Here is a 917,265-nt window from a genome sequence, read left to right as displayed (position 1 = left end):
AAGGTATAAGAGGAGAGCCATACCAACTGTTCCACAAACCCTGTTTCCATTTTTAGCAAAAAGCAGAGTGAGAGTTGGACTCTGGTGGGTATCACCACCACCGGCGACTGTCGATGCGACAGTGCCGTATGGTGGTCTGTCTCACTTCTCACTCTCTGCAAATTGTTTACCGGGATTATGAACCAACTCGTGTTGAGATGCTTTTTATCTCTCACACGAGTTGGTTCATCTTTGGAATTCTCCAGTTTTTTAAAATAAAACTAAAAAAGTGGGAGTTATTTTTATAAAATATTAAAAAAGTGAATCATGGAGGCTCACTCCTCCCTCCCAAGAGAGCAGCCACCTTCACCACCACCCCCAATATCACCCCTGCCACCACCGCCACCCCCAATTTCGACATCACTTCCACCACCACCACCGGATACTACCACACCCACCGAAATAAGCCAAGGTAGGTACCTTTTAAGGTTGAATCTCTGAGAGCAACGGTCAAACGTGTCGAATTTTTTGTCTTGACCGTTTTAGATTGGTCGTGGATTTCAAAAATCGACTTTGTTTTGACTTGTCACGACCGTGTGACCGTGTCGCTTTACCTTTTTGCTACATTTCGATCGTTGTTTGCAACGGATTATTGAAAATGGTATGCTTTAAAAATCAGAGATGGGATAAATATTAAAATTGTTATATTATGTTATATTTTTAAAATTGTCAAAAACTCAGAGATGGGATAGTTTAAGTTGGGGTATATTTTAAAAATTTTCTAAAAAGCCGAGATAGCTTAATTATTTAAATTTTGCAATATTTTTAAAATTTTTAAACAAATAGAGATAGGATAATTATTTAAATTGGACAAGATTCCTGAAATTAAAAAAATCAGAGATGGGATAATTATTTAAATTGGGGAAGATTTTTAAAATTTTCAAAAGATCAGGGATGGGATAATTACTTAAATTTTGCAATATTTTTAAAATTTTCAAAAAATCAGCGATGGGATAATTATTTAACTTGGGCAGGATTTTTTAAATTTTCATAAAATCAGACATAGGGTAATTATTTAAATTTTGCAAGATAATTATTTAAATTAGGGAAGATTTTTAAAATTTTCAAAAAACAGATTGGGTTATTATTAACAGTTGGAAATTTTTACAAAAGTTTTGAATATTCAGAGACAGGTTAATTTTTAAAATTAGAACATGCTAATAAAATTCTATTGGAAGATTCCAATTAGTAAAAACGTTTCAAAGTATGTCAAAAATTCAAGTAGTGGTAATTGTTTTCTTTATAGTACGTCGCTGCGACATTGGACTCTTGATTGCCCACCACCGATGGACTTGTTCTGAAGACGAATCTCGACCTCTAGACAAGATTGTGCAAAGCAGAACTATGCAGTCTGTCAGGCAGTCATTTCCAGGTTTCAATTTCAAACTTATTTTCAGTGATAATTTTTTCTGTGCAAAATGCATTGAGTTTTTTGGACGGCGCCGTGTTCGCACATGTTGTCATCCAAAGCATAACAATAAATACAAAGGCAAAAATGTGAAATACATCACTGCGGAAGATTACTTTACCCAATACAAAGCCCTGGGATTATTACCAAATCAAGCGATATGCAAGGACGCAAAATTCTGCTATGATGATACCCAAGAAATTCAAGATCAAGATTCGGAAGATCCTACCTTTGAAGAACCAGCCTCAAAGAAGAGATTGGTCGAGACGTTAACAAGTATCAAGCAAACAATTTCCCCTTCGGCCCCTGCAATAGCATTGAACAGAAGAAATCTCAAGCAACAAAGTAATCTAGTCACAAGAGAACTTGAGCAAGTAACGAAGACAATCACCACAGGATTCCAAGATGTCGGACTACCAATTCCAGACAAAGAACAACACAATCAAGAACAACTTCTCCAGGATTCTACAGATCTCAACTGGATCATGAAGCACTTGAAGCTAAGATTGCAAGGATGTTCTCAAGCCGAAAAAAAACAACTGCTTACCTTAGTTCCACCGTCTTGGAGTATTAAGAAGACTCAAGATTTCTTCAATATTGGGAAACGCTTGGTCCAGGGAAGCCGCAAACGTCGTAAAGAAACCGACACAATCCTTCCTCCAATAAAACCAAAATCTGGATACAAAATTACCCAAGAAACCAAATCCAATATTCAAGATTTCTATTATCAAGATGATGTGTCAAGAGCCTGCCCAGGACAAAAGGATTTTCTGTCCATCAAGAACAAGGAAACAGGAAGACGAGAACACAAGCAGAAACGATATCTTCTAAGCAATCTCAGGGAGCTCTACCAAAATTTCAAGATTCAGTACCCGGATTCGAAAGTTGGGAAATCGTCATTCATGATGCTGCGGCCACGAGAATGCATCTCGCTAACCAGCAAGGGATACCACAACGTTTGCGTGTGCATTTACCATGAAAATGTGAAGCTGCTGTTCCATGCCATCAAGATTTCATCCATCAAGCCTTCAATTTCACAATTAGTCTGTGAAAGTGGAGGCAAGGATTGCTACTACAGACGATGTACAAAGTGTAAAGGATCTACAACAAACTTCAAAATAGCTTTAAGAGAAAACGAAGTCATCAGGAACAACACGTCAATTTCATACCGAAGATGGCTGACGACAGACGGAACTCAATACGTGACTGAGGAAAAAGAAACCGAAGACTTCTTGGACTTTGCAACTTCGGAACTGGAGAAGCTGTTGAAACATCACTACATCAGCAAAGCTCAGCATGAATTTCTTGTGGATCTTCGAAAGAATCTCAAGCCTGGTGAGCTCTTCATTTGGGGAGACTTTTCCGAAAACTACTCACCTGTAATCCAGAATGCTGTCCAGTCCGAATACTTCTCCCACAAACAGATCACTATTCACCCCTTCACAATCTACTGGGCCGTGAACGAAGTTGTATACAACATGAGCATATCTATTATCAGTGATTGCACCACTCATGACACAAATTCCTTCTACGCATCCCAGACTAAGCTCATACCAAGACTTGTTCGAGAGTTTGCTGCTGCCCAAATCAGAATTACCAAAATTCACTACGTTTCAGATGGATCTGCAGCTCAATACAAGAATCGCAAGAATTTCTGCAACTTATACCACCATCAGAACGACTTTGGAATTATAGCCGTATGGCACTATGGAGCAACTGCTCATATGAAGGGACCTCAAGATGCTCAAGGAGGAATTGCCAAACGTCGAGCAAGAATTGCATCTCTTCAAGGTATCAAAATTACAACCGCAGAAGAATTCTTCCTCTGGTGCAGTTCAAATATTGAGGGAATTGAATATATATTCGTCTCGGATTCCGAAGTTCAGAAGATTATTGAAGAAAAAGATTTGACAACCCGGTACGAGACCATCACAACCATTCCTGGAACTCAACAAGCTCACCGTGTTGAAATTGGATCGGGAAAAATTCACCTTTATGAAGTTTCTCGGGACACCACGGTGATGGCAACTAAAATAATGGAATCCGAAGTTGCTCAACCTCTGGTCATCATCGATGAATGTGCCGTCAGCGATTGGATTGCATGTGTCTACGAAAACCAGTGGTACGTGGCCATCATCGATGAAGTGGACCTTGCTGACCAAGAAGTAAAGGTGACTTTCTGGAAACAAAACACCTCAAAATTAAAACTTGGAACCTCTTATATTTCTGAAAACGCGTCCTGTTACATCAAAATTGGACAAATTCTCAAGAAGATCTTCCCATCAAGAGCATCAAGACGTGGAAGGACAATCAACATCTCACTGGAGCAGCAGGAAGAAGTAGACAGACTCTTTAGACAATTTCAGCGATGAATAAGGAAGTGGTGGCGAAGATGGACTTCGAATGGTGGTGTTGGTGACTGTTTCCCAAAGATATTTTTTAATAAAGTTATTTATTAAATCATATCATTAAATAGTTTTATAAACCTGTTGTAAAATAGGTTTATAAACCTATTTAATTCATTCAATTTTACGAAAATAAAATCTCTTGGTAATTTAGTCATGATCGCATATCGCAAATTAATTCATCAACTTGGCTTTCAATGACTTGTTTTTAATTGGTAAGAATGTTAGTTTAATTATCGCGCGATAATTAAATTAACATCACCTAAGGCGCAAAGGACCAGGGTCCGAGATTGCTGCTATCTCGCTGATGACTGGATTTTCCAGCAGGAATTATTTATAATCAAATAATTCTTGGACTAAGCATAGTCGAAACCCAAAATTACTGCATATTGTCTACTAAACATTATAATACGAATTTTTTGTAATCGCCGAAATTCATGATTTTTGGCATTTAGAAATTCAGATAAGTTTTTAATTTGGAGCGATTTGGATAAACAAAACTTGCTAATCTGAAAAATTGATAAGTGCCGTCATAAGCTCTATAGCGTCAATTTTCGAGTGGATATCACCATTATAAAATCAAAAAAGCTTAAGTTTTAAATTTGGGGCGATTTGGATAAACCAAACTTGCTTATCTGAAAAATTGATAAGTGCCGTGATAAGCCCTGTAGCGTCAATTTTCGAGTGGATATCACCATTATAAAATCGAAAAAGCTTAAGTTTTAAATTTGGGTCGATTTGGATAAACCAAACTTGCTTATCTGACAAATTGATAAGTGCCGTGATAAGCCCTGTAGCGTCAATTTTCGAGTGGATATCACCATTATAAAATCAAAAAAGCTTAAGTTTTAAATTTGGGGCGATTTGGATAAACCAAACTTGCTTATCTGACAAATTGATAAGTGCCGTGATAAGCTCTGTAGCGTCAATTTTCGAGTGGATATCACCATTATAAAATCAAAAAAGCTTAAGTTTTAAATTTGGGGCGATTTGGATAAACCAAACTTGCTTATCTGAAAAATTGATAAGTCCAGTGATAAGCCCTGTAGCGTCAATTTCCGAGTGGATATCACCATTATAAATTCGAAAAAGCTCAAGTTTTAAATTTGGGGTGATTAGGTAATTAAAATATCACAAACTTAATTAAGTTGGGTGGTTGAAATCCATATCTCATTAGTGGCCAGAGTTTGTTACGGCTCTTGCAAAATAAGTCCCTCCCTCAGAAACTTTGACCCCAAATTTCTCGTGGTACCATCGATTCCCTTCGGGCAACAAAAGCTGAAAATGTAGCTCTTCCCAAGGAGAAAAATCTGGCATCGGGTTGTCCGAAGTAAATGGGTGGTACCATGCGTTTTTTAAGGATTTCTGTGTACGTAAAAAAACCGCCAATTTTCGAATTTTGAAACTCTTGATGCATTAAAATGTTCGTATTTCAAGGGGAAGTCAAATTGCAAATGCAAGTATAGGTCTAACTCTTATTCTACACGATGTACATTGACTTTCTCATTTTTCCGAACTTTGTTCCTTTATTTTTATAGGGGGTGTGGTTGCACAGAATTCAAAAAATGTTGTGGTACATTTGTCCTTGTACCCACAATTGCATTTACAATTAATTTTATTTGATTCAATGAAATCGATGCGAAAAGCTATGGAACGTATCCGTCATTTTATCTCATAAGTATTACAGAAAATTCAAAATTATATGTCGCCATTAACTTTATTCAACAATACCGTTCTTTAACATGGATAACGAGTTATCGAGCTAAAGGATGATAGAATGTTTTAACTAAATAAACTTAACAATGACATAGTTTTGAATTTGCTGCCAATCTCATGTTGCCCTTTTCTCGCATGTCTCAAAATGCATGGGAATTACAGAAAATTCAAAACTATATGTCGCCACTAACTTTATTCAACAAAACCGTTCTATTATGCTGTACCTCGATAACTCGTTATCCAGTTTAAAGAACGGTTTTGTTGAATAAAGTTAGTGGCGACATATAGTTTTGAATTTAATGTCAGTCTCATGCATTTTTACGCCTGCGAGAAAAGGCTCGGCTGAGATTATCAGTAAATTCAAAGCTACATTTCATTATTAAGTTTATTCAACAAATACAATCTATCATCCTGTTGCTCGATAACTCGTTATCCAGTTTAAAGAACGGTTTTGTTGAATAAAGTTAGTGGCGACACATAGTTTTGAATTTAATGTCAGTCTCATGCATTTTTACGCCTGCGAGAAAAGGCTCGGCTGAGATTATCAGTAAATTCAAAGCTATATGTCATTATTAAGTTTATTCAACAAATACATTCTATCATCCTGTAGCTCGATAACTCGTTATCCAGTTTAAAGAATGTTTTTGTTGAATACAGTTAGTGACGACATGTAGCTTTGAATTTTCTGTAATACCCAAGCATTTTTAAAAAGCTGGCACGAGAATAACTTTCGTATTTCGTATTCAAATATTCATTTCTCTCACAAGTACTAAATTAAATAGTGACAAGGTTTTATCTTCATATTCAACCCAATGCATATATCAATCAAATTTCAGCTTTTCTCGATCAATTTAAAAAATCAGTATGGACGACCCAATACGGTAACCCCTTAGTGAAAACTTTTAAAATTAGTTTTCAGATTCCTTCAGTAAAACTGATCAGCGACCTGCGTTACAAATTACAGATTTGTTCCACCAATTTTAGAAACCAGCCTCCAGTCTGAAAACCACTATCCTAACGTGAAATTCAGTTCTAATGCAGTCTCAACCATAGATTATCATCATAAATCATAATCTCAAGAGGGATTTAAGATTCCAATGAACTCTAAACCAGAAACTTCAATCAAAAATAATAATCTGAAGATGCTTGAAAGGTTCTAATGCAGTCTCAACCATAGATTATCATCATAGATCATAATCTCAAGAGGGATTTAACATTCCAGTGAACTCTAAAGCATAGATTATCATCATAAATCATAATCTCAAGAGGGATTTAAGGTTCTAATGCAGTGTCAACCATAGATTATCATCATAAATCATAATCTCAAGAGGGATCAAAGGTTCCAATGAACTGTAAACCAGAAATTGGGTAGCATGTTTTTGCTGATTTTTATAAAAATTAATTTTTAATTTACCCCGGGTATCCCCACCCATTATAAAATTGCTGTTGTCAACCCCGAGTTTATAACATCTGCCCTGACAATATATTCTAAAATTCTAAACCTCCTCAACATTACACGTTTGAGTTTCAAATTTCACAGGAAATTTCATCTTCAAATTTATATTTTTTCAACTATAAATCACTCAAAGCATAGATTATGATCCAACAAAGAATTCTAGCCCTTAAAATACAACCTCAATTTAATCCTTCGAAAAAAATATGGCCTTCGGCGTGGTCTCGTACTGCATTGACCGATTCAATTCGCATGAAATCTCGTCGAAAAATCAATGTTTTTTCAACTCCAAAACACTCAAAGCATAGATTTGGATCCAACAAAGAATTATAGCCCTTAAAATACCACCTCAATTTAATCCTTAAAAAAAACATGGCCTTCGGCGTGGTCTCGTGGTGCTTGGCCGATTTAATTCGCATGAAATCTCGTTGAAAAATCAACGACGACGATCAATACGACAGCCATTGAGATTTCAATAAAGATGCCCTTTGCTCACCCAACCACCATAATCGTCGATGATGAGGAATCTGGTCCATCATCTAAACTAGCGCAAGTGCGAAGAAGCCCCATTCTTACCGTCGAAATGATTTCAAACATGACCACCACTCCATAGAAATCCAAGAGCAAACGAAAAAGAATCGAGACCCCACAAAGTGCAAGCAGTACAGAGAGGACAAAAAAGCTGGAAAGTTGTCATCCTTAAAGAAACGGCTGTCCTTTACGCCCGGTTCACGTTTGTCCTTAATTTAAAACCAAAGCGTCGCGTCATCAGTAGGTCTACATTCTCGACACGGAATATCCCCAATTGTTTCTAGATCAAGATATCTGGAAAAGTTTGAGAACCTGCCGCTCAAAAAACTCAAAAAACGGAGGGAACGTTTTTGGCCAGAGTTTGTAAAGTCTGTTTATAATGTGACCGCTGTTGCAATCGACAAGAACACTTTGCAAGTGTTCTTGTCATTCAATTGTTTTATGAATTATAGAACAAAATTCCTACTCATTGCAAGTATAGCGGAAATACAAACCTACAAAGGCTCATTTACATACCTCGGACCCGACATGTGGGCGTACCCGACCAAAATCGACCGCCTATCGCTACTATTATTTGAGAAATACAGAGTTGACAATGTCGCCTTTGCCAGGGAGACTTTGTTTTCTAAAGTTGCAAGCTGTAGATATGCGATAGGACTAGAAAATGATGATGAATTAGACTGGAAAGAATGTGTCAAACTAGCCAACGACCTCTATTCGGAGATTAAAAAATTGCATTCTAAAAGAAGACAAATATGTGAGCTTATTCTACAGCAAGTTTTTCCGACAGTTCACAAATCCAACGGAATCTTGATTTTTGGTACGGGGAAGTTAACACACATCATGATGTGCATAGCGAAATTCTACATTAAGAACAACGCCAAAAAAATATGAAAAAATATGACCCCAAAAACATGGCAGAATTACGCTTGGTGGATTCTGGCGTAAAGGCACAAGAGGCCGTAGGCATTACCAAAGACATTATAAAAATCCTCTACTCAAGATCGCCCAATGAAGACAAGCCGTGGTCAGATAACTACCCTCCGACCCTTGATTTTGAGAAAAAAATCCACTATGTAATGGCATCAACTTTAACGGCTGGTGGCACGCTCAGACCAAATGGTTACATTAGGCAAACTGGGGTGTCTGACTGTACAATAATTTTTTGGATGAGGTTCGCTGCAATTCTGCATCATCTTTACTCGCTAAAAGGAACACATGAAGAGGTGTCAAGCCATCCACGTTGCGAACGTGACCTTGCAGGAGTCAAAATGGATAATCTGCGGACACTGCTTAGGACCGGAAATCTGAATGATCTCGAATTCATGCAGAAAACGGGACGAATCGTTCTGTTTCACTTTGCAGATACTTTTGATATTAATCCACCACAATTCCTCGATTTCCAAAATTTGGAAAACAATCAAAAAACCACAAAGTATTGGAACATGGTCGAGTTGGACGTCCAAGAAAACATTGAGACAATTATCTCCGAACCTGAACCTCCGAGAAAACCTGGGTACAACTATTAACTTTGCCCAATTTATGTTTTGATTTATTTTTTTAATTTTTTAAACTTCTCTGTACAGTCCCATGCCAGTTCCAATCTTTAAACAACTAGTGGCAGCATGTTTTTCAATCGTCATCAGAACGGAGCAGAATTTGGAATCATTTCAACAACTTGTCCATGGCGATGGTATTAGATGTTATAACCTAAAACTTGCCTTTTCTTCTTTTTGTGGTGGGAGAATGGATGACCAAGTCTTGCTAGACTTTACAACACTAGTAACTGCTACTTACGGTCATACTCTGCAATTCCACTTAAATAAACATCACCACTGTATGAAAACAGTGTACGTTTATCAAACAAGGCAGTGGTCAAGTCTTCAAGAATTTACACATCATACAAACAACATCAAATCTCTCGAGCAAAACCCGGAAACAAAATATAGTGTGATAATCAAGACCAACATGATTGCCAACACCGAGATAATCATCTCAATGTTGTATTACACATGGGATTATGCGTTGGCTGAAGAAGAACACAAAGCAAAATCTAAAGCAAAGGCAAAATCCAAACCACCTGTAAAGAACTTTCTAACAATAACAAGTTCAAATATTACAATCCATCAACACTTCATTTTAAAACTCTTTGGAGACGAACCTGGTCCTAACATCCGATATCTTGAGAAAAAAGTGCAAGCTGACAAGTCACAAAGTAATATTTGGAACATCCTCTACGCATTCTCCTGTCTTCCATGGGGTACAACGAAAAACCTCGAAGCCACACACTCCCAGATTGACATAATCTGCGATCGAATCAATACGCTTTGCCCAACCAACTCACGTCAACCAGGATACTCGGAAGCTGGCCTCGTTGCACTTTTATTGGTCAAAGTGGGGCAATATTCCCAAAATGGGGGCCCTGAGTTGGACTGCTTCGATTGGGCCGATTCAGAAGACGCTGCATCTTCTGATGATGATGATGATGAACAACAACAACAACATAAAAAGGGATCTCTATTTGTTCAACAACAAAAAAGTAAAATGGCCAATCAAAATCCAACTCCCCAGAAATGTACCCCAAAACATGGAAAATCATCTTCATCGGACAGGACATCCGAAAAGAAAAAGTCAAACCAGAACGCAACTCCAAAGAAATCTAAAAAGAAACCAAATCCACAAAAGTTGTTCAAGTAATTTGGAACCAGATCTGATTATTGGGTAACGGTCAAAAACTCTAGTCATCAACTTTCTTCTCAGAAATTCTTCCTTTCTTCTCATTTTAACACATTTCTAAATCATCTCGATACAATTAAATTCAAAATCAGTCTATATATAACCAAACCCAACTCAATGCTAGATGGGGTCACCTATGACCGATCCAGGTTTTCCCAATGTATGGCTGGGTTTTCCCTTGATCCGTTAAGTTGGGTCAAACTTTCCTTTCATCCAAAGATTTATCGAATAAACAAACTTTTCTTGGAAGCTGTATCCAAATAATAAAATCCTATATATTTTCTACTCGTATTCTTTGTCTTATTTGTTCATTTATTTGTTCATTTTTTAATGGTTGATTAACTATAAATTTATTGATAATCACGGAATAACATTTTGCAGAAACTCTGTGAGGATTTTCAATTTCTGCATTTCATGTATGTACTTTAGAAATAATATTGTTGAATGTTTTAATCAAGTGATAAAAAAGTATAATTTGAGTCTGCTTTGTTTTCTACATTATTCCTATTATCTATTTAAAATGTTGAAAAGTTAAGTAAAATCTTTATCAGTACTTAAAGCTAACTTTGTAAATTGGTCTTTATGGCTCCCAAGTTTCTGCACAATATTTCCGTGCAAAAAATGTGTGGGGGGATGTGGAAATGAAAAGTAAAATGAAATTGTGATGGTTGGTTTTCTTAGAAAATTAAATTTCCAGACAGTTTTGTGTGTGTAGTTTTCTGGTTGCATAGGTTTGGTAGCATGTAAACTTTTCATATTTCCAACGTACGAAATTTGCGAATTTGGATGCTTCTCAAAATTCGCAAAAGTTGTATTGTGAATTGCGATGCGAACATGCAAACTCGTAATGAATATCCTCTATATATCATATCACATAAGAAGTTATCATTTATTTTAGGAATGATGGCATGAATTTTTTTAAATCACAGATATGTACATGCACTGCACTGGTAACATTTCATTTATGTATAGTCGATTCGATTTGTGTAAAAAAATTAAATTAAAAACGAGCTTTCACTGCTCAACTTTCACTTGCATACATACGTATTTATGTACGTGATAAGCATCGAATAAATATTTAAGTAAAGATCGAAAAGATTTTTAGAGTTATAAAACTTGATTGAAATGTTCAAAAACCACGTCTCTCTTTCACTCTACAAATCATTATCACGTATGAACCGATTTCCTTCTGAATTTTTTCCCAAATATTTAAATTTTCTTTTCCCCTGTCGACTTCTCGCGTGTCCTTGACCTTGTGGTGGTTGTGGACCACCTGCTTTATTTTTTGACGTTTTATTAAGGAGGTCCGATCCGGAATCAGGAAGTGGTGTACTTTTAGGGTGATAGAGCTGTAAATTACCATAAAGTGGTTTGAGGGCTTCCATCATTTCCACAAAGGAGACGGGGCGATGGTCTAAAAATTTCAGTGTTCTTAGGTGATAGAGGACATGATAGCGATAAATTTGGTAGTCCGAGTCATCCACAAAATCGTCCGTTAGTTGATCGGGACAGGTGGGGTTTCCTAATAAGCTCAAATACCGAAGCGATGGAGTGCTCGTTTTTAAGTAGTGGAGTAATTTCTTCAAGTTGGAAATCTAGAATTTGATATTTTCCCTTTAATATGTTAATTTTGTAATTTGTAAAGTTTTTGTGCGTCTTAATTTTAATTTACCTTATTTTTGTTGAGGCTTAGTGTATGCAATTTCGGAAAAACGCAAATGAGTTCCAAACCGTCAAGCTGATTGTTGTCTAGAATAAGTTCCTCCAAATTATCGGCACAGCACTCAAATCCTCCAAGTCTTGTAATTGTGTTAAATGACACATCAACTCGTCTCACATCCGGTCCAAATCGTCGAACATTGAATTCGGTCAAGTCTCCACCGACGAAGCATATCTATTTATAAATTAGTGGTGTGGCGTCATATGAAATTATTACCGTCTACTAATTATTCCGTCATCAGTTAATACCTCTGAAAAATCTGGGTCGTCGGAAGCTTCTTGCATTATATGGCAGAAATCTTGTATATCTAAGTAATTGCTGTCAGTAATTTAATTTTTTCACAATTTATGTTTAAGAAATGAAGGTTTAATAAATAGTTGGTTGTGGAAATTGGACCATCTGCTTTCTAGTTTAGTTATCCATCCGTGCTGCTAAGAACGAATACACCTATAGTTTGTGTGGAGGAGATAATCATTATTTCGGTAATGCACAGGTGAGACTGTGATGATGATGAGTGATGTACACATGTACATATGACATTTTTGAGATCTATGCCAATAGCATATCTTACATGATAAAAAGAATTATCTTACATTCCAGCGATTGTAAATTTTTCGTATAATTCCCAGTCTATTATTTTCATAAAATCTCAAAAGTACATGTGTATCGTAAGATTCGTAATAATCTCAAAACGAGCGAAACTCATTCAAGATTCGAGTATATTATTCAGAGTCCAACACCTATAAAACTAATAGTAAAACCATAATTCATGGAATTTAAACAAATAATACTTCCGGTTTAAAAAATGCTAAAATCGTTACGATATGTGGCTCGTTTACATGCTTATATTAAAAATAACAGATCATTGTTTGGTAAAACGAGATATGAATACTGAACAATTTTGAAACAGTTGCATTATATATGTATTGCATTGAGACGTTGCTTAAATTGTTAGTAGTCCTCAGAAGATTCAGAGCTGTCGTCAAACTCCTCTACTTTGTTGCTAAAGTGTTTATTCGCTAGTTTGTACATAAATACGGATTCTGGTTGAGATCCTGCTGCTGGTACTTTCTTGGGGCTTGGACTAAAAGGTTTTTTGAAAACACCGTCCCATTCAATGCTTGCGTCTGGGGGTTTATAATTCTTGGTGGGTTTGGATGATTCACTTTTCCCATTTCTGAATTTAAATTCCTGTTGTGCTTTTGGTAACTTATTGCCGGTGAGATCTTGAGTCGGTGGAGATATAAAAGTGGTATGATTATTGCCTACATATGACCGCAGTATATCCTCCTCAATCTGCGCTTTTATTGAATCCGATTGATCATTATTTCGGCTTTTCGATTCCAATTCATTCATCTCTTCCGTGAACCCATTCTCTGCAGACGAAGGTTGATGATTGGTTGTGAATCTGATCATCCAGAGCTTTACTCTCTCCACGAATTCGTCAGCAGCCTTAACTTTGTCCTTGACATGTATGGTATTACGATAGTACATGACCTATATATACGAGGGATCAATTTATCATATTTGTTAGAATAGTTCAATAAAATTTGCTATTATTTCGTTGTACAGTGTGTCCCAGTTGTTCAGCCATTTCCACCAATTCCTGAAAATGTGGTTCGTCATGAACAAACGAGTCCGCGTCAATAATAATGATTCTAGACTTCACAGAAGCAAGGGACACGGCCATTCCAATTCTTAGTAGTTGAAGGATGACGCTTTTTGCAAATTCAACTGGATGAGCACCATACACTAGACGTTGTTCGGTTGTTAATCGTTTCCGGACTTGTTGTACTAATCTGACAAGAACGTCTTCATCCATGTCATGGCAGGGGAGGACTGTAGATGAAATCATCAAACTGCATAATCATTATTAATTAAATATCGAATGAAACGCACCAATTTCAGGTTCAATATCCAATCGCAACAGTTCTGTAATTAGTATCTGGCAAAATGGCAAATTTCGATCATCATTATCTTCACTCTCCTGCGGCTCGTCATCCACCCAAACAATCAACTTATCTCCACTAACGGAAGCCTCTTTGTACTCGATGTATTGCAATTGATTCAGTATTTCTGGAAGAGGAATTCTGCATACAATGTAATGCATATGTTATGTATTAGCGTAACTAACATCAATCAATGTCAATCTCAAATTATGACTAACTTCAGCGGTTCAGCAGCGAGCACAATTTCCGATACTAGTCCTAAGAACTCTAACCTATAAAACACAGACAGATGTAGCTCGCTTCAACTAATTAAACAACCACAATTAATTGTTATCATTATCTATTATTAGGTAGTCTCTTACCCATACGAGCTCATAATTTGTTGCGTAATGTCGCTCAGTCCAGTCCTACTTGTACCCAATTTTTTCTTCAGGGGCTCCCCATTCAGACGATACAGCTCACTTTTGGTCCTAGTATTTTCAATAGCCGTGTCCATATCTTCAATAATTTCATCCCATTCCAGCAAACTGTAAATTTTCGGCTGTCCTACTGGAGAACCGTTAGTATGGCTTATCGTTTCTTGTTGTTGCTGTTCACCTACAGCTGATGATCTTGACGACGAAGGCGAAAGCGAGGATGATGATTTTGGCGAAATTGTAGGCGTGGTTCCCGTCGTCGTTTTGGAAGACGAATGAACATTGTCATCTTTCACATTCTTCTTACCTGTTCCTTCCGCTTTGGTCGCCACATTTTCAGGATGTACTTTTGTTAAACTTTTCCCACGTGAACGGAGGAACATTATTGTTCCAAATTGGAAGACGATAAGTTTTGGAAGATGTTAAAGGAAGTGTGTCAAAAAGTTAAAAATCTATCAGTACAGAGTAGGGAATTTAGCCTTGTTCTCATATTTTCACCGAATACAAGAAAATCTAGTCGGATCAATAATCTTTTTTTTCGTGTTTGCTAGATTTCCTTTCTCAGGAATCGAAAGTAAACAAACACGTACACAAAAACTCTTCAAAAGATTCCCTTCTCCACCACCGTCAACGTCACAAAGTAAGAAATAAAGAAGCATGTTTGAAAAGGTTTGAGAATGTGAAATGAATGGATTTTGCTTGCAAGACGATGATTTTTACACAAAAATCCTAAAGAATGTGTGTGCTTTACGATGGGGTGTAATGATAATGGTGAGACGATCAAGAAAGTCCAGATAAGATTACAGCCTCGACTCCTCCGATAATGTGCAATATTCTTTAGGTTTATTCAAATGCAGAGTTAGTTAGAAAACTTTTTGCGCAACGAGCGATGATGATGATGCCGATTGTTTGTATCGTATTTACCAGGCTTATTTAGATATTTACATAATATACACAAAGAATTTGAAAAAGAGTAGTGACGAATAAAATCAAGCCATGTTTACGAAAATTGCCCATAATTTTATGACGGTTTTTTAAGGTTCTTGGTGGTGGTGAGGTTTTTTGAAATAGAGAAACCCTCCATCTAATCATTTCTTCTTATGGGTCAAGAATCCCATGAGCTTGTCCTTCTTGGAAGCAGATTTCACCCCTGGAGCCAGTTTGTCCCCCACTTCATCAGAAGACGCGGATGGCGACGCCACTGGGGGCGAACCGCTCGTTGGGGAGGCGGCGTTGGGTGGAGGAGGAGCAGGAGTGGCATCGTACCCGTTCATGGCGAGGATGTCGTTGGACTGGTTGGCGGCCTGGTAGTCGTAGTCGTTACGGGTCGTTGGTGGGGGCACGTTGTCCGGGACGACGAAGACCTCTTGACGATTTACCTTTCCATCCGCCCCGTCACTGCCGACCATGTCGTCCTGTTGTTGTTTCTGCTTCTTGTGCTTCTTTTTCTTCTTCTTTTTGATTTCGGATCCTGGGAGATGTTTAAATTGGCGAATTAGTTGTAAAAAATTATATTTGATATGCGTACCAGTGACACCGGGGGAAGAGCTGTCAATGTCGATATCCGAGCCGGATGATGCAGCAGAGGCGAGATCCTTGCCACTTTCGCCAGGGAATTGCCTGTCGCCGTAGAAAGGACCTTGGGAGGCGCTGTCGGGTAAGGTTCCTTGACTTGCGGTGTAACCCGAGGCCAAACTGCCAGATGCGGTGCCTATCAAAATTGCATATTTTGCAAAGATATTCCTTATTATTAAGCATCATGATACGATTTCATACCATTCACGTCATACAATTCCCCAGCATCCGCACTGTAGGGCGTTCCACCTTCCACATCATTCTTCTCAGCTTGTTTCTTGAATCCAAAAAATCCCAAGAATCTGTTTCCAGGTCCTCCACTAGCGACAATTGGAGGAATACCATCCCCTCCGGCAGAATCATCGACATCATCGGCATAATTTGAATACTTTGCTCCTGGTCGCACACAGAATTGGATGATGTAGGCGATCTGAGTCAGGCCAAAGAGAATGGCAAGAATAATCATGTAGATGAAACAGTCGTGGATGTTCTTTCGCATGTGAGCATTGATATCCTCGATGCAGCCCGTGTCAGTCTTGATGAACATGGAGGGAACGCCGGGGAATGGAATGGTGATCAGATTGGTCAAACATTTTTCCGCATTGTTGGGCTCTTTGCAACAGGATTTTGGAATTTCGAATTGGTGAGTGGGCCAAAATTCTTCCCAGTCTCGAAATGTCTGGATCCCACAGCATTCTTTGCTCTAAATAATTAATCAATGTTTGTTATTATTTATAAATCACACACACGTATTGAATACTGTCAGTTATAATTTACCTTATTCTGAATACTGTCCAACCAAGTGGGGATATACTTTCCAGTGTTTCCTTGACCCAAATGGTCCTGAATTTCCTTCTTGACCTCACGGAACAATTCATCCGCTTTTAATTTTGGCCGATCGTATTGCAATTGGAACGCGACCGTGCCGTAGACACAAAGTCCGAAGCAGACAAAATTGAAGCACATAGCCTGCTAAAAAATCAATTTTATTTACTACACATACATACTAAAAGTTGGGAAAATTTTTTAAAAAATTACTCCATAAAGGAACCATCTTTTCGTCTTGGAGATGATGACCCAGGCAGCACCGATACATGTCAAGGCAAAGAGGACCGTCGCACCAAGGAAAGCTTCGACATGGTGCATCCAAATGTCAGTCGTGTCGGAGGGAATGTTCTTTTTCGAGTCGAAAACATAGAATGAGCTGAGGGCGAGAAAGCCTAACGATGCGACCTGAAATAATATTTTTATTCGTCGTCACTAATATATGTCTGCCTGTCTGCCTCGTTAGCTCGTGATAAGCTAGGCTGTGATGATAAGCTGAGACCCATACGATACTTACCAAAGTACTTCCGCAACACGCCAGAGAGGTGGTGACGTACCACTGCATGTTAGATTTCGTAGGTTTGGTCACCTTTTAAGAACCCAAACCAGCCGGGATTGAAACGGGGGAGAAAAATTTGCAAACTGGAGTATACAGATTTTTTTGAAATAGACATAAATCTTGCAATCATCGGGAGAGTCAAGCGTTGACAAGGTAACTATAGATTTTTTTTAGACTGTCTCAATCTTCACGTTCAGATTTTGATGATTCATGGTGTGGATAGATTCGAATATGATTTACATATATAATTGTCTCAAATTAATTTTTTATTACAAAAATTATTTATACTTAACAAGATGGACCACGATGATATTGATGATATAATGTCACAATGTTTTGTCTAATATTAGTATTTGAACAAGAAAATCAGAAAAGTCAGTCTTTCCATTAAAATTTGTAACCTTTTTACATACGAGGAAGGCCGAGTGTACTGTACAACCCCTTTTCGCCTCGATGTCACCGAATTTCGCATAAAAAATTGGAACCTTATATTTTGGTGAAAGGATCAATATAACGTAGCTATTATTAATTTATATGCAACCACACCCCCTTCAAAAATTGCGGAAGAAAATTGGGAAAAGTGAGAAAATAAATGTACACTCGGTACAAAAAGATTTAGACCCCAAGTTGCATTTGACATTTGACTTCCCCCTTGAATACGAACATTTTGATGCATCAAGAGTTTCAAAATTCGAAAATTGGCGGTTTTTTCACATACACATAAATCGTTAAAAAAATCATGGTAGCGGCCATTTTTAGTCTGACAACCTGATGCCAGATTTTTCTTCATGAGAAGAGCTACATTTTCAGCCTTGGTTGTCCGACTAAAAATGGCCGCTACCATGAGTTTTTTGGGGTCAAAGTTTCTGGGGGAGGCGCTTCATAAGGCAAGAGCCGTAGCAAGGCAGCTTATGCAATAATGACATGTATATAATAAATAGCCAAAAAATTTAAAACTTAAGCTTTTCTGAATATATAATGATAATGTGCACTCAAATTTTTACGCTACAGTGCTTATCAGTGCACTTATCAATTTCTAAGATAAGCAAATTTAGTCTGTCCAAACCGCCCCAAATTTAAAACTTAAGCGTTTCTGAATTTATAATGATACTATGCACTCGAGAATTAACGCTACAGTGCTTATCAGTGTACTTATCAATTTTTAAGATAAGCAAATTTAGTCTGTCCAAACCGCCCCAAATTTAAAACTTACGCGTTTCGGAATTTATAATGATACTATGCGCTCGAAAATTAACGCTACAGTGCTTATCAGTGTACTTATCAATTTTTCAGATAAGCACATTAAGCACATTAAGCACATGAATGCATTACATATTACATTAAATGAGATGCTCGTTGGTAAGAAAATGTTCACCATAAAATGTTTGTCAGAGAGAGACAAAGACTGGTGAGTTTCATACGCCCCTTCTGCGAGCGGGTAGTGACACCTGCGAGAATCAGCCTGAATCTCTGTCTCTCTCTGAAAAATGGAATCAGGGAAAGTTGTACACATCCAGTGGAATGCCTCATACAGTCATTTTGTTAAAGACATTTAATTTGATTGTGCTAAGTTTGACGAGGTTTGATAATTGGCTTAACTTTCTCCTGTAAATTGTATGGTGGTTTCATATTCGTATTTGTGCTTGAAAATCTAGTCGACGATGGGATAGATCTTCTCCACAGTCGGTGTAGTAAAATTTGGTCATAAATGAGTTGGTAGATGAGCATCTTGTTGTCGCTGGACGTTGACCTTCCATCCCCCACGAGGAGCTGGATTAGAATGTAGCTAAGGACGTAAACCCCATTCACCATGTAAAACATAATTATGCCGACGCATCCCACGGCGAGGAACGCTAGGAAAATTGACCCTCCTTCTAACACCGCATCTTGAATTGGGGACAGCATCTAGATTTGAGAAAATATTATAGAAATTTCGAAACTTTGAAATTATTTTTAATCTCAAAATTTCTAATTACATCCACACTGGAGAAACTTCCTGTCGAATCGTCGTCCAAAAAGGGCTCACTGATAATATCGGTTAAAGGTTTTTCTGGCTGAATATGGCTGCAATATTGCAACTGTTGACTTCCTCCAATAAATCTTTGCACAATTACGTTCGCCATTATTACAAAAATCTTTTCTTCCGAATTGATTGCACCTTTTTGTACTAAAAGTGCAATTTCATCGATTTATTACACCATAAAAGAATTCCACTCCCAATCTAATCCTCAACTCGACTAACAGGCAGACAGGATGTAATTGTATGTATGTTGAACTTATCGGCGAATCACATACAAAGATAACCTGCACTTTTCACGAGATAGAAGATACACTCCGACTACACCAGTGCACTTTGTTCTGCGAAACTTTTTGGCAAGTTAATTCGCAATGTGACATCCCAAATTGCAACCTCGCCGAGACCATGCATGCCAAAAGACCAAGTCAGAGCAAGTGATTGATGAACCTCAAGACTTGGACTGAACTGCATAAATGACAGTTATTTCGTGATAAGAATATTATATGGATTCCATTCCATTCCAGCGAGATCAGCGTTTCAAGAAGAAGATGAGAGGACAAGTGAGACAATTTTTCAATATGCTGGCCTCACTCATGTAAACGGCATGGCAGTAGTGCTGCAGTGCTAATAATTTTCTGCGGCGTGCAGTTCCCTCCTTTAACCAATTCGCACAATTTAATGTAAGCGAAATCTTTTATGCATGGAAATTTATACATACGATTCTCCACGACGGGTTAATGTGCTTTGTATTGAAGAGTTAAACTGGTTGGCCAACTTTGGCCATCAGAACTAAAAAAAGATTGTGATTACAGATATGCATTCACATATTTATCCTTTCTGTATTGTCCAGTAGGACATGAGGGACGATACTTTGCTAGGATTTTCTTGTTATGAGAATAAATTAAATTGATGGTTAGAGAGTTAGCGAGGTACGAATTAAAGATATTTGGTGGTGATTGGTGATGCGTCGTTCCGAAATATTAAGGTTATTAAATATTAAAGTCAGGGTAAAGGTCATTTTGATGACTAAGAAGCGATAATACTTATTATTACGACTTTATTACTGAGTTTTCTTTAGTACTGGATGCTACTGGATAATTAGGGTATGGCTTTTGCCTTGTGGTCACTGTTTGGTCTTGACTTATTAAATTATTAAGTAAGCAATATATAGCATAATGATTTATCGAAAATCGAATAGGGTCATGTCACGTGGAATGTTTGCAACATTGTACTACTACACACGCAATAACACAAATCTTGGATAAACATGACATCACTATTTGTTGTTTGATTGTCGATTCAATTCATTCACAATCTGCATTCTACGATTTATGATGTATCATTTCCACTGTTTTAGTGCAGTTAAATTTTGGCATACTTCAATGTAACACTTTTGTAATTGTAGCATTCAAATTTGGTTCAATGCATCTTGAAATGGCATAATATGTTTTTATGACACTCTATTCTTTCAAATGCTATATGAGTGTTTACAGCGATGTACATTTATTTATAGACCAATGCCCGGGTTTTCTAATGGAATTACGGAATTAAGATAGTTTTTTTGCATTCATTTTACTGCATGCATACGAATCAACATACCTACAAACAAACATTCATACGTAATATATACCTGTACACACAACTTTTTCGTAATGCCAGCATAAAAAACTATATGTACTGCACGCACGGTACAAGAGTCAAGAACGCCATTCAAGGTTATGCTTCCGAATTCACTATCTGATGAGTAGAAAACAACCCTGGATATGATATAAATGTTGATCTGTGAATACGTACATGATACAGGAAGAAACAGCTTGAGCTTAGTAATAACAACAATCCAGCAACATTTCATCATCCTTTTTAGAAGAATTAAAATTATTATTAATTCGGGTAAGGAAATTTGATTAAAATAGTGGGAATTTACGCACTATTCTCGCAGTTCTTCTTATACTTTGACTATACACGTTTTAATCCTAACTTCATTTGCGTATTGTACTACATTTATTGCAGGTAATCTTCCAAAATGAAGATGGTACTAGATGAGAAAGCAATTTTAACTCTGTCCACGGGCATTTTTGCCGGTGTTGGGACAACCATTTCCCTCGCGGCAGTCCCCGCAATTCTGGCGTCATCCGACCCTTTGCCCGTCTGGAGGAATATGTACGATAACGGCAAGGCCATGGCAATGATCAGCATTTTTGTGACCAACGTTGCTGGAGTTCGGTATGTAACTATATTGTATGTTTTTTTGAAAACTTTCGTATTTTATGAATTTACTTTTTGAATTTTAGGCTATATATTATCGAGAAAGATACAAACTATCTCATCGTTTCTGGCATTTCATTGTCAATCTTTTTCTGGACACTGGCGACTATGCACTACCCCATAAACAGTGTCCTTTGTGCTATCGAGGACAAGAACAAGGTAGCTGAAGATGCCAAAATTAGAAAGCTGATCAGTAAATGGGCGCAGAAACAATGGGTCCGAACCACGCTTGGAGTTGCTGCGTTTGTCGTGGCTGTGATGGCTTGCAAGAAATAAGCTGTATCATTGTGGGGCATGACATATGAGAGGAGATCAGTATTTTAAAACGAAAATTTCAAGTAAAAATCTACTTTTCGTTGACATAATTTCCCAGTGTTGAATAAATAGATTTATAGGACAATCTTTAAATCTGGCCGGAATTAAAAACACCTTCTTTTTCAATTGTTTTATCAATTTTGTCTAATTTAGCATTTAAGTCCTGTTTAAGCATACAAAGATAAAAACACACATCTGCATGATAATGGTATAGCTTTTGTCAAGCAAGCTTTCCTATAACCCATTCAAATCCGGCAGACGCAATGTCCGTAGTTTTTCTGACAGTGGTCATCGTGAACGCGACCGGTTTTGCAAGCATCGCTCCAGTCGCTGCCCCTATTTTCTGCAAGGTCCCAGCATTCGGATCTTCGACAACATTCTCCAAGTCGTAAACAATGTGCTCATAGATACGTTCCAGGGTCCCCACACTATTCCCCACGAGGCCATTTCCAACCTATTCATAGCAAAATTCTGCAAATTGAGTGCATGGATTCAAAGTTATTGAATAATTAGCCAAAGCGATCGTTTCACTTTTAGAACGCTGATTGGCAGCGGTCACGATTAAGGAAAATTCCCGAATTCTGCATGGACTTTGACCAGCAATGATTGTAAGAAGTTGGGCATATTTCCTGCCTTTTTTGCCCCCAGCAGGAGCTTCGACATGGACACAAATCCCGTTCCCGATGTACAATGCGTAATGGGAGTAGTACACCCGATTGAATTCGACAATGTCACACTCGGTCAATTCAGAGAGGAGTTTCTCGGCGGAAGTGAACTTGGAAATATCTCCCATTTTTCTAAAAAGTCTTTGTACATTGAAAACAAAGTGCGTAGTAGAAAAGCTGACGATTGTGTATTAACTTTGTGACATTTTCCTCGGGACTTTTCGCTGACTGAATCATGAGATTGAGATTTTGCAGATGTTTAGGGTAAGCGAAGAGAAGGTGGTGTTAGTTGATACACAATAATATTGCATGCATAGTGATCTCATGAGTGTTTCATGAATATTCTCAGATTCGCACGTGGAAGTGCATCTTCAATCCTTTCCTTACTCAAGTTGTGCAATATTATACGTACATACGTATTACACCCGCTGTTTAGTTATACGAGAAGGAGTGAAGGAGAAGCTTACACTAGTTTCTTAACATTTGATGTCACATGGAATCGTAGAACTTTATTGAGTTGAATTAAATGTCACTTTAAGGACCTTGTAGTCTACAACTTTACATTTAAATTGCTCCAACTAGTTGGTTTTTATAACATCTCAAAATTCCGTCAAAACAAAGTGAAATTCGTGACAAATTCCGGTGAAAAGAGAGTCTTTGCTAAAGGTATTCAAAAATTGTACAAAATTCAACAGCAAAGAACTGTTTAAATTCCCTGATATCCAGTATGTGGGTGTTACCAACATACACATGCAAATTACAAATATTTTGTGTCTAATTATTTACAGTTCGGAAAATGGATAGAATTTTACAACTGGATCCAAGTAAGGTAGAAAGATTTTTGAAACTGATGGAGAACAAAGCCCTCCAGTACACCGGAAATGGGGATGGAAGACAACTTCAAGCTGCCGTAAAGTCTCTAGGAGAAAAGATGGAATTTGAACTAGAAAATAGTCGTCTGCCTCTAAATTTTGTGATTTTTAACCTGCAAGAACCATACAGAAAGAATCTTGTCGGATGGTCTGCATACAGAGAGTATGTAAAAACATACACAGCACTTTAGTAGATGATGCTAATTTTTAAGTGACACTTGTTGATACTTTTTTGTCCTTACATACAGGGAGACAATCTATCAAAGGTTATTCGGGATTTGGATTTTTGAGTCAGGGACGTTTGAAAATGAAGGTCTCGGATCGTATGAAAATTGGCGTTTTGGAGGCTACAAAGGAGGGAATTGGACGAGGGGTGGGGAACCAGTTAAATTATTTCGAAAGTGGTGGTTCCCATTCGCAAGAAATTATGGGCAGGGACGATTGGTGACTTTTAAGAAGATTACATTGTAAAACGAATGCTAACACGTATTGGGAGTTATAATTTCTGAAACTATTTTCCACTTTGATATACCCTGTGGTTACTTAATTACTCAATGAAAACTAAGATTATTGTTGCAGATTTAACCTAGTATATATGTATGTCAAAGCTGTTAAGTTAAACTAAATCCAATTCGAGTTCCAAGAAGGCCTGCATGTCATTTACTATTCTTGTTCATTCTTTGAGCCCCAGTAAATTGTAGTTAATAAGCCCCGCTCTTAATACCAATAAGCAGATTTTATATAATAAAACTTAAGTAAATCATTTTCAAGAGCACTTTAGCCGAAGTATTTTACGGGCAAGGTTCTTATTGGAAAGTTATCATGAGAATGTTTAGGCAATAAAGTTAGAAGACCAGCCCGTAACAATTATCGTAATTTATTCGAGATTGATATTCAATTGTAAGAAATGACGCTATTATAATTTAATAAAAGTAATGAGGAAATATATTGTTCTTTGTGTCACAATTAGTACAATGGTTCAGGACAACCTTGCTCATCCTCCCCTTCGGGAAGGCAGTCTTCGTCCCCATCACATTTAAATGAAAGAGGAACGCAGTCCCCACTCCTGCATGAAAACTCTGAGCTTGTACAATTCTTATTACTCTCATATCGACATGTCTCATCCTCGTCAGATTGGTCGACGCAATCAATATCACGGTCACATCGAAACCTGTGGTAAATACAGTCGCCATTTGCACATTTCCACTGGTGCCAGGAACAAGGGGACTTTGTAGAGCATTCAGACTCGTCGGATCCGTCGTCACAATCACGATCCAAATCACAAATTAAGTCCTAAACACAAACAAACAAACAAAGTCCTAAAATTTGACAAAATTAATGAAATATTTACGAAAAGCTTGAGATTTTATATTACCTTTAAAACACAGTCTCCCGACTTGCACTTAAAATAGTCGCTGCTCGGACACTTCGGTTTAAATGGAGGAAATACGGTAATTTTTGTGGCATTGATTTGTGAACCACTTCCAAGAATGACGACGCTAGTGAGAGGTCTCCGAGTAGGTGGCTTGTTCACTGTGCAATTGGCTTCATCTACTCCTACAAGTGGAAAGTAGATGGTTCTTAAAATGCTAAAAAAAAGTAGATAAAAACTATTCGGATTATTTACCTGGTGGACAATCTTCGTCGCCATCGCATAAAAAGGATCGCGGAATGCAGAGTTTCAAACTGGGGCAGTAAAATTGGGTTGAAGTGCATTCGCCCGTATCTGCAGGTCTGGAGGATGTCGATAAGGAGGATATCGTTGAAGTTTGGGTCGTCCTTGTCGAAATATCGGTATCCAAACTGGTAGTGGTGGGACTAGAGTTAGAAGAACAATTGTCTTCATCCTCTCCCATCTTGCAATCCTTTTCTCCATCACACAGCCACCTTTCGGGAATGCAAATTCCTCTAATCCGATTTCCTGGGCATCGGAAAAATCCTTTATCACAAGAATCATCTTTATTCCCGTCAGTCGAGACTTGTCCTCCATCCAGTGAAGGAGAAGTTGGAATGAGTTCATTGTCATTACAGGACGCTTCGTCACTTGCATCTTCACAGTCAATCTACTTAAAAAGAGAAAGTTGTGGTGAAAGATAGATATTACGATGACTCGACAAATTCAGTTTTACTTACAAAATCGTCACAGAGCCACGATTTTTCGATACAACGACCATCTCCTGGACATTGGAACTGGGTAGAGGAGCAAGTACCTTTGGCACCTATGTACATAGTGTCGAGCACAATTTACAGCAATAAAAAACAATGTCAGTAAATAACTTAAGTAATAAAATTGCCCATATTACACTTTTCCTCGTCAGAATTGTCCCCACAATCATCCGTTGAATCACAAACCCAGCTCGATTTAATCGAAATGCCATTATTACAACGGAAATGAGTTGGAGGTGATCTAGTGAATGATTCACAATTCCGCTCATCGAACCCTTTCGAGCAATCTTTAATCTGATTACAAAGGTTTGAACGTGGAATGCATTTCTTATCTTCGGGACAATAGAACCGGTTCATTTTACACTTGGTTTTCAATCTAGATGGTTTGTTATTGGTCATAAAAACGGGAATTGATCTTAGTGAAATGGCACACATTTAATTTAATGACGAACCTCAATTGATCCATTGTGTTTGCCACCCAGTCCACATATTTCGAGACGTCCGTGTAAATTCCAGCGAAGCCTTTTCTTCCACAACCAATTCCGTGACTGACGATTCCACATTGCACAGTTTTCCCAGCCAGTTGACATGCTAGAGGTGAACCAGAGTCGCCTGAAATGATTTGAAACATAATCCACGTGTATATGTTCATAGCAGAATAAAATGACTAAAATAAATCAAAGATTCGAATTCGACCTCGACATGAATCTTGGTCCGTGTTTCCTGCACACAGCATCCCATCAGTCACGTTCATCTTGACCCTTCCGTAACTTTTTTGACACTCTGATTTACTAATGATGGGCACTTTAACTTTTTGCAGAATGTCCGAAGTGGAAGATAAGTATTCTTTCACCTTTCCCCAGCCTGCTACCGTTGCCATTCCTAAATAAATGATTAAAATGTGACACAATTGTTTCTCAAAATTATGTATTTAAATTCCATCCAGTCGAGCTTTTTAGAACCTGAAAATTCAGTATTTTTCTCCGGCAACGAAATATTCCCCACATATCTGTTGAGCTCCAAAGGTCGAGAAAGTGCGAGGATGGCGATGTCATTCTCGTCCGATTCCCAGTTGTAGTCCTCATGCATGAAAATTTGCGAGACGTTTCGAAGCTGCTCATTCCCCTCGCGAACGATGTGGTCATGGTCTCCAGCGACGATGGAGAGTTTTGAAGCCAACTTGTATTTGACACAATGTGCCGCGGTCAGAATGAAAATTGTTGATAAGATGGAACCACCACAAAGTAATTCATCGTGGTATCGGAGGTTTACTTGGTATGGAAATTCGTGTGGGGTGGAAGCAATGCCCCCGACTATTTTGGCCTGACGAACTTTGACAAGTTTGGAAAAATTAGTTCTTTAATATTTGTCTTAAACGGGAGTATTTATATTGACCTATTATTTACCTGTACGTGTAATGTGCATTATATTTTACTAAATAGTATGTCAAAATGGTAATGTATAATGCAGCCTTCTTCACAAATCATGACAAAATAACTTGACTGACTGACTGACTTATAACTGACAAAATTATATACATGATATTCGTAAGATGCGGCTTATCACGAATCTCGATCTCTTCTCGGAAGTGTAAACAGACGTAATCCAGGCTGCAAAATATGAGGTTTAAAGGGCAATGATGTCATTTTACTTGTAACTGATACATGCACTGTTACTGATTGCATGGGCCCCTGTGCTAAAATTTTCATGATAAGGTTACAACACAAACCATAACATAGTGGTAAAAAAGGTCATGCCGTTCTCAAATGATTTTTATCGCTGGAATACATTGGAGAAAGTTGGCGAAAGTATTTTCAAGAAAACTTTATCAACGTTCGCTATAAATATCTGTTGCATTCTTGATGTTTATGCAACAGGCAGGATGCAATTTTTTGTGGATATTCATATTACTAGTACACATATTTATGTGAGTGATTGATTAGTAGAGATATTTGATTATTATGGGAATATGCAATAGGAATACGTACGTATGTATATGCATATGTACATACATATATGCAATTAATTTATTTTTATATCCAACTCTATGCATGTGTCTACATATGTACATATTTATTATTAGTGTGTCCAGCTATGGTCCAGCTTAAATACTTGTTTCATGTTTGGAGTACTTATGTACGTACGAGTTCCTTTCACAGAGTTTGCATGCAGAGAATGCAGCTATTCATTATTAGCAATGTCATATTGGTCAATGTAGAATGACGAAACATTACAATTTCCAAATTTCCCCTATTGTATGTTTTTTCTCTCCAAACAATTTAATCCCAATATTTAATCCTACTCCATTTATATTTGTACAAACCCAGCCCATAAAATAATTTTATTTAACAAAACACAAATATAAACTAATACACACAAATATTCCATGGTCATTATCTACATATACATACATAAATGATAAAGGGACTAAAATGGACAACAAATCATGTGCATGAAAAAAAACTGCCTCATGCCATACTCACATGATGAGTTGGAATGTCGCATTTTATTTTTTATTTTTTTTACAGATGGGACAAGTGAGACGACTCATTTTTATCACCATGCATAAATATGTACGATAACCAACCTCTAACCTCACCATTAAGAAAAGCCTTCGTCAATGGAATTTATTATCAGAGACCAGCTAAAGTGAGAAACTACACGTATTGAGAATCTCAATTCATGCTTTACATACGTACGAGACTGCAGCTGATCGCACAACAACCTCTTCTTTTGTTGTATTTGTACATTCACTTGCTCGCTGTATATATAAAGCCACAACTTTCTGCGTATTTAACCATTTCAACCTTTATCACTGTTTTACAAGTGTGGTTGGTGGGGTGATTGATTGAGGAGGGTGGTTACTGGTTACAAGACTTAAAATACTTGCCTTGATAAGATTCAGGTTTCATTAAAGTATCCGGGTTTACAGAACGGACATTGAGATAAGTGTGCAAGTTAAAAGTGGTCGAGTTGGTGTGAAGGATTTCAGTTTTAATTTGGATGGTGTAGTTAATTAAATTTGATTTCCTGTGAAGAAATCAGTTCTGTAAGACTTTCTGAGTATCTGATAATTAAAATTTTTATCTAACAAATTATAATATTTGAGGTCGACGTCGAGATGTTTCATTTTGCAAATAATTTGATTGTGTTTTTTTCTTGTAGGATATTTTTAAATCATGACCCTGTCAAAGTTTGACACAAAAGTGGAATCCGAACTTATCGACCTGACCGCTTGGAAGCTTCCAATTCCTTGGGAAATTGACATTATCGAGCCAGAATTGCATTTTTACGCCTCAGGCAAAGCTGACCCTGTTAAAGCGCCGTATACTAAAGATCCCGACCAACTTCTGGAAGATCTGACCTCGGCCGGATATCTGGGGAAGAAAACGTCGAAAATAATCTTTATCACGCACGGGTTCGAAAATGACATCACGACGGAATGGCTGCCTCAGATGAAGGATGAGATTTTCAAGGTGGACCCTGAAGCCCTCGTCGTTTTATTGGGATGGGGTGGTGGGGCGAATATTAATGTACTCAAGTATGCACAGGTATTAAAGGATGCATCGTTTTGGTTATATTTTGAACCAGTGGATAAGCAATGTGAGTGTATACCGAAATTTTACTTTGTACAGGCTGCAGCGAATACTCAAACTGTGGCGAAATGGTTCCGAGAATATTTGAGTTCAATTCGGACAAGTTTTTCGGATGGTACATACATATTCTTATGTGTAGTTAAATATTTATTATTAGATTTAATTTTAATCTACATAAATTACTCCAAATCCGAAATTTGCAGATATTTTCCTTTGGGGAATCGGCCACAGCTTGGGGGCTCATCTACTTGGTTTGGCAGGTCGTCAATCGCAGGCTTTTAATCGCATAACAGGCCTTGACCCCGCTGGACCTTCCTTCGAAAAAGGTAAGCCAAATATGCGTGCATACATAGGTACATATACCTACATATATATGTTTTACATATTTGATATTTTATTTATGTATTTTTGTATTAAAGTAAACCAGGAGAATAGACTTTGCAACACGGATGCCAAAGTGGTAGATGTCATTCACACGGTACGGTACTTACATAATACATATTGCGTTTCCTTTTCAACTCTATTAATTATCCTTGATTTATTTCCTAGGACGGATATGACACCGTATTTGACCCTGGCGATTGGTTCGCCCCTGTGAACCATTACGGAACCCTCATTCCTCTAGGTATTTTATTTTATGTAATTACTTTCTATTGTTTAATCATTTTGTTATCGTAAAAACCTACAAACTTCCAAATACGCATTCACACTGGGCAAATGTCAAATGCTTATTTTTATTTAAGGAACAATTGACTTTTATCCTAATTTTGGATATCGACAACCGGGGATTTCTCATTTCAAGATTGCTGAAAGTCACCACAGATCGATCGACTTATTCATTTGGAGTATTGGAAATCCTGGAAGATTTATGACAAATGCAGTCCTGGATGGCATACCTGCATATGAGAGCCCCGTTGAAAAGGTCAAGTATGATACGGAAACGGTTGACATGGGATTCCATTTTGATACGAACCACAATGGATTATTTTACATGGAGACTAATGGCGCCGTTCCATGGACGAATGAATTGAAAGATGATGAATGTGTGGGCTGGGGATGGCCGTTTAAGAGTGGGTGCGTCATTTCGTGACATGGTCGTACTTATATGAAAGTGCTTTTTTGCTGGCATAATTGCATATATACTATTATGAAACTACATAAGAGTGCCTGCCCTGTAATGGCCGCAACCATATTATGAACTTTCACTTCGTAATTTTAAAACATAAAGCTTTGTACTTTTTATATAAACCAAAGTGGAACTGAATTTTAAATCGTTATAAAGTTATAGTCTGCCAAATCTAAATTACTATCATACTCGAAATTATAATGATGCCTACATCTAATGTGACAATGTCAGTACCGTGACAGCATGAAAACTCGGAATATTTTATTTATTTATGTGTATGTACATAGCTATAAAGATGAAATCATGTCTCCTCAAATAATTACTGTTTATCTCGTGCCAGTCTCACTGATTATAATGACATGCATAATATGCAAAACAAAATGTACATATATTATAAACAATTCATCGCGTTCAATGGATTCAAATAAATAAAACTCTTTAAATCTCAAAATATTCCTCGACTTTATTTACAAAACATACCATCATTTCTGAGAAACTGGAAATTTTTGAGATAAAAATATACGTATTATGTACACAAACATGAGAAAAATAAGTATCACATGATTCACATCATAATTTTTTTCTCATCCTTACTTTACTACAACTACACCTTTTTTCTTCTTGACGCGTTCTTAATACGCGTTCAGAACCTCCAATGCCCAGTGGTTATTTGTCATTTGGAGGACTTGTTTCAAAGTTTCCAAACATTGTGGTCCCTTTGACGCCACGAAAGCATAGAAAGCTTCCAACTGCTCTTCTTCAGATCGACATTGCTTTCCCTGCAAGGAATAAATATGGTTCAGTCAGCCAGAGCAAACATTATTTTGTCATCAACCCCTTGATCTTGGTTTGATTAAATGTTGATAAGATAACATGCAAACACACGTGACTACTGCCCACTCACTAGTTAAGATGATACTCAAATTGCAGATAAGACTGCATACAAAGCAAATAAACAAATACTGGGTGCAAATAAGACTGCATAGTGCATTTAAGTCGGAAATGTGTCTCACATTTTCCACGAATTAATTAGTGTTTGTTGACGTACATAGATTGACCATACGTGAAAATTTGCATGATAATTTGTTTTATGAACATTTTATGAATATTTTCCTCTCTAATAAACCAGCTTTTACAGATTTACTTAACGAGATAATAAAATAAAATAAAATAAAATCTTCCATTTCCTCACCAGCATTTCCCTCTCGTCTCCATTAATTAGTTCCAATCCTGAAAAAAAACAAGTTATTTTGATTACGAGGAAAGCCTGCAAAAATCGCTCTGATTCCAAAGTACCTGTAGCGAAGGAAAGTACCAGACTCGGATTTATCGTATGACTGACGATCTTGTCCAAGTTATCGAGTATTTGCTGACACTGGAAATCCACCACCGCTGGGGATTCTTCTTCATCTTCTGAGGAATTTTTTAAGGAAATATCTTCATTCTCTGTCAGCAAATGAGCTGCAGACTCATTTCCCGTGAGTTCCAGCAATTCTGGGAGTTTCGCCAAGTAGTCGACCCCCTTGCTGGCAGCCAGCAGGTAAAATGTTGTCAACTTGTCGTAGACGGATTTATATTTCGTGAGCTATTTCGTGGAAGAGCAATTATTAGTACCATGATGATTACTTTCTTCCTCTCATCACCACCACCAACCGAGAGAAAGTCGTGAGGTAATAAGATTAATGTGCAAAAAAGGACAGGAATTCCGACCAATCACTTACAATGACTTCCTTCTCGACCCTGTTGATAATGCACATTGCTTCCGCTTCATGGATCAAGGAGGGAAAGTTGCTACTCAGACTGGTCAATTTGTCAATTTTACTCACAATCTTTTCCTGCGTCAAGAGAGCCATTTTCTGATTTGATCACTTTTTTTCGCTTCAAGCCAACTATGTATCAAGAGGAGAGACAAAGCCAAACTAAAATATCGGCCTTGCAAGTCGACTCAATTTATTTATGGCGTGGAAAAATGTGGGGATGGATATGTTAACTTTGGCACGAGTTGCTAACACCTGACGGGAGGATATGCACAGGAGAATGAAAAGATGAACTTAAACTTTAGACGAGATTTATTACACAGCTTAGAAGAGTTTTTGCAGGGAAAAGTTTATATTTTATGGATGCTGGGTCCACAAAGTTCACGCTTTGATAAGCACAAAGGTTCACGCCGGGTATGTCATGTAGTAGTTTATACACAGGTCTCCTCCTCAATATGCAGTCTCTGGGCAAAATGTGTCCGTCCGACTGGATTATCTTTGAGCAAAAGTTGGCTTTATTGCGCAAAATAAACTACATGCATACTATGATTCAAGTGAATTTAGCATTATTATCATGAGAATCATACGAGCATAAACCTTTTCAGATGCAATTTAGTATCTACAGAGTATCGTATTTATCATATCAGAATGTGGTTATACCCACTTTTGGGTACCTTTTGATGCATCATAAACAATGCAAAACTCATCGTCACTCTAAATACGTATTTGTATTATTTAGACCCACCAAGGACTTGATGTAAAAAACTGTTAAATGGTCTGCACTGCATTATACATACAAAGATATTATGTGTCCAGTAGTTTCGACGCAGAACTGCTCAGTCTATTTCTGCACTTCACGTGGAGATGAGCTACTTAAGTGGTTTTTGCATGTTATACATATGTATGTATGGCCATATGCATATTATGATACATGTGTATTAAAATATGTATATTGACATTGAAAATCCTGTCCAGAAATATATGTATGAATACCTACATACGACAAGCACAGAGTGTGAACGATAAGTGAGGTGACGCTTGTCCAAAGTTCAACTACTTACGGTTATATTGGATGCCAAAAATCTTTAGAGTTTGCATTGCACGGTTATAAATATGATGATTGCCCTTATCGATCTATACTGCAGATATTCGTCCGAATATATGATCCCTGCCTGCATGCAATTCTCAACGGGATTTACTAAGTATCAGTTGATGCATGTATATGGCCTCGTACCATATTAAACATTTAGTTAAGAGCAGATTGGCCAAAAGTTATGTAGTTACCTAGATGATATAAGACATAAGCCTGGATACGTACTGTACGTACGTATTAATGCGGCGTGCAATTATGAAATGGATATTTTCTCCAGAGACTTGTGTGGAAGACATTGGGAGAGAAAGGGTTAATAAATCCTGGATCTTCTTCTTGGAGTTTTTTTTCCTTGATGGGGGAGTAAATTGCTAAAAGTGGAATGAATCAAGTGTGCATGAGATGCTGGCATGCTGAGCGGCTGGATTTTACTGGTCTTGCAAGTTGATAATTGCGGATTATAGAAGACTATTCAACAAGTTTGCATGTGCATATTTATTTTCGTATGTGTAAACTTTTTGCAAACTCCACAAATTCGCATCCTTCTGAACCGAACTCGTAAAATTAGTTTACTGATTTTCACATGACAGATTCCGCATCACGATCATGACATGAACCGTGTGTGACAGGTGCATGATTATGGCATCCTTCATTCCAAAATGTCATACGACTTGATACGTACTTGTAATGACTTAATTATTGGCCCATATTCACACAAGTTGTATTTATGCATATATAACCTTCCTAGTCCAATTTTCGTTTAATAGTTGTCACCTTTTTATTAATAAATGCTTTATAATTATTCCGGCCTGTTACGTGAAAATTATATAAATCGTTATGTAATGTGTCTATTAAGAAATGTCAAGAATTTTGTGGACATGTTGCAAAGTCAAGAAACAATGCAATAAATGAAGCCAGTCGCAAATAAATAAGTATTGTTGTTCTCTCAAGATGCACATAAAAGTGATGTAAACGTGGTGTCATTGTCGTTTCGAATGTCGTCGTCAGTTCTAAATTGAGTTCTTTTTGTTATAAAATGAGAACAAAAGAGCTGTCTTTCCAATTGGGAGGAGATTTTCGGCTTCTCCTGCACCAAAGAATGATTAGGATTTCCACCAAGAAAAGCTGTGGAAAAATCAAGGCCGTAAAAGTCTCATTTGGGAAAAATGAGACTTTATGTAAGATTTATGTGCGTACAAGCTGGAAATATGTATAATGATGGTAAAAAAATGCATAGGATGAAACACGACTGCTTTTTTTACTCCAACTTTTACAATCTACTGATCCGAAGAAAACGTAACGTAGCACGGATCGGAAACTGACACGTTTTACTATTTTTTAATTAATCACGTCTCCATTCTCCGATGAGTTTCGTGAAGGTTAAAACTTTACCAACGCCTCTGCTCTGCTCTTCACGATAAGGATTTTCCCCACCGAGTTTATAACCAAGTTTTAAAGTCGTATAAATATCCGTGAAAGAGTTTCTCAACGGGTTCGGGTCGTTATCGGGTTTCAGGTTTTTATCGGGTTCGGGTTCGGATTCGGATAGGGTTTTCTGTATCCGAACCTTATCGGGTTCGGATACGGATCACGCTTTCAGTATCCGATTGTTATCGGGTTCGGATTCGGATTTACCTTCGGATTATCCGAAAACCCGATTCAAAATTGAGCGATAAGATTTAAGTCCCAATAAGATTTTTAAACATTGCGAGTTGTTTAAAATAGGTTGTCATTCAATTAATGGAACGTTCATAAAATATGTAACCAAACTTTCACCATTTCTGCGTCCTCCCTCTCCATTCCATGTACACATGACGGGATAGAAATTTTAACCTGGGAAAGATTGGTAACCTTATCTAATTCTATCTGCCTTTCTATCTTGGGTTACATATTTTATGACAGTTCAACAAATATTATGACAATAGTATATAATACTACCCATGAGTGATGGATAATAGTAGGGAAGGAAACAAAAGTTTATGCAGTAGAAGGCTGGTTTCTTTTTTGACAAAAAATAGAAGTTCTAAAATTGAAGCTCAAAGTTGTGATTTGTTATTACTAGTTCGAGCCATAGTTGGAAAACAAATTCATTAATACACAAATGAGCTTATGAAATTATTTTATGCTTATGGGGTACTTATCGGGTTTCGGGTTAGGGTTCGGATAGAGCTTATCTGGTTCGGGTTCGGATTCGGATCGTTCCCCAAACAAATCGGATTATCGGGTTCGGGTACATATCGGATTCGGGTTGAAGGTATCGGGTTCGGGTTCGGGTTCGGATGAAGGATTTCGTACCCGTTGAGAAACACTACCGTGAAACTAACTACTTTCTCTCTCCTACTCGTATTTAATACCGAGAATTCTAGGGGAATTGAGTTACTTCAATTTAACCAAGAACACTCTCCTATACCAATTTAGTTTTAGCACGTGAAAATTCTAAAATACTGCTGGATTAGGAAAGACCCACGAAATAATTTGACCTTCCAAGAAAGTGAAGAAAACTTGAGATTTAGAATAGAATTGGACACATTTGATGTCTTTAAATCTATTTAAGTACGACTGCAACGTGGATGGATGGATTAGCTTGTTCTGCTCAAAATGAGGCTCTTGAAAATAAATAGGATTACAACAATTTTGACATGTACAAGAAAATACTTCAAGTACTGAATCTCTAATATTATACCAAACTGAAGAGTTTGTTTTGCCTCATACGTATGTGACGCGGCGTGGCGTGGCGTGGCGAGTTGGTTCCTTGAAAGGATTAAATCTAATCGTGGAGGAGGATTGACTGTAAAAAGTTTACTTTAAGGTTTTGAAATTCTATGTACGTATGTTTGTAGTTTTCTTGCAATCTTAAAATCCAACTAGTCTGCCCTTTGTCTCGGACAGTCAAGCAAGAACAATATCTTCTAAAGGTTGCCTGCCTCTTTCTTTCTCTGGGTCACCAGTGAAAGTACGTATATGTATTTAAGACAAGTTGCTTAAGTAAGTAAGTTGACATGACTGTTCCTGTTACTGCGATGTTTCTGGGACTGTGTGGACTGATGATGATGAAATCACCGGGCAGAGACAAAGTTTACTTGAGAAAGACAAAGAAAAGCAAAAGTAATGTTGCAGAGGGGAGAAAGTCAGGGAAAACACACACAAAGATGTCAATGATGTGCCAAGAGATACTTTGTTTCATGGTTGTTTAGTGAAAATGGAATTAGATCCTTGGGTCGGATGAGGTGGGTCATGGTTTGACTGCAGCTTAGAATTATGATGAAAATTTATTTTGTAATCTCCCTAATTGAGTTTATAAACAATTACTAAATTTTGCCGAGTTTTCGAGTCGCAGATTCCCAAAAGGCAGTAAGTTTTGTCTTAGAAATATGTATTCCCTGTAGCTTCGAATCTTTTGATGACAAAGTTTTTAAATAGTGTGTAGCTGCATCCGTGCATGGTCAAAGTTTCTGTGTGGAGAGGAATTGTTTCATCTAACAACAATCCAATTTTATTTTGTCTTTGGAATTTGTAATCCAATTAGTGCAATTAGCAATCTCATTGATGAAATTAATTTCAAACAAGGGACGAATGATGTCATGTTAGAGTGCACTTGTGTGTATGAACTTTACTAATTTGGGACATGTATTAGCAAAAGTTGGTCGTATATAAATAACATGGAATCGCCCTCGTAATGCCGTGTCAGACATCTGTCTGGATTTTCAGATTTCTGGAAATATAAAGTTCTAAAAATAGCTAGCCACCTTCGCAGACACTTTTTTCCCGTAATATATTGTGAAAGACAAAACGGCAAAGTTACAGAATCATGCTCATCTTACCAATTTGTATCAAATTTCTAATAATAGTAACACATTTTTGAGACAGCCAGGTAGCTATTTGCTGTTCCCTGAATAAATTTCTATCACTCGGAAACTTTAGACCCAATTGGGAGTAAATTTCTTCCGAGATGTCGTGTAGTTTCTTAGTCTTCCTTCTTGAAAGGAAAGTAAGTTACTTGTCCTCCCAGTTTCTCAGAATAGTTCAACAAGTTATCGATTTAGCATGTATGCATATCGGGTGGGATGAGTCACGGAGGCGAAATCTGAAAATAAGTCTATGGACAGGAAGAACCAGGGGGGAAGGAAAAGCACCATTTGTTTCTGGCTAGGACAGAATAAGTACATTTTCAGCTCCAGTTCTTCGCAAAATTGAAATTTCTCTGATTTGACGTTGCACGACAGACAAGAAATATCAGTCTGAAGTGGCGAGAGGAGGGAGAGGAGAGAATCCATGTCATCCGGTTTATTCATGCATGGCAAATAAATTCTGAGCGTTTATTAATACTCGGAAACCATGTAACACCAAATATTTCATCACATTTATTACAAAATATCGACAAACATGATCAATTTACAAGAACAGGTACGATAAAATATGTATAAATAATACGACCTTTCTCTCTCCTCTACATACTTACAATCATCACACATTTTTACTTATTTTGGCATATTATTCAGGTATTATCAGGTCATTAAATAAAGCTCAATTTAATTGATTGAAGCAAGTTTACAGGGATTATGTAGTAGTAGTTAAATACATATGTTAAAACCTTATCTTATCACAAGCTCTCTCTCCGATTGTGCTTTGATATTAATACGAACAAGACGGGGAAATTGAGACGGGTGGTTTGGTTACATAACAAATTACAACATTAAGCACATGAATTCACCGCAATTATATCCGGGGTAGAATTGTTCTGAATTTGGAACTGAGAAAGGGAATGACTCCGACGAAGCCCTCCGACAACCATTGTTCCATCGCTGTTACGATGCGGCTGCTTTCCTCCCCGAGTATGAAACAGGACGTCTGGTTTATGATGGGACGAGGATGATGATGACGATGTCGTTGTGTAACGGACCATAAGATGCTGTGGTTGCTGGAGGTCCTGGCTAAGTCTGCCTCGGCATTGTCCGCAAGATTTGATTGTGGGAGATTGACGGTCATTGTCACGACCGTAGTCCAATCTTTCCCCACCACCACGACCACGACCTTGGTGATCATCGTGAAGATGATTTCTCGGAGGTAGTTGTATCATTACTTGTTTCTTTCGACTCGGCCTTTTGTTCTTTCCTCCACCTCCTCCACCACGGTTGTGATTGTGAGCTTTGTTCTGACCACTACCACCACCACCACCTTGTTGCTTATTAACGGGAATAACGGGATAAGAGTCTGTCGAGTTGTCAGTGTTGTCTAACAATCGACAAAATAAAATGGACAATAGTTGATGAATCCAGCGTCAAATGACAGACGTAATTGCGAGGAGGGAGCTGGATCTTGGCTTCTTGGTCCGTTCCTCGCCATCCTCCACGGATAACCTTCTCCGATTTCGGGATGAGTGCTTTTTGCAACAGCACCAACAACAGCAACAGCAAAACTTGAAACTCCAAGCCCAATTACAGTTGAAAATTGACCCGGCCGTCTTTTTCGTGTAGTTTCCGTACACGATGGGATTCAGACAAGAGTTTGCGACCGCCATCATGAACAGGGCTGTTCAAAAAAATGATATATTTTAATTAAATTCTGGCAGAAATCCAAGCATTTATATTTTTACCATCTTGTACGACAGGGTCGACTCGTTTGGCTCCCTCCTTGTCGAATGAGTACCTAAAACAGAATAATAATAATATTTACATCTTTATTCTCTTTAACGAACGAAGCTCGCGACTTTTTTTCGCCCAATTGTTTTAGTTTGGCAAGTCTAAACATCAAAAGATATTGGATAAAGAAAAGTGCATCTGTCCACCGTCTCAAAGTTGACAGAAAATAATCTCGCTTCGCAGCTTGGAATAATGGTACTCGTCGTTGGAACAAAGGACCCCAGGCATATCAATCATTACATTTTCATACAATATATATGTATGTATACATAGGCATAGAAAATCACGTGAAATGGTCATGTCATATGTAAGTAAGGCTATTGAACTGCCTAACCTGTTGACCACGCCATTCGTTATACATACCAAAAAGGAGAATTATTTTATTTCCGATAGAACTGCATTAATAAATTTCACGTACGCTGAGTATATATTAATTCACTCAGAAATCGGATCACATGACGCAACCATTGGAGAAAGGAGACATAATTAAATACCTGCAAAAGTTATACCAACCTATCGACCAAAAGAAGGAAGGAAATCTAATCAATCTTTTCTATAACCTCAACCATCACTCCGGAATCATCATTCCCGTCAGTTTTATCCCGTCTCAATTATTGATCTCGGTTTTTTTTAGGGGCTCAACTGATCTGGGGGAAGAGAAGAAAACGTGATCAACCAAGAGAAATAATTCGGCCTGATTTTATCGAACTTTGATACCCTTTGACTTCACCTCCTCCCCACAAAAAAAGAACCTGGGTCTGATTGATTGACAGGATTTACAGACAAGGTATTTATGTAAGTAGACGTACATATCGTGGTAATGGTCGTGGTTTGCTTTTACGTCTCTCACTTTCACCTCTCTCCTCGCACGTCTCTCATTAGTGTATAGATGTTGATGAAAGGATGCCCATGCCTCCATCCTGGTCCAGTTAATTACTCCTACACCGCACGGATGGATGAAAGGAAAAGAAAACACAAGAAAGAATGTGATGTGAAGAGATGCTGCTGTAATTAATTAAGGTGAAATAGCTTGTCAGGATTCCCATGGGTTGGGCAGCGCTGATGATGATGAACGTCAAACACAACGATAACGGTTGGTTTCAAAAACATGGTCACCTCACCAGACTTTCTGGAACTACACTCCTTTTTAATAGAAAGTTTCTATAACTTCCACCTCCACCCCCACCATCTAGCCCACTACGTTCATAGATAGCACGCCATGCAGAAAATTATTTCTCAAAATCAGACCCATTAGGAGAGCAGCATATCGGCGAATCTGTCTGGGTTTCGGTTACAGCATTCTCCCATTCATGACTTTATGGCTTCTTGAATTCTATCTACGTACGTGGGCAGAACAGAACTTTGATTTTGTTGTGGTTTTGATCATATTATAGTTTGTAGTGGGCTTGTCTGATTTGATATTGAAACCGTTTTTAATGGTGAGAGGCTATTATTTGCAACACCATCGACTGCCCCGTGGTTCGAGTGAAGTTAGGAAATCGTCTAAAGTACAATATGAGGGAGAATATAATATTGCTATTTAAACCGAAATTTGAAACGGGTGCTTAATCTTTCCCATTCCCTATTGTTCTTCATGGGTGGATTAACTCGAATAAAACGAGTAATCGAGTCCATAATTTCCCAAGTCTACCATGATGGTGGTGAAATTCGACTCGGGCCCTCACAATTTAAACCTCAATTCCAGCATCTCCTCTCTATTGTAGTCAATTAAATGGAGAGAGAAAGTAAAGTAGGTGGTAGGAGGAAGACGTTGTTGAACACTCACTCACTCAAAAACAGCCACGATTCGGGGAAAAACAGAAAAAAACCTTGTGATGTTGTCATCAAATTTCAATATTTACAATTCTCCACATGAATGAACCGTCTATTTTCAACCTACATCTGTGCATTCATACTTTTGATGACGTACGCGTCCCTTTGACTAAATGGTATTTGGTCAATCAAAATAACTCTCCTTTCACCAACCAGAAATGGGAGAGAGAAGTCGCAAAACAAGGAATATTTTCGTAAATATTGTGTGTCCTATACTCTGCGGGTCCTGGTTTATTCGGCCAAAATTAATTTGTTTACAAAGTCTTCGAATGTACGAATGTACTTTTGCTGCACTCTTGTTATTTGCTTAGCAAGAATCTAGTGAAAAGCGGTGCCAAACTTCTTGTGGGCAGGTTAAATTAAATAGAGACATGATTGTTCCTACTGTAAAGAACTTTCAGCTAATAAAAAACGGTGTAGTCATTCCCAACAGGAAACAAATTTGTGGGAGCATTGTACAGAAAGTGCGACGGAGAGAAAACTTGGTCCTTTTTGCATTCTGCTCCCGTTTGTTAATATTACTTTCTTCTGTAAAAAGGAGAATTTATCTTGAAGATCTTTTTGTTTTTATTAAGATTCCCGAGAGGAATGGAGAGAAATTTCCTCATTTATTTACACTACGTACATATAGACCGTTGGTGGTGTACAATATCACAAAAAAGCACTCTGCGTGCTTCCATTTGCGGTTTCCATTTGTCAAGAGAGCTTATCGCTGTCAAACACATTTTAATCCTTAATAACTCTTGCCAAACTCAAATCTCTCTTCAACATGAGGCAGCCGAGTTGGGCAATGTTTTACAAAGATTTTGAAATTCTCATTTTTTAATAGTATTAAAAAACTCTAAAAGCATTAAGCACCATAAATGGCATCAGCTACATATATTCGTAATATGTATGTACATATATTTGCTCACCACAAAGTGATGACACAGTACGGCGACCAGCAGAAGATAAATACAATGACGATTACAAACCTGGAAGTAAAACGTATTCATAGATTAGTCCAAAAATTTCGAAATTCTCAGCATTTTTAATCAGATTAAATTCTGATTGCGCCACTCACGTCATCCGCAGCGTCCTTTTCTTCGCCCGTGCCAGTAAATTGGCCGAGTCTGAGGAATTATTACAAGAATTGCTCAACAGTTGCTGACTGCTCGGAGGGGGATGATTCGTCGTTGTTGTAGCATTATTATACGTGGAATACGTCATCCCACCGCGTGTACTGTAGTTGATGCTTTCATTATTGTGAGCATTTCTCTGCTGCTGGTCTTGCCCACCCCCTTTAAGAAGCAAAAACACATTAATTATTAATACATTTTAAAACTGGTCGGTATTATCGGTTTTCGTGTTTTTACAAGGTTTTCTCCGATTTTATATCAACCTTGTCTTGTCAACTTAGAAATTACCGAGGCAATGCATAATGAATGAATGGATGTCTACGTGAGTTTCGTCGTGTACATACCTACATATGTATTCATCGTCCGACAAGTAATAATTAATGACTGATCGTTTGACTTTGGATGTGAGGAGTCGTCGTGTCATGATGTCCGGGCATGTGACCGCATGTCACAAAATCACCATTTATAGTCAAGATTGGTTTGCTTACGTTTGCGAAGTTTGCTTACGTCTTTGAATGGAATGTGAAAATCAAGGGGCAACTTTTGTACCCGAAAAAATTAAGGCTTTACTTTCTGTAATATTGTGCTAAGTGGTTATATTGCGGCAAAATTCTTAGATTAGATATACATATAAGTACACTTATCTATGTAACATTTATTGGTGCGGTTTAGTTTAGCAATCAAAAAGGGCAATAACATTCTTGCTGATTCCATATAAAAACTTGATCCTCCACGTGCCTCACCTTTTTAATCAGGAAAATAGTTTAGTATGATAATGTACAAATTTAGATCAAGTTCTTTTTCTCATCAATCAGATTGAAACAAACTTGGTTCAATTTCTTCCTTGTAAAAAGATCAGTTGATTTGATGCTATTATTAAATGCACAAGTGGGACGACCTACGCATTCTCAGTCAGAGAGACAAGACAGGTGCTGCACATAATGCGAGCACTACAAAAAGTAATTATAAGTTCAAACAGGAAAAAGTTTTGCATTTGTGTTTGAACATTTAATAATTAACTTTGCGTGCTTGCTTTTGTCTGCCAATATGTCTGCCATAATTCAAGTGTGGCTCAACAGCATTTATATAAATACTTGATAAATACCTGAAACTACCATCATCCCACTTGTTTCCTGTTACTTTACTAAAGGCCCACTTGTCCGACTCTGAACAATCTATAAGTTCAATGCGACACAAATTTGGAACCTTGAAATAAGACTCTGTCTCTGCGGTAGTAATACCGGCAGAAATTACGCTTCTTCTCTCCCTCGAGTACGTACTTTGCCAAATAAAATAAAAGATGGTGAAAATAGACACTTCTTCCATCCACCAGGAGAACGTCCACCACTTTCTACGTCGTCGTTCCAATCCACCAAGGACGAAACACTAAACGGGCAAATAAATTAAAATAAATTCCAACGAGAACCGTTTGATCTCTTGAGTACTCGCTCAACGTGACCATGACCCTGCTCAACCGATCCGAAGCTACCTGATAATCGTGCTGTTGAAGGAAATTGAAGCGAAAGTAATGCCATCATTCCAGCCCAGCCAAGCAATTGCGATTAGCAGTGGTAACAAGTTAGTTCTTCGAAGCCAGCGATTTGCGAGAGTTTTAAGGTGGGTGTTAGTTTAAGTAAAGAGCAGGAAAAAAAATCAGTGATGAGGAAAAGCTGGGAAGATAACAAAGTATATAAAAGGTAGGATTCTTCCAGAATGGGAGGAAAATGAGGAGGAGGAGGGAAGAGGGAAGGAAGGAAGGAAAAAGTCGACAGGATGACGTGGAGGATCTGATAAAATAATTTGAGAAATTCAGCAGACATGTTAAAACTTTATACACTTTGACTGATCAAACTGTTTGATCAAGTTGAGATATTAGAAAACTGGCATTTCCGGTGAGATGAGTCCCTCGGGAATGTTTTGCACATACATTCAACACCATTTTTTCTGCCGTGGGGTGGGATACGACTTTTTATCAAATTTCTCAAGATTACCAACAGCCACGAGGGGATCGGATACATTATGTTCTAGTTCATTCTTATCCAGCATATTTTGCCTAAAATTTGGAATGTTTGAATTAAATTCTGAAGGACAAAACTCGTCTTAAAATCGATTATACATATATATTGATCGTCGAGGACTATAAATGAAGGGAAAAATTGAAATTGAGTGGATCGAGTATGCCGTAAATTGCGATATTATCATTCTTCCAGAGTTTAATGTTCTGATCAATATTATGATATTATGTCACTCACGCATCTCTTACATGACTTTATTATTACTTCTTCAAGTCGCGACGAATTATATAGTGCTCGCTGTTTTCATTAATTATAATTACATAACAATCTGATTCATAAAATGTGCTTGAATTGGCGATCGTCTCTCAAGTGGGTTGGATTTCATGTGTCAAATTACAGTGGGCATGGGTGCATAACCGTCTTATGTACAAAGCCGACATACATAGCTCAACTTTCAAAATCTTATTATTCGAAGTGAAAACTTCCAGCCAAGCCAAACATGGCCAAACCGCCGTCATAATGAAATTGGAGCAATCATCGTGCACTTCCTGTGTAGAGAAAGTCTGGCGTGTAGACGATCCTACTTATTTACCACGATCGTTTGCCTATCCTCGCGTTCTTTGCATCAACTTTCTCTTTCCGTCAAGAGGGAATTGGAGATCCCATGCAATTCCATCTCTCTTCGCTGGTTTATTGAATTTAAAGTTTGATTTTGAACTGGAATTGGGAAATGAAACCAGAAACTTGACCAGAATTGGGACTGATTTCCTTTCAAAGTAGATATGAAGGAAGGGCTGGTCTGGTCTGGTGCCGCGGCTCGATTTACATTACATTTCACGCTTTGATTTCCATGCACTATCCCAACAGCACGAGAGACTTTCAATACTTTCTGTGCCAGTCGTAATACTTGATAAGTGAATGTAAAGTGATGGGCATGCCATATATTTCTGAGAATCCCACACCCAACCTGTCGAGAGAAGATTGATGCGCAGATGGTGATCTGCCTAATCCCATCACATATTTAGTACGTTCCACTAAAATTCTAGGGCTGTCTGTCTTCCACATAAATAATGAAATCAATCATGTCAACCAAGAGAAAAATCAGGGAATCCTTCGTATCTAATAAAAATCGTCCACACAACACCCATAATTACACTTAGGATGTAAGCCGTAATCCTTCCCTGTCTCTGGCAGAATGACAGACAGACAAAGTGAAAGTAAAATTGACACGATACAGTCTGCATGCAAAACTGGATTGATTTTGCATTTAGGATCTCCTCCCTCAAGAGAGTGAAGAAAACTAGAATACAATCAATTTCATTTTCAAGTGTCTTCCGGAGAGGACGGGTAGTTTCTTGCTCAGAATAAAATTGAAAGTCAAATTGCGTTAAAGTAAAAGTTGTCCGAGCCAGGAAATCTCGACCAAGGCGAATGTGTCTGCATTTGTCCTGCATGGGTTCCTCGGGAGAAAGAGGAAACGAAATAAAAGTAAAACCCCTTCCCCCCATACAGTTAGTTGTCATCTTAGCGGCAGTCTTGTCAAGTTAGTTGGACGGAATGAAGGGAAAACGTGCTCTGGATATGTAAGCACACTTTTTTCAGTCAAACCCTGCACAGCGTGCAATCCTTCTGCAGACTGAACTGAATGAAACATCATTTGATGGACAATGGAAAAATCTTTTTATTCCAATCGCACCAGGATGACACGAAAAACTTGAGTACTTTTAAGAAGTCTCTTGATCTATTTTGTCACGGGTTTAACAAACAAATGTCTCAAGATCAAAGATGAAATAAATAATGCTTACGAGGCTTTTTCTCTCCTGGGGAAATAAAAAATTCTGTGTCTGACAACTGTCTAATCCAGGCCTGCAGTGTTACCTACCTATTCGCATATAAGGATGGATGTAACGAGGTGAATTTGAGTGTCACTTACGTGTCTGCTTGATGAGGATGTGCGACTTTGACGAAATCTTCCATAAGATACTCGAGTAGGTGAAGACCGTCACAATCAGGGGGAGAAAGTACATGGCGGACACGGAGAAAACATTGTATGCCATTTCCTGTGATGGGCTTAAAAAGCCAAAGCTCACGCATTGTCGGAACGAAGGATATTTCGGATGGACTTGTAAGCTGAAAACGACGCACTGAAATAAACAAAGAGGAAATTAAATAGGAGTGGGATGGAAATGTTGATTTTGTGAATTACTTACTCAAAATACACGATAGATATATATACCCAAGTTCGTTAACAATACTTCTAATTATATAATTCCGTAAGATAATGGCTTCTCTTATCAAGAATTTATACGCCATTGCCATTCTCGTCGTGGTCCGTATCTAACCCAACCCACCCACTCTCACGATCGGGCAATACATCTGCGTAGGTATCAAGTACAACCGCACGACCAGATTCTCCATTCATTCGTCCATCTATATTTTACCCATTCTGCCAGGTTTACATTCAGCAAAATCACCAAATGCCATTATGTCAGGGATGGGATAGCATCCAACCAGAAGAAGAAATAGGCGAGGACGTGCCTCTCGCCAAACGTTGCATTGCACCAACATCATCAACAACAACTGACGACGAGGAAATTCAATAATAGGACGAATAATAAATGTAAAAATGACATTCAAATATAAAGTATATTGTACGATTTCTGCACAATTTGGGGAACGAATATGGCTAATCCGAACCCATACATATACTAAATATTTTCTCGTATGCCATATACATCCTGCTTGACGACGATGCTGCTGACTCGATAAGAATTTAGATTGGTTTCGTTTGGAATTGAAAATTCTTTTAGCCGCAGACATCTCTTCCTCGAACAGAAATTCGTGCAATCCAATATGACAGAAAACAAACAAGTGGTGAGAGTGATGTAGATTTGGTGTCATAGGTATCTATGCGGTAACAGGGGTAACAAACAGGGGCAGTGATTCTCATTCCCATATTATGTAAATTGCACATCACGTTGGATTATGCTGCTGTTATGGGAGGTTGGCATGTTGCATGTACATACGTATTCCCAAGAGGGGAAATGACGACGAGGACGCTAAAAGCTAAAGCTTTTATTTGTTACGTATCGTTCACATTCAGAAGAAGTGGCTTGGGTTCATCATTCTGATCTCATTTTAAAACTATTGCGTAATATATAAATATTTCTAATCAATAGTCGTCTCGTAACTTGTTAAAATGAATTGACAGAGCAAAAAGGTCCATGAATTTTTAAAGGTCACATACATATATCTCTTTTCTACCATGTGTCTACATCATGCTTTTTTGGTCTTATGCAAAGTGCTGAAACAAAATGGGATACATACAATGAGAAATAACTACCCATCAAAGTGGTAAATAACAATTGGTGAAATTCTTCACAGCAAACACGCAAGTCAGTGTGATTTGACCAGACAGCAGATGCAAGTAAATATGGTCTCGATGTAATCTAAAAGTCAACTTGTAAAACACGCACCTCGTCCATGAAACTCTTCATTTTAAGGATGGGAATAGAGTGAAACTTAGCAATTTGATGTAATGGCTGTTGTCATTATTTACAGGGCTGCTGTTATGTAAGGAAGTATTTAGAATTACCATCTCTGCCTGCCTACAATGGACCGAAATCCCTGTGGGACTTTAGTCAAATCTTGAATTCTTAAAGCAATTTCAACCAGTTAGATACACATGTATGTAGGAATGAAAGTTTAAGGTTGGATTGTTTCCCCGAATTGTATAAATGCTTTACTTTACTTCAATTCAAAAGCTTGCATGCATGCATACGAAATAATATCATTGAATAAACCCCAACTAAATATTTGATTAAAAAGCCAATGAAACTGGAACTAATTATATTGATGTATTGATCCATGACGAGAACGAAGCTTATTCTCCGACGACCACGACGACAAACTGACCTCAGACAAATATTGTGCCCGCTATACCACCACCACCATCAGCCTTTTGAGTATCAATCAAGTGCAAATATATAAATGCCGACGTTCTTGAAGGTTAAAAACCGCAGGCGTCCGGGAAATAAGACATTAAATTCCAATATTTTAGTAGATATAGCTTTCCCCAACCGACACAACCTAGGGCAATCCTGCTTGCTACCCTTCCTTCGTTCCGTTCTTCCTATGTAGTTATTTACCTTCTCGGACCTAATAATTTCTGACAAGATTGTGAAACTTCAAAATAAATAACCCTGCATTTACGGATGATTGGTTGCCCACTCCCATCCGATTATTTCTGCAGCAAGAATAATGAATTTATTGCCATCCTACAAACAAATACATGCAATTCCATATCTTCGCCTCATCCACCAATGTTCCATGCAATGTAGGAAATTTAATAATAGGATGGGAAGAAAGGAAGAGAAAGTACAAGTGTACTTGCGGTGGTTCAATTGCCGAATGTGCCGAATTGTCCAAACAAAACAATAAATAAATATGTATCCCTTCTTCTTTGTTGTATTATTCGTTCCGAAATATTATTAAGCCTAAACTTGTGGGCGTATGTATGTACTGCAAACATACATATGCATACGGAACAAATATTTTTAAGGACGGAGGAAACATGCAAGCAGCCTTCCCCGTGGGACCACTTACCGATAGAAACAAAGTGTTCTACATCTCTCCCCCGAGATATTTGTTCCACTTGCTTTCTTTCCCTTTAAGATGGAGTAGATAGGCGATTAGGCCACAGCAGCAGCAGTGTCGTTTGTGCAGTGTCGTTTGTTATCATGTAGAAAAACCGGCTATTTATTTCGTCACGACTTTTACGTGACATTTGCCTTCTTTCTCTTGTAATTTTCTGCTAGGTTTCCCTCTACCGTGGTTTATTTTATTTTATCGTTGGAGATAAACCGTCCAATACATCCTGCGACCTACGTACTATTGTTTTATGTATATGAAACTACTTTACCTGCGGTGCAGATGATACTGCAGCTGCCAACCAGGCAAGGGCAATCATTGTTTTGACTCGTCTAGTAGCTCCCACCATCCTCAAAGGAAACAGTATGGCTGTAATGTAAAATAGTGGAATTCAAAATTTCACATAAATTTTTCAAAATAACATACATTTATGCATCAGGTTGAGAAGAATATATTACATTACCTATGAAACGATCCAGACTGATGCATATCAAAATATTTGATGAAAGATAGAGTCCAAAAGCTCTAAGGAATTGACACACTTTGCACAAAAGCTCTCCCCCCATCCACTGAATCGTCAGCCTCCAACAGATCTCGAGTGGCATGAGAAAGAAGGTCACGATCAGATCAGCAATGGAAAGGTGCAGCATGAGAACGGTGATTCGCCACTTGAGCTTCGCCAGTTGGTGGCACACGGAAAAAAACACGGTCAGATTTCCGGTAGCCGCGACAACAAAGAGGATTGAGTACGCGACGACCTCGTTTCTAGAGCGGGCCGTCATCTCGGTGAATTCAAGGGGCAGAGGGGGTGACGAGGACATGTTGTTTACGGTATTGTGGTACGCCATGGACGCGCTGATATTCATGGCAGGGTCAAACATGGCGGAAAAGTTGAGCTCGGTCTCAGACTCTGGAAAGATGAAGGGTTGTGCGGTGAGGAGTGGATTATCAGTGGTGGTCGTGGTAAAAGTTGGAGGCATGGTTGAGGGTGCGGTTATCGTCGCGGGGAGGATGCTGTCATCTTCTTTGTGCGGGGTGGTATCTCATGTTGACGACATATACATAGATGATGACTCGGCAGAGTGTAAATTCGCGTGTTTTTGAGGTCGGTATGTGTGTGGTGTTTGAGGTGAAGAGTGCACTTCACTTTCACTCACATAGTTTTATAGGGTGATGGATGGGTGGTCAATGTCTGTGTGGCTGGTGAGAGACTATTCATGTATGACAAGGTGGTGTCATCGTATGTATCACTTCCAGCACTTCTATTCCCATTTGCCAGGAAAGGATGTGGATTGAATTATTGACTTGACTCTTACTTTACTCTGCCATGATAATGATATCCAGTAATACTACTATTCTCTTGCTTTCACCCTTTTTTCCGGCTAAAACAGTAGTCTGAGAGAAATAAACGTCGTCTGCATGGATCCGATACCAGCGTCAATGTCAAATCAGTCAGAGGACGGGGTAGTAAAAAGAAGCCAAGGTTTTTTTCCGTCCGTCAAGCTGACCAATTTAAAGGTAGTAATTTTGTTAGAATATTTTTAGAAAATATTTTTCAGTAGGAAAGAGAACAATACCTCGAAAATAAATTGATATATTTTTTTATGTAGTGTTTAAGTGTTGGAAAAAATTTACGGTCTGCGTGATAAACGATTTTTCTTGTAACTACTACTTGAACAACTGCTATGTGGATGTGGTTCTAGAGTGGCTGCTGGAGGCAAACTGATACCCGAGTGGTCGAGACGAATGCTCTAAATCCGCACTGGATTTTCACCAGGGTTTCATGTATGCTCTGAAACTTTGCTTTCTCCACCACCAACCAGCAGTCTCAAATGCATACCTTTTCGCTGGTAAGTACTACTTTCCCCTGCACAACTTTCCACCTCCACCTCCACCTCCACTTCGCCGAATAAGTATGAGCTCTCATTCAGATATACATAATAATCTACCGCTTTGGACGAGTCTTTCGAGCACAATAATGCCTTAAAGGATCACACAAAAGGAAACTGATGTGGATTAGTTGGTGAGTCTACAAGGTTCCCCATTAGGCATCGGTTTTTCGTGTGGTTTCTCCATTTGCATGAGTGGGTTTCAAATCTGGGTGGGGGCAGATTCTTATAAAATCGACGTGATAATGGATTAAAATAAGTACGAGATAAACTTGAATTCGTGGAAAATCTTGAATCCAACAAACCAAAGTCCTCGGGGTATCTGTGAATATGTAAGTCGTGAATTTAACATTTTGCCATTTTCATTCATTCAGACCGGGTGCAGGGGTTTGGTTTTATTAGTCGTCTCAGGTTAGCAATTTATCGAGCCACCATGTGCTCGATATCCGTTTCAACAAGCTCAGAAAAGAAGAGACTTGATTGATTCTCATTTAATATTTATGGAAGAAAAGACCAAGACGGGATATTTGAAAGAAATTGTAATAATAATGCAATTAAAGGTTGGGGCCATGTAAAACTGAAATTGCCCTTTTATAATTCTTCTCTTGGTCATCAATACATAGTTTTGGCTTTTAGTATTGTTTTCCCAATCCAAACTTTTAACGTCTCGACGATATGCCTCTTTTTGCTGACGTGAATCGAGTTTGCTTAACTGGAATTTGATACCTTTATAATCAATTGGACAATGCTGACTTAAATTACTGAATGACGTATGTACAAATGTACGTACAAACAACCAACAATCGTGCTAAATTAGGGAAATGTGAAATATCAATACAGGACAAGAACTACTTAGCTTGCTGAAAAACATTCTTGAACTTATTTATTCGTTCTTTGTTCTCTTTTTTTCTTGTGAAATCGTGTCTAAACTAAAAAATAAACATACGTATGTTCCATTCCATTCATTCAATACATGCCAAAAATATCTATTCCAGCAGCAAAATAAGGAGGATAAAAACTTGCCCGATAGCAATGTTCCTTGTCAACCAATAACAATTCCACGAAAGAAACTTTATGATACAAGAAACCCTCCAGGTTAAGGAAAAATACATATCTCAAAAACCTTGTCCATCAATAGGTACACAAACTTGTAAAAATACTGTATCGAATCCTCACCTATAACTATCTATTCTCATGCATGGCCTGTCAACAACTAATTTTCCCCTCTCCAAATGTGCTACATGTACAAAACTTCAACATTCCCAGGTGAAACTCTGGTGGATAACAATCTTTGGGGAAAATTCCGCTTTGTTTCAACCGAAAAGTATGCAATGAGACTATTCCTATTCGCAAAGTTATGACAAGAATGTTGAGAATGTGTATGATTTGAATCTATACGAGTAACATCCCGTACTTCAAACACTGCACGCAACACACGTCCTGTACGCCCAGATATGTCACATGAATAATCAACACGTCCAAAAAAGAAGTTGACATCTGCCCCCTTTTACCACATTTGTCCACAAAATGCACACTGACTGCAATGAAATCTCTCCATTTGCTACCCACACAACGGAAGTTGAACAAGTCCAACCAAAATGATGAGTGTTTCCCTCGTGGCATTTTTCACATTACGACTAGTCCTCCTTCTGCTGCACTTTCGCGAAATAAGTTGCGACGACGATGAAGAAACTCCAAGTAATAACGACTCGTACAAGTATAATCCAAAATTGCCAACGGCATCGGCTGAGCGGTTCGACCCAACCTTGGCTCAACCGAGGGTGACCTTATCGCAGGGGACGTATCTCGGCCGGACTTACTCGTCCCGGTCGGGCAGACGGTATCACGCTTTTGTCGGGATAAGATACACAAAACGGGTCGAGAGATTTCAGCAGGTCTATTAAGATATGTAAAAAAAACGATTAACTTTACGTGCAAATTATCTCATTTGCATGCATAACGATGTCCTCCTCCCAAGATGGCTGAACTACCCGACGCTTCCAACGCGACGATCAACGCCACATCGTACGGACCCTTCTGCCTACAACAGGAATGGTTCAAAAGTAAAGTTATCGGGGAGGAAGATTGTCTCTTCATTAATGTGTACATTCCGGAAATGAAGGTATGTATGTACCTACTAATTAAACCATGTTTTATCAAACTTTTCCTACCCAACTCGGCCTGATAAATAGGGGGCAATTAAGATAGTAAATAAATATATACACTCCTTCTTTCCGGGGCAAGCATGTCTACCCCTCCATTTTTCCGTACATCCTCTCCATCCAATTCAGATTGAGGCCTGGATAGAGAGAAAGTGCAAATATTTGCATTTCAAAATTACTCAAATACCAGGAAAGCGTGTGTACTGTTGACGAGGGAATGTGTATGTGAGGCAGCTTTACATAATGAGATTATGCAGTGAGTGATGGTCGTGGTGGTTGCTTTTGCAACTTTCTCCTCGCACAGAGAGAACGAAACGACGGACGAAATCATGTTTCATTCCTATCACAAATTCTCCAAGGGCGATATTTCGTCGACCTTGTTGCACTAATGCGAATTGAAGTAGCAGAGCAACTGATTTATTAAATAAGCTGCAAGGATGCTTCTGGCATTTCCTGCTTGAATTGTGGTCCTGGATTTTGAATTGATTGGACGTCATTGTGTCGTCGATGTTGCTTTGCTTGAACAGAAAATGGGACCGACAGCAGCAGAAGATGAAGCAGGAGGAGGACCACAACGGGATAAGAAGAACCACAATAACACTTCTGGAGGAGAAAGCACGCCTCCAATTTCAACAATGTTTTACATTCACGGAGGAGCCTTCTTGTTCGGGTCGGGAAACGTCTACTTGCCCGATTACCTGCTGGATGAGGAGGATGTTATTCTTATCACGATGAATTACAGGTCAGGCTTTTCTCATTGTTTATCTATTATCCTTCTTGTCATGTTACATGTTACTCATCCGTGACCTTAATACGCGTCGGCATGCATAAATATTAAGGCGCAATATAAGTTGTTGCCAAAAAAATTGCCATTTTTTACTACCCGGTGGACACAAATCGGATAAATTATAAATAAATACATAACGTTATTCACAGTCAGAGAAAATACTTTTTATATGAGGAAAGAGGGATTTCACATAAATAAAATCCCTGCATTATTGGAATAGGCTTAAATCTCCTACACGGGGCCCAACCTTTGCCGGTTTTACGAGCTGTAAGTATTTAGCTAGGTATGAAATCCTTCACATCAAAGGATTTCTCTAAAGCCCTTCAAATGCACCTCTTCCGTAATCCAGACTGTGGATCTCAATTTATAAATTGACCCAGAAATGTTGCCCGGAATCTTTTGGTCGTCTTATTCCCAGAAATAGCCGTGTAGGAGGTGTAAAGGAAAATCTCTGAGTCAGGAACTCTGCTTCATTCCCACGCCAGGAGGTGGTTGGCATTATTTATTTCTATTCGTATAAAAATATGTACATACATATACACGTGAGTTTTTAAAGACAAGTCGTAACACAAGTGGACCAGACAGACGTCTAAAAGATGCTTAGACGCCTACAGTAAATTCGTGACGATTCCGGGTTAAGACGGAACTAATGGAGGTATTAAAAATTTCCCGTTTCATAACTTTATATCAAAGAAAAACGTATTAAAAATCGGGAATGAAAGAGCAAAACCAATCCGTTACGTATATGGCTCATAAAATAATATAAAAACTCTTATTTTTTCCCTTCTCGAAGTATATGAATCCTTAGAGTTTAATATTTCTCGACAGACTTTTTCTTGAAATGAAATGAAATTCGAAAATTATATAAGTTTAAAAACAATATGTTCAGTTCAGGTAAATAGTAAAGTATAAAACTAAGAATAGTCGTGCATAATCCAGTCGCAAAATAATAATACAATCCATCAAAAGTTTCCTATTCTAATAAATACGTTACATAGACTTTGGTGTTCATTGAACTGAGCCTAACACCCACAAGAGAACAGAACAGGACAGAATGGAGGACAGAATTCTTTGATACAAAAGTACAAAGGAATAAATAATATATATTTCATACAATGTATGTAAACTGTCATACAGAATTTCGTTATGTCAAACCTTTTTAGTTTTATTCACCATCACGAAGCAGACGAATATCCATTGTATAACTAACTCCTTTGTACATACAGAATTTGTTGAACCAATATTCACCCCACGTTTCGAACAAGCCTAACCTAATTTCGAGGGGTAACATGAACATGGAAAAACATGATCTCCTCACTCGAAACTATTTTTACAATGGTGGCTTCTTCGACATGAATTGCGACCGTATCGCCCGGATTTACTAACTCAATTTCACTTTCACCCACGGTAAAACAGCCATGAATGGATGTCAAGTAAGAAAAACCAGGCCCGACAAGATCAACGTGATGGACATGTTCATGGCTTAACAATCCCTGGTCACCAGTTGGTTTGACCTTGAAGGAACGCACGCTCATCGTTGCAGTGACAAGGTCACGACGAAATATAATCCCAAAATCTACCACGTCAGTGTCACCAATTATGTCACAATTGATGGGTTCCTCCCCAGAGAAGGTGTAGGGTTTTAGTCGTTCCAATTTTACGGTATTGTTCAGCAGTAGTCCGGCACCCGTCCAAACGACCAGGATCCGGTCGCAGTTGGGGAAAAGGGAGAACGCACTGGACCGAGAAACGGTGGCGGAGCTTAATCGCCAAGAAAACGCGTCTCCGATGGGAAATGAGGATCCGGGTGGCTGAATGTCAATTTGATGCGTGAAACCCAGTCCATTCTTCCAAGGCATGTTTTTATAGTTGGATTGTTTGATGACGGAAATGCTGTGGGGGGATGATGTCAAATTAAAACTAAACGTCGAGATTGTGCCGACAGCTTGTAAATAAGTAGAATTGTCACCTGATATTCTTCATGTTGAAGGAATAATTGTGAGTTGGTTTTTAAAAGCTAAATATTTTCAACAAAATTATACAAGCGACCAAAAAATCAATCCAAACTTGTGAAAATCAAGTCTCAAAAGGGTAGAGATTAAAATATTTTGTAACATTCACATGTGTTCAGGATTATGTTTGGATTAAAACTACATATGACATAAGTTATGGCAAACCACAGTCCATGCAATGCCGATAAACTTGAGTAGATTATTGACGAATACATAAATCTCACAGTGTGTGTATTATTACACTATCTGAGAAACAGATAAGTACATGAAATTTTTATGGTCAATGAAACAGAAGATATGAAAGGGGAAGGGTTTATTTTTTCTTGCGACATCGTAAACCAAACCACGCTTTGATATTCCGCACTCCCAGCTTTTACGACTAATATTGAGAAAACGGTATTTAATGGTCATGGTCATATCGGAAATTAAAGCTACCATCAAGATTGTAAATATGAATCGAAAACTAGGTTATGAATCAAAGTTATTACTTGTTACGTATTATCAAACAAATCTAACCGTGAACCAGTAAGAATTGAATGAAACCCCATTGTCAATACCATTTAATTACCTAATTATACCAATAATCATACCTCATTGTTTAATCAAAGTTAAATTTAAAGCTCGATGTCATGCAGAGGTGGTTGATGAAAATCGTGATAATGTCAAATATTATCAGTGTCCATACAGTTCAAACAACCTGCGCCTGATTTTGATGGGAATGCCAAATGGCATCGCACTCAAAATTCAAAACCATGTAAATCCTGAATATATTTATTGTCCCCAAAAATATAAGTGGTCTGGCATTTAATGCATCGGACTGGTTTAAATTGTCAATTTGAATTTGATACTCATGGAAATCGCTTATGTACTTACATACCTATTTATGGATGTTGGATGACTTTTTCGCACACCATGTCATGTCACAAAGTGCCAAATAAATACATACATAATTAAATTTAAAGCACAAAGTCCACAATCTGCCCCCAACATACACACACATGTCAAAGACACATGTCAAATTTGAGATGACAGAGATTTCAGCCATCACACATATAAAACAAAACTTGGGACATACTTTGCTTACAAGTATTTGCTTACTTATCTTTACTTACCGGGTCGTCCTTTGATTCGGATGTGACGTATGTACTCCAATCCTCTTTCCAGACTCGGAGTCTTGGGTATGTATGAACTAAAATTTAATGAATTTCCCCTTCAAACACGACAGCTAATTAAGTAAGTGGACTTGACAAAAACTTTTCAAACACCAAACCACGCAGGATTCTTATCAACGCAAGATGACGTAATTTCGGGCAACATGGGCCTTAAGGACCAAGTCGTAGCGTTGCAATGGGTAAAAAAGAATATCCATTCTTTTGGTGGAGACCCCTCACGCGTCACGATATTCGGAGGTGAATCAACTTTTTGATTAATTAATTCTATGATGAATAGTTTACCTTTAATAATTCAGAGAAATTCAATATTGTTGAATAATTCTTGAATTGAAAATATTGCACTATTGTTGTGTCCCATTTGTTGTTGCAGAGAGTGCTGGAGGGGCTTCGGTATCATATCACCTCCTATCGCCATTGTCTAAAAGTTGGTATTATATTTCATTACATTTTGCAATTTATTATTAAATTATTACTACTCGTTAAAATTATTCCCCCACATTCATTCATTCATTCATTCATACTTCATACGTACGTATCACACTCGAATTCGGAGATTCAATCATTAAAAATAAAAGTGCAGTCGTAAATATAAAGAAGAATAAATTGGGGCATTATTTATTATTATTATTTGTTCCTTATTCAAAGAGTGAGTTACGTAGGAAGGAATCGTCATTACGAAATGAACGATTCATTATAAATGTGCATCGCAATTTCTGAGAAGAAAATTATTGTATGGAGTAATAAAATACGGCATTTTTATTATTTTGTTCACTATTTTTATGTCTCAATGCCACCTCGTTTACTTGCTTACTTTGTTGCAATGTACGTACTGCGTGGGGGTAGGTGGACGCAGAAGTCCTGTTCTTGTTCTTCTTTGAAATGAACTAATTAGAAATGTGACACGGACGATCAAAAAAAAGTTTTTCTGTGTAGGTAACGACGTAAAAGGAAGTACATACATGCAAAAAAAAGAAAGCTTAATGGTTTCATCTTTCAATGCAGCCAACCGGACAAATTATGATGAAACGTCTATCGTAGACATCATTACGACATAGACGGAAGAAAGAAAGCAACCTTGTTACCGTCAACCGTTAGTTCATTCATGTGTTTCGAGAATAAAATGGGCTTGATGGCATGGCGTAACTCGAACACGGAAATTTTCTCTAAACTTTGTCCCAAATTTCAAAATTGAATAGCAGTCATCATCTTATACAATAGAGCTCTGTTCCATAACTGGCTCATGGCATGACATGACGTGAACATGACGTGAAGAGCATACATAAAGAGCATACATAAAGAGTAGTATTCTGTAAGTACCCAGTTGCACTTTCTCCCGTCCTGATTTACAATGCTTTAACTTTCACCACTCAAATTGCATTGTCTTTATACAACTTTGAGATACAAAATGCCTAGTAAAATGTAAGTGAATTTCTGTCTCCACCTTTCAAAAAAGGCTTGTTCATCGGAGCGATATCTCACAGTGGGACGGCCCTCTGCCCCTGGGCTTTTGTTCGAAATGCGAAAAGTGTAGCTTTAAAATTAGGACGTTTACTCAATTGTGGAACCAACAGCTCCCAAGAACTGGCAACTTGTCTCAAGAAAATTGATGCCAGGCAGCTGGTCACGTCTCAAGAGCAGTTGACCGTAAGTAAAATAAATGCATTTTGCTTTCTGTGTCCGTATTTATACTCATGGTGCGACCAACCAATTACGATTAGATGATACTCCGTAGTGCTGTTCAAGTTCAGTTCATGCTTTTCTATGGCTTGCTATCTCTTATTCTCTGGTCGGAGTGACTTTCACCTCGAACGAAGCCCACTTTCACCAACCAGCCAGCCAATACCACTTTGTTCACCACGTATAGAATTTTTTTCATCTCTTTTTTATCTCGTGAAGTGCAATGCATTCTAAAAGTACCGACCGAACACAAAAGTTTGGTTGTGGTCGTCCTTCTGGCTTTCTTCTTCTTCTCATTCTTCTCTTTTCAATTGTACACAGGTTTGGAACCGTGATCCATTTGCCATGTTTGCTCCATCGATGGAAGAAATAGGTGATGGTGGCGGCGACAACGGTGGTGAGATTTTTCTGGGGGAGACGCCATTCGATATATTGTGCCGAGGGGGACAGAACCCTGTGCCCTGGATTTTAGGCGTCTGCCGAGATGAAGGTCTCACTTTCCACGCGGCACGTAAGTTCCTCCTGAGGATAAAATTATTTCGACTTCCTTCCTCATTTCCTCATTCTCAAGCATGTCGGGTTTTCTCCAGGCTTTTCTAATTTATTATGGGAAATAAGGAAGATGATTAGAACTGCGCGTCTCTACGGCTTTGTTATTATATCCGAGTCTGTAATACAGTCTCTCTGCTATGGTTCATATGCATACTAAGGACAGAAAAGGTGTGCAATTAAGGACTCAATTTCATTCCATAATAGTGCTGACGTGACGTAAAATTTGCTTCGAGTAGAGATCAAAGTGAGAGAGGTATGAATGAGAATTGGACCATTTTACCATTCAACTTTTAATGTAACAACTGACTTAATGTCAAGGTTGATACGGAGCCAGAGTGCAAAAATAATTTATAACGTTCAACTTTTTAGTTTTGAACAGGGACGGTTAGGCATCAGTCTGAAAGTGATATTATATAATTGATGAGCAGCCTGGATTTCCAGAGTTTGGGAGAAAGTTACATATACGAATGTACATAGATACATACCTACAGAGGCAGGGAATAAATGCATATCTGTGATATATTTATGCCCCCTTTTACAGGGCGAAGTAGGTAAAATGGCGACAAACGAGGCGAATCATTGTCGGAAGAGAGAGAAAGCTTTCATTTTCATATTTTATATTCACTACCACTTCCAACAGTTGCGTACCTATGCATAATTCGGCATTTTCTGCTAAAAGTTCTACAATTGGAGGAGAGAGAGATCCAATTGTGCAATAAAATAATAAAGAGTTGATCCGTCGAAAAAATGTGGAAAAGTAGAATTACCCATCTTATTAGGGTGACTCGCAGTCTTCGTCTACCTACATATTTACCTAGTGCAATTGTAAATAAAACTTTTACCAGTAAATTGAAAAACTATCTCCTTACTTGTTTACTATGCATCAGGCATGTCACGTCATTCCGCTGAAGGCACATGGAGAGAAAATTGAGTCGTCGTCGTCGTCGTTCAGGCTAAAATGCAATAATGCTCTTCTTCTACAACCGTAGGCAGTTGCTGTCGGTAAGCGGTTTATGCTGACTTTCACTTTACAACTTTCTCCCTCCTCCTGAACGGAATATCTAATGCAGCCATTATTCTCATGACACAACAGCATCACACCCTTAAACTAGACCTTGGCTGAGGGAATAAAACTGTTTTTGGAGAAAATTATTGTCACTTTAAAATCCTTCAAAATAAAGCGTCGACACGTGGAGGGGACTGGAAAGCTGGTGGTGCAATTCGGTCCAATTTTCCAAATTAGTGAACCAACTCTCTCTCTCTCTCTGCATGGATTTCTCTTAATAAGAAGACAAAAGGGGAGGCATGGTCGTGGCTGGTGAATATAAAGTAAAGCGTAATTTTATTAGTGTGGAGAGAGAGAAAACATACAAATCAAACAAGGCGTGAACGGAACTTATTGGACTTTGCTATCCTTGAGAGAAAGTAGAAAATGGGACGAGATTCGGAGTTCTGTAGCTAATTTCATTTTAAGTAAGATGACAATCCCATATCGCACCCACCTCTGCGAACCTGAACGAACTTTAGTTTTGCACTAGAATAAGCCTCCAACTTTACTGCATTTAATTTACGGATGTGAATGTGAGGTGTGAAGCACTTGGTCGTGATAATAGCGAGTCACAAATGATGATCAAATCTGAGAGCAGATTGTGCATCGCAAAGTTTTGCACAATGTTACTTCCATTCACATGCAGAATTATTCAATTAGTTAATTAAACTCGTTTGGTTTGCGTCTAAATAGATGCAAATTCCACGAAATTATGCGAAAACAGAGTGCAGATAACTAGATTGAGTGCATTATGTAAATTCTCCCATTTCGTAAACAAGCAACATGCCGATAAGCATCACAACATAAAATGTTGTCCCTTTCTCTCTCTCTCTCTCGAGATAATCCTTGATTTGTTTGCCTTTACGAAAAAGAAGAAAGAAAGCTTACAACAACAGGTGTGCGTCAGTGAAAGCACGTCACAAAAATAACAAAACTCTTCAGAAACATGACCCGTTCAATTGATCCCGACATATTTACCCAGTGACATGACACGTGTACTTCTGTTTTTCTAAACCTTTGTCACAATAACATTCTGCTTGCTTACTTTATCTTACAAAGCGATCCTCTTTAACCGGAAGTTGGCCTATGAGTTGGACTCACATTGGTCCCGGATCGCACCTATTACCCTCCTTTACGAAGACACGGCCCGAAACCTGGCCTATGTCTCTAACAAAGTGAGAAAGTTTTACTTTGGATCATCCTCTCCGGAAATCCTATCCTCCTCTTCAAACTATAATGATAACACCACTACCGACCACCACGACGACGGCAGTACGGAATCAAACAATGGTAATACCAACAGCAAAGTCGAGTGGAGCCCAAGCCTGAGAAAGCTTACGGATTTGTATTCCGATCGATATTTTTTCCACTGTACGAGAAATGCAGGATTCCTTCACTCCAGAAAAGCGCCGACATTTCTTTATCGGTTTTCTTACCAGGGGAAAAACTCGATCATTGAAGCATTTGGAATTCCAAAGTTTGGCGTGGCACATGGGGACGATCTCCAATACATTTTTCCTCTATCACCACGATTTCCATTTCTACCTCGGGACACGGAACAGGGACAGTTTTCCCAGAGAGTCGTAAAGTTATGGGTCTCCTTTGTCAAGACGGGGTGAGTAATGATCATAAATGAAATGAGGTTGGATGAGGATGCTGGACTTGCAGTTCCATTTATTGTTATGATGTCATATTGATTTGTAGCCGACCTTCCACAAAGTTTTGGTCCACATCAGCACCAAGTAAGGGCGAAAAATGGAACCCGATTCAGAGCACAGGTTGTGGAACGACGAGTCGAGATCATCTAGGAGATAGTGAAAACTATGGAAAATGCTTCATGAATACGACCATGCCATGGTTAGACATTGACGAGAACGTGACCGTGGTGAATAATTTATACCATGAAAGGCTACAATTTTGGGATGCGCTACCACTACATGAATATGATGCAGAGCGAAGAAATAATAAATGATATGACATACAACGGATTTATGTAGATTGGTTTAAATAACAAATAACGTGATACCATTTTATTAATGGATTCATTTGTGTGTGTATGTATACAAGTATTATTATTATATAATAAGTAAATGAAAATTGTGAAAACCTTAGATTTTTTTTACGACAAAGTATAAGATAGATAGAGTTCATTTCTCGTTATTACAGAAGCCTAGCATTCTGTGGTCAAGACTGACTGACACATTGTAAACAGTATAATAATAATGTTAATAACGGTAACAATAGCTTTTGAAATAGCGTATTGATACTAAAAACAATTCGACTCTTTTTTACGCAAATTTTTCCAATTTACTAACAAATAAGAAGAGTAGATCATTTAATTTAGACATTTATCCCGATTTTGCCGTAATGTATGCATCCAGCTCAGCATCGAGTTCAGCTGCTGTTGGGGCTTTGGTTTTTCCACCACGTCCACCCCCTCTCGTCCCACCGCCGGCGCCTCGACCTCCTCGCCGACCTGCAATAGCTCCTCCACGTTTGACAGGGCTGTTCATTCGTCGAGGTTGACCGACTCTTCCTCCTTGAACTTGTCTCAAGTTTCGGGGACTTGTGGCGACCACTGTGACTTGGGCTGCATTCGCGTATGTGATGCTCATGGCGCGACCTGCGAGCCATTAGTAGTAGGTTATTTCAAATGTACTTAATTGACAACTTAATGAACTAAACGTGATGAAAGAAATCATACTGAATATGACGAAAGTAAAGTTAAGCTACGCACCATCCAAGGGAACCCCATTATATTGATTAATGGCATTTTGGGCATCGTTTCTGCGTTCGAATACAACGTCTGCTTTGCCCATGGACCTCCCACTTCTGTCGTAGTGTACTGATGCATATCGGATAGGTCCAATTTCTCCAAACAGTTCCTACACACAACATATAAGGAATTATTTTACGGACAAGTCACAGCACAAACTACAATTAGTTTTAGGTTAAATTTCGAACTTACAATGATATCTGCATCTGAAACTCCATAATGAAGATTACTGACAGTGATTTTTGATCCTCCCCCAGATATTCCTCCCGCTGTCGTTAATGCCACACGTGCACCTCCTGCTCCCTGAAATTTGTCGTGTACCCACATCCCCTCAGCGGCACCCTGAAACATAATTAATATTAATTAGATACAACTCTTAATTTTGTCATTATCTACACAAGTATCGCGAGTGCAATTAATTGAATTATTATTTTACTTCACATCAAATGTGAATACTGAATTATTCTTCGCGTTCAAACACTTCAAGACTTAACGTACAAAAGAACAAATTACACAATTTCTTGAATTGAGATCACAAATTCTAAATGACTATACACTCAAACGGTTAAACCCCTAATAACTGACAATTTAATTACAAAGAAAACCTATTTCCTGTTGCATTATTCATCATTTACAAAAACGTTTCTTTCCAACTTCTATTCACTTATCATTTACTCTATTTTTCACTCACCCTTCCAACTCTTCCACCACCGCCTCGACCTCCACCACGCCCACCTCCGAGCGACCTTCTAAGTCCTCCTCTGACCCCTCCAGCCCCGCCGGTAACTCTACCCCCACGACCTCCACTCATTCGGCCTCTTCCTGCCCCGCGAGCTCCGCCACGTTTCCTCATGGCAGGGGTGGTTTTGATAATGTCGTCCAAACTGAGTTCCATCTTGGTGGCCATATTATTAACAATTAAATCTGTAATTAGCCCTTCACCTTTGACCGAAAAGGATAAAAACAGAGGAGCGAGCGAGGCGATACAAGTTCACTGAGCGAGTGAGTAAGAGCGAAGGTAGAGGAGGGCAAATACGACGCTCACTCAAACACAACCGCCACCGGCTCGGCTCAGCACCGCCAGCACCACCTGCACGCTTTCTACGCACAACACCAACGTTAAATTGAGACGGGGGCAAGTTGAGATTTTGAGACGAAAATCTGTATCAATTTACCTCACAAGTTATTAATTTAGCTGTAAAATCTGGAGGAAAATTTCTTCAGGAAATTAGTTTATAATTATGTTTACGAACTCTGTTGGGTGTGCGTGGATGCTGAAAACTACTACTCGTGTGATTGTTCTAGCTAATTATTTTCTGCAGTTAGAAGGGTTTGTTTCACTGTGTTAGTTTAGTTAGGTTGAATTAAATAAGGAGAGAAAGTTAGCAGTTATTGAGTTTGGTGGAGTCAAGTGAAAGTAGGTTAAGAATTAAGAACAAGGGACACGGAAGTGAAACGGAGTAATGTAAGTAACGTGAGGTGTTTGTGTGTTGAGTGCTGCGTAATGGTGATTTCTCAGATTGCCTCGTTATGTTCGTTCGGTTCAGTTTATCGTTACCAGTCTTGAGATGCCCACATAGCTCTGTTTTGTAAGGTATAAGCTTGTGTTTCGTAACTTGTTTTGGGGAAATTGATGCGTTTTGACTTACATCAACATGTGGTTTTGACTAAAAATATTACTATATAATGAAATTTTGTTATTGCGACGTCAATTTGGTGGCTCTAATCTCTTTGGTACATACCTAAACTACGTCGTACATATTTAGTACATATCAAGTAATCTTATAATCATTTATATAGATGAATATAATCAAATGAGAAATTTTGATGCTTCGAAATCATCCGCAATTATTAAATGATATTATAATTTCACTTGGCTAATCCTACGTACAATAAGGCGGCTTCGATCATGGGAGTTGTTCCAAATACACGAGGATTAGAATAATTTTATGCCAATTTACAAAAATATTGTAAGGGATGGAATGAAGATCTCGGTAGAAGTTTTCCCGACCCACCAACATCGGCCTTTTCCTAGGCCAACTAACATTGCGAGGGGGTGAAGTACAGATTTGGTTGAAATTTTAAAATTATGTGGTCCAAGTCGATACAACCAACTTTTCTTGAGACAGTTTGTGCGAGAGTTAGGATTAGTCAAAATATTTGAGGTCAATGTCGAAAAATGGGCGATTTATCCCTGTGAAGGGAATGGGAGTGGGGTTTGCTTCCTCCGCTTGATAAGAATCGCCACATCTCAACTTTGACCTAAAATATTTTGACTAATTCCAATCATCGCTGCCTCAAGGAACATGTTGGTTGCATTGACTTGGACATCATAATTCCAAAATTTCAACCAAATCAGTGGGTTGCACTTCACACCATCGCATTGTAAATGTAGGTAATTAATATTTTACGAATGTATTAAAAATACATTATAGTATTTGTGTTTAATAAACCCACAATTATTTATTCGAAGAAAACTGAATCTCAATATCGCAAATTGGGATATTGAGAAAATTGAGATTCCCAATCGTTGCGTTGCAGGTTGCAATATGTCGTCGCTCTTCGCCCCAAACTTTGTATCTTTGTGTGGGAGAGGGGTTGTCAACAGTCAACTTCAGCAGTTCCTTTTCCACTCGTTTTTTTCATTTTAATTTTAAGAAATTAAATAAAACAATTTTACAAAGATGGAATAATAGTTCTTGTCTGACACCCACCGTTTTTTTAATTTAATTAAGGTTTCAGTTAAGTTTGTACTTTAATCTGAATAATAAAATGGAGTTTGTCGTGCAAGAGGCAGCCCAGAAAGTTTTGGATTGCGAATTGCAAAAAGCACGTCAACTTCGACAAAAGCAGGTAAATAAAAATATATAATACAACTCTTGGATTTAAAAATGTATACGAAAGAATTTGTTTTATAATTTGTAATTGTGTAGGTTCGTCAACAAGCCAGCCAATGGTCGGAGGACAGGAGGAGACTATTCCAAGAGGAAAAAATTAGGCAAAAGCAGGACATGGCGAAACAAATAACTGAACAGGTACAGGAATATGCCAAAAGTCGGATTGAGCACCTGCTAACGGCGCACGACCTAGCCGTGGCCGAAGTGGGAGCGGCACATCGAGCGGCTGCTCATCTGCGCCAGGTTGAGGCGGATCGGAGAGAACGATGTCAAGAGCTTGAGGCTGCTGCCGACGAAAGAGGAAATGCTGCCATAAGGGAAGCGCTTAAAGCTCAAAAGAAAAAAGTATGTTTGGACTCAAACTTTGAAATTATATATACTGATCATTGGTTATTACTTCAACTTGATATTCTGCTTTAATATTAATACTTAATACGCTTTTTATGATAGGAGGAAATGCGGAGCGAATCGTTACATAGAAGGGAACAAGTAAGGAAAGAGGAAGACAGGAAGGCCAAAGAAATGTTGGAGAAATCAAGGTCTAAATTGAATACTCGTGGTGCTACCACCGTATCAGGGGATCGACTACCATTGTCCAATGTGGCCAATACTGTGTAAAGTTTATTTTCAATTACTCATACTCATTGTATATTGTATCAAAATTTACACATATTTGCACAGGAATTAGTGACTAATTATTTAGTCATTATTTAATAGTCATTATTTAATAGTCATTATTTATTTAATTATTTAATAATTTGAACTACATTTATTTTCCCAAATCCGTAGAACGACTCGTTCATCATCAATGAAGGATCAAAGTGCCGCGAATCGCCTTAAGTATCCTGGAAAAGTTCAGCAGACTCCGTCCAAGCCAAAATTCCTTACGAAACCAAAAAAACATGGCTATGGTCCAACGACGCCATCAAGAACCAAAAGTGTTCCCTCGAAGCATGCAAATATTACCCCGGCTGGGAGTGCGTTTGATCGAACTGCAAAAAATAGGGTTTGTAGATTTTTCATAATTTATTTGTTTTGGTTTTCATTTTGAACTCCTTATTCATGGATATAATTTTACAGAGCAAAGCATCAAATCGTACAAAGGGGATGCTACGTTATACCAGCACCGGTACGGTTGTCCCCACTTCGTCCACTTCTCTAACTAAGCAATCAACGACTCCATCATCAACAAAGCCATCAACCTCCGGTCCTGGGAAACAGAAGGTTCCTGCCTCCCCGAGTGTGGCAACTCGTAATGGAACAAGTACGGTCCGGTACTTTGATACAAGGATGCCAAGACCTGAGACGAATTACACAGCTCCAACAGGACTTGCAGTTAGAGAACATGATCACCACGGAAGACATTCCCCAGATGCTTGGAATAAGGCAGAAGCCATAACTAAGCTTTCCATGAAGGAAGTTGAGGAGAGGGCAAAACATCAAGAGGATTTATTGCGCAGAACTGAGGAAAGGGGCAAAGTTGCTCGAAAAAAGGCACATTTGGAGAAAAAATTAATCAATTTGAAGAGCGAGCTATTGAGTGGAGAAGGAGCAGATGCAGAAACTGCTTTAGGGACGGGACGACAAATTTCATTATTAGACTTGGAAGATGGTGAGGGGAGAACAACATTATGCAACAAGCATTATTTTATTTTAGAATATATATTGTTTATTTATTATATTTCAGACGCACCTCATCCACGCTTCGGCGACCACGAAATGATGAGTGGAAGTGATGCTGGATCTAAACACGAATCTTTAGATAGATCTCATGGTACTCTCAAAAAGTTCAAGGTGAACGACAAGGCCTCGGGATTTGGTGTTGATCTAACAAGATCTAAAGCTCGTAGTAAAGGAACTACTAAGACCAAGCCCAAACCAAAAGAAGAACTCGAAAATGACGAGTTGCGATCCGAGAAGATTGCATCAGAGATTGTAGACAGACTAGAATCTGATATTGAAAAGCTGAAAAAGCAAATGAAAATATTGGTTCATGATCACGGCGGTGTCATTTCAGAATCAAGTCGTAAGTATCATGGTATTTTTATTTTATTATTATCTGTATATTTTTGCATAAAGCTTATGTACGAGCTTCTTCCTCTCAGGAATTGACGCTATTGATTCATCGAGCCACAAGCAAGCCAGTAAACCCAAGTCTCCTCGTCATGCATCCCCTCATGGTCGGTCTCCTAGCCCAAAGATGCCAGGCACTGGCAGTGGTAAGAAGAGTGATCAGTCCAAACCTAATCAGGTTTTCAAAATGGATACCGGCTCTGACACATCATCATTAACACCCGAGCCAAAGTTCAACACGGCTCAGCAAGCACGTAAGAAAGAGGACGATATCATTGGTCTCAAAACGCCAGTAGCTTCTGGTCAAAGAAGGATAATTGTGCCAAAAAAATCACGAAGCAAGGATAAGACATTCAAGAAGAGAGAAGAACGACTTGTTTTCAGTCCATCGCACGAGTCTATTATTGTAGCAAGTGACGAAGAGAAGGGGGTTTCAGGTATGTATGTTGCTCCTACTGCTTTAATTGTTCCTACTAATAAATAGCATACAATATTTTGACACAGATTAATTGGTAGTTATTATTAATTTTTCATGTGTTGTAAAAATAGAGTCAACTCCAATTTCATCTGCAGACAAGTTGATCACTATTCGAAGCGCAAAGCATATGAGTAACAAATCTGACGTTTTGGAAATGAGTAGTATCAACACGACAACATCGGCTTCCATTACTCCTGATGGTTCTCCTGAGCTTCCAATAAATAAAAAGCATGTGAAAATTGCGCCTTCAGGTAAATCAACAAAAAAAATTAGTAAAACTTAGTAAATTTTTTGTTTTCCAACATGCCAGTTATATCGAATTTTACGTAATAGGTGACAAGTCTGTTGGTCATGGGCCAGATGGACCTTACACGTCTACGCCGGAGGGAAATCTAGTCCTAAAAAAACCAAGCTCTCGAAGTGTCGCTGTGGCCGTCAGTAAAAAGGATTTGATGCTACATCACATTGTTTCCGGATTTTTGACCAGACGAATGGAATCAATTGAACTTATGCCTGTGTCCTCATCCTCGTCTTCCGATCTCCATGTCGATTCAAGTCTGATTACTCGTTCTCCTTCCTCTACGGGAGCTTCAACTTCGTTCCACTCCCCATTTGGTACTAGTGCAAGTGAGTTTTGGCTTACCTAGCATCTATATAAATGTTATTTTATCGTACCATAATGGTGTTTATTTTTCTTAATGTGCAGGCTCGGCTCACACCTCGACTGAAAATAAATCTACGACCTCGCATTCATCTGTCTATAGAACTCGCACATATGAAAATCTTCTCAGGTCTCGGACACTTGTCACAGCAACATCAACGACAACAGACACAGATGCGGAACATGATGTTAGCTTAACAAAGGCAGTCAAAAGAATTCCTGTTCATAAGAATGATAAAGCAGTGGCAACTTCCACAACAGAAAATAGGGGGAAGGGTTCTATAACGTCTGGGTCCACCTTAGCGGAAGCCACAGTGCGAACAATTATTGAATCCACTTCCGGATCATCCTATTCTACCAATCAAGGTACAACTACTGACACCACCACCAATACCAGCAATGGAGCAGTAGAAAATACTCCGAAAAGTCATCATGACCTCGCTTTAACAACCACGTCGAGTAATTCTGAAAACTCGACCCTTCATAATATCAATCTCGTACATGAATCCACCGGACCTACAAATACCGACAACACTACTGGTGGTTCTACGTCAGAACCTACACTCTCGTCTCAAAAAACCACTTCTTTAGAAAGTAGGGAAATAAAACGAGCAGCTTTTCGCAACTTGGTAGGGGATATGATCGACTACGAGGACTTTCTCTCCCCAATATGTCCCCACAAAACACAAGAACAACCAGATATCCTTGCTACTATTTTTGAGAAATTACAGGAAGATTTTATTGGATTAATGCCAATTGAGCGACCACCGTGGTGAGTTTAATACTTGTTTAATATTTGTTTAATTCAAATTAAGTATTTTTTTTACAATACTATATCCTCCGACAATTAGTTTACAAAATAACTTACAAGTCGAGGAATATGATAATTAGTAGTCTTTGTCGTTTGATCACAGGTTTGTCTAAATAGAATCAGGTCAATTAAGGCAAGGGAAAAATTATCATTAACAAGGTCGTATCACGTATTAATTAATCCATATTTTTCTTTATTATTTTCTGCGGAGGTGAAAATGTGAAATCTTTTATATTTTTTATATTATGTCAACCTATATAATATATGATATTCAATGAGTGGTAAAAAGGTCGCGAGCGCATGATTCTAAAAAAATCCGATGAAATGTTAATTTATCAAAAAATGATTTATACAGTGCAATAATATCTAATAATGTTTACAAAATTTTATGTGAGACTGCAGTAACTGTATATATGCAAAAAACGCTATGCTATGCATATGCTAAAATAATGATAATAAAAGAGATTTATTGAAATTGAAAATAAATGCATGTTACATTTCGGTTTGGACGAAAGAAAAAGTTCATATAAGAGTAAGTTAGAAGTTCAGTCACGTATCCATTTCTCCTGTTCTTAATGGATTGTAAATCCACACATTACCTTTTTATGCTCAAATAAAAAATATAAGTAAAAGGCATCACATCAAGTTGTTGGTTTGGAAGGAAAACGTAAATGGGCTGAGAAAACCTCTGTTCCGACACTATCATTCAGTCTTACATGATTTTTGAACATAATTTGACATCATTTAAAACATAAAATAATAGTACATTTATTCCATGAGACTTGTTTATTGTGTTCAAATTTCAAATACAAATACTCTATCCATCCATTTCTCCTTTACTTCATGCTACTAAAGTGGATCATTTCTGAGTATATAAACGTATGCATATGCATTACTACTCATTCACTGGTCGAGAGAGGAGACAAGAGATGATTTGTGTCCGTCATGTTTCACGAGGAGGATTTTACTTTACGCCTGTCATGAATTTATGAACAGAATATCTGTTTCTGGCAGAAAATTCAGAAATCATCACTGAAATGTAAAATGTAAACAATTTACCCACGCTTTATAAACAATCAAACCACATCCTTCACACCATGGACCACCCAACCAAATCTCACCCCAGAAAGTTATCTCGTCATCATCTTCTTCCTGGAAAATCTCAAACTGTCCAATTAAACCAATTAGAATTCGCCCGATTTCGGTTTTTCTCTGGATGAGCGGACATGAATGGGCGAGAGGGTCGAAGAGTTCTTCTTCTGGTCGGTCGGAGATGATTTTCTCCAACTAAGCTAAAACTCACTTTCTCACCCAAGACTCTGGCCAACCAAGCAACCACGATTTGTATTATACACGGTGGCTGAGCTACCAGAAGGGAAAGTCGGTTCACTTTCTCTTTCGCAAAATCCAAGCAAAACCCGAGAAAGCAAACGCAAAGACCGATCCGATTTCACCCGAGTAATACCATGCACAGTTTTTAGTGGTTTGTACATACATGCAGTATAGTCAGTGACAGGTATTTTGACACCAAAAGCAGGTCACGTCTATTACTTACATATACGTAGTAGTAAACATAGCAGCTAATAATTATTCCAAATCAAGTTCGTACTGTAATTTCATATTCCGTATTTAGACCATGGCACTCCTTCCGACGAAAAATAAGTGGTGGTGCGTCAGCAGGCTTTCACCCCGTAACAGTCGTACTATATAATTTTATTTCGTACTAATTTAAAAATACACAGCATCGTAGTAGTCACCTCACCACAAATGAACTGACTGCCATACTGCCGATCATTTAACCTCGGCATTATTAATTAAAATTCACCTTGATTAATTATAATTTTGATTTATTTTTTATTTACGTAATTTTCTGCCAGAAACAGATATTCTCAGAAATAAAAGTCTGAAGTGAAAGTAAGAGAAATGTTGAGAATGGAGCTGTTGAACAATATCGCGTCCTCTCCGGATCCCCTGCATCAAGTGGATATCGTTTATAAGCGTCCATTGGCCTATTCCAAGGTGAGACGGGGTCTAATATTTCTGAAAATATTTTCTGGAAATATTGTATGAATATGATGTGCTCTTTTAGATGGAGTCGCTTATCAAAGAGATGCAAGACGAGGAGACGGGCGTACCTGTGAGGAGTCAGAAAGTGTTCCTGTCCTCCATTCCGGCCGCGTTTGCGGGTTATGACATTATCGAATGGCTCATGGAAAGATTAAGCATTGAAGACTCTGGTAATTGGGATTTTTTTAAGCCAAATAAAAAAATTGGGATGGATATTTTGGGTTAAAATTCGAATGCATGCTAAAATATTTGTATCTCTACCAGTGGAAGCAATCCATTTAGCCAACCTGATGTGTCAGCACGGCTATGTAAGTAAATTCCAATGTTTTACTGACATAATATTTTCATATTTTCACTTGAATTATTCCTGTTTTCATTCTCAGTTCTTCCCCGTGGGGACAAACAACAATCCAAACATGAACTTTTCAGTGAAGGTATGTTGATAATTTGGTGCAAAATATGTAATCCTTACCAAGTAACTTAACAACGGTAGTTATCTAATTAGATATTTTATGTTGAGCATTTATTACGATGTTTGACATACACAACAGTTCATTTAGTATCACAACAGTAACACCGGGTACAACATATGTGTACAGTAAAAAAGATAAAACAATTGAAATTCATAAAACAAAAAAGGTAACTCAACAATCAACAAATTTAACAATTGCGACTTCTCCTTTTTCGACTTGGCGTGCTACGTCGATGGGATACGCAAATTCCCCTTCCTGATACAAAGGTGCATCAGGATGATCTGCAAACGAATAGAGACTAGTGCCAATTTCTCCACATTCTTGAGCCAATTTTCTAACGGGATCGGATAATCTTAACCAAGCGGTCCACTCCATCTTAATATTGATAGGGACGATGCGAATCCCGTGGGATTTCTTCCTGCTTGATACTCCTGTGGTGTACTAAAAAATAAACAAACTGGAATGTAATTGGCACGACTTAACAATCACATTCTCGTCAATAATGTGCAACTTACTTGTAAAAATGCCTCTTTTTCTTCCGCATCTCGCTGGGAAAAGCATCTCATTCTTGTGATCTTAATTGCGATTTTGTCCCCCTTTCCCAACTCGTTTATGATGGTGCTTTCACCATACTGATGGTGGGCGTGTATGTTACCATCCGCTGCTTCCAACCCTTTTCCGTTGTAGCAACACATGACGAGTCCTTTTCGCGTCGTTAATGCGACCAAAATATCACGAGGATCTGACATGCCTGGGAAATCTGCCTTATTCACAATTAGCACCGAGTACACATTGAACTTGGTCTCTAAATTTAGCCTGATTTCTTCCTTAAGGGTTAGGAACAGTCGGTCCACTTCTCGTTTGATGTTTTCCTCAGTTGTTGGACGTGTTTTCTGTGGTGGTAGTCGAGGAGGAGACTCCTTTTTCACACGGTTCTTGTCAATGCGGAAATCAACTTTCTTCATCTTGTCCAGCTCAAAGTGAAAGTAGGCTGGGCATTCACATTCTGTTATATGACATAAACTGGGCTCCCCTCTTACTGCCATGTTCAACATTTTCATAATGGCTGCATCCGAATTGTACGACAAGGAGGTCAGCTCTCGTTCTGCATTGATGTGGTACATTTTCTCCCCTTTATACTTATTGGCGTAGAATCCATAGTTCTATAGTTCATAACATGCATATTTTGTATTAGCGCTAACAACAAGTAAATTGTGTTAAACAAAAACACTCACAATCTCGAGAGCTTCTTGTTTCCTCGCTTCTGTCGCGCTGTCTGGTCCTTTGAAACAGGTCTGTCCAAAGAATACAACCTGCTGACCCCGTAAAGCACCTTGACCTAGTTTCGAATTTTCTGAAAACTGTTTGTGCCACTCATTTATGTCGAGTCCTTTGAATTTTCCTTTCACTCCTGAGTACGCTCCAACTTCTTCAGGATGGTCAAGCACGAAATCATAATACGTTGTTGATGATGAGGAGAATGAGTGCGACAAACATGCTGCTCTGTAGACAAAGTTGGTGTCCGCTTTGTTATGAGCAAATGTGTCTGCCCATTCTAGTTTCTTTTTAACAATGAAATCAAAATTTTCCTTGTCGAGTGGGTCGAGTGGGTCTTCCTCTCCGATTACGCTTTTATTGTGCGTTAAAGGATGAACGACTTTCATTTCTTGCAGTGTGCTAAAATTAACGAAATACAACTGTAAATATGTGCCCCATAAAACAAAATATTACAAAGTTACATTTGTCTTGAAATACTCACATCGTTCTAACATCAATGTGTGTGTGATACCCAAGTTTGTGCCGTTCTTGATGATATACACGACAAAAGAACAAATGACCACACTGTTCGCACCAATGATTCGGATCATCTTTATACCTACAAGTGTAATGATAAATTTTGAATCAGTTATGAAAAAAATTACTCAGATTTTAATTCGTACTCACTTTATCATTAACTCCTCCTTTGTTTTTTTGCATGCGTCTTTATGTCTACTCATATTGCTTACATCAACAGAAAAGTAGTCGCATTTGGAGCACCAATGAGTCGGATCATCTTTATACCTACAAGTTTAATGATAAATTTTGAATCAGTTATGAAAAAATTACTCTCATATTCTTATTCGCACTCACTCTATCATTAACTCCTCCTTTGTTTTGTTACATATGGCTTCATGTTTCATCACATCGCTAATATTAACGGAAAAGTAGTCGCATTTCGAACACCAGTGTCGTCTATTGCCCTTGAATCTACGAGAATACATTTCATACATATTTTAACTTAATGGCTTAACCATATGCGTACAAACCCCTCCGTCAATTCCTCCTTTGTCACGCCACAACTTCTTTCATGCTGCTTTCTGTTTGACGTACGAATAAAGAACTGGGCGCAATTAGAACAGAAATGCCCAGGGTCATCTTTATACCTATTAGCAAAGGAAAGACATGTACATAATCCTTACACATTCATAATTTTTCACTTTCTCTCTTTTTCCAAACTTACTTTTCCTTCACATCATCCTCCGTGAGAGCACACCTGTCTTCATGTGCCGTTTTTTCATTTGTTTGCTCAAACACCTCTCCACAATTGCAACATACATGTGTGGGATCATTTCCAAATCTGTCATTATTAGAGTATAAATGAGTGCATAACTTAATCGATGTAACATAAAACACTAACTAACCTGAGTTTAATAGCCTTCTTTTTTTCTTCTTCGGTCAATCCACAAAGTTTTCCGTGTCGTGTCGCGCCTGCTTTTGTCGAAAATGTCTTTCCGCACTGTTTTGGACAATTGACTCTAGTCCTGTAGTACAAATGTATGTATCGTAAGTATTCATTAATACATCAACAAATTGGTAATGTGCATACTTAGACGAATTTGATGTGGGAGTAGAAAACACAACTCGAGAACCATCCGACTTCCTTTTTCGCCCAGTTGTTCTAAAAGAAAGTACACTTTATCACTACAATGCATGCAGGATCACTCATATGAATAAAAAATCCTCATCATTTACATACATATTTTCTGAAGATGACCCTGTACTGTCAGGTGTGGGTGGAGGAGTCAATGCGGCAAATGTACAGCTGGTGGGTGTGGTGAGACATTCCGACGCAGGAATCGTCACTGATGGGGACAAATGGGTCGGGTGTAGGAGAGTATTATGTGGACACAATTTCTCATGCTTTTCCAACAAAAACTTCAAAGTAAACTTTCTCTTGCAAGGGGTCCATTTGCAGTTCAAAATGGGTGGCTCACTATTTAAAAAATAAAACTAAAAAATAAATATTTCCACCTGTATTACTAGTTGAATAATATTTAGTAGCATACACAGGTTCCTTTCCTCCTTTTGACAAACACCCCGACATTATTAATTCTGATTAATGATAACAAACTTTAAAAATAGTTCAAATTAGGACAAAGAACTAAAAACAACTTGTCAAAACAGCGGGTGGAGGTACTAGATGAGCGGTACAGTAGCGAACAGGTAGGAGTATACACAAGTGACAAGTGCGGGGATGAATGTATGTAAAATCCGGAGTGACAAATGCATAATTATTGTGTAGTTCAGAGTAATGAACTTTGAAGTTCTACAGCGGTTGTAGATAGTAATAATTTTTTTAATGTTAATAATTTATTTAATTAGGATGACTCCAGTTTGTACAGATTTCAGGTAGGATTTATTACAAATGTTCGGAACATTTTAGTCAACATATGGTAATTTTTTATCAGACTCCATACTATTGGCCAAATCGGACTTCTTTATCCAATGCCACAGACACTTCCGTAGACTATGCAATTTATTTATCTAAACGAACCCTTCGAAACAAGCAGAAACATGCCCTTGATGATTATGAACTAGACGCGTACAATGATTTGAGAAGATGCTTGGGTCACAAGTGGGACTTTGTTTCGATGCAGGCGGATGAACAGGTGCATAAATTTTTGTTACAAATTTTAATAATTATGGAAATTACATAACTTTTAAACTTTCTCGGTAAAGGTTCGACTCAGTAAAGATCGCAAGAAGCAGGACAAAGTAGTCCTCGACAGTCAAGAGCGAGCCTACTGGCGCGTCGTGCGACCACCGCCCGGCGTCCACTGTAGTATCGAAACTCCGCCTACTTTCAATACACAAAACACGGCCAAAACCATCCGAAAAACAAACAACATTCTGTTAGAAGACTTGCGAAATGAGGTTGATTTACTGCGAAATTCCTGCATTAGGACAAGAATCAAGGTCTCCTGTGCGCTTGAGTCGCTATCCTCTCACTGCGAGTCTTACCATGAACACGACCCCATCCTAGTGCAAAGACAACCCTCAAATCCTTGGCATTCGGACGATCCTACATTTTGGATTTTGAATGCAGACGTGTAAGATTTCATGGAATTTTTATCGCCATTTTTTTCAGAGTGAAAGTGTGCCAAATAAATACGAGTGTAAATTTTCTGCAGAATTGACGTCCCCACCGAACGAAGACTCAAGAAGTGGGCGATTTCAATGGAAGATTTAATCTTCGACCCGTCCGGGGTCCGAGAATTCACGACATACCTGAAGAAAGAGTATTGTCATGAAAATATTCGATTTTGGCTTGCCGTTCGTGACATGAAATTCGGCCCCGTGTCCCTCTTTCGAGTCAAAGCCCAACAAATTTTCAAGTAAAAAGATTATTTAGTTAATCGATAATTAAGAATCTCATAATAATTTTAGTCATATCATTAACCATTTAACTTGACACATGTAGCGAGTTCCTATCGCCGGGTTCCCCTTGTGAGATAAATATCGACATGAGGACTCGGTAATTCAGCAATATGCCTCTAAAAGAGTTTTATCACACATGATTTAAACAAATCTTGGCCATTATTTACTGCAGTGTAACAATGGAAGCAGTCCAGAAGGAATTGAACTATCTTGTCCCTTCACGATTCACCTTTGATCCGGCTGCTGAGCACGTTTATATGCTTCTCCTAAAAAAAGACTGCTATCCGAGATACATAAGGTCAAATAAAATTAAATGACGTAAATTTGATGAGGAAAATGAGAATTTATGATTATTGTCGTCTTCAATAGGTCGGAGCAGTATAAGAATCTGTTGCACCAGTCGCAGCAAGTTAGTCTCAAGAACAATTCGAAGCGATTAGACAAGTGAGTGAACAAACAATAAACAATAATGCCATTGTATAAACATTATGCGCATTTACCCAGAAAAGAGAAAATCTAAATTAGACACTTCCTTCTTTGCTGCTGCATTACATATTTGCATATGCGTCTTAATTTGACCATTTTGTAATGTATTTTTCCAGATTTTTTAGTTTTGTGGTAGAAAGGAAGAAAAAGACAAGTACGACTGATGACCAAAAGGTTAAAGTTGCAGATTTGAGTAGTCTGCACCAACAAGAAAACTTGTCCAGCTTAGCAGATAACATTCCCTATAGGGGAGACCTCGACAATAATCAGCAGAACTTGTAAGGTTTTTTGGAACTAAAATTATTTATGCCAAATTGTTCTAAATAATTCCTGAAATTATTCATCGTAATTGACATAGGTCCGGACAAAACAGTCTGGATGACGTCTGTTGCCCGTGGGAGACGTCAAGTAGCGTAAAGTCTGACAGAACGACTTCAACGGATAGAATTCATAGGGTAGAACCTGTGAAGCAGATTTCTTTAAAGTCAGATAAATCTGACGTAGTAGTCGTACCAAAGCAGAAATCACTAGATGACCATTCATCCACAAAAGTTGAGGTGGTAACTGTAGAAGAAAGGCCGAAGAAGAAAATTGCTGAGGATGCCGAAATGCCGTCGTCATCATCTTCATCCGTTATACTAGCTACTACTCCTGCCACTCCAGTACCCGTGGCGGTGGTGCCATTACAAGCCGAGTTGAAGAAACAATTGTCCAAACAGAGTTCCAATGCTTCCAGAAAATCACAAGAACTAACCACGACCACCCTGACGCCAATTTCCACATCTCCGCCTTCTGCTGCTATACTTCCATCATCCCCTCCTCCTCCTCTCCCTTCAACTTCACTTCACTCTGTGACTGAAGCAATCCCTTCAACTTCAACAAGCTTGCCCCCACTGTATCGACAAGCATCAGTCGAGCGTCCTGTTGTGCCGGAGGCAGTAGAAGTGGCGGAAAAGACAGAAACAATAAGTCATAGTACTGCCCAACAACAAGTCCCGACAGTAGAACCATCAACATCATTATCCACATCGCAAGAAAAAACGGAACTGAAGAAGCAACTCAGCCGCAAGAAATCGACAGCATCATCCACATCTTCGGCCGAGATTTGTCCTTGGGAGGTCGAGTAAGTGATTCTTGAATCTTTTTCTTCTTCTATGCCATTCTGATTTTGAGCAGGTTTGGTAATCTTGAAAAACTAATTTATTTAACCATTTATTGTGGTATGTGGTAGAGGAGAATTTAACAAGTTTTAAAAAGTTATTTATACCGTAAATTCACTATACTCATTATTATTAGACAATTACTTATTTATGTATACATTAACTAATTTCAAACACAAATATTTGTAATTGTTACAGGAACGGAAGCGCCCCCGAACCTACATTCACAAAAACATATTCAACGCTTGGGTTTATCTGAGCTCTCCTCAGAGTAAAATTTAGTAGTATATCAAGATTGGGATATTCATCACTTGGCTACTTATAAAAACTTGATAATGTGATAATAAATTATATTAATTATACTATCTGCGTTGATGTTGATTTGATCCTCCTCCGGAAGTCATTTCCAATTCCACTAGCAGTGGAAAATGATCTAATAATTTAAAAAAATAACAAATTAGTAACTTGATGGCTTTACATAATGTGATGTACACACATATATTGGCATTTTTAAAAAGATATAAATTTAATTTCTTTCTCTCACCACTTGGAATAACTGCATGAGGAGCGCCTACAATCTTATTTTGATTCAACCAATTATTGTCTAACGGCCCCAAAAGCCCCAACGGAGTCATATTAGGTTTGGAGAAAAAAATGTAGTCGATAATTCCTTTGAAATCAAATGTGTAATTAGTGTAGGGCATGACTTCCGAGTTGTATGCAGAGTTCAACTTGAAAGCATGTGTGTACGCTTCGCTGCTTCTTTCGGGAGTTGAATTATTATAACTAATTCTGTTCAGGCATTGCTTATATCCTAAATCTTTAAAGTCAGGGTGTTTTACAGCTATTCGAGAGGTGGCCAAAAATTCAATTACACCTGAAACGAAAGTAAATAAAAGTGAAAACTTATTTGCACTTATTTGCTTGATATTCTGTTAGTTAACTTACCACTCTCTGGCAAAGAGTTAAAATCGCCACACATAAGTAAATGTACTTTATCATTAGGTTGAATATTTTTAGAAGAGATGCCCGGAGGATTAAATTCGTCCGCAATTAGTCTCAACTCATGCATCAACATCATGGTCTGAACCAGCTTTACATCGCAAAATTCAGGGTCCCAATGGATATGAGCAGTACAAACGAGAAGCGGTGGTGTGTATTCTTGCGGGACTCCATTATCCCAAGCTTCTAACCTAGTTTCTAAGAGGGCAGCCAGACCAATATTATCTGAAAAATTTATTCAAAACATTGATTAAAATCTGGATGGCCTTGTCAAGTAGAAAACCTAAAATGCTACGGCTTTTGTATGCAGTTAGTGGTTACCTTTAGTCATGACTCTGTTCAACATGTCGTCTGACCCCTCTGCATTAGCCATAGCCAATTGGTTGAATTCTGGAATAAATTTAAACACAAATATAAGAAAACGAAGTAAAGCAAAATAAAAAATAAAATATGCATCACTTACCCACTAAATGTTCCTACAAATAAAAATATAATTGTTATTGAAATCGAAATCACAATTAACTCATCAAACACAAGAACATCATATCAACCTAGGCTTACCTTAATCAATTTAAATTTGTTTGTCCTATAGAAAATTGCACAGCCATCGACAAATTTCCGATCACTTTCATTCATAGTTTTAGCCCTAGATTTCGCCGCAAATATCCCCGCATATCCGTCGAGCTGAAGCTCGGGGAGGAAATAATTATAAAACTGATCTGTTTCAACTTCTTGGAGAGAAATAATGTCGGCCGAGTAGTGCTTTAGTTCTTGTAAAATTAACTTCCTCCGGTACGCCCAATCTAGAGCTGAAACATAATTTACACAAATTATGAATAAGTTTTTACCATTTCATGCATCATAAATTTTATAACATACCCCACGTGGGACAATAGCCGTACATTTGTCGAGTTGCGTATTTATCGCACAAGACATTGTAACAAAGTACTGTAAATATTAAGGAGGGGCGCGACCTCGTCGGAGTGGAGAGAGGAAGCCAAGACCTCGGCGGTGGGGCTAAATTACTGGGAGACCCCATGTTGGGCGGGGGTCCGGGATGTGGTAACCCGTGATGGAGGAGTGTCGTCAAGTCCCTCGTCTGGCCATGTGGATGCTGCTGAGCGTGGGCTTGTTGCTGTTGTAAATGCTGGATTATGACCTGTTGCTGTTGTTGTTGGTGGTGGTTTAATTGCTGTTGAGAAATCAGCGATTCTGCAGACGTCGCGGTCGAGGTGGAATTAAGGGAGGTTAGCTGATTATTTTGCGTGGGTGCGGTCGCCGTTGATGGAACTAAAATCCACAAGAGACAAAAAAGAATGAATTAAAATTGGTGATATGCACAGCAAGAAAATGCAAAACCTTACAAGAAAAAGAGGTACTTGCGTTAAATTGAAAGAAAGTTGGAATTTGATGTTCAAGATAGAAACCCATGTTCAAGAAGACCAACTATAAACTACTACTTTTTTACTGCTAGGAGTAAAAATGAACCATTTCGGTGAATTTTCACTGACCGAGTATGTGTGGGAAGAAGTCAAGTCCACTGGAATCAGATTTTCGGTATTTGTATCAAAACAAAACAAACCCAACCAGACTTGATTTTTTTTCATGCAATATTTTGAAAAAAAGCCGCAATATGAGAATGATCTATGAATCGATGAGGACGTGGCGACATGATGACTCGACATGTCTTAGCAACATAAGGAACACTTTATCAATTAGCAACTGACAGTTCTGATACTATCAATTTTTAGCCCGAGCCAGGGCTTATGAAACCGTCGTGTCGGCCCGTCCGACGAAATATGCGAAATTTTTACCATATGCATATTGGACAAACTTAGGAAACAAGTTCGAAGATAGGCGTGGGGTATTATGCACCAAAAACTTAAAACTTAAAATTTACACACCGATTGTAATAGCTTGTAATGCAAGTTTCTGAGGTAAAATTGGAAAAATTTGCATTAGAGGGACCCTAAGGGGTTACCCATACCGATTTTCAGAAATTATCCTAAAAAGATGAAATTCGGCACGGTGATACATGACTTCTCATTAAAGAATGTAGCTAAAAGTGAGCGAAGTTTAACCAAAGTGACCTTAAAAGCTGACCCATACCGTTGTTTAAAGTTCCAATTTTCATCGGAAATTTGGCATGGGGAATGCACTATCTTAGCATTTGTTCCAAAAGGGCACAAGCTGGAGGAGATATGTTAGAATTGTTAACAAATTCATTCAAGTTAATAAATATACAATGTTTTAAGTAGAATAATGTCTAAAGTTCCAGGAATGACCCCATCCAAATTCATTGTGCGCATCGTTGCGATAATAAATTCACTTCAAAAATCCTTGAACCCTACACGCGCCTCTGATAACGTCAATCACTGACGACAATTCATATTAATCAATTCAAATTTATTCCAACCAAAAAACATATCTAAACTTTGCACCCAAAGAAGCGTCATATTTTTTTCCCACATTACAAAATCAAATTGGCAAAAAATACATACACATACAGCAAAGCACATTTATTACTTGATAACAAGTTTCATTCTTAATCCATGACTTTAAACCATAAAAATCAGGCCTACAAAATAATGAATGTGCGGAAGTGGAGCAATCCGGAAGTGCATGCGGATAAACTTATAAGATTCAGCTTCACACAAATTGCAACGCGTTGCACTGCACTTAATTGCATCGATCTACTTACATTCTCCCCGTTCGCGTGAGCAAGTAATCACGTGCCTAGCTCAGGAAAACATATCAAAAATTGGGGAAAATATTACGGGGGGCATCTTTGGGAGTGCCACGTCTTTCGCAGATATCCCCATTTCTTTGCTAAAATAAAGTAGATAAAACCAGATAAAAACTGGTTGTTGTCGAAGATAACCGCTGATATATCATCGTATAGAAATATGTACATATTTACAAGTAGAAAACCAGCGTCTAAAATTGAACCATATTTTAATCCAATACGTACAACCAACAACCACAGCGACGACAAACTCTGCACCTTGAAGATTTTTACAATTCTTTCAAAAGCAGCAGCAACATGTTGATTTCCTATTCAAAACATTGCATTGTGCCTATAACATCATATAAACATAATCATCTTCTTTAGAGCGAGCAAAGAAAAAAGTGACACACTTTTAACAACTCGAGATAGTTAAAGACTTGTAAAGTATGTAAGTAAGTAAGTAAAGTAAGTTAGTAGTAAAAATCTTACCCACACAACAAACCAACTTATACTCTCTTCATCATCGCCCAATCCACCAAACCAAACCAACGCCACTACCACTACCACTGCAAACAATAATATAAGTAAAAAAGAAGAAAGAAACTTCTAAAAGCTATCATCGCCAAGTTGTGTACATAGATATGCAACGTTACCACGTTTATACGAGATACAGCTTATGCTTGTCTGGCATCTCGTCTACCAAACCAAATAGTAAACCAAAAACCACCTTTACTACAGAGATTCGGGATCATGCAAAATGTATGTTCAAGATTTTCCTCGTCTTTTTAGCATGAATAAATCCGATCTTAAAAAAATGTGAGATCCTATCACTTTCCTTTCCAGGTGTCAATCATCATCATCATCTTCTTCTTCTTCTCCTTACATACATACCAAATACCTAAATATGCTACCGAGCATCGACACTCTTCTTACCCAACAACCCACTAACAAAGCTAAAAAAACACATGAACAGAATAGTACAAAAGCTCTCTACACGGGTTTTATCCACCTATCTGGATCTCAAATCCAGTTGCTTCTCTTTCCAGCATGTTCAACAACATTTCGACACTACTTACACGAATGATTAAAATTCAGACAAGCGAGCAGTTATAAAAGCCATCCTCCATTTTCTTTCACAAAGTGCATGAAGGGTTTCAATAATGGGACAGGTAAGAAGACAAGTAGTAACAATATCATCCACGACGGAACCAAGAAACAACCACTTTTAACTTTGATGGTAAGAATCTCTTGTTATATCCTTCACACTATGTACATACTGCATGCCTATCCATCTCTGTCTTATCTTCTCGCATCCCTTATAGGCTTACTAACTTACTTCTCTTATTCTGTTCTAAATAGAGCAAAAAAACTGCAGTGTAAAGTAAGTAAGCATACAAAGCCAAGCAACAGGTCAGTTTAACTACCGCATTGCTATTGCATTTTACTCTTCCACTTACTGTCAAACCTTCTTCTTCATCCACCGGGTGTGCGTTTGCTTAAAAATACTTTATTTTTAAGCTAGCCTAGATCCATCCTCTCTTCCTTCCCTTTGGACTACTACTGAAAACTAACTATGACTGATCTTCTCTAATATTCTCATCATAATCCTTGCAATTATCGGAGGTAAGTGAATTCTAACGTTCGTAATAAAAAAATCTCATATTCTTTTTTTTTTTACTCTGGTGTAAAAATGTACTCTTAACAAAATTTCGAACTCGTTATTTACAGCAGCACCACCCACCCACCGCATACTGTCGTAATTTATTATAAAGTAAAGCCATCACCACGGAGTTCACTCGGGCAGTCCACCTTATTTGTACATATCGCCAATATAATAATCATACACCACGACGCCACAAAACACGGAACCGATTAAAGATATTCTCCAATGGACGCATACTACTATAAGCAGACGCTCCGATCCTACTACACTGGGTAATAATTCAATTTGCATATATATTTCTAGAAATATGTACAGAATCTCTAAATTCAGCACATGACACCAAATTCACGTTGCATGAATTTCAATCAATCTCAATAATTCTAGGCCGGGATTGATTCGCACAAATTCTAACAATGGATACAGTTCTTCCATGCTGTACGCTGGACAACCTCTAATCAAACAGTCGTCCTCGTCACCAACAAAGCCCACGAGCAAATCATCCTACTCCCCGTGGAACAGTTCGTCCTCGTCCTATTCGAATAATGGGAACAACAATTCGTCCTCGACTTGGGGAAATGCGTCAAATCAAAGCTACTCGTTCGGATCAAAGAAGGAGGAAGTGAAGCAGGAAAACAAAAAGAACAATGAATCTGGAGGGGGCTCAAAATCCATCAACTTTGAGTCAAACATTGGAGTTTTTAATAGGCAACGCGATCTCGAAATCAGAATTTCCTTCGGTTAATAATACCAACAATTCATCATACATATAACCAAAATGCTTAACAAACTTGGAAGATACAAACAAAATGAAATATCTGTCACATTTCATCGTGTAATAACATGACTTTCATTCATTCATGTGTATTTACATACATGGTAGGAAGATGAAAGAAAGGTTTTCGTACCTATATATTTTTTTGTTACTTTCATCTTTTAGTAACTTCTTACTTTTGATTTGAATGTCTTAATTATCGCATAAATAATGTAATGTTTTATCGCATATGTAAGAAACTTAAAACTTAATTCTTAGGTTGCTTTACAATGTTGTTTTATAAAAAGAGAGGGACAACGATTTGTTGCCATCTTTTTTCGGTAGGGTGAAATGTTTTCTGTTTTTATTATTATATTATTATTTGGTGGAGTTTGGTCAATGGGTGACATTTAAATATTGCTGTCGGTTCGGTGGTGAAACTAATTAAAATAAAATATCGTCGTCCATATTTTATTGCAGGTTAATAAAAAATAAATAGGAGCAGTAAAAAAATGAAATGGAGCAATTTATTATCAGCTCTTTTGTAAAAAAAAAGGTGACGCTATGTAAATTAAAAGTATATCAGAAAGTGAATTAAATTAATCTAAACAATAAACAATCTTTTATTTTTTGCAAAAAATAAATAAAAATTGGTAAGATTTTTAAGTTGCAAAAAATTTGCAATATTAAAACATTTTTGTGAATTCATTACAGTGGAATACAATTCATGCATTCATAAGCTCCATGATACTTAAAACCATACTTTACATGGTTAATTGTGATGTATAATTGGCAAAAAGTGAAATATGCGAAATTTGCACGTAAATGGAAGAGGCAAAATTTAATTTGGCAGCGGAGGGATTCGAACCCTCGCCTCCGAAGAGATTAGAGCCTAAATCTAACGCCTTAGACCACTCGGCCACGCTACCATGTGTAAAGTTGAGCCGCTTTGTTAAATGCAGTTGTCTCTACACCGTACTTACGAAGGTTTCAACCCGTGTTTGACTCTCGTCTCATCTCAACTCAACGTGTGTGTCTCTCCTTTTGAACAAAATTGAGATTTACAAAATTGAGAAACTTGAGAAAATTGAGAAACCCAAATCTGTTAAATTTCAACGCCAACACATTTGTTTCAAAATAAAAGATATATTTTTTATGTGATGGAAATAAAATCAATAGCAACGCGCCAAAAAATGCATTCATAAAAAAAATATTTCCAAAACACGATTGGACATTTTTTATAGCCTTCATATTTAAATAATTAAAATTAACTGAGGTTATCGGATAACGGTTATCCAACAACGTTGAATTCTCCTGGTAGGGTCTGGCTTAGGACCAGTAATTATAAAACAAATTCATTGTTTACATACATTGTTTTGCAATGTTGCCTAACTAACGGTTAATTTAATTAATTTGCCGGGATATTGAACCTATTACATAATTTAATCCGAGTTAGAATGTGGTTACACCCATTCCTATATACTATTCCTCTTGAATATCAGTGAAAAATAGTGTTCCAAAATAATCAGGCGTTTTTGACATTATTTGAGAAACCGGCAATGAAATAATTATTCCAATGTGATAAAATTATTTAAAACTAACTTTCCAAGTGTTTCGTGTTCATGCTTATCGAGTCCTTTAGTCAATTTTCTGCACATACTCAGTTCCTTCCACCTCATCGAAATTAAGAAAGTTCAAAAGTTTCACTTACATGGTAAAGCGTCCAAAAGTAAAGTTAACAGTTTCTGGGTGCCGTTAACCTCCGACTGCAGCTGGAGTAACTCTTGTGGTAAGGGATTCCCTTTTAAGTTTAAAATCTGCACGTTAAACAGCCTCCCCATCTCGAGAGGTAAATGTCTAATGTAATTATTGGCCAGATAAAGTTCCTTTAACCGCACCAAGTCGCCCAGTTCAGGTGGCAAACATCGCAACTTATTATTCGACGCGTCCAGCAGCACTAAATTATATAGACGACCAATCTCCATTGGCAGCTTGGTCACTGTATTATCGTTGATGTAGAGATGAGTCAGGTGCGTCATGTCGAACAGGGCGAGAGAAATGTTCCTTACGTTGCCTGTGAAACAAATGACACTCATTAGCTCTATTTTTTTCATATTGTATGCAAATGAGCATAAAAAATGCATGATTTTTGAAACTTTACCTGCAATTTCTAACTCACTCCAGTGACTCTTTTTCCCACTAGCTGCTTCTTCCGGACTCATAATGACATGGGATCGGCCGCTTTTGTTATTAATGATCATAGGACCTTGCTGACTCATATGACCTCCTCCAGAATTTTCGCGATTATTCTGATTAGAAAGTGTCTGCTGTAAGGTGGTTATCGGGCTGGGTGTGGCAGACGAACTTTTGCTCCCACCCCCACTACTCGTCGCCGTGCTACTTCCTTCCTTCATTTTTAATCCGTTTTTTTGTCACAAAATTTTTCCCTTGATTTTCTTTAGTCACCCACAATCGACAAAATTAATACAAAAAATTTGTCTCTTATGTAATCTTATATCTATTGCTAAAAACAATAATATTTATATAACGGGTCTTTATATTGAGTACAAAAGAGTCAAAAGACAACTTAATATATTTTTGTGACGTTTGAGCCCTAAAATGTAGAATTTAAACTCTTCTAATCTATGGAAATTGTGGCAAGATATTAAAATTTTGACATTTTATTATTCTTAACCATTATATAATACTACAGTACTCTTAATAACAGCTACTTAATAAGAACTTTAATAGTACAAGTATTAAAGGACATGATAATATTAAGAAAAAAGTATTTATTTACTATCTTATCGCATAACCTAAAACTCCTCTACGACATATCACAATAATATTTACAAGAAACTTAACTTAATAATTTACGTTACAATTAAGAAGTTTTATTTTTTTTTTGATTTTATTTCTATTTTTTCTCTTCATAAACAAAGAGCCGAATGCAGCTACATATTTTAAACTCGGGACTAAAAGCTTACTTTACCCATCACGTGATTCTTTGTCAGGGGTCTCTATAAATTATGTAACGCATAATGCCAAGAGTACAGTTTACAGATATATCCTATCGTGATAAGTCTCATGATTAAGGGGGCAAAGGGGTCTAGAAAGTTGGGAATTTGCATTACATAAGTTATGAACGGTCCTTCATCATTAAGAAAAAGAAGGCATATTACTTGTGAATTAACGTTTAACAATGCATCAACAATGAATGAGTCATGTCCAGGGGAAAGTTGTTGAAAAAATCTGTTAAAAATTGTCCAAAATTCATCATATTTATTAAGAGAAAGTTGGGTCGTCATTTCACATTTCGGTTTATGGCGTTGCATCATCGCAGATTGAGCAGAGCACTTTCACTTCACACACACACAAGGAAAGTCAAACCGTCTCAATTTCCCCACTCCATTACGTAAAGGATCACCCACATAAAACAAGCAATCTCACTTTTCTCTGTTTGCTTTTTATCGATTACAATTACACAAAAACCAAACCACGAGGCTTTAATGCAAATAAAGTTATCCCTAAAATTGTACAGACTTTGAACAAGCATGCCCTGATTGATAATGCCATTATTTTTCTGCGAATTGTTCCTCCTCGCTCCCTTGTGCATCACGGGATTTCAATTGTGTATTATGCATTCCATTCCAGTTCAGGGTGATGATATATAAGCACGTTGAGGTTATTAGTCGTCAAGTCAATGTCGTCATCATGGATGGAATGGGAATGATGGGCTGATGTCAGATGGTACAATGGAATATTCATGTAAATTTAGCAGGTATATGGTATGGATTTTTAGCACATGACGACTGAATGCGACTCACTCACGCAACTACTTATATAGCTTTAAGGTTGTAATAAATGGTAAAAAGTGTAAACATGGATATATCATCAGCTAGCAGAGCAGCATATGGATGTATATTTATATGGAGAACTCTGCTGAACAACGGCTCTCATTTCTTTAAGTACGCTTACATACGCTGACGAGTCTCGTGACTGATTCATTGATAAATACACTCGTGATTTGGTAGCTTCATGTGACTGTTCTGTTCCTGACTCTCTTTCGCCTTCTGGTCTCGACTTGGCATCATCCTAATATTCCTGTTGAACAAAGTACTGTACCGATTTTTAACAATTATCATTATTATTATGACTTATCATCCTCACTGTGAGAATAGACAGGGTGACGTGGTGGTGAAAGTGGAATTTTGTACAGGGAGAACTATTATTTCTTAATTTAATGGACGACGAGACAAAATGAAGGAACAGTAGTGCGAGGAAAATGTTATGAGACGGGACAAGTACAAAAAAGTTTCTGTTTTTACTTGAATTCTGTGTGACGTTATTTTTTAAGTTGAGAAATTTGTAAGGGGAAAGCGTAGCATTATTGTATATTATGGAGCCGTCTACTCCCAAAAATTTGAGCAAGTTCCTAGGACAGATCGTTAAAGCGCTATCTTTCAGTAATGAAACGGATAAGACTGATTCTGAAACTATGTAAGTAAATTAACTGGAAAAAATCAGGAAATATTCCAAACACCTGTAACATTTGGAATTTTGTTCTTGCAGTCAACCTGATATTGTACAACAAGCAGAAGAAGCTTTAGAGCACCAATTTCCAGGTACAGCCTCGGCGCAAACAGGGTCGACGACTCCCACGCGTCTACTCGTCTTTCGCAGTGAGGATGCGGAAGTACGGAAAATCCTCTTTGATTCCATGTATGTAACGGATGAAGGGCAGTATATGACGAGTCGGCAAAAAGATGCAAAATTCCTGAAAGACATTGTCGTAAAATTTGCGTTTGGCGAGGTTCCATTAAAAAACCCGGAAACGATTCGTTTCGCAAGACTGGATGAGAATCAATACGTTTTTGCTATAGTCTTCAATTTGGGTGAGTCTCAAAATTTCCCAACAAAATTTGTACAAATTTTGCTAATGACTTTTACATAATAAAAATGTCTTTCTTAAAACTAGCTACGGCCTCAGCTTCCACAAATCCCTCCCCTCGGAAACCACCCCCCTTCCAGCACGATTCCTCTACCGAGTCATCCTCCTCATCCTCGGGGTACAGTTCCCTCCCCATTTTGGACGACCAATCGTCAGGTGATTATAGTGGACCTTCTTCGTCTTTAAATCCGTCCCACTCCCTCCCAGCAACGCCATGCCATTTCCAAGCTCATCGTCAAACAACTCACAAGGCAGGGAGTGGATACCGGTGTCGAAATTCTGGCAAAATGACACGGTACGTAAGTAAATCTAAATCTAGTGTATGGTCAAAACTCAGAGTTAAACTTATTTTATTAAAGTTATTTTAACACAAAGTAAATTTATAGTGGATGGTTAAAAATCAAATTTTGATGAAGCTGCTGCTGAGGGGGGTCCCAAATACAAATTTTTTAAGGGTTCCCAATTAATGGATGAAACATCAACACCTTCCGGGATAGTAAACTCTAATTTTTGACTGGTCCAAAATCCCACCAGCTTCTTCAGTCTATCCACATGACGATCCTCCCATTCGGAGAAATTCTCGTATTTCTCAAAATCAATTTTGATGGGGGATCCGTCGATAGCCCCTCCCAACATCTCAGAAAAGATCACTCCCAACTGTCCAACACTTTCCATCTTCTTTGTCTCATTCTCTATGAAGTCAGCGTCACCTTCTATATTATTTACAGTTAATATAAATTCAAGTTAATAACAATTATTATAATAAGTAATCTTCACCTTCACACTGGAAGAGAGGGATTCCCTTATCCGTAGAAGGATGACTTGGGTGAATGAATGATTGAGGCATGGGTCCACCCCCTCTAATACCCATATTGCGTTGGGTAACCGTTCCAACGTAGATTCTCCCTATAGTGCCAAATTTCATGTAGATCCATCTGTCGCTATCCCTGCACTTAAGGTCATCTTTTTTCAATAATGGGGATTCATTGATCTCTCCATACTCTGAGGTCTCTCCTAGTTCCAGTTTGAAGCCACAGTCCTCCAAAATAGTCTTCACGACTGACCAATCGACTTGGTCAATGTAAATTTGGTCCTTGACCAAATTCATAGGATTAGCTGCATTCTTTTCATGTGAATTGAGGGTGGATATAATGGCGAGAGTAGCGTTGATGGTTCGATGGAATATTTTGGACAAGTCCAAATCTTTCGCAATCCAAGGACGTGGCGTCACCAGCTTCCATTTAGGAGGAAGTTTTGCTTCCTTCTGCTTTTCCTCATAGTTGCGAAAAGCGACAAAACTCTTGGTAGAATTCCTCGATGTCTGTACAACTCCATCTAATGTGTGGACGAATTTTGTAGTGTGGGGTTTGGTTGTCAGAAGGGTGTAAGTGGGCAAAGGGTTGCTTTCATCCTTCAGAAGGAAATGTGTCACATAACAGTCGGCGTGTTCATGACAGGCTCCATCGTTTGTTTGTGTTTTCCAGCAATCCCCGTCTTTACATATTCCACTTCTCCCTCCAGTTCTCCACGTTATTCTTCCTCCAGCAAACGTCACATCCACACTAGTGGTCACTTCCGCCTTGGATGTGGTTTTATTAGGTGCTAAATTTCTCCTGTGTGTAGTTTGGGCTGTCACATTCCTTCCCTCTTTTGTAATGGTCAACGTTTTCCCCGATTTCAGCAGTGCTTTCATGCCATCTGAGGTTTTCATGAACCTGTCTTCTCCATCATATTTCAGGTAGTTCTTCACATGTCGGAATATGAAGTCAGCCATTGTGAGCGGAGTGGGTGGAGTCCATGGTTGAGCTTCTGGAGGGGAGGGGGAAGTAGCGGTTTTCCACGGAAAGCGTGTAGCCTGAGTCTCTTGGGAGTTGAAGGGCGAACACTCTAGAAACATTTTCATTAAAATTGACAACTAAACTATATGAGAGTTAAGGAAGTAATTTAAACCTTACCATCAATCTTTTGGAGCTCCCCATCTTCATTTTCCACGCAGATTTGAATAGAAGAGCCAGGAGGGGGTTGATACACTGTGAAGTTTAATCGAACTTTCTTTTTCTGTATGGGATTACCTTCCACTTCCGAACACGCATGTTTTGACAACATTTTCGATTATTAATTAAAAAAGAACAACAATGCGAGAGAAAGGGAGCGACCGTGGAGTTGTGTGTAGAAGGAATGAGATAGAGTTCGTTGACCTGCAGCCAAACTAACGAGAATTTTTATTTGTCATTTTGCCAGAATTTCGACACTGGGTGCCGTACTAATGTTTTCGACACAAATTTCACCTTCACTCCTGGAACCCCTACTACTCCCAATGCAAGCCTACATCATACAAATGTACCATCTAAGGACAAAGTTTCCAACAATGCTCAAATCGTATTACAATTGTTTAAGTGTAGATATACAGAACCATTCTAGCCTAGTGAAACAAGAGCTACCAAATGTTCTTGATATTCTTCCATTATTTAATTTAAAGATTTTTGCAGAATTTATTTCTCTTTTGGTCACAAATCCGTGGTCAAAGATTAATGTTATTTGTCCTACAAAAGTTGTGAATTCTGCCCTAGCCATTTTTAAGATTTGTTATATGATTAAGAATTTTAAACGGAGATTTCCACCTCCTCCTACTTCTTCACCACAACGAAGAACATCGTCGCAGCAATATAATAGTACTTCTGCGTCCTCCTGTAATAACCCCGAAAACAGCAGTTCGGACTCGGGCTATTTTAGTTGTAGTACTTTACATTCTACGACTGTAAAGTCGACAAGTGTCTGTGATGAAGAAGAAGAAGACGAAGAGTTGATCTGTGATAGTAGAAGTAATAAAAGTAGTACTAATAGTTTTGTCGAACAAGAAGAACCAAACCGCAACAAATTTTATCTCGGAGACGAAGAAGACGATGAACAAACAGAATCTAAATTTGCTCTTTCAGGTAATTCAACAAAAATATGATTACAATTCACTCAAGCTAAACCAGTCTCATTAAAGCTATCTCCATGTTTATTTTTAGAACCTATGAAGGAGAAACTATTTCCTAATGCGCCCCTTCCAAAACCTGTAATCAAAGTACAACAAGTTCCTCTCCAACTATCATCTCCTACAGAAGTTATGGGGAGGACGGACCAATATTCAAAGGACATTTACTATCTCAATAACTCTACAAGATTTAGCCCTTTCCAAACATACCAACTATTTCATGCCGCACCAAACTATGACTACATTCACACTGTCACGAACGAAATACTGGAAATCAACTTGAACAAGTTGATGCTTCGTTCGATAAATCTCAAAGCTACGCCACCAGAACCATCAAAGAAGGCGATTCGTGAATTAGTATCTAAAACCCGTTCATTGTGCAAACTGATAACGGATAGCGAAAAATCTTTGTTCTTTTTTCTTGTAAATCTCGTTGAAATTATCAAATAAATTCAAAAAACTTTTTATTATTGAATGTACTGATGATTAAGTATATATTATTAGTTATAAATCTTGATAGCCTTTTCCAGAGTAGAGTACCTTGACCGTTTTGGTGCTTTATTTACATGTTCGATTCCAATCCAAGGCCTACCGTTGTATGCGTGCGTTGCGCCATAACCTGAAGAAAACAAGGATAAATTGATTAAATCGTGAATTTTATTATTAAATGCTTGTTAGTTAACTGAACCAATTCTCAGATATTTACTTACCTACTCCCGAAGCAAAGTTTTCAGGTTTCACTACTGATTCTGCATCCTCTTCCTTGTCCAAGAATGTCGGGGATCCTTGTTGCACCAAGGCTACTCTCATTTTACTCCAATCCTTGTCATTTATGCACATTTTGGACTGCAGGCGAGATTTCACATTATTCCACAAGTCACCATAGCGTATCTGTATGGAAATAATTCATACACACCAAAGTGTTCTTAGGGTTAGTTTTCGTAGCATAATTAAACAATACATATCACGTAAATTCTTTGTACCTTCATGAGAAATGGGACACCAAAAGTGGATCTGGCTTCCTTGTGAAAGTGAGCAACAGGGACGATCAATTCGCCTTGAACAAGGTCCACCTCCTCTTCAGGAATTTCCTCTGCTCGATAATAGCCTATCGAATAGCAAATACAAATGTATGTTTAATGTTCAGCTCACTAAATATTATAAATAAATATGTACATGCGTAGGACTTACGATTAACGGTATTATTATTAACTATAATGTCTGATGACGTCTCATCGTCGACGATTTGTTGAATTCGGTGCGAAGCCACTTCTACTAGCCGGAGATTCCTGCCATTCAATATTCCTGGCGGCTTCTTTTCAGCATTTAGAACTTTTGCAATTTCGCTCAGAATGTCGCGAATGGTTATGCGAGGGGCTTTATTTACATAAAATACTAATTCTCGCTCTGTGAAAAATAATAAATTATATTTTTAAACCAAATAATACAACAGTAATGCCACTGCCACACATATATAAAGAAGATTCAAGAGGCATCATCTTACCCTGTTGATCATTGGATTGAATTTCCGTCCCACTATTGTTATAATACAATAGCTTAAACTGTTTCTTATGCTCCAGTTCTGTGATAGGGATTCCTAGGACTTGGTAGAATAATTTATACGGACTTCTAATCGGTTTTTGTGTCGCCGATAATATCGACAATAGATCAGTATCTGGTTCAAATTTGACAGCATAAGCGGGAGAGTCCCTGAAAAGGGAACAATAATAAGTGCCGGAACAAGGAACACTAGAAAAAATATCCACTCAAATTATGATATGAAATAACAACTCACTTGTACGGCTGGCATTTGTAAAATTGCATAAACAAGGGTAAAACTCCGAGCCGTTGCCCCACTTTGGTTGCCAATTCAAAATAGCTGGATTTTAAACTGATTTCAAGACTGAAGGATTCATTTTGGTTACTCTTATCCAAAAACGTTATTTCGTACCTACAAAACAATAAATTTTTGAAAATTTTGCAAATTTGATAAAAATATGTAAAAGACAACAACACTCACTTGTATTGCATATACACGTAAAATTCGTGAAGACTTTTTAATTTACGACCACCAGTAACGTTGTTGGGGTCAAAATTTCTCTGAAAATTACATAGAGGCATGAGTATTAGGCTCATATGAATAAATAAATACATACTACACTCGCAAAAATAATAAAAGAAAAGTTACCTGAAAAACAATAATGTCACCATCCATCAATTCATCTAGTCCCTGGTCAAGAGTAGAACCGAAATCGACAACTTTCTCCACCGTTCCTGGCTGAACTTCTTCGTACATCGTTATTAGTGTATCTTCAGGCCAACGAGCACGCTTCTTGCACTCGGATGCGATTTTGTCTAATCAAAATAAGTCAAACGATTAAATTATTAGCTTAAGTGAAAGCTGATTATTGAAACAAAAAATATGAAGGACTTACGAAAGTTGGACGTGATTGGAATTGTAATGTGACCCTGATAATGAATCGATTCATTTAAAGGATCATACATTTTCAGAAACAAAAGCACGTCGTTTTCTTTGTCAAAATTAGGCAGACTGACATTTGGGTCGTCTACAGGTAAAATCTCGAGAAACATTGGCCTATTATAAATCAGTAAAATATTGCGTTATTGAAGTATAATAAATAATCTGATGAATTACATCTTAAAAAAATATTGTTAAATTCATGACTTACATGTTACTGTGGCCAAATAGGGTCTCTTCTAAACTTTTGCTTTCATAGCCCATGTCCAGCCATCCAGGTCGCACAACTTTATTTGTTCGAACTGCGAATGGCCAGAGACGCATACGTGCAGGAGGAATATTCTGTAAGCAACGACAGATTGATGATTTAATGAAACAGTTTATATAAACTATATAAAATCAATTCCAAGTAGTTAAAATAAATACTCACAAAAGATTCAGAGAGGATTGTGAGAAACCCCTGAGGCTTTGTCTTCTTTGTCACCCTGAAAGATCTTGTGTTGGCGACAGCAGCAGGACTTAATTTGTCTGGGTCGTACAGATCACAACCTTGATGTCCAACGAAAGCATCTTCTAACATGACGTTAACTTGCATGTACAGATGAGCTTCGGACCGTTCCTTTCTCTTCAAAATTTCCAAGTTCTTTTCCTCCTTCAGGCGTTCCAACAATTCGCGAGGAATGTCATCCTCGGTGACTTCTTGTAATACACTGGAGGCCAAATCTGGGGAGTCACGGATATACACCAACATGTACGCGTTAGTTGATTGCTTCACTCCTATATCAGACGAGAGATTTGTTTAGTTTTCATTTAATTTCTCAAAACTATTCGCATTCATAAAAAAATGCATTATAATTACTATAATTGTCTTACCAGGGTGCAAATCATCCACCTAAACACACAAAATAAATAATTTGGATTAATAATTTGAAGTAATTAATTTTATTAATTGAAATAATTTCATTTTTTACCTCTTGACCACCAAAGTTGTGATTAATTGCTTCAGTCTTTGTGCACTTTGAAACCACATCGTCGTCAAACTTGCACCATTTCCCGTCCCCTTTGGGATTAATAAAGACAACGTAGTGCCCTATAATAAAAAATAGAGTCGGGGTCAAATTCAAACTCCCGTCCCGTCATTCTCCTATTTTCCACCAACCAACACAACTCACGCAACTACTCAGTTTACCACTAATTATTATTCGAATATAAATTACCTCCGTGGTTATCTCCGGAATGAACAAGGACCTGTGCATGAAATTATATAACACTGTGATTATAGAGATTTCTATTGGATTAATAAAATCAGTTACTAATTAGTTTCTTACAGCATGTAGAGTATATTTGCAAGTGACTTGTTCTCCGTCAGCGTCCTTTCCTTTCTTCAAAAACTCATTCAAGTCGACTTTGTCATAAAACTCAAAACGATCATTGGATTTCACCGAACAATCTGTGATGGGGTCATATGAATGAATAATTATTAGTATTTTTTCATTGATGTTTCTTTGGGGGGCTAAGGTTGACGTTTAAGTAGCTGTCGTTGAAAATGTTAAATAAATAAATGCGAATTCTAGAATCACTTACCGACTATGGGGTCATATTGAAAGCGCATCAAGTGCAAATGTAACACGGGGGGAAATGATGTGAAAATCACTCCTTTCTCGGCTTCCTGATAGTTTGTAATACGAAAAATTAATTAACTAATATTCTCTAATAATGGAATATTATTTATTAACAATTAATGTGAACATTACCTGAAGTCCATGATTTCCTGCATCGTACTTGTTATCTCCGTCCAAAACTTCTGTATCGACATAGTCTCTGAAGCTCTCGTAAATATCCTTTTTTCCTTTGATATTTAGCTGAATGTCGTAAAAAGTTTCGGACCTGCTCGACTCGTACTGAACGTGTTTACACTTTGGTATAGAAAAAAAAATATTTGCATTTAAATGTGTTACACTCCAACCTAAATGTTTGTGTACTATTACAATCTTGAACTACCTTGATAAATGAGATCATTTTCCCTTCGAAAAGACGTGGCACCGTTCCTTCAACACATGTCCCTTTCATCTAATCATTCAGTCAATCAACATTAACATTTAGTCTAAGTAATGCATTAAAGTTATATTATTTTGTTTTTGTAAATTTATACCTTGCTTTCTAATTTATCGAGTAGAACTCTTAAAAACTCCTGAACATCGTGCTGCATGAACGAGTCCAAAGTCTCCCAACCGAAACTACGTGTCAGCTTCTTAGTCCCAACGGGTTTGTCTGAAGTTTGTAACTCGTAGAAAACTCGTTGCAAAGCGAGTGCAACGGATCTGTTGGGAAAATGAATAATTATTATTGCATAACTTAGTTGATCGCACTTGTACTAATCCAAGGATTATGCTATATACTTGGTTGAATCATCCGACTCGGTGGGCATCTTGTAAACTGCTTTCCTCAATTGGTTAGTGAAGAAGAGAGTTTGAAGTAAACTATTCATGTAGCAAGTCGCACCCTACAGATCATAGGTGCCAGTTAATCAGTAATTGTTTTACAGTTTAGCTGAAAGTGTCACCCACGAGTAGTGTTTTGAAGTTAGCTAACTAATTACCTGGTTCTTTAAGCCGACATATCCAGTATGCTTCTTAGAGTCCCAAGCTACACCATGAGGGGCATCTGCCTTGACTTCGACCTCCAACGTGATGGCATCGTTCTTTAAAAAACCTTTGCTAGGATCCACTAATGCGGGCCAGTCAACGAAATTAGAGTATCCCCAATCATTTTCTTTGCTGTGAAAAATGTGGCTGATTTCTAGAAGAAAAGAGGAATCGGAGTATTAAATACAAATAAAAAAATCCATAATAATATAACACTTACTTCGGCTGAATGATTCACAACCGGATTTGTGTGAAATTATCTTTAGATTAGCAACTGCACTGCAGTTCCAGCTTGCAGAATCACTGTCACCGTTACCTAAAATATTAGTTTAATTAGTAATTACATCAATTCTGTCAATCGCAGCTGGCCCAATACATCATCTTTACCACATAGTAATATTACTACAACTCACATTGCAGGAAAAAACCCAAACTCATATTCCTAGTTTGGTTGGGGTCGGCCCTGGGCATGACCATAATTCGCCATGGAAGGTTCCGGACATAAGTTGGAGGAGATAAAACCTGTTCCCGTAAATGAGTAATGCCCTCCACTGTGAAGCAGAAAGTTGCCTCAGACCTGAAAAACCATATTCGACATTTTAAAAACCGGCACTATCTATATGCAATACAATACTATTGTATTCAAAAGCTATGATTTGCCTCTCCTTGATCTCTACGGATAATTACAATTTTAAACCACTACAGCTCTAACCTGGCATTGCTTTCCTCTTCGGATTCTTCCTCCTCTACCTCGGGTTTGGATTCAACGTCTTCCTCCATTTTATCTGATACTATAAACATTACTTTGTTAATATTAATCCGAATTCATGATTCCATCCATCAACGCCACAAAATCTGTAAATATATACTCCGATTTACCTTTATTATTAGATTCTTCGTCGTCAACAACTACTTCCATATGCTCTACTGCACTCTATAAAAGAATCAAATTGTATAAAAATTAGCAATGACTCACAACAATCGCCCACACACACAACTGACCCTACCAGCATGTAATTACTTAATTATGAATATCGCACTTACTTCATTATTCTTCTTTTGCTGATGATGATCATTGTTAACAGAATCCTGGCTCAATGGCATAATTAGTTTTAATCAACACACTTAACGAACAATAAATTATTCTATGAAAAGTAAATAAATAATAGCCGACGACAATTTATTTTATAATGTTGCGAGCACGAGCAAAAAACGCTTCTTCACATTTAAATATTTACAACAACTAGATTGTTCACTTTAAAAAAAACTTTCTCTCTCTTTACAAAAATCACTGGACAATTTAATACAGTACTTTTCAGTTAAGTTTGGTCTTATGTAAAGCCGTAAATTCAGTTTCTCAATTTGACAGTTGATTTTAATCGTTTTACTTCCGTCCGATCCAAATATCATCCAAATATAAATTCAGTAGGTTCTCTTCTCTTCTCTTCTTGTCTCGTTTGTTGCGTGTGACGCGTTTATTTTGATGGATGGCTTAAAAAAATCAATCAATCAATCTCTCGTTCGGTACGATGCTAGTGGAGAATCTTAGATGTAAATAATAACCATCTATAACAACTTAACTCTAATAGTCCACCAGTTTTAATTAGAGAATCAAGTTAAATTATTATTATTATAGTGGTGGTGGTGGGCATCATATTATTTTCACTACTCACTCGCTGAGCAAGGAGCCAATAATGCAATTTTAACATTTTCAATTCAAGTGCCTGGCTCTCTCTCGCTGATTCGCCACTCCGTTCGAAAGGTGTCCTTCTCTGCCCGAAATCCAGCCGTGCGGTCAAATTTTCCAGCCGAGGGGCGTCCATTACATGTGGATTTTAGAGAAATGCAATGACATAATTTGATAATGATTTTAATTAGAAAAAAATTTTAGAAAATTTAGAGGAAATTATAGCATGCAAAATTATTTTAAAAGGAGGGGTTTCATAAGTTTGGCATAAATTTGTTTTGTGATTAATTAGATTGGATTAATTGGATATTAGTAAAATTTATTTGGATGGATGCAAGTTGAAACTTTTGAATTACTATTTCAGTCGTATAACTATTTAATTGGGCAATGTTGACGAACTTTATACGAGGATGAGACAGATCAGATGATGCAGTAACTTCTGTACGGAGATGATAATAACATGATGCAAACTTGAACAAAAAGCCGGTTAAATTTCTTCTTCTGCTGGGAAAGAAGTTTTCTAAAGTTTTATCGGAACAGAAGCCATCGTATTAAAGTAAGTTTTATCATTTTATTTCTTCATAGAATTTTGAGCATTTTGTTAATTTAGAGAATACATCTTTATCTAAATTCAGGCCACGAATTTATTCACCGTTATGAATAAAGCCGACCATGCATTTGTACTAAATCCTACTAAATCCCTTTCAGTGGAAAGTTACCGGAATTTTCTCAAGAAATTCCTCTCCTATTCTTCTAACTAACTATTAGTACCTTTTAGGCAAAGGTAATCCTCCTCCTCCTAAATAAAACTCACCTTTTTCTTTCCTTGAACTCAACCGGCATTATTTCACAGGCATGCATTCATTCCTTCTTCCACTAATTCTATAATTCTCTACCCCAAAAGCATTAAGCAATACATTTCCCAGTATATCCTCTTATTGTCTGTCTGTAATTGATAATAACGTCTCTATTAAAACATTTCGCACAAAAGTATTATAAGCGAATGCAATATAGTTTCCGTCGCTTCTTCTTTCTTCATCATCCTCCGAGTTGAGCCGATCACTGCACGCAACTGCAGGACTCCGCCCTCCCAAGAAGACAAAGCGTGTACTGTATTTTTATCCAGGAAAATTTTCCACAACTTTCTTTCCTAAAGTAGTCTCCATGAAATTCCAGTCAAGACAAAGAATGACACCAATTCCCTCCCCACTAGGGGAGAAAGCCCATAAAAAATCTAGGGAAATCGTAGAACTAACAAATTAATGGGAGTAGATCTTATAAAATTTTGAAAAACTGGTGAAATTTTATGAACCATGAGGTACGACGTGAAATGTGAAGCATGTCTGATTTCTGTGTCTCATGGAGGTAGATATGAGCGTAGCTGCGCTTCGTCGTGCTGTTTGGAGCGGAGTTAACGTCAGTCGGGGTGGCTACGGGCCTTCCTTTGTCCTTCAACCGCACGCCGCCACCACCACCACCGGCAAGCACACTTGGGCCGCCCAACAAGCCACCACTTCAATCTCGTCAAGTCAGTCATCTCTTCAACTCTTTCGGAACAACTGCTGCAATTACTCGACAAAAAAAAGTGATAAGAAACCTGCCGCCATGCCAGTCCGAGTATTTTTCGACATGACCGCCGATGGGGCGCCGGTGGGAAGGATTACGATGGAGGTAAGAAAAAACGGTTAAAAAAACTTGGTCAATTTGAAGGAGAGAGGACAACTGTCAATTTGCCGGTAGTACTGCTTCTTTGTGGATGGAAATTTCTAGTTAGGTAGCCATCAATCACGAGATGGTTGGGTGAGGAGGCATGTTATGTTAATGGGGTAGCATGATGGGATAAATATATGCGAATTATTTGGCAAATTGATGGATTAGAATAGATTCAAAGTTGGCTAATGTCAAATAGGATTAGCGTCACGACGTGACTTTTCCATTTGAATGTTCGCTCGGTTGGTTGTTTATGAATAAGATCGTTTCCGGTATCTGGGAAAATGTGGCATGTTTATAGTTGGCTTGGTTTATCCTACTTCTAGTTTTTTTCTTGACAGCTCCGTGATGACATCACCCCCAAGACGGCGGAGAACTTCCGAGCTCTTTGCACCGGAGAGAAGGGATTTGGCTACAAGGGGTCTACGTTCCACCGAGTCATCCCCAACTTTATGTGTCAAGGTGGTGACTTTACCCACGGAAATGGGACTGGAGGAAAATCCATCTACGGGGAGAAGTTTGCTGATGAAAACTTCCAACTTGTCCACACTGGACCAGGTATAACGATTAGACTAGAACAATTAAATCCTATTGCATTATATGCATACTAATTATAATTGTTGTTTTTACTAGGAATCATGTCAATGGGTAAGGAAAGGAACTGGAATTACAATATGCAACTGGTTTATGGTTTCTCCATACAGAGATAAGGGTAATTATAAACTTGTTCCTTTTTAGCTAATGCTGGACCGAACACCAACGGCTCTCAATTCTTCATCACCACGGCCAAGACTTCATGGTTGGACGGGAAACACGTTGTCTTTGGCTCCGTCGTGGATGGTATGGATGTCGTGAAAAAGCTCGAAGGTTACGGCTCCCAGAGCGGAAAGACCAATAAGAAGATCGTCATCGCCGACTCTGGACAACTTTAAGAAGTCTGCACTGTAGTAAATTCATCATTTATTACACACCTACCATATAATTCCTTCATCATTCATCTTTTGTGTGTTATTCATTTTGTTGAGATCAAATAAACAGTTCTCGAATTGAGTTAAACCCAGCCACCGTTATTGCTAAAATGTATGAATTGATTCCCATTGTATTCCAATTTCACGCGCTAATATGCCACAAAAGTCGTGAAACTCCCACCAATTTAACCTCAAAGTAAGTAATAAACAATAATGGTTATTTATGTTTATCTATCTCGTGATTCATTCATATGCACTTTACACGAGTTTATGCGTGCCTAATTACTCTTCCCATTCTGACTAATGTAACAGGTTAATGCTTTTCATATTGACCACCACCATCCATCCATATCAACGCCACACGATTACATTAATAAAACAAAGGCTTACTTTTTTAATGGGAGGAAAAAGCAACCCGAGCAGTTCTTTTTCCATAAGTCCTTCTACACGAATAATATAGAGAAAGATCCAGAGGGACCCACCATCTCGTCGTCACGTAATATGTACTACTATTATGCAACTTATACAACTTTTCTCTGTGCTCCTCTTGTTCTATTCTATTCAATAGGACCACATTTTTTGCTCCTCAATTCTCTATCTCTGCCTTATACGAACATAAATAAACATTAAAGAATTTTCTCATCTCATCCAATCCAGTCCACTTCTACTGCACCACACACCACGACTACGCTATCGTTTATTATACGAGGTGTAATATATGGGCTGGTTTGGTTTTTAGTTTGTTGGGCATAAAGGATTCATTCTTTCTGTAGCAGTGTACGGCTGACGATTGATAAGAACGAGCACCACAATCTTGAAGAGCATTTAACTTAGTTACTTACTGTACAGCAGAAGAATATATACAAGGAGAAAAATTTACTCAGAAAATGTAAATAGTTTAGCTAGGTATTAACAGATTTTGTATTTATACTTCTTCACAAGAGAAGAAGAACAAACACTAACCATTGCATTTCGATTGATTGAGAAGCGAAGCGACGAAAAAAAGTTGCAGCCATAATAAACCTTAAAAGAAACAAAAAAATAACCATATTACAATGATATTATTATTATGTATCGCACCGCTGCTGGGGTCATAATAACAGCGATACGTAATATCGACAAGTTAATTTAAAGAAAATCAGACAACAAAGAGAAAAGGAAATAATAAATTACCATGAGTAAATAAAACTTTTGGGTGACTGACATGAATACCAAGACATTATGCATTGCTACCGCAGAAATGTATAACAACTGTATGAAAATTTGTGTCAATTCTCATAATTGGGATTGCACAGTGACAGAAATGTTGCTACCGCAGAAATGTATAACAACTGTATGAAAATTTGTGTCAATTCTCATAATTGGGATTGCACAGTGACAGAAATGTCAAGACTTGTTAATCCGAAGAAAAGTTCAAATACTGGAAGGATTATTGTTGTGATGATGTGATATACTTAAGGAAGAATCGAGGCTTATATTCTTAGTGATATTAAGGTAATTACATAAAAATATGCAAACTGCCATCAGTTATTTGCATTTGCATATAAAACTTAAATTTGTATGATTTTACATGTAGGACAAAGTACCTAGAAGAAATACTTTCAGCTATTTACTACTGCATATACGACTCTCTGTATCGGACTCTCTAATACAGAAAACAAAGATTTATACTTATTTAGCAAGTATTTAGGATACATTTTTTATCAAGAATAACCTGACACCCAAAGACAGCCAACCAAATTTAAACCAAACGCACGATATAATGATTGAAATCTGAAGAGAGGCTATAAAATAACACAAACTGACTGAAAGGATGAATCGCCACGGTCACCTCAACTCGATATCTTCCTCATCATCGTCCCAACAAACGGCCGACGATTCTGGATATGTGGGGTCACCGACACCCCCAAATCACACCCACCAACAACAGCAACCACAGAATACTGACTATGGGAATAATACAGAAAACATGATTATCATGCAAAAGTCGCATCAATTTAATGAAAATGACGATGATGACGAGTTTGCCTACTTTTTGACACCAATTATTTGCCAATTTTGTAAGAACCAGTTGCATACCTTTGCATATGTATAAATCTTTGAAGCATGGATATTAAAATTGATTCACTGTATTGTTTCAATCATAGGCTGGGACTTTATAACTGTGACATCAACCGTGAAATCTAACAAGAAAATTGGTGTAAAGTGCGAAGGTACTTTATTAGCTTTATTACACAATGCATTCCGCAATTTGACTACATTTTCATGTAAATAATCCCTCTTTTGTACTCCCAGATTGCCAAAAATGTTTCCATACATCCTGTCTCCGAGCCTATCGAAACATACCTGCATATACGAAATCTTCCACAAAATCCAAATTTATGAAGACGCATCGCCTCTCTGGGGGAAACAACGAGCAAGAGCTAATCGTGCGCACACCGGACATAAATTCTATTGAAAATTGCTCATTCTATTCAACCGAGAATAATTACGTCTGTCTCAATAAGTTTTCTGTGAGCATAATAATATAAATTCTATCTAATCACCAATCAACTTTTATGAGAAGGGGAAACTATTTCTTCATGTATTATGAAATAAATCCATTCATTACTAAATTATCATTTATTCACAGCCCCCGGAAGAGTGGTCCCCACGCGTCGTGTCGGAATGGCTTGTTGCCAACAACTTTTATGATATTGTCCACTACTTGGAGAATGTGGATGGTGCACAGCTACTTAACCTTGATGAACCGACGATTAAGGTATTATTTTACACTATTTGACTAATACTTTAAACTTATAAATTAGTTACATTGCATTCCCATCCCCATCATAAGAAGAAGTTACCAATAATCATGCAAATCACTGTATTCACCTCTCATCTCAATAAATCTCATCTAATCTTTGATAATATTACAAATGGAATGAGCTCCATCGAATTGAATAGAACAAATTTCTTTAAGAATACCCAAATCAACTACGCATAACACCATCCAAATTTCATACTTTAGTGTTTAGGAGGAACGTTTTTAAACTTGTGCCTTTCATAAAATAGAAGGAGGTCACTTACCTCAGAGACTCAGACTGGACAGAAGGGAGCCAGTCAGCCAGGGATTAAAAGTTACAAAATAATAATGAATCGCATTATTGAATATTGATGAAATTAATAATGGAGATAAAAGTTGGTTGGAGAGCCAGGAAAGCTGGAACCAATGATAAAAAAATATTATGAGCTTTCCTCAATAGAATAAGAAATTCTCCAAATCTCGAAACGTTCGTCGTCCACATGGGTTCTCATCTCAGGTATTTCATTCTATGGCACATTCAACTTGCATCACTTTACTCGTGGTCTGTCTGCACGCTGCCACATATTCATTCGTCTTCGTCTCTTCGGTGAGGTGACAGTGACGAGATTTTTGGTCGCGGATTTTTTCCTTCCTAAATAAAATCCTCTAAACTGTTTTAAAAAATTTCAAACTTTTAAAAAGAAATATATTAGATGGAAATAAGTCTCTCTCTCAACGAGGGACGAAAGTAACGTTTTTATTCCAAAAACGGAGTTAATATTTTGTTTAGAGACAAATTTCATTTCAAGCACTGAAAGTTTGGAGTTAGTTAAAGTTTAGAGGATTTTTTAAATGCAGCTTAAAATTGTAGTGAGGTTGACCTGCCTCTGATTTTTCGTGAAAAAGTCTTGCTAAATCTTGGTGGAGAAAAGAACTTGAGACAGTTTATTAAACTTGAAGATTGACTACGTGAGCTAATGCCCAGCTTAGAGAAAAGTTAGAAATAATAATGATTGAAGAAAAACGACTCTTGGTTATCAACAACAAACAACCTCCCTGACAGGACGCCAAGTATTAGCTAGTTAACAATTTTTTTCAAAGCATATCTTGACCCGTCCAAAATTTAACCTTTAGTTTATGTAGTAAAAATATCGGCAATCGTGAAGTAGTTTTCCGTAGAATAGTTATTTTTAAGAAAAAAACATGCTAAGGTTAGGTCAATGAGGATATAATTATTTAGCAGAGAGGGTGGGCCAAGGCGTACTTAAAGGGTTAAAGTAGGGCTAGTTCACCGTGAAGTAAGGGCACCGTTAGTTAGAAGAGATACTGAAATCATGGGGAACGTGGCGACGAAGTACATACCGAAGAAGTGTCCAAGGGCGATACCGAATGACTACGCGAAATTACCAGTGGCGAAATCAAGGGTGAGTCAAATCTCAGAGCAACAGAATCACGCTCACACAAATCAAAAGGTTTGAGATAGTTCATAATTAAATGATTATTCTGTTAATAATCGTTCAAATCGTAAAATTTCATATGCCATATGCACTCACTTATTGCCATTTTTAGTATCAATTTAGCAAGTCGGATTGGATAACACATAAATTGCCTAATAAAGCATTTATTTGCCATTAGCCATTACTTATCAACTTTGTTTTTTATATGTCTAGGCGTTTGGACTTGTCGACGCCTTTGCTGTAGCATCACTTCAAGCTGCTGTGGCTGAACTGAAACGTCCCTCTGCATCTGACGACTACTATGACCACCTTTCCTACGGTTCCACTACCCATGACCACTCCTTCATTCAGATGACCTTTTCCACAATTACCAATTGTGACCAGTGTAAGAAAGTGTTGAACGGATTGTACCACCAAGGATTGATCTGCAGAGGTATTAAAAAATATATACCCCATGACTTAACATCTTTGAATAAGTATTAAATGATGCTAATCTCGAGTATATTTTAAAATTTAGGTTGCGGAATGATTTCTCATAAACACTGTGTTGTGCTGGGGTTGCCTCAATGCACACATACTGCGCAAACTGGAAGTCGACTTCATTACATGCATTCCAAAGGTAAAGCGACCGATCAATTAAAATTTATAATAACAAATAATTAAAACTAAATGACAACATAATTTAATCTTTTTCTTGCTGCTCCTCTCATCTTGATGGGTTGACTAATAATTGGTTGATTTAATGCTATTTTGAGTAGTCGACATGAAAGTGGTTGATCGTTTAATCAATGAATCTATGATTTCTCCTTCCCCAGCTACTGGAACGTTGCTGACCTTGTCGTATGAACCAACTTCGACGGATCACGCTCCTCCCATCTTTACTGCGTTGATTTTTAACTTGGAGGCTCGGATTGCTGGTGAGATGGGAAACTTTGCGCAGTTGTTCAACCCCATGTATCAGTCCCAGACGAATTTGCTACCCGTACTGACTGAAATGTACAACATGAACCCTGGGCAGTCACTTACCAATCAACTCCAAACTCAACCCCTGGCTCTTATTACACAGTCGATCCGCACTTATCTCCGTGAACTGCCAGAGCCTCTTATTCCGACAGACTTGTATCAAGACTTTATTCAAGTGGGGAAGGGTCAAATCGACTCCGACGCGCGACTCATGATGAGCAAGCTGATCAATAATCATCTTAACATACATCACTCGAGAACGGTGCAGTTTTTTGGGATGCATTTGGCTCGCATTGTACGGATCGTTCAAGAATTTTCTCACAATAATCCTGGTATTCAAATTGACCCAGAAGCCATCCTGTCAACATTTTATGCCGGAGTTTTCCTCCGTCCAAGCTATAACAATATATTGTAAGTATAATATTGTATCAAAATATGTATGCATATAGAAGTATAATTATTGGGACAAGTAAATGTTCATTCATAATTTTGATTGCCGTTTTTTAGACAAATTTTGGACAATGGAAAAATTCATGTACGCCTAGTCTCACTGTTGATTGAGCTGTATTACAAATATCCGCAAACCCGCACCCCACATCAGCAAAAGCAGCCACACAATAAGACTGATATTAACAAGGATCTTGTAGAATATGAATGGTACTGGGAAGGTTGTAACAGGTAACTACTAGTGCATTTACATAGTTATGAATATTTCATTTAAATCAAGTATACAAATTACTTGGATAATAATGATGACAAAACTTTTCACTTTTCCAGGGAAGAGGTGCTGGAGAAATTGTTTGACTCACAGGATGGTTCCTTCCTTGTTCGGGACGCTTCCACTAAAGCTTTTGGAGAATATACACTGACCGTTCGCCACGCTCAAACTACGCGATTGCTTCGCATTTCATACAAAAATGGAAAATACGGACTCTATGAACCATTTACGTTCAACTCTGTAACTGAGCTTATTTCCTACTACTCCCAACACTCTCTTGCAGAATATAACAATTCCGTGGATGTCAAGCTACTCTATCCTGTATCAAAATATGACAAGAGTGAAGAGGATGAAGATAAGGACAAGTTGCTATTGTTGCTGGGCGAAGTTTCACGAGATTTTCTTTTAAAGTCACGCTACCTTGAACTTCAGTCCCAAATGTACTCTCAGACTTCGGATGAAATTAAATTCAAGGTATGCAGTAATGCAATATTTGTTTGTGATTATCTAATTTTTGGTTAATTGACTTTTTTGTGAACTTAAAAATAGAAACAAGCCTCGGATGCTTTTGACAGGTAAGCAAAGATTAAATTGGCCGAAATTATTTAATTAAATCAATTTACTTGACCTCAGTACATTTTATTTGTTTCAGCGCGATTCAATTTTTCCAAGAACAAATTCAAGTTCACAAATCAGTCCAATCTCAAACCACTGATCAAATCGAGTTAAAGGAGTTAGAAGATAATTTTGGCTATTTGAAACGGAAAATGACCACGATGGAAGAGTCACGAGAACAATTACAGCAGTCGCTTCAATTGCAATCCGCATATGCACGACTAGTAGAACAAGAGATCATAACTCTGAAGCCACAGCTTGCACATCTTAGGAAGCAACGTTCTCGAATTGTCAAGTAAGATTTACAAGATAACGCAATTCACCTTCGAGGAGTAAAATTTGATTGAGTATCACTAATTCTAATTGCTACTTTAGACGGCTGGAGCATTTGCGTGCTGATAACATCGAGTCTGCATTGTCCCCCTCAGCCATGGTTGACATCTGGGATGAGAAGCTGTGGTATAGTCAAGATGCGTCACGACAGGAAGCTCAATCTCTTCTCAAGGGCAAGCCAGAGGGGACTTTCCTCGTGAGGTTAGTTTTACAAAATAATATATATATGCAACTCTTGAGACTTGTAAAATACAATTCTAAACTACATTCGATGATTAATGTTTTGTATTTTTTTATGTCCTACAGGAAATCATCCAAAGGAGAGTTGGCCCTGTCACTGATTGTTAATGGAGGTGTGGTTGGTCATTGCATAATTTATGAATCCACAGTTGGATTTGGGTTCACCAGTCAAACTACTTACTTCCCATCGCCAAAGTCTCTTATACTGTACTACTCGGCCCACTCCCTAGCTGAGTTTAATCCTCATTTGGTGACCTGTCTCAAGTATCCTGCTTTCATGTAATTTATATAAAGCCATTGCCAATGTAGTTTAATGAACAACTATATTATTCTTATTAATATTATTAATTTAAAGAATTTGATAATTTAAAGAATTTGCTATAGTCAAATTTTTCGCAACGTTTATTTCAGTATCTTGGATAATTAATTACAAAAAAATGTTTTCCTTACTTTAATCGATACATCGACTAAATAAAACTTAATATTCATTGCATCACCACCACACAATTATGCTTTTTCTCTTCTCTCTGCATTACTACATGAGTAACATGATCTCTCCTGTATTCGTTCCGTACACAAGTCCCATGCCAGGAGTGCGCAAAAAATGCATACAATTTATAGCCATCACACTCCCCGTATTTTCTGCATAAAGGTCTCGAACTGGGGTCAGGGTACCGTTCTTTCCTCGCATGCTCAGTATCTTTACAGAAATTAAACAAAATTGTCATAATTTAGGAAACTAGAATCATAATGAATAAATTTTTGAGTAAAGCTGACAAGCTAATTTTAGTTCATTACCTGTCCAATGTTTCGTCCAGTACTATTTTTAAAGGAAGAAAATAATTAAAAAAATTCTCAATATTCCCCAGCCAAATGAAAAAGTGAATAAATGAATTAAGTAATATTCCACACCTGTTTCCTTGCTGAACAAACCGATACATTGGCCCACGACCCGCATAACCAACACAGATGTACTCGGAACTTGGACTGATACTCACACTGGAAGAAAAATTCAGACGATGCAATTACTGACTCGAAATTGAATTACTATCGTTAAAGTTGTGTAATAGCTCACCTGACTGTGTTCTGATCAAAATGATACACGAATAACAAATCGCCAAGATTTTCAGAGCGTAAGCTGTAAACTCCTGTAATATTTTAATAATTAATTAATAATTAAATATCATTAAATTAGCAGGGTTGGTTGCTTTGAGCAAATACCGAGGGATGAGTATGCGCCAGAATCTGATGGTTGGAGGACAGCGAGGAAATCGGAATTCTTACTGACATCCAAACATGCGTCAGAGTGTAGTGAACATTCGCGAACGACAATATTGGAGTGGCCTGTGGGAACAATTTTATTCATTTGATTATGACCACACAATATTACTGCACAACAAAAAGAAATTGTGCAATACGTATATTTGGTAACAATTAGTTGCTTACGCTTGCTGATGTCAGGAACCAAAAATTGGCTAAAGTCCCAACGTTGAACTCGACTGGATAAAAAGGATGTCGTAGTAGCGTCCAAATGGTAATACGAAGCGGAATGAGGTGGAAGTGGGGGAGGCACGTTTGATCCAGAAACTGAGGATGATGACCCAGATCCATTTAAAGTTGCCCTCGCTATAATCAATGTGTAAAAATAATTAAGCTATTTACTTTGCTGTCATGCAATAAAATTGAATCATAACTACATATCTAGGATTAAAATTCCTTACGTGTTATGAGGATTTCTGGATTGTAAGGTTGAAAAAATCTGGAAGCATCTTCATCGTCTCTTTCGCCTATCCTTGGTCCAATTTGATTGCTGGTTATATCCCGAGTTCTAGCACTAGTCCCAGAATCGACATTTCGTTGAATGGGCTGATTTGTGAAACGTCTTTGGCGTCTAATAACCCAGTGATGATGTGGCATGGCTCCACCATGGCTCCGATTTATAATCAATCTAGAACGTTATGAACAACCTTGTCAATTCAAATTCAAATTAAGCAAAAATTAAAAAAATTAAAAGATATGTTAGCTTACCCTTCATCAGGTCCCGGTCGACCATTATTACCACTAGGTCCTCCACTTGGTGTTTGAGTCGAACTGGAACTTGCACGTCCAGCAGTCCGTGACCAATTTGAATTGGCCATGAAGCTAATTCTTCGCTGGATGTCTTCCATTCTTTCTTGGCTGGTGGGTGTGTTGCTCCCACTGCTCGATGAACTGCTTCCGGATGACCCAGAACTAGTAGATGGATGATGATGATGGTAATGCAGGGATGAAGAAGGTCCCGGTATTGAACTACTGGCAGCCAAGTTATTTAAAGCAGTGCTGCTATTGAGGACTCGCTCAATCCTAGACTCCACAGGGCGTCGATTTATCAACAATTCGCTCGCCGTTGATGCCACAGTTTCAACTGCCAAACTTAATACTCTTCGATTATCATCGTCTGGTCCGTCGTGAAATTGGGAAACTCTTGGGACACCCATTCCTCTGAGATAATCATAACCACCTCCTGCTCCACTTGGACCTTGATCTCTTGCAAATGTGATGATTCTGCGGGGTTGTCGACTACGTCTACCACGCGGAGTCCCAAGTAATTGTTGACTAAAATATCGTTCCATTCCCTCCAAAAGCGGCGCAAGATACTCGACATAAATTACACCTCGGGTTCCACCCCCTCTCAGGTTTGTCACAGCCTCGAGAACCTGAATTCCTGGCTGCACGGTTCCTAATCGTACTCCAGAAACTTCAATATCTAACGAATTTGCGTCATAGCTTACGCGGACGCGTCGTCCACCTGGTTAAAAACATGAATTATTAAAGCACTATTAAATACAAATATAATATATTACAATTCGTTGGTCTTACGTGCGTTCTGGTTCGGAAATACAGTGATGGGTTGTTCATATCTCCGGACGTCACTGAGTGCCTCTTCCTCTCCTTGACTCATGCATGGCCAATAAATTCCAACCTAGTAAAAAATTATATTAACAATTCATCGATGGGGATATGTATGTAACTGGATGAAGCATGATTATCATGAATGTGTGTTACCTGAAAAATCTGCTGATTCGAGTCAAAATCATTGAAAAAGACGCTGATGGGGAATACAAACACATTAGACCCCAAACTGTCTCGTATTTCTTGACCGCTGGAAGTTTCATGACTGCTATAAACTGGCACCAATTCTGTATCCACGCGGATATAGAAACTTCTCACGAACGAGTTGTTGAGTCGATTCGGGACTTGATTCCGTTGATAATTTCTTCGAATACGAATATTTCTTCCACGACGCCCCTCTCGAACGGCACTGGGAACGAGGGCAAGACCAGAAAGGAAATTTCTTTGCCAATTTTCAGACATTTCGACATCTTCCGTCCCCCGAACTGAGAGAAAGACTCGCAGATTCAAGTCAGAATTGTTAGTGTTGCTCGAAATACTGGTTTCTGCCTGACGCTCGATTTCAACTCCTGGAAAACTTCGGGTACTCGTCGCCATCCCAGTGTCAAATGTTGGCCATTGTTCTAGCTCAATTTGACCCTCATCCTCAATCAGACATCGAGTTCTATTCCCAATCGGAAGGGGTTGCTGGTTGAGATTGAAGGGGCAATTGCGTGAGTGATGGTCAATAACAAATTCCCGAGTGACGACACGTCTGTTATCATTGTATCGCACAACGGGGGGAACTCGCATCCGGTCGGGATTTGAGTTAATGGAAATTCGAAAGAAGGAAGTGCTGTTTGAGGTGGAAGGTGAAATGCTTCGACGGGGTCGTAATTGTTCTTCTCTTTCTGGCGGGGCGGGAAGGTTATTTATATTACTAATAACGGTATTACTACTATTGTTTGTAGTATTAGTTTGTAGAGAGAGCAAGTTTGAAAGTGGGAGAGGAGGCGAATTTATTATTGGAGACGAGATTGGGGAAGAATTATTATTCGATGGAGTTGGATTTGTTGAGCTATTATAATTTAGAGGGTTACTGGCACTTGTGCTGGCGGTATTTGTAGTATTAGTGGTATTGGCATTATTGGTGCTGCTACTTGTTGTTTCTTGTGATCGCATCGCCGCCAAACTTCCTGTAGCCAAAGAAGTTAAAGTTGCACGAATTGAGTGTTGCAGTCTTCTAGTTTGATCTTGAAGCTGTGAAAATTATTTATGAACAAAGTAAGTCACTCATTTCTATAAGTTACTGCAATAAGTTGAAAATTGATGCCCTTTGATATGAATTAAAACTTACAACTTCTAGATGTTGTCGAATTTGTTGCAATTCCATGACATGTTGGGTCTCCATTGTAGGTGGGCTGTAATAAGTGTTCATATTAATAGAAAAACGTCTTTACCAATAGGTTTAGTTAGTAATTACGGATTTGATAGAATACCAACCTCGTTGATGGACCAAGACGAACTCGTTGTCTTGCTTGACTGCACAAGTTTTGCATTTCCAAAATGTTTTGTGCTAAGGCGTCAATACTTCCAAATTCCCTAGCAGTAGTAGAACTTGAAGCTAATCCTTGCGTTGTTGAACCGACAGAAGTGGAAGCAGAAGTCGTAGAAGAGGAAGATGACGATGATGAAGACGAAGAGGATGAAGCCAATGATTGATTTGGAGGTGCTGATTGACTAGGCGCTGTGGTCGATACACCAGGAGGACCAAAGCCTGGTTGGGAAGTTGTCGATGCTTGTGGCTGCAGTTGGGGTCGCATTAAGGATGGGGGCATAGGATAACATGTCCATAGTCTAGAGCTTGTGCTTGGACCTGGTCGTGGGGGGTCATCTCTATTACTGATGGGATGTCCAACACCTTCCCCATGTGCTGCATTATTTGTAAAGGCACCACCCCCTACAACAGATCCACCCTCTAGTTGCTGACCTCCGCTATTATTTGAGCCCAAAATTCGTGGAATTCGACTTCTTAGGAACGTGTGATAATGTTGAACCAAGTCTTCATAGTGAGTAACTAACTGACGATAGCTATAAAAATGAGTGAATAATTTTAGATTCATTTTGCATTTATGTAAGACAACCCAACGGCGAGTAGTAGAGTCATAAGTCAAATTTCTTTACCTTTCTTGGAAACGATCTTGCCTCTCTTCTAGTTCTTCTTGAATGTCGGGATCCAAATCTAGATCGCCAAGACCTCGAAGAATATTTATCGTTGGTCGATTAATAGTTGGATTTAGCACTCCACCTGGGACATGAATAGAATTTGCGGAAGGGGCAGTGGGAAAATTGGTAATTCCAGTGATTAAGGACTGGCCAGTTGAATCAAACCGCACCAATCTGCACAAATAAAATAGATGCATGTAGTAATTAACCTAACACTTGTGCATTATTATTAAAAGTTAATGAATAAATATGTAGTTGTGCATACCTGACTTTCTCTTTATTATTTTCAGTACAACATCTTGCCAAAGGCACATCTCCGCGTGACCAGTCCCAAAAGAGAACTTCGTTGAATGTCCCGATAGCTAGAAGGCGAACGGTTGGATGAAATGCCTAGAAAATTTTTAACAAAATTGATTATTTTTCAATATTAAACCATATTTTAAATTTCATTAAATTATAAGCAGCTAAAGTGACTATGTAAACTCACCAAACTTGCAATTACAGTACCACTATCAGTTATCAACAATTCACTTCCTCCTTTTAAATCCCAAACTCTAACATGGCCAGCCAAACAACCAGAAGCCAAAATATCACTTTGTGTAGGGTGGAAAACTACACACCAAGGTGTCCTTGGATGACCTAAACGGATAGTTAAGTCTTATGTAATAATATGTATTTTTATACAACTTAAACGTCACTCACCACTTAAAGTCTTGACGACCTTTCCACTCTTGATTTCACACACGTAGACATTATGATCCCCGTGGCAAGAAGCGACCTTGGTTTAAACGATTAAATAAATTATAATTAAATTACAAACATTCTATCAGTTCTTAAAAAACGACACAAAATCCGAAATTAACATTACCAACTTTCCGTCGACACTAAATGCCATGTGGAACGTTGTCCTTGCTGCAAAAAGATTTAATTTGAAATTTTGCTCTACCAATTACACTTTCCAATAATTTTTTATATAGATGTCATTATATACGTACCACCGGGAGGCAACTTGAATTTCTAGATAGGAACAAAAATGCAAATGAACGTCACTGGTTAAACAATTGAGGATAAGTAATATTGAATATCTACTTACACTTTTTGTTTGCAACTTTTTATTGCACGTGACTAAATTGTAGTCTGCCGTCGACGCAAAATTGTCAGAAACTAGCTTTTTGCCTACCACACATAGCTTCCTTCTTTTGTGGAAGGCATTGAATCCCATACTTCGATAACCCAACTCTATTGGAATCGGACAACCTCCACCGACATGTTCCAAAACCTTCTTAAGTTCCGGATCCTCCTCCTCCTTAAGTTCATTTTCTGTATCCATGTCCATCTTTGTTCAAAGCAGCAAGTCTTGTACTTGTAATAGCTAAATTTTCAAACTGCTGAGAATGAATAGTTGTAGTAGAAGTAGGACACGACACGATACAATCTATTGATTGAAAGAGTTAATAATAACAAACTTTAAAGGGACAATCAAATTTAAAATGCTCAAGGACAAACTTTGATGAACTTACCCGCTTTTAATAGATTAAAACCGTCAAATCTTCAACTCGTCAGTCATTATTAATCAGTACATTAATCAGTCAAGCCAAACTAAATAAAAAATTGCTCATGATGATATCCTACAAATTGTCAAGTAATCAATTTAGATATAAAATTTCTCAAAATCTTACCTATTTTACAAAACAACTCAAACCCCTCCTTTCATCACAGGATAACCCACGTAACTCGTATTATATCAACAATAAAGTATAAAATTAGTCTAATCCTACTCGTCAACCTTACTAATCACTATCCCTTTCAACCATCAATAAATAAAATAACTAATAGAGTTAACCTAAACTTCCTAAAACTTTAACCAACTTAAAAACTACGCCGAAGATATAAATATTTACTAATTTCACACCTACTATTCCCCCCTTTCATACCATATTCTACCAGTAAACTATACCTAACTAACTACCAATTAAACTCTTTCCTCTCAAGTTAACAAGACGTACGTGGGTAAGCCTACTAAATAAATACGTGATGATGATGTTCTGTTATTTTTAAATGGAGATCATCTGACTTAATATTTCATTCTCCATCACACTTTTTGCCTGGCCTTTCTCCAACACTGCGATATAATATACACACTGCTGCACTTGTTTGCGGACCGATTCGGCTGCTCGGTCCACAGAGAAGAAGATGAAGAAGTAGAGATGCGATGTTTTAAATAAATATTATTAGCGATGCATCTTCTCCAATTTTAAATTATTTTTTCAAAATAGTTTAAATTTTCAAAATTTTAATACAAGTAGGTAAATAAAAAAAGATTGTTATTTTACGGATTTCTAGGCTTTTACAGGTATGCTGTTGATCATTTCGGGGCAACTGTCTCCAGCCAGGTAGACAAAAATCTCATCATCATCTCAAGAGGCAATTTAACACTGCGGTGGTGGTGGTTTGTTGGCTAAAAAAGATGAGACGATGAGTTTCCTTATTTTTTGTGTGTGTAGTGAAGGGAGATGGATGGGTCCTTAGGTAAATTGTTATCATTGGGAAGTAAGTACATAAGTACCTCTATTTTTTGGGGCGCCGGTTTATTCTTGTTTCTTCTCCTTATCAAAATTTAATGGGTTTGAGACTTTGTTTAAATGTTTTTAGTAGCTTGTTGTAGGTAGAAAGAAATAAAGGGTGTGAGTTGACAGTGTATGTATACATACCTAATAAAATTTGTTTGTTTTTAGATTCTTGGAAATGTTTTCTTCAAAGTAGTTCATGTTTTTGTTCGGAGTTTAGTTTGTTGCGAAAAAAATCTTAAAAAATAAATTTTATTTATTTATATATACTTATGCTAAATTATTATTTTTTGCCAACGGCTTCATTGCATTACAATTTCATTTCATGAGGTATATTGGGATTGAAAATGAAAATGAGATTTCTTAAGTGTCCGTGTGACAATTACTTTTATTGTTTTACAAAATATACATAGTCGTAAACAAAGTAAAATAAGTAATATCGGCATATGTATGAAAGAAGAATTTGGATGACGCATATATTTAATTATATATTATTATTGGGTTGTTGACTGTTGAGAGTCTCAACTTGAGAATTTATATCTGGAAATCATTTCACCTTTTTTTGCAGTTGCACTTGGAATTATCTAGTAATAATTTATACAAGACGAAGTTTGATTGTATATTTAATTGAGTGATTTCAATTTATAATCTCAATTGATTGAAATTTAACAAAAACCGCAATTATTTATTTTTATCGCAAATTACATGCATAATATTAACCTTTTTCACCCACCGAAAAAATATTACTCTCGATTTTCGTATGTATACAAATTTATGTCAAAATTAATGGTTCATTTCATTACATGTGACAACGTTCACTTTTATAAAAATACTTAATCAAAACAGTCAACTGAATAAGAATTAAGTACTCAAACAATCTCATACAACAACAAAGTATCTATAAAAATTCTCACGATATGACATACATGACAAGCTCAAGTATAAGTGTCCTCATAAATATTAATCGTCTAGCTTGCGTCTGGCACAATGCAAATAGAGCAATATCTAATCGAACTCATTCTAGATAATCACCAACTAAGCAAATATTTACATGAATGCATTTTTACCCTTTGTTTTTCATTCGAATTATTAATTTAACATTGTTGTATGCCAGCAAATATGTACCTTTGTATTTACTACGTTCAACCCATTAATACCTATCTGAAGCCGAAGCCCTACCTCAAATAATTTAAGGTGACATATTTGCACAGTAAATCGAAATCATTAGTTTTTAGACAAATTAGTTCAATCAACACACATGTAATGTAACATTGAATTGATTGAGTTAGTTACGTAAGTAATAAAAAAGTGAGTATATCATCTATTATAATTATTGATTAAGAATCTCTCCCTTAGGATAATGTCAAAAAAAAACTTTGGCAATCTGATCAAAAAAGTGCCCTTTAATATCATTCTAATCACACGTTTCCATCCCCCCATTCGATTTGGGTTGTTATTCATAGATAACCTCAACACAAGTAAAGTAAGTAAGCACACACATCTTAAAAGCAAATGAATTGACCACGCCTCGATTACCATAATAATTTTTAACCGTATACCTGCTCGATGCATTGCATGCAAGTGCATGTGACCGAACAGTCAACCAACTTCCTAACAATTATTTAACGTTGCTTAACTCATTCATTAGGCATTTGCATTCTGATCCTGCGTACCGTGCCAGTAAAGTAAGTGGATCACTTTTCTTGAGACTATGCACTGCTAAAAGTGTGTGTGATAACTTGCAGGGATTGATTGATTTGATGGCGACTCCAGATTACCTCACCTTCCTCCCCAGCGATAAAAAGTTACAGAATGTTATACGCAGTGGACTTACATAAAAAATTGGGTGCAAGAATGGGATGAATTGATCCACTTAGTTAATTTATTTTGTCAGGAATGAATTGGTAAAAATTATTTGGATTTTTGCATACATAAATCTTACCAAGTACCAAGTAGCCAAAAAGGGTGACAAATATGGTGGGGACGTACATAACTATGTACATACCACAGAATTATACTAGTCAATCATACATACGTACGACTACCTTCATTCAGGTGATTTGAAACATGTAATTAGTCACGTATTCATAATATTTTTTAAATAAAGATGTCGCATTGCTTATCATTTTGCAACAATGTATCGTTACGTTCAATGTGTCTCGATGTTGTCAATTTTTAAGTTGAGGGTGATTTTTTAGTCTAGTTATGATTTAGTGGATTAGAAGAAAAGGGATTTATGTGTCATGTTAGACGTACTTATTGATACATCTTGTTTGCTTTCACTTCATCCCATGTAAGGTTTTTGTGTAATTATTAAACTTCTAGTTTTTTAAGGGAATTGTGTAAACTGTACGAATTACATGTAATAATCAACCAAGAAATAAATAATTATTAGTAGACATCTCTGCGGTTTTCGAGGATAATACTTGATTTATTGAAAAATTGCTAGCTTTCAGTGACCCACAGTCATCTTCATCAGAAATAAATAAGTTTTCTTATCTAATCTCCACACCCCCAGTAGAAGTCTTATGATGACGTTAGTATCGTGTACTTATGTATGTAAACTAAAATACACGCCCTAACTAACTAACTAACTATCTCTTGCTAGTCAAGTTTTATAACCCTGAACAACTGTAAAATTTTCCAGCAATTACTGCATAAAATTCATTTCGCAATAAGTGCTATATTGTGCCGACTTACATATTTGCGTGTTTGAACATACTTCTCCTCCAAAGCGTCATCATAACCACATTATCTTTTCTTGTGTCTTATTTCTTACTCCGGCCGGGACCTCGACCTTAAAATGTGCATGCAATCCATTATTCAAGTCTCAATTATTGAGTGAGAAAAACCAGCTGAAACTATTCAATTCAATAAATTCATGAACAAGGCAGCATGCGAAAGTACAAGTGAGGAAAGACATGCACACACACATCTAGAAAATCAACTATTATATTATGCTACATATTTCATACGAACATGATACTTGAAATGGGATTAATTAGTATCATTACACTGAGAATTGTTCACACACATACGCCAATAAATATTTTTCTTCGTCATTAAACTTGGAATGCGATTTAGCTAAAAGTTCACTCGTCCACTACCAGCATGTAAATTGGCAGTGGTCATTACGTTCATGTTCTTTCACAAATTTTGGGGATTTTTACATTTAACACGAAACATTACACAATACAAATCTGGTATAGAAATGTAGAAGTAAGTAATAATAAAAATAAAAACTAATAGTTTGTATGTACGACATAACACGGTTGAAGAAGCTTGCAAACTTTTTTTTCAACACGTTCATTTATAAATTAGCAGAAATATCTTATTTTTATATTAGAAGAAATAAGATTGCGTTGAAGAATATTTAGATGATAATTGCATACATATCAACGAACTATGTAGGATTGGAATTATGCCTCATTTCTAAGATAACGTAAAAATATCTGCTAAAAGTCAACAATCAAATCATGAGCCTCACATTTTCATTCACTCACTTTGATCAACAATGAAACAGCATGAGACGATACAGTTGAGTTTGTCAGTAGTCTTCTGAAAGTGAAAGGAGTTCTACATCGTAGGAATCAAGTCGTTTCATGCATTTGACAAAATCAATCGGCAAATGCATCATCGCATATTTGTTAAGTATTTCTGCATGTGTGTTGTGTGACATAACGAGGAACAAATATGCGAGTGGTTAATATTTAGTGCAGAATCATTTAGGTAATTAATTAATTGGGTGGCTTAATTAAAGTGATTGAAGTTTGAAAATCATGGTCTCAAAATTTGATAAGTGAGTGGTGGTGATATTGATATGTGATGTTTTGTGATTTAATAAATAATTCTAGTTCGAAATTGAAGATTTGTTTTACATATGTGATCTGAATTTTATTAGTCTAATACTTCCGGATAAATTGAAAGTTAAACATGTATAATGATTTTGCATGCATGATTAATATTTCTTATTAAGCAGTGATTAATATATTAAGATGACAGTTTGGTTTCGCCAGTTCGTGACGTGATAATCGTCCGTGGTCTGGTCAGCTAAATATATTTTGACGGGAACGTGATTCTACATGAAAGAGTCAAAATGTGACTACTAAAAGTTTTTGTGTTACATACGTGATAAAAAAACAATGAGAAAATCTAAATATAAGATTCGCCGACTTTTGTGTCGGTATATTTCCCGATAAATCAATAAGAAGGAAAAAAAAGTTGCATAACATTAAATTATGGTGTTTCTTATCAAGAAGGCAGCTATTATAGCTGTCCTTCTAACAATTCTCGGATTTTACTTTATGGGTAAGTTTGACGCCGGGGAATAATTATTTAAAAGGTTAACAATTTCATAAAAAGTTTACTAGATTGAGGTCCTGTCATATTTGAAATCAGTAAAACAATTAATTTTTTTCACATTTTTTTTGCCTAGTCATGATGAACTCTGATCAAAATCCAATTTTAAAACTCATCCCATAATAACGATCTGTAATTATTTTTCATTTATTGATCATACTCATTTTCATATCAGATCAAACAATGACATAATGCACACACTGTTACGTTGAAAAAGGCATCAAAAACTTGTTCGGCTTGCTCCACTTTTGGAAATGAATTTTTACCAAGGGTTGGTCTGCGTATGTTTAAGTGCATTAAGTAGTGCTGTTTTGTGCAGGCTTGTTTTGATCCCTTCTTATTAACACATTGTCCTATCTTTTCCTAAGTGAGACAACAAGTTATAAAGGGCGACCTTGCCTTCTCGTAAGAAAAATGAGGAATGAAATGAAAGAGAACAGAGAATGATGCCATATGCAATGTCATGCAACGCGTCAATTCCACTAGTTTTGCTGCTTCATATCATCGCACTCACAGGTGCACACAGTGTTATCATGAAAAGTTTATGCCTCCCTCATGGTAAAAAAACTAGTTTGTTTAACCAACTCTTCCATTATTTATGTACTTAAATCTAATAATAAGAACAGAGTTGGGATGTAAAATGTGCGACCTTCCTTCCGTGTTTTGGGGGTCTTGGTACTATTATCTTTATGACATTTGTCCACCCTTAAAACAAAGGGAAATGATGTTTTGATAAAATAAGTATCGTAGTAAAAAAGTAGGGACGATCTTCAATTCAAGGAGTGTCGAAATAATTAGATCAAAAGAAACTCCAGAAGGGAGGAATGTGTCATGTTGGTTTTTCTGATTGCGGTTAGATGAGCAATTTTGGGGAAAAAAACTAATACAATTTATAAAATGAGATTGTGCATCCCTGAATTGTATATTAGCCTTAATTTGATTTTTATAAGTGGGTTTACCCAATTTATTTGTATATTTAATGGTAAAAAAAATTAAATTATTTTCTAGATGAGATGAAGGCGCGAAAACCCATGTTTACAAATCCTCGCACCCCTTCATCCCATTCCACGATAACTTGTGACTGTCAACTTATCACGAATTGCATATCCTCCCTGAAACCGGGTGAAACTCCGAGATTCTGCGGATATGAGGGAATCCAAAGGAAAATCTGTTGTGATCATGCTTCTGAAAGTGATGGCGACAGTAGTTCCGGTGCATCTGGAGGAGTCAATTCGTTCCTGACGACGGCCCAGGAACAAGCTCAAGCTGCAAAATTTTATAGAAATCAGTTCCTTTATGACAATGAGAGAATTAGGATGAATGGTGCGAATGGAAATAATGAGGGCAGGGTTTCGAGCACGACGACAACAACGACAATTAGGCCTTCAACGAGGAGGCCCACTCCAAAGATGACCACGCCCAGATTATCGGCGAAAACGACGACGACAACGACGACCTTATCGACACCCACTTCAACCATTCCCACCACCCCACCCACAACAACTACTAGTTCCGTCACTACATCCGATACGGAAAAACCTAAAGAAAGCCGCCTGCTTTCTCCAGATCGGGAGGAATCGCTCAAAAACCTTCAACAACAAGCAGGGTCCTTCTTGGCCGAGTACTTTCCAGAGTATTACAACGACCTCGTCAAAAATCTGACTCAATTTGATAACGTTACATTCATCGAGAATATTCCCGTTCCTAATAAAGAAAAGACTTACAATAGTTCCAGCAGTACGAATAGTTTTAATATTAGCAATTTTAGCGAAGAAAGATTAAATGAGACTGAAAACGCGTTAAAAAGACTTTTTGATTTTGACGTGAATCTTGAAGACCTATTCACGACGACCCCATCACCCGATGTGGGAGGAGGAGGAGGTGGAGGATACAACCCCGGTGATGGCGATGTATTTGGGGAAATTGACTTTGATAATGTTGATTTAGACGAGCTTTTAAAAATTACGGGTCTAACTACGTCAACGTCCGCGTCGAATGTTAATGACGATAATGTAGGTACGAGTGGATATGAACCTGAAAATATTAACATTGGGAGTGATGTCGTCCTGCCGGAAACGACGACAAAGTCGCAGAATGGACCAGGTTATACTTATTCTGTGGTCAGCTCTAGTAGTAGTAGCAGTAGTAGTAGTAGTAAAAGTAGTGCTTTTAGTGGTGTATTAAACAGTATGGTGTCAAGTAGTAGTAGTTCTAGTTCAATTAGTAGCAGTAGTTCCCGCAGTAGTAGTAGTTCTAGTTCTAGTAGCAGTAGTTCATCCAGCAAAAAGAAAGTTGCAGCTAAAATGAAACCGAACAATTTTGTGTCTTCTTCTCCAGTGCCATTGCCAAACGAAGCAGATGGTAGTACGACTAGTGAGAACGTATTCTTAACTAATTCATCAACAACAACGATAGCAAGTGATTCTGTCAGCAATTTAGAGTCCACTACGATAGCCGGTGAAAATATTAGTCATGATGCTGTCACATCTACGAGCACAGCAACACCCATTAGTACTACGACATCAAAGAGTGGGGATGACGGAAAATCGTCCATTTTTGACGATACCCCTACCACCACCACGTCAAAAATCAGTGAGGAACAAGATCTTTCATCATTAAACCAAGGAGAAATTGCACCTCTAACTTCTACTATATTTCCCAACATTCAAAAAAATAATGAAATGGCGTCAAGCACAATCAGTTCCTCAACTAGTGACATTTTGTCAGAAACAACTACACTTGGAGCACCGGAAAATATTAGTCTTAACAATACTGATTCCTTCATCAATTTTGGAAATGTTTCCGATGTACAAAATTCTTTTGAAGAAATCACGACTACTAACACTCCTCTCTCAAATCATTCCACCGATTTAGACGATTCTCAAAAGTTTACTCACCAAGAAACAATTCCTGAGCTTGAAAGTACCACAATTCCAGTGACATCGTTGCTTTCATCAATTGATAATGTAACATCAACCAAGGAACCAATAGAAGAATTTAGCGTAACTAGTACAGAAAAGTATGTCGACTCTGAAATAACAACTCGAAGAAACTTTGATGATGCGAGCTTATTGGAAAATCCTGTCACTACTACTTCCATTTATATGAGTAGCAATATTGGGTCAAAGGAAAACCCAGTGACTACAGAAATGAGTGCGTCACCAAAAGATCTTGTCGAAGTGACCACAGTGCCTTCAACCAAAGCGAGTGAAAATTTACCTTCATTTGAGGATGTGACAAATCCAACTCAAGTCTCGTCCTCCGTTCCAACAGGACACTCATTACTTCATGAAGACATACAAAACGATGATATTCATGAACTTGGAAATGACCTTGGGGTGAAAGTTGGTAATGAAGATCACGATACAAAACCCACAGAAAAATCGTCCACCACAGAATTTTCGACGACGATACCATCAACTACTTTTAAGAGCGCAAGTAAAACAACTGAGACAACGACCACGTCTGAGCAAATTATTTCGAAAACTGAGGCAAACTTAGACGAAACTAGCACATCCAAAATGATAATTAGCAACACTCCATTCAATGATTACAACGAGTCTGACTTGTCTTTCAGCACAATTCCAACCGTACTTAAGGAAACCCGTCCTACCCTCCTTATCAGCAAGGATGATCTAATGACGGAGCAAAATCAGGCAACAACGACACCTGCACAAGGTCACGATTCTGAGGATATGATTTCAACAACACAACTTTCACCGCAAGTTGGCAAGACTGAGGATCAGCTAAAAAATGAGTATGACTCCTCCCTAAATGAAACTGATGCTCTTAATGACGAAGTTGTAAAGAAACTAGAAGATGGAGAAATCACTACTACCATGGGACACGAAAGTAGTAGCTCTACTACTATGCCGTCAAGTCAGGAGAAGACTACCACCGTGACACATTCAATACTTTCCACTAGTGCAAATCCTGCTGAAGAAATTACGACAGAAATTCCTTCCACCAAAATTAATCCAACAATGACCACTCCAAAGACACAAATCGTAGATAAATCAGTGTCGCCAATAATGGATTCCACCACCACACAAGCTTCCCAGTTTCCGTCAAGTGCCCCTGAACTTATTCAAGAGTCTGGTGACCTTGATCAGATAAGCACCACGATAAGGTCATCCAACAACGAAGAGCTGACCACTACCACTCCGCCCACGGTAATTACTGTGTCTCAACCAACTAGTGCCGCAACAACTATGAAGTTGAACGATATACCACAGACGACAGTTCCAAGTTTTGATGATGCAGCTATGACAGATGATAATACAAGTCCCAGCCCTATAAATTTGTCCAGCTCGATTAATGAAATTGGCTCATCGACATCAAGCCCTACCACTACAACGGAAAGGGATGAAATCCCAACTCGTAAAACTGAAATGGAAACCACCACAGTTTCAGAAAACTATTCACTAAACACAGTCCCTAGTTCTACAGGTTCTAGTAGCACAGAGGGTAAAATCATTGATGGAATTGAACCAATCCAAGATGAGGTGACCACAGAGGGTTTTGTAAAATCTAATACTACGACCAGTACAACAACACCTACCAGCACATCAATTACTAATGATATTGATGCAATAGTTACAACTGAAAGCGGAGAAACGACCATGAGAAGTTTAAAATCTGAAACTAGTTGTCTTACAACAAGTTCGACACCTAATCAAATCCACGACACAAGCCAAACTACTACTAAAACCAGCGTTGATTCTCAATCTGAAATAAATGAGATGATACCTACAACAACCGGAAGTAGTGTGTCAGAGGAACCGAACAGCAGTGCTGGTATCACTGAAGGTAAAATCACGCTTCTTGATGGAATTGAACCAATCCAAGATGAGGTGACGACAGAAGCGTTTGTAAAATCTGACACGACGACCAGTGGTAGCACACGTACTAGCACATCAATTTATGATGAGATTGATGCAGCCATAAACGAAGCAACCACACAAAGTTTAAAACCTGAAAATAATAATGGCGTCACCACTAGTTCGACACCTATGCAAGTCCACGACAGAACACAAGCTACTACTGCAAAACCTCACGATTCTGAATTTGATAAAGATGATGATGAGATGAAATATACAACAACCCGAAGTAGCGTTTCAGACGAATCAAGCAGTAGTTCCACAGTTGCTGGTATCACTGAGGGCAAAACCCCGCTTGTTGATGGACCTGAACCAATTCAAGATGAGATGACAACAGAGACGTCTGTAAAACCCGACACGACGACCAGTGGTAGAACAATCAGTACCACACCCACCAGCACGTCAACCAGTGATGATATCGATGTAACTCCTCCTGACGACGTTAAGGAAACCACCGCTAGCATGCCCCACGACAAGCCATCGGAAGCCACAAGTACAACAACTCCTGTAACAATCCAAGATGAGATAACGACAGAGACATTAGTAAAATCTGACACAATCAGTTCAACAACCACACCCACTAGCACATCGATTCGTGGCATTGACTCAACGTTTTCTGACGAAGCGAATGAAGCAACCACTTTCGGGAGCATGTCCCACCACAGACCATCGGAAGCCAATCCTACCACAATTTCCACAATATCTGATACCGCGACGCAAGGAGTTAGTCAAAATGATCATGCTGACCTTGAACCTGTTGTTGGAACCTCGCCACAATCTATAAATTTACCCAGCAGCACTGCAAACTCGTTGGATTTTGAAAATCCAGAATTAACAACTACAATGCGTATCTTGATGAAGGAAAGTGCCGATGATTCCAGTCCTCAAATTAATGACGATGAAAGCACGACGAAAAAACCTCATCTCGTTGTCACCACACAATTTACTCCATCTGAAATTAACGATGAGATAAGTAGCACCACAACAATGAAAAATTATTCAGGAAAAAGTACACCTATTAAAGATGAAAGTGGTGAAATTAAAGACTTGATGACGACAACTTTCAAGCCGTCAATTTCTACATCTGAGCTTTCTCCAACTTCCGAAACTAATGATTTTACAACCACTCAAAAATCCAAACATATAAATATTGACGATCTTTTGGGAGAAAGTTTGGAGAAAGCTAATGAAATTTGGGATAATGATGATGATACTAAATTAAAGTCGGAGCAAGTTGGAGACGATGATAATAATTCCAGCTCTGTGAAACCCGATACAAGCAAGATATCTGGTGACACTGAATTAACCAAACTGGATGACAAAAACGATGTGGAAAATGTCACTACTGAAATGGAACAGGCCACAACAGAGTCAAGTTCTCAACACGATGTCACAGAACATGTCACCACGACAAAAAATATCACATCTTCCAATCAAGTCACGAAAGCTCCTGAATCAATTTTAAGTGATAATGTTGAAAGCACTACACCGGAGAAAGTCGCGGAAAACGAAGAACAATTCTCAAAAGAAAATGACACCGTTACAACTCCAAGATTACCTGGATTGTCTTCCGATGGAGATGAAACGACCACAATACACAGTGATAGCAGAGATATGAAATCAGATCTTGGTATTTCTACCACTATCGCTTTCACTAAAGAAGCTGATAATATGAAGGATCAGGCAATTCTGTCCACTGAATCTTCTGATGGAGATGACTTTACTACAAGTAACAGTGCCATTAAATCGGATGCTGACATTTCCACCACCACTGCTTTCACTATGCTCAAAATTCCTCTAGAAATTATTACGACTACTAATCCAACTGTTTTACAGGATGATGCTGCATTACCCACCACCACCGCCAGTCAAACATTGTCCGATAAAAATATTGACTTCTTATCAACAACGCCTAAAATGCATCAAGTCTTGCGTAATGATAATGTTGAAGCCACGACTGAGGCTAGTACACTAACTAAAGAAGCTGATAATATGAAGGATCAGTCTATTTTGCCTACTGAATCTTCAGATGGAGATGACGTAACCACAATTAACAGTGCAATTAAATCGGATCCTGACATTTCCACCGACACCCCAGCTGCTACCACATCAAAAAGACCTAAAGCAACGACCATAAGTCCAGAAGAAATCAATCAAACTGATTTTGAACCAACTACAATGAGCCAGATCTCACCTGATAAAAGTACAGATTTCTCAACAACAATTTCACCAATTTCTCAAGACATGCACGATGATAATGGAGAAGTTAGTACTGAAAATGGCACGAAAGACGTTCCCACAATGGTGCCCAGCACAGAATCTTCTGTAATAAATGACGCAACAACAATTGGTAGTGCCAGAGAAATGAAATCAGATTCTGTAATTTCTACTACACCCACCACTTTCACCACGTCTAAGAAACCTTCTGCAGAGATGACTACAACAAACAGTCCGCACGAAGGGGAAGATCACGTTGATTTCACAACTATAACCCCCAGCGAAAAACAGATCACCCCGGAGAATTTACAGGATTCTGTACAATTATCTACCACCATTGCAAGTGTACCGTCCAGTGAAAGTTCAGATTTCTCCACAAGTTCTAAAATAGCTCAAATTTCACAGGATGATGAAGTCACGACTGAAAATGGTCTACTTACACAACAACCAATCAAGTTCATCACTATAACTACTGAACTTCCTGATGAAAATGGTGACACAACCACAATGGTAAATGTGAAGAAAGAATCGTCCTCCACTACAGCCACCAATTTTGTACAGCCATCTCTGGAAGTTGATGAAATTATGACCACCACTGAATCGTCATCCGGTAAGAAATTTTCAAACGAATCAAGTATCGCCTCTTCAACTGAAACACCAGAAACAACGACAAAAGACGAGATGGAACATACAACTGCGTTGAATCCTAAACTGCAAAGCCATTCTGAACAAATTGAAACAGTTCCAACTGAAAGCGGAGAAACGACCATGAGAAGTTTAACATCTGAAAATAGTGGTGTTGCGACACCTAGTCAAATTCACGACACAAGCCAAACCACTGTTAAATCCAGCGTTGATTCTCAATCTGAAAAAGATGACGATATGATGACCACAACAACCGGAAGTAGTGTGTCAGAGGAACCAAGCAGTACAAGTGCTGGTGTCACTGAGGGTAAAATAATGCTTGCTGATGGAATTGAACCAATTCAAGATGAGATGACAACAGAGACGTTTGTAAAACCCGACACAATGATAAGTGGTACCACACCCACCGGCACGTCAACTAGTGAGGGAATTGATACAACTCCTGCTGATGACGCTAAGGAGACCACCTCAATCAGTAGCGGGCCCCACGACAAGCTATTGGAAGCGACACCCACCACAAGTACAAAATTTCCTGCGACAATCCAAGATGAGATGACAACAGAGACATTTATAAAATCTGACACAATCAGTTCAACAACCACACCCACCAGCACATCACTTCGTGGTATTGACTCAATGTTTTCTGACGACGCGAATGAAGCAACCACTTTCACTATCATGTCCCATTACAAGCCATCGGAAGCCACACCCACCACAAGAACAACTCCTGCGACAATCCTTTCTGATGAAATAGAAATTACGACAGAAAATAAGGCTCTTCTACCGGAAACGATTCAGAGAGAAAACGAGACAATGACGACAGAAACAACAATAATTTCTACCTCCAGGAATGAGCCCACTACGATAATTAGTCACCATTCTACCACAAATTATTCCAATACTTCAACAATGACACATACAAATGGTTCTGACACAGAAATAAATAGAGACGAGAACTTTGATTTCACCACAACGGAATCTCAATCGAATGGTCAAAATGTGCCCATTCAATCCTCTTTTGCGGGCAAGGATGAAGAGTCTACCACATTAGAAATACCAGCAGAAAGAGAAAACAGCAAAACAGTGAAAGTAGAAGGAGAAAACCAAACCGCTACTTCTGAGAAAAATGATTTACTAACCACAACAACTTCGGGATCTGCTGAAATTTATATTAATACAAATCCCGCAGAAAATGATTTTGGACCACAAACTACTACAATAAAATCAGATTCTGACTCAAATGGACAGGAAATTGATTCCACAACTACCAAATCACAGTTGAATCAAAATATAAACATTTCAGATGCTACAAGTCAATCCTCTATCGAAATCAAGAGTGACAATAGTTCGACATCTCAGCCCGAAGAATCATCTACGGGCGAAAGCTTGAAAAGCCAGATGGATATCTCCACAGAGAAAATTACAACCACAAAAAAATCTATTGAAGGTGAAAGTACTACAGAATTTGATCTGGGTTCGGAAACTACAAGGTCTACCCCTACAAAAGTACCGAAATTAAACACAAATGAAATTGAACTCACAACTATGGAACCAAGTCAAAACGTAAACTTGACAGAGTTTACAACAATTAATCCACCCATAAATGAAGGGCTTGATGAAGTTGATGTAAATAGTAAATTTGGCCATCCTTCAGATCAAAGTATTACAACAACCCTCGTTCCCCTGTACCCACCCGAAATAATTTCCACCTCTTCAGAGAGACATGTAACCGATGAATCATTCATGACTACAGAACATCCTTCTGTCACTTCTACGGCGCCACAGTATTCCAGCACTCCGGATTATAAATCTGATACTATTAGTAATGCGACAACCACCGAAGGATCAATTCATGACGAAAGTACAACCGTCGAGGAAGATGACCTCACATTTACGGAGAAAAGCACAGTTAGCAAAACGGATAGGATTTCAATCTCTCAAATTCGTCCGTCCCAGCAAAACAAGACTGCGTCGACTAATGATGATCAGATGAGACATGAAACCGATGAATCATTCATGACGACAGAACATCCTTCTGTCACTTCTACTATGTCACAGGATTCCAGCAGTCCAGATTATAAATCCGATGGTAGTATTACCAACATGACAACCACAGAAGGATCAGTTCATGGGGAAAGTACAACCACAACTGTTGGGGAAGATGACCTCACATTTACGGAGAAAAGCACAGTTAGCAAAACGGGTAGGATTTCAATCTCGCAAATTCGTCCCTCCCAGGAAAACAATACTAATGATGATCAGATTAATAAGAAACTGAGTGATGAAATTATGGATAAACTTGACCATATTGATGTAGGATTGAACATGAGTACAACCACGGAGTCGAGTTATACGGACAAATACTTGGATAACCCAACGTCAACTACTTCGTCCTCTATTTTAGAAAGTACTACAGGCATCCTTGCTAATGTAGAGCCTGATAAATCAACTTTTACGACTTATCCATACGATAAAATGACCACAGAACAGACTGATAATATGGAAATGAGCACTGCTACTTCCACCATGTCCAATATATCTAACGAGATGATGGAGAATATCACTAACCAGCCAAGTGTAAAACCAACACTGCCCCCACCTTTCAATTTTATACTTAATATTACTGAAATATTGCCAGAACCGGGACCAGTTTCAGAACCGACATCTTCTGTTAACACGAGTGAAATATCCACATCGACGATATCGTCAATTTCTTTGATTGGTCCTTCCACGGAGAGAATTGACGATTTAACGAGTACGGTATCATCACTGATTACGATGGACGATTCTGACCTACGAGCTGATAAAATGTCTGAATATTCCGAAAATAAAACAGACACTGAATCCCCACCTACCACAATTCTGCCCGGATTGAACGACCTGGAATTTGTTCCTGATTACCCAGAACAATTTGTAGAACATGATTGGGACCCTGAAGCTGAGAATTTGACTGATCAAGTCACCACGGCAAGACCATTTGTAAACACGACGGATAAAAGCAAGTCGAATGTAACTGAAAAGGCAAGGAAATTAGCTGTGGATGCAATTATCATGGATAGTACTCCAGCAGGAACGGGTCAAGATTCTGGAGAAAGTGCTGTTACACAACATTCAAAGGTGTCGTCAACTGAAAGTTCACACTCAACTACGACAGAAATTTCACAAACGACACCTCAAACTGAAATTTATCAATCGACCCCACCAGAAAGTCCACAAACAACACTGGCTGAAATTTCAACACCAACAGAAAGTATGACGACGACGAATTCACCGACCACAACCAATCCTGCATTCGTCGCAAACTCAACCGATGATCCCCAGACAATAGTTTCTTTCATAATTTCTGTCAGTGCAAGTCGAACAAAATCTTCTAAGTCAAGCTCATTTAGAGAAACGACCACTCAAAATATTACTTATGCACTTTCTCTCAATCATACCGAGCATGAACCTATTTCCATCCACTCGTCATCGTCCCTCAACAGTACAACCACCACATCCAAAACACTGGATACCTCCACTGATAATAATTATGAAGTAATTTTCGATGAAAATACCTCAACTAGCAATCCTCCAATGCTTCTTGAAGTTACGACAACGGTGGACAAGGAACCCGCCATGACAGAAACAACTATGCCAGAAATTAACTTGCAAACAACAAATGCACCGACTCCTTCAACAACAACAGAGCACATAGAAACTACGTTATCTCCGTTGCAAGATTATACGGACGCAAGCACAACTAATAAAACAGAAGAGAAAGCAGATGAACCGGAAGAATTGAAATTTGATGACAAAATCGCGCCCATCACAGAACCAACGCTAGATTTTGACAAAAATTACACCGAAAATGCCACCACACATAAATTAGAAACTTCAACAATAACGACAACGGATGAGCCCTTATCAACTATTTCTTCCACGAAGACGGAGAAAGTCCTGCCCAGCACAGAACCAACGCTAGAGGTTAACCTAGATAATACTGAAAATACAACTGACATCGATCACACCACATACAAATCAGAAACTTTAATAACAAGAGTAACCGATGAGCCCTCATCAACTATTTCTTCCTCGACGACAGCTAATGAGCCTTCAACAACGACGGAGAAAATCGCCTCGAAAAACTTGACAACTTCAGACGACGCGACCGATTTTGCCGATTTGTTCACCTCTCATTCAAAATCGAACCCCAATTCTAGTCTAATTCTGGACATTATTATGCAACCCTCATTACCAACTATCCTTATAAACTCCACTACTTCCGGTTCAACCAGTACTCCACAAAATAATAAAACTGAGGAAGAAATTTCTCTTCTCATCTCAACCGGTCGAGGAAACAGGTCCTTGACAAATTCAGAAGCGATCGACTTGGCAAAAGAATTGGGATCACAAATTTCCAACGTTGTGGACCAATTATTGCTCACAACACATAAAAACTTTCATCTCCTCCCACTCTTTACCGAGTGTGCGAATGCGAAGAGGCCCAGGAAAAAGTCTCGCGTCCTTAATTTGGAATACGAACATTTGTCTCACGTAGTCCGACTGGGGGCGATGGGTAATTACATACATAATTTGCATTATCTTGACCTGATTTGAAAAGACATCTACACAAATTAAATTATTCTCTTTTTGTAATGCACAGAACCCGGTGGGCTAGTATATTCTTGTGCTGGGACACTAATTTCGAAGCGATACGTTCTCACCTCGGCGCAATGTTTGCAGAACAAATTCCCAATGTAAGCAAAATGAGGATGTCTCACTATGAAGCATTTAAAAAACTAATGTTTTTATGAATTTACAGCACCACAACCCTCATTGAAGACGAACTAAACAATAAACACTACGTTGATGTCGAGTCCATCATTTTACATCCTAAATTCTCTAATCAAACAAACCATAATGACATCGCCTTGGTCCGCTTAAAGGAGGAGCAGGTCGAAATAAAGCCAATTTGCTTACCCTTCGAAGGTACACCGAAACTCTAATATTATTAATTAAGAAATATGTATATATTATCATTTGCTGTTTTCTTACTTTTCAAGACGCTTACGGAATATGGGAGTCCATCCATCAAACTCCTGGTGATACTGCGACGCTCTCAGGCTGGACCAAGAAGCACAATAAGAAGGTCGACATGGACGGTATGACATGGATATAAATTATTTATTACTATGCTGAAGTTCATGTAAAAAATCTAAAAATTTTTTTTTCAGAAACCACTGTCGACATTATCCCAGAGAAAAATTGTACAGCTTTGCTACACAGAATCTCCAAAAGTTCTTCCAATAGTCAGGTAATTTATTAGCTCAAGTTTGGTCATAAAAGTGAAAGTGACTATTTATACAGATATCCACATTTTCTCTTAATTATTCCCCAGATCTGTACTTCATCCCCCATCTCCTTCCCCAACTACTTTACTCGAGGCTCCCCCCTCACCACGGTCATGACTCGGCACAAGCTCTACTTCCAAATCGGAGTTTTGTCCAATTATAATGACCACGTGCAAGTCCACGAACGTACATCGACCCATCTCCCGTGGATCTTGGACAGTATAGAAGAATAATAAATAGCGGAATTTTTGTAGTCTCCATTTTCTAGTTATTCATCGTTCATCAGATGTATATGAAATATTGTTGTTAGTGTATACGAGCTTAATTATTTAAAATATATTGACAGTTGTATATGTCCTTTTATTACGATACTTGTACTTTTTAAAAACGTGTATAAAAATGAGTTTAAAACTGATTGTATATTTGCATATATAGATTCTTGGTTTCATTCATGATTCATTCATGGTACTGGTTGAGATATTTTTTAAATAGGTATAAATTTATATAGTAGATAAATATCGGTTTGATTCATTATATAGTTTCAATTTGGCTATTTGTCCAGCACAGATGGTCCGGATGAGGAATTTGTTGTGTTAAAACGTACCAGCCCCTTTCCGTAGCACGTATCACAAACTCGGACAGCTTTCGAACTCTGCAAAGCCAACCTTATTAAATTTCTGATTCTTTTAAAATATGAGTTACTGTAAAAATGATTACGTACTGAGGCCAGCTCCATCACGTTGTCGGAACACTGTCCACAAAATATTTCACCACAGCTTCTGCAATGATGCTTTCTCCGCGTTAAACTAAATTCTTTTGCACAACTTTTACAATGGCTGAATTCTTTGTCACTTTTCCATTTGAGCAATCCCCCAGCTTCACGCATTTCATCGGCGAGTAGTTTCGATTCGGCGACTTTGATTCCCATCTCCTCCAAAGTTTGCTCTTGATCTCGAACCTGTCTTCTTAGCGAGTCCATCTCTTTTCCTGCCATTTCCAGACTTGCAGCTGAATCCTAGGATCGATATTAATCACAGAATTTGATTATCATGTATTTATGCAAATTTTAATTTGGAATTGTACCCTATTTCTAGACTTTTCCTCCAACAACTTTTGCATCAGATCCGAAATCTTTGACTTGTCCTTGAGCGTTGTTTCTTGGAGGGTTATCCGCCACTCCCTCTCTACTCTGAGGTCCCCCTCCGTCGTTGACAACTGCAACTCCTTCTCCGCCAATTTCATGCACACGCTACGACTGTCCTTTTGGGCCAGGCGAAGCTCCGTGTTGGCGTTGCTCATTCTACATTGCGAAAAATAAAAATAAACTGGTAAATAATAATCAAAAATAAAAACTTGAATCATAAAGTAAAAGGTACTGGCAAAAAATAATGTGCAAGAATTTTAACATATTTATAAAAGAAATTAATTAATTGATTTATGCAAGTTCGTAATTTTATTTGAAATTTTATTTATTTTTCAGTAATCATTTTGCCAGCAACTCATATTTTATAACAATGGGATATTCAATAATATTGGTCAACATACTTTTCCTCAATAAGTCTCACAGTTTGATCGCTACGATTAACTTTTTCTTCTAATTTGTCACACAATTCGGTCTTAAACTTGACCGTTGCCTCACATTCCTTTAAAGCAGAAAAAATAATACTTTTTTATAATCATGGCTTTTTGCATTCTTTTTTTTCTTATCCACTACTACTCTTCCTCTCTTCGTTTCTTTGCATTTTTATCTTTCTGTAATTCATCAAAACTTGGAATGCGATTTTTATGCTCGCTGCTGGGCGTGGTAGCGGATGAACTTTCTCCAAATGGTTTTGTCCCATCGAGGTTTTGTCGCGTTTGGCCGGTTGCCTGTTGACCAGTCAAAACGGTCAACAATGACGCAATGTGTTGTGATTTAACTTGAAGTCTTTCGACAACGCGGCCCTTGTCGTGGAGTTCTTCTTCGCATTCCTTCCATTAATTAAGCAATTGGGAGAACGATTAGAGAATTGGACACATTTTGGTATGTAGTAATAAGCAACGATTAATATCAAAATCATACAGTTAGTTATACACAAATTATGGTAAGATGTATAAGAAATTAAAAATATATGTAAATATTTATGGATTGGTGAACCCACCTGTAATTTTTTATACATTTCCAAGTTAATAGATTTGATATCATCCAACTGTTTGCGGAGGGATATGACCGTGTCCTGCTTTTCGTGAACGTCCTTCTCCATTAATTTCATGGCTTCTTCCATCTCTTTGTTTTTACATTTCTTTGTTAAATAATCAAATTGCAATTAGTTTATGGTGTTGTGATGAATATTTATTTACATTGTAGATTTTTCCTACCAAACTTTCATTCTCCTTCTCCAAAGCTGTAATTACTGATGGATCTTTGTCAGCAGAAAAGTTTTTCTCGCTGGATGCGGTAGAATTGCTACCACCAAGATTCTCCTGACTTTCACTTTTGATCTTTTTATTTTCTGCCTGCAGAGATGCAATGACATTCTTGGCTCGAGTTAAATCCTCTGAGAGCAAAGCGTTTGTAGTTGTTAAAGTTTCAGTCCTGGACTGAAGATTGGCCACGGTTGCACTGGAAAATATGTGAAAATATGCGTACATTGACTGATCTGACTTTAATATTATGTAATTAATGTAATCATCTCACTTTAAATGCCGATTAAGTTCTTCAATATAATTTTTCTGGTCGAGCATATTGTCAATATCTTTGTCGGGTTCGCCCACCTCACCACCTGATTCCGAGGATCTGGACGACCGTAAGTAGAGAGAAAAGTCTATGACGCCCTGTGCGGAATCGAGGTCTTCCTCCTGGATATATACATTTTTTTGATAACATGTTAACCAAGATTTCGTCACTTTCATTTACGAACCTTGAGACAAAAGTTGCAATCGATAACGTTTAACCCGACGAGCAGCCCGGATAGGATGACGGCTTCTTCCGACATCATTAGTGCAAAGGGTTCGTAGAATTCGAGTAAAACTTCTTCCCTCACGTCGACTAATACTTTGAAATAATCTGCTAGCTTCTTTTGCATCAGAGCCAACCTCATGAATGCTCTACCACGGCCGAGATGCGTGCTGAATTCATAATTAGATTTTATTTTTCTGCAAAAAACTTTCCAATATTTTACTAGGCAAACCTGACAGTGGGCAAATCTCGGATACTATTTGTGATATCTTCCGCTCCATTTGTGTACTTTTCGACGAGCTGGAGTACATCCCATAATTCTTTTTTGGGGCCCAATAAACCCTGATGAATTCATGAGTTAACGATTTAATAATTTCTTCGATATTTTTAACTAATTTCTGCGAAAAACTACCTTCTTTGGTTTTAACCCGTGACGCATGGCGTGTTCCAGGACGATAAAGAAGTGTAAAAGTGGGGGATGTTCCGGCTCCAAATTTCGCCCGTGTCGTAAACTCCATTCAATCAACTATATGGTATATATGCACATATAATATATGAATGTGAGGTATGCGCATATTTTTAAGTTATTTTATACCTCTTTAATGACAAGTTTTGTGATATTGAGTAAATTTTGGCGTTCAACGTGCGTCGGGTCGCGAAGACATGATTCTAAATATTTATTAAATATATGTCTTATTAAGATATCTTATCACAAATCAAAAATAAGTTTACCACAGAATACTACTAATTGCATATCTGTACCGTAAAGTGCAGTATTGATATATTCCGGACTATGCAGACTATGCCTATTGTTTAAAGGAACCTCGACATCGTCCAACTGTCTTAAACAGAGCCAATCGCCGTCAACAGAAACACGAAAATTACACAGGTAAATTGTGTCTTGATTTGACTGTTTGCCCTCAACGTTACTATCTTCCTTCATTTTGAGAGATATATTTGTTGCAAAAAACTATACCTTCTTTCTTACCCGATCTGTTATTAATATTACTTACTTTTTTACAAATATTTCTTGTACTACTTCTCAACCCTGCTGGGAGAATAGAAATGTCAGAATAAATCCGGAAAATCGATCCAAAATTGCATATACACTGAGGAGTGAGCACCACCCGAGAAAAATAGGAGTAAATTTGGAGAAAGCTGCCCGGAGAAAGTTATCGATTCCTTATTATGTGTCACATTCTGCCCCATATGTAACTTTTCATGACGCTGATGACTATATCCTAAACTAAATTGGTTCCGTTAATACCGGTTGATAACAATAAAAAAGTATGCAATTACATGAATATATCTTGTTTACACAGTTTGACGTGACATGTCACTAATATAATCTCACTAAAATTGTGCAAAAAAATGACCCACAATGAAGAACACTGGCTTACCTTTATTTCTGGAAATTCCCTTATCAAAGCTGCCACCCCCACTGCCACTACTGCTCCCAATTCGTGACATGATCCAGGACGACGAATCGCTCCAAAACCGCTTGGCCCCACCACCACCACCGGTTCCACTTCCGATGGAAAATGAGGGACTTAGAAGGTCACTAATATTGTCGCCATCGTCGGATTCGCCACTCCCACCACCAAAAACCATGTTCATCGTCCTTGAGCTCATATTTGTCGTTGGGGGTGCCTTGTGGGGGTTGCCAGCAGATCCACACTTTTCTCGAGGGGAGGAGGTTGACGATGAACCGTTTTCTTTGTCGTTGTCCATCGTACTTAATTAATTAGTTATTTTGTGCAGCACAGTTAATAAGTTGATCAAACCATAACTATAAAATTATTTTGCATAATAAAACTTTCACCGGATCTAAGATCATTTTTGGTATACATTTTTTGGTACTTGTACTTTTTTGTTGAACACATTTTATTTTTATGTAATTCTGATTTTGAACACGTTATAATTTTACTATTTTTGTAATATAATTTCAGTTTTTGTGAGTAACATGTTCTATTTCTTATTGTGTGACACGATTATCATATAAAATTCTTAAAATTAAATACATAAAATGTAAAATCTTAACGCCCACAAAGAGAATTGAGCTACAGAAAAATTAAATATGACCCTTGTTCGCTCCTTTATTATACCAAGTTTGTGTGGATGAGAAGATTTCGCAGTTAATAATTTAAAGGCTATTCACACTATTTTACGATGGACTGTTGTAACCTGTACTGTAATGTAACATGTAACTCGTGTAATATGGTTGCTCTTACTTATGTAATGACAAAAACAACAGAAGAACTGTTCTTCGGGTGAGTTCAATTCCTCCGCTTGTAAAATCACTCGTCCAATAGAGAAGTGGTTTTGATTAATAAGTTGACTTTGTAAAAAATTAACTGATTTGCATGATCAACGGTCGGGTTTAAAAAAAAATGTAAAAGCACACAAGTTTCTTAAAATTTTCTGCTGTAAAAATATTTGTGTAACAAGAAGATCACAAACTATCACTGTATTCGTCCTCCCCACTTTCCATGATGGAATCGACTTGAACAATTTTATAATTTTCTAAATCCTTCAAAACATTTTCGGATTCAAATCCCCTGTCGAACGGGAATCCAAAAGATTTTGTGGATGTGGAAAGGTCTTGTGGAAAGATCTTGCTAAGATTGGCACCTTTGCAGAGGGTGAAAATATTTTCATGGCCGGATGATGGTGTGATTATTGCAAAGAGTAAAAATTTGAGAGGTTGTTGCTCCCCACCACCCTTCGGAATCATGAGATTTGATGGAAATCCGCAATTTATAAGCTTTTTGTTGGCGACGGATAAGTGGGTGTAACCTGTCTCTGCGTCTATAACGTCTTGAAGCTGTTTCATGAAGGAATGGTCTCCTCGGGTGAAGAGGGGGGAGCTTGTGGAGGAACGGACGATTTGGTTCTGTGGGGGATTAATTAATTAAATGTTTTATGATACGAAATTATTAAATGGTTTGATAGAAAAATTATGATGATAACCTCTCCGTTTTTTATTTCTATTTCAAAGTGGTCCATTTGAAACATGTACTTGTAGTAGTCACTGGGATGGATTGCCTTTCCATCAAAATCAAACTTTGGAGATAGGAATATGTCAACCGTTGCATTAGTTTTGGGGTCTAGGAGTGATTCAATTTTTAGTTGGTAGTCGAAATTTGCGTGATTAAGCATTCGTTTTCCGACCTGGAGAAAGTAAGTAGCGTTATGTACATGAAAGTTATTACTTTTTCATATCAATTGTACCGTCGCTGTTTGGTTGCATTTCTTAATGTAGAACCTTTTATGATTCCAATTTGTGTAAAACGTGTCTTCCTTTCGCCCAGTTATGTCTTGATCTGGATAATCGACTTTCAGAGATTCGAGAACAATACCGTCAAACTTTAGATCGCCCTGAACATTAAATAAATATGAGGCATTTTAAATATATAATAATTTTGTATGGAAGTATACTAAATTTTATATTTAATACCAACCGAAGTGTATGCTTTCATAAGCCTTTCTTTCGCCGAAAGGGCAAAGGAATTCAAGTGTTTCAAAATGTAATAAAAGCTTTCGAGGTCGTTCCAAGATTTCTGAAGATATTGCATAAATTGAAAATATTATGGTGGAATTACAATTTGATATGTTTCGTTTAAAGGTACCGATTCATGAGTCGCAACCATGAGTAGTTCAAGAAAATAATTTTTCCCATTTCCAAACTTTTTAAGAATTATATTGCCAATTTGGTCAAGTACATTTGTCCTGTTGGGTCCGATAGGCCCCTAAAATTTTTGTCATTTTGATTATAAATTATTTCATTAATTGGTCAAATTACTTACATCGTGGTACTGATGAACCTTTTCCGTTAGTACTTCATCAATTTCTCGAATTAAAACATTTTGAGCTCCAATTTCCCAATCTTCCAATTCCTTCAAGTTGCCTTCCGCAATTCGAGCTCCATTGTACCGAGCGTATAGTTGGCTGATCACATACCTTCGGGTGAAAGTTGGGGTGAAAGTAGCAACAGAAAATTATATAATTTTAGATTTGCTTATTTACTCATACATGAAAAGTTCCCCATTTCTATTTTTCGAAATTTTATCCTCCTTATCCTTCCACCAAATTGGATTGTAGAGAAACCAGCTAACATAGAAGGATAAAAGTCCTGGATCTTCCAAATAATATTCAATGCCTTTGTTCTGGGGATAAAATTTCAATAAAATTCTCCCAAAATTTTTTAAAATTATTTATTAAAGTCTACCTTATTTAAAGTTTTTGCTATGTCATCAATACTCATTTCATCGTCCAACTGACCAAGGAGCAAATCTGAAAAGATGTCATGTGGTGGTGGAATCTTGTGATAATCTGGCTTGTTCACCACAACGGAAGCAAACGCGTGAAAAAATTCGACCGGGTTGGCATTTTTCTGCAAGAGATACACTCCAGTTTTGTAAATCAGCTCTGACTTGTTCCAATTGTCCCAGAATATTTCAAAAAGATGTTCCACGTCGTTGAAGCCGTGCGTCACATAGTTCTTAACCGTTGTCTCATTCGCATATTCCTTGATGTGGTCAATCATGTCAAATTTTAACTCGGTCATTTCTTTACTGAGCTGTTTGCAGTTGTGGAGGCTATTTAACAGGGTTAGAATTTCTTTTTGGCGTGACAGCCATGCTTTGTCGACATGGATCAAAGAGGGTCCTGAAAAGTTAATAATGGAATTTTATATCACAATAACTTTTGACTTTTCCCCGTTAAAAAAAACTACATCTTCTTGTTCTAACCTTTATCAACTTTTTGTACCGGAAGTGGATTTTTACTTATCTTCGGGGGTGGAACTGTAGTGGAGTTTTTAATTTTGTTATTTATTACGGTAGCCTCATTTTTACCTTGATGAGCTTTTTCCTCCCCATTACAAAATCGTGCCCATAAAAGTAGCGAAAGCACCCACAATATTAGAGACCACCCCATTTACAAGAATTAAGAAAATTTAATAACATGGGTGGTATTAAGAATGACACATCCTTATTAGAAATTAGAAACTTATTAATTAGCATGCCCGCTATAAATGTGCATTCTCGTAAACTATAAACATTACCAAGAATTGTATGTATATGTAGCATATTTATAATTCGTTATGATTATTATGGCTGTGAATGGACTTTATTATTTAATTGCTGCATGCACTATTTACGCACCGTCCAACCATTCATAATTAGTTTGTATAGAAAGTTTCATGTTTATAACGCCATCACATTTACAGTGAGAAACAAAGGTGACGAGGTTTGCAAAATGCACGTGTATTTTTGTGCACATAGTGAAAGGTCGATGCGGGAACTTGCTACTTCTGTCTGGCATGGAATGAATGAAATATTTTGTGCTATTTCGTAATTTTAAACAAACTTTACAAATCGCTAATAATATTCAAATTATTTTAAATTTTAATAATGAGTGGTGACGGAGGAGGCCGACTTCCTTCATTCAAGGTAAATAATTTCTCAAGAAAATTCTAATATTTTTGAGAAACTTAAAAATCTTAAGTTATTACTAATTTCTAATTATTTAAGGGACCACGTGACTTGAGCCTGTTAACCTCAGCGGCGTTAACTTTATCTCTGACGACTCCTGGACAGCCTTCTTCGTCAACTTCTTCAAGGATGCAGCCCTCCTCCTCAAATCAACCCCCCATCGTCGTCCGACCTAAACGCATCTTTAAGCCAAATATTCCACCTAAACGAGATACTTCAATAGCTTCTGCATCCTCATCCTCTACAGATCCACCCACTTCCTCATCGCCAGCAGATAAGTCCTCCAAACCTGGTCGTGGGCATGATCGTGGCGGAAGAGGGGGGCGTGGTGGGCGCGGCCGTGGATCAAATTATATTCAATCCAGCTCTGTTTTTGAGCAGGGTGTCGGTGATCCTACCAGTTCGGGTCGATCGACGAGATCACGTCGTAGTGGGGGCGGAGGGGGTGACGGTGGATCACGTGGTGGGGGTAGATCTCGAGGCAGAGGTCGCGGACCGAGCAGAGTGGCATCGGCAATGACGCGAGAAAAGTTGGAGGACATAATCAAGACGGAAAATACCAAGGTGGAGCCCCTCGATAATATGGAAGATTTTATGTCGGGAGGTGCCATTGAGGAGGACGACGATTTGGAGACTTTTGAAGATGAAGATGAAGCTGTCGTTTTGCCATTAACTAGTTGTAAGACCGATATATGTTCAATTAACAATACATTCGTTTTGTGGGATGGATCGTTTTTGATATAATTCTATTTATGATTTATAGATCTCCCAAAATTACTTATTAGTAAGAAGACACCGAAATTTCAGCCAGGCGGTCAAAAGGGAAAGCAACATATTTTTTATAAAAGTGACAACCGTGGCCTAGACTTTTTAAGTGTGACTGGAAAGAGTAGGAAGAAACCTGTCCTCTGCTTATTCCAACTTCCGTCCCACTTACCTGTACTGTTGGAACAAGAACAACGACAATTGGCCACTTCACTCGAAACACTTCCGGAAGGTTCGTATTTGTGAAGCTTCGATTTATCGATTTATTTCAAAGGTTGGGTACGCTACATATTTAGTTTAAAATTAAATTAAAAACGAAACAAATCATACTGTGTTTGAGACAACACCTCTTCTGGTGCAATCTCAACCAACTCCTCTATAATTCTCCAATTAATTTCTTCGACATTAAGGATTTCAGGGAAAGTAACGTTCAACTTCCTAGATGAGAAGAACTCAACCAACGTTTTCATATTATTCAAGTGTCTCTTCTCCCAGTTAGAATTATTTTCGAGTTTATCGAAGTCAATTTTGATAGGGATATCATCAATGATCCCTCCCAACATTTCACAAAGAATCACGGCCATCTGCCCCACTCCCTCCATCATGTTGTTCTCTTTATTATTGAATTCTTCATTCTCTGACTGACATTGAAAAATGGGGATGCCTTTGTCATCTGAATGGTGTCGCGTGGTGTTGATGAAGGAAGTTGGCATAGGTTTTTGGGTCATTTGGGTCACTATTCCCACGTAGATTTTTCCAATAGTCCCGTACTTGAAGTAGTTCCAAGAGTCCCCATCCCTCCACTTTAAGTCTGCAATCTTGAGTAATGGAGACTCCTTCATCTTACCATAATCCGACGACTCTCCAAATTCCATTGTTACTCCCATGCTTGTCAACATCTTCTTCACGACACTCCAGTCAACCTAGTTAATCGTACAAATTTATTGATTGTTACCAAATTAGGTTAATTGTACATACTTTGTGAATGAAAAGTTGCTCTTTGATGAGAACGAGCTTCTTTGTTGGGTCGGATTCCTCTGCATTCCTCATAGCCAGGATGGCAAGGACAACTCGGATCGTTTGTTCAAAAGTGGTAGATTTGTTATATTCCACGACCCATGGTTTTTTTGTGACGAGTTTCCACTTTGGGGTCCAATTTTCTTTACTACTTTTCCTACTTTCCCCATACTTGAACTCGGCTCTGCAGTGTGATGGCGAGCTAGTCATAAAATTAAGAATTGTGGCCTCGGTGTGGATCTTTTTTGGAGAATGGGGCCTTGACGAAACCAAAATGTATGTTGGGGTCGAATTAGCAGTATCCCTCATTAAAAAATGCGTGAGCTAGATAATAAATAATTATAAGTTAAGAGAATGGAATATGCACATATAATCTATTTTAATAATTTTAATAAATCCCCCCAATATATATATTTACCAGACTATCAGCATGACTAGAACATTTTCCATTATTTGCTGACATTTTCCAGCAATTCCCCTCTTTGCAAATGTGGTGACCACTAGTCCCTATTGTCCAGCCAATCCGCCCATTTGCAAATTTCACATCCAAATTTTTTGTATTTTCGGTGTTCTTCGTTGTTATTTGCTTCTTTTTCCTCTGCTTTTTCCCAACGTAAGACATTTTTCTCCCCTCTTTCATGACCTGTAGTATGGTGCCAGAGTCGAGCAGTTCCATCATTGCAGGTGATGACTTCATAAGATGGTCAGGTCCATCATATTGGAGGTGTTCTTTCACCGCTTTAAAGATAAAGTAAGGCATGGTCGAGATCTTAGGTGGGGTCCACTTATCCTCTACATTAACAGGAGGTGGTGGTGGGGATGCCTTTTTCCATGGAAATCGCGTCATTGGATGATCTTCTTGCGAGCAGATTGGGGAGCATTCTTCGCTTTCTAATTATTTGATACATTGTTATTTAAATCATAATTAAACTAATAAATTTACCTTCTAATTGGTCTATCCAATTTTCTGGCTGGATGATGGTCTTTGTGACCTTGTTGTTGGCTGAATTGACGTAGGTCACTGAAATCTTATTTCGTTTAGGTGGAGGGATGGTGGTAGGGTCATTGGGTGTAACCACTAATTCACTGCAGAAATGCATTTTAAATGAGTTTATTGTAATAAACTGGCTCTAATTTTAAATAATAATTAATAATTGATGAAAAATGATTGAGAATAAGAGTAGAGTTGAGTGAGTTGGTGAGAAAAGGAGAAGAAATGAAAATCTCAATTTGACCTCAACTAAAAACAACTCATCTAGTTTTCTCTGTTGCCATCATCTTTTCCAAATAATAATAGTAACAGTTTTCTAAATAAATATTATATTATATTTCTTGGATGAGTGAGTTAATTACTAAATATTTTTTTAAATTAAATATTTTAGGTCTCATAGGAAAAATGCAATTTCTTGCCGATGGGAGGTGTAGATTTGTCTTAGAAAATAGTCAGGGTGGTGAAAAGAACGTATTTGATGTCGAAGCCGGAAAAGCGACAGGATTTAGACAAGATCTAACATCGATTAATATAGAAAATGGTAAATTAGTCGAGCTGGGACCTGTTGAACATAAATTTGTGATTACTCCAGATATTGAAACTTTACTGTTAAACATGAGATGACTGAAGAAGAAGAGGAGGAGTTATTTATTAAGTTATAATTTTGACTGTTTTCTATTCTTAAACTTTCATGACAAAAATAATAAAAAAAGATCCGTTATTTCTATTCTGGGTACTTGAAACGGTACTAATTGCAGGTGTTGTACCTGTATGTTGTACGTTACTTGATGTCTGTGTGTGTAGAGCAAAAATCATGTATTTTGCCCAATTATTTATTTTGTTGTATCTAATTTTTCAAATTACTTGTTCATCCGAACCAAACGGTAACTATTTAAAAGTAATTTCCTACCACATTTCATTTTTCATATATTTCACAGCATTATTTCTACAGTTCTTGAAATCATTCACGTAACAAGTTCCGGGATTAAAGTGGGATGTATCACGTTAAATGGAGCCGTAAAAGACTTGTTTATTGAGGTGCATAACGAACGGATTATCTTAGACCGTGCAAATTTGGGAATGAGAATCCAAGCATTCCTTCCCCAGGAATGTCTTCAAACAAATAATAACAATGAGCCAAATAATACAAAGAGACAATTTCCATCATTGTCCACGTTCGGTCTTCGACGGTGTCCAATAGGTTCGTCATAACAATTTTTGGGTAATGCCTAGAGTTAGTACAATAATAATAATTTTTGGCTCATAGGTCCTTCCGGAGAAGTCGGCGAAAGAGGCGAACAGGGAATTAGAGGATCTCCTGGAAAACCGGGGATTGATGGTAGGAAAACTTAATATTACGAGGAACTACACTTTCTCACGCTATAGAATAATCAAAGGTCAATTATTTATTTATTCCTGCAGGACCAAACGGCCTGAACGGACGCGATGGTCGTGACGGAGAACAAGGTAAGGCTGAGACTAAAGACGACTAACATAATATACTAACTTATTGCTGTGAATTTATGTAGGAATAAATGTGACGTTCACATTACATAATTTGAAATAATAATTTCTAACTTAAAGGTCCACGAGGACCTACCGGTGCAAAGGGCTGCCCTGGCGCAAAGGGTTTGAAAGGCGTGCAAGGGCCAAGTGGGTTGCCGGGAAGTGAGTTTATAGGGACTTTTTTTCTTGAAATCGTAATAAATACAAAATGATTATTGGGTTTCGTAGTGCCTGGTAGACCAGGACGCGATGGGCGTGATGAAATACCACGAATTTATGACATGTAAGTTTTAAAATTACTGCACATCTAAAATTATAAAGCATTATTTATTCCCTTATTTTTTTTAGGAATACTGCACAAAGGCCAGTCTCTGATTTCAGTACGTCAGAAGAGTCGACCGGAACCAAGCCAAACTCAATCCCGTTTTTGGGACAATGTGACCGCTTTGATCTTCAGCCTGTCAAGAAAACTCCGACCACTCTCATCACCAGCTCTGTCAACATCTTTATCTGCAACTCGGCCAATGTAGATGTCAATGTAGCAATGAATAGTAGCAGTAGTAGCAATATTCAAGATGATAATAATTACAAACTTGTTCCACACAAGCAAAAGTATTAAAATCACGTACATTATATTATATTGCATACTTAAGATTACTGGTGTGGGCTCGATACTCGGGTATATTCCGATCCCCTCTGTATTTCTAAGATACATATGCATGCCGAGTGGGGGAGTATGTTTATCACTCGTAATAAAATTTGACCCAAAATTGATCTATTTTTAGTTATTGCCATTCATTTTCGCGATTCTACAGAAAGCAACATCCGCTCTGAGAAAGAGTCTGTTTGCAATATTAGTGCCTCGAAGCAGAACGGATTTCTGTTCATTAGTTCTTTACTTGTGACATTACTGAGCTGTTCAGTTAATTGGAACATTTTCTGAAAAATCATTTCATATTTTTCTTATCATGGGCACATTGGAAGAACAAACGAGGGCGTATGAGGCTGCGTTGGTGTTCTTTGAGAACTTGAGGGCCGAAAAAGACGGTACGTTTCACGTTCAACAGATTGCTTTCCCCTGAAAATTTCTGGACGAATAAATACAGATATATTCCATATTTGTGGATATATGTAGGTCCCTACAAATTGGGGGCGGGTGACCTTCGCAATATTCAAGCCCTCATCAATCACGCCACCCACGGTGCATTTCGACAAGCTCCTCCAGATTCTACAAAATCACTTGGACAGAGAGAAAAGCAGGCGTGGGAAGCTTTAGGAAATATTCCCAAAACCGAAGCAATGCGAAGACTCGTTGATAAAATAGATCACCTTAAACGTGACGTAGATCTTGCAATTAATGCAGCGAAACATGCAAATCAGTAAAAATAAAGCAGGAATTATATACTTATGTGTACGAATCTGTTAACGAATTTATTTATTATCATCACTATTTCTTTGATTGAGCAACATTGTATATCAATCGTAACTTTAGTGTATTTAGCATTTGTTTAAAATTGTTTGCTTTAAACAAGAAACTAAAGGACGGTTTCGATTTCAGCGATTTCAGTTAAGGAAGGACGATACAATTGATCTCTATACTTTCCCATTACGTTCCAGTCGTGCTTGCTGCGCATAAAAATAAAATGAACAAATCGTTTTCAGAATTAGGATCCGGATCGTGCCCATGAATAATTTTACGACATCATGACGACCTTCTTACCTGCTCTGCTGGATAACCCCACCTTCCACCGCTGCACCACCCACGCCCCCCGCAGGCCAACAACTATTAGTCTTTCTCCCCAAACTCCCCACCGCACTGCCACTCGCACTCCCTGCACTGCTCCCACTATACGCACCCGTAAACAATTGTAGTCTATTTTCCAAGTAGTAAATCCTGTTCATACTAATTTTCAACTGATGCTGCAGTCGGAGCAGGTTCGTTGTACAGATTGGGTCACGACAGTCAGAGTTGTAGATCGTGACAGTTTTGAAATTTTGAGTCTGATTTTGTGAAGACGTTATAGAAGCTCGCCAAGGGTGAGTAAAAGGACGTCCCATGTTTTGAGAGACGAGGGCAACACATCCTGGTGGTCTGTAACGATTTAAATTAGTGTAAATTTCAGAATTTTATGAAAATTTTGGAATAATAACTCACTGGTCCTGGAAATGTTCATGGATGCATTTCGCGTAATATTTTTCAATCATGAGAAACATGCAAGAGATAAAAATTCCAATAGCGAGTAGTCCAAATGCCGAAAGAAACTGCTCCAACGCCAGTGGACCGGTTCCAGTCAGCATCCCGTATTCAGTCGACCTTTGACCTCCCTGCATGTAGGAAAACAAACAAAGCTTATGTACATTGATTCAAAAATGTCATTATTAACGACTACCCGTCGAATAATTATTCAACTTCACCATTACCTCGACAAGACATGGTCCAGTAAAGTAGAATCTTTTAAGTCTTTCCAAGTCTCCTATGAAAGAAATAAAAAGTGTCGCAAACAAATAGTTTTAGATAATTTATGGTTCTCCACAAAAAAATAATATGCATGTAACCCACCATTTTCTTTATACTCCATTAAAAACTTGTTGAAGCTAGCCAAGAACTTTGAATTCCGGCCGAATGCAAGGCCATATCCTGTAATTTAGCATAATTTATACAATTAGTTATGTAATTATTTACGTAAGTACACGAATTCTTTGCTTATTATGTAAAACATTATGAAATAAATACCTGTGTGAGCATACCACGTTCCCTCAACCAGCAGGGCGCTGCGAAATGAAATACATACAAATTTAATAAAAATTTCCAACATTCCTCCAAATTTTATCTGCATTATTATACACACCAAGTGTCGCTCGTATCTTGATACACTTCGTACTGCAATACCGGACCGTCATACAGGAACGCGTCGAGTGTCCTGAAAAACATGCCAGAGAAAGAAAGAAAGTGAGACAAGGAGAAAGTCAGTCGTGTCGTGGTGACACGACAAGGATTTCGCGTGTCATGTACAAAATAGTGACAAATCTAAGACGGAAGGAGAAAGTTGCGACAAATTCCTGCTTACTCTTGTCTCACAGCTCTGACCCCTTGACTGACATTCATCACGTTATAGTTCATCATGTGAAGATACATTTCTGGGTGGTGTTTCCTCAACAGCGAGTCCGTATGAGTATGTTGGACGGTTCCAAACTTCATGGGGGGCTTCTGGCTACCAGGGTTGCTCAACTGGAAGGAAAACCCATTGCATTTCAACTTTACTTTCAACACCCACCCACCAACTACATTTCAAACTTGACTACAATTCCACACGGTTCATTTCTTCAACTTGAAGAAGAAAATTTCTACATCGTGGAATTGGAATTTTGGGTTCACCTCGTATCGTTCGTAGTTGAGAAGGGTTGACAGGCGGAAAATTAAGGGAATCTCATTACAAAATTTGGAGAGTGAAGAATGAATGTTTTCCCTTTTCGGGTGAAACTAATAGTAATAATATTACTCAACAGGTCTACAAATATATACGTTTTCGTGTAATGTGTAGGAGGAGGAGGAGGGTGATCAATCTTGAAATTATAGTCGATTTAATATGTACATACCCTTGGATCATGAAGGCCTGTAAACTTGTGAGATTCCTCCCTCGTGATCATGAAGACGGCCAAGTTGGCAGTGTACGTGGCCAAGAAAACGACAGCAAACATGGACCACACGTGAACCACGAATCTACATAATGATAATTCGATATTATAATAAATGAGAGAAAATCCTTTCACCAATTTGTTAAAAAAGTTATGTATTCCAAGAAAAAAAAATAGTTTACTTTGCCGTGAAGCCTCGGGGAGAGTCGATATGCACCGATGCTGGGGAAGAATTTAAACATAATTTTATTCCTTGTAAAGATAAGGATTTCTTCGAAAAGGAAAAAAATTCACCTTGAAAAAGTCGTGCCCAAACCAACCAACAAGATCGAAATAATGAAAATCTTGCCCCAGGTTTAGCCTTTGTCTGTTAAAAAAGAGGCAGTAAAATGTAATGCAATGCAAGTTAAACCACCCATGTGTATTAGTATTAAAGCTGGTTGTCGCTTGACGAGGAAGGAGAAAGCAAATCCTCATTACCAACAACAACCCGAGACAAAATCCAGTTTCCCATATTTAAGCCACAAAAAACCTAGGAACAAATTGCACGGCTTATTACAAAACAAGGAGGAGGAGCACTAAAGTAAAATAGGAGAGAGAAAACAGGTTGAAAATGGGATTAAGCTAAATCCAGTGAAAGTACATGGACAAAAGGAGAAAGTAAAACTGCGCTCACTTATTTCTACACGTTCTACAAGTTCCCAATTCTCAAAAAACGAGTAAAGAGAGCGTATAAGTAGTTAGTCTGTGGTGGTGAAAATGGTAGGCAAGAAAACACGAGGATAAGCAAGACTGAAGTGAAGAAGAAGACGACGACAACATAAAAGCAGGAAGACAACCAGGTCACAAACAAAGTAAGGAAAAATAAAACGAGAAAGTGTTCAAAAAGTCATGCGACACCAGCTTCAAAGTCGAAATCGTTGCACGAGCACAAAGAAGAAAAGCTGCAGTAAAGAGAAAGTCCTCAGCTAAACGAGTGTGTGCCAAAGACGGGACAAATTTGGGAGAAAAATCAAATGCATGAATTTTTTATACCTTCATATCAAATCCGAGTGGGCTTAACCACTCTGTAAAAAATTGGATTAAAAAAAGTATTACATAAGGTCGTATGGGTAACATATGTCTGCGTAGGTGAAAGCATTACCGAAGAAAAATATGGCGAGAGAGTATACTTGAATTCTGAAATTAAAATGTGAAATATTTATTATTATTTCGAGCATATAGCCTGATTTAATTAAAGTGACGACGACTGCGTATGGGTTTATGTATTGCATAAGAAGTTTTACGTAATTAAATCTTACCCAACAAGGCCCACCAGCATCCAAAGAGCGGCATCAAATGGTTCTGTAAGAGAATGAGGAGAAAGTTGGATATATTTCTTTATTAAAATCAAGGGTTACGAATTATGTGGTCAGGTCGTGTAGTACGAAATTGAGTAGAATGCGCAAAAAAGCCTTACCTAAGAATGCAGTTGGTCGAATAATTCCAGTACTGGAGACAACATATCGGTAAATTAAATTAAGTTTAACCGTAAGAAATTAATCTTCTTGAACATTCATATTTTATGTACTTACCGTTTTGCGGTAAGTATGGCCACCTAAATGTACAAACACATCTCTGTATTAAGTATGGCAGCGTACATATGTAGGTCTTATGTACATATGTCTTATTTATTAAACAAATTACCCCCGAGTCCATAAAAGGTACTGCAAAAAATTATGAAAAAAATTAGAGAATTTTGTTTTTTAATGATGAGACGTTAAAAATTATTTAATTACAATGATAATGTATGCTTACCTGAAAAGTCCACCACAGATTCTCTCTCGCTATTAATCTTCAAAAGAGAAATATCATGAGTTGAGTTAACAATGAAAGAAAATTTACCAAATGCTTACCATGAGGGATGAAAAGACGACGTCAACCTTACGATTTAATAATTCTGCTATAAGGCCATTCCACTTCCCATGCTGTCAAATTACAAAGTATTCAATCACTTTAAATCATCATTGCTTATCTAAATAGTTCCATGCTTTATAAAATAAAGTAAAACCTCTAAACTGCCCCAGTGACCATCTGGCACCTGTAAAAGTTTGCAACAAACAATGCCTCATTAGCCCCAACCATCCATTCATTATAAATTTCCACAAAATTTCCTAATTGCCACATTACACGGCTTAGTTCGTAGGTGAATCCGATTTGAACCTCAAACTTGAGCAGGAGGTCGATACAGAATCCACTACAGCACTGGAAATAAAATACAATCCTGATATAATGTATGTACATAGTTTATTTATACCACTAATTATTATTCATACTACTCTGGTTCCGATCCGTACCTGGTAGTAGGACGAATTTCGGACAACTTCGGTATGGTTCAGGCTGCGTATTCAAACATATGCAAGTAATTAACGAGTAAATTATCTTGGGACAAAAATCTTGATAGTTTTAATACGTTTTCGCCGAAAAAATGCCGAGATAGATTGGTGAAAGCTAATTTCACTCTTTTTCCAGCGAAACTTTGTCAATGGGGAGATTCTTATTTTTTATCTATTAAATTAGATGCTGGAACATTCATTCGCCGTCACTTAGTCTTCTGGCAAAACACATATTTCCTTCTTTCATGACATACTTTCACTCTTCTGCGGCTGTTAAATGGCAGACTCGTTTTATGGCGGATTTTATGCACTCTGAGAATCCATCCAGCGTAGAAATTAAGGGCGAATTAAACCCACAAAGAACATTGTCAAGAGATTTATGAATGTCCCTTTCCTTCTTTCTTTGTGGGGAGATAAGGCTAAAAAATAAATCAAGTCTGTGGGTGGTGGTTGTGGTGGCAGTAAAATTTCTAATCTGCGGCACTTTATCTCCCCCTTGTTATAAGAGAAGAACGTCCTGCTGACTTGGCGTCGTTTTTGCATGATGGTCTATTGTTTGAAGGTGATGGTATCGCCCATCATTTGGACGACGAAAGCGTGGTTCTTGGAGCGTGACTTGGCGTCACGCTTTAAGAACAATGTCATACTTCCGATTTTACATTTTTCACCAACCAGCCAGCATCACACCAAACTTTTATCAATCATTCATCCACGAATTGAATCTTGATGAAAAGGAGGTTCCTTTTCTTTCTGGCACTTTTTAGCCAATCTACATTCCAAGTTTTCCACAGATTCAAACGAGGGATGTGCCACACATTCAATAAACTTGGTCTTGCGGACAAGGACAAAAAATCTCATGAAAAACTCAAAAGGTTCTCGACAACACGGATTTCGAAAGTTTTGTGCGACCGAGATCACAGTTTGACGATGAACTCGCATTTAGTATTCGTTACTTCGTGCAGAGAGATTTCTATTATTTCTTTTTTGCAAGAAGAACTGATCTATCGCTTCCCTCCCGCTTTCTCCCATCTTGTTCCGTACTCGTAAAAAACTTGGGAGATCAAAGAAGAAAGTAGAAATGTGGCAAAAACTGTACGAGTGGTTCAGATATAAAGATCTGTTTGCCGTCCTGGTGGTTGATGATACGCACTTCTGGCACGACGGACGTAATCAACGGGACGAGCAGAACAAAAAATATTGGGGATGCGGGCAGGTCAATTTAGGTAGGAAAGTGTCGACTGTGATTTCCCATATATTCCTCCGACATCCGCATTTTATTCAAGTAGATGCAAAAAATAGACAAAGAAACCCTTAATAATGGAGGATTGTCAATACCATCTGAGGTATGTACATCCTAAAATATTTGACATATGTCCACCAAAAACAGACAGGAAAAGTAAGTACGTGGAGCCAGCCGTCGTCGTCATCGTCATCACTTTCTCTTCAACCCAAATCACCAAAAGTAAGAGGCAACTTTCTCCAACCTGTCCAGTGCATGGTAAAGTTTCCGAAATGAACCAAACCAACCACGCAAAACTTCTCAAAAGGGGAAAGTGAGTGAGTGAGTGATTGACAATGCTAAAGAATTATTGTATTGTGTTCTTTCTTTGACGAGAAAAAATAGGCGCATGGATGATGGTACGTATGGTTGGTTGGATGAGTGAGTGACGAGAGTTAGCTGCCAAAAACATGCCAAGGAGACCAAGGAGAGCGGGGAATTAACTAATTTCGCTTCCAATTCATCTCATCTTATCTGTTTAGCGAGTGGAGAAAGTAAGTAAAGTTGGCAAACCCGATAATATCATGCTCGTTGGCGATCCGACACAGAACGCCTCGATCCGGAGAGCACTTCCCTGTAATCGGGTCAGGGTCGGCCATTTTGATGTATGGGGCTAAAAGTAAAACAGTTTTATATGCATAAATTCATACTCATAAAGGTTCCTAATATCATTAGGAAACTATTGAGGAAAAATTGAGTTTCCAGTAAAAACGACAATTTTGAAAAGAGGAAAATATTTTTCGAAAATTTGAGCTATTTTTAAAAATTTCCCGTTACCCATTGTCCCATTTTCGTTTTAATTCAACCCGGACATTGATTTCTTACCTTCTTCCAGAAAACCAATCTTGAGATGGAATTTTTCCGGCACGCCTAAATGAAAGTGAAAGGATAAGTGTCAACATGTCAGGACCGATTTGGGGGCGAATTCTGTATAATTTTTCAATATCTCGCATCACGTCGGTGACTTGACTACTATGTCAATATTTCACTAAATCCATATCCCCCAGCGGACTAAACAAGCCCGACAAGCCGCCGACGTGAACAACAAGTAACAGTACCCTCTCTCAATAAGTAATTAGATTGACATCAAAGAGGTTGACGAGAAAAGCGCCGTGTGGTGATTTTACACGTTAATAGAATCAAATTAAAATTCATTATTGCCCGTCAGCGGGGGCGGCGTGACGCGTAAATTATGTCACGAGGAAGCCATTTACACTTTCGAAATGTATCTCATCACTGACTGATGGGAATCAGAATGGAGAAAGTTTTTGACCTATGGATGGATCAAACCGGGAACAAGTGTCACAAATCGAGAATCGGATAAATAAATGGGACTCGTCCACCACGAGTGAACTTTCACCAGGGTGAGTTTCACCATTTGTGTAGTAATGGCATCGAGGATAAAAAAGGGCAATGGACACAATATACGGAAGTGCCGTATACCATCAAATTCAGTAACTTTCACTTTATGGCATCCATATTTTTGCCCTGAACAAAAAGAGTTTCTTCCGGAAATCTTCACATTTCTGAATTGAATCACCCACTTTCGTTGAAGAAATGCAATTTACGAGGATATAAATACTACACGGAAATGCGGCCATCTTGCCTAAAATATTTCAGGTGATACATAAAAAATTTTTGGCTTCAACTTTCACTCATTTTCACACGTATACACATTTTTTTGAGAGTAAATATCACTCATAATAATAATTAGTAGTCTATGGATTAAGGTCAAGTAAGGATTAATATAGCATATTTATTTACCATCCGGAGGTTTGTGACTGTATCCGGGCCACACGATATCCTTGATGTCCAACTGATAAGTAAAATTCTTCCAGGACTGCCATACTCCGATCTATTCAATAAGAAATGAAGAAGCCGGGATGAAAAGAGAGGATTAGTTGGGAGATCACGATCACTCCTCGTGTGTGATATTTTATCTCCTCAGAAGTACGTAACTCACTCCTGCTTCTTTGTCTCACTCTGATGTGCACCAGTTACAATGAGCGAGTGATTACATCAAAATCACAACATTGCCAAAAAATGTGGTTGAACCAAGTACCCTAAAAATCTCAAAATTGCAAAATTATACTGAAAGAAAGCCAAGAAATGAGCGTATCTCGAGCCAGAAAAAAACTTTACAACTTTCTCTCTCCCCCAAAACTACGTATGGACAACATGATTTATGGATGAGCCCCTTCATATCTCGGCTGCTCAATTGGAATCAATTCAATTTAATTATCTACTACCAGAATTTCTAGAGAAAGTCGTGTCATGCTCATCCTTTCATCTCCACCATATTTTTGACTTATCTGTAGAATCCTCTTTTTCACTGTGACTTTCACCCATCCGATAAACCAAATCCTTATATAACAGATAAGTAGTTTACACACACCTGTTCCCACTGCAGCAACTTTTCAGCAACCCCCGGTCTCAAATTCATTATCTGCAATTCCGCATTCTTCAAAATCCCATCAGGACTGAATTGAATGGGCGGTCGGGGATGTTCCAGTTCGATGGAAACGTTCCTCAAACTTTTGTAAAACATGTCGCCAACGCTCCATTTTGCTGTTTCGCTCTCATTCTGATGACCCTCCTCGCAGGACAGGTTGGGGGTCAAGTTAACGTCGGGATGTTCCAAGGTGAAGGCCTCCACACCCGATACGAAGACACGGATACCGGCACTTATTTCGGATTTTAAAGAGTCATGCGACGTGTTAAAGTGCACCCCTGCAAGATAATAAAAGTGTAATAATTACGAGCTTACAAAGTTTTTAAAAAAAGTGAAAGTTTTTATGGCAAGATTTTCACCACGTGTTAGAAGAACCCACTAAACCACCTTTCCCCACACGAAAAATATAATGTCATATGTCGTCATCTCTAACCACGTCCTCACGGGAGAAAGTCTGTCAACAGAAGAACCATGTCGTCTCGCCCTCCATCAATTTATTTATCGCACTCGAGGCCAAGAGAGATGGTGAAGAAGTTAAATAAGTGAAAGCAGCAGAGACTACTTGACTCTTCAGAGAGGCGTTTTCTCCCCTTCAACTTTTTGCCGACTACTTTGGTTGGACATTTACCTTATCAAATAAGTCCAGATGTCTGCTTAAATCCTCTTAACACTTATCTCCAAACAAATTTAGCTCCAAACACAATCACATAATTCCATCACTTTCACTCTTTTGGGTACAGGACGACGGCGGAGAATGAGGAGAGACAACCACTTGTCGTGAAATAGAAATAATTTCCCAAGAGACCCTGTCACGCCCTTTTATTTCCTTGTTGGACACATCCTCCAGCCTTCTACCACGTATGTAGTGAAACCTTATAAATGAAAGCAGCAGTCGCTTCTTTGTAAGGGATTCTGAGGTGTGAAAATGCTCGGGTATATTAAAGGAGGGAGAGAAATATTTCTTCGCCAACAAAAACAATTCAAGTGAAAGCTAGCAAATTGGGAGTAAATCACGTTCTTCTCAAACTGACACGTTATGTGACGCGTGGTCCAACTTGTCAAACTGTCGGACTGGTCGGGGTCGTGTTGTTCTTTCTAATCCAGTCCAGGCTTCCACTCAATTCATATTTCGTGATTTCACTTTAGGTGGTGAGAAATAATAAAAGGGTCGCCCACTCAAAATGCCTATTTTACTAGTGGTGGTGGTGGTGAAAGTGAAAAAAATTATTGCGTCACCATTATTACCACGACTTACCTAACATTCCCACCGGAAATTCGATAGGTCCATCTAACGAGTCGCCGATTACACTTTGGGTCACGACCCACACGAAATTGGCACCTGGAAATATAAAGAAATTGGTAGTTATCTGTTAGAGGAGAAAGTCTAATCATAAATTTAGAACATACGTACCCGTGAGTCCCAACTTATTCGCAATTTGCAGAATCGTCTTGGCCTCTTCTCTCGAACAGTAGAGGAGCACGATGCGAATCTCACTTCCGACCAGGCTCGCTAAGTCGTTCTCATTTAGCACCATGACCGTGGCTAAAATTATAAATTTGAAATTCGTCTCCTTCTCCAAAACGCGATCCCGAACGGCTTGAACAAAGTCGTCGTGCCCAGCAATCTAAATGACGATTGTGCAAAAAATGGGGGACAGATTAGACCACATTTAGTACACCAATTAATTCCTGTTGAACCAACCTGACTCGTGACAATGGCAAATTGATGCCAATTGTACCGCATCAATATCGACAGCATAGCCATCGCCTGATGTTTTACGGAAGGCGCTAGTTGAACAATCATTTCCGCTTGGGATGCTCGCTACAAGTAAATGAGATCATGTTAAAAAAACTTTCTTTTTTGTTTTCCAAATAAATTGCAACAATTGATCAACACGACGTTTCGGATAGTGTAAAAGATTGCCGAGAAGGCTTTCTTCCTCCACATGCAAAATAAATGCTTCTTGTGAAATGGGTTTACTTTCTTTGTGTCAGAAAAGCAAACGTTGCCTGCTGCTCAGCATACAGTTAAAATCCAAAGAAAACAAGAAATTCCATCCAGTTTCTGAACAAACACTTGTAATGGTTGTTTGGTTGGTGGAATGCCGGAGGATATAAAAGAGCAAAGAGCACACCCAACCAAATGCCATCCATCCGTATAGCAGCAGAATCATCATCATCATACAAAATTGGGTTCGGTGAAAGCATGCGGACTTTCTTCCGCCCGCCACCATTTACAACAAGCTCCCACGCCCACTAGCAAAAGAGAAGTCAAAGTCTCTGTAATTTTTCTAGCATCACTTCTTTTTTCCAAGACATGGACCCAAATCAGGGTTGGCATTGAGCGATAGGATTAATGAATGTACCCCGAGGTCCAACCATTGCGAATGAATAGACAAATCCTCCTCCTTCTCGGTGGATTTTAAATTGGCGAAAACATCCCATTCTTTCCTTGTTGGTTGTCGTAAAAGAAGACAAAACTTTTTTCCCACATACATACACGCTCATCTCCATTGTAGGCGTAGGAATGAATGGATGGAGAAAGTAGGGATGGAATAAGTGGCCAAATGTAAGGGGGCAATTTGCTTAGAAAAAGGGACACAAAAGTCACGCTAACTTCTGATAAGGAGGATTCCCCAGTAAAAGTAGCAGTACTACTACGACCATAACTACATATGTACGTAGATATTGCCTCATTGAAAAAAGGGGCAAAATTATAGTCGAGCCTGCACTCATGAGAGGGAAACGAGAGAGAGAACAAAAGGAGGAGAAAGTGGAGAAAGTTTGCCTTTGGACAAAATCATGTTATTTTGTCAACCTGTCCTACCTAAGTGACGTGCTTAACAATCTCGTAATTTTTGCACGATTCTTGTTCTATTTTCTCTCTCGTTCAAGACAGACTTCTTATTAGGTTGGGATTGACGGGGGTGGAAATCTGACTAAATTTGAGGAACCGGCGAAAGAAGGATGAAGCAAATAGTCCGTCCTAACGCCGCATTACAAGAAATATGTACATACCATTGTAGCAAAATTCACGACATTTTCCACCATTCCTCTAATTCCCCCATTCCAAAAGAGAGACTACTATACAACGAAGAAAGTTTCGCTTTCTCCCGTAATGGCACAACCTTTTAACTCTTCAGCTGGGTCTGAAATCCCTCCAGGGACGTCGTCGTCGTCCACTATGCTCTCTTTCTGCCTCCATTAGACGACCACCACCACCGTTCCCTTTTTCGACTCTTAACCAAAAGTACAAATTATGCCACTCTTCTTCTTCTTCTTCTTTACCTCCACCCTGGCAACTATGTCATGTCCTCCTTTCTCTCTCCTGTCCAATACAAATAAAATCACAAGCCAGCCAGACAAACTTCTCAACTGCCGACACTCACTCTTGTTTAAAAAGTCTTTGGAGGAAAATCAAACCTTCACCAAAGACCAATTCCACCCAGGCCGAAAGACCAGACCAAGAGACCATCGTATGAGCTCTGTTTACTTTGCTGACACAAGTTGGTTGTTCCTCTCCACCCAAAAATCATGCTGCTGCATTTCCTTCCATCTACTTCTCCTCAAACTTGGGACAGGACAGGACAGGGCAAGTAAAAGTAAGTAAGTAAGTGGAAATACTGTCATAGACTAGAATACTAGGCTAGAATCACTCTACTTCTTCTTCTCTTTGGAGGAGAGCGAGACAGAGAAAGTTTGACACTGAAAAAGGGATTTATTATAGACAGATAGAAAGGTCTCGCTCGCCAAGAAATTCTCCCTGACCGAATTGAAACTTATATGTGTGCGGTATTACGTACGTACGTGTAGTTGGCATGGCATGGTACATATGTGAAAGTGGCTGCTTGTGAAAAGTCAGAAAGACACGGGAAGAAAGTGAAGATGAAAGAATAAAGGGTTGTGTACGTAGTACATAGAAGTAGACGACACACTAAGGCCATTGCGCTTCACTTCATAAGACAGAGACGAGAAGAGAAAATCCATCGCCTGGTTACAGAAGGCATCCATTCGACAATACGTATGTATACTTACAACTAACCAATTCAACCATGATGGGAAGGAAACAAGGCCTGAGAGAGGAGCAACATTGGTCATAAACGTGGCCTTAAGAAGACAGACAGAGCCGTCATTTCACAAAGAAACTCCCATTCATCAATCGCATGGGAAAGATTGGACATCAAACTCCCAACAGTTGCCAATATTTCGCCGGTGTATTACGTACGTATGTAGCTCGCGAGGGGGTATGTACTCGCTGTTTTGTGATGGAGATAAATTGAGCGACTAAATTAATGTCCTTCAGCTCGGTGAAAAGTTGTTACTTTTAAAACTTGAGTAAATTCTGGAAGACGTACGTGCCAGATTAAATCCCATCTCGATTTTATTATTTCGAAATGCAGCCTCTCGGAAATTTCTAACGGGAAAATATCAACATTTCATCAACGTCGGAACGAATTCTTGGAACGACTTGCGTAAAATATCGAAAGAGAATTACATACCCCTAAAAAATAAGAAAAATCCAACTTGTCCCATTTCTTTTCGTGACACAGTCCCAGTTTCCTTTACCAACCCACCAACATGTCACTCTTCTAAAAGCAAGAAATGTATGTATGCATGTAACTCCGCCAAGGAAGGACTTTTCGCATAAAAAAATGTAACATTTCTTCCCCAGAACTATTTTAGATTCAAGGATATTCCTTCCTACATGCAGTGAAAGTTGTAATGCTTCTTACACAAAAATAAATCCGGTCGGCTTTTATGCCGCTAGACCAATTTATATGACACTCAATTCGGGACTAGTTTTTCCATAAATTATGATTGAGCTTGTGATTATTTAGAGAAGTGACTATACACGCTGCCAAATCTCTCGTTGGTTGCGAGTAAGTGAAAGTGAAATAAACTGGAAGAAAAGTTGAATGAAGAAATTATTTCAGATTTTTTCTCTCTGCTCAAATCAAAATAAATTTTCAGGCGGTGCCCGTGGACGAAAAAAAAATTTAAAACTTTCACCACCACCGACTTTTTTGAATGACGTTCCTCCCTCGAGTCGGGATTTGGGGAAAACTAAACTGTTATTTTCCTCCGTCGTCCTTATTCACATCTCGTCCAACTTTTGTGGTGTTGGAGCTTTTAGTACAAAGGTCACTTTCTCCCATAGTAAATAAGCGGTGGAGTGAGTGCGAGGAGTTAATTCATAAATCTTGCGGACGGATGGCGGCTGAAGGGTATGGAAGAGCAGAGGAGATTAAAGATACTTTATGAAAGAGATCCATAAGAGAAAAGGGAAGTTCTTGGGAAGTGTTCAGCATCCGCCGCCTCCTTGTTTGGAGAATCTTCCTTGTCAGAATGAAGACCAGCCAGATCAGCAATGATGAGGGAACATTGTGCAGTTTTTAGTTAGTAGTGCATTAAAGGGAGGATGAGTTACTCAAAAAGTGGAGACTGCTTTCTCCGCTAGAAAATATGTAAGGTTGGCCACGACATGACAATAAAGTTAGAAAGTTATCTATAGCATAAATAGACCAAAATAGATAACTCTTTGACGTTTTTTGAGTCACTTAAATTCGCATTAGTTGTGCTCTAAAAATAAAATTCAAAATAAAATGAAGTACAAATAAACCTTTCTTAAAATGTTTTTCAAAAGGATGAAACAATTCCAAGGTTCAAGATCTATTCGGTTAAAAGAACAATTTCTTTTCCTCAAATAAACTTCTGGATTGCTTTCTCTTTACCAAACCCAACTCTCCGTTGGAGTTTTTCAGTCATCTCAGAAGACAAAAAATATGGTTTCCTCTCCCAGAAAAAGAAATACATTTCAAATGTAAACCAATTTCTGTCTCTCACACCAAATATCTCTCACTCTCCCAGTTTGAGACAGTTGTCAGAAAATACTCGCTCTCTTTCCAGGAAAAAAAATGATGATGGTGATTCAACAGCAAAACCAAATGTTGTTTTTTCTCTGTCACACCACCAAATATATAACTTTTGAATTTTGTGTGCTTCGACATTCACTCCACACACAAGTCTTGAATGACGATGCGACACATCGATTTGTCTCTTCAAATCTCATAACAATGCAAATTTCTCCGTTACACAAGGCAACTTAACAAGGCTTCCAGGGTGGGATCATAAGTTTGAAAAGTAATCATGATGCCCATCTCCTCTCTCACCCCATAACTTAGCACAACACACGAGCCTATTTACATTTCCGGACCATGAATGCATGCATGGCTGAGAAAATAATATAATAGGATAAAAACTGCAGCTGAACAACTTTCCCTACTTTCTTTTCTTCCCAGCCAGATAACAAACAAGCACAAGAGGGTGAAGAATATTGAAGAACAGACTCAACGAACCGTTCATGCGGACCAGTGTATAAACATTTATTGCTTCACATCAATCATCCACTCACTTTCTTCCGAGATGGGGACGGCCCCCAAAAAAATCAAACAATAACACATAAAAAATGGCTTGCAGAGTAAAATTCTCGTAAAAAGTATTAATAATAAAATAACCAGACCAGGGGATGATAAAATAAGGTCAGTTTTTGCAAAAAAGAGGCAAGGAATATGGCATGAGAAGCACGTATTGGCGGCAGAGGAGGAAGAGATTTGATCCATAAATTAGGATACAGAAAGAAAGACGGAAAAATTTATCAACAAGTTTTTCAAATAAAAAAGTTTGTACGTTTACAAATATATTTCGAGGCAACGGATGGGACGTATGTGCGCATTGATTGAAAAAGTTTGGTGGCGGCTAAGAAAATTGTCGTGATAAATTAAGCAGGATGTTGTTTACTGATCGTCAATTTTACTTTTTTAATGGTCGCGCCGATAAATGAACAACAAAATAAAATCTGGATTTTTCCTTGGTTGGTGGCAACTTTCGAGTTGAATTTATGTATCTACGAGTTCGTCATTTCCTGAGGATGTTAGCGTCTTACCCGTAAAAGTCCAGAATTGTCAGCGTTCCACGCGATAACCGGGATTCCGAGGTAGCCAGCTAACTGCAGGAAATATTGGCTCGCCGCCGTACTTCTCCCGTACAGTTCGGAATTCGTCAAGTAGAGGATGGCGGACACATTCTTATGCAAAAATTCGTCGCACAACGTTCCCAAAATATCTGCAATATTGAGAAAAAAGTAATTTTTAATTTTTTGCGTAAAAACATAATTCGCGAATAATCATCGAATTTTTACTGGCAATAAATGTGCACGTTTCCAGATCAGAATTGATAAGTGCTGCATACATCGTTATTACAAGGCACAACTTTTCCCAATACAATTTGCGAATAAAATCAGCGATTTTTAACGGCCAAAAATTTACACTTTCCAAGACCAGAATTGATAAGCGATAAGTTCTGCATCGTTTTTAAGTACGAGGCACAACTTTTCCCCACCATTTTACACCATCCAAGTGTTTGCGACAATGTTAAACACTCCTTGAGTAAGGACACGTTGGAATGTACGCATGTCGAAAAAGAGGAAAAGAAATGACTCTGAATTTAGAATTACAAATTTTTCTCCTTCTCAAACTCAAAGGAATAATAAAATGTGGGGAAAGTTCTTTTACATGGGATTCGAGAGGGTCGTTTTATAACAATTGTTATGTTTTACTACTGGCTCGTGCTCGTGAATCGTGGATTGGATGGACCACCGGTTTGGACATTCTCGACGGAGAAAGTTGGCTTTCCTTCCTTCCGTCCTTCCTTCCTTCTCTCAGTTTAAATATCCATCCACAATTCCATTCTCGAACATTAACATAATTACCAATTTGCAAGGGAAATGAACATTTACGCTAATACGGCCCGCTTGGTAGATGCATGGAATGTATGAACGAGTGGCTCTGTATTATTTCGAGAAAAGTTGTCAGATTCATAAAACCAATACAAAACTTTTTCCAAGTTTTTCTTTCCAGTTATTACGGGGAGAGAAATCAGAGTGGGTGGAGATGAGTAATTATGATGATTGCTAAATATTATGCCGGAAAGATGAAGGATGAACTATATCTCGTTGTAGGGTAAAGATTTTATTTTCAATAATTTGCACCCATTAATCAGCCGAGATTGAATTGTCGGGTTGGAATCGTCCATTTCTTAAAATCCATTTCCCTAAAATTCGTACCAAAAGCGGGAAAAGAATAGGCAATTCTTTAAAAGAAAGTGAAATCATTACAGATTTTAGCTCCTTGGCACGTTCACATTACGATGAGATACGAGGCATGACTGTGAATAGGGGCACTATTAGTGTATCTGCAGTATTTCAAGTAAGGGGTCCATTTTCCACCGTCATTAAGCAAAAGTGACACCCTTTCCCCACTAATTTATTTTCCCTGTACAAGAAATTTCCTCGAAAATTAATGCAAATGGGAGCCGTTTGTGGAGTTTTTCTTTTTTTAGACGAGATCTTTCTCCAGTATGGCATAGTTCGTAGACCGATTAGCTTTAGCAGGAGGATTCAATCCCAGATTTGGCATCGAGATAAGAGATTTCTTCATCATTCTTCGTTTCTACTTTGCTTTCTCCTCTTTTTTCCCAGGATGAAAGGCGAGTAAGATAAATAATCGACAAAAAATCTGCGAGGACGCCTCCTTTTTATGTTCCAGACCGGACTTAATTACCAAGTCGGAGACCATCATGGATGAATTCGAGAAAGATTCCATCTTCTGAAATCTGACGATTTTTGCACGCTCCATCCACCACCACGACTTTATCATGCCGTCCGTCCAAGCTTATTATTATTATTATTGTCATTACTTTCCACTACGGAATCTCGGCATGGGCCACCCCATCTTATATTTAACCGCTTGCTTACTTGCATACATTTCACTCTGTAGACAAAAATAAATATGAAAAAATCCCCGAAATGATTTAGCTCATCAATCACACTTTCTCCCCGCATTTCCCTCACGCTTTTTATTAAGAGGAAAAGTGAAAGAGACAGCAGTTCCCGGCCAGCCAGCTATTTGGGTCAACGACGACGAGAGGAATGAGCAGGCAGACTCTGAAAAACAGGCTCTCTTAATGAATCTCTCTTATTATTATTAAAATTCTTTTTCTCTACGATCAGACATCACATCCTTGACACCACCACCACGAATATATGAAACACTAGAGCTTTTGCTTTCACTGCTATATTTCTCAAATGGATTAAATGGATTTGCTCTTTAGAATTCTGGATTTTTTGAGCCATGTTTTTAGGAGAAAGCAGCTTCGTAATTAGATTTGCGTGGGATGAATAGAAAGTAAAAATGTGAAAGCTTGTTGCTCTCCACGTCTTGTAATTTATTTTCTTTCCCTCTGTTTTGTATGCATAAACTTTCCGACACTATATAAATTTAGTGTGCAAACACAATCTGTCAATTTCTGTAGAGTTTTTAAAAGCAGGATCTTTATTCTCACTGGTACGTAAATTGAGTAAGTTTTGCTATACGGAGAGAAAATCACAGCAAAGTTGATCGGCAAAGTAAAAGTACGTCATCATTTTTTATACCCCTTTTTCATTGTTTACTGTTCAATTTGTTGAAAGTGAGCAGTTTTATGAACTATATTCTCCATTCCTAAACTTATTGACTCATTCAGAGCAAGCGAGGATGGATGGATATGGATTGATGAGGCGTGGATATAATTGGACAAGGACGGAAAACGTCTCCATCCTGAAAGAAATATGAGTTGCATCAATATTTAAATGATACTAATAAGGCAAAGTGACACGTATATTGCATGACTACAGCACACAGATTAAATTACTGGTCCACATTGCCATTCGAATCTCATCCTGAGTCGAGTCATCAATCACAATCGCTTGATTTTCAAAGTGGTGACTTAACCACCACCACCACCCAATCCGTCACTAGTCTCCCTCCATACGTTTAACTCTGAAGGGAAAGTCTCAATCTCATCCTCTCTGCTAAATAAAATCTCAACACTGCACTCACTCCCAGCTCGAGGACTCGCTGAATCTGACCGACTTTCGGGTCATACATGTAATGAAAAGCGGGCAGAGAGAGCGAATTTGTAAGGATGTAGTGCTTTCACTTTCATTTCACCATATGCGAGAGTAGGAAACGTGCTGCTGTCATCGTGTATCGAGGGTGGTGGGGCTGGAAGAGTGATTTATTTCCATTTCCTCGTCAAAAGCAAATAACTAACCCGTGGCCGTGGCCGAATGCGAAGGCCCGACCGACCAACCAACGTGTTAGTTGCTGATTTTACTTTCACTTTAACCAAAAGAACATCAAACCGGAGTGAGCATGCATACGAATAAATTCCCGTATGAAAAGGATCATCCACCACAAAACAAAATAATACATAATCCTGACACGATTAGGGGAGGCTTATCTTTGCAGATTAGACTTATCATTACTCTCCCCGTCCAGGAAATGCATGGTTAAGCTTGAACATAATTTCTATTATAAGATTATTGTAGCTTGCCTACATAACTAGAGAAATTCTTTATCGATCCTGTCAAAATTTGAAATATATGATTAATTAAGTTCAAACTTTTGTATGTGTGGTTCACGGTTCATCCATCATTTTGTAAAATCACAAGAAAATCCGACGTACATACTTCATCAATACTGGAGAGAGAAGAATCCGCAAACTATTTTGTGTGGCGTTGTGGACAATGGGGTTCGTTTTAGTTGTAAGATTCCAAAATTCGACAGACACGATATACAACTTTCCTTGCGGGAGAAAGTCTCCTATTCACAATTATTTATTATATATGAGGAAAGGGAAGTTGAGAAATTTGATTCTGATTCGTGATCCCGGAACTGTACATAATTCTTATATGGTGAAAATAAGTAATAGAATTTCACCATGTGACCCTGTAACATGTCACCGCATATAAAAAATACTGAACCCATGAAGCCCTTGAATGACAAAATCCGCCACATACAACATCCTCCAGAGCTATTCAAACATTCAACAAAACTTTGAAAACCTCGACAACTGACAATAACTCGACCAGACGACCGACCGGGAAAAAGGAAAGCCGACGTCGGACAAGGTTGGAGTCAGATTTCCAGTTAGTTTTTGTGTATGTATGTACATACTATTTTGGTTTGCCATGAGGAGGACCAGGACATGGGAATAAAATGCTGAAATCGATTTTCCAACTTTGTCGTCCTCGACGTCGTCCATCCAAACCAACTTTCTCTCAAACTCTTCTTCTGATGACACTAAAATACCACGACAGCAGATGAGCACCACGCCAAGAAGACTAAACCAACAGGCTCACAAATAGAACAGAACTTGTCGGGATAATTCTATAAACGTATCCAATTAGTTTCATCCTGTTTTGGGTCATTTCATATCCCCGGCGAGTGCTCGAGTGATGGACCCCCAGTTTATGCAGTTTAGTTTGTCCAAGTTCTCTCTCTCACTGGTCCCTCGTTTCGTGAAAATGTGTCAGGATGATGGGGACGATGATGATGATGATGACACAGGGTGGTCGCCATTCCATCATAATGTACCCTAGATAAGGAGAGAGAGAGAGATAACGCGTAGGATTATCTGTATTCTGTGAGGAAGACACACTTTCACTATGGTTCACTATATGGACCTATCTACTTTACGTGCACTTTATGAGGACCGATTTACTTACTTGGACAATCCGGAGCCACATCATTTTCACTTTCGTACTTTAATTTTATTACACACGCAGACCTTCGGATTACGCGGTATGAAATAAGTTTGTGAAAAATTCGATAATTAATAAACTGTAGAAATGCCCGAAATTTTGAATTGTACGTATGTAATACAGTTACATAATTCAGCCATTGCATAAATTCTACTCTCCCCAAAAACTAGCATACCGCCGAGGGAAGTGAGTGAGTGAAGTGAACATCTCATACTGCATAAGAGGCTAAAGCTATCGATAACAGATTATTCCACTTTTACAACTCTCTCCCATCGCCTCAAGTATCAAACTTGGAAATAAAAAAAACTTAGGCAAACCAAAACACTCGAGAGCGGCAGATATTTCGCTGAAAGGATGCCGAACGAGGAAAGAAGGACACACAGCAAACATCTCTCTCCCTTTTCGTAAATGGAATCCTACTAAAAAACGATGAAACGCACTATTACCAGTAACAGAAACAACAAGCCGGCCGTATAATAATAGAGAAAAACGTGCCCAGGTTTTTATCTCGGGGCTGATAAAAAATGATGGGCCACCTCGTAAAGGGAAGGTCACATAACATATTCTCTAAATTTCCCATAAAAAGGAGGATATTATCCCCGATTTCGACAAGATCACCATCCCCCGACTCGCAATTGAGTATCGACGATCAGTCACGGCCATCAACGCAGAAATGGATTTCACTTGTCCACTAACCCACTAAAAACCTGGTTGCATCCATCCCCCCGATTTTACAGGCTTTCAAATAACGTCAGAGAGAAAAGCGTTACTTTTTTTATAAAGGATGAACCGTGTTGATTTTTCACTCGTATTACAACACTCTCTTCGATCGAACGCGAATATACACAGCCCAAAAACAAAACTTTCAGAATTAATCAATCCTCTCAAATCAAAGGGAAAGCGAGGTAAATGAATAACTTTTAATATTTTGCAACTTCACGCAAGAAGACAGGTGGTCCAATTCCGTGTCGATTTCATCCTCCCAGTCCCAACCAGCAGTTATGGAATAACTGACGAAAATGAGAAGCCACCGAGTAATGAAATGAAATGACCTAAAGTCCCCCGCTTCCCATATCCTTGCCCAATCTTCCATCCTACCAAATATCATCCTAGAGAGAAAGCAGCAGCAGCAGCAGATGATCGCCACATAGCCCTCTTTTTCCGTATAAGTAGAAATGAGGATACATGTGCAGAATGAATAACACAACTTTCTCTCCTTTCTCCTGCTGGTCCACTTCCCCACATTCTCATTTCCTTTACACGTATGGTATCACACACACTCACACACTTCAATCTTCTCCAAACAGTGAGGGTTGCTTTCACCACCACAATCTATCCATCCGACCGTATGCAGTTCGCGATGCAATTTTCTTTCCCTTTCTATACTTAAATAAATTCAGGCCGTGGTTGGTGCGGAAACATAGTTTTTTTAGGGGAGAGGTTTAATCCCGACTTTAAAAGACAATTACTTCGTTTTTGATCTCAACTTGTCATGAAAATTGTGCATGTGCATATAACTTTCTCTGGTAGGAAACCCCAAACAACGCCGACCGACATCATTTTCTACAAATTGACGTAGATTTTGGTTGAACTTTGACTCAAATTTCAATACTGACTTGCACCAGAGTCATATTTCTTTGCTTTCACTTTTAGATATATGTGTTTTTTTACGATTGGATCTCTGCCCAAGAATTTTTATAGAGAGGATTCGATTACGATTCGAAATTCGAAACCAACTTTCTACTATTTTGAACTTCATCAGATCAGAAGTGTGCATCCAGATGGAAATTTCATCAATGTTTATAGTCTGGAAGGAAAGTTAAAAAAACATCTATTTTTGGTCGGTTTTGAGTACTTTGGTCGATTCGACATCCAGAGAGACTCGTCACTCAAATAAGTTCAGGAGAATAATGCAAGCAATATATTTATATTTCCATATATTTTTTTTACTTTGTGGGCAAAATCCTCGAATAAATCGTAATGCAAACTTGCCACCTTTCTTTTCATTCAATGTGAAATGATGATTTATGAATCAGCCACTGACTTAAATAGATATTCAATCATACTCCTCAACTCGCTATAAATAAATAAATTTTAAAGTCCTTTCAAAGAAAAAACATCTCGTGGAGACGGAATGTTGAGCAACACTTGGCAAAAAAGTTGATGGGATGTAAGTAAAAACCGCATACATATTTCTCCTACTTTCTCCGACAGACGCCCCGTTATGAGATATGAATGGGGTGAATATGGAAATTGAACATTTCGGGTTCTCGCTTTTTCATCGAAAGGAATTTAACGGACCCCTTTTAAAGGACTTTTGTCGAATTCTTTACCAAAATCTGAAATGGCCGTCAATCAAAATCTTTTTTTGAGGTTGGCAAACTTTGGCTAAGATTCTAAATCCGAATCGGCCTTTTTTTACGTAGAAGGGATCGAGCCGCACGGGTGATATATGGCGGGATGATCTCTCTCCTTAATCCGATTTTTTCTGCTTTTATCTCCTCCTCGCGAGTAAGTGGAGCGGGCAGTTTTTGTGAATTTCTTGCATAACTTGTTGAAAAGGGAACAAATTGGATCATCTTGAGCAGAGTGGAATTCGGCGGATGCAGCGGAGCCGGGATCTGGTGATCGATGATCACTTCATTTCGGGAGGGTAAATTTGCATAGGATGCTGTATCTTATATATATTTTATTTATGGGTGCGCCCCTATTACGTGGTGAATCTGCCCTTTTGATTGCCAAATGCATCCTCCATTTGACTAACTGATTTCTGTCAAGAGAAAAAGAACGAAAAAACAGCGAACCAATAAAAATGATGAAAAGCTAACCACGACACGACCCACTTTGTACATAAATACGACGCATGGCTGCACACGTGAGAAAAATAATTAGGCAAAAACAAGCGGAAAAATCCCACTGTTTTTCTAGTATGTTCTCGTTACTGGATAATAACTCGGCATTAAAATTTTCGAGAATGTCGAGTCTAGCGGAAGTAAACATGAATGAATACACAGAGTCGGTATTTTACATGCACTTTCCCCAGGATTCAGACAAGATTAGCAAGAATAACAACACATTTCGTCTGCTCTACTTCCTTAATACACAAACCTAACCAAACCAAACCACGGAGAATACATGACTTGAAACATTCCACGTAATGGGTTCTACATTTCACTTTAAACTAATGCCCATTAGCCAAGTCTTGCAAAATACTTTTTAAGAATGCATGTCCGTACATGGAGAAAGTTGGGTAACCAAACCTACTTTCTTCCCAGAGAGGGGAATGATTTTGCAAAATTTTCGAGTGAGAATTAATCGAGACGTAGAAATTAGAAAATTAACCTGTCTCCAAAGTGAGAGACTGATGGAGGCAAAGTATTTTAGCTGCAGCTGAGTCGATCTGGTAATTAAGGATTATTATATCACATCAAGTATTTATGAAATGCTGGAGTGAAAATGTGTGTCAAAAAGAGAGGCCAGCTTTACTAAAAGCTACCTCCACCGCACACTAAATATCTGTAGATATTTACCACAGTCTGAATTTTGCACCAAGAAAACTGGAGAAAGCAAATTTATTTATGCCCCTTTTCCAGCCAAACTAACTAGACTACTGTTACTGCTCGACCAAAACTCATCTTCTCCTTTATGCCGTCTAGTTCGCTAAACTGGGCCTTTTCCACTCCACTTCATTCCGTGTTATATTCTGTTACCATCATGGTAGCGGAATGGATCGAGAAATCTTCTTCTTTTGCTGCGTGGTGTTTGTCCAGCCAGGCCAAAACTAAATCCAGCTAATAAAGTGAAAAGGCGAGTGTTTAAGGAATTGGAGCAACAGGATGATGAAACTCACAAAATGAGTTTTCTTAGTCGAATTCAATTTATGGAAGATTTTCATATTCTCCAAACTACCTAATTTAGAATATTTCCGTGAAAATAAACATTCACTTTCCATCCTGGAAAAGCCTAATTTTCCGTGAAATAATGTTTCCACATTAACAAGCCCGGTCCCATCTTCTTTTCTTTCACTCAATCACTCACTCAGAATGTGAGCGATTAAATTGCAAGTGAACCAAAGTACAGTCTACGTGCATACACCTACTCATCCTGAGCAAGAAAGTTGTGAAATGTGAGATGATACTGGATTAAATCCGACAAAGGGAGAGAGTAGAAAACAGAGAAAACAGGACTGCCAATCCCACCCAACTTTCCAACTCTGACCTAATTGCTTTCTCCACTCCCCATTCTTGGACGAACTCTTCAGAAACTTTGCCCGAGAAGAAATTGACAAATTATTCAGAATCTTAACATAACAATTTTCTCTCTTTTGAAAGGTCGGGGGAAAATCTGAGAGTTTAGTTTTTGGTGCATTATTCATTCATACATACAGATTCAATCCAATGTATGTATTCTATTATGAAATAGTACGCTTGTCTCCCATTTGTGTAGAAATCTCGCTCATATTGTGCGATGAGGATGAATCTACTGGTCGTTGTAGAATTAAATTTATTTGTCAGTTCGTCGGAGAAATACAAAAAGAGTACAGATTATTTGAATACGATGTATCTGGGATGGAAAGTGGGTGGGAAATTGAATGCCGTAAAGTTGGTCGTACAATTCTCACCAGATACTAAAGACTGAAGAGGAGGAGGAGGTGGTGGTGAAAGCACAAATCCGAAAGAGGAGAGAGATAACTGCCAACTCGTGGTTTTCATAGGGACGTTGTTGTTTTTGGGTGGTTTTTGGTCAGATCGTGGTGTTATTTTACTTTGAGAGGTAGAGTGAATTATTTTACTCGCGTTACAAAATCAGAAACGGATTTTCAAGTAAATAATACAACGAGAAGCTGTTTTTCACGAAACAATTTTCTAAACACAAACAAATTCATAAAATATTTATATTAAAAATTGTAGTATTTTCCACACTAGTAAAATTTCCCAAACTGTCTGTCACGTCACTTGAAAACAACTCAACCAACTGTTCCCCAAACTAAACAGCGTACCACCAATTTTATCCACATTTACACGTACTCTGGCAATTTGAAGTTCGCTTTTCCATCAAATTTTACGAATTTACTGTGTACACTTTACTTACGAGAGAGAAAGTTTTTATGAGCCGAAAACAAACACAACGTGACTCTGACTGACACTCTAAAATGGAATTAGTGGAATAAATATTTGCCCAGGATCATATCTCTGGCTCCCTCTTTTCACTTGTGACGTGCGTACGTCCCTATTCCAGATAAGTCTTGTTGTTTGACACAAATCCCGGCTTGAGGAGGGGAAGGTGTTTCATCAATTAAACACAGGGATGAAGAAGGCAAAGGAGAAAGCAGCAGCATCACCCGATTAATAAACAATTCTGAATTCTGCTGAGCATACATAAGAGCAAATTCCGAGTGTCATATTCAACAGAGCGTGAGCCAGAAATAGACAGAAATTCTTGGTTCATGACGCCCTACGACATTTACCTACTCGCTGTGCACTGCAGTTTTACTTGCTTACTTTCACTCACAGAAAGTCGAGCAATGTCTGCTGCTGCATTTTCATATCATATATCGCATCTTCTCGTCATATATGTACGCGTAACGTTGTACGTTACGTTCATGTGGTGCGGCTCCCTTGGTGGTTTAGTTTGCCTAGCCAGCCTCCCTCCACTCACGAACACAATTTACAATCTGCATATTACTCGTGAAAGTTAACACAATTTACTACAATTTATTACTTGGTAGCACATTATTTATGGCTAAAGTGCCTCGGAATTTTCACTCCCGACCAACCAGCCCAGAGAGAAAGCGATGCGACAGACACGACAAGACGCGCCGGGTGAAAGAAAAAAGGAAGACCTGTTTCATGATACGATATCAGTGACGATACGCTTATTGCTTCTTTGCATAATAATAAGAAAACACAATTTTTCGTAACTTTGTGGCATGTCACGTCCTGATTAGGTGGGTGGTAGTGGTGGAGGTACATTAAATTCATAATTTAGCAGAGAAAGTTAGTCGGTGACTGACTTTCTCCGACCGGAAGGGATTTATATTTAGCCCGATTATCCCAAAGTTTCCTCCCAACGCACCCAAGCAAGAGGAGAGATTTGAGGCTGAAACCAGTAATAAATTGTGGTCTGCCTCACTGCCTCCCTTCCAGGCTGGCTAACTTATGTAGGTAAAGCATGACTAACATACATCCATAAATAGCTACTAATGCGAATTAATGCGACCGATTAAAATTACAAAATTTACAATATTTCCGTTTCAAGCCGGTACATACAATTTACAAATGGGTGATAGCACTTATGTAATTCTGCTCATCCGATTGGCCAGAGGACATGAGATTTCTGACTGACCGCATCTTCTCTTCTCCCATCCACAATGCTACTGTCAAGCATGCTGCATGATTTATGATGTAAAATGGAAGCTAGCTAAACTTTGTTTGGATGACGACGACGATGAAGCAGAGATACTGTTCAGTTCTGTTGGTGACAGTGACACTCTGGCGGCAGTGATTACTTTCTTTCACGTCTTCTTGGTGTAAAAGCTACTAAGCTAAGCTGCCGAGGAGAGATATTAGTGCTATTGTCGTGGATGATGCAAGAGGGAAAGTTTGTGTTTAACTTAGTAATGTGGATAATTAACAACAAACAACATCCCATCATACATGGCTTGGGTGGAGTGGCGATTCTTCGAATATAATGAGATAACATTGTTGTAGTGGGGAGAGTATGGTTTATTTATGGCGTGTGGTTTTCATGTTGCTGTTGTAAGTACGTGACTAAAGTGAGAATAGTACTCGTTTGGTGTGAGTGAGTAGATACTGATGGAATGTATTAATTAAAAGATATGTGACCGAATCAGGGAGAACGAATCAATGGGAGATAATTATGAAAGTTAGGCTACATTGTAGCAATTAATTATTGTCTGAGGGGAGAAAGGTGGGTTTATTTTGTAGGTGGGATGTAATATCGATAAAATACGATTTTTTAAGGGGAATCAAAATTTATTCAGGATCAGAGAAAGTATATTAAACATAATTATAAGGCAATTAGCAAAACTACTCTCTTAAAATTTCCGTAAATTTCCGTAACTTTTGATTTGATTTCCGGAGACATGAAAAATTTTCGGAGGGAAGAGATAAATTTACAAAACATAGTTTTGCTAACTACTATAATTAATTTAGTCTAAAATTAATACCAAATAATTAATACAAATAAGTAATTACTGCACTTCTCACCTCTCGGGCTTGGACTCACACTGATCATGAACATTTTAATCTCATCCGACGTGAACTTGTACCGCTGGTAGAACTCTCTCCCAGAATCCTTCCTTTGCAGCATTGATATCGCGTTTGACACCGCTCTGAGATAATCCCTCTGATGAAACATGGAATATGGTACTAACAACCCCACGTTTAATTTGACCTTCTCCCTCATCCGACCACCCTTCCCATAAACGACCCCACTTCCCCCACTTCCCACACTCACAACCGGCACTTCCGGCTCCTTCTTCTTCAGAATGAGCAGATCGTCCTCGTCCGGAATTAGAGGAGGAATCTCCGTCATTGGCAACGTCTTTTTATCAAAACCCAAAGCAATCGTGGAATTTCGCTTGTTTCCAGCGCCAAGTTGAAGGCCACCCTTCCTCACCGTGGAGGAGGACGAGTTGGCCTTTTTTCTCTGACATGATCCCTCCTCAATGAGTGCCAAGAAAACGACGAGGATTATCACCACTGCCATTTGAAGGGACATGTTTCGCCTCAATTTTACTTTCGGAGCGAGTGTGAGACGCATTTTAGGAAGAATTTTCCCCCTAGAGTTTGTCTTGAATATTTCCGTCTTCCTTATTTCCATACAAAATGTGGACAGTTTTTTACGAGGGGACACTTATCGTACCTTCGGTTGCGTAGAATTTCGAGCATTTTGTTTACTTTTGTTGAAATAATATTTAATAAGACGATTATTATTTGATTATTATGATTATCGCTTCTCGATTCTTTCTTCCTTATCGCTGGAAAACTTTGCCCAGAGTTTGGAGAGGAGAGGATGTGGAGAGAAATATCCAGTCAATAGTGTTTGTTCTTCTCTCTCCCCTTGTTCACGGCTGTTCGGGATAATGGGAGGAAAGCGATGAAACTTTCTCTCAACAAAACTTTTCCAATAAGCAATAAATTTAAACAACTCGGTTGCCTCCTCGCATGCCGTGAGATCGGCTTATCAAGTGGGCACAAAAGGGTTGAGGTTAACTGGTTGGCCCGAAAAGTGCAAATAAGTCAATATCCACCACCACTACTACTTTTTAGCTATAGTGTAACATAACTCACTGATTTTCTTCCTCCTTTCCAAGGCCTCATCTCATTTCCAGGTTTTAATTAACTTGCCAGGATTTAGTTTCGATTTGGGAGACTGGATAAAATAAATGAGGTGGTGGTTCTGCCAGTGGTAAGAATCAGTTATTTACTAATCTCCGCACCTTTTGCTGTTGTTGACCAGAAGGACCAAATGTGATTCGTAATTCCGCGTCCTTCTCTCCTAATCGGCTTTCCATTCAGCCATCCAGCACATCCCAGAGCCAGCCAGCGATGAGGGATTTTTAATTGATTTTTCCCTTTCTCCAGGTCGAGAGCGAGAGATTAAGTAAAATTAAATAAACTGCACGACAACGGAGGGACACATACTGGGCGGCCGAGTCACGCAGTGAAAGTAAAACTTTTTCGAGTGGGACACACCAGACCGTCTTTTTTGTCCGTGATGGAAGAAACTTTGTTTAACAAATAAAGGGAGGAGAGGAGAGGAAAGTTAAAGTGATGGTGGTGAGGAATCTCAACTTGAACTATGCGGTCGAGGTCAAAATTATTACGTGGGTTAAAATCTGGGGAAAATATTATGAGATAAATAACCAACTAGAGTGGAGGAGAGGAGGAGGAGAAGATCAACTAATGTGGTGGGTGGGGAGGAACTAATTTTAATGGTTTTGGTGGTAATAATGAGGGTAAATGTCAGTCTGAGTGCATTTGTGGAGTGATCTCATCCAGGGGAAAGTTGTTGAGGGTGCCGGGCTGTGGAGTGTTCGGAGGTCGACTGGGAACTGAGCCAGTGGTGACGGATTCGCGGATATTCCTTCCTCTCCAATTCAGCACAAAACCCACCCTGCTTGCTTGCTGAATGGAACACACAACTTTCTCCGAAAAGAGAAGAAGACTGGAATTTAAGTCAGGAGAGGATCGACGAATGCATAAAAGAGAAAGAGCGAGCGAGAAATCGGGATGCATTGTGTCTTGTGACGGGGTGTACAAAAAGTTTGCGGTGTTGCTGCATGTGGATTTTAAAGGATGTATGCATGGGTGAAAGTTGTGGGGGAAAGTTATAATTGATTGGACACGTAGAATTTGCAAATTTAGAGGGTCAGGAATGTCAAGATTAATCAATTTCTGATGGTTAGAATTTACTAGGGAGGATAACATTAAATCCAAATGTTGCCCTTTATTTTGCACTGGCTTATATGATGTTAAGTTTTACTTTCTCGTGTTGTGTTGTACCCCTGCTTTTTCGCTTGTATTGCAAATCATTCACCCCGACTGGAATACTGATACTCTTTTCTGCACAACTGTACGGCTGGTGGATTGGATGTACTGTTTGCTGCCATCCTCTCATCTTCTATCCATAAGGGACTTGCTCCAAACTAGGTCAACTAACTCTGCTCAAGCGGATGTCAGATGACTACTGGCAAAAATAATACGATTTTCTACATTTCAGGTGCACCACCACCATCAGGCTTGTTGAGATTCGATATGATACTGAATTTCTACCCCTGTTTTTACACAATGCCTTCCACGCGTGGAGGTCGACGGGATTGGGGGGAATGATATGCGAATGATGTCATACATACGCCGAGAATGTGTGACACCTCACCAAATTATCAGATTGAGGATGGAAGCTTACTCTCGTTATTGACTTAATTAGCCGTTTGGCGCATATGTTGGGTTCGAAATGGGACGATAACGGAGAGTGTTATTATTATTAGCGGGGTAAATATTGCGGTTGGCTAATTAGTGAACTTGTATAATTTGTAAGGGGTGTATGTGGTATCAAATTTAATCGTGCATCTCAACCGCAATTCCTCCGGCGATGTGTGGCGTAATTTAATTCACCTTGATTGTGTTTATTTAACAAACTCAAAATCTGAGCGTAAATGATCCCGCATAAAATTGCAAGATTTCTATCTTTGTTTTTAGTACGTGAGTAATTACGCAATCAAGGACTTTGAGGATGACGCAAGCGCAGAAAAAAAATCCTGGTCAATTCTAATTTTAATTTGCGCCGTGAAACAAGAAGAACACGTCAGAATACTTAATAAATTCTGTCTTTTTCACTAGTTTATTTAATGGTGGAAAATAAGGAAGATAGATAAATTAAAAGTAAAAAGATGAAACAAACATTTGCTCAGAAGAATCTTGTACCTTGCAAAGTAATTTATTTATTTATTACGATACAAACACATTTGTCGTAAACTATCTCATCCTGTAGACTAAACAGGATGGAAATAAACCTGACAAAACACACATATCAGTTGCCAGTTGTCTTCATTACAAAAAGAGAAAGTTTCTACTTGCACAGTAGACCAAGTTGAATAGTCAATTCAAACCTTGATCGTCTTCTTGCCAAGAGAGGGAAAAGGAATAAAATACAAATCCAATATAATGTGACAAATTAGTTTTCTTTCTTTGATACGATTCCCTCGTCCTGTTTGAGGATGGATGTCTTGAGAAAATGCGAAAGTAAGTAAGACCAGCGTACCATCTGCTCAAAATCTTGTAACGTGCAGCTTATGTACTTTCTCCTCCTTTCTCGGACTGAGGTGACTTACGTAAACTCATTTGTAATTGTTAAGTAAAGTTGGGCCAGAAGAACGGTATCTGCTCGGCACATGGACACAAAAGTCCCCAAAGAAAAGAAGGGACCCACTGCCAACATACGTACTTAAATTAAATGTGGAACAACCTAAATCATTTTTCACGAGAATGGGGAATCCGCTTATCTCACCAGCAACGAATTAAGCGGCGTTCCTGTTGTTGTTCCTGTATCAAAAAGGAGGATAATGGAAGAACAACTTCTCGTGATGTTGAGAGAACATGCGAATTCGGGAGCTGAAGTCAAATTAATGAAAGTGGTTTTTAAGGAGGTACATACATATGTAAAAAATCATTTATTTTGAAAATGTGAAAACTACTTAAGCTTGACAACGTTCTACTGCCTCGTTTTTTGCATCCATCCTTCCACCCACATCCAGCCGAGCAGTACATAAAACAAACAAATGTTTGTAAGGAGCACATTATAAGTAGCGCTATCAAAATAATTTATTGTGACCTCAGATTTATTTTGCACGTTACTCTTCCGATAATGACTACACAACTAGCGACGTAATGGATTTGGTAGGGTGTTATTCTCAGAGGGGAAAATTCCACGACTTTCTCTCTCGATTTTCTCCTCCGCAATAATAATAAAGTTTCACGGACTGGGAAACAATTAAGTAGATCGACTCATATTACTCCACCCGAATGGGACAGTCGGCAGTACATAAATAAAAATAATAATGACGGTAAGAGCTGATTTTCCTCCAGACTAAAACTAGATAAACCAGGTCCTCGTAACTAAAGTCTGAAATCATTATGATTTTTTTTTCTACTTTTATTTCCACCGAGTTGGATAATGTCATCACTTTCACTTTGAGCTCCGTCAGTATCGTGTTTCAAATCAAAAATGTAATTTTAAACTGGTAAAGAGGGCTCTTGATTTTTGGAGTGAAACCGATCTGGGTGCCATCAAAGGGTAGGAAACGAATTGATCTTTGGCCTAATTGCCAAATTTCGACGGATTTGTTGAGTCTGTCGTGCGAGACGAGACATATAAATTTAGGACATGTGGGTTCAAGTCTGGAAAAATTCTAGCCCTTTTTCTCACGAATGAGGATTCGTGCCGAATTGAATAATTTGCGGATAAATGTGCTGCGAAAAAATGCATGATATGAAAACTATGTATTCAACTTTAAAAACATCTACAGAATTTCCTCTTCTTTCCGGTATTGGTTAACACCCATATGCAAATTTAAAGCTCTTCTTATCGAATATCTATGTCAAGCCGTCCGCCGGGGGAAATGCAGGCAAAAAAGCACATTTAATATCAACCAGTTCAATCCGAGAGACAATATACATACAAATGTGACGCCGTCGGGGTGCAAGTAAAGGGAAACATCTTGGCTGCCTCTCTCCATTGTCGAGTATCAATTCCACCCAGTATCTAAAACGGTGCGCATTTATCTATTTCATTGGACCCAGATTGGCTCAAGAAGTAAAGTCTAAAAGTGAAATCTTGTCGAACTCCATTATTCTCTCCTTAAACCCAACAACATCAACCACCCAGGGCCAAATACACACGAAGTATTTTGGGTCAGTTTACTCAACCAGAATCTTGGGAAGGAACTCATGGTCGTACATAAGAGAAGCAGTGGTGGTGGAATAGTCCTGAAATGTGCACCACTTTCTCCTCCATCCAATTCTATCAAACTGCCAGAAATTCAATACGATACGATCGTCGCGAGTATTTTTGTTGTTGTTCCGATCGTGGTGGTGGTGGTGGGACTTTCTCTTTCTCGCATCTGAACCCTTTCTCTTTCCTCGTAGTACAATAACGGCTCGGCAGACAATGCCAGAGGCGACCATTTATACCCATCGTCATCTCAAAGAGTAGAGGACCCAGTTGTACGTACCAATTGCCCTATTGTGTCCATGGTCCATTGAAGATATTGAAGCAAGTGGTGACTGACTGAGGAGGATCAAATGAAGGCTGACCAATTTGCGACCGAATTTGATAGGTCACCAAACACCAAGTAATTTTTGGGAAGGATCAATATCCTGAAATGTCATTGAAATCATGACAAAGAAACCTTTTTTATTTATTTATCGAACCGTTGGTGCATCAAAAACAAACAAACTGAATGAAACAAGATACCATTTTGACCTCTTTCAAAGTCTTGTTTACGTACCGTTCGTAAATCGCAGCTCTTTCGAGTGAGCTGAGGTAGGTGCTCAGAGGAAAAAATCAAAGGATACAATCTCAGACGGGGAGATAAAATCGAGGGCAATTTCATTTCCAGTCCCATTCTGGTCGTGATCAGTCCGAACTTCGATGTGGACATGTGTGTCTAATCCTGACATTTAATAGTATCTAAGCAGGGTTCATCCAATCCAAACAAAATCTGATCATGAGTACGTACACTCTCGCCTCAATTACTTGTTAATGGGCACTAATGGTCAAGGAACGGGGTCGTAATTGCGGTCAAGACACAGAACAAAACAAAATCCTGGTTCTAAACAGTTTTTAACGAAACAAAGGAAATCTCATGAAATGAAACAACTATCAAATACGCCCACAAAAAAAAAACACACACTGTTTCCTTCCAGGTAATTGTAATCCATTTTGAAAACGGAATAGCCTCTGCCTTTACAACGTCCTTATTGTAAGTCGAGTGGAAGATAATGACCTGCAAGATGAGAGGGGAATGGCACCTGAAACCCACATTTTACCAGCCAGAGAACCTTGTATGTATGTAACACCACGTAAAACGTGACGTCGTAACGTATCTATCTACCACCGTATCACCTTTGTACAGATACGTCCCTCAGTTTAGTCTAAAACAACTTCAAAGTAGGAGATGAGATAATTTCCCAAGAGAAAATCCAAAAACATTCAACATTCAACAAGGGGAAAGTGTAGGATAATCCTTCATCAACCATATATAATTTGCAACGCACTTACTCGCCCGCAGAGTAGATAAGTGCAGACACATGAACACAGTAATTGGAACAAGAAGAAACAAGGAATTTCCTGAAAGCTCGTCAAATTACGGGGAAATATTTTAAGGAGAATTCCTTCCCTGAAAAACTTGTTGGTCGGTAAACACTCACTCCATTTCCCATAAAAAAAGTGTCTTTAAGAATAAATGCGCATGAGAAAAGTACATCTACTTGGTTACAAACAACTGGTGGTGAAAACACATCACACACTTTCACCACGAAGCATCTCTCTGGACACAGTACGACTCAATGTTAGTGTGCAATTGTTATAACAATTTAAACGAGTGCGATTCACAGTCCGGGCGCAGACTACCTTTCACATCCTGTCTCTCACGAAACAAAGTAACAGCTTTCTCTTCTCTCTCTGCCTCCTTCCTTCCTTCTTTGCCCACCCGAAACCAAAACTAAATTGTTATGGCAAGAACAAAAGGGTTCTTAACAGCTTTCCCTCTTCAAATAGAAAATTTAATTATTCCACAAAAAAAGCAACAACTACACGGTTGAAACTGGGGAGAAATGGGTAACTCCAAACCAAACCCAACCACGAGAACCTGGTTGAAAGGAAGGCTCAGGAAAATAATAAGTATGGTATATAACAGGCAACCTTAAACGTGGTGGAACAATAGAAGTGAAATAAGTATTTAGTTTGAAAAAGAAAGTTTGCACATATTTTTTACAATTTTGAATTAAAAATATTCTGAAAATATGCAATCTTTCCACTGTCATCAACACGAACAGTACAAATAATTCTGTTTGCATTACTCCCACATTTTGTATGTTTTGTAACAAATAATAGCCTAAGTGTAGGTGTAGAACGAGCTTCACCCTGTCATTTAGTCTCAATTACCGGCTTTCTCCACTCCACTTATGTATTTGTCCTCCAGTTATGTACCAACCAACGCAGTTTGGCTCGCACGAGACGTGAGGAGGAACTCATTCCCATTTCTACCAGGCAAAAACAAGACATGCGACAACATAAAATGGAATGACAGAGAGACTTTGACACTTCTAACAAGAGCAGATTGCTAATTAACCATGGAGCAATTTCTTCATTGGATGAAACCAAGTGAGCAGACGACGAGGGCCAACTCGAATAATATCGTAGAAATTGCGTGCAGTTTAGGTTAAGCTACACAATTTCACATTCATATCACTCCATGCACCATTATGACTCAAAGTGCTCTGGAAAGTACATATATCACAAGTTTAGTTACTTTAGTTATTAGAGAGAAAGTCCTCCCGTGTTGTGTGATGAAGATGATCATGGTGGGTAAGTAACAGGAGTCTCGTTGTTCCTCTTCTCTCTCTTCGTCGTAATTAATACGTCAAAACTGAAACCGACCCGGACTTCAAAAGCTGTACGTAGGACTAAATAAACATGAACACGAACTTTGGGGTGTAAGTGGGATGATGGATACTCATTCAAAGGTTCATTAAATAATAGGGCACGGCAAAATGTATTAATTCGAACTCAATTTATTTATCCTTTCCTCACCGGATTCGGGTAAGGATTCCTTCTATGTATTCAAGGAAAATGGGGGAACTAATTAAACCGGGGCGGCCCATTTTACGTCCAAAATTAAAGAGTACATACCTAGATACATAAGTAAATTACTAAAAAGATTGCAGGTTACGACATCTTTTCTTTTCTTGTTCTTCAGGAGACCTTTCAATTATCTATTTCACTCTTAATTGATGAAGAGAGGAGAGAATTTCTTTCAGAGAAAGTTGATCAAGAGAGAGAAAGCTATTAAGAAATTATTACTGGGCTTGGTCACTGCGGGCAGCGGGAGGATATTTGCTAAGGTGTTTCATGGTATTAGGGCCAGAGCTGAGCTGCAGAATCCGTACACATTTGACACCACCAGCAGCTAGGCTTTTCTTCAGAGGATAAAGAAAAGACGAGGAATAAATGATGAAGTAAAGCACGTTGGACAAAAAGACAAAAGTGAAAGTTGGGTCAATTGTGAATATTGTGTGACTTGAGTTCCGATTCACGAAATATTGTATTGCATAAATAATTTTTATTAATAACCAAGATAAGCATGCTGAGTAATAGAAATATTTCAGTATCGTTAATTTTCTCAAAATTTTGGTCTCAAAATCTTGAATCCTACACATTGTTTACGGAGCAACTTTCCGTTTCAGATTTCCTTTGTTTATACACACACACCAACTTTCTCCCCTTTTGAAGTGTGGATTGGTGATGTGATGTGACGCAACTGGAGAGAGCAAATAATCATCGAAATTAAATTCCTCTTATTTCTTAACTCTTATGTTCTTCCTGCTGCTTTCTCCTTATTAAGAATGAGTGAAACAACGTCATTCTACACCACGAACATGGACCACCACCGTTGAAACCAGACCGACCAACCAGCCAAATAGCTGTGCATTTCATGCTGCCTGTCTGTCTGTCATAGCCATGTCATGTCGGCCTGCATTCGCAAAGAACGTGTCTCACCTTCTCGCTCAGCTCAGGTTTCGAAGTGATCATGTTTCGCAATTTCTTCACTTTATGTATATCATTTGGACGGTAATACAAAAGGCGTTAGGTGATGGTTTTGACGAATTCTCGGGTGAATATCTTTGGCGGGGAGTTGAATTTTGAACTGATTTTTGGTAGGTTGCAAGATAATACTCTCAAAAAGATATCTTTAAAATTTTAGGGTGATAGCTTCACAAATGCACCCTACAGTGCCCCCGGAGTTGGTAGAAGCCAAAAAACACTTTCCAAACTTAATTGCTTATATAGCATGATAACCAAAGAGGTCAGAGGTGAATGATTGTTAATATAATAACCCTAGATAATCATTGCATGTAATAATAAAAGAATCCGTAATGAATCACACAACGTGGGCCTTCCATCATCGCGGATAGTTTGCCCAAAAAATGATAAATCAGACCGTGCGCGGAAAAATTAACCTGCTGACCTTGAAAGTTGACCCACCGGGTCAAATGCAGCTTGAGGGTAAAGCTGGAAGTGTCCTAAGTAATATTAAAACAAACAGTCAAGATTTTGTGTAAACAGTTTTATAGAAGGACCCGAGCTAATCAGCTGTCGCAGAATCCTAAAAAACTCGTGAACTTATTTGGAAAATTAATGGTCAAATTTTTTCGAAAATAAATTTTAATAATCTTTTGGTGTCCCCTGCTGCAGAACTATTTTATCTACAAGGTACAAGTGACAAAATAATAAAATTATTGCGTTTTGGTTAGTTAAATTATTTCTGAAGTTCGACATCGAAAACGACGGGAACTTTTCCAAAAAGTTTATAAGGTCTGATGAAAACTCAGTCCGTGGGGTGTAACCACTTATCAAAATTTTGTCAAAAGTACTTACAGTGCAATATACTATATGTACCTTGAATAAAAACCACGTAAGGGATTTTTAGCATCAAAGTCGTAAAATGTGGGGGCCTTAAAAGTGGAAGAGTTGCGTTAAAGAGCGCATTTCATTAGGACAAGTATGAAATTAGACTGTAAAACGGACTTAAAAGATAAGCATGAGGCAAAAGTGGTTTTATATAGTGAAAAGCATGCTAAGTCCCTTAAAAATAGTCGCAAAAACTATTTTTGCATCAGGACCTCAGAAAAAAATATTTTGTTCAACGCCATTTTATAACAACACTGGTTTGGAAAACTAAAAAAGGACACCTCTCCAAATTTGACCTTGCCTCATTTCGCAGAGTACACAAAATCGGAAGCCAGATATGCTTACCTATAGTTTGAGACATGGGCTTTCAGATAAAAAAAGTTAGAAATCTCTATGACTAAAATCCATCCCGCAATTAAGGCATGAATTCGTCAAAACCATGTCCTAACGCCTTTTGTATTAATAAACTGGGAGGCAGTTATTACACGAAATTTACAATATGTAATTGCGAATTAAGTGCAAACAAATTTAAAAATTTAAGTTTGCTTAAGAAATTAGATAAAGTTATTTCGCCCACTTTATAATTGCATGACTTTATTGCATCATTTCTTCTCCAAAGTTCCTCGTGAACCTTTTCAAAACTCGTAATAAAATTGCTATCAAAGAAAAGAACTTCGGGTGGGCATGACATTTTTACTTTCCAGTTATGGCTAACGACATCAGATTGAAGTATCTACGAGACCTGTTGAATTTAACTCCCCAATTTTAAAAGAACTGTCACAAGTGTGATAAAAAAGTTTTATTGGTTTCGAGAGGTGGATACGACTACAATAAATTGCAGCTTAATCGTATATCTCGTCATATTTGGAAGTGTCTCTTTGGGAATCACGATATCTCTACACGTGTGCTCAACATACGTAATAACTTGTGATTATTTGCTACTTGTAGAGAATCTACTTATAAGAAAAATGACTGAGAAAGATGAAAGAATTAAGGAGAAAGTTCAAATTTCAAGTGAAAGTCATAGAGAACTTTTATCCAATATTTATTATTTTCTCATTTAGCTTTAATTTCATTTATTTCATAAAGTATTTTATACATTGATCTTAAAATATATCGTAAAATTCGCCTAAAAAAGATATAAACAAGCTTCATCCTTCCTCATCAACTTTCCAGAGCTCCATTCCATGCCTCCTTTGTCTTATTTATGTATTTGTCATCATTGCCCATGGCATACCCAGCCATTATATAAAGAGGTAAATCACAGGGTCGCAGCCTGAATTTCAATTTGATCTTGGTCATCCATCCCATCATCATCGTCTTATCCTTGTCCTCTCTTTTTCTCTGTATACACAAATCCAACCCTTGTTTTGTCTTCTTCCTTCCCAGATTTCCAACAAGCGTCCGATCAGATCAGATCGGAAATTTGCCTCCTTCCCCAAATTCTGTGGGAGGACATACAAATTGCAAATTCCAAGGAACCCAGGCACATACATAAGTAATAAATAAGGGCAATAATGATTTCGAATTCAGCAGGGAGGTTCATTTTAGTGGGAATAATTCTCCATCTCTTCGGTATAATAATCTTCCAGTAGGTACTTTATTCTGCTGTCCCTCAACTCAACAGACGGCGGCCAAATGGAGAACAACTTTGCACCCGACCACGTAGCGAAACGTAACTACTGACAGAACAGAACCGAGTCTGTTCAGACGAGGTTATCCTTCGTCCTGAATAAGAAAATAGAATAGAACTAGAACGACGACAGCACAAGTCTAGACCAAAAAGGCAAGAAGATAAAGACAAAAGGCTGAGGGACGTGGTGGCGGAATGGGGTCGATCAAATACTTTTTGGTCGAATTGTGACCCGAGGCAGGAATTTTTTCAACTAGAATCTCATCTGTATTACAGTTACTATTATTCTTTTGTGCTTAAGAAGGCATATACGTTGAAAAAATCTCATAACTAAAAGACAGAGACGACGGTTGCGTCTCCTTGTGTGCCGAGAGATTTTTTGCTAATGAGGGGGGGGGGCGGGGCGAAGAGAGCAGCTGATTTTCATGTAAACAATGCAGGCAGTTGCATGTAAAAAGTTGCTTTGGGTTTTGAGAGTGACCGTTCCCACTCTCCAAACGGGGCATCGCGAACCAGAAAAGGAGAAAAATTTCGACTAAAACTTCTAATTTGCAGCTAATACAAAATGGATTGATTTCGTTTTGGTGGCAATAAATTCCCAAGTTTGTGCTTTACAATTGCCATGTTGCATAAATTCCATAATAAATCTCAGAGAAAAGTATTGAACTGAAACATGGACTCATATCATGTTTCAGTCCAATACTTTTCACCGAGATTTATTATGGAATTTATGCAACATGGCAATTGTAAAGCACAAACTTGGGAATTTATTGCCACCAAAACGAAATCAATCCATTTTGTATTAGCTGCAAATTAGAAGTCTTAGTGACAAAAATCATTTACATTACTGGTAAGTGGCGAGGAGAAAAAGTCAACTCGCTCACTAGGATGCCCAGACTGTTCCCTAACTCAAACTTTAATTATAGTGGTCGCCTTTCCCTCATTATCTTCTTCAAGTATAATGGAGACGCTGGAGTAATGCACCAGTGGGAGAGTTAAATGTCAACAGTAGCAAGGAGTAGACGGCCCCCATAAAAAGTGTAATTGCTGAATTTCTTGCGGCATAAAACTATTATTACTATGTCGTACTACGTCCTGCTTAATGCGACAACAACGCTACTCTTGGACCCTCCAAGTTAAAGTTGGATGCATACATATGTACGTATGTACATAGATATACATGCATAAGGATATGTATGTATGTACGTGTACTCTGTGTTTTATACTGGAAGAACATTGTGGAGGAAAGCAGCAAACGAGTTCAGGATCAAAAGAGCAAGAGGGGAAGATCGTGATCTGAATCTGTGAAGACAGATCAAAATATCCGTCCCATAAAAGGACTCTTTATGAATATTATTACATATATTCCTATTACTTCTACTTTCTCCACCATCTACGCTACCACCACCGCATGGGTACTGAAACCTAATGGCTGCGGTCTCTGAATGCATGTATGTATGTGTGCGGCTGGGGAAAATAATTCTGCACTTGTGTAAGGACAACTTTCTCTGTCTCGGGTTATTTGCATGGTGAAACGTACATTTCTTATTTTTCACGCAGACTTTTGAAGCGGGATCAATGGAAGAAAAATGCCAGTATGTATTTCCGTCACAATTTAAATCAGCAAAAAATGGGGGAAAGGACACGTCGTATGTGTTATCATCTTTTTAAAAGTTTGCTAAACCATGATCCTCCGGTGGTGGTGGTGGAATTTGCTTTGTCGCCCTTCTTCGAATCCAGTGGAACTCCTTTAATTCCCCCCAGATCAGAAAAGATGGAGGAGGAGTTGACCCCGGCCACAAATCGGTCTCGGGCATCCTTCGTTTTGAATTTTATTTTTAGGTTTACACTCTTACAGCCACCAGTTAAATGGGCAGCAGCGAGTTTCTCCTTCTTCTTGAGCTTCTTCTTACTCTGTGGGGACTTGCTGGCAATGTTGATTCGTTTCAAACTGGCTAAAGACTCCGGGAGGGAGAAGAAGTTAAACTCTGCTGCGATTTTGGAGACAATTTCAGCATCCGGGAGACTCGATGCTTCTGCTGGGACGTTGAGAAGTAGGGCGGATGCGATAGAGTTTTTTCTCTTGGAGGATGATGATGATGACGCCATACTTTCTCGGTCTCCTTGTAGGTTCAGACTGTCAAAGGATTTGGTCAGAGTGGTGTGACATTGGTTTAAACTGCGAGAAGAGGCGGATAAATCCATGGGAAAGCTTTCTGAAATGAGTGGTTAAATGTGGATGGGTTTATCATCTGAGGCTAGATATCATTAAATTGATACATACGTCGGTACGTCGTGAATACGGTCTCCCCACTCAGTCGGGATGATTCACTGTTTCGACTCCGGGATCTTTTTAAGAGTCCACTAATTCTTCGTCGAGTCGGTGGTTCTGAGTATTTAAATTAGTATTATTTTTTGTAATTGTACATAATTTTGCAATTTTCTGATATGCACCTTCTGCTTTAGTGGTGGTAAATGGTTCGGGATCAAGTTTTTCTGCCAGCCAGGTGTAGTCATTGGCCCGAAGTGCGCTTACAAACGCTGTAAAACCATTCCGCCTGGAATATTTACGTAATTGAAGAGAATTTTGTTAAAATAGCGCAAATATTATGGAATGTAGAGAATTTGCGAAATACCGGAGTCTCAAAACTTGCACGAGTTCCTGAATTCCACTCGAATTTCCGGCCGAACTGACCACCCCCAAGAAAGTGCGGTGGTCAGTTGAACTAATGATTCCGGAAGTCAACAAAGTTCCACTCACTTCCAAATAGTCGACCATCTCTCGAATCTGGGGCAAGTGCTGTAACAACCTTTCGCTTCGTTCAAGCTCCATCTCCCCCAATTATCGAGTGATATGACTGGAATCCTGAAATGTTCCAAATTACTTTGTTTCCCTGTAGCCCTTTGTTATCGTGCTCTCCTTCTGAAGAAAATCCTTAACGTCAGAAGAGGCGATGAGTTCAGAAATAATGGTGCAGATTCGTCATCATATCAGATCTAAAATATGTACGTAGTACTCTTCTGAGGACTCGACGATGCGAAACCTCTCTGTCTTCTTGAACCAGTGAGCGTAAAATCCTTCCTTTATTTGCAGCCAATATTGATTACTTGTTGTGTTTGTAGTTCAACCGATATCATTTCCTCCTTCAACACTTGACTTGTGGGTGATGTTTCATTTCGTTGTTACAGTTTATTTGAAGCAAGTCAAATACACAGCAACGAACGACGGATTGGATGCGACACTTCAGAACCGTGTTAGATATGTATGTAATTGGCAATTGGCAAAGGATTTGCATGGAAAGTGTCCTTGTTTGTGTGTGCATGTTGTATACGACGACGACTTTATATGGCATATATCATATGCAATCCAGTCAATGAGACGAGGGGAAGATAAACACACGTATCCATCTACAATCTGTGTATTTGTAGTGTGTACATGCCTATAAAATTTGCAAATATTGACAGGTGAGATTTGACACTTGATATTCTGATATGCGAAACATGGGTAGTTTTACGATGGAGCTCCAGTTTATATATATCATGCTTTATGTAAGAAGAACAAGCAGGTTATGTACATACGATATGTTGCTTCGTGAACCGGTAGTCACAATCGATAAGCATCGTCAATCGCTTCAGTGAAGTCGTCTCCTATGTCAGTCTAGACTTATGGATAAGCATACACATCTTTCTGACTTTCGATTTCTTCCACTGACATAACTTTATCCTCTCGCATGAAAAATTCATTTCACACATTTGCATAAATTAGTGAATTTGTAAAGAAACATCATGCGTGTTGCCCTTCAATTAGTCAAAAGCTTCCGCTATCTTCAAATTATTTGAATAGATTTGTCCCAATATGAATGAGGGTTCATTAAAACTAGAGATAAGCATCGAGTAGCTGTGATAAGAACGTATCACTCATTCGCTCATTATGTTCACGTCTTCATAATTTATTTGATTACATAACGATTTTTACTTGCCCAGCCAGTCGGAACTCAATTTAAATTAAAGGAATTCTTGCATTCTTACGTATTCCTTGACTCATATAAAATGCATTGTTCATGGTGCATCGCTGAATCTGCGAGTGTTACCTCCAATTAACTCGAGATCTGCACACAGAAAAACTGCATACGTAGATGCGCGTAAAGGTCATGAGTGTGTGAAGCATGATTCACAGAAATTATTTAATTCTCAATTTTGCGGAAGTCGTAATTGCATTGTTTGATTTAATAAAGCAAAAGCGTGCATGTTGTTTCGATCCTCCTAATCACACAAAATTGATGATCACTTATTTATGGAGATGGATAAGTAGTAACCTTTATAGAATTGATTTATGTAATCTTGACCAAAATAATAATTGTAGTAAAAAGTAATAATACACAGGATGTATTTCTGATTATAAGGAAATTTAAGTGTACAGGTAACACATTACAAACTTAGGTGATAAATAGCACTTACATAATTACCAGCTCTTCCAGTAGCTATAATTTACTTCACAGAGCCACATGATTTTTTTAAGTGTGACTACATATTTGTATTTTTTTAAAACGGATTGGTTTTTAACACCTCAAAAAAATGAACCTGTTCTCCATCATCTTCCTTTGTTCTGTTAGCATTGTTGGTTTTGGAGAAGTGGTGAGTGAAGTTTTTTAAATTAATTTTTAATTTGGAAAAATTATATTTAATTTGAATTTACAGTTTGCTCAACAACAACCCGATCCCATTTCCCCGCTGATAACATTTCTCCAACAATTGCAAGGACTTCGACAACTTTACAGCGGCGATGGGGCCAGAAATTCCGGAGGACTGTTTGGATTCGCTCAACAGTTGGAGTCTGGAAATCCAGTCTTGACATCGAATTCGATCGACGGATCGTCCGATGTTCCTCCCACGAACGTGAACACCAACAGGGTTCGACCACGATTAATTGATTTCCTTCAATCGTCACGAGCCGCTAATTTTTTGGAGCGTCTGTTCCGCAACAATAATCGAAACGATCGACTGACAAACACATTTGCGGAAAATTTGCTGGGACTCATTTTTAACAGGAGGACGAATAATGTCAATGCTAACACTGCTAGTGCTGCAAACTGAGTCTTTTGGGAGGTTTTTGAAACGTATTTTAATAATTTTTACAAATCTCGTTATAATGCAGAAGTACTATTATATTTTTATGAAACGGTTGTTTGAGCTATGCAATTAATTTTATAATAATAAAAGAATACAAACTTATTGTTTATTTTTATTTCAAAAAGTTACAAAAAACAAGTATAATAAAATTTATTATGAAATTTATTCTTGTAGATTTCGGTTCAATTGTTTCTCAATGAGATCATTAAAAATTTTATGTTGGGGAATTCAGAAATGAAAAAAAATCCTACAAGTATAATCCCTCAGGTGCTCCTTCTTTCTTTCTGTAAAGAACGTTCTCCTTTGACTGTATAAAGTCTTCATTTGTCACTTTCATGCGACGCTCTCGTAAAGCCATCAAGCCAGCTTCGGTGCAAATGGCCTGAAACCACGGAAAAAACAGGTTTAAGCAATTTTAAATTCAATTCTGCAAAGTAGGGTTTGTAAAATATAACACACCTTGATGTCTGCACCGGACAAGTCATCCTTCACCATAGCCAAATCGTCCAGCTGCACATCAGGGGCAAGCGTCATGCGAGAAGTGTGAATGGCGAAAATTCGGCGTTTAGTCTTCTCATCTGGAAGTGGGAACTCAATTTTTCGATCAATCCGACCCGGGCGGATAAGTGCAGGATCCAGAGTCTCAATACGGTTGGTGGCCATGATGACCTTCACGTCCCCACGAGAATCGAACCCGTCAAGTTGGTTGAGAAGTTCCAACAAGGTTCGCTGGATTTCTCGCTCTCCGCCCGAATTGGAATCATAACTTTGTCATATCAGACACAATAATAAATTGAGTTAAGCAATGCCACCAAATTTATTCTCACGTATGAAACAAGAGTCACGACAACTAACCGTTTAGTCCCCACTGCGTCAATCTCATCAATGAAGACGATTGAGGGAGCGTGCTCCTCAGCCACGCGGAAAAGTTCACGGACAAGTTTTGGACCATCCCCCTATTTCGAGACATATGTACAAACTTTAATCAATACAGAGTTACAATAAATAAATTAGTTTGTTTAATGCATGATAAATCATACCAGATACTTTTGGATCAATTCAGACCCAACGACACGAAGGAAGGTGGCAGAAGTCTGGTTTGCTACAGCTTTCGCCAACAAAGTTTTCCCAGTTCCTGGTGGACCATAAAGAATGACTCCTTTTGGTGGTCGAATTCCCATTTCCTCGTAGTACTCGGGATGCGTGAGAGGAAGTTCTACAGATTCTTTGATCTCCTGAATTTGAGTGTCCAGTCCTGCACACAACAAGCAAGCAAACGAAATTGAAGCTTCGACACATCGCAAATCTCTTCAGTAAACACCACACGCAATTTATTATCGAATTGTGTAGTAATTTGTAATTTCACCCGACCCACCTCCAACATCAGCATATGTTTCTTGCGGCGCTTTTTCCAATTTCATCACGGCCACCATTGGATCCGTGTCATCATCCAAAATTCCAACGACGGCATGAACTCGATGATGAAGAAGCAAAGAGCAGCCCAATTCTAATTGGTCCTTATCCACAAAACTCATAATTCCAACGTAGAATTCTGACCCTAATCCGGTCGACACGATGGCATGATTGTCATCAATAATTTCATCCAAACTTCCCACTGCCATTGGACTTCCTCGCAAATTGTCCAATTTGGTTTGTTCCTCTTCATCCTTTTCTTCCTGTGGTCGTAATCGTTCCGAATTTGAGATAAATTCCTCTTCCATCAAAAGCCAGTCTTTAACTCGAAGCGTTTTCAGTTGTTTGAGTCGACACAAGGCGTGTGGAGTGACTGAAATTTAAAAAAATATGATAGATAAATTATAAACATTTAGTTAATTGCGCGGTTAAAATTAAGGATGGTTATTACTTTGTGGAAGTTTCTGTGCCACATCGGGTCCCTTATTACTGAACTTTTTCTTCTTCTTTCCAAACCTTGATGGCACGGGTGGCTCGTACTTTTTCTTTTCGGGCTTCTTCTCACCCGCATTGTTTTGACCGGGTGGACCAAACGATTGATTTTGACCCTGTCGATAAGATAATTAAGTTGAATTATATCAGTTATCGCTAGTAATTCAATTAACTTACCATTTCTCGCAAGATTTATCCTTAAACTAATTGGACCTTATCGAAACCACGGGTTTAAAAATTATGGCAAAGAATGGCAACAAAAAGCTGAAAATAAATGACGTGCGTGAAGTGAGATTGAGATGAGAGTGTGGATGAGAGATTTCAGATGAGATGAGAGAAGGCCAGTCAGTTAGTCAAAAAATGCATGACCTTTTGAAAGTTGTAAATTTTGGAAACTAATGACGATGACAAAATTAATTCGGGGTATACGACGAATTCTACTGTCAAAATGAGGTGAAAACTCTAAATTCTTGAAAAAACAACGGTGGTCTCAAGTTGCCTCTTTTTGGCGTTTAAATCATGCATATGAGCATAAATACATATAATCATTGCCGTCTCAATTTTCCCAATGTGAGCAAATTGATGACAAAATTGGAGAATATTGCTTTACTAATGATGTTCTGACGTGATAAAATGACTAAGCTCTGAGTCAAAGTTTAGTACGTTATGTCACAGATAAGCCTCACATTAACCTTAATTTTCGTTTTTACAGAATGAGACCTGATTTGGACCAAGATCACGTCACATTTACCAGGAATAAACTTGGTTGATTTTGTTCAAACGAAATTATCAATACCAATTTAAAGTCCTTATCTAGATTGATAAGTACATCGTGCATATATATACATGTTCCCTTTGTGCAGTTACACACATATAATTGAGGAAGCAAGATATACCTGTTTCATAATTATTTTTAATAAAAAAAAAATAAAATTTCCAAAAATGTCCCAATTTCCCTTCCTATTAACACTTACTTTTCTCCTTATCAACGGAGCTTTAGGACAACTCGGTCACGGCGAGGATTGTCAATTGACCCCAGATTGCGACACGACAATCGGCCTGGAATGTCGCGACCTGAAATGCACCTGCATTCCGGACTCAATTTATGACGAGGTCAACTCCACCTGCCTCATTTTGACGGGTGCGGCTTGCGAGGACTTTGGGGATGACAGACTCGCCTGCGTTTCTCATGCCCGGTGCGAATACAACGGAACTGCAGATGGGTACACTTGTCAGTGCAGTGGGTCGTCATACGTCCAAGGTGAGTGACATATGGATATATATATTTATGTTTAAGACATGCCATTTTTTCGAAAAAAAAATTATTTTTTTGAAAATTTGTTCAAATCAGGTCCCGACCGCCTCTGCCACCCCACCGAAGGAGGAGACTGTGACCTCACCACCGACTGTTCCCCCAGCGATCAACTGCTCTGCACATTTGGCAAGTGTCAGTGTCAGAACCCGTTAAACCAGCGGTTTGACCATGACCTTATGGCGTGTCGAATCATGGTCGGATTTCCCTGCAATCCGGTCGATCCTATCTTCCGATGTGACCAAAACATGACGTGCAACATGGACACGGGGTCACCTACTGGGTTCAGTTGTGAGTGTGGGACTGGATATTTGCCATCTTTGGATAACGAAAGATGTTATACAGGTGTATAAAAATAAGGAGTAATAGATAAGTGGTAGTCATGTCTTATCATTCTCTTTACCTCAGATCACCTCCAACCCTGTCAACCCGGTGGGTGGATGGAAGACGACTGCGACTACTTTCACCGAGGTCTTTACTGTCGTCAAGGACGGTGTCAATGTGCCCAATCACCTGCCCAAGTTTGGGATGAGGAACAGAAAACCTGTGCAAGTGTGGAGGGAAGTAAATGCTCCGTAATGAAGGCGAGAGATCAGACCCCGCTACCTTGTCGGACTGGGTTGACATGCATTGTTCGTGGTAATCAATTCTTTGGGATTTGTCGTTAAATGACCAACAGGAAGTAGCAGACATTACATTGGCATATAAATTGATGTACTAAAATTATCATAAATACCTAACAGTTAAAAAACCTGTCATAAAATGTTTGTATGCAAAACTTTAATTTACCTGCAAATGCTTCATCAACGCTATTAAAATTGGGGCCGAGCTGTCCAGCCTAAAAATTTTGTATACATGATTTTGCAATAATTCTCAAACCATAGTCATGTATGGACCAATACATGTACCTACTATAGCACATGCATAATTGTTGGTTGCAATATAATATAATACTTTGAGGCGTATCTCATCTCTACTTCTATATATTTACTTATGCAAAGTAAAACATCATTGCATTTTTCTAAAGCATCATCCGCAGTGAGTTATACAACATGTTCATAGCTCATATAATACAATGTACAACTAACTAAGCTAAGGTTTAGTGGATGTACATAGTAAACACATATCCAATTTGTATTCTCTGTGCCTTTTAAGAAAATCCTGTTCAGCGACCAGACCATGGTCATGTTTCGTTAGGTTTAGTCCATTGTTGGATCTTTGTTGGTAACTGGGCTGCCAGGTGGTTTCTGGCTTATTAAAATTTTGACAAGTTGTGTAAGTAATATTTTTAGTGGAAGTAGCATTTTAGTGGTGAGACATGGGGGCTGAACAGAGCCAACTTTCCCTGTAAGTAGTAAAATATATATACATTTTGTATCTATTGCATGACAAGATGGCATGAAAATACGAAGGATTTTACAATTATACTCGAATTTTAGTTTTTGCTCAAAATTCAGAGTCATGTAAAAGTTTATTGTTTTTGTTCCAAGCGTTGTTGAAAATCCTTGACATGCACGTGAGACAAATTGCCATGAGCTCAGTCCAGCAATTTTTTGTTTGAATTTAAACATTAGATCGGGCCACATATTGATTAATTAGGTGCTCAGATCACTATCAAGACCAAGAGAAATTGCATTGCAGTACAGAGGGTTGGGCAACAAGAAGGAACCACTTTGCCTAAATTTATTGCGGCCTTATTATTCGTTTGTGAAGTTTGGTAATTGGTTCAATGTGAAGCCCTTTAGTTTATCTAACGAGCCTCAGTCGCTTTTTCCAACCAGTCATGACCTTTGACACCATTTTCAGAGTGATTCTGCACCACTCGTCCTGAACACTTTTCCAAAGTGCATCAAAACGTGCGCGTTTTCCTTTCACGAAGGCTCTGTTTTAAGTACCCGAATCCAAAAAAAACATCGGATTGATATCAGAGGAACTAACGAGAGTTTCTGTAGTAGGAATAATTGTTATACCCAAACTTTTGTTAAAATCCTTTGCGTAGGGTGCTATTTTGTGAGAAATAAGTTGGGTTGAGAGCATGATCTCGGGATTTCCTACGAGTCACTCGCTGTAGGTCATTGTGAATGACCCTAGAACTCTTCTCCTACTAACGTTTAACATTTTCGCCATGCAACTTTTAGTTGGTGGATTTACCGTTTTGGCGAAAAAATTTATTTTCCGGATCAACTGTTTGGTTCAGGCGGATCTTGGGTATCCTTTCCGTGGGGGTGGAGCTGTAACCGCTTTTTCCCTCCGCTTGATTCCAACGTTTTTAAGTACATTATGAACGTACTTTCGACCGACAATAGATCCATTTGCAGCAAGTTTGCTAACTATCGCTCTCTGGCTCAATATGTCTTTGGAAAACACTTTTATGCGTGCCTCGCACTCTGGGGGGTGCTGCAGGGGCATTTTTAACCGTAGGGAAAATCTGAATAGTGCTAAATTTTCGTTAACTCTCTGGGTATGACATATGCAAATTTTGAAAATGCCGCGACTGTGCATCACACGCCACCCCTAAAATTCAAGTGGCTCCTTCTTGTTGCCCAACCCTCTGTAGTACAAATCTTAATTTTTTGCTGTTATTTATTATATACTCACTCGACCTTTCTTGACGGTTACTAAAACCTAATTCTGCAAACATTTTAGTAATATATACTTGAGACTAGAACATTTGACCAAGTAAAAAAGTGTGCTAGAGAATGTTATGTAAATACTCCCTGCAAAAATATTGGCGAATTGAATGTACTTGTGTGTCCTTTAATTGCTATGCAGGAGCAGAGAGCTGGTGTCTTTGAGATACATACGTATGCATATTTACATATGTATGTATCTACTGCAACATTAACGCATTTTCAATTTCATTGAATTCAATTTTTTTGTACGGATGGCTTATTCAACAGGGATGATTTGCAGTTTTTTTACATGTATCTGACTATTTCAAGGTCATGCGTTTAATAGCTTCAGTGCATATATATATTTGCAAAAATTATTTACATGGGATTTTATTCCGTAGATTGAGTGACAATCAATTATTCATATGAATTAACCTGACCAAACATAATGCGAATATGTGTCTGATATAAGCCTGGATTTATACTTTGGCTTAAGATATGATGAATTTTGGGATGGGACATTTTTAGGGATTTTAAAACAGAAATGTAAATGTTCATGTTTTTCTATTTCAGTAATGACAACGTGAAACAGAACAGCGTTGCATTCTTTATCAATGGCAAAGAATACAATGGTAAATAAAGCATCAAATGTGTAAATATGCAAGAGGAACTGATTTCAAAAAGAGATGCTTTATCTCCTCAGTTAAAACGGATGTTGACAAAATTGGCCCAAATTCCCTGCTCGTGGACTTCATCCGAGACAAGGCTGGACTCACTGGGACGAAATACATGTGCAGAGAAGGTCACTATTTCAAAATACATGAACAATTGAAATTCTTTTTAGAAAACTCGATTCATTTATTTACAAAACTTTGCAAACACTTTTTTTCATATGTTTATGTTTAGGCGGATGTGGGGCTTGCGTGGTGTCTGTAAAATCTCGAGATCACACCGAGATTCGTGCCGTGAATTCTGTAAATATTTTTTGCATTTTCTTTTCTATCTCTCTCTCCTTTTATTAAGGACAATTGTGTGTGTAACTCATCCGTCTAAATATATTTAGTGCATGACTCCTGTCCTGTCCTGTGACGGCTGGGAAATTACAACTGTTGAGGGGCTCGGCAACAAGAAAGATGGGTATTACTCTCCAGAGATAAAGTGACAATGTACTTTTTGGTTTATTTAACAAGTGTACAATTAATTATCAAAGATATCACCCAATTCAGCAACAAATCGTCAAGTTTTCTGCTTCCCAATGCGGGTTCTGTACTCCCGGCATGGTCATGAATATGTACAGGTTCGTAGGAAATACATACATATGTGTAAAAAATTACCTTAATTCCATGTATGTATCTACTACAAAATATCAACTGATTACATATCCCTCCAGTTTGCAGCAGTCAAAGCCAACCTTTAAAACGCAAGATGTTGAAGATTCCTTTGACGGGAATTTATGTCGTTGTACTGGATATCGTCCTATCATGGACGCCTTTAAAGCTCTTGCTAGTGACGCATCGGAAGAATTGAAAAGAAAAGCGGCCGATGGGAATTCGGTGGGTACTTGAACAACTTTTCATCTATTCTTATCCGACTATAAGGCCGAAATATTACATATTTTTCCCAGGCATGCAACGGCTGCCCCATGAAAATAAACTGTTGTCAGAACAAAGACAAGGACATTGAGGACATCGAATGTTGCAGTGGCCTTTCACAGATTTACGTCAAACTCAAATCTGGCGAAGAATGGATTACTGCCACCTCGTTGGCTGACGTTTACACGGCTTTGCAACGATTTACCGAGGGAGGCATAAAGTATCGGATCGTGGCTGGAAACACGGGGACAGGTGGGAAGAAAGAAAGAAAATATTAATAAAAAAGTTGACGAGATTACTTTTATTTTTCAAAAAGTGATAAATGACGTGGCATTATTTTTTTTCAGGCGTTTTTAAGGATGACGGCCCATTCGCTGCCTTCATCGATATTAATTCAGTCCCAGAGTTAAAGCGGAGCATGATAGAAACTTCCGGCGTGAAGATTGGAGCAAATGTCACTCTTTGTAACGCCATAGACCAGCTACAAAAGGCGTCTGAAATCGACGGGTATGAATATTGCGCACAGATGAGTAAGCACTTGAAGCGAGTTGCTAATGTGCCAATTAGAAATGTAAGTGAGCAGTATTAATATTATGCATACTATTTGATTTAGGGTAGTTAAATACTTAACGAAATAGCGTCAAAGTCATGTCGGTTTCCTTTGTTCGATTTATCTATGCATGTTTTGCTATTCCATTATCCGTTCAAAATGAGAGGTTGGGAACATATTTTAGATTTCTGCATTTTTATCTATTTATTAATTCGTTTATTCGAACTAAATTCTTTAAAAAACACATCTTTTTTTAAGAAATTTTGCTATTTTTTCCTGGCCGGCGACGTTCTGCTTTCCCCCACTTTTTGAATTCTAGGCAGGCACGTTAAGCGGAAATTTGATGATGAAACACGCTCATCGAGAGTTTCCCTCCGACGTATTTATGCTCCTGGAGTCCGTGGGGGCTAAACTTCTCATAGGTAAATACATATATTTCCACGATGTCGTTATTATTTGCACTGTGTCCCACATTCTGTTTGGCAAACCCTTCAAAGTTCTCGGCAATTTATTCTTGTTTATGAGTGTCCATGAACAGGATTTCTTAGGAGAAGAAGAATAATCCATGAATTTCATTTGTTGCAATTTCCTCTCCACCAAACTGCATAAACTAATAGAATATTTTGCCTTTCTCTAAAACAGGAGCGTCTCCCACGGTGTCGAAGGAGTACAGCATGATAGAATTTAGAGAGTTGGATATGCGGGGAAAGTTGATACTTTCCATAATTCTTCCGGCTTACAAGGGAGGAAATTACTATTTCAAGAGCTACAAGGTTTACCCTTTGATATTATAATTTCTCTATTTTGGTTACATTATAATGAAAATATTTTCCCAGATTACGAGACGGTTTCAAAATGCACATGCCTACGTGAATGGTGGAATTCTAATTAAAGTCGACACCAAGAAGAATTTCAATGTTTCGGAAAAACCTCGCATTGTATTTGGTGGAATTTCGCCGGATTTTGTAACTAATAAAATTTAAGCATCTACATAATTTACAGGAACAATTGATGATTCCCAAATTGTAGGTACATTCCACACAAACAGAAAACTTTCTCTTTGGCAAGGACTTAAATAAGGGAACCCTTACAAGCACGATGGATACTTTGGAAGCTGAACTAAAACCAAACGAGACTCCGACGGAAGGATCCCAAACTTATAGAAAAACTCTGGCACAATCCCTACTTTACAAGGTGCGCCAGGACACGTGACATCGTTAAATTCCTATTAGGAAAATCATATCCAAAACATTTTTTTCAGACAATCCTCTCCATTCTTGGAGAGTCGGCGAAAGCATCCATAAAATCTGGAGGACAGGACTTGGAACATGGTCCAATGAGTGGGAAGCAGACTTTTGAGTCTGACCAAAAGGAATGGCCACTTTACCAACCAATTCCCAAACTAGAAGCCGCTGTCCAAGCTTCCGGTGGGTTTCACGTCCATACAAAACTTTCTCTCAGTAGCCTTAACTTTTGTATTGTACATTTTTTTGAACCACCAGGCGAGGCCGAATATGTAAATGACATTCATCCCGAGTTTGGAGAACTCTATGGAGCTTTTGTCCTCACAACGGTCGCCAATGCCACCATTTCCAATATTGACGCGTCAGAAGCACTGGTGATACTAATATTTGTATATTTTACTCTGTGATGTATGTAGTTTGATATCAATACATTTTTTTCTTAGATGACTCCGGGTGTGGTAAACTTTATCCAAGCTAAAGATATTCCAGGACCGAACAACTATGCCATATTTTACCCAGTTGTTGAAGAGGTATATAAATACATATATATATTTCCCATGTATTCTGGTGCCCTTGAAATTCTAGAAATTTTCACCATTTCCAAATTTGTTTTATATTTTGTTTAGATCTTTGTGAAAGACAAGGTTCGCCACGCAGGGCAATCCGTAGGCTTAATTTTAGCCGAGAGTCGTACCACTGCACTAGAAGCCGCCAAGAAGGTCAAGATTGTGTACAGCGACGTGAAGAAACCGCTCCTCGATATCAAGGATTCACTCAAACTGGCTGAGAAGAGGGGTGAAAATTGTATCTTCGAAATCCAGAAAACGCCATCGGATGAAGATGCATCTGCTAACGCGACTCAAACAATCAAAGGCGAATTCCGGGTTGGATCGCAGTATCACATGTCGATGGAGACGCAGTCGTAATTTCCCATTTGCCACCAATTTTTAAAACATTTTGCATTATACGATAATTATTTGATAGATGTATTTGCATCCCGAAAGAGGATGGGATGGACGTATTCTGCGCTACCCAGTATTCCGACATGGTTCAAGCCATTGTATCTTCCACCATTCAAATGCCGAATCATAAGTTGGTCCTGAATTCTTTCATACGCAATTTGAGGAATAATTTTATTCTAATGGTCCAACACTATTTGCAGCATTAACGTAACTGTAAGACGACTTGGAGGATCGTACGGTGCAAAAATATCGAAATCATCCCACATTGCGGGAGCATGTGCTGTTGCGGCGCACGTGACAAATCGACCAGTTCGCATAGTGCTGGATTTGGAGACAAATATGAAAATGATTGGGAAGCGACTTCCGTACTTGACCACGTATGAAGTGAGTAGTGACGATATGCGAATCTATTTATGCACTTTTTACATATGCATATTTTGAAACAGGCAACCGTAGATGATTCTGGAAACATAGTTGGTTTGAAAGGCTCCATATTCTGTGATCCGGGGTATGCTCCGAATGAGACGACTTCACTCTTGGCAATGATCTGCATGCAAAAGTAAGTACAATTTTTCACTTTGTTTTAAATTTCTCTGAGATACGCATTCGAAACATGACACGATTTACATACGTACTTTAGCTGTTATCGTGCCAATGGGTGGCAAATAACTCCTGGACGGGCCTTGACAGACACACCATCAAACACATACTGTAGAGCCCCAGGTGCCTAAATTGGCAAATATCAATGCAAAAAATGCATACAAAAGTATCGTATTAAAAATAAAATTCTCCATATGTAGGAACCACACAAGGAATTGCATCAATAGAGGCGATTATGGAACACATATCTCATGTCTTAAAGAAGGTAAATAATAAACACTATACACGTCTGACCTTGAATATGATTTTCACATAAAAGTGACCTCGTTGACTTTAGGACCCAGGAGAAGTGCGAGCCACAAATTTTATCAAAGCCGGCGACCCACTCTTAGGCGTTCCTGGAAAAACTTTCGAAGGAGAAAATCCCATCAGTAAAATGATAGTTGATCTTAAAACCTCTTCAGATTATGATGCGAGGAAAAAGTTTGTCGACAATTTTAACAAGGTTCCTCTTTAAGCCTTATTAAAATTAACATAATTAGGATTATGCATAATTCTTAATTGTGACTGTGTTGTAGACAAACAGGTTCCGGAAACGTGGGTTGAATTTAATGCCAATGAGATATCCGCAACACTATCCAGACTTTAATGTCCGGTTTCCCGTCTTCATTTCCGTCTATCATGTAAAATTAGAATTTTATAAATCAGGCAGAACTAATCTTGTGATAAGTACGCTTTCTTAATTTTACTCAGGTGGATGGTTCGGTGGCTGTGAGTCATGGAGGTGAGTTAGAGAAATCTATACCAATTGAGAACTAAGGAACACGCTTAACGCGTTTTTCACGTGTAAAATAATTCTTTTCATCGCAGGGATTGAAATGGGACAAGGGATCAATACAAAGGTGCCAACTGCTGCAGATGACAGAAATTCTATTAAATTGAGACATTCATAATCTAATTCACTATACAAACGTACATATTTCTCTAGTGTGCTCAAACCGTTGCAAAATTTCTGAACATTCCACTGGAGAAAGTTCGCATAAAGCCGACAAACAGTTTGGTATCGCCCAATGCTGGAGTGACTGGAGGAGCCATGGGTAGCGAGCTGGTGTGTCATGTGAGTTTAATAAATAGTAATATGTATGGCTTAAAAAGTGGAGCAGTTTCATAGAAATGATTGAAATTGTGTGTTGCTATTCATCAGTCTGCGATGAAAGCGTGTGAAATCCTGCTGAAAAAAATGGAGCCAGTCCGACAGGAAGTAAAAGATCCGACTTGGGAGAAAGTAGTGACTGCGTGTTACAATAAACATATCATGCTGACGGCTCAATATGAGTAAGTTATTGCATGCATTTTTTGCATGCATTTTGCAAATTTTAGAAATTGCAATGATTTGTATGCATCTCACTCAGAGACAAACCTGGTGACGACCTGAAAGGTTACGATATCTGGGCCGTTTGTCTAACCGAAGTTGAAGTTGACGTGCTCACCGGCGAATATAAGGTACGTTCAGGAATAGAATTCGCCCCAAAATAGGTCAAGTTTCATGCCCCTATCAATAATAAATAAATACGTAAACCAGAGCAGGAAAAACAATGCACTGCTTATTTACCGAGTAAATATTTGTTTAAAAAATGGGACACAGATCGTTCGAGTGGATCTGGCAGAAGACGCCGGTCTGAGTCTTTCTCCTGAAGTGGACATTGGCCAAATAGAGGGTGCCTTCGTCATGGGTATGCATTATATCAGTCTCATTTTGAAATTACACTCACACTTTTCTCTTCTCGTTCATAATTTATTTTTAGGTTTGGAACTTTGGACGACGGAGAAACTCGTCTATGACAAGGACACTGGAGAAATTCTCACCAAGAATACTTGGGTATAATATTGATGTCATTTTGTCGTCCTCCTCCTCCTCCTCGTCACAAACAAACTACTTGTCCCATTTTCCTACCACGATCGTACTGTTTCATCTCTCACTTGAGTTCTTCCTGCTGCAGGAGAAAGTTGTAGCGTGGTTCTGTATTGGAAGTGCATTGCATTTGCAGCCAGACAACCAAATTCGCCCACCAACTTTTACTTGCTTTCTCTAGAAGTAGTATTTGTGTAGAGGGCTGATGCCATGCCGTCTGCATGACATGACATCCCAAGAAAGGACGGAGGAATGGAAATATTTTAATTGAAAACCATCTCGTGTCTTGATTCTCTCTTCTCTTTCTCTTTCTCAGAGTCAACTTTGTATGAATGTTGATTTTCTTTCTTCTCTCTTTCTCGTAGGAATACAAACCACCATTCGTCAAAGATATACCGGAGGATTTCAGGATTACGATGATCAAAAACAGGCCCAACCCTCTCGGAGTCTTAAGATCCAAGGGTAAATGTTTTCCTTACTCCTACTGCCACACCGTTTTAAATACGTACAAACGTTACGCTTTGCTTCTTTGTCTCTGTCCTTAGAAGTGGAGTGGGTATAGCAATAGAAATAGGAATAATATTGTTTGAAACTATTATATATTTTGAATCGACTGGTTATTTTACAGCTACTGGAGAGCCGCCTTTGTGCCTAAGTGTTAGCGTTATCTGGGCCCTCAAGGTATATAAACATGGTATATATTCAAGATATAAATATACATATATCTCATCTTCTTGGTTCTAAATGTAGAATGCGATCGATTCTGCAAGAAAAGATGCTGGAAACACGGATTGGTATCAGATCAGTGAGTAGTCATTCCATTCTTTTTCCGAGAAAATAAGCTACTTTTTTCTGCAGACGGGAATTATGCAATGTTAATTATTGATTTCCGATTTTTGTCCTTGTCGCAGATGGGCCACTCACGCCGGAAGATATTCAACGACTCTCTCTCACGGACAAGAAGCAATTTGACATTTAATCTGCATGACTTGCATTAAATTGAACATTTCCTTTTCATTCATTATGCATTTTGGGTTCTGTGGGTTTTTAAATAAAGTACGTACTTCAGGTCTTTTGACTAACGATAAAAATTATTTTTTAATGTTGACTTGTCTCAAATAACTTATTTTCATTTCAATGAAAAACAAGATTTGCATAATCAATCATAATTAAGAATTTAAGTCAAATATGGAATTTTATTAGTATCATAAATTCTTATCCTTTGGAAACATCGGCTTCAGAAATGTGATGACATTCCGTGTGAAATATGCAAGGTGGATACCGTTCGCAGTGAAGTATTTCGAAGCAGAGGAAATCTTCTGGGCATTTTTTCATTTCGCAACTATGCGGAGAATCTGCGAACAATCTTCTAATTCTAAATCTTGTAAAGAATTTCAATAATCCAATAATTAGCTAGTTATACCTTCTTCTGTCACACATTTATATTTCCAGACGATATCACAAGGTGGGTTATCACTCAAACATAACCTGGGTTCTGTGATAATCAAGGAATGTGTTTCTCCAGGTCCGCACAATTTCATCGAGTTTGGATTAGCTTTGGTGGAGTAGCGTCCCTACATATGAAAAAAAGAGAAATGTGAGATGTACAAATTTTTGCAAATTTTTTGCACCACTTCTTTCTTACATCATCCAACATACACTCGTTCGCTATGTTGGCTCCACGCGTGTCATTTTGGTTTTGCCAGGATACGCATTTCTCGTTATTTTTGCATGTCGACGAACCACAATTATTTTGATCAGTATTCGCAATCATGGATTTTCCAGTTCTTTCCGTGTTATTCTGCAAATATTCGACACTGACTTCTGGAGCGATAGAAAACGGGATGGATGCCTCGACCGACTTTCCATCACTGCTATTAAATCCTGCGCAATTAAATAAAATTATTTCGATAAGTATCGCACAAAATATGAATTACAAAGAATTCACTAACCTTCCGGCAACGCAATTTGCAAGCCTAACATTCCTGATAGTAGGAACGTTGCATTCACAGCTAACGTATTAGGTCCCATCGTCAAGCTTCTTGTAAATTACGGCTTATCTTTTAAATTTATAATCTGAGCAGCGATCGCATAAACTGTCGAATCGCGACTGTTGATAAAATAGCAATTGTTCGCCAAATCTCACTCCTTGGGTGTGATTATTATGTAATCATTTCCATCAAGAACTTGCTCATAATTTAACTATGTCATCTTGACAGATAAATAAAATAAAATAAATTGTGCTCTTCAATCAAGAAATGCAAATGTATGAATGATGTGATGATTTAAAGTGCTTGCCTCTTAATTGATTGTATTTATTTTGTCGCACACTCATCAATTGCAAAAAAATCTAGAGTCATCTCTCTTGATCTGACGAGTTCTCACGTATAATTTGTCTCTTCTTCACGCAGGATTGACTCGAAGGCCACGATGGTGTTGGTGTTGCGTTCGTGCAAATTAATACAATGAGCAAGGTGGATAATTATTCTTAATTTATAACGTTATCAGGAAAATCTTGAATGCTTTTTTCATTATTATTGTTGACTACTTATCAATTGAGTGATTTGTTGGGCACTGCAAATTTATTTTGTGGACCTACGTGTGCGCATCACATTAAAATCTAATCTCCTTCTTCCTACATTAAAACATTTAAGCTTCCGCATGTGAGACGGCTTGTTTAATTTGGTTAACAAGTGAATGATACTTTTACGAATGTGCAGTAGTTTTCGTAAGAAGGACAAAAATACTTACAAAATGCTATGACTTATTGTTTATTAATTTGGAGAGTTTAATTGTTAATTTTTCCCTTTTTCAATTCTATGTTCGTGTTTATTCCGTTGCAAAACACTTTGTTTGACAAACTACCCAGAATATGTAAATCAATCGATCCATAAACACTCAATTTTATTGACAAATTGCACCATGTCATTCCTAATTTGTTGCCACTTTGTTAACGACAAATTTGTTGAGGGCCAAACCTGCAACCAGTAAATTGCAAGTGTGCACACTTGCAATTTGGGTATTAAAACCACACGTGTGGTTTTAATACCTAACCGTAATTTGCAAACTTAGGATTTTGTTATGACATAACAATATTTTTAGCTTGACTTGAGTGCAAGCTAAGACATTTGATCGTCCCTTAATTGAATCCAATCGTAACACGACGAACGAAGAAGCTAATCGATCGTGATGACGTTTTACTTACATGTCAAATTGGTTATCAGTAATTGCTTAATTTACCCCGATTTGTCTTAATCGCATTTAGACATGAAACTTATGTATATGTAATATTGGTCACAAGTCATTTCTTGTAAGGAGTGTCATCATTATTTGCCTCATCTCATGTTAATCGACCTAAACGTTTGTACAACGCTTGACGTCAGTCTTAACCCGATATTGCAGAAAATTTATATTTTATTGACATTACATTAAGTGGTATTAATTACGCAGAATTCTTAATTTTCTTAATTACTATGTATAGTATATTGTATTTGTGGTGACGTAAAGTTGAATAAGAAAAATACATAAGATGGCAGGAACAAAGGCGTTATTGCGTCTGTGTTGCAACTTGATTCACGATGACAGTGTATGTTAAGATCAGACCTCCAATCTGAAAAATATGCAAATATATACATGCTTGGAATCGCTCATATAATATTAACTAACTATGATTATAAACTATCCTGCATACCGCAATGTTTAGGGCTGGTGTACACGTGAAAAAATTAGATCCTTTAAATCCAATCGATTCTCTGCTGTAAATCAACGACATGAACATGGTCAACTTGGTTTTGTCCACTTTTTTCGGAACTTTATCCATATCCGTGAAATGGTTTTCCATCCAGGTCGTGATCTGATATGCCTGGCTATTCACGTCCGCCACGAGGTAAAAGACCACCAGCATTCGTAAACACGTCATGATTGCGACAATGTATTTTAAGTGGAATTTGACCTGAATTAAGCAGTAATTTGTCCAGAAGCAGGCATACAGAATGTTGAATACTGACGAGGTGAAGGTGATCGGACCCATCAATTGATTGAACAGATTCAACAGTTTTGTCCCGTTGAAATGCAGCTCGATTATCTTTAAAAATGAGAATCATTTAGAACAGAAGTTGAAGTAAATTTTAAATTTTTTCTTATAAAATGAAGCAATAATTTCACCTCTGGCAAATTTTCAACACGCAATTTCCCAGTGTTCAGAGCTCGGTTAAGAGTTTGAAACACAATCCACACAACTAATGCAGTCAAAACTCGGAATGTGTCCACAAAATACCACAAATTCCAGCAAAATATTTCCAAACCAAGTCCAATCGTTCCCATTATTAAGTTTAGTTCATACGGAATTTCTAATTTGACATATAATTATGCAATTATTACAAAATGATGCATGTATCAAATTGGATAGATAAACGACCTAAAAGTTACCGTGTAACAAGTCCAGACTCCAGAATCCAAGGGTAAATGTATTCATAATTTTCGCCGTGTACCGATCATACCATGAATAATTTTTAAAATCTACAGCAAATGAGAAAACCATTACGTGAACCAACGTAAGTACAATGGATAAGGAGCAGATTCCAATTCCTATAACTCGAGCCTGTACATAATTGCATAATTAGAAAAGGAATTAATCAAATTGTTGAATAAACACGACGCACCGTCCTCCTCGAAGGTAAATATATTCCAAAATTTGCAAATTGTCTCTCAATCAAATCCGCCTGTTTGAAAATTTTCACCCACAACCCCATCTTCCTCCCACGCCGTTGCATACAGTAATAAGTTGCGATCAGTTTGACCACGAAAATCCCATAGGTCACTCGTTTGATCATGTTCACCAAGGCGGAGAATGAGACGTGAAAGTCCCATTTTACTACGCCGACGGCAATGTGGAGACACATTATGACGTACAATATTCCACTCAAAATCTATAAATCAAATTATTCATTGTGCAAAATCAATATAAAACTTTTTTTATTTTTTGAAAACGTACCCCCAAAATCCTTAACTGTTTTGTAGAATATTCTAAAACTTTGCCAGTGAAGGAGGAACGAAGACCATATGAAAATGCGCATGAAAATTTCCCATATTTCAGCAGCGGTGTGAGAAAATAAAATGCCGAACCACAGTTTGGACTACTCTCTAATATATTGACTTGTTTTAAATTTTCGAAATTTCGAAACGATTCGATAGATTCTTCCGTCAGAATTTTTTTATTGCCCGTCATGATTTTTGTGTTACACTTGATGCAAATATGGGTCAACTTTCTCCTCGTGAAGCTTAGAAACCGTCTGATGCAAGGAAGAAAGGAGGAAACATATTTATCGAGATGCTACTAATTGGAATTACTTAATTTGGCAAATTGATCCACGATAATGACAGCATTGGTCTTAGGGCAAACGTATTCGCAAAGATTTGCCGAGAAGTCATTAGTTTTATGGAATAGCTTGTCTCAGAGGACATCTAATTAGCTTCTAGTACTTCCTAGCAAATTGATACCTTGAACCCATGCGTGCGTCGAACATGAAGAAATTAATGTATTGATACAATTAAGGATAATAAGACGCATTGTTTTGTTTTTATTTATTTCTGATATTGGATTGTTACATTTGGATTAAAGACAAAATCACCTGTTCATTAACATAAATTATATTCATTTCTAGTAAATATCCCATATCGACCTCAAGATTTTATATATTTTTCTTATATTTTTTAGTGTGTATTTGTAGCTACTTGGTTGACGATCACGGTGTAGGTGAGAATTAAACCTCCGATCTGTTGTAAATAAGTAATGTTATTTATAATTACAGATTTTTCAAAAAGGGAGGTTTTTTTAGTACCGCAATATTCAGGGCTTGTGTGCACGTGAAGAAATGCATCCCTTTAAATCCAATTGCTTCTCTGCTATAAATAAGCGATGAAAACAGAGTCAATTTAGTTTTGTCAACTTTGTTTGGAATTTGATCAATTTCTGTGAAATGGTTTTCCACCCAGGTCGAAATTTGGTATGCCTGTATCAAATCAATTTAGATCGACTTATTCAAAAAAGTATGATCAAGTACCTGTGAATTGACATCCGCCACGATATAAAAGACGATGAACATGCGACAAACAGTGATAAATCCGACAATATAGCTCAACCGGAACTCGACATTAATCAGGCAGTAATTTGTCCAGAAGCAGGCATACAGAATGTTAAATACCGACGAGGTGAAGGTGATCGGACCCATCAATTGATTAAACAGATTCAGCAGTTTTGTCCCATTGAAATGTAGCTCGATTATCTTTAAAAATGAGAATTAGAAGTGAATTGTAGAAATTACGAAATTAGTTTCGTTAAAAGCTAACATTTTCACCTCTGGCAAATTTTCGACACGCAATTTCCCAGTATTCAGAGCTCGATTAAGTGTCCGAAAAATAGTCCACATCAATAATGCAGTCAGAACTCGGAATGCATCCAAAAGATACCACAAATTCCAGCAGAATGTTTCCAAAATCAATCCCAAATTTCCACAAACTTTTAAGAATGGAATAGGTAGTTCTGCGTTGGGATGAGTATGTTATGAAATTTTTAGAAAAACTTATGATCATGGAACTCAGATAATTGAGCAGATTATGAAAATTATGACAGACTTTCCAACATATCAGGATTCCACAATCCCAGTGTGAATGTGTTAAACAGTTTGGTCGCGTAACCATCATACCATCGAGGACTTTCCATGCAATGTGCCAAAGAAAATACGATCATTTGGACCAGAATCAGGAAAACGGACAACGCACAAATACAAGTCGATACAAATCGGGCCTGTAAATGAAAAAATAATTTTTGATAAATACCCAAGACCTATCATTGCGCTTTTCTGCATGCCTTGTTCCGTGAAGGGAAATAAATCCCAAAATTTGAAAATTGTTCCTGAATCAAATCCGCCTGTTTGAAAATCTTGGCCCATAATCCCATCGTTCGTCCGCGGTGTTGGAAGCAGTAATATGTGGTGAGAAGTTTAATGACGAAAATTACAAAAGTGACTCGTTTGATCATGTTCACCAGTTTTGAGTAAGAAACGTTGAAATTGAATTTCACCACGAAAAGAGACAAGTGGAGACACATTATGCCGAAAAATATGCCAGAGAAGATCTGAAAGTGCAATTTAGTCAGGTTAAATATGATTAGTGGGAGTTACAGAAAAATGAAATTTGCAAGTTAAACATGTATATACCCCCCAAACTCTGGGACGTCTTGTGCAATATTCTATCCTCTTCCCATTAAATGAGGAATAGAGACCGTATAGAAATGCACAAGAAAATTGGCCATATTTTATCCACGGCTGCAAAAATGCTAACGCCACGCCACAGTTTTCTGGAATCAGTTCCGTGCTGGATGGTTCCAAATCTTCTAAAGATACAGATTCTACGGATTCGTCAGTTTTTAAAAATTTCTTGTTTTCCGGTATAACTTCCATGATTGAAACGTTTCCCTTCGGAACGAATTTTCTCCGGTTAGCACAAATGACGCACTGACGACTGATATGAACAAACCAACGTTTTGCATAGCTATCTTTAGCTTCCAGTTGATTGGTATACGCCTAAAATTTGCAATTCATTTGTCTAATTTGCCTAAATGATTGCATGATATTGTGACATGTAATATTTATGCGTTAGATGATCAAGTAAAGAATTAGTCCAAGTCATGTGTATTGATTGATCCATGCACTTGTTTCAGCAAATTACATGTCTCCAATTAAGCAAAATTGCGAGTCAACAAATTCAACCGGCGGAACATCAATTATCTAAGTGATTGTTTGCAATTATTGTCGCCCCAATTTATTAGAGAGTAAGGGAATCATCAAACACATATAAAAAACCTTAATTACTTAATTCCTAGATCAGGGAATGCGTCACACCAAATTTTTAATTATCTTCAGCTTCAGTATCACTACTGGTAATCGCCTCCTCGGTGCAAAGTCCTTCTAAAAACCTTCTGTTTCCAGGAAGACATCTTTGCAATGCTGGAACGCTCTGGGCCGTACACAGCGATTGGGTCCGGCACCTTGTGGACAAATTTTCAAATTTGATATATTAGTAAAACATTATCAAATCCATACATATGGACCTGCATGTCGTGCTATGGCATTTTTTTGCCATTATCGGGGACAGGAATACAACAGGCGACAAATCAGATAGCATATTCAACGACGAGATTTTAAATTTTACCTTGGGATGGGGTCGTCAGGGACGGAAAAGAGTCGCTCGTTCTTCTTTTTACAGGGACCTTTGCTCGCAGCCTGAAAATAATTAAAATTAGTTCATAGATATTTTCAAACCAATGTGTTTTCTCCAACCCACCTTGTAACATTGTCCATCTTCGGGACTCTTAAAGTAATAGGATGGTGTGTTCAAAGCTATCGTTTCAGGACAAGGATTTGGTTCACAGATCGGAATGTAATTCTCGTCGAAAACGTACCACTCTTTTTGTTCACAGGGGCCCTGTTGTTAGAATGTAATTTTCATAGGAATTTCTTCCAAAAAATTAGAAAGTAAATAGTAATTAATGGACAAACAAATATTGCAACAAACCTGAGACCACGCCCAAAAACACTGCTTATACTTCTCCGAATAAATGAGTGGCCTGGAACATTGATGATAGTCACAGTCACACTGACCTAACGTTTCATTATCCGGATTGGCGAAAAATCTCATGTTTTCCGAACAAGTTCCAAGATCACCAATATCCATCAATTTTCCTGACTCGATATCCATCCTCACGATGGAATAGTCGGCAGGAGCTGCATCTGCACTGCACCCAGCACTTGCGGAACCTCGTACAGTATTTTGTTCTCTAAGCTCAATGTTCTTCTCCCTTTGAGAAAGTTTATCCTCTCGGACTTTGAATTGTTCCTCGCGTAGAGATAACTTCTCCTCCCGCATGCGAAATACGGCTTCCCGATTTCGGAAACTTTCCTCTCTATCTAACAAACTTGCTTCCCTCTCGGCAAGAGTTTGCTCCAAATCCACGACGGCACTGACAGATCATTAATATTATTTGCATTTGTTGTAATACCAAAAAAATTAATAGTCAATTAATCAATTACGGGACTTCTGTGGTACTGGATGTCGTTGTGGTCCGACTTCTCCGGCGTCCTTGCGCCACCGTTGTGGTCGATAGAGTAATTATGAGGACGGTAACGACAAATTTATAAAAATTCATCGTATGTATTTTATTTTTAAAACTGCAACTTTTAGAAGTTAGCTACAGTTGTGATCTGTCCGAGATGAAATTCAATATGTGAAGCTGTTACGAAATGAAAGTTTTACTTTACTGAAGGTCTCTCTCCGTTCTGGGTAGGATATGATGGTGATTGACATTAGAAATGAGGAGAATAGAGAGCATAGGAGATAAGATATTTGAATACCTGATACATATTTATTCACCTTTTTGAAAGCCCATTACACAACACGAGAAGCCGTCTAAAACTCGATAGGCGTGTCCATCCAAATTTTAAGAAAGTGGTTATAATGCGCAGTCCCTGCCATAACGGTTCGTATACCAATATGACTACCGGCTTTGTCACGAATGAGTCAACGGCATCTCTCTGTTTGATTATAGTTTGATATTGTTCACTCCATTATTATGTAAACGTGACATATTATTACTATCAAAGAAGGAAATAATAAGAGAAAGATGATGGATGATAATGTTAAGGAAATCAAAATGCTCAGAAATTTTATTGGGTGTGTATCAACATATTTCAGTAACTTGAACTAAAAGGTACTAAAGTTTAACAATCAGGATAAATAATTACATGAGATGTTAACATAACATTTATAATAGTACATGTATTTATGTAGGTATGAATATGAAAAATACTAAACTTATCAAATCTCCTGTAGTCCTTTGCCATAATTTGAATTTGAAAATGACAATTCAAATTTAAATTTGAATAAATAAAATATCATTGCATATAAATTGGCCATACATTTTATTCGATAAAATATATATATAGCCAAAATATGACCAATAAATTACGGATAAGCCTTTACTTTGTATGGAGTAAATGGATGGATGCCGATCCAAGTTACATTTTACATGGACGATTTGAGAAGGACGAATTTTACAATAATTTCCAAAATTTTTTAATTAATCTTCGTCGCCATCCCAACGGCTTTTTCGGGACGCTGAAATTTTTTATGATGAAAGGTGGACCAAGAGAAAAAAAAATCATTCCAAGTTTCTCTTTGGACCTGACAAGACGTGCAACGCGTTGCTGCTCTCGAACATCACGTACAAAAATAATTCTTCGCACTCTAACAAAAATCAAATTAACCTTTATCTTTAGTGAAACAACGAAGTGAATTTACAAAATGGTGGAGAACGACAACTCTGAAAATCAAGGAGGAGATGAACCAGCAGCCCCCCGACGCAGTAAGTACCTTGTTTCTCATTTTGATACTTTTTTCGAGTAAATTGAATCAAGGGAAAGGAGGGGCTTGAGTTTCATACCAAATTTGTTTCGATTCTGACCTTTCCTCATGTAAAATTTCTCTTCAGATCCGCATCGAGCTGTGCGAGACAAGCCACAAGTGACTGGTGAAGGGGGTGAAGGGGGCGAGGGGGGCCCTGCTGCTGCCGGAACGTCTAAAAAGCGCCGAAGCAGCAAGAAACGTGCAGATGCTGGCAAGAAGAAAAGGGCTCCCAAGAAGGCAGCCGCTGGAAAAAAGAGGAAGCACCAACCATCAAAGGTCAGTGACCTTTGACCTTTAGTCCAATGAATATTTTTCACACTGTAAAGTTTCATTATAGATTGCTGATGAACCCGCTGGAGATGCTGGCGATGCAGTGCCAGGTGATGAAGGGACTGCCAAACGAGGCAAGAAAAAGGTAATTTGTCAAAATTTTTGGTCATGAATTTTGACTATCAAACTTATGATACGATACCTTTCATTCTATGTTGTAGTCAAGCTCCCAAACCAGCAAAAAGAAGCATAAGTCCCCAGCTCAGAAAAAGAAGAAGCATTCACAAAGTCAGGCCGGAAAGAAGAAGCGAAGTCATTCTCAAGCCGGTGCAGGAAAACGTCGCCGAAGCAAAAGCAGTGGGGCTGAGAAAAAGAAACGAAGCCACACTGCAGCTCGGGCACAAAAGAAGAAGCGAAGTCAAGCCGGCGCAGGGAAAAAGAAGCGAAGTCACACTGCAGCTCGGGTACAAAAGAAAAAGCGGAGCCATTCTCAGGCCGGCGCAGGAAAGAAGAAGCGAAGTCAAGCCGCCGCGGGGAAACATCGCCGAAGCAAAAGTGGAGCTGAAAAGAAGAAGCGAAGTCACACTGGAGCTCGGGCGCAAAAGAAGAAGTCTCAAGCCGCCGTAGGGAAACGTCGCCGAAGCAAAAGCAGTGGGGCTGAGAAAAAGAAACGGACCCACACCCAAGCTCGCGTACAAAAGAAGCGAAGTCGTACTGCAGCTCGGTCCACTGCTCAAGCTGGAAAGAAACGCAAGCATTCAGCTCCCAAATCCACCGCTGCGAAGAAACGTAAGCGTTGGCCATCAAAATCTGCCGCTGCGAAGAAACGTAAGCGTTCGCCATCGAAATCCGCCGCTGGAAAAAAGCGACGCCCCTCGCCCAAAGCAGTGGCTGAAAAGAAACGCAAACGCGCCCCGAAAGCGCAGGCCGACAAGAAGAAGCACGCTGCCGCTGGCAAGAAGCGTTGACACGTTCCTTCTTAGGTAACTATTTGTATTCCAAGAAAAATTGCAAACAACAACAATAACAATTTGACTAATCAATTTATTTATTTTTCAATATTTCCAGAATGGGAAAGCTGCTTCAATCTACAAACAACTTGATATCAACACTAGTCAATATATATCATCCAATAACTAATATAAATCTTCCCTTTCTGCGAAATTGAGCAATAATCTGATTCTTGTATTATCATGGTAAGAATGAATCTGTAAAATTCTATATTCTGCTCAAATATAATTCGAATAATAATGTCATGAACTGAATAAAAATATTATCATTTGCAAGACATCAATGTACTGTATTTTGCTAGATTTTTAACCAGCGTTTGTAACTGTAACATAGTAAAAAAAAATTAATTAGTTATCTATAACACCTTATTAGTAGCAGACTAGAATTTACAAAAAACCAAAAATATCACGGTGAGTGTTTTAAATTTCTACGAAGCATAATTTCCGAAATTACATGATCATCCCTCCCAGTAAGCATTGTTCTCAAGAAAGAAATGCTATTGCATTCTGAATCTGTTTCTGCATCTATCTTTCTAAGTTTCTCCCATCTCTTTCCCATAATCACCTCTTAATTTAACTCAATTAAGCCCTAAATCGCGCATAAATCTTTTTACAGTTTAATTTTTCCAAATATACTGCAAAATCATGCAATGATAAACTAAAAATTCGACATATCTCGTCATCTCACATTTATAGAATTCACACACATCCGAAATACAGTCATACAAATTATGTACATGCTACACAAAACACTGCTCAAGGTTTAATAAGATGACCATGAAAAATTCTGGAGCTTGTAGCCGCATGACTTTATGTACGTATGCACTTCACTTATACGAAGTTCGTATTACGAACCGTACCTCATGACAATTATTATTTTTTGTTCTCCAGCAGTGGAATTGGATGAGTGTTTAGCTCATCCAATTCCACTCCAATTACGCTCGGGGCACATGATTTTGTATTCATACAAATCACACACACTGATATTTGCATTATGTAAGTAGTAATAAGTGATTAAATTTTATCTTACCGAGATAATTTCACTCTTTAAATACTGGTGCAAGTTTAATTCTTAAGTGTTCATCGATTCAAAAATAATTCTATTTTAATAAAAACTCTTCATAATGAAGACATCAATTTTATTCTTAATTACTGCACTTTTGTGCACTTTCACCAATTCGGAAAAGATTCTTGTCTTATCCTTCTTCGCGTCAAAATCTCACAAGATCACTTACATGCCTCTCCTTGAAGCCTTGGCCGCTAAGGGTCACCAAGTCACGATGATCACCTGCGTCAAACCGGACAAGGAGATCAAGAACCTTAAAGAAGTCTACACCTTCGATGTACAAACTGAACTATTTGACAAATTCGACGCCCTGAAGTTGAAGCAGGAAAACAAGAGTTTCAATCCTCTCGAGATGATTGGACATTTCCAAGAAGGGTGCTTCACAACGTACCAACTTCCCCAGGTGAAGGAAGTTATTTCTCAAGAATACGACCTCGTCTTTATGCAACCTGCCATGAACGAGTGTGCTCTCGGCATTGTTCACAAGATGAAGGCCCCCCTCGTCATTTTCATGCCGGCGAGCGTCCCTAGTTTCATCGCGGCTAGGATAGGAAACCCACTTCCGCCTTCGTTCGTGCCCCACATTATGCTCGGCTACTCCCCCACGATGACGTTTTACGAAAGGTTCATCAATTTTGGGATGAACGTTGTATACGATGTGGGAATCTGGCTAATTTACGACCCTGCCATGGAGTCCGTGTACCGGAAAGAGTTTGGGGATGAGACGATCCCATCGCTGGCGACGATTCTGGGAAACGCATCCCTAATTCTGAGCAATGGACATTTTAGTATCACTGGGCCGAAACCGTACCTTCCGGATATCATTGACGTGGGGGGAATACATTCCAAACCGGCCAAGAAACTTCCAGAGGTTGGTGGACAGTTTTAATCATAATTAATTAGAATTGCGATCTTTAAATTAAACTACCTGTTTTTTTAGGAGCTTGAGAAATTCGTGACTAAAAAAGGATCAAAGGGGTTCATCTACTTTAGTCTTGGTTCCGTCATCAAAACCGACTCAATGTTAGAAGACAGAAGAAAAATGTTGCTTAAAGTTTTCGCAAAATTTAAAGATTATCAAATCGTGTGGAAATGGAACGACGAGAAAATGGCGGATAAGCCGGAAAATGTGTATTTAAGCCGGTGGCTTCCCCAACAGGACCTGCTTGGACATAAGGACGCACGCTTGTTTATTACACATTGTGGGGGAGGTGGGACTGAAGAGGCTATTTACCAGTAATACAAAACTAGAGTAACTTTTAATCCAAAATTTTCAATACGTTTGTATAACTGACAAATTAATTAGTGGCGTCCCCCTGCTTGGAATGCCTATTATGGGAGATCAGCCAATGAATGCGAAACTGGCAAAGCGTCTGGGAATCATTCACGAAATTGATTGGAATGAATTGACAGAGGAGAATCTAACGAATGGAATTAAAGAAGTTTTAACCAACCCAGTGTAAAAATTCATATCTACATACTCACTTTTCTTGTTGCGCAATTAATTATACGTTAATTAATCTATGTTTTAAAAATTCCAGATATCGTGACAACGTCAAGAGATTATCCACCGTTTTCAGAGATCAGATTGATGATCCTTTAACCCGTGCTGTTTACTGGATTGAATATGTCGTACGCCATAAAGGTACATAAGTAATTTTAAGTATTAGAAATGATTATTTACAACATTTAATTAAACGTCTCATATTTTAAAACTTTACAGGTGCACCTCAACTCCGTTCTGCTGCAAGAAAATTAAATTACTTTCAATACCATTCATACGATGTCATCGGGACATATCTAATTTTAATTTTTGTAGTAATTTATATTTTGTACTCTGTCGTAAAATTAATTTTAAGAAAGATATGTTCCTTAATATGTGGCAATAAGGGATCTAAAATCGAAAACAGCAAAAAGAAAAATTAATACTCATAATTGTGATGAAAAATAGATACAAAATTCAAATCGTGTGAAATACAATTGTTCCATGACATGAAACGCTGTTACCTCTTTTCTGTAATGTTCTACATTTTTTCATGAAATATATCCATCCTAAATTGGACAAAGCATCCTTATAATTTTCATACAATTTTTCTGCGATTATTTATAAAAATTAAACATGATGCTAAAACCCTTAAACTTCGTAATAAATATTTCACACAATTTTTAAATGTCTGTTTTCAACGTAAAATTTCATAAAGTATGCAAAAAAATGGTGAAATTTGTGATACTTCAGCGTCGTTTTATGAATTTAGTGGGGTGATGAAATTAGGGGCACTTTGCGATCAGATTGACAAACCGCATCATCAGAAAACGAGTGACTTGCATTTAGAGGACGAAATCCTTATTCAGTCAGACCCATTCTCCTTTTCACGTCAATTTCAGCAGGTTTTTGTGAATTTAAAAAATATTAAAAATTTTACAGTTGATGCGAAGTTTATAGGTGTGAAATTTGTTTGATTTACTAGTTGGGCTGAGTTGAGTATGGTAAGTGTAATTGCGAAGGAATTAAAGTTTTACGATGGAATTTAATAAATATCCCGTTTCCAGAAATTGTTGATTAATAATTTGAAGAATTTCATTGCTTGGAACGTTAATCTTATTTATAAGTCGAGGTGTAGCCATTCATAAGCATGATTTAAAGCTAATCTATTGTTGATTACTATTCTAGGGTCAAAACCAATCCAACGCCCCGGGAGGGTCTGGCGACCGGAAGGGAGATAAGGAAAAGAAACGCTACGAACCCCCAGTTCCCACACGGGTTGGAAAGAGGAGGAAGAAGGCCAAGGGACCAGATGCCGCACAAAAGTTGCCACAAGGTATATAATTAGATGTCATTACATAATAGATTGCATATTGATTATGATGACATGAAACTATAATGTTATTTTTTTAGTCACGCCGCATCAACGTTGTCGCCTGAAGTTGTTAAAGCAAGAGCGGATCAAGGATTACTTATTAATGGAGGAAGAATTCATCAAGAACCAGGAGCGACTCAAGCCACAGGATGAGAAGAATGAAGAGGAAAGATCCAAGGTGGACGATTTGCGAGGAACTCCCATGTCTGTGGGAAGTTTAGAGGAAATTATTGATGATAACCATGCCATCGTATCGACCTCTGTGGGATCTGAGCATTATGTGTCGATTCTGTCCTTTGTGGATAAGGATCAGTTGGAACCTGGATGTGCCGTTCTGCTTAACCATAAGGTCCATGCCGTTGTGGGAGTCTTATCGGATGACACGGATCCAATGGTTACCGTAATGAAGTTAGAGAAAGCACCTCAAGAGACTTATGCAGACATTGGAGGTTTGGCGTCTACAGTTTGCTACTTGTAGTGAATTTCGATTAGACAGATTTCTAATTTTTTTGTATTTCATGCACAGGACTGGACACTCAAATTCAGGAGATCAAAGAATCTGTAGAACTTCCTCTCACGCATCCCGAGTACTACGAGGAAATGGGAATTCGACCACCAAAAGGAGTCATTCTTTATGGTCCACCAGGAACTGGGAAAACTTTGTTGGCGAAAGCTGTAGCAAATCAGACTTCTGCTACCTTCCTTCGTGTCGTTGGGTCTGAATTGATCCAAAAGTATTTGGTATGATTTCTCATGCATTAAATAAACTGATTTATATATTGTAACTCTGTATTGATTAAAGTTTGTGTATCTTGTCGAAATAGGGGGATGGTCCAAAACTTGTCCGTGAACTGTTCCGTGTGGCTGAGGAGCACGCTCCCTCAATCGTCTTCATTGACGAGATTGACGCAGTGGGAACTAAACGGTAAAGAAAAGACTTTTCAAAAAATTGCTGGGAATATTTTTGAATAATTTATAATAATTATCTACTACCATCTGTATCACAGTTATGACTCCAATTCTGGTGGAGAGCGAGAAATCCAACGAACCATGTTAGAACTGCTCAACCAACTTGACGGGTTTGATTCTCGTGGGGACGTTAAGGTCATCATGGCCACCAACCGTATTGAAACTCTAGACCCAGCCCTCATCCGCCCCGGTCGGATTGATCGAAAAATCGAGTTCCCTCTTCCAGATGAGAAGACTAAACGCCGGATTTTCTCCATCCACACTGCTCGTATGACCCTTGCCCCTGATGTACATCTGGATGATTTAGTTATGTCGAAGGATGACTTGTCCGGCGCAGACATTAAGGTGCATTTATATCTTACTTTAAAACTCTAATTTCATTAAACTCAACAGAAACGTTACATTTCATCTTTTACATTCCAGGCCATTTGCACTGAAGCTGGTTTAATGGCTTTACGAGAGCGTCGCATGAGGGTGACAAATGAAGACTTCAAGAAATCAAAGGAAAATGTGCTTTACAGAAAGAAAGAAGGAACTCCTGAAGGATTATATTTGTAACCGGTTTTTTATCATTATTAATTTCTCAATTATTCCTCCAGTTAATAGAATTACCAAAATTTCAAACATTTGTAATAATCACATGCAGTAGTGAATATAAATAAATCCCAATTTTTTGACATTCAATACCAACTCTTACGCTACGCACTATGCATAAAAGAAGGCATGTATTACTAGATTTATACATACACTGTGCAAATATTAACATTGATTGCCGTCCAGATAAAAATAAATGTAGTTCTATATGCATGACTTTTGATTTGAACATTCAACCTCTTCATGTTTAAACTTGTTTAAACACGTCGTGAATTGTTACAACACTTGACGACTAATTCAGTCAATATTACCAGAATCTAACAATAAGCCTTTTTAATACTTACGCAGGTCACTTGGTAGATATGGAAAAAAGGTTTATCTCTCTGGTTATCACCCTTCTATGCAGAGTAAAGTGTATCGCGCCATTAGAATAACAAGCCACTCATTATTTTCATTGTTTAAATATTACTTGCTGCTGTAAACTGCGATATCATTTTCCATGCAGCACATGACACACTTCACTCGAACAAGAAACTTCCAGACCGAATATTTAATAATGCCACATTATTATGTACCTGACTTATTCGTTCGAAATAATCATCAGCATTATAATCCTCAATATTGTTCGTGGTTTGTTGTCCATACATATATTCTTTATGTACATATATATTTAGTCCGGTATGAAACATCAATTGACATTTGCATCACTTCGTCATGCATCTTTTTTGTGTAGGTATAAAAACGAATGAAACCCAAGGCCGGTGGTGATGCTGATGCTATAGTATTGCTTTTACAATTGGTTATAATAAGTTGTTTTTAATACAGTTCCACAGCTCGTACTTTCCATCGTCCAGTCGGCTGTTTGTGTCAGTGCTGGACACAACATTATTTAAATTTGGTCATTATTACAATACACTTTTCAGAAATCTCTGAAAATTTTCACCATGAAAAGCATGAAGTCAATCCCCGTAATCTTGCTCCTGCTCTCGCTAGCAGTCCAATTCGCCCAATCCGACAAAATCCTTGTCGTCTCCTTCTTTTCTTCTAAATCAGTAAGTTACATACATACATACATTCTCATCCCAGTAGAAGTATAGCTAAAAATATAGACAAACATAGTTAATGACAAACATGTTAAAATTTCGCACATTTTATAAAATTAGCACAAAATTACCTACATGCGTCTCATCGAAGCCTTGGCCGAGAAGGGTCACCAAATCACTGTCGTCACCCCAGTCAAGTCAAATAAAGAAGTTAAAAATATACGCGAGATTTTTACTCTAGATCTCGAAACGATGATGGAGGACAAGTTCAATCCATTCGAGATGAAAAAAACGGGTCAGAAGATGAATCCTTTTCTGATGTTGGACGAATTTGGTGACATTTGTCGAAAAACTTACGACCTTCCTCAGATCAAAGGGTTACTCAAGGAGGACTTCGATCTAATATTTATGCAGCCCCTGTTCAACGATTGCGTTCTTGGATTGGTTCACCGATTAAAAGCCCCTCTCGTGCTCTTCATGCCGATTGGAGCCCCCAATTTCTTAGTATCCAAGATAGGAGGACATCTGCCCCCTTCATTTGTTTCTAACGTTTTTCTTGGGTACTCCGATGAGATGACTTTCTATCAAAGAATGATGAATTTTGGGACCAACATTTTCATGGTAAAACTAATTTACAACAAAAATTTAACTTTAACCAACTTCTACATGACCCGATGTATAAATTTGTAGGACAGTATTATGAAGTTCTATTATGAGCCTTATATGAGCTCGTTATATCGCGAAAAATTGGGTCAAGATATTCCAACGGCATCAGAAGTACTGGGGAATGCGTCACTTATTTTGAGCAATGGTCACTTCAGTCTTGCTAGACCTCGTCCGTATCTTCCTGACGTTATTGACGTGGGGGGAATCCATTCCCATCCAGCAAAGCCATTACCCAAAGTATGTTAAGAACCAGTTTTTAAACAATCTTCAATTACACAATTCTAAATAAATTGCTTCATGTGTAGGATCTTGAAGACTTTGTCTCACAAGGAAAAGACGGTTTCATCTATTTCAGCATGGGGTCTGCAATTAAAGGAATGCAAATGCCGGAGGAGCGACGCCAATTATTTATCAGAGTGTTTTCCAAACTGAAGCAGCAAGTTTTATGGAAATATGAGACCGAAACTATGCCTGACCTTCCAAAGAATATAAAGCTCAGCAAATGGTTTCCCCAGCAGGACGTGCTCGGCCACAAGAACGCCAGGATATTTATTACTCATTGTGGTGGGGGCGGTACGGAAGAGGCCATTTACCAGTAAGAATTTAGGTCACTTTAATCTCTAACAAGTCAATCATATAAACAATTGATTTTCTGATTTTTAGCGGAGTTCCACTCATTGGGTAGGTTTTAAATTTTTAAATTAATCATAATTAAACAACGAATTAGTTTTTTTTATATATATTTTGCAATGATTGAACTACAGATTTCCAATGTTTGGTGATCAAGACATGAATGCTAGACTGGCCAAAAATCAAGGATTTTTATATCAACTTGACTGGAACACGGTGACCGAGGAGCAACTGACGACAGCAATTCATGAAGTCCTCAACAACAAACAGTAAAATAAATCCAATCCTTGATATACCAATTATTATAATACAAAAACCATAAATTTGTATTCTCATTAAATTTAGATATCGAGAATCTGTACAAAAAATTTCCAAAGTATTTAAAGACCAGCCAAACGATCCCTTAACTCGTGGCGTTTATTGGGTTGAATATGTCCTGAGACACAAAGGTCAGCACACATGCACACTTATTTGTGTACCAAGCTAACCACCACTTTTTATGCAAATCTGACATACTTTATTGTTTGAATCTTAACTAGGGGCCCCCCAACTTCGAAGTGCTTCTAGGAAGCTAAATTTCATCCAGTACCACTCATTGGACGTAATTGCGGCATACTTGTCCATAATTTTTGGTGCTCTGTACATAATCTTCGCCACCTTAAGATGGATCGTGAGGAAAGTTTGTGGGGGGAGTTCGAAAGACAAAAAATCACTTAATTTAAATAAGAAAAAGAATCAATAAGTGAATTTTTAATTTCTAAAATTTTAAAGGTCAACAAACTTATTGTTTTAAAAACTTGAAACTTTTATCAATATTACCTGTTGTAACAAATTGTATTTTATTTTACATCATGAATAAATCTGATCGTATGAAAAATTGTTTGGTATCATCATTTTAGCAAATGTGTAAAAAAAACTTTGCTGAAGTAATTAGAGAGCCCAAGGCCGGTGGGCATCAATTAGTTGACATAATGTGAGTTAAGTTAATGGGAAGTTGACCTTTGTACTTTATTTGAGTTCTTCGTATATTACTCTTTCACATGCGAAACGATGTTTATCACACGGAATGCATTTTCATCTCTAAACAGAACTCTTACAACATCACTCCGGGAAATTTTTTACGTCAATCTTGCAAAAGTTACATGCAAGTATCTTAAATTTGTTTAATTCAATAGAATTAATCAAAAATGTCCATCTACAAAATAGTACAACCCGTAATTCATAAACTGCAGTCATTTAGTCAAATAAAACCATATCGACTTTATAATCCAGCAATTTTACAACAAATCCCACTAAACCGTGAACTTCATAACAATAACCAAAAAACTCCGGATTACAAGCTTACCTATTTTGATCTTCGTGCTATCGCCGAGCCGATAAGACTCATATTCGCCTACGCCAAAGTTCCATATATCGACGAGAGGATACCTTTTAAGAAATGGTCGGACATGAAACCATGTAAGTTTATGTAATAATTATAACTTGTATTATGAAATCAGAAAACCTATGTGTTTTGTAACCACTGTATTACCGCATGCAACTAATTTATATATGTATACACATAATTAATTAAATATACTTGCGTCAGCCACGCCACTGGGGAAAATGCCGATTTTGTACGTGGATGGGAAACAATTGACACAATCTTCAACAATTGCACGCTATTTGGGTATGTATGTACATATACCGGAATTCAGTCAGACTATGTAATTAATAAGGATGTAACAGTAATTTAAGGCGACTTGCGATTAATTATGATCAAATTTAGGAAAAAAATACGGCCTTGTACCTAACGACGAATTTGATGCGGCCCGATGTGACGAAGTGGTCGACATACTGAATGATATTGTTACTGGTAAAAGACAAATGCGCTTGACATAAATATTTGTTTAATCATCCTCACCATTAAAAAGTAACGCCTTATATGTTTTTTCAGTCTGGAGAAATTTCCAAATTAATCGTGACCCCGAGAAAAAAGCCAAATTAAAGGAAGAAATGATGGCAAATCTTGTCCCGCTATCGTTAAAACGATTCGAAACTTTCGTAATTGCCAACGATAATAAGCATGTCGCCGGGAATGAGACATCCTGGGCAGATTTGTCGTTGGCCAGTTATCTAGAACTCTTTGAGCTCTCCCTGGACAAAAACTTATTGGCCGATCATCCTGGCTTAAAGAAATTTAAAGAGTACATTCTTAATTTACCAGAAATTCAGGAGTGGATTCAAAATAGACCTCCATTTAAGGCTGCATAGGTTTTATTTGGCAATGTGGGACCACCACATTTGACATATGCAATTCTAATTTAAGACTCTCTTATATATTTAAGAGAACTAAAAACGATTTGTGGGACAAGCCAAACTTCAAGCCAAGTACAATTATATAACAAATAGTTATTTTTACATAATATAATTTCATGCAATAAATTAACCGTTTCTCATTTAACATTGCTGACAAATAATTATTGATTTATCATTGCTCATGATTCTTCTCGTTTCATGGAGTGACCGTGCGTTCATCTTACTTTTGTACTTACTTATTTTGGTACCCTACGTTGTACGTGACGCTCTCGTCTTCAAATTGCTTGCGTGCAACACGAATAATCTACCACATTCAAAATTAATCTTAAAAGAGTATGTAACATCCAGATTCAAAAATGTATGGAATATTGGTAAAACACTAAACCAATAATAACCACCAGCGGTCGTGGATGTACGTACATACATTGTATGTACTTACATGTACAAAGTTGTTGTGTAAAATGCATAAGATTCAGTTACGAGTACACACGTGGAATGTGGTATTGTCAAATTATTTAAAAACTGTTCCAAACTAACAGAAATAAAAATTTGCCATGTGTCACAACCACACGAAACGTCAAGGATTATCCTAATGCAGGACATTTAATTATTGTTTGAATATTTTTTATACAAAATCATCAACTTCATGTACACATATTTCACTATTAAAATGCACAATTTTAACTGCATTCATGCCATTTTCCTTGCAATTATTCTGACGAGAATTGGTGTGGACACGGATGATGTAACAAAACTTTTAAACATTCCGAAAGGCTATAACTTTTTCGAAATCCCATTTAGCCCCGGTATATATATCTTTCAGAAATTCATTAGTTTCGATTGTTAAAATGTATTTAAATGTAATTTAATTGTCATTCAGCAGTGAATAATTATACGCCACCAATAAACGTCTCATTTTCAACCACCATTGAGACAATACGGAAGATCGACGAGGTCAACAAGGTATTTGACTTAACTTAAGTTTCCGAATCAAACTAAGGATAAGCTGAAAGGTTTCATTGTATAGGAACTCACATTGGGCATGGAAATCATTTTGGGGTGGACTGATTGGAAAATGTTAGCATTTCGAAAGAATCTTACCCCATCGCAGGTTCTCGACTTAATTCGGGAAGGCAAACACAACAATCGGATCCCAAACATGATTACGCTTAACAATCCAGAGTATCTTAAAGCAATTTGGAAACCAAATTTGTATATTTGTACGTAAAATGGGGGGAAAAATTAGTTAAAAGTTGAACTTTTTTAAACTTCATTATTTTACCCGTTTAGACGATCTCGAAGAAACTAGCCAACCCAAACTTATGTCAAACCTCGTAACATTAAAATACGATGCTGAAGGAGGTTACATAAACTACATTACAAAGGTCATCTTAAGATTCTCTGTTCCAATGGAGTTTGAATATTATCCATTGGACACGCATGCTTTCACTTTTAGAATTCGTGGTTGTAAGTACTTATTCAACTGATAACAATGGGGTCGTTAATTATTCTATGAAATTATGATAAAATTGTATATTTATTTGTTACAAAGTCTCTTACAATGAAAACCTGTTGAATCTCATGTGGGAGAAACCACCCGTCTTTGCTGATCATGACCACCCAAACTTTGACGTTCAACTTGAGAGCTTTGCACAATCCAAAGCAATAATTCATGGTAATCATCATTCTTTAGCTAAATGGATATGTAGAAATCAATGGATTTGTACATATATAAAACTTGGTCTAAATTTCTGCTCTCTTTTAATTAGATGAGAAATTTAACCTACTATCTTTCAAGATAATATTTCGACGCAAAATAAGCTACCACGTGGTGCAAACTTTCATTCCGAGCTTTCTCCTAATCTTGATAACGTGGTTGTGCTTCTTCATGCCGCAACGGCTCGTCGAGGTTCGGGTCGGAATTTGTATGACGACCGTACTTACTTTAACCGCAATGCAAGACAGGTAAATTGATTACAGAATGCAAATTATACTTATTCTCATCTTTTCAATATGAAAATAGGCAAGGTTCTCCAAAGAGTGCATATGTCAAGGTATTTGTCCATTAAAAGTACACATGTATGTAAATGAGGTAGATACATATTTATGTACCTAAAAATTTTAGGCTCTAGACATTTGGATGGTCAACAGCATATTTTTCGTTTTTCTGATTCTGGTACAATTCGCCCTGCTAATCTGGTAATTTCTACAATTTTAACTCTGTTTAATCGATGCAGCGAATAAACTTACTTAAATAAGTTACAAATTTATGTACTTTGTTCAGGTTAAACAACAGAAAAATCGAATGCGAAAAGGAAGAAACGCAAGACATGTCACCTCCTGTATCAGTAAATGTACGAAGTGCTACTAAAAATTTTCCAAATCGATGGAACAATGGGATTTACGATGTTGAAAATGGTCACGGATTTTACGTCAAAGCGAGGAAAGTTAGAATCACTGCGAAAAGAAAGTTGGCAATAATTCTAAGATGTATCTGGATTCTTGAGAGTGTCGCTTTTCCAATGTTCCTCACCCTGTTTTTCATATTCAGTGGGGTTTATTGGGGGTGTCTTATTGTAAAATCGAATTTCATGAACTGGCCAGTTCCAAATAAGACGTTAAATCCAAATTTGTGAGCGAGAGCAAGTCAGTTATTTATTGATCTTGTATTAAACTCATAGAATGTAGACGTATTTGTGTACATAATCTGTAAGATGCATACATATGTATGTATGTAACATTGTGCAGTACCGGTGTCAAGTGCATGGCCATACAAAGTTGTGGTTGACCTTCAACGTATTACGTTGAACGTAATGACTTACATTTTCATCGGAGATAGAAATTGTTATCGTAAACGACTTCACATATATTTGTCTTTCAGATGTAACAAAAAATATCATGCCTAGCTAGAAAACTAGTATAAACAATCTGGTTTAAGATATTTAATAAGCAGTCTCAATTTTGTCTTCTGTGTGCAGTTGTACTTTGTACTGTAGTAAATACAATCTATTTTATCAAATATATCACTAAATAATCCAGATCTGAGTTTCACGTTCTATTCACATACGTAAAGTGTGCATAATTATTAATTATACAGTAGATTTATATTACAGAAAAATTAATTTAGCACAAATTAATCTTCACAAGCAAGCAAGAAATTTTTTTCCCTGGATAATCGTGATAGATATCTTGTAGTTTCAAGCCATTCAATTCAATCCCATTCTGCTCATCACTAACGAACGTGGTAATCCTCATACATAAATACAGATATTTTATATTATGTGATACAGCTCCAGAACGAAATATGGTGGCATTATTGTGTATATTGTAACAAGAACCACAACCATTAAGCGTTGCATTAAGGATAAACATACCTGTAGAGACATTCATGCATTTGCCGTCATTTAAAGTTAGATTTGAGCGAACATGTAAGCATCTCCTACATAATGTGTTATCATAATTATTGCAAACTCAGCTCGGTGGCTTCTCTCACCGAGATAAATCTGTGTTTGCAGTAAGAAGACTTCTCTCATTGGATTTGCCATACATACATATGTACATTACATACTTTAATTACTGTGTGACGGGAATATGTGTTGTGTAGATATGCATGAGAACCATACTGGAATAGTGCAATATTGTTGCTAGTACATATTCATACCTTTTTGTTGGTATAAATATCGAACCAGTAATGAACACCATGTTTGTGAGGTTCGTTAGAAGAAAAACTATAATATTTAATGGCCAGTTGATGGTCTAAAAAACAGCATTTATTTTCCTGGCTCCAAGTGATATTGATATACATGTAAAGCGTTACACTTTAGAAGGGTGACTCATTTAAGAATACGTATGGATTTTGAATGAGCGATAGTAGTTGCGTGTTTGTTTGTGTCAAGCTTTTCGTCGGATCGGACCGGGTGTTTAATTTCTATTTTAAGAAATACCCAACATAACAACGTACAAATAATACAATCCAAGCGATGTATAGTGCATATCATTCAAATTGTGCATTACCTCATATGAACCTTCCGTTAAAGTTAAAGTTTTACTAGACGCTCTAGCCTCAAGGTTAAATATATGTTTTGAATTAAGCTGCTATTCTATGCTGTGACTTACAACTTACTACACAATTTACGTGCATAAACGTGTATTTATGTCATTGTAAAGTAAATTATACAATGATTACACAGCTAAAACCAGTTAAACGTTATTAACACAGTTCCAGATCAAAAGTTTGCAAAATAAACTGGGTCAAATTGATGAAAAATTATGCATAATAAATAAGCCACAACCACAACCACATGGATAAAAGCATTGTGTTGAAGTATTTATATCATTTAGACAATTTGGTCCCACGCATTTTGGAAAAAGGCGTTTGAAGAAATCCCAAAATCCAAACCTGAATCAGTCACTACTATAAATCTCAGTCTCACATTGACTACTTTCTCATCTTTACGTTGGACAAGTTCGATAAAAAATCTAATAACAAGTGCGAAATAAAAATAAGCAAGATAATATAAATACTATAAACAATATATTGGCAGTGGTAGTGGACAGTGAATAGAAATCAAGTTTTTTTGCAAGTCGTCATATGAGACGATTAATTGTACACAAAAACTCGTCTGCTCACTTCTCGACTTTTAGCAAACACACAAACTTGAAATACAAACAATCAATAATCTCAGTCTCATTTCAGCACTCACTCAAACACATGGCTGCAATTAAATATTTTTAGTTCGGCCACAATTAATTAACTATTTTCTTCCGAAATGGTGTCCACGAATAAAGTTCCAATGGAGGTGGAGGAGGAAGAGGTCCATCTTGGGTCGCCGGTGACCTGTTCCAAATGTGGTGTTCAGTCTTTCCATCCGTTTTACGCTTGCAAGAAGGACTGTCCCCTCACCGTGAGCAGCGGCGAAAAGGACGAGATTCACAAAAATCTTGCACAGTAAGTTTCTCCATAATTAATTTTTGAATACATTTTGTATATTGTATTTTGTATATCGTAGTATTGCACATATTTAAATTGACAATTCACAGGTCATGGGAGGTACGCTGTCGAGAATCCAAGAAATGTGCGAATCGTAAGATTACAAAGGCCAACATGATCCAGCATTTGGAATCTCATGGTATCAGAAAGATCACCGTTTACCCTGAAATTGACGGGGGAACTAATAGTCTCGGCCTTGTAAGTATTGCACTTCCGTCTGATATGCTGCAAAGTCAAACAGGTGAGAAAGGATACATTTTATTATTTTATTATTATGGTGGAGAACTCAAATTTGCTTGAATCTTTTTTGTGCAAAGACAATATTGACCCCTGAGTTCAAACACGAAATCTTGCGAAAACATAATAAAAATTTAAATCATTCCAGAATTCCGGTGGCCAGCGACGAAATTTACCTGTGACGGTGAAACCTTCGTCTTCAGCGCGGTGATTGACCCGACATCAAATCGAAACGAAAGCACTGCCCATTTCTGGGTGATTCTCGTCGGAGGGGAGAAGATGGCCAAAAAGTTTGAATATTCACTAAATACTCCCAAACGGAAAGGGAAGAAAGTGAGTATGCAAATGTAAATGTAGCTGGATGCAAATGGTGCTATTTAGAATTTCATGTTTGTCTACTTTATTTATTTAGCTGCTCTGCTGGACACGAGACGTACATTCCTGGAATTATTATGATTTCCGCAAGATTCGAAGTCGTCGAGAGACTGTACCAATTCCTGTGAAAACTTTGGTTCCACTTTGCAAGGAAATGGAGGGGAAAAACCACGCCAAGTATTTTTACCTGGAGATTAAAATGTTTAAGAACATTGCGTCTCCATAAGGTCAAGCTCAAGCCAAGTCTACATAAATCTATAATCAAATTTATCTCTACGAATTTTGTGAACAAATATTGTTCAATCGTTATGTTATCTATTTCATGTTCCGTTTTCCGTGCTTACATGTTACGCGCATTTTTAAGGAATCTCATTACGCATTTAGTATTTAGTTTCAGTTAAGTATTCCAATGCTGATTTTATTTTACATACGCATATCTTAGTGTTTTGTTATGTAATGGAAATGAAATGAATTAACAGTTACCGATAGCAATTATTGTGCATTATCGGAATTTGCGCTTGTAATGCGAAACTACACGGAACTGAATAAATATAACTACTACTGCTACAAGTAGTAATAAATCTTGCTTGTTTTTACTGCTCCCTAATAAATGTGAATTACATAAACTCGATCAAAGATTCTGGGTTCATCTTCGAAGCAACAATGGCCATGGAACATCCCGGAGAACCCCCAAACTCGACTACCCCTCTCTTTTCCAGCAATGAAATCGACATGACAGAATTCGGCTATGAGCGGAAAGATCTCGAAAAATTTTGTTCTGAACAGATCCGAATTCCACCAAAATTACCCAACATTCTGAAAACATTCACTAAAGCAGCGATGCGAACACAGCCGCGTGACCTAGTCCACTGGACGGGAGCCTATTTCCGGGCTCTGGCTGAGGGTCAAGTTCCCCCCGTGAAGGAGACGCTTGAGTACCCACAGGTCGAGTCGAAGGATGGTCTTACCGTGGGATACTTGCGAGTTTTGAACAATCAGGTCAGCCAATTAAGACGGACATGCGATGATAATTTACATAATTTACTGATTGTTTTATTAGGTGGGAGGACGCGATATCAAAACATTTTCAAAACTGAAGGTAAAAGTTGAGGACATTCGGGCCAAATGGATCGCCCTCTGCCTTCCCCTAGAAGCTTTTGACACAATGTTACGCACGGGAAAAATGTTTGAGAAAATGGAAGTGGACTGGAAAAAGTTGCTTGGAGTTTTATGCGGGTCTATTGGAAAGGTACATGCAAAATCTCAGCTATGTAGATATTTGCATATGTTCTGTCGTCAAATTTCAAATAAATTATTATTGTCATAATAATCTTGCAGAATTTGACCGACACAATGAAAATCGTGTGTGAAGTTTTGACAGAACAACCGGAAGGGGTTGATGCCATGATTCCTTACATGCATTTCTGGGAAATTTACGCCTTCTTGGTGAAAGTGGATGGAAGTGTGACTCATCAGCAAATGGCAGCAGTCAACGAGTTTCTCATGATCAGAGCTCAACCAAACTTTTGTCTCATTGGTCCGAAGGACTTTCTCGACCCTGGCTGTCCCCCACTTTACTAACTGAAGAAAATCAGGACAAATATGATTTATTATGGCGTTAAGAATAAGAATCGCGAATGTCAATGACAATTACAGTTTTTAAATAAATTTAATTTGAGATTATATTATGTAGATTTACTGTTGATACGAATTGAATATTTTTTAAACGTTTATTCAAATTATGCGTGTTGACATTTTGTCACAGTAATATTACTATATTAGATGAACACTAAACATACCTATTAACTAAAGTGAAATGTATCTATCACTTCTTGCCACGTTTCTTACCACCCGCCGTCGTCCCACCCACTTTAACGTCTAAATCGTATCCATATTTGTTTTCCGGATAAGCTAGCGGATTCTCCGACTTGCGTTCTTCAATTTCAGACTTAATCTCGTCTATTGACGCTTCACTCATTGCTTTCCCCTGCCCGTAGTAGATATCTTCGCGATAGATGCGGTCATTTTTACGGTAGGTGCCATGCAAATGGTCCCAGTACTAGAATGATAATTTAAAATACGTACAAATTAATAATGTGCGTGCAGCTATAATTTATTTGTGCATATTGCGTACCTCGATGTTGAAGCCAAAATTGACGTGAAAGTATTGATGGTGATTGTCGTGAAAGATGCAGTCCGGCTATTTACAAAATTTTTTGAATGTACAAATACATAAATATATTTTGGACATTTGGTTGATTATTTAATTCACGAATCAGTGATGGAATCAAATTACCTGCCAAGGCTGGAAGGAAACAAAAATAATTATCAAACTGTAAAAACAATTTGGCACAACATAATTATTTCGTATGTACTGACCTGCCACCACTTTCGCTTAAAGTTGATCCCGGAATGGTCAATAATTCCATGATAATAGACATAACCCATCATCACGGCGTAATTCACTGTGCAATCATCCAACGTGAAATTATGCTCATTGACAATTTCTATATGATGACAATTTACTTACACCAAAACACCGGTACCACAAACAGCGCTGAGAGAAGGACGCATTGCATATGGACAAATTCTACGGGGTGGATTGCCTGCAAATAAATTTATGATTAGCAACTATTAGTAAGTACGTTAATTATTATTCTGGTAAATAATACGTCTATTTGATTACATATTACCGTCACGGAGAAAGCAGTGGGTTGTTTGTAAGTGTGGTGCAGCTTGTGAAAGTTTTTGTAGAGGAAGGGCGTATGGTAAATTCTGTGATGCCTGTACATATATACATTAACCATGTTTAGCATATCATGTTGACGCCATACATATTATTTATCATGTCCTTACCAGTAGGTCATGTAGTCCTGTTAGGACACAAATTTCATTATTTCACGTAACGCCACTTGACAAGATAAGCATGAATGAATGAATGATGTACCTGATAAATAAACACCAACGGGACTTGCAAGACCAACCAAATGTAACCGTATTCACTGGGATTTAAATATAGCCAAATGGCTTTCCCTCCGTTTACGACGTATGTCGAAATTGCGGCAGAGATTGCGCTATAAAAATTATACAATTTTGATTCACTCGCAGGAAATTCGGAATGATAATTTTCGTGTACCTTCCAAAAACGAGACTGAGCGAACCAATCTAACATTATAATTTTATTAATAATTGGTTGTACGGCATAAAAATTATTATTAATTAATTATTCACCATAATTTCGTGTCGTTCCAACTCGGGGCTCAACCATTTTTGTGGTTGACATTTCCAATCTTCGGGTCGATCCCTTTGTCTCACGTAATAGTACCACTAACGGCAAAATATTATTAATTCGAATGTAACTGCAGAGTTAATTGTAGGTACAACTACTTAAATGATAAATTAATTACATGTAAAAATCCTCCCAGCCCAAAGTATACAAGATATGAAATTGAAGTTGACCAAACCCAAGTTGTCCAGTATCCTTCGAAGCGCACATTAAGCCAGTCGGTCGTGGACTCGAATAATTGTTCCGACTCTTCCTTGTACGTCGGACTTCCTGAGGTCTGGATGTACTTGTAGAGATACACGGCAAAAATCATCCATTCGCCTAAAGATAAAGTTCGTTAGTAGATAATTCATCGCATTTAATCGATGTGCATGTGTAAGTATGTACCTCTCGCAGTAATTCCAAAAATAAAGACTGCAATAGAAGCCACAACGCTTCCCACGACGGTGGGCAACTTATTCCACACTTTTTGCAGATTGTCATCATATTTCTCACTCCAGAAGAACAGATACGAGACCAAATTGAGAATTTGTGACTCTTGTTTTACATTTTCGTCGGAATGTTGTAAAGTTTTTCTGGAACTTTTTTCTGAAATATTGACGCTGCCACCACCAGGTTTTTGATATTTCGATCCCGTAGGACCCTTTTTATTATTTGGGGGCATTACACATACAAATTGTGACAAATGTGACAAGTCGATTAGAGCAAATATACGTTCTCCATGTGTATGAATAGAGTTCGCATTCAACACTTTTATAAAAACATTTCACACAGTTGGTTATCATTTTGGTTATCTTTTGGTTCTTTTTACAAGAGAACTTTGCACAATATGAATGACGAGATAAGGTTGGGTCAGGATTCGTTAAAGGTTTAAATTAACTTGTGCTGTCAATTGGAGGAACTACATATGTACAAATGTATGTATGTAGTAGCGTAGTTGGCAAATTATTTGCAGGTTCAGCGTCACCCTGAACTGAAGTGGACACCTGTTGTCAAGCCCTCTCTGCCTTTGTTTAGACCACGAGACAGTTATCTTTGGACATCTAATGCGCTTATCGCAAATAACACATAACGTGGTGCATCTGTACTTTTATGCAAAACCTTTGTTTACAATGCTCAATACTCCATGCAAAAATTTATTTGACCACGGCAAATATTAGCATCATACGCAAATGGGTAGCATTGCGTACGTGTCTGGTCATTTAGTGCACTTATCCAAATAGTTGTTATCATGATGAACTTGCTTATGCACTTTAGCAGTGTAAAATTATAGACCGAGTGGAATAAATACAACAATTTTGATTTCATGCACTCATACCATGAACTGTACTCTGTAACCCGTTATGATCATGATAATGAGTTTACTTGACGACTTTCTGATCATTTCTGTAACCCGACGACAAAAATTATTGGAAAACATATTAAGAACATTTATAAATTCAGACAAAATAGTTTCATGTTTTTTTTGTCTCAGATTTTTTGTTACACAATTCATTTCAAATTGCAAAATTACTGATTACTAAATAAGAATGACGAACGTGGCGGATAAACCGGAGTACAGAATTCCAAAGGGATTGAGAGAACTTCTTGAAGAGTTTTCTGGAGAGGTGGGACTTCACTTGGCCTCTTCACATGCAATTATTATAATGAGCAAAAATATATGAGCTTCTTTTACTTACTTTAGATCTTAAGGCATCAACCGGACAATATTCCACTATATTTAGCAGACTACATCGATAGAAAATTGCGAGAACAGGAGCAAGGTCCGCAAGGAGGGCGACGAGATGATCAAAAGGAAGTAAACACGCTGTTTGGGCCACCAGGTTCAAAGCAACCGTATGACCAAGGAAAAGACCCGTACAATGATCAACAAGGAGGAAAAGGAATGCCAGGCCAAGGACAAATGCCAAGCCAGGGTCAAATGCCCGGCCAAGGACAAATGCCAAGCCAGGGTCAAATGCCCGGCCAAGGTGGAATGCCCGGACAAGGTCAAATTCCCGGTATGGGTGGAATTCCTGGTCAGGGGCAAATACCAGGACAAGGACAAGGGCAAATGCCAGGTCAAGGTCAAATACCAGGACAAGGGCAAATGCCAGGACAAGGGCAAATGCCAGGACAAGGACAAATGGCTGGACAGGGTCAAATGCCAGGTCAAGGTGGAATGCCCGGACAAGGTGGAATGCCCGGACAAGGTCAAATGCCCGGTGTGGGTGGAATTCCTGGTCAGGGGCAAATACCAGGACAAGGACAAGGGCAAATGCCAGGTCAAGGTCAAATACCAGGACAAGGGCAAATGCCAGGTCAGGGTCAAATACCAGCACAAGGTCAAATGCCAGGGCAAGGTGGAATGCCCGGACAAGGACAAATGGCTGGACGGGGTCAAATGCCAGGACAAGCAGGAATGACCGGTCAGAGTGGAATGTCCAGTCAAGGTCAAATGCCAGGACAAGGACAACTGGCTGGACAAGGTCAAATGACCGACCAAGGAGGAATGCCTGGACAAATGGCTGGACAGGGTCAAATACCAGGACAAGGACAAATACCTAGACAGGGTCAAATACCAGGACAGGGTCAAATGGCTGGACAGGGTCAAATACCAGGACAAGGACAAATGGCTGGACAGGGTGGACAAGGACAAATGGGTGGACAGGGTCAAATGTCAAGCCAGGGTCAAATGGCGGGGCAGGGTCAAATGCCAGGACAGAGTCAAATGGCGGGGCAGGGTCAAATGGCGGGGCAGGGTCAAATGAACGACCAAGGAGGAATGCTGGGACAAGGACAAATGGCTGGACAGGGTCAAATGGCTGGACAGGGTCAAACGGCTGGACAGGGTCAAACGGCTGGACAAGGTCAAATGCCAGGACAAGGTCAAATGTCAAGCCAGGGTCAAATGGCAGGACAGAGTCAAATGGCAGGACAGAGTCAAATGAACGACCAAGGAGGAATGCTGGGACAAGGACAAATGGCTGGACAGGGTCAAATGGCTGGACAGGGTCAAACGGCTGGACAGGGTCAAACGGCTGGACAAGGTCAAATGCCAGGACAAGGTCAAATGTCAAGCCAGGGTCAAATGGCAGGACAGAGTCAAATGGCGGGGCAGGGTCAAATGAACGACCAAGGAGGAATGCTGGGACAAGGACAAATGGCTGGACAGGGTCAAATGGCTGGACAGGGTCAAACGGCTGGACAGGGTCAAACGGCTGGACAAGGTCAAATGCCAGGACAAGGTCAAATGTCAAGCCAGGGTCAAATGGCAGGACAGAGTCAAATGGCAGGACAGAGTCAAATGAACGACCAAGGAGGAATGCTGGGACAAGGACAAATGGCTGGACAGGGTCAAATGGCTGGACAGGGTCAAACGGCTGGACAGGGTCAAACGGCTGGACAAGGTCAAATGCCAGGACAAGGTCAAATGTCAAGCCAGGGTCAAATGGCAGGACAGAGTCAAATGGCGGGGCAGGGTCAAATGAACGACCAAGGAGGAATGCTGGGACAAGGACAAATGGCTGGACAGGGTCAAATGTCAAGCCAGGGTCAAATGGCGGGGCAGGGTCAAATGCCAGGACAGAGTCAAATGGCGGGGCAGGGTCAAATGGCGGGGCAGGGTCAAATGAACGACCAAGGAGGAATGCTGGGACAAGGACAAATGGCTGGACAGGGTCAAATGGCTGGACAGGGTCAAACGGCTGGACAGGGTCAAACGGCTGGACAAGGTCAAATGCCAGGACAAGGTCAAATGTCAAGCCAGGGTCAAATGGCAGGACAGAGTCAAATGGCAGGACAGAGTCAAATGAACGACCAAGGAGGAATGCTGGGACAAGGACAAATGGCTGGACAGGGTCAAATGGCTGGACAGGGTCAAACGGCTGGACAGGGTCAAACGGCTGGACAAGGTCAAATGCCAGGACAAGGTCAAATGTCAAGCCAGGGTCAAATGGCAGGACAGAGTCAAATGGCGGGGCAGGGTCAAATGAACGACCAAGGAGGAATGCTGGGACATGGTCAAATTTCTGGACAGGGTCAAATGGCCGGCCAAGGTGGACTGTTCAGCCAAATGCCTAATCAGAGTGGACTGCCGAGTCAAGGCGAAATGCAAGGTCAAATGACCAGCCCGACTGGGATGCAAGGTCAAATTACCAGCCCGACTGGGATGCAAGGTCAAATTACCAGCCCGAGTGGGATGCAAGGTCAAATGACCAGCCCGAGTGGGATGCAAGGTCAAGGAGGTTATCAATCCACCGGTCAAATGAATGAGGCTGGATTAAGTGGACAAAATAATATTGCCACTGGGGAAGATATCTCCAATCAGTCCGGTAGATCTTTCCCTACAAGTAGCGTCTCAAACCTATCTCAGCCCCCAAGAAGTGACTTGTCAATTGCGAGCTCAACAAATAGTGGAGTTGCTCAAAGTTCTTATACAGGACAAATGCCAGGTCAGGACGGGAATATATCGCAAAGTTCAAGTCAGACAGGATTACCCGGACAAATGCAAGGTCAGATCCCCGGCCAGGGCGAAATGCAAGGTCAAATGCCCGGACAGGGCCAAATGCAAAATCAAGGCGAAATGCAAGGTCAAAATGGTTATACTTCACAAGTTTCGGGGAGTCAGGCAGCATTTCCGGGGCAAATTTCCGGACAAGGAGGGGCACAAGGTCCTGTTCAGAGTCAAGGTGGAATGTTAGCAATGAACCAAGGTGCTTACCCAGGACAAATTCCAGGTCAAGCCGGGTATGCATCACAAAGCCCAAGCCAAACAGGGTTAGCAGAACAAATGCAAGGTCAGCTCCTCGGACAGGGTCAAATGCAAGGTCAAATACCAGGGCAGGGCGAAATGCAAAATCAATTTCCGAGCCAAAGACAAATGCAAAATCAATTTCCGAGCCAAAGACAAATGCAAAATCAATTTCCGAGCCAAAGACAAATGCAAAATCAATTTCCGAGCCAAAGACAAATGCAAAATCAATTTCCGAGCCAAAGACAAATGCAAAATCAATTTCCCAGCCAAGGACAAATGCAAAATCAATTTCCTAACCAAGGACAAATGCAAGGTCAGCTGGCCGGTCAAGGCGAAATGCAAAGCCTGTCTCCCAGCCAAGGCCAAATTCAGGGTCAGTTTCCCGGTGAAGGCGAATTGGCTGGTCAAATGCCCAGCCAGGGTGGGATGCAAGGTCAGTTTCCTAGCCAAGGTCAAATGCAAGGTCAGCTGTCCGGCCAGGGCGAACTGCAAGGTCAGGTTCCTAGTCAAGGACAAATGCAAGGTCAGCTGCCCGCCCAGGGAGAAATGCAAGGTCTGTCTCCCAGCCAAGCCCAAATGCAAAATCAACTTCCTAGCCAAGTACAAATGCAAGGTCAGCTGCCCAGTAACGGCGAAATTCAAAATCAATTTCCCAGCCAAGGCCAAATGCAAGGTCAGTTACCCGGTCAAGGAGAAATGGCTGGTCAAATGCCCAGCCAGGGTGGGATGCAAGGTCAGTTTCCTAGCCAAGGTCAAATGCAAGGTCAGTCGCCCGGTCAGGGTGAAATGCAAGGTATGTCTCCCAGCCAAGGCCAAATGCAAGGTCAGTTGCCCGGTCAGGGCGAAATACAAGATCAAATGTCCAGCCCGAGTGGAATGCAAGGTCAAGGAGGTTATCAAGCCTCTGGTGAAACGAGTGAGGCACAATTAGGTGGACATGGTAATATTGTACCTGGCCCCAGAAGTGACTTGTCCATTACGAGCTCAACAAATAGTGGGGTTCCAGGATCTACCACCAACCTTCCTCCTGGACAGCAGCAACCATCGGGACAATCTACTTATCAAGGTCAAGGTCCTTCTTCGTCGTCTACAGGTGGACCAAGTGACACCAGCAACAATGCACAAGGTGGCCTCTTCTCATCCTGGTTTGGAGGTGGTGGTGGTGGTCCAACAAGTGGCGACGCTGGGACCATTGCTGCGGCGAAAGACTTGGCCCGACGAAGTCAAGAAGTTCTCAATGTTCTCTCACAATCACGAAACCGTGACCAAGAGGCTGGAGATAATGCGGACTGGGCTCGTGCCGTTCGTGACTTTATTGACGGACATGTCACAATTATTCGGCGGGTATTACAGATTATTTACTAATTCGGTTATTTAATAATTCGGCAACTAATTCGTGTCATGAATAATTATGTAGCTGCTTAATGGCGAAATCACAATCTCTGAAGCGAACGGGACCGTTTGCGCCCTTACAGTGTCTCTCGTCGTTGGTTTAGTCATCGGGTATGCGATCGCGCGTTCGATTGGGCTTTGTGGTGGGGGCAACTCCATTTCTGGGGGTGGAACAGGTGCCCATATTGACAGAATAACTGCGCTCGAAGGCAAACTTCCCTTCTCTCTGACCGATGGACCTGATCCTGGTGCGTTAAATATGATATTTGCATAATAAATTAATTATTAGAAGCTATGCAAATTAAAGTTTTTGCTTTACTGAAAATCGTTAATTTTATGTAGGTTTTGGCAAATGTACGACTCGATGAAAGGTTTTTGAAGATAATGAAAAACCACAAGGGTCATAAATTGTATAAAGGAATGAACTCAAGCAAATCGATTTTTACATACTATTAAACACCTTGAATAAAATATATTTCTGATTAAAATAACTTCAAATAAATTCACAATTCAACAATAGAAATAAGTACAATTCATTTCGTCAATTTTTACTTGAAATTCTAAATAACCAAAAAAAATTGTAAAATACATATCATAAAAACTTTTTTTCCTATCAGCTATCCACTCCAAACTGTTTTCCATCTTGCGCTAAATTTTCATCATTTTCATCAAAGAGTAGCCAACTGATGAAATTTTTACGAGATTTATTTCCAGCGTCGTCCTGTTCGGAAGCCGTGGTCGTGTTGGGTGTTGTGCGATCGAGGAAGTCGTCATCCTCAAAGTGGGTGTGCCTCGACCAGCCGGACTGTTTTCTAGGTCGGTAAAGTTGCTGTTGGTTAGGTGTCATCATTTTCTTTAGAGGAGATGAAGTAAGATCATTTGCATACGGACGAAAAGCACCGCTGTTTGAAAAGTTATTTCTCTTTTCGTTAAAATACGCAGAGTTTAAATCTCCCATGCTGTTCAAATCCTGATTAGAATCCATCGATAATTTAGGACCCCGATTGTCCATAATCCCATTTCCTTTAATTTCTTCCCTATTTGCCAGCGTCCGATTCAGATATTGGGAGCTGATTGGTCTCTGAACTTTAAATCCGACACTTCTTCTCTGAGACATAAAGTGGTCCGGACTTTCTCTCCCTCGTTCGTCGTCATCATCGTCGTTAAATACTTCAATATCAAACTTAGTAGTTGGTAAGGAAGGGGAGAATGGTTGCTCTTCTTGGTGGGCATCACGGTCTTGATTATTAATCTGGGGAAAATCGGTGGTCAAATTTTCCAACCATGATTGCACAAATGAAGGTCCCCCTTCTCCCGAAAATGTGGTTGGAAGACGGAGGTCTAGCCCCAAATTTTCTCTGTGGAGGTTCGACGTGAATGCTGAAGTTTGTCTTTGGAGGGAATATGAGATTGATTGCGAATCATCTTGAGGAGATCGTTTGTTTGATTGTTCGAATTCAGTCGGAAGGGGGGTCGACGTAGCGATTGGGAAGGTGGCAGTGAAATTTCTGACTATAGGATGATTGTGATTGTGATGTTGAGAGGGGGATAAGTTCGAGTTCGAGGGATACTTATCATCATCTTTGTTGTGAAGACTGTAACAAGAGAAAATAGAAATGTGAGAATGTAATTGAAAATTGTGATTGACATTAATTTGTGGAATTGACATAGACCTCATAGACATTTTGGCAGCATTCTGCTTAAAATTAAAATTTCTTGTTGAAGACTTGGTATTAAACGCGTTCCTCCATAATAGCACTTCCTGATAAACGACATCCGACATCTCTTCCGGTTTCACCCCTTCATTGTCGAAGTGAAAAACTTGCTCGACTTGGGCCCATTGTCGTGCCAAGATATCCGTAGATTCACTCTCGATTGCCTTGAATATAAAATTTAGAAATATAATTTTTAAATATTTATGAATATAATGAATGGTAAATAGTCCATTGCTCATTTACATCATCTGCCCATCCGATACTCGTCGCATCCGAACTACCAGCAGTGAATATACTTCGTGGGGGAAAGTCTTCCGTGGTAAAAGAGGAAGACCCATCATCATCATGATCACCGTCGGATGGAATAATTACAGATTTATAATTTCTCTCTTCCTTCTCCTCCTCAAACTCGTTGGGCTTTATTATTCTAGTCATTTCACCTTTGGATCGCTCTTCCAAAACGGTCATCCAATCCTTCTGGCTTGGTTCTTGTTCTCTTGATTTTTTCAATTTAGCAGTTTTTGGCTTCGTTTTATTCCCACTCCGCGTGTTGGCACTTTTACTTCGAAATTTTCTCTGAGCACTGTCATTTTTTTTGGTCGTGACGGCAAAGTTTTCACCACCACTTTCATCACGAGAGGGTTCAGGTACAACGACAATTGGAGAAAGTGCTTGTGGCCAAAAGTTGGGGTAAGATTTACTTGGGGCAGTTTGCACGTTATCTCGATTATTTAGGGATTCCATCCCATCCTGATTTTTAGAATCTCGATTATTTCGAGGATATCCGGACTGTGTTTTGAACGACGTTTCCAACGATGATGACACCGAGGTGATCAAAGTCTGCAGGATTTTGTCGAACGGTTCAATGATTTCGTTTTTATCAGTCTTCGCCGTATTCGTGGCCATAAGAAGAGAATGTGCCATTCTTATTTTTGTGTTGCTATATTTTTTGCAAGGAAACAAAATAGGTTTTGGCTGCGTAGATTAATAAATTAATCCATGTTTTGTTATGCAGACTACTGCAGTCCGTCGTACCTCATGGATCAATAATTTTTATAGGACTGCATACAAAACTCTTTTAAAAAATTGATTAAAAAATAATACCCGACCTTGTCCTTGCCCCATCGTACAATAGGAACAAGGAGCTTTTTTAATTCATGGTGAAAGTGTAGAAAGTTCCCGATTTGTTGTGTTTGTCGGCTGCAGAGATGTCATGGTGATGTCGAGGGTCGTGGGGAAACGGTTAGTTGTACCCGGGTGGTAGATTCGGTGGTATATCTGTAGATTGGTGTATGTACAGTACACGCCATAATCTTCGTAATAACGGTGAAAGCACGATACCGTGTATTTTTGGTCGGAATAATAACAGAATAAACAGTTTTCGTGTAAATGGAAAAATTGTGCGTCAGTAAAGCTAATCATAGAAGATATTTAATGGTATTGGTATTGATGGGAATTAAATGTTTGCATAATCGATGGTTTTGATACGAAATACAAATTATGTATGAATATTTTGCAAATTCATTATGTAAATGGTTGGCTTTAAGTAATTAGCTAAAACATTTTATTTTTAAAAATATTTATCTAACTTTTACCCTACAAGCTTTCACTTGCAGGTTACATATGTATGTACTCAAATTATTTTAAAATAGGAGATAAAAATTAAACTACTGTAATTAATGGTATTTCGCCCACGTCGTATATCGATTCTTTACATTTTTGGAATAAATTTTTTGGTATAAAGTTATTGATTGTCATTGCGTTTTGCTATCTCTTCTATTTTTCTAAAGTACATATGTGCCAATTTCAAGGCTTGACAAATTCTGGCTTTTTGATTTTTAGCCTTATAAAATTTAAGGATTATTAACACACAAAACCGTTTGCACCGTCAACCGTGTCACCATGAACTCTCCTAAATATTGCACGGAAAGCCATCACATGATTTATGACACATTTACATATTCATAGCATATTAAATCCTTTATTGCAGCATAAATATTTTTTATTATTTAGAAAGCGCCATCAGTTGCTCATTGTTTAATAAAGTTATAGCCCCTCTGAACCTACATATGTACATACATACATAGGCATTATTGATGGTCTGTCTAGACATGAAAATTTTTAGTACGAACTAAATCGACCTTTTTACATACACATATTCTTTAGATTTAATAGCATTTGACCGTTGACCGGCTTTTCTTCATTACTTTTTCACCACACTTCATCACTTTTGCCCGGAAACCCAACAAACCAACCAAACCATATCAGTGCACTGATACGGTTTTATTAAGACTTGCTGCCTATCTTTATCTCCTCCTTTTTCATGGCCCGTGAAATGATAAATAATTCAGGAATGAAATTTTCAACTTAATTGTCTCCTTCACTTTGGAACACCTAGTATTTACATATATAGAATGTCCTTTCTCCTATGGGGACATTCAGTCCAAGGTGGTTGACAACACTATTACACTGATAAAAATGGAAACAAAACGCCTCAGAAAGCTGGTGAAAGCAGGCGAAACTTTAGGTGCGCTTCCATTCATTTTCAAAAACTCTGAACTACAAATATCTACAAAAAAGTGTCAACTAATTCAAAGGAAGATTTTCATATTTTCTCAGATATTTTACACATGTTTTCTAGCCGTGAATACAATTTTGCTTGCAAAGGGTAAAAGTAGGGGTGGTTCGAAAGCCTTAGATTTCGACGTTTGTCTTTCAATGACGGTTGCAATGGGCATCATGACGGTTCTACAGGTTTTAACCATTGTGAAAAAGAAGCAAGGCTGCATCTTGGTGAATGGATATATTCGTTTTACGAAGAAATTTCATGGTATGTGGAAATACATAAATATGCAAATTTGCTTATCTGGAGAATGTGAAATCCTTCTCAAATTTTAGCCGAATTCGTCACTGGAGCATTTTCCTCGCCAGAATTTTCAAACTCAATCCTCCCAGCGGCTACACAGCTAAAATCTCCCATTGTTGAACATATGTTGCGGATCTTGGACATTGTTACCACCTTGGAGCCCATTGCAATGTTTTTTATCCAATTTTTTGACCCGCATGTAGCTTTTGCAGTGACATCCCTTTTTCGGTTTAAAACTTCACCATGCTCGACTTCAGTTTGTCAGTTTATTCGAAAAATGTGTATCGTTTTAAACTCAATCTGGATATACTGGTTGTCTACTGGTTGCTGCCTTGTGTCCATTTTCTACGTTATTATAGTCATCAATTTTCCATTAATCAGTTCAAAAATACATCAGCAATTAAAGTAAGTTGATTAATGAAAATAATGAGTTTGTATGCATAAATTCCATGAAAATGAGACACGCATGTCAAACATAACTCATGTAAAGCCAAACCAAATTTTTATTGTTACCGATTCATGCTTTTTATAGCAACCATTAAAAATGTAATTGGGAGACATACATACAGTCTGGTTCAAGTGCCGGGGGATTGGAACTTAGTACCTGGGAAACGTCACCCAAAAGTTCCGATCCCCTGGACATTTTAGTTATGCAAGTTACAGGGAAACGGAACCCACTTGTCGCAGGATTTAGCGGGCTTCGATTCCCCGGTACCCTATTCGACAAAAGTTACGATTCCCCGGAACCCAAGATTTTTCTCCCATTTTTCATAAATTGGATATATTTCCAAGAAAAAATTTTATTGTCTCAAATTAACCTCCCACCAATGAAGAACATTGGATAAAAAAATTAGAATTTTTTATAGTGGCGAAGTTTCCTAAAATCGCAAATATCTGACAAATTTGAGGAGCGGCAAGTCCAAAAAGGTACGGGGAATCGTCACCCAACAATTATTTTCAGGGAAAAATACAATTATTTTACAGTTATTATAACAATTATTACGTTATAATTGTGTTACAATTATTTTTCTCTCAAAATAATTGCATTTTTCCCTGAAAATAATTGTTGGGTGACGATTCCCCGTACCTTTTTGGACTTGCCGCTCCTCAAATTTGTCAGATATTTGCGATTTTAGGAAACTTCGCCACTATAAAAAATTCTAATTTTTTTATCCAATGTTCTTCATTGGTGGGAGGTTAATTTGAGACAATAAAATTTTTTCTTGGATATATATCCAATTTATGAAAAATGGGAGAAAAATCTTGGGTTCCGGGGAATCGTAACTTTTGTCGAATAGGGTACCGGGGAATCGAAGCCCGCTAAATCCTGCGACAAGTGGGTTCCGTTTCCCTGTAACTTGCATAACTAAAATGTCCAGGGAATCGGAACTTTTGGGTGACGTTTCCCAGGTACTAAGTTCCAATCCCCCGGCACTTGAACCAGACTGACATAATGAATAATAATAAGTAAATCATAATCCAACGCAGTTTAAACGGCGGACCATCAACGTACTGGACAATCTCAAAAACTCGTCAACTCACCCATCTCGTCAACAACTTTAGAAGTTTAAGAATTCTAAACAACATGTTCGAAGATTCGTGTCGAGAATACTTGATGCCCACTCAATTTCTCGTTTCTAGGATGATCATAATTTCAAACGTTATCATTTTGCAGGCAGATTCGCAAGTTTCCCTCGTAAATCTGCTTCTAATTGGGGGAGTGTCTCAGTGCATGAATTCAGTACTTATGACCCTCCTGCTCGTTTTTTCTCGAAGTCAAAAAATTTCTAGCAAGTGTTTAAAATCATGGAGATATCCGAGAATAACAAAACTTGGTATTAATGGGAAGAAAATTAGTAAACAAAATTTTGATTTTACGTATTTTGAAAGATTTAGAAAATCTTGTAAGCCAATTGCTCTTCATTTTGGAAGTTTTTACGCCGTCACTCCGAAAGCTGTGTTGCGTTATTGCGTTATCGTGTTACGAGGCACGATGAGACTAATGTTGGCTATTTAAAGCAGATTTATTTAACGTGATTAAACTGTGATACAAATTTATGCATAAGAACATTAATATTTTTTGCCAACAAATGTTTTGCAAATAAAATATTTTGTATAAAATGACAGCTTTCTTGTTACTGATCAATAGGACGAAGTTATTTATTGCAGCATGAATAATTCTTAAAGGGTAAAGGGAAAACACTGTCTGATTCAGTTATGAACTTATCGAATGTACGGACATTCGATAAGAACAATTTGTAAAGTCCTATCCAAAATATGCATCTGCAAATTTCTTCGCCACTAATCGACCAGGAAGGTAAGAAGTTAGTGAATGAAATTCAATTTAAAATGAACAACATTTGAATGAAAAATGGCATTGATTTGTAATTCGTTTGTCAACATATGTCAAGGTCCAACTTTTTTAACCAGCTTGAACTGGAAAATATATAATTTGCAATTTGAAGGCCTTGCAATTTCCTCGATGCAATTTGGTAATAGATTATTTACAACATTTGATGAATTTCAAATCATAAAGTATAAACTCTAGATTAATAAAAAGGTAACCAAAAAAACTTTTGCATATTGGCCTGAATGTGACTTGACCACTCATCCTCAGCATGATTTGTTTTGATTAGTTCGACCTTTGTAAAGTGGATATTGTACGGAAAATATCAATTTTTGATTGTATCTGTTAAACCACTGTTTGTTCTTTAGTTTCTTACAACCACAACCTTCAATCAAGTCTTGTGATGACAATATGACAATAATTTTGCGCTGGTAGAAAATAGAGTAACAAAAGTAGGCACCGAATAACTACATTTCAAATTGAGCGTCCCATAGCAAGTCATTCCACCTCATTTCAGGTAGTCGTATTTTTGTTCCTTGTTCTTCTACTTCCCAACATCAAAAAATTACAAAAACAATGGATACGATTCGATTTTATAGATTAATTAAGTCAGCTCAAGCTTGTGGAGGGCTGCCTTTTATCCTTAAAAATTCTCACATCCAAGTTGCTCCACGACGGTGTCGACAGTTCGTAATTTGGCAAACGCTTTGCGCCACTCTCATATTTTATGCCATTTTCCTCGTCGCCAGAACACTCATATTTGCAAATCGGTTAAAATACGAAAGTTCAATTTCCACATCGGAGTCATTTTTTAATTTAAACATTTGTCTCGCATTTGCCGTGTGTGCCTCGGTTTGTCTCGTGATGCATTTACTCACGGCGATGAAGCTGTATCAATTTCCAATGATGGTCAACGCCTTCATTTCACATGCAAATTGGTTTCTTAGTAAGCGAATTAATTTGGTAAACTTTGCAAACAATTTGGCAAATATTAAATTCGGATGTGTTATCTTTAGCTCATTTTCTGAAACCTGACCATACCGGTCCAAGACTCCAAGCGGTTCCAATCATTGACCACATTTTACATCTTTTAGAATTATTTTCTAAAGCACAGCCGATTACTTGTGTCCTGTTCATGATCACAAATCCAAAACTGCCGATTGGAATGCCATCGCTCATAATGGACTCATCCCTGCCACTTTTATGGAGTGTTATCATGCTCAATGCAGTCTGGGTGTATTGGTTGGCGACACTTTGCTAGGTTTCGGTAACAGTTATCCTCCAATTTCCAGTCATTCACTGGAGAATGCATCATCAACTAAAGTAATAACAAAGATAAGCATAGATGACATGAGAATATTAGTAACATAACGAATAACATTTCAATCTCTACAGTCTCAACTTGCCTCGCACTTGGACGAAAAATTTCACCAGAAATGAGAACTTTCTTACTCTAAATTTTCGCAGTTTGCAAATTCTTCAACCGATTTGAAGATTCGTACAAGGATTATTTGATGCCGGTGGAATTTCTCGCGTCGAGGATGGCTATTGGTGCGAATGTGCTATTTTTACGGTATTACGATGTCATGCCACTCCTGGGCGTGTTTATAATTGGGGGATTATCTCAAGCTATGAACATTTGTGTGATCGCGCTTCTCATGGTGTTCGCAAATACGCAACAAGTTTCAAAAAAATGTCTCAAATCGTGGCGAGTTCCACATTTATTTAAATCGATCAGTAACAAACGTTGCACATCGTCCCAGAAGGAGAAATACGCGTATCTTAAACGATTTAGGAAATCTTGCAAGCCAATTTCACTACATTTTGGAAATTTTCATCACATCACGCCCAGCGCAGTTTTGATGTACATTGTGACAATTGCGAAGGGAACGACAAGGCTATTACTTTTTATATGAGTTAACGAATATCTATCCAGTTTTGACTAATTTGGTTATTTTTTAATGTGTAATGAGTGGAATCACCGGAATGAATAAATTAAGGAATGTTTCATGTGACGTTTCTCCAAAATGATAAATTTGAGACAACCTGTAAATTTTTAAACACCCCAACAAATGCCCTTCATTTGTTGTTTTGGTCTACATAGGTCAAGTCCAGCTTGATCTGGATTCACAGCTCCGAAGGTCAAGGAAGGGTAAAGGTACTAAACTATGGAATCTGAACTGAACTATTTATGAAGTGCCCACTTCCGTATTACGTGTAGCCGTTGCATGCATCTTATTTCTCCTTCACAACAAAATAAACCTTGTAAACAAAGTAAGGTCAAGTTGAAGTTCTAAGGTCCCGTTGATCCGTGAAAAATCAAGGCAAATCTCTGACTGTATATTCCGTGATGTGCGTCATTCAACCTTTTTGAGCCCTTTGAGGCCAAGGCTACCTATGAAAACGTATTCTCCGATCTACAGAAGGGTCTCACGGGTAACGTGCGTCATTGACAAAATGCGTATGAATGCATTTGCCTCTTTGTTGAAATTCGTATAAAAAGGAGACTGCAAAATGTAAAGTTCAGTACTTCAAGACGAAGAGATCTTGGAAACGGGTTGCATTTTTGGAAGGATTCCAATTTCTTGGAAACTATGAAGGTTAGTAATTTTCAGATTTAGTGATTTTTAAATTTATAAATTTTTTGGGTGGTAATTGGTAAATCACAATTTTGTTACATGATGAAATAATCTCATTTCCGTTGCATTATAGGTTTTCGTACTTTTGTCCGTGGCACTGGTCGCAGCCTGTGGGGCTCTTCCTCTCGAACCGGAGCACAAAACTGGGCGCGCCATGGTGGGAATGATGCCAATGATGAAGGGGAACATGATGGGAATGAAGGGAATGCCGTCCATGGGGGGCATGCGAAATCGGAGAGAAACGCCTGCAGATCTCTTGAAGCTGATCCCATCCGATATTGCTGATTCACTGCCTCCCGATTTCCTCATTAAACCGAGCCCTGAGACAAAGCCTGTTCCATTACCAGAAACGACGATCAAGCCATCCGAGAAGCCGACAGAGGTAACCACACCAGTGACTACGAAACCAGTTGACCCTCCCGTAGCGGAAACCAAGCCTGAAACACAATCTAAAATCCCAACATCTGAAGTGAAACATGAATCTGAAGCAACACCCGAGATAAAATTAGAAGACAAGGAGAAGAAGGATAAAGTAGAGGAGGAAAAGTCCAAAGGCAAGTCGTGCTTAAATATAATTCCATGCCCAGAGTCTACTTAATTACCTGATTAATTTTAAAATTTGTCAAAATTATCTCATTTCAGATGCTCCCACAGTTCCAGAGGCGAAACCCCCAACATATCACACCACCCGAACCACCAGCCATATGAGCAACCATAAAATGGATATGATGAAAACCAGAGAAGTGGACCCCAGCATGCTACCCGAACCCATCCCCGTCAGTGAGGTAATCAAGCAGAAGGTTCCCGTTCACCACAAGAAAAAGGACCATGACGATGATGACGACGATGACGACTGTGAACATCACAAGCACAGAAAGTTACCCAAAACCCACAACAAGAGGACAACAACCGACCACAAAAAATCTGACCACAAAAAAACCGAAGAAGCCGACAAAACCCATCACGACGCTGAACACAAGTCCGGTCTGGAGAAAACTCCTCCCGTCGACAGCAACCCAGTGACCGACAAGCAAGCCAAGGTAGCCGATAAAGTAATTGGAGATATCACATCTCGAGTGAGGAGGAATACTCATAAAGGAAGACATCACAGCAGCCACCATCAAAAACATCATGCCTCCCACCACCACAATTCTCACCACCAAGAAGAACACTTCCGTCAAGACCACCACATGGAGCACCACAGCAAAGGTCACGATAACATGGGTCACGATAACAAGGGACATATGATGCACCGCCGATCTGCCGATGGTTATGGAGGTGGTGCGACCCGATCTGCCACGAGGTCATCAGGATATTCCTCGGCAGTACGAAGTTCATCCGGGTATTCTGGATCAACTCGAACGGCTGTAAGGTCATCATCATACTCTGCCCCCACTACTGCTGTCCGATCTTCATCCTATTCTTCAGAGACGAGAGCTTCTTCTGGTTACGGGAGGGCTGTCCGGGAAGAGATGGGATATGGGAGCCAACTTGATGAGCAAGTAGCCTCTGACTATGCAGCCCCCGCGGTAAGAGAGGTTGTTCGGGAGGAATATTCTGCCCCTGCTGTTCCAGTTGTGAAGGACGTGTCTGAATACGCGGCTCCTGTCGTTCGCGAAGTGTCGTCGTCATACTCTGCACCCGCTGTCCGAGAAGTCTCCAGCTACTCAGCCCCTGCGGTCCGTAGTGAAGTTTCTGAATATTCAGCCCCTGCGGTCCGTAGTGAAGTTTCTGAATATTCGGCCCCTGCGGTTCGTGAAGTCTCCAGCTACTCAGCCCCTGCAGTCCGTAGTGAAGTTTCTGAATATTCGGCCCCGGTCAGGTCAGCTGCCAAGGTCAAATTTGCTGTCCGACACAAACCAGCAGCTACAAGGGCATCCGATTACGAAGCCCCCGTCGTAGTAAAGTCAGCACCCGTTGTGCGGTCTTCCTACGAGGCGGCAGAAGCCCCAGTGGTCGTTAGCTCCAGCAGCTATGAGGAAGAGGCCCCCATTCGAATCTCGAGTGAGCGGTATCGTCGTGACGTTGGAACCGTTACTAGCAAAGTGTCCCACGCTCCGATGATGAAGCCAGTCGGAGACGTTTTGAAAGCGCACAAAAAAGATGGCGAATCTGGGATGGGAAAGAAGGAGTAAAATTAAGTCGCACGATTTCCACTGGATGGGATTCTAATTTAATTCAAATCGAGTTTGATGACGGGCTCATCATTTTTATGAATTTCATTTTTGACATGTTATTTAAGCATTTTAAAATACAAAAATAAATATTATAAAATCTGACCAATGGCATTTTTCACAATACGCATTTTCTAAGAAAAATTTCGCACAAAATTTTGCAACATTAATTATCTTTATTATCCACTAACTATTGTTAGCCATAAATTCATACTTTTTAAGTAGTTCTTGATTAGTTGAATACTGGAATGGACACACACCATAAGTGTCACATTAAATATACGAAATATCACAATACAAAATAAATGTACATATAAATGAATGGATAAACTTAAACTGCATTGGCTTTAACCCAGTCAAAAAATTTGGTCAATCGAGTATAAACTATGATTTTATCCAGCTGCAGGAAAACTTCGTAATTTGAATATTCCGTCGATTAGCAATATTATTTGATAAATACGTTTATATTTTATTTATTAATAAAGTATATTAAGTTTAATACACATTCCCACTGCAAATTTTAAATGTGGCGACGAAGTGTGCTATCAGACTTTATGCGGTATTATGCAAATGAGGGGTCAGGCTATTTTGATCCGAGAATATGTAGTTTTGTGTATGACGGGTCCGAGCCAGGGTTCGGAAAAACCCAGGGTTTTACCTCGAAAACCACTACCCCGGGGTTTTACTGGGGTTTGGGGTTTTATTGGGTTTTACTGGGTTTTACTCCATGTTTGGGGTTAATTAATAAAATTTACAATGTTACACTAATTTGTTAAATTAATGTATTTTATCAAGATTTACCATAAAATTCATTACAGAATGCCATTAATATATGACTGGCATGAGCATTGTGCCACCACTACGCCATCTGTAGTATGCAATATGAGAATGGGGAAAACGTTGTGCGAGCATTCAGTAGTTGTTTGGGGACCAGTAAGCAAATAGAAATTGTGCTCCTCCTAATTTTTAATACACTTGAATTTGTAAAATAAACCGTATAGTCAAAGAAGAAGCTTTCTTGTCAAACAAGGGTACTTGGTAGTGGATAAGCCAGGTGAGTGGAACGTTGCGATTTCGCAGCGCTCTCATTTAAATAATCATTGGCGTGTACCGATTTTCAATAACTGAGTGAAAGAAATATATAATAAGAATTTTACAAATCCTAAAGAAAATAAAATTCAACTAATACGATTAGTTGGCAAATACAAATAGAATAATTTACGTCTTTATATTATAACTTAGTTTTTTTATTTATTTTATATATTTATTTTGCTAAGTTATATCAATAGTGACAAGTCAGTGGCAATTTAATAGCAATTTTAGCAACTTTAACAACGACTAAAATTGTTAAGAAAACTAAAGACTAACTAGATCTAAATTTGAACATCTTTGATAAAATCCACATTTAATTTTTTTTAATGCATCATGTAAACAAAATAAATAATTAGCTGGCTGACGAAATTTGCATAGTTACTGAAAAATCAAATTTTTATCCAAACAGATAAAATCAGTCCGACGAAAAGTATTCTTAACCAACCGTCCCCTCTATTTCACCCACCTGGAATAAATCTCATCAAAGCGTTGCTTGTTGGAATCTTGGTAATTGTCAGAAGGTCACTCGATAATCCCAGAAATCAGGTATTCTTTCCATCAAAATTTTCATAGTAACCATATAAATAGTTTCTCAAATAATTGATTACAGGGCTTTTTGGAAGTAAACCAGCAACTACAAGCCATTTAAGATGCCACGGTTGTCACGGCGGCCGCTGCAATCTTTGCATCCTCAGGCTAAACCGCAGGTTATTATTATATATTTATTTTTATTACATTAAGTTTAGGCTTGTTCACATTAAAAAAATATTTGTTTCCAAGATTCCCCAGAGGGTTCACAATTTTAGCTCACACGATCAGGAGAACCCTGTCCGCTCCCATGACTCTGCAATGGAAATTTCTGGCGAATCGGAGGATTCAGCTATTCTACGAATGTTCCCTGATTATAAAAAAACGACTAATTACCCGACCCAGATAACGTTTTGGAGAAATAAGGCTGTAAAGCTTTACAACGAGTAAGATTTGTGAAACAATATTTGAACTTTTTTATTAAAAACGAACATTTGCAAGATTTTAAAATACTATAACATGTATAACATGTACAAAATCTAGAAACACAGAATTAACACATCAGCGGAATTTACTACGTCAAAATTACTACGTTAATTGACATCCAGGCCAACAGAAGCAACATAGATAACCATGTTGACGTTCAACCTCAATCAGGAACAGTTCTGTCTATTGAAACTCAAACAAGGAAAGATGTAGCCGAAACTAATAAGTTCAACTCATCCTGCCTCCCAATAGCAGCAGCAGTACAAAGGAAAAGACGAATTGAAACCCCCCAGTCACCAAAGGGAAAAAAGAAAAAAGATCGCCGAGATGAGTACCATGTTTCAACTTTTACACATGACGCGTAAGCTTTTTTCTCAATGAACTTTCGTCGGTTGTATACTAGGTTTAGGAACTCGAAAATTGTTTATGAAATTAGCAGGTATTACAGCATTGCTAAATGTAAACAAAGAAACTAGCTTGAGCTATACTAGTTGGTCAGAACGCCAGAATGCAAAAATTTATAATCTGTAGGATAAAAGCATGAGATTATGATCAACTATTTAGAAACGTGTACTATGAGTAAAGTAGGAACTGATAAAAGTAATTAATTAAACATTTTAGATAAGAGATCTGCAATTATTCATGAAGAACACGTGTTAGTTTAACGAACACCAAAATATTTAAGATTTAATACGTAGAACCCAATTATTATAAATTAAATTAATGTCGTTGTATATATAAATATTAACCAATTGATTGTACCTTTTTCAGATATGACATGAATTACCCAGGGCCAAGCTCAGCAGTCGATAATCTCGCCACAAGTCATACTTCTACGGAAACTGAGACGACTGGCTCCGGAACGCCAACTACGGCACGGCGTCTAGACGTATTTCTAAATCGGATTGACAAAAGGCACACATTAAGTGTAAAAGGAGGCCCATCAAGGTTCATCATAAACTTAATTTATGCATGAGCATGTAAAAGTAAAAAATTAATGCTAAAATAACAAATTTTTGACTAAAAACTCACAGATTCTGCAGGCTAAGCAACGACGAAAAAAGTAAGAGAATTGATTTCAGAAAAATCACAACCGCAGAAAGCCCATGGTCAAAGATAGATAAAAATGGAGATCAATGGAAATGCCAGCGGTGCAGAGCAAAATTTGCAAACCTTCGAGGTTGCCTCTACCACGAATACTTAATATGCAAAGTGAAGTACACAAAGCAACAACTCTCCAAAAAGTCGGTCACCATAAAAGAATGCAAAATATGTAAAAAAGAATTTAACAACACAAGGTCCTTAAAAAAGTATGCCGGAATTTGATAAATGTATTTACTGTACAATAATATAAGAACCTACTAACTTATATGATGTTATTCCAGTCATGCTTCTAAACACACGAGTGAGATCTTCACTTGCCCAAACGGATGCAATACAAATTTGAAGTCACTCGCTAGCTTACAAACTCATTTGAGCAGGAATTTTTGCATGTCTGGAAATAATAGCAAATGTCCAGTTTGTGAAATGGAATGTGCTGATAAGACAATTATATGCCATTTACAAAGGGGACACATTCCACACCATTTAAAAGTATTTTCTATGAACGCAAGTAAGAAACCAGTTTTGAGAGATCAAACATGGGATGACCGTTTACGTAAGACAGGACAATAATAAATAACTGAAAAATATTGAAAAGCTTGAAGCGCATAACAAATCGACTATTTTACAGACATCAACAAGGGAGGTTTGCGTGTGCTATATGTTTATCATATTTACAATCCTATATCCAATGAAATTCGACTATGTGTCGGTGCAACCAAATATTGGGATGTCAGTAAGGTGGCTTGGGAAGTAGTTAACGTGTGCATCAAAAACTTGAAAGAAAATGAGAGAAACCCCACACTTGAGCTTAAAAAAACTGCGTGTTCAGTAAGGTTGGTTTTTTTGAAATTCAATTGTTTAGCTATGAATTATTTTGTAAATATACATTTTTTTACAAATAGAATTTTACTACGTGAAGGGTGGATTGCATTACCAGATCTTGCATTTAGGCTTCCTATTTACGTTACCGGAACTGTTGTTGCAGCGAAACTAAGAGCGTTTGAAAGAAATCAAATTTCTGACACCAATGTTATCAACCCGGACGATCTGGATAAACATATAAGAGACCACCTAGGAGAAAATTTAACGAAGAAAATCAACGAAGTACGAGAACTTTTCATACCAACCATTGAGGAGATAAGTGAGGGTTTTTTTCATATCTACATGTATCTAAAACAAATTAAATATACAAACGATTAATGTATTTTTGTATCCCAGGGACGACACGTCAGGCATCCTTTGATTTTGTTCAAAATCAATTCAACAGAAAGGGTGAAATTGTGAAACATCAACACCGCAACCCTTTTGATTTGAACGAGCCTTTCATTATTGTTCATGAAGATGGTAGAAATGAAGACATTATTTTAAGTGATATCAAAGCAAAGTTTCGAAAACAATAACTAGTCAGTAGTTTTGTCGACAAAAACAATTCATGCACGAGTATAAATTAGGCGATTCATCCCTATATTATATATGCTTTATTATCTGGTCTTACAAAAACTGAAATGGTTGTTTAGAATCATAAAATTCTTGTCGGCATGAAAAAATAGTTAGACCAAAAAATTCCAAAACCAGTGGTATGTATGTACAGTTTTGCGTATGACGGGTCCGAACACGTCATTAGTTAAATTTAATTTAGAATATATTATACGAGTCGATAAATAAGTTTCAAATTATGTTTTCTTAAATGGGAAATGTTCTTGATTGCATAAGAAGTGAGGATTTTAGGGCGTAAAAAGTTGGGAAAATGACGGATAGTAAAACGCCGTTTACTACAGGTAGATTCTCAAGAAGTTATTTTCCGATAATTTTCTTATGTCGCACATAATTAGTTAAATCGATTATGTATAAAATAAGGTAAAAACATGTAGTCACAGATAAATAGTTTTAGAGATTTATTAATTATCAAATTTGTAGTGTTTTTTCCCATAAGTATATGATTGGGGACGGATTTTGGTAGAATAGTTGGTGGAGGCAAGAACTCGATTTGTGATTTAGGTAATTATTTATATTTACTTGAGTAGTATACGATAAGAAATAGGTGGGCATTACCGGAGTAAGATAATATCGTAGCTACAGGTCAAAGTTTACAAATTTTCTGGCATGAGTTGTATTTTGGCCACGCCATCTGTATGCAATATAAGATTGGGAAGAACGTTGTGCGAGCATTCGGTCGTTGTTTGAGATCCAGTAGGCAGTGAGAAATGTGCTCCTCGTAATTTATATTTATATTATATTTATATTTAAATTGGTAGAGTCAAGTGTGCTAATTGTTTGTATCAATATTAAGTTTGAATGTTAGTAAATATCTGTTGTTAAAGAGAAAACTTGGTGGTTTTTTACTGTGTTGAAGCATTTTTTGCAAAGTCATCAGTGCAAGTAATTATCATCTCCTCATCAATATCGAACTTATCCACGGCAGTCAAAATAAGGAACTTTCTTGCTAAAAGGTATTCGGTATTAGACCAGGTGAGTGATATAAATATGCAGCCAAGATCATATTATATGCGACTACGTAATAGAAATGTATAAATTCCTGTAATTATATGGACCACGCGACTTTGAGCCAACAACAAAGAACCTGGTACATGCATAATTTCAAGTAAATTAATGACATAATGAAATCAAGTTTTTCACAATCCTATTCTAATTTAATATTATATAAGTGGTTGTTGTTGTGATGTAGTCTAACATAAATTTAGAATTACTTTCGATCCATCAAACTACTTAACAAAATTAATAAGACGATATGTAATTATGACCTAGCAATAATTCCGCGAATCCAATCAGCATACTTATCTACTGCCGTATAAACTCCAGGATAGCCTAAAATAATTACATAAATCAATAAGCATTTAGCTAATTAATTCTAAATTTACTCCCACAATCGACTTACCTGGCTCAGCGCATCTATTTCCAAAGCTGACAATTCCAATCTGTGTCCAACGCCCATCCATCTCCAGCAAAAGGGGGCCTTTACATAAAATTTAATTAATTGCAACATCAAATGCATAATTAATTATTAAATACTTTATACACTTACCACCGGAATCACCCTGACAAGCGTCCCTACCTCCAGCAGGGTAACCCGCACACAGAAAAATGTCAGTAATTGGTTGGAAGTAGGACCGGTCACAGTCAGCGTTTGACCATACGGGCAACTTGACCTCCTGAAGGGCTGTATGTTCTCGTCCTCCATATTTATTCGTCCCCCATCCAATAACTGTGGGATACGTGCCGACAAAAGAGTTCAGTCTGGTCCGCCCTTGGGGGAGACAGACTGGCGAAATGTATCGATTGTAGTCAACCTCGCGATCCAACTCCAGTAATGCGACGTCATTGTAGAATCCAACTCCGTTGAAATTCTCGTGAGCTTTGATCTTAATATTGAGTACACAAGTTCAAATATGAGAAATCTGAAGGCTGGAGGAGTATATATAACGTAATGGAAATATATATACCTTTGCGACGCGAAAAGATTCTGGGGCTGAGGGGTCGTCGGTTTTCATCAGATCGTAATCGCCCAAACGGACGGTGAACTGCCTTGGACTGAACCTGAGCATAAAAATTACGATGAACAGCTCAAATGTCTTAATTTGAATGCTAGCTAGCTTACGATTTCTGTTTCTGATCTTTAGTGCAATGAGCGGCTGTTAACACATATTTTTTGGAAATTAAGGTCCCACCGCACCAGAACTCGGTCCCCTTTGGCCCGTGTAAGAATATTGCTGTGGACGAAAGGTGTTTTTATGCGAAATATTTAAGCAACTTCAAAACTTCAAAAACTTTAAAGCTTTTACCTGCCATCCATGGCCAATTCCCTGGCGTACTCTTCTCGCCTCCCACAATCCTAAAGCTTGGAACTTCCGGTCTTCCACACATGTCTGACCTGCTATTTGAGTCTGAATCTGGGTTCGGAATCGTGCTTCCCGTCCCAATCGGTGGACGACTACTAGGTTTGGAATTGGTGGAAAAGGATGGTCGAGGCGTCGTAGTGGTGGGAGGATTAGTTGGCGTAATGACGACGGAAGTTTCTGCGTCGGGATCATCAGGACAACCTGTAAAAAATGGAGACAAATTGCTTATTTCGACGTATTTGATTACCTACTAAAGTTTTTGAAGTTAAGTCAAAGAATTTATTACTCACAAACTCCTGGAATGAATAATGCCTTAAAGCACAGAGATTTCCTCAACTTTTGCAGATCGAGTAAAAGCGACGGACAGCCAGAAATGTCCAAACATTTTCCCGTGCGTCCACTCGTCGTAGTGCAGACGGCATCTTTTATGCTTCCTCCATCCTTTGTCGCATTTCCGGAACCGAGAATAATTCGCCCATCTCGATAGATCAGTGGGGGCAGAAAGCGACCTACTTGATTCACAGTCTTTACTATTGGCACGAGGCTGTTGGTCACATTCTACTCAAAATTACGCATGAAATTAATCGTATGTAAATACACACCAGGTAAGCATAATTTACCATGCTGAATTTACCTGCCCGAGGACATTGCGACTCAATGTGTACAACGCTTGGTTTAATTCGGGATCATCTTCCGGCCTAACTTTGAACACGGGTGTAGTTACATTGACACGATTGCTACTAGCTGTGGATAAATGGCTATCTGATCCTCCCATTAAAATGGTTGGATGAGTCGGAGACTGAGAAATATCTTCCGATTTGGACTCTGCCTCAATTCCTGGACCCCTCAAAAATCGTCTCGCTAACGTCCCCAGTGCTCCCAAGGTTTCAGTCACGCGGCTCATGGAGGGCAGAGATAACTTCTTCCCTCCCATGTGTGACATTAGTGTGGTGTAGATTGGGGGGCCATGGGTTGGAGGGGGTGCAGGGTACATGAATCCCGCATGGTAGAGTCCCCGGGGTGGGAGTGACATGGGAATGGCTGGAAGGTGGACAATATTTTAAGTAACACCTCATAAATTATTAAGTTGCGTTCCTTACTAAATTGCGGATACGAGAACTGAAATCCTTGCCCATAACTTGGATTGATTGAGATTATCAGGAAAATTGAGACAATTCCGATCGACACTTTACTCAACAGGTTAATTTTAGTCGGATTAGTCCTTCCATCACATGAACAAGAACTGTTTAAGCGTTTAACCCCACTGATTTCGACCACTTCTTTAATCGCAGTACAATTATTATCATTACAACATCGACGCCTCGTCCCCCAACTGTCCCGGTCTCGATGCTTCATAATTCTTCTCAACTCAACATTTTCTTTAAATTTCAAAAATTTCACTACACTGCTAATAGTCTCACTAAAAGTAATTATTTTCATAACCGAATCTCAACCTTAATGATGGAAACATTACATCACGCCAAGTAATGAATCATTATTCGTCGTTACCTAACGAGTGAACAACCCAATAAAACTTTCACATTCTCAACCCAACATGGATTTTTGGGTTCGACGACGAGATGAAAACCATTGTCACCACCAAACACAGAATAAGTATTTAAATATAGAAACTGATTTTATTTAATATGCACAATGAAACTTTTTTTTTCTGCTACGTAATAACTAACTACGAGATCACAATCAATGCAACAAGAAATGCATGCACACACTCGAGTGACACTACGAGAGACTAAATGGGCTGGGAATTTGAGACGACGATATGCGATGACGAAGACACCTCACACTCTCTACACGTTCACTTTCCACTGTCAATTTGAGAACTGAGAATTCCCCATTAAAAGCAGTGATAGTGTTAAGTACTCAACCAACCAGGTAACATGCAGGTAAGTGAAGATAAGATTCTTATTATTGCAATGTTGTCATCATCCCCTCCCTCGAATCCATTCTTGTTTTCCGTCACTTCAAACTAAACGGTACGTACATAAGAGCTAGGAGGGGATGTCTACTTCAATGTATATTTACATGCATACTTGCTACATGGTTGAATAACCATTATCTGCAATCTGTTAGCTAATCAGCCTTTACATAGTGGTTGAGGTGTGTGTGTTATGCTAATGACGTTATCCGCTTTAAAAATTGTTACGTGGGTGGATATATGTCAAACTAATTTAAAATCTTTGTGACCACTGATATATACCAATAGTGACCCTCTTATTATTACTATTTCTTACTAAAGTGAGGTGTTATTGTGTCAACAAAGGTAAAATCCCAAGATTTTGGACTTGGCGAGGACGCATTTTGGGATTTCCCATGGCCCTTCTTCGTTGGATAAATAACAAGGCTGCAGAGATACTTTAAAAGTATTTTTGTAATATAACCCACACCACCACAGCTCTTAATTGTTGTCGACTAGTCATCTGAAAATCCTGCCAATTCTCTTCCCTCAAATTAATTGGGTTACTTTTCATTTCAAATTAAAACTTGTGCGTGGCGAAAAAGGGTACATGAGGTGACAAAGCGACAATTTACAGCATACATCTCTACTTGGTCTAGATTTCACATTATCATAATAAACCACGTGTATACAAAATATAAAGCAAAGTTCAACAGAGCACATAGAAGGTATGACTCTACAAAATCTAAATATGTGCTTTACTTGAAGTTTTGGTCATGTTTGGGCTTTGTTTTGATAGGGCAAGTTGTTGTCTACTTACATCCGATGACAGTCGACTTCTTCATTATTATTGTCGTCTCATGCACCAATACATTAAAGTAGTGTCGGTCGTGGTGCTATAGATTTTCGCATTTCTGAATACATAGTGGGATGAGTGTGAAAAGGGTGTGTTATAATTTGTGGCAGCATTACCTTCGTCGCAATGTCGAGGACTCGCAGATTTCTCTCCAACGAGAACGACAAGAGTTCAACAATTGACAATGGAATTGAAAGTAAGTAAAGTGAGATTCATTCATTATTTTATGGATATGCGTACATAATTGCTGCAACCGTTCTTCTGCCAAGTTTGCAGCAGTAGAATGACGGGCAGCTAATTTTATGCAGGTTTATTATGTATCGAGTAGGTGAAAATAAAGGAAGCTCCATCCATGCGGATCTGGTAAAAAGTATTTTATAAGATATTCATGGCTTCCTATTTTATGTCAAAATTTGAGTCCCCGAGTTAATAAAAGAGTTTGGAAAGTAAGTACGTACTTAATAAAAACAAGTTCTTAAAGTTTATTTCTTTGAGAATTTTATCTGTACCAGGTTATGCAATCACGAATCTCAAATTGTAATAAAATGCACATGCATCTGTAAATCCATGTTATTCTTAGAATAAAAAATTCTTTCCAAGTTTTGATCTGCAGAACGCAGGAACCAGTAATAAAGAAAATTTGGGGAATTTCCTCACCGGTTGACAATATTACGTATTCACCAAACAAAGCCGACAATAATACAGTGACATGTTCATTTCATACTTGATTGAAATACCAACTTTATCAATACACACCAAATATTTATACTTTTCCATTTCACAACTCCAAGTTTGAAGTCGTACTATTATGGATATTATTACACGCACGAATGGTTCATATATGCATTTCAATCAACGACGCATTCAAGCAGAGTTAACAGCGTCAAAGTATCTATACGATGGCCAATAGCTAATAAAGGTATCCGGGAGAAAGTTGTCAGGTTGGCGATATTATGTTGGGAATTATTCAATAGGCTCCCCTCCTCATGCATTAATAGTTACTTTTATTAGGCAGACAGGTAAAAATGTCAATAGTAGTCAGACTCTGGTGGTGCACGCATACCTATTTCTACACCTTAATTATTAAAACAATGCTGCTCGATCCTACGTATCCTATGCAGAATTTATTATTAATATTCAAGTTCACCTGGTTATCAATCTAGAAAACTTCCGCTACATAACAGCGAACGTAGTGTGATCAATGGGGAGAGTCAATTATTGAATTATTACTATCAGCACCATTATTAAAAAATGAATTAATGTCAGACAGGATAATTCATTTCCGTGACCTTCATTATATAGCTCTTCTGGGAAACGACATGTGTTCAGCTGCATTTTGTAGAGCAGTTTCCTTAATTTTGAGAAAAAGAAACCACTTTGTTTCATAGTTTTACCTACAGGAAAGAAAATGCATGGCTTGTGGTTTTGTCCATTATTATCGATATCGTACAAACCATAAAATATGTCCGGATACTAGATTTTTGTTATTGTCATGTTCATTCATTTCATACCACTATTAACCCAGTAGTTTTCGTGTTTATCGCGACTACTGCAGTGGAAACGGTATCATGCCCCAAATTTTCCATGCTTTTCCAAAAATCCAATCCAGTCCAGTCTACTACCCATTAATTTTGGTGACACACTGTCCCTTCTTCCTGCTGTGTTTTTATCGTTAAACATTTCTGTCACGAGATGAGAACATGACCTATACTATACTTCCAAACCTTGCCATGCAAATCTTTGAATTCTATTCTACCGTAATCGTAAAACTTTGCAAATCTGCACTATTACCATTTTCTTAAACATGCAATCTATTTTACATATTATTTGCAACACATACTAAAAATGTTTTTCTCCCTCAATCCACACACCATTTTAATTTAATACACATCCCTACAGGCGAAAATAACCTGTTTCATTTTATCATTATTTTGTTTACACCGAAAAATACGATCACCCCAAATAATCATCATCATCATCAACACAAAAACCAACCGACCTTCCTCATTAAAAAATCCGATCTTCTCACACATATTTTGCAAAAATTCTCATTCATCTCTCAGACGTTTTGAGACATCGGGAACAAAGTAAGTAAGCAAAAGAAATCGTAATAGTAGTAATATTTATTTTGAGACGGAGGAGCTGAGCAGACACAGTCTGACTGAACTACACTGACTGAATTGCAGCAGCAGCACGTAGCAATGATGAAACGACGGATAACACAGGCCACACGTCAACCAAAACGTTGCACGTAGCGTCGATAAGTGGGAAAGAAACGATAAGTCGACGTTCAGGTTGACGTGATGCATGCGTTGCTCCACAGAAGGCAGAACTCTCCTCCTCAGTCGAGTCGAATTAAAATCCCGTGGTTTATAAAACTTATCTCTCATCACAAAAATTGTGAGGGGACATTACATTACTACACACATTTAACTAACACGACAATTTGAACAAGATTTCTGCCAGAAATTGTAACGAAATTAGACAGAGAAAATACCACCCACTTTTAACTTTTCGGAAATTACTTGAACGAAAGAGCAAGGTAAGAATATTTTCTGTTGGTTTGTTGTCACCCATTCGAAGAACGAGAGAGACGGGTGTGTGGTAAGAAAGGGTGTAAAAGTAATAATAAAATGAGGAAATGGGATGACGAATCATTCAAAAGTCGCCATTAAGAGAGGACCATTTTGGACATTGGGGACCTTATTGGGGGATAAATTTGAGTGGAAAATTGTGGAAAGTATTCGGGTTTGTTTTTGGGGTGGGACGAATAATTACTAGGTAATTTGGAGGAGGAGGTTTGGTTTCGTGGTTAATTTAATTATTCACAGACAGACAAGAGTGCAAGCATGCACTGCAGTGCACTGCACAAAGTTAGATAAGATGAACAAGGAATTAGATTTAGATAAGAAGTGGGCAAACAGGGAAACAAAATAAGTGTTAAATTTGAGTGGAAAGTTTTAAAAGAATTGTGCAGACAGAGGAAATTTTTAAACGTAAATCGTTTTAAGATTATTAAGATGGTTTTTCAGCAGATGGTTTCGTTTTAAATGGATTAAATGTGAAATGAGGCTTGTCTAGGGCCATATTTTTTTGTGCGCCTTGTTTAAGCAGGTTTACTGATTGTGTTTTATTGATTTTTGTTACAGACTAAAGACAATTTTTGCTGGGCTGATAATACAATAAAAAGTCATAAGATAGACGTCGCCGCCTCCGACAATTATTAGTAATTATTGTCATTAAACTATCCTACACATACAGAAACGGCCATTTTTAATTATAATCTCATTATAAGTGATTTGTGTTGGTTAGTTGGTTCTTGAGCTTTTGTAAACGTTAAAATAAGATTTATATTTTCTTTTGGGAGACGACATAATTATTAAGGTAAGGATATTTCTTTAAATATCGAACAATAATTAGTATCACGTAAAGAATTTATAATTTGATTTCGATACTTTTTTTCTGTAGCACTCCGTGGGAAAATAAAATTGGGAAGCAATTATGGTTGGAGGATCAATAGTGCACAATTTTAAGTTGAATTTATTAAGTATATCATGGATTTTAACGATATACTTTAGTAATTGAACAGTGCAATATTAGCAGTGAAGAAGATTTGTAATACTCAAGAAACTTACGAAACAAGACAAGGCACGACTGATTCGCAAATTTCAAGAAATTTATTGAGACTTGCCAGCAATACTTTTAAGGATTAATTTTTAACGTCTCTTCTCTATATTAGGGTCGACAATATATCATAAATCATGTCGTAGACCAGAAGGACCTGCGTCTGAAGGACTACGCCAGCTTCATATTAATCAATCAAAATTTTAGATCATCGTCGCTTAATTTTCCTACTTGTTCAAAAAGTTTGGTTCTTCGACTGATTTGATTTTCGTTGGTTAGATATGTCGGAACCTAGTTCTAACACCCTTCCTCCTCAACAAGAAGAAGTAAATATGAAGATCCCCACGCCTAATGTTGTATTTCGGACTAGTGGTAACACCAGTAATTCTAGTGGAGGAAATAGTAATGGTGGTGGAAATAATAATAATAGTGGGGGCGACCCTTCTTCAACGGCGGAAGTCACTACGAATGGGCCTGCAGACAACAGTAGTGGGGGTGGTCCATCATCATCCATCAATCCTGCAAGCATGAAAAAGACTTCGTTTCAGATTACGTCAGTGACGGTTGATTCGTCAGTGAGCAATGATGGTGGGGACGATTCTGGTGACGACATGGATGAGTCTCATACGGAGGATAGCTCCACAGGTTAGAAAATAACTATTGTAGTTATTGATATTTAATTAACCATTATTCTTATTTTGTTGCAGACGCGTCAAGACATCCAAGCGAGACAAGAGGGGGAGGTTTGCCCCCCGTTGACGAAAAATTCACAGCAAATGACATATTTTATAATCCTGCTCCTCCAAGCTCCATAAATACAGCTCCAGTCATCCCAACTAGTTCACAATATGGTTTAGCCATCGTTCCCGAAGGCGTGAATCCTTCTGGGGGTGATGGAACGCCCACAACTGTGAATACAGTCACAATTAACCCGCTCGAAGGGGCACTCGCCGTCGATAAGAATGACCCAGACCGTGAAATTGTTCACAACAGGTACATCACATTGCAAGTTATGATATTTACTATCAAGTTATGATATTTACATATCTATTTAATATATAATCTGATTGTACAATTCCTTATATTGACTAAAATTTTATTTTCAGGTTCAAGGTTGTGAAAATAGTTAGTAATGAGCCATTCAAGAAAGGCAGGTGGGTTTGCATGGACTACTTTGATCACACGTTGACTACTTCCGGAAAAGATTCTCAACAAGGTCAAGCTGCTGCTCCTCCTGCGGGGGGCGCTGGTGGTCAGGCGAATCCTCAACAGGGTGACGTGATGAATGTCACGACGGCGAGCAATCATTTATCTCCTCAAGCGACCCAGTCAATGGTCAATCTGCACATGAATGAAAGTCAGCAAAATCCACCTCCGCCTCAACAGCAGCAGCAACAACAGCAACAGCAACCAGTAATGCCTTCCCCCCAGCCGCAATCCATGATTCATTTGAATTCGCAACAGCAAATGCCTGCTATTCCGCAGCAACAGACTGACATAAATCTAGCCCAACCTATCACTCAGGAGACTGTCGTTCCCAACGGACTTACCAATGGGGACTCTACTACCACTTACTCCCATATGAACCATTATAATGATGGTCACGCTAACCACATTGAGACTCCAGCAACATATACTTCTACGACCACTAATCTGGTCAACTCTACCGACGTTTATGCCCCCACAAACAATCCAATTCCTAATAATCCAAATAAAAATCTCTCCACCAACAATCCACAGCATGTTTATCAACAGCAGCAACAGCAGTATTATCCCCCGCCTTCTTCAGTAATCTCTGGTAAGATTACACAATTACAAATTTGTTTTTGCAAAAATTGTAAATAATGATCCATATCCAAATTATTCTAACTTTTCTGTTTTTAATATTGTTAAATAGGAATTAGCCAGAATCAGCAACAAGCCACACAGCAAACGATTCCAAATCAAAGTCAACAACAAGCACCAATGACGATTCCTCAGCAACAACAAGCTTCCCAACCACCTAATCAGCCACTTGTCAACCAAATTCCTCCTCAACAAATGCAGCAGCAACCAGAAATGCAGCAACAATACGTGCCCCCACAACAACAGATACAGCAACACATACCGGCACAAAGTTTACCGCACGGTGCCCATGCTGCCGCTATTGCTGCTACAGTTAACATGGGAAATCCTGTCTTACCAAACAATAATGGTGGTCAACCCCAACAGCAGCAACAACAGCAACAACAACAACAGCAGCAGCATCACACTGCACAAAGCTTAGGTCACAATATGTTGCAGCAAAATAAGCCTGCATTTATGACATCAACCCAAAATCCGGGAGGGTTTCACGAATTCCATGAGTATCATCAACAACCACAGCAACAACAACAGCAAATGACGATGGGAGGACAACAACAGCAAGGGTATCCTCAACAACAACAACAAGGAAACCCTCAGCAAATGATGGCTCAGCAAACGAGTCAACCCCAACAGATGCAACAAATGCCTCCCCAGCAAGGATCTGTTCAACAAGAGCAGCAAAATTATCAACAACAATACACAAACATCCCGATGCAACATATGCAGCAGATACCGCAAAATCAAGGACAGCAAGGTAGATTTTGTTATTATCTTAGAGAGCAAATCATAATTAATGAGAACAGCTTCAGCAGGCTAATTGGTGATTGTATCTAATTAAATTTGGTATTCGTAAATACAGGTCAAATATACACGACGTCCGGTGGTCAAATGATGGTGGGACATCAGCAGGTTCCAATGACTCCATCGATGGGAATGCAACAGCAACCCCAACAAATGATGAACCAACAACAACAATCGGTACCCCAACAGCAGCAACAACAACAACAATTGCAGCAGCAAATGATGCAACAGCAAATGGTCAGTCAGAACCAGCAGCAACAGCCGATGATGAACGTTGTTTCTCAACAACAGCCGGGCACTCAGCAAGTGCAACCTGCGCCGCCACAGACGATAATGTCCTCACAGCCGCAAATGGTTCCTCAGATGATTCCGGTACGCGGAAGTATGATTATCACCTAATTTGTTCCTCCATTAATTTGGTTTTGTATTATTTTACAGAGTTCGCAGATAATGAATCAACAACCCCAAATGGTAACTTCCCAACCGGTTCAATCTAATGTCGGACAACCGGGGTTGATTCAAACAATACCGTCGCAACAGCAGCCTAATTATCAACAACAGCAGACTGTTCCTCAATCCATAAATACACAGACAATGGTAAAATAGTTAAACTCTATTACCAATATGAAACACAATTTTAACCTAATTTATTATCCATATCCATACCGCTTCATTAATTATGACAAATTACTTACAGGCCCAACCAATGCTGCAGCAATTTACCCCTCAGCCACAACAGCCGACGATAATGAGCCATCCCCAGCCTACGCAACCCCAGCATGTTGCTCCGCAAATTGTTAGTTTTCTACAGTTTTACAAATTATGAGTAGTGTAAAAATATACTAACTTGACATTATTTATAGACTCAGGCCGTTCCACTGGGCCAACAACAACAATCGGCTACCGTGGTATCGATGCCCTCTCAAAATCATCCCCAAGTCTCTCAACAGTCCCAACAAGGAATGTCTATGCAAAATCAACAGCAACCAATATATCAGCAACAACAACAGCAGCAGCAGCTTCATCAACAACAACAACAGATGCCGACTAATTATAATAATGGCATGTCGGGAATGATGTCGACAGCTCCTGCTGTAAGCCAGGTATCACTTTTACTTGTATATTAATATTTAAAGATTAAGGCTTTAGGAAATAGTATATATTTATCTGTGACTCTTATAGATGAATATACCAACTCAGCCACAACAGACTGTTGTGAGTCATCAAGTTGAAATTATTGGGAATCCTCCACCTGTCCAGGACTTGACTCAGCAGCAGCAACAACAGCAGCAGCAACCATCTCAGCAAATTTCTAATCAACCTCCAGCCTCACTTCAACAGCAAGTGCCGATCAATACCCAAGATAATAGTCATCAGCCTCAAATTAATGCTGTACCAACATCACAGCAAAATCCAGCAAATGTGAGTCCACAACAGCAGCCTTTTACAAGTTTGTCAGCCGCCGCAACAATGATAGTCGAAGGGATCAGTTCCGTAGTCAACGATGCGGTAGCAGCTAATGTAAATGAAGACGGAGAAAGGTCAGATCATCAAATGCATACTTTTTCTTATTGCCGCTTTAAGTACATCACAAAAGTTGATCCTACAAATGCGCTGAGTTGCATAAATATTATACTAACTAAACTATTAAAATTGTTATTTCATACACTCAAACTCAATATTTCATGATTATAAAATTATATTTCAATTATTCATTAGCTTTACCGGCGCCTAGCAGTCTCTCGCAGAACTGCTTACTCATTTACTCAAACGAGAATCAGAAGATGCTATTTGTGGTTGTCCCAATCATGGTCATGAGCAGGGTGGATGCTGGGGCGTAATGGGTCCACAGTTTTAAAAATAGATCCAGTTTCGTTCCTTTGGGACGTGTAAGTTCAATGATCCACATTTAGTGTGGAACGGTGAATGGTACAGATCTCAATCTTTCGAATTCGTGAAATATTATGACTCAACTTCTTATCAATCTTGGCATAAAACTTATCAAGATTAATAGGATATCCACTCAACGTGATTTTGTTGTTGAATATTTTTCAACTTTTCAGCACCCATTTTTAACTTGAAAAACTAATCAATAATTTCTTCATGTCTAGTTTCACAATATTTGCCTCCAGACAAACCAATTTCATCCTCCATTCATAGTATTTCAAAGGAAAAGTTTACACTTTCACCTTGTTATCCAAAGTGTGCAGTTACGCAAGACGAAGTACTGCGGAGAAAGCAAATCTTCTTAAATTCTGTACATACAAATTTATTAATGTCTCGTCTACCATATGTACATGCATCTAGAACTAACTTAATTTCCGACCGTTGAACCCGCATTACCAGATTATTTGCGATCTCCACCCCGAAAAGTGCTAATTGGCTTTATGCTTGGAAAATTTTGAAGAAAGACATACTTTGTATAATGCTTTGCATCATAGATGCGAATCGTCCTGTCATAAAACAACACTTTAGTCGAAAAATCCATTACATCAGGAGAACGACCTATTTTTTCGACGCCAACAACGCAAAATGTGTTTTTCCCAACCCTACTTTTCCCAATTAAAAAATTCGTTTCATTCAATAATGCATAATGAGAGCAGACATACAGGGACCTCGTTTGGTGTTGTTATGCCAGTTTTGAATTCCAGACATGTGGTTTAGATGGATGGGTAAGATTGAAGATCCGATTTCGGACTTGTGTGTGAGAGAGACACTTCTTTTCTAAACTGACAGCTGTTAAACGCTTAAGAATGATGGATGACATTTTGTTCACTGTTAAAGAAGAGCGAGTCCATTTCTCCTTGATTTGTTTGCTTTCATGGATGTCGTCTGATGTGGGAAACTGGGTTAAAAGAAAAAAGTTTGTGAAGAAAAAAAAAGTTGTGTAAAACAAAGTTATGTAGTCTTCGTCATTCCATTTACCTAATATGAAGTTGCAGTTTTGCTCGTCAGCTCTTGGCTGACTGTTCTTGTTTGTGATGTATCTATGCTGCGCTGGTGAAACTAACCTTCTTATTTTCTCTCCTTGGTGGGAACCGGAAATGGTGGATTTCTGCCCAGTAGAGTAAAGAGTAAGTTGTTACGTGGTGTACTTTGTGTAGGCGAAAAAAACATTGAAAAAGTGGGATGGTCTAGAGAAACGGATTTAATCTCCCACATACATCATTCATTACGCTCGCTCGTGAGTTGGAGTTGTGATTCTCTGAATCAAAAGTTGTCACATAATGACAAAGTAGTAGCTGGAATTCAGCAGAATACGATGTTTGCATTTGCCAAAAAGTTTTCACATTTAGGGCAATTAAGAAATGCATGCATTTACTGTTCCAGAGATTAATTTTCCGGGTGGTGTTGTTTGCAGAGGGTTTCTTCATGTGTGTTTTTGCCGTTCCGAGTAATTTAAGAGAAATTAGGGTCGAGAACTGTTACTTAACAAGAAAAGTACCGACTTGGCTACTACATGTATTCTTCCAAGAATGAATAAATATATTTTTTTGTCGCAATTAATGCAACCCAGTTAATCTTTGTTTCATGGTCGAAATGACGTTTAAATATATTTTAAATTTTGTGTTTTTTTAGTTAAACCGAGTGATTACAAATATTAGTAGTGTGCGCCATCGTTAATGATTACTTAAGTATTTGTTCCAATTTGTCATATCTTAATTTGAGCATGTCTTAAACTCGTCAGCGCCTGAGCGAGTTTAATCTTCATCTTCTCATCACTTACTTACTCGTCCACTCTCCTCCACTCCTCCACATACTTGAATCGAACCAGTTCAAACTAGTTGATGGAGATCAACGATGGAATCACCAGCTTTAATTTAAATAGTGCTGTTACTAGGGCTGACTGTGAAATTCAAGAGTTTATATTCTCTGCCTACTTCTTTTGTTTGAATAGAATATGCACCACGATTCGTGCCAAAAATTCACTTCTTCAATCATGATATTGGGAGATGTATTTTATTTTACAATTCAGCAATCTTCCTGCATACATTGCATATACAAGTTGTGGTGATCCCCAGAGGGGGGAGCTTATTCTTACATGGCATGGTTGTCGGTTGTGTAATAGAATTCAGTTCCGACATTCAAACCACCTTCAATAAATGGCCCTTTCTTTATGTGTTCTTTACACTTGAGCCGATTTATCCGTGTTACCCTTTATATATCGAGCTTTATATCCGTTTAGCATGCTTTTTTCAGTGATAGGAGGAAGAAGACTAGAAATTGAATGACATTAAACTTCGACAGTAACATAATGTCGTAACCTTTCCTCATGACGTCGTCGTAGGATTGGATAGGATTTGCGACAAATTGGATCAAGTGTAGGGAATTGGATGGTTGGTTACCTTATATAACTTGGTGGGGTCAGAAAGAGTAAGGACTTTTCTGGCAAATATCATATCAATAGTAGTACACACTATTATTTAGTAGTGGTGGCAGTGGGAATGACAAGCTTAGGTGGCTGGTAACAGCCTATGAATCTTTTCAAGGTTATTACGCTGCTTTCTCCACGGGAGAAAGTAAGCAGCAAATAATTCTTATTCGGAAATTACACCGTTGAATAACTTTCTTTCCTTTGTTGTGTGTTATTGTCGGTGTGTGTCTCTCTCTGTTCTTCCCTCTCTGGAGGAAACTAATCTGAATTGAAGCATTGCAAATTACATCACGTCCCAATCTTAATGGGGAAAGTTGCATTTATTATATTGCTTACCACTACTACGCACAAGTTTGGCGATAAACACAGCATGATGGACATCCGATTTACTTTTACTCTTCCCTTCAGGAGCTGGAAAGCTTCCGACAACTTTTTGTACATAAAGACTAATGAAATTCTCAAAATAAGAAGAATTGACTTACTGGGGAGGCAATTCTATTATTTGTATGTCCGTACTTGAACTTTACCAACATTTTCCTCCAAGCCTTTCTGCTAGAAGTTTTATTATCTTTTTCTCTTATTCCCTGTCAAGGATGTCTGATTTTTTTAGGAATAGTTGTCATAATCAGGTTTTGTAACAGGAAAAAGGTATTAAAAATATTCACTAACAATGTTTTGTCAAGGATAATGGTCCAGCTTTACGAACACTTGGTTCTCTTTTTTTATGAGTTGTATGCATCCCTGCCTGTGATTTACGAGTAGTAAAAAATACGTAGAATCAGCTAAAAAATAATGGGAGAAGGCAAAGTAGCTAAAATTTGTTGCTGGGTGCATATGGTATCTGTACATAAGGATTTATATAATCTCTGCAAATCTCTGTGGAAAATGTGTTTTCCTTGTTTTTGCTACAGATGCAGGCGTATTAAAACACTGCACTCTGGGTGTCCAGGAGGCTTTCGTTTGTATTTCCAAGCAGTTAGACTAATCACGAAAGAACAATTTATTAATGCTGTGAGGGATTTCCAGAAAGTGGTTCACTTTTTGGCAAATGCCATCATCATAATCTTCTTTACCCAGCAGGACTACGTATTCTTATTGCACGGAAGGGCACGGCTGGTGCTGAACAGCCAGTGGTCATACTGGTCATTATCATGGACTCGCTCTTAATGACACAGCTATTAAATGGATTGTACCCTCAATTCAAGCTGGTGGTAGGTCTGCCCTTGAACTTGACTTACTGTGACTATGATTATTATTACGGCAGTACTCGGATTCCATGATAACATCTGGATCCAGTTTCAAAAGTGTTTAGACTAACATGGCATCCAGGATGCAAAGGTCGAAAGGACGTTAGTAATAAAAGACTTTCCCCATGTTATTATTTACTCATTCTGCGAAAATGATGGCGTGATACAGTTGTTTGCACTAATCTTTTTGGCGTAGATTGATAATATTTTGCTTGTATCTCCGTCTGATTTCGGAGAATTTGGTTTACGTGCTGTGATGTGATGTTTGCATGTGATTTGAGAAGGGTGACGAGGCGGAGTGGCAGAAATGCCGTCCTGCTTACCGTCCACCTGAGTGGGCTGAATGGAGGTGCTGGGTTCAAGTCCTAGTGCCTGCAGTGGGTTTTTCTCGTTTTTCCCCACTGCCAAGCTCAGGTACTCTTCTCCCTCCCTGGGTAATGGCCCATTCGTGGGGTCCAGTGGTTGTAATAAAGGTTTTTTTTGCGTAAAAGGAAATGCAAAATAAATGAGACTGTGATCATGTCGTTGTTCCTTGATCAGCTCAACTCTTAAAATAGTGTAGCTCTACGTGTTCTATTGTTTGTGGGTTGATTTTATGCTTTGGATTAAGATTCCCCGATTAATACATTTACCAACCACACCGTGATATCATGAATTTTACAACATGATTTCATTTAATGAATGTGGAAGGAAGGAAGTACGGAATTAGATTTGAAGTGGGTAAGGTCACGGCTTCTTTTTTCATTCTTAATTCCTGGCTAATTTTGCACTTGTCATCCTGTTGGCGACAACATGTCTTACCTCAACAACTTCGGAGAACAACGAGATTCTTCTTTCGAGTTATGTCAATGAAATAAAAAAACGAAAATAATTACGTGCTGATTTACTAATGGAGTCAGAATGTCTATCTCGTACGATTTAGTTTGGAACATTTTTGTAAATTCTTCAATGTCACATTACCCAGTTTAGAAATTGGAAACTGATTTTTTTTAAGTTTCCGATAAACATTCAACCAATCTCTAGTCGGGATAAAAATATACTCTTTTTTGCACTTTGAACCTACATACTTGAAGCTATTCGGATCTGTGTATTTATTTACCATCATATTTCTCGGCTACGTTTTGTATCTCATGTCAAGCTGTGAGCTTTCAAAATCTTCATTTATGAATAATATAACGATAGAGTTTATTACGCGATGCATCATGAAACTGCGTCGTACATGTACCTCGCTGATTTATGAAAGTCATTTTTTTTGCAGGGAATTGCATAAGGTTGCACACTCTGGACTCTAATGATGCTATTTTTTCTAGATACACACACATTGGTACAAATACATGTAGGAGGTGTGATTGTGATCTTAAATTATGGGCCAGGTTTTTCATATAACTATGTATGCAAATGACAATGAAACAGGTTTCTGCAATGTTTGCTCCTGATTTATTATTCTATTCAAATCGGTGAGAAGATTATAAATGGACCTTGGTTTGTTTGGTCTGTCTGCCCTTCTGCATATTTTGTACTGCAATGTTAGCACAAGTGTCGGGGCAAGGACCACATTTTTTTCGCAGAAATAAGGTTTTAGTGCTCGTATCTAGAATGATATTAATTTTTTGTAGTTTTTGTAACCCTAAATAAACATGTTAACCCTTGAAGAAAATTTTGTTAAAAGGTTGCCAAAATCGTGAGGTTTTTGATCCGAATTTTTAACAGTGTAGATGTGTTTATGATGTTTATGCATTTTCTGTAACAAACTTTGAGCACTTTATTAAGCTTCCTAGATAATAAACCCGACTAATTTATGACTTTCTCCTTCCAGCAAGATTTTACATTTCAAACCTTTCAACAGAGTGTGGGTAGATTGTCACACGGAGATCTCGTGATCTAAAAAAAATGTGACTTTCAAACATCAAGTTCGTACAAAGCCCCCTTTGCTGAATTCATTCATGCCATAAATTTCATGGACAGTTGAAAATGTGGGGATGATTTTACTCAAGCCAACCGAATTAAATAAGTAGTTGAGAATTTGTGTAAGTTTCATTGAGAAAGAAAAAAATGCGATGCCTGAATGATTATAAAATTCTTTTCTCCTCCTTCCTGGCTAGGAATTGCTGATTGCCCATTGCGAAAAGCGATTTTTGCATGTTTTCTGGCCGCGTTTCAAACAATTATCATCACGTTTGCTTACACAGGCTTTCAAACTTCGAGAAATATTTGTATAGAAAGAAGAGGTCCAAAGTTCAGTAGTGGTTATAATATGTATGTGCAAGTAGTTTTGCAATACTTCGCACGGGCGTCAACAAGTCTGTCTTTGAGTTTATTATGAGTTGTTAAACCAGAACATGATGATGCAGACAGATCAATACTTTGCAATTATACCATATTTCAACTGTGTGAAAAGAGGTTGTGTGTGTTAACCTCCAGACTCCATTGTTTTGATGATGATCTTGTCAGATCCATACGCTATCACGACATTTAATTTGATGAATATGAATGTGAAGTGCATATAAAACCAAGAGCAATTACATAAATTCATTTCATTTTGGATTTATGTATACACGATTTGCTTTAGTATTACATTTATCACTTGCTTTACTGCGTCTCGCGTTTTCATCCCCCATGGACTAATCCAGTTGGACCGATTTTATTGTGTGGCTTAAAATGTTATCAAACTGGGCGAGTACCAAATCAACAGTATTTAGGTATAACCTCAATTAAATAAACTGTGAAAAAAAGATAATTATTGGTTCACGTAGAACTGGCAGAAGTATTCCATCGCTTCAAAAAGGATGCATTTACTTCGTCGATCTAATTCCAACTCGATTAATCAGTGCCCATTCGCCAGACTGCTTGACTCTTGATCTTTTTATGAGGCTTCTCTTCTGATTAAAAGAACCCATGACCATGTTGACTATGTAGTAGCTCAAAGAATCAATTAATAACTCTCGCTTATTTCTTCCCATACATGCGGAAGGTATTAATTCGTCGCCTAACGAAGTAGTTTTTCCAGTTAATTTAACTACCTAAAATCAGGTCCATGCAAGTAGACATGTAGGTTTAGGCCTTTAAATCCGGTCTGAATTTTTGTTCTGTTACGGATGTTGGCTTGGTTAGATTATGCATACATGTGAATCAAGATAATATGATACCTTTGCAAGATCAAGTATAGGAGTTACGTGATCTAATTTGATTCCCAGGTTTTTTGTCATTTTTTTCTCTCCGTTTACTATTATTCGAATAAAAAAACAAACAATGTAGTTGGCATCGTATAAATGGATTTTCGATAAGAAGAATAGAATTCGAGACGACGTGGGTTATGTGACTTTTTGTTAGAAACACGCCACCATGAGGAGAGGCTGAAAGTCTAGGATGATGTTTACGACGCAGAATTGTTATTCGACTATTTTGTTTACGGATATCGCATCGCCCATCTCGCAAGCCTCCTGAGAGTGCTTGAAAAGGATAGATACCCGGGAGAGACCTACATGTATAGATCGGATGGATGGATGGATGGATAATTCACTTCAAAGTCTTGCTGATAAACAATTTCTCTGTCAACACGTTACGTACAAAGTGAAAGTTTAATTAGGTAGATGAATAAATAATACGTGCCGAACTCCTCGTTCTGCCCGTCTCGCCATCAAATTAATTAGCTCGTCGAGAACTGATTGATTCCAGACCCGAGTCACTTTTGATGCTTCTGGAAAGCTAATTATGAATACGTCAAGTTATATAAACGTCTTATTAGTAATGGAGTCTTATTACATAGGCCAACAAATTGAAGGATGTTTTGGTCTGAAGGACTTTCCCATTGTTGCCCCAACTGGAAGTCTCCACGACGCTAATAAATCATTGAAAACAATACGAATCATACAAAAATAAATTATATAATCTCACACGTCGTCTACGTCTGTATGCATATCTTGTAAGGCCACCAATTACGTGGTGAGCTCATTGATTTTCACAAACATACGCACGTCTTGTTATGATACAAAAGAAGAATAACTTGGGCAATCGCAACATCATGTTATTTGCAGCATTGCAGATTTTTACATCTTGATGATGACTCATTTGTGAAATTGTTTGAAAAGTAATTATTATTTTATCGATTGAATGAAGGAAGAACCTGCATGATTTGTATCAAAGGTAGCAATTATTTTGTGCACCTGTTGTCGAGTTCTGCAGCAGTTGTGGCTTTTGTGAAACTAGATCTTCATAGGCTTCTTTGTAACCTCGTGCAATACATTGGATTTCTTATTAAGTAGGCAGAAGACGAGGAGAAAAATACATAATTTATACATATCGTTATTGATTAATTGCTTATTAAATTACAATTTTATCGTCATATCTATTTCCATCCTGTGCGGTTTCTCTTGTCCACCAGCACTGGTTACTCGTCACTTGTTACTGGGTTTGTGATAAAAATATGGATGAAGTAATTGATCAAGTTAATCTAGTTATGACTTGACTTGATTGATTTGTTGAGGTCAGTCATTGGTAATTTCCATTCTGCCCCAACCAACAAATTTATACATATTTTTAATTGGCAAATCAAGTTTTATAGAATAATTTACGTGGTTCCCCGTGTTAAAACTGTTGCATTTATTGTGAATACATATTTATTAAATCAATTGGTTAAGAAAATTAACTCGGCTAAATATTTGAATCACGATTTAACTATGGTTGGAGCAGGCTTGCTTAAACTTGCTTCCTTTAAAAAGTTGATAAACGGGGGTCGTCAAGTAATAGTGCAAACTTTTTGCAAATGCAAAGTCAAGAATAGATAATTCGGCCGATGATGATTTTTTCCTCTGTATAATTTAACGAATGAAGCTCCGAGTGAACTTTGTACTTGTTTTCTTGCCTGGTGCAAACAGATAGGGGGCTTATCTTAGTTTGTTTTTGTGAAAGGAATTTGCAAGATAAGTATTGACTATGATACAAGTGAGTCTGTTATGTAGTCGATTTTTTGGGTACAGCAAACCTCACGCCACCGCCGCCATATATGTTTCATTCATAATTTCAATCGTATTAATTCTTTACTGAATACTTTTTTCTACATCCAAGGGCACCATTTGAAAATTTACTTTATGTAATTGCAAATTTAATTAGCTTCCCTGCACATACAATTTAGATCAGAACAATCGATTTGCAATCTTGCGAATTTTGAAAGTTAAAAGGTTATTCGCAACCAAACATGCTAAATTCATGGGGTGCTAGTGGTGAGGTGAAGTCATCGATATTTTTAACTTTGTTGCCCGAGTCAAAGTCTTATCTTGCCTGTTGGCAAGGCGTGAAGGAAGGAAGACACATAATAATAAGTTACCAATCACTTTGTTTCAAGAGTTTTTAATACACACTTTTGACGTGATGATAGTAATATCAAGAGAACATGCTTTTCCCCCGTGTTGTTGTGTAACACAACCTTTTTTAAGTTTTAAATAGTAAATATTACGTAAGTAGGAATGCTTTTACTTTTAGGTGAATTAGTTGTAGTCGTTTATTTATTTCCATTTATTTATTTCACCCAGCAAATCTATATAATGGTAAACTGTAGCTTTTTGTTGGTCCGCATTTTCTTGGTCCTGTTTTACATGAAAGCCGGTTATATCCAGTTATCTTGTAAAAAGTATATCATCCCCGTCATCACGACAACTATTGAGTTGAGTTGAATAGAGAATGGATGGAAATTGAGGTTAGATTTACTTGGGCGACGCCATGCAGTCTGGCACGACTACCAGCACCGTACCGTGCAAGTAAGTATTCATTCGCACACCGCGTGCAATGTATGTAGTATGTACAATTCTGTTCTGTTATTTGATTGTATGGACGTACTGGCTTTATTCATGTATGCAGTTAACATGCAATCTTCCATTTAACCAGGTGCCGATTAAAACTTTTTTTTACATCAAAGCAGGTTTTTGTTATGATTTGCATTATTTTGAAAACAAATCCCCTCCACTTTCCTCACGCATTGGTTACACTATTAATATTGATGATCTAAATGAATTGATCGAATTATTACAATTAAATTGTCATAATATTTTTAACTCTCCCAGTCCAGTCATTCTCTTTGTGATAGGAGTTTTTTGCAACAACTCTCAGCTTCATGTTTCTAACAGGTGTTCATTATTCATGAAACGAAGCAAATTAACTGTATCATCACATTAATGCAATGTTGTGGTGAGCAAAACTCCCTTGATAATATTTTTCACTTGCTAATTATACATATGTACATACGGTCATCGTTATCGTCATATCGTTATTTGCACGCAATTGGAAAATTTCTCTTGGTAACATTCAGTTAGTACAAATGGCAAGAAAGAGGCAGGGTTGCATAGAAAGAGAGAGAGACACGCTACATCACAATCTAACTATTGCAATTCCATTACAAAGTGTGTATAAAGTGCTGTGCTCTACACCCGAATTGGTTGGGAAAGGTCGATAGCCCTGAGAGTAGCAGCAGTCTTCTCGATGATGGATTGATGTGGTAATGTATGTAGTGCTGCTGCTAAATATGCAAAAGTCGCGAAACCATTCATTGCGATACTTTTTAGAGTTGATGTGACGCAGGAATATCGGAAATCGAAATCCTTGACTAACAATACCTATGTGGGTACCTAACCTACCAATAAGAATTCATATAATGTGCACACTTAAAACTGCTCACTTAGATCTGTGTGATGCTGCATTTTATGTAAAATTTCTATTCTCACTATTTATTGTTTGATTTATTATTATATCCTGTTATCCCTGCATCCTTCCTTAACAAATTAGGCATTAAGCTTTAGGCTTAATATACATCTGTGTGAACTGTTTCGTTATCATCCTGACGGCAAAAATTACTAGAATGGTTTTGATATTGTTCTTGGTGAGGGACGTTTGTGCAGAGAGGGCAATCAAAATAATTATAGGTTACGAATACTGACCTCGTTTCAGGCCATCGTATGATTCTCTTCGCGAAAGGTAGATTGGTTGAGGTTAGGTTGTATCTGCCCAATTCAAAGCTTATGCATGTGTAATGCAACAAGAGTTTGGTTGTGGTTAGTTCATAGCATAAAGTTAACAATCGTCAATAGTTTCTCGACTTGTACTTTTCATATTTGTACATATATAGCGGTGATTATTGGTTAATCCATTATTGTCAATGTGTTGTGGCATAATAATATGGCTTCTGTACTGCTAAATAACTGCTACTATATTCCATTATTTTCACGCACATCACTTATTCATTTCCTACCTAGTTTTCGAAAGGTTTTTGGCCTTTTGTTTCTTGCGTTATTTTCAGTAGGTATCGATCTGTTACCGGCATTTCGGCGATACTTTTTAGGTTGAGCTTATCGGTGAAGGAAATATGTCTGTGTGTAATTACTGAAATTGGCTGGCGAAATCCAGACTTGTAGCAACCCAATATTTTGACCCATTCAGACTTGTACTCACAGTTGTTGTTGTTATTGCGAAGTGAAGTAGATGACATGATACCTCGGAATTAAATGACGGACGGAATCAGGACAAGACGGCGGCGGCAGCAGCGGCACATCACCGTCGTCAAGCTGTCTGCCAAATCTGAGCATATAGCCATAGCGTCGTATAATGTTGACCTCTTTTCCGTCCAGTTTTTATTCCATGCGTGCGACCAATATTATATTCATGCTGGTTCTGATTGTGCCATTGTTTGTTGTTTATTCTTTGATCCGGCACACATGTCACCGTTTTTGCTATTTGGTTGGGCACATGAGCACGATCAGTAGGTAAATGCGTCATGGAACTTTTAAAAATAAATGTTTACTGAATATCATGACTGTTAGTGTTTGCATTGCTAATAGTAAGATGCAGCCGATTCCTATCGGGTGTGATCATCGCATGTAAATTTTGTTGGTTTTATTTATGAGCACTTTTGTTTTCCAGAATAATTGCTGGAAAAACGAGATATTTCAGGTAAAATCCAGTCATTTCCAGCATATTGCAAACAACAGGAAGGGCTGGGCTCATCTCTGTACATCTTTCTTGTTTGATTTGCAAATCCTTAAGCAAATTGACGCATATCCTCTATAACTCTATAACCGTCAAAAGCCTGTGTATGAGTATGACTTCAAGTATGTATAAATAAGTAATGTATTGAAGGAAAAGTCAAAATGTCAGAATTATTATAAATCTTTGCAAAACATGCATATATTGTGGTCATAAATCATGCACATAAATACTCACATCCTTAAACTTGAGGATGAATCTGTTGAATTTCAATGCGATAATTTGGAATCTGTGTATGTGTAGTCAGTCAGTTCGATGTACATATATATATAACCACTCTAAAGCAGTGATTGTTTGACTTTGCTCATGCACGCAGCAAAGTGCTGATCCAAAAATATTGGAGGGTGACTTTGACCAGTTATTATTTATGAACTATGAATAGCAAAATGTAAATTTAAGGCGAAGATGAAATCTTATAAATATTTACATAAAAGTTTTAAATTTTCCACGAGCCAAGTATGAGCCAGAAGAGAGAGAGAGCGAGACAGGAATCTAGAAATATTCCAGATCCGAGTTTAATTTAAACCGAAAGCAAAATGGCATGAATGATCGCTTTTGTTCCTAGTTTTTGTGGAATTGCATCCACACCATGCCTGAGGTCGGTGTCGGTATCAGGGATTTCGTTTCGTGGTTATACTTATTACACACAAATTCTTCTGGAGACTGTGTCAGGGTCAGAAAGCAGCTTTTTTGGCTGGCGACTTGTCTGAGAGAGCCTACAAACAAACATATCATCTACGTGGGTTTACTTTGTTTGCATCGATTCACTTATGTTCCGTTTCGCACATGCACATGCTTTACCCATGCATATAATCTCTCGAGAGTTTCACATTGCCTTCATAAAAGAGAAAACTGGAGCACCTAATTTGTACTTGATGGCATTTACCGAAAATTTGGAACGCGGGCATGGGCGATTATGTAATCACAATGACAAGAAACCCCAAGTTTGAATAGCTTGTTTTTCATTCATGTTCTTTATACTATCTTGATGACAGCTTTACACCTTATTTATTACATTTTTCCTGGCAAAATTGCATAATCATTTACTTGGCACGCTACTTGTTTGTGATCCAAATGCAAACTATGTATGTATGTTGACTTGTTTATTGAGGGATGTTAATGTAGGGTTAAAAATATTGCATTGTAGATGGGTGGGAGGCTGCTGTACACAAATTCATGTCAAGGTACCAGGTCATGTAACAGAGATGCATTACAGTGAAAGTTGCAAATTCCTAACGAATTTTACTAGAAAAATATGACCTTACCCACAATACAGTTGGCAGATTTATGATAAAATTGCACGGGTGAGTGTGTATCTATTTGCATATTTTTTTGTATGAATGTGGATTTTGCACGTGGAACAAATTGGAGTTATCGAACATTACCTTTCGACTTTGAGCCCAAGTTAAGCCCACTGTTTAGATTGAATTCGGTCTGAATAATGGTACAACTTGCGGTGTATGTAATAATACAGTATGTATAATAAGTGACATCATATTATTGACTGGCTGAATGCTCCTGCTGGAGCTGCAAGCCATACATATGTTGTATAATCAGCATTTTCATGTTCGGGTCGATTGATGTGCAGAGCAGATAGTGAAAATGTCCATACTTATTATGTGTTATACAACTGCACTACAAGACTCAATTAGGTCCAAATTACTTTATAAAGTAGTCATTTTAGATTGATTGACTTTATACAAGTGGCACTGATAGTTGACCTTTTTGTATTTATTTGATGTCGACTTTGATTGCACCGATACAAAAATTGATGATTTTGAAGTTTTTTGAGAGGAGGAATAAACTCGAACTCGAGTGATATGTAAATATGTATGTATGCAATTAATTAAACCTATGCATGACGAATCTTAAGTGGTTGTGGTGGCGTGTGAAGGTTATTGGCATTCTTAGGTCACACTTTTCGCAAACTATAAACATAATATTCTTTAATTAATAATTAAGGAATATCCGGTACTGTTTGATGACTATTTAAATACATTAATGACTAATAATGATTAGTCACATTTTAGTTAGGTATGGTTCATCGCACATTTCTCAGATTTGTTGATTTGCTTGGCTTGGCGTCTGGAATTTTCATTAAGGACAAATCCACCTTAGCTAAAATTACCAAGAAATTTCTGTGTACCTCGTACTTTCCCGATCCACACTTGACATGCTTCAATCAATTGAATTAGGAAGTGACGGAAGAAATGGCTAGAATTTTCGATTAAGGCAAGCCAGGTGAATTTAATCAGAACCCATGTCATGGACTAGTTCTATTTGTTCTCTTTTTAATTTGCGCATTGACGTAGACATTTCATCTGTGTTCACTCACTCCTAGGTTGAAAATAAACCAAGATTTCAAGGTGTGAGATAGCCGGTAACCGGGTGTTTGTATCCTGCTCAGTATTACCACTAAAATTTTAATTAATACAGTACAGCCATTCAATGAATAGGTTCAGGTACAACTAATTTGGTTAGCTCAAACTTTGCGTCATCAGCGTCACCTCAAAACGTTATTTTAAGATTCATGTAAATTTCAATTGTTAATAAGTGCATGCATACATAAACTTTGTTAGCACAAGGTACAGCTTATCAATAACAAACACTTTAGCTGTGCAAGCTTTGCAATTTTCCAGCAAAGTATTTGCTGGAAAGTCAGACACAAAAGAGATTATGATGATGAGATGATGTGCGGTGTTAGCGTTTATGTTGTAAGAAAGAAGCATCGATTGACATGGAAGGACAGACCCGTGTGGGTATGATTTATTATGTATAAATGTTTAGGTAGTGCAAGCAACAACAACAAAGCTGAAGAGTAAGTAGGCATCTATTTATTCACTTTCGCACTCTCCACTGGTGTAAATGGCTTCATTTCATTATTTACCCTCCCCGAGAGAGTCACCGGAGGACCGCAACAGCGTGGCAACAACTTTCGTTGACATTGAGATCCGAGAGGACACTCACACCACTATGCTACCACCAGCTTGCTGCAAGTGTTCTCTTTGCTTGCTCGTGTTGTATTATGGTCCAACATTTGCAGAGTTTTTGCACATAGTGCCATACGCTGTTTGAGAATTTGGCACTGCGAAAATCTCCCCTCATCTTTACAGAGTAGATGAATTCGTACGGGTTGGTGTTCACCATTTTGAGTTGAGCTTGAGACTCGAGGAGGCGAAAGTGGTCTAAAGTAAATAGTGATGGGCTTTGCTAAAACTGGAGATTTAGCCTAACCATCTCCCCTCATGTAAAAAAATGTAATGGGTTTTTCAAGTAGAAAAGACCAAGTCAATCGTACATATATATCCTTGCAACCCGCAGAACTGGATTGAATCAATTTCAAAACGAGGGAGAGAAAGAGAAAGAGAGAGGATTTGCAGATTTACTTGGCCGTGACTTCGTTACGCAAAGGTTAGACGGGGCAAGAAAATCGTACATGCTTTTTTATTTGTGGGTTGGGATTGCAGAAGAAATTGTTTTTTTTTGTACTGATCGTAATGAAAAAGCTCCAGAACATTTAAGCACTATATGTACACATGCCATGTAGAATTCAATAAAATGGAACTGGATTTCCCATTTTTCATCAAATATAATACGTCTAAAATGCAATTATGTATATAACATTGCCAGTAAGACTGACAGCCAGCTTGGCAACTCTCATCGGATGATGAGACTCGCTATCTATCTATATCTCCTCCTCCCTCGAGGGGTAAAAGTCTAGTCTTAATTTCAGCTTAAAAATATCAACGTGCATGCAATCCATGTGGGAAAATAGGATGAAGACGCGAATCTGAGCCAAGTCGGACAAGATTCATTCGTAGTATTACGACGAATAGTGGATGATATCACGTTCCCCTGATGATATTTTGTGAATCTGCATCTATCCCATGTCCATCCGCACTTGCAATAATGATATTCGCTATATCCCATGTTCTTTGCCATGCTAAAATGTTGATGTCGACGAGACTTGATGATACGGTACGATGATAATGTTGTTGATTGAGAAAACGAGTTGGTTTAGTTTTGTGGGTTCACTTCACGTAAACCGTAATGATGATAGGACACCAAATGTAACAGCAACATACATACAGCCCCGTCGAAGAGAATCATACTTTTATGCAGCGTATGCAATACAATTACTACGAGAGGAGAAGGGTAGAAGTTTTAGCTTGTGTGGCTTTTATTTAGTTGGTTTCCCCTTCTGTTCCCACTACTGTGGCGTATGCAAAGATGGTTGGTTCTTGTATGTGCAAAATGTATGTGTATGGATTTGCGAATATTGTTGCCTATATCCTATTAAAGCTTCCAGTCCATCTACCATTCTCTCTCAAGCAACTTCACTCAACAAGCATAGCAAACGTAAAAATATTTACCTGGCAAAGCTTCACCTGCATATTTCCTGCGTTGGAACACCTGCCAAAGTTTCTGAAGCCATCTTTCTTTACACGAGTTGGGCATTTGCACAATTTTGAGCTTGAGCACCAGATAAGCTTCGTTGCCACGAGGAGTACAATATTACAAGACGATAATACTACTTAAACGTATATTCATTTTTTCGAGCTGTCAATACCTCACCACCACCGGTGTACAAAGTTTAGTCGGATAAGTGCGTAAATAACATAAAACCGGTAAACAAGAACATCTCAGGAACATCATCGTACAATTTTATTCAGTCAAAATGTTGCTAATTCAGTTCAATTCATAACTCTTTTCACAATGTTGGTAGAATTATTCATCGCTTTTCCCTGGTTCATCCTCCTCCTGTATTTATTCTTTGTTTTGGTGAATGTGTAAAAGAAAGTATATTGATTACTTTGACTTTTGGGTTTGATTGACATTTCGGGTAACTAAGACTTTTGTGTCGACATTATCTACCATATTGAGAATGCATATTTGTTCAAACGAATGGACGGATTCTTCTACCTCTAAATTATTGCTGCTCTCACTGCGGTAAGAAATAAAATAAATTACGGAAATTAAATTAAAATTGTAACTTGGACGCTGGTGCCGTTAACATATTTATTTAAAGCCCTTTCTCTTTCGTATAAATGTGTAAATTGAAACACTATCCCTAAACCTTTTTTTCTCTGTAAGTACCTCTTTTTATATAACGGTGTCTGAGTCACGTCAAAGGTTTAGTGTATAAAGGAGCAATTTATGAGCTAGTCACGTTAACAGTTGTGGTACCAGGGGCTAAACAAATCCAAATAAGTAAAGACTACAACTATTATTCGAATGTGGCAACTGCTACATAAACTTCCTTCAAACGCATGTATTGAGTAACTTCTTGTAAAGAGGGATTGATTGTCATTAGTCAAATAGTGAGCAAAAACAATCGGCTTGGGTATGCTTTCCCTTGTCAAAAAAACGATGGGACAATTTCTTGATCAAGACAAAGGACATTGCGTACAATAAAAAAAGCTCATGTAGCAAGCAATATAGCAACAGCCATCTCTTGAATCATTACTTCATCCTGCAAGATGTTAGTTGGAATTGGTTTGTATGTATGTATGTATGCTGAATTTTATTAAATGGTCTTCATATGTATGTACGTACACATGATGAATGAGGGAAGTTTTGCAATTGTATTGCTGTATTCGCAATGAATTATAATTGAATTGAACCTTGTACTGTTTTTTTTGCATGGGGACAACTAAATTGCAAGCACCTAAATAAATGCATCCGTTCATATTGTTACGGAACGATTTAATTCGCGACAGGTAGAAATAATGGAATTTTTGAGGATCCTAAATTAAAACAAAGTATCAAAACCAGCCGTGTTAATTATGAGATATGATAATGCGTCCACTTCTTTTGTGGCAAGTTTTTAAGCTACATACGTGCATATCGTGATGAAGGACATATGGAGGTTGTATTCGTTAGTTAGTGTGGTCAATTAAATGAAAGGAGGATTTTATTAAAAAATGTCGTGGAATAGTGTGTTGCAAAAATTCCTCGTCAAGTAAGCATCACGACCACTCGTAAGTAAATACACACAACAAAGACCCACATATGTTCTATCTTTGTTCAGCTTTGTTGTGCTAGCCGACTTGGTGTCCTCAATTCACCTTTTGCTTTTATCTTTAGAGATGAGCATGAACTTGTTGTTCAGTTGCTTCATCTCGATTTGGTCGCATATTTGTTGTTTTTTCTTCTTCTTCTTCTGGTTCGAGTCCCAGACAGTTACTCAATCGCAGTTGGTGGTTTGTTACTCGTAAACTACACCGTTTAAAAAAGCGAGCTTCCAAAAATATACAAAAACATATTTTTCCGCCTCGTGTCGATCGTTTGACAAATTTTGATTTTCTGCCAATTTAAGTGAGCACACATACATGAGTATAATTCATGCAAGCCGTTTAACTGCATTGATTTGGAAAGAACGCACCATGAGGGAGACAGTGGGCATCTGTTCATTTTAATGTTTGTGCTAGAAGCAGTCATTATATGGCGGAACGTTTTATGCACATATGTAATTCGGCGTCATTTAAAACCAGGCAGGATAACAGATCTCGTTAGTACTTACTTACTACCCGCGTGGATATCTACGTATGTATATTTCCTGTTCATTTGTGGGTTTTAAATAGATTAGAGTTTACGGAAGTATGATATGACTGGTCGCACAATTAGCAGCTTTAACTCCTCTGGTTACGCAGACAGGAAAAGGACCTTGTTCTTGAAATGTGGGAGCCAATATTTACCAGTTAAAATTAAATTACTAATCCTCTTATTATTACGTACATACATGTGCAGGATAATAAGCCCTTCGGTGGTAGTTTTTCAGTGTCAATTTATTGGCAAGTCTTTTGGAATCTCTGCCCATTTACAATCCCTCATCAACAACTACGTGCATATCTAGTTGGTTTATTTTATACAGCAGTACGAGATCATCTAAATCTACGTCATTTCGTCCTTCATCCAGTTCAAAAAAATGCCCCCATGTTATTTAACGTCTAATAAAGTTGAGTCTAACTCAACCCACCAAGGTTAACAAATGCATTATGTATACTTCAAACGAGCGAGACAGTTTATTGCTTAAAGTATGATCGGTTGGATAAAGGTCGAGGAGATCTAACGAAAAGTAAGAAGATTCTACTGCATGGTTGCAGTTTGAAATTTAATATTTCGGAAACTCGTAAACGTGTAGATAACAACAAAGGTGGTCTTAATCTAAGCCCTCGTTTGATCTCTCGATACTCATGGAAATCAGATACAGTATATGGATAAGGAGATCATAGCTAGAATTTAATAGCTAGAATTTTCCGATGGTTTGAGCTCTATAAAATTTGTGAAATGTAAAAGTTGGATGTGACACTCGGGGAAAGGAATTTCGATTAAATTGTCACCATGAAAGGTCACCTTAAGCAGTTTTTAAAAGCTCTGCAATAAAAAATGGAATGGAACATGATACATCCTTTAACCTTTTCTAATGCAAAATTAATTTGAAATCTTGCCACGTGAAATGACTCGAACGAATGTAAAATTAATTGGTTGCATGCGCTCCTATCCTGCAACCGGACACAAAAAGTCACATCGCATTACGCGAAAGTGTATTCCAATTTTGCATACGTGTCAGCACATTATAACGTACTGATTAGTAATGCATGTTAAATAATTTGATGACCCGAAAGCTACTTGGCACATTTTGACAGCATTTATCGCAGGATGTTGATATAATAGGTCATCATTTATAAACATTGCTGCGTATTCCGTGGGGAACAATTCGAAATATGGATAAGAGAAATATATGTACGAATTTTCCTAAAAGTAAAACCAACTGCGGAGTGAATGACTACGATAACTGTGCCAAACCAGGTATCATTTCTAGAACATAAAATTGAGCACATTGTCCTGTCATGACCCATCTAGTAATGTTTCAAAATAATCGCCAAACAACCTGGATCCAAGATAACTTGGAAAAAGTTAATACGTTTCCGCTATTCACAAATAAGTAGGAAATTAGAACTAGCTGATGAATTTTTAACAAATGTTTAGTTTTCACTTTCAGTTTAACTCATTCTCGGTATTATTTACTCACGGCGTTGTTTTGTTGTTGTGAAGAAGTTGAATGGCTGCTCTACTTTTACTTATTTTTCTCCCCGTTCGGTCGTATTTGTCCTTTTACCAACAAATCCATCCATGTAATTTGGCACGGTTTCTTACTTTCTTCAATAATTAAACAGAAAGTAGGTCCTTGTCCCTCACTAGGCGTCACTAATTAAGTTTATGCGCCGAAATGAGATAAAGTCGCGAATAGAATTTTAATTTGATTTGCAGTTTCAGGAACATTTAGATACAAGAAATTTTCTCCTTGCTTTCTCCATACTAACGCAATCCGGACTACATAACATGATTCCCTTCAGTTTATTTTGTCCACGGTCTGGATTTGACAAGGGCAATTTTGCTAAGATATTTATACCCACCAAAATTACGAGATGATTGGAGCCTTGAAATAATCTAATTTTATAGTATCGCCCGTGCTGCATACAATGCTGGGGGAATTCCTTGTTGACAAAAAACTGGTCAAGTTTGTCCTTAGAGGAGTTTTTTAAAAAAATGTGTCAAGGAAAGTAAAGTACTCTTCCATGTACGTATTATATTAGATGCTTGCATGTGCAAAGCCTGGAGGAGGGTTAGCTTAGCTCACCTTGTTTTTCGTCTCGGTCGGCAAGGTTTTATTTTGCTATACATTTGTTGTTTACCCTCGACGAATTTCGTGCTTTCATCTGCTTTCTCTCCATCCAACCCACGCTCAATTCCGCCAAAAAGGCAAGTAGATCGTGGAAGTGGATGATATTTTATTGCATCGCAATTGTACCGAGTACTTGTTTACAGTTTACAACAACTCCAGTATTTATTTTCCATGAGAGATAGCATATAATATAAAATGCTTCCCGTTGTGTAATTTGTTATTTATGTGGATTACATACACATGCATGTGGATATCTTACATTGCATGTATTAATTATCCAGGCAGCCAGACAGTGGGTGTGTCCTTTCACCTGGTTTACTTAACATTCGCTTGTTGTTGGCAAACTATTGAGAACCGTTTACGAAACGGGGATAGAAATAATTATCATTTAATTGAAATGCGCCCACTTTCATTCAGCACACAATACAATTCTACTTGGCGTGTTTATTCATCTATTGTGAAAAATATATGAGACCAATTTATTATCGTTCGTTACATAACCAGTCAATACATACTACTTGCATATACCGCGAGGAGAAAGTGCGTTGCGATCACGCCACCAAACGTGACTCCCATATTTTGCGTGTAAAAGTTGTTTTGAGTATTCTCTTCTTCATCCTTTCCCCAATTATGTATGTGCTCGTTGTAGATTTGACTTTTGACGCAGTACATACAAGAGGAGTATTTGGAATTCACTTGGTAACAACTCCTATTATCGATCAACTGTGGCCTTGAAAGTCCATTGGACCCAAGCCATCCCTTCCGCGAATCAGATCTTTTGGAGGATGGATGGATGCGAGGAGATTAAAATTGTAATTCAGTTGGGTACTTACTCACTGAGCGATGAACTGAGCGAGCGATGCGATCAAGATGATAGAGCAGATCGACTTTTGTATGTATGTATCTTGGCTTTGAGATACACACAATGGACAGATCTCTTGCTTTCCATATTATATTCTCTTTTCGTTCTTGTGCAAATTTTGGACCGGGTTGGAATATTTATGTGCCCTTTTTACAAAGCAAAGTAGGCCAAACATGCAGCATTGCAGATTCATAATAAGCAGCGACCGGACTTCTATGAACGCTTTGAACTGTATACACGTTCCATATAGTTGTGAATTTGGCAAGGGGAAAGGATTCGAACTTTCTCTCAGCCTACTTTTGGTTGTTCCAGCCAGAGTTTATGCGGGATTGAGATTGAGAGGAAATGTCAGAGGATGGTGGAATTAGATCAGACCAACCAGATCGTCTGTGCATTCTAAATTACTGAACCTGAAATGATTTGTTGTGGTGTTAAAGCTATGTATGTCCCAGACAGACAGCAGTGAGTCCTCCAACCCCAAAAACTTTTGGTCCAGGTAGTACTTTCACCATAAGAAGGACAAAGTTGTGCCTGGGTATTTGCCACTTTCTCTCTGCTCGGGAGAGATTTCTCCATCTACAGTTGCAGAAAAGTGGGTCATACTCATCGATCATTTCCTTGTGGATTTCATTCCACTTCTAGCTTGCTTGCTTAGTTGGTGCTAGTGAAAGTGAAAGCATTTTTGTTTAGTTTTTTTGTAAAAAAATCACTGCAATTTTTTCATGTGTCAGAGCGAAAATGTCATTACAGAGATAAAAATGTGGGTGTTTTTATATTCTCATTAATAATATTCCATCTCGCATGTCAGACCAAGTAGAAATTTTCGTCGAAATATGAGGACAAAGGAAGGGAGAAAGTTGGCAAGACTGAGGACGAGCCCGGCTGGTGAAAGCTGGCCCACTGCCGTCTATTCCTTGGCCGGAATGATGATGATGATGGTAATTTCTAAGAATCCCAAGTAAATGGCACACAGTTTGCCATCAAGTGAACAAAAGCAGCAGAGAAATATATGTATGACTGGTTTAGTTGGTAGGTAGCTAGGTAAGTATTTAGGCTGCTGCGGCGGAATATTAGTCAATGCATACAATCCTGGTTAGTGTCTTTGCAAAGTTTTTCCTTCTCGTTACGGGTTCGGAAGTTAAGTGGTGTTGTTTTATGTGGAATTGTTGATACATTTTTATGCCTACGAGAATTTCGTGGATCCTTAAGAACCAGTTCACGCACGGCGGGTATGACTATTCCATGTTTCCTTTGCATGGTCTCGTCTTCTCTTTTCGCAATCTATAGAACTAGCCAAGTGGTGAAGGGAGTAGGTAAAATACATAGCTCTAGCTGCACGTAATATGGTGTGACATGGCTGCAGTAGTGGTTGCGAATTTTGTGCAGAAAGAAGGGGTGTTGGTGGGTTAGGCTCTCTTGCAATGGTAAATGTTGGGAGATCCCTGAGAGAACCAAACCGAGTTTGCCATTGCTTGCTTCGGCTTCTCGTTTAGGTTTTTGACTTGAGTTCACTCGACTCGTCGCAATCCGCATTCACTTGCTTGGCAACACTCGCTGTAAGGTGTCAATCCTCAAAGTTGTTCTTTGCGACTCTTATTACTACTACTACTGCTTACTAGAGCTAGTTAGTAGCTGTGCAAAATCCGAGTACAAATTCTTGTGGGATTGTTATCCTCTTCTTCTTCAGGTTGACTCTTTATTAAAGTTCAAAGATTTCAAACCACAAACTGAAAACGTAAACTCTTCCTGATAACCACTCTGTTGTCGATACATAGAAAAGAAGAAGGTGCTGAGAAAGAGAGAAATAATTTATAGCGACTTTTGCGTGCTGTCTCTTCCGCAGCTATTTAATCAATTATAAACTGGTATAAGGTGACTAGCTACATAAATTTGCTCCAATTCTACAAAGTTACAATTTTATAAAACTTGAATCGTCATCCACCATCACTGCTATCAAAAAGAGTGTCAAGTCTAAAAATCCATTGTATTACTGTACCTGTATAGATTATCCAAGTTTCTGGGTGCTGTTTAACGTCGAATTTGATACATAATTCTCTCCAATTCTGTACCTGTTATCATCTCAACTGAGTGACTCTTTGGTGCGTCTATTAGAGTCGAATCGTTAAAAATACGAGTTTGAACTATTTGCAATTTTAAAATTAATTGCATCTCCGTCTCTTCATCCCAACTTCTCAACGGCTTATTAATGATTGTTACGAGCTACACCCCAAACATAAAGATAGATAGATATCCAGAAATGTCGACATTGACAGCAGATCGCCAGATTCAAATCCCTCCAGAGGCTGGGGGTGGGGGTCGCATCAGTCCAGATCCGACCGACCTCCTCGTTAATGTTCATAAGGACCACCTGCTTGACCAGAACACTCTAATTTCATACATTTACTGCTTTATCAAAAATTTCATTGGGTAAGTTCTCCTCTCTTTCACTCACTAAATCTAAATCTCCCCTCTTAACGCTTTTGTATGTAAATAACACACCCAACTTGCACATACTAAAAATTCCTCACCTCGCTTTCTGATTGGTCGCTTTGGTGGGTGGGTTATGTGATGATCACAAAGAGATAAAGTAATTAAGTGGTTTGTTTTTCTCTAACATAATCAGTAAAGGATTATATGTGATCAACAATCAACACAAAACTTTACTATTATGATTATGGGACTAGTTATCTGGGTACTTGGGTACAAGCAATGATCGATATGGCGCTATCATCGCCGTGCAATTTTTCAAGCCGAACCGACCAATTATTTGAGAATAATACTTTTTATGACCTTGTTTTTACCAATAATTTATACTCCATTTGTACAATGGCTCGTATAATTTTTGTGTGCTCGATTTCTCAGCCATTATGTTCATGGTATCGGTATATTGCTTGCTCCTTTTTCAAACGGGTGAAGTCATGCTCCAAGTTGAAATTCACCGATTCTCCTAATCCTTGGTTAAAGAATAAGCAATTGCATCATTGAATGCAAATATTCATCTTGATGATGAATTGTTGACTTTGCAGTGACGCGAGTTGGCTTAGGTTTTTAGATTAGATTAGACTACACACGACAATTGAACCATGAGCAAACAGAACGTTTGAGTGCATAAATAAGTTGCGTATGAAATCATAAACCTCTATGCAAATGTTGTGTGTATCACAGGGAATAAAATGATGATCATCCAGTGTGTGAGTGTGTGTGTATATAAAATTCAGGCAATCGGGGAAAGTATTCTATACAGTGGAATTATCTGGATTATGCTGGAAAGATTTAGCTTTTTAAGACAAGTTGAAAGGTTCCGACAGGATGAATTTAGTATGGAATAATAATTGATTGATGAAGGACTCGTTTCAAACAGATTAGCATTTGATCATCAATATTTTCTTGTATATATTACACACTGAATTGAGTTTAGTCTACATCTCTTGCAATTTTTCTGCTTGCAAGCCGAGCTGGTGAAACCGCTTAATTTAATCACTCGTTGTATTGTGAGGTAAAAACAATTGACTCACGAAAGCCCGGATTCCCATTATAACGTGGGTTTTATTATTTGAGTAAAACCATAATTAAATTCCGCAACACGAATCAAACTTTTTCATATTGAGACTGATTGTTACCTTCTTGTTATTTGATGATTTATTGCGTGCTGACGTAGTTTTTGAACCAGATCTGTTATAGTCTTCAGGGCAAGTGGCAAGAAGTAAATAAATATAAGTCAGCGTTTTGCATATTTATTAATTCGTCTGACGTCCAGTCTAATAAAGCTTAAAAAATTGGTTTTCACGCAAACCAGGAAAATTCCTGCTGGATTTAACTAATGACTAATAATTGTATCTTTCGTTATGATGACTGTTATATAAATGTTGAGACTATTAATTCTGTTACATAAGGAATGAATCACGATGGTCTGTTGTGGCTAAGAATGTTACATATGTACACTACGTAATAACTAACCAAAATCTGCAGATTAATTGTAACTTTGATACATTTGAATTTTCATATGTACATTTGTGTGCTTGCGCACTCAGCGGAATGTGGGATCAACTTTAGTGCTCAAATAGCTTTATATTCACTCGTGCTTCAACATACCTTATTATTGGCACTGTTTCTCATAATATTTACTAAATGTATACTTTGTTTTTAAATTTACAGTGCTTCCGGTACCAACACAGTGGCAATTGATAACAAGATCGAACAAGCTATGGTAAGTTTACAAACTGTTATTTGACATCCTACGTAATGAATGGCATTGGATATCTGTATGTATTTACATATGTGCATATTTGAACCACTTGTGAAATGCAATGCATCATAACTCGCTCCCACTGCAAAAAATGGTGTCTTCTTGGGTTATCAGGTTTAGTTTTTGTCACTTAGGAAGATCTGAGTCCTCCATGACACTCATAAACCAAATCTGTGCATAAATAGCGAGTATCCATGGCCTGAGAGATTATGAATGGACTATTGATTCATCTCTTCTTGAGCACAGTTTATGAATAAGTATGTATGTAGCGATGAATTAAAATAGTTATTGAGGTCAGGTCAACATCACACTGCATATAAAATTTTAATTACGTTGTTGTTTTTTTGAACGACTTCCGAGCCCTTATTTAGTCACCGCACGCATTAAGAAATTGGACTCATATACATACAAATGCCTACACCTCGACATTTTAGCGAACTTGTTAATGAAATGAAACTACTTCCAGTTAAATGTTGAAACATCTGAGGTCATTGTTGTCGGGGAGGTACGAAAAGCATTTTGTTGGCAGTTGTCTTGTTTTTTTACAAGAAGTATGTAGGGAGTTGTCACTACTGCGCATTCTGGTTTTTGTCGCATACATATGGCGCAAATATTTTGAGCAGACCGTACAATGAGTCGTGATTTGTAATTGTGGTAAATAGGAAGAGGATACGAGAAGAGGGACAAATGATGCTAAAATATAGTGTAATGTCATACTATTGATTTTTATAATGGTTGTTTACTCTCCTATTAATTGATCAGGTTAATATTTTGGTGTCAACTTCCTCCTGAATCTTCATGCTTCTACTAAAAACTTGATGATACGAGTCGCAAATATGGAAATAGTCATTCTTTTGATTTTGTATATGCTTACAAGAAATCATTTGACTTTGGGTTGTTCCATGGACTTTTGCTCGTTTGGTCAGATTTAAGGTGACTTGATGTCTCGATTTATCAAGATTTATGAGGTGATGTGGTATTACGTATGAGGTCAATCTTGCGTCCAAAAAAAGTTATCAATAGCTGTCAATTTTTTGATGGGTAAAAATAGTAGTTGTGTTATTCTGATGTGCGTCTCGTGTAAATTGTTACGTCTCTGTGATTGAGGAAACTATATATGTAGATCCGCTGGACTTTGCGTAATACGATGCGAGTGCCTTGTTGGGTTAATTTTAAGTCTTGAACTGCAATGGTAACTTTGCGTCTTTTAGTGAGACGAGACAACCTTCAATTTGACTCTTGCAAGAGAAACAATAATTTTAAGCACAGACAAGAAGACCAATTAACATGCAAACAAGTTAGTTTATAAGATGAATATTTATAGCACACAAATTAGCTTAACCATAAATAATCATGGTACCTAATTACAGGTAGTCTTGCCTTATTGATTAATAGATTTTGAAAATCCGATAGTTCGCAAAATTAGAGGAGTTTTTGTTTGCATGTTGCAAATAAATTGGCAGGGAAGTTACCTGCGACGTGAACTTCGGTTAGATTTGGTAGGTATTTTTTGCCTTCCGTGGTCTAAAATAGATTTACGACAGCTTGTCACAGGCTTGTTCGTTCGAAAACCGCTCGAAAATGATATGCAGCTCGTCTTCATGTTACCATACACATGCTTGTTCAGTCTCACGTTGTCATTTCTGTGGCGTATGTATGTAGCTGGTTGGTATTAAAAGGCATTTCCAGTTGGAGTTAAATGTCAGGTTTTTAGACTAGTTTGACAATGACTTGGTTGGTTTGTTGGTGGACCTTGATTGGTAACCCAGCCAGTTCAATGATTCATTCTGCCTCATATCCTCATCTTGAAGGTTGAGTCCAGAGTTTATATAACGAATTTTACGAGTATCTTCTCCTCAAGAAATGTTAATTCGTGCCAAAAATGCATTGGGTATTGAGAATTAGACTCTAATACAAGAAAAAGTAAAGAAAGATCAGGTTGGAGATTCAATCAGATAGATTTGTTTTCATTAGGTTTGACTTTTTTTTTTACAAGAAAACGCCATTTGGTCTTTCAATGCATGCCTGGTGACTTTTTTTATTGGAGCAAAGACTAAAAGACGTCAACGTCACCCTGCATCTCTCGATACTCTCTCTCAATGAGTTCATGGTTCAGTTAGGACAGGATTTTGAATTCGAATAAGCCAGCCTGTTTCGCACCACCTCTCTTCACTCTCTGCTGTCTTATTAGTTTTGGGTGTTCTGGTATGCTGTTCAAGGATTGATTTAGATTTCAGTTTTATAATCGCAAAGATTTGGGGAGATTTGCCAAAAAGTGTTATTTATAGATGTTATTTTCTTTTGCTGTTCCCCTTGAGTCGTACATAATCAGGATTTGATGAGAGAGCAACAGAATATTTTGTAAAGGTGTTGAAGTTTGTCGTTTCTCAATTTACGTAGGTACAGAAATGCGACAATTTGTTTTCTTGAGGAACGGAACACGCGTATTTTGGTGGTAAATAAAAAATAAACAATCATTTTGATGATGATGCAGGTGTCTGAGTGAATAATTGGTCAAGAAAAGTTTGATGGTAATTGTAAGCGATCAGACCTGCAATATAAATGAAGGTCTTCCACTCGTAATTGTCCAACCTCTCTGTACCACTGTTTATTACCCTCAAGTGCAATGTTGTGAATGTATGTATAGCAGCTTTCCGTTGCAGATGCAGTTTACTGTTTCATCTTTTAATCGTGTGTGAATATAAACGAGTAGTAATTTGTCTACGACTGCATGTACAACGGAAATTGCCAATATAGATAATTACACTTGGCCAAGCTATCATCATCTCCATTAAATAGTTCCTTCCTGCTTCACTACTATGGTTATAAATTACAATAGTGGGGGTGGGGCATCCTTATTGACATAGGCGCATTGTTACTCGTAGTATTTCTGTAATTGAAATAGATTGGTAGGGATAGTTTTTCATGCTAATTTATGAAATACTAAATGGCCGATGAATGTCATAAGTTGTGTATACAATGCAAGGTTAATTAGTAGTAGAGTACGAATTTATTATCGTTAACTAATCCTAAGTAGACATTCCATAGTTTCATAAGCATTTAGCGGATCAAGTGGTTTCACTTATCTTGCTTTTGTTCTGAAGTGAGTGAAACAGTTGATGGCAGATATTTCTAGTTTGACTTTTCGACAGATTTGATTGCCTAAAATATTCCACCTTCAGCAGCAGTTGTGAATGTCAAGTTTATTAACTGTGAAATGTCAACGAGCTAAGCATTCCGCTTATGCATAAGAATGTCATCATCATCATGAGATCGATGAAGCGGTTTACAATTTCTTTAGTTTTGCCATGCATTTCACGATGATTCATCCTCCCCCTCCGTCAGATGATACAGAATGCCAAACAACGATGAGCTTTTCAGTTGGTAAAAACGTTTGTGGTTAACGAGTTTATCTAATGTGGAGTTTATGCAATGTGGACAGCCACCGAATCGTGGTTTGGTTTCCTGCGAAAGTATCGCGTTACATGTTTATTTATATTTTTACACTCCAAGAGGAATGAGAATGATGTCATGCATTGTGAAATTTCGTTTTAGTTTTATTCTCACCTAATCAATGCATTTAATAATAAATATTTGCAACTGGAACTGGGGTGACTAGTACGTTAGGATTGTGACTTTTCTTTTACTTCGTAGTATTTAAGATCGGATGTCAGGAATGTGCATGGGAAAATTTTACAACGACGTAGAGGAACACTTGATAAAGTTTCAAATTACTGATGCAAAATAGTGGGTGGTGAATGAATGTGGTAGTTGAGGAAGGTTTTATTATTTGTACCTAATAAAACCGTTAAATTTAATGGTCAAAACATAAATGAATAGGTCAGGAGTTTAAATGAGTTTGGTGGTGCATTTCTTTGGAATTATTAGTCATTTCTCATGAAGTTTGTGACGTCATCAGCTTTCTCACGGTGCGGAAAAGAAATAAACATCATATTACTTTCTAATTAAATGGGTAATATATTTTTTTAGTCTGGACGAGTCGTCTGCATTTTTTAGTTACATAATTTAGTAAATCAATGGAATCTATGGATGGATTGTGAAAGCAGGAACCAATAATTCGGTGTGTTCTTGAATAAAAAATTCTTGGCTTGGTTCATCCAATTGAGGTTGAGATTGGATGGAGTGTTCTTGACCTTTTCATCTTGCGGACTTATGTAGTAGCGCACAAATGATATTCAAATGTCTAGATGTTTACCGATTCTCTCTCTATCTGTTAATGTCTTGTATATACTTATATATCGATCTTGTTCACGATCCAAGTTCGTGTAGTAAAATGTCATACGGTGTACGGTTAGATTACCCAATCCTATATTGCTTTTCAGGGAGAACCTGCAATATATGTTGCAGAGTTGTTAGCAAATTGTGTGGAAATCTTCAGTAGTGAAAGCAATTGAATGCCCAAATTTTATTGCAGTGAGCCAAACAACTCGTTTGTTATGTTTACCATGATTATTTATCAAGAGTTAAGCTGGGATATTTTATGGTCGTTTTTCGTGATAGGGAATCGATGGTGTCGTACATAGTTTACTCAACCATTTGCAAATATCTCGACTTCTAGTTAGTTACATTACAACTGAAACGCAATGCACGAGCCAGCCAGCCAGCTGCATATTGCAATATTCATTTCTGCTAATGGACTACCAAATGTCATCTATTTTGTCCCTGAGTTTTGCACCGCTTGACTTGATATCATCAACCGATCCATAAAACCCAGTAATGTAAGTACGGCAAGGAGTAGGTCGAATTAATTGCTTAGGTGAGTCTCTGTCGCCGAGAGGGGATAAAAGAGAAACTACTGCAGTAGTTTCACTCGAGGGGAAATAATATGCAAGCAAACACCCATCACTCATGATCCGGATGATGATTTGATGCGAACGTTAAAGCCGTTACACACATTAGCGAAATTCTATTATTATCTGGCTTATGGATTGCAAACAAATGAAAGTTAATTTCGATATACTGCATTACACTGGTATCATCATCACGGTAAACCAGAGATCAGTCAAGTCTCTTGACTTTAATGGTACAGCGGTAGCATTAGCATGGTGTCTATGTCCTTGTGCAATTCTGACGGTCAGGGTCAAACCTCTATGTGCTCTCTGTGTGTGTTCTCCTCATAAAGTGGTGAGATGGGTATGCTGCAGATGAATTGATTGCTTAATTTTGCAATTTGTTTTCGTCTCTTGTGAGTTGCCACTTGTGTGCCATTATGATTTGAAGCAGCGTGCACTTAAAAATCATGAATTACTTACCTGTTGACGTGCTCTTTGCACTATAAATAGTTTGGTTAATTTCATTCCTTCTTTTGTGGAAGTCATTAGCTTTTATCGATAAATTCAGGGGAATTGTAGTGGAATTCGGGGAAGTGATAATGATTTTTTTTACCATCTGCATCTGCCATGGATTAATGATTTTTGTGGCATTGCATAAATGAATTTTGATTAGGCTGACAGATTTAACAGGGTGGATTTTACGTTGCAGGTATTTTTAGCTCTTGTGATCTGTTGACATTTTCATAAAATTTTATACTCTATTTCATTTAGTAATTGGATAATTGAACAGTTTTGTTATTTAATTAGCAGGTTATATAAAACCAGATTTTAACGACGTGTGTCGCATGATAGATATGCGATTGTCGTCATTCGTTTCACGATGACATGATCAAGTGGAGTGTCAAGTTGATTGAAATGACAATTGTGTGCCTAAATTTAGCTTATCTTAATTATATTTGAACTGGTTATACTTTAAAATTGACAAAGGACAATAGGATTAGGCACCTATTGGGATTTTGGTTGGCTTAACAGATTCGTATCAATTGTGCACTGGTCTGGTTTGGAAGGTAATGTAATTCATGACATCTATTCAAATGCAAATATAATAGCTCTCTCTGGATAGAGAGTGAATGTTTGATATCACACAATTATTGTGCAGAGTGATGTTTTTGCATTTGTCTCTCGCAAATTCCTTACAACATGCCTTCACTTGGTGTTGACTGTTTTTGTCACGTACTTATTGTTCGAGATTTTTATAACATCACTTTATTCAACAAGAAGTGAATGGATGGATAAGAAGTTGGAGAAGGAAGTTTCAGCAGCCACATTGCGAATCCTATAGCTTGTTATTATTACACATGTGTAGGCTTTAATAATTATTGTTTCATCATTGTTTAGTTTTACAACTTCGCATGCAAATCTGTTGGCACTTTGTGTGCACGATGTCATATAGTGAATTTATTGTTCAACTCGCATCCAGCCTAACTACTGGGTGGTTGAGCTGCTGGATAGCTAATTATTTGCCTATTTTGCTTAAAGAAGTTGTTGAATAATATGATTGCAATTAAACTCGTCAAGAGTTGGTGAATAAAATGGCCAGATAAGCAGTACTTACAAGTTATACTTAAGTGGATGGTGTAAGTTTCTTACATGTTCACATACATAATCAAAACATGGACCCTGTATTCTAAATGACTCCCCTTTATCTAACTCTCACATGGTACGATGGACGCAGCAAACATCCATTTTTTTATTTTTGGTTTTTGGCCGATACGCAAATCCTCACGAGAACTAATCATGCATTCACCACCAGTCTTATTATTGGTATCCAGATCAAAGCCACATTTGTGATGGTGGTAAAGCAAATCTGTACAGTGATCATTTTACCCTTTTGTATACTCTAATAACTACTGCATGAATGGATTTTAGCACAATCCTGAACCTTGATATTCATATATTGAGCAGCTATCTCTGTATTATGCATGTGCCTCTCTGTCTGGAATTAGGTTTAGGTGCTAAGTTTCAAGCCTTCAATTCTCACCCATCAGACGCAAATAACTGACAAATATATAATAAAATATATCATGTTATGTATTGAAAAGATATGAAAGTGCAGCTCGGTCGTCGTTATTATTGGCAAGATAAGTAGAGCATAATTACTAACCCTGCTGGTGGTGACTGGTGGTTATAACTGTTATGCATGTATGATGGGGTATCTTATCACTGCACAGGGGGCAGAAAAGAGATAGAAATAGCAGGTAACTCTCTTTCTCGAGCTCAGTTCTCTTTCCGCAGCTCAGTGGACCACTTGCACAAATTATTCGCACCACCACATCATTTTCGGGTGGCAGTACATACACTTTTACGCAACCAGCCAGTAAATATCTTGTATATCCAACACCCACTTGTATTTCGACTTATCCGAAGAACCAAGTAGTGTAGAGCGTCAAGATTTTTGAGAGGCGAGACGCGACACGAAGATAACCTTCGCATTTTCTAAAACTACCTACCCTGTTCCTGTCTACTGTTCCAATTTATCATCATTTTTGCTTTTTCCGAGCCAAGCGTGGTTCATTTTATTCAGTACAAAAAATTACATACATCTCCAGTTTTTCTACATGATACACTTGAGCAACATGAGCTGTGCAGCAGTACAATTCAGCCACAGTGCAAATATTATTAGTAATTGTGGGGAGATGAATATAATAGCATCGCCTGTTCTTGACGGTGGGGATAAAATCCCTGATTCCGTTCCTCCGGTACAAAATAATAGAAGAAGACGAATTTCATCCTCAGCTTTGTACGAAGTACACAGAAAAGATTTGAATGATGTGTGCTACCTCTTTGTTCCAGATGAATATGTAAGTTTCGTTTACACAGTTGTTGAAGAGGCGGTTTGCTACGCATAGTAATGAGTATTGTAGCTCTTTGATCACGGAAATCAGTATTTTCTTTTGTCTTGTTTGAAGTATGCTGGAAAAGACAGTCTTCCTCATTCATTAATGTTGGTCTGAGATGTTCTAGAAGCATTTAATTACTTTGAACACTGACAATCGGGCCATTTAAAGTTTAGAATCATTTCGTGAGATGAAAATACGTGTCTGGAATGAATTTCACATATGCCGTTGTACATGTCCTCGATTCTTAGAATATTGCATATAATTCCTGAATATTACACTGAATTTGAGTACCATTTATAGTTAAGTTGGGAGTCTGTAAAAATCTGTAAAAGTGGCAGGAAATGGATGTTTTGCCCGCATAAATATTTTAATTGTCCCATTGTTAAAAATATTTTAATGTTGTTGCTGAATTCATTGTTAAATTGATTATTATTTTTCTATGAATTTCAGGACTTGGTGAAAAGCCACTTGATGTTTGCAGTCCGCGAGGAGGTGGAAGTGCTCAAAGAGAAAATTGCCGAACTCATGGTACGATTAAGCAGCAACAATATAATTTTATTTATAAAAAGACACGTACAGAGAACAAAATTACTTAAAAATTTCTGGTATGATTTTTACAGGAGCGCATCAGCCAGCTCGAGTACGAAAATACAATCCTCAGAGCAAACGCCACCGAGCAGACGCTTTCCCAACTCAAAGGAGGACCCAACAACCCCCCTCCAAACAACCCATCATAATTCGACCTTAAATCTTTTATAACTACAAACCCATCATCATTCAATGCAGCATTAATTAATTGTTGGAAGACCATCATCTCATCATCATCTCTTTGGTCTTCCGAATCGAAGAAAAAAAGAATGCAATGACTCCTAATGTCAAAATTGTTTGAAAACTGTGTCATCCTCCTCCATGATTGCTACTGCTTTCGATCAAAATAATCGACATTGATGCTGACAATATATATAATTAATATTATTAACTACTTTTAAACTGCCGGAAGGATTTTTAAGTTGGGAATCGAGTAATTAATTACATAATTTTTTGGTTACTTAACACAGGATTTTATTCAAGACGTGTGATTTTAAACTATTCTACTTGACGATTTGACAATTATTTGTATTGTTGATAGATTTTCGCTGCACTCTGGGATACTGAATGAATAATTTTTTGCCGTTGTTTGTTACTATTTAATTTATACTTGTATATAAATATTAGAAACCATGCAAAGCGTTATGCATGCAAACATTCAACAGTCTTTTTTTCTACGAATATTCTAGTCATTTTAAATTCGTTTGTAATAATAATAATAATAACTCTTAATGATGATTCCACTGTTTTAACTCGGTTTTTACTGTTACAATCATCATTATTGTGAAAATGTTATTGTTGTCAATAAGTCAAAAAAACGTATCGGTAGTAGTTAATAATTTTCTATTATTATGTATTATCGCATGCAAAAATATCCTGAGTGTGTAATGTGTTGTTGCACTACATTCACCTTTGAGTTTGAGTTTCATTCATAGACTGCTATTATTATTATTATGTCGTAAAAAGTCAAATCACTTATATATTATTACGAAACAATCTTTTAGCTTGTCGCAGAAAAAAGGATATCGTAAAATAAGCCAATATTTCGTGTCATAAATTTTTATTTGATACCACATCTCCTAATTTTTAATTAGTTATTATTATTATTGAGTCATCTGACATAAACTTATTTGCTTAAAAATGCATGCGATCAAAATGACAATTGTTTAATTTAATAGCAACAATAATATACTATGTAATGACGCCTTGTGTGATGGACAAGCGCTTGACTCCTAATGAACAAAGATAACTAACTGTTGGTTTTTGCTATAACTAAACATAGGACATTAAGGTAAAAGTACATAAGGTTATGATCACTGTAAAACTTGCATGTAAAAGGTTTAGACAATTTAACTATAAAAAATAATCAGCCTGAGCTTGAATCATTATCAATTTCTAACTAATAATTTTAATTTCGACGACTGTTGACTGTGAACCCTCTTATATTTACAATTCAATGTGAGAATTACCTGTATTTACATAGACCATGGAATTTTTTTGATTAACATTCTAAAAATATTATTATGACTGAAGGATTATAAATTGAATGTAAAATTCCACTCCTCACTGTTTTTTGCAATGTCCTCGTATTCTTGAATAACAACCATCAGTCGAGTATTTGATAAAATGATTATGTAGCAAGTAAGTAACATTAACTAACTATATCTACTTAGCCGTAAGTTTCCAACTGACTGATTGATCTATGCTGCTACATAAGAAGAAGGAAAATGAGTGTGTTGTGAATTTGCTTCATTTTTATCCTCGCTGTATACAATACTTTTAATAATAATATGTAAGTGTTAGAAAAAAAAGATGAAAAAGAACTGACGACAAGAATGGTAAAGATAATGAATTTAATCCATTATGAAAGAATGAGTTAATATTTCTTATTGGGATTATCGTGTAACTTTTTGATAAGTAATGATGGTTTTTAAATTTAATGCTCGAGAGATGAAGTGCGTACTATATTTGCTTATATATGAGTACGACGAAAACTGACAGATCTGTGATTCCACGTGTAGATTCTAATTACATGCTACTCGTGTACGTTTTTAAACTCAATAAATCGCTTATTTATAAACAACATGGGTTGGTTGGGAAATGCTTTTGCACTAATTTATGAGTGTACATCCTCTCATCATTGTTACACTTGCACTGTCATGCATCCGAAATCTCCATGAAACATTAAAAGGAAGAAAATTTAAGAGATCGACACGACGGAATTCGGAACTGCGCTTAAAATAAATATTCCATGACGTAACTTTCCCCGTAAATGTGAATCATATTGTGTCGCCTACGTACTTATGCAGCCTTTGAAAAAATTCCATTATCTACACAATGGGTATTGATTTGAGAGCCGGTTAATCATTACCCTTTCGTTATATGATGCATATGTCAATGTGAAGGAGAACTGCACTTGTATGTACCAATACTAACCACACTTTGATTTATATCAAAAAACCTATTTCTAGACTATCTGTATTGCATAATCATCACGGTGTTCTGAAAAAGTTCCAGTCAGACGACGACGATGATGATGCGGGTGATCACAAAAACCCGATACTGATTATGTTGACACCTACACAGGCCGGCATTACGGAGAAAAGTATATATACTCTTCCAAGGTGAAAGGTGAAAATTATTATCGTAGCGATAAGTCCCGTATCATATAAGTAATTCCAGAATCGATAGCAAGCATATCATGTACGTAAGTCTTCCTAATGTTACCGGGTTAGAAATATTGGAAGATTATGTATACATGCATTGATAACCACAGACAAGAATCAAGCATTATAAAAAATATTTGGGAAAATATTGCTACATTTTTCTTTTCTGTATTTCTCGCTTTATGCCAATAAAATTTCTTGTCCGTATCTCAATAAAATTTGAATTTAAAAAAATCCAATTTACATGGCATAATTTCTCATCGTCAAACACAAATAAATGTACAAATTACGACCCGAGACACCTTCCACCAACTGGGAGAAAGTAGCCTAGAGAGAAAGCAACCCAATCCGCATGAAAGGTGGTGCTGAGAGCAAAATCTTGCAAAATCCACGACTGGTCTTTTGGCCTTGTCGATGACGTTGTTGTACATTTCTTCGCCTCTGTTCTTCTACGACGTCATCAATCCGCTCTTTTTTTCCTGCAACACGACCAACCCGCTAATAACAAGCACCCCTTCCTTCACTTTAGCGTCCTTTTCGTTTAGCAGCCGCATCAACTTTCTCTCGCTCTCTGCTTTCTCTCTGCATATTGCTGCTCCTACTACTGCACCACTAAATTTAGCAATGGGGCAAAATCCGGGGGCGTCAAGTTAGTTTTATTCCGTCGTCTCTTTTCTCACCGTCGTCTTTCTCCAGCCTCTTCTCTTCTCTATTTTTCCACTTGTAGCGTTTCTTGTCCTCTTCACCCTTCTTGCCACAATTTTATAATACATGATCCAACGACAGACTTGTTTTCAATCGATGATCAAACTTTCACCCAGCGTCACAACCACACCAAAACGAAGTATAATATTCCATCAAAATGTTATGAATCTCATGAATCTGCTTTAAAATTTAAAACATCTCACTCAAATCAAAAATCAGAAAACATCAAAGACAAAATATTACAAAATATGAACTTCCCCTACGTGTCATAGATTCCAAACGTTACGAAAACTTTTGCATAATACTTTCATACATTTCTTAACAATCTCACATTTCTCAGAACTTTCTCCCCAGCAGACAAGCCACCTTATTATTAAAAGCAACATCTAAATAATGCAATTAACCGCTGCGTCGCACCACCTTCATTATCATCATCAAACAAAAACTAAATATTTCACCTGGCCCGGTATACATATTAGTTTTGCCGGTAAGATGAAAGCAGATAAGTCCCGACCCTGTCCTGTACCCCGATGAGACTGACTAATAACTTCACCAACCATATCGTAGTAGTAGTGGGTGGGTGGGTGGATGGATAGCTTGGATTTAGACGAGAACTGTTGAGCCGAGGAGGAGAAAGTACAAGTTTTGGTCTCTGAATGAGTGGGTGGTGGTTGGTTGGTGGGACTTGCTTATGTTGAAGGATGAGCAGCTGGAATGATGGTGGGTATTCAGTTTATTCAGCCTGTTAAACCAAGTAGGTAGTAGGTAGGCAGATCCTTAGGTGTGTGTGTGTATGTGGATGTGGAGAAAAGTGTCAGTTGGCGAGAAATGCTGGTTACCCAAACTGCACTCTCTATCTCTATCTCTCGTTAGTTGGTTAGTTGGTGCACACTAACTTTCTCCAGCAGCAGCATCATGTAATGTACGTCAGCTCTAGGACTCCGTGTTAACGCTAACTTTCTCTCTCTCTTTGGCTCAGTTCAACTTGAGCGTGGAGAAAGTAATGTGCTCGTCGCCGTCGTCCTCGTCGTGTGTCCTGCTGGAGAAAGAAGAAAGAGAAGAACGGGAAACGGAGTAATTCTGACCTCTTTCTATTTATCAACAGCTGCGCTAATCCAGATCTCTGCTGCATACAGCCACCAGAAAAAAAGTGCAGCTTTCACTACTGAAATACTGAACAAAAGGAGACAGGCAGGAGGAGGAGGAGATAAAATTAAGGTATGGAATTTTCTTGTTACTACGTCTGGAAAATGTTTTTTTTTTGCTCCATGCATTTTTTTTGTGAGGGGGAGTTTGTTTATATGCATTGGGAAAATTTGTGGGGAATGGTTTGGTAATGATTTTATAAGTGTTTTTGGATTTAATTTTATAACTTGTTTGGGAGAAATTGAGAGAATTTTGAGGGTATGGTTTTGTCTGAAATTGTCCATAAAAAATAAATCCGTGGGCGGGCGCGAGTCGAGCAAGCAGAGATTTTTTAAATTATTGAAAAAAATATTTATTTAGTAATGCAACTTTTTTACCTTTTGGATTTTTGTAAGTAATTAGTTGGAATTAGGAGAGGGACAAATTAAGGAATACTGTTCAGTGAGGTAAGGGAGGTTTTGCATTTCGGGAGATATTTTGTTTGAAGTCTGGTGTGAATTCTGGGGTTACAATCTGGAACTTTTTATGCATGATTAATTTGTTGCTGAATTTGTATTTTTTAGGATACAGGACATTTATCTAAACTGGTCATTAGTTAACTTTTAACTACTCAAGTCATCAAGAAATCGGTGCAGCTAGCAGCAGCAAGCTCGAAACTCTGAAAATCAAAGTTGTTCTTCTTTTTCGAACATAGTAAAGTTGAGCTCCTCTTCTGCTGATGGCTCAATCGTTGCTTGTGAGTGATGGATAAGTCAAAAATAATAGGATATCATTGTTATCTTCAATTTACCATTAGATTGAATTCAGAGGAGTGATACGTTATCATGTAAATCATCCTCATTCATCAAATTTGCGAACCTGCACTCTGACACGTTCTAGTTTTTGATGCCTGATTCTGATAAGTGGTGTTAACATCGTAAATGTAAATATTTATCGTGATATCGTTAGGTTCAAGTGAGTGCAGCGTCGGATATCGGACAGCGACAAAGTCAAAATCAAAGCATCACCAGCTTCGGTACGACGGATCACGAAGAAATGGTGCGGATATTGCATGCGGAAGTTTGTCTCGGTGATGTGACCGCGATCGAGTTAAGACCCCCATTGCCAAGACTTAGCGATCAGAATAGTCAACAGATTAATCATAATAATAATAATATGGACTCGAGTCGTGATAAAGACAATGGCGTTGTAGATCATCTCGGTGCTGTAGTTGTCTCAAAAGGAAAGGTGAACTGCTGTTCGAACGACAATGGTATTAGTTTCAATAGTCCATCATCTAGTCCAGAACCCAATTCGGGAAATGTTTCTCCCATCCTGGAACCAGAAATCACAGAAAACGGATCCCATCATCAAATTACTCCTACTCCTACCCCTACTACCTCAGAAGATGACGAGAATTCTTCAGAAACAATTTTGGAAAACTTACCCTCCTCCGTGGGGCTGAGTTGTTCGGACTTAAATCATCAACAATCAGAAGTGAAAGTTGTGATACCGACCATCGTGATAGAAGAGTTGCCTGCACTATCTGACGAAGAAGAAATAGTAGAAACGACTGAACCCAAGGAGGAGGAGGTAGAAGAGTCGAGTGAATCTATAATTAATTCGTCAAGTCAATCAACTGCCAACACCAATATCGATGTAGTTGATGATGACAAGGAGAAAGATGACGTGCATGCTGATGAGAAAGAAGAAGTAAACTTGTGTGAATTATGTGATAATAGTCTGGATGGGCTGGAAGTAGCACAAGATAACACAAATGCAGTGATTTCTCCCGTCATAGTCATAATAGAAAATGTGGACGATAAAGACACATCATCCACGTCCAGTGATTGTACCGAAAGTAGTGAGACTCTTAAGGAAGATGATTCAGAATCTGCATTGGAAGAGTGTATTTTCGAAGAAGAGAAGCTCCAAGACGAAAGTGTTGCCTGTGACGAGGATGGGAAAATTAGGGATGCTGATCATGACCAGGAATTTCAACAAGGAGATATCAACATCGACAATGTAGAAGTTGAAGTTACCGTCTCATTTGAAATAGGCGATGGCGATGCATCTTCTGGAGACAGCGTCATAACGCCACCTGCACCACCGCCACTGCCGGCAACAGGAGAGGAAAATGGTAAACCTGATGGTATTATTGCTGCTTTAATGCTTTGTAAATATTGACATATTTCTATTCAAGTAACCCACACCAATTAATTCTGTTCTATTTTAGCAGGGGGAAAATCCAGTAGTGCGACCGAAACAACACCCGTCATCGTCGTCGTGGTTGAAGATGACAAAACAGAAAATGAAGTTGTTGCATCTGAAACCCCTCCTCCCGCTACTACGAATGCACAATCATCAACTTCTACCACAGTTACAGTACCTGCAACATCTACCTCTACATCCACCCCTACCAGTCTACTCACTGGAAGAACCTTAGTTATGTCCTCCTCAAGGCCTACACCCCCTTCAACATTGTCAATGTCACACTCTAATTATCGGGACAGGAATCATGGGAGGAATAATAATAACAACAACAACAATCATCAACACCACTGTCCGGCACATCATCACCATCTCCATCATAACCCCCAACTTCAAACCACTTTCCAATTTGCACTATCTCATGTTCAAGCTGCCGCTGCTGCAAGCAATCTTTCCAACCTTTTAAGTCAAACTCAACCACATTTACAATTCCAAGCTGGAAATTTTTCTAATTTCCGACTACCTCTAAATCTCCAGCAACAACTTAATCAGAATCTTAACAGCCATCTGTTAAATCCGACACCGTTAGGACCCCCCTTTTCAAATTCGGTCAGTACTAGTGGACTTCAAATGCCTCCCACAAATCATAGCCATTTACATAACCAAAGTCTTCTTCAAAATCCTCTAATAAAACTTGGAGGAAAGCAACAACAGCAACAACAACACAAATTTCCTCCTCCTCCGCAGTATCAACACCACCATCATCACCAGCAACAGCACCAACAACATAATCAAAACCAAAGTCAGACTTCAAATTTGAACCTGCTCCAACAAGGACCGGCAGCTGTGCCAATGCAATTCGGCTACTTTGCAGAACAAGAGACTACCCCGTGGGGCAATGCTTTATGCAATGGTTCTCCTGGATTGGCTGGTGCACTTCCTCCCTTGGATATCTTAGGTTAGCTAAACCCTAAATCAATATATACCTATATTTTATCACTTGGAAAACGCTTCGTTACGATGTATTTAATGTAATTATGTTGTTTGTTACAGGCTCTGTTTGTGGTGGACTTGGCTCACCATCTTCTGCACCACTACCCACCGCGATAATTCCTCTCCCTCTCGACCCAAACTTCCCCCCTGTAGTTCTACCATCATATCCTACCAACACTAACACGCCAAATACACAAAGTACGAGCGGATACTCAACTGCAGGTCATTCAAGGTCATCGTCCCCTATGTCTCTGATGGGGCCGACAAACCATGGACCAGGATTGCTACAACTTTTCGACAATGGACTCCTCCCTCTTCCAACGCAACCCCCATGCTCCTCTTCAAGTGGTGGGGTGGTAAACCCGAATTTCGTCCTGGCCGCGGCATCCACCGATCTGGGCTCTTATCCACAATTTTTTCCCAACGCCATTGGTCAGTTTGTCGTCTACTTTCATATCAATCCCAGTGTGAGCGTCAGCTTCACCGTCGGTGACCAGTCGCAAGTCGTGAAAGGTCAGTATTCCCATTTCGTTTTTTTCTCGCTTAAATTGTACTTACAGCTTTATCGATTGGCATTGCTTTACCACCACACGCTGTTAATAGGTTTCTGTCAAAAACTTTTACTACCCCATTAGCATCAGTCCTCTTGCTCTCGCTCGCTCTTTTCTGTCACTTGCAATTTGCAAAGTTTTTGAGCGTTGCATGATTTTTATACATAGAACGATACAACGACATAATAAAAGGACCAAAAGCATTCAAATTTCCAATTACCATCTTCCTCTTTTCTTCTTAAACTTGTACATACGTACAAAGTTGCTGTGTTATTCCTTCTTCTTGTTTGGATTGCAATAATAATAATTGAGGATATGCACCCAAGGCAAACAGATAAATAGCACAGCTGACAATTGCACTATATGTCTGACTAATGAATCTTCCTCTATGACGGCTTCATCATGGCAAATTGCAACATTTCATGTTATCTAATGATTACACACATTTTTTGAAATACAACAATTTGACGGGTGGCGTTGGTTTGGTGCGTATAAAAGAAGTGAAAGTTGTGTTGGATAAGTGATAGAAACAGAGAATTAACACAGAGTAACAAGGCAAAAAACGAAGGAAGTATGTCTTTTAAAGAAAAGGTGCGGCTTTTAAAAACACTTTACTTGAATTTTTGAGTCGTTGGTAATAATCACCGTAGACAATGGGTTAAATTGAATTAAACTCGATTTTAAAATGTATCTGTGTGCTGTTCTTCTAATGCGGATTTAAACGTGTCGTGTTAAATTAGGCTTGAGATGAATTACAGGAAATAAAAGCTGAATGAAGACAGACAACAATGTTTCGCAAGAATTTTGGGTCATAAAAGTCTCATCTTCATTTTCTTCTGGGTTTAAGTACACATAATAATTCTTTGTTATTAGAAAATAACTTTCAAATAATTTAGATAATTGCGTAATGCATAATTTACGTAACTAGAAAATCTAAACAAAATATTAAAATTTGTGTTACTTTACACAAATGCAAATTGAGCTTATTTTTGATCTTTTTCGACTCGAGTGAATATTCTCCTAGAGGCAAATTACTGAGTTATGTAAAGTGCGAAAATATGTATGTACATATGCACTCTTCATCTTCTCGGAAAAAGATCGATTGTTCCAACCCTTCCATTCCGTAATCTCATTGTTCATGACATAAAAAAGGTTATATAACAACTAACACACTCGAATCATCATCATCATCTACTTTCTTTCCTTCCTTCATATTCTGGGCATCGGACAATTAATTAAAAAATAAATTGGTTGGTTGCACCATTCTGCATATTAAGTAATTCAAATGTCCCAAGAGGTATCCTGCCAGACACCGTTCTCGTCTCTCTTCTTTCTATACAGATAAATCATTTCATTGTCCTCCGACGGTATTAATATTGGCATTTGATTTCGGTTGTGGTGGTAGTAGTAGTATTGTGGTGTTGTTGATTTATTGGACAATTATCAATTCAAATATTTGTTCTAAAATTCCATTAAGTTGTTTGTATCGTTCTGAATAAGTTTAGCTGTAGTACAACAAACAACCACCACTTACTTACTGCGGAGTAGAAATCGTGTTCTTCTAATGTCTTATTGCGTCCTTTAAATGGATAGTTTGTTGTTCCACTGTTTACATATGCAAAGCTACCAAAAGAAGGGGTACTCCATTCCATCCAAGAATTCAAGCCTTGTATTTCGACCATGTTTTCTCTCGCTTGACAAGATCTGCTGCTATGAATTGGGCACGAAGATGAAATGAAATGAGTCATTAAATACATTCTTTTTTGAAACATGCATTCTTTGCTTGCACTTTTTTATAATGATGCAGTGTCTGCCACCACGATTGACGATGATGTTATCACATCGCCACCGCAAATAATATGTTAAACGGTGTGCAATGCAATGAACTGATTTCAACAAAGAACAATATGTGATTAACCTACTGCTGAGATTTGATGATCGTTCACATTGTGATTTTTGACTCGTATAAAGTGCTTAGTTGGCTGCAAGCGAAATAAATCGGGATGTATGCATGCACATTTCAGCAACGTGTACAAAAATCATGTTGTAAGGTTCTTTCGTCATTCGTCATGTTTAAAATATTTTTATTACTTGGAAATGAAGGGACATAATTTCACCGGTCATGGTTCCATTTAGGGAATCATTCCGTGCAAGTTATTGATTTTTTTCCTCTCAGAACTACTAACAAGATGAAGAGTATGCAAAATAGGAGCTGACAGTAATAAACGGTTTCTTGGTTTATAATTGAAGTTTATTTTGAGTTTCCAGTTTCTCAACTTTCTCATCCATTCCATCTGCTGAGTTGCTGATTTGTTCGTTAGTATAAGTACTTATGATATTTGTAGCTTAAAAGTTTGGATTGCGTAGTTAATTGATTGGTACTGCAAGCCATGTTTTCCAACAAACATGATGCCTAAACATGCAATCTTGTTTTTACTTTCATCAATGGGCACTTTATTTTCGAATAAAGATTGCAAGGTTTTTTCCTCTTTTGATCTTTCTGTTTCGAACCAATCCATGACTCTCGGATAAGATAACTTTTGCGGCTGAAATGGTTTCTGTTTCGACTACTGTTTTTTGAAAACCGAATTACATTAGCTATGCGATTTTGGTAAGAAAAACCTCTATTTGGTCGTAGGAGATTCGTAATAATAATATCGCCATGTATTCTACATTTGCTTACCTGTTTCGTTGCCGAGTTCAAAAGAAATGCTTAATAAGACGAACAAAATAGCAAGCAAACATTTGCACTCTCTTCCATGTATTACATACTCATCATAAAATATAGACGAGGGATTTGCGACCATAAAAGTTAATTCGTGTTTGAGAAGTGAAGACTTTGCAAAATCTATTTTCAGCAAGTCGTTGTGCAAATAATTATTATAAAGCCGCTGTCACCACCTACTTGTTCCTCCGTTCTCATCAACCAGGACGGATTATGCATATATACATAGACGTGCTTACTATTATATATTTGCTCATACAAAGCTTTACAGAATGAATATTTATACATCTGTGATCTATTACTCGGTTTTATATATTTGCTCAATATTTTATTGTTTTAAAATGAACAAGTCGTATAAATACTAAAAGTGGCTTCATTGTCTGTAATCTTATATACACATACATATAATACGCGACTTCTGCTTGTGACAGTCGAGATATATATAGTTTCTGTTGACTGTAATGAATTTTGCATGGCATTCCATTATTAGCGGCGGCACATTTGCCTAAGGATATTTCCAGACACTGTTTCTGAACGAAAGTTGGAAACTTTAAACTTTCCTTTTCCCCAAAGTACGTTTCGCCCCCGTAGAAAAAGTAATAATAATGCTCGGAAGTTCTGTCAAGCTTTTTTGAATAAATAGCAGCCCACACTGACATTTAATGGTTCATTGGACTTGATACCTGAGTGAGACCTAGATATTTCAATTATTTACAGATTGGAGAAAGTCGTTCCTACTTATTTACAACGTAACTTTTTTAACCTGAAAAAAAGTGGCCGTTCATTGAAGGTTTCATTTCCGTTGGCATCAATTTAATTATTATTAGAACTTGGTACAAACTGAATAGAATTCTTTATTTATGTTCCACTTGCAATTAGTTAACTCGAAAAGTGATTGTTTAATAAGTTCGTTGTTGATATTCTTGGAAGAAAAACTATGGGTTGGCCGATAGTTTAGTTTCGTCTTTTGTTGCGTTATTATATGCGGACTCGATTTATTTGGCACACATTTCCACTCACATTCGTATTGAAGACTGATGAAGAGAATAAATGCAACCATTTCTCTTTTCAATGATGCATTTCCCTTAAAAGAGTATTGGACTCAGATTTAAACTTGACAAGAATACTTCTTCTCCTCCTCCACATCCAACATCATTATTCAACCGTAGGATAGACATTAATGATGGATAGATAATTAATGGTTTTGCCGTCATCTTTGTCATTTGGTTTGTCGAGAGGAGGTCGAACCGGCAGCCACGTCTCACTTATCCCACTTTTCATCAGGGTCTGTACACTGTTTTTTTTGCACTGTAACAACAACAACGCGTGTGCAATTCGCATAAATTTTTAACCCGAGTACATAAGATGATTTGGTAACATATGTATGTAACTTGGATTGGGAGGTGAATTTGGTTACCCTTGTTTATGATGATTTCGCAATATACGTAGTTCATCGTAATTATCTCTTGGAAGCGAAACCGCCACCAGCAGCCAGCCAGGTCAGATCGATAAGATGGAAATAGTTTACAATTTCTACAGGGTCAATTTCGCCAGTACAACAATAGAGAGAAGCATGCAAATAAATATGCATTCGAGTTTACCACATGGGTACGCGACTTTTCTGGGGAAATGATCATGAGGTTGCTCTCTCTTCTTTTTGTTTTTTGACAAATATTTGCCGAGCTGCATAGGCATTCTGATTGCATCGTTCTCCGAATGATTGTATTCATAGCTCACCACTCTACCTAGCAGCTTACTTATGTAAAGATGTTTCTTTGTCAAGAATACCTTCGGACTACTGCACTTACGTCATTTATGTCAAAATAATAAATGACGATGCGTCTTCATATTTGATTAAACCAAGTAAAAATAAATGTACCAAAGACAATCATTCCAGAAAAACAACTTATAACCATGATTTAGTAATCGTTTAAATGGTAAATATCACAGATGGATTGAGCACACATTATATACATTGTGTTAAAAAGAAACTGGAATTTTCCCACTGACGATGAGACAAGTCTTTTTTGTTACAGACGACACAGAGCGAAGGGACATTTTTTAACCATCGTTTTTGCAAAGATTATGTATTTACAGCAAGCGAGCAATTTCACAACCTCGTGCACATTTTTATTTGTTATGTAATCGAACTCTTATATCGCCAGTTGCCACTGTTTTTTTTGCATTAGTGTGAAAACTTTGCAAGGCTAATAATTGTTACAATTACAATAATGAAACATACTCGATATATATATAGCTTCATGAAACCTTTTACAATATAGTGAGATCTAACAAGTATCAAAATGATGACAAATAATCAACGCCAATCTTCATTCCCTAAACTGTAATTAGTTGTATTTCTCGTTTCGAAATTTGTGAGGCGATTAACGCTCCAGAGACCCATTTCGACAACTGGGATTTCGGGCATAGTGTTCTTCAAGCTTCGATGAATATTTAAATTCTTTCTTACATGTGGGACATGTAAGATTTTTAGGACCATTGCAGGTATGCCTCAAATGGTTCCTTAGAGATGTCTTGTTCTCAAAATCCTTAGCACAGTTTGGACAGACAGTTCCTTCAATCCCATTACAGAATTTCTCATGCCACTCAAGCTCTGACTGTAACCGAAAAATTTTCTCACATCCAATTGTGCATTTCAGTTCTCCCCCTGTACACGCTGTTTTATGTCGTACTAATTGACCCCTATTTCCACAATCGAGGTTGCAAAGTTCACAAACGGTGGTATATGTTGTCCCTGTACATGTTTTCAAATGTCTACCATAGTTGCTTCTATCTATAGAAATGTATCCGCAGATACATGAAAACTCACGACGGTGATTTCGAGGGATTACGGGTGGGTCACACACCATCTTCCCGACGACTGGAACAGCAGGGAATTGTGCAGTAGCAACCTTGTTGCTACATTGAATATTAACGTGGTCGCTTAGATCTAGAGGACCATTATAGAGAGGAATACAAGTTTGGTGATACACTTGCATACCTCTGGAGATCAGCACATGATCCAGCATCGAAACTATATGATTAACTTTATTCGAGAAATGTGGAGCATGTCGAGTGAAGACATTTTCTTCCCACAAATGGTCTGTCACATCAAGAAACCCATATTTCTCAAGAATTACTTCAAGAGAATCAAAAACATATGATTTTCTGTTGGGCTTATCATTCCATGATTTTAATCGTTCACAATTAAAGTCACCGATCCATACTACAAGTTCATTTTTATACTCGTCGCAGAAATGATCGATTATCTTCAACCATCGTTCTTGCTCTCGCACCCTGATTGCGTCATTTCTGCAAGCAGGAAAATACATGTTGAAAAAGAATATTGGATTTGTACTCAAATCACTCATTGCTTCAATTAGCATGAGTCGTTGTGGATCTGGTTGGAGACCATCGAATTTGCATCGAGGGAGCACAATTTGCCTGATTTTTATGTTTTTGTAGAAAACACAAACACCATCTCTCCATCCTCCATTAATACCATCATATGGAACTGCGGAATTAAACTTTACTTTCCACCCAAAGTTTTTAGCATAATCAGCCAGGGCTGATTCTTCTGAAGGTGGCAAATGTGTTTCTTGCACAAAAACAAGATTGCTTCCATCCCAGTAATCATTCATTTCTTCCAAATTTTCTTGATTTAAGTGCCCTCCGGCATTCCAAGTATGATAACGAAGAGTTTCATCTTGTCTTTTACCAAGAGACATTTTGTAGACACAAAGTCTTTGAATCGCACAAAGCAGTTAATTTTATGAAAAACCGCACACAGCAGTTGTTTGTATAGAAAACCGCACAAAGCAGTTTTATTTTTTATTAAATTACTGAATAATATTTACTTAAATAATATTAATAACTAACTAATAATAACTAATAACTAACTAACTAAATAAATAACATAAAATACTAACCTAAAATAAAACGTAAATTAAAAATAATCTAACTAAAGAATTCGACGCCGGATAACACCTGTAGGTAAGTTCTCCTGTGAATAAACACCAAATTTTTTTTTAAATTTTGATTTGCTAACCTAGCTTTATTATATAATTAAATAAATAGATAATTACTCACGTTAATCGGAAATGGCGACGAACAAGCCAATAAGAATCCCAAGTACGCCGCTCTGCGACGAGATGAATTGCTGAAATGCGAATAATAAAATTTATTTTATTAATCTATCCCATATAATTAATTATAAATTATTTTTAATTACCAAACTTCCGTAAAATGGCGAAGAGTCAACGTGGATGAGACTGATTGGCCAAAGAAGAAACGGCAAACGGAAATAAAAGTTGAAGTCTTCAACCTAGAAAATAAAAATAAAGGAAATATTACTTAATTTATCTCATTTAATATTTATTTTAATGTCAATTAATAAAATCTTACGGATTTATTTATTATTGTAGATATCTGTGAGAGTTTGCTTGCAGCTGAGTCGAGCGAGAGCGAGCGAATGACGTATTGAGTCGAGCGAGGGAAGGGAAATACGTACTCTCCTGTTTGTCAATACGTCATTCGCTCGCTCTCGCTCGACTCAGCTGCAAGCAAACTCTCACAGATATCTACAATAATAAATAAATCCGTAAGATTTTATTAATTGACATTAAAATAAATATTAAATGAGATAAATTAAGTAATATTTCCTTTATTTTTATTTTCTAGGTTGACGACTTCAACTTTTATTTCCGTTTGCCGTTTCTTCTTTGGCCAATCAGTCTCATCCACGTTGACTCTTCGCCATTTTACGGAAGTTTGGTAATTAAAAATAATTTATAATTAATTATATGGGATAGATTAATAAAATAAATTTTATTATTCGCATTTCAGCAATTCATCTCGTCGCAGAGCGGCGTACTTGGGATTCTTATTTTTCGTTGTCTTTTTGTTCGTCGCCGTTTCTGGTTAAGGTAAGTAATTATCCATCTACTTAATTAAACTTTAAAGCTAGGTTAGCAAAGTTTAAGTATAAAAATAAATTTCAGAATGAGTGGATTTCAACTTCCCATTCCTCTTCTCCCTGGCCAAGGATACACTTTGACCGTCAATTCGGTTGGATGGGATAATGGAAGAGGAAGTGGGGGTGGTAGAAGAGGACGGGGTGGACGAGGAAGTGGAGGTGGACGAGGTGGGCGTGGACGAGGAAGTGGAGGTGGACGAGGTGGGCGTGGACGAGGAAGTGGAGGTGGACGAGGTGGGCGTGGACGAGGAAGTGGAGGTGGACGACTTCGGGGCGGTATTGGTAAGTCGGATTTATTAAAAATTATTTCTTTTCTTATAACCCCAAACTGGTTCTTTAATTACAGAAAAGCGAAATTGCTACAACTGCAAGACGAAGGGACATGTTGCCCAGTAATTAATAATTAAATTGTCATTATAGAGATTTGATTGTTCCCTTAATTATTATTTTTATTTAATCAGGGATTGTCCATTTCCTAAGAAATCTGCCGTTTCGACTGATGCTGCACCTGCGTCGTCGTCAAATGGTGCCGGTAGTTCTGTCTCCTCTTCGACAGTAGCTTCCGTTGCAGGTAAGCATTCAAAATTCTTCAGTCTTAAAACATGGCTAACAAAAATAATTATTTTTAATGTAGAACAATTTAAGGCCATGGTCATGGCATCATCTGCCCCCTCTCCTGAAGCTATATCAGCCATCAGATCCGCGTATGAAGATGAACTTCTTCAAGATGAAGATGAAGATGAAGAAATGGATTTTGTTTTCTGTGCCTAACGACTTCCTGTCGACTCTTACAACAGTCGAGCATGGTCCTTTAGATAATAATTGTTGTAAGAAAAGAAAGAATACAGATTTAGACATTCATTCTGGTACAACAGCGCTTTTCAGTCATTCATTTATAGCACACATTTTCGTCATTCTTTGAAGATGTCGTTGAAAAAATATATAAAAATCGGTTAACATAATCCCATTTAATGAAATGTTCACTTTACTGCCTGTCCTGTATCCATCCACTCTCTTCTCATCATGATAGCCAAATATATTCGAGTTGGGCAAGGCATAAGCAGCAAGATTTTTGATTTAGAGGCGTCAGATTTGGAAGTGTGCTACTACCAAGTACTTAATCCTCATATCTTTTACGTATACAAGTTGCAATCATAATTCAAATATGAAAAGCAGAATTTATAGATGGCTGCATTATTTATTTCTCAGGCTATTTATTTATTAGTAGGTCTCTCACTCAACATTCTTGTATTCTTTTTTGTCCTACTTTTTGACATAGATTGGAGGTCCAACGAACTGTGTAAAAATGTGCATAGATTCTAAATCGGTTGATCGAGAGAGAGAGATTTGGTTTTGTGGGAGAATCGATGTGCACAATTTGATTATGATTTCAATTTTTGTTAAAGTTTCTTGGAATATAGAGTTTGTCAGATTTCTTTCTTTTTAAAATTAATTAATAATCGGAGATATGTAAATGAATGGGTTTCTTGAGCTTCGTTAGTTAGTGGCACTGAAGAATGAGGTACGTATAAGAAGTGCTTTATTTTTAGTTTAAAGTTATTCATGTAAAAATTAGGTCAGCCGTCCGTTGTCATTCATTTCTAGTACGTCTTATTTGTGGTATTGGCAGGATTGTTAGTGGAGTGGAACTTGCTATCATTTTTATTTGCGGTTGAATGTCAGCACGTCGTTGGAATTTTTATGATATTGAAAAAAACGTGCCACGAAAAATTACTTGAACACAAACAAGCACTTCTTAGAAAAGACATCACCTTGAATTGGATGTGAAATAATTTTTACGAGTATTTGCAAATGACTCGAAAAGTCAAGTGTTATGTAATATCAATCAAAGTCGAGACTTTTGTGACAGGGGAAAAACCCCATCAGAATAATTAAATGGCTTCCCATTTCTGAATGACAAAATTGGAAATGCAATGCAATGCAACAGCGATTGCCAGCCATTATTCATTTCAACCTTTTATTATACCGTCATGCAGGTACTATGAATAATTCTCTGAATCAGAATAAATGCATTCCGTTTCCTTTGAGAGGAGGAGAGGATAGAAAGTTGCAGTGATTGCATTTGTAAATTATGCTAAAGTGAAGGGAAGCTCTTGATGGAGATTTCTGATAGAAAATGCAACACAATTCAATGCACTAGGGTTTGTGCCAGCAATTATGTGCATTTACTGCAGATATATATCATCGCCACAACCAAAGTAAAGAAGAGTACGCCCTGGATTTTTGCAAACCAGTGCAAATTTGTTTCACTCAGATGGCAAATGTTGTTGAACTTGATAAATTAAGAGAAGAGAGAGATTAAATGGAAAGATTCGCCCGTGCAATTCTGGCCCTGGTGCATTTGGCTCCTGCATACTTTTCTATATCCAATTGTGTCTGCATTGGAATCGAGGATTTGATGGAGTACTATGTAACCTTCCATGGGATGAGGTAGGATGCGAACAAGAGAGATATTGCACTGGTGAGGATGGGCAGGGACAGGGTTGATTTTGATCTTTATTGTTGACCATTGTATGATAATACTGCGCTGGCGGTGGTGGTGGTTTTAGTTGAAGAATAAAATCTCCGTCATGGTCATGCTCCCCTGAACAGTGTCATGGAACTTACTTTTTAACACGTTTTGCTGGGTGGATGACTTTGTAATGTTTATTTACAACCGGCCAACGCAACTTGATTTGACGAAGAAGGTATATCATATGCATACTCTAGCTTGTTGCAGTTGATAGTGATTGATGCATCACGACGACGAGTTTGTTATAAAAACGGGACAATTATAGATTCAATATTTAAAACCAGCATCACCAGTATTGAAATTTAAAATGTCCTGATTTTTTTATCTGTGTGGATGGAGTGGTGTAGAGTGAGGCTAATAACTCTTCATTTACTTATCTCTACGTTTACTTAAGATAGCACAACTACAAATTACTAAACTGTCCAAGTTGATTATGGTTGAAATTTTCCGCTTGCAAACTAGATTTCCAATAAATATTTCCAATCCCAATACCATTGCATAGTTTTCATTTATGTAAACATCCTTTTGTAATAACTCGTTACGAAAAATACAATTCAGTCAGATAGGCCAATTAGATATGTCGGTATCTTTGCGAACAACAACAAAGCAATAACCTGCAACATGGTATGAACCACTTCATACAAAACTAGTTGTAGTAGGTTAGAGGTCAGAATAATTTGTAATATGTAAGAATAATAATCATTTCGCATTGCGGCGAAGAATCAAATATATGAGAAAAGGTGTAGTTTAAAAGAGTGTGACAATTTCGTCTAGCCATGCGTTCTCAGACTTTTTTATGGTTCTCCTCGTCTTATCAAAATCGTGCGGATTAGGATTATCTGTTTATTTTGCAATTAAACTTGTTTCAAATTGCTGGCAAATTACGTGTTCAAAAGAGAGTAGCATAATGCACCTGATTACATGCGAACTTTGCGCTATAAGTTTAATTTTTCACAGATTTTTAAATTGCTCTCCTAATTTATTATTGGGAATGGTGATGATGATGATGATGATTGTGAGAAGAATGTCTATGGTAATTACATGAAACCACTTCACTTCACTTGCTTAAATTATCTATGCTGCAGTCAAAAAGTGCAACATTGTGTCACATTTTTTGCTCATGAGAAAGTTCTTGTTGCAAGTACTAACATTGGACCCAACTTTTTTTTAGAAACTAAATCTCCACCTCTATTCGAAAAAAGGCTCAATATTATGTTTCTCATCAAGAGTAGTCAGTGGTAGTGGTGGTGACTGACGTTTCTGTCATATATAATTTAGGGTAGAGTTGAATGAAGAAGAATAGTTTTAAGATTTATTGTAAATGTAGCAAAGCAAATCTTATTGTCGCTTTCTTATCATTTTGAAACGGAAGTAGTAGTAGAGTAGTAGAAGTCTTCAGCCAAGATGGATGTGCATACATAGCCGTGAGCATTTCTGTCCAAAAGATATGTAGTCCATTAACTCGTGAACAATTCTTTTGCCTACATTTAATTTAATGCATGTTTCCCTCCCTTATGGGGTTGTTGAATCTAAAGATTATCTCAGATTAAAGTTGAATTCTCTGTCGAGATTGAGATTGCGTGTTTAACTTATTCTACTGACTTGTGTTTAGGGGGGAATAAAAATAATGAAAAAGAAAGTTGCTCGCTTGATCCTGTAAAAGTCAGAGTTATTACACGACATACAATTGTAGATTACAAATTATTTTCAGAATTTTCCTCTTTTCTGGCTTGAAACAAGTGACACGACATGAAAATGCGACACATGACATTGCACGCCATCACCATATTTCAGAATCAAAACGGTTCATGAATTGGGCAGGGTTGTGAAAGAGTGTTGTTTGGTGAGTGAGGTAAATATATGCAGATTTTTTTAAATAGGGCGATTATTGTGATATATTTTTCGCTTGTCAACGCTAAATTTCAAGAACACGCATGGGGCACAACTACTTCCTTTTAATATTTGAGTTTCCTAACCCTTGGCAGTTTAGATATATCGACAGGAGGAAAATGGATGACTTCTCAGAATTGAGGATGGGTTGGTTTGAAATTTACAAATCGTGTTGCCAATTCAATTCAATGGCAACAACGATCAATTGACTGCAAGCGACAGGAGGTGTAGTCGTTTTTTTCGGACATGGCTAATTGTGAATTACGCTCTGATCAGTCCAGAGACCAGACCACCTACTAAATATATAGCGCATGAATAAAAAGAATCGAAAACAACGGTAAATACTTCAACGCATTTAATGGTAAATGTGTAACCATTTATTTGCAACGACAAGTCAACTACAGAAAATTTTCATTGGGGTGTTACATATTTCTAAATCAATTTCTTCAATTCAGCAACCTTATCTTGGATAGTCTTCGTAGTTCTACTGACCAGAGGAGAGACATTCTATTTTCAAACTCAACATTTTGACCGCCATTGGATTCCGTGAAAATGCAGCAATACTAGGATGTGTACAAGGCACCATTTTCATGCACACTTGCACAGTATTATGAATAAGTATTTCAAAATTGTTCTTATAAAACCGTACAAATACAAATGTCAATACAAATGATGATCAAGTCACCCACACATTGAGAAGTTATGCAAATGATGATGCCGTTGTATGCATAGTCTATGAGACATTAAATTTAGCTTAAACCCTCCTGCTAAGAATTTTCTTTAGTCACTGGTTTTCTTCTTTCTGGGAACCAACTAAATTGGCAAATGGTCAAGCTGCATTATGCGAGTGCTCACAGGCAGTATATCAAAAGGATTGAATGTTGTTGTAAAGTTCACGAGAGTTTATTTCTATCAAGCCAAGTTATCTACTAGGATGGTTAGACGGCCGTAATCTTTCTGATGATTTTCATCATTTTTATGTTAATTGTTGTCAAAAACATTATGCCAGTGCAAATTGTGTACTGTTGTTTGGCATACTGTGAAATTATGGTGGTCAAGAGTCCACCAACCACACCACGGGTCTTCTTATGCCTTAAAGCATGTGAATTGTGTAGCGAACCAGTGTATTTATTTTTCCCATCCGTCATTCGTACATACGTACACATTTTAAATCCCATGCCTTTAACATTTCATATTAATTCGTGTAACAGGAGGTAGAATCATCAAAGTGAGTGTCAGAATCGGATAGTGCGAATTGTAAATCATTTTTCGATTGGATGTTTTAGAAATTCCTAGTAAATATTTTATGTTTATCATCATTTTAATGTTGTTTTGGTGCAATTTATGTATATCTTCCATGATCTACAACTTTAGTTTTTCTGAATGAGATAGTCAATTTTGCCATATATTATTATTATTACGTGCAGAAGAAATGGAACAGAAAGACTGGCGAGACGATGGACCAGAAATTTACAGTGCAAAAGTATGTATCATGGAATAAAGTGAACTTAGAACGGCCTTCATTAAGACGGTGCATAAAACGATCATTGACTTCTTTACGACCATCACCGCACACACCAACCACCTTCATTATCAGCATCGCCACAATATAACCGCAACGCCACACAGTATACATTACCATTCGTACATCCATCCAGACCAGAAGACCACACTGTTCATTCTTTGGTTATTTCGTGTATCAAGTCTGGTTGAGATTTTACTAGAATTTGGAATTGTCTATTTTACTTTTGTACTTACCAACACGGGAACTATTGTTGTTGTTTATGAATAAGTAATAAATCCATAATGAATAATAAGGTTTATTAGCTTTATTAATTTTATCTCTTCTGCGGACCGCAGTCAATTTCATTACTGCTATTTATATGGATGGTGTAATTCGCGTGACATGGGGCAGGTTGATGATTAAGGCTTCTGCATAAGGTGCTTATACCAGTATGAGTATGCACCTTATAACCCACCGTATAAGGTGGGATTAGATGCAACAGGTGGATGTAAGTATATATATGCATGTATGTTTGTATATATTTAATGGGCAATACTGAATTCGGATTTTATTATTAACTACCCAACGGCAACAATACCCAATTCATCCATGTCGCGTTTATGTATTTATCTCATGATACATAATACCTACATAATATTCACAATACAGAACCTTGCATGATGTGTTTTCTTCTCAATTTATCATTTATCCTAAAATTTGGCTAAATGACAATATAAGGGCAGCAAAGAAATCTGATTGAATCAAATTAAATCAGCAATCTCTAAATGTTTAATGGGCAAACAATTTTACAGATAAATGCTATATATGAATGCAGTTTGCGATTTATAGAATATTGCAATAGTCGTGATGTTATCGTTGGAATAAACTGCAAAGAGAGGTTTATGGGGCCGTCCATAAATTACGTAACGCAAGAGGGGGGGAGGGGGGGTCTAAGGCTCCAATGATATCGTGCCTATGTTACACATGTTAAAGGGGGGGAGGGGGGGTCTAGAAAATCGCGATTTTTGCGTTACGTAATTTATGGACGGTCCCTATACACAACATCCTCCTGCTGGTCAGAATCTATTTATGTAGTTACACAAAATCTCGTCTTGTGTGGCGAATTATTTCTCATTGCTATCTCGAAACAGATGAATCCTCATTGTCACTGTTGGAGTGTGCTTTATCCTCAATTGCTTTTGTGCATTGTGTTAAAAATGTAGTTTCTCACCTTTCTGATTGTGGAAAGATAAACTGGTATAAAGCTTAAAATTGAATGCTCTCTCGGAGAGAGAGTGCGAGAGATATAGGACATTTTTGCATTCAGATATCAAAACTTTACTTTAGCTACCTACCAAAAACTGATGAAATCTCCTGCACGTGAGATATGTTTATATTTGAAAGTGCTGATTCTATCACCAGAAGTTGTGCCAGATAAGAAGTTGACTGCATGCTGGGGTCGTTCTAAAATGACAATTGTTTTAGAGGTGAACCTTTACTTGTAGCGTCATATTTAGATTTGTAAAGATTATTGCTGAGCAAAAGCGTTGTCGAAAAATTTACAAGGCGTCATGTGCACCGCCGAAAAAGTGTCGACGATTTTTGTCTCGTATATCTACGAGTATGTATTATCATCAAGCATATATACAAGTAATATTATGTGTGTACATACGCACTCATGTTTTCGCAACAAGAGGGAGGAGGAGAGCTTATAAATATTTTTCATTACTATTTGTTTTTGTTGTTACAATGCAGTCTGGTAAGTAAATCCTCCTGCTGGACACTACATGATGCATAGCTTGATTCGTTGCAGTTAAAGTTAATCAAATCAAAACATGTTTTTCGTTGGTTCTAGTGGGCACTTAATGTTCTTCATTAACTTGCCCTTGTAGTTTGGTTTGAATGTTTATTAACAACAAATACATACATGCACACACTCATTTCATTATTAGATTTATGCTGTTGTTGGTATCTCAGGAATGTAAGAAATTTTTAGTACATCTTGAATAAATTCATATCGATATAACTTCTTCTTGGAATCATTTTTACAAAAGTTTAAGTAGTCGAGGGCATGAAATCATATCCATTTTATACATATTCACTTGTTGATAAGTGCAGCAACATCGTTCCTAATGTGTCAGAAAAAGTGTTGAGTGGCATCTTCGACTTTTGCTAACTCACCATCCGAGCGACCGACGAATATGACGGGTATGCAGTTGCTAGGTCGAATCGCGTTCGGATAAGAGAAGAGTTGCCATCCAGCAAGATTTTTTAGACTTTTCTGCCATACAGATTTTTTTAACGGCATGATCAATGTATGTATGTATACTATTATTGCTGACCAATACGAAAATTATGTGGACAGGAAGGATGTATGTATAAGAGATCAGAATTATTTACAGGGAGATATCCCACACATCACTGGCACAGCTAGTGTGAGCATGTTTTTGGCATTTCGTTTCATGTAGTTGACAGCAGAGGAGGATACATACGTAACCTCGAAAGCTAAGAATGACAAGTTGTGTACAAAATCGGAATGGCAAATTGACTTCCGAATTAGCTCTCCGAATCTGCATGATTTTCCGTTTGAATCCTAAAAATGAATGGAAAGCGGATAAATAATCGATGTAATTGAAATTGGTTTAAATTATCAATTTGGGCTCTTTCTCTGTATACCTTTGAAGTTGGTAGTTAGTTGGTTAATTTGATACTATGAAACTCTGATAGTTTGGTGATGGTGGTGGGTGTCATTGATGTTTGAGGTCTATTTATAAGTCATAAAGTTAATGATGGCACTTGTCTCTAATTTTCCTTGCCTGTGCTGCTTATGGGTCAATCAGAGAAATTGAAAGAGAGAAGAGGAGAGAGAGAGGGCAAAGGTGAAAAAAACAAGATCTGAGAAAATTGAGTTTAATATAGTCTAAATTATTGACAATCTAATGATGATAGCATTCATTCCAATTTGTTGGGCTCTCCCATCTTGTCGTTATGCTCTTATACGTAAGATAATTCACAAAAGTGTCGTCTCCCTCCTTCGCTCTCATTCGTCCAGCACGTGTAATAATAATAAATTGGGATTTCCATCCAGCCAAGTAACCCGTAATAATTTAATACCTCGTTTTTGTACACGTACTTAAACTTATGAGAGAAGGTTTCCCACTTACTTTATGGTTAATCAAATGTCTTAAAATAACTTTATGTGAAAAGTGTCGTTGGCTGAATTTCTTGGAAACTTTATCACTTTGTTATCAGAGATCATTTCTTTAATCTATGAAATTTATGGTCTTTACAAAATCAACGTTATGATTTTCGTACCAATTTGTCGAAAGCTAAAGTAATTTGTAATGAGAGGATAATGTTCCTCTATTTTCTCCAACTTTTCAACAAACTGAAATTACTTGGATTTTTTGCCAAATGTGTGATTAATGGAGTTTTTTGATGGATTTTGATTGATGACCAGTAACTCAGCTCATCCAGTCTTCAGGTCATTTAACTTAAGACATACATGAATGTTTGTATGTATCGTGGCGTGGGTTGTCTGATTCTTTATTATTATTATTATTATTGGAATTTGTATGAATCAAAATATTTCGAGGAAATGAATGAAGCAAAACATTATGAATCTTCAGGATGTCGATACCAATCGTTATTTGTATCAATTAACTTCTTACGTCAGAGGACAGTCAAATTGAATAACCAAAGGTCGGCTCATTCGAGATGAATGGAAAATCTGTACATACATAAATATTTATACATGTAAAATTCATGCTGTTCTCAAAACTGGGTTGTTTTATCAATGAACTGGGATGGATATGAATATTAAGGTATTTGGCAAGAAGAATATTAACAGGTTTTATTTTGACATTATAATTTTGGATTGAAAACTTGTACCATTTAATTAGAAATACATACAGACAGATATTGATATTGATATTACTAAATCGTTCTACAAGTTTAACTAACTTGAGGGTGTGGACCTATGTAGATTAGTTTATCGTCCAAATGTTGATACAATTTTGCCTCAAGTTTATTAGTTTTGTTTAACTTCAAATTGTGGGTCTATAAAAATAACAAGTTTTATTGCCAATATTCGATTGGTTAGTCAATTAGAGACGTTGAGCGAGAGTACATGATGGTAAAAAATTCACTGTAGTTTAGAATCACAATCAAAATCCTGGATTGTACCTTTCGGAGGTTGAGCGAGAATATTTTATGGGAGGATTGTAGTTCTGATTAATTTCTGCCGGCAGATTTGAAATTATAAACAATTGTTTACAAGTCCAAAAGTGACAGACAGTAAAATGTCCACCTTAAGTTCAAGTTTAATTAAATTGGGTGTGCTCACTGGTGATTGTGATGCCTTTTTGTTGGCTGCTGCAGCAAAGCGGATTAACAAATTTAACAAATCTACACTTTTCTGTTTTGATGAAATCGAGGTTTCTCGTTTCAAGTTGGATTTTAGATTTGAAAAAGCGGACATTTTGCGATTGAAATCAGAGTTACGGGTTCCAGATGTGTTAAAAATGCCTAATAGGACAGAATTCAGCGGACTAATTTGTGAGCTTTCCTGACATAATAATTACACTTGTAATTGATAATAATTTTATGGGTCCTTTCCATATATTTCAGGCTTGTGTGTTATGCTACGACGCCTTGCTTATCCTAATCGACTCTCAGATCTACAAAAGTACTAAGGATTTTCGCCTCAAGATTTGTCCTACATTTTTAACTCAATGATTAATCATGTTTATGGCAATTTTTATCATCTTCTGACATCTCTCCAGTTATGGTGGTTATCTCTTGAACATCTTAAAGAGTTTTCGGGAGCTTTGGTCAGGAAAGGGTGTCCAATTCCATCTTGTATTGGGTTTATAGATGGTAAATTATGGCAAATAACAGAATTATGAAATTTTACATTTAACATGTTTACAAGATCTGCATTTAATTTGCCAGGAACCTTGCACAAAACTTGTCGGCCCACTCGATCCCAACAAGAAGTTTATAGCGGTCATAAACGGTCGCACGGACTGAAATATCAATCGGTAGTGACTCCAAATGGAATGGTTGCAAATTTATACGGACCTATCCCGGGGCGAAGGCATGACTCATACATGCTACATGAAAGTGGGTTACTTGACAAATTAGCAGTTCATTTGGGTGGTCAAGAAATGTACTTGTATGGCGACAGTGGATATCCACTCCACAGAAGCTTAATCACTCCACATATTGGAAACCAACTTTCAGACCAGCAAAAGTTATTTAACTTAACGATGAGCAAATTGCGGGTTTGTGTAGAATGGGAGTTTGGTGAGACAGATAAACAGTTTGCATTTATTGATTTTAAAAAGAACTTAAAAATATTTCTTCAACCAGTGTCAAAATATTATTTTGTAGCTACCATTTTAAAGAATTGCCAAAATTGTTTATATGAATGTCAAACATCGAAGTATTTTGGGGTTAAGCCTCCGACACTCGAGGAATATTGGAGAAATCAAAATCTAAACTAATCACAAACATGTTTTAGAAATGAATGGAAATAAATCAGTTTATTGCATGTAAGCTATTTAAAATGCTATATTTCACATTTTTTTTCATCAGCAATTTAATAGGGCTGTCTGAGTTGCCATCTGACTCTTGCGTTCTTCCTCTCGAAGGATTAATTCTTTTTCTCGCAATTTAAACTCTTCTTTATCTTTGTCCCGTTGATGATTAAAACGGTCCCTCTCCAACTCGAATTGCTGCTGTTGAAGGTCTAATTTTTTCTTCTCTAGATCTCTGTCGGCCACTTTTTCAGCGCGCTCGGCGTCATAACGTTGCTGTTCGACATCAAGTCTTTTCATTTCTTGCTGGCGTTCTGATTCCTGTTTCTCTTTCCACAAATCGATTAGAGTAGAGTCAGTTGGACGCTTCTTTGGAATAGGGCCAGGATTTTCGGGGCTCGAACCTAGCAATCAAGGTTAAAAATGTCACCTACTATCCAGCATAATTCATTTGAACAATACAGAACACCAATACAAATTAAATTAGCATTACCACTTCTCTTAATCGTTGTACAAGCAGCAACACGTATCTCTTCAGCCTTTAATTTACTATCGTCAAGTTTTTTCTGTTTTGCTTCTGTGTGACCTTTTTCCAATAGCTTCTGATCATCAATTAAGGACATTAGGTCGTTTAAGAGCCGCACTATTTCGCAAACCTCTTCTTCAATTCCGGACCCGGTTAAAACTCTTCGCTCTTCTTCCTGCTAACGATTTAATAATTGAATATTTAAATAGGGTTGAATTAAATAAATAACCATTTGCAAGTACCTCTGCAAGTAATTGTTCCATATTCTGCACTTCCAATGAATCGTTACAACTCAAATATAAAGAGAGCAATGAGAAATATTTTGACCAATTTTTTTCACTTATTATTTTTTTCGGAAAACAGTGATTTTTGGATGACTGTTTAGAAACGCATACAATACAATGCTGGTTGGAGACGGAGATTTGTATTTTTGTGTTTGACTAAAATTCTGACTAATATTTGATTTTCCCGCTGGGTTTACAATCGCAAAGTACAATCATGTACTCTCGCTCAACGTCTCTAATAACACGGTGAATAACAATTCCTGTAAATACATTTATCACAAAATCACACAAGCAAGTCAAATTAGGCAAGGTTTCAATAAGGGGTGGTCCATAAATTATGTCACGCTGAAGATGGGGGGGAGGGGTTCCAAGCTTCCGTGACAAAATGTGACATATGGGGAGGGGGGTTCGGCCGGTCCGTGACATCACGTTTCCCAGGTCTGACTTAATGCAAACTTTAACTCATTTTAATTCTTCGACTAGGACCAAACTAGTTTCGCAATTATTTAGAAATATATGTCCATCCCAATATATGAAACCTTTGATCCAAAAAATCCAAAATTTCAACCAAGTTTTGGATTTTGAGATTTTCAACCGAGTTTTTAAATTTTGTCAAATCTTCAAATAATTTTCAAAATTGTTTGTAAGTTAAAAAAAATTAAAAATTCATGATGCCATAAAGTTTGCATAAGTTCAAAAAATCGTCATAATTTTGCAAAAGTGCATGCAACAATTAAAAAAAACATTACTAAATCTCCAAAAATTTGCACAATTTAAAAATTCGTCCGAAAGAACCTTATTTTTCGTAGTTTCAAAACTGTGTAGGGATTGGAGACAACTGCATGATTCAAAAATGTTAATAATTAAAAAATGTGTAGCAATAACACAAGAAAACTGAAAAATTTAGTGGTTTTTTTATTTTTACAAATTATTTGAAATTCTTGCTATCGGAAAAATTCAGATTTTCAGGCGTGACGTGACAAGATGGGGGGAGGGGTCACAACGAGCGTGACAAAGACGTGACAACAGGGGAGGGGGGGTCTTAATAATTAGCTTTTTTGCGTGACATAATTTATGGATCACCCCTAACCGATGGGGCATAAGTGCTCCAATTCTTTTGATAAATTACATACACTCGTATCTTTTAAACTTTTCCGAGGTAAATATTTTTTCCCAACCCTGCAAAATGTTTAATTGGATTAAACCGAATCATTGTGCATACAGTTTTTCGGTAACGCTTAATAAAAACGATTAACATTCTTCTTGATTCCTGTTTTTGTTTAGCGTCACTAAAACGCTCAAGTTGTGTTTTGTTGGAACAAAAATTGAGTTATGTTCATTTCATGATCTTTCACGTGATGTCCATACATCTGGCAATCTGTCACAGTTACATTTATTTTGGACAGGGCTGATTTATGAATATGTCTCTGCTTGCTGTGTGCTGTACTCTATAAGTGCACCGACTGCAAGTGAAGTATGCAATTTAAATTCAAAACCAGAAGTTGAAGTCATCATAAGAACCACGAGAAAGGTTGCCTTGTCTCTGAGTTTCTTTTGCGCGTATGAATTTCATACAACAAACACCAGAAACAAAACCACATTGCTTTTGAATGATCGGGATTCTGTTTTTTTCTAAACACATTTACATACAAACACATTACACTTATTTAAAACCGGGTGAGATAGGTATATAATGTCACGAATTAAAATGTTTGAAATTTTACGGTTGACTAGTCGTGTCTGGTATTTCAATTAATATTTTATAGCTATAAGAAAGACGAAGGAGTCAGTTAACTTCATTAATTAAACAGGACTGTACGCCGCTCTCCTTCATGCATACACGTTACATTACATAAAAAATAAAATATGCAGTTGTGTGGACTTTTAAAATAAAAAGTACGTTTAAAATTGGGTTGGAGTGAATTTGGTTTTCTAATGCGTACATAGATATGTATTATAGTGTGACACGACAAAGGAATTTCTCTATGTGGGCCACAAAATTTAAGTTACAATTGTTGTGGTATCCAGATATGATGTGCCAAAAGTGTAGTAGATTTGGGCAAACCATTTGAAATCCGCCTCTGGCACTGGCACCACTAATAAACAGTAAAACAGCGTTCAATAGTAATTCATCACGTGGTAAATAAGGAAGGCATTAGAGAGATGCATAGATAGGCAGGTGATACTTTGGGGATGGATAATATAATACTTCTTCATGTGCGACATGAACGTAAACGGTAGGTAGTTGATGTGCAGTTATTTGAATTCGTCTCGTGAATAGTAAGCAGCGGAATATAGTGAACTCTCAGTTGGTAAATGTTAAGGGGACCTGGTTAATAGCTTTTGGTGCGGTGGTTAAGAGAGGAGGAGGAGAAGGATGATGATGCTGGTGGTTAAATAAGTCGGTGTGATGGTTAGAGTTGTAGCGTTCCCTGTTCCAATTTTTGGCATTTTTGAATTTTAGCAAATTTAAGGCAATTCCCTTAGACTTCCCAAAATTCCGGGAATTTAACTGTTAAGGAATATGTATAAGGTACGAAATGAAATTATTGCGGATATTGGGAGGGAGGAAAAGTACGGGAGTTTATTCGCAACAAATGGGAATCGTACAACCCTAGCTATCGTGGTGGTGATTGGAATCAGTAAAATAAAAACTAACGGTGCAGCCCAATTCACAATTGTATCCCATTCATTTCATACTTTAACATATAATACTTTTGGCATCCACTTGTATTTCAGAATCAAGCAACTGCGTAGCTGTGCTGCAAATATCTTGCTGCGATGCGATGTGAGAAATGCACTCATCAGCACGGTTGTAAAACTGAGATTTAAGTGGCTTTCCTTCTCTGGTGCCACGTTATTAAGTGCAACTTGATTCATATTTTCACCACCTGAATGGAGTAAAGTAAAGTGTGCTATGTACAGTACAGCCTTCCTCTTCCTCCATTAAGAAAAGACGATGCTCCTCCAAGTAAGTGAACCAGGAAAGAGATGTACACATTTCTTTTTAAAATTATGTAAATTAAAAATAGCACAGAATCTAAAGAATGACATTAAAATAAATTTCATTTCAAATTTACGCCATGTTGTTGAGTGATGCGCATCAATGTTTTTCTCTGTTTATGAGGAGAGGTGACACACTATTTCTTCCATTGTAGTCCACAAATAATAGTGCACTCTTTTCAATGCAGATTTCATACATACATATATTTAGAATCCATCCTTCCTCCACTGCTGCTGCTTTGCTGCTGGTGGGATGTAATATTTGGTAATTTGTTTACTTCATATTCCGCCCGGTTTGGCAAATCATGTCATGAAGTCAGCTATTTGTGTCGAAATTTAGGGTAGCGTCGCATCGCATCACAGCATCAACCACCAACCAGCATGGTATTTATGTATGAATGCTGAATGTAGAGCAGAGCTTGAGGCAAGTGTTAAACTGCAGGCAGAGACCCTTCTAATTTGGTTTTAGGCAATCAATCAATCAATAATAGGTTTTAATTTGGGTCACGAAATAAATTCGAATTCTATTTCAGCCACTGCACAGATCGTATTTAGGAGACGGACTAATTTTAATTCATTCAGCATTTTATCGCATGTAGCGAATATTTCAAGCGGAATGACATTTCTCTCAAATGTTTGAATATTATTCCAATTATCTTCCTCCTAATGGGTTTATTGATTTATTTTAATCTAAAGGACAAGGTCAAAATATGTCACCTAATAAACTAGGCAATTTCCTAGTGGAAAGGGAAAGCAAATCAGTTAAAGTTCACGGTGAACGTTGAATTAAAGTGCGAACCGAGTTTACCCACATGCACAAAGAAATTGTATTTGCCTGCCTCTGCTCTCAGAAAAGTAAGATGATGACAATGAAGGGCCATATAATAATAATAACATACGTCTCCCCTCAATCCTTAATATGAGAATCAGAGTAAATTATAGCACACTTTTTCCCCCAGCCAAGTCAGTCAGTAATTTTTGTGTAAACTATTATTATTTATTATATTCTTTGGACAGGTAACTTGAAGTTTCTTACAAAATTTTCAAATATTTTGTTAAAGTCACACAATGGGTTTAACCAGACGAGCACAGGTGCACACAACACATGCACATCTTCAACTTTTTATGGCATACGTAATGGTATGAGAAGAATAAATGCGAGGTCGTGTTAGTGTGTTAACCCTTTTGCGAACGGAAAAATACTCGCAATTCTAAAGCTATTATAACTAGATAGCTAGTTGATAAATAGTAAGATTGTCTTGTACATACGTGTGTAAAGTAGTGGTGCATGTTGGCTAGAATCAGACAAATTATGAGGTCTGGCTTTTCTGGAGAGAGAATGGAGAGATTTTGTAAAGATTCGGGCAACCTACCTGAGTGATGGGCCTGATTTGATTAGAAGAAGAGGTATTAGTGAGGTACCGGTTATTGACTGAGCTGTTTACTTCATTTCATTGCAGGTGAGGAGGTTGTACTTTTTTATTTAGTAGTGGGTATAATATAACGACCAATTATTAGGACGTGCAGATGTCGGAAAAATGTTTATATGCAAATTGTGTGGCATTGTGTTGTTGAACTTATATTACTTACATACATACAGACAGACGTAGTTGCATTCACTTTTGTCATAGATTTATCCACCAGTTTACGTAAGAAGAAAGATTGATACGATCTACCATTACATTATTAGAGTCCAGTCCAGTGGGAATGACCTGCAGGTCACCACATTAATTACAATGTGTTGTATAGCGCATAAAAGTCTGGTCTTCTGTAACGAACAATGTTTTCATTTGCATGCGACTCCCGAGAACCTGGAGAAGAACGAGAAGTACAAGAATGTAAAAAGTTCTGGAAACTGGATAAACCACTACATGTAATAATGTTCTTTCTCTCTCTCCATGGTTTGCACAGCGACAAAGATAAATTACTTTAGTATGGGGCCGTCTTGTGAGAATTAGTAGTGCAACCTGGCCAGCCTTACTTAAACATAAAATTCTGCCAAACGTCTTCAAGTGTTGCTTAACCTTTGGTTCATCTTTGGAACTTTTGCGTAATAAAACATGTCTTCCCTTTTCCGAATACTTACACATGTACCTAAAAGTGAATACAGAAAATTTAATACTAAAAACTGGGCAAACTTCTATGTGTGCAAAACTTGAGAGATTTTTTATGCCTAGTTGCCTACTTATATACAATGCTGGTGAGAAATATAAGATGGAGGGTCATCTACTAGCTGGCTTGACTTTTATGCCTCGTGAATAATATACCAGTCGGCCTTTCATTTCATTTTTCAGGTCTTTCACGATTAAGAATATATACAGGAATTGAGGATGTCTGGCTCGAGCTGCATGATAGCACTTATTCGTTAACTACATGTACATACGTACATTTGTAACATGGATGGATGGATGAAGAAGAGATGAGTCGAATGGAAACTAGGAGTGTCCACCCACCATTTAAAAACTAGCATCCAGTTAATTCATTTGAGTGTTGTTGGCGGTAGGGATGAGATGATGATGGGAATATATGTACATCAGCATCATCAGGATTGCATAGCTTGTGGGATAATATGTCATCCTCTCTCTCAAATTGCAAGAACCGTTCAGAAGGAGAGAGCTTTAATCTCTCATTCCACTGGGCATCCATCCGTCCGTCCGATGGTGGTCATGTTGCGAGAAGAAAAATCTTTGTGTTTTATCATCATCGTCTGTCCCCGTAGATTTAAGCATGGCAGAAGAACACCAATGAGAAGAAGAATGAGGGATGGATGGTAAAGTTACGTAGAAGTCTTCTTCTGCTGGTTCTTCTTCAATGACCATAAGACCAGCTTTTAAGCAGCAGACGTTAGAAAAGTCAATGGTCAATCTCACTCCTTTTCTCCCCGTCAATGTGTTGAGGATTCAATTTTTTCATGAGGCTTACATATTAGGTACACATGGAGAACTGGCAGCCGAGATGCGATAAAAGTTTTAAAGGGTATATGTTGTTATTGGGATAAGTGTGCAGGCTATGGTTTTGTGGTCAGATCGAGCAATGTATGAAGTTATATGCATGCATTCAAGAAACATAAACAACCCCATGAGAGATGTCAAGAGAAGGGTTCCACTTGTTGCTGCATTGCTACTCGTATCGTGGTGCTTATTGTTATGTGGGGATACATACAATACTCAAAGTTTACGTAAGAAACAATGCAGAAAAGCACGAAACTTCTTCCGCACGATTTGCTTCAGGTATGTACATATCAGAAATTTTGATAAATCCCTGTAAAAAGTTGAATCCTGTTTTCATTCTGTATCCAAGAAGCGAATGAGATTTTGATACTACTAAAAGTCTCACCAGAAGAGGATATATCTCTTCTCGTGTGAGTTTCATTTGTCGTATGCATTGCATATTGCTCTTCTGGGATGGTTTACAGTTGTTGAGTTTGTGTCTTTACACGTAACTGTCTTCCTTCATGCAATGCAGTCTGTATGTATAGCAAGACGAATAAGTAAGCAAGTTAAAAAGTGAACTTTGTTATGTTATCCTCTCCTCTTTGCCTTGTGGATGCATGGGTAAGAAGAATCTCATCGTCAGTTAAATAGGGTTGAGTTTGAAGTATGTTAAAAGTTAGCGGAGTTATGTTACGGAGAGCAACTCTGGCTTACGTAGATGTACGTAACGTATGCAAGGCATCATCCTTTTAGCAATAGTGGTTTGTTGCTTAAAGTCTCTTCACTGCTGAGACTGCTGGTGTATTTAGCTGGTTGGTGGTGTTATGAGGGGTGGAAGAATCTGGTTGGGTCTCTCTCTCTCCATAGCAGAATAACATAATGGATAGAGATTTGATTTAAATATTGGATTAAGGGAAGGGTTAACGTGCTCTTCGACTGGTTTGGCTGGTTTCTCAGTTCACCAACTTCAGTTGAAATCTGTACTCTCTCTCAGAGTCCTACTACACACACACATTCTCCTCATTCTCATCATCGTCGTCCTTTAATCCTTGTTTCTATCGTCTCGTTTAACTCCTTCAGCTCAGTTAATAGTTAGCAGCCCCTTACTCTAGAGTATAATTGTATTGTTCGTAATAGTATCACAACCAAACCATCATCATCATTCTTGAGCTCGCCCGTATCAATTTATTGATCTGTTTTTTATTCAATTTAACTCCCATTATTATTACATTCGCTACTATTGCGTATTGTATTTTACATATGTCCATGCATGCATATCATGTAGTGCAAGTTATCGGATATTTTGGGCAAGACGTTGTTCTCTTCCCAGTATTGGATTGTTTGTGTGTTCCATCGTGAAGTGGTGGGTGGGTCGATAAATAAATACATAAATAATTAATAAATATAGTTTCCCTCGAGTCGAATAAATTGTTGACAAGTGTTTCATAATTTGCGCAAAGCAAAGTTTGCTTTAACTTTTTTAAAGACGATTTGACATATATAACAAACTGTCACCAGTGAAATCTGCATATGCTGAAGTAGGCTTCATATTGCGAATAAAAAGTGACAAGTTTTCGCAATTTGCGAATAGTTTGCAAATTCTTTCGGTCAAATTTCATAACTATACATTGTTCGTTCCTCACTCTGCATATGAAAGTCGTAAAGGATTTAATTTTGAATTAAATAAAAACAATCAAACTAAATTAAGAATCGACCCATGCAAATAAAAATCAATAAGACACGTATGTAAAACCAAACTCTGGTTAAAACAACGTGTTTCTATTCGAGGGTATTCAGAGTGGTGCATTTCGTTCGGCCTTTTGGTAGTCAATACTACTACCACATTTCAATCGGATTGACATACACACACACGCATACGAACGAAGGAAGGAATAAAGTAGAAGAATACGAAAAAAATCAGAAATTTCTTGAATTATTGAATAAAGAGAAGAAGAAGCCAAGTTTGTTTTATCCGTTGTTTCTCCCATTGTGTGGGATTGTGTGCAAATTGTGAATTGGAAATTAGAAAGCAAAGTAAAACCCAAAGTACGCACATTCTTTCAACACTTGTAATTCTCAACAATTTTACTTTGGATTTTTGTGCTGTCGTTGTCGTCGTGTCCTCCTTTCACAGTCGAGTGCCTTCATTTCCAACATTACGTCGTCATCTACTACATACCTGCTCACTTGTTTTTTATTAATCAATTTGGAATTTCTCTTCTCTTGGTCTTCCAAACTTCGATGTGAGGCTGAATATTAATACTAATTACGACACTACGCAAGTACAGTAAGAAGGAAGAAGAAGAAACAAGTGCATGCTGGGCTGCAGTGTTATAAAAAAGGAAGAGATCGAAGACGTTATTTAAGGATTAAGCAAAACAAAGCCAAATTGCGACCAAGGATTATTATTACTTGGACGGATATCCCGTGGAGTATAGTCATTATACTTGTTTGAGTGAGTCTTATCATTATTATCGCCATCATTCCTTCACCAATTTTGTTCCTTCTCCAACATTTCATCTCAATTACACTTCTTTAACAAGTATTGCACCGTGGTAGAAGCATAATGTGTGTCGAAATGAATCGTGTTGTTGTTGTGGGGGTACTTATTTACGAAAAGAATTTTATTTTGTACACTTTTAACCACAGAGAACGCACAATACGTACACTGAAAATGATTAAGTATCAGTCAAGCATAATGAAAACAGTTCGGGTTACAGAAATATAAAACAACGATACGACGTGTTTCGAAATATTAGTTTCTTTTGCGTGTGAATGTAAATCCTAGCCTTGATTTTAAGTAAATGCAAAGCTCTTAAAAGTACTCGAATGGAAAGTTATAGAATATTATAGGCTTGTTTTTTTTGGTGACAGTTAGTTTTTGCAGCCTAATTAATTACCTGCTCAGAAACAAATGGCACGCCATTATAACTGTTAAGATGTAGAGCCTGTAAATAATTACTGCATGCCCATTATCTTTTCTTGGCGATGACAATGGTGCACAATTCAAATAGCGTGAAATTTTTGTCATATTTGCCAATAATTGACCAGTAAGTAAGATTGTGAAAGTTGGTTAGTTTTTGTACTTTGTACTTTGTCGTAGAAAAAATATGAGGCAGATGAGGAATCACCAACAAGAACGGCCAAGGTTAAATTTGTTTTGTTTTTAGGAAGGATGCATTTTTTCTCTAATCCTTCGTCGTCCTAACCTCTCATTACTTGCGCCATTTCTTATTCTTATAGAGATAAATACGTGGTTGCATACACGCTATACGCATGTGCATACCTCTTAAAGCGATTGTTCTTAAATAAATAATTATGAACAGCAACTACTGGACATTTTGGTTATAATTATTATAACACTTACCCGATCATCTCAATCTCAACAGAATTTGCATTAGCTGGTTTTGCACATGTATGTATTTATGTGGTAGAGGTAGTGTTGTTCATCATGCAGATATTGCATGATGATATACGTACATGTGTACATAGATATTTAGGTAGGTATGCTGTATCGATGTTCTTTATGCACGTGGCTCTAAATTATTTCTCAATCTTTAGACCTTTTACCCTCTCCTTTAGGCAGAGGACACTTGTTCCATTAGATTTTCCTTTTTCTCCAGCACCATTGTCATGCATGATTCGTGTTGCCAAGCACAGTTGTACAATGTAAAAGTGACTCGGTCGGTTTGGTTAATCGGATTGGATTATAGTTTAGTTTATTGGGCATACTTGTTTTATACGGGGCGAATAGTAGTAAGTAAATAAGGACAGAATCACTGATGATTTACCAAGACTCGCTTTATTTCGCGTTAAGACAACTTTATCCGTATCGTCATTGCCTTTAAAAGCATACCGTCCTCTCCTCTGGGATAGATGATTGAATGGCATGGGGAAAAATATGTAGTTTCTTTTTTTTGGGTGACAAGCAATGACAGGGACAAAAATTGTGTCTCTTTATCATCCATTATCTTCACCTTGCTTAATGCATTCTTGGAGAATTGGGCACATATCTTCCACAGATATTTTATTTCTGGGATAACTTTGGAGGGCTTTACTTTACTGTTCTCTAATCTTAACTTGAGCTAAATATTGGGTTTTCGTTTTCAACCGTCATAAAAAAACTACTTTTATCAACGGCTCAAGGTTCCTTATTTACCGTACATATATACGTATGACATAGTTGTTTTTAAGGTTCAAGACGAAAGTAATCACCATCTTTCTCCCATTCACTTTACTGATTGCTCATCAGACACGATTGTAACTTATATCATCTCTTTAATTGGTAAAAGTACTTTGGATAACAACACGTTATAACTGGAAGTATTAAATAAATTGAATTTTATAGTTTTAAAAACACATATGACAATTCTGAGAAATACATTTTGCGTAATGAAAGCCAGCATTATAAACAGCAGCAGTTGTGTATATTTGTTAGTCACTGTCAACAATATGGATGGTAACGCCGTAGCAGCTATGAATATGTATTTACTAATGGTTAGTTAGTTGGGAAGCTCTGAATAAAAAATGCCTGTAAGCGAACAAGTTTCGCACACATATTCAAGTACATATGTACGTAAGCAAGCAGGAGCAAAGTAGTCGTGTAGGACAGAATTGAGTGTGTTATTATTCTCTGGTAGGTAAAAATTCCTGGTAAAAGATGAGCCATCCCTTCTAGGATTTGTCTATTGCGCTCCTCTACTGAAAACCTCTTTTTTTTAATTTCTTTACTCAAGGATTTGCGTGAAAAGTAAAAATGCTGTAGTGAGCGATCTTATATAATTGCACATGTATGGCTGGCTGGCTGCATTAATACTCAATCACTCATCAAATGGGGGTAAAAATTTGAGAAGCTGCTTGCTGTATGCACTTCTGTTACTTGCATGTTTTTTGTACATTTTTGCTCGTCGAATGATGGATTTCTTACATGTCAAATGAACCCAAAAAGCAAAACAAGAGTTTAAAAAATAAGGCAATGCCGATTTAAATGTGAGCATAACTGTCAAATTTTGGAATAGGGCTATACATGTTTATTTTACATTGCATTTTCCTCAACTAGGAACAACTATCTTGGTAAAAAAAGAAGGTTAAAGTTAAAGTTAAATACGATACTGAAATGATAATCCAATCCGACGAGTCTTTCCTTCATTCCAACTCTTCTTCTTCTTTTGAAGAAATATGGGCGCAGCTTATTTTTGTTTGCATCTTGTCAAATGCATCTGTAAGCACGATTCTGTGAATCACCCCAAAAAGTGGACATTGATTTTACATAGACAAAAACCAAGTCGAAAAGGATACATGGGTTGAATGAGGCGATTTGACGTAATCCTCCATGTTTATAAATATGCTAAAGTAATTCACAGAATATTATCTTCTTTTTCTTGGGTATGAAGAACATGACCAGACCGCTTGATTAATAATAATACGAGGGATCTGCTGCTGCTGGTTAAAAATTGTGGTGTTATTTATTTCCTTTTCTACTTCTTCTTCTGTTGTGGTGAACATTATGGTATTTGAGAAGTGAGCAATAATACCACGTTAGTTGGGATTTCCTCCTCCTCTCTCATTTTATTTAGTTTTGAAGTTTGAGAGCTGAAAGCTGTCATGTTACTTCTGCTGTTATTATGCAAGACAAGACTTTTAAGTTTGAAAATAAAATCGTCTGTTTTTTTTTGTAAAGTTCTCTCTTGACTATGAGGCATCTCATCTTCGCGTTCTATGTATCCCATCCAATCACCCAAGTCAAGCAACTCTTCTGCACAATTGGCTAGCCGAGTCTCAACTGATTTTACGTATATTAAAATATTATATGGTGACTTGACTTACGAACGGGATTAACTTTTATTATTGGAGGTTAAAGTTAGTGCCATTTACAATCTGTTTTGCGCTATATTGATGATGATGACTACGCGCAAAAGTGAGTCATTCATGCAAATTCAACACTATATTTTTCCAGTTAAATAAAGTTAAAGTTAACCAGTCAATTAGGGATGTGGAACAGTATGATGATTCATACGGACAGCTGGTAGAAACCACTCCGATTTGCACGTACAAATTAAGTCTGTTATAATTCTGGTTGGAACATGACTTAAAGATGTTCCATATCCCAGGGGAAGTGTATTTTTACAGATACGCACATTACAACCGGAGGGAAAACAATATCGGATTTCTTCACGTCCAATTCTTCTGTATATATATAAGTAAATGCAGCAGTAAAAGATGCTCGGCGCGTGCACACTTTCATTCACCCAAACCATTACATATTTACACTTGCATAATGTGATGTGATTAGGAGAAAGGTTTATATTTTTGTCTTAGCTGCTGGTTGAAGAAATCGAACCTTTTTTTAAGAGAGAGGGAGAGTCTCCCCTTCTTCCTTTAGTACTTTTAAGCTTAACACGAGGGCATAATATGTATGGGAAGAGCGGTGAAAAACGTCATACTTAACCGACTCGACACTAACTATCTGCTTGTTTATTTATCTCAAAGGGTTAAGGTCTTATTTTATCCTGGTAAAATATGAGTGTTTTCTATTTATTTTAACCTGCACCAAATCTAATTTATTTACAGGCACGGCACGAGTGAATAATTTACAAAGGTTAAAAATAGCCAGTTGGGAAATAATTTTGATAAAACACAAATAGTGAAATCCTATAGCTTTTCATGTATATTCATTCATATTGATCTGCAATGTGAGCTCAGTCATGTCTCAATTTACGTAAAACTTCGTCATAGCTGCACCTAAATGGCTGTGTTGCATGTGTCAACGTGGTTCAAGGCAAATCTGACCGTTTATCAGTTTACATTCCAGCAGGAGTCAAGTGATGTGTGGTTCACGAGACTATGTATATCGGGTATCGAGTCCTTAAAATTCCTCGCAGCTCAAGTTGTAAATTTTTGCGGTTAAATGGTCTCGTTTTCTCTGATCCATCTCATGAATGCACTTTGGTATGACCATAGGCTAAGATTATTACTTCCCGTTAGGCATGTTGACCTCAGCATAGGATTCGTCTCCAGTTGAATCTATTTCAATTTGTCTCCATCCATAATGCATTTTGTCGAGACGAACTATTGTTTATTATTAGTTCCTTTTCCTCTTAGATTACAGTTGTGCAAGGCAAAGTCTAACAACGACAAAATGTCGCACGAGGTTAGCACGTGAACATTCCGTCAGGATATCCTTATTGGTATTCATCGGTAATATCTAGTCGGTCTAAATTCGAATAAGGTGTCAAATTCTGAAATGCAAATGGACTAGTCCAAAAAAAGATTTGATAAGTGTCCTCAACGAACATTAGTTTGTGAAAGGATTTTATCCCTACTTGTCCCTGGATTTTCGTTAAATTCGTAAAATTATTCATCATAAAATCACAAGGAGAGGAGGAGGAATGATTTACTGCTACTTTTTAGGAGGGACTATATTTAATCTTAAAGAGAACAGGGGTACGAAAGAAGGTAAATTTTGTGATCAAAATGGAGTCCTCTGCTCCTAAATCCTTAAAATTAGTGATAGAGCATGCATCTCATTAACACAGTGATCCCTTTAAGTACCATTCTCTACCCCTTTCAAATGTGAATGTGCCTGATTTATGTAAGGATTCACGGTACTTACAATAATATCATCTCCATAATTTATTGTCCCCATAAACTTTCTTCTACATAAAATTTCACAAAAAAATATCAAATGAGCGTTAGCCTGATTCATCCATCACTTCAACTTCAACTCGTCCTCAGTTATTAGCAGAGTTAAAGTTGCGAGAAATTATAATCATCATTCATTGTAGCATCGTACAGTTTGTATTACAAATACATATACAAACTTTGTACATGTATCGTACAGTGGTTAATCCTATATATGATTCATTAATTTTCCAAGGCCAGTTATTTTGAGCCATTCATCATCACAAATAAATATCATAGGACGAAAGAACAAGAATAACAATACAATTTTTAATTTTTAATGCAATCCTGTTTATTTACGACGAGTTTTATTAATATAAAAATAGGCGGATGGTCTCCTTCGATATTAATAATTGCATACGGCCGTAGTTGTTTACTTGAATTAGAATTTATAAATGAGCGGATGTCGTTTGGCATTGCATTACTAGAGCTGCATATCAACAGTAGTAGAAAATATGTAATTATATGCGACTGCACTTTGCATTTTTTATGGCAGCCAGCAGCAGTTCCTCCAAGTTTTATTTATTATTGTGGTTAAATTATTTTAAAGGGTGGTGGAAAGGTCAGCAACTCCATACATTCACACATTTCATGATGCTCATTAGTCAGTTGTTGTGTTTCAATTTTTTTGGCTGCGTTGATAAAATCTGAAAAAATTCACCATAACATAGGCAGGTACATATACATATGTACATATGGATGTTCGTATGTGTGCATAAAAGTTCTGGTGATGATGATGACTATAACTCATTCATTGTGCAAATACAACGGTAGATTTTTTGCGAAAATCAGTGCAAAAAAGGTGGGTGGGTGGTCTAAATTCAGTGTTGGATCAATGATATGATCTCAAATTTGGATTCAGCAAGACCGAGATAAAATGTAATATTCCTCTCTCCCACCTTATGTCCTTCGCCTACAGTAATTTGCATAAATGTTGCAGCAGAAAATTAAAACATGATTGTCTTCTTACGTAAGGGCACATATTTACTAGTACATATTTCTCCATGATAACAGCATGTGTTTGAGGTGGAAGCAGGTCTCTGTGTTTCGGCAAACAAGCCATTTGCGTCACAATTTTCCTCGAAACGGTTATTTATAGGCAATACCGATCCAAAATCTTGTTAGTTGTTGTTGGTTTCCATTATCAGAGCCGTCTTTCTATAAATCTTTATCATCACTCCGAATGCATAACGTACTAATACAACTGGACCTCTGCGCAAAGCTCTAGCGCTCTGAAGTTTCCACAAAGTCTGCTTAATGCACAATGTTGTTTTTCGCCCCCGATGTCATTGTTATCATCAATCACGACCACATCCATTCCGTTTCTAGTCAAATTCTAGAGTGGTGGTGGTGGTGGAAGGAAATGGAAAATATTCGACAGGACAATAGGACACGACACCCATTTATACTCCTATATTATATTGTTTGCTCCCCGAACTTCCACAAGCATAGAGTTGTTTTTGAGGAGCTGATTTGGACTTGTCGACGTCGACATCGCCGCTTAAATAATGCGGCCGGGGTCGATAGATCCGTTAATTAGACATGAGCTGAAAACACAGGACAGAGTACAATAATGTGCACTCATCTGCTCTCTCTCCCTATTACCAAATTGATGCTTTTTGTTTACATAATTAACCGAGGTCATCCTCATTAACATTGAAATTTGGTTATGCTGCTCTGCTCACTTTGTACTCGTTGGTTTAACTCGACATTTCGAAATGGGTCATTTTTTAGGCTAAAAGCTACCACTGCAATCAAATAAAATAGAGCGTTTTATGCGTTCTAACATGCCCTCTGTAATTAAAAGTTTGTTGCAATATTGGGAATATTTCGAATTTTTTAAAACTCCTGCATCCATATCAGTCACTATAATCTGCTTTGTGTCAGCATTAAGAGCATGTTTAACATTTGCACAATGATTACAAATTTCTTTGAGCAACAGCGGCATATAGATTGTGCCATTTTTTTTAAAAAACATATTCATACATTTCTTCCTACGTGAGGATCAATCGATGAGAATAATTGCACAAAATCTAAGATTGTAGATTAAAATTGGAAAGTGAAATTGCCTAGATCCGGTTCATGTCTTGTCTTCTTCTTGGTCTTGTGTTCTTGGTCGTTCGTATCTACTTATTTGCTAGTTGTTGTAGACACTACTTGTTATTATAAGCCAATTCTACCGCTGGTAAGTATTTCTAGTTCCGTGGGTGGATTGAAGAATGGGATGGGTTCAACTTTTACATCACATTACAATGAAAGGAAGGCTTGTACATGTGTAAACTCTGGTTGTTTTTCTAACTTACTTCCACCACTACATGCATCCGTATCTATCTCGTGTCAAGTCATTGTCTCAAATTTTACGCTACCAAGTTTTCTTGGCCAACCCCTTACGGATGTGACTCACACAAATACAAAATGTTACCCACAGCAGAATTGTGAATGAGGGGTTGGTGAATACATGTAAAATTTTAAATTAGTTGGTGTGCATATGCAGTAGTATTTGGTAGTAGAATTGTTAAAGCCAAGCTAATGACAATTTCATCCCCTAATAATAAAAGAGTGAGCAAAAGTACGCAGTTGTAAATGTATCAACAAGTATCCACTCTTGAATTACTCGCTTATTACGTGCATACTAACTTCATGGGGGAAAGTAAAGCTAAGCGTGTACGAGATGTACGAGCTACAATAGGCAAGTGCATTGACTTTGTGTTTTATTACAGTACTTGTTAGGTATTTACTCTGGTAGCTGTTACATATTAAGTATGCGCAAGTTAGGTCAGGCCTGTGAGTTTTGTTGTTCTTTTAGTAAAACTGAATAATCAATGTGTAGAGTATTTGACAAATTCGTACATAAATACAAAAGAAAATTATGCGTCCTATCTTTTCCACACATCACGTTCCCATCAGACAATTGTGACATTTGATCTGTGATAGGAGGATGTTGGTAGGGACGATGGAGGAGGTTGGTTTGGTGGATAACTTTAAATTGCAAGTTGTTGTAGTTGCTCAAGGTTTTAAAATGTTACGGTATCTTTACCCCAACGAATTTGATGCGTGAGAAGTCAAGCATTGCATTTTTGATGGTCCTGCAACAACAATAAAATTACTTTAAGCAAGCAAAGACTAAAGTTGTGGTGAATCCTACCAGACTTTACAGGAAATTGGGAAATGAGACGAATTCAGCGTAATTTCATTTATGATGGAGGTGAAATAGATGAAAGTGCAAAAATTTAAGGTGCATATCCTGATAAGATGTTATGACTTATTATTGTTCGATATAATAATTTTAGCACTCATTCAATTTAATGGACATGAGTAAGTCATTTTCTTGCGGAAATGCGGCTCATGTAGTAATAATAATAATAATAAATAAAAATGCCTGCATAAATTTTGGTTAATTTTAAAGTATGATTATCGGCCCTCCTTTTTGTTTTATGAATTTTATTGCTCAGAGCAAACTGTGAACGTGAACTCAAACTCGTAACTCTAAGCTTCCCCTCGTCACAAGTTATTATCGAGCAAGCATAAAAATTGTTAGTGAGTGAAAAAACCTGACGTTTTGTTTTGCGGATTGATTGTTGTTATTAATTCAATCGATAATTTATTGTTCATTCATCATTGTGTCGGCCTGTATTGTTGGGAGATGAGGAATTTGAAATTAGACGGACACTTGGTTTGGCAATTTTGTTTGTTCCATTGTTCACAGCAAAAGTAGACCACTGAAGTAGAATTTGCTCAATATATATCCTGAACGAACTGCAAAGTAATAGTTTCTCAGCAGCTAATGCTAACTAACTAACTGCGAGATCTTTCTAATTCTTTAGCAGATATTGCACATGCAGTGCACACACCGGCATTTTGTGCAAAGGGAGATTAAAATGTTTAATCAATTGTTTAGCATCTAGTACTTGTCACTTTGGTGAAAATATGATGTTTACAACAGAAAATGCAAGCCAATAAGAGTTTCAATTATTTTTTAACCATCTTGATAAACGCTTCATGAATGCATTATTTGAAAAAGGCTGCAAAAAAGCAGAGTGGTTTATGATTTTTATTTTTAACAGTAATTGAAGAGGAATGTGCAATTGTGCAATTTAATTTCATATTCTCGTTTCTTATATTAATTTACATCGAAAACACATAAAAGTACAAAAGGCCATAAAAAGTTGTGCCGACCGGCGTTCTTAGTATCTCGGCAAGCCGGGTGTTCTCTCTCTGTGCCAAAATTGTGTTGTTGGGCAGGATTCAAAAAGTCTCAACGAGAATTTCATAAATAAATGAAAAGTATCCCAGTGACTAATTCCCCAGGCGAGTCTGCCAAAATCCTTTTAACCGTGCTTATTGTACCTACTGCACTGCGATACGAATGCGAAAGATCCGAGATAGATTTCATGAAATGAGATGAGATTCTCTCCTCTCTGGTATTTATTGTTGTTCAAGTTTATATTCTTGCTGAAAATGATTGTCTTACATTTTATTTTGCACGAGCAAGAAGTATTTGTAATTGTAGCCCGAAAAAGCATAGGCAAACAGGGGAATTGAGAAAACCTGTTGCATTGCCTTTTCTCATCCGGACCCCACAATGAGTACACAAGACATTTGAGTAGAGTGTCGGTTTTTTAAGATCTTAGCAGCAGCGTTTGATCAAGTGTCTCCTGTTTTTAATTTGACACAAATTGAGAACAAATGAAAGAGATGAGAGGTTTTTATTGAATCATTCCAAACACCGACACTTTTGTTTCGAGTTACTTACTTTTACACTACAAGTTGAATAATGTTTGTGGTTGTTTCGTGTCTGTCGGTTTTTTGTCTGTTCTCTCAAGAATTTCAGAATGTACTGCTGTTCTGTTAGGAAAGTACTGGGAAAGACCAGAGGCAGATTTATTACACATAGTATTAAAGGACACACAAAAAAACTATCAGTGTAATAATGGAATGGAATGTAGGTTCCTCTTCTTGTTTGTCAGTCTCTGTTGCAACTCGGGATTAAAAGGAGGAGGTAGAATATTACATGGTACAAAGGCGTCTTATTTTACAAATGAATGTTATCTTTTCTCGGCGAACATGGTTTATTTTTATAAATTTTGTCGACTTTTTTTGCCTATGACTAACTAACGCTCTTTATGCTCGAATGTCCCTAAAGCTGGCAAATAAATAAATGTTACTCTGTGTGGATAATGGCAAATTACGGTACATTGTATCGAAGAAGGTGTGTTTCACATGTACGTGCGTCTGGTTGACTGATGAACGTATCCTGTTACTCAAAAAGTGTACGTATGACATTGATTCAGAATTTGTCGTCGAAAAAATGTATGTCCATAGATCAAACTTCTTCAAGTCGTGTGAGTAAATAACTCTTTTGCTTCAAGAAAAAAACTGCATCATGATTTGTTGTTGACTTGAGGAAGAAGAAGAGAGAATAATGGTGCAATTTTTTGCTACATAGTTCGCCTCTCATCAAATGTGCACAAAAAATAGTGCAGAATGGAATTAGGTTACACTATACTTTAGAAGAATAATAACACGTACGTAAACACTGCGTATGAATTGTTGTTGTTGAATAGAAGAATGCATGCATTATAGTAAAATCTAGTAAATAAAACTTGAGAAATCATCACTATCGTGTGAAATTTAGTTATGATTATCATTTTGATATTGGGGTGGTCGTGGTGTGGGTTTCATAAAAATGCAAGACTTGTCTAATCAAGTGACTACAATTGTCGTTACAAGTTTTTAAGTTGGCGTGCTGATAATTTATTGTATATTATTATCTGTACATATGTATGTTATCTATGCTGACATACAGTTTACTGTATCGGCCATTTTACTGGAAAACTTGTACAGCTTAGAATTATAGAGCAATTTGTTAAGGTCACAATTATCGTCAGCAGGGGTTTCAATTTTCCAATGGGACAAAGCCACAAAATATATTTTTTTGTACCTTTTCTCTCTCTCTACTCATGATCCATCACATTCAGTTAAAAGTTTGTCAGTGTGACACAAAACCAAATTTGGTTACACGTTCATGTACGTCATGAAATAAGTAACTGCCGGAAGAATTTGTACTCGTTCATTTACTGTGTAACATAACATAACATAACTGATCTTAATTGACTGATTTTTTACGCTGTTGAGCCAATTAAACATACTTGTGTGTAAAATGACCTTTGTGACATTCAGTATTTTTCTGTGTATTTTTTGATCGATCATACGACCGCCCCTCCTTTTGTCGTTCCTTAATCGTTTGTTATGATTTGTACTTTTTCAATGGATGGATATATATTTTATTATTATTATATTTTGTAATTTGTCGTCCCATGTACATTCACCGGATTAAGTAAGCAACCACAATTTAGGAGCGTAGTGAATAGAGTCGCAAACGTGACCTTTGTTGTTTCCTCCATGACATGCGATTTCCAACGAAGCCCATTGTTTAACAATAATAAAAAAGAGAATGGATTATACAAGACATGCTTGGATTTGCACTGTTTCGCTTTGTCCTTTTTTAAAAAAAGAAGGTTTTTTGACAGAGGTTTGCCTAAGGTTTTTATGTGGCTGATTGGAGCAGAGTGGAAAGTCGAGGCTAATAAATAAGTAAAATTTTCTGTCGATTCACTCACTCACTACTTGCATCAGAAAGATCGTGCATGCTATTCTCGTAGATTTTTTTATTATTTCCAACACCACGAGTCCTGGTAATTCGCAATCATTCATTTACCTACGTGTTGCAGCTGAGCAAGAAAGGAAGCATGGTCTAATCCAACAGCAGTGATTATTACCGTCCATCACATGCAAATTCAATAAATGCAATGTCCTTTTACCTTTATTTTAGACGGAAATTGTGTAAATTGAACCATCATCGAGACATTTTTATGTACCGTCGGATCTATAAAAGTCATGATCGAACAATGGTTTTTGCAATGTGAAATCATAATAATTATGGGAGGATGCATGTGTGGAATCTTTTCAGATGTTCCAAATTTTCCAAATCTACCAACAATGTTTAAATATAAGTAGATAACAGCGCAGTATCTCTTCCTACGTAAAAGCAACTCTGCTCAAAATTAAAGGGTTTGCAAGTTTGGATTATGTTTGCTAATGGAGAATAATGAATACGCAGGGCAGAGGACATAAAGTTGTGGTTCTCTTGGGATCGTGCTTATGAATTTTGTCTAATTTTGCACATTTCAAACGCAGGCAATGTCAATAATGATAATAATTATTGTGATCCGTGGTGATGGTGGCGGTGGTGGTCCTATTGAGTGAGAGATGAGATTGGTTAGATGGATGTCGAATTTTGCCTTATTGTTCCATTTGATTGCATGCCGTTTGATGTAGCGAATGCATACGTATTATTTTGTTTATTGAGACTGTGTCATGAGTCGAAATAATTCTGCACGATCTTGTTTCGTGTGAAACCTTTCACGAAATAAATTGTTTGATTGCAGTCAGTCACTCGACTATGGTATCCAGTAAGCAATATAATAAAATAATTTTTATGCACAAGTTTCATTCAGAAAGTTTTAAAGCTTCGTGGAAATCGTGTGATTGTAGGCTTTTTAAGATTGACTAATAGAATCACATCGATGTCTGTCTGTTCGTAAGCTCTTGTTACAAATCAACCTATCGATTTGAAACTTTGCATACGTTATATTGGGGTCAAAATTATGGATCAGTTCGAAAATGGTCATGCTTTGTCAGGTGGTTGGCGTTGGCCGGTGGGGCCCACGAAATTGTGCCGGTTGCCAATATGTACATTTGCGACAATGCTATAGTTTAACTATGGCGCAAGTTAGCAAGGAGCGAAGCATAAAGCCAGCATTACTTGCAACCGAGCAGAAATGTTCGAAGCACGAACTAATCCCATTTTAAAAGGCTTTACGAAGTTGCTTGCAGCAGGTTTTTATTTTTATTTTATTCATGATTTTTCTTTGAATTGTGCAAGTGTCAGGGATTTCATGCTCTGAATTGAATAACAGTTCTGCCTCATCAGAATATAAAAATGAGCACGTTGGAATTGAGTTTTATTTTATGCGTACATTGTTGCTTCAGTTGTGCAAAATTGGATTGATTGGTGGGGGTTTCCCTTTGCCAAGCGTTATTCTTTTTGCAAAGATTAATTTACAGATAACAAGTTGATATTTCAAGCAACTTTTACAACATGAAAAATAAGAATTGTATTATTTAGCTCGTTATTAATTGCATGAACAAAGTAAACCAGAGTGCAATATATGTATATTGCTCGAATGTGTTTGTATTCAGCATTTAATTGTATTGAGTTAGTTTTCCCTTCCGTGTTTTTCATTGGTCATTAAGAAGGGAAGAAAGCCACGAAAGTAGACATCGTTCTTCTCATGTTCGTCTCTTCCCATTAAAAAGTTCGACCGTGTTGGTACTCGATTTGGTGTGGTTGTTCTTCTGCCAGATCTTCTAAAGTACAACTCGAACAAGAAATTTACAAAACACCGGGAGATGAGCAGACAGTTTGGAATCTTTAAGCATTAGGTGTGTAGGTTTTCTATAAACTGTTTGTAGACAGAGACGACAAGACAAGGTAAAGAACGCCGAGTCAAATTTTATATTGGCGGCTGGTGGTACTTACTTGTATCTTTAAAAACCCGGTTCTTTTGTTCCGGTTGATTTCGGCAATTTTGGCACAAAACCAGGGTTTCCAATTAACCATGCCTCAACCCTTCTGTATTTGGCTGAAGGTTTCATTAATGTTGCCTCTTGGCCTCTCTTTGGCCATGAGGAAACCAGTACTTTCCGATTATAAAGATTCTCTAAAGATGGCCAGAAGCAGGCCACACATTAAATCAACGCGATTACGTAGATGGATTTGCACATGGGTATTAAAAACGACACATGATTTCATGACACACATTATGTTACCACGTTGTTGTTGGAGAAGAAGGAACAAATATTTATGTATTTATTTATTTATTATTTGTGCATGTTCTATACAGCCATATTATTTTTTTCTCCATAAAGGTCTCTGATTGTCATCACCGCATTCCAACCCGTTCACGGTAGATACCTTTGCTGGAGAAAATTGCCTGGATGTAGTGCCAAAAGTTTGAATCAAGGAAATTCCTATAGTGGATAGTTCATCTTTTTTTGCACACACTCTTGTTGTATACGAAGATCAATCGTAATAGTTAAATAGTTGGTGGTGGATAAGTGTCGTACGGTGGTTATCATATAGCTGCTAAGTTATTACGACACGTAAGGTTTATGTGATGGTGAGTACAACGATGGTTTCCTCGGTGAATGGGGAGGTAAACGCTGGCGGCGGTGGGGGTGGCTTACAACAGCACCAGCAACACCACGACGTTCCTTACAGCCCCCCCAATATCATGGCGCCCGAGTTTCACCCGGCGCACATGCCTCCAGACTGCTCCTACTACCTTCCACCCCCAGAGTCCTTCCAGTACTGTACCCCGGATGGATATCCACATCCCATGTGTCAACTCAACACCGAATATGGTAAGACAACTGCTTGGGTACATATGCATATTTGGTGGCGTAACATTATGGGAATAAATAAGCTTCCTTTCTCGGATGGGTGGGCCATTATTGTGCGATGGTGACGATATGTGTCATAACGAGAAGCTTGCGTTTCTCTGGGGGCTGCACTAGTCACGGTCGATCAGAGAGGTACAGATGGTTCCTCTTGCTAGCATACATAAGTATGTTACGTAAGGGAGAAGATGGCGATTGATAAGCCCGTGAAAATCATAGTTTGGGACAGATAGACAGTTATGCGTGTTATACGACACACAAGACGCAACAGCCTTGCTTGCTGATGGACTGACAAGACACAACTCAAGTCAACAAGACACAAGGAAACGCGGACCGAGTATAAAATAGTATGGATTTTGGATAAAGATCTAAACTATAAGGTCTATTTTTACTCGGGGTTCATTTACTAGGCCATCTCAAGCTCTATTTTCACATTTGAAGCTCTCTCTCTCTACTGTTTACTACTGTATCGTTGACGTAGGCGCGACCTGTTTGGTGGTGAGGTTGCTCCAATTATAGTGGAGTAACTTTCGAATCGGGAATTTTGCATGATTTCCATTTCATTACTGTAATGGAATCTCCTATGCTTTCTCTCTTTCTCTATTCAACAAGTAATTAACGTTACAATTGTTTGCCATCAAAACGGAGTCGTCCTCTATTTATCCCTTGCATTTATCCCGTCCATATGTTTATTGTAAGTTTTATATGTAATAGATTTCCAAAGTTTTGGTGTTCATTACAACACAAAGCGAAGTGTATGTATGATCATAAACTTTGAGAATTCCTCATACTGCTGAAACTCGTGTAGGTTGTAGGTAGGCTTGACGAGGAGGAAAGCGAGGAATTTAGTGTTTCGGTACGTGATGGAAATGGAATCTTTACGACATTCTTGACGACAGTGAATTTTACGGGCATTGAAATTTGCAATATTTTCATCACCCTCCTCGCTTCCACTTGCAAATGGCGTAAAAGCATAAATGCATATGCAGAAGGACTGGCTAAATCCGTGAAATGTGTAGTTTATGTACCGTGGAGTTGTTGGGTCATTGGATGCACAAATGAACAAACGCTGTCCTCTTCAGAATTTTACCGATATATTTTAAAAGCAGTCTTTGTAAGCATGTTTAGAGCACGTTCCTTGTCGTGCTTATATTATTTTTCTTTAAAACAAGTGACACAAAGTAACAAAGCGACTCTGTTCTTGTTTATACTCTTGCTAAATAAATGTTTCAATTTGTAGAGAAAAGTGGCTCAAAAGAATTTGTCAGCATGCAGAAAATAATTACAAACAGTTGTCCTACACCAGATTTCCTTTTTTTTGAAGGGCAACACGAATGAGTGAAGAAAATGATGCTCATCCTATTTAAATAAAGTGAATCTTTCCTGTCTTAGGGAAGCGTTTCATTTGCCGTGGTTGACATATAAGACATGTGCACATGCATAATGCAATGTGTGCGTACAGCTTGACTCGTTTGTACATAATTGAACAGAGTGATGACATTTGGTCGGGTTTCTTTTTATTCCCTTTAAATAAGTGAGTCACTATCACTTAATGTGATGATGTGTGCGAGAATTCTAAATTGATCATTTCGTGCATAATGTGGGAATTTTATGACCGAAATGCGATACCACTTTCAAGAAGAGGATCCGATATCACATTTTTATACCAAGATTATAACACCACGGAGCACAATAATCACATTCATGAGATCTATTAATAGTGAGATTTGATGGCATAACTTGTGAGAAAACGTCTTTATAAGCTGGCTTTGTGCATTAATTTAATTCATCTTTATGCTTAGATTGGTATTTTTACTCGTAATAATCATACTTTTATTTATGCAAAGTATTTTTATTAGTGATAAAGCTATATGAAGTTGTGAAATGGTGGGAGTTTTTCTCCTCTATTTATGACGACATTGTTGTTATCGTCCTATTGACGACAGGCTAGATTGGCAATAAGCATGCGAATAAATGTAACTATTCACCTTCCAATTTTCTGGAAGGGTATCTTTTATTTAGCTTTACCTTCAATTACAAGTTGTTGTGGGTGTTTAATCTCAGTGAAAGCACTGATGACGGGTGATTGGCTACTTTTGTACTCTCTTTGTCCGTATAAACTCTCTGTAAATCCGACTATTTTGTTTAATGAGTTCATCATCTTCTTCTTCTTCTTGTAAAGAAATCTCATCCAAATTGGAACATGGTAGGATTGGATTGTATCCATCCACTATTTTTATGAGGTTGTTGTCGACTCTCTCGAAGATGAAAGACTGTCAAAACTTCATAGTCAAGTCATTATTCTCTCTTAATAAAACGAGTGGGTGGCTTTTATGTCGCATAATACTGAATGCAAATACAAAATCGCCAACACATTTCGTGCAGTATAAGTATGTATGTTATTGGTAGTGCAAAATTGCAGTTTCGCTCTGTCCTAATAATCCATTCATCCGTGTAGGAAGGAAAAGATTTCTATTATTAATCCATCCATCGTCAATGACTGATACGTCAAATCGCAAAATAATAATAACGTCCAACCGACGCCGTAATGTTATTCGAATTTTGTCTCTCTCCCTCCCAAAGTTAAATCATCATTATATGAACATTCGAGAATGAATTGCACGAATATGTATACAGAGGCGAAGAATTGCTGAAATTGAACTCGTTAAAATTTTGCAGTCTGTCTCGAATTCTTGAACTAGTTTTAACAATATTGACTTTGATTTATTATGGATTTATTCCTCGAGGAATTGTATGCAAGTAAGCATTTCCATGTTTGAAAGACTCACTGAGAAAATAAGGCTTGTATAACTTTTTTTCTGCAAATGACAACGACGACAAGTTTGCATTAGCAATTAAACTAACAGTGAAACGAATGACGGTATTGTATGGGAAGTCAGTCATGGTATTATTACTGTCAAACACAACAGGTTTGATGAACTACAATACATGATTATCCGCCTGTTCGTGGTCAATATAATGTGTTAATGTTAATGTTGGTCGCTTTGACTATTTGGTTTCCTAAAGTAATTACTTGTTAATAGTTGGGTCGGTTGGAGGAATGTGTATATATTGTGTTGATTTAGTTAACTTTAAATCTCGGTATTTTCAAGCTTTAAATTGAAGTTCATTGCACCACCACCACCAGCCAGCCAGACATACATAATAATATAATAATATTATAAAGTAGTACATACAACATATGTAGATATTTTCTACAGACTATATTTTGTAGGAAAATGAGTACTATTATGACGACTGCATGCATATTTCGACGGAGCGATGATGATGACATTTTTGAGACCTGCATGCAGTTATTATTGCTACGCAAGTGTGACTTTCAAAATATTTCAGTACACATAATAAATACGAGAGACTTGACGCAGGATGATTTTTTTCCGAGGGGGTTTTATCATGGTATGGCTGCATGACTGAAAATAGTATACGGCTGAATATGGTTTGTAAATTTGCAACACCACCGTTCTTCTCTCTGTTTGTTGGGAAGCTTGACAAAATTGTGTGAGTACAGAGGAAGTGCCGTAAATAAAATAAGTAGAAAAAAGATACGTATTATGTGCATATTGTATGATGACGACTTTAATGGTACGCTCTGCTGAATGGACGAATGTTGGATAATTTCACGGAAGGAAACTATTTATTTCCACCTGCTTTTCGTGTCTGTCCAATTATTACAATTCCTAAATATCTGTATAACGACCACTCTGTCATATCATGTACACACCGGTTAAGTGGTTGTCATTTGAGGGAGAGAGACGCATCTAAAAATGAGGGGATGGTGATCATCTGCTGTGAAAATTAGTTGGACATGAAAGAACAAGTACTGACTGACCATGATCATGCAAGCTTGACAAGAAAACTTTTTATTGCTTCTTGAATTCAATCAATGTCACATATTGCCCCATCCCATATTTGCCATAATATTTCATGTAATAATGCATGATATATTTATATTTACCAATTGAAGTGAAAGCACAGGAAGTTGGGACATGAGTTTGCATGTCAGAGAGGAGGCAAACAAAAGGGGGGTTTGCAACTTCAAAATGTGCAAGGAAGTTTTGACAAGTCTCTTAAAAAAACGAACATAAAACTATACACGCGAGGTTCAAGTGCAATTGTTCACATTTATTTGCTGTTCTTCAGCCGGAAACTTTTTTCGTAATTTCCTCAATGTACGCATTGCTTGGTGTATACTTTGGCTTTATCTTGTGTGAGGATCTACGCTAATTGCTTACAATATGATTGAGCTTGTGCAATAAAAAAGTGTATGCATTTATATTTATTTATTATGAAGGGCTCATCATCATAAAACTAATGAGAATATTTTTTTCCTCTGTCTTTAGGTCCTATGACTGTACCCCTCGTGTCGACCAGCTCGTCGGCGCCGATACCTCTTCCAATGCAAGTACCACAGGGCCATGTGGTGCAACAAATCGTGGACGAGAACGGAACCCTCAGACACGTGATCGTGTCCCAGCAACCCCCACTCATTCCTATGCCTAATTACGTAAGTCCTCTAATACTCTTCTCAATTATTCAAATCGGTCAAAAGGCCAAAATTAATCGAGGTCAGACCGGAATCGAATAATCGGGTTCATTTCACAGTACTACTTGGTTCATTCGTCCATCAAAAACAAGGAAGTAGTACATACACTTGCACGACGTATGTATTATTGATTATCATTAAAGAGTTTATCAGGCTACTTCTTGTATACCTTTCGTGGAATTGTTTGTCTTTAATTTAGCAATTTGTGAGAAATTAAACAATACATTTAAAATAGATTTGAGGGCAATTAGTGAAGTAAATAGTTATTTAGATACGCATATTATACCCAAGGGAGGTCAACACTTTGTCTTTAATCGATTTTGACAAATTTCGGCCTTGAACCGGTCAACTGATTCTTCCTCAATCCTCTCTAGACTCCTTTTCAATTTGGACATGTACACCTTACAAAAACAAACTTTTTGAGTAATTGGCAGCCGAAACTTGTGTCCCCTGCCTGTTGAACTAAAGTAGTATTTAGTAGCAGTGTCGCAGGCAGTGACCATGTTGAAGAAGACCATTTTTGCTCGACTGGTTTTAGTAGGTGGTTGGTATTAGTAATACCAACAAATAACATGAGATTCATGTCATGATTATTTATCATTCTACCAGCGTAATCATTCCATCTCGTTGACTTGGTTGGGTCGATTATGACGACAAAAACTGTACTGTCATTCCCATTGTTATTTTTTGGCAAATTTGCATTCAGGACGTTCATTTCATCTCTCTCTCTCTCTTCTTTCGGGCATTTGTTCAACTCGTCGTTAGAATATACGTATATTTTACATACCTTGAACAATCTGCATACGGAAAATTTGTGTGCAATGCAACATGCAAGTATTTAAAATTATGTACATACATACATGCATAGACTTGTTTAAAATCCGTTTCATTGTTGTCGCCTTCATAATAAAATGCTGGCTCGTCAGTCAGTCACCAATTATTAAGACACTTTATTTCGACTGTACTTCTTCAGTAGTGTAAAATCAGGTTCAAGTTCTTTGCACCATGGTACAGTAGTTGGATTATTAAATGAAAAAATAGGTGTGAACTAGAAATACGTATGTATCTATGCGGATGTCATGTGTATTCTAATGTCTGCTCGTATACTACATCCAATTAAGTACAATCGTGTCAATGAGAATAAATATCCGGCAAGGAAGAAAAACAATGAATGATCGAAATATTAGACGACTGGGAGAGAGAGAGTAAAAAACGGGAAGGAAGCTACTTTACTTTATTAAACGCGTGTTATTACTGCAACCAACACCTTTCCCTCTTCTTCTTGATAATGAATCCTTTTAAGATGTTTTTCTGCATTTATTAAGTTCCCTATACTACCTGTTAGCCAAAGCGTTTTATTAGCAGTAAATATACACGAAAGGCAAGGTGAACCAAGCAGGTTTATTGACCTGCACCTGTGCAAATGCATTCCATCTCTCAAACTCAACTCTTGAGCCAGTGCAAACTATTACCTGCCGCATTATTATGTGATCTCGTCCCTCGACGAGTTTACTACAAGTTTGCAGCTCCTGTTTAATGTTTACCTTAGTGCATGATATGCTAGCTAGGGCTAAACTAAGTAAGCTAAAGCTTGGGGAAATTCCTGATTCCCAAGAGTTGACGCAAAGCATTCAGTGTGAATAACAATTTAATAGCAAGGAGACGACTATGACGACGACGCTTTGATCTTCCTTTCTGTGTGTTAAGAATGGGGTGATGGAATGCAGAGTCAAAAGTCGGTCTCGCATAATGTGTCATGCATTGCATACATGAATTATTTTTTTTACATAGTTTTCTTGCCATTGTTCTTCACTCTGCAGAGTTATTAGGATATCCTACGTAAATTCATTGGTGTGATAAAATTCCATTCCATTCATGAACGAGTTTCATTTTTAGCAGCAGGGGGAAGATGGAAATGAGATGTTTGCATTTAGCAGTGGCGACGACAGTATTGATTTCTTGGCACACCAACCAATCGATAAAATGTGTCCTTAAATAAATTTCATTGTGCTGACGATATCCACACTAATTTTCAGAGAAAGGAAGAGGATGAAGCTTTAGTGGATAAGATTCATAAATAATTTAGCCATGACATAACAACCATTGAATGAATGTGTGTATACGTACATACACAGGCGGTGAGTGGTTATCGGTATGTTGGTTTGGTACACATTATTTCTGGCAAAGAAATAAGAAAGGAACTGTTTACATCCTCTCTGCTGCGATATTATTAAGTGTATATTTTGGTCGTACATATGGCTTGTTTGCGTACATACTCTTGAGTTCAGTCTAATTGGACCGGACATTAATGCAATATGACATTGATAAGATGATGATATTCTTTCAAGGATTTCCCAGTACGTTGCTTTATTACTTGAGCATCACGTAAGATAAGAACGTACACAAGATTCTACGTCCTTATGCTTTACGAAAAGACACCTGCACCATTAATACATTCTTAGTTGAAAAAATGGTATGTATGTGACATTTTCTTAATCAATGAAACCGTTCTTTTCCTATTTATTTACTGGAAGCAGGAGAGTTAAATAAAGGAATGTATGACACATCAAGTGGATTCTGCCATATGTAGGAATTTCCTATTTACATGTACCACTATTTGATAGCGTCAATAAATAACTGAGGTAAGGCGGTTCGTTGTGTCAAGTAGGAGTAAAAGCTGGCAATTTTTTGATTGGCATAGCACAAATTTCTATAACAGTATGATGTGTAGTAGTGTCATGTAATGTTGGCCAAGACCGATAATAACTCCCATCCATACATATGCCACCAACGAACGATATCAACAAAGTTTGTTTGCGTATGCACTATTCTGGTTTCATAAGTTTAGGTTTGTCGATTGAATAAAATGTGTCAATGTTGGCCATCCCATCATATCGTACCACCATCATCATCGGACTACGGCATAATATGCATGCACTGCACTACTCCTAGATATTTCTAGGATAATCAAATGAGAAAAATTACTTGTGATAAAAACCACCGAGTTTAGAGAGGGGGGTTTACTGCCCGTGGTAAATAAGCAGAGCAGTAGTGGCACTACCACCGTGGTAGTGCTCTATTGGTGACTGTTTGTCGTCGTGGTTTATACAGATAGGTTTGTTGTATGCATGGAATATAAATAATATTATTTAGCATTATCGGCATTCTCTGGCCTGGTATCGGGTCGAGTTTGCTCAGTATTATACCAAGAAGTGCACAACGAACCAACGAACGAGCAAAGTTACCTACATTTTACACATTATTGGCTGCATTACCCAGTACTTTTACATACATACTTTACTTTTACATGATAAATTCAATGTTATTTGCTTTACTTACTTCTATCCATCATCTCCATCCACCTCTCTCTCTCTGGAAATAGAATCATTCATCTAATCACTACCCACCTACCTACCAACCTACTTACACACACCACTCTGAAAGTTGCAGTTCTCTGCCCTCCTGTTACAATTTATTGTGGAGAACAATTGTTGTGAATTTTGCCATATGTTTGTCGAGTAGAGGAGTTGCGTAGGTTGGCTAAGAAGTTGGTTCTCTTTACATCATTCTCGTTTCGCATCGTGTGGGGGAGGACAAGAAGATATAACTTTGTATTATTATTAGACCTGCACGTATTCAATCATAATGGAAAATAGTGAGATTCCTGTTCAATTACCAGACACGGAGGCTTCTCCTGTAGACTCGGCTGCTGTGGTTGTGGTAGAAGAGAATTCAGGCCTAGTGGGAGAAATAGACGAGCAGCAGCAGCCCGTTGTTCCGGTTGAGCATGAGGAGAAAGTATGCGTTGATCAAGAAGACAAAGAGTGTGTGGTGGCTGCTAAAGGAGAGAATGAGCGTGGGGGAGAAAGTGGTCGTGATGATGATGATGATGAAAGTGGAAAAGTTGTGGATGATGTTGTGGATACTAAAATAATACCCGATTCGATCCCGACAAGTACGGAAGTAGTGGAAGAAGGGGGAACCGAAGAAGAAGCGGTTATTGAGATTGAGAGGGGTTCATCATCACCACTCGTCCAGCAGTCTTCTGCTTCTTCTTCCCTTCAGGAGGAAGTGAATGAAAACAAAAATAATTTCGAGCCTACCATCACCACCACGAGCTACAGTGGTGAAGAACAAGTTGTTGAGGAACCGGAAGTAGTTATTGTTGACGATACGCTTATTCAGCCTGAGATTCCATACGAGTACATTAATATTCCGGGACCTCGATTTATTTATGCCCCCTTTCCAATTTTGGTTCCTGGACATTTAGTGAGAAAAGAAAACATAGGAAACGCTATTGATTTGTATTAACAAATTGTTCTTATGAATTTATGTGCAGGCTCCAAATAGTCAAGGCCAACAGTTCTATCCGGCAGGACCTTCAGGGTATCCGAATTTTACACCAATGCAACAAGTTCCCTGCCCCGTCCCTTCGCCCCATCAAGGTAATTACGACACATTTATGGACTTGTGCGCTTTCTCTTAAATATTACCGTGAAATAATAAAACTTGTTATCATTATAGGTCCGCCCGGATCTAATAATGGGGGAGGTTTAGCCACCGGCTACTCAATTCCAGCCCATGCTCAGAAGGACGAGCGAACACAACGCCAATTTATGAGGATAAGAAGGAAATTAGAGCAAAAGCAGCAAGCCCCTGTTCCTTCCTACAACAATGGAGCCAGTTACAACAACCACCCTGCTTCTATACGCAAAGGTTCGTGTTCATTACGCATACATATGTACACATATTTAGTGTAAGACTAACTTTTATTTTAACACGTGAATTGAATTTCTGTCCTGTAGAACCTGCGTATACGACGAGCAATGGGACGCGAAAGGTGACCAACGGAGTGTCGAAATCTCCAGCCAACAGTGGGATGGAGGAGGACGGAAGCGTTGGTAGCACTGGAAGCGTTACAGACTCCACCGGTACGCAAGATGAAGAGGAGGAGAACCGCACTCTCGCTATGACTGAAATGTAAGTATGAAAAGAAGATATCAGCTATTTATGGTCATGTACATATATTCAAAAATAAAATAAATGTAACAAAATCTTTATATTATTATTTTATTTCAGGCTTTCTTCCATCATTCCACCAACTGTAAGAGAAATAATAATAATACGATTTCTGTTTTACGTACGTGTGGTATGCTAGATTGTACGTGAAATTTCTTTTCTTTCCTTGTCAAATAGGTGACTGAAGTGACTGCACGTAGTGCTTATGTGCAGTGGTCACATCCAGACAGAATATCCGAATCTGGAGACAACAAGTTTCCAGACTTTGATGTCTCGGACAACGATTTCCGGTAAATAATTTAATGAATGTGTTATGTATGTTCATGTTGTGTCAAAGCAGGATTTGAACTAATTTACTAATTTAATCTATCTTTACTAGCTATGAAGTTTTCATCAACGAAAAAAGTCGAGATTCAAGATTTCGATCTATTTTTGTTGGCTCATCGCTTTCCTGCAGGTAATTTACTTTGACCGACAATTTAATAGTACTGGTGTGCATGCAAGATTTCATCGATTTGTCCCAAATATATACATCCACATAAAATATACTTTATACAATTATTTTTCCTTTCAGAGTTAAAGACTTGAAACCTGGTAAGTATAAAGTTTATACAGTAACGTGATACACGTATATGGTAGATATAAGGATTATGTGCTAATTATTCTTGACATTTGTCCCAGGATCCGTCTATGCAATTACATACTGCTCTATGCTCGGAGACGTAAAGGGCAATACGTGCAACGCAACAAACTTTTCCACCCTCGCTGCCGAACCTGATCCTCCAGGTAAGTTTATTTATAAGAAATGTACAATTTTATAAGAAATTAGTTTTTGTACAAGATGAATTTTGTGTAGGTTGCCCTCGGCCAGTATCAAGAAGTCGATCTAGCATGATGGTAAGAGAAGAAATATGGACATTCAATTATACGTTGTTAAATGAAACTCGAGAAATTTGTGACGTAGTTTTTACTTTCATTGGTACACACATGGTAACCTAATTGGTGTCTCATCTTGCTTTACAGCTAAAGTGGAATCCTCCAATCAGCGACAACGGTTCAAAACTCAGCCATTACATTCTCGAGTATGACGAAGGAAAAGGTGGCAGCCACTTTGTAGAAGCTTATCGAGGAAAGAATAAACAGTGCACAGTCGCTAAACTTCAACCATGTATGTAAAAAAGATGGTTGTTACTTTTATAGTATTTGCTTGGGGTGCTTGTCCATGTGTCCGGGTAAGTGAGACACTGCAATGTGTTTTCATTGTGTTACCGCCCTCATAATTTCAAATTTCAATCACAACTACAGAGTAGTTTGCTCGTGCACGTGTGGCAGGTAGGAAGTGCACAGCAGGTGATAGTAAACAATGGATCAAGTCCCTAGAAATCCTTTGTCTACTATTACGAACACAGTTAGTACACCCAAGTCAACACCTTTAGTTGGTAAAAAGAGACTTGGACCCAAATCCAAGACAGAAGCAGTGGTTGAAAAACTTATAAAACTTGAAAGCAGTGAGAAAAGAAACCTAAGAATAGCTAAAGAAGTACTAGAACCTGATTTATATAAGTTCAACGTTCGTGGAAGCTATAAGGGACAGGTATGGTTAGTGAAAACGGATCCAGACGATCTCCAATTAAAAGTGACAACTTTGAATGGGTACGATTCAATATGTAAAACGTATAAAAAAATTAACGACGGATCGGAAGACTTCTCATATAATAAACCTAACTGTCCTGAAAGATTTTCATTATTATTTGAAATCGAATTTATTGAGTTAGTTGGGTGTGGTGGCGTGCATGCAGCAAGTAATGCGGCTGAGGCTTGGTCCTTTTTAGTGTCCAGATTAATTAAATATCAATATAGAGTGAACAAAGATGAACCTAAAAAATATCTCCCATTTTTCAAAAAAAGTAAAAATGATCAAACTTTTTACCATGCACAACATTTTGGATGTGAGGAGAAAGTGATTGAATTGTTAGTGAAACTACGTGAGACGGACATATTTACAATCGAATTTAAAAAACTTCATGAAGTATTTGCCAATCTTAATATTAAGTTCCATTTTTATCAAACAGTTAAGTGCACACGAGAATCTCTGCAAAATTTGATAACCCGACCTACCCCCACGTCTACAAATCCTAAAATAAAGGAAAGACCAAACGCCAGACCGGAAAAATATAAATGCCACTTGTGTGCAACAAAGTTTGAACTAAGTCAAAATCTAAATGCCCATTTACGCAATATACATGAATCGGAACCAGTCAAGTGTTCCCATTGTACATATAAATGTTATTCTACCTTAATTTTAAAACGACACATGGATAAGCACTCAAAGCAAATCATATGTGTAATATGCCAAAGACCCTTCAGTGCCAAACATAACCTAACCAAGCATACCAAAAAATGCCATTCTAAATCACAATAACCCCATTTTCTAGCTTATTCCTACCAATTCCGACTCGCAGCAGGTATAAAATCAGTTTGTCTAGCACTTTACCGCATTAAAAAAATATTATAATTAATTATGTATCCTTGTTTAATTTTATAGTGAACGACATTGGCAAAAGGTACGAGAGAACAAGTCATAAAATTTGTGTCACGTTATGCAATTTATTCGCTCATTCATATAATTATAATTCTATTGTTATTGTAGCCGATACACAAGTGTTGTAAGTGCAATGACTGCTGGAAGTCCTCCCACACAACCCGCTCCTCCCACCATCAGTGAAGCTGGAGTTAAGTATTTGCGATTGGAATGGAAGGGCCGAGATACAGATGATGAGTATACCCTTCAAATGGAAGACCCATCATCAGGTCACGGTTTCATGCCTGTGTACAACGGCAGTGCTCCCAACTACTTGTGCATTGGACTCAAAAGGAATTTCCAGTACAAGTTTAGAGTGAGTATAATACATACATATAGTTTATTATTATTTTATTCCAAATTATTATTTGACAAGGTTGAACTCGTCATTAAATTTCAATTAAAACAATTCCTAATTATTTATTTTTAGTTGAGGGCGCAAAATGAAGAAGGACATTCCAAGTGGTCAGGTTAGTATTATGATTATATGCATAAACTTATTCCCCATGAAGTGACGTGAAGTTGTAACACGAAAATATTTACAATGATGGGTAATTGTGATTTCAGACGAAGTCGTACTCTGCACTCTTCCCGACCGCCCATGCCCACCTCACAAACCGCAACTTAAAGGCCGTGTGAATGCATACGGGTTTAAAGTACGATGGGATCCCCCAAGTGACACCGGCGGCATGCCAATTTCAGCATTTGCGCTCCAAATTGACCAAGGGAATGGTTACGAAGAGATTTATCGTGGTACGGAAGGCGAATGCACGGTGGACAGATTGTCTCCTGGTCAGTCGTATGCCCTCAGAGTTATTACCATCGGTCCTGGAGGGGAGAGTGATCCAAGCGAGTCCTGTGTCATCACGACAGGTAAACAAATTTTTAATGAAAATTACCGCTTTATTATATATAAAAAATTAATTAATTAAAAATTAATTAATTACGACAGAGCCCGTCTGTCCTGGAAAAAGTCACATTCCACGCGTTATTGGGAAACCAAAGTCCAATTCCGTCCACCTCAAGTGGAGTGAGTAAAAATTTTAATAAGAATATTCCAAACTAGAGTTAATATTGTTGCTGATTGTTAATGCATGACACATTTAAATTGATTTAGGTCCTCCAGACTGGACGGGAGGCAGTCCTATCAACGGATTTGAAGGTAACTCAAAAAATAAATATTATATTTACATTTGACGTGTATAAATATTTACTTTATTTTAAAAAAAAAACAGTTGGATGCACTACACCTGACAATCAAACCCAGGAAGCCTACCGTGGCAAGGATTGTGAGTGTATTGTGAACCGTCTCCTACCCGGAAGGGCTTATCTATTCCAAATCAGAGCTTTCAATCGCATTGGTGCTGGTGACTGGTCGGACCCACTCGAAATTATCAGCGGAGCGGGGTCGCCAGACGCTCCTTCTGCCCCAAAAGTGGTCACCAAAACTTCTCATATTGTCCTAATCTCTTGGACTGAGCCATTGAACAATGGGTCTGCCGTAATGGAGTATCGGGTTCAAATGGCTTCCCCCACTCCAACACTACCGCCAACAACTCCTCCAACTCCAGAGCATTGCAGTAGTAGTACCGAAGAGGGAAAGAAGACGCCAGTAGAAGAAGTCAAGTCTGAAACCAAGGATGCGCCTCTTCAACAACTTTCAAGCTTTACTCAAGTCTATGTCGGCCCGTCACTTTACTGTGAGTAACGTTCAGTAATTTGACAAGATTCGATTTGTTAAATACTAAACAAAACAAAAATTACTCTGTATAAACTTCTCTACACAAGTATATGATTTATATCCCTCCATATCTCCTCTAATACTGAGTGGCGTATATTACAGGTGAACTCAAAGGACTTCAACCAGCATCGATCTATCTATTTAGAATTCAGGTATGTTGCAATTAATGTGCTACTGTATTGTTACTCACAATCATTATTGCATGAATTTATTAAGCAAAAACTAAGTACCAATTTACTTTTGTCTTATCAGGCGATCAATGGTGCTGGAAGTAGTGATTGGTCTCCTGTTGTGACGCATGAGATGCCTGCCTCATCCCCCAATGGTGTACTGGGTGTAGAAGCTGTTGCAACTTGTAGTTCAATTTCCTTGACTTGGAAAATTCCTTTGGACAACGGGTCCGAAATAACCAAGTATAACGTGATGATGGGAGAAACTCTTCTAGTCTCCAATTCTAATTCTTGGGTTATAGACAACCTAATGCCAGATACTCAACACAAGTATGTAGTATTGTCGTAGTATCTGTTTAATTTGACGCTAGCACAATAAATTTAATTTATGACTTTTCCATTCTTTTCTAAAGGATCCGTATACAAGCCGTAAACAGTGTGGGTAAGATGACTACTATATACTTCATAAAAATCAACAATCATGTGGAAGTAAAATTCAATTTGGATGCTAAATTGTATCATTATCATTACTAGGTCCTGGTCCCTTTTCCTCCACGCTCAAAGTGTGGACAAAGCCACTGGCACCCCCACCTCCAAAACTTGAGTGCGTTTGCGTGGCTCCAAATTGGATGAAACTCAAGTGGACAGAGATTTCTAGCAAGAATATCGAGTACCTGGTTCAAATGATTAATCCCTACAAGGTAAGTCCAGAACATGTTGTAATACTATTACCCTATCATTACCACTACAAATCTGTAATACTATTACCCTCAATTTATTAAGGATGAGTTTGAAGTCGTGTATCGTGGAACTGCTTCGAATGCCAAAGTTACCCGATTGAATGAAGACACGGAGTACCTTCTTAGGATTTGCGCACTGAATGGAGCCGGCCAAGGTCCATTTTCTGATCTGTACAAGTTCTCTACATCAAAAGCACCTCCATCCCAAGTGAAAGGTACAAATGATTTGTTTGCAACCAAATTATTTTGATGGTGAGATGTGAAGAAAATGTAATAAATCTGTTTGATTTTCTATTTATTAGGCTGTAAAATCGAACTTCTTAACGACTCGAGTACCTACAGATTTGAGTGGTTCGAAGTTACCTGTCTTGACACGATTGAGTACCAATTCCAAGTGGCGAGTAAAAAGAGAGACATGGATTTTAAGACGGTGAGTCGTCCTGTCGAAACTACTCTCGTATCCACTGAAATTAGATTGCAAGAGATTTATTCTCATTTTCTGATTTATTTTGTAGATGTACAAGGGTACAGAACGGAGAGTGGAACTAAATCACAACCAACTGGAGAAAGGGGTTGAGTACGCTTGCAGGTACAGTATAACCATTGCATAAATAAATTCAGTAGTAGGAACATGCATTATTTATTAGTATTCAATTTATTTTTATTTTGCGGTGGTGTTGCAGGGTTTGTGCAATTCGAGTTTCTGGTGATGGAGCTGCACTTGTGGGTCCTTACTCGAACAATGTGAATTTCCACATCCCTAGTTCCTCTGACGAAGAAGACCTTGTCATCTCATCCAAATCCCATTCCGCATCTTCCAAGTCTCAAGCTAGAGCGACAAACACCTTTTGGATGGTCAGCTTAACAGTAGAATTTTAATATTGCAGATATTTTTATATAGTTGCAATGGGCAAGTTTTGTAATATGTGTTTTTATTTTATTACAGACCATGGAGGAAAAAATGTCTAAAATCAGCTACGAGAGCCGAGTAGGAATTGTGGCAGGTAACAAAATGGATTTGTTTTTTTTTATTTTCGTAGATTTTTATTTGATGTAAATAATTTTAATAATAATAATTTCCTTTTTGCAGTATTCGCCCTCATAATTTTAGCATTCGTCATTTCCTTAATTACGCACCACGTCGTATCGTAGGACATGTATTTCCTTGGATGAGAGATTTCTTACAAGAAAACAAAATGTCAATCCAACTTTCGGAAAAGTTGGCCGTGATTTTCCAATACTTGAACGTTAAAATTATTATAATGACCTCGGTTTCCTCCACTGTTTGTTCCTCCTTTGTATGAAATACACAACTCGTATATATATATAAACTCAACTTTATCTCCAATCTCCATCTTGTTCATTATCGTTCCAGAACCTACGTAAAGTATATTACTATTATATCTTATTGTATATTTAGCGTAAGCAGTGCTGTTGCAAAATCTAGTACTAATCTAATCAGCTATTTATAACCAATGGAAATATTACGATACGTGTATCAGGTCGCGTTGTATCCTCGTCTTATCGACTGTTATAAATTTGTTACAATTAACAAAATCTATATATTTTTAAAGGTAGCTGACTCAATTTTAACCAACTCCTCTCAACCAACCACATCATCACTACCGATATACGTCATGTCTGCCTCCACAACCAACGATAAAATTGTGTAATCTATATATTTATTATAGATATATAAATAACCGCCTCCTAAATATGCTAGTTCTAGCTATGACACCATAATCTGACTATAGAATTTGGATAATTTTAAAAATTACAAAAAAGATGCCAAAGCATGCGTGTCTTTTAATCCACGGTGTACTACTACAACTAAAAAACTCGATTGTGATATAAAAATGAATTTCATATATAAATTATAACTTTAAATTGTTCTAAGTAGTGGCTGCTGCTGATAAAGTTGGTAAACTTTGTGTACTGTGAACTGTGATGCAATCTTTTGCACTGACCGATACTACTCGACATTTCAATTCAATCGTTTTCTGCTGTTTTTTTAAGTGAAAGGATTTTATTAATAGCTCAACCAGGTTCAGTTTCGTTATATTGTTAAAATAACGCATAAAAGTTAATTTAAATCTCTGACAATCAATTATGCAATTAACAACTGTGTACGCTACTAAAAAAAGTCATACTTTTAGCCAATCAGATATTTCAATCTACATATGCATGCATACACACTTTTTTGCTACATTCATGCAACTTGGTGCTATTATGTTAGATACACAATTTACTGCTTAATTGTAATTTTTTATGTATCACAATATTAGAGTGTCACTTGCTTGTGATAAAAAATTATCATCATCACATATGTGCGAACTAACTCTAAATAAATAGGTTGGAATAAATTGTTTTCAAAATTCACAATGCAAGTAATGCTGTACTAGAGTTAAAATCATGATTATGCAAACCTGGAATGTACTTATTATTATTATTATTAACTTGAATCAGTTAACTTTTAGAGAACATATTATCCTTATGAAAACACTACTTGTGATTCCGTTCATTCTTGCCTTATCAATTTACTTGGATGATCACGCCCAGAGTAGTGTTAACATTGCTATTAGCTTATCCATAAGACCTACATATGTATCAATCTTTGCTTAAACTTGTAACCTATTTATAATATAACATTCTTGGATAAAAAATATATCTTATTGTCTGGTTCTTCCTTAAATGAATGAGTCTGTAAAACTATTCTATCTCATGTAAACTGACTTGAACTATTGCTAATGAATCACCTTAGTACTAACTATGCATACGTAACAATATAGAACAGCCTATATAATTTATCAGCAAATTAATCTTATATGAAAAATCGATGTACAACAAATTATCGTATATTTTGAAATGATATAATGACAAATGAATCTTTAACAAAAATTCCTGATTTAAAAGAAACTGTTTTAGCTTAGCTATGAAAATTTGAATGTGTCAAAGGGCCAAACATATTTACATGTTTTGGAGTTAGTCATATTAACGTTATGTTTTTTTAATTAATTAATATCATTAATTAACATAGCTAGTTGGTTAAATAGTGATACATATATATATATATAATTTTGATGAATTATGTATTGAAGGAAAGTGCAATCTGTAAACTTATTAACCAATCAAGGCCTCTTCTCACTCATCGATTACTCAAACATATTTCTGTCGGAATCTTCGAAATTGTCGCATTTTATTTTAACACCACGGTCAACTGTAACGTATTTAGAGCAGTAACACACATATACACACAAAATATGTAAAAATGGATCGCTCGCTATCCATGAATTATCGTAGTTATCGTATTCAGTGGCAGGCAGGAGAGGAGATTTATTAACGTGTCTATTTTTAAAACCGATTGGAAGATTGAAAGTGAATGATTTTTGCCAATTTAAAACTAATCTGATAATGACTAAGAAGGTACTAACTTATCTAATCTTACAATCTAATCTGAAATTAAGTGGATCCACATATATCTAATTATTATTAATGCTAGGAAATATGGGTTAACTAACATTTATTATTTACATTTAATTTACGCAATTCTTATTAATCACGAATTCTTAACATTCTTAAAAAACATTTTTAAAAACTCCTCACAGGAACAAAAAAAATAAGATGAGAGAAGGACTGGTCCAAAAGTCTTTTAACATTATATGTAGCTTTCATTTCAATTTTGAGAATCAAAATATTATTGTATACTTTCTCTACAAAATGAAAAGAACTGGTAAAACTTTGTGCAGTTAATACGATTATTATTAATACTAAATATACATACCTAGTTAGACTTAATTATATAGCCAAGCTCATACACATACACACAATTTGATGAGACTTTCTTGCGTCTGAATATTTGATGATGATGTTGATCTGTTATTAAAGGGAACGCTCATGAAAAAAAATATATTGAAATACCGGCCGTAAATTAAAAAAGGGTGTCATGAATATTATTTCATATTTTATTTAATTACGTTATTACCTCTTTTTTCATACATACAACAATTACTTAGCTATTATGTTTATATGTTATGAGAACGTGTAAGTAGGTAGGTGGAAAACACCAGCTCTTTGCGTGAAGCTGCGTGCTGTGCTATTATGTAACAATTATATTTTAAGGAAACTAAAGAAGACTATCATTTCATCCATTTATACATACATTACATGAAACGGCTATTATACTGTACTCCACATCCATTACAACATGAATTTATTATTATTATTATTACTGATCATCACTTGTTTTGATATGAAAAAAGCATGTTTATATATTATTACTCTTAAATATTATTATATTATATTCGTAAATATTTAGTATTGGAGGGAGGGAGGACGGAGATGAGATAGATGATCGCACACTTACATACATTTGTAATAGTAGGAGAAAGTTTGTGTCGGTATGGTTGAATTAAAAATCGATGCAATTTAAGACATGTAAATAGTGAGTCCAAGTTAAGAGTATGTAGAGCATGATGCCACTCTATTATTTTATGCATGGTATACAACAGAGAGTACAGAAGAAAAAAATGAGAAACTTATAAAAAAAGAAGCGTTAATAATACGTACGTTGTACTAAAAAAGAGGAAGAAAGAAAGCAGCCGTGATTGTACATAGCTATTAATCTTTAAATTAAAGTAATTTAACGCTGTACTTGTACTGATGGAAGAAAAGCTGCCAGGTTTACGAAGAGAAAGTGGAAAATATTACGCCACCACCAGGAAACGCCCGAGTTTTGGTGGTATTCACATTTTCCGTTGATGAAATGGGGGAGAAAGTAAAGAAGAAGATGATGATGCGTATGTGTGTGTAACTTACGACTTGATAATGATGATATGATTTATTACATACCTATTATTATTATTATCATTATTATGATTATAGATAAACAGATATGCTATTGAAAACTTAAAAAAATATTAAAACCAAATAAAGCTATGAAATGAAAAGTTGACAGTTTTTGCGCAAATATTATTTCATTTTATTTCATCAATCACTTGTATATTATTACATTTTCTTTTGCAATGTTGGAAATCATGCAATTCAGATTTATTTAGTTTTAAGAACAAACAGGATATAAAGAGGGATATTTTTACGGATGAAACAATCGTGGCGAGCTATAAATCTGAATTTAGTTGGTATAAATAAAGGTGCATTTAATGCTTACAATTCTGAAACTGGTGGTGGTATATAATAATTTTTAACAATTTTCGTATTTTGTTTTGACAGTCATGCATTTATACATGCATATGCTGAACTTCGTAAGCTTGGAAGCTATATCAGAAATTGATAGCTTGTTTTATTAAAATTGTTGTTTTGCTGAAAAACTAAGGTTAAATCTTCGAAACGATGGATGAATGTAAAGAAGAGAGTTGAGAGGTCCACTTGTTTAGAGCAGAATATCTGGAAAAGTCGGACCCAGACTCGTGTTTCAGTTCAAGGACAAGATTCACTTGATCAATTTTTCCTCGTACCGTACTGAAAATTCAAAAATCAAATTGCAAATTAGTTGATGTTAATTATTGATTACTTGACTTGCTATTAATGCTTACTTGTCTAATATGCAGGAAACCAACAACGCTTCGACTTCACTAGCATCAATGTTTAACTCTTTTGAAATGAACGGGATGTGAATCCGTGTGTAAGGTTTAATCAACTTTATGAGCACTTGGGTACGAATATTCCTCAATAGATCTGAAATTAATACAGTCGAAATTAGCAAGCACGAGATACAATAGAGACATATTAATATGCAGCATAGAATAATTAAGTTACCTTCAATGTGTTCTCTGATGAAGGGATCGTCCATAATATTAGACCGATTTTGTTTTAATATTTTTTCAAACTCGGTAATATCATTGTTTTGATAGGCAGAAACCAAGTTAGTCATAGCCAAAATATCCGGGTCGTTTTTGTAAGGCTTGGCTTCTTGGGAGTCGAACGGATTTATTCCAGATTTCATTAACCTAGAAAGTCAAACGTTGTTGAGGCTTTAAAATTCAACAAATGAACACCACTTAAATATTTGTTCAAGAACTATTCTTACATATTTGCTAAGACAAGATACTTAAGACACGTGGTTCTGCGGGGATTTCCAGATTCATCATAATTTTTAAACGCTTCAAAGAAATCAGTGTGAGCCTTCTCGAACTCGCCTTCACGCAAGTGCATTTTTCCTCCGCATTCTAATAGTGAGTAACGAGTGATATGGTAATTTAATTATTGTAATTAATGAATTCGAGCACTAACTCGTTTAATTAATTACTTACCTCGGATAACCCCCATAATAAGAGGATGTGGAATGGCAGACTTGATATGAAGCGATTGTTCATACAATGCTTTTAACTTTTTATTGTTTTTCTGAGCTGTGTACATTTGAATTTCCAAAGCATAAATTTCCAAAAGTTGAGTGCCTTTCTTCAAATCATCTTCACCCTCATCAGTCTGAAACGTTAGAGGAAAAATTTTAGTAAACATAAGTATTAAAATAGACAAAATTACAAGCGTCTAAAAAATTAAATTGTGCAAATCTAACCAAACCGACCTGACAAGATTGGTGTAATTGTTTCAGAATTCGTGCCAATTTCTGATAATCTCCTCGATCATAGTACAATTTTCCTAGTTTTGTATTCGTCTTAAACCATAGCCTGTCATTCTTTGCGTCCTTCAACGCATCCAAAGTCGTCTCATAAAAGTTTTGAAGCAGTTCCATCTACACAATTCGTAAAGTTAAGTCCAGACATGATCAAAGTATAAATATTACATAATTAAAATTTCTGTTACGTTTCTAGAATTTGAGATGTAATCAAGAATTGAATTGATGGATTTCTCGCTATGATTCCGAGTAACCGCCGTTTTGATGTAGGTCAACAGTTGCTTGTATCGGTTCATCATCTCGGCATAATTTGTCTATAAAGGCGAAAATAATACAACATAACTTAAGATTAAAGCAGTATCAAACGAAATTTAGAATTCTAAAGAAGTTATTGTCTACTTACAACTCTAAAATTGATTTTTATCATCTGTTTCAAAGCTTTAAATCCCCATTCCCCCTTTTCACTATGTTCTAGGTCCAAAACTCGTTGAAACGAGTTCAGAGCAGCCTTGGGATCCTCTTCCTTTAACGCTTTCGAATTATAATATTGATTCTCAAGGTCTACATCTGGCTCGGAGTTGCTGTCCTCGGAGTATTCCTTCAAGATTAAATTGTTGCTAATTAGAAAGCCACAATTTAAATTTGTTATTAGCAATTATTAAGCACTCACCAATCCATAATCTTCCTCATCGTCCATGAAATCATCCACGTCCGACATCTTCGACTATAAACTATCACTTAATTACTTACGTTAACCAAATTAATTAACACCAAAACAATAACAAAATCCGTATGATCGACTATAAAAGCCCTGGCTCAAAACAATGACAGACCGGGCTGGGTTTGACGGACGGCAATTTTAATCACACCCACATATCAAACGCCACTGGTGGGAGATGGATTCGTAAAAGATAGAAAATTACTTGTTAGCTAATTATCACTAAAGTTGATAAGCCTTCAGATAAGTAAGTAATCAGATATTTAAGTTTTGAGTTGGACTTGCTGTGTTGGTGAGTGAGTTGAATGCCTTTGCTGGTTGGCGCAGATTTCAGCCCGGGATTTCTCACGTCCGGCGGTTCTTCTGCTGCTACTGCTCTTGCTGCATTGTTTTGGAAAATTGACCTCGTCGTTTTTCGTCACGTGTCAGGTGAGGACATTGTCCTGTCGCAGGTCAACATATTTCGGACGGGCAAGGTGTGATGACGAGGGCAAGCTTTGACGGAATGATAACAGCAGCCAGACAGTAGATAAGGTTAGTAGTTTTGTTAAGGTGCAGTTAAATTTGTCATATTTTGATGTTTCCTGAACTGACAATGTCAGTCTGACATTAATTTTTTCAGTTTTCCATTTCATCCCCCTCCCCCCTCAAATTACTAACTGTATCAACATGTCAACTCCGACAACCCCCAAGACCACCAATTCATCTATTTCTAACGGAACAAAGAGATGTCATTCCCCCTTCTTTCCTAATGAGGATATTTCCAACTTGGAGAATGATAGACTGGAGAAAGAAGAAGGAGTGGTGTCACCGTCGCCGTCGTCATCTTCAGTAAGCAGCAGCAGCTGTACAAACAGCCCAAAAATGTTCCCCATCTTTCAAAAGAACTATCGGCCAAAGGAGACCAATTTGTTGAGATCTGTGAAACTCGAGGTGGAGAAAGTTACGCCAAAGAAAAGAAAGAAGACTTTACTCACGAAAGAGACGAATGGTGAGTTATTAAATGTTTGCTCAAAATTCTGCTTAAACCGTAATGAAATTATGCTTGATTATTCAAAGGTATGACACAAATGGTGTTGGACGCCGGGCAGAAACAGATTGGTGAGTATTAGCAAATTAAGCTAGAAATTTTTAATAATGTATCACGTCATATGACCCAGTTTCAATAACAATGTAAATTTTCTAATTATAGGGCCAAAGTATTGCGACGAGTGTGGGCTTTTGTACTCTCCTGGAGACTTCATTGACGAAGAAGAACATCGAAAGGCACATGTTCGGATTCAAAACACTTTTCAACTCACGGTAGTAATTTCATTTAAAGGCAGTTTACAATTATATATGAAATACTTATGTATGATAATTTTTCTTTTGGTTTAGTTGTGGAAAGATGCAAAGATTTTGTTTAACTATCATGACGGGTGTCAAATCATCATGGTGCTTGCCACAGACGTTGCAAGGGTGAAGAACCGGCTGAGAGACTTTTTAGCTTGGTTAGACTCTGAACTTGGTGCTGGTTATGACCCATCCGGAACAAGGAAGTCGGAAAGAATCTTTCTCTACACCTCGCGTACCACTCGGAAGAATGTTGTACGAATTCTTGGTATAACAGCATATATAATTTTAATTTGTCGGGCAATTTTACTAAATTTGTTGCATTATTAAATTTTTTCTCAATTTCTAAGGTTGTGGAATCATGGAACTTCCAGACATTTCAAGAATGATTACTTCACCTCTGCTAGTCGACGAAAAGGGGTTTACATCACAAAATTCGATGGAGTTCGACTCAATTTCCACCACTTCATCGCCAACGTCACAATCGCAATCTCAAAACGATGATGATGATAATACAACAACTACAGTTCAAAAAAATCATTCCAATCACGAGGTTCTCATCGGTGTCACACGATTGTGGACCGACTCTGGGTTTCGGAGACGAAACATTGCTTCAAAAATGTGCGAAATAATGCGCTTTAACAGTGGGATTTTAGGATATGTCGTCCCCAAAGAGAATTTTGGCATATTAGAACCTTCCGATGATGGGAGGGCTTTTATGGCCAAATTTTCTGGTGGTGGGGGTGCCATATATACTTATATGTAAATGATTTAAATTAACCATTTTTGTACTGAATTATAATAATTTTTCAGACTTAGCATTATCATTCAGAGAATTCCTTATAGAGAAAAAAATACGCCTTCCAGTTACTCAATACGCTTAAAAAACATAAATGTACAAGAACAATAATTGTGTACAAAACTTAAACTACATGGTGATTGTATGATAAATTAATAAATTGTATGATAAATTAATAAATAAATGAACTTTTGTACCGAGAAAACTATACGTATGCAGTATGAAAAGGTGCATTCTATTGCAGTGCATGCTATGCAAGTTGCAAGTAAGTGCAGTTGATTTTATTTTTTGTTTAGGCTGGTTATAGATTTACACAGAACAGACCAAGGTTTAAGAAAATGCATTTAGAATGGTCGATACCAATAAAGTGAAGGATGAGGTAGGATAATTTTAGCTCAACAACACCGAAGATGCATTTCACCCCCTACAACATTCATAAGCGTAAATTCCCATGATGATTCCATTCCACAACAAAAAATACAACTGTATATACTAGAAAAACATTCCTACATTTACATGCCAAATCTGCCCTTGTGTAATGAGTTTGGTTTATTGGAGGGTTCAACTACTCTTTGTGTCAAATCGTCGTCTTTTTATACCGCTTCTTGTCTGGCCATTTCTTTCTCTATTCTATCAATCTTCAGAGTAATAGTAGTATGTTTGTATCAATGAATATGGATAAGTAATACTTATCAATTGCATCTCATTTACAAAATTATTTAGCCAGCAATTACTTGAAACCAATCACAAATTGCAATCTGTCCTCAAAAAATTCTAAACGGTCACAAAAATGCAATTATTTATTTTAATCATTCCTAGATGACGCTATTGAACTAAAAATTTAAATCCATTTAGGCTATTCTACCCATAGAAGTGTTCAAAACCAAAATTGCATCGCCAAATATTTTGCATTTACACAAATTTTGCCAACCGTCATCACTTGAGACGTAGCCCTTGTCCACTTCCTCCTACCCAATCTCACTTCAACCAACCAACGAACCAAGCGGCGAGTCAACGGCCACCACCACCACCACTCCTTTTGGCTGCTAAAAAGCAATCAACTCGGCTCACTCGGCTCACTCTACTGCTAAATTTTGGTTAGGAAAGTCAGCGTTACTTGACTCTACCTTATCCAACAAAACCTTATCTTCAACCCTAATTTCTTCACCACTTCAATAATCAAGCATCAAAATGGTAAGTTTCCATCTGGTTGGGGCTGGCTGTACAATTTTTTGGGGGGTTTCCACGTAATTTGGGGTGAAAATGGGGAGATTTTATAACGGGTGGCCGTTAGTGAGTCATTGTAACGGACTGACAGCCGCCATCTTTCCCTTCCCTACCTTGCTAATACACAAAGTTGGGCGTTGGGCCCGGCCGGCTTATCGAGACGGTGTACTTATGCTTGTAACTTATCTAATTACAAATTATGTTTTATTTTAGCGTGAGTGTATCTCAATCCATGTTGGCCAAGCTGGTGTTCAGATTGGTAACGCCTGCTGGGAATTGTACTGTCTCGAGCATGGGATTCAACCTGACGGTCAGATGCCTTCAGATAAGACGGTCGGCGTTGGTGATGACTCTTTCAACACGTTCTTCAGCGAAACCGGGGCTGGAAAGCACGTCCCACGAGCGGTCTTTGTCGACTTGGAACCTACCGTTGTTGGTGAGTAGAGAGAGATTTGGGCATTATTTAATTTTAGTTATTTTTGTCGAAAATTGTAAATAAGTTGGAACATTGGGGTCTAAATTTAACGAGGCTTATGTAAGTTTTACGGCATCCAGTTATCTCATCGTCTCATTTCATTTCACAGAGGTTTTAGATCATGATTAGATTATATTTCATCAGAATTAATTAAAATGTCAGCATTCCATAATTTAAATGTTGATTTATCATGCTCTCGCCTTGGAATTATATAGCGTACCGGCTGAAATTTAGACATGATCTCATCATTATTTTGCTCAATGCGTGAGGTCACCATGTTTCCTGTATGCTTTTTATTTAATTACATATTATGGGGATGGATGGTGGGCGGTGGAAGATCATTATTAATGCTGAACAACAAAAAACATTTCAGTTAGGCTTGGTTTGTGTGGATGTAGAGCACCAGACTTTCGGTTTGCCCAAATAAGGCAAAGTTTTAAGAGCATAGCTAAAGCTTTGTTAGAAATGAGTAGGAGAGATGGCCATGATGGATGCGCCCATACTGCCATTGCAAATGGTATATTACAATGAATTCTTATATTCCTATGCATCAAAGATCACCTTAAATGTAGTGGTGGTATTAGACCATAGCCAGCACCTGCCTGTAGAGAATTCTTATTCTGAGTAGTAGATAATGTTACCAACTTTATTCTGAGGTGGAATTGTGGTCAGGAAAAATCATCGTTGATATGCAGCAGATGGTGCATCTTGGGATGAGCTCGTGATGCTAGTTCATGCTAATGATACGTAGCATTTGTATCTACTAGTAGTTTCAATGCAATGTAAATTAGAATCCTGCCGTATTTAGCTAATATCACTCCATTTGGTAATTGCTAACCAGATTTGAATTCGTTTGATACGTCTCCTACGTTTAAACACACTCTAATTAGAGGTGTACATGAATTTATCAATGATACAATAGTACAAATGAAGATCACAGGTCAATTGTGATTGTGTGTGAGTGAGTAGGCTTGGACTTGTTTATGGATTTGGTGAAAGTCTCCATATTGAGACACCTTTCCTTAGAAGGACTAGACTTTGGAGTTTTTATCACGAAGATGAAATGGTGTGTAATAGGGTGATGTCATTAGACAACGACAACAACAACCACTAACTACTTATGCTTACTTCTATATTTGGTCAAGGCAATAAAATTTAAGTCTGACCATCTGTCGTTTATAAAGATTCATACAATCCAATGCACGTGTGTATTAAGATTAGTGAATTCAATAAATGTTTTATGCCTTCATTTGTTAACAAATTTTTATTGACAATTTCCAGACGAGGTCCGAACTGGAACTTACCGACAGCTTTTCCACCCCGAGCAACTGATCACTGGAAAGGAAGATGCCGCCAACAACTACGCCCGAGGTCACTACACCATCGGAAAGGAAATTGTTGATTTGGTTCTCGACCGAATTCGCAAGTTGGCCGACCAATGTACCGGTCTTCAAGGTTTCTTGATCTTCCACTCCTTCGGAGGTGGCACCGGCTCTGGATTTACTTCCCTCTTGATGGAACGTCTCTCCGTCGACTATGGAAAGAAGTCCAAATTGGAGTTTGCCATCTACCCAGCTCCCCAAGTCTCCACGGCCGTCGTCGAACCCTACAACTCTATCCTGACTACTCACACCACTCTGGAGCACTCTGACTGCGCCTTCATGGTTGATAACGAAGCCATTTACGACATCTGCAGAAGGAACTTGGACATTGAACGTCCCACCTACACCAATCTCAACAGGTAATTAATTAAGTTCATTGATCAAGTTATGTATGCCAAGATGGATGAATGTGATACTAATTTCGTCTTGTTACGTTAATGTACAGACTCATCGGACAAATTGTGTCCTCTATCACTGCCTCATTGAGATTCGACGGTGCCCTGAACGTGGATCTTACCGAGTTCCAAACTAACTTGGTTAGTTTAGCATGTTAAATTTCTCCAAGAAAGATTGGAGTATTTTTCAATATATTCAGCCTGCTAACATATTTAACTCTTCTTTCACAGGTGCCCTACCCCAGGATTCACTTCCCCTTGGTGACCTATGCACCAGTTATCTCCGCTGAGAAAGCATACCATGAGCAGCTCTCTGTCGCTGAAATCACCAATGCCTGTTTCGAGCCAGCCAACCAGATGGTCAAATGTGATCCCCGTCACGGAAAGTACATGGCTTGCTGCATGTTGTACCGAGGAGACGTCGTCCCCAAGGACGTCAATGCTGCTATTGCCACCATCAAGACCAAGAGGACTATCCAGTTCGTTGATTGGTGTCCTACTGGTTTCAAGGTTGGAATCAACTACCAACCCCCCACCGTCGTTCCTGGAGGTGACTTGGCCAAGGTTCAACGTGCCGTGTGCATGTTGTCCAACACCACGGCCATCGCTGAAGCATGGGCCCGACTTGACCACAAGTTTGACTTGATGTACGCCAAGCGTGCTTTTGTCCACTGGTACGTCGGAGAGGGTATGGAGGAAGGCGAGTTCAGCGAGGCTCGTGAAGATTTGGCCGCTCTGGAGAAGGATTACGAAGAGGTCGGCATGGACTCTGTCGAGGGTGAAGGCGAGGGTGGTGAAGAATATTAAATGCCTCATCATCGTTAATCGACATTGCTATGCGTCTAAAATGACTTTTCCCTTCTTATTTGTTACATTTAATATTCTAATATCTGCAAATTTTTCATTTTTCTAGCATTGCTACATATGTCTCAAATATCATTAATGAATGAATAAACACGACAAAAGTTTGCTTTGTTGCATACTAAAAATGAATTGTGCAGAACCATAATTACTTAATTCATACTTTGTGACGTGCATCCGCCCACTTTTTCATTAAGGAAGGTCGTAAGACCACCAGCCAGACTGATACTCTCATCATCATGAACGACATTGATTGCAAAAATGCGAATCCGACTGAATTTACAACAACTGAGCACTTTCTCACGGTGGGTGGTGGACAAAGTGCAGATTAGCTTTCACCGTCGTCATCTTCCGTTCATGAACTTGAGAAGGAGTGGAATGGAATTTCTAATCAGGGACAACAAAAGAAAGTCATGCCTTCACTCCACCAACCGCTGCGTCGCATTCTGAAAAATGATTGATTACTGATGTCGAACTTGACCGAGATTTGCATAGAAATAATGAAAATGAGCGACAGCAGAAGCCACTCCACTTCACCATAATATACAACTCATTTACATATTAACTGTACATTTCTTTAAAAATTTTCCAGTCAGTTTCACTCTGTCGGACTTTCTCCAACTCTTTAATCAAATTTTTCTTTAAAAAACATGAAAAATTTCCGTACGAAAATTTCCCACTATCCGGAAGAAATTCCTATCCACCTTCTCCACTATTCCGAAACCATCGGGGCTCTCAAACCGTTTTTGAACGTATCCCGATTTTTCGGCGTCCCCAACTTCTCCGTGATCGAGTCTGCTGTGTCTCGTGGGGGTTTGTGGTCCTTTCTCACTCTCCTCTCAATCTTCCTCCTTATCAATCAGGTAATTAGATGAATATGTAATTATGTAACCGCACACAATTTTTCTTGTTCTACATTCGTTTAAAATTAACAAACTTCAAAATTAAATTAAGAATTTGAAAAAATATGTATAATTTCATAATCCTTCAGGTCTTCCTCCTCGTTCTCAGGATTGCTGAAGGGGAGGACTTTGTCAGACGATCAGGGCCTGAAGTCATCATTCGCGTGCACGTGATTCTAGTGATTATTTGGTCTCTGGCTTTCTCTCGGAAGTTGTCAGAGACGCTGAGGGTTTCCCCTGTAATAGAGAACAGGATCAATAAGGTATTACTCATGTGTAAAATATGCAGACATGATAAACCACATTTTTGGCTCATGTAAGCCATCAAAATTTATGTAAACTCTTGATCAGGTTTATAGCGGAGCGGATGGCGAATTCCTTGGACCCTGGGCCCTCCGCCGGAAATGCTTTTTCTGGACGATTTTGTACATCCTGTTCAGTGTGGGTCTCATGGCGATGTCCTTCTTCCTTGAAGTCGTCACTGGGGACAAGGTAATAAAAGTCAGTAAACGTTGTGAAATATTATGTATGTGCTTATTTAATTAATAATTTTTTAATTGGAAAGTCCCTGGAGGAGGGCTGGACTTCTTATGGAATGGAGAGTTGTGGACTCTCTTCAAGCATCATACCCTACGCCAGCGTCGCCTCCGTCTACTGTCTCTTGATGGAGCTGATAACCAATTTTCTGTGGCTCTTTGGCGACTGGCTCCTCCTACTTGTTTCACTCATCATGGCGCACATGTTCAGAAGAATAAATGTCAATGGAATTCAAAGGATTGAGCCGGGGAGACTTTCCTCGATTGAGATCGACTTGGTGAGGGAACATCATGGACTCATGTCAAAATTGGTCAAGGTAAGCATACCGGAAGTACGTATAGATAGGCAAAAATATTCATATGTGGAATGAGTGCTTATGTACATGCATGGCGTCTGAAGGATTTCGACGACGCCATTGCCTCGCTTAATGTCATCAGTGTCGTCCTGAACACGGCCTACATCATCCTGTCCATCTACTCCATAGTCACGTTGAGAAGGGGTGAAAGGGTCAATATGGGAGCGAGAGTTATGAAACTTTACGGAAAAATTGGCGTGGCTATTTTCAAGATGTTAGCTGGTCTAATTTCAGCTTCTGTCCTTCATCACAGGGTAAATTATTAAGTAAATTTTATGCATCGGTATCTTTTTTACCCTTAGTTTTACCAACAATAAATAGGCGCATGAAATGATCTCTGAAATACGATCGTGGCCAATGGCTCGTGAATTTAATGACTTTTCCCTCAACAACGGACGTGCTGCAGTCGTAATACTTTTTCATGAACATAATAATTTATAGTGCTAAATAACTGTAACGATAACTTGTTGAACATCTAAATCTTTCCCTAGATGCAAGCCTTCGTAAGTCAATTAAGTCAGGGGGATACAGGACTCAGCGTAGGGAAAGTGGTGACCATTACGGGGAAACTAATGACAGTTTTGGCTCTTGGCGTCGGTGTGTTTGTCGCGTTTGCAAGAATTACAATATCTTCTTGTTCGAGAGGGGGAACAAGGACATCTTCACTGAGCAGTTTTTAAGTGAATACAACCAGAAAAATTGTATATCGTTGCATAACTATTTATTTATTGCCTTGCGTTTATACATATGTATAGCTTACTTACATATGTGTAAAGTGTTTGCACTGATTTATTGCATAGAATTATGGTGAGATAGGCATGCACATATTTATTATTACCTATTATGTATCAATATTATTGCACTGTTCACTTTTAGTACTTTGGACTTTTTGTTGATAAATATATATTGTCTTTCACTATATTTAAATATATCATGTATATAAGTATAAGATTCTAATTCTATAGTACAGGCTCAGTCTCTCGTAACCAGTCAGGAATTTCATTTTTGAACATTCTCTTGAATAAAATTTCTTTCGTTCTTCGTCTAAACCCAACATAATGGACACACCCTTTCACAGCCAGGTCTTCCCCGTAGTCTTGTAAAATGTGTGCCCTCTTGGTCGGCTCGTCAGCATATTGTCGGTAGCAAAAGTCAATTTCCTCTCCAGTCAGAGGAACTTCCGTTCTGAGCATTTTCTCCTCAGTCTTCTTATCCATGGCACGTTTGTACTGGATGCGGAAGAGAAACGTGTCCAGGATAAATGCGACAATGATCGTTATCAGGACCATCGTGACCAAGTAGAAGGACATGAAGTAGAGACGACTCCAACCAGAAGTCACCATGGCGTGTCCTTCCATAATTACGTACCAATTGTTGACAACCGTTAATTCAAAAAGTGTGACCCAACTTGCAGCCAAATTGGAAAAAGTATTTAAATAATAATGTAACTGGAAAGTCGTGTTTAGTCCATCGTCCGCGTAGTACGGTTCCAATAAAGTTCCGTTGCAGCAATTTCTCAGAGGAATGTTGGCAAATAGCTCCATTCCCACGATGGAGTAGGCGTAGTAAAGTAAGAGTATTACTGAGGCCGCTGATGACATGGGTGGAATTAGGATGAACAGCTTTTCAAAATTAATAACAACAAATTAATAACACGAGCGACATATTACATAAGAGCATTAATTATACTTACTGTTCCAAAAACGTCACGGTATCTGGGAAAAGTAGACACGGAGGATTAATTGAGTAACTGATATTTTTGTAAATAATTAAATACAACAACTACTTTTACCTTTTTTTGAGCTTAAATAATCGAAGCAGTCTCAGTGGTCGGACAAACGTTAAAAGTTCGCTCCAACTTTTGAGAAATTCGACGAATATTATGGCAAAGATAAACAGGACAGACGCTATTAAGTCGAAAGTGTGCCATCCTGAGGAGAAGACCCGTTCAGAACCCCAGGCAGCAATTTTCAATCCCATTTCGATCATAAACCCTGTACATTGAAACAAATAATACAAATATGTGCATACGGTCAAATATCGGTCCGTATTGAATTTGGCATTATTTGTATAATCTAACATGTGGCAAAAACATACGAATCCCAAGAATATCCTCCCTGCACCCATCTTGCTACCATTGCTACAGTGTTCAAAATTATGACGCCGTCTGAAATCATACAATAATATGATGGATGACAATTGAATGAGGCTATATTTTTATGTATTAACTCACTGAATAGATGGTCAGCATATGGAGAATTTAAGAATCTTTGAGCTTTCACGCCTAAATCCGCACAGAAAATCCATTGACGCTGGAAGCCTGAATTGTTTTTGAGTTGGGGTTCCCACTTTAAATCCGCAAATTCATAAAACCGACAAAATTCTTCGCGACTTAAAATACCATCTCCGGATTTGTCCAAGGCCTTGAAAGTTAGATAAATATCGCGAAGAGCTGTATATAACAAAGATTAGTTGTTTTCGATCAAAATTGTTTCATGAACTCAAGAAACGAATTAATTTACGTACATTTCTTTGGCGCAAACTGCGTCATCATCCCTAAAAGAAACAAAATAAAATATATCATACATGTATGCACAATATTTTCTGATTTACAAGGATTAATAAATACCATAAAAATGACGAAAAATAATGCCATTCGGATTGGATTTCGAGACAAGTAAATTAAAAGAGTAATGACACGCTTGACGCTTGTGAACAACTAATTTTCTGAATTTTTCTTTTTCCAATGTTGTGAATGTATCGTAAACCACGGCCAAAAGCTGAAAGTATAAATAACATTACTTAAAATGTTTCAAATATCTAATATCCATTTCAAATAGTTATTGATCTGCTAACTTACCAAATTCATAAACAAGTACAACACTGTAACAAGGTACGCCACAAAAAAGAGGACAGACCAACGACTTCTATTGTAGGATGGCATCATTACATCAGGGTAGCTTTAGTTTAAGACGTAACATAATTATTAGACTGTCAAATAGTTAAAAAATATGCTCATGATTAGATTAGCCTACTTGGCTGTCGTCAGTAGAACAAAGAGATTAACGAATGAGATGTCCAACGACTTGAAAAATGGATCCGTCGTTCCGTCCGCGTGTCCAAACAAAAAGTGACCCAGCAAGGTGAAAGTCAAAATGAAGAAAAAGAGTAGTAACAACATGTCGATGATTGGAGGAAGCGTTTGCAAGACCTAAACATCTACTAATTAGTAATGACAATTTAAATAAAAATATTAATACTGACCTCTCGAGTGAACCTCCTCACACCGCGACAATAACGATTATCGACGAGAAAAATGGGGCGCAAGGCACGAGTTATTCTCACATGGGAGGACTGACGTAATAAAACGGCTACAGCTTCTATGATCATCACCACCATGGTTAATGTCTACAATATGACAGGATCCATTAATTTCACATAATAGTTAATGTGGAGAAAGTGGAGAAAGTACCTTAATTAAAGTCCGCTTATGTGAAAATAACGTCGAAATTCCTAGCCATCGTAGTTTTAGAATTAAGCCTAACGCTATAACGGCTAGTGCACCCAGTTCTAATGATGCGTGTACTCCCAGTGGTAGCTGCAGTATAAAAATAAGTGCATACATTAAAATAAAGCATTTTCACTAAGAATAAATAGTAAGTACCTCCAACATATCTACGGCCGGAGGTTCCGTCAAAGCTAACGAAAGTAAAACTAAAGACGCCAACAGGTCCAGTACATAAAACCTGGAAACGTACGAGGGTTTTATTCGGGAGTGTGAGGTTCAAATCCACAATAGAATGTAAACTAACCAAGAAGTATGCGCCATTATATACGCCGGTAAGGATTCTTTGCGTTTCGGATGAGTGGAAAACTGATCATTATTTGCACCCTCTTCTAAATATATGGCACCTTCCTGCACACAAATTATTTAATTACAATTCGGTCATAAAGTTTATAAATGAAATTTCGCCTACTTGATAGTTCATCGCCCATTGCGTGTCTGCCTACAAAAGAAAAGAATAAATTCAATCACTTTGCACTTAATAACATTTACAACGTAACATTAGAATTGTACCATCCGCATCCCAATCAGATAATAACTTGGCTCGATAGGATTTGACATGCGATGACCCCTGGACGCACTATCCTGCTGTGGTTGTTGTTGCTGCTGCTGCTGGCCATCCTCACTCGACAATGGGACTTCGACCGGAAATTGACCCATATTTACGGGAGGTCCAGTGTCAGCTTTAAAGAAACCAAATCCCAAAACCTTAGCAAACTTGGACTCCTTGAAGGAAGTTGAGGGTCGAGGGGTGCGTGAGTATGACTCTGTCAAAGGGGAAGAAGTTCCCTCCTCGTGTTGAAGAGGGATGGGGATTGAGGATTGCTGGGAGAAAGCAGCAACAGCGTCGTTACCACCACGAATACCACGACCCACCGTCCAGGAGGGGAATTCGGTTTCAGCCCTACCCAAACCAAACTGTTCTTCAAGGGATTCGTCGCCCTCAACGCCGTCTGAAAGTGAAACGAAGCCACCTTAATTGTTTTCACTTTTTCACAAGTTATTATGTCACGTTGTGTTATAAAATATGTTACACATATAATGTCCACACCAGTTTGGTGTGGAAAATCCCAAACTATTTGCAAGTTCGTAAGCTGCGTCGCAAATAAGTAAATACCTCCGTTCGTGTGATCTGCAGATCTTGTCGAAGTTGTCTTGAAAGGATTAGTTGGCGTTATTTGGAGAGATCTCGCCCTAAGTTTGCCAAGTCTTATTAAGACTTCCATCATATGTAAGTCAAGGAATTACAGTTGGGGAAATTATAACTATATTATTTATCAATCCCTCATCATGCGTGTGATTGATAAAATGTCAGATATTTAAGATGGTTTTACATATTCGAGTTGGGAAGGAGGATATGGTTTATTGATAAAGATGATGAACTTAAATGGTGGAGGTAGTACGTATATTGTACATATGCTATTCTGATATGATTCTGTACAAATTGTATATGCAAATGTAAATGATAAAATTGAATAGCGTTTTCTGGTCGCATGTGTGATTTGAATACATTAAAATAATAATCCACATCATTCAAATTGAGATGGATTAAAGTATTGAACTAACTAATACCACCAGTAGCTGTGCAGACTCTGTAGGGTACAATTAAAAGTAAAGTGACTCTAAAAAATCATACCAAACAGTTACATAAAAATTCTGACTTGGTGAATATGTGTATATATTTATATGCATATTGGAAATATTAGTGTTGCAAAAATGCAATTAAACCTTCCTTAAATTACCAGACTGGAAAAAAATTATTTAATTATTTTAAAGTATAGATCATCCGATGGTGAACGTGAAAGCAAAAGTGAAAGCATTATTTATTAAGCGTCATTTAATGTGGTTTAAGAATTTTTTTGACAATCTGAATTATACGAGTGCTAAATTCACAGCAAACATAAACTAACTACGCTTAACAAACTTACCATAGTTTATGCTATAAGTGAGTTTCCTCTCTTCAATGTCGTCGGAATCGCTAGCCATTAGATATGTATGCTTTCACCGGACTAGAATCGTACCAAAAATGCACACACAAAGTTTAAACTTGCATTTTTTTACGAATTATATAATTTCAATCAAAATTTTAGTTTGATTTACCTTTCTCACCTACAATCTCTCTCTCTCTCTCCCTTTATCTCTCTCGTTTAATTGATACTTAAAAATTTAGTAATCGCAATGTACATAAAACTGAGCACAGACTTTAGCAGTCTTTTATCTCACTTCTCGCGTAATCAAGTTGTGATGTGGTTGTGATATTATTTAGTTTTAAAAATTTAAGCACAAAAATGAAAATGAAATATAAAATAAAATTCACAACTAATTAATACGTAATTTAATTTACACTTTGTCCTCCACGACACTAGTCCACCCTCCTCCATTTCAGTTTTAACTGGACATCTTTACTTGTATTTATCACTTCTCTGTGCATTCAATTTCTGAGTTGTATTACATAAAAGCCTGTTTGTTACGCTGTAAATAGGATGTAGGATGAGATCGAGTTTAGTTTGTACGTATAGCTCATTAATTTTTGTTGGTCAAAATGCAATCATCGCATTTACAGTGTAATTTTTGCTTAGTATTGGTTTCTCTGATATGAATGGAATCTCTTGTACACTTGTTGCTTTTATCAACAACCTAAATGATTATGATTCGAACTAATTGATGATATGCATCTGTGATTGATTTGTCATCTTGTGTCTTGTTAAGTGGAAGATAATCTGTGTCAACAAAGACAAGCCAGTTAATACTTGAAGATTTCAGATTATTGCCGAAATTGAGATAAGGGGAGATCCATAAATTATGTCACGCAAAAAAGCCCTTTTTTAGGACCCCCCCACCCCTGTTGTCACGCCTTTGTCACGCTCGTCATGACCCATCCCCCCCCCCTTGTCACGCCTGAAAATCTGAATTTTGCCAATTGCAAGAATATTTAAGATGTATATGTTCTATAATATAAAGAGGAGCGAGTAGTATATGTAAATACATATGTAGGGCGTAATATCAAAACTCACAAAGGAATCTTATTTACTTTGTCTCCAGGATTTTGCACAAATTAACTTTATTTGGCCGATAATTCATGAAGCCACTCCTTTGTCATAGATGTGGTGCAAATTTCAGTTGAAACGAAATATTTCGCGATAACTGAGTGAAACCCGTGTAATTTTACAGGATAGGAACAATTCTTGGCTCTATTTATACCCATATCACACCCTTGATGGAGTGAAAAATCAGTGCGTGATAGATTTGTGGATAACAACCTTTTCCAAACTTCCTGTTCATTTTTTATTATATTTAGTTTTGAAAAGTTTCAATTAAGTTGAAAAAAATCCGCCAAATTTTTCAGTTTTCTTTGATGTTATTGCGATACATTTTTTTAATTGTTAACATTTTTAAATCATGCAGTTGTCTTCAATTAGTACACATTTTTGAAACCATAAAAAATAGGGCTCTTCCGGCCGAATTTGTTAAATCGTGCAAATTTTTGGGGATTTAGTAATGTTTTTTAATTGTTGAATGAATTTTTGCAAAATTATGGCGATATTTTGAAATTGTACATACTTTCAAATTTATGGCATCATGAATTCTTTTAAATTTAAATTTTTGTAATTTACAAATAATTGAATATTGTGCAAATTATTTAAAGGTTTGAACAAAATTTAGAAACTTGGTCGAAAATCTCAAAATCTAAAACTTGGTTGAAATTTTGGATGCTTTGGATCAAAGATTTAATATTCGGGTGGACATATATTTCTAAAAATAATTGCGAAACTGTAGTTTGGTCATAGTCGGGGAATTAAAATGTGAGTTAAAGTTTGCATTATGTTAGGCCTGCAAAACGTGATGTCACGGATCAGCTAACCCCCCCTCCCCGTATGTCACACTTTGTCACGGATGCTTGGAACCCCTCCCCCCCATCTTCAGCGTGACATAATTTATGGATCACCCCTAAATAAGGCAAACGTGTGTAAATTTCCGTACAGAGTTTCAAAATAATACTGTGCAAAACATTGGAGTAAAAAAAGTGAAACGAAACGTAAACCGACTGATTCCCACTTTTCCCCGTTCAAAAATAACATGGATTTTCTAGTTTCTTTTCCTGGAGAAAGTTGAGCCTCCATCCAGCAACTTCCAGCTTTCACTCCACTTTTAATGTCTGGTCAGCTAATTCATAAAAATCCAGCGATTCAAGCACCAAATTGCAATTTGACTTTAAGAGACTTAACAGGTTTGTCATCATTTGTTGTGTTTGTTTGGCTGTAAATTGCTGGCTTGGCTATCCTTCTTATCAAAGTAATAAAAATGGGTTTGTTTACTATTGTTTTATTGATTTGATTAATTTGTAATTGCAGTATTACTGTTGGCCAATAATTGCAGAAACTAAAGTGTAAGCAAAGAATGGACCCCATGGTTGGTAGCGGGCGTGGAGGGAAGCGAAGTCACACCCACAGCAGGTACAATGTTCGACCCTTATATAATTTTAAATTTTCATGTTTATGCAGAAATGATTGGTTATCCTTTTGACGATGATTATTTTCTTATTGATGATATAGCGTGATGGGTGGCGTTTCCCCCGAAGAGGAAAACAGCAATAGCAATGTGGTCTCTTTATTGGAAGTTTGCTTTCTCTGCAATCGTCGCTTTCTCTACGATTTGACTCTGGAACCGACAACAGCACAAGATGGACTTAAAGAGGAAGACGTCATACTTCACATGTTCTTTGATGATACAAGTAATAAATGTTCACATTCAATATTACATTTGATGTCTTATAAACTAAATATTTTTAAACAGGTGCCTTAGAGAAATCGCTGCTGCAGTGTTGTTCGTTTTGCAAGACTCTCTGTAACTCGTTACTTAATGCGAAATCCACATTATCAGATCTTATCGATGAGATTAGCAGCCTTTTACGTAAAAGCAAACGGTTATCTACCTCAGCTTCCTACTTGCTATCGAAGCCTCGCGTGGTAACTCGTCTCTTTCAAGATCAACAACACCCTCCTCAAATTACCTACCTTAGTGGCAGCTTAGGAAATTTATCGTCAACCATTCAAATTCAACTTGACTCTGATTATAATAATTGTAGTTCTAATTCTGGATTTCCAAGTCAATTCATCCAGCTTGGAAACAGCAACAACAGTTTAGAAACATTGGGTGAAAGTAGCAACGTGTCGAAGTTGGATGAAAATGCAATTACCAGCCCTATCCTGAAAGAATCAAGTAATCAATCAAGTCCGAATAGTGCAAACACCACAAGTTTCAGCTTTTTATCCCCTTCGCGATCGTCAAAAAAGTTAAAGCTCGATAGTTTTATCCCACAAAATGCCTCAAAACCAAAATCTTTACCAAAAGTAAAAACGCATAATAAAAGAAATAAACAGCAAAACCCAACAAATAATAATATTAGCCCTGATATTAGTGGCGATATTAATCAGATGACCCCTATCCTTATCACTCCAAATAAAAAGACGGTAATGGTATCAAACTCTTCCGGACGATTCGTCGTCGTTCAGGAACAGGAAGAAAATGCTCGTGATGTGGAAGAAGATAATGTAATTACCTCAGATATTCATCAAGGAGCGGATTACAATCAAACTTATATCATATTCGAGTCCTGTCTTGATAAAAGTGATGGTGTTCAGCAACATAAAGAACTTGTTCTTGTAAATAATGAAGAAAAAGATCTTGGGGTTACACTAAATGGAGATAATCAAGAACAATTGGTCAATGCCAACCGATCAAAACCCAAAGGAGGAGGAGGCACAGGCGGAAAGTTCGTCTGCACCATTTGTCCCAAAAGTTTCAAATGCAATCGTGATTTACAAAGCCACATTGGCTCACACTCTCAATCTAAACCGTTTTCTTGCGAAATCTGTGGGACCAGGTATAATAACTTAAAAATTATTGTGGAAGCCATACATTAACGTTTGACTTTTATATTAATAATAGTTATAGACAAAAGAAAGCGTTGGACATACATTTGGGAATACACCGAGGAGAATCCAAATTTGAATGTGACCATTGCAGGAAAGTTTTCACTCAAAAGGTCGCCCTACTAAGACATCTTCCTCTCCACACGGGCGAAACGATTTATAAATGTGATCTCTGCAACAAAGGATTCCTCCATCACTCCTCATTTGCTCATCACAAATTGACGCATTCGGGACAGAGGAATTTTCAATGTCGAACATGCGATCAGTACTTTTTTACTTCGTCTCATTTGAAGCGACATTATCGTACACACACGGGTATGTAAAACTGCATACAATTAATTAATTACAATTTTTAAATTTATATATTATTTATAGGGGAACGGCCGTATCGGTGCAATATATGCGATAAAACGTTCAACGAAAAGTCCAATTTAAAAGTTCACCAAAGAGTTCATACCAAAATACCGGCTTTCCCATGCTCTGAATGTGATAAAGGATTTGACAGAAAAAATAAGCTCAAGACACATCTTCTAACCGAACACCCTCAGTCAATGCATGAGAATCAGGGAGAAGTGCAAATTGATTTTCAGGTTACCTAATAAATTCAAAATTAAGATGTTACTAGTAAGAAAATTATAATGCATTGCCATTATCCTAATACAATTTAAAGTCAATTGTTACACATTAATTTAATTCGTCTTTATTTCTACTCCATATCTTGAGTAGTGTGATGGATGATTCTTTTCTTGAAAAACGATTGATAGTAGTACACCGAGGATTGCATACAAACTATTACAAACTCACAATTGTGCCAAAACATAATTCCTGAATTGTGCCAAAACATAATTCCTGACATCTTCATCAGCAGCTGGCAATGCTTGGCGTTGGTAGTTTAAGTCCAGTTCCATCAATGTCTCCTCTTTACGGGCATAGTCGTCACGCAACTCCTTCTCATATTTTACAGACGCCAATATCGCGGCGTCAATCTTTTCATGGTCTTTATCTAAATGTCCACACTCATGAAATATTGTTAGCATTTTTACGTGTTGAAATGTTATTCTACCTGAGCTCGTCCTGTCGCGTTCCAAATTTAGGTTAGTTCTATCACCCATTTCAAGTTGTATTAAGTTTTGAATACTAGTCAGTCGACGCTTGTACGTGGCTGCCAAATAATTTACATATAAATAAATAACAATTATTGCATTATAAAATATAACCCACCCATGCAAATCATTTCAATCCTATTCATCCTTCTCGGTGGGGGAGGGCAGGTTGGAAGCACACCCTAGAAATATAATAAATTGTTGTATATGATAAGATTAAATTACTACCTTCAGATTATAATGAAAAGCTAAGATAATGTGACCATCAAGATCTGAGAATGACATGTAGAGGGTCTCTCTCCTCCTGAGTGAAATTCACATTCACATGTTACATTCTGCATATCTCAAATTTCGTACAATTTGTTTAATCTGAGCGTCTAATTTGGGTGTGCATGAAGTTGTAAACTTACCTGGAATAAAGGCTGATTAATGAGTTCACCACCCATGTCTTTTTATCCCTTGATCTTGATTAAATATGTTCCTCGTTGACGAGTATGGCCGGTACTGTTGACTCTAAAAGCAAGCCATTTTATGCTTCGTTTCTAAATTTAAAAGGGTCCATTTCATTTTTGGTTCTATGCATTTTTATTAATAGGTATAGAAAAGGCTGTAGAATGAAAAGCATGAAGACAAATATCTTATTTTCTTGGAAAATTTTAAGAGTTCGTTGCTTGTGTGTATGAGGTTATATGTGCTGCTTAAAATCCCTCCAATGAAATAAAATTTGGAAATGAGTTTCCACTGCAAATTGTAATTAATTATAATTACAATTTTACTTAGCAAAAGTCATCATATTACAATGCATGATGTTAAGTGAACAAATTTTAGGGTCAATGCGGATTTATTCAACGGTACTATGATAACGTTAATTGGTTGGAATTTTTATCATAATCTTGTCATAAATGAGTTATCATCTAACAGTTTGTTTAAAGTCCGCTTGTATCCGTCCAATTTCTTTTTGGCCTCGAGGAGATTTTTCCTTTGACGTCGTTCTCCGTTCCTATACAATGACATTCCCGTAATATTTTTATTCTCGTTAATAAGTGTTTCAAAATGACAAAAACTTTAATGTTGAGCAAATTACCCAGAATCGTCATCCATGTCGTCATTGTCATCATCTGAACTGGCCATGTCCATGTCTTTTTTGGCCTTATCCATCCAATTCATATCTGCTAACTTTTTTCTTACTTGATGTTCGAACGTTTCCACTTTATCTGCTTCGTCCACTCTTGCCTTCAGTTGCCGAAATACTGTGGCATCAATGTTGAAGAGGGGCAACATTTTGTTTGGATCTACAAAATTAAAGAACATTAAGAAAGAAGTAATATTTTCATAAATCTTGGGAATATTATAAGTGAAAATGTGAAAATTTACCCCTCTCCAACGACTGAAATATATTTTTTAGTTTCCCAATTTCACTTGGTTCTACTAACACGATTGCAATTCCACCCTTAAATGCACGAGCAGTGCGACCACTTCTATGAATGTAGCTCTAAAATAAAATGCCCCATTTAGTGTTAAAAATTGCATGCTACCAAAGTATTATCATAATTGGCACCTCTGCAGTTTTCGGTATTTCGTAATGAACAACGTGCTGAATATCAGAAATGTCAAGTCCCCTTGCGGCTACGTCAGTGGCAATGAGAACGCTCTTCTCATCTTCTGCAAATCTCTCTAAATTTTTTAGCCGCATTTTTTGGTGCATTTCTGAATGGAGTGGGAGCACTTGACCGCATTTGAGGAGGAAAAATAAATTTGTTAATCGTCTAACAGTGTTGATGCTATTGCAGAAAACAATGGTCCGTCCTGGGTGTTTGACCAGGAAGTAGTACATGTAATAATCTTTCTTATTTGCAGGACAATTGATCTGCATTTCTTGTAGAGTCTCGCAAGTTCCTTTCGTACTCGTGATATCCACTATTTTGGGGTTTTCTCGAATTCCAATCATTTCCATAATTTGTTTAAGCTTTTCTTTTCCCGTTATTTTTTTAGGTTCTTGTTTGTTCTTGTGGTTCTTGTGTTGGAGCCGTTTCGGAGGATCATGGGTAAACGCAAGTGTTGCCGAAAATACAAAGTTTTGACGATTCAGTTTTTCTGTCTCATCCAAATTTAGAAGGCCAAGAATTGATTGAAGTTCTTGGAAATGACCCCTTTCAACCATTCTATCTGTTTCGTCGACAGCCAAATACCTGCAATATTATATCAGCGATTTAATTGGTAGTTCAGAGATACATTTCTTAATGTTCCGGTATTGTATTTGTAGGCTATAAATTGTAGGTAAACAGTGGATGCTGACCTTATTTTATTAAGATTTGCCAAGTGAGGCTCGCCTTCTTTCGCCAACTCCCACAAACGGCCTGGAGTTGCAATTACAACTTGTGGCTTGGCTCTCAATAATCGTTCCTGCTTCACAGTTGCGAGACCACCCACAATCACAACGGTCTAAAATAAACATTTTTATTATAATCTATTCTTTATGCACAAGCTTAAATTAAGTGCACCTTAATTCTTGCATATTTCGCAGCCACATCGAAATGCTTTTTGATTTGCACAGCCAGTTCTCGCGTTGGTGTGAGGATCAAAGCTTGGAGAGAATCGTCGTCACTATTACTTTCTCTGAATTGCAGAATCCCATGAATTATTGGAATTGCAAAGGCAACTGTGAAAAAAATAATGATTAAATGCGTGTCTGTGTATTATCAATAATTACTGAATAAAAAGCTCAGCAATGAAAACATTCAAAGATGAATTTCAAGCGCAATAAACGGCTTATGAACAATATTAATATCGACTTACGCGTTTTCCCACTTCCAGTTTCAGCCGCCCCAACGATGTCCTTCTTGCCTAGGACTGACGCTGGCAAGGTTGATGCCTAACAAAACCAACATAATATGCATACATAATAAATAATAATTCTATCTCTATCTCCATAATATAAACAGATCTGAGCATGCCTGAATTAATGTAGGCTTATAAAACCCAGCTTCTTTTAGTGATTGTAGAATAGGATCTTGAACTCCAGCTTTCACCCATTCGTTCATTGAAACATCCACATCGGACGAAACGGACACTTCCTTTTTCTGTACGTTACTATCCTTTTTGTTGGACTTTACAGACTTTTTTAGTTGTTTCTGCTTTAAAAGTGATGTATTCTCCTGTTTCTTCTTTTCAAGTTGTTCTAACAAAACAGAATAATAATCAGTTACTTTATGTTTTGAATTAGAATGGCAGATTGATGGTGAAATGAAATTACTTTTCGGTTTTACATGAGACTCGCCTACATCATCATCATCCCTGTTGTGAATCCATTTAGTTGACTCCCCCAAGGTTTCCGTCGCCCAGCCCCCCAGATTTTCACTCACCTCCCAGCTACTCGTCGACGCGTCACTTTCTGAAGAACGCTTCAACTTTTTATTACTCGTTTTAACTGGTTCATTCACTTTCTTCTTGTCTGCCTTTTGTTTCTTTCCGTTCTTTGACTTTTTTCTCGGGGTTTCCTCCTCCTTTTCCATGTCTTCGTCGTCGTTACTATCCTGCTCAGGTTCACTGTCATCTTCGTCTTCAACGAATTTCCGCTTATTAAACTTATCCTTATTAGTAACAATCTCTACAAAAAGTAAGCAATTAAATATTTAGCATCAGCTTGTATAATAATTTATAATCAACCAATCATCAAATAATACGTACCAGTTAACCCGTCCGGTTTCTTAACAATTTCATAGTCTGTGAGCACTTCCAACGAAATTAATGATTCCATTTCCTTCTGGGCAAGAAACTCTTCTCCGATTGGAACCTGGTCCCAATTTCCCTTCTTCTGTTTCCCTTTCTTTTGTTTCATCCCCATTTTATTTAAACAAACAACACAAATTTACTACTTGTTATCCAAATCCAGGTAGAGGAGAGATCAGATTGAAGAAATAAACATGTGCAGGTTTCAACTTTCGCGCAACAATTTCATCTCATTTCACCCCAACTCATAATATTCTTAAATGCATCTCTCTCTGAGATTTACTTCATGCAAAACAATTTGTAAACGGCGTCAACGTTGTAAAAATGCAAAATCTGCAACCGCTTCTTACAAAATGTGACATTAAATATTATCCAACAACTAATGAAGATAGATTAGGAAATGCAAATGGAAGCCTAAAGTGGCATTTAAATACTGCATTTTATGCTGAAGTGCGATTATCGCTAATCTCACCCCAACCTAGTGCATGGTGCAAAGTAAGGTATTACATATTACTCAATATGCGGAGAATCCCAACCCAAGCTAATCAAACAACCAGAATTCGCATGCCAAACTAGAGGGAAGAGCCGAGTAGTCAGAATATGGTAGATAAGATGACAGATAACACAAACAGAAATTAAGCAGATCAGGCAGCCAATGCAAATTTGGAGGTCGTTGTTTTGCCAAAATGCCAATATGTTATGACATATGTAGAGTTGGTTGGCTTGGTGGATATGAAGGTATGAAATAATTTGTGGTGGTGTGTAAATTCGTGGGCACTTTTCATAAGCATCATCATCATATCATCCATTTCTGAAGGTCTTTGAGAGAGTCATTCATTGTCATCATGCTGGATTTGACTAAAGGTTGCATATATATATATTGCAATTATCCTGTTGGTCATTTTCCTGGAAGGCAAAAAAATACACAATAAATGGGATAAAGGGAGTTCCATAATATGTACTGCACAAAGTAAAAACACTTTGACACATCACGTAAAAATACAATGATCATGTCGTTACATTGCACCTTAATTTTAAACTTTAAAGATTTCTTTAACAATCAGAAATTGGTGCGAGTCAATGGCACGCAGATCTATGGTCGGCACGAGACATCGACGGACATTGATACAAGGTGTTGAGTCTTCTTCTACTAATCAGAACACTTGAATTGGTTAAAGACTTTTGGTGGTTGACGTAATGAAATGAAGGAAATGGAGATAATAGTAGTGCAGATCGAGGCTGAAGTGAAAACTGAGCAACAAGAAACGAAAAGTGGTATTGAATTCGTTTAGAGTAGTAAGTCGCAGTCGCTGAAAGTTAACTGGCCAATAGTAATAATAATAATAGAACAGCGAGCAGCAGAACAGAGAATGTTGTATTTTGTATGTAGTAAAAAACAACTCTTGATTCTTTATCAGCCGCACTACTACTACTGCATAGTATTATTCCTGTCCTCCTCTCTACTATGGGTGCTATAATACTTTGTATTCACATTCTTCGCTCTATCTGCCACAAACTTATTAGATAGTCGTCAGTCAGTAGTAGTAAGTAATATGTAATAACGTCCTATCATCATCATCAGAATATAATAGATAGTGAGTACGTGCTAAGCACCTTTTATAAACCACATGTATTAACTAACTAACTACATCCACCGATACAAATCCTCTGCTAGCCTACGACTACATACAAAATGCATGTGTAAAACGAAAGTCCGCAGCAACAGCAGCATTTTTTGTTGTCGTCGCCGTATCGCGTAAAGTAGGCAGGTTTTCGTATAATTGGCGATATATGTACGCCAGACCAAATACATACACGGCTTGTGAGATTCAACAACTATTATTATAAGATGATGATGCCAAGCAATGTGTCATGTCATGCCGTCGCATAACAGAACACACATGAATTTCTGTTTCTTTAAGCCGGATTGCATTTGCAGCGAGCTACAGCAGAGCTAACCTACCCGTTTAAAAGGAACTCTTTAACAACAAGTGAGTGAGTGAGATACTGATACGAGCAAGTTTTAAGTATCGATCTTCCACACATCGAATTCAACCGAATGGCCAAGCCGAACCTTGTGTTACAACAATATAGAAAAGGATTTTGTTGTATGTATGTGTAGACTAAAACTCTTTTAAGAGACCAGACTGCTTTGCTGGTTCGCTGCTGTTCTTTCTAACCTAACCATAATAATATCGCATAATAGCAGAGAAACAGCAGCCTGGTGGCGTAAATGAAGAGATATATAGAGAGACACTACTACTCTGTTATACTATTTGGGTATCCAAGAGCCTGTAGTCATAAAACCTGCTTTATCCACCGTTCAATCAGAAGCGTACCAAGCCACGCTCGTGGTACTGACGCCACATTGAACCCAAATCATGGAAACCATGAGATACCTTTAATCCTACTAGCACAAACTATATCTACCTAATTTCCAACTATTTCCCTCTTTTACTAATTACTAGTAATAATTCGTTTAATGATGTGTTGATCTTCATACTGAAATCAAACCAGTGACGCCCTACGCTGTTGTATCTGAAACGCCAAAAATAAAGATGCAATTAGCACAACATCCATTAAAAGACGTATTATTCATTGATGATATTTTTACTGATGACAAACTCTTTGGGATTCCTCTTTCCTTTGTTGGGGTTGCGATTTGATGGGTTACGGTCCTCGAGAGTTGGGTCAGCTTCCAATGAGGGTCAGAGGGTGGTAGTGATGGGGGGCGAGAGTGAGTCGTCGTTGGGTTGGTTGGCGGGGTAGGGCCCATTGCGCATTCGCCTCGCCAGAGCGGAATCTCACTCACTCGCTCACTTCTCCAATCCACCAACTTCTAAAACTTCTCTCTCTCTACCTTCATCGCACTCCAAACAAGACAACATTTACATTATTATTCTCTCTCTCCTCCAATCCAAAGTCATACTGGTTCTACTTATGCCATGGCCAACATCACTCTCCATCAGCTCCTCGTTCGCCACACTTTCCGAACGGTCCTTGGTCACGCACACCCCCCAAACAGGGCAGATCCTCGTCTAAGGTCTTGACTCTGGGAGGTGTCCAAAAATCAGAGAAATCCATCCATTGGGACGGACCCCACAGTTTGACAAAGTTTCGCCAATCTTCAGTTAGTTAACCCCTCGCCGAGGGGGAGTGGGGGGTCAGATTCTGAAAATGAAGACATATTCAGTTAAACCAAACCCAGTTGTATCACTTGTTGAAATTTCAATAAAAAATATCGAGTAGCAATGGCGCTACAGCTTTGCGAAGGTTGACTAAATAAGAGACATAAGGGATATAATAAGAATGTTATTACGGAATAAGAGAAGGCAGAAGAAGGGCTACCGTTGTGTTGGAGGGTAAAATCAATCTTGTTTTGAGACTACGTTTCCATTCTGTTGGAATCCGGCACGGTGCTTCGAGGCAGTGTTGTTATTGAATATTAGTTACTAATATTCTGAAAATATTTTGAAAAGAAAAGACAACATTTTATGACTTGAGAAATTTTTCCCATTTTTGAATGGATGGATGAGAATTTTTTATTACTAATTTTAAATAAAATGACCCGGAAATCAGAAATATTAAGTACCCTTTCCGTCATATTTTGATTCTCAGAGGAGAGTGTCGAGTGGTGTGGTGGGTGGTGCAAAAAGTTACTTGATGTAGGCCGATGTCGACTTCATCGACAGGATCAGGAATAATAGAAGCAGCTGCTAAGACTTCTGGGCGCACGACGACGATAAATTCACCATCTCCTTTATCTGCTACTACTCCTAGTGGTACCGCTGGCAATATTAAACACCACCTAGAAAAAGACAAGAAGAGGAAAAAATCCAATTTAATAAGATTGTCCACCTCTCCTACTAAACGTACCACTACTCCAAATAAATCAAGCCAATCTATGGACTTGGCACCGCGCGGCCCCTCTGTCGTCCAACTACGACCTGTGCGACCCGTCTTTAGCACGCTGTCTGCATCATCATTATCTTCATCTACCAATAAACCAAATAACAATAATACCTCTTCGTCTGTAACGTCATCACCCGGGGGATTAATTAGTACGACCGGTGGTGGTGGCGGTGGTAGCCCAATAATTAGCGTTAATCGAACCACACCAGCCGGCACGAATGTAACCATCCTCCCGGCAAGGGGGGTGACAACAACGGTAGGAAATACTCAGCAAGGGGGAATTATGCCAACTTATCAGATTACGAGGGTCGGAGTGGGCAATGTCGTACGTCCCGGTGGTGGTGGTGCTGTCGTCGGACCGGGACAACAACCAGCCTCCATCACGGTCACGCCATTACCCACGTCAAAGTAAGGAAAAAGGATTAATAATACTTGATAATTATCAATTTGGTTGATTGGAAAATTAAAAAAATATGATCAATTAATTAATTAATTAACTCTGCTCGTTTGTTTATCTAGCCTGACAAATCTCCGCCTCGCGGCGGGCACACCGGTGAACAATGGGACGTGGTTGCAAGCGAGCGGTGTTCAAGGATTTGCGAGAGCAATAGCTGTCGGAGGCAGGCCGGTTCGTCCAGCTGATGGCAAAATGATACACATACCGCAGCACGTCACCCAGGTATAAATATAATCCCACACTGGCAAAACGAACCATTAGTTAATTGAGTTAATTATAAATTAATCATAATGTGGCTATTCACTAACCAGCTACAAGTGGTGGATGGGAAGGGGTCCATTCTAAAGCCGCAAATTGGCACACCCATCGTCAACATAAGGGGACCCCTTCCAGGTGGAGCCACTTCCGGCCAGTCACTTACCCTTCCACTTCCACCCTTTACGATTAGGACGACAAATATTACCAACATTTCGGCGGCCATCCAGCCACGACCTCCTCCCAATAGCACGCCGTCGTCGTCGTCGTCAGGCACTCTTACGTCTACTCCGTAAGGCTACTTTCGCTCTAGTTATAAATAACTTGATTGTTTACATTATTCATAAATGCAATTAATTATGGATATGATGGTACAGGGTTCACAAAGTGATAACTCAGCATGATCATAATGCACCGATTCAGTTTGTGAATGCTACAAATAAGAATGCTATTGGAGCATCAATTCCGAAGCTTAGCACGGTTTGCCTCACCTTGTCTACCAATGGTAAGTATATATAAGTGACATTAAGGGTAACTCTTTTTTTACGTAATTCAGGGATTCATTTACAAGGAGCATATTTATTTTCTCTAGCAACTCTAGCCCCCAACAATAGTTCCCCCGTCGTCGCTGTGTCTTCGAGACAAGCAGCAGCAGGGCTTACTCCAAGTCTGATAGTGACTCCTTCCTCCCTGACTGCCAACAATACGACGACGACAACGGCGACAACTCTTCCAATCACCAAAGTATACCCTGTTGGGAGGGATGGAAGTAGCATGGTAATGGACAACATGTTCTCCTCAGGCAGTGCCGTGTCAGTGAGTACTGTGAATGTGAATTTGTCCACGATATCCACAAATTCAAGCAATGCTCCCAATCCACCCTGTGTCGTCGTGGCGGCGTCTTCGTCGGTAGGGGCTCACCATCACCCCCAACACGTCTTGCTCCATACGACCACCCCCACCATCAATGTCCATACAGGACAAAATCCTTCTAGTGGCGGCGGACTTCCTCCTTCCAACCTTGTTACAGGAGGAATCGCACCAAGCTATTTTGTCGATAAGAACTTCCAAATGAACATCCTTCCCCATCAATCAAGGCCTATTACCCTGGAGAAAAAGATTGACCCGAAATCCCTCCCTCCTGGAAGTATGATCATCACGGCAGCAGCAACAACCACCACCGGCAACACTGTCACAATACCGTTAACCCAGCATTTAACAAACCTTGCCCATTTGGGACATCACCATGCAGCAGGAAATACTCATAATAATATCGTCAATCCTAACAATAATAGTTCTACAACAATTATAGCTACTAGTACTACAAGTGCCACGTCTTCATCTTCTTCCACGCCGCCATCATCTCATAATCATCTTCCCCATCAAATACTGGCACAATTTAATCCCCACTCGGTGACGGTGACACCATCCTCCACCAGTATCCCTATTCCAATCCCTGCTCACGTGATATCCCAGTCAATCCTCGGAGTGACGACGAGTAGCAGTAGTCTCGGCTCTGTCTTGACCGTCACCACTACCACGATTTCCTCAACCTCGGGTACCTCATCATCATCAACCGGATCTAGTTCAACATCCAGTATCATTTCCTCCTCCTCCTCAACTCCAAATATCATCACCTCGGCGACTTCTATACTACCCTCGACAATGACGTCTTCTTCTACAAGTAGTACCTTTACATCCTCATCGACGGCAACCACAACTACTACCGCCCCACCGGCTCAGTCTCCAAATCATAATAATCCCCCAACTTCTTCTACTTCGAGTAACAATAATAATAGTACCAAAGCTACGCACAGTCCGAGACCAAGCATATTAAGAAAACGTGAACTTGGTGGCGATCACCACGGTCATACCAGTGCGTCTCGTGCCCAAAGAAATTTGTCCCTCCAACTCAACTTCTCCACGTCAAACTCTACCAATTTTACGTCAAGTAGTAACAAAGAGAACTCCTCCCTATTAGATAAGTTTTCAAGCGGGTTAAGTGGTAGTACAAGTACAAGTATAACTAGCTCAGGGGGTGGTGGTGGTGCTACGACAGGGACAGGAGTGAGCATTTTAAAGAAAGAGTTCCAACCTCCAACAGAAGAATCTTCGTGGCAATCGGTCAGTTCGAACTCAAGTTCGGGATCCTCAACAATTTCCACAACGTCAGAAACGGCAGAACTCCAACTTCAACAACAATTAACGGGTGGCATTGGTGGTGGTGGTGGTGCAGACCTCAATCTAAGTACCATGAGTTTACCTCACTCTTCGGAAATTTCAGCATCAGCCTTTCTAGGACTTGGGTCCTCCCTCTTAACTAATTCTATATTAAGTGGTGGTGGTGGAAAAAATAGTAGTAGTACAACAACGACTTCCACGACATCGACTATTGGTGGTTTGACTGCTGGTGGACTAAGTATAAGCTTAGCCAATATTGGTAGTGGTGTGGGTGGCGGTAATAGTAGTACAACCATACCGACATCTTCGTCGTCGTCATCATCACAGAATCAAAATCAGAATGGGGTCTTACGAACCACTAATCAGCCCAGGTCTCGAAGTTCGTCCACGTCTGTGGGAGCCAAAGGAGCCAACAAGGATGTGGAACGCCTTAAGAATAAAGACAAAGACTTGGATGCAGTCAGTCCGAGGAAAAAACCTAGAAAGCAACAACTGTAAGTTAAATTAACTAAAATTTTTCTAGTTAGGAGTTAAATGTAAATTTCTAAAACCTGTATTTTATAAATATGTGTTTCCTTCCAGAACATCAAGTGACTTGTTGGAAGCTGCGTCTCCTGAAATTTACTATCAAGGAAAGGGAAAACGATTCCGGAAGGGAGACCTGAGTAAGTTCACCTATACATCACAAATATATATATATTTAGCATGAATGGTGCAGTTACTAATTGTCGATTTGATCTAATTAGTGGATTTTACTGAGGGGATAACGGAAAAAGAAAAAGTACCGGTGGACCCCATCCCCGAAGAACCTCCTCCACCACGAATTGTCTATTATGTGAAAAGACCTCACATGTCCCTTGTGCAGAGCAACTGTTTTCCTCCTAAACCTCTCACAACGCATTTTCAAAGATACTGTGATGTCAAGGCGAGGGATGAAAAGCGGCCTACAATTTCCGAGCTAGCCAATCAAAAGAATATTTTAGAGAAAGTGGGTGGCTGGAGAGTGAAACTTATGACTAATCAAATGCAGGAGCTTGTAAGTATCTATTGAAATGAAATTGCTTGAAATATTTACCTGCTTGTAATGTAAATTTTCTATACAAATTTTTACTCAATTCCTTTAATTACAGGTTGATAATGAAAATGGTGTCGTAGACGATTGTTCCAACCTTCTCAATAGATTAGAAAATAAAGTAGGAGTAGGACCTAGCCGTGGTGACCGAGATCTCAATATTGTTATGGAACTGCTCAAGGTAAGCCAAGCTAGCTAATAATATTTTTTGTTTCTATTTCCTCAAAAAACTCAAATTAATTATCAATATTGATTGGTTGATGATTATTCTGTTGCAGGGGAATATTCAAAGGTGTAAAGTGATTCGTGATCAAATGTCCGACTCGAAAGCATTAGCAGTTAAGATCTTAGACCATAAGGTTACCGTGACGGAAGTAATAACAAAACACTCTTGTAAACGACCTATGGCAAAGAAGAGAGTGTTGTAGCCTTATCTAATAATCAAGGATGACAAGCCCTCGTCTCCTCAGAATTGGGGATGACATCCCGTGACAATTTATATGATTGACAATGTTTGAGACGAGACAACAAGTATTTATCTCCCAAAGCAACAACACCACGATTGCTTGAAATTTAGTATCTGGGTAACGCCTGGGAACACTACTAACGTTAGGTAGATACTGAATGTCCAGCAATCGTGTATAGATACTATATATTTCATTGATCTTATCGATTCACCGTGATTTGAATGTGTTTTTTATAATTATTACTAGTTATTATCTTAGTATTTGTTACTACTAAAATTATCATCTTGACTTCTCACATGAAATTCAATACTTGCATTCATTGAGACGTAGAAAAGACAGCAGACATAACGTGCACTCAAAGCTATTGAGATGAATATAAATAATAGCGTTTCAAAAATCTAGTTTTACAATGACACGCCACAACAAAAGTACTACTACCATTAAATAAGACGGTGTTTTTCCATCATAATATTTTTAATTGACTTAATTATATCTATATTATATGTAATATGTAAAACTAGCTTGTAACAATTATCTAGTGTCTGAATAAACTGACAGTGTGCAAACCAAATATATGCAAAAACAGGGATTCTCTACTACTACTAAATACCTACCAGGACTTGTCCTTCCTATTAAATGTTATTATAAATATGCAATACATTTGCATAAATGAAAAATGACTACTACCAACCACACCTTATCAACAACAACGTTATATTCTATCGTTTGACTGGACTTTTGGATTTCAAATGTACAATATATGCATTAAATGCTATACTATACGTCAACAAGCTACAAATTAATTTTTTTATAACAACAACAACAATTTCGTGTAAGTTTAAGTCTAAGAAATTTTAACTTTAACTTTCTGAAATTTAAAAAAACGTCAAAACTTTATAGGTTAATTTAGTTAGTCAGTTTTAGACAGATGAAAAGCATCGTCATTAAGGACTTGTTCACTAATAAAGGACAAGTATTAGATATAGGAAGGAGTGGATAATAATAGTTAAGGTTTTTAAATCATGAACAATTAATTATTATTATGACCTCTTTGCAAGAGTTAATAAATGAAGAATTATTTTGTACTTAAATAACTCAATAGCAGGAAGGAAGGATTCATTTCAGGCTCTAATTTACAGTGAGTCGCATGCATGCAGAATATTTGCATGCAAAAAATGCTTGCGCGTTTCCCCATTCCTATTTTTCCCAGGACTTGTTTGGCATGACAACTTTCACCAGGATAAACCCAAACGAAACTTGTGTTCGAGCATGAAATATAAACTCTGAGAAATTCATCACTTTCACCTCAGTCTGGAAGAGTAGAGAGAGAAAAGAGCTCGACTGCAACATCGTGTAGCTCACTCTCACCCAAAATTCTAAATTCTTGTACATACACACATATACTTTTCACAATTCGGACTTAATTGGCACTAAGACAAGATTATCCTGATCAGACAGAGGGGTTTCAAAATTTCTGCAAATTTCAACACTGGAAAAAATAACGGTTCGTGGAATAGTTAATTGTATGAAAATGTTTTAAGTAGTAAAACTAACGTGAAATATATACACAGAGCTTAGTTAGACCCCAATACAAATCATCATCCTCATCATGGACCTTAAGAAGGAAGGACAACCTCAGTCTCGACCAAAGTCGCCAAAATCTCAGAAGGGCTCCTCCCTCTCCTCCATGGCCAGTCATGTCTCTGGCAACAACAACGTTCCCCATCCTCCATCCACCCCAAATAATAACAACATCACTGCAACGGTCCCCACTTCCGGGAGTCGTAGCAAGTCTCCCACTGCAAATCGCTCCTTGACACCGCAAGAACGGTCGAAACTTGCCCGGGACAAATTTCAGAGCCTGCTTCTCTCCGCCAACAAAGTCCAAGCCCATCAAACTCTTCCCCCCGGAAGTTATGGGATTGGAATGAAACCTTCGTCCACGCTTGGAACGACTGCACAAATGCATGCGGCCGCCGTATTGGCACAGATGAGTGCAAATGTTGCAGCCGCGACGGGTGCGATTTCTCTAGTTTCGGCGAACAATGCGTCATCTTCGTCATCGCCACCGCCGCCAGTTCCGATATCACAGCAGCAGGTGACAAGTACAACTCACGGAGGTCACATTCAGACCAGTGTCGTCGCCCCGGTTGCAAACACAGTCCGCGCAACGACACTTGCGACATCGGCAAAAACGAGAAATAATCCCAACCAGTTTCCCAACATTGATCCGAGAACGTTTCCCAAGCCGTTGAATCCTACAAATCCAAATCCAGTTATCGTGAAGCAGCCCAACATGGCGAAATCTGTGATGGGGTTGGACAGGAGTAAGAATATGAGAGCGTTCGTGGAGAAAGCTATTGCTGTGAGTTATGAATGACACGATAATTGCTGTGCCCTTTACACACATACTTATTTAGGATGATTATAATTAATTGTTCTGTTAATTATTGTTAGGAGCACAAGGTCTTTTCCTGCGTTGGAGTGTACCCCGCGATCAAGAATGCGTTAAAGAAGCGAGGCTGGGTGGAGAAAACGGGTCCCATCAATGTCATCCGGTCAGCGAGTGTGCCCTTTCGACCTGGTACGCTCCAATTCTCTCGTTAATTAGTGCTAATCATGGTTGGAATTGGCACATCTTATTTAATTCATGTGCAAAAACATACGGAGTTATTTGCACATTTTTCTGAATAATTTATTTCGTACGTACATCTGTATATTTTATGGCCTAAAATATTACCCGTGATTCCGCAAAGAATGGGAAAAAGTGGAATGTTCTCACGACATGTGGTCACACCAATAAGAATGAAATCCCGTGGTCATTTCTGTTTCTTTCCGAGTTGAGGTTTGGTACGTTGGTCGATTCACTTTCTCTTGCTTGATGACTTGGTTGCTTACACAATTTGCTGCTTTCTCTATGCTCCAATTCATGAAAAAAAACACGAAAGAAAAAATGAGATAATAATAAAGCAGGAAGTTTGTGAAAAAAAGTGGATGAATGCGAGGGTGGTTATAAACAGTCGGTTTTTTTGGCATGTGCACGTAGGACTTTGTTGGATTGGACGCTTACTCCAACTTTCACCAGCCTGAACGAACATTCATCCTTTCTTCGCACAATAGGGTTCAGGTGGTGACCATGAAATCGGGTTTTCTTCTTTCCTACTACTATTGGTATGTATTTGGTTTTTGTGAGTTAATGTTAATAGTCATTGGTTGGTTGGTTGGTTGTGAGGCGAGAAATCAGGTCACACGCAATTCGGGTATTTCTGTGACTGGTACTTTCCTGTTCTTCTTTCGTTCCGTCACAAAACTCTGTCCATGTAGGATTTTTTCGCTGTCCATTATTCATCCCGTATCCATTATTCTTTCAAATGTGCGTATCATATTTCAAATCAGAGAACGGAACGAAGAGTAAAAACATTTTTATTCTGTTTTCTTCTTATTAATCAAGCCAGGACGAATTGCATGGAACGGGGCGATTTTATTTGAGGGAAGAATGTGGACATTTCTAAAGAGGAATTCTTCATTCGTTCGTCTCATGTGTTGTGTAAGTAAAATTGGAATATGCGACCCAGTTCATGATCTATTGTCTCTTTCTCTTGATTTGGTTGTGGTTAGCATAGACAGACATTTGTATGTTTATTCCACCGACTACCTGTCACCTGTGCTGTGGTGGTAGTTCGATTAATGCTTAGTTTCCGTCGTTGTATCGTAATTTACACGTGGGGACGTACATTATTAAAAGGTTGGTTAACGGGAAAAGTGAGACTGGCTTTCCTAAACTTTCACCAAACTATGTATACATATGCAAAAGTTGAAGAAAAAATAGACTCATCTTATGAATCTAGGCTACATCGTTGCCCTCAATTTTCTTATTGCTCTTGATAGATCGATCAGTAGATAGGAATGAGATTCAGGAATTAGCCGGAAGTGAAAATATGGGGCACGGGTAAATGTCTCGAATGATATTCTATTGAAGGTATTAAGGATATGTTCCCATATTTCCGGAACGTGGGTCGTTTCAGACATTATCATACATACTGCTACTGTTGCTTTGACGAGTTTTCTTACCTGTTGAACTTGTGTAGCCGTACTTATATACACACAAAAGCATAATTTCTGTTGTTCATATTTTGCTGCGACACGCATTCATAAAGACAAACGCACCCAATTTCTAATGACGGGATGAATACATCATTAGCTGGAAATTGCCCCATGGCACGCACGCATTTCGCATATGCTTTTAGACAATTTGCGCTTTTGTTTGTAAATAAATATTCACGACATTCCTGGGAAATTTGTGTACTTATTAACAAGTCAGACATGAATTTTGTGACATATACATAAGTAGCTTGCTAAAACTTGTCAATGTTAAGGATCGCCTGTGTATTTGCAGGTGAAAAAAAGACAACGCGTCCAAATATTTACACAACTTTCACATTACATTCTTCTGATTATTATGAACGATTTTCTTTCATGTTTTAGAACCAAGTGGAACTGATGATGAATCCGATGCGGCCTGGATTGCGAGAAATTTGCGAGATTATCCCCCAGATTTTATTTGGGTCATACGCCGTGATAACATCGATTGGAAAAGTATGGGAAAGGATCAAATGGTGCGTTTCGATCTTCTTTCGTCCTCTTTGAAGATACATAAATATTTTCAGAAATTTTTGGAATTTTTTTATTTTATGATACTATTTTCCTCTAATTTAGATCAACCGATACCCTAAAGCCTGGTTTACCACAAAGGTCAATTGAATATCTTGATAAAATATGGTCAAATTTTCCAATAAATTCGCAACTTTTTGTTCCCTTTTTCTAGGTCGGGTTGTCCGCTTGTCTCCAACAAATCCACTGGTTCAGCGAGGCCGGATTTTCTGAAACCTTCTTCCCCAGATGCTACCGTTTGTGCATGGACGACGAAAGGGCTGCCTTTCAAGACGACTATCGCCTCACTGCCTGCATGAGTTATTGTCGATACTTTGTTGAAAACTACGAGTCCAAAGGAGCAGCCTGGTTGATTGATCCTCAAAGTAGAATCACCCCACTCTCCATCGACTTTGCGTCTCGTCAGTTGGGCAACTACATCAGAATGAGGCGTCATGAAGACATTGATTGGCTTCTCCCCCCAAATTTCAGTAAATTCTCAGTTTTTTGTATTTCTTTGGTCGGGTTCACTTTAGATACTCTTTTTTGGTGCAGTGTCACAACATTGGGAAGCCTTTATTCATCAGTACGTCATGGTTGTACATGAAAAGAAGAAGATCCGGTTCGAGAGTTTGGAGGGTGTCAAGGTAAATTTGTAGTATTATTTTTAGATGATAATGACATCATAAAACGTACTTTTGACCAGATGAAGTACGACATTGCGAAAAAGACGCTCCAGCGGATCGCACAATACTGGCCGCAAGCCGATCTGGACGGTGTGTATAACATGTGGATTTGCAAACCGGGTGCGAGGTCTCGAGGAAAGGGAATCGTAATTATGAATTCGCTCGAAAAAGTCTTGGACCTTTTGAACCACGGGAACTCACGAGAGTAAGTAATAATTCATAATTTTGGAATAATAATAATGTTATATATGTATAAAATTTCAGAGCAAACTGGGTTGTCCAAAAATACATGGAGCGACCCATGCTCGTCTACAAGACAAAGTTCGACATCCGGCAGTGGTTTGTTATCACGGACTGGACCCCGTTAACCGTGTGGTTTTACAAGTGAGTTTTTAATCATTTTCGAAAAAAAATGTGTTAAAAACTAAATTATCACTAATTATTCAAAATCTTCAGGGAAAGCTACATCCGGTTTTGTACGAAACCATTCGTGCTCGAGGATTTTCATGAGAGTATCCATCTCTGCAATAACGCGATCCAGTGTCGCTATCAGAATGCGGAATCGAGGTGGAATATTTATAGATTTCCAATACTATGCAATTGTATTTCGTGCTTAAAATTCTACATTCGTGTCACAGAGACGCTGCACTTCCGGACGAGAACATGTGGGATAACTACACTTTCCAAGCTTACCTGAAAACGATTGGGAAAATGGATCAGTGGACCAAGATTTACGCTGGAATGAAACAAGCAATCATCGGCGTTCTGCTGGCATCGCAGGAAACCATTGAATCTCGAAAAGGTTGTTTCGAACTATACGGAGCGGATTTCATGCTCTCTGAAGATTTCACTCCTTGGCTCATCGAGATCAACTCGTGCCCTTGTATGGCCTCCACGACGAGCATCACGGCCAGAATGTGTGCCCAGTGTTTAGAAGATACGATCAAAGGTGAGTTAAAATACTTGTTATACGCCATGTAAGTTGGAGTATGCGCATATTTAGTATTCAATTTGCTTGTTAAATTGCAGTTGTTGTTGATCGTCGTCTAAATCGGAACGCCGACACTGGAATGTTTGAAATGGTGTATCGTCAACGTAAGTTGTAATATTAATACAATTGAGGTTAATTATTTAATGTACTTTAAATAAATTATTCCACAGCTCTCAGTGCTGTCACAGTCCAACAGTTTACGGGACATGATCTTGTCATTCATGGGAAAAAGTTGACCCGAGATATCGACTGGCCAGGGTTAGCTTCACTTAAATCATGAAGGTCATGACATCACCCTAGTCGCTATTAATGAATTAATTAATTTGATAGGACACTCAGCACCAAGAGTTCCCAAATTCGGAGAACATCTTTCATCACGAACAGCGTCTTGGGGAAAAGTCCACCCAATGTGATCAGCCCCCAGGAGAACCTCACTTTCTCCGATCTCCTCCAAAAACTGAGGATGAAGAACACCCAGCTCTTTCAAGGCTACGTGACCAACACGCAGGCCCAGACTTTGGCTGCTGTCGCGGGGGAAACGGCTGACCGGAGTCTGACCGGGACACTGCTCTCCAAGATGAGGGCGTTGAGTAAGGTGAAACAGGACATGGGGGGAGCGACTGAGATGAATGAAATCATTCCTGGGATGAAGAAAGTTTATCCGAAACCGAGTAAGTAGTATTCTTATCTTATAAATATTACAGATTGAATTAATTTGTATGAAAATTATGCGCTAATTTCAGCTGTCAGTAAAGCTATAAAAGAAGGCCCAGAAGGAACGTTGTCGCACTTGTCGAAGTATTTCGAAGAGAACAGCAGCACCTTTGCAAACTTGGTGCATAATTTTAAAATTTGCTTAAATTTTGATACTTCAAAATATACATTTGTAGGATAATCGGAATAATTACGATATTTTTCACAGGTCCGAATCGGGAAGGAAATCTCCGACGAAGAGAAGCACGGGATCGAGACGTCAGACGCTGCTGGTACCTCGAGTCCGAATAAACTTCGTCCAGGAACGTTTGGTCCAAATTTGAGACGACCCAGCATAATCGCTGCAGGAAATCCATACCTTCCTAGACCAGAAACGGCGAAAACTTTGGAGGAAGTTCGACTAGCGGTTAATGCAGCTAGTAATAAGTATGGTAAGAGTGTAACACCGATAGACAATGGTCAAAATAGTGATAATTATTATGATGATGTTACCACGACGAATAATGACCCAGTTCTGTTAGATAGTACTAGTAGTAGTTCAGACCTAATTATTCCCTCCTCCTCCCCCTCCGACAGCTGGATCGATAGCTCAGAAGCGGATGTCATCGTCTCCGGGCAAGAGGAGGTCAAAGAAAAGTTTGAGACAATCTCCGAATGCCATCAGGGCCCGATATCCATGACCTCTGACCCATCCCCCTTGAATCCTGACACAGCCACCAGTCTAGACTTATCCACCAACAATGCCGACCTATCCACTCCTTTAAACAAGCCTGATCATCTCCTCATAGACCTAAAACTCGAGGGTAACTTTCACTTTCAAGACATTTTGAATAATAATTTGGGATTTCCTTCGTCCACCTCGCAGTCTGATTCTTCGGACGATTCGGATGAATCTAATTTTACTCCTACCTCCATCCTTAACCCTGCATCGCTTTTACTCTCCCCTTCCAGGTCTTGTAGTAGTGGTGACAACGGCACCTTAAAATCTAGGTCTACCCCGTTTCGTCGACCCTCCCTAGCTAATTGTAAGTTAAGACCTGCGACTTCCAACAAGGGGGTACGTGGCCGTGGGGGGAATAAATTTCCCTGCCATCGGATAGCCTTGAGACCTTCGAGTTCAGCAACGAGGAAATCATCACTGCCTACTTTCCCCGTGAGTAAAATTAATCTTAAACTTGTGTAATCTACATTTACATATTTTTCAAAATGCATGTGAATTCATGCAATCATACAATGTCAAATGTAGCATAGTGTATGTACTTATTATTATTTCTTCATTATTATCGCTACCACATAATTAATCTGGTCACCGAAAGCAGTACCGTACCAACCGTGGTATATGGTGGTAGCAAATACCAGGCCCGGGCCCCGGGCCACGTCGCTTGCTTTACACTAGATATAATCGACCTCTTGTATTTTGACGATTTTAGAAAAGAATGCGCTGAAAAATCTTCGAAAAATTAAATATTGAGCTAATATTTTTGTATGTGAGCAATTGTTCTAATTCTTGAGTATTTTTTGCAATGGTTAAATGACTCAATACTCACTCTCCTTGGCTATATTAAGATCTTAATTTCATCAGCATGTGATTAGAATTTGATTATGAGTGTGTAGTCAGAGATAATCAGAGCAATTGGATCAATTATGTTAGATTTGTTAAGCTTTGACGTGACTTCAAAAAACTCAAAATTTGTATTGTTAGAATTAACTGTATCTGTAATTTTCAAAGTTGCATATTTTGAAATTCCAAATTGGAGACTTGAAATTTTTAGACATTCTACAACGAACAAAACTCGCTGTCAAACATCAATGGTTTAATAAGCATGGGAACGCTTACTGTCTCACCTCGATTTCGGTCCAAATTTTCTTTCAGTCTTAATTGATAGATAATTTTGTGCAACTTAAAGCAACTTTGTGATACAAGATAAGGTGAGAAACCAAACTTCGCACAATATTAGGAGAGAGCTGTATCAATCGTGATTATTCAATTGCTTTAAAAATAACCTAACGCTTTCGGAATGTGGAAATAAACATGAAATACCCAAACATCTATAATTATACTCAACTCACCAAGACATGAAATATGTGATGCAAATATTTTCCTATTTTTTGCGAATTTGAAATTTCATTTTTAGTTTTATTTAAATCCAATAAAATTTAAAACTTAGTTTATGCACAATAAAAAAGTTTTCAAAGAGAACCCTTTTTCCCAATAAAATTTGGCTAAATATGTATTCCAAAATTGAATTTCATGTTTTTTCATGAAAAGTAACAAAATGTCAGTTTTGAAGCAAGCTCAATGTCATCTAGGTGAGCACTATGAGTCTAAAGAAGGTATGAGAAAGTTATTGGATATGTCTCACGATTCAAATTTCGAAGTTTGTTTGATTACAAAGTTTTTTGTAATCTCTACCAATAAATGTAGCAATCCATTTTGGAACATTCGTAAAATTCCAGCAGAGTAATTCATGAAAAATCCTTTCGGTGTTTTTAAATTTAGTCATATGTTGCTATAAGAAGAAAAAATTTGATTTTATGAACTTTTTTGCTTGGTCTATAAAAGGAGCCTGACTTTTTAAACTTTTTTTGAAAAACAATAAAAATCAAATTTTAGGAAATTTTACATATTTTCTTAATTCGCAAAAAATGACAAGTATTTGACTCACTTTTTTGCGGAATGGTGATCAGCATGAAATTTTCAGTGGCTTTTGAACATAATTTAGAAAGTGTTCAATTCGTAATTCCGATAGAAGTTGGTTATATCAAATGCAGAGGAAAAATTACACGTTAATTTGCAGCTAAACATGTAGAAGATAATCGAGATCGGACTGTACTGAAGGTTCCCTTGTATTGAGATAAAATTTACAGTACTTAAAGATTTGCGTGCAACTTGAGTACTTTTGAATTTTCTACTTGCCGTTAGAATTTTCAAAAATATGGTTATGTTACAAATGCAAGTAATTAGTAGCTACATATTAGTTGGAACTGCAGTACCCGCCTAACATATTTTGGGGCGAAAATGTTGTACATAATAAATAATATTTAAATTGTGAAAAGGCCCGGTCCCTAAACATACCAGGCCCGATAATTTGGCGGTACGGCTCTGACCGAAAGTGTTCTCTCGTAAAATATCAACTGCCGAAAAAAAGACGATCATCTTTTATCCAACCATGTGGGATTATGTGTGAACAATAACTTTTAGAACATATTTATATTGTAATCGTAGCATGTGCATGTTTTATTTCATAGCTTTAATTCTGTACGTGAAAACAGTAAAGTGTGAACCGGGAGGCTTACGTATTAATTATACATGCAGATTAGATGGTAAACAATATTTTGAACGTATCATTATAGCCATATAATTATAATGTAGTAGTAAATGCATATCTCGTGAATATTCAGTTCATGAATATTGTTATCAGTACTTGTGGTAAATTCATCTCCCGAACAGAAAAAAAGAAAATTATCTTAAGCGCAAACTAATAATTATGTTTAAAAAAATGCTAACTCGTCTATACATGTATCTTCTGAACTAGTAACACAATAAAAACCTGATTTATTTTAATTCTAACAACTATGACGAGGGAGGTTTGAGAGCAAATGAGAGTCGAGGACGTGAATTTTTCTTGCCAAGGATTTTGATTTGTTCGGATTTCACTGACTTTTCCATGTCCCTCTCCATTCTCTGCCTCTCCTCGTCAAATCGTCGCTGTTCTTCCACCATGGCTAAGCGTTCTTCAGCCTGTGCAATTAAAATAGCATATAGATATTAGTGTACCATGGCATATTAAAAATTACACAAGAATTAATGTATGTACGAATTTAAGTACTCACCAATTTTCTGTGCGCTTCTTCGATTTTCTTATTGTTTTCCTCCATTATCCTGAAAACAAAATAAAAAATCATACAAATTATGAATGTACACATGCACAATTGCTTGACTTTATTTATCATAGTAACGCTCTATAACGGTTGCGCATTATGGAGAATTATTTCCCAAACATGTTTTCTTGCTCTTCTGCATGCATTCCATTCCACATGCAATTCCAACAAACAAATGCAATAAAAATCCAGAGATCATGATTAAACTTGTCTTTTTCTGTCGTCTGTCGTCTTCCAACAATTTCTCAAATTTTTAGTTTTCTCACAATAATTTCAGTTTCTAATAAAAATACCTAGATTATTGCTGTCACCTATCATCATTAATTCCCAGTTTCTGCCGAAAATACAGGTAATGCACCTAATTGGTTCTTTCCAATCATCCCTTTCAATTTATCTATTCCAATGATTTTGTTCTCGTCTTCGTGCCTTATTATATTGACGTTAATTAATTTTATCCATTTCATTTCATTTCAGGATCATGCCACCCACAAAGAAGACAGAGGGCAAGAAAAAGTTACCACCACTTCAGCAACTCCGGAAGCAGGGGTATAAGTCGAAAACGGTCAAGACGGTCAAGTGTCCAGTCCCGGACTGTCCTGCCTGGTGCAAAACGAAGGATGCGCTTCGGAAGCATACAAAAATGTATCACATGGGGACAGTAGAACAGTAAGTTTCCACTTTGTTTATGATTGACTTAATACTTCTAATTCTAAGAATTCACACCGTACTAATGAATTGTATATTCTACTCTATATTTTCATAGGCGAACTGAGATAACGCAACGGAAGAGGGAGGCCACACGGAGGACTTTCGCGAGCCGAGAATTCAAGCAGTACATTCAGTACATGGACAAAGTCCCTATCAATCAAGGACCAGTGGACCACGATGGATTCATCAACGGAATTGAGAAGAATATGAGGGAAGTCATCACTCAGGAAAGGGAGGCAGTCACCACCAACTACTGGGGTAACGTGATCATCCTCCTTCCAGCCGAAGCCGAAAAAATCGGAATACAAGAATTTTTAAAACAACACCACAACGACCCGTCGTGCATTGGATTCGTCTACATTGGGAGTTGTGCTGACAGTGGAGGGTGTGAAATGCATCAAAAGCTAGTTCTAGACGGCAAATGTCTATCATCTCCAGCAGCGATGTTGCTCGAAAAGGACGAAGGCGGAAACCTAAAATATTGCGGCTTTTTCCATGTAAGTAAACTATTTTGCAATTATATTAATTGGTGATGTGCGGGTAAGGTGTGGGTGAGTTACGAGTGAGAGGTGGGTGACTTATGTTACTTATTTTTCACAAACAGGAATTTGAAGGAGTAGATGATGTTGACGAGACTGGAGAAAATAAAATACTCAGATGGGAAGCATTTTATACGGTAAGTGTACAAATCTCAACATGTATTTGTTAAACGCGACTGGGAATATATACAATGCATCTTGTTGTTTTTGTTATTTTGCAGTACTTGGCACAATGCAACAATACTACGCAGATGTCTGCCACTCAAATGAATTGGACTTATTTAAACCAACGGGTTGAAATCAAACAGGGAATCAAATCTGGCCTCACTCTTTCTCACATTTTTATGGCTGCGCATCTAGGATGGATGAGAGGCAGTGTTGTTGGACCGCAAATGGGACATTGGGAGGGCGAAAGATTCCAAATTTGTTTCAAATACGAATGTTTCCGTCCCTTCAACACTGCAATGCCGGCAGAAGATGCTGCAAAACATGAAAATCCTGATTTTCAATCAAGACAGTTTGGGCTTCACTCCACAGCGGAAAGGAATTGGGTCTGCGAAGAATGTGGACAGCATTGCACAACGGATGGCGCCTTGTACCAACATCTTCGACTTTACCACAACTTTACAGAGGAGGAGTAAGTTGACATTTTTTTCAAATACCTTTTTACTGTTGGGTTAAGACGTCCTATCTATTTTTGCAGACGGGAAGAGCATCGTCAGCATCGTCGAGAAACCAATGCAAAGGAAAAAATCAAGCACCGGTTCCATTCCTACATTCACCACGCCGGATCAACACCAATCTTCAGCGGACCTCTTGAGCAAGACGGATTTGTCAATGAGATAGAAGAAGAAATGAGACGTGTCATCCAAGTGGAACGAGCAGCGGCACAGAAGAACTACTGGGGATACTGGTTGACGATTCTCCCGTACGCTGCCAAATCCATTGGATTGCAAAAATACTTGGAGGACAACTCACACGATCCAACTTGTTTCGTGTTCAATTATGCCGGGAGCTGCGGTGTTCAAGGAGGGTGCAACATCCACGAAAGAAAAGCTCGTCTGTCATCCCCAGCAGCCATGCTACTCCAGAAGGATGATGAAGGAAACCCAAAGTATTGTGCTTATTTACATGTAAGTTAACCATTTTACAATTATATGAATTAATGAGCAATGGGTGATGTGTGGGGAGGTATTGGTGAGCTATGGGTGGGCGTGGTGTGGCACACATGCACATTGGGGCCGGCCAATGGTAGGAAATTCCATAAATTGTTAGAATACTTTTTTTGAAATATTTGTGCATTTTTGATGGTGTGGGGTCGGAAAGTACGCATAGTATAATTTTGGTGTGACCACACCCCCCTGGGGGAGGAGTTGTCGCCGCACTAGGGGGTGTGGTTTTGAAAACTATTTCATTCGATAGATCTTTGAAAGCTACCCCAAAATGGTAACAGCTACAGCCCCGTACTACACTTCAAAGCAAAGTTATCGACGTTCAAAAATCGAAATTTTGCGTTTTGCGCCAACTTTGCGACCTCGTGGCGCAGTGCGCGACCGCATTCACGAGGTCGTAGATATCGCAAACGACGCTACCCACCCTGGACTTCCACCCTAAGAAAAAGATTGATGTGGGCACGCCTTGTTTGGCGACAGGAATTTTTTCAAAATCCTCAAAAATATAGCCGAAATAGCTGGATTATGCACACTAAAAAAAGGGTAGCTTCACCTATTTTATGCAAAGACTTCCGTCTGTCAGCAACGGATAGAGATAATCGAAATCGGTTTGCGGCATCATACATATTACCCCAGGAGGAGGATTCTATCAACCTTTGAGGTCAACCGGACCACACCCTTTTCCACCAGGGGGTGTGGTCGGGGCATGATCTCATTTTGCCATGTACAATGCCATGAGCATGCCATGTACATGGCATGCTCACCCACACCGTGTGGGTGAGCTATGGGTGACTTTATGTTGTGTATTTTCACAGGAATTTGAAGCAGTCGATGATGATAATGAGACTGGAGAGACCAAAATTCTACGCTGGGAATCGTTTTTTACAGTAAGCTAACCTAATCTGAGTGTAAATTCGTATTTTCATTTCATGCATTTTATTTTAATGCATCTTTTGTTGATTTTCAGTATCTCGCCCAATGCAATAATCGCACAAAGCACTCCACCGACCGCATGAATTGGGTCTTTTTGAATATGCGTACGGAAGTGAAGCAAGGACTCAAGGCTGGCTTGACTCTTCCCCACATTTGGGGTGCCACCCGCCTGGGATGGCAACGCAATCCATTTGTGGGACCTGCAGCAATTTACTGTGGCGAGTTCCCAATCTCATTTAATTACGACGGCTTCCGCCTGTATGAAATACCACTCAAACCAGAGGATGTCAAACCTAATGCAGTGGCTCAGAAGATGAAGCTGATCGAGGAAATATTAACTGAATAGTGTACTCACCTCTCAAGTTCCTCGCGTTTCTTTCGCTCTTCCTCCTACACAAAGGGAAGAGAAAGTATTAGACATGTTTCAAACCTCGGATGAAAGCAGGAGTACATAGCAAATATGTCACGGCATATAGTGTAGAAGAACAACATAATTAATATAACTTTAAATTTAATGGACCTGTCACTCTTTTTATGAAATCTTAACCCACTGAGGCCAGTACTAGCAAAGTAGTTTTACTTATCACTGCGGGGGTCCTACATGAATACATTAGATTAAACAAGTAGGCAGCAAAGTGTGGAGTAGGTACTGAGTGGGGACAGTTTTGTTTAGGTTTTAAGCTAAAATCTACAATTATTATTGGAATCATATAGTTAATCTAATAGTTTGTTGAGTTATTCTTAGGAAATTTTGTGAGGGAAATAATAATAGTAATAATAATTATAATTGAGATTCCGTCGGCCGCAGGATGTCAATGAGGGAGTCGGAGTCCTCTTGCTAAAAAGAAATTAAAAATGATTTGGATAATAGGTACATAAAAACTACCTGTCACGCCGTGCGTGGTCCATTCCGTAAAGTAGTTTGTTCTTTTTTTCGATCGTACGAGATCAATAAGCGTCACGCACAACTACTCGTCAAACTTACCAATTTCTTAGCTGACTGGACTTCCAGAGAGAGAAATGACTACATTATGAAAGATTTTGACTGCTCCGTCATCACCAAATCACCAGTCACGAAAGCTTCATGACATCATGACAAAGTTTTCTCTCTCAAAAGGACTGGAACAAAGTGGTTTAAGGTATGCAACGACAACGTGCGTCTATATATATGGAATTGCTCTCCGTCTCGCTCTTGTCTTACACACGTAAGTTAAGATAAGGCTACGTCAGTCGTGATGATAGGTCGATGGCATGATGCGATCACAACTACAAAAGCAGTTAGCTACAGTTTTACAATAGCTTTGCACATCTAGTCCGAGCATTAATATGACAGATGATACAGCACGGCTACTAGAAATAAAGTGTAAGTCTCTGGTCTTTTAGCAAATAAACGGTAGATTTCTGATGGATGGGCCTAACCCTAACCCATGGATGGAAAAAACAAGTAGGTATAATAATTTGCCCATAAACCAGCCACTAATTTCCATGTTAGCTCTGCTCCATTCCATGAATGCCATTAGCCCATTTTATTTAAGACCATTTGAATTAAACGTCTACTGCTGAGGGAAAGAGGGTGACCCACCCATATGCAATCTACAGTCTAATTGTTCCAGACCATTCATATTGATTTGATTTCACTTGATTGTATTAAAATTGGGAAACATATATTTCATTTTTATCTCTGAGAAAGTTGAAATAAAAAATATATATTCAATATCACAGTCAGACCCATAGGTACTAGGTTCTACTAGGTTTGTACAATTAATTAATTAATGGTGATCGTCAACTATAGTCATTTGATTCGTATTCTTAACCTCATTCTGACTGAATTTCTGATTCTACTAATACTGCAATTGCAATTTTTTATGGAGCAGAGCGAGAGCGAGGAAAAAAATTAGTGTGGAAATTCTTGGATGATACTGCAAAGCAAAATCTTCCTCGACAACCCCCCTTTTAACAAACACGTCATCGTCACTACAGTTTACGGTGGGCGCTGATGGAGCTGACGACGAGATCTGAGGAAGGTTGACATAGGAGTGGGTGTGGTGGTGGTAGTAATAGCAAAAAATGAGCTTGACGACCCCACAACAACCGAGCTGTTGACTTGGAGGACTTGGATCCTCGTCGTCATCTTCCATTAACAACAATTTGGGAGTATTTTTAAGAAGCAGGAAATGACTGAGAGAATGGTGAGCTACCTCTCGTTTCCGTTCTTCCTCCATCGCTTGAGCTTTCTGGAGTTGTAACTCTTTCATCATCTCTTGTTCGAGGGCTTCCTTGGCGGCCGTCACTCGTCGCAAGACTTCTTCCTCAATTTCCTCGCGACGACGCTCCAGTTCTTCTTCAACCCTTTTCGCCACCATTTCTTCGATCCGTTTGGCCGTCTCTTCTTCCACGAGTCGCGCTTCCAACTCTTTTTGTCGCCTGCGAATGACAAATATTCATTATAATTTTTCAGCCATAGCTTGCCTAGCTTGTACTAGTGCTAAGGTATGAAATTAATGATAATACTGTCGCATGGAAGGTAAAAGAAATAAATCTATAGTTAAGAACTTAATTCTACTCTCTCCACATTCATTTCTTTGCCCGTTATCTGGAGACCGGCCTTATCATTAACGGAATAAGCAGGTTGTGAGTAACGGGCCAGTAATAAAAATAAATCATAATTAAATTACTTCTACAGCAGTCAATACAATACCTTTGTCTCTCTAGCTCGGCCAGTCTTTCAATCTCTTTCGTCGGGTGATTGCTACGACTTCGACTTCTCGACGGGGCTGAACTATCACTGCTGCTGCTTGACCTATTTTTAAGGGAGAAAAAGAAAATCAATAAATTAGCTATACCCATCTTTTATGCCTTTGTACTACTAATTTAATTCAGACTTACGACGATCTCGGCGACCTTCTTGACTGTTCCTTCCTATTTTTCCTCTCTCGTTCCCTCAAACGTTCTCGCTCCCTTTCTGACCTGTCCCTCGACCTGGACCGTTCCCTTTTACTGCTTCGACTCTTTTTCGACTTGTGGCGACTCGCGTTGGTGTGTCTTGTCGCTGGTGAACGCGACCTACTCTTGCTCCTACTTCGCTTCCTCCCCATTGTATTTTACTATTTTATAAAAGTCCCCTTCTTATATCGTCGCGTACACACCTTACTAACAAAAATGACCCAATTTCCTCTTATCTGAAGTCGCACACAAAAAATAATCAAAATGGAGGACTCGCAGAGTTCGTTTACTTTTTATAATCAATCAACAAAACTTGAGCTCAAATTGCCCCGCTCCAGCAGTTCAATGCTCGTTCCTTTCCCTTTTTACTTGGATTTTTTTTTATTTTCTGGAGAAAGTTCTACTTTTGACAACTTCTTATCCGTTAACTTTTTCCTGTAACAACTTTCGACTCACTATTCGTCTTTCTTTTGTACCGAAAAAGAACAACCCGACGCGACCGAAGAAATAATCGACTACCACATTTCCTCTCTTTTTCAGCAGTATGTGAACAAATCTAATAAGAACAAAACCACGACGCAAATAGCAAACCGTGTGGAAGTAAAACTGCAGCAGAAATTGGGAGTGTTTTTGAAGAAAGACGAACGAGTTTGATCGAGCAGAGGCCGAATAGTGAGTGAGAGGTGAGTGAATCTCAACTTTCCTCTACAGATAGAGCTGCTTGCTTCTTTCAGCATTAGTCACATTTTCATATGAATGGCGTACAAAATCTCGGCATTTATGTTAACTGTATGTTAATAACACTGGTACCCTTATCGAAATGGATGACATTTATCGTTAATTACGACGGGTTTGATAAGGTGAAAGGATAAAAGTTAACGGAAATTGGTCGTTAGTCGGAGTGGTGAAAGTTGTAGTTGGAGGAGGCGGGGAAAGTGCGACGATGCCCAACCAGGAAATCGCCATCATTTTCAAACCCTGGCAAAAATTAGTATCGCAGATTCCATCCATCCAATTTTTATTACGACAAGCTTTTGGACTGGAAAAAAAAAGTTTTTCGAAATTTTTGTAAAATAGTTTCAAAATTTTGAGGGTAAAAATAATAGTATTTTTTGAGGTTGTGGTGGTTTGTTTTGGTTTGGTTTGGTGGGTGCATGTTATTTGAGAGAGGAGTGAATGAAACTGAAAAGAAAAGCACTTGACAATACTAAATATAAATAAATCAACAATCATTATTACAGTTATATCAGATTGTACAAGGTTTGATATGATTTACGAGTAATTATTTACATAATAAGAATAACAATGGCCTTATGCTGACCTGACCTGAGAAGGAGAAGATATGAGATAAGATTCAATACATTTAATAACGTCAAGGGAGAAACTCGAGTCATCAAGCTAACAATAGTTCAAAATTGTAAAGTCACATAACATAACCTTATCACATCAATAAGAAGAAAGAAAGCACTGAAGAATCAATACTTGATTATTACCTTATGTTATTAGTGTGAAGGACAGGTCAGAGGTAAGTACAATAGGAGATTTGAGCTATTTTTGAGATTATTATTTTAAATGTACAAGACTTTAAAATTTGTGTGAAATCTTTCTCCAGTGCTCAAGAAGAGGGACATAACATAACACAATTGTTACATAACAAACCATCCAAAGCGAGAATAAAGAGTGATAAAACGAGAAGTATTCAGTTGAATCGTAGTAAATGTAAGTGTACAAATAGTATATGAATTTCGTCACAAGATTTGTTGGTTGGCACTACTAATAACAATACTTTCTTGATTTAATAGTTCAAGTGTTCTATATTGGTGAATAAATCACTGTTGAGAGAGCTGATATCATCCATTGTATTCAGCAGCATTTAAATATTTGTAAACTGTAAATATATACTAGGTAAGTAATGGTATTGTTGAATTTTAATTTAATTTTGACCTTTATAAACATGCTACAGTAATGTGTATAACTCTTTTGCAGATTCAAAAATGTTTTGGAGCAGCGCAACAACCTCTTCGAACATTGATCAAGTTCTTGACGATGCGGGTGTCACATTACAGAAAGTTCTCGAGCAGGATGAAGTTCTTCAAGAGTTACGAGCAATGAACAAAAAGTTGGTTGAATTTCTCTCCCGACCTGAAAGTCTGAACGGAATGATTGATCTAATCACCACCGAACCTTCACCCGACACGCCTCTTGCGTCCCAGTACAAACTTCCAAATGTGGTGAGCAGGAAAAACCAGTTAACCTTGCACGTCCAGTGTAGAAATGACATGAACTTTTACAGTATTTCTTGCACATTTTCCCTAGGCTTGCGAAATCCTCACTAGCGACAACTCCTTTATCGAAAAAGTCACCGGAGACAAACTCCACTTAGAAAAGCTCTTCTTCTTCTTTCGCGACAAACCCATTCCCATAAACCCCCTCCTCGCGTCGTATGTATGTCGCGTGCTGAGCGAAATTATAACCAGGAAACTAGAACAGAACTGGTACTCTTATCAGTTAAATCTCATCCAAATTATGGGATATCTCCAGGTAATTATATAATCTTGTGTACTACCAGATTTGTAAAATGTTATATACATATTTTTTTCTTCTTACTTTTAGTCTGAAGCCGGCGTGTTATCCTGGCTCTTAAATCATTTGGATTGCTCAGCCGTTTGCGAATTCTTTTTTAAACTTATGCTAAACGTGGAGGGACAGGATATGCGGAATTCGCTTTACGATTGGTTGGTAGAAAAAGAGAGGCTCATATTGAGGATTATGGAAAAGATGACGAGACACGAGTTAGAAGAGGTTCATGCCAATGTGTCACGACTAGTGGGGGATTTGCTTTACGCCTTCCAGGATGAGATAATCAACTCATCGCAAGACAGAAGTACAGAGTGTGACCCATTCTTGCTCGCCTTAAGGTATTCAAAGATATTATGCATTTGTGCTTAAATACTTCGCATCGCAAAATATATACACAATACACCAATCGAAATCTAATAATTTGAATTGTTTTCCAGGAGTCACGAGACTATTACAACCTTGCTAAACACGTTATTTACACCAGATGCCATATGTGAAATGTCGATAATGCACGGACTCGGTAAATTTAATTGCATAAAAATAGGCCAAAACATTTATTACCTTTAACTAAAAAAGGATAACAAGTTATTCTTTCTTGTTTCATTTATAGACCTCGTCCTCTCCCTCCTCGGAGTGACTCGAAGATCTCCTCGTCAATCCGGCCGAAACGACTCCTTGGACGAAAACAACGAAGGAATTATTTTATCCGAAGCCGTGAAAGGTGAACTCCTGGCAAGAATGCCCACCTTGTTGAACCTGCTCCAGTCTCCCGTAGATCCTAACCCACTCCCCATGTCTTACGGCCTCCTAGAGAAACCTGTGGGGTTGGGGAGACTCGCAATAGCGAAATTCATTGCTCACTTGTTTACTCTAAATGACGACGAGCTCAACATGGGGATGATTCAGTCTGGCGTGCTGTCCCAACTGCTCGAACTTTTTTGGACAAACCCCTGGAACAACTTTTTGCATCGGTATGTCTGCAAAATCATGATCTGCATCGCATTGTCCGCCCAACTATCGCCGGGTTCTGCAGCCTATCTTGTGGAAATGGGCGTATTTAAGAAAATTCTGGAAGTGTTTGAAAACAAGGAGCTCAAATGTGGCTTTAGAGGTAAGCCCAAACAACTATGAAATTTTGGTTAAATAGTTCTTAATTTGTTAAATATAGTTAAGTTAATTTGAAAATAATTTTATAATAATATGTACATGTGTGATTTACAGGTCATCTCGCTAAAGTGGCATCTGCCTGGGGCGAATCATCTACTGTAGAGACCGACGGCCCCAACATAATCAAAGACTTGATGCAAAAATTAGAGGAAACGGATCCGGACTTTCATGCGAAATGGGATGTATTTTATTCTGACACACTTGAAAATTACTTTTCTTCCGAGAAAGTCCTCCTCGCTGGTGTTCACCCGCCTGCGTCCGGCATCTTATCTTCGGGTGCAGGGGTTGCGCTGCCTTATGGAAATAATGACACGGACACTTCCTTCTCCACCGGGTCTGGTGCAATGCAATGGATGGGATTCACGACGGCATCAGACTGCAGAGATAGTATCATGAATGTCGATTTTGACACGGCAGATTCCCTCCTTAACCTGTCCATTGGAGGAGGCTGTGGGGATGACTCACCCTCCTCTAAAGCCAAATCCATGTTTGAAATGTTTTGCAATGACAAGACAAATTCTTTTGACGATGATGACGATGACGATGAGGATGACGACAGTAGAAAAAAGAATTCCTTCGACCTTAGCTCACCCGATAGCGACTCTCTCGAGGAGGAACATAATAAATGGACTGATCACGTGCATTCATCATCAACAAGGGGTGTTAACTTGAGTAACACTACAACTGCAGTTGGCGGTGGCGGCGGCTACGATGACGACATTTTCTCTATACCACCATCAGATCAAGGCACAGCGAAAAGTCCACCAATCTCTATTCCGGAAGGATTAGGAGTTGATCCTTGGTCAAATTTGGAACCATCAACATCGAATCCTGCTGGAGGAGCAGTAGGAGAAGGCGAGGAGGAGGACCCTTGGGGAAATCCTGACTTGCTTTTTAATTCTGCAGCTGCAAGTGGTGCTCTTGGCGAGGAACAAGATATACCTAACCCTCTTGCGCCATTTGAAAATACCCCTCCCGTCGTCATAGACTGGGCAAAGTTCGACCAGATTGTCCCTAAAGAAATCGGCCCAGAATGTATACCTTTGGATGATGGTAGTAGTAACATTAAAAATGGAGAACAGCCGGACGATGGCGATGAGTGGGCAAACTTCGAATCAGCACCTTTCACTCCAAAAAAGGAGGAAGAAAAAGTCGAGAAAACCGATGAAGAAAACAACCCTTCTTCCGCAGTAGTGTCAAATATTATAGTTGAAGTAGACGATGGGGATCAGATTGAAGTTGGTAGTATCGTGGACGTGGACGTCGTGGTAGACGTCGTCAAAGTAGAAGACGTTGTCCCTGAGGAGGATGTCCAGCAATTCCAGTCACCTACAGCCAAAGATGAAACTAAAACCGTCTCTTCTTCGCAACAACAGCAACAAGAAGTGTCTGCTACCAACTAACAAATAGCTGTGCTTAATGACAAGAAATTATTTATTGCTTTGTTTCGATAACGTCAGGTCAAGTATAGTAGGTCGAGGTAGTAGACAGGCATGATCCACCTAATTACTTACACCACCATCCGGATCGAACTGGACATCATAATTCGAAGCGTATCTTATCTTCTATATAATATATTTATAAAAATATATAAATCAACATCACCAGGGTCTCATAATTTTGATGAATGAAATTGAAACGGTGTGAAATAATGCTGAATGAATAATGGTTTCGTTTCGTTTTATTGTCTCAGTTTATATTATTATTATATTATATTATTATTATCGATTACTATCACGTACGTACAACAACCAATTACGACAACACACTTTTGTTTGTTTTTTCCTAATTCTAGTGAGTGATTACGTGATTATTAGAATCAATCAGTGATAAAATATTATATTCATTGATCCCCTGGTACTATTGAGTGCAGTAATTATTAAACCTGTAAGCAGCAGCAGCAGTTTAGTAGAGTTGAGTGATATGTACACGACATGCATTTGATTGCCTTAAAATTATTATTAAAAATAATTAAATGTTCGTATTTAATTGATGATGATTATTAATGTATTTGTGGGTGTGACTTTCACCCTTTTTGCCTTTCCATCGTGTGGGATTTTTTGTCTTGTCGACTTTAATGTTATTATTATGATTGCATTTTCCTCTGATCTTTATTGCGAGCATGTTATGTTACAAAGTGCGTGTTTTGTGTCTTTTATTAGTATGTCATGTAATTAAACAGATTGCAGAGATTGTTACAAAAAAAATTGAGTTTAGTTAACCATGTGCCCGAGAACTGAGCCTCTTCTTACTATTAAAAACTCTCGTCTTGTGAGTATCGCAAAATTATCATCATCCAAAAGAAAAAAAGTGTAGAATAGATTATACTGCTACTACTTATACTTAACTATATATATATCTATAGTATATATATGGTTTAGACATCGAGGAGAGTGGTAAGAATGAACAATAAACTGTGATTTGATTTTCCTTTATTGCTTCAAATATAAATATTCTGACATTGGAATAAATGTACAAAAATGAAAAATAAGGTGTGTCGTCCAAAGTTTATTTTCATGATTCGTGCATTTCATAATTTTATACAATGTGCTTTCACTGCTAGCTTGCGCTGCAATTATGTGGGGAACATGTGCGTGAGAATTCTCTAACTTTTATACAGATTTTTTAGGTGAAACATTATGAAACGGAATGTGAAAGTTGCATTCGTGGGATCAATCCCATCCTGCTTCGCAAGTGTGACATGGCCCATAACTTTCACCCAGGGGAATTCTTCGTCCACTCCAAATGTATACAGATTGTTTACTTTCTTTCACCAATTTTTCACTAGTTGATCTTTAAATGGAGAAATATGCCTGCAATTTAGGTCATCAAAGTTGAAACTGGTTCGGGTGGAACTCACTACCTTTCTCTGGTTGGGGGCAGTGGTGGTGGGCATTCCAGTCGAGATGGGGATAATGACCTGCTAAAAATTCACGCCAAACTGGGAGCTTCCCTCGGCCTTGGAGAAGGAGACGTCGTCACTGTCCAACCCCACTCGGGACCTTTCACTGAAATAAAAAATGCTCACGTCGTCTGCGCTTCGGCGGATGATTGGGAAATTTTGGTAATTTCAATGAGTATTTTACTTAATAAGGTTGAAATCCTAACCGACATGTGGTGGACAGGAATCCAATACAGACGCGGTAATTAATGGTTTACTAAACCAACTCCGAGTCGTCTATCTGGGCCAAAAGTTTCCCTTTTGGGTTACAAAATCTCTCCAAATTAACCTCAAGATTGAACTCCTGGACCCTCCTGTGACTCAATTTGGGATTTTAATGGACAATAGTGAAATCATTGTGCAGTCAATTTCATCTGTCGTCTCTCATCCGCTGTCTATGATGACCAAGAAACTTTTCAAATTGAGAATTCATCCAATTTCCATACCAGATTCGGTCCTCTCCACTTTCCCAACGTCTTCACTAGTGCTTAAAAATACAAGAAACTGCTTCGTTTTTCGAGAAAGTTTGACCAAACTGAACAAGACCTGTGATGACGATAGCCACGAATCTAATCAATGTTGCGATCCATATTTTCTGGCCGATTTATTACTTCCAAGCAATGTTAATGTAAAGGTGAAAGTTTTCCTGTTGGAATATTCTGAAATTAGTGCAAAACTATTGAAATATTTTTACGTCACGAATCCTCCCTGTGTTTACGTCCATCCTGAGCTAATCAGGGAGTTTGACATGGAGGTAAAGTCTTATATTTGGATAAAGGACTTGAAAGATGAAACTGGAGGAGACGATGTACCGTCGGGTAAATTATGCCAGCTTGGAAACACGGTGGATAGCTTTCTCCAAGATAAGAATCGCATCGTTGATAAGTGAGACAAACCCTGAAATCACATTTCTCATTTTTCCTAGTAAGCAAACTAATTTGCAATTTTATGTACATAATTAGAATATTTTCCTCCCTGCTTGACGAAAGTCAACTATTTGTTGAAGCATCGCTTTCACTCGGGAGTGAAAGTAGTCATCCATTCATCGGACCTAATAACGGGTCACTGCTTATTGAAGGTCTTATCAATTTTATGATAATCTCAAATTCCCCTTGTATAATTAATAATTTATTTCTCAGGTAAAATGGGAAGTGGAAAGAGTTGGATTACCACCACACTGTCCAAAAGAGTTGAAAGGTCCCCCTACTACGTTCACTGTGAATTCATATCCTGTTCTAAATGGAGGGGAAAAAAGCCAGAAACGATGGAGAAAGAACTCAGAGTCATATTGGAAGCTTGCGTCAGGTTGCAACCTGCACTTCTAGTGCTGGACGATCTCGATGTCATAGCTCCCGTGGGGTTATCGCAGCAGGAGAATCTGCAGGAACAGTTTCTTCATTTCAAGTAACCCCATTATGCTAATTGTCGAGTGTGATTCTTTATATAATTTTTTGCAATCAGAATTTGCGAGACGATACGAGAATCTCTGTTGGCATATAGTGGACAACATTTAACCGTTGTGGCCACCACGAAAAGTAAGGAAGCCCTTAACCCTTACTGGAAGTCTAGGCCGGGGTTCCATTTCTTTCACAAAACTATCGTCATTCCTCCACCAAATTCAGTAAAAAGCATAAAATACTTACAAGTTAATTCTTGATATACTTACTTGTTAAGTTTGCTTCTGTACGAATGACTACGTAGGTCGAGCGACTCTGCATTTTCGAAGAATGTCTTACTCGATATAAAGTCTCTGCACATCAAATATCCTCACTAATTAGTGATCCTCGTGTTCAGAATCTACTAAAGAATACTCACGACCTATATGCATCCCCTCGTTTTATTTCTACCATTGCTAAAAGATTTGCATCATCGCTCATTACACGAGACGGTCTAAATGAAACTGACGACTTCACAACTTTGGATAATTTCATATCTGACGAGATCAAATTTTACGACATGGAAGGGAACGTTGGCGAAAAGAGTGTAGTTCACGTCAAGTGGGAGAATGTTGGTGGACTACACAAAATTAAGCAAGATTTAGTGAAAATTCTTCAATGGCCAATTAAGGTACATAAATACATAATATGAGAATTAAGTCACTAATTTTTCTCGATGAGGATTTTATTAACGATGTTAATTATTCATCCTATCAGTACAAGAAATTTTTTGAAAATGCTCCGATAAAATTGCCCTCTGGAATTCTTCTGTACGGATACCCAGGCACTGGGAAAACGCTTCTTGGCCTGGCAATTCCTTCCTTAGTGCATACAAAATTCATCCACATTAAAGTACTTAAATCCCCATTACGTTTTCATTTACTCGTTATTATCACGCTATTTAATTTAACAATAGGGTCCAGAGCTATTGTCGAAATACATTGGAGCAAGTGAACAAGCGGTGCAGGACGTCTTCAAACGGTATTTTTACTTTGTAATAAATAATCTCTCTGAAATTGAACTTATTTTAGTTTTTAACATTCTAGAGCAAGAAATTCCAGCCCTTGTGTAATTTTCTTTGATGAATTCGACAGTCTTGTTCCACGGCAAGTATTTAAAATTGACATTTCATATTTATTTTTTACTCCTTTTACATTTTTCATATGGACAAGAATGGAATCTAGCTTTCTTTCATAATATCCCCGACACCTCAAATATAGAACAAGCGGCATGATCCACATACAAAAAAAAATCCTGCAACATTCTTCACGAACTGACATAGTTGACATGATTAATGAAGAAATTAACAATCAAAATGTGACCCAACTTAAAAACGTTCTTTTTTATGCATTGTCAAATCTCTCATACTGGACAATTGGTCCATCCAGAAAAGGACTTTAAGAATCCTCTGCACACAAAATACTGTATCCCCTCTTCTTCTCTTATCGATTGTCCCACATGATAATAAATAATGATTATGAAATTGAAGACAACAATATTCCACATTTTCACGATACCACAACCAACAAAGAAAAGGCAATGAAGCATTTCAGCTTTTAACATAGGACAGAGAAAGAAGATGATTGTTGTCGGAGCCATATTATTACGTGTGTGTGTGCATGCATGCATACTTCTTCCTAAGTAAAAAGGGTTGCATTCTCCAACCAACTATACCATTGTTGCCTTTTTGGTGGGTGATTGTTGGGGCTGGGAGTGTGAAGGTGAGAAGAAAGCAGTAGTGAATGGACACCTAATGAAGGAGGAGGGGCCTTCTCACCTCCATTATTCTCATTATCATTTATTATTTCACGTTTATTTTGGAATAAAAGTTCAAAACGAAATCAAGTATGAATTCGTGACGTCGTACGAAATGCGTTCTTGGATGCTTCACGAATCGAGTGTGGTCCAATTTTATGCAAAAGAAAGCAAAATTATTATGAGAAACGTGGGCCAAAATCTTGCAAATTACAAAAAATTCATGCATTTGCCGGTATTTTTTTCACCAAATTATTTATTATTAAACTGCTGCACAGTCGCATTAAATAAATCGGTTAGATGAGGAAGAGACCAACACACATTATTTACAAGGGAAAAAATCCACAAAAAAATCCCACGCCTTTGTTGATTGTTTGTCATTGTTGGTCCCACAAGAGAGCTGATTGTTGTGCGAGCTTCCATGTAAAATTTATAAATTCGGCCGGAGCATCGCATTGTTAAAGGCGTGATTGTTCCCATTGTACGCGGAGTAGATTGTCGCCTTGAAGTTAGTGTAGCCTTCTCTGTCTATTAATGAGAATTAAAAGGGTTTTGAGTTATGAGATGTGAAAAAGTCAAGAGGAAAATATTGAAAGGCAATCGTGGACCGTTTATAAATTGATAAAAGGAGAATATAATGAATGAATGGTGGTCAAATGAATGGGATTTATTAATAAAGAATTTCCTTTGTTGCTGGTGGAGCAGATATATTTTATGAATTTATGATCTGTGTAGGCAGATAAGTGGAGGAGAGAGAGAGAGAGATAACAACAACGAGGATGAGGATTGACACTCACTCCAAAATTATTCAAAACGATAATAATAATGGGATAACTGAACTGATAACGAAATAAATGAAATGTATAAGGAATATTATGGAAGTGGAGAAGGTTGTGTGCGTGTCGTTGTTTACGAGTATGTGGTATGAAATCTTAAGAGATGAATCTCAATCTCGCCATATTTTTTGACGGAAGGGATATTTATCATTGTTATCGGACTATTGTTCATGACCACTCTCTGATTGTGGCTGAGATTTTACGACTATATGTAAACCTATGTATGTTGTATGCACCTATAGTGGTTTAATTTCAAGAAAATTTGCTTGAGATGAAATTAATACAGGTTTTAATAATTTTTAGTCGTGGCCATGATTCTACCGGAGTGACGGATCGTGTCGTGAACCAATTTTTAGCTGAGATGGATGGAAGTAGGAATTTGCTCTAATTTCATGATTTTTTTAAAAGTATGTAAGCATATGTGCCAATTGTTCTACAAATGGTTTTGCTATTTATTCTAGTTGAGGGTGGATTAGGAAAGGGGGTATATTTAGTGGGGGCAACATCCCGTCCAGACCTTATAGATCCAGCCGTCCTCCGACCCGGCCGATTAGATAAGCATCTCTTCTTCGATCTACCCAATAAAGTTTGTACCCCACTAAAATGTGCATCATTGTGTTACTTGTAGTAATTGTGTACGCATTAATTTCATAGGAGGAACGGATTGAAATCCTGTCTCATCTCGGGGCTCAAGTGAATCTCCAACTTTCTCCAGAAACAAACTCGCTGGATTTGCTGGGAGAGGGGATGACCGGTTTGACTGGGGCGGATATCCACGCCCTTGTCTGCAATGCTCAACTCGCCGCAGTACAAAGATACCTAGGTATGGAATAACTATGTAACATGGAAAGTTTCTCTGTTTTTCTACTGCTGCTGGTTTGGCTTAGGATTAATAAGACCGACAAATAATGAATCAATATTTATTTTGCAACAACCCTTAATGAGAACAATAATCCTTTAATTAAGTACTTGTAATAATTATTATTTCTTTCTCAAGAGATTACAAATGGTTCATTATGAACTGAATGTAATGTGACGTGTGTGAATTATTGCCAGTCATTCATGTCGTCTCTTTAGTTTTGCCTCATTCTCCACTTCAAAAAATGAGTTGTATTTTAACTTTAACATGCATGGTGATGCTAGAATAATACACACTTCTCATCCTCAGTTCGTGCAATTAATTACGGAAAGTGACATGGCGATAATGATTTCCAAAATGTGTATGCAAATGAATGCCACCACGTTTATTATGTGGCTTAATTGCGGTTTGGTTGTTAGCAATTTTGTATTTACGTGTTTCCTGCTAACGGTGGTTTTGTTCGGTGAAATCTAATTTCTCCGTCCTTTTTTCCACTTGATTAGGGAAACTGGGAAGTTACTGGAATAATGAAGCCACTTCAGAAGAACAATGCCCCTCATCGGCTGAGCAGCTAGTGAATAAGGTGGATTAAATATTCTTTTTTTGCTATTCTGGGATTGACCGATACAGTTAGAATGGGTGATGAACTGTATGAATATTGATTGGATTACGTACCCTGATCGGACGGATGATGGATTGATGGAAATTATGGTCGGGCTGGAATTTCCAGAAATGTCAAAAGAGGGATTATGTAATGCTATTGTCTCACGTTTCTCCACTTTTGTACATAATCATCCATAATCTCAACAATTGTGTTTAGACCCCTTTATAATTAAGCTATGTACGATTTCTATACATATTTTGTTACACTTCTTGCATTATTAAATAATTTCCAGGATCTGACCCCAGCCGACATTCCGGTGAAAGTCGAAGACTTGGCCGACGCTCTGTCCGCCTTTCGGCCTTCACTTCATGGCGAAGAATTCACTCGGTTTCGAATCATGTAAGCAAATAACAACAGACAAAAGGATGTCTTATTTCCTGCATTGAATTGTAAAATTTTATACATTTTCTCTTTTAAAGCTACGAAACATTTGCCATGGGCGGTAGTGGAAGTGGAGACACACGCCAAATCACTGCTGGAAAAAGGGCAACGTCAGCTTAAAAATCAGTGAATAAAAAAGTTGGTCAATAATTTATGTCCTTTTTCTATCCTGCTTGGGAGGGAGTGAGGGAAAAAAGACTGCTGATTGTTGATTATGCTCAAGGGACTAAATTTTCAATTCAGTCTCGAAGAATCTTTTATTATCATGATAATTTATGAGAGTGACTGCTTTATAATAAGAAGCAGGCACAATTTACTCTATAAAACTCTACCTACAGAATATTGTGTACATATTTAGTATATACGACTTATTTGTTCAAATAGTTTTTATTTTCGCTGTGTACAATCTTCAACTTGAATGGTTGATTGTTGTGCATGTTGTCAAATAAAGTCGACTCTGCTCAAGTCTCAATGTTATATAAGCAATACTATTTATTAGTTTGCGGTTGGTTGGTTAATTTAGATTTGCATTTTTATTCGAAAACTTATCGAATCTCTTCTTCTTTCTCTCTAATATAATCCTGCGTTGGAATTTGATGCGAAAGTTTTTCACTTCTTCTTTCAATTCTGGCATCTCTTTTCTTATTTTTTTGTATTTTTGTCTGCATATATAATCCAAGTAGAAAGGAGAATTGAGAAAGTCTTTGCATGGACTTTGTCGGATTTATATTCATAAACTTTCAGCAATTCGAATAAAATAGATTTGTCAGCAAAAATGCTAATTTCGATTTGATAATAAGTTACGTACTGCGTAATTTCGAAACGATTCTAAAAATCGGCGAAAGTACATACTTTTTAAGGCTCTGTACCAGTAATTCACCAAGGTATTTAATTACCCTTACTACCCAAATTTCTTGGGACTGAAGCACGATAGCATGTTTTGGAAAAAAGTCGTTGGTGGTAAATTTATCAACATATTTTTTAATGAAAATATGATGTCACCCAGTACCACCAACTTCGCGAAAAAAATAAAACTGCCATTAATGTTTTAAAAATTTCAAAAGACGTTCACAATTTTTGGAGCATTTCGACGTTCATAATTCTTGTGCATAGCGGTAGAGAATAGCGTGGCGCAGATGGTATAATAGGTCATTTACCCTGATAAGCAATGGTGGACAGTTTTTCTCTCAGAAAAGTTTGCACTGACCCAATTACGCTCTCTTCTTTAAAAAATAGTAAAATTCTGGAAGTGTTCTGGAGTCTCTCACTGATTAATCCACCTCGGCTATAGTGTTGACCACAACCTCTAATTCAAAATTTCGTGCAAAATACGCTAATACCGACAGGAACGTCTTTTGAAAAGTTGCATCCGGCTAGTTGTCAGGTAGTATATAAGATTTATGTATTGAAAAAAAACTCGAATTTTCGAATTTTGAAACTTTGAATTCATCAAAATATTCGTATTCATAAGGGAATCTAAAGGTAATCAGCAAGTTAGGGCCTAGTTCGTATTTATTTTTCATTCACTTTTGACTTATTAATTTTTCCAAATGTGCTTCCCCCATATTTCCAGGGAGAGGGGGGGGAGGTTTCATATAATTTTAAAATTAATTGGGTAACTAAGGTCAAAAACATATTTGGGTGGTTAAAGTTGGTACAGAGCCAAGATTATTTGACACCTTATCACTGTATAAGGTTACGACAAATGCCCGAGTTACAAAATGAATTTTCGTTTTAAAATTGTCGTGGGTTACAATTTATTTTTTAAATATTTTGGCTGGAGAATTGGTTTTTCGCCCATGGGAGAAAAACCAATTTTGAAATAATTTTAAAAATGAATATTTTTTTGCAACTTGACCATTTGTCGCAACCGTTAAGGGAGAAGCGTTACCTAGATACTTAATGTCAAGCAATCGTGGTACAGAGCCTTAAAAAATAGGATTTTTTTCAGTATTATTTCCAATAGAAATTCCTAATAACGACATTGATTCTTAAAATATTTGCTGGCACCATTTATTGGAAAACTATTAATCACAATTATGAAGAATTTGTGACACTGTCACCCCATTCAGCCTTCATCATTCACCATTATTGTTATAAATGTCACTCTCCCCTCATTGTATACATATGTACAGCTATAGATCTATGTCATTGCATCATCATCACCTTGGCTTGGCCCCACATGCGGTGATATTATAGCTAAGAGGATGTCACTTTTCTCACCTGCTCTGTTAACAATTATTCTACTAAAAAATCCAGACACCACGTACATATGTACAGTAATCAAGCATGATTCTCACTGGTTAAAGAGGGAGGAGGATGAGATGAACAATGCTTAAAAAAAGTAGACACACATGGAATTGCACGTCGCTTAAATTCATTGTGTCCTCTCATTAAGGACACAAAGCCAGAATTGTATTGTGTGGTATTCCGACCTCAAGGATTCGACAGGGTTATTATTAATGATTCTATGGATTGTCAAGTCAAGCGAGGGGTCACCTCACTGAACTGCATTGTTGATGACACCTTTATCAGTCCTCTCCTACTTTCAGTCTTTCTTCACGTTCATATGTGTCAAAAATGATTACAAGTTTGGATGTCATGTTAAAATGGTGCAGGTGGATGTGTCCCTTCTTCCCAGAAGATGTCAAGATTCTGTCCCTCATAAGATGATGACTGGCAAAAAAAGCAAACTTTGCATCAAAAATGTGAGACTTGTGTCAAAAGTTTGGTTCAAATTGTGACGTTTTTTCGATTTCTCGTCTTTGCCAATCGTCAACTTGTTTGATATTCGTGACGTGTCTGACGTGAAGAAAAAGCCCATTCTGCGTCTACGATGTAACACGTCCTTTCTTCTTTTCTCCGTCTATTTTCCCATGCATTCTTCCCACACAATGATGTGTGCCTTCGAGTCTCTCTGTTTGAAATGGTGCTTCCACCCAAATGTTGTCTCCTTTGATGTTCCGATGCGAATACGGAATCTGTCCACAATTTGTAAATGTTCCTCTGAAAATTTGGGTGAAATTCGGGTAAATTCATGGATCTTGTTGTGAATATCAAATAGTTGAAATCCAGTCAAACTAAACTGAACCACTCGACTGAGTCGGCTTTTATTATTCCTTTCGTAACAATTGTTGAAGGATCGACGTGTTTCTTTTTACTGGGATTGACTCTAAAAAAACTGGGGGATTCCATTCTCATGGGAGAATTGTGACAGGGTTTTTTGAGTTGAAGATGTTTTCAAGAAATGGTTTTCTATATTTACATAACGGTGACTTTAATCGGATAGATTTACACTTTCTTCCTGTTTTTAAGAATATTTAAAAATGTTCTTACATAAGTATACAATTTGGTTTTAAAAATCTGCCCAAAAGTGTAAAACCCGTTATTCTAATCGAAACCCTGTCCCAACTTGATACTACACAATTTCATTCTTGGTTGGCCATACATGCCGAGATTCATCTCAAAATCCCAACTTTCCTCTGCCTTTACTTTCCTTTCCTGCCTGGTATTCATGAGTGGAGTGAGATTAGTGTTATTTTCACAGCTCTTGATCATCACCTTTGTAAAAGGATCACAATATTCACACCAACACAATGAAGGACACAATTGGCCATTCTTATCGAAACTATTTGGTATTCCGTCAACCAACTCGAGTCCCTTTTTTGGGTCCATTTTATTCATTCCTCTCTCTCTCCTTTCATCCATTCCTTCGCGTCCACTCATTTATTTATTTCTATCCCACTAACTTATCCATTACGACAGAAATAAAATAAAATCGGCCAAAAAAAGAAGAAGAAGAAAGCGCCCAAACGGTTTCAAATTCTGAAAGAAAAGTTATTTATATTATTTATTTTGGTTTTTATGCTCCTTTAAAGGAAGGCCACGAATAAAATTGAATGAATGAATAAATAACTTTGTAATAAAGTGCTGTTTTTGGCTTGGATGGCTTCATCATTGACATCATTGAGGAAAAGGGTAGTGTGTGTGGACAGACAGAAATAAAATAGGGATAAAATAAAAGTGAGCTCTGGAAGGGTGGTTGTGCCCCTTGAATGAAGGGTGAGAGGTTGGCATTGGAGTTAAAAGAGCATGAAATGCGGTTTATTTTACATCAAGCAGGGAAATGAGGGAGATCCAGATAAAAGTCCCCTCGGGGGAGTGATTATGTTTCATTCAGCTCGTACATAGTTTGATTTATACAGAGAGAGAAATACAAATACGACTAGAGAGAGAATTAAGAAATTGTTATATTTAAGGTAAAAATTTGGGAAAATTCAACAAAATTATGATAATTTTAAATGGTCAACATTTGCCCTTTAAAATCACTACGTTAAATATTTACTGTTATAAAATGTATGTACTGGCTTCAAAGTAAATAAGTTCGTGATCTGAGATGAGGGTAATCTTTCCCTTCCCACTTTCCATACCAAATCCATTTGTATGTATTGTATCGCATTTGTGAGATTATTTGTTGGTTTGGTTCATATTGATTGTACAAATTGAATAGACGCGTATACACACATAGCAATAATGGTCGGAAGGATGGTGGCATGATAACCTAAGAGTTTATTATATAAGCCGAAAGGAAGGGAGGAGGGGATCTCGTTCGCACCCAACTTTCAAACTTAATTGAGCATGAAATCTCTCAAAATTGAAATAAAATGAACTTTCTCTTTTCTCCACCACCACTTTCTCCCCGTCACCTGGCCACCTTAATACGAAATAAATGAAATTATATCCCCATTCCCGGCCTTAAATCGAATCTTGTCCTGTGTAACCTTCCAACCAAATAATGTCCAGAAGCTGAAGAGAACTTTACACATTTTCTTATCAGGCGCAGTCTCTTATTTTATTAAATGCTTCAACCAAACACAAAATGAAATAAAGTCGCCTCCAGCCACAGAAAAGGAGAAAGTGTTTGTGTAATTAGATTGGATTTTGGTGTGACCACTTACTGCCAACAAATTCTGTGTATTTCCACTTCCCATAATAATGGCGAAACAGTTTCCTGTACAACGAGATCATTTACGCTGGCTGCGCTTTCTAAACGAAATTCTAAATTACTTTGTCACTTTGAATACGAAGGGTTTTTCGATGAAATTTTCATTCTTGTGATGGTGTGGTGGGGGTTTTGGTGACGTCAAGAAGCATGATTTTTCTGTGATCCCTCCCTAGACGAGATTTCTATCTTTCTATAAATAGCTTAAATTAGGGTGGCAAATTGTGACCACGCCCAAAAAACAAGTGACAAAAATTCGTGTTTCGTGTAGCAAATTTTAAAGTTATTTTGTAACTAATTGATAAAAATTGAGTCAGTCAATCTGTCCAACTTTCATTAGTTTTTTAACCGACATGTCCAACTCTGCTGACCACAACTTACTCTGTCTCAACCCACCCCACATCTCAGCCTCAGGGATGTAAACCTAATCAATGAGAAATAAGTCGAATCAATTTCGTTTCGTCTGTTTATTGTCATTGTCACGAAGGCCGGTCTTCCCAACTTTTTTTCATCTTCAATCAAATCAAAAGCCATTTCATCTCCCCGTCCGTCCGTCATCGTTGTGTCCACTTTCTGACGACGACGACGACTTTCTCTCCTCCTCAGAAAGTCGTCGTTTCGTGGGATCACAAACAATAAGATGCTTTTTCTTCTCCTCTCTCCAGTTGAATTGTCATCGTCATTGTCAAGAGTCGCGAATGTGGATGAGTGACTGAATTCGGATACGTTTTTGAGATGATACGTTTCTCTCTCTCTCTGTACAAATAACAAGCACTTCTCGCCTTTATATTTCTTTCTCTGTCCAGCATTATACGTCAACAGAGGAGCTGGACAATAGGGTTTCGTATAGGAAATGGACCATTGTTGTTTTTACAAAGGACTCTCTGTTTGAACACTTCTTCACTCTGCGGCTGGTGCTTGAGAGGGCTTGACGCATGCTATATATTTCCTGAGGAGGGAGTGACCGATCATATTATGTATATTTGACGACGTCTGTGACAACTAAATATCTATCTAGTTTTCGCAGTGTCAGATAAACACTTTCAGGAAAAGTCAAGTCCGTCTGAATGTCATAATTTCGGTTGGATGTTTGTATTGTATGAAAATATCAGTCCAGTTGTTGGTTGGATGAACAGGATGATGAATTTTGAAAATTGAGATGTATGTATTTCAACTCCTGTTTTTAAAAGTGTCAAGCAAAAAAATAAAATGTAAATCTGAACGGAAACTAAAGGATAAATATATAATTCTGATGGACAGCCCGAAATAAGAGTATCATCAAAAGTGGCTTGAAAAGTTATTCATCGGGACATGACCATACATACACCGAAAATTGAGAAGAGAGGACTTATAATATGATTTGCAACGTGTGAAGAGAAGCTGATTAGCGTTCCTTTGTACGAAGCAATTGGTCCTTTATGTTTTTCCCCTTTATTCAGCCCAATTCTCACAAACCAACTAACTGGATTAGATTATGGGCACGCTTACACAATGCGCAACAATGCAGACCCACCATCCATCTCCACAAAGGCGAGGACTTGCTCTTCACTCACACTGTACCCTTTGCAAAACAATTCACAACCGATACGAACAAAAGGTTCATTTCCGGAGCTTAATCAGAGGAACGATCTGACCGTTCGTGCCGTATGGATGGATGGATGGATGGCATCAGATTCATTCAAAAGGTACTGCAACGTCCTGTATAAAAGCCAAGTTAATTATAGCAACCCGACCTGCACGCACGCACGTGATGAACAATTCGGTTTTAAAAAGTGAGGATGCGTTTGTAATAAAGCAAGAATTCAATTTTTGTTCCGAGTGTGAAATAAAAAAGAAAATCGTTTTACAAACAGAAAACGAAGAAAACACAGAAAGTTGGAAAGAAGGAGTCTTTTTTTACTTTCGAATCCAAATAGATAAGCAGATTGTGTTTCATACGAGAGAAAGTATAAAGTCAAGCTGGGTGCCTTCTTCTTCGTCTTGTTGTGTAGGAGGAAGTGTCAGAAAGAGAGCTCGAGACCTCGAGAACTATGCTATCGGAAAATGGCATCCTGGAGAGAATAGAAAATAGCGAATCTCACTTTTATTACTCCATTATTTTGGCATGCTTTACGACGGACTAAAACACATCTTCCCTCACATCTGAAATAATAGGCTTTTACTAACAGCCCAAGGATCACTAAAGCATTTTGTGGCCATAAAAGAAGTAATAGCTTTACACCTTTGAAATTGAATTCGCAATTCTAAGATTTACGAATCTTTGAATTTTTTTCAAATTTTGATTTTGTATATATGCATATTTACTTTCACTTCTCAAAATCTGTACAGGACTCTGTTTGAATTTCTTGCATTCCATTCACTCCCTTTGAGCGGAGATAGTTGGGGGCAGTTAGTGGTAATGAATGGCGGATATAGAGGTAATATTTTGTGCCATAATGTGCCCACGTTGAAACCAAGATAAGGCTCAAGTGCGCAACTTTCCTCCTTTATAGGCTCCCTGCCAAGAAGGGAGAACACTGGAGTGGGTGTCATAATGGAGATGCTGATGGTGGTAATAACACGGAGAGAAATAATAGAGTCGAAATTCATACAGAGATTTATAATGCCTTTTATTTTCCTGGGATGAAAACCAGTCCCTTCTCCCATTTCCGGCCATGTCAACTTTAGATAAGGCCGCCGCATACTCTGCTCAATTCCCTCCACAAGACACTCCCAGCACCAGCGACGACGACGGCGACGACGACGACGATGCAAACAAATATCACGACTTGGACAACGACATTATATTCTTGCCAACTTTACGACCACGAATTTTATGAACTATCCGACACAAGTTGCACATTGCATACCACATTTCACTCTCTCTCGCATTGTTGTTCTTGTTCCTTGGAGGAGAAATTCAGCCGGAGACTAGTGGCTATTAACGTTGTCTATAAAAGCTGAATAGTATGTAATGTGCAAGTAGTTGAATTGAAGAAAGGGCAGCAAAAATGGTGATGAAGAATACACACAACTTTATGCCATGCTACATACATTGTGCTATCCGTTTGTCCTGGTGTTACTTATTTTCGTAATAGAATGTGTGGTTGAGATGATGGTTCTTTGGGCCATAACTTGTTTACTGTTTACTTACACATAAACCACGAAAATTCAATTCGAGACGTTTTTTCTTCTTGTGTGCAATTTTCTTCCCATCGCATTATTTCTGAGAGAAGAAAGCGGTGGAGAAAGTTTTCTGAATTTTTGCTCAAAACCTATACCCAATTTACAAGAATAAAAAGAGCTTCTTTGACAAGGAGACAAAAAATGTCTATTTTTTTTACCTTAGTCGACCCTGCCTTAATTTAATGTCATGTTCTCACTGGCTTTCTTTACTTTTCTTTTTTGAAAGAAACGGAAATTATGAAGAATGCCTGTGTTTCTAAAAGTCTCAAGTTTCATAAATCATTCCCATACAGACGTGAAGTGAAACACTCTTCTTCTTCACAAAACAATCTCTTTCCTTTGTCATTTTTTATTTGGAGAAAAAAATGGGAAACATAATTGAAAATTTGGAAACAAAATGTAATATCCCTCATATATAATCTCATCATAATTTATAGTTTTATAGTCTGGACATAAAAAGAGGATAAATAAATAAATAAAGTCAAGTGGTGGAGTAAGTAAGTAAAGTATAAGCTTTTGCATCACATCACAGGGTTCTTTTGCTTATATGGTTTTTGGTGGTTTGGTGGAGTGTGGAGATTCGATTGTGGTTTTGTAGTGGGGGCATACACAAAAGTGACAATGGGGATATCAAGATCTTATCTTCCTCTCTCTCTCCACCAACGCCGCTGTTTGTGGAGAGTGTAGATTTGGTGGAAACGGCATTAAAATTTGTTGCATAATACACAATAGTCGACGACTGGGCGTAGAAATATCAGTCTGATGATCAGTCCCTTTTATTTCACCGAAAGTGGAGAGGAAATTAACAAAAATGATTTGTACAGACGAACCAAAAAACACCCGGCTCTTGATAAAGCTGAGAGAAGACAATAGGAATAAATTGGGATAAAAGTTGTCCGTTTTGTTTCACATTGTGCATGTATACATAGTTGTTTATTGAGTATTATTACACATGGAATCAAAAGTTGCAGGAAGATAATAAATTATTGGGATCTGATTGAATGACAGGAGAATAATGTAGCAATGGCATCTTTGCTATCATATTGTGAAGCGTATTGGTCGTTGGTTGTTGGTTAATAGTGAGGTATGCATTTCCATCCGAGCCCTGATAAAACAATGGTCTTTGATTGGGATGAATAATGCTGTGGGGTTGGACACAAAGGGGAAAGAATGGAGGCGACAATGGATAAAAAGATAGCTGGCCCACCTCCGGGCAGGGAAGTCCACATTGTTAACATATGTATGTACGTAGATAGGTAGATGTACATGTGTACATGCAGATAATAAAAATATATTGAGGTACTTATTACTTGCTTGGTATGCATGCATTAAATCAACAATTAGTGTTTTATTACGATTAAAAGACACTGATACCTCGTGATGGCAGCGGCAGCAGGTGTACAAACAATAGTCGTTGTAGTACTGGTAAACTAAATTAGTAAGAAGTTTTTTTTCTAAAATGTATGCATCCATAATTTGATGAGCTAACATTTTCTAGTCTCATAAATTAATTTCGTCAATAATTAGATGATCCAATGCCAAATTCTTCCCGGTAATTCATACTGAAAGGTTGTGATGCTTATTTGTACAATAAAGTACACCTATCTCATTGTTATTGGACTTTGTTTAATTCCATGAATAAAAAGTAATTACGCAGGTAATGGTATTAGTACTTATTTATTTGGCGTCTACCATATACACTGACGCACAAAACTTTGTTTTATTATCGGTCAAATTAATAATTCCCATCACAAAGGAAATGCTCATTTGCATCTGGTCTCTATCCTATCGTATCCAATTTCAGCATTACTAATTTTAAACAAAGTCAACGTTTCGTTAACCAAAAAGGTCACGATGTAGACAACTAAAGTGCTTTTGTCTAGACTTATTTGCAAATTTTGTCGGGTAAAACAATTGAATGCGAATAATAATAATTATTAAATATGCACTTGTGTATAATCGTTCATGTCATATTCATATCATCGTCATGTGGGAATTATAAGTTTTGTTCTGTCAATCCACTCACGCCCTTTGATCACATATGTACTTATATTCCTGCAAAATGCACCCATACCGGAGAAACAAAAGCGTATGATAAGTGATAAGTGGCGATAATGTGGGGAGGCTTAAAACTAATTGTTTTTATCAACCCGAAACAGAACAAAAGTTTCATGTTCGCCAATCAGCTCGTTCTCCTCTGTTCATAAATGATTAATGTTTTAATATGCAAGAAATTAAAGGCGGAATAAACAACGTCCATTGTTTTCCACTGGTTGTGCAAATTATGCTGATTACAGGTATGTATACAGTGGAGGACATCGTCCACACGTCCACAAAAACGCATATGTAATGTAACTCCTCCACTCATGGTGGACCAATGAATTTGACAGGTTTAAACCTTGCCCAGAGATGTATAATTATGCTTGGAACAATGGAAATTAAAACAGCATGGCAATTTCAGCATGTAAATGAATGAGATCTGTATTTTATTTTATTTTCATGTACATCAAGAAGAAGCAGAAGGAAAAATGTATGTATTAAGTTACAAAAAATTATTGAAATGAATGTTGAAATCATATTTATCTCAGAAAATAAAAAGTTCTACACATTTCTAACCTACCAATGCTACATTCCTTGATTGTTAGTAATTCACCACTATCATGCATGCCCAAATTGCCAGCCAAATCACTAAAAATAGCTACACAACTGACACGACGGGAGAAGGTGACCGTCTCACTCCGCCCCCAGTGTCCTTCATCACGACAAAAACGGGAGATTTTTTCGGTAAGTCGGATGCCGATGAGGACAGAAAAAGTCCTGAGAAGTCGGCATGATGATGTACTGGATGATGATGCCCCACATCTGCAATGCCCCCCATGACATGACCCCCACCACCTCCTCCACCACTGTGCTGCTGTTGTGCTGGTGGTTGGAGGAATGGGTACGCTGCGAGATAAGGGTTCGGATAAAGTCCAGGGTAAAAAGGATATCCCCCATTTTGCAGTCCGTACGGTGGCGTGAATCCCAAGTGTGTCGGGGGTGTCGGAGTGATGGGGGAATTGTCAGGGGATGAGGGTGACGGACTTCGAGATGATTTACGTTTTGGAGAGATGGACAACTTTCTCCCGTGATGGTGAGGATGATGATGGTGACTGTTGCTGAATTGAATGGGAGACTGGCTCTGATTGAAGAAAAGGGGTGACAATCCCTTATTATTGTTATTGCTGTTGGTATGATTGTTGTTGTTCACGGGGGAAATTGAAGAGGGTCGTTTGCCATCCACTTCATCAGGGCTCAAGGTCGACGAGGAGTATCCCATGAGGCCGGCACGACTGGCTCTGAAAAGGACATCGAGGGCCGACGTGGCTACGGATGAGGGGGGCATAATTGATGGGAGGAAGCGAGAAAGGTCGTTGTGAGAGAAAGTTGACATTTCACCTCCTCCGAGCGAGTGGTGAGAAGAAGGTGACCCTTGACCTCCAGAATTGTGATTTGGACCACCAGCACCTCCACCACTGTTGGGATGATGTGAGAATGGGAAAGGTGCGTTTACAGCCATGTTTGCCACTGTGGCAGCACGGAAAGAGTCAATCGCTCGCATGACGGAGTTTGGAGAAAGTCCAAAGGCGAATTTGCCAGGGTGATGGTGGTGGTGATGACCGTGACCACCCCCACCAGTCATGTGATTAGGGTCGGATTTGCTAGGGGATTTGTTGGATGTGTGAGCCATGGCGGGTTTGGGCTTTCTCCGGGGACGATATTTGTAATCGGGGTGCTCTTTCATGTGCAATGCTCTACATTAATGATGGTAAAAGCACAAAATATGTAATTAATTATGTATATTTAATTAGGTAGATGAGGAATCAAACTATTTTTCTTGATTTTAATGTAACATTTCTCATTAATTCTTACCTTAGTCTCTTGGCTTCGTCAATGAAGGGTCTCTTCTCCCCTTCCAACAATAATTTCCACTCTGCCCCCAATCTCTTGCTAATTTCAGAATTGTGCATTTTGGGATTATCTTGTGCCATTTTTCTTCTTTGACCTACAATTACATACAAACATGAAATATGGTTTTATGTGCTTTGTAATTTTTTCATGAATTATGCACTAATTACTAATTAATTATTAATTCAGTAAATAAAAACTCACCCCTCGACCACACCATGAAAGCGTTCATAGGACGCTTTATATGGTCCGTTCCTGAAGATGAGGATGACGACGACGGCATCTTGGACAAGAGAACTGACATCGACATGGACACACCGTTTCGACAACGTCTTATCACTCACTGACTGTTTCACAATAACTAAGCCCCATAATTTAGCTCAACCTTATCCACTTCACAATATCCGGTGTAGAATTATGTACGTACATATATTAAACTGCTGTAACAAGTACCAAAAGGTGGTGGAGTTGAGGAATGAAGAGTCAAAAAGTAATCAGAAATCAAATATTTGAACACTGCCTGATTTGATAATATGTTAGTGATTGTTATAAACGGTTTTATTTGTCCTTCTTGACCCGACCTTGCTCCGTTGTTTGATTTATCCAATGCAATCCACGTATTTTTTTAGTGGAGTCAGTAGTATTTTGTGCAGGACTTTAGTTGGTGGGAATTTGAGACGTCGCACAATAAACTTTTGTCCAAGAACTTTACGTTATCATTTGAAGACAATGCAATAAAAGAACAACAAGATAACTTGTTATCGTCGGTTAGTTTAATATAACAAGCAGAGGTTCTATATACCTTAAGAGTCTTATTATCTTGAAATAGTGACAACAAGAAGATTTCAGCTTTTCTTCAGACTGTCAGTTATTGCTCGGTCTCACAAAATGACATTGTCCGACTCACTCACTCTGTTTGTACTTCTTATTTGATCTTATTTTACTCCACACTTTATTAATTTAACAATTCAGACTGGAGACATAAATGAATAGCGTTGTACTTATTGTATTGTGGTATTTGTCTTCTCAGATAAAGAAAAACTTATAGTTTAGCCTTGATCTAGCCCGACTCAGGGTAAGAGTCCGCTTCTAAATTTTTGTCAGATGACCCAAAGTATTCGCAATCGTCAAAAATAATGCAAAATTTCAGCTTTTTTCGACTAATTTCAAAAACCAGTATGGGTCACCCTTCTCTCTTAAGTATAGCCTAATATTTTTAACTCAGATGTGCCCTTGCACTTTGATACCAAATTTTAGCTTTCTTCAACGAATTTCAAAAAGCAGGGTGGGCCACTTTCTCCTACTTTTATATTTTATGAAGGTGTCTAATATGTTTAATAAAACGAAGTTGACAATGAAAATAAATTCAAGTCGATAGAATAAGTTTAACAAGAGTTATCGTAATACAGACAGACAAAAAGGATGGTTCCATGAGCCCTGACTCGGGCTAAAAAGGAGCAACAAAGGGTAGATTGCCTACCGACGAGACGACACCGTCAACTTGAGACAGATGTGTTTTTATTTTCTTAAATTTATGTATTTGTGTTTTTCAATTCTTCTGTATACACATTTGGGTTCTGGAATGATCCAGATTTTGAAAACAGGAAAATGTTGAGAATTTAGTTAAACTGTTTCAACTTTTATATTCAGTTGGATAAAACGTTGAGGGGCCTTGTTCCTGGTAAGACTGAACCTGCGGAAGGAATGAAGGAACCTTTATGAGACAAACTCTCGCTCCCTGTTGGGTACCGTTTTATTGTGAGATTGGGAATGTACTGTATCGCACATGTTACTGACGGACTGGTGAGGAGAATGCTGCGAAAAGGCTGAAGAACATCTACTCTTATATAAAGAGTAGTCCTACCAAAGGGGAAAATAAGAATATCAACCCTCTCTGCTATTTATATATGAGGGGTGACTAATAATACTCGGGTTGACCATGAAATTGGTGGTGTGACCACTCCCTTTTTCTTGTGGGAGGTCTACTCATATAGTAGTGAGCAGTAAAGAGGAAAAAATTTGTTCACGGTAGAAGCATGGAGATCGAAAAAAAAACATTTTCGGAAAAAGATATCTACAATTAAAAATTTGAAAACAGAAACTTTGACGTTAACAAGATTCAAAACTTGATATAGACGATTTGAAATCGAGGTGGACCCAGTGTGTTGACCTCAGAGAGGTCCATATTGAAAAATCGCACAAAAACTACCCCAGAATTTTAACGATATCAAGGTTAACCCGGTTAGTTCTGGTCCTTCCCTCGTATATCTGTACATATTTGTGCAACATGCAGTAAATATCATGGTTGTTGTGTCATGAATACACTCCACAAGTCATTCACAATTCTTACGCTTTGCTTGATATCACTGTACGCACCAGAACCTAATCGCATTTCGATATTGTTATAGCGTGACCTTTATACTGATGTTATGCAATGATTATGATATGAGCTGAACAAAATTAAAGAATTAAAGCATGCGTAATATGCACAGACGCTTGAATTTCAGAATTTTAAAGGAAAAGCAATGAGTGCACACGAAATGTACATATTGTGATTTACGTCCATGCATTATTTACAATTTGTATAGTTTAGAGATTGAAGTGGAAGAAAGTGGAGGAGAAAGTATAAATTTGGGCGACTTGAATCAGGGATTGGCTTCTTTGTGGCCATACCCTCTTGGAAGAATAGCGAGACAATGGAAACACCCTTTCTCACGGCCACATCCAACCAAAAACTGCTCAATTCTCTCACTCTCCACAAACACAATAGGATGCTGCAGTTGTGTGTGGATATAATGTGGCAGAGAGAGACAAAGGATGAAAGGAGAACAACAAGGGAGTCAAATCTATCTAAATAGTATCCAGCAGAAGATGAACATTATGTAATATGGGGCGATGCATGGTTGTGTTTGTGCTATAACCAAAATTTCAACATTATATAATTAGATTTTAATTTTATTAAAGTAATCCTGATATTATAATATAAACATCATAAGATATTTCCATACTTTAATTAAAAAGAGTATAATATCTCCACTACCTATTCATTAGCTCAATTGGGGTGTCATCGACAAAATCGCTAAACATGTCCATTAACTCGTTAGTCTCCCCTGTGCCATTTTGGTCTTCAATGACAACAAACATGGGAGCAGTAGATTGTTCGTCCTGAGATGATGTTGGGGTAGAAGGTTCGGCTGACTTGATTTTTTTCCAACTTTTAAGGCTCTCATTCTCGCCTCCACCATTGGTGATGATGGAACCGTCATCTTTTTCATCCAAAACCCTTCGCTTACTGCTACTCTGATGTCCGAAATCGTTGCTTTGTTGAGTTGCGTGTATTGAGGAGGAGGATGATATGGTGTATTGTTGCATGTGAGCAATTGGAACAATGGAATTGAAACTAGGTTCATTATTAGTACTATTGATTTTGTCAACTTTTTCTCGGAGACGTTTCAACTCTGTCATAATTTCGGTCAGGACAGGATAAGTCGAATCAACTTTGGTGGTAGTTGAAGACGTCAATTCCTCGTCCTCCTCCTCTTCGCTTTCAATAGAAGTTTCTCCCGTTTGGCATCCAGTATCGACAGTATCGATATTTTCATCTTGTCCGTGTCGTTCAACAAGTATGTCAGTTTCTTCAATTTGATTATTCTTCAACAAACTATTCAACACGATACTGGAGCGATCTACGTTGGAGCCGTAAATACTTGGATCGACAAGATGCATTGGAAATTCTAGGGATTGCGAAGATGGATGGACAAGTCGTTCTAGCATGGAGATTGAAGATATACATAATTCTGATACTTTTGAGACTGAATCCAATGAACCTCTCCTCAATAGATTTACAATAAGTCCGAGCGAAATGCTAGACCGTGCATTTGGATTCAATGCAAGTTCCACTAACGACTCGTTTAACTTGATTCGACAATTTTTGTCTTCATATTGACCTGGGAAAGTGCCTTGTTGGTAGATTTGGACGTGTGTTCTTACAAGAGTGCAGTACAAATTCTGGAAACAATTAAAATTAATTTGTTAAATAAAATATGAAGCTTAATTTTTGTACCATAAAATGAGTAAGAGTGATTGACCAACCTTGTGCATTTCTGGATCTGAAGCAGGAAACAATTTCATTAAAATAATCAGGGAAATGTGACAGACTTTTGCATTTTTCGGCAAAAATGCGTTATTTGCATTTAGTCCATCACAGCTCGCCACAATTCCAGTTGGCGTAGGTGGGGCTTTTGTGTGTAGTTTATTTTTCGATTTTCCACTCCACATTCGCAGCTCGATCTTTTCTTTCTCCAGCTCCACTTCTCGAGTAAAGTAGTCCATCCAGATTTTTAAGGTTTTTGCATTTGTTACCTGTCCTTTAGTCAAATTCAGCCAATGGCTGAGAGAGGAGTACATGGATAGCTTCAAATCTCTAAAGAATATAACACATACATATAAATATATAGATCAACTTAAGGCTATTTAACTCTGATCTTAACCGGTGTTAACTTACACGAATGAATTCCTACTATTCTCCATCCAACGCCATTGTTGTGAGAATATCTGTTCTACTGCAACCGCTTGTGGGAGGACGTTCGTGCCAAGGCTGCAATCATATAATTTTTATAAATGTTGTCAAAATAAATGCATGCAATACATATTTAGTGCGACTTCTCACCATATCACGATATCATTCAATAATTTGAACGCTGAAGAGTGGACATTCGGAAGTAATGCTGCCAAAAAAAGCAACTCTTTTCTAGAAGTCTGTTTCTGGCTGGCCAACAATTCTGTGGGGTTGACCGATATCAAATGACTGATCAACTTTAGCAAGTTTCGGGCAGGCACAGGCTTGTAGGAAGGAAACGATTTTCTGAAACAAAAACCATTATAAAATTTACTTATTCATACATTTATATACCTGGTAATACGATAGTCGATAGACAGTGTATATGGTCACCTCAAATATGCACCAATCGCTTGAAGTAAATTTAGTAAACGTTTCTTAATCTTTGAAACTTTATCGAAAATCTTTGAACTTGTAATGGGAGGAAGTAGAGGTTCCAAAGAACCACTTTCTTCGAATGGATTCTCATCCTGCAAAGATTAATTATTATTATCCGATAATCTATTTCCATTCTTCAAAACTAAATTTCATGTATAAAATTTTATATTTACTCACATCAATTGCCGAACAATCCGAGTACAAGAAATATAGACAGTCATATGCCTCCTTGCTCAACTTCTTTACCATTCCCAACCAATCCTGGCTATGATTATCTCCAGAAGAACCACCCCCTCCAATTTGAGAAATAAGTGGCATGATGTCACAAATCAGGTGGACAAACTCGGCATTGTCATGGTCCAAATAAATCACCAGCGCTTTCTCCAATTTGTCACGATAATAGCCACACGTTCCCCGGAAATTGACCAAACAGACCTTCAACAGTGTCACTACTTCCCGACTTGGCTGTCTCATCTCTTTTCCTTCCACGGTTTGCAGTTCTTCGAGGCAACTCGCCACGATTTTCGTTACGAATCCTCCCTTTGGTGTGACCTCTTTCAAAATGTCGGGCAAATTCTTACATTTTGGGAGAAAGTTGGCTGCAACAAATGGAATCAATCAATCAGTTTGTCTACCAAACTTTTTAGAGTCTAATTTAACTCACACAACGCTTCCTGAATGATTTGTGAATGTAAGAACTTATCACTGCAGATAAGCCTTAGGGCTGTTAACAGTGTGTCCTGCAAGCCGCCGAGTCTCTTTACGTCGACGCATTCGACCAACTCTTTGAAAATCCAGGCCCCTTTTTCACGACTTTTCGGCTCATTTAACAACCCTTTTACCTTGGATAGGACTGATTTTAAATCTTCATCGCTCTACAAACATACACAAAACCAATTAACCATAAAATATATATTCTTTTCAATTTTACTAGTAATTTTCTTACAATTTTGTCAAAAACACGGTGACTATTTCCAGCCGAGAAGATTTCCAGCAGTACAGGATCCGATAACGAGTCTGACTCTTGAGCAATTTCCGACCAAAGTTCCCACAATGATGTCGATGTCGCCATCGTAATTATCTAACGTGTCGGATAAGGGCTTATCGAAACAAAACTATAAAACCCTATTTTACACGATCCTGTTGATGCACGTTATTAAATGAAAGCATGTGCCAGAGACGATCGCGGTGGATCTGTTCCTCTATGTTTGTCTGAGAATCTGGATCATTTCGTCAACAAAATAAACATCACGAGCTTCTGATGTGACTAAATTAATTGTTGCATTTATTTAAAGGAGTTCCCCACTTATAGTTTTAGATATTAAGCATTTTATTTCAATTGAGTGGTAATTCCGCCGACATAATGGCGACTATGAAGAAAAAGGTGATCGCTAAAGTACTAACAATTTCTGCTAACAAAAACAACCAAAATTACCAAACTTTATTCTTATATTTACTAACTGATAAAATAATAAATGTTGACAAGTAGTAACTTTAATTTTAATTTTAATTGTTTGCAGGTCCTCCTCATGGGCAAGAGTGGGTCTGGTAAGACTAGTATGAGGTCGATTATATTTGCCAATTACATTGCACGGGACACACGAAGATTGGGGGCGACAAGTAAGTAAATATTATAAAATTGTAATTATTATTAATTAATTAACTAATTAAAACTGCAATTATCACTTTGCAGTTGACGTGGAACACTCGCATGTCCGGTTTCTGGGAAACTTGGTCCTCAACTTGTGGGATTGTGGGGGTCAGGAAGCGTTCATGGAGAATTATTTTGCCTCCCAAAGAGATAACGTAGGTTGCAAACAAATTTCTATATATGTATTTAATATCAATAATCAGAATTATTTAATTTATTTGGCAGATTTTTTCTAATGTTGAAGTTCTCATCTATGTGTTTGACGTTGAATCGCATGAACTTGAAAAAGACATGCATTACTATCAATCTTGTCTGGAAGCGATCCTTCAGAATTCGCCAAACGCTAAAATATTTTGTTTGATTCACAAAATGGATTTGGTTCAAGAGGAGCAAAGGGATTTGGTAATTATGACTAATATTATGGTTTTGTTGTATATTAAGTTATAAATTATCAAATGCTGAATAGATCTACCAAACTAGAAGAGATGACTTAAAACGCCTATCAAAACCGTTAGATTGTACTTGTTTCAGAACTTCAATTTGGGACGAAACTTTATATAAGGTTTGGATTAATTGATGGGATGTTTAAAGTTGGTTGAAAAATGCTTAATGATAATTTTTCTGTAAAGGCCTGGAGCTCGATAGTTTACTCTTTAATTCCAAACGTTCGACAGCTTGAGAATAACTTGGCAGAATTTGCCCACATAATTGATGCGGATGAAGTCTTATTATTCGAGCGTGCTACATTCTTAGTCGTCTCTCACGCACAGAGAAAGACACACAAGGATCCACACCGTTTTGAGAAAGTTTCAAATATAATAAAACAGTTTAAACTGTCATGTAGCAAACTAGCAGCTCAATTCCAAGTATGTGTTATTAACTAAACATTTATACTGCATTATAGCCCGAACTTATTTAAAATCTTCTTCTAGAGCATGGAAGTTCGGAACTCGCAATTTGCTGCTTTCATTGATGTGTTCACCCCCAATACCTATGTCATGGTCGTAATCTCTGATCATAGTCTTCGTAAGTATATTTATACACTGAAAATTGTTTCATCCAAACTCAAAGCTGACCAAAATTTTAATTTTTTTTCAATTTAGCATCGGCAGCAATGCTTCTTAACATCAGAAATGCACGCAAGCACTTTGAAAGTATCGAGAAAGTTCAGTCTGCGGCAAGAATTCTGCGTTGAAGCGAAGAAAACGATTGAATTATCGGATATTAAAGCGTAATATGTCCTATTACTGCTTAACTGGCTTCACCATGATTTTTAGTTGCTATTTTGACTTACTGGTTCTACCAAATCCACTACGGATCAGGAGGAGTCAATTTAAATTATGTTAGATGTAATCAATAATTAAATTTGTATTTTCATATCCTACTCCCATCTTAATCCATGTAATGACTGAATGTATGCACAGAATGAGGCAATACTATAGTGATGTTCACAAATGTTTTACCACGACCTCAACACAGTTTTGCATAACCCGAGGTGAGCCCGAGCCAAGGTTCCAAAGAGTTATCATGATGAAAGACATGCAGATATTCATGAGGGTACGGTACTCGAGTTAAAAAAGAGAAGGAAGGTTGATTATATTTCGTATGTTTGAAAATTTTAAATGTTAAAATTCCTAATTTACAAGAAAATAATAGTCATCTCTCAATCATTTGAATTTTACAAGACTGCAAAAGTTTAATACGTATAATACAACGATCAGAATTTAATATGAGATAAAGTATTTTATTATTATTTAAATGTGAATAAATCAAAGAAATAATTACAAAACGTCACAGCTAAAAAAATAACTTAATTATTACAATCATTTTGACGTGGGTTTCCTATTATGTTTTAAAATATCTCCTGGCGAAGGATATGGTCGTTGTTGAAATAGAGGGCCACTTGCCGTTGTATCCACGCCTGTTCCCTCCTCATTACGTAGTCCGGCAGCCCAATTTCCACTAAAAATTTAAAGAAATACAAGGGTTAATTAAGGGGTTCCATTTAAATTTACGATTGATATATTCCAAATGTTAGAAAAAACATACCGAGGAACATCGGAATAAGCTGTAGGAAATACACAATACAAATTTATTACCTATAAATAAATAATAAATTATAAGATAATAATATAAAACCGACCTGCAGGGTCCATGGGATCTAATTCCTCCCGTTCCTTTGCAGCTTTCCGTTTGTCAGAATGCCTCAACTTTCTCAAAGATTTCTTCATCAGCTCAGAATTAGATGGTACTGGTTTATTCGCTTCAGCCAATTCTTCATCGTGCAATTTTTCCCTCATTTCTGGTGCGGCTTTTCCTATTTTTGCCTTTGGATAAGTTGGACTTGTCCAGCACACGTTATCTGTATCAGTGTGCCAGTAGTAATATCTTCCCCTGTAAAAAATGAGAACACAATTTCAAACTCTTCACAATGGTCTTTATTACATTATTTTTCTTACGTTCCAGGATCATAAATCTCAAGCCAATTTGTGGGAAGTGGATACTTTTTAAGCATCATGAGTCGTCTTCTGTTATAACTTGGAGTAGGTTTGACCTTTCCTCGTCCCCATCTCGTCACGCAAAATGCTGGCCAACAAATGCTTAATTAGCATCGCGATAGTTTTCTATATAAGTAATTGATCACATTATTTACTTACGTGTGCAGATGTGATGCATATTAACTTTGTTGGGGCACCCATAATGTCCCATTCGGTGGAATTTTGTAATGGTAGAAGAATTTGCAGGTTTACGAATGGGTAACATTGAGCTTCCTAACGTTGATGACGATAAGGACGAACTCCCCCCTAGAGCCTTACCACCTGCGGAACCCGGTTCATCATAACTCTCTGCTATGACCTCTTCAACGAACCCTAAAAAATTTGACGATTATAATTGACAAACAATGTATGCTTTTAATTACATTTAATTTATTATTTAATAAATACTTGGCCGGTCGTCAGAAGAATTTTCCTTGTTTCGAACTGACGCAGACGTTGAGGTCTGAATTAGGCCTCGTTTCGCCAAACGAGCAGCTAATGCAGGGGGAAGGGGCATAGTTGATAGTTATCGAGGGGAGGTAATTAATTTAAACTATTGACCAATTAATTAGCTCATACAAACAAACAAACTGCACATTTTTCGATGTTTAATTTTGTTTCATAAAAGTACTTCCCAGCAAACTTTTGCTCAATGGGCTACACCTTGCTCAATGGGCTACACCTCGCTCAACTTGCAACACGATGCACGATTAGTTGAAATGAAATCACAACAAATTATGAATTACAACATAGATATGTAACGTATTACAATTTATTGATAAGTTGTCCAAAAATTATAGACCAAACTCAGTCTTTCTGTCCAGAATTCAAAATAATACTTAACATAAGAGCATGATCTTTGTAGCGTCACGATCCTTTATGAAATCTGTTTCTTCTTTGATTAGTTTTAAAGCAAGTTTTGTGGCTGCTTCTTTCGCCCTCGGGTATGTCGTCCCCATTCCAAAGTACTTTCCAAACCGTCCCACATCTATCCGACAACATTCCCTTCCACGAGCACGTGTGGAGGCCCCAGAGTACCCACTAGGTCGAAATAATTTTATCAGTTAAAATACTGAATTTAAATTCTGATTCTGTCATACCTGAACTTAATTTCAATTTCGTCTTCTGCCATCAATGATTTTAGTGAATGGATGGGGGATGGGGGTTTTGTCTCCCAGAAAACGTCTATACAGTATAAAATAATAGGATGAATACAGGGTGGTTTAAATGTCAGGTTACAATGGAAAATTTTTTAATGGGAAAAATTTTTAAATTTCCATTAGTTACGGATTTGGGATTGAGATTTTTATTAATTTTTATTAAAACTTATGACAAAATTCTTAAAATATTGAATTTCAGAGGCAAAATTTAGGTAACTAATGGATATTTGCGAATTTTTCCCATTGCAAAATTTTACATTGTAACCTGACATTTAAACCACCCTGTATTTTGACAATTTTTAAATATTTCGGGCTCACCAAGTTCATTCAGCATGAGGCGATAAAATACACGCCATACGACATCCAAAGACTTACTGTCAATGTAAATTGCACCAGCCAGGGCTTCCCAGATATCGCCAAGAACCTTTAGTAACAAAATAAAATCGTTAGTATTGATATGTATATCAAAATGTCAATATTTGTATGTATTTTTCATTGAGTAATTGGTCATCGACCTTGGGTACTTCAATATGCTTTGGCCCACGGCACTCTTCATCTGTTACAAGGGAAAACTATTCGGAAAATTAAGAAAATATTTGATTTTGGTACAATGTAATTAGAAAAAAAATCTGACTTTCGTGCGTACTTACGTGGCCAACGACATGATGTTCCATACTCTCTTGAAAAACAACAAAGTTGTCAATCATGTCCGTCAAGGGCTTTGACATGGACAAGAGGTGTTTTTGAAATCCATGACGGACAGCGAGTGAAGCATAGGTCACATTGTTAACAAATGCGGAACGGATACTTTGCAAATCTTCTGCACTTCGACCACATGGTTCTTGGGAGTATACGTAGTTCGTCAAGAGGAGGTCTGCATATTAATTTTTAATTAATTTTTGGTATAACAACTAATTTAATCATTATGAGCATGGAGTTTTGAACATATTGTACCCAGAACAGCATCCCCTACAAATTCTAGTCTTTGGTAACAGTCTTGTAAATTGTGACCGGGGTAAGTCGGATGAGTAAATGCTTGAAGCAGCAACGCCTTATTATTAAACCTGCAGACACAGAAAATATATTTATAACTACAATAGGTTAATATTTAAAACAATACTTAACTAAATATATTCTGTGGTACTCACTGATATTTAATCAATTCCTCCAAAGCCTCAAACTGAGGGAATAGTTCACGGCCAGGATTCGCCGTCAAACTCCTTTCAAAAACTGCAACATCATCTGGAAACCCCCTTGTAAAATCATTCAAGTCTCTGCCAGTACCCTCCCAATCTGGCGCTTGAATGTTCAGCCACTGCAAAGCTTTGTAAGCCCCATGGGATCCATTGCTGACGAAGAAAGTTCCTACGAGCCCATGCAATTTGTTGACCACCTCGTAATTTGGTAACTCGGTGTGAGTGAATGTGGCGTGTTTAAAGGAGTATAACGCAGGCTTTTTTCGATTTGGTTGAGATCTACGATCAGATGAGTGTGGTGCTGGTGCAGTTGTCGAAGACTCTTCCGTAGCGCCAGGAGTTAAAGAAGCCTTTTTGTTTATAAATTCTTCAATTTGCTGGCGACTCATGTCCTATCATACGCCAAAAAAAGCGTCTACGCTTCAAATTTATATTCCTATACAGTATTAAATATTTATAATTTTTACGTCTTACGTCCAATTTATTTCTATTAATCCTCGGATTCTGGTTAACAATCAGTTCATCAAATATATTTAAATGCAACTTGCTCTCTGCAACAAGTTCACCAAGATACTCGAGGACAAGCTGAAAATTTTTTAACCAACACAAATTTTAACCTTGTTGAGTGACGTTACTTTATATATTTCATGCGATTTACCCGTTTCCCAGGTGGAATCCAACTAGCACCAGGATGAAAATCGCTCCCGCTTATCATTTTAGGAAGGCCTTTCCTCTTGCAGAACATATGCAGAACTCGTAAAGTCAGAAGATTGTTGCGTAACTGAATCAATAAAGGTTCTCCATACAAAGGAAAGTTACAAAATGCGAACAAGGACGTGGCAAAGGACAAAAATGACGATCCAATAGCTTGGTATCTCTCGGCGACCAACCCCTCGTTGGACAACTTGTAGCTCAATGCCTACATAGATATTTTACGATAATAGAATCCAAAAATTAAATTTGATAAGAAATCTATTTACGTATGACTCACCTCCATAATGGTAAGTAAGGAAGGTCCCATGTTATCACGATCCAGAGGTTTGTCCAACGGATTCAACTTAATATCCTCAATGTTTAGGAGTTCTGTACACACATATTCCATTATGAGTATCGCTTCACTTTTTGTATCAATTTATGTATGCAAAATGTTTTTTCCTTACCAAATTTTGATTTCAGCGACAATTCTGCACTCACTAACTCAATTTCGGCCGACTGCAGTGTCATTTTTTTTGCCGCAGACTGTACAGAGACGGCTTCATGGAACAAGTTGATATCTTTCAAAGTAATGTCGTTTGGATGAATGAATTCATAATGAAGGTCTCGCTCCTCAATGTGTGGTTTAGTTGGTTTCTGTTTCTTTGACTGGATTTTTTCATTGCGAAGTTCGACCCTTCGTTTTCTACGATTTTCATTCTCCTTTTTCTGCATTTCATGGGCTGAAGATACTAATTCCAGCTCAGCCACGCCATGAATGACTTCCGTTTGAATCTTAGGCCATCCCGTACAGGCAGAGACCTCAGCCAGAAGCTCATGGGCCAACAAAAGCCTCGAAAGGCGGTGAAGTACGCTAGGAAGTAGTTTAAGTTGTACGAATAAAGTTGCAGGGATGTTAATCGAATACACAAGTTCTGGAACCTTAATAAAAATAAAACTTAAACGTCTACGTCTCATTTAATTAACAAAAATTAGCATATATCATAGTAGTAAATGCTCTACCATGTAAATTGGATATTCGTCCTCTTTATTAAATTTTTCCAAGAGATAGTTCATCTGCAGCGGGTCCCTTTCTTTCCGACCCAGAGCAATTCCAGCAAGTTTGCATTTTAATAATTTTTGGTTCGAATCTTGAATCCTCACTTTATACTCTGTCTCTAGAAAGTTTTTGTAAGTTCCACCCTGAAACTCCATCATTGGTGACAAATCTTCCATGACACAGTCTACGAGATAAGCCTGAAAAAATACATCGAACAAATATAAATCCAAATTAAATTTTAATCCCCTTGTGCTCTTTTTTTTAATGAAAATAGATTCGGTCGTACAGGTTTCGGTCTTTTGTACCACGGGAAGACTACTGAATTTCCAAAGGATTTTTGCAAACTCGATGTTGATCGTGATGGTACTCGGCTCCTCGACTGATCTCTACTTATCCGTGGTGGTCTCATTTTTTGGATGGCATCAATTTCTTTAAGCTCCTTTTCAATATTCTCGTTCAATATCCAAGTATTTTTAACTATTGGAGATGACAGATGCTTAAAATTATACACTTATCGACAGTAAAGATAAAGTTAACGCAATACCCTTGGTTATGGGGGTGATCAACCAGGAACTTTCTGAATCTCCTCGAAGGAGAGGATGTTTCAATCCTAAAACATCAGAGAACAAGCTGTGCTGAACATACTTTAACCTTTCCAGCAACCGATCATTCAATTTTAAGTCTGCATTATTTTTCATTCCCAATTTTAGAGGAGTAACGGTGCAGTGGATGGTTCCAAACGTCCCAAAAAGTGGAAACACACCAACCTAATTAACAAATTTATGAAATTATTTATTTAGATACATATTTATCATAAGCATTTTGTATAGTTTAACTCACATTTGGAATTGATTGGGTAGTAATTATAGCAAATCCCACCTCCGAATTATGGAACTTATACAAATTAGTCCATGGGGATTGTTCTCGTTCTTTAGCCAAGTCAAAATTCACTTTATAAACGTAAACTTCTTGACGACTCGAAAGTGGAGGACCTACAAGCACCTTTGGGATCTGTAGGAGTAACAATTATATAATTTATCAATAATTAGTAATTAGTCACTAATAATTTCATTCACTAAGTGATTTTTTTCGAACCCTTTTAGGATACCATTCGTTTCGATAAATTACTTCATCCTTTTCCGTTTTCTCATTAAGCTCCCCTGGCTCTGGGGTTTCGTCTTCCTCATCAGGTCCTTCGCCAAATGGGACGAGATACTTGAAGTATTTCTGTATTTTGATAGGAATGGTGGGATGACATGGAACAAGCCTGTCATCCAAGCACCCAGCGTCCAGCAGAAGTTGTGATGCGGCCATGTACACGGCTTGTCTTGCTGATTCTTTATTTCTCATGGCTTTTCCCTGTACAATTAAAATTATTGCAAGACAAATTGGTTATTATTATTTTGTGCCCATTTTAAAATAATGTCATACTTCAACTGTCTGTTTCAATGCTCCGTTTAGTGGCAGCTTCAGATAAGCTTTGTACTGACCAAGAATATGCTGATCATCGCTCCACCAGGACATAGTCTGCAGAGTCGCAATTCCATCTGAGGGCAGGAGATTACAATATCTCTCCACCACGTCATACGCGGAGTCCATTGTTATTTTAGGACTATCTGGTAACCCCCCAGGACAAATTGGAGGGATTACATCAGCTTGCCACGAATTTTTTATCGTGTGCAGGTCGGCGTCGATTTTTTCTACATTTCTCTTTAAATGTAATATAATACTTTGGTTAATTTCTTGAAACAAGGTCAGTTTTTCAGATAGTTTGAAATAATCATTTTCTGGGAGCAAAGCATAAAACGTAGCTCCTTTCTTCCTAGCTCTTCCCATGCTCTGGATGTATGACGTATAAGTGTTGACTGGGTCGAATCGGACCTACATAATTTTAGACAACATATGTATTGCTTATTACTTGTTCAGCGTTTCCATTTGCTTCCTGGCATAGACACGTGATTCAACGCTCTCAAATGCAGACCGTGAAGTACCCACGACAAAGTTGGCTCGAATAAATCCATGATCAGTTTTACTATGCTTGGCTAAATCTTTCAAGTACCACGCAAGCACTTGAGCAGTCCCCCTTCGATCTGTGAAAACAAGTCCACACAGTCGGTTGTCATCTCCAAATTGGCATGCTGGGGCGGATTCAAATGGCCTAGAGAAAAACATAGACCTTAATAGTAGAATTAGCCTTGGGTCAAGTTCATGTCTGTGAAATCTGTACCTGTACTTTTCCAAAATCCTGACCAAAGATTTAAGTTTGGGCGAAATAAATCTATGCACATATTTCTTCTCGTCCACTTCATTATCCGCCATGAACGAGTTTATTTCATACCTGGATCAATGGGAACGGAATAGTAATTATGTTATGCTTTTAATAAATACAGGAATAACATAGACTGAACCATATAGTTACCTAAGTTTATGAAAGTAGTCACGAACTTTGATGTACCAACCTTTCACGCTTCCATCATTTATGTCTAATAGACTAAATTCGATAAATGCCAAACGTAAATTAACTGCAATTAGGGCGCAATACAAACCTGTTCCAAAATACATAAAAACAGGATTTATTATTTGTGTCAATTAACTAATTTTATGTGAATATGTTCACCAAGATCTTTGTATGCATGAAGCACATCATCAAGAGCTCCCTTTAAATCTCCAGGAGTAGCCTTTCTCTGTTGTAATTGGTAAAGATTCTCCAAGTTGTTCATCAACCTTGAGTCAATGCTAGCAGGTGCTAGCTTGGCAGACATCATCCTCTCCTTTTGTCTCTTTTTTCGCAAAACTTGCAAGTCTTTGCTGTATTCCTCCATTTGAGAGACATGCAGTGCGTCAACGAACCTGTCATTTTCGGACACACTGATACGTTCAATGGTAGAGCTCGTGGAATGGCTTTAATCATGAATGAACATTAACCACATAAAAAGGGGGATCGTTAAATTAATAATTGCATTGTAAGACACCTCAACACTTCCTCGTAGTCTTTGTAAGTCAGAGCGGCACTGTGCAGTGTACTTTCCAACCCTTGAATCTTGGACGCAACCTCGTGGGGTTTGCAAGGTCCCATGATGATTGTTGCGGAAAGTCCTAGAATTCTGGGAAGCTGGTAACTGGGGTCTGACTCCTTTGTTCGTGAGTACTCCTTCATTATCTGCAATATTATTACAAAATTAATCGCCCTATTCAATGTTTAATAATTAACTATGTAAAATGTTTCAATATTACGAGGGCCATCGGGTGATCTCCAAACGCATGGTGACACTCGTCAAAAATGATGAGGGCGATTTTAGAGAATGCAATATAGCCGTGCTTTATCATATTCAAAAATATCATGGACGTCATAGCCATAACCTAGTAAATATACAGCTATCAAGTAATATTTAATCGATAATAATAATCTTTGATAGATAATAAATTCCTTACATTAAATTCATTAACAATGGCCTCCCATTTGTCTAACGACCAGTAGTCCACATCCATATCACCAGTTAAGTGCCTAACTTTGAAACTTGAATTCCGATGAATAAACGCTGCTTGCTGATTAACCAGGGGTATAGTATTGGCCAAAAAGAAGACTTTCTTACCCTCCCTAGAGATTAAAGAATTAGAATATTCAGTTTAACTCTAGATATGCTTTGAGTTCTAATGTAACCAGTAACCATTACGTTGAAATCACTGGTCCGAAATGTTCAATCAGCTTCAGAGCAATAAAGGTCTTCCCTGAGCTGTATGAAATGCAATTTTATACATTGTATAATCTTATGTTTAAATTAGCAAGTAACTTTTTTTACCCTGTTGGTAGGCAAGCCATAATATTATGGGTCTTGGCATATTCTAGCAAGGCAGTCTGAAAAGTATCCAAAATAAGACAATTTCCAGTGATTTTATATCTTTTTCATTGACACATTACCTGGTATTTCCGATCTTCGAAGCACAAGCTCTTTAGTTGCGCTTCAGAATGGTAATCTAGAAAATATTGTTTTTTAGCCATTTTGCATTCCTTATCATCCATAATCCATATCTTCTCGACTTACAAATGAATAGATATAAAAGTCACAAGTCATCAACTTACCCAGATCCCCTGCATCCGTCGTGACCTTCAAGTACAAGTTGCACCTGGAGCAAAGACACCGGACGACCCTCATTTCGTGTAAACGCCTAGCGGTGGACAGGAACGGTAGCTGGAAGCGTTCTATGTCCCCGTGAACACAGATCCGATCAGATTTCGATTCGTCTAGTAATCACAGACAGGTCGACCACGCTGCACCAGCCATTAAACCAAAATGGTTGCAAATCTTATATAATTTTTAGTGGCTAAATAAAATAAATAAATCCATAGACAAGTTTTTCAGACTTTTGACTTCACACATGTACAACTGACTCCCACCTCAGTTTTGCAAATTGATCGATTTCGCTCGTTTTGCCCCATTTTTGCAAATTCAAGTTTTTGGATTTCTTTATTCAACTCTAAACTAATTAAAAAATTGTTTTTAAATTAGCATACTTTGATTATATGTTTAACCCGAGCTTATATATGAAATCGTCAGATCCATTAGTATTGTGATACCTCGCGTAAAAATTATCCACTTATACCAAGTCTGCACTGCTTGTTTTTTATGACGACGTAGAATAAGTAGTTAATACAAAAACGTTTTCATGCAAATTTAACCGTATCTTATCACTGATAAATGTACTATGTAAATATGTATATGTATGAATGTCAGATTACAGAAAGTATTCAGTTGCTGAATTCGGTTTTGTTTGGTGATAACAATTTGAAATCGGTGGTCTCATATTTTACTAAATAAGACCATGCAAAGTTAGTTTTAAGCTGATATTATTACTACTTTATTATTACGCTAAATAGTCTAGTTCACAAAATTCATTCTTAATCTACACATTTAAACCTTTAACTTTAAATGATTTTACAAATATTAATGTTAATGCAACTCTCACCAAAATACAAATATTAGAGCTCTGCTTTGTTAATTCGCTCAATAATCTTGGAGACGGTCAACACTGCCAAAATCTCTTACTGGTCAGTCCTCTAGAAAAGTTCAAGTTTAAATTATTATCAAATTATAAATTCTATAGACCATACATTAATGAAAAATATTGCCATAATATATTTCTTGTTAAATGCTCGTCTCATGTTGCCTCACATTTGAGACTATACATATTTATGTAAATATTGTAATATGCTTTCTCATTCAACCGAATAATATGGAATGTCATTCATTCACGATATCTGATTACTAATCTGCATGTGGATCCGGTCTGGAATCAAGTATATTACTAAATAGAATATTATTCAAATTAATTTCAGCTATTATTTGGTAGGAGACACATGCAAAATATGTAGGAATGTAACTGTATTGAATTGAATTGAATATGAGCCGTAGGAAGTGCATGATGCTAAAAATGGGAGTAAACTGTTCAAAACTCAACTCATCCATTAAATCAGATGCATGCATATACCTACGCAGATTTATCAAAGCACGAAATATGTATACTAATATTTAGTAGTATTTGTTTCGAGAAACTGCAATTACCTAGCCAAGAAAAGTGTCAGCAAAGTAATTCCTGTTGAACAAACAAATTTAAGTCGAACAAGGTAATTTTGCATAATTTCGTGACAAGAGAGCCACAATATATTACTATTCTATTGTTTCAAGAGGTATATAAGTATAAGCAAAATGTGTGTGAATTTACAGAATATCAAGGCAATCTAGTTAGCAGCAAAGCATGGACAAGGAATTATGCACAAGTTCTTTAATCGTGTGTAAAATATATCAGCAGATGTAAATCATTAGTTGAGAAGCTACCAATATATACATTAAACTGCAAATTTCTTAAATAAAATGTAAGCTACCGATAACCCAGTGATTCATAAGTACATAATTTCTCAATTTTAATTTATAATAAAGATCAATTTTCATATTTTTAGGGAATATTCAGACGCCGAGCATGAGGACGTGTTTCATGAATCTTCAAGTTCTGCCTTGGAGGAAGAAAAAAGTGAAAGGAGTGAAATCTCGTCCAGGAGAAAGTATTTGGCTAAACAAGTTCGTCAGTTGTCGTCTCGAATTGGTAAAATTGAAATCGTGCTTTACTTCAACGCTGCCAGTTATTGAGCAAATGCATATTTTCTAGATTCGTTGAGTGAAAAAATGGACGCTATGCTAAAAAAATACAAATCAGTGCAAACATCAAGCTGAAATGTATTGTAAGAAAAATGACGAGGAATCGAGGAGTTAATACTGACATTGTTCTATTCTAATTAATGGATGCATGTTTACATTTCTGTATGTGTAATTGCAAATCTAATAGTCAATAATAATGTTATTTCCTTGTTTTAAAATTGATATATTCGACTGACCCAGATCTACTTATTTTTTATGAGTGCATCATAATTTTCAGCTTAAAATAACACCACGGGTAGTGTTAGAGTTTTGTGATTCATGAGACTAAAGAAGGCTTCGCAAAATTCGCAAAGGTAAAGATTTGCAAAAGTGAAAACTTCCAAAATTAATGACCGTCTAAACTAACGTTAACATCCTTTTGGTTATCGAAGAATAAACGATGGAATTTTGAACTTTTCTCTGAAATTAAGCTTTATTTTCTGGAAACATTTTATAAAGCCATACACACGTGTCTTTAATTTCACTACCAATAGATATACATATAATAATTTCAAGTGTTTTGGTTAAATATTACATCGCTAAATTGAGAGATTGTTGGCCTATGCATATTAAGATAGAGTTTGATATAATTGGAAGAATCACACGGGTTCTAGTTATTTTTTAGTGTTTTGGTATTAGATCGGGATATTTTACGCTAGCTTAAAATAAATATACAAGAGACGAAAGCATAATATAAACCTGAACAAGTAGAATTGTTAGCATATAGAATTTGCAAACATTCAGTAGAATAAGTTACTTTTAGTAAACAAAATATGCAAGATATCACTCCAATTTGGTACAAGAACGCAAGATTATTTTAATAATATGTAACTACATATGTAAGATTACAGTGATTGTCATTCATGGTCTTTAAACAGATAATTGGGTAGCACTTTGAATCAAAACTTTGATAGCTGGAAGGAAAGTAGAAATTTCTGCAAAGTTTCCAGCACTTACTAGCTGCGTGTGAATTTGCAGCGCTTGTTGATAATCTTTGGTACGAATGGCATCTACCAAAGAATGTAAAGTAGTTAGCGTAGATTCGGTCAAGGAACCATTTCTGAGCTTTTCTGAAAATGCGTCCAACTTTCGGGCAACATCTTCCAATTTCCGTTTCATTTGAATCAAATGTGCAACATCGTAACATTCTGAACGTAGTTTTTCTAAAGTATCCACAAGCGTTGCGTGCTCAGGGGGAATTGGGCCAAGTGGTTTGGGGGGTTCAGCTACTTTTGCTGGTGGGGGTGGTGTTGGAGCTGGTGGATTAATTGGTTGAAAAGTAGAAGCTGGATTTGGCACGAACGGGGGTGTAGTCGACGCTACATTACTTGAGTTAGAGGGAAGTGGATTGAATTGCTGATTCTGTGTAGGGTTGAATGTATTGAAAGATGGTGGCGCAAATGGAGACGAGTTGGAGACAGCATTATTATTACTAAACTGTGGTGGTGGCGGTTCCACTGGAGCAGCCCCAAAATAATTCATTGATGGCGGCGGACCTGTTTGTGATGGAGGCCTTAAAATTGGTGCGTCCATTGGTGCGGGGGCAGAAAATCCCCCAGGGCCTGGTGGTGGTGGCATCATCGGCTTAGTTAATGGGGGTCCACCCAAAGTCTGTGCGGTAGGAGGAGAAGCAAACGCACTCTGCACTGGGGTCGACGGTCTATACCCTACTTGGCCTGTATGAAGAGGAGGAGGAGGAAAAGCGACTTGTGGAGCAGATGGTTTTCCAAATGGACTTTGCGATGTCGGTGGTGGCTGACCAAACGGTTGCTGTTGCGATGTTGGTGGTGGTCCAAATGATTGCTGTGATGTTGGTGGTGCTTGACCAAACGGTTGCTGTTGCGATGTTGGTGGTGGTCCAAATGATTGCTGTGATGTTGGTGGTGGTTGACCAAATGGTTGCTGTTGCGATGTTGGTGGTGGTCCAAAGGATTGCTGTGATGTTGGTGGTGGTCCAAATGATTGCTGTGATGTTGGTGGTGCTTGACCAAACGGTTGCTGTTGTGATGTTGGTGGGGGTTGACCAAATGAACTTTGACCGGAAGAGTAATAGGGACTTTGTGACATGGTTGGTGGTGGACCCATTTGAGAGGGTGGCGGACCGAAATTACTAGACTGTTGTGGCGGATATCCACTATTTGATGATTGTCCATACGAGGTTGATGATGGACTGTATATTGTCTGTTGCTGTGGCGGAGGTGGCATCATTGGAGAATTTCCATATGGATTCGATGGCTCTGGTGGAGCAGCACTGCCAAATATCGGATGAGTTATTGGTTGAATAGTAGATGCTAGAGTAGTTGGCGTCGGCTAGAAATGATAGATTAATGTATTTGGCATTGAAATATTTATAATTATTTTGCTAATTTCAATAATCCAGCATGTATGTACCTTTGGTTTATTCGATGTTTTCATTGGAGGAGGATCATTCCAGCCATGAGCCGCACTAGACACGGGGGGATGTGGGAGGGAACTACCTAAAGGCGTTCTTGCCGGTGGTGGTTCCTTTGCAGGGGGCATCATAGAACTCCTGGGAACTTCAGCTGGAGTGTAAATTGATCCAGTCATCGTAGATGATGGTACCCTTGGAGGCAATCCAACTGATGCACTTCCATATTGTGAGGAGGCCGAGGGAGGCGAATATTGTCCAACGGTTGGAGGAACGTTAGGATTAACGTACACATTTCCATAAGCAGACTGTTGTGGATTGTTTGACAAATATGATGGCTGTGGGGGATGAACTGGTCCTGTCAAATTGTCAAACTCAGAACTACTGAAAACTGGGCGTGAAGATCCCAAATTCGTGTTGGGGTATGCTGGTCGTTTCGTAAATGAGCTTCGCATTGAAGATTCCGAAGTTTGTCGGCTCCTAGTTTGACGTTGAGTCTTTATGGGACGAGGGGATCGAAGGGAGAGATAAAGTCTCTCCTTGAATAATTCAACTTCTGGATCATTGCATTCTCCCAAGAAACTCAAAGCCAGCTCCAGACATCCTTGAGATGCCAGTAATCCAGAATATTGAATAAGTTTCGATGCTACTGATCCTCCATCAACGTTATTTTCACGTCCCCACATTTCTCCGGCCTTCTTCAAAATCATGATTTGCTCAACTAGATCCTGCAATGCCACACATACCATACATTAGCAAATTAGCAACACAAAAGTAAAAATATAAACTACGTTCTAAAATTTTTTTTACTTACCTGTAATTCATCAGGCGTATTGCCACGATGCTTATCCGAATCACTTATCCAGACATCCACCAAATGGTTCAGATTTCCAGAACATATGCAGCAAAGCAAGGCACCCAGCTTCTGGCTTTCTACTTGGCTACTTTGAAGGCGTTGTCCCAACATGTCTAAATGATAAATACGTAGTCAGATCAGATCAACTACCATTCCGTAATTTCCTGTAAATGTTTCAATCTTACCAGCTAAAATAGGAAACTCTTTGTTATCTGCATAAGTTGTAACAACTGCGAGAACTTGTTTCCAACTGTCAAGCGAGCACCGATCAACAAGTTTGGCTAAATCATGAGTAACTACAGCTCGTATCATTTGAGTGGCTTCACTTTGACATTTCTATATTATATCAAATAATAAATAATAATATAGTATTAATATTTTTCATGGTTTGATAACAACTCGAGTTGACAAGTTTTTGATTGAGGCATACTTCGAAATACTTATTCTGAACTTTCATCAACGTTTCGGGGGTTGCTTTGGACGCAAGTAGTAGTGCATCAGCCCAACGTTCATCCTCGACGCACAGATTTACAGCTACATCAATATTTCCACATAGTAAAGCTTGATTTATCTTTCCATCGACAGCTATAAGAAAACAGAATTAGTAATCCACACTTTTACAAAAAAAAAGTGAGCCATCTTACAGTTATCATCGGTAGGAACTTCTAACTCTTTTTCTGGCTTTGCAATGGAACCTCCTCCAGATCCAAATTCGTAGCCATTTGCATAACCATCAGGAGCCTAAAAGTAAATTGTTTATTTTTTACACGAAAAAGTATCACATATTAAATATCATGCAAATTCAACATTCTTAATTTACTCCTCTTCCAAGAGCTTCGAACTCGTCAACCACGCCATTCATTGTTGAATCAGACACCTTACTGCCCAGCTAAAAAATATAAAAATTTGAATAGTAAGCATCTTGTTATTTAGGTTTCGCAAATTATGACAAATTACCTTGGCCATAATTTCGGAAGCATTAAATCCAAGTTTTGATAAATATTCTTGACGAGGATGTTGTGAAAAGTTTGCTTGCAAAAAGTCCCATATTTGGGCTTCGCTCGAATCACTGGATTCAGCAGCCTAATAAAAATACACAAATTACATTAACTAACATCACTACTTAAAACTGAAAAAGGTTTTGATATTTATTACACACCTTTTGAGCACAATAAGATTCCAGCGATCCAGATTGCAAGGTATCCTCCAATTTCTTTGAGCGTTCAATCAAATTCGGAAGGGTTACAAGTTGAAGGACGGATACCACGCTGGTCACCGTTGGTGCTTGACCTGGCTGAGTCGGAGCCACTTTGGTATTTGTGAATGAAACTAGCTTCCCACCAAACTATACAAATAAAACCAACATTATAGGAGGATTATTATTGCAATTATTTTGCATCGATGATGTTGACTTACTCCAAATGAAGCCCCACATGGTCTTTTCAGCCATTTAGGAGCATCTCGTAACTGAAGGAATGCTGGTTGCTGAGAAGGCAAAGGTGCTGACAGTGTCATATCCATACCCGGAAAACTATCCGCAAGTTTGGAAGAAGTTACTGGATGTTGAACCCCTCCAGAAAGTCCAAATATACTAACTCGACCGTCGTAACTGGATGAAGCAATTACAACTGGGTTCTTCGGACAGAAGCTCACATCAAAACTGTACTGAGAAGATGTTGGAATATCGCACACCATCTCGTATCCCTTAAAAAACAAGTGCAAGGCTATTAGAATCCATTATTCAAGTATATCTAGCACAAATTCGTATATAATTAAATTGCTAACAAACTTACTGGGTGAGGAAAGTTTGGGTTCCAACACAATATCCGTGCCTCTTTCCCACACGTTAACAACAAGTCAGAATCTTGTGAACACCATGCCATTCCCAAAATTCCTCTTTGGTGTCCCTGTATAACTTTCAAGGGGGCAGTTGCGTAACGAAGATCCCACAGTTGAATAACAGGATTGTTATCATCCTCTGAGGCAAGGCACATTTGTGTGGCTACTTCTGGATGCCACTCTACAACTTTGTACCGAATCTAGTACCAATTCAAAATCGTTATGTATCTACAGGCCGTAAAGCATATGCGTTTTTCAGCAAAAGCATATTATTATACCCTTGAAGTTGTATCAGAGACTTTAATCACTGGCTCATTTTTCCTTAAATCCCACACGACACACCTGGTCGAAAATGTCGATGCCAAAATGTGCTCCACTAAAAATAATCAATCAGTTGCAATTAAAAATCTTACAACACATTTCGACGATATGTAATACCTTGCTTATTCCAAGCTAAATGGGACACATCATCTGCTACAGTTCAGAAAGAAAATAATATTTAATATATAAGTTATCATGTATTAAGAAAAGAATTATACTTCGCAATAGCCCATTCAATTCAATGTGATTTTTCTAGGATTAGACGGAAAAGAAGAAACAATGTTCTTGTACTAACCAGGTTGCACTTTAGTCCCAGGCGTCATTGGAGTTTTTGGATTCGTGAGATCCCAAATAAAAATTTCCGATTCTGACGCTCCAGAAGCAACCAAGTTAGACTGTAAAAAGGAAAAATAAATACATAAAGATCTCATAAAACAATCATTTCTATAATTACGCAAATCATTACCCGGAAAGGATTAAAATCCAACGCTCTCACAGCTCCGGTATGTTTCGTCTTTGTCAAGACTAACGGATTATCATTCTTCAATACTTTTGCCGCATCATAAACTTGCATAACTCCACCGTCACAACCTCCCACAATAATTCCCATAGGATGCTCTCCCTTATCGCCGGATATTCCATGTGATCCCCAAATCAGTTTATGAAATCTGAAATCAAAACCAAAAGTTAATCCAATTAATTCATCGCCCAAATACCGGATAACAAAAACCACAAAAAACAAGGAATATTCACCGGTTTTCACATGGCAAAGTAGCTTTCACCGGAAGGTCTAGACCGCTTTGGTTGGTGTCAAATTGATACAACTCCAACGTAGCGTTGGTGCTAAAGGAGCTATCCAGTTGTTGAGCAGCTGTCCCCACGGCAAGGTAGACCGGGTCCACTTCCACTGGGGACCAGGCCACGTTGGCTGTCCGATCGATCTCCTTAATCTTCATTCTTGAGCCTAGTTCGACGACAGAACAAACTTTATCACACGTAAATGTGACCACTTAGAAATCGAAACCGACAGCAAAAAATATTCACAAACCAAATTTCAAATCTATGCTATTCAAAATAGCGATTTAAAAATAGTTTTTGGTGAAATAAAGCTTTGCTTCCTTCAAAAAAAAACGTTGTCCAACAAAACGTTGTCAACTAAACATTTTAAATCGTTCACGCCCTGCTGTAAAATAATTTATCGGTCTGTTGTCGACGTGGCGATGGCAATTTTGATGTATATTTGGATCGGGTTTCTTCTCTACCGCTCTCACGCCGGTTGCAATGAGAAATGAATGAATGAATGAATGCTGCCTAAAATACATGCAAAATTTTTTAAAATATTTTTCTAATTCAATTCCGAACAAACTCACTAAAATGTAACGATACAAAAATTTTGAAATAATTGTTAGTTTATTAGATTCAGTTGTACATATGAAGCACTAAAATTTGCGTTAAAAAAATGAAAAAATCTCAAATTCCCATCAGTTTGGCATATTTACTGAAAATTCATTATTGACTTTAAACCTTTACATCGATTTTATAATCAACGCACCTTTCACTAAAGTTTTATTGTCGATTTCATGCATTTTCAGCTAAAATTTGTTTTTAACATTGCGTAAGCCGATCTGATTGTAAATATCTATTTGATTTTGATTTGAAAGTTCATGTTATGAACCCCTGAGTACATTTTATCTCTATAAACTATTAAATGACGATGGAGAAAGTTGTGAAAAATTAAGGCTTCATCCTTCTCATCAAAAATACATCGCAACATCAGCCTTATCTTACATATTCTTTAATTTGCGTCGACAAAATAAACACATCTCAATTTCCCATAATTTTGATATGTTTTCAGAAATTTCATGATTGACTTTAAACCTTTACATCGATTAACGCAACTTTCACCAAAGTTTTATTGTTCGGTTTCATGCATTTTCAGCTAAAATTCGTATACTTTTAACATTGTGTAACCGATCTTATCGTCAATATTTATTTTAATTTGAAATTTAATGTTATGAACCCCCATGTACTTTTTATCTATCTCTATAAACTGTTAAATGACGAGAAAAAATTAATAATGTGCCTGAAAAAGGGCTATGGAGAAAGTTGTGAAAATTAAAGTTACATCGTTCTCATTAAAAATTCATCACACCATTATCCTTATCTTTCGTATTTACTAAATTTCATAATAATCATAACAACACAGTTGCACTTTGCTCATTTCTCTCCCAATGTTTTTGCATGCAACTTTAAAAGCAATCTCTTTACACGAATAGTGGACTTTGTACTGGATTTTCATTGCCAAACAGCCAGTTTTGTCAGACTTGTCAGTATTGTCAGTCCACGCGAGTCGTCTACATACATATATTGTCAGAATAACATAAACATTATCTTTGAATACATCAATTTCTTCTTAATTCTGCTTACAGAAGTAAAATTGGTGTAAAAATGTTGTCCACAAAAGCGGTCAATAGGTAAGCGTCGTTGAATTGACTAGTTTTCAAAACCGAATCACATATTTGTGTAAAGCTAAAAAAAATATTTAATCACACAGGTTCAGTACTTTGCTGGGCGTGAGAGCATTTTCGGTTTCTTCAGCCAAATTTGCCGATTTGGACGTGAAAGTTGAGAATGGAGTTAAGACCCTCACCATGAACAGACCAAAGAAAAAGAATGCCTTAAGTACACAGGTAATTTATCATGTTATATGAAAAAAATGCTGGATATAATTTAATCATGCTTTCACTCTCCCCAGATGTACCAAGAGATGACGAAATCTCTTTACGAAAGTAATGACGATAAGGCCACAAAAATTGTCGTGATCCGTGGAACAGGGGACTTTTTCACTGCTGGAAATGACATTGCCTCTCTTTTCGAAGCTTATCAGAAAAAAACGGCCGTGAAGGACATGGGATTCTCAATATTCACTAAAGCCCTAATCGATTGCCGAAAACCTATTGTTGCTCTCGTTAATGGTCACGCTGTCGGAATCGGCGTGACAATGTTACCTCACATGGAGACCGTGTTTGCGTCAGATAAGGCAATCCGTGCATAAAATAAGGTGTCATCTCTTATTTAGTTAACTAATTTTTACCAATTTGCAGGCCACGTTTAACACACCCTTTATTAAACTTGGAATTCCTCCAGAATGCTGCTCAAGCTACCTGCTACCCAAAGTTATGGGTCAAGCCAAGGCAATACTTAAATTGAAAATTCAATTAATTTAAATCACTAATTTACCCAATTTGTAAACCAGGCTGGCGAAATGCTCCATTTCGACTCAACTCTAACAGCGGCAGAGGCTTACACAAGTAATTTGGTTACGAGAGTTTTCCCTGACGCCGAGTTTGATAAGAAGGCATGGGAGAAAATTCACCAAATGGCCGAACATCCATTGGAGGTAAAGATAAATAATGAGCTAAACTATTTGTTATCATATTACATATAACCTATAGTCGCTGGTGGCTTCGAAAGAACTCCTTCGAGCAAGGGAACGACCACTTCTGCATAAAATTCATGACGACGAAGGTGCAAGTGTCAACATGGACATTGTGGCGAAAGCAGTAATGAAATTTATGTCCAAGCAGAAGTGAATTGATTACAATTTAATTGTTGGAATTAAACAAACCTTATTCCGACTGAAAAATTTATATGTAACTCATTTAATGTTCAGTTGATTAAGAAATAAATATATTCATCTAGTAAACAAAGTGGGTTATTTTTACACATTGACTTTTGAGGTTAACCACAGTGTGCTATATATCATTGGTTGCTTAATTATTAGCAAATTAATCATATTAAGCAATAAAAGTTAATCACAATTTACATTTCCCTTAATTTCCATAATTCCATAACTTTGTAAACTGTACATTATACGATGGGTGAAATAGTTGAACTTTCTCCAAGTGAGCAACCTTTCACTGTCGTTGAAGTTGTGGAAGTCGATGAAAACAAGTCCACTTCATGTTTTTCGAAATTGTGTAATTGTTCCTGCTGTTGTAAGTGAATTCATACACTTTGCAAATTAAATTCCATACATAAAGTTAACAATTTAAATAGTTAAATATTATTAGGCGCATGTTGTGGAAATCAGGAAATTCGTAATGCTCGTAAAGACCTGAGCGCAATAATTACCGATTGGGTTACCGACGCTTCAGTGGCGACGTACCACATATTGATGAGAAATGATCTCACTGCTGGGATCCTTACGTACGCCATAGTATTCAATGCAGGGCTCATCATCACTTTCACCAACTTTTGTCCAGGCAAAAATTACAAGTGGGCGACACATAAAAATGCATAATCCTCACAAAATACTCCTAATTATATGTATAAATAAATATATAACTTTCCTCAAATCAAGAAACGAAGTGAAGCTGATGAGATCTGAAATTTGGAAAATGAGTAAATTTTACGGCGTCCTTATGTACATCCCTTCCTTCTTTCCCATCTGCAGTGCAAAACTTCGCCTAGAATTTGCAAAACGGTTAAGAAATTGCGAACTTCAAGGAAAAAATAAAAGCTTGGACGAAATAAAAGAACTTTCCGAGAAAATGGAGCTGTTTAAAGAGAAAGCGTTATGGGATAGTTGTTGTGAAGCGTTTTTTGAAGCATTTCCTCAAGCAGTGTTGCAAATTGTGGTAATTCTCCGACCAAGCACGTCCCCTTTTAGTACGTTTTTTTTACATAAAACAAATTGTTACTAATCACACATAATTAATTAAAACTTAAATTACATATCTTTAAATTCAGAATATATTCCGATGCTAACCGTTTTTTGGGGATTATATGGAATAACCGGGGCACCAATTCAAGTTCTTGCTGTCCGACATAAAACCATGTCCTGGAATTTGTTGGACAAACTTGCGGCATACGGAAGTAACGCACTCCGAGTCTTATCCAGCGCTCTATTTATCGACGCAATTTTGACTTTCACCAACAGTGTGAACGCATCACGGTTAATTAATACCCTGTGGATAACGTTCGCAGCCGTAATAATATTTGGACTTATGGCTGGACTTTACATAATAAAATATGAAGTTGACACTTTTCTTCAGAAATCGACAACAACGACAAAGAGCAATAATTCCGCTGGAGATTGTGAAAATATTGCCCCCGTCACAGTGTCAACTTTTCGCAAAAAATGTCCCGATACAATCATCAGTATTTTAGGTTTGGTAATAACCATTTTAAGCTTTTACTTTTGGATATCCTCCAAAATCTATCCGCTCGGCGTCCTCTTTTATGATACCGCTGTAGTTTTTGGATGTTATATCGTGCTAATGGTACTGACCTGTCTTGGGGTCGCTTTTGGACGGCAAAAGTTGGCCATGTATCATGAAATCGTGGCAGATATTCCGGTATCTGCTTATCGGGGGATAAAAAGCTGGGTGGGGAATATTTTGAGAAAATTATTTTGTTCGTGCAGATAAATTTTCCAACATTTTGACAATAAATCTATGTAATTTTGCATAAAAATGAAAACAAATTCCCTAATTCATTACATACTAAATCTCCATAAACTCCAGTATGCATATTACATAATCAGCAACATACATAAGTTGAACTCAAACTCAAGGCCAACATCGTGATCAGGTTCACGTAAGTAATAAAAACGCACTTATGTACATTACATACACTATGTTGCTTTACATTAACAGCAATAGCAAACAAAACAACTTATGCTACCAAATTCAGTTGACGGCTAATTACCTACATAAGTCATTTAAAATTAAGCCAGTTAAAATAATAACAAGTCTGTTCAAAATTGCGTAAAGTAATAATTCTTGCATAAATTTATACTAACAATTAAAATGGTTGGGAAACATCTCATCACGAGGTACATAATTAACAATTTAAAGAATTTGAAACTCTTAATTCTAATTTAAATTCTATACACATATTAAATTTTAATACTACACAATTTTAAGGTTTGCAAGTCGTGGTGCTTTCTCCACTGTGGGAAATGCATACCCAAATTATGGAGTGCGAGCTTTCTCCGTGTCACCAATAAGACGAGATGACGTTGATGTCACGGTCGAAGGAGGAATTCGAACCATTACGATGAACCGACTCAGCAAACATAACGCCATCACGGATCAGGTTAGAAGACGAAGAAAAATATTATTTATAGACCTACTTAATTAATTATACTATTACAATTACATAATTATTTAGATGTATCGCCAAATGGGAAAGTCTCTCTTGGAAAGTAATCGTGACGAAGCCACTAAAATTGTAGTGATAACCGGCGTCGGAGAAAAGTACTTCACTAGCGGGTATGACCTCAAAAATCTTATTCAGGATTACAATAATCGCGTCCCTGCCGGAGCGAATGGTGCCACGTACGTTTTTAACAAAATGATATTATTATAAGTAGTACTACATATTTGTTACAAGTTATAGTGCTATTTACAACAATTTTTTTCCAATTTCTGTAGGGTTTTTATCAGCTCTCTCATCGAATGTAAGAAACCACTGATTGGACTGGTTAATGGGAGTGCGGTCGGAATCGGGGTCACTTTATTGGCACATTGCGAAGCAGTTTATGCAAGTGATCAGGTGAAACTTTGCTACATATTTTCAATTTATTTTTATTGTGGTCATGTTTTTTAAAATTATAATGCATAATTTAGGCGCATTTTAACACACCTTTCATCAAACTAGGGATTCCTCCAGAGTGTTGTTCTTCCTACCTGTTTCCTAAAATAGTCGGTCACGCCAAGGTTTAGAATTGTTAATTTATTTCTATTTTCTAAATTTGAATTTTTTATGGAATTCTACTGATTAAATTCAATTACTACAGGCAGGAGCTTTACTGCATTTTAATGACACCTGGACTGCACAAGAAGCATACGAGTACGGTCTCGTAACTCGAGTATTTCCACAAGACAAATTTAAAACGGAAGCTTGGAAATTGGTGAAAAAAATGGCGGAGCATCCAGCCGAGGTATTTATCTTGTGGTAGAATTTTTGGAAATATTCCTAAATAAAATTATTTGCGTAACTTTTGTCACGACTTTGCAGACCCTGCTAAATTCCAAAGCGCTACTGAGAGACAAAGAACGTCCCCTACTTCGTAAGGTGTTTGAAGAGGAAAATTCCAAATTCGATGTTGAAGTGGTTGGACAATCAGCCATGAAGTTGATCGCATCCAGAAAGTGAAAGTCGCGTCATCAACCCTAACTTTACTGCTCAGATATTACCGTAATTATGTCGCTTATAATGTCCAAACAAATCAATAATGACTGCTACATATATAATTATTAATTATATCATTTATTAACGTCAATCAGCTATATATAAATAGTACATCCAGATGTATTCATAATTATGGCAATTACTGTCGGAATCTGTCCCGATAGCACACATCCATTAAGTGTCTCCACTTCATTTGCAGACTCTATAAAATTAAAAATAAAAGTGATTTATAATCTGGAATTAATTAACTTTTATTCATCAAAATTAAGACTTATTCATACCTCCAATCTGTCATCTAGTACTGCCGGATCGAAAATTGAGACCCTAAGATGTCCCACAATTTTAAAAATGCTTAAAAACTCTCTCCTCTTCTCTTCCCTCTCCTTCACAATGTCCATCGGCAGCAAGTTAATTACCCCGCCACCGCCAACGGCATCTTCTTGACTATTCATGAGGTCACAAACTTTGCTCAAGTAGTGAGCATACCACTCTTCAAATGAGGTCACGACTTTGGAAAATTCCTTAAATAGCTTCAGCGCCTCCTTGTACTGGCCGTATTTCGATCCTATTTCATCCAAAAGTTGATTCCTCATTCCGATAATTTGACCAAGTTGAGAATCAAACTTATTGTTGGGTTGATCCTCATTGTTGTGAGTATCCAGTTCCGGACTGTTACCCGTGAGTTCATGAAGTTGCGAAATTTTCTCTAAAATCTCCACAATTTCATCCGACTCCGTCGGTAAGAATGAGTTCAGCATGTCTTCAATAAGAGAGAGACGTGAGGCAAGCTGAGACTCGGTTTTAATCAGAGTATTCTCTATGTATCTGTGTCAATTAAATAATTAAGTTGCTGATTATAATTTAACATTGTTATCATTTCATTTCCCACCTCAGTTGTGCCTTGGCTTCCGTTAACCATTCTAATTTTTCGGTCAAAAGGTCCTGAACCGCTCCACAGTTCTCTGTTGCTTTCTCCAAGTCGCGTATCCTTCGTTTCAACTTTCTCTCAATGTTTTTATGCATTTGTGACAAATCTTGGACGGTACGGTTTATCTTCCGTTCGTCCGAGGGGAGCAGGATGTCTGCGTAGGTGAAAAGTTCTTCCGATTTCTAAAAGTTTTTGTGTAAAAAATATAATAAACAATAATTTTACAGAATATTTTATGTTTCTTACACTGTGACACAAATCAATTAAGGAATACTGGTCCTCCACTTGATTCAAGTATGCTTTATGTCTCTCTAAAGTGACCGTGATTGAAATGGGGTCGACTGTCACTCGTCGTGAGCAAACTTGGTCCAATTGTTCTCCCAATTTGTCCAGAGTGTCTTCCGCTTTAGAGCAAAACTCGTAATATTGTTCCAATTTTGTGGAGAACTCTTTCGCCATGAGAGACGTTGGGATTATGAGTGGGGTTGAAATAAGGGGGGTGTCGAAATTGCGAGGGTTTTCCTTCGTGAGGAGGGTTTTTCCTGAGGGGTCCGTGACGACGAGGAGGTCTTCCGGGGAGACGAGTTTGCCATGTTGTACTCTGCAGGGGAAAGGAGGTGCGCCTTTAGTTTCGGGGAAATTTGTTCCTATTGGGTTATCCTAAAAAATCAGAATTTTTTTCTGATAAATCAGGTGTTATCTTTTTTTATAGGAAATCAATCTCAATTTACAAATTCAATCCCGATGTAAACGATCTGATTAATTTTTCCAACCCACTTGACTGAACCAACTTGAGGATTATCTGAAAAACAGACTGCACGGCAGCCAGCTTTCAATCCAGAATCGAGTTCCTCTATTGATAAATTAATGTATGAAATTAAACACTAATTTCATACTGATAAGTGCAAATATTTAATCAAATTACTCAGTTCAACGATTCGTTTCCGAAGGAAGTTACGTTTAGTGTGACTACTTTGGGAAACGCTCCGATAAATTTCTATATATTTTCATAACAATTTTGCATGAAATTAAATTTCTCACAAAAATAGAGTTTTAATTAAGCACCTCCTCGTTCAGATCCTGAACTACTGATGCTGGAAAATCGGTCTTCAGAACTTGTGCGAGAATGGTAAAATCTTGGTGGGGGACTTGGACGATTGTCAGTTTCGTCCATGGAAAATTGTCTATTTTTTAGAAAAATAAGCGATGTTATTAATTAAGATTTTTGAAATTTTGCTAAATTTATACAGAAACCTTGCATAATGGGCCATAATTGCTTCAATTGAGTTCAATGCATGCAAACTTTTTATTTCTAAACCTATTAACAACACACCCGTAATCCGAATACTGGAATTTATGACAATACCATTCCCTCCTGATCGAATTCGTAATTCATCATCCATCATCACTACTTGCCTAATAAATTAGCATCAATAAAATTGCAAGATAAAATTTTGTCTGGCTTAACTATGGTTATGCAAATTTTTTCGTCGAAATAAACCTCCTTCACATTGAACCCTTCGTGATTGTTGCAACTACTTAGATAATTATAAATAAATAAAAATATAGCTTATCTTAATTCCTGATAAGTCCATGATTGATGTGTCATGTTTAAGCCCGAAATCAAATCAGCAGCATCATTCAAGTTAATATGAAGGCTAAACTCATGTTTGAAACTCATAAATTCATCTCAATCGGCAGGTTATTTTGAGAGCCACATGAAACGAGCAAGAGACGATTTTTTGAGACATGATTTTTCAACACCCATACTTTTTACTAGACAAGATGCACTCCAGCAATAGATATAATGAAGTAGCGGAAGCGATGTGCTGAAAATTCTGCGTTGATTATGCTACAACATTTTTGATATGCATCATGTACTGCAGACATTATTGGCGATTCGACATTTTTGTTATTTTTGCAAGGTCATGAGGTCATCGTACCTAAATTATAGTGATTTTTGAAATCCCCACCCTAAATCACGTCTAAAACCATCAAAACAAAACATTACACATTTGTGACCTTTCACCTCGTCATCGTGGCGCTATGACCTTTTAGCTACTAGGTCAATCAACAAAATCCACCATACTTTTAAAATTAGGTGTCAATCTTCAAAAGCAGAACGAAAAAGTGATTTGTTCGAACGTTAACGGACGGACAAATCGATCGGAATAAGGGGCTTTAGTTCCTTTCCTTCCGTAATAAAGAGTGACAAATTTTTCCTCTAGACTTTTCCAACCAACCAAACTAATGACTAACTAACCAGGGAGTTGATGTATGGTTAGTTCTGCACAGAATAAATAAAAAGAAAATCCACACATTTTTCGGAAAAGACATCTTCAACACGATACAGATATGTATGAAGGTATATATGTAAATACGGGCAGAAGCAAACACGTAATACGAAGGTATCATAAATGCTTATCCGGGAGTGCGTGGATATTTTTACTTTTAATGCCAGCAATAAAATATGTCAACAATAATATAACCAGAGAGCAAAAAAAAGTTATGACGCAAACAAAACTGTAAAATAAAACGCAAAATAATTACAAGTTTTTTTTGCTACATGTAAGTGATAACTGGATCACATTTAACTAAATATTTTTTCTTGGAGTCACAAGAATACATACAAAACCCTCAACTTTTTTGACATCATGCGATACCCATTCAAATGCAAATATCATTATGTAGACGACTATTATTACGGTTTTGTGTACGTGAAGTGTCATACTACCATTTAGTTAAAGGAGTTAAGCCAGTACATATTTTGTCAGAAATTCTTCACTTATTGTGCACTAGATGAAAAGAAATAATGGTTTTGGTTTGACGTCGTTGAATACCGAGCTGGTTATCTTTAGGCGTAAAAGAGCGGAACTAATGGAAAGCACGTTGGGCAGATCACATCTCTAGTCAAGCATTTATTTTACGGACTTTTCTCAGAATTGGATCAGCTTTCCAGCCACATTCGTATCAACCATATTATTGACTCGCAAAAACACTCTAACTGCGAAATTGTAGATGAACTTTAGTCTTGAAATAAAGTGACTGCTTTTTCCTTGAAGGGGAGACCGAGAGACAATAAAAATTTTGCAATGTGTAAGTACTTCCTGGAACATAACAGACGGTTGATGTTGATGGGGGAGAGTGGATAGCGTGTAAATAGAGGGATTTCATTCCATGAAGAAATCCTACCTCTGAAAAATATGTAGAAATACGACTCGCATAAATAATAGGAGGAAAAAATTTAGAGTAATGAATGTCTCATTTTCCCACGGATGACATGACACATATCGAAATACAAGTTTCCCATTGTTAGTAAGGTTTTTGGGATTTAAGATTTCTATTCATATTGCTTCCCCAGCCGCATTTCATCAATTTGAGACAGTTTGCTTATCTTGGCAAAGTTTTGCAAATAAAATCGACATTTCAGACTTTACTGGCTTGTATTGTTGTACATAAAATCGATAATACTATCAAATCCTTCATCTCACCCGTCCAATCCTCCTGGTGAGAGAATCGGAACTGGGTCTATTTTGAAATCGAGTTTATTAAGGCAAACATACACACGCCTAAATCAGTCGGATCTAACAATGCGATGGTGTGAAGTGTAACCCTCCGATTTGGTTGAAATTTCGAAAATAAGTGGTCCATGTCAATACAACCAACTTTTCTTCAGACAGTTTGTGCGATAGTCAAAATTTGGCGAAATATTTGAGGTTAAAGTTGAAAAATGTGTAATTTTTAGCACGGGAAGACAATGGAAGTTGAATTTGCTTCCTCCGCCTTGTAAAAATAACCTATTTTTCACCTTTGACCTCCAATATTTTGCCAAATTCTGACCATCGCACAAACTGCCTGAAGAAACGTTGGTTGTATTGACATGGACCACTTAATTTCGAAATTTCAACCAAATCGGAGGGTTACACTTCACACCATCGCATTGTAAGTGAGATGACGCATTTTCAAAACACGGAGGATGGGTTAACGAACGACGGGACAACAAAAGGAAGCAGAGCTGAGCAGATGCCATGCTGAGAATTTCGCAAGACAGATATTTCGGGACATAAGCCAAAAACTGAATGTATGTACTTGCATATAGCCATCTTATACATAATATTCCACTTGGTAAATAGAACCCAGTTTCGCAAACGGCTCTAGTTGGAGAAGAGAGTCGTTCAGTCAGGCAAAAGTTGTTTGGGGACCATTTACATGCTGGGGGCGACGTTGTACTCGTAAATAAGAAGACCGACGCTCACTCACTGTATTACTGCATCTCAACCAAGAATCTTTACCCAAACTTTGCTTCCGTCAGCTTCCTGTTCATTCATTTCTAGAAAAACGCTCCTCCGCGTCAGTCAGTCAGTCGGTGGTGGTGGAATTATTCGAAATAAATCTCTTATATCACATTATTCGGTACACATTCAGCCCAAATTGCTTTTGTGGTCAAGTTGAAACCATAATTATATAGTAGACACCAGTGTAATTACCTCCGACGAGTACCCACCGCGGTGTGGTGAACATGTCTCATTTATAGTGTCCAGCAGGAGATTTGTCTGCAAAAGTTGTCCATAATTCCACGCCCTTGCCAAAATTGGGTTACATCAATTATGTGTTCCGTGTAGGTGTATATTACATTACATCGTGCGTGTGGGTAGGTTTGTGGTACACAAAAGTTAAATAAATCTCAATTGAAAATGCATAATTCAATATGTAATAGTACCATTCCAGTGATCCGCTAGCTAGACAATGGATCTTCTAGCACGCAGAGAACTCTTAAACATTTGACATAAAAAAACTCTGTCTACGGTTCCACACAAGTTTGTCTCTCATTTGGACATTAACATTCAGAGAAAGCACAAATATTAGTGAACAGAGAATCGTAAAGTGATTGTGAAGGACGAGTCGACGAGGAGATGACTTTTACTCCGTTGTTGGCCTTCAGCTTTCTCCATGAGGCACTATTATTTCTATCCCTATCACCACTGCATCCTATCCTATAGCACTTTTGTAATCTGAAACTGCACATAAAAGCAGGGAGATCCTGCAACTCCCGGGTATTTCATTTCGGGGTTCTGAGTCCTTATCACATCTGCTGCTGGAAGAATTACTCCTCCACCTGGAGAAAACTACACGTTGACGTTCCTACCGTGACGCACTTTCCAAGCAGAGTAAAATAAGGTAGTCAATCAATCAATCAATAAAATCACTTCCCTCAAGAATATCATCCACCCAAACTAATTATATTAGTGAAAAGAATAAGACACGTGCCCAAAGGTTGGGCAGTGACATTTCAAACCCTAGTCTTCACTTTCTCCAAAAAAATCGGTTTTGCGTAAGTATGAGCTACGCTAAAGTTTGGGTTTTGGTTTGTTGTTGGTGACCGCCGGATCAATCGATACTGTTGTTAAATGCATTTCATCCGTAGTGAGCGTGGATGGAAAAGTGCATAAAATATACGTGGATACATAGTACATACCAACTCCATCAAATCGTTTGTTATTATTCACTTTTCCGTTACTTATTTACTTACTAACCATTTTTATGAATAGTGGTGTTTTTTTGTGGAATAGACACGCAACTAACTCTGTCAGCAGGGCCCTTACGAGGGGCTGCCAGGTGGGGGTTTTCCCCAGGGCCGGGCCCCGAAGGGGGCCGGGCCCTGGTGTCCACTACAAAATTTCACGGAAAATTATTTAAACGTTTCGAAGATTTTGAGCAATTTCGTAGCGTGCCAATATCGAACAGAAATAAACAATAATTACCCTAAAATTAAAACATAGTTAAAAAAACTCTTTTCACTTTTGTGAGCCTAAAATAATTTATCCTTGATTCTTTCAAATTATTAAAATGGAGAAATTATGGCGTGAAAATTATAAGCCCAATCTATGCATTCTTACTTGGGCTGACCAAGTAAAAAATGCATCATAACCTTTTTTACCTCTCCGAAAACACTAAAAAAGCTAGGGCAGGTGTAATCCCCAGAAGGTATCGGGTAGTTGTGTCCACTAAAATTATTGTACGAACAAGTTCGCTACCTATCACAAGTCCTTAATTGCTTCGAAGATTTTGAGTAGCCACATTGGGTTTAAATGTCGAATCTACAAAGGCACCTATGCCATCACATTGTCGATCATAAAAGAACAATAGCTAACAATGGTTATGTACCTACCTTGGAATAAAAGGTAGAATTTAAGCTGAAAATCTGGGGCTCCGGACGAGTGGGTGGCCGACAAACTGTCTCGTCAACATCATATTGGTCGACAACCAGCTGGTCCCCAATCTCAGCTCGTCGACAAAATATTTGTCTTCACGATTTCGGTACCAATGGGTTCGGCAGGCGTGTTTCTCCCAGATTTTTTTGCAACATGTACATTTTCACACATATTTATATGTATTAAATGAATAACCTTTAGTTCAATTAAAAACTCGATCATCGATTTTTAACTTCAAAATAAATAAAACTATTCCATATCCACATCGAAATCAATTGATTTGCAGTCTTCCTGCATAACGCATTATTCTGTTATGGGAAATGGAGTTGTTTTAAGTAATTATTTTAAAATTAAAAACGATGGTTTTTTCTTATCGGCCCGAGTTTTGAACTAAAACTTTGTGTATTTGATAGATGTGCGGAATTGTGCATGTTGCAAAAAATCTGGGAGAAACAAGCCCGGCGTATCAATTCTAAGTCCACATACCGTGATAGAAAAATGTTAATTTGGATCAAATATGGTAATATTTTTAACTTATGCGACTGCAATTTTCACTTATCGATGTAATGCTATCTTTTGGCAGAATTTCTGGATAAGTAGTAATAAAATTATACATCTTCCCATGCAAGGATTACTTAAAACTTGTAACGTTGGTCGACTAATATGTTGTCGACCACTTTAAGTTGGGGACCAGTATGACATGTTCGACATATACACTGTTTCGACCAATTTTCTGCCGACCACATATCTGTTTTGTCGACTAATCAGGTTTCGACGAAACGTTTGTCGACCATTCGTCGCTAACCTGAAAATTTTGTGTAAGACCCTATGTCACATTGTCACAGGGCGAAAACAGGACATGCTTGATTTTACTAAATTACTAAAGCAGGAAATTGTGCAGTCAAAATGATAAGCCCAACTTCGATTTCGATATTTTTGCTGACCAAATAAAGAAACGTACCGTGTAGATTTTGTATCACCGAAGACATTAAAAAATCTGGAGCTATTGCACCTATTTGTACACAATGCAGATGAAGTTCAACGTCTGGGCACTACTATGTCGGCGTTTAACAAAGTTGAAAAAGACCTAATTAAACTAGGACCCTTGGATATCCTGAAAATTCTACATATATACATATTAATGGTCTCGCGTGTGCGTATCTAAACTTCGAGATGGCACTGAGGATGTTTCTCAGTCTGCCCATTTCTGCTCCGTCAAATGAGGGGCCATTTTGCAGATGAAAATAATCAAGAATTATCTGAGGTCAACAATTGGCAAGAACGATTGAATGCCTTTGATTTCGAAGTGGTTATAAATAATTTCGCCTCCAAAAAAGATTGCACAATCATAATTCTGTAACGTTGAAGTAAGAAGTGGTTGAAGTAAACACAATCAATATATTGACATCTTGTTAATTCTTTTGCTGACTTGCTTACGATCAGAATTGTTTTAAAGATACCTTTTTAGACTCAAAATTTCACGCACAAATGCCAAATAATAAATGGGGCCGGGCCTAAAAAATCCCCAGGGCCGGGCCAGGCAAGTTTGGGCACTGCTGTCAGACACATGTATACATTGATCAAAGCTTGTGTAATGTGCGGTGGTGGTATTCTTATCACGGACAAACAAACGGATATCAATTTCTTATCCATCAAGTAAACATTCAGAAATTCGTTACGTTACTGGTGGCACGTTTTCAATAATTTAAGCCAGAACTTACGAATACAAAGCCCAATGCTTCCTTACTTTAGTCACACTCACAAATCCCTAGTTGAAAAAAAGTAGTGACGCCATATTCGGAATTCTTATATATTTTAAATGTGCTCCATTTGCAGTTCAAGACATTCATAAGCAGTGAAATTATTGATCAAGGACATGGACGTGCAATTACAACCCGATTCCGATGATCAAGTTGTTATGAAACCGCAACATGTTCAGAACAAGGGAAAAGTTGACCCACGGACAGGTCGTATCGTGCGTCACCCTCCCCGTCCCCAGGCCCAACTTAACAGAAGAGAACGCGTTTGATTTTTAAAGCACAAGACATTTGCTTTTTTTGTCGCAGGAATGGTAAGCACTTAATATTCTTATGTACTATTTACGAATTTGTGTAGTAGTAGTTTGGTCTCAAGGTGCATACATAATTATACTTGAAACAGCCACCTCGTGCATGCATATACCGGATACTTGTGTACTTGTCATGCAATATGACGCGTACGTAGTTTTTGGTCTTTTCTACAATAGACTGGGGGTAGAAATAATTTCTGAAGATAGACAAATAGCGTGTCTAACTTGCCACTTTATGAGGTGGCACGATTGACACCAGTAAACAAAAGGATTGATTTAAAATACAACACAGTTCGATACATTGTGCAGTTGAGAGACCAGGTTTTTGAGAAGAACGCTGTAAATATATCAGACTGGTCATGATTTCCTTGTTGTTGTTCGGCGATCATGGTGTTTGGCATGATGGCTGAGGTTGGCAAAATATTTAGTATCATTATATACCACCTCATTTTAAAGAGATCAATAATTTTTTGTTGCAAATTTACTTGAAATTCCCTCTAACTGTGTTTTAGGCCATCCCCAACCCGTTGCTAGACCCGCTGAAGAGCATCCTGGTCTACAACCGGCGACGCATCTACATCGATAATGTAAGTCATCAAAATAAATGATAATCAAGCCCTCAAATTAATTTTTCTGTAGGTTTTCTTTCGTATGCATTACGTTTGGAGCACAATATTCCTCGTGACCTGTGCCATCATGGTGACCTCCAAGATTTACGTGGGCGAGCCGATCAACTGCATGGCAAGTCCGGACGTGAAGGACATCGTCAAGCAGTACTGCTTCATCCATTCCACCTTCACGAGGGGCAAGTTCGACAAGAAAGGGGGTTGGACTTATGAACCTGGTGAGACCACCGTTAAATAAAATTGATATCTTAAATGTCAAGTCATTGTCATTATTTTTGTCTTTATACACAAGCAGTAAAAGAGAACGAGATCTATCCTGGCATCCGCCCTGCAAAAGGTAAAATTATTTAATACTAAATTTATTTACTAAGAAATTTTATTTATTTTATAACATGAATAATTTTCAGAGGGGGAAGGAGCAATTCACCACACTTATTACCAATGGGTGTAAGTATCAAATTATCTGCCAAAATGTGGTCAGAGGTCAAGGAGCAAACTTTATTATTTGCGCAGATGGTGCGTCCTAATAGTCCAAGCGGTTTCCTTTTACTTTCCTCACTGGGCCTGGTTAGCATTTAATTTGAATTTATATACTTCATCTACCAAGATTATACATAATTGTCATTATCTCCAATAGGGAAAAGTGGGAAGGTGGCACGACTATGATGCTCGTCGGAGACCTCAACCTCCCCATGCTCCCCGACGAGAAGAAGATCAAGCACCGCAAAAAGATATTGCTCTACTTGCGTCGAAATCGGGGGTTTCACACCAAGTATGCCGTGCAATATGCTTTCTGCGAATTTCTCAACCTCGTCAACATTGTCCTTCAAGTTTTCCTCACTGATTTTTTCGTGAATAATGCATTCACTGATTATGGGCTTAACGTGAGCAATATTTACATAATTATTTAGTGACGATTTACACATGATAATTTTGTCAATTTAAACTCAAAGGTCTTAACTTTGACGCAAGAAAAGCCCTACATGAGAGACGACGAGTTAGCCAGAGTGTTCCCCACCGTGACCGCTTGCCGCCTTGCGACGGGTGGCGTGGCCTTTGGAAAACAAAATTATGACATTCTGTAAGTCAACGAATTTCGATACAAATTTCAATATGGCGTCATTTAAAAATAGCATTTTACGAGATCATGAATATTTTTAATTTTCAGCTGCATACTTCCAATTAATATTCTCAATGAGAAGGTGACATATTATTTATATGATTATTTATTTAATTATTTGTTTAATTATGTGTTTAATTATTTACATATATTATTTGTTATTTCAGATCTACATCTTCCTCTGGTATAGTTAACTCTGAAAAATATTTAATTACGTAATTACCATTAATTAATTATAAACTCCTTACTTTCTCCAGGTTTTGGTTTCTCTTACTCGCAATATGCTCCACAATCAGCGTCATTTACCGATGCCTCAGCTTAATTCCTCCCTTCCGACGGTGGATTATGAGAAGTCGAGTTCGATTAGAGACGCAAAAAGAAAGTGCGGACTCACTCGTCGACAGCAATAATTATGGAGAATGGTTTCTCATCTACAAACTCAGCCAGAATATGGTAAATTAATTAATTCAGACTTAATTAATTAATTAATTAGTTGATATAAAATACTATCTTGAATTTCAGGACTGTGTAACGTTTGGCGACCTGATTTTAGACATTGACCAAGCATACAGAAAATGGGACGATGTCAAACTTCCGGATGAAGAGCATTATCTCGCCGTATCGGCGCCACGGCCAAGTATGGAAGGCAGCCCGTACCATCACGGCGAATTTAATGCATAGCACATATTCACCTTAAGTGGTCCTTCGTATTCAAATGACATCAAGAAAAATGCCGACGAAAATGTAGTTTGATGAACTAAATCTCAAGGAAAAAACAATATTGTCGCAATATTTTCAGTCTTCTATTCATGAATTATAAATACGCTGCCTATAAAAAACACAGACATTTATCTGATGTTCATCCACACTGTAAAACAAAAATAACGCCAACACAAACTGCCACGAAACATGGGGACATTATTGTTTACATGTAAATAATTTAATTACAGGGTGGAGAGTTTCTTGTCGCAATATGTGTGTAATAATAATTGAATAATAATATTGGTGCTAGTCATTCTCCGTAGGAATAAAATAAAGTGTATGCCGTGCCTTGTATGGTTATTGTCTCTGCTTTCCGTTGCCGTTTTAAGATAAGTATGATGATAACAAAACATATACAAAGAAAGTATTTAACGGTTCGTTGAATCTATTAATTTGTAGTGGGTCCAAGAAATGTACATACAACTTTTATTTATTAAGAAGCATTCTTTTTTATTCTTTTTTAGTCATATTAATTAATTAAACCTACTTAATCTAGTGTTGATTGTGTTAACATGAATTGTAGAAGTGAAAAATAAATAAGCGTATTTTGATGCATTTAAGATTTAATGGAAATTCGAAGAAAACATCAGTTTGACTTTATTTTCTCGAGCTTTCAGGGTAAATTCTACACTCTTTTTTAAGACTTTCAAAATACTAAAAAAATTGTCATTTAACTTTAAACATTAAATTCATCTCCGTAATCTAATTGATATCAAATGTCTTCATTTACGCCAAACGAATCAGAGATTAATTAAGCGTATATATTGGCTGTCCACGGAAAAGAGGACACACTAATATGTATTAACTGACAACCCGTGAAAAGCCAATTTGTACAAATTGAGTCAATTGAGACCGGTTAACTTTACTTCATTCCTTGAGCCAAATCCTAACATTGGATCGTATTAAAAGTCGTCAACCATGTGGAAATTCCTATTATAATCCATGCGTGAGCCAAGTTAACATGTCACATAAATTGTATCCACCAAAGTTAATTAAGACAATAGGAATCCCAGTTAAGTTTTTTTCTCGGCATTTGCTTTCATTCATGCACCACCGCAAAAGTCAATCAGTCCGTAAATAAACCTGGTAAAAAGAAGTCCGCTTCATTAAAATTATCGGATCAAATTCCATGAATGGATTATCAATCATCCCGTAAATTCAAGACCGAGGCTAGATTTTGATAACTCAATTCATACGATTATTTTGTATCATTGTACATTGTGTATCCCATCCCATGCAAGACAACAAAGGTCGTCACGCTCCAAATCAAGGGGGAGATGAGCATCGAATTAAAAAGAATTTATGCATGACACGATAAAATAGCACATGGATGAACTTTTATGCTAATAATATTGCACCCAAGTAAATATAAAGCTTGCATCGGCACAATGCAGAATGAATTTACATTTCATTATTGTGCTGCTGATATAATAATGATAGTACAATAATAAACGTAGTAATGCCAGGATTTCCTTCCATCCACCAAGTTAATACTCATAGTTAGCATTGTAAATAAATATATATGGAATTATCCCTGTAGAAAAATCATGCACTTTTCGTTCGTGTAGGAAATCGTGAAACCAGGTTACGTTGTTTTTTATTTGTATGTACACAAAAAAGTAGTTATCACCATTCATTCGTTACTCGTAAAGAGCTCCTGGATTGAAAATAGACTTCCCTTTTGACTAAATAATACATAGACACAAACAAACTTCCGACTTGGTGCCACAAAGAATTGAGGTGATCACTCCTCACCTAAAGTTGGTCGGTTGGTCGGGATCTGGAGAGAAATCATAAAACAAGAAACACATAAAGTTCTCCGAAGCCGTTAAAAATATTTGTAAAACACCTTTTCGCTTGTACTAAACTAAATTCTAACCGGAAAAAATACTGCATGCATAACTTTTGAAACTTAGGACTAACAAATTGTAAGTACCAGTAAGCTTGACAATCGAGTTTGCACCTCGGGAAACACGTCTTCAAAAGCAGTAATATGATATTGACCATGTCCATTAAGAAGTAAAAAGCGAATCTCCTTATATGTCAATTATTACCGTCAGCCAAACTTTGACAGTAGGATTTATCGACGTCGTCTTGTCAAAACCTGCCAAAGTGTGACATAGGCATAATTAAAGAACAACAACAATAGCATTTCAGCTACTAGTACATACACACTTTCCTCATTTGCATTTTCAATTTACAAATTAATTTTAAAATGAACCTAGCCACCTAAAACTCAACCTGCGTACTTTGTCCCCACAATTATTTACATGGGTTACTCCTATCTCATGTTATTTGCTGCTGCTGATGCATGGATGTTCACGTCCCATTGCAATTAGCTACGCAAATATTATCAACGTCAAACCCAGGTTCAGGCACGTACACGAAAGAAAAATATTCGAGTAAAACAAGCCCCTAAAAAATTCTTCTAATAAGCCAACAACATATTTTTGCCACAACTTTTAACTGCCGATCTTAAAATATTATGGACACTTTTTTCCAACAACAACAAAACTGTCAAGATTTTCTGACGCATTCAAGAGTCAGCATGGCTTTTGGTGTGTGGTGTGCTAAATAAAAACAAAGGGTCAAGTGGTCAAATTTTGCATATGTACAAGTTCTACGATCGCTAATTCATTTCGCAGTTTCCATTTATGGCTCGTGCTTGCTGAGCCGAGATTATAAGGGTGGACCTCTAATGGTTACAGTAATAAAGAGGCGTCTCTGAATTTCGTGGGGTCATCATCATCACAGAATACGGACGATCTGCACGTTAACGTTCTCGATGTTGTTGTCAGTCTCCTCCATAATTGGGCCTGTATCAGCTTAACTCATCATCGTCGTCTTCTTCCAATTTAAATGAGTCTAAATTTTATCTACACCAACTAGATCAACCTAAACCACAACCACTCACTTATGTACTTGTAGAGAGAATCTGCACCTTATTTATTACAGCACGTTCAACTCTTCTACCGTTTAATACGACACAACTTGAGATTTTCCATTATGCACCCACCTAAAAAAATTAGTATGTGCAATAAATAAAGTATGCTTTTAAATCTGATAAGTAAATCTGCACAGTAAACATTTTAACACGGAATAAATAATTCACCAGAGAAAAAATAAACAATTTGACAAAAATTCAATTAAAATTTGAAACCTTCCAAAAAAAATCATTCTCATCTCACCACCAGTCAAATATAACCATCCAATAATAAATGTATCCCTTTATTTTAACGAGCTTCACAAGTCGGCCAAACTTTTTTTTATACTGCAAACCACTCATTGTCCGCTTCATCCTCCTGTAAGTAAAAATCCGGCGTGATGGCCAAGGCAGATATCTCTGCCATTATGTAACCATTGTGTATATCTGTCTGCCTGACTATGCGAAACAACAAGGGTTGCGATATTTACGTGGTGGTACGTATGTAATCTACGATAATTATGTTTCAAGTTTGAAACCCCGACAGACTCGCACTGTGTGTGGACCAGTTTTCAGTTTCATTTCATACTGTGGATGATTCAGAACGATTTTTTGCATCACTTCTCTCATTCTCTCGTCTCATTCCTCGTCGGGATTTTGCTTGAATGGATAGAGATTTTAGTTCTATTCCCGTAATTCGACCAACCACGATGGACCCACAACAACAACCACGATCTCCTCACTCCGTTTGACACTGACACTGTTTTAGTTTACATCTCTCGACGACTTTGACTGAGATTAGCAAATGCCAAATCTCACTCAGTCCCACTCATGAGCAACTTAACAGCATTTATTTTATTATGGGGTCGACCTAATGGGATGGTGGATACCAAACCGTATTTATTTGTTGGTTTTAAAATGTTGAAGGAGAAAAGTTGCGTAGAATTTTTGTAAGGATTGGAGTTGGTGTGGGTGAGTGAATACATGAGGTCTGTGTTTTCCTGAGGTCCATAAAATGGTCATCTTTTTTTGCCAACCAGCAGTAGTGGGTAGCGTTGTTGTTGGTTAGTTGTTGTTACCAGTTTGTGGTGGGTTTAAGTTTTTGTGTACACAAAAGTGACAGGATTTAAGGGAAGGTGTATGCACCAATTATGCAATTTTCCATTAAACAGGAGTGATTTAATTAATTCCGGTTCGTAAGAACACACACGGAGGCTTTTATAACGGAAATGTGAAGTATATAGACATATAATCAGTTCTTAATGTCTTGAGATTAGTACCTGAGATTTCTAAAATTGATAAGTTGAGATTGGAAAAAGTGAAACATGTTCGATATTTGGAAAAATTTAAAGGAATTGGTCCGAGTGAATTATCGCCATGTGAGAACAACGAATCTCGTGTTCACTCTTCACACAAAGGTGACCGTGGTTATTTTGGTGGGGTTGTCCATCCTGGTCACGTCTCGACAGTATCTTGGTAAATTAATGGGAACAACAAATGTTTTCAGAATGAAGTGTCTCACTTTTCTCATGAATTTTAGGAGATCCGATAGATTGCATATCTTCGGCAGACATAAAAAATGTGAGGTTTAGAAATATCTGGGCATTGGTAAAATGTGTGAATAAGTTTGGATTGTTGATTACAAGATTGCGGACAAATATTGCTGGATCCATTCCACATTTACCAGGGGGAGATTAGACGATGATGGAAAGTGGGGTTATGAAGCAGGTAAAGGAAAATTAATGGGGCATTTCGCAGATTTTTGGAATATGTGTTTCTGATGTCATTTATAGTCGAAGAATCCGATGTATCCCCTGGAATTCGTCCAGCCGTGGATGGTGATGACCCACGCATATATCACACCTATTATCAATGGGTAAATTTATAGCATCGATCAATTTATACCGATTTGCAACGTGCTTAAGTTTCAAAATGCGTCATCATAGGTGTGGGCGGTGCTGTTTATGCAAGGAGGATTTTTCTACATTCCATACTGGATTTGGAAATTTTGTGATCGAGGACGAATAAAGATGCTCGTTGCAGGTATGTAAATGAGTAAAGCACAAATCGGAGTTTGCAAAAACTTATATACTTTCGCATAATTTTTTATAGATCTGAATCTCAGAGTTTTAAGCGATGAGGAAAAAGTGTCCAAGGAAAAGGCAGCAATTCTTCGATATTTTGCCCCTAACCGAGGTCACCACACGCTCTACTCCTTCCAGTACATCGGATGCGAAGTGCTCAACTTTCTCAACGTCATTTGGCAAATGTACTAGCTCAGGAATCAAATGTACATCATTGTAATGTAACTAATGTTTTTTGAAAATAGGTACTGGACCAATGTCTTTCTCAATTATGAATTCTCGGTCAGAATCCATACATTTTTTAGATACATAGATCAATTCATTTAAATAAAAACCTATTCCCATAATTTGTACCACCAGAACTACGGCTTGAACCTGTTCAACCTAACACAAAAGCGACCGTACTCCAGACATGACGAACTTGCCAGAGTCTTTCCAGTCGTTACAGGTAAACTATGACCAACAGTTTGGCCAACTCTTACAAAAAATATAAGATAAATCATCTAATCTGAATTCTTAATTTTTTAAGCATGTCGATTGTCTACTGGAGGTCCAGCTTTCAATTCAGTCGAGTATGACTTATTGTGCATCTTGGTAAGCTTTGACTAATAAAAGTTCACCACTTTTTAAAAATAGACCCAATTTAAAATAGCTTAAATTTCTGCTTTTTCTAGCCAATTAATATACTCAATGAGAAGGTACATACATATTTACTAAATAAACGTATATTAATCAATTTAATTAATTAACTAATTTTATATCTTTAGATCTACATCTTCCTCTGGTGAGTAGAGTATCTCACAAAAAAACTTAATTTCGATCAACTTTCACCCCACTTTCACCCACCTTTATTTTAAATACGCAGGTTCTGGTTCTTACTTCTGGGTCTGCTTTCCGGCATAAACCTCATCTACCGTCTCATCACAGTCTGCATTCCCCCACTCCGTGCCAGACTCCTCCTGCGACACGTCCGGATGAGGAAAGGATACGATCTTGACGACCTCAAGATGAGCTACGGCGACTTTTTTCTTCTCTACAAACTTGGCGAAAATCTAAATCCCATCGTATTCAGTGAGCTACTCCAAGAACTTGTCCACCACGGGACGGACGACGACGAGAAAAAGTCGCTCACCAAGGCGTCCATTTTGAGGAAAGATTCGGATCCAAAGCAATCCATAAACAGTATCATCGAAAGGTTGTAATTAACAATAATTTATTGAATTGCTAACAATTACACGACAATCAAGAAGAAGAAGAAGGAAGAAAGATTCAATTCAGTGATAATATTCTCGATGGCCTTATTTTTTACGACAATATCAAACGGAAAATAAATAAATTGCACTTCAAATTTTTAAGAAATTGAAACTAAAATTAAATATCAACGTTAAATTTTAATGAGTTATCCTCCGCAATTTAGTCGTCTCAGTGGGAGCAGCCGTGTTTGGATTTCGGCTGACAAACGGTACTCCGGGCCTACTTCCTCGTGAAGAGTTTGAAATGATAGAACTTCGATAAGTCTCTCCACGCATGGTGGAACGCAAGTTGTTCCTCCGGACTACTTCCGGATTTGGGGGCTCTTCTATTTGACCGTGTTCGTCATCCTTGGGTCTGAAAAGTTACAAAAATAAAGTGTAGAAAATATTGATAAGGCAAAAATAGCGAATAATTTAAGTACTTTGCACAAATTGGACAATTCCAAAAACTTTGATTGATTCCAAAAGCTTCCGCTTCTTCTAATGTATTGGGCAAATCCTCGCCTAAAGTTTCGGACAAAAAGAGGGAAAGACATCCCCCAACTATGGCAAAAGCACCCAGTAAAATTAAACTCAGGGCTGGGTTAGTCCGTCCCTATTTGGAGGATTTGAAACCGTCATATTTTAAAAAAATCTCTATCGTGTTCATTTTTATGACTGTGTTACAATTAGGGCCACAAAAGGCGAAATAATGGAGGCGACGTAACCCATGATGTGAATTGCATTGACTCCTTGCGCCCTGATAACGGTTGGGAGGAGCTCGGCCGCGTACTTTCGGAAAATAGGCAAACATCATATATTAAATTGTAAATACAATATTTTCCTGAGTACTGAATGTGGTCGTATAAATCAAATGTTTAACGATATTGTCTACCTGTAAACCAATGTTGAATGCGACGTTGACGAAGAATCGACTTATGATGGCCTAATTATCAATAAAACCAATAAGTTAATTAGGTTCATCAATAAAATAAAGTGCAGATCTCACCATCACGAGTCCAAGCGTCCTCACTGTCAGGACATTGTTACATACATTAATTAAAATCGATCAAGATGCATGAATACTGGCGTCTCGCCATATTTAACGTAAAAGACTTACTTTGTCGTGGAATCGTAGCCGCAATAATCGAAGCTGCGCCAGACATAGTCAAAGACCTGAAAGAAAGGGGAGAAGGACATGAGCCCCCATCGACGAGGGCCCGAACGTTCACAGCTATCAAAATCTTACCCGAATGAAAGCCACCTACGTCCAAATCGGTCGAGAGTGAAAATCAGCATCATCTATTTATTTAAAATTTATTTTTGATATGAAAAATATGAAGATAGATATTCTTTAAAATTTTCATTTACATCTGCCGGAAATTCTGTCATCGAAGCGATGGTAAACATCCAGAAGACGTTCCAGTTTTCATCAGCCAAGTTGAGAATGCTAAGAAATATTTATTTTTTAGTCTTGAGTAGTATGCAGATTGGGTACTTTAATTTATGACTCTATACTTCCTGGAATGGCCATCATAGACAAGAGCAATTATAGCCCTAGAACAATAAATTAAGTTCAATTATCCTACCTCCAGAAACTAATTCTTGTGATTGCATACCAAATTAAAACCAAAAGAATGAACGTTCTTCGGAGTCGTGGCGTCTTTAGTGCAGCTGTAAACGATTCTTCTTCATCGTCTGCTTGCATTTCGTCGTACAATTTTTTAGCGTCGGACTATAATTATTTTATTACGATAGTCAACCATGATTAATTAGTCGATAAAATTACTTTCTAAATGAATACCTCAAACTCTACGAAAACCCTCTCATCCACCTTTTTCCGATTGACTTTGGCAAAACTTCTCAGAATATCGGTCGCCTCCTTAGTCCGTCCTTTGGACCTGAACAGAAGAGTTATGCATTGTTATCTTTTATTCATTTTGTAACCATTTTTAACTTAAGTACACAATTACAGGAGCCAACGAGCACTTTCAGGAACCAGGAAAATTGCAGAGAGCCCAAGTAGCATTGGAAGAGAGATAACTAGTCCGTAAACTCGCCAGTTTCTAATCCACACAGCCAGCCTTTTTTCAGAAAATAGAACTCTCCTCATCAACTCCTCAAAAAATTATAGTTGGAAAAATCATTTTTGAAAAACAAACCAGGGCAAGATCAAGGTCCCCATAGTATAAAACACGGCAATACTTAAATTGGCAACAAGCGTCCGATACTGCAAGATAAGGCCGTTAAATTACGATTTATGTGTACAGAGTACTTAAATAGTTTGAAAAAAACCTGTGGTCCACAAAACTCAAGGACCAAGATATACATCATGGTAAAGCAATTGTCAAACGCCATTCCCGTAATAAATCGAAAAAACATGAAGAGATAAAAATCGGTCGAGACGACGCTCAACGCTCCTCCAATTGCACCCAGCAAATTCGCCAGCACAAGGGCAGGAACTCGACCAAAACTGTTTTACATAAGGAAAGTGTATAACGTACTAAAATTTGGTAAATTTTACTCCTGTATTAACCTGTCTGCTATGAAACCAATGACAAAACCTCCCACTATGGCCCCCAGGAAGAAAACGGCCTGTGCCGCAGTTGTACGACTGTCCGCATTGCACCACCAGCCACCCTGTGTTTTTACGCAATTTTAGTAACGCTTAAAAAAATGATCTTCATATTTAAAAACTATGCTGACCTCGGTCACGATAGTGTCGTAAGGAACGCCACTCCGGATCCTATCCCACGTTACGTTCTCACATTCGTTAACTGGGAGATACGCTGGACTTCGGTAGGGCAGGAAAGGTCTGACATGAGTGGTGTTTGGGCCGGTCATGTTGGGAAACAACTCTGGGAAAAAGATGCGACTCCGATTGTTCCGAAGCGTAATATCAACGAAGGAGTCACAGGTAGCATTATCAGAAAAGGGTAACACGGGTCCTACAACCATCCCCCCAAGTTGTCCCGAGGTTGGAGGTAGAGGGGGGCCTCGACTTCTGGACGTCGTCGTTTGTCGACTACCTTGACGATCTGGAAATCGTGTAGCACTGCTACTTCTCCATCTCTCCGTGGTTTTCGTTGTACGTCCTGGGGGCGTGCCGGTGCTCCACTGTCGTGACCATTGGGGCGTTGGTCTTCCCCAAGTATTGGGTGTGGTGGGTTGTTCAGTGGCGGTCTCCCAGTCCTCTGTGGACTCATGGTCATTGCCCCACTGGTAGTGGTACCGACCAGTGGTGGTTGTGGTTATTGGAGGCTGGTAGTAGTTACCCTTATCACGCCATGAATTTCCACCACCTCCATATTGACGAAGTTCCCTGTCGCCGTAAATATTATCTGGTGGTCTAGCACCTGGAGGGGTGGGGTTGTTTGGGAGGAGAGGTGCTGTAGGATCTTGAGCACCATAAGTATAATTGCAGGGAAGCCCGTTGCAATTATCTCGATCCCTTAGTAATAAAAAATCTGGCATTATTTTCAACGCGAGGAGGAGCATTTGACCATAAACTGCATACCTATTGATCCTGTTGACAATGTCGATCACGAAGGAGGCATCAATGTTATGGAAAAAGCATGGATTTGGATTTCTCCCAGTGTACGAGAAGGAAAAGTTGTGCCTGAAAAGTATGTTTTTTTTACTTATCATTATTTTCACCACGACTTATCAAGCCGAAATTATGTAAATCTTGAGCCATTGAATGAAATTCATTTTTATTACCGCTGAGCAGCCGTCAAGTTTCCTGTCGTGCAGTTAAAGTGACTATTGCACCAGATATTCGCCGGGTAGAGCGTCATGAAAAGTTGGCCAAAGAGGACGAACGTGACAAAGATGCAGAAAGGGGCCTGGAAGGCGAAGAGGGCCTTCTGATAGATCCTATTACGAAAGATCGTATATCTTAATTAGCAAATAGGTGTATGGCAAGAAGAATTTCCTTACCCAAACTCCCCCACTTTCACCAACATTTCGTCAAAATCCAACATTTTGAAGGATTTTAGAAAAATTTGTCCAGAAAAAATGTATTGTATTAAATGATTCCAAGTAATTTTAATTATACAGAAAGCCCATGAATAACTGATGTCTTGGCTAATTGCATGCATCACCGGATGTGGGTTTCATTGGCAGGAAATATCAAAATTCCAGCAAACCAATAGGAAAAAACATGGCTTAATTTATACACATAACATTTTGTCAGAGTATGTATTTTCTACTTATCAGTGAAAAGCGGTCAGTCTGACCAATTAAGTGTGACAAATTATGATTATGACTGGGGTATAATTAATTTCACATATATTTTTATTAACCATTTTTTCATAGGAAGAGAGTGAAATCACTGGTATGGAAAGCACAACATGTTTTACACCACCTTTCTTTATAATATGTACATATATTTGTATCTTATTTCAGATCCACATTATGCAATCACCATCGTTAAATCAGCATCACACGTATAAATACATTACATGGTCCAGTATCATTTCAACAACTCAAGATGATTAACTAATTAACAACAACTTTTATAAACTACTAGTCATTTTTAAAACTACGGAATAAAGCTAGAGGTTTTAAATATTATAACACAACTAATTAATAATTATTATATAGGTGCGAATACATTCATCTATTCAGCTTTCATTTTTTTAAAGCATTATGATTGTCCTCGAACACCAGTATTTTGTCAAAGTTAAATAACAAAAAAAATCTCTCAAAAACTATTTCTTACCAGAACTCGTTGTAAACACGTTCTTTAGATCAGATATATAATGGCCAGTTAAGAAAGGTCGGTATGTTTTACTTTGCACCACATTTAATGAACTTTGACAATCAAATGTTTCAAAGTTTAGTCTTTGAAGTCATTCCCAACCGAGTACCGAGTCAAATAGAAAACTGAGTACATTTGGGCTTGGAATGTTTAACAAGTTTGATGGCTACACGCTAATAATTTTACAAGAATCAGTACTACGTAAACTATTAATAGTACCTTTTTTTACTTATATGTAGTGGTAACCAACAAAATAAGATAGCTTGTTTTTTTGTTAGTTTTTATAGTGTAGGAATATAGAGATAGCAGAATGTGTGTACATATTTAACAGGCAGTAATTTTATCCACAGATTAAACTGGCAGTTTTTAAGTTTTTTTGTGACAAGGTCGAACGTAGTATAATCACAAAAGCCAGAGTTTGATTAGAATAGAATTACAATAAGTTTTGTATTTTGTAATTAATGAGACGACGAGGATAGCAAATAAAATTTGGTATAATATTCTTCTTTACTCGGATTTTTTGTCTTGAGCATAAAGAGTTTCCGTGACCTCGACAGCTTCGACGGCAATGTCATTGTCACCCCAACCCCATGGCCCTCCATGAAATTCCTCATGAGTTCCATCTCCAGTTCGGGCAACGCGAGCTTTAACAATGTGTTCAGGAACGGTTTTCAGGTCATAAGCCCATCCAATTTTTGCAAAGAAATCTATAAAAGCTGCAGAAAAATTGTATCGGTAAACTCCAACTTCGGCAGTCTTGTAATCCTGTAAGGAAGAGACGACAATATTTTAATGCAAGGACATTTTATTATTGTATATAATGCGAATATTTACTGTTGGTGGGGGTCTTAGAGTGAAAAGTTTTGACACCACATGGTAGTATTAATTTTGCAAAATCACTGGCAAAAATATATTTCCTAAAAATGGTGTACAATTAAAGACTGATATGAGTATAAGTAACAAAAAATGTTTTTACCGTCGTGTGACCTCTGGGTCACCAGTTAAGGGCATCTAAAAGGTCAAACGTCTTTTAAAGGCCCTTAACTGGTGACCCAGAGGTAACGAGAGGGTAAAAACAATTTTTGTTACTTATACTCATATCAGTCTTTAATTGTACACCATTTTTAGGAAATATATATTTTTTTGACGTTGCAAAATTAATGCTACCATGTTCTGCCACAACTTTTCACTCTAAGACCCCACCCACAGTAACCACACCCACCCAAGGGAACACGTGATGATAGTTATGCCTGCAAATTAAGGTGTTTTAGACTCTTGTATTAAGCATCAGTGGCCGCGGAAGCCTTGGGGACATCAGGGAACATTAAAATTGCAGGGTAGGGGAAGTAGGGGTTCATGGGGACAGAGAAACAGTGTCCCTACGCTTCCGTGCCCACTGTTAAACGTAATAACAATTAATTTATTGCATAATTACCAGCCTTCACCAAATGCCCACCAGGATACTGTCTTGTTCTCGGCAGGGTTGATTCGACTGGAAGTATTTCACAGGGAAAATATAATTAGGTTTCTTTACTTGTTTTCAAAATAGTTCTATAACTCACTTATCATAAGGTCTTGGTCCCCACAAATGTGCTGCTGAATTCACTAACCAAGTGCAATGTAGAGTGGCGCCTTTAATAAAGAAATTATAAAATTCGTATGCTGTTACTAAATTCATATCATATGCATTCTGTATGTATACTCACAATATCGGAACATTGCAGCAAAGAAGAACGCCACTTTGAGAGATTCTCCCCAAAAGATCCAAGGGACCAACGTTGGAATTACAAAACATCCAAACAAAACGAGCAGAAGGTACCATCTAAACATGAATACCAACCAATAAGTACATAAAATTCATAGATACATAAGGTGGGTATACTGTTTAATTACTTCTTTTGAAACATAACAACTGGGTCAGCTTCCAAGTCCGACATGTCCAGTCCCTTTCCTTTAATCTTGATCGCCTCATGCTTCCTTGCCATTAACCACCCCATGTGGGCGAAAAAGAAGCCCCGCTTCGCATTGTGGGGGTCCGCGTTGGTCTCGGTGTATTTGTGGTGAAGTCGATGATCTCGACACCATTCGTGGATGCTGTTCTGTAATTAAGAGCAGAACAATAAACGAATTTTAATGCTTAATGATGCGAAAATAGATTTCATTATTGATTCCTGTGAATACCTGGAATGCAATGGTTTGCATGTAGGCAAGAAAAATTTGTAGAGGCATTTTCGCTTTGTACGATTTATGGGCCCAATAGCGATGAGTCCCCGCAGTGATTCCAAACCCACTCATGATATAGTAATGGAAACCTATGAAATTCACAAACCTTTCAGAATATGAATATGGACTGAAAATACAATCACAGTTTTTGATACTCACCCCAAAGGAATGTTTGCCACATCACTTGGCCACTTAACCAAAGGTAAGCTCCATAGGCAGCAAAAGCATGCAAGTAGGCAAAGATGGCAACGTTTCTCCATACGATTTTCACAGGAGTGTTAGCATACATCAATTCCTCCTCTTCCGGACTTTGACACTGTAAATTAGCCAATCAGAATTATAAATAATACTTATGATCAGTTTTCTCAATATATGTAAGTCATTTTACTGTACCACGAACCTTGACAAAATCTTTATGTATTCCTTCATAGAATTTGACTTTGGGTTTTTGCACCCCGTTTGAATATCCGTTCTTAACACCGTTCCCATTGCTGATCACTTTCCCTTTTCCGTTCGATATTCCATTCGATTTGATGGACACATCCGGCGTCAAATCTTCAGACGCCGTCAGCGTCTTAGTCGATGTGGGTACAGGCGACATTATTCCAGAGGTTGGTGGATTGAATTATAAGTAACTATCTGCAAAAATTGATAAATTTGTCACTTTTATATATGCACGGAAATGTTACTATTACTACAGACAAATATTTTAAATAATTTACTATGTGCTAAACCTGGGACTTATCACTCCACTCACAAACCCATTTATACGTATAAATCAAAGTGAATGTGAAAGTCTTGATTAATTTTAGCTTGAGTTTAGAGAGAAGCCAATATTTATGCAAATATGACCATGGGGATGGTGAGTGAGTGAATGGGGTACTGATGCACTCGGTCTGCTATTCATTTATTCAAGAAGTTAGCAAGGTCGGATAAGATTCAAAGGTGGACATTTTATCAGCCAGACCACTTATTGGGGAATGGACTCTAATAAATAAGCGAAATGCGAAGAAGTGCCATAATTCCAACTGCATGTGCCAACTTTGAGCTATCAAGTATTGGTAAATTCGTCTCATCTAGATAGTTAGTACCGCTGTACTAGAAGCAACATGCACAGTTTGCTAATGATCAGCATATTTCGTTCATTCATTCGTCCAATCACCTCACAATACATAATTTGTAAAAACGGAATATAAAAAAGTAAATCTGATAAATATCTGATAAAATCTGATAATAAAACCAAATATGCATTCCAAATATGTAATCCATCTTTGAATACTAGTCTAAGGTACCTCGAAATAGCTCTTGACTTTTTTACGACCGTGTTGTGCCGCATCGCAAGGTCCTAAAAATATATGTCCCGGCTCATAATTATCCCATGCCAATCCCACTATCATGTTCCAGAGCTTTAAAATACTTGCCGACGACAAACACGACGACAGGGTTTCAAATGCACATTGATAACATGTCTGAGAGCTTCAGGATATACGCAGACGGACGGACAGACCAAGGACATAAAGTGGTTCCCCACTTAATAATAATCGATAACATTAGAGCACGGATTTCACACGTGTAGAATTCATGCAGTACTAGCAGTACATTTGTTATTGTATTTGTGTGCCAATCATTGATGATCACCGCCTAATGGCCTTTTAATGATAACGTTCTATATTCCAGCAATTATTAATGAGAGTTGCAGTTATTTCATACACAAAACTAGAGGGTGCATGCATAATAGAATTATGTATTACATATATCCAACTCTATGATGCACAATGCAAATCCAACGTATATGAGTCAACATATCAACACATTTGGCAAAAAGAAAGATACCTCATACTCCCAACCAAACTAGTTAAATGTCAGCACATTATGTCATCGGTCAAGTTTACGATTACACAAAATTAGACTGCAATTTCTGCATATTATGTTTTTTTCTTATCTTAAAAAAAACTTGAAAATGGAACCTGTTGGTTTAGAATTTAAGGTGCATCGTCTAAAAGTTATCGAAATGCAAAATTATTACCACATGACACAAGTCTAACGACCTTCTCCTGTGTCAATTAGATAAAAGGTTCTAATCATCCTATAAATTGCAACATTAAAAACATGAGACTCTTCTGTTGACGTTAAGTTTAGCGGTGGACTACTAATTATCGGAAACTATTAGCAAATATATAGAATATTTCATATGATTCACAGCTATCGGAGGCAATTAAGGCAGCAACTCGTGTGCATTTTGGACGGAAATGTTGCACACAATGAATGTTGAATGTTCGTGCAAGTATTTAATTTGTCATAAGCAAAATTGAGAAAAATCGAACCATATTCGAGCCAAGCTAAGTAATTGCTTTTGTGAATCAAGTTAATAATGGCAAGACAGCTACCTACCAAAAACGATCCATCTATGTACATACGTATGTATTACCAATTGTCTAAAATTGCCGAGCCGTCAAGAATGAAAAATTCAGAACATCACATCCAGTTTTTGACGTGAGGACACATCAGATAGCTGAACAATGGTGCATTCATACATTGAACTGACGATTAGCTATTAAAGCAACCGTGCAAAAATGGAACGTAAAATCACGTAAACTTTAAAAAAATGTGTAAACAGCATAAATTTCAGCTTAGAAAATAATATGTAGCAATCATAAATTCAATATAAATACACAATCGATGGGAATATGTAGGTTCTACACATATTGCATGACAAATCAAATTAATATTACAGGTTTTCTTCAAAATGCATCATCATATTATTATCATGACCATGACCGGCTAATACATAAATATGGCGTGGAAGCAGGAGCAAGAAAGTTCAAAGTTGGGTTCGGTTAGTGGTTGACGCTGACCAACCAAACCAAATTATAGACTTTGCTCTCAAGGTAATCAAGAAGAAGCATAGTTGTACAAATGTAAATGTGGCAAGATTACATCATTATACTGATTAACCTAAAATATTACGTGTATGTAGGTGCCACGCAAAACATTATGTATGCATTCTGCATAGGAATATGCATATTTGTTGAGAGGAGAAAATATTATAGCATTTAATAAAGTATCCCCCTTCTTTAAAATAAGTAGAAAAACTTGGAGAAATCTGTTCCTGGAATTGAATTGACGTCTATAACGATGCACTTTAAATAATTATTTAATTTGCAACCCTCTAGTGAAATTCGGTTTAAACTTGATCGGTGGGTAAATAAACGCAACGCAACCCATACAAATAATCAGTGCATATGTATGCATAGAGTTTGAACTTTGATCATTTCATTCCAGTCAATATGCAAATAATGAGAGGTTTAAAATATAATGACTCATTAATCTTTTCCATTGTGAATTGCAGCTGTAAAAGTTTCATACACCTAAACCACCTGTATTTATACAGGAATTATAATTGCAATCCAGAACTGATGGCAAATTGCCATTCTGAAATAAAATAATAATCTCCTTAATGCAAACCTGACTCAAATTCAAATGCGAATGATCTGATCACACGACATCCGCATGACTTGAAGAACCCTCTGCGTCATAAAGAGATAGACATTGACCTGGTCCTCGTAAATATTATTGATTATTTTTTATTACTACTTGTAATAGCGTGTTACGTGTGATTCACACCTGCCTGAAAGCTTTGTTTGACCAAAACGGAAATCCCTGTGATCACCATCATCATAAAGTACTAACTAATATCTATGTGCGTTATAATACTATTATAAGAAAATTATCTTAAAAACATGTCACTTCGCACACACCTTGGCCCCTCTTCACAAGAAATACCTATGTCTGCCCTATCAGCGAGCAAAACTTGTCGCAAGATATCTGCACATGATTACTATAATCTCGATTCTGATAAAGCCATTAAACTATTAAATGACACAAACGAATCCTTTCTTTACAACAGCAGCAGCAGGTCATTATGCTCACCTCTCATCATCCTTCAAGGAGACCAAAGTTAAACACGTTCCTTTTTCTACCTTAATCCAAATAAATTAACCTCGTCTTTTGACAAATGTGTTTGGCGACAAAAAACATAAATATAAACATTACGATTGTGGTTAATGTCATATGCATTTGAAGATTTTGGGGATTTCGTGAATCATGTATGAGATAATCTAAATGACGAAATGACATACCACTTATTTTATCACATTTCCGTTTTCACAACTTTAATTTTCTTTTGTTTTAACTCAAGTGACAATCATCATCACCCAGTTAATAACAATCCTCCAGAAACATGCTGTGCGAAACAATGCAGTAAATTTGCATGGTTGGCTAACTCCTAGCTAGATAGAAGTTTCTTCTAGTTAGTTGTAAAGTGCTAATTAAGTAAAACGATAAACGGGTCAAGTTTGATCAGTTAGCTGAATGAGACGTAATTGTAGGTAACTGATAAAATAGTATAACTGTTCTTTTAAGAAAATTATCACAACCAACCATCAGGTCTTTCTCTTTTTTACTGTTTTGATGGACAGCACATAATATCAGTTATTTTGTCGTAGTTTTTCATCACCCAAGTACTCAAAATTTGTTGTAATCTCAACTCTTTACCCAAAGACAAACAAGTAATAGTGTTATTAACTCAATTTAAATCAATTGAATGAACTATGAGTCATTCACGCGATTAGGGCTGCATCACATGCATGACATGGCCAGTACAAAAAAACAGTTTGAGCCGATTTTTTATCAATTGATAAATAAATACAATAAATTTTTTATGTGTGTACACACTAGGAGATAAGCGCCGCATAATAATGCAATTTTTTAGTTAATTAAGGTAGGTCTGGCAGTCAACTTTCTCCTTGGAAATCCCAAGCTGTTTTTTTGATCATGGTGTGAGTAGTAGTTGATTTAGTATTTCAAGAATATTTAAGCATAATTATCTGTCAAATTATTATCAAAAAATCTTAGTCTGCAACTTTATCAAAAGAAGACGACTATTATTAATAGTAAATGAGTTCTGCATGCCAAATCAACCTAACTCATTTGTAATACAACAGTAGCAAACTAGTTAAATCGTCAAATCGTGCAATTTAAAGTACAGAAGTCAAGTTACACTTGTTCCTTTTCTGTAAAATCATGGTTAACGAATACATTTAATTATTATTCCACTCTACAGGTGTTAATTATAGCCGGTATTTTGCCAAACACATTCATCTCATCCCACCCTAAAAATATCCTTTCAAACTACCTACAACTTCCTTTTCCGTGTGGAACACAAATTATCGATGCATGGCAAATGAAAGGTAAATAAATTTTACCCTCCTCAGAAATTTGATCCAAGTAGGAATTTCCAACCCAATAATGCTAACAATCCGCTGAACCTTGTACAAAAATTGTATGCCCTGTCACAATTCCAAGTTCTCCTAATGATAATACGTACGTACACCTTATCAATTATGAAACCCCCTCCCCTAATACTTACCCAATCCAGCAATTGACAAAATATTTATCAGCCAGAGCGAGGAGAGACACGAAATAATAGGCGACAAGGTGGTTGTTCCGGCACACAACTGTCACTTGTTGTAACAGCACTTTTCTACCACACACCACTGACAAGACAACCTTGCTATCCAAATATCACCAGCTTTCTCTTCTCCGAAAAAGGAAAAAGAAGCAGCTTTTGGCTTATTACTTTGTGGAGACGCGAACGACGAATGAATCCAGCAAATGGATTGTGTAACTATTTTATTCTTCCGAAATGCTCTCTCTTTCTCACCGCATGCACACTCTGCACGACTGCGAAGGAGGACTAATCAATTTTCAATTTGTTGATGTTTTTGTCGTGTCCACAAACTAGTGACAATTCTCATGTCCATTTAACGATCGAGTTTTCTTGTTAGATTCACACTTCTGATAGATACACGATAAATCGAATCGGTCGTTCGTGTTGGGTTTCTCGTTGGCGAAACTATTTCCGAAACTTCAATTTCTACGCTTTTCAATGTAACTTTACCAATGCAAATTGCTTACTTGGCCTCAACTTCTCATCTCTTCTCTCAGCCAGCCAGTAACTGAATCAAGCAACTTTTCTCTTGGGGCTCACAGTCACAAGACAGGAAATGTCCCTTGTAGTAAGTAACTATCTAGTGTATATCCCCTTAAGAAAGTATTATAACCCTAGCCCCACTATCTAAATTATTATCCGAGTAAATAATAATAAGATGCCTCGCCTCGATCGACTCCAACACAATGCGATGCAACTACAGGCAGGCAAAACCGGTACTGGCAGAGAAGAAGAGACGCTGCCCTATGTAATACTTAACTTGTCTTCGTCACTACCTACCTTACCTACACATAGCAGAATTAAACGATAGGGGCGAATAATAATCTGCCTACAGATGAACCAAACCAGCCCAAAGACCAGACCTGAAGGACATGTACAAAAGAGATTCGATGCGATTTGATGATCCTTCTTTCTGTCAGAATTGAATATTTTACTTAAGCCGACTAAAAAAATTATTTCGAATATGTGCAAAACGCCACGCACGCCATGCACTACAAAAATTGTACTAATATTTTAACCCATGAAGTAAGTAGCTTTAGCGAGTGTACACCAATTCTATGATGCACTACATGCACATGTACATACTGCTGCTGTAGAAAAGAGTTGTATAACATAATGGAATAGTAGACAAAAAGTGTGAATGTATGGCAAACGGATGTTAATGTAAATGTGTCTTCTGTGTATAGTAACGTGTGCTTTGCTTACTTTTAGGGGATTAGAATTTTTGAGCTATTATATTATGACGATATTGACGATGATGATGATGATGCCATAGTTCGTGGTAGGTAGATGAATTTTTTAAGCCGTACAGAAAGAAACAGAATCGTACATGAATCTCTGCATGTAAGTTGCATACTTATTGTGTAGTGGTGATCCTATTATGAACGAATGTTTTTTTTACGGTGTGCATGATGGTGTTAACTTTTTGTGAAGATAAAGTGTACTATGTCTCTCTGGTTGGCAACAAAAGTACATAAGAACAAGTAAGAATGATGCAGTCTGGTGGGATGTGTTGGCGGAATATGTATGCATCTGTGTTGCCCTTGCCTTGGTTGGGTTCATCGAAATCTAGTAATAGTAACTCGTCGTCGTATTATGAGAAACGATGATGAGATGCCTGAGGCACTTGAGATTTTAGTGGGGCAAAAGCGAGACTAGGTCCAAAGTCCAATAATATGGGATGATGCGTTTCATGACGAATCAAATGAATGAATGAATGCATCGACATGGATGGAAGGTACTTGATATTATTCATAAAATGCTGACAAGGATTGGGTTGAAAAGAATTTTGAATTTGCTATATTTTCAAGAATTTTTCCGAAAGTTTTTACGTTAACAAAATAACAAAATCATAACGGTCGAGTAAAATTTTGAAAATTAAACACCATATCAGTAGCTAGGCTGAGGATACGATGGTGGAGAGTAGCTCGGCTGGTAGGATGGAGCTGGGCTATAGCTGGGCTGATAAGCTGGTGGTGAGTAGCTTGGCTCGTAGCTTGGCGCCTGGTACACGGGTGGGGAGTAGCTTGGTTGATAAGCTGGTGGAGAGTAGCTTGGTTGATAAGCCGGGGGGCTGTAGCTTGGCTCATAGCTTGGCGGCTGGTAAGCTGGTGGAGAGTAGCTTGGTTGATAAGCCGGGGGGCTGTAGCTTGGCTCATAGCTTGGCGGCTGGTAAGCTGGTGGAGAGTAGCTTGGTTGATAAGCTGGTGGAGAGTAGCTTGGCTGATAAGCAGGTGGAGAGTAGCTTGGTTGATAAGCCGGGGGGCTGTAGCTTGGCTCATAGCTTGGCGCCTGGTAAGCTGGTGGAGAATAGCTTGGTTGATAAGCTGGTGGGGAATAGCTTGGTTGATAAGCTGGTGGAGAGTAGCTTGGTTGGTAAGCAGGTGGAGAGTAGCTCGGCTGATAAGATGGTTCGTAGCTGGGTTGATAACTGTCGTACACGGGCTCTGGGTAGTAGGTTGGCTCATAGCTCGCAGGAGCATAATAGGCACATGAGGCAGGTGTGTGGAGGACGTTGTCAATCCAGGCGACCAAGTCCTTAGCGGGGGTGGCAGTGATCTTCTTGCCTTCCGCACCATATCCGTAAGAGCACTGAGTTGGGTACTGGACGACTCCATACAAAACGGCTCGTCGGTACTCACGGTTCAATGGCTCAGCAGCCTTGATTGGATAAGTGTAATAAGGTGGAGCATAGCTGGGCTGATAGGATGGTTGGTAAGATGGCGGAGAATAACTTGGTTGATAACTGGGTTGATAGCTTGGTGCTGAATAGCCGTATCCACCTTGTCCAGCTTCTCGTCGGTACCTCGATTGGTAAGAGGGAGGATTGTAGCTTGGCTGATAGCTTGGTTGATAACTGGGCTCGTAGCTTGGTGGGTTGTAGCTGGGTTGATAAGCAGGTGGAGAGTAGCTTGGTTGATAAGAAGGCTGGTAGCTTGGTTGATATGAAGGCTGGTAGCTTGGTTGATAAGAGGGCTGGTAGCTTGGTTGGTATGAAGGCTGGTAACTTGGTTGGTATAAAGGCTGGTAGCTTGGTTGGTACGAGGGTTGGTAGCTTGGATAACTTGCAGGGTATGCAGGGTAGTAGTACTCCTCTTCATATTTGCCTTCGACCAAGCAGAAGATGGGCGAGCCGATATCAGCCTAAAATAAATCAAAACAATTTCAGTCAGTATAAATTCGAAAGTCAGTCAATTTAAAAAAAATTGTACATAAACAAACAAAAATAGGATAGGTCAAAAATAAATATTTAAGGAACTCACATGACAAGCATCGTAATAATATTCCGCCTCCCAGCTGTCCACTTCCGGTGTGTAGCCATAGCCATAATTTTGCTGATATGGGGTGTACAGCTTCCTGACCTTGGCCTTCCTGGGGGTTCGACTGTACTCGTAAGCTGGGGCGTATGATGGGTAAGATTGTTGATAAGACTGGTACTGTTCTCCATATGAGTATGAAGCTGGCTTGTAGACCTCAGTTTGATACTGCAAAAACAAATTTAAATTTCAAATGGATTACAATAAACCCCGGTGTAATTTTTATGCATGAAAAATAAAATAAAATGAAATCAAGAAATCACCTCAATCTTTTCCACTGGAGACTCTTGGTATCCAACAACCCAACATTCCAAGTCGTTGTCGGCCCCTTCCTCATTCTTCTTCTGGTTGTTGGTGTTGGAGGATTGTTGTTGTTGTCCCTGTCCATACTGGGATCCGTACCCATAGCCGTAACTGTATTCGTTGGTGTAAGATTTGGACAAGTAGTAGAACTCTGGGACGCAAAGAGCTTCCGTGTGTGGGTACTGATCGAAATCAACATCCTCTGACAATTCCAAAATCACGACTGGGTAACTCGCTTGGGAGTTTGAGCTATCAGATTGAGGATAGTAGGATGGAGCGTATTGAGGAACTATTTGAAGCATCACAATTAAACAGTACTTTATAAATTATTATGAATATAACACACTGTGAAATTTGCAGAAATTTTGTACCATAGTAGAAGGGATGTTTCTTGCACACTGAGAGTTCATAGTTCTTATAAACCTCCTGGTAGTTCTTGTCCGATTGCAAATCCCACTCTCCAACGCGAACCTTGATTTGGTCCTCGTTTAATTTGTCGACACAGTAGGCAGATGTGATAACGTGTCGAGGGCTGAGAAGTCCTCCAGCGCACTTGTAGTTGTAGTAGGAATCCAGGATGGCGACCTGCCAAGGGTACTCTCCGAATGCAACACGATCTTTCTCATACCCGTATTGACGATGAACTGTGGGAAGAATTCCGCAGTGACGGGTCTGGTTGGCTTCCTTGTACTAAAATTGAAATGCAGACATGCAATTAAAACTAAAATGTATACAATAAATCTTAAAAAATTGAAGAAAAAAAAAGTCTTCAAATTCCTTACATCGACAGTAGTCTCATAAGTCTCATAGTATGGTGGTGGTGAGTAAGACGGCTGGTAGGATGGTTGATAACTGGGTTGATAAGATGGTTGGTAAGACGGAGGATTATACGACGGCTGGTATGAGGGATATGCAGGGGGATTATAGGCAGGAGGGCTGTAGGAAGGTGGTTGATACGTCGACACACCGTATTGCTGACCCCATGTCGGCAGACTCAGAGACACTAAGGAGCACACCACTCCCCCATAGAACACGTTCCGAATGGACCCTAGAAAACACACACGCACATTGTAAATCACACTACCCCCACTATTTTCAGGTTTCCTTCTCCACCCACCATTCACAAAACCAAAATTTAATTCTTACCCATGATCAGATAGAGTGAGTGTGAAGCCAAAATGTGTCTGGAAGGCATTCATTGTCAAGCGGTCCTATTTATTAGTTTCTCCGACCTTCAAATTTACATCCAGACTCGAATGATACCCGGCTTCCAGTCAACGACCATCTCAGCGTCGGCTGCATATCTGTTTATAATGAATTAAATATTCGACATCATGTCACTTAGTTAAATACTTCACAAATACTTACCTCATAAGATGCTGCTGGTCAGTATAAAATCCATTCCTCAGTCTCTTGTTCATCTTATTTCTTATTCAAATTGGGGTTATACAACCACAAACCTAGCCCGAGTTCATCGTCATTATGGTTCACATTTCCTAAGTACAACCAAAATCCAATCTTTAATTCTAGTATGCACATGCATTTAACGAAACAAAATTGCTCCACAGAAGGAGGAGAGGTGAATATTCAGATTGAAAACTTTGGCTATCAGCAACACCTTCATTTACTGAGCAGAATGTTAAGACAGACGACTTCCAAGGAATCTCTTGTTAATAATCATGCCATATAATTTAGCAAAATCTTTCATCCCTTTTCTAAACATTAATACAAAACAGGGTCGAATCCGGTCATCGAAGAACGATGCCCATTATCAAATCTGCATTTGCAATAACATCTGGGACAAAAAATCATGCAGAATCTAGCAAAAAAGATCACAAAAGACTCGACTCGAAACTCAATCAACACCAAAGCATTAACTGCTCAATTTTAGTAAATGAGATATCTCCAGGAATAAACTGGTCATCATGTCGTTCTTATCCTCCCTCCACCAAATTACACAATTCAATTTCTAATTGAAAATCTCATGATCTCATCACGAATATTTAAACGGCAATTAATTACAAAAACAAAATTAAAATTAAAACTCTAAAAAGAACTTACACCTTATCTTTCTTTATCTCTCCCATTCCTCCTATCATCAATCAGCTTCGCAGTGGTCATCGTCATCGAGTCTCCACAACAGCAATAATTCGCTCCTGAATAACAAAATTCAATCAATTAATGCTCAACTATAATTACTAATTAATTAGAGACGAGATAATAGAAGTTAATTGAATGGGAGCCTAAAAATATGAATAATTTTGGGGCAAGTGGAGTCCCTTCGTCTACTTTTCACACAAAATAATTCACCATCGGGCGTGAATTCCAAGCCGCGGAACTCTCTTGTTTACGTTTTGCATAATATTTACAGGGGAAGAGCAACACATGATTTTTGTGTCATATCATCGTCAATCGTCATCCGTAGATTAGTCGAAATTGTGTAATTAAGGAAAGTTAAAATCGCTTTCAAAAATGTCGTCACCGTCGTCACAAAATTTGGCCGAGAGTGCGCTACATGTAAGTTTGAATTAACGTTTGATTATTTTAAGTGTGAATTGTAAACAGAATAACAGATTGTTTTGTCAGATTTTTAATTGATGATATTTTTTTCAGGCTAGAATTCGAGACAAGTTGAATGTTGAGGGGATAAAATTATGGTTGGAGCCGTTCTACGAGGGAGAAACTGTGAAGGATAGCGAGATATTGGTTAGTTTGAACATAATTTGTAGAATATTGCTTCGGGATTTACTAATTTGACTATTGTACATATTTCGTAGGCATTGTCTGCAAGGTATGCCACAGAGTTGGAGATTGGGGAAGCTGATGTAGCTCAGTGTATGTACTCTCTGCAGAAAAATGCAATTGAAAGGTGAGAAAAGGATTACATATGATAAAATTTTAATTAACTGATGAATCATTAAATAATTGATTAATAGATTGGCTGAGCGTAATGCATTTCAAGCTACTGGGATTGCCACTGTTCGTCTCAGATTTTCTGGTTTTAGCCCCGATAAGATAAAAGCGGACCATCTGACCAACAGAATTCAAATCTTTTTGAACGAAACATCAGCAAAACAATTGAAAGGGAGCATCGCCCATACAGTCTCAATTCCGGAGAATGGGCTCAAGTTAATCTGTGCTGGGAAGGTGTTGGACGATAATAAAATGCTGGATATGCAAAATGTCAAGAATGGGAGTCAGATTATGGTCCTGTCTGTTGCAATGGATCATGAAACTCTGCAAGTATGCACGTGTTATTTATTGTGTATATCATACATGAAATTAGTTATTGAGCATGATTGATTAAACTGAATACATTGAGCAAAATTTGGATTAACATATTTATGTGAACTAATTTGTTTAGCAAGTCGAAGACCAGTTCAAGGAACTCGAAGAAACGAAAAACTCGGCCGATTTCTTGTCTTCCAAAGATGGAACTGACGGGCTGTACTCGTTGCAAGTAATACAATTTTGATACTACTAAAAAATTGCAAATCAGATATTAGAAGTAAATGTTTTATGTACTCTTAGGTCGCCGATCAATCCGGAAAAGCTCTACGTCTTCCCGACTCTGAAAAGAAAGCATTAACCGTCGCCCTGGCCTTACATGAGAAGGGTAGAGCATTCATGAAATCGGAACAATTTTCCAAATGTTTGGTTTTTCTGCTAGAGGCTGATACAGTTTACAAGTAATTTTACCATCTCTTGATTTTCACATATGATGTATAAGGTAATGTTTTTCCCTTAATTGTTCCTAAATATAGTCAATGTCAATCTTCACTTCTCACCATGGTGGACAACTACGGCCTCCTCAATCTAGATATTGCCTGGTGTTACCTCAGCCTTCAAAGCATTTCCGAACTTCCTCAAGTCGAGGCTAGACTCAGACAGTGTGAAGTGGTCTTAAAGCGGTCGTATGGGGAGGACATGGAGCGTGTCATCGCTCTCAAAGGGTCGTCCGGTTGGGAGGCGGCCCTTTACGTTCGCCTTCACCTCCTCCAAGGAATCACGTCCTACCACTTGGGCCAGATTGAAAAATCAAAGTTTTACATTAACCGAGCCGAAGCAGAGTTAACTCGACTCAAAGTAAAGGATGACAGTCTGGCTGAACTTATTAGCATGGGTGAGATCTATAGCGATATGAAAATTAGTTCCCAGTATCTGATCTCAATAATTTTATGCACACCACAGGTTATGGATCAGAGGAAGCGAGGATTGCTCTCCGTTCCACGTATGGAGAATTAACCTCTGCCGTGGACTGGATTATTCGCAAACGTGAAGAAAAGGCCCAGAACAAGGAGCAAGAACGGGAAGACTTAAAACGGCGAAAACTACAAAAGAAATTAGGGAAATGTGCAAACGGACAAGTCGTTAACGTCCAACTGTACCAGCAACTCAAAGGGATGGGTTATAGTCCTTTCCTCATTTCCGAAGCTTTACGCCGCTGCGACAACGATGCCAACGCCGCCATCCAATTAATGGGTGATGAAACCTTTGAAAGCCAAGTTCTAAGCGGGGTCATCAACAAAATGGCAACCAATGAGCCGTCCACTTCGTCATCATCAAGTCAGAATCCAGAACTTTCCTCTGCGATTGCCAATATTACAGAATTGGCAGCATCTCTTCCCGGCGGCGCAGCAGCGCTCGGAGGCGATCTAGCGGGTGCGATGACCGCCCTGGCGACAAACCCGGACGCAATTTCGTCAGCGATAAATTCAATAAAAACTGCACTCAACTCGACTCTGTCGGAGGAAGCGCTCCTCTCCCTGACTCCAACCCCATCAGAGGAGGAAGTCCAAAAGTCAAGGAAGGCCTACAACACTCTGGCTAAGGACATCCACTCGGAAGCGGAGTACATCGATTTGGAAATGCGACCAGAGAATACGTACTTGGCGCAATACAAAGCACTCTTAGAGTCACTTTGACGCAGCAAAATTCTACTAAAACTCTTCAATCGAAACATATGCACACCCATCCGTACGAATCCACCTAAAAACTTATGATTGAAATGGTCGTAATTAAAAATCTGTAACCCAACAATTTGGAAAATCTTGACAAAATAAACGTACATAAAGTAATCAGAATAGTTTGTTTAATAATTGCTGATTCCTTTATTTAATAGCGCAGTGCATGCACTGAATTCTACAGATCACAATATTGTCATTTTAATGGTGAATACAGTTAGTTTTGTATTAGTCGATTAGCTAGTTTTTTTTATTTCCTTCCTTTAACAGCACGGATTCAACTGTTCGTACCACTTGACACCGGTTGGGCTCATTTCCTCCAAAGTTATCGGATTTACGCTGGTGATGCCTTCAAGTTGGGCCAGGAATTCGACATAGTCAACGTCATCCTTCAGTCCACGAACAACCTTCATCATAAAACAATATCACATAGTTGGATAGACAATTGTCAAGAAATTCAAACAATTTAATCGAACTTACCCCAAATCTCTTAATGATTGCCTCCAATTCACTCGTCGTCACAAGATCGGCCAGCCCAAGGGTGTGGAGTACTCGGTGGAATTGATTGACTGAGACCAGGCCGGTTTGCGGTTGGTCGAAGTCTTGGAACATTGGCTTGAACTGAAATCGATAATAAAAATTGTCCCTCAATTTTATTTCGAATACAAAATTATCATCGCAAATTCCATTTCTCATCCCACCTCGAGGCGACGCTGATAGACGCGAAGAGCGAGACGACGCATTCCAGAAATGTAGCGACAATATTCCTCTTTCGTGAGCTCCTTGTCGTAATCCATCTCTTTGAGAGGACGCCAAGCTTGAGGCTATATTAATAAAGTTACAAATTAATTTCTTAAAAGCAGATTAATTTTAACCGAAACAACCTCAATTCGTGGAGCTTTCTCCAAGTTGGCGACGGTGAAAACTGTTTCAACCGTGTTGAGGAAGCAACGCCATTCAATCTCCATGGGGTCATCGGGAGACGTGTAGCTATCAAATTTGCACAGGTGGTTATCAGAAAAAATAATTATTAATTATAAGCATAAATGTAAGGTTATCATCTCACCAACAAGTCAGCACTTCAATCTCTCGTGGCGTCAACTCAAACCCGGCCCGGTCCATGGCGCGATGGAAGTCAATAGTTTTGATACGATCGTGATTAACATAGTCGTGGTCACGGAGAAAGTCGTATAGTTTGGGACGATTTCGTACCATCTGCAATAAAATTTATTTAGCTCATATTGCTATTCAATTTTATGATTATATTCTAAGTTTTCTCTTGCACAGCTTACTCTCGCCTGAATCTTGTACATGATTCGTTGCAAGTCATTTTCTTGCCATTTTGGCGTTGGCCTGGGGCGGCTGAGTTGGTATAAGCGTCCAGTTTTGTACTTGGAATACTATTTAAAAAAGTAAAACTTATATAGTTAATTAGTCATTAATTTTAATAATTTAATTAATTATTAACTGATTACCCATCCCGGCTCAATATTCTTGGGGTCAATGTCGTCCAACAGTTTAAAGTAGTTGAACCCCAGGGAGTCGCAGTACTGGACGGAAATCGCGTCCAATTCATCCGCCGTGAAGTAGTAGTTGAGCATGGAGAGAGTTTGCTTAAATTGCTGGCGAGAAACGTGCCCATTGTTAATCCTAACAATTAAAGTTTAATAAAAGTTAAATACCGTATTTGTAGTTTAGAATTGCTAGCTTGGATATGTATCACTTAATTTACATACCTGTCGAAACCTTTGAAGAAATACTTGATATTGCAGCTCTCAAGTTCCACTCGACTTCGCAATCGGGCAATGGCACATTTCGCTAATTGCCGAATTCGAAGAGGAATATCTTCCATGTTTGTGGCCCCAGCTCGTGGAATCGCCATGATCCGATCAGGTGAAGGGGTTAAGATCAGTGGCATTTTCTCGATTCCTCTTTGCAGAAAGACTGTAAATCCCAAAATATATTATGCACAAATCACAAGAGAATAAAGTAAATGCAATTCTGTACTTGATTCAATATCATCATCAAATTTTCTCCAGCATGCCATCGACTGATCGTCCTCCAACCGATAGTAATTTATCAAGGCATCAAATTCGCCCTCACTCAAAGCAATCTTTTCCCCCGGTCCAATTCCCATGTTGGCCAAGGCCCGGCGAAATCGGTTCGCTGAAATGAAGCCATGATTCATGAGGTCGAAATCCTAACAAATTCAGAAACAGATTACTTATCCAGCAAGGGGAATATTGAGACAAAAGTTTATCATGAGCCCCTCACCCTGAAGAACTCTTTCGTTCTGACCCTAAATCGGTACAAGTATTGTTGAAGACGTTCCATCAGATTTCTCAGCTCGACAGCTTCACTTTGTCCCAGTTTCGGTTTCAATTCGCCCGTGAGACCCATTGGAATGGGGGACGGTTTCCCAGCCGTGGGAGAAAGTGCGTACGCTCCAGCGTATCGTTGACCTATTGTAAACTCAAAGTTGCAAGTCTTTGTTTATACAAATGAAGGATAATATTATCTCACCGTAAAAAGCGTTCGCCCTTTTGTTGATGTAGTCCTTGCCTAGAATTGGCCTCCTCCCAAACCCACCAACGACTGGACCCCCTTCGTAAAAGCGAGAGGAATCTTGCGGCAAACACGCCCCAGCCAAGTGCTCATCTTCGCAGGCACATTTACAGTGAGGAAATCCCCACACGGAACTGTTCTTCCCAGCCCCACCCAAATCAGGGGGATATTCCATATCGTAAGGGGGGCCGTCCGCCTGGTAAAAATCATAAGAATTCCACAAATTCCATCAGATTTTCATATTATCCTAATATGTACATACGTACCCCGAGGATGGGCTCAGGTGGCTTTTGGGGACAGATCTTGGCGTGGTACGTGTCATCCAGGTCTTCCACGAGTTGAAGAAAGTTGACGTTGTAGTCTCTGGTGGCGTATCTGCGTAATATTTTAGAGATATTTTATTGGAGTTACATAAATATGTGACTTTATTTTTTTTGTATTCTGTAGCAAGTAAACATAACTAACTTTTTGCACAAAAGAGCAAAATCGGATTCCACCAGGTCTGCATCCAAGTAGACCAGGAAGCGTTTCAGGTGAGGAACCGTAGCCTCACCAGACTGTCGATGAGCGAACTGGGTAAAAATGCGAGAAAGTGAGACGTTTTATGACAGACTAAACTATAGGAATTTCGCCCAATTCGGGCATGAATTGTGCAAAAAAAAGAGAGAAACTTTCACCACTGATTGGCACAACGGACTCGTTATGTTTCACAGAGTAACCGGAAAAGAAACCATATAATGTAATTAAAGGAAGAATTATTATTGTACAGGAAACTGAGCCCTGTCACGCAAGCGAAAATTTTCGCTTTTTCTCCAATAATTTGTCTACTTAACCAAATTAGAGACTAAATTCTACCTTATCAAATGTTGCATTCAATGTTATGAGGATATGACGATCAGCCCTTTTCACGATTTTATGCCAAATCTCGACAATCCTCTCTTCATCTTTTTCACTCAATTTGTTCACGGCTTTCGGTTTCTTGAGCTGGTCTCGCGATGTGATATAATTCAACTGGATTTGTTCTTGCAAACTGAGAGCTGAGAAGTGAACCAATTAGAAAAAAAAATCATGACATTTTGTGCTTATTTATCAAAAACAGCTCACTCGAGTCAAACATTTCAGCCATCCGTTTGTAGTCGATTTGGTCATCATACGCGCGATAATAGTTAGTCACCGCGTCCAACTGTCGCTCCGTGACGCCCGCTTCTGGAACCAGCGTGTCGTTGAGGATGCATTGAAACTTTTCTTCAGAAATGAGCCCCTTGCAGGTGGGGTCACAACAGCGAAACTGATCCGTGATTTTGATACGGAGGCGAAAGTAGGCAGTTCGCAACCTGGGTGAAAGCAAATTCGTCTCAATATGTGCATTTTTTTGTATGAAAATCTAGCCTACGCACCTTTCCAGAATGGATGGAATGCAGGGCTCCGTTCCAAAGACGTGTTTTCCACATGCCTACACATATACACAAACACAATGCGTTTCGTTATATCGATCACTCCCACAACAAAGCATGAATGGAAAAGAGAAAGTAATTAAGAAAAGTAGTAGAAGCGGCATTATTCACAAAAGAAAACTGAATACTGATCAATCAATACAACGACTTTCTCCACGTATACGTGCACCACTTACCCTTAGCTCAACATCCGACACTTTTGGGAAAGGAACTTGTGAAGCACAATCCCTCAACTGGTCCGCGATGTTGTCGTCTATATACAATATTTATTTACAATTTAATTTCATACCCAAATTTGTACACACGACCAGGAGGGGAGAATAAATTGGGATCATAAGTCAAGTCAGGAGAAGAATGGAAATCTGAATTGCCAATTGTATCAAAAATACGGAGCAAATGTACGTTCAATTGTGGTGAAAGGCAATTGTGAACTTTCACCACAATAGGAGCACGATAAATCCTAATGTGAAATAGTAACTTTCATTCATGTCGTGGTCGTGGTTCTTTTATGGTAACTTTGTTGTACTACTTACTGGAAATCATTAACTCGTGGAGGCGAGAGTAGCAAATCATTCCGTCCGGCATTTGGAAAAATTCCGTGATCAACTGCACCTGATCCATGTTGAAGGGAACTTGGCACATGAATTTTTCGTGCATCATGCATTTGAACAGGTAGTCTATTTACGGAAAAGAGGAGACAAATAAGCCAAATACCAATGTGCGTAAATTCTTGACCACAAAAACTAGTTACCCGAAACGACGCCAAATTCGAGGGGATCATGTTCCGAGAAATGTTTCTTGATGTCGTACCCACATTGGCGTGCGACTGCCCTCATTCTGTCCAAATACTCGGCCGTACATGGTTTCAGCCCGTACGTGTCCAGACACTGGAGTCACAGGAAACAAAAGAAGTATGAATTAATGATCAGTAGTGGGAAAGAGGATGAATGAATGGATGGCAAAATGTGATTAGAAAATTGAGGGGATTAGGCTAGATTTTGTCATTTTGAGACAAACTGTCGGAGTATTTCTGACCAAACTGGTGTATGTACTAGACTTGCCTGTGGTTGTAGAATCTTGGGAGGCTTATCTGCGTTTGACATGATTATTCTGATGGTTGTTTGACCAGTGAGACTAGGAAAAGGTATGAATGAATTTGCTGTAATAAGTTTGAAGGACACTGTTTAAGTGGAAAGAAGTCAGTTCACGTTCGATATTTTAATTTTTGAAGAATCGCGTGATAAATAATTTTATTGTTACACTAAAGTTAATTTGCGAGGATTGGTTATGTTGTCATATCGATTTTGGAAGAAGTCATTTATCTGCGAAAAATATTTTTACAGAGAAAGACAGGAAAAAATAATGGATTGTCTCATATTCTCATCTTGCCCATATCATATTTGTCATACTTTAAGTGTCTCATGGATTACAAAAAAGTAAGCATATCGTTTTGTTTAGAGAAAGTAAAGTTCATTAGTTTTGAGCATTGCATAATGCATGCATAATGCATATTTATCTACTAAATTATATCAATAAGTGCATTGTCTAATCATAAATAAGTATTTAATAACAAACTGTTTATTTAAAGTTATCAAAGTAAAATATGCAAAATTGTTAACTTTAAAGCATATGCTTATTTAACTTGTGAAACTATGTAATCAGGCTTTTTACTCTTTTATAAAGAATTGGTAGTGTTATCCTACTGTTGACTGTAAGTTCAGAAATGGGGAAATTGAGAAAATCATTTTCTTTTCCATGCAGTAGCAGTAACCCATTTCGTCTCTATGTTTAGGTAGTTTCTCATTCTGGGCAATGAATTATTTTATTCAAATCAGACATCCTTAAGATTCACAATTGCACAATTTACATATTTTTCATTCTAGGTAAAATTTCTTACTTCACAGAACCATTGTCACCATTATCACAAAATTACTAGCACATTGGTATAAATTATGTAAATATATTTTATTTTATTGGAAGTAATCATTAAATATATGAAATACTTTAACATTTAGCGAATTACTGCAACAAAAGTCGACATGAGATTCTACATCGAAAATTAAGTTTCTCAATTTCCCCAAACTTGCAGAACGAACAGAATGACACTACCTTTCATGGAGGAAAATTCAGAGGTCGTATACTTGAAAAGTACACACGCTTATCTCATCAAAATTTCAAAATTTTCATTAATCATACTTAGTTTTACCAGAAATGCCAAAATTAATTATAATTAACTTTAATTTGTATCAAAATCCCACCAGCCGCACACTGGTGAAGGAGTATCAATCTCCCCCTGAATCAAACTTTGGCAGAGTTTGGTTTGAGATTGGGATTGACGAATCAGCGCGTTGGTTTGTTGGTGGGTGCGTGGTGACGGGAGCAATAAACGCGAGACGGACGCCATTCCTCGTCCCTCACTCGCCTCACTCTTCTTCTCTGTCAACTATCCGGCTCCACTCCACATTTAAGGTAAAATATTTCTTTTTTCAACAATTTGAATAATTATTTGCACCCTATTTGCAACAATTGTCGCAAAAATTTGCGTAAAACGTGCCCCTCGTCTCAGGTGAGGTTCTGAAGCTGGGTAGAAGGCTGTATTTCAGTTGGAATGGTGGTAAAATTCTTCCATATATTATTGTAATGCGTCATATGATGACGAATTAGGAAAGATTATATATTTACCATTACTGGTAAGATTAAAGGGTTAGTTTAGTACTAAAGGTTAATATTTATTGTTGGTCAAAGTAATGGAAAGGGGAGGAGGAGGAGAAAGAAGTAGAGAATTTGGAATAGCGTAGCATTAATGCGAAGTATATTCTATTCTAGGTGACGTCATTATCATTGTGTTGTATCTAATAAGATTAGAAAGGTCAAAGGTTCAAATTTTGAAAACGTTTTGTATTGAATTGATTTGAAAACATTGAATCGAGTAGAAAGGATAATTGGATTGACTTGCTGGTCATATTATTATGCAAGTTGGCTAAATTATTGCCATCGTATACACATTCCATTCCAATCAAAGCTAATACATTCTCTCTATTCTTGTTACAGATAATCAAATCGAGTTGAGCGAGGTCATCACCTTTCCTCCACTCCTTCTCACTGATTCCACCAGCACGGAATTATACGAAATTTAGTTGAAGATGTCTGGTCAAGACTTTTCGGACGACATTACCAACGGTGGATTCGAGAACCATGAGGGTGACGAAGAAATGTTAACTGCTGGGACTGGAGATGAGTTTCAAGACGACTCTATGGGCGCCACCAACCCCAACAATAATGGGGACGAGAACAGGAATGGTGGTGAAGACATGGAACATCAAGGGAACGGGGACTCTAGCGCGGCCAACAATGCCGCCACCTCTGACCAGTATGTCCTCTTCCTCCTCCCACTCTTATTTTCATATATAAAAATACGATAAGAAACAATTTTTAATTGGTTTAAAAGGTACAAAAAAAGTTGAGTTTTGTATGACAGACAATCTCTGTCGTATATTGGTTCGAATTGAAATCGTCACTCTCTCATTTAATTGTCATTTGAAAAAGTAATTTTATTAATAATTGAAATCAGATATTCAGACTAGTGTTTTGCAGATTTTGATGGTATTGAGCTCCCTTCTCTTGGTCTCTGTCGATTCGATTGTTGTTGTCGAAATTGTCGTCAGTCAAATTTTACAACTGTATCTTGTTCATTTGGCACAAAAAGACAAAACTTCCAACTCTCTCTCTCTCTCTACTTGACAACTTTCACTGCTCTGGTTTTGCATAATATTTCTCACTTCTTGTCCAGATTGTTGATTATTGTTATATTATTTATTATTAATTATTATCAGTTTGTATACTTTTTATATTTTGATGGATTGATTGATTCTGCGCTGATGAATGAGATTTCTGTAACCAATACTTAAACTCTTATAATAATTAATCTTCTTGTCGACTGAATGTTTCCGTCCGTTCGTATGCTTTAGTTTTTCTCGTAATTTGAGTTCATCAGGCAGAATCAGATCGATTTTTTGGTCACGATGATGATGATGACGACGACAGTGCTCAGTAGTACAGTTTAGTTGGTTGTTGAAAAAGGGATGTTTAAAAAGGGTGATTTTGATTTGGGCCTTTTTAGGTACTTCTTGGGAGCTCAGTTACTTTAATGGGCACCTAGGACACACGGCCGATCCGCCAACTTGACATTGGCATGCAATCTCAAAAGGCAAATAAACCTCCTCCTACTACTACTACTGCTCCACCTTGTATATGCCAATCGCGATATAAGCGACAACGACAAGCGCTCAGTGACGCTGGTCTACGATGGCTGACCTGACTTTTTTGTGACGTTGTTGATGACTGACTAAAAAAGTGAAACGACACTTAAAACTTAAAGACGAGCTTCGATATGGTGTCCCTCTTCTTCGTTAGTAGATTACACATTCTCTCGTCCATTATTATATTTTGTTTTTACAAATTATGATTCCAATTTGTTTTAATTTTCAATCAAAACCTGGTTCTCTTGTGACTCACTAATTTCTGACTTTTTACAAATTCCTTATAAGATTTAATGTCACTCATGGACAAAACTTTTCATCAATCATCATAATATTCATTACAATTTTTGAAATTCATGCCTTAGAGTTAATTAATCAGGTTCCTTGATTTCGAGTTGATCGATACATATATAATGCTCTTTTTTTTATTATTACTTATTATTTCAATTGTTGCACCTTTTCTGATGAGTAGATATCTTTAAATTTGGTGATGGGTGGGTTTAGGTTGCGTGATGGTTGTGAGAGTCTTTCGTCTTGAGAGGATTGTTTTTTTTACTTTGAGAGACGTTTCTTCATAAAATGAATCGAGATGCATTATTGTTCATTCTCCTTCCTAAATTTGATACTAAATGAAACATAAATTTGCTTGTTAACTAAGTGTTTTTCCTCATGTAAAATGACTGAATTTTGTTAGAAATTGTGTGTTTATAAAAAAAATTTATAGGAAAACTCTTTATTGGGGTTAAAACTTTTTAACTTTAGACTTTCACCGTCAATTTTCTTATAGGAAGCTGTTTATCGGCGGGTTATCGTGGGAAACCACTGAAAGTATGTACACTTCAATTTTTCTTATACACTTTACATTCGTATTAATAATCAGTAGATGATTTAAATAAGAGAAGGATAAAACTGGATTTTAAAGATGGTTTATATATTTTTGCAAACTTTTTCAAACCTGACTACTACTACTACTTGTGTGCTCTCTCCAACCATGTGTGCAACTTGAAAACTCAATCACTTACTTCAATCGAATTCAAAATCCAACTTGTTGACCCACTCATGATAATTGATTGATTCAAAAACCTAAAGAGGATTTGAGAGAATATTTCGCAAAGTTTGGGACGATCGAGTCTTTGACTTTGAAAATGGATCCGGCCACAGGAAGGTCGAGAGGATTTGCATTCATTGTCTTCTCAGAGACGGCAACTTTGGACAAGGTGCGTAATACTCATTTTTACTTATTTTTAGCTTAACATTATTGCCCCTATAAAAATATCAATTCTTGTCTGGTTATGATGTCAAATTCAGTCCTGCTTCTGAGTATAGTTGAGTGAGACTACTGTTACCATCCATCCTATCTGAACTATTCAAGAAATTATCCCTTAATTATTATTATATTTACAAGTCTCCAACCCACACGGCATGAGTTTCAAATGGGTTGAAATTAATATGTTTTGTGTGTTTTTGTACTCTATATAGGTCATTGAGGCAGGAGAACATGTCATCAATGGAAAGAAAGTTGACCCAAAGAGAGCCAAGGCTCGTCAAGGCAAGATATTTGTGGGAGGACTGACGCAAGAGATCAGCGATGATGAAATTAAGACCTACTTTTCTCAATTTGGCAACGTAAGATTACTTTGTGATTAACGAAAAATTATTTATTTTGTACAATGTTAAATGATGACAAATACAGTCCTGCTGCTGAGCTTAATGATGGATACCCTCTAAACCATCCAATTTTTTTCTCTGAAATATAATTATTCCTAAAAATACTACAATTTGGTAGTTAATCTGAGTCTTGTTGGTAATAATACTAATAATAATTTAATTTCACTAGGTTGTAGAAATGGAAATGCCAATCGACAAAGTAAAGAACCAAAGAAAGGGTTTCTGTTTTATCACCTTCGACAACGAGCAAATCGTCCAAGAGTTGTTGAAGACGCCTAAGCAGACAATTGCTGGGAAAGAAGTCGACGTCAAAAAGGCACAACCACCACAAAACCCGAGAATGATGGGCGGATGGGGTGGTGGTATGGGCATGGGAAGCCGTGGAGGCGGCGGAGGACGCGGTGCACCTCGAGGTCGTGGCGGCAGGGGGCGTGGCGACTGGAACTGGGGAGGCTACGGAGGACAAAACGCTGGCGGATATAGCGGTGGAGGCTACGGACAAGGTTATAGCGCGACTGGGCGTAAGAATGCCAGTGACTTCTACTTTTAAAATTTGTTTTTGATACTTTTTACTTCACTTTTCTATATGTATTATTGTTGCGTTATTAATTTCGCTGGCTAAAGCTAGATAGCTAGAGTGAGAGATATAGTAGAAAAAGAAGAGTACAATTTAGTAAAATGTATATATTTATTATTGTGATCAAGTACAACCACAACAACTCCTTCCCTCCCACCCACCTCTAGATTTAGGATCATCATGGCAGGGTCATATATAATCAGAGCTGGGATACTTAATCCTGAAATTTGAAAATTGTAATTCATAATCTAGCTGTGTGGTTAATCCGCCTTCGGATTAAGATTTGATTAATTCCCCATTCAATTTTCTATTGCTTCTATTAACATGATCATTGATCAAATGAAATGTAAAAAAAATCTTTATCCAGATCGAATTAATTGCACAAGTTTAATCAATCCCAAATCGATTAATCCCCCAGCTCTGTATATACTACATACATATATATTTTAGTTGTTTGTAGAAGTAGGAGAAGCAGTTTCAGTAATATTTTCTATTAATTTGTTGTTTGTTGCTGGCCTGTGTTGTGAATGAATGTCTAAAACTAACCTTGCATGCAAGAAATTGCAATAAAAACTAATTATTATTCTGGTCGTGTGTCTTAATCCCTTGTTATCATTCATTTAGTAGTATTTCGTAACCAGAGTATGAGGGTGACTAGAAGAAGCCATGCCATATATAAAAGTACTATTTAGCAGGGACATAAAAGGACGCTATATATTTTCATTTTGTTTTTATGATTTAGTATCAATTAATTTAAAAAGTAAAGCTATATAGCGGTTGCATTTTATTATAATTCTTGGACAAATTATTAATTTTCTACTCTTGGTAGTTTAAAGTTGGGTTTCTTTTGCTGTTGAAATGACAATTTTAATTTCTTTATCATATGCCAGCTTTCTTGCAATTTTGACGTTTTTGTTTTTTCATTCTCAGGCTACGGCGGGTATACGGGAGCATATGATGGATATTATGGCGGTGGGTACGGAAACTATGACTATTACTCACAGTACGGTGGTTATTCAGACTACGGTGGGTACGACTATGACGGTACGTCAACTCCATCGCGAGGCGGTCGTGGAGGGAGAGGTAATTTCTTGTTGTGACCCCTTGCTTCTTCGCAATGCTTTAAGTTATACGGGTGTCAAATGTTCATGAGTTGTTGAAAAAAGGATTGTCTGACTGACTTACAGGGACGAGTGGAGCGGGGGGCTACAGCGGCAAGACGAGAGGTCAACCAAGAGGCGGTCAACCTAGGCATATGCCATATTAAATATCTGACTGACTCAACTCCCTCATCATCATCATCCTCCTCCTCCACCACCCACTTTGAAACATTATCATCAACTACAAAAAAATCCAGTGCTGTTTTAAATCGCTCTCCAACACTCCAACAAGCAGCAGCTCATCCTTTTCTATTATTGTTATTACTTAATAATGATTTACTATGTTAATTTATTAGGTACCGATATTTACTTTACTGTTCACTATATTTACACGCTACATTTGTAAATTATTATTATCATTATATTCTTATTGTTACCGTTTATTTGTCCATATCCGTGTTTTACTTGATGCAATTTATCGTGTAATTCAGAAACTTTATATTAGGTACCGTTATTAGATTATTAGTACATCATTATGCAGTAGATAGATAGCAAAATTTGTGAACTTGTCTCATCATGTACTATTCTTGATAATCTGCGACAGAAAAAGAGAGAAGTAGACGTTGGAGAAGACTATTATTAATTTGTTATTATTACTGTGAGAAGAAGGCATGAATATAATATATAATACAGGACGCTTCAATTTCAATCAGTAATTTTTTGTTTCCTTTGTTATTGGCTTCGTTGTTATCATACTTTCGTTGACCAGGGTTATCTAGTTTTAGCTTAACACTTGTTTATCGCTAATTTATTAATCTCCCAAATTTCTCTATAGCTGAGAGAACCCATGAACTTTTTATAACTGAAGGAGCAAAGAAGGAATGCTAACTAAATGTTTACCAACCTTGTGAAGAAAGAGACGCATTTTTAAAGTAAAAAGCAGTCAGTATCATTTAAGCAATGAATGAATTAAGTGATGAACACGAGTGAGTATGTAGTCCAGAGAGAAAAACAAATGTTGTTGTTCAATTGTCGTGCATGGTTTTATTATGATCGAAACATGATCTTCGAATCTTCATTCCAGGGAAAAAAATTCAGATTCAAAGATTCATGATTTTGATAATCCCCTCTAACCGTCCCTGAATTTTACTGGGCCGGTGATGGGTCTCATCTTCTCTACTCGTTTGTACGAAAAATAATAAATGTCTAGTTAGATATTTTAATTTTTACTGGCAATTAGATGAACGAGTTATTATTACCACTATAGGAAAATATAAAGATAGATAGAAACCTGTATAGGAGCGAGGACATCATATAAGATCGAGCTATAATAGATGCCATTTTAAAAAACTATCAAATTTTTACCACAACCACCAGGAAGATCATCTATTATATAATAACCTAGTTTCGATGTCCAATCCATCCTAATTAATTTCCATCCATTCTTTTGTGTAAGACGAAATCATAAGTAGGTGGTTAAAAGTTGATGAGATTGAAAACTTTGTTTGATTTTATTAACTACTAAAAAAAGATGTCTGTAATCTTTGTCTTTCTGGGATTACTTACTACTTGATTGATAAGAATATCTGGCAACAGACGACGGAAAGTTGAATGAAACATGTATTTGTTACAAGAAATAAAAAATATAATAAAAAAACATTGATAAAATGTGAAATTTTTATGTGGAGCTTTTATTTATTGTCATATTGAGTAAAAGAGAGTAAAAATGACTACAAGACTTTATATATTTAATCTTTTATAATTATGTTAAATCTATTATGAAATGGCAGTGTTATTTTCATGATAAGTTTCCACAATGGAGTAACTAGAGTTTTATTAAGATGAATTAAGCTGTATTTTTTCTAGACTTCCTCGTCACCTTCTTCATTCCCATTGTTCTCCACCCCATTACGGACATCGTCACATTTGTCTTGCAACTCATCCGCTGGGATTTCGAGACAAGTTCCCCACTCTTTGAGGGTGATGCGATGGTCGTTATCGACGTCGCACCCATCGAGGAAGGGGGCGATGCAGTGTTCCAGTGCCATAAGGGGGGCGCGGATGGGGAAAAGTTCATGCCGAGAGACAACCCGGTCGTGTGGGTGGCCCTGGAAAATAATTAGTGAGGACTTAATTAAACTTGAATGAAATTGTGGAACTAATTGAACTTACGTCAAGGTCGCACCACTTCCAAACGGCAGCAACTGAAGAACGATGACCTTCCGTGGGAGAGTTTTCAGCCTCGCGTTCCATTTGGAGGTAGTGGGGGCTCAGTTCACGACGATCGGCCAGTTCTCGCATCACGTTGAAGAGCCAGTCACGCATTCGACGGGGAAAGTCGCTCATTTCTTGTTCAGAACATTGCTAAAATGTGCAAATTAATTATGAATGAGTAGTACAAAAAAAAACATGCATATCGACGTTGTATCTTGCTAAGTTAAAAAACATGAAAAAGAGACAAATACCGGCATTTCTCGGCATTCGCCATAATAATCAATGTGCAAATGCTTGTTCATGGGGTTGATGCATTCGCTGGACCCCTCGTCACAAAGACATCGGGTTCGGTAAAGCTCACAGTCGCTGATCCAGGTTTCATTGTAGTTGCTGCAAACCTGTAAAATCATGCAAATTAAAATATCTTAATCTAATCCCTTATTAAATAAGTGTCACATTTTCATTTGATATTATACCCGTCGACGAAAATCTTCCTCTTCTGGACATGCTTTCATGCAAACACATTTTGCTCTCCCCTTCTCACCAGGATTACCTGAAGGTTTTAAAATTTTAAATTACTGACTTGTTCATTTCATAAATATGAATAATTAATTCTACAAAAATGAAACTTACACTCGCGTCCCGGACCACATTTCTTGTCGGCACATGGATCTGATTATAAACGTAGTAAAAAACAGGAAAAATGAACAGCATGACGATGGATTACTATTTACATAATTTCCTAAATAAGTAATCTGACCTGGTCCATAATTGTCAGTAAATTCGTCCAATTCATTCATTTCTTGAGCCTCTTGTTGTTCCAAGACCCTCAATCGAGCTTCGAGTTCTGCCCGAGCAGTGTCCGCCTCGTCGTCACGTCCCATGATTTGGAAGACATCCTCAGGTTGAGAGGCTGCCTCTGTAGGGGCTGGAGTTACCGGCTCTTTCTTCTTCTCTCCTCGGACACGTTTCTTTTTCTGGGGGAGGAAATGAAATAGTGACCACATTTATTTTTTAAATGCATCATATATTAATCACTTTATGATTGGAAACTGAATACCTTGGGCGAATTTTGGGAGTGCACATCCGCCACGAGCAAGACTGCGAGGAATAGGACCAAGAGAACTTTCTTCATTTTCGGAACTCTGTCTATAATCAAAGAAAGAGGAACTTATTCCGGAACTTTGTGCACTAATTATTGTGTAACCGACGCGTTTACATTGACAGACTTATGTAATTAGGATAGGTTTATAAATTCAGTCGTCCAAAGAAAATGTCATAGGTCATGCAATGCTGCCGATGCAAAATACATCTGTAGGTCGGTTAACCATATATATTTATATTTCGATTACTGAGATTCTCATCTCAAATGTAATACTTATTCTTTGTGGGTTGAGAGACTTTCTCAAAGTGAGATGGGAGAAGTGGGTGCAATGCCATATGCAATAAGCAGTATGGTTTATGTGTGGTTATTCCATTACGGTATTTTTTTGAGGATGGCTTTCTGGTTTACTAAGGAGAGCGTGGGTGTATCATACTATTTAGTAATTGAAGAAAGTATAAAACATGACGATGAGACAGATCCAAGTTTGCATTATATTGCAGACATGCAGTGTTTGATTATACGTATGTTGATAATGCATTAAGACTAAATCAAGTACAAACTATAATCATATGCACATGTCAACTACGATTTTGCAGGATCAGAAACAAAAGTTAGAAATATAAATCTGCAAAATATGTATGTGGAACTCGAACTCGAATGCATAAAAATTTGTGATGGGCTGGGAATGTGAGACTTTATATTCGTTGGAGCTGGCTCCTGCATACTCATGAATTCATGCAAATATTTGCTGAAAGGAGCATAATTGAATTTGTTCTCATGTTCTCTTAATAAGATGTTGGTCCCATGATGACTTGCAATTTTGAAAATATCTTCTCAATCCATCGTCATCGTCAGTTATAATTCCCTTTGATGAACATGGCAAGCAACTGACTAAGAAAATGGGACTGGACCATTGAATTCTTATTTATTAGTCTGTCTATAATCTTCTGTAGTGAATTGCATATTGGAATTATTGGATGGACATTCATTCTTAGTAAGCGTGTAAAGGAATGGTTTTGAGCACATGATATCAATTCCAGCCAAGCCAAGCGACTCAAGGAAATGACAAATCATTCATTCTCTCCATTCTAACGGAGATATTTGCGTATCAAATTTTGCCTTCCTCTTCTCTCATGGCGAAACTAAACCATGCAATAATAATGAATAATTTTGGCTATACATAATACATATCCAGTTCTGATGAAGGATGACACATAATAATGTTTATATATGTATGCTTCCAATGAGGAAATGTGTGTCACTGGCAGATATTTTCAGGAAATCAAGTCGGATGCAAAACACAAGAGGTCATTTATTAACAACCCCAAAATTGATAATGTTTGTATTTATAAAATATGAACAAAAATAAAAAAAATCTTACCGGAAATTCCAGACAAACACCGCAATGAACCCGGCACCCGAAAAAACCGAAACAATTAATAACTAACTAACTTTTATTTAAACTGTCCTATAAACAATCCCAGTTTCTCTAATCCCTTGTCATAAATAAATAAGCCCCGAAAAGGCTCCTTCTTCTTAAGATGAAGACCAAGACCAAGTTCTGCCCTGATGAATGTAAGAGTGACTGACGGGTTAAAAACTATCCTTCCCATTTGCTTCAGACCAAGTCTTTAAGGAGAGACTTCTTCCAATACTTATTCTCATCTCATCTCATCTCATCTCATCCGTCTTAATACATATGTACATGCACATAAGTAAGTATGTACTTGCATAGCGTGGTCGTCGTGGTGCAAGTTCGTTATGCTGGTAGGCATATTCAAAGAGACTTTTTAAAAGCATGATCTCGCATTTAACTAAACCAAACCATACTTATTCTCGTAAAGACCACAGAGTTTCATGCAAGAAAGAAGGGAAATGGAGATGTCTTAAGGAAGGGTGGGTGGAAATGGAATAGGAAAATGCATGATTGTCGAGATATACACATTTTTAAGCATACTATTTACTTACATATCCACAGCATGGATTCTTCTTATTCGTTTTAAAAAAGATGTAAAGCCAGAGAGGAAGTGAATGGAATGGAGGACCACGACTTTTATTTGGATAATATTGGATAGAATCCTCCAGATTCTCGTATATGTACAAATACGCATTATATGTATAACCGATGGATGAGGTTTCCAGAATTTTCTGTCATGCATTATGCACTGTTAAGCATTTTAAAATGAATTAAATATTGTCAAAATGATGCCATTTTTTGCATGCAAATGAATTAACCACCCACAAATAACAAATTAGCAACTCACAATTTATTTATTTAAACTGTTTCATCGCGTCATCGAGATTTTACCATTTTGAAATTGAAACTAGGAAAAAGTTGCACAAGTTTTTATGATAATAATGAATAATATACTTGACACGGTGAGGTTGTGGTAAATAATTATATGAAAAGGAACAATACTAATAATAAGATGATGAGAAAAATTTGATTATCTCCTCAGTATCAAAGTAGTAGTAAGTAATTGAATCATATTTTGTGGTTATCGATTATAAAGCAGATCAAGGGTCCGGTTATACAAAGGTATTAATAGTGGCGAGGAAACGATATTACAAACAATTTAGGTTCTCTTATTCTCTCTGTCTAATATTTCTAGGCTTCAGTGTCATCATCATGTCCATCGTAGTATTAACTCTCATTCTTCAATCAATTTTTAAATAATAATAACATTCATTACGTAATAATTAAGTAAGTATTATTGACTGCCTGCCGGTCTTCTTTTCGTTACGAATTGCGATACAATTTGTTTACTCAAGGCTATTAGACACACAGTACAAAAGTAGTAGTTTAGTTTTTATAATCTGATTGCAAAATTTCAGACTGATTTCACACCTAATTCTTCGACATTTAATAAAAAACAATCAGGATCATGAGGTTTACATGTAACGATTAAATTTAATGAAAATACCGCAACCAACAAACAGTCCTTGATTCTCGTAATAGTTGTTGTTAAATTCATTATGTCATCAATTTTAGATTCGCAATAAGTAGTTATAACCAAGATTATTTTTAAAAGACGAAAAACAAAAGCGGTACAAAGAGATACAACAGATTTAGCAGAGTACAGAGTACGTTGTGGTTAGTTGTGGTTTTCTTTTAGACAACTCATTATTTACTAATTATTAACAACATAGCAAGTCTTCTTCATATTTATCATTACGCAGATTTTTTTCAGTAACAATAATATTTTCAAGTCACTCAACAACAGAATAAACGTTTTTGACGTTATTTCCGGAGATCAAAAGGTGAAGACAAAAAGTTTTCTCATATATAATTCAGTTCAACATTCAACAATGATGTAATGTACGTACATATGCATTAGTTAAACAAAGCACATAATTATTTCCAAATTAGAGGACAAGTAGTAAATTAATAAATACGAGTCGAATAATTATAATGGTGGTGGTGGTGATGGATCTATAAAAGTTACATTTAAGCTAGTTAGTTCCTAATAATTAACCTCATGATGATTTGATTTTTCATAATTTTCCAGCAACAGCAGTCAATGCTTTCTCTCGTGGATGGCTTATCTTTAATTAATCCTTAATAATAAAAAAACGATAAGTATATTTAAGTAAATTCTTGCTCTCAATTCAAATCGTACATTATTTACGCGACCATTATAAATATATTTAAACTGAAATTTCGAGCACGTTGTCAATCATATATCATCATGTCATACATATGTAATTAAATAGTCGCGTATAAATAATTATTATGTTGTTGCATATTTATTTATCATTATTATTCATGTATATCACTAATACATTATTACTACTAGTCTTCCTTTTATGTTTCAGGCCCGAGCTTATTTTTATATATTTTTGCTCCGTCCACAGTTTGACACATTCAATTGTTGTATAATATATAATAATATCTTTCGGAACAGGAAGTAACAAAATGATAAATTTTCATGAATTTTGACACCTAAATAATAACTCTGACTGATTTTTTCTTTGTCTTAATCCTTAAAAATTAATCCAATTGGTGAGACAGTGCAGTACAACAATGATGGGGTATACATTTGGATGGGTTGGATAAAATAATACTAAAAATTCACAATTTCTTGGTGTGTGTGGTTAAAGGCATCTATTTAAAAGTCAACTTCTTCTCCTCGTCTTCTGGTAAATGCGTGCAGTTATTGATACGCGGTGTGTGTGCACCTAATTTATTTTATGCAGTTACTAACATCCCTACGTATTTTTTAATTATGCTACGTTTCTGGTACCTATTTATTTATTATGCTATTTTGTGATAAATGCAAAGTATTATTTTTTCTCGCTTACTTTTGTAACAACTAAATTGAAAATATTGCTAAAAAACAATGTCTACAAAATGGTTATTCAGCCAATCCTAGAGTTTAACTATTACATATGTATTTATTATTATGCATAATGTGAGGACTTATTATTTTGGCAGAAATGAGAATCAAACGAATAGGTACGTAAATCATAGAATATTTTAAGATATAAATACAAAACAAAATTGTTACCGTTAATTAGTAGTTAATCAACTAGTTTTAATATCTCTATTTCTTTCCGTTACTTATGCTTATGTTTGTTATCGATTTTTTGTCAGGTTGATAATGGTATTATTTAGAAAGTTTAATTTTTTCGTACTTTTTTTTCATACCTAAATTATTGATTACTTTACCAAGCTTCTACTCTTCTTATCTATCTCGCTAATTACATAAATATATCGTGTTGTGGGTGATGATACTGAATGATTCGGATTAGATTTTAGATTAGAAGTTTCGTTCTCCTCTCCCCCCTTGTTTCTTGTGCAGCATAACGATTTCGATTGAATTTGAAAACACAACGCTTCGATAACAAGAATTATTTATAAACTACAAGCACGCAAAAATATCTCAGCTAACTAATGTTCATGTCAGTAATCATAATAATCATAATAATGCATACCCCTACATACCTAACTGCTGTTGTATATATGTAGTTACAAGTCTTATAATAATTACCTAATTGTTGTTGTCAGTACAATATTGGATTTATTCAACCAGCCTTATCCGCAGACTAAGTACGTTACTGTTTTTTTGGGCGTGGGTGGAGGTGGTACGAATATTGGAACGGGAGGAGATGGTGATAACTAAAATTAAATGACTTAGCGCTATCTTAGCGATTTGGCTTTACTATTATGGGCCGGCTTAAAAAAAGATATTGTTCTTATAGCTTTTGCATAGTAATAACCCTCCCCTCCTTCTGATAATTATCCTAATAAACTTAGGTCATTATGTTGTTTATCTGTATAAAGTATTTATTATCTTGATCACTATCGTCGTCGTGGCTCATCATAAGGGAAAATAGGTGTCTCGTTGCCATTACTATTTTACTAATAGTACAATTATTATCATACAATTTTTTTATACCGGTTGTATCTCCTGTCAATTTTCAAATTTCAAAGCCAAACAAAACAAATCTGATGAATATTGACTTCGATTTGAAATTGAAGTAACTTAATTAAAACTACTAATTGTCTAATTAAATAACATTAGTTATTATTTTTATTATAATAATTATTACTGATTTCGTTTCACGCGAATTACCAAAGTTGAAAAAGTTAGATTTAAGTAAGTTTTCATTAAGTCACCTAATCACTATTTTTTTTGTTATTTATGCTACAATACGCGGTATCTTATAACTATTGAAAGTAGTCACAAATCGACTAATTGCATTTGCAGCACATCAGGCACGATGTTGGTTAAACGATTATTATTAAATAAATAACTGTGGAGCTCTAACTGATAATAAAGTTGTTTAAAAAAATCCAACTTTTTTTTATAGAAACGATAAATTCGAAGTCATAATTAAATGAGACGGTTTACTTTTAAGTATATTACTTTTTTATATCTGGTCACCGGATTGATGTTGCTCATTCCTTCTTATTATTACATTCAAACCCCAATCATCTATTATGCTGTACTTACTACGATTAAATTCTAATGATAATAGCGCAAGTCACAATAAATCGCTCCCCTTGCGCCACTATCAACCTGAGATTGAACACCAGAAAACATCATGTATTACAAAGCAAGTATAGCTTTTGTTGCTCATTCAAAAATTTTAATTTTGTTGCTAAATAGCGTTTATCACTGGCCGGGTAGAAATTAAAACCACGCATCGCGAATAATTTTAAATATTTATACTAGTTAGTAATTTTAGATAGTAATTTGTTTGTATTCCTAAAGTTCGAATTAGAATGGCCTGATTTTGGTTGTCAATTTGTTGTTGTCTAACCTTGTGATGACGATTTTTGTTTAGTTTTGCAATTTGTTTTTCAGAGATCTATATATACGAATAAGCTATAATACACGCGAAGAACAGGAAGAGAACGACTAGTTGAGGTACAAAGAAATCGTAGTGTATTACTTAGTAGATAAGTCACAAAATCTGGTAGTAGCAGGTGTGTTCGTCATTATCATCGTCGTCAATTGAACTTTACAATATCACAGCCAAAGTGTTTTTTTTAATATAAATAACTACTACACCTTCACCCAGAGTAGTTGATCTTAAAAACGTGCGTGTTTTTTAAACCTCGTCTAGGCTTTCTCCTCCTTACTTTCACTCATAATAATTTTACATACATATATAACTCGCTACATTATCTTAACCCTAATTAATTATGCTGTCTTATTAATCGAATAAATTCAATAAATGTTCATCCGAGTTGCGCATAGTAAATGTTTAATCATCATCGCAGAAATGAGTGTAGTAAATAGCAGGAGAGTTGTTAAGACACAAAGATACGGCTTTTGTGGTTAAGAAATATCTTATTGTTATCTTTATCATTATATAGCAAAAATGTGCGGCGTTATCTATCTTAAAATTCTGTCTACCTATCTTCCACACCACGTATTGTTACGTTTCATTGATAAACGTCTTTATAATTCACCAGAAATTAATAAACATTATGAAGAAGTGGATAAAAAAGGAAACCAAAAAAATCACAAGCTATCTCGAGTTTGTGGATATATAATAAATATTCACTTTCACTCGCCCAACGTACTTATATAACAAGGCAGAAAATTGCTCTGCCCAAAAATTGATAATAATAAATGTTTAATTATTGTTACCACCCAGCAAAAACTTATCCCAATTTAAAATGTTGTCGATATTATGCAAGTCTTACGTTGATTTAAATATTAACGCAGCATATTATATAGACTTATTTATATTTTGATACGGCGATATTAAATTAAACTAAAGAGAACAACGAAGAAGTATTTAAGATTATTTATGAGGTGTGTAGTGTTAAAATATTATTAATTAATGAAGTAGGGTTTTGCCTTTCATTCAGTCAAGGTTTGTTGTTGTTGTTTCCACGGCCAGCAGAACCACCACCCATTCCACCGCCACCTCCGCGACCACCAGAGTTCATGTTTCCACCACCACCACGCCCGCCCATGTGACCTCCTCGATCATTTCGGTCCCGATCTCCTCCTGGACCGCCTCCTCGGTTGGATCCTCTGAAAGTTCTCGAACCTCTCATCATCCCATCGGATGGACGATTCCCCGCAGGAGAGGAGCTGTCCATCCGGTTGTAGGGGGCATCGTTGTGATCGCCATCCATTCTTCCAGCACGCTGGGACCTCTTCTGCTCAACGTTGAGGCGTCGTTGTCCTCCACCATTCATTTTCATAAAGATTTCACTCTGCAAGTAGCATAGAGTAACAAATTATTAAGTAGCTTCAGCTACTTTATGTGAAGACTTTGTCTGTCTGTCCGTCTGTCTGTCAGCAGGATATCAGGAGAACGGATCGAGATAATCGAAATCGGTTTTCGCCATCATACATAGGACCCCAGGGGGAGGATCCTATCAACTTTTGGGGGCAACCGGACCACACCCCCTTTGGCGACAGGGGGTGTGGTCGGGGCAAAATGAGATTTTTAGTGCAATTTAATCTATAGGTGAAATAGAGTAAAATTATGTGTTCCGGAGTTGTGCCACACCCCCTCGGCGCCAGGGGGTGTGGTTGGGGCAAAATGAGATTTTTAGTGCAATTTAATCTATGGGTAAAATTAGGTGAAATTAAATGAAATTAAGTGAAATTAAGTGAAATTAAGTGCTTCCCCGATTGTGCCACACCCACTCGGCCCCAGGGGGTGTGGTTGGGGCAAAATGAGATTTTTAGTGCAATTTATTCTATGGGTAAAATTAAGTGAAATTGAGTGAAATTAAATGAAATTAAGTGAAATTAAGTGAAATTGAGTGTTTCCCCGATTTTGCCGCACCCCTTCGGCGCCAGCGGGTGTGGTTGGGGCAAAACGAGATTTTTATAAAAAATTAATCTATAGATGAAATAGAGTGAAATTAAGTGTTCCCGAGTTGTTCCACACCCCCTAGGCGCCAGGGGTGTGGTTGGGGCAAAATGAGATTTTTATAAAAAATTAATCTATAGATGAAATAGAGTGAAATTAAGTGTTCCCGAGTTGTTCCACACCCCCTCGTCGCCAGGGGGTGTGGTCGGGGCAAAATGAGATTTTTACAAAAAATTAATCTATAGGTGAAATAGAGTGAAATTAAGTGTTCCCGAGTTGTGGTGGGACCGTTTGGGGTGAAGTACGTCTGAAGCTACTTCCGTATGCGCGTTTGCGACGGTTTATTAGTTATGCAATGTATGACAAATTAATATGTATGATAATGTATCTACACACCTTTCTGTCGACAGCAGCTTGTGCGGATGAAGCATCTTCAAACACGATGAAACAAAAATAGGGAACCTTCATCCCTCCACTTTTAGGGATTGGTTTTTGAATTTTGACTTCAGCTACTTCGCCAAATGGTTGAAAAATGTCCTGCGCAAAATTAATTTTTAAAATTATTATTATATATCTACTTTTTCAAGCATAGCATAAGCCACAACTTTCATACCTTCATGTCTTGCACCGTAACGAAGTGGGGGAGATTACCAACAAAGAGTTGATTGGCATCAGGATATGTGTGCACTGGGCCTGGGCGGCGACGGTCACCATCCACGCTGCCAGTTTCATCATTGAGGGCTGTGCTCGACCTAGAAGTTAGCCGTTCACGTCGGTCTTTTGCATCCCGCTCCATATGCGGCGGCCTGTTGTTGTCCCGATCTCTGTTGGAGTCTCGATTCTGAAATCCACTCCCACCCCCACGAGGATTTCCACCACGAGGAGGTAGTCCTTTCACACCAACGCCACCAGACTGGGGAGAAATTTGTGGTGGAGATGTCGTGTTGTCGTTAGTGTTGACAGACTGACAAAATACAATATAATTGTTCTCCTTACTAAAAATCGACCATAATTAAGATTAATAAAGTAAGCTTGTTTTTTATAGTTTCTCACAAATTGGGAATTTCCAGGACTTCCAGCCCGTGGGCCATTAGCACCTTTGTTGGCAGTAGATGAGGGAGGTGGGCCAGGTGGAAACTTATTGCCAGAGGGAACGGGTCCAGGCTTACTGGCAATCGGGGCTGATGGAACCTTGAAGAGATTGGCGTATGTTTTCGGAGCACTGCTGATATTTGTGTTGATGACATTGTTGATGGATGAGACGGAAGAAGCATCATCCTCATTGTTGGTGGGCAAGGCAGAGTTTGATGATGACGATCCAGTACTGCCTGCAACCTCAAGTTCATTTCCGTCAGCACTCACTGTGACGACCGTATCGGGAAGAGAAGTTTCGGCAATGAAGGACTGTTGATCGTCCTCACTTTTCGGTGCGGGTGGAGTCATTCTTGGAGGAGAACTCATCTTGACCGAAACCTCAACTCCTGATGTCAATTCTGCACCCATAATTTAAAGTTTTGATGATTAGTCTCAAAAATTGAACGATTATTTAGCATACACATTGATGATTTAATTACGTACCTCGTGGAATGATGTCACCCCCACCATTAATTTCCACCACAGCAATGGGCTCGTGATCATTATCTTCTCCATCTTCATTTTCGAGTCCAGACTCCACAGGGGTGTCACGATCTCCATCATCATCCGTGAAAACTTCGTCTTGATAGTGGAACACGTCGTTGCGGACGTAGTACCGCTTTGGCGATTGCGGAGCCAGGACGAAAGTTTGCATAAATCGTCGCATCGGCTGTCCATTATTCGACAGCTCGCCCGTTACTTGGATGACGACACCCTTGCCCAAAGTCTCGTGGGAATCCACCTGGAAATAAAAGTTATTGTTATTTTGTAATGAAATTCAAACCGTAAAATCAAATTTATGCTAATTCACCTGTCGGATCTTGGCATGACAGTTGTGGAAATTGAGGGATTGGATCCTCTTGTGGATCTCCTATAATAGTGAATAAAATAGTGTATTTCATTTCATTCAATAATTGAATAATTTCACTATTTATGTCTCATATTTCTAATAATAATGTTTCATCATCCGTCATACCTGTTGTCCATAGGAGACTTTGTTAGAATCTCGAGCAGACGCCCCATGAACAAATGCAGAGTCATCGGAGTAGAATCTAAAGGTATTTTAAAGTTATGATGAATTATAACAAGACGTGGTATTTAATTAATTGGATATTGATTGTACCGATGAAGATAGAGTGGTCCTTGGTTTAAGACCGTGTAGTATTGACGCACAAACTCTAGCCCGACCAGGTAGACGTTGCCTTATATTAAAAATAACACCAATTAGTTTTCATAAATAACAATATATAATTTATATATATAATAAGAGTTGTAATAAAATTTATTATTATTAATTATTAAAAATTACTACCGTTGCTCCGGTTGGAATCAGCGTTGGACGCATCCCCGCCGCTTTCGACGTGGGACTCGTGATGAGGGTGCCTATAAAAATGATCAGTTAATCTTCATATTACACCAAAAGATCGATAGGCGCACAAAGTTGTTATAAACTCTGTAAAAAACAAGCTTTATAAAATTATAATTGAGTAATTACATTGCACTTTCTTCCATGACCATCTTCTTCGACGCACGCCTGGATGAGTTGGAGTTTAGTGACGACGACCTGACCTCTTCCTCAGGAATTCCGACTTCAATGGTTCAAGGGGGGTCGCCCGAGTTTCTGGAGTTTAGCTCCGATTATTCCACCACAACAGCTTGTTCACTGCGCATTAAGATATCAAACTATTAGCACTTTCATTTAACTCTTCACAAATATCAGTCCAACGAACCCCATCTAAACCCATATTAATAAATGCGTATTAAAAATGTCTCCAACAGGCTCTGCTAAACTGGAAATTGCATTCCCCAGTAAAGTCTATAATTGTCGAGTTTCATTTTCTATTCCAAGGGTTCATTTCGCAAGGGTCATGGTCAGACACACCGCGTACTCAACTCCTTGGATAACAATGAATCGAAAAAAGAATCTAATCCAAAGAAAAGAACAGTACAACGTCTCAACAAACACGTATTCTGATTCCCAAAAACCCAACATTAAAAAACTCCACCTGATTCATAAAAGCCAAAAAACCCTCTCAATTTCTTAATTACGTAATAAAAATCTGCGTCGCCTTTTTCGTCCCGTCTCGTCTCGTATTATTCACTTTATGGCTTTATTTAACTAATTGCAGCTGAACCAATAAAACAATAATGTCAACAAACAATAGACCACTACTTTCCTTCCTACCAGTAATTAGAACCCAATAACAATTATCATGATGACTAATCCAACAACTAAACTTAATGACTGCAATTATTACTAAAAACGTTCAGCATACACATACAGCACAAGTTTGGCTTACCTTTCTTTCAACCTTTGTGATGAAAAAGTGAATCGTTGTTTGTTATGCAGCACGTTTGCCGTCGACGCGATTCGTACAAATAATTTAAATTCTACTAAAAATACGAAGATTTATGATAAGTGTTCTTGCTCGCCGTCGTCGTCGTCCGTGTTTGGCTGGAGAGAGAGAGAGAAAGAAGTGTATGTTGTAGCAGTGAAAAAGTATGAATCTTTATATCTTGTGGCGGTGGTCTCGTTCTCTTCGTGGTGCGGTCCTCTGTATAATTTTACTTACACGACCAAATAATGCAATGTTTCGCGTGTCCCTCGTTGTTCTTCTTATGTGCATGCTGGTTGTATTTCTCACTACTTTTACTTACCCAAAGTCGGCTCGGGCTTGGTCTGGCTGGATAAGTGACCTCTGCTGGACTCCGACGCATACACGCCTTCCAGACACTTCGAACCGGGGGAGGATCACAAATCGGGAATGATTTAGGGGAAAGTTTGATAGGGATGATTTTCAGGGAGAAAATAATTATCCGGCAGGAAGGAGATGCTATTTTGGATAAGATGGATTATCCGGACTAATTGTTTTTACAATTTCTAGACATGAGATGGATTTTGGGTTAATTTCTATTTTTATAAAGTTCAGGGAAAAATTGAGTGTCTAATGTCCAATTGTTAATTAGTGTGGATGAGTATAGAATTTAATTAGTGGCGATAAGTCGCTTATCATAAGGTGGATGAGGTGTATCACTTATCTTGTGGACGATCCTTTTCTTTGGGAGGCACAGTTTTCACTTTCGACCATCGAGCACCATCTGACACACGGGTTTTTCAAATTTGAGCAACTTTACGCAAGTTTGAGGCACTTTGAGCCCTCTCTCACGACTTGAGGAGCAACTTCCTCAGCCACACGCGGATTTGTAATACCACGGAATCCAAACTGGTTCACATGTCTTGATCGGCAACCTTTCTCCGTAGGATTTTTACAAGTGGGTTTAATTTTGATACATTTCTATTTAATTTTGAAATCTAAAGTGTAATTTGTGTATTTTTTAAAAGGAAGAAGAAGAAGAACAGAAGAACGATGGTTCAAAGGCTCACGTTAAGGCGGCGGCTTAGTTATAACACAGCCAGCAACCAGAGACGAATGTAAGTTTCAAGTTCAATTTAGTACCAATTAGTTTTGACTGTTTGTGTTTAATTTGTTTTATTTTATTCAGTGTCCGTACCCCCGGCGGCCGACTGGTTTACCAATATGTAAAGAAGCCCAGGAAGGTCCCCAAGTGTGGGAACTGCAAGGTGACACTCCGTGGTATTGCGCCTGCAAGATCTCGCGAAAGGTCACGACAATCCAGACGGTTGAAAATGGTCAAGCGAGCCTATGGAGGTGTCCTTTGCCACAAATGCGTGAAAGAGCGGTGAGTCTTACTAAATAATTGGACGAGTTGATGATAATTGTGATGTTTAAATGTGTGAGGCGACAGTTGTGAACAGAACAATATTGAGGGTGAGAGATGAGAGATGATTTTAATGACATTATTTATAATTCCATTTTCCAGCATCGTTCGAGCCTTCCTCATAGAAGAACAGAAGATCGTCGTTAAGTTGATGAAGTCTCAGTCCCCCAAAGGAAAGGCAAAGGTCGCTGCTAAGTGATGGGATTAAGTTTGTATAACTTTTAATGTTGAAATAAATTTAAAACACAAAGTTGTAAGTTATGGATTGAACAAATCTATTTATTTTAAGTTAACATGTACGCAACTTAACTAGCTAATTGGTTTCTTAATTTACAACTCATTTCTTGGTGTCGGTTCTTTAGTCACAATTTTTTGAATTTCTCTCAATCCTTCCAACACCATTTTGATTTGGGCCTTAATGCTGAGTTCCTTCTGAGTCAGTTCGTCGGCACGGGCATTTAGAAAGAACAACTTTTTGTCACAAAATTTCAGTGCATCTTTTCCAGTCATTTGCAGCCAAATGCCACATCCGATGTCAACTGTGAATGTCTTGGTGCTAGGAATTTCTGCCTGGACATAAAAATTTGACCCAATGTCCACCCTAGTTTTCAATTTTGTTCCTAATCCTATATCACCATCATCCTCCCCTCCTCCAGTGGCTGCAGAAAGCTTTCCCATAATTGTTTGGAGTTCAATGTACTGGGCAATTTCATTGTAAAGCTCGTCGCGACGGTCAAGCGTTGTTTTCAAATCAACTCGTAGCACCTCGTTTAAGAAGTTTTCATATTTGCTGACTTTCTCCATGTCGATAAAGTCAGGACCTGGCATTGCAGATTTTGGTCGAGATGTGGGTGTTGACGTTTCGTTGAAAAGTAGGTATTTTTATCAAGATTGAATATTTCTTTGTTCTCGTCAGTTCTTCAACATATGCACTTTATTATTACATCTGCAATATAATAATAGTAAAATGTAGCATATTAATTATTTGGAAAATAGATGTTACAAATTGGATGCATATACCTATTAGAGGTTAAGGGTGTGGTAAAAAGATGTCACATAATTGAATTGATTATCTTCATTTAGCTAAAAATAGTTCGCATGTGTATCCAAATATTTGCATGAGGTTACATGAAGATTGCATCTCTCGTAATGAAAATCCTCTCTATATGCAAGTAGTTTCATGCTCGCGAGGAGCAATAAAATATGCAAACATCTAATACCTTGTAAACGGCGTTACAGATAGCATTAAATCTTGTATGTTCCGATCATAGTTTTAGATTGTGTAATGTTGAGAATGATTAGATAACCCCATTGCATTGGCGATATGACATCTGCGACACCATTTCCTTTGTCAATTTACAGGAAAGTTACAACAGGATGATGTGTCAAATATATTGCACAACCAACTAAAACTTCTTAGCATATTCTGACAAGTAAATTGCCAGCATGAAGTTGAATTCTCATGATGATTGTGGATTGATTCTGATGTGAACAAGTTGTGTATGCAATCGCTGATTTTTAGCTCACCCCAACATAGTAACATCTGCTCTGTACATTCCACCATCAAAAAGTCTACGAAATCATTAAAAAGTCAACGTGGTGGCTTCTTCTGCATTCTGACGGCCTTGTGAATTGTTCAGGATAATAAACCGGCTACTAACGAGTTCTGCAATTGATTTGCCCATCAACTAAATAAAAGATATTCATGGTGGAAGGAGGAAAGGCAATTGAATTATTCGAGTGTGCAACTTTTGGTAGACTGGCCGAATTTAAAACAATATTTGGATCCTTAATTTGAAAGGTAAGATTTATCCGATCATGCAAATATCCGAAATCTTTGTATTTTTTCCAAGATGACAGTGGTTCATTTAAAACTAGCAATTTCCAGAATAAAATTAGATTTTATTCTGGAATGAACTGGTTCATTCATAGTGGTCACTATCTTGATTAGGCAAAAATACAACAGTTTGTAAATTGTAAGTTGTAACTTTGTTTACTATATTTGTTCTTGGGTTCACGAGAATTGTAAAAGAAAATAAATGCAAAAATTTGGAGCACACGATCTATCTCTAGTAAAAGCGATTGTGGACCTTTATAACCTCAAACTGCTCAACATTTATTTAAATTTGAACAATTGCTTCGCATCGTCATTGTCTTTTTATGTAATATTAAATATTTGCATTGGTAGGATATTTTTACCTTGCAAATGGTATATTATTTGGAAGGTAAACTTATTTGGCTCTATAACGGGATAATTTATATTTTCCGTTTCTGCTTTGTACTTACGAAAGTTTCATTTGACGCATAAAGTTTACGACTGTAGATCTGGGAACTGATTTATGGTAATGACTTATTTATAGACTTACGAGTAATTTTGTAAGTAGTTAAATTATTAGTTGAATTATATTCTACATGATGAGGTGTAAAGGTCAATAGTTTCTCTCACTATTATTGGTAAAACATTCAGCAAATGGTATAGTACTCAAGTACTCAGGATGCTCGGTGTTTTTTAAAAATAAGTACAACATTCATTTCTATTTAGTTAAGGCCACGGTATATGCATTATAAGCTGGTCTTTCTTCCGTAGGAAATATTGATTGATAGTTTGATGGATACATTTGCAATTTACAGGTTTTACGTCATGTACATTATTCATGAATTCATGTTCATGAGCACATTACATGTAGAATTTAACAAAATATTTTTCCTTTTACAGTTAGACCCTCGATTCGACTCGACTGACACATTTCCATCTTCAACCCTTTCGACAACGCTACACGCTAAATCATCATGGCCCATGTCCCGTAAGTTATTATGAAATACAATTTTTTTCCTCTAACAATTCAATTCAACGCTTATGGAAATACTCCACTCCCAATTTCTTTTCGTAATATCTATCAAAAAAATTTCTCCAACGTGTTGTTGAAATTTTGTAACCCCAAACTTATTATAAAGTACGAATGTGTCTAAAATATTTGCATGAAAAATGCTTACTACTATGTGTGAAAAAGAAGGTCAACAAGCCAATCGATATTAGGTCATGTGTATTTCTGAAGTCATATCGAGACCAATTATTTTAATATTTATAATTTATTGTAGTGAAGGAATTTTATTCGGCATGGGAAACCCACTGCTCGATATTTCCGCTGTCGTGGACCCCAGTTTTCTCGAAAAGTACAATCTGAAGCCCAACGACGCCATTTTGGCCGCAGATGAGCACTTACCAATGTACGAAGACATGGTTGCCAACTACCAAGTTGATTACATTGCGGGTGGTGCAACACAAAATGCACTTCGGACCATGCAGGTCAATTTTGTACTACAAGCAACATTTATGAAAGAATGACTATGTTACTATATTCTTTTATTTATTCCGTAGTGGGTTCTAAAACGTCCTAAAGCTACCACTTTCATGGGTGGTGTTGGAACCGACAAGTTTTCTGAGGTGCTAGAAAAAGGTGCTCTAGACGACGGGGTGAACGTGCAATATCAAAAGATGTCTGAACACCCCACGGGTACGTGTGCCGTTTTGGTCACTGGGAAAAACCGCAGTTTGTGTGCCTATCTGGGTGCTGCCAATCACTTTAAAAAGGAGCATCTGGACAAGCCTGAGAATTTGGCGTTGATGGAGAAAGCCAAGTTTTACTACATTTCCGTACGCCCATTACCCTATAACTAATTCCGTGATCTAATTTATCTGATTTTCTTTTAAATACTTGCTGCAGGGATTCTTTCTAACCGTCAGCCCTGATAGCATACTCCAAGTGGCACAACATGCTGCTGCTAACAATATGCCATTCATGATGAACCTAAGTGCGCCTTTCATATCACAATTTTTTACCGACCGATTAAACTCTGTAATGCCCTACATTGATGTTCTGTTTGGAAATGAATCCGTAAGATTGGTTTTGTGAAGTTATTTATACAAGTAGTAGTTAATTTGTTCACAATTTGGTGTTTTTATGAAATAGGAAGCTGAAGCATTCTCTCAAGTTCAAAAGTTTGGATTGACAGACGTTACTGAAATCGCAAAGAAAATCCTTACTCTTCCAAAGGAAAATAAAAGCCGGCCACGCATGGTCGTCTTTACTCAGGGCGAAGGTCCCGTAATTGTTGCTCAGGGTTAGTAATCAAAGATGCAGTTGTAAGTTGTAACTGCAGATTTGCAAATGATGCATACATATATTGCAGAAAGTGGAGTAAAAACTTTTCCCATCATTGTTCTTCCTGTGGAAAAGATTATCGATACCAATGGTGCCGGAGATGCCTTCGTTGGAGGTTGTGCATATAAATATAATATTATACAATGCCAGATAAAAATTCTTAGTATTTTTTAAAAAAATATATATGACCATTTTTGTATTTTAACAGGGTTCTTAGCCCAATACGTACAAGGAAAGCCTATTGAAGAGTGTGTAAAATGTGGAATTTGGACGGCTACAGTAATCATTCAAGAGCAGGGCTGTCATTTCCCCAAGGACAAGGAATACTCTTCAGATTAAAATTGAAGCAGCTCCACCGTTGTTGATATTCATTTACAATTTGACTAATTCATTTTCTTTCCAAAACCAACTATTATTGTAAATTCAGAACATTTTTGTGTTCGTTTGGCATTTGATATTATGTATGTACTAAAAGTGAACTAATTTGATACATGTTCTAACAGCGTGCTCAGAATCAGGAATAAGGACCAAGGACCAACCAAGTTTTAGATTAGAGATAATAGATTCAATATGCACAATATTTTCTAGACAAATTGTAATTGCAAAAAAAAATTGGGCGAAATATAATTCCATTTACACCGGGTTTACATTTATTTCACTGTTTTATTCAAGTCCTATGGACTTAATAGTATCGTTACTTGACTTGATTAACAACTTTTGAGCTCATCATAGTATTTTGAATGTAGCACATATGTAATAGTACATAATATCATATCACGTTTCGCTATTGTGTAGCTTTCATTCACCTTTCATCAAGATTGTGGTATAACCGAAGGTCTCTTTCTTCTTGCATTGCTTTGCTGATGCTAACGTTTCATAATTCATTAAACTATTTCTCTACCCAACAAAATGTCTAATAATTGTCCAATAATCCTACTTCTTACTTAGTTTACTTAATTATAATGATGATCATGATATCGTGGTTGGTATTTAATGCAGATTTTGAGAATATAGTCTATTTTACAATTACGATACTGGGAATAAATAAACGACAAGGAAAGTATGTGGCAACTATCAATTCTAAATAATTTACACATAATTAACTGATCTCATCATTTACTCTTCTTTTCCATTTCGTCCAAATAGGCCTGAAATCTTTTAAGTAGCGTGGCTGGATCCTGCACTTTAGGACACTGTAAGTTAAAAGGTCCCACAAGGAGGACGAGGAAACAATATAATTTCAACCCTTAATACTTTGAGAAGTGACTTTAACTTACGGTGTCATTGTTTTGGCAGTAATACATTCCAGCATAAATACCCAATCCGAATGAGATCTGATATGAAAGACAACCAAAAGCAAAATAGAACTTCAAGTCAATTGTATAAAATTCTAACTAACATAATCTACACAAACTGTCGTTTATCGTATAACTTTCGGCTAAAAGCATTCCAAACATAATTTATATGAAGAGAAGCTGACTTTAACAGTTTCAGTCAGCTACTCTTGTTAGAGTTGGACAAAATGATCCTTTAACCACACCCCCTCTTTAAACCTCCCACCCTCAAACTATTCTTGATTTGATAAGTAGTATTAGGTCGGTAAATCTTAGATGTGAGAGAAAAACATTGCTTACGAAATGGCTAATGAGTCCCATCCTTTTTAAAATTTGCATAAAACGTCCGACCCGATCCCCTTCTTGAATATGCAGCCGATAAGAACGCCACAAACAAAGGAAATATTTCCAGTAGTTTTCAAAATATGAAGGAAATGCAAACTAGATAAAATTTCTGTAAATGATTTTTATGGTCAATTTTGCTTTCTCTCTGAATAGTTTGGAGTGGATGATCGAACAAACCGCAGCAACTCCCGCAGCACAAGTTTCTCACCAACCGAAAACTTAGGACAAAAGGATTAGTGAAAACCAAATTGAGCATAGTGAAGTGAGATTTTTAAAAATGTATGCATATCGTATATCGACCACACTAACTAAATATAAATTTTGTTTTACTAATAAATGTTTTTGTTCGACTATTTACAAATTATGGAGAAACTAACTAATAAATTCTCCTAATGCCTCTCAATAAATAGTCAATTGTCTCAATTTCCCATAAAACCACACCCACGCCAATTGTACCCTGTTCTGTCTCCTTCCCTCTTGTCCTCTCCACCCACCCATCTAACATTTTCATTCATCGTCCATACAAAAAATTTCAAATATGCAAAGTAAAGTTTCCTAAAAATGTGAAAATAGGAATTTGTCCACGAAATTCTTGCGAGGCAGCTTGTCTCAGACAGGAAAACGATTTTCTCCAAAGTTCATTCGCTTGTTGGAGAATATGCAAATGTAACTCCGCCCCTCTCTCTGACCTGGCCTATCGTGACTCGTGAGTGAGCAGAAAAAAACGTCAGCGTCACTCACTCCAGTTCACTCACTCGCTCCACTCCTCCAGTCTGCCTTCAGCTCTTGATCGAGTAGCAAGCAAGAAAAAAACTCTCTCCAAATTTTCCAGGTAAGTTTCCACAAGTTTTTTTTCGGAAACTTTCACAAGTTCCCCACTGGTACACCCACCTCCCACTGCCACTCCTGCTCTTTTAATTGCATCGGTAGGTGTGGCTTCGAGGAGGTGGTGTTCTTTTGTGGTATTTATTACTATTCGTAAAATTTTCGTTTTTTTCTCTTTCTCTGCTGTTGTGAGGCATTCCCCCCGCTCATAATTCAAGTGGGGGCAGACAGCCCAGTCATTTTTGTGAAGAGCTTTGTAGGGGGGTCAGGTTTTGATGGGGTTTAAACTTTTTTGGGGGTGATTTTTTTTTTCTCCGAGAGAAGTTTGCTTGCTGGCGGCCATGTTGGGCTGAGAGCAGCATGCCTCCTCTTTCTTTTCTCTTTCACACGAGAGGTCACTTTCACCCTCGCGCAGTGCAACGAACTTCGAGATTCGTGTTATTTTTTTCTCACTTTTAGTCATGTTAGAATCAACGGAAAAAAATTGTTTTTTCTTATAGAAAAATTTATTCTGTTCCACATATTCAACAAGGAATTTAAAATGGAACAAGAAGCAAAATCACTGGGACGTGGCCGGGCCAAAGGAAGAAATCGGTTTGTCGTGAGTGATTTTATAAATTATTTGTTCACCATTTTTAAGTATAAACCTTTCGTCCTGAATGTTATTAAATAAATTCATAACACAAATATGATTAAAGTTGACTGACATTAAGCAATTATTAATATTTCTTAATGTTTCAGCCACAAGGTGCTCCAGCAGGGAGTGACATCGACAGTGATGCTTCAGTCATGTCATTTTCAACGGCGTTGGAAATTGATTCGATCAGTCGTAAGTGAATCATAATATTTTATTTCTGATTATAATAATAACAGTACTAACCTGAGAGACTGGTAATTTAAATGGTTCATTTTCTGCACAGTTCGGGACAACGACGCTGGCTCTCAGTCGAGTTCGAGCACCTACGCTCCATCGTCTACCGTCACGGGAACAACTGACAACATGAGCAGCGATGAATCAGTCTCGACGACGCGACAGTCTACTGAGACTGGATCCTCGGGTGGTAGGACATCAACATCCAACTACTCGCAGGAGTCATCGATTGTGAAAACAATCAACGATGGCTTCAACAAAGTGGGAGAGGATGGCCACAAAGTGCAGGTGGTGACCAACTACTACCAAATGAACGAGACTCCCGACTTTCATCTATATCAATTCCGGGTCGACTTTACCCCTGTTGAAGACAATACGTCTATCAAGAAAGCCCTCCTACGCCAACATGAAGACACTTTGAACAAGTATGTCTTTGATGGATCTGTTATGTACAGGACCCGGCTGATTCCCAAGGAGTTTCAGACGTTGCACGCTACTAGTGTTGCGGGAAACGTGGCCTACACCATCACCATCCGCTTGGTTGGACAAGTGAACCCAGAAGATTCCATGTATCTTCAATTTTACAATATCGTCATGCGAAAGACCATGACATTAATCAACATGGAAGAATTGGGTAGGAATATGTATGACCGGGCGGCGGCCATAAAGTTTCCGCAAGACCGGTTGGAACTGTGGCCTGGGTTTATCACGGCCATTCGGAATCACGAGAGGGGAACGCTCTTGTGCGTTGAAGTGACTCACAAGGTCCTTCGAACTTGTACCGTCCTGGATTTGATGCGGGCTATCAAGCAGCCTGGAATGTCCGCCAACGACTTCGTAAGTCATTTGTTTATTTACATTTTTTAATGATCGTAATTTGTATGAATAAATTTTCACTCATTTTTCGTTTGATATGTTTTTTATTAGGAGAAAGCTGTCCGAGCCGAAATCGAGGACACGATCGTCATGACCCACTACAACCGGCGAACTTACACAATCTCGGATGTGGACTTTAAGGCCACCCCTGCATCGAGCTTCCGTGGACAGGACGGCTCCATCCAGACGTATGCAGAGTACTACCAACGACGCTATAACATCACCATCACGGATGAGATGATGAAACAGCCGCTGCTGGTGTCCAAACCAAAAAAGAAGGACATCAACAAAGGAGTAACCGGGGACATTTATTTGTTGCCCTCACTCTGTAACCCTACGGGGCTTTCCAACGATATGCGTAAAAATTTCTCCCTGATGAAGCGATTATCCGAACATCTCCACATGGATCCTACAACTCGCAAGAAAAAGTTGGACGAATTCATGTACCGGCTAACGACAAACGAAAAGGTGCAAGAGGAGTTTGCAGCTTGGAACATCAAATTTGCTGCTACTGCGCTGAACACCGAAGCCAGAATCATGAAGAAGCAGCAGATCGTTCTTGGACCCGACCCCGACAGTCCAATCTTGCCTGATGACAAGGGCGACTGGACGCGCCCAATGAAGAGTGAGTCATTTATCTTTTGATCTTACCTCTGATGCATTTATTTACCAATTTGTGTTCTAATTAGTTGGCATGCTTCTTTTATTCCAGCCTCTCGCAGCGAGATGTTGAAACCTGAACATGTGAAACGATGGGTGGTCATGAGCCCGCCAAAGGACGTTCCCGCGACCCGATCATTCTTGACCACTCTCAAGAAGATGGGACAGGAAATTGGGATCCAAGTGTCTCAACCTCTGGACATGTAAGCTTGTTTTTCTCGTTTAGGAAGATAAACTGGCATTTTTTTGTAACGGATTTATTTTTTTCTTGTATTTGCAGCATCGAGTATGACGTCAATAGATATGACCAGACCATTCTGGATGAGAAGATTCGAAACTTCGGACAATTGGACCTTGTATTCTTCGTTCTTCCGAATAATACACTTCGCCGATATGCGGAGATTAAGAACTACACTACGCTCGTGTTGGGAGGTAACTTTCTTGTCTTTTCATCTCGTCCAATTACTATTAAATACAAGGTCTTGTAATTTTTTTCTCCTTCTTCAGTTCCATCCCAATGCTTTTTGTCGAAGAACTTGACAAACAAAAACCTGAACTCGATTGCAAGTAAGGTTATCATCCAGATGACAGCCAAATTGGGCGGTGTACCATGGTCGGTGAAAGTGCCTCTGAAAGTAATTTGATTTTGTTTTTATTGATAAAATAATGTCGTCATAATTTCTTGTTCGAAAATTGAATGGTTTTGGTTCGATTTCTTGCAAATAATAGAAGCTGATGGTGTTGGGATTGGACGTCTACCATTGCAGCAATCGAAAAGGAGAAAGTGCTGGAGCGTTGGTGGCAACAAGCTCCCCCTCACTAACATCGTACCTCTCCTTAGTCTCCTTCCACAAGGACAAATCCGAGCTGGCAACAAATCTGTTTACAGATTTCACGAGTAAGTAATCTTGAACGTTTACATGTTTTTTCATTATAACAAGTCCTTTGGTGATTTTTTCTTTTGTTTACTTTCAAGTTATGTTGCAAGAATCCATGCGCATCAATCAATACCTCCCCAGCAAAATCGTGATGTATCGTGATGGTGTCGGCGAGGGACAAATTGGCTACGTCCTATCCCACGAGATCGCCCAAATGAAGCTGGCGATTACGGATGTCTACGGAGCGGCCGGAGAGGAGATGCCCAAGCTCACCTTCGTCATTGTGACGAAGAAAATCAATACGCGAGCGTTTCTAAATGGGAAGCAAAATTTGCCTGTCGGTACTGTTATCGACACAGGGGTCACGCTCCCAGAAAGGTGAATTAACATTCATTCATTTTCACTACCTAATTTCCATATCATTCAAATTTGTCAACAACTTCTGTTTGTTCCTTCACAGATACGATTTCTTTCTCGTGTCCCAGGATGTGCGCCAAGGAACCGTGAGTCCCACAAACTACAACGTGGTTTTGGATGAAATGGCGATGCCGGCGGATCGGCTCCAGCTCCTAACTTACAAGATGTGCCATCTATATTTCAACTGGAGTGGAACGGTGGCCGTCCCAGCGCCATGTCAGTATGCTCACAAGCTGGCCTACATCACTGGCGTCGCCATCGGAGAAAGAGCCTTGCCATCACTGACGGAAAAATTGTGGTACCTTTAAAAATCTTTCGAAAAAATATTTTCACTGTTGCGTTGCTTATAGTTTAGCATTTAATAACGCGACGTTAGTTATTATTAGTTTTTTGTATGAAAATATTTACCATTTTGTTGTTGATAATACATGTTATCTAAAAAAAATTCTGAAGAGTAATAAATGAGTAAAACTTAATCTGTGATTGTACTTAATTTCTTATTATCTCTGGAAAAAGGAGTAGCATAAAATTACAAAAATTTACTAGCCATTGCATAAATATCAAGCGTGTACTCACTACTCACGCGGCAGACACGGGCTAAAACTGTTATTATTTCATGCCGGAATAGTATAAGGACATTAAAACTTACGAAGAATATATAGATTGTAGACATTAGTTTCTTCCGATGATATGGTAAATAATAAATATCTGGGTAAATGTACTACATTACATCATCATCTCGCAAGACCGTAATACTTAATATTAATGTGTAGTTGTGTAGATATATATTTCTCGATTTAAATTATTAAAACCTTAGAATAATGCATGGTAGAATAGAATATAGTTAATACATGTAGTTAGTTTAGACGATATCAATTTAAAGCAGTCAGCATATTTAGTCAAGGTAATTTTAGTTCTTCAGACTTGTAGGGAGTGAAGCATGTGGTGCGTTCTGGTGGATTCGACTTCCAGCCGGACATCGCCCAATTTTCTTTCTAGTTGTGACTTGAAGGATTGCAATTTTTGATATACGGCCCAGTCAGGTTCCTATATGGCGAAACAAATAATGATCAATAATTCGGTGAGTAATTTAATTACATATTTTCTTCATTAAAATACCTGAGATCGCATCCTCGGGTTCCATCTACAGTAATATCCCGTCCAAGTTTTCATATGACGAATGGCAGGGTTTGGTAGTAGCACATGGGCTAGTCTATCGTGTTTCCGAACCTGAGTAAAAAGTATAAGCAGAGTATCTATGAACATTCGTCTCATCGTTGAGGCCAAACTACCCGGGCTAATACGCTTTCCATATGATTCAGAGTAATGTTATTATGTATACAATAAGTGGAAATAGTAAATAAAGATAAAGTTGTATTTTACGTATTTTGTAAATTGTAACTTTGTGATTGTGAAAGTGTGATAGAACTAGTGAAAATGGAGAATATTAAGGATATGAGTGAAGAACAATTACTGGAAGGAATTTCATTTCATTCTCAACAAATAACAAACTTCAACAATGAATTGTGGAGGAGAAAGCGTGAATCGATTGAAAGTGCTTCGAGTTCTTCCGTGTCAATTGGTGCCCCCTCTCCCAAAACCATGCGAGTCAGACGAATTCAAGATGAAGATTCGGACACTGATTTGGAGACTGATTTGGAGACTGTGAAAAACAAAGGTCCAATATCTGTAAGGAGAACTGTGAAATTCCATGACCAGAACGAGGATTGTAAACTGTGTCCATTATTCCATGATGATGATACTCCAATTAAAAACAAGTAAATATCTGATTGGGATAACTATGAACGATGATATAACAATGGCTGATTCATTAAATTGCAGATTATATCCGAGTCGTCCACTTACGTTTAAGGAAGGGACGCCGTTCGATTGCACCAACATAAACAAAGGTGTGTATGCCACCATTTGCATTAACCCAAACTGCAAATTTGCAACCGACGGACATCCGAATGTCATTTATTTCGGGAGGAGTGATGATCTAAAGATCCGTTTGGCACACGATCATCTGCGCCATGTGGAAACTGCGCAACTACAGTTTCTACAAGATGGTAAACATGGTGCCACGGGAATGGACTCACACTTTGTTGGAGCTTGCTACGGGTACATGAGGTTTTTGATTCTTCAAAGAATAGATAAGAGAAAACAACAAGAGAGTAAGTCATCCTTACTATGTTCTACAGGCATCCTTATGAATGTGATTCAATCTGTGTCATTTTTCTATGCAGAAAAAGAAACAAGATACATGCACCGCTTTGGTACTCTGAATCCAGCTATTGGCATGAATGGAGCTGTCAGTTACTCCCCACATCCAGCAAGACAAGTCGTTACCTCAGACAAATTTGAGTTCAGACGTTATTCTAAAGGAGGAAAACGACAATTGTACGTATTTACATGTATATAGTGTTACCTAATGAAATAAATGTTCATTCATTCATTCATTCATTTGATTCATTTGATTTTCAGAGTGCCAGAGATCGATTGGCAACTAATTGTTGCAGCAGCAATTTTGCATGAGGATTCAAAGTTTAATAAACTAAAAAACCAGGCCACTACAGCACAAATATGTGACTATATTGTAGAATTCTTCCCACACTATGCAGCAAAATCTAGTAACATCGTCGATACTTTTCGCAACCGTTTGAATGACATGTTGAAACCAAACAAACCGACACATTCAGAAACAATTTATGCAAAATGGTTTATGAAAGCACAAGTAGGAGTCAACCGGCAAACACCATCCATTTTTGCATTGAACGACCCCTCGTCCATCACACAACTGGTGGAAAAAGGTGTAGCTGACCTCAAAAAGTGGGAGGCTATCCAAGCAGAAAAAGAGGAATCATCGTCATCCTCAACAACTAGCAGATCTACTCGAAAATCATATAAAGAGGATAGTGCAGATGATGTGGACAGTGAATAAAACTTGTTTGTCTTTCAAATGCCGAAATAAATCTTTCAATGTAATCTTAAAATCACCAAAAAACTTACCAAATCATTTTCCTTTGGTAAGAGGACACGATTGGCACCCGTCTCTTCACAGTAGAACGGATTCAGATATAATTCCTTCCTCGAGTTGATACTTGACCATAAGGAAACGGTTTTCTTCTTCAAGTCGTTCGTCCACCTTTCTCTTTCCGTGTTGTAGAGGAATGTCCCAAATCGACAAGAGTACAGATGGTCGAGGATTGTGATGAGAAAGTACTCATTAAACTCGAAGGCATAAGGAAATTGGAGAGTTATTTGGTAAACTGAATCCACCCACTGGAGGAAGACTGGCGAGCGATCCGCATCTGAATGGCGATCATCTCCGTGACCAATTCGCTATAATTGACGATCAAATAAAATTTAATAAAGATGCTTTAAATATTAAGTGATAGCTTTGCAATCCATACATTTTGGAACTTATGCCCAAAACTGAGCCATTCCTTCTCGATTAGGACTTCAAATCCCTTCAATGTTCGGTAGTATGGGTCGAGCAGCAACATTGAGAGTGATGTCAACTGAAATTAAGCAAGATTTAAGTAAAATCATTATTGAAATTGGATAAGATAATAAAATGTGAATCCTGAATCGTACATACCTGTGAGGTTCTGTCCCATCCATCCGAACAATGTACTAGCACTGATGTTTTGTTATTTTCCACTTTATCTACAATGCGGACAGCGCCTGATATTATGCACTTGATATGTTCCAGCCATCTCGTTTCTTCCACATTTGATAGCCATTTACTGTCGTCGATTGTAGGGTAACAAATATCTGCAAGTGTACAAGAAATGTAATCCATGCATTTTAATTCACGCAAATTAATAATTCTATTACTAAAACCATCATAATTACCACATGCTATGTAAATACCTTTCAATTTCCCCAAAGAACTTCGCATAACGTGAATATTATGAATATCCAAAAATACTAGTTCAATGTTCTGATACACATCTTCAGATTCATAGCCTCCTCCCTTCGTTTTATTTGCCAAAGCATTAGCACTGAAATAGACAAAATACAAAATTAATTACACACATTTTATTGTATTTTCAAATTAATTCGTTCCTTACTTTGGTCTGGCATCCATAACGTAAAGTTTATGTGCCTGAGCGTTTGCGTCTAGAATCATTTGCAGATACCGTTCATCGTCCTTATTCCTCCTCGCGGCGACACCCACCATGGGTTGACTCGCCCGGGTGATGCTCGCTTGACTGAAGGGGTGTAACCAAGATATGACTGGTAGTCTACTTCGAGACCTGAACGATGCCACCGAGCGGATAAGTTCTTCTTCAGCAGCGGCAGGAATGGCCCAAACTGAAGGGTAACTATCACACAAGTCGTACTTGTCGTTCAACCTTGTAATCTTCCACGATTCGTTGGGTATTCCCTGCAATTAAAAACGTTATATTATTGTGTTAATTCTTAATACCAATCACGAAATTAAGTTATTAACATACCAAACGCTTTAACTCTTGAATGGGTTCATATACACTCCATCCATACTCTGGAAACTGTTCACTATACGAAAAGGCAAATGGTAACAACTTTTTCGAAATTGGAAACGCGAGTTGTTGTAAATCCTCAAAGAATTCTCGTCTTGAATGATTTTCAGGATTGTGGGCAAACTTTAAGCTGCGGACGTCCTTACAAAATATTTCAATCCCGTACGAGTTTTCTCCTCTGCTGGAAACCCCACCCACTTTCTCTACCCGATTTACCTGCAAAATAATCAAACTCCAAGTTAAACCCTTAATAATTTTTACTTTTACAACTTTTTTATGCAACTATCGGCTCACCACTCCTAAAGGCACTTCAAACGTATTTTGTCTATCTTTACTGGCAAAATATAATTTATAATTTGTTAGATACAAATTCCCTTTGATAGGTCCACCAAAGGGGCATAGATAGGTCACATCTCTACTCATTCGCTGCAATTTTTCTCCCGGAATTACTGGAACTTCTTCTCCCTAACACAAAAATTATGAAATATGAAATTTAATAACTTTCTAAAATTCATGAACCTTACATTGGCAGGCCTATCACTGCTAAACACGGCGGAGGACTGATATCTGGAGATATGCGGCTCGTTCGACGTCGAGCTGGTGGAACTTTGACCTTGCGAATCCTACAAAAGTTCAATAACTTAATAAATTACATTTACACAATTTTAATCCTAAAAACCTTCTCAAACCTTAGAAAAAGATGACTTAGAATCTGATGATAACGATTCACTCGACCCGTTTCCACCCCTTTTAGGTATTGCACCACTACTACTACTGCCACTCCCACCTCCGTGCATCATGCCCAATGTCAAATTATAATACTTTTAAAAAATCCTTAAATGTTTGCTTAAATGTTGTTAATAAGGAGTGACATTGCATTCATACGTGAGAAACCCGCTGCTGCTTACACAAGTAATAAGTAAAAATAACAAATATCTGCCCAACCCAGGCTAACTTTCGTCTCAAACTAAAATGAGACAGAACGAGTGACACGTATGATACGGGAACTTGAGACCTGCCAAAAAATGTCTCAAAGTACCAATAAATTTTTCACTTTTAAAGTGCCCATTAACTTTAACGGAACTCTTAGAAAGATAACCGTGGCATGGCTGTTAAGTGACTGTTAAGTCACATACATAACAGACTATTGTAGATGAGCGATTATGACAGGATTGAGACTAAATTGTTAAAAATGCGAACATAACAAAGAGTGTTACTGGGTTTTTGTTGTTGACGAAGATGGAACATGTGCATGAGAAATTAAGACAAACGGGTTAAATTTCACTAATAACGATTAGGCTATGCAGTTCCAGTCCAAAGTTATGAGACGATGACGATTAGAAATAATGGTAAAGACATTAAGGCGTTATCTTCATTTTTGAATAAATAAAGCCAGTCATCTTGTATAATTTAAAATAGGAAAAGTATTATATTATTTCAACGATTTTTGCTTTATTAATAATCTCATCAGTCTCGCATTTCTTTTTAGATATCCATTTTATAGTATTGGGTAGATTAATAGCTACATTGGTTTGCAAAAGTTAAAGGAAGAAACATAACATCAAACATAACAATTCTAAATTTCGATCACTACAAGTACTAAAATTAGATAGTTTAACAACGGACAGAAAATGGTCAAAACAAGACACAAGTTATGCTTACATGATGCAGTCATTGAACAAAGTATTGATAGGTTTTGTGGGTGCAAGATAATAAGTTTAAAGTTACATGACAAAAGACAATACTAAATATATCATTTCGCAACAAAAGATTCAATTAAACAACATTCTCTCTAATGCTTCATCGTCCAAGGTCACGAGGTCATCACTTCCATCTGGTACAAGATAACTTAAGACTACGTTGAGAAAATATTCAAAATGCAACAGAAGGGGCAATATGTACCCGAAACACTGCACATAGAACTCTGATGCCATATTTACGACAGAGCTTATTGGCTCGGGCCACTCTCCGACAAAGAAAATGCAAAAAACTACGAGCACATTTATGAACACAAATGTCCGGAGAAATAATTGGCACAGCCTTCTGGGTGACAGTGCAGTTCCCAGGCATCCACCAATCCTTTTCATGACGTTTCCTGATTTCTGAATGGGGGAAGTAGTAGTAGGATTAGGAACAGAACTAGGCCTATGGCGATGCAATTTTCCGTTAACAGCAGCAGGAGAGCCCTTAGATTCTTTGTCATCTTCATCATCATCCGAAAAGAATAACCCATCCTGGGAATTTGAGCTCATTCTCTTCTTCTTATTATTCGTATTTGGTAACTTACGAGAAGTAGACCTTGTAACGTGTTGGCGTTGAAAGATCTTTGGGTTAGGCAGATATCTTCGTTCTCCTCCTCCTCTATTAACATTTGAAAATCGTGAATTTTGTGAAGAGCACATTTGATCATCGTCATCAAGGCCAGAGTTTGGGGTTGTCGAAAATCGCGAAGGTGAAGAGGAAGTCCTTTGACTGCTACTGTTGTAATCATCACGAGTCACAGAGACGAAGCCAGAACTCTGACTGGAAGAATTAGAGTAATTGTTGTGTGGGTACTTTTCTTGCGGCATGTAATTGTATAGTGGTGGAGATGAATTTAATTCAGCTGGAGATAATGCCATATTTCTTCCTCCGTAGACAAGATTATACGATCTAAAGGCAGATACGCCATTTTGTGGGCAGTAGCACATGTGGTTATAGTGACGAAATCCGACCGGAGACCGTTGCTGAAATCGTTGTTGTTCTTGAGAGCTCAACAATGAACCACCGCCACCGGCCAATATTGAGGGTGAGAGGATTGGTTTTCGACCCCCTCCAAAGACCGATGCTACAGAAGAGCTCTTGTAGTTGTATTGATAAGTATCAGGTATGGATGGGTAGTTCATAAAGGGGGATGAGGCTTGATGTAAATTGCTCATTGAATAAGGATACATGGGTTGGGGTACGTTTTGTTGCCAAGAATTCTGTGGTAATACGGAGGCTTGTTTATCTCCAAAATATCCAGAAATTGTAGAAAGAGGCGGTGGGGATGGAGAATAATTGCCTAACGTAGATCGTTGCTGCTTCATGTTCCAATCTACAAAGCTGATTGAATTTCCATTAGTGGAGCCACCAAAGATAGATCCAGCTTGAGATCTTGGCTTATTAGAACCAATATGCAGCTGTGTCAATTCTGTTAAATCATTATTGTCTTCAGATTGAGACATATTTTGATTTTGATTCGGATTTTCTGGTGTCCTTCTTGGTCGGTGATTTAGCGGCATTGGAACAGGAGTACTTGGTCGACCTGGACGTTCTACAGAATTTGATGGAGGACGCACTTGTTGTTCCTGGGATGAATTTCTTGCATTTCCGTTTAATGCTTGTCGGACAATCTTCTTACATGCCACGCATATGTCATATACTTGATCCAACCTTCGCCTGCAATTAATTACATATGGACCAAACATTGTATAATTTAATTGTTTCACGATTAAATTAGATAACTTAAAGTACATACTCTTCAGCTTCAATTTCCGCATCATAATTATCCTCCTTAACAGGGACATACTGTGCTAGCTGAAAATATTTCAGTTCTTGGTTCAAGTTACATCCTTCGCATAATTGGAACGTTTGATGATTAGAATCTTGGTCAAGGTTTTCAGTCGGCCGTCCTCCAAGAATAGGGCGATTTAAGGATTCTATAAATTGTGACGGAATTCTTTTGTTGTAACTCCCATCCTAACAAAAAATATAGTGCGATGATATTTTTATTTTATTTTAAACATTTCATTAGCTACATTTGATATTGATCTATAATTGTTTACCTCATTAAATCCATTATATTGCTGGCAACTAGGACAAATCCATCCATTTTTCGAAAGTCGTGGCACCTTGGTATCTTCATTGCAAAACCAGCAATTAACCTTGGCAGGAATTGAGTTCCTAATTAACAATTAAATAACGAGTCAGCCCACGCAATCCAATCAATCAAAGATAGCATTAAAACCACTCAAAACTTGCAATTTCTTTTGTAAAACACTACTTACCTAATCCTCCTATAGGTCTTCACCACTAACACGCACAAAGTGAACAAAATGGAGATTGTAACCACTCCAAAAGTGATAATTTCAAAGTAAGATAACTCTTTCAAAAGCGGCACTTGAAATTCTATCATTTTTATTGTCCCCCCGACCCCAAAAAAGCCACCACCACCTGAGCACCACCACCACGAACAATAACAGTTTTTTACAAAGTACGAAATAAAGTAACAATTACAAAATTAATTCAGAACAACAATTGAAATGGACAAAAACGTGAATGGCTAAAAGTACACGATGCATTCTTATCCCGCTAGCGTGTGGGCCGGTTTCCTTATTCTATGACAAAAGAAAGAGATTTTTTATCTCATCGTCAGCCAAACTGAGATAAAATTCATCTCAGTTTTCCCATCTGTAATTTTAAGTTTTATTGATTCGACTAATTGCTGAATTGATCAAATTAAAGCTAAATTATTGTTTGGGGACACACAATAGTATGACCCCCCTGGTTTTACAAAAACTGAAATTTTGCATGAACATTCAGGGCTACGGGCTACACATATAAGTCAAGGATTGATACCCTTATTGAAACCTACTAAAAATATTTAGTAGATGAATTTGATAAAATTCAGTCAAAGCCTGCAATAAAAGTCTACCTACAATCATTTGGTTACTATGCCACAAACCTCTGGCTCCTCTTATGGGAAAGTATCCAAAACGGTATCGATCATCAATATTACTTTCCACACGTTTTACTGTTTTGTACCACACACTTTTCCCATTTTGTATTTGTATCCACCATTTTTGTCTCTATTTGTAAAACCAATTGAGATTTTATAAGATAACATGGAAGGTAGTCCGCCCTCAATTTCTGCCTATGCTCGTGGGGAGAGGAACATGTTCAAGGGGTCGGAAGGACCTGGGCCGGCCGCATACTGTGTCAAATCTGTCTCTGTTCGAAATGGCAAGCCCCCGCCCAGAAATTAATGTTGGGACAATTAACTAATGCTTATCAATTTTAGAAATGATTGCACCCTTCGACACAACCGCGGTTACACCCGTCTCTAAATCAGTGGGGCCAGGACCAGCTTATTTTCCCGTGAAGAAAGATCATCGAGAATATGTAGGAATATGCGAATCTTAATAAAGTAGGCTTTCTATTCGTCGTTTACACATGAAATTCTACCGTTTTCTGTGCCAGGGGACAGTGGAGTTCCGTTGGGGGGACAGGTTCCATGAAAAAATAGACTTTTCCGCAACTTGCACAGATTCTGAACCAGTATGGGGCAGAGTTCCAAACCCTTGGGTTCAAACGTTGGAGAAAATATTGGCCATGTCAAGCAAACGGGTGGGAAAATCTTACCTTATGAATTTCACTGTTTAATAATTTTTAAGTAAATGTTCTGTAACAAAATATAATTAGCCTCGAGTATCTTATGACAAATATTTCTCCAACAATATTCCGACAATTTATCATCCTCTTGATGTTCGCTGTTTCATTAAAGGAATTGATGGTACGTAACTTAACTAATTGCTAACTAATCAGGAAATCATGCCCTGTACTTAATAAAGTTGCTACTTGTTTTTCACAGGTCGGGAATACCCCTGGCGTCTAAATCGAAATAAGTCAGCCTCTCCCTCAAACTACAACACGTATCAAGTGTACATTTCACAATCGAAAATTACTCCAAAGATAAATTTCGGCGCAATGTCGAAGCGCAAGTCAATCTTTGTTCCGCAAATCGGTGCTGGTCCGGCGGGGTATTTCGTACGCCGGTATCCACGCGAGGCTCGGGGAGAGTTTCTCGGAAAGAGGTTCGACGACCCAAAGTCGAGTGCGTGGAGACTGTTCGACATTTTGGAACGTCGGATGATAAGAGATGTATGTTTTGGATATTATTTTATGGGGCATATTAAGATTATTCTTTAATTTCCTTGATTTAGAACTTTACTGGACCTGCAGGGCCCAAAATTCCGAGTGGTTTTGATAAGTGTAGCCCTACCGCAGTTTTAGCTCCGTTCAAGTCGAAAACTCCGGTAAAACATGTGTATATTAATTTATCTCAAAATTTATGACGATTTTACTGAAATTTCGCATAATGAATGTATGTATGTAGCTTGGATTCGTTAAACCCGTCCCAGGCCCCGGTCCTGCTCAACACTTTCTTTTGCAAATGCAAGAATCTGACTTACTGACACCTCTCAAACCCGGATTGATAACTTTCCCCCCGGAAAAAGCCCCCTTTGAAACAAGTCAAAAACGCTTCGTGGATCCCGAACTGTACGAAATGATGGATCGTCCTGCACCCAGTGACTATGATATCTTGGGATTCACTGACATGATGAAATATGACCTTGGTCGACATGCGGCAGCCGTTATAAATCCGAAACTAGGATTTCTCACTTCTGCGATAAGACCTTATCAAAAGGAGGAGAAGATTGACACTACAAATGATTCTCGGTCCAAGTCTAGCGTGGTTAAGAAGGAAAGAAAATGGAGAAATATAAGACCTCCTCGCACCGTGAAGACGTACACGTACCATGGACAACCTCCACGATTGCCGGTATGTAAGATAACCATCACTTTGAAGACAACAATTTTTTTAATTTTCAAAATTGACAGGATTCACCTGGCCCAATTTATGACACTGCTCCTGCCATGGCCGCTTTAAAATGTCACAAGACGTGGCTCGATGCTCGTCACTTTTCTCGAAATGGTTTCCTCAACTCGGGCTGTGAACGAAAAACAAATTTCTACCAGATTGATAAGGATGTTCCAGGCGTTGGAAGTTACTATTCGAGGCTTCCTTGTTGTACAAAATACAGGGGAAAACAGGCCATGGCAGGGCCGCGATTTAAAGCGTACATTTCCGATGGCCCTGGCCCAGTTCATAAGGTATTTATAAACATATATTTAAATTAGATGATAGCCTGGTTAATTAATTTTATAATTAATTATGGCTAGTTGCACGAGAAGGCCGAGAGCAGCATGTGGCGTGCCTCTCACCTGGGAACTTTCAACAGCAACCTGAAACACACCGGGGTCCTGTATCCGTGGGCTGGAGGTTTTCGAAAGCGAAATCTGGACCAAGCTGGTGACTCTGTGTGGGGAATTAGCCGTCCCGACGACTATGCTGGACCACTTTGTCCCTTGAAGGCAAATGAGATCACGGAAATGGGCGATCACAAGGTGTCATTTCAATTCAACAAGATATCAAATACTGACGCTAAAAATACTTGTGGGTAGTAAAAATGCGGTTTAACAAGAACATTAAATTCAAGAATTTTAAATTATGCGACCATTTTACTATTTCTCATCATGCATTGTACAAATTTCATAATTTTTGTTTTACAAAATAGTGACATAATTAAATCACATTCAAATATTATGGCTGCAACTGCCCCCCAACGTATTCTGCTCCGATGGCAAAAAATACTCCGAAAGCAAACTAAATGCACACACAATTAAAATAATTCAGCTTAATTTTCCAATAATTACGACACCATTTACACATTTTTTCGACATACCATTTTCCTGTGCTGTCCTTCATAAAACTCTCCAATAACGGCCCACGCTAGGACTGAAAAATTCCCGACGAAATACCACCACAGCACTTCAAATCCCTTCCACACGTCATGCTCAAAAACATCGTCCTCCTTCTTGTCATTATCCAAATAGTAGTTAAGCAGCTGGGAGAACTGTAGGATAATCCAGGTCGAAGCTGCCGTCAAGCCGTAGAGAAAGAAGAGGTAACCGATGAAGAGGTATGGAAACTTCTCCTGGCGAAATTAATAAGTTACCAATTTTGTTACTTTGCTTAATGAATGATAAGCATCATCTCTTTAACCTGCGGGAAGAACTTGGTCACAGAGCTGTTATTTCGGTAAGTGGAGGAAAACGTGCAGTAGGTGATCATGTAACCTACACAAAGAGTTTCGTTTTAGATTCCCAAACGAAATGTATACTTGGAGAAAAGATGATAATGTTTATGACATGTAGCCTTAGATGGAGGTATACCTACACAAAGAGTCCAGGCACGCCGAATCATTTTGATTTGGTCGTCGTAATAAGAATTTCATACAATTTTGATCAATTTTCATTCGATTTCAAGGTGATGTTGGTTTATAATGTCTAGGAAATAAAGTCATACGTGCTCGAAATAAATTTTCCTTGGCAGCAGATTTTCTAACAAGAATGTAAAATCTTGAAATAAAAATGTGGATGGAGAAAGTATAATCAAAAATATTATCCAACACGAAAACCCTCAGGTTTGGTCAGTTTTCAAAATACAGGGCAAGTTCTTACCTTAGACATGTAAGACACCACCTAAATTTTGCATAGTTCGAAAAAGAGCCTAACATTACATGAATTTACAGATTTAAACAATTCATCAACCTCCCGGCTCCCATCGGGTCTGGGTCGTTCCTTATTCTTTTCTGAGTAAAATTTTGATAAAAATCTTCTCTCAGCATGTGCGAGGCAGCTTGTCCAGTCAACATTCGCGTCCAGATGCAGCCACCCCCATGTTCTCGGAAGCAGTCGAACATGTCTTGCCGTGGTGGAGGGGCCCCTCGTCGAGCATCTTGTTCTTCATCGCAACGCAGCGTTCGAAGCAATTCTGGTCTTCCGGTGCCAGATTGTATGAAAGCGAGTCGGAAACCGAGTCGGTGCTGTAATCAGGCACGACCAGATTGTTGTCGTGTGCCATGCTGTCCACCACCTTTGCCAAAGTGTCCTCAAGGGATTTTTGTGGAACGGTAAAAGTCTCAAATTTTTAGGCTAAGCTAGCAATTAAATAATAATCCATTATAATTATTTTCAGGGTTCAACCCATCCGTCCCGATCGTCGCTATGAACCACCCACCTTTCCCTTTGAGGCTTTGTCATCATATCGGGAACAATTTCACCTCAAATGTGGTGATCGGTCAAAGTCATTCAAACCTTTGAGCACTTTCGAACCCTCGGATGCGCGAATGGACGGACTCTCCAGCTACCGAGAGGCATACACGTGCAAACCATTGTTGAGTTATCAAAAGCCACCGTGGTCCAAGAAGGCCCAGTTTGAACCTTCTGGTGCCAAGGTATTTAAATTGCATTGACAACTTTTATTGAAAAATATGATTTAATTAATTCACTTTCCCAGATGGAAGGCCTCTCCACTTATCGGTTCGACTACAAGGGCTGCATGGGTGACAGGGTCAAGTCGCTCAAACCCTTTTCAACCTTTGACCCCTCCACCGCCAAAATGGAGGGCGTCACCACCTACCGCGTCAACTACATTCCGTACTGTTCCCGAGAATACGACTATGCTAAACAGCCCCCAGCCAAAAAACAGGTCAATCCTGGCTTCTCATGCGCTCCGATGGAAGGCGTGTCCACCTACAGGAGCGGTAACTCGTCACTAATTCATTTATTTGATCAAAACTAATTACAATGTTCTTATAGTCAAGTGACAGCTTTCTCAATTATTCGATTTTTTTACTGCTCATTTCGTCTTTTTTTTGGGAGGTTCATCTTGTGGCTCGTCGTTCTCTTCGTCATCTTGTTCTTCTTGTCCTTCATGGATAGCCTACAAAATAATGGTCGGTTTATAAAACATAAATAATTATAGTGGGAATATACCTTGAACTGCCGAACAACGGTATTGTAAGCACCAGCGGAATGGGTACATCCAGGCATAGGGCATGTATACGGCCTCAGTTTTAAATGGGTGCAGACGTGTTCACTATTAAAATTAAACATTATTAAACTAATAGCTCATAACAAGTACTGACTAACCGAGCATTGCTTATCCCAGAAGTCAGTTGTCCACATTCTTGCTTATTTTCTCGGACCCAGGTACACCTATATCTGGTTTTCTTTGAACCTTCTTCCTGAGGGATACTATCGAGGTGGACATCGCAGTTTTGTGCGTCCTCATCACTGATATCAACGATACCGAACCTAGTCCTTTTTTGTGGTTTTGCTCCAGCGTGATGCTTGAAGTGATGAGTACGTAGGTTTGCGGCGATTGCAAAACTACACGAACATAGATCACAGGTCAGTGCATTAGGACCGGAGTAATGGCACAGCTAAACAAAGTAATATTTCACACAGTATACAGTAAAATGCATTTCAGTATAAGGAAAACATTAAATATTTACATCCATATGGTCCTTGATACTTTTATAATAGCTACGTATCATTACGCCACACAATTGACAACTGGGTCTATTTTGTAATGGTGGAAGTGGTCGAGCATTTTCTAATTTGTCCGGAGGTGGGGGAGGAGGTCTATTAAAATAATCCTCTCTGATTTGAGGTAGACGAGGAAGGAATTGTCTCAAATGATCATAAATTTTCTCCTTGTGTTTGGCCAACACTACTTCTGCAGTGTATGGAGCTTTGGCACAAACTACTCCGAACTTTCTCCGGATGAGGGATTTGAGTTGGTCAGCGACCCATGAATCGTCGGTGTAGATGTGGAAAGAGTACGACATCTCGGGAATCACTTTCCATCCCCATTGTTGCTCCAGTTCTCTGTAAATTGTTCATTTTATAATTAGATTTTCTATAAATTAGTTGATAATGTTAACCATTTGTCACTTACTTAATTTTACACCCATCGAGATCCAAAGCGTCGTTGTTGAACATTGACACGATCTTTTCCGTTTTATCCACAAGGCATTTACCCTCACCTCCCTTATTCACGGTCATATCCCTCATGGCCCCATGCCGGTCAATTAGAAGAGAGAAGTATATTTCCGCAAGTTTCTCTGAATAATTCAAAAAAAAAGAACTTTGGTTCACAATTTAATCAAGGCATGATTTCAAATAATTAAACTCACTTTTAATGTCCACTTCTGTCATAACATTCATTTGGATGTTGTCGTTGTCGTCCCTCCAGAAAAAAAGGTCACCCACTTTAGGCTCCTGTCGAACTAATTCATTGTCGCTAATCATTATAAAATGTAGCGGTTTTGCAGTGAGAATTTTATAGATAAAGAATAATCAGATTAACGAGAGAGAGACAGACAAAGAAACTATAAATATCCCGGTTTAAGAATTCAGAATTCTTAAATTTCCTCTTTTTTAGATTTCTGGCCAAAATGCTGCGCCAAACGAAGAAGCCTAAAACCCAGCAATAAGGCTAAATTCTCCGACGCCAAGTTTGCTGATAGGACTACGTATCGAAATGACTACAATCCTTTCCACTTTGAGAAGTGTGTCGGACAATGCATCCCCGCCGAAGTTTATGACGAAATGTTTCAAGATTGCGGAAATTTTGCGTGTGGGTACGAAAAGGATCCACCGCCGAGGGAGGATGATGGCGACAATTGCCCACCGATACCGAGATGCTGCCCACCGAAGGGGGGATGTTGTGGGAATGAGATGGGTAATTATGCCAAATTAAGAATTAACTTAATTTCTAATTAATTTCACTCATTAATCAGGACTCTTCCCTGGACCACTGCCGGAATGCTGTCAACCGGATCCAGCCCCTATTGATGAGGGTGGCGACTGCTGATAACCCAAACGGACGAGAAGAAGAAGAAACGTGGATCGGCGTAGAATTCCTACTACTCATTTTATTTCTGCTGTATAACAACTACCAACCAAAATTTAAACCGTGTGCGACAGAAGAGTCAAAGTTTATGATAAAACCAATTATATGTCAATTTTGTGCCGAGATATTATGACTGAAAAGAATGCAAGCTGTTTGTACGTTGTAGCACAAATGTAAAGTATTGTAAAACATACGCGATAATTATAAATAAGTCTAATCTGTCCTCTACCATGACTTTAAGGAGCAAATAAATCATCATAATAATCTAATGCTCAACAGACAACCTTAAACACGAAGCAAACTACGTAACCTACATACATACATACTTAACCTAACGTAAGTAAATATTCATCAATGTTATCATTTATCAGTGTTATGCAGGAGCAGGAAATGGATCAAAGTTCACATTTTGTGTAGAATGATTTTAGTATGAATTTGGATGGACTAGATTTAAGTAGTTCCCGTTTTGACATTCAAATTAAAGTTTAAAAATTTATAATGTCTCTAAACCGTATTTTAATCACAGTTTTTGTAATCATTGCAACGGCAAATTTTTGCATTTCTTACAATGGAAGAGGTCAAACAAGAAGCTTATTTGGAGAACGTTGCAACAAAACTCAGCGCTGCAAAAGCCAATCTTGGTTAGTTTGTGACACCTACGACGGGAATGTCTGTCGATGTACGAGACCCGATGAAATGGTGTACGAACCTGCCAAAGAAAAATGTGTAGCTCTGATTGGGGAAAAGTGTATGCTTGACTTTGACCAAGAGGAATATGGTTATGCGACTGTGAGATCAGAAAGGGTGGAGTGTGTTACTCAGGGAGAATGTGACTCAGCAACTCGTCTATGCAAATGCCCCAGCGAATATTACCCCGACCCCGATGGCACTGCTTGTTACAGACTCAAGATGTACAAATCTCCATGCGAAAATACGTACGAATGCAGTGAAAATTTTGTATGTAATAATGGCACCTGTTCATGCAATTCTGACACGGAAGTCTACAATGAAGAATCTTTTGGTACCTACGTCTCCAACCGTGGTCACGTTTATGTCCCAAGAAATCGGTGCATTAAGAAAGTTGGAGAAATCTGTGCAGATCATCACTATGAATCATCATCGCTAAAATATTGTGTCCGGAATGCGAAATGTAGCGGAACTTGTATTTGTGCCGATGGATATTCACGAACATCATCAAACATTTGTGGTATTGGTCACGGGGCCAGTTGCACCGATCGTCAGTCAACTTGCAGCGATGTTCTTCAATGTTCTGATGGTGTGTGCAAATGTCCAAACCCAGATTTCGAGACGTACGACTCCACAGTGCAGTTGTGCAGGACGAATTTGAGGGAACATTGTGATGAGAATAAGACCTACTCCTGTGTCCAGGGGGCGGAGTGCATGTATGACCAGGATCAGGACGATTTCCACTGTAACTGTGAAGAGGGTTCTGTCCAAGTCGACGCAACGACTTGCCAAAAAGAGTATGGACAATCGTGCCAATATGGTTCTTCTGAACCCCAGTCTCGTTGTGACTCCATTTCTAATTTGGTTTGCAAAATGGGAAAGTGTCAATGCAAAAATTCTGCCGATATTTACGAACCAGAACGAGGACAATGTTCAACTCCTGTTGGATTCTCTTGCGAAGAGCATACAAAAGGAGAGCATACAAAATGTGTTCGGAATGCGTACTGTACGAAATCATTTCCAACTGACCGTGGAGGTGGGTTTAAGTATTAAAATGTTACAGATTGCGAGTTATATAGCACTTTGTATATTTCAGATTTCGGAGGACGCTGCAAGTGCTTGGATGGGTTTGAAAAGACACAAAATCGCACCTGCATTAAACCATCAACAACTTTCCCAATTTTATCTCCAACTCTGCAGACAACGTTTCAACCGGATGTCAAAGTCGGGAAAGATATCGAGGTAGCACCAACAACGCAAGAAAATCTGAAAGATGAACCAACCGTTTAAAAAATTAAAAACTATCCAGTGCTATGATTTAAATATGTAGATGTTCAATTTTCAATTTTCAATTTCATTTGAAAACTATTGAGTTATTTAATAAAATAATTGTATACTAAAATTTAACCAACATGGCAAAAATATCAGTCATTGAAAAATTTTCCAAAACCACTCTTCAACTGTACTTTTTATTTTTAATTCCTTCTATTTGACATTTTCTTTATGCTACCGATTTTCAACCTGTCAAACGAATCGTTTGATAAAAGTACGTCAAGCCTTTTGTCGCAATTGCTTAAAGTATAATTCGAATTTTTAAGAATGCCTGCAATAAACCAAACATGTTCGGATGATGATGTCGTCGATGATAAATTGAAGTTGCCCTTGATACACATGGCCAGCTTGGGGTACCATCCACAAACAGTCTTCGGGTCACACCAGGGTCGTGTGGGGAAAACTATGCAAAGTGTATCGAGATCTTTCGGAGTGGGCGAATCTAAGAAAAAATATTGTACATGCAAATGTAGTTAAATTTAATTACCGTAAATATCAGATAAGTACTTATCATTTTGGAAAGTAGCCGCGTTACCTAATAATCCTTGTGTTTTCTCTCCCCACCATTTCCTACAGACGATAACGGACGCACGATAATTTGCCTAACAAAAAGCTCTAAATTAATTACAATCATTAAATCTGATTTATTTCTAAATAATGACCCACATAACTCATAACCGGGTTGACCTTGACCCTAGTTTCAGCACAGATCGCTTTATTATCAGTTGAATTATTATTTCCGGTGCAATTCTGAGTTGGAAGAATTACTGCGGTTTGTCTCAAAACCAGAAAATCTTCCCTGTTTAAACTGGATATGGTCGTATCGTTGAGGTAAATTTCGAATGTGTGGCAATTCGTGTGAAGAGGGGGAGGAGGGACATCGAATGGAGGGACCACAAGAAGGGTGCTGATTTGACCAAGGCCGAATCTTGCGCCTAAAAATTAAAATATTTTAGATTTTTGTTGTTAATTTCAATTGATTTTGAAATAATTTTGCCAGAAATCACCTGAGAAAATCAGAAATATCGTTGGTACGAGAGAAGTCATTTCAGTTGATTTTTAGGCGAAGGATTGAACTGTTATGGGATCATACATACTTAATTTAGAGAAATGTACGGTGAACGGTTTTACGGTTTCTTGTTCAACCCTTTTATTTTTAAACAGTTCAGGTAAAAATAATCCCTACCAAGGTGAACATGATTTATTACTTAATAGCTGTCCAAGCATACATGTATTTATAAACCTCACTAGGATTTCATGTAAAAAAATCATTACTAAAAATTCTCCCAGGATCATTCTCATCCATCTCATTTCATCAATTATGCAGATACACATAAAAGAAATGGTGTACTCAAGTATTAATTCCGCTTTGATTATGTGCGTATTTAATGCCAGTTAATTAAATTTAAAATCTTGTGTGAATGAACAATTCTCACGTGCGTAACATTTTTAAAACAACATATATTTTTCTTACACCCCGTCAAAATTTTACCAGTTTTAATTATTTCTCAAATTTTCTTCGAAATCAACAAATAGCTCACAATCCCGACTATCCCGAATTGAAATATTGACACGATCAAGCCAAAATAGCCCATGACATGCAATTGAAATTTCACATTGGTAATAATTTTGAGGAAACAGCCCTCCTCGTTGATAATCTCGCTAGCGTTTGGATGCACTGGAAGCAAGTTGATTCCGCACCATTCGTCCTCTCTGGTCGCCTCGATACAACAACTCGTCGGCACGGAGAGGCTCGTCCGACCAAACTGGACCGTTTGCCAGTCTGTATAATTGTTGAGACCGCAGCACTAAAAAACCAACATGAGGAACGTCAAAGTCAGATAAACTATTCGACTATCACGAATTTTTTTCGAAATTTTTCTGTAAATAAACAGGCACGTACCTCGTATTTAATTTGCGTCTCATCCCAAGCCTTCTGCTCGTCGGATCGCCTATCAGTGTGGTTCGGTTTGTGGAAATCAGGGTCTCGCCAATACGTCTCCATCACATTTTGCTGCAACTGGGTCCTGATTCCGTTCATATTGTTGGACGACTTGCTCAACGCGCTGCCCCCAACGGCCAACTCGACGAGGGACATTATACCCAAAATGGCGCAGTAGATGATCCAAAAGAACGCCTTGTTCCCCCTGATTTGTGCGACAATGCCCATCCCGGTGGCGAATAGGAGGAAAAATGTAGTCACATAGTATGACGTAACAAAGTGATCGGTTATGTGCAATTTGAATTCTTGCAACGAGTCCCTTTCAGCGTGGGACGTGAAGAAGGCGCAGAGGCTGAAACCGATCGCGAGGATGATCAGTAGACCGTGAGAGCCGTAAAGGAAATGGGAAATGTATTTAGGTGTGGGAACTCGTAATTTCGCCATGATTTATTTGTGGGAGAGGTAGGTGGGTGGGTGTGTCGAAAATGTCGACATGTCGTCAAATAAGATTATTTGACACTTTATGCATAAGGGACGCTAACATTACTTAGATACCAATATTATTTGACACTTTATCATTCTATGGGGCACCACCCCATAGAAACGATGTCAGTTAATCGTGCTTAGATACTAAATTTCGAGTAATCGTGGTCGTCAAGACTGAAAATTCCAAATCAGGATGACTTATTTGGAAAGTTGTGCTCTAAAATTTAATCAAGGTTTCAACAATTATAGATCAAATCAACAATCCATTTTAAACGACAACATGAATACTTATACTTCGGAGGCAACCAGTTCCGATTACACGGACGAAATAGAATTGGATGTTGACAATTTTGAGATCAAGCTAAAGTTGGGCGGAGTCGTGTCCACGTTTAAAGATGATGGAGTTTGGCGTCACAAGTTCCCTAGTAAGTTCATCGTTATGATTGATTCTGAACTACATATCATTATCAGCATACAGGAATTTTAATGTTACTGCAGAGAAAGATCCCGACTTACAAAAGCTGTCAGACTGCAGAGCAAAGTTGGTCAAACTTGTCGAGGAGAATGAAAAGTTGCGTCTAAAATTCGACATTTTATTCGATCTGGCAAAATCAACTTCCGCCGACTACGACGATACGAAGGAGGAACTGAAACAATTACGGAAAATGTGGAAGCAGACGAAGAAATCAAAATTAAATTGATAGATTTTATTAATCGAATGGTGACATGTTATATTATAATCGATTTAAATGGCTTTAATATCATGATTAAATTATACATATAAATAATGAAAATTATACTGTAGTTCTTTAATGGATCACCTAAATATAGGGCATTTTTTACGGTACGCTTATATTTTTACAGAAATGCTACTTCCACAATATCTTAAACTTGCATGATTTTACAGAAAAATAGACATTTTTATTAGAAAATTTTAATCATTAATCAAGCTGTTCTTGAACAAATATATCATTTAATTTGCATATGTATATGCTACCAACGCATTCATTTCGCCACAAAGAAAGGAAATAGTTTCTTGCGTGCAAAATTAATAGGCTGAAATTCACATTTTGATTCCATGTATGTACGTATATGCGTATATGACGTTCTATTTTTAAATGATCATCTTCAGTTCCCTCCAGGACAAAATTAAAATTCCGTACATCCAGAATCTTATGAATTTATACTTTTTTTCGTGTAGGATTGAGAACTGTTTTGTATTGTAAGGGTTGCACTCCAAAAGTGAGAAAAATGGTATTCATAAATTAATTAGATTTCATTTGAGATTTGAGAATCTCAAATTGAGATCGAGAAATGAAACGTCCATTTTTACAACTCACACTCGCTCGACAACTTTATTTTTGCAAGTTTCCGTCTGTTTGTGAAATCTACTATTTTTTCTCGTCAAATTTCCAGACGAAGTTATAAAACTTGTGCAAACCGAGTAAGATTGTAAGTCATTCATGTTTTGAATAATTTTTTTCTAGATTTTATTTTACTCCATTTTTAATCGAACAACTCTTTTCTCTTGTATTTTAATTATTTTCAGGATTGTTGACAAAATGTTGCGCATTGCTGGTCGTAAAGGGTTGGACTTTACTACAAGAGCTGACCTCCCTTTGTCGAAATGGGTCGGCAAACCTCAGCCCTGTCGCGGGATGGCTACCCTGAAGAGTATCTCGTTACGGCTCAAGTCGACGCGGAACATGCAGAAGATCACCCAGTCCATGAAGATGGTGTCGGCTGGCAAGTTTGCCAGGGCGGAGAGGGACCTTCGAGGCTCCCGACCCTTTGGCGAAGGGGCTCAGGCGTTCTACGAAAAGGCCGAAGTCGCCGCACCAGAGGATGCCAAGAACATGTTGTTTATCGCAATGTCGTCGGATCGAGGTCTTTGTGGCGGGATTCATTCATCAGTGGCGAAGAACATTAAGGTAAATTATCTAATCTAAATTAATCTATTTGAAATTGACGTTTTTAATTTATGGAAAAATTGTATTAATCATTGATTCTAGAGCCAGCTACAAAATTCTAAGAATGCTAGCGATGCTAAAATCATCTGTGTCGGAGATAAGCTTCGAGGTCAACTGTATCGTTTGTTCGGAAACAATATTCTTCTAACATGCAAAGAGCTTGGTCGATTGCCCCCACAATTTGGGGTCTTAAATCTTAAATATATCATTTCTTAAGGCTAATTTTAATAATTTATTGGTTCTCTAATTAATTATCAGGATGCTGCCAAAATCGCTGCTGCGGTACTGGATACTGGTAAAGTCTACTTATCCAGATTATTAGTGATTTTGTTGATTTGAAGAAAATTCGTTGATTTGTTATTATTGAAGGTTTTGAATTTGACGCTGGAGGAATAATTTACAACAAGTTCAAAACAGTGGTGTCTTACTACTACTACTGTCTTACTACTACTAGACTACTGAGCTGCCAATTTACAGTCTCCAAACGGTTTCTGCTGCTCCAAAACTTACGGTGTACGATTCTCTGGATGCCGACATCATCCAATGCTATTTGGAATACTCACTTGTTGCTCAGCTCTACTATACCATGAAGGAAAATGCATGTTCGGAACAGAGTGCGAGAATGACAGCAATGGACAACGCTAGTAAGAACGCTGGCGATATGATTGGCAAGTTGGAGTTGCAGTTCAACCGGACTCGTCAAGCAGCTATTACAAGGGAATTAATTGAGATCATTTCAGGGGCCTCTGCTATCTAAAGAAGTCGTCCAAAATCAATTTCATAGTTTTACATCAATGAGGTCTGAATATTCAAATTAATATTAACAAAAACTGCACTGTCATTATTATTGGTATTTTCTTAAAGTTACAAAGCAAATTGGAGTATAAATGTGCACACAGTAAAACTAAAGTAATTTGAATAAATGTTGCTTATGAATCACAATGCTTGACCCCATCTCCCATGCAGGCAGCGTACCCTACCACATGAGGGATATAACTTTGTTGGTGCACTCCAGTCAATAAATGTGCGTAAGGACCTTTGGCAAAAATTAAAACCTACGAGAAAAAGTAACTTGTCAAAATCTTTCCTTAGGAGGACAACCCTTCACCGACAGAATCACCGATCTTGATGCCCTTTGGATATGTTGTAGTCCTAGGTGAGTCTAGCAAAAGTGAAGAAGGATTTCATTCAATGGCCCCATTTGCGCCCGCCACACCCACTCAAAGGTGCGAAAATACCCTGTTTTGGTTCATTAAAAAAATCACCAAAAATCCAATTTTGGTCGGATTTTCACAATTTAAGCATTTTTGTGACCCTAGATAGTTGCTTTATCATATCCAATAGCAAACTCAACTTTTTTGAAATTTTGATTTTTTCGAAATCTACGAAATTTTCGAAAATATTCAAAAAATTCAAAAAATTGAAATTCATGTCGGATACGATAAAACAACTATCTGGGATCAAAAAGGTGCAAAAATTATCAAATTATCATTAAAAATGGATTTTTGGTGAATTTTTTAATGCGACCAGTTTGGCATAAGATTCCTCTTTGAGTGGGTGTGGCGGGCGCAAATGGGGCCATGGAATGAAATCCTCCTTCACTTTTACTAGACTCACCTAGGACTACAACATATCCAAAGGGCATCAAGATCGGTGATTCTGTCGGTGAAGGGTTGTCCTCCTTAGGAGGGGAGCTTGCGAGGTTGATAATAACAGATCTTGATGCCCTTTGGATATGTGGTAGGGTCCCATGAGTGAACTAAAACCCTGAAGTGGTTTGACTCCATGGCCCCATTTGCGCCCGCCACACCCACTCAAAAATGTCCAAAAAACGCTTTCACTCCAGTTTTCACTCATTCAAATCCACGCCAAAAATCCAATTTTACTCGGATTTTGAAATTTCTTTCACCATTACACTCCCAGATAGTTGCTTTCTGCAATCCAATATCAAACTCAATTTTTTCGAAATTTTTAGTATTTTAAAAAATTGCAATTCGGAATGAGGATTGTTGTAGTAATCAACAACGCAAATTATGCCTGCGAAATAGTCATCAGCAAAATTGAGTTTGATATTGGATTGAAGAAAGCAACTATCTGGGAGTGTAATGGTGAAAGAAATTTCAAAATCCGAGTAAAATTGGATTTTTGGCGTGGATTTGAATGAGTGAAAACTGGAGTGAAAGCGTTTTTTGGACATTTTTGAGTGGGTGTGGCGGGCGCAAATGGGGCCATGGAGTCAAACCACTTCAGGGTTATAGTACACTCATGGGTCCCTACCACATATCCAAAGGGCATCAAGATCTGTTATTATCAACCTCGCAAGCTCCCCTCCTTAGTTGAAGCACGTATTTAATATTGTAACTTGCATCATCTCCACCATGAGTTTCTGAATCGTTCGGAACAGGAACAGGGGCTTGATACGTAGGATCATCGACATTGTCCAGTCTGATGTCGTGTCGTTTTTTCGTGCTACGAGCAATCCACTTTGGTCCCGGACCGTTGCCATATCCGAGTGTGGCATATGGCAGACCGTCATCGGCAAATTGTTCGCTATATTTTAAGATAGGCGTTCCTCTTGTAGGGTATCCTATTTATTTTCAGCAACATTTAAAATTAAAACTGAAATTACAAACTATAAATATGCATTGTAGTACTATAAATTTCATAATTGGAGATAATTAAATATTAAATTATGCATTTGCCACTCACCAGCAAAATGCATGACGTGTGCATGATCAGAGGTGACTACAATCAGCGTTTCGGCCTCATCCGTCATTTCATCCCCTTTCTTTATGGCTTTGTCAAATTCGACCGTTTCCCGTAACGAGCGATGGACCATATTGTCATGGTGGGCGTGATCTATACGGCCACCTTTTCGAATTCAATGATCAATTATCTATTAACGAACTATGTCAAAATACAGTAGATCATCTTATCTGAGGCAAATCTATACCTTCAACAAATAAAAAGAACCCGTTCTGATTTTTGCTCAGAATTTGCACCGCTACTTCCACCATCTCTTCAAGGGATGGGTCATTCTGGGCCAGTTGCAAATCGTAGTATGCAATGTGCGATGGATCAAAGAGACCGAGCAGAAAATCCGTCTTTGTTGTATCAACGTTAAGCAATTCATCCCTCGTCGTGACGTAACTTGCAGTGTTCCGCTTTTTTGCAGAAATCCAAGCATCGATCAGATTGACTTCATCCATCCGGTACCCCGTCACATTAAACTCCACATCGACCACGGTTTTTGGAATAAACTGACTCCGTCCTCCGCCCAAAATCACATTAATATTTCGTCCCGGATCATGCATTATGAGTTGCTTTGCAATGTCGGGACAAAGCTTGGGGTCCTCGCCATCGAAGATAATTGCGCCATCGTTTTCCCAATCGCGATTAGCAATATGGGCATAACAGCCGGCTGGAGATGCGTGAGTTATCCTTGTAGTGGTCACGATTCCGGTGGATTTTCCTTGCGCCTTGTCAAAACAAAGACCAAAAAATACATAATTATTGAAAAAATAATATGGAAATCGGTACCAATACCTGTGCCCATGCAAGGATGGAAGAGAGGTGGTTTTCAGGATTAGCCTGAGCGCTACAGTTTCCTAGTTTTACATCGGGAGTGACGCCAATTGTGCCCAAATTTGCTTTACTTCCGGTCAAATAAGCTGTAGCTGAACAAGCACTGTCAGCTACTTGGAAATCGGAGCAAAACGTCTAAATGGAAAAATTTGTATCAATTTGTACCAATTGAGATTTCTATATCTTTGAAACCTTGGACGTTCCAACGAATGGAAATGTATCCATATGAAGTTCTCCTTCCTCTCCAAACTGTAGTTTATCAACTTGTTGTCCTTTAAAAATTCTTGCAGCAGTCACGGTTGGAACTATTTATTAAGCAAGAAACATGTCATTTGATCTTTTTTAATAAGTATTTTTAGTTAATTTCCAAACACACCAGACATCCCATCTCCCAAGTAGAAGATTACATTTTTAGCTTGTCCTTCAATAGGTCGGATGAGCCTTTTCTTTACTAGCTCTTTTTGGGCACTTTGTTTCCAAAAATCATCAGCTATAAAATTATAGATTACAAAAATTTCAAAAATGTTATCATGAAAATTATGTATGTAAATATATATGTATGGACATTCATATGTTGGCTGATGCCCATTAGCGTCGCTCTTGAAAGATTTGTGATGAATAGGGTGCATGTAGCCATCGTCTGAAAATATATGTACAATAAACATGTAGCGTCAGGACAAGAGTATTGATTATGGTACATACCTTGATAAATAATGTTTCCACAAATCTGAGACGTAAGACAAGAGATTATCAAAATCTGACAGAAATTTTTTAATAGCATTGTGGAACGACTTTACAAAAAAAATGACGTTTATTTTAAAGTAAATTGCGACAGATGACTAAATCGATGTTCTTCAAACATATCAGCAGCCCGTGTCTGGATTTAAACATTTTTGACCTGATTTAGATTTCATCCGCTCACGCTTAACCAAATGACATTACTTATCATGCTTATTAAACATGCACCCATCAGCCAAGTTATGTAGTTCAATGAAGATATCGAAATTCAATCATGATATTGACAGTCATATTCGTGGAATTGTTAACACAGTGTTGAAGATAGGAACTGAATTCTTTATTCCAGGCACACTCTGACTTTGACTCATAAAGGACTTTACTGTAAAGTCTTTACGACGTGATTGGGGCGTTAAATAAAATAGGTCTGTACAACCAATAAATATTCTCCATCACTGTTTATGTTTACCACAGAGTATCTAAATCTAAACGATGTTTACACTAAATACCACTTTTAAACTAGTCATCATTTGTAGCAAATGAATTATGCATTTAGCCAAGTATGTTTCTTATCAGTAAGTACGTAGGAGCTTTTAAGAATTTTTACGTATGCAAACTTAAAATTTCTACATCGTCATCGGAATTTCATTTCAGGTAGTCACGTCAGGTAATGCAATACTATTTTCATGATAAACTGTAAATCTTAACATGCTTACTCAAATTAAATTGCTTAATAATAATTAAATAATGTAATTATTATCACTTTTCCTCATACTCGTGCAGTTGTATGCAATTAGTGTTCGCATGAATCGAAATTTTCTTGCAAGACTAAAACCATACAATTTTCAATTTCAGATATTGTTTTGTAAGTAAGCACTGTAATTTATTTAAAGTGTAATCTAAATTTTGCTGAATAGGACTTGGAATTAGAGCAAATATTTTTGTAAAGTTAAGCTAGACTTGTCAAGCTACAACACAAATGACTTAATCAGCTACACATGTACAGCATATACATACATGTAAAGTACAAAATAAATATCAGGGTTTACGAGATTCCATATAAATATGTACGCATTGGCATTATACAAAGTAATTTTGTAATGTATTAAATAGATTACTCTCCTAATAAGACACATAGGTCAACTGAATGTGGTCGTACAAATCAAATGTTGAACGTATAACTCTATTTTTTTGTTCTGCGATAATTGTCACAAGATCAGGTCATGGAATATTAAATTACTGGCACATTTGTGTTTTGTTCTACATATATTTTTCAAGTATCTTAGAAAAATTTCAAAGGGCGCCGTATATTTCAATAGTACGCAACCAATTAATCAATACGAAATAATTATCATGTTTTTGCGATAAAAACGAAACAGGTCTCGATCAAATGAGCTAAGGCTATTAATAAAGCGAAACACTTAATACGTTGAAGCAAAAAGAACGGTTCAATAATTTTTGACACATTGCATCGCAATTGAGTTATTATATCGCAAGTACTTTAAAACATTCCTGGCATGTCGTTCTCCTTATTTGCGGTTTTCTCAAAGAACATAAAGTCCTGGAAAATAATCATAAAATACAGCAGTTCGTTAATTAGTAAATACAGTAATAAATATGTATAATAATCTCACAATCAAAAAGCAAGCCCCAAGCATGACAGCTTTCATCCTGACATCCAAATCCATTGGGAAATTTATTCCAAAGTTGTCAGCATCCGTAAAAGCTTCTCGAGCTAAGCCACTCCATCTTTTTGAAATCTTTCCAACCTCTGTCCCTCCGTCACGAGATAAAACTTTGAATTCGACTTCCCCACAAAGCGAGAAGGTGCACATTGGTCCTTCAATTCTTAGAACAACTTCTCCATCGGCATTCTTAATGACGAATGTTGGCGTAAATATGCTCCATTGTTGTTCCACAGTTCCAGCTAATTGTCCCGGTGGAGAGAACACCTCGAGGGACTAAGAAACAGACAGTATTAATCTTTATGATATTGAAATTTCTCAAAAGTCGGTATTATGTAATACCTGAAGCCAACATGGACACCAACATGAATCACATGCCAATGGCCGATTCAAGTGAATTATCTCTCGATCGTTCAAATCTTTTATCTTCAGATCGAATGGTCTGAACGAACCGCAACAATTTCTGGTACAACAGTCCGTGTCTTCCTTTGCTGTGTATAGGTCCCTCCCTTGTGAATCTTTGATCTTGTACTAAAAATAAGAAATGGATATGACTTAATACATAAGAGTATGAAATATTTTTTTCGTTAATTTATATAATTGTTACCTTGTTCTTTGTTTCGCACCCCAAAAATGCTGGGATAAAAATCTCAGTTTAATTCAGACAATAATGCTTCATTTCATTTATTCAAATGAGAGATTTGTACCCACCTTCAAGAAGTTCAACTTTCTGCTTGACATATAATCTATCCAACTGGGCTAGAAATTCCAAACCCGGTGGAACGTTCAATGGAACCGTTTGTCCCATTACACCTAAAATGAGTCATTGAAAATATAAGTTACAAAATTCAATACACGTGTTTAGCAATTGAGTGGTTAATTGTCAATTATTAACATGCATGTTTTAGTCTATTAATTTCTCATGCAGATCCAAAGCCGTGATTTTCATCAAAAATATACCGAATTAATTGCACCTAAAATAAGCCACACCGAAATACTATGTTTAATTAATTAAAAAATCGCTGCATTAGTTTCAAAAAGCTCATTATTAGTCATTCCATGAATCCTCCAAGTGATCCTAATACCTGTTGGGTGCATCTGCATAGGTGGAGACTGATGATAAGCTGGGTTATACCCTTGCTGTTGAGGGGGAGGATATCCTCCATAAGAGAATGGTTGAGGTGGTCCCTGTCCATAACTGTATCCTACAGAAAGAAAGCGAGAGGTGGCACATATAAGTGGTTATCATCTGCAAGTGACTCAGTGAACGGAACGAGTACAGCAAAATGTGGTGACAGCATAACAACGTGGCATTTGACAAGAACGACACAATAATTGTGAGTGGCAAGGTGACGACTCGTGAGTGCATAAGAGGTGTATGAAATCTGATTTGATTTGAATGAGTCAACCTTGTCCTTGAGGAACGAGTGGATAAAATCCTGAAATTTTCGACCGCAGCATAAATTGTCGTTCAAAAAGTCACAATACGCCAAAATTAGTTAACGCACATGACTTACACAATTAATTTGCGATCTGCATTATTATGGCACCAATTCATCATGTAAACATTAATTGATCTCGTACCTTGCCCATGTACAGGTTGCTGCATTATGGCACCTTGTCCATCCGGCTGGAATGGAACTGGGACAGGGGGATAAGCATACCCTGGAGGGGGTCCTGCTGGATAACCATGATCACCTTCGCCTTTTGGAGGGTAGGGAGCACCGAATCCTATAGTTTCAGTAAATATAGTCACTGTATTTAATACAGTGTATTATAACAGTGTTATGACTAAACATGGATTACATATTTACTGAAACCTTGTATAACACTGTGTCGATAATCGTCAAAATCAAAATCGTAACAGTACGAGTCGTATTTCGAGTAGGAGGACATTTTGGAGTGTTACAAAGTTACAATTTGAATTTAGTGAGTGAAGCAAATACAATTATCCTAGCCCATTGAATAAGATGACGACGAAGGAAGAGCATGGAAAAATTTCCTGCTTCCATAAACATCTACATTCTTCTTTATCAACACATAAACAAAACAAAAACTCTTCGACCGGAAGCTGTCAAGATTACATTCTTTTTCTGCCCTACATTATGCGATTTAATCCTCCACGCTTAAATTCTATTCATTAAATGGTCAAAAGTGTATTCCATGTTCTTTAAATCTCACACAATGCATTAACTTCAAGGATACGCCCAATAAACCGGCAGCAATTCCATACAAACTACATGTATTTAATTTTTTGTACTTACCCATCCCATCCGCCGGAGGATAAGGTGGTGCATTCGGGTTAGGATAAGGTGGTGCATTTGGGTTGGGATAAGGATAAGACATCCTTTAAAATTTCTCAGATTTTTTTCAAAACTCGAACTCTATCGTTTATCTCTCAATAAATAAATACAAATTGTATTATACAATCCAATGTATTTCAATCTTATCCGTCCATCCTAGCAAACGTTACGTAATCTGCAATTAATTAATGTAATAAACCTTTATTTACAAACTTTCTACATTCACAATTTTTAAAGCACAACAAAAAATAGAAACAAAAATATGTGCAAAATCAAGATTAACATTACAATTTTCTTTTAAGCTCACATAAACATTTATAAAGTAGTGACAAAGTCATCATATTTTTCTTACACTTACCCAGACAGTAGTAATTTCGAATTACTAATTTGCAATTATTTTAATTCCGCAAAAAAACCTTGCCGAAAACCAAACCAACTGTCACTGAGTGTCACTCCTTAGAAAGTTTAGCTACACAACCCTAAAGCCTATAATCTTATTTAGCATTGAGAATACCCGAAACGAAACCTGACAAACAAAATCAACGCTCAACTTCCTCATTTTTGGTTGTGCATACTGTTGCGAATTTCATTTTCTCTGAATTCCATACTTTTTATACACAGAGAGAATATTCCAAAAATAAATGCATGCCATGCCTCATTAATTTATGATCCTGCATTGTATGCACATAAATAAATGAACATGAACAATCTGTCTCAATAAGTCAGATCCTCCTGAAAATGGAATATTCGTGAATTCAAATTATCAATATAGGATGACTCCTCTAATGATGCTAAATAATTTGGCGTAACATTGTGTGGTTTTTAGTAGGAGTGGCGATGAGTGACATCAACGGACATTGTAGACATGCAAAACTTGTCAAGAGAAATGCATATTGCACACCTATTTATATAGAGGGGATTTTTACAACTCAGTTCTGCGGTTAAATTGTTTCATGGTGAAGTTAATCGCAGTTTTCTATATTGGCAATTTTGTTCATCCATGCAAACTATATGAAAATAAAAAATCAATGGTCACTATAATTAGAGTAGTTCTGGAAGCAAGGAATTCACGTATTATTGTTATTCTCGGTAAATAAAAATGATATAATCAGATCACATTTTGTATACTAATCTTAAACCAAAAAGTTACATATTAAGTCGTAATTCATGTATTATATATACAATACAATCCAGAATAGTTTGTTATTTAGAAGTCGAATCTTAATAGCCTCATTACGGGCAAGAAATTATAAATTCAAAGCAAAAAAAATACGATTCATAGGTACAAAGTTGTATGATATTTGTAACTTACGTGTCATTGATTAATGCGATATAACTGGAACATTATCGTGTGTTTGTAGATTATTCAAGTGCGTTAAATTTAGTGACTCGATACATATGTAAATCCGCTTACAACGATACAATCGCCTATCTATCTATATTATGCGTCTGTTTCAGTCTATGTAAAATAATTAATGGTAGAGTTTTAATCCTTGAAGAGTATAATAATGGCGAGTTTGGAAGAAAGATTTTCCCCGACAAAAGGTGCAGGTCTGTTAATACAAAACGCAATAGCTCAACAGGAAATACTTTATCAAACAAAATAGAAATCTAAGAAATGCGCTGCAAAACGATGGTTAATTTGCAAAATTAAACGATAGTGACATCAATCCGAATCTACGCCACTGAGACTTTTGATGTCGTCGAAAAAGGCTCGAGGAGAAGTGACGAGACACTCCTTGAACGACTTTTTCTTGAGTAGCGAGTCCCAATTGCTGCAATAATACAGAAAATATATAGTTATACAGTTCAAGTATTTTCCCGTAACATTAAAGTATGCTAGCTATGAATTGATATTCTCACCTGCGACAGTACTGACGTAGTTCTTCTTGAATAATAAGTTCGGCATTGTGCATGTAGGATAGAATAGTAATTCTGCCCACATTTTCTGGAGTAATTTGAGTACATAAGGATCGAAGACAACGGTTCTTTAGTTCATTTAGCTGATATTTGTCACTAGCTTCGACGAGAGACATTATTTCTTCTACATCCGATGGCATTGCAACTCCCCCAGTATAAATGTATTCAAGCAGGCTTTCCATCGTGGACTATAAGAGCACATGACATTATGTAAATTATTATAGATGATTCTAGTAATAATTACTGTAATGTAGGTTGTATTTACCTCTGGGACGTCTGGAATCTTTACAATATGAGATCGAGTTTCCACCGTGTCGTGTTTGAACATTGCGGAAAACACCTTACTTCGAGCTGAAAGCATGCAGTTGAATCAATTTTTGTGAGTTTTAAATAATCGATTATTTTGGGCATAGTATGAGTAATTAAATTAACTATCAGTTCATACCTGACAAGATTAATTTGTGCACCGAAAATGACTTTTTCCCACACTCGATCGTCATATCGGCATCATTTTGTGATTTCAGCAGTTTTTTCATATCTCTTTTCATTATTGTACTCCCAGGATCTTCATGATCTGTAGTGTCTGAATCATCACAGTGAGTACGCTTTCGTTTCCCTGATGGAAGTCCCAGTGGCCGGGAAAGAAGTAGTGTTCCCGTTCCTGGCGTTTTAAATCTGCTTGTAACTTCTCCTAATATGTCTAGCTGAATTTGCAGTCGTAGCTTATTATCCATTAAGTAATTTTCGCGTTCCTCCCATAAAGTTTCGATTGTGATTATATATCCCATACCTAACATTCAATATTTTATGATTTGCTGGAATAAAATTTGTATATACAAGTTCATACCCCATCCGTTATCTTCTGCAGTGAATGTCTGATTTTTGTCGCACCCTAAATGTTAATTAGCAAATATTAAGGAAGGTAGTCATGATAAAACGGCATAAAAAAGTTAAGAATTGCCACTCACGACGTCTCAGAAGAGTGGTTCCATCTGATTTTAAAATTAGGACTGTCAAATTTACGGAAATGTCTTTAATCATTTCATTATATATCTTTTTTAGATACAGCCAGATCTGTAAATAGCCTCCTTCTGCTGATAGAATCAAGTCCCTGAAAAAAAACAGAAATATTAATACGCTTAATCATTAATCCAAACTTATTTGGTTATTATTATTACCACTCGGATTCTCTATTAATTTCTTGTCCAGCTCGGAAGGGGGTGGACGAAATGGGTTCAAACTCGTCACTCTCGGGAGTACAAATTCTATCGAAATTATTAATGTCCCAGTTGTAAATTATGCGGTGCATTTCAACCTGTCGATTATCAATAATAAAATAATTATTTTTCAATAACTATAAATTCCTTTCAATAAACAGTACTAGTGTAATAATTAATTACCTCAGTCTCTGAACAAATTATGGACTTGCTAGTGGCTCTCGACGCCATTGCCATTGTTAAACCCTCTTTTGTCTTAAGGCCACACCAGACTATTATATTTCTTCCCTACAACTGTAACAGGAAACAATTAAACAATAATATTAGTTAAGTCTTTAACTTATAGAATAAAAATAAAATTCCATGAATTTTCATTGAATCAAACAAGATAATTTGCAACTTACTGGAAACTTCTTATCGTTGTAGAATGCAGACAGCTTCAACACGGACGGAACAAAAATTGGAAAACGTAAATTTATTGGAAGAAATTTAGAATAATTTATCGTAATTTCACGAGATTTTTGTCTTTTGTTCAAGTTCTATTTATTAAGTCGCTGGATAATGGAATAGTGAATTTGGTGGTAGAGTCGGGGCAGGATTTAGTCTTTGCTTACCGGGTTTCATGGAACGGTCTTAATGCATGCATGGAATTTTGATTTTAGGAAATAAAAATAAGAAATAAATTTTGATATAGGATTGCAAAATTTATAAATGTAAATTTATTTACTGAACATGATGTTTGGACAATGTCCCCTATTGTGAAGCTGTGTTTAACCAGTTACGTAAAAATCGCACGTTTCTTGACAGTCGTAAGTGTCCCGAGTGACACAAACATTAAGACTTGGGAAGAACACAAGGTCTGGAGCGCATTGTTGGAGGATGGGGTTACCGTTCGAACATTGGAAGAAGGAGTTACAATTTTGGGGGTTTGGATAATACTCTTCTTCATTTCCTGTAGATTGGCATACGGGGACATCGGGACATTGAACTGGAGGTTCAGTGGGGGCGTCAGTTGGAGCATCGGTTGGAGCGTCTGTGGGGGCATCCGTCGGTTCCTCAGTCGGTTCTTCAGTAGGCACTTCAGTGGGTGCGTCAGTAGGGGCATCCGTCGGTTCTTCAGTAGGCACTTCAGTGGGTGCGTCAGTAGGGGCATCCGTCGGTTCTTCAGTAGGCACTTCAGTGGGTGCGTCAGTAGGGGCATCCGTCGGTTCTTCAGTAGGCACTTCAGTGGGTGCGTCAGTAGGGGCATCCGTTGGTTCCTCAGTCGGTTCTTCAGTAGGTACTTCGGTGGGGGCATCAGTGGGGGCATCCGTCGGCTCCTCAGTAGGTTCTTCCGTCGGTACTTCAGTGGGGGCATCAGTGGGAGCGTCGGTCGGCTCTTCAGTCGGTACTTCAGTGGGGGCATCAGTGGGTGGTACCGTAGTAGGCTTCTCTCCACTTTCTTCAGATCCTGATTCCGAACTCTCCGAACTCTCTGAACTTTCCGAACTTTCAGAGCTGTGTTTTCCCTTATGCGGCTTTTTGTGTCCATGTTCTTTTTCCTTCTTTCCATGTCCATGCTTTCCTTTTTCCTTTTCTAAAGGATTCGCATTTTTAATCAATTATGAACCCTTATTAATATTATGTCTCACTTTTCATGATTAACTTACCTTCCTTCACCTTCTTGCCATGACCCTTAGCAAGGCCATTCTGTTCACGTCCATGGTCCTTTCCACGACCCCCCTTATCATCCTTAGGCCTACAATGCGCCAAGGTCACGCATGCCAAGAGACAAATCGCCAGGAATAACTTCATCGTTAAATCAATATGTTATCAGTTTTTGTTCAAAGGTAAACTCAGATTGGTTTAAAATCTCAGTTTTTGCATCTTTTTATATAGTGCAGTTGTACCATACACCCTCATGCAAAGTTCGCATGCACAGATATCATGTGCAAATAAATCCCGACAAGTGATAAATTACTAGAATTGAGACCATGCGCATCATCCTTGATTCCACAGTCAACACTGTTCCGATTGTCAATACCACCTGGAAAAATAATTCGTTATAATGCAGTCGTATAATAAAGCCGTGTTGCTTCAGGTGCAATATAAGTTAGTGGCAAACATGTTTTCATCAATCGTTAATCGTCAATATTTTAATACAATTATTAGAATTAACATTATTCATATGTACGTAATTCGGTAAGTGAATGCGTTAATTCTTGCGTAATTCAGCATCCATCCGGCCAAAATAAATTACGAATTATATACAAAGGTTCATAAAATTTCTGGGAAGTCTATTCGCAAGTTTGATCCGGGTAATTCAGCCCAAAATGGAAAATAAGTTATAAAAAAAATTTTGCAAACAGGTGATCTCATACGAAGAATCTTTATCATGAAACTGTTGATTCCTCTCCCCCCCCCCAAAAAAAAAAGAATAATAAAAATCATTGCATATGCTTCTCTCATTTTCTCCCAGTCCATCTATCCTACACAATTTACATCGTTCTTCTGGGACAAATTGGTCTTTGATATTCTCCGAGTGACCATAAAATGACCAAATGCGATGATTGCCAGTCATTATCTTTTCTCACCCCACCTGCCCCGTCGTCGGTCGACTCTCTCCTATCATTATCTATTTCATCTAATTCTTGTCAAAATTGCCTTTCTCACACCCTCCGCAATCTACTCGCTATTCAATAAATAAATCAATTTCAGCTACTACGCACATTCACCAGTCATTCTCAGCCTCATCACATAAAATTCTGCACTTTTTCGGACACTTTCCTGCCTCCCATCTTCATTTACTTACTTACGCACACTTTGAATGGAACCCTTCTTAATGAGAAAATAGGTAGTCTTCTTCTCCTCCTTAATGACGGTTATACGATGTGACGAGTGATCCCTGCACGTGGAATCACCATTTGCTGTGCTAACACACAAAAGCAAGAAGGGAGCAGATACATAAATACACAAGGGACAACAATAAGTGGGCAATTCCTCCCCATTTTATTTTTGTAAGTAAAAAGGAAGCAAAGTTTAATTCTGGTCGTGGGGGTGAATACTTACGGGCTTTGAATTCTCATCACAAAATCATTACGACGACCAAGTGCAGCTGGTGCATCTCGCACCCTCATCATGATCCTCCTCCTCCTCTCGTCTGGTGTGTTGTGTGTGGTCTGGTCTTTTACGAGAATGAGAGAATTGAATGAGTGTCACCCTTAGATATGGATAATCACCTTACCCAGCTCATCATCATCTGGCCAATATTACATGAAAAGCGAGATAAGACTGCTTGGTGGGTACACAAGAGGCGAGGGAGCCACCAAATAAATGCACCCCTTGGAGACAGAGAGAGAGGAAAAAGTTATGGTGTGAATCTTAACACGACGTTTGGGACATGGCCAACCAAACCAGAAGTTGTATAGTTCACTGTTACGATGGTTTTAGGGTGGGTGGATGGAAATGATGATGATGATGATAAGACAATTCTTTACTTTCACTAGGAAAAGATAAGTTTGAGACGTCCAGACAAAATGGGGCAAAATTTTCGAGGGATAAATTTATTTTCAAAAAAAATTCATGAAAAAACTTAAATCAAGAAAATCACCAAAATCCCACACTATTTGTAACTACTCCTCCACTCTCCCTTTTTTAAGAGGAATGACAATTGAACACAAGAGGTGATCATGACCATCATCATCATATTGCTCACCAGTTAAAGATCTACCCTCCCAAACCACGCACCCACTGACCGGCCTATCTGATCAGTCCGTCTGACTTCTTCCTTGACTCAAGGCAAGTGAAAGTTCTTCTTCTTCCCTCGGAAAACTAAATTGCCTATTTTTCAACTTTTCAATCTTTTCGGTGCATCAAATGAGGAGGAAATTTTCAGACGTAGATATTATTGCATTCCCGTGATGACATCAACTTCCGCTTTCTATTCGTCCCCGTCAGCCACGTCTCAAATGACGTCCAATTTCTTGACCATACATACATTCACCAAGGCAAAATAAGTAAAGCCCAAATGCATTTATTGATCGTAAACGTAGCACACACTTGAGTAACGCACTTCCTCCTTCCTTTTCCTTAGATGAGGGGGGATTACATTGATAAATCCGTTGTAAGAAGATGAGATCCCAGCAGGATTTTCTTTTTCGAGTCAATGTCAAACGTTAACTCGAACCTTTCTCTTGTTCCTTATGTGTCACGTGTATGTGGACAATGTCAATGTCAACTCCTCACTCGTTACGTTGGTTTGGCCATCATCACAAAGTTCATGATGATCAAAAACCGAGAGGGAACACGGTGAACAGCAGGACGTCGTCGAAAAGTTGAATGCATTTCATGGTGAAAGTGCATTCGTGATTTCAAGCTACTAATGTGATGCATCATTATGATGACATGGCATCGCCACTCACACGCCATGTGTGTGAATGGTATGCAATTTTTTACAGCACAGGAAATCGTCTCATGTTTCGATTTTTTTGTACATTTTTATAAAAAATGAGTGTGTTCGATTTTTTTGTGTTTTTACTTCCCGTAAAATTTAGGAGGGGAGTAAACTAAGTAAAAGTGACGTAATTGAGACTTTTTGACACGTGACAATATAACGTCACTCATGTTTAGTTGCACTTTCTTTTCCACTTTTGAACATGGCCATCATGAAAGTCTTGAGAGTGGTCCTTCCAAGAGAAAAATGGCGAATAAATGTTACTTTAGATTGAAGTGGTGGCCGTTTTATCCGTTTACTACGACTTGTCATCACAATCGTCATGCCCTCGTCTTCTAGGTGGTCGGTGGTCTTGATGGCAAAGTAAATGGGATGACATCCCCTCCTCGTCCGCTGGAATGTAGACAAATGAACAATTGTCATCATCCCCCAACTCATGAATCCAGTGTCCAACCATCCCAGCCTATCTGCTCAATTGTCTTGCCCATTCCATTTCATTGTCCCAAAAGAGAAGGAGGAATCTCAACCGTTTATATAAATATGTACAAGTGTAGTCGTGTTCGTGTAATGTTATGTAATACCGCAAAACCATGTCGGACGACATATTCTTCCTCTCTCTATCTCTGCACACACACTTTATTGAGACATTTAGGTTTACGACTTCATAATAGATTGCGTCAATTGTCCGCAAATTCCTAGGGCAGACCGATATAGGTACATTCCATCAAGACGAGGTATTTCTAAAATTTCAAAATGCAGCCATAATTTCGTATGGATTTTTGCTTACCACGAAATACAACTTACTTTATCGATGTACATATATCTCGCGACGAGTATAGTTTTAACAAGGACAAAATTCTAAGCAGTCGAGATTTCTTATTATTTTACAGCCATGCATGTCGTGGCACACAACACACGCAAAATGCACTTCTCTCTGTCTTTCCAGTAATAAAACAGGAACCAAATAAAATGTTGTATTGCATTTCCTACCGACCGACCAGAACAACTTTGCTGTGTACGCACTGGGACATAAAATAAGGGAGAAACTTGTAGTGGGCGAAATAAATTACCCTTCTTCTTCTTCTAGAACCCCAGGAAAGATCCATTCCTTCATTTCATATTAAGCACTGCCATGCCAGATTGGTAGGAGAAAAGAAAAGCGATATGGTACCTGCACCCTACGACACATACGTATTTATGTATGTGCATACATATGTAGGTATGTATTTATATTGTTGTGCAGTGTGTGCGTGTATGTATGCTTGGTTAGGTGTCATTCCGTTTTACAACCAGAGTAAAAAAATTCATTACTTTTGTACTTGCCAAGTTGGTTAGTAAAAGAGTGAAAGTTGGGAAATTAGTAGGAGAGAAAATTACTCTCTTTTGTCTTTGTGAGAATTAAGGGTGGTCGTGGTGGTGAAAATGGAAATAAGCTCACTGTCAGAAGAAGAAGAGTGAACGAATGTTGAAAAATTTTGTGCGAGGCGATGATGCCGAAAAAGAAATAATTTTGTTTTGGAGTAGAAAAATAATGGAAATAAAAATGGAAATAAAATGGAAATCTATGAACTCATAAGTAGAAAGATGCCACCAACCAGTATTATAACTTATAAGTTACTTAACTTCCTTTTAAATTATTTCTTACATAACTATTTATTATCACTGAATTATGTAATCATCGGATCAAAAGAATTGCGTAACTTCGAAATATGTATGTATTCAAATAAAACCACGAATAAAATAATTTCTAATAATTTTAAATACTTTTTATGTAACAACCTTTTTTGATTCGTAAATTTATGTAACCTTTTTTATATTCGTAAATTGAATTAAAATTCTGCCCCTTCCCATTTCCTCACTAATTTGCACCAAAGATTTCAATATTCTAATATAATAACTCGTAAATACAACCTTTCCCCTTCTTTTCTCCACCATTTCTCCCTTCTCTTATCTTTCTCCCACGAGTAACAAAATTTCCCAAGTCCAGTTATACATACATAGTTATGGGACACGTTTATGGTCTCTCATGATAAAAACAGCCCAGTAACAGCAACTCTAAAACGCGTTACGAGCCATTAACCAATTTTTACGCAAGAAAGTAAAAAGTCGAACCATATATACAAGGCACACGCTTGTTGTAAAAAAGAAAATCGCACAATGAACGAAACCCACCTTGTTTGTGATTCAATGCGTTTTTAAATTCTTTTGAGGTTGCTTTCCTCCCTCGCGCGTATGGGAAAAGCAATCCCTCTAATTTGGCTTTGAATGAATAGCTTCACATTTTTATTTCATCGCTTTCCTTTCATTCCTTGCCTTATCAAACTCGGTGGCAGTGACAGCAATAAAAATTTTCATGATTAACGAGCTCCCGATACGTAACAACATCGTCATAAATGCCACATTATTTAACATCCTATTACAATTTTGGCATGGCACAAAGGTTTCGGGAAGTTTAAGGTTTTTTTGTAATTTGCAATTATTTATGCAGAAAAGGTGAGTTATAATAATTGAGTAACAGCAAGTCTGATGTTACGTTGATATCATATACAAATCGAATTTTGCAAATGAAAATTGTGAAATTTTTACTTTCTCCACGTTCCATTTAAATTTTTAATAAATTTTAAACCTCACAATACGCACTTAATCTGAAAAACTCCTTTCATTTTTTGGAAACTTTTTGATTTCAAGAATAACCCTTTACCTAATTTATTATGAATTGCTCCCCTTCGTTACTTTGTTCTTTTTTCTACGTTAAGAGAGAAAGTCAATTTTGTCATCACCGGAATTGGAGGGCGAGATGGATGAAAAGGACCCTCATCCATTTATCAATACGACGGAAGCAGGAAGCCAATAAGAAAATCAGAACCCTTTTCACCCCCGATTTGAATGGTTGTTGATGCAAAATAAAATACAAAATCAAAGGAAATCCACATTCAGTGAGAGACAAAGCATGTCATGAATAGGAACCAAACCACTACTGTTTGTTCTTTTGAGTTAATTTCCTTTAAAATATCGACCCCATACCTTTCAGAATATACTTAAGTTGTGTGTCTAAAGGTCATCATAATTAAGAGACCGCACATTATAGCAACATTCTTAAACGTATTTTACCTCCTCGTTTTATCTCAGTCGTCCAAGGTGAAGTTGAACCGTAATTGAATTTACTCTGCCAATCTACAATCTTTGAAAAATTCTAAATTAAACAGGACGGAATTGAAAAGCAAAATGAAGAAGAAATGAATGTTGTTGGCACTTGTTGGCACGCACGAATAATAAGAAGAAAAGGTGAAAAAGGTATGTATAAGATGAATATTGGACATGCACTCTTGCCTATAAAAATGTCGATGTCGCCGTATATACCACCACCACTTGGTCTTGATATCATTTCCCATAATTTATTATATACAGACGACGCCTAGCTTGCCTCCACTTCCCATCATAAAATACTCCACGTTTTTGGTGACTCTTCTTCCGTATTGTGCTGGGTGTGCACTAATAGGAGAAAGTGGTGGTATTCGTTTTCCTGAGTGTGTTGAATGAGTCCCATCTCGCACCTTTATTAAAATTTTGATCTCTCCTTGCAACCAAGCGACTTAATACAATTTCCCCCAAAAACCATGCATGCATTCCGGTTATGAAGAAGAAATCCGACGTATGAATTCACAAATTTATCTCTCTCTCCTCCTCGTGCCAGAGCACTATTTGCAGAGAAAGCAGTAAACGAATGAATGAACCAGGCGAGTCATTCAGGATACGTTTTGAGTGAAAGTTGCTGCTTCGTCGGTTGGTGGGGCACATCTGTCACCAAGGGTAAGCTAAGAGCTAAAATACCACTTTCCTTGTTCACCTTCCAAATTAAAATGAAAACCAGAATTTTCCAGGAAGTAGGAAATGAAATGAATAAATCTTGAAAATTTTGGATTTTAATTTTCCCATGAATTCGTACTTACATTTCTTGTTCAACTTTAAATAAGAAAGTTGAAAGCAATATTTTTTTTCTATTTGCCTCATACTTTATGAAGAAGAAAGCTTCAATATAATCGATAATTTTGTTAGTCTGGGCAAGCAAGTTCCCTGTTGTGTTCTAGTCTCTCATCATCATCATCATCATCAACAGAAGCAACCATCCATTACCATTACTTTGAAAAGTACATAATAATGCTGGTGCTGCTGCTGCTGCGAGTCCGCACCCACCACCACCATTAAAGTACAAAGACCGGTGGAATTCTGAAAACAAAGGGAATGAAACATGGGAAAATGCAAAAAGAAAGAAAGGGATGGATGAATAAGAAGAACACACAGCCGACAACCATCCGGTTCCTTCAACTCGACGACGAAACAGCAGTTCAACTTTTAAAGGAGAAAAAAAATCAACCGCATTCGTATTCTAGATAAGAAAAAAAGTGAGCATTGGGATCGTAAAGTGGTAAAAAAAGAAACAAAAAACAAAAAAGAGAGACTAATGGAGCTGGATGGATGTGTAATGTATGAGAGTAAAATAAGTAAGAAAGTAGTGTCGAATCTGGTACACAAATTCCATCAAGATGATCGAGTGGTTGGTTTGGTAGGAGTAGGGCGGCCATCAATATTAGTGAATCTTGCTAAAAACGGAATGCCTAAAATTCCAGCCACGTGCGACTAATAATGTTCTGTTTTCCTTTGATAATTAACCCCAAAAATATTTATTAGACACACTTCACGAATAAACGAAATTCTATGTGTTTGTATTATTATTATTCTGTCAAATTGGAAATCCACTCACTTTCATCAAACTTTCCACTCTTCTTACTTACACAATACCACTCATCGAAATCCATCCTGCTCCCAGCATTTTTTTCGCATCCAACCATCCAATCCACCCATCCACTTTCTCCCCCAGAGTTGAATACTTTCTCGTATTCAGGCTTTTTTTTATTAAAGTAAAACAACTTTTGATCGTAGGGAACGTAAAATTGAGTGTAAAGCGGTGTTTGGTTGATGGTGTACAGAAGGATGGTTGGTGAAGATTGCATTGGTTGGAATCGAATTTCTCGGTGGTACTACATACATATTATTACGAAACATTTGGTTTCAGTCATATGTAGATAATGTTAGGTTTCACTATAAATATCGCAAAAATTTATTATTTTCCCTTCAATAAAACAAATGCGAACGACGCGAATCCACCTAAAACATAAAATTGTTATTCGCAATTTATTTGCCAAAAACGGCATCTAAATCTACCAAATTTTCTTCTTACCACAATTAAATAAACTTATTCGCAATTTATTTTATATTTGCCAAATACGGCATTTAAATCTACCAAATTTTCTTCTTACTACAATTAAATAAACTGTTAATTAACCAATTACAAAAATAGATTTTATTCAACCTTCACCTTATCGAATCATCGGTCAAATTCACTAATTAGTTTTGGCATGTAGAATAATCTTTTTATTCACAATAATCTCTACCTAAATACTAAGCCTTCGTGGTTACATACATATGTGCACACTTGTAGATAAATACATGTCTCATATTTATCCTCTTTTCTGTCTGCCTACCTTCAATAAATCACCGTATCCGTCCATACATACATACACCTAGCTTCGCAAATTAATCCTAAACTGATTCGTGGAGGACTGATTATAATGGTTCGAGCACCGTCTGCACCCTGCCTGATGAAAGTCCTCTTCTCGCCGGTCGGACCGAAAAGATTTGGTTAGTTTCGTTTCCGTCATGCTTGGCTTGGAAGGATGGATCTCTGTGTCTTCTCGTTTTAATTAAATTATTCATCCTGGACCTTCCATCTGAGAGACGGAATAAATTATTCTCCTCCTCGCCCTGCTTGCCCTACTTGATTTCCCCTTTCTTCTCATCTGTCAGAGAGATCAAACCGAGAGGAGTCAGTTCAGCAGACCAACAAAGGACGAGAGGAACGCTGGATGAGATTCTTCTTCGCTGTGAGTGAAGTGAAAGCAGGAGAAGAAGAGTGAAAGCAAGGAAGGAAGGAGGAAGATGACTTATTTGGTTCTGGGACGGTTTACACTTTCCGCGAGGAGTCAAGGGAATGGTGTGCATGATGATGGCACTAATTGCTTTAAAGATGCCAAGTTTGTGTGTTAGATTGCTTTTTGAGGAATAACAGTTCTCTATTACGGGAGGTGCAGGTTGAGATGCAGTTTTGTTTATTTTTGGGTAATTTTGGTGTTTAATTTGTAATATTTTTATTTGTACATATCTTAAAAATTGGATACACAGTTGTTGACAAACTATTTATTTATGCATTCTGTAAAGCATCCTGGACATTTTTTTGGTAATTTTATTAAACATTTTTAGTTATATTTTAGCTTCGGCTTCGAAACATACCATTTTTTTGATTTTTTTACACAAATGTACAACATGAGATTAGAATCTGTAAGACATTCACACTTTCTTCACCCAATTTCCTGCAAGGCTAAATTGTCCTGTTGTTTCTATATCTCTATTATTTGGACTTTCTCCTCTCGTTTTTGTCCTCCCCCACAATTTGAAACACCAAAACCCATAAAACGAAGATGTTGTTCTGCTTCGTAGATATCCTACCAGGCAACGGGCTGGATACCCACTCCATTCCGTTCTCACAACCCATTTGAATCAGATTGTGTCATAAAATTGGGCAAATTCCACCTCCACCCTCGCATCCTTGTCCCTTCTTCTTTTTAATAATATCGTCACTCTCCTGGACGCTCTCACTTTCCAACTCTTTAGGGATGTCGGACTTGAACAAAATTGTGCTGAGTGTCCACTCCATTCTGCCATCAAGTATAATAAGAACAAAGGTCAGATGTGTCCCGGGACATTAAGCAGGCAGCAAGGGGAAAGTAAGTGGACATTCGTAACTGGACCCAATTCGGCCGTGTCCAGCTTTTTTGAGACGACGACGAAGTTTGTGTTTTTTTTTTACTTCTTCTTTGGCATCCTGACAACTCCATCTCGTCCTCAGTGCAGTCCAGGAAGAGTAAAATTGCCCATTCTTGAAAAAAGTCGACCAACAACATCAGCAAAATGGGCGAGTGAAAGTACTACTTGTGCCAAAAAATGCAAAAAAAGAAAGAATCTTAGGCCAAAATCGCATCGTTAAAATCAGTTTATTTTTTGTATAAAACCATCTTATCCACTATTTCTTATCGAATTATAATGTTTTACAAGGTACGGTTCTTACTTAACAATAAGTATTTACTTATGTATACATATAACGGGTTACATAATTTCTAACTTTCTATTATGTATCAAGGTGTGATGTTTGGACTAATTAGGAAAATTCGATACATAAAATAAATTTTATAGTTGATATTAATAGCTCCTCAACTTTTAGCCAGGGTGGCGACTTTTCATAATTATTCTTGTGTAGACTAGTTTTTGTGGATGCTTGATTTTGATTCGCCTCATTACTTATCCCGACTGGCAAAAGTTAGGCAAAGTTTTGTAATAAAGAAAACTTTGATTTTGTTGTTCTTTCTTTATGACTGAGTGGGTTTTTGTATCGGAGTAAAAATTGAAAAGGAAAGGTTTTAATTAGAGAGAGGAAGAGAAGAGAAAGTGGATAAAAACAAATGTCAAATTTTGAAAGGTTTGTTCTCTTTGTAAGCTAAAATTTGAAAACGAAAATATGCCGCATATTTATTTTATGTTTTATTTATTCTCTAGTTCTTGTCGTAGCCGTCGTCTTTTATTGCTTTGGAATAATATGGAAGTTTTATTATTTACTGTTGTCCAGCCAGACTGGGTTGGAGCAGTTTGTCTCAATTTTTTAAAACTGCCCAGAAAGGTTGATTTGATGGAAAGCGAAAAGGAATTTAAATATCTTGCCGGACTGGATGGAAAGCGGGGAAAGTATTCCTGAAAAATACGGCGACTTTCACTAAAAAGACGCAACTTTCTCTGTTTCTTCAGTCTCGATCTTACATAATCTAAATATCTACTCGTTCATTCGTATCCATCCGCTTCAAAAATGTTTCATTTTTTTCTCCAAGTTTTAGCAACAAATTGATTTTGTTTTACGCGTTTTCTGACAAACTTCCTCCTTTCTCCTACTCAATTTTACCCACTCGACGTCGACGACGACGACTGACCGGCCATCGTTTTTTGCCATGTTTTTCCTCTCTCTCTCCAAGAAAACGAGAAACTTTCACCAACCATCTGACACTGTTGTAAAGAAGAAGAAAGAAAGAAACATCTGTGATGTTCGCAAGTCATTAGTCAACAATTTCGTGGGAATTGGGCACCAGAATTGAGACGTTTATAAATATATGTAAGTAAGCCTGGCCGTCGAGTACGTACTCCACCAGGCTAAACAAATGGCTCTTAATTTAACGACTTGATCACACACACTTATCTTATCTTAAGTAGCATAGCAGTATCATAGCGTATCATATTTAACACCACTGTCACCTCTCTCTAGACAAGAACACTCGGAACTTGTCGATCCGCTCCTCTGGTCGAGAAACTGGTCGAGGATCCACCAAAGTGACCATTTTCACGAAGTGTGTTATGTTTTGAGGAGGACTTTCTATTACTTTTAGTCCCTGCAGGGCCACCCCCATTGTTATACTGGTTATAGTGGTATTGGGGTGGCTGGGGACGACCTGCTTGGTGCTGGTGGAGGTCGTGATGACGCTCATTCTCGTCAGAATCATCGTCCTCATCGTCATAATCGTAATGACCAAGGGCAGCGTGGTGGTGGTGATTATTGTGGCGTTGGAGGTGCAAGTCGAGTGGACTTGTGTACTCGTTGCCCCCATCGAGAAAATTGTTGTGGATGGATTTTGACGGTTTGGGGTTGAATGTGTAGTTATAATTGTACGGGGGCAAGGGTGGGAGTGGTTGGTTGGGTTTGCTAAGAGTGCCACCACTGAGGTTGGCGTGACGAAGGGTGTGGTGGTGGTATGCTCCATCCTCCGTGAAGGGGATGAGCCCATTGGGGGCATAGTATGATTGGGGGGCTACGTGTTGTGGGGTGGAATTGTCGGCGGAAAAGAATAATTTTCCACTGGGGCTTTGTTGCACCTGAAATAATTATGCAGATATTCGTTAAGTTTCTGACGTGCATATCTCTGAATTTTTGCTGAAAATTTCAAAAAATTACAAACAAAAACATATTATCCTGCTCACCTGAACTCCAATGAAATGATTCCTCTCCTGCATCAGAGTCTGTTGTGGAGTTTGTTGCCCATTCGCCATATTATTTCCGTCTCTCCCCCGATAACCCTCAAATAACCGGTCCGCCTTGTCCAAATCGAGCCCCTTTTCCTCCCCACCAAAACAAGGACAGCTTTTTCCACAAAATGTGACCGTGTCGCTCCCTTGGGCCGACTTTCTCTTTCCTTTACACGGGGGCCAACATCCCCCACAACACATACACAGCCTTTTGCACTTTCCCCCCATCGTGGTAGTACTCCTACCCGAAAAGCAGCACATTTTCACCCCCACCACGAGAAAAATCAGGCTCAGGATGGACGCTGCGATGACAATCACCATAATTTGGAAGTGATCCTCACTGCTGAAACAGCCCGAAAAGTCCGACGCTTTCAAGTCCTTGACTAGAATCCCCGTCAGAGAAGGAGGACCTTGACATCGCACCATGGACAAGTAAAAGGGAGACTTTTTCCGCCCTCCTCCTTGTCCACTTTTCCTCCCAGATTGATCCACATACGGCTGTTGGGCATGATTCGAGAGATTGCTGGGGGATAAAATTGATGGCCTGAGCAGGTAACTGGTCTCCGGTTGAGTAACGATAACGTCTCCATCTTCATATCCCTCGGTTTGGGTGTAATGTTGCAGATATTGAAACAACTGGTAAGCTGAGCAGTTACCTGTAATAAATAAATTACAATCATGATTTAAATTCTCTCGCTAAAAAAGCATCCATCATTAAAAAAACAAATCTTAAATGCAAATTCGTCAAATTTCGCTTACAATCGATCGGATTTCCAGAAATATCCAACGCCCTTGCCGCCGGGTCGGCAACGTCTTGCACAAGATTTGAAGGCACCACCTCAATGTGGGCATATCTTATCGAAAACCGCTGTAAGTTGGGCTTATTTGCGAGCAAAGTGCCACTAAATTCGGTCAAGTTGGGAAGATAATCCGCCTCCAGGCTGACAAGGTTGAACTGTTCGGATAAGCTGTCGGGATGGAAGGCCTCCAGCGCGGGGTTGTCGTTCAGTCGGAGGAACTGGATGTTGTGCAGGGGTCGAAAAGCGGTGGCCGGAATGGTGGAGGACAATCGGTTGGAAGACAAGTCTAGCGATCTGAGCGACGTGACCAGACCGAGCGGGGTGGAGGGAACCCTGCCCAACCGATTTTGGGACAGATTGACCCTCTCCAGGGCTGGCAGGGAGGTAAAAGCACGGTCCTCCAGGGTATGAATGTAGTTGCAACAGAGGTTTAATTCCTTCAGGGAGGAGAACACGAGGAGGGAATTATCCTTCACTCGAGTCAATTGGTTCGATGAGACGTCGAGGATTTGGACGCTGGGCAGTGTCCAGGGAACTGATCCGTTAGTGGTGGAAGTGATAACCGATGACAAGGTGGGACTGGGCTCGATTACCTGATATGTAATTCGTGAAAATTACACATTTGTTTTTAGAAAATGTGACATCACAAAAAAATCCTTTAAATCACATTCGCTCACCTGAATGAAATTATACTGGACACTAATCCTCTCAAGTTTCGTAAGTCCTTTGAACAAATCCCAATCAATAAATTCTAATCGATTCCGATCCAACACGATTTCCTTGATGTTTCTCAAACTTGAGAAAATATCCTTCTCCAATCGTTCAACCTGGTTCCCACTGACGTCCAAATGGGTGAGGGTTGAAAGCCCTTGGAACACCCCAGATTCCAGAACTTTCACCTGGTTGTAGGATGAATTGAGGGTTTCGAGGGCACGGAGCGATTCAAAATTTCCCTTCCCCAGGGACACTAATTGATTCCCGGAAATGTCAAGGTGAACCAGCTCCTGGTAGAATTGGAGCGAGAGTGTGATGTCCTTAATCTGATTGTGAGACAGGGACAAGGATTTGATCTGAGGATTCAAGAAAATGGGAACCACTCTCAAATTCGAGGAGGAATGACATCGGACACTCAGCGAGGTGTCGTTACACCCACAATACTGGGGACAGAAGGAGGACGACTTGGTAAAGTGGAGGGTAAGGAGGAGAAGAATGACAAAGTTCCGGCTCCCCCTTCTCGTCATCCTGCTGCTGTTTTCTCTCTGAAAGAACACAGACAAAATCAGATATTAGTTTTGCTTTGCTTCTGTTTTCTTTGAAAATAAACCATTTTTCCGAAACATGACAGCTTTTTATCGTCTCAAGCTATGTGAAGAAATGGATCATCGAGGCGAGGCGGTGACATGGAAAAACATTGCTAAAAAGCTTTTAACCACTATTTTCGCTCCGGTTTTGTCATGTCGTGTGGGTGTGACACTTTCCTAATGTTTACGTAATGTGATTGTGCTCTCTTATTATTTTTGAGAATGTCACTGATGTCAGGAACCCATCCATCCATCCATTTATCATTATACGAGGCAATTTCTCGGTTCAATGTATGGCTCGTTTAATCAATTTTGCGCAAATGGCACAGGTCAAGCAATCCAAAAACGGAAACTGTTCCACCACTCACGCCAGCCTTCGTCCTCCTCATGAAAATATAATTTGCGAATTATTCTTGTGAAAAGAGATAGTTTGTTCAGTCAGTCAGTCAATCAGTCACTTACATATTTTAACTAGTAGTGGAATGAATAAGTGGCAGCATGCATGTCAAGACGAGAAGAGACATCTCATTACTTTTTCACAATTCCCTAAAGATATGTGTACGGATTACACGGGTAAAACGTCGACTCTCTCTCAGACGACGTCCTTCTGATAAGCCACGTCACTTACCAGCCAGCCAAGCCAACTAACCAAAGGTAGAGTCAACTTGGGAGAGAAAGTTGTCTTTAAAAGACAAAAAAAGTACACGCTCTTCCTCTCATTTCCTTTCCATCTACTTTACAAAGCAACGTTTAACAAGCTAAATATCTATCACGTAAAATTGTGAAATGCAAAATTTTCTCGGATTTGTAGAGAGAGAAAAATTCTGCAACTTTTTCCCCTAGAAAGTTAGGTATATTTTAAACATATCAGTATTTCTATGCTACTCGGAGGGCTAAAGAATAATGGATGATGGATCACTTTTTACTCTTAGCAAGGATACTAGACCAAGAAGGAGAAAAACGGGTTATTTTCCCTACATAGTAGTAGTGCTTTCCTCCTTTCCATGTAATATTTACACTCAGTCAGCCACCAACCAAACCCACTTTCCAGACTTTTGACTCACTTTCACTCTCCAAATTGGACTTTAAGCACTTTCTCCTCAAAAGTTGGGCAACTCATTACAATTCATCAACATCCAGGTCAAAATGTCTCATTGGCCAGGTTCCTCTCAAGTTTGCTCTTTTTTGCGTGAAATGACTTGTTTAGTTGGTAATTTACATTCAGAAAGAAGACACATGATGATGATGATGAAACTAGTTTTAACTCTGCCAAGATAAACTTTTTCTAGTTTTGTATCAAATATCACGATAGTTAAGTAAGTAGATTTTGACAGTGCAGAGAAGAGGAGTAAACGCTTATCTACATGTCAAGTTTGCAAATTCATCACAATTACGTAGTAAAGTTTTTGTTGCATAAATAATCCAGTGGATTCTCCAGCATTTCGTTTTTTTTACTGAAACTGGGAAGTTTTAGCGAGAAGGAATATCTATGCAGTGAAATCTTGCATGGATTTATTTGTTTTTGTCCTGCTTTGTTTAACTTAATTCGACCACTAAGTAAACAGCGAGGGCCTACAAAGTGGACGATATCTCACACCATCGCCTGGGTCGTTGTAAAGATAAATGATCCTCTAAGCCGCTCTCTACTCGTGCCCTTAATCCTTCCAAGTAACAGTGTCACTGGAACCTCATTAATTACCCTGCACGACAAAGTTCTCACCCCGTTTATCCGGGTAGGACGACACCAACCCGGTTTAAATTCGGGATTGTTATGCATTAATTCAGCTGACCCATAAGAGCATCCAGCTATTTATTCTACTTTTTACGTCATGGTGGATAGATATATAAATTCTGCTCCAATTCTGCATGGACTTGACCATTAATCACGAAGCTAAAAGGAGCAGTAAATATTAGTTTGGGGGATGTGAAATGTGCCACTATCTGGAGTGAATTATGGAAATGCATAATTTTGCTGTGGTGGGTTATGTAGGTCTGCAGGGAATATATCGTTATTGCAGATTATGGTTAAAACGGGACACTTCATGCGTATTTCGACATTGCAGGTTTGCAATAAATGATGGATACGTACATATATTTCAGCACGCTTGAAGCATATTTAAATTTTCAATGTATTAAACTGGTGAGGTAGTATGATGTGAATGTCCAGTCTATTTACCTTCATCATGAATAACTGCATCAAAAGGCACTTCAGTTGAACTGATGGACATATTTTGTCGAGTAAATGTTGCCCTTTGGAAAAAGGAAGAAGTATCAGCCTTGAAAAGTGACATTCTTTTGTTCTTCATTCTAAAAGTGGGTTTGCATGAAGGTTAACCACGGATGCATATTTTAAAGTTCTTCAGTATGCATGCAGCATCTAAACGGTGTGGTAACCTTACCGTCTCAAACCCCAAAAATGTGTTTAACAGGACGAGAAGAGCCAGAGAAACTTGAGCCACAAGAACTTTTAGGGTATCCGGAATTGGATGAATTGGTAGGTTATTTTCATGTGAATTCTATTTTCCCATGCTTTTTATTTAGATGTGTGAGGAATTCACTTGGTAAGTTTTGGATAATAAGTCCGAAAGATTGGCCAGTCGCCTTTGTAAGCGCAAGTAAAAAACCTAAATCTCTTCGCCTCAAAATAATTTTTTATATAAAATTAGCCAGAACAACCCAGAACAACCCAACAACCCAGAGCTGCCGAGGAAATGATCGACGAGGGGGACGCGCACATGATTCTCTTTTTGCGTAAGTACTCAATTTAACGATAAGAAAATATGCAATTAAAAAAATATTTAAAAATACAATTATTACATATTATAGGAGTAAATCTAATGACAGCGGGTTATCTGCTCACAGATTGTCAGTTGGCGTTCGAGACAGGAATTCAGCTATGGAAGGTACATATATTTATATTAATATCGATATCAATACAACAGGCAATGTCACTTTCGCTATGATACAACTTTTAGCAATTGACGACACAAAGTACGACGATAATGAAATCAAGAAATTGTACACGGAAAATGAAACCCAAAAATTAAAGGAACTTTTCGAAGAGAGGAACACAAATGATCAAAGGAGAAGTGAGATTATTTACTACAACGTATATGCAAATTGTATGCATGTCTGTACTAATTTTCTACAATAATTCTTAGGTTCCACCGTTGCTGGTTGTCTAACAAGGGACACTCACGACCTGTCGTTTGAGTCCAGGGTACCCACTATGTTTTTTAGAATCTACTAGGACCCCAGATGAAGGATTCATTCATATTTCTGTGTAAAACTCATATTTGGCGCCATGGCGTGGCGCCAAATTCGCCAAATTTGATGGTTTTTCATTTTAAAACCGCCGTAACTTTTGAAATCCTGGACGGATTTTCAAAATTTTTGGCAAAAATCATGACAAGGAGTTCAACTTTCGTATTCTATGAAATTTTTTCCAAAATTGTCGCTTTTAACTTTTCGCAAAATTTCGAAATTTCGGGTTCGTCGAAAAAATGCTAAAAATATCTCAAAAATTAAAATTTTGTTATTTTTATTTTTTTCTCTAAAATTTCGACTTTTCTGATCATTTTAAGCATAAAATTTTAAAAATCCGACATAAACTGCAAAAGTTATGGGGGTTTGAAATTGGTCGAAAATGCAAATTTTTAAGTTTGGCGCCACGCCATGGCGCCAAATATGAGTTTTACACGGAAATATGAATGGATCCTTCATCTGGGGTCCTAGTAGATTCTGAAAAACATAGTGGGTACCCTGGACTCAAACGACAGGTCGTGAGTGTCCCTTGTAAGAACTATTGAGAGGAAAATGACGCTTGAAAGTTTGAATGCTGAGTACACTCGGCTTATTGAAGTGTTCGAGAAAAAATAATTATCACAAATTTTCAATAACTTCCACCACATTAAAATGGCAAAATTAGATTAAAATAAATTGCCCAATCTATATTTCTGAATGACAAAAAGATTAATCTTTTCATGGGGTTATGTACATGCATTTACGTAAATAGTTATTAACCCAAACCCATAATATTCCCAATTCCCACTATTTATTAGCACATTTATTTACCCTGCTTTACAACAAACACCAAACTTTGGTCTCCCCCTCGGGACTTTATACCTTCCAATAACGCTGTGTAGTAAATGTCACAATGAATTTAGAAAATTAGCAATTTCTCCCTTCGCCAATATGCCCATGCCCATCCACGCAAGCAAACCGGGCAAACTCATTCACCAGAAAGTGGGACAATTATTAGCTGTTACTTATTATATTTTAGTTCGGAAACCGAGTTGTTTGGCAAATATAAGTTGTTAGTTACAGGTCCGGAGAGAAAACTAATTTCATTTCACCTGGTCTTTGCCTGGTTGGCTATGCTTCGTACTATTTACTTATATACCTCATTACATTGCACCACAGACCCCACTTCAAACTCGTAAATAAATTGGATCTCTGTGATCGTTCGGGTGTGTGAATTAAATTGACGTGAGTTTCACTTCATGGTGGCTTTGTGAAAGTTACCTTGTGCTATTTTGCAGGGAAGAAATATAATTCGACATCCCGATCACAACACGTGCAAGCAAAGCTGGTAACTTATATGTTGCGGTACTTTAACTACATTTCTATATTTAGTGAGGTGGATACATACTAAATTTGACTTCGAAAATACATATTTTCTGCTAATTATCACCTCGTGGAGTCGATTTCATTTAAAAAAATACTCCGTCCATCCTTCCACCTTAGACTTTCACTTTACGTCAATAAGATACCCATGCAACATTTCGGACAAGAAGCAACAGACGGGCCACCAAGTTCGTAGGGAAAGGAAACCAGTCTATTTTTTCGTGTTTTTTCTCATACTACTTTCTTCTCCTTCAAGTGGAAGTGTCTGCTCAAGTGTCGATCAGTTCTGTTGGGAATTTCCAATTTTACTCTGCCAGCCAAACCAACCACCAGATCCAGTCAACACTTCTCTAGACAACAAGGAGTTGTATAGTATTCTCGAAAAAAATACGAGAAATGCTTCTCTCTCTGATACCAGGGAAGAAAATAAATATACGACTTTTTACTTTATTCCGCATACTATCCATCCACCAACCAGCCAAGTGACGCACATATGTTCATATACGTATGACAGACCCGCGTCTATACGACTGTTTGGTTCTATCAAGCTCAAACTTTCACCCGAATCGGATGTGAAGCTGAGAAAAAGAAAGTCAACATGGCAAACGAAATACTTCTTCTCCTGGGCTGAAAATGGACTCAAATTGACTGGACATCTACGAAAAAAGTCAGAGAGAGAGAGAGAAAAAAGTGACCTGTGTGTGTCCCTGCCTGGTGGGACTTGTCTTATCAAATTCTTTACATTCTTATAAGACCAGCCATTTTTATCAATTTAACCGGGACATGCTTGGGAATGGTGTGCCAATATTTTTTTGCAAAAAAAAACACCACTGACTTTTAGGAAGGGTGACGTACATAGAATTGTACTTATGAACGAAGCCAGTACATATTGTCCCAGTTAATGGAGTCTCGCACTACTTGGAATGGAAGTGTCTCGCATCCCAACCAAGTAATTCCAACCTTGAATTACGATCACTTCTTCTTCTTCTTCTCCTCCACTTTCCTAAAAACTTTCGCGAAAACTTGATTCAGTAGAGAAACCTTGTGACCTGGCCTAAACCACCACCTCCTCCTCCTCCAGGCGAAGATAAGAAAGTCTTCCTCTTGACCACATATGTTTCTCATCGCTCTCTTTACCAACCACATCCTCTGCAAACTGTGTGTATCTGTTGCAGCAAAAACTTAGAAATGCACCTAGACTTCTCGACCACATGTACCACCACCGAGTAGTCCGTAACTTATCTAAAATTCGCAAACCTCTTCCAAAATTCTTGGATGGGATGGCCAAATAAGTAAGTCTTGGGTGCAAGAACGGGTGACCTACTTTACTGCAGAAACAAAAGCGTCGTGGTGGTGGTGGTAAGCATATTCTTCTTCTGAGACAAGAGAGATCCGAGATTTCCTTTTGTAACTCTCTCGAGATACTTATCTTCTCAGAGAAGAGAAGACAACGCACCAGGAAAGAGATGGTCCTTGTACAAGTGCGATGACATCCGACATTGTTCTTCTTTCTTTATTGTAAATTCCACCCTAATTCTAATAAAGTCTACCTCTCAATCTTCTTATGTATGACCCACCCCCCGTCCACCCATGTGTTCTGCTTATCTGCACAATCTCATATCCTGTTACGTAAGATAACGTGTTATACAGCTGCAATGCAACACTGCTGCGATATCTACTTTTACTGTTTTAGGTACTTCTCCCCTGCTTCTTGGGGACCGGGTGTGTATGATTATGTAGAACGGAAAATCGGCAAATCCCGAGAAAGGAGTAGCGGACAAGATACGTTTTTACTGGCACACTTTATTTTACGAGATGCAATGTGCTTCTCTCCTCCTCCTCCTACTTCTTCTTCATCTTGGTTTGTTATGTTTATCTTTACGGCTGCATGTGGAATACTGATATCATTAGGGATACAAAAGCACATATATTGTATGGTGTGACTGGGTCGATGATACGACATCAACGGTCATGGAGAAAGTGAAAGTATGAAAGGTTTGAATCTACACGATGAAATTCTGGAAGTCTGAATGGAACTCTGCAGTACGTAATAATGGATGATGATGGCGACAGGGACATATTGTTGGCGTAGAATTGTGGCATGGTTTACTTTTTCCACCTTCAAGATTTTGTGTCATGATTTTTTTTGCACGAATTTACAAGTAACCTTTTTTAGTATTTGTAAAATGTAAAAGTTTCCAATTTTTACGATTGGAATATAACTTGAGCTAATTTATAAATTGAAATAATAACTTAAATTTGACAACAAGCCATTTCTTTCTCCCAACTTTGTTTAACATAACAAAAAAACAAAGGGTTTTTACTATCATTTTCTCTTTTTATGCTTCCTCAGCAGAGTCGAAAACTGTATAAAATTCATAATAAAATAATACAGTTCCAAGCTACATAGAATCCCATCCCGCATGACATTACGTTCCTCCCTTGGAATTCAGTTTCTCATATAAATTCAGCAAACTTTCCTTAATCCCTACTTTCAAGTCTTTTCAAAGACTTGGTGGAATTTTGGCAAGGGTCACTTTCACTAAAGTTTTACACTCATTGCTCACTCACGGACTATGTTTATACCAAAATTTTAAATCACTTGGGCCCCAAATATAGCGAGGAAAAAATTTCGACGGCGTGTGCATACCATGTTCCACGAAAAAGTTGAGTAAACAAGATTTCCTGTATTTTTTTATTGCCAAGCATGACGATAACATTGATATGATGAGATGCTTTCTCCAGAAATAAGTTGAAATTTGCTCATGTCTTCCTTCCTCCGAGGTCTCAGTTGCGAGGAGTGTGATGGTTCAAATGAAATGTTTTATGGAGAAATGGACCACCTGCTGTATTTCTGCAACGTGTTTATTTCGCTGCTGGAGATCACGTCATTATTATTAAGTTTATGGGAGTGCTTGCATTCCTTATACATAATATTATTGAGCAAGATATTTAAGAAGGATGGATGATAGACAGATGCATAATAATGAGCAAAAGAGGATTTCCAAGAGAAACAAAAAATGAAATGTTAAACGAAATTGGTTCGATATTCGGCTAAAAATACAGGAATAATTTTTTTCGTAATTTTGAAGTTGCAATCTTGAAGTGTTTACAAGAAAATTCGTAAACATTTGTTAAAAAACGAACAAAACTAGCATTTTTGCCTACAACATCTGCCAATAATTACACATCTTGCACACAATTCAATCCTCCTCACACACGCAATAACTACCTACAATTCCTCTCCCTTCCTACCTTTACTTTATGGAATTGCACCGAGTAAGTGGACTCAGTTAAAGCTACTTTACGATGTCAGACTAAGGAACCATTTTGACTTGACCATTTATTTCTTGGAGAAAAAAAGAAAGAGAGAAAGTGAATTGAGCCTGTGTCCCCTTGTGTTCACGTGAACTGTGTATTGTATCGCATTGCACCCTGCCTGCCTGCCATACGGCACCCACACCGTTCATGATATTGATGACAATGGAAATACGATTGGTCATGAAATAAAATAAAAAGCAACGGCTTTCCCCATCCATCCATTCAAGAGTGAGGTGCACACCGTACGCATCAGTTACATGCATGCATCGTTACAATACTGAGGGCGACTTTCTCTCCTCGTCAATCTTGCAACGAGTGCAATATACTCGAAGAAACTTGCAGGAGTCTCAATTTTACAAATTCATTGTGCAGTGTGTATCCCGACCAGCAGTGGCTGCGGAGGCTGTGAGGACATTAATATTGTAGGATAGAGAGGGAGGGGTTTGTATAACATGGGCAGATGATGGGGACATCGAACAACCCTGGGGACATTGTCCCTCTGTCCCCTCAAGCTTCCGCGGCCACTGACAGGAGGACCACTTCTGTTGGGCATACCCAATTCCTGAGTAAATTCAATGAGGTACTTTTGCCGAAATATTTAGGACCGTGGTGCAGTTTAGGTCCTTGTGTTCGTATATAAGTAGGGAAAAAAATCCAATCTGGAACCTGTACAGGAAGAAATAGGAGACAACAGGGGAGCGTAAAACGGCGATGCTTTTCCCCGACTGGCATGTCAACTCAATTTGGAGACGGGAATGCAACCCGAGGAGACAGGGGGTACAAAATACGACATTCTGTATTACATTGTTACACCACTACTTTCACCATTTTTAGGGGAACAAAAGTGCAGTTGGTGAGGTGCACTGCAGGATTAGGATAGATGTTCGGAGGAGAAAGGTGGTAGTCTAGGACATGAATTGCTACTTCGTGGTGGTGGGCGGATCACTACTAGACTTGAGATTTTTTGAAGGGGCTTATCCCCTGTTTATGGTACACCTTCCTTTTACAAGGAAAAATACCTTTGGAAAAAAAAAACGAAAATAGAGTATTTTTGTAATGAAATTGGGTGGAAGACAAGCACAGATTGATTTTACACTAACGATTACTAATATTTTGGAAATGATATGTAACACAAAACGTGTCCCTTTAGCGATTTAGTGACCCAATAATTGTCGAAAAATCCATTGTCTGCGTTCCCAATTCCCTGTGCAGGTTGGTGGTCCTGGTCCACGCGTCGTGAAACAGTTTTCAAGTTTATTTATTCATGCAGAAGGTGCAGTAACATGGACATTCCGTGACCATTCAACCCTCGCACTATCCAATTCCTTCCTTGCCTCCATGATACATAGCCACGTCGCATAATTTTGCCAGCAGGGTTCTCCAAACTTTGAAAATACCTATGCAACTTTATCAATTTTTTCTGGTGTGCTGTGTTCAGTCAACTTTGGCGTAAATAATTAAGACCTCACTTTTGCCAAGGTTTGCATTTACTTCGTTTTCATAGTCCTACTTCTTTTTTTTGCCCGTCCAATTTCTACGGTTGATTTGGTAAAACAAACCAAGCTACGAAATTCATCCGTCATGTCAAAATTGTACAGTAAACAGAATGCCAAGTTATCTTATGGATATACATGCCTCTCGAAACCGAGACCACTCTTCTGTGCATCCTGCTTGCTTTCATGTGTACACGGCCAGTCGAGAACAAAGGAATAAAAGTCTTTCATTCTGTTCCGTTATTCTGTTCAAGAATGCAAATCCTGCTGTCCATCTCGAATCCGTGGCATAACTATCGCATCCTCTCTCTAGTCGACCGATGCATATCACGTTGAGTTTCTAGGCTTGGTAAAGGATCGATCCACTTATTTCATGGCTGGTCAATAAAGCAGGAAAGGGATCAGGGTGCGTAAAAAAGTCGACTTTAACACAAAATTTGTAACACACATGTGTTGTTACAAAGTCAAAATTCACAACTTCACAAAAGAATTAAGGATATCCCCCAAAATTGGGAAATTTCACATCCAATTATTTCCTGACAGGGTGAAAGTACGCAATTTTCCGGTCACAATTTGCAACCCTGGCCACGGTACCTGACTGTCTCTCTCTCATGAAGTGTACGAGGCTCTCGGACCTAACAACATTTCTCGTTTTCCTAGTCTCGCTTTCTCTCTCCTCCTCCGAGATAAAGAGAGAAAGTCGGTATTCCTGCTGGACGATAAATATCTCTGCCTCCCTCGAAACCAAACCAACATTCTGCTTCCACCAAGAGACAAGAAAGTTCGCCCAGCACCACTATCTGTTCCTACATCACGTCCACATTGCGAGAAAGGTGGAACTGGACAAGGCAACAAAATCAATGAATGACTACGTACGTAGATATCTCTCCCACTTTCTTTGTAGTTTATTTCCTTAGAAGTTTGTGGCTGTTGTTGAAAATCGGAGGTCTTGAACTTGAAAGATAATTTATCTTGAATATTTTTTTAAGGAATTATTGAGTCTCCAATTTATAGTATGTATATTTAACTTAGCATACGCGTAATTATATCAGGATGAAGATCACCCCACGCACCTTCTCCCATAATTTGTCGCTTCTGGTCCCCCCAAAGGAAAAAGAAATTCTCCCCTAATAACTCTGGAGAGAATTTGGTAAAAATTGGACGGTAATCAACCTCATCCACCAGTTCAAAGGAAACTTTTGCATTTTGATGAACAAATAGATCTAGAAAGTTTGTCTCTCTCAAGTGGTGGTGGAGAGACTTAAAAACACTCAAAATTGAGCATTTCACGCATCCCGAGCTCCAAAAAGCATATGCATCCATGCCTTATCTCGTCCAACTATCTTTTGCTTAATGGCAACTTCACTTTGGCTCCTTGCTCTTATGTAGATTCCGTCCAAAAATAAATGAAGCCAACTATTTTAGGAGAGTCAAAAAGGAATAATAATATTTTTTCGAAATTTTTACAAATAGTTTTTTTTACCAAAAAATACTCAATTCCAAAAAAAACTTACTATCTAGTGTTTAATTTTAAATTATTATTTCTGAAAAAAACTAAACTGACTTTAAAATTCATCAAATCAATCTTAAATGTTTTTTTTGGATCTGCCCATTAGCAAAGTTCACAAAGTCTGCCTGCACTTTTTCTATTTTTATATAAATCTCCTCCTTATTTGTTACATACTTTATAGAAAAAAAGACAACAATTTTTGTGCATGTACATATTTTTCCTTGCAAAAGAAGAAGGCAACTATTCTTCCCAGAGCATAAAGCAAGTACTATTATTATAATAACATAACAAGAGAAAATCCGCTTCCGACTAGGACGATCCTTATTCTTTTCTCCTCATTCTTCTTCCCCTCCTCCTTGATCCAACCCATCATTACTTTGAACACAAGTACACGTCGTCCTAGTAGAAGTGGGTACAATAAGTGTATCTCCAAAAACTAAGCAAGAATGGGTTGGAAGATAACAAATTTTATAAGAAAAGTAAGTAGGCATGCAAGACAGCAAAAATAATGCCCGGGTAGAAATATGACAAAAAGAAGAGGGAATAAAGGCCCATGAGGTTGTACTTCCTCTCTCCCCCTCTCTCCTCCGCTCTCGTCTTAATGACCAAAAACCAAAAAGTTCACGAGATAGGAAATATTTCTGGAAAAATTGAAAAATTTTTGTGGGTGGACTAATTTTAAACCATTTATTTCTCTCGTCTTTGCCATAAAATTCGTCTTAATTTTTTCCTCCTCTTCATCTTCTTCTTTCTTTAGTACCAGGATTTCCCCAAATTTATGGAACCTCTTACTTACTTGCACCCGAAAATTTTATGTCTCACTCAAATCATCAAACCCAACTCAACTTTACCATTTTTCTCCAACCAGACATCTTTTTTGTCTCTCTTTTTCCCATAAACATAGAGATGAATTCTTATCTGGGGTACGAATCTGAAGTGTGGTGCGTAAGAGGGAAGGTGCGTATTATGGAGAAAGTTGACATTCATTTCATTATCCTATTCCATCACGCGTATAAAAAAAGCCAATACGCATTATGTAAGTCTCGAGTCTTCACTGTTTCTTTCAGTGGCCGCGGAAGCCGTGGGGACATTAACATTGTAGGATAGGGGAGGGAGGGGTTTAAATAACATGGGCAGATGATGCGGACATCGAACAACCGTTGGGACATTGTCACGCTTCCGCGGCCACTGGTTTCTTTTATAAGAATAAAGGGCTCCTTGAGAAAAAAAATCTAAATATACAAATCCTGCCACGCAGATTCCACACATTTTATTTTATTTTATGACAAAGTAATGGAAAAGAATGGAAAGAGATAAGCCAAATTGCTGGGGGAACAAGGGGAGGGTGACATTTTTAAGTAACTGGTTCGGATTCCGTGTCCCCGTGAGGAGCTAAGTAAGTCTAAATCTAAATCTAAGCAGGAAAGATGCAAAGAAACTGAGACGGTAGAAGATTTTAGAGATTTCGTCCCTCAAAGTCAGTTTGTTGTAAAGTAAATCTGCTCTCCACTTGACGAGACAGGAGAAAAGATTTGAACGAGACGTCGAGTGTCAAGTTCGAGTTAATGAGATTTTTATTATTCGTCTTCTTAGTTTTCCCAAGTTTTGTTAAGTCTGAATTCATTTTAGGTCTTATTTGGTAAAGGAATTATTTTTGCGATTCTTCGACGATGGATACAATTATTTTAGGAGGATATAAATATTCAATAATTGATAGATGAAACAGGATCTTCAGTCTACGATATAGTTTACGAATGACTGAAATTGGAAATTCGATGTAATTTCAATTTCAAATTTAAAATCCTACCAATTTTTCCCATCTGATTTCCAATACTTCTCCTCTGCTTCTCCCGATTCCATAATTGCTCAACTTTCCCTTACTTATTACCATCAGACTTTCCCCTCAAATAATAATGATACCTGCGATGAAAGACCTCGGTCGGTTTCTAGTTAACTACTCAATTCGATCATTTCTTTTGAAACTTTTTCATCCGGAAAAAATACTCCAAACTAACCAGACCACAAAACTTTAAATTCCTTCCTCAACTCGAGACATCAAGATAAACCCTCATACACCAAACCACACCACACTCAAGAGACGCAGGGGGGAGGGAAAGGGACACGCACGCCTGGTTTTACCCAAATTCTGGAAATTTTCCCTAATTTATGTAAATTTCTGGGCGTGTGCGTGTGTATGTCCCCGAAAAGAGGAGAGTTGATTAATGAACACACACAGTCTAATTAGTGGCATGCTTGGTTTGGTTTGTACTCTACGACTAGTAGTTCGTCGTCTTGCTTCATTACATGGTTTACTCCAAGTTCAACATCATCATCTGCATCTACATCTCCTCAGTTCTTTCCCGAATTGAAAGTTGAATGCGAAAAGATGCTGCTGTGCTGTTCACGCATTCATCCATTCATTTATTCCTAGTTTGTGGTATGGTGACGGTGGTAGGCGAAATTATAAAATTGAGAGGAAGGAAGCACCACCAGCTAGCAAACATTATTGAAAATGAGAAAGTTTTCAGTCTAAAACATTGAAATCAGCAGCAGCAGAAATGTGCGTGTAGTTTCACGAAAACTTTTTGATTTTGATTTATTTTAAGGAAAATCATCACGTTGATGAACTGAATGAATTAAAACGTCACCAACAGAAGGAGGAGAAGATTAGACTAAAACATTACGAATCTCTTAGAATAATCTTAAGAAATTTGAATTCTTGGTCTCTCGCTCGTTAAGATTTTAGTGCTCCCATGCTTTTTACAACCCCAATAATAAACCAGAAAGATGGATGGTGATGATGATTCGTCAATTTTTTGCCATTTTCATAATGCCAGCATGACATCGGTTTTAGCGGAGAATTAGTCTAGAAGTCACAATCAAGCCGTTTTACACTTTTAGTTCATACATTTCTTAAGCGTTTAATACGTTAATCTCGAATGTATGTTGTCGAATCGTGAAGATTTGGGCACTTGCTTGCTTGCTTATGCTGCACTGCACTCTTCTCCACCATAAAGTGAGGGAGAAAGCAGTAAATCTAAAGTAATGGCCCGTTGCAGGGTCTACTAATACGCCATAAAGTATTTTACTACTGAACCTCGTTCGACGTCCCATCTTGAGAAGAGTCAGCACTTTTAGTTAGCACAGTTTTACCCTGTGGTGTGGTGTGGTGCAAAAGGAATTAACAGAACAGACCGAAGGAGAAAATCCAGCCAAATGAAGGAAAAGCTGTAAAAGAGTTAATCTCGCGGATTTTAGGGGAAATTTGGCCAATTCAGGAGTAATGAATTCAGGACTGTAAATTTATGACGGATGATCCGATACGGTTGGTGACAATATGGGCGAAATGGGCGAAATGAAAGTCGTGACGGATGGAAGGAGACGTCTTGTTTTGCAAATTTTGAAGAAATTGGAGCGATGGGTTGGAGAAGATAGTCGTCGTCGTATAAGGCTCATTAAATTAACTGTTTTATTACCCCGTGTGCACATATGCATGATGACGACGTTGCCAATTATGCGATGAAAACCTGGATGAAACTGGAGTGTCGGATTTCAAACGTGGGTAAATTTGAGTGAAAACGTAACAAGTTCCATATTCCAGGTCTCCAGTTACATACACTATCATCAACTAATTTAATTCCTTTTTGCCATTAAAAAAGTAAAATTTTCATAACATCTAGCGGATGTATGTAACCAATCGACAAAAAGTTTTCGTAATCAGTTATCAGTGTCAAAATCTTGGCCAACTTTCACTCAAAACATTGAAATAATGGCGCACACATCAGGACAACCACCCAACAACGATTTCATTCAATTTCGATAATGACACACATGCCATCAATCGATACGCGATTAATTCTTGAAGGCAGAGCAGAGTCATACATAAGCTCACCAAATGCAGTGGATGGTGGTTGGTTGGGAGAAAGCAGTTGTAAACAGTTCACTGTCTTTATCATCGAGCGTTCAACTTGATTCATTTCTTTCTTTTTGTACGTGGTTTGGTCGGGTTTCTGGTTTAGCGAATAATAATAATCTCTACTTTGTGACATGACAAAAACTCAGACTGGTCGTCGTACCGACTGATTGTTATACGGCTCCCGGGAGGGTCTAGCTATGCGTACGAGGCCATTATTTCGCTACTACATGCGTCGTGCGGGTAGTTAAAGTTGTAATTCGAAAATTGTGGAGTAAAAAAAACTTCTTTTTAGTGGAGAAACAGGAAATAGAAATTTTTTGTAAAGAAATGTTACAGAAATTTTTTGTAAAGAAATGTTTCCTCGGCAAGGTCAGGTCAGCAGATCGGATGCAACTTAATCTCTCTCGTCTTATCTTGACCAGGCAAGTGAGTGACCATCATTAGTACCTAGTTAACCAATACGACCAAACTTTTCCCTCTCCGCATCCCTTTAGTACTCCCCCTTAAAGACAAAGATTAGCCAAAACGGTTAAACTTTTCGTCTTGGTGGTCGTGGTCATTTCCGTCTTTGGTAATAATGCTTTCTCCCCGACATGACATGACATTAGTGGAAAAGACTCTTTTGCCGATTGGTCCACGAGAACGAATGTGCAGCCAGCTCGGTCACATCGTCTTGGTCGGACAGACATTAGGACTCTTAATGTCAAGTGACCAATACTCGTAGAACTTCCCCTTCAATGGGCAACTGTCCACTTTATCTCTCCCACTACAGTTTTTTACACAAATTACACCCCAAAAACTTGGTGGACCGGGGGTGGGTTCGATTCAGTCTACCATTTTACTACTTTCTCCCAGTAAAGGAATAAAAGTACGTTCAAGTTTCTCCGATCACATCCTCATCTCCAAATCACACCTAGTTTCCTACTTCCTACTATTGCATGACACTGAAAAACTATTTTGTAAAAAATATGCCAAGAAATTCCACATTGAAACCCTCCCCAATTAATCTTATCCTCCCAGTCTGGGATAAAAATTGGAATTCAATTCAATCCGAGTTCTTTTTTATTCTCCATCCTTGCAGCTGGTTCAGTTTTAGAGAGCCGAACTCGGAAATAAATCCTTTTGTAGTGGGAGGAGGAGGAAGAAGAAAAGACATTTATTTGACACTTGCGTCTGTATTTTCAAACTAAATACAGCAGCCAACGGTTGAATTATTTATGTGTAATTTATTGCAGTGCAGTTGTTCGCTACTAAACAATAATGCACGCTTGGGTGAAAGTCAGAGTTGGAAAGTCATCATCCAGAACGAACCCGAGAAAGTGCTGGGTTGGAAGGAAATTGTAATTAATGATGATGATGACGCAACTAATGGATCGCCATTCCGTATGTGCAACGTACGTACGTATTTAGCCTTGGATAGATAATTACAGAGAGAGATGAAATGATTAAAAAGTTCAGGGGTGCAATGTAATAAGTTGTATTTATGGAATCATTTTTGACACTCGTTTTTTAAAAATGTCTGTCGAACCAAATAGCAAATGGTTGTGGTACTAACGACCTTTTAATCAGGATGAGGAGAGGGTGATGGCGTGTAATCTGTATTAAAATCGTGAGTCGTAATGTGTTCAAAAATTGGAATGGAAGGGCAAAATGATTATTGATGACGTACAGATGAAAGAGAGATAAGGATAAAATTGTTGCATAATAGTGTAAAAAAATAATAAGCTTTACTTTCATAATTTTTTTTTATAGATTTTTGATTTTTACCATAAATTACGAATTGTACTTATTTATAACTTTCTTCCACCCACCACAAATAAACCACATATGTAGTCGCTACACATATTATTATCATTTGTAACAATAAAAAATCCCATAATTTCATAATTCCATCCAAACATGCAAACTTGAATACAAATTTTATTATTCATGTAACAGCACTCGTTCATTCACTATACGCATCTATTTATACACCTTCCCCGACTAACTACCACTCTTTCCATCGACTACTCGATATGTTATTAAAGTTTGAGTGGAGTAAAAGTAACACGAAAATGAGATGCTTTCACATTCCTCTTACCAATAAGTGACTGAATGAGGATAACTGATCGCCTTTAAATTACACCTTTCACACAAATGCCCATTATCAACTCCCACAGAAATGAAGCTGCACGACATAACTAAAAGCAGAAATATGGTCAAGTTCTCGGATAAAATTACGCGTGATGGCGATTTTACTCAAGCTTCTTAGCATTCCATTCACTCCCAACTTCATGAATTCCTTCATATAACTAACTGTCAACCTACCTACATAACTTGGTATGTGTCCCCTTTTCATTAGAAAAAATTACCCCTGCTTAAAAAAACACCACATTTCATACATACATTTGGTTCGCCACGGTCATTTACTTTTTGAGGGCAATTTGTCCTCCTCAAGTTTTTGTCAAACCAAACTTGATTAATAAATACTTTTACTTTTGCATAAATCACCAACAATTTTAATTTATGGGACAACGACAACGTGAGAAACGAATATTGATTGTGGTCACATATTAAATGAAGGGATGGATTTAATGGACCGTTTTAAACGAACGAGGCCCAATTTATTAAAGTTTTAGTGTTCTCACAGCAGCAGCATCTGGGCACCAGTAAAATGACGAAGGGCATATATTAATGTGATCCATTGGTCCGTAACCTGCCCTGATTTTTTTCCTTGCCGAACGACAAGAAGAGTTGTTATTATTCGGTCGTGAATGATGTTACTGCTTAAAATCAGTCCAGGAAAAAAAGTGGCGAAAGCCATTACACAGTTCCAGACCAGGAGTTTCTCAACCTCTTTTTATGCCGCAGTGTCACTGTCAACGCTAAAAGGCATTTTAGTTAATAATGTTCTGCCAGCTCCGAGACTCCGAAACTCCGAGCGAGTCAAATATTGCAGGTTGACATTGCACTCTTCTTGATGTCTTAATGGAGCAAAATTGGAAAAAAATACAATTAAGGTCTCGGGTTCAAAAATCTTGCGGTTTTGGCATCACTTTGTGGGTGAGGATACAAATTTCAATTGACTTTCAGAAATGTAAGTAAAACTAAAATCTTCAGGAGCGTGAATTTAGATTATTTTTCAATTTATTTTGTATTACTATATGGGACTCATACAACCTAATTTATTATTTTTAATTTGTTTATTCCTTATTTTCTAAATTGGCAACTAACTCTTACAATTTCAAATTCAAACTTTTCATTGTTAAAAATAACGATATTAAAATTTCAAAATATTCAAAAATCCAAATTTCGAAAAAAATATTTAAATTGCATCCTTTCCAACCATCCCAAAAATCTTTCTCTTCTCTTCCTGCTCCACAAAACAAAAAAATCTTCCCAATCCCACAACCTACACACGCATTTCTCTATCTCTTCTCCTCTCCACAAATACTTTGGAAGCCCATTAATCAGAAAATGCACACTTAATGGAGTGGGAAACGGCAGCCTGATGGATATGGACGAATGGGTTTAGTGCGGCTGGTCATAAGTTAAAGTGTCATTTCCACAGTCATGAAATGTACCCCGACTTTGATGAATCTCCACATGCATGCAGTACAGAAAATGCTAAATGCTACGCAATATACGCGGAAAAATACACCCACTTTTTTGCTCCTGCAGTTGAGACCGAACCAAAAAGAGAATGCAGTTCATACGAACCATTCGGTTAAATCGAGACCCTATACATATTATTTTTGTTGTTTGACATTACACCAGTCATCGTCATCCCAGGGCACGTCAAATTCACACGAAACTTCACTTATGCGTGAAATGTTGTGTCCATTCTACCACAAAATTGTGACATGATCTCTGCGCCGATGGATGGGGGAGGTTTGTTGTGCATGTTTACTTTCCAGGGTTAATTTTAGTGTGAATAACTGTATCAAAAACAGAAGGGAAAGTTTTTGTTATATTTATTTTATGTGTATTTTCTCTCTCTCGACGGTGTATGTAACATTAAAATACATATATTTTGGTTTTGAGTAAGCCTCACTTTTTGCTGGTATTTTCAACTTGCATGCAATTACGAAACGGAATATAATGAAGTGCATGGCACGCCTTTTCCTCATTCCATTCCACATCCATCTAATTCCCAGAGTTGGAATGGAATTTATTTTCCTTTGATATTGCATTTCACTCACTTCATTCCAGGGCTAGTTGAAAAATTAGTCGAGTCGTTTCCGACCTGAATATGGAAGGAGGTAAGGTATTTAGATTTAGGTACGTAAGAAGAAGGATTATTATTACTCGGGGCTTATCGAGTTAGCGATAAGCTAACCTAACCAAGGAAAAGTGGAACGAAGTTTAGAAATTGTAAATCGTTTTTTAAACAACTTGGTCAATTTGAAAATAAATTGTCAAATATTGACCGAATCAATTATTCCTTGAGAGAGTAGAGATTAAAATCACCATCAATTTCAATTACATACTTCCTGCAGGACGAACTTAAAATTTAAATTGCTAGTAATCAAGAAGTCAACTGGGTTCGATATCGGGTTGAACATTGGCTTGAATAAAGTTATCTTCTTCTCTCTATTCGTCGGTCCAACCAACAAAAGAAAAACTTTACTTTTGTTTCTTCCTGAACTTCACATGCAGCAAGTTTCGGTTAACTTTGAATGAATGCGAGTAGAGTATACGTAAAATAACGGAAACCATTTCCCAGTTGGGTTGCTTTTCAGGAGTGAATTCGTGAAAATAAATTGATTCGGTCGGTTCAGATTCATTGAATTGGATGCATTCCTCACTTTCTGAATCGCGTGTTTGACGTGGTATGAATGAAATTCTATAACCGTTGTGGTAAAAACAAGGGAAAATACTTCCTTATTTTTTGCGTGTTTTTGGTTGGACCTATATATTTTTTAAAATTTGCACGAATATATTTAACACTACAGAAAACTAAATAGTTAATCTTATAAGTTTCCAATTTTTTCCCAAAAATTCGACTCTATTCACTTTCTTCCTACTTCCTCCAAAATTATATACTCGACTTCTTTTCGCCACTGTTTTCGTATTCTTTGAAGTGTTTCTAGCCCGAGGGAAGGAAAACCATCAATTTGCCACAATAAATAAATCTCCCCAAGCCATCTCCATTCTATACCAATTCTTCTCTTCCGTGGTCTTATTGCGTATTGGGCTGGCGTGATGTGATGTGATCCGACTTCCGAACCGAGACTCGCTCCTCATCACATCTCTTTGTCTCGCTTTTTTTTCTCCGTACTTTACATTCTTCAAAGAGAATTGTATGATGATGATGATGTAATCCACTAGTGTGTAAATAAATAACGAGGCTAGTACTGCTCAGATTGCAAAATTTAGTATGTATGGCCAAAAGAAATTGCGAATCTCTGCCAATTCCTGGCATGTATAAACCTCTTGGATGAAAGATAAGTGAACCATTCATTTGTTTGTGTTTGAACAAAAAGGCTTCTTTTTTATGGAACATCATTAAACTAAAATGTCGTTTTAATTTTAATTTCCTCTTTGTGTTTATCATAAATTTTCCGACTTTTGTAATATCGAGTAGTGCATGTGCCAACTTTATGGCGGCCGTATAACTGTGAAACGGGATCATCTTTTTACCCTCTCGTAATGCCTCGTTGGCTGGTTGGTTGGTGTAAATAACGAGATAAAAATAGGATTAAAGGCAACAAGCAGTAAAATAAAGTGGGAGACAATAACTCCAACTTTAAAACCTCTTTCTTCTTCATTTTCTTTGTGGCAGATCGACCAGCCCGACACGAAGAAAAACAGAAAGAAGAAGAAATAAAATGAAGGAGAGATAACAGCTTATCTTAATTCTTACGGTTTGCTTACTTTACTCTGCTTGCTTTTTTCCCTTACTCGCTATAATCTAACTATGTACGTAACATCCATTAAATTCCAGACTGAGATAAGTTCGCAATAAAGAAAGTAGTGCAATGCAATCAGGAGATAATGGAACCAAAAGACCAGACCTGGAGCGAAGGGAGCCTTTGTTTTTCAAAGGCTTACACACGTTTTTGCCCGTGTCTAGAGGAGATTGAGTGAGATGACATTTGACTCTTTTTTACCCTGAGAGATGTATGGACACGGTTTAAGCCCATGGTGGCTAATGGGTCTTTCGGGATTGGGACCCACCACACATGACTTTTCTCAAATGTCAAATGTGTTCGAATTAATGGGAGAATATTAAATTATTTATTCCTTTTGAATGGGAAGTATTACTTATAAAGTAAATATTTAGTCTGGATGGGAAAATCACTTTTTTCAATTTAATTTTGAAATTATGTTAGATTCAGGTTGCATTTTGCAGAGATATTTGAGAGACTTGTTAATTATAATGATCTCTCGAAAATTATTAGAACTTGTCACTCTCGAGGGAAATGTCTGATTTGTCAGAAGTAAATGTCAGTTTTTTGTTGGGATGAAATATTACGAGGAGGAAAATGTCAATTTCGCTGGGTAATTTTGTTATTATTGAGAGAGGAAGACGACAAAGATGAAAATAATGATATTTTAGAATATTACAGAAGTGCAAAGATATATACGGTCCTCTTTTGCAAGTTAAGGAAAAATATGAAATTATATGAAATGAAATCAATTTACATAGATGCCTTTTAACCCAAATTCACATTTAGGAAATTCGAGTCCGCCACGTAATTTGACTCTTAAATTTTTCTCTCTTTAGAAACCACGGTCCGGCAGACGATCTTATATTTTCTCTTATTCACAATCATAACGACTCGTTCCCACAAACAAACAAATCTATCTGTTTAATAGTTTTAAGGGACATGGTCGGCCCTACATCAGTCCTTGATAAAAGGCAAGTGTGTCTTGTCTCGTTAATGCGTAACGTAACGTATGCTCCAGAATTTAATGACCCGATGGGACCACCCTTGAACCCCTTTCGTTTCTATCAGCACTTTTGTTATCTGCTAATTTATTACGGCCGAGGGTCCAGTCCACCCTTGCCACGGGTACGCAGTCAACAACCAGCCTGGATCGCGGGTGTCCTTTTAAGGGGACATGAAATGCAATGAAAGTTCATTTCCCACTGGAATACGTGCAGAATACACAAGGGACCCCTTAGAAATAGGACTCCCTTCTCTTTTTACCAAAAGGGACACGTGGGCTTCTTTTTTGATTTGGTCACATTGTGTGCGTAGTATTGATGGACATGGGAACGGATTTCAGACAAAGAGGGATCGTATTAAAGGAAAGGAGAAGAACCAAAACTAAATAACAATTAGGAATTTATATGTGCATTTGTATATTTATGTATTTACGTACATACATCATTAATAAAAGAGAAAAGTTTTTTAGCAGCGTTATTCTGAATGAGAAGTTTTTACAGGGTGGGGTTATCGGAGGAGATGATTATACACATTGCTTCATGTGGGAAATAAAATGCATTATCATATTGTCAAACGTAATGAATTGAAAATACTAACGATGCTTCCTGTATGTAGGGACCATAAATTAGGGCAGGAAGAAGACCCCTTTAGAAGAGCGTCGTTCTCTCATTTGTATGAATTTTTAAAATTACAAAATATTTAAAAAGCGATCAAATTATTATTTAAATAAATAGCTACTGCAATGTGTTGATTTATGACGTCTCTAAAAATCATGATGATGAACAAGCATTAGAAACTGCTTTGCAAGTTAACCTTAACTTTTAATTATGGGGGCAAAGATCCTTCATGAATGTGTGATAAGCAGTAATAATTGGATAAGCTACTATTCTCCATTGTTATGTTACCTACTCTGTTTTCCCAAATTGATAATAACAACAAATTCACTAAATCCTATTGACTAAAAAATCCCAAAGTCATCACTTTCTTCACATTTCTATTCAGCATGAGAATTCATTTTTTTCACCGTAAGTTGGGTGGAGATGACCCAAATCCATGCACATTGATTCATTTTATTCATTTCGGAAACCAGCAGCTCTCTTCTCTCTCACGATTAATCATATTTCATACTTTATCCTCCAGTCCCATATATACCCGTTTTCCATATTAAAATGAATAAGTGAAGAACGCGAAATGAAATGAATAAATGGTTGCTTATTCTGATGAAGTGTGTGTGTGTGGAGGATTTCGTGTCGAAAGCAATTCAAGAAGATTCCTTGATTGATAAGAAATAGGTTGGCAGAATCGGATGTGTTTCATACAGTTGGGCTGGATCACACCACATTTAGCACAGGCATTACAAATCCAGGTGGGGAAAGGGTTACCTAACGCTAATAAATACTGCACTGCACCAACAACCATTCCATTATGATACCATCGTATGTATAAGGACCATTTTAACCAAGCCGTTCATTTCACCTGGTGAAATCTCCCAGTAATAAAAATCTAATACTGATATGGAGAAAAATGTCACACGAAATTTTATGGTTGAATTTACACAGGGTAATAAATCTGTATTATTTTTATTTTCGGAATGTTGCAAACGAGAATGAGATAGATTTTAGTTGAGATTGAGATTGCCCACGGAAAGTTGCACGTAGCCGAATGGTGAAAGATTTTTAACGCAAAAAGCAAACTAAAAATAATTTAAACCTGCAAAATATATTGGCAATTTGCTCCCATATTTATGTCCAATCCAGTAAAAAAACTAGACCTGAATACGTATTTACCTGTGTCGATAGTAATAATAACTGGTTACCAATTCACCAATGCGGTAATAAATAGTGGGTGCGAACAAAGTATGAAAAGTGATGATAATATGATAATGACAGTGTTTGAGGTGCCCGTCATAAAAGACTAGTGTAGTGGATTTATAGAGGACATGTCATAAATCGTCGTCGTTGGAGCAGTCAAGTCATCTATTGCTTACTTTAACCAGCCACTTATACGTACATACAAACTCTGTATACGTAGTAAAAGTCAGTCACTTTCTCCTCAAGAAATTCCAGTCTAGCTCCTCGACGGCGGAAATCGAACCGTGGGGCTTCCCCTCCTGACCTGAATATTAAACTTAATCACCTTCGCTTTTGTCATAAATCAATGTAAATTCACCTCTGATTATTATATTATTGACAATTCATCGTCCCGATGAAAATGGGTTTTTAAATTATTTCACAACTTTTACTGGTCACCTTTGACATTTCCAGTTCAAAACTTAAGACCTTCTGTTTTACCAAAAAGTAAATAAATTCTTAATTTCAATCAAGGTTGTCAAAAATGAGTGAGCTAGGATACGTACGTTGCCAATTTGCCAACCGGAAGTAATACAAGGAAAAAATTGAATTCATTTCATTCCATTCTTCCCTTTGTTACATTTTGGCACAGGTTTGACAGCTCATTACTTGAGATGAATTACGCATAAAACGTGCCATATTGACGAACTGCCGGCCGTCTACTTTGTCCTCGACGTTCTCATTATTGCCACGATTTCAGTAGTAGAGAAAGGATAACATTACGTGTCACTTTCCCATTACGGGAAAAAGGTAGGCATGTAACTCTAGCCCGGACTTTAGCCTGGAGAACTAGTAGGATTTGCAAAGTAGACAATTCTACAATATTATTATTCCTCGTGAACAAACGAAAACGCTCATTGTTTTCGAACATCACGCGACGACCGAGCATAGAAATTTTTGTTGTTTTTACTCAACAGGACATGTAATTTAATCTAGGAACATTTGCATAATCCAATTAGCTCGTTCAAACAGTAATTAATTATGATTTCGAGACCCTCGTTTAATAAGTAAGCAACACTTATTAAAAAGGTTTAAAAAGTTTTACATGTTGCGGTTACCTTTGATAATAAAATAATTCGTTCCTGCGAAGATCACGACCACCTCACCGAAATCCTGTCCTGGGCAACTTTCTCCTTAAGAAGAATGGAGCTATCCATCCAAGTCCATGATCCCAATTTCTTCCGTCCTGTCGGTAGGATTACTTTACTTCGAAGGGGAAATAAAAGCACGGTGTATCTAGTTTTTTTACACTTTTTCTCGAAACGGTCTCCTGATTGAGTGAGTGATTGCCAGAGAGAGAGAGAACTAGGCTAAGTGGGCATTTGTCACTTTTTGAGTCACAAGTTAACTAAATAAGTTCTTTTTTTCTTGGACGAAACGAAAGTGAAAGATTGTCCGCATCCAGTGTCCACGTCCACGGTGGGGCTAAACCAACATTAAATGTGGCAACGATACCCAGCACGCTTCTTACTTATTTTTCCAGAGGTTTTCGTCCAGAGAGTGAAATATCACTTACTTCCACACATACAAACACACACAATACTTATCCTGGGCAAAGTTAAGAATTAAAGTTTAAGCAGGAAAAAGTGCTTTCTTACAGAGGAGAGAAAGTCAAACTGAGTTAGGAGGGCGAAGCTAGAATTTTAAAGAGTTTTCTCTCCAACAAAGTTTCTTTTTTCCACTATTGAGAAATCCAGTCCAATTCAATTCACATAAAGTGAAATGAAGAAGGAAATAAAACACCGCAAAACTGTTTTTACTGCCCGGATGTAAACTGCTACGTGGCGAATAAGTCGGGCACTTTATTTGAAAACCTTTATCTAAAAAGTTGGTAGCTTGGAGGAGGAGGAAGTTGAAATGCAAAAAATGAATGAATGAATGGTCTCACTTTTCCGAGTGGAAAATAAACGCGAGAATTGAGACGATGACACGATGTGGCTGCTGATGGGCTCGTTCCTTCCTTCACAAAGTCTGGAACACTACTGGTTCGGGTGAGCGAGGAAGTTGGGTATTTGAAGGGAAAAGGGAGACCAGTGTGAGAATCGGTTTGTGCATTTGTATGGAGAGTGAGGAGGAAGGGAAGGAAATGGAAAGTGGTGGTGAGAAATAAATTGTATACGGTTTTTGGTGGAGATGAAGTTAAATAGTTTAGTTGTGATCAGCAGTAAATGTGAAATACCCAAAACGAAATACATCAATCTAGTATCCATTATTATAGAGATTTTAACAAATCCAAAATTATTTGTAGGACGTTGAAGTATGACATATTTTGGATTTTACATGTTACAATTATATTTCATGAGGCATTGAAATAATTTTTTTTAAAGATTTTACCTAATCCTAAGTTAGAGTCTTTCACCTACGTGTATGTTTGACTGAATTATTTTTTTGCAAAAAAAATTAAGTGTGTTGAAAACTACACCGCTATCAACTTCTTGATCGGTATAAAAATATAGCATTTATTTATCCTCAATTGTAAATTCCAATTTTAGCCTGTCGATAAGTTTGATGAGAAAATATACTATTGAAATGTTGTTAAAATCGGTTGTAACGAATGCATTCAATTATTTTAGGAGAGAGACATGAAAGTATGATTAAGCTCATAATTTTAAATGGAAGTGTAATAGTAAATTAGCGAATAGTAAATTAATAAATAGCGTTAATACAAATTATTTGTGTTGTAACGTAAAATTTCATAAAAGTAGAATTATACAAAAAAATGCATTACAAAAACGCCAGTGTCAATTTTTGCAGTACAAAGGAATTAACCAAATTAGAAGATTAAATGTATCAAGCTCGGAAATATCTAAATATTAAGATATTTAGACACTAAGGTGCTGAAAATTTGAGCAAACAGTATTCATTCATATTTTTGGACCATATTCATGTTTAATAATAAGGCATACATAACTACATACATGCCAAGTTCTAAATACGACAAGATGTCACACTTACAAAATCATATTCGCCTCCGATTTGACATTGGATTGCACAATTCTCAAAATCCTTTCAAACTAAATAAGCAATATTCCCCATCAGAAATAGCAACCACACAGTCCCCTAATTCCGCCCATGTTTGCATAATAGTTCACGCGACGCATAATCCTAAACCATGTTTTCAAACTACTATGTACTCCTAAATAATGGAGAAAGTTAGTAGTTTGTTGGTTACAGTGAGCAGAATTGGCTTTCCACAAAGTTTGACATTTACATTGTACCTCGTGCCCTGTTTTGTTTATCCACTACTCCTTGCCCTACGAACTACTTGACAGCTAAATTGATACGATTAACTATTTACGTTTCCATTTTAGTTTTTATTGCAACTAAAAATTTTTCATATTAAAACCACAATTTAAATTAATTCCTGTATGCCCGATGAGATGACAGATTTGCTTGACCAACGCCCCTATTCATTACCATATCTGGATTTCCTCTCTCTCCTGTTCTGTTCTTGATTTCCTCTTTCACTCCGTCCACTTTCACTTAATTTCATTCTCATTTCACTCCCCCGTCCAGCACTGAGTTCAGATGAATGGATTGGCATCGCCCAGTTTGGCACGGGCTCTGCCTTGTATACGGACAAATAATAAGGCAGGCAGGCAGGCATATCATGCACAATTCATCACCGTTCTTCCATATTTCACGGTCAAACGATTTTGTATTGTTCATTCTTTTAATACGGGACGTTATGATTCCCCGAATCTGACTGAATCGTTTGATTGAAGGCGTTTCTTTGTTCTTTCACTCACTCACTTTCCCCTCATTTTGAGAAACGCGTAATGTTTTATCGATGCAATTCATTATTCTCTCTCTCTCATCCTCTTGTGATGTTTGCTGGGTGCGTGGGAAGGGGAAAATAAGTTGCTTTAATACAATAGATAATAACAACACAATGGGAAAAGTGGGATGGAAAAAAATTTGACATGTTGGTGAAAGCCAGTTCTAAGATGAAAGTATAATTAATGAGATTATTAACATCATTGTTCATCAGAGAAGAAGAAGAAAAAGAAGTTAGCAACAAGGTGAAAACTGCACAAACAGCTATTTATGTAATACCATAAACTGCAGAATTTCATAACTTCTTTTTAACCCCCCAAAAATAAAGATAATAATCCTCTCCAGGATCGAACTGATACGTATTTGCTTCAAGATGATTGAGCTATACATCATCGTCTCCATCCTCGCAGCCAGATATCGTACCGACGAAGACAGCAGACCACTTATTAACAAACTTAAGAAGAGTGCTGCAAGTTGTTATTGGGGGAGAGAAATACTTGTAAAAAAGAAGAAAGAGAGACCCCATTGTTCTCTGGATTCTTTTGTATCACGGAAAAACTGCACGGAAAAGCAAAACACAACAACTGTTCGTGCCCTACCTGATTGCAGTTATGTAGTTATGTACATAACCACTGCCAGAACGCACCCCTGCCCCTGCAGTGTCTGGTAATATTGATAAAATAATGTTTGACCATGACGTGACGTGATGAGGTGGGGGATTGATGATGCCGTGGTCAGTTGTACATACATAAAGTGAGCCTGTTGTTGGCCTCCGTGTGATGCAGTTCTCACGCGAGAGGAGGAAATGAATCGTCCGTGGTATACAGAAGGTCATCATGCACAAGTACAATATTGACCATTCCATGCAACACGGAATTCATCATAATGCCCCAGAGTGAAAGTTCCTTAATTGATCAATCACGTTACAATTTCCTGGAAATAAATGAATATAAATCATTCCTAATAATTTATTAATGTAGGTAGATACAAAAATAGGCATCCACGCACGTGGGCCCAACTTTCACCAAGATTTAAGGGAAATCTGAGACTGCACCGTTGTCACTCCTTGACGTAAGACGTTTCTCATGTAAAACAAAAAGTAAGTGGATTCCATCCATCCACACCTCGAGCCATGAAACTGGTTTATTGAAATATGAAAAATCGTCGTGGGTGTGATCATCATGATCCCTCAGATTTTTATTTCAGATTTTCTTCTCGGTTTATATTCCAAAGTATAAAATATTATCCGACAACAAAAACGAGGTGTATGTAGGGGAAGAAGAAAGTAACAAAAAAGTGTGTACTTTCACCCAGCTCGCTCACCTTCTCTTCCCGTTTTATATGTATGTATTTCGCTCCCGGCACTTTCATCCTGTTCATTTTACTTCTTTCTTGGGAGATGAAGAGACAGGAATTGGTTGGGGTTGAAGGTAGCAGTAAGGCGGCTAAATATGTATGTGTGTAGCTTAGCTTACTACCGGGTGGGAAGGTGGATTATCTGGATTTTTCTATTTATTTACTCCTCGGCAAAAGGGGAGAGAAATCTATCAAGTCAGTTGCAGCTTGCACCCACTCACACGTTGCTGGCTGGCTTTCTTTATATACGCACGCATGAAATAAACGCAATAAATAAACAGGGAAAAGAAGCAGGTTTTTGCTTGATGGTGATGTTTTTTATTAGAATGGTTGGTAGTTGATACTGCTGCCTGGTCGTGGTGGTGGTGGGGGTTTTGGTGGGAGAGAAAGCTACCGCGGTGCGTGGGGTGGTTTTCGCTGTGGTGAGAAAGTTTGTGAAAGAAATTGGAAAGGTAAACCGACAGAATTTCATCTTTCTCTATTCTTCTTGGGTGAGTGGGGTCGGGTGTGGTGTATGTACTCATTTTGTTACTCTTTATAGCTCGGGGCAGGACAGGGCAGAAATTTTTTTTGGGAAATAATGTGACAAAATTAAGAAATTTATTTGAAACTTTGTAACCAAAATGTGTACGAAGAAGAATCTTTTTTCAGTGTCACCTTAAGTAAAACGATATCTTGTTTATGCAAACGGAGTTAAAATTAAACATTTTAACATAGATTAATACAATATTTTTGCAACAATAGAATGAGAATTTATTTCAAATTTGATGGATTTTAAAGTAATTTTAGTTGTTATAATTTACCACCGAATGTAATTTTATTTGATAACAATACAAGGCAAACCTTAAAATCTAGATGCTTACATCAAACTCAGTTTAGGAATTTTAAAATTTTCTACTTATTTAAATCGATATACCGATTTTTTTTTCTCAAAACCGAACCCCATAAAAAAGCTCTGCCATACTTTCTATAAAACGAACACGATTATCCGCACCCTTTTTTCCCCAAAGTGAAAGAAGGAGGGTTGTTTTCTCCCGTATGGAAATGTAATGTCCTGCGAACAGAATCTGAATCGAGAAGAAAACGCATCAACATCACATTACTTGACATAAAATACGCCAGTTCAGGCATAAAATGGAATGGGAAATCGGCATTCAGTCCAAAGTCCAAGGAAAACCATCATTTAACTAAACTTCCCCAGCACCAATCCCCCTCCGTCCTCTCGCTCCCTTCATAGTTCTTTCTCCTCTCCTCAGAAAATAGTGTAAAAGATGAATGGGTTGTGGTCATAAAAGTTAAGTGTTGAAATGATGGCGAGACTAGTTAAGGAGCTCTTAATATACTTTTTGTTCGAGTGGGGAAAGATATTTGAAATGTGACTGGATTTTTTTTTCTGTAAACGGCTTTACTTAATCTTGTTGTAGGGCTTAAAAGCCGTTTAATTTAAGACACAATTGATAGCAATAAATTAGTGTTGAGAAGATACGATGGCCTTGCTTGCATTGTGAACTTATGCACTAATTGAATTTTAAAAATTGGCAGGTTGACACAAGATGGAAATATTTTTATCAAAAGTAAAACGTAACAGAGTTCCGATTATGAAAAATGTAACTATTTTGAGATTAATGTTACATGTTATGAAAATTTCTTGAAATTCAGTCCCATTCTGATACTTGAAATAGGTTGACATTTACGAATCGAACCGAGCCAAAAGTTGATGCCGTATTTATAAACTAAAATGTTGTACTACATAATGCACTTAATTGTATTCAATCGATTCGATATAGTTTATTTATGTCGAGCATGAAGAATGTCTGTCTTCATGAAGTTGTTTTATATAAAAAATGCATATGTTTATCAGCCGATTGTCTAGAAGCATACATATTTACAGACACAGAAATGTGGTTTTCCGGTGGGCACCCTGAAAAGGTATACATTTTGGTATATATGGATAATTGATAATTCTACATGACAAAGAAATATACGCATCGCCAAGAATTGGCTAAATCCAAGTTTACAAGATTTACAAGATTCGGCTCATAATGTAATGAAATTAAAAAATACTCCAGTTGAGTTATGCCATTTATGTTAAGAAAAAACTATTATTTTGAAATCAATTAGTATGAACTATCATTGTTATGCACTAATCGTTTCATAATAATAACAATATTTTTGAAAACTTTCACCAAAAAAAATACATAAAAGTTACTTAACTAACTGATTATACAAGTAAATCTAATACTTAATAGCGCTCCAGAATTGCAAATTGCAACTTGATTCTCTGATTAGTAAACCTGTTTCACGCTCTCAGATCTCACTCCCCGTGAATGAAGAAGATCACAATCATGCTTTTAACAATGTTTCTCTCAAAATTCAAAGTCCGTAAAACTCACTTTCTTCCAGTAACTATTACTACAATTCCTACAATTTCTCCACTTTCTACCCAACTTGGCTTGGCATTGTTAGCTTTACTTTACTCATTATTCTTGCAAATGGTTCTCAAGTTCTTTACATATATAATTTCAAAGTATGGGTAAAACCTTCTTGGCTTGGCTTGAGATTGAAGTTTCTTCTTATTCGTCCCGTCCCAGAAAATGCAGCCAACGTATAACTTCCCGTTTTACGGAAAGTGGAAACCCATTTAAATTTTAATCCTTCTTCTCAGAGACTTACGAACTTTGCATTTATCCTTAGTCGGATCGCCTCTCTCTTTTCTCGTTGTACATGAGCCAAGAAGAGGGAGAAAGTGAAAGTGTTTATTTTGTGGAGTGTTAATTTGGTTAAGGATTTCTAGCTTAAAATCTCCATGTTGAGCTAATCAACTCTGTCACTTCGGACTTTACTTATCTTACTTATTAGTTACCTATGTATGTATGTAGGTAGCAGATAAGCAGTTTGAGGCTGATGCTAAAATTATTTAATTCCACAAAACCAATCCGGAATCGTAAGCTTTTACAAATACCTACCAAATTCCTCTTACATAACTTTCAATCGTGACGGGTGCATAGTTCTGGTATGATTTTGAGGACAAAACGACACAAGAAATTAATTATAACAATGATAAAGACACAGAAAGGGTCCGTCTCACTGCAAAATGCAATGCAGCTCCTCAACAAGGCATGAAGAAGACCTTGCAACTTTCTCCGGAATTTGAATGCAAAATGCAAATTAGACCAGAACCGTCAACACTACAGGATGCGAATGCAGATGCGAATGCAGCTTTTCCCTTCAACTCATAATATTTCTCTCGTCGACATCACCAGTTAGGTGTACGGCTTTACAAGAGAGAAAGCCAGGCAGGCAGGCAGGTGGTTAATTTTGTGCAACTTTCTCCAATGAGAACACTTTTCCACGAGAAAGTAATGATGTTATGTAACCCAACTTACCAGTGGGCTTCACAAATTTCCATCTGTATGGGCAAGACTGATGCAAATTCCGGCACACTAAATAATGCAGTAGTAAAATGTGCACTTAATGCAAGCACCTTCTTGCTCAACCGGATCGACCGCAATTTCGTGCCAATTTAAGGACAACGAACGATAATTGTTCAGCAAAAATTTATGGCGAAAATTGATTCCATAATAGTAGCAAATCTGATGTTAGCGGAAGTTTTTATTATCATTAGGTAACAATTTTGTTACCGAATTATTTAGAGTTCTGTGTCGACATAAAAGTGCATCCTGCTCGGTTGGGTTTCCCTCTTGGAAGAAATATTTTAGGCCGAAGAGGACAGAATTAGAATGGGAATTACTACTTTCACTTTATCCTTCTTTCTCTGGCCGCCTTGGGCTCGTGGTGGTGGTTTTCGTTGGTGGAGAGAAAGTGGGAGCAGTTGGCCAAGCCACCTTCTTGATTTAAGAGTTTAATTACCTCCAGCAATTTCACCCACCTCGCCATCCAAAGCGCTTACAGGAAACCGCAGCCTTCGTTCCTCCTGCTCGAAAAGATCTCATGAATATGCTCTAACGAAAATCATGCATGCATACATATTTCTTCCCCGAATGGCTTTAGTGGAGGCAGATTTCTATGTAAAATATTGAAATGATACCCATTCAAATGGTGATGTGATAGTGTTAAGACTGATGGAAAATACCTGTAAATCATTCAATAGAGTACATTTGACAGTTTGGCGAGTGCAGGTTTTAGCAGATCAAGCCCTCTTCATCCTGCCAACAATTCGCTTCTCCAGATGAGAGTGATTTATGATTTTTTTAAGAAACAAAAGAAAAACATGTGCACAAACTTTAATGGATTGTTCTGCTCTGGTGAGATCTTTTTGGCTTCTTGTCAACTCAAATTTCTCAATTTTTTTCTAACCTCTTACTTGTTTCTTCTTTTGTCGTGAGTATGATGCGAAAATAGTTTGGGATGAGAGGCAAGGCATCAAGTGCTGGTAAATTAGTGTTTGTATTTGCATTTTATGTGCGTGCATGTTCACTTTGCGAGTCTTAAAGTCAACATTGTGATGTATGGAAATGGCCTTTATTTACAATGGGGAAAGAAAAGGAAGAGTTGAGATTTTATTTTATGGACGTAATTCACCCATTATTTGTTCCATGTCAGTTTGATGATGGGATGAAAAGTGTGGGTGGGAATTTGCTAAAAAATGTGCGAATAATTAAAATATTTCCGTGAAAAAGTTGCCCAATTTAAGCTATAATTTAATTTCATAAGTCTGCCAAAAATTAAAAGAATTAAAATTTCGCACCTAACGTTACATTTACTTCCTTCATTTTTTGTCTTTTCTTTTACCGACTAAATAACTGGGAAGAACCCGACTCAGTTTTTTCTCCCATTTTTTTCTGACATGCAGAAAGACAAGTGAAAAGAGGCAGTTGGCACCCATTCCTAAAAAGAAAATGTTTTAAAATGTCACATTGTCATCTCTCTTGTTGTTTCGCATTTCACGGTTAGCAGGAAACTGTCGAAACTCGTATTATCCCAGCCTCGATCTGGCTGACATCTGTAGAAGAATACGGAGAAGAGGTGTCACAGTTATTCAATCTTGTCTTTAATCTCTGACTCACACATAATTTAACCCACACCTTGTTTAGATTACGATTTCTGCACGATTTTTAACAAAAACTGAAAAATCTGCCAACTTTTTCTTAGATGAGGCTATAGTTACTGTAGGAAAAAAATCATCTAAGTAAGCAGTCACTACAGTTTTGAAAAGCTTAATTTTTTCAGATCTAGGTGAATTTCCATCCGATTTTAATGAAATTAGTGTCCAGAGTTAATTATGGCAAATTAGAATTGAACTGCCGAACGGGAGGCTAAAATGTTAACCTGTTTCTGAGATATGCAACAAAAACACCATCAAAAATGTGTTTTTGGGAAATTAGAAAAAAATGAAGACATGTATGCAAAATGTAAATGGGAAAAAAGTTGATAAATATTTTTTAGAAAAATACAAAATTAAAATGTCCAAAATCGGTTTAAAACTGAGAAAGTTTTGATGGTGGTCAAATATCACCACTCCCACCACCACCAAGTTTAGTTGCTAAGGCCCACCAATCACACAGCAAAGTGATTATTAATATAAGGGCGAAACCCATTTAAGATCATTATGCCCGTCCGTCCATCGGTTCGATAACTCGTGAAAGCAGCGACACAAGACTTGAATGAAAATTTGAACATGGGTTTCTTACGTCAAGTGGTAGACCTGGAGAATTCGTGGTGAAATTTCCTTTAAAATGACACCCAATATGAAAATTAAGGTTAAGCTCAATTTTGGACCAGCCTCTAGTGCTGTGGGGAGTGGTCCCATTGACCCTATTATCGAACTCGACCGAGATTATGTTGAGCCGTTCTGGACAGACATCCTGCCCACAGACGGACGGGCGAACAATACGATCGCAATATGCAGCTTACATTACTTAATAAATTACTTTTAATGCGGATAAAAACTACTAAATAAACGAAACCCAAAAAAGGATAGCTTAGATGAGACTAAGAATTGCGATAAAAAGTATTTAATAAATTTCTTCTCCAGTGAAGGACATAGAATTTTAATATTTCCAGCATCAGCGCCCCATTTCATTCAATATCATATAAATAAATACAAATATACAACTATTAAATTCAAATATGATGTAGCGAGAAATATTAAACTCATTTGTTAATTGTTGTTGTCACTAAAAAATTATGAATCCTTGTAATTATACAGAAAGTTGACACATGATTTACAGGTCCGACCTAGCATGGGGATGAATGGGGCGCTGGTGCTGGAAATATTAAAATTCTATGTCCTTCACTGGAGAAGAAATTTATTAAATACTTTTTATCGCAATTCTTAGTCTCATCTAAGCTATCCTTTTTTGGGTTTCTTTTATTATTATAAATTGAACCAATTTCATCCCAGAAATGATTTGGATTTGATTGATTTCTCCGTTTGAGTCTGTGACGGGTTGAATATTTCATGAGACGAAGACGAGGCATGAAGCCGTCCTTGAGAGATCCGTCTTTGTCACCCGTCTCATCACTTCTTCCATTTCTCCCCCTCCGTCTGTTAAGCCAACCGGATAAATCCGACTGGTGGATGGATGGAAATGCTAACAGTCAGTGGCCGCGGAAGCGTGGGGACAGAGGAACAATGTCCCCACGGTTGTTAGATGTCCCTATCATCTGCCCATGTTGTACAAGCCCCTCCCTTCCCTATCCTACAATGTTAATGTCCCCAGATGTCCTCACGGCTTCCGCGGCCACTGCTAACAGTATACGTATACGAATTCCTCTACCGATAAAGTCACTCAACTCTGCCCTGGCCCAAAACAAAGACAGAGAAAGAAAAAAGAGACAATCACCAAGAGAGAGAGAGAGTAACTTGACATGTTCTTCTTCTCCTACTGCCCGGCATCCTAATACCCGGGTAGGCTAACCAACCACCACTCCGGACAAACGTATAATGTAGCTGTCAAAGTGGGATAAAAGGGAGCGTGAAGGAACCGAATATTATTATTGGGAGTGAGTGAGTGATAAACAGAATGTGAAATCAGTGTCATGCAGGATCAGATGTTGGTTGGATGGATGGAAATGATCGGGAAGGATTTGAGGGCAGATGTGGGGCCAAATTTAAGATGGGGAGGGCTAGAGGTGAAAGTGGAAATAATTGGTATAAAAATATGAAAATTTTGTTGCAAAAAAATATATTAAACAACAGTTTCCCAATAACAACCTGCCCTGACCAACGAAAATGTCATAATTCCCAAAAAAAAACTTTATTGTAACTTAACTTGCACAATTCTTCGCGGAGAAAGAACACCTAAATATTTTCCATTACATCCATACTAATAAAAAATACCTCCCATTTCATCATCCTTTCTTTCATCTCGTCCTTGTCTCACCACTTTCTCTTTTCATCTTCTCATGTCTCATTATGAAACTCGATATGTAGCAGATTGGCAAAGAAAAGCACTCCCAACACCAACCACCCACGAACTCACTCTTGTTTCATCCATCCATCCATCTGATCCATTCCTTGACTTCCTTCTGGACTAAATCGTATCCTCAACCTCCAGTCGTCCAGGAATCCCTCATGAATTCCCGTCTTTTCACATTTCCTGGAAACTGGTCTCTCGAAATTAATCTCGACATCGACATCTGAACCCGAGAAGGCAGACTCGTGCTGCTGCTTCCACCACCAAGGCCAATATTGTATTGCCAGTGGCTGCGGAAAGGTGTGGACAGAGGGACAATGTCCCCACAGTTGTCCCCATCATCCGCCCACGTTATATAAACCCCACCCTCACCTATCCTACAATGTTAATGTCCCCACAGCTTCCGCGGCCACTGTGTATTGCTTTCTCTCCCTTCTCGAGCCAGGAGAGTGAAATGCCTGCAATCAATTTATTGTTCCTCCGCTCGTCCAAATATCTGTCGGCATTTCCTCATTCAGTCGACGAACCAACCTTTGTTTACCATTTAATCTCTTCATTATTTCAATTTCATCGCTGGATGGGTTGCATAAACCTGGAGTCAACTTATTCGAGAGGGCTGTGACGGATGGTGTGCGCTTACCTAATAAGTAATTTCATGCTTAATGCACCCACCAACCAAAACCGACCAACCAACCCTCTCTCTTTTCCATTCTATTCTTTTAGCTTTCAATTGTGAATGCCGTTGTTTCTTCTCAACACTGATTTCATCTTTGCCTTAATTTGATTAAACTTGTCAACCGGAGAGAGAGAGCGACCGGCGGAGGAGGGGTGATCATCGTGTGAGAAAGCGGAACTTGACTTGTGATTGAATTCTAAATCTTTAATTTTTACCCGGAGGAAAGAGTTGCAAGGCGAGGGGAAAGTAAATTTTACGTAATTTTACTTATTTATTAAGAGGGAGGGGTAATTAACTACCTTTTGCAGTTTAATGTACTCAGAATCTGTTGTAGATTAAATATATGTAATATGAAGAAGATTGTATGGTGGTTTGAAATTTTTGGAAATTCACTCAATTCAAAATTTTGGATCAAATTTTTTTGGTACATCTGAAATTTTTCCATTTTGTCGTTATTTATTTATTGAATAATTATTTATCGGTGCAAAATTTTTGAAAATTCCACTCAATTCAAAATTTTTCATTGACATTATTCTTGCTGTATCTGAAAATTTTAGATCATAACGTTACAATCTATTGAACAATTATTTATCGGCGCAAAACTTTTACTAAATAATATTAGAACCCCACTTTAATTCTTTAAGTGAAGAGTTACGTATTTTTCCTGCTTGCCCTTTTCCACGAGATTCTTGACACGATGCCAACCCAAACCGACTTCTTCTTTGTCTCGCAAAGACATTTCTGGATTGGACGACTGGATTGGATTTTCCTGTTTTTCACATCTTCCATCCAACTTCTTGTTAATTCCTTTTACTTTTATTGTTGGAGCACAATGTTAATTGGGTGGCATGACAGGAGGACAGGGTTAGAGTGCAGCAGTTGCAATGTGTTATTACGCGGTTTAGAAATTGGTAGTAAGTATGCAGTTAGTTGAAGAACACAAGTATGCAAATGATTCCAAGAGTAAATAAGTAATGAGGTTAAGTAAACATGAGGAAGTTATCTTAATGAGGATCACGGAAGATAAATCTAAAGTCTTGTTGTTTAGATAAATTGCTTTATGGGGCATGGTGGCGGTGGCCGTGCTGGAATTAAAGTTCTTGTGTGGCATTGAAATTTACTTAAATTCTCTGGAAAAATTCTACTTCAGACTTTCCCGATCTGTTTAATTTTATGTACAATTCAATTTTATATTTAAATTCCAATAACGGCTCATAATTACTACAATTTAATTTAATTATTACACTTTAATAATTAAAGTTAACCAAAAAGTTCTCACGATAGAACCGATTCGTTAATTAAAATCCATTACTTTATTCCGAAATTTGTAGACAACAGGAAATTTGGTTTGTAATTCAGAATTTTGTTAAATACGTGTCGCCTTGTTTAATTATTGCAATTTAATAATTATATACATTTAGCTTGCTAAATATGGTTACTTAAAAATAAGCACGTGTACATCTCTACTTATCGCTAATTATCTATATTTTATAAACAATGTAACCACACCACACCCGTTCTTGTGTTATCCCTTGTTAAAAGACGATTTGCGCAACATTTCCCAAACAAAATTTCCAGATGGAGAAACAAGGATTTTATTTCCTCGTTTATGACCATCAAAGAAGAAGATACAAAACTTGAGAGTTCACTAATTGGGCCAAGATATAATTAGAGAAGAACTTCTACACACACCAGATTCAAAGTTCTTGTACTTGGAAAAGAAATGAGTCCGAGAAGAAACTAAAGAAATTCGCGACTGCTGTTCTCGAATTCTTTAATTCTCTCACTCCTTTGGTCTCTGCTAACTCAGATTTGATGAGAATATCGATCCAGCAATGTATGAAAAAATCACGACACACACAAAGTAAAATGTAATGAAGAGAGCATTATTATCAGGAAATAAATTCTTTATTTGTTCCTCAGGGATGTTTCAGGCATCATTTTATTTAAGAGTGGAGTTTCGAATTTCGGAAATTTTCGAAAAAATTATGCAAACAATTATTTTCTAACCTATTTTAATTTGCAAATCCGAAACACAAAATTTCTGCAGACTCCTTCCATACATAGTTTGTCGGTCTCCTCTCCACTTATTCACTGATTAATGGCCCATGCTTAATTGCAAAAATTGCAAAAAGTCTTGATTCAGATTGCGGATGAAGCTGGAATTTAAATGAGTTATTTCTATGCAAATTACATTCGTCTTCTTTTACCATGCATTCACCCAGTTCCACCCAGCACCAAAATAGAGAGAGGCAGAGAAAGAAGAGAAAGTTTTGTGGTGAAGTTTTCCCCTTGGTTCTCCTTTCTCCATTAAATGAGACACAAGAGTTTATAGTTCTCGTTAGTAGTGGTATTATTATTCTGCTCAAGTGCGAATAAATGTCAACCACTTCTTTTTTTGCAGGCCAAGAATTTTGCAATTATTCATGTCACAGTAGTCGGTAGGATTTGTTGTAATTGTGACTTTGCAACTTTTGATAAGAGAAGGAATTTGCATGCAAAACAGGCACGCACAAACTGTCAACATGGCATTATATCTGGAAATTTGTTGCACAATGGCGCAAAATAAACGAGTACATACACACAAAACTCTTATCGAATCTCGCAATTCTTATCGGTTGAAGCAACCTCATAATTAGTTCAGTTTGCAGTTTGAATTATTTTCTTTTGCCAAATTCTAGATATTTGTTTATTTTTTCTTATAGAAATTCCTCACTTTTTCTGCAAGTTTTTTTTTGTGGCGAATTATATGGCTGAATTGTGCACTCATTAACCGACTTTAGTTCAGAGACTGGTACAATAATTGCATCATCATGTTCCTTCATCACGGCCATTTCATCTCAAAAAAATAATTATTACGTGGCCTGGCCTACATTTCTTTGACCAGCAAAAGGAAAAGTTGAAGAAAGCAGAAAGGAACGTTCTTCTTACATTGCGTGCCTGCCAAATAAATGAATCAACACTTTCTTCCTGGAAAAGTAAGGATTTGACGTTTAACCGGACCTGGAGAGAGGCTGGAGATGGATGACTGCAGGTTTTCCGGTGGGACCCGTCGCAGTGACGTGATGAGAGAAGGCTTCTCCTGAAGAGAAAATGTGCACATGTAGCTTACGTGAGATGACTCTTGTTTGTTGGTCAAGTTCCAAAAATGCTGACGACGACATGGCCATTACGGGACACAAAGGAGAGAGGAAAAGGAGAAGCCAAAAAACCAGGGCCAAAAAGTCAAGTCTTGCTTGATCCAGACTTTTATTAAGTGTCGTAAATCCGGTGAGTGGCTAATAACGTAGGTATTTTCTGAATCGTACATAATTCGCTTATTTTGGCAGAGTCGTAAAATGAGGATTTTATACGATTGGGATTTACAAATTGTATCGTAATCGACATTGAAGAATCTGTTAAACAATGGATTAATTGTTTTAAGTATTAATTAATTTACTTTCGGCATCTAACTTCGCAGCGTTAAATGGAAAATGATATACCGCTTGTTGAATTCCATAAAATAGTTTAAATTAAATAATCATCCATATTTGCTAAAGTTTGAAGTCAATCCTAAAAAATAAATAATTTGTTGAATATTATATTTAGTTTTTCAGATAAGTTTAGGAGATGCTGTGGATTTATGAATATAAAGGGTGGTTTAAATGTCAGGTTACAATGGAAAATTTTTCAACGGGAAAAATTCATACAAAATTCTATTTTGTACTTAAATTTTTCTAACATTATAACTTTTCATACATACTTAAACATTTTACCTATTTTGACTTCAACCTTCAAAACTTACGCATTCCATTCCGAATCTCTGCGTCATAAATGCAGCCACCATCTTAAAACCAAAGTGCAGCATAGTTCCACTTCTAAATTTCTCCCAGTGGAGAAAGTTATAGTCGCATAGCGTTGCACTCGTGTGCATTTCCTTCCGCCCACACCGGACTTAATTCCTTCCTCTCTCTCATTTTCTCCGTAATCCTCTTCATTCACACTATCTCGACTTCCGTCCGTCCATGTACTTGCATTTGCCAACACTGGGCTTAAGTGAGATTGCATCTTCCAGTCATTGCATGCAAGAGAAGGAAACAGAATTGCACATCAGTAAGCACTTTGTCTCACGATAGAGGGACGACGACCAACGATTGAGATTCAGGTCGGCCGTAGGCTCCCCCCAGGGAGTCAAGTACGGTGCGTAGCATTGTTGCTGCTGTGGTTTGAAGGTGCAATTCATCTCCATCTCGATCATGACCCTGACTCGGGCTGCATCCCAATCAGAAGAAGGTGGTGGTGGTGCAGTTGGAGGCTATGTAATATGTATGTATGCATTTATGTGGGGGAAATACACATACCAAGAACTTAGATTTAGCAAGTTGTACAAGATTTTTGCAAAAAAAGTTCGCACAAAAATTAGCAACAAACTCGCTTTCAATCAGACGAAAAATAATGAAAATTCAACTTTCTCTATGGTTGTTCCTCTCCCGTCTTATTGCATAACAGCTTATCTTCGCCTTTTCTACTACCTTTTCTCGTTTCCTTCCGTGCACGCATACACATTTCCAAGGAGAGAGTGAGAGCGAGTGAAAGTGCGAAGGGAGAGCGTAAACTTGGCAAAGAAATATATACGTCTTACCCACAAACGACTATTCACCTCTACGCACGTTGAAGAATTCTTATCCTGTTTTCTTTCCTAGAAGAACTCGCCCTTCCAGTTCGAAGAGAGAAGAAACAAGTATCGGAGTCGGAAGTGGGAAGGCAAAAAGGAGGGAGACAGACAAGGAAATAAATCTGCAACAACCCTGCCGGGATAAAAATAAAGAGTAATTCCAACATTCTTGGATTCTAGTCTCGTCTTCGTGGGTGGTATGGTATAGGCAAAAGGCAGGACGAAAACGGTGTGTTTTGTATGTATCCTCTTTATGCAAACAACTTCATCTGTTCTGTTACTTTTAATAAAAATTTGTAAATAAACTAACGATCTTAAAATCTGAATAAAATGTATGTTCAATTTCTACATAGAAATGATTACCATCGGCACGTCGCTTTTTTGTAAAAATTGCAAGTTTCACTCTTCCTGTAATAAATAAGGAGGGAAAATCTACTAACGGGACGAGAATGCCTGCACTTTCACTTCCGCCCCCTCATCTTTTTTCTCTCCTTGTACACAAACTGATGTTATCTCGTCGGATACAAAGTGCATGATAAATATTCAAGTGTTGCTACATTACGAGATCAAAACACGACGGTTGTATTTACATTATTACGTTATGCTTAGGTAGGTACTCTCTTGGTCCCCTTGTGATTTTCTTGAGTGGGAGGATGGATGGATACGTGGCGAATGTTGCTGTTTTCGTGTGAAATTTTAGCACGCTTTCTTTCATGAAAGTTGAAATTTTTACTGTTATTCCTGGTTTGCCTGTCTTTCAAAAATTTAATGGAACGAGTAAGAATTTTTTACTAATGGATTTACAGCAGTGTAGCTCTGAATTAACGAAGGGGCGAGTGTCGCGTGGAACCAATTATGGTAAATTGCAACTTCCCCGTCGTGTGTGCAGTTATGGATGCAAATTATTTGATACAACTGGGAGTTGTCAGAGGAGTTGTGAATGAAATGTATTTTCAAAAGACGGTCTTATATAAAATGTATTCTCTTGTGAGCTTCAGTCACTCAAGTTGTGTTGGGATTTGGGACTGAATATGACTAAAGTAATGGTGGAATTTGAGTTTATATTAATAACTAAATACCTATGTATCTTATTTAAAATTGATCTGTACTGCCTTAAGTCGTTGGTATTTATTTAGCTGATAAAGCTTAGCATAATTATGCAGATGTGAATTTTCGTGGCAATATTGGCCACCACTCATTTGAACCTGATAATTGTGGCAACGATTTATACAACAAACAGATATGCATAAGTGTTTACATTAAGAATTTTTTTAAATATTTATAGAAAACTTCACAAGCTCGGCTGACAATTGCAAAGAGATTTGTTATAAAAAATGTCCTCTTATCGATGAGAAACATTTTGCGAAGTGAACACTTTGCAAAATATAAAACTTTATTAACTAGTATTTTCTTAGTTTGACGCCAATAGTAAAGGAGAGATCTGTATTTATTTGCCAATGCAGTTTACAGGTACTTTATTGGTAATTGTGTTTTACAGGGAAGTTATTATATGAAACTAATGAAAAAATAGTAAATTATCGCAAATCGTAAATAGTTGATTACCGCAATACGTTATTTGATTACGTATCCCTTGTGCTTTATAAATTCACAAAGATCATGCTCATTTACTTTTACGGAGTTGAGAATTGCTCACGTGCGTTCAGTGCGTTGCACGAGGGTTGATAATTCGTAAAAAGCTTAAAAACTACATTTTTCGCTTCAAACCAAAATTGCAACTCAATCACATTCATATAAAATTAACCATAATTGCAATTGCATGCGACTTCAAGTTCAATATTCCACCCTCGCCATCTCCTTCCTCCCACTATAGCTACACAACCCTACGCACATCACAAGATAGCCACACCAGAACCAAGAGAATTTAATATTTCACCCTCCATTACGCACATCAGTTCCTTTCACGAGTTGCTAATTACCGAAACAGTAAACATCACAAGAGGATTCATGCCGCATACTTAATAAGTGAACCAGCCAGCCAGTTTCGCCGAATCAAATGAAAGGATTTCCACCAAGTGTAAATTTATTCCGGTTTGGATGAATGGCTTCCATTTGTTTTATGATAATGAGTACAAGTCATGCAAAACAGTTTTAAATTACAAAACTCGACATTTGCGGGCATTCAAGGCGCACAGTTGTAATAATTCATTTCGTGGAGAAAGCAACAGCAACAACGGTCAGTGAAAGCGATTTAAAACTTGGTATCGTGGTCATCATCATCATATTCCGGATGGTCAAACGTATACACAAATTCCTACATTTTGTACCATTTCTGAACCCCAATTCCTCATGATTAGTGCACAATATTCGTCGAACGAATGTGAACTTGATTAAAACTTATGTCGCCCCAGGCACCCAAGAAACCCACCCCTATGAGAATTACCACGTTGGTTCCCCAGAAACTTTAATTTTTAAACATACCCAAAATTTCCTTCCCACCCACTTATGATCATCTCATCTCTCTTCATACAACAAATCGAACCAAGGAAGGTCTCTCTCTCTGTGCTGATGCAATTACACAGCTCGTGAATCTTTAACCAGCTCAAAATGTGAATTTCCATCCGAAATCCAATTCAATTTGTTTGCTCAGCCCAAAGAGAGAACGCGCCCGTGGAACAATAGTCTAGCCATCATAACATAATGCATAAAATCAGCTACACGACGACGATGAGGGTACACCAAGGGGTAGTTTCGTCCTGCTGTTTCAACTTCATGGTGATTTAGATTCCAAAGATTTTACGAATTTAGAAGATTCCGACATTCAGTTTTGGTTGGGGTTGATTTCATGCGGGTAAACTTGAGGCTACATTTTACCCACTTTGTCCTCAATTATTCATCCCAATGCTCCGCAAATCTGTGGAAGTCTGTAGCCGGGTGGATGAGTCTGGAGAAAGGGTCGACAAAATAAGGCACGCTAATTACTCGTGATTCGTCAAACTTATTGAAACCACTTGATAACCAGTCCAGAAGATAAGAAAAACTATGGATAATACCACCACCAAATTTATGAATGCTCTCCCTTCGCAGAGTGAAAGTTGAGTTGTTTCTCCTGTCAAATGAGGCGTATTATTTTGTAAACGACGAAATGTCTGATCCGAGCGTGATTTTGATGTTGATGTTGCAATCTGAAGGAAGGAGGAAGAAGAATACGAGATTGGTTGAACAATTTACTGCATGCATACAGAGAGATCTATCCCGGATGTTTGCACGTGTTCCTTTACTCTCTCGCACTCTCAGTTATTGTGGAGGAATAAATATTGATCTTTCTCATCTAATTGCCTCCCTCACAAACTAATTGGCTCCAACCGCACGTATCAAAATCAACAGTGGTTGGAATGAAATAATCGTCAGGGTGAATTTAAATCAGGAGTTGAAGGTTGCATATAACTGCGGTGGAAAAGGTTGTGATTGGATTGTGCATACCCATTTATCATGCAGATTAGTCATTTTGAAAATAAATGCAAAAAATCAAAACATTTGCGTATGCCGAAAACAAATATTTGAGACTTTTTCATGTGCAATGTTGATAGATGCGTTTAAATCGGTAGGAGTGGAGTGTTTTCGACATATGCATTTAGCACATTAATAGACAAATAAGGGTTTAACCCAAGTTTGTGTTAAGACGGTGACGATTACAAAGCCTCATCATCAAGGCGTGTCAATCACTCTTGCAATTTTGAGCTGATCCCTGATCTTGATAGCAAGATCGTCAAGAGAGCATGTCTGTCTACTAAGCTATGTTAGCGAGCTGTTTAAGAGCGATTTGTTAAAACGGAAAGATTTTTCGCCTCATTTTACCCTTCGATATTAATACTTTCGGAAAATAACGTATAGAAAAAGTGAACAATGCAAATATTTATGGCGAGAAAAAAGTTGGAGAATGATTTTAAATGTTTGAGACACCTAATTTCTTACAAATATCGGTTACTTTACTCAAACACGAAAGTGGGTTTAATAGCTACACACCTGACAAAAGTAAATATGAAGCTAAATAATTCAAAAATTACATATTGACGTTTTAGTCATTCACATTTTGTCAAACTGAAAAAAATAGGGGACTACTTACAATACATACAAGCATTTGACTACGTAAAGTAATAAAATCGTTAAAATTAAATATGCAATGACGTTTGGTATGTAAATACATATTTCTTTCAAAATTATAACATTTTCATCAAAGTCATAAACCACGCACAAACCTAGAATAAAGAAAACATTATTTACAACTGTTACAATAAAAACTTGTAATATTTAAATTTTCCGAAACAGCGAATGTTCAGAGTGCAAAAGAGCATCAGACAAAGAAAAATACTGGTAAATTCTCCCCAGAAAAAGAAAGGTTACTACACAGCTCGGAAAGAATGAATAAAAAGAAGCGATTTGGGGAAATGAACGTGTTGATGGTCACCTCATCAATCATCTCTTTATCTCCCCTTTTTACTTAATGGTCAAAATATGCCGAAAAAACGGGATGTTTTTTCTCCCTTTCTTACGATAAGATAAGTGCTTATACCTACATATTCGGAACTATTGTCAAAGAAATATATATTTTTTTACCAGCAGAGATGTCAACTCGTAAAAATATTTATCTAAATGAGAAGAAAATGACCAAGTAGGTTTTTTTAAAAGCTTTTCAGTCACATTTCATCCAGTCATCGCTTTCTCTGCAAACAAACATGAATGAACCCCTGCTGCAACACGAACAATAATCTGTGTGCTCATTATTGTACAAATGTACAGCCAAACATTTTAAGACGGAAGGTAGATTCATGCCGTGGCCCTTTACTATGTAATAATCTGATAACTCACCAATTGCTGCTGCTCCCTCCCACAAATTGAAACCATTAATTTGGTACCAGGTGTGGTGGGTTCTCCTCTTCTATACTTTCCCCTCCTTTCCCATCTAATACAATAAATCTAATCTGTACACAAGTAGGAGTACGCAGGTAATTTGTGATAAGGGGGAACAACTCAGCAACTCAGTGAAAGTAGTGAACAAACGAAACCTTTTTTGGGGTCGGGAATTAAATGCGTTTTGAAATTGTGTTCGATGACTCATGCATCAAGTTGGAGTTAATGAGTCGGGAGTGATTTTGCTAATTTATGTACTGGATTTATTAGTGCAGTTACTTTCTCACCTAGCCACTAGGTATTGTGGGGAAAGTGTGGATGTAGAACAGCCTAATTTAATTATGGTGGGTGTACAGGTAACAGTTCTTATCTTGCAGGTTAAACTAATAAAATTTTATAAATAGAACATGCGTACATGATAATGAATGATGAAACCAGTACAGGAATAAAGGCTGACTCAATTGAAGAAGAGGATGAGTCATTCTGTTTCCATTATCTTGTTAAAAGTGTGGCGTGGATGAAGGTAATAAGAAGAAAAATAGAGTAGTTGATTACAATAAGTGCATGTTGATTGATAAGTGTACAGATTACTGCTGAGGGCAGAAGTCCAATATATGTAGTCAGCACAAGTTTATGTCTCATAATACGTCTAAAATTATTAAATTGGTAATTTCTTGGACAGTAATAGATTTATATTTAGTAATAGATACCCACGTCCAAAATAAATTTGTGAATACTTGTTAAACAGCCGGACATTCCATAGTTTTACAAAATTTACAACGAACCAAATCCTTACTAAGGACAAATTTCCTGCCCAACTTTTCTCATCACAATCAATCCTCCCTAGTAAATAGCTTTCCATATAATTCTGCAGATAAGAAAATAAAAAACCGCTTCGCTCAACTCCCTCGTCTCCCAGATTGAACCAGGCAGCACATAATGCCAACAAAATGGCATCTTGTTGGTCAAATCGGCATCCTCAAAGCGACCCCGGAACTGGGGCGAAATAAGTGGTATTGGTTCATTTCACTGGTCACGCGGGGGTGGACACACATTTCAACCAGCCAAATGCTACCCTTTTCCCTCTCCCGAAACCAATCCCGCATTCTTCCTGCACCATCCCCGTCCATCCGTCGGTGTCACAAGGAAAGAAGAATGGGGTTTTTGAGAGATAACTGAAACGGAATAAATTCCCAGTGAAAGTTGGAGTGAGACGGATGACCATGCAGAAAAAGGATTTAAATCACCGATTTTCCAGATACTACAACTGCCCAGCAAAGCAACGACTCCTTCATCATCCCATTTTTTATTCGGATGGAATTTAAATTTTGAATAATTGTGGATGCAGGGAACGAAGTGGGGCCAAGATTAATAGGTTGCCTCTGGTTGACATTTTGATACCGTTAAAATAAAATCACGTACAATATCTCTCTCTTTCTCTACATTCAAGAGAGAGAGAGGTGGATGGTTGGTGGAAATGGGGGAGGAAGAAGATCGCTTTATTTCCGGTCGGACAGCACAATTCTCCCAAAGAGAGAGTTGGGACAGGAGGACAACTACTGTGCTCAGTCACCCACCCACTTATCATCCCCAACCGACAACTACCATACCACGGCACACACTACTTTCCATCTCCGTATCATAATGCTAACAGGATAAGCAGCAGAAAGAGAGAAAAACAGACAGACACAGACGGTTGGCACTGTAAAAGAGGGGGGCGACAGAAAGGAAAGGGTTTGACTGGTTGTTAAATGGTTCGAGTTTTGTTGAAATGTGAGGAATTAGTTTGGATACAGATAGTAAATTAAATAATAAATTCAAATTTTGGGATAAATTTTGAGTTTGTTCAACGTCGATACAGAAATTTGTAGAAATTACATATTTGCCATAAATTTAAACTAGATTAACAATTTGACGGCATGAAAGGTCACCTGGCATGGCACAAAACTTTCACCCTTTCACATTCTCTCACACACCATGCATACCGTGTCCCATCCTGCTTTCCCCAAATCCCAGTGGAAGTGATGAAATGAAGTGAAAGGTCGGCTACATGTTCTTCCAAAATTGGTCTTTTTTTTCGGTGTCCCATGTCCCAACTCACTCACTCCATTTAGTATGCGTCTTGCTATTTTTGTACCGTACAATCGTACCCGACAATCGCATTACGACTGCATTGTATCGAAATTGGATGCGTGTAATCGATACGATACGGTTTTCTCTTATCTGTGAAAAAATCTCTTGGACCCGACACCCACCCACGACGACGCACACACCCATCCATACGTGCCTGCACCCGGTGCCAAGTTACTCTAAAAAAGATGCAGTTATTCATTCAGCCCGTAATAATTCTGACATTTCAATTCCGATTTGAGTTTCATTCATGAATCTTTTTTTTCCTCTTCCACCAAATGCCGACAGTCACAAAGCTTCGGATAAAAGAAAGTATCTCGTCAAGTCAACACGCATTAAATTTTGGTTCCATGTTCGAAAACATTCTAGTTATCCATAGGCAAACTGTTTCTTCTTTTGAGCTGCTTGGCCTGCCCTTCTGACTTTGACAAGTTCACCGAGACTGTGAAGAAGCTTAACTTGATGGTTGTATCTCTCCTTATTTTTTTGCCTTTGACTTGACTCGTGTGACTGTGAAGGAAGGGTTGAGAAGAAGATTCCACGCTTTTTTTCTAATGCGACGCATAGACCTGTGTGTGTAAGAAGAGTGAGTGCAATGGGACGGCATGGCAGGCTGGATTTAGGTAACGATATGATAATGACACCATCTCTGCTCCTACACCAACCATAAAACACAACCATTTCTTCGCAATTCTGTCTGAATTCTGATTTTTTTCTGACGGGGAAAGCACTCCACATTTTCTCTCCATCGGTGCCTGCATTATTCGTAAGTAGAGAAATCTTTATCTGTTTCCGGGAGGAGGAGAAAATCTGGAAAGTTTCCCAAAATTTTGAGAGGGGAGTCAGCAATTGAATGGAGTGGACCCCTGGTGTGGTTTTGGAGAGATGGTGACATTTTCAAAGAGAGGGTTTAATCTGACTTGGACGTGTTGGTGAAAGGTGCGGGATTTTGAATCAAAATAAATTTTTGGAAATATATATGTATATAATTTTTGAAAGTTTTTGGCCAAAATTTGTAATTACTACCGTAAAACATAACTAAAATGCTATGCAGAAATATAGTTCTATGTATTCACTATTAGCTTATTTTTGCCCATTACAACTTTATGTTATTCTGCCCTGCAGGGGACCCCATCATATTTATTTCTCTACGTCTCCACATTGTTGATTGCTTTCTCCATTTAATTCTTGTACCCTTTACTCCCTCCATAAACCGACTTTTCGCGATAACATCGCCATTATGCAAAATACATTGTGTTAACATAAACTTGAAGCTGTGTACCAACACACACGCTAAGTAACGACTTGTTTTTAGCGACGACACACCAGCATAAAGGAAACTTCTTAAACGTATACTTGAACCATTTAGATATTTCCTCGAGCAAGCAGGCATAAAACTAAATAGTTTGCTCAAAGGGAGAAGTGATGAAAAATGTGAAACAATTTTTCACCCACCCGCCGCGCCAGTGAACAAGTTGGTTTTATTATCGCCGCCTTTACGGCGAGATGAAGGTGGGTGCAGGGTTTGGGCTAAATTTTAATTAGGGGAAAGAATGGGAGAAAACAACGTAAGAAGAAGAAGCTAAAAACACGATAAGTAATGTCTCTCCGAGAGAAAGCATTTGTCATTCCGTGTTTAATTTGCGCCCTACACAAAGTATTATTAGAGACGAGAATTGTAGTGTATATTGTGACCATGCAAGGCGAGAAATATGGTGAAAGTAAGGTGGAGGTGGACGTAGTTTAATTGGAGGGGTGAAGAAGGCACGGTGTTGTCTTTCTTTATTGCAATTAGAACGACCACAATTAATGGTGATGGTGATTCTACCAAGAAACTTATTTCCACTAAGGAAACTTAAAAGATGGCCGTTCTGACTTGCTTGTTGTTCATTTGTTTAATCTTTAATTCAACGAAGTAGGTAGGTAAATATTTGTGCCAAACTTTAGACACTTGTCATACATACACATTTCTCTATTAACTTTTTGTGACAATTTTCCTCCCCGTTGAAAAATGTGTAGCAGTTTACATACTCCGCTTTCTAGGATTAAGTCACTAGCTTCACACCCTTTAGTTTACAAAAAAATACATTCGTAAACAAAAAGGTACCGCTTTCTGGAAAGATGTCCTCTGGGGGTCGAGCCGTTTGAAGAGAAAAATGCTCTCCATTAGCCATCTGAGACAATAAAATATTACTCGTGTGCAACTACTGCACCCGAAATCGACTTCTTCTTCCTCTCTCGTCTCTTATGGGAATTCCGTCCAATATCAAGGAACGAGTGAGTCAGAAAAGGAACAGAAAAAGTCCACCCTTTCTCCTCACTCAGATTCATGAATTCATCCCGACTTTCTCCAGCTGCTGCTGTTTCGACATCATTTCTGTTCAGAGGCTCACTTTGTCTCAATCTCGTCTCGTCTTCGGACTACTGGCTTGACTGACACGATGTACATGGTACGCAGGCATAATGGCTGGGTGAGTCTGCGACACTTGCAAAAATGTGAGAACAAAGCTGAGCAGATAATCTTTTTGGTGATTTCAGTCCTCCCTTGTTTTCCGTGTAGCTTTCTCTATTCGTCCGTGTTCTGTTCCTTTATGAGAGTAACGATTTCGCAAACACAATGGGAGAATGGTTGATGCGAAGTTCGGATTCAGACCGTGAAATGGCTCTTGCCTTTGTTTGCGCTGTCATTCTTGATAAAAATTCAGACATTTTATGACTCTAGTAATATGCATATTATGCGCTTACATAATCCACAAATGGGTACCTTGAGAATTCAGAAATTTGCAAACTTTCTTTTGTTGACGGATAAATTTTTAATTTAGTTCTAAAAACTTAACCTTTATTTGCACCACTTTGCGAAATTAACAAACAAGAAAGTAATCTGAAGTTTTATGTAAGCCCATTAAAAATGAGCCCGGCTTACGTGATCCGTCTGCCCGACAAAGTTATATATTTTGCAAAATTTGAATTTGCAAAATTTTGCCCGGCTCTGGCCAAGTAATAAATTTGTAAATACGTATCCCTTACATTATTTATTAGGCAAAGTGACGGAGAAGGAAAGCAATTTTAAACTAGATATTGACACATGCATCCTAGATATTTCACATCCTATTTTTGGCACCTCATTTTGCACCACGGTGCGGTGTCTTACTCGGTTTTGCTTCTTATTTTTTACTATGTAAGTAAGTCCCGAATTTGATTGCGGACCCAGAAATCTACATACAACCGACCATCGACACATTTCCCTTTTTCTTCTTCCTCCACACTTTCACCACTCCGGAAAACCCGTCATTTTCTGTCCCAACCTCAAATTGCATTTCGCCTTCTCTGGCTGGAGAAAGTAATATCACGAAATTGCATTTGCGGTATCGAGGTCCATGTCACCGCATCATTTACTTCGCATCATCTCGTGCACTCACAATTTTGCATAAACAGCCAATTTCTCTGCTGGATGGAAATAACACATAGACTTCCAGCAGCGTTTTTACGATTTCTTCCTTTACATACATACATCGTCTCAGTAAGTATTCTCATATTTGCGATTTCCACGACCGTGCATGTGGGCCTTCCTTGTCCTTTATTATTGAACTATGTTTTACGTCCAGGCAGAGAAAAGTACTTCTTTTCTCCCCATATTCTTCTTGGTAAATGGAGTGATTATGCAAAGGACGTCGTTGAATTTCTGCTTAATTTCCAGACAGCAAGTCCTAGACCCACTCAAGGCAAGCCAACTACTTTTCCCATTCATTCATGCTCCACTACACAAAGTGCAGGTTAGTTCAAGTAAAAAGATTTCGGGAGAAAATTAAGGTCACGACAACAAGATGGCTTATTTTATATTGGACAAAGAGAGAGGAGAAACGTGTCCAAATGACAAAACGTGAGGCCACATTACGTCACAGGCCAGATTATGCACCTCAATTTAAACCCTGTCCAAACTTTGGCCCATTTGTTGCCCATTATATATTTCATAATGCCGCTGCACAATCCCCAAATTAACCTGTAAAGTTGTATAACTTTAAAATGTGGACGTAGTTAAGGCGTTATTATGCTTTTATTATCATGGAAAATATTCCCTTTTGTCATAATTTTCGGATTGTTAAACTGAAAACGTGACCTTTTTGTGAAGAAACGTTTCTCTCTTGTATTCGTAGTAAAATATGAGATAAAAACAAAAACAAGACCTGCAACGGAAGGGAACTTGCTGAATAATAAAACCGTATTGTAATCTCCTCGAGTTGCTGATCTGATCGACATTTTTTCATACTTCGTTGACTGACGATGTAAATCTTGGTGAAAGTGCGTAACCGAGATTATTCAGCTGTGAAGGAACGGAATGACCATTAAATTCAGTCGCCTTACTTTTTATTCTTTCATAACCCCCGTTTCCGTCCCATGACATAAGTTATTTTTACAGCTTTTTTAGGTAGAGAGAAATTTGTGACATATTTTTGCTTAAAGAGTAACAATGGATTTTCGTCGCAAGCAAGTTTGGTGATTGTTGCAAAATTAAGTGACCTCCTTTTCTTGCCTGAATGACATCATTTCCCCTTCAGGGATCAATTTCATTACAGTCTATTGCTCATAAAAGCTGTTGAACAAAGGCAATTTCATTACGATACGGTGCATTTCGTCCATAACAAGTGAACGAGATCACTTTCAGACCACGGATCAGTTGTTTCTTAATAAAGTTGTGAGATAGAGAGAGAGAGAAGGACACTTCACAGGGAGAGTTGCAGGCGGACCAGTGGCCGCGGAAGCTGTGGGGACATGTGGGGACATCAACATTGTAGGGTAGGGGAGGGAGGGGTTTATACAGTCTACACGTGTTCACATTCATTCATTTAATGATGAATGAATAAATTCAATTTTTTGAATACTGAATGAATATTAAATGAATATTTTATTCTGATTTTTGACTAAATGAATGTTGAATGAACATCTATTGAACTCGTGTGAATGAATATTTTTTTCATCATTCATTTTTTACTCGCTTCTTTTACATAGGGAAAGTTGAGAAACTCATCTAATACTGTGAATTTTGAATAAAATGAATAATTAAGGAATGGTGAATAATGAATAAATGTTGAATAATTAATGAATATTTTTTTACAAATTATGAATGAGTGAATAAGGAATGAATATTTTTTTCAAAGCCTTGAATGAATGAACTTTGAATGAACAAATATTTTTTTACAAATTATGAATGAGTGAATAAGGAATGAATATTTTTTTCAAAGCCTTGAATGAATGAACTTTGAATGAACAAATATTTTTTGAACATGTACATACAACATGGGGAGATGATGCGGGCATCGAATAACGGTGGGGACATTGTCCCTCTTCCGCGGCCATTGACGAAGACGTTATTGAATTGGTACTTGGACAAGTTGTTGTTGTTGGTCTATTGACATTGTCTTTGCTGCTGGGTGGCCGTGGATAATAAGTGGTCTCAACTGCTGAATAGATAGCAGGCGGCAGTAACGTGTGCTCTGGGCTGGGAATATGTTGGTTGGTTGACCTATCTGCGTAGTGTCACGTTCTTTTAATGAGACCGAAACTGGTCGTGTTATATACAACTCCCCTGGGGAAAGTGGGAGATGGGCGAATTTGCGGTTTGGCTGGGGAGGCCTTTGTGTGTAAATTATTTGGGACAATTCGCATCCTTTGTGTATTTTCGGTATCCTTGCACGAACTCAAAATATATTTGGATAACTTGGGGCAAATTGTACATGACTGAATAAAGCTATATTATTTGGGGTATCTTGATTTGGTGGAATTTCACAGGCCTAATATTTATTTTTGCAGGTTTGAGAGACACCTGCATTGCAAAAACGTTTTTGCAAAAAAACGACTGACAGTTACAAATGAATAAACTTTTTTTTTATTTCACTTGCTAAGTTTACGTCATTCTCTGCAAATGATACAGGTGTCATCTAATCGACGAAGCAGACAAATTACTAGTAACCAAGTTGCTACCTTTGTGCATGTTACCTAACGCTGCTCAGTAAATAAATAGCTCTTTGAACACTGACAGAAAACTAAAAATTTCAAACGAGTCGGGTTTCCAACTTTTCTCATCTTGTTTACTCTAATTTCACACCCAAAATCCGCCTTGTTTTGCAGTTACGAATTCCAAAGACTTGTTTTACTTTCTCTCCCGCAATTAAAGAGTTGGCCAGTCCGACACTTGGAATAGATCATGTATCAACTATTCCCCAGCCTGCTAAATAAACTGAATTTTAGTTAGTTAACCAAGCACACCCGTCCAACTTGGGACCATCGTTTTTCACCCACAGAGTGGAAGATTAATGTCTTGTCACGTCCAAGTCGGTTTAAGCCTTGAGCAAGAATTCTGACGAAAGTGAAAGCAAAGTACGTGCAATCCAACGCTTCTCTCGGGAAGAAAGGGAGCAAAGTAAACTTGAACTTTTGAATAACAAAGCTTATCGTTAGAGAACGGATGTTAAGCGTTTAAGCCGGCCCAGAGAAATTTAAATGGGAACTGTTCATCAATCTTGAAATTAATTATTTGGAATTCTAATATCTGATTAGGTTGATTTTGAAATGACTGAATGGAAGAATATGCTAACAACCTGAAATTACGTTTAAAAGCTCAGCTAATTTGGAATTTTTTTTATAACGGCGCATTACTCACACATCCTATTTAACTGATCATAATTTAATACTACTTCCGACCATAATTAATACTTTTTTCCCAAATACTTTCTTTCATCATAATGGAATCTAATTTGACCATAACTAGAATACTGACTTATTCATAATAAATCCTCCGTCTACCATAACCAAGTTATTGGCGAATGCTCTTCAGTTTTTTATGCCAGAGCGAGGATTATACAAGTATTGAGTAAAAATATATCTTTGTTAAACATAGTAGGGTCAGTGCGGGTTAGTCTGGCCACTTTTTTTCGAATCGGCGTTCTTCAGTGAAACAAAAAATGGTTCCGAGTCAAAAATACTTATTTTGAACATCATGCATTATCAACTAACTATTTCGCTTTAGTTTATGATCAAAAAAAGTTTTAAAACATAATTGGAAGTAATATTTATCAATTATTTAAAATAAATAAAACAAGTGTGCACATTAATCCCACCAAATGGGGTAAGTGGGGCCAGTGGAGGGGTTAGTGTGGACACGCATATGTTTTAATGCAGATATATTTGCATATTAAAATGCTTTTCGAATTTAAAAATTTTCGAATTCATGCCACATCGAGGATTATACAAATATTGCGTAAACTATATTTTTTAAAGATGGAATTTAAAAGTATTCGAATATAAATTTGGACAATTTACGGACAAGATATCTGCGAAGAATAATTACCCCTGCAAATTGTCCAAATTATGCAGGATTCAAGGATTAGAATCCAATTACTAAAATCATTCACACCTATCCACTGTGGGAAGCAAGCGATTAGAAAAAGTTGATACATAAAACGTTACTTAAAATGCAGCAACGTTTAAGGAATGATTGTCGCTACATATGTTTTTCGAAAAAGCATTTAAAATCTCCCAACGCTGGTCTCAATTACTCAATTAAAGGTTTCGCAGCCTCCACCAGACGCTAAATGTATACCCATTGAAGAGAAATGCAAGCGTGGTAGACCAGAAAAACCTTCCAAGAAATTTGTAATTGACTAAAAATCGAAAAGTTTGTGAAGTTTTTTAAAGTTTCATATTTTAAAGCAATTTTAAAGTGTATTTTTACTTATGGTAAAATCGAGTAATTATTATACACAAGGAAGCACTTTATTATGGTGAGAGATAGTATTCGGGGAAAAAGTATTAATTATGGTCAAAAGTAGTATTAAATTATGATCAGTTAAATATTAACCCTTATTTTATTATTGTTAGCGATAAGTAGGATGAGATTCCAAAATTATATAACAAATTATTCGTTCGATTTTATTTGTTCATAACAGCGGACGATTTTTAATATAGGATAAACACGGGGTAGATACCATCAGTTTGTTTCTAATTATATAAGAATATCGTCGTGTCGTTGTGAACAAAAATTACGAAGCAGCTAATCTTACATAATTGTTTTAAATAAATCACTTGTCTCAGGATTCTGATTCTTTAATTTGATGGAATTTATGTTCCTCATACTTGTTTTACTTGTTTTTGAGTGTTAATCTAAACTAATTTTTAAGATATTTAGGAATTATAAATATATATATACTTACCAACTTTCTAGGAAGCCCTCTTATTCATATATGTATGCATACATACCTACGTCCTATAAATTGAACACCTCATTTTACATGGTCGTCAGAATTTGCTCGGCAGAATCCTCAAGGTAAGGAGACACAAAATGAAAAGGAAGTTGGACAGGATTAAACCGGATGTCAACCAATGTTCCTAGTCTCTCCGTTCGTTTGTTTGTTGACATTAGAGTTTAATTGGATTTCTCTCCAGGTCTGTCCGTGTAGCACATTTCGTCAACGCTTAAATAAAGTATACTTTGCCATTGGAGGTATTTGAGAACCTGAAATCTTATTATGGTTATGACATCACTGAAATTCAACGCAAATAATAATATGTATGTCAGGAAGTTAATTAAAGTTAATAAATAATTTCGCAATTAGGGTAAATAATGGCAATTATAAAAGTGAATAATAGTATGTAACCAGTTCCATGTGAAACTATGTAGATGTGTATTCATGTATGTACATATTTTCAACCCGTTTGCATACCTCATTTTCCTTTCCTATATGAGAAGTGAGTCATGAGTCATGAAACTCGAAGAGACAAAAAATTCTGAGATAATGCGTAGATTTTAGTCACTTTGTTCACCTTTCTTCGCTACAATCTTGCATTTTACACGAACTTTTAAAAGCAATTACTTCATTTTCTATGAAGCTATTAAATAACCAACCACGCTTGATGTGTGGAGAAAGTGGCCCCTACGATAAATACATCAAATAGCACATATTTATAATAATATCCTGATTAATAACACTACAAATAATTTGATATTCATTTGTATGCAAAAATTCATAGCACAGCGGCGAAATTTAATAGGATAAATTGAGGACTAAAAAATTGCCCAATGCTTCACATATTTCCCTTTATTTTCAAATTTTCAAAATCCAAGACAGATTGACTATATTCCATGTAGGTGAGCTGCTGCTCAGTTAAAGAAGGAAGACATGCCTACCTACCCATCCAATACAAATATCAACCTTCTCCGCCTACCTCTACATCATTCTTACTTTCTTTCTTAGCCTCGCAATAACTCCGAGTAAGTAGGGAGACATAAAGTCAATCCGTAAATATTTGCTCACTCGTTCACTTCTGGATTGGACGGAGATCAAGCCACGGGAGGGAATCCTCTCAAATCTAATTTCGATCGGAAGACGAAATGATCAACTGCCTGCTCCACAAATACGCGAAACCTGGAATGGAAAGCGTTTTGTCAGTAAATATGCGTGCAAAGTATCCAAAGAAGAAGGATTGAAATGGTAATAATATTTCGGTGGATACGAATTTTTTTGCTCCGGTTGCATAATCCAATCTAAAAAAGGGAAGGTTATTAGTTTGCCAAAAACTTGATGGATCACATTACAGGGAAAAAAGATAGAGAATGCGATCTAAAGATAGACTGGATATCGAAATACATATTTTACATAATAACATGTCGTAATAAAACTGGAGTACACAAGTAAATAAATAAATCTTATGCAATTCCAAAATTGCAATTTTCTTATTTTGCAGAAAACAAGGTCAATGAAAGAATGACGATACAATTAATTGCAGGTCTCTGAATTACATAAATCCTAAGTACAAGTCATGAAATACGTATTACGCGGAGCCCGAACGACCTGCTTCCTTCCGAATCTGAGTCATAAATGGAGCAACTTTCCCCACAACTCGGAAATATGTATTGGTTGGTCATGCAGAGAAAGAAGGAGCGCATTTTGGATACGAGTTAAATTGTACGAGCCCAAAAGAGAAAAGAGAAAGTATGCGCTGGCTGATGTGAGTTGGATAAACTTTTTCTTACGGCATTTTTATTGGTTATTTGTTGAAGCCCAGTTTTTATTCAATTGTACGCAATTTTTGCTGGTTGTGACCTTTGATTTGATCATGATGGACTGTTGTTAGAAATTTAATTAATCTCTTTAAAAGGAAATAGAGAGGGTCTTATTTTGTATAAGTCCCTGGTTTAGTTTGGTATCAAGAAATAATACGTTTTACATATTGTTTTTGTAATTGAGTCAATTACAAAAGTAAGAAATCGTATAATTGACTTCACAAAAATATACAAACTTTGCTTGATACCTAATAGCGTAGGAAGCAATTATTAACGGATTAATCATAAATTCATCTTTTGACGTACAAGTGTAACAATTACTAAATTTTTTAACTAAATTCAAGGTTTTTTTACAAAAAAAAAACCTCGACGTGATCATTCTTATTATTAATTGCGTTGTAATAGTGACATCGAGGGTTTTATCGAGTAATATGTATTTTAAAATTATAAGCAAATATTAACGACAAATAAATTCGCACATTTAGCCAATTCATTTCAGAAAATTGTTGACAATTTAAAAATTTCACTATATCCATCTACCATTTATATGTTTGTTTAGATGACTTTACAAATATTCGTTCACGTGTTGAAAATAGATTTCACATTCACCATGAGGAAATGGATTGGACTACAAAGAATATAGCTTTTTGTACGTGAGAGGATTCTCTTTTGTTGATCAACTACCAAAAACGCTGATGCGAACAAAATATGTTCCACTATCAGAATAGAAAGAAGACCAAACTCCGCATCCAAATTTTTATGCTACAAGAGTAGCCGAAGACATATAGCAATACAGTATCCAATTTTTCTTATCGTCATAAATAGTTAGGGTTCATCAGGTGTTTCATCACATAATTTATCACAAGAGATGAGCAATTAGATCTTGTTTTAGTTAAATAAGTGCATTAAATTAGACATTATTAGAAGTAGACTTAAAATCCCTTTGTCTCAATTTACCTCAGCAAAATTGACATTTAATTTCGTCTCATTCGAAAAGAGAAAGGCATTCCCATGAAGAAAAAAACAAGCCTAGATTCTACTAGATACTTCTTTAATTGAATTTTGCCCACTCATCTTTAATGACATCATTTTCCATTGATTCAATTTTGCGATCCCATCTGCTAACAGTTTCAATTATCAATTACTTTTATGTCGTTTTATCCGAAAACAAGTAACTTTTTATGGACGCTTCAATATTGAGCATGATGAGTTAATTAAAGACTTACATGGAAAGCTTTTAAAAAAAAACTTCACGAAGAAGAATTCAAAATCTTTTAAAATTTACCCGTCTGAAGAGTTTTCGAGGCTTGTGACCTTTGACCTATTTCACACGGTCACCTGGATGTCATAGGTCAAAATTAGGCTCATAAACGAATACTCATACAAAATAAAAAATTCGGAAAAAAGAATCATATCTACATATATAAAGATGTCTAAAATTTCTCATTTCGATTTGCTTTTTTTCTTGAACGAAAACTTCCACTTCTTAAACCTAAACATAAGCTAAACATTACAGTCCTTTCACCAATTACTTTTTATGTTCCCGACAACCAGTGTATGAGATAGCATCTAAATTTTCTCTGCATACACATGTCATTTTATTACTTGGCCAGTTATGTACCCCCCTCATAAAGTAGAAAACAGCCTAGTTTTCTGCTAAAAGTGAAAGTAACAAGTGATGAAAAATGCTCACCAATTTTTCACCCAACTTGCGAGAACACAAGAACAAAATTGTGTTTATCGCCGTCTCGGAGGTGGTCGTAGGACGGAGCAGCAGGGCTAAATTATAATTAGGGGAGAGAAAGGGAGGAACATAACGGGGTAGAAACACACAAGGTAAATAATGTCTTGGCAAGAAAACATTTGTCACTTGGTGTTTAATTTCCTCCCTCCTCGCTACAAAATGCTGCTGAATTTCTTCCCCAAGAAATTGAAATGAATTACTGCTATCGTTCTGGAGAGAGAGAAAGCGGTGAAAGTAGAAGGAATATGAGACAAGAACTGGGTGAAAATGCTGTGTAAAAGGTTGTAAAAAAGTAGCCTTTTTCTTAATTGTAATTAAAAAGGTTGGACACACAGAGTGTGAATATTTCAAAACGTGAGTAGATGGTGTTGTGGTTAAGGAAATACCTACTTATGAATATTAGTAATTTTATTGCTGCAAGAAAAATTTGGAGCTCTCTGACAATATTAATACAAATGTAAAATTGTAAAACTATTAAGCCGTAAGTATAATTTCAACTATAATTGTATTATAGCAACGAAACCTAAATAGGTACGTAATTGTCCATGAACATCATGAGCTGTTTGCAAGAAACGACATTTCAATCATACAGGTGATGTGCTTCCTGTAATCAATAAATAAAATTAGTACAATTCAGATTTTGGATATTCAAATAAAATACTTTTTATGCTGGTTCATCGTGCATTACTTCTTCACAATCTCAACATGGACTATTACACATAGCTTTGCAAATTAGATAAAATTCAATGTATACTGAATTAGACTTTATCTATAGAAAATTTATCACATTAAAATCCATTAAATCCATAAGCAACTTCCGAATTTAACAAAATAACGTAATTTAATAATTGGATTACACGGAGTTAAGTGGAAAAGTCGAAGAAAAAGTTTTGCTTTATTTTGTCAATATTTCGAATGCTATCTGCTATTCATTATCAAGACATTTACAAGATGGGAAATTTGTTACAAGATTTCGTAGTTGAAATTAGTTAGTGTAAATTCATAAAAATAGTTGTCATGTTTGTGGCGTTGGATACTGGGGTCACGTTTTGAAGTGATAAAAAATGTAAAGGGACCCAACTTGATGGACCGAGGGAAAACCTTGCCATAAAGAAAAGAAGGAAAACCTCAGTCAATCCACCCAGACCCCATTTGGCATCAAGTTGGGTTGATGTTTTGTTGTGTGTCGCTTGAAAGTGGGAGTGGTTTTGTGTTAATAAATTTTGGATGTCGAATGATTGGTAGAAGTAAAGCTGCCCAAATGGGGTTGATGTTTTTGCCGTCATTAGAGTTGATTTTGTCTTTGTCAAGTTTTTTAATGTAAAGTCCTTCTTTGTATTTACGGTAAAAATATCTGTGTTCTGATCCAATAAGTGCAGTGGATTGAAAATGGATGGTGTGAGTGGGATTGTCTTTGATATGTTGTGCTACTGCTGAAACGATTTTTTGCTCGGTGACATGCTTGTTTTTGTTTCTGGTGGTCATTTGAGAAATGTTGGTATACGTTATGTTTACCTTGTCTGTTTCTGATTTGTGTTCTTTTATTCTATCTAAAAGTGGTCTACATGTTTCACCTATATATAGTTTGTTACAAGAGCAAGGAATTTTATATATACCTATCTGAGGGGTTGGTGCTGCCTGTTTGTGTGTACATATCATATTTCCTACCTTTTTACCTGGAATATAACCGAAAGTGCAAGAGAGAGTGCGTCTAAGAAAGTGTGAAAGTTTTGTTGTGAGGGGGCCAGAATATGGTAGTATGATACGTGCGCCTGTCTCTAATGTTTTAGGTTCATTTGTCTGAAACTTTTTAATGCGTTTATTTATGAGATGCAAAGGGTAGCCATTTTGCATGAGTTGTGATTTTATTAATTGTAATTCTTGGCTTAGGAATTCTGGACTGCAAATGGTAAATGCCCTATATAAAAGTGAATCAATTACCGAAATTTTGTGAGATTGGTGGTGGTAAGATGTGTAATGCAAATATCTACCTGTGTGTGAACTTTTTCTGTAAACTTTGTGTTTTGTAGTACCATCTGTGTATCTAATTATGGTTATGTCTAAAAAATGTAATTGATTGTTAGTTTCTTCTTCTAACGTGAATTGTATCTCTGGATGGAAATTATTGAACTGATTTAAAATGTTTGTTGTTTCGTTTTTTGTGATGCAAGTGAAAGTATCGTCAACGAACCTACGATGAAAATGTATGAGTGGGTTATTATTCACTAGTGTGAGTTCTAAATATTGCATGAAAAATTCAGCAAAAACTGGTGAAATTGGGGAACCCATTGGTGTGCCTGTGGTTTGTTGGTAATATGTGCCCTTGTACTGGAAATAATTGGAGGAAATGCAAAGTGTGAGTAATTCTAAGATTTCAGTAGAAGTGAGACTAGTTTTGGTTTTCCATATATCTTTGTTAGCGTCTAATTGTTGTTTAATATAATTTAGTGTTGGTTGTATTGGAACCTTTGTGAAGAGTGATTTTACATCAAGGGAAATCATGGTTTGATCGCGTGGAATTTTTAAAGTTTTAATCTGTTCTGCAAATTTGTATGAATTGAGAATGGAGTGTTTGCTTTTAATTGTGATTGTTTTCAAAATCTTGTTCAGATAGTGAGCTAAATTATAGGAAGGTGAATGACGGAAATCGCAGATTGGTCTAATTGGAATGCCTGATTTATGTATTTTAGGTAAACCATAAAATATAGGAGCGGAAGAATGCTTTGGTGCAAGGTTATCGTATGTGTGTTTGTCAATTCTATTCATATTATGCAACTTATGTAGTTTTTGTTGGATTGATTGTTCTATTTCTTTTGTTGGGTCATTGGGTAGTATTTTATATGCAGGGTCATCTAATAATTGTGCCATTTTGGTTTCATATTCATTCCTATTCATTATTACTGTCGCATTGCCTTTGTCTGCGGGACATATTACGATGCTATTGTCTGTACGTAATTTTTCTATGTGAGGTAGTGCCCAAGTAAAATCAGAAGTATTTGTATTGGTTTGTTTTTTATGATCATGTATAATTCTTGATGCACCTGATCTAATTATGTTTTTGTCATGTTCCGTAAGATTTTCGTCCTCAGTGTTTTTGAGCCAATTTTCTATTGCTAATGTTGTTTCGATAAGTTGGTGTTTATGATTTTTTATTGGTAATGCATAGTTTAGCCCTATTTCTAGTGTTTTTTGTTCAAGTGGGGATAGTATGCGTTCTGAGAGATTAATAATGCTAGATTTTATGTTCGTAGTTTGTGAGTGTTGTGTGTGTGTTGTATGAGGAAGATTTTTTGCAATTTTTTGAATTTTTGTGTCAATTAATTTGTCGAGTTTTCGTATTTGTCTAGATTTAGTCTGATTATGGAGATGATTGATACGGGTATTTATGAAAAGGGTAATGGTGTCGTATAAGTCGGGACATTGAGATTTAAGGATATTTTTCTTATCTGTGATTGCTTTCTGGTAATTATTTATGGTCTTGTACTTGTCCATGATTGCTTGTTTTAGAATTCGTTGCTCCAAGTTTTGAATCCATCCATCGGTTTTCGAGAGAGTTGACCAATTGTTCTTGATCCGGAATGAGGTTGGGGTCACATTATGAGCTCGGCATTTTCTTAAAAAGATCACATCATTTTTGCATTGCGTGAATTTTTTGGAAGTGTCCTCCAGAGTTTTGAGAGTGTGTAGTAGGTCAGGTCCGCCCCTCCTTTGGATTTTTTGTTTGATATCTTTCCATCCACTATCCATTATTTAATAATTGGATTACACGGAGTTAAGTGGAAAAGTCGAAGAAAAAGTTTTGCTTTATTTTGTCAATATTTCGAATGCTATCTGCTATTCATTATCAAGACATTTACAAGATGGGAAATTAACGTAATACCATATTTGTTATTATTTGTAACTTTCCTTCGAAATAACTATAATAACATCAAGAATAAATTGTGACAAGGAATTTAATGAAACTGCGAATATATCATCTGAAAATATCTATTTCCTGTTGCAAATATTTTTCTGTCCCTTAAACAGCTCACAAATTTTGCACGCCTTTATTTCACAGATATTTTAAAAGTGAGGAAAGCAAGAAATATGTATCTCATACACACACACCCAATTTTTCGCACGCAAAAAAATCCTATGCAAAAACCTCTCAACCCGACTCCATACATTTTACGATCCTGCATTATTTATTTGATGCCTGGCTATAGGATCATGGAAATTTTAAACTTCCAGATTGACACTGCACGTCAACTTGTCGTCGTCCGCCAAGAAAAAATAAATCAGATATGATGACGCCGACGACTATGATGGAGCACAGCGTGTTGCGTCGTCCTATTTCTGTCACCTCCATTTTTCTCCATGTATGTAGCATAAATAGCACACCACCGAAATCCACGCCAACAACATCGACACGTCTCATGTTCTAAATACTTACTCCACCGTGATTTTGTCCTGCTTGCCTAAAATTTGCATTTCGCTTTCTCCCTCGGGAGAAAGTAATATCGCTCAAAATTGTATTTGTGGTATCGAGCTTGTCACCAGATCATTTATTTCGCATCATCTTTCTTGTACTAAAATTTTTGCATAAACAGACAATTTCAAGGAGGCTGGCTGAAAAATAAGTTCTCTACACTTTCATACACAGAAGAAAATGATACGATTTCCTTTCCGTCTCACATGTAACTAACTTTTTTTCACTTTAAAATTGGAACTAGGACAGACCTACACACTTTCCCTCATGCCCAGTCTATAAATCGAGTGATTATGCAAAAAGCGTCGTTGTTGGACCGTTTAATTTCTACAAAGCGGGGCGACTCACTCAACGAAAAACTTAATACTCTCAGCATTCACAAAAATAAGTGGGACACACAGGTCCACAGAAGTGGAAACTGAGAGAGAGGAAATTAAGGCCACATATATTTTCCAGGGGTGGCGTGGTGGTATCCACTCCATGCACCACCAGAAACGTTGGTTATTAGAGTGAAAGCAGTAGCGAAAACTTGACGTCACACACGCCGATATTATTAAGTAAGGCGGCATGATATGATGGCAACCTTGTTGAATAAATATTTTCTTGCAGCTAAAGCACTAAAAACCTACATAGTTTATGGTATAGTGGACTCGATGGTGTGGTGGACCAGGTGTGCTTAACTTTATATTTTTCCCTTCTGCTGCCAATTATTACGGAACATTTCACAATTCGTAAATCCACCCCAGAAAACCTGCCCCTCGCATATATTTCTATGTTTCGCATGTATCCTGCTAAGCTCAAAATCTCACTTTTCCAACAATTTCTCTCCATTTTAAAGTGAACCTGCTGCTCCACTGTGGCTTGTTCTTTCTTCTTCTTCTTCTTCTCAAGGTAAGGGCAAGACGGAGAGGCAAAGTACGTTGTAAAGAGAGGTCGATGTTACATTATGTTGGGCGAAAGTGGATCCTACATCCATAGAAGAATATAAAGAAAGTTTGGAGAAAGCGCAGGCGAACCTGTAAATAAAACAGTATCGTAATTTCGCCCAGATTTAGTTTAGACTGGACTTGTACACACGTCTTGATAATATGAACTGAGAGGTGAAAGTATATATATGAACTGACTGAACACATGACAATTAAATTCAGTTGCTTGCCTTCCTTTCCGCTTTCCTTGCCTGGGATTTCCAGCTACTCGTTCTTGTTAGCTTTTCGCTCCAGATGTCGACTTACGATTAGATTCGGAACATTTCCTTCTCTTTCTGAAAATTGGGCTTGTCGACGACGTGAAAAAATGGGTGGGTAGTTACACTCAGGTGGAAATTTGTATAGAAATAAAGCAGCGACAGATTGGAGAACAAGTAACGTTTTTATTTTGGGGAGAGAAGAAAAGCGTCACCGCTTTAGTCAGAAAGTGACCTTTGCGTTGATCCGAACCCTTTTTTGTGAAGAATTTTTGAGAAATTAATGAATATCTTTAAGAAGGTAATTTTCATCGTATAATGGACACGAAATTTAGTGGACATTTACCCTCCGGGGGTGAATGATCTCGTCCATTCGTTCCGCAGTGTATTGCTCATAAAAGCTGTTGAACAAAGACCATTTAACCAAGCATGTAATCCTCGCGACATAATTGAACGACAGAACAAAAGTTGGTTAATAATAGGACTAAAGTTTCGTGTGAAATGGGGAGATACACTTCACAAAGGAAGAGTTGGACACTGCTGCTCGTACTCGTCCAAGTCGTTGGAGTGGTGACGTTGCCCCTGTGGCTGTGGACTTGGACGGTAAGTGCCCTCAGTCAGGCAGACTTTGTAGTCGTGCTTGGAGCAGAAGTGACATCAAGTGTCGTTCCACTTTCACCTTTTCCTCCTAATGAGACACGGGAAATGGGGAAGAAAAGTTTAAACGGAGAGGGTGACAAGTCCCCGGAGGGAGAGGAGGTCGTATCATCATCTTTGTCAGGAGTGACCACCGAGGAGAATATAATATTTCTTCCTACCGCGATGAAGCTAGCGTCCCCGCCAGAGTGTCATCCTGTGTAAATTAATTTCTTTATTTTTTTTAAAGTTTGAAAGGTTCATAATAAAAATAATAAGGAATAAAACAAAAAATTGATTTCGAAAGGTACGCTTTCGACACTGTGGGCCCTTATCGACAGGTGAGATAATTACATGAGTGAATAAGTTCATGCATTTTATGAGGATGAAAAATTACAGCTTGGATGAGTATCTGAGGGGGGGTGGTTGTGTACTATCAACTCCCGGATCTCGATGCCCTTTGGATATGTTGTAGTGTCCCATGAATGAACAAAAACCCTGAAGGGGTTTTATGCCATGGCCACATTTGCGCCCGCCACACCCACTCAAAGGTGCCCAAAAATCACTTTCACTTCAGCTTTCACTCACTCAAATCCAAGCCAAAAATCCCATTATACTCGGATTTTGAAATTTCTTTCACCATTATACTCCCAGATAGTTGCTTTCTTATATCCAACACCAAACTCAACTTTTTGAATTTCTTAGTATTTTTAAAATTTAAAATTCTGAATGAGCATTGTTGTAGTAATCAACAAAATAAATTATAATATGTAAATTGTGCAGTGAGGATAATAGGAAAAGTGAAAGGATAAGGGCTCACTTGTAGTACTGGAGGGGTCCGGATTAGGCCTTTATGTCAACGTTTCGACCTCAAAGGGTCTTCTTCAGGACGACGAGGAGGATTGCTTCACATGGTGATTTGTGGGTGAGTACTACAAGTGAGCCCTTATCCATTCACTTTTCCTAACAAAATAAATTATGCCTGTGAAATAATCGTCGAACAAGTTTAGTTTGATGTTAGATATAAGAAAGCAACTATCTGGGAAAGAAATCGTGAAATTGGATTTTTGGCGTGGATTTGAGTGAGTGAAAGCTGAAGTGAAAGTGATTTTTGGGCACCTTTGAGTGGGTGTGGCGGGCGCAAATGTGGCCATGGCATAAAACCCCTTCAGGGTTGTTGTACATTCATGGGACACTACAACATATCCAAAGGGCATCGAGATCCGAGAGTTGATAGTACACAACCTCCCCTCCTGAGTGGACATTGTTTTTTATTGTATTTCCTTAAAAATGAATATGAAATCTAACATTTAACAATCAATGGAGGTCTCAGATTTTGATTAAACTAGTGTCAATGGATTACAAATCATGTCATTTGCAAAAGATACATTATGTGCCACGGCTCAGGTTTGGCTGAGATATTTGCATCCAAAGAGGAGAAAGTTGACGCTTTCTAGATTTACGGCGCGTTTTCTCTTATTTAGATCAAATATCGCTGCCAAACCTGAGCATTGACAGATAGCGTGTTCTAAAAATTTCATGTTAATTAAATTTGTCATCGATGGACACTAATTTGCTAAAAATCGGAAAACATACGCTGAGAGACATTTTAAGCATCACTTAATTTGGTGCTTTATCATATTGTTGCATGTATTTGTTGTAATAAGTGTGAACTATAAAATTTTCTGTTTTGTTATCAGAGTTAAATATGCTACAACGGTTAACTATTTTCATTATCAAGTATTCTTACAAATATCCTTCATTGCTTCACAGAAATTCAACCTTATTTACACAAGCCTAAACTCTCCAGAGTGAAAGATCCAACCAACCAAACGTGTCCAATTAAAGTAAAGCTTTCTCCAACTTTCTCCATTTCCGGTCAATTCTTCAAACTCAAATAGAAAGCATGTCGGCGTCAATAAAATCCAGTAAAACAAAACAAACTGCTAACTCAACTTGTATACAAGCTCATTCTCTTTTCTACCAACTAACTTATTCCATCCGGTCGTGTAATTCCTTCCAAATAAATAAAGCACTAAATAAGTCTCAGTTTTCTCCCTTTCTTACAATTCAGTACTTTCTCTTCGTTACAATTCAGCCAGAAAACAAAATAATTGCCAATTTCTTAACAATCCAGGCAAATACAAAATGCTAAGAATCACGCTTTCGAACTTGACCGGAAACTGACAATTTACACTTGGTTGTTACTTTCTCTCACACTTTTCTCACCGCTTATTAGGCGACTTTAGCAGTTAGTGTTTACTATTTTCGTCACTCAAATTCCCCCCTGAATTCAGTTTGTTGTTTTATTTTCGCGAAAAAGTGAAGAAATTCCAAAAAGTCCTCAAGGAATTTGGTCACTTCATTAGTCGTACTTTCTCTCGCAATTAAACACCACCTCCGATGGTCATCCTGTGCACGTATCTGCACCAAACCAACCAACATAACACCAACCAACCGAATTTTATTAACCACATCCATCCACCACGAACCCAGAGAGAAGAAGAAGATTCTTCTCCGTTGGGGAGATTAATGTCTTGTCACGTCCAACTCGATCTAGTTGAGTGCAAGCCGTGAGCAAGAATTTAGACGGACGGAAGTGAGTGAAAGTGAACGACGTGCCTGCAACGCAACCACAAAGTTACAGCTAAACTTGAACCCGACGTTGTTTGTTAAGCATTTAAATTATCTGAGAGAATCTCAAGTTTCAAATGTTCATCAATCTTTTGAACGTAATTATTTTACAATTATTATCATTCTTGTTTTATGATTGAGTTGGGATTTGTCGTAATTCTGGGAGAGAATTCAATTCAACTCAATTCTATGTACTTTTAAGATGGCGAATAAAATGGAATTTCTCAATTTTGCCGTTGCATAAATACATAATTCTATCAATGGAATAATTGTGAACCCACCAGTCAAATTCTGCCTGTTTGTGGAGAAAGTGGGTCTTAATTCTGTAAATATATATGGCGTGAGTCAAGTTATTTGGTTCGAGGTTGGATTATTATGGGAGATCTATCGAGTGAGTTGGAAGTGAAACGCTCCAGATTTTCTCGTCTCTTTGAATTATTCGTGTTTGGTCTAATTTAGACACGAAATCAATTGAATGAGATGGAATTGAAGGCATGCTTTGATCCCATTTATCCATATGTCGTGCCAAGTCTGGTGTCTGCAGAGAGGAGGGAATTTAATTCAAAGCATGCACCCTAATATCGGGTGAAAGTCAAAGGAAGGAAGGGAAAGGGAGAGAAAGTGGAGTGGGATCAATTCCTTTGGCTGCTGCCCTGCTTTCTCTTCTCGAAAATGATATGGAATATCATGGGAATTTTCATATTTTCTAGGTCCCTGGAAATTTGTGCAGGTCTAAATGCATATTTAAAAGGAGAAGCATTTAAAATATTCCCAAAACATAATACAAATTCTTGGAGCGGTTGTTAACTTGTATTATACATGGGTAAAAATGCGGTATTCACTCGTTTTGGCATAGATTTGCGAGTACCTTTCCGGATTGGTAATAGTTTGTTTCTGAGTGGTGATATTTTCATTATCAAAACGGTATACTTCATTACTATACAGTAATTCCCTTTATTATCGTGCCGGTGAAGTTATATATGCACTCCAGTCGGTAATGATTCAATACCATCTTGCTAGAAGTGTAGCTCTATTCCTTATAAACTCACCTTGAACCTTGCTGCCACCAGTACAATTCTATTTTTGTAAAAATCACGAGAAGATTCTGAAAGGTGAGATGTGGGCGACACCGGAAGTAGGAAATGATGAACCGGATGTCACCTTGGATCCTTTTCGTTGCCTTCCGTGTCTCGGTTTAATTGGATTTCTCTTTTCTCTCTAACTAACTCGATTTCCCACCAAAAATTAAATAACTACTTTTACTTTTACTTTTGGTTCACGGAAGTTCAAACTTTCTCCAACTTTCATTTTCTTGAATTTCTATGATTTTAGGAGGAGGCGAAATCTCGTCCTAAAGAGAAAATCTATTATTATCGTGAAACTGATACGAATGAAGAGGAAGAATCAATCTTAACGAAGGACGAGTTCGGCCTGGTCTGTTTTACCAAGATGATCAACTGCTCTGTCCCAGCCACGGCGACTGCGGCGTCAAGAAAGACGCCGAATTGTGTGTACTTTTCGAAGGAATTTTGCACCAGGAAATATGGTGGGATGAGTAAGAACTAATTGTGATATTAGTATTTTTTTAAGTTTCTGAGATGAATTTGCATAAATGCGTAATTACAAAGTGTTAAATATACTGTAAAGCTTCCACATGCATAAATTTATGCCTATTTATCAATTATGGAAGTCAATCAATCGCTTTTAGTTGATCTTGAGTTTCTTAACGCCATAAATTGCATAATCTTCTAGGTGCCATCAACGTAAAGTGGTATTTATTGCAAACGGAAACTATGAATTATGAAATTTTTTCATTTACGTGATTTTTTCCACCTTTGAAACTGTTTTTCAGTTCAATTTGTTAACAAAATTTTAATTTTAAGTCGATAAATTTAATTTTAATCAAATGTGGTAGCTTGACTCCAAAAAGAAAATGTTTGCAGTTTTAATATTCCTACTGACATTTTTATAATAGATGTCTGATTGCTCTATGTCCCATTATAGAATTAATTCAAATAACTTGAATGTTTTGGCATATTTTCAAAAAATTTAAAAATTTTCGAAATTTTCAGAGTGGAAAGGTAGCGTGTGTCCGACCACATTGATAAACCAACAAGACTACAAATGCAAGCTGCGAGCGCTTGGTGACGTGGGTGGGGTTGAAGTGGCCGGAACCACAAATGGTAAAAATAAGACGCTCAATTGCCGAAATAGTGAAGCGCTATGCCTCGGATTAAAACCACCGTTTCACACGCGAAGTGGAAGCAGTGACCGAAATCCTCCCACCCAAACGATGTGAGTGGGCCTTATTTTCGTAAATATTTAAATTTGTCATTATTTAACTAATTGTTAATTAACTTTAATAATTATTAATAATTAATTATGTAGGTGTCTGTGCCCACTGGGTTATACGGGTCCAGCCTGCAGTCGGATGGATATTGACCTCTTCCACTTGGATTTACTTCATAACGTTGATCTTCGCAATATTTTGCTCAAATATCAGCAAAAGGTAAGAACTGCATAAACTGTTTTTTATGGTTTTGGATAGTTTAGACGTCATAAATTAAAAACAAAGATTTTTTAAATGTTTAATTTATCACAGATATGATTTCTACTTCGTGGTTGATGAAATTTTACTTCGAAATTACTTAATAATATGAACTTTTATTTAAATATTTACTAAATTTTGATTTCTAATCTTTTTGAACTAAAAATTAATTAAAATTTCAGGATCGTTACTTTATCGGAGTCACCTTATTATTCCTCCTAGTCGTAACGTTAACCTCTGTACTGCTCATCGTGGCCGGATGTTCATTCCTGTGTTCTCGTCTGCCCAATTTCTTGAAAACGATGAAACAACTGACTTCCGATATTCCATACTTTTCTCGTCCTCGAGCATCCCACCGTCAATCTTCGACACCACATCGTAATCATCACACCCAAACTGAGGAACAAGGCGTCGAAATAGAGGACACGATTAAGGGAGGAAGTCATCGAAATCAAAATACACGAGGGGCTTCTTCTATACTGTGTCAAATGTCGAGCAGAATGGTCACGATGTGTCAATCTTGTCTTAATCGACGGGAAGAAGGTGAAGAGGACGAGGATTATTACGACAGCGATTTGGAGTTGAGATTTCATCGGGCCAGGATGGAAAGGAGGCAACGACTTTCTCAGAGGGGTCGGGTTTCGGTGTGATTAATTTTGACACGGGTTTGAAATCTGGTTAAATATGATGTTTTTAGTACTTATTAGTTGTTTAATAACTATTTGTAGCAATAATTACTGTGCACGGCTCAAAATCTGTCGGTCTCATGTTTGTACTAAGAAAAGTGTTCATATTTACTACAGATATATGTCAAGAAATTTGTGCATATGCAAAATTATAAAACTTTAAAATTTCTTCAATGTAAATATTTAGTAGTGAACATAATTTAAACTGATTTTAAATATATCACAAATCCAGTTCATGACAATCTACACGCGAATAAATATGATCCACAAATTAATTCAGAATTTTAAAACTGTAAAATCATTCTCACTTCCAATTCCTGACAGCATTCTCGCTTTCATCACGAAAATCTCAAATATTTCTACATGTCCAAAAGCTCAATATATTTGTATTTGCTACATTCCCCTCATTTGCATATCTTCACTCGAATCTGTCGACATATTTGGCAATTCATCTCCTTTTTTCGGAAATGGATTTATTTTTTCAATTTGCAATTTGCATTTCGACATACCAAACTTGTTTGAAGTTTGAAATGTCTGCATGGATTGAGTTTTCAATCTCGTCCAGATAAAGGGGAGAAGAAGAAATCAGTTTGTACGTGTGTGTATGCAGCAAGGAGGAGAAGAAGCAGGTAGGAGAAAGTACGTCCTGCTCTTATCTGTATTATAAAATCCGGTTGTACAGAAAAAACGAGTAGATTTCCGATTCAGCTTTTTCTTCTTTTTTAGAGCTCTTTTTTCTCTTTGGGAGAAAGAAGGGTTGTGGATTCTCTTCTACTTCTTTGAAAAGAGTGAAGGAAATAAATCCAAAACACAAATAATCAAAATCGGTATAGCTATTTCTATTTCTGAGATGAATTGTTGAATGGTTTGGTATTTGAAATGAGGGAGGAACGTAAAAAATACGAGGATCATCATCTTCTTCTAGTCTTGAGGATGCGGACTCGTTGATGGTCTAGGCACTGATATTGAGGAGAAGAAGGCCAATATACAATTCATACCCTTGCCCTTTCAGGATTTCTGGTGTAAGTTCAACAAGGAATTTAATCTCTGACTTCTTTACAACGAGGAAAAGAAAGTTATTGGAATATGGTTTTTGATGCTTCAGGAAAGAAATTAGTAGGCAAAATGGTTCTGTTTCAGACAATTAATGAAAAGTGGAATCAGGAAAGTTGGAGAAAGTTTGGAAATTATGAAACTTACCTAAAATCATGATTTCGCAAAATAGGTATATGCATTTTTGGAATTAAATTTTATTTTTAACTTTTTGCATTTCCAAAATCTACCGATTTTAATAAAGAAAATCGAACTACAAGTCATCACGAAACCTCTGCCTTAAGTATGTAAATGACAAAACTATTTGGTTAGGGTTCTTTTAACCTGGGAAAATTTCACGAAAATGATAATTTCATCACAAATAATAACCTCACGTAGTAATGAAAAAAGCTGCTGTCTCCTAACCTACAACCCAACACGTAGAAATTGGCACGTGGAAAGACCCAAATGTAATGATCTCTCTCTTTCTCGAAATATCCAACCCAATAAATACTTGATGGGAAAAGGTATTGAATTTTGAATTGAATCAAAATCGACTTAGAAATGGAGAAAGTGTGAGAATGGAAATGTCGGAGGAAATCAAACATACTTTTTTCCTCCTCCTGTTCACTTTCACTTCTGCTTTCACCGTCGTCTCGTCTTCCACACCAACCAGTCAGTAGTAGTCACTTCCCCACTTATCGGTACTTAATACTCAAAGCAGCTCATATTTCCTTCCTCTTTCTCTCTCACTACGTAGACCGAGCAGAGTGGGGAATACTATACGGATGGGAAGAAAAAGATGAAAAATGGACTTTCACTCTACTTTCACTCTCGAAAAACACCAAACTTCACTATACCATCGAAAGAGAAAAAAGAGAAAGTCAAGTCAAGTCAAGCAGGGTTAAGAGACAGACTCAAATGCTGAATCCTCCATCCAATATGATACACGACAGAAAATGATATTACGTAATATGTATGCCATACCCAACCAAACCCTTGCTTTGTTGTTGACTAATAATATTTCATTATTTTCAGCCTTATGGAAAAACAACTTTCCATATTTATAAAAGCGTTGCAACAGCGGATTTGCAAATAAATGTGCTCCTGGGAAATTAACCAGGGTACAAATTCTTCCTACCGTTTTGTCCTTAAGTATGAAACATACGGTTTTCTTCGTAATAATAAAAGGTCAACAAGCAGCAACGACATTCACGAAACAACGGAACTCGTGCGGCATCATAACTTTCTCCTCCTCTTCATACACGATATTGCTATTAGAGAAATCGAAAAGTGCCGTCGTTCCGCCATTCTTGACTTGGCTTTGTATGTACTTGGCTTCTCATCCTTCCTGAAGCAGGCAATAAATAAGAGGAGAAAGTAAACAAGGTTCAAGCTCAAACAAGCAAATATTTGTTTAGTCCTCTTCATCTTACAACACGGATTTTGTTTTGGGTGGAGATTCGCACAATCTCTGAATCTTCACAAATCCGATTCTGATGTGAAAATGGTAGAATATCTGGCATGAAAATTACAAAAATATGATGATCGAAATTAAAATTTGGGAAGAATCATTTCCACTTTTTAAATAATTTGCAATTTGAGGTATTTAAATTGCGAGTAAATTCGGTAATTGGATAAATGAATAGCAGTAAACACAAATTTCCAGTAAATTTCAAGCCGAAATCAGTTGATTTATTTCACACTGATTGTTCCATCATTTCGTTATTATTGACATTTCACTCATTACTTACTCCTCTTTACACACACGATTTATTATTATGTTACCTTTTGTATACAGAGTAGTTGTAGAATAGAATATGTTAGATATTTTATATTAGATGAGGACATACATACATAGATTTACAGATCAAAGTTATTGACTTTTCCACTCCAATCACTGAAACAAAATACGACGACGCAATTTGCACGTCAAACAAATTCCATTGTTTCAAGTGAAACGAAGTAGAGAGAATTGTAAAACGAGGCAACAAACGTATCAAATTTCGTCAAGTACTAAAATAAATACACAGATGACAAAAACATGTCGAAATGCAAGTGAGTGAAAACTAAACTTCATAATGAGATCAAATATTAATTACTGAATTTGTTATTTAGAACATTGTTTGTAAAATCAATGTAGGTGTGACCAAAGTAATCATTGTTAAATTCTTGTAAGCAAGTTGTTTAATACTAATAATCATAATTTGTGAGACACACTACATTCTGTCAGAATCCTAAACTATTTGCTATAGTTGTAGTAAGTAATTTAGTTGCTCATGCATAATAGCTGCCAAGAAGTATTTCGTAATAACAATCATAATAATACAATCACATCATATCTCTCATTTCTCATTTGAGAACAGGAATGTGTGAACAATTGGTACAAAGTTATATTGATAAGGCAATGGCACTCGTACTGTTGTTAGTACAAATTGAACATAAAGTTTACACAAGTTACTAAAAATGAGCTAGTTCCTAATTTCTACTACATACTTGCTAAAATATTCTAATATTCATAGATTAATTAGTCTTCGGAAATCACTTGGTATGTAATTTATGTATAATTGATAAAATGAAGTATTACAAAAAGTAAGACATTTATTTGTTTAAAAAAATCTAACAGCAAAAAAATCTGCGCTGAATAATTCTATAATTGTATCGTTTGATTAATCGTTGTTTTATAATTGAGTCCATTGTTTTGGAATGAGTTGAGTATGATAAAGTTAGAATGTTTTGAAGCATTTTGTTTTAAATATTTGTGTAATTGGTTGGTAAAAGTGGAATGAATGTCAATTTCAAAACGAATGTCGATGTGGTAGTGGTGGAATGCACCGAGGCGAATTGCTCAGTTCTATAGTTTCCTCGTATTGTCGCATTATTTGTAATAGTACATATTAGGTAATTACTGTAAGTTACGTTTAGCAAATATAGCATTGTTATTAACAGCACAATCAGCCTTCAATCCAGTTATCCAGTTATCAAACACATGAAAATTGCCACAATTCTCAAATCTCATCATTCAATACAAAGTCTAACATTCCTAGAGAAGTGAATCTATTCCATTACTTTGCATTCCTTCCTACCACGCTTTACATACAATACTTGCACTCGTTCTACCACTTTCTAACCGAATTCTATATTTTTTATTTAGTCCAAGTTTCATCAAGTCTGAAGTTTCTAACTTCTAGCGATTATTGCTATGTGTTTACGATTACTAACTAACCTAACACTGAAAGGACAAGAATTAGTGACAAACATTAATCAGACATTACATACATACATTGAGGTCTACCTACTAATTGTAAGACTCTACTTATCCTTAATGTATCCTATCTACATACCTCCCTTTGCACCGTGTGACTTTACTATTGAGCTCAAAACTCAATCGACTTTTGTCTTTTGTTATTGCTAGGATTCTGACATTTTTTCGATTCAGATTTTGGCCGAGAAAGTAAAAGTACAAGAATAAGACCACCAAGAATAAAGAGGTAGGCTTGCATATTTCAAACCGGAGAAGATCCGAAGAGCAGGTAGCACACTGAATATGTAATAGTTGCGTTGCGATATTTGATTCAAATTCACTGATCCTTCATTCATCATCCCCAATGCACAATTAATTAATTAGTCTGATAATAAAAGTCACTAAAGTTGAACAGAGATTGAAGAATTTTGTGATTGCAAATTAGAAACTATATCCAAGTCAGACATCTCCAAATTCAAGAGATGAGAGGGAATCGCTGTCTTCATCCTTTTCCCGAAGTCCACCCACAGCCCCTAAAGAGGCCAACTCTCCATCTGACATCATTTTATCAGAAGATGACCGGCGAGCAAATAACTTTGCTCCTCTCGACACGGGAGATGGATGGTGTAGTTTCCTGTTGGGATTGCGTGGTGGGAGAGGGTTAAGATTCCCATACATTGCACTACTGTATCCAACCGGTGTTGAATGAAACATTGGCATGGAAGGAGCAGGTTGAGGAGGTGGAACTAGCACGTTCTTGAGATCTTGAATTCCCTAAAGAAATAATAAAAACTCTTTAAAAACTTGGCATTTTTACCTCTTAAAATTGGCAACATACTTGGTTTATTTGTAGCAAATGTCCGAGCAAGCTCATATCTTGGTGTCGTAAGTGTTGCATGTCTCTACGTAGTTGAGATAGTTGAGCATCCAATTTGTTTCCACTCGTCGGACTGAAAAGAGAAACATTAAAAAAAGTGTATGCATTTTACATTAGTTGGAAATGAATCACTCTGTTATAAATGGTCTTCTTACGACTTGACTACTCTAACAAAAGCACGAGGAGGAGGCTCGCTAAAGCTGTCGGCTGAACTACGACCAAGGCCAGAGTCGATATGCGGACTGTGTGGACTGGAAGATAAACTTCGTGGCGAACTTCGCATCACTTCGGGAGGAGCACCGATGATTCCTCTGTTATTTTGAAAAAAATGCATTTAATATGTATTAAAAACAAGTTTGACAGATTAGAGTCAACTAATTACCTATTTGAGGTAACATTATGCTCTGGTGAAGCCCGGAATGAAGATCCACTCGATGAAGAGCGTCGACTGTGGGGACGTGGCGGCGGGACTGGCCCTCGTTGACTTTGCCCCATTCCAATTGACGACTTGAAATTTTGCGACTGTGAAAAATTCTGTGGAGATCCATGACACGGAGGAACTGATTTATGACTTTGGGACGGAGGATTGCCATATCCGGACAAACTTCGTGGGAGGGGAGGTAGACCCTGGAGGTGCAACAGTGAGGACAGCGAGGTATTCATTGCGATTTATGAATTTAATGATGATGATGAATAAGGAACAATTTGGATTAGTATGTCGGTAGTCTTGTAAGTGAAGGAAGGTTTCGATGATGATGATGCTTCGTTTTTAAATAGTTAGCGATGTGGTATCTGTAATGTGATTTGTGACGTGACGAAATGGTAGTTCAAGGTAGTGTTACATTGAAATTCACTTTAGAAAGTTTTCCGAGCAGAACTCTGCTTTAAGACACTGATTAATTATCATCCATTTATTCAGCAACTTTTTTCAATTTGTTGTAGTAATTTTCGTTGTCTTTCCTTTCCGAGTTATATAATTTAACAAGTCCAGAGGCATTACTCCGATTTCAGGGCCCAATCTTGTCGACACATGGGACAGATTTGATTTTGTTGTTGGGAGGAAAGCCACTTCATGATACAGTGCATATGGAAGCAATGAGAGCAAACTCCCCAGACTATAAAGATAAAAGAAAACAATTTGGTTGATTTTTTATTACTACACCGAACAATAAATCAAATAAAACAACTTTTACTTACCTAATGGACAATCGTCTCCCGGAACTTTGCAATCAGAACAACAACCATCAAAGGGGGCACGACAAATTCCACACTTATCATCATTTGCCAACCACTTCCACACAGCGACGGTATTCCAACCTACAAAATTTAGAGTAATCAATCTCAACTTAAAAATTTGCACAAAATTCACATAGTCAGAGACTCTTTAGCTCTACTCGAGTTACACTTCATACTAATACAAAGGTATTTGTAGGTACAAGAGCGAGTAAAAATATTTATGCAAGATTGTTGCAACCACGCTACCCCATAAATACGTACCTCAAGCCTTTTAGCAATCATAATCAATAATGTTTACCTTATCGCTGCAACTGATCAACTCAACAACAACACAAAGCACTCGACAAATGGATGAAACAATCGAGATTTTAACATATCCATCCACCAAGAGTATGATAACTAAATTACTTCCTTGTTGTTAGACTCCAACCAAGCTAAACTCCCATCATCACTCAAAAAACGCACTCACTTATTGTTATTTTCAGTTATGGAATATGATAACTTTTTTTGTAACAAATCTATCCCACCACAAGACAAGTATGGATTCCTGATAAATATATATACATTACTGATGACATGGACATGGACCAGCCGACACCCTGCAAACCCACCCACTAAACAATCCATCAAGTCAAGTTAAACTATGTTTTTCGCAAAAACTACATAATATAATATGCATGCAGTACTAGTACGCCACAAAAAAGTGGAGTAAGTACACACCACACCACACTGAATCAAGTCAAACAAAGATTAAAGCTGTTTGCACTCATGTATGCATGTAGATACGAAGACAACAAAACACAACACACTTCTCGATTCTTGATTGATTAACTTGATGAGTCACTTTTGTGAGTAAATTGAGCTTAAAAAATGCTACAATATGCAATTCACAACTCGTAAATCCTCTTACTCGCAACAAATAACGCACCGTGTTGCACACACAGCCATTCAATTCAATGAATCTTAAGAAAATCTCGTCTTTTTTGCACCTGAACTTGAACCTGTCCTACTCCTTCTTCTTCTTTTAAAAGCGAGAGGTTTACTTAATGGGTTAATGCAAGTAAATTGCGAGGACATACCACACACACTATTTTTCTACCAGACAATGAAAGACTGCGTCTTTCTTCTTTACATTTTGCATGGCACAAAGGGGAATAATAAAACGTAGAGCGTTGAAATAAAAGTGAGTCAGTCAGTCGTCGGAGAGTTTTACTATTAACAACAACTTGACTTTGACTTTAATTAAAATAAAGTGGCCTAGTCCCACCAGCCCAGCAGCAATAAATAGTGAGGTTGCTGTTTATGGATGGATGTATGCATTTCAAACATGAAACGAAGAGGATACTTTACACAGAGAAGTGAAGATCATAAAAAATAGAGCGATGGTCTAAATTAGATACAAGTTTTCTACAATAAACTTGAACCCTTTGTACTTGGATGGTGAAGGCGAAAATGAAGTGGTTTCAGTTACAATGACAGAAAGATGTGATGTCGTTTTATTACATGCTAAATTACCACGGTTTGATTTTAATGACTTTTTTAGTTGGTTGGTCAGTGATATTTGCAATTTTGCTTTCTATTAAACATGCTTTTTATAGGCGAGTAGAATAATTTGCCTCTTGGGGAAGAACACTTTTTAAAAAATGCTATAAAAGAAATTTAAACTTGTTAAGTAGAGCGAAGCAATAAAATCTAAAGTTAGGAGTTTATGAAGATAGCCAAAAGTGAAGTTGGTCTCATGTTTCGTTTTTTAATGATGATGATTATGAGCATTATTTTGCAATTTGAAATATAAGAATATTTTTAACTTACTCTTAATTTTAACTTTCATTCTAATTTGCAAAGCCAATTGGAAACCGTCGATGATAAATGGCTTTGAAAGGGCACGGGAAGACGATTTTCGAAAAAAAATCTTGCCACTTCCGGTTTACAGATCACTTATCAAATTTGGTCGGTCGCCCACGACCGGGCTGCACCAGTACACGACGGTAACCCCTACAAAGAAAAGTTCTTATTAATTATTATTTTCACAATCAAAAAGAGTTATGCAGTGCATAAATGTATGATCGACTACATAATTATTATATTAACAGAAAATTCAAAAATAAAATTTCGTATATGAAACTGAATATTACAATTTCAAACTCAAAATTTCACACTACCTAAACACGAAACGATAAAAGAATTACACCTTTAATTAAATAACTACCTGATTATCCTGTTTCCTCTCGTTTTTTTAACCGTATCACAAAAATATTACAAAGTTTTTTCAAAGAAAAAGTTAGTCGACCATCTTAATCTTATCTGCTTGTGTGGCTGGTTGGTTTTGTTCCGTTTGCATCACAAGACCAAACCACACGCAAACAAAATATCAACTCAGACTTTCTCTCTGTCCTTGCTTTCCCCGAATATGGTGAAATATTGACTTTTCTCCAGTCCAGCCAGTCCTTCACCAGCAGCAGCCGCACCAAAAACTAAATTCACTTTCTCCTTGCGTCGGTGGTTCTTTAGCAAAGTCGATCGAGAAAGTGTAAACGAGTTGGCTCCACACAAAAATCTCAAGTTGTCCCCGCCCCGCAATTGGAAAATTCAAATGTATTTTATGTTTTTGAAGAATTTTTATTTGTATTTAGTTGATTGATCATGAAATAATATTTAAAATCAAATAGTTTGTAGTGTTAATTAATATTTAGCTTAGTTATTAGTTAATAAGATGAGAATTAGATAAGGTAAAGTGGAGTAGTTTTGACAATACACAATAGTTAAGAAGACAAGAAGAGCTGTAAGTCTGATTATTTATATATTTTCATTTAATTTAATTATAAATTCCAGGAAGGCTAATTGTCTTTTGATTTGATTTAAGATACACGAGGTTGATAAGGTTTTATCGAAATGGAGAACGGGCTCAAACCGTCTTTCGATGAAAAAGAATCAAAGAAGACTGAAAAAGACGTTGCTTCGCTGAACGAATGCAATGAAAATGGATGTAACGCACATAAAATTGGCGAAACAGCTTTTGCCCCTGACGAGGACGTTCCCATGCATGATGTTACCTATAGTCCAGCAAGTCCAGATCCTCCAAATGGTGTAAAAGGGACCAAGAGAGATGTTGTATTGGGCGGAAATCATGCCAAATTGGACGAAGATGTACTTGTGCATAGATCAAATGATCCAGCATGGGAAGCAGAGCGCAATCATTATAAGAAAATTGTGAACACGTTTCGAACCTATGGGTTATAATAAAACACTCGTTCGATTGGTCAATTAATTTTTCGCCAATAATTATTAATTGATTAAATCTATTCAATGCACAGGAACCACATTTATAAGAAACTCGGCGGAACTAGGAATTACTTAAAATCACTCCCTACAGAGCACCAACGCCTCCTCACCAATTACCGGAAACATTTGCACGATATAAAACGCTGCGTGGAAGAAAACCAAAATCTTTGCATTTTAATGACGTTAGAAGAATCACATTTATTTGAAAATCAACACGAAGTCTATCCCACAAAGGTATTTATTCTTATTTTCATTGCAGATTAAATTATATTGCACCGTGACAAATTTCACTTTATCCATACAGAAAATGAAACAAGCTCCACCTGAGCCGACAAACTATGATTATGAAAAAGTACAAGCCATCTTCAAACAAATTGTAAGGGATTGGTCGAATGACGGGCAAGAGGAAAGAGATACTTGTTACAAACCAATCATTGAAGAAGTTGAACGCGAATTTCAGAAGACAAAGTAAGAACATACTACAAAGAATCCCTTAAGATATCACTATCTTACCCCTATCACTTGTTACCACTACCAGGCCCAAAAAAATACATAGCTTTCATAATTTATTTTGACAATTGAGCTACAATTCTCGCTTTTGTCTATAAGGATGCTAAAAAAAACCTGAACTGTAGCTTGATCAACGTTTGGAGATACGGCTACAATCTCAAAATTCCATGAAATTAGGGTTTTCATGAAATTTGTCGCCCGACGACAAAGACGTAGATTTCTAACTAAAATCGTTATGAATTTGATGAACAGGAATGAGGATGGGATCAGCCCTATAAAGATTTTAGTCCCAGGTGCCGGATTAGGGAGACTCGCACATGAACTGGTTTGCAGAGGATATGTTGTCGAAGGAAACGAGTTCAGTTTGTTCATGTTGTTTGCGTCGAATTTCCTGCTAAATAAGTAAACCTTGAACTAACTGTATCAGTTAATAGCCAATAGTGTGTCGTTAAATTTAATTATGCTGGTTTAATTTTTCAGATGTTTCGAAGAAGAGCAATACAAATGCTTCCCGTGGGTTCATCAAACTACAAACGTCCTTAATCGAGACGACCAAATCCGCGCTGTCTTATTTCCCGACATTCGCCCTTGTGACCTTCCTCCAGACTCCAAGTTCTCAATGACTGGTGGCGATTTTCTTGAAGTATATGGCACCATGTCACAAAAAGAGAACTGGGACTGCCTCGCAACCTGTTTTTTCATTGACTGTGCCAACAATATCGTCGCATATCTGGAGAGGATATACTACTGCTTAAAATTAGGTGGAATTTGGGTAAATATGGGTCCACTTTTATACCATTATGCCGACCTGTCAGAGGAAAAGTCGATTGAACCATCGTACGATATTTTGAGGGAAATAATACAGAGCATGGGATTCATCATTGAGGTATTAATTTATTAATTCATTATTGAAGTTCAAGAAGACTGAACTAAATTAGTTTTCCAGATGATTCATGTAGCTGTGCATTAATAATTTCTCCACTTTTACAGAAAGAGGAGACGAATCGACCCACACTGTATGCTGACAATAGCAAATCCATGCTCTCATACACTTACAACAGCGTGTTTCTTGTCTGCAGAAAGGGCCTCCCTCCAGCTCGAGTGCCTAGTAGTCCTTGCAAGTCTGTGACCTCAAGTCCCACGAAATCTAAGCCAACCACCACCACCGAAGATAATAAGAGTTGATGTCGTCAACATCATCATATTATCAACCTAAAAACTAGTGTTATATTTTGACATCTCATCATCCTAATCATGATAATTGCGTAGCTTATGACGAAAGTATTTTAATAATTTTAATTTCAATTTCCTGCTAAATTTAATATGACTTGACTTCCTTTTAACTTTTTAACATTATTGACAACTATGCAAAGTCATATCGTGATTACTGTGCATGATGGTGCACCATTTTTGATGTTAAGTTCTATGTATGTATGTAAGTTGCCAATTCCAGTATTCACTCCCTTGTTAAAGTCCAATAGTCAAATTATACAAAAAGTTGCATGATATTTACTACTCTGCATTGAAAATGTAATGTACTAAATTCTATAAAAAATTGGAGCGAATAATAATAATAATAAATAAAGAAATTATCAACTACAGCATCAGTTTTTGCATGACTGCCGTTTTTATTGTCAACCTCACGCTACACGACTCACTCGTCGTATTGATGTTTTTCATGCCAATTTGCTGGTGTCAACCCTACAGCTAATTTAGTTAGATACATAAATTGCAGGACAAATATTTTCCAAGCAAGTAGAGCAGAACGACTACGACACATATGTAGAAGTATACATCTCACAAAAAATGGTGAGAATTGGCCCCGAGTTTTGCAAACTTTTGATTTTAATAGGGTTATTCAATCTCCTCCAAATTTGCACTGGGAGCAAAAATGTTTCGGAAATGGCATCCACAAGTAGATTTTCTCTGATAAAAACTAATTCAAACTTGACAATGACAACTACAAGTCAACCACCATTTCCACTACCGATTCGGTTAAATGGAACCTCGAATAATGGGACCCGGAGAAAGTTCGATCCACCTGAATCAACCCCAATCCCCACAGTGAATGAGGAATGGGGGGGAAACTGTACCGACAAAGGTGAATACTTTGTTACGTAATTGGGGATACAATTGCTGTACTTTGTATATTAAAGACTGGACAAAGTGCTCCCACCTAAAAACCTACTTCTCCTACTTTGTGGACAAGAACGACCCAGACAAGAAGGTGCAACATCACGAAATCGACTGCAAAATTCAGCCCATCATCTGCCTCAAGAATGGCTGGGTAGTGACAAGGTGTCAAATTTTGTGTATGGGCCGGTGCAACAAAGGTGCATAGAAGGTTTTCTTTGAATTTTTGAAAAATCGATTTTGATTAATGATATACTTTCTTTTTGCAGACCTCTTGTCAAAGTATGACGACTATGTAGAAAAAGAGGGACAGTGTTAATTCCGTTCTACTTAAAATAGATTTTTTGAAATTTTTACATTCTAAAAATTTTCAAATTTAAAATTTGACATGATTTCATAATAATTTTTTCCATAAGAATTCTCCCAAATTCTCACCTTGCCTCGTTCAAATTCATCTTTTTTTTACTTCAATCCACCTCCAATTTAATAATGCCTTTATCATTTAACGAAATAAAAGATGCTTTGCTTTCTCTTCAGCCTACTCGACTTTTCCTCGACTTTGATAATACTTACATGAAGGTACGAACCTTCATGCTCTCCTTTACTGAATCATTACTGACTGCATTGGAGGAGAAGCAATGAGAATTAAGAGCTTTGAAGTATCAGTTCACCGTTTATTTCACCGTTACTTAATAATACCGGGATTTGGAGGAAGGGAGAAAAGGGAACGAGAAATAAATGGAACGACGACGGAGAGAGAGAGGAAAATAACTATTAAGACTTTCATAAGTCGGAGATTAATGAAGTAGTTCGTCCATCCCGTACCACTTCTTGATTGCCCCATCAACCGAAATCAAGTCAAAGTCATGAATCTTCTTATATTCCCTTTTAAGCTATACATTTCATGGATGAATGTTTCTCCTTCTTTCTTCTCGACTAATCCCCCCTTCAAAATGAACGAACGAACGAAAGAATCCTGACCCTTTTAATTCGGATGGAATAAGTAGAACCCAAATTGCAAAATCGCTGTAATACGACATGAAAGCGTTCCAATTTATTATTTCCATCCACCCTCCAATTAAAAGATGATTGTACATACGTACCAGGAATGTAATGGCATTTATAAACTTCAAAAGTTAATACATAATTAAGCCGTGTTACTTAATTAATAATGCTATGATTTATTACCTTAATGACACAGAGATACACGCATTTATTCCTTTATATTTATTACGCAATAATAATTCCACTTTTATTTCATTATATTGCGGAATGCCATCCATTTTAGTTGTTAATCCTTCTTAATTAAGCGATTCTTCAAGCCTGCTCTGCTGGTGAATGAGATAATAGTTCTCAAGGCGGATCACTTTTGCTTCATTGCATTATTTTCTTCCCCTTTCACTTCTCGCAGAATTCCTAAAGTATCCGTATCACTTACTTGTTAGATACGGTAAGCTCCTTGGTTAATCCTGTTTATTAATACTCGTCCAAAAGCTATAGTGCAATCTTCTTACCATGTTTTTTTCTGGGGGGACAACAGGGGCGAAACGCGAACCCAATTGAATCCTGGGTAGTAAAAAAAAGAGACAAACTTTTCTTGCAATGTTCTTATTTTTTTGTTGTACTAACATTTCCGAGATTCTTGAACAACATGAAGGTGAATAGATCAAGAAGGTTCCAACAACTTTGTTACAACTTGGTACAAGTGGGCAAATAAAAAAAGAAGCAAATTTCACGAAATCAAAGAACCATTTTCTGTGATGACGTTGGCCTCAGCGCCTAGCACCTCAGGCCACAGCACCTAGCGCCTACTTAGTTGGCCACAGCGCCTAGCCCCTAAATAAGTGGGCCACAGCGCCTAACGCCTAAATAAGTGGGCCGTAGCGCCTAGCGCCTACCAAGTAGGCCACAGCGCCTACACTCAGCGCCTATGGGGTAAACTGAGATAGTCAGAGAAACATTGGTATAAAACAAGGGAAAGGATCCCTCTCCGATGGGGGAATGTGATACACCAAAATGTTGGGGTTTTCATGCTGATCACGAAAATATAAATGTTTTGACCGGCAAATGTAAGGTCACAATAAGTCAAGATTTTTTATGCATTTTTGGAAGTTTCAAGTTGTCTCACTTTCCCCCTCGGCGGGAAATTTTTTGGGGTGACATGAGATCCTTAAGGCAAGATAACACTTATAGTTTTTGTCGTAGAATATTGAACGCAAATTATTTTGCCGCAAAGAGGCAAATTATTTTGCCGCAAAGAGGCAAATTTATTGGACATTGCTAGAATATTGGGGAAAAGTGTCAACTATTATCGTAATTATGCCCCATATTGGGGAATTGTTCGTAGTTAGGCGAGCGAAGCGAGCAGGTTAGGTTAGTTAAATTAGGTACGCGGAAAGCGTTGCAGTTCTAGCTAGCAGTCCTAGCTGGCAATCCTAGCTGGCAATCCTAGCTAGCAGTCCTAGCTAGACCATTGAAATATCATGTCACCCCAAAAAAATTCCCGCCATGGGGGAAAGTGAGACAAAGTCTTGGAATTCTCTGAAACGTCCAAAAATTTAGTAAAAATTTTTAACTTTGACCTCTTCTTGTGACCTTAATATACATTTGCCGGTAAAAAATTTTTTATGTTTTTGCTCAGCGTGAAAAACCCTACATTTGTGTATCACATTCCCCCATTGGAGAGGGATCGTTTTGCTTGTATTCCGAAACATAAATACGAGACTGGCAAAATTATAGAAAATGTCATATATAGCTGAAATATGGAAAATCTTGGGGAAAGACGAGAATTCTAGTTTCTTTTTGTAGAATATCGAATTCCAATCGTTTTTCAAAAAATCGGAAAATTGTTAGGACTCTGGGATAAAGTATATCAAAGTTTATTATAGCTATGCCCCGTATTGGGGTACTGTTCGTAGTTAAGCGAGCGAAGCGAGCAGGTTAGGTTTTACTAAGTAGGCGGAAATGGTTAACTTGCACCCTAGCTAAGAGAGCTCACTAGAAGAACTAGCTAGGAGAGCTAGGTAGAAGAACTAGCTAGGAGAGCTAGCTAGAAGAACTAGCTAGGAGAGCTAGCTAGAAGAACTAGCTAGGAAAGCTAGCTAGTAGTAGCTAGAAACTAGAAATCTCAGCTTACCCCAGACATCTAACTTACCCCAAAAAATTCATCCCCGTATTTCAGCTATATATGACATTTTCTATAATTTTGCCAGTCTCGTATTGATGTTTCTCTGACTTTCTCAATTTACCCCATAGGCGCTGAGTGTAGGCGCTACGGCCTACATATTTAGGCGTTAGGCGCTGTGGCCCACTTATTTAGGGGCTAGGCGCTGTGGCCAACTAGGTAGGCGCTAGGTGCTGTGGCCTGAGGTGCTAGGCGCTGAGGCCCGCCACATTTTTCTGTGTGGGACACAAACTAAACCAAGGAAAGAGTTCCTTGGTCTTACTATTAGTTTGTGGAATTTGTAAGAGTCAAGTGAAAATGTGGGAGCAGAGAAATCGGGTAAAAGCCCAAATCTCACCGAATCGGGTCTCACTTTTCCTCCAGACTTTCACCAGTTCACACAACCCGATCGGAACGGAACCAGAGTGACAGGAACTTGGTCTCAAATTTTCTTGACAAGATTCAATTATTTGATTTGATAGGTTGTGTGCGGTTGAGTTGAGTGGAAAAATATCGCGGCGACAGAAATGAGGCCGAATTGTGAGCAGGGGTTTGTTTTGTTCAAGTTGATATTTGTTTTGATCGTGTTACTTGGCGAGGTGGGGGTGGGAAACGGTCATCATCATCACCACCAACACGGTCATGGAAATAGGAAGCGACACAGGAGTGGCAGAAGTCATCAATTTAAAATTAAGGTGGGTTAATTAAAAGTTTAACTTTAAATATTCAGTATTAAAATACGAGCAGATAAAATATGAAGTTTTTAATCTACTTCATGCACAAAAAGTTCGACAAATATCGCGAATTTCGCGAAGAGAAGACTTTTAAACTAAAACGAAGTCTTTTAGGTATCTAATTTACTTTAATCTACTTAAACAATGTGTTTACTTACCTTACATAACCGCATAATCTCAACTTTCCTGTGAATGTGCATGTGAAAATCATATTACAAAGCTCTAATTTCGCCCATGAGCAAAATTTGCATTACTCTGCTGAACTCTCGAGAAGTTTTCAAAATTAAAATCACTGACCTTGCACGTTACTACATAAATATTCATGAAATTCCGACAGTGCAGAAATGCATACGTACACAAATAAATTCCAACATCGCCCTTATTGATCTTATCAGCCCAGGAATAACAATTTCTTACTTTTCTATTCATTAATTCAGCTTGTATACTTTCTCCGAAGAGAAATATCATGTCTCTCCTTCCCCCTACTCACTTTCTCAGTTGGACGTTATGAGAATAATATATTTGATGTAGACACGAGCTGCCGTCAGTTTTTTGGCACGTTTCGTTCTACATGACTTGGCAAACTCGAGTCCAAACAAATGAATTAAGTAGCATATCGTTTACAAAGTAAACTAAAGTAAAAAAGATTGTACAGATGGACGACGACGACACACAAACAGATGGACGACGACGACACACAAACAGATGGACCCCAAGTCAAGCCAAGTTCTAAAAATGTATGCTTTACTTTCTTCAAACAACTTTGGCACAGAAATTGGTCGTGATGAAAAGTATTTTGCTGACTTGGATGGCATGGGATGTGTTTGTTGTAATATAAGCAAACTGAGGAGTAGAAGGTCACTACTTGTCGGGCCCCAATTTCGATCTTTGGATATGTTGTAGTACTACATGAGTGTAGAAAAAGTGAAGGAGGGTTAGACTCCATGAGCCCATTTACGCCCGCCACACCCCCTCAAAGGCGCCCAAACCCCCAGAGTTGCCGCACTAAAATCATCGCCAAAAATCGAGTTTTGCTCAGATTTGGATGAAATTTACATTTTTGTGATCCCAGATAGTTGCTCTATTATATCCAATAGCAAACTCAATTTTTTGAAACTTCGAATTTTTTCAATACATACCCTTGGTCAGAAAATCTTCGAAAATATTGAAAATTTCAAAAAAGTTGAGTTTGCTATTGGATATGATAGAACAACTATCTGGGATCACAAAAATGTAAATTTCATCCAAATCTGAGCAAAACTCGATTTTTGGCGATGAATTTAGTGCGGCAACTCTGGGGGTTTGGGCGCCTTTGAGGGGGTGTGGCGGGCGTAAATGGGCTCATGGAGTCTAACCATCCTTCACTTTTTCTACACTCATGTAGTACTACAACATATCCAAAGGAGATCGAAATCGGGGCCCGACAAGTAGTGACCTTCTACTCCTGAGGTGCGTGGGTAGGCAGGAGGTCACCTCAAAGAAGAAAGGTGTCGTCCCAACATTTTCTTTGGCCCAGCCAAATAAATATAAATCTACACACACACAATAGCCAGCTACCCACCATATTACTATAGAGTAACGAAACTTACTTTCACTCCTTTTCCACGACCACCTTGGAAATAATAAATTCGGCTGCGAAATATGGTGGAGAGAGAGGTGAGTTTGCTGGTCTGGTCTGGTCCCATAGGGTGTCATTGTTCCGCTTTGGTTCATTCGTTCCGAGCCCCTTTATATTCTGCTTCACTGGAACGGAATGGATTCACCAATTTTAAAATACAATACAATTTGAGTAACAAATCAAGTAACTGTTTGTTCCTGTGGTGGTGGTGCCCAATATTTAATCGAATCGCCCAGCATGAATCGGATATCAATATTTGCTTTGCGAAAATATTTCATATTTTATCTCTCCCAAAAATTAGGACCAATTTTGGTAAATTCTTTACCCCGGGGAAGAATTTAGCCGAGTAGTTGAACTTTCTGGATTTCCTCATGAGCCATTAACCCTAACCCCACCTTAAAATCAGGTTTATTGGAAGTTTCCCCATAAAATGGGACACATTTGGTTTGGCCAAGAGAGCATTTTGAGATTTATGGATTGTTTTCTCTCTCCTCATCCATCGCGGACCAACTTTATTTATACTTTCGCCAACAAATACATACATACATACAAACACATACACAGGGACCAGACCATCCTGCCTGCCGCCCCCCATGCGCAGCATACAAGGAAACTTAACGAGTCGAAAGTTTTATTGGTTTTGGCTTGATTTCTCGAATTCTGCTGCTTCGTCGACCTTCGATCTATACAGTAGTGCAGTGGCAATTATCTTAATGAGATCACGCACAAATTGCTAATATCTATAATCTCCTCGTACATATACGAGAAAGAAGCTAACCAAGCAAACACATCACATAACGTAACATATCCCATATAAACCTTGGGTGAAAGTATGTGTAAGTAAAAGTTTGCTAATTACTCCTCTCTCCTCGTATTAGTCGTGGCTTCATTCCACAAGAACAGACCACACATGGATGGGCAGACAGAGAGGAAAAACAAACAAACTCTATTTGTATGAGCCAACTATGTTTTATGTGCAAACACGGTATAAAATCCGGTTATTTGACTTTCTCTTTGTTTTCTTTACGGGGGTATAATTCTCGCTTTTAGAGAGAAAAACATGCATTTTGTGTGGTAGTTACGGAGCATAAGGTGCTGCCTAAAAGTAAGGCAGAGAAGGTAAAATGACTTTTTGTCATCTATTTTTCACATCCTCGTTAAAAAATCTTTAATAAAAATGTAATTTGTCATCATCACTTTATAATAATGAAATAGCTGCCTGCCTTATTTTCGGTTCTGGGAAAAAAATCTCCTAAATCGCAAACTTTCCCATCTTTTCCAGGAAAATAATAAGATTCGACTTTCACTTTAGCTAGTGTCACCTGATGATAATGATGCACACGCATCGCCAGTTTTGCCGACTTGAGCAGAATATTGAATAATAAGAAACTTTGGGTAAATAACGCTTGAATAATTTCCCTATTACTTTCTCACAGCGTCAAAGCCTCCCATTTCGTGTTCACTTTGTTGATCGTGTGACGTTGACAGTAATGGATGCAGCCGGGCAGCGGGCGGAGCAGGGGGGGCATTATTAATATTAAACGCCTTGTCGACGGGGTGTCACTTCCTTAAACGCTCCATTGGCCATTTTGTTACCCGAGATGGACAGCCACCAAAGAGAACAAAAGACACTGGCTACTTATCAATTTCATACAATTTTAGTGTCTAGTTTCACTCTTACTTAATGTGTCATCCCACCCCGAAAAAGGTGCCTGCCTGCCAGCCCCGTGTCAAGTTACCACACTGAAATAGCAGACTAAACGAATTTATAAGCAAACGTGTCAACTTTATTTGAAACATAATTTAATTTTGCGGAATAATAAACAACACAAAGAAACAAAGGGGAAAGTGAACGTGAAAGCAAAACTTGGCAGGAAAAGTTATCTCTGGTTCTTATCTGGTATTAAATAATATGAAATGTTTCACGTCACGTTGGTTTTTCGTGTCGGACGAAGAGGACACAAAGTTTTGTCCAGACCGACGGACCGATATAAATATAAAGCAGTCCTCCTATTTTACGGCTATTTTCACTCCCCTCATGATGACGATGATACTAATGGGACGGGAAGGATCACGCCTTCACTCCACTCTCCTCAATAATAAATGAAAGTCTTTAAGTAGCTGTGTTTATTGTAAACGTGGCGTAATAAATATTGTGAGGATTACAAAATAGAGTAGCATTTTTCTACTTGGCAGAGTCGAGAAAGTCGGTAAAAGCAACAGTTTTTTTGTACTTGCTATTTCTGGCTAACAATTTACTTAGGGAAACCAATTGGATTTTTGTCTACGAAAAAAATCAAAACTATGCATAAGCTCCTCGTTCTTTGATCTTTATTCATTTTACAAGAGGGAAAAAATAATGGTGTTGACAAATATAAGATCAAACATGTTCGGGCAGACGAGAAGCTTTCATTTTATTTATTTTGTCTTTCTCCTCTGCTCCACATGATTTCATAAAGTTATGCAATATCACGAAATTTAAAGATTCATGACTCTGCCTTCCTGATCCGATAATGTCAACCGGGAGGACAAAGTATTAAGTAAACAAGATCAAAACAAGGAGAAGAGAAGTTTAGAGAAAGTTTTCCTCTATGCACGAAGAAAAACTAATGCCTACCATGTATCTGCCGAGGTTCTTCTGTTTTTGTCATCTGCTTATGTACACTTTCTTCATCTACCAAACTTTATTTGTTGTTAGTGCTATGTACTTTTTTAGAATAGAAAAATCAAAATTCTTGCCCTTTTTCTCCATTTCGTGGCCCATTTCCTCCCTTTAAATCGCGAGGTGAGGCGAGCTCCACGCAGTCCAATTGGCCATTCGGGGATAATTTTTCCCATTTTGTTTAGCATATTGTTGATGTCTGGCTGTCTGTCCCACTTTTCTGCGAACATGTTGATCTTCTCGTTCGTCCGAAATTGGCATAGGATTTGAGAAGCGAGAAAGTTGCAGATTTCGAGTGGAATGAATGATGAATAATGCATGATCAACACTACCAATATATGATCGCCTTGTGCTATATGTAATATTGTAAAGCAGACACAAATCCTGCCACCAGGAACTTCCGTTTCCTCCTTTCCTCACCTAATAAGGTGTCATCCCCACCATAAAATAAATGAACAAACTACCTGGACGTGGGTGGGAAGCAAATCTCTCATTATCATGCAGCCGGGGACAATATTCACATCAAAACAATGACAGAACGAACCAAGAGGGGAATAAGCACTTAAGTTTGACGTGGTGGTGGTGGAGGAAGTTGTTGAAGAGCATCGTCGTCAAAGGTCTAAAACTTGTCATCACCACTTTGGAATTCGTGGTCTGGTATTCATATTCATATTCGTCCATCGTATGACGAACCGAATAACCGCATATGAGCCAAAGTTTTTAGCGGAGGAGGGAGAAGAAGAGCCATAAAAGAAAGTCTGGCTTGGCTTGGATACCACTTTTTAGGACACGTGACATGACTAAAGTTGAAAAAGTTGGGATTTTTTTTCTATATCCATCCATAAGTAGCTCGAGGAGAGGCAAATGTTTTAAAAAAATGTTAACGTATAATTTCTACCCGAAGGCGATTGAGGTGGGTTTCGAGGTGAAGTAAGGTGAAAGTCGTTCATAGCGCAGGGGGGCAAATAATAATGTGGCCTAATCTAATGTAATGTCGTCAAAAAATGGAGAGACCGAGATGAGAAATGCGAACAGAACCTGGTTTCGTTGAAGTGGGGGTATAAAATAAAAATGATGACATTTTGTGGTTGGTTGGGTGACTCTCCCAATTTCCTCCACTAGAGAAATAGCCTCGAGAATGGAATTGACATCTTTTGTAGCGTTTATTTTATAAGGGCCACCCAACCAACCGACGGATGTAGAAGAAATAAGCTATACGAGGAGAACTACTGTGGGATGGGATGACCATTAATCTCTCTCTTTCAACAGATTTTCTTTTTCGAGAGTCGGCTCGGGTCCGTCGGTCTTCTTCCTTTGTTACCTTTACATACTTACATAACGTCATACATACAGAGAGAGAGAGAGTCGGGGAGGTTGTTATATACATGAAGTATGAACACTGAACAAGGAATAAGTATGGCTGGGAAAGTATTTATCCCACACAGCAGTAGAAATATAAGGGCTTAAATATTGTCAATTTTATTTCATTTTTTTGTAATCTGGTCAGAAAAAAGAGATTACGCGATTTCCACTAGGTGGAATAATCGAATTGGAAATAAATTCTTATTACTACTCTATTTACTACTGATAATTTCATAGACCTCCTGGTGGACAAGTTTTTTTTGCGAAATAAAAGTAGTAAAAAAAACACCGAAAAATAGTCCAGGAATTATGACCGTTTCTGGTAAAAATTCCTAAGCCTGAAGAACTATAAATAGTAATTGCAAATACTGGTCTTCATCGTAAACCGATAAAAAAAGCAGGCATCTATTTAGTTGATTTCACAAAATACATTTCATATTTATTTATTTTTGGCGTCAATCTTCCACAAAATCTATTTAGTTAATTTCACAAAATACATTTTATATTTATTTATTTTTGGCGTCAATCTTCCTCAAAATCTATTTAGTTAATTTCACGAAATACATTTTATATTTAATTATTTTTGGCGTCAATCTGTAACAAAATATAAATAAAATTTCTTTAAAATTTCAGCCAACCTGCTCCGAACAGTGGACGATATCCTGTCCTCCAATCATCTTCCCGGACTATTCCTCCTGCTCCTGGACCTGTCCAGGCTCTACTCCCGGGGACGGCCCGATCTGTGGTAGTGACGGTTTAATCTACGACTCCCGCTGCATCCTCGAGAAGGAGGCTTGTCTCCAAAAATTGCGACAGTTTGGAACATCATCGTGGAACGATGCGGGGGACGAAACCGCACGGAATATATTGACAGTTGACGAGACGGGCGGCCGGAAGTGCGTTCATTTCCTGGAACCTCTCCATCAAAGAACGGGCATCCAATCTTTTTACGACGAAAAAGGTGAGTTTTTCGAGTCCAATCTCATTTTATTATTTATTAGCAACAGGTTCGAGAAAAGATTGTGATCATATTGTCAAAAGAAAAGAGATGACAATTCGGAGGGGAGAAGATAAATATGATTGCATGTAAGATTGACGTATTTATGAATTTCCCTCAGTCAGATATTTATACAATTACAAGTAACTTTTGTGTGTAGCAAGAAAAAAATAGGGAGAATTTCCTCGGACTTTTTGCCATGCCATAAAAAAGATGAAGATTCGTCTCGCATTCTTTCCCTATTCTTCATTCTTCCACTCTATTCATGCATGCTTATCATTATTTAGTCCCCTCTCTCTCTCGAGAAATGCATTCATAAATACATAGTCAGTCCAATCTTCATCTTCCACGTCCTGTGCGACGTACTACAAACGTATATCCATCACAATATTCTGCCACCGAAGGCAAAATGCAGGAGCAGAAGCTAATCCGGCCATTGTCATCGTCATCTCGTGATGCCAGAGTCTCGAACATTGTTGCATGTCGTCCTAGGACATGAAATGAATCAAGAGGAGGCAATTTTTTAAAGAGGAAAAAAGAAGATGAGACATCATTGTGGTTGTATTTGTATGTACGTATCACATGAAAATGGTGTGTATTTTACTCAACGTTTCCAGATTGCAGAGGGAAAGCAGCAGTACTAAAAGAGCTTTTTAACGTGTTGTCGTAGTGTTGCTTTTATGTTCCTCTGAGCTTTCTCGAGTTGCTGTCATCGGTCAAATGAGGGATGTAGTAGGAGTAGCAGGAAACGATATAATTCATGTCCACTCTCCCATTCCACCAACGCACCGAAATGAGGCAGAATTTCCAGCCTTTTGTTAAATACTTGATCGAAATGAGTAGTGCACAAAAAATAAGTAGAAATTCAGCCAGCGAAACGGTCCACTTTATTTCATTTTAGAAGCAGAATTAAAGTTACATATAATCACACATTTTAAGCTGCAAAATGTAGATATACGTAGCGAAATGTCATGATATCATCCTCATATTCAAGTCTCACTATATACTCAAGAAGAATACGTACGACTGCTTTCCCCAGATTTATAAATAATGTGCTTAGGAGAGCAGAGGACAAGGCGAGTTGCAAGCTCGATCTCATCCAATATTGAAAATCCCTTAGTTGCCATTACTCTGTAGGGATGAATCCTCTTCCTGAAATTCCACAGAATACCCACGCACTTTAACTTAACTATATACACATTCTATTCCTATCTCGTACATATTCCGAAAATCCGAACAGTGTTGGGAATGGATATTTATTAAAATTTAAAACACGTTTATATTTATTACCATTTTCTTGTCTCCGGGTGGGAGGCTATCTATTGATACTGACTGACTGAACTGGTCTCTCTCACTTTCTCTGCCCTGGTGAAACGGAGAAGAAATCCAATCCAGCAGCGACAATGGGCTGTGAAGTGAATGGTATTTGTTGTATTATTCGAATTGAATTGTGTGTCTCTCGTCGACATAAATCTATCCACTACTTGACTCCATTGTGCAGAGGGGAACAAGTTGAATATAAATATAAAACGATATAATGAAAATGAAAAAGGGGAACCCGATTAAATGACGTTTCATACAATTCGGTCAATATTGGTGGAGAGCATTATCTACAAATACATACAATGGGGACGCAAACCTAGTTCAATCCAGATTACTTCTTGACCATGTTAGTTTGAAACAAGAACTCTGTAGAAACAACTAGGGCTAGCTAGCTAGCCTTCCTAGCTAGCCCTCGTAGCTAACCATTTCAAGCTTTCCGCGCACCCAAACTAACCTAACCTGCTCGCTTCAAAACGAATAATTATGATAATCGAATCGATGGTTATTATTCGTTTTGAAGCGAGCGAAGCGAGCAGGTTAGGTTAGTTTGGGTACGCGGAAAGCTTGAAATGGTTAGCTAGGAGAGCTAGCTAGGAGAGCTAGCTAGGAGGGCTAGCTAGGAGAGTTAGCTAGGAGGGCTAGCTAGGAGACCTAGCTAGGAGGGCTAGCTAGGAGACCTAGCTAGGAGGGCTAGCTAGGAGACCTAGCTAGGAGGGCTAGCTAGGAGAGTTAGCTAGGAGGGCTAGGTAGGAGACCTAGCTAGGAGGACTAGCTAGGAGGGCCAACTAGGAGAGCTAGCTAGGAGGGCTAGTTAATAAGAAGATTTAGAAATAACTAATCTCATTTTATCCCCAAAGTTTTCCGCCATGAGGGAAAGTGAGACAAAGACTTAGAATTCTCTGAAACGCCTAAAAACGCAATAAAGTAGCTGAAGCCAGTTAATAAAAAAATTGTACTTATGACTTTTTGTGAGCTTAATATATATTTGCCGGTCAAATATTTACATATTCTGGATCAGCACGAAAACCCCTTCAATTTGGTGTATGAATTTCCCCCCTGCCCGTTTTATACCCTTTCAAACTAACATGGTCAAAAAATAATCTGTGTTGAACATGGTTAGCGTCCCCATTGTTAGTGTATTATGCCTTCCAAATGAAAATGGAAAACGGGGCTGGATTCGAATATCAAAAAGGCAGAGACAAGTTTGGATAGATTTTATTTCGAGTCTGTATTTATCATCAAAACGACAAGAGAAAGCCATTTATTATCCGGAACGATGAAAAACCCACTTTCTCTAAAGCTTTCCTCGTAATGAATTATTAGGGATGGGAATTAACACATGTCGCAAATGTGGGTGCATTCAAAGTTTTTCGGAATCTGTACAAAAAATGGAGGCGCATACTTGCACAAATTTTATTCCTATACATACTTTTCAACTTTTTCAATAAATGGAGATTAAACTGGAATAAAAGTGGAAATCTTGTCGTGTCTGACTTGTTCTTTTTTCGGGGAGAAAAGTGAAAGAATTCGGAATCGGAATTTGGATCCTCACTGGGACTACTGGGGCGCCAGTTAGTTACGGGTTTTTCTTGTTGATGAAGAAGTGAAAGTTTTCTCATTTCATCTCATCAGCGGTTGGGCAGAGGACGCCGATAAATTAGTAGTAATGGCTCCCGTCCAAGTCGGGATTAAAAATCATCACTCTTCTGATCTACACACACGCCCTCCGGCATCCGGACCAACTTTGCCTCTGACTTTCTCTCCCGTACATTCACAGCCTAATCCCGATAAGGGTGGGTCAGTCCAAAGTGCAATGGATGCAATGTCGATGTCCATGTCGTCACGGCCGGAAATAATCCACCCATCCAATTTTAGCTGGTTTAGTTTTACTCTAGAAGCACTTATTGGATGAAGGAGATGAAGAAGGAGGACGTTCATAATTTGTGTGCAAGCCTGGGCCGAGTAGAAAATGAAAGTGCAGAGAAATCCGGAAGCTCAACGTGTGCTTCCTCCCCCCTTAATCAGCCTGGAATTAATGCGTGCCTTACATTTACACATCCGCTATTTCCTCCACCCACACCCCAATCTAATCTACTAGTCTCATCTAATGTCATCCATCTAACGCTATAGTATGGCCATGATCCTTTAATTATCTAGACACGAGGAGGAACACCACTCTGCCTCAATTTGCACTATTTTATTATGGAAGAGACGGAATCAGGCATTAAGCACCACTTTGAAACAAATCGTTCCAGAATATGGATGCAATGGAATGAAATCTCTATTTTCGAGTCACGGGGTGTCGTGATGTTATTGTGTTTCTCATTATTTCCAGGAAGTCGTGGTGCTGACATGGTGAATACTGGTGGGACGAGGACGACGACAATAACTACGCTAGCACCAGCAAGAATGAGTAGTACGACAGAATCTCATCTTCCCAGTCAGCAATCTGGCAGAAATGGTGAAAGTGGTTCTGCTGCTTTCTCGGTAGGGGAAAGAATGCAAGCCGATGAGGCAGAGAGACATCATACCGAGGAGGAGAAAGTTTGTAGCAGGGAAGACTTTGAACGTTTCAAGGTAAACGAGTCACGGATTTTTTTAAAAACTTTGTGGCAAATTGTAATTTTTTTGAAATTACAAGTAAAATGGATCGTTTAATCATAGACTTTTTAACATCACGACATGATGCGAATTAATTGTATTTTTTACAGGGAAAATTGTTCGACTTGACCAAAATCAAGTGGCGAGAGATGACATGGGGTAAAACTGAGACACCAAAAAATGACGACTTGGAGAAGATGAGCCCCACATGGAGCCGACTTTTGGCAGGAGATGGACCGGAAGCTGATAAGGACAATTTAATACGCCTCATCTTTTCCAGCTTAGATCACGATTCTAACTTCATTCTGAACTATGCCGAACTTTATCAAGTAAGAGCGAAAAGAATGGAAAAACTGCTATCAGAGGCCTTCCCGTTAAGAGATATTCCTCCTTCACTTAAAAAAAGAGAAAGTTCGCACATGCCACCAAATCCACACGAGTACAGTACACCGAATCCCACCAATTTTACCATTTGGCACGAAATAACTGTACATTCGCCCATAGGAAAAGTATTCGTAGTAGAGTAATACATCCATCCTCCTCATGCCATGTATGTAATGCGCCTACGTGTCCAATACAAGTGGCCTGGCTTATCGTATCTCATACCGATTCAAAGGAATACACGAAACCATTATTTTTATTGCTTTTGTTTCACCATCATCATCTCTTCGTCACATTACAGGCAGACGTAGACTTGGTTGAACCCTTGCTGAAGGGTAACTGTCAATGGAGGGACTTTCTCCGATTTCAGGACAAGGATCCACAAGATGACAAAATCCACGTCACGGAATTCTACGCCGCCTTCTCTCATCTTTACGGTGAGTTAAAGTAAAAAAAAGTCACAAATATGTCACAAACAGGTTTACCAATTCTTTTCCCATTCTCCACGATTCTTATTTTTGTATCAAAATCACTCACAACACACCAAACGAAAAATAAATAGAATAAAAAATACACTAAAAACTTGGTCAAACTTTTCCCTCAAAGAAAGAAGAACCTGCTGTTGCTGTGCTAATATGATAAACTTGGGATACACACTACTACAAAATCTGTTAGAAAGTTTGGCAAAAGTAATTTGCATAGTTTGACTACTTTTCTTCCCTCTTCTAAAAACTTTGTCTTCTTTCTCTTTTTCCGAAGCAAGGAGCGAAAGTATCAATTTAGGCGGAAAGTGAGAATAAGTAAGCCAATATTGGTTGGCTTTCCGTTATAAAAATAACCCCGGAATTTACACTCGTCACAAATTATACGTTCCCTTTCTTTTCTCGCTTTCACTCCATCTGACACTGCTCCTGTCTTCGCCAGCCAAAGCTCTAATCCGATCATATCTTTATCACATCAAATAAATCCTGACACAAATCTACACCACGGAAGGAAAGGATTCTTTTTTTTCAGACTCACTCACTTGGTGGTGGTGGTCTGGTCGTTGTAAAATTGGATGATTTGATGCAGTGGTAGTTTTCCGCTGTCATTTCCTCCTCACGGTTTCATTTCATCGAATGGATGGATTTTTATTTAAGGGGTGACGATGATTTCCCTCGAGAAGGCGTTCGAGTGGAAGAAGTTGGATGTCGTCCAAGGGGAGGATCTCCATCTGTACTGTGATGTCGTGGGGTCTCCTCCCACCCGCGTGGTATGGACCACACCCAATATCAAGCCGCAAAAACGACGAACCAGTGACGACCCCCACATTTTGCACGAGGTGGATGGATCCTTACTCATTTTGGGAGTGGAGAAACACCACGGGGGAAATTATTCGTGCAAGTCGGTAAGAAACGAGGAGGTGGTGCAAGTCATATCGCTAAATGTGGTCAGTTCCTCGAACAGTAGGAGTATCAGTAAGATTAATGGCAAGGAGACCGTTAACAATGTAAGTTATTGGACTGAAAGTAGGTTGTTTGATAGAAATGGGGGGAAAGTTTTGGATCGAGAAAGTAGTGCGGAAGCGAGTAGTTCGTATCTTATGGAGGAGGACGAAGACTATTTATAATAATATTTTTGAAAAAAGAAGAAATAAATTGTGAAACGCTTATAATAATTGTATAAGAATTTCTTGTTAAGAATTGTTGTCAATTAGATAATAAAATTACACGTAAATATATATAAGTTTAGTTACGTAAATAACATAATTTATTAGTTTCTGTGTTATACTTAAATCTATAAAATATTTAACTTCCATTTTTTTTAATTCGTTTTTATTTTAAATTATGTATGTATTTAATATTACTTGTAAATAAAAAAAATATGTATCAAAACCGTGAGAACCCGTAGCACGTAGAGCTTTCTGTTAGTAAAAGTTGACTAATTTGCATAGGAATTATTTTCTATCATCATTAGTCCTGATATACTGCCCCAATTTAATTCCATAATCATCACCTTTATAAAACATCAATTAATGAAGAATGCAACTTTCAAACTCTAATAACTCCCAATTTTTGTCACTCTATTAATAGTAGAATAATGTCTAACTTATCCGTCACATCTTATCTTAACTTATAAGTTATGAACCACAAATCTAAAAATAGACGGTTAAATGGTAATGCCCAAAATACAATGCGTCTATTTCTGTACAGGAAACGAGTACAAACAACAACAATTGTAGCGTAAAGTGCAAATAGTAGAATCAGATTAGAAGTGACATTCGTTCTATAAGTGACATTCAAGATTTGATAAAAGTTTTTTTTCCCTTCGTTGAGGCAGGTTGTCATTAAATTAATTCTGTTTATAAGTAAATCTTCCTTAAGAACAAAGCGATGGGCAATGCGAAATTACTGTACTGTGAACCATCTCATCAAACTTTATCCAATGTCACTCAACACAAATACGATTCACTCAACAAATAAATAAAAAGTACAAACCTTTGTTTCCATCTTTTTGTTGTGTGGTTTGGTTTAGTAGGTTCAATCAAACTCAACTGCGTGTGAAATTGAGGACTTGATCATAATGGAGACGAAGACGTAGAAATGACAAGTCGTCTCAAAAATTGAATTATTTCTGTTCCTCACTGACAGTAAGCATTATGTGAGATTTTGTATTGTTTCAAGTCAACAATTGGGGTAAAAGTGCGTAAAATACAATTACACTACGGGAATGGTCTACATATTTAAAAGTAGAAAATGGGATGTTCATATAGGTAAAATCAACGCACTTTCTCATAATTGTGCTACTATTTGTGGGTGAAATCGATTTTTACAAATTTAAATACCTAGAACATGATTGGTGAAATATACGCCTTGTATATTTATGATAAATTAGCATATAAATTAGACATTTTTTTCGACTACGGTATAATAATCAGGTACATACATGGATAAGTTACATAGGTTTAATAGCACAGCACGCTAAAGAGCTACGTGTATTTTAGAGACAAAGAGATCAGAAGGCGATTTTTTTTCTTGCACACATGAACATAATTATTCTATGCACCTGTTATAACTTAATACTAATTTGGTAAAATTAGAATCGAACCAAATTATGATGCAAGAAGTGGGTCGTCGTATTTCGCACAATGGTTTCAATCTGTTTTTGCACGTCCGGCTGAATCCGACGGGTAAATACACCCTCAATCTCACGCTCCAACTCCATCACCGACTCGTCCCCTGTATGCTCGCGATGCTCTTTCGTGGATAATTCACCCTAAATTATTTCGCAAATTATCAAATTTCTGCAAATCTTCCGCAAAAAATAAAGTAAAATTCTCTCACAACGCGCTTCTCCAATCCAAGCGTCCTCCAGTACAAGTCTGCAATCCCGACCCCAATATCGCTCCCCTTATCCAGCAAGATAACCAAGGGCTGTAGCTTAATTCGCACCGATAAGGCACCCGTATGGATCGGAAAGATCGAGTGGATATCGAAAAGTCGGACAGAATCGGCCGCAAAACGACTTTCATGGAAATACATTTCTAGCCGATTGTTCAGAATTTCGAGCTCGTTTCCTCCACCGGGACATCGTAGCTCGATGAGGGGATCATGAACGGCATTGACCGACTGGATGGTGACGATGTACTGTGGGTGACGTTTCAACCGTTGTTGGAATTTGAGTCGGGATAAGCCCCACTCGTGGGTTAAGATATTCTTCTGAATTTCGTATTGCAATCGGGAACAAGAGGAAGAAGGCAGGTGACGATTTTCTTTTTCTTTTACTGCATTTCGGGTACAGTTTATGAAAAATTGTAGAATTTATATTATGCTTAAAGATGACACCTTACCTGACGGGATAACCACGATGGGGTCCAAACTTTGAGTAAAATCCAGCACTAATAACACCAGGACACAACTCGAGATGAAAATAGAACTGAACATTTTCAAGATTATAAAATTTATTTTTACAAAGTTACGAAATACTGCGATGACACGACCACCTCAAAATTAAGACTGACACTGTCTCTGAATTGTTACATGCATACGTTACTCTTGCTTGCGATTATGTTACGCGTCTGTCTTGTCTACCTGGTGAGAATGAGATACAAATCTGATTTCTTGATCTCTAGTCGAATCCAATTGTCGGAGGAGGATGAGGGATTTCTTAATGAATCTCGTAGGTATTTTTAATTCGCACAGTAGTAATAACCTTGACTAATATGAAGTACCGTATGAAGTACTATTTTTGATGCACCCCTTCCCCCGCGGTACTAGTTTTGTAGGCAATTAAACTCTCTGCACGAGGAAGATGAATGCACAGCTATAAAAAAAAGTTGTACTCTTATTTAATGCAGTTTATATTTTAACGAGGTAGCATGCAACGCAAGTCATGTAAGTATAACTGCGAAAGAGTACATAATACATAATGATGGCATATATACATGGTCGGGTGAATTCTTCTCAAGCGTAAATGACACATATACTACATACATACACACTTGGCTTTAAATAGTGTTTTTAAATGATGCATGCATTTCTTAAGGGCATGCATGCACTAGTAAAAAAAATACCTAAATAGCGTTTTCATCAGCTAAATGATTAACTTTTAGAACAAAACGAGTAGTTTGTTTTACAAGAAAATGAGACAATCGCTTCGACTCATTCATTGTGTACATGCGATGTGTGGCATGGTTTGGCGTGGGTGGGGGTTAGTTGGATGGCTGGTCTCAATTCAATCATAATAAGACATCAACGTCATCATCTCAAGTCGGAAATGTGATTGTGAGCCAAACCAACATAATCATCGTAGTTTAGAAAACAATAGGAAATTGAAAAGATAAAAAGTATGGAATTATTGTTGGTGGATTAATAAAACGGTTCGAGAGTATTATGTTGAATAAAAAAAATCAAGATAGCAAAGTTTTGTGAGGTATGTAAACTCATAATATGAATTGAAATGTTTCCAAACCAAACAAAAATTATGATGAAGTTTGTGCGGGTGAAGGTTGCATTGGTCTTGGATGATGGATGTGGATGTCCTCACGACTACAAAACCTCACGAAAACAAAGAGATGACAATTCCTAGTAAAAAAATATAAAAAGACCTTTGCGAATTTAGGTCAGGAGGTATTTGACCATTTCTGTATGACGACAGTAACAGCAAACAACCACACATAATCAAACCGCATTGCACACTTTAAGTTAATTCACTTACTAAATGTAATGCTGACAGTGCCATAATGCCCATAATTTTATATTAAGCAAATAAAAAAGTTTTGTCATACAAAAAGGCATTGATGTTCCTTTAACATATTAATTAACAGCCTTTATTTTCTTTCTTTCTTTAAACTCAACTAGATTGTAACGTAGTTTTAAACACTCGAACATTTATATGCAAAGAGGTATTATAGCTATTTTAAGAAATTATTTGTCAAATATAAATGCACTACTGAACTGACTCCGGATCTTGAAACACTTTTTGTTATTTATGACTCAATGTTTATAGATGAAAGTTATGAAGGATTGTTCATGTTGCCTGTAGCTGGAAGATTGATTAAAGTGCTTTGTCCGGCCGGGAGATAAGTCACATTTCTTGACTTGGCTAATTGATAAGCAATGTCTTCAGCAGCTTCGACTCGTCGCAATTCGACCAAGCCTTCGCCAGCATCCTTGAAAGCGTTGGCCAACAAGTTAGCAGCCTATCGACATGTAGACATTGTAAAAATTGTTTTTGATAATAGAATTAATTCATAAAGTTAAATGCCATTATTACTTGAGAGTCACCCTGAGCGGAAATGATAGCAGCTTTCTTTTGCTGTTCAGCCTTTTCTACTAGGAACCTGGCCCGCTCGGCGTCTTGTTGCGCTACTTGCTTCAATTCGACTGCTTGAGTAAACTCTTTTCCAAAAGTAAGATGTGTCTAGCAAAAAAAACGAACGAAAATTGGTAATTTTCAAACAGTTTGCTTATGATCCCTAAAGATTAACACTTATCCACTCACGATGGAAATATCGTCAAGAATGATACCAAATTGTCCCGCACGTTCATTAAGCGCATCAGAAACCTTAGATGATACAATTTCTCGCTGCGTGATCAATTCACCAGCATCAAACTGGGCGACGGTAGCCTTTAAGACTTCATTTGTGATTGAGGGGAGAACCCTTTCATCATAATCGACTCCCAGCGTGGTGAAAATCTTTGGCAGCTCATCGGGAATGGGTCGGAAGAGGAGTCGAAGGGTAATGTTGACATTTTGCAAATCTTTCGAGCCAGTTATTGAAGGGACGTTTCTAGGGCGGGAGCGGATGTCGAATATAATCGGTCGCTGGACCCATGGCACGAAGAAATGTGTCCCTTCTCCAATCACGTCGGGCTTTACTCCGTAGAATCTATCGAAAATTACAGCTCTGTGACCTCCGTCAACTGAAACCCAAACAAAACCGATTTATTTTATACGTCGTACGACACACTTTTACTTTCTAGCTTTACCCAATCAAATGCTAAATTATTCTTCACAATAAATTGCAAAATCACTCTGAAACTTCACAATATCAATGAACATGAATAACTTTTTCATTTTTAATGACATTGTTAACAAATTTGCATGTCTTGATAAATGTAACCATGAACATGTGACATGACGCAATACAACCGGCATTTTCTTTCGTTTGCTTACCATTATACAATGCAGAGTTGACCACTCCACCCACCACGGCCACACCCAAGCCCAACTGCCCCAACCTCGTCATAATTTGCGCCGCCATGTCGACTTATATGTTGAACTTGTAAATTATAATTTTAGAAAAAATTAGCAAAAAATCTTCTAAAATCTTCTAAAATCAATCTCGCACGCCTTTCTATATATCCCGGAATGAATCTCAATCTTTGTAATTTTAAACCCGGCGGGGTCACATCAGCTCAAATTTTAGTCTCACATTCATTCCAGCAGCCGACAAAGATAAAACGCAGGAGAGAGGGTCTGGAAATTTGTGTTCCAAATTTCCCGTTTTTCGGGGGTGTTCCCCACACCACACCCAAATTTGTCATCCTCCACGCCAAGAAGACACGTTTTTCATCAGATAAGGTTCAAACAATGGATTGATTGTGTCCAAATAGTGAATGTGCGTACGTGCATGTAAATGCGTAGTTCTGCTTCGGTTTAAATTGCGTATTGGGATGGTTCAAGTTTAAAGAAAGTGTTAAAATTAGCCATCATTTCCCAATATTTGAGTGAATTTAGACAATTAATAGTGACTAAAAATTTTATGAAATTTATGAATAAGGTGACCTTGAAAAATGACAATTTCTTGATAAGCGATAATTTTCCATATCCATTGTGTTCAAGTGCTTGAATCTTATTCCGAGATTTGGACAATAATTCCTCAACAAAATTCTTGTTGTGATCAATAAAATTGTGTTCGCCATAAAATTCCGACCGGATGCATGGGTTTATGAAAATTATTGTGTTTATCGGTAAGCAATTTAGAGTCTCACTAAACGCTGCCAGACAAACACCAGATGCATGTCACACATAACATTTTACACACAATTTAGTTGGTAACAACTTTTTTAGAAAGTAAAAAAAGGGTTGCCCATACGTAATCTCGCCATGCAATGTAAATATTTTGATGCACTGAAACAAAGTAGCCGAACAGGCCGAACCCAGCTTTACAAAGTTGGTTGATAAGTTAAGATCCTTCGGCTGTGGAAGATTTAACAACTCGGATTCATCGGCAATTTTAGCATCTCTTTGTTCCAGGAGGGATAAAAATTTTATGAAATTTTTCAAAAAAATAATTCCCCTGCATAAAATTCTATTCCAAATTATAAACCAAGTTCAGAAAATTTTCATTGGAGTCAATCCTCGCCGTATTTTTGCCAAAAAATGTACAATTTTCGCATATTAGTTAATTTTCCATTTATATTTCTGAATCAGACTAAAATTTCCAGCACATTAGAGCTGGGACATGTTCCCAAAAGTGAACGTTTTTCGGAACGTTTTTCTCCTTTTTTGAGTCACCGGAATGACTGAATGACTACATTGTGGTACATTGTAGGCCCTCGGAAAGGTATACGTGAGCCAGAAAGTTCTAATGCAAAAACTACGCAGTTTATATGACCTCCAAATAACATCTCGGTATTGGAAGGCTGAGCGAGATGGATGTTGACATGGTGGTTTTGCGAGTTTTCCTCTCTTTCATACTTTTCTATATTTCAGCAGCAGCAGAGGAGCAGAGGCAGAGAAGTAGTTATTCAGTTGCGATGTGAATTTGAAACAGAACGGATTGCCCTTGTTGCTTGCGTGAGATTGACCTCACCTTGCTGTTTGCCCCCTGTTTGCCCCCTCCTCGGGCCCCTTGACCTGGTGTGGTCAACGTCACCATCATCGCCACCCACACCACCGTCACACCCCCCACCACCACCACCACCAGCTGCCCACCCAGCTGTGTGTCAGTCGACTTGTCGCGAAGAACCTGAGGTGACGACCAGCCTGTCTGTCGTCCCCTTGGCTCGACGCCACACAAACGCCAGTTGATGTAAACCTTAGGGCTGATACGACGACAGAAAGACGGTTCATTAGAGAGTTGTCCAACAACAGACGGAACAACGGTCTGTCACCTCCTCTCGAATGATCGTCACCTGCCGATTTCATCATGGCAGGAAAACAGGTCAGAGCTCAGAAGGTTTAAATTGGGAATTAATGGATGATAATGATGATGATAAGAGACGTTAAATTAATAAATGAATCATGTAATTTGCATCAGGGATTTCTCAACCCTACCTCCACCACCAGCAACACCACCAATACTGCAACGTTCTCTGCCCCACGGTCAAGACCAATTAGTGAGGGAAGGACTACTACTTTACCAAGAAGAACGAACTCGCAAACTCAAGCAATTACTACTACCACTACTACTACCACTACTAGACCAGCTTACAATAGAAACCGATACGAAAATGAAAATGATCACGATGGAGGAAGAAGCAATGAAACAATGTGGCGATATTCACGACAAAGTTCAACCTTTGAGCAGCAGTTGGAACGAAGAAATGTGCAAAAGCTACAACTCACAGCGAATAATCAAGTGGATCGAAGGGACGAGGAAACCAATGCAAATAAATTTACTGCGGCTAAACATAGTTTGTAAGTTTGTACTGATATTGGATAGACTTGAATAATTTAGTGATGGTTGCGAGTCATATTTATTGATCGTGTTTTTCAATTTCAGGGTTAAAAATTCAAGTAGCGAAGATGATGAAGGTGGTACGAGCGGAGAGGAAAGACAGCAACGTCCAAATAAGCTTTTTCCTGTTCGGAGTGAACAAGACGAATTATTTCGCAAGGTTAGTGAAACATCTTTTTGAAATTCTATGCAAATTGCGTTTATTCATTCTTCCTGGATATTTATGAAAATTATTTTCATTGTCATTCTTCCCCAGGTCCGGTCAGTCTTGAACAAAGTGTCATCCGTGAATTATACTCGTCTCCGTAAACGGTGGTTGAGCCTCATGCCACAAAGTGAGGAGGAAGAGGACGATGGGGAAACCCACCTCACGATGGAACAACTCGCTGACGTTCTACATATGATCATCTTTAAAGCGTTGGATGACACAATTTACATGCATATCTATGCAGGACTCATGGGCTATGTCGTGTCCCGAAAGCCGGCCGATATTTCCATCAAGATTCGTAAACTCATCAATGCTCAGCTACATCATTTGCTTCAGAGGCTTGCCACGGATAAAGAATTGGCTCTTTTTCATCGAAGTACGCAACTCGTAGATGCCACGAGAAGGAGAAAAGTCACCCTGCATCGCTTCATTGCTGAACTGTACTGTGAAAAAGCATGTACCTCAAAGTTCCTGTATCAGAGAGTTACAGACTTGATGATTGTGAATAATTCTGGTGAGTAAAACTAATCTAAATGTTATATATTTTCCTTGTTTCCAAGTACTAACTCTATACAATTTGTGATTTTTTTCTCTAGTTGATATCGACGAGAACGTTGAATGTCTTTGTGTCCTGGTGACCTTTGCCGGTCAAAAATTGGAACAAGTAAAACAACCAATGTTGGATAACATTGTAGCAAAATTGGTTCAACGTCAGACCGAAACACCGCTCATGATATCTAAACGGATTCAATTTATGATTCTGGATCTCGTCGAAATGAAAGCGAGTGGTTGGTCGCCCCACAACAAGTGGTGGTCACCTTCAGTTCAAAGGGCACCAGAACGGGAAAGGACTCAGAGTTCTCCATCACCTTCATCTCCCACATATTCGCAAAGGAACGAGCGCGGCTTGATGACTCCACTTCAACAACAACTAACACCAGGAGAAGAATCGCCAACAAAAAAGATCATTTTGAAAAAGCCAGTAAATGATGTACCTACTCCTCTTCCGAGGTCACGAACTCGATCTGAGGGTAGTAACAGTAGTAGCGTCGTCGGATCAAATAGTAGTAGTAGTACTAATAAAAGTATTGGAGGAATTACAAGAAATAACAGTGGTGGTGGTACTTCTGGTATGAAAACGTCTTCTGTTGTAAGAGGGGTGGAAATTGTTTCAATGGCACCAACCCCAGAAAACAAGAATAGCAGTACAACAACAACTACTACTACAACAAATAGTTCTACGCCAAAAGAAGTTTATTCAATTACGTCCCACCAGTCTGGAGAGCAACAGCAAACGCAACATGGGCAACCGCAACAAGGGCAAGAAGATAATAGAAACCCGCAGCAACCGAGTCAACAAAATAAGTTAAGAACAACAACCGAGTTGACTCCTCATCAAAGCCGATCACTAATGGCATTGTTGAACAAAGTCAGTCCGCTAAATGTGGACCGTATGGCGCAGCAGTTATACGAAGAAGTCCTCACGTTGGAAAATAGTTTCGATGAAGCGGCCAATTTTATCGTGGATAAAATTTTGGATGACGCGTTTTACATCTCGTCACACGTCCTACTCATTCATCGAGTGTCTTGTAAGCCAAACATGAAGAGTTTTGGGATCAAGATCTGTGCCAGACTTATGTTTATTTTAGAGGTACGCACAAAAATTTAACCATTTATCAACTAGCTTATTTTATTATACAGAGTACATATGCTTACTTTAATTATTGTTACTTTTGTGTATGTAGAAAAATCCTGTATCAAAAGAAGGGTTCCAGCTCATAGCCGAACTGTACAAATTAAACATGATTGCATTTTCTCAAACTCGCTCTGCTTTAGAGTGGCTCATGACAAGCTGTCCCGTCGCAGCCATAAATTCAGCCATGGAATGTCTCGTCATGTTTCTGTTCATCTCAGGAGCCAAGTTGGAGGCGGATGCGAATGACCAAGTTTGGATGAATGGTTTAATCGAGTTCTGGGAAAGGAAGGCCAAATTCGTGGCGCACAATCAAGGGAGACCCCTCTGTCTTCTTCGCGATGTGATTGAGCTACGGCAGAATAAATGGGCCTCGCAACACATGCCTCACTGGATTCCACCTACCATTGATCTCCCCACGGTCCGTTTTGAACCGGAAAGTCTGATTCGCTTGTATCAGTCTGATGAAGAGGTATACCGATAGATAATTTGTTTATTTCTAGTACATCAAAAATTTCAAATAATTAAATTGATTTTTGTTTGTAGGAATTTTTGCGCTTCATCAGAGGAGGAACTTCGTCGATGGGCCGGATCGACAAATTTTGGAAGGGAGCTTTGAAATACGCTGTCGTCTATGGGGATTGGGAACGTGACCCAGAATTTTTACACATGACTGGTTCATGTCTCAAAACCCTAGTTCTGAAACGAATCCTTCGACGCGACAGAATTCACGCTTTTATTGGTTATTTCGTAAACGAGGTGGTCAAAATGGCACGAGTTCATTTCAAAGCGTGGGATAATTTCGGAGTGATAATGGGTAAGCCCGACCAAATAAATTATTTATATTGTGTATCTATCATGTTTGTATAGTGTACTAATGGATCGATATGTGAATTTAATTTAGACGGCCTGGCTCTTTTTCGGGAGGAAATTTTCTAATATCTCTACATTCGATCGATCCTTATTATAACTTCAATTAGTATTCCTTTTCTCCTCTTCTCTTCGGTTTCGGCAAGACGGAAAATGTACAAGCACTCTTTGTTCTCAAGAGGAAGACACCATGCGCATTATTAAAATTAACGGAACGGATTCGAAGACTGGAACAAGTAACTGGTTATCTATATAATTTATTCTTTAGGTAAATATTTCCGCCTATACTTTCTAAAGATCGTCAATTATATTACGGTTAATTGTATCCTAAAAAAATGAATTCTTTAAACTCAATTCAATAACATTTTGCTTAAGTAAGCATAGCATGATAGATACACAATTCGATCTAAATTAAAAACGCAAATTTAGTTTTGCACGAAAAAAAACAAACCCACCAATAATTTTAATAAGTTAAGTTAAATTTTAGACCACCTTTTTTTGATGCATGCGATGATGACAAAAGATACAAGTAAATTAATAAATTGACTGCTGCTGCCAACCAAATACCAAACCACTACCATCAAGTATATAAGTATGCATGTGTAACAAAGAAATCTACTCAAAAACTTAAATATTTACATGCTTAATAAAAGTCGGTGGTATGTAGGTAAGCATAAAAAGAAAGTAGAATTATGTATCAATAAGTATTTAATAGGTAAAAACGCCTCTGTCTTTTAAGTGATAGGAACTTATGTACTCGAGTTATTACGACCTATGTATGTAGCTTGACTTTCATCTCGACTTTTTCGGTGCAATACGACTATTTTGTCTTTTATTCACAATTCCTTTATTTGTTATTGGTGTGTTATTCTACAGTTTTTTTTTAAATCACAAAGAAAACAATAACTTTTCTTTTAATTTTGGTAATTATTATGGTTTAGAAGTACAAGTAACTAGATTAGATTGGTATTGGCAGTTACATGTAAAGGTAGATTAGGTATGTATTAGGTAACAAAAAAATAACGGTAAATGAGAGGAATCAAGTCAGCAGAATGGTTGCATTACACACATTTCATAAAATACCTGTACGTACGACTTGATAATTACTACGTTGGTGCCATTAGTTATGTGAAACATGACACATTTGTGCATGTATTATTATAAATTAGGAAGTAATCGATATAGCATAATATCACATAAGGTCTATCCGATGCAGTGATGACTAAAATGACACATGTAAACCCGATCCGATATATTTCAAAAACAAGTCAGAGATGTATCATCTCATCATCAGCTCGGACGGTACTTGAAAAAAACTTTGCTTATCTCTTTCGTTAATTATATCAATTAGTTAATTACATTATTGCCTTCATTAAATGGTACAAGATTTAGGCGTGAGCAAAAAAAAACATTGGTAATGTATATAAATAGTATTTGTATATATTTAGATATTTAAATTATCGCCATACGTCTAATCTATCTCTACTACTAATTAGATATATATACTTTAGTTTTTAATTTTAATAAACATTATTATAACCCATTATTCGGGTCAGTCGGAGGATAAAGGTCGTCCATCACCCTGCACTCTTCCAAGACTGATTATCGGTGAAATGTTGACTTTGTAAGATTAAATTGTAAAAAAACATAACATTTACATACTACCTACCTACCTGTTTAGTATATGTATTAGAAAAGGAGGAAACAAATGCATGCCGTCTCTTATTACAGAATTATTCTACTATTTGTTGCTTTGTTAAAGAGGTCAGTCTCTTCTGCTATGTTTTCTACATTTTTTGTCTCATTTTTTGTGCTAGTAATAATCATAATGATTCTGTAAAATGTTAAAAATATGGCTTTGATACATCACATACATCACTCTGCTTCTATGCTAATTCGCATTGGTTTTATTAGGTTTATTTATTGATTGGCCTATTCTTTAGTTTATAGTGTTGTTGTGATAAGCATTGTTGTTTATTATCATAATCTATGCATTTATTTCGTATAGTTTAAAGAACATTGCGCAACCACCGCTTTATCATTTTGTGACCTTCCAGCTTTAATTGGTCTTTTACAATAGTCGCAGCAATATCATCACTTACGTAATTAAGGGACAAACTAATACCGGGATTGTCGAGTCTGTATACCGTTGAGGAATTTATATAAAAAATCAATGATCTCCGTAAAAGCTCGACGCGTCCTCCCCTCCGTAGAAAAGTTAGTTATCAGGTTAGTTCTCACGTATGTATGTATGAATCTGTATTGTTAGTAGTTTGTATTTACCGTGTGCATATAACCTAAATAATTTGCTAAAAAAATTAGTATGTATCAAGTATGTAAGATATCAACGATTTATACCGGAACTCTACCGTATAAAAATAACCGCAGTGTATTCTAGTAGTAGTAAATGACGAGTGATGATTTCAAGTTTCTGGTTGATATGCATGTCTTAAATAACAACGTATCATCACAAGTAAAACTAAAAAAAAACTCACTCTAATTATAATCATTTTTCATGTTTTTTTCCTCGCTCTATATAAAATATGCGTGTACTCGTGCTAATTTTGTCTGTGTTTAGAATACATGCAAAAAAATTGGTTGTGCCAATAATAAGTAAATATCTAGTTAGATTTATAGTTAAGCATTGGATTTCTCTCTCTTTAACAAAAAAATCCATCCAACTCAGGTTTATAAAAGTTGCAAGAGAGAAAAGAAAAAAACTCAACAATCAACCAAAAAATTTGTAAAGGAATGTCGGATTATGGAATTGAATCAAGAATTGTACCTTCGTTTTTTTAATGCAGCATTATTATCATTCGTGTTACGTATGCATAATAATTAATTGATAGAAAGCTGTTAATTGTGATCGGATCGTGAAAAGCGACATTTTTATGCATTTTTTTCTTTTTTTTTTGTCAAAAATATTTATAACGGAATGATGATCACATGAAATACTTAATTACGGTTTAATAATTATTGGTATCTATCTATATCTACTCTACGTATGTACGTACTACTGCTGCCAGCCAATTAAATAATATACATACATAATACATACCTAAAACTACCTTAAAAAGTAATACCTACCAAAAAAACAACCACAAATGAATGAAAATTGCTTAAAAAAGAAGGAATCAGGTTTCGTAATAATGATTAATATAGAATTTTATTATTGTACACTGATGGATTGGTCTTGTATGTAAAAAAGTAAGAACGTAAATAAGTAACTGAATACGAGTATGAATTGATTGGACTGATTAGTTGGTAGATCTCCTTATGAGAAGAATCCCTGACGTTGACAAATTAAATGATAGTATCTGGATCTAATATTCGTTGAGAATCAATAATTGCTCTAAATTATAGTTAAAAAATCGAGAGTATTTAATTTAAATTGTGTCATCTTTTCGTGTAATTAAATAATTATACTCGTTACAGAAAATGAAATATGTAGATTAATTGAAATCTGAGAACCGTATTTACTCTCTTTATTCCTCTACGTGGAACTCTATATACTATTTAAACTTTTCCGTTTTTTTCTTTCTTTTTGATAGATTTGTAATCATTCTTTCTAACCACTTGTAATAAATGATATGTTACAATTTTACATTAATTTATTACTCTTAAAATTATTATGAAGTAGGTAACTTTCTCAAATCGAAAAGAATTTGTTAACCGAAAAAGAAAACAATTATCATGATTCTTATCCGAAATTTGAAACGTGAATAAAACAAACGTTATTGATTATTATATGAATTTTGTTTGTCGTAGCAGTTTCTTGGCATCAGTTCCAATCGGCATATCGAGGAAGAAATTGATCATATTTCTTTAAAGTAGGTCACTCGTCTACAAGATAAACAATTACATCGTTTATGGCTATCCTACATATCGTAGGACGGAAACGAACATGACTTTTTGTTGGCCGGGGTAGTTGTTTTGGATTATCAACTTGTAATGGGCCTCCCCCCTCAACAAATTCCTCTGCAGTGAGGATGCAGGTGTTCAATGGATAAAGAACCTTTCGCATAATATTTGCATTCTCACTGGTTTTGTTGTTCTTCCAAGAAATTGGGTAAAGTAAAGTATTGCAAACATGGGTTGAGCTGGATATATAAAAGAGTGGATTTTGGACCAGGTAGGAAGGAGGACATGGCATCATCATCATTAACATAATTATTTGTTGGGTGGGTGTGGAGTGTCCCATTCGGTGAGTCTTGAGCGTAAGTGTCTAAGCTGAAAGATATTATGCTAAGATTCATTGGGTGGGATGTTTCACGAGTCGACACAATTGCAAAACGCCATCATACTTGCAGAGAGACTTTAATGAATGCTTTGAAATTGTGGTCTAGTTTAACGAGGACTGTAAAGCCAAATTTTTATTAGGTTTTATTTGTGATAACTTGGTATTGCGATCAATATTAAAGTCATTCGAACTGAATTCTACAATTTATACTGATGTTCTTGATTAGAATATTGATTGAAAAAGCTTTCATTATGTATGTATGTAGACTAGTTTGAATGTTAAAAGTAAAATGTCAGGGTGAAGGGCAAACTCGAACTTTATAAAAATTCGATTCTACTTATTCAAGAAATCAATAAATTGTCAAATACATGGATAATCCAGTTCAAACCGAACCATAATGGAGGACATTTCAACTTTCAAGCATGAATATCATACATTACTCAAATCTTTTTCCATGACTCAAATATTTTCTTGAACAACGATCACAACTATTAAAACAATTATGGTGGTAATAAAATAGAAAAAAATGAAGAACTGAAACAATCCATTATCGTTAAACTGCATGAATTCCTTTATGACCTGACGCTTTCATTCAGTTTCTTGGCCCCCCTTAAACAAAACAATGAGACTAGAGTAAAAATTGTGTAAAATAAATAAATAACAAAAATTAAAGGTTACCAATGCTGATGTTGAAGCAATTGCAAGAGACATTCTCCTCTGTCGTGGATCTAATCGTTGTTTTCCACTTGGAATCTGTACATTATGACGAAACTTGAAAAACTTGTTCCATTTTGATCAATTAAATGTCACCAACCTTTTTATTCTCCAATTTGCCAAGGGCTCTGGAAATCAAGGCATTTGACGAACCCATGTATTGACGAAGTAGGACGTGAGAGACGTCTTCATGAGGAATTACAAAGAGTCGGTTCACAGTGAGGGGGTTGAATTTCTGAAAATGGTACACATGCAGATTACTGAGACTTACTTGAAATAGTTGTACGAGAACTTACAGAGATTATGCTGTTGCACTCTCGGGGGATGAGACACGGCGCAATGAATAACTCTTTGGAGTCATTGTCGACAAAATAACCTTCAATGACGACTGCATCCGAGGTGAAATCAGGCAAATGGTAGACAGAGAGCGGATTAATTGCAGGAACAAATCCACCCTCCAAGTATCCTTTAATTCTTTCCATGCTCCAATTCTATACAATTAATGTAAATCTGTTTAAATAATTTTCAAGATTGTTAAATTTATGTGCCTATTATCTAAATAAGCAATATATATACCTGGAATTGGGGCAAATATTGGCAAAGGCTGCAAGCAACCTTAAATCCCCAAGAAGCCCACAAGTGCAGGAGTAAATCATCTCCAGGAAATGACATCAAAGACGCTTGTGCAACTTGATCTAAAGCATCTGAAGGAAAAAAGTAGGCCGTGAGAAATGTTTCACATGTGACGCTCGATGATCGACACTCTTTCTTTAGAAATCCAAGCTCCCCAACAATGCCACCAGGGCCAATGATATCACTGAATGAGTCTTTGAACTCTAATTCTTCAAGTATTTCACAAATGGGAAACATTCCATATCTCATTCGAGCCTGTGCAATTAGATAATTATTATAATATATAAATACTATCTAGAAATCAAGACATGACTGAAAAATAAATCATTTTTAATTTTTATTACCATTTTCAACCTTTCTGACGCAATAAATCCAACTTTAGCCAAACCAGTGATAATCAAGTACACACCGTGAGGTAGATCACCAATTTTATAGATCGTATCACCAGGGAGAAAATTTAACAGGACTGCTTTGCTCTAAAGCACAAGGTGCATAATTAAAATTCACAATAATCTTTAGCTTCTTGACATGAATATTATACCTGGAGAAATTCAAAACTCTTTGGTTGCAGCATTCTTCGGAACCAAGACAAATTAGCTAGGAAGGTTTCGGGTGAAGACACTCCTATAATTTTAGGAAATTTATGAAGTTTTTTAATCAGGTGTTCCAAACTTAGCATCAAGATATCAGCGTCGTCGCGCTCAATTAAACCTAAAAATTATGTTGAGTGATTAAATATTATTCTCAGAAGAACGATCACAATGCAAAATAACCTCACCATCATGTCGCAAGTCCAGCAATGTAGCTTGCATTTGGTTGATCACTAGTCTCGCTGCATATCGAGACTTTGCAGCTACAGCTATTTTTTGATAACTCATTTGAAGTGATCCAAGCTGTAGAATAGTTGCGAATTTTTCTCGTTCAAGAATTCTATAAAATAATACCAAAATTGGTTCAAATCACCCAGATTAAAAAACACAAGCTTACTACCTTTTCATAAACCGAACTTTCTCCATGTCCTTAAAATCATGAAACATTTTTGGGATAAGATTCACCACTTGTTCGATCGCTGATACGAATCCTTTTCCCACTTGTAAGCTGAGATGCACTTTCTCCTTTTCAGATTCTTGCACAAAGTAGGCAAAAATGCGAGAAAATTTTAGAATTCTTCCGCATGGGACAGTTTTGCCATTTCGTTTCTCCAGACTCCACCGATTCATAACATCTGTACATGTCGGTAACTTAGATGGAGTGTCCTCAATTCGATTGCAGACTTCCAATACGTATTTTAAGACTGATCCTTGGATAACTCCTTGTTCATATTGACGACGGAAACTTATCTGATCGGAAGAGAAGAACAATGAGAAAGCTTGATTAGTTAACTAAAATTGGGAGATTAACCTGATTAATTACCTTGAAAGCTTTTAAAAGACGAAGACGATCATCTTCATTCAGTTGATTTCGAAATTCTGCCCCATTTTCAGGTTCTTCTTTCACAGAAAAATCAACTTTAATTGCGCTCGCCTTCTTCATTGTGTCCTCGATTGTATTTATTTCCCTTTTCATAGAGGGGTTCTTTTCTGTCTCCTTTTTATCTACTGGATACAACTCACTCTCGATAAATGTAAATTTCCTAACTGAATTCCAATCCGCGTTTGCATAATCAGGATGATGTCGTAATCCACGGAAATATTTACGTCGAGTAATTTCCAAGTATTGTAAGTTGTCCTCCATATCGGCCCGATGCCTTTGCGATATTGTAGTCATGTTCAAGACTTGCATCAACTTTTTTGTCGTGGTCGCATTAAGCAGCAGCGTTAGAATTACAATTCCAGCCGTTTGGAAAAGTACCTGATAAATAAAATTATCACAAATATTCCTACATAGCGTTTTATACGCATAAGCCCTAGTTTTTCTTACTTTCGGTCCTAGTTTATCAATAGTGCATAAATGTGGTTCTTCATAAACTTCGAGAGCTAAACACAATCCCACAGCCCCACGAAGACCACCCCAACTAACGACGGATAGCGTTTTCCAATCGAACCCATACCCGAATTTATGAAGAATTGGTTTCAGCAGGACAAGCATAAGGAATCTATCAAAAAAGTACTCATGCAGTTAAGTAGAATATATACCAGTATATATATGTGCATACATTTTACATTTTATACTCTACCTGATTAGAATGACAGAAGCATACAGTGCAAAAAGGTACGGAAAGTCCATCCCGTCCAAAAATAGGAACGCCTTCCTCCCAATGATCAATCCTATCAAGAAAAACAGCAACGTGTTCGCCATGTAGCCAATCACTTCCCAAAAATGGTGTAACGGAACTTCTGACTGTGGGCTGATGCAGTGATTAGCCTTCAACGTTAGTCCTAACAGCACCACGGCCAGTATCCCACTAACTCCGAGAACCTCTTCCCCAACATAAAATGTGAGATAGGCCGAGGCCAAAGTGATTGAGACTTCCACGCTGGGATCATTGAATACTTTGGAGAGACAGAATATTGTTATCTTGGCGCAGACGAAGCCAAACACGGGTCCGCCAACCCCAATGAGGAGAAACTTGAGAAATCCTGACAGCACGACAGTGCCCCACCCGCCCTCGTGGTCATTGTGAACGAGAAGTTCTTCGAAAATTTTGAAAAGAAGGACAGCAATCCCGTCGTTAAGTAGTGATTCTCCCTCGATGAGAACAGAGAGGCTTTCAGCTGCGCCCAAATCACGCAAGAGTCCGACAACGGCGACGGGATCTGAGGTACAATATTACATTGGTTTTGTTATTCGTTTACAGCAATTTTATTGAATGGCCATGTGCATTGATTTACCTGTGGCACTTATAATTGATCCAAATAAACTTGCTTCTACGAAATTCCACTCGTACTCTATGAATAGGAAAATACTCACGACTGCAGTGATAAAGGTAGAAAATAATAATCCAGGTCCAGCAAGGAGTAAAATCTGCAATTATTTTCATAAAAAAATATGGTCGAGACATGCCTAAATGAGTAATAAACCTGTGGAAGTGTCCTCCTAAAGGTGTGGATGTTGATCTCCATCGCACTCTCAAAAATGAGCACGGGAAGAAACGTGGACAAGATCAGTTGCGGTTTGAGTTGAACGATGGCTACAAAGTCGTCGAGAATGGGACAGATTTCGTCACTGAGTCGTCCCACGCCCAGTCCCACAAAGAAGATGGCAACAGTATATGGAATTTTGAGGGGTAGTCTGCCAAGGACCTCACGAACAAACGCACCCACACCAAGGATTATGACAATAGAGAGAAGTTGGATCAAGTCATTGTTGTCAAAGTCGCTTCGTTCGAGGCAGACAGCAGTTACAACTAAATATGCACATGACAATATGTAAGACATTTTTATAATCGGAGATAGTTCGTTGAGATCTTGTGTTGATGATTTTCTAACCTGAACTATTTCCTGAATGTTGACGAAGGAGTTCACTTGATTCACAAAACTGTCGAAACTCAAACGCGTCGTCGTCTAACGCAATATCAGCTCCACCTTCATCAATCATGTCTAATTCCTTGCAAAGTTATCCTTCTGCAACAAAATAATAAAAGCGTATGTGTACTCGTAGAAATATAAAATTGAACAATTTTTTCATACGATGAATATTTCAGTGTGCATTAAATTACAAAATGTTTACAGGTCTATACTTAACTAAACAATTCGTAACAATTAATTAATTCTTATCCAGCTAACACAAAAAGAATAAGAGGCACTGTTAGGTTTTATTGGCTAAATTACAAGAGATGTGAATATCATCTGCAGATTACAATATGACAAATTATTGTTATTATTTCAACTAGTAGTCACAATTAGTTTGGTTTGTCATAGGTTATCACAAAATGAGCATTGTAAAAATATTATTGTCCCGAATTATTTATTTATTCAGTCTTTAGGGAAATCCCGGACATCGCTGGGCTTGCTCTTGGTCAAGGTGCGCTTGACAACTCCCTTAATTTGTGCTTCCAAAGTACTCTTTCGCCGTCCTAAGAGAAAGACAAACGTTTTCAACGAGTCATCTGAAATTAAAATTTAATTTCATAGAATAAAATATGTACCTCCTGAACTTCGGTTAGCACTAAGGTATGGAACCGATCTTCGCCTTTCATTGGACTTTTTACTTAGCAAATGGTCGCTTTCATGGTCCTTTAGGCCCATTGCAACCCCAGGACCGTGAAGAATCACCTTATCCAGTGAAGTCTGCGATGCAGAGTCATTCAAAGTGTCCAAATGATCTTCTTGGCAAATTATTATTAGACGAGGTTCGACTGCTGAACCAGGTCTCTGTTAACGAAAACATATGGTCAATTACAGTATTCTGGCATACAGATACATGTGCTTTAATTTATTGAACCCACTTGACCAATTCTTGTCCAAGTTGGAGGAACGAGGGCAGGAGCAATGGCAACCTCCGTGGTGGTGTCGTTGATCAATTCACCTTGGATCAAAATTACCTCCTCGATGTATTCTGGCACTTCGATCGAATTGAAGTTTTTGCCGATTGGGACAACACCTAAGTTACACAAATATTTGAGCATTAAGTATTTTCAATTATTAATTTTCAATTATTAATTTTCAATTCTTGTGTTAAGCTAACATTTTACCTTGTTCTAAATGTGCTCGGATTTTGTCACTGCTCCAAGACTGTGTAGATAAAAAATATTAAATACGATGATTAACTTCCCTTTAATTGTATGGCGCATCATGATTTTTCCTAACCCCATATTGCGCCGTCGTATGAAGAAATTCCGCCGCCATCTTAATCCCCCAACTTCGCCAGAGACGACCTTCTAACGAGTCATGGGGGTCATTAAAATGACTCAATCCGTTCTCCAATATAGGATTTGACCAGAAAACCACTTCAACATCTGTTGCACACATTATTGACGCTGCACGAGGTAACTTGGAAATGAATCCGTACTCCCCAATTATACCCCCCAGCCCCATAAAATCCAACTGGGTGGAAGCAAAGGAAAAATCCATGAGGAATTCGGCATTTGGGAAAATTCCATGTTCAGTCAAATTGTTGATTATGTTTCGTGTGGGGGTGTAGCGGAGCTTAACCATGCCGGAAGTGATGAGGTAAATTCCTGCACTGCCGTCAAGCTCGTCTCCTATTATTTATATATTAATATATAATATATTTAATAATAAACGTATAAATATACTTTAATATTAAATTATAATTCTCACCTTCCATGTATGCTTTGAGAATGTGGGTCTCCTAATTAATAGGAAATAATAACATGTAAATTCAATTGAACTTTAATTTGTATTGCATTGTTTGAGAAACCTTGAAAAAAGCAATCATTTCATCATTTCCAACAAGCCAGGGCAAAGTTTCAATCATGAAATCGATACTGGAAAGTTTTAGCTTATTGGGCGATGCCCAAAGCTTTTTAAGATTGCCATCAATTTTTGAAGTTAGGAGATCAAACTCCTTCTCCTCCAAAAGACCTGGAAATAAAAATCGAATAATTGTTACAAATAAATAATTCTTACTATCGTTTAATGTTAACTTTGCCTACGTAGACGTACCCTCGAGTTTCATCGTTTCTAATTCCTCCTTCATGTATCCACAAATAGCTCTCGAAGCATGTCTCGTTTTAACCGCGACGACGACGCCGGAGTGATCCATTTGCAGTTTCAACAACTCTCGGACGGCTTCGAGTCTATCTGCGTCCAGTAAATTTCTAAATTTTCGACAGATCATCTTATTTGTGATAATTGTAGGCAGAAGTCGTAACGCGTCTTCGAGACAGCGGATATATCCGGTTCCGATGTCATATCCTAAAATGAGTGAAATTAATTAATGGACACTTGCGTAATTAATTAAAAAAATGTTTTAAACTGTGTCTACCTTTGAACAACCTAGCGTTTACACGGATTTCAATAATTCTTGTAAACTTGGGCAAAATCGGTCTCGCCCATCGCAAAAGTCGAACGAACCGGACAACTCGGATAATTTTGAAGAAGATAAGATTTTCCGAGTTAAGATTATCTGTGTCTGAACGAGTCCAACCCCGGGTTCCAATTGCGATACCAAATTCGGCGAGGGATACGAGTAGGACAAAAAAGTCCAAGAGATTCCATCGGCTGTTACAATAGTCGGTGATGCCTCGGCCAATTATCTGAGATCGGTGAGTTAAGAGAAATGATTGAAAAAGTGTAAAATCCAATAAAGCATGATAATTTTACCTTGAAAAGAAATTCGAAAAAATAAATAGTAGTAAAAGTAATTGTAGAAATGAAAAGGAAATCTCGTTCCTGTAGAAAAATAAAACATTAAAAATTGACGTGTCATAAAACATCTTAGGTGCACTTTATATTACCGGTCCAGGCTTTGCCTCTCGGTTAGTTGCGAGTAACACAGTTTCGAAAATGATCGGGGCCAAATTTACAAAAATTACCTAAATCCAAATGTAATTGCTTAGTCGTTCACTACTAATTTTGATATAATTACTGTTTTGTTACAAAGTAAATTATCCCGTGGAACCACGGCTGAGTCGTTAACCAATAGAAGGGATGTCGCCATCTTAAAAGTAAATTAATTTGGAATATTAAGCACTGCATGTTATCAAGAAGTAGATAAGTATTATTTTGTCGCATTGTGATTTCCCCTACTTCGCCTTTGGTTTTGTGGGTTTCACTTCTCCTGTCGTCATTTCAATAATTTTGTTCCGCAACCAAGCGATAACACCCTTAATTTCCCAGTGGTCGTTCAAATCCTTGACATGAATCATTTTCAAGTGCATGTCCTCTTTGGCTTCGATTGCACCGACTAGGACTTTGACACCCTCCTCGCTCAGAGCTCCCTTCTCGTATTGTGTCCAGCATGAGATCTTCATCGACTTCAAAACACGACTTCTACTCTCTTCCATCAGTTTCTTGGCCTCGGGGTCGTCCATGTCCAAATGATCGTCGTCACTGTCTGACCCAAATTCCTAATACAAAAAAAAGTTAGTAAAAACGCTCATATAGATTTTTTCGACCATAATTCGCAATACATTGTCTAGACCAGCGTCAACCGCAAGTAAAGTTTTTGATGAAGATGACGGTGTTAATGTAGTTGGTCGCTTAATCTTTCCTTGATGAATGAGGAGTAGTGAAGGCTCTGACTTTAGTTCGATGATAGGTCTGTCCGCCGCGAGTTTTTCATTAATTGGCACGTTTGTAGAGCTCTGAGTAAATTTGAGGCGAGCAGAACTTAAGAATCCACCAGTGATGAGTTTCTCATTCAAAATTGCGGATGCATCAATCAAATTTTCTGCCTTGTTTTCATTCTGTTGTTTTTGAGCTGCGGCGGCTTCTTTTTTAGCGTTTCCCTTTTTCGTATTCTAACAAGAATGACCAAAATAATATTTTCTAAATTTTGCATAAATTTTATTAAACAACTCTTACTACATACATTAGCATACGGGTCTTGTATGTGGGTAAAACGGTGAACGATTTCCCAATTTGCATCCGCTAAGAAGCGATCATGCTTCAAAGCAATGATTGTCCGAACTCTGGCGGCCGTAAGATTCCTAACGACATGTGCCATATCATGCAACTTTCCCAAACTGAGGGTTGTGACACCCAGATAGTCGAGGAGGGACTTGGTCGTCGAACCGTTAATGATCAAAGTTAATATCACAATCCCAGCCGTGTGCAGTAAGAACTAGAAGACGACAGGAAACTCAGTTTAATTAAGTTACAAATTTTTACAATCATAAATCATCAATTAGGGAGATTATGAATTTCTCACTTTTGGCCCAACTCTAGTATACATGCAAATCTTCTTGCTTCGATAAACTTCAAGTGCAAGGCAGACGCCAACAGCTCCACGAAGCCCACCCCTAGAAAAAACATGAATTTAAATAACTGGAAAGTGAATGCTAATTGTTAACAAACAACTAACCACATCATAACAGTCAGATTTTTCCAATTTGCATCATATCCGACGCGACGGAGGATAGGGCTCAAAACGAATAGCATGACCAGTCTGGAAAATCAACCAACCAACCTATCACTTTTTAAATAATAATATTTTACTTATTTTTATCACATGAAACACCTTACCTTATAAGATTAAGTGTAATATAAAGTCCAATTAAATTTAATCCATCCTCGTTTTCAAAGCTATTAATGGCTGTTTCTGAAATAACGATACCGAGGATGACAAATAGTACAGTATTTGCCAAAAACGACATCATTTCCCAAAAGATGTGCATTGTATGCTGTAGAAAATAAATAAGTATTGTATTTACGAGAGAACAATAATAATAATTTTTGCATTAATAAGAACTACTTACCATCACTTCGGGACTGATACAGGTGCTCCCTGCAACAGCAAAATTCATAAATACGAAGGTTTGAAATTAGCTTCGTAGTTCAGCACTTTACCAGCATTAATTGTTACGCCAAGTAAAACGACAGCCATTACGCCAGATACTCCTGAGGAAATTACAAATTAAATTACAAATTAAATTCCTGTCGTAAGTAATGCATTAAAAGATCCACCAATTTAGTTTACTTACCCAGGTAAAACTCGCCTACAAAATAAGTGAGATACGCTGCCACTAACGTAATAGTAATTTCTGTTGCAGCATCATTAAAAATCTGTGGAATTCATATTTAAGTTAATTAAAAAGATCTATCTATTAAATAGAGAATTTCTCAACTAAATCTTTTTAAGCGTTTATAATATACCATGGTCAGACACCAAATTGCCACTTTTCCCATTGCATATCCAAATGTTGGACCTCCAATTGCAATTTTTACAAAGGTTATAAAAATATGGTAAGGATGTCCACTGACATCCGGGTCTTCGACTGCTTCCTTCAAAATGTGAAAGAGAAGAATGGCCACACCGTCGTTCAACAAGCTTTCACCTAAGAAATATTTTATTAAAAATAATAATCGACCAAAACTTAATAATATTTAGTAACTGAACCTTCAATCATGACGCTTAAATTTTCCGAGGTTCCCAATTCACGTAAAATTGCCACAACCGCAACTGGGTCTAAGTTGACCAATGAATATTAGTTGATCTAATTAAAAACGATATGTTTCGTATTACCAGTAGCACTGATAATGGCACCGAATAGCCCAGCCTGTGCGAAGGTCCAGGCATAACTTGCCATAAATTGACGGCAAGCTAACGCTGTGAACAGAGTGGATAACAACATTCCTGGTAATGCGACGACACTAATCTGCACCACAAAAAATATAAATCTTAATAAAAGCTATGCGTTTTTCAGACGCGTCACAGCTTTAGCAACTCACCGAGAGAAAGTTTGTCATGAAAACGTGCGATTTCATGGAGAAGGCTGACTCAAAGATCTAGAAGAAAGATCGCATATGTAAATATTACCACCACCACCACTACCATCACAATAAATCCAATTATATTACTCACGAGAAGTGGAAGAAAAATGTACAAAATCAGTTCCGGAGGCGTCCTCGCAAACTTTGTGAACATTGACCATGTTTCACAAAAGTGGGCGTCTACTCTAGATCCTAAACCGAGCACGAGCCCAGTAATGAGTAGAACGACGGTGTACGGGATGGACAACTGGAACGTCTTGATCACTGTTCTGACTGCCCCACCCCAAGCAATCGTGGCAAAGAGGCTGCAGTAGACTTTCAAGTAGTTTGCATTCATTCGGGCACATTGGCTAGCTACAAAGAGAATAAGTACATTAGTCTCAAGATATCTATTTAAAAATTCCAATCAAAACTGTGTTATTTACCTCCTTTTGCATTCTTTTCACAGAAATCATCCGTGTGAATCATTTCAAATTCTTTGATAACTTGTCCAAAGATGAACCTCCGCCCGTTCATGCTGGCCTCGGTGAAAGTCATCCAGCCCGTCAACACAAGAAGGATGACGGACAGGACCCGTTTGACCCATGCGTCGAGACGCATCTTCCCCAACTCTCAGTTCTTACAACACTAATTTGCAACTCAAAAGTCTTAAAAAAGCCCTCTCGTTAGAATACGGTTCAATTATTTTGCATGTCTCGTCGAACGTATCAATCTTGTTATTCAAATAACATCCTCCAAAATTACCACGTCACCAGGTCAACGGCAAGAGAAAGTGGTCCTTATTCCACTTTCACTTCCTGTGGCGAACTGTTCCAAAAACACACCTGTCTTCCTTCCTGACCAACAAAACAACCTACCCCTTCTTACCTCCTGTGCATAAGTACGTACACAATGTGTCACTCACCTATTCATCAGCCAGGCGTACGTACATACATGTGCATTATTGACTTTCTCTCCATAATGCAATTCCAGACTAATAGATAGAAGTTCATAATCCTAAATTCTTCCGTCACTCATCAACCTTGTACATGGAACAAATTGGTAATCTAATCATGCATGGCTCACTTCTTCATGAAATTTTAATCAGCATACATCACTTTTCCAACCACTTTGATGATGATGTACACCCACCTTTCATTTTGGGACAGCAAGGTGAAGAAAAGTTGAAGGGTATTTTTGCTGGCGAGTAATTGATTTCTGAAAATAGTCTAATGGAATGACGACCAGCCAGCTATGTTGATGAGGGACAGGTACACAAGTAAAATGAGTGATCCTACTACATGACTAGTGACTACAAGGAAAGTTTTGCTTTCAACTTTCACCACCACCACCGATTCACTATGCAACACTTATTGCCTTTCAATGTACTTAGTGTGACTGGAATGGTCATAATAAATGATTCAACAGCAACTGACTACAACCACTATTGTCGACGAGAGAAAATTTCATGTTTAGAAAGAAATTACAACGAATGGAATGAATAACGTATAAAAAGTTGGCAGTGATGCAGCTCTCTGTCAATACTGACCACTCCTATTACCAATCCAGAGCATACACAGAGCAATAATATGGTAATAACTACTAGAATTTGGGTCAATTGAAAAAAAACTGTTGAATGCTACTCTTTCAGACGGACAATATGCTAATAAAAAGTGCAGAAAGACATAAAATGGGTAAGAAAACCTTGTAATTATTCAACGCCAATTAAACACGTGGAAGGAGAATGCCAGCGATGAGTATAAATTGCAAAACAACGGGTGACGACGGGGGTGAGATTTCGAGGTCTAATTAACGAATCAGAACTTATAAATGAGGAATTATCGGTTCCTGTTCTAATGTTCTAATTGCTCGTTCCAAGGTTTCCTTTGTCAAAGTGCTTAGTACAGTTTATAGCCGGGGAAATGTCAATCAATCATCCAAATGAAATGTCAGGAAAGTACAGTCATCGTTCCAAGAATTTTATATAACGATTTTCTTATTCAAATTGATTAGGTCAAAACATTTTTTCCAATCTAGAGAGGAACATAAAATGAGGTACTCGCACAACATTAGGAAAATCCTGCATAATACAACCACAACCGGTATGAGCGTAGGTTTAATACATAAATACGTAACGTGTATGGATGACTGAAAAAACTGACTAAAAAAACTCTATTACACTTTTAACGAGAATCATATTTCATAATCTCTAAAACAGTTAAATACTTAGTATGTGAAAAATCCAATATACCCCTCATAAAAGATATGAACGAAGCATAACAAAAAATCAATAGAACAAAAAACGTCATAAAAAGCGTGGTGGCATTTTATAAAATCAGGAGATAAATGCTGCTCGAATTGATTCCTATGCGGTATCCTTACAATTTAAGCTTTTGCATTCACATCTGAATGGAAAGTGTTCCACAGTTTGGAACTGAGAATGGAGCATTGTGTAGTCGAATGTCAATTCTTGCTTTGATAAGATGTCAGTTTTTGCAAAAAAAGCGAGTCTCGGTGCAACAGAATTTACAAATACTTTCACCTGGAAGAATGAAATGCATTGAAAATATTAAAATATTAATAACTTTACATATCAAGGTCATCAAAATTAGCTCACGGGAAACAGGTTCGGGTCACAAGAGTGGTTTATAAATCTCGACACGTTTCCAAACTTTCCACAATCGATGTACATTTCTGACTCCGAGTCAATCTTGAATTGATAGAGAAATGACTTATCACTCTTCATCCTGTTTGAGGTCTTGAAATAATCTGCAGAAAAGATTTCTCCGGCTAGTTCGCTAACAAATTCATTTCGTACAATATTTTGCAACGTGCGAACTCCCCATCCTTTTGAAGCAGTCGCGCCTGTCCGAAAAACTTGCAATTGTTTCGATAGTCCTTTCTGTACGACGCGATTCTGACACTTTTTGGCATTGCAAGGGCATAATTTTCCACATTCGTACAATTCGAAATCATCCACGGGCAAAGATGTTCGTTGTTCTGGCAGCAGGACACGGCCACTCGCTTCGTAACAAAGTCTAACTCCGTTGGTACCTGGGGCGATTTCGTAATGACTGCACTTTTCAAGGGAACCAGATTCACACCCTGTTTTGGAACAGTCACAGCGGTGGGGAGTTTTTAAACGGGGGTTGGAGGGATAGATGGGCTCTGTAATGTAGCTGAAGTCTTTTCCATATGCGAGGGTCGCCGAATCGAAATGGTTCACGCAGGGAATAGCAAATCTCCTTTCATAGCCGAGAGAGAGGTCCCTGTGGATGAAAAAATATTTAAATATGATCAACGCACAATTAATTATTTAGTATTATGCATACTCAAGGATAAATAAGCTTGGGGAGTCCATGAAATTTCTGAAGAGCCTGACATTAGTCCGTAATTTGTTCAGAGTTTTCCGTAAATCAGAGGGACACATGTCAATAACAGATTTTCCTTCGGCATTGCGAATTGATGGTTCGGCCCCAGCAGTAAGCAAGACTTCTAACATTTGTATAGGCCGAAACTGAATAGTAGATACAACGATGTGCCTAACCAACCAATAAACAAACCATAATCTTTACTGATTAACATGAAATTCGAATAACTGAACCGTATTTATTACATTGGAGTGTTTCCGTCATTATCCTGGGCGTTAGTATCAGCTCCAAGACCTATCAAAGTCATCATGACCTCCACGTTCCCCTTAAATGCTCCCCAGTGTAAGGCAGTTCCTCCATAACTGTCCACAATGGATACGATTTTATTCAGAGACATCTGAGAAATCAATTCTGCCAGGAACGTCACCATGCGATTTGAGTTAAACCGGCACGCCGTCGCCAGAGGTGTGCATTTTTTGGCATCTTGAACTTCCAATAGGTCCAAGCATTTCGGCAAATCCAGAGCTTTGGCTCCCAACACGTTATCATCTTTTGCCATCATGTGCAGACAGGTCATTCCATTACGGCTCATCTGGATAGGAAAATTTTGATTTTGGTACCAATAACAATAAAAATATATGGTGAAAATAACCATCTTAGTTGAAATACCTTGACATACGGATCTGCTCCTACCCCCACCAAATATCGGACAATTTCTGACTTGTCATAAGCCGCTGCCAACATTAGCGCAGTGCACCCAAACTTGTCCCGGAGATTTAATTTAGCTTTATAGCTACACAGAGTGTGTACTAGATTCAAGCTCCTTAATTCCACTGCTTTCATAAGTAGCGTCAACCCCATTGTGTTTGCAATACACGTATTGACGTCAGCTCCAGCTTCTATAAAATCAAAGCTTGTCAAAAATTTACTGATTTTAAAATCGAAAACTGGATTCACTTACCAAGAAATGCTGTAATTCGAGTCACATCGTCACAACTGTCTTCCGTTTCAATTAATTCATTTCCGATCTGCTGGCCGAGTTGCTTTGAGGTTAGATTTTGATTATGTTTAATAATTGTACTCAAGTTTGAAGAGCGAGGGTTGCTTGGCCCAAATTGTAATTCCACCGGTTTAGTGACACACTGTTGTTCAGAGAGGACAATGGATTTATCGGGAAGAGACCTGCTTATAAATAAACACATTTATTTTTAAGAAGTCCCCATAATATTTACTGTATAAAACTTACGATGTGCGGGGCTTGACGACACTGACTTTTTTATTGTTCTGCTGATTCAAGGCCAGGGGAGTTTTGACCAGGGGCAGTGAACGTGTATCTCGGCCCGTCCAAAGATCTATATTCAAATAAACGTCTTAATTTTCCAGTCAATAATTGAGTTTAATTTTCTTTATCTAATTTTGTGACTTTAAGTGTTTCTCCATTTGTAAAGCAAACAAACCACAGTAAAACTGACGCAACAAGAATTTATGATAATGTAAATATGTCCCTCACTATTAAAAAAAGAAAAAGACTGGCATGATTAAGAAATTCTAATCATTTTATTACCCTTGCATTTTGAACTTTGTCGTCGTCTGGCTTGTCCATCGGTGCGTTTCCTCTTCAAGGATGACGATGACCCATTAGACTCCTCCTCCATGGCTAATTTCGGCAAGTTTAACTGCAAGACAAAATATCGCCAGTAAATAGATTTATAAAATTAACTGCTCAAATAATTAACCCACCTCCTCTGACTCCTTGAGAACGTCACTGTTCGTCACCCCAGCCTGACCCAACGGTGTCCAGTCCACATCCTCGCCGCAATCGATCAATAACTTTGTCGAAATTCTCCTAACTCGTTTACTCGTTCGAGCAGAAGAATCATCGTCCCTTCTCTCGCTTTGACCCTCAACATTATGATTAGTCTGCTCCGTTCGAATCATATTTAATGTTTTTATTTAATGTTATTTAACGAGCAAAAGAATCAAATATTTCAATTTAAAATGCTCTATTCAGTTATAGCAAAACTTGAAAATAAAAGGTGCCCAAGACTCAGCTTTTCGAAACCCTGCTCGCTATATTAAAAATTAAAATTATGATGTGACAATAAAAATTAATTTTTTATAGATTTTTTTTCGAAGGACTCGAATTTGCAACAACATATGATAAAAATAATGAAGTGAGACTCTGAGACTGCAGAGATGAGTGGTGGGAGAAGACCGGCCGGTTAATTTCGTTATTTTTTGTGTTTTTTGCACTGCACTGCGTAAAATTAAATTGGATCACATTTTTTATGTTTAAATCTCTAAAAGAAGGAAGTATTATTACAAGTAACGCAGCAGCAAGAAGATCATTGCACCACCACAAAACCACCGTACACTAAAACCACAAACCGGTAAGAAAGTCTTGTCTTGTCACGAACCAGTGACCACGACCCGACTTCCGTCCGTCAAAGAAGTGTTACTCTTTCTTCTTCACATCTGGTAAAGAAATTTTATGAATTTCAAGTCAGGAATTTAATAATATTTGAATTACTATATAAGATTTTAGTGTGACGATGGCCGTCCCTGCAAAATTCCTGGTAACTCAGCTCTCCGATGAGAACTATAATTCTTATTTGTGCGAGAAAATTCAAGAAATTGCGAATGAGGCAATTTCATCGAGAGGTGTTTTTCTCTTGGGGGTGTCAGGTAAGTAATATAATTAATAATGTTGGTTTAAATTAAGGGTCATGTTATTATTGCATTATCAAAAGTTGGTGGTTAATTAGTCGTGTAATTTTTTTTATTTAGGGGGGTCCATTATCTCCATTTTGGCGGAAGGTCTCCCAAAACTAAATACGGATTGGACCGCGTGGAAAATATTTTTATGTGATGAGCGCCTCGTTCCTGAGGACGATAGCGAATCGACATACGGACAATACAAGATAAAACTGTTTCCTACACTTGCATCATTTCCAGAAGCCAACTTTGTCGCGGCGGACTGTTCCTTGGCCGGGGTTGAAGCGGCGAAGGACTACGAGGCAAAGTTAAGAGCTTTGTGGACCGAAGAAGAGAAAAATAGTCCTTCTTACGGGATGGCGGATTGTCTTTTGCTTGGTGTTGGACCTGATGGACACACTTGCTCTCTATTTCCTAATCATGCCGCTCTGAGTGTTGGGGATTGTTGGGTAACGAACATTGAGGATTCGCCAAAACCTCCCCCTGCCAGAATCACGTTGACCTACACGTTCATCAATAAGGCGACCAATATCTTAATTGCGGGGAAAGGGAAAGAAAAATGGGACATTTTAGAGGTGGGTAATCATCATCACATGAAATTAACTATTTTTATATAAATTTGATTTTAATTCGAATCAATAATAATCAATAGAAAGTGCAAAATGGTCAAGATTTCCCCATTGGACGCGTCGATAATCCAGGTGGTCATTTGGAATGGATTCTAAATGACGCCAAATAAATTTTCTTAATTATGAATATGCGCTCAACCAATGTCCAAAATTGCTCCCTTAGTTAAATATTATCAGCACAAGGAACACATTTAAAAGTCAAGTTACCGACGAACGAAACCAAAGAAAAATAGTTAATTATTTCAGAAAACGATAAATATGTCATGTAAAATGTTTGAGATAAATGATGATTATTGTAATTCTTCTGGTGATGGTTGAAACATATCTGCTTTATTTAAGATAATTAGCAATCAGTAATAAATTTAATTTCCCACTTGTTGCAATTACTCACTCACGCAATAGGTATTTTTGGTAGTACATTCGCAATACAGAAATAAAGAAGATTTAAACATGTATGTCAATCTAACGATTGTTTAAGAATAAATGATAACTTAACGTTTAAAAATGTTTGAACAATTTTCTTCCATTTGCATACCAAAGTGTTAAGGAAAACGTAGTTTTAACTAGAAGTTACTCTGCACCGGCAGTCGCTACGGTAGCTTCAGCATGAGCATAGAATGGTCCTTGATGAATGTACAGCTTCAACAATGCCATGTTCTCCGCCGACAGTATTTTTGCTGCAGATGGTGAATCCACAATAATTTGGACCAGCCGGAACTTGGCATAGACACACTCTTTCACAGGTTCAGGATTACGGCTGGTTAAAAACTCGATAACACCTGCAGAAAAATATAGTTTCATAATTTGAGTCATTTTCACTAATAAATAGACAAGATAACAAACTAGAATAACTGACCGGCTCCTTTGAGGTAATGTCTTTGTGCCCATTCCAAATGTGCTATGCTCGAGAGAAAATTCAGTGCTGCGATTCGCATTTCAGGGAATGGCAAACGTACCAAATCCATTAATTCTGACATATCGTGAAAAAGGATATTGAACCAGTGGGGGAGGCAGTCTTCATTTGCTTCCTAAGCATTAAAGTTAAAAATACAATAATACATACATAACTGGAAACAAATGGAAAGTCAATAAGTAAGACTAATTTGCATACGTCAGATCCAAACAGAAATGACATCGCTTCCAGTCCACGCGTTCGAGATTCGGTAGGAGCAATCGACAAGAGTTCCCGAATCAGTTCGAAATATTTCCGAATATCTATATACAAGCAGAAATTGACATTAGACGTTCATTTTACTAAACCAAGTATTTACATTTTTGCTAATAAATTACTTAAATTATTAGCAATTACTTGGTAAGTTTTTGTAGTACTGTTTGCCTTCCACCGTTCCTCCAATGTGGGCGAAAGCCTCAACTGCGACAGTCTTAAGTGGAAAGTTTATCCCACTCTGAAGGATCGTTGTCATCACGAGTGCTGTCATTTCTGTTGGTGGCAACGACACAGCGCCCACTTTTCCGATGAACTTAATAATTCCTGGAAGCAGGATTTCTCCATGGGGCTCTGTTCCTAGTGACTCTGTGAGAGTCTTAATCTCTTGGAATACTCCAGCAGTCTTCAACGCCTCCTGACCATGTGGACACCCAGCCAAGTTTGCCAAGATCTCAATAGCGTTAATTTGTCCCAAGAAGTCGTCCGACTTGAAAGAAAGCGTGATCAACAAGTTCATCAGTCCGACAGAGGTGTTCAAAGTGTTGAAATGGTCCGCAGACAACGTCGAAATGTTGGTAAGGACTTCATAAACTCGAAACTTTTTAGTTTCGCTGATTGATGGTTTCTTGTTCAAAAGGGCGTTGAATGTATCGACTGCTTCCTGGCTCAAAAAGTAGTCTTTTCCTGACTTTGTCGTCCCATACTTCATAAGGAGCTTGTCCGCTTCCTTTGCTGCATTCAACTCTTCCGACGCAAGCTGACCAATGACGGCGACTCTCAGGTTAGGATACTTGTTTAGAGAAGATTCATCCACCTCGATACAACGAGTAAGCTATAGAAATGACGTAAATTTTAGCATTTCAATTTTGTAAACCAATTATAGTTGGAAAATAAATTCAAAACTGATGCGTACATGTGACATAATCAATGCAGGAACTTCTGGCGCATCATGACTAAATCCTTGCGTGATGGACTCGTGATACTTATCCAGACAAGCTACCGGATCAAGAACGGTCATCAAATTTTTCAAAATGTCGCACGTGGATTGGATTTGTTCTCTAGATAAGAAAGCAAGAATGAATATTGCATCATCGTTTTCCCTTAATTTATACAATTAATTGTTACCACTCACGAGTTATCGGAAACCAAACAACCGAACAAAACCTCCAAGTTGAGATTGTTCATGTGTTCCATTAGCTGAGCCCTGGACAGGGTACCCATCGCTAATTTCAGGTTGGTCAACAGCTCCATCCGGGCCTTATCATCCGCCACGGTTTCAATACTTCCAAACAGCTTCTCCAAAATCGTTCCGGTTTCGGCAGTGGAACCCATTTTTAAATGTTAAACTGCAGCTGAAAAACGATACAAAAATAATTTTACACTAAATTTTACGACAGGAAATACAAAATCCGCTAAAAATTTACCTTATTCACAGTGGTTAAACACAAATATTATTTAACGCAGGTTAAAAGTTTGAAAATTTGAAGTTTGTGAGAAAAATGCAAATAATAATATAATTAAACTTTTAACTATGAGCTCAGCAACTTTGACTGATTTTCAAAAAAACACACTCAAATGATTTGAGTCAAATCTCTGATCAGAAGCACGTACGCGAACTAAAGTTTTACCGGCTGCGTGCTTTGTCTCACCTCATCTTTTCTCATGCATTTTTGTCTGCATGTCTTTTCTCGAAGCGTTGCCCACTGTCTAAATTTTTTCATGAAAATAAAGTCTATATAGCTTGTTTTATGATCTACTTTTACTAATTTTTTTAGCCCAAACCAGGGCTTATGTAATCATCATGCGTTCGTCCGTCCGTCTTTCGATAGCTCTAACAGGCATTTCTGGACCAACTTTGACCAAAACGCTGGGCAATGCATATGCAACAACCGAATTTGAAGATGTGGGTCAAATTAGTAGTATGTAGGTGTGCTGCATATCAATTTTCACAAAACTCTGGTTGATTTTGCATTGAAATCAATTTCATAGCACCTTTTCACACTGAATGCCAAAACATTCACGAATTACTTGTCGTCAAGTTAAATCGGTAACTACAAAGTTCAACTAAATTTCGACAGAAGTCAGACTCTCGTTCTGAGAAATTTTCAATTTCCGCAATAATAAATTTTACACGGTCGATCCCACTCCCATCTAAATTCTCAGTAAATCAAATTTCTAAATTCATACCCACCCAATCCAACCTCAGAAACAATAATGTCCTTCAACAGCAGCCTCTTCAACGGATCAATTCCTAATAACCAAGATGGATCCGGAAGTTTGCACGACTCTCGCAACATGTCCATACAAAGTATGACCCCTTCTTTTCTGAGCAATTTAATAATAATAATTAATTTAATTGTATTACATAGTTATTTATTTCCTAACAATCGTATATATGACTAATCTATAATCAATTATTCTTCAAATTATTTAACCAATTATTGTCCTACATTCATTTCTACTCTAAAATTTAGGACCCATGTACACCCGCGACGCAAGTTTGCCCCCACCGGAAGGGAGTGGACTTCCCGGCACCGTCTTAAATGAGCTTCATTACTTCATCGACAAACTTTGCGACAAATTAAAGATAGAATTGATCGAGTCTAAAATCCCAATGATTGCGGACGCATATAAAGAAGTGATACAAGATATTATCACATTTTATATAGAATATTTGATAACTTCGTATTGATTTTTTCAGCAACTTTTGATCAATCGAGTTCCAAGAATTGTAGTGAATAAGGTATGTGTCTAATTTGCAAATTTTAAATACGAGCTCGTAGTAGCTTAACTTAATACTATGCAATTGTAGGTGGTACAGAACTTGGAAGAACTAATAATGGAAAAATTGAAATCAACCTTGCCTTCCGTGGTCACGGAGGTCTTGATAGGAAAATACGGTCCTGCAATCAACAACGTCGTGAAGGCTCTAAAGGATGGAAATCTCGTCTGTAGCAAACCCTGCATTTGTGGACAAACAAATAATTCACAACTGAAAGATAGTTCTCAAGATGGTTCGCAAGAAGCAGAAAAATTTCCGGAAAACTGTATCAACACGTGTCCATGCATGAGGAAAGCACAATTTGTGGAAAGGAGTAGAGAACCCGTGGGGGGAAGCCGTGGGGGCAAAAGTTGTTCGTTTAGGAGGAGAGATCAAAGTGCAGAAAGAAGTTCGGTAATAGAACGGCGGAGAGAAGATCTTTTAGAACAGAAGAGAGAAGCAAGTGGACAACGGAGGGCAGCAGAAATTATGGAACGGAGGAGGAGACAACAAGAAGAACGAGATGCAGAAGACAGGAGACAACAAATTTCAGAAAGTAGAAGAGAACAATTTCCGCAAGACTGTATCAACACGTGTCCATGCACGAGGAACAACGCCGCGTGTTCCATGCCGTCCGCAGCATCTCGAAACAGAAATACATAAGTAGAACTGGAAATGGAAGCAATTGGACGAGCGCCCCAAACAGCAACAATTAAAGCAATTCCCCAAAAACTCAGGGGGTCGTTGAGCGCTTAAAATAAGAAATTAAAAATAACAGTAGTACATACTTTTGTCGTCAAATTCTTGTATCATTCTTCTGTAGTCCTAATTTTGCAAATTTAGTCAAATATACTAATAGAAATGGCCAAGCAAAACCAAGTTTCGAAATGATTTACAATTTAAAAATATTTATTTAAACACAAACACATTAATGAAATATAGACATTGCATCACATTATCTATTTGCATGTTTCAAAAGCACAGGCCATAATTTTCGTACAAAATATTTTATTCATGCAACATAGCTATTATAAGTTCATTTTCTAAGTTTTATCATAAAAATTGATAACATCAAGTACTATAACACTTATGTAACACTTTAGGACCTTGGCTAAAATACATATAAAATTTTCTTTGGGAGTAGAGAAAAAATATTTTTTTTCTTGATTTTTTGTTGCCATGCTTTCGCTCAGCTTAAGTTTTTCTCAGTCTACGCCTGAATCAGATTTCTCCATAATTTTAGTTTTGTCAATCCTGAAATTTTCACAACAGGGCAGCCCTTCGCCCCCCTTGTTACCCAAAATTATTAGTGTCATCAAAATTCTAGTATCTTAAGCGTCACGTCACGACGCGGTCACAAGGAGATCACCAAAAATGGCATCTCCCTCATCTTCAGCATTGACCGACCCCAGCCCACCTCGAGTGCTGAATGCGACCCAGGCAAGAGAACAGCTGGCACAAACGGTCGAGAAAAGTTATGGGGCCGAAGTGACGATGGACGACATGAGCCAACCCCACAATCGAAGTGCTGGCAGCAGCAGAGGAAATCCATTTTCGCAATATCCAATGCCGTTTTCACCCGACTCTTCTTCCGCCGCTCGGAATAATTCGAATTTTCAACCGATCTTATCGTCGACCCCGAATCGTACCATGAACACGACCAATCCCATCTTGGATTTCAGTAATTTGCGACCTGGCACAGCCCCCGGGAATTTGGATTTAACGATGCCTCGACGCCTCCCAAACGCCACTTTCGACCGCCCAGCAACCGCAGACCTAGCGCTTGAAATATCAAGAGGCGGGGGTGGAAATAATCCAAACGCGACATACGACGCCAGGAATCCAAATGCGACATACGACGCTAGGAATCCAAACGCAACATACGACGCCAGGAATCCAAACGCGACATACGATGCTGGGAATCCAAATGCAGCTGGGGGAAGAAACATGAACGAAACGTATGCTGCCCCACAACACTCGCCCCCACCTCAATTTATGCACTTGAGAGGTTATGGACCCCAGGAAGTTAATCCAGTCTGGATGCTGGACAATTCATCCGATTATAGAGCCGCTCAACCACCGACGGGGCAGAGTCTGAGTCGGGATGACTATGTGTACGGGACTGACTATGGTTCGTAAAATATTATGAGGAACCGATACACATGTTTGATTTTAATTGATATGAATTATTCTTAATAAATCCCAGATTCAAATGATTGGGATTCGAGTATAGACCCCTTCACTTCAGCAACTTTTGACGGGAGTTATCGGAATTACTTAAGTTATACTCCGCCAGTTTGGCCAGAACGCCAACAAAAAGTCCGCCCACCCGGGCCCCCACCACCGCCACAAGGTCCACCTCGCAGACCAATGGGTCCACCCCCACCACCACCACCACAAGGACCATCAGCCAGGCCAATGGGTCCACCCCCACCACCACCACCACAAGGACCATCAGCCAGGCCAATGGGTCCACCCCCACCACCACCGCCACAAGGACCATCAGCTAGACCAATGGGTCCACCCCCACCACCACCACCACAAGGACCATCAGCCAGGCCAATGGGTCCACCCCCACCACCACCGCCACAAGGACCATCAGCCAGGCCAATGGGTCCACCCCCACCACCACCACCACAAGGACCATCACCCAGACCAATGGGTCCACCCCCACCACCACCACAACCTCAAAATTTAACATACGGCTCCAGTGCCCCCAGCAGCGGATCAAATCCATTCTCCCAATATCCGGACTTATCATACGGCTCCAGTGCCCCCAGCAACGGATCAAATCCATTCTCCCAATATCCGGACTTATCATACGGCTCCACTGCCCCCAGCAGCGGACCATCTCCCAGACCAATCGGTCCAACCCCGCCTCCACCACTACCACCTCAAAACTTAACATATGACCCCAGTGCTCCCAGCAGCGGATCAAATCCATTCGCCCAATATCCGGACTTATCATACGGCTCGAGTGATAACAGCTATTTCGGAGGAATACCACTCCATCAATATCCAGACTTATCATCCGACTCTAGTGCTCCCAGTAGCAGCTTACCATTCTCCCCATTTCCAACCTTATCATTCGACTCTAGTGGTACCAGCAGCATACCGAATCCGTTCTCCGGCTCTAGTGCTGACCACAGCAGGGTATATCAATCCTCCCAAATTCCAGCCTTATCCAACTCCAACTATTCACCCACAAGATTCCTTGAAAATCCAAGCAACTGGACACTCAACCCCAACTATTCACCCACAAGATTCCTTGAAAATTCAAGCAACTGGTCACCCAGACCAAGGGGTCCACCCACAAGATTCCTTCAAAATTCAAGCAACTTTTCACCCAGACCAATGGGTCCACCCACACCGCCCCCACTACCACCACCACCGCCAGTATTCGTCGGACCGGCATCCCGGCCACTCCCCATTACCCAGGCCCCCCAAATTCTACCCCGTCGTGATCCATTTATGGAAGAAATTGCCAACTATTTGCAACAACTCCTCCTCCAGTTCAGACAAACTATGATGCAAGAGCTTCCCAGCATTGTGAAAACCGTTACAACGGACAAGCTAAAGTCAGCCCTTCCCAAAGAAAAGATCCTTCTGGTAAGTAGAGTCAAATAGTAAATTGTAAACACATGCATGAGAAATTTGACTTCAATCAGGTCATCCGAGCCACCGTTCCTGAAATGACACGTAGACTTTTACGACCTATGGTGCTTAATTCGGTGGATAACATGTTGAATGTCATCCTCGGAGATAGAACAATCCCAGAATTGTTCCCAAAAATGGCGAAACAACGTATCGGATGCATGAAGCCTTGCAGATGCCCCAACAACCGTGGTCCGAACGGGCTGCCCCTTCCGAGAGCGAGTGCTTGTGGATTGGACAATCGTATGCGCAAGCAAAAAAAAACTTTCATTCCTGTTCATTTTTTACAAAGTTTTTCTCTTTTAAATGTATTTAGTTGGAAGTGGGAGAAAATGTTCAGAGGAGGAAGACTGTTCAGAATTTGACGATATGCTGAACTCCATCAATTTGGGGTCAAGCAATGGACAATGGTCTACAATGCCGTCTCCCATCCCAAAAGTCTCTCGAGGAACGACACCCAGCCGTCTCTCATAACATAACATGTCAAAAATTGAAGGGTGAAAAATTGTGTCTGGAAAAGTGGTCAGCTTATCGTATTGTTATGCGCCCTAGCGCACCGCAATAATTGAAATTATTGTAAAGAAGTCTACCAATTTGTATAAACTGCGGCAATCTATGTACTTGGAAAAATAAATCCATCCAAAAATTGTGTACAACAAAATTAAATATTTTGCTAACCAGGTATATAGATAATCCCTGCGGGTTTTCATGAACAGATATTATTTGTCAATTGTCATTTAAAAATACCATTATTTTATGATCGTGACCAATTCCGGAAGAGGATACAATGCAAAAATACGTTTCATTGAATATTATTTTATTGCACGCACAAAAAAAATTTGCACTGCACGTAATACTAAACATTGTGAAATAAACTCTTGTATGACCGTCGTAATTCAGTCTTAATTTGTGAAATGAATGTTTCATTTTGCAAAAAATACAGTGTAAATACTTTCTTTGCGTTGGAAAATTAACCATGAAATCTTCCGCTCTGATTCTGTTACCAGTCTTCGTTTTGTTGAGCACAGTAATTTTCACATTGTTAATCAACACTTTAATTCCAATCTCTTAAAAATTTGAATGTGTCTTCCAGACTTCGTGTAATGCAAATACCACAACTACGACTACCACCACGACCACTACTACGACCACGACCACTCCGGGATACACTGCACCTCCCGACCGTCTCGATTTGTGGGACCCTTGTGCAAGAAATGACCACTTGACAGATCTCAACTTTACTTGTTGCGCAGCAAAACGGTATGACGCTCCTTCCATGTATAAGGACCCTGAGAACTGTTTCGGCAAAGTGGGTGCCAAATCGGACTTAATCGTCAAATCTGCCGTATGCAACACAATTTCTAATATATTCTTCACAGGTACATACATAAATAGCAATGATTTACGTATTATTTCTTGTAGTGGAAAGCCTTCAAATGCCTCGTTGACAATAGTTTGGGCAGCAAACCTATAACACCTCTCAATCTGGCAGAGCAACTCATGAAAAATCTGCCCTCCAGTGTCCAGAGTGACATTAAAGAAAAATTGAACAAAATTACGACCGGGGGAGATTCGCCTTTTGCAAGTTAGTCCAGTTTGTATAATTGCAGAGACTTTGACTTGACATCTCAGCAAATTTACAGATATACCGGAACTAAAAGAGTCCTACGAATCCTATTGGACGGCTTGGAATGCATACTACACTGCAGAAAACCAGGTGGATGTGCACATTTCGGAAATATTGAATTAATTTTGGCTCTTGGGTTAACTTAATTTTGCATTATTTACTTCTTCAAGGCGTGCAGTTCAGCAGGGTCGAAAAACCAATCCATCGATCAACCAGAAGTATGTTACGCAGATTAAACCGAACTAAAATTTGGTGTCGTTATCTTAAATATTTTCTTATCTGAAAGGACAACAGTCGCTGTTACGACTGGATTGAACAATCATCTCGACGTGGCGATTGCTGCAAAACAGTGCCAATTCCTTTTCAATTAAACCCTGATCCCATCGTGGATCGGTATTATGCCCTCAAAAATTTTAGTGCGACCCATTTGATGGCACTGGTCGGGAAGGATTTTGATTGGAAGAACACGACCATTGTGATGTACAGTAATAACGTAGCGAACTGTGAGCGAACGGCCAAGTTCATTTTGCAGGGAGTCGTTAAGGAGGAAGATGTCAAGAAACAGGTCGATGCTCGGGTTCCTCCTGATTATCGAAAGATTGCAGAAGCCATCGTTCCAAAATTTATTGATAGAGATGTCAGGGAGCAGATTTTGTTCGATGTGGTTAATGTGACGGCGATAAACGAGGATTCGGATATCCAATCGTACAATGATAGCTCGATGTCATTGTATCAAACCATTTATGCTGATGGTGAGACTGTATTAAATAGTTTCATTTTGAGGATAAAATTATTCATATTTCGATATTTGCATAGAGTGGAAGAGTCGCAAATATAATGAGAATGCGACCCGTTTTCTCTTTTGGACATGTCGTGCCCATAACTTGATCGTGCGGCGGTACAAAGATGCAAATGTTACGGGAGTAAGTGGTGACAGGATAATGGTTATTTAATCAATTTATATCAATGTATAAGTGTCTTTTTGTGTGCATTTCAGTTCTGTTACTAAAATATATGAACGAATTTCACCAGCCGTGAGAAGAACAGTTTTAATTGCTTTACGCAATTTTTTTTGGAAATAGAAGACAAACAAGAAAGAAATTAATAAATAATAGATAATACCAACAATATTTACCTGTAATTTATGGCGTATACTTAACGTATATGGAAATACATAAATTCGAATAAAGTCTCACTTTCATTACAACTTAAGATCAGTTTGTCCATGTAGTCGAATTCCGGAAACGAGCTGTTCGACAAAGCGTTCCATGAAATGGACCGGTTTGTTTCCCGTCCCTTCCAAAAATCCTAGATGACCACCATACTTCGTGCTTACAAGGGCCAGCTTTGACCCTGTAGCTGATGCTTCGTCTGTAGGTAGATCACTTTCCGGGCACATTGGATCGTCCTCAGCATTAAGACAGAAAACCGGAATGGGAAATTTGTGAACGTGACCCTTCGTCGTAGCAGAGGCGTAGTAATCTTCCACGGTCGAAAATCCAAATTGAGGCGCAGTGACAGCCGCGTCAAACTCACGAACGGTTTTAGCCTTCATAACCGCATCCATGTCAAAGGTCTCGGGGGGTTTAACCGTTTTAAGGAATTTTTTGGCAAGATTGACCAGAGATTTTGTCAGTTGCATATTAATTAGGTAGCGATTAATTAAGTTGTTCTCTAAATTGGCAGTTCCTCCATTCGCATCCCAACTTATCGAGATTATTGTAGCAGCTTCAAACATTTCGGCAGCTTCTTTTGGATATGTGACCAAATACTTGCAAAGCACCATCCTGTGACATCAAAAGAACTGCTTGAATCTTCCATGAAATTAAAATTAATATAAATTAACAAACCCTCCCAATGATGTTCCCAACCCCATCATTCTTTGTCCAGGGTACTTTTGTTTCAAATACTGAATCACTTCTACCGCATCTTCTGTACTTGAGGCTGAAAATGTCCTCGGAGTCTACAACAGCAAATTATAATTGTTAGTAATTCATGCATACTTAAAACTATTAATTGGAGAAGTAATCCTCCAACCCACCTTGAACGGTACTCCTCCAAGTCCTCGATTGTTAAATACAACAACCGACACACCAATGTTGTTCAGAGATGTGACCAAAGTTCGTACATAGCAGGATTGAGAAGAACTCGTCAGTCCAGGGAAAAACATAACCAGGAGGGATTTCCTGATGTGAATTAGAATATGCATTGTTTAAAAATTCTTAAAGAGTAACAATTTCAAAATTCTTAATATTTCCTACCCGTCTTTTGGAGTATCGACCATGGCGAAATCCAATCCAACTTCGCCTCCATCACTCAGACTGAATAATTCCCTTTGATACGGAAATCTAGCCGGGGGAACATCTCGATAAACCAAACCAAGCACGGTTTGAAGTCGACCTTCCCAATAAAGTGGGGACGGCGAGAAGTTATCCTTCAACATGGGAACATTCTTGTCCAGAAAGGTCCTCAGCTTTTCATTTCCTGTGTACACGTTAGGCTTCTGAGGAGCAAATGGTCAAATTACACAAGTCATTTATTTAGTCAAGTTATTATTAATAATTTCAGATTATAACTGCCTTGCCTTCTTCACAAATAGTGTGTAATACGCGGAAACAGCAACAATAGCGGATGCTGCCGACCCCAAGATGACCAATAAGCCGCTCATCGTGACGATAGTTCTTTCGGTGGAGATAGAAGAATGGTCAACAAGTTGTCAAAATTTGTGACCACACCAAAAATATTAATACGCTACACAATTGCTGAATAGTTTAACTTCAATTTTTACCAACAAAACCGGCGAATAGCGATATTAGTTAGTTATCGATCTGTGTACGTCCTTTATAGTATGACTTTGCTATACCATATGTATGAAATCGTACAAAAGTGGTACTGGTAATTAATTACTAATTAATTAATACTAATTAACACCTGTCGATATATTTCCCAAGAGATAGATACTGATCATGTGTCATGTTATTGAAGTCGTCACCCAGACTGTTTTATGCCCATGTGATTTTTACACAGCCAAAGTGATACAGGCTTGCATGCATATTGCATAAATATTCAATACGCTATTAGGCATATTGTTTAACGGGTTGCAAAAACGAGATAATATAAATATGTATAAATTGCAATCTGCCGCATGCTATATACAATTACAACACAATGCATGGAAAATTGCACTTTTTATTACATGTTTATTAGTCCTCCTGGGTTTCCCAGACCTAACAAAACCACTTGGATTTTTTATTGGAGAAATATAAATAATTGAAAATTTAATGAGACATAAACATTTATACTGATGATGATTGCCAATAAGATGATCTAAACACAATTTATGGAACATTCGGCATAGTGTAAATTTCTTGAAGTTGTATATTGCATTGCTAATTTTTATATCGGAAGACATGATAAGCACTCAATGTTTAAACTCGTAAGGAAAAATTGTAACAAAATATTTTTTTAGCAGGCAGCGGACTACTTATAAATTTGTACCTTGATGCCACCTATTTGTTTTACACTTTCGCATTGCGAAATTCGCATCAGTTTGTTCATGTACCTGTAGGTAGTCGAAACGAGTAACGTTCCATGAAATGGACCGGTTTGGCTCCAGTCAGTGACTTCCAAAAATCAGAGATGACCATTTTGTACTGATAAGGACCAATCTTATCAGGCATATCGTGAACCATGTTTCCGTTTCAATTTAAATAAATCTCACGCTGCATAGCACATTGCATTGAAAATTGTATTTGTTTCCTTTCATGTTTAACATGAGTTTTCAATAAAAATTCAATTTTCATAAATTTTCGACATCTAACTTCATTTTTAGCCCGAGCCAGGGCTTATGTACCCGTTATGTCTGTCTGTCTGTCCGTCCGTCCGTCTGTCTTCGCGATAACTCTCTTCAAACTCAACCGATCGACTTGAAATTTTTACCACATCTATATCTACCCAAAAGACAAATCAAGTTCGAAGATGAGCCGAATCGGTCAAGTGGTTGGCCGGTGGGGGCCATATGGGTGGTGGGGTTATTATGCATCAAATTTTCAAAATTGTTGTAGAAAGCTGAAATTTGGTAAATATGTAACTAATGGCTTCTAATGAAAAGATATGAAGTGAATTTGCGAAAATTTTTATCTGGAGGGACCCTATGGGGTCACTCAAACTGATTTTTCAAAATCGTCCAATTAAGCTGAAATTTGGTATGGAAGTCGATAGCAGCTTATAATGGGAGTTTATGATGTACAATTTTGAAAATTTTGACCCAGAGGAACCCGGTGGGGTGACCCATACTGATTTTGCAAAATCACTCAATTAAGCTGAATTTTGGCGTAAAGATTGGTAAACAAATTCTAGTTGTACCCACCCTGGCTCGGGCTAAGCAAAGCTGCACTGTAGGTTTTCTAGTTTACACCTCCATTGGGACTATAAATATATCGATGTGTTAGTTTTAGTAATCTAGCTGATTAATTTACACGTAATGACTTAGGATCATCCCATTTTCCAAGAGTCCTTCAATCAAAATCTCAACTTCCAGGAATATGACAATTTTTTCCATAAAATCAAATTCATGCACCATGAAACAAAGCCTCCCTTCTTACTGCTGGACATTAAACTATTCCCATAATTAAAACTTAATTGCCCTTCTCCAGCCAATGCATACTAAACTTGCTGATTCTCCGTAAAGATGATTTATTATTCATGAGCTTCTCTTCTTCAAATATTTATAAAACCTGGGACTAACTCGATCCAAAATATAAACGTTTGTTTAAAACGTGAAATGTCATCGTTTCAATGTCACCTTCCTTTCCGTCCACCAGTTTGCAATTAAGCACCGTAATCAGGAAAATATTATTCATTTCTTAGCACGACAGGCGTTCTTACAAATATCAAATGCCTGCCTAAAATCATAGCTGGAACAAACATAAAATTTTTCTCAACTTTGATACATCGTCGCATGATGAGTAGGTGAATAGACGGAGTTTAATAAATTCGCGTTTTATCTCTAAAATATTGATGCACATTCAATGTAAGTACCATAATTATGCGATTCATTTACTCCAACAAGCATCTAATTCATAATTCGTATGCATGTAAACATAAACCTGACTTGCAATAACGACGGCAAACCTGATCAAAGAGCAGGGAGCGATTAACTATAGACCCAACTTCATTTCATTCACATTCGCAAAATGACTAGACAAGCAAGCACAAAAGCTAAATCGTGAATAGCTACTAACTGCAAGTTGTTGTTGAGACGTGCATAATATAAGCATGATCTCGACTTTGATTATCTTATCGGACCTTGAGCTTCACCTTCTTCTTCTAACCAAACGTTTCATTTTCATGCATGCTTATAGCACATGACGTTCATACATCTATGTGCATATTCAACATGCAATACAAGTTTTGCACATGGCAGAAATCCCGACTTTTTTTATTGCTTAAAAAGTGTGCGAATATATCGTTTCAAACCGGAGTTAGAGTTAGGTGATCTTAACATTGATTTTGGTAAGGTTGTGTGGTAGATATTTAAATATAAGGCTAGGTCCGTATTATGTGTGCAAAGTTCATCTATTTAATTATGGTTATTACCCAATTAAGGTGACCAATTATACATTTTTTTACAACTCACTCAACTAAACGTCTCACAGTCTAGAAGTGTTAAGAAATTACATGGCATGATGTAATCTTTCAGTGCATGCAAGTGTGAATGGCATCTGGTGATTTAATGACGTTGTTTTCTTCCTTTAACGTAGCTGGGTTAGAGAAAAATTGTAATAAAAGAGTTGTGATTTGGCTCCATGCAATCTTGCTGGAGGAGATTTCGCAAGGATTTTTCGCATAACGTCAACGTGTAGTTTGCCTTGCTCAAGTAAACCTTTGTTGTAGTTGTACCTTCACCTTATTATACTTGTATTTTTTTCTATCTCAGCCCATCGTCAGTCAGTATGGTCAAGTCACATCATAAGTTAGCCTATGTGGAATGAAATATTGCTTATTATTACATAAAACTGGACGTCTAGAACGGAAAGGTTGTCATTTTATGGTCATCAATCCTACCAAGCACACAAACTGTCCTGGCCAAATCGATCTAGTTTATTGTCTATCTGAATTTTGACTTGGTGGATATGTAGATTAAGCCAATAGTTTCGCATTAGATAATCAAGCTGCTTGTGGTGACCTTAACACAGTTAATAATTGTGAACATTGACATTGTGTATCGTCGCAAAAGAAGCTACAATGTACTGGTGGGTGCTCTAGATAATAACTGTTTTCTATCCATCCATCCATATTACTTGACGGATGACACCCCACGCTTCTGTTTGCTGGTCACTGCTGCACATTAGATAAGTGACTTTTAGAACACAAGAAGACTTTGACTTTGGAGTTTCCACTTGCCATCATCGATTTCCATTAATTACTCGACTCGTCCTTGATTTGCGTCGACAACAAAACATAACGAACCAACAAAACCCCTACTGAATATTGAATGACAAGTGTTGCTGCTTTTTATTCCGTGACGGGTTTCAGTTTTTGAATTGATTATCATGCAAAACAGTGGTACGTGGTTGTGGTAGTGAAGTTGCCCTATATTGCAAATTTTAGTAGTTCAATTTGGCGAGACCCAGCAAGTTGGACGGCGATTAGAGATAATACTTTGTGGAGAAATTGGTTTTGTTCGCGTGGCATAAGTATTTGCCTTCAGAAAATTGTGGAGTGAGAGTTACGGAGACAATTTATTATGGCGGATCATGAGAAGGGGCCACTTAACGGGACTAATATCCCAGTACAGAAGGTCCCGAAAGGTATGTATGTAATCGGCGTTTATAATAAAATGTGTGTTTGCAGTGTTTGCACATCACTTAAAAAATTGTCATTTTAAAGAGTATGCAAATAGTCAACCTACTTTTGACTTTTGTCAAATGTTTGTCAAGGTAAAACATCCAGTGTGTATAGCTTCGCATAACCCGAGCCAGGTTAAGATTAATTTTTTTTAACAAAAAAATTAATTACCACGGAAGTTGGTCCAGACAGACGGACATGAAAATTCCATAAGGCCCGACTCAAACTAAAAAAATGTATTGTAACAGACTAATTTGCATTACATTGAATTTATTGTCAACTCGATTCCCTGTATGCCATTTAAACTTGAGTATGAGTAGTAACGCAGTTGGTTGGAATATATGAATTTGAATGTGAATACAAAACTTTTGTTTGTTAACGAACTTATTGTTAATATGCCACGACATGGTGATGATGGTTGCTTAATATGGAATGGTGGGTGACATGCATCGCTGTAGTGTTTCGCCATAAGTCTTTACCAATACTAACCCGATACATACATACATGAAGCTATCCAAGAAAATAAATTAACTAGCCAAATATAGGAAACCATATCAAAATAATTACTATTCGGGTCTTATAAGCATAATTCCAATGTTGGTTTAAGTGTCTTTTATCACCTGTTGTGTTTCATCAGATTAGTTTAGTTTACTTTGGTAGGTAGATAGGTAAAGACTCTGTGTAATCGGGTTCCTTGGAACAGAAATGTAGAGAAATTTTCCACCTGAAGGTTATCGAAATTTGTGAAAATATGGAGACCTCCGTGACATTAGCGTATGATAAAAGTATCACGTATTTGGCAAATTTTAATAAAAATGAGACTCCATCCATCTCAAGGAGTGGTAAATATCGTCCCAAATATTTTCATGAGTATGGTTACGAATCGTCACAACCTGGTACTTTTCATATACCTGGACATGTTTTGAAATATTGCGTGCTTTAATTAAAGTTTTCCTCATATAAATTATTTTAATTGCAGCCAGAATATTATTTTCTGCCAGACTGACGCTCGCCCTCCTGTGCATGTTTGCCACATGGAATTTTATGTTCCAAAGACTGACCATAAATTTTGGCCTGGTTTGTATGGTCAAGACTCCAGCGTTGATGGCCGTACCAGATCTCAACTTTACGTTACAAAATAATGATAATAACACATCTTCATTGTTTGGTGAGACAACACTTGGGGGTGACGAGGTTGACATTGTCGACCTTTCGCCAAATATCCACACCGACTCGGATTGTCCAGTCGTAAAGAAGAAGAATGAAACGGGGGAAAATTCGGCTAGATTTGACCTTGTACGACAATGATACGACAGTAATTCTTAATACGAACTTTATTATTGTAAGTTTTGGGTTTTTAGGGTGAATTTGAGTGGTCAAGAGATACATTGGGTTGGATTCTGGCCTCATTCTATTATGGTTTTGTGATATCACAGGTACATATTACGGAAAATTGTATATAGAAACAATTTTTTCAAGTTTTCGTAATTTTACTTATGTGCATAGATCCCTGGAGGATGGTGTGCGGATCGGTTTGGTTCGAAAGGGGCATTAATTTGGAGTGGTGGCTTGCTCAGTGTAAGCCATTAAATAATGGGTGTGGCATTACAATTAGCTTAATGATGCTAATTATTTCTACTAGGTCTTGACAATGCTGATACCACCGGCATCTTACCTAGGCCCAGAGTATCTTGTTGGACTTCGATTCATCAGTGGCATTGCAAATGTATGGAAATATAAAGAACAATTGATTAATCGATTCAAGTCGATGGGCTAATAACACTCTTTTTCTTAGGGAGCATCAATGCCAGCGATAAGCAGCTTATCATCCCGTTGGTTTGCGGATGTTGAACGAGGTTTCATGTTGGGGATCGCTTATGCAGGATTCGGTACAGCAACGGCTATGGCGTACCCTATCTCAGCTTTCTTCTGCGAATATGCTGGATGGCCACAGTTGTTCTACTTTGCCGGCAGCATTGGTCTTTTCTGGTGTGTCCTGACCTACTTCTTGGTATTCGAATGGCCGGAAGATCACCCTCGCATATCACCCAAAGAAGTCCAGTACATTCAGAAGCATCGCGCCGTTCAGTACGGAGGACCAACGAGACAAGTAAAATTTGCGAAAACCTAATTATCTACATGCATAATTTCTAAAATTGTAATTATTAATTATTATTTTCTGCCTTCAGAAAGTGAAAGTTCCCTGGGTTCCCATGCTCCTCTCGATGCCGGTATGGTCTCTCCTAGGTAAGTGTCTTTCTTATCTTAGAAATTCTTTCTTATCTTAGAAATCATCACTCATCACTGATGGGATTTTGAGTCTTGCTTCATCTTGTTATTTTTCTCCTAGTTGCGAATTTTTGCTGCTTTTGGATCTTTCTCACAATCAGCATGTACTTACCCACGTATCTCAAAGAGGTTTTACACCTCGATATCGGAGAGGTATAAAAAAATTTCACTCCCAAAATATCAGAAACATTTTGTGACCAATCCATATTATAGCGTTTCTATATTTTATAGAACGGCTTGCTGTCCGCTGTACCTTTCGTCGCTATGATGTCATTCCATTTCGTCGTGGCCCTAGTATTCGACAGACTTCGCAAGCGTGGGCTTTGCAGTGTGACTCGACTTCGCAAGTCATTCAATACTTTGGGTAATTATTACAAATTAAGTATTTCCTAATTTGATGTCAATTTCTTTATTGACTCACTTGTCAAATTTTTCCAGGTGCTATTGGTGCAGCTGGTGCCACCATCCTTGTCGGCATCCTGGCCTGCGACAACATAATGGGGGCCATATTTTTGATAACTTGCAGCCAAGTATTCATCGAATTTTCCTTCATGGGGGGCTACATCTTCTCAATTTTTGAGCTCGCCCCAAAATTCGCGAGTTCTTTAACCGCAATGATGAACACCTTTGGTCTCATCGTCGGCCTGCTGGCACCCCCACTCGTCTCCTACCTCACCCCGAATGGGACAAGGGAAGAGTGGCTGCTGGTCTTCAACCTCTCCGCCGCCATTTGCGCCTTCGGAGGCGTTTTCTACCTACTCTTCGGCTCCTCGGAACTTCAACCGTGGGCGTCGGATGGGGGGAAAGGATCTCCAAATGGGGGAAATCCTGCCCTAAATTTTAACGGTGCTAATGGAGATAAGGAGATGAAAGTGTTACAAATTAGGTTAATTAGCGGGGAGAGTAACATTAATGGAGAAATTGTTAAGAATTGATTGTACTTAAAAACCGAAGTAATTACTTACATATATAATGATTTGTTATTGATTGAGGGGGTTGTTAATGATGTGGTGTTGTTATTAAATGTGATGCTAGTTTAAAGCTTTAATTGTTGTATTAATTTAATTGTGAAAATAAAAGAAACTTGTTTTTCATGAAAAAGTTGCATTTTGTTGATGTTTTGTCATTGTTCAACTCGGGAAATAGCGGGAGGAGAGGTGGTTGACGGAATTTCATGAAAACTTTCACCTGTGAAAGTTAAATTGTGACAAATTGTGAGTTTATTTTGAACAAGTATTGAAATTGCATATAAATAATTAAGTAATTATGCCACCGTCTCAAGTATCTTCCTGTACAATTTGTTCGATTGACCTGTCAAATCTTGGTTATCATCATCGTCCACCGGAACTTAACCTCAAATTAGGGGAATCTATAAATTACGACACTTCTGGTTCAAAACGCTTATCGAAAGATGTTGACGTTTATTTCATCCTCCGAAACTTGCTCCGACTTCCATCCACCCTGATGGAAGATTTGTTGGGTAATTATAACTCTTAATTATAAATTATTTCCAACTGTCTTGATTGAAAAATTGAAACATTTCTTTACTGATTTTCTTTTCAAATTTTTATTAGCGTCCAGTGAGGGGAGATGTATGGCAGAGTGGGGGCTGGTTTTTTGTATCGTTTGTCGCAGGATGGTGGAGGAAGCCGGATTCATTTTTGACAGAATTACAAAGTTAAAACAAGATTACGAAGAGGTGAGAAAGAAGATAAGAGCAAGGATTCTTGTTAAAGAAGATGGAATATTGGCGACGACTAGTAATATGAGGAGACGAGGGCGACGAGGGAAGGATCGACATGGAAGCAGTAGTTCAGTTGTGGAAAAGATAAGAGAATATTTTTGTAAAGGTGAAAACAGTGATAAACTGAACTAATTAATGTGTCAACATGTTTACAATAATAGCTTCAATATTTTCTAGCTCAGGATACCAGAATTAATGAAACTGAATTGAAAGAAAAAGAGAAATCGATCTTGATGAACCACCCTCGATTAATTCTCCCAAATTTCGAAGATCCAGTAAAAGTGGAACCCGTTATTGATGATGCATCTTTTTGTGATGACTTTTTCATACCTGACGATGCCCAGTTTGCAGAAGAGTTTGTCCCATGTATACAGGAAAAAAGCCCAGGAAATCACGATGAAAGCGTGAAAATACAGGAAGATGCTTCAAGGAGATCTCTGCGACCAAGACAAGCTCGTAAAATTGAAAACGACAACTCCGAGAGTGACGAAGATGGCGATGATTCACATTCTGACGAATCAGGCGACTTTGAGAATAATTCTGAAGAAGAGGATGACCAGGAAGACGATGAGAGCTCTCATGAGACGGGTGAAAGTCAGCGTATTCAAACTTCAAGGACTAAAGCCATACGAATGGAAGTCAAACATCGCGAATATAATTCCACCAGCAGAAGGCCACCCAATTACACGCGCACAGATATCGACAACAAGATAAACTTGCAGAAGTGTCAGTATTGTAATTTCTCAAGTAAAAATGGATATGCTTTGGATGCACATATTTTGAATGTACATCAAGGTGGGTATATAATTTAAAACCATATATGAATCTAAGTCAGGCAATATAATTTAATACACTTTCAGGAGTTGAGCGTCCCTTTCCTTGTGATCTATGTGAAATAACTTGTAATAGGTTCGGAGCCATTATGCTTCACATAGACATTCGACACCATTCGCAAATATTTAACGCAGAAGAACCAGTACCAGCCCCTGGTGCCGAAATTGATCCATCAAATTCTGATGTGTTCAACGCTATTGTTGAAGTGAAGGAAATCGAAGTTGGAAACGAGTGTGACAATGTCGACACAAACTTGGATGTGAAGCATGGACCGCTTCAGAACGCTTTTGAACCTCTTCAGGAAGCTAAAGAAAAGTGTAAAAGAAAATCTAGAACATTCAATCCTGAAGGACGTCCCTTCAAGTGTGATAAATGTCCACATCGCTACTCAGATATGTGGCTTTTGAATGCCCACATTTTACGAAGTCATCACGGTATTAAGTTAATACTATTAACCTTACTTATTTAATTGAAGAACTTATTAAACGGTCTTTGCTTGGTTATTACTTTCATTCAGGGGACAAGCAATCCTATGAGTGTGACCAGTGCGAGAGGCGATTTTCGCGTCAACAAGTCCTTTTTGAGCATAGGGCGGACCAGCATCCCACAATACTAACCCCGTATGAAGGTCCACCAGCAACATCGTTTGAGAGAAGAATTGCTGAGCTAGCCAGTATCGAGAAGCCTGGGATTATTGACATTCCAATTTCCACGAATAAGAAGATTTATACCTGCACAAAGTGTGACGTAGATTTTCAGAGTCGGATTAGTTGTGAAGTACACTTGCGAAGGGCCCATTATGGTATGACATATTTTGTAAAGCTATCATGTAGTAAGTAGGCTTATCGCCATCGCTTAATTTTTGATATTTTTCTTAATCAGGACCCGACTCTAAGATCAAGTGCTCTGAATGTGACAGTTATTTTTTAACCTCGACCGGAAAAAACAACCATTTCAAAAACGTTCATATCTATAAGCGTGATCCAACAGCTAGAGAAGTGTTGTCCTGCTCCAAATGTCCAGAAAAATTCAAACTTCAACGTGACTTGAGGAAACATTTAAGAACGCACAGAATAAAGGAACATATGTGTGAATTGTGCCCCCAAACGTTCACGGAAAAGATAAACCTCACTCATCACCAACGTCGCGTCCACCATGAAGAACTTGGCTTGAGTCCGTGGAAGTGTGAACTATGTCATAAGAACTTAAATTCAAAGCGGAACCTCGACCTTCATATGATCACACACACTGGAGAATTTCCCTTTCAGTGTGACAAATGTCCTCGTAGGTTCGTCTTAGAATCACAAGTCCTGAGGCACATTGCCACAGCCCACAATAATGAGAAGCCGTTTAAGTGCTCTTATTGTGAGAAGAAATTTGCAACTAAGTTTAACTTAACCAATCACAATCGTGTTCACACCGGCGAGAAGCCATTCAAGTGTCGATTTTGCTTGAAGGATTACTCGGACGGACCAACGTACCGTCGACATCTCGAGACTCATGGGACAAAGGTCCATACTTGCCCGACTTGCCAAAAAGAGTTTAAAGTGTGGCACTCCTTTCGGCTGCATTGCTTGAAACATGATGGGAAAGGAGTAGTCAGGAGAAAAAATACCACAACGACGATTCAGAGAAAGAAACAACGTGTTAATTATGAGAAAGAAGATTCTGCAATGTCAACTTCTGAAAGTGAAGATGAAGAACAAGACCCCAACCCCCTTCCAGAGATAAATGACAATCCAGCACAAAATTGACAGGCTTTGATGCACCTTTACGAGCTATAGCTGTTCATGTAAAAAAGCATTATACTAGAGAAATCATGATAAGATGTTAGTCTGAAAGTCATGAAGTTAAATGTAAAAGTTTGAAAAGTCCAAAAACCGATAGGTCTGATTTTATGATTCATAGAAATAGTTTATGTTATCTCCAAGCCTGGACCGTTTATCTTGGTAAAGTTTCAGTGCATTCTTCCCTCTAAAATCTAGCTTTTATGAACACGCAATCGGCTCATTAACATTCATATAATGTTGCAGTTGATTAATAATACCTTGATTGTATAGGTGCCATAAAAGTACGTACGTATTCATCAATGGTCACCCTAGTCAAGAGTTGCACACAAATGTTATGCCGAATTATAAGTGCTCAGTTCCTTAAGTTCCCTCAATTTGAAATTCGTAACACAAATTTGTCGTCAATTTCGTACCTGTTCAACATTAAAATTAAAATTGCCTTTTTGAATAGAATGACTTCAGAATTAAAACTTAGTACCGGCGTTGTAAATACATCACTTTCTTCGTCCCACACATTATTGAAAATATGCCAAGTTAAGTCACGATGATTAATTTTATTTCGACACATGTAAGCTACTCTTCGTTTAATATCCACTGTTCCTTCACCTGGCTCGATCTGTCCCTCTTTAGTAAACTCATAACATTTCATTTTTCTTCATTACTTGTAGTACAGCGTTTACAGAACATCGTGAATACAACGTGGTTAACCGCACTTGTACTTTCCATTAACTTGAAATGTATGTACAAATACAACTCAGGCCATTCCACTCCATACGACTACTAACGACCATGATTCATTGCTGCACACCTTATCTCATGTTATCATAGTTTTTTTCCGACTTGATAAGAATATTCAGCGTCGGATTGAGAATCTTTGTTTAGAACTTGTGATCATAATTTTTTTACAAGTTTCCCCTTCCTTCCACCCAACCAATATTTATGGAAAGATTCATTACACGTCTAATTACTATTTCCCCCAATTTTTCATACTTAATGATGCACAACTTTTTAGTTGAATCCGTTTCTAAATAATTTATCATTTCGTCCTCATGTCTGTCGGCCTCCGCTTTTCATTTATGTTTTTTTCTTTATTGTGGCGTCTATTTATTTTTTATTGTGCTTCTTGAACATCTGCTACATCGCTAAATCTCTTTCTCGATGTCATGCCGTCTGTTTAGAAAAGTCCACCGATTTCAATTCAATTCCATTTCTTTCTTTCTAAAAAAAAGTAAATCTGCGTGGAAATCTCTCCCTAAATGAAAAATGGCACTTCACTCATGAGTAAATAGCTGTCTGTTGAGCAAAGTTTTATTCTGCCAAAGTGATAAATGGTGTTGGTTTTGGTGGATGGAGGACTTGCTTTTGGGGTGCAAGTTAAGTTTACTACTCGAAATGAAGAATCGCAGAATCTCTCATCCACTCTGATTTCGTGGTTTCTTTAAATGGAAAAAGTTTACTAATTAAGGCAACTTTCTCTCCTCTTTGGGTATCTTCTTGTACGATAGTCACTTGTTCGGTGGGAGTGGTACTGGTGGTGGAGTGGAGGTAGGGATGGAATGTGCAAATAGAAACGATAAAGTGGATTGGATGGACAAGAAATGAGTAACATTTGCATCTTAAAAGTAACGAAATGGAGAAGAAAAAACTTTTATTATTACTGCTACAGTTTCCTATTCCGATTTGGAATGAAACAAAAAGGAGGTAAATGTGTAGAAAAGAGGTGGAATAAACGTTATTATTATTTTTACTAAAATGGTCGGAAATGGGATTCAAAGTTATTATGAAATGGAGAAAAGATGCCAAGAAAAGAAGGTAGCTTTTAAGTACAACTTATGAAATGTATCTGGCTTTTGTCCAGGTCGTAATATGTAAAAGTGTATATGACAAACTTGGCATGAAAGTTTTTAGAATTTTGGAAATTTGTATTTTTATTTAAAATTTAAATTAAAGTAAAGTAAAAGTGTTGAAATTAGATTGCAAGCACGTGTACATATGTATTTAAGAAAGCAAATACGGACTCGTATAATTTTTCATGACAATTTCCAAGAAAAACAAAATTTTTTCAGAAACAGATAGCATTACCTTTAATCGACAAACTTTTTTCCTATTTAATAAAATATGAAAATATTAAGACACAATAAAACCCAACTAGGTCAAAAGTCATAATCGGTCAAGTTACTCCCACCACACAAAAAACTTTCATTCGTATGAATTCTGCATCACAAAACAGTTGCAGGCAGGCAACAAGGTGTCCCTCGTGTTCGCCTACTTTCACTTTTACTTTCACCCTGAAAACTTTTCCATCCATTCTCAAACCAACAAAAGTTGAGCAGTAATAGTTTTGTCCGACTGTTTTCACTCACAAGTCCTGCCGTCTTGGCTTAGAGGCTTGACCATCAGTGTCATGACTCAAAAAGCCGAGAGTTCGATTCCTCTTGAGTTGTATTATGCAGCAAAAAGTGTGGAACGAACTGGTATGGAAATACAAATTACTGTTCGGTGCCGGCAGATAATCTGCATAGGATTGTCTGGCCAAATCCTAAGATAGTTTGAATATCTCCTTATTTACATCCTATCCTGTTTCACCGTCCACCCCAATTTTCAATTTCAATAATTACTCCCTTTCCTCTACAGTACCTATCCTAGTAAACCTGACATGCCAGCCCTAACTATACCTTTCCTTGTAGTTGTTGATGTCAGTATCTATCCCTGTCTTGGTATTGGAAACGATGTGGCTCACATATCATATACCCCAGACGTAAAAGATTGAACAGAACAGAGTCAAAAGCTTAACGATGCAGTTGGGAGCGTAATAATTCCAACCAACTTTGCAATTAGTGGAGACAGATGGGACAACATTTATGCAAAATTTCGAAAACTGACTTAATACACAATTTCCTTTGAGACTAAATAAACACCGATATAGGTTTTGGTATTACGTAAGCAGTGAGATGAGATTACTAATCCTACTGCTGCGATGTCTCGAATTCCTATTAAACTGTGACCATGAAGAAATCGAATTAATTTTGACATTTTACCAAAATCATCCTCTCCACCATGGCATGAAAGAGATGATAAGATTCCGTGGCTTCTGTCTAGTTTGGTTGAATGAATGGGTTATTAGTTAAGCGAAAATGCGCCTTGTATTTCAGCCCAAATTAAATTGCTTCTTTGATTTCTACCCGAATTTCCACCACGGGGACATTCCTATCCGATTGACTTGGCTCTTCGCAACCTATTTGCATCCAACTCCAAGGTTAGTTAGAGACCGAGCAGTTGATCGACAATGCAAATCCAAAATAATGTAACTCAAATTCCACCATTATTAATGGCATGTTGTTTTCTTGTGTATGCATGTAGCTTTTGTATTAAACCCCGTGTTGCAAGGATAAATTGATGCTGTCATTCATTCATCAGCTTCGTCTTCTTCGCTTCGTAAACCCAATCCATTTCCTTTCTAAAGCTCAGGACAAGATTCATCGTCGTTTCGGTGTTCAGTTCAGCATAGGGTTTCGGATTTGGGATGAATGGACGATGTGGTCTAGTTACATCACGACCACGGTAAATAAATGGCTCAACTTTCTCCTCCTTTCACCAGACTGGAACCGTACGGGAGGAATGAGGTGGCCGTGTTTCAGAGTGATGGGAAACTATTTATTAATAATTCAGTCATTTTCTAAAAGGCGATGAGCTCGTAACACTGCAAAACCTTGGATCCCATGACTAACAGAATCCTCTCAATATATAAAATTAATCCTGATTCACTTTCCTTTAGTAAAAATAGATTCTGAAACAATGTCGGAAAGAACAAAAGGTTTTTGAAACGTGGAGAATAATGATTGATATCTTTCTCTTCACGTTTTGCTATAAATAGACTCGAAACCTACGTAGCAAAACTTAGGGTGAAAGCTGTGCACTTTAAAACATCGGTTGGCTCATCTCCCCTCTGGATATTTATCATTTAACAATATGCTTCACTCCACTCGAAGTGAAATTCATACAGGAAACTGAACAGAAGGGGCAGTTCTCTCAGGGAATGAATGATGAAATAATAAACAAATGTGTCTAGACGTAGATGTCCAACTTTCACCATGCACATTGATCCGTACCCTTTGTTTATTCATTACTTATCTATACACAAACATAGGTGGTCGTTTGATGGTGGCTGATGGATTTAGGGGGCAATTTTATGTTTAATTTCCGCGATTTAAACCCCTGCCTTGATTGAAACGTTCGATTCGTGGCGTGGCGTGGCATAATCTCCCATGATTCGTTTTGTACATACACATATGTAAATCATTTCATGGAAAGAACAATAATAATAAATGGCGGAATATGGTATATACAAATTCGAATTGTTTGTTTAAATAACGAGTAAATTTTGATTGGATTTGTGTGACTACGCAAAACCTTTGGGATCAGGGAGGGATCACGAATGAATGACATGACATGACACTCATGGCAGGTTCCCATACACATATCACAAGGCTGCACGTGGACAGAATGTGGGATTGGTGAGAATTCAAACAAATGTAAATTTCACAAATACCTACTTATTCATCAAGTTTACGTACGTTTCACTCCTACATATTTTCCATTCAATTCGTGATTTGGGTTGAATTTTGTAGCGATTTGATGGTTTCAATCATGTCGGGTTTCTCAGATAATGTCATCGTGGTGAAAGTAAGTAAAACAGGAATTGAACAGGATTGTTATCTCTCGTCGGATGTGGTGTGTGGGTGTCGAATATAAGTAAATGACGGTTCGAATGCGGATTTATATGTAAGTATTTTCAAATAATGGAATTTGATCTCACGTGGATTTGTTCCTGAATCATTTTGAAGCTTATGATTTGTGAAGAGAGCGAATTCCAGGGATTTTGATCATGCAGTAGTCATCATGTTTTACAATAATGAATATGTCGCCCCTTCTCGATTTTGTGTGAAAAGGTTTAAATTGTAAAGTGCTATTGTATTTATCTAACTTACAACAGCACTTTACAATTTGTTCATGATGATGATTTTGTTTGACGGTGGAAAGATAAGCCAGCAATATGGGGGGTTTTATTTCGGATAAATTCACAGCAAATATTTGACTTACAAATCTTACTTACTTTGGTTACAGAGGATTTGCGATTTATTCGGAATTTTGAAGACGCTTTGAATTAGTGTGAATATGTACATCTGTATTTGACAGTTGTGGCAATTTGGACAAGTCTAACTAACAATCCATAGACAGCAGATTCAATTGAATTACACATTACTAATTAATGCATTATTAGTTAACTTACAAATTCGCAAATTGTAATTGGCAAACTCAATTACCCGAGCTAAAAATTGAACCAGATCCTCATCTAACAGTAGTATTTTAATATCGAATAACGAAAATATAAAAATTATGTTTTCGGCCATGAAATACAACAGTAAGATTTTATTTCTCGTACTTCACCTCAATAAATGTATATATACATCTGAAAAGGTCATATGTCAACCTCGACAAATGGTCATTACCCACAGGGTCAATCCATTATCACATTGGATGACAAAACGCCCCAGATTCCATCCACCACCTCACTCACTCTGCTAACCTAACCTTTCAAGTTTCCCTTCCCATCATCCCATTGCCATTAATTAATCAAGTGTCGTCGTTTCGAGAGGAAAAAAGTCATTTGTGGTGTGTCTTGTCTCCTCTTCATCCTTTCTCCCCGGTGGCCATCACCACAACTTTCACCACCAACTTTTAGTGACCTTTGTCCTATCACTTTCTCCGGCCAAAGGGGGTGATTAGTCTTTCTTTTCGCCTCTTATCATGTCATCAATTCCATAACTTGGTTGGTCTCGTCCCCAATAAAAATGTGTCGCCTCTCGCCACACCCGTTTCTCGTACTTATTGTTAGTCCGTCATGACGTCCGATATATTGCTGCAACCTCTTGAGATCAAACTACTTATACCAGTTTACCATTATTCTTTAAATAATTGGCCCTTACACAACCACCGGCACCGCACATGTTGACAGATAAAGGTTCACATGACAGGATTATCGGTAAGGAAGGGGAAGGATCACTTCATTAAAACTTTTCCAATTTCGTCGGCAGATATCACACACAATACAAGAAGAAGAAAAAGAACAGGACAGAACAGAACAATGGTACTTGACCTACTTGGTTTAATCTCTTCCCAATCATGAAGCATAATAAGAAACTAATTTTCTTTCGTGTATACCGCTGGGAAATTCGTAGCGTGATCCGGATTGGAATAACAATGGGAAAAATGACGGTGATGCGGGTACAAATAGGAAAAAATAGATCAAAATGAGGCGAAGATCGGTTCTTGTCTTGTGCCTCCGTCACACTGTGACGATAAAAAATGAATAAGTTGACATTTTTAAACCAGTAGTAGTACGGAAATCCAACCGCAGGAAAAGTATGCAAGATGACGATTTCTTCTCTCCTTCACTCGGCTTTTGCTCTCTCTCTCATGGAGGTGGAAGGTGGAAGGAATGCTTAAAAGAGGTGGAAGGAATGCTTAAAAGCTTTTTGATTTCACGCATTTGTGCACATTTTTTTAGGTTTGGGAAGAATTTGGGCACTTGACTTGTCGCCTCATCCCGAGGCATGACGCATGGGAGGAAGAAAGACCAGGAAGGCGATGATATACTTACAAAGTCGCTACTATGTTATATAGTGTGAGACGAGTAGTTAATGGGACATTAGGCGAGATATTAGTCGGCTTGTGTAAAAAGAGCAGGATTTAAATATGTTCAAAAATTCGGTAAAAAAAACGTGTATCTACACAGATAAGCCGTTTTGCTCGTCAGCTAGTAGGTTCTCGTTAATCTAGCAGCTCGTTCGTGTAGACCACAGTGAGTAGCACGTGGAAAATGGACGTTGGAACTACTATATAAGAGGATAGATGTGACGTTGGAAGTACTAAATCATCACAAATTGGACCATTTATTCCGTCTCATTTCCACCTCCTCGTCTTAGCAGGGGGCACATGGAACATTCAGTTCAGAGACGTGCAAGAGTTGTACAAAATGTTGAAATCCACATTTTTCACTTTAATCCACAAGAAAGAAATGAGTTAGTGACTCGTCGAGCACTTTTAAAGCAATTATTTATACATAATTGTGCAGGGGAGTGTGTCCTAATTAAAAAATGTGTCTGTTCGAATGTGGGGTAATTTTGCATGAATGACATTCTAAACAATTATTCAGTAATCTACACACTTTTCCCTATGTAGCTCAACATCTTATACGAAATATTAATCTGTATACTTTAAAATGTCACAAAACATTTACAACATTTACAATAACAAAACCTGAAGATGACCATTTTCCCAAAATAAATATAGATATCCTTTCTCTTCCATTTTCTCGTTATTTTCTCCTCTGTGACATGCCGACCTGTCCAAATCGACTGGTCAACTTACCAATCTCCACCATCCTATTTCAACTCGTATACAACATCCTATTTTTGTTGTGCAGATGATTCCAGAGTGTTTTTGACATCTGCCCTTTCCACTTCCAATGACCTGACCATCTTCTCTAATCGTCAACTCACATTGCCCACCACCAACCAACCAACTTCTGCAACCGCATCAACTATTTATCACAAAAATAAGTGCAATTTCATCTCCGGTGGCGGATGACATAAAAGAAAACCAAGTAATAAATCATTGAATGCTTTTACCCACATTAAAAATTGAAACAAAAACAAACTTACTGGGAAAAGATTAGCACTCACTTTTGCTACTACTCAGCAGATCCTGCGAAAGAGACGAAAACCTGTAGTCTGTCCAATTCCTGAGAGATTTATGGGGACAAATTTTGAATAGCAGTACATATTTACTGGTCCACCTTCTATTTTTCTCTTCCCTGACAAAATCCAGGCCTTCGTCGTCGTCGGTTTTTCAAAGGTCTAAAAATAAGTGGAGTTGATTACTCGCCCACTTTTACTTACACAAATACATAGTTGTTGTTGTTATTTGACGGCAAGGTATATTTATTATATAAAACGAGGAAGAACTAAATTTTGGAATTTTCTACCGTAAAGTAGAAAGGATCCCATTAGTGTTGATGATGGTGGTTTGGCGGTGGTGGCCTGCTATTCATTCATGTAATGGATCTCTTGAAATCTGTGACAAATTATGGTTATATTTAAACATAAATGATGATGCAGAGGGAATATCGTATTGTCTTTTTTGTCGGAAAAATTGTCTGATATTCAGACATCTTTTTAGCAGAATTTTTTTCTTCTTTCCAAAATTAGGATTTAGTTCGTATTAGGTATTAGCATTAATATTTGGAGTTCTTTTTTTTCTACCCAAAAGGGAATTACTCGGCCTCCTTTTACGACAAAATCATTCATGAATGGACCAAGTTGAACAATTCCTTGCCCTTTCTCCTCAATTTCTCTTTCTCTCACTGCTCAAAAGTTCATATTCAAAGTCAGAAAAAGTTTGCCATGTCGGCCAGAAAGGTTGACGAGGTTGTTCGTTCGTGTTTTGTTATATGGCTTTCAGAGGTTTTTCGTCTGGTGAAAGTGCAGCAGCAGCAGTGACACGATGGAGCAGTATGGCTTCACATAACACCAAAGAGAAAGAAGCCACTAACTTTTCTAGTCGGTCGGTCGGGTCGAGACAACTTTCACCATTGATGTCGGATGTTCGAATTGTGACTCAAGGTTGTGTATGATTCTTGGAGTCTATTAGAAAATTTTTGTAAAAACATTGGGCAGGATGTATGATAAATATGTATGTATAAGCATAGTATGCATTTTGGCTTCTTTTAGAAAAGTTCAGTTTCGGAAAAGCTATATATAAACCGAGGTACGTTAAATACGTTGGGTAACTTGCCATGCAAGGAATTACAAGAGATTTTATGTGAAAAACCTGTCTATGAGATTCCATAAAATGAGTACAAGAATTGTGATTCAATTTTACAATTTAACACAATGCTTATTACAAATCAACTGTAATATTTTCACTCATTTCTATACCTAATGATTCACTTCGTTTCTTATCTACATGAAAATTGACAAGTGGAAATATTGCTTGTAAACTTTACAGTATAGAAAATTACAAACTTTATCCAACAAAACTGTATTTTGCTAAAAAATTATGAAATTTCCTACAATTTAATAGAATACACAAATAACTTACACAATTACGAATTCTTTCCTTCTCCAAAAATACTTTACTATACTACTTGCTCCAATCAACTACTTATCCCAATTAAATTTACAACTTTTTACGCAATTTCGTCATTTCATGGCATAATTATATATCTTCCAAACTAATCCCATGAACAACATATAATAATAAGCTCCTCCAATATAGCAATCAGCCGAAAACTATCCAAAACTGTACGTAACGACGACAAAACTTTTCTCTTCCCTCCCTCACACACCATAACTTACAAATTATCAAAATTATTGTTCAAAGTAAATTAAATTATTGCGAAATCCTAAAAATCCTATAATTGGATCAGCACCGTGAAATAACCAACTTTCCACTCTCCACTTTCCTCGTCAAAATTTACCACTTTCACCACCACAAAAGTTTGCATGCATTAAAATACATAACCCAATGCTAAACTGTGCCTGAAACTCAAAACTCTTCTTACGTATTACACACATACTTGTCTCCGCCCGTGCCAGCCATTAGTGCACATCGAGGGGAAAATGATGACGGAATAATGATCATTAGTTTACAATTACGAACTACTCTCTGTAGTATTGTATTTTTTGTATTTTTTGTATTTTTATTTAATATTTATCTAAATAAAATTTTTAGATAAATATTAAATAAAAATACACTCTGTAGTAGTAAACTAAGCAGAATTTGCATTTGAATGGCATCCACCCACTCGAGAGCAGGATGGTTGTTGGAATAAAGTCCTTTCCCCAATTGATGCTCGTTTCGTTAGTATATTTGTAAATCTCATCTTTTTAGTGAACTACAATGGAAAAAAAGTAGTGAAAAAAGCTCCAGATTTAGCAAATAAAAAAAGTAGAACGACTCTTCCAAACTGCACTTTTTTATCGTGATGAGATGAAACTAGATTTGTGGAAAATACTTAAAAGTAGGCTGCATTTAATGATGATAACGTGAGATTTAGGAGAATTTGGAAACGATTTTAAAGTGTTTTTTTTACAACGTAATTTTTTATATGCATAGACAGATTTTCCCTCCGATTATGTAAGCGATGATACCATAATCTTAAACATAATTACGCAACTCATCTAATCTAAATATGGAACAAGTATAAGATTTAGTTTCGCATTTGCATCTGAAAGAAGTCAACGTGCGACATTAATTCATCCCGACTTTGCTTTCTCTATATTATTTATTCACTTTCTTTGACTAATCACCCCACCCAAGGGCCCACCACCAGAATCTTGATCTTCTTTCGGGTAGATACAGAAGAAGCAGAAGTCGCACAGAATACATTTTCTACAGTGCAAAGTTTACTATGCAAAATTTATTTAGCACATCAGGGGCCTGGGACTGCTCCTCTTCGCTTCTCAACCCGTACATAAATCTGACTCGTATACATATTATAAACTTAAAATGCAGCATGTGTTTGCCGTTACGTATTTTATGTAGTCATCTCCCTCGCCATGTTACGTAGTATCAGTGACCGCGGAAGCTGTGGGGACATTAACATTGTAGGATAGGGAGGGAGGGGTTTTTATAACATGGGGAGATGATGCAGACATCGAGCAACCGTGGGGACATTGTCCCTCTGTCCCCACCTACCCGTCCGCGGCCACTGCGCATAGTATTTGTTGTTTCGAATCATTAACTCGCTCCTCTCGCGCCCCTTTCTTTCCTCCATTTAAGTCTGTTTGCATTCAAGAAAGATACGGAAAAAAATACGATTTAGCCCCACATAATTTCTGTCTCTTTGTAAAATTATTACATTTTTACCGCCCCTGACTTTACAACGCTGACACGAAATCCGCTAAGCTCGACACGCCCAATAAAAACGACTTTTATCTTTATTGCGACAAGTCCTTCTTCATTTCCGATGTGATTTGTTTTACTTTGCTCGTTCCGCGACGTGGTGCTTCTTGAATGTATATACGAAATGAAATAAGATGAAAAATGTGTTTATTTTTCTCCACTGGATGGAATTCTTGCTTTATCCTCGATGATGACCATGGACTTGTTTTCGTCGCCGCTATTTATACTGACCAGCGAAATGGCGAAATTGAAGGAAAAAAGTGACGCGAGCCAGCCAGGCAGCAAAGACAAAGGTAATAATATGGACCCCACCAAGTGCAAGTGGTGGGAAGGCAGATGGGATTAACTTTATTGGACTTGGGAGTGTAATAAAGATATATATTTCCATTCTCTCTCTGATCTGGTGGAAAATGGGAGACCCATGGAGCGAGGTGGAGAGAAGATTCAGGATTTCAAGAAATTTTAGGGCAACGTGACAATTCCAAGATTACTTAGAACCAATCTAATTTCGTATTTGCTCTTGGTAAATTTCTAAGTTTGGCGTTTACCGAAAACAAATTTCGCACATATTTTTTACAATATTTCTTCCAATTCATTTGTATCGGCACATAAATCAGTGCACCCACCCTACCGATTTTTGTCTTTGTTTTTCTCTGTTTGGACCAAGTGTTGCACATTTAGGATTAGTGAATCCTCCTCCTCCTCCGACTTTCACTTCCAAATCATTCGCACTGGTATTTCTACACGATTTCCTATTTAGGTGCGTCACATATAACTTTCGTCGTGTTGCTTAATAAAGTGTGTGCCGGGGTAAATCGGTCCGAAAAAAGGTCGTAAATAAAATGTTTATTTGTCGTGAACACGAGGAATTACGAGGACACTAACTTGGACTAAATGGGATTCCCTCATAGAAAGGCGACGACTTTTTTCTTCTACAAGAAAGCCAAAGTATAAAGCCGTGTTCAATTGCGACCTAGTAAATAAATAGGAGAAGGGAGTAAAAAAAAGTAGAATCCGAGAGCCTGCGTTTTTTTGCACTTGAGTCCTTTCACCCAATACGACAATTTCCGCACGACTTTATTTAGGTGGCCTTTTTTTACTTTTGGTGGGAACAAATTTGGCGAAAAATTCGTTGGCAAAGTGGGCTTATCGGTGAACAAAGATTTAGAGTTTTAATCGTAAGATGAGTTATTAGGTTTGAAAGAGTAGTTGTGTAACAAATAAGGCAAAATTACTGACTGGAAAGTACAGATTTCAGCTTCAATTTTTGCAAATCAACGTCTTCAGAAATATTTAATCAACCCATTGCCAAAATCAACTTTGACGAAATCAACTTTCCCCAGATTTCACAACGAACAACGAAAAGACGGCGACTTTCTCTTCTCTAGTCACTCGTACATACATGCTACGAGCCGAGTACAACAAATGCTATCAGGGAAGCCAAACATGGATTGAATTGTCCATGGATCAAATTGTATGGATTGAAGAAGAGCAGTGAATACTTTTAGAAAATCGAGTCCTGAAAAGGAGGAAGCGTTGCGTTTTATTATTCCACCGTCTTTTTTTTCAACCTACCAACGAGATAGTTACAGGGTAAAGTTGAAGCTGAGGAAATTGTGACAGAACGGAAGTATTTTTTGTGTAATGGTGAACCCCACCGTATTTTTCGTCAATCGAGATTCCTTGCGAAATGTCATGTTTTTTGGGGAAAAGTAGGGAATTTGATTTCTAAAAAAATATTTGTGACATTCAAAAAAGATTCAATTTTACATTTCTTTACAAATTCAAATATTGAAATATTTACATAAACATGTATATATTTGGAATATTTCTACACGTGTAAAATTCCCAAAATTAGAATTTATCCCCCAAAATATTAACATTTTCCTCCTTCCTTTTGACACTTTATGTGTGTCACTTACTTACGAAATCCAGAAATTTTCAGTGACAATTTTCTCACCCAGTAAAAACACTTTGGTTACACAACTCCAACCAAACTTTCCCTACAACTTTCTCCCATTCAAATGGAATGTGTGTAGCAATGCAATTTCTTCCATTTTCCAATTTCGACAACCTTCCCCTCCCCTTCCACAAGCAAGCAAAGTGAGCAAAGTGAGTAAGTATCCACGTAAACTCGAGTGGATCCAACTTGGCCTAAAATTTAGAACCAACGATTCCTGCAAAGATATACATAAAGCCGGAGAATAAATGTGTTTGGATAATGTAACCATAACCTGAATTGCAATCCGAGCTATCCAATATTCAACAAGAGAGAGACAGAGAATGGGAACATTTTCATCTCATTGTCAATAGCAGGCTATAATTTTAACCCGCACTTACGCACGACGCCCAGCAGTCTTCCTTGGCGACGTCATCTCATCACGCCATGCAAATTAAATTGCCCATCATCCCCCCGTTTTCGACATTACGTTAATGTCGTCATCTACCTAGCTTACAGACGTACGTACGTTCACAGTTACACCGCAGCAGTTAAGCCAAAGTCGACACATTTTGTTTCAGTATGCAATTTCTAAAGTGATCCATTTCCACTTTCTCTCGGGAAGAGTCAAGTTGTCGCCAACATTTGGTATGCACTAATATCTGTAATATTGCGAAAACTGCCAACCAGAAAGGGAGCGTCGAGTGTCATTCAATTCATACGAAAAGCTTATAACCCTAGATCTTATTATTCGCCCCATGTTTTCCTAAGCTAGGAAAGAATAACAAGTCACACTTCTGTTGTTTCTGAGAACAAAAATCGAAAACCATGATCGATTCTGGAGAATATTTTTCTAGATATATTTTTCATAAGGATGGAGTAGTTCACATCTGCCTCGTCCTCGTCTAGATGCGATCATTGCCATGATCATCTATCTATCTCATGGTGATCATCATTGGTCCTGGGGGAGGTGATGATTAGAATGGACAATGATGACGGAGTCTAGTGTGCAGTAGGTGGAATGAATTTCTAGTGTGGTGGACATGCTGAATTTTCCGCAGAAGCCAGACCCACCAGTCGTAATTTTTTTGGCGGAGTGCCGACTATCCTACATTACATTTCATCCACATTCTAAATACACTAGACCAGCACAAACCACGTGTGCCTGTGTCAGGAAGGCGACGAGGAGACAAACCAAAATGTGATAATGTTCAGTCGTGACAAATTGGACGGGAATGAATATCAGGTCGACGACGACGACGTAATAGCATCGACACAGAAAGTGGAGAAAGGTTGAGATAAGTGAAAGTGCGTATTTTCACTCGTTATGCCAATCTGACAAGTAGATACCTACAGACGTTGTCACGTCGCTCTCTTTCCTCGTTTGTTCACAGGATTGCTTCGATGACGAGAAGGCATGGTTTTCGTCACGCAGTCAAAATCCGACTCTTTTATTATGTATGGATTCCCAGGGATTGATTTCCGACAAAATTCTCAAAGAAAATAACAATGTTCTTCTTGAATTTTTTATAATGATTAAACTTCAAACCTGTCAACAGTGACGCAATGATTGGAGAGAAATCTGGCCCAATTTGAGATTTCCTTTGAAGATGGTTTGACATCGCCTTTTTTGTTTGTTTTTTCTCTCTCTTACTCAAAAAGTTTGTGAGATTTGCGAGCTGAGCTCTTGGGAGATCGCTAAAGTGAAAATCTTTAAGAGGAGGATACGCTACGCTCCCTTATTAAATGAAAAATGTACAAGTGTGCAAAAATTCGGGTAATTTCATGCTTCACGAAGTCAATGATTTATCAAAGGGGAATGAAGGTGGTGTGGGTGGCAGTGGTGGAAAAGTGCTGGTGGAGAAAAGAGTGAAATTATTTTTAAAGATTTTACCCCCATTTTTGACAAAGATGCAACCTCAGCAAAGCAAAACTTACATATACTTTTCACTTTGCGTGAGTGATTACCCACATTAAATTGAAGACGACACTTTTCGGACGTCTTTGTCTCATAAGTACGTAAGAGCTTTCATTTCTGCGAGCATTTCGTAAGAAAAAGGAGTAGGATTTCTGCCTCGAAAGGACAAAGGGTGAGGAGAAACAAAAGAAAATCATTTTCTTAAGTAGTTACAGGTGACAAGTTCTCATAAAATGAGACAAAGGATGTCTCTTTGTTAGTGATAAGTTTACCAAGAAAATGTATTTATTGTTTTTGCTATACAAGGATTAATAGGTAAGAAAATCTTCTTACTAAACAAGATAGGAAATCTGATTAGTTAATCAATTATGTAATTGCGAAAAAATTGAGCCTTGTCTTCAAAGTAAAACAATTGTAAATCGTAAACATAAACCTTGAGACATAGATTACTAGAAAAATACACATTTTTTTCTTATTAGCCTTCTTCCACAGAAAATTATTTAGTTATCTTTCCTTCCATCATCAATTAAACACTGAAAGTCAGACAAAATCCCACGCTTCCCATTCATTCTTCAAACATAAGACATTGCATATAACGAACTCCATATCCATAGGCATCCACAATTCATTTCATCTCCACCCACCACCACCACGAACCACTGGAGAGATTGGGGATTACCTTCTCTCCTCTCTCCTTAGGAATTTGCTAGATACCAAAAAGTCTAAAAAAAAGCGAATCACTTTCTCCTACATCTTCCAGCCGTCCATTCCACCTACGCCACTGCACAAAAATTCTTCTCCAACCATAACCAAGGCCATCACCAAAAAAACCAACCAGGAAGAAGACAACTGGGTTGAAAGATTTTTTGAAGAATTGCCCTTCACTTTCACTACTTTCTCCCATCATCTGCTCATCCTTAGATGAGACCAAGACCAAGATTTGGCCTGGTTTCTCTCCCCAAAGAAAAAAAAATAAATGACGAGATCTTCTTCTTCCTTTCCACATTTCATATTTATTTCAGTATAAAGGCAAAAAAAATGTGATGAGTATATATTAAAATGAAAACATTTTTTAACCACACACTATTTACTGAAGTACAAACATGCCCTATTTTTATCAGATCAGACCAGGTTTCCCTACATACTTTGCGGAAGAAAAAAAATAGTAAAGTTGGATGCACTTCCCAAACTTTAAGCAAGTCGTGGTAGCCTTCAGGGGGAAAGATCTTTGAAGCGTGTCAGCCCAGATATGTATATCTCACACCCACACGTTCATACAAAATCCATACAAAATTGGGAAAAAGTGAAATCCACCTCGTTTTTTAAAAAGGTATAGATCCCAATTTTGAATCGCTTTCACTCCGCTTTCACTCACTCCACGGTTGGATGAACCACACGGTGTTTCGAAGGGATCAATCCTTTTTCACGTGGCGGTGGAAAAAGTAAGGAAGGTGCAGCAGGCAGAGCAGAATGGTGATTATGACACCCAAGTAGGAACTTGCTATATCCAAAGTATATGTAAGTTTGCTCACTCGTGTGTCGTGGTAAACGAGGTGAATCATTAAATACTCGGAGGACTTTTGGGCGTATTTAATGGAATTCGCCTTTGAAGTAACGGGACGATGAAAGGGAGAGAGGCGAGGAGAGAAAGTGTAAGTAATGTTGATGGAGAAAGTCGGATAAAAGAAAAAAGTGCAACAGCGGGGTGCATCCAGTTGCAAATAATTTCACGGCCGAATGATGGATGGATGGTTTCGAGCCCGTAGTAGGAAAAAGAGGAATCAATCTTTTCCACAATGGCGGAGTGTTTTACAACAGGAAATAAATTGCGAGCCGTACATAGTTTACTAGAAATTTCGGAAATCAATTTGGTGGGAATAGTAAAACTTGGGAAATTATAGGAGCCTATTTGTATTTTGGACGGTTTATGGACGTTTCTTCTTAATTAAATCAAAGTCATCATTCGGAGAAAGGCCAGGCCAGGTATGTGGGTGCATAGTTTTCCCAAAATCATGACGTGAAATGGAATGTATGTCCATCAGAATGGGGCAAGTTTCCCAGAACTGGGAACCAACCTGCATGTCGTAGTTCACTCCATTATTTCCGTATTCCTGGGAATTACTAGATGCACGACTCGTGTCTATCTAATCCAATTTCGTACCATACTCGGCAGCCACATGCATAAATACGTATCAAGGGCAATGTTCTGCTGCATTAACAGGCTGTACGTATCTGCATACGGATGTTCTCCCTCGCATTTGGTCTTCTTTGTTCCTAGCGTGGTTAATAATTTGCATGAATGTAATGCAAATTGGCCAATTACGGATACTTGAATGATAACAGAGTAGCGGATCCAAAGTAGGATTCTGCTACAAGTATGTAACTACTTCCAAGAAGGAAAGTAAAACATACCACGTAGGCAGAATTAAAGTCATTTATGTATGGAGCGCATATATAATTCCGTAATGGAAGAAAGGTCGTCAGGATTTCGGAATGTTCGGGATCACAATACCAATAATTCCTCCGTAATGGACCATCCCGTCCAAGAAGAACAATTTCATCCCATTTTCGTACAACATAAAGTCAATAATGATGCAAATAATCCCATTTTCTCTCCTGATTAGGTTGATGATGATACATAACGTAATTCGAAGATGGTGGAGGCATTGCGCTGCTCGACGAATTAATCCAGACGAGTAATCTGTTTACCATTGTTCTCCTCGTTTTAAGAGGATTTATGTAATTCGTCGTCCTTTTAAGAGGGAACGTGATTTAATTAGTTATTTTCGTCCCTTCTTCTTTCTTGGCTACCTGACTTGCATTGTTCCTGCATTAATCAGCCCGTCTGAATTGTGTCGTGTTTTTGTCCCGGCGCTTATCCAAAATAATCACCTACTTTCTTCTTTCTACTGCTGCACCAGACCGCTTTGAAAAATGTATAGTCGTATTGGTCTTGAAATCTTGTTAAAAATTCCAACACGCGACGAAACCCAGCCAGTCTCTCGGTACCTCAATGTCACGTCATGTTCACCTCCGTTGGACTGATACGAGGTGAAATGTGACATCAACCACCACCACCACTACCCACCCAGCTTTCGCTCTTGAATAATGAAACAGTCATCGCATCGTGGACGTTGGATCAGGCAGGAGTGAGGGTCTCAATTTTTCATATATTTCTCTGTCTATACCCTCAACACGTCAGAATTGCTATGCATGTATCGCATTAAATCACAATTTGGCCCCATTTTGGAATATCACATCAGTCTGGACGACGACACTTGTACTTTCATGTCACCTTAAAAAAAGAAGTAAATTTGCCTTCTTTTTTCGCCCAGCAACAGCACGAATAAAGCAACATATGCACTGACTTTGACTTATTGCTCTTGTCGTTCTGTCCCCTTTTCTCTAGTTGAAACGATAAGACAATAAAACCGGACTGGACGGAAGGAAGGCGAAGTTAGTCGTGGACGTGGACGTGTAACGTGTAATGAAGTCCCATGTGATGCGAACCGGGCTAGAAGATGGATTTGCATTTAACTATTTGAGGAAGAATTCTCGGACTACGTACAATAAAATAAAAATATAATGTAACAACCATTTCCTCTCAAACTCTTCGTTCAGAAAAGTCGTCCTCGTATTTCAACAGGAAGGAATTGCAAATCTCGAGAGAGTGAGAGAAAGTGTGGCCTGGCCGACCATGTATGTTTTACGTACAAAATCCATTCAACTGAGCCAAAGTAGTTTATTTCCCGTACAAATTTTTTAGTCGAAACCACTTTACAAGTTCTGCATCCATCGTGCCGGCAAGACGACTACCTTTCTCGCAACCGTTTTTGAATACCAAAACCATAACTTGCCGGAGAAAAAGCGGAATGCCAATAAGTGAGTGAGTAAAAAAAATGGGAATAAAAAATGCAAAATCACAGAAGAAAGAAGGCTTATTTTGTTTACAGAATTCCTCCTCCTTCTTCTCACAATACACTTCTTTTCCTTCTCGGTTTCCTTTCCTTATCCTCCCCCCAAAATATCCTGAGGATATTAAATATAATGCATAACTCGTAACTCTTTTCTTGTACCCAACTTTTTCGGCATGAATGCAAGAAATTTGTGTATGCAGACAGGCAGGCGTTTTCTTCCCCTCGAATAATAAAGTATGAGTAGGAATCTATGTTTTTTTCATACAAAAGGATTTTTTTACAGGGCCCCTTTTCAGAAATAATGTTGACCGAGCGTGGTAAAATATTTGTCGGGTTTAAGAAATTTTAAGAAAAATATTTGCACATTCGTCTCAAAATGCCTCCATCTCTATAAATAATGTATCTCTTTCCTTACGTAAATCTAAATCAATTAACAACCACTGTCTAATAATTTACTTGGTTAAGTACGTCACTCAACAGGCATACTGATTAAGTCTAAATTGGATTTTTCTTTCTCTATGTAGCAATCAATCCCAATAAAAAACCGTCCCACAATAAATAAAGAAACCGTTCAAAACGCATGTAGCTAAAGGGTGAAACCAGCAATTTTCCCCAAAAAAATATATGACCACGTCCTCCCTGACCTCGAATTGGGTTGTCCGATTGATCCCAAAGTTGATAGGATCCTCCCCCTGAGGTCATACGAATTATGCCGCAAACCGATTTCGATTATCTCGATCCGTTCTCCCATAATCTTGCTGACAGACAGACAGACATACGGACGGACAGACGGACAAAATCTTCACTTAATACGGTTTCACCCTATAATAAAGAGGCGACGTTTTAATTTCATCTCAATTGATGACATATTCCGTTCTCCTCACCCAGACCGTAGAAAACGCCATCAATCCGACAAGTCAGCATGTTTAAGTAATAAACATTGCATAATGGAAAACGCATAATTCGTCACGCTTAACTATTTCTTCTTCAAGATTAAAGAGATTTCTGCCAGATAAGAAGAACTGCAGCAGCACGGGTCGGGTGTTGGGTGGAATGGAATTCAGTATTTAGAACGGAACGGTGGGTGCATGGTTGATGGTGTTGTAGTCCGTATACAAAACCAGAAGTATTTCTCACCCGGGTTTCAGTCCCAGTAGTGAAGTCGGGCAGGGAAGGAGTTTTCCGAATTTTCGGGTGGGTCGAATTTCATAAACATATTTTTATAACCAACATATCCGAATCTGCTATCGAGGAGGTAAATAAAATCATGTAACCACACCGGGTGCTCATCATCCATCATAAAATCGGACAGTTGTGCTGCTCCTGCTGCACCTCGTATTAAGAGAAGACGGAAAAAAGTAAATATATATATTTTTTCTCTCTCTACAATTGCATTGGATTTTTCCTCCTCTAAAATAAAACATAGACAATCTCACACACATTTGTACAGGAAAAAGTATAAGCTAAGCACCTACGATATAAAAAAATCGTGATTTATTCCTGGGGAGGACATGTGACACCCGGATTTGGATGCGTTAAAGAAAACATGTTTTTTTTTATATTCATCTCTCCGTGGAAAGTTTATGGCCGACTTATTTTGAGACTGTTTGAGGTACATAATAAATTCCAATAAATTGGTTTCCAGCTTTCGTCAAATAGTACTTTTTTTAAGTAAAAAAAAAATAAAAGTGGTGCACACGAATTAGACGGAAAAGAAATCTCATTAAGTCTTGATCCTCGTCCAAGTCTGGATTAACTGTGAGGGATTAATTTATTTAACCAGTTGAGTGAAAACGACGGGGAGATTATCGTGATAGATTTGAACCAAGCACGAACAGGGGAAGAAGAAAAAGCAGCAGTGAAAGATAAAAGTAAACGATCAACAACAAAGTTAAGGAGACGATCGAGTATTAATCGGCGATATAAAAATATTGGGTTAGTTCTTTTTACTGATTACATTTTATGCCCACATAGATATTTTCATTACTTACTTGGCATGACATGATATCATGAAATTGCATTTGATGACCATCATATCCTCCGTTCGTTAGGAGACTAATGGGGTAAATTGTTAATAAGGTGAACTTTGCTCATTTTTCGTAAATAGTCTTTATATTTTGTGTTTTCTTTTCGACTTACTTACTCACTTACCGACTTTATTGTTTTTGCTTCACGATAATAAAGTTGATAATAAAGTTTGCTGATTGTGAAAGCAATCTAAACTCGATTGCAGAATTCTTTCGATTCCCTTTGGAATTTTTCGATTTGTGCGAAGAAATTGGAGAAGAAAGAAATTCTTTATTTTGTGACGAGTTTAGAATTTGAGAAGAAAAAGTTGGTTGGTTGGCTTCATTTCATTTCATTGTCCCCAAATTAAAAAGTTGATGAGAGAGAAAGTGGAAAAGTTGTGTACGTACCGATGGGCTGAGAAATTTAGCCAGGAAGGCTTTACGTTGTCGTATCGTATCATTAATCAATTCCTTCTTCTTCATTTTGTGCGAAATGAGAACCAATTTTCCTTTGAGGCATTATGCCAATGTTGTTTTTGAGAGAGGAGGAAGAAGAAGAGGAAGTAATTTATGACCCAATATTATACTTGCTTTCATCATAAAACAGGAAACTCATCTGGGCGACGACGATGACGATGTTGCAAACAACCGTGTTAGAAGAAATGCTTGTTCAAAATTACCTATTCCTATTCCTTGCTGGCTGAATGCCTCCCAGCGAGAAAATTACTTTGGATTAAAATCAACAAGATTTCCATTTTATTCCTGAATAAATCAAAGGCGAAGGAAAATCCTGAAAAACAAGATCATTTCTTATTTACATTGAGATAAAAAGTAGAAACTATTGAATATTTTGGTATTCATGAGGTTCGCATAGTCATAAAAATTTGTATACCTTGTTTGTTTGAGGTATTGATACGGCAAGACCTTTCTTAAGGCTAGATTACACGCTTGTCTGAAATAAAATGGGATTTTACAAAGAATATTATCCTTCTTTTTTGTTGGAATGCTCCAAATAAAAATACATACAAAATTTGGTTCCATTCAGCAGAACACTTGTTGTTGGGTGAATTATGAGATCGTAAAATTTCATGCCACGTCGAAGCGTTACTCCGCAAAAATTAATCCTAAATTAATAAATAAATCATTCCCTTATGTATTTTCCTTTGTTTGGTTCCCCATTCCATTCTTTGTCCGGTTTCACTTTCTCCCATCTCTTTGTGCGGATTTGTATTTGTTGTTCTTTATGTGAGAGTCGAATCGGTCCATGGCTGGTGGAGTGACCAGTTGAGCTCTATGTCCTATTGTACTTTTGAGGTATATCTGTCCCTACTTTGATGACGATGGGAATCATTTCAGTCACTTCGTTTGTATCATTTCATTGTTGTATAATTCGACAAAGAAACTTCACAAGCCTTTGAATTTTATCAGTCAACTGTTAAATTGTTTCTCTATCTGGGTTGTTCAGAATTCCGTTGCATTTTGAGGTCGTGTCATGGACTCGACGACTAAGCTGGGCAGACTGTAGAGCAGTGGCCGCGGAAGGTGTGGGACATCTGTGGACATTAATATTGTATGAGGGGGGAGGGAGGGGTTTATGTAAGATGGGGAGATGGTGGGGACATTTTCCGGGACAATTTGTCCCTCTGCCCCCACGATTCCGCGGCCACTGTTCTTTTGTACTACTGTACCGTGTGGTTTGGTTGAGGTCTCTTTGCATCGCGGGATGGGTGTTTTGCGAGGTCGTCGCAAATTTGCAACTAAATTGGGGTAGAAAAGTAAAATTGGGCGAAACTCGTGATGAAATAACTACTTTTGTTGTTATCAAATTTTTACCAAATTTGTTCGACTGATCTTCTTCTAAAGGTTGTAATTTGACTGAATTTGGTTTTTTAGGAAATTTGTGATCTGACCAAGTCGAGCATCATCATGGAATCGATCAGTATCGAAATTCGGGAGAATGAGAGATGTCCTGCTGGCCTAGAAATACTTTTGAACCAGTCAAAGTTCACGGTCAGACTTAATCCGAGTAAGTATTTAAGAGAATTAAGTTGTCTCAAGATAAGTATTTATCTATAATCTTACTTTGTAGAGGGTGGCGTGGGCGACTTTGAGATTATCAACGCAAAAGGAGAAGTCGTCATTATCGGGCAGAAACACTTGGCAATGATATCACTCCTGGAAAATACGTCCAGAAGCGAAGTTCTCACGCTTGACTTGTCAAATGTGAGTAAAAATATGAGACAAATGAGATTTCTATATTGATGGCGTGTTCATAACTGGAAGCTGAAGTCTGTTCTTGATGTTTGCTAGATTGCTGAGATGAAGATAGCCTGCCCCCCAACGGATGACATTGCCGTGATAACCAACACAAGTATGTGACTTATCCATCGATAACTTACTTATCGTAAAAATATGATAAAGACAATCTTTTTTTCGGAAGATATGGGACTGTTTTCTCCAAACACGTTGGAAATCACGGGTGGAAATGGTCAGAAACAATACAACTTTAAATTCCAGAGGTGCAAAGGTAGTCCCCCGACTCGAAAAGGCAGTACATCAACAACTCCGGCTCCTGGAGAAGGAAATGGCAAGTACACTTTCCAAGTAAGTAAAGTAACTGCTTATGCACTACTGTGAGTATGTAAGGCTTAGTGCGTACTTGGTAAAAATCTCGGCTATTTACTCTGAGCTGAGAAGAGTAAAAATAAATAATTAGCTTTTTTCCCTCTCAACGACTTTCTCCTCCTTTGGAGAGGAGAGTTGTTTGGTTGGAGAGGTTTGACTTTCGAATTAAAATCCGCAATGTTCAAGACTTTTGGTCAACTTCACCAGGGTGGAAGTTGACTTAAAAAAGAAGATTATTTCACTCGAATGAGAGAACCTTTTTGGATGTCAAGCACTGATTTTCTTCATATTAATCTCAAACTGGGCCTTAATGGAATTCGAACTTTGGTGTGGATCATTGTCTGCAAATTGAGACTGAAGAAAATTACAAATTAAAATATGTATAAAAACAGGCGATTTTTGTAGGGTTGGACAATGCTATTTAAAAATCCCCCGATTTTGCATATTTTGCTTTATAATTTTCAGATAATGTAATATGGTAAAGTTTTACTTGCATTAAATTTTGCACAGTTTGAAACCTAATGTGATGCAAATCCGTGGTCAACACCCAAAAAGGTTCCCACGTCATAAGCCTTTTTTCCCTTTACCTCGTCTCTTCTTCTTCCTGAAAAGGACGTGAGGATGGATAAAAGGAGACTTTCTCCCCCTACATCCACCAGCTATCTCTCTATTTGACGACTTAGTTTGGTTCGAGTAGGCTTAGCTTACACGAGTTGTACGTAGTTTTTAATGTGTTTCGTATCCTTGACTTGACTGGGTTGTCCTGATTTCTTGAAATGAGGATTGTTGACTGTTGTGAGCTGTTTACTTTGTTTATTACACGAGTTAGAGTCAAAAGTTAATGGTATTGCTGCTCTGGTGAAGGAGGAGCTACGATTAGTTGGTTCCTTGGCTTGGGTTTTCGGTAATAATGGTGCGACCATGCCTTTGTCCGCGATGCACTTTCACTCCGCAGCAGTTGATAAGAGGAGGAGGGGATACTAATCTTCGAACCAGACAGTTATGGTGGTGGTGAACATTACGTAATACGTACATAGCTTATCTTACGACTATGGTAAATGATGGTCATTTCTTCTCCAGCACATTTAAGGATGTTGTCTTACACGCACTTTTCTTTTAAAAAAGTGGCGATGACGAGCAGAGTGTTGTTAAGAGAGGATGATTCTAATGTGGGATTTTTGGTAGTTGTAATACGCGAAAGAGAGCAAAAATATGTTTTGAAGAGTGGTGCGAGGAATCGAACCCCGCGTCTCCCGTTTGCCGGACGAGCGCCCTACCACTAGGCTAACTGCCCTTCTTCACATCTATTACTCTCTTTACAACCACCAAATTCCACGTATTCTCTCCTACAGTTGCCCGGAAATAGTTTAGAGTGGTCCCCACTCTATAAGGGGATATGGGAGAGAATATACTTGCACCACCGACTGCTCAGCTGAGGCAACGCATGCTGATCTAGCGGTGGTGGACAGAAAGGGGATGACGTCTCATGCCCTGCGCGAGGAGCTCACTGCATGGACGGAAATTGGGGTTTGGGGATTTTTGGGGGTTGGGCTTCCGTTTAACTTTGAGAGGGATCGAGATCGAACAGCTGTTCCACCACATGTGGGATTTTTGGTAGTTGTAATACGCGAAAGAGAGCAAAAATATGTTTTGAAGAGTGGTGCGAGGAATCGAACCCCGCGTCTCCCGTTTGCCGGACGAGCGCCCTACCACTAGGCTAACTGCCCTTCTTCACATCTATTACTCTCTTTACAACCACCAAATTCCACGTATTCTCTCCTACACTAATTACGCATTTATCGTGTAAAAAGGTATAATTCTGCTTTTTTAGCAAGTGAAAAATTGAATTTATTATGTAACGCTCCAAAATTATCTATTGCACCTATTTTTTATTTCTCACTCCTAAATATAAAATTTTCCACGTTTTAATTATCAAAAATTATCAAAAAAGCTAAAACACCGAGTGAAACCTGATTTTCTTCGTCTTTTTTACCCCGTTTCTTCAGCAAACAATTGATCTAATTTCACTCCATGTTATTTGCACAACCTTTGTCTGCATCCTATTTTAAACAATAATCCCATCCGATCATGTGGAATGATGTGAAATGATGAATAGCTTCGTGCGTTCGTAATGGTGGCGTGGCTTGGCTTTTTGCTATCGAGTGGAAGTGGATTTCAGGATCCATTTCTCTCCCCGAGGCGGACAGGATGTTCGTTACGTTTAAGTGTGTTTTGATTCCGTGGATTTGGATCTTGATCCCTTGTACGTTCGTAACTGCTCCGTGTGCTCTTTTGTACACGGTTTCACATTTATTACACGTTTGATGCTTCACTTTGTCTCAAGTTCAAGATTTGACTGGGACGAGAGAGGCTTGATTTTATGGGTATACTGTATTCTGCTACAAGAAGACATGAGATAAGACATGTATCTTGTCTTGTCAGCTTTCAAGTGGATTACATGAAAGAAAGAACATATTGCGTTTGAAGACTTTTTGTTTAAAAGGGGGCTAAATTTTTAAAGGATCGATTCCACTTTTGATCCCAATTTCTAAAACTTGCACATTTTTACATGGATAGTGCAATATTTTTCTGATTTTGAATATAGTGTGTATGCATATCATACCAGTTAATTGTAGGTTTACATACTTGTCACGTCACGAAAATATATGAAGGAGAATGCCGAAGCAGGTTAATTGGTTGGCGAAAAGGTGAAATTTTGCGAAAATGACTAGCTCAGTCTAACAAGTCTAGTTTGATGATACAAATATATGGTTATAATTCCTGTACGTCTTTAGTATGGTAAAGGTCATAGTCATAACTAATAATAAAATACTTTTTAAGCACAAAAGCTCCTTTTACTTATTTATAATTGGTCTCCTCCTTCTCGACTATGTGAATAAGTGTCCAAATTGGTGGACCCTCCTCCTTCTCATCTAACACTTAATTACCAATGCTGTTTGGCAAGTTTGGCTGTACTCCCGAACAAAAAAACTCATCTCGCTTTTTTCTATCATGGTTAATTGACACTAAACTAGATTAATTAAGTATTGATTGAGACCGATTTATTCCTATCTCGTTTGTTCATACATACGCACGCAGGGAGAAGATGCGCTTTCTAGATTGGTTGGTCGGTGGATTAAGTTTCTCGTTCATTTATTTACTACGTCGTCGTCCTTGTCCGCCTCCTCCTCCCACGAATGTGCGGAAAGTATTTCCTCCTTGGGCTTAGGATTAGTGGACTGGACTGCGTGCCTTTGCCATTAATTACCAAAATGCCTTTTACTCTTTAACGGCGGTGGTGGTGGTGAATCGTTTGACGGCGGAATGAATGGAGGAGAAAGTACGACGAGAAGAAAGGAAAGTGGAGACAATGCGGTATTAGAAGGTTTGGAGGGAGGCAGACTTTTTGTCTTGGCGTCAATCTATTCTTGCACGGGATGAAAATGAAAATTCCTCATCATTCATCCGAAAAGTTGGATTGTTCCGTAATTGTGCATTATATGAAAATCATGTTACTTATTTATTAATCGTCTCATGAAGAAAAGAGATCGCCTAGATCCTTTCTCGGGATGATGAACAAATTAATTAAATCATTTAGAATGTTTCGTATGATCAGTTTAGTTAATTCTGTGATTTGTGTTTCAGGTGGTGAATGATGGTTCCGTTACGGTTACAGAGTTATCAATGTCTCGCTTATCATCAAAGGTTGCCATCAATCTTCCAGGACAAATTTCTCTTACCCCGGTAATTACTTGGCAATCATTTTCGACTGACTTCTTCTCGTTATTGTAGCATAAGGATTATTAATAATTAAAATTGTTAAATTATTTAAAGCAATTCAACTTTTATGCAGGTACAAGCGGCTGTGATTTTCGGAGGGTTGGCATTCCAGGTATGCATCAATCGTTAACACTGAAATGTGATGATAACTAATTTTACAGCAATTTCCCTTAATCACTTTGCAGATTTACTCCATCAAGAAACAAAAGAGTTTGATAGCCTTGCTGTCCACGGGATCATTTCTAGTGCTTATCATTCTCATCATCATTCTCTACGTTATGCTCGCCCCGTAAAGAAAAGGGAAAAAACTCATAAAACAAAATCAAGAATTACAGATAAATCTATACATTTCAAAATTCGTGCAGATCTATTTATATTATCATAATCACTACTGATTCGGACTCAAAACTCTTACTAAAAAATTGGCATATACTTACAAATTGTCACTCATTCTTCTACTCTATATAAAAAAATCATTACAACTTTTATACTGTCGCATCTCTAATTATATTTAATTACAAGTGAACATGAGCATATTTAATCTATTTATAATCGCAACTTTTTATCAGTTTCGACTTTCTCTGTATTGATTTCTGATAATCATTGTGGTAATCATACATGAATAAATATTAGATAATTTACATTATGTGCTATATATACACACATACATACGTCTGTGAGTACTCGGTGTTACTAGATATATGTAAAATATGAGACTTTGTGCTGTTAATGGGACTATGCTATATCATATTGTGTACATAAAAATGTCTTAATAACATAAAAATTTATTTAATATATGTCTTTGAATATGTATTATGTATGCTTTCATGTTTCATGCTACTCTCATATTTATGCAAAAATCAATGCAAATGCAGACTCAAATTAAAGAATATTTATTTGTTTTGTGATGAAAAAGTAAGCCCGATCAGAGTTTTAAATCATTTTGTTCAAAATAAATGCATAAAAAATCATATGAAAAAATCTGGTCATTTTTGTTCTCAACCGTGAAGCTGATGAATGTGGTGAACGTGTCGCCGAGTTCCATGATGGGCCCTGATTACAGAGATCAAGTAAATACCTTGAAAAATCATACAAATATTTGCATATTTTACATATTTAAGCTTACCCGACTAAGGGTGGTTTAGGTCTGGAGTGGATATGGCCCTGGCCATGAATATGACCTGGCAACCCTTGACCATGAATATGCGACCCCTGACCGTGAATATGTGGGTGTTGCGCCACAGCTTGTGGAAGTCCGGGTCTTATCACGGGTTGAGGATGATAATGGTGATGAGGCCGACCGACGATGGTGGTCGATGGTGGGTGCGATGGGGTCGAATTCCTTCGCCAAAATATTGGCGTTGGCGAAGCATCCAAACCACCAAGAATGGCCACCTTAAAATTCAATTTGATATACATAAGTTACATAAATTTTATACGGTAATCTATTTTTTTAAGTACCAAAAATAGGGCACAAATGAGTCGAAATTTTCCCATTTTTTCCAGAATTTTTGAAACAACAACAGCAAACTATAAACAAAATGATGCTGCCAACTCACTCCGTCTTCCTGTTGGAAATGATGATTTCAAACCGAGATCAAGTGCGTAGTTGTTGATGTAGATGTGCGTTTGTGTACAAAAAATGGTAAAAAAGTGCGTGAGGGATAACATTGTTTAGCCGGAGGGTAAAATTCCAGGGATATAAAAAACGAAGATTTTGAAGAAAGGGTTGATTCTTGCTCATTAATAATAACAAGCACTTCCATGATGATGATACATTGTATTAAAGAAAAGGATAGAGATTTTCATAATGTTCCTTACAGCCAAAGTTTTCATACATGTATGGAAATATTCACGATATATTCACGGCATTCAGGACAATATTCATAAGATACAAGTCTTATTAATTTGCTTAATCTTATCAAATTATTATAAGTATACATGTATGGAAATATTCATAAGACAATATGCATAAGATTGAATTATACAAAATTATGAATTAGCTTAATCTTATCTAATAATTATTATAAGTACTTACTGTACCTTAATTTTTAAGCTCAATAAAGTAAACACATATCGACCCTCGTAATTAATAATTTAATTATAAGCAGCAAAGAAACGCCCCTTCAACAGTTATCTAGTATGGCATATCAAAATCTAAGGTATGCAGCGTAAATGACCTTTAATTTTAGTAGCGTATGCATTTTTCTTGGAAACGCCTACATATGCACCCTTATTTCCTCTTCTAACATACTAAATACAGAACAAATGCGTATGTACTAACTTAATTCACTTAACTAACTTTAACTGTACCGATAACTTCATTCCATTTTCTGCTGCAGTCTAGAAATCACCCAATTTTAAAGTTTCACACAATTTCAAAGTTCGTCCTCATCATGCATCCAAACTTCAAATTTTGCCTTATATGGATGACAATTTTTGCGTGCATCACTCTTCGTAGAGCACTTTTGGAAACGGCGAAACAATTAGAAGGTAATTAATGCATAATTTTATGCAGAAATTGACTAATTAATCTAATATTTACAATTTTATTACAGAAACCCAAAAGAGCTTAAAAAGTACACATGAACGTGTAGATAAACTTCAAAAGGTCGTGGACGAAATTCAGTGGGAATTCGATCGAATCAAAGAGCTTTTGGCAAAAAAGTTCGCATCCGAATGGGAAATTTACTGGCGTGCGTTTGTGAGACATTCTCAAAATGAGACGGCAGTGCGAGACTTAAACGCCGGAGAGAATCTTTACTTGTATTTTGGCTACGATATTAACGGAGTCCTTCAAAATATTTATATTTGATATTTAAAAAAATCTGCGTTTTTAAAAAATTAACAATTTCAATTTAAGCTCTGTCTATATTCTAATTAATTGTAAATAGTTCTGATTTTCTGATAAGTAATAAGTTAAGCTTGTAAAATGGGGAAGAAACAGCATCAAAAAGATAAATTGTAAGTGTTATTGTTATTGTTTTTTTTTCAATTTAACTTAAATTATTTAAACTATTTATATTTGAATTTGTAATTAATGTGAGTTAATTGCTTAATTAAATTACACAGATACCTGACCTTCACCGAGTGGTCGACACTTTACGGTGGAAAGAAAGCTAATCAAGCCCAGTTTGGGAGTAACTCTGAATTTCGACGGCTGCCCTTTGACCACTGCGCCTTGTCGTTGCAGCCCTTCGAAAATCCATATTGTGACGCTCACGGGAACATTTTCGATTTGATGGTCCTTCTTCCCTTCCTGAAAAAGTATAAGGTTAATCCCATCACGGGCGAGAAATTGGATGCTAAACAGCTCACAAAATTAAATTTTACTAAGAATGGAGAAGGGAAATATCATTGTCCTGTTCTGTACAAAGTTTTTAACGCGAACAGTCACATTGTTGCAAATAAATTGACGGGGAACGTGTTTTCGTTTGAGGTGAGTTTTATACTTAAAAGTATGGATGATATAATGGGTGAAATGTAAGTAATTAATTTGGTATTGTAAATTCCAGGCTGTCGAAGAATTAAACATTAAACCGAAAAGTTGGAAAGATCTACTCACGGATCAACCCTTTACGAGGAACGATCTGATTACAATTCAGGATCCCAAGAATTTAAAGAAGTTTAATTTCGTCGACTTTCATCACGTCAAGAATAATTTAAAAATTGAGGATGAAGGTGGGTCAAAGATTTTGAATTTGTGAATTGATTATTGGCAGGGCATAATTAATAATTTGTGTTAATTTTTGTTCAGAATTGATACGAGCCCCTCATGACCCAAATGCTCGATTGAAGTCGACAAATGCTCAGACCAGGGATTCCATTCAAGAGTTGAACAAAACGTATGTGGCCGCAGAGACTGAGAGTGCTGTTATCAAAAAAGCGGATAGCGTCAATGCTGTAAGAGGAATTAAAATCACGATTCGACTGAATCCTACATAAAAGCTATATTTTTTTGTGCTTGTTATGTTCAGGCACATTATTCTACGGGAGCTGTCGCGGCCGGATTTACATCGACAGTAATGCCAGTGCTGACCGTGCATGAGGCTGCCATCCGGGACGAAGATTCGGTGCGGTACGAGCGTATTAAAAAGAAAGGCAAGTCAAATAATCATATTTCGTAAAATATATATATAGATATGTTTAATATTAAATGTGCTGTGAAATTTTAGGATATGTCAGGTTGAACACTACGCATGGGCAAATTAATCTGGAGCTTCATTGTGATATTACTCCGAAAACGTGTGAAAATTTTATCATCCTTTGCAAAAAGGGTTATTACAATGGGACCCAGTTTCATCGTTCAATTAGGCATTTCATGGTATACACACAAACGATTTGATTTTTCAAGTTATGTTATTTGTAAAGATTGTTTAAAATATCCAATCATTGTATTCCAGATTCAAGGAGGTGATCCCACTGGAAAGGGGACCGGAGGTGAGAGTGCTTGGACAGATGCTTTCGAAGACGAAATTCGTCCAAACTTGCATCACGAAGGTCGTGGAGTTCTGTCAATGGCGAATTCTGGTCCAGCCACAAACAAATCACAATTGTAAGCTCACATTATGCAAGTGTGATCATTCATTTAGATGAAATATCGTTCTTATGTGAATTTGTTGTTTTCCTAGTTTTATCACGTATCGATCCTGTAAACACTTGGATGGAAAGCACACAATATTTGGTAAAAATTTATGAATTCCAATTATTTTCTTCACATCTCCAACAAACTCTTTTTTGGATATATTAGTGAGTTTTGTTTATTATTATGATATTTCTGCGATAAGGTGAAATATATCATAACTAAATAGCATAACCAAATGTTATAAAAACTATTGAGAAGGTTTAGGAGTAAAATAAGTAGTTCTGGGTGGGAATGTATATTTTGCCCAGGGATGCTTCTTCATGTCTTCGTACCCTTGAACAGGGTAAAAAACATTTGTTCCATGGATGGAAATGTGCTTCAACTTTTCATCCTCTTCTGGAGACACGGCAGTCATGTGGTTCGATTTTTGTACCTGGTTTTTGTTAAGCATTGTTATCTTCATGCCAGTCCCACCACCAACTCCATTAACTATATAACAAACACAACATCAATTCATTACCTATGTAATTAGATAATTAATTGATATTACTGACTTGTTTTGTACTGGGCTAGCACACAATAAGGAGCTTGCCAACCCATGGCTGCTTTAAAATTTTCTTCTTTTGTGCCCCCTTCAAATCTAATTCTCTGTAATTAACGTTCATACATATTATAAGTACTCATTGGAATTAATGATAATTTGTATATTATGCACTTGCCATTACGTAAGTTGAGTATTGTTCAACGACACCACACTTGGCCACTTCCGAACGAGAGTTTTTCCCCAGATGTGTGGCGGGACATGGACCTTCCTATATTATCAAATTGCTAGTTATTAGCTCACCCAAGGTAAAACATGGAGAAGACTAAAACTACTAAAGTACTTTCGCTATCACTTACGCAATAGCTGACATCATAGAACCATTTCGATTCAAAAGTAGGATCCTTCTCGAATCTTAGCCACATGTCCTCCATATTCATATTGGGGTCGTCGTCAGGTGGTTTAAATTGACAGATTACCTATCAATCAACATGTTATAATAATGTTTCAATTATTATAACAGCATACAATAAATATTCAATTACATACAGTTCCATAATATGCACTCCTATCTATCTGCAAGGATTCTTCGTATTTTCTCTTATTAATGGCGGAAATTTCAGCATTTATTCGTGCTTGCTCCCCTGTTGGTTCAGTTCCGTGTGAGAGAATCGGAAAAGTATCAGGGAGACCCTGACCTTGTCTACTCAATTGGAAGAACTTTATTTTGTAACCCATGGTATCTTGTTGTCGTGACTTGTTTGCTTGTAGAAGGTTGTACGCCTTTTGTTTCCGAATGCTGAACAAAACAAGTTCAAATGAAAACTTATTGGGCAAATCAGTTTCAACTCATGCTTAAACTAACGTAGTTATTCATATAAATCTTACGTTTCCTCATCAGCGTGATTTAGAGCATAATGAAGTTGGATACGCTTGCGTGATACAGGATGACAACAAATTGTTCCGTCCCTGTTTTGCTCTAGACAGCGACCCATTGGGTCGCCCTTCTTATCTAAATAAATACAATTCTTTGTATGACTGTCGTGAATTGCATATATAGAAAAACACTTACCTCTATTTGGATTAGGAATATTCGGTTCCCATTTGTACTTGCCCGAGTAGGCTCTTTGAGGTGGAGCTATAAATTGAATGAAACAAAAAACTTAGAGAGTTACCGTGTTTGCAGAAAGACGGACAGACTGGCAAAACGGTTGCATAAGCCCTGGTTCGGGATAAACAACAAACCTTTGCATATGTTTAACACGTAATGACAACAAACCTACCTTCTTGTTGGGAACGACTGACCGAAGACTCCCCTGATTGCTTTGGTTTCTTTGTTGGCACAAAGTCATCATCGTCACTCCAACTTTCAAATCCACTACTTCTTTTATCCATTCTTGATGGTAAAAGCAAGAATAATAATGTCTCCTACTCGAGAACGAAATCAATCTCTGTCCAGCTGAAAATAATAATAGAGTCCGACGTACTTCGCACCGAAACTTCTGCTCGCTTAGATTTCTTGTTTTCACCATTACTCAATACTATAATCAGATGTTTATGTATTTTATAGTTTTATTATATTTTCATTCAGCCAAAATATATATTAAAATATATATTAATATATATGAAAATAAATATTTTTATTCACCCAACTCGCCAGGAAAAGTTGTCGGAGGTCTGGATACCCTATCGGCCATGGAGAAAGTGGAAGTTGACAATAAGGATCGACCGATTGAAGATATCATAATTCAGACTTCTACAGTATTTGTGGATCCGTTTACGGAAGTCGATGAGGAATTGGCATCAGAAAGGCGGAAAGATATTGAAAGACTAGAAGTTGAAAAATTAGACGCATCCAAAAATTCGAAAAATAAACCTAAAACACCCGAATTGAAAGTTTACCGTCAGGGAATTGGGAAATATATCAATCCTAAACGAAAGTAAGTAGCAGGAAAAAAAAATTTGCATACAACTCGAAACACTTCGAACAAATAATAATGGCGTTTTTAACTTAACAGGGCCGACGAATTGACACCCCCTGCTCTCCAGTTTGGAGATAAATCGTCCAAAAAGAAACCGACTGGGTGTGAATTTAAGAATTTTGGAAATTGGTAGTTTTAAGTAAGCATTGTGTTATTCCCTAATTACTATTTTATTTTTAAATCAAAATTCCTTTGAACAAAATAATATAATCAATTATAATAACTTTTTACACTGTCCACACAATTTTTCGGTCTTAATAAACATAAGGGAACGAAAATGGCCTCCTCGTATTACCAAGTTGGACCCACCCATTGTAATTATTTCTGTTTCCTTGTTGTTGTCTTATCGGATAACGTTGTTGATACCTTTGCGGGTTCTTTAAAGGAGGAGCATTCCATCCCGGAAGACTTTCCAGTTGAAATTGTCCAGAATTACTGGACGAGCTAGAAATTGGGTAGTTTCCCCCACCACCACCACTCCCACTCACCTTGATTGGCCTCCTATTCACAATAATTTCAGTCTCTTTATCCATATTGTTACTATTATTGGGTGCAGGAGATGAAGAATCACTGCCATCCTTAATCTTTAACTTGTCCAGGAGATAATTCCACTTTTCTTTGAGACGGGTAAATTTATTCTTATAATCGTGCCCACTCCCTCCCGATATTGCTGGCGGACTCCAAAGCCCAAATTGAAATAGAGACGCTGGTGCTGGTGGTGGCGGTGATTCGGGAACGTCAGGATTTTTATTTTCGTCCTCATCTTCATCCGTTGTCGCGGAGTCCTCATCCGTCGTGTCTTTATCGTCCGGCTTCGATTTTGGTGGTGACATTGGTGGTTTATACGGCTTGAATCGCGACGGCCCTGTTATAATGGGCGTCTCTGTTATTTGGGATGAGGGAGGGGGAGAATTTTCTTGTATCGTCATCACCGTCGGTGGTGGTGAGGGGGGATATACCCACCCATAATCGACCGGAGTGGCTTGACCCCCATACGGTGGGTATTCGTAGTAATCGTATAAAAAGTCTAGAATCAAATGGTTCGTGTCGCGGGATGGAGTGTTATAATTGAAGTCATTTGAAGGATCCTGTGGACCGGAAGTGGAAATGAACATGGGCGATTGTGAACCTTGCTGGGCTGAGGAGGAAGATGAAGACGATTCTTGTGACGAGACTGCGTTGTTGAGTTGGTTTCGATTCATGGAAAAAAATGGGGACGCTCTCTGCAGTGACTGAGGATAATTTGGGTAGGGGTGGCGTAGGGTGATGGGAAGGTTTCGAGGGTATAATTGGGGATACATTCCAGACACAATCTAGTAAAAAAAATTCTGAAATTTTTTTTTTTTTTGGGAGCCCAAAATGACTAATTGGAATTAATTAATTACCTTGAACAAATGAAGATGTGTGAAAATGTAGAAGCTAATCACACTTAAGGATGAAACTTTTACCATTTTTGGACTTACTTATTGACACGAAATTTGTCAACATTTACAAAATTGGTGCAAATTCGGGTGTCCTATTTTATTTTCATTTCGAAAAAAATGATGATACTATTTCTCTCTTACGATCTGCACAATTAACTTACCACTCTCAACCTCCACCAGTTTTGGTTAAATGATATTATTTGCAATTTCAACCTTCATCACCTCATTGAACATTCATCTTCGTTTATTACCACAAACCTGAATATCTTGGATCGATATCCGTATTATATTGATATGCTCATCAAACAATAGCCTTGTTTGTTTGTAGAAATGAGACAAAAAATTGGTATGATATTAAAACAAGATAAATACTTGTGATCAACTTTTAGTTAATTAGGGGAATCGAGCATAAAACCTGTTTCATCCTTATTTCATTGTGTAAAAAACCTCGCAAATATTTCACTTGACAAAATATCTACTAGCATTTCATTTATAAATCTTGAAGAATACGCGACAAAAATATATCTTCAACCACTAAAAAAAAGTTTCAAGGTGCCATGTGCTCATTTTCCTTGATGTGTCACCTTCAATTCAATAATTAATCGTTAGCTTTAGTTAATTTAAGACTTTTTCATTACGTCGTCCAAACTTGTAAACATTCTCATTTCTCGTCTTTTCAGCTCCTCAAATGCTAAATTATATGGTCACCATCATTCATTTCAAGTTTCCTACAAATCTTTTACGTACGTATGCATTATGATAATCAAATAATGTTGGATTAGCCTTATCACAGATGAAGCATGAGTTCCGTCGGGTTCTAAATCCCAACAAATCTTATAACCATTAGGCAATTTTGCACCCGAACTTGTCTCCTGCTCCCGGTGCTGCATAATAATGAAATGAAATGATGATGCAGTTCATGTGCTAAAAACTTCTAAAAATAAACAATTCTAGATAGAAAGGTGGGTGGTGTTCATAAATAATGTTACTTTTCCTCTAGGACGAATCCTTTTCGCAAAGGCCGTCAGAAATTGGCAACATTTCTGCAAATTTGTTTACACATGCAAAATTGACGTAATAAAATATTTTTCACATTACTGTCAATTTATTTATTGTCGCAAAATATACTTGCAAAAAAACATTTAATTTCTTTCTGTTCCTCTCCTCCTCTTTTTGTGAAGAACAAAGTCGGTTGGTTTTTTGGTTGGTCTTTTTAGTTGGCTTGATTTTTTGGCTTCGACCATGAAACTCGATCCCAATCTGAATTCTCATTTCATCTCAACATAGTCTTCACTCGAACACTTTAATAGTATTCCCAGCCATAACATAACATAACCGTTGTCGTTAAAACGGAAATAAGTTGTTGCTTTTGTTATAAGAGAAAGGTCAAGAGTATAATAATCTGCTGGCTACGCGTCGTAAACCGGTCAAATTTTCGGTAATATATGTCAGCCAGGTTGGAATAGTAAATAAGGAAATAAATATGTTAATTTGTTGATCAAGAAGTACATATATTTCGGGTTATCAAGTCAGTTTTTGTGATCGTGGTGAAAGTTGTGATTTCTTCTTGCGTTGAGTGAAAGTACTTTATATTAAAAATGGGCGGAAATAGTGAAAGTGGTGAGCCCTTCGAGTTTAAAAGGGAAATGGTCGATGTCACAATCCCGGTGGGAAGTTCGACAAAGTTCCTGGTGGAAATTAGGGGTTGTTTAGATCCGAATGTGAGTCGTATTTTTTTTAATGATGAAATTCATCCTAAAATTGAGAATAAGAGCTAGTGTTAATTTTGGAAAATATATACGGGATTCTCAATATTTCCAGGTATTCTGGTTTCAAAATGAAGAACCCATCACTAATTCTGACCGTCACGTCCTGCTCCGAGACAAGAGCATCTTTTGCGTCCAAATCCACCAAGTTAAACCGTGCGATGAAGGGAACTGGGTTTGTAGGGCGGCGTCGAATGATACGAACAATGGACCCCAGAAAGAAATCTGTTGTAATGCCCTTCTCACATTACAAAGCAAGTAGTTCATCTCTTATAAAATAACATCATTGAAGTATTTTTTTATCAGTATTAAATAAATATTATGCTCTTCCACAGTTCCACAAATTTACCAAGCGCCCAGATTCATCACTGGACTTCGTGGGTGTCTTTGGGACAATGGGACCCTTTCTCTCGAGTGTGAGGTACGTATGACAGTTTTGTGTTTTGTCGGAGTGTGATGTGCGTAACTTTTCTTGCCAACTTTTTCACATACCTCATTTCACTCAATGCTTACCCATCCGTGAAGTATTAATATGTCTCATCTTTTTGTATGAATGAATTTTTTTCACAGGTTACAGGCGTACCGACGCCAATTCTTCGCTGGTATCGTGACGGGAAACCGCTAGACGCTGGATCCGCCCTCACAATCCGGGCATATTCCAAAGAATCCAAAAGTCTCATTGGTCTCTTTGCATGTATGTAAATCAACTAATATGGAAAATGAATGATGGAAATCTTACAAAAAACATGCACAGGTGAAGCAGAAAATTGTATGGGCTCGAAAGCAACTTTCTCCCGAGTGTATGCTCGTAACTTTGCCAATTACCTGAAGCAGATTGGCTACCTGGGCGGCAGGATGACAAGGCCACTTCCCGGAAGCAATAACAGTAAACCTATAAAAAGCAATGGTAGTGATAATGTCAACAAAACTGCTGGAAGCGTCATTACCCGATCTGCCCCCACAGCCAATACAGCTTCTACTCTGCTAAGCAGTGATAATAACAGTAAACAGAGAGAATTTCGAGACAATAATAATGAAAATAATAAGAGTGAGGAGGACAGTGGAATTATCGTGGATGGTGGCACGCACCACATTTAAGTAGATTTATAGATATTGTCAAATTGATAATAATAAGATAAGATATTTACGTATGTCTTGTTTTATGCTCAATAAGAGATGTGTGACTTGTGTGTTTTAGGACGTTAGGTTAAGATTTACGGAATTAAATATAACTATATACAATAAATGATGAGTATATTTTCCAAAAAATAGTACCACATTTTGTCTGCTATTATGTTAATTTTACTGCAAATATGTTGTTATCTTGGCCACCCGCATAGATCGTTCCGTCGCTGTCTGAGATGACAATGTCATTCACATACCCGTCGAGATTTAGCGATTCGATACGACTCAAAGTCGTCAGATTCCATGCAATCAGCTTTTTGTCGCTACCACTCGTGTACAAGGTGTCATTATGAGACGCAATTCCATTTACGATGCTTTCGTGACCCTGTCATCATTTTTAATTAAAAGAAGATTTAATCACATCTAATTAAAAAGTTATGTTTTAGCACCTCCAATTTGGCCAGGTTTGCATTTCCCGATTTGAACGCTTCGTTAACATGAATCTGAAAATTGGACCTATCCGCGAAACAAAGCTTTTCACCCTTTGTGATCAGAAACGGTCCTTTTCCAGGTATGGTGTTTTTCACAGAGTGGCGAATTTGGTCACCTGAGATAAGTATTTCTACTAGAAATATTAATTAAACAGCATTAAAATAAATACAATCATACCTCTCTGGCTCAGCGTATTTATTACAACGTCCAAATGTCTCGCCGTGAAAAGAAGATCATTGTAAATCATCATGTCCCAAATTTCTTCCAATGTTTCCAAAATTCCGATAAGTTTCCCATCCTCCCAGATAAGGACCTAGATACATAATTCAACAGGGTTATTTCTATAATTTCTAACCTCTTACGATTACATAAAAAATTGTATTTCTTATGTACACACTTTGCCCAACTCGTCCCCAGAATAAAGTCTCTTCTTATCCGAATCAAATCTCAACTTTCTCGCCGGTTCCTCGTGTCCTTCTAAAGTAGCGATAAGAACAAAGTCTCCATTTTCACCTTCTTCCCATTGTTTGATTGTACAGTCTGAAGAAGACGTGAAAAAAGTGGGGGGTGGACCGGGACACATGTGGTAAATGGGATACTCGTGAGCTGGCCATTCCTTGAGAACTTGTTGCAAATCTGGGGACCAGACCTGCAGATGATAAGTAATTAGCAACGTTAAGTAGATAAGTATACTTATCAGGTAATCGGGTCATTTAAATATATATGTTACCTTAATTTTCCCACTGGCATATCCAGCACTGTACAACTTTCCATTAAGCCACATTAGGCATTCCCAATCTTCACCGGAAACGAGATGCTCACTTGACACTTTTGAGACCAATTTCAATGTCATTTTTCAAAATTTTATTTGTAATCCAAAAATATCACGTAATAGTCGTAAGCATGCACACTTGTATTTATGAGGTGAACAGAGGATGATGAGCATATTAACTTAATATGATATTTTTAGCATGACATATGATGGAGTGGTTCATACGCACATGTTTCGAACTCTAAAATGTATGCTTATGAGTCAGTATGCTTTCCCCATATTTCGACACTTCTTGCGTCAAGGTTCTGTATTATATTAGCGTATAAGCCCGTCTCCCACCGGGCGAGCTTTGTCCTATGTTTTTGACCTTGACCTACTGTTCATCCAGTATTATTAGTCGCAATTTCTTGGAAAATTTTCTGAGAGGTTATTTGGTTGCTAATTGAAAAATAAATAATCTGCCAGGTAACCTTCCAGAATTTTTTGCGACTAATAATACTGGATGAACAGTAATTCACACGGTCACTGAGTTGTCATAGGTCGAAACGGTTATCATATTCGTGTTCAGCGTTCAAAATCTAAAATTGAGATGTTTGAGGTGAAAAGAGACGCGATGGAATTTGGCCATAGTTACAAATGAACTTTCACCTGCTTTCACCTGCTTGTGGACAAACGACTTTCAGAAGGAATGTTACAAGGAAACATGAAGTCATCATGCGAACCATTTATTCCATAAACAAAGGTACAAAAATAATTCATTGTCACACATTTCTGTCATTCGAAATATTTTAAAGTAACAAGCAAAAAAATACGAAATAAAGTTACAAAATACTTTCATAGTCATAAATAAAGTAAGAGAAAATATTGATAAAATATCCCGGCCCCCGTTTAAGAAAAATAACTTGGATTAATGGTTTTAAAAGTGGTTGGACAGACGGTGGTTCGAGTTTCTGTCCCCTCCCTGCTTCCGCAGACGTACTCCCCCCTGCTCCGCTTTAACACTTCGCGTTCCACGTGATGCAGAACGACGCGGCCACAATTTTCATCCAGAATGTGAACTTGGACGTCTAGTGAGATCTGTCCCTGGAAAAGGATAATTTTACGTGACAATGTCTAAAATACGCAAAAAAATTCCAAAAATAAAAATAAAATGATTATAAATTCTGTACTCGAATTATCCTCTTTTTGAATAGCTCGATAGCCAGATTCTTCCCATCGATTAAACTCCTAAATAATTTCGTTTCTTTGTTCGTCCACCGAAATCGTGCTCCGTTTGCAGTTCTCTTGTTTCGGTAATTTTTCCCCAAAAAGCAGGAACATCGAGTGGCTGGGGCCTTAAGGAAGGAAATGTACTGAAAATGGAGGTACCGCATGCACTCTAAGGGAACGTTGATCACCTCGCCGTAGTCGAGAAGGAATACCTGGAATATAAAAAAGTTTTATATTTATGAGTGATTCGATTTATACATAAATTAAAAGTTGTATAAATGAACTGTTGCTCACGGTGTACAACGGATAACAATCCTTATCCAAAATTTTGCCTCGATACCAATCCGTAGATTCGAGTGATCTCCTGACCGCGACGTAAAATCCGGGACGCAAATAACCGATCCAAGGGCGAATGTCGCAATCGAGGTCCTCTAATACTCCGTATTCCTTGCTAAAACGTAAATAAAAGCCAAATTATTAACAAATGATAAATAAATTAGTACATGTACGCAGGAAAAAATAATTCCCCCCTACTTCATGTCCACCATGAGTCTCGCCACATCTTCTCTCCCCACTCTCGGAAGAAGATAAAATTTTGCAGGGTTCTGCACAAATCCTGCCACACAAATACACATTTCCCCAGCCTTGATTTCCTCCGACAGTTCTGGAATTTTTGCGTACAGGAGCTGTGAAAATGGCAATCTCAACTCCGTTGTCACCATTTTCTCCACAAAGCTGACCGCAGTATCGTTTAACTGATCACTAGAAGTACCGGGTTCAGCCCCACTTGACTGGGAGTCCTCCAAACAACCGGAACTCGAAAAGGGGGCGGCGAGGTAATCACACAGAGATTTAGCGTTTTTGTTTATCTCTGCCTGGAAAACCTCCCAACAAACTTGCATCAACTTGAATTTTGCTTTATCCGGTATTTGATCGAACTGATCCATGAGGGGGCCTCCATTGTTTTGGAGGATGCAGTCTTTCCAGTCATCAAACTTGCTCACACTGTCAAAAAGGTCGGCTGGTCGAAGAGCGGAACATTGCTTCTCGACGTAATCTCGCATCCTGTCCAAGATTGGCCCATATAGTTCTTCAGTGTCGATATACCTTTCTGTTTTAAGATTTAGAACATAAATATTTACGAATTATTTTCTATAAAATCAATTCAGATATAGCTCACCCTTAAATCCAGCAGGAAAAACAATATCTGTATCCCATGGGCTTTTTGTGACCCAAAATCTGTCTGTATGCTTCCTAAGCAATTCTTTGAAAGCATCTCGGCTGTAATCAACATATAATTAATTACTTAATTGCATATTGTTTATTTCTGTGTGTACATAAATTTTTAGACTTTATGATATTCATTACATGAATGTCTGACTCTCGTCCAGTCCAACACCCTTAATTTTTAAAAAAATATATAACTTTAAATACCTGTATCCAGTGAAGCCCACCTCTTTGGATTGACGTTCCAAACTAGGCGACGGATTTCCAATGACTCGATGGAAATGATCATAGAGTTTTGCGAAAGGGACCCCTCCCGGAAATTCGAGAGCAAATAGATAGTTAATGTCAAGGACGCGAGGTTCGGACAAACTGGGTGGAACCCGGGTCGACGACGACGACGACGACGACGAACACGATGGCTTAACATTTGTTTTGACTTTGTTGAAATTGATGTTATCTTCCTCAACAGGAGACTGCACTAGTTCTGAAGATTCCATTGTATTCAGATTTCAAGAAATGTTGAAAAAGTAAACAAAATAGTTCAGGAAGTTACAAGGTGTTGACAAGTCCAAGGTTGAACATGAAATGAGGGTCCAGGTCAGGTCAGTTTGGATTTTTGTTAGAAACTTGACGCCAAAAAGTCACATCTCTATTTTTGGTGGCTTCGTTTTCGTTTTCTCGTGGTGAGATTGCAGAAAACAGGTGTGCATTCCAAAAGTGCTTTGTTCACTTTGTTCAAGAAAGTATAACTACGCAGCCAATAACCGAATAAGAAAACGAATAGGATTTATTTATACGAATTTCTTCTAAAAATAAGTCTTTACAAGATATTAACCAATTTTACCCCACATAAAAAACGATCCTCTCCCCCCGCAAATACACCCCCACTTTTAACATCGATCGCTAGTGAATTTATGTATCCGTGCAATTTGACTTCTCCAAGTTTTTCGTAGCTGGATAAACTCCACGAAATCACTTTCCCGTCGTAACCCCCACTAAATAGTAGATTTGAATTGGATGAAAAATGTCCCATCATGGCTGTAATGATGGCTTCGTGTCCTTCTAGCACGGCCAATCTGGGATTTCCAGTCGTCTTCAAGCAATGAACCAAAATTTTGAAATCTCGGCGAGAAACGAGACAAAGTTTGTCGCCTTGAATGACCAATGGTCCCGTACCTTCAATCGTGTTTTTGATACTCCAATTTATTCGTTTGTTGTCATCTAACCAAAAAGAAAGTAATTACGATCTTAATTTGTGCAGAAATTAATTTTCTTTACGAACCTTTAGTTCGTAAAGTGGTCAAGTATACGTCTAAATTTCTCGTAGTAAAGAGCACCCCATCGTGGACGGCCATGTCATAAATTTCTTCCACCGTCCCAAGGCATCCTACCAGCTCGTTGGTATTGTCCCACATTCGTACCTATTTTTTCAAAAATGAATTTACGATTTATTATGATAATTCTTATATTGAAAACAACTCAAGTACTTGTCCTGTTGAATCTCCGGAATAGAGAAGCTGCGTAGCTTCGTCGTACCTTAGACGCCACGCCGGTTCGAGCATTGGGGTCAAAACAGCGATACGGTTATATCCAACGGATTCGCCATTCTCCACCCAGTGGGAAATGGTGCAGTCAGCGGCAGACGTGAAAAAATGAGTGGCACCCCCTCCAGGCGCCATGTGGTAGATGGAACACTCGTGGGCGACAAATTCGTGGAGGAGGTGGAACTCGGGGGTCCATGTCTGGGGGTACAAGATATCATAAAAATGCACAAATTTAGATATTTTCACGATTTATATAAAAGCCTAAGCACCAAGTGCAAGACTTGCCTTAATTATCCCTCTATTGTCCTTCGTATTCACAGCGGACAATAATTTTCCATTTATAAAAATTAGTGCAACCACGTCTTCATTTTTCACCAAGTTGCTTTCTGGTAGACGAGAAATTATTTGTAGCTCTGAAGGCATTAAATTAAAGGGACAGATTCAACACTCCATTTTTAACTTTTAAACTGTGCTTTCAAGAATTTAAAAAAGACGTTCTATTGTGTTCAAAACACATTTTAGTTTTCAATGTGCTAGGTAATTTACATGCATATGTGCAAATCATATGTATGTATTAGCGTACTCAAGGATGTACATATGTACATAAGAAAGCCACAAGATGCAAATTTCTATTTTTAACCCGAATGACTAAACGAATGGGGAATCAGATAAAGCAAAGCAAAGCACACCTTTACAGCACGAAATAAATGCATATGCCAATTCCATGAAAATTCTATTAACTTCAACAAAATTGGCAGAATTTTTATTATATTTTGTTTTTATGTACATTATGTCAAACATTTGAATGTGTCAAATTATGTACAGGTTCATGTCAAACTACTTGTACATACTTGAATTTATCACCTTTTAGCACTTTCCTTAAATACCTAATTATTCCCAATTCGTGCCAGCCAACATATCGACTAACCGGATCACAGGAGGAACAAAAGAGCGGAAATTGCTTGATAATATGCAATCTCATTTTGCGTGTTGGCTCATTATGATCAAACAACCATTACGCACACGGATTTCTTTTGTAATGTTGACAACTTTGAGCCGTTAAAATTAAATCCTTCCTCGCTTTCAGGTAGATGTGTCACCATATCATCACCGTTTTATGGAGAAACCGAAATTTCTATTAACCAAACTTGTTTAATGACTCGATCGTATTTAGTAATGATGATGATTATGGTAATACGACGAAACGTTGCGTATACATACATTTTGTATGTATTCACGTAATGTTGCCTGTAGTCTAAGGTGGGTCCCGAAAACTATGCCGTAATATCCGGAGATACTTACTTTAAGCCACCACACAACAAAGGATGTAAATCTTCCACCGGTAAGTTCGTTTGGTGGTGGTGGTGGTTGTTTAAATGCCCTCAATTCCAATTTCCAATCAAAATCAAGAATCAACAATATATGCGTTCTGCCATTAGCGTGGGATCACTTTCGTTCCTTCAACCACGACAAGGCACATCATTAGGGTAGCTTTTACAATAAATAAATATACACAAATTAACAAAAGACATTAACTTTACTTGTGTGTTTTGTGGTATGGTGTACAGCTAAAAAGTATGGCATTATTACTCAGATTGTGGTTCATCTTCCTTCAGAAGTGTTAATTTTGTCCTATGTTGTATGATGCTTTTTCATGCAATAATGTCGCATGCTTTTGCATCCACATTTTCCTTAATCCCTGCTTCGTCACAGTCACAGAGTGATCTTTTATGATTTTAGTTATTGACTCCGTATCATCGATACCACTTGTCTGTGACCCCATTGCACTTCCATTCCACTCATGTCCCCGGTTCCGTTTAGTGCGTTAATAATCTTGGGTATTCACTCTCTCTCTCGCTTTCCGTGTACATATGCAATGTGTGAGTTTAGTGCTAAATACGTGTAATTTTAATTAATAGATAGATACGTGGTTTAATAATAAATTATTAAGGAGTCGTTTGAATTTGTGGGTGTGAAAATAATGTTACTCCCGTTAAAATTGGGGGTGGTTAAGAGAAACTTAAGCCACGCGGGGGTCCTAATAACAATTTATTGGCTGTCCAGTTTACAACTTTCGCTATCACAAATTCCACAGCGAGGTATTTTCTGGTATTAAAAATAACTCGGAAAAATATCTATTAAGAAATTTTGATTATCCAAATTTTTCTAGAACCAGTAGAAACAAGTAGAAACAACCGAGTCTCATTTTACCAACAACCCCTCCCACGACCACCAGGGCCAAATCTAGTCTCGGGCGCAATACCACTCCCCCTCACGCAACAATTCGTACCAAGACGATCATCAGTGTCCCTTTCAAATCCTGGAATTACTCAGAATTTCGTGCCGATGGATGAAAATCAGAGAGAAAGCAGGTTGCAAAAGTACAATAATAATAATGAACGACGGTCCCAGCAGCAGCCCAGGATAATGGGTGAGTCCCATTTTTTGAAAATTTTTAAAAATTACTTGACCTTTAAAATCTCGATTTTAGATCCATTAGCTTCCAATCTCCAAAGGACTACACCTCTAAATCCGCATTTGACCATTAATGTATTCATTCGATTTTGCTATTTATCAATGCAAATATTAATTTAACGTATTCCAATTTCACAATTTTTTGTAGATGGGGTTGAGCAATGTCAAAAATGAATCCGTGTCTTATATTCGAGTTAGTAATAACGGAGCACAAGATGAATTTATTCAAATGATCATTCTAGACTCCAAAGGTCATGGTATCCCAGTAAAGCCATCAGAGTAAAAAAACATGTCACACTCAAACAATATTTCTAAATGACAATAGTCAATTTGCTGAGATTTATCTTTACTATCTCAGATTTCCACTTGGCGTCGGTGCCACTGCGGAAATTCCGTTCACTTTTCCAATGCCACGCATGCAACAACAACAACAACAAGCAGAATCACAAATATTTGAACGGTCATCATTATCCAGTGGAAGAATAATGAGCATTAACCCGTCCACACCCAAATCGGTGGCGTCTGTTTCCTCCTCAAACATGATCACAGTTCTCGCTCGGGGGAAACGGGACAGCGTTCAGCGTTCCTTCGTTTTTGGAGATCCCGTAAATAAATTATTTTTCATTGCACTTAAAATAAAATTTATCCCATAAAATATGTATTAGTATGACGGAGCGAACTATGACCTGGAACCATTCTGCGTCGACAAAGACGTCACAGGAACATGTCGATACAGAGACGACCCGATAGACTGTTTCCGCTGGGAGTGGACCGCTTATGCGACAATTCTTAATAATTATGGTATGATGAGCAAAAAAAATCTCAAAATAAAAACACGATTGGTAAAATATTTTGAAACACAGGTCCCAATCAAAAGATAACTTCACTTCCGGAAGGACTATTCCTCACACCAGGAGAACATGGACGAGTCAGAGTCTATCTGAAAATATCGTGTTGCACCCCATACGTCCAATTTATCGCGACCGATATTCACCACCATACTGCACTTAAATCCTGCGTTGTGGACGTTAGAGGTGACCGTAATTAATTTTTGGCGAGTGTTGTGCGATTTTTTTGCAAAATTTTTCAAGTTTACATTCTTATCACTTTTTTGCAGAACTGCAAACTCTCCATCCTGGGGAAATTGCTGGAATTGTGATCGGTGTGGTGCTTCTTATCGCCATAATTATTGCCATCATTGTCATCTGCGTGAGGAGACGAAGGTCAGAGACGATCAACAACAATGTCAACAATGTCAGCATGATACCAAGGCTGCGAGGTCGGACGAGGGATAAGGAAGGCATTACCAGAGTCCACTGATGAAAAAAAGGCCCCGAACTTAATAATTGTTTTTGTTACTATCTTTTCCCTTCGTATTTTTTTCTGTGTTGTTTGAAATTTTAAAATAAAGTGTTATCTGAAAATGTTTTGTTTTATAAAATTGAAGGCTTTATTTGCATATAATTGAAAAATAGCATAAAATAAATGCTAAAAATACAAAATAACCAAAAAGACATCATTTTCACAGAATATTTTTAACAAATAGAATTTCATAACAGAAAATCATGCATGCAATAAACCTTTGTTCATATTTTCTCATGAAAACCAAAATCTCATTTCTGAGCAAAAAGCGGTAGCGGGACCACATTTGCCTACTGGGCAATTTTCATTTCGACATTATTATTGTCAAAGTTTAATTAAATTTAATAGAAAAAATGAACTTTCTTGCCCCCATCGCTTACGCACCACACCCACTCTCGCTGGAAGAGATATCCGCCACCCAGATCAAGATCCCGTGTCGAACCATGGTGGAGCTAAAGGGATTTGGTAACTATCAATTCATTTTCTGTCATTTATTATTACAATTTTAATAATAATATTGCGAATATTTTTGGAATTATAGGATATTTAGACCCATCCTTGGGAGTAACGGACTTACCAGCCCAGACCGAGTTGGAGTTGCCACTTTGGACCGTGAGGGCGTTGGTGAAAAAGGGTTATGCGACAGTTCGAGTTCCCCATAAATACGGGGGAAGATATCGGTAAAACAACATTTTACGATAACGTTGATATAGTTCATAGATAATTATTTACTTTAAATAATTATTTTTGTTGTGTAGGGACATTCTAAAAGCAGATCCTACTGTCGTCGACCTGAACAGAATTTCGCCACATTTCTACCAAACTGGTCTCCACTTGGCTTGGTTACCGACGAAGGACTCGGAAGAGATTGCAGAAATTCTTCCAGAGGTGAAATAAATGATGAGTTGATAAGTGTGAATTTTTAGATTTTTGCTTATTTTTTAATTAAAAAAAATATATTTGCTAATTTTGTCCAGGTTTTTAAGGAGAGACTGTTGAAATTGTCAGATTCGTACGGTTACGTGCAGGGACTACGAAGTGCAGATGAGGGCGGTAACGATTCCGGAACTGTGATTAAGGACAGTCACTTGGACACTTTGGAAAAGTCGTTATTAGAAAGTTCAAAGAAAGGTGCTCAAGCTATGGCCATGTATTTTATGCGACGATGAAACTGATTATCATAAATATAAATAAGCTTTTGAAATTATGTTCCGATTTCCTTCTTCCAAGTTTTCATGAAATAATTTGTTACTCGTAGTCTTTTCTGGGACAAAAATCGAGGACATTTTATTAATAAAAACACATCCGGAATGGATTTTTCTATAAAACAAATCAAATTCACAATTCCATTTTTTTCTAATCCGAAATCCGATAATGACTTTTCCTTCAAGAGTATTTTTTACATTCTGAAGCACCTTAAAAGTACGCAATAATTTTATTATTTTAGCTACAACAACTATTTATTTATGTATAGTAAAACTGAGATGGTACCGTTTTACATGATGGGATAAGATCCCATCTTAATTAATTAGTAAATAGTACGATACACTGATTTACATTGACATTAAACAACTCACACATTTTAAGTCCTTCATTACAATCGGACTCTGAATCTCACATACCTTCTCATAAAAATGATTAGATTATCGATGATCAATCTGCAAAAATATGTACATCTATTTACACTCGTCGTAATTATTATCATACTTTTATCATGATTCGGTTTACAACTTTCATTCTAAATCACACTATCCATAATTTTTAATACATATTTAGCTATTCATTAATTAAAACTAACTTGACATAATTTATGACTTATTCGTCCATTAATCACGAAGCTGTTTGCAATTATTGTCTGCACAGCATTAACCTATGAGTAGGTGTAGTATTGTCCATACAGCTATTTATTATTACTGGTTTTTATTACTTATCCTATAAAACTATGTACTTTTTAATCCTAATAAATTTAAGAACAGTCCAAATGTAAAATTCAGTTCGTAATTTTGAAGACAAAAAAAACATGACAATAAACCACTTGGCTAGAAGAAAGGCCACGTCACAATAGGATACAGAATACAGAATCAAATTGTAAGAGTTGAAATGCAAAATGAGAATAAAAATTTAATACTTTTCTTAATTATGTTCTCCTTATTAATTAGGTTCATCATTACACGCTAAAGTTTTATTGTCAGAACAGCATCGTTACGAGCTTTCCACTTATTGTTCTCGGTTTTGTTTTGTTTTTTGGAAGGACAGTGATTTGTATTAATCAAGTCATCCATATTCAATCAGTTTCAGTTTTAGTGTATTGTCGATAACTCACAGAAGATTAGGTTAATACGTACCGTGAAATATGTATTAATTATCATACCTTAATTACTTAATTACTTATAATAATTACTAAACTAAATAGTTTCATCTCATTTCTACAGTATTGTCCGCGATCATTCTTTTTAAGTACATATTTTTATAACATGAATCTCATTTGTAACTGCAACATGCAACATGGCATAATTCTGACACGAAGTAACCTAACTATTAATACCAAAGTAATACGTCCTCATTATCTTTTTTTATAAAAACACCTAAATACATCAGTATTATGTATGCTTATTTAGGAAAAAGATCATAAAAAGTGGAGGAACCAGCTCTATTTGACTTTCACTCTTATTAAACTAACCAATGTCCTAGTAAAAATTGGTTGATGAATTCTTCCTGTATTAAATTTGAGTTGGGTGGGTGGGCAAAACGATCATGATAATGATAACAACTTTCGATTGATTGATTATGCACTAAATGATTTGTATTTGTACCGGGTTGATTTTTAGGAATGCATATCCTTACCTAAAACTTGACTTTCACTACGTTGGATTGGATTTGATTACTTTCCGATTAATCATGATGATAAGATAAAATTCGATAACTGTGCAGGATAAATAGCAACAAGTTTAATGAGTTGTTGTCTTCCTTGACAGTTTCCTATGAATTGATTGACATTATATTGATATCATACTTTACCTTTTCTGTAAGAATTACGTACTGAAATGCTGACAAAAAATTGTGAATTTTTCTATCTAGAATGTATCTACGAGTTTCTGCAGCTTATTCGGAATTACGGAAACATTCCCATTCAATTATTTTATGAGGTCGGTACTTACATATTTCTATATTTTACATATTTACATATTATTCGCAGCGACGTGACTATTTCATTTTACTCTCTTTCCAAGAGCTGAGTGTGCTCTTCTTACGATTAGCTAAATGCTTAATAGTTTATGATAACGATGGATTTTTTTACAATAATTATAATTATTAACCATTAATTATTATGTATATGACGACCACGAGAAGTAGATTATCTATATGGCAGCAGTGATCACAAGGAATGACGAGATAGCGAGGGAAAGGACGCTCAGCGTCGCTCCTCCCGATGGCGAAGATGAATTTAGCGTGTCACGAGTTACCCTAATTTTAAAAGGGTTAAATTTTTGAATAATTGTAAAAACCTCCTTCTCTAAAATCTTTATTAAATTTAATTACCGTTCCCCTGAGTTGACTACGTGAATTTTCCATCCGAGATTATTGTGGGTGTAGCACTGCAAGTGAAAGTATCGATTGTTTCAGTTGTTGTATATTTATTATAAGATAAGTTCTTATCAATTGATTATTGACTGACTTACCTGATAGTACAAGAGATCAGGCGCGTCCATTGACACCGTCCAGGAAAGTTGGGATGGACGTCCGTCTATTTCATGAAGATAAAAAATAATTTGGAATTATTATGGAACACAAAAGTTTCATAATTTTTTTTGGAAATTTTATAATTAACACTCACCCTCACAAACCAAGTTTAGCGTTTTCATAAAGTCCTGGAATGTTTCTGATGTCGCGGATTTGTCCACCGTTTTGTGCTCCCATTCACAGTATCGTCCAGCTAAAGTGAAAGTTTGACATGTAAATACATACATTTATATCGAAAAATTCGACAAGATTGGGAGTAAATTCTTAACATATATAATGAAATATCAAATTCAAATCAAAATTAGTCGAAATTATTATTCAAACATGGTTAAAATCATTCCTTGCTGCATGTCATATTTTTTACCCGTTCCTTTTGTAAGCTTAATGTTCCACTATTAAATATAATGGATTTTTTTGCTTATTAGAATAAATCAGGTGTGGAATATATTTATCAGTTAATTTAAATTCAATGTGAATAAAATATCAATTAGTTGCGTAAACTGATTTAATTGTTGTTAAAATCCTAGTATTTTTGTTTTGGTCAATTCAAAATTGAAACGACCCGATTCTTACCTGCCGTTGGAAATGGATACCCAGCGATGTCATAGTCCACACCGGCGTACACCTTTTGCTGGCTTTGTTCATACTCACTCTTCTGACCGTAACCCCCCTCGGAGCTGTTTGTAATGTAGAATGGGTGGTATTTGGCTGGATTTCCACTATCATCCCCTGAAAATATTTAATTTGTTTAGTTTCAAGTGCAGGTTTTTTAGGGCGAAATTTTAAGTTTACGGTACACACCTCCTTCCACCCAAAAGTGATAAGTTTGACCACGCTCGACATAAATTTCTGGAATCAGTTGATCATTTATGAACCAAGCGATACCCCAGGATGGATTTCCTAAAATAATTGTGAATATTTTATGAAGAAAGTGTACATCAAAATTTCTCAAAAATAAAAAACATCATAATTTCACAAAAAAGAGAAAGTAGAGAAAGCATAGAAAGAAACCTGTGCCAGGTAACAAATCCCATTCACCATCTATGATTCCCTCTTTAATTGCAGCGTGAAATTGTAAAGTTCAGTTTAAATTAGTCCAAAGTTGTTGGTTAGTGACACCCACCTGTGATGACGGTGTAGCCCCGTTTGCCCCCAGTGGGGCCAATCCTTGCCGTAAAGTTGGTCACACCCTCGATAATGTTGGATGGCCAGGGGCGAAGACTTGGACCGTTTTCGGCCGGAGATTCGTCAATCAGTTTGATGCAAGAGTGGTCATTCGTTCCTTTGGGAGCGATTCGGATATCCTCTGAAAAATAAAGGGTTGCATGATAAACCAGATTTTGATTAAAAAATCTTCACCATAAAAAAGGCTCAAAATAAAAAATAAAGTAATACAAATTGTCCGCTACATTTTGAAAATTTCACAAATTTTGTACATCATTTTCCGACCTTACCTTCTGGCGAGGTTCGTTTCTCGTTATGATAGTTAACCACATGATGTTCGTGGTTGTGATGAGATTTTTGTTTGTGAGCAGCATTTTAAAAGGGAAATATATTTCAAAAGCATTTTGGTTTCCAAAAACAATGATTTTTTTGTGCATTCATCAATAATTACATATATGCAACTATTTAGACCCATGAAACATTACGTAAGACAAAAAGTTGATGGATACCTTCAGAACCTGTCCTCTGTCCAAAATGATAATTCGCCTCATTCCTCCCATTCAAGTTGCCGATCGCTACGAAAATATTAATCTCTTCGCCGTCCAGTGCCATGTCCCAGTTCTTTACATAGAGCAGAAATCAACATGATTAGATATGTTTTTGTTCAAGAAATATATGCAAATACATAAACGACGCACCTTGTCCATTGGTTTCATCGGCTTTCTGAACTGTACGGTGGTAACGCCGTTCCTTCTTGCGCCACCCAATACTTGGACATCATTCTTCCCACCGATTCTTTTATCCGGACAAACTCCATCTTTGCCATCGCACTACGAAATGAACACATCGATAATTGTACACTCTCTAAATTTTTAGTATGCAATTTTCACTGCCAAACATGTCCTCACCTGTGACTTTGCTGACATGTAGTAATCATCCGCATGGAACTTTTCCCTCTGATTTGGCGTATGATAGACGACAACCGCATCCGCCCCCACCATCTGCGTCCTCCCCTTCATCGGACTGAAGCCTTTACATTTGTCAAGAAATAAAATGCTCTAGCTTTTTAATGCATCCTCCTCCCCTTAATTTGCATATTAATTTGCATATCCTGCCATCGTCATTCTCACTTACCCAAAGCCACCCACTGTTTTTCCGATATCCGCCCAGACAGCTTGAACTTGACGTACTCGCCGTCCACCTCCCACTGCAGTTGGACATCCTTGTTGAGTAGGTCGCGACAATTGGAGTACGAGTCTTTCGGGCGTTGTGCTTTAGGCTGGAAAAATTTGGACATCAAAAAAAACTTATTACTTTTTTTCTGGAAATTTTCGACCCCATGATCCAAGCAGTTAAAGCGCCACGACTCACTCACCGTGGCCACCGTGCTAGAGCTCTTTTTATTAAAGTTATTATTATTGTGGTGATGATGATGGTGATTATTTCGGGTATTGGTATAAATATGATATGGAATGGGGTACGGGGTGCTCCGGCTACTTGACTGTTATTATGGAGTCATTAGTAGATGAAGAAAACAGAGCAGCGTGTAAGTGAGAAAATTAATTACAAGTTATTATTTTTAATAAATAGCAATGATGAAATATTTTGCGTAATTGTTACTCTAATTAAGTATTAATTAGGTGTTCAAGTAATTGATCAGCATTACCTTCACCGCTCGCTTAAACTTGTCCAGGGACGGAGGAACGTCTAAACCCTGCTTGGGGATGAGGACATGCCCGAAATTGTGTTTGTAGCTGAAAAAAATGTGTACATACATTTATTGGATATTATTACGTATTGTTGATAAAGTGGGTTTAATGAACTCGTTATGCAAATATGTATGAATACGAGACATGCATCATGAAATTTTGTAGTGAAATTAATTTAAATAGCTGCCGGCACAAATATTGGAAAGGTCGGGTCCCAGCATTTTATTAGTGTATGCATGTTACAGTACATGTAAACCTGATATATTTATTACTATTTATTTGCCACCTAATTATTGGAGCATGACTTGTCTCTGTGCAAATATTTGAGAATGGGCAATATTATGAAACTTACGAAATGCACCACATCGAGAGCCAATCAATGTCATACACTGTCAACTCCTCGGGCAACTGGAATGATAATACAAAATAATCCAAATAATACCATTAATTTCTAACAAATTAACACCAACTTGTATCAATACCCTGTAAAATCTCAAAGTCTCAAAGTGCTCAATACGATTTACTAAACTGGATCCCGATATGACGATACATATGTATTACGTATGACAAGAAATAAAGTCAAAAAAGCCATTTTCCAATTACACGTATATCGCTATATTACGCAGAAACAATTCATCGTACAATATTATAAAATGTTATATGTATAACTAGATCAAATTTAAAAAAATTCATTTCGTACACTTGAGATTGTCGTATCATTGTATAAAATTAATATCGGAGGTGATATCGAGAACCATCAACGGTCACAAAATACTCTTCAGGGGGATATCCAAATGCTTTAACCAATCGATCAAAATTTTTGAACGATTTGTAGTGACGCTTGTCATCAGGGAAGTTCGGATCATATCGAATTATCAGATCTTTCTTACAGATCGTGTAAGGGAGCGTAGTCACTTGGTCCAGGGTAGCCCAGAGGGGTGGGCTGGACCGGTCCAGATCTTCATCTTCAACGAATTCAAACATCGGGACTCCATCGACGGCATATTTATGCGCTTTCTTGATGAGGTCGACAGGTGGGGTTGAAGCTTCCGTTATGATGTAGCGCTCGACTCCATGGATTTGGTTGAATTTCAATCCGTATGCCTGGATTTAAAGAATTAATATTTATTTAGACCGGTCTAACGTTGAGAGCAGTGTAACTAATAAGTAATATTTACCAACAAGAATCCTTCTCCAATTTCTTTTGTATTTGTGGAGTTGCATAAAATAAGTTTTTGGGCCTTTTAAGATGGCCTTATAGATTTGCCAAGATGTCTGTCTGTCCGTCCGTCTGTGCGCACGATAACTCTCTTTAAACACAAGCTATCGACTTGAAATTTTGCATACTTCTTCTTCGGGCAAAAAGTAAGGTTGAGTTCGGAGATGGGCATGATCGGTCAAGTGGTTGACCGGTGGGGGTCATTGGAGTGCGTGGGGTATTGTGCACCAAAATTTCAAAATTGTCGTAGAAAGCTGAAATTTGGTACAGAGGTTGATAATGGTTTCTAATGAAAGAATTGAAAGTAAAATTTCAAAAATTTTCATCTGGAGGGATCCTAGGGGGTGACCCATACCGATTTTTAAAACTCATTCAATCGAGCTGAAATTTGGTTTGGGGGTGGCTAATGGCTACTAACGGAAGAGTATGAATTGAAATTAGACACATTTTCATCTGGACAGACCCTATGGGGTGACCCATACCTATTTTTCAAAATGGTCATATAGAGGTGAAATTTGGCATGGAAGTTACTTATTGGTCCAAATTGAAGAATATGAATTGAAATTTGACAAATTTTTATCTGGAGTGACCCTATGGGGTGACCCATACCTATTTTTGAAATTCATTAAATCAAGCCGAAAATTGGTAGAGATGTTGGTGATGGATCCTAATTGAACAATATGAATTAAAATAGGAACAATTTTCATCTGGAGGACTTATTGGGTGACCCACACGGATTTATTAAATCATCGTATCAAGTGGAAATTTGCTACATATGCTGTTAATTGATACTAATTATAAGAATATCCCCAACTTGGCCTGACTTGGCTATATCAAGTCTTCCCTGTAGGTTTAAATTGTTTAACGTCCATTTACGATAAAATTTCATGCTAACAAGTATCACCGTGCCGGAATTTAGCTTCTTACGGCAATTTCTGAAAATCGGTATGGGTCACCCTCTCGGTTGAAAAATTTTCCAATTTCAATTCACATTCTACCATTATAAGCCAGTATCACGCTACATGCCAAATTTCAGCTTTCTATCACAATTTTGAAATTTTGGTGCATAATACCCCACTCATATAACCCACACTGGTCTAAATCTTTTCTGATAGAACCCATCTTCGAAATTCGAACATCTTGGTCGTTGGATTGCCCAGATACATGTATGTATCAAATTTGGTAAAAATCTGCTAAGTCGTTCGAGAGTTATCGAAAGACAGACAGACGGACAGGTCGATTACATAAGCCCTGGTTTGGGCTAAAAATTATATGCAAATCGTTCACTATAGTCTGGCTTTTAGGTAATAATGCCGTCTTAAAAGGCCCCGCAAAGTTGCTTGAAGTAGGTTTTTCTCAATGCAATATTCAGGGTCGTCACTGCCAACGGTTTTGTTGTAGATTTCTCGCTTACCCCCTGTCCGATTAACCGTGCCTGGGAGAGTGAATTTCTTAAAATGATGTTTAGGGCTTATTTTTGGACAGAATGGAAAACGGATCGGTAATTCTGTGGGGAATGGGTTTCTCCACAGAATTACCGATCCGTTTTCCATTCTATCCAAAAATGAGCCCTAAACATCGTTTTTAAGAAATTATTTTTGTGCCTGCTTCCCAGGCAGCCTTAAAGTTCGAAGCTCTCATTGCAAAACGACCCTTGTTTCCATTGTATATTCCGATATAGTTTTCAAACTTATTTCCATTTTGAACCGGTTCAATTGATTTAACAGTTTCCCATAAATCAACACCCATGTTATCCGGATGAATTAGAGATGCTACGTATATGATGTCCATGGGGGGCCTAGCTTCGTCTGATGTTTGTACACTTTCTTTAAGCACGTCATGAAGAGGGTGTTCCGGGTTTCTATAAGATTCGCTTGCATCGGATCTGGCCTGCGATACACTTAATCTCATTTGTGCAGCGTAATAAGACGCTAAGGCATTCCTTCTTCTATTAGATTTGAAGACATAGAAACCCTTTACTCGCGAACCTATAAAATTAAATCATTGAACCGGTTCAACAAAAACTATTAATTTATCCACAAACTGTAGATAAAATTATACTTCCTTACGTGGAATATGGATATCAAAATAAATCTCCATATGTTCCCCATCTTGCTGTCTCCAATTAGCTGCCAACTCAAGCTCTTCCCGTCGTTGATCAAATGCTGCCCGTCCTGCTAATGGATTCTTTTCCACCTCCTTTAGCCAATCGATCAACTCCTCACGACGTTGCAATTCCCGGAGATTCCATGAAAGCTGAAATGTAAACAAATTTATTGAACCCGTTCAAATGATTGTTATTTACATTTATTCATATTGGACAAAGTACAGAATGAAATAATAACTAATTTACCCTTCCATGTCGTCGGAGGTGAAAATTTTCTGGAAGGTCCAAGTCCGCGGTCATATCGCTGGATGAGCCAGATTGAGTATCCGGGCTGGACCGGTCCAAGTCGTCATCGTCTTCGTCTTCCTCATCCTCCGAATCCGAGTAAATTACTCCCGATCTCCGTCCTCTTCTATCGACCCTCATTACATATTCGTCACTCGATTCCACATCTTCGGACACGAGCCCACTATCATCAGGATCACTATTAATAACAAAAATAATTAAATCCTTAAGTTACGAACGTACAAAGAAACTTGACCGGTCAAGATTGCATGTTTTAATTAATTATGTTTAGGGAGAGGAGAAGGGGGCTAGGTTTACTTACATGTCGATAGGCACCGATGAACTATCGTCCGTCTGCATCGTAATCCGTAAAGCGTCACTGCTTCAAGAAGGAAAACTTGATTTTTTTAAAATTTTTGTGGGAGCACTTTTCAAATCGACTAATCCCTTCAGTTGCCAAACTCCGAATGGCTGAACGATTTTCGTTTGCTGATGCTCAACAAATGCCCTCATTTCGTATCAAGTTTCAACTTGTTTGCTTGGCATCAGGCTTCATGGCTTGGTCGATTCTCCCCGACCAATCCAAGAAGCCTGCTTGGTATCACTCAGCCAAGCAGCGAGCGAGCACGTGCAACTTTTCATACGGGACGAAATATCATTGAGTTTGGGACCGCACATTTCAAATGCATTCAGCTTCTCTATCTCCTTACTGATTTTCCAGAATTAAAATAATTTATTTCTGTCTCCAATTAACTTTCAAAATAAAAGTAAACGCTCTATTCAATATTGCACCGGTGCAAGATGTTAGTACCTCATCATCCACCAGTGTGTCCCAAATGCTTCAAAATGAATCGTAAGTTTTTATTGTCATATGTTTTTAGATTTTACATCACATGGTGACAATTTTTTTTATTTTCAGATACGAAGTATAACTGCCCAGAAGGTCGAGAATTAATTAATCTCGACCCTCAGTACACAGTTCGATGTAAGTAAATATAAAATTTGCACCGGTGCAATAAATAATTTCCTTATATTAATCATTCAGCGTCCATCGAAATGTGTTACAATTGCGGAGAGGACAATCATAAGCGGGAGAATTGTCCACTTCCCCCAAACCCCCCAGAATTCCAAAGTGCTCTCAGAAGGAAGGGAGTCGAGGCTAAGCGTCGTGCTGGGGTCATTCCTGGATTTAACAGAGGTGGAGTGGAGGAGCAGAAGAGGTTGCAACGCCAACAATGGCAGACGGATGGACGCAGCATTCCAGTAAGTTAAAATTGCACAAATAGTAAAGAATTTTATGCAAAATATGGATTTTGAACCGGTTCAAATTTATGTTTGTTTAGCTACGTTTGATTGAAAAAGAGCTGGAAGATGTCATGATCTGGCTGGAGGAATTCAAACGTAAGACGATCTCATTAAGGGCCCTACGCATTCTCCAGTCGGAACAGGATGATGACGACGCTGTGGTGATTTCTCGACAGACGGAAGTAAAGGCTGCCGAGGCTGAACTTCGATCGTTTCTCCCCCGGATCAAACAAATTGTGAATATTGCGAAAGGGGTGAGAAATTTGCATAAATTAAAATTTTAGCAGTAAGATTCCCATGCATTTATTAAATATATTAATATTTACAATTTTAGCGACTATGGAACTTGAACTATTTGGAGGTGTCATTTCTGGATTCATACACTAGGTCAATTGAGGAAATAAGGACGGAATTGGTCAACTTTATTATGCCAGAAGCACGTTGTCTTGCTTTTTCATGGACCGCTCCAGTTCAGTAAATTTGTTACAACAATCAATAAAAGAAGAAAGTTTTCCTTTATTTTCTAATAGTTCAGTTTCTTACCGTAATCTCGATATCCTCCCCTGAAAATAGTAGATCAGAGGATGAGAATTTAATTTGTGACCATTTAATAAATAGTGAGGGTATTCATTATTTCTTCGTATCCTTAGTATTCTTCGTATCGTAAAATAACTTACGACGCTTACGAGATTTTGTAAGCGTCGTAAGATTTTCTCATCGAAAATCGCGTTACTACGCTTACGATTTTTACGAAACCTGACCCCTTGTTTTATCTTCGTAAACTATTTTACGATACTACGGATACGAAGAAATAACGAATACCCTCAGTGAGATTTGCACTTCGAGCAAATATTTAAATGTACATAAGTACCGTACCTTCATATCCCGAGAGAACATCCAGGCTGCAATTTTAATAAAAGTAGATTTTTAGAAATGATGGGAAATTCGGATCAGTTTTTTGTGTCTATATATTTACAAACCTTCCTTTCTCATTGGGGATTTTTCTCCCCCCGGTGTGAGGCTCGGTGCCAGTCCCGACCCAAAAGAAAGCATCTGGTCCGGCTGAAAGTTGGTGATTTTAGAAAAAAAAAATTCAAAACAATTTTCAAAAAAACCATCAATATTACATGACAGAATTTTTTAAAATATGTAAATATACGCACCTCCATCGTAGTACAGGTTCGGAATGTAAAACGTTCTAGAGTCGAGAATAGTTATGTTTCCGGAACGAACCCCATGGGCGAGACGCTTAAATTCAGGAAGGACTTTGCGTTGCGGCACTTTGAGATTTTTCGGGATTTTGACGTCGCCAAAATTTACCTAGAAAATATTAAATATTTAATTATGTAATTTAGATCGGGAATTTTGCGTAAAAAAATAACAAATTTACAGTTCCTAAAAACTTTACACTTTCATAAATTTTCTCTTTTACAAGATTTTACAAAACAATACAACTTTTTGTCTGCGTATTTTGCTCTCTGATCTCCTCATCGCAAAACCAGACAGAGCGAACCTGCTCAATAATAATTGTATCAGATTTCTTCCCCATTGTTTCCCTCCTAATAACGCGAGGAGAAAGCAAAGCCGTCTAATTAATTCTGAACGATGGTGCTACTGAAATCCTGTTCAGGAAGGAGGACGAGACGAGTGTCTCAATGATACAAAACAAAACACACTCAAACTTACTCTTGTATCCTTTTGTCATTAATTTACTTTTGGAGTCTCCACTTACACAAAACTTGTGTATGTATGCATCATTTCCCTATTATTTGTCAAGTACTTGTATGCAATGCGAGTAATAAAAGGAAAAGGCTAGATTTTAAATAAGTAGTCTTATTTACGTGCAAAATAAAGCTCCACTTTGGCAAAAGTAATTACATGAAGAGGAAGAATTTAAGCTTACAAATTAATATCGAGTGAAGGGAGAAAGCTGTAGAAAGAAGGAAGAAAATGCACATATTTACTCCTTTTAAGAGTGGTAATTAACGAAATACAAGATTTCATTACATGCCAAATATTTTCGAGTTGTTGTTTAAATAAAAGTTTGAAAAATTACAATTTGGTAATTAATGAAATGAAATGCATGATTTTATTACATGCCTAACTTGAAATAAATATGTAACATTGGAGCATTTACAAGTAGTCGTTGTCTGAAAAATTACAATTTTCTAGAAAAATTCCACTCCACGTGGAACTAAATAATTTAGATTTTTTCTATAGCTCAGAAAATGCTCTTTTTTATAAAAACCCAAAAATATGGTAGGATTGAAACGTGCCGAAAAAACGGGGAGATCAACCTTGCTTAAGATCAGGTTTAAATTGAGACAACTTTTTTTATGAAGTATGTAGGAACGTATAGTAATAAAGACGATGAAAAAAGGGAGCGGCATAGCGGACGGACAGACGGACGCTGCTTGGTTGCGGTTCACAGCGCCCAGATCTCATTTCTTGCTTCACTAAACAACTCATCTTTCATATCCTTGAACGTGATGGGCGAAATTTCACCCTTTTGTCTTCAACTTTTTTAAAAATTCTTCCAAATTCTTATTAACCCGTTACGAAAAAAAGATCTACTAAACTTTAATTCTCTCAATTCACAAAAATTCTCACATTTGGCATTTAACCTTTAAAATTTTGCAATTTTGTTTTTTTTTGCCAAAATTTGTTTTAAACATATTCATATAATTCCGTCCCATTCCAGTTTCATGGTCTGGTGACACTTTTTTTCTTATATAGCCCACTTTCACCCCATCTTATTCTTCCAAAGTCAAGAGGAGGAAAGTGTTGAAAAGTGGAAATGAATCTTTGTGTCATTCACTTGCTCCTCCTTCCAAAAAGAAAAAAAGCTTGCGAAGAAGATGTGATGATGGAAATATGAAAAATTCATCAATCTTTCTCACTCTCGCCTCAATAGCTGGACCATTTTTCCCCGCTTCCGCACGCAGTAATAGACGTGTCACCCATCCAGCAAGAAGCAGGCAGTAAGGGGACAATTACAGCTTTTTTATACCCCGTATTAAAAAAATCGAGGATCGTTAACGTAAGAGGATTTAGTTCCAGAGAGGAAAAAAAGACGTAGGTATGAATTTCTAATTCCATGAGCGACATTGATTTTTGAAGTGCAGAAAGAAAAATTCATTTGTAAAATTCCTAAATGTTGATTGAGACTGGTGCAACCTTTGATTGAACCATTGATTACATCTCGGGAGCCGAGTATTTCTCAGTTTTTGAGAGAAATTGTAATATTACTGGAAGGGTAGTGAAAGTGGAAGACAAACCCAAATGGAAATTTCTCCTCGACTGGGTTTTAGGTTTGGCAAGAAGTGTGAGCAGGACGCACACATACGCGGGGAGGCGTTTTTGTATATATGGGACACATAGACGAGACTTTCTCTCGTCGTGTGTGGCAAGAATCTGGTTGGCGTGGATCGGATTGTTCATTTCTTTTCGGGTCCGGTGAAGCGTGAATGAACACGGATTCTCAATTCTCACTTTTCTTCTTCGTCTTCTCCCAATTCTGTCAACTTCTCATAAAAATATCCGACTGGAAATATCCCACTGTCATCTACCCACCACCACCACCAGTCCACCAACCATTGCCACCACCATTTTGGGAAACGCTTAAAATTTATTCTGTCCTAGAAAAGAACTGCTACCTTTTCTCCGGGAGGCTTTAGGTGGGTGAAAAGTGTTCGAAAATGGTCGTGGTGGTGGGAGAATTTAGAGTTTGGTGAAAATGCATAAGTTAAACTCTTTAAATAATTTTTTGGAGTAAATTGAATTAATTGGTAAAATTGAGGTTAGTGTAACTAAATGTGTCTTCCACTGATTTAGCAATGATCCAAGTTTTTCAGGCATTCAGATTTTCAGAGATACCTACTTTTCCTCTTGCTAACGTTAAGTATTAATTAAATTTAACCTCTTTTCACCTTGTATTTCAATACGATCCGCTTATTCCCAAATTTTAGAGATACTTTACACAAAATATTATTGACATCTTCATTACATCATCTAAACTCTCAATTCTACCCCCAAACTCACCGTAAATCTCCGACACCAAACGGACAGCCAGGCAATTTCCTTGACCTTATAGCCCGGAGGAAGATGCAGGATGACATCTTCATGGTCAAAGTCCCTCAGTACGGGAGGTTCCCTGCAACACACAAACACAACAAAATCATGACATCATCATCATCCTTTAGCTCAAGAAAAGGGTGAAAAACCCCACAAATTTTACTCTAATGGTTCAAATTTCCCGTTATCCTTAAACACTTTTCCGCTCCCCGAACGTAAGCATTTCTCAATCGAATCCGGTTCAAAAAAGTTAATCAAGTCAAGTAGCAAGCCAGGAAGTGAGACTAGTGAGACTTTTGCGTATATCTACTCCGCGGGGTTCGTTGTTCTTCTTGGGGGATGGGAAATGGAGAAAGTCAGCTAAACAAACCACCACCACCACCAGCTCATTTCTTCTTCATGGCAATTCAATAGAGTGAAATGAGCCTGGTTCTCATCCCCGTTTACATCGTCGTAGTCGTCGTCGTCGTCTTCGTGATGGGCAGTTGAGATTGAGCTTGGACGAAACAAGTTCATTAGAGCTCAATGGAGTGGAACGCAATAAAAGGTGAGTTATGTGCGTGGCTGGTGCTGGAGGGTAGAGAAAGTCGAAATGGTGGTGGTGGTGGTGGTGTGAAATCGGGAAATAAATATATCGGAGAAGGGGAATCCTAAGGATGAAATCGAATGGAATGTTGTTGCTTTCTGCTGTCCATCCATTACTTCGTTTTGTGTTCCCTGAGAAAATATGTGTTTAGGAAGGAAGGAAGGGAAAAAATCAAGGAAATAATTACTCCCGCACATTACGCATATGCATTAAGATCGTGGAACAAGTATCATAATTATTGCAAGAAGAACCATGATAAATGATCTGATTTCTAGAATTATTATCCAATTTTGCAAGATTACAATTAAAGGCATTAAAAATATACAAAAAAACATTTGTAAAATTTCTAAAAATTTCAAAACTTCAACATAAAGCAATTCCACAATTTCACTATACAATTCTAATATCTGCACCGTTTTGACTGAATGGAACTTAATAAATATTAAATTAACGACGTTTAACCTTAAAATTAGTTGGATACGTAACGTACATACGTAACTCCAAATTCCAGTTTGTTACGTATAACACACGAGTCGAAATATGTATCCATCCCGAAATTGAAACGCATTTTAGCCTACGTAATTTAGTTAGCAGGGAAAGAATCCAATTTCCTGCCGGGACCTATTTCTCTCACCATGCACGCTTTCCCTCATGACAGTTGGTTACTTCTTCAATGCATCATCATCTCTTGACTTGCAACCCGTACGAAAATCGCGTTTCAAACCAAATCCTAGCGTATAAAAATCCTTTCAAACTCTGCCCCAAAATACAATCTTGTACAAAATCCTTGCAAATAAAAGAGTGCATTCAAGGGAAAATTAGCATTTATTTTCATTTGAATAATATCCCCGATTCCAAAGTTGGGCAACATTTAGTAGATTCCGTAAAGCAAAGTGATTTTAGCCCAGGATGGATTTCGTCTGCTCTTCGTATGTATGTGTTGTGTATGTGATTCCATTATTTGTGAGAAAATTAGGACAGGAAGGGATGAAATATGTGGACGTGTGATTATACCCCCCTCCATTCCATTACCATTATTACCAGCCCAAAACTAGCTACCCACCACCACCACTCGTATAAAATTGGTGTCGTGTAGGCCGTGTATGCACTATTTATGGACAGGCTACTGAATCCAGTATAAATATGTTGTTGTGTTGTTGCCAGCAGGAGAAAGTCTGTGCTCTCGACGACTCATCGGCTTTTAGCAAAGCAGCAGCCCAGACAAAATTACAAATTACACAGTTGCTAATGGACATGTCAGATTTCGTCTGGTTTACCCACTCGACTCGAAATGAGACGATGATGACGACGACGACCAAAACGGTCATTTTCAACGTCTCATTTCTGACGAAATACTTAAATATTATTCATTGTGTGCTGTTTGCTGTCCGACACAAATTGAGATCATGATGCATCGAGCAAAAGTAAGACTGACAGAAAGAGAGAAAGCAAGAATGAGATAGATTTCGACGAGACAAAAACTTGGGGCAGATTGAGACGCACTTTCTCCCGACGAGATTTTCTATCCCTGAGTGCATCAGGATTGGGCTTGGTTTCATTTTCTCTCCCCACTTTCTTCTTCGAGGTGATATTGATTTCTCAAATTCCAAATAAATCCCACTTATCACTTTCCATCCATCTTTTATATACGCAGCTTCTTTATCTTTGCCCACCATCCACCAGACCAGACCACGTAATAATTTATTCTGTCCCCTCTCTGGGAAAGATGAACTAGAAAATAATCGATCCATCCATGATCGAGGTGAAGATTTGGAGTCTTAATTAAAAAAGAACATTTTAAAAAGGAGAAAAACTTGATTGATTTTTATTTTCTATCCGAATTTTTTATTTGACTTTTCCCCCCGAAAATTTAATAACAACGCTCTCATCCAAGTTTGCGGACGGATTTCCCGATATAAAATGAAGATCAAAGGGAAGAGGCAATATAAAATAAAGTAAAATAAACTCAAACTATGTAGTGGTCGGTGGATTCGGTGGGTCTGGATTTCCATCAGTATGCGATCTCTCCCATGTGAGATCGTGATCATTTCCCAGCCTTTCTCCTCGCAAGAGAGAAAGTGGATAAATCCGGCGGAATTTGTTTACATTATTGCACTCCTCGCTGCTCCGCTCCGCTTGAAAGATAGATACATGACGAGAGAGATGTAATAATATTGAGTTCCAGCATTTATTTGAGGGCTCAGATTTCTCGGCAATCGGAGAACATGGAACGGGCGGACCCAATCTGGTTGGTTCTGAATATACATGTGTACTTATAGGATTCCACTACTACGTACTTAAACTAAACTCTCGGTGTTTATCTCCAGGACGAGAATGGAGGGAGAGGGAGAGATGTAAATTTCCGAGAAAGTTTCATTATTATGCATTAATGCGAACTTACAAGTATTTAGTGGATGCATTATTTTAATTTATGGATATTGGAAAGTAGTTGGAGGGCTCTGCGACATTTTGGATTAGTGACAAATGCCTAAATACTTGAAGTCTGTTATGTAACTGGACTGGATCAATAAGTGGTGCGGTATTGCATATTATTTAAGAAGGGAGTCTCACCTGTCGGAGTAGTCGTCCGGGTAAGGAACTAGGACGCCTGAGGGGGACGGGTCGCCATTCTTCCCTGTCCCAATCCAGAAGTAGGCGTCTGGAATAAATGAAAGTTTTTAGGTAGTAATTTTCATTTTTTTAGTAGAGGAATAATTAATTTGAAATGAATTTTATAAAGAAAAACAAGTTTTGGTATAGTTTTGTGCCGAAATTAATTAATGTTAGTTTGAGTAATTAATATTTCTGAATAGATATTTCCAACATTGATGGCTTTACGACTTTGGACATATATTTCCCAAAACTCACTCTATTACCAAAATCTGCATGATTAATTAATAATTCTGAAAAGATACATTGAATATTGAATGATCTTACGATTTTGGAAATATTACAAACCACAAAATTTCCTAACTATACCATCGAAATCTGCATGTTTCTCCACGTGACAACTTTTCGTCTCACTCATTCACGGGTAGAAAGCATCCATGAAAGTGCATCCTTTTGTTCTCCGTCCCACAAACTCACACAAATAAACTGCTCGGAGAAACCTTAATTTCCTTTCCACCACTTTCTCCACCAGCAGCATCTCAGAATGATCAAGTCTGATGTTTATTGAGTGAGTGGTTTGGAACCAGGCAGGCAGGCAGGCAGGCAGACAGGCAGGAGGAACCGTTTGAGCGAAATCTTGCCGGGTGACTGGGCTCATACATTGTATTAAAATAAGTTTGAAAATCGATACTCTCATTATTAAAACCAAACCTTCGTTGCAGTCAGTTTCTAGATTGAGACGACGCCTGGCCTGGCCTGGAAAAGTTGTACAATACGTAATGAGATGGAATGGAATGGATGCAGCAACCTTACAAATGAGAAGACGTGCCTTTCTCCCTCGTGACTTGGAGTCAAAATTCATTACGCCAAATGAAACAAAAGGCACATATAATAAGCACATAATAATTTTCATATTCATATCGTGACGACAATACATAAGTAAGTGGCTCCTGAACGAAGAATGGACCATTAAATCGACACTATGTACTTGCTTCAGTGGTTGTAAATTTAATATATAGAATTTATTTGAGTGTTTTTCACCACGGGATTTTTTACGCTTTGTCAAGCAAGTATCACCATAAACTAGCATCTGTGACGATAGTAAACTATGTTCAACTTTGCCAATTATAATTTCATGTCACCAAAAATTATACAAAAATCTACTCCCACTTTCTCCAAGCAAAGTACGGAACCCTGTCTCAAAATCTGTCCCCTCTCCTCCTCCTCCTCCTCCTCCGCTGCATCTCATCCATCCGGATCCACCAAGTGCGAGGAGACGGAGATACACGTGGCTGGAGTTGGAAGTGAACAAAATGTGAATTCATTTGGAAATAATTGACTTGTTGTCATCCGAGGAGGGGGGCCAGCCAGGAAGAAACGGCACCCATAAAGGGATCAGTCGACTGGAAGTCCCAATCTCCACACTGCGCTTTCTCTTCCCTCCCTCTCAGGCCGAATTTTGTGTCAATTCTGCAACTTTAATAATAATATATCCAATCCAACCCAACCCAATCCACCCACGTCGTCCGTCATCCCTGTTTCCCACATTATTTAGTAATATATTTAAAGAGTTGTCATGTATGTCTGTACGACTCGGATATTTTCCTGGAGCCGGCCAACCCACCTCTCTTCAATTTCTACGTGATTTTGGCTGTGTCGATCTAACTCATCCGCTAATTTCAATTGTGTACTTCTCAGCACTTTATGTAATAGTTGGATGGATGCGGAATCGGGTGGGTGGGAATTATGTACTGCTTTCTCTCTTCTCGTAGATATGGATGTGTAGGCGTAAGAAGAGTAAACCAAGACGTACTACACAATAAAACGTGGGTGGATGAATGATGATGCGACTATTGCGTTTTGTGTGGGGGACAATTTTTGTTATGTTGTGGTTGAACGTCGTTTTCTATTTTTAGCAGGAACTTTTAAGCTGTACAATAAATTCAGATGCAAAGTTTTGTCTACAAGCGTGTTTTCTATGTACTCATTTATTTATTTACCTGGTCCAAGTCCGTCGTACGTGAAATCCTTAATGAACAACGTGTCCTCATCGACTGCATATACTTTCCCCGACTGAAATGCGTAATAATCAAGTTAATTAATTAATGACGATGCAAAGTAATAATTAACTAGTTGGTAATAAACAACTTTTTTACCCACCACTTTATGCGCATACGTTGTCAACTGGCCTATCAACTTGCCATAATATTCTCGCGCCCCGTGGACATCTGTAAACAAAAAAAAAAAAAAAATTGCCAATTAGATCCCGTAAACAGATGTAAATATCAAATTATTTTTATAATTCAAAATCATAAGCCTTCCTCCCAGAATCAAAATAAGTAAATAAATAATACAAAAATCCGACATGTTCTCGAATTTCCGAGAAAAAAAAGAAACTTTTTTTCCCCAAAAATCTCTTTATTATATATTCGAATCGTAAAGTTTTGCCTGGTTGGTTAGTTTTTTTTTATTCTGCATAAGCTTCTTTTTTCCATGATCGAGTAATATGTGTAACGTGATATTATCATCGCACTCACTCGTCGTCCATCTATCATCCAGCTTTAGCTTTACTCAGTCTGACGTGAAAGGACATTTCCAGATCAGAATACGGATCGGTTTGGAGAAAGCAGGGGCATGAAATTGGAACTTTTTCTTCTCTTTATCTTCCCTCATACTTTCCTTTTTTCGATATAATAACCAACTTTCAAACCAGCCCGACCAGCCGACCGACCAACCAACTAAACTTGTGGAACTAAAAGTGCCGAGCATATAAAACGACGGGGACGAATGCAATGCGGATGGATAATATATAATATAATACTGAAGAGGAGGAAGGGTTGCCTGGCTGGATGGATGGGTAAAGAAGAAACGGAGATTTTAATTAAGTCCTTTGAAGTTGAAGTTTTTCCCTTCAACTGTTCAGCCTTTTATTGCCATTCTCATTTCTTCTTCTTCTACTTCCATATAACAGAAATTCACTCCACCCATGGTGCACCCAGCAACGTATTATTTGCCAAGATAAAGCCGATTTTTTATATATTTTACATGGAATGAGCAGAAGAAGAATCAACAATTCATCTCGTTCCGCATGTTTCATATTATTATTTAACTCGACGACTCCGTGCTTTTGCGAAAATTTGGACAAAATGAACGTGACAAATAATAAAATGTACATATTTTCTGGATATGAAAAATTAATGATGATGATTTCATCCATCCAGCGAGAGAGAGAGTGCCGTGGGGAAAACCAACAACTTTTTTTGTACAAGGACGACGGAGACCTGGGCAAATATCTAGGGCTGACTGACTGACAGACAGGTTTTTCTGGGCTGCATACATACATAGTAAGTTGGAGGAGGAAAGGTTAATGTAGGAGGAAGGGAGAAAGTTGTAATAAAGGAGGCAGGCAAGCAGGCAGGGTGAAAGTAGGTCCGTCTGCATAGTAAACATGAAGGAGAAAGTCAGCAGTATGGCTGGAGGGCCCAATAAACAACCAGTTCAGTGAGAGAGACCAACCAGTAGCACGAACCAAACTCAATAATGATGATCTCAAAATGAGTATAGTTTTGGTGATCCTTGGACTATAGGATGGCAGAGAGAAAGTCCGTTACGAATTGTGATTCTGGACTTGTGCAAAAAATTGGGGCAGGGTGATACATACGGATTATGTCAAACGTGATATCATCTCTTATCATCTCTTAAAATTTGAATAAGTTCATTACAGCTTCTACATAAACTTACATAATTTTTGCGTATTTTACAAAAATCAATAACCCGTTAATTAATTTAACAACATTTTGTGTGGGTATTTCACTTGGATTTTCATCCTAAATCATAAAAATTCCAAAATTTTATATCCTTTCCAAACCCTTACCCAAAATCTAGACACTTTACAAAATTCCTCAAACTTTCCTACCCGAAAAACTACTCTTTTTTAAGCCCAAATTCTCCACCCTGTCCCTCTCCTTTTGTTCGTTTGACAACAACTGCAGCCCAGAATTTCTCCACTGAATACACTGTATTCAACCTTAAGTGTCAACCATCATCATTTAGTCGTTCGCGATGAATGAAGCCAGACTGATGGGTGGGGAGGCTCTCTCCTGCTGTTGGTTGTTAAGTGCAGACTTATTTCCGGATCCCACTTTCTCCTCTACGTATTGTCATCAGCCATGCGATGAACCCATGCAACGGCTACCACTCGAGATGAGATGAACTATTGAGACGATGTCCAAATACAAATAGGAGATCTCCAGCCCCTCCTCATCAACTGGTTCATTGTGCATGCTCAAAACTCGGCGAGAAATTGACTGGCGTGCAAATACGGTATATTTTATAATATTCCCTTCATTATTACATTCGCAAATTAAATCTGACACTGAATCTCGAATAAAATAAGTCCGAAATCTCCATTTCCTCCATTTTCCTCCATCCGTCCTATGGCTGGGCATTCTAATTCTTCCTCCATCCTTAAAATATCAGCTAATTACTCCAATTGTTTTAACAGCGTAGAAGAGATAAAGTTTTAACTCCGACTTTCTCTCTAAACCTTTTTAGCTCTGAACGAAACTCATGAATTCGAATGGGACGGAAAAGTCGGAGGATTGAATTCAATAGAGATAATTAAGCCTTTTACTATCCAAATCCAGGATCATTCAGTCGTCACATACACAAAATTTGTATATGTAACAACGCAGTTGTTCATCTTCTCGAATTTTTTTATATTCTCACTTTCTCATTAAGAATAAAAGTGGGCCAGAGACGCAGAAGAAACTGCAGCCGTGTTTCCCCTGCAATGACTTTCGTCTTTAATAGGTTCGTCATCATCATCATCATCCCGGACTTATCAAAGTCCGCAATGGTGTGCCTATGCTGAAACCGTGCTGATAAGGAGAGAAACAGGTCACATCGTCACAACCCTTGTGAATGAACACCTCGTACTTTCTCCCTCATCCGTCCGGGAGGGTGATTAGAGCACAATGTGGTGGCATTAGAGGAATAATGGAGTATTAATACCCTGCTGGATGGATGGAGAAAAGAAGAGGCAGCAGCGAGAAGAGGGTAACAATGGACAGGATCCGACATCCAACTTAACATTTCGTTCCAGAACGAATATACGTACGTATTTCAGCTTTTTGAACCAAGATCCACCAGTTTTGCGTGGTTTGGTTTGGTCGGTTGGTTGTCGTCGTCGTCAGCAAATAATAATATCAAATTTATCGATCCATCCACATCACAGGGAGATTCCGACAACCATCCATGCAGCTTTTCAAGAAGGAAGGCGCATTATTAACAAAACGCGAGTAGAAATACGAGATGTGACTCTCGTCAGTAATAAATATGTGTGCGATGACTGACTGACTTTGCTGAGGAGGGAGGAGGACGAGGATGACGATGACAGGAATTCCAGGACCTTGTAAACCCTGGTGGAATGGGTGGCTGGTTTTGTAGTTGGAGAAAACTTGGGTAGTTTGGATTTCATGGAGTTTTTCAAGCATTCCACAATATTTTGGGGGATGTGTGCCAAATAAGAAGGAGAAAAGCGTGTTTTAAGCGTGGCGTTTTACGAGGTAGGCACGTTGCGTTGCGTAACTATATAAATTGAGCCTGGTGGTGAGGTGGAGGTGACATTGGTATTTTTTACAGGTTTTTTAAGAATATATCGCTTAAAACTATTTATTATTTTAGTTTTTTACACTAATTTTTATCCTGGCGTGCACAATACTGGATTTTGTTCGTAGTGACCACATGCCACCTGTGCAAACTAGATGTTTCCTCACCTAAATATCATCTTTGCGATTGAAAATTACACTAAAATTCTTAATTTCTCTCCACCTTTTTCCCGCTTATTACATAAAAACATTCCCAAAATTTACTACAATTCACTCCTCTCGCTAAAACGTCAAACTGTCTCCACACAAACTTTTGTCATCATTCATTCCTTCATTCATTCACATTCTACACAAAGGAGAAGGAGTAGGACAAGAAGCAGTGTAAAAAGTTGCGTGTTGATATCAACATCAAATTTTAACTTCTTCTCTTCACCACCACCTCGAAGAAAACTATGCGAATAAAGTTAGTCTTCTATAACAAACTGGATTGATATGCCGTCCTGGTAGCATTATCAGAAGAACGTAAGAAGAAGAAGAGTTTAGTTGAGGTAATTTGTGAGTGAGGAGAGAAATTGAATTTACCAATTTGGCTCATTTCCCTCCTCTCGACTTTCTTCTTTGGCAATATTCATATCACAATCACATGAAAGCAACAGAACTACTTTCTTTCTTTGCGGGGAGGAGAATTCACAATTCTTGGGACACAAATTCTGTAAAATTTGTATATTTCATTTCTTTCCAAACTACTCGAGTCAACCTTTTATACCTAAACTCCATCCGAATAATAACAAGGCGGGTTACGTCCCGAAACCAAAACCAGTATAAAAGATTGTTTTACTCTCTTTCTCCGTGGGAGAAAGTGGATTAAGTATCAAATCACATTAGTTAGCATCTTTCTCCTCCTTCAGATCCACTCCTTCTACGTCCAGCCACCTCGTTTTGAATACAAATCACCCCCATAACGCAAAACACCATAAAATAACCGTCTAAACCAAGGTCGGTCGTCGGTCGGTTCGGTTTGATGATGATGCGAATAACTGAAAAGCGGAGAAAAAGCCATTTACCTCAATTGAAGGGGAAAGTAAAAATGGAGTAGTGCACACTTTCAGAGAATAATAAGGCATCAATTCTTCGCCATCATTTTTTTTATTAAGAAGCATAAACCTTGCGAAATGGTGAAATTGAAGGATGCAACGCAGCACATAAATCTGTGGGCTATTTTTCAATTATTTTTTAAAAAGGTCGAAATTCATGTGTATTTGGATTTTTGCCCGAGTCTGGGCTAACGTACCCGTCATGGTTGTCTGTCCGTCCGTCTATCGATTACGCCCGTAAATGTATCAAATCGACTTTAAATTTTACACACACATATTTAGAATACGCAAAATCATAAATCAAGTTCGAAGATGAACAAAATGTGTTGAAAACTAAAAAATTTGTTGTGTTATACCCGTTTGATAACAACCTGACTCGGGCTAAATAAAGCTCTACTCTGAATTTAATTGTTTGTCAAAGCTCAAATTTTTTCTCTTTGCTAACAAGTCAATTTAATTTCTGAGCAGGATTTTCTCCAGAATTTAAATATTATTGTGTACACGGGTAGTAAGTAACCCGACTCCCAAGAAGCATATTGAATTGTATTCCGGCGGATAATAAACGTTGCTCGGTTGCAGAGACTGCTTGGAGCCACTTCAACCACCACGATGCAGCCAGACCAGGCAGGGGAAAGGAAGTAAAGAAAGAGCTCAGCTTTCACTTCTCCCCCGGAAAAAGAGAGTACGGGCGTAAGGAATGAATACCAAACCAACGATACGAAACCAAACCTAGCGTTGAAATGAGAATGGAATCGAGTGAAAAGCGACCATGAAACGGAACGAGAAATCTCAACTTCCCCATTCACCCTTCCTCCTACCAAACTTTATAATACGATCGCTCTTCCTACTTTACGCACATTTTCACCAGACTTTCCCATCCGGCAAGGTTCGCTTCATATTTCGAAACCCATTCTTCATTCCAAGAAGCAAACTTCATAAATTTTTGGGGAGGAAGAAGGATCCATCTCGGTGAATTTTATGTTTTCGAAATATTTTGTACAAAATTAACTTTGCAAATATATTTTGAACTCATCCTAGGGTAAATTTATTACAAATCTTTAGCGAATCTTACTATCTTAAAAATTACCCAAAAATAAGCTTCGACGTTGGAACTTAACACGTGTAAATTCTGACATCAAGTTGTTGTACAAATCCTAATTTTACGAGACTTATCACCCTTGTACCTCAACACCTCTCGTTCCCTCATTCGCTCCCCGTGTCTCTTTTGTTGTCCGTGATTATGACAAGGAAAACATTGCATTACAGGAGAGGAAAACACATTTCCTTCCTTTCGTCTGCTGCACTGCGGTGTGAGGGAGGAGGAGGAGGATGTCTATTTTTTGTGTCTCGTCGTGGATAAGCTTAGCCTTTCACCCAACAACAAGGAACAAAGTCAAAAAGTAAGCGTAATCCTGAACCCGATTCCATTCCATTCCCTCGATGGATGGATGGGGCGGATGACCCGAGGAGAGAGAGAGAAAGCCATTATGAAATCAAGTATATGAATTGACACCAAACCAAAACACCCCCAAGAAGAAAAACCTTTTAATCACGATTAACTACATTAAATCGATAAAAATCAATGCTTTCTCCAAAAACATTTCCCAGAATGGGGCGGTACGGTTGCCTCCCTGTGTATATAACAACTCGTGTGTAATTTGCATAATGAAAACGTTGCATTTCGATTTGTTTCTTCCTACTTTTTTGGAATTTACTGGTTTGGGCGAAGAAAACGGGAATGAATTTTCCCCAATAATGGAAACATCTCATGGAGTGATGATGATAATATTCACTGCGACACGAGGATACCAAGTAAATGTTGGTGGTGAAAGTTAGCGAGCTTGGCAAGAAGTTAGGTGTGGGTGACTTGATCCGTTTTCGGGAGAAAGTCTCCTCTTTAGTTGAAACCACTTCACTCCATCACCAACCACCACCACCACCACGAACCACCACATGGCAGGGAGGTACATAGTTGATGCCAAAGTATAAGCTAAACCATCGATCCAACGCTATCTCTAATCTTCTCTAATGTAATCCCATCCAATCCTGATATCGCTTTGGTTCTACCAACCAAAGAAGCTAAACCCATCAACGCTACTACTTCCACAGGCAGGCGTGTGTGCAAGTAGCGATAATATGGACAAAACGAGCTCCGAGTTTTGTACAATTTTCAGAAATTTGTTAATATCAAAATATTTTTTTAGAATATGATACATCTCGTCGTTTAAATCAGGAAAACATGTATGAATTTCCAAACGGACACAAAAAATCATGTGTTTTTTATTGACACAGAAAATATTGGGGATAAAAATCCTATCAAATTCCCATGTCTACATAGTTCCATTGCCTCGTCTTTTATCGGCTGATGGGTGCCTGGGGTGCGTTTAAAAACGCGTAAAAAGCCTGCTCGTCGTCTCCCTCTCGAGAAGTATGCAAATAGACGGAGGAAAGAAAGCTTTAAAAGTGCAACAATTTCAATAAAGTTGACTCCTCTGGAGGAGCCTGACATGTAATATATCGCTCCCTGCGACTGGATTTCATCCAACTTCCAACTTCTCAAGAGCACTGAATGAACCATGTCAGAAGTAGAATACGTACGAGTTGAAAGTGGGGAGAGAAATCACTTGAATGCGATACAACACTGTGATGATGACGCTACGGTATGATGATCGTCATCACAGTAAACACTTTCACTCCTGGGACGAGAACTCCTGTCTGAGATGAATTGCTGAGATGATGATGATGATGATGGGGCTCGTTCCATGGTGAAGGGGGAAGGTCCACGAGGTACGTGGGGAAAGCAGGGGGGAAAGAAATATGTAGATGTGTTTATTACTTTAATTATAGTGAAATTATCAGATCTAGTTCAAAATGGGAGTAGTTTTGAGCAAATTGAAAAATTTGGATTGAAATTAATTCAGTTTTTTTTAGAAATTCTTGATAAAAGAGGACAGAAGCATGGCTAATTTTTGTATTCTGAAACATTCGCATGTCATCTATTTATTCGTAATTGTGCAATATCAACTTTATTTGCAAACTGGAAACCGGACGTGAAAACGTTACATTTTCTCGTATTTAAATTTTTATATTATAAAAAATACTCGTTTTTTTCCAAAATTGAAAAGAATCACGAAATGTTGAGCCCATTTTCTGAGCCCCATTATTTGTTGAGTTGAGCCGAAAAGATTGAAGATGCTGGTTGATGGGGAAGTGAGTGCATTTTGGGATTTCTTTGGTCTCCTGGGAGCAAGAAAATGCCCGGGTATCTGATTCACTAACTCACCACCATCACCAACGTGCTACATACATCTCACTGAATAAGAAACTGGTATTATACACAATTTTATCAGAGGCACTTTGCTGCTGCGAGTACAATTTCGATGACGGAAAGTCTCGTACATTTTTCATGATTATTTATTTGTATTTAAAAATTGTGTCCAAAAAATTTCCAAATTTCGAATTCAACAAATTTTTAAAAACTTCAAATTGTCTCCAAAAATCCACCAAAAAATGCATACACATTTCCCACCATTTCAACCTCACAAATTATAATCCTCTCTTTAATAAATATTCCAATACTTTCTCTCCTCACTTTTAACTCAATTCTAAACTATTTCACCTCAACGAATTTAGAATCGTAAACCGTCTCATTTTCCATGCCAGACTCGGTGTAGAAAATCCCATTTTAAAATAATAAGGGCAATTAACCCTGGAAAAGAGAAAGTTGAAAAAGCAGGAAATCTCTCTCTCTCTTCAACTTTCTCGTTAACAGAACGCTAAACTTTTTAGTGTCATGATGACGAGGAGGAGATGGAGATACAGTAGTTGATATTATTTTTCAGGCTCTATGTTCACATTATGAACAAGTTATTATATCCGTATCGTGCACCACCCACTTCACTTCAAAATGACACGACGACAGGACCAGACGACAGACAAAGCGGTGGTCCTTTTGCTTTTGGAGGGCCAGTTATCTTTGTAATTATCAAAAGTGTGTCGCCACCCATCAGAGGATACAATCAACTCCTCTCCAAACTTCTTCTTTCCGAGAAGAGGGTGAAAGCCGAGGAAAGAAAGAAAAGAAAGCTAGTTAATAGCTGAATAAAAATAGTTGAATGCAGACTCTGCTCTGACTGGAAAAGGCAGGCAGGGTTGAAAATAGAACTCCTTTTTTTAAAAAAAGGAACACTTGAATCGTTGACAATAAGAATATTGCAAAGTTTGAAGGGTGCAGATATCAATTTCGAAATAGTGAAATAGTTTTTGAGGCAAAATGATCTGTTAAGTCCAGATATCTATGTAAATAAATATAATGTTTAACCATCCCTGTGCAGCAGGTCAAAGGTCGCTCAATCAAAAATTCTTCCATTTGATTTTTTATTATGGACCATTTATTTCGTGCATTGTTGAGAATTCGGCATAAATGAAAACGGAAGAAGATTACATAAGACCCGGAGTATTTGTAAAGCGGTTTTATTTACTTGGTTCGTATGTCCTAACGTTTATTCTTTGTTGTTTATGTTGGAAAAACTTATGTAACATGGTTCAAGTAAAAACAAAAATAGTAATCCTCTTAAAGACATCTGTTCTCATCGTTCAGGTGGTGGATCGCATTATCTGACCAAGCAATATGTAGATACATACAGAGTTACAATATTATCAACGTAATCCAATATCAAACGAATTCTAGAGATGAAATCATGATCAAAAATCCTTCAACTATTTACTTGTAAAAAATCTGAATAATTTTGTAAATATTACGTAAAAAAGTAGTAAGTGACATGTCCTTATAGTAATAAAATCCCTCCTTAATTCATGATCTGTTCGTCAGCTTGAAATGATTTTTTGCGAAAATATTATCCTCATTTTCAAATCCTCTCTCCCCGTGTTTGCGGGACATTGGAGGACAGATAACAAAAGAAGGGATCACCAACGACTAGAAAAGCTTGTTCGGTTTTTGGTCGAAAAAGAAGATGTTCTCATTCACATGGTGGAGAGGGCTCGTCGTCGTCGGTCCATTGTTGTAGATTTCGTCTGCCTCGTCCTTCTAGTAAATACATACGTTTCAGTGGCCGCGGAAGGGCGAGGGGACAGAGGGACAATGTCCCCACGGTTGCTCAATGTCCGCATCATCTCCCCACCTTATATAAACCCATCCCTCCCCCATCCTACAATGTTAATGTCCTCAGATGTCCCCAACGCTTCCGCGGCCACTGCTCTCTCTCTCTACGAACTTCTTTCCCGAGAAGAAGGGATCAAAGACACAAAACCAACCACTCGACAATAGAGAAAAACCTTTTGTCCCATTTTTCTTACTTTTCTAAATTAAAATATGATAAAGGCCGAGAGAGTTAGCGCTGTCTCGTCCAGTCCGAAAGTAAAGTAAAGTATTATTAAGAAGAAGTGATGCCATGGGGGGAAAGAGTATCAGACCAGATCATGAAAACAAATATATTTATAAGGGGGAGAGAAAAAGAAGAAAGTGATTGAACTACGACGTGGTAAAAGGACTTATTTACTTAAATATTTCGGATATTTTCCAGCCAAAATAACACCTTGTCGTGTTGTTGTTGTTGTATTAAATTGGAAGAAAAAGTACAATTTCGAGGGTCAAAAAATTATTTTTTAGGAAAATGTACGATAATAAATTAAATTTGAAAATGAAAAGTAAGATATACGAAATTTAATTCTCGTAATTTGGTAAATATGTACAAAGTTAAAGTACAAAGTTAGCTAAGTTTGGAGCATCATCTTACATCATGTATTTTGTACTTAATATTGTAACACTCCATTAAATCCAAAACATTATTACTTTGCAACATTTTTATTAAAATTTGATTTGATCAAACTCCTCTTTTGACAACCTATAATCACTTATTCAATTCCATTTTGCATAATAAAACTACTGGTAAACATCTCAAATAACAAGTTCGACTAATTTTTACATTTCAATTTTCAAAGGAAACTCGACCCTTAACCTTATCTACCCTTTTACTTACGTAATAATTAACAACTAAAAAGTAATTACGTACACGGTACACCTGGAAAAAAAGAACTTTTGAAATCTAATCAAATGAGCACGCATAATTACGATTCAGTTCACAATCTAACCTTTACATACGTACATGAAGTGGAAATGGTTTTCAAATTTTGGACCAGTTTGCCTTGAGAAGTTCCATTTACCTGAACTACTACCCGGCTAGTTTTGTGGGCATATGCACGGCTCGTTCAACTGAGGGCATTAAATTGAATTTGCATACAATCAAATCACATTACCCAGCTTAGTTAAATCAATCTTTAAGATACCAACCAACTCCACTCCCCTCCATGAAGAGTAGTAGACGGAAAATGAAGTGGATCTTATCTCAAGAATGCAGTCTCACCATCTTCATCTTCACCTTCTTCACCTTTTCCAAACTAACCTCACAAATTGAAGGGTTAATAAAAGGTTAAAATGTATGGTTCATGTTTATTTAAAAGCAACTTCACCACCAAAAAAGAGTTCGTGATCTCCTCCAAATTAATTACACATTGGAGAGCGGTGACATTGACAGGAGTCAAGCCAAGTCAGGACTTTTGCAAATTCAAACAGTCATTAATTATACGTTATCAAAGTTCAATCTTTAACATGTGTGTGTAGCTTAAGAAGATGAGCATCATGCAAAAGCATCAAAGTCTAGTGACCATCAAGGGCAAAAAATAGAAATAAAAAAACAAATCGTCTACTTGACATTTGATGGGAGGTCGTGTTTCATTTCAGGATGAGATTGATTATGTTTATGGCTGAAGTATAGTAGTAAAGTTGGTTGTGTGATGTCATTTCAAAAATGTGCAAATTACGACAAAATTTGATCCGTGTTAATGTAGACTGTACAAGAATTTGGAAAATGTATGTATCTGTAAATTCAAGTTTACGAAAGCTTATGAATGTCTTTATATGGCAAAAATTGTCGTGTGTACATACTTCCACCAAAAATCTGCAAATTGCGACAAAATTTGATCCTGTGTTAGTATAAACACTACACATTTTTTGAAAATGTATGTATGTAAATACAAATTTACGACAAATTATGCATGTCTTTATGTGACTCTTTATGCCGCAAAAATTGTACTTCCACCACATTTTTAACCACAACCTAACCTCCACTATTTCAATTAACCTCGAACTCTCACCATTAATATGGCACGTCCCATTGAGCAACAACAACAAGGGTCGCAAACAAATTGTTCATAACGATCGAGATGAATGTCACTCTCTCTGCTAAATCACACCCAAAAAATTATTAACTAGCTTCTGTCGTCTCATTTTATTATTATTATTTACATTACGACGAGTTCCTTTCCTGTCCTCGCAAAAAACAGATTGCTCACCCGTTCATTATTAAACGCAAGCTGAATAGGGCGGAAAACACCTAAATTTCAAGGCGTTTTTTATTATTTTTAGTCGATGGGATGTCAATTGTCTGTCAATTTTTTATATCGAGTTAACCTCAAGAAGCTTGACAATTCGCAGGCAGGCAGGCACAGATACGTACATACAAAATTGAAAAAGTGGCAATTGACGCCTCGCAACATACTTTATACAAACAAATCAGACTCGTAAAATAACACGAGATGGATTGTTTTCGTGTTATTGAGCAAATCTAAATGCTTAACTTTAGTGATGAATGAATGAGTGATACAGCAAATTTATGGCCGAGTGAAGGAGAGTAAATGGATTAGCTATTTTAGTTTTAACAGATATTTTTGCCATTGTGCAATCCAAATCAACAGTGCAGAACTTATTGCGAAAGCATTGCTCGTAGTATAACGAGAGACGTTTAATTTAAAGTAGTCTTCGTCTCTAAAAACTGATTAATTTTTTTATCACTTGAACTGAAAACTTGAAGTCAAAATGAAGACGATATTAAATAAATAAAACAAAATCGAATGAAATGGACTAGTTTTATTTTACTATTTTAAGAACTGGGTCAAAAAATAAAATGTTTCAAAATCTTTGTAAAACCATTATTTTCGTGAATATACTAGTAATTGTTATACTTGTAAATAAAATTATATATTTGTATACAGCTATAATTTATGATTACACGTTTTATTATTTGCCCACATCCTGCAACAATTTTCTCGTCTCATGTTGTTGCCGTGAATTTGTAGAGTTGTTGATGTAAGTGGTAAATTGTGTGAAAATAAGTACACACATGTAGTGACACTGCCCATGTAATAAATAAATTCTGTGTGAAAAAACGCACCGGAAACACTCGCAACGATTTCTATCTAGGTTTGGGAACGTCATTTTCATTTTATGTATGTATACATTGTGTCGTCGTCATTATAATTGAAATTGAAAATGAGACGCGTGCTCCAAATAGAGAGTAATTGATTGGGATGTGTTGCATAAGAATTTTTCTTAGAAATGTGGATGCAAGATTTTTAAAATTTGGGAATCTGAGCATTTTTAAACGCAGATTTTCGGGTTAGTATTTTTAGTAAAACAAATCGCCTTAAAATTTCATAGGACACGATTTGATCCATTAACCAAACTCGCACCACTTCCGATTCGTGTTTTGTACTCGAATTTTTGCCAAAATTGAGCCGAAGCCAATCATTGTTTCCGCTCAAGTCTAAATTGTCAACAAAACTACTTGAAATTCCAAATATAATGCAACTTCCATTGAAATTCTATCGAAGCATCTAGCAAACAATGTCATCTCTCTCTCGCATTTGGCGTGTACAAAATTGGCGTTTGTATCTATCCATCTAGTTGACCAAAGTAAATATAACACTTTTTTTCCTAATGGGGGACGTAGCAATTTGCATATTCATGTTCACCATCAAATTTATAGGTTTATACTGCCTCCGGGTTGAGAAGGGTAAAAGTAGTACAGCTACAAAGTATTTCAACGTGGGGAGCATTTGTCACGACTAATTATGAAAGTATGCTCAGTTGGTTAGTAATGGATGGTGGCTTGAGAAGATGAACAAAGGATTGATTCAACTTATTTTTTAAAGTAGTGATATGATAATGACAAAGTGCAATAATAATAAAATGATATTTTTAATGCCCAGTGAGAGTGCGGACACAATGACATTTTTACACATCGAATATTGAAAATGTTCATTATTATCTATTGACACAAATAAATTGAGAAATCTCATTAGCAAAATTTTGTATCATTTCAATCTATAAGTATTTTCCGATACTTATTTAATAGGTTAGGGTAATCATTAATTGGCATAATGCTGCCATATTTTTGCTTTTTTATCGACTTGTTTATTTTCGGAGTGACCAAACTGCTTCTGGTTTTCGTTACAGATTTTTTTGCCGTCCATACCATACCACCACCGCCTCTGAAATTGATTTGATCTACTTATGTATCACATTCAATTCAATGACACTGACTCGCAAAAAATGAAATTCACCACAACTTCTACCACCACCATAAGTAGTCAAACCAGAGGCAATTGTCACCCACATTTTGTAAACGAGCAGGGTGGTCAATGGAAGTTTATGACGGTTGGTTATTATTGTGGTCCGATTAACATATATAAGCAGAGCGATAACCAACTTATTTATTTACCTAAGTGTTTGCGTAAAAATATTTTTTTTACGCAAATTATAATTTCAAAATAAAATATGAAAAAAAAATTTATATATCTCTCAAATAAAATACTTCCTACTGAAACTAAATACCTTCAAAATTCATAAACTAAATAATTTCTTCAAACTTTTGCTAACCGGCGTGAAAATTATACAAAAATATATAAGACGTAAAACACCCGTGATTTCCCTTACCTTGCGTCACAAGGAGTAAGAATGTCCCCAAAATCAAGATAAGCCGACCTCCTCCCACTCCATGATGAGTCCTCATCATATTATTCACCATTGTCACTCTAATAAATTCTTCCCTTTCTTGTTCCACGCACTCGTTAGGATAAAAATGTCATTAAAATGTGTAAAACGATGTCAGCATTTAAAACCAGAATTATGTACGCACACGACACATACGAATTTTCGTCCCAGTTATGCAAATTTATCGCTGTACAATATCTGACTGAAGTTGCGGCGGATATCCACTAGTCCATGATACGTTCTTATCTGGGCGCAAGTATCTCAAAGTGTCAGTCACCTTGCACGCACATTACTTATTACATTGTGATCTTGCCGGCTTGTTAAGATTATGTACAACAACTTTATCTATATAATATTTTAACAGGTTAAGTTTTTATGCAATCCCACAAAAATTGTCAGGTCACAATTATAACAACTTTTCACAAATAAGTTCTCCTATTATTAACAGAATCTAAAAGTGAAAATGGAACAAAATCATGAATCAAAAACTAAATAAACGATATGATTACAGAACAGACCACGCCACGTTGTAAAAGTGCTTGTGAAGGGTGAAGCCACACTGACTTGACTACAATCACTGCACTAAATGCAAACCAAAGTCAGAAAGTTGTATTATATTGTTGAGAATGCAATTCTACAGGGAAGGGAAGGAAATAAATTGGAGAAGGGTTGGTTCGTTCGCTTATTCGCTTTGGGGTTTGGATTTGGTTTGACTCTTAAATGAGAATCACACTTGTCTCATTCATGAAGCAGTTTTACATAGCTTAAATACATAGTTGGTTAGTTAGTTACATAGGTAAGTAAGTAGTTTAGTTAGATTCGTCGTATAGCAAGTGGTTGATTTTGAGGCGAGAAGTTGGTTTACTATAATTTTTGTGGTGTTTAAATGAAAAATCATAAAAAACAAAAAGGCAGCAAATCGTACTTTCCGATTTTGTCGCACTTTATAGAATTTCTGTATTTTTGAAGAAATGTCTTAATGTATAATTTAAGTGTAGTTTTAGGACCAAAAATATGTTTGTAAATATGTATACAGTTTCAGACTTTCTATTAATTTCAATTAGTTATTTTTATTATTGTCGTATTATTGTCGCCGGTGAGGCAATGGTCATCCCTTCCTCGTCAAGTCATAATCTGCAAATAGAAAAATAATTACAAATTTCCATGTCCCATCAAATTCGAATTTCTACTTAAAAATCGTAACCTAACCTATAATGTTTTCTTGCAATAAAGAAATCATGGAATTGAATGCACTGAAAGGAATCATTATCACATTAGCCGAGTGCACCGTGCACATTATTCATGAGGCATAGAAAAAAGAATGCGATGCAGAAAAATGACGCTAAAATCCATCCGCTAATGGTCTGGTCACATCTCACAAATGTTGGTCATTTCTTTTTCATTATTCATAAAATCATACTCCTTTGTTATCCCACCATCATAATATTTAACACGATATCCACCACGTCAGTTGGCCTGGCCAGTCTCTCACTTTCCCTTTTTGTCAATACTCACAAACTAAACCGTTATTATGCGTTTCGTTATACCGGATTGGATACTTACTTATTGTGTGATGACAGCATTTTAAGGAGGTGATGTATGTATGTACATGTGGGTATGCAAATTTGTGTGCAAATTTTGCACTGCAAGAGTCTTTACTCGTTATTTATTAGTGCTATACTGCTGTTGATTATTTATTTAGAAGGTACGAGTGCAACTAGATATTTATTATTGAAGAAAAATTGACCATTTCCTTTCAGGATTTAGAGAATTGCATATTGCATTCCACTCGGCATCACAATGTCCTCAAGGTATACGAGATAGTGCAAAAGTGCAATTGACAGGTGGTATGGTCTTGTTGGGTGTGATGATGTGGCTGCATTTATATTATTGCCTGCATCTCGATCTTCTCTGCAAATAAGCACTCGATTCCGCTCACTTGAACTATTTTCTATTCTTTCCACGACCAAATGAGAAATTACGTCGGTAGGAAAATCATGACCGACCGTAATGTTAATCAAATCATGAGACACGAATCACACATGATATGCCCTTACAATTTATTTGCCTCGTTGGAAAATCGTATCATCACGTCACGACATGTGATGATTAGATAATGTAATAATTTTTATTCGCCAACTTGTGCGATTCTTAAAAAAACGAGTAAAAAATTTTAAAAATTGACCGGATATGATGTGCGTTTTATTTTGCGTGTAATTTAACAATCACTCGAATGCAAGTATTCGTGCAATTATTTAGAAAATTAGAATCTGTATGCAGTATGTAATCATACGAATTTAAGATTGTTTTAGAGAGGCTGAATTATTGTGTCTTGTTGATGCATACATGGCACGATGCTCGTTCCTATAAACCACCTATGCTTAAGAATTTAAGTAGCTTATTGATGGCTCAAGTACGATTATTAATATCATTTCATAAACCTGTTAATCACTATCGATTGCTAATTTCTAATTACCAGTGTGGCAAGGCATGTACGTACATATGGGCATCATAATAATTAAACATGATGACGTGAAGATGGATCATTGCAATCCTCTTGATTTCGCCAATTTTGTGCCTGTTATGCAATAATGATAGCGCATCTATAGATCAACACCAATAAATCAATTGTCACTCGGAACAATTAACAAAGGTTGAGAAAGGAAATGAATTGTCTTGTCGTAATAAAAGAACGCTAAAAATGGGTTACCTTTAATTATTCCCGACTCCTCAGACGAGGTAACCCAAGTAGAAATTCCGAATGTGGATACGACGTTACGTTTGGCCGCCATATCAACGTTGAAATTACGTGGGAATTGTGGTATTAACACGATTTTAACGTTATTTTAACATATCAGAAAAACGTTAAACTAACGTGCAGAAATTACGTAGGAATTATGTGAAAATCACACAAATTTAGTTATTTCAACTTGATTCTGACGTGATTTTAGCGGCCAAGCCTAACATCAAAACAACGTTGAAGTAACTTATATAACGTTATTTTGACGTTGTTATTACGTATCTCTTCCAGTTGGGAAGACTCCCAAAATAAAAACTTTCAAAAAGATTTTTTCCAAAATTTTCTCCCCAGCAGGGAAGGCAACCTTTTCATCATTCTTTCACTCATTCCCCGAATATTGGTAAATGAATTATTATTGTCGGATTCAGACCACTTTTCAAAACTCATGTTCAAGTTCAAGTCATCATCTTCTTCATCCTCGGGAAATGTTAATATTGTCGAATTTGGATTTGAAGAACCTGGACCGGAAATGGAGGAAGAAGGAAATTTTTGGATGTCATCTTGCTTATTATTGTCACTTATTGGTACTGTTCCTTCATCACCTTTGTGGTTGAAATGGTCACATTTCACACTGCTTAACAAGGCTTGTTTCTCTCCGTTAAAGAATTCGTCATCCTCGTCGTCGTCATCCTCATCATAAAATATTTGGTTGGGATGCGTGCTCGTCGAAAAGTTTTTCTCACCAACACCTCGGTTAATTTGTCGATTATTGTCGAGTTTATGGTACGAATATGACGATGTCGAGGGTGCTATATTACTAAACAGTTGTCCATTTCTAGTGGGTGTGACTTGTCCTCTACGATTCGAAGTACCACCACTCGAAGTACTCGGTTGAGGTTGTTCCTGTTGTGTCGTAGCAGTTGGTGGCGATGTTGTGGCGTCTTCGTTAACGTCCACATCTGATGACGATCCTTGACAACTCCAACAACCCACCATGAGCCAAAAAAGTCCCACGAGTGTTGTCCCAGGCAGCGGAAAGGACAGTGGGAGTGTCACCGCCACAGCTCCGACAAATTTAGGACACCCCACTCCACTCCTTAGTTGATATTTGGGTAATAAACTTGATGAAAAGTAAACAATTAGGATGCATCACGGGGGGAAAGGGTGAAATAGAAAGGGTCGTTTTAGGCCAGTAATTTATTATATCACGCACATTAATTTTTTTTAAAGTTTTTTCCTTGAGGTGTGAAAAGAAAGTTAGAAAATCCACCCCTTCAGAAAAAAATCCTTATTTGTGCGAAAACCATTTTTATGTATTTACATTAAACCACACACAACCACAAAGTGAACAAAGGAAAGAGAGAGAGAAACTGCTTCCTGTTTTTCGAGGAGAAAGCAAAATCGCCCGAATCTGGCTGGCTGAGAGACTAGGCTGCCTTCAACTGGAAGGTCTGGTGGTGTCTCACTCTCCCAGAGTCGCCCTCAGCGTGCTGATGAATCCGGGAAACTCCGTCGTACTTTCTCCCTTCTCAGAGTACTTGATCACGTCGTAAATTCGCGAAATGGGCAGGAGTTTGCCAATCCGAGGGGCTGGGTGGGACGGGCAACAAGGCCACTCCCACCCTGCGGGAAGGACCTTGGTGGTGGTGGTGGGTACTGTGATGATGGTGGTGGTGGTCACAGTTTTAGTTACAGTGTACGAAGGGGTCTTCTCTCTCTGTGTTCGTGACTCTATCCTTTTTCAGTGGTTTGGTTGGTGACTCTCTGAATGCGTAATAATCACCACAAAAGTTTAAACTACGGAGAAAGCGAGAGAGTAAAGTGAGAATCATTGCACGGGACGGGTGAGTCGTGTGATGGTGGAGAAAGGGACTGAGCAAACTTTCTCCACGAGAAAGTTGCCTGGTTTTGGTGATAGTTTGCATGGGAATCGTTATCTAGATACGTTACTTCTTGAACTAAAGTAATAATCAAGTCATCTTATGCTAATAATAGAGAGGGAGAGAGAGGATGTGCATGATTGACAGAATTTTGAGACATTTATCGAGCACCTTATCAAGAGAGATGATCAATCCACTTATTACTATTAGCTCGAAATGAACTCGCATTTCTGGTAGGATCGCAAATTACTGAATTATTTTCTCTACCTGGTAACATTTCATCAAACTAATTGCCAAAAGACAACTCCCCCCAAAACCAAACGTATCAGTGGGTCGGATGCCAAAATTGTGTGTCTGTGAGACAAAACAGGAAATAATGTAAATCAAGTCATGTCTCGCGTTTGATGGGAACAAGTCTGTCGATGTGTCGTCGTCGTAATCGGTAAATCATTCCAGTGACGAACTTATCACAACAACTTCCGGGTATTATTTTACACAGAACAATAATTAAACTCTCAAAATCATGGGAAATTATTGGGATAAAAACTACGTATAAAAGGTAGGAGACCGTAACCTGGTCTGGTCTGGTATGCGGTGTTGGATGTGTGTGCATTTTGTGTGATGTAGTTGTAGTCCTGTCCGATTTACTGAGGTTACTTTTATTTGACAGTTATTTGATTGGATTGGATGCGGTTTGGTTTGCTTTATTGATTCGGTTTTTAGGTTTAGTTTAGCTGAAGCTACATACAAATACACGTCGTGTGTCGGTTCGTGTGTGATGATGAGCTTACATTTGAGATTGGTTTCTCATGATGCTTTCACTTTGTTTGCTTCATCTCCAGCCTACGGATCAAAAGAAAGAGCCCACGAAACCAGAACCACCACAAATACACACGACCAGACCATGCTGGAGGGCTTTTACTTACTTTGGTTTCATTTTCTCACCAATAAAACAACCTGTTTTCCAGTAAAGTTTGTACACTGAAGAAGTTTCCTTAATTCATAAATGCAAATATTTCATTAACAATGTACAATCTTATGAATTAAATTTATCAATGAAACCGATGCATGTAGTTACATAATCTTCTCCGGCTAAATGCCAATTTGCTTCTTCTTACATCGGTTAGGATTACACAATCTCTGCAAAATTGGGACCCCACGCACACTTTCTCTCGCACTGTGATCTTGATCCGAGGCTAATCTCTTCTCCTGGGCTGACGATGTATTACTTTCGCCTTTTTGGTGTGTCTCGATTCTGTCCTTTATTTTACTTTCACTTTCACTCGTCCCTCGTCCTAAACCTAGAGAGGTGAAGGCAAGAGTGAGTAAGTGAAAAGGGAGGGGGGCAAAGAAAAGCATGATAAAAGTGGCTGTCAGTCCACATCCACATTTTCACACCAGGCCAATTTCTCTCCTTTGTCTCACAAGTCAAATGTCACCCCTTGTTCATCACGTCGTCTTCTTCCAACCAATCTAACCCACCGCTAAAACGAGAGAGAGAAAGCAAAAAGCACCACTTTGGTCTTCCTCCATCCGAGGAAAATCCAATGAGAGAAAGTGCCCTTAATAACATGGTATATGAGCTAAATTTAGAAGAGAGAGTGGACTCTGGTGCTGCCTGTCTGGTCATCTGCTACTTAATAAAGGAGAGAAGAGCACTAAGAATTCGAGCTGTCTGACCCGATAAGACTTTTGAATTGTTAGGCGACACGGCAGTTTGCAAGGATGGTGGACAGGTGGACGGGTGAACTTATAAAATGTGGGGATGAACTGTCTAAAGTGACTGGAATTATATTTTCAGCGTCATTTTTTATGTACCACCACAAAACAACCTTGAAAACCCACTCGAGGATTTTCTACTCCCTTGATAAAGATGAATACGTGACAAAAACGCGTTTGCATTTCAATCGACCTCATAAACCGAAACTAAGCCACAATTGTTGAACACCAATTTTAACTCGATCCAGTCCTCCTGTTATGTAAACCCACCACCTTGGGAAATGAAAGTGGGGAACGCAAATCTTTTGAGAAGCAAACTTTCTGAATTGATTCGTAGGTGGGGAAGAATCCAACAAAAAATCTGAGGTCCCTAGGACCACTTGGGCACGCCAGGATTTCCTTTCTACAGGATTTATTCCTCCTCTCCTCTCATCTCTGTTAAACTAAGCTGAAGCGCAGTTTATTGAGATGGATTCCTTTTTCTAACTTGATAATAATTTCGCAATTCATGCCCCCCACTTCTACCAATACTCTACGTAAAAAAAGTATGTACGTCAATAGAATCGTGGTGAGAAACGACGACATCTTATCCTTCAAAGAAAGTGAATGCATCGCTATCTCACAAAATGCGGTCGGATGCATTCTTCTTTTCAGGTTTTCTTTCCTGCAACTTTGTGCATTTTACGGTGCTAGTTTATTATTCGAGGATGTATATACATACTTTCTCCACCAATTCACTTGTTGGTTGAAGTTAAAGGACGACCAGCAAGTGAACCCATCTTTGAGAAATAGCTCACCTCTCTTTCGACCCCACCAGACCACCACACCCCACTCAGTCATGCCTAAATACATCTCTAGATACGTCCTAAGCCCGAGTAAAACCATGGAATGGAGCAAAGCCAGGACAGCCGAGGTTGTGTGTGATGATAAGGAGGGAGAAAGTGGTGAGAGAGAGGGTGAAATGGAGTGTGAGCGTGTGATAAGAGCGATTTAGTTGTTGGCTGGCTGAGAGAAAGTAAGTGACAGACAGGAGGCAGTTCAGGACGTATAGAAATAGAATCTACCATAGACCACCACCACCCAAAATGAGAGACAGAGAAAGTCGTCGGTACCTCCAAAAACGACATTATTACAGAATTTCTCTCCTCACTTCCAGGCCTAATGCATTGGGAGAAAGTCGTCTCTTTTCTTTATATTAACCCGGAGTAATCGTTGGCGCCAGAAAAATATTTGTAACTGGCCTTCATGGAAATTAATGCCACCACCAAGCATACCAATCTTTTGGAGAATCCCCTGAAGGGGAATTTTATGTGTGAATTTATTTACAAATTTTTAAGCAAATGATGCACATGTATCGAGCATGTTCATGGGCTGAAGGAATAGTTGTGAATTTGTGAAATGAAATCGGTGGTATATAAAAGTTGGAGATGAGACACGCATTCTTTACATTTCGTGGAGGTCGAATAGTGTAGAATGCAAAAATATGGTTTAGTTTATGCTTCGTTGAATTATTATTTGCTGCATTTGGTCAACAAATTGGCAAATATGACAGCATATTCCAGGTGAAGGATGTATCTGGACATGTTACATCACATCGTTAAATTCAAATTTTGAATATCGAATGCAAATTAAATGATACACATTTCTCAAATTGTCATACAAGTTCAATGCTACGGATAATATTTAGTATCATTTCGTTACTATCAAAGTATGAACTGTAATTTAATTCAATCTTCTGATGACCTTTAAACTGTAACTTTATCAAGAAAAACATCAACAGATAAGATGTGGTTATCGGGGGTAAGTTGATCGGGACAATAGTGCCCCTCATATCGATATCATAGAAAATCATCGGAAACTTGTTTCGGAATCAAGCGGTTCACCTCTTAATAGAAAACATTGCAGTCAACTCGGACTAAATTCAAAATCTGAATTTAATTTTAATTTCCAAAATTTTTTGTATTTCAATTATTCTAAATTTTAAATTTAAGCATAGTATGGGCGGCATTGTCATATCACGTCTTATCAAATAGTTATAAAATGAATATGTATCAGTCCCAGTCGACATATTTTGGTATATCCATTTGGAATTTCCGAAACTACAAAGTGTTTCCAGGTTAACTTTCTGCATAAAATTTTAATTTCCGACATGATTTTCCTTCCAAATTATATTTATTGAGAAGTAATCTTATCGAATTTGTCCTCAGATATTGTCGAGCCGTTTGACACGATGACAACGAAAAGAGAGGGATATCAAAAAAGTTGTCTATCCCCCAAACAAGAACCACCGTCCCCACCACCGCTAATTCTTCCTCGTTGGATGGACTGTGATTGGGGTTATCTCTTCGAGCCTGCGACAGAGAAGGAGGAGTACGTTTGCGCCTACTCGGAATCCCTGCAACGGTCCAAACTTTGTCCCGAGAACAGACCTCATTGTTACTGCGGACAAGCGGGTAGTGACTATTTAGCAGCAATAAGGACATCGTTATCAACTTTTCCTTCTCACAGGGCGAAAGGTGCGAATCAAACCACTTGTTCTTCCTTAAATCATAAATATTAAACTAATTGAAGCAACTTGAGAAATAATGGTGTTGTGTTTATTTTTGTGTAGGAACCTGTCAACGCCATAATGGACATACTGATACGGTCGAAAAATTAAAAACAGAGTCACTCAATATGGGGAAGCCTGAATCGTCGAATAACGGCGATGATAAGCCGATAATGTCAACACAAGAAAATGCGAACACCTTCAAACCGACACGCTCATCAGATGAAACAATGCAATTTATAGATGTCCCGTGTCCTTCATCGTCTTCTTCTACTACAGAAATTCTACCAGCTCAGGAACCGCAACCACCGGTGTTACCATCGTATAAAACGGCAGTCTTCATGATGGAAAATGCAACAAAAACTCAAAATTTCAGCGGAGGACAAGTAATTCAAAATCAAAACATACTGGCAGGTGTGGATTTGAAATAATAATTATGATTAGGGAGCTAAGCATATCAATTTTATGACAAATTTGGTCTATTTAGGGGGTCCTCCGGGAGTATTTGTCCCCCCACCAAACCAAATAGCTCCACCAATGTCGATTCCTTCAGAAAAGCTGTCACTACCCCGGCCGAATGCTGTACCTCCGCCATCTTCCTCTCTTGAAGTTGCTCCCTTCAAAGTCATGTCTCGAAACAACTCAAATGTCGTATTCCGATTTCCAAATGACGCAGCCCAAGTGCCAAAATATTACAAAATTATGACTGGTAACGGAAACGTGTACCGAGTTTCGAGTCAACATAAACAAGTATGGGAAACATTTATGCGCATCAATGTGACCACTTTGCCAGGAATTTTTACACAGGAACAAAAAACCAGTGACGACCCAAAGGATGCCCTCCTCAACCCTGCCGATATGGTTGACCCACCAAACGTTACGTGTATTTCACTCTTGTCCGACACTCCAGCCACAACCTGGTCGTCGTCAACAACACCATTTGAGGAACCTCAAATTTTTCACCGTGGTGCAAATGCGTCAGTAAATTGTGGTGGACAGATTGAAGCTTTAACGGCTTCACATTCACTGGGTGAACTATTGATGAACCCTTGTTATTTGGAAGAATTTTCTAAAATGAGCCTAGACGATATTTCACTTCAGTGCAACCTCAACGAGTTCTTTGACCAAGTATCAAGTTTTTTAAATTTGGATCGCCAACCGAGGGGGAAACTTCTGCAGGATTCAGCCTCTCTTCCCGTGGAGCAGGCAAGGGATTATCAACCGGTGAAGGGACCACTGACTTTGTCCATGCCACGAAAAGTGAAAAAATCCACCTTGCCACGAAAGAACAAGCGACGACTAGTGGATCCCCTCGCGGGGGTGGAGGATCACCAGTTGGTAGCGAGTAAACATGAGAAAAATGCTGTGAGGATAAGGCAAGGCTGCCATGAACCCGTGAAGAAGAGGGCTAAACAGGACCTTGATGTGATGATTAAGAAAGAACCTCAGAAATATTATTAATTTTGTATTATAGTTAACTAATGCAAGTTAACTAGTATTATTAGAATTTGTTGTTGTTACTTTTAGTACAAAAGCGTTTAAAGTTACCTTTTACAGTATTATGTACAAGGTCAATTTATTACTCATCATCTATATGTGGCATAAAATTTCGCGAAAATTTTACAAGATTATTTATCAACTACCAAAACTCAAAGTACTTAAAACTAAAAATAGAATAAAAGACTGTTTCAATATGCAAAGTTTAAAAAATGTCGTTTCGGTCCAGAAAACGAGTATTTCTATTAATAAATAGATAAAATAAGTAAGCTTATAGTTATTTTCATCACACAAATCATATATAGACGTTAGGAGCCTGGCAGTGATTGTTTTTTACACTGTTGTATCGCACAATTATAGTGAGTCTAGGACGTACAACGCATTCCGTAGAAGGGGCAGACTTTTGAGATAGAATTTTTGTTTGAGCAGGTTCACGTTTTACTTTTTGAGCGTTTTCTTCAACAATTTGGTCGTGAAGCGCTGAAAAATTTGATCCGGATGAACAAGATGAACAAATTTTTCGTTCGGTATCTTCGCCATCAGATTCAAATTTTTTAAATGGGACGTGTACGAGGGGGTTGTCGTCAATCAATTCTTCTTTTATGCTGGGTGCCCGTTTTGCAGTACTTTTAAGATTCTCTTCTTTGGAGGAGGTGGTGCTATATCTAACAAAGACGCATAACAATTTATTTTGTTTTCCTCAACTTAAGAGTTAAACTCTCGAGAAGTTAAACTTTAACTTTCAATAATGTCCCGTATTTCGGATTTTTTGGAAAAAAATCTTATAGTGAACAATGACCTTTAAAATCATTTTGGTATCAGACCTATCATCACCAGTTATCATGCGTCATCATGAGGGAATCCAGTCACTTTCATCAGCGTCCACTTTTTGCTTGCAATCACTTCGAGAGGAAAATGAGACGAAAAATGTCTCATTCATGGTAGAGTTGGGTTGTCTCATTCCAACGTTTGGGGTATATTTGGAAATTCTTCAACCGGCCCAGTAAAATCAAAGAACAGACTCGTCAGTCGTCGTCAATCCGCAATCTTATTCTGTTCATAATTTTATAATTTTTCGGTAGTTTTTCGTAATTTGCGGAAGTAAATGTTTGGATATTAGTAAAACGTCTTATAAACAACCAATAGTTTCAAGTTTGATCTAGGGGAGAGGAGAGCAGTTTTTTTCGTAAATCAAATCAGTGAAATATTAAATAAGTGGTAAGAATTCGCTATCCTTTGCTATTTTAGTAATCCTAAGTTTGTTACTTTTAATTAAATGTGTTGGTCTTGGTATAATGCAGGAAAATTTATACTCGAAGTTCGATAGCTGTAAAACAGTCGTGGGGACGGAAGTTAGGACGGCGCAAAGTGAAAAGGGGAAGTGACTGTTATCACTTTAAGGTCAAGGAATGACGTCCTCTGAAGATGTCCTGCTGGAGATGACAAATGTAAAACACAAAAAGGACGACGGTCGTCTATACCTAATGTCTGAACGACTAGCGTGGATTCAAGGGAATCGAGACGTCGTTACAGTATCACACAAATATGCGGATATCAAGTCGCAGAAAATTAGTCCGGAAGGAAAACCCAAGATACAGCTGCAAGTTGTGCTACATGATAATACGACCTACACTTTCCACTTTGTAAACCCGGAAGGACAACCGGCTCAATTTCGGGATAGGGACCAAGTTAAAGAATTATTACTTCAGCTGCTGCCAAAGTTTAAGAGAAAGGTGAATCAAGAATTGGAGGAGAAAAATAGGCTGTTGACTGAAAATCCGCGATTATTAAGGCTTTACAAGGTGAGTAGCTATTAAAAAATAGGGTCGCATAACAGTTAATTGGTATATTAAATAATTATCTCGTGGTTTTAAAAATTGGTCACATAGGACTTGGTTATGGATGACATAATCACTGCTGATGAGTTCTGGGTGAGTCATGCTCCAGAGTTCCTAGTGGCGAACACTCCGGCAAAAGTTTTTCGCCAAGATACCGGCGTTTCATCAGGCTTCCTGGTAAGACTAGATGCATTAACTAGATCAATAATTAAATATTAGAAATGATATCGCACTAAAAGTATATACTGTGTTTTAATTCAGTCCGGAATACACCCCGAAACCGACGGTGCGAACGGTCTCCGCTACAACTTAACCTTGGACGTGATAGAATCAATTTTTAAAACATATCCTGCTGTTCGGAAGAAACATGTTCAATGCGTCCCTGCCGAAATGACCGAGAGTGCTTTCTGGACAAAGTTTTTCCAATCGCATTACTTTCACCGTGACAGACTTCCGGTGTTGAAAGACCTCTTTTCCGACTGTGCTAAGGCTGACGATAAAGAGATGCGAAAAGAGTTGGACAAGGTTAAGTTGTCCCATATCGATATGATGGCGACGCTCGAAGAGACCGAATCTGTGACCGGGGACGGTTTCCTGAAGGACACTGAGGCACAAGTTAACGACTCGAAGGATAAGGATGCTGTCACTCCGCAAGGAATTTATCGAAACATGATTAAGAGATTTAACCATCATTCCATCATGGTGCTAAAGGCGTGCGATCGACCAGAAAATCAAACCATAACCAACTTGCCACCACCAAATCCAGCAGCTAACGGTAATAATGGTAGTAACAATAATCCCCCTCCCTCAACAGTACAACCCCCACAGCAGCAAGACAATAATAATGATACTCAACAACCCTTAACTAAGAAAAAGAAGAAGAAAAGAGATCGTGACAAGGAGAAAGAAGAGCTTTTAGAAAATGGCGATGCTGAGCTTTACGCTATTCCTCCAGAAGCTAAGAAGGTGTGACATTTAATTAGTTTTTGTTTTACAAGTTGTTCCATTGTATAAATAAGTTCTAAAAATTTCTGGATTTAATTTGCAGGCGAAAATTGCGGAAAAAATGATCTACGAAGATTTAGCTAATGACGGACATTCATCTTACACAAAACTAAACTTGACTCGAATTGATCGCTATTTAAACGGACCGATCCCAGACTTTAAGACGGATGTCGTATCAGTCGACCAAATCAAACAGACTGCTCTCATGATGAGAGACCACACCAAAAAGTGGAGCAACTGTCCCAGATTATTAGACTCGGTTACTGCGGTTAAAATTCTGGGAGAGTTGCGTCCCGGGGGAGCTTTAATGAAGGGACATAGACCGGACGATACAGCCCGTATTAAAATTATTTATTTAATTAACGTGATAACCAGAAATAATGAACAATAACAATTAACGTTGCTTCTCTGTTTAGATACTCTTCCGCCTGAAGTGGACGTTGAAATTAGAAGCATGTACACCTCTCTGTCGGAATTACTTCGTCATTTCTGGTCCTGTTTCCCTCCCACGACCCAAGCTCTTGAAGATAAATTGCAAAAGATGCAAGATACGTTGCAAAAGTTTAAAGCTGTGAAAATGCAACAGTTAAACGACCGTATGTTACGAGATCATCTTTCCGCACAACAATTATTGTCTCACGCTACGTCGATGATAGCAACTGCTGAAACTAAATACAGTCAATGGCTTCAACGCACAAGAAGATAAAATTGGTAGCTTTCGTAAATAGCCTTTAATTTAAAAACTGCGTTTTTTACGGTTCAACTACACACAGTATTCAGTAGTCACTCACTTATAGTAGTGTATAGACTATAGATATGTTTATGTAGTTGTATCGACTGAAATCTATCCTTCGAAACATGTTCAAAATTTTTATTACAATTTTTACGAACCATAAAATTATTAATTTATTGACCAAACATTCATCCATTCGGTCTGTTCATTATAAGCAAATTCCGTTTTATAAAATACACATCATTTTATACATATGAGGAAAATAAGTGTGATCATTTGATGTAATAATTAATTATTTACAAGGGAATTAAATGACAATTAAAAATCTCATGAAAAAGAGAAATTCCATTTTGAAACTAACTGATTGTATTAATGCATTTAAACAATTTCTCAAGTACGAGCATGTTTAACGTGCTTTATTAGACGTGTTAATTTTAATTTCTAATGTATTCATTTGTTATGAAAATATAGTTTCAACTCAAATTTGCAATTAAATTTGCATTCCAAATTTTGCAATTCAGAAAAATCAAGCAACGAGAACTGCGGGGGCAGATTGAGCTGCATACGAGTTTACCCATTTTAAAAGCTTTACTACATACTGCATGGAAGAATTTTCCGGCACTTCGTCTTTCTTTTTGCATTTGTTTAACATTTAAAAACGAATTTAATTAATTAGTTAATCAAATAATAAATCCAGAATGCGACGAGTTCTTCTAATAAGTCTTGGCCCTTCATCTTCTTCCTCGTCTCTGCAGTTCTTACGAACTAGGAACGCATTGTGCTGTTCTTCGATAAGACATGTGTCCTCATCCTTACCTTCTAATCAAAATCACGAACAAGTCATAAACCAAACATCCAATGTTAATGATGACGACGAGTTCCAACCATTGGATATCCTCAAGTCCAAACTTTTTCAACGGGGTGCTCGTCGAAAGAGGAGGGAACAGAAGGTTGTCCCACCTCCGAGGTACGTGAATAGTTATTTTATTTAAATTGGCTTTACGAGACTTAATGGAACTAATTGTATTATTTCTATGTTTAATGAAGGTATTTGAAGATGCCTGTCGATCAAGATTGGGGTAATGTTTGGCCCACGGCGAGATCTTTCCACCCGGCGTCCGTTCCCCTCCCACTCCACCAAGGCTACGTCCCTCCACACAAAGCTCCACCCAACAAATGGGGAAATCTAGAGCTGATGAAGATTCCAAACTTTCTCCATTTAACTCCCCCTGTCATTAAGCGACAATGTGAAGCCTTAAAAAGTAAAGATGCGATCTGATTTACTCTAGTTAGAATTAAAATGTAAGAATTTAGCTACAATAATGATACATTTCCTGCTAATTTTACAGAATTTTGCACCCCTTGGCCCGAGGAACTGAAAGATGATGCCGTTTTGGACGAGTTGTTTCCGGTCGAAATTACGACGAACGACTATTGTCATTCTATACCATCAATTAGAGATTTCCGGTCAAGAATCGTGACTCTTCAGGTTTATTCTAATTATTTATAACTACAATTTTTATTTTTAATTTATAATTTAATCATGTACAACAGATTCGTGTCGCCACATTAAATTTTGACTATCATGCAAAAGACAAGTTTCTCAGACTGGTGGGGAATCGATACAATCCAACAACAGACGTGGTCACTCTCACGATAGAAAACTGTCCATTGAGGAAGCAAAACTATGATTATGCAATGTATCTCATTACTGCCTTGTACCACGAATCTTGGGTAAATGACAATCATGTAGCTTAGAACATCACTGAGATTTGTAACTAATTAGCCATAATCATAATGAATTTAGAATAAGGAGAAATGGGAAGATGACAAATTGGAGGAAGATATGGAAAGGTATATTTGGGACAACAGCCCCTCTCAGAAATCCATCGACCAGATTTTAGGACTCAACCACAAAGAAGGACAACCTTTCGCTGTGGCTCCGACAATTGAGCAGTACAAAGAGGCTGTGACCAGTTTACATAATGACGGCGAAGACCTTGCGGCGGTAGAAAAGTATGGAAAGAGTGTGCGAGAAATGTTGAATTTGCCCAGTCCATTAACATAGCGATTCTAAATAATATCTATTTACCTAGTCGAGTTTGTACTGTAATTGTTGACAAATGTTTTCAGAGTAATTGCATTGTTCGACTTTTAATTACTTTCCCTTCGTATAATAATTGCATTTTCAGATTGTTTGTAGCAGCAAGGTTGTACAACGGGATTAAAGTGTTCATTGTAAATTATGTTGTTATATTGTCTCTCTTGATATTGAAATACGTTTAGGTTTAGTCACCTTAAAAAATCATTCAAAAATACAAAATGCATTCGGTCACATTTTTAATCTACTATTGCTTCGTCATATTTGAGCTCCAATTGTTTGTAGTAGTTTCTCCCAAAGTGCCAAAACTGCCCAAAATACGGTGTCAACCTGACGGAGAGTGTTTCTGTCCTGAAGAACCCCTCACAGAAAAGTACTCCGACCCAGACGATACCACATGTCAACATTACTATCTTTGTCATTTGAATCGAGCATATAAAAAAGTTTGTGATGTGAGGACCGCTTTCCATCCAGAAAAGGGGGACTGCATTCCTCGTCAACAAGTAATTCGCTAAACAAATAAACTACAATTTATAGACTATCGGATTAACTCAACTTCTTTGTTGCATAGATTCCTGAAAAGTATTGCAAGTTTCGTAAGAAATTCATTTCGTATTCAAGATTAATTTTTGTCAGTCATTGAATCAAATAATACTCTTCAGCCGTGAGGTGCCCATTATTCCACAATATTTACGTTGAAGATCCACACGACTGTTCGAAATACTATCTCTGCTTCTACCAACGCCCTTCGCATTACAGTTGCCCAGGTACGTAGATAGGTGTACAGTTATAGAAAAAATTGCAATGCGTCCACTAAATACTTTTCTAGCGAACAACTATTTCGACCCTGAACACCAGAAATGTGTTCATGACGCCTATCAAGCTGAAGCTTGCGAAGAATTGGCCAAACTTGAAAAGGCCGAACGGCTCCGCATCGAAACGGACCCCAAGATTAGTTCGAGCGCTTTGCAGAAAGCAAGACTCAACGCTGGGTCGTTAGTCACAGACAAAACAAAGATTGTTCCCGAGCCTAAAACTGATTTTATGAGGAAGTTGAGCCCCATCGGCATGGCTGTGAAAGGAGGAAGCAAAAATTTATTTAGCCTCCACTAATTTATATTCCGTCAATTTTTATTTAAGACAATATTTTTTATACATAAATGTAAACGTTCAACAAAATAATGTAAAGAAATAAAAATAAATCTAAATTAATAAAGAAATCTACTCAAATATGTATGTGTTAATAAATAATTAGTATTTGTACTGTTTTTAACCTACCAATATAATAAATACCCAACATTTTATATTTCTAACATGTGCAATCTTTTAAAATCTGATACTTAATTCTCATACTTCGATTCCCGTCTGGTCATTTGCAACTTCTGTACCCATTCTTTCACTTGAGAATGCAGTGCGGCATGTCGATTGACGGAGAAGATATCCTTGTCCTTGTTTCTAGCCATGAGTTCATCAAACATTTGTTTGTATGTTTTTGGACGGTCGCTCACTCCAACCCTTCGTTTCAAATTTACTAATTTGCACCCAACAATGGTTCGCATAATGGCTTCCGTAAATTCTTTCGAAGTGATATTCTCGGAACATTTGGGTGGAGCTTCTTCTTGTTGAACTTTGGTTCTATTTCTATTTCTTTCCTCATTTTCGATAAAAGTAGTGACGCTATCCATGAATACTTTCTCCGGAATGTCGTCTGTCACCTCGGAATCTTCATACTCTTGGAGTTTGAAGTAGACCCTTTGCATCCAGAAATCCAGACAGCAATTCGAACCCTTGTCACGAAGCAAGAGGAAAAAATAAGGATCACCTTTGTCAAAGTGGAAAGAAAATTGGTCCACCGAAATTTGCTTGGATTGAAGGTCGAGTACGATGAAGCGGAGTGGTTCCATTACAAATTTTGGTTCTTCCTGTGATACAAAATTTAAAAAAAGTTATTCTTAGAATAATAATAATAATCTACTTTTATACTCCGATGAATATAACCTTACTTTTATAATAATAATAATAATAATAATAATTTCATTGTTTTATGTGAATATAAAAACTCACTTTATAACCATCATGCAAAACTCCTGGCGTTTTTATAACTTTGAAGGTGACCACGTTGTCATTTATCACGGCACCTAGTACATCTCGAGAACAAACACACATATGAGAGACAAATACATCTTCCGTCTTGCTCGATAAGCGATGATGCACTTCCTTCTCGAGAGATTTCAGAGCCCTCTTCCACGAGTGGAACATCCAAATTAAGCCGTCACCCCATGAAACTGCAAGAGCTTTGTGATTCCAAAACACATACAAGTCATACCCATAGCAGGCAGAGTAGCAAACATCAAGCAGGCTGCGTTCTTCCAACGCGTTGTGGTAATAGTATTGCGGATTTTGATGATGAACAGCGAATGCACTGTAGCAAAATAGACATCGAAATTAAAAGGTCGTCGCGTATAAACTAAACTAATAAATCACAATAACCAAATAAATATACAAACTTACGCTTCCTTTGTTTTATTAGAGGGAGAAGTAGATTTGAGCGTATTCGCATTTCTCATCGAAATTGTGTCAGTTCCATAGCGCATATTGATTAATTGAAGTTCATAGTAGAACTCACAGTCGTTGGCAAAATCCTGGCCAAAATTCTCCACGAGAAATTCTTCTGTAAATGGGAGCTTGTTTGGACCTGAGTTGTGCACTTTTCTCAAAACTGGTATAAAGTATTGGGTGTAGTTGCTCAAGAGATTCCAATAATCTCTGCATTTATGAATTCGTAAACTCTGAATCTTAGTAATTTCGTAGTGGTTACGCACTTTTGTAACCCTGTTAAACTCGACAGGGCTGGGGGAATGCCAGAGGACAAAAACATTCCTACAAGAAATTAATACAAGACTTAGGGATAATAATATACATACATTTTAAGTTCACTACTCGTTAAATTACTCATTGAAAGCCAGAATGGGTTCCATTTTGAAGAAGACTCCTCTATCATCGTCATTTGTTTGGGTGTCGTTAGAAAATAATGCCTCTGCATCGTCAATCGAGCGATGCTCGTAAACTAGTCCGGTCAGGTAGCTATCCACGGCTAGAATTTTAAAAAATTCAATAAATAATACTGTAATTAAAACTAATTATTAAATTAACTATTGTCAATTTTAGTACATCGGATGGTCGTGTAATTTCTGGATACGAAAAACAAGAGTCGATCAATTTCCGGAATTTTTTCTGTATCTGTCTGCTGGGTCGGATAGTACATCAGTTTAGAGTATAGCATTGGAGAGTCCTTATCGAAGTCACACACGGCTTCAGTGACTCGGTGTGCTTCGGGTTTGTCCAAATTGTCCATGATCAACTTTAATAAACAAATGAAAGCTTATTACTTTATGATTAATAAACTTTAAATAAATTTTACGATAATTTCAGTACCACAGGCAAATTCTTTTGATTGTATGTTACCATACTGAAGTAACAAAGTGATCCCAGCATGCCAACTATAACTTCAGGTGTTGAATAATTTCGAGTTGTCGAGTCTTTGTCTTTAACCATCTCATCAAACGTGGGATATTTTTGGTGAAACAACTGAATGTTGGTCTTGATTTTTCGTTCCAGCGCTGACATATTCTTAACGACCATCTCGCCATCCCTTAACTTGTGGATCTAAAATGAAAAATAAATTTGTTATGTATGATAAATATTTTATTATAAAAACATAAACGATTACAAAATGCGGTTATAAATAAATAAATACGCTCTTTACCCATGAATATTCTGCCAATACGATATCTTGACAATTGTGAGATTCTCGGGCATTATGCAAAGACCCCAAATTCATTCTTGGTCCCTTCCTAAGATTTATAAGCATATTACTGAAACTTGTCACAATTTCGTTCATGAGTTCACTTGGCATGTCTTGGTGGCAAGTTCGGCTCCAAAATAGTGGCAGCTGAAAAATAATTAATAAAAATACGAAATTGTAACGTTATGCGCACATGTACATTCTACAAATGCAGTTATCATTAAAATACTGAATCACCTTATTTTCCCTCATATTAACTTCATAAGCTTCCCACACCAAGTCATCCAATCCCAAACATTGTAAAGCATCACAAACCCGAAGGAATGAAATCCCATTTAACTTCTGAACAAGAATTTCCCAAGCTTCGAGTGGAAGTTGTGTTATTACACACTTATCGTTTTTAACACCATCATCAGTTTTTCCCTGGATATTCTCTTCATAATTCGATCCTAGTTGGCATTTAAGGAAATCTTGCGGCATCTCATGAAATGGATTCCACTTCAAATTTTTCACCACGGTTTCCCATTCTTTGTCTGAAATAAAGTTTCCAGTTTTAATCTACGTAATAATGCAATGAATCCTTAATTAACAATCTTAAAGTTTAAGATCTCACTAATTATCGTCGGATTTGCCAATTTCAATTTCAAGTCTGATTTTAATCGGCTCTGCTCGAGCAGAGGTAGTGCCAAAAATTCTTTAACGGGTCGATCCAGCCCAGCAAAAACCTTGTTCATATACGGGATATTTTTTAATGCGGCGATCTTATTCGTCGCTAAACGATGAGACTCAAGCTGACTGATATAACCAGCCGTGGGCCTAAGAGGGTCCCTCCGTTCCGGATCCTGAATTAAATCCACAGGTTTACAGTTAATTGTTGCAAATAAATATTTCAATATTCAATTAAACATCATTGAGTTTGTGTCCATCCACATACCTTTTCGTCATATATGCAAGGAATAGCAGACTCGTCCACAATTATGACACAATTTCCTGCCCCATCCATTAGATAGAACTTCTTATCTGTCCATGGCGGCTGATAATTACTCTTTGGGTTTAAAATCCCAGGAATAACTCGCTCCTGCTGTAACCGGAGCATTTTTACTGCGATATTTGAGGCTACAATGTACAAATTATTATATACAATAATTAATCACTAATTAACAAAAATTAATCACAAATTGAAACCATAAAATCAATTTGCTTACAAAATGCACCAAAACGATATGTTTAACACAACACCGTGTCAAATAGTAAAAGTATCTACATCTGTCGACATCTATTCGCCTAATGGCTTGGCGTCACGTCGACAATATTTCGTCAAGTTCGACAAAGATTAAAAAGTAAACACTGATTTTTTGTCCAAGATTGACTCAAAAAATCGTATTTACACGAGCTGCGTGAAGTTTACTCCAGTCAGCCGGGAGACCCAAACCGAACCTGCAGAAATCTGAGCAAGCAAGCAATCAACAAAATTTTGGAAAATTTTTTTAATTCTAATTACTTAATGTGCTAATAATAGCCAATTGTGTTTTGTTTTTAATTTAAAAGTTGGATAAGCCTTGGTTAAACTAAATAATATGGCAGGGCTTAAACAGATTTCCAAAGTTTTGGTCGCCAACCGAGGAGAAATTGCGTGTCGGATTTTCAGAACTTGCAAGAAATTGGGTAAGTGAAGTTAATTTAATATTTACTGGATAATAGTATTTACTAAAGATTTGATAATTTTGTATAGGTATTCGAACGGTAGGCGTGTTCTCTGAGCCAGATGCAAATTCACAACATGTTCACATGGCTGACGAAGCTTATCTTATTGGACCGGCTGCTTCTACAAAGTCGTACCTCAACCAAGATAAGATCTTTGAGGTTAGCTTATATTAAATAATATTAGCATGCATTGTGGGAATAATACAATTAATGTATTGGTTAGGTTGCTAAACGTTCCGGAGCACATGCGATTCATCCAGGATACGGTTTTCTTTCAGAGAACTCTGATTTTGCAAAAAAGTGTTCTGATCGCCAACTAATTTTTATTGGACCTCCACCCCAAGCTATTTTCGATATGGGGATCAAGTCAAAGTCCAAAGAACTCATGACTGCAGCTGGGGTACCAGTAGTGCCGGGATATCATGGTCAAGAGGCTGCAAATGATATGGAAGCATTAAAAAAGGAGGCGTTGAAGTGAGAATAAAAATTAACTAATGCAGTATTTAATTATTGTGTATTAGCAAAAGACACGTCGAACTAATGTGGGTGTGTCTCGGCTTCAGATTGGGATTTCCATTAATGATCAAAGCTGTGAAAGGTGGAGGTGGAAAAGGAATGAGAATTGCGAGAACGGCGGAAGAATTCCTAAGTCAAGCCCAATCCTGCCAGTCAGAGGCTGAAAAAGCGTTTGGAGATGGAGCTTTGCTTATCGAAAGGTGATAATAAATTTGTAATGCAGTCATTTGCAATATAATAAAGAATCAACATTTTCCAGGTATGTGGAAGCACCACGCCACGTTGAAGTCCAAGTATTTGGCGACTCTCACGGCAACTGCGTCTACTTATGGTACAGTTATGCTAATTTGTTGCAAATCTAGTCCCAAGACTCCGTCTAACTTTCACGATTCACAGGGAAAGAGATTGTTCAGTTCAACGAAGACATCAAAAAGTTATCGAGGAAGCCCCCGCCCTCGGTCTCACAGCAGAAACTAGAAAAGCCATTGGAACGGCTGCCGTCAATGCTGCCAAAGCCGTGAAATATACTGGTGCAGGAACCGTTGAATTTATAGTAGAGGGTCAGGATTTTTATTTCATGGAAATGAATACCCGGCTCCAAGTTGAACATCCTGTCACTGAAGCAATCACCGGTCTTGATTTGGTACAGTGGCAGCTCTTGGTCGCAATGGGTTAGTGGGATACTCTATTTTTTGTATAAATGGGAATAATTACAGTAATCCGGTAGAAATGAACAATAACATTTTTCGAATTAAGGCCATGAACTTCCCATTAAAAATCAGGATCAAATTCCCGGTCCATTCGGACATGCCTTGGAAATGCGAGTATACGCCGAAGACACCGCCGCTGGGTTTGTCCCTGCGCCAGGAAATGTGCACGCAATGCGGGTTCCAGGTGGGGATGCGCGTGTCGAATCTGCAATCATTGAGGGTAACTGAATTATGATTAATTTAGCTAATTTGTAAATACATACACTTTTAAGCATGTCAATTTAACTGTATAATTTCAGGGGACGATGTCTCTGTCTTTTATGATCCTATGATCGCTAAACTCGTCATTTGGGGAGAGAACAGATCTGAAGCCATCCGAAAAGCTGACCTGGCTCTGAGTCAATTTAACGTTGGAGGGGTCGAAACTAACATTGACTTTATGCGGAGAATCCTCCAAACGAATGCTTTCCGCAATACGATCGTTACCACAAAATTCATTGAGGAAAATCATGACGAAATCCTGGTGCTTAACGAACTGAGTGGACAACAACTTGCTTTGGCGACCATGGCTCTCTCCGCCATTCAAGATTACGACAAGAGCGAAACCATCGCCGGAAAGTTCCGCATGAACTCTGACTACAAAACAAAATTCAGTGTGAAGGACGGCGAAAAAAAGTTTGACATTGGGGTAATTTTCAACACGCAGGGGTCACAAAAGGTTTTTTCTATCGGGGACGTAGGAGAATGTCGGCTCATTAGGGTTACAAAATTGACTGAAATGTTTGAGATGGAGGTGCAAATTGGGAATAAGAGAGAAACAATCACGGCAGCTTTGTCAGCAGAAAATGTGTTGTCTGTATTTACTCCGGTATGCGTATATACATACACATGTGCTTAAATATTGTCATATTATACAATTAATTTGTAGATAATATCTTAATTACTCCTAATTATATTTGCAGGACGGATCCTTCAAAGTAGAAGTGCCAACTCTTGGGCCAAAGGATCGTGTAGGGGAGTCTGGCGACACTGCGTCCGGAACTGTTGTTTCTCCAATGCCAGGAACTCTGGAGAAAGTCTCTGTGAAGGAGGGTGAAAAAGTCACGAAAGGCCAACAACTTGGAACTCTTGTAGCAATGAAGATGGAGGTAATAATAGACTTTAAAATGGAAATATTACAATTGCTGATTACACAATTATTTTCTATTTGTAGCACGTGATCCGCTCTCCATACGATGGAACTGTGGAAAAGGTTCACCAATCTATGGGAAAGACTGTGGCTAAAGGAAGCAATCTTTTCACTGTGACTCCGTCAGCTTAAGTCTTTCGAAAATACGTTTCACTGCCAGCGGTGACTAAAATCATGAGCCTTTCCTTTAGCAGGCAACAAAGTGACATGACAATTAACATAGACTGTAGAAAATATGTACTTCTAACACTCCAAAAAATGAGAGAAATTATATTTTGAAAATTTCTAGCATAGTCTTAAGAATATTTTATTTGCTGATATTTTTAAGTGTATCAATCTTGTCAAAGAATTAGCGACTTCAAATGAGTGACTTGTTGGGGGAAGATTATGGAATCTGAGTGCCATAAATAAATGTCATAGTTGGAAAATTGTATTCAACGATGCTGATGTATAGCAATTTTAAAATGAGAAAGTCATGAGTTCTGTTTCGATACCAATTTTGCATGCTACTTACCATAAACTATTCTCCAAAAAATTCATATCCTACTATTGCGGCTCAATGCAAATTATGTATGTGCATATGCATGTATTTACCAATATAGAACAATTTGATTATACGATATGCATAATTTTAGCAATTTAGTCACTCACTGATGACTGAATACTAATTTTGAACTTGTGCATCATATCGTCGCGTCATTACATGAAAAATGACACCTCAGTACCTCATATAAGTTAGTATTACACAATGGGCACGAAATCCGTCATCAAAACCCATATAAATATACATATGTATTATGATGATTACAAATCTTTGCCCTGAAGGCAACAGTAATATTTCAGATTTCAATATTTTTTGTCCCTTCTCAGAATTTCATTAATTATTTCATTTCTTGCTGGACTACAATACAACGTTTCGCAATAACAAACGCTAAAAAGTTTGGGCAGCCGACCGACAGACAAATAACACGGCTGTGAAATACAGCTCTTTTTGTTCAGTTTATTGTCCGTCAATTAACGTTGATTGTGATGGGCACCCTCTTCATCTAATCTCTGCACCCTTCTTGACTCGTGTAGATTGGACATGGTAGTTTTTGGTTATACTCGTCACCACTTATTTGGTTGGGCAAAGATGCAATGATGATGGTTCTTCTGATTCTTCTTTATAACGAATAAGAATTATAGCAATCAAACTCGTTAAGTGCATTTATCCTTGGGTCTCGGTGGTCGTGGACAATAAGTAGTTGACTTCATACATATACACAGATTGTGCTCGTTTTTTAGTTGCATGAACTCACTAGATTCGTCGCTATGCTATAATCCTGCATAACGAAAAAAAAATTGGGTACCAGGAAAGAAGTCGTTAAAAATCTACGTATAATTAAAGGTTTCCAGATTCATTACGATTTACGATAGATACGATACGGACACGATTTTAGAGTCCAGTCACTCTTGCCGATGTCTTCTTAGCATATTGCATTTTGAGTGATTATTTCATGTGTCGTGGTCGTGGTACCAGTTCTCTGCATATTACACTTGACTTACGTTTGTCGTCTTTGTCTACTTATGTTGGTTATGAGTCACTTTTGTAATCTTTGAGTACTACTACCGTCTTAATATTTAGTTTACTTTGGTTGGATGGAGATGTTTGCATATTAAAGTCATGCATTATTTGTTGGATTGTCCATGTATGAGCAACCTGAATACATACAATATTTACTAGAAGTTGGAAGATTACAAAGATACAGTTGCGTTGAGAGGAAGAGAGAGATCGTTTTATGATGTGACCAGACCAGTACCAATTAATAAGTTAAAATCATTTGGAACAATCTCAATCGTTACGTAAGTATAATTGGCAGGCAATTGTGTTTTGTAACACGTTTCGAAAAAAATATGTATGAGAAATTATTGGTTTCCTGGTTTTGTTTTGCAGGTTTTTATTGCAACCGATCTGTCAAAGTACACCACTTCCGGTCTGGAGAAACACCACTATGGCTCGGTGGATACTAATCGGACTTTGTATCGGAACAGTAATCTCTGCCTCCATACCATTTATCAAGGCTCAGAAGATGGATGATAATGACGATCCGTCGAATGTAATGATATCCGAAATGAAAGACGCTCCACTCCGCTATGTCCGTGGCGTGTATGAAGTGCCCCAGCCCCCAAATGAGCTTCCTGTCATCTACGACACCTACTTTCCAGTAATTTTCGAATTTAATCTACCAAAGTGGGATCCTGCCTCGATGAAAATTCAAGTAGATAAGTCACATGAATATGAGATAATCAAAAGTTATTTAAAATTTAAATAAAAATTTATTTTTTAATTTTGAAAAGTTTTGGAAAGATCATAATAACTGCACCGAGTCCGAAAAGTTCTCAGATGGTTATCCATGCCCAAGTAATTTAACATTTCTTTAACAAAATTCTGAAAAATATTTACACACATGTATAAACCATTTCTTTGCTGGTGCATAAATAGTCATGCATCACATGAACACTCTGATTGCTAATTTTGCTGGAAATATGACCCTATGGAAAAATCTCTTCTTGGACGATCCACTCCCGAGCGATGAACATTCCTCCAGAGTTCTTTTGGGTATTAATAATTCATCTAAATTACACAAATATCTTGTGATATCTAATTAAATTAAATGGTTTAATCAGAGGATAATCCCGACCTTGACCTGCCCCTCGTCTTCTCTAGAAATTCCTCCCTCATCCTCGACCAAGAGTATTATTGCAGCAAAATAGTCCCCCATTTTACCAACTTTCAAACCAGTCGGGATCGTGTGGACGAATATTACAAACTTTTGGATAAGTGTGAAAACGACTTGGTTCCTGTCGTCGTAAACATGAGCGAGTCCACAGTCTCATTAGAATCCATGTATCATACCACATTTTCCTCATTTGTATCGGATTATTGGGACCGGTTGCCGTCCATGATTAGGTACATAATTAAGTAATAAATTGGTAAATCATGATTAGCAAAAGTTAATCTTAATGATTAGCAAACAGGCCGTCACCGTGAGTGTCTGGTCGAGTTTGGAATCTACCCTTCTTTTACATCAGTATATGGAGACCCAGAAATGGACGAATGCAATAAATTCAGTAAATGCTTTACTTTTTGGCTTACAGACAGCTACTTAACTTAGATTTTTAATTGTTTTTTTTAAATTTTTAGTGTCAACAAAGCCAAATTCCCTGGACATTAATCGACCATGACGCAATAACTTCAGCTATCCAAAGCCACACGCTCTTCGACTCGCACCAGTTGGCGATTCCCCTCACGGAAATGTCGAAATACTTTAAACTTCCCTTGACAGATTGCGTCTTCGTCGAGAAAGATACCCTCGTCGTGCGGGTTTTGATCCCGGTCCGATTTCACGCCAAGGAAGAAGAAGACTTGGCAAATAAAGAGATTAAATCAAAAAGTGCCTACAAAATTATCAAATTTGAACCCATCGTATTTCACGAGGATGGCGAATTCTGCTGGATTGATGGCATTCGAAACAAGAGATTCGTCACGGACTCTGCCCACGAGGGCAACTTATACGTCACCGAGTGCAATAGTGGCGAAGGGGAGCAGAAACTGTGTCACATTCCGATCAACCATTACTCCTCCCATGACGCCGCGGATCCCTGCGCCCAAGCGCTTTACACTGATTCGGAACAGGAAATTGTTGAATCATGCGTCATCAAGTGTCTCCCCGTGGACAAGAGACACTTTAATTTCAAATACTTCAACTTTGCCCATACATTTGATGACAACTTTATCTACTCTGTGGCAGATGACGAGCTGGCCGTAAAGATCAAGTGCGAGGGGAAGAAACCCTTTAAAATTGGAAGGTTAAACTATGCAGCGTGGAATTTAACGCTGCCCTGTGGTTGTGAGATTACAGGAGGAGGTCCAACGATCCATTTTGAAATCGCGTCCCCATGTCATGATAACTTTATTGTGGAAAAAATAAGGCCGTATCATTGGAGAAATATTTCAAAAAAGGGGAATAAAACGGTGACATCTTCCGCACAGGCAGCCTCGTCGAGTGGTGGTTTTAGATTTAACAGTGCCAGGACAGAGGATGAGTTTGTGGAGTTATTAGATCAGCGGTATGGAGCTTATACGCTGCATTACGTGACTCTCTGGGTGATTATCTTAGTCTTATCGGTGACCGTGGGATTGTTGAGTTATTTCGTGGTGCAGTTGAGAGAGTGGAGAAAACACGAGTTGTTCAGAGAAAGCAGGCTCATTTACAGTAATGTCGACAACAGGGAAGATTTTCAAATGGAAGGGCCTGCAGCGCAAGTATCGAGGTACTGATAATGTACTAAATTTTACACCAGGAACGTATTATAACAATCATAATAATATGTAATAATTAATTATTTACTGTACATATACATATTTAAATATTTGTACCGTAAAAGTATGTGTTTGTGATAAATTGTGTCAGTAGTAATTTAGGACGAATTTTATGTTCAAATCTTCAGTGCCATATTTTAACCATTATTTTTAACTGGTCTAATTTACAATTAGTGCAATTCTACGTTTTATATAATTCTAACGAATTTTTGATGGCCAATAAAAATAAAATGCTCATTATAGAAAGGAGATAATTAATTATAACCTTTATTTACCTGTACAAACTAATGAGTGAATAACTCTAAAAAATTCTCTAAGTCTTATTAAATCTAAGTTATTTTTCGTCACCTTTTTTGACCTCTTCACTCTTTTGTTGACTATTTGTCTCCTGATTAGATTTCGCCTCTTCGAAAAGAGCCCGTAACGATTCTCGTGTGACCAAGGTCTTTGTCAAACGACCACCACTACTGCGCCCTAATATTTCGGAGGATACGCTCCCATCTTCTTGGACGTCAGAGGCATGTAAATGATCAACGTCACTCTGATAATTCTCACCTTTTGATCTTTCTCGTTGTTGGTACTTTGGTCGGGTGGATCTATACTCTTCTGCGACGGAATTAAAAACTTGGTCCGATGTCCAGTCTGGATTTTTAGCCTGAACTTCCTCATATTTAGAAAGGAAGGCTGTACTTGTATCTTCAAATGCGGGGTCGCCAAGTTTTCTCGGTTTTCCGTCCGGATTTAAGCCAAAGGTTTTGTAGAAGCGACTGAATAAAATAACATGTTGTCTATATTTTGAACTTTTTGCACGTACGTATGTATGTAAGTGGTTATGAGTTATCTTACGCTCTTATTCTGTCCTCTTTGTATAAAATATTTGGAATTTGTTCAACCGTGATGGAGGGCTCTCGGTCAATATGAGGTTCATATTTTGGAGGAAATACTCGGTAAACGTCATACCAGACTGGACGATCTTGATATTTAACTGCTTTTGATTTTATAAGTCCGGCAGTCCTGTAAAAATTAATCAACAATTTAATTTGTGATGTTCTAACTTTTCATATTATTGACAAGTGTGAATCAATCACAGTTCTTCACCTGGAGAAAATAGTGCCAATCTTATCCAACCTACTTCCGGCCATTGTAGAGCCGTAATTAGGGAACAAATGTAAATATTCGTTGCAAAAAGATTAAAATTTACCAAACAATTAGGAACTTTTCTAAAACCGGTGCAACACTAAAATCTCAATCTCGTGAGAATCCTTCATCCCGGAATTTACATTCCCATCTTTCCCATCTCAATCTGCCTCCTCACCCTCACCGACGTGTTCAGAAATCATGAACAAATTCAATACTTTGTGTAACGATAAATTTGAACGAAAACGCTTATCTTTATTTATCTAAAAAAATATTTGGCATTTCTAGCGTCGAGAAACTCCTCTTTTTTCCAGGTACGTACATATTTAGATGCAGCAGAATTAACAAGTTAACAAACATTGAGACAAAATTAAAAATGAGACCACATTCTGACATTACAATTTTATGAATTATTAGTAATCAAAGTCGTGACTTGGTGGTGGTGGTGGTCCTCGAGGTCCACCCTGCAGATATCCGTGTCTTGGTCGTCGGAGGAGTTGCATGGGTGAAAAGTCAAACGAAGGATGACGTTGTCGCCGTGGTTTGGCGACATATTCGGCGGCCGATGGAGAAGAAACTTCTTGCAGGAAGGTTGGACCTCGTGGAGGGCCGCCGCCACCAAATGGCGACGATTGTGGTCCTGATTCAGGAGAATATGCGAAATGTTGAGGGGGTGGTCCACCTGGTCCTCCTCCTAAGGAATATGAGACAGGGCCTCCAGAATATGGTGAGAATTCTTCCGGACCACCACCAAGACCTTGAAGATTGTATACGGGTGGACCCCTTACTCCCTGAGGGGAAGGTCCTCCTGCTTCCAACTCTTCAATGTTGTACCGACCATCAGGTCCACCAGGTCCGCCTCCTCCGTACATGATTATAGGAACATCTCCTCCCTCTACGGAAGCAGATGATTGTGTCGATTTTGTAGTTTTTGAAGGAACTCCTTTCGTCACGCCACGATTAGATTGACCAAGTGTGTGAACTGGTTGGTTGAAGAGGTATGGGCTTGGTCGTGGCGAGTGGGATACACCGCTGGGTCCGAAACCGAAGGGGCCCGATAGACCACCGCCATGTGGGGGTCCGGATAGACCGGGATATACCCCTCTAAATTCCAAAGGTGGTCCTCGAGACGATCCTCCTCCTCCTTGAGGGGCGGCTTCGACACCACTTTGAGCATAGGGCGATGGACCTTCTCCCAATTCAGAAGAGTATGGACCAGGCTGGCCGAATGGAGACGATGACAATAATACTTGGCCACCAGCTTGAGAGAAGGGGGATGATACTCCACCTTGTGCGTATGGCGAGGCTGGACTTCGAGAATAAAGCGATGGACCACCACCGCCCACTTGAGAATATGGCGACAAACCAGCTACTTGGGTGTATGGCGATGGACCAGCACCTCCACTTCCATCCCCACCCCCACCACTAATTTGTGCATAAGGGCTTTCTTCATACACTGCCTGAGCATACGCTGGTGGGAGGGCACCCCCCTCGGCGACATCTTTCCCAACAATAGTCTCCGGTACTTGTAACTCTACAGCTTGTTGGATCACGTCACCTCCTCGATAATTCTTGAGTGGAGACTCAAGCTGTTGGAGTTGCTGTTGGGCGTAGGCACCTTGCAGCGGTTGATAAACGACACCCCTTGATGGCTGGTCTTGCTGATAAGAGAGCGGTTGAGTGGCATACGCACTTCTAACAACTTGACCTAGTCCGGACGGTCCAACTGGAGTTCCGGAACTCAAAACTTTCAAAGCTGGCGACGCATAGGCTCCCACGACGCCTCGGGCATCTCGAGTCATCAGGTTGGGTTGAACTGCGCTCAACACAACTGCCAGACACATAAATACATACGTCAGTTAGTCACAAATTTTAAAATAATAGTTGAAATTTTGAATAAAAATTATTATGTAAATATTATTATACCTGACAAGCAGAACGGAAGTAGTCCTAAAATTTTCCACATTTTAAAACAGTTTCCTCCGTAAATTATCTCACTAAAAATGACCTCGTCCCTCTACGACGCCAAACCAACTAATAATTTTCATTTCCGATTCGAAGCCATCTTTTATACATTCACACCACTCTCCGTGAGATATGCTTATTTAGCTAAAATTCAGATAATTGCAATTTGTATCTGGTTTTATTAGTTTGCTATATCATCATAATGCTAAAAAATGCTGCATGTGCGGCATACTATGTATACATATCTGCCTCTAGCACAAACAAAGCAAAAAACTAGAATCCCTTTTTGTCATGCCAAATCTGATCGAATAATTTGAAACTTGCAGGGCACATAATGCACATAAGTGAAGAATCGCGTCGCCTCCCGTCATGTCGAGTGGACTAATTCAATTCATACGAGATATGATGAACTGCATTTCCTTCCTGTCCGTCCCTTATGAACGCTTTGACCATTGTTTGGTAAGAAATACCAAGACTACACGTTCCTCCCTACCAAAAAGTGATTGACTTGACATGAAAAGTACATCTCGCTCACTCAACAAAAGGACCCAAACCACCAACCAAACGCTGTACTACACCAATTCGATAATTGGTCTGGTTAGTGCATCCACAAAGAGTAAAAAAAACTGGCAAGAAGTGCATTTTGATGCAGAATGCACTCCAAATTCTAATCCAATCAATTCTACGTGCGTCTTTTACGAGAATTTTGATCAAATTATCTTGAAATTAAGAAAAAAAAACTGGGTTTGCTTGTTCTGTTCTTGCTTCCTTTCTTCCTTCCTCTTTGGTTTTATGGCGTAGTATTTATGATATAATGATATGCTATAAGACATCAAAGTTAAAGCAATAATCATGCAATGGTAATAATTTTGTCAACAGTTTTTAGTACCTACGCATCATGATGCTGTAGTGCCTACCAATAGCTGGTTGTTTCTCATTTCTAATCTCAATTTCTGAATTTTGACAAAAAACAATACTGCTGGTGATGCTTTGTCAGTTGGCATGCAATCTGATCATTAACTGGGACACGACATTTGGTTTTGGTTTTAGCGTCCCATTTAGCAAAAGAAGTGTGGATAAGATAAGAACGACTGTCACCACAATAATAATACTTTTGTATAGCATTTTACATTACGTTACAGATCAGAAAATTAAAACTTCCTCAAATTGCCATGATTTTTTTTCGGTAAAAAATATGTAGATACATAATTTTGCAAGTAAGGAAAGATGACACAAAATTTGCAAATCTGGATGTAGATAGCGTTGTTTGAAATTATAGTTTTTTTGTGGATACTATAAACGTGTTGTTTTCATTTGCATATGTATGTAGATGGATTTAGATGTTATTTAGCAAACATGAGACGCAAACTTCTCCATGCACTACTGATTTCACACCAAGACCAAGATTAATTCACTTCCGACAAATTTGACATCTTTCTTTACAAAACAATATTATTACATTATTTTGTGTGTACCACTTACCACTTGTGTGAGAAGTATATATGCAAGTATGTATGTACGTACATAAGTATGTACAAGTATGTAACTTATGTATAATGTAAGTATGATTATGTACATATTAATGTTACGTAATAAATATGTATAGCAATGCGATGAAATTATTTTGGTGGTTTTTAGTTCGTTTTCTTATCATCCTGTTATGTAACACGCTAACCTGTGACGTGATTTATCAAAAATGTTATGGATGTTATAATTTTAATAACAAAAATCAATTCGCATATTCTTTAGAAGGAGATTCGTTCAGTGCTATGAATAAAGCATGGAGAATCCGCATATGTACTGTACAACTATTGTCAACACTGACTCAAAATTGTCGGTCAAAACTTCGAACGGAAATGGTGAATAGATTAATGCATATAGGTTATAAAAATCTTCCTAAATGGGTCTAAAATAAGGGATATGAATAAAGGTTAAAGTACTCTAAAAGGGTTGCACAACAATGGTCAAAGTTATTTTACCTACTCATAAAAAGGGTTCCAACTATTTTAAGAAAAACAAAAATAAACTTTCATTTGAGAGACGAAAATAAAAGGGTCACTGAATTTGTGTCCATCAATCTACTTTATATTTAGTAGATGACGAATTAAAACGGGTTTAACGCACTTAAATTTGAACAGTCTCAAAATAGAGTAGTTTCATAAAACACCAACTTTTAGTCCGATACAATAAGTTGAGACTTATTACTCCATTAAAAATGCATCCCCAACACTTAATCCCCTCCTTCCTGATCTCCCTCCTCCTTCTGAATATCCCCCCAATTTTCGCCGAAGAAATTACCCCCGCTGACCATGAACCCCACGACGACGCCAAGGATACAGTTTCCGTTCGTCTCATCTCTCCAAACAGCACAACTTCGATTAAAGTGTCGCCAGAATTTGTCCAATTTCTTCACCAAGACGCACAATCCTTGCTAAAAGGATTGAAAGGGGCTGGTTGCACGCGTCGCTGTGAAGACACGCTTTATTACATTCGACGATTGCAGCGAGAAAACGAGTATCGCTCTGTGAGTGAATTTTTCACCATAAAATAATTTTTAAAAATGTTTAAATTTTTTTTAAATTTCGAATTGACCAAAATTTGATAATTTGTTCCATGCATACAGCTCTACCAACTCTACTACTTTCTCAGCGTGACGAGAAACTGTTTCTGCTACGATTATGAATTCCTAGATTCCGATGTAGGAACCAGTACCAACTTTGAGTGGAACGTGGACACCGCTTATCACCACCGAGAGAAGAACAATAACCTTACTCGGAACAATAATCACGGGAATGGTGGATGGAGTAGTGGTGGGGGTGGGGGTGGGGGTAATGATAACTATTATGATAATAATAACCGCTGTACATGGGAAAACCTGCTTTACTGGTTGATCAAGCTTATCGGGGCTGGAATTTCTGACTTGAGAAGGGTTGATCTTCGAGATGTTTGCATCGACAGTATTTGTCATCGTTATTAGTTAACTTTCACCACAATTTTATCATTCATCATGATAATAATAAATGAATAAACGATAAGTTTTTATGGAAATCCTACTTCTTAGCGGAGGGTTGCATAATTTGTCATGGCATAGCATGTTCCTCTCGTGTGTCGGATTCGGACTTTTCGGATCAATACTTTCAAAGCGGGACAGAGTATGAAATCACTCCGGGTGGGTATTTCCATCTGACGATAAGATAACACGTTGCGGAAATAACTTTCACTGTGCAACTAATTTTGTCATAATAAAGTGGCATTGAACATAATAATTAAAACAAAAATTTTGAAATAAATAGGCCTACACCTATTGAAGTAGGTAATAACTGAAATGTGGTCTCATCACGAGCTGCATCCACTATTCAACGAGCTGGTAATTATTTTTCTGCATAAATGATCCTCGATAAGCCACAATTTCTAACTTTTCCAACTTTTTATTTACAGACGCTTAGCAAAATTTTGTCCAACCTCTCACTCCCTGATCTGCTAGAATGTCGCTTGGTGTGTCAAACGTGGGCAACAAATCCCGAAATTATGCGACGAATGGGAGACGAAGTAACAATTTGTTTAAACACTTATCCAATTCTGGACAAATTTATTCAGTTCATTACCGAATGGGACGACTTACTCGGAAATAACGCATCCTTTCCTTTCAAACGGTTCGACTTCCACTTCACCGTCCAATGTCACCCGCTCTGCGACAGTGCACACGCCCTGAGTGAAAGTGAAGCGGAAGCAGCCGCCCTCGGAAAAGGAAAGCTGGCTCAACTATTTCAAAAAATGAAAGATTCCTCGTCCTGGTTGCGGGTAAAATTTCTAAAATTAACTCTGGATAAGACACATCTTGCCAAGGATGGGCTTCAATCTCTCCTGTTGTCCAATCCCTCCGTGACCGAGCATCTGGAAACCCTTCACATCTACAATTTGTCTCACAGAGCCGTTTTTTCGCAAGGTTTTCTCCCCTCTTTCGAGAAAGCCGGCCTTCTTAGGAATCTCCGAACCCTCATTATGGACGAGATCCGCATCCCTATTACCGAATTCATGTCCGATTTCCTCTCCCAGTGCGGAAATCTGGAAGAAATCGTGCTAAAATGTGACAAAAGGAGTGATTGGGAGAATCAGAAAGGGATTTGGAAAGAACATTCTCCTCTAGCGACCTCATTTATCAAAGGATTGGTCCAAATCTGTCAAAATAAAGCATCAAAGTTGAGAGTGATGCGGTGCGGAATTCTGGACCTGACTCATTTCCTCCTCCTGACCCAACTGGGGGCGAAGGGACTGTTACGTTTGACCCACCTGGAGATGTACTGTCCTGCGAAGGACGTGTCGCCCGACGTGGTGCGAGACTTTCTTGAAACCCAGGCCACCTCTTTGAGGGTGTTAAGGGTCCTCGGAAACGTGGACAAGTTGAGAAGAGCAGTGGGGAATAATAGTGCTGGAAATCAGAAAGATTTATCTCCCGAGTTTGTTCTAGTCTTACCGGAGAAAATGGATGTCCTGACCGAGTTCCAGTTATCCGGGAGAGATAAGGACACCCCAATTCCGGTCAAGTCACTTTGCTTCAACAGTGTCCAATTTCCATACTTGACAAGTCTAATTGTGTGCGGATTTGCGACAAATTTGGGCGACAGGATGGATGACTACTTTCCCCCAGTGTGGAGGATGATGAAAGTCAATTCATATTGTGGCACGTTGAGAAAGTTGGTGCTTCCAGCGGAAATAAGAGATTCTGAATTTCCGGCTAGAGTTGTCCAGTTATTTCCGAATGTGACCGAGTTGGAGGTCAAATATCCGAATAGTGACTTTCTCTCGGCAGTATTTAAAAGTTTCCGGAAATTGGCAAGCTTGATAATACTGGCAGAATCAAGCCTCTCGATTGAACGGGGGATGATTGGGGATGATCATTCCGATGGTATCGACAGTTTGACAAGTAAATATTTACAAAATTTTAATAATAATTGTCCAATTAATCTTATCAATTATATATATTTGTGCAGGGTTGAAAAGTCTGAAAATCACGGTAGAGACGGAACACCATGAAGTTCCTTCTGCATTAACGGATCAAGTCGCTTACGCAGCATTAGTGAGGATGAAAACGTTGAGGAAATTGGTGCTAATCTCGTGCTGCTGGTTTGATGGGCCTTTTTCTTGCAATTTTGTAATATTATATTTAAAAAATTCCATTATGTATGCATTCTGTTAATCTTTAGGTACTTATACTTTTATAATTTTGTATAGTTCTCGCAGAAATGCCGGCAAGATTTGGTACAAGAAATGGAAAATTGCGTCATTATCTTCACACCCCTGGAGAAAACGACTTGTTGTTTGGAAAATTCGGGAGAAACAGTAGCAGAGTTTTACGGGTCATAACTTTATAACATTTTTTATTATGCACTTTATAATTTCATACCGTTTTGAGTTTAATAAAGGAATAAATTGAACACATGAAATAATTAATACCTTAACCAATTTCTCGCTATTTTCACTTATTATTGGATCTCTCAGGAGTGGTTTCTTGGCTAGGCGTCCTACTTCCTCCTCCTCCAGGTTCAAGCATTGTGGATGTTGTACTAATATACCTTTTCCCTTGGGCACGATACTGCTGTTTTTCCTGTTTAAGTTTCTTATCTTCCTTATATTTCTTGAGGGGATCAAAGCCTACGTCTTGAGCGGGGACCGAAGTTCTCCTAGAGGCGGTTTGACTCGGTAGTGCTGTACTTCCGGAGGCACGTTTCTAGTCACGATTAATAAAAAGGACATAAGTATAGTTAAGTATAAAAGTAAAGTAGAAAAGTATAGTTCGAATTGGATCTGATAAGTAATTAATTAGTAAGTACCTGCTTATTCGACTTGCTAGATTTGAGCACTTGTTGCTCCGAGGTGGTGAAGGATTCTAATTTACTTGGGGTTGGTGACGATGGATCTTGCATTGTGGGCGATGCCATTGCTTGAAGACTTTGGGACAAGTCTTGCTGTTGCTTATTATCACTTGATAAACCGACTCCATCTCTTGGCCACTTTTCCCATCGTAGGTCCTGACCCACGTCCTTAAAAACACTTTGGCCACGTTTGCGAAATTCTTTAAATGCACGAACAGTCGCTCCAGCCTCACCGTGTAGAACGTCATCAAGTATATTTGCATATGTCGTCGTTTTATCATGATCCTGTTCGACAGAGGTTAGCCGTTCCTTGTTCTCGTTGTGATGATGATGATGCCTTTCCTCTTCGTCGGCCTTGTTCTGATGATGATGCGGCTGCTTTGGGGCTGCCTTTTGATCCGGGGTTTTGAATTCATCGACGTCAAACATGTTGTGAGCTTTTTGCTTAGCTTCAGAAAAAATTGATTCGCCTGGACAGTTTAGACCGTATCTGTGCACAGGATATCATAATTTAATTTAATATATATGAATTTACTTGTATTTCAGCAAACCTTGTTTCTATTAAATATTTCAAATTCCTCTTAAAATACGGGAACTTTGTCGCCAAGAATTGTATCGAATCCTGTGAAATTTGTAAAACTTCGACCCTTGTCTCTGCCCGGTATGATTTCTTGTAGCATTCATCTCTAAATAGGGCTGGAAATCGTCCAAAGACATCACCCACGTTGTAAACCTGGTCGAGATTGACATTCAAGTTGACAGATTTCTTCTTTTGGCCGGATGGAGGTAGGATGACTTCTTCGTTGGGGTCCGGTTCTTCCTCTGGTGGGTCAAATAGTGGGATTCTTGTAGAGACGACAAGACCTACCGATTGTCAAATGCTTTATCTAAAAGATGTGTGTGTATTATTAATTAAGGAAAAAATACTCACCGTTCAACACGACAAACATTGAACTTCCTTGGTCTCCTTCTTTCACGATGCAGATGCCCGGAATGAACGTCGAGTGGATAACACGGGCAGACAATTGACGAATAAACGATTCTTCATCATCACCTCGAAAGTATGGAATCTTCACAGTAATAAAAATAGACAAGGTTACATTTTTCTCGTGCACTACAATTTACAATCATGTAAATTTCATATACGGTCATCAAACAGGGTCCAAATAGAGCGTTGCAGACATCAATTTGCAAACAGATTGGGAGAATTGTGGTCGCTTTGCTATAAGAGATCCCCCTGCTGCGGTCCCACATCATCAGAAAGTACATCATCACTTGATTCTGACGAGTCTCAGAGAGACCAATGTTCCTCAAATGTGTCTAATACGGATATTGTGTAATATAATTAATTTTAATTAATAGGGTAATTAATTAAGTGGTACTTACCACCAACAATTGGACCTGATACATGTATTCCCGATGAGCTTTAGTAATCGACGCCATCCCCGCGGTGAAGTCGGATAGGATAACCGATAGAATGAAAGCCCCACAGAAAATGCACACGATCGCAACGCCCATTTCTTGCGCAGTATGAGGAACTATGTCCTACAATTATGTATAAGACATGAATAAATAATCACCAATTGATATAAAAAATGTAAATTATTACCCCAAATCCTGTAGTCGAGACCACTGTAACGACCCAGTAAAGACTTCTCACCCACCATTTCCACTCTACGAAATCTTTAGGATCGTCCAATATTCCGTTTTCAGACTTAACTGGGTTCATTGCAGATTTATCATTAATTTCAATCCACGTTACAAATTAGGAGCACGCTTGTTCTGTTCTTACAAACTGTTGTCCACGTGTCAGACCCGTTCTTTGCGCACAAATCCGACGCGTCTGCAGAAGGTTGACACATTGAAATTGTGTAAAAGACGCAGGCCAACATATGCGCCATGAGACAGAAGGATGACACGGAAATGTTGATTTTGTACTGGAACGTGGTCAATGAGAGGTCATACTGCCGTCCGATTTGATACTTGTAATATTTTACCTACAAATTTTTAACCGTATTATGATCCAATTATTAAAGAGTAATTATTACAGTAATAATTAGTATTGCGTACCAAACGGAAAATTTTTAGGAGATAGATATATTTGTGATCTGATGTTCTCAAGTCTTGATTACCCAACTCGATCAGAATTGGGATGCAGGCCACGCAATCGAGCCAGAATCCTGATGGGTCGAGGAGATAACTAAGGATAAGAAGATATCGAAAATTAACAATTCGACCCCATGAGAGCGTTGCATATTGTCGTACAACTTTTTTTACCTGAGTGCTATTCTACCATTCGATTTACAAAATACGCCATTCTTCACCTCAAACGGCGTGATGAATTTAAGCAGCATGTGAACCAAGTACAGAATTTCGATGCCATAGGAGAACCTGATGACCGCGTCGGATACGGGGCCAAGACTGTGATGGTCTGTACCACTTTCGCGAATGAAACAAGTCCTGTGAAGTAAATTATTAAAAATAATGCGGAGTTTTATTTGTTGTAAGTTTCTAAATTTAATTAATTGATTATGTACTCATAAGTTGCAATGGCCGCAGTAACGTAGCCCATCCATATCATAAGGTAGTTGAAGAAATTGATAAGCTGGCATTTTGGATGAATCAGGATAGCGAAATTGGACCCACCCCTATAAATTATTAAGAAATTGAAGTTACACTAGAAAAATTCTGACAAATTAGATATTGGAAATTTAGGGATGACTCACTTTCGACGCCCTTTCGCAAAGTAGACAATTGGCAAGTTCTCATCGAGAGATCCATAATCCACGAATTTTGACCAGTGATACCACGAAAGTTTGTACCTGTTTGACTTCAAATTTTCTCTAAGACTCAGCGCCGCCTTGATCATGGATCTTCGAACCTTAAATGACATTACGAGTTCCTGCTTTTCCTCGACTGTCATCATTTTCGTCATTTTCATCTTCTCTTCGAGACCAATCTCAAAATAGTCGCGATCCCCATAACGTAACCTACTCTCCAAAATGTCCTTCACGTTGGAGTACCTCGCCATCAGAATCTGAAAACTGTGCGAGGTGAGATAATAAATCTCCACGTTGGTCATGGCCACAGCATTGTATCGATTTCGGGCTTTAAACATCATAGAACTTTCTCCAAAGCAATCGCCAGACTTTAAAGTGCACAAATAGTTGTAGTTGTTGTCGCAAATGAATACTTTTCCCTTTGTGATGATTCGTAACTCGTTTTCCAGATTTCCACATCGCATTATCCTCTCACCACGACGAAAGTACACTTTGCGCAAATAGCTGGACATTGTACGCATCAGGTTGGATGTGAATTCGTGGAAAAGGCGGACCTGAAATTCGTTAATTAATCAGGTTATGTTATAAAATGTAGAAAAATATCTTGCGCTCACCTTGGCCAAATCATTTCCGACCAACTCTTTAAACACGTCCGACTCCAATGACGGGTGAAGATCGGCAAACAATTCTCTCGGGTGAAGACCTTTCGATCTCTCCCAAGTGTACATTAAATGATCAAAAGTTGACTTCATGAGACGCTGTGGTACATTCTGCCTCAACATGACGAGTCGAAGGGTGGCGACGCTCTCAACAAATGTGGCACGAATCTCGTCACTGTCCACTTCCGCTGCAGTGATGTCTGCAAAAATCATACGCGTTCATGTAAGTATGCTTATTATTTTTTTAGCACAAGTATAACTCACCAGCGATGACACAGCGCATGAAAATAAATCCTATTGTGGTTAATGAATTGTCAATAAAAATCCTATTAGAGTGATAATTTTTAGGCCAAATTACCAAACACCGTCATTAAGATCAACATAATGACATCAGTTTTTCTAAGGTTAAATCAAGAATGATAACAGGTATTAAATGCATAAATTGAGTTGAAATAAAATAAAAACTTAAAAAATAGCCAACCTGAGGGTAATTAGATCCCCAAATCCGATGACGAGAACGACCTGGCTGACGTAATACACTCCAAGGATCCACTTGCACAAGGGTGACGTTACCAGCTCAGCATCCCCTGAAGAAATATTGTACATTTTCAAATCGAAATGCGTAAAAACTTAATATGTTTTTAGTCTTTCAGTATTACCAAATTTTATCGTGGCCCAATAATCATTCCCAATTTCTACCTCATTCGGTCGACGCTCTAAGCAGATTGGCATTCGATATTCGTCCCCTTCAACCCAAAAACTGGATTCCCAAGGACATGCCGTAAACAGACAAATGGCTCCGAGAAATGTGCAGACGAAAATAGTTGTGCAAACGTAGAGAATCAGCCTGAAAAATGTTTAATTGTTTATAGAGTCACATAAATAAATTACTTATTTAATATATAATTCAGTTCTAAGTTTTATGAAAATTCTCACAAAAGGGCATTCCGGTGTTTGAAAATTGTATGCGTTATCTCAAAAACGACAAAAATTCTTTTCACCTGAAGAAACAGGAAGTTGCAGGATTCGTTATAGCATCGTATCATGAAGCAAATGACTATTCTTACATGAAGAATTCTTGTCCATCTCAATTTCGTGTACCAACTTGCACCTTCTCCATAACCCCAGTTATTCGTCCAACCAAGGAGAGGAATAATCATTTCCAACGGGATACATGCCAAAACATCCATGATAAACGTTCCATGCATCACATAATTAAAACAGGTCTTTAGCGGATGCGAAATCAAAAATGTGGACCCTTTATTCGTGCTGTAGTAGCAGTAGTGCATCTTAATATATCTAAAAAGGAGTATGAAATGCTAGTTTTTTTACAGTTTTTTAAATACATGTCTACATACATATCGACAACTAAAATCGTATCCAGGGTCCACTGCACAATACGGAAACCGGGTCTCCGAAATCTTGTAAATGTTTCAATGCACAGCAGAACAAATGTCAGAAAGGCAAAGACACTCATGAGGCTGGTCCAAACTCTGGCAAAAGTTCCAACCGGGTGAACCGTTCGACGCATTAGAAACAATCTGCACCAAAAGGACAGAAATTTATCAGAAATTGTCAACTTTTTAAAGACAAACAATTTTAGCTCACTTGAAAATATTCCCGAAAGTAATTGTTCTAAACAGTTCGTCGTATTCCTGGTTTAAACGATACGCATGCTTAATTTTTGCTGCGTCTGGTCCCTTCGTAGTTAGATAAGGAGTAATCATGCTCTTTTTTGGGGGTGGGGGAATAACTACCCAATCCTACGAAAGTTTACATTGTGAGACACATTACAAATTATTTACTTCGAAGTTTTTCTATACGATGAATGATATTTTACCGGAATGCGATCAGCTACGTCAGTGACCTTTTTGTTCATTTTGACCAATTTCGAATATATTGAGACCATCTCTTCAATTTTAGTGGCAAGGCGGATCTTTTCATGATCAACTAGTATCGCATTATATACAAATAAAGTAAACGGAAATGCTCCATACATTCAAACGGAAAATGACGAAGGTTACCAAAATCCCAAAATTCTTCATCATGCGACATGGCCTCTTGTAATTGGTGGAGTTTTATACTGTACAGGCAACAGTGACTCAACGTTTTCACTTTGAAGTGACACGGTTCTCCGAATAACAGGTCACGGAGGCTGTTTAGAACCCAGCAAATTAGCACGAATAAAACGACCCAAGATTTCAAAAGGAATAAAATATTACCCAAAATGAGACGACGCTTCCAAAATGTTCATTGGTTCATCAGACTCGTCCGAGAAAATCTACAGTGATTGGGACACATTTTTAAAAGAATGTCAACAAATATTTACGAGATTTTATAAAGTACCCCCATAGATCCATATTTCACCTAAAATATAAAAAAACTTTGCCATAAAAAAATTGTCATATATAAAGCTCAAAAATGCAATAAATTTTAAACTCGCCAAGTACATGACCCTGCGAATTTCTCCACGTTGAAGGAAAGTCGTGTTTGGAGGGATTATGGCACGATTCATTAAACTGGATATCCTGACAACCACCTCAGACTCAACTTTCTACGAAATATGGTTAACTGATGATGATAACTATAATTACTTATCATACTATTTTGATAGAACTAACCGAGAAGATGGGTATTCCTTCCAATATTTCGACAACCTCGAGATACAACACATCATTTCTCAAGTACTCTGGCGTATCGTACATGACATGATTTATCCCTCGGGCAAGGGCGACTCCGCCATCAAGCTGATTCTGAAGATAAAAATACTCTACGATCCTGTCCCTGTTTCGAAAAGTTCAATTATACTTATCAAATATCCACTTGCATCTCGAGACGTATATTTTTCGAAAAAAATATTTACCTCAGATTCTCACACAACGAGTTATCCGTCATGAATTGTTTCACTGACATGAGTTTTTGTTGGAACAAGAGCCTTCAAGAGAAAATGACTTTGATTCTGATGCAGGTGAAATTATATAAAAAAAATCCAATTAGTGTCTCACTTTGGTCTAACAACGCAACTTAACGCTGATGTCAGTGTCGCTGTGTAATATCCAATCAGGAAGAAACCAATCAACACGAAAATTATAGCCCACAACATTTCAACAATAGTTTGAGGAGAAAAATCTCCAAATCCTGCACTCGTCAGGGTGGCCGCAGCGTAAAAAATGGAGTACAAGTATCCCCCAGTGTCCCGAAGCGTTTCCATCCTCATCCAACGAGGAGCACTTTTGAACTCGGTGAACTCGTAAGCTTTTTGGTACGACATGAGCCAACTATCGTTGTGACACACTTCACCGGAACCATTCCTAATACAGGAATATGTAAATATGTACAATCTGCTAATTATTTTGGGCTTATCACGACTCAAACTTACGGGTCATCATAGCAAGCCAATACGTAGGTGATGCAAGCAATGAAATGAATTCCGTACAATAAAACGAGAATAGTTCGAGCCAATCTGAACCAAAAGAGGTGAAGGGGATGGCGGTTATCCATAAATTGGAGGTATCGAATGACCTGCGATAATATCAAAATTAAATGTACATTTAATTAGGTACTAGATATTTCATGTTAAGCATTACCTTCCATAATTTCAAACATTTGAACACTGTTTCAAAAATTATACTCGGTTCTTGTCGTACTTTTGCGCTAACCATTAAACAAATCGGAATTGCGGCGAGAATATCAAAGTAAAAGACAACTTCTCGATACCGCACTTTCAAACCGTCCCAAAATTGGTAATAAATGCCTGAAATTAATTAACTGAAGTAAAGACTGCATTATAAAGTTAAAATATTATTACTAATAGTTGAGCACCATAAACTGGGGCGGACGAAATTATCTCGACCATCAAGTCCCCCATGTACAAAAAGTTGATGGGATAGCTGATCGAGGTCAAAAAGTAGCACATGGACTCCTCAAACTCAGAGTTGTCGCCAAAAGAGCAGCAGTACGGACCGACAAACGATTGAGCAAGGCAAACCACCATGATGGTTCCTGTTTTATAAAATTCTAAATTTTTAATCAATTTATGACACTCTTAAAAATTTTGGTTTAATTGATTCCTTTCCATTCCAATAAGGGACCCATTTATACATCGAGTCCATAATTTGTGGCACCGTGCAGGTAATGTAAGGTGTAAGGTGATTCTGTGCAAAATACACCAGAGCAATCATTAAAAATTGCCAATTATTGGTAGTTAAGTAATTTAATTAATTAATTATGCACACACCTTCACGACCTCTTTGCGTTCGCAAGGAGTATCGAAGATGACGAGGTCTTTAGTGTCATTTATCACATCTTCGATGACTTCTTTGTTTCTTCCGGAACCCCTGCGCCCAAAGAAATTTTGAAATTAATGGCAGATGTATGACGTCAATATATATTTCTTAGGGTATAAAATTTCACCATCTCATAATTCTACGAATACTTGAAGGTTTTGGTTCGCTAGGATTGTCATAATCTGTCTTGGCCTGGAGGAAGGACAGATTAATACGTTCAGGTCAGACTCCTATTTAAAATAAATTATTATCCGTACTCACCCCCACCCAGCAAACCGGAGGTAAACCAAAAATCTGATGAGTATCGTACAGTTTGAATACTTTCGTTTGACTTTTTGACCTTAATATTGCAATCTAAAAATAAGCGTAGATAATAATGATACAAATTGTTGTAAATATTCAAGACTTTTGTTTTACTTGGTCTCGGAAATCGTCCATGGCTATGATCAACTCCTCCTTTTCTAAAATTAAGAATTGACAACAAGTCCTCGTCTCCACGCTGGACGTGTAAGGGTACGAAAAGAACAAGTTTGCCTCCCCAATTATGGACCCTGCTCGCAATATGGCGGCCGTTTTCGACATATATTTCGACATTACGCGACATTCTCCTGTGGAAACGTTACATCATTCGAAGAACACTTTCCAATGAATTTATGCATGTACTCACCCTGTAATATGTAATACATCTTATTCGCATAATCCCCCTTGCGACAAAGGATCATTTCCGGATTGTATAACGCCACTTTCACAATTTTTGCAATTGCTCGCAAAAGTGCTTCATCCATCCCATTGAAGAGAAACGACTTATCAAACATTTCTTGACAAATGTCGTACAACAAATCCTCCTGAAATGCTGGTGGAAGGCATTTGAAGAATTGGACCTCGTACACGCCTCCCCGATATGACCACAAGCATTTGTAATACTCTACGACTTTCTCGTCAAACAGGGGCAGCGTTCCAACCGATTTCTGTCACCATTATTATCACACGTATAAAATCATCTTGGCAAGTAAACAATTCATAAAGAAAGGTATACCAAATATTTCAGAATTTCCCTAACTCTGAAGAATAAGTCGAATCGGGCACCATCGGTTTCAAGCTCAAAAGTGGTCAATTGACTGATAAAGTATCCATTTAAAAAAACTGCCCCAAACAACATGAAAAAGATGCACCAAATCATTTCCGTCTCTGAACCTGGCGACTAAAAAATTGATAAGACGCAATATTGAGTATAGATCTTGGATAATTTATAGTTAAAAAAAAACAATATTCTAAATTCTACTGCTCACCGTGTCTCCATATCTGTAAAAAAATTAAACTTCAATTACTGGAATTCATCCGTACGTAATCTACACATGTACGACCAGTGTAGCTCATGCACTCACCCGACAGTGGTCACGGTCGCAGCGGCGAAATTTGTCGATAACACATACATTTGATACGGTTTTTCTGTCGGGTAACCATACTTTTTTTGATTCACTACTCGCATCCACGTCCCATTTAACATTTCTCGGTTTCTGAACAGCAGAAAGTCCAGTGGGTCCTGTGAAATGGGTTACAAAAAAATAAATTGGTAGTAATGCGAATTAAGAAATTAGTCAAAAACCTACTAAATTACCATTCCAACCAGATACATCAATAAGCAAGATACCAAGTGGATAAATCCAATGTACATATTAGTAAACCTCACAAGGAACCTGATACAAATTATTCTTTTTTATGATATGTATTGAATAATCTAAAAAAAACACTAAAATGAAGATATTTTTACATGAATTTTTCGTCTACTTTCCTTTCTTCTTGCAACATTGTGAAAAATGCGTAGGATCGATATAGACGAAGAAAACGGTTAAATTTACAGAAATCTACGTAACCCAAGTACTGCAAATTTTCAGAACCCACGAATTCGAAGAAAAGTTGATGAAATGGAGTAATTGATATCAAATCCAGGAGAAATTGAGCCTGTGAAGTAAGATAACTACATATCAAGACTTTACTAATTTTCGAAACTTTTATAAAAATACAATTTTTGTCTCGAACCATAGAATAGCGAACGGAAAAGATGACAACGCTAACTTGATTTCTGTAACGCCAAATTTCCACTGCGAGTCGCACCAACACGTCTGAAAATGTAAAAAATAGTGAGTTATTGGACCTCAGTTTTGTAAAAGCAATACGTGTTTTTCATACCACAGGAAAATACGGCGTCAATAAAAATTACCGTGGCTGATAAGCTTAATCAAGAAAAAACAGTTAATTTCCCAATTTATCCAATTCTCAGTTCTTTTAAAATGATATCAAACCACTCACGACTCTTCGAAGAAGGCAAAGAATGCGGCAAACGTGATGAGGAAAAATGTCAACAAATTCATCAAATATAAAATACACTCCCAGATAAAGCTGTACCTACATTCATTTCGAAATTACAATTCAATTACAGTTTGACAAATTATTTTTTATCAAATTCACTCTAAAAACTAATTTACTTTGCAATAAGAAGGATACACGTCGGCAACATGACTTGTTGTAGTCGAAATTTCGTGTCGTTTCTTTGGTACGGGCGACAACATTTGTTGACGGGGGGAAAGTCCTCCTTCTCACTGGAAGGAATTCCTGGGTTGTCGTCGACCCAGTCGGGGTGCGGACCATGATGTTCTGTGTGTAATACATGGGAATATTATGTTATCATAAGTTATCAAGGCTTTAATTCTGGGCTAAATATCTTCACCAATATAATGCTCATGAAGTGGTCCTTCAATATCTTCAATATTATTAAGATCGTCAGTGGGGAAAGAATCTGGGTGACTCCCTATGTCCTCGTCGGTATTAATGTCGACGACAGGATCAACAGGAGGATCGACTGGTTGTTCAATTTCCTTCGTTGGTTGACCAGATACACTTTTAAGACGAAGGTGATCAGGTTTTTGTAGGTCGGCCCATTTTGTGACCTCGTATTCCATACTGAAAAGTTGTGATTTGCGAGGAAGTTATCGGGTCGGTCTGCTTGTCGGATCAGTAAGTAAAATAAAAGTTCCGACACGGCGAATATTCTTCTGAAAAAGAAATCGTGACCGTAGTTTTGAAATAAATTGCACAAATTGTGCATGCAAGTAAGTTGTCTCATTTTGTTGTCTCAGTGACTGATTTGAGACAAAAGTGACTCTCAAAATGTGAAAGTCTCAAGATACCCAAAATGTCAATTTCCCCGATGAGATTATATGCATGCAACAAATTGACACTAAAACTAATATGCACAACTGCACAAATACGAGTCACAAAATACGATTATTTTATGTGTGATTATGGTGTTTACACAAAGTGATTTATTTTCGTCTCACTTTAACTTTCTTTCCATACATTATTATACTGTTAAGTCTAAATTTACCGTATTACTGATTAACCATATATTTATGTACATATGCATTATCAACTAACTGGACAACTAGATTTCTTCGTAATCTTTTCCACAACAGCTCCAGCAACTGTAGCAAATTCGGCTTTACATCTAAATTAAAAAGAAATTAAGAGAAAATTTGTATATGAAAATCTCATAACACGATGCTCGAATCCTAACTTACAAATGTTTTCTCTTGACGATATCATTGCATCTTTTGTCTGTCCGACCTCTCACTTCTATAAAATATGAAAATATCTATGTATAAAATCCGTAATTTACCATCAACCAAAAAATTGATTACTTAAAAAAAACTTACTTGCACAATCCGTAAACTGATTTTGACAATGACACTCTTTCCCAATTATTCTCCGTTTATGAAAAATTCCTAATCCGTCCGAGTTTTGAATCAATGTTAAAAAATCTAGTAAAGAAGATTGACAATAAATTTGAGCTTTTTTACATTTTAGAATAAACAAATTTCTTGTAAAATTCAAAATTACAAAGTGCGAAAGTAAAGGTGACAAGGAATAATGTACGTCTTAGCATTTTAGCAGCTTTATTGTTCCTCTCCACCAACTTTTACCAATATTTAAATTGAAATGACAATGCGAACTCATTGAATGAAGTTCATGCAAGTTATCACTCACGAGGAAATTTTAATATCACAAAGACGATCAAATTGATGTGTTACGTTCCATTTCCTGTACTTCCTTATGTAATCAGTAATTTGCATGTCCATAAGTTTTATGAGTGTTAGAATGGAATTTAATAATTGAGTGATTTATGTAACATAAATTCGTACAATAAATTGGCTTTAATGTACTTCTGTATGTGGTGTGTAAAACAATGCAATGCTGCTCATTTCACTATCGGCATTGTTTATTGATGCTTACGTGATGTCCGAGAACCTAAAATATAATACAATACTTGAGATTTGACAACTAAACATCAACTTACATATTATTATAAATAATTTATTTATTTATCATCCCAGAGTAGAAATGTTTAACAAATTTTCAGTTACCATCATGCATTCCGCACACTTTTTTTTATAGCAAAACCACAGGACTGATACATTTAGGTAAAATTAACAAGAGTATGGTAACAATTTCATGTTACATTTTTTCAAAATATTGTATAATTTTTATAAGAGTTGAAACACGTTGACAATTTGAAGTACACGATCGAATGCTTGTTGTTAATGTTTGGTGCGTTTTAAAATCGGATCGGAATAAATTGGCTAAATTGAATTAGCTTCGTGTAACCATCAACACGGCGGAGGGGACAACTGTGGATAAAAAAAATAAAAGTATAAAAAAGTGGCAACTCTGGTGGGGACATATGTGCCTCGTTAATTCAATTGAATACGGACTCCCCACTCTCAAATGAGAGTGAGAGTGAGAGGCAAAAAATCCATCTCTGCTCGTTAAACTCGGGTTTAATGAACTTTGCACTGAACGTTTCACCTTCATCGTTTTTGAGGTGAAAAAGGCAGAAACATTTTCCTTTTCCATTCTATACTTTCCAAAAAGTGTCCACGACCACACCCATAATGAAGGTAAGGTTTTTCATTTAAGTTTTGCACTGCACTTATCCATTTTTCTCTATTTTAATCTAATAATGATTTATTGTTGCACAGCGGAACCACCCAGATCAAAATGTTTCGTCATCTCCACTGCAGTCTGACTCTGACGAGGAAGAGTACGAGGAAATGTCGACCCAAAAATTGAAAAAGATGATTGATGAGGGTGGACTTTCTCCGACCACGAAGGGACAACTCTTGACAATTTTTGTCAAGAAAGTGGATGAAAGAGACGCAAAGTTAGATAAACGTACGTTGTCCAGCAAGTATTCTCATCTTCTCATTAATTAAATTAAAATATTAAATTAAATCTGTTTGCAGTTCTTCAAGCTGGGCCGTCGTCCACTACTTCAAAAGTTGTTCCAACATGTCGTTTGAGAGCAATAATGGAGGCAGTCAAAGAGCGGATTTTATTTAAAGGAAAGGATGAGGACGTGCTTCACGACCCTCAGTTCAAAGTAGCGATGGAGTCTGTCGAGAGGAATCCGATTACAGCAGTGTACAAAGGCGCCACTCTCCGTGCATTGTGGGACAAGAAACGGTCAAGGTTTGGATACCATGACCCTACTCCACAGTCTAATCAACCCTCTGGGAGGAGGAATTATAAATGCCAATTGGATTCTTGTTGGATTGACGAGGTGTCTAAAGCATGGAACTACTGTTCAAAACATTCTCCAACACATGTGTGTTTTGTTAGAGACATTAAATCTGGTGTCACAGCCTTCTGCGTAATCACCCCACCGCAAAAGATTGCTGGATATACAGACAACGAGTTGAATATATATTCAAAATCTAAAACTGCCGAGACTCTCACGGTATCCCTGGCCAACTACATGAAGACCAACAAAAACGCTGTTCTTGGGTCATTCGCCAAATTAGTTTACTCCACAGAGGACTTACTAGCAGGAGAAGGAAATCATCATAACCTGGTACACATAAAAATTGTTACATAATCGTATTGTCATAATCTAATGAAGTTCTATTGATTTAGGTCGCACTGAGTATGATGATAATGTTATACAACTCAGCTTGTGGTGATAATAACAGAGTCAAGTTAATCAACCAAGAGATTACATTCCGCAACAATGATGGATGTCAAAAGGATTTTTTTGAGAAGTTGCGACGAGTGTTTGAAATCAACGGTTTCCGTTTCAAGGTTACTGGAGAAAAGAAGTCCACCACCGTCCTGCCGAAGTCTCTTCTTCCAACAATCTCCTATCCAAATCTACCGAGCTCCTACCTCGCAAGGGACACTAACACGGGTGAAATGTACTCTGGCGTAAAGTGGAGTATGGTGAAAAGAACAGGTGACGGATCAGGAGGACACTCGAGAGCCAAGAAGACAGGGCTGTCTGATTTCGACAAAAGCCATATCAAAAGGATCTACCAATTTGCTCATCCCCAGGCTGGCGTCATCAACGACAATAGAAGTTATACCCGGTTGACAAAGGAGGAGAAAATTATTCATGATGAAATAAAGGAACCAGCGCAGCGGATAGAAACACTTGGTCACATGGCGTCAATACTCGCCCACATGCTCGGTTTGAAAGTCAATGGCCATGAAATTATATTTTTATGCCAAAAGTTTACTCATTTTGATGAATCGTTTTCAAAATCTATGTTTGATGATGTATTCGGATACTTATATGGTGAAGTTTTAGAAGTAGAAATCCCAACGGTGATTCCAATTAATGCTGGGAATATCATTTGGAAGTTTGTTAAGTAGGTTGTTTCTTAAAAACTGTTATTGCTAAACTTTCATAACCCCCCTTAAAAATTGTTTCTGATCGTTTTAAAACCTGTTTTTACCATTTGTTCAAGGTTGTTTTCTCTTTACCACATTTGATAATAATTTGTGCTGTTGTTTGAATAAAGTATATCTTACGTACGTCCCAAAGTAAGAAGGGGTTTGTCATAGTCGTCCTCAACAAAGGTTTTCCTTTAAATGAAAATCAGTCATTAGTTATTTAGCTTAGCACCAAAAATACCTCCCAAAAAGAAAGGGGGTTTTCATAGTCTTCCTTCACATAGGTTCCATAATTAGTCAATCTAACCTTGGGAAGTTTGTAATGAGATTGAAGCTTCCTTCCACTCCGTCGTCACGATTCATTTCAATGTATACACGGACTGCGGCCAGGGGCTCGCTTACCCCAAAAGTTTGTGTCATCGTTTTTCCGCTGGGAAGTCGTAGCTAACAAATATGTTTTTATGATTAATTTATAAAATTCTACCAAGTTTTGCAACGTGTTCAAGAGTATTTAAGACACGGCTTACTTGCAACTTTGTGTGAGTGTAGTCCTTCTTGACCACGTCGACTTCCATTGGACTTGGTTTTACTGACACTGGTGGACTCTCCGTGATTGAAGTACCACTTCCGCCACCACCAAACTTGGCCTTCCGGGCCAACCTGTCCTCCTCGATCTGAGCCTTGACCCTGTCCCTGGCCGCCTTGTCTTCCCTCTTCTCTCTTTGTTTTTGCGCGATCATCTCCTTCATCTCTTGTTCTTAAATGGAAAATTAAAAAAAAGATTAGACTCTAATAATTTTTCCCGAACAAAATTATCTCACCTTCGAGACGACGCTTGGCTTCGATCAAATCCTTCCCACTCGCCATTCGCTGTTTTTCTCGCTCAATTTCTTCAAGTTTCTCCTGGTAAATAAAACAAAATTAATTAAAACTGAAGCTTTAAATCAAATGTATTGAATTTTATTGAATACTTTTGCTTCACGCTCGACCCTTTTCGTCTTCATGAGTTCCACCAACTTTTTCTGCTGTTCGGCCTTCTCTTCAGCTGTCAAGGGCTTTTTTTCCTCAGTGGACTCTGAAAAGTTGGAATGGTTCGTTTTGGCTGCGTGGAACTCGACGGTGTCCATCGATGCGAACAGTTTTCCGCAACTTGAGGAAAGATTAAAAAACAAGAATGAAAATGAACTGGAATTTTAAACAACAAGCGTCGTCGACTTACTCTTCACATTTCCACGATTTTGGAACTTCTTCAGTTTTCGTATCAGTCGCTGGGGTTGTCGTTGAAGTGTTGTCATTTGATCCTCCTCCCTCTGCTGATGGTGATGGTTCGTCAGGGTGTGAAAGTATCCTGAAATTATGTATCAACAATGTTCAGCATATTTACATACATGAAAATAAATTCGAAATTTTTAATTGGTTTTGAATCAATTAGTTCCTCACCACTCCATTGCAGGTTCGACCCCTTGGTTTCCCGTCTTCTCGACAGCCATCTTCCTAAGTTAATTATCAATATTCATTCATTTATTTATTTTAATTAAACGTTCAACTCTTGTTTGTTTGTATTATACAAACAACACAAAACAAACAAAAACTTACGACTTCTCCGGATCAAATCCCATATCCACCAATAGAGAAACAAAATCCGCCATTGTTCAAGATATCAGAAAAATAAGTATTTTTTTATATTTCGAAAACGAATTTTCAAAAAATTAATAATGACAGACCACCACGATCAAAAAACAAACTTTGTCGTGGACTGAATGATAATGTGATTTAACGCCGGGCCGCCGTGGGCATAGAAATGTCGGGATGCCCCGTCTCACGAAAAATGGGGAGAAAAGCACTTTCACCAACTTTCACTATCCAAATAGCTCAAAAATACTCGCTTATCAGACACTTATTTTACGATAAGTGCAAGATAACCACATTTCCAAAGTTGCCCCGTGTTTAATGAATTAAAAGAAGAAGACAAATCTTCCTCCCAAGATCGACTTTACTTATATACTTTCACCACAAAGGTCTTACTGTAAAATGCTTATCGGACATCGCCGTTATCATGTTGTTTTATTATGATGAGGCACAGTCAGCAGGAAAATGGTTGTGATGTCAGCATGAAAATGTTTTTGAGCATGTATGGCTCCTTTTCCCATTTAAAGTGTCAATAATAAAGCTGATAACGCGTTGTGGGTACAAATACATTGATAACAATTATGTATGGCATGATTTTCTGTGTAACAACAACATGCATATGAAATCAAACTCCACATTTTTATCTGTAAGGACTTTAGAGAGACGTAGAATGTAAATGTAAAGTTTTATGCATGGAAGTTGACGAGGGTTCAGTTATAATTAGATAAAGTTATAGTCATCGATAAGCCGAAAAGTATATAATAAAGATTACTTAGTTGATGCAACGGTATAATACCTAAAATTTGATGGGAATCTTATCACAATTCAAACAAAATATTAAGTATTCAATTTTCTACTGAGTTTGTTAATCAAATTAAAAAAGTATACGCCCAGCATTAAAACATTAAAGTCTAGACAATTAAGTATCGAGTTAACTAACCTGACAAAAATGCAAATAAATAAATTACTGACTTTTTATTAAGTCTTTAACTTCAATTTGCATGCATGCATTACTCGATAAGCACAAAGTTGATTCAACTTTTGTTGTTTAAATACTCTACGAAAGAGATAAGTAACTTTACATTGATTTGATACCAAGTGCCTGCAAACCACTCTCATAAATACGTGACAATGACTAAATAGTTATCCATAATCCAGTTTCATTCCTGAAGACGCACCATGCATACAATAATTTGATCGTAGTCGGTCAAACTGTAGGTCAAACTGTCCAGTTAAGTGCGGTTGTTAAACTAGTACGTACACTTTTCCAAAAAATGTGTATATAAGAATGATGTGATAAGCAATATTATTGTTGCAACATCTACGACGCATGTAACTGAAGTGTCGTGTTTTAGTTCTTTTTAAAATATTTATTAGTTAATTTTCACTTTCACCACGATGACTCAGCCGTTGCCAAAATCGCCTAGGGAAGATGCTAGTTTTCTATCGAAGCTGCTATTTTGGTATGTTTTTTGCTCATAAAATGAAAAAATTATAAGATATTTCATGTAATAAAATGTAATTTAATTGTGACAGGTGGCTGTTAAAGCTGTTACGCTTAGGTAATTATGTAAACTTAATTAAAATAAGAGCTATAATTTAATAACTTGTGTATTGAAAATTAGGGTATAAGCGTGATCTTGAGCTATCCGACTTATTTCGTGTCCCAAAAGATGATCTTTCCAACTCGTTGGGGGACAAGCTCAGGTAGCGAAATGCAATTAAGATCAAAGTGAAAGTGGTGAAAGTTTTTTTATAAACAGCGTTTTAATTATGGTAACACTGTTTTTTATAAATTTCTATAAAGTGCGGCATGGGAGGAGGAACTTACTTTGGCCAAAAAATCGCTTGGCAAGCGAACCGCAAGTTTGCGCAGGGCATTAATTAAAGTTTTCGGATGGAGTTATGCTGCCCTCGGAATTTTTGCTTTTACAGAGGAATGCTTTTTAAAGTAAATGATTTTTAATAAAATTGTGATACACGATTTCAGATTTAAGAAACCATTATAAATCGTTTTAGGATTATTCAACCAATTTGCTTAGGATATCTGATTCGATTCTTTGGAGGAGAGTTTCAGACGGAATTGAATGGAAATATGGGCTATGTGTTTGCCTCAGGGTTGGTCCTTGGTTCAAGTAAGTGAAGTTAATTATAATAATTAAGAGCTATATATACACTGATAAATGGGATTAACGGTACGAGTTATGTATATCTTACAGTTTGCTACACTTTTGTAAGTTACGTATTATATTTTAAAATGGATCTACAATAAGAACTCAAATTTTCTTTACATGGAAATTGGTATGGTTAATCATGCATATTATGATTTAAAGATGCATCATCCATTCTTCTTCGAAACCCAGCACGTAGGAATGAGAATGAGAGTGGCATGTTCCTCCGTGATTTATAGAAAGGTGATAACAATATCTGATACATTTCAACCTAGGACTGTTTAAAAAATATATATTTTCTAACTTTCCAGTCTCTAAAATTGAGTCAGTCGGCCTTGGGCGACACTACGATTGGTCAATTGGTTAATTTACTTTCTAATGATGTGAATCGCTTCGATATCGGGATGGGCATGCTCCATTACATGTCCGTATTTTCACTCTTACTTTCACTGTAAATATAAATACATAGTTCAAATATCAATGCTTATATTCATGCATAGTTGGATTGGCCCAATACAACTAGGAATCGTTATTTACATCCTGTGGTCAAAATTTGGATGGTCATGCCTCGTCGGAGTAGCTCTGCTCGTTTTGTTTGTTCCGTTTCAAAGTAAAATTTAGATACGAATGTCAAAGTGAATTAGCTTAAAAATTCAGTAATCTGAAAATATGTGTATAATTTTTTTAGGTCAAATGGGAAAGCTGTTTGGTTCACTTAGGGTCCAAGGTGAGATTACTTATGATTCCTGGAGAAAGTCGTAATATTAACCATAACGGATCATAATTAATTAATTAATTAAATCGTACATAATCTTATTTTTTAAGTCGCGATACGAACCGACAGACGTGTCCGTGTCATGAACGAAGTATGTTGAATTTTTCCTATATTTGCTATCTTATTGTCATTCATACTAACAAAATTTTAATTATTATAACAATTAGATAATTTCTGCGATGCGAGTTATCAAGATGTACACTTGGGAACGCCCTTTCGCCCTCTTGGTAGCTGAGACGAGAGAGTAAAACTCATAAACATTACGGCACAATTTTTTTGAAATTATGTATGTACTTACATAATTTCATAATTTTTCATCTTTTTTTTCAGAGACGAAGTGAAGTATATTAAGAAGACGGCAATTTTAAAAGCGATAAATCTCAGTTTATATTACATCTCTTCGAAAATTATTGTCTTTCTTACCCTTTTGTCGTACGTGCTGACCGGAAATTTTCTCACGGCTGAAAAGGTAACGTTTTTCTAATTGAATCAAGTAAATTGGGTAGTAAATTATTTATGCAAATTGCATCCATTATTTTGTAGGTCTTTGTGACGCTATCCTTGTACAACAGTGTTCGTCTCGTGATGACTTTATTTTTCCCCAACGGAGTGGCCCAACTGGCAGAGCTGTTTGTTTCCGTAAATCGATTGCAGGTAATAAATAATATGAGAACATTACCGATTTAGAAAAATTGGTCACTAATCTGAATCCATCTTGTAGAATTTTTTAATGATGGAAAATCGAGAGTTGTCTCCACAAGCGATCTCATTTCAATCAGCTCATGAATATGGAAAAAGTCAGAAACAGCCGGAAGCCGAGATTAGGATGACGAAGGTTACAGCAAAATGGACATCGAAATCGGAAGAACCCACGCTGACAGATATCACGCTAAATGTGAAGAGGGGTCAATTACTCGGAGTTATCGGACCTGTTGGATGTGGCAAGGTGGATAAACTACACTGATAATAATAATTTTAAAAATAAATGTACGAAATTAGCATGAAAGTTGTTTTCTGCTAATATAAAGTTATAATATAATATAATTTATAATATATACATATAATATTCAGGGTTCCTTGCTCCAAGCTATTCTGCGTGAACTACCAATAACTTCGGGAACGTTGCATGTTTCCGGAAAAGTTGCGTACACATCACAAGAGCCGTGGGTCTTCGGAGGAAGTATTAAAGAAAATATTATTTTTGGGGGGCAATTTGACGCAGAAAAGTACGAGAGAGTGATTCAGACTTGCGCCTTGAGTCGTGACTTGTCCCTCCTACCGTTTGGGGACAATACGCTGGTGGGGGATAGGGGGACGTCGTTGAGCGGGGGACAGAAGGCTCGTGTTAATACTAATTAACTACATTGTAAATTAAATTGTTAAATTAATTCAATTGTTTAATTGTTAATTCAGGCCCGTGTTAACCTGGCTCGAGCGGTTTACGCAGATTCCGACATTTACCTCCTAGATGATCCACTTTCCGCCGTGGACGCCGAAGTTGGTCGGCACCTTTTTGAAAACTGCATTATAGACGCGTTAAAAGACAAGGTGCGGATTCTGGTGACCCATCAACTCCAATTTCTCAAGGCGGCTGACGAAATCTTGCTCTTGGATGGGGGTCGTGTAGCAGCCCAAGGTAAATTTTCCACCATGTATCATTAACTATAAAGGAGGAGGCACCCTCCTTACGTGAAATGCCCCACCGTGATATTCGGCTCAATTTTTGATATGTTGTACATTTCGACGTGCCGAACAAAAAATGTATTGGTCCCTAAGCCTTAAGTGACCTGGTTCGACCGGAAATAGAGGTCAAAGGTCAGTGCACTTTTTCGCTCGAAACCCCATAAACCGTATATTTTTAGAAAGCTACGGACCTCCCCAGTCCGAATATACACCATACTTGGGTCAAAGGTCAAGCCTTGATCTGTCGAGGTCAACCCTTGGCCTGTCGAGGTCAAATATGTTATTGAGGCAAGGTAAGATTTTTGGGGAAAAGTGGCCAAAGTACATTTCTGATAGGATGACTGCACCCTTGCTGGAAAAGGGCATTATTACATAGTTGGTTAACACTAACATTTGTGTTTATTGATCTTGATTATGTAGTGTTAACCAACTATGTAATAATGCCCTTTTCCAGCAAGGGTGCAGTCATCCTATCAGAAATGTACTTTGGCCACTTTTCCCCAAAAATCTTACCTTGCCTCAATAACATATTTGACCTCGACAGGCCAAGGGTTGACCTCGACAGATCAAGGCTTGACCTTTGACCCAAGTATGGTGTATATTCGGACTGGGGAGGTCCGTAGCTTTCTAAAAATATACGGTTTATGGGGTTTCGAGCGAAAAAGTGCACTGACCTTTGACCTCTATTTCCGGTCGAACCAGGTCACTTAAGGCTTAGGGACCAATACATTTTTTGTTCGGCACGTCGAAATGTACAACATATCAAAAATTGAGCCGAATATCACGGTGGGGCATTTCACGTAAGGAGGGTGCCTCCTCCTTAATTATTAAATATGGTTCCTTTGTATGACTGATTTTTCTAGGGACGTACACCGAACTGCTCCGAACCGGGATAAACTTCGCCCAACTTCTCCGCTCTGAAGAGACCACACCTCAAGCACAAGATTTACTTGAGAGCACTTCTCAAAAAACGCTAAAATACAAAGGAACCGGGATGGAAGTGCTTACCAGGAGTAAATCCCAGCCCCAAATTAGAAGGAGTGCCTCCATGAGCATTATTTCGGAAATGGGCGCACTGGGAAATCCTTTCGTCCCAGAAGAATTCGAGTGGGAGGAGGAACCCGCAATTATGCGGAGCTATGGTCAACAACCCCACTACGACATTTCCAGAAGAATGTACGGAAAACATAAATATATAAATCTTTCAAAATTTTGACAAAAAAAATATATTTTTTTTCTCCAGGTCGAAACCACTCGTTCCCACAGTGCGACTCCGTCCTAAAAAGAAATCTCTCAGTAGTTCATCGTCCTCCAATGGCGACCACCCCCGCGACGAGAACAGTCCCCTCATCCCCAAGGTTCACGAGGAGCAGAGATCCACTGGTGACATCTCAGGTATAAATTTCCGAAAATTTCTGAACACCGGTCAAAAAATAATCCCGGTGTAAAAATTGACTTTCAGTGTTCCTCTACTGGCGCTACATCCGTGCCGGATCCTCCCTCTTTGCCCTCACCATCCTATTCTTTTCAAACATATTGGTCCAAATTTTATTCTCGGGGTCAGACTATTGGTTGCAGTATTGGACTAAGAATGAAGAAGCTCGATTTTCTCCCGTCTTAGATGAACAAGACTTTGAATCTGGTGACTTTGATGCGGGTTTTAAAATAGAAAATTCTTCGTTTTATAAGGAAAATTCGACAAGTTCATTATCACTCGATTCGGAGAGGGAAATGGAAGTTTGGATCTATTCTGGAATTATCGGGGTCCTCTTTGTGATATCTTTAATCAGAACGGCAGGATTTCTAACGATGTGTCTCACCTCATCGGTTAATTTACATAAAATGCTTTTTAATGGGGTGCTTCGAGCTCCGATGCGATTCTTTGAGATCAATCCAGTCGGTAAGCATAATGGTGATGCGGATTTCGACACTTTCACTCAATTTATGTGTACGTATAGGGAGGATCCTCAACCGCTTCGCTAAAGACATAGGAATAGTGGACGAAACACTTCCTTCAACTTTGTTTGATACAATGGATGTAAGGTTATATTTAATAAGTGTCATTTTCGTCAGAAGTTTTCATGATCATGCATCTCCTCATTGTCACGTTACAGATATTTCTCCAATTTATCGGTGTCATTGTAATTGTTTGCACTGTAAACCAATTTCTCCTAATTCCGTCGGCAATATTGGGCATTTTATTCTATTTCGTGAGAAGGTTCTATCTCGAGACGGCGAGAAGTGTAAAACGTCTCGAGGGGATTGCTAGAAGTCCAGTCTTTTCACACTTGAGCACGTCTCTCTACGGACTGACCACAATAAGGTACTCATTTTTAGACTGAATAACCACAAGATTCGTGATCATGCATAGTCTCTAAAAAATTTGGACATTTAGAGCATTCGGAGTTGAAGGTCAATTTGAACGTCAATTTGACGCCTATCAAGATCTGCACTCTTCGTCCTGGTATCTTTTTCTCGCAACGGCGAGATGGCTGGGAATATTCGTGGACTGGTGTAGCGTCGGCTTTATCGCTGCGGTCACGTTCAGCTTTCTCTTTATGCGGCAAGGTACATACGTGAAAACTAAATGGATTTGCGTAAATTCTCAGCGTCCCCCTTAAATCCGGTTGACTCTTTTTTTAGAGGGTGCAGCAGTTGGTCTCGCAATATCGTCAGCGATGACGCTCACAGGGTAATGAAAATTTTGGACTTTGGGACAGGAAAAAATTGATGATAATCTTTGATATTTTTGCCTGTAGGATGTTTCAGTGGGGCGTTAGACAAAGTGCTGAAACTGAGAATCACATGGTTTCCGTTGAACGGGTAGGTTACAGGGTTATGAAAAAAGTCGTATATGTATATTTACATATGTACATGTAGGTGTTGGAGTATTCCGCCTTGGAACCGGAAGCTGCATTGGTTTCTTCAGTAGGACCTCCGAAATCATGGCCACTCAAGAGTCAAATTGTTATGAAAAAGATGACGCTTCGATACGGGGAAGATGCTCCAGTACTTAATGAAATATCCTGCACTATTCTACCCAAGGAGAAAGTTGGTCATCATATAATTAAATATGCATAAGTATCTATAATTGATTAAACACCCATATTAAGTAAAACTCTTACCGATTAGGTCGGCATTGTTGGTCGGACTGGAGCAGGGAAATCTTCCTTAATTACGGGTTAAATTTAACGCCCCACTTAGATGAGACCTTCCACCGGCTGAATTTTGCACTGTTTATGATTTCAGCTTTGTTTCGAATTGCGGAACCTTGTTCCGGAACGATTGAAATTGATGGCATTGATGTCATGAGTATCGGGCTGCACGAACTGAGGTCCAAAATATCCATCATTCCTCAAGACCCTGTTCTCTTCATTGGCACGCTTCGCAGAAACCTCGACCCCTTTAACGATTATGATGACGACCAATTGTGGCAAGTATTGGAGGATGTGCATTTAGCTCAAGCCGTAAGAGAAATGCAGGCCGGACTTGATACTCAGGTAGACAAAGATATGTGACACACCGGAAGTTAAACCATAATCATTAATCTATCTTTTTGCTGGACCAGATTGCAGAAGGTGGTTCAAATTTCAGTGTGGGGCAACGACAGTTAATATGTTTAGGTACTTATACAATAATAATTTAAACTTAGCTTGATACTGTAATTACTAATTTATTTAGGAAGAGCGATTCTGAGACGAAACAAAGTCTTGATTTTGGATGAAGGTATTACACAGATAAACTAATAATTGTAAAGCGATAAATATAAAATAAATCTGTGACGACGAAAAAATTATGATTTAAGCAACCGCAAACGTCGACCCAGAGACGGATGCATTAATTCAGAAAACGATTCGTGAGAAATTCGCCGATTGTACTGTCCTGACCGTGGCGCATAGGCAAGAAAAATCACGATAAGCGTGTAAATGTTAAAACTAATTTAACCCTGATGTGTCTATAGGCTGCACACAGTTATGGATTCTGACAGAATTTTAGTTTTGGACGCTGGTCGTATAATGGTACGTTCCATAACAATTCAAATTCCGAGAAGTCAATATCCAAAGTCATGACCATAATAATTTAGGAATTTGACGAACCTTACAAACTTTTACTCAACACGAGAAGTTCACTTCATCAACTTGTGCAACAAACTGGAAAAACTTCGGCAGGGAAATTGATCAATGTAGCGAAAGGGGTAAATAAAATACGTAACTCTGTAATATTTTGCAACTTTTGCTTAAAAACCTTGATTTGTCAGGTGCACGACAAAAAGCAGAGGCTGAGCATGTCAAGTGTTGCAGAAATCGGGGAAAATGGGTCCAGTACTGCTGGAAGTAATACCAGTGTGGAGGATTCAGTTTTTTAATGGCTCAATTTTACTATACAGGTTTTAGTTGGACAATTTTTTTAACAGATTTGTAATTTAATTTTAATTTTAAATGAGAAATAAAGTCACACCTATTTTGTGTATGGATAAAAAGGGTGTTGAAAACAGGTGCAAAACAAGCCTGCGTCAGTCGAACATCGCTTTGCAATCCTCAAACCACCTGAATTAAGCATAAATATGTACATCCACAAGTCTTTTACATATTATATTTTTGGACATTTTCATGTATGTATTTACATACCGCACATTTTTCGGCAAGCGGTATCATTAACTTCGTCGAGAGTCTGACATTTTGCAGGGTAGCCCTATTGATAAGATAAATTAGACATATATTACTGCATGCCTATACTTATAAGAAATTGTAGTAATTATTAATTAAAGTTATTACCACAGAATTCAAACAACTACAGTAACCACTAGAATGACACTTATAATGGGAGGCTGACGGTCCACAGGCAGCTCTGCAAAAATAATAATAAATAAGGCCATAAGGTCACTTATTAATATTTCGTACTATAAATGAAAGAACCTGCAATCGTCAAAATTCTCACATATTTGCATCGAATCGACTCGAATATCACGCACGTACACATGCAAAAAATGATCTGTGTGATGTTTGATCTGAGTTCTACAATTGAGCTCGTCACTGCCATCCTAATTAATTCTGACAAGATTTATTAACTGAATGCGTAAAACTGCGATAATATCAATAAAGAAAATAAGCATCTTTACCTGGCAGTCAAAGTTATAACTTATTCAATGGTACATATAGTTATGCAAAAATTGAACAAAGATACATTTGTACTTTATAAATGAAAATGTGGTAAATTAAACAACTAATTCATATGTATACAACTATTGCTACATAATGGTTCATAGCTTAACCAAACAAACTAATAAGTCATATGCATTTTTTTATAACAAAGTTAGAATTATAATAACAGACTTAGAATTATAATACTTGGGATCCGACGTACTTCAAATTTTTATAATACCGTTTGGCGGATCCAGGACCGTTGTATTGGTGTCTTACTATTCCTATATTCGGGAAACATGTTTTAAGTTCCATATTAAAGAAGTTTTTGCTTAAAGGTTTATCATGTCCGAAATTTTCAATGTACAACGGGTACACATCACTTTTTAACACTTCTTCGTTTTCCTCCATGGTAAAGTTGCGCAAGATCCAATCGTGCGTTAGAACAGTTGATGTTATTTGACGTGACGCACGAGATGATCGTTTGTCCATATCATCTCGCTGGACATATTGGCCATCCAAATCCGACAACATTGCAGTAGAGTCGGCTTGGTTTACCTCCACTTTTTCAATTCCCTTATGCTTGGATTTTCCATCCTTTGCGCTCGTCGCGTGTATCTCTTTAAAGGTTTTACCAACCTTCCTACCGAAAGCCATTTTACTAATCGTAGTCTGATTTCTTGTTGAATTCTTGTAATGAAAATACACGTCATTCTTATACACGAAATGATCTTTGGAAGCAATGTAGTTCGTCTTCAACCATTCTATAATGGCACAGTTTTCTTGATCGAGGAGGTTTTGTTCTTTTGTTTTGTTTTCCTTGATCGCCTGTAAGACTTGTCGATCTTCAAAATTATTCATATGCATTAATTGCTTGCTTGTCTTTGAAGCATCAAGTAGGATGTCACTGAGTTTGTCAAGATGGAAATTCCATGGGGTGTTTGGCGTCACTTCCGATCCACGAATAAACAAACCAAAGTTTGCGATCGAAGCGACGGTAAAACGTGAGAAGGGTACTTTTCGGTTGAGTTGGTCCAAAGTAGGGAGGATGACTCTGATTTCAGGGATGTTTTTCAAGACGTCCAATATGGGTGCGAAGTACGGCTTAATATCAAGAAATTTGCGACATGGTGAGTGAATACACACAGCATCTAGAGCGGCTATAAATTATTCATAAGCATTAGTTGGTTATATAAAATTAATGTACACCTGGGGAGTGTACCTCTTAAGCCCATTTTGAACGTCACAGCACCATGGTTGGATGTCATATACACGTTTAGAGGCTTCGAGTCATCACCAAAGTAGATCATCTTACCACTTTGTAGAAAATATCTACGTAAATACAATCAGGTAAAACTATGAGAATGAGGACTTGTGTTACTCTTATCATGATATACATAAACATGGAAATAGTCCCAAGAAATTGTTACCTAATGCCGCAACCTCTGGTTTTCCCCTGGCCGTGACCAAGTGACTGGTGCAAACGTTCGGATGCTCCGCGGCATACAGATTCGTAGGTTGTGAAGGCAATCAGAAGATGACCGTTGTACTTTTTATCTTCTCCACGGAGGGGCGTGAAGTACAGCTTGTGTACTGCACATAAAAAAACATGTTTCGATGTAAGTTAAATTAATGCATATGAATTATTTCCCTCAAGCTTACTTTCGTCAAAGGAATCGCCTTCTTCATAAAATATTACACCATTTTCTCCCCATGGTTTATGCAAGATTTGTCTACATTTTTGCTCCTGGTACTCTGGATTCTCCATGCAAATGAATGATGTAGAGTTCACCGTGATCTGTTCGTTTGAATCTACGTAATACGATTAGCATGTAACACTTGAAACTAATTTCCTTCCATGTGTATACTACAATTTAATAATTACCGGAGGGTCGTTTCCAAAACCCGTAGTTAGGGATTGAAGCTACTGTGAACTTTGAGAACGGTTGCTTGGTTTGAACAAAGTCAGCAGTTGGAACAATTTTCGCAAGATTGGGGCTTTGGCCTAAAATATCCACGAGTTGTTTCGCAAAAGGCAGGCACAGCATATAGTCCTCAGATGGACAGTGGACGCAAACAGCGTCCAACATTCCTTTTAAATGAAAAGATTTATATTAATTTGAGATTAACCTATGGGTATTTAAATTCAAGAAATACCTCTGAGACCCATTTTAAGATATGTAGCCACTGCATTCGTCGTCATGTAGATATCAACGTAGTAGGCTTCTTTAGGATTATAATCCATGCTCCCATTTCTTAGGAAATAGCTAAAGTGACAAAAACATTTCATAAGTATATCTTGCATTGCATAATATTAATCCACGGTAGTTTATGCAGGAATAATTCGTATGCATTATTTTTACCCAACGCCGCATCCGGATGAACTTTCATCATCGTCAAGATCGGCACTAGAGTGGGATTTTCTGCTGTTCGAAGCCATGAGACATGAAATACTTGTGTTCGAAAAATTTATTAGAATATGCCCATTTAGTTGCTTGTCCTTTCCTCGGAGTGGTTGGACAAAAATTCTTTGATCTGTAAATTCATAAAACATAGCATGTCATGTATGTCGAATCTGTGACACTTTTATACACATACTTGCAATAAGTTCATCCACCTCCTGATAAAACAGGAGCCCATGCCTTCCATACTTCATACATTTGAGGGAGCGATCTGGAGCGATCTGGTTCGATCTGGAGCGATCTGGTTCGTTCTTGTCGGGGGACAATGTTTGTTGATTGATACATATAGATGATTGTTCTTCTTTCGGCAAGCGCTGAGTAACCTGTGGTTTTACTAAAGTACCTACGTCTGGTTTAATTTTGGAGTTTGCCGATTTTTTAGAACTTGCGTCATTGTTCTCCTCAGAACCTTTCTTCCGTTTAGCTCCAGACAGGGTGTGGGAGGTTCGATGTGGCATAAATTCAATCCTATTTGCTTTTGAACTTCCTCCAAAGTTAGGTTTGCCACCCTGGAATCAATATTACTTATTCTTATGCATGTTTCAATTAGTTTAATCTATCTTATAACCTGATTTGGGAGTTGGAAGTTTTTCGCCGGCTTAAAATCTTCCTCATCGTCGTAGCCTGTCTTTCTTGAATTTATTAGTGTTCGTTCAGCCTCCTATTTGCAATCAAACACTTGAAATACTTGTCCAATGGTCATATATTTTTAAACATTTCTCTCACCTCCGCTTCTTGCTCCCATTGTTGTAGATTCTTGAAATTCCATATATTGTCGTCGTTATCCTTATCCGTGAATTTTCGAGTCGACATTTCTTCTAGCTTAAACAATTAATTTTGTGGAGGAACAATTAAAAACATCCAGAGTGTTCGTGGTAGTGGGGCTGTGATTGGGAGCACTTGTTAAAAAATACTGCACAGCACTTTGACAGGATACAACACGGAAAACCTGGTTGCTTGCTTTCGACTCACTTCTGGCGTCCATTTTAAGCAATCCGTCAAACGTTTTGTTATAATTTGGAAAATATATTTATGCATGTACAATGACCATACCTTTGACTGCGAAGTAAAAATGTTTATTTTCTATATTGATATTGTCGCAGTTTTACTTTTTGCAAACAAAGAACACATTCAGTTCATAAATCTTGTTTGAATTAATTAGGATGGCAGCGACGAACTCAATTGTACGGTTGGTAAGTTGGTAGAGCAATATATTTTATTATTGGGTTATAAATTAACTGATTAGACGAATCTGAGACTTATACAATCTTATGCAAGTATTGTCATCGTGTCAAGTGGCGTCTGCGTCTGGTGCAATGAAACCATGAAAATGTTTGCAAAAGCACCAACTTTCGCATACATACATACATAAGCACAGTTTTGTAAATTACTGTAGGATTACGAAAAGTTTGAATTGGACAATATTTATTAAAAAAAACACTTGTCTTATTTTATTTTCGGCACTTTCAGCGACAACACCCAGACCACCCTAATGCAACCCACAAAATGAATTTACATGTCATAGTAGGGACCAATGTGTTCCTCGCTCTGGAGTGTGCAATGGAGTTGTTGAATGCAATGATTTTAGCGATGAGCAACTTTGCGATAACCTTATTTCTCCTGGGGGAATAAATTTGAAAACATACCCTGCTGAGCAGACGATAAGACAAGGTCAGTCTAAACTGATAATGGATGGTCAAACATGATTCGTTAGTTTAGATTTTTCATATAAACAGGTCACGAGGTCGTATTCCAATGCAGAGATGAAGGACCACTGCGCGTTCCGGTCAGATGGATGAGTGGGAACGGTCAGGCGCTCCCACCAGGCTCCAGAGATTTTAACGGACGATT

The 917,265-nt window shown here is 37.9% G+C and overlaps 156 protein-coding genes, 10 long non-coding RNA genes and 1 other non-coding gene across 254 annotated transcripts; 86 read left to right on the top strand and 81 right to left on the bottom strand.

The window, feature by feature from the left end:
• Positions 1 to 6,130: 6,130 nt before the first annotated feature.
• Positions 6,131 to 10,579, top strand: LOC118434314. The gene is made up of 2 exons (XM_035847530.1): positions 6,131 to 9,068; positions 9,139 to 10,579. The coding sequence occupies exons 1-2, from the start codon at positions 8,443 to 8,445 to the stop codon at positions 10,247 to 10,249; spliced, it is 1,737 nt and encodes a 578-aa protein (XP_035703423.1). The 5' UTR covers positions 6,131 to 8,442; the 3' UTR covers positions 10,250 to 10,579.
• Positions 10,580 to 11,151: 572 nt separating this feature from the next.
• Positions 11,152 to 12,489, bottom strand: LOC110844707 (leucine-rich melanocyte differentiation-associated protein). Of its 2 annotated transcripts, XM_022090978.2 has the most exons (4): positions 12,257 to 12,489; positions 11,961 to 12,182; positions 11,649 to 11,883; positions 11,152 to 11,564 (listed from the first exon to the last, which is right to left on the bottom strand). In XM_022090978.2, the coding sequence occupies exons 1-4, from the start codon at positions 12,290 to 12,292 to the stop codon at positions 11,443 to 11,445; spliced, it is 615 nt and encodes a 204-aa protein (XP_021946670.1). In that variant the 5' UTR covers positions 12,293 to 12,489; the 3' UTR covers positions 11,152 to 11,442. The 2 variants fall into 2 exon arrangements, with proteins under 2 accessions (XP_021946670.1, XP_021946669.1); XM_022090977.2 differs by having other exon boundaries at positions 11,152 to 11,883.
• Positions 12,490 to 12,618: 129 nt separating this feature from the next.
• On the bottom strand, positions 12,619 to 15,079 carry LOC110844055. Of its 2 annotated transcripts, none has more exons than XM_022090165.2 (5): positions 14,320 to 15,079; positions 14,176 to 14,229; positions 13,908 to 14,098; positions 13,579 to 13,847; positions 12,619 to 13,505 (listed from the first exon to the last, which is right to left on the bottom strand). In XM_022090165.2, the coding sequence occupies exons 1-5, from the start codon at positions 14,754 to 14,756 to the stop codon at positions 12,960 to 12,962; spliced, it is 1,497 nt and encodes a 498-aa protein (XP_021945857.1). In that variant the 5' UTR covers positions 14,757 to 15,079; the 3' UTR covers positions 12,619 to 12,959. The 2 variants fall into 2 exon arrangements, with proteins under 2 accessions (XP_021945857.1, XP_035703425.1); XM_035847532.1 differs by having other exon boundaries at positions 13,579 to 13,820.
• A 115-nt stretch (positions 15,080 to 15,194) lies between these two features.
• On the bottom strand, positions 15,195 to 20,010 carry LOC110844740. 2 transcript variants are annotated; one of them, XM_035847531.1, is made up of 7 exons: positions 19,309 to 20,010; positions 17,291 to 19,237; positions 16,987 to 17,181; positions 16,726 to 16,917; positions 16,150 to 16,651; positions 15,902 to 16,084; positions 15,195 to 15,844 (listed from the first exon to the last, which is right to left on the bottom strand). In XM_035847531.1, the coding sequence occupies exons 2-7, from the start codon at positions 17,336 to 17,338 to the stop codon at positions 15,462 to 15,464; spliced, it is 1,503 nt and encodes a 500-aa protein (XP_035703424.1). In that variant the 5' UTR covers positions 17,339 to 19,237; positions 19,309 to 20,010; the 3' UTR covers positions 15,195 to 15,461. The 2 variants fall into 2 exon arrangements, with proteins under 2 accessions (XP_035703424.1, XP_021946710.1); XM_022091018.2 differs by having other exon boundaries at positions 16,726 to 16,920; positions 19,309 to 20,008.
• Positions 20,011 to 21,094: 1,084 nt separating this feature from the next.
• Positions 21,095 to 22,055, top strand: LOC110844438. Its single transcript, XM_022090638.2, has 3 exons — positions 21,095 to 21,239; positions 21,360 to 21,572; positions 21,641 to 22,055. Exons 2-3 carry the CDS (start codon positions 21,373 to 21,375, stop codon positions 21,888 to 21,890), a joined length of 450 nt encoding a protein of 149 aa, XP_021946330.1. The 5' UTR covers positions 21,095 to 21,239; positions 21,360 to 21,372; the 3' UTR covers positions 21,891 to 22,055.
• A 2,272-nt stretch (positions 22,056 to 24,327) lies between these two features.
• On the bottom strand, positions 24,328 to 27,190 carry LOC110845099 (sortilin-related receptor). Its single transcript, XM_022091459.2, has 9 exons — positions 27,039 to 27,190; positions 26,595 to 26,963; positions 26,329 to 26,514; positions 26,085 to 26,244; positions 25,770 to 26,008; positions 25,600 to 25,685; positions 25,094 to 25,529; positions 24,842 to 25,023; positions 24,328 to 24,759 (listed from the first exon to the last, which is right to left on the bottom strand). The coding sequence occupies exons 1-9, from the start codon at positions 27,055 to 27,057 to the stop codon at positions 24,433 to 24,435; spliced, it is 2,004 nt and encodes a 667-aa protein (XP_021947151.1). The 5' UTR covers positions 27,058 to 27,190; the 3' UTR covers positions 24,328 to 24,432.
• Positions 27,191 to 28,343: 1,153 nt separating this feature from the next.
• Positions 28,344 to 30,805, top strand: LOC110845100 (phospholipase A1). The gene is made up of 7 exons (XM_022091461.2): positions 28,344 to 28,681; positions 28,798 to 29,183; positions 29,268 to 29,343; positions 29,432 to 29,554; positions 29,648 to 29,706; positions 29,778 to 29,853; positions 29,972 to 30,805. The coding sequence occupies exons 2-7, from the start codon at positions 28,812 to 28,814 to the stop codon at positions 30,316 to 30,318; spliced, it is 1,053 nt and encodes a 350-aa protein (XP_021947153.1). The 5' UTR covers positions 28,344 to 28,681; positions 28,798 to 28,811; the 3' UTR covers positions 30,319 to 30,805.
• On the bottom strand, positions 30,798 to 32,598 carry LOC110845101. The gene is made up of 4 exons (XM_022091462.2): positions 32,076 to 32,598; positions 31,651 to 31,939; positions 31,547 to 31,584; positions 30,798 to 31,133 (listed from the first exon to the last, which is right to left on the bottom strand). Exons 1-4 carry the CDS (start codon positions 32,205 to 32,207, stop codon positions 30,987 to 30,989), a joined length of 606 nt encoding a protein of 201 aa, XP_021947154.1. The 5' UTR covers positions 32,208 to 32,598; the 3' UTR covers positions 30,798 to 30,986.
• A 4,926-nt stretch (positions 32,599 to 37,524) lies between these two features.
• LOC118434584 (gonadotropin-releasing hormone receptor-like) lies at positions 37,525 to 50,255 on the bottom strand. 2 transcript variants are annotated; one of them, XM_035848399.1, is made up of 8 exons: positions 50,034 to 50,255; positions 48,920 to 49,959; positions 48,728 to 48,825; positions 45,740 to 45,950; positions 41,737 to 41,953; positions 41,588 to 41,647; positions 38,795 to 38,847; positions 37,525 to 38,730 (listed from the first exon to the last, which is right to left on the bottom strand). In XM_035848399.1, the coding sequence occupies exons 2-8, from the start codon at positions 49,434 to 49,436 to the stop codon at positions 38,480 to 38,482; spliced, it is 1,407 nt and encodes a 468-aa protein (XP_035704292.1). In that variant the 5' UTR covers positions 49,437 to 49,959; positions 50,034 to 50,255; the 3' UTR covers positions 37,525 to 38,479. The 2 variants fall into 2 exon arrangements, with proteins under 2 accessions (XP_035704292.1, XP_035704291.1); XM_035848398.1 differs by having other exon boundaries at positions 48,920 to 50,255.
• Positions 50,256 to 51,831: 1,576 nt separating this feature from the next.
• Positions 51,832 to 53,617, top strand: LOC118434447 (esterase SG1-like). The gene is made up of 3 exons (XM_035848034.1): positions 51,832 to 52,240; positions 52,324 to 52,467; positions 53,035 to 53,617. Exons 1-3 carry the CDS (start codon positions 51,944 to 51,946, stop codon positions 53,311 to 53,313), a joined length of 720 nt encoding a protein of 239 aa, XP_035703927.1. The 5' UTR covers positions 51,832 to 51,943; the 3' UTR covers positions 53,314 to 53,617.
• A 167-nt stretch (positions 53,618 to 53,784) lies between these two features.
• On the bottom strand, positions 53,785 to 55,394 carry LOC110844042 (uncharacterized 21.2 kDa protein in hutC 3'region). The gene is made up of 2 exons (XM_022090152.2): positions 55,264 to 55,394; positions 53,785 to 55,187 (listed from the first exon to the last, which is right to left on the bottom strand). Exons 1-2 carry the CDS (start codon positions 55,275 to 55,277, stop codon positions 54,566 to 54,568), a joined length of 636 nt encoding a protein of 211 aa, XP_021945844.1. The 5' UTR covers positions 55,278 to 55,394; the 3' UTR covers positions 53,785 to 54,565.
• A 157-nt stretch (positions 55,395 to 55,551) lies between these two features.
• LOC110842683 (venom carboxylesterase-6) lies at positions 55,552 to 62,019 on the top strand. The gene is made up of 6 exons (XM_035848033.1): positions 55,552 to 56,715; positions 56,849 to 56,902; positions 57,932 to 58,122; positions 58,477 to 58,666; positions 60,815 to 61,370; positions 61,460 to 62,019. Exons 1-6 carry the CDS (start codon positions 56,622 to 56,624, stop codon positions 61,725 to 61,727), a joined length of 1,353 nt encoding a protein of 450 aa, XP_035703926.1. The 5' UTR covers positions 55,552 to 56,621; the 3' UTR covers positions 61,728 to 62,019.
• On the bottom strand, positions 61,754 to 63,567 carry LOC110843793 (THO complex subunit 4). Its single transcript, XM_022089832.2, has 4 exons — positions 63,223 to 63,567; positions 62,724 to 62,873; positions 62,493 to 62,640; positions 61,754 to 62,378 (listed from the first exon to the last, which is right to left on the bottom strand). Exons 1-4 carry the CDS (start codon positions 63,436 to 63,438, stop codon positions 62,104 to 62,106), a joined length of 789 nt encoding a protein of 262 aa, XP_021945524.1. The 5' UTR covers positions 63,439 to 63,567; the 3' UTR covers positions 61,754 to 62,103.
• Positions 63,568 to 65,112: 1,545 nt separating this feature from the next.
• LOC110843158 (mucin-12) lies at positions 65,113 to 69,933 on the top strand. The gene is made up of 11 exons (XM_022089102.2): positions 65,113 to 65,384; positions 65,465 to 65,773; positions 65,879 to 66,042; positions 66,218 to 66,434; positions 66,509 to 67,040; positions 67,116 to 67,454; positions 67,534 to 67,938; positions 68,051 to 68,230; positions 68,313 to 68,606; positions 68,686 to 69,412; positions 69,555 to 69,933. The coding sequence occupies exons 1-11, from the start codon at positions 65,304 to 65,306 to the stop codon at positions 69,562 to 69,564; spliced, it is 3,258 nt and encodes a 1,085-aa protein (XP_021944794.1). The 5' UTR covers positions 65,113 to 65,303; the 3' UTR covers positions 69,565 to 69,933.
• Positions 69,934 to 71,077: 1,144 nt separating this feature from the next.
• LOC110842682 (regulator of G-protein signaling 7) lies at positions 71,078 to 78,697 on the top strand. 2 transcript variants are annotated; one of them, XM_022088465.2, is made up of 14 exons: positions 71,078 to 71,470; positions 71,541 to 71,688; positions 71,783 to 71,826; positions 71,902 to 71,952; positions 75,634 to 75,660; positions 75,720 to 75,920; positions 75,991 to 76,361; positions 76,443 to 76,646; positions 76,733 to 76,786; positions 76,862 to 76,987; positions 77,059 to 77,133; positions 77,292 to 77,453; positions 77,534 to 78,298; positions 78,534 to 78,697. In XM_022088465.2, exons 1-14 carry the CDS (start codon positions 71,375 to 71,377, stop codon positions 78,592 to 78,594), a joined length of 2,385 nt encoding a protein of 794 aa, XP_021944157.2. In that variant the 5' UTR covers positions 71,078 to 71,374; the 3' UTR covers positions 78,595 to 78,697. The 2 variants fall into 2 exon arrangements, with proteins under 2 accessions (XP_021944157.2, XP_035704425.1); XM_035848532.1 differs by lacking the exon at positions 75,634 to 75,660.
• On the bottom strand, positions 72,015 to 75,547 carry LOC110845126. The gene is made up of 12 exons (XM_022091488.2): positions 75,318 to 75,547; positions 75,008 to 75,244; positions 74,858 to 74,929; positions 74,673 to 74,792; positions 74,492 to 74,608; positions 74,298 to 74,414; positions 74,122 to 74,238; positions 73,936 to 74,052; positions 73,751 to 73,867; positions 73,227 to 73,668; positions 72,507 to 73,154; positions 72,015 to 72,432 (listed from the first exon to the last, which is right to left on the bottom strand). The coding sequence occupies exons 1-12, from the start codon at positions 75,353 to 75,355 to the stop codon at positions 72,163 to 72,165; spliced, it is 2,412 nt and encodes an 803-aa protein (XP_021947180.1). The 5' UTR covers positions 75,356 to 75,547; the 3' UTR covers positions 72,015 to 72,162.
• On the bottom strand, positions 78,353 to 88,036 carry LOC110845127 (CCR4-NOT transcription complex subunit 6). The gene is made up of 9 exons (XM_022091489.2): positions 86,641 to 88,036; positions 86,191 to 86,553; positions 80,217 to 80,627; positions 79,899 to 80,146; positions 79,801 to 79,813; positions 79,659 to 79,727; positions 79,284 to 79,562; positions 78,880 to 79,212; positions 78,353 to 78,768 (listed from the first exon to the last, which is right to left on the bottom strand). The coding sequence occupies exons 1-9, from the start codon at positions 86,891 to 86,893 to the stop codon at positions 78,698 to 78,700; spliced, it is 2,040 nt and encodes a 679-aa protein (XP_021947181.1). The 5' UTR covers positions 86,894 to 88,036; the 3' UTR covers positions 78,353 to 78,697.
• LOC110845128 (transmembrane protein 185-like) lies at positions 81,999 to 84,553 on the top strand. Of its 4 annotated transcripts, XR_004834142.1 has the most exons (6): positions 81,999 to 82,824; positions 82,909 to 83,302; positions 83,425 to 83,475; positions 83,584 to 83,688; positions 83,794 to 84,000; positions 84,113 to 84,553. XR_004834142.1 is itself a non-coding variant. In XM_035848534.1 (4 exons), the coding sequence occupies exons 3-4, from the start codon at positions 83,954 to 83,956 to the stop codon at positions 84,468 to 84,470; spliced, it is 405 nt and encodes a 134-aa protein (XP_035704427.1). In that variant the 5' UTR covers positions 83,427 to 83,475; positions 83,584 to 83,688; positions 83,794 to 83,953; the 3' UTR covers positions 84,471 to 84,553. The 4 variants fall into 4 exon arrangements, 3 of the variants coding, with proteins under 3 accessions (XP_035704427.1, XP_035704428.1, XP_035704426.1); XM_035848534.1 differs by lacking the exons at positions 81,999 to 82,824; positions 82,909 to 83,302 and having other exon boundaries at positions 83,427 to 83,475; XM_035848535.1 differs by lacking the exons at positions 81,999 to 82,824; positions 82,909 to 83,302; positions 83,425 to 83,475 and having other exon boundaries at positions 83,482 to 83,688; positions 83,797 to 84,000.
• On the bottom strand, positions 85,327 to 85,408 carry Trnal-uag. The gene has a single exon. It is a non-coding gene; the product is annotated as a tRNA-Leu (tRNA).
• Positions 88,037 to 88,435: 399 nt separating the features above from the next.
• On the top strand, positions 88,436 to 92,889 carry LOC110844029. Its single transcript, XM_022090123.2, has 5 exons — positions 88,436 to 88,979; positions 89,052 to 89,374; positions 89,458 to 89,725; positions 91,672 to 92,366; positions 92,445 to 92,889. The coding sequence occupies exons 1-5, from the start codon at positions 88,879 to 88,881 to the stop codon at positions 92,858 to 92,860; spliced, it is 1,803 nt and encodes a 600-aa protein (XP_021945815.1). The 5' UTR covers positions 88,436 to 88,878; the 3' UTR covers positions 92,861 to 92,889.
• Positions 89,752 to 91,673, bottom strand: LOC110844030. Its single transcript, XM_022090124.2, has 3 exons — positions 91,386 to 91,673; positions 90,208 to 91,317; positions 89,752 to 90,143 (listed from the first exon to the last, which is right to left on the bottom strand). The coding sequence occupies exons 1-3, from the start codon at positions 91,534 to 91,536 to the stop codon at positions 89,824 to 89,826; spliced, it is 1,581 nt and encodes a 526-aa protein (XP_021945816.1). The 5' UTR covers positions 91,537 to 91,673; the 3' UTR covers positions 89,752 to 89,823.
• On the bottom strand, positions 92,844 to 99,231 carry LOC110844028 (ubiquitin carboxyl-terminal hydrolase 7). Its single transcript, XM_022090122.2, has 26 exons — positions 98,579 to 99,231; positions 98,414 to 98,468; positions 98,247 to 98,325; positions 97,948 to 98,111; positions 97,755 to 97,850; positions 97,489 to 97,688; positions 97,289 to 97,392; positions 97,042 to 97,210; positions 96,891 to 96,959; positions 96,644 to 96,805; positions 96,474 to 96,558; positions 96,218 to 96,339; positions 96,107 to 96,137; positions 95,861 to 95,979; positions 95,763 to 95,781; positions 95,320 to 95,666; positions 95,101 to 95,231; positions 94,846 to 95,006; positions 94,599 to 94,765; positions 94,431 to 94,510; positions 94,206 to 94,361; positions 93,915 to 94,120; positions 93,602 to 93,817; positions 93,394 to 93,518; positions 93,121 to 93,301; positions 92,844 to 93,029 (listed from the first exon to the last, which is right to left on the bottom strand). The coding sequence occupies exons 1-26, from the start codon at positions 98,636 to 98,638 to the stop codon at positions 92,911 to 92,913; spliced, it is 3,423 nt and encodes a 1,140-aa protein (XP_021945814.1). The 5' UTR covers positions 98,639 to 99,231; the 3' UTR covers positions 92,844 to 92,910.
• Positions 99,232 to 99,658: 427 nt separating this feature from the next.
• LOC110844031 (peptidyl-prolyl cis-trans isomerase) lies at positions 99,659 to 102,010 on the top strand. Of its 2 annotated transcripts, XM_022090125.2 has the most exons (5): positions 99,659 to 99,777; positions 100,591 to 100,892; positions 101,273 to 101,489; positions 101,565 to 101,579; positions 101,670 to 102,010. In XM_022090125.2, exons 2-5 carry the CDS (start codon positions 100,593 to 100,595, stop codon positions 101,861 to 101,863), a joined length of 726 nt encoding a protein of 241 aa, XP_021945817.1. In that variant the 5' UTR covers positions 99,659 to 99,777; positions 100,591 to 100,592; the 3' UTR covers positions 101,864 to 102,010. The 2 variants fall into 2 exon arrangements, with proteins under 2 accessions (XP_021945817.1, XP_021945818.1); XM_022090126.2 differs by lacking the exon at positions 99,659 to 99,777 and having other exon boundaries at positions 100,587 to 100,892.
• Positions 102,011 to 102,454: 444 nt separating this feature from the next.
• LOC110845224 (phosphatidylinositol 3-kinase regulatory subunit gamma) lies at positions 102,455 to 109,514 on the top strand. 4 transcript variants are annotated; one of them, XM_035848529.1, is made up of 14 exons: positions 102,455 to 103,393; positions 103,476 to 103,959; positions 104,047 to 104,112; positions 104,195 to 104,412; positions 104,532 to 104,660; positions 106,355 to 106,574; positions 106,659 to 106,760; positions 106,900 to 107,515; positions 107,612 to 107,782; positions 107,882 to 108,296; positions 108,372 to 108,397; positions 108,475 to 108,732; positions 108,813 to 108,971; positions 109,077 to 109,514. In XM_035848529.1, exons 2-14 carry the CDS (start codon positions 103,713 to 103,715, stop codon positions 109,291 to 109,293), a joined length of 2,844 nt encoding a protein of 947 aa, XP_035704422.1. In that variant the 5' UTR covers positions 102,455 to 103,393; positions 103,476 to 103,712; the 3' UTR covers positions 109,294 to 109,514. The 4 variants fall into 4 exon arrangements, with proteins under 4 accessions (XP_035704422.1, XP_021947292.1, XP_035704423.1 ...); XM_022091600.2 differs by having other exon boundaries at positions 102,456 to 103,393; positions 106,957 to 107,515; positions 109,077 to 109,512; XM_035848530.1 differs by lacking the exons at positions 102,455 to 103,393; positions 103,476 to 103,959; positions 104,047 to 104,112; positions 104,195 to 104,412; positions 104,532 to 104,660 and adding exons at positions 105,231 to 105,317; positions 105,556 to 106,108 and having other exon boundaries at positions 109,077 to 109,511.
• On the bottom strand, positions 109,395 to 116,484 carry LOC110845223. The gene is made up of 21 exons (XM_022091599.2): positions 115,787 to 116,484; positions 115,628 to 115,706; positions 115,201 to 115,542; positions 115,103 to 115,124; positions 114,976 to 115,019; positions 114,810 to 114,885; positions 114,595 to 114,746; positions 114,373 to 114,497; positions 114,066 to 114,281; positions 113,385 to 113,972; positions 113,239 to 113,302; positions 112,056 to 113,141; positions 111,870 to 111,972; positions 111,039 to 111,798; positions 110,732 to 110,958; positions 110,457 to 110,636; positions 110,232 to 110,354; positions 110,086 to 110,158; positions 109,923 to 110,009; positions 109,809 to 109,830; positions 109,395 to 109,710 (listed from the first exon to the last, which is right to left on the bottom strand). Exons 3-21 carry the CDS (start codon positions 115,441 to 115,443, stop codon positions 109,546 to 109,548), a joined length of 4,356 nt encoding a protein of 1,451 aa, XP_021947291.1. The 5' UTR covers positions 115,444 to 115,542; positions 115,628 to 115,706; positions 115,787 to 116,484; the 3' UTR covers positions 109,395 to 109,545.
• A 610-nt stretch (positions 116,485 to 117,094) lies between these two features.
• Positions 117,095 to 119,075, top strand: LOC110845050. 2 transcript variants are annotated; one of them, XR_004833845.1, is made up of 4 exons: positions 117,095 to 117,967; positions 118,031 to 118,157; positions 118,323 to 118,359; positions 118,420 to 119,075. It is a non-coding gene; the product is annotated as an uncharacterized LOC110845050 (long non-coding RNA). The 2 variants fall into 2 exon arrangements; XR_002547485.2 differs by lacking the exon at positions 117,095 to 117,967 and having other exon boundaries at positions 117,976 to 118,157.
• Positions 119,076 to 120,088: 1,013 nt separating this feature from the next.
• LOC110842681 (serine-rich adhesin for platelets) lies at positions 120,089 to 134,525 on the top strand. Of its 2 annotated transcripts, XM_035847353.1 has the most exons (8): positions 120,092 to 120,982; positions 122,042 to 123,136; positions 123,371 to 133,330; positions 133,418 to 133,511; positions 133,577 to 133,743; positions 133,818 to 133,916; positions 133,989 to 134,068; positions 134,153 to 134,525. In XM_035847353.1, exons 1-8 carry the CDS (start codon positions 120,913 to 120,915, stop codon positions 134,336 to 134,338), a joined length of 11,751 nt encoding a protein of 3,916 aa, XP_035703246.1. In that variant the 5' UTR covers positions 120,092 to 120,912; the 3' UTR covers positions 134,339 to 134,525. The 2 variants fall into 2 exon arrangements, with proteins under 2 accessions (XP_035703245.1, XP_035703246.1); XM_035847352.1 differs by having other exon boundaries at positions 120,089 to 120,982; positions 122,042 to 133,330.
• On the bottom strand, positions 134,443 to 139,073 carry LOC110842612 (protein RUFY3). 2 transcript variants are annotated; one of them, XM_022088377.2, is made up of 12 exons: positions 138,444 to 139,073; positions 137,639 to 137,712; positions 137,456 to 137,569; positions 137,276 to 137,385; positions 137,006 to 137,213; positions 136,783 to 136,943; positions 136,464 to 136,707; positions 136,247 to 136,387; positions 135,651 to 135,748; positions 135,189 to 135,405; positions 134,827 to 135,120; positions 134,443 to 134,757 (listed from the first exon to the last, which is right to left on the bottom strand). In XM_022088377.2, the coding sequence occupies exons 1-12, from the start codon at positions 138,772 to 138,774 to the stop codon at positions 134,656 to 134,658; spliced, it is 2,094 nt and encodes a 697-aa protein (XP_021944069.1). In that variant the 5' UTR covers positions 138,775 to 139,073; the 3' UTR covers positions 134,443 to 134,655. The 2 variants fall into 2 exon arrangements, with proteins under 2 accessions (XP_021944069.1, XP_035703247.1); XM_035847354.1 differs by lacking the exon at positions 138,444 to 139,073 and adding an exon at positions 137,806 to 138,352.
• LOC110842677 (hexamerin-like) lies at positions 138,922 to 141,030 on the bottom strand. Its single transcript, XM_035847355.1, has 6 exons — positions 140,850 to 141,030; positions 140,673 to 140,792; positions 140,505 to 140,603; positions 140,275 to 140,421; positions 140,014 to 140,214; positions 138,922 to 139,936 (listed from the first exon to the last, which is right to left on the bottom strand). Exons 2-6 carry the CDS (start codon positions 140,691 to 140,693, stop codon positions 139,496 to 139,498), a joined length of 909 nt encoding a protein of 302 aa, XP_035703248.1. The 5' UTR covers positions 140,694 to 140,792; positions 140,850 to 141,030; the 3' UTR covers positions 138,922 to 139,495.
• Positions 141,031 to 142,335: 1,305 nt separating this feature from the next.
• Positions 142,336 to 148,225, top strand: LOC110843585 (collectin-12). Of its 5 annotated transcripts, none has more exons than XM_022089552.2 (8): positions 143,397 to 143,535; positions 146,250 to 146,512; positions 146,579 to 146,650; positions 146,734 to 146,778; positions 146,896 to 146,979; positions 147,046 to 147,100; positions 147,166 to 147,864; positions 147,953 to 148,225. In XM_022089552.2, the coding sequence occupies exons 2-7, from the start codon at positions 146,392 to 146,394 to the stop codon at positions 147,434 to 147,436; spliced, it is 648 nt and encodes a 215-aa protein (XP_021945244.1). In that variant the 5' UTR covers positions 143,397 to 143,535; positions 146,250 to 146,391; the 3' UTR covers positions 147,437 to 147,864; positions 147,953 to 148,225. The 5 variants fall into 5 exon arrangements, with proteins under 5 accessions (XP_035703559.1, XP_021945243.1, XP_035703560.1 ...); XM_035847665.1 differs by lacking the exon at positions 143,397 to 143,535 and adding an exon at positions 145,937 to 146,195 and having other exon boundaries at positions 146,264 to 146,512; XM_035847666.1 differs by lacking the exons at positions 146,579 to 146,650; positions 146,734 to 146,778; positions 146,896 to 146,979; ... (1 more) ...; positions 147,166 to 147,864; positions 147,953 to 148,225 and adding exons at positions 142,336 to 142,496; positions 142,578 to 143,217 and having other exon boundaries at positions 143,302 to 143,535; positions 146,250 to 146,390.
• A 10-nt stretch (positions 148,226 to 148,235) lies between these two features.
• Positions 148,236 to 177,265, bottom strand: LOC110842844 (glutamate receptor ionotropic, NMDA 2B). Its single transcript, XM_022088676.2, has 31 exons — positions 175,430 to 177,265; positions 163,503 to 163,681; positions 158,262 to 158,381; positions 157,971 to 158,184; positions 157,815 to 157,898; positions 156,503 to 156,837; positions 155,872 to 155,962; positions 154,933 to 154,977; positions 154,621 to 154,720; positions 152,790 to 152,832; positions 152,623 to 152,697; positions 152,504 to 152,533; positions 152,349 to 152,420; positions 152,251 to 152,287; positions 152,140 to 152,159; positions 152,028 to 152,050; positions 151,913 to 151,944; positions 151,755 to 151,797; positions 151,598 to 151,632; positions 151,489 to 151,520; positions 150,748 to 150,820; positions 150,636 to 150,675; positions 150,415 to 150,538; positions 149,886 to 150,046; positions 149,667 to 149,738; positions 149,552 to 149,589; positions 149,378 to 149,455; positions 149,239 to 149,291; positions 148,973 to 149,142; positions 148,538 to 148,909; positions 148,236 to 148,443 (listed from the first exon to the last, which is right to left on the bottom strand). Exons 1-31 carry the CDS (start codon positions 176,043 to 176,045, stop codon positions 148,353 to 148,355), a joined length of 3,498 nt encoding a protein of 1,165 aa, XP_021944368.2. The 5' UTR covers positions 176,046 to 177,265; the 3' UTR covers positions 148,236 to 148,352.
• Positions 177,266 to 186,438: 9,173 nt separating this feature from the next.
• LOC110845044 lies at positions 186,439 to 190,747 on the bottom strand. 2 transcript variants are annotated; one of them, XR_004833881.1, is made up of 5 exons: positions 189,687 to 190,747; positions 189,505 to 189,608; positions 189,335 to 189,439; positions 188,591 to 189,266; positions 186,439 to 187,145 (listed from the first exon to the last, which is right to left on the bottom strand). XR_004833881.1 is itself a non-coding variant. In XM_022091403.2 (4 exons), the coding sequence occupies exons 1-4, from the start codon at positions 189,881 to 189,883 to the stop codon at positions 188,710 to 188,712; spliced, it is 963 nt and encodes a 320-aa protein (XP_021947095.2). In that variant the 5' UTR covers positions 189,884 to 190,747; the 3' UTR covers positions 187,964 to 188,709. The 2 variants fall into 2 exon arrangements, 1 of the variants encoding a protein (XP_021947095.2); XM_022091403.2 differs by lacking the exon at positions 186,439 to 187,145 and having other exon boundaries at positions 187,964 to 189,266.
• Positions 190,748 to 191,078: 331 nt separating this feature from the next.
• On the top strand, positions 191,079 to 192,289 carry LOC110845045. Its single transcript, XM_022091405.2, has 2 exons — positions 191,079 to 191,685; positions 191,749 to 192,289. The coding sequence occupies exons 1-2, from the start codon at positions 191,626 to 191,628 to the stop codon at positions 192,142 to 192,144; spliced, it is 456 nt and encodes a 151-aa protein (XP_021947097.1). The 5' UTR covers positions 191,079 to 191,625; the 3' UTR covers positions 192,145 to 192,289.
• Positions 192,290 to 192,320: 31 nt separating this feature from the next.
• Positions 192,321 to 195,235, bottom strand: LOC110845043 (26S proteasome regulatory subunit 4). Its single transcript, XM_022091402.2, has 7 exons — positions 194,263 to 195,235; positions 194,045 to 194,201; positions 193,556 to 193,966; positions 193,221 to 193,435; positions 193,036 to 193,136; positions 192,640 to 192,946; positions 192,321 to 192,562 (listed from the first exon to the last, which is right to left on the bottom strand). Exons 1-7 carry the CDS (start codon positions 194,263 to 194,265, stop codon positions 192,428 to 192,430), a joined length of 1,329 nt encoding a protein of 442 aa, XP_021947094.1. The 5' UTR covers positions 194,266 to 195,235; the 3' UTR covers positions 192,321 to 192,427.
• LOC118434689 (multiple epidermal growth factor-like domains protein 11) lies at positions 195,028 to 196,065 on the top strand. Its single transcript, XM_035848760.1, has 3 exons — positions 195,028 to 195,346; positions 195,437 to 195,742; positions 195,806 to 196,065. The coding sequence occupies exons 1-3, from the start codon at positions 195,028 to 195,030 to the stop codon at positions 196,063 to 196,065; spliced, it is 885 nt and encodes a 294-aa protein (XP_035704653.1).
• A 497-nt stretch (positions 196,066 to 196,562) lies between these two features.
• Positions 196,563 to 205,963, top strand: LOC110845042 (xanthine dehydrogenase/oxidase). The gene is made up of 35 exons (XM_022091401.2): positions 196,563 to 196,744; positions 198,583 to 198,641; positions 198,713 to 198,811; positions 198,916 to 198,983; positions 199,073 to 199,146; positions 199,220 to 199,306; positions 199,400 to 199,562; positions 199,634 to 199,853; positions 199,949 to 200,172; positions 200,471 to 200,573; positions 200,794 to 200,924; positions 200,988 to 201,116; positions 201,181 to 201,345; positions 201,413 to 201,578; positions 201,654 to 201,769; positions 201,839 to 201,925; positions 202,022 to 202,317; positions 202,380 to 202,487; positions 202,558 to 202,741; positions 202,804 to 202,916; positions 202,998 to 203,080; positions 203,158 to 203,222; positions 203,295 to 203,462; positions 203,536 to 203,640; positions 203,711 to 203,741; positions 203,828 to 203,859; positions 203,946 to 204,074; positions 204,162 to 204,292; positions 204,370 to 204,460; positions 204,603 to 204,690; positions 204,763 to 204,836; positions 205,235 to 205,331; positions 205,498 to 205,550; positions 205,620 to 205,674; positions 205,781 to 205,963. The coding sequence occupies exons 1-35, from the start codon at positions 196,716 to 196,718 to the stop codon at positions 205,846 to 205,848; spliced, it is 3,891 nt and encodes a 1,296-aa protein (XP_021947093.1). The 5' UTR covers positions 196,563 to 196,715; the 3' UTR covers positions 205,849 to 205,963.
• An 88-nt stretch (positions 205,964 to 206,051) lies between these two features.
• On the bottom strand, positions 206,052 to 207,090 carry LOC110845041. Its single transcript, XM_022091398.2, has 4 exons — positions 206,822 to 207,090; positions 206,515 to 206,753; positions 206,293 to 206,443; positions 206,052 to 206,224 (listed from the first exon to the last, which is right to left on the bottom strand). The coding sequence occupies exons 1-4, from the start codon at positions 206,898 to 206,900 to the stop codon at positions 206,085 to 206,087; spliced, it is 609 nt and encodes a 202-aa protein (XP_021947090.1). The 5' UTR covers positions 206,901 to 207,090; the 3' UTR covers positions 206,052 to 206,084.
• Positions 207,091 to 208,265: 1,175 nt separating this feature from the next.
• On the bottom strand, positions 208,266 to 210,147 carry LOC118434544. The gene is made up of 6 exons (XM_035848319.1): positions 209,863 to 210,147; positions 209,531 to 209,797; positions 209,298 to 209,469; positions 209,034 to 209,218; positions 208,561 to 208,953; positions 208,266 to 208,479 (listed from the first exon to the last, which is right to left on the bottom strand). Exons 1-6 carry the CDS (start codon positions 210,094 to 210,096, stop codon positions 208,417 to 208,419), a joined length of 1,314 nt encoding a protein of 437 aa, XP_035704212.1. The 5' UTR covers positions 210,097 to 210,147; the 3' UTR covers positions 208,266 to 208,416.
• A 278-nt stretch (positions 210,148 to 210,425) lies between these two features.
• LOC118434504 lies at positions 210,426 to 212,374 on the bottom strand. The gene is made up of 6 exons (XM_035848216.1): positions 212,087 to 212,374; positions 211,503 to 212,004; positions 211,226 to 211,410; positions 210,932 to 211,153; positions 210,710 to 210,880; positions 210,426 to 210,644 (listed from the first exon to the last, which is right to left on the bottom strand). Exons 2-6 carry the CDS (start codon positions 211,615 to 211,617, stop codon positions 210,582 to 210,584), a joined length of 756 nt encoding a protein of 251 aa, XP_035704109.1. The 5' UTR covers positions 211,618 to 212,004; positions 212,087 to 212,374; the 3' UTR covers positions 210,426 to 210,581.
• A 283-nt stretch (positions 212,375 to 212,657) lies between these two features.
• On the bottom strand, positions 212,658 to 214,224 carry LOC110844199. The gene is made up of 5 exons (XM_022090345.2): positions 213,959 to 214,224; positions 213,444 to 213,888; positions 213,213 to 213,353; positions 213,081 to 213,151; positions 212,658 to 212,916 (listed from the first exon to the last, which is right to left on the bottom strand). Exons 1-5 carry the CDS (start codon positions 214,072 to 214,074, stop codon positions 212,778 to 212,780), a joined length of 912 nt encoding a protein of 303 aa, XP_021946037.1. The 5' UTR covers positions 214,075 to 214,224; the 3' UTR covers positions 212,658 to 212,777.
• A 684-nt stretch (positions 214,225 to 214,908) lies between these two features.
• LOC110845040 (serine/arginine repetitive matrix protein 2) lies at positions 214,909 to 216,891 on the top strand. The gene is made up of 5 exons (XM_022091397.2): positions 214,909 to 215,289; positions 215,416 to 215,606; positions 215,668 to 215,745; positions 215,822 to 216,583; positions 216,669 to 216,891. The coding sequence occupies exons 1-4, from the start codon at positions 215,229 to 215,231 to the stop codon at positions 216,566 to 216,568; spliced, it is 1,077 nt and encodes a 358-aa protein (XP_021947089.1). The 5' UTR covers positions 214,909 to 215,228; the 3' UTR covers positions 216,569 to 216,583; positions 216,669 to 216,891.
• Positions 216,892 to 217,527: 636 nt separating this feature from the next.
• On the top strand, positions 217,528 to 219,748 carry LOC110844580 (UDP-glucuronosyltransferase 2A3). The gene is made up of 5 exons (XM_022090816.2): positions 217,528 to 218,547; positions 218,617 to 218,912; positions 218,983 to 219,135; positions 219,218 to 219,321; positions 219,400 to 219,748. The coding sequence occupies exons 1-5, from the start codon at positions 217,735 to 217,737 to the stop codon at positions 219,600 to 219,602; spliced, it is 1,569 nt and encodes a 522-aa protein (XP_021946508.1). The 5' UTR covers positions 217,528 to 217,734; the 3' UTR covers positions 219,603 to 219,748.
• Positions 219,749 to 219,995: 247 nt separating this feature from the next.
• LOC110844581 (26S proteasome regulatory subunit 4) lies at positions 219,996 to 222,187 on the top strand. Of its 2 annotated transcripts, XM_022090818.2 has the most exons (8): positions 219,996 to 220,064; positions 220,145 to 220,163; positions 220,348 to 220,495; positions 220,573 to 220,983; positions 221,061 to 221,275; positions 221,359 to 221,459; positions 221,542 to 221,848; positions 221,927 to 222,187. In XM_022090818.2, the coding sequence occupies exons 2-8, from the start codon at positions 220,161 to 220,163 to the stop codon at positions 222,059 to 222,061; spliced, it is 1,320 nt and encodes a 439-aa protein (XP_021946510.1). In that variant the 5' UTR covers positions 219,996 to 220,064; positions 220,145 to 220,160; the 3' UTR covers positions 222,062 to 222,187. The 2 variants fall into 2 exon arrangements, with proteins under 2 accessions (XP_021946510.1, XP_021946509.1); XM_022090817.2 differs by having other exon boundaries at positions 220,003 to 220,163.
• A 723-nt stretch (positions 222,188 to 222,910) lies between these two features.
• On the top strand, positions 222,911 to 225,313 carry LOC110844579 (UDP-glucuronosyltransferase 2B13). The gene is made up of 8 exons (XM_022090815.2): positions 222,911 to 223,149; positions 223,261 to 223,761; positions 223,831 to 224,043; positions 224,112 to 224,401; positions 224,470 to 224,487; positions 224,571 to 224,705; positions 224,782 to 224,885; positions 224,976 to 225,313. The coding sequence occupies exons 1-8, from the start codon at positions 223,042 to 223,044 to the stop codon at positions 225,176 to 225,178; spliced, it is 1,572 nt and encodes a 523-aa protein (XP_021946507.1). The 5' UTR covers positions 222,911 to 223,041; the 3' UTR covers positions 225,179 to 225,313.
• A 194-nt stretch (positions 225,314 to 225,507) lies between these two features.
• LOC110843926 (glutathione S-transferase) lies at positions 225,508 to 226,879 on the top strand. The gene is made up of 4 exons (XM_022089983.2): positions 225,508 to 225,894; positions 226,025 to 226,105; positions 226,205 to 226,291; positions 226,373 to 226,879. The coding sequence occupies exons 1-4, from the start codon at positions 225,624 to 225,626 to the stop codon at positions 226,687 to 226,689; spliced, it is 756 nt and encodes a 251-aa protein (XP_021945675.1). The 5' UTR covers positions 225,508 to 225,623; the 3' UTR covers positions 226,690 to 226,879.
• Positions 226,880 to 227,429: 550 nt separating this feature from the next.
• LOC110842672 (ropporin-1-like protein) lies at positions 227,430 to 234,028 on the top strand. 2 transcript variants are annotated; one of them, XM_035847806.1, is made up of 11 exons: positions 227,430 to 227,697; positions 227,762 to 227,954; positions 228,025 to 228,201; positions 228,287 to 228,409; positions 228,504 to 228,699; positions 228,758 to 228,788; positions 228,860 to 228,933; positions 229,019 to 231,682; positions 231,775 to 231,965; positions 232,110 to 232,294; positions 232,374 to 232,921. In XM_035847806.1, the coding sequence occupies exons 2-8, from the start codon at positions 227,777 to 227,779 to the stop codon at positions 229,368 to 229,370; spliced, it is 1,131 nt and encodes a 376-aa protein (XP_035703699.1). In that variant the 5' UTR covers positions 227,430 to 227,697; positions 227,762 to 227,776; the 3' UTR covers positions 229,371 to 231,682; positions 231,775 to 231,965; positions 232,110 to 232,294; positions 232,374 to 232,921. The 2 variants fall into 2 exon arrangements, with proteins under 2 accessions (XP_035703699.1, XP_035703700.1); XM_035847807.1 differs by lacking the exons at positions 227,430 to 227,697; positions 227,762 to 227,954; positions 228,025 to 228,201; ... (4 more) ...; positions 229,019 to 231,682; positions 231,775 to 231,965 and adding exons at positions 233,397 to 233,585; positions 233,675 to 234,028 and having other exon boundaries at positions 232,154 to 232,294; positions 232,374 to 233,335.
• LOC110843818 (delta(7)-sterol 5(6)-desaturase erg32) lies at positions 234,028 to 236,371 on the bottom strand. The gene is made up of 12 exons (XM_022089860.2): positions 236,010 to 236,371; positions 235,744 to 235,943; positions 235,568 to 235,663; positions 235,473 to 235,501; positions 235,284 to 235,410; positions 235,193 to 235,209; positions 235,030 to 235,120; positions 234,867 to 234,942; positions 234,716 to 234,801; positions 234,633 to 234,641; positions 234,471 to 234,536; positions 234,028 to 234,395 (listed from the first exon to the last, which is right to left on the bottom strand). Exons 1-12 carry the CDS (start codon positions 236,284 to 236,286, stop codon positions 234,162 to 234,164), a joined length of 1,308 nt encoding a protein of 435 aa, XP_021945552.1. The 5' UTR covers positions 236,287 to 236,371; the 3' UTR covers positions 234,028 to 234,161.
• Positions 236,372 to 237,151: 780 nt separating this feature from the next.
• On the top strand, positions 237,152 to 240,653 carry LOC110842665 (glutenin, high molecular weight subunit PW212). The gene is made up of 3 exons (XM_035848759.1): positions 237,152 to 237,229; positions 237,307 to 240,350; positions 240,443 to 240,653. The coding sequence occupies exons 1-3, from the start codon at positions 237,152 to 237,154 to the stop codon at positions 240,651 to 240,653; spliced, it is 3,333 nt and encodes a 1,110-aa protein (XP_035704652.1).
• A 136-nt stretch (positions 240,654 to 240,789) lies between these two features.
• On the top strand, positions 240,790 to 242,317 carry LOC118434668 (glutenin, high molecular weight subunit DX5-like). Its single transcript, XM_035848715.1, has 3 exons — positions 240,790 to 241,701; positions 241,775 to 241,997; positions 242,092 to 242,317. The coding sequence occupies exons 1-3, from the start codon at positions 240,814 to 240,816 to the stop codon at positions 242,115 to 242,117; spliced, it is 1,137 nt and encodes a 378-aa protein (XP_035704608.1). The 5' UTR covers positions 240,790 to 240,813; the 3' UTR covers positions 242,118 to 242,317.
• Positions 242,217 to 244,935, bottom strand: LOC118434667. Its single transcript, XM_035848714.1, has 3 exons — positions 243,708 to 244,935; positions 243,423 to 243,628; positions 242,217 to 243,344 (listed from the first exon to the last, which is right to left on the bottom strand). Exons 1-3 carry the CDS (start codon positions 244,386 to 244,388, stop codon positions 242,363 to 242,365), a joined length of 1,869 nt encoding a protein of 622 aa, XP_035704607.1. The 5' UTR covers positions 244,389 to 244,935; the 3' UTR covers positions 242,217 to 242,362.
• Positions 244,936 to 245,864: 929 nt separating this feature from the next.
• LOC118434614 lies at positions 245,865 to 246,893 on the top strand. The gene is made up of 2 exons (XM_035848511.1): positions 245,865 to 246,294; positions 246,363 to 246,893. Exons 1-2 carry the CDS (start codon positions 245,943 to 245,945, stop codon positions 246,737 to 246,739), a joined length of 729 nt encoding a protein of 242 aa, XP_035704404.1. The 5' UTR covers positions 245,865 to 245,942; the 3' UTR covers positions 246,740 to 246,893.
• Positions 246,894 to 251,192: 4,299 nt separating this feature from the next.
• Positions 251,193 to 253,464, top strand: LOC110844057 (lateral signaling target protein 2 homolog). Its single transcript, XM_022090169.2, has 3 exons — positions 251,193 to 251,277; positions 251,390 to 251,870; positions 251,959 to 253,464. Exons 1-3 carry the CDS (start codon positions 251,272 to 251,274, stop codon positions 253,449 to 253,451), a joined length of 1,980 nt encoding a protein of 659 aa, XP_021945861.1. The 5' UTR covers positions 251,193 to 251,271; the 3' UTR covers positions 253,452 to 253,464.
• Positions 253,465 to 254,387: 923 nt separating this feature from the next.
• LOC110842910 lies at positions 254,388 to 259,027 on the top strand. 2 transcript variants are annotated; one of them, XM_022088780.2, is made up of 11 exons: positions 254,388 to 254,544; positions 254,992 to 255,128; positions 255,193 to 255,289; positions 255,363 to 255,556; positions 255,654 to 255,957; positions 256,368 to 256,544; positions 256,631 to 256,906; positions 256,982 to 257,253; positions 257,329 to 257,533; positions 257,603 to 257,841; positions 257,919 to 259,027. In XM_022088780.2, exons 6-11 carry the CDS (start codon positions 256,375 to 256,377, stop codon positions 258,098 to 258,100), a joined length of 1,344 nt encoding a protein of 447 aa, XP_021944472.2. In that variant the 5' UTR covers positions 254,388 to 254,544; positions 254,992 to 255,128; positions 255,193 to 255,289; positions 255,363 to 255,556; positions 255,654 to 255,957; positions 256,368 to 256,374; the 3' UTR covers positions 258,101 to 259,027. The 2 variants fall into 2 exon arrangements, with proteins under 2 accessions (XP_021944472.2, XP_035704303.1); XM_035848410.1 differs by lacking the exon at positions 254,388 to 254,544 and adding an exon at positions 254,722 to 254,917.
• Positions 259,028 to 259,221: 194 nt separating this feature from the next.
• LOC110842909 (proclotting enzyme) lies at positions 259,222 to 262,314 on the bottom strand. Its single transcript, XM_022088779.2, has 9 exons — positions 261,658 to 262,314; positions 261,192 to 261,598; positions 260,848 to 261,115; positions 260,501 to 260,758; positions 260,317 to 260,428; positions 260,162 to 260,255; positions 259,744 to 260,080; positions 259,597 to 259,674; positions 259,222 to 259,526 (listed from the first exon to the last, which is right to left on the bottom strand). The coding sequence occupies exons 1-9, from the start codon at positions 261,995 to 261,997 to the stop codon at positions 259,456 to 259,458; spliced, it is 1,965 nt and encodes a 654-aa protein (XP_021944471.1). The 5' UTR covers positions 261,998 to 262,314; the 3' UTR covers positions 259,222 to 259,455.
• Positions 262,315 to 262,499: 185 nt separating this feature from the next.
• Positions 262,500 to 263,892, top strand: LOC110842911. Its single transcript, XR_004834116.1, has 2 exons — positions 262,500 to 263,200; positions 263,272 to 263,892. It is a non-coding gene; the product is annotated as an uncharacterized LOC110842911 (long non-coding RNA).
• Positions 263,893 to 265,200: 1,308 nt separating this feature from the next.
• LOC110845202 (TSC22 domain family protein 1) lies at positions 265,201 to 307,409 on the top strand. 4 transcript variants are annotated; one of them, XM_022091571.2, is made up of 14 exons: positions 265,201 to 265,415; positions 266,478 to 266,712; positions 266,797 to 267,597; positions 267,660 to 267,945; positions 268,059 to 268,750; positions 268,850 to 269,551; positions 269,657 to 269,970; positions 270,037 to 270,195; positions 270,296 to 270,394; positions 270,462 to 270,701; positions 270,781 to 271,139; positions 296,955 to 297,006; positions 305,189 to 305,266; positions 305,359 to 307,409. In XM_022091571.2, exons 3-14 carry the CDS (start codon positions 267,234 to 267,236, stop codon positions 305,473 to 305,475), a joined length of 3,462 nt encoding a protein of 1,153 aa, XP_021947263.1. In that variant the 5' UTR covers positions 265,201 to 265,415; positions 266,478 to 266,712; positions 266,797 to 267,233; the 3' UTR covers positions 305,476 to 307,409. The 4 variants fall into 4 exon arrangements, with proteins under 4 accessions (XP_021947263.1, XP_035704301.1, XP_021947262.1 ...); XM_035848408.1 differs by lacking the exon at positions 265,201 to 265,415 and adding an exon at positions 265,540 to 265,870 and having other exon boundaries at positions 270,462 to 270,692; XM_022091570.2 differs by lacking the exon at positions 265,201 to 265,415 and adding an exon at positions 265,543 to 265,870.
• A 2,086-nt stretch (positions 307,410 to 309,495) lies between these two features.
• On the top strand, positions 309,496 to 376,023 carry LOC110843623 (fibronectin type-III domain-containing protein 3A). Of its 4 annotated transcripts, none has more exons than XM_035848196.1 (34): positions 309,496 to 309,915; positions 310,407 to 310,579; positions 310,792 to 311,974; positions 312,059 to 312,991; positions 313,087 to 313,539; positions 361,054 to 361,217; positions 365,596 to 365,701; positions 365,781 to 365,972; positions 366,062 to 366,236; positions 366,336 to 366,360; positions 366,453 to 366,565; positions 366,655 to 366,732; positions 366,850 to 366,869; positions 366,957 to 367,061; positions 367,132 to 367,172; positions 367,299 to 367,443; positions 368,711 to 368,740; positions 368,821 to 368,839; positions 368,926 to 369,172; positions 369,287 to 369,326; positions 369,424 to 369,729; positions 369,809 to 369,886; positions 369,974 to 370,018; positions 370,092 to 370,556; positions 370,700 to 370,749; positions 370,850 to 371,097; positions 371,181 to 371,209; positions 371,302 to 371,468; positions 371,551 to 371,722; positions 371,810 to 371,937; positions 372,023 to 372,096; positions 372,191 to 372,362; positions 372,454 to 372,511; positions 372,598 to 376,023. In XM_035848196.1, exons 2-34 carry the CDS (start codon positions 310,562 to 310,564, stop codon positions 372,657 to 372,659), a joined length of 6,141 nt encoding a protein of 2,046 aa, XP_035704089.1. In that variant the 5' UTR covers positions 309,496 to 309,915; positions 310,407 to 310,561; the 3' UTR covers positions 372,660 to 376,023. The 4 variants fall into 4 exon arrangements, with proteins under 4 accessions (XP_035704089.1, XP_035704090.1, XP_021945299.1 ...); XM_022089607.2 differs by lacking the exon at positions 309,496 to 309,915 and adding an exon at positions 310,155 to 310,289 and having other exon boundaries at positions 310,792 to 311,962; XM_022089606.2 differs by lacking the exon at positions 309,496 to 309,915 and adding an exon at positions 310,155 to 310,289.
• LOC118434492 (U3 small nucleolar RNA-associated protein 25-like) lies at positions 316,697 to 322,146 on the top strand. 2 transcript variants are annotated; one of them, XM_035848198.1, is made up of 6 exons: positions 320,791 to 320,902; positions 320,983 to 321,075; positions 321,148 to 321,559; positions 321,624 to 321,669; positions 321,739 to 321,848; positions 321,912 to 322,146. In XM_035848198.1, exons 3-6 carry the CDS (start codon positions 321,304 to 321,306, stop codon positions 322,046 to 322,048), a joined length of 549 nt encoding a protein of 182 aa, XP_035704091.1. In that variant the 5' UTR covers positions 320,791 to 320,902; positions 320,983 to 321,075; positions 321,148 to 321,303; the 3' UTR covers positions 322,049 to 322,146. The 2 variants fall into 2 exon arrangements, with proteins under 2 accessions (XP_035704092.1, XP_035704091.1); XM_035848199.1 differs by lacking the exons at positions 320,791 to 320,902; positions 320,983 to 321,075 and adding an exon at positions 316,697 to 320,295 and having other exon boundaries at positions 321,303 to 321,559.
• Positions 331,056 to 332,733, top strand: LOC118434494. 2 transcript variants are annotated; one of them, XR_004834079.1, is made up of 3 exons: positions 331,056 to 331,761; positions 331,834 to 332,082; positions 332,158 to 332,280. XR_004834079.1 is itself a non-coding variant. In XM_035848201.1 (2 exons), the coding sequence occupies exons 1-2, from the start codon at positions 331,938 to 331,940 to the stop codon at positions 332,709 to 332,711; spliced, it is 699 nt and encodes a 232-aa protein (XP_035704094.1). In that variant the 5' UTR covers positions 331,906 to 331,937; the 3' UTR covers positions 332,712 to 332,733. The 2 variants fall into 2 exon arrangements, 1 of the variants encoding a protein (XP_035704094.1); XM_035848201.1 differs by lacking the exon at positions 331,056 to 331,761 and having other exon boundaries at positions 331,906 to 332,082; positions 332,158 to 332,733.
• Positions 332,799 to 333,413, bottom strand: LOC118434493 (capping protein inhibiting regulator of actin dynamics-like). Its single transcript, XM_035848200.1, has 2 exons — positions 333,238 to 333,413; positions 332,799 to 333,148 (listed from the first exon to the last, which is right to left on the bottom strand). Exons 1-2 carry the CDS (start codon positions 333,365 to 333,367, stop codon positions 332,799 to 332,801), a joined length of 480 nt encoding a protein of 159 aa, XP_035704093.1. The 5' UTR covers positions 333,368 to 333,413.
• LOC118434495 lies at positions 337,533 to 338,396 on the bottom strand. Its single transcript, XR_004834080.1, has 2 exons — positions 337,931 to 338,396; positions 337,533 to 337,852 (listed from the first exon to the last, which is right to left on the bottom strand). It is a non-coding gene; the product is annotated as an uncharacterized LOC118434495 (long non-coding RNA).
• Positions 376,024 to 376,461: 438 nt separating the features above from the next.
• On the bottom strand, positions 376,462 to 379,109 carry LOC110843622 (COP9 signalosome complex subunit 2). The gene is made up of 9 exons (XM_022089605.2): positions 378,770 to 379,109; positions 378,503 to 378,697; positions 378,288 to 378,413; positions 378,049 to 378,216; positions 377,774 to 377,948; positions 377,551 to 377,689; positions 377,280 to 377,470; positions 377,057 to 377,198; positions 376,462 to 376,982 (listed from the first exon to the last, which is right to left on the bottom strand). The coding sequence occupies exons 1-9, from the start codon at positions 378,815 to 378,817 to the stop codon at positions 376,838 to 376,840; spliced, it is 1,329 nt and encodes a 442-aa protein (XP_021945297.1). The 5' UTR covers positions 378,818 to 379,109; the 3' UTR covers positions 376,462 to 376,837.
• Positions 379,110 to 379,191: 82 nt separating this feature from the next.
• LOC110843982 (N-acetyltransferase ESCO2) lies at positions 379,192 to 381,158 on the top strand. Of its 2 annotated transcripts, none has more exons than XM_022090058.2 (6): positions 379,192 to 379,351; positions 379,440 to 379,808; positions 379,877 to 379,918; positions 380,010 to 380,119; positions 380,195 to 380,417; positions 380,500 to 381,158. In XM_022090058.2, exons 2-6 carry the CDS (start codon positions 379,487 to 379,489, stop codon positions 380,913 to 380,915), a joined length of 1,113 nt encoding a protein of 370 aa, XP_021945750.1. In that variant the 5' UTR covers positions 379,192 to 379,351; positions 379,440 to 379,486; the 3' UTR covers positions 380,916 to 381,158. The 2 variants fall into 2 exon arrangements, with proteins under 2 accessions (XP_021945750.1, XP_021945751.1); XM_022090059.2 differs by having other exon boundaries at positions 379,420 to 379,808.
• Positions 381,159 to 381,988: 830 nt separating this feature from the next.
• Positions 381,989 to 385,420, top strand: LOC110845027 (tubulin alpha-1 chain). The gene is made up of 5 exons (XM_022091383.2): positions 381,989 to 382,142; positions 382,389 to 382,611; positions 383,932 to 384,391; positions 384,478 to 384,568; positions 384,659 to 385,420. The coding sequence occupies exons 1-5, from the start codon at positions 382,140 to 382,142 to the stop codon at positions 385,232 to 385,234; spliced, it is 1,353 nt and encodes a 450-aa protein (XP_021947075.1). The 5' UTR covers positions 381,989 to 382,139; the 3' UTR covers positions 385,235 to 385,420.
• A 1,344-nt stretch (positions 385,421 to 386,764) lies between these two features.
• On the top strand, positions 386,765 to 387,788 carry LOC118434432. The gene is made up of 4 exons (XM_035847988.1): positions 386,765 to 387,043; positions 387,127 to 387,336; positions 387,404 to 387,490; positions 387,574 to 387,788. The coding sequence occupies exons 1-4, from the start codon at positions 386,786 to 386,788 to the stop codon at positions 387,760 to 387,762; spliced, it is 744 nt and encodes a 247-aa protein (XP_035703881.1). The 5' UTR covers positions 386,765 to 386,785; the 3' UTR covers positions 387,763 to 387,788.
• LOC110845026 (two pore calcium channel protein 1) lies at positions 387,787 to 392,800 on the bottom strand. Of its 2 annotated transcripts, XM_022091382.2 has the most exons (17): positions 392,748 to 392,800; positions 392,576 to 392,656; positions 391,161 to 391,600; positions 391,060 to 391,089; positions 390,895 to 390,998; positions 390,747 to 390,828; positions 390,555 to 390,680; positions 390,347 to 390,490; positions 390,118 to 390,293; positions 389,943 to 390,042; positions 389,712 to 389,862; positions 389,609 to 389,638; positions 389,316 to 389,534; positions 389,163 to 389,249; positions 388,875 to 389,076; positions 388,776 to 388,797; positions 387,787 to 388,704 (listed from the first exon to the last, which is right to left on the bottom strand). In XM_022091382.2, exons 2-17 carry the CDS (start codon positions 392,631 to 392,633, stop codon positions 388,042 to 388,044), a joined length of 2,634 nt encoding a protein of 877 aa, XP_021947074.1. In that variant the 5' UTR covers positions 392,634 to 392,656; positions 392,748 to 392,800; the 3' UTR covers positions 387,787 to 388,041. The 2 variants fall into 2 exon arrangements, with proteins under 2 accessions (XP_021947074.1, XP_021947073.1); XM_022091381.2 differs by lacking the exons at positions 392,576 to 392,656; positions 392,748 to 392,800 and adding an exon at positions 391,765 to 392,029.
• A 455-nt stretch (positions 392,801 to 393,255) lies between these two features.
• Positions 393,256 to 397,268, top strand: LOC110844577 (zinc finger protein 37). 2 transcript variants are annotated; one of them, XM_022090812.2, is made up of 7 exons: positions 393,256 to 393,389; positions 394,631 to 394,875; positions 395,000 to 395,101; positions 395,201 to 395,379; positions 395,442 to 396,531; positions 396,597 to 396,895; positions 396,956 to 397,268. In XM_022090812.2, the coding sequence occupies exons 3-7, from the start codon at positions 395,046 to 395,048 to the stop codon at positions 397,177 to 397,179; spliced, it is 1,848 nt and encodes a 615-aa protein (XP_021946504.1). In that variant the 5' UTR covers positions 393,256 to 393,389; positions 394,631 to 394,875; positions 395,000 to 395,045; the 3' UTR covers positions 397,180 to 397,268. The 2 variants fall into 2 exon arrangements, with proteins under 2 accessions (XP_021946504.1, XP_021946505.1); XM_022090813.2 differs by lacking the exon at positions 393,256 to 393,389 and having other exon boundaries at positions 394,275 to 394,940; positions 395,025 to 395,101.
• Positions 397,251 to 398,236, bottom strand: LOC110844578. Its single transcript, XM_022090814.2, has 4 exons — positions 398,094 to 398,236; positions 397,802 to 397,865; positions 397,644 to 397,742; positions 397,251 to 397,583 (listed from the first exon to the last, which is right to left on the bottom strand). Exons 1-4 carry the CDS (start codon positions 398,127 to 398,129, stop codon positions 397,381 to 397,383), a joined length of 402 nt encoding a protein of 133 aa, XP_021946506.1. The 5' UTR covers positions 398,130 to 398,236; the 3' UTR covers positions 397,251 to 397,380.
• Positions 398,237 to 398,492: 256 nt separating this feature from the next.
• On the bottom strand, positions 398,493 to 401,868 carry LOC110844804 (DEAD-box ATP-dependent RNA helicase 13). The gene is made up of 10 exons (XM_022091094.2): positions 401,371 to 401,868; positions 400,937 to 401,290; positions 400,638 to 400,861; positions 400,480 to 400,555; positions 400,185 to 400,342; positions 399,980 to 400,125; positions 399,242 to 399,872; positions 399,058 to 399,175; positions 398,768 to 398,975; positions 398,493 to 398,683 (listed from the first exon to the last, which is right to left on the bottom strand). The coding sequence occupies exons 1-10, from the start codon at positions 401,525 to 401,527 to the stop codon at positions 398,569 to 398,571; spliced, it is 2,187 nt and encodes a 728-aa protein (XP_021946786.1). The 5' UTR covers positions 401,528 to 401,868; the 3' UTR covers positions 398,493 to 398,568.
• A 2,350-nt stretch (positions 401,869 to 404,218) lies between these two features.
• LOC110843022 (mucin-5AC) lies at positions 404,219 to 410,850 on the top strand. Its single transcript, XM_022088925.2, has 9 exons — positions 404,219 to 405,732; positions 405,844 to 406,003; positions 406,093 to 406,328; positions 406,414 to 406,541; positions 406,629 to 408,711; positions 408,800 to 408,882; positions 408,964 to 409,253; positions 409,348 to 409,470; positions 409,568 to 410,850. The coding sequence occupies exons 1-9, from the start codon at positions 405,086 to 405,088 to the stop codon at positions 409,715 to 409,717; spliced, it is 3,900 nt and encodes a 1,299-aa protein (XP_021944617.1). The 5' UTR covers positions 404,219 to 405,085; the 3' UTR covers positions 409,718 to 410,850.
• Positions 410,851 to 411,041: 191 nt separating this feature from the next.
• Positions 411,042 to 418,275, top strand: LOC110842660 (tubulin monoglycylase TTLL3). Its single transcript, XM_022088441.2, has 18 exons — positions 411,042 to 411,260; positions 411,328 to 412,121; positions 412,214 to 412,340; positions 414,242 to 414,372; positions 414,473 to 414,508; positions 414,582 to 414,897; positions 414,962 to 415,053; positions 415,113 to 415,297; positions 415,357 to 415,476; positions 415,549 to 415,659; positions 415,731 to 416,041; positions 416,122 to 416,187; positions 416,254 to 416,341; positions 416,414 to 416,754; positions 416,827 to 416,918; positions 417,006 to 417,228; positions 417,374 to 417,600; positions 417,749 to 418,275. Exons 2-17 carry the CDS (start codon positions 411,366 to 411,368, stop codon positions 417,475 to 417,477), a joined length of 3,099 nt encoding a protein of 1,032 aa, XP_021944133.2. The 5' UTR covers positions 411,042 to 411,260; positions 411,328 to 411,365; the 3' UTR covers positions 417,478 to 417,600; positions 417,749 to 418,275.
• Positions 418,276 to 420,005: 1,730 nt separating this feature from the next.
• On the bottom strand, positions 420,006 to 427,572 carry LOC110842919 (UPF0430 protein CG31712). Of its 2 annotated transcripts, XM_022088788.2 has the most exons (6): positions 426,918 to 427,552; positions 426,730 to 426,831; positions 426,230 to 426,455; positions 424,387 to 424,421; positions 420,632 to 420,680; positions 420,006 to 420,539 (listed from the first exon to the last, which is right to left on the bottom strand). In XM_022088788.2, exons 1-6 carry the CDS (start codon positions 427,124 to 427,126, stop codon positions 420,372 to 420,374), a joined length of 789 nt encoding a protein of 262 aa, XP_021944480.1. In that variant the 5' UTR covers positions 427,127 to 427,552; the 3' UTR covers positions 420,006 to 420,371. The 2 variants fall into 2 exon arrangements, 1 of the variants encoding a protein (XP_021944480.1); XR_002547381.2 differs by having other exon boundaries at positions 424,387 to 426,455; positions 426,918 to 427,572.
• Positions 423,896 to 424,577, top strand: LOC118434580. Its single transcript, XR_004834111.1, has 2 exons — positions 423,896 to 423,985; positions 424,066 to 424,577. It is a non-coding gene; the product is annotated as an uncharacterized LOC118434580 (long non-coding RNA).
• Positions 427,524 to 440,081, top strand: LOC110844999 (peroxisome biogenesis factor 1). Of its 2 annotated transcripts, none has more exons than XM_035848387.1 (17): positions 427,524 to 427,657; positions 433,351 to 433,468; positions 433,546 to 433,785; positions 433,847 to 434,547; positions 434,625 to 434,740; positions 434,802 to 435,066; positions 435,124 to 435,283; positions 435,364 to 435,729; positions 435,816 to 435,950; positions 436,015 to 436,079; positions 436,145 to 436,204; positions 437,993 to 438,060; positions 438,151 to 438,275; positions 438,344 to 438,512; positions 439,052 to 439,131; positions 439,445 to 439,551; positions 439,632 to 440,081. In XM_035848387.1, exons 2-17 carry the CDS (start codon positions 433,361 to 433,363, stop codon positions 439,711 to 439,713), a joined length of 2,847 nt encoding a protein of 948 aa, XP_035704280.1. In that variant the 5' UTR covers positions 427,524 to 427,657; positions 433,351 to 433,360; the 3' UTR covers positions 439,714 to 440,081. The 2 variants fall into 2 exon arrangements, with proteins under 2 accessions (XP_035704280.1, XP_021947047.2); XM_022091355.2 differs by having other exon boundaries at positions 427,534 to 427,657; positions 433,342 to 433,468.
• Positions 427,688 to 433,209, top strand: LOC110844046 (serine/threonine-protein phosphatase 6 regulatory subunit 3-A). Its single transcript, XM_022090155.2, has 9 exons — positions 427,688 to 428,499; positions 428,587 to 428,693; positions 428,777 to 428,879; positions 428,961 to 429,205; positions 429,291 to 429,515; positions 429,588 to 429,892; positions 429,992 to 430,074; positions 430,165 to 430,665; positions 430,776 to 433,209. Exons 4-9 carry the CDS (start codon positions 428,969 to 428,971, stop codon positions 432,122 to 432,124), a joined length of 2,700 nt encoding a protein of 899 aa, XP_021945847.1. The 5' UTR covers positions 427,688 to 428,499; positions 428,587 to 428,693; positions 428,777 to 428,879; positions 428,961 to 428,968; the 3' UTR covers positions 432,125 to 433,209.
• A 10,240-nt stretch (positions 440,082 to 450,321) lies between the features above and the next one.
• LOC110842657 (SOX domain-containing protein dichaete) lies at positions 450,322 to 453,524 on the bottom strand. 2 transcript variants are annotated; one of them, XM_035848250.1, is made up of 4 exons: positions 453,189 to 453,524; positions 451,913 to 452,733; positions 451,673 to 451,805; positions 450,322 to 451,554 (listed from the first exon to the last, which is right to left on the bottom strand). In XM_035848250.1, the coding sequence occupies exons 2-4, from the start codon at positions 452,016 to 452,018 to the stop codon at positions 450,459 to 450,461; spliced, it is 1,335 nt and encodes a 444-aa protein (XP_035704143.1). In that variant the 5' UTR covers positions 452,019 to 452,733; positions 453,189 to 453,524; the 3' UTR covers positions 450,322 to 450,458. The 2 variants fall into 2 exon arrangements, with proteins under 2 accessions (XP_035704143.1, XP_021944131.1); XM_022088439.2 differs by having other exon boundaries at positions 451,913 to 452,730.
• Positions 453,525 to 454,636: 1,112 nt separating this feature from the next.
• LOC110842656 lies at positions 454,637 to 457,897 on the bottom strand. The gene is made up of 8 exons (XM_022088438.2): positions 457,651 to 457,897; positions 457,369 to 457,579; positions 456,882 to 457,303; positions 456,660 to 456,796; positions 456,378 to 456,572; positions 456,213 to 456,305; positions 455,801 to 456,131; positions 454,637 to 455,716 (listed from the first exon to the last, which is right to left on the bottom strand). Exons 1-8 carry the CDS (start codon positions 457,774 to 457,776, stop codon positions 454,745 to 454,747), a joined length of 2,487 nt encoding a protein of 828 aa, XP_021944130.1. The 5' UTR covers positions 457,777 to 457,897; the 3' UTR covers positions 454,637 to 454,744.
• A 25-nt stretch (positions 457,898 to 457,922) lies between these two features.
• Positions 457,923 to 460,144, top strand: LOC110843972 (ras-related GTP-binding protein A). 2 transcript variants are annotated; one of them, XM_022090047.2, is made up of 8 exons: positions 457,923 to 458,088; positions 458,225 to 458,324; positions 458,398 to 458,510; positions 458,581 to 458,757; positions 458,822 to 458,917; positions 458,985 to 459,221; positions 459,288 to 459,381; positions 459,459 to 460,144. In XM_022090047.2, exons 1-8 carry the CDS (start codon positions 458,068 to 458,070, stop codon positions 459,548 to 459,550), a joined length of 930 nt encoding a protein of 309 aa, XP_021945739.1. In that variant the 5' UTR covers positions 457,923 to 458,067; the 3' UTR covers positions 459,551 to 460,144. The 2 variants fall into 2 exon arrangements, with proteins under 2 accessions (XP_021945739.1, XP_035704406.1); XM_035848513.1 differs by having other exon boundaries at positions 457,923 to 458,100.
• LOC110843973 lies at positions 460,032 to 461,531 on the bottom strand. Its single transcript, XM_022090048.2, has 6 exons — positions 461,301 to 461,531; positions 461,013 to 461,225; positions 460,815 to 460,941; positions 460,499 to 460,749; positions 460,405 to 460,423; positions 460,032 to 460,317 (listed from the first exon to the last, which is right to left on the bottom strand). Exons 1-6 carry the CDS (start codon positions 461,407 to 461,409, stop codon positions 460,179 to 460,181), a joined length of 858 nt encoding a protein of 285 aa, XP_021945740.1. The 5' UTR covers positions 461,410 to 461,531; the 3' UTR covers positions 460,032 to 460,178.
• A 103-nt stretch (positions 461,532 to 461,634) lies between these two features.
• LOC110842655 (endoribonuclease Dicer-like) lies at positions 461,635 to 470,058 on the bottom strand. The gene is given in 27 exon segments (XM_035848512.1): positions 461,635 to 461,933; positions 461,993 to 462,077; positions 462,371 to 462,476; positions 462,568 to 462,624; positions 462,703 to 462,926; positions 463,007 to 463,116; positions 463,201 to 463,640; positions 463,723 to 463,833; positions 463,907 to 464,167; positions 464,240 to 464,331; positions 464,409 to 464,883; positions 464,965 to 465,198; positions 465,288 to 465,478; positions 465,546 to 465,768; positions 465,842 to 466,012; positions 466,097 to 466,360; positions 466,433 to 467,159; positions 467,229 to 467,339; positions 467,421 to 467,547; positions 467,619 to 467,902; positions 467,974 to 468,161; positions 468,236 to 468,361; positions 468,434 to 468,599; positions 468,676 to 468,735; positions 468,802 to 468,857; positions 468,921 to 468,976; positions 469,083 to 470,058. Coding segments are annotated over 27 exon segments (5,220 nt in total). The 5' UTR covers positions 469,156 to 470,058; the 3' UTR covers positions 461,635 to 461,731.
• Positions 470,059 to 470,170: 112 nt separating this feature from the next.
• Positions 470,171 to 471,375, top strand: LOC110843066. Its single transcript, XR_002547391.2, has 4 exons — positions 470,171 to 470,624; positions 470,725 to 470,873; positions 470,958 to 471,100; positions 471,164 to 471,375. It is a non-coding gene; the product is annotated as an uncharacterized LOC110843066 (long non-coding RNA).
• Positions 471,376 to 471,611: 236 nt separating this feature from the next.
• Positions 471,612 to 477,850, bottom strand: LOC110843065 (protein transport protein Sec31A). Its single transcript, XM_022088980.2, has 16 exons — positions 477,351 to 477,850; positions 477,064 to 477,265; positions 476,893 to 476,992; positions 476,715 to 476,750; positions 476,555 to 476,652; positions 476,231 to 476,476; positions 475,854 to 476,141; positions 475,597 to 475,782; positions 475,395 to 475,520; positions 475,258 to 475,326; positions 475,082 to 475,178; positions 474,868 to 475,022; positions 474,623 to 474,773; positions 474,396 to 474,550; positions 473,584 to 474,309; positions 471,612 to 473,502 (listed from the first exon to the last, which is right to left on the bottom strand). The coding sequence occupies exons 1-16, from the start codon at positions 477,551 to 477,553 to the stop codon at positions 472,063 to 472,065; spliced, it is 4,278 nt and encodes a 1,425-aa protein (XP_021944672.1). The 5' UTR covers positions 477,554 to 477,850; the 3' UTR covers positions 471,612 to 472,062.
• Positions 477,851 to 478,898: 1,048 nt separating this feature from the next.
• Positions 478,899 to 480,307, top strand: LOC110845008 (enoyl-CoA delta isomerase 2). 2 transcript variants are annotated; one of them, XM_035847438.1, is made up of 6 exons: positions 478,899 to 479,071; positions 479,152 to 479,287; positions 479,353 to 479,637; positions 479,702 to 479,791; positions 479,854 to 479,997; positions 480,072 to 480,303. In XM_035847438.1, exons 1-6 carry the CDS (start codon positions 479,046 to 479,048, stop codon positions 480,162 to 480,164), a joined length of 774 nt encoding a protein of 257 aa, XP_035703331.1. In that variant the 5' UTR covers positions 478,899 to 479,045; the 3' UTR covers positions 480,165 to 480,303. The 2 variants fall into 2 exon arrangements, with proteins under 2 accessions (XP_035703331.1, XP_021947056.1); XM_022091364.2 differs by having other exon boundaries at positions 478,902 to 479,071; positions 480,053 to 480,307.
• Positions 480,308 to 480,367: 60 nt separating this feature from the next.
• LOC110845009 lies at positions 480,368 to 482,163 on the top strand. Of its 2 annotated transcripts, XM_035847432.1 has the most exons (5): positions 480,368 to 480,595; positions 480,671 to 480,875; positions 480,961 to 481,268; positions 481,350 to 481,588; positions 481,655 to 482,163. In XM_035847432.1, exons 1-5 carry the CDS (start codon positions 480,475 to 480,477, stop codon positions 482,027 to 482,029), a joined length of 1,248 nt encoding a protein of 415 aa, XP_035703325.1. In that variant the 5' UTR covers positions 480,368 to 480,474; the 3' UTR covers positions 482,030 to 482,163. The 2 variants fall into 2 exon arrangements, with proteins under 2 accessions (XP_035703325.1, XP_021947057.2); XM_022091365.2 differs by having other exon boundaries at positions 481,350 to 482,163.
• A 98-nt stretch (positions 482,164 to 482,261) lies between these two features.
• LOC110845006 (enoyl-CoA delta isomerase 2) lies at positions 482,262 to 483,850 on the top strand. The gene is made up of 7 exons (XM_022091363.2): positions 482,262 to 482,436; positions 482,528 to 482,699; positions 482,775 to 482,941; positions 483,038 to 483,158; positions 483,233 to 483,322; positions 483,403 to 483,546; positions 483,624 to 483,850. The coding sequence occupies exons 1-7, from the start codon at positions 482,411 to 482,413 to the stop codon at positions 483,759 to 483,761; spliced, it is 858 nt and encodes a 285-aa protein (XP_021947055.1). The 5' UTR covers positions 482,262 to 482,410; the 3' UTR covers positions 483,762 to 483,850.
• A 6-nt stretch (positions 483,851 to 483,856) lies between these two features.
• LOC110845003 lies at positions 483,857 to 489,305 on the bottom strand. Of its 2 annotated transcripts, none has more exons than XM_022091358.2 (8): positions 489,213 to 489,305; positions 485,791 to 485,909; positions 485,651 to 485,722; positions 485,457 to 485,578; positions 484,972 to 485,385; positions 484,687 to 484,907; positions 484,079 to 484,622; positions 483,857 to 483,999 (listed from the first exon to the last, which is right to left on the bottom strand). In XM_022091358.2, exons 1-8 carry the CDS (start codon positions 489,251 to 489,253, stop codon positions 483,937 to 483,939), a joined length of 1,596 nt encoding a protein of 531 aa, XP_021947050.1. In that variant the 5' UTR covers positions 489,254 to 489,305; the 3' UTR covers positions 483,857 to 483,936. The 2 variants fall into 2 exon arrangements, with proteins under 2 accessions (XP_021947050.1, XP_021947051.2); XM_022091359.2 differs by lacking the exon at positions 489,213 to 489,305 and adding an exon at positions 485,980 to 488,287.
• Positions 489,306 to 489,766: 461 nt separating this feature from the next.
• LOC110845004 (innexin inx2) lies at positions 489,767 to 496,073 on the top strand. 3 transcript variants are annotated; one of them, XM_022091361.2, is made up of 13 exons: positions 489,767 to 489,903; positions 492,774 to 493,008; positions 493,518 to 493,592; positions 493,645 to 493,849; positions 493,927 to 493,968; positions 494,039 to 494,078; positions 494,145 to 494,198; positions 494,269 to 494,515; positions 494,585 to 494,712; positions 494,800 to 494,833; positions 494,919 to 494,935; positions 495,009 to 495,204; positions 495,274 to 496,073. In XM_022091361.2, exons 2-13 carry the CDS (start codon positions 493,006 to 493,008, stop codon positions 495,430 to 495,432), a joined length of 1,200 nt encoding a protein of 399 aa, XP_021947053.1. In that variant the 5' UTR covers positions 489,767 to 489,903; positions 492,774 to 493,005; the 3' UTR covers positions 495,433 to 496,073. The 3 variants fall into 3 exon arrangements, with proteins under 3 accessions (XP_021947053.1, XP_021947052.1, XP_035703329.1); XM_022091360.2 differs by having other exon boundaries at positions 493,924 to 493,968; XM_035847436.1 differs by lacking the exon at positions 489,767 to 489,903 and having other exon boundaries at positions 491,292 to 493,008; positions 493,924 to 493,968.
• LOC118434303 lies at positions 495,917 to 498,841 on the bottom strand. The gene is made up of 2 exons (XR_004833919.1): positions 497,450 to 498,841; positions 495,917 to 497,293 (listed from the first exon to the last, which is right to left on the bottom strand). It is a non-coding gene; the product is annotated as an uncharacterized LOC118434303 (long non-coding RNA).
• A 199-nt stretch (positions 498,842 to 499,040) lies between these two features.
• LOC110845005 (innexin inx2) lies at positions 499,041 to 501,875 on the top strand. Its single transcript, XM_022091362.2, has 12 exons — positions 499,041 to 499,912; positions 499,977 to 500,017; positions 500,083 to 500,164; positions 500,230 to 500,312; positions 500,383 to 500,479; positions 500,549 to 500,705; positions 500,766 to 500,802; positions 500,881 to 500,968; positions 501,050 to 501,114; positions 501,195 to 501,218; positions 501,288 to 501,304; positions 501,386 to 501,875. The coding sequence occupies exons 1-12, from the start codon at positions 499,762 to 499,764 to the stop codon at positions 501,720 to 501,722; spliced, it is 1,179 nt and encodes a 392-aa protein (XP_021947054.1). The 5' UTR covers positions 499,041 to 499,761; the 3' UTR covers positions 501,723 to 501,875.
• On the bottom strand, positions 501,711 to 505,848 carry LOC110845002 (organic cation transporter protein). The gene is made up of 19 exons (XM_022091357.2): positions 505,692 to 505,848; positions 505,473 to 505,628; positions 505,270 to 505,371; positions 504,459 to 505,203; positions 504,289 to 504,392; positions 504,048 to 504,225; positions 503,915 to 503,982; positions 503,726 to 503,836; positions 503,557 to 503,653; positions 503,372 to 503,487; positions 503,271 to 503,309; positions 503,124 to 503,202; positions 503,002 to 503,054; positions 502,873 to 502,928; positions 502,762 to 502,784; positions 502,648 to 502,698; positions 502,440 to 502,544; positions 502,196 to 502,368; positions 501,711 to 502,128 (listed from the first exon to the last, which is right to left on the bottom strand). The coding sequence occupies exons 1-19, from the start codon at positions 505,733 to 505,735 to the stop codon at positions 501,912 to 501,914; spliced, it is 2,517 nt and encodes an 838-aa protein (XP_021947049.2). The 5' UTR covers positions 505,736 to 505,848; the 3' UTR covers positions 501,711 to 501,911.
• A 177-nt stretch (positions 505,849 to 506,025) lies between these two features.
• Positions 506,026 to 515,228, bottom strand: LOC110842648 (acyl-CoA desaturase). Of its 4 annotated transcripts, none has more exons than XM_035847435.1 (10): positions 514,714 to 515,228; positions 509,138 to 509,376; positions 508,897 to 509,053; positions 508,696 to 508,826; positions 508,408 to 508,613; positions 508,221 to 508,336; positions 508,077 to 508,146; positions 507,950 to 508,006; positions 507,737 to 507,764; positions 506,026 to 507,279 (listed from the first exon to the last, which is right to left on the bottom strand). In XM_035847435.1, exons 2-10 carry the CDS (start codon positions 509,336 to 509,338, stop codon positions 507,022 to 507,024), a joined length of 1,224 nt encoding a protein of 407 aa, XP_035703328.1. In that variant the 5' UTR covers positions 509,339 to 509,376; positions 514,714 to 515,228; the 3' UTR covers positions 506,026 to 507,021. The 4 variants fall into 4 exon arrangements, with proteins under 4 accessions (XP_035703328.1, XP_021944119.1, XP_035703327.1 ...); XM_022088427.2 differs by having other exon boundaries at positions 514,166 to 515,227; XM_035847434.1 differs by lacking the exon at positions 514,714 to 515,228 and adding an exon at positions 509,460 to 509,887.
• A 746-nt stretch (positions 515,229 to 515,974) lies between these two features.
• LOC110842646 (adhesive plaque matrix protein) lies at positions 515,975 to 519,170 on the bottom strand. Its single transcript, XM_022088425.2, has 6 exons — positions 519,013 to 519,170; positions 518,649 to 518,914; positions 518,238 to 518,556; positions 517,827 to 518,155; positions 517,510 to 517,731; positions 515,975 to 517,390 (listed from the first exon to the last, which is right to left on the bottom strand). Exons 1-6 carry the CDS (start codon positions 519,059 to 519,061, stop codon positions 516,137 to 516,139), a joined length of 2,439 nt encoding a protein of 812 aa, XP_021944117.1. The 5' UTR covers positions 519,062 to 519,170; the 3' UTR covers positions 515,975 to 516,136.
• Positions 519,171 to 519,933: 763 nt separating this feature from the next.
• On the top strand, positions 519,934 to 522,950 carry LOC110842647 (NEDD8 ultimate buster 1). Its single transcript, XM_022088426.2, has 8 exons — positions 519,934 to 520,383; positions 520,480 to 520,572; positions 520,644 to 520,735; positions 520,803 to 521,109; positions 521,231 to 521,326; positions 521,398 to 521,555; positions 521,631 to 521,989; positions 522,058 to 522,950. The coding sequence occupies exons 1-8, from the start codon at positions 520,339 to 520,341 to the stop codon at positions 522,789 to 522,791; spliced, it is 1,884 nt and encodes a 627-aa protein (XP_021944118.1). The 5' UTR covers positions 519,934 to 520,338; the 3' UTR covers positions 522,792 to 522,950.
• Positions 522,951 to 522,953: 3 nt separating this feature from the next.
• On the bottom strand, positions 522,954 to 527,854 carry LOC110842654. Its single transcript, XM_022088436.2, has 19 exons — positions 527,601 to 527,854; positions 527,383 to 527,526; positions 527,026 to 527,102; positions 526,793 to 526,848; positions 526,500 to 526,729; positions 526,251 to 526,432; positions 525,861 to 525,967; positions 525,662 to 525,770; positions 525,354 to 525,591; positions 525,105 to 525,292; positions 524,838 to 525,030; positions 524,567 to 524,774; positions 524,306 to 524,480; positions 524,123 to 524,230; positions 523,897 to 524,045; positions 523,715 to 523,820; positions 523,532 to 523,654; positions 523,311 to 523,451; positions 522,954 to 523,237 (listed from the first exon to the last, which is right to left on the bottom strand). The coding sequence occupies exons 1-19, from the start codon at positions 527,683 to 527,685 to the stop codon at positions 523,094 to 523,096; spliced, it is 2,763 nt and encodes a 920-aa protein (XP_021944128.2). The 5' UTR covers positions 527,686 to 527,854; the 3' UTR covers positions 522,954 to 523,093.
• A 1,315-nt stretch (positions 527,855 to 529,169) lies between these two features.
• On the top strand, positions 529,170 to 535,887 carry LOC110845219 (RNA-binding protein squid). Of its 5 annotated transcripts, none has more exons than XM_022091591.2 (8): positions 529,170 to 529,318; positions 529,901 to 530,219; positions 531,896 to 531,936; positions 532,198 to 532,325; positions 532,588 to 532,734; positions 532,946 to 533,279; positions 534,284 to 534,436; positions 534,541 to 535,887. In XM_022091591.2, exons 2-8 carry the CDS (start codon positions 529,993 to 529,995, stop codon positions 534,618 to 534,620), a joined length of 1,110 nt encoding a protein of 369 aa, XP_021947283.1. In that variant the 5' UTR covers positions 529,170 to 529,318; positions 529,901 to 529,992; the 3' UTR covers positions 534,621 to 535,887. The 5 variants fall into 5 exon arrangements, with proteins under 5 accessions (XP_021947283.1, XP_035703024.1, XP_035703026.1 ...); XM_035847131.1 differs by having other exon boundaries at positions 532,946 to 533,297; XM_035847133.1 differs by having other exon boundaries at positions 532,946 to 533,297; positions 534,520 to 535,887.
• A 236-nt stretch (positions 535,888 to 536,123) lies between these two features.
• LOC110845220 (SPARC) lies at positions 536,124 to 539,386 on the bottom strand. The gene is made up of 8 exons (XM_022091597.1): positions 539,154 to 539,386; positions 537,728 to 537,816; positions 537,428 to 537,644; positions 537,301 to 537,339; positions 537,144 to 537,220; positions 536,919 to 537,065; positions 536,626 to 536,817; positions 536,124 to 536,561 (listed from the first exon to the last, which is right to left on the bottom strand). The coding sequence occupies exons 2-8, from the start codon at positions 537,800 to 537,802 to the stop codon at positions 536,316 to 536,318; spliced, it is 993 nt and encodes a 330-aa protein (XP_021947289.1). The 5' UTR covers positions 537,803 to 537,816; positions 539,154 to 539,386; the 3' UTR covers positions 536,124 to 536,315.
• Positions 539,387 to 540,024: 638 nt separating this feature from the next.
• LOC110845218 (ras GTPase-activating protein-binding protein 2) lies at positions 540,025 to 550,142 on the bottom strand. Its single transcript, XM_022091590.2, has 11 exons — positions 549,496 to 550,142; positions 548,691 to 548,858; positions 548,508 to 548,578; positions 548,319 to 548,397; positions 548,172 to 548,247; positions 548,007 to 548,066; positions 547,640 to 547,937; positions 547,115 to 547,554; positions 546,675 to 547,025; positions 546,458 to 546,598; positions 540,025 to 545,453 (listed from the first exon to the last, which is right to left on the bottom strand). Exons 2-11 carry the CDS (start codon positions 548,711 to 548,713, stop codon positions 545,100 to 545,102), a joined length of 1,893 nt encoding a protein of 630 aa, XP_021947282.1. The 5' UTR covers positions 548,714 to 548,858; positions 549,496 to 550,142; the 3' UTR covers positions 540,025 to 545,099.
• A 193-nt stretch (positions 550,143 to 550,335) lies between these two features.
• On the top strand, positions 550,336 to 551,197 carry LOC110845217 (60S ribosomal protein L34). Its single transcript, XM_022091588.2, has 4 exons — positions 550,336 to 550,468; positions 550,539 to 550,628; positions 550,700 to 550,897; positions 551,039 to 551,197. The coding sequence occupies exons 2-4, from the start codon at positions 550,564 to 550,566 to the stop codon at positions 551,133 to 551,135; spliced, it is 360 nt and encodes a 119-aa protein (XP_021947280.1). The 5' UTR covers positions 550,336 to 550,468; positions 550,539 to 550,563; the 3' UTR covers positions 551,136 to 551,197.
• On the bottom strand, positions 551,193 to 557,388 carry LOC110845216 (protein UXT). 3 transcript variants are annotated; one of them, XR_002547516.2, is made up of 3 exons: positions 556,734 to 557,056; positions 556,377 to 556,433; positions 555,732 to 556,292 (listed from the first exon to the last, which is right to left on the bottom strand). XR_002547516.2 is itself a non-coding variant. In XM_022091587.2 (2 exons), exon 2 carries the CDS (start codon positions 551,762 to 551,764, stop codon positions 551,267 to 551,269), a length of 498 nt encoding a protein of 165 aa, XP_021947279.1. In that variant the 5' UTR covers positions 551,765 to 551,882; positions 556,734 to 557,388; the 3' UTR covers positions 551,193 to 551,266. The 3 variants fall into 3 exon arrangements, 2 of the variants coding, with proteins under 2 accessions (XP_021947279.1, XP_035703814.1); XM_022091587.2 differs by lacking the exons at positions 555,732 to 556,292; positions 556,377 to 556,433 and adding an exon at positions 551,193 to 551,882 and having other exon boundaries at positions 556,734 to 557,388; XM_035847921.1 differs by lacking the exons at positions 555,732 to 556,292; positions 556,377 to 556,433; positions 556,734 to 557,056 and adding exons at positions 551,193 to 551,882; positions 551,957 to 552,201.
• LOC110845214 (adenosine kinase 2) lies at positions 552,372 to 555,742 on the top strand. 2 transcript variants are annotated; one of them, XM_022091583.2, is made up of 8 exons: positions 552,372 to 552,737; positions 553,653 to 553,740; positions 554,036 to 554,243; positions 554,316 to 554,591; positions 554,662 to 554,832; positions 554,908 to 555,058; positions 555,128 to 555,214; positions 555,308 to 555,742. In XM_022091583.2, the coding sequence occupies exons 2-8, from the start codon at positions 553,727 to 553,729 to the stop codon at positions 555,436 to 555,438; spliced, it is 1,038 nt and encodes a 345-aa protein (XP_021947275.1). In that variant the 5' UTR covers positions 552,372 to 552,737; positions 553,653 to 553,726; the 3' UTR covers positions 555,439 to 555,742. The 2 variants fall into 2 exon arrangements, with proteins under 2 accessions (XP_021947275.1, XP_021947276.1); XM_022091584.2 differs by lacking the exon at positions 552,372 to 552,737 and adding an exon at positions 553,256 to 553,278.
• Positions 557,389 to 557,522: 134 nt separating the features above from the next.
• LOC110842737 (piwi-like protein Siwi) lies at positions 557,523 to 561,781 on the top strand. Of its 2 annotated transcripts, none has more exons than XM_035847920.1 (11): positions 557,523 to 557,610; positions 558,104 to 558,204; positions 558,345 to 558,432; positions 558,524 to 559,311; positions 559,402 to 559,975; positions 560,063 to 560,213; positions 560,291 to 560,442; positions 560,518 to 560,645; positions 560,740 to 560,908; positions 560,987 to 561,266; positions 561,349 to 561,781. In XM_035847920.1, the coding sequence occupies exons 2-11, from the start codon at positions 558,145 to 558,147 to the stop codon at positions 561,611 to 561,613; spliced, it is 2,655 nt and encodes an 884-aa protein (XP_035703813.1). In that variant the 5' UTR covers positions 557,523 to 557,610; positions 558,104 to 558,144; the 3' UTR covers positions 561,614 to 561,781. The 2 variants fall into 2 exon arrangements, with proteins under 2 accessions (XP_035703813.1, XP_021944228.1); XM_022088536.2 differs by having other exon boundaries at positions 557,546 to 557,610; positions 558,136 to 558,204.
• Positions 561,782 to 566,732, bottom strand: LOC110842738 (myotubularin-related protein 2). Its single transcript, XM_022088537.2, has 11 exons — positions 566,503 to 566,732; positions 566,338 to 566,436; positions 566,108 to 566,278; positions 565,769 to 566,029; positions 565,382 to 565,698; positions 565,182 to 565,312; positions 564,907 to 565,082; positions 564,719 to 564,826; positions 564,315 to 564,647; positions 562,425 to 562,535; positions 561,782 to 562,352 (listed from the first exon to the last, which is right to left on the bottom strand). Exons 1-11 carry the CDS (start codon positions 566,611 to 566,613, stop codon positions 562,224 to 562,226), a joined length of 1,947 nt encoding a protein of 648 aa, XP_021944229.1. The 5' UTR covers positions 566,614 to 566,732; the 3' UTR covers positions 561,782 to 562,223.
• Positions 562,542 to 564,309, top strand: LOC110842739. 2 transcript variants are annotated; one of them, XM_022088539.2, is made up of 4 exons: positions 562,542 to 563,083; positions 563,148 to 563,479; positions 563,552 to 563,705; positions 563,790 to 564,309. In XM_022088539.2, exons 1-4 carry the CDS (start codon positions 562,743 to 562,745, stop codon positions 564,244 to 564,246), a joined length of 1,284 nt encoding a protein of 427 aa, XP_021944231.1. In that variant the 5' UTR covers positions 562,542 to 562,742; the 3' UTR covers positions 564,247 to 564,309. The 2 variants fall into 2 exon arrangements, with proteins under 2 accessions (XP_021944231.1, XP_021944230.1); XM_022088538.2 differs by having other exon boundaries at positions 563,148 to 563,705.
• A 506-nt stretch (positions 566,733 to 567,238) lies between the features above and the next one.
• Positions 567,239 to 570,149, bottom strand: LOC110844837. Its single transcript, XM_022091138.2, has 4 exons — positions 569,842 to 570,149; positions 569,620 to 569,737; positions 569,313 to 569,533; positions 567,239 to 569,233 (listed from the first exon to the last, which is right to left on the bottom strand). The coding sequence occupies exons 1-4, from the start codon at positions 569,967 to 569,969 to the stop codon at positions 567,586 to 567,588; spliced, it is 2,115 nt and encodes a 704-aa protein (XP_021946830.1). The 5' UTR covers positions 569,970 to 570,149; the 3' UTR covers positions 567,239 to 567,585.
• A 340-nt stretch (positions 570,150 to 570,489) lies between these two features.
• Positions 570,490 to 573,126, top strand: LOC110842650. The gene is made up of 8 exons (XM_035847738.1): positions 570,490 to 570,955; positions 571,034 to 571,180; positions 571,256 to 571,346; positions 571,425 to 571,714; positions 571,777 to 571,869; positions 571,950 to 572,396; positions 572,456 to 572,728; positions 572,798 to 573,126. The coding sequence occupies exons 1-8, from the start codon at positions 570,857 to 570,859 to the stop codon at positions 573,077 to 573,079; spliced, it is 1,722 nt and encodes a 573-aa protein (XP_035703631.1). The 5' UTR covers positions 570,490 to 570,856; the 3' UTR covers positions 573,080 to 573,126.
• On the bottom strand, positions 573,109 to 577,645 carry LOC110843824. Of its 4 annotated transcripts, none has more exons than XM_035847742.1 (11): positions 576,661 to 577,645; positions 576,423 to 576,588; positions 575,977 to 576,352; positions 575,612 to 575,904; positions 575,456 to 575,558; positions 575,316 to 575,402; positions 574,698 to 575,212; positions 573,851 to 574,617; positions 573,681 to 573,754; positions 573,361 to 573,612; positions 573,109 to 573,281 (listed from the first exon to the last, which is right to left on the bottom strand). In XM_035847742.1, the coding sequence occupies exons 1-6, from the start codon at positions 576,773 to 576,775 to the stop codon at positions 575,319 to 575,321; spliced, it is 1,137 nt and encodes a 378-aa protein (XP_035703635.1). In that variant the 5' UTR covers positions 576,776 to 577,645; the 3' UTR covers positions 573,109 to 573,281; positions 573,361 to 573,612; positions 573,681 to 573,754; positions 573,851 to 574,617; positions 574,698 to 575,212; positions 575,316 to 575,318. The 4 variants fall into 4 exon arrangements, with proteins under 4 accessions (XP_035703635.1, XP_035703634.1, XP_035703632.1 ...); XM_035847741.1 differs by having other exon boundaries at positions 575,266 to 575,402; positions 576,661 to 577,643; XM_035847739.1 differs by lacking the exons at positions 573,109 to 573,281; positions 573,361 to 573,612; positions 573,681 to 573,754 and having other exon boundaries at positions 574,140 to 574,617; positions 574,698 to 574,903; positions 574,969 to 575,402; positions 576,661 to 577,643.
• A 152-nt stretch (positions 577,646 to 577,797) lies between these two features.
• Positions 577,798 to 579,515, top strand: LOC110843136 (multiple epidermal growth factor-like domains protein 10). The gene is made up of 2 exons (XM_022089071.2): positions 577,798 to 579,102; positions 579,163 to 579,515. Exons 1-2 carry the CDS (start codon positions 577,878 to 577,880, stop codon positions 579,354 to 579,356), a joined length of 1,419 nt encoding a protein of 472 aa, XP_021944763.1. The 5' UTR covers positions 577,798 to 577,877; the 3' UTR covers positions 579,357 to 579,515.
• LOC110843137 lies at positions 579,506 to 580,543 on the bottom strand. Its single transcript, XM_022089072.2, has 4 exons — positions 580,406 to 580,543; positions 580,065 to 580,333; positions 579,934 to 580,000; positions 579,506 to 579,840 (listed from the first exon to the last, which is right to left on the bottom strand). Exons 1-4 carry the CDS (start codon positions 580,443 to 580,445, stop codon positions 579,542 to 579,544), a joined length of 675 nt encoding a protein of 224 aa, XP_021944764.1. The 5' UTR covers positions 580,446 to 580,543; the 3' UTR covers positions 579,506 to 579,541.
• Positions 580,544 to 580,880: 337 nt separating this feature from the next.
• Positions 580,881 to 581,836, bottom strand: LOC118434592 (CD151 antigen-like). The gene is made up of 2 exons (XM_035848422.1): positions 581,302 to 581,836; positions 580,881 to 581,206 (listed from the first exon to the last, which is right to left on the bottom strand). The coding sequence occupies exons 1-2, from the start codon at positions 581,782 to 581,784 to the stop codon at positions 580,907 to 580,909; spliced, it is 783 nt and encodes a 260-aa protein (XP_035704315.1). The 5' UTR covers positions 581,785 to 581,836; the 3' UTR covers positions 580,881 to 580,906.
• A 183-nt stretch (positions 581,837 to 582,019) lies between these two features.
• LOC118434664 lies at positions 582,020 to 582,540 on the top strand. Its single transcript, XM_035848709.1, has 2 exons — positions 582,020 to 582,251; positions 582,325 to 582,540. The coding sequence occupies exons 1-2, from the start codon at positions 582,020 to 582,022 to the stop codon at positions 582,525 to 582,527; spliced, it is 435 nt and encodes a 144-aa protein (XP_035704602.1). The 3' UTR covers positions 582,528 to 582,540.
• A 611-nt stretch (positions 582,541 to 583,151) lies between these two features.
• On the top strand, positions 583,152 to 584,695 carry LOC110844604 (ATP synthase subunit gamma, mitochondrial-like). The gene is given in 6 exon segments (XM_022090846.2): positions 583,152 to 583,278; positions 583,376 to 583,757; positions 583,839 to 583,982; positions 584,055 to 584,091; positions 584,166 to 584,248; positions 584,251 to 584,695. Coding segments are annotated over 5 exon segments (936 nt in total). The 5' UTR covers positions 583,152 to 583,278; positions 583,376 to 583,388; the 3' UTR covers positions 584,554 to 584,695.
• Positions 584,611 to 588,832, bottom strand: LOC110844188 (alkaline phosphatase). The gene is made up of 9 exons (XM_022090332.2): positions 588,084 to 588,832; positions 587,947 to 588,021; positions 587,758 to 587,871; positions 587,574 to 587,686; positions 587,343 to 587,516; positions 586,750 to 587,275; positions 586,506 to 586,667; positions 586,163 to 586,383; positions 584,611 to 584,851 (listed from the first exon to the last, which is right to left on the bottom strand). The coding sequence occupies exons 1-9, from the start codon at positions 588,160 to 588,162 to the stop codon at positions 584,726 to 584,728; spliced, it is 1,590 nt and encodes a 529-aa protein (XP_021946024.1). The 5' UTR covers positions 588,163 to 588,832; the 3' UTR covers positions 584,611 to 584,725.
• Positions 588,833 to 588,975: 143 nt separating this feature from the next.
• Positions 588,976 to 592,665, bottom strand: LOC110842976 (phospholipid scramblase 2). 3 transcript variants are annotated; one of them, XM_022088865.2, is made up of 9 exons: positions 592,463 to 592,663; positions 592,066 to 592,279; positions 591,386 to 591,532; positions 590,887 to 591,006; positions 590,513 to 590,614; positions 590,409 to 590,437; positions 590,144 to 590,332; positions 589,751 to 590,077; positions 588,976 to 589,677 (listed from the first exon to the last, which is right to left on the bottom strand). In XM_022088865.2, the coding sequence occupies exons 2-9, from the start codon at positions 592,145 to 592,147 to the stop codon at positions 589,618 to 589,620; spliced, it is 1,056 nt and encodes a 351-aa protein (XP_021944557.1). In that variant the 5' UTR covers positions 592,148 to 592,279; positions 592,463 to 592,663; the 3' UTR covers positions 588,976 to 589,617. The 3 variants fall into 3 exon arrangements, with proteins under 3 accessions (XP_021944557.1, XP_021944559.1, XP_021944558.1); XM_022088867.2 differs by lacking the exon at positions 590,887 to 591,006 and having other exon boundaries at positions 592,463 to 592,665; XM_022088866.2 differs by lacking the exons at positions 592,066 to 592,279; positions 592,463 to 592,663 and adding an exon at positions 591,622 to 591,789.
• Positions 592,666 to 593,145: 480 nt separating this feature from the next.
• LOC110843580 (speckle-type POZ protein-like) lies at positions 593,146 to 595,811 on the bottom strand. Its single transcript, XM_022089548.2, has 9 exons — positions 595,646 to 595,811; positions 595,425 to 595,535; positions 595,203 to 595,339; positions 594,993 to 595,135; positions 594,872 to 594,916; positions 594,470 to 594,814; positions 594,290 to 594,375; positions 593,968 to 594,212; positions 593,146 to 593,879 (listed from the first exon to the last, which is right to left on the bottom strand). Exons 2-9 carry the CDS (start codon positions 595,476 to 595,478, stop codon positions 593,771 to 593,773), a joined length of 1,164 nt encoding a protein of 387 aa, XP_021945240.1. The 5' UTR covers positions 595,479 to 595,535; positions 595,646 to 595,811; the 3' UTR covers positions 593,146 to 593,770.
• A 119-nt stretch (positions 595,812 to 595,930) lies between these two features.
• On the bottom strand, positions 595,931 to 597,106 carry LOC110843581 (cell surface glycoprotein 1). Its single transcript, XM_022089549.2, has 2 exons — positions 596,891 to 597,106; positions 595,931 to 596,817 (listed from the first exon to the last, which is right to left on the bottom strand). The coding sequence occupies exons 1-2, from the start codon at positions 597,033 to 597,035 to the stop codon at positions 596,012 to 596,014; spliced, it is 951 nt and encodes a 316-aa protein (XP_021945241.1). The 5' UTR covers positions 597,036 to 597,106; the 3' UTR covers positions 595,931 to 596,011.
• Positions 597,107 to 606,763: 9,657 nt separating this feature from the next.
• LOC118434467 lies at positions 606,764 to 636,534 on the bottom strand. The gene is made up of 5 exons (XM_035848080.1): positions 635,601 to 636,534; positions 610,328 to 610,909; positions 609,610 to 610,243; positions 608,806 to 609,506; positions 606,764 to 608,700 (listed from the first exon to the last, which is right to left on the bottom strand). The coding sequence occupies exons 2-5, from the start codon at positions 610,889 to 610,891 to the stop codon at positions 608,092 to 608,094; spliced, it is 2,508 nt and encodes an 835-aa protein (XP_035703973.1). The 5' UTR covers positions 610,892 to 610,909; positions 635,601 to 636,534; the 3' UTR covers positions 606,764 to 608,091.
• Positions 613,303 to 614,890, top strand: LOC110845139. Of its 6 annotated transcripts, none has more exons than XR_002547501.2 (6): positions 613,303 to 613,445; positions 613,618 to 613,702; positions 613,778 to 613,854; positions 613,927 to 614,040; positions 614,113 to 614,127; positions 614,752 to 614,890. It is a non-coding gene; the product is annotated as an uncharacterized LOC110845139 (long non-coding RNA). The 6 variants fall into 6 exon arrangements; XR_004834046.1 differs by having other exon boundaries at positions 614,739 to 614,890; XR_004834047.1 differs by having other exon boundaries at positions 614,731 to 614,890.
• A 44,864-nt stretch (positions 636,535 to 681,398) lies between the features above and the next one.
• On the top strand, positions 681,399 to 683,618 carry LOC118434501. The gene is made up of 4 exons (XM_035848210.1): positions 681,399 to 681,660; positions 682,178 to 682,400; positions 682,494 to 682,614; positions 682,836 to 683,618. Exons 1-4 carry the CDS (start codon positions 681,555 to 681,557, stop codon positions 683,301 to 683,303), a joined length of 918 nt encoding a protein of 305 aa, XP_035704103.1. The 5' UTR covers positions 681,399 to 681,554; the 3' UTR covers positions 683,304 to 683,618.
• A 2,420-nt stretch (positions 683,619 to 686,038) lies between these two features.
• On the bottom strand, positions 686,039 to 689,493 carry LOC110842640. Its single transcript, XM_022088419.2, has 4 exons — positions 688,875 to 689,493; positions 688,648 to 688,803; positions 688,454 to 688,565; positions 686,039 to 688,389 (listed from the first exon to the last, which is right to left on the bottom strand). The coding sequence occupies exons 1-4, from the start codon at positions 689,153 to 689,155 to the stop codon at positions 688,075 to 688,077; spliced, it is 864 nt and encodes a 287-aa protein (XP_021944111.1). The 5' UTR covers positions 689,156 to 689,493; the 3' UTR covers positions 686,039 to 688,074.
• Positions 689,494 to 689,585: 92 nt separating this feature from the next.
• On the bottom strand, positions 689,586 to 691,450 carry LOC110843990. Its single transcript, XR_002547413.2, has 3 exons — positions 690,027 to 691,450; positions 689,690 to 689,809; positions 689,586 to 689,607 (listed from the first exon to the last, which is right to left on the bottom strand). It is a non-coding gene; the product is annotated as an uncharacterized LOC110843990 (long non-coding RNA).
• An 808-nt stretch (positions 691,451 to 692,258) lies between these two features.
• LOC110843989 (carnosine N-methyltransferase) lies at positions 692,259 to 695,121 on the top strand. Of its 2 annotated transcripts, XM_022090068.2 has the most exons (8): positions 692,259 to 692,510; positions 692,592 to 692,961; positions 693,043 to 693,244; positions 693,315 to 693,478; positions 693,773 to 693,922; positions 694,001 to 694,406; positions 694,511 to 694,536; positions 694,600 to 695,121. In XM_022090068.2, the coding sequence occupies exons 2-8, from the start codon at positions 692,621 to 692,623 to the stop codon at positions 694,703 to 694,705; spliced, it is 1,395 nt and encodes a 464-aa protein (XP_021945760.1). In that variant the 5' UTR covers positions 692,259 to 692,510; positions 692,592 to 692,620; the 3' UTR covers positions 694,706 to 695,121. The 2 variants fall into 2 exon arrangements, with proteins under 2 accessions (XP_021945760.1, XP_021945759.1); XM_022090067.2 differs by having other exon boundaries at positions 694,511 to 695,121.
• A 98-nt stretch (positions 695,122 to 695,219) lies between these two features.
• On the top strand, positions 695,220 to 696,194 carry LOC110845169. The gene is made up of 3 exons (XM_022091537.2): positions 695,220 to 695,621; positions 695,677 to 695,853; positions 695,923 to 696,194. The coding sequence occupies exons 1-3, from the start codon at positions 695,327 to 695,329 to the stop codon at positions 695,970 to 695,972; spliced, it is 522 nt and encodes a 173-aa protein (XP_021947229.1). The 5' UTR covers positions 695,220 to 695,326; the 3' UTR covers positions 695,973 to 696,194.
• A 576-nt stretch (positions 696,195 to 696,770) lies between these two features.
• Positions 696,771 to 697,419, bottom strand: LOC118434282. Its single transcript, XR_004833901.1, has 2 exons — positions 697,168 to 697,419; positions 696,771 to 697,069 (listed from the first exon to the last, which is right to left on the bottom strand). It is a non-coding gene; the product is annotated as an uncharacterized LOC118434282 (long non-coding RNA).
• Positions 697,420 to 699,081: 1,662 nt separating this feature from the next.
• LOC110842639 lies at positions 699,082 to 712,242 on the top strand. The gene is made up of 6 exons (XM_022088418.2): positions 699,082 to 699,511; positions 705,826 to 706,153; positions 709,848 to 710,089; positions 710,224 to 710,442; positions 710,796 to 710,931; positions 711,634 to 712,242. The coding sequence occupies exons 1-6, from the start codon at positions 699,344 to 699,346 to the stop codon at positions 712,101 to 712,103; spliced, it is 1,563 nt and encodes a 520-aa protein (XP_021944110.2). The 5' UTR covers positions 699,082 to 699,343; the 3' UTR covers positions 712,104 to 712,242.
• Positions 712,243 to 712,309: 67 nt separating this feature from the next.
• LOC110842636 lies at positions 712,310 to 714,842 on the bottom strand. The gene is made up of 3 exons (XM_022088408.2): positions 714,324 to 714,842; positions 713,818 to 714,257; positions 712,310 to 713,749 (listed from the first exon to the last, which is right to left on the bottom strand). The coding sequence occupies exons 1-3, from the start codon at positions 714,415 to 714,417 to the stop codon at positions 713,570 to 713,572; spliced, it is 714 nt and encodes a 237-aa protein (XP_021944100.1). The 5' UTR covers positions 714,418 to 714,842; the 3' UTR covers positions 712,310 to 713,569.
• Positions 714,843 to 715,775: 933 nt separating this feature from the next.
• LOC110843096 (protein l(2)37Cc) lies at positions 715,776 to 717,370 on the bottom strand. The gene is made up of 4 exons (XM_022089015.2): positions 717,152 to 717,370; positions 716,477 to 716,898; positions 716,249 to 716,395; positions 715,776 to 716,174 (listed from the first exon to the last, which is right to left on the bottom strand). The coding sequence occupies exons 1-4, from the start codon at positions 717,237 to 717,239 to the stop codon at positions 715,989 to 715,991; spliced, it is 843 nt and encodes a 280-aa protein (XP_021944707.1). The 5' UTR covers positions 717,240 to 717,370; the 3' UTR covers positions 715,776 to 715,988.
• A 42-nt stretch (positions 717,371 to 717,412) lies between these two features.
• LOC110845312 lies at positions 717,413 to 726,184 on the top strand. 2 transcript variants are annotated; one of them, XM_022091709.2, is made up of 9 exons: positions 717,413 to 717,948; positions 718,697 to 719,144; positions 719,241 to 719,620; positions 719,706 to 719,820; positions 719,917 to 720,382; positions 720,465 to 721,519; positions 721,614 to 722,033; positions 722,108 to 722,378; positions 722,466 to 726,184. In XM_022091709.2, exons 2-9 carry the CDS (start codon positions 719,130 to 719,132, stop codon positions 722,498 to 722,500), a joined length of 2,757 nt encoding a protein of 918 aa, XP_021947401.1. In that variant the 5' UTR covers positions 717,413 to 717,948; positions 718,697 to 719,129; the 3' UTR covers positions 722,501 to 726,184. The 2 variants fall into 2 exon arrangements, with proteins under 2 accessions (XP_021947401.1, XP_021947402.1); XM_022091710.2 differs by having other exon boundaries at positions 718,694 to 719,144.
• A 588-nt stretch (positions 726,185 to 726,772) lies between these two features.
• On the bottom strand, positions 726,773 to 731,583 carry LOC110842635 (sodium/hydrogen exchanger 8). Of its 2 annotated transcripts, XM_035848830.1 has the most exons (15): positions 731,447 to 731,583; positions 731,039 to 731,364; positions 730,850 to 730,982; positions 730,195 to 730,774; positions 729,939 to 730,113; positions 729,432 to 729,869; positions 729,009 to 729,358; positions 728,797 to 728,948; positions 728,560 to 728,729; positions 728,363 to 728,494; positions 727,962 to 728,273; positions 727,682 to 727,876; positions 727,486 to 727,620; positions 727,350 to 727,424; positions 726,773 to 727,280 (listed from the first exon to the last, which is right to left on the bottom strand). In XM_035848830.1, the coding sequence occupies exons 1-15, from the start codon at positions 731,553 to 731,555 to the stop codon at positions 727,260 to 727,262; spliced, it is 3,303 nt and encodes a 1,100-aa protein (XP_035704723.1). In that variant the 5' UTR covers positions 731,556 to 731,583; the 3' UTR covers positions 726,773 to 727,259. The 2 variants fall into 2 exon arrangements, with proteins under 2 accessions (XP_035704723.1, XP_035704724.1); XM_035848831.1 differs by lacking the exons at positions 726,773 to 727,280; positions 727,350 to 727,424; positions 727,486 to 727,620 and having other exon boundaries at positions 727,708 to 727,895.
• Positions 731,584 to 731,905: 322 nt separating this feature from the next.
• On the bottom strand, positions 731,906 to 739,195 carry LOC118434708 (sodium/hydrogen exchanger 10-like). The gene is made up of 27 exons (XM_035848829.1): positions 737,782 to 739,195; positions 737,448 to 737,710; positions 737,315 to 737,371; positions 737,109 to 737,241; positions 736,983 to 737,051; positions 736,739 to 736,920; positions 736,567 to 736,648; positions 736,433 to 736,483; positions 736,342 to 736,370; positions 736,109 to 736,266; positions 735,948 to 736,031; positions 735,795 to 735,885; positions 735,456 to 735,707; positions 735,055 to 735,384; positions 734,672 to 734,991; positions 734,522 to 734,582; positions 734,380 to 734,457; positions 734,246 to 734,314; positions 733,908 to 734,178; positions 733,586 to 733,837; positions 733,341 to 733,504; positions 733,241 to 733,271; positions 732,767 to 733,161; positions 732,652 to 732,691; positions 732,406 to 732,560; positions 732,106 to 732,331; positions 731,906 to 732,033 (listed from the first exon to the last, which is right to left on the bottom strand). Exons 1-27 carry the CDS (start codon positions 737,954 to 737,956, stop codon positions 731,933 to 731,935), a joined length of 4,119 nt encoding a protein of 1,372 aa, XP_035704722.1. The 5' UTR covers positions 737,957 to 739,195; the 3' UTR covers positions 731,906 to 731,932.
• A 118-nt stretch (positions 739,196 to 739,313) lies between these two features.
• On the bottom strand, positions 739,314 to 742,945 carry LOC110842885 (histone-lysine N-methyltransferase EHMT2). Its single transcript, XM_022088745.2, has 9 exons — positions 742,447 to 742,945; positions 742,271 to 742,382; positions 741,953 to 742,058; positions 741,668 to 741,888; positions 741,376 to 741,605; positions 740,952 to 741,298; positions 740,668 to 740,877; positions 739,953 to 740,604; positions 739,314 to 739,877 (listed from the first exon to the last, which is right to left on the bottom strand). The coding sequence occupies exons 1-9, from the start codon at positions 742,642 to 742,644 to the stop codon at positions 739,701 to 739,703; spliced, it is 2,253 nt and encodes a 750-aa protein (XP_021944437.1). The 5' UTR covers positions 742,645 to 742,945; the 3' UTR covers positions 739,314 to 739,700.
• Positions 742,946 to 742,960: 15 nt separating this feature from the next.
• On the top strand, positions 742,961 to 744,555 carry LOC110842887 (6-phosphogluconolactonase). Its single transcript, XM_022088747.2, has 4 exons — positions 742,961 to 743,184; positions 743,245 to 743,391; positions 743,494 to 743,996; positions 744,074 to 744,555. Exons 2-4 carry the CDS (start codon positions 743,259 to 743,261, stop codon positions 744,158 to 744,160), a joined length of 723 nt encoding a protein of 240 aa, XP_021944439.1. The 5' UTR covers positions 742,961 to 743,184; positions 743,245 to 743,258; the 3' UTR covers positions 744,161 to 744,555.
• On the bottom strand, positions 744,359 to 746,785 carry LOC110842886 (26S proteasome non-ATPase regulatory subunit 5). The gene is made up of 7 exons (XM_022088746.2): positions 746,643 to 746,785; positions 746,351 to 746,570; positions 746,132 to 746,276; positions 745,360 to 746,050; positions 745,162 to 745,265; positions 744,907 to 745,078; positions 744,359 to 744,829 (listed from the first exon to the last, which is right to left on the bottom strand). The coding sequence occupies exons 2-7, from the start codon at positions 746,548 to 746,550 to the stop codon at positions 744,621 to 744,623; spliced, it is 1,521 nt and encodes a 506-aa protein (XP_021944438.1). The 5' UTR covers positions 746,551 to 746,570; positions 746,643 to 746,785; the 3' UTR covers positions 744,359 to 744,620.
• Positions 746,786 to 746,957: 172 nt separating this feature from the next.
• Positions 746,958 to 748,642, top strand: LOC118434687. The gene is made up of 4 exons (XM_035848755.1): positions 746,958 to 747,526; positions 747,693 to 747,856; positions 747,920 to 747,961; positions 748,031 to 748,642. The coding sequence occupies exons 1-4, from the start codon at positions 747,433 to 747,435 to the stop codon at positions 748,640 to 748,642; spliced, it is 912 nt and encodes a 303-aa protein (XP_035704648.1). The 5' UTR covers positions 746,958 to 747,432.
• Positions 748,643 to 749,353: 711 nt separating this feature from the next.
• Positions 749,354 to 752,107, top strand: LOC110842629 (formin-like protein 20). The gene is made up of 4 exons (XM_022088395.2): positions 749,354 to 750,110; positions 750,186 to 751,588; positions 751,648 to 751,876; positions 751,950 to 752,107. Exons 1-4 carry the CDS (start codon positions 749,354 to 749,356, stop codon positions 752,105 to 752,107), a joined length of 2,547 nt encoding a protein of 848 aa, XP_021944087.2.
• A 429-nt stretch (positions 752,108 to 752,536) lies between these two features.
• Positions 752,537 to 754,346, top strand: LOC118434709. Its single transcript, XM_035848832.1, has 8 exons — positions 752,537 to 752,660; positions 752,727 to 752,978; positions 753,056 to 753,218; positions 753,277 to 753,350; positions 753,431 to 753,478; positions 753,547 to 754,012; positions 754,077 to 754,183; positions 754,258 to 754,346. The coding sequence occupies exons 1-8, from the start codon at positions 752,610 to 752,612 to the stop codon at positions 754,267 to 754,269; spliced, it is 1,173 nt and encodes a 390-aa protein (XP_035704725.1). The 5' UTR covers positions 752,537 to 752,609; the 3' UTR covers positions 754,270 to 754,346.
• Positions 754,185 to 756,270, bottom strand: LOC110843658 (phospholipase ABHD3). 2 transcript variants are annotated; one of them, XM_022089663.2, is made up of 6 exons: positions 756,049 to 756,270; positions 755,845 to 755,941; positions 755,522 to 755,763; positions 755,302 to 755,446; positions 755,111 to 755,223; positions 754,185 to 755,047 (listed from the first exon to the last, which is right to left on the bottom strand). In XM_022089663.2, the coding sequence occupies exons 2-6, from the start codon at positions 755,926 to 755,928 to the stop codon at positions 754,462 to 754,464; spliced, it is 1,170 nt and encodes a 389-aa protein (XP_021945355.1). In that variant the 5' UTR covers positions 755,929 to 755,941; positions 756,049 to 756,270; the 3' UTR covers positions 754,185 to 754,461. The 2 variants fall into 2 exon arrangements, with proteins under 2 accessions (XP_021945355.1, XP_035704726.1); XM_035848833.1 differs by having other exon boundaries at positions 755,845 to 756,270.
• A 2,802-nt stretch (positions 756,271 to 759,072) lies between these two features.
• Positions 759,073 to 763,499, top strand: LOC110843675 (sialin). 2 transcript variants are annotated; one of them, XM_022089686.2, is made up of 10 exons: positions 759,073 to 760,072; positions 761,089 to 761,405; positions 761,471 to 761,545; positions 761,616 to 761,687; positions 761,752 to 761,835; positions 761,905 to 762,219; positions 762,299 to 762,356; positions 762,460 to 762,551; positions 762,630 to 762,762; positions 762,837 to 763,499. In XM_022089686.2, exons 1-10 carry the CDS (start codon positions 760,009 to 760,011, stop codon positions 763,331 to 763,333), a joined length of 1,707 nt encoding a protein of 568 aa, XP_021945378.1. In that variant the 5' UTR covers positions 759,073 to 760,008; the 3' UTR covers positions 763,334 to 763,499. The 2 variants fall into 2 exon arrangements, with proteins under 2 accessions (XP_021945378.1, XP_021945377.1); XM_022089685.2 differs by lacking the exon at positions 759,073 to 760,072 and adding an exon at positions 760,097 to 761,005.
• Positions 763,500 to 763,549: 50 nt separating this feature from the next.
• On the top strand, positions 763,550 to 768,740 carry LOC110842627 (zinc finger protein 271). The gene is made up of 6 exons (XM_022088392.2): positions 763,550 to 763,878; positions 763,973 to 764,248; positions 764,320 to 764,937; positions 765,003 to 765,410; positions 765,494 to 765,778; positions 765,859 to 768,740. The coding sequence occupies exons 1-6, from the start codon at positions 763,665 to 763,667 to the stop codon at positions 766,728 to 766,730; spliced, it is 2,673 nt and encodes an 890-aa protein (XP_021944084.1). The 5' UTR covers positions 763,550 to 763,664; the 3' UTR covers positions 766,731 to 768,740.
• A 17,827-nt stretch (positions 768,741 to 786,567) lies between these two features.
• LOC110844074 lies at positions 786,568 to 794,837 on the top strand. Of its 4 annotated transcripts, XM_035847172.1 has the most exons (9): positions 786,640 to 786,866; positions 787,292 to 787,443; positions 789,411 to 789,543; positions 789,607 to 789,740; positions 789,828 to 789,888; positions 789,958 to 790,121; positions 793,788 to 793,886; positions 793,996 to 794,034; positions 794,108 to 794,837. In XM_035847172.1, exons 3-9 carry the CDS (start codon positions 789,444 to 789,446, stop codon positions 794,213 to 794,215), a joined length of 705 nt encoding a protein of 234 aa, XP_035703065.1. In that variant the 5' UTR covers positions 786,640 to 786,866; positions 787,292 to 787,443; positions 789,411 to 789,443; the 3' UTR covers positions 794,216 to 794,837. The 4 variants fall into 4 exon arrangements, with proteins under 4 accessions (XP_035703066.1, XP_021945881.1, XP_035703065.1 ...); XM_035847173.1 differs by lacking the exon at positions 787,292 to 787,443 and having other exon boundaries at positions 786,568 to 786,702; XM_022090189.2 differs by lacking the exon at positions 787,292 to 787,443 and having other exon boundaries at positions 786,610 to 786,866.
• Positions 794,800 to 795,735, bottom strand: LOC110844075. The gene is made up of 3 exons (XM_022090190.2): positions 795,384 to 795,735; positions 795,049 to 795,317; positions 794,800 to 794,975 (listed from the first exon to the last, which is right to left on the bottom strand). Exons 1-3 carry the CDS (start codon positions 795,417 to 795,419, stop codon positions 794,921 to 794,923), a joined length of 360 nt encoding a protein of 119 aa, XP_021945882.1. The 5' UTR covers positions 795,420 to 795,735; the 3' UTR covers positions 794,800 to 794,920.
• A 486-nt stretch (positions 795,736 to 796,221) lies between these two features.
• Positions 796,222 to 801,321, top strand: LOC110843920 (RING-type E3 ubiquitin-protein ligase PPIL2). The gene is made up of 11 exons (XM_022089977.2): positions 796,222 to 796,415; positions 796,481 to 796,886; positions 796,995 to 797,361; positions 797,438 to 797,603; positions 797,680 to 797,825; positions 797,900 to 798,023; positions 798,098 to 798,246; positions 798,326 to 798,477; positions 798,554 to 798,606; positions 800,709 to 800,988; positions 801,067 to 801,321. The coding sequence occupies exons 2-11, from the start codon at positions 796,855 to 796,857 to the stop codon at positions 801,161 to 801,163; spliced, it is 1,566 nt and encodes a 521-aa protein (XP_021945669.1). The 5' UTR covers positions 796,222 to 796,415; positions 796,481 to 796,854; the 3' UTR covers positions 801,164 to 801,321.
• LOC110843921 lies at positions 798,654 to 800,833 on the bottom strand. 3 transcript variants are annotated; one of them, XM_035847169.1, is made up of 8 exons: positions 800,697 to 800,833; positions 800,332 to 800,589; positions 799,937 to 800,186; positions 799,598 to 799,847; positions 799,408 to 799,527; positions 799,227 to 799,319; positions 799,062 to 799,155; positions 798,654 to 798,996 (listed from the first exon to the last, which is right to left on the bottom strand). In XM_035847169.1, exons 2-8 carry the CDS (start codon positions 800,441 to 800,443, stop codon positions 798,755 to 798,757), a joined length of 1,161 nt encoding a protein of 386 aa, XP_035703062.1. In that variant the 5' UTR covers positions 800,444 to 800,589; positions 800,697 to 800,833; the 3' UTR covers positions 798,654 to 798,754. The 3 variants fall into 3 exon arrangements, with proteins under 3 accessions (XP_035703062.1, XP_021945670.1, XP_035703061.1); XM_022089978.2 differs by lacking the exon at positions 800,697 to 800,833 and having other exon boundaries at positions 799,937 to 800,060; positions 800,121 to 800,186; positions 800,332 to 800,644; XM_035847168.1 differs by lacking the exon at positions 800,697 to 800,833 and having other exon boundaries at positions 800,332 to 800,644.
• Positions 801,177 to 802,756, bottom strand: LOC118434235. The gene is made up of 2 exons (XM_035847170.1): positions 802,416 to 802,756; positions 801,177 to 802,343 (listed from the first exon to the last, which is right to left on the bottom strand). Exons 1-2 carry the CDS (start codon positions 802,479 to 802,481, stop codon positions 801,285 to 801,287), a joined length of 1,125 nt encoding a protein of 374 aa, XP_035703063.1. The 5' UTR covers positions 802,482 to 802,756; the 3' UTR covers positions 801,177 to 801,284.
• An 853-nt stretch (positions 802,757 to 803,609) lies between these two features.
• On the top strand, positions 803,610 to 805,494 carry LOC110844502 (myopalladin). The gene is made up of 5 exons (XM_022090718.2): positions 803,610 to 804,175; positions 804,276 to 804,474; positions 804,556 to 804,641; positions 804,791 to 804,914; positions 804,975 to 805,494. The coding sequence occupies exons 1-5, from the start codon at positions 804,053 to 804,055 to the stop codon at positions 805,316 to 805,318; spliced, it is 876 nt and encodes a 291-aa protein (XP_021946410.1). The 5' UTR covers positions 803,610 to 804,052; the 3' UTR covers positions 805,319 to 805,494.
• Positions 805,339 to 806,792, bottom strand: LOC118434236 (zinc finger CCCH domain-containing protein 17-like). The gene is made up of 5 exons (XM_035847171.1): positions 806,568 to 806,792; positions 806,235 to 806,486; positions 806,015 to 806,150; positions 805,795 to 805,952; positions 805,339 to 805,730 (listed from the first exon to the last, which is right to left on the bottom strand). Exons 1-5 carry the CDS (start codon positions 806,688 to 806,690, stop codon positions 805,512 to 805,514), a joined length of 888 nt encoding a protein of 295 aa, XP_035703064.1. The 5' UTR covers positions 806,691 to 806,792; the 3' UTR covers positions 805,339 to 805,511.
• A 595-nt stretch (positions 806,793 to 807,387) lies between these two features.
• On the bottom strand, positions 807,388 to 810,787 carry LOC110844673. 3 transcript variants are annotated; one of them, XM_035848406.1, is made up of 9 exons: positions 810,533 to 810,787; positions 810,328 to 810,466; positions 810,222 to 810,266; positions 809,253 to 810,138; positions 808,999 to 809,099; positions 808,353 to 808,929; positions 808,113 to 808,269; positions 807,779 to 808,030; positions 807,388 to 807,692 (listed from the first exon to the last, which is right to left on the bottom strand). In XM_035848406.1, exons 4-9 carry the CDS (start codon positions 809,540 to 809,542, stop codon positions 807,498 to 807,500), a joined length of 1,572 nt encoding a protein of 523 aa, XP_035704299.1. In that variant the 5' UTR covers positions 809,543 to 810,138; positions 810,222 to 810,266; positions 810,328 to 810,466; positions 810,533 to 810,787; the 3' UTR covers positions 807,388 to 807,497. The 3 variants fall into 3 exon arrangements, with proteins under 3 accessions (XP_035704299.1, XP_035704297.1, XP_035704298.1); XM_035848404.1 differs by having other exon boundaries at positions 809,253 to 810,266; XM_035848405.1 differs by having other exon boundaries at positions 809,253 to 810,266; positions 810,582 to 810,787.
• Positions 810,788 to 812,222: 1,435 nt separating this feature from the next.
• Positions 812,223 to 814,482, top strand: LOC110845017. The gene is made up of 8 exons (XM_022091373.2): positions 812,223 to 812,688; positions 812,760 to 813,020; positions 813,081 to 813,139; positions 813,213 to 813,343; positions 813,423 to 813,669; positions 813,730 to 813,865; positions 813,928 to 814,098; positions 814,182 to 814,482. The coding sequence occupies exons 1-8, from the start codon at positions 812,571 to 812,573 to the stop codon at positions 814,382 to 814,384; spliced, it is 1,326 nt and encodes a 441-aa protein (XP_021947065.1). The 5' UTR covers positions 812,223 to 812,570; the 3' UTR covers positions 814,385 to 814,482.
• A 214-nt stretch (positions 814,483 to 814,696) lies between these two features.
• LOC110842901 (DNA replication complex GINS protein PSF3) lies at positions 814,697 to 815,758 on the top strand. Its single transcript, XM_022088768.2, has 4 exons — positions 814,697 to 814,891; positions 814,968 to 815,106; positions 815,185 to 815,314; positions 815,404 to 815,758. The coding sequence occupies exons 1-4, from the start codon at positions 814,780 to 814,782 to the stop codon at positions 815,593 to 815,595; spliced, it is 573 nt and encodes a 190-aa protein (XP_021944460.1). The 5' UTR covers positions 814,697 to 814,779; the 3' UTR covers positions 815,596 to 815,758.
• A 360-nt stretch (positions 815,759 to 816,118) lies between these two features.
• On the bottom strand, positions 816,119 to 853,973 carry LOC110842899 (protein Skeletor, isoforms B/C). 5 transcript variants are annotated; one of them, XM_035847280.1, is made up of 26 exons: positions 852,490 to 853,969; positions 849,723 to 850,913; positions 835,387 to 835,454; positions 835,227 to 835,299; positions 833,188 to 833,275; positions 829,998 to 830,109; positions 827,120 to 827,276; positions 826,937 to 827,018; positions 826,833 to 826,858; positions 826,500 to 826,519; positions 821,393 to 821,448; positions 820,998 to 821,085; positions 820,707 to 820,832; positions 820,466 to 820,610; positions 820,240 to 820,361; positions 820,030 to 820,161; positions 819,841 to 819,952; positions 819,622 to 819,699; positions 819,291 to 819,473; positions 819,179 to 819,220; positions 818,969 to 819,067; positions 818,741 to 818,896; positions 818,262 to 818,360; positions 818,107 to 818,171; positions 817,967 to 818,022; positions 816,119 to 817,891 (listed from the first exon to the last, which is right to left on the bottom strand). In XM_035847280.1, the coding sequence occupies exons 2-26, from the start codon at positions 849,811 to 849,813 to the stop codon at positions 817,786 to 817,788; spliced, it is 2,382 nt and encodes a 793-aa protein (XP_035703173.1). In that variant the 5' UTR covers positions 849,814 to 850,913; positions 852,490 to 853,969; the 3' UTR covers positions 816,119 to 817,785. The 5 variants fall into 5 exon arrangements, with proteins under 5 accessions (XP_035703173.1, XP_035703174.1, XP_021944452.1 ...); XM_035847281.1 differs by lacking the exon at positions 819,179 to 819,220 and having other exon boundaries at positions 852,490 to 853,968; XM_022088760.2 differs by lacking the exon at positions 819,622 to 819,699 and having other exon boundaries at positions 852,490 to 853,968.
• On the bottom strand, positions 821,632 to 825,013 carry LOC118434262. The gene is made up of 6 exons (XM_035847284.1): positions 824,613 to 825,013; positions 824,329 to 824,515; positions 823,864 to 824,247; positions 823,674 to 823,694; positions 822,219 to 822,241; positions 821,632 to 822,144 (listed from the first exon to the last, which is right to left on the bottom strand). The coding sequence occupies exons 1-6, from the start codon at positions 824,790 to 824,792 to the stop codon at positions 821,770 to 821,772; spliced, it is 1,170 nt and encodes a 389-aa protein (XP_035703177.1). The 5' UTR covers positions 824,793 to 825,013; the 3' UTR covers positions 821,632 to 821,769.
• Positions 825,062 to 826,900, top strand: LOC110842900. 3 transcript variants are annotated; one of them, XM_022088765.2, is made up of 6 exons: positions 825,062 to 825,504; positions 825,571 to 825,636; positions 825,697 to 825,914; positions 825,995 to 826,210; positions 826,291 to 826,573; positions 826,785 to 826,900. In XM_022088765.2, the coding sequence occupies exons 1-5, from the start codon at positions 825,453 to 825,455 to the stop codon at positions 826,432 to 826,434; spliced, it is 696 nt and encodes a 231-aa protein (XP_021944457.1). In that variant the 5' UTR covers positions 825,062 to 825,452; the 3' UTR covers positions 826,435 to 826,573; positions 826,785 to 826,900. The 3 variants fall into 3 exon arrangements, with proteins under 3 accessions (XP_021944457.1, XP_021944455.1, XP_021944459.1); XM_022088763.2 differs by having other exon boundaries at positions 826,291 to 826,579; XM_022088767.2 differs by having other exon boundaries at positions 826,766 to 826,893.
• Positions 845,738 to 847,872, bottom strand: LOC118434263. The gene is made up of 2 exons (XR_004833880.1): positions 846,041 to 847,872; positions 845,738 to 845,970 (listed from the first exon to the last, which is right to left on the bottom strand). It is a non-coding gene; the product is annotated as an uncharacterized LOC118434263 (long non-coding RNA).
• Positions 853,974 to 857,770: 3,797 nt separating the features above from the next.
• Positions 857,771 to 860,376, top strand: LOC110843411. 3 transcript variants are annotated; one of them, XM_022089375.2, is made up of 5 exons: positions 857,992 to 858,234; positions 858,326 to 858,634; positions 858,730 to 859,080; positions 859,154 to 859,416; positions 859,474 to 860,376. In XM_022089375.2, the coding sequence occupies exons 1-5, from the start codon at positions 858,159 to 858,161 to the stop codon at positions 860,125 to 860,127; spliced, it is 1,653 nt and encodes a 550-aa protein (XP_021945067.1). In that variant the 5' UTR covers positions 857,992 to 858,158; the 3' UTR covers positions 860,128 to 860,376. The 3 variants fall into 3 exon arrangements, with proteins under 3 accessions (XP_021945068.1, XP_021945067.1, XP_021945066.1); XM_022089376.2 differs by lacking the exon at positions 857,992 to 858,234 and adding an exon at positions 857,771 to 857,918 and having other exon boundaries at positions 859,154 to 860,376; XM_022089374.2 differs by having other exon boundaries at positions 857,993 to 858,234; positions 859,154 to 860,376.
• A 784-nt stretch (positions 860,377 to 861,160) lies between these two features.
• Positions 861,161 to 864,099, top strand: LOC110844561 (general transcription factor IIH subunit 1). Its single transcript, XM_022090789.2, has 6 exons — positions 861,161 to 861,381; positions 861,465 to 861,965; positions 862,053 to 862,178; positions 862,263 to 862,967; positions 863,050 to 863,344; positions 863,423 to 864,099. The coding sequence occupies exons 2-6, from the start codon at positions 861,573 to 861,575 to the stop codon at positions 863,710 to 863,712; spliced, it is 1,809 nt and encodes a 602-aa protein (XP_021946481.1). The 5' UTR covers positions 861,161 to 861,381; positions 861,465 to 861,572; the 3' UTR covers positions 863,713 to 864,099.
• Positions 864,100 to 864,320: 221 nt separating this feature from the next.
• Positions 864,321 to 865,982, top strand: LOC110843766 (28S ribosomal protein S35, mitochondrial). The gene is made up of 5 exons (XM_022089799.2): positions 864,321 to 864,706; positions 864,787 to 865,001; positions 865,089 to 865,228; positions 865,294 to 865,473; positions 865,547 to 865,982. Exons 1-5 carry the CDS (start codon positions 864,438 to 864,440, stop codon positions 865,805 to 865,807), a joined length of 1,065 nt encoding a protein of 354 aa, XP_021945491.1. The 5' UTR covers positions 864,321 to 864,437; the 3' UTR covers positions 865,808 to 865,982.
• Positions 865,983 to 866,036: 54 nt separating this feature from the next.
• LOC118434685 lies at positions 866,037 to 867,155 on the top strand. Its single transcript, XM_035848753.1, has 4 exons — positions 866,037 to 866,343; positions 866,412 to 866,436; positions 866,503 to 866,607; positions 866,670 to 867,155. The coding sequence occupies exons 1-4, from the start codon at positions 866,062 to 866,064 to the stop codon at positions 866,951 to 866,953; spliced, it is 696 nt and encodes a 231-aa protein (XP_035704646.1). The 5' UTR covers positions 866,037 to 866,061; the 3' UTR covers positions 866,954 to 867,155.
• A 9-nt stretch (positions 867,156 to 867,164) lies between these two features.
• Positions 867,165 to 871,001, bottom strand: LOC110842923. Its single transcript, XM_022088795.2, has 11 exons — positions 870,851 to 871,001; positions 870,580 to 870,761; positions 870,259 to 870,487; positions 869,883 to 870,178; positions 869,607 to 869,792; positions 869,276 to 869,506; positions 869,012 to 869,201; positions 868,793 to 868,934; positions 868,352 to 868,720; positions 867,905 to 868,262; positions 867,165 to 867,762 (listed from the first exon to the last, which is right to left on the bottom strand). The coding sequence occupies exons 2-11, from the start codon at positions 870,739 to 870,741 to the stop codon at positions 867,181 to 867,183; spliced, it is 2,745 nt and encodes a 914-aa protein (XP_021944487.1). The 5' UTR covers positions 870,742 to 870,761; positions 870,851 to 871,001; the 3' UTR covers positions 867,165 to 867,180.
• Positions 871,002 to 871,075: 74 nt separating this feature from the next.
• LOC110842924 (methylcrotonoyl-CoA carboxylase subunit alpha, mitochondrial) lies at positions 871,076 to 874,197 on the top strand. Its single transcript, XM_022088798.2, has 10 exons — positions 871,076 to 871,310; positions 871,378 to 871,508; positions 871,573 to 871,823; positions 871,913 to 872,065; positions 872,125 to 872,196; positions 872,262 to 872,536; positions 872,622 to 872,795; positions 872,875 to 873,443; positions 873,538 to 873,723; positions 873,789 to 874,197. Exons 1-10 carry the CDS (start codon positions 871,223 to 871,225, stop codon positions 873,894 to 873,896), a joined length of 2,007 nt encoding a protein of 668 aa, XP_021944490.1. The 5' UTR covers positions 871,076 to 871,222; the 3' UTR covers positions 873,897 to 874,197.
• A 1,029-nt stretch (positions 874,198 to 875,226) lies between these two features.
• Positions 875,227 to 878,376, top strand: LOC110844019. Its single transcript, XM_022090101.2, has 7 exons — positions 875,227 to 875,606; positions 875,698 to 876,022; positions 876,102 to 876,165; positions 876,247 to 876,363; positions 876,432 to 876,714; positions 876,776 to 876,875; positions 876,949 to 878,376. Exons 2-7 carry the CDS (start codon positions 875,756 to 875,758, stop codon positions 878,083 to 878,085), a joined length of 1,968 nt encoding a protein of 655 aa, XP_021945793.1. The 5' UTR covers positions 875,227 to 875,606; positions 875,698 to 875,755; the 3' UTR covers positions 878,086 to 878,376.
• A 2-nt stretch (positions 878,377 to 878,378) lies between these two features.
• On the bottom strand, positions 878,379 to 879,396 carry LOC110844020 (probable 28S ribosomal protein S23, mitochondrial). Its single transcript, XM_022090102.2, has 3 exons — positions 879,226 to 879,396; positions 878,974 to 879,141; positions 878,379 to 878,894 (listed from the first exon to the last, which is right to left on the bottom strand). The coding sequence occupies exons 1-3, from the start codon at positions 879,267 to 879,269 to the stop codon at positions 878,462 to 878,464; spliced, it is 645 nt and encodes a 214-aa protein (XP_021945794.1). The 5' UTR covers positions 879,270 to 879,396; the 3' UTR covers positions 878,379 to 878,461.
• Positions 879,397 to 879,498: 102 nt separating this feature from the next.
• Positions 879,499 to 881,324, bottom strand: LOC110843773 (protein pygopus). The gene is made up of 2 exons (XM_022089806.2): positions 881,191 to 881,324; positions 879,499 to 881,095 (listed from the first exon to the last, which is right to left on the bottom strand). Exons 1-2 carry the CDS (start codon positions 881,228 to 881,230, stop codon positions 879,678 to 879,680), a joined length of 1,458 nt encoding a protein of 485 aa, XP_021945498.1. The 5' UTR covers positions 881,231 to 881,324; the 3' UTR covers positions 879,499 to 879,677.
• Positions 881,325 to 883,297: 1,973 nt separating this feature from the next.
• Positions 883,298 to 884,282, top strand: LOC118432909. Its single transcript, XM_022091480.2, has 2 exons — positions 883,298 to 883,753; positions 883,853 to 884,282. The coding sequence occupies exons 1-2, from the start codon at positions 883,445 to 883,447 to the stop codon at positions 884,204 to 884,206; spliced, it is 663 nt and encodes a 220-aa protein (XP_021947172.1). The 5' UTR covers positions 883,298 to 883,444; the 3' UTR covers positions 884,207 to 884,282.
• Positions 884,283 to 884,379: 97 nt separating this feature from the next.
• Positions 884,380 to 886,624, top strand: LOC110845119. The gene is made up of 4 exons (XM_035848757.1): positions 884,380 to 884,596; positions 884,668 to 886,153; positions 886,221 to 886,381; positions 886,462 to 886,624. Exons 1-4 carry the CDS (start codon positions 884,555 to 884,557, stop codon positions 886,591 to 886,593), a joined length of 1,821 nt encoding a protein of 606 aa, XP_035704650.1. The 5' UTR covers positions 884,380 to 884,554; the 3' UTR covers positions 886,594 to 886,624.
• A 41-nt stretch (positions 886,625 to 886,665) lies between these two features.
• On the bottom strand, positions 886,666 to 891,830 carry LOC118434686. The gene is made up of 18 exons (XM_035848754.1): positions 891,643 to 891,830; positions 891,201 to 891,388; positions 891,023 to 891,128; positions 890,900 to 890,940; positions 890,806 to 890,835; positions 890,497 to 890,741; positions 889,829 to 890,436; positions 889,640 to 889,750; positions 889,380 to 889,562; positions 889,173 to 889,302; positions 888,895 to 889,099; positions 888,712 to 888,821; positions 888,489 to 888,647; positions 888,249 to 888,422; positions 888,034 to 888,172; positions 887,654 to 887,966; positions 887,061 to 887,592; positions 886,666 to 886,957 (listed from the first exon to the last, which is right to left on the bottom strand). Exons 1-18 carry the CDS (start codon positions 891,828 to 891,830, stop codon positions 886,706 to 886,708), a joined length of 3,714 nt encoding a protein of 1,237 aa, XP_035704647.1. The 3' UTR covers positions 886,666 to 886,705.
• Positions 891,831 to 898,127: 6,297 nt separating this feature from the next.
• On the bottom strand, positions 898,128 to 903,554 carry LOC110844590 (UBX domain-containing protein 1). 3 transcript variants are annotated; one of them, XM_022090830.2, is made up of 12 exons: positions 903,150 to 903,554; positions 902,994 to 903,047; positions 902,773 to 902,901; positions 902,525 to 902,702; positions 902,375 to 902,456; positions 902,081 to 902,310; positions 901,861 to 901,997; positions 901,696 to 901,745; positions 899,118 to 899,132; positions 898,541 to 898,645; positions 898,406 to 898,460; positions 898,128 to 898,332 (listed from the first exon to the last, which is right to left on the bottom strand). In XM_022090830.2, exons 1-12 carry the CDS (start codon positions 903,200 to 903,202, stop codon positions 898,254 to 898,256), a joined length of 1,167 nt encoding a protein of 388 aa, XP_021946522.1. In that variant the 5' UTR covers positions 903,203 to 903,554; the 3' UTR covers positions 898,128 to 898,253. The 3 variants fall into 3 exon arrangements, 2 of the variants coding, with proteins under 2 accessions (XP_021946522.1, XP_021946523.1); XR_004833913.1 differs by lacking the exons at positions 898,128 to 898,332; positions 898,406 to 898,460 and having other exon boundaries at positions 898,575 to 898,800; positions 898,872 to 899,132; positions 903,150 to 903,547; XM_022090831.2 differs by lacking the exons at positions 898,128 to 898,332; positions 898,406 to 898,460; positions 898,541 to 898,645; positions 899,118 to 899,132 and adding an exon at positions 899,178 to 899,512 and having other exon boundaries at positions 903,150 to 903,543.
• A 492-nt stretch (positions 903,555 to 904,046) lies between these two features.
• Positions 904,047 to 912,314, top strand: LOC110842621 (multidrug resistance-associated protein 4). The gene is made up of 34 exons (XM_035847410.1): positions 904,047 to 904,645; positions 904,719 to 904,744; positions 904,808 to 904,889; positions 904,990 to 905,133; positions 905,202 to 905,317; positions 905,402 to 905,415; positions 905,516 to 905,596; positions 905,665 to 905,777; positions 905,854 to 905,963; positions 906,042 to 906,080; positions 906,179 to 906,219; positions 906,296 to 906,372; positions 906,459 to 906,597; positions 906,672 to 906,782; positions 906,850 to 907,074; positions 907,200 to 907,466; positions 907,542 to 907,764; positions 908,675 to 908,987; positions 909,055 to 909,206; positions 909,274 to 909,711; positions 909,770 to 909,849; positions 909,926 to 910,134; positions 910,207 to 910,379; positions 910,455 to 910,503; positions 910,571 to 910,634; positions 910,692 to 910,862; positions 910,944 to 910,992; positions 911,061 to 911,311; positions 911,380 to 911,434; positions 911,493 to 911,537; positions 911,617 to 911,710; positions 911,773 to 911,830; positions 911,896 to 912,006; positions 912,070 to 912,314. Exons 1-34 carry the CDS (start codon positions 904,581 to 904,583, stop codon positions 912,175 to 912,177), a joined length of 4,293 nt encoding a protein of 1,430 aa, XP_035703303.1. The 5' UTR covers positions 904,047 to 904,580; the 3' UTR covers positions 912,178 to 912,314.
• On the bottom strand, positions 912,158 to 916,792 carry LOC110842755. Its single transcript, XM_035847411.1, has 13 exons — positions 916,141 to 916,792; positions 915,983 to 916,075; positions 915,551 to 915,923; positions 915,316 to 915,487; positions 915,110 to 915,219; positions 914,838 to 915,044; positions 914,615 to 914,764; positions 914,383 to 914,545; positions 914,175 to 914,284; positions 913,176 to 914,112; positions 912,587 to 912,659; positions 912,440 to 912,503; positions 912,158 to 912,358 (listed from the first exon to the last, which is right to left on the bottom strand). Exons 1-13 carry the CDS (start codon positions 916,225 to 916,227, stop codon positions 912,270 to 912,272), a joined length of 2,628 nt encoding a protein of 875 aa, XP_035703304.1. The 5' UTR covers positions 916,228 to 916,792; the 3' UTR covers positions 912,158 to 912,269.
• Between the last annotated feature and the right edge of the window lie 473 nt (positions 916,793 to 917,265).

The sequence above is a fragment of the Folsomia candida genome, unplaced genomic scaffold (assembly GCF_002217175.1).
Source record: "Folsomia candida strain VU population unplaced genomic scaffold, ASM221717v1 Fcan01_Sc002, whole genome shotgun sequence".
In the NCBI taxonomy this organism is placed as follows: domain Eukaryota; kingdom Metazoa; phylum Arthropoda; class Collembola; order Entomobryomorpha; family Isotomidae; genus Folsomia; species Folsomia candida.
Note: the sequence above shows the minus strand (reverse complement) of the source record. Positions and strands in the feature narration are given on the sequence as shown.

Excerpts from the sequence above, each read along its gene's own strand:
- LOC110844707 (XM_022090977.2), bottom strand. The coding sequence starts at position 12,292 with ATGCAAGAAGCTTCCGACGACCCAGATTTTTCAGAG. Across the intron at positions 12,183-12,256 it reads ACGACCCAGATTTTTCAGAG|ATATGCTTCGTCGGTGGAGA; the intron begins GTATTAACTGAT and ends ATTTATAAATAG. Across the intron at positions 11,884-11,960 it reads TAAGCCTCAACAAAAATAAG|ATTTCCAACTTGAAGAAATT; the intron begins GTAAATTAAAAT and ends ATCAAATTCTAG.
- LOC110843623 (XM_035848196.1), top strand. Across the intron at positions 365,702-365,780 it reads CGTCCCTTCGCCCCATCAAG|GTCCGCCCGGATCTAATAAT; the intron begins GTAATTACGACA and ends TTATCATTATAG. Across the intron at positions 367,444-368,710 it reads AGTCGCTAAACTTCAACCAT|CTTATTCCTACCAATTCCGA; the intron begins GTATGTAAAAAA and ends CCCATTTTCTAG.
- LOC110842665 (XM_035848759.1), top strand. The coding sequence starts at position 237,152 with ATGACGAACGTGGCGGATAAACCGGAGTACAGAATTCCAAAGGGATTG. Across the intron at positions 237,230-237,306 it reads TTGAAGAGTTTTCTGGAGAG|ATCTTAAGGCATCAACCGGA; the intron begins GTGGGACTTCAC and ends TACTTACTTTAG. Across the intron at positions 240,351-240,442 it reads CAAATTCCAGGTCAAGCCGG|GGCAGGGCGAAATGCAAAAT; the intron begins GTATGCATCACA and ends GTCAAATACCAG.
- LOC110842976 (XM_022088865.2), bottom strand. The coding sequence starts at position 592,147 with ATGTCTTATCCTTATCCCAACCCAAATGCACCACCTTATCCTAACCCG. Across the intron at positions 590,615-590,886 it reads TATGCAGATGCACCCAACAG|GTGTAATGGGACAAACGGTT; the intron begins GTATTAGGATCA and ends GACTCATTTTAG. Across the intron at positions 590,078-590,143 it reads GGTGTCCATGTTGGCTTCAG|TCCCTCGAGGTGTTCTCTCC; the intron begins GTATTACATAAT and ends TCTGTTTCTTAG.
- LOC110845223 (XM_022091599.2), bottom strand. The coding sequence starts at position 115,443 with ATGGACATGGATACAGAAAATGAACTTAAGGAGGAGGAGGATCCGGAA. Across the intron at positions 115,020-115,102 it reads ATTCAAGTTGCCTCCCGGTG|CAAGGACAACGTTCCACATG; the intron begins GTACGTATATAA and ends ATCTTTTTGCAG. Across the intron at positions 114,498-114,594 it reads GTACTGTAATTGCAAGTTTG|GCATTTCATCCAACCGTTCG; the intron begins GTGAGTTTACAT and ends AAAATTTTCTAG.
- LOC110844590 (XM_022090830.2), bottom strand. The coding sequence starts at position 903,202 with ATGGCGGATTTTGTTTCTCTATTGGTGGATATGGGATTTGATCCGGAG. Across the intron at positions 902,703-902,772 it reads AAATCGTGGAAATGTGAAGA|TTGCGGAAAACTGTTCGCAT; the intron begins GTAAGTCGACGA and ends TCTTTCCTCAAG. Across the intron at positions 901,746-901,860 it reads CTCATTACAAACTTCCCAAG|GAAAACCTTTGTTGAGGACG; the intron begins GTTAGATTGACT and ends TTTCATTTAAAG.
- LOC118434314 (XM_035847530.1), top strand. The coding sequence starts at position 8,443 with ATGAAAAAATATGACCCCAAAAACATGGCAGAATTACGCTTGGTGGAT. Across the intron at positions 9,069-9,138 it reads GAACCTCCGAGAAAACCTGG|TCCCATGCCAGTTCCAATCT; the intron begins GTACAACTATTA and ends TTCTCTGTACAG.
- LOC110842901 (XM_022088768.2), top strand. The coding sequence starts at position 814,780 with ATGAACTTTCTTGCCCCCATCGCTTACGCACCACACCCACTCTCGCTG. Across the intron at positions 814,892-814,967 it reads GGTGGAGCTAAAGGGATTTG|GATATTTAGACCCATCCTTG; the intron begins GTAACTATCAAT and ends TTGGAATTATAG. Across the intron at positions 815,107-815,184 it reads AAATACGGGGGAAGATATCG|GGACATTCTAAAAGCAGATC; the intron begins GTAAAACAACAT and ends TTTGTTGTGTAG.
- LOC110842650 (XM_035847738.1), top strand. The coding sequence starts at position 570,857 with ATGATTGCACCCTTCGACACAACCGCGGTTACACCCGTCTCTAAATCA. Across the intron at positions 570,956-571,033 it reads AGAAAGATCATCGAGAATAT|GGGACAGTGGAGTTCCGTTG; the intron begins GTAGGAATATGC and ends TTTCTGTGCCAG. Across the intron at positions 571,347-571,424 it reads TTTCATTAAAGGAATTGATG|GTCGGGAATACCCCTGGCGT; the intron begins GTACGTAACTTA and ends TGTTTTTCACAG.
- LOC118434467 (XM_035848080.1), bottom strand. The coding sequence starts at position 610,891 with ATGACGAGAAGGGGGAGCCGGAACTTTGTCATTCTTCTCCTCCTTACC. Across the intron at positions 609,507-609,609 it reads TTCTGGAAATCCGATCGATT|GTAACTGCTCAGCTTACCAG; the intron begins GTAAGCGAAATT and ends TATTTATTACAG. Across the intron at positions 608,701-608,805 it reads ATCATTTCATTGGAGTTCAG|GTGCAACAAAGCCCCAGTGG; the intron begins GTGAGCAGGATA and ends TAATTATTTCAG.
- LOC110844673 (XM_035848404.1), bottom strand. The coding sequence starts at position 809,542 with ATGGAATCTTCAGAACTAGTGCAGTCTCCTGTTGAGGAAGATAACATC. Across the intron at positions 808,270-808,352 it reads AGACTCATGGTGGACATGAA|CAAGGAATACGGAGTATTAG; the intron begins GTAGGGGGGAAT and ends TTTACGTTTTAG. Across the intron at positions 807,693-807,778 it reads TCAAAAAGAGGATAATTCGA|GGACAGATCTCACTAGACGT; the intron begins GTACAGAATTTA and ends ATCCTTTTCCAG.
- LOC110842640 (XM_022088419.2), bottom strand. The coding sequence starts at position 689,155 with ATGAATACCTCGCTGTCCTCACTGTTGCACCTCCAGGGTCTACCTCCC. Across the intron at positions 688,804-688,874 it reads CATAATGTTACCTCAAATAG|AGGAATCATCGGTGCTCCTC; the intron begins GTAATTAGTTGA and ends TCAAAATAACAG. Across the intron at positions 688,390-688,453 it reads ATTTGCTACAAATAAACCAA|GGAATTCAAGATCTCAAGAA; the intron begins GTATGTTGCCAA and ends TTATTTCTTTAG.
- LOC110843921 (XM_035847169.1), bottom strand. The coding sequence starts at position 800,443 with ATGGATAAAAGAAGTAGTGGATTTGAAAGTTGGAGTGACGATGATGAC. Across the intron at positions 800,187-800,331 it reads CAGTCGTTCCCAACAAGAAG|CTCCACCTCAAAGAGCCTAC; the intron begins GTAGGTTTGTTG and ends TTCAATTTATAG. Across the intron at positions 799,156-799,226 it reads AATACTCAACTTACGTAATG|AGAATTAGATTTGAAGGGGG; the intron begins GCAAGTGCATAA and ends CGTTAATTACAG.
- LOC110842660 (XM_022088441.2), top strand. The coding sequence starts at position 411,366 with ATGGACCTTAAGAAGGAAGGACAACCTCAGTCTCGACCAAAGTCGCCA. Across the intron at positions 412,122-412,213 it reads TCGTGGAGAAAGCTATTGCT|GAGCACAAGGTCTTTTCCTG; the intron begins GTGAGTTATGAA and ends AATTATTGTTAG. Across the intron at positions 417,229-417,373 it reads TGCAGCTAGTAATAAGTATG|CTGGATCGATAGCTCAGAAG; the intron begins GTAAGAGTGTAA and ends CCCCTCCGACAG.
- LOC118434493 (XM_035848200.1), bottom strand. The coding sequence starts at position 333,367 with ATGTCCTTAATTGATGATCAGAAGCTATTGGAAAAAGGTCACACAGAA. Across the intron at positions 333,149-333,237 it reads TACAACGATTAAGAGAAGTG|GTTCGAGCCCCGAAAATCCT; the intron begins GTAATGCTAATT and ends CTTGATTGCTAG.
- LOC110842924 (XM_022088798.2), top strand. The coding sequence starts at position 871,223 with ATGGCAGGGCTTAAACAGATTTCCAAAGTTTTGGTCGCCAACCGAGGA. Across the intron at positions 871,311-871,377 it reads CAGAACTTGCAAGAAATTGG|GTATTCGAACGGTAGGCGTG; the intron begins GTAAGTGAAGTT and ends AATTTTGTATAG. Across the intron at positions 873,724-873,788 it reads TTGTAGCAATGAAGATGGAG|CACGTGATCCGCTCTCCATA; the intron begins GTAATAATAGAC and ends TTCTATTTGTAG.
- LOC110842910 (XM_022088780.2), top strand. The coding sequence starts at position 256,375 with ATGAATTACCCAGGGCCAAGCTCAGCAGTCGATAATCTCGCCACAAGT. Across the intron at positions 256,545-256,630 it reads GTAAAAGGAGGCCCATCAAG|ATTCTGCAGGCTAAGCAACG; the intron begins GTTCATCATAAA and ends AAAAACTCACAG. Across the intron at positions 257,534-257,602 it reads AAAACTGCGTGTTCAGTAAG|AATTTTACTACGTGAAGGGT; the intron begins GTTGGTTTTTTT and ends TTTTACAAATAG.
- LOC110842844 (XM_022088676.2), bottom strand. The coding sequence starts at position 176,045 with ATGGAAATAAGGAAGACGGAAATATTCAAGACAAACTCTAGGGGGAAA. Across the intron at positions 152,421-152,503 it reads GTCACTGGGGCAGTTTAGAG|CATGGGAAGTGGAATGGCCT; the intron begins GTTTTACTTTAT and ends GTAATTTGACAG. Across the intron at positions 149,292-149,377 it reads AATGGAGTATAAAGAAAATG|GAGACTTGGAAAGACTTAAA; the intron begins GTGGGTTACATG and ends TTTCTTTCATAG.
- LOC110845017 (XM_022091373.2), top strand. The coding sequence starts at position 812,571 with ATGTTACTCCCGTTAAAATTGGGGGTGGTTAAGAGAAACTTAAGCCAC. Across the intron at positions 813,021-813,080 it reads GCAGCAGCCCAGGATAATGG|ATCCATTAGCTTCCAATCTC; the intron begins GTGAGTCCCATT and ends TCTCGATTTTAG. Across the intron at positions 813,344-813,422 it reads ATCCCAGTAAAGCCATCAGA|ATTTCCACTTGGCGTCGGTG; the intron begins GTAAAAAAACAT and ends TTACTATCTCAG.
- LOC110843824 (XM_035847742.1), bottom strand. The coding sequence starts at position 576,775 with ATGATTAGCGACAATGAATTAGTTCGACAGGAGCCTAAAGTGGGTGAC. Across the intron at positions 576,589-576,660 it reads GACAGAAGTGGACATTAAAA|AGAAACTTGCGGAAATATAC; the intron begins GTGAGTTTAATT and ends TGAATTATTCAG. Across the intron at positions 575,559-575,611 it reads TCTGGGATAAGCAATGCTCG|TGAACACGTCTGCACCCATT; the intron begins GTTAGTCAGTAC and ends TAATTTTAATAG.
- LOC110845224 (XM_035848529.1), top strand. The coding sequence starts at position 103,713 with ATGAATCGCCACGGTCACCTCAACTCGATATCTTCCTCATCATCGTCC. Across the intron at positions 104,113-104,194 it reads AATTGGTGTAAAGTGCGAAG|ATTGCCAAAAATGTTTCCAT; the intron begins GTACTTTATTAG and ends TTGTACTCCCAG. Across the intron at positions 104,661-106,354 it reads TTGATGAACCGACGATTAAG|GCGTTTGGACTTGTCGACGC; the intron begins GTATTATTTTAC and ends TTATATGTCTAG.
- LOC110845220 (XM_022091597.1), bottom strand. The coding sequence starts at position 537,802 with ATGAAGAAAGTTCTCTTGGTCCTATTCCTCGCAGTCTTGCTCGTGGCG. Across the intron at positions 537,645-537,727 it reads ACTCCCAAAATTCGCCCAAG|AAAAAGAAACGTGTCCGAGG; the intron begins GTATTCAGTTTC and ends TTCCTCCCCCAG. Across the intron at positions 537,066-537,143 it reads AGGAAGATTTTCGTCGACGG|GTTTGCAGCAACTACAATGA; the intron begins GTATAATATCAA and ends ATGATTTTACAG.
- LOC118432909 (XM_022091480.2), top strand. The coding sequence starts at position 883,445 with ATGCATCCCCAACACTTAATCCCCTCCTTCCTGATCTCCCTCCTCCTT. Across the intron at positions 883,754-883,852 it reads GAGAAAACGAGTATCGCTCT|CTCTACCAACTCTACTACTT; the intron begins GTGAGTGAATTT and ends CCATGCATACAG.
- LOC118434584 (XM_035848398.1), bottom strand. The coding sequence starts at position 49,436 with ATGCCTCCAACTTTTACCACGACCACCACTGATAATCCACTCCTCACC. Across the intron at positions 41,954-45,739 it reads CATCCTCATCAAGCAGACAC|GGGGTGGGCAAGACCAGCAG; the intron begins GTAAGTGACACT and ends TGCTTCTTAAAG. Across the intron at positions 38,731-38,794 it reads CGACCCTGTCGTACAAGATG|CCCTGTTCATGATGGCGGTC; the intron begins GTAAAAATATAA and ends TTTTTTGAACAG.
- LOC110842656 (XM_022088438.2), bottom strand. The coding sequence starts at position 457,776 with ATGGCGACATCGACATCATTGTGGGAACTTTGGTCGGAAATTGCTCAA. Across the intron at positions 457,580-457,650 it reads ACCGTGTTTTTGACAAAATT|AGCGATGAAGATTTAAAATC; the intron begins GTAAGAAAATTA and ends GTATGTTTGTAG. Across the intron at positions 455,717-455,800 it reads CAGATCCAGAAATGCACAAG|AATTTGTACTGCACTCTTGT; the intron begins GTTGGTCAATCA and ends AATTGTTTCCAG.
- LOC110843580 (XM_022089548.2), bottom strand. The coding sequence starts at position 595,478 with ATGGCAATGGCGTCGAGAGCCACTAGCAAGTCCATAATTTGTTCAGAG. Across the intron at positions 595,340-595,424 it reads TAATTTGTTCAGAGACTGAG|GTTGAAATGCACCGCATAAT; the intron begins GTAATTAATTAT and ends GATAATCGACAG. Across the intron at positions 594,917-594,992 it reads AACCACTCTTCTGAGACGTC|GGTGCGACAAAAATCAGACA; the intron begins GTGAGTGGCAAT and ends ATTAACATTTAG.
- LOC110842677 (XM_035847355.1), bottom strand. The coding sequence starts at position 140,693 with ATGGTTGCGACTCATGAATCG. Across the intron at positions 140,604-140,672 it reads TGGTTGCGACTCATGAATCG|AAATCTTGGAACGACCTCGA; the intron begins GTACCTTTAAAC and ends CAATATCTTCAG. Across the intron at positions 140,215-140,274 it reads AATGCAACCAAACAGCGACG|GTCGGAAAACGAATGCTTAA; the intron begins GTACAATTGATA and ends TACTTTCTCCAG.
- LOC118434685 (XM_035848753.1), top strand. The coding sequence starts at position 866,062 with ATGCATTCGGTCACATTTTTAATCTACTATTGCTTCGTCATATTTGAG. Across the intron at positions 866,344-866,411 it reads ACTGCATTCCTCGTCAACAA|ATTCCTGAAAAGTATTGCAA; the intron begins GTAATTCGCTAA and ends TTTGTTGCATAG. Across the intron at positions 866,608-866,669 it reads TTCGCATTACAGTTGCCCAG|CGAACAACTATTTCGACCCT; the intron begins GTACGTAGATAG and ends ATACTTTTCTAG.
- LOC110842885 (XM_022088745.2), bottom strand. The coding sequence starts at position 742,644 with ATGATTCGAACGGAGCAGACTAATCATAATGTTGAGGGTCAAAGCGAG. Across the intron at positions 741,606-741,667 it reads TCGAATTACAGCATTTCTTG|AAGCTGGAGCTGACGTCAAT; the intron begins GTAAGTGAATCC and ends TTGATTTTATAG. Across the intron at positions 740,878-740,951 it reads AATGACGGAAACACTCCAAT|GCACATCGTTGTATCTACTA; the intron begins GTAATAAATACG and ends TTGGTTGGTTAG.
- LOC110845040 (XM_022091397.2), top strand. The coding sequence starts at position 215,229 with ATGGTGGAGAACGACAACTCTGAAAATCAAGGAGGAGATGAACCAGCA. Across the intron at positions 215,607-215,667 it reads GGAAGCACCAACCATCAAAG|ATTGCTGATGAACCCGCTGG; the intron begins GTCAGTGACCTT and ends GTTTCATTATAG. Across the intron at positions 215,746-215,821 it reads CCAAACGAGGCAAGAAAAAG|TCAAGCTCCCAAACCAGCAA; the intron begins GTAATTTGTCAA and ends TCTATGTTGTAG.
- LOC110842682 (XM_022088465.2), top strand. The coding sequence starts at position 71,375 with ATGTTGAGAATGGAGCTGTTGAACAATATCGCGTCCTCTCCGGATCCC. Across the intron at positions 76,362-76,442 it reads TGGATTTTGAATGCAGACGT|AATTGACGTCCCCACCGAAC; the intron begins GTAAGATTTCAT and ends AATTTTCTGCAG. Across the intron at positions 77,134-77,291 it reads AATTCGAAGCGATTAGACAA|ATTTTTTAGTTTTGTGGTAG; the intron begins GTGAGTGAACAA and ends GTATTTTTCCAG.
- LOC118434592 (XM_035848422.1), bottom strand. The coding sequence starts at position 581,784 with ATGGCGAAATTACGAGTTCCCACACCTAAATACATTTCCCATTTCCTT. Across the intron at positions 581,207-581,301 it reads AGACGCAAATTAAATACGAG|TGCTGCGGTCTCAACAATTA; the intron begins GTACGTGCCTGT and ends TTGGTTTTTTAG.
- LOC110843622 (XM_022089605.2), bottom strand. The coding sequence starts at position 378,817 with ATGTCGGACGTGGATGATTTCATGGACGATGAGGAAGATTATGGATTG. Across the intron at positions 378,414-378,502 it reads TAAAAATCAATTTTAGAGTT|ACAAATTATGCCGAGATGAT; the intron begins GTAAGTAGACAA and ends TCGCCTTTATAG. Across the intron at positions 377,471-377,550 it reads TATCTTGTCTTAGCAAATAT|GTTAATGAAATCTGGAATAA; the intron begins GTAAGAATAGTT and ends TTGACTTTCTAG.
- LOC110843022 (XM_022088925.2), top strand. The coding sequence starts at position 405,086 with ATGTCGACTTCATCGACAGGATCAGGAATAATAGAAGCAGCTGCTAAG. Across the intron at positions 405,733-405,843 it reads ACGCCATTACCCACGTCAAA|CCTGACAAATCTCCGCCTCG; the intron begins GTAAGGAAAAAG and ends TTGTTTATCTAG. Across the intron at positions 406,004-406,092 it reads TACCGCAGCACGTCACCCAG|CTACAAGTGGTGGATGGGAA; the intron begins GTATAAATATAA and ends TTCACTAACCAG.
- LOC110843585 (XM_022089551.2), top strand. The coding sequence starts at position 142,458 with ATGAGTGGTGACGGAGGAGGCCGACTTCCTTCATTCAAG. Across the intron at positions 142,497-142,577 it reads GCCGACTTCCTTCATTCAAG|GGACCACGTGACTTGAGCCT; the intron begins GTAAATAATTTC and ends TAATTATTTAAG. Across the intron at positions 143,218-143,301 it reads CGTTTTGCCATTAACTAGTT|ATCTCCCAAAATTACTTATT; the intron begins GTAAGACCGATA and ends TATGATTTATAG.
- LOC110844837 (XM_022091138.2), bottom strand. The coding sequence starts at position 569,969 with ATGATAGAATTTCAAGTGCCGCTTTTGAAAGAGTTATCTTACTTTGAA. Across the intron at positions 569,534-569,619 it reads AATATAATGGATTTAATGAG|GATGGGAGTTACAACAAAAG; the intron begins GTAAACAATTAT and ends ATTTTTTGTTAG. Across the intron at positions 569,234-569,312 it reads GCGGAAATTGAAGCTGAAGA|GCGAAGGTTGGATCAAGTAT; the intron begins GTATGTACTTTA and ends AATTAATTGCAG.
- LOC118434501 (XM_035848210.1), top strand. The coding sequence starts at position 681,555 with ATGATCAACTGCTCTGTCCCAGCCACGGCGACTGCGGCGTCAAGAAAG. Across the intron at positions 681,661-682,177 it reads CAGGAAATATGGTGGGATGA|AGTGGAAAGGTAGCGTGTGT; the intron begins GTAAGAACTAAT and ends CGAAATTTTCAG. Across the intron at positions 682,615-682,835 it reads TGCTCAAATATCAGCAAAAG|GATCGTTACTTTATCGGAGT; the intron begins GTAAGAACTGCA and ends TTAAAATTTCAG.
- LOC110844578 (XM_022090814.2), bottom strand. The coding sequence starts at position 398,129 with ATGGGTGGTGAACTCATTAATCAGCCTTTATTCCAG. Across the intron at positions 397,866-398,093 it reads TTAATCAGCCTTTATTCCAG|GGTGTGCTTCCAACCTGCCC; the intron begins GTAAGTTTACAA and ends TTATATTTCTAG. Across the intron at positions 397,584-397,643 it reads ACGCGACAGGACGAGCTCAG|ATAAAGACCATGAAAAGATT; the intron begins GTAGAATAACAT and ends GTGGACATTTAG.
- LOC118434235 (XM_035847170.1), bottom strand. The coding sequence starts at position 802,481 with ATGGTAAAAGTTTCATCCTTAAGTGTGATTAGCTTCTACATTTTCACA. Across the intron at positions 802,344-802,415 it reads CACATCTTCATTTGTTCAAG|ATTGTGTCTGGAATGTATCC; the intron begins GTAATTAATTAA and ends TTTTTTTACTAG.
- LOC118434494 (XM_035848201.1), top strand. The coding sequence starts at position 331,938 with ATGATTAATCATGTTTATGGCAATTTTTATCATCTTCTGACATCTCTC. Across the intron at positions 332,083-332,157 it reads TTGTATTGGGTTTATAGATG|GAACCTTGCACAAAACTTGT; the intron begins GTAAATTATGGC and ends TTAATTTGCCAG.
- LOC110842739 (XM_022088538.2), top strand. The coding sequence starts at position 562,743 with ATGGAGAATATTAAGGATATGAGTGAAGAACAATTACTGGAAGGAATT. Across the intron at positions 563,084-563,147 it reads GATACTCCAATTAAAAACAA|ATTATATCCGAGTCGTCCAC; the intron begins GTAAATATCTGA and ends ATTAAATTGCAG. Across the intron at positions 563,706-563,789 it reads AAAGGAGGAAAACGACAATT|AGTGCCAGAGATCGATTGGC; the intron begins GTACGTATTTAC and ends TTTGATTTTCAG.
- LOC110844075 (XM_022090190.2), bottom strand. The coding sequence starts at position 795,419 with ATGGGAAAATTTCGACTCATTTGTGCCCTATTTTTG. Across the intron at positions 795,318-795,383 it reads TCATTTGTGCCCTATTTTTG|GTGGCCATTCTTGGTGGTTT; the intron begins GTACTTAAAAAA and ends TTGAATTTTAAG. Across the intron at positions 794,976-795,048 it reads CCTAAACCACCCTTAGTCGG|GGCCCATCATGGAACTCGGC; the intron begins GTAAGCTTAAAT and ends CTCTGTAATCAG.
- LOC110844031 (XM_022090125.2), top strand. The coding sequence starts at position 100,593 with ATGAGCGTAGCTGCGCTTCGTCGTGCTGTTTGGAGCGGAGTTAACGTC. Across the intron at positions 100,893-101,272 it reads TGGGAAGGATTACGATGGAG|CTCCGTGATGACATCACCCC; the intron begins GTAAGAAAAAAC and ends TTTTCTTGACAG.
- LOC110843973 (XM_022090048.2), bottom strand. The coding sequence starts at position 461,409 with ATGCCCCTTCCCCCTGCATTAGCTGCTCGTTTGGCGAAACGAGGCCTA. Across the intron at positions 460,942-461,012 it reads TATGCATCACATCTGCACAC|CATTTTGCGTGACGAGATGG; the intron begins GTAAGTAAATAA and ends TTTGTTGGCCAG. Across the intron at positions 460,750-460,814 it reads GAGATTTATGATCCTGGAAC|GGGAAGATATTACTACTGGC; the intron begins GTAAGAAAAATA and ends CATTTTTTACAG.
- LOC118434689 (XM_035848760.1), top strand. The coding sequence starts at position 195,028 with ATGTCCCAATTTCCCTTCCTATTAACACTTACTTTTCTCCTTATCAAC. Across the intron at positions 195,347-195,436 it reads TGGGTCGTCATACGTCCAAG|GTCCCGACCGCCTCTGCCAC; the intron begins GTGAGTGACATA and ends TGTTCAAATCAG. Across the intron at positions 195,743-195,805 it reads TAACGAAAGATGTTATACAG|ATCACCTCCAACCCTGTCAA; the intron begins GTGTATAAAAAT and ends TCTTTACCTCAG.
- LOC110844055 (XM_022090165.2), bottom strand. The coding sequence starts at position 14,756 with ATGTTCCTCCGTTCACGTGGGAAAAGTTTAACAAAAGTACATCCTGAA. Across the intron at positions 14,099-14,175 it reads CTCGCTGCTGAACCGCTGAA|AATTCCTCTTCCAGAAATAC; the intron begins GTTAGTCATAAT and ends CATTGTATGCAG. Across the intron at positions 13,506-13,578 it reads CTGAACAACTGGGACACACT|GTCATGTACTATCGTAATAC; the intron begins GTACAACGAAAT and ends TCGTATATATAG.
- LOC110845009 (XM_022091365.2), top strand. The coding sequence starts at position 480,475 with ATGGGTGAAATAGTTGAACTTTCTCCAAGTGAGCAACCTTTCACTGTC. Across the intron at positions 480,876-480,960 it reads TGTCCAGGCAAAAATTACAA|AAACGAAGTGAAGCTGATGA; the intron begins GTGGGCGACACA and ends CCTCAAATCAAG. Across the intron at positions 481,269-481,349 it reads ACCAAGCACGTCCCCTTTTA|AATATATTCCGATGCTAACC; the intron begins GTACGTTTTTTT and ends CTTTAAATTCAG.
- LOC110843766 (XM_022089799.2), top strand. The coding sequence starts at position 864,438 with ATGCGACGAGTTCTTCTAATAAGTCTTGGCCCTTCATCTTCTTCCTCG. Across the intron at positions 865,002-865,088 it reads ACAATGTGAAGCCTTAAAAA|AATTTTGCACCCCTTGGCCC; the intron begins GTAAAGATGCGA and ends CTAATTTTACAG. Across the intron at positions 865,474-865,546 it reads CCTTGTACCACGAATCTTGG|AATAAGGAGAAATGGGAAGA; the intron begins GTAAATGACAAT and ends TAATGAATTTAG.
- LOC110844046 (XM_022090155.2), top strand. The coding sequence starts at position 428,969 with ATGTTTTGGAGCAGCGCAACAACCTCTTCGAACATTGATCAAGTTCTT. Across the intron at positions 429,206-429,290 it reads AGTACAAACTTCCAAATGTG|GCTTGCGAAATCCTCACTAG; the intron begins GTGAGCAGGAAA and ends CATTTTCCCTAG. Across the intron at positions 430,666-430,775 it reads GCTCAAATGTGGCTTTAGAG|GTCATCTCGCTAAAGTGGCA; the intron begins GTAAGCCCAAAC and ends TGTGATTTACAG.
- LOC110843920 (XM_022089977.2), top strand. The coding sequence starts at position 796,855 with ATGGGGAAGAAACAGCATCAAAAAGATAAATT. Across the intron at positions 798,478-798,553 it reads GCCACAAACAAATCACAATT|TTTTATCACGTATCGATCCT; the intron begins GTAAGCTCACAT and ends TTGTTTTCCTAG. Across the intron at positions 800,989-801,066 it reads TATATCAATCCTAAACGAAA|GGCCGACGAATTGACACCCC; the intron begins GTAAGTAGCAGG and ends TTAACTTAACAG.
- LOC110844029 (XM_022090123.2), top strand. The coding sequence starts at position 88,879 with ATGGAGCCGTCTACTCCCAAAAATTTGAGCAAGTTCCTAGGACAGATC. Across the intron at positions 88,980-89,051 it reads AAGACTGATTCTGAAACTAT|TCAACCTGATATTGTACAAC; the intron begins GTAAGTAAATTA and ends TTGTTCTTGCAG. Across the intron at positions 92,367-92,444 it reads ATCTAAATTTGCTCTTTCAG|AACCTATGAAGGAGAAACTA; the intron begins GTAATTCAACAA and ends GTTTATTTTTAG.
- LOC110845101 (XM_022091462.2), bottom strand. The coding sequence starts at position 32,207 with ATGGCTCTCTTGACGCAGGAAAAGATTGTGAGTAAAATTGACAAATTG. Across the intron at positions 31,940-32,075 it reads GGGTCGAGAAGGAAGTCATT|CTCACGAAATATAAATCCGT; the intron begins GTAAGTGATTGG and ends TCCACGAAATAG. Across the intron at positions 31,134-31,546 it reads GAGACGAGAGGGAAATGCTG|GGAAAGCAATGTCGATCTGA; the intron begins GTGAGGAAATGG and ends TATTCCTTGCAG.
- LOC110843989 (XM_022090067.2), top strand. The coding sequence starts at position 692,621 with ATGGAGAACGGGCTCAAACCGTCTTTCGATGAAAAAGAATCAAAGAAG. Across the intron at positions 692,962-693,042 it reads AACACGTTTCGAACCTATGG|GAACCACATTTATAAGAAAC; the intron begins GTTATAATAAAA and ends TTCAATGCACAG. Across the intron at positions 693,923-694,000 it reads TCGAATTTCCTGCTAAATAA|ATGTTTCGAAGAAGAGCAAT; the intron begins GTAAACCTTGAA and ends TTAATTTTTCAG.
- LOC110842639 (XM_022088418.2), top strand. The coding sequence starts at position 699,344 with ATGAGGCCGAATTGTGAGCAGGGGTTTGTTTTGTTCAAGTTGATATTT. Across the intron at positions 710,090-710,223 it reads AAGACTTTGAACGTTTCAAG|GGAAAATTGTTCGACTTGAC; the intron begins GTAAACGAGTCA and ends TATTTTTTACAG. Across the intron at positions 710,932-711,633 it reads CGCCTTCTCTCATCTTTACG|GGGTGACGATGATTTCCCTC; the intron begins GTGAGTTAAAGT and ends TTTTTATTTAAG.
- LOC110845044 (XM_022091403.2), bottom strand. The coding sequence starts at position 189,883 with ATGGAGCTTGAACGAAGCGAAAGGTTGTTACAGCACTTGCCCCAGATT. Across the intron at positions 189,609-189,686 it reads GTGCAAGTTTTGAGACTCCG|GCGGAATGGTTTTACAGCGT; the intron begins GTATTTCGCAAA and ends TAAATATTCCAG. Across the intron at positions 189,440-189,504 it reads TACCACCACTAAAGCAGAAG|AACCACCGACTCGACGAAGA; the intron begins GTGCATATCAGA and ends TTAAATACTCAG.
- LOC110844057 (XM_022090169.2), top strand. Across the intron at positions 251,871-251,958 it reads AGAGGAGGAAAAGTCCAAAG|ATGCTCCCACAGTTCCAGAG; the intron begins GCAAGTCGTGCT and ends ATCTCATTTCAG.
- LOC110844030 (XM_022090124.2), bottom strand. The coding sequence starts at position 91,536 with ATGTTGTCAAAACATGCGTGTTCGGAAGTGGAAGGTAATCCCATACAG. Across the intron at positions 91,318-91,385 it reads GGAGCTCCAAAAGATTGATG|AGTGTTCGCCCTTCAACTCC; the intron begins GTAAGGTTTAAA and ends AAATGTTTCTAG. Across the intron at positions 90,144-90,207 it reads CCCTCTCTTCCAGTGTGAAG|AAGGTGACGCTGACTTCATA; the intron begins GTGAAGATTACT and ends TAAATAATATAG.
- LOC118434668 (XM_035848715.1), top strand. The coding sequence starts at position 240,814 with ATGCAAGGTCAGCTGTCCGGCCAGGGCGAACTGCAAGGTCAGGTTCCT. Across the intron at positions 241,702-241,774 it reads ATGTCACAATTATTCGGCGG|CTGCTTAATGGCGAAATCAC; the intron begins GTATTACAGATT and ends ATAATTATGTAG. Across the intron at positions 241,998-242,091 it reads GACCGATGGACCTGATCCTG|GTTTTGGCAAATGTACGACT; the intron begins GTGCGTTAAATA and ends AATTTTATGTAG.
- LOC110842683 (XM_035848033.1), top strand. The coding sequence starts at position 56,622 with ATGGGCCTTAAGGACCAAGTCGTAGCGTTGCAATGGGTAAAAAAGAAT. Across the intron at positions 56,716-56,848 it reads ACGCGTCACGATATTCGGAG|AGAGTGCTGGAGGGGCTTCG; the intron begins GTGAATCAACTT and ends TTGTTGTTGCAG. Across the intron at positions 56,903-57,931 it reads CCTATCGCCATTGTCTAAAA|GCTTGTTCATCGGAGCGATA; the intron begins GTTGGTATTATA and ends CTTTCAAAAAAG.
- LOC110842646 (XM_022088425.2), bottom strand. The coding sequence starts at position 519,061 with ATGCCTTCCAGACACATTTTGGCTTCACACTCACTCTATCTGATCATG. Across the intron at positions 517,732-517,826 it reads CTCCAGTGGAAAAGATTGAG|TATCAAACTGAGGTCTACAA; the intron begins GTGATTTCTTGA and ends TTGTTTTTGCAG. Across the intron at positions 517,391-517,509 it reads ATTATTACGATGCTTGTCAT|GCTGATATCGGCTCGCCCAT; the intron begins GTGAGTTCCTTA and ends GATTTATTTTAG.
- LOC118434667 (XM_035848714.1), bottom strand. The coding sequence starts at position 244,388 with ATGGCACATTCTCTTCTTATGGCCACGAATACGGCGAAGACTGATAAA. Across the intron at positions 243,629-243,707 it reads GTATCGGATGGGCAGATGAT|GCAATCGAGAGTGAATCTAC; the intron begins GTAAATGAGCAA and ends TTTATATTCAAG. Across the intron at positions 243,345-243,422 it reads GCTGCCAAAATGTCTATGAG|TCTTCACAACAAAGATGATG; the intron begins GTCTATGTCAAT and ends CTCTTGTTACAG.
- LOC118434709 (XM_035848832.1), top strand. The coding sequence starts at position 752,610 with ATGAAATCTTCCGCTCTGATTCTGTTACCAGTCTTCGTTTTGTTGAGC. Across the intron at positions 752,661-752,726 it reads TCTTCGTTTTGTTGAGCACA|ACTTCGTGTAATGCAAATAC; the intron begins GTAATTTTCACA and ends TGTGTCTTCCAG. Across the intron at positions 753,351-753,430 it reads ACTACACTGCAGAAAACCAG|GCGTGCAGTTCAGCAGGGTC; the intron begins GTGGATGTGCAC and ends TACTTCTTCAAG.
- LOC110843818 (XM_022089860.2), bottom strand. The coding sequence starts at position 236,286 with ATGCCCCCAAATAATAAAAAGGGTCCTACGGGATCGAAATATCAAAAA. Across the intron at positions 235,944-236,009 it reads TTTTGGAATTACTGCGAGAG|GCGAATGGATGATTTTTGCC; the intron begins GTACATACTTAC and ends CTTTATCTTTAG. Across the intron at positions 235,411-235,472 it reads CTCAGTCTCGTTTTTGGAAG|CGCAATCTCTGCCGCAATTT; the intron begins GTACACGAAAAT and ends TAATTTTTATAG.
- LOC110845008 (XM_022091364.2), top strand. The coding sequence starts at position 479,046 with ATGTTGTCCACAAAAGCGGTCAATAG. Across the intron at positions 479,638-479,701 it reads CCGTGTTTGCGTCAGATAAG|GCCACGTTTAACACACCCTT; the intron begins GCAATCCGTGCA and ends ACCAATTTGCAG. Across the intron at positions 479,998-480,052 it reads TGGCCGAACATCCATTGGAG|TCGCTGGTGGCTTCGAAAGA; the intron begins GTAAAGATAAAT and ends TATAACCTATAG.
- LOC110842909 (XM_022088779.2), bottom strand. The coding sequence starts at position 261,997 with ATGAAAATAATTACTTTTAGTGAGACTATTAGCAGTGTAGTGAAATTT. Across the intron at positions 260,759-260,847 it reads ATTATTCATTCCAGGAGTTT|GTTGTCCTGATGATCCCGAC; the intron begins GTGAGTAATAAA and ends CATTTTTTACAG. Across the intron at positions 259,675-259,743 it reads TTGTCAGGGTGATTCCGGTG|GCCCCCTTTTGCTGGAGATG; the intron begins GTAAGTGTATAA and ends TTTTATGTAAAG.
- LOC118434504 (XM_035848216.1), bottom strand. The coding sequence starts at position 211,617 with ATGATCGTATTTTCTTTGGCACATTGCATGGAAAGTCCTCGATGGTAT. Across the intron at positions 211,154-211,225 it reads GTGTCGAAAATTTGCCAGAG|ATAATCGAGCTACATTTCAA; the intron begins GTGAAAATGTTA and ends TCATTTTTAAAG. Across the intron at positions 210,881-210,931 it reads TGGCGGATGTCAATTCACAG|GCATACCAAATTTCGACCTG; the intron begins GTACTTGATCAT and ends GATTTGATACAG.
- LOC110844577 (XM_022090812.2), top strand. The coding sequence starts at position 395,046 with ATGGACCCCATGGTTGGTAGCGGGCGTGGAGGGAAGCGAAGTCACACC. Across the intron at positions 395,102-395,200 it reads CGAAGTCACACCCACAGCAG|CGTGATGGGTGGCGTTTCCC; the intron begins GTACAATGTTCG and ends TTGATGATATAG. Across the intron at positions 395,380-395,441 it reads CATGTTCTTTGATGATACAA|GTGCCTTAGAGAAATCGCTG; the intron begins GTAATAAATGTT and ends ATTTTTAAACAG.
- LOC110844199 (XM_022090345.2), bottom strand. The coding sequence starts at position 214,074 with ATGAATTTTTATAAATTTGTCGTTACCGTCCTCATAATTACTCTATCG. Across the intron at positions 213,354-213,443 it reads GTTTTTGGGCGTGGTCTCAG|GGCCCCTGTGAACAAAAAGA; the intron begins GTTTGTTGCAAT and ends TTCTAACAACAG. Across the intron at positions 213,152-213,212 it reads AAGATGGACAATGTTACAAG|GCTGCGAGCAAAGGTCCCTG; the intron begins GTGGGTTGGAGA and ends AATTATTTTCAG.
- LOC110842612 (XM_022088377.2), bottom strand. The coding sequence starts at position 138,774 with ATGGACAACGACAAAGAAAACGGTTCATCGTCAACCTCCTCCCCTCGA. Across the intron at positions 136,944-137,005 it reads ATTGCAACTTTTGTCTCAAG|GAGGAAGACCTCGATTCCGC; the intron begins GTTCGTAAATGA and ends GTATATATCCAG. Across the intron at positions 135,121-135,188 it reads AGGAAAAGTCTAGAAATAGG|GATTCAGCTGCAAGTCTGGA; the intron begins GTACAATTCCAA and ends TATCGATCCTAG.
- LOC110842887 (XM_022088747.2), top strand. The coding sequence starts at position 743,259 with ATGGCCGTCCCTGCAAAATTCCTGGTAACTCAGCTCTCCGATGAGAAC. Across the intron at positions 743,392-743,493 it reads TTTTCTCTTGGGGGTGTCAG|GGGGGTCCATTATCTCCATT; the intron begins GTAAGTAATATA and ends TTTTTTATTTAG. Across the intron at positions 743,997-744,073 it reads AAAAATGGGACATTTTAGAG|AAAGTGCAAAATGGTCAAGA; the intron begins GTGGGTAATCAT and ends AATAATCAATAG.
- LOC110842919 (XM_022088788.2), bottom strand. The coding sequence starts at position 427,126 with ATGGGGAGGAAGCGAAGTAGGAGCAAGAGTAGGTCGCGTTCACCAGCG. Across the intron at positions 424,422-426,229 it reads AGGAAGAACGGAAACGAGAG|GAGGAAGAGCGAAAGAAACG; the intron begins GTAGCTCACCAT and ends CCCTTTGTGTAG. Across the intron at positions 420,540-420,631 it reads AAGAAGCGCACAGAAAATTG|GCTGAAGAACGCTTAGCCAT; the intron begins GTGAGTACTTAA and ends TTAATTGCACAG.
- LOC118434262 (XM_035847284.1), bottom strand. The coding sequence starts at position 824,792 with ATGAGGGTCGATAGAAGAGGACGGAGATCGGGAGTAATTTACTCGGAT. Across the intron at positions 822,242-823,673 it reads CACGGTTAATCGGACAGGGG|AAATTGGAGAAGGATTCTTG; the intron begins GTAAGCGAGAAA and ends CAAATACAAAAG. Across the intron at positions 822,145-822,218 it reads TTGGAGAAGGATTCTTGTTG|GCATACGGATTGAAATTCAA; the intron begins GTAAATATTACT and ends CTTTAAATCCAG.
- LOC110842900 (XM_022088765.2), top strand. The coding sequence starts at position 825,453 with ATGTTAGTACCTCATCATCCACCAGTGTGTCCCAAATGCTTCAAAATG. Across the intron at positions 825,505-825,570 it reads CAAATGCTTCAAAATGAATC|ATACGAAGTATAACTGCCCA; the intron begins GTAAGTTTTTAT and ends TTTTATTTTCAG. Across the intron at positions 826,211-826,290 it reads TTGTGAATATTGCGAAAGGG|CGACTATGGAACTTGAACTA; the intron begins GTGAGAAATTTG and ends TTACAATTTTAG.
- LOC110842648 (XM_035847435.1), bottom strand. The coding sequence starts at position 509,338 with ATGTCGCCTGTACCCACATCGACTAAGACGCTGACGGCGTCTGAAGAT. Across the intron at positions 508,007-508,076 it reads GGACCAAGACCTTATGATAA|TCGAATCAACCCTGCCGAGA; the intron begins GTGAGTTATAGA and ends AAATACTTCCAG. Across the intron at positions 507,765-507,949 it reads TGGGCATTTGGTGAAGGCTG|GCATAACTATCATCACGTGT; the intron begins GTAATTATGCAA and ends CTTAATTTGCAG.
- LOC118434492 (XM_035848199.1), top strand. The coding sequence starts at position 321,304 with ATGAGTGGATTTCAACTTCCCATTCCTCTTCTCCCTGGCCAAGGATAC. Across the intron at positions 321,560-321,623 it reads ACGACTTCGGGGCGGTATTG|AAAAGCGAAATTGCTACAAC; the intron begins GTAAGTCGGATT and ends CTTTAATTACAG. Across the intron at positions 321,849-321,911 it reads GACAGTAGCTTCCGTTGCAG|AACAATTTAAGGCCATGGTC; the intron begins GTAAGCATTCAA and ends TTTTTAATGTAG.
- LOC110843773 (XM_022089806.2), bottom strand. The coding sequence starts at position 881,230 with ATGTGGAAAATTTTAGGACTACTTCCGTTCTGCTTGTCAG. Across the intron at positions 881,096-881,190 it reads ACTTCCGTTCTGCTTGTCAG|TTGTGTTGAGCGCAGTTCAA; the intron begins GTATAATAATAT and ends TGTGTCTGGCAG.
- LOC110844740 (XM_022091018.2), bottom strand. The coding sequence starts at position 17,338 with ATGCAGTGGTACGTCACCACCTCTCTGGCGTGTTGCGGAAGTACTTTG. Across the intron at positions 16,652-16,725 it reads TGGACAGTATTCAGAATAAG|AGCAAAGAATGCTGTGGGAT; the intron begins GTAAATTATAAC and ends TTAATTATTTAG. Across the intron at positions 15,845-15,901 it reads CTCTTCCCCCGGTGTCACTG|GATCCGAAATCAAAAAGAAG; the intron begins GTACGCATATCA and ends AACATCTCCCAG.
- LOC110843982 (XM_022090058.2), top strand. The coding sequence starts at position 379,487 with ATGTCAACTCCGACAACCCCCAAGACCACCAATTCATCTATTTCTAAC. Across the intron at positions 379,919-380,009 it reads CGCCGGGCAGAAACAGATTG|GGCCAAAGTATTGCGACGAG; the intron begins GTGAGTATTAGC and ends TTCTAATTATAG. Across the intron at positions 380,418-380,499 it reads GAATGTTGTACGAATTCTTG|GTTGTGGAATCATGGAACTT; the intron begins GTATAACAGCAT and ends TCAATTTCTAAG.
- LOC118434432 (XM_035847988.1), top strand. The coding sequence starts at position 386,786 with ATGGAGAGTTGTGGACTCTCTTCAAGCATCATACCCTACGCCAGCGTC. Across the intron at positions 387,044-387,126 it reads TCATGTCAAAATTGGTCAAG|GATTTCGACGACGCCATTGC; the intron begins GTAAGCATACCG and ends TGGCGTCTGAAG. Across the intron at positions 387,337-387,403 it reads CTTCTGTCCTTCATCACAGG|GCGCATGAAATGATCTCTGA; the intron begins GTAAATTATTAA and ends AACAATAAATAG.
- LOC110844804 (XM_022091094.2), bottom strand. The coding sequence starts at position 401,527 with ATGGGGATGAAACAAAAGAAAGGGAAACAGAAGAAGGGAAATTGGGAC. Across the intron at positions 400,556-400,637 it reads ATAAGCCTACATTAATTCAG|GCATCAACCTTGCCAGCGTC; the intron begins GCATGCTCAGAT and ends TGGTTTTGTTAG. Across the intron at positions 399,176-399,241 it reads AAATACCGAAAACTGCAGAG|AGCTACATTCATAGAAGTGG; the intron begins GTGCCAATTATG and ends ATTTTATTTTAG.
- LOC110843793 (XM_022089832.2), bottom strand. The coding sequence starts at position 63,438 with ATGGCCACCAAGATGGAACTCAGTTTGGACGACATTATCAAAACCACC. Across the intron at positions 62,641-62,723 it reads TTTCAGATGCAGATATCATT|GAACTGTTTGGAGAAATTGG; the intron begins GTAAGTTCGAAA and ends TGTTGTGTGTAG. Across the intron at positions 62,379-62,492 it reads TAATGGGGTTCCCTTGGATG|GTCGCGCCATGAGCATCACA; the intron begins GTGCGTAGCTTA and ends AATGGCTCGCAG.
- LOC110844074 (XM_035847173.1), top strand. The coding sequence starts at position 789,444 with ATGGAATCGATCAGTATCGAAATTCGGGAGAATGAGAGATGTCCTGCT. Across the intron at positions 789,544-789,606 it reads CACGGTCAGACTTAATCCGA|AGGGTGGCGTGGGCGACTTT; the intron begins GTAAGTATTTAA and ends CTTACTTTGTAG. Across the intron at positions 793,887-793,995 it reads GACAAATTTCTCTTACCCCG|GTACAAGCGGCTGTGATTTT; the intron begins GTAATTACTTGG and ends ACTTTTATGCAG.
- LOC110842657 (XM_035848250.1), bottom strand. The coding sequence starts at position 452,018 with ATGTCGATGTCAGTTCTCTTGTCCAAGATGCCGTCGTCGTCATCCTCA. Across the intron at positions 451,806-451,912 it reads TTTCATGGTGTGGTCGAGGG|GTCAAAGAAGAAAAATGGCA; the intron begins GTGAGTTTTTAT and ends ATGTAATTGTAG. Across the intron at positions 451,555-451,672 it reads GACGAAGCCAAGAGACTAAG|AGCATTGCACATGAAAGAGC; the intron begins GTAAGAATTAAT and ends TCATTAATGTAG.
- LOC110844188 (XM_022090332.2), bottom strand. The coding sequence starts at position 588,162 with ATGCTATTAAAAAATTTCTGTCAGATTTTGATAATCTCTTGTCTTACG. Across the intron at positions 587,872-587,946 it reads GCATCAGCCAACATATGAAT|CTGATGATTTTTGGAAACAA; the intron begins GTCCATACATAT and ends ATAATTTTATAG. Across the intron at positions 586,384-586,505 it reads ACACGTCATGCATTTTGCTG|GATACCCTACAAGAGGAACG; the intron begins GTGAGTGGCAAA and ends GAAAATAAATAG.
- LOC110845202 (XM_022091571.2), top strand. The coding sequence starts at position 267,234 with ATGTCGGAACCTAGTTCTAACACCCTTCCTCCTCAACAAGAAGAAGTA. Across the intron at positions 270,702-270,780 it reads CAGCTCCTGCTGTAAGCCAG|ATGAATATACCAACTCAGCC; the intron begins GTATCACTTTTA and ends TGACTCTTATAG. Across the intron at positions 297,007-305,188 it reads ACAAGATCGAACAAGCTATG|GACTTGGTGAAAAGCCACTT; the intron begins GTAAGTTTACAA and ends TATGAATTTCAG.
- LOC110844581 (XM_022090818.2), top strand. Across the intron at positions 221,276-221,358 it reads AATTGATCCAAAAGTATTTG|GGGGATGGTCCAAAACTTGT; the intron begins GTATGATTTCTC and ends TTGTCGAAATAG. Across the intron at positions 221,849-221,926 it reads TGTCCGGCGCAGACATTAAG|GCCATTTGCACTGAAGCTGG; the intron begins GTGCATTTATAT and ends TTTACATTCCAG.
- LOC110844438 (XM_022090638.2), top strand. The coding sequence starts at position 21,373 with ATGAAGATGGTACTAGATGAGAAAGCAATTTTAACTCTGTCCACGGGC. Across the intron at positions 21,573-21,640 it reads ACCAACGTTGCTGGAGTTCG|GCTATATATTATCGAGAAAG; the intron begins GTATGTAACTAT and ends TTTGAATTTTAG.
- LOC110842621 (XM_035847410.1), top strand. The coding sequence starts at position 904,581 with ATGACTCAGCCGTTGCCAAAATCGCCTAGGGAAGATGCTAGTTTTCTA. Across the intron at positions 904,890-904,989 it reads TCGTTGGGGGACAAGCTCAG|TGCGGCATGGGAGGAGGAAC; the intron begins GTAGCGAAATGC and ends ATTTCTATAAAG. Across the intron at positions 911,831-911,895 it reads TGGACGCTGGTCGTATAATG|GAATTTGACGAACCTTACAA; the intron begins GTACGTTCCATA and ends ATAATAATTTAG.
- LOC110842636 (XM_022088408.2), bottom strand. The coding sequence starts at position 714,417 with ATGTTCAGTTCTATTTTCATCTCGAGTTGTGTCCTGGTGTTATTAGTG. Across the intron at positions 714,258-714,323 it reads CATCGTGGTTATCCCGTCAG|TAAAAGAAAAAGAAAATCGT; the intron begins GTAAGGTGTCAT and ends CCCGAAATGCAG. Across the intron at positions 713,750-713,817 it reads TTGGATTGGAGAAGCGCGTT|GGTGAATTATCCACGAAAGA; the intron begins GTGAGAGAATTT and ends GAAATAATTTAG.
- LOC110843065 (XM_022088980.2), bottom strand. The coding sequence starts at position 477,553 with ATGAAGATTAAGGAGATCGATCGGACAGCCAACGTGGCCTGGTCCCCA. Across the intron at positions 477,266-477,350 it reads ACTTTGCCATGTGAAAACCG|ATTTCATAAACTGATTTGGG; the intron begins GTGAATATTCCT and ends TTTTGATTTCAG. Across the intron at positions 476,142-476,230 it reads ACCCAAACTTTCCTCACCCA|GGATACGAGATGGTGTGCGA; the intron begins GTAAGTTTGTTA and ends TTGTTTTTTAAG.
- LOC118434447 (XM_035848034.1), top strand. The coding sequence starts at position 51,944 with ATGATGAGTGTTTCCCTCGTGGCATTTTTCACATTACGACTAGTCCTC. Across the intron at positions 52,241-52,323 it reads GGGTCGAGAGATTTCAGCAG|ATGGCTGAACTACCCGACGC; the intron begins GTCTATTAAGAT and ends CCTCCTCCCAAG. Across the intron at positions 52,468-53,034 it reads TGTACATTCCGGAAATGAAG|AAAATGGGACCGACAGCAGC; the intron begins GTATGTATGTAC and ends TTGCTTGAACAG.
- LOC110843972 (XM_035848513.1), top strand. The coding sequence starts at position 458,068 with ATGGCGACTATGAAGAAAAAGGTGATCGCTAAA. Across the intron at positions 458,511-458,580 it reads TTGCCTCCCAAAGAGATAAC|ATTTTTTCTAATGTTGAAGT; the intron begins GTAGGTTGCAAA and ends TTTATTTGGCAG. Across the intron at positions 458,758-458,821 it reads AAGAGGAGCAAAGGGATTTG|ATCTACCAAACTAGAAGAGA; the intron begins GTAATTATGACT and ends AATGCTGAATAG.
- LOC110845043 (XM_022091402.2), bottom strand. Across the intron at positions 193,967-194,044 it reads GGCACAGAAACTTCCACAAA|TCACTCCACACGCCTTGTGT; the intron begins GTAATAACCATC and ends TTTAAATTTCAG. Across the intron at positions 193,137-193,220 it reads AATTGATCCAAAAGTATCTG|GGGGATGGTCCAAAACTTGT; the intron begins GTATGATTTATC and ends GTCTCGAAATAG.
- LOC110844502 (XM_022090718.2), top strand. The coding sequence starts at position 804,053 with ATGGGCGGAAATAGTGAAAGTGGTGAGCCCTTCGAGTTTAAAAGGGAA. Across the intron at positions 804,176-804,275 it reads GGGGTTGTTTAGATCCGAAT|GTATTCTGGTTTCAAAATGA; the intron begins GTGAGTCGTATT and ends CAATATTTCCAG. Across the intron at positions 804,642-804,790 it reads CCCTTTCTCTCGAGTGTGAG|GTTACAGGCGTACCGACGCC; the intron begins GTACGTATGACA and ends TTTTTTTCACAG.
- LOC110842627 (XM_022088392.2), top strand. The coding sequence starts at position 763,665 with ATGCCACCGTCTCAAGTATCTTCCTGTACAATTTGTTCGATTGACCTG. Across the intron at positions 763,879-763,972 it reads CCTGATGGAAGATTTGTTGG|CGTCCAGTGAGGGGAGATGT; the intron begins GTAATTATAACT and ends AATTTTTATTAG. Across the intron at positions 765,779-765,858 it reads CTTGCGAAGGGCCCATTATG|GACCCGACTCTAAGATCAAG; the intron begins GTATGACATATT and ends TTTCTTAATCAG.
- LOC110842755 (XM_035847411.1), bottom strand. The coding sequence starts at position 916,227 with ATGTCGACTCGAAAATTCACGGATAAGGATAACGACGACAATATATGG. Across the intron at positions 914,765-914,837 it reads GTTTTGGAAACGACCCTCCG|ATTCAAACGAACAGATCACG; the intron begins GTAATTATTAAA and ends CGTATTACGTAG. Across the intron at positions 912,504-912,586 it reads GTAGTTGTTTGAATTCTGTG|GGCTACCCTGCAAAATGTCA; the intron begins GTAATAACTTTA and ends TCTTATCAATAG.
- LOC110843411 (XM_022089374.2), top strand. The coding sequence starts at position 858,159 with ATGAATATGTATCAGTCCCAGTCGACATATTTTGGTATATCCATTTGG. Across the intron at positions 858,235-858,325 it reads AAACTACAAAGTGTTTCCAG|ATATTGTCGAGCCGTTTGAC; the intron begins GTTAACTTTCTG and ends ATTTGTCCTCAG. Across the intron at positions 858,635-858,729 it reads TCCTTCTCACAGGGCGAAAG|GAACCTGTCAACGCCATAAT; the intron begins GTGCGAATCAAA and ends ATTTTTGTGTAG.
- LOC110845026 (XM_022091381.2), bottom strand. The coding sequence starts at position 391,876 with ATGATGGAAGTCTTAATAAGACTTGGCAAACTTAGGGCGAGATCTCTC. Across the intron at positions 390,829-390,894 it reads ATAATGGCGCATACTTCTTG|GTTTTATGTACTGGACCTGT; the intron begins GTTAGTTTACAT and ends GTACGTTTCCAG. Across the intron at positions 388,705-388,775 it reads ACCGTGACGTTTTTGGAACA|CTGTTCATCCTAATTCCACC; the intron begins GTAAGTATAATT and ends AATTTTGAAAAG.
- LOC110845126 (XM_022091488.2), bottom strand. The coding sequence starts at position 75,355 with ATGTCGGGGTGTTTGTCAAAAGGAGGAAAGGAACCTGT. Across the intron at positions 74,793-74,857 it reads CCCACATCAAATTCGTCTAA|GACTAGAGTCAATTGTCCAA; the intron begins GTATGCACATTA and ends TTTGTACTACAG. Across the intron at positions 74,415-74,491 it reads GAGGATGATGTGAAGGAAAA|GTATAAAGATGACCCTGGGC; the intron begins GTAAGTTTGGAA and ends CTTTGCTAATAG.
- LOC110843137 (XM_022089072.2), bottom strand. The coding sequence starts at position 580,445 with ATGACTTCTCTCGTACCAACGATATTTCTGATTTTCTCAG. Across the intron at positions 580,334-580,405 it reads GATATTTCTGATTTTCTCAG|GCGCAAGATTCGGCCTTGGT; the intron begins GTGATTTCTGGC and ends TTTAATTTTTAG. Across the intron at positions 580,001-580,064 it reads TCAACCCGGTTATGAGTTAT|GCAAATTATCGTGCGTCCGT; the intron begins GTGGGTCATTAT and ends GCTTTTTGTTAG.
- LOC110845218 (XM_022091590.2), bottom strand. The coding sequence starts at position 548,713 with ATGGTCATGGAAGAAAGTGCAAT. Across the intron at positions 548,398-548,507 it reads TGATTCCAACCGGAGCAACG|GCAACGTCTACCTGGTCGGG; the intron begins GTAGTAATTTTT and ends TTTTAATATAAG. Across the intron at positions 547,555-547,639 it reads GGGTGACATCATTCCACGAG|AATTGACATCAGGAGTTGAG; the intron begins GTACGTAATTAA and ends TTATGGGTGCAG.
- LOC110843675 (XM_022089685.2), top strand. The coding sequence starts at position 760,861 with ATGGAGACCTCCGTGACATTAGCGTATGATAAAAGTATCACGTATTTG. Across the intron at positions 761,006-761,088 it reads TTACGAATCGTCACAACCTG|CCAGAATATTATTTTCTGCC; the intron begins GTACTTTTCATA and ends TTTTAATTGCAG. Across the intron at positions 761,546-761,615 it reads ATGGTTTTGTGATATCACAG|ATCCCTGGAGGATGGTGTGC; the intron begins GTACATATTACG and ends TTATGTGCATAG.
- LOC110843096 (XM_022089015.2), bottom strand. The coding sequence starts at position 717,239 with ATGGCGGCGCAAATTATGACGAGGTTGGGGCAGTTGGGCTTGGGTGTG. Across the intron at positions 716,396-716,476 it reads TTCTTGACGATATTTCCATC|ACACATCTTACTTTTGGAAA; the intron begins GTGAGTGGATAA and ends TTTTTTTGCTAG. Across the intron at positions 716,175-716,248 it reads CCGCTCAGGGTGACTCTCAA|GCTGCTAACTTGTTGGCCAA; the intron begins GTAATAATGGCA and ends ACATGTCGATAG.
- LOC110845217 (XM_022091588.2), top strand. The coding sequence starts at position 550,564 with ATGGTTCAAAGGCTCACGTTAAGGCGGCGGCTTAGTTATAACACAGCC. Across the intron at positions 550,629-550,699 it reads GCCAGCAACCAGAGACGAAT|TGTCCGTACCCCCGGCGGCC; the intron begins GTAAGTTTCAAG and ends TATTTTATTCAG. Across the intron at positions 550,898-551,038 it reads CACAAATGCGTGAAAGAGCG|CATCGTTCGAGCCTTCCTCA; the intron begins GTGAGTCTTACT and ends TCCATTTTCCAG.
- LOC110845042 (XM_022091401.2), top strand. The coding sequence starts at position 196,716 with ATGGGGGCTGAACAGAGCCAACTTTCCCT. Across the intron at positions 199,854-199,948 it reads GGCTGGAAACACGGGGACAG|GCGTTTTTAAGGATGACGGC; the intron begins GTGGGAAGAAAG and ends ATTTTTTTTCAG. Across the intron at positions 201,926-202,021 it reads TTTACCCAGTTGTTGAAGAG|ATCTTTGTGAAAGACAAGGT; the intron begins GTATATAAATAC and ends TATTTTGTTTAG.
- LOC110845004 (XM_022091360.2), top strand. Across the intron at positions 493,593-493,644 it reads GACGCATCTACATCGATAAT|GTTTTCTTTCGTATGCATTA; the intron begins GTAAGTCATCAA and ends ATTTTTCTGTAG. Across the intron at positions 493,850-493,923 it reads GGGTTGGACTTATGAACCTG|CAGTAAAAGAGAACGAGATC; the intron begins GTGAGACCACCG and ends TTTATACACAAG.
- LOC110842923 (XM_022088795.2), bottom strand. The coding sequence starts at position 870,741 with ATGCTCCGGTTACAGCAGGAGCGAGTTATTCCTGGGATTTTAAACCCA. Across the intron at positions 869,793-869,882 it reads TTAATATGAGGGAAAATAAG|CTGCCACTATTTTGGAGCCG; the intron begins GTGATTCAGTAT and ends ATTATTTTTCAG. Across the intron at positions 867,763-867,904 it reads TTTTGCATGATGGTTATAAA|GAAGAACCAAAATTTGTAAT; the intron begins GTGAGTTTTTAT and ends TTTGTATCACAG.
- LOC118434614 (XM_035848511.1), top strand. The coding sequence starts at position 245,943 with ATGGAAACAAAACGCCTCAGAAAGCTGGTGAAAGCAGGCGAAACTTTA. Across the intron at positions 246,295-246,362 it reads TTTTACGAAGAAATTTCATG|CCGAATTCGTCACTGGAGCA; the intron begins GTATGTGGAAAT and ends CTCAAATTTTAG.
- LOC110842738 (XM_022088537.2), bottom strand. The coding sequence starts at position 566,613 with ATGATGCACGGAGGTGGGAGTGGCAGTAGTAGTAGTGGTGCAATACCT. Across the intron at positions 566,437-566,502 it reads CTAAGTCATCTTTTTCTAAG|GATTCGCAAGGTCAAAGTTC; the intron begins GTTTGAGAAGGT and ends GAACTTTTGTAG. Across the intron at positions 564,648-564,718 it reads TTGGGCATAAGTTCCAAAAT|CGAATTGGTCACGGAGATGA; the intron begins GTATGGATTGCA and ends CGTCAATTATAG.
- LOC118434708 (XM_035848829.1), bottom strand. The coding sequence starts at position 737,956 with ATGCGTCTCGACGCATGGGTCAAACGGGTCCTGTCCGTCATCCTTCTT. Across the intron at positions 737,242-737,314 it reads TCATGACAAACTTTCTCTCG|ATTAGTGTCGTCGCATTACC; the intron begins GTGAGTTGCTAA and ends TTTGTGGTGCAG. Across the intron at positions 734,992-735,054 it reads TTGACGCTGGTCTAGACAAT|GAATTTGGGTCAGACAGTGA; the intron begins GTATTGCGAATT and ends TTTTTGTATTAG.
- LOC110844999 (XM_035848387.1), top strand. The coding sequence starts at position 433,361 with ATGAAACGGAATGTGAAAGTTGCATTCGTGGGATCAATCCCATCCTGC. Across the intron at positions 433,786-433,846 it reads CGGATGATTGGGAAATTTTG|GAATCCAATACAGACGCGGT; the intron begins GTAATTTCAATG and ends TGTGGTGGACAG. Across the intron at positions 434,548-434,624 it reads AAGAATCGCATCGTTGATAA|AATATTTTCCTCCCTGCTTG; the intron begins GTGAGACAAACC and ends GTACATAATTAG.
- LOC110845027 (XM_022091383.2), top strand. Across the intron at positions 384,392-384,477 it reads ACCTACACCAATCTCAACAG|ACTCATCGGACAAATTGTGT; the intron begins GTAATTAATTAA and ends GTTAATGTACAG. Across the intron at positions 384,569-384,658 it reads CCGAGTTCCAAACTAACTTG|GTGCCCTACCCCAGGATTCA; the intron begins GTTAGTTTAGCA and ends CTTCTTTCACAG.
- LOC118434687 (XM_035848755.1), top strand. The coding sequence starts at position 747,433 with ATGTCCTTCAACAGCAGCCTCTTCAACGGATCAATTCCTAATAACCAA. Across the intron at positions 747,527-747,692 it reads TCGCAACATGTCCATACAAA|GACCCATGTACACCCGCGAC; the intron begins GTATGACCCCTT and ends TCTAAAATTTAG. Across the intron at positions 747,962-748,030 it reads CAAGAATTGTAGTGAATAAG|GTGGTACAGAACTTGGAAGA; the intron begins GTATGTGTCTAA and ends ATGCAATTGTAG.
- LOC110843136 (XM_022089071.2), top strand. The coding sequence starts at position 577,878 with ATGTCTCTAAACCGTATTTTAATCACAGTTTTTGTAATCATTGCAACG. Across the intron at positions 579,103-579,162 it reads ATTTCCAACTGACCGTGGAG|ATTTCGGAGGACGCTGCAAG; the intron begins GTGGGTTTAAGT and ends TGTATATTTCAG.
- LOC110843158 (XM_022089102.2), top strand. The coding sequence starts at position 65,304 with ATGGAGTTTGTCGTGCAAGAGGCAGCCCAGAAAGTTTTGGATTGCGAA. Across the intron at positions 66,043-66,217 it reads TCCAATGTGGCCAATACTGT|AACGACTCGTTCATCATCAA; the intron begins GTAAAGTTTATT and ends CCAAATCCGTAG. Across the intron at positions 67,455-67,533 it reads TGTCATTTCAGAATCAAGTC|GAATTGACGCTATTGATTCA; the intron begins GTAAGTATCATG and ends TCTTCCTCTCAG.
- LOC110845006 (XM_022091363.2), top strand. The coding sequence starts at position 482,411 with ATGGTTGGGAAACATCTCATCACGAG. Across the intron at positions 482,942-483,037 it reads GCCGGAGCGAATGGTGCCAC|GGTTTTTATCAGCTCTCTCA; the intron begins GTACGTTTTTAA and ends CAATTTCTGTAG. Across the intron at positions 483,323-483,402 it reads AAATAGTCGGTCACGCCAAG|GCAGGAGCTTTACTGCATTT; the intron begins GTTTAGAATTGT and ends CAATTACTACAG.
- LOC110842647 (XM_022088426.2), top strand. The coding sequence starts at position 520,339 with ATGTCGTCACCGTCGTCACAAAATTTGGCCGAGAGTGCGCTACAT. Across the intron at positions 520,384-520,479 it reads TGGCCGAGAGTGCGCTACAT|GCTAGAATTCGAGACAAGTT; the intron begins GTAAGTTTGAAT and ends TATTTTTTTCAG. Across the intron at positions 521,327-521,397 it reads ACGGGCTGTACTCGTTGCAA|GTCGCCGATCAATCCGGAAA; the intron begins GTAATACAATTT and ends ATGTACTCTTAG.
- LOC110842886 (XM_022088746.2), bottom strand. The coding sequence starts at position 746,550 with ATGGGTTCCACTGCCGAAACCGGAACGATTTTGGAGAAGCTGTTTGGA. Across the intron at positions 746,277-746,350 it reads TGTTTGGTTTCCGATAACTC|AGAACAAATCCAATCCACGT; the intron begins GTGAGTGGTAAC and ends TTTCTTATCTAG. Across the intron at positions 745,266-745,359 it reads GTACTACAAAAACTTACCAA|ATATTCGGAAATATTTCGAA; the intron begins GTAATTGCTAAT and ends GCTTGTATATAG.
- LOC118434664 (XM_035848709.1), top strand. The coding sequence starts at position 582,020 with ATGACTTATTTGGAAAGTTGTGCTCTAAAATTTAATCAAGGTTTCAAC. Across the intron at positions 582,252-582,324 it reads TTGGCGTCACAAGTTCCCTA|AGAAAGATCCCGACTTACAA; the intron begins GTAAGTTCATCG and ends ATGTTACTGCAG.
- LOC110845128 (XM_035848534.1), top strand. The coding sequence starts at position 83,954 with ATGGACGCATACTACTATAAGCAGACGCTCCGATCCTACTACACTGG. Across the intron at positions 84,001-84,112 it reads CTCCGATCCTACTACACTGG|GCCGGGATTGATTCGCACAA; the intron begins GTAATAATTCAA and ends CAATAATTCTAG.
- LOC110844580 (XM_022090816.2), top strand. The coding sequence starts at position 217,735 with ATGAAGACATCAATTTTATTCTTAATTACTGCACTTTTGTGCACTTTC. Across the intron at positions 218,548-218,616 it reads CGGCCAAGAAACTTCCAGAG|GAGCTTGAGAAATTCGTGAC; the intron begins GTTGGTGGACAG and ends CTGTTTTTTTAG. Across the intron at positions 218,913-218,982 it reads ACTGAAGAGGCTATTTACCA|TGGCGTCCCCCTGCTTGGAA; the intron begins GTAATACAAAAC and ends CAAATTAATTAG.
- LOC110842654 (XM_022088436.2), bottom strand. The coding sequence starts at position 527,685 with ATGAGGGCAGTCGCACGCCAATGTGGGTACGACATCAAGAAACATTTC. Across the intron at positions 527,103-527,382 it reads CCACGAGTTAATGATTTCCA|ACGACAACATCGCGGACCAG; the intron begins GTAAGTAGTACA and ends TATTGTATATAG. Across the intron at positions 523,452-523,531 it reads TCTATCAGCGTCGCCTCGAG|TTCAAGCCAATGTTCCAAGA; the intron begins GTGGGATGAGAA and ends TATCGATTTCAG.
- LOC110845005 (XM_022091362.2), top strand. The coding sequence starts at position 499,762 with ATGTTCGATATTTGGAAAAATTTAAAGGAATTGGTCCGAGTGAATTAT. Across the intron at positions 500,165-500,229 it reads AAAGTGGGGTTATGAAGCAG|TCGAAGAATCCGATGTATCC; the intron begins GTAAAGGAAAAT and ends TGTCATTTATAG. Across the intron at positions 500,969-501,049 it reads AGTCTTTCCAGTCGTTACAG|CATGTCGATTGTCTACTGGA; the intron begins GTAAACTATGAC and ends TAATTTTTTAAG.
- LOC118434236 (XM_035847171.1), bottom strand. The coding sequence starts at position 806,690 with ATGACATTGAAATTGGTCTCAAAAGTGTCAAGTGAGCATCTCGTTTCC. Across the intron at positions 806,151-806,234 it reads CTGGGGACGAGTTGGGCAAA|GTCCTTATCTGGGAGGATGG; the intron begins GTGTGTACATAA and ends TTATGTATCTAG. Across the intron at positions 805,731-805,794 it reads CAAACCTGGCCAAATTGGAG|GGTCACGAAAGCATCGTAAA; the intron begins GTGCTAAAACAT and ends AAATGATGACAG.
- LOC110843581 (XM_022089549.2), bottom strand. The coding sequence starts at position 597,035 with ATGAAGTTATTCCTGGCGATTTGTCTCTTGGCATGCGTGACCTTGGCG. Across the intron at positions 596,818-596,890 it reads TGGCAAGAAGGTGAAGGAAG|AAAAGGAAAAAGGAAAGCAT; the intron begins GTAAGTTAATCA and ends CGAATCCTTTAG.
- LOC110845100 (XM_022091461.2), top strand. The coding sequence starts at position 28,812 with ATGACCCTGTCAAAGTTTGACACAAAAGTGGAATCCGAACTTATCGAC. Across the intron at positions 29,184-29,267 it reads ATGTACTCAAGTATGCACAG|GCTGCAGCGAATACTCAAAC; the intron begins GTATTAAAGGAT and ends TACTTTGTACAG. Across the intron at positions 29,707-29,777 it reads TGGTAGATGTCATTCACACG|GACGGATATGACACCGTATT; the intron begins GTACGGTACTTA and ends TTTATTTCCTAG.
- LOC118434544 (XM_035848319.1), bottom strand. The coding sequence starts at position 210,096 with ATGACGGGCAATAAAAAAATTCTGACGGAAGAATCTATCGAATCGTTT. Across the intron at positions 209,470-209,530 it reads ATTTACCTTCGAGGAGGACG|GCTCGAGTTATAGGAATTGG; the intron begins GTGCGTCGTGTT and ends AATTATGTACAG. Across the intron at positions 209,219-209,297 it reads GAGTCTGGACTTGTTACACG|AAATTCCGTATGAACTAAAC; the intron begins GTAACTTTTAGG and ends ATGTCAAATTAG.
- LOC110845002 (XM_022091357.2), bottom strand. The coding sequence starts at position 505,735 with ATGTTGGATTTTGACGAAATGTTGGTGAAAGTGGGGGAGTTTGG. Across the intron at positions 503,488-503,556 it reads GGGTTTTCGTAGAGTTTGAG|TCCGACGCTAAAAAATTGTA; the intron begins GTATTCATTTAG and ends AAATAATTATAG. Across the intron at positions 502,699-502,761 it reads GGACGCTTGGACTCGTGATG|GCCATCATAAGTCGATTCTT; the intron begins GTGAGATCTGCA and ends ATTGATAATTAG.
- LOC110843658 (XM_035848833.1), bottom strand. The coding sequence starts at position 755,928 with ATGAGCGGCTTATTGGTCATCTTGGGGTCGGCAGCATCCGCTATTGTT. Across the intron at positions 755,764-755,844 it reads ACACACTATTTGTGAAGAAG|AAGCCTAACGTGTACACAGG; the intron begins GCAAGGCAGTTA and ends TTTGCTCCTCAG. Across the intron at positions 755,447-755,521 it reads GTCGATACTCCAAAAGACGG|GAAATCCCTCCTGGTTATGT; the intron begins GTAGGAAATATT and ends AATTCACATCAG.
- LOC110842635 (XM_035848830.1), bottom strand. The coding sequence starts at position 731,555 with ATGATTGATGAAGGTGGAGCTGATATTGCGTTAGACGACGACGCGTTT. Across the intron at positions 729,359-729,431 it reads GTCTTTTAAAAGCTTTCAAG|ATAAGTTTCCGTCGTCAATA; the intron begins GTAATTAATCAG and ends TCTTCCGATCAG. Across the intron at positions 727,281-727,349 it reads TTGCTTCAACATCAGCATTG|GGGGGCCAAGAAACTGAATG; the intron begins GTAACCTTTAAT and ends GTTTTGTTTAAG.
- LOC110842737 (XM_035847920.1), top strand. The coding sequence starts at position 558,145 with ATGGAACAAGAAGCAAAATCACTGGGACGTGGCCGGGCCAAAGGAAGA. Across the intron at positions 558,433-558,523 it reads GGAAATTGATTCGATCAGTC|TTCGGGACAACGACGCTGGC; the intron begins GTAAGTGAATCA and ends TTTTCTGCACAG. Across the intron at positions 561,267-561,348 it reads GGGGTCACGCTCCCAGAAAG|ATACGATTTCTTTCTCGTGT; the intron begins GTGAATTAACAT and ends GTTCCTTCACAG.
- LOC110842681 (XM_035847352.1), top strand. The coding sequence starts at position 120,913 with ATGGTGTTTCTTATCAAGAAGGCAGCTATTATAGCTGTCCTTCTAACA. Across the intron at positions 120,983-122,041 it reads TCTCGGATTTTACTTTATGG|ATGAGATGAAGGCGCGAAAA; the intron begins GTAAGTTTGACG and ends ATTATTTTCTAG. Across the intron at positions 134,069-134,152 it reads AAAGTTCTTCCAATAGTCAG|ATCTGTACTTCATCCCCCAT; the intron begins GTAATTTATTAG and ends ATTATTCCCCAG.
- LOC110844019 (XM_022090101.2), top strand. The coding sequence starts at position 875,756 with ATGGCTCGGTGGATACTAATCGGACTTTGTATCGGAACAGTAATCTCT. Across the intron at positions 876,023-876,101 it reads CTGCCTCGATGAAAATTCAA|TTTTGGAAAGATCATAATAA; the intron begins GTAGATAAGTCA and ends AATTTTGAAAAG. Across the intron at positions 876,715-876,775 it reads CGGTTGCCGTCCATGATTAG|CAAACAGGCCGTCACCGTGA; the intron begins GTACATAATTAA and ends CTTAATGATTAG.
- LOC110845041 (XM_022091398.2), bottom strand. The coding sequence starts at position 206,900 with ATGGGACCTAATACGTTAGCTGTGAATGCAACGTTCCTACTATCAGGA. Across the intron at positions 206,444-206,514 it reads ACGAGTGTATGTTGGATGAT|GGACGCTACTCCACCAAAGC; the intron begins GTAAGAAAGAAG and ends TTTCATATGTAG. Across the intron at positions 206,225-206,292 it reads TAAATGTGTGACAGAAGAAG|ATTCTCCGCATAGTTGCGAA; the intron begins GTATAACTAGCT and ends GATTGTTCGCAG.
- LOC110843926 (XM_022089983.2), top strand. The coding sequence starts at position 225,624 with ATGTCCATCTACAAAATAGTACAACCCGTAATTCATAAACTGCAGTCA. Across the intron at positions 225,895-226,024 it reads ATGGTCGGACATGAAACCAT|CCACGCCACTGGGGAAAATG; the intron begins GTAAGTTTATGT and ends TACTTGCGTCAG. Across the intron at positions 226,106-226,204 it reads AACAATTGCACGCTATTTGG|GAAAAAAATACGGCCTTGTA; the intron begins GTATGTATGTAC and ends GATCAAATTTAG.
- LOC110842629 (XM_022088395.2), top strand. The coding sequence starts at position 749,354 with ATGGCATCTCCCTCATCTTCAGCATTGACCGACCCCAGCCCACCTCGA. Across the intron at positions 750,111-750,185 it reads TGTGTACGGGACTGACTATG|ATTCAAATGATTGGGATTCG; the intron begins GTTCGTAAAATA and ends AATAAATCCCAG. Across the intron at positions 751,589-751,647 it reads CCAAAGAAAAGATCCTTCTG|GTCATCCGAGCCACCGTTCC; the intron begins GTAAGTAGAGTC and ends GACTTCAATCAG.
- LOC110845045 (XM_022091405.2), top strand. The coding sequence starts at position 191,626 with ATGAACCTGTTCTCCATCATCTTCCTTTGTTCTGTTAGCATTGTTGGT. Across the intron at positions 191,686-191,748 it reads TTGTTGGTTTTGGAGAAGTG|TTTGCTCAACAACAACCCGA; the intron begins GTGAGTGAAGTT and ends TTGAATTTACAG.
- LOC110845119 (XM_035848757.1), top strand. The coding sequence starts at position 884,555 with ATGTGGTCTCATCACGAGCTGCATCCACTATTCAACGAGCTG. Across the intron at positions 886,154-886,220 it reads TGGTATCGACAGTTTGACAA|GGTTGAAAAGTCTGAAAATC; the intron begins GTAAATATTTAC and ends ATATTTGTGCAG. Across the intron at positions 886,382-886,461 it reads GGCCTTTTTCTTGCAATTTT|TTCTCGCAGAAATGCCGGCA; the intron begins GTAATATTATAT and ends AATTTTGTATAG.
- LOC110842672 (XM_035847806.1), top strand. The coding sequence starts at position 227,777 with ATGGAAATCATTTTGGGGTGGACTGATTGGAAAATGTTAGCATTTCGA. Across the intron at positions 227,955-228,024 it reads GAAACCAAATTTGTATATTT|ACGATCTCGAAGAAACTAGC; the intron begins GTACGTAAAATG and ends TTACCCGTTTAG. Across the intron at positions 228,700-228,757 it reads TTAACCGCAATGCAAGACAG|GCAAGGTTCTCCAAAGAGTG; the intron begins GTAAATTGATTA and ends ATATGAAAATAG.
- LOC110845169 (XM_022091537.2), top strand. The coding sequence starts at position 695,327 with ATGGTGAGAATTGGCCCCGAGTTTTGCAAACTTTTGATTTTAATAGGG. Across the intron at positions 695,622-695,676 it reads GGGAAACTGTACCGACAAAG|ACTGGACAAAGTGCTCCCAC; the intron begins GTGAATACTTTG and ends TGTATATTAAAG. Across the intron at positions 695,854-695,922 it reads TATGGGCCGGTGCAACAAAG|ACCTCTTGTCAAAGTATGAC; the intron begins GTGCATAGAAGG and ends TTCTTTTTGCAG.
- LOC110844020 (XM_022090102.2), bottom strand. The coding sequence starts at position 879,269 with ATGGCCGGAAGTAGGTTGGATAAGATTGGCACTATTTTCTCCAG. Across the intron at positions 879,142-879,225 it reads ATTGGCACTATTTTCTCCAG|GACTGCCGGACTTATAAAAT; the intron begins GTGAAGAACTGT and ends TAATTTTTACAG. Across the intron at positions 878,895-878,973 it reads AAAGAGGACAGAATAAGAGC|TCGCTTCTACAAAACCTTTG; the intron begins GTAAGATAACTC and ends TATTTTATTCAG.
- LOC110845214 (XM_022091583.2), top strand. Across the intron at positions 554,833-554,907 it reads TTCTGTTTGGAAATGAATCC|GAAGCTGAAGCATTCTCTCA; the intron begins GTAAGATTGGTT and ends TTTATGAAATAG. Across the intron at positions 555,215-555,307 it reads CGGAGATGCCTTCGTTGGAG|GGTTCTTAGCCCAATACGTA; the intron begins GTTGTGCATATA and ends GTATTTTAACAG.
- LOC110845219 (XM_035847131.1), top strand. The coding sequence starts at position 529,993 with ATGTCTGGTCAAGACTTTTCGGACGACATTACCAACGGTGGATTCGAG. Across the intron at positions 530,220-531,895 it reads AATGCCGCCACCTCTGACCA|GAAGCTGTTTATCGGCGGGT; the intron begins GTATGTCCTCTT and ends ATTTTCTTATAG. Across the intron at positions 531,937-532,197 it reads ATCGTGGGAAACCACTGAAA|AGGATTTGAGAGAATATTTC; the intron begins GTATGTACACTT and ends AAAAACCTAAAG.
- LOC110845216 (XM_022091587.2), bottom strand. The coding sequence starts at position 551,764 with ATGCCAGGTCCTGACTTTATCGACATGGAGAAAGTCAGCAAATATGAA.
- LOC110844579 (XM_022090815.2), top strand. The coding sequence starts at position 223,042 with ATGAAAAGCATGAAGTCAATCCCCGTAATCTTGCTCCTGCTCTCGCTA. Across the intron at positions 223,762-223,830 it reads TTGGGACCAACATTTTCATG|GACAGTATTATGAAGTTCTA; the intron begins GTAAAACTAATT and ends ATAAATTTGTAG. Across the intron at positions 224,044-224,111 it reads CAGCAAAGCCATTACCCAAA|GATCTTGAAGACTTTGTCTC; the intron begins GTATGTTAAGAA and ends CTTCATGTGTAG.
- LOC110842899 (XM_035847280.1), bottom strand. The coding sequence starts at position 849,813 with ATGGTGAATAATATGATGAGGACTCATCATGGAGTGGGAGGAGGTCGG. Across the intron at positions 820,611-820,706 it reads GCTCTAGCACGGTGGCCACG|CCTAAAGCACAACGCCCGAA; the intron begins GTGAGTGAGTCG and ends AAATTTTTCCAG. Across the intron at positions 818,897-818,968 it reads TCACTTTTGGGTGGAAGGAG|GGGATGATAGTGGAAATCCA; the intron begins GTGTGTACCGTA and ends AAATATTTTCAG.
- LOC110844561 (XM_022090789.2), top strand. The coding sequence starts at position 861,573 with ATGACGTCCTCTGAAGATGTCCTGCTGGAGATGACAAATGTAAAACAC. Across the intron at positions 862,968-863,049 it reads TTCCTCCAGAAGCTAAGAAG|GCGAAAATTGCGGAAAAAAT; the intron begins GTGTGACATTTA and ends TTTAATTTGCAG. Across the intron at positions 863,345-863,422 it reads TAGACCGGACGATACAGCCC|ATACTCTTCCGCCTGAAGTG; the intron begins GTATTAAAATTA and ends TTCTCTGTTTAG.
- LOC110845312 (XM_022091709.2), top strand. Across the intron at positions 719,821-719,916 it reads AAGACGAATTATTTCGCAAG|GTCCGGTCAGTCTTGAACAA; the intron begins GTTAGTGAAACA and ends ATTCTTCCCCAG. Across the intron at positions 720,383-720,464 it reads GATGATTGTGAATAATTCTG|TTGATATCGACGAGAACGTT; the intron begins GTGAGTAAAACT and ends TTTTTTCTCTAG.
- LOC110845127 (XM_022091489.2), bottom strand. The coding sequence starts at position 86,893 with ATGAAGGAAGGAAGTAGCACGGCGACGAGTAGTGGGGGTGGGAGCAAA. Across the intron at positions 79,213-79,283 it reads TAACTCTTTGCCAGAGAGTG|GTGTAATTGAATTTTTGGCC; the intron begins GTAAGTTAACTA and ends CTTTCGTTTCAG. Across the intron at positions 78,769-78,879 it reads TCATGCAGTTATTCCAAGTG|ATCATTTTCCACTGCTAGTG; the intron begins GTGAGAGAAAGA and ends TTAAATTATTAG.
- LOC110845099 (XM_022091459.2), bottom strand. Across the intron at positions 25,024-25,093 it reads CGACGAAGATTGTCCACCAG|GAGTAGATGAAGCCAATTGC; the intron begins GTAAATAATCCG and ends TTCCACTTGTAG. Across the intron at positions 24,760-24,841 it reads CGGGAGACTGTGTTTTAAAG|GACTTAATTTGTGATTTGGA; the intron begins GTAATATAAAAT and ends GTTTGTGTTTAG.
- LOC110845003 (XM_022091359.2), bottom strand. The coding sequence starts at position 486,131 with ATGATGGATGATGAATTACGAATTCGATCAGGAGGGAATGGTATTGTC. Across the intron at positions 485,910-485,979 it reads ATTATGGCCCATTATGCAAG|ACAATTTTCCATGGACGAAA; the intron begins GTTTCTGTATAA and ends TCTAAAAAATAG. Across the intron at positions 484,623-484,686 it reads GAAGCCAAGGCACAACTGAG|ATACATAGAGAATACTCTGA; the intron begins GTGGGAAATGAA and ends TAATTGACACAG.
- LOC110844028 (XM_022090122.2), bottom strand. The coding sequence starts at position 98,638 with ATGCCATTGAGCCAGGATTCTGTTAACAATGATCATCATCAGCAAAAG. Across the intron at positions 96,340-96,473 it reads TCAATATGACCCCATAGTCG|ATTGTTCGGTGAAATCCAAT; the intron begins GTAAGTGATTCT and ends ACCCCATCACAG. Across the intron at positions 93,519-93,601 it reads TAATAATAATACCGTTAATC|GCTATTATCGAGCAGAGGAA; the intron begins GTAAGTCCTACG and ends GCTATTCGATAG.
- LOC118434686 (XM_035848754.1), bottom strand. The coding sequence starts at position 891,830 with ATGCACTACTGCTACTACAGCACGAATAAAGGGTCCACATTTTTGATT. Across the intron at positions 889,751-889,828 it reads TTTGCGAAAGGGCGTCGAAA|GGGTGGGTCCAATTTCGCTA; the intron begins GTGAGTCATCCC and ends AATAATTTATAG. Across the intron at positions 887,593-887,653 it reads AAATATTTAATAGAAACAAG|ATACGGTCTAAACTGTCCAG; the intron begins GTTTGCTGAAAT and ends TCCTGTGCACAG.